General features: G+C 41.1%; 3 protein-coding genes, 4 long non-coding RNA genes and 1 other non-coding gene across 42 annotated transcripts; 5 read left to right on the forward strand and 3 right to left on the reverse strand.

The window, feature by feature from the left end:
- Positions 1 to 18,774: 18,774 nt before the first annotated feature.
- On the forward strand, positions 18,775 to 150,523 carry GFOD1 (Gfo/Idh/MocA-like oxidoreductase domain containing 1). Its single transcript, XM_005554013.4, has 2 exons — positions 18,775 to 19,755; positions 142,703 to 150,523. The coding sequence occupies exons 1-2, from the start codon at positions 19,503 to 19,505 to the stop codon at positions 143,620 to 143,622; spliced, it is 1,173 nt and encodes a 390-aa protein (XP_005554070.1). The 5' UTR covers positions 18,775 to 19,502; the 3' UTR covers positions 143,623 to 150,523.
- A 32,398-nt stretch (positions 150,524 to 182,921) lies between these two features.
- Positions 182,922 to 230,117, forward strand: TBC1D7 (TBC1 domain family member 7). 11 transcript variants are annotated; one of them, XM_015449891.4, is made up of 8 exons: positions 182,922 to 183,881; positions 184,536 to 184,655; positions 186,256 to 186,336; positions 189,777 to 189,964; positions 193,893 to 194,030; positions 203,348 to 203,493; positions 204,570 to 204,699; positions 205,909 to 206,148. In XM_015449891.4, exons 2-8 carry the CDS (start codon positions 184,544 to 184,546, stop codon positions 205,993 to 205,995), a joined length of 882 nt encoding a protein of 293 aa, XP_015305377.2. In that variant the 5' UTR covers positions 182,922 to 183,881; positions 184,536 to 184,543; the 3' UTR covers positions 205,996 to 206,148. The 11 variants fall into 11 exon arrangements, 6 of the variants coding, with proteins under 6 accessions (XP_015305377.2, XP_005554080.2, XP_073894965.1 ...); XM_005554023.4 differs by having other exon boundaries at positions 182,922 to 183,155; XR_012434238.1 differs by lacking the exons at positions 203,348 to 203,493; positions 204,570 to 204,699; positions 205,909 to 206,148 and adding exons at positions 216,825 to 217,105; positions 227,474 to 230,117 and having other exon boundaries at positions 182,922 to 183,155.
- PHACTR1 (phosphatase and actin regulator 1) lies at positions 221,708 to 802,211 on the reverse strand. Of its 25 annotated transcripts, none has more exons than XM_005554018.5 (16): positions 802,082 to 802,211; positions 801,435 to 801,479; positions 800,142 to 800,294; positions 765,134 to 765,280; positions 456,759 to 456,923; positions 350,700 to 350,780; positions 328,178 to 328,345; positions 325,834 to 326,040; positions 304,650 to 304,971; positions 282,617 to 282,864; positions 280,515 to 280,671; positions 238,133 to 238,188; positions 233,073 to 233,134; positions 227,823 to 227,963; positions 225,132 to 225,208; positions 221,708 to 224,295 (listed from the first exon to the last, which is right to left on the reverse strand). In XM_005554018.5, exons 3-16 carry the CDS (start codon positions 800,242 to 800,244, stop codon positions 224,280 to 224,282), a joined length of 1,950 nt encoding a protein of 649 aa, XP_005554075.1. In that variant the 5' UTR covers positions 800,245 to 800,294; positions 801,435 to 801,479; positions 802,082 to 802,211; the 3' UTR covers positions 221,708 to 224,279. The 25 variants fall into 25 exon arrangements, with proteins under 25 accessions (XP_005554075.1, XP_005554072.1, XP_005554074.1 ...); XM_005554015.5 differs by having other exon boundaries at positions 801,244 to 801,479; XM_005554017.5 differs by lacking the exon at positions 801,435 to 801,479.
- On the forward strand, positions 236,995 to 237,731 carry LOC107129626 (uncharacterized). Its single transcript, XR_001490434.4, has 2 exons — positions 236,995 to 237,074; positions 237,560 to 237,731. It is a non-coding gene; the product is annotated as an uncharacterized lncRNA (long non-coding RNA).
- Positions 296,279 to 296,439, reverse strand: LOC123573279 (U1 spliceosomal RNA). The gene has a single exon (XR_006697995.1). It is a non-coding gene; the product is annotated as a U1 spliceosomal RNA (small nuclear RNA).
- On the reverse strand, positions 446,800 to 452,679 carry LOC135970703 (uncharacterized). Its single transcript, XR_010586543.2, has 2 exons — positions 452,011 to 452,679; positions 446,800 to 451,692 (listed from the first exon to the last, which is right to left on the reverse strand). It is a non-coding gene; the product is annotated as an uncharacterized lncRNA (long non-coding RNA).
- Positions 802,212 to 923,442: 121,231 nt separating the features above from the next.
- LOC141410169 (uncharacterized) lies at positions 923,443 to 973,226 on the forward strand. The gene is made up of 2 exons (XR_012434243.1): positions 923,443 to 923,555; positions 966,196 to 973,226. It is a non-coding gene; the product is annotated as an uncharacterized lncRNA (long non-coding RNA).
- On the forward strand, positions 923,647 to 928,350 carry LOC107129627 (uncharacterized). Its single transcript, XR_001490435.4, has 2 exons — positions 923,647 to 925,740; positions 927,631 to 928,350. It is a non-coding gene; the product is annotated as an uncharacterized lncRNA (long non-coding RNA).
- Positions 973,227 to 1,138,345: the final 165,119 nt, after the last annotated feature.

The following is a 1,138,345-nucleotide window of genomic DNA, read 5'->3' on the forward strand; positions in this document are numbered from 1 at the left end:
TCATTTAGCTCCCACTTATACATGAGAACATGCAGTATTCAGTTTTCTGTTCCTGCACTAGTTTGCTAAGGATAATGGTCTCCAGCTCCATCCATGTCCCGGCAGAGGACACCATCTCGTTCTTTTTTATAAGAAGCCTGTCTCTGTGGTCTCACACTTCCATCCCAGGGCTCTAGTCTGTGCGTCTATTTCCAAAGCTTGGCTTTCAAGTCACTGTCTCAGATGTTGCCAGTAAAAGTCCTACACCCTTATCTCTACTGAGCATTCTAAATAGATGCTGTGATTGCCATTAGACTTTGTACCCAGCTTCATTCTAGTGAGTGTTTTTTCCCTGCTACTCTTAACTATTCTACTGACTCTTATACAATAAAACCGTGACCTCGTTGTGTTTCTGCAACCTGGGCAAGAAGAGATAGGTCACCTGCTTGACACTCAGTCTGAACAGAATCCTTCACAAGTTGAAAATTGAAAACAAAACTTATCCAGAGAAGGAAGAGATTCTGAGCAGTTGAAGGGCCAACTAATTACAAATAAAACTGGTGCTTCTAATTCTGGAGTCCCTTGAATAAATAGCATGGAACGCCACTGCTGGAGCAAGCTCCAGCCTTTAGTCTGGGGGCTCAGTGGTCACTGGTGCATAGCCCTGGCAGGAGCCAGGCCAGGTAACTTACACAGAGGCCGATGTGAACACCTGTATGTCCCGTGACCTCCACAAATGCAGGCCTCATTTCAAAAGGAGCCAGAATTTGGTTAGCAATTCTGGGTGCCTTCCAAGAGTGATGGAAATGAAAATATGTGGCTCCTAAACAAGAGGAAATTCCATTAGGCTAAGGAGAAATGGGACCTTAGGACCATTGAGAACACATATAATTAACTCAATACACATTTACTCAATACACATCCATCCATTCTTGAAACATATGTATGTTATAAATATAAATTAGTATTTTAAAGATTTTTCAGGTTGGTGTTGGTACAAACAAAAACTATGTTATTGATTAAAGATTTGAGATTTTATTAAGAATTCCAGGAAGTTAGATGTTTCCTGGAGGTAATACAAAAGCCGCAGAGATGTCTGTCCAGATAGTGTTGAAAGGTCTAGTTTTTGGTGTTGGCGAGGGTGTGGGAAAGTGTAAACTGGGACAACCTTTCTGGAAGGGAGGGTAACTTGCCAGTGTGTTTCAAAAGTGATTAAAATACAGCTATTCTTTGATGAAGCAATTTCACTTTAGGAATCTATACTTAAGGAAATAAAAAGATAAAAACGTGTCTATTTGAGGATTTTCATTACAATAATATTTGTTAAAGAAAAACCCAAAAAACAAATCTGGAAACAACTAAAATAGCTATAAATAAGAGAACGGTTAAATAAATTAGACTTCAACTATTCTCTGAAAGACATTATTCAGTGTTTCAAAATATTGATGTGGAAAGATGTCTGTTAAGACTGTTTAAAAATTATTTTAAAATTATTATTATTTTTTAGAGACAGGGTTTCTCCACGTTGTCCAGGCTGGTCTTGAACTCCTGGGCTCAAGCAATCCTCCTGTCTTGGCCTCCCAAAGCGTTGGGATTGCAGGCATGAGCCACCGTGCCTGGCCTTGCTAAGACTCTTGATTGCTAAAAGCAGGCTATAAAACAGCTATTTTTATAAGGTGGAGGGAGTATATATATATATGCAGGTGTGCCCTATGTATATGTAAAGAAAAGGTCTAGAAATATATACGCCAAAATGTCAATAATTTTGGAATCATGAGTAATTTTTACTTTCTGCATTATACTTTACTTTCTGAATTTTGTATAGAGAGCAGTTTATTTCTTTTTGGAGAAATTTCAAAAATAGAGAAAAGTATGAGGAATGATATAACAACAGCTGTCAATCCACAACCCAGAAATGATTATCATTAGCACTTTGTTACATTTGTTTCAGTCTTTTTAAATTATAGAAATGAAATATTGAAGTTTTAGTAGCCGTTCCCATTCCCCTTTCCTTATCTGAAGAACCAATTGCTACTGGCTATTTAGTGTATGTACAGAGGACATACACTGAGATTGGTCAGGGTTTCACAGAGGGGAAAAAGAACTAGAACTAATGTAACATATATACATTATATATACTAATGTATATTGTACATATAATTGTCTATACTAATGTGCAACGTATATACATTATATATACTAATGTATACTGCATATATACTATATATACTATGTATATAACACATATAATACTCCTAATATATACTACATATATGCTACTAACATATACATCTATAACTGTAGTATATTATTTTACTCTGGTATTATATATACTAATGTACTAATATACTCTGGTATAGCATATGCTTTTACTCTGGTATTATATATACTAATGTATATATGTTGCACATTAGTATATATAATGTACATATACATTTTACATTTGTTAATTTTTGTCAGTCTGGTGGATAGGAAATAGAATGTCACCCTGGTTTAATTGGCATTGCTCTTGTTACTAAAGATGGCTTAATGGTCATTTAGGTTTCCTCTTCCATGGATTATCTATTTATTTATTTTACTTGTTTTTCTATTGGGATGCTTATCTTTTACTTAATAATGGATTCTTTTTATGTTCTGGATATTGTATGATGCAAAAATACAATATACTAATGTATATATAGTGTATGTATGTTGCATTATAATGAATATACATATATTATATATACAAATTTACTAATGTTATATGTATATTTTATAGGTAATATCACATGATTATGCAGGTGAGAAAGTCCTAGGACCTGCAGGGTGAGCTGGCAAGCTGGAGGCCCAGGAGAGCTGATGGTATAGTTCCAATCTGAAGGTGGCAGGTTCTGCACCCAGAAAGTGGTGATGTTTCAGTTTGAGTCCACAGGCAGGAAAAAAGCCAATGTCCCAGTTTGAAGGCAGTCAGGCAGGAGAAATTCTCTTTTACACAGGGGAGAGCTGGCCTTTTTGTTCTAATCAGGCCTTCAAGAGATTGGATGAGACCAAGCTCCACCTCTACCAGAGTGAAGGCAATCTGCTAAATTCAGTCTATGGATTCAAATGTTCATCTCATTAAATGGTATTCTATTATTCAAACATCTACAATAATGTTTGACCAAATATCTGGACACTTTCTGGCCCAGTCATTTTTACATTTGACATATAAAATTAACCACTGCTGTCTTCCCAGTCTATTTTTTAAGCCGTGTATTGAAGTTTAATTTACATACAGCTTTAGCACACAGTCCTATGAGTTCTTCCAATTTATTTTAAACAGACAGACACACACACACATGCACACACACATATACATTCATTAAAATGTAGAATTGTTTGCATGTGGTTTTAACATCAATATAAAAGTAATCACATTTTTATTTTAATCAATGTTATGTTTCTGAGACCAATGCATATTGAAATCTATATTCTTTTAGTCTGGTATAGTATTGCTTTAAATATACTATCTTTTTTTTTCTTTTTAAGTTGTTCTTTTTTTGAGACAGAGTCTTGCTCTGTCACCCAGGCTGGAGAGCAGTGGTGCAGTCTCAGCTCACTGCAACCTCTGCCTCCTGGGTTCAAGTGATTATCCTGCCTCAGCCTCCCAAGTAGCTGGGATTACAGGAATGTGCCACCATACCCAGATATTTTTTTGTATTTTTAGTAGAGACAGGGTTTCATCATGTTGGCCAGACTGGTCTTGAACTCCAGGTCATCTGCCTGTCTCAGCCTCCCAAAGTGCTGGGATGACAGGCGTGAGCCACCGTGCTTGGCCTTAAATATACTGTATTTTATTTATTCATTTTATAAATGGACATTTAGGTTGTTTCCAATATTTCTCTACTGCAATCAATTCAGCAATAACTACCTTGTATGGGCCTTCTTGTGCTATTGTGCCAGAAATGCTCGATGGAATCTCTGGAACTGCTAAAAGTGGACTTGTCAGCTCACAGAGTATGTACATATTCGGTTTAACTACATACTGCCAAATTGCTTCCATAATGGCTGTAACAATATGTATTCTCACCAGCAATGTCTGAGAATTCCCATTTTCCACATCCTGATCAACCCTTGATATTTTTATATTTGTTAACTTTTGTCATTCTGATGCATGGAAAAGAGAATCTCACTCTGGTTTAATTGGCATTGCTCTTGTTACTAAAGATGGCTTAATGGTCATTTAGATTTCCTCTTCTGTGGATTATCTGTTTATTTATTTTACTTGTTTTTCTATTGGGCTGCTTGTCTTTTACTTAATAATTGATTCTTCTTATATTCTGGATACTGTAGGATGCAAATATCTTTGCCTTGTTTGTCATTAATCTTTTAACCTTGGTCATCGTGTCTTTTTCTTTATTGCATGTGTCTATTGTATGTGGATATGTGTCTGGTTTAAGAAATATTTTCTACAACCACAGATATTCTCACTGCAAGCTCTGCCTCCTGGGTTCATGCCATTCTCCTGCCTCAGCCTCCCAAGTAGCTGGGACTACAGGCACTCACCACCACACCCGGCTAATGTCTTGTATTTTTAGTAGAGACGGGATTGGGATTGCAGGCATGAGCCACCGCGCCCATCCTCTTATTTTATTTTCTAAAAAGTTTTAAAGTTTTTTGTGTAAGGTGTGATCCAATTTTACTTCGTTTTAGGGATAAGGCATTATATTAGTTATCTACTGCTGCATAACAAACAATCCCCAACCTAGCAGCATAAACATTTATTATCTCACTCATAGTGTCTGAGTGTCAGGAACCTGGGAACAACTCAGTGGGTAGCTCTGACTCAGCAGTTAAGCTGTGGGACAGAGCTGCAGTCATCTTGCTGTGGACTAAATGTTTGTGTCCCCCCAAGTTCATGTGTTGAAGCCTTAATCCCCAGTGTGATGGTGTTTGGAGGTGGTGTCTTTGGGCAGTGATTAGGTTTAGATGAGGTCATGAGAATGGAGCTCTCATGATGAGATTAGTGCACTCATGAAAAGAGATCTGCTGGCATCTTGATCTTGGACTTCCCAGTCTCCAGAACTGTGAGAAACAAACGTCTATTGCTTAAGGCATCCAGCTTGTGGTTGTTGTTGCTGGTTTTTTTGTTTGTTTGTTTGTTTGAGAAAGAGTTTCACTCTTGTTGCCCAGGCTGGAGTGCAATGATATGATCTTGGCTCACTGCAACCTCTGCCTCCCAGGTTCAAGCGATTCTCCTGCCTCAGCCTCCTGAGTAGCTGGGATTACAGGTGCCCGCCACCACACTCAGCTAATTTTTTGTATTTTTAGTAGAGATGGGATTTCACCATGTTGGCCAGGCTGGTCTTGAACTCCTGACCTCAGGTGATCCCCCCGCCTTGGCCTCACAAAGTGCTGGGATTACAGGCGTGAGCCACTGCGCCCGGCCTGTGTGTGTGTGTATATATATATATATATATATTTTTTTTTAATAACAACCTGAGCAGACTAAGACACATCTGAAGGCCATGCTGGAAGATCTGCTTCCAAGATCTTCAAAGCTGCTGGCTTCCCCCAGAGTGAGTGAGGCAAGACAGAGGGAAAGTGTGAGTAAGTAGGAAGCTGCAGTGCCTTTTATGACAGTTTCTAGAGTCACTCACTGTCCCTTCCACTTTATCCTGTTCATTAGAAGTGAGTCACCAAGTCTAGCCCACACTCCATGGGAGGGGAATTACACTCCATATCTTAGAGGGAGGAGTATCAAAGAATTATAGCAGTTGAAATTCATCATGGGTACAAAGTATCATTTGTCCCACCCCTACTTTTAAAAGTCTACCCTTTTCTTGCTGATGTATAATGACACTTCTTTCATCAAGTTTCCACATATGCAGACATGTTTTGGGGTTCTCTGTGCTGATCCATTGACTGATTTATCTAGTCTTGCACCAACACTACAATGTAACTTTACAAACACTACACTATACTGTAACTTTACAAATCTTGATGGGTGATAGGCCCCTGGTGGCAGATTCAATGATGAGCACACCTCCTGTATACAAACCCTTGGTAGTCCCCTCCCCTCAAATCTAGGTTGGCCTTGTGACTTGTTTTAATCTTAGGATGAACTAGAAGTAATACTGTGTCAGTTCCTGATCTAAACCTTAGGCAAGGGGCCGGGCCTGGTGGCTCATGCCTGTAAACCCAGCACTTTGGGAGTCCGAGGAGGGTAGATCACCTGAAGTCAGGAGTTCGAGACCAGCCTGGCCAACATGGCAAAACTCCGTCTCTACTGAAAAAACAAACAAACAAAAAAATTAGGCGGGCATGCTGGCAGGCACCTGTAATCCCAACTACTAGGGAGGCTGAGGCCTGAGAATCGCTTGAACCCGGGAGGCAGAGGTTGCAGTGAGCCAAGATCGTGCCACTATACTCTAGGCTGGGGGAGAGAGCGAGACTCTGTCTCCAAAAAAAAAAAAAAATTAATAAAAATAAATAAATAAAAATGAAAAATAAACCTTAGGCAGGCCTTGCACTCTGGGAGTCCTGAGCCACCATGTGAGTAGTCTGGCTACCCTGCGGGAGAGACCCGCAGGACGAGACCACAGGCCCTGAGACTTGCTAGGCAAAGAGAGGAGCCCAGCCATCCTAGCAACCCAGACGAGTGGTCCCCAGCTAACTGTGGCCACCTGAGTGACTGCCTGCAAGCACACTAGCACTGCACAGCCGAGCCCATTCCAGACTGCAGAATCACAATGGTTGCTTCAAGCCATTACATTGTAGGAGGTTTGTTATACACCAATAGATAATTGAAACAACTCTTTTCCCATCCTTGTACTTCTTTTTCCAAATTACCTTTATTGAGCTATTGACTCATCTGGGGAAAGAGTATTAAGCCTTTCTTTTTATTCATGTATTCAGCTTTTCTTTTTCCTTTTTCAGCAACTTTTGATATTTTCCCTATAAAGCCCTGAACGTAATTTGCTTAACTTATTCTCAGGATCAATATCTTTTCTGTTGCTATTGTGAATGATAATATTTTCTTCACTGTGTTTTCTAATTGGTATCAAAGAATGCTGTTGATTTATATATGTTGATCTTGTATCCAGAAACTTTGCTGAATCCTCTAACAGTTTGCCTGAAGATTCTCTTGGGTTTCAAGTAGACAATCTGAAAATAATAGCCATATCAGTCAGCGCGGTGGCTCACACCTGTAATCCCAGCACTTTGGGAGGCCAAGGCGGGTGGACCACCTGAGGTCAGGAGTTGAGACCAGCCTGGCAAACATGGAGAAACCCCATGTCTACTTAAAATACAAGATTAGCCGGATGTGGTGGCACATGCCTGTAATCCCAGCTACTCGGGAGGCGGAGGTTGCGGTGAGCCGAGATCAGATCATTGCACTCCAGCCTAGATCAGGTCATTGCACTTCAGCCTGGGCAACAGGAGTGAAACTCTGTCTCAAAAAAAAATGGCCATAGTATCTTTTCCTCCAAGATTCTTCTGCCTTTTCTTTTCTTGTCCCTTTTCATTGGGAAGAACCTCCAGTGTGATACCAGGTAGTAGGAATGATAATGAATACACTGGCTTAAGTAGAAATGTGTTTGAAGTTTCATCAGTTATTGTAACATTATTACAGTTTCAAAAAAAATCTTGATCAAGTTAAAATCTCCACGTATTCCAAGTTTGCTAAAAGTTTTACTACTTTTTTAAATAAATGGGTGTTGAATTTTATTGCCAACAATTTATGGCTCTCCTCCCTTTAATATCTTCATATTTTAAAGTAACTTAATATAGTCTTCTAATGTTGAGTCATGGATATTTTTATAGGATAAACCCCACTGTTATGATTACTTTTATATACTGCTAAATTAGATTTGTAAGGTTTTTATTCAGAATTCTTTATATTCATATATGATATTGGCTTATAATTTTCTGTTGTTTTTATTTAAAAATACATACTTTTATGTCTATAGTAACCTCAAAAAATGAGTTAAATAGCTTTTCCTTTTTGTTCTATTATCTGGAACTGCTTGCCTAAAATATAATTGTCTGTTCTTTGAAAGTTTGGTTAAACCTGCCTGTAAAGTTGTCAGAACATACTGCCTTGCTTGAGGAGAGGTATTTGACTAGCCATTCAATTATTTTAATAGTTACTAGCATATTAAGGTTTTCTATTTCCTTTTGTGTCCATTTTATAATTTCTGTGAAGTTGACCATATCAGGAAAGTTTTCACAATTATAGGCAAAGATTTGTTTATAGTGTTTTTATCCCAAATATTGTTTTTAGCCTTTTCTCTTTTTTCTAATTGGTTTTCCCAGAAATTTGTCTATTTTATTAGTCTTTTTTATTAACAACCTTTTGGTTTATAAATAATATTTATATTCTTGGTTTTAGATTCTTTTTATGGTTTTACATTTATTTCTCTTTTCTTCTAGTTTTTTCTTTCTAGATTCTTTATTATTATTTCTTTCTAGATCATTAAGTTGAATGCTTAATTCCTTAAATTTCAAACCTCTTTTGTTATCTAAAAAAATGAATTTAAGCTCCAAGTTTCCACTCAGGTACAGTTTTAGCTGTACCTAATATGTTTTTATGTGGGTGCTTTTATTGTGTTTCATTTCTAAATATTTTCTATTTTCATCACGGTTTATTTTCTAATCCAGAACTTACTTAGAATAATATTTTTAATTGTCAAATTTATGGGGTGAGGGGATACGTTCCTACTGTTGGTTTCTATTTTCAGTGCCCTGTGGTGAAAGAACATGACCTAATTACCTCATTCCTTTGGAATTTTTTGTGATTTCCTTTGTGGCCCAATAAATTGTGTGTAAATGTTCTGGTTAAGTTTATAAAAAATGTGTATTCTTTGTTGGGTAAAGATTGTTTTTTTCTAAATATCGATTATTGTTTCTAAATATAATGTAAATTTATTGTTTGGAAAAGAGGAAGAGAAAGAGCCTACATCTCAGGAATCTAGTCTTATCAGAAAGGGAAGAAGGATTGCAGAAGCAGAGCTTGAATAATATCCTGGGAAACCAAGGGAGCTAATGGTTTGCAGTGTGTGTGTGTGCACGCGCATGTGTGGAAGAGAAACAGAGAGGAGGCTCCCATAGAACTGTAGCTTACCTCTGTGATTGCACTTCTCACACACTATATTGCAGTTATCTGTTTAATTGTTTGATGCACAAAGCCATGAGCTCCTTAAGGGACAGCTTAAGGATGGAGCTTTTAGCTCTGTATTCTCAATGAGTATCTCCAGGACTCAAACACAGCAGGCAGTAAATGAACAGAAGTGGAAAGAAGGTAAGGCTGCTGGTCAGCTGGTATACGCATATCAGATATGATCGTGCTGCTTGGTGCAATATTCAGCTGCTGCCCTGAGCTTTGAGTACCGCTTTGCCACCCACTGCCTTGACCTCTTCCCAAGATTCCCCCAAGCCTTACTGTGATCTAGTGAACGAAAGTGTTGAGGCTTGGTCTAGCAAGGAACCTCCAGGACTCTGCTCCAGAAATATAGATATTTGTTCTGATGGTTCGGTACCCATGGCATATCAGTTGTTAAATATTTTTCTATAAGCTGTGGTTGAAGAAATGAATAGTCTTGGTTTCCTTCTACTCCTTTCTTGCTGAGTTGTGTGATGTGTTCTCTCTGCCATCCGTCTCCCAGGCTGCACTTTGGCCCTGGTTACTTCTATACAAAAACAGACCCAGTGTCTTTCAGCCTTTTGAGTGGCTTTCCTTTGGACTTCATAATTACAAGGCCACAGCCTATGTAGGGTGTTACTGCCTAGATACTTCTAGGTCAAGTGATCTATCTTGGATTCTGCATGTTGCATCTATTAATAAACAGGTGAGATGAGGCTGGGCGCGGTGGCTCACGCCTGTAATCCCAGCACTTTGGGAGGCCGAGGTAGGCAGATCACGAGGTCAGGAGATCGAGACCATCCTGGCTAACACGCTGAAACCCCGTCTCTACTACAAAATACAAAAAATTAGCCAGGCGTGGTGGCGGGCGCCTATAGTCCCAGCCACTCGGGAGGCTGAGGCAGAGAATTGCTTGAACCAGGGAGGTGGAGGTTGCAGTGCGCTGAGATGGCACCACAGCACTCCAGTCTGGACGACAGTGTGAGACTCCGTCTTAAATAAATAAATAAATAAGTGAGATGTTTGAAATGGAGCATGTATTGTTGTATGTATCTACTCTTTAAACCAGAAACTAAGGGCATAAAATAGTGCTCTTAATTTGAATTGCAGATGTTATGTCATTCTCCTCTCTCAATTGGAAATTAAAAATTTGAATAGTATTTACTTTCTTTTTTTTTTTTTTTTTTTTGAGACGGAGTCTTGCTTTGTCACCCAACCTGGAGTGCAGTGACCGCCCAACCTGGAGTGCAGTGGCCGGATCTCAGCTCACTGCAAGCTCCGCCTCCCGGGTTTACGCCATTCTCCTGCCTCAGCCTCCCGAGTAGCTGGGACTACAGGCGCCCACCACCTCGCCCGGCTAGTTTTTTGTACTTTTTAGTAGAGAGGGGATTTAACCATGTTAGTCAGGATGGTCTCGATCTCCTGACCTCGTGATCCGCCCGTCTCGGCCTCCCAAAGTGCTGGGATTACAGGCTTGAGCCACCGCGCCCGGCCAATATTTACTTTCTGCCAGACTGTTACAAAGGTTATTTTTCTGGTGTGCTAAATCTGTGTGTATAAGCAGCGTGTTAATGACTTGGGATGCTAAATAGTTTTCCTGTGTGCTTATTGATCTGCCTGGAAAGGGCACCATCCTTACTGTCTGCTTATTTATAGCGCAATTATATCATCTGCCCTACACACCTTAATAGGCTGACGGAGGCAGCAGAAACATCCGCTGAACAGCATTACCCCAGAGAAGTTGTGTGCATGAAGAGGCCAAGCACCTGAGAGCTTCACACACCAAAAAGAAAAGTTCTGTATTTTGCACAGAAGCTTCTGGAATGCCTAAACTCCTATGCATTGACGTAAGCGCATTCCCACTCTCCAAGAGCCATGGATTGGCTGGTGGTAAGTCAAAGAGTGTCTAGGCTTCTCTTGGCCTGGTGGGTGACACAGATAAGGAACGTGTTGCAGTACAACCTAGTTGAGTCAACTATTATTTTTGGCATTTCAGAGGACTAGTGACTAGCTAGACTCTTTTAGGTCTTGACAAGTTCATGTACTCAGAATGGGAGAGGAAAGAGATACTTCAGCATCTGACCAGAACTGTTAGTTCACTTGCACATTTAAATGATTTCTTTTCCTTATTGTGACTGTAAGAAAAAAAAGGAAAAACCAGAAATGTAGATAAAGGTGTATTACTTTTCATTTTATAGGCTATTTATTCTTAAAAATTTATAGTTGTATGCACAAGAATGTGAATTACTTAATGTCACTGTACAGTTAAAATAATTAAGATGGTAGCTTTTGTCTTATATATATGTTATCATAACACAAAGACAAAAATATGTGGTCGTGATCATATTATATATACAATACTGACTGGCCTTGTAACCCCAACATCATGCTATGAGCATTTTGTCATGCTATTACATGACATTAGAAAATGTTCTCATGGCCGGGTGCAGTGGCTCACACCTGTAATCCCAGCACTGTGGGAGGCCGAGGCGGGCAAGACCACTTGAAGGTCAGGAGTTCGAGACCAGCCTGGCCAACATGGTGAAACCTTGTCTCTACTAAAAATACAAAAATTAGTAATCCCAGCTTCTTGGGAGGCTGAGGCAGGAGAATTGCTTGAGCCTGGGAGGCAGAGGTTGCAGTGAGCCAAGATTGCACCACTCACTGCACTCCAGCCTGGCCAACAGAGCCAGACTCTGTCTCAAAAAAAAATTTTTTTTTCATGCCTGTGTGGCTAATTTGTTCATCTAACAAGTATATATTATTAGTGAGGTACCGAGTACTGTTTTAGGCCCTGGGATATAGCAATAAATAAACCAATTGATCCCTTGCCCCAATAGGCTTACATTCCAGCCAGGGGCCAAGGAAGTGAACTCAAAGCAGACTGTGGTAAGTGCTGTGAATGGAATTAAATGGGGGTGGTGTTGGAGAGCAACATCAGGGGTTTGGGAAGAATGACTACCTCAATAGGCTGGGAAGGATGCAACATGTGAATTGAGCCCAAATGGCCTCTCCTTCCAGGAGAATGAAGGGCTGAGGGAAGAGCACTTCCCAGAAGAGAAAACAGAAAGTCTAAGTGTCCTGAGACAGGAAAGATCCAGGCAAGACCGGGGAACCAAGGGGAGGGGAGTGTGACCGAGGCAGAAGGGGCATCAGGCCAAGAGTGGGTGGCACTAGAAGTGCAGACGACAGAGCCACCTGGGATATGCTGAGGGGTTTAGATGGCATTGTCAGTGCAGCGCAGCGAGCAGGGGAGGGCTGTAAACAAGTCAGTGTCATGAGTGATGCTTTTGAAAGCTCTCTGATTACCTATGAATTGCAGAAGGCAAGAGAGTGACAGTGAGTCCTGATAGAAGGCTACTGTGGTAGTCCAAGGCAGAGATGATGGTGGCCGATATTGTCCCATGCCTCTGTCCCCGAGGAGCAGCACCACAAGCACAGTGTTGCTTTTCCTGACCTGGACGGCAGCTCTAGTAACCCCCTGCTTAGGGAGCCTGTTGACCTGTGTTAGAAGGGGAATTAAGTGTGCTTCCCTTCCCTACAGGGACCAAGTGCTTGCAGGGGAAAATAGGGGCTGTGGTACCCTATTGTACCACAATGTAAGTTCAAGGGCAACATGCTCAGTGGTCACATACTCTGATTTTGAAGTCAGGTGATTTAGTCCAAATGCTTGCCTTTATGATCGCAGGAAAATTACTGAACTTAAAAAAAAAAATCTATCAGTTTCTTTTGTAATAATGGGGATAATTGTATTTTCCTGAAAGAGCTAAATGTAAATATATGCAAAGTGCTTAGCTTAAATACAAATTGGGCCTGGTGTGTTGGCTCACACTTGTAATCCCAGCACTTTGTGAGGCTGCAGCGGGAGGATCACTTGAGCCCAGGAGTTCAAGACCAGCCTGGGCAACATAGTGAGATCCCATCTCTCAGAAAAAAGAAAAGTGCTTAGCTTAGCACCTCATGTATAATGAACACTTAGTAAGTGGCACCTATTATTAACAACAAAAAGAACAAAGAGTTGAATGTATAATGATGAATGGGTGCTTTTAAAACTCTCCTAATGAAAACTAGTTCTGGAACATATCTCAGTGCTATGAATATTAGACCTGTTTATAGACCTGCTTAAAGATCTTCAGCAGTCATAACTATTCAAGTTTCTCAACCTGGCAAAGCTATAATTCCACAAAGAGCAAAAGTATTTCACTCCACAGATATTAAGATTTATAAGAACACTGGGCATTTACGGACAGTCAACTAAAAAGAAAGCCTCTTTCTACTTTGTGTCATAAAGAACAATAAACAAATCTAACTAAAGAGCAAAACCTTTCTATTTCATTGAAATAGTAACATATTTCCAATACTGTGGAAACAAGTAAACCAAACTATTTACAGTGGCTATGTAAGGATAGAATGATTAAGGCTGACTTCATCTTATTTTCTAAAATGTCTGTAATATGTACAAATGACTCTTACAGTGAAAAATACTATAAATTGTTATTAAACTAAATTAGTATGAGAAGAAATTCCATTTTATCATCATCTTAGAGATAGGAATAAAATTATTTCATTTATTTTATTTCATTTTATTATTATTATTATTATTATTAAGATTTGAGACAGGATCTTGCTCTGTCTCCCAAGCTGGAGTGCAGTCAATCATAGCTCCTGCAACTTTCAACCCCTGGGATTATGCAATCCTCCTCCCTCAGGCTCTCAAGTCAGTGTCATGAGTGAAACTCTCAAGTAGCTGGGACTACCAGCACACACACCATTCCTAGCTAATTTCAAAAAAGTTTTTGTAAAGACAGGATGTTTTTAAGTTGTCCAGGCTGGACATTTATTTTTCATGACATTCAAGTGGGCCTAAAATCTTCACATAAATGCAAATAGTAGAGGCTGGGCAGCTAAATCATGGATGGAGGGGAAAGACAATTTTAGGCTTATTTTCAGAACTGTTTTAAAATGTCAAAACCTCAGGTTGTGTTACAGGTTGGGATTCAGGATCCACGGTTTAAGAGGGTTTCACATGAAGAACTTGAAGAACAAGACTGTCTGTGGGGACCATGTGCACAGGCCCTGTATGTGCAAAGGTCTGTGTCCTCAGAACCTTAGAATAGATGCATGCTCAGAGTAATCCTCCCGTGCCCAGGACGGATGAAGCAAGACCTGTCTAACTAGTGAGGACACAAGTGCACACCCAGCTTCTCCACTAGCCTCAAGCTGAGAAGTCACGCCAACGTTGTTTTACTCTCCTCCCATGTCCAATTAGCTGCCAGGCCCAGGAGACTTCATCTCCTTGTTATCTCGATATTTCTGTGCAGGTATCTTCATTCCCATAGCTGCCACCTTTCTTAGTCCTCTTTCCCTCACTTTGGGGTCACTGTAGTGGGCTCCCTGCAGGGCTGGGTCTAGTGACCCCTCCCAAGACACCCTCCATACTGGAGGTTGAATAATGGCTCTAAAACACCAATCTAATTATTCATTCTCCCCACCATGTTCTGGCCTCCACATACACCTTTCCACCTTGAGTTAGTCTGTCCATAGCTTTCCTCTGTCTAGACTATTATTCTCTCTTTCTTCTGGCTAACTCCAGCAAATCTTTCAAAATCTGGGCCCAACCCACTTCTCTCAGTGCATGTCTTCACAATCTTCCCATTCAGATTTCAGAACCCTCCTCTGTTCTCAAATCAACCCATGCAGACCAGTCTTCCGGGTGTGTTATGCTGTGTTGCCAGGGCCAATTCATGTCATCAACCAACGGGCTACCAGGCATAAGCAACGTGGGTGCAGGGACTCTGTCCTTCTCCACTGTGCATCTCCATTGCATGCGCCATTCTTGCACATGGCACTTGGCATGGTTCTGATGACTGACTTTATAAATATCAACTCATAACAGCACACGTTTGTTAGAAGAATGTGCAAACATTTATTCAACAAATGGGTACTGAATATCTAGCAGGTGCCAGGCACAATTTTAGGTGTTTGGGACTCAGAAGCGAATGAGACACCCAAACTTCTTATCTCAGTGAGTTTGGAACCTGTCAAGGCAAATGAATGATAAACAGATAGGCAGGCATATAATATAATGTGAGGCAGTGACAGGAGGTATAAAGAAAAATAAAGCTGGACAAAGGGATGAAATATGACAGAGGTGTCATTTTAGAGGAGATGGTCAGGCCAGGCAGTCTGAGCAGAGGCTTGAGCAATGTGAGCAGAGAGCCCCATGGATTTGTGTGTGTGTGTGTGTGTGTGTGTGTGTGTGTGTGTGTGTGTGTTGGGGGGGAATGAGGTGTCAGGCAGATGAAACAGCAAGTGCAAAGGCCCTGGGGCAAGAACAAACTCAGCCTGTAAACGGCATAGCAAAGAGGCCAGGGTGCTGGAATGCAGGGTATGGGGCGCTATGCAATAGGCTATGAGATGCAAGGCGCTGTGGGTTAGGCCAGATAGAGTCTTTCAGGCATGCTGAGGCCTTTGGAGTTGATTCAAAGTGAGATGGGAATTCACTGGCAGGTGCCAAGCATGATGGGAGATGATTCAACTTATCTTTTATGGGATCTATGGACTATGAGGGGCATCACTGGAAGCAGGGAGACCAGTAAGGACAGTGGTCCTGATAGTGATGATGGTGACTTGGACTCCCCAACCATGGTAGGGAGAGGTGGGCAGACTCTGCATGCATTCTGCAAGTGGAGCAGACAGGATTTGCTGATGGTTGACTATAAAGGATATGAAGACCAGATGATTCCAAGGCTTTTGACCAACTGGTAAACTGATGATTTTATTTGTTGAGGGAGGAATGGCTTGAGAGTAAGGTTGGAAATGAAATGTTCTGTTTTAAACCTTTAAGTTGGACTTGCTAGCAGGACGTAGTTTTGCCTTCTATGAAATGGAGATAATAATGTTTATTTACAAATTTTAATGAGAATAAAATGTGATCACTTTCTTTGATGTTATATAGATGGAAGTTCTCTTTTATTTTCTTTCTTTTTTAGAGACAAGGTCTCTCTCTGTCGCTGAGGCTGGAGTGCAGTGGCATGATCAAGGCTAGGCCCACTGCAGCCTTAAACTCCTGGGCTCAACCCCACCTCAGTCTCCCGAGTAGCTGGGACTATGGACACATAACACACCACCATGCCCAATGAATGTTTTAATTTTTAGGAAATGGGGTCTTGTTATGTTGCCCAAGCTGGTCTAGAACTTCTGGCTTAAGCGATACCCCTGGTTAGGCTTCCCCAGTCAGTGGGATTATAGGTGTGAGCCACGACTGCAGGCTTAGAAGGTCCATTTTATTCACATTCAAGCTAGGGGTAGAGTTCCCTTTAAAAGAACACAAACAAAACTCCATCTTATTAGCTAGATATTGCTGCACTGTACAAGGTTCTCTCTCATCAAGAAATGACATCGGTAGCAGACCCATTTTCTATATTTATTTATTTAACATTTATATAGAACTTACTATGTACCATGCCTTATTCTCAGGACTTTGTAAATGTTAATGAATCCAATCCTCTAAAACCCCTTGTGGTATGTACCATTATTACCCACCCATTTTACAGATGAAACTATGCCGCAGAGAAGTGATTTGCTCAAGGTCCTACAGCTAATAAATGGCAGAGCCAGAAGTCAACGCCAGTGGCTCTGGCTGTGCTCTGACCGCTACTGCACATCCTCGGCTCCCTGAGAGCCTGGCCTTCTCTGACATGTGACAAGTCTGTGATGTATCCAGTCCCTTGGGTCCGACACCACTGCCTGCTCCTGTGCCCAGATAGGCGTTCCTGCCTTGGTTCTTACAAAACCCCTGCTCAAAAGAAGCCTGTTAGTGTTGAGGTCAACACCCCCTTTGTCTCTCAGTCCTCCCCAGGCTGCTGCCAGCCACCCAGCACCGTGTCCTTTGTGCGTTTCTTCTTTTTTTTTTTTTTTTTTTTTTTTTTTTTTTTTGAGACGGAGTCTTGCTCTGTCACCCAGGCTGGAGTGCATTGGCCGGATCTCAGCTCACTGCAAGCTCCGCCTCCCGGGTTCACGCCATTCTCCTGCCTCAGCCTCCCGAGTAGCTGGGACTACAGGCGCCGCCACCTCGCCCGGCTAATTTTTTTTTTTTGTATTTTTAGTAGAGACGGGGTTTCATTGTGTTAGCCAGGATGGTCTTGATCTCCTGACCTCGTGATCCGCCCGTCTCGGCCTCCCAAAGTGCTGGGATTACAGGCTTGAGCCACCGCGCCCGGCCTGTGCGTTTCTTCTAATGCCCTAGGTCAGCCTCCACTCCGCATTGCCACACACAGCTTTTTTGATATCCTGCTCTCTCCACGCGCGCCCCGCCTCACTGCCAGTTGTTACAAGTTGTTTTAAACGCTTGCAAGTATCACGTTTTCCACTCGTGTTGCGGCAGACATTGAGCCCAGTGCTGAAGACAGGAGATGAACATGACCTGACCCATGACCTCTCCAAAGACCTTCAGCTAGAAGACGTGCCTTTCAATTTTTAGTCCCCGCTCCCGGCATCAAATGGGTGCGAAGCGGGCATTCGATGAATATGCATTCATTTATTTAGCAAATGTTTATTGAGGGCCTACTACATACAGGCAGGCAGTGTGCCAGGTGCCAAGGATATGGTGGAAAACCAGACAGACGCAGAGTCCCCACGGCTCCAGAGGTGCGGGGCCAGCCTTGGCCAGTTCCCCTCAGTCCCCCCTCGAGGGCCTGACAAGGGTGCAGGGGGGTCGAGGTGGGGGCAAGCTGGGAGAAGTAAAGGCTGCTGGAAGTGGCGATGGCAACAGGAGCCGAAGCAAGAAGCGGGCGTGGCATCTGGCCAGGGCGACATATCCGTCTCGAAACCTAGACACGAGACGCACGCGCCGCAGCGGCCTCGGAGACCCCTGCGCCGCTGCGGCAGTCCAGACCACAGCCTCTACGCGGCGGCGGGCACGGGCCTAGGGGCAGGGGAGGTGGGAGGCAGATGGGAGCCCGCCAAGACTGGACTGTCTGGGAAGAAGGCGGCTGAACCTTGCGTGCGCGGCCGGAGCGGGGGCGCGCGATTGGAGCAGGCTAGCTTGGAAGGGGACCGGAGAAGTCTGCGGTTCCATGCCCAGACTCTGGGGCCTGGATTCCAATCGCAGGCCTGTTGCTTACATATGTCACCTTGCGCAAGTCCCTTAGCCTTCACTGGGACTCATTTACATCACTGGTAAAATGGGTTTCCAATAACCTTAGGTTGCTGCGAGGACTAAAAGGGACAATGCCTGGAAAGGCTTCAGTATGATGCTCAGCACGCAGGTAACGCTCCGGGGACCGAGGTTGTTAATACCGGCTGTTCGCACCTCGCCGGGTCCCCTCACTGCCCCCAGGCCAAGGCGCCCACTGCTCTCTTCCAAGGGACAGGCGACTAACCTATTGGGGCGCGCCCTGCCTAGATAGATTTATTTGCTTGCTTGGGGCGGGGTTTGGAGTGAAGCAGGGAGGAGAAGAAGATGGTGAGGGCAAAGAAAGGGAAGAAGCGGAGGGGCAGGAGGCGAGCGAGGCGGGGCCGGGGAGGAGCCGGGCTGGGCTCCCAGGGCCCCGGCGCAGCGCGCACCCGGAGCTGGCGGCGGCGGGGGCGGGGGCGGCGCGCGGCGGCCAATGGCGCGCGGCGCTGCGGTGAGGGCGGTGCAGGAACACCGGCCGCTGACAGCCAAACTCGCCAACTCCGCCCTCGTCCCCGCGGGATCCCGGAGCCTGAGCCGGCCTGGGGCCGAGGCCGCCCGAGCCGCGAGGCGAGCGAACATGGCAGCAAAATGAGGAGGCTGGCGCCGGGTCGTGGCAGCCGCTGCAGCGCTGCAGCTTGAGATCCCCGTCCGGCGCGCTCCGGGCCGCATCCTTAGCCGGCCTCCTGGCGGTCGCGGGATTATTTCATTCCGAGCGGAGGGCGAGGGATAAAGGAGACTCCCCAGCGGAGCGGGTCCGTGCCCAGACTCTGGGGCAGGGTGTAGACGTTTGTGTGTGCGATTCGCCGGCTGCGCAAACGACGCGGGAGAGAGACGGTCCCGGGCTGCGGCGGCGCGGCCGCGGGGATGAGCCGGCCATGGAGCGGCCTTGGCTGGGCGCACGCAGCGGACTGGCGCTGCCGCCCGAACGCCGCCTGAGCCGGGGCTCCAGGGGGCTTCGAAGCCTCCGGCGCCCTGGGGGGGTCCCTGTCGCCGACTCCGGGAAGGACGCAAGCCCCGCGTGGCGGACACTGCCGCAGTCACCGTACTGAGGCGCCCCGAGCTTGCTCCGCCTGCAGCTCGGTGCGCGCTGGGCACCCGGGCGCCTTGCCCGGTGCACGGCGGCTGGCGCACAGCGGCTAGATTGGCTGCAGGAGCCGGGTGCAGGACTAGCTGGAGGTGGGTGTGTGCGCGTGTTGGACTGGAGATCCGAGTAGAAGCAGAACCAGGCGGCTCTGAGCAGCCATGCTTCCCGGGGTGGGCGTGTTCGGCACCAGCCTCACGGCCCGTGTCATCATCCCGCTGCTAAAAGACGAGGGCTTCGCGGTGAAGGCGCTGTGGGGCCGCACGCAGGAAGAAGCGGAGGAGCTGGCCAAGGAGATGAGTGTCCCCTTCTACACTAGCCGCATTGATGAGGTGCTGCTACATCAGGACGTGGACTTGGTGTGCATTAACCTGCCGCCGCCTCTCACCAGACAGATCGCTGTCAAAACCCTAGGTGAGCGACCCCTACCCTGAATCCTCCGTCCCACACCCGCCCTTTAACCTTCCCTGGGTTCCTTCCCCGCTGCCTTTCCCTTTCCGTGTCCCAGAAGCTTACCCTGCATCTACGCTGCCCCATGGATCTGAGATCCCAGATCCGACTCAGAGCTCCCTCCTTCCTTGTCCCGGGCCTTCCCCACCTTTGCACTTCCCTCCTGCCTCCTGGCACCACTTGGACGCGCTTCCCCACGTGTGTGGCTGGCAGGCTGGAGGAGGAGTGTGTTCCGGGGATCCGAACTAGGAAGATCAGATGCCGATATCAGGGGATGGGGTGCTCCGCAAGAAGAGGAAAGTTAGTCCTCAGCTGTGTGTGTCGTGTACGTGTGTGTGTGAGTGTGTGTGTGTGTGCGCGCGCGCGCCTGGGAGACGCGAGTGCGCGCCCAGAAACGCCTGAATAAAGGGCCGCACACGTGTCTCGGGGTTCTTGGGTTCGACAGAGGACCTGCCCTTCAGCAACTGTGGCGCCCTGTTGGGGTCGTTTGTTTCTTTCTGCTGTGAGTTAGTTTAGCGTGACATTGGAGGTGTGACCATCGGCTGGAATTATTTCGTCTGCGCTGGAGGCAAGGATGATGGGAGCGGTTGGATGGGGGTGATGATTTAGAATGTTTTCAGAAGCGTCATAGGTTAGTAAAGACTGATTTGATAAAACCAGGGGTTTTAACTTTTGAATGCAGCCTTCCGGGAAATGTCTTCTGCCACAGTTTGGAGTAATCGATTTTAAATTTTTACGGGGATGGGCGCAGTAGCTCCAGAGTCATGGACGCTTTGCATCAGAAAAGGCCCTCGCTAATCGCCTTCAGGAATAGTTTCTGAAGGCATAGTGTTGACCCGCGGGGGCCGGAGATGAGTTCAGGGTGCCTCACCATCTGGTCCCTGCTCCCCTCAACTCCCAGGCAGTCTGAACAATCTCTGAGCACAGAGTAGCAACCTCTTAGCCCATGCTCAGGGGAAAGAGAAGGGCATGTTTTGTTCATCATCAGTTCTTACATATAACCTAAAACAATCCCAGGAAGCTTGCTTGATCTTACAATTCCAAGAAAATTAGCAGCTCACCTTTGAAAGCTGAAGTTTCTATTGGTGAGGAAAACACAAAGCTTATAACAAGAACAAAGCTTATAACCAGATGAAGCGAATAGTAGAACAGATTAGAAGGGAGGAACTGCCAAGGAACAGAGACCATCCAGAAACCAACCGGAAGTTATGTAGTCTTGGAAAGACTGTTTTATTTTTTAAAAATAGGTGTGGATTCAGGGTGGGTGAAATATATATATGTGTTTTAATTCTGCCTTCGAAGAGCTCTGAACAGAATGTAGAAACTCTCCATAGAAAGGCATTTTTATCAGGCCATTTGGCTGTTGACTCAGATGCGACATCTGATGGAATTCCTAAGGAGGCTGCTCACATTGTCAGTTTTAATTGTCAGTTAATTTTATTAAGTGTCTGCCCTTTGTGGCCTGTTTCTTTGGCCTTGAACTGAATGCCATTGAGTCTGGCCAATATTTATTTTCTGTTTGATGGAACATGTGTATTGGGTGGATAACTCCCTTGTTTACATTGGCTCTTTGCATATTAAATATTTTATAACCATCTTGTGGTATAATTCTATTAGTGCAGTTTGTACAAAACTGGTCCCTCATGAGCCCTGGGTATACTGGAGAGCTTAGGACTGGTCATATCTGAAAGACCATGTTGTAACTTCGTTTCTCCACCATAGAGATGGTGGTTCCTGTCCTGGGTACAGACCCACAGAGCAAACCTAGAGCAGGAGGGTGGCGATTTGGGGAACAAGGATGACCTTGTTTTCTGGCTGTCTCTGGGAAGTTGGCCATGAAAGTATCTGGGGGCTCTGGTTTCAAGAGATGTGACACAAATTAGACATTTCTGGATACTTCTTCTGTTCTTATTTTTCAAATATCCCTGTGACTTTTCTTTAATTAACAAGACATGTCTGTTATCTCTTCAAAGCCAATGATAAGAGGCATAATAGACCTAGTTTAATAATGGTGATGACAGAATAGGGTTTTGTTCATGTTTTTAGGGTAGGTGTTGAGCTTCTTTCTTCTTTCTTTTTTTAACTCCTTCTTTTGCAGGCTGCCCCTGCGAGTGCACAGTGGGGTGGTCGTCTTCGTTTGCTTTACAGTCACTATTGAAGGTTCAACACATACAACACAGGAAGTGAAAAACCCCAAACAGTTACCAGGCTGGTCTGGCTGTTGGGAGTGTATAGATACGAGTGTTTGCCTGGACTCTGACTTGTCCGAGTAAATTGTCCTTTTAGCAAAGTCCTGGACTTTGGCTTGCTTGCCCAGTAATGGTGACAGGTCTGTGGCTCTTGATCCACACTGATAACTGGTCACAGGCCTGTCAAAGTAAGGGGCTGCTCTAGGGACCACAGTGAATAGAAACTTAAGATCAATTGAATCACACACGTCCTCCTTTAATTTATTATTATTATTATTATTATTATACTTTAAGTTCTAGGGTACATGTGCACAACGTGCAGGTTTATAACGTATGTATACTTGTGCCATGTTGGTGTGCTGCACCCATCAACTCGTCAGCACCCCTGTCATTTACATCAGGTATAACTCCCAATGCCATCCCTCTCCCCTCCCCCCTCCCCATAATAGGCACTGGTGTGTGATGTTCCCCTTCCCGAGTCCAAGTGATTTCATTGTTCAGTTCCCACCTATGAGTGAGAACATGTGGTGTTTGGTTTTCTGTTCTTGTGATAGTTTGCTGAGAATGATGGTTTCCACCTGCATCCATGTCCCTACAAAGGACACAAACTCATCCTTTTTTATGGCTGCATAGTATTCCATGGTGTATGTGTGCCACATTTTCTTAATGCAGTCTGTCACTGATGGACATTTGGGTTGATTCCAAGTCTTTGCTATTGTGAATAGTGCTGCAATAAACATACGTATGCATGTGTCTTTATAGCAGCATGATTTATAATCCTTTGGGTATATACCCAGTAATGGGATGGCTGGGTCATATGGTATTTCTAGTTCTAGGTCCTTGAGGAATGGCCATACTGTGTTCCACAATGGTTGAACTATTTTACAATCCCACCAACAGTGTAAAAGTGTTCCTATTTCTCCACATCCTCTCCAGCACCTGTTGTTTCCTGACTTTTTAATGATTGCCATTCTAACTGGTGTGAGATGGTATCTCATTGTTGTTTTGATTTGCATTTCTCTGATGGCCAGTGATGATGAGCATTTTTTCATGTGTCTGTTGGCTGTATGAATGTCTTCTTTTGAGAAATGTCTGTTCATATCCTTTGCCCACTTTTTGATGGGGTTGTTTGTTTTTTTCTTGTAAATTTGTTTGAGTTCTTTGTAGGTTCTGGATATTAGCCCTTTGTCAGATGAGTAGATTGCAAAAATTTTCTCCCATTCTGTAGGTTGCCTGTTCACTCTGATGGTAGTTTCTTTTGCTGTGCAAGAAGCTCTTTAGTTTAATTAGATCCCATTTGTCAATTTTGGCTTTTCTTGCCATTGCTTTTGGTGTTTTAGACATGAAGTCCTTGCCCATGCCTATGTCCTGAATGGTATTACCTAGGTTTTCTTCTAGAGTTTTTGTGGTATTAGGTCTAACATTTAAGTCTCTAATCCATCTTGAATTAATTTTCATATAAGGAGTAGGGAAAGGATCCAGTTTCAGCTTTCTACTTATGGCTAGCCAATTTTCCCAGCACCATTTATTAAACAGGGAATCCTTTCCCCATTTCTTGTTTTTCTCAGGTTTGTCAAAGATCAGATGGCTGTAGATGTGTGGTGTTATTTCTGAGGGCTCTGTTCTGTTCCATTGGTCTATATCTCTGTTTTGGTACCAGTACCATGCTGTTTTGGTTACTGTAGCCTTGCAGTGTAGTTTGAAGTCAGGTAGCGTGATGCCTCCAGCTTTGTTCTTTTGACTTAGGATTGTCTTGGCAATGCGGGCTCTTTTTTGGTTCCATATGAACTTTAAAGCAGTTTTTTCCAATTCTGTGAAGAAAGTCATTGGTAGCTTGATGGGGATGGCATTGAATCTATAAATTACCTTGGGCAGTATGGCCATTTTCACAATTTTGATTCTTCCTATCCATGAGCATGGTATGTTCTTCCATTTGTTTGTGTCCTCTTTTATTTCACCGAGCAGTGGTTTGTAGTTCTCCTTGAAGAGGTCCTTTACATCCCTTGTAAGTTGGATTCCTAAGTATTTTATTCTCTTTGAAGCAATTGTGAATGGAAGTTTATTCATGATTTCGCTCTCTGTTTGTCTGTTACCGCTGTATAAGAATTTTTGCATGTTAATTTTATATCCTGAGACTTTGCTGAAGTTGCTTATCACCTTAAGGAGATTTTGGGCTGAGACGATGGGGTTTTCTAAATATACAATCATGTCATCTGCAAAGAGGGACAATTTGACTTCTTTTCCTAACTGAATACCCTTAATTTCTTTCTCTTGCCTGATTGCCCTAGCCAGAACTTCCAACACTATGTTGAATAGGAGTGGTGAGAGAGGGCATCCCTGTCTTGTGCCACTTTTCAAAGGGAATGCTTCCAGTTTTTGCCCTTTCAGTATGATATTGGCTGTGGGTTTGTCATAAATAGCTCTTATTGTTTGGAGATACGTTCCACCAATACCGAATTTATTGAGAGTTTTTAGCATGAAGGGCTGTTGAATTTCGTCAAAGGCTTTTTCTGCATCTATTGAGATAATCATGTGGTTTTTGTCTTTGGTTCTCTTTATATGCTGGATTACGTTTATTGATTTGCGTATGTTGAACCAGCCTTTGCATCCCCTGGATGAAGCCCACTTGATCATCCTCCTTTAATTTTTAAAAATTTCCTCGAAATTCCTACCTTAGTGAATGAGGCATTCCTCTGTTATAGAGGCATTTCTACCAAGTGTCTACACTGTCCAAGGCTGCCTCTTATTAAGTACATACTGTGTGCCAGGCAGCATGATAAGTGCTGTGTATAAAGCATTTCATTTCATGACTAAAATAATCCTCTAAGATAGATATTAACTCCATTTCACAAATGAAGCAACTGAGATTCAGAGACCTGAGTCACATTGCTCCTGGCTAGAGATTTGAACCCAGCACTCTACCTCCCCCTGAGTCATTTCTTCCTCTTCCATCAGCTGTACCTGTTCCTCTGCCATAGATCATGGCAGCCTAGGTGAGACTGTTGGAGTTGTCCTTTGTTCCTTTTTCATCCCAGTCCTGGAATCGGTTCCCAAACCTGGTTGATGCCATCTGAAACTCTCTGTGTCTGTTCCCCATAGAAGTCAGGTCCTTACGTAGTTTCTGAATTAGGTTCCAGTCCACCCCACCCAACCCTGCCTCTAGCCACTATCCACACTGCTGCCAGGTATGCTGGAGTGCTAGAGACCTGGTCGTATCATTGTTTCCTGTTTCAGGAAAAGCCCCAGCTGATTGGCATGACATGCCCAGCCTCACGTCCTGGTGGCCATTCCCGAACCCAGGGGCTTCAGCGAGCCCCCACACTGCTGGGGTTTCCTTGAAGGGGCCCTGTTAGAGCAGATATCCGGGTCTCTGTCAGGAACGCCCCTGTCCCTTGAGGTCTTCTTCCATGTTTGGCCTTCAATACTCAGCCCAAGTGTTACCGCTTCCTCTCCCTGAAACCCGTCACCCTACATACCCTTCTGTCGTCTCTACACTGTGTGCCGCCATCTTGCCCAGCACCTATTTTAAGGCATTCATTTAATATTTAAATTTTATTTAGTTATTTTGAATTGCCTATATATTCATGCGGTACAAATTTCAAATGCTATAAAAGTACACATGGAAGACCTTATGTCCCCCAGTCCCTGTCTTCGGACAGGAGGCAATCGTTATTACCAGTTGTTTATGTCTCCCATTCAAGGCCATATATATATGTCTATATAATGTATAATATATACATATATTTTACATATACACAAATACATGAAACTCTGAATGTGAAAGTATTATTGTTCCTATTTTTGGCTACCTAGTGTTTCATTGTATGGATACATCAAAGTTTATTTAAGCAGTTCCCTGTTACTCAACATTCAGGTTGTTTCCAATTTTTGCTTATACAACCATGTAATGAATAATCTTGAGCATATGTCATTTTGCACACATGCCAGCCTGTTTGTGGGATAGATGTGTAAACTGCTGGTCAGAGAATACATGCTGATTACATTTAACAAAGATATTGCCTCATTAACTGGCACCTAAAATGACACTGTATTTTTTGTCAATTTCCTTGTTGCCTCTCCCAGCAAGCGTCCTGATGGTCAGGATACAGCCAAGGCAAAGGAACCTCACTCACCTTTGTGTCCCCAGCAGCGCGGGGCTCCAGGCCAGCACAGGCCCAAGCCAACCTGCCTGGGTCCAGTCTTGTTTCTTATGCAGTCTACTCTGTACAATGGGGAAAGTGAGCACATGTACACACGTGTGTGTGTGTGTGTGTGTGTAAGGTGTCACTCTCCACTTTCAGTGGCTCCCGTAGCACCTGAAATAACATCCAAGCTCCTTGCCATGACTTTCTTGGCCTGAAATGGCCCTGCCTTGTCCATCTCTTCCACTTCTTGGATGGCTTCACACATTCCTGGACTCTCTCTATTCCGGCCACTTGGCCTCTTTTCTGTTCCTCAGATGCCAATCTCTTTCCTGACTCTTGGCCTTTGCACCAGCTCATCCCTTTGCCCAGAAGGTTCTTGCCTCACTTTTTGGAATGGCTAGCTCATTTTACTTTCAGGTCTCAGCTTACATGTTACTTTGGGCAAGAGGCCTTTCTGGATCCTCCCCTCCCAATTAAAAGGTTCTCCCCCAACCTCAGTCCTGCCTCTGTCATCCTCTTTCTCTTCCTGGTAACACTCTTCACGGTGTGTGATGATCTCTTTCATTTGCTTGGTTGTTTTCTTGCTTGCTATTTGTTTCCCCAGCTAGAATGTGCATTATTGGAAGGTAGGACCCTTGTCTGCTTGGTTCATCAGGGTACCCTTATCTCCTTTAGACAGTGCCAGACACTTAGTCACGTAGAAGACACACTATAAATATTTATTGAATGACAAATGAATGCATTTTCATTGAATACATGTATGCCTGGGGGAAGGCAAAAGGTTCTAAACAGAATATGTGAATTAACACATAATATTCTTATCCTCCTGTATGCAGTAGCTGAATGCCTCTCAAACTTTCAGATGTGGTTGCATCACCTGGGGATCTTATCAAAAACCAGATTCCAGGTCAGGCACAGTGGCTTACGCCTATAATCCCAGCACTTTGGGAGACCAAGGCAGGAGGATTGCTTGAGCTCTCGAGATCAGCCTGGGCAACATAGTGAGATCCTGTCTCTAGCCAGGCATGATGGTGCATGCCCGTAGTCCCAGCTACTTGGGAGACTGAGGTGGGAGGATCACCTGAGGCCTGGAGGTCAAGGCTGCAGTGAGCCAAGATCATACCACTACACTCCAGTCTGGGTGACAGAGTAAGACCCTGTCTCAAAATAAAATAAAAAACAGATTCCTGGGTGGGACCTGAGATTCAGAATTTCTATCCAGCCCTCAGGCAGTGTGGATGCTGGAAGAGTCAGACACTAGAGATGAGATAGCTCTCTGCCTTTGGGAACAGAAGACATCCCCTGCTGTGAGTAATTAACCTGTCAGGGGAACTGTGCTGAAATGCCTGTTGCCTTGTGTGGAATGTGATGACATCTGTTTTCACGATCCCTGTATTTGGAGACAGCAGTGCAGACTCTCTTGGTGAAACTTCTCCATGGGAGTGCAAGGCTCCTTTCGGATGGTGAGTAAGGCCATAGGTTTTCCTTGAGCTTTGATCTTGCTGCACACTGATCTTGTCACAACTTGTTTGGCATCATCAGCTGAGGACCTGGAGCAACTGGCCCTTTTCTGTCCTTCTTCATGGTGTCAGCAGTTGCTTCATGTTGAGGAGGGCTGCTAGGAACATGGGTGAGGGAGTGAAGAGGAAATGGGGTTGAGAGAGGTCTTTGCAAGCCAGCATTGCCACACCAGTAGAAATAAGGCTGCAGATAATGCTCACAATGTACTTGACAGCAGCCATTCTGACATCCTAGCAAACCCTGCATTTCCAGTTCTTGCTTGAGATCTCTTCTGGATCTATTCCTGTCTCCACACTGTGTGAAAAAGGTGATTGCCTCTTTCTCTTTGGGTTCCTGCCCCTGAGCACTGAGTGAAATGATTTTTGGTCTATCAATTTGTTGTAGAGCCGAGGAAGCCCTTGGGCATTACGTAAATGAAAGAAATTACTCTATTTATCGTTGGGAGAAGTCAAGCCTCACCAATCTCATTTCATCTAACTGAAATTAGGTGCAGTTGAACGATTATTTTGTTGATGATATCTGGCTTTGATAATGTGCAATTCTGCAGAAGTTTCCATTGGAGTGAGAAGAAGCTAAATGAAGAAGCCATTTTGATATCTTCATTTTGATATCTTCATTTTGATACCTTAAACTGGGGAAGAAGAACAACAAAAAGTGGAAGTCAATAGCATGTTTTAAGAGTTTCACCAAGAATGAAATATACAGGCACTTAATTATATATTTGATTCAGGGCAATCATAGCCCAGTAAAGAGCATCATTATATAAGATGTTGTGCTTCATAACACTCATCAATGAAAGGAAAGGTTGACAGGTTACTACTGTGTGACTTTGGGAGTCATACCCATCCTTCCTGAGCCTCAGTCTTCTTACCAATAACACACAGCTAATACTATCATATAGGGTTGGTGTGACAACTAAAATGAGAGGGAAAATATAAGGACCTACCCTGTGGCTGCCCTCAGCTATCTGCATCAAGCTCAATAAACAGTAGTTTTTACTTTGCCCTGATGCAATGAGTTCTTTTTTTAAAAAAATTAAATTTTTAAGTGAGTAGTTCTTTAGCCTCTTCCAAATGGTGCTTTTGAAGATTTTTTAAAAATATTTTTTGAAGAGATGATTCCTTCCTGCAAGACTCAGAGAATGTATTTAATTTTTTTGTAAAGGGACGGTACCTAAGCCAAGCTTCAGGTGTCATATTTGCTGTGATTCCAATACTTGCTTCACAGCTACGTGATCACTCAAAGGTACTGATGGGGTTACCAAGAGCTCACCATGCTGCTGTGAAGATTTACTATCCCTTGCAGTGTGGGTGCTTAGGGGGGGTCCCACATGACGCAGGCACAAGGCTGCAGCAGGGGCTTTAGTAGACACCTGGAAAACAGAAATCCTCTGAATTTTATTCTGCTTCTCTCCGTGTGTCTGCTTCCTCATCCACCCCTCTCTACACCAGCCTGCTCTGCTTCACAGGCTCATGTGGTGGGTGAAAAATTGTCCACACGCACTCCCAAATATGAACATGACAGGTTCAACCACCTGAAAGGTGCAGCCCTGCCCCCGCACCCAGCTCTCCCTGCTTGTACCAGATGCTTTCTCCCGGCTCAGTCTTTCCTGTGGTTACCCACAGTGTGGGGGATACATCACCAAATGCTGCTGAGACCACTCTGCTGGAGGGGTGGAGGGATTGTTAAGAGCAGTCATTCTGATCTGGGCTGCACTCTCCAAAAAAAAGTGCTGATTCTAAGAATATAGACAGTGGAAGTTGTTACAAATGTAGACTTTGGCCGGGCGCGGTGGCTCACGCCTGTAATCCCAGCACTTTGGGAGGCCGAGGCGGGCGGATCACAAGGTCAGGAGATCGAGACCATCCTGGCTAACACGGTGAAACCCCGTCTCTACTAAAAATACAAAAAATTAGCCGGGCGCGGTGGCGGGCGCCTGTAGTCCCAGCTACTCAGGAGGCTGAGGCAGGAGAATGGCGTGAACCTGGGAGGCGGAGCTTTCAGTGAGCCGAAATTGCGCCACTGCACTCCAGCCTGGGGCACAGAGCGAGACTCCGTCTCAAAAAAAAAAAACAAAAAAAAAACAAAAAAAACAAATGTAGACTTTTCGGCCGGGCCTGGTGGCTCACACCTGTAATCCCAGCACTTTGGGAGGCTGAGGTGAGTGGATCATCTGAGGTCAGGAGTTCGAGACCAGCCTGGCCAACATGGTGAAACCCCATCTCTACTAAAAATACAAAAATTAGCAGGGGGTGGTGGCGTGCACCTGTAATCCTAGCTACTCGGGGGGCTGAGACAGGAGAATCACTTGAACCCGGAGGTGGAGGCTGCAGTGAGCTGAGATTGCACCATTGCACTCTAGCCTGGGCAACAAGAATGAAAAAAACTCCTTCTCAAAAACAAAACAACAAACAAAAAACCAAATATAGACATTTCTTGATTGTGTAGGTAGGGGTTTTTTTTTTGATTTTTTTGTTTTTGTTTTTGTTTTTCTGTTTGTTTTTTAGATAGATTCTCACTCTGTTGCCCAGGCTGGAGTGCAGTGGCTCCATCTCAGCTCCCTACAACCTCCACCTCCCAGGTTCAAGTGATTCCTGTGCCTCAGTCTCCCAAGTAGCTGGGACTACAGGCATGTGCCACCACGCCTGGCTAATTTTTGTATTTTTGATAGAGATGGGGTCACCATATTGGCCAGGCTGGTCTCGAACTCCTGGCCTCAAGTAATCCACCCACCTCGGCCTCCCAAAGTGTTGGGATTATAGGAGTGAGCCACCACACCTGGCCTGATCGTGTAGGTTTTTTATCTGCTTTGTGAATTACACACTTGGAATTTCACTGCTTTGATAATAACCATAGCAAAAAAGAAATAATAGATGTGATGATCTATTAATACCAACATTGTTATTATTATTATTAAATTATTAAATTTAAGACATGTATATTTTGAAGAGTGTGATGGAGAGTAGATAAACATGACCAACTGCATGGAGTTCTATGGTCTTGATAGGTTTGCAGACCTTTACCAAGAGCCTCTTGGATAGCACGTGCAGCAGGTCGCAAGAGTGCCATGAGACATAGTCGCTTTCTGCTCAAGTACTGTCTTAAGGGCTTGAAGGAGCCAGGAGTCAGGAAAAGATTGAGGGAGATGGATTTCTGCCTTCAGACTGCCTTTTTACTGGAAACTGCAACATCAACTCTTCCCTGGGTCTCCAGCCTGCCTGTCTGCCTGCCTGTCCTGCACCTTTTAGACTTGCCAGCCCCACAATTATGTGAGCCAATTCCTTAAAACAAATCTCTCTATCTATATATGCACACACACACACACACACACACACACACACACACACACACACACACACACACCCTATTGGTTCTATTTCTCTGGAGAACCCCCGACTAATACAGATTTTGCCTGGATCAAGGCCATCTGGCTAGACAAGCTCAGAGAGGAGACACCTGGAAGACGCTCCAGTGGAGAAACTGCTCTGGTTAGTTCAGCTGGTGGGTGTGGGGCCCTAGGAGAGCAGCAGGCCTCTGAGCACTTGTCCTCAAAGCAGGAGACCTGGAAAGCCAGCGTTTGTTCTTTTGGGTTCACACTTGAGCTAGGTAGAATGTTGGGAAAGAGGCTGTCACACCGCTGAGAGCCACAGTGACACTTCACCCTGAGCAATTCTATACCCACCTACAGTTCTTTGATTCTAGGGTTTGGGCGAGTCTGGGATGCCTTGGGGTTTAGACCTTCCTTGAGAATTGTTAATATCCTACAGTGGACAATTAAAAAGTGCAGGAAAATAACTTTACATTAAAATGTTATGATTTAAAGAAATTTTCCAGTCTCTAATTTTAATAGCCCTCAGAGTATTAAGATGCTTCTTTGATTAATGTCCTTAAACTGAAACTATAAATTTCTCCAAAATTTTTAAAGCTCCAATTAAGTTGGTTTGTAGTTTTAACACTACTTTTTTAAAAATAGCTTTATTGAACTATATATACCATACAATTCTCCATTCTTTTTATTTCGCAAGATTCACCCATTGTAAGTGATTCCATTACTTTTAGTACATTTATATATTTAGAACATTTTCAACACACTAAAACGTTTCCTCATGCCAATTTGTAATCAATCCTCACTCCCACTTCTGTCTGGCTCCAGGTAACTACTAATCTACTTTTTGTCTCTGTAGCTTCCCTTTCCTAGAACTTTCAATTAAATGGAATCATGAAGTATGGAGTCATTTGTGCTTGAGTTCCTTCACTTAGCATAATGTTTTTGATGTTCAGCCATGTTGTTGCACGGATAAGAAGTTCATTTATCTTTATTGCTGGGTAATATTCCATTGTGTGGACATACCACATTTTGTTTATCCATTCACCATCTGATGGATGTTTGTATTGTTTCTGGTATTTAGTGATTGCTAATAATGCTGCTGTGACCATTTGCATATAAGTCTTGTGGAGCCATGTTTTCATTTCTCTTGGTTAAATACCTGGGATTGAAATTGCTCAGTTGTATGGTGTGTATATATTTAACTTTTTAAGAAACTACCAAACTGTTTTTCAGAGCAGTGGCACCGTATTACATTCCCACCAGCAACGTAGGAGAGTTCTAATTTTCTGATATCATCAGCAACACTTGGTATGGTCAGTCTTTTTTTGAGACAGTTTCACTCCATTGTCCAGGTTGGAGTACAGGGGCATGATCTTGGCTCCCTGCAACCTCTGTCTCCTGGGTTCAAGTGATTCTCCTGCCTCAGCCTCCCAAGTAGCTGGGATGACAGGTGTGTGCCACCATGCCCAGCTAATTTTTGTATTATTATCATTATTATTATTATTTTTGAGACAGAGTCTTCCACCGTCACCCAGGCTGGAGTGCAATCGTGTGATCTTGGCTCACTGCAGCTTTCACCTCCAGGGTTCAAGCAATTCTCCTGCCTCAGCCTCCTGAGTAGCTGAGATTACAGGCACCTGCCACCAAACTCGGCTGAATTTTTTTTTTTTTTTTTGTATTTTTAGTAGAGATGGGGTTTCACCATGTTGGTCAGGCTGGTCTCAAACTCCTGACCTCGTGATCTGCCCGCCTTGGCCTACCAAAGTGCTGGGATTACAGGCATGAGCCACTGCACCCGGCCTAATTTTTGTATTTTTAGTAGAGATGGGGTTTTGCCATGTCAGCCAGGCTGGTCTCGAACTCCTGACCTCAAGTGATCTACCCACCTCGGCCTCCCAAACTGCTGGGATTACAAGTGTGAGCCACCATGCCCAGCCTTGTCAGTCTTTTTTATCATAGCCATTATAGTTGGTGTGTAGAAGTATCTTGTTAGGACTTTGATTTGCATTTTGTTAATAACAATTAATGATGTTGAACAGCTTTTCATGTGTTTATTAGACAGTCACATTTTTCTTTGATAAAATGACTGTTCAAATCTAATACCCATTTTTAAATAGGGTTGTTTGTCATTTATTGATTTGTAAGCATTGGTTTTGTGATTTTCTGATTTTGTTGAGGTAGCAGACTTCACTTGGGGAAGGGGTAGAGTTTTTTGTTGTTGTTGTTTTCATATACTTCCTCTTATTTTTGATTTTGGAACTAGTACAGCAGAACTACTTCTCCAACCCAAGTAAAATTCGTTTTGCCAAGTATTCATTGAAATGGTTCATGGAGTAGAAGAGCAAGACTACCAGGTGAGGGGGTGCTCATGCCTGGGACTCTGGCATTGCCCTGGGCTGTGAGAATGCACTGAACCCTCTGCCAGGGGCGTTTCCAACTTGAAGATTGTCTTCCAGTAGGGTTTTCTAACCACCTGTTCTGCCCAGTGTCTGGAGAGTGGTTTTTTGTTTTTGTTTTTTTTCATTTATTTTTAGTTAGTAAATGCCTTTTGAATCCCTGTAGCAGTATGTTAGCTGTGGTGAGAAATGCCCTATCAAGTAAGACATAGTCTTTGTCCTTGAAAGAAGAGTGCACAGGCAAACACAGAGCAATGCAATGAGATACATGACTTAGTGCAGAGTGAATGGTTATACTGCAATGCCAGGAAGAGTTTGCTGGAGGCAGCTGAGTAATCCCTCAAAAACCATTATTGGATTAAGGGTCAGTCACCTGGGTAGGCTTCCCGTGCCAGTCTACAAAAGGCACTAAGGCAAAGGGAAAAAAATGGCATTTAAATTTAAATTTTATTTTATTTTATTATTTTTTCCCAAGATGGAGTTTTGCTCTTGTCACCCAGGCCGGAGTGCAGTGGTGCGATCTTGGCTCACTGCAACCTCTGCCTCCCAGGTTCAAGCGATTCTCCTGCCTCAGCCTCCCGAGTAGCTGGAATTACAGGCATATACCACCACACCTAGCTAATTTTGTATTTTTAGTAGAGACGGGATTTTTCTATGTTGGTCAGGCTGGTCTTGAACTCCCGACCTCAGTGATTCACCCACCTCGGCCTCCCAGAGTGCTGGGATTACAGGTGTGAGCCACCGCGCCTGCCTGCAGAAAATGTTTTAACAGGATCCCCCTCATAAAAAGTGTTGTGTGTTTGAATGAGACACTTGCAGCACAACGGCCTGGAAGGGGCTTCCTCTAAGAGCTGGTGAATTATTGCTTCCAGTTTACTGCTGCATATTTGTTTTGTTGAGTGGGGAACATGAACTTGACGTCAGAGATAAAATGAGTGGGGCCAGTGAGAGGGGCCCCACTCGTCCCAGACGCCCTTCCCCTCTTTGGTGGGTTACTGAGAAGGTGGCACTACAGAGAGTGGATGCTGCCTGAAAGCTGAGGAAAGGGGCGCTCTGAGAGCTGGAAGGGTCCCGGAAGACCTCTTGGAAAAAGTGAGTTGGTCTTCAACTGGGCCCAGAAGAGGGGGTAGGATTTAAATAATTGAAAAGGAAGACGTGGGAGGCTCTGTGATGTAAAGTCCTCCTCAAGGAACCACTGGTTCTGCGAGATAAACTGTGTGGCTTGAGTTGACCTCCTAGAGCAAAGTTAGAATGGTTTAAGAATGTCTGAAATTCTACAAATACTTTTCTTCATCAGCAGTAAGTGTCAGTTGCATCTTTCCCTTCATATCTCAAGTGGTGACAGCCACAAATGACAGAGCTCTGGGGTCAGTTAAGGCAAACAGCTTGCTGGAGTGTTGGAAAGGACCCTGTTGAGAGGAGCCCAAATGGCCGCCTTAGAGGGCATGGGAAGAACTGCAAAAGTTGATTCAGCCAGTAATGCTGTCAAGACAGCTCTGTGTGTGATGGAGTCAGGGGCATGCTATGGTAAACAGAGTCAGCTGAGGAGAGGATGCCTTGAAGGGTGCCCAGCCCCTGGTTTGGTGCTTACATCTGATGGTGGTGGGAGCACATGTTCTCTTGTTATATAACTGAGCCCTGATGGTGCAAGGGTCAGGGCTGGCTGCAGCTATAATTTACTAGATGAGCAAGGATGCAATAATCTCCTTGGAGAAGGACATTTGCGTATGACATGTGGACATGCCTCTCCCATCTTTCATGGTGGGAGGGGCTGCAAACTCTGGATTTGGGTCACTGGTGTTTCAAATCCCTTTCTCACCTCCCTTTCTCCTCCCTTTCTCACCTCTCTGCATTCAGAGGTGAGAGCTCGTGGACATGATGATTGTGAGGCTCTCTCAGAGTAGTCTGCCATCTTGGGAGATGGTTTGAGGGGGAGGCCACAGTGGTGGAATGAATAGTTAACTCTTGACTTGGGACCCAGAAGTCAGACAACAGAGCCTTGCGAAGTTACTGCTCTGGCTAGACTTTTAAAAGATCCCTAGATGTGACAACAATTGTCTATCTTCATTTTTTTCTATTTCAAAAGGAAAAGTTCCTTGACTAATTTGATGTCATTGTGGTGAAAGTAAAGTGATGCTCCTTAAGGATTTTTTTGGTCAATGGAAAAGGTAGTTTGAAGAGGCTGTCCCATCAGACTACAGAAAGCTGGAGGCATGCAGAAATGGGTGTATGGGCACAATCCTTGGATGGCCGTGTGCTATGTGGCTGTGGGCTCCTTACTTAACTCTTTGAAGCCCCAGTTTCTTTATCTGTATAATTGGGATAACAGAAGTACCCATCTCAGAAGGTTGTTGACCTAAACAGGGCTTTGTTTAAAATGAGGACTCAATAAATATGAGAATCCTATTTGATCAGAACTTATTATGGTGAACAACTGTCCATTTATGTTTTTCCTTGAACAAAGATTTATTGAGTGTGAGCTACATACCAGAGATGCTCTCTGGGTCTGTGCTATGCAGTACGGTAGCCATTAGCCACATGTGGCTGCTTAAATTTACATAAAACTAAATAAAATGAAAAATGCAGTTTTGATGTGGTTTGGCTGTGTCCCCGCTAAAATCTCAACTTGAATTTATCTCCCAGAATTCCCATGTGTTGTGGAAGGGACCTGGGGGGGGGTACTTGAATCATGGGGGCTGGTCTTTCCTGTACTATTCTGTTGATGGTGAATAAGTCTCATAAGATCTGATGGGTTTATCAGGGGTTTCCACTTTTGTGTCTTCATCATTTTCTCTTGCCGCCACCACGTAAGAAGTGCTTTTCACCTCCCGCCATGATTCTGAGGCCTCCCCAGCCATGTGGAACTGTAAGTCCAATTAAACCTCTTTTTCTTCCCAGTCTTGGGTATGTCTTTATCAGCAGCTTGAAAACAGACTAATACAGTTTCCTCAGTTGTCCTAGCCACATTTCAAGCACTCAAAGGCCACGTGTGGCTGACTGGTAGCTACCATATTGGACCGTGCAACATAGAACATTTCCATCATTGCAGACAGTTCTACTGGACAGCATTAATGGATATAGCAATGGGCAAATCAGTCACTTATGTGAGATCCAAACATGGATTCTTGAGCAACCCCAACTTGTGGGTGTGTTTCATTTTCTCCTGGGAATGTGTTGATAGCCTCCACATTGGGCTATGGACGTTTCAAAACTAATTAGTAGAGGTTTAACAAGGTCTGGGTGCTGCTTTCTGGATTTATTAGTAAGGACTCTATTATTAATGGGAAGAAGATGTGCTGTGGGAAGTTTCCTAAATTCTTTATTAGACACAGGGACTGAGCAACGAGATAAATGACAGTGCCCCTCCCTGCTCCACCCGCCTTCCCTCAGGTTTATTACAGGACTTTAGGTAGCAGATGGCACGGACCTGGGGTCCGTGGGGTGATTCCAGGGCAGGAATTCTGCCTTTGCTCACAGGTAGCGTCTTCCTTAACCCTCTCAGCCATCCTCTGGGGGAGGTAAGAAAGACATTTTCCCTCCTCAAAGCACCAAGAAGCAAAGGGTCTTAGTAGATGGCCCAGGAAGGTGGTGAGGGGAAGGAAATAGATGCCAGGCCTCTTTGTCCTGCAGGAACCTTCGAGAACACCTGGCAGCTAGCTCCTGAGGACCTGGGCCAGGGCAAGGAATTTTGACTTCAGAGTAAGGTACTTTCTGCCCTACTGCCAACATGCTGTGCACTTCCATGGGCAATGGGCTTTCCAACTTTCTTCCTCCTCTCTCCACTCCCTTGTCCTTTCCTTCAGCCGAGGGGAGAGGCTACATAAATACGAAAGCATGAAACCTCAACTGATACATACTTACTGTTTTGCTAATTATTATTGCTTTTTTTTTTTTTTCCTTCTAGTCCCATTAATGTTGTGAAAGCCACATCCATCTGTGTGAGCAATCTTTAGGGAACTGGGACTGCTAAGTTCCAGCTTGTGGGGCTTGGAGGGAGAGGTGAGTGTGCATTTGTGAGGGTGTGAGTGCACACACACTACAGTGTGCTGCCCACAGAATGTCTCTTGACTGTAGTCAAGGGCAAAGTGATGATTTTAGAGTACTTGTTATTTAAATGTGTCCCTGGCAGACTCTTCTCATCTCCCACATGAATATGAATAATCAAAAGTGGGTGGTGGAAAATGAGATGTGTTCCTCTTCTCTGTCTCTTCTCCCTTTCCAACAGAACCGGGACATCAGAGGAAGAAAATCAGCAGGCAGAACAATATTGGGGGAAAAACAATGCCACGTGGTTCTGTTCAGCTGAGCTTCTGCTCCCTCCAGCACCCCCACATGGGACGTTTGTTTACCCCCATGATGCTGCTCTTGGAGAGTCCCAGGGGACAGGTTTAAGCCCTTGGGGATGCAGCCTGTCTAACTTAATATGCACAGCCGTTCACATCCAGGGCACAGAGGCAGCCTGGCTTTCCCCGAAGGCCCACGGGGACCACAATGCTGCATTTGTCTGTGGAACTGAGATTTAGCCGCAGGTTCTTGCCTGAATGCAGCGGGCCTCCAGCCACAGCCTGCCGGCATGGGGGATTCCAGGAGGGATGTGCTTCATGACCCGGCATTTGCTCTTCTTTCCAGTCCCCAGACCCAGCCAAGATTATAGATAGATGTGCTCATTACATGCAGGTGCTGGGGAAGCCAGTGGGACATCACTGGCTACATCCACCAATGGGATTTTCCAACTTCAGTGTTTATCGGTTTTTCAAACAAATTCATCATCTGTATTCCTCACCCATTTACTGAATGGCTACAATATGTAAGGCAATATTCTCGATCATGGGGAGTTAGAAAAGGTCAAATGCATATAAGATATGGCATGTACTCTGAGATAACTCATAATCTATCCAGAACCTACTCATCACATTTGGAAAGGGAAGAGAAACTAGCATTCTGTGGAGTACTTACTATGTGCCAGATCTGGAGTGAGGCATAGTACAAGTGTTACTCATTTACATCTCATGGCCAACCTCCAATGTGGACATTTAGCATCTCCATCTTACAAGTGAGAAATTTCACTGTAGAGAGATTAGATATCACATGTCATTGATTCTGTGACATGTATTATTTTCACATTTGAACACCTGAAATATAGATATGTCTAAAAGGGCTTTTCTTTCTTGGTAGTAAGATAGCTGTAGGTCTTTGCAGTGGTGTCTTAGATTCTGTGAAATATGATATTTTGGCAAGTGTACACAGCTAAGAGCAAGTGGAATCAGAATTCAACTTAAGTTTGCCTGACTCCAAAGCTTGTGTGTTTTCCAGTATAATGTGGTGCAGTATCAATGGTCTGTATGAACAAAGGCCATATCATTTTTATTGACAAAGTATAAAAAGGGGGAAATGGTGACTGAACTGGAACTTGCATCATCTAATTCCATAACTGAGGAGACAATAGCCTGGGGACTGCATGTATCCCACAGGATATTAAAAAATTGAGAAAATGTTATTTCATAATCTTTACTTCTCTGTTGATTATAACTTATTTTTGGGAAACAGGATAGTCACAACAAGGCATTAGAGTGGCATCCAACAGCTTTTTTTTTTTTTTTTTTTGAAATGGAGTTTCACTCTTGTTGCCCATGCAATGCAAATGGCACAATCTCAGCTCACTGCAACCGCCACCTCCTGGGTTCAAGCGATTCTCCTGCCTCAGCCTCCTGAGTAGCTGGGATTACAGGTGTGTGCCACCATGCCCAGCTAATTTTTGTATTTTTAGTAGAGATGAGGTTTCACCATGTTGGCCAGGCTAGTCTTGAACTGCTGACATCAGGTAATCCACCTGCCTCAGCCTCCCAGACTGCTGGGATTACAGGCGTGAGCCACTGCACTTGGCCTATAACTTATTTTTGAAGAGGCCAAAATAAATGGCAAACTGTCAAATGGATAAGATATGAAAGGCGAGTGTGATGTATTCCTCCATCTGTTCTGCTGTGCTCCAGGCTAAGTGTGGTGCTGTTACCAACAGGGATTATTTAGGGGATGTGACCAGTGGCCTCTTTACTGTCCTGGAGGGGCTTGATAGGAGACACAGGCCGACTCCCTCTCCTACATAACTGAGTTCTGGGAGAAGTCGCCAAGAGCAGGCGCATGTGTGTTTATTATTGTCACAGTGCCCTGTGGCCAGCACTTGCAGAGAAGAAGCAAGGTCTGTTGAATTCCATGGATGACCTGGATTCAGAAAACAGTGGCAAGGGCTCCATAGAGGGGTAAATAGGCAATCCTGCTGCTGGCTTTCGCACACCACAGGCTTGATCTGCTTGGCTCCCACATGCTTAAACACATTTGGTTCCATAATGGGCTTTGACTAAGTCATTTTCCTGAGCAGCTGATGTGAAAAGCAGAGAAGTGGAAGGGAGATTGGTTAGGGGCCTTGGTATCTCAGATGGGCGGCTGTGGGGAACAGTGGAAAGAGAACACCACTGGTAATCAGAACACCCAGGACAGGCCTGGAGCTCCCCTCTCCTAACACCCAGGGGAAACCGGGTCTCAGAGGAAGTGAGTGGCTTATCCGGGTTGTCACAGATGATCACTGACAGCTAAGTCAGGACCAATCCCAGGTCTCTGGAGAGTGTGCCTATTACCTTATCAGGTTGTTTAATCACTGGGGAACTGTGTTTTTCCAGCAATGAAGAAAACGAGGCGGTTGACTTCTTAGAAGTCTCTGAAGGAAATGACCTAAAATAACAACAATGAAAACACCTACATGCACAATAGTGTTCAGTGAAGCCTTATTTATGATTACTGAAACACTAGAAACAACCAGAAATGTTCCACAGTAGGAGAACAGTTAGGTAAATATGATAAATATAATTGATAAAATGCTAAATAGCTGTTAGAATTATGTGTAGGAAGACTGTACCAATATAGGAAATTTTCTTATGATATAGGTAAAGAAAAAGGACACAGAAGCATTTGCATATTATGATGATAGCCTTGTTTAAAATACACACACACACGTACACACACACACACACACACGCCTAGAAAATTAAAGTCTGGTAAGAAGCCCAAATCCTAATGATGTTTGTTATCAAATAATGGGATTATGAATTTTTTTCTTCGCTATATTTCTTGTTTTAAAAAATATCATAATGAAAAAATGTATTTTTCAAAAGAAAGAGACAATAAGATGGGAAAAAATGGTTTGGTTGGGGTGACTCTCCAGTTCTTATATTCTGTGATCCTTTGGCTCTGGACTGGCTGTTCCCAGCTGGAGGTACATGTTTTTCATGGGGCAAAAATGAGTTTAGCCTTGGCCAAAGGAAAAAGGCAGTCTTCTAGGAAGTGGAAGTGATTGAATAAAGGTCTAGAGACTCTCCTGTTATTTAGGAGAATAATTGGACATGACTCTGAATTGGGGGAGAAACCATAGACTCTTGGCTGCAGGGCAATTTATTTGTATTTCTAACCTTGTGTGCCCAAAACCCAAACATGGCAGAAATAGCTGGAACGCTCCTATCATTTTTCTCTGCCTCCTGAATTTGCCCCAGGGTGGGAAGTGAAGCTCTTGTTGGCTTCATTCAGCCTTCCAAAGAAAATGTACAATTGCAACGTTTCCATTTATTATTTCCCCTTTTCTTTGCAGGCAGGTTTCTTTTCGGTCAGACCTGCGTTGGTTTAAATGGTTAGCAGTTTTAGAACCCTGGGCCTGAGAAAATTCATCACCATCTGCTTGAATCTCTTTATGGGCGGCGTGTGTGGTGGTGTGCAGCCAAAAGGGTGTTGGCCAGAGAGCCTGGACAGGCGGTTCTTGTCCTGACACCATACTAATTAGCTGTGTGACCTTGGGCAAGTGACTTCACCCTGCTAGACTTTCATTTCCTTACCTATATAACGCAGGCACCAGAGTCCATTTTTGAGAGTTCCTTTTAGCTCCTGCCTTTTATGTTTATTCTAATAACTCACTTTAAAAGCTTGGTATTGACTTAGCCAAATTATTTAATTTGGTAAATGTTTTTATGTGCTGTTTTATTACAACTGCTGTCATATGGTTGGTTCACTTGGCTTCTGCTATTGCTTCTTCTTTTTTTAAAATCAGTTACACAAATATACATAGCTCTCCTTTATACCAGGAGGCATTCTTCCTTTTATCTGCAAAGGAGATGTATTCCAGGGCAAACTAGCATGGCTCATTGTGGGTTAGTGGGACGGCTGCTTGCCAGTAGTGTGTGTGTATGTGTACGTGTGTGTATGTGTGCATGTGTGTATGTGTGTGCCCATGGGTGTGTGTGCACACCTGCCCAGTGTGTCGTGCCTTGTTTTTTTACCCCTCTTTAATGGCACTGCTGAGAACACATCTGCATGAATAACTGCTAATACCAACTGTCAAGCTTGCAATTGCGTGGGGTTGGGTATAATTTTCTAGCACAAATTTATCAGCACAGTGGGCGTTTGGGGTTAGCTTCTCCTGCAGATGCCTCATGAAGCAGGTTGTGGTCCACTGCACCAATGAAAGATGTAGTTTTGCCAGAGAAGAAGTACTGCATCGTCAATAGCAGATCAAGGGGATATCCGTCCCAAGCAACTGCAGGTCAGAAATTGTATCGTGGACAGTTCACAGGAGGCCACAGGGAGGGAGGTGATTGAGAATGTCACCCTGTCACACTTGAGTCATTGGCAGGTACAACCACTTTTTATGTGGGTGCCTGCCACTGACAGGCTCCCTCAGCATGTAGTCACCCTTCTTCAAAGGTAGAGGATGTGACATTAATAATCTCTCTGTGGGTGGAAAGCCTGTTGTTACTGGTTATAACCCTGATGGAAGAATTAGTGGACCTCACCAGGCCAGTATAAATGTAAAACCCAGAGAGGGTCTTGAAAGGAAAAGAAATCTGTTTACTTTACTTCTTTCATCTTTTCTCTCTATTATCTTCTAACTCAGATCAAAACTCCATGCCATATGGCAATAAAAAGAAGCCACTATATCATCATCTTGTACCTTCCAAAGAAGTTACATAACCAAAGCATCCCAGGCTCAGCAGAGAATGAAGGAGCCAGTGGAGACTTGCCTGTATCCACATGGGACATTTTTGGGTCACGCTAGATCAGGGGTGGCACCCATCTGCCCTAGCAGTAACTTTACCCTTGGTGTAAATTTGTCAAATTTGGTCTTTGACAGTCATTTTAAATGAGAAGTGTTCCTAAGATCTAACCTAGGCTGAGTCATTTCTTTTCTTTCTAGAGAATCCTGCTGGTTCCTCCCTACAGAGGAGATATTTGGTATGATGACAGTTTCCTGTGTCAGCTGGGTGTTGGATGACCCAGGTTTCATTATAAATTTGCTGATAGTGCACATGGATCTTTGTCCTCTTTCCTTAAAACATTTTTAGGGAGACAGAAAACCTTAGTAGGATTCTCATTCCTGATACTAACTCACTTTATGACCTTACAGGGGTCCCTCAGCTTCACTGGGCTCAATTCTCCTTCTAAGACAAGGGGTTTGTGACAGTGGTTCTCAAGCTTGGCTGTGAGTTAGGAATACCTGGGAAAGTGGCGAACATCCTGAAGCCCAGGCCGCACCCCAGACCAGTTACATCAGAGTCTCTGAGGGTAGGAACTAGGCATATGTATTTTTTAAAGCCACTCAGTGTTAAGAAGCACTTGTTTACAGCAGTGCTGCTTACGTTTTAATGTGCATGCGAATCACCTAGGCATCTGTTAAAATGCAGATTCTGATTCTGTAGGTCTAGGGTGGAGCCCGAGATTCTACATGTCTAGCAAGCTTCCAGGGCATACTGATGCTGCTGGTTCACGGACCAAGATTTGAGCCACAAGATTTAGAATCCAAGCTTCAGATCAAGCTTGTCCAACCCCTGCCCGTGGGATGCATGTGGCCTGGGACAGCTTTGAATGCAGCCCAACACGCAATAAACTTTCTTAAAACATTATGAACATTTTTTGCATTTTTTTTTCAGCTCATCAGCTATCGTTAATGTTAGTGTATTTTATGAGTGGCCCAAGACAATTCTTCTTCCAATATGGCCCAGGGAAGCCGAAAGATTGGACACCCCTGCTTTAGATGATCAATTAAGGATAGTACAAAGCATAGTAATTGTTTGCAAAAATGTGGCACAAGAAATGTACTATAAGAATGAGCACAGAAGAAGGAGCAATTATATCTGGCAGAAGAAATCAGGTGTGGCTGCACAGAGGAGGTAGCATTTGAGAGAGTCTTGAATGACGAGGAAGGTAGTAGTCAAGGAAGCTTCTGTTTCTTCAGAGAAACAGAACCAAAAGGATACACACACACATACATACACATACACACACACACACACACGCACACACAGAGCAAGAGGAAGAGAGGGTACAGGGAAGCCCTGCAGGGTAGACCTGGCCAGTGGGCTAGAGACCTAGAGAAGAGTTAATGTTGCAGTTCAAGTCCAAAGCAATCTGCTGATGGAATTCCTCCTCTTCGGAAGAAATTTGTCTGTTTCTCATAAAGCCTTCAACTGATTGGATGAGGCCCAGCACATTATACAGGGTGTCTGCTTTGCTTAGCATCTACTGCTATAAATGTTAATCTCATCTAAAAAATACTTTCACAGAAGCATCTGGAAAAGTGTGTGACCCAATATCTGGCTATTGTGGCATAGCCAAGTTGACATATTGAAATTATCCATCACAGTGAAGGAAAGAGTATTCCAGTTTCTTCTGACCTCTGAGAACTGTAGAACTATAGCTGGACAGGGAGGAGCTTGTGGTCCCAGGGAGCAAGAATGATTTCTGGACACTGTTGACATTCCAACAAGTCTTTGTTCTCTGGTAAGGATAGAAGAGCAGGACTTCACAAGCCCTAGCATGGATGCCAGCTCAGCTGTGGTCTCCCTGCCCACTGCCTTGTGCCCTTACTCGTGCTGGGGGCACTGGAACCTAGATGAGCGTCTGCAGCCTTCCAGTTGCCTGGCTGTGTGCCCAGAGGAAATGGATTTACAGGGAAGAGTGCATGGAAAAGCAGGTCTGCAGGAAAAGCCATGTGTGGCACTGTGGAGCAGGCACTTTGCCTCCCTCTCTCGTGATCTGAGTCATTTGGGAAAGGGGAGAATGACTGGGGGTGAAATCACCCAAACATCTGCAGGCCAGCAGAGTAACTTTTTCTGACCCTGACTTACAGGGAGAACAAATTTTCTACTAAGATCCAGTATATATGTATAGATGGTTTGTTTTTTGTTGTATGTTGTTCGTAAAGCCAGTGATTAAGTTTGAGGTTTGGCAGATAGGATTTGTTTAAATTCCAGCAGATGGAACTAGAAAAGACCCACGATTTCACTGACCTCAGGACCCTACTGGAAAGATATATATTTATCTTTGTATTTATATACTGAATCATAATTAATATTATATATAGTATACATATGTAGCATATATATACTGTATCAGTGTTAAAAATATTTACAGATAACCTACATATGTATGTATGAATATAAATAAAAATGAACATAAGGTTTATGACCTGATACTTACCCTTGTTTCATTGGCTTGTGAAATGCTATCGTATTTTCTTTCTTTCATTTCATTAACAAGAGAAGGAAAAGCTGGCTGTGACCCACTGAAATGATTTCACGATGCTTAATGGATGGATAACTGTGGGTAAAGAAAAGACCCACACCCTGGTGACGTGGAAAGAGCTCGTGATCTGGAGCAGTCCTGTCCATAGAAGTTTCCAAGACAATGAAAATATTCTGTTTTGCGCTGTCCAACACGGTAGCCACTGGCCCCGTATGGCTACTGAGCATGTGAACTGAGGTCAGTGTGAATGAGGAGCTGGATTTTAAATTGTCTCTCATTTTAATTAATTTGTGGCTCCTGTGTTGGACAGCACAGATCTGGGATGCTGCCCCTGCGCCTGCCCCTAACTCGCTAATTGGCAGTGAGACCCTTTTTTCCAAGGGCAGCATCTGTAAACTGGGAGGCCAGACTCAGTCACCTCCCCAGGGGCTGACAGCCCCACTCTTCTGCATTCTGGTGGTCTGGAAGGCCAGGCTTTGGGCTTACACTGGGCATGGAGTTAATTAAGTACCCTGGGCGGTGTCACAGATAATGTGCTTTGCATTTTTAAATGCTCTTTAAGAAGCCGTGTCCTTCTTCCCTTTCAGTTGCTTAATTGCTCACCTGTACGCCTTGACAGTTTGAAAAGAGAGCCGCTCTCTGCCTAGTGAAATCTTAGCAGCCCGTCTTCGCTGACTTGCTGAGCTCTGAGATGGCATTTGCAACCTGAACAGGAGATGCTTCACTTTTCTCTCTCTGTTGCTTTCTTCTCAAGGATAAGAAAGCTCTCAGCAGAGAGGCGGAATGTTCCGAACGAAGATGACAGTGGGAGTTTGGTGCATAGGTTAACCATCGGGTTGAGTTTGGTTTGTTTTTGTTGTTTGTTGTTTTTAAAGTCAGTAATTCTGTTGGAGGTTTGGTGGATAGGATTTGTTTAAATTCCAGCAGCTGGAACTAGAACGGACCTATGATTTCACTGACCTCAGGACCCTGCTGGGAAAATTAAGGAGCCCAGGAAAGGATGGGGGAGGGGTGATTTCTTCCTCACTGTCAGCAAGAAGAAGAGTAATGATAGTCAACCTTGACGGAGGAGGTGGGTTTGGCAGAGTGTATCACTTGGCTTATTTGACTTCTCAGAAAGCGGTCCCTTCTCCCAGGTGCTCACAGTTGACCCGACTGAAGATGAATTGGGTGTGAGGCTCACAGCCCACTAATTCGTGCTGAGCCCAGAAGTGGTCTGAGACGTTCTGACAATTCCTTGTGGCTCTGATGGGTGGGGTGCAAATAGGGGCAGAAATCCTAGGAAGAACCCTAATTTATGACACTCACAGATTTGGAACAAAAGTATCCATCCCCTGATTAGAATGAAGCGGTCCAAGGTTGCAAGGACCTTGTTTGCTGCTTATTATCTCTGTATAGAGATAATGAGGGACATTTTAAAAAACAGTGCAATAGCATTGAAGACACGCTATATCAGATCCTTCCGCACCCCCGACATAAATGCAATCCCATGGTATTTGCCATGTGCCAAGCATCTCACTTAATTCTTACCACTGCAGTCTGAGGGAGTGACTCTTCACTTGCAGATGGAGAAACCGAGAGGTTAAGGACCTTGCCCAGCGTTACACAGCGAGGAGCTGGTGGTGTCAGAGCTTGACTCCCAGCATTTGTGCTGTTGCGCTGCTGTGCTGCCTCTCCAATTGAGGCCTGACCAGCTGGAGGTGGCCTACTGTGTCCCAGGGTATTGGTGACTCATTGCACCATGCTTGGTACACATGGTGTGTACCAAGAAAGAGCTGAGCCTGGGCTGAGGTGGGATGATGGAGAAGGAGCCTCCTTTCTCTCTGAAGTCAGAGGAAAGGAGATCATGTGAAGGAGAGTGAACCCTGGTACACACCAGCTTAAGGGAAAAATACCAGCACACCACTTCCAGATGCAGTTGGCAGCAGACAGCCACGGAGGCAACCGGGCAATGTGGGGGCAGAGTGGTGCTGCCCTGCTGCGGAGGGTGGAAGGTATGAGCTGACAGTGGATGTAAAAACAAGTGGGGGCTGGCGGCTTGGGCTCAGCTGACTGAGGCCACGGTGATGGTGACAAGGCTGCACTGGAGGAATTCCAGCTGTGGTAGCTGACTTGGAAGCCTCAGCACATTTCAGATGGCATTGGAGCTAGGCCAGTGTGTGGGGCTGGGCCTGTAAAGGCTGGATGCCTCCCTTCTCCTTCGAAGCCAGCGTCCCCCCTTCTCCCTAGCAGCCCTGGCTCAATGATACTACAAAGAGGGCCGAGGGCTGCTCCTGATCAAGACAGCAGCGCACTTACTGAGGGCCCACCATGTACGAGATACCCCACCAAGGGCTGTGAGGGAGACTGCAAACACGGTGAGGTGGACTCTGGGGTTCTAGGGAGTCAGTGTGGAAGGTTAAAAGTAGACAGTACACACTCTCATAACCCATGCCAATGGACAAAGATACATCTTAGACAGTCTTGTGCTACTGTAACAGAATAGCACAGGCCAGATAATTGATAACAAACAGAAATGTATTTTTCACGGTTCTGGAGGACTGGAGTCCAGGACCAAGTGCCTGCATCTAGTGTATGCTGAGGGCCTTCTTGAGGTGTCCTCACATGGCAGAACAGGGCAAAAATTGGCAAACTGTGTTCTCACACAGTAGAAGGGCAGAAGAGGGTGGACCCACTCCTGCAAACCCTTTTAAAAAGATGTTATTTTAAGTTCTGGAATACGTGTGCAGGACGTGCAGATTTGTTACACAGGTAAATGTGTGCCACAGTGGTTTGCTGCACCTATCAACCCATCACCTAGCTATTAATATGCATTAGATATTTATCCTGCATGCATTAGATGTTTATTCTGATGCTCCCCCTTCCCTGGCACCCCCGACAGGCCCCAGTATGTGTTGTTGCCCTCCCTGTGTCCATGTGTTCTCCTTATTCAGCTCCCACTTACAACTGAGAACATGCGGTGTTTGGTTTTCTGTTCACAGGGATAGAAGTTTGCTGAGGATGATGGCTTCCAGCTCCCTCCATGTTTCTGCAAAGGACATGATCTTGATCCTTTTTATGGCTGCATAATATTCCATGGTGTATATGTACCACATTTTCTTTATCCAGTCTATCATTGATGGACATTTGGGTTGATTCCATGTCTTTGCTACTGTGAATAGTGTGGCAGTAAACATATGCATGCGTGTGTCTTTATAACAGTGATTTATATTCCTTTGGGTATATACCTAGTAATGGGATTGCTGGGCCAAATGGTATTTGTGGCTCTAGATTCTTGAGGAATCGCCACAGTGTCTTCCACAATGGTTGAACTAATTCACATTCCCATCAACAGTGTAAAAGTGTTCCTATGTCTCCACAGCCTTGCCAGCATCTGTTGTTTCTTGACTTTCTATTTTTATTTTTATTTTTTGAGATGAAGTCTCACATTGTCTCCCAAGCTGGAGTGCAGTGGTGCAATCTCGGCTCACTGTAACCTCTGTCTCCTGAGTTCAAGTGATTCTCCTGCCTCAGCCTCCCGAGTAGCTGGGATTACAGGCACACACCACCATGCCCAGTTAATTTTTATATTTTTGGTAGAGATGGGGTTTTACCATGTTGGCCAGGCTGATCTTGAACTCCTGACTTCAGGTGGTCTGCCCACCTCAGCCTCCCAAAGTGCTGGGATTACAGGCGTGAGCCACCGTGCCTGTAATGAGCCTCTTGACTTTTTAATAATCACCATTCTGACTGGCTGGAGATGGTATCTCATTGTGGTTTCAATTTGCATTTCTCTAATGGTCAGTGGTACTGAGCTTTTTTTCATGTTTGTTGGCTGCATAAATGTCCTCTTTTGAGAAGTGTCTGTTTATGTCCTTTGCCTACTTTTTGATGGGGTTGTTTTTTTCTTGTAAATTTAAGTTCCTTATAGGTTCTGGATATTAAACCTTTTGTCAGATGGGCAGATTGCAAAAATTTTTTCCCATTCTGTAGGTTGTCTGTTTGCTCCGATGATAGTTTCTTTTGCTGTGTAGAAGCTCGTTAGTTTAATTAGATCCCATTGGTCAATTTTTGCTTTCGTTGCAATTGCTTTTGTCAGTTTCATCATCAAATCTTTGCCCATGCCTATGTCCTGAATGGTATTGCTTAGATTTTCTTCTAGGGTTTTTATGGTTTTGGGTTTTATATTTGTCTTTAATCCATCTTGAGTTAATTTTTTGTAAGGTGTAAGGAAGGGTGCAGTTTCAGTTTTCTGCATATGGCTAGCTGGTTTCCCCAGCACCTTTTATAAAATAGGGAATCTTTCCCTATTGCTTTTTTTGAACAGGTTTGTTGAAGGTTAGATGGTTGGAAATGTGTGGTCTTATTTCCGAGATCTCTATTCTGTTCCATTGGTCTATGTGTCTATTTTGGTACCAGTACCACTGCAAGCCCTTTTGATAGCAGCATTAATCCATTCATCAGAGCAGAGCCCTTGTGGCCCTGGCACCTGCCATTAGACCTCACCTCCCAACACTGTTGCGTTGTGGATTAAATTCCCGAAATGTGTATTTTGGAGGGGACACAAACATTCAAACCACAGCAAGACAGGACAAAATCTCTGGATCCTTTCTGCATGTGCCTTTCTTCTTGCTGTCCACCTGCCTTTGATGAACAAACACAGGCATTATCTATCAGTTACCATCCTGGCTGTTCTTCAGGCTTCTCTTCTCACTATTCCATCATCACTTCTTACAAGAAATCATGCCCCAAATTCTCTTCATCCCCCTCTCACTTATTATTTTTTTGCTCAAGGGGAAATGGAATATTTTGCTGGCTGCCTTAGTGACAATACCACCTGCACAAAGCCCTTTCATATCATCTTATTTTTGTCCCAACAACCCTATAATGCAGGTATTAGTACCATTTTGTAGAAGAGGAAAATGGGGCTTAGAGAGTTTAGGTCACATGTTGAAGGTCACACAGATAGTACAGGAAGGGCTCTGGGACTGAAGTCAAGGTCAGTGTGACTCCTCCACCATGCGAGATCACCTGATGAGTTCAGCAGACAGCATTATTGATTACCTCTTCATTTCAAAGGGGTTTGGAAATAGTTTGTAAAACATTGTATAATACAGGCCGGGTGTGGGGGCTCATGCTTGTAATCTCAGCACTTTGGGAGGCCAAGATGGGTGGATCACGAGGTCAGGGGTTCAAGACAAGCCTGGCCAACATGGTGAAACCCTGTCTCTACTAAAAATACAAAAATTAGCTGGGCATGGTGGCAGGCGCCTGTGATCCCAGCTACTTGGGAGGCTGAGGCAGGAGAATCACTTGAACCCGGGAGGCAGAGGTTACAGTAAGCTGAGATCGCACCACTGCACTCCAGCCTGGACAACAGAGCAAGACTCCGTCTCAAATAACAAGAACAAGAACAACAACAACAACAACAACAACATATCACTGTATAATACAAAGAGGGTTTAAAATTATAGATGAGGAAAACAGGGCTAAGGGACTAGGAAAAAATACTTTTGCATTTTAATTGTCATTAGTTCAAATATGAGTTTTTGGATGAGGTGAGACTTCTGGGTTGATGAGAAGGAATGAAATAATCCTTTTGAGCCACTGACTCCAGTCAGAACCCCAGGCATCACACTGGGACCTGTGCCGTTGGCTGGATAGAAAATGCTTCTTGATTTCAGCTGCAGGATCCTGCTGGAACTGGCCAAGTGAATGATGAAGAGCACTCTGAGCCAAGCCAGCGGAAGCCCCCAAGTTCATTTTTCTTGCAAGAACAGGCCGACAGCCACTTTCAAAGAACATTTGTCATAGAGTCCAGTTTAGAACTGCGTTAAGGATGACTTGCTTACTCTGAATCACATCCAACTGCAGAACTTTGTTACAGATGGTTGTTAGCACTGAGAGAGAAATACCTGGTGTCTGTCAATAATGAGTCGTGCTTTGGCACAGGAGAAGCAGCATTGAGTGGGGCATTATCCGACCATGTTCTAGTCCCAACTCCATCATCCCTGGGTGTGTGACATCACAGGATGAGTGTCTCTCAAAGCGTATCTGAGGACCACTTCAGGAGGACCCTGGGTTGGGGGTAGCAGGGAGACTCTAGGTCCTGCCCCAGAATATTGGGTGCTCCTGGTGCTGTGGATCCAAGTTTCTTGGTTGGCTCTCTGCTTGTGGCAGGCTGATTTCTTATCATCCCCAAATGTGTATTGAGTGCCTGTTATCTATAGGGCACAGTTTGGGATATTGTGGAACTTTCTAGACACCTTTCCTCCATTTTAGACTCTGGAAAATTTCGGAAAGTCCAGGTCACCTCTCAGATCCCTGGCAGGTGCCCATTTGCTTCTGGCAAGGTCTGACTCAGGATCCGCAGGAAGGATTGTGTCTGGGAAGGTTAAGTTCCCTTTGCAGTTTGTTTTCACTTTCCATGTTGGGCAGATATGGAGCTGCTCTGCTAGCTGTGGGCTGTGGGCAGCATTGCCCATTTGCTTCCTGTTTGTGAGAGAAAAGCCCCATCTTTGATTTTCCCAGGTGGGCCACTGAAATCACCTGAATGCTCTGAAACTGTCCCTGACTTCTTTGCTCAGGTGCCCCCGAGTTGGGGAGTGGCTTAGCTCAAAGCCTCCCGCAAGGCACCACAGTCTCTATGAGGTCTCTTGTTCTTATTTGAAAAGTTCATGTGAACTTTCTGTTCTACTCAATAATGTCCCTGTGATTATCTGAATAGGAAGGTTTTCATTCCCAGGAGACTTAGACCTCCTGACTCCCAAGACAGATCTGTGCAGGGCCAAGACGAGCAACATGCAGGCCGCCCACTCTATACGGTGCAGCGCTAGGAGACTGTGTGTCATGACCTGTCATCTGTTCAGGCTTAACCACCTGCAGTAAGAGAGCAGCCCAATCTGTCTATATATTTATTTAGATTCTTGCTTTGGTCTAGAAAGGATTAGAGGTGACCATGATGGGTAGTTCAAAATTTAACCTGTATTTAATGAGGAAAAGAAAGTGGAATAAGTCTGCATCTGTAGTCGTGACAATATTCATGAGAAAGTTTAAAAAGCTAAAGGAAGCCGAGCGTGGTGGCTTACACCTGTAATCCCAGCACTTTGGGAGGTCAAGGCGGGTGGATCACTTGAGCTCAGGAGTGTGAGACCAGCCTGGGCAACATGGCAAAAAATACAAAAATTAGCCAGGTGTGGTAGTGGATGCCTGTCGTCCCAGCTACTCGGGAGACTGAGGTGGGAAGATCGCTTGAGCCCAGGAGGTGGACACTGCAGTGAGCCAAGATCATGCCACTGCACTCCAACCTGGCATGAGAGAGGGTGACAGAGCCAGACCCTGTCTCAAAAAATAAGGAAAATAATAATAACAATTTAAAAACATTAAAAAGAAGGAGTCTCTTAAAAGCCTCATTTCCTTTCAAGCCTCTGAGATCTTGCTTCGAGATAGGGCTATTCCACTTTAAAACCGACCTCTGAGACCCACGTCCTTCTTCGAATGATGGAGCTTAGCCAGATGAGGAGACAGCCCCCAGCCTGTCGGGCCTGCTATGGCAAAATCATGCCCCGCAATCTTGTCTGAATAAGCAGCAGTCAAGACCGAGGTATGCATCTAGTAAACTCCCATCCTTTCTATTGGACAATGCAGTCCCAAGAGGGTTGACGAGGCCAGTGATAAACTGTGACCGGCCGGGAGTTGAAGATGCTTCGGGTAATGAGTCCCCCTCCCTGTTAGCAGAGTTCCAGTAGGTGGGTGTTCCAGCACCTAAGTGCAGGCAGGTCATGGGGCAAGTTGACCTTCTGTGCCTGTCATGATCTAATAGAGCTCTTTGTGTGGGTGTCTGTGCTTAATTTGGCTGAAACGTTTATTTCTCTTCTGAATGGGCTTCCTTGTTTCACACAGAAAGTTGGCCCATGTGGGGTGCTGCTGACAGGCAGTAGCAGGGCGTCTGGCGGGTTACCGTTTTGGCTTAATGTGACTCCTTTGCCTGCAGTTTTAGGCGTCCCTCTGTCAAACTGTCAGCTCTTGGTGAATATCTTAGGATTTTCTCTTTAGAATAACCTGTGTTCATGTCCCAGGTGTTTCTGTAACTCAGTTCAAACCAATGACAAGGTGACTTTCCCATTCATGGTAGCCATCCTGCCGGGGACCATTCCCCACGGTTTCTGTGAGTCCAGGGTTGGCTTCACTGTCAGGAAACAAAATCCCTGATGGGCATCTGGAATTACCAAGGTGATTTAGTGATAGGGACTTCTGAAAGAACTAACCCCTAGCGTAAAACTCAGTTGGGGTTGGGTCAGAAACCTGACCCACCCTGCACCTCTCTGGGTGTATCGCTCACTGCCAGTTCTTTGGGGATCTTTCAGGAGGTTATGTTCTTGCAGGGACGGGAGCCAGTGTGTGTGTGTGTGTTTGTGTGTAGAGCCCTGGTGTGTCAGGCACACGTGCAGAGAGATTTCGATCAGGAGACCTCAGATGCCGAAACCCTAAACTCTAGTGGAAGCAACTGCATCAGATGGTGGAAAATCTCATCCAAATGCCTGTACAGTCTATTTGAGGTTTTTGATATCAAGGCAACCAGAGATTTGCTGTGAGTGACAGCCAGAGGGTGACGCTAATATCCTGGGGTCTGAACATTCCTCCCCTCCCTCTACAAAACTCTTGCTCTGGTGTCCATTTGTGGGGCCACCTCCCTCTCCCTCTTGCAGCCCACAAGAGGACTGGGAAGCATTGACAGCGGTCCCCAGCTGCCACCTGCCGTCTCTGACTCACGCGCTGTCTGTGGGAGGGTGGAGAATATCGTCAGTGGGTTGCAGGGCAGAGAGTGGGAAGTGCCTGCTTTCTGGCTGATGTGTGAGTGTGGGAACGTGTGTGCTCCTGGACGGGATTGGTGGCGTTGCTCATTCTGAGGCGCTGGTGGGTAGCATGGAAATGTGTCTTCACTTGGTTTTTTGGGTTTCTGGTTTCCTTTTTTCTTTTTTCTAAGACATAGCTACTGAAAGGCCAGGAAGTAGGACTTGGGGGCATGCCAGTGAGTTAGAAGCCCCATTAATGTCCTGTATCTTTGCTCTTCAGTCCAGCAAGGGTACGATTATTATGTTATGCACGTGCCTTCTGCAGGATTATGTATTGGCATTGCTGATTCTAGCTAATTTCTTTTAGCAGTTTGATGGGCTCATATTAGTTTCTAGGAGTTGCTGTAACAAAGTATCATCAGCTGGGTGGCTTAAACAACAGAAATTAATTTTTTTTCAGTTCTGGAGGCTGGAAGCTGGAGGTATCAAGGTGTGGGCAGGGCTGGTTCCTTCTGAGGGCTGTGAGGGAGTCTGTACCAGCCCTGTCCTGGCTTCTGCTGGCCTGCGGGCAGTCTTTGATGCTCCTTGGCCTGAGGATGCATCACCTCATCTCTGCTTTCATGTTCAGTGGGGTTCTGCCTGTGTGCGTGCCTGTGTCTGAATTTTTCCTTTATATAGGTAGGAACACCAGTCATATTGGATTAGGGCCAACCCTCATGACTTCATCCTGACTAATTACATCTGCAACAACTCTGTTTCCAAATAAGGTCACATTCACAGGTACTGGACGTGAGGACTGTGACATCTTTTGGGGAAACACAAACCCATAATGAAGGCAAAAGGAGGCTTTGTGTTCCTTTTATGTGAGAGGCCATGTGATCATAGGTTATGGAGGCTGATGGCCTGGGATTGACAGCTGCCATCTACTAGCTGTGTGTCTTTAGGCAACTTGCCTGTCTTGTTTCCATATCAGTAAAATGAACAAATTTTAAAATATGGTTGACAGGTTATAATTTAATACACATAAAGTTCTTTAAAGAATACTTGGCATATTGTAGTTTTCACTAAATCTAAGTTGCTTCTGTCACTTTTGCTGCTACCTCTGTTTCACTTGCTTGTTTAAAATTATGGGAATGTAGTTTTATTGGGGATAATTTAAAAAGGGTGAATTGAAAGGAATAAGGACATTGCCACCTGAATTTTTAGATTTATATATCTTCAAATGACTCACTCTAGGAAATCTGCAACTGTTCATTGTGTTTTGAATACTGAAAAGAAATTATCTTTGAAACCACATTTATTCATTTGATAAACATTTATTCAAGCCTTGCAATACATGAAGCACTTTGCTAGGTAGTGAGGTGCATACAAAAATGACTGTGATGATATCTCTGGGTTTTAAAGAGCTTGTAGCCCAGTGAGAACCAGAGACATAGAGCGATGCAATAATGGAAGGTAACAGGCATTCTTCAAAATGCTGCCCCTGGATCGACCTGGAAGCAGGATGGGATTTTCAAAAGAACCCAATGAGATAAACACAGTTCCTTATCTTCAGTTCCGAATTTAAAAAACAAAACAAAATGAACCTTTGAAAATTGAATTCTTTCTTTGTTAGGTTTGGTGCAAACTCAATTGCTTACAAAACCTGAGCTGAACTGATGCGAGGCAATAGTTTTATCTTCTTTCCTAGCATGTGAATGTTTACCAAGTTTGCTGAAAAACACCAGGGATGATACGTAACATCCAGTAAATGCATCACCAGATTCCCTTTCACATCTGGCCCAGAATCCTGGAAAAGGGATGGCGGGCCTGTCTAACTAAATATTTTACAGCCAAAGAATACTGAGCTTCAGAAGAGTTGGACGGTGTGCTCCAGTCCCAAAGCTTGGGAGCAGTGCGATCGTCTCTTTAGTCTCCTTTTATCTGGAACACTTCCACAAGCTTTATTTGTCATAAAGAGTGACGAAGCTAAGTCTGCCTGCCTGGCTCAGGCGATCCTAATGGTAAATGTTAGGCCTGCTTTGCTTTCAAGTAACAGAAGCCTGCTTGAGGAGTAGACAGAAAGGGGGCAGGGTGGGTAAGGTATGATTAGGATATGGGGTGCTCTGGTTGGAAAGTTTGTTTCTTCACAAAATTTATATGTTGCTGTGAGGACGCAGTGAGAAGCCACCCCCTGTAAACAGGAAGAGAGCGAGCCCTCACCAGACACTGAATCTGCGGGCGCCTTGATCTCAGACTTCCCAACTCCAGAACTGTGAGCTACAACTGCCTGTTGTTCATAAACCACCCAGTTTATGGCATTTTGTTATAACAGCCAGGATGGATGTCATTAGTCCGTCCGTTTAGTCTGAAATACTTCAGGTGTGTGGTTCCTCAAGAACTGGGATGTTTTCTTCCATAACCACAGGAGAATGATCAACTTTAGTGATTTTTAATATCGATGCAATGCTTTTATCCAATTCAACATCCATATGCCAGTGCCTCCAGTTGACCCACTACAGCCCCCTTCCCCCCTCAATAGGATCCAGTCTCGAGTCAGGTATTGCATTTGGTTGGATCTCGTGGAGCCCCAGACAGAGCCATGGCTTAGCCTCAGGAAGGATCAGAATCAGGGACACAGGGAACCTGGGAGTTTTCTTCCTTTGCTTCCCACCTGAGCATCTCTCTTTGACCATTCATTTTTTCTGCTTCCCAGTGCACGTGATAGAAAACAGCTGCTACCCGCCAAACCTGAGTTTTTATCTCTCAAGTTAAGACCGTGCTGAGCTGAACTGGAGTCTTTTAAATCCAACCCAAATCCCCATGTGTCTGCTTCCCTTTTGCATGAGGATGGAAATTGTGGTGGTGAGTGGGGCCCTAGTCAAAGAAAACAGGACACGGACCACACACATGAATGCAGCGGAAACCCTCACTCCCGTGGTGCATTCGACCCAGGATCATTCATTTGCCGACCTTAACCTGGTGTCCAGCGTGTCTTTGGGGTGAGCATTCCCAACTCTGGTTCTTACCACTCAGGCTGCCACCTTCTGCAATTGCTGACTTGCCCGCCTGCTCCCCTGGTGCATCCTGTTTGCCTGAGGCCTTTGGCCTCCCCTCTCCCCCAAGCTACTGGTTTCAAATTGATGGACCCCTAGAGCACCCACGCCACCACCTGCTTGACAGCTGCTTGGAGGGCTTTGCTGATGAAGTGTCAAGATAGCTCAAGGTGACCGTGTGTTGATCAGAGTGGACTGACCCTGAGCCTGTGTTCTCTGTGAGCTCTCATGCATCATGACTGAACTGCTGGCGAGGTCTCCTTGACCTCACCAGGCCTGGTTGCACAGCCAGACCACTCCCTAGGCTTGGGCCTCTGTGTTGCTGGTCTGTTTCCCTCCTCTCAGGCCTGTGTGTCATGGATGAGGGCTGTGGATGAAGACCTCATCAATATCAAAGCCCTTGCCATATTTGGGGCCAGGAGAGTCTGGTGAAAGAGGAAGGTTTTCAAAGCCAGATTTAGTCTGGGCAGGTCACTAAACCTCGCCACATCCGTATCCCGAGGGGAATGAACCAAATGTTCTTTCATGGCCTTGTGGCTCCAAGAAATTCTGTGATGTCACTAAAAACTCCAGCAGGAGTTGCCCAGAGTGTGCAAAGAATGAGCAGCATTGCATCACATGGGCCAGCCCAGAGGTGAGGGCTACTCTTAAGGCGTGGTAGGAAACCTTAACAAGGACAACCAATCACAAAGCAGCTGAGGCCTGGGATTTACATACCTCACCGGAGTCTTGGTTTGTTCATTGTGCAGGCCCTAGACTGCTGTCCTTATAAGGGCCTGCCTGCAAAGTTGACCCTTGGCTGGTGTCTGGCAACTTAACTAATAAACAGTTTCCTTCACCAATATACAATTGTCCTTAAATCATAAGATGGGCTTGCTGTGCCGAAGCAGTTTTTGCAGACGGTATGATTTATACTGAACACTTGCTTTCCATCTGGGAGTCTGGAATTTTGGGACATGGTAGGCAGAGGCTGCCTCCGTCAGTAGCCCCACAATAAGGTCCCTGGGTGATGAGTTTCTACCAAGCTTCCCTGGTTGACAACGCTTCACATCTGTAGCCACCGCTATTTGCTGGAGGAGTTAAGCACATCCAGTGTGATCCACTGGAAGAGGACTCTTAGGAGCTTGTGCCTGGTGTGCTCCAGTCTTCATCCCATGCACCTTTTCTTTGCTGGTTGTGCTTCATCCTCTTTCACTGTCATAAATCTTAGCCATAGGCACAGCTGTATGCTGAGTCCTGCTACCAATTTGCCTCTTACCCAACCTGGGGGTGATCTTGGAGACCGCAAACACACTCATAGATTTTCAAAGTGACTAAGAGCAAGTGACGATAAGCCTGGTGCAGTTGGTACTAATTCATGCTGCAGAGGATCCGGCCCCTCTGCCTGTGCTAAGAGGAGCTTTAGCTTAGTTGAAATCTGCAACTGTGGCGTCATGATTACTTATGTCCCCCTCAGCCCCACCTAGAATCCAAATGTTGTGCTGTCCATTGAGAGGCCAGATCGTTCATGGTCCAGGAGTAAAAAACTCACAGAAACCTTGGCCTGGTTTGACATTCTGGAATATGGAGGAAATTCTCAGGAACAGAACTTGGCTGGTGTGCCTCTCACCTGGGCAGCTCTGGCAGCGTGCTTCAGGAAGAGCAGCAGCATCATTCCTTAATTGAACAGTGGTGACAGTTCTCCAGAACTAAGTCAGGAAAGCTAGTTAGTCTTATAGAAGTTGGGAAAAATTACTGCTGGGGGAAATATTATTTGAAAGGAAGTACAAGGTCTTAACCTTAGTGTATTAGTGTGTTTTCATGTTGTTGATAAAGACATATCTGAGACTGGGTAATTTATAAAGAAAAAGAGGTTTAACGGACTCACAGTTCCATGTGGCCGGGGAGGCCTCACAATCATGGTGGAAGGCAAAAGGCACATCTTACATGGTAGCAGGCAAAAGAGAATGACAGCCAAGCAAAAGGAGAAACCTGTTATAAAACTATCAGATCTCATGAGACTTATTCACGACCAGGAGAACAATATGAGGGAAACCGCCCCCATGATTCAATTATCTCCCACCGGGTCCCTCCCACAACACATGGGAATTATGGGAGCTACAATTCAAGATGAGATTTGGATGGGGACACAGCCAAACCATATCGCTTAGCATATTTAGACTGTTTCTATAGAAATAGAAATAGAAAACACATAACTTTTTCTGAATGTTTTAGGTACCCATAGAGTTCTGTTCTGTGGAGGTAGAGTTTTTGCACCCTTCCTAGCAAGAACTGTGGGTCTGTAACTAAGGAGAGGAGAGTATGCACTGTCATGCTTGGCTGTCACATTGTTTATGGACCATGAGAATGCAACAAAAGCTGTTGTTTGGTTTTCTTTGAGATAGGGTCTCCCTCTGTCACCCAGGCTAGAGTACACTGGCACAGTCATAGCTCACTGTAGCCCCAACCTCCTGGGCTCAAACAATCCTCCTACCTCAGCCTCCCAAGTAGCTGGGACTGTGGGCATGTGCCACCATGCCTGGCTCATTAAAAAACTTTTTTTTGTAGAGACGGTGTCTCACTACGTTGCCCAGGCTGGTGTCAAACTCCTGGTTTCAAGCGATCCTCCTGCCTCAGCCTCCCAAAGTGCTGGGATTACAGGCACCAAATCAGTTTTTGTTTTTTTGAGTAGCCCTTTCTTATTCTTGCAGTTGCCCTGGGTTGCCCAGGTGGCTCTCCAAGGGCAGAGGGAGTCACTCCACCTCTCTGTATTCCAGCATTAAAATTAGCCGCTGCTTTAGAGAGACTTTGGCTCTGTCTCCAGAGCTAGGGCTAGAAGTCAGCAGCTTTAAGAACAGAGCATCTCAGGAAGTACAGCCAGATCTCTGTCCACCAGGTTACCAGAAGCATGACTCTCAGAGGCTGTTTTGGAAATGTCTGTAAGTTCTTTGGTAGTTTAATGGTGCGAGACACTGACTTTAGTTGTATGCCCAGGAGCTGCTGCAAACAACATGCAGGGAGTAGGCAGATATTGTGCCTCTGTTGACACTTATGAGGAAGACTGAGTGTTGCAATGGCATTTGGAAACTTGCATTATCTTTTCAAAATTGTTCACCAGATCCTTATCAGGTGGAAGACTAATAAAAGCACAAACAGCAAAGGGGACCTGAGACTTACCCTTTCCTTGAGGCTGAAACAAGAAAAGGAAACCATTAGCCAGCCACTTTTGTCAAGCACTTCCTTTGTGCAGAGGACGCACTGTGCTCTGTGCCTTATGGGGGTGGAGGATAAACAATTGGGAGGAGGGGCTCCCTTCCAGAGCATCCCATGGGCTGCGTGAGAGGGCGACACTGAAGCCCTCACCATCATTTGCAAGAAATGACTGATGGGCACTTACAAAACAACAGGTAAATGAACGCATACATTAGCATTCCACGTATACGATGATGGTCCCCAGAGTCAGTTGTGGCCAATTAGAGAAGTTGCTAAGAATGAGGTTTTTGAAGGAACTGCCGAAGCCAGACCTTTATAACAAGCATCATCTTGTTCCCTGCTGCGTCAGCTTGCTCCGCTCCTTTCTTCCCTGCCTCTGTTCAAGGCACCACGAGTGCCCCCTCCATCCCTCCACCCAGGCACACACCAGATACTTGGAAGCCATGCTAGATGTCCACCTCCCTCCTCCCTCCAAATCCACCCCAAATTCTACCCCCTCCATTCTCTCCATTGTGGCCAGTAATGCCCAATGCTTCCGGTGGCTCCATTTCACCCTTAGAATACAGTTCCAGCTCTCCTCAGCCCTCTGTGCCTCTTTCATCCTCACCTCCTACCCTCAAATGTTTGAGGCTTTATACCTCTGTTCTCTTTACTTTCTTGATTGGAGTACCTTTTCCCTAATGACTTTGACTGGAAAACTCCCTTCCTTCCTTCCTTCCTTCTTTCCTTCCTTCCTTCCTTCCTTCCTTCCTTCCTTCCTTCCTTCCTTCCTTCCTTCCTTCCTTCCTCCCTCCCTCCCTCCTTCCCTCCCTCCCTCCCTTCCTTGCTTCCCTCCCTCCCTCCCTCCCTCCTTCCTTCTTTCTTTCTTCCTTTCTTTCAGACAGAGTCTCACTCATTGTTGCCCATGCTGGAGTGCCGTGGCACTATGTCAGCTCACTACAACTTCTGCCTCCCAGGTTCAAGTGGTTCTCCTGCCTCAGCCTCCCAAGTAGCTGGGATTACAGGTGCCCACCACCATGCCTGGCTCGTTTTTCTTGTTGTTTTTAGTAGAGACGGAGTTTCACCATGTTGGCCAGGCTGGTCTCAAACTCCCTAACCTCAAGTGATCTGCCTGCCTCGGCCTCCCAAAGTGCTGGGATTACAGGCATGAGCCACTGCACCCGGCCTCAGAATATCTTAAGTTAATATTTTAATATCTTAAAGGTAAAATGAATTCACTAGGGCCCTGATCCACCACATTGCTGTTCTTATAAAAAGGGGGAAGTTTGGACACAGACACACAGAGAGAGCACCGGCACCTGGCTTGTAGGCTGAGGCATCTACCAGCCAAGGATTGCCAATGATTGCCAGCAAACTACCAGGAGATAGGAGAGAGGCCTGGAGCAGATTTTCCTTTCCAACCTTAAGAAGCATCCAGCCCTGCTTCTTTGAGCTCAGATTTCAGCCTCTAGAGCTAAGACAATACCTCTGTTTTTTGAGCCACTTGCTTTGTGGTCCTTTGTTATAGCAGTCCTAGGATGCTAATAAACCTTGCAACACCAGTCTTCTCTGATCTTTTGGGATGGTGGTGAAATCAGTGGATTGTTTATTTTAACATCTAGGAGATCAGACAGGTTCCAAAAGCATCCCTTACAGATAAGCCCATTTTTGCCAATACTCTTTGTTACTTAGAGCTGGATGGACTCAGAGTTGGGGAAGCCATCTCTGTTCTGGACACCTAGAAGATGGGCAGAGAAATGTCTGGTGGGGATGAAGGATGTGTTGCTGCCAGTTGGTAAAAGGAGAAAAGGCTCAAATATGTGCTTCTGATGTCTAAAATCCCTTTCCACCATCAGCAGGACAGATGAGTGGGATCACATTGGCCCTTACCCTTTTTCTTGGGACCCCTGTTTCCGTGCAAGGCTCACCTTACTGTAGCTGGCGGCCACGTGCATACATGTGCTTGGGGCAGTGGATGTGGCCTACGCATGTGATTCGGCCAGTGTCAGGGGTGTGTTTGCTGGCACTGCTTGATAAGCCACTTTAGGATTAGCAGGTGGCCAGAGTGGGCCTGGTGTAACCCTTGGCCGTTGCTCAGACTCTCCCGGCTTCACCATGTCCTGTGTCTGAATCTCAGGCTCTTTCCAGGCTTTTCAGGATGTGGATCCTCCCCACGCTGTGGCAACCTCCAACTTAGAGATCACAGCCACCAGTCAATATAATTAATGACCCCAGTGGTCCCCAGGGCTCTAACACGTGCAGTTCTCTGTCTTGTTGCTTTCCCCCTCATTCTCCTGGGGCGGCCTGGGCATGCTGGTTCTTAGGATTCAGTTCTGGGAGTTGCAAGCGAACAGGCCTGTGTTTGGAGGTTTTAAAGGTGATTTGAAACAAATTCCATTTCATGATGTGGCTGTTTCAAAAGCCTGTCCCTGTCCTGTTAGAATCCCCAGAGCTGCAGCTTTGTTAACTTTCAGTTTGTTATTGGGCTAGGAATGAGCTGTGATTATTAGCAAAGTGGACAGAACGATTGGTCCAGACTCCAGCATGGTGGTTTTGAGATCCCTTCTCCCTCTGCTAGTCTATTTTTGACCCTGTCAGCATCACTTTTTTCCTTTTGAGGTTGAACAGACAGACATTCTCTAACCTTCCTCCTGCCACCCAGCGCACCCCTTCTAATCCAGGTTGATGCACTTAGGCCACTCTGGGGTGTGATGCTCTCTGAAAAGATCAGACCTACATTGTGGCATCCACCCGAGAGGCATAGGACAGCCGAGGTTGGACGTCTGGACTGTGCAACCCAGCAGAACAAGCCTGTGCCACACATGGCTGGAAGCTATTGGTCTCTTAAAGATTAGTCCTGAGTTTTACTTGGTTTGTGTGTCTTCTAAGTGGGCGGCAGTATTAAGCTTTCTTGTTTTAGAGCAAACCTCTTGATTCTGCAGAAATGAGGGGAAAATGTTGCCTTTCTTTTGAAAGCAAGCCTGTTAGGAAGAACAGAGATGCCAGACCCAGCTGTCGTTTCCTCCTGGTTCTTTGGCTGTAAGAATCTTCTTCCCACTTCAGAACCATACTCGGAGGGGAAAGGAGCCAGGCATTGCCAAATGACGAGATCTGTTTGTCCTTGGCTCTGGAAAATGTGAAACAAGAGCTTGTTTCCCTGAATAGTTTTAATTCTATGGCTATTCTGATAGGGACACGGTGGGATTGGATCTTGGTCTCTTCAGACTGAGGGCCCAGTACAAGTACAGAACATTGTTACTGTGATCAGTAGGAGATTATAGCCATGGGCAGTCTCTGGAACTCATTTAGATGCATATTATTTCCTTCGTATTCAGATATGAATATGAGAAGTGGTGCTCAACAAGCACCAGGAAATCTGGCTTCTGATGAAGACAGGAGTTGGTGAACATCCGCAAGCTTGGAAGGCTGCCGGCCGACACCTTCACCGGAGTGCTAACTCCTCCCTCCTCCCTGTTCAGCCTCGGCGCCTGTGGCTGGCTCCTGAGCCCTCTTCCTTTGCCGTGTTTAGTCCCCGCCAGTGTATGCAGAAGTTGGTGTGTGACTGATCATTAATGTGATGTTATTGCCAGACTGGTATTTGTATTCTCAATCAATTTCCTTTAGAAGGGGATTCATTTACTACTTAGAGGGGGTTGACTTTTATGGTGGAGCTTGGGAGGTGAAAAGATACATATTTAATTTTTATGTTTTTAATTAACAAATAAAAATTGTATATATCGATCATGTACAATGTGTTGTTTTGCAATATGTATAGGCTTACTCTGGAGAATTGTGGGTGCGGTTCCAGGCCACTGCAATAAAGCAAATATCACAATAAAGCAAGTCAGACACATTTTTATATTTCCCAGTGCATATAAAAGTTATGTTTACACTACACGTAAGTGTGCAGTAGTATGATGTCTAAAAAACAATGTACATACTTTCATTAAATTTTTTTTATTTTTAAGTTTCCAGTTACTTAGACATCAAATGTTCTATGTTAAATAATTGAAATTCAATTCCAATAAAAATATCAAACGTAAGTATAAAGCACTATCTTAGATGTGAACATATATTTTCATTAGGGTAAAGAATTTTTCAGATTTTGTTTAAACTCTAGGGAAATGTTCTTTTTTTTTTTAACGGGAGCATATGTAGATTTGTTAGATAGGTAAACTCATGTCACAAGGGTTTGTCATACAGATTATTTTGTCACCCAGATACTAAACTTAGTACCCAATAGTTACTTTTTTTTTTGCTTCTCTCCCTCCTCCCACCCTCCACCCTCAAGGAGGCCCAGGTATCTGTTGTTACCTTCTTTGTGTCCATGAATTCTCATCATTTAGCTTTCACTTGTAAGTAAGAACATGTGGTATTTGGTTTTCTGTTCCTGTGTTAGTTTACTAAGGATAATAGCCTCCAGCTCCATCCATGTTCCCGCAAAATACATGATCTCTTCCTTTTTTTATGGCTGCATAGCATTCCATGGTGTTTATGTACCACATTTTCTTTACCCATTGTACCACATTTTCTTTACCCATGTCATCGATGGGCATTTAGATTGATTCCATGTCGTTGCTGTTGTGAATAGTGCTGCAGTGAACATTTGTGTGCACGTATCTTTATGGTGGAATGATTTATATTCCTCTGGGTATACCCAGTAATGGGATTGCTGGGTCCCAAATATTTTAATTTGCTACAAAATGCTAACGATCATCTGAGCCTTGAGCAAGTTGTAATCCTTTTGCTGGTAGAGGGTCTTACCTTGTTGTTGATGGCTGCTGACTGGTTAGGGTACTAGTTGCTGAAGGTTGGGGTAACTGTGACAAATTTTTTTTTTTTTTTTTTTTTTAAGACAGAGTCTTGCTCTTGTTGCCCAGGCGGGAGTACAATGGCGCAATCTCAGCTCACTGGAACCTCCACCTCCTGGGTCCAAGTGATTCTCTTGCCTCAGCCTCCCGAGTAGCTGGAATTACAGATGCCTGCCACCACGCCCAGCTAATTTTTGTATTTCTAGTCGAGACAGGGTTTCACCATGTTGGCCAGGCTGGTCTTAAACTCCTGACATCAGATGATCCACCTACCCCGGCCTCCCAAAGTGCTGTGATTATAGGCATGAGCCACCACTCCTGGCCGGAAATTTCTCAAAATAAGACAGCAATGAAGTTTGCCGCATTGATTTCCTTTCAAGAAAGATTTCTCAATATCATGTGATACTGTTTGATAGTTCTACCCACGGTAGAACTTCTTTCAAAATTGGAGTCACTCCTTTCAAACCCTGCTGCAGCTTTATCGACTAAGTTTATGTAATATTCTAAACCTTTTCTTGTCATTGCAACAATGTTCAGAGCATCTTCAACAGGAGTAGGTTCTATCTCAAGAAACCACTTTCTTTGCTCATCCATAAGAAGCAACTTCTCATCCATTCAAGCTTTATCATGAGATTGCAGCAATTCAGTCACATCTTGAGGCTCCACTTCTAATTCTAGTTCTCTTGCTATTTCCATCACATCTGCAGTGATTTTCCCCACCAAAGTCTTGGATCCCTCAAAGTCATTCATGGGGATTTGAATCACTTTCTTCTGAACTCCTGTCAGTGTTGAGATTTTGACCTCCTCCCTTGAATCACTAATGTTCTTAATGGCATCTAGAATAGGGAATTCTTTCCAGAAGGTTTTCAGTGTACTTTGCACAGATCCTTCAGAGGAATCACTATCTGTGGCAGGTATCATTTTACAAAGTACATTTCTTAAATAGTAAGATTTGAAAGTCAAAATTGCTCTTTGATCCATGAGCTACAGGCATGAAAACAACATTCATTTCCTTGGATATCTCCATGAAAGCTCTTGGGTGACCAGGTGGATTGTCAATAAGCAGTAATAGTTTGAGAGGAATCGTTTTTTCTGAGTAGTAGCTCTCAACAGTTGGCTTAAAATATTGTACTGTCATCCAAGCTTGGTCGTTCCACGTATAGAGCACAGGCAGAGTAGATTTAGCATAATTATTAAGGATTCTAAGACTTTTGGAATGGTAAATAAATTTTGGCTTCAACTTAAAGTCACCAGCTGCATTGGCCCCTAACAAGAAAATCAGCCTGTCCTTTGAAGCTTTGAAGCCAGGCATTGACTTCTCTCTAGCTATGAAAATCCTAGATGACATCTTTTTCCAAGAGAAGGCTGTTTCATCTACATTGAAAATCTGTTGCTTAGATCACTATAACACCAGTAATGAAAAAGTCTGAAATATTGTGAGAATTACCAAAATGTGATAGAGAGACATAAAGGGATCACATGCTATTGGAAAAATGGTGCTGATAGACTTGTTTGATGCAGGGTTGCATAAACCTTCAATTTATATATAAAAAAAATGCAATAGCTGAAAAGTACAATAAAGCAAAGCACAGTAAAGTGAGGTGTGCCTGTATATACTGTGGAATGGCTAAGTCAAGCTAATTTACATAAGCAGTACTTCACATACAATGTTCAGCATACTTTCATTATAACGATTAGAAAAAACATTGATTCCCGGCCATGGCCACTGTCTGTGTGGAGTTTGCATGCTCTCCCCGTGTTTGCTTGGGTTTTCCCCAGGTGCTGTAGTTGCTTCCTACATCCCAAAGCTGTGCCTATTAGGAGAATTCGCGTGTCTACACGGTCCCCATCTGAGTGAGTGTGGGGTGTGTGTGTGTGGGTGTGTCTGGCCATGGGATGATATCCTGTCCAGGACTGGTTCTCTCCTTGTGTCCTGAGCAGCCAGAACAGGCTGCAGCCACACTTGCCCCTAAACTGGAATAATTGGGTAAATAACTGTCTGACTTGTTTTTATTAATCTTTCTTAAATATGTATCTATCTATGACATTTACTTCAATATTTAACATTATAAGTGTTTTGGGTGTTTATTTAGAAGTTTGGTGATATTTTTGTGACCAGAAATATGCTGTAGGAACATAACTCTTGTTTATATCAATTAGTCTATGTCGAATTGGTTTCGCGTTGGTATATTGTTATACCAATACAATATACTCAATATACTTCAAGTGCAAAGTTGCAGTTGCCAAGAACGTATTGATGAAGGGAGAACTTACTATATGTAGCATTTATTTTTGCAGTGAGAACAGTTAAAAATCTACTATCTTACCAATTTTCAAGAAAAGATACATTTTTTTAACACAAAGTATGAGATCAGTGAGAACTCTAGATTCAGTTATTTTCTCCTTTGTGTTGGGTAAGTGTTTATGTGATGTGTAAGCTACGTGTGCCACATTTCATTTGAAAGAAATATATCACTTGCAGTGATCTCAGATTTGTCATTTTACAGGGAGCTTTTCACCCCAAATCCCACTCATTTAGAAAGAAGAATAGTCAGAACCCATAGGTGTGTGGTGGCAGCGTGGATGTGGGAGGATGAAGAAGGGCAGACATCCGTGGTGGACCTTATGCATCTTCAGAGCTGGAGGGAGGTCTCAGATTCCAGAAATAAACTTGGGCCCAGTGTGGGCACAGCACTACCCTAGCTTTTGTGGGAAGGGCTGGGGAAGGAGATCTTACCATTAAATGCTTATTGTACCAAATTCTATCAACCTTAGTGGATGTGGACTGTGTGATGACTTCTTCACGATGATCTGATGGACTTTTAGGTTAGCAGATGAAGTAATCAGTGTAACAGGCCAAACCCTATTCTTTTTATTCCCATCCGTCTGAATACGCAGCAAATTGCAGCAGTTCCTTCTGTCTGTGGGGAGGAACAGTAGGAGAAGAGCAGTGGAGAATGTATCCAGAGCAGGACAGACACACACCAGGGAAATTCTGGCAAAGCTGAGGCTTTAAAAATAACAAAATAAGCACTATTTTAAAGTATTTAAAGAGCTCTGCATTTCTTGAAGTGAACTAGGCATGTTAGGGTAATTACCCAAGTACTGTTTACATTGAAAGCTGTTCTCTGATTTAATAGGAAACATATCTGGTTTTGATTTCTGAAAACATTTGTTAGCAAGATTGCTGCCAGGAGACCCAGCCAGTCCTGAAATGGGAGGAAGTCTGAACTCTTGGTTTTCTAGAGATGAGGAGTGCTGCCCAAGAATAGGGCTCTGAGAGCAGTCATTGTAGATGGACTGATTACAGTCCAGGAGGTGTACATGGTTCACAAATAAAGAATTCATGTTGGTCATACTCGGTGGCTCATGCCTGTAATCCCAGCACTTTGGAAGGCCAAGGCCGGCGGATCTCCTGAGGTCGGGAGTTCGAGACCAGCCTGGCCAACATGGTGAAACCCTGTCTCTACTAAAAATATACAAAATTTAGCTGAGTGTGGTGGCGGGTGCCTATAATCCCAGCTACTTGGGAGGCTGAGGCAGAAGAATTGCTTGAACCCAGGTGGCGGAGGTTGCAACCAACTGAGATTGTGTCATTGTACTCCAGCCTGGGTAACAAAAGCGAAACTCTATCTCAAAAAAAAAAAAAAAAAAAAAGAACTAATGTTAACCCTTAAATGGAAAGACCTGGCACTCGATGGAAGAACTGGGCAGCCTGGAATGCTAGGATTAGTCAAGCTTAGATTTCCTATAACAATTATCATTGATTGCCAACATCCAGTGTTCTCAATTTCAGCTTTAGGGCAGTATAGGGCAAGCAGTCAAGGTCTCAGGTTCTGGGATTAGAGAGGTCTGGATTCAAATCCTGTCTCCTCTACTGACTTGCTTTTGTGCCATGGTTCTTAGTCTTTGCTGCACATTAGAATCGCCCGTGAAATTCTTAAAACTCTGGATGCCCAGGCTGTATCCTAGAGCAAGGGTGTAACAATCTCTAGGGGTGAATCATAGACATTGGTATCTTTGAAAGTATTCTCCCTTCTTCTCACCCTGGGAAAACATGTTGAGAGCTACTATTTAGTAAGACTTGAAAAGTTTCATAGCTCTATAGTGGGGTTTCATTGTCTAGAAACTGGGCATAGTATTATCTAACATACATGTTTCCCATGAAGATTAAAAGAGATAATACATGCATGGTGATTAGTCCACTGCCAGGACATAGTAAATGCTCAATAAATGACAACCAACATCCCTAGCTCAGCTTCTTGAACTCCTGGCCTCAAGCAGTCCTCCTGCCTAAGTCTTCTGAGTAGCTGGGTTACAAGATGAGCTACTGTGTCCAGCGAGCTCAGTTTCTCTACCTGTAAAGAAAACTTCTGAAATGCCAATGTGGTGGTTCCCACATATGCTAGAAGGGAGGCACAGGAGTGCAATTCTTTCATTTATTTGACAGAGACAGTCAGATACTCTAAGCCTATGGTGTTGTTGCAGAGAAGCATTGAGGGAAATGGCTGAGCCTCAGAGCCTCTTCTGACAACTGTGCCACTTTCTTAGACCTGCAGGTGCACCCAAATCCACTTGAAATTACAGAAACATGTGATCTTCTTTCAATTTTCAATTGTTTGTTCCCAGATTCTCCTTCTTATTATTTTGATACGTTTTTAAAATGTGACTTTATTGTAGTGTTAGACAAGGGGCAGTCTTGAGAAAATTAAATGTGAGGAAGGTTTGGGGAATATATCTCTAATCTTCTATCTAGCACATCTAGACCAGTTAATTCCTGAGTACCCTGATTGCAGAAATGAATGTTTCTAGAAGTCAATAATGCAAATTGGCTTTCATTTCTATGATTCTGTTCTCATTCGCTGGTATAAAATCATGTCTACTTGTAGGATATCAATTTCTGTCAATGTTTCATAAGCATTAATTATAAAATCCATTGTGTCTGGATTAACAATTCTGCTCTCAGAACATTACCAGCTAACACCTTCACCTTAGTACCAGCTCCAATACACATTCACGTATTCAGGGGTTTTCACTGGCATTTATTAGTGTTAGGATGTTCACCATGGGCTGGGGTATGGACTTCAGACCTCAGAAGGTCTGGGTTGAGTCGTAGATCAGTACTTGGTCACCGAACCTTGGTTTCTTTATCTATAAAATGTTAACAGTGGGTGCTCATTTTACAGGGTGATGGGTGATGAAGATTAGAGATGTTATAAATAATACATATGTCAGGTCCATTATAAGCACTCAGCAGTGTAGATTAATATATATTACTATGTTACTAATTGAGAGACTAGTCATTCATGTTTTCAAATTTAATTTTTTTTCATTCATTTTTGAGAAGGTATAATTTTACATTCCGAGATGGTACTGAATTTTCTGTGAGGCTTGGGAACTACTCTTGAATGGTTACAGGCTATAGTAAAACTTTGTGTGTGATTACAATCGGCTTTCTTTGTAAAGAGGGTAATTGCATCCTCAGTTCCTCAACATTTTTGTTGCCTTCTTGCCTTCCATGTTGAAATAAACTTCCCTTTTTGTTCATTCTTATGTAAACACAATGCACACAGCTTTTGTATTCTAAGTTTTAACAGAATGATCACAACTGTGCACTGGAGTTATTCAGGGCTGGGCTCATCAATACTAAATCTTCAAAATCTCACTTTGGAATGGAAGAGGAGGCTCAAATCAGTGTATGCTCTTAGACGCTCCCAGAGTTCTTTGTGGATAGCCTAGTAAACCCTTAATCACATAACATGGCCATTTGGCATTTATATGTCTCATCCACTAAATTAAATAAATGAAATAACATGTTAAAAAGTGCGCACTGAATGCTAACCACATAGTTGTATTTTTCTCTCTTTCTCTCTCTGTCCATATTTTATTTTATTTTTCTTCCTTCCTCCTTTACCCATTTTCTCCCTCAGCATTTTATTTCTCTGTAACCCCAGGGCCCAGCACAGCATAGCTGAAATAGATGTTTGCTGAGCAAAGAATGAGTAAAGTATCTTTACTCTTGCAAACTCAAGTACACCAGTAATGATTTCTGTCTGGTATACAGCAGTGTGCTGACCAGACATAGCAGTGACTGCCAAAGGTCATGATCAGTATTTTGGCCCATTGTGTATGCATTGCTGTATATCTATACACATCCATCTGTTACATGATTGCTAGAGGGTTGGTTTGTCTTTTTGAATGGGCTGATTGTAAGAGGTTTGAACTAAGAAGGCACCTATACTTTAAAAACAATGATAGCTGCTCTGCCTAACACAGTAGCCACTAGTCACAAGCAATTATTTACATTTAAATTAATTAAAAGAAAATGAGATGAAAAATTCAGTCCCTCAGTTGCATTAACCACATTTCAAGTGCTCAGTGGTCATGTGTGGAGTGACTTCTATATTGAACAGCACAGATAAAGAGCAATTCTAGCCTTGCAGAAAGTTCTATTGGCTGCATGTGAGGGACTGTGAAGGGATTTCAGAGTGACTTTTAGAGTTGAGAGGGTCCTACTCAAGCCTGTCTCCTGAATTTACTGTGGTTAGAGAAAGGATGATTTCAAAGATAAAATCTTCAGAGAGGCTTGGTATGTCATCAAGGGAACTCGATGATGGAGCAGGGAGAGGCAGAAACCCAATACCAGTTTGGAGCTTTGAAGGTGGAGCTTCCTGGCTTTTCATCATTGCCTTCACCAAGACCCACCTCATTTGGGTCAGCCTTTCCCTTTTTCTCATACCTTACTCACACTTTCCCTCTGAAAGTGATTTTAGGAGGTAAACACAACTTGGCCATGGGATGTCCAGGCCCTGCTTTTCGAGGGCCTCTGAGGCTGATGCTGTTGGACAAGCAGCTTGGCCTGGAGCTGTCCATATGAGCTGGCTCTGCACAAAGCTCTGAATTGGAGTTCTGAATGAACACAATGCCTTTGACCGAATGTCACATAAAATGATCTCGCTTCATATTTCTCAGGCTAGCCAAGCCTTTTGTAGGAGTAATCCGATAGCTCGTCAATACTTTTCTGATATACGAAATGGAAAAAATAAAGCCACAGAATGATTGTGTGCCCAGCAATTCAGCAATAGCGGTCAAGGTGAAAATCATCACCCTTCACCTTTGCAAATCTACTTGTGGGAATTCATTTAGCTATATTAGCAGAACTATTTATTGCAGCATTGGTTATAATATTGAATAACTGGAAACACTGTATGTGTCTATGTTAATGGAGGAATGGGTTAAGTGAATTGTGTCATATTAATACAACACACTGTTATGCAGCCTATAAAACCATAATTTAGATTTGCATGTGCTGATATGGAAAGATCTCTAAGATACAGTAAGTGAAAAATTAATATATGAAATTGAATGCAGAGCATAACCCATTTGTGTTAATTATATTTAAAAGATAGATATCCAGGAGAATATACAAAAAACTTTTACAACCATTTTATTTGGGGAATGAACAGAAGTTGGCAAGGGAAACACTTAATTTCATTTTATTTCCTACTGTAGTGTTAGACCTTTTTTTTTTTTTTTTTTTACAAAGAACATATTCTTGTTTTACCTTCATTTTAAAATTAAATTTTATTTACGTACTTTCAAAGTTTAATTTTTAAAAACATGTTTGTATACTTTTAGCCCAGGTAATACACATATGCATTCAAAATTCAAAAGTACAAAAGAGTAAAGAATGAAATGTTAATCTTCCTGTTTCTCCATCCTCTGGTCACCCAACTCCCCTTCTTGGAGAAAACACTGTTACTCCCTGAATTCAGAGATTAAAGTTTCTAGAAGTCAAGAATGCAAACTGGCTTTCATTTCTATGATTCTGGTATCTTGTAAATCCTTCCAGACATTCTACTAATGTAAGATAAAATTCCTTTTAGTTTCTAATTATATGTGTAAACATGAATGTGTGCTAAAATCTCCTTTGACCGTCACTCCTAACCCCTCTCCTCCATTCCTATATTTAAAATATTAGAGTTTTAAAAACATAGCTAGCTGGAGAAGAAACCCAACTTTTCCAAGTTTATTAGTCAAGAACAGCAGGCAAAAGTTCAGAGTTCCCGGCTAGCCTGTTACTTACAGCCAACACTTTGTGCACAGGAAATGCTATGAAACCATATTATAAAGAGTCATCACATGGTTTGGATCGAGTCTAGCTTCTGGGGAAGGCATGCAGTAGGCTTGGAGCAGTAGCTGTTTACCAACCAGCACAGAAGTTTCTCAACAATGCAACAAGCTGCTTGGATGTACTGGGGGTCTTACTGGAGCAAACCCACCTGGAGGGATGGTGCCCATGACTGGTGCAGCCTTGTTTCTTTGGAGCTAACAGTCTAGTACAGGAAAACACACCATTGATTATTTAATTACAATTAAGAGAGATGAAGGAGAATCAAGAGCATATGCCAGGGATCTGAAGTAGTTCATGAGTAAAGGAAGTCTTATTTGAGAGGAGAGTATGAGTAGGAAATTAACTCAGAGAGGGAAGAAAAGTGTATTCCAGGCAGAGGGAACAGCATGTACAAAGCTAACTTGTTCATGATGCAAGTAGGGAATTAGCACCTCTACCACAACCAGCATTTCACAAGTCAAAGACACATTCTTCAAGCGTTCTCTGCTGCTCTGTGTTTGAGTTCCATTGCTTGTCGTTTCTCTATTAGCACTCTATTCCCAGGTAGGTATATAGAGACGGCAGTTGTAGCTCAAGGCTGCAGTTCCCAAAACCCCTTCTGTAAGGACACGAAGGCTGGGATGTTCGAGAGTATAGCACAGCATGTGCTTGGAGGTGCTCAGAAAGAGAAAGCTCTAGAAAGAGGCAGGTCTACGGTTGCCCTGGAGGTGTTTGGTTTGAGACATGTGCCCTTCAAGATGTACGAGTTTGTGCGGTGACCTTGCTGCTGCAGGTGGCCTCTTGAAGCGAGTCAGATGCTGGTTGAACATGTAGCAAATTCTCTAGGCCTCTTATTTTCCAGCCACATTTTGCCTTGCTGTTTTTGGTTCTTCTGCTGTGTTCTGGCCTGTAGCCTGCTGTTCTGAAAACCTACTATGCTTCTATTTACTCTGTCTTCAAGGAGTACCTTCCCTGTTTCATGTCGGGCTGATTTTTACTGGTCTTTTATGTTTTGCTTTTCTGGATGTCTAATTCTCCTTCCAGTTCAAGAGTTAGGTGCTTGACTTCTGTGCTCCCATGTACCCTGTACTTAACTTTTGTGTTGCCATAATGCCCCACACTTGACTTCTGTGTTCCCATAAAGCCCTGCACTTGACTTCTGTGTTCCCATAATGCTCTGCACTTGACTTCTGTGTTCCTGTAATGCCCTGCAGTTGACTTCTGTGTTCCCATAATGCCCTGCACTTGACTTCTGTGTTCCCATAATGCCCTGCACTTGACTTCTGTGTTCCCATAATGCCCTGCACTTGATTTGTGTTCCCATAATGCCCTGCACTTGATTCCTGTGTTTCCATAATGCCCTGCACTTGACCTCTATATTCCCCTAATGCCTTGCACCTGACTTCTGTGTTCCCATAATGCCCTGTACTTGACTTCCCTGTTCCCATTGTGCCCTCCACTTGCCCCACACAGGCTGTAACACTGGCTGTGACTCTGATGCTCTCATAGATCATGGTGCTCCTCAGGACTGTGCTTACTTCCTCTTAGTATTCAGGGGCCTGGTGCAGGCCTTACAAGAAGACTCTGAAAATGTTTGTTGAGACAGTAGTCTGCAGATAAGTGCCTTTGGGAACTGGAGCAGGTGATCTGTGCGGGCTGAGGGAGCCTTGATGGAAGAGTCGGCTCTCTGGCTGACTCTCATGGTTTGGGCAGAGGAGAGAAGTTGTAGGCATTCTGGGTGAAGGTGTTGGGAGTGCACTGAAGAGAGAGGGAATGCAATGTGGTGTGGTGGAGGACAAAGAAAACTCCCCACCCCCCAACACCACATGAAAACTCCCCTCAAGGCTTTCTTCCATGGAAGTTCTCCTTTAGCTTAACCCAGTGATGTTCAACTGGGGAATATTTTGCCCTCCAGGGAATATTTGGCAATGTCTGGAGACATTTTTGGTTGTCCCAATTGAAGAGCTATCAGCATCTAGGAGTAGAGGCCAGGGATGCTGCTAAATATCCTGTGATGCACAGGACAGTCAGCTCCCTACAACAAAAAGTGACCCAAAGGCCAGGCATGGTGGCTCACACCTGTAATCTCAGCACTTTGGGAGGCTGAGGCGGGCAGATCACCTGAGGTCAGGAGTTTGAGACCAGCCTGACCAACATGGTGAAACCCCATCTCTACTAAATAGAAACAATTAGCCAGGCATGGTGGTGGGTGCCATGCCTGTAATCCCAGCTACTTGAGAGGTTGAGGCAGGAGAATTGCTTGAACCCTGGAGGCGGAGGTTGCAGTGAGCTGAGATTGCGCCATTGCACTCCAGCCTGGGCGACAAGAGTGAAACTCCATCTCAAAGAAAAAAAAATAAACAGTGACCTAGCACAAAATGTCAGTCATGCTGCCGTTGAAAAACCCTAAATTAGGCAGACTGCGGCTTAGCCGAATGTTGATCATAGACTAGGGCTGCATGAGTAAATGTTGGATGTTTCTAATTAACTTGTACATGTGACCAGCGATGTTCTATGGGCAGTGTTACATGACCAGAGATATAGGAGAGGAAGTTGGTTTGGGGCAAGTTGCTGCTTTGTTTATTGACACTCTGTCTTCTCTCACTGCGTGGATGAAGGTTTGGTGGGATATGCAGTCGGGGTGTAGGAAGGGGAGACAGATGCACAGGAGACAGAGCAACATGTGAGGAGAGGCTACAATAGCCTCTGTGCTGCCCGCTCAGGGAACAACCATAGTGATATGGCAGGATGTGCACAGGCCACAGGCTGGAACCTCAAGGGAAACCAGGTAGCTGGGTGTTGTGATAAGAGGAAAGTAAGGGACTGGATGGGATTACTTTCTTTTTTGATGTGCTTTCCTGCAGTTTTCTTCTAGCAGAAGTGCCACCTTTGGCTGACATGGAAATAGGAATTTTACCCTGCCTTTCTCTTCTGTATTCTTCCTAAGGTTCTTGTCTGTTTAGAATATCATGAAGCTGGGCATGGTAGCTCACACCATAATCCTAGCGCTTTGGGAGGCCAAGGTGGGAAGATTGCGTGAGCCGAGGAGTTTGAGACCAGCCTGGGCAACCTAGTGAGGTGCCATCTCTACAAATAATAACAATAATAAAAACTAGCCAGGCATGGTGGTACACGCCTGTGGTCCCAGCTTCTGGGGAGGTTAAGGTGGGAGGATCACTTGAGCCCAGGAGGTTGAGGCTGCAGTGAGTCATAACTGCATGACTGCATGCCAGCCTGAGTCCCCATCTCAAAAAAAAAAAAAAAAAAGAGAAAAAAAAAAAAGAAAAGAATATTACTTAACCAGGAAGAAATCTGGTGATTAGTTGTGTGGAAAATGGCTGTCTTCTGTTTCTGAATGAACCTGTGCCGTTACACCTGTTGGTTTGTTGTTTTGATGTTTGCCTGCTCAGAGTGGGTTCAGAAGCTATGTGGTGTGTGACTTGGGCCATGCTTGGGCTGAGTCACTGGGTAATGAGAACCCTCTCCTCCCTGAGCTGTGTTAACAGAGTAGAGGCAGAATGCTGCTGAGGAAATGGCCCCTTAGTGATTTTCAATACCCAGGGTGGAGAGAATTGCTTTTTTCATGAAATCTGCCATTAGAGGCACAGGCTCTGAACAATCAACTGTTTCTGCCAAGCTTTGGATTTTGAAGGCAGGCAAAAGGAAGGAGGGACTTTGGGAAAATGAGTTTAATTACAGATTTTTAGCTGGTGACATTTCACACTTGGTGGCAACCTGGGAACTAAATGTAAGCGGTCATTTAAGTTTGTATTGAGGTGCTGGGTCCTTTATTGCTTTGGGTTCTTTCTCATCACAGATGAAAAGCTTCATTCTTAAAATAAAATTTGCATAATGCTAATTAGAGTAGGGCGGTTCAGAGAAGAGAGTGGGTGCAGTTTTTTAGTTAGAAAAGTGCCACCAAGCTCTGTAGCTAAAAGGGCATTTGGCCCTATTGGTGAGTGTGGAATTATCTGGAGGGAAGGCTCTTTCAGCATATGACTTTAAAGAAAGATCACAGAGAAAATGAAAGTCCAAAAGAACCTGTGTGAAAGTGTGGCTAGTCAAGACAAGGTGGGACCATCATGTTCCTTTTGGACGAGGAGAGAATATGAGTGGTAGTGTAGAAAGAATGGGAGGTCTAGGATGGAATCTTGACTCTGACTAAATGACCTTGGAACAATTGCTTAACATATCCGAGCCTCAGTTTCTTCATCTGCAAAATGGGCAATAATAATAATCTTACTTGCCTAGAGTGGTGAAGACTGGACACCATGACTGTGTGGTACACAGTACAGACTGTGGCAGAGCAGGTGCTACCATCATAGTCCCCACCACCACTACCTTCAGGCCCACAGATTTCAGTTTCCCTTCTCCAGCTCATTCTTCTTTGCAGAATATAGCATAGTGATTCAAAATAAGCAATGCAAAATTAAATGGCCCTCATTCAGTCCCAAACCCAAACTTATTAGCTGTTTGACCTGAGATGAATGCCTTCACTGCTTTCTTCATGCCTCGGTTTCCCAATGTATAAATATGGCTGTGAATATCAAAAGAGATGAAGCACACGTAAGGCATTCATATGATGGCTGGACTGTAGAGAGGGCAGGGGAAGGTTACTTGAAAAGTTGGAGATGGAGAGTCCTCAGGTAGGTATCCTGACGAGAGGGAGTCCTGGAGACAGAGGATGTGAGGAGTAGAGTCTGGTAGCGAGCCTGACAGTAGGAGGAGGGAGTGGGGCAGGCCACCCAAGACCCACAGATAGCCCTGGTTTCCACTGTCTGGAGGCTGTGCTGGAGGCCACAAGGATACTCTTCCCCACCTGCTGTCCCAGTACTCCTGCCGTAGGTGGACTCCAAGAGCTTCTTTTGTTTCCTTTCATTGAGTCTTCCCCATTGTACACAAGTTGCCTGTCTCTATGGGAACCCCATAATAGGAGTGTTGGGAATATGGATAACACCGTGGCCAATCCCTTCCGTCTGTTTATACTTGATGGACAGCATCCCATACCATATGTGACTTGGGTTTCTTCGCAGCACAATGGCTGGATTTTATTTTTTAATTTTTATTTATTTATTTTTTTGAGATGGAGTCTCATTCTGTCACCCAGGCTGGAGTGCAGAGGCATGATCTCGGATCACTGCAACCTCTGCCTCCCAGGTTCAAGCGATTCTCCTGCCTTAGCTTCCTGAGTAACTGAGATTATAGATGTGTGCTACCACACCCGGCTAATTTTTGTATATTTAGTAGAGAGGGGGTTTCGCCACATTGGCCAGGCTGGTCTTGACCTCCTGACCTCAAGTCCTCCACCTGCCTCTGCTTCCTGAAGTGCTGGGGTTAGTTACAGGCATGAGCCACCGTGCCAGGCCTGGCTGGATTTTAAAAGCAAGCATTCCTACAGAGTGCAGCTACACAGAAGCTGTGATCAGCTTTTACAGTTGACCCTTGGAAGTCACATGGTGCCATTTCCACTGCATATTTTTTCATTAAGCTGGTGCCAAAGACCCATCCAAATTCGAGGGGAAGGACATATATTTCACCTCTTCGTCAGGAAGTGGCAAGGTTCTGGAAGAAGATGTGAGATGAGAAGTAGTGTGATCACTTTTGAAAAATACAACCTGCCATACCACTCTATACATGCATGTGTGTGTATATATATTTATGGTCGTATATTTGTATAATAATGTATATATTACATACATCTATCTGTATATAATATTCATACATAAGAATATATAAAACTTAAATGTTTTACAAAATAATGGAATATATAAAACTTAAATGTTTTACAAAATAATACTTCCCTTATTACATAGGGTACACTCTGTGTCCTCTTCTATTCTTTTAAGAAAGATGCTCTTTGCCAACCCACTCAGTTGATTTTCCACCACACTATTGTGTTGCGCCCTGTTCTGTTTCTTCCAGATAGCCTTGGGCAAAGGGCTGTTTCTTAGAGCGCCAGTGTCTGGGCTGTGCTCAGGGCACTACCTGACTACGTTTCTGGCCAAGCTTTATGACGTCAGCAGTTCCTGTCGCACTCCTAGTTTTTGGCTAGCAGTAAACCCAAACTTTTCTGTCTGAGAGGACCATGGAACTCACCCTCTCCCTGTCTCTGAAATCCTCTGAGGTCTTTGCATTCAAGTGCATTCAACAGTTGGTCATTAAAGCAGCAAGCTGACAGAACATCCTGGTTGATGGTATGTAAACAAACCGATTCATAAGTACAGCCATCATTTCATGTTGGGGCCACACAACCCTTTGACAGCCAGTGTCTGCTGCATAGGGGACCAGCTCCTCCAGGCAGCCTGTGGGGCTGTTTCCCTCTACAGGCAGCTGTGCTGTGGCCAGCCAGGGCTTCTCAGCCCGCAATGAGATAGTCCAGTGTTTTCACTCTCATGAAAAGAACAGATCCCCACCCCTCTTGATTTCTGCTGGGGTCTTTCCTCTTTGTGCCATGTGGGAGCCACCTGGGAGCACATCTTTGTAAATATATGACCTGGGCTCATGTTTGTAGAGTCCTTTCTGAGCATCCAGCAAGCTGGCTCACGTGCTTAGGGACTTGGTACCAATTAAGGTATTTATTCCCACTTTTCATGTGATGGAGAAGATGTATGTCCAACACAGTGCTTTTAACTAGGTCAGAGAAAAAGCAGGCGGGAAGCTATACATTTTACAATACTTCGTGGACCTTACTGGAATTACTGAATGATCAGAAAGTCTGCTTCTGATGGAGGGCCAAAGGGAGCTCTTTCAGCTCACAGCCGGGCTGTGGTGTTTGGGGAGGGAAGTGGGAAAGTGGCCGTAGAAGTACAGATGATCAAAAGCAGTACTCTTGCCCCCTGCCCTGGGAGGGGGCCTGGACTCCCTCAGGGAAGGCTTTTTTGGTGCTTTGGGTAGAGAAGCTGGAGACAGCAACTGTTGAATTTCCCCAGGCTTCATGATTTAAAGCCCATAGCCTTTTTCCACTGTTGGTCTTGCAGAGGCCTTTAATGTGCTGGGTGTGAAAGGGAGTGGAAATGAAAAGCCAGCGCATCGCACTGGGGGCCTGAGATCAGAAGGCGATGGAAAATGGAAATGTCAAGTTTGTGTTTCCACTGCTGGCCGCAAGGGCCTCAGGCAGCACCCCTCCTCCCACCTCGGCTTTCGCATCCTTCTCACTTCCTCCCCAGCCCCCCAGTTTTCACACGGCCCAGGCCTAGTGACGAGTGTCACTCTGGGCTGAGTGAGGCTCACGGCTTGTCAAAAGAGGTGCTAGGACGAGAACAGAGAAGTTCAGCATGGGCTTGAGAGGCACAGAAAGGAACTGGCCTTTTTTTTTTTTTTTTTTTTTTTTTTTTTGAGACTGAGTCTGGCTCTGTCGCCCAGGCTGGAGTGCAGTGGCCGGATCTCAGCTCACTGCAAGCTCCGCCTCCCGGGTTTACGCCATTCTCCTGCCTCAGCCTCCGGAGTAGCTGGGACCACAGGCGCCCGCCACCTCGCCCGGCTAGTTTTTTGTATTTTTTAGTAGAGACGGGGTTTCACCGTGTTAGCCAGGATGGTCTTGATCTCCTGACCTTGTGATCCGCCCGTCTCAGCCTCCCAAAGTGCTGGGATTACAGGCTTGAGCCACCATGCCCGGCTAGGAACTGGCCTTCTAAAGACACCGCAGAGAAACTGCAAAGTGGGTTGGTTTTCCTTTTCTAACACTGAGAAGAAAAGGAGTTCAGAATTCACACGTGGTTCATGGAAAAGGCAATCTGTTTCCATGTGGACCCTCCTATCTCTGTGGTGCCCAGGATGCTTAGACCTGTGCGTCTTTGAACCCAGCTTGTGTTGATGTAGCTTGGGACACTGTCAGGCCTTTGTGCCCAGCCAGGCTTGGAGGTGTTTGAAAAGAGAGCCATCAACACCTTTCCATCGGGGACTTGCCGTTTTTCTCTTTTGGTTGAGTCGGCTTTGAAGTTTAGTAATTCCTTCCCACACTTGGTGGCCACAATGTCACGAGGCTCAGCCTGGTGTCGTGGGTCTGCTAAAGATTCCGTAGAGGCTGGAAAGGTGCCTGTCAGGGGCACCAGGAATTATGTACAAGTCTAAGGAAGCTCCAGGCATAGGAAATAGTGGGATAAACCTTCCTTTATTATCGCATGCGATAATCACATTTGTCAAATGTAGATGTCTCAAATTTATACAAATTGAATTCTGAAAAGCATCAGAAAAGTTTATTACGAAGCCTTTTTTTTTTTTTTTTTTTTTTTGAGACAGGCTTTTACTCTGTCTCCCAGGCTGGAGTGCAGTGGTACAATCACAGCTCACTGTAGCGTTGAACTCCTGGGCTCACGCGATCCTCCTGCCTCAGTCTGCTGAGTAGCTGGGACTAGAGGTGCACACCACCATGCCGGGCTAATTTTTTTGTAGCGATGAGGTTTCACCATATTGCCCAGGGTGTTTTCAAACTCCTAGGCTCAAAGGATTCGCCTGCCTTAGCTTCTCAAAGTGCTGGGATTACAGGCATGAGCCACTGTGCCTGGCCGGCAAAGTCCTTTTTTATCATCATGTTTTTAATTCTTCACAGTTTTCTATGTCTGTTATTTCACTTGAGCCCACTTGGATTTTTGTCCATTTGGATCACAGTTACTGGATTTTTCTGGAAGTCTCTACATGCATGTTCTGTGTTCAACGGCTTGAGGTGGACAAATTATGAATGACCTTCAGTTTTGGGAAGACTCTGTATGATCCTGATAAATGTAATTTCAAGATGATTATATCAAACTGAAAAAAGTGCATTGTGATCCTCTGTTACCTTAGTTTTGTCCTGTGAGGTCCAATCACATAAAACATTGGAGCCACTGCCAGCTTCCTTGTAGTTTACAAAAAATGCTTTGCCATGCTCATCACAATAACTGTGAGATATGATTCTATTTCTGCTGTACAGAGGAGAAAACTGAGGCCCAGAGAAGTTAAGTAACCTCCCCCAGGACACAGATATGAGAAAGAGATGAGACTCAAACCCCAGCCTTCTAGCACCGGGGGCGTGCCCTTCCACCAGTAGACACTGACAGCCGCGGCCAGAACAAGAGAAAGCTGGGCAGAAGTTGAAACCTTTGGCAAAGGGCTCCCCGTCCTCTGGCCTTGCTGGTTCTTAGCCCCTCTTCCGCTCATAAGGTCCTGCACTATCCCTTGCTCAGGACTGCCTTGCGGTGGGCCTGGTCACTCTGCTTCCACATCCTCAGGGGGATTGTTCCTTCTGCTTGTCCCAGGCGCTCCTGGGTGCCTTCAGAACACCAGCAGGGGATTCACTCATCTTCTCCAGGGGCAGAGGCCATTTCCCAGGGTTTTAAGGGACAGGCAATGGAAGTGAGATCCTTGAGAGACCTAAGGACAGTGAAGGAGAGGTCATAGTTACTTTCCTGGGAACAGGGTAGGTTTGTGTCTGGTTCCTGGTCCATCTCCACTTCACTGCTCCCATTTCCCTTGTGACCCAGATGACACAGTAAGAGCTGGAGTCTGATGAATCTGGGGTTGTGTGTGGGACACCAAGCCCCATTGATGGCTGTTTCTATGGCTTCCTGGCCTCATGTCTTCTGTATTATAGGACTAGGCAGTCTGGGCCTGTGGCCTGCCTAGGGGCGTGTGTGGCCTTCTTGGCCCAGAACTCCCCCTTAGGAGGCACAGCCAAGCCAGGGGAGAAGGGAGGGAACTGGAGACTGAACCGTAGCCTGACTAACCTGCTTCCCATGTCTGCTGGCTGCCTAGAAAGCTCTTGTGATGTCTGCATCTCGCATCGTGTGCCCTGGAGACTTAGAGGTAGAGCTACTTCACAGCGGGCAGAAAGCTAACTGGCACTCCCTGGCCTGAGCCTGCTTCTGTGTGAGCAGCATGGCAGACCAAACTCGTGCCATCTGCAGCCCCGCACGGCTTTCAATATGGCCCAACACAAACTCATAAACTTTCTTAAAACATGAAGTATTTTCTTTTTGCGAGTTCTTTCTCTCTCTCTTTCTTTCTCTCCTTCCTTCCTTCCTTCCTTCCTTCCTTCCTTCCTTCCTTCCTTCCTTCCTTTCTTTTCTTTCCTTCTTTTTTCCTAGCTCATCAGCTATTATCAGTATATTTTATGTGTGGCCCAGACACTTTTTTCTTCTTCCAATGTGGCCCAGGGAAGCCAAAAGAGTGGACACCCTGGCCTAGACCCTTTTCCTGAACCTCACTGTCATCATAATTTCTGTCAGTGCTGCGTGGAGACTATTTTTAGTTGGCTTTCTGGGTGAGATTTGACAGAGGCCAGGGTGGGAGATGTCAGACTGTGTACACTGGTGAGGAAGCTGCATGGGATGAAGATCTTGAAGCTTTCAGATGTGAATGAGGACTGCCAATTCTGGTTTATCTCTCTGAGCAACCCCATGAAGGACTTTAACAAGCTCACAATTTTCAGATAGGTTTTTGAGCCATTTCCCAATCTTCTAATCCCGTCTATTTTAGCTCTGGCCTGGGGAACATCAGCCCCAGGGTAGTGGCCAAGAACACAGGACACCTGGGGCCAGACTGCCTGGATTTAAGCCTGGGCTCTTCCTCTTACTAGTTCTGGGACCTGGAACAAGTGACTTAATCTTTCCGATCTCAGTGTTCTCATCTTTAAAATGGTGGCAACAATGGTAACTGACTCAACAGGTTGTGGTAAGAATTAAATGTGTTAGGCCAGGCTCAGGGGCTCATACTTGTAATCCTAGCACTTTGGAAAGCTGAGGTGGGAGAATTGCTTGAGCTCAGGAGTTTGAGACCAGCCTGGGCAACAGAGTGAGACCCCCATCTCGACAAAAAATAAACAAAAAATTAGCCCAGTATTGTGGCATGTGCCTGTCGTCTCAACTGCTTGGGAAGCTGAGGTGGGAGAATAGCTTGAGCCCAGGAGGTCAAGGCTGCAATGAGCCTAGATTGTACCACTGCACTCCAGCCGGGACTACAGAATGAGACCCTATCTCAAAAAAAAAAAAAAAAAAAAAAAAAGAATTAAATGTGTTAATATATACAAAGCCCTCAGAATACTGCTTGGCATATGCTAGGTGCAATATACATTTTGGAGCTGCTACAGTTATTGTTATTACTATTATAATGTTTATATGATTTGTACTCTCATGACACGTTCTCTAGATTGAATGGATAATTCCAAATTTGTTTTTAAAACCTTTGCAAAATTTCAAAATGATACAAAAATATAAAAGGAAGACTTTTTAAAAGAAAAAAAGCCCTTGTATCAATGAAGAATAACCACTATTAATATTTTTGCATTTCTTTCTATATTCTATATATTTTTATATGCACATAGTTCTTAAAACAAAATAATTATCATACTGTTTTTCCAATTTTCTCCTTAAGAGCATGTGGGTATCTTCACATGGTATAGAGTCTTCTTTGAAACCTGATTTTAATAGTTTTATGATGTTCCATTGTTTAGGGTAAGTCTTAAAGTATTCTCTTTTGTTCACCTCCACATGTCCAATATGTACTCGATGGGGTGTTAAGTTTGAGAGGGAACCCCTTGACATATGGCTTCTCTGTTTAAAGAGGATTTAAGATAAGCATTGATGTCATCACCATGGTCACCACCATCGTCATCATCATCGTCTTCTAACGTTTGGCAAATCTGTTAAAGAAATGAGCACACCCAGAACCAATGCATCAGGGTTATGTGAGGGCAGCCTCCAACCCACTGTAGAAGCAAAATTTTTGGCCACTAGACCTCAGCTCAGTGATGGAGTAGTGACTCTCTGAGCCCATTGTAATTATTTAAAGAAAGGGTGAATGACCTGGCCAGGCACAGTGGCTCACGCCTGTAATCCCAGCACTTTGGGAGGCCGAGGTAGGCAGATCTCCTGAGGTCCGGAGTTCGAGACCAGCCTGACTAACATGGAGAAATCCCGTCTCTGCTAAAAATACAAAATTAGCTGGGTGTTTTGGTACATGCCTGTAATCCCAGCTACTCGGGAGGCTGAGGCAAGAGAATCACTGGAACCCAGGAGGCAGAGGTTGTGGTAAGCCAAGATCACACCGTTGCACGCTAGCCTGGGCAAGAAGAGCGAAGCTCTGTCTCAAAAAAAAAAGAGAAAGGAAGGGTGAATAACGATCTGCTGAGGATGCTCCTGCTTTGGGTGGGAGGTGGATCAAAGAGGATCTCTAAGGAAGGACTCATCTCTGAAATACTTCAAGTGAAGGAACTTCATGTAGGGTCATGTAGTGGGAAGAGGATGCCTCCCATATCAAAGTGAGCCCAGCCCCCATTCTGCTGCTGACTCACTGAATGCGCTTGGCTCAGTAACCTGCATCCTAAGCACCCTCCTCCTCTGTATGGTAAAGTGGACCTGACCACATTCTCAAGGCGACCTGTGACAATCATGGAGAGCGGCTTGCCTCGAGCTTTGCACATGGCAGGTGCTCAATGAACAGAACTATCATATATTTCGGAGTGTCTGTGTGAGTGTCATTGTGCATGAGTTTCATCTGTCATTGGAAATCTGGCCTCAATGCTCGAGTGAGGAGTTTGGGTATTTATACGTTGCTTTCTGTGTGCCAGGTGCTGTGTCAGGCGCATTATACAGATAAATGCTCCTTGACCTAAGATGGGGTCAACATGCTAATGAACTCATTGTCAGTTAAAATATTTTTAAGTTGAAAATACATTTAATATCCCCAATAAACCCATCTTAACGTCAAAACATTGTAAATCAAACTGTTCTTAAGTAGGGGACTGTCTATGTTTATCTTGAAATCTAACGCTGTCTGGGGTTTCATTCCCTTATTGTCTTTTGGAAATGAGACAGACTTTCAAAGGCATTCACTTGGCTGGTGTTCAAGAATGTGTTCAGTAACCCAGCTGCAAGGGGGTGTCTCTGCCACCCTTGGACATGCAGCACTTTGTAAGTGCCCTGTTCATTCCTCGGCTTGCTCTTCTACCTGGAGGATGTGTGTGTAAAATGAGGTAGATGTAGGAGAAATAGCCAATTAAAGCAAGCTGGGTTTAAAATAGCTCCTTGGGTGAACCTGCTAGTCACACACATTCACACAAAGCCTACCTCGCCACACTGAATTTCCAGAATTGTCAAACCAGGCCAAGACATTCCCACCAGGGCACTTCCTGTTTCACTAAGAAAAAATTCCTGCTAAGAATTCCTGCCTTCTGGTTCCCTGGAGCTTTCAGGAAAGCTTTTGTTTAAACAAAAGAACCAGCCTACTGGTATCTGGGTGAACACAGGCTTCCTACTTAGAGGGAAATGATCTGAATGGAGGGGGACATGGGTTTCTTTTTCCTTTCCTTTTTTACCTCTCATCCACTGAAAGCTAGTGACTTAAAGGATTGGAGTAGAGACACGTAAAAGACACCTTGACTTTTGGGGAAGTGACTTTCTGCTTCTGTCTGACATCATTTTAAATAAATTGAGTAAGCAGGAAAGTGGAGGGTGAAGGATTTGTTGAATGACATTGAAGCTGGGGAGAAAATAGACACTCTCTGTGTAGCATCTTGGGGATGCTAAGTGTCACTTGGTGGACCCCAGTTTCCTCCATAGGGTGGATGGGGTCTCAAGCCCTCTCCGGCTATGCCATTTTCTGCATTTGCAGAGTCAGATTTTCTCTCCTGAGAATCCGTTTGGGCAGCACGTGTTTTAGGGTTCTTCGACTCCACTTGGGGTTTTTGCAACACAACAAAACCTACAAATGAGCTTCTTGTTCATTTTGTTGTCACCAGAACCTAAGGATTGAATGTCAGCCTTAATTGGAAAAGGGCATGATTAGAAGAAAGGGAGAGTGTGTGTGTGTGTGAGCATGTGTTCTTGTCCTGTGTGTGCGTGTGTGTTTGTGAGTGTGTGTGTGAATGAGGGTGAAAAAGGGGAGGGGACCCAACCAATCCCTAGTTTTCTGAAAGCCTGTTGATGTATTTTCCTCCTTCCCTGTGGATATATTTCTCCCCCAAAGGAATTATATAGCTCGTGATTTCAGATTTTAGCTCACTGGTGCTTTCCAGATAAAAAATCCAGCCGTTGCTTTATTCATCACAGATTGTTGTGCCTGTTTGATTTATAGCCCCCGGGAAAGGCCTTGCATGCCTGGCAAATCCTCTGCTCCCTCACTAGAGATCCTCCGTGGGTGGGATGAGCTTCCGGCCTGATCTTCTCAACAGTCCCTCCTGTGATGTTCATCCTAGTCAGGCCTTAAAACATAATAGATCCTAAACATGCTGATTGAATTACAGAAGATTTTTTTTTCACTTGCTTCTGGGAGGGAAGGCTAATAAAGATTGCAGTGGTAGAGTGGAGAGAGTATCTGGTGGGTGGCATATGCCTTTTGTGCAGTTGTCAAATATAGAGGTTGGGATAGCATAGAAATACTGATGGTTTTTTGTTAAATATGGATGGATATCCTGCAGAACGTGTAATTTTTTAAGCTTTTCTTTTCTTTTTTTTCTTTCTTTTTTTTTTTTTTGGAGACAGGGTCTCACTTTGTCACCCAGGCTGGAGTGCAGTGGTGTGATCATGGCTCACTGCAACTTCCATCTCCTGGGCTCAAGTGGTCTTCCAACCTCAGCCTCCCGAGTGCCTGGGACTACCAGGAGCATGCTACCATGCCTGGCTAATATTTGTTTTTAACTTTTTATAGGGACAGGGTCTTGCTGTGTTGCCCAGGCTGGTCTCAAACTCGTGGGCTCAAGCGGTCATGCTGCCTCCACCTCCCAGAGTGCTGGGATTATAAGCATGAGCCAACATGCCTGGGCAGTTTATGTTTTACTCACATTTTTATATGCATGTGATAACACCAACAGAAAAGCAAAAGCTTCAAAAATATCCATCATAGAAATGTACCATACTCTCTTTAATTATTCAAAATAACAATGTTATATCTACCCCTTATTGAATACTCACTGTGTGCCGGGCACTGGCTAATAATTTTACATGCATTATTATTTTTAGACATTTAGGTGGTTTGTGGCTCTCCCTCGCCACTATAAATAGTGCTTAGATGAATGTCTTTGCAGATAACATTTTGTCTGATATATGACATCCTATTTAGAGTGAATTCATCTATGTACAACTACTGGGCATGGAATTTTTAAAAATATACTTGAAACACAGCACAACCTGCTTTAGTGCCATGTTATCCTCCCACACAAAGGAAGAATGTGCCCAGGCCTATGTCCTCTCAAAGACCCGAAAAAAAATCAGTCCTTTGTTGAAGTAGAGCCATTGGCCTGCTGGATAACTAGAAGTCTCGTGAATTTAAGATAAATACCTGGCAGTTTATTCTAGAGACTTAGGAAAAAAGACGGTGGCTCTTGACTAGGTTTTCACTGGGTGCATTTCGAGGTACTGCACAGGAAAGAGAAAACGCGTACCTTTTGTCTCAGGGAGGTCAGGAGTTTTCAGGAGGGCTCTGGGATCCATCTCGGTTGGTGACAGTTTTTCTCTTTCCCCTGCTTTTCTATTCCATTCCTAATTCCCTTAGTGTTCCACTCTCAAGCTGTCTGTATCTAGGAAGTGGGTGGGATGAGCTCTTCCTTGGAAAGATGCCCAAGAATTGGACTACGCTTGGGATCTGAGAGTAGGATGCCCTCTTCCTGCTGGAAGCCGACGGCTCTTCCCTCGCCCCTGGACCCCCGCCAGGCCTCCATGTGATGTGTCCTGAGGCTTGGTTGTCACTCTTTAAAACAGGGCTGCATGGATAGATGGGAGGATATCTATTTGGAAATGAACCTGTGTATACAAAGAAACTAGAGGGCCCACTGGCCTTGGATTTTCCACTACAAACTGTGTTTTCTCCATCCAGACCTCATTCAAAGGCACGGATCCCATGTGAGCCAGAAGGTATGGACCGAGCCCCTTCTCTGTGCTGGCCATTGTCCCAGACACCGGAGGGAGACAGGGCAGTGAACAGGCAGACCACAGCCTGCCTGCATGGAGCTCATACACCTTCTCGGAGGGGAGAGAGATGACTGCATCCCCTCAGCAGGTGACAAGCACACTGCCCCAGAGCTCAGCCGGCGGGCACAGGGGTGATAGGGGTGAGGGGTGAGCAAAGTGCCAACCTCCATGGGGTGGACAGAGAAGGGCTGTCTGAAGAGGGGACGTTTAAGTAGAGATTTGAAGGAAGCAAGGGAGGGAGACATGAACATTTATGGACAGCAGGTTTCAGGTGGAAGCAACAGTGAGTGCAAAAGGGGTGGGAATGGGTTTGTGTGTCCCGCAACGGTGAGGAGGCGGTGAGCTGGAAAGAAACCAGCAAGGGGGAGAAGTCAGAGGAGCGGCGGCATGGGCGCTGTGGAGGAGGAAGCAGATTGTGGAGGGCCCTGCAAGCCACAGGGGTGACTCGGGGTTCTAGATCAGATGTGTTCAAAGCCATCGGAAGGCAGGTAGCAGGGCAGTCACAGGATCCAATGCCCTGTTTTGAGGTTGGCTCTGGCTCTGGTTTAGCCATCAGCAGGGATAGAAGCAAGGAGACCAGCAGCCACAGTCCAGGAGAGAGAGGATGGTGGTCTCTGTGGGGAGTGGAAGTGGCCCATTTAAGAGCACATATTGTAGGATGATCAATGTCATTTGCTTTCACTCATCCCTTGGGAGGAAATCTGTGCCCTTTAGAGGCCTCTGGCATCCTTCCTTCCCCCAGGGAAGAGTAGAAACTTTAAAAATAGTCTGTTCCCTCTTTGGAATCTTGATCTCCAGATCTCAGTCATAGTTTTTAATAATCCTTGCCTCCATCTCCTTTTGGAAAGACGCTCACCTCTCAAATGGGCATGAATCTTCCACGTTCTTTTATCAACAGGAAATGCAGTGGAAGTCCAATATGGCAACCTGGACTTCAGCAAGAACCATCTGCTGCTTCTCCTCATGCCAAGCCTTCTGCTTAATGGGAACTTGAGAAAAACACAAAGCCAGGAACCACCTGGTGGGGCTCCCAAACTCCATGGTCTGACCAGGAAACGCCGACCGGACAATTGGCAGGATACATTTGAAATCTGTTAGCTCCAGCACCTGTTTGACTTCCTTCTAGGGCTTTGCATTATTGATTATATTAATGAAAAGGACTGACAAACATTTCCCAGTGTGGCAGGAAAGCTCTCGCTGGACCAGTGCTCGAGGGACCTTTTTTTTTTAATTCAAATTCTGTCGTTGGCCAGGTGGGTGGCGACAGGCACCCATCCTTGCTGGGACTGCTTCTTTATCTTCAACATGAGTCCCAGACAGCTTGATTTCTAAGATGTGTGTCAGCTTTAACATCTCACAGTTCTAAGCTAAGAGTATGAATAAGAAATGAGGAGCAGAGGTGACAGATGACACCAATACTCTGGGCTTCTGGTGATTCCTTAAAGTGGTGTCTCAGGTTCAAGTTCAGAGCAGACTCCCATGTGTCACCTTTTAGGCCTCTGCATTCATGATTTTCACAGGCTGCATAACTTAATTCATTCCATTAAAGGAGACATGAGCAAACAGAAGGCTGAGATAAGAAAATAAGGCTTCTTCATGCAAGGAGAATCATCCCTGATGGCTGCATATTCTGCAAATGGACCTAGTTTGATCAGTCATGTGTCAATCAGACCGTGTGCCCAGATTGGATTTTTGCAGCTCCAGTGGGTAATTAATGAGAATGGGACAATTCCCCATCCAAGAGGTGGCTGTTTCCTCCAGTTCCAGCCTTCAGTTTTCTTTTGTCCCTTCTCCATCTTGTTATGATTTATAATCCTGCCTGTCCCCTGCAGTGGCTCCGGTGTAAGATTTTTACTAAGTAGGTGAATGGCTAGCTTCCAAAAATGACAACCTTTGTCCAGGTCTGGGACTGAGACCAGGTCAGATAAGCGTGATACCTGTCTCTCTTCTTACCTGCAAGTTAACACATTCTTTCCAGGTACAGGAGGATGACAGACCCAAGGCATTCAGCTTTAGAAAGTGCTTTTCTCCTCTCACTTTGTTTTTGTTTTCTCACTTGGACTGCTGCATATTGTTGTGAAATTCACCCATGCATGGATGACAATGGCCAAGGTTTTCCAGAATGCCTGCCGGAGTATACGTGTTCTCCATGGTGAGGGGTGGGTTAGACCCTTTCAGCTTAATCTTTTCCCAGCAGGTTCTGAACCCAGACATGCATTATTGTTTCCACCAAAATGTGGCAACTGATATTGTTATTCATGCTATGGTTAAAAGAATCCATGTTTCGGGAATTATTTTCCTGCTCTACTTATGAGAAGCCATTCCTGGGCTCAAGGCTCTGTGACTGTTTTGAGCCTGATGTTGTTCTGCGTCTCTGCCTGACAGGCTGTGTGACGTCGTAAGAAGCCCTTTGTGCTTGGTTACACTGACTATACTAGCAACACTGTTGTAGTTGGTAAATAGCACTAGGACTTTGGTTCTCTAGTTTAATTCTCTGATTTTGTCCTTGGAGCTGATTTCAGTCCATTGGCTCATTGAGCAATTGTCAGGCTCTTTTGGAAAATATTTCTAGACTCAGCCATTGGAAATAGGTTAATAAAAAGTCCCCAAGCATGGAGTACTAGAGTTCTCTAGAGTACAGAATAACTTCGCGTGTGCTTCTTACTGAGCACATTGTGCAGTGTTTATAGTGGTTTTAAAGAAGTTGGCTAATTGATTTAATCTTGTCTTGTTCTTTGGTTAAATGATAGTTCTGATAGGGAGATGATAAGAATGATGATGATGGGATAGCTTGAGAAGCCAGTGGCAGTGTCTGAGCCGGGCTCTACCCTGGGTCCTCTTCACTCTGCCAGCAAAGCCTGACCACTTTCTTTTCCTTTATTCACTTCTCAAATCTCTGCACTTTTCTCCATCCCCATCTCCATCACTCTAGTCCCCATTGCTACCATGCCCTGCCTGAATAATGCATGCACAATTTTTAGCCTAGAACCTAGCACACAGTAAGTGCTCAGTAGGAGTCAACAGGAATTTTTATTGTGAATAATTAAAGAAAGTCTGGTACATCTATATGAGATACCCTCTCCTGTTTAAAACCTTTCAGAGACTTCCTGTTACCCTTAGGATAAAATTTAAGCTTCTTACCAAGGCCTACAGACCTACCCCTGCTCAGCTCTTTCCCTCACCAAATGACACTATCCCTTTTGTGACAGCACAGCAGCCATATTGACTTTTTCATTTCTTGAACCCATCAAGCCACTCCTCTCCACATGGCTAGCTTCTTCTCGTGGTTAAATGTCACCTCAGAGAGGCCTTCCCTGACTGCCCTATCTAAAATAAGTTCCTTCTTGTTATCCTCTGTCACAAACTACATTGGTTTCTTTCATAGCATTTTCACAACCTGAAATGATATTTCTTTCTTTCTTTAATTGTTTTCTGGCTGTCTCCCTGTATTAGTCCATTTTCATACTGCTATAAAGAACTACTTCGGACTGGGCAATTTATAAGGGAAAGAATCCGTTTATAATTGACTCACAGTTCTGCATGGCCAAGGAGTCCTCAGGAAACTTACAATCATGGTGGAAGGCAAAGAGGAAGCAAGGACCTTCTTCACAAGGCAGGAGGAGAGAGACAGCATGAAGGGGGGACAGCCAAACACTTTTAAACCATCAGATCTCATGAGAATTCACTCACTATCATGAGAGTGGCATGGGGGAAACCACCTCGTTTATCCAGTCACTTCCCATCAGGTCCTTTCCTTGACATATGGAGATTACAGTTTGAGATGAGATTTGGGTGGGGACACAGAGCCAAACCATATCACTCCCCAACTAGACCCTAAATTCCTTGAGGGATGGGACCACGTTTGTCTGTTACCACTGTGTGCCAGAAACATGGTTGATGCTAGAAAAAATATGTCAATATTCGTTGAATGAATGAATAGAAAACTAGACGACAATCTCCATAGCCATATAGATAATAACGGTGGTCAGTTAGGTGGATGGCCATCATGGCTCAAACTCTATGTGCTTTGCATTCATGATCACGTTTAACCATTTCCACATACCCATCTGATGAGTAAGTGGACCATCGAAGAGGTCAGCTTGCCCAGCTAGTGAATCCGGACACACAGAAGGTCTGCTGTCACTGGATGCTCTGTAGAACTTAACCCAAACATCCCCCTGACCCAGGACATGGGCAGATGCCTCCCCTTAAGGAAAAATGAGGGGTAGGAAGGCTTCTGAAATCTGCAGCCACCCCCAGGACTGGACTGTGCCCAGTAGCATCCACTTTTTGAGAGCCGTGTTGTATTCTGATCTGGAGTGGCCAAGGCAAGGTGGTTAGAGGAGGTGGGGATGACTCAACGACCCCTCCGTCACTCCCATAACGACAATGCCCTCCCTCAGTGGGGACATTGATGTTGAAAGGAAGGGGGCAGAAGGGCAGGCCAACTGGAAGGCAAAGAAAGACTGTGCTTTCCACAGTCAAGCATGTTCTAGAACTGTCCCATGAGGAGCCCTGTGTGGTCAAGTTCTGGAAAGAGTGGAAGAGGGGAGGGGATTGGCTTTAGGAGGACCTGAGAAAAGTTGGGTGTTGGTGCCTAGTCTGTGAGGAATATTTTAAGTGTCCTCACCACACAGGGCATGAGGGCTGGGGAGGAACCTGGATATAGCAGTGAAGGATGAAGAGGGGGTCCTGCCAGCAGGTAGCTGGGCTTGTGCCCTGTTGCTAGCTGTTCTGGGATATTATGGCTGATGTGCTTTCTCACTGGTGCCTAATTCCCTTCCCTGCTTGGATACTACAGCTGCTGTTCCCTGGCAGGAAAAGCAGGCCTCATTCTGTTTCTAGCCCTTGCATTTGTTGGGATTACAATGGCCTTTACCTTGAGTCACAGTGTCTTTTGACTTATGCCATGTTCATAGGATTCTAAGGCCTCCTCCACTACCACCCAAGAAAATCTAATTTAACATGAAAATTACTTTGAGCTACATAATCTGTCTTTTGACTCAGAGTGGATATTCTGATTCCTGCCATAAACAAAAGGGAACCCCTTTAGAAGTTCAGGCCCAGGATAATAGCCAACATTTATTAAGCATTTCCGACATGCCAGGCACCGTGCTGACATTTTTCCCAACAAGCCCATGATACACATGCTGTTTATTGGTCTCCATTTTACAGATGGGCCTATGGAGGCACAGAGAGATCACATGAGGGACCTAGGTGGCCATGCCAGGAATTGAACCCAAGCAGAGTAGCTCTTGGACTTGATCTCATCAACTCTGTGCTGTGCTACGTGCCTGGCCAGAGATAGCTGTATTCACCCTGGGCTACCAAATGCATCACACTCCCCACCTAAGACAAACAGCTCAGCTTCTCGGCCTCTTAAGCCTCTGCTGGCTACTTTTGTTCTGTTGGTTGGATTTGCAGGGGTCTGGCTGACTCTGCCCAGTGCTTCCAGCACTCACAGACCTGCATCACAAGCCTGGCACTCCAGCCAGTGTGACTGCACTGCCATCTCAAGTCATCTCCAAATATGCACATCTTTTCTCACCACCCGCATTGCAAGATGCTAAGGAACAGGGCCCATGCTTTGTTTGTGTCCAGCTTCCCCGGGCTACCTAGCTTGTTAGTGGGTACTTAGAAGTGGTTTAATGCCAGTTAGCCTGTCTGGGGAACACAATAGACTCTGCTGAAGAGGCAGTCTACTAATAGTAGATAAAAACCTGCCTTTGACTGGTATGAGCAAGCCCTTATCTGTTTTTAGAATAAACGTGGTTTGCTTTGGCAGTTGTAAAGCAGATGGAAAGCATCATCTGTAGAATCTAGAAACTGATTTCTGGGAGAGCCTTAGGGGCTTGGCCCTGTTACGCATTCTATATTGGCCTCTAGAATCAGGCATCTCTGTGCCGCATAATTCCTAAGGTGACTGTTGCTCCCATTAACCTGTGCAAGGGACAGAAGCAAACTAAGCTTTGAGATTGAACCTGGTTTGCTTGCTAGAGCCTTGGGGTCTTATGTGCCAAGTTGTTTGTTTGGCTTTGCTGTGGGTTGCTTTGCACACATGCTTGTTTGGACAAGGCAGCACAGGCTGTCCCATGGTCCAGGGGATGGTAGCTGGTGCAGCCTTGGAGGACAGAGTGAATGCTTGCTTCAGAGTGGTGCTTTTTTTCCCATCTGGCCAGGGAACGCTCATACATTCTTTTCAGGCTGCCTCACCCTTGGCTTACCTTAGGTAAGGAGAGTACAGAGCCAAACCACAGCCAGCTGGGAGTTCCCTGCCCTTCTAGAGCTGAATGCCACTGTGGGGACCATTCATTAGAGAGGATCATGTTGGTTTTTCTTGGATCGGACCTCTTCTTTTGATTATCCTTTGGACGAGGCATGTGTGCTCATTACTTGTCATTGTGCATGCTGACTCCGGCTATGCTGACATGCCTTGGTGGCAGGAGAGAAAACTGGAGGCCAATGACAGGCTGAACAACCCCTCACAAATGGGTGGCCTACTCCCCATAGTGCCAGTCCCCAGGTAGATTTTTAAGACTGGCAGGTCATCTCCGTTCTTTCTTCCTGCTACCCAGGAGAGTGTGGAAGGGTCAAGGCCCTGTGGGCAGATTCAGTGACAAATTGTGTGGCTGGTAACTGAAGAAAGAGGGCAAAACATCAGGTACAAGTGGCCCCTAAGTCTAGGGTGCAGGCACTCCAGGGGAACATGTAGGCAAAGGCTGACTCAATGGCAGAGCCAAGAGAGTGGGCCATCTGTCTGGGCAAAACTTCATTCCCAGTTCAGATTTCCCTGGGCCTCTCATGTATACAGTACCTGCCGCTGAGACCACTTGAAAGACTGAATGATGCTGGGCAAACAGGATCATGCTTATCGTCATAGCAACACACATACTCTGAGGCAGACAGGATCCCCAAGGCCTTCTCAGATGAGCATTTGATAATAGCTTTGCTCAGAGGAGCCCCCTCCACCCCATCACTACACTTGGTCATTACAACCTTTGTGCTTCAAAGTAGGGTGGGGAAAGCACTCAGAGCACAGGACATGCTGCGTTGTGTTAGCCCAAAAGGGAAGGCAAGAGGAGGGAGCAGAAGGCAGGCCTGTTGCCGCTGATTTCTGCAGCTCATGCTGGTTCTCCCATCCCAGGGTTGACACCCCTGGAGTAACACTAACGACTGGGGGAAGGGAGTGGACGTTAAAGGTATTTGAAATATTTCATAACTGATACCGCCAACTAGAAGTGACATTGGCTCTGCTTCCACACTGGTTGAATATCAGTTCTGCTAAAAATACCAGTCAGCCTTTGTATTCGTTTGCTAAGGCTGTTTACGCTGGGTGGACTAAACAACAGAAATTTATCTTCTCATAGTTTTGGAGGCTGGAAGTTCAAGATCAAGGTGTCAGCAGGGTTGATTTCTCCTGAGGCCTCCCTCATTGCCTTGTAGGTGGTGTCTTCTCTGTGTCCTCATAGGGTCTTCCTTCTGTTGTGTCTGCATGCACCTGTCATCCCAGCTACTTGGGAGGCTGAGACAGGAGAATCACTTGAACCCAGGAGGCAGAGGTTGCTGTGAGCTAGTATCACACCACTGCACTCCAGCCTGGGCGACAGAGTGAGACTCTAAAGAAAAGAAAAGAAAATGGACAACTGATGTCTTTGTGGATCTTACTTGGTAATGAAGGAGGCAGGCCCTGGAGCCAGAGGTTGGAGTCTACACAGCTGGCTTCTCTGTTCTCCTCTGTGTTTCAAGGTGTCCCTTTGCCTGGAGCCTTCCTTCTGTTTTTTACCCTTCTTTCTGACAGTCTCATTTGTCCTATAACGCAATGACAGCATACTCAAAGGTCTGCATACGTGCTGGCTGTTTTCAGGAACTGGGCTCTTCCTGGTGAAAGCTCAAGTTTACCATACAATTATGTGAGGCTTCCTTGTTACTTTGAAAGCTTTCCCCCTGCCTCCAAGAAATTAAACTCTATTTTGCTGTGTGAGTAATTATGTGGCCCTTTCTTGCTGAGGCAGAGGGTGAAGGGTGAGGTGTAGGGGCAGGTAAGGTGTTGATTCTCAGCATTAGTGTAGGGAGTCAGGTCTCTCTCCTCTACCCTCCTTCCTTTTTCTCCTCACTTTTTCTCCTTCCATCCAAATTGGTCAGACCTATATTGGTCTGTCCTGGGATCCCATGACACTGATTCTGAGCTTACAAATTGTTCTCTACTTCTTTTCTGCCAGCATATTGGGTAATTAATGCTCTTCTTTCCAACTAATTTTCTTTCTCTCCCTCTCTCTCTTTTCTTTCTTTTCTTTTCTTTTTTTTTCTTTCAGACGGAGTTTTGCTCTTCTTGCCCAGGTTGGAGTGCAATGACACTATCTAAGCTCACTGCAACCTCTACCTCCTGGGTTCAGGTGATTCTCCTGCCTCAACCTCCCGAGTAGCTGGGATTATAGACATGTACCATCACCCCCGGCTAATTTTGTATTTTTAGTAGAGATTGGGTTTCGTTATGTTGGTTAGGCTAGTCTCGAACACCTGACCTCAGGTGATCCACTCACCTTGGCCTCCTAAACCTTCTTTCCAACTTTCATTGTTTCATTGTTCCAACTTTCATTTCATTGTTACAAAGCATTAGGTAGAGTCTCCTTCCTATAAAGATGAGATAACCCATCCAAACACAGGAGCAAGCTAGCTGCGTTGCCAGAGCCAGGGCTCCCAGAACACAGATTCCAGAGTAGCTCGCTATATTTATCTGAAGTTAAGGAATCTTCCCAGAGTGCCAAAGAAAACATTTTTTCATCATCTGGGGCCTTACTTCCTTCTGGTACCTGCTTTTCTGATGTCGTTTACCTCAGTTGGCCTTAGAGGGTTACCCTGCCAATCTTAAAAAAAAAAAAAAAAAAAAAACTAAAACTCTGTATCGTTTTAGAAATTCAATAGCAGATCCTATTTCAATTCACCTTCCTCCCTCCCTACCTCCTTTCTTTTCCTTTCCTTCCTTCCTTCCTTCCTCCCTCCCTCCCTCCCTCCCTCTCTCTCTCTCTCTCTCTCTCTCTCTCTCTCTCTTTCTTTCTTTCTTTCTTTCTTTCTTTCTTTCTTTCTCTCTCTCTCTCTCTCTCCCTCTCTCTCTCTCTCTCTCTCCCTCTCTCCTCTCTCTCTCTCTCCCCCTTCCTTTCTTTCTTTCTTTTTTGAGACGGAGTCTCGCTCTGTCACCCAGGCTGGAGTGCAGTGGCGTGATCTCGGCTCACTGCAACCTCTGCCTCTCGGGTTCACGCCATTCTCCTGCCTCATCCTCCCAAGTAGCTGGGACCACAGGTGCCCGCCACTATGCCTGGCTAATTTTTTGTATTTTTACTAGAGACAGGGTTTCACCGTGTTAACCAGGATGGTCTCGATCTCCTGACCTTGTGATCTGCCCACCTCAGCCTCCCAGAGTGCTGGGATTACAGGCGTGAGCCACCACGCTGGCCTGTGTTAATTTTTAAAAAATGAATTGTCATTTTTCTAAAAACAATGCAGTCATTCAAGATAAGTGACTATAGAAGTGAACAAATCTATCAGCCCGACTCTTCCCTTAACAAAGCTGTGTTACCCGGGTGAGCATAGAGTGCCTTCGGACATGAAATTGCTGAAGGTAGAGGGCCCCAGGCAGCAGGTGATCTCCTGTTCATTAACTCTTTTGTTTGCTCGTGGCTGGATTTTATTTCGACCCACTAGCCTACTTTCCTCAGGTGCTGAGTTGTTCACCTGAGCTCCTCATTATCTTTTCTCCCTGCCAGGTCACATGGGGAGGTCCTTGCAGGCAGACATTTTTACTAGAATAGCAGCCATCAGTAGAAAAGCTATTCTCACTTCACAATTAATGTTTTTTTTAAGCAAAATGTGCCCCTCCTCAAAGTTCCACTGGGAACCACAAGGAGGAACAAGGGGAAGCTTTTCCCTCGATGCCCAAGATAAGGAGCTTGCTATATTGTGCGGAAAATTGAGTTAGGCAAAGCGAGACAATTGGAACTAGGTCCTGCCCTAAGAAGGAAAGGAAATTAACCTTTGCCTGTCATAGCCTGGCCCAAGGTCACATTCAGTTGTGTTCTGATCAGGCAGCGGCTATTGCCTGAGCCGGAGAGATAAGATGTCAGTTCATAAAGACTGTCTTTGTGGAGGACAGATGCTACCGTGGCCAAGCTCTCCGCCACGTTCTTCTGCAGTGTGTAGTAGGGAAGGGCACATTTCTCACATACCTTCACAAGAGTATAATTTTCTGGGAGCAAAGCCAAGTGCTCCCACCTTTGGGTGCTGACCCAAGAAGAGATATTCTATGAACTTCTGCTCTTTGGTTGGGCAATCACCGAGAGTCCGTTGGGTGAGTACCAGGAGGAGGGTGGTTGAGATGGAGTCACCCTATTTATTTCATCACCGTCTACATTAAACAAAGGGTTTGTGTTTGCAGTTCTCTTCTGATGAAATCCAGTGGCTCAAGAAAAGCCATCTGACTGAGGCCTGTTGTAACAGTTGATCCTCTGAGCCCCATTTGATCTTAATTTTACTCCAAGTTTGCTACATAGAACCTCAAAACTGGGCAGATGATGATGTTTGAACAAAACCCCATTCCTGCTTTTGATTCAAAGATAAGCCCTTTGAACTTGGCCATCTCAGGCAATTTTCTCGGCCATTGTAACAGGGTGTTTTGAAGACACTCCCTAGAGACATAACAAAGGGCTCTATTTTAATGTCATCCTTTATTCCAACTGTCTGGGCCATTCCGGTCAAGGAGTGCTGCTCTGTGCCAGCCTGGGAGTAGGCAGCATACAGAAGGAAGTGGGGGCAAAGAAAGGCGAGGAGGAAGATGTAGTCTCCAAGGTCCGGGAGCTGGTAGGGATGTAAGATTCTTCATCAATAAGAAAGGTAGGAAGAGCTGAGGCTGGCTTTTCAATGTGAAAGCCAAATGGTGGGGTCATCTATTTTAAGGGTATCCTCCTTTCTTCTCTTCAGCAGATAGATCCCAAGCATGCAATTTCAGCTGCAGTAACCCAGATCCAAAATAAAAACTTCTACCTCCCATAGCAGTCCCTCTGTAAGCAGTCTGGCAGCTCTACAGCGTCTGGGATCCAGGATTCTCTGTCTTGTGCCACCATCCCTAGAGTATTGTTTTTGCCTACATGGCCCAATATGGCCTCATGCTTGTCACACAGGAAAAGGGAAATGGAGGGTGCACCATGGGAAGTTTACACAGCTCTTCCATTCACATCCCATTGGGCAGAACTTAGTCACATGACCACACTTAATGGCAAGGGAAACTGGGAAATGGAGTTTTTTATTCTTGGCAACCATGGGTCTAGCTGAAATGAGTGGTTCTGCTGCTGGAGAAGAAGGAGAGAACTGACAAGGGGAGAGGAAGGACAGCCAGAGGTCTTTATACTTGCTCTCACACTGTGTACAAAATGCCAACATGGGGATAAACACAGGCAGCCAACCAGAACAGGACTGTCAAAGAAGGCTTCCCAATCACCTACTGTCAGACATTTTAAAGGCCCAGTGGATGAGAGTCCACTTTCTTAAACCCCAGTTTCAGCTGGACCTGTATTTCCCCTTCTTTGTCAGGGTAACTGAATTTGGAGGTTGAGGTTTGATGAGCTACTCTAGATCTTTGCACTTAGCATCAAGTAAGGATATGGAAAATATTCCTGGAAGCATGAATTTAAAGCAAATAGAATTCTTCTCTTCTCACTCTCGATTGTGCTCTTGCTCTCTTCTTTCTGCCTTCCCCTCCTGTCTGTTTAGGATTAAGGAGTTGTACGGTCCTAACATGTATACAGGTGCCCTTTCTGAAGCCGTGTTACCTTGTACTTGTAGAGCGCTTGCAGGCTTTGCACAAGCTGTCCTTCAGAGGGTTTCAGGGCAGGGGTCAGGGGAGGAGGGATGGTACAGAGAGCTCTTATGTAATGTGGTAAACAAACAGCAAACGGTCGTTTCATTTTCCATTAGCCAGAGAGGCATTTTATTTCCACTAGAAATGGGAGCAGACGTGAAAGCAATTAGTGTTAGTGGGTTTACAGTGACGTCCCTGGAGCCAGCAAAATCCTGGGGCCAGATGTCTGTACTTTACTGGTTCCTTGTTCCGAGAACATTCGTGGGTTCTTTCCACCCCTGCCCATCTCCACCTCCTGCCAAAAGGACCCAAAATATCACAGTTTGGAGAACATAATATTCCCTGAATAGAAGAGGCAGGAGGCCTGTTCTTTAGAGATAGAGGATGCTGCCTCAGAAGTTGAGGTGGGGAGGCCAAGAATGGAAGGAGAATCCTTGCCAGTGTCCCCAGATTCCTTCTGGCCCTGGAACCCTTCAAGCCACTGGTGAGTTGAGGCCGGGGCTTGAAAGTGTCTCTCAGGAGTGGCAGTCTCTCAATCCCGTCATTTATGCTGCTTTGTTCACTTTGTCTTCAACTCTGGCCCCATCCCACCCACGATACACATAGAGTGGGAAAGACGAAGGAGAAACAGCAGCAAAAATAGAAGCCGTGAATGTCCTCCCCTCCTCCTCTATGCTGGACTAATATGATCTAAATTTCATTCTATCTCAAGCTTTACCATAGCCATGGTCACCAGCATGACCACCAAATCCCTGGAATCTGCCACTTACGTGTTTTCTAATGTAGAGGTTCTCTTCCTGTGTAACCTCACATCTTCTTTCAAGGCCTCATATTGGATGATTTATCACTGGTCATCTCAATCTGTGCTGTCCCATTCAGAGCCACTAGCCACTTGTTGGCTATCAGCACTTGAGCCAGTCCAAATTAAGATGTGCTGTAAATATAAAACATACACTGGATTTCAAATACTTCATTTGAAAGAGAAACGTTTATACTGATTACATGTTAATACAATTTTGGATATATTGGGTTAAGGAAAATATATTATTAAAATTAATTCCACCTGTTTTTTCCCCCTTAATTAACATAGCTCTTAGAAAATTTAGAACTATGCAGGTGGCTTGTATTTGCAGCTTGTATTTTTCTCCTATTGGGAAAATACTGGTCTATGTTATCTTTTAAAATATTTTAGTGCTTTTTTAAGTTATGGAAAATATTTAAATGACCTTTTAAAAACTTTCTAAAGCTTGAAAGGACTTCGAAAGAAAAGAAGATGCTCTGCAAACCTTTATAAGAGGAAAGTTGGATAGCCAACAAAGAGATTTCCTAGCATTTGAGATAGAGTCTAGAAACTTAATCACCTTCAGGGACCAGGTAATGATGTAAGGTGAGATGGGGTTGAGGATAGACAACAGAGAATGGTGGGGCTTGTGGTGTACTGGGTAGAGAGGTACCCTATATAGAGACATTTAAATTCAAAAATTTTTAAACACTGGATGCCCCATAAAGCAATGGTGGAATTTGACCCAAAGGTGGAATTTGGCACAGAGGACTCTAGCATGTTATTCTTGGAACCTTTAAAAGCAAACTATTTTACATGGCAGATCCCATGAAAATTACTCATGCAGACAACTCAAACCAGGTTTTGTAAATGAGAATTTCCTCTTTACATCTTGAAATGACATTACCTTAAATTTTGCACCCAAGTCTGCATGCAGACTCCACTGTGTAGTTCACATGTTCTTTTGCTAAGAGTGCAGCTAACCTTTAATCCACACCGAGTTTCTGTTCTGGGAGATGCTGGGATAGTGTTGCCTCATTTAGTTCTTGTAACACCCTTTTGAGGCTGGTGGTATCTCATTTTTATTGAGGCTCAAGGAAATGAAGCCACACACTTGGCCGTAGCAAGAAAGTGGCAGAACTGAGGTCCAAGCTCACATATTCCACATACTACAGTTGTAATCCAAAGCATTTACAAAACTTCATCATATACATTGTCTCACTTGATCCTTAGAAGAATTTTATGAAAGGCAGGAACCTTAGGCAAATTCCTCAGTCTTCCTGGCTGGCTGCAGTTTCCCTCAATTCTAAGAAGGGGCTGGACTAGATGACTGCTTGATGAGTCCACCGCTTTGTGACTTCCTAGTGCAAGAAAAGGCCAATCCTGGGTCAGACTTGGACCCTTGGGACCCCTTAAATTGTTCCCCATCTCAGAATATTTTGCAAACTCTTTTCCGGTAATTTTCTATGTGCATTAAAATGATAGTCAATATTTTAGACATCACAGAAATATATTACAAGTTTCATTTAAAATTAGGCTGATTTCAAACTATTGTTGTTTACTTTTTAACTTTTAAAAATATATAAACATTCAAACATTTTGATATTAATATTTCATCTGTAACTTCCCACTTTTTTCCTGCCAAAAATGCCATGTATTCACAGAGTTGTACAACCATCTCCATAATCAATTTTAGAACATTTCATCACCCTAGAAATAAACCATATATCTGTTAGTAATCACTACTCCAACATCCTTCCACTGCAACCTTAGGCAACCACTAATTTTTCTGTTTGGATACATTTGCCTGTTCTAGAGATTTTATATAAATGAAACCATAAAATAAGTGGTCTTTTGTGAGACTTCTTTCACATGTCATAATATTTTCAAGGTTCATCCATGTTGCAGCATGTATCAGTACTTCATTCCTTTTATGACTGAATATATTTCATCCTATGGCTATACAGTCCTGTAACAAATAACAATGTTTCAGTTAATGATGGACCATATATATAATGGTGGTCTCATAGTATTATAATATAATTTTTAGTATACATTTTTACAGATACACAAGTACTTACCCCTGTGTTATAATTGCCTACAGTATTTAGTACAATAATGTGCTATACAGCTTTGTAGCCTAGGAGCGATAGGCTGTACCATATAGCCTAGGTATATGGTAAGCACATAAAAACCTACCATCAGGCTGGGCACAGTGGCTCATGCCTGTAATCCTGGCACTTTGGGAGGCCGAGGCAGGCATATCACCTAAGGTCAGGAGTTTGAGACCAGCCTGGCCAACATGGCGAAACCCCGTCTCTACTAAAAATACAAAATTAGCCGGGTGTGGTGGTGCTTGCCTGTAATCCCAGCTACTCAGGAGGCTGAGGCGGGAGAATCGTTTGAACCCAGGAGGTAGAGGTTGCAGTGAGTTGAGATTGCACCACTGCACTCCAACCTGGGCGACAGAGCGAGACTCCATCTCAAAAAACAAAAACATACACACGCAAAAAAAGTACAAAAAAACAAAACAAAGCAAAAAAACCCTACCATTTAGGTTTGCGTAAGTACACTCTATAATGTTTGCACAGCAAAATCGCCTAATGATGCATATCGCAGAACATATTCCCATGAGAAAATGATGCATGACTGTACCACCTTTTGTTTATTTGTTCATCAGTTGATGGACGTTTCGGTGGTTTCCACCTTTTGGCTATAGTGAACAGTGCTACTATGAATATTTATGTACAAGTATTTGTTTGAGTACCTTTCTTCATTTCTTTTGGCTGTATACCTAGGATTAGCATTGCTGGGTCATATGGTCACTCTATGATTAACTTTTTGAGGAGCTGCCAGGATGTTTTTCAAAGTGGCTACACCATTGTACATTCTTATGAGCAGTGTTTGAGGGTTCCAATTACTCTACAACCATGCCAACACTTGTTATTTTCTGTCTTTTTTATTATAGTGATCCTAATGGGTATAAAGTAGCATCTTATTGTGGTTTAGATTTGCATTTCCCTAAAGACTAATGACGTTGAGCATCTTTTTATATGCTTATTGGCCATTTATATGCCCTCTTTGGAGAAATGTCCATTCAGATCCTGTCTCATTTTTTATTTGAGTTGTCTTCTTATTGAATTGTTAAGTTATTTACATGTTATAGATACTGTTTTTCTTCTCACACCTGTGATTTGCAAATATATTTTACCATTCAGTCGGTGGTTTTATATCTTCATGATGTCCTCTAAAGTACAGTGTTTTGTTTTGTTGAAGTTCAAGTTATGTATATTATATATAGTCACTTGTCTTTTGGTATTATATCTAGAGAAGGCTTTGCCTAAACCCGAGATGTCAAAGTTTTACTCCTGTGTTTCCTTTGAAGAGTTTTATAGTTTTAGCGTTTACATTTAGGCTTTGATCCCTATTGAGTTAATTTTTGCCTATGATATGAGGTAGGCCTCCAACTTCATTTTTTTGCATGTGGATAGCCAGTTATTCTAGCACCGCTTGTTAAAAAGACTATTCTTTTCCCATTGAATTTTTTTGGCACTTTTGTTGAAAATCTGTTGATCATAAGATGAAATTTATTTCTAAACTCTTAATTCTTCTCATTGATCTATTTGTTCATCCTTATGCCAGTAGTACACCATTGTGATTACTGTAGCTTTGAGGTAAGTTTTGAAATCATGAAGTGTAAAAGTAGTTTTCCTGCTACTTTTAAAGAGGATACTCTTTCAAGATGATGTTTGCTATTCTGCCATCCTAGCATTTTCATGTGAATTGTAGGACCAGCTTGTGAATTTCTACATAAAAAGCAGCTGGAATTTTGGTAGCAGTTGTTTTGACTCTGTAGGTCAATTTGGATAATATTACTGTCTTGTCAATATTGGGTTTTCTGATCCATGGACACAGGATGTCATTCCAGTTATTAAGATCTTCTTTAATTTTTTTCAAATATATATTTTAATTTTCATAGTACATATTTTACACCTCTTAAATGTATTTCTAAGTATTCTGTTTGATACTGTTGTAAATGGACTTGTTTTCTGAATTCATATTCAGATTGTTCATTTTTCTGCAAAATCTTAAAGTAAATAGTGCCCCATTATCCATAAATACTTATATGACATTCCATCTGTAAATACCATAGCTAGAATCTCTAATTGATAAGGACTGGTTCCTTCCCTTTTTCCCTTTTTCTCTTCCCTTCCCTTCCCTTTCCGCTACTGGACCCATGACAATTAACAAGAATTCCCTGCTCTCATCTACTATGCGGCTCAGATTCAGATATCCTGGATTATCTATAAAATGTCTTCTCGTGGTTGGTCTTCTGGAATAGGGATCCAAACAGGCCCACACCTTATACCTGGCAATCAGACCTTTCAAGTCTCCTCCATTTTCTAAGAGCCGCTCTTTTTTCCTTTTTGTGCTTTAAAGGTTTAAATTCATATTATTCAAGTACAATGAGTCTGTCACCTCACATAGGCTAACATCTGTAGTCAGACATCCTCCTTAAATGGATCTCAGCTCTCTCGCACCTCACTTCATAGAAAGGAATTTGAAACATAGACTTATGGTCTTCATAAGGGTGTGATGCTGTTGTTGGCTCTCCAGGCACCTGTTGAGGGGAAGTAATCCTTGCTGAGGATACTGACAGAACATCGTTGTTTCCTGTCCCCACCCCCTATGCTTGAGAGTCAGTGACTAATAGTTATAAAGAATGGTGGAGAGGACTCTTGTGCCCCTTTCTTTAATAGGGTGGAAAACCAGTCTCTCCTGCCCCACAGAACAGTTTGTCATTCAGAGCCTCCCGTGTTCCCTCACCATCTTTACTCTCAGTTACCTGATATGGTGTTCTCTCTGGTCTCCCAAGACTCTTCCCTTTTGCTTTAAAATGTTCATCTGCATGTGAGACATAAGTCTGTGACTAGGGTCAAAGCAGAGCTTAAAAGTGGAAAGATTCTCCCACTTTTATGTATTTTTTCTATTGGCAGCACTTCATTCTGATGAAATGTGTGCTCTTTTGATCACTATCTGCTTTCGAATTACTCCTAAATTAAATTGTTCTCAGGAGGAGTGCGACATCCGAAATATCTTTTTATTGAGTATGACCAGTCACCAACCTATCAACACAGAGGTGCCTTGGAGCTGGAGTGGGATCTTGTTGGCTCCCGCTGTGGTAGCCACCAACTCTTCAAGTTGCTGGACTTTGGAGAGATAGGAAGGGTTCCTGGATAATGGAGACATATTCAGGCATCTCAGGGCAGTGGCTACTTACCAACTGATAAATAGATATCTTAACATTTATCCCACTTCCAATGTGACTGCCATTGTGCTGGCTGAATCCCTGCCCAGTTCTGCATGTCTTAATGTGTTGGCCTGCACTATGTCTATTTTAGAGCTTTTGCCATCCAGGAAGTCTTTACTTTCTCTTCAATGTATCAGGAAGCCAGAGATCTCTTTAAAAATAAAATAAAATCAGTATCCCCACAGTTTTATAGATTAAAACAGCTTCTCAGTGACTGTGTGACCACGTGGAGGATCTTAGGAGAAAGAAATGATGTATCGGCCTCCCAAAAAGGGAGCACCCCTCAGAGACATCAGGTCACCCTTCTCTTTCTCCTTGCTACTTTTGTTGAGGTAATTTACATGCAATAAAATGTACCTATTTTAAATGTTGTATAGCTTTGTGAGTTTTGGTAAATGTATATACCTGTGCAATGCCACTGCAATTTCAAGATACGGAAGTTTTCATCATTCCAGATAGTTGCCTGAGTTGACTTTTTGGTGCATTCTCTACCCTCCCAGGCTCAGCCTCTGTCCCAGCCCTGGTAACCACTGCTGTGCTTTCTGCCATGATAGCTCGCTTTGCCTATTTCACAATTGCAGATAAATGGAGTGCCTGCATCCTTTTGCCTCTGGCTTCTTTTCACTCCGCATACCATTTCTGAGATTTCTCCATATTGTTTGCAGGTCTCAGTAGTTTATCTTTACTGCTAAGTAGTATTATATTTTATGAAGGTATCACGATTTATTTATCTATTCAGCTGCTGTTGGATGTTGAGTCGTTGCCAGTTTCTGGCAATTGTAAATACAACTGCAAGGAACATTCACATTTGGTTCTTTTGTGTAGATATATGTTTTCATTTCTGTCTGGTAAATTTCTAGGAGTGGAATTGCTGAGCTTTAGAGTAAGCCTTTGTTTTGCTTTATTAAGAGTCTGTCTTGCTGGGCGCCATGGCTTGCACCTATAATCCCAGCACTTTGGGAGGCCAATCACTTGAGTCCAGGAGTTCGAGACCAGCCTGGGGAACATGGAAAAACTCTGTCTCTACGCACCCCCCCCCCGACCCCCACCATCCCCACATTAATCCAGGCATGGTGGTATGCTTCTGGAAGCTGAGGTGAGAGAATCACCTGAGTCCAGGAGGTCAAGGCTGAAGTGAGCTTTGATCACACCACTGCACTCCAGCCTGGGTGACATAGTGAGACCCTGTCTCAGGACAAAACAAAAAAACCTGTTTTCCAAAGTGGTAAAGTGCTTGTCTAGCACCTGCCTTTTAAATGCCCAGTGTTACTGTAACTGGCTTATGATTTGTGCTAGAAGAAATAACAATAATGAGTCAAATCAACTGGTATCTGTGGCACCCTTGTCAATAGAGAGCTTTCAAAAGCAGCTGAGTCCCTGGATGTCCCTCCCTACCTCCTCCTCTGGGATGCTGCCTCATGGTGGCCACTGGCTGGCCTGAGCCCTGACCTGCAGGAAAGTGGAGTCGCCATTTATTGAGAAGACCAGGAGGCTGAGCAGGCGGCAGTGAGGTGCTGATGGCTCAACAGAGCCCCTCTCTGCCTGCGGGCAGCTGGGATCCTAAATTACCTCCTTTCTGAGTCCAGGAAAGCCCATTAATCAAAACTAAACACCCCAGGTGAGCTCCTTGGATGCTGCATTTGAGCACTGGGCTGCATATTCTGGGTTAAATATACAAAATAGGTGTTTAAGGACAGAGGAGCAATTTTTTTTTAGAAACAATGTTTTATTCAGGTAAATTTACATACTGTGAAATAAGCAGATAGTAAGTGTATACTTTAATGAGCTTTGCTAAATACATACACTCAAATCACCACCAATCAAGATTTGGAACATTTCAAAAGGATAAACTTGAAATGGAGGTCCTACTTGGTCTTGTATAAGCATTTTCCTGATCCCTGCTAAGGAAGTGAGCCTCGTAACAGAACCAAGTTAGGTGTCTGTGAATGCTGTTAACAGTAACAACTGACTAATATGTGCAAGGCATGTACATACCTGATCTCATTTTATCCTGAGAACAGCCCTAGGAGGTAATAGTTCTCATTGCCATTTTGAAGATGAGGAAGCCGAGGCCCAGAGCAGTCACTGACGTAGTACATAACATAATCTGTGGCATAGTGCAGTAACTGACATGAAACAGCTCGTGCTGGCAGCCCCCGGAGTCAAACCCAGCAGCAGAGGCTCCAGGCTTGCCCTTTCCCCTCTATGCAGCTTCCCAGACTTCCTTCTGCAATAGCAGTTAAGGACAGGGGAAGCAAGACGCATACTTTGGAAGATAGAGGGAGTATCTGGGGATGTGGCCTGTAGTCGGAAATGTCTTCTTTTAAAAATTAATGCAAAATTTGTTTTCAGTTCCAAATGTGCCAGTGTTTATTTTCATATAAAATGTGTTACACTTACAAAGGTTTGCCCCTGCCCCCATTCAAATTGTTAGTAATAGAATGTGCCAGGATAATGCCACGTGGGCTGTGTGTTATTCCTGGTATGCCCACTGCAAGACACTACCATCTTCTGCTCATTCCTAAGACTGACTTGGTATTTGGCCAAATATTTGTCCCGTTCCTCACCCTGCTCTCCTGTTTTGCATCGGCTTCTAATGTGGAAGCAGGTGGAGGCAAATATCTTCCCTCCCAGGTGGTAGCAGGGCCTTCTGTTCTCCCCAGTGGGCCAGCCCCTAGATTTTATGATGCAAGGCTGGGCCTCCACCCTTCCAGGTTATGGCAGAGGCTGCCCCAGAGATGATAGAGGGCCTAGAAGTGAAAGAGGAAGTGAAAAGTGAAGATGCAGATCACTTTCTCCCGGCAGGCCCCAGTCCTCAAATGGAGAGACAAGGGGCCTGAGCTGGACACTGCTTTTCATTTTGAGGGTGGCTTCACATTTGGATCTTTTGTGTAGACATAGGTTTCATTTTTCTTTGGTAAATTTCTAGGAGTGGAATTGCTGGGCTTTAGAGTAAGACTTTGTTTTACTTTATTAAAAATCTGTCTTGCTGGGCGCCATGGCTTGCACCTGTAATCCCAGCACTTTGGGAGGCCAAGGCAGGCCAATCAGTCCAGGAGTTCGAGACCACTGTGGGCACCCACAGTGGGTCTGCTTCTGCTCTGGGTGCTCTTGTGCCTTCTCTGAGCACTGTCTCCAACATCTGGCCTCTCTGTGGCTCTGAAGGTGTCAGTCACTGCACACCTGTGATTGCCACCACTCAGGAAGCCCTACCTTCCTCCTGGGAGGTAAATACCCCTTCCTCTGACTTGAAACATCCCCAGGTATATGAGTTTCCTTTGCTGTTGTAACAAATTGTCACAGATTTCGTGGCTTAAAACAATACAGATTATTCTCTTCACAGTTGTAGAGGTAGAAAGTCTAAACTCAGTGTGCTGGCAGGGCTGTGTTCTTGCTGGAAGCTTCTGGAAAGAATCCATACCCTTGTCTTTTCCAGCTTCTAGAAGCTGCCTTGGCTCATTACCCCTTTCTCAAGTCCCTCCAACCTCTTGCTTCCAGGGCACATCTCCTATGACCCATTCTGATCTCCTGCCTCCTTGTAAGGGTGATATGCTTACATCCCACCCACCTGGCTAATCCAGGATAATCCTCTAGCTCATGATCCTTAACTTCATCCCACCTACAAAGTCTCTTTTGCCATTCTATAAGAAAACATTCGCAGGCTCTGAGGATCAGGATGTTGACATTCAGTCTGCCACACAGGAGTACTCAGAATCCTTGGCACCAGCTCCTAGGAAAAGGCCACCTGCCCTGTAGGTGATGATGTTATGGGCACAGCTCTCTGTGACTCAGTGTGGCACTCACTTCAAGAGGTGCACTGGAAAGCACATGGCCCCTCAGACCCAAGTTCAAATCCTGACCCAATTATTAGCTCTGTTGACGTGGCACAGATTAAATATGCTATCTCAGAGCCTCCATTTTCTGATCCATAAGATGGAGGTAGAGATCTGCAGGGAAGATTGAAGATAAAGCATCTAGTACTGTTGCTGGCAAACAGTAGGTGCTCAGCAAATGATGGCTATAGTTGTTTGGAGGATTTCTAGTGAGCTACATAGAGGCAGAAGTGACACTGTTTCTCGGCTTAGTTTGCATGGGTAATTACATGTTTTCTAAAAACAAACAAATGAAACATGTAAATGCTGTTCCCCAGGCCTCCAAATTCTAAAACCCAGAGCTACAAGTTTGGAAAGGGCAGATGACCGTGACCTGCAAGGATGACATTCCTACATCCCCGTCTGCCTGCCTTCTGCTCGTCCCAGGCTCAGATCCCCCATGGAGTGAACAAAGCACAGCTAGACTAGAATCGTGCCAGTGCCCTGGACCGGGGCTACCATGGCCTGAGTGGGACTCTCAGAGGCAGGTCCTCAGCTTCTGTGCTCATGGCTGGGAACTAACTGGTGCACGGTGGAGTGGCCGTAGCATTGATGCCAAGGAAGTTTCTTCAGTGGGAACAAAGACCAGGGAACTCATAAAGCCTCTGGGTTCTTTATCTCAAGTGGAAAGGGGCTAACATTTCTGACTGAGTACTCGCAGCCAGTTACTTTACATAAGTTATCTTGATTTGATCTATCAGGATATTGCTGTCTACATTTTACTGATGAGGAAGCTGGAGCACCAAGAGCTTAACTCCCTTATCTGAGCTCACACAGCTAGGAAGGGGCTGGCATCTGTCCAACCAGCCTATGACACAGCAGTATCTGAATTTCTGGCTAATTTACAAATCTCTATTGTATTGCAAGAAAGGAAAAACAAGATTCCCTTATCAGAGGCAAGGCAATGATATATGAGTTTTATCGGGTGGTTTATAGGCTCTTTATCATGGATCCAGTGCCTCTTGGGAGACGGCCATGCCAAGGCCATGGCTGTCATGCTGATGGATGTGCCATTCCTTGTTTAATCCAGCCTGCCTTTCTCTCCTGAAACATTAGCCCCCATTTCCGATCTAAGGTACATTGTAAGGGCATATTTTTTCATTTTTAAATACAAATTTTAATTTTATCTATGTATTTTTGAACTGGCAATGTAGTTACCTTGTTCAAAATTAAAATAAGCCTGGGCAACATAGCAAAGCCACAGTCTCTACGAGAAAAAAGAAAGAAACCCAGCCAGGCACAGTGGCTCACACCTGTAATCTCAACACTTTGAGAGGCTAAAGTCGGGGGATTCTTTGAGGCCAAGAGTTCAAGACCAGTCAGGGAAACACAGTGAGACCCTATCTCTACAAAAATTTTAAAAAATTAGCCAGGTATGAAAGTCCAGGCACAGTGGCTCACGCCTGTAATTCCAGCACTTTGGGAGGCCCAGGTGGGTGGATCACTTGAGCCCAGGAGTTCAAGACCAGCCTGGCCAATGTGGTGAAACCCCATCTCTACTAAAAATACAAAAATTAGCCAGGCATGGTGGCATGCACCTATAATCCCAGCTACTCGGGAAGCTGAGGCAGAAGAATCACTTGAACCCAGGAGGTGGAGGTTGCAGTGAGCTGAGATCGCACCACTGCACTCCAGCCTGAGTAACAGAGCGAGACCGTCTCAAAAAAAAAAAAAAAAAAAAAAAAAAAAAAAAAAAAAATTGCCAGGTATGGTAGCATGCACCTGTAGTCCCAGTTACTTGGGAGGCTGAGGCAGAAGGATTGCTTGGACCCAGGAGTTTAAGGCTGCAGTGAGCTATGATCCCCTCACTGCACTCCAGCCTGGGCAAAAGAGCAAGACCCCATCTCACAAAAAAAAAAAATTATAAGAGTACAAAAGCAGATATGCTGAAAAGCTCCTTCCATCCTCCTCCCCAAGACACCCATTCTCCTGCCCAGAGACAACCAAAGTTATCAGTGTTCCTTCCGAGAGATATTTTACATAAATTCAAGCAAATGTATATTTATTCTTTTTTTCTGTACAGATGATAGTATACCCCCAAGACACCCATTCTCCTGCCCAGAGACAACCAAAGTTATCAGTGTTCCTTCCGAGAGATATTTTACATAAATTCAAGCAAATGTATATTTATTCTTTTTTTCTGTACAGATGATAGTATACCATGCACATTCTTCTGCATCTTGCCCGTTTTTGTCTAACTTGTTATATAATACATGAAGAACTTTCTCATTTTTTCATGTGAAGCACAAATTTTATATAAAATTATGAAAAAGATAATGTGTGACTAAGAACAAGGTACATGTTTTTAAATGAGTCTGCTTATCAGTTAGCTAACTAGCACAATAACTATACATTATTTAAGAAATTGGCCAAGGAAAATAATGTACTATTTTGTAGAGTCCATACCAATTGAATAGGCAACAACTTCCTCTCCAAAAAAAAAAAAGTTGTTTGTAATCAGTGATTTTTTTAAAAAAATTAAAAACTCAAGCACTGGTTGGCACTATTGAAAAGAAATGTTTCAGCAAGTTTTGTTATCACCAGACTTGAGAAATGAGAGGAGGAGACTCTGTTTTCAGGAACCCCTGTTATATACCCTGATGGAGAGCTCTGCAGGAGCTGCCCTGTTGCTGTGAGTACAGGGTCTCTCTGGACTGGTCCATGGTCCTTTCTACAAGGATGGCAAGCAGGGGAAGGGGCATGACTACAAAGGCTTTTGTCACATCTTCTCACTTCTTTTCCTTTCCTTTCCTTTCCTTTCCTTTCCTTCTTTCCTTCCTTCCTTCCTTCCTTCCTTCCTTCCTTCCTTCCTTCCTTCCTTCCTTCTTTCTTTCTTTTTTGTTGTTGTTGTTGTTTTTAAGATGGGGTCCCGCTCTGTTACTCAAGCTAGAGTGCAGTGGGCGATGCAACCTCCGTCTCCCACGTTCAAGTGATTCTCCTCCCTCAGCCTCCTGAGTAGCTGGGATTACAGGCATGCACTAGCATGCTCAGCTAATTTTTATATTTTTAGTAGAAACAGAGTTTCACCATGTTGCCCAGGCTGGTCTTGAAATCCTGACCTCAAGTAATGCACCCACCTCGGCCTCCCAGAGTGCTGGGATTACAGGCATGAGTCACCACACCCAGCCCTTTTCCTTTTTTAGATAAGATCTCACTCTGTTGCCCAGGGTGGAATGCAGTGGCACAGTCATAGCTCACTGCAACCTTGAAGTCCTGGGCTTAAGCAATGCTCCTGCCTCGGCCTCCCAAGTGGCTGGGGTTACAGGCACATGCCACAATGCCTGGCTAATTTTTATTTTATTTTATTTTATTTTATTTTTTGTAGGGACAGCATCTTGCTATGTTGCCCAGCCTGGACTCAAACTCCTGGCCTCAAGCGATCCTCTTACCTTGTCCTCTCAAAATGCTGGGATTATAGGTGCGAGCCATTGCACCTAGCCCTTCTTACTTTTCTTCTTCTCTAGAAATCTTCCTGACTTCTTTGTTTCTATCTACCCAGCTCATCTGCTTATCCCCTCTCTCCCAATATGAAATGACAAGAGTCAGTTATCTGAGAGGATCAGCAGCAGCAGCTACAGGCCAGCTCCGGCAGGCTCTCTCTCCATCAGGGTACAGCACCAGGGTCTGCTGAAGACAGTCTCCTCCTCTCTCATTTCTCCCGTGTGGTAATACAAAAACTTGCTGAAGTATTTGAAATACCAAAACTCTTTTCAATACTGCCAACCAGTGCTTGAGTTTTTAAATTAAAAAAAGATAATTAAAAACAGCTTTTTATTTTTTGGTGGGGGAGTTGTTACCTATTCAAAACACACTGACCAGAGGAAACAAGTTTTCTGGTTTTTTTTTTTTTTTTTTTTTTTTTTTTTCTTGAGACAGGGTCTGGCTCTTTCACCCAGGCTGGAGTGCAGTGCAACCTCAGCCTCCTGCATCAAGTGATTCTCCCGTCTCAGCCTCCCAAGTAGCTGGGACCACAGGTGCACACCACCACACCTGGCTAATTTTTGTATTTTTTTAGTAGAGGTGCCATCTTGTTATGTCACCCAGGCTGGTCTTGAACTGCTGGGCCAAGGGATCCATCCACCTCAGCCTCCCGAGCTGGGATTATGGGCATGAGCCAACCGCATCCAGCCTAGGAAGCAGCTCTTAGCGCGGCAAGAGGAGTCGGGCTGTCTCGTCGTGTCCACCAGAGTAGTCCCTGGTCTACAAATTTCAGAACCTTGAGTAGTTCCCTGTTATGCCATGGGCAGGCCTGTTCACCAACTGTCTACTACAAGTACCTGTTTATCAACTGTTTTAAAGAAATAACCCACAACAGCCATTGGTAACAACAACATTATGACCATCGGTAGAATTGATTGAACATGGACTGTGTCCCAGACTCTGTGCTAAGCTCTCAGGATGGTTCTCACCACTCCAGTGAAGTTGGTACCCTTATTATCCCCATTTAACAGATGAGGAAATTGAGGATTAGGGAAATTAAGTTATTTGTCCAAATACGTGGTAGAGCTTTGAGGTCAGACTCAGCCCTTGGTCTGGCTCCCCTGCTGGCATCCTTTCCCAGTATTCTCTACTGAAGCTTTCTTTTTTCTTTTTGAAAAGAAAAAAGGGAGTTATTACCTATTCAATTGATATGGACTCTACAAAACAGTACACTGTTTTCCTTGGCCAATTTCTTTTTTTTTTTTTTTGAGATGGAGTCTCACTCTGTCGCCCAGGCTGAAGTGCAGTGGCACAACCTCGGCTCACTGCAACCTCCACCTCCCGGGTTCAAGCGATTCTCCTGCCTCTGCCTCCCAAGTAACTGGGATTATGGGCGCCCACCACCGCGCCTAGCTAATTTTTGTATTTTTAGTAGAGACGGGGTTTTGCCACGTTGGCCAGGCTAGTTTTGAATGGCCAATTTCTTAAATAATGTATAGTTATTTTGCTAGCTAGCTAGCACCGTCAGATAGTTCGAGCCAGGATTACTGGAATTGAAGTCCATTTCTCACCTTCTGCTTTCACCCAAACAAAAAAATCTAATGTTCACCATCCACTGTGAAATAACCAATCATATCCTTGAAAATAAGTGTCCTATGAGACTTTCCTTCTCTGGGCTTCTTTCTTCCTTTCCCTGTTATGCTAACTTCAAGCAACAAAGGTTTATTGAAGATGGTCATTGTGCTGGGCCAGTGGGGGACACCAAGAAATAGGTATGATTCCTGGTTGTGCTCAAGGGTTTCAGCAGCTGGTTAAAAAGAGCTGAGCTAGTGTTTATTCGGCACTTCCTGTGCCAGTCACTGTGCTAAGTAGCCTGCGTGCATTGCCTCATGTAATCCTCACAACAACCTTTTGAGATCGATACTCTTATTTTTCTTCCTTTCTTCTTTCTTTCCTTCCTTCCTTCCTTCCTTCCTTCCTTCCTTCCTTCCTTCCTTCCTTCCTCCCTCCCTCCCTCCCTCCCTCCCTCCCTCCCTCCTTCCCTTCCTTCCTTTTTTTTTTTGACAGGGTCTCACTGTGTCACCACGCTGGAGTATAGGGGCGCTAGCACGGCTCACTACACACTACAGCCTCAAACTCCTAGGCTGAAGCAATCCTCCTGCCTCAGCCTCCCTAGTCGCTGGACTATAGGCATACACCACCACATCTGGCTAATTTTTAAATTTTTTGGTAGAGATGAGGTTTCGCTGTGTTGCCCAGGTTGGTCTCAAACTCCTGGGCTCAAGGAATCCTCCCACCTCAGCTTCCAGAGCTGCTAGGACTACAAGTGCATGCCACAGCACCTGGCTATCTTTTGTATTTTTGTAGAGACAGCGTCTCACTGTGTTGCCCAGGTGGGTCTCAAACTCCTGGGTTCAAGTGATCTTCCTGCCTCGGCCTCTCAAAGTGCTGGGATTACAGGCCTGAGCCACCATGCCTAGCCCCTATTTTATATAGGCAACAACAACAATAAAATGGAAGCCCAGAAGGTTTAGAGGAACTACCGCACTGTAATAGAGTTCACAAGTGGTTGGGGACCTCAATATTCCACAGGAAAATATGCCTAAGAGTTCCAGATGTCATATGATTAAGGCTCGGAAAGTCATAACTGGCTTAGGCAGCAAGTATTAGAGAAGGAGAGATAACCCAAGGCTTGGGGTCCTCATGGGGGGATCTCCCAGAGGAGGTGGGACTTAAGTTGGACCTTGGAGTGGCACAATGGGGACTGGAGAGGCAGGGAGCAAAGGAGGGAAGGTGGGAATATGCATGGGGGCCTGAACCTGTTTGAACTTGATGACTGAGTAGAGGAAATGCAGGGGGTCCTTTTGGAGAGGTAAACCATGGTTGACACGGGAAAGTAAAAACTGCATATCATGGGCAATGGCAAAGATTAAGTTCTAAACAGGAGGGGTGTGCATGTGTGTGCGTGTGTCAGTATTGGGAAAAGATTAATAATATGGTAGTTTGGAAAGGGGTGTTAGTTTTTTTTATTATTATACTTTAAGTTCTAGGGTACACGTGCAGAATGTGCAGGTTTGTTACATAGGTATACAATGTGCAGGTTTGTTACATAGGTATACATGTGCCATGTTGGTTTGCTGCACCTATCAACCCATCATCTACATTAGGTATTTCTCCTAATGCTATCCCTCCCCCAGTCCCCCACACCCCAACAGGCCGCAGTGTGTAATGTTCCCTGCCCTGTGTCCATGTGTTCTCATTGTTCAGCTCCCACCTATGAGTGAGGTCATGTGGTGTTTGGTTTTCTGTCCTTGTGATAGTTTGCTCAGAATGATGGTTTCCAGCTTCATCCATGTCCCTGCAAAGGACATGAACTCATCCTTCTTTATGGCTGCATAGTATTCCATGGTGTATATGTGTCACATTTTCTTAATCCAGTCTATCATTGATAGACATTTGGGTTGGTTCCAAGACCTTGCTATTGTGAATAGTGCCTCAATAAACATACGTGTGCAAGTGTCTTTATAGTAGCATGATTTATAATCCTTTGGGTATATACCCTGTAATGGGTTCACTGGATCAGATGGTTTTTCTAGTTCTAGATCCTTGAGGAATTGCCACACTGTCTTCCACAATGGTTGAACTAATTTACACCCCCACTAACAGTGTAAAAGCATTCCTATTTCTCCACATCCTCTCCAGCATTTGTTGTTTCCCTACTTTTTAATGATCGCCATTCTAACTGACGTGAGATGGTATCTCATTGTGGTTTTGATTTGCATTTATCTGATGACCAGTGATGATGAGCATTTTTTCATATGTCTGTTGCCTGCATAAATGTCTTCTTTTGAGAAGTGTCTGTTCATGTCTTTTGCTCACTTTTTGATGGGGTAGTTTGTTTTTTTCTTGTAAATTTGTTTGAGTTATTTGTAGATTCTGGCTATTAGCCCTTTGTCAAATGGGTAAATTGCAAAAATTTTCTCCCATTCTGTAGGTTGCCTGTTCACTCTGATGATAGTTTCTTTTGCTGTGCAGAAGCTCTTTATTTAATTGGATCCCATTTGTCTTTTTGGCTTTTGTTGCCATTACTTTTGGTGTTTTAGTCATGAAGTCTTTGCCCATGCCTATGTCCTGAATGGTATTGCGTAGGTTTTCTTCTAGGGTTTTTATGGTTTTAGGTCTTACATTTAAGTCTTTAATCCATCTTGAGTTAATTTTTGCATAAGGTGTAAGGAAGAGATCCAGTTTTAGCTTTCTACATATGACTAGCCAGTTTTCCCAGCACCATTTATTAAATAGGGAATTCTTTCCCCATTGCTTGTTTTTGTCAGATTTGTCAAAGATCAGATGATTGTAGATGTGTGGTGTTATTTCTGAGGCATCTGTTCTGTCCATTGGTCTATATATCTGTTTTGGTACCAGTACCATGCTGTTTTGGTTACTGTAGCCTTGTAGTATATTTGAAGTCAGGTAGTGTGATGCCTCCAGCTTTGTTCTTTTTGCTTAGGATTGTCTTGGCTATGCGGGCTCTTTTATGATTCCATATGAACTTTAAAGTAGTTTTTTCCAATTCTGTGAAGAAAGTCATTGGTAACTTGATGGAGATAGCATTGAATCTATGAATTCCCTTGAGTAGTATGGCCATTTTCACGATATTGATTTTTCCTATCCAAGAGCTTGGAATGGTCTTCCATTTGTTTGTGTCCTCTTTTATTTCGTTGAGCAGTGGTTTGTAGTTCTCCTTGAAGAGGTTCTTCACATCCCTTGTAAGTTGGACTCCTAGATATTTTATTCTCTTTGTAGTAATTATGAATGGGAGTTTACCCATGATTTAGCTCTCTGTCTGTAATTGTTGTATAGGAATGCTTGTGATTTTTGCACATTGATTTTGTATCCTGAGACTTTGCTGAAGTTGCTTATCAGTTTAAGGGGATTTGGGGCTGAGACGATGGGGTTTTCTAAATATACAATCATGTCATCTGCAAACAGAGACAATTTGACTTCCTCTTTTCCTAATTGAATATCCTTTATTTCTTTTTCTTGCCTGATTGCCTTGGCCAGAACTTCCAACACTGTGTTGAATAGGAGTGGTGAGAGAGGACATCCTTGTCTTTTGCCAGTTTTCAAAGGGAATGCTTCCAGTTTCTGCCCATTCAGTATGATATTGGCTGTGGGTTTGTCATAAATAGCTCTTATTATTTTGAGATACATCCCATCAATACCTAGTTTATTGAGAGTTTTTAGCACGAAGGGCTGTTGAATTTTGTCAAAGGCCTTTTCTGCATCTATTGAGATAATTATGTGATTTTTGTTGTTGGTTCTGTTTATGTGATGGATTACATTTGTTGATTTGCATATGTTGAACCAGCCTTGCATCCCAGGGTTGAAACTGACTTGATCATGGTGGATAAGCTTTTTGATGTGCTGCTGGATTTGGTTTGTCAGTATTTTATTGAGGATTTTTGCTTCAATGTTCATCAGGGATATTGGCATAAAAATTCTCTTTTTTGGTTGCATCTCTCCCAGGCTTTGGTATCAGGATGATGCTGGCCTCATAAAATGAGTTAGGGAGGATTCCTTCTTTTTCTATTGATTGGAATAGTTTCAGAAGGAATGGTACCAGCTCCTTTTTGTACCTCTGGTAGAATTCATCTGTGAATCTGTCTGGTCCTGGACTTTTTTTGGTTGGTAGGCTATTAATTATTGCCTCAATTTCAGAACCTATTATTGATCTATTCAGAGATTCCACTTCTTCCTGATTTAGTCTTGGGAGGGTGTATATATCCAAGAATTTATCCATTTCTTCTAGGGTTTTGTTTGTTTGTTTGTTGTTTGTTTGTTTTTTAGAGGACTTTTTGCTCTTGTTGCCCAGACTGGAGTGCAATGGTGCGGTTTCTGCTCACTGCAACCTCCGCCTCCAGGGTTCAAGCAATTCTCTTGTCTCAGCCTCCAGAGTAGCTGGGATTACAGGCATGCACCACCATGGCTGGCTAATTTTGTATTTTTAGTACAGACGGGGTTTCTCCATGTTAGTCAGACTTGTCTCAAACTCCAACCTCAGGTGATCCACCTGCCTTGGCCTCTGTTTGAATTTGGGAATGGGCTATTTGCATGCCTGAGTGTTTAGATTTTTCCTGAGTGGCTTACGGACACATCTCACTTCTACTAATTCAGCTTTAAGGTGTGTGTGCAATGGGGTGTGGGGGTGGGTGGCACCCGCTCCCCAACATGTTCTTAAGGTGCTTTCACATCCCCACCTGCCTTGAACTATAGCTTCTAGAATTGCTATGAGTTCTAGATATAGAGTGCTATTCTCCCTTGAGGTCATGTGCAGGCCCAGCTGGTGGGACCACGGATAGCCCTAACTCAGCACCAAAACCTTGCTGGCCCTCCTGTCCCTTCTCTGCTCTCATGCCCCTGAAACAAATGCAGAGTGTTCATTTAGTTAACAAGGTGGCATTTTATGGAGAACAGATACCATGGGATGTTATACTTGGAAGGACCCTATAGAACATCCAGTCCAATCACTATCTGCCTTTTTCTCACGAGCATTCTCTCCAACATTCCCTTGACTATGAAAAGGAATGGTCAGATCATCTGGGCATTGCTCTATGTTGCTGCTTGGATGCTCATGTAAACATTAATGGCTCTGAGAAGTATTAATACTGTGCTGCATTAGAGAAACCTCTTCCATGTGGGAAAGCGGCTTGCAATTCAGTTTCTTGTGCGCATGCCCATGTAGCTGAGTGTTTAAAATTGCTTCAGAAACTATCAAAACAGAAGCACACGGAAGCACACCTATGAGGCGAGGGTCTTGTTGGTCTAATCATCTGTGCTGGGACTGTGAGACATGAGATGGAGGCTGGTAATGGGATGGAATGCAGAATGGATGCTTTTTAACATTTTTCGCCAGCATTTCCCAAACTTCTCGACCCTAGCTTCTGTTTTTTAATGCATGGCACCATCTTGAATCCCCTTTATGGCCGGTGTTCCTCAGAAACGCTTCGGAACAGCTGTTATAGTCCCGTCCCCTTGCTTTGTCAATGAGAAATGGAGCCCGAGACCACACAGATGGTAGCTGAGTCAGGCCTGGGAAATGGGGCCAGGGGTGCACATGAAGTCTACACCTGCCACATGCCCATATGTGCTGATTATTCAGCCTCTGAAAGTAAAAGTGTGTGTTGAGGTGAGCACCACCCATTGAAAGCCCTCAGGAAGAATGGCAGAGCTTTGTGCCATTCTGTTGGGGAGCAGAGCTTTGTGGGCAGCTGAGCTCTGTGGGCAGCTGGTGCTCACTGGCATGGGAGCCAATGATGGCTGGGAAAAAGAGATTCTGCCGCAAACTCTAGGCCACCTGCCTGCCCAGGCAAGTGGCACTTCTTCTGACTCTGGCTGCTGGCAGGGATAGTTGCTTGTACCCCGAGGTGCGCGAGATTCCTCCGCAGTCAGGCCAGGTGCTACCTGGAGTCAGCTTTAACCCATGCGGCATGTATCCAGTGCACAGGTATATCAGTTTGCTTGCTTATATATGAGAAGGGGAATTTTGACCTGATGGATAGGAGGCTCCTTAGAACACCTCGACATCATGTTCCTTTAGGATCTAGAAATACAAGGAGAACCAAGGATTCTGAACACTGAGGCTGTTGTTTTTAAAAATAAAGTAATTCGGGAAACTGAAGCAGGAGAATCGCTTGAACCTGGGAGGCAGAGGTTGTGGTGAACCTAGATCGTGCCATTGCACTCCAGCCTGGGTGACAAGAGCAAAACTCCGTCTCAAAAAAAAAAAAATGGAATTACCCAAATTCCCTGGCCTGGGGCAACAGATAGGATAAGGGCATGGAGTCTTATAAGCTGGTGATCGAGGGAAAGAGTAAGGGAATCTAAAGGAGAAAAGAATTGCGTAGACCTGAGTACTTTTTCTGTGCTGAGTACTTTTTCTGTGCTGAGTACTTTTTCTGTGCTGAGTACTTTTTCTGTAGAGCAGAGAGGGGACTGGAAGGGAATAATTCAGTGGCTTTATCCTTAGAAGTTGGGATTTAATGTACTCTATAAGTGCTTTGACTTCCACAGAGTACATTCTGTGGACTTTAAGCCCTTGAAGAAGGCAGGTAGCTTTGTTTTAGTCACTGTGTTTTACCTATACCTCACTTATACTCTATTTAAATAAATACTTACATTTCTTTTTATTCTTCAAATAGAAATTAACCTGCATACAAAAATTGCTCGATGAGCTAACAGAATAATTTGGCAAGTTCTACTCATAAAACCCTTGATGATTGGCTCGTCTTGCTGCACTGAGAAAGCAGAAAAATGATTCTGTGGTTTTCTTCCCTTGTCTAGCAAAAATACAGGACGAGAGTTCTCTTTGGACCCACATTCCTATCTTCTGTCCCCAGTACAGCCGCTTGTTGCAGATTGGTTGGTCTTTAAGAGAGGCTCCCACCATAACTATTTGCCAATGCTGAACGACAGTTCCATTAGCTGTGTCACATGGTTCCCAATGGCACTTTTACGTTACGGATGTCATCTTCCAGTTTCGTGGGACCAGAGCTCCATGGGAGCAGGTACCTGGGTGGAATCTCTCCTGCCTGTCCTGTCTTGAGATACCTACACAGAAGGCTGGCGCATGCCCCAGATTAGACTGTCAACTTCACACCGGACACACACCTCCTCTGCTGGCCCCAGTATTGGAGGGCAGTGGTTGCCAAGCAACCGGGTTATCTGCACTCTCCTGGTCAGTGAGCAGATACAGAAGACAGGCCTGCAACTCTCATAGGCAGGGTCCAGCTGTGAGATACCCCAGGGGGCTGGAACTTGAACTCTGCTGCCACCAGCTAATCTTCCCCTGTGACCTAAGGGCCTCTGCCGTCTGGATCTGTAAGTCTGCCTTTTGAGACTGGAAATAACCATCTAAATAGATGAAATGATAATAGATTCAAGCTTCAATAAAACGGAGCTTCAACCTCATGGGCAAGGAAGTCTCCTAAATCCAGAGGAGTTTAAACTGATTTATAAGTAAATTTTCTATCTTCATTTGTATGCAAAAGCCCACTAAGAGGCAATTGATTATTTTACAGTACATCAGAGAGCTCAGAAAAATGGATTTATTCTTGAGGTCAGAAAGGCACTGTGCGCATCTCTGCTTCCCAGCCTGTGGAACCGGTGAGTTAGTGTGTCAGTGGTCTCCCTGTAATCACTCACACCTCACCGTGCTACTGTGGATCACCGAGGGCCTCTCATGGCCACATTCTACTGTAAATCATCAACAAGTACTAAAAAGTCTCTATAGCAAGTGAAGTATGCTGAGGAAAAACCGAAGTATTGACCAGTATGAGAAGGCTCCTGCTTTTCAGGAACTTATAATTATGGTTGGGAGTAGGAGGACGCGGACATTCTGGAATAGACGTGCCCAAACATTCTCCATGCACAGCGCCTTTAACATCTCAGTAATCTTTTTCATGGTGCTCCTAGGCCAAAAGAAAGACTTCACAAGTTCATAGAGTAGGTGACTAAGTCCAAATAATAAGTATTAATCCTAATAACTTAGCAGGTGCTTTAAAAAATAACTCATAAATCGAAAGAGTAAAGATATTTTTAGTTTAGTTTAGTTTAGTTTAGTTTAGTTTTTGAGATGGAGTCTCACTCTGTCGCCCAGGCTGAAGTGAAGTGGCGCAATCTCGGCTCACTGCAACCTCCATCCCCGCGTTCAAATGACTCTCCTGCCTCAGCCTGCTGAGTAGCTGGGATTATAGACGCCTGCCACCACACCTGGCTAATTTTTGTATTTTTAGTAGAGACGGAGTTTCACCATGTTGGCCAGACTGCTTTTGAACTCCTGACCTCAGGTAATCCACCTGCCTTGGCCTCTCAAAGTGTTAGGATTTATAGATGTGAGCCACTGCACCCTACCAATATTTTTATTTTATTCTTAATCACAGTGTTAATGGTGTTAAAAGATAAATATAGGCCCATTAACATTTTAAAGCACTTACTTGAACATTCAGCAATTCGTGAATCCAGCAGTACCAGACCAAAAGTGGTTTAGTGCTCCACCCAGGGGTGTGAAGAAGCAAGTCAAAGAAAACATTTGATTGGTTAAAGTGGAAAGTCCCTATTAGATGTTAGTTGGCATTTCTAATTGGTTAAGCTTAAGTTTCATTTTACTATTTATATAGGGTTGAGTTTTGATTTGCTTACGTAGGAACCCAAGGCATGAGAGCCATCTCAGCCTAATGGCCTTCCCATTAATTATTTTGACAATGAGATATGTATGCCTGTGGGGCACTGCACAACTTCTCAAACTTGGAATCAGATAGAACTCTGCCACCCACAGTTCCATCCCACATCTTGATTTTTTCCTGGTGTGTGTTTGTTCTAATCATAGCAACTGCCAAAAACTCAGCTTCACAGAGATAGGCTGTCACTGAAAGGAATCCTGTGTAACCCAGTGTTGAAACTGTGAACTTTCTCCAGTTAGCAGTTCCTGCAGTATCCAATAGATGTCAAGTAACAGAATGTTTCCCTCTAAATTTTAAAACACACTGCAGTTACCCTGAGTTCACCATGGGACCCCTGGATGCCTTAGGTTGGGAACCATGGTTCTAAAGCACGGAAACTAGTTGTGGAACATACAAGACTTGACGGCAACCTGGGTGACCTCCCATCTCTTCTCCAGTAGGCTCTTAATAAATGTTTATGGGATTACAAAGGAATATAAATCATTCTGTTACAAAGATACGTGCACACATATCTTCATTGCAGCACTGTTCACAATAGCAAAGACATGGAATCAACCCAAATACCCATCAAAGATAAACTAGATGAAGAAAATGTGCTACATGTACACCATGGAATACTCTGCAGCCATAAAAAGGAATGAGATCATGTCCTTTGCAGGGACATGGTTGGAGCTGGAAGCCATTATCCTCAGCAAACTAACACAGGAACAGAAAACCAAACACCACATGTTTTCACTTACAAGTGGGAGCCAAACAATGAGAACACATGGACACAGGAAGGGGAACAACACACACTGGGGCCTGTTGGGGAGTAGGGTTCGGGGAGGGAGAGCATTAGGAAAAATAGCTAATGCATGCTGGGCTTAATACCTAGATGATGGGTTGATAGGTTCAGAAACCACCATGGCACACATTTACCTGTGTAACAAACCTGCACATCCTGCACATGTACCCTGGAACTTAAAATTAAAAATTTTTTTAAAAGTCTGTAGGGTCGAATGGTTACATGAAAATCCACATTTCCAACTTGTATTAGTCTGTTCTCACACTGCTAATAAAGACATACCTGAGACTGGGTAATTTATAAAGGAAAGAGGTTTATTGACTCACAGTATCACATGGCTGGGGAGACCTCACAATCATGGTGGAAGGTGAAGGAGAAGCAAAGTCACATCTTACATGGTGGCAGGCAAGAGAGTGAGTGCAGGGGAACTCCTCTTTATAAAACCATCAGCTCTCATGAGATTTATTCACTATCACGAAAACAGCACAGAAAAGAACCACCTCCATGATTCAATGACCTCTCACCAGGTCCCTTCCATGATACCTGGGAATTATGGGAGCTAGAGTTCAAGATGAGATTTGGGTGGGGACACAGCCAGACCATATCACAACTTGATTTCTTTGCCATCATATTTGACTGGCTGCCAGATTGCATTCAATGTTGTAATATAATCAACATGAGCACAGATACACAGAGCCAGATTGTGGGGGTTTGGATCCTGGCTCAACCACTTACTAGGATGTGAACTTGGGCCTTGACTCTTGAGGGTTTGACTTTGTTTGTGAAATGAGAATGACAATAACCTCTTCAGGTTTTGGGAGGATTCAGTGAGATGATTCCTACAAAGCACTTCGCAGGTACTTGGTGGTAGTAACTGCTTCCATCAGTAAGAGTGTGTGTGTGTGTGTGTGTGTGTGTGTGTGTGTGTTTCTCTTACTCCAGGGGACACTTTTAGACTTCAGTGTGATTGAGCATGGTGACCTGTCTCAGGAGGAGGTGTTCATGAGAGGAGGGTGGTTGAGGGCTGACGGGGAGGAGGAGGGGAGGGGATAAATCACCTGTCCATGCCCCTTCCCACTGGAGCACAAAGCAAGCCACACCTGGACTTCTGTCCTTGTTCTCTGCATCTGACACACCTTTAGGGCATTACTGTGTCTGAGACATCTAGACATCTCCCACGTGCTCCACCCAAGTCCTGTGCAAGTGTGATGAGTGGCTGATTGTCCAGGAGCCCCAGGCCAGACTTGTTCCAGCACTGTCTCCATGCAGAACCCTTTCCTGGGACTCAGTGAGTCCTTTCCATATAGAAGCATCCCCAGGATGTACAAGGGAACCTTTTCAGCTCTGCTGGGACCCTTTTCTCAGGGGCTGGAGCCTTTCTTGCCTGTATCCTGGCCTCTTCTAGGGCCTCACGTTATTATGTGGAAGAGAAAGTATAAAAACTTAACTCCCAGCCCATTTCCTTGTCTGTAAAATGGGGCTTCTGCCACCTGACATCACCAAGCAGGCTGTGGGCTTCCAGATTTTCAGATTTTGAACAAATGTTGCTGGGGCCGACACAGATTCAGGCGCGCCCAGTTTTCTGGGAGTTCTTGCCAACTAGGTTTCTGTCTTCAAAAACAGTCTGCATTATTTTTGCATATTGTTGCAAAAGAAAACAAAGCACCAGGACTCAGCCCAGCCAGCACCCGGGGCAGCATGACTGCTGTCCACCCCCAGGAGTGAGCAGTGTTTCAGCCTTTCAGCCTTGGATGGCTGGGCTTGTTGACACCCCCATGCCATTCAGCTCAGCGGTAGTCATGGGGTCCCTAGGTGAAACATTAAGCACTGTCCCTTGGAGATAAGAGGTTGTAGGAGGGAAGAAATCTGCTGGCTTCTGGGCTGCAGGAGGAAAGCTTGGCTCTCTGGGGTCAGATGCTTTGTAAACATTCCCTTACACTCCCACTTCTGTGTCTCACCTTGCCCATTTCTGAGGTTTCTGAGCTCTGTTGATAAGACTAATTTCTGAGCGATCCTCAGCCTAGTGAGGATGGTAGCATAGACCTATGAAAATATCAGCTTGCAACCAAGAGTGAGGTTTTGTGATTTGGAAAGAGGAGTTTTAATGTGCAGCCTTCCATATAGCTAGCTAAGCCTTCCTTATTTCCTGGGAGCAGTTAATAATGTGTGCAGCTAAGTCCTCACGCAACCTCTACCCTCCATTTTTCCAGCCTTGACTCCCTTTGGCCACCCCAGCCAGCCAGCAATGCCAACCCAGGTCTCCGCCAGGGGTGTGTGTATGGCATAAATTGAACTTGACATTTGCTAAGCTGTTCCCGCTAGCACCCCATCATGATATTCACGTGGGCAGATCTGGGGGCTGCAGTTTTGCATTTTGTTTTCATTCATAAGAGCATCTGCCCAGGGATCCCTGGCAGAGAGCGCTACAGTAAGTGTATTCTTTGGTTTTATTTGTAACTACATCTCAGTAGTAACTTTCTTCTTGTGGTAGGCCTATTCCTTCCAGCAAAGTTTCCCATGCACTATTCATTTCATACTGTCAGCAGTCTTAACAAAGCTGGCAGGACCAGATATCAGCTCTCTTTCACAGACGGTTTTTGCACATGGAATGAGTGGCAAAGCCAGATCTAGAACCCACGTAGCTTTCGAGTCTGTATCTTTCCCACCCCCTGTGCTGCCACGCACTTACCTGCCTGCCACCAACTTGTTTTGAATTCTTGCAGCTCTAAGAGCTGACCTGTGCAGGTTTTATTTGGGTCTGTTATTGACTAGAGCAGACATTTATAAGCACTTTCCATGGGTCAGGACAGTGCCCATCTGTCCTTTCATCCTCAAAGCAGCCTTTTGAAGAAGGCGTTATTATTCCAATTTTATAGGTAAGTGCACTAAGCTTCTTTGGGTCACATGGCTTGCAAATGCCAGGTGAGGATTTCAGTCCATATCCCCTGACCCTCATTTCACCTCCTGTCTGAAAAATCACACTAGATCTTGGGCTGCTTTATTAATAGGCACTCAGAGCTTCCTCCGTGTCCAAATCAATCTTTTCAGAAAGGGGTCCAGAAAGCTTGGAAACCTGTTGTACTCAAGAGGCATTTAAATTGCCAACAACAGAAACTAGCTGGCTGATTTTAGCAGAAGGGAATTATCTGAAAGGACCTTAGTTCCTCACAGAAATGTACGAGAGGCTGGGGAAGTCGGCTTGAAAAACACAAGGAACAAAGAAAGGCTTGGCAGCGGGAACCACTGTCCGGATCACACCAGAGAACCCATCTGGTGTAGACAGACTCGGTTGCTGGCAGTGGTGCTGGCGCTGGGTGATAGAAGCCGTCATTGCATCGTGGGCCTCACAGCCCTAGAAACTAGATGCTACTACCCCTGCTGCCAGCACAGATCTCCACCTTCCTCCATTCTCATGTTCCAGGCCCGGGTGGTGTCCCTGGTTGGCCAAACCCGGGTGGGTGCCCATGGCTTTGCTGCAAAGGCTGCTGGGAAAGCAAACAGCCGGCGTGGCTTCTACGGGGGGAGGCTGTACCCCACCAAGACTCTCAGGTGGGGAATTTCCCAATCACAGCAAGGAGACTCAGGGGCTGGGCAGCTCCCCAGAATCACACATCTCTACTACCTTTCCTCCCACAAACACACACACACACTCAATTATTGCCCTGTAGGTTACTTGTCAGTTGCTACAATTACTATCTTCCCACCACTCCCTGGGCCTTGGCACAGACTGCGTCTACCGTGGGGAGCTGGTGCAGGTGAAAGTGCTCTGGGAAGTAGCATGTTAATCATGTTCACCACCTGCTGGGGGTGGAGCCCTGGAGCTGGTTTGCCTCCTGGCTGCAGGAGGGGTTTATTGCCTCTGTTAGGCCACACCAGCAGCAGATGGGGTTCGCATAAGCTGATTGTTTCCCTCTGCTTCTGGCTGAAGCAGGAGGATCTCTTGTTTCTTGGGGAGGATGCGTGGAGCATTGGGATGCTTTCCTTTCTTGGGCAGGCTTTGGCCACTCTCGGTGTTTTTATCCCTCCAAGGACGTGCGTTACTAGGCTGCAGGAGGCGGGGTTAGCATGGTCCCGCAGTGGCTTTCCTTCTGGCACCTAGGTTCACAGAAGTGGAGTATGTGGCATGCCCGTCACTGCCTGGTTCCTTTGGCTGAGATGAGAGGTGCCCACTTGCAGAAGGCTGGGGCCCTGGGAAGGCTTCCTTTATTCAGCTGTGGGAATCCCATAGGAACCCTAGCACTATAATGGCTGGTTTCCCCAGCCTCTCTCTTTCTCGATAATAATCTTTCAGTTGTCCTGGCAGGTTCACTGCCATGGATGTGGAGAAACCAGCTATTCACCTTCAAAGAGAAGAACCACTGTGTTCTCCCATGTCAAGCCTCCAGCCCTTCTTGCTTTCCAGTTCTTTTGTCTTCAAGCTCTCGACTCTGCCCTCCTTTCATTGCTTTCCCAAATCTTCTCAATACAATGCTGGGACCTGGTGGGGCGGGGCCTGAGGGGCTGGTGCTTCGTTTATTAACCCACCTGGTAGTTCTGAGGCTCAGTCGTTTCATCCTATCCCCCATTCTACTCATGTGAAAAATGGAAAATGCGGGGCTTTGGGACCACAGAACTGAATTTGCACCCTGGATCTGCACATATCTCTGACCTTGGGCAATTATAATCTCTAAGCCTTAGTTCCGCATTTTCTACAAATGACGGTGCTGGAGTGGTGCTTAAGTGAGCCAAAGGGAAGCCCCTGATGCCACGTGGATACATAAAATTTTAGCTCCTCTTCTCTTCCCTGTGCTCTTTTCTGCCCCAAGACTGAGGCTGTGGCTCTGCCCTGCACCTGTTTCTGTTGCTACTGCCTCCAGGGAGCCCAGAGCTGGAGGACACAATCTCATTGATAACAAGGAGACTAAAAAAGATCTTAAAAACCCTAGAGTACCTCACCGAGTCTTTCTTTTTGATGGAGTAAAAACTACTGAAGGAACTTAGAAACAAAGAGAGGTTTGGAAGGAATGTAGACATGTCTGAGAATACTTGAGACTCTTCCTCTGTGGGGGTTTCTAGAGTTTGCAGGCAGGTAACACAATGAGTAGACGGGGCTGGAGGAACTGTGAGAGGTGGAATTCTAAGAGGACCTTTGCCACTTGGTGTTACTTCTGTGATTAGCTCTATGGCAAAAAGGGGATCATCTGGGTGGGCCTAATCTAATCACAGGAGCTCTTGAAAGGCAGCAAATTGTCTCTTGCTGGTGGCAAAAGAGGAAGTCCAAGAGCTTCCAAGTATGAGAAGGATCCAACTTCCACATGCTATTGCTGGTTTGAAGATGGCAGGACACATGGCAGGAAAGTGGGCTCTGTAGAAGCTGACAGCCAGCAAGGAGATGGGGACCTCAGTCCTACAGCCACAAGGAACCAAGTTCAGCCAACAGCCTGAATGAGCTTGAAAGCAGATTCTTATCTAGAACGATTTTGTGAAAACCTAATCAGGGACCCAGCTGAGCCCACCTGAACTTCTGATCTAGAGAACTGAAAAATAGTAAGTGGATGTTATTTTAAGCTGTTCAGTTTGTGCTGGTTTATTATAGCAACAATACAAAACTAATACAGGACAGCAGTGCACCGGGGACTGGTGAGGACTGTGGTATACTGCAGATGTACATGCCATCTAACTGTGGAAGCCACTAGACAGCTACAACTGAGTGTTGTCATGCAGGAGGTTCTGCAGAAGAACCCAGTGTTTCTGAATTTTTGCATTTTTTGAGACCAAAACTTCAGACTGTGTGAAATATCTTGACTTTAAAAAAAAGACAAAAAACATATCTGCTGGGTAAATGCACTTGTGATCTCGTCACTAAAGCACAACCTGCCTTGAATGGAGAATTTCCTACATTTATTTTGAGATGTTGCCTAGTTTAAAGTCTCTTGCCTTCCCACTATACACAGTGAGGATAGTGTTTCTTTTGAAGTATTGACTTGCAATCAACAAGGAGATTCTGAGGTTTGTTGGGGACTGCGTGGGGGTTTTGGGAGATGACAAGAGGTTCCCAGCCTTTTGGATGTGTGATGAGGTTTCACACCATACTTGGGAAGAGAAAGCCTAGATTCCTTTATTTCTCAACAGCTAGGCTGACCACCATTCTAGTCCTCCATCCTGTTAGGTGGGTGGGTAGGAAATAGAATTGTAGTTCAACCCAGCAATCTCACCCAACCCAATCATTTGTGTTTTCTTGTAAATATCTCAGCCTCTTTTACATGACTCTGGTGACCCAGTGTTTGACATTGTGCTTTTTCCTCTTCCACTCCAGAAATTGACTCTTTCTATGGGGACAGTGTGGCTTATGAGACTCTGGCTATGCCCCTTGGATCCGGGGGGTACACCCTGAATCCTGACTTGTCCAAGCATGGAATGGTGGTGTAGGCTCAAGAATGGCTGTTCTAGGCCACTCTCTAGAATAGTGACCACTGAGGTATAGTGGATGTCATTTGGCTATTTTCGACCAATATAGTAGGACTCAACTGCTGGAGTTCACAGTCCTGGCCATTTTCCTCTGTCCCCAAGTCCCTGACCACTGTGCCCACTGTATCAATTCCAAGCCTCTGTTCTCCCATGGGCCCTCTTGCCCTCTTCCCACCTCCCTGCCCCCTCACACTCTGGTCTGTATGTGCCACCGACACGAAGGGGAGGGCTGCCCCAGGCCTCCCTGCATGGGAAGCTGGCCACTAACTTGGAAGGTCTGTTGGTGCTACATACCTACCTGTTGTTTCTAGACCTCTACCCTTGGTCTCCCTTGGGCTGGAAGTAGCAAGCTTTTCTTTTCTCTCCTGGAGAATGGCCCTGCTGGAAGGAGCTGGCTAGTGACTCCCCAGTATCATATCTGCATTCTCAACTGTAGCCTCAAATATAAGCTGTAGAGATGGAGATGTTTGGGATTTACCAATAAGGTAACAGAAATTGGAAAGTGTTTCAGGAGTGAATGCTCATTACACATGTGATAGTTTCCATCATTAGATGACCAAATGCACACAAAGAAATCTGAGAAAATCCCCATGCTGATGGGTGTTCCTGGGCAATAAAAGGGCCCAGGTAACAGGCTAGAGTCATGGGGGAAGGTCCACAAAAGGGTTGGTGGGATAGGAGCTGGGCCTTATGGGTGGGTTGAATGTAGAAAGCACTTGAACAATTAATTCAGTTCAACACCAAGTCCCATCACCATCAGCCATCCTGACTTCCTTTCATTGGCTGTGACCCTCTTTCAGAGCCCACTAATAGCCCCAGGAGCTTCAACACAGGAGCTGAATATGGGTCACTCTGACCCACTTCCGTTTCAAGTGTGAAATTAGGATGGAAACTTAATCAAATTGCCCTGAGACTTCAGATGTCACCCAGCTGAACATCGGGCCTCCCACCCCCACTGCCCTGGTTTCTGAAGCTCACTGCAGTCGGTTGCATGATTGTCTTCAGAGCCCTCCTTTTGTGCTGTGTGCTGCAGACATTGCACATACGTGCACAGGCACGTGTAGCCAGCAAGAATGGGAGCGCGTATCTCTGGGTGACATGGGTGCAAAGAATAACCTCGCCAGCCTTAAGAGAAGGGTGGTCAGAAGGCAGTAAGAGTGCGAAAGTTAAGATCAGACCCAAAGTACAGCTTGATGGGAGGAATAAGTCCTAGCGTTCTATAGCACTGTAGGGTGACTGTAATTAGCAACAATTTATTGTATATTTTCAAATAGCTATAAGGAGGATACTGAATGTTCCCAACACAAAGAAATCATAAAGATTTGATTTCTTTGGCATGGGCGCAGTGGCTCACACCTGTAGTCCTAGCACTTTTGGAGGTTGAGGTGGGCAGATCACCTGAGGTTGGCAGTTCAAGACCAGTCTGACCAACATGGAGAAACCTCATCTCTGCTAAAAAAAAAAAAATACAAAATTAGCCGGGGTTAGTGGCACATGCCTGTAATCCCAGCTACTCGGGAGGCTAAGGCAGAATTGCTTGAGTCCGGGAGGCAGAGGTGGCAGTGAGCCAAGATTGTACTATTGCACTCCAACCTGGGCAACAAGAGACAAGAGTGAAACTCCATCTCAAAAAAAAAAAAAAAAAAAGATTTGAGATGATGAATATGCTAATTACCTTGATCTGATCACTGTACATTATATGTATTGAAATATCACTTATATACCCCAGAAATATGTGTAAATATTATGTGTCAATTAAAAAAACTTATTTTTGGCTGGGCTCACACCTTTAATCTCAGCACTTTGGGAGGCCGAGATGGGCGGATCTCTTGAGGTCAGGAGTTCAAGACCAGCCTGGCTAACATGGTGAAACTCTGTCTCTACTAAAATTACAAAAATTAGCCAGGTACATTACAGGGGCATGCCTGTAATCCCAGCTACTAAGGAGACCGAGGCAGGAGAATGACTTGAACCTGGGAGGCGGAGGTTGCAGTGAGTCAAGATTGCACCACTGCACTCCAGCCTAGGCGATAGAGCAAAACTCCATCTTAAAAAAAAAAACAAAAACAAACAAAAAAAAAAACATATTTTTAAAAAGACTAGGCTGGCTTTGTGGCTAGACAATCTGGGTTCAAATTCCAGATTTGACTCTACTGCTATTGAGTTGTGGAATCAGAAGCAAGTTGCTTACGCCTCAGAGGCTCAGTTTCCACATCTGTAAGATGGGAACAGGACAAGTACCTGGTTGTGTAGACCAAAACATGAAAATGCATGCAAAAAACTCAGCCTCCTCTGGCACAAAGTAAGTACTCAATAAATGACTGTTCTTGCTATTTGAAATTGTGCCATTTGTACTATGAGCAGATCAGACTAGTCTTTTGAGTTGGGAAGTTGTATTTATGTTAAGAACTTTCATGGGGATTGAAAATCGGGGATTTAGTCTCTCCAAATGGCCTCTTTTAATGTATATGGAGGAAAGGACAGAGGGAAGAGTGGGATTTAGACAAGTCAACCCTGATGATACTTCTACTTCTCTTACAGTTTGTAAGTTCAAAAAAAAAAAAAAGTGTAGTGTGTATGTGTGTGTGTGTGTGTGTGTGTGTGTGTGTGTGTGTGTGTTGGGGGAGCAGGAAGGAGATTAGCAGGAAGAAAAATAAAAGAGGAAAAAGAGCTGGGCTAAATGGAGTGTTGCAGTAAGTGAGTGAGAGAGTGAAAGTAACTAAATGTCCCATGTCTCAGGGTGCAGGGATGGAGGGATTATAAATAGCCCTGTCCGTTCATATGCTTAGTTCTGTTGAAACCAGAGATTTGTCTTTGACCTGGCTTTTTTCTTTTTCTTTGGTCTAAATTCCAATTCTGCTTAATCTTTCTTGAATCACAGATTATTTTAAGATTCTAATGAACCTCTCTCAGAAAATTGTGCATCAGCATATACACACAACAGTTTTTTTTTTTTGAGATGGAATCTTGCTCTGTCGCCCAGGCTGGAGGGCAGTGGCACAATCTCGGCTCATGGCAAGCTCCACCTCCCAGGTTCACACCATTCTCCTGCCTCAGCCTCCCGAGTAGCTGGGACTACAGGCCCCCGCCACCACGCCCGGCTCATTTTTTGTATAGTAGAGACGGGGTTTCACTGTGTTAGCCAGGATGGTCTCGATCTCCTGACCTTGTGATCCGCCCACCTTGGCCTCCCAGAGTACTGGGATTACAGGCGTGAGCCACCGCGCCCAGTCATACACACAACAGTTTTTATAAACAGTCCAGTATTAGCAGTTTCCCGATTCCACATTAAACACCATTAATCTTATTTTAGACCATGTTTTATACCTGACCCAAACTTCTAAATGATGAATAGTCAAGCTCCTATGCATGCTTCAGAACCCAGCTCAAATGTTCTCTGTCCAGCAAAACTTTCTTCCATGCCCAAATTGGTTGGGCAGCCCTTCCTTCATGGTTTCATTGTTTATCACTTTCTGAGATCTGCATCCCATAATCGCCCCTTTCCCGATTGGTCTCCTCTACTAGACTGTGAGCTCGTACTCATCTTACTCATTTTTTGGTTCCAGTGCCTAGCACAGAAATGTTGAAGGAACAGAGTATAAATGAAGATAATGAGTTCCCTACTTGAAATGTAAAGCAAGCCGTCTCTACCTTCTGCAAATGCGAGGAAAAAATAGGAAGCCGTATCTGATGGGACTTCTTTCAGGGGCTCTGCCAGTCTGCTGGGACAGCTGCAAGCCAGCCTGCAGAACTAGCATCCGTTTTGGCTTCGAGAAGATAAGGGGCTTTCAACACAAGTGGAATGATGGGGAGGAACCGGTGGGAAAGTAGCATTGCCTCCGAGATTTCCACCATGATTAGATCAGGGAGTGCGTGATTGGAAACGTGCTCATGGGGAGGGATGCTTGAGGTTCCAGGCTGATTATGTTAGGGAACAGCCCTGGTCCCTGGGTGGCCAGGTGTCAGCCATCCTCCAGGTACCCAGGGATAACTTCCCTGATGAAGGGCAGCAACAGGTGCCTGCTCTGTGGGACAACAGAGCTCCGTCTTTCCCTGGAGGTGTGAATGGGAAGCCCCTTGCCCAGACTCGTGGGGGTACCATTTGGATCAAGTGTCAGTCCCACCAGAGCTCTGATCTGTCCTGAGGTAGGAGCAGAGACTCAGCCACAACTTGGAGACCCTGAGCTTGGAGGATGTCAGGGGAGCAGCTGCCTGAAGGGCTTTAGGGTCTCTGGGCTGGAAACTCTTCCCTATAGCACAGATTTCTCAGGAGGGCCGTGAATGTTTTGGCTCAGTTACAGAGAGCACATTCAGCAGGCTTCGGAGGGAGCCGATTTTCCATTTCCCTATGAAGGATCTCAGGAGGGCAGTAAAGCTCCTTCTGAAATTATTTAACTTAAAAGCTTCTGACGAAGAGCAGGCACACTGCCTTGCACATAGCACTCTCACCCGCCAGAAGTTTCCCACGGATCTCATTTTGTTCCGAACTGCAGCACGGCGATAGAGGTCGGAAGGTGCCTCTCAGCTCCACCATTTTAAGGACAGATAGCTTTGCTTTATTTGCTGCTGAGAGGATCTTGTCTTAAAAATTTAAGTTGGTTCAAGCCCCAAAGCCTCCAAAAGACCTAGGTTTAGCTCTTTGTTCTCACACAAAGGGCTGCCTGGGCTTTGTGGGGTGAGTTGTAAAGTCCTCCCCAGAAGACCCAGGCCAGTCCCCGTGTGCTCTCTGCCACTCACCCGTGGCCACGCTGCATCACATTGACAAATGCGGCAACCCTCCAAGACAGTCATTTCTGGATGCAGGGACAGGGCCCTCACTGGAGCTGAGCATGGAGCCATGGCATGATGGCTCACAGTCCTGGATGGACGCAGCAGAGTGACCCTCATCCATCATACCCGCATGTGCGCAGAAAGCCCCTCCCGTTCCTCTACCATCATTGTGAGCACCAGGGGACTTTGCCAGACCTCTCCTACCATTCGGGAAATGTTTGGGGCTTGGCAGAACACAACACATACTTTCTCAGGCACTTCTTGTTTTCATATTTTTCATTTTTCGCTGCCTGTTAATCTGGAGTGAAATAGAGTCCATATGTTCCAAGTCCCTTTGCCTAATTCTCTGCAGCATGATTTTTATCTCTGAAATTGTTTGAAGTCCCAAAGTTTTTGATCTTTTGCCTTAGACACAGGGCACCACATTTTGCCACGAAAGGATGTAAACCTGAGACCTAAAGAACGTGTGTTGGCCTGGTGCCCCCAGAGGCGTGTGGATGCAGCATGGGACAAGTGGCTCCCTCGTCCTTTCAGGGAAGTTGTTCACCCAGGAGTGAGAAAGTGCAGATGGCCTCCTTAGGCTGTGCGGAGTGACCTAGGGCAGTACTCTTTTCTCATGGCAAAAGGAGGAAAGCCTTTGTAGGTTTCCCCATTAGGAAATTAGCCATGGCTGGTAAGGGGCTTATAAAAAAGGGCCTCTGCCTCTGCCTGAACCCCTCATTTTCCAGCTCCCTGGTAGAATCTATTTACCATCAAGTCAAAGAAATGTCATAGCCATGTGCTTAGGGAAGAGTGCAAGACTGCCTCTACTTATTTCCTACATTAAATGGAGAGAGAGTGCTTTTCTCTAAAGAGCCATTTTGGTGCTTTCTCTGGGGTGGAGAGAGAGGCACCATGCTAAGAGAGATGATCGTCATGAGGACATCAAAGACCTGTGGTATTTGCTGGAGGCCGAACCCAAAGCCCAGGCTGACAGACAGGCAGTTTGCAGAACAGGTATCTGTGTGCTTTTTTCAGGAGAAATCCCAGCATACGGTGAATGGCATCTGACACACCCAGGATTGTGGGGTATGTCAACCACACACTCAGATAATGCAAGTTCCCTTTACATTGCAAGTGGTTTCAGGGATGAGAGGAATGCTCTGTGTCACACTAATCCACCTACACACACACGTGCACACACACACACAGACATACAGTGTCTGACTAGAAGTCTATACTTAGAATTATGCTCCTTTAGCAAGAAACTTTTGATAGGGAATATTTGGGTGGGGAAAAGCTGGGAAAAAGAAAGAATCTGAGGATCTTGAGGATCCCAGAGTGGGCTTTTCAGAAGCCCCCTGAGAGAGGTAGGGTAAGGGAAGACTGTCCAGAATGCAGAGAAAACAAACTTCGCTTGGCAATCTGATTAGTAGGAGTGGTTGGATTAGTAGGATTATGATTGATTTTCTTTTCTTCACTATATTTTTCCACATTTTCTAAATTTGTCATTTTATGGTCAGAAAAAAAAATGCTAATTTAAAAAATCCACAAAGAGACAGGAAGATCTTTGAAGGGCAGCGCTCACAATCATGGGAAAAGGGTTCTCCAAAGTCTAGGGGAGCTGGTAGGTTCCAGCTCTCATGGGCCCATCCCAGTCAGTTCCTGAGCCCCGGAGAGCTGGTAGAAGGCTCTGCTGACCCTGAACCTTGAAAGATTCAGAGGCCTGGGCTCTGCATTTTGGGTTCCTTTTGGAACTGGAAGGATTATCTTATTTTTGTGCCACATATCTTAATATGTGCCAAAGGCTTTAAGAAGTTACTGTGCAATGTACGATGATGCCTGGGTCTCAGAACCGGAGGGGATCCGTGCATGGGCTTCAGGTTGTGGCGGAGTTTTGTGCATCTGTCTGAGTTGCATGTTTCAGAGAGAGACTCCACAGCTTTCACTAAGAATCATAAAGAGGTCTTGAGCAAATGGAGCAACAAGACCTGGCAACAGAGCCCAGACCTCTGAAGCTTTCAGGGTCAGCAGAGCCTTCTACCAGCTCTTCGGGGCTCAGGAACTGGGATGGGTCCATGAGAGCTGGGACCTGCCAGCTCCCCTAGACTTTGGAGAACCCTTTTCCCATGATTGTGAGCGCTGTCCTTCAAAGATCTTCCTGTCTCTTTGTGGATTTTTTAAATTAACATTTTTTTCTGACTATAAAATGCCAAATTTAGAAAATATGGAAAATATAGTGAAGAAAATAAAATCAATCATAATCCTACTAATCCAACCACTCCTACTAATCAGTTAACCTCCTAGGGTTTTTCTTTTCCTTTTGTCATTTTAGAGAGAGTTGAGATCATATATGTCTATGAATAGAGCCCTTTTCATTTAACATTACATCATAATCATCTTACTTGCCATTGAAAGGTCTTCATAAGCATCATTTTCTATGTTTGCACAATATTCTATTATATGGCTGCATGACAGTTGACTTACCCCTTTTTCTGTTGTGTATTTGTGTTGTTCACAGTTGTTTTGTTTTTTGTTTTGAGACAAGGTCTCACTGTCACCTAGGCTGGAGTGCAGTGACCCAATCATAGCTCACTGTAGCCTTTAACTCCTGGGCTTAAGTGATCCTCCCACCTCAGCCTCCTGAGTGGCTGGGACTACAGGCATGCATCACCACACTTGGCCTTTTTTAAGAAATGGGATCCTGCTCTGTTGCCCAGACTGGTCTCAAACTCCTGGCCTCAAGTGATCTCCCCAAAACTCTGGAATTATGGACGTGAAGCCACTGCATCCAGCCTCTGTTCCCAGTTTTTTGCTATAATAAATAATGCAGTCAAAACTGTCTTTGGGCAAGATGCCATGCTTGCATATTGGATTATTTCTTTATGATAAATTCCTAGAAGTCTCGTTTGACTTTTGAAGATGCTGTGTGTTAAGGTGTTGCTGAGATTCATCTGTAAAGCGTGAATGTTGCAAAAGACTGTGGGCAAAGAGGTGGGGCAGGCAACAAGGCTTGCTGGGTTCCTGTTGCACATTGGATGCACCACAAGGTGCTGTGGGTATTAATGGAGACTTAAGCATTAAAAGACCCAGCCCTTATCCTCGAGGACCTTACTGTATAATGTGGAGCCATATCATATATATTAGGTTGGTGCAAAAGTAATTGCGGTTTTACTATTAAAAAGAGGGCACCACAATTACTTTTAATGGCAAAACCGCAATTACTTTTGCACCAACCTAATAAATAGCCTAAAGAGACGTCTGTATCTCAGATCCCTGGGGAATCCACACGGGAGTCTAGGGATGGAGTTGCATTTTTGTGTATCATGTCATGTTCATGTTACATTTTCTGAAGCTTTCATCAGAATCTTTTTATCTATGGAGCTGCAAAGAATTCCATGCAATCATTATTTTGGGTGTGTAGGGAAGAGGTGTGGATCATTTATCTCTAATTATTCTTTTCTTCTTTTGTTATTTTATTTTATAGTTTTTATAATATAAAAAAATAAAAAACTTTTCTTAAGTACCATTAATATGACCAATAGCGTATACTGAGGAGATGGCAGTCAGGGTCCTGCTTTTGGGGACCTTGAGGTAGAGTGTAGCAGAGGCCAGAGCCTATACCAATGGCTGTGAGGCAGATTTCGGCAGTATTTGTCACCTGTCCCTGCAGTGACCTACCACTCTATTTACATATAAATCTGTTCCTGGTAGCATGAGCCGGTTTTAGATGAGCTTCATGCCTACAGGATCATGTTGTCAGAACATAGTGTTACACGGGTGTGTGAGACTTTTGGTGATACAAACCAATGTTATCTCATCTCTCTGCCAGAGCCTCAGTCCTCACCGGGTTGCTAAGCATTAAAAGAGCTTCTCACTGCTATTTGATGCCCATCAGGGGGACCAGCCCAGCTCTGCCAACACAGAAGAAAAGGCAAGGAGGTGTGGTCATTCTGTAGGCTCCAGGCTTTTCGCTTAGCGCCAGAACTGGATGTGCACATGGAAACTGACAGCCATCGTTTGTATTTCCTTTCTCCAATCTGCACTGACCATTTCTAGGATGTGGCTAGCTCTTCCAGTGGGAAAATGAGAAAGCCATGCGCCAGGCCGTGGCCCTGGACAGACATCTGCAATCGCACAACTTCTACAAAACCCCATCTTAGCTCAGCATGTTGTAAGGGTTCGTGGATTTTGGCAACTGAGTGGCTGTAGTCAGGACAAGTGGGATAGGGTGGGGTGTGTCTCATTACCCCATTTCTCTTGAAGTCTCTCCCACATCTGTGACTGGAGTGCCCAGGTCTCCTTTAGAGGGTCTATGGGTGAGCGTGCCTAGACCACAGAGACCTGCCCCAGGACAGGTGCTTTGACTCCCAAGTCTTTTTGCCTAGCATCTATTTTATCTGACTTGCTAAGAAATCTGTCTTTTTTTTTTTTTTTTTTTTTTTGCCCTCAAGTTGGCCGTTTCTCCAGGTCTAGCCGAGTTGTTTTTCTTCTTCCTTGACTCTCGGCTTCCATGGAATAAATCTCTTTCTCATTTCCCTGTCACTCTCCTTTCCTTTGATCCTTTGTTTTCCCCAGACCCAGAACCACTTAGTCTCCTAAAGGGTTCAGAGAGGCACTTTGGTCTCCCTGTAATTTATACACACATTACAGTCATCACGTAAGAGTAATTCTTATTTGGCCTGACCTCCACTGGCCAAAAGCAACACACCCCACCCTGAAGCAGATGGGGGTCGGGGAGGAAACAGGCACTGCCAACTCCTCAGATTTAGGTAATATCCGCTCTTTATAGGAAAAGAAAAACTTTAAACAAACACATCTGTGACCACTGCCAGCCCTAATCCGGAATGCAAAATAAACAAGCACGATAATGCTCAAAATACAATCCTGGGGAATCATCGGGGGCAGAGAGGGGAAGACGTCAGCCAAAAGCTTAGACCTTCAAAGGGTATCATTAAGAAATTCTTCACACTTAATTAGACTCACCTTGGCTAGGATTTAAGCTTATGTATTCTGATTCTTCCAAATACAGATACTCTTCTCCTTTCACTATGTGATTTTTAATAATAATATATTTTTACTAAAAATGATATTTTAAATATAAAATACAACATATAAAACATTTTATATATAAGATAACTGTAATGATATATTTTATATGTAAAAAGATTATATCATATACTTTAATAGTACTATCTTATATTTTGTATTTAAATAATATAAAAGCAAAATCTATTTCTGTTTAAAATGTTATAGATTTATATACATAAACTATAAAATGAAGCATTTTATACTACCTTAGCAAATATTATTAAACATTTCTAAAATATAGATTACTTAAATGTCTTAAAATAAATCTTACTATTTAAATCAATACCAGACCTTTAACATTAAAATTAAGTAACTCATTGCCTTTTGGGACCAGGACACCTGTAATCCCAGCACTTTGGGGATTTAGGGGGTAGGGGACCACTTAAGACCAGGAATTTGAGACCAACCTGAGCAATATAAGGAGACCCCTGTCTCTTAAAAAAAAAAAAAAAAATTGGAGACCCCATCTCTTTAAAAAAAAAAAAAATAGCTGAGCATGGTGGCTCACGCCTGTAATCCCAGAACTTTGGGAGGCTGAGTTGGGCGGATCATGAGGTCAGAAGTTTGAGACTAGCCTGGCCAACATGGTGAAACCCGCCTCTACTAAAAATACAAAAATTAACTGGGCATGGTGTCAGGCGCCTGTAATCCCAGCTACTCAGGAGGCTGAGGCAGGAGAATCGTTTGAACCCAGGAGGCAGAGGTTGCAGTGAGCCAAGATGGTGCCATTGCACTCCAGCCTGGGTGATACGGTGACACTCCATCTCAAAAAAAAAGTTTAGCTGGGTATGGTAGCACCTACTGTCTTAGCTACTCAGGAGGCTGAGACAGGAGGATTGCTTGAGCCCAGAGGTTTGAGACTGCAGTTAGCTATGATCGCACTACTGCAATGCAGCCTGGGGAACAGTGAGATTCTGTCTCAAAAACAAACAAAAAACAAATTAAGTAATGCAACATAAATATTTAAAGTAATATTGAAATATATAGACTATCTTCTTTTTATTTTCATTATTTTTTAGTTTTTGAGACAGAGTCTTGCTGTCCCCAGGCTGGAGTGCAGTGGTCAGAACATAGCTCACTGCAGCCTCGACCTCCTGGGCTCTAGTGATCCTCCCATCTTAGCCTCCTGAGTCGCTGGGACCACAGGCATGCACCACCAGCCCGGCTCATTATTATTATTATTATTATCATCATCATCATCATCATCATCATCATCATCATTATTATTATTATTGAGACAGGATCTCTCTGTGTTACCCAAGCTGGCCTCCAACTCCTGGGCTCAAGGCCTCCTCCGGCCTTGGCCTCCCAAAGTGCTGGGACAACAGGCATGAGCCACCACAACTGGCCTTCTTTTTCTATTAATGTGAAATATTTTAAGATCTGACCCAGGGATGCGCGCTCAGACATGGTCCCGCCCCGCTGACCGCTGTCTTCCTCCCACCCGCAGGCATCGGCAAGAACGTCATATGCGACCGCACGGCCACGCCGCTGGACGCCTTCCGCATGACCTCGGCCGCGCACTACTATCCCAAGCTCATGAGCATCATGGGCAACGTGCTGCGCTTCCTGCCGGCTTTCGTGCGCATGAAGCAGCTGATCGAGGAGGGCTACGTGGGCGAGCCGCTGGTGTGCGAGGTGCAGGTGCACGGCGGCAGCCTGCTGGGCAAGAAGTACAACTGGAGCTGCGACGACCTGATGGGCGGCGGTGGCCTGCACTCCGTGGGCACCTACATCATCGACCTGCTCACCTTCCTCACCGGCCAGAAGGCCGTCAAGGTCCACGGGCTGCTCAAGACCTTCGTGAAGCAGACTGACCACATCAAGGGCATCCGCCAGATCACCAGCGACGACTTCTGCACCTTCCAGATGGTGCTGGAGGGCGGGGTGTGCTGCACCGTCACCCTCAACTTCAACGTGCCCGGCGAGTTCAAGCAGGATGTCACTGTGGTGGGCTCCGCCGGGCGCCTGCTGGCCGTGGGCACCGACTTGTACGGGCAGCGCAACAGTGCCCCGGAGCAGGAGCTGCTGGTGCAGGACGCTACGCCGGTGAGCAACTCCCTGCTTCCGGAGAAGGCCTTCAGCGACATCCCCTCGCCCTACCTGCGCGGCACCATCAAGATGATGCAGGCGGTGCGCCAGGCCTTCCAGGACCAGGACGACCGGCGCACGTGGGACGGGCGGCCCCTCACCATGGCCGCCACCTTCGACGACTGCCTGTATGCCTTGTGCGTGGTGGACACCATCAAGAGGTCCAGCCAGACGGGGGAGTGGCAGAACATTGCCATCATGACCGAGGAGCCGGAGCTGAGCCCTGCCTACCTGATCAGCGAGGCCATGCGCCGCAGCAGGATGTCCCTCTACTGTTAGCACAGACTGAGAACCTCGGGGACTTGAGCCTTCTGCAGGGGATATCCACAGAGAGGGAAAGGCCGAGGGGAGAGGGTGGCCATGGGGAACGTGGGGATCAGGGAGGTGAAAGGACACTGTGAATAAATGGCATGTAGGAAGGTAAACTTCAGTCCCGGTGACTGATCCCAAACCAGACTGTTTGTGGGCTGAGCTCCTAGCCTGGAAGCATTCAGGAGAGCCTGCCATTCCTGGGATGATCCTTGCTGGGTATTTGCACGGGAGTGGTTTGGTATAGCTGCCCCTGCTGCCCTTTACTGTGACAAGCAAGGAGGGGTTGCTTCCCTCCCTACCTCATGCACCCGACACACCTTGGCCTTCTGCAAGCCAAATGGTTCTGCAGGGTCAAGACACTAGTACCAGATGGCAAGCTCAGTGCCCGGGACACCCACTGCTGGCAGGAGAAGGCCCATTTTCACAGTCCACATAAGCCTGTTAGGCTGGGGTTGGGGGCGGGATGGGCTGGTGAGAAAGTTCAAATTCCAGGAAGCTACTTTTATTGGATGTAAGGTATCTAAAGGCAAAAGTACTTAGAAGCGAAGTGGCCACCTTTTGACTGATTGGGCTTCCTTATAGGAAGAACTGAGGGTGTGTCTTTGCACTTGGTTCATTGCCCTTCACCTGGTGGAGAAAGAGAGGTCAGAAATAGTAAGCAAAAAGCAGGACTCCCAGAAGCCACAAGGAAGGAGCACAGGCTGCACCAAAGCAGGGGCAGCGGAGAATAAAATATCTCTTTGAACTTGTCAACAATTAAAAAACTGAAAGGAGTCACCTTATAACACTATTTCCAGTAAAGGTGGAATTGAGTGTCTGAGGGATTATTGAGGTGTTCAGGTAGCCTTGCCACATGGCTCTCCAGGCAGGGCCGAGGAGATAGCACAAAGTATGGGTTTGACCATAAGCTCATATGCTGCCCCCAAAGACTGGGAACGGCTGTGTGCCTCAGTGTTACAGTGTGAATTCCTAAACAGGGTAAAGTGAGCCTAGCTAGGGAGTTGTCTGGGGCTCCATCACCCATCTCTCCTACCAAGCTGGGCAAGAGCTTTTAGGAAATCCATCCAGCTTTGTGGATTTAAAAAGGAAGCCTTCAGATCCAATTAGAATCCCCTTTCCTTAAAAATCAATCAATCAATAAATAAGTATTTTCCTTAGCTCCAGCATTTGCTTTCAGGATTCTGACACCTGAGAATTTGGGGGTAGGTATTAAGCAAAACAAAAGGACAACAAGGAACATTATTCCTAGTGTTTCTAAAATAGGGGTTTAGAACCCCCCAAGGGGCCATTCTTAGGCTTGAGAAGGCTAACGTTGGAAAAAACATATTCTTCTCATTGGTCTCCTGTCTTGTCTTTGCACACTCTGCTTACAGAGCTTTTGTTAGAGATGCTGAACTGCAGGCTGGGAGCAGGCAATGCCAAAAGGGAACAGACACACACACATGCATATACACACACACATAGATTTTTGAATGCTTGCTGCCATCAAATGTCGCTTGAAATCATTCTTTAAAAATTCAGATCTGGTCTTGAAAGAAGTATCAAATCAAGTACATTCAGAGAACAGGGAATTATCCTTTGTTATCTTTGCTTAATTCTTCACCCCATGTAATTATCTTTGTTATCTTTGCTTAATTCTTCACCTCATGTAAGATGTTTGTCAAGGGTGGACGTGGAAGCCATTCCTTGTAAGTCTATGTAGCTTTTGTTCACAGGCTCACTGAAGTCCAACAGGTGTCTTTACATGCAACTGAGGTTTAGAGTTCTTTTCAGATAGCTGCCATTAGAACTAGAAGGGAATCTAAGAGGCCTGGAGTCCACCCCCAGCCTGGGTAGGCAAAATCTGAGAGTGAACAGCCCAATCAATTGCATCCTTCATTGTCCTCCCTAGGGTCAATATTCTTTGAAGCCCAGGCTACTCATAGGTGCAAGTGTGGTGGTCCAAATGCTAGGGGAATGCTGGGCGTTTTCTAGAACAGAGAAGTAAGTACTGCCTTGCTGGAAAGAGTCACCCTCCTTCCTGAGGCTTTGCTACAGTACTGCAGGTTGGCTCAGCTGAAACTCCATGCTTGGTTCATTGTGGTCCCTGACCTGTTGCTGACAGACTTCATGGTCAGCATTCCAGCTCTTGGCAACTATCAGTTACAAACCAGAGATTTGCTGGAATGGAAGTCTCCCAATAATAGTTTGAACAGAGGCCCATGTCACGGACTCCTTTGCTTCTCATTCTTTTTTTTTTTTTTTTTTTTTCGAGACAGAGTCTCACTCTGTTGCCCAGGCTGGAGTGCAGTGGTGGCACCATCTTGTCTCACTGCAACCTCCGCCTCCGGGTTCAAGTGATTCTCCTGTCTCTGCCTCCCAGGTAGCTGGGACTGCAGGCGCGCGCCACCACACCCAGCCAATCTTCTGTATTTTTAGTAGAGATGGGGTTTCACCGTATTAGCCAACATGGTCTCAATCTCCTGACCTCGTGATCCACTCGCCTCGGCCTCCCAAAGTGCTGGGATTGCAGGCGTGAGCCACCGCACCCAGCCGGTTCTCGTTCTTCTAAATTGCTCTCTGGGAAAGTAGTTTTTGTGGAAACATTGGAATTATTATTATTATTATTTTGTAGCTAGCCTGAAGGGCTCTGATGAAGGATGAAGGGAAAGCAAACAAAATTACTCTGTGGGTTTCATTTTTCTAAGTCATTCATAACCTAAATAGGGATATTCCTGGGGTTTCAATTGTATGTTTCTGTACTAAACCTTAATACTTGGGAAATCTTTTCCCAATACTTGGGGTTTTGGAGAGAGGTTCCCACAAAGGCCTCTAAGCTCTGTAATAAATATTTAATGTCTAAAACAAAAATTCTCATTTGAAGCTGTGGTATATAGAAAGAACATATACTTTTTAAAAGAGGCATGAAAAAATAGTAAGTGTACTCAAATTTTATCTACTGAAATGCATGTAGTAGGTAGATGAAGGAACAAGAGAAAGAAAAGAGCTAGATAGTTCATTTTCTTTAAATATAAAATATAGCAAATGGGTTTGAAATACTCCTTTAGTGCTGCACTTGCCCCTATCCCACCACATGCATTTGGGGTAGCTATATGAAGCTGAAATCTCTAGCCTTCAACAGCATTCTGCAGAAGGACTTTGTTTCAGCCCAGCACCCTTCATCAGCCCAGCCCTTAGGGGTTTGGGTACCCACAGCTGACTTTGACCTAGGACTAAAACCCAGCAATGGCTCCTTTCTGCTTTGTTTAATGTGTTTCAAGGGCCTTGATGTAAGGAGGCAGTGCTTTAAGAGTCTTCCCGTTTAGTTCCCGCTTGCCTGTTTTGTTCCCATCAATGTGTGAATGGCCTAGATTCCAAGTTCTGAGGGAGGGTGTGGGTTAGGGTTCTTATCTGGTATCTAAAAATGTTTGGGAGTTCCCTGGGCCTATTTGAAAAATTTTAATCTGTGATCGCTCTCAGCTCCTAAAAGACTTCTCTCAACAGACAATTGCATTGGAGGGCACCCCAGACCCACCTTAGCCTACATGGCAGCAAATACCACTGTGCCAGGTATATCTGGACTCTAGGGTAGTCTTGGCCGACTCCAAGACTGGCCAACTCCAAGACTTGTCCACTGTGGGCAGAGTATTTTAAGTATGTTATCTCATGCAATCCATAAAAACAACCCTATAGTGTTGGGTATTGCTATTTCTTGTATACACATGAGAAAATGGAGGCAGTAAGAGGAAGAGGAACTTGTTCAAAGTCACACAACTGTTAGGCAGAAATGAGGTCATTCAAATCCATAATCTTCTCCTCCAGACCACACTGCCTCCCAAGAAGAGATGTGGGCACCTCCTGCTCTTGCCAGGCAGGAGATCGCTCCTTGTCAACGTCTACAGGGGTCTGCTCTCACACCCCGGAAGGACTGTGACAAACATGGACTGGCCTGCAGCTCCACTCAGCCTGCTGTCAGCATCCTCCCGTTCAGCAGGATGCGACATCTGATGTTCTGCCAGGAGGCTATAGAGCTGCACATAGAAGTAGCCAGTGTTGCTTCCTCTTCCAAAATGGAAATATCACTCAGTCTCTTTTCAAATTAACTTCCTAAGTTGATTTTGATTGTAGGTGATGCAGCAAGCCTCAGGACTGGGAATTTTCAAAATCTTGTTGGTCGACTATTATAGATGGCCTTGGAATTTGCTCTTGGGGGTCTGAATATAACATAGGAAAATGTCCTTTCTCAGGGAGTGGGGCTTTAAAGTTCGTTCGTTTGTGACTCAAATTTTAGCTGCGCACTGCACCTTGACACTCTTACTCTCTTTGTCTTGTCTCTTAGCCACAGCTATTGAATTGGACCTGTGATCGTAAGTTGGGTTTCTGATCTGATCTCTTGCATTCTGATGGGTACTGGGGGCAGAATCAGCTTTGTTAATGATTTTCTGGGCAGAAAGTAAATTCAGCTGCATCTGAAGGGGCTTCACAGTCCAATATATGCTGTCCCTTTGTTTTACATAATAGAGTGATGGTCAAGGCCACCCACATCTTTAGTGGTAGAGTCAGGATGAAAAGTCACGTTTTCTGCATCTTAAGTCTCATGCTGCCTCACACAGCACCTCCAGAGCTCTAGAGAAAGGAGGCTCAGAGAGATGAAGTGACTTGTGTGAAGTCCTGTGGCTAGTGGGTAGAGAAGTTGGAATTAGACCTGCATTTGACCTGGATTCCCTGAGCAGTTTCAGGGAAATCTGGAAATCCTTTTTTTTTCTTTTGAGACCAAGTCTCACTCTGTCACCCAGGCTGGAGTGCAGTGGTGTGATCTCAGCTCACTGCAACCTCCGCCTCCCGGGTTCAAGCGATTCTCCTGCCTCAGCCTCCTGAGTAGCTGGGATTACAGACACGCACCACTGCGCCCAGCTAATTTTTGTATTTTTAGTAGAGGCAAGGTTTCACCATATTAGTCAGGCTGGTCTTGAACTCCTGCCATTGTGATCCACCCGCCTCGACCTCCCAAAGTGCTGGGATGACAGGCGTGACCAACCGTACCCAGCCGGGAAATTCATTTTTTAAAATAAACTCAATTATGTCTTGAATGTACTCAGAAAACGAGCTGTTTAAAATGTCCCATTGTGATTGTAATGTGAACAATGATCTCTAACTTGTATTTTATTTGGCAAGGATGGGGGATGTGCATCAAATCTTCACCTCTGGGATTTCCTGAGACTTGCTCTACTTGGATCACCCTCCACCCATATCCCCACCCCACTCCTAGATATTAATACAAATCTAGCCCTGACCATTGCCTACTGCTCCACCACCGCCTACTTTCTTTGGCCATCAGAGCTTTGGAGTTTACAGAGCAGAGGCCATGACATTGGGGAGCTTGTTTAAAAATCAATGATCAGAGCCCCACATTTTAATTTCCTTTTAGGGAGAGAGAGAAGGGCCATGGAAGAACAGGGGTGTGCAGCTGGAGTGTTATATCAGCCTTTCTCAGCGGCAGGCATGCCGGCCCCTCCACCTTCTCCCCGCCAGGCACAGGAGCCAGCAGCTGGACTGTGCTCTGAGTTTCAGGGGACCCCCACCCAGACTGACTGGGGCTTCCGGGACTTCTCATAGGAGGAGTCAAGACCTCCTGCACTTCTTTAAAAGGCAATGGGCTCAGTGTTCCCATTGGCGTCTGGAGGTGAAGCTGGTACTGTCTCAGGAGTGGAAGGCAATGGCCCACTGGCCTTTTTCTCCCCAACGTCACAGTCCCCATTTGCTGGAGCCCTTGAGGGGGCCACCAAAACATGTGGCTCTCATTCAGCCTCCTAAAGTGTTGCACTACTGAATCCTCCTTTCTGTTTACACCAGCAGTGAATAGAGTAATGAAAAGAACATGTTATATGCAATGGCTTGATGCTTAGTGTGGCAATCAAAAGCTTGCCTGGGCAGATGTAGGCAGGGGCTAGAAAGTAGTCATGGAGTCGTCACCAGGTTGCTGTCTCTGTCCTTCCCCTTCCAGGTCTCTACTGTCCCCTGCAGCCACCACAAGGGCTAAGCTGATCAATGAGCCCCTTGGTTTTTCCTTATAAATGCAATGACTTATTTGTGATTCTTAGTCTAATCCCAGGCTAAGAAACAAAACAAAAGCTTGTGACCTGACCTATTCCTTTGCCGCCTTCCTTCTCTTTCAGGCACCTGGACGGTTTACTATTCTGCCCTGTGCCTTGCCCAGGGGAGGGAGAAGTTTCTAGCAATTATGGCTTTCTGTCTGCTGCCTGGTGCTTTTATAGTACTTCATCTGCTTTTTATTGTTGTTGTTGTTGTGTTTTTTAACCAAAACGGCATTTGTTTGGCTGTCATTGTTAAGTATATATTTATTGTGTCTTACAAACATGAGTATATATGTATGCATATGTATATAACCAAACATATATATAAGAAGTCAAGGCATGTATACTAGATATTTTAAAGAGTTATTTATCACGGGAAAAAGATGTGTGTTATAAAGTAAACAGAGTCTATATTTTCTATATAATGTAGATAGTCAAACATAGCTTATAAATTATAGGAGGTTTTGGTTTTCTTTTTTATTATTAAAGGAAAAAAAGAAGAAAAAAAAAAGACAATGAATGCAACTGTTCTTAGTGTTTTTAAGGCCAAACTACTGTGGGAGCTGGGAGGCGCCCTCCCTGCGGGCCTGCAGTGGCCCTGTGTCTATCGCTCCGAGCTCCGGAGCTGATGCCCATTGTGACCTCTGCGATGCTCGATGCTCGGGGCCAGCAGTCAGCATCACTCAGCCAGCTGGCCTGTGCCGCTCTGACGTGGCTTCCAGCTGTTCTCCGCAATTTGCATTGGTGGGATAAAGGAATGAAAAGGATAAATAAAGATTTAAAAGAAAATACAATTCCAGCTCTTTGCCTGTTTTTTTTTTTACACCGTGCCACTCTCAATATAGGCGCCTGATCAGTTTGTGGGATCTGAAGCATGAATAGGTGCATCCAAGGTAGAGGGGTGTGTGTGCCTGTGGTGTTTGTGCGTGTGGTGGGGGAGGCTGTTCGTGAGTCAGCATCCGTGAAGCTGAACAATAGAAATCAACAGACCTACAATTTTGATTGAAAATCAGCGCATGTGAGAACTGGAGGCACTTCAAAGCCATCTGGTTCAAACCCTCATTTTGGAAATGTGAAAATGAAAGGGAAGCAACCTACTGATGGCCTCTTGGTATGTATATATGTGTATGTGTGTCCAAAGCTAGTGTGGACAACAAAAGCTAGTGTAGACAACAAGAGGATGAGAACATAGCTCTTAGATTGGGGGAGCAAATTTTAGAATTCTCTAGTATTTTAACACTGTAACCTAATACTTCACACCAAGCACTGGAAGACACTTTTTTTTTTTTTTTTTTTTTTTGAAACAGGATCTTACTCTGTCACCCAGGCTGGAGTGCAGTGCCACGATCATGGCTCACTGCACCCTCTACCTCCTGTGGCTCAAGCAATCCTACCATTTCAGGCTCTTGGGTTGCTGGGACTGCAGGCACATGCCACCACGCCCCGCTATTTTTTATTTTTTTTTCTGTATTTTGTAGAGATGGGGTTTCATCATGTTGCCCAGGCTGATCTCGAAATCCTGGACTCAGGCGATCTGCCTGCCTCAGCCTCCCAAAGTGCTGGGATTACAGGCGTGAGCCACCATGCCCAACACTGACCGTTTAAAGGAGCATCTTTACTTACTTCCGTCTTAGCAGTGTTAAGGGCAACCATCTAAGATTGAGCTCAGCCTAATTTCAAATTTGCATGACATAGAGTGTTTTATGGAGGGGCTGGCCTTTCCTTTCTATCTTTTGCGGAGTCAGAGAATGCTCATGAATGTTCCTTCTGGTCTATGGTTTCCCCTTCACTTAAAAATAAGATTTAATACTACAAAATCTGAAATCTCATTCACTCCTTCATGAGCAGGTCCTGATATAAATACATCCAGAATTCAGTCCGTCTATTATGATAAAATTGTAGCAACCCCCTGTATCCACATAGATTATTATCTTGAACATATGACATTCTCATACCATATGATTCTGCAGTAAATCTAAGAGCAGTTCTAAATAAGGCCAAAAAGGAGAGTGCTTGGTCAAAACTAAAAGCACCATCTACCCAAATGTCAAGTGTCATCATGATGGGATCCATTCCCCTAAGTTTCTTCCAGCAAAGTGACCTGAGAACCAACCCTCAATGAAAACTCAAATCTCCTAAGCAGTTATATAAATTTTTAATCTAGGAGCTAGTTCTTCCTTCATGGGTTTTGGATTCTCTTTGTGATGTTGTTTGTCTCAATTTAGTCCCATTTCTTGCTTTGTAAACCTGGGATTATATGCCTCCTAGTAAATCATAGGATATGATCAACACCGCTTTCATAGTCTCTGAACTGTTGCTTAAAAAGAACAGATATAATTGCATGGTAAGTCGTTCAGGTTGCTCTTTACTGGCGAAATGAAGAGAAACCTGGGTGTCCTCCAATGTCGGTCTACACACCCCACCTCCCAGATTCACAGAACCATTTTCCGGTTTCACTTCCTGCTTCTTTTATCTTGTGCATTTTTAGCACCTGTTGTGACAAGCCTGGGTGACTCGATCTAAAAAATGAAATGACTGCTACAATTACTGTAAGAATGAGTTACAGATACATGATGTATGCAGAACTCTGTATGGAAATGAAAACAAAAATAACTTCACCTCACTCTAAGTCATAGGCTCCCATGTTATTGACCCTTATTTACCTAACTTTTGCTTAAGCAGGAAAGATCCCTCTACCTAGACATCCCCTAGGCTTGGCGCCCCCCGCCCCCCACCCCAGCCCTTATGCATTTTGCAGTAGCAATGGCCCCTGGAGGAAATGTTGTCCAAGAAGTCTAGATGATAGGGATGAAGAAGGCACATCACTTCACGAGTTTGTGCCAAGTCACTGCCAGAAGCTCAGTGTTACAGTTTACTTGAGCCAAGACTGCTACAAAAAGCTGATGCAAATGGAAACTACTCAAAATCCTTTGCCTTGTGCATTCAAGTTGAGGCTTCCTTTTGAATCCTATCTCTGAGTCTACATCTGCTGGGTAAATTCCTGAACGATGACTTGAGCTGGGACAGCTTTCGTAGCATTGCTGTGGTCCAACCACAACTCTGTCAGATAAACTCCAGCATACCTAAGCTGGTTGTTGGACTTCCTCTAAAATGTCATTCTAATTACAGAAACACCTTTCTCTCCTAATTTTATACAGATTCTAATCACCTTAACTCCTTCTCGTCAGCCATGAATGAAAGTGAAAGATTAAGTAACTTTTAGAAGCCTTCTTGGGCAATTAGATTAATTAATTTCTCACTCATTGAAGGGACTCAATCCTAGAACAGCAGTCTGGAATACATGTGTATGTATGTCCCTTTGTCTCTGACCTACTCATCATTGGCCATCAATGCCCTGGGAAGGAGGGACCCTAGGAAGGCCTGAGGAACTGCAGCTGATGTGCAGACCATGTGCACAGACCCCACAGGTTCAGGCTCAGCATTGAACTTTCCCATGTCACTAACTCCCTTGTAGAAAGAACGAAAGGGTCTGACTCAGGTTTAAGTCAGACATAGGCCGTTTGAGGCTCCCGTGGGAACGGCAAATCACTCCAGACTCCCCAGAAGCAAAGGCCAAGCAGGCCTGAGAGCTAGTGAAACTCCAGGGAAAGGAGCAAGACCTCTTGCGCTTTCTCAGCTTCCCAAACCTGCCTGTCTTGGAGAAAACAGATGAGGCTGACTCTTCAGAGTTCTAGGCCAAGGGATCTGGACTTGACAGTCAAGTTTCCGCCATGAAGCAAAAGACAGAGCTAGCCTCGAAAGAGCAGCTCAGCATCACTCTGGCTAAGTGCTAAAACTCTACATCTCCCTGAGGAAACAGGAGAGAGGAAAGGACGGGGAGAAAAAAAAGAGAGGAAGGAGCTGGCATTAATGGACCAGCAAGGGAAGGAGAGGGGAGCAGGAAAAGTGGTATTTCATGTAGGGTAAATTAGATGAAGGGGAACAAACAGACGAAAGGTCAGAGGGCTCTGCACTTAAAATAAGGAAGGTTGTGAAGATAAGTAAATGTTGCCTGAGATATCTGAAGTATGGTTCCTCTTTGGCTGACAAGCCTTAATCTGCACTCTGGAAACAGCTTGTATGAGGAGGAGGATGGCAGACAAGGAGGCATGAGGGAAGAATTCTTACAGGAACCATCTGGCTGAGTCACTTTTAGGGCTGTTCAAAGCTATCAAACTATTGACATTTCCTGGAAATTCTTTAATGCCAACAACTGTGTTAAATGAGCAACATCCCTAAGACCCCAATTGCACTTTGGATCCCCTCCTCCTTTCTTGTTACTTTTGCGATTTGCAAATCCCCCAAACTTGAAGTCTTCAAGGATTCAGCATCTGCCATTTCCCCATGTGTTAGTCCCCTCCCTTGGCCCCTTCAAACACACTCTCCACTCAGAAATCTACCATTTAGCCTTATTTATTTATTCTTTTTTTTTTTTTTTTTTTGATGCACACACAGGCTTCTCACTCCTCCTCATCTTTCAAAGAATCCACCCACTAGGCTGTCACTTCAATCTGCTGTCTCCTTCTGCAGCACAGAATTTCTGAAGAAAGTCCCCAGGTGAGCCAGCCTGGCCAGCAGAAATGGATGCTCACTCACTCCATCTAGCCCCTGGCCTCTGCTCTCCTGGACTCCCTGGCTCAGTCCTCAGATTAGTTCCAGATCTTCTCTCCTTAGGTTTCCTGTAACATCTGGGTTTCTCCCTTACTTGCTTACAACAACCTCTTGCTTTCATTCATCCATTCATTCACTCTGAGGCCATCTGAAGAAAGCTTCCTTACCTGTTTTCCTGATGACCTAATATATGCTGTACCCGACTACTTCCTCTTCCTTGCATGGGGAAACCAAGTCAGAGGGAAAGATACATCTTTCGCTTCTAAAGCTGAATCTCATTCCTTCCAAGCCCACTCTCATTCTCCACCTCCAATCTCTCTGTGTCTATTCTTCTCTTCCTTTCATCTGTCAGTTATGCCAGTGGCTCCCAGCCTGGAGTATGAATTTGGGGCCATCTAAGTCTCTGAACTTAGATGGGAAAAAAAAAATGCGTCTTGATTTTCACTAACTCTAAGGGAAATTTAGCATTTTCTTTGATTATGACAACAAATCACAATTATGTAAGCAATATCTGTGACTTTATCATCAATAGAAATCACATCTATTTTCATCTTTTTTAAAATTTTTTTTTAGAGGTGAGGGTCTTGCTCTGTAGGAGTGCAGTGGTGTGAACACAGCTCACTGCAGCCTCAAACTCCTGGGCTCAGGCAGTTCTCCTGCTTCTCCTCTTGAGTAGCTGGGACTACTTATGTGGACCCATGCCTAGGTAATGTTTTTAAAAAATGTTTTGTAGAGACGAGGTCTTACCATCTTGCTTAGGCTTCACATCTATTTTCAGATCTCATCACTGGTTTTGTGATATCTTAAAGTGGCATTTACACTCATTACTCCTCTGAGATTATGGAAATCAGTAGACCACAAACAGCTTTTGTTATTTAATACTTCAATGAAGGGCTTATACATCGTTTTATTGATAATTTTTTTTAAAATTTGGAGAACTATACATCAATATAATTTATTATTTTATACTTATATACATATTATTTTGCACACTTAAAAACCTTATTGGAGGCCAAGACAGGAGGATCCCTTGAGGCCAAGAGATTGAGATTAGCCTGGACAACATAACCAGATCCCATCTCTCCAAAAAAAATTTTTTTAATTAGCCAAACATGGTGGTGTGTGCCTATAGTCCCAGCTACTCAGAAGTTGAAGGTGGGAGGATTGCTTGAGTCCAGGAGTTTGAGGTTACTGCAAACTATGATCATGCCACTGCACTCCAGCCTGGGTGAAAGAGCAAGACCCTGTCTCAAAAATAATGGTAATAAAAATCATTTCTTTAAGAAAAAGAACCTTATTGGGCAGGGAGGGGGACCATTATTCCCAAAATTGGTCATTAGCTTCACCAGATTGCCAAAGATACATTTCTTAGTCTGTTTTGTGTTACTGTAACTGAATACCTGAGGCTGGGTAATTTATAAAGAACAGAGATTCATTTCTTACAGTTCTGGAGGCTGGGAAGTCCAACAGCATGGCACTGGCATCTGGTGAGAGTCTTCTTGCTGTGGCATAACCTGGCAAAGGTCATTACACTGTGAGAGGGTGTATTAGTCAGGGTTCTTTAGAGGGACAGAACTAATGGAATATATGTGTGTGTGTGTGTGTGTGTGTATGTATGTGTATATATACACATATATATAAAGGGGAGTTTATTAAGTATTGTTTTTATAAGTGTATATATGTGTATATACATAAACACACACACATGCAGATTTCATTCATTCAGATTTCATTCAGTGAAGTCATTGAAAAAGAATGAGATTGTTCTTCTGTGCTGATGTGGACAGGTGTTAAAAATCCTTATTAGAGATTTAGAGAACAACAGCAAGCCACAGAACTATGTGTGCTTATATATATATAAAGGGGAGTTTATTAAGTATTAACTCACACAATCATAAGGTCCCACAGTAGTCTGTCTGCAGGCTGAGGAGCAAGGAGAGCCAGTCTCAGTTCCAAAACTGAAGAACTTGGAGTGTAATGTTCGAAGGCAGGAAGCATCCAACACAGGAGAAAGATGTAGGCTGGGAGGTTAAGCCAGTTTCTCTTTTCACATTTTTCTGCCTTCTGATTAGATTGTGCCTACCCAGATTAAGGGTGGGTCTGCCTTTCCCAGCCCACTGACTGAAATGTTATCCCTTTTTGGCAACACCCTTACAGACACACCCAGGATCCTTTAATCCAATCAAGTTGACAGAATTCACCATCACAAAGGGCAAGAGGGTTTGTGCCAGCTCAGGGCTCTCCTCTTTGTCTTATAAAGCCACCAGTCCTGACATAAGGAGCCTACCCTGATGAACTTCTCTAATCCCAGTTACTGTCCAAAGACCCCAACTCCAATCAAAATATGAATTTGGGGATTAAGTTTTTAACACATGAAATTTGGAGGACACATTCAAATCATAGCAGTAAACATGGCACACAAAAAGTTAAGAACCCCTGCGTATAGTAGAAGTCACCTTGTCTTGATCCTTACTCCCAACTATAAAATTTTTCCCGTGTTTATTGAATACGATTTGAATAATGACACAATTCATTTAAAATAGATATTCTGACACCAAAGACCCCTCTGGGCATCCAAACCTTTGTCTGGAAGATCTTGTTACAAAGCGATGTTTCTAAACATAGCAGTGTGTCAGAATCAAAAAGGCATCCCAACATGAACAGGTCCTGAGGCACTGCTCCATACTATCTGCATCGATTTCAGGCAGAATAGGTGGCTGGAAAACTTTTAAATGCGAACACCACAGGCATCTATTAAAACGCTTAAACTGTACCAAAAAAAAAAAAAAAAGTATACAATGAAAGTTAAAATTCCTTCCATTCCAGAGCTTCACTCCCATTTCTAGAGGTAATCACCATTAACAATTTGTGTTCTCCTCCTGAAGTCATCTGAGTGCATACACACCCATTACATGTACTATACACACAGTTCTGTGGCTTGCTGTTTTTCTCTAAATCTCTAATAAGGATTTTTAACATCTCTCCACATCAGAACAGAAGAACAATCTCATTCTTTTTCAATGGCTTTACTGAATGAAATCTTCATTAAAAAATTATAATTTAAAATATTTGAAGTACTGGGCAAGGTGTGGTGGCTCGCCCTCGTAATCCCAGCACTTTGGGATGCCAAGGTGTGCAATCACATGAGGCCAGGAGTTCAAGACCAGCCTGGCGGATGTGGTGAAACCCCATCTCTATTAAAATTATAAAAATCAAAAATTAGCTGAGTATGGTGGCACACACCTATAATCCCAGCTATTTGGGTGGTTGAGGCATGATAATCACTTGAACCCAAGAGATAGAGGTTGCAGAGAGCCAAGATCATGCCACTGTACTCCATCCTGGGCAACAGAACAAGACCTATCTCAAAACAAAACAAAACAAAACAAAACTGAGGTTCTAGTGATCGACAGTGGTCATGGTTGCACAATCATGCGAATGTACCAACTACTACTGAAATGTACACTTAAAATGGTTAAAATGGGCTGCCTGCAGTGGCTCACATCTGTAATCCCTGCACTTTGGGAGGCTGAGGTGGGTGGATCACTTGAGCCCAGGAGTTCGAGACCAGTCCAGGAAACATGGTAAAACCCCATCTCTACCAAAAATATGAAAATTAGCCAGGCATGGTGGTGTGCACTTGTAGTCCCAGCTGCTTGGGAGGCTGAGGTGGGAAGATCGCTTGAGCCTGGGAAGCGGAGGTTGATGAGCCGAGATTGCACCCCTGTACTTCAGCCTGGGCAACAGAGAGAGACCCTATCTCCAAAAATATACAAATAAATAAAATGGTTAAATGGTAAATTTTATGTTACATACGTTTTACAACAATTAAAAAAACAAAAACAAAAACAAAAAATCTTTTTGAAGCTCCCCAGGTAATTGAGCTGCATTGCTCCTCTCGCCCCTGGTCCAGTCACCAGCCTGACATTTTGGAGACGCCTACTCTCATTTTGCCTCTTTTGCCACCATTCTGAGTCCGCTTATTCTAGAGAAATTAAAAGCAAAAAGACGAGTTGTATTTCTTCCTGGAAACGATTCCCTCCTCTCCACGGGCGGCTGCTAACATGGAGCTGTAGTGGCACGAAAGGCACCTTCCTAAGCCTGTCAGGAGTCGGCAGACGGCTGCTATGCTGTTGGTGCCACCGACAACCCCAGTACTGCGGGAGGACAGAATCCCTTTCAGCTCCGGAATGCCTTTCATCCTCCGTGTTGAAAAGCTCTGTAGAAATTAGGCCAGAGCTTGTGAAGCGATTCAAGCCCAGGCCCAAACAGCCCAAAGAGTCTGCTGTGGCAGAAGTCTGCATGGAAACCTTACCCTCCCTGTCCCTGCTAAAGCCTCCTTGTACTTTCTTTCCTTGCATTTCCACATCCTTGACTCAGCTACAGGTCTCGGAAAAAGTCTTTTCATACGTGATATGTTCAGATAAGTTAAATCCCCTGAAATTCTGTGTGATGTGGTGTATCTGTGCCGTTTAGTGTCATTCCATTGATCCACAGACTTGGGAGCAGTTCAGATCTGAGGGAACAAAAGCTGGTCCGAGGACATCATTGTCAAATCTTCAATCCACAGGAAGGCTCTCCTAGCACCTCGGGCACTCTGTGTCACGGAAGTCCATGCAAGTACTGCCTTGGCTACAGGCAGACACTTCACAAAGAGGATTTTGTGACCTGGACAGGTTACTGTAGTACACAAAATTCTTGCATCTGCCTGTTAAGGAATCACTTGAATGTCTGGGAGGATCTGTCTTGATATTTTCCACATTCATGCAGTGTGGCTCGAAGGTCTATCCGAGGCTCATCGGTTGGGTCCTGGCAGGGAGATGACTCCATTGGAGACCCCGAATTTTCCTCTCCCTGGCTGTTTACTCCCAGGTCATTGTACATACCAACATTCCATCATTTCATAGAAGTTTTCTTAGGTGTGGTGAAGCGCGGCTCTGACCTCATCTCATAGGTTCATTCGAGATTCCTCTCCATTTTCTCCTTCCTACACAGCAGCCACTATAGTAAGTTACTTCACTGGAGCCTCTCACTATGCACCACTGCCACCCACTGCACTGCCAACACTGTCCACGCACTCAGGAACTGTCCCTTTGGTTGGGTTTTTACCTGCTCAAACATCATTCCTTTCAGCTATGGTGGCCTTGCCTGTCAGGCCTGGTTCATCTTTAAGAAGTGGAACCCAGGGAGTGGTGAGACCTGGCTGTTCTATTTGAAGAACTGGGGGCCACCACTCTCAATGTGTTTTCTTTTTCCTGCTGCCTTCTCTCTGAGATCAGATGTTCTCAGACTCCATCCTACGGTTGAAATCCTGGCAATTGCCCTATGAGGTGTGGGAGTTGGTAACATGCCCTGTGGAGGTCAGAACAGGCCCCCAAGCTCCTGGAAACTGGGTTTCCCAAGATAAAGGTCTTGCTTCTGGTTGCTGGCTTGCCGTGGTGCCAAATAGCCGCTTTACAGCCTTCTTATGGCACGGCTGTTTTCCGAAAATTAACCAGTTCTAGTGAGCATTTCTTTTTTTTTTTTTTTTTTTTTTTGAGACGGAGTCTGGCTCTGTCGCCCAGGCTGGAGTGCAGTGGCCAGATCTCAGCTCACTGCAAGCTCCGCCTCCCGGGCTTAGCCATTCTCCTGCCTCAGCCTCCGGAGTAGCTGGGACTACAGGCGCCCGCCACGTCGCCCGGCTAGTTTTTTGTATTTTTTTTTAGTAGAGACGGGGTTTCAACGTGTTAGCCAGGATGGTCTCGATCTCCTGACCTCGTGATCCGCCCATCTCGGCCTCCCAAAGTGCTGGGATTACAGGCTTGAGCCACCGCGCCCGGCCTAGTGTGCATTTCAAGAAACTCTACTTTCAGCACAGGAAACAAATATCAGCTTCTCATTCTGGTTTTCACGCTCTGGGTTGCTAGCTGGTAACTTTTACCTGCCCTGAGACTCCTGAGAGATGTCACACCCTCCACCACCAGAGTTGTGTGTTCTGTAGTCGGTTTCACTTGGATTCTCAATCAGAGCTACCATCTTCCCCACCTGTGCACCCCAAGTCCACCTGAGTGATACAGCAATCTTTAAGGATGGGAACTGGACAGGTGTGGTGTGGCACGTTACCTCTAGGTCAGCAGTTCTTAAAGTATGGCCCCCACTCAGCAGCATCAGCATCGCATAGAGAACTTGTTGTAAATGCAAATCCTCAGACCCACCCCAGATGTGTCGAATCTGAGGCTGGATCCAGCAAGCCCCCCAGCTGAGCCTAATGCATGCTCACTGGGGCCACATCTCTCGGTGAGGCTTTGTTTGCCCTCCACCTGTCCCTTATCACAGGGGTCTGCAACCTCCAGGCCACGGATGGGTACTGGCATTATACTCTCACAGGAATGCAAACCCTATTGTGAACTGTGCATGTGAAGGATCTAGGGTGCATGCTTTTTATGAGAATCTAATGCCTGATGATCTGTCGCTGTCTCCCATCACCCCCAGATGGGACCATCTAGTTGCAGGAAAACAAGCTCAGGCTCCTACTGATTCCACATTACGGTGAGTTGTATTATTATTTCATTTTATATTACAATGTAATAATAATAGAAATAAAGTGCACAATAAGTGTAATGCACTTGAATCATCCGGAAACCATGCCCCCTGACCCCTGGTGCATGGAAAAATTGTCTTCCACAAAAACCATTCCTGATGCCAAAAACGTTGCAAACTGCTGCCTTATAAGAATCACAGTTTTAGGCTGGGTGAGGTGGTGAAGCCTGTAATCCTGGCGCTTTGGGAGGCTGAGATGGGAGGATCACTTGAGGCCAGGAGTTAGAGACCAGCCTGGTAAACATATCAAGACCCCATCTCTAATTAAAAAAAAAAAAAAAAAAAAGAGTCACAGTTTTAGAACAGAGGCTCTCAGCCCTGGCTGCATCTTAGGATCACCTGGGGAGCTTTTATAAAGTATAGATACCCTGACCTCACACCCAGAGGCTCTGATTGAATTCATCTGCTTGGTCATAGCTCTTCAGGTGATTCTAATGTTCAGATAGGGCTTTAAGAACCACTCACGGTCAGGCGCGGTGGCTCATGTCTATAATCCCAGCACTTTGGGAGGCTGAAGCGGGTGGATCACCTGAGGTCAGGAGTTGGAGACCAGCCGGGCCAACATGGTGAAACCCCGTCTCAACTAAAAATGCAAAAATTAGCTGGGCGTGGTGGTGCATGCCTGTAGTCCAAGCTATTCTGGAGGCTGAGGCAGAGGAATTGCTTGAACCTGGGAGGCAGAGGTTGCAGTGAGCTAAGATCACGCCATTGCACTCCAGACTGGGCTACAAGAGTGAAACTCCATCTCAAAAAAAAAAAAACAAAAACAACAACAACAAAAAAACACCCACAAGATTCTCCATGCAGAGTTTGGCAGCCTTGCAAGTAACCACCCATTTGTTCCTCACCACCTCCTCCCAGCATAGAAGTAATTTATGTTTTGCAATTCATCATGATCACTCGTCAGCCAGAGAGGTAACAAAATGTAGGACAGAGTATTGCCAGGTTCAAGGAGAGACCTGGATTTCTAGCCCAACCCCTCACTGGCTGCAAGCCTTTGGGAAAATTAAATCATCTAATCTGTCTAGGCCTCAGTGGCTTCCTCTATAAAATAGGAATTATATTAACATTTATTGGATAGTCTCTTAAGGTCTTTTCCAGGAAAAAAATAAATCTTTGGTTCTAAGAGCTTCTGAAAGATCTGAACTTGTCTTCAGCATCGAATTGCTAATATTGAGTTTTCATCCTTCAGGATGAGCAGAAAATATTGTGAGCCAGTCCATTTTGTGTTTTTTTTCCCAGTATTTACAAATATGGGCCAAGTCTAAAAGAGACTGGCACTCAGCACCCAGATGCCAAGAAGGAAGCCATGACCGTGGTATGTTTGTACTCCTGCTCCGTGCCCTAGAATGTTCCAGCGGGCGCTCAGCCGCTGAGGAGAGAGACTTCCACGCTTAGTATGCCCCCCACTGCCACCCACCATGTTCACAGACATCCTCATCCTTTCACTGCCGCTTAGCTAACCACCCTTCCTCCTGACTCCTCTTCATTTTCCTTTTTTTTTTTTGAGGCAGAGTCTCACTCTGCTGCCCAGGCAGGAGTGCAGTGGTGCGATCTCGACTCACTGCAACCTCTGCCTCCCAGGTTCAGGTGATTCTCCTGCCTTAGCCTCATGAGTAGCTGGGATTACAGGTGCCCGCCATCATGCCGGGCTAATTTTGTGTTTTTAGTAGAGATGGGGTTTCACCATGTTGGCCAGGCTGGTCTCGAACTCCTGACCTCAAGTGATCTGCCCACCTCAGCCTCCCAAAGTGCTGGGATTACACGCATGAGTCAGTGCGCCCAGTTCCTCTTTGCTTTTCTTTTTGGCCCTGGAAAGACTACAGTAATCAGCCTGTGATTATCTTCACGGAGCTCATCCATCCAACCCTACTAACACAAAGACTCCTAAGAAAAACAAGTCCAGTGTTCCAGGAAGGAGAAGGTGAATAGGTCAATTGTTTCCTGAGTCAGTTGCTTAAATTAAACAACAACAAAAATTTTGCATATTCACTTTCTTCCCTGAAAACAAAATAGTTTGGTATTCCCCTCCCTCCTATACCCCCACATGAGGAAGTAATGGGATTAGAAGGCTGAGAGAAGATGGTAAGTTGTTTCAAATTCATAGAGTGTCCTTAATACTATGTTAAAAGTCAAGTAAAACTGTAATTTTTAGGAATCTCTTCACAGACAGAAAAAAAACTACACAAGGACCCCAGGAATTTGGCTAAAGGACACAGCCAAGCCTTCCCATGGTCCAGGTCACCACGGAGAGGCAGGGATGGTTCCACATGCTGGTGTCCCAACTTCAATTCTTCTGCCCACTCTGGACTCCATTTCTGTAATCAGGGAACACCCATCCCTTCTCTGGAGGACCGGTGCAGGAAACGGCTTCGACAGGCACTGGGCTGTACAAGTTCTAGTCCTTTTCCCAGCCTGAATTTGGGAGACTCAAGTGCAGTTGGCCAAGAATGACAGTTATGCTTTTTATCCACAGGGGATTAGGTGTGTTCTGATCAAGAAGAGAGGCTTTTATTCTCTTTTCCAGATCCTTCCCTTGCTACTGGCAAGATTTATGCATATTCCGGATCCCAGGTCTGTCGTCCCCTCACGCCATGTGGAAGTTTCCCAGGAATATAGAGAAACGTTCAGATGTGCAGATGCCACACACTAATTCTCAGAGTTTCTACAGCCATTATGATTAAAGAGATTTTTGTATAGTGTTTACTTTTTTGGTTGGGTCTTTGTTTCACTTTTTTTTCTAATTGAGGGGGAATTTTCAATTGTAGCCATTGTTACACCCTGAGCAGACACAGTACCTTCAAGACAACTTCTCCATCCTTTTGGTTTTATCATATGTGCATTCTAAGGCACCCTTTTCAAAGTTACTCAGGTGTCAACCTCACTGTACAATTCTACAACGAGTAGAACCTGCATCACAGTGAAATAAACTGGTCCAGCTGGTATGATTCAATGGTTCTGGCATTTCCCAAGCACAATATTCCTCTCTTCCATTCTGTCATTCATACCTGAAACTCCACCCTACTGATTAATGACATAACCAGCCTAAAGTACAAATATCCCAGGAGAAAGCAGCTTATTGATGTTGCGTGAGTGATACTTTATTTATCAGACTCTTCAATGCGGCATCCGCTTGAGAGCCGGTTTACAAAGTGGGGAAAAGTGGGCAAGAGCATGGTTCATGCAGAGACGGCCTGAGATAGGGCCCTATTTGGCCAGGGAAGTGTGACCATGCCCTCATGTAATCCTCACCACCATAGCAGCTATTGTTTAATGCCTCCCCAGCCCCCTCTTTTGTTTTTTTGGGTTTTTTTCAAATTCAAAGCTCAGAAAGGTTAACTAACTTACTAAGAGTAGCAGAGATGGCAAATGATAGAGGAGGTGTCTAAATCCACATCTCAACAGGAAGCCAGATTCCACCATGAAATGCCAGTGAATTCTGACACAATCCTACCTTTTTCTTATAACGTCACTTATCTAATCAATGTCGAGAGTTTCCCACTGTCCTGGTGATGAGGCAAAGGGCCAAGAAACACGAAGCTCCATGCAGGACCTGAGCGACTACAACCAAGGAAAAAGTACTCAGTGATCCAAAGAAAAGAAGCCTCTGTGGGATCTCCAACATGCAAACTGCAGTTTTGTATTGTTTCTTTAAAATAATTAATCAGGTCAGTGTGGCTTCCTATTGAACTTACTTGAGGTCTGTAACGGTGCTAATGAAAGGAAATAAATGAATGTTTGAGGATGAAGAGGACATGCTGGTGCCCTAGCATGTAGACTTCCAGAAATGTTCTAAGTCCTAAATTAGTTTTCTTTGATGGATACCTGCCAACTACCTGTTTGAAATTAGACTTTAATTCTTTATATTGTGTTGAAATTCTGATTCCATCCTATGAAGAAAGAGTTTTTCCCATGATCATTCATGCTTTGCACTTGCAGGGGCGGGTGTCTGTATAGGTTAGAACCTGGTATGATCCCTGGAAGAGAATAAATAAGAGCCTAATCCATGTTTGTGGGGAGAGGAAGACAGGCTGAACATGTATTAGGAAAAAAATGTCTGTTGGTTTCAGAAATAATTTGGGGGCCCTTCTGGGAACTACACACCAGAGGAATCCAATCCAGAATAGTGAGAAGATGCAGAGGAGGAAATGAGTTGAAAGTTTTTCAGGAGACCAGAGCTGAGTTTCTTCTGATTTAAACTCAGGATAATTGAGTAAATTATAAGAACTGAGGAATGGCTGGGCACGGTGGCTCACACCTGTAATCCCAGCACTTTGGGAGGCTGAGGCAGGTGGATCACGAGGTCAAGAGATCGAGACCATCCTGGCCAACATGGTGAAACCCTGTCTCTACTAAAAATACAAAAAATTAGCTGGGTGTCGTGACACATGCTTGTAGTCCCAGCTACCAGGGAGGCTGAGGCAGGAGAATCACTTGAACCTTGGAGGCAGAGGTTGTAGTGAGCCGAGATTGCGCCACTGCACTCCAGTCTGTCAACAGTGTGAGACTCTATCTCAAACAAAGAACCAAGGAATTATATTGTGTTGCAGGCATTTTGAAGGTGAGTTGGCGGCAAGATAGCTTAGGCATGAGAAGAAGAATGAAGAAAGTCTACGTTTCTCAATGAAGAAGGGAGACAAGGATGAGATCAAGAATGAATGTAACAGGACCAGAAGGCCAAAGGTGCCCAGGATTGTGGGAGCAGGGCCTCTCATAAAGTCTGTTTTTCTTAATTGGCGAAGAGCTGGGCTCTCTGCCCTCTGCAGCTGCACTTTCCTACGAATGTAAGATTGGCATCTTTACATCTGCTCACATCTCTGTTCTAGGGGTTTCATGGCATTCAAAGAAGTCCTGCAGGCATATTTTTATGGAAATCGATATTTTTTTTGGATATAAGTTTGGTTGCATAAAACAGAGTCTGAAAGTAATAGAAGCTTAATCAAGATACAGGTCTCCTTCTCCCTCATGCAGCAGGGGAAGCTCAAATGGCGGCTGTTCTGACGAGCTGCCCGGGGCTGGACTTACCTATCTGGTTGTTCCATTTTTCCTATGGAGTTGTCTTTGTCTGGATGGTTCTGAATGGCTCACCCCTGTGATTGTATTCCAGCCGTCAGGAAAAAGGGCAAGGGAGGGTCCCTTCCCTTGAAGAGTATGACCCCAAAGTTTCACATAAAACATTCCTTTCCCATCCTTTGACCAAGACTTAGTCTCATGGTCACAGAAACCTGCACGGGAGGCTGAGAAAAGGGGTTGACTTGGCTCACGGTTCTGCAGGCTGTACAGGAAGCACAGGGGCATCTGTTTCCGGGGAGACCTCAGGAAGCCTTTACCCATAGAGGAAGGCAAAGGGGGAGCAAGCCACTTCACAAGCCCCGGGTAGGAGGAAGAGAGGGAGGGGGGAAGTGCTACACGCTTTTAAACAGCCAGATCTCACGATAACTCACTCACTCACTATCATGAGAACAGCATCGAGGGGATGGTGTAACCCATTTATGAGAAACTGCCCCCATGATCCAGTCACCTCCCACCAGGCCCCACCCCCAACACTGGGGGTTACAATTCGATACGAGATTTGGGTGGGGACACAGATCCAAACCATGTCACCCTATTATACCCACAAGAGGTTTCCCTACTCTAGGCCACTTTGACCTAAACTTCTACGTTCTCAGTTGTTACCATACTTGACTTTCCATTTAGATCGCTCCCTAAAGACCCAACTTCAGCTATCCTAGTATAGAAATGGACATATCCCCCTTAAAATTTTTTTTCTTAATTCATATAAGACATTTTTGAAAAAGGAAACGAGGCCGGGTGCAGTGGCTCATGCCTGTAATCTCAGCACTTTGGGAGGTCGAGGCGGGTGGGTCACTTGAGGTCAGGAGTTCGAGACCAGCCTGGCCAACATGGTGAAACCCCATCTCCACTAAAAATACAAAAATTAACCGGGTATCGTGGTGCACACCTGTAATCCCAGCTACTCAGGAGGCTGAGGCAGGAGAATTGCTTGAACCTGGGAAGCAGAGGTTGCAGTGAGCCAACATTGCGCCACTGCACTCCAGCCTGAGCGATAAGGCAAGACTCCATCTCAAAAACAAAAAACAGAAAACACACAAAAAACAAAGAAAAAGGAAATTAAAACTAAGGGAAAAGCAACATTAAAAATACTAACTGGTATGATCTAGTGCTCATTATTTATATAGTGTCAGCTACTGTTCTACATGTTTTAGATACTTAACTCATTTAATCCTCACAACAGTCTGTGGTGCATATGTAATAATTATCAAGATTGTTCTTTATAAGTGAAATAGAAAGAAATCAAGTTTTTGTTTTGTTTTGTTTTGTTTTTATCCTTTGTCATAGAGCATGTGAAAGCAGAGTTGTCATTCAATCCCAGTGATCTGCTCTGGAGGTTGTACTCATTCTCCAGGTCTCCATTCTCTGGGTCTCATTCTCTCCCCGTTCACCAAAACATGAAGACAGGCACTCACGGGGCATGCTTTCCTTGGCTAAGCTGCCTTGTTAGTAGCTGTAGTTGGCTTGGAGGGCATGGCTTCCTGGCAATTCTGCTCCATTCCCAAGTCACACTTCCCATTGTCTAGGCTGTCTCCACCTTTGGATAAGCCCAACTTTTTCTTCGGTTGTTTCAATCTGGCCCTCGGGCAGACCTCGGAGGCCCTGTGTATTATCCCTTCACTTGCACTCCTGATTCTAGGCCAACCATCCTCTACTCAAAAATGAGGCTCCAGCATTTCTCCCCCTTCTTGCCATATCAGCAATTATTCCTTCGCTACTAGACCGTTTTCATAATCTCAGAAACGTGCAGCTTCTTCCTCTTGGCACCACCTCCTTATGCCCCCACACCCGGCTACCACCATTTATTTGCTTTTCTTTGCAACAAAACTTCTCAAAAGAATTTCTGAAGGTCTCTATCTCAATTCTTCCCCTTCCATTCTCTCTTAAAAACACCTCCATTAGTCTTCTTCCTCACTGACCTTGTCAAGGTCACAATGATGTCCCATGCTCATCTCTCAGAACTTTTACTTGATGTATCAGCAGACTTTGACATGGTGGATCACTCCCTCCCTGATACACTTTTTAAACTTGGTTGCCAGAAAAATCTCTTGATTTGCCTCCTGCCTTACTGTTGCTCCTTCCCTGTCATTTAAACAAATTCCTCTTTTTCTCCCTGATCTTTTAATATTGGGGTCTCTTTTTTTCTCCTCTTTCATCTGTCCACTCCATTAGTGATCTCATGGCTCCATGTGCCTTTATTTTCTGACAATTCCTAAGGATATACATTCTGCCTGAAGCTCTCTGCTGAACCCCAGATATCAGCCAGGGTCCACTCAGGAGGCAAAAGCCACAGAGTAGTTTGCACAGGAACAGTTTAATATAACCAGGGACTGGAGTAATGGATGATGGGCTAGCAATTGGTAAAGAAAATGCCAAAGGATACATAAATAGCAGATAAAGGGAGCTTCTTCCATCCATAAGGCTGAGATAGAGTGTTCAAGAAGAGAACAAATCTGGAAGAGGAGGACCTCCACTCATACTCTAGGGCTGAAATCCAGACCTTATTGGAAGGGGTGCAGCTGTGGCTCATGGGAAGGTGGAAAGGTTTGCTGAGCTGCTACACTGATGGTACGAGAATTGGCCCTCTCTGTTGCTGGGGGAGCTGCCTGCTGGTTGGTGCTACATCTTGGAACTTGCTGTAAAGTCTGCTGACTGGTGCTGTGCTTTGGCACTTGCTGCAAAGGTATGGAGGGAAGCCATCCATAAGAGGTGTCTTATGCTGCCAGCTGCCAGGTACCAGCTGCAGCTCACGGCAGGACTTGGGGGCTGCACAGACTATGCACACTGCAGGGGCCTGCCACGAGGCATTCCCCAGGATTGGGAAGATAATCCTTTCCTCCTGCAGCATCCCTCCAGCGCACTCTGCTGAGAAACTTTCACATCATGCCAGAGGACAAAGTCAAGCTATTACACGGCCCAGCTCCATTTTCGCAGAGCAGATAATGAAAGGTGGATCTGGAGCTGAGAGGTAGTTAATTGATAACTGGTGTACTCCAGAGTTGGACCAGCCATCTACTTGACCCTTCTACTGGATATCGTATAATCTCAGAAGCGCCAAGTCCAAGCCTGTTCTACGTACACCTTTTGCCATTCTTCCGGTTGCTTAGGTTCGATAAAAGAGGTCACAGTTGACTCCCATCTTCTCTCACATCCCACCTGTAACTTGTGGGGAATGCCTATTGGCTCTACCTTAAACATATATCTATAATCCCACAACTTGTCACTCCACCCACTGCTGTCCCCTGGTCCTGGTCATCGTCATCATCCCTTGCTTGAATTGCAGGAATAGCTCTCTGTCTCTGTTTCTTTCCATATGCCCTGGCATCTATTTTCAACATAGCAACAAATGCAGTTCTTTGAAAATATGAGTCATATTATATCAATTCTCTGCTCAAAACTCCACATTTCACTTAAAGAAAAGGCCAAAGTGCTCACAGTGACCAAAGTGATCTAACTTCTATCTCTCACCCTGTCACCTTTCTGCCACTATACATCTACTCTCTCCTTCTGTGGCTCCAGCTCAATACTGGTCCCCTTGTCATTCCTGAAATAAACAGACATGCAACCTTACCCCCAAATACCGAATCAGCATTTCCCTGATCAACTCTTTTCTTTCTGAAAAATAAATGTCCTTATTTATTACATCCATTGTTCGTTGCCTGTTTGCCCCACTAGACTATATATCCCTATCCTCCATAGGGCAGGATGTTTTTTATGTATGCATTTGGGCATACCCAAGCACTGAGAAAAGCCCCTGGAACATAGTGGGAACTCAAGAAACATTAAGTGAATATCGAAGATCTAGCTCTGCGTCCTCAACAGAGGATGGGGTCCCGTGGCCACACCTCCTGCCAGCTTCCTACGTGCCTGAAGAAAGTTACTTTCTCTTCCTATTAAAAGCTTGTGTTTCTACCGAAGCCTCTTCTCAAGTACCTGCTTCTGATCTGGGAGCACCTTTGTTCCATCCCTCTGTCAGTGGCTCCAAGCTCTCTCTGCAGACCCATTCAGGTGTTCACATGCTAGCTACTTCTTCCTTTCAAACTTCTCATCCCAGGCCCTCTTAGGCACAGTGAGAGAAGAGGCCTTCCCACCCGCAACAGCCCCTCAGGTCATCAAACCATCGGGTGTGGATTAGCAATCAAAGTAATCATAGGTGCCTTATGGGTTTATTTATTTTAATCCTCATGATAACCTTGCGAGGCAAATAGTGCCGATATGCCCATTCTACAGAAGAGACAAATGAGGCACTGAGAAGTTGAGTATTTTGCTTAACTAGCACACTGAGGAGCTGGAATGTGTCTGTGCCTTGTTGCCAAAATGCAGTTTTATGTCATGAAAATGACAATGACAAATTTGGAGGGAGCTAAATCTGACTTGAACTTGAATTAAACATTGGTTTTGAGCTGAAATGTGAAGGGATGGAAGTCAAAATGTGATTTTCCAAAGTAAACAGTCCTTAATCAGTCTTAATAGGCTACAATGGGAGCCAAATCAGAACAGCCTGACATCATCCTGGGCTTCGTGTCCATACCCCCAAGACTGGGTGGTGTGCAGGATCTCCGGTTCCTATTTTTATGCCAGTTGTGCCACCTCCTGGCATTATCTGAGCAATTGCTTCCCATTGCTCTGAAATCCTCCACGTATGCATTAGAAGTTAATTCTTTCTCATTTTCTACTACCTCTCACATCTGAATGCATTCTTCTCTAACCCTTAGGTAACCACCTACTGTGTACATTAAAGCGTTGGATCTCTGCATGGTTTTCTGGATTCACTCACGTCTCTTTCAGTAGATTACAAGCTCCTTGAGGGTAGGGGCGTGAGTTCCCAGTGCTTGGCATGTAGGGACTCAAATGTTTGCTGAAGAAGGAACGCCTGGAGCCCCCTCCAGTCCCCTCTATCCCTCTTATCAAATCAAGCTCTCTGGAGAGGATCTGGTAAACTCATACCAAATGATCCATTTGGTTGAATGTATTAATCCTTCCAGGATTCTTTGGCTTTTTAATAGTGAAGAGAGCCTTAAGCCAAGGAAATGGTATTAAATACAGAGGAGGGGCAGGGAAGAAAGATTTGGGGGCAACTGGGGAAGACTGCCTGGCAAATCATATTATATAGTTGGACATCTCCTTTATCTTTGCGCACTGCAAAGCAAGTACTCTTGAGTCTAAACCGAGCCAGTCATTTTTCAGTTTACATCTTCAGAGAAAGAAAGTGCCTGCAAGTGAACAAACAATGCTGCTTCCCCGACTCCTTTACTTTAACAAACTCTCCCTCCCATTTTAAAAGTTTACATTTGCCGTGACAAGTTCCTTTATTGTTTTGATTTTTGTTTTCCCCTAAGACATGCTACTTCTCCTAAAAGAACTTTTTTCTTTCTTATTCCTAAATGGCGATCTTTTTTTTTTTTTTTTTTTTTTTTTTTTTTTTTTTGAGACAGGGTCTCACTCTGTTGCCCAACTTGGAGTGCAGTGGCACAATCATAGTTCATTGCAGCCTTGGCCTCCTGGGCTCAAGCAATCCTCCCATCTCAGCCTCCTGAGTAGCTGGAACCACAGGTGTACGCCACCATGCCCAGCCAATTTTTTTGTATTTTTTGTAGAGACTGGATTTCGCTATGTGCCCAGGCTTGTCTTGAACTCCCGAGCTCAAGTAATCTGCCTCCCTTGGCTTCCCAAAATGCTGGGATTACAGGTGTGAGCTGCCTCATCCCACTCTTAATGGCGACTTCTGACTTGCAGCTTGTTGAAAATCAAGTATTGATTAGTATAAGTGAATGGAATCAATGAATGTGGAAGCCTAGCCTAGTATATGGACTTCAGGATAATTTGCTGTATCAAACGTATATGCAAAAGGTGCAGCAGTCATATCTAAGAGCAGGGTTTTGTTTTGGTTTTCTTTTTAGAAAAAGTATTCCTTATTCCATTTGCTTCTTTTTAATTTTGTGCTTTTCCTATACTCATCGCAGTGACGTGGCCCAAGTCCTCCTGCGAGAGTTGTCAAGACTGTCCCTCGAGTTCCTCTTCTCCCATTCCTCCCTCTCTGCCACTTTCTCCCTCTTTATTGTATTTTAATCTCGACAATCAGTGAAGCTGTTGGAGGATTTAGAGGAGCAACTCCTCCCTGTCTTAATAATTGTGCAAGGCCGGGCGCGGTGGCTTAAGCCTATAATCCCAGCACTTTGGGAGGCCGAGACGGGCGGATCACAAGGTCAGGAGATCGAGACCATCCTGGCTAACACGGTGAAACCCCGTCTCTACTAAAAATACAAAAAACTAGCCGGGCGAGGTGGCGGGCGCCTGTAGTCCCAGCTACTCCGGAGGCTGAGGCAGAAGAATGGCGTGAACCCGGGAGGCGGAGCTTGCAGTGAGCTGAGACCCGGCCACTGTACTCCAGCCTGGGCGACAGAGCGAGACTCCGTCTCAAAAAAAAAAAAAAAAAAAAAAAAAAAAATAATAATAATAATAATTGTGCTGGGTTTCATTTCCCCTGTGAAAGGAACTAGCTAAAATCCTCTAGACTTTTACATGTGTGTTATAAACTAAACTGCAGTGCTTCTCAAGCAATCCTGTGGGCAAGGAACTAGCCTCAAATTACTAGAAAAACCAAATGAAAAAGACATGTAAAATACAAGCCCACAATTTTTATTATGAGATTCAATAGACATAAAATGAATCTGTCAAATTGCTATCAAAGTATCTAAATGCTCTCAATTTCTGTGCTGACCTCACAGGTCCCTGACCAACAGCTCATGGACAGCACCAGAGAGGGGAACACACTTGAAACAGCACTGCTCCAGCAAAGTATGTTGTTAATGCCTTACAGTGTTTTGGTTTAAAAGAAGAGATGAAGACTGGGCACAGAGGCTCATGCCTGTAATCCCAGCACTTTGGGAGGTGAGGTGGGTGGATCACCTGAGGTCAGGAGTTCGAGACCAGCCTGGCCAACATGGTGAAACTCCGTCTCTACTAAAAATACAAAAATTAGCCGGGCATGGTGGCGGGTGCCTGTAATCCCAGCTACTCGGGAGGCTGAGGCAGGAGAATCACTTGAACCCGGGAGGCGGAGGTTGCAGTGAGCCAAGATTATGCCATTGCACTCCAGCCTGGGCGACAGAGCAAGACTCTGTCTCAAAAGAAAAAAAAAAAAAAAAAAGAGATGAAAAGACGCATAAGTTCTTCACCTTTCCGCAAAATCTAAATAAGCTAACAAAAACTCTGTGTGCACCAGAGAGCATGTGTGCACGTACACACACTCGAATAACAACACTTTGTAGACAGGTAATACAGTGGAAGGGTTAATTAAACCAATGGACTCAGGAGCAAGATATCCACCATCTATAAGTTGCTTCTACTTAAACTTATTTACAATAAAATGTGGATAGTAATAATAATGCCAGCTTCTTAGTGTTGTTAAGACAATTAATGGCATAGCATGCATGCAGCTCTTAGAATAGGCACTTAATACCTTGAACTATTCTTTTTTTTTTTTTTTTTTTTTGGAGACAAGTCTCAATCTGTCACCCAGACTGGAGTGCAGTGGCACAGTCTCAGCTCACTGCAACCTTTGCCTCCCGGGTTCAAGCAATTCTCCTGCCTCAGCAGCCCGAGCAGCTGGGATTACAGGCACACCCCTCACACCCGGTTAATTTTTTGCATTTTTAGTAGAGAGGGGGTTTCACCGTGCTGCCCAGGTTGGTCTCGAACTCCTGAGCTCAGGCAATCCGCCCGCCTTGGCCTCCCAAAGCATTAGGATTACAGGCATGAGCCACCGTGCCAAGCCTATTATTATTCTTTTTGCTTGGTGGAATAAAGAGATCCCTGTTGCTGGAATAAAGAGATCTCTGTTGCTTTGCTTAGAGTTTCCATCTGGAAGGTGTAGATGAATCTGCGGTTTACTTGGCAAGCCAGGGCCAGTCATCTCTTCCCCAGCATCTGGAAACATCTACCGTCAGTGGGTGGAGGTAGAATCCCAATTCTCACTGAGGAATGAAGTTTCCCTTAACTTGGTGTGAGGAATATCCCAACCGTCTACTGCTGCTGCCCTCTGCTGCTACCACTAAGAATTACACTAAGCCAAGTTTCTGCCATAAGACCAGCAAAATGTAACCACATATGGAGGGAGTTGGCAATACGGGTTGGGTATCCCGTATCTAAAATGCTCGCGACAAGATGTGTCTTGGATTTTGGATTTTTAAAGATTTTGGAATACTTGCATATACACATTGAGGTATCTTGGGGATGGCACCCAAGTCTAAACATGAAATTAATTTATGTTTCATATATACCTTGTTCACATAGCTTGAAGGTAATTTTATGCAATATTTTAAATAAATTTTTGCATTAAACAAAGTTTTGGCTATGTTTTGACTGCAACCCATTGCATGAGGTCAGGTGTAATATTTTCCACTGGTGACATCATGTCAGTTCTCAAAAAGTTTTGGATTTTCTAGCATTTCAGATTTCCAATTTTCAGATTAGGGGTGCTCAAACTGTATGGACTTTGTTTAGGATTTCATTGAATATCCGCAAATTCATTTTTCACAGTGACTTTAACATAATAGCACTGCATTTTTATAATCTATAACTGTTTCTGGACATTTTCATGGAATATTTTCTATTTTCAATTTTTAAAATATTCTATTATTATTTTAGAGACAGTCTTGCTTTGTCACCCAGGCTGAAGTGTAGTGGCACAATCATAGCTCACTGTAACCTGGAACTCCTTGACTCAAGCAATCCTCCTGCCTTAGCCTCCCAAGTAGCTGAGACTACAGTCATGCAACTACCACACCCAGCTAATTTTTTTATTGTTTGTAGAGACAGAGTCTCACTCTGTTGTTCAGGCTGATCTCAAACTCCTGGCTTCAAGTGATCCTCCTGCCTTGGCCTCCCAAAGCATGCTGGGATGCGCCACTGTGCCCGGACATCAAATGTTGCTCTATGTTACCTCAAACAGGCTTCTGAACATGGCCAATTCTCAAAGCTACTCTTCTCTGACTTTCTCATTTTGGTTTTCTGTACCCCTGTATCCCAGAGACTTACGTCCCCCAGTAGCTGTGACCTCTCTTTTTTTCACGTCCTCTCAGTGGCTCAAACCAATCCCTCCCTCCCTCTGCAAGAGCTTTTAGCACCTCAAGAGAGGCACTCCTGCCTCCAAGCCTCTCCCTTTTACAGGTCATGGAGATCCATCGTTCAAAAGCTCTCTCTGCTCTGAGTCATCTCTCCATAGCCCGTGCTTGGCCCACGCTCCTTGGGCCTCCTGCAACCTACCCTGCCAGCTCCAAGCCTGATCTCTCATGACCCCAACACAGCTGCCAGGCCGGCTCCCATCATCCACATACACACTGTCACTTCCTGCCTCTGTAGTTTAGTGATTGCTCTTTCTTGTGTTGAAAAGGCACACTTTTCTACAAAAATTATTCACTGCTCAGCTCAAATGCTATTTCGTATATAGCGCCTTCTTTAAGCACTCCAGGGAGTACCTTAACTTCTATGACATTTCTTATGTCTTACCTGGGTTGCCCTTATCAAATGCATTGTTACTTGGGCACATTACTTCTTAAAATTTTTTCTATTGTCATATGACCCAGCAATCCACTACTAGGTATCCACAGAATACCATATATATATCCACAGAAATTGAAACCAGCATGCTGAAGAGCTGTTTGCACTCCTATCTCCATTGCAGCATTCATTACAATAGCCAATGTATGAAACAACTTAAGTGTCTAGCAACAGATTAATGGATAAACACCTACTGTCAGTGGGTGGAGGCAGAATCCCAACCACTGTTTAGGAATGAAGTTTTCCTAAGCTCACGGTGTGAGAAATATCCCAATCATGGGTAAAGAAAATGTGGTCCACATATGTACAGCCTTTATAAAGAAGGAAATCCTGCCATTTGCAGTAACATGGATAAACCTGGAGGACTTATTATGCAGAGTGTAATAAGCCAGGCCCAGAAAGAGAAATCCTGCATGATCTCACTTACATGTGGAATCTTAAAACATTGAACTAATGGAGCAGTGAGCAGAATGGAGGGTATCGGGGCTGGGGTGGGCAGGTGTTGGAGAGATGGTGGTCAAAGGGTAAAAAATTTTAGACAGCAGGAATAAATTTAAGAGTTCTATTGTCCATAATGGTGACTAAAGTTAATAACAATGTATTGTGTTCCTGAATTTAATGCAATACATTTAAAAACTTAAGTGAAATAGAAAAATTTCTTCAGAGACCTAAACTACCAAATCTTTTTCTGTTTTCTTTTTGAGACGGAGTTTCACTCTGTTGCCCAGGCTGGAGTGCAGGGGTGCGATCTCGGCTCACTGCAAGCTCCGCATCCTGGGTTCATGCCATTCTCCTGCCTCAGCCTCCTGCGTAGCTGGGACTGCAGGGGCCCGCCACCACACCTGGCTAATTTTTTGTATTTTTGGTAGAGACGGGGTTTCACCATGTTAGCCAGGATGGTCTCGATCTCCTGACCTCGTGATCTGCCCACCTCGGCCTCCCAAAGTGCTGAGATTACAGGTGTGAGCCACCGTGTCTGGCTTTTTTTTTTTTTTTTTTTTTTTTTTTGAGATGGAGTTTTGCTGTTGTCACCCAGGCTGGAGTGCAATGGTGTAATCTCAGCTCACTGCAACCTCCATCTCCCAGGTTCAAGTGATTCTCCCACCTCAGTCTCCTGAGTAGCTGGGATTACAGGCAACTGCCACCGTGCTGACTAATTTTTTTTTTTTTTTGAGACGGAGTCTCACTCTATTGCCCAGGCTGGAGTGCAGTGGCACGATCTTGGCTTACTGCAAGCTCCGCCTCCCGGGTTCACGCCATTCTCCTACCTCAGCCTCCTGAGTAGCTGGGACTACAGGTGCCCACCACCTCGCCCAGCTAGTTTTTTGTATTTTTTAGTAGAGACGGGGTTTCACCATGTTAGCCAGGATGGTCTCGATCTCCTGACCTCGTGATCCACCCACCTTGGCCTCCCAAAGTGCTGGGATTACAGGCATGAGCCACCACGCCCGGCCAATTTTTTTTTTTTTTTTTTTTTTTAATTTTTAGGATAGACGGGGTTTCACCATGTTGGCCAGGCTGGTCTCGAACTCCTGATCTCAAGTGATCCAACCACCTCGGCCTCCCAAAGTGCTGGGATTACAGGCGTAAGCCACCGTGCCCAGCCCTAAACTACCAAATCTTAATAAAGAAGAAACGTATCTCCTGACCTCTATCTATTGAAGAAATTGCATGTGTAGTTTAACACCTTCTCACAAAGAAAACTCTAGACCCAGATAGTTTCATTGGTGTATTCTACCAAACATTCAAGGAAGAGACAATACCAATTCTATACATACTATTCCACAATACAGAAGGGGAGGGAACACTTGGAACCTGTCCACTTTCTACCAGTTCCATCGCCCTCCTTCTTCTCTTGCCTCCAGCTCCATGACTGGGAGTTCCCGTGCATGTGTACAGACATCCCAGACTGCAGGTCCAAGCTTCAGGCACAGGCCCTGCAAACAACCGCCACACCCCCCAAGGCCAAAGGGAGAGCCCTCCAGTGGCTTTGAAAATGGGAAACTTACCTGGTGCTGTTCCATTCTCCCAAAGCTCAACATCCCACAAGAATCCAGCTGCTCTCAGTTACACTAAAACACCTGCAAGTATTTGCTTTTTATATGTCGTCCGGATTTTATCACTGTTATCTTCAGGAGAGTGGCCTGTTTTTTGCATCACAGAATCTAACTTGGTTGTGAGATGCCCTCGTCACCAGCCTGGTTGTTCTATTCCCAAGACTGCACACAAAAGAAATGTATATTGCTTCTCAAGGTAAACCCCTCACCTTTGAGAAGTATGTGTTTTGCTGGCTATTTCTGAGATGTGCAGCTTTGGACCTCTCTCTCTCTCTGCCTTTTCCTACACGTACCCTGCTTGGTTTCCTCTGCTTTTGGAAACTTCTTCACCTACTCGATATATTGTTTTCTAGTTTCGCTGCAAATAGCGTTTGCTTTTATACCCTGCTGACTGTACCTGTTGTTTTGACACTAGAACTATCAAAGATTCATGCAAAGAAGACAGGGCCGAGGTCAGACAATTATCAGTGGTTAATGGAATCATTATTTGTTAAATGACCCCATACGCACTAGGAAACCTATGGCTGTAACCAGAGGTTTCCATATACCAGGACAGTATTGGAAGTCTATAATCACATCTACATAAGACGTATGCCACCCGTTTTGACAGGTGAACCAATGTTTCCTCTCTGTAACAGGACATTTCTGGGGTACAGTTATGCATGCTCAGAAAGGGCCATGAAAACACACCACTGTGTTAAGTGATACAGGTATAAGTTTGGGTTTATTAGAGGAAAAGCATACAAGCAGAAAGTAGTAGAGTGCATGCCATCCCTGGAATCGAATTATCCCTCAGCTGAGGCCAGGCATAGAGGTTTACACGCACTGTGACCAACATTCCAATAAAGACTGATCTCCATGCCCTGAATACTGTAAATATCTATAGCAATGAGGTGGTTCTGCCTATTTGACTAACATGGACCTGCTGAGCCAGTTTTCTGCCAAATTACCAAAATGGAGGAGGAAATGAGTGTCCAGGACCATCCAGATTTGTCTCTCTTCAGCTGTTTTGGAGATGTGGTTTAACCTATGAACTATCTGAATGTTCTTACAGTTCTCATGTTCACCAATTATGCTGTGATGGGATTTTTACTACGTTCACTTTAATGGCTCCTTAACGTGAAGATAGTTGCCCTACAGCCGTAACCTCACTCCATCTCCATTTCCTTATCTCTAGAAAATGAGGCGCAAGGATCGAGGCCAGTGGTATGTGACAATTACTATTCTGCCAAAGTAAATTTAGAAGCTGAAAGATAGGACGCCACTTCTAAAGCTATGTGGCTGTTTTTATGCCCTGAAACTTAGCTCTCTGCGCCACATTTAATGAGACTGGCTGACCTTTAAGTCCCTTCTAACCTTGAGATTTGATTCTGTAACTAACAGTACAGTGTAATTAAAAAATAATAATAATTTAGCAAAAAAGGCTAACCACTAGAGGGCAGAAATATTACAAGTCAGAAAGGAGCGATGGCTGCTACAGTGAAGTACACCTGTGACTTTTACAATTCTTATTTCAATTAAATCCCACAAAAATTTTATTGCCTGCCAACTCTATTCTATAATTTGTGTCATGCTAAGAGTCCAGTGACTAATAATGCTAACAGTTCACAACTCAAATATGCAACTGTAAGAACAAATGGCCACGTGGTAACCCATTTCTTTTGTTTAGAAGTCTATATTAAGCACTTACTGTGTGCCAGGTGCTGTTCCATGGACTCAGGATATATCCACTACCAAAGCAAAGATCCCTAACCTGTGAAACTGACATTCTGGTGGGAGGACAGATCCAATAAAAACTAAAATAAGCCAAGTGCGGTGGCTCACGCCTGTAATCCCAACACTTTGGGAGGCTGAGGCTGGCGGATCACGAGGTCAGGAGATTGAGACCATCCTGGCTAACACGGTGCAACCCCATCTCTACTAAAAATACAAAAAATTATCTGGGCGCGGTGGTGGGCGCCTGTAGTCCCAGCTACTCGGGAGGCTGAGGCAGGAGAATGGCGTGAACCTGGGAGGTGGAGTTTGCATGAGCCGAGATCGTGCCACTGCACTCCAGGCTGGGCGATAGAGCAAGACTCCGTGCAAAAACAAAAAAACAAAAACAACAGAAGAAACCCTAAAATAAATAAGTCAATGATGTAGTGTGTTAAAAAGTGATCAATGCTAGCCGGGCACTGTGGCTCACGCCTGTAATGCCAGCACTTTGGGAGGCTGAGGCGGGTGGATCACCTGAGGTCAGGAGTTTGAGACCAGCCTGGCTAACATGGTGAAACCCCATCTCTACTAAAAATATGAAAAATTAGCTGGGTGTGGTGGTGGGTGCCTGTAATCCCAGCTACTCCAGAGGCTGAGACAGGAGAATCGCTTGAACCCAGGAGGCAAAGGCTGCAGTGAGCTGAGGTCGCAACATTTTGCACTCCAGCTTGGGCAACAAGAGCAAAACTGTCTCAAAAAAAAAAAAAAAAAAAAAAAAAAAAAGGATCAGTGCTGTGGAAAAAGGAAAAGGTAGAACTGCATACAGGGGATTGGGATTCAAGTAAAGTGTTGCAATTTTAGGTGGGGTGGGGAGAGTAGCCTCTGGGAGGGGACATTTGATCACAACTGAGGTAAGCGAGTGGCCCATGCGGCAAGCAGAGGGTAACGTGTTGCAGGCACAGGGAATGTGAGAAGGTCCTAAGGTAAGGCAGTCACTCATAGTAGCTGAGATTGAGGTAAGAGAAGGTAGACCATGAGAAGTGTTGTTAGGCTGTTGTGAGTACTTCAGTTTTTCCTGTGAGAGAAATGGGGAGCCACTGAAGGATTCTGTGCAGAGGAGGGATATTTTTAGATTCATTCTGGCTGCAGAGTTGACCAAAGTCTCAGGGTGTTATCTCTTAGGGAAGCTTCCACATATTCTGTTAGCAGCTCATCAAAAAACAGAATGAAGGGCAATTGAAGGCACCAATATTGCTGTCACCATTCAGTGAATAGCAGCCTTGAAAACTGATTATATGAATTGGAGTTATCTTGTCATACCCAGATAAATTAGAGTCCAGAAATGAGGGAGAAGAGAAAGTATTTGGGGCACAAAGTGCCTGCCCAGGAATTATATTGAAAGCCAGCTGCCAAGGTGACCTGCTATATAACCTGAAGACCAGTTTTACCTAGTAGCTGCTGAAACTCTAAGACTAGTTTTACTTACCACCTTCTCTCACAAATTAGAGCTTGCCTGCTCCTAAAAACTTTGCTTAGGGTCAATGAGCTATCTTTCGAGGCAATACATAACATTTCTCTAGTGAAACCTCCAACCATCTCTTTGTTCTTCTGAAGACCACCCAAGTCTGTGTGTATGCCCTGAACTGCAATTCTGTTTTCCCAAATAAAATGATTTAGAGACTCATCTTTGTATTTTTAATTGATCTTGACACAGCCAATTCACATATATCCCTACTGTGCCACATGCCAGGCATCATGCCAAGTACATTACATACTTTCTCATTTAACCCTTCCCACCTTCTATATAATCACCACTATTGGTGATGATTTTATTCTATTATTATTTTTTGAGACGGAATTTTACTGTTGTTGCCCAGGCTGGAGTGCAGTGGTGCCATCTCGGCTCACTGCAACCTCCGCCTCCTGGGTTCAAGTGATCCTCCTGACTCAGCCTCCGGAGTAGCTGGGATTACAGGTGTGCACCATCACGCCCGGCTAATTTTGTATTTTTAGTAGAGATGGGGTTTCACCATGTTGGCCAGGCTGGTCTCGAGCTCCTGACTTCAGGTGATCCGCCTGCCTCAGCCTCCCAAAGTGCTGGGATTACAGGCGTGAGCCACCGCGCCCAGTCTTGGTGATGATTTTAAAGACAAGAAAATGAAATTGTAAAAGTTAGTGACCGGCCCAAGGTTTAGATCAAGTAAACGGAACCTGTGTAAGGTAACTTGAAGAACTCTGCTTACTCATGTGAACACTACCCAAGTAAGGTTTAGTACCCCAGTACTGAGGAACTAAAGATGGTGGTGGTAAGGGGGTGGGGAGAGGCATCAGTGTTTGAGTTCAACCACCACACGTTTCTTTTTTTAAGTTCTGTCTAGCCATTATACCACACATTTGTCTGCACTATAACTGGACTTCTGCACTGTTGATAGTCCTAAGTTTCCTCTAAAGCTTGGCATCTGTGTGGTTTATTTGGTAGAGATTTGGACTTTCAAAGGGACGATACCCATCACTGGGGATTTCTCTCAAACCCTGGCGGTTTAAAAACCTACTTGGGCGCTGCTGCTCAGCCGGTGGACCAGTGAGGCAAGCACAGAAATAGAAAGCAAGCATTTGTAAGCGTTAGTAGCTACTTTAAAGAGTAACTTTGTTCTGTTAGACCTACTAATAACAAATCGGAGCTTGTATTTAGCACATATATTTTTTTTTAACTTTCATTTTTCTCCCATTTTATAGTATTTTACCTGAGAGGCTGAATATACTAAGACAATGGCCAAACCTAATATAAAAACAGACCTCTAATCCACAACCTGCAGCAACCTGCCCGGAAAACCAGTCCGTTATCTACAATAAGCAACCCAGGGAGCCTGCCTGCTCTAAATCAGACTTGCAGGAAGCCAGATTGCCGTCTCTAGCAACAGTCTAGGAAGCTGAACAATAACTTCTGTAACAACTGGGCTCCAGTGGCCAGGACTTAATAACTGATCGCTTTCTTAATTTTTGTCCTTGCTTCCAAGTTAGGACCGACCAGAGAAAGGCAACTATGCCCCCTAACCAATCCCTGGGATATTTCACTTCTAGGGAGCTGCCTCCAGACTCCGGTCTGCGCACACCTAAAGCCTTCCCTTTTGTCCACCCTAAAGCGTCCCCACTCCTCTGTCTGCCTTTGCGTCCCTCCCCAAAGGCAAGGGACAGTGGCTGACGCCTTTGCTCTTCTCGTTCAGATGGTCTTCCATTTATTCCCACACACCCGGGGCGGGGAGGAAATTAGCAAAAGCAAAACTCGGGTCCTGCACGCAGGCAGCTTAAGTATGGCCCTAGGGCTCGGGTCTCCCCTAGGTAGGAACCTCGAGGGCCGGAGACGGCAGTGCAACCCAGGCACGCGCCTTCGGACGGCCGGAATAAATGGTCGCGAGATTTTGCAGGGTAGCAAGGGCCCGGGTGCCTAGGGTGGGAGAAACTACACAAGCCTGGAGGCGAGTCTAGCCCTTTATCCCGTCGGGTTTCACCAACGAAACCCCGAGCTTCCCGGAGTGAGGGTGGAGCTTCCTGCGCGCGCCCTCTGCGCATGCGCCGGCCCAGTGCCCGCCCCTCGACCTGGAGTTGATGTCACATCCGGCGGCGGCGGCGGCTGCGGCGGCGGTGCTGAGTTTTGTCTCCCGGGCCGTCGGGGCGCGCACGGGTGTCCCAGGTGTCCCGCCATCTCCCTCCTTCCCGCAGGACTCGCCCCTCCTGGCCCTGGGCTCCAACGGTGCCCGCCTGCCCGGCGGTCAGTCAGCGCGCAGGGCACGGCTTCCTCTGCTTCTCCGGACCACTTAGTCTCAACCCGGGCGTGTTTCCACTTCTAGAGGTGAAGCATCCATCAGAGAGAGAATGGGACCTGGGGTCTTGGACCACGGTGTTTTTACTTTTCCCATCAGGTGGACGCGCATGGGCAGGAGATTTTATTTGCAATGTTTCCTCCTAGAGGATGCCTTTGTCATTGTAGTGCAATCTAAGAATGGGTGTCCTTAGACAACAGGGACCGACCGAATCGTCATGCAACTGTTTGGATGCCTTAAAAAAAAATAAATCCCCACACTCATTACGCGTTTTATGCTGCTGACTTTTTTATTTTTAAGGCATCTGCTCCCGAAAGCTCAGAGCCATTTAGCATTTCATTTACTAAACGAATCCTAATCTTTCCTGTGACTGGATCAGTTCAGAGGATATCTTTTCAATAAGGAAGGAAGCCCTCCCCTGCTCACTGGGGACGTCTCAGGATGTTTAAACCTGAAGATTTACTCTTGTGCACAGAGCCTGGAAGCATTTGCGTGAGGCAGTGCCGTGCTTTTTTGGGAAATGCATCACATCTTTTCTGTTCTTGAAACGCCAAATCTAACTTGGTCTTTTTTTGGATGAGTTACCTCCAGTATTATGAAGGTTACTATGAAGGAACCTGAGACCACTGAACTTTTTGAGTTCTTGCGATAGATTTTAAATCGTTTTTCTGGCTTCAACTCTGACTTTAGGATCACTGTCAATCGGCTACATTCTTTACTCTCTTCTCCTTATAATTTAATGCAATTTATCTGTTGTAAGTTTTGAATTTTGATAGTTACACTTAATAGAATTGTGTTTAAAAGAAAAGTGAGGAACTCGTGGCTTTTTACTTTTATATAACTTAATTTTTCATTTTGCAAAATGCCCATTTAAAAAAAACAACTAAGCTAAAGAAAGGAAATTAAAATCATCTGGAATCCTACTACCTAAAGATAACCATTGCTAACATTTTGGAATAGAGTGTTAATTTTTAAAATACATGAAATTTGTAAAAAACAAACAATGAAATCATAGTGTATACTGTTGGAGTATAGTTTTTTTTGACATATCTTGCCTGGCTTCCATTTCACTTATTTTTTTTTCTTTGCACATTTATAATGACTACAGAATGTTCTATTGTGCTAGGCATTCATAGGTATAGTGGGAAACCTAGTGCATAAACCTTGTGCCATCTATTTTAGCAGCTCAGAGAACTTTTAACGTATATCTTGGTTTTTGGCCAAGATGCATAGGTGGATGGTTGTAGAACTGAGTAAAAGGAAATCTTTAATATTGGGTCCTATGCAAGGGTACATCAGATTTATTGAAAAGGTGGAGAACATCATTGAAAATTATTCTAATTCTTGACTCATTGTTTCTACATTCACTTTTCTCCTTCGTCTCTCTCTCTTTCTGTGTCTCCTCCAAGAATGAAATATGACTGACGACTCTCAGAGAAACTTTCGTTCAGTATATTATGAGAAAGTGGGGTTTCGTGGAGTTGAAGAAAAGAAATCATTAGAAATTCTCCTAAAAGATGACCGTCTGGGTGAGTGCTTTTTAAAATTAATCTCATTGGTTCTCAGTCATTCCACATGTTCTGAAGTAAGTATTTTCTTAAAAGACATCCAGAAGCATTGGTTGCTTGTTGTATTTTTTAGTGATGTGTTGAAGCAGAATGGTGTATTTTGAGAAAAGTTATAGATTTTTCAAATTCATATTTCACTGAGGGTCAGAAGTTTTTGAAAGGTTTCTTAAGAAAGTCGTTAATATTTTTTCTTTAATTGAACCTATATGTATTATCTAGGTAAATTTGCAATAACTCTGGTCATGATTTTTTTCTTCTTTTTTTTGAGACCGAGTCTGACTCTGTTGCCCAGGCTGTAGTGCAGTGGTGCGATCTGGGCTCACTGCAACCTACGCTTCCTGGGTTCAAGCGATTCTCCTGCCTCAGCCTCCTAAGTAGCTGGGACTACAGGCATGCGCCACCATTCCTAGCTATTTTTTGTGTTTTTAGTAGAGACAGTCACCATGTTGGCCAGGCTGGTCTCAAACTCCTGACCTCAAGTGATCCACCCACCTCGACCTCCCAAAGTGCTGGGATTACAGGCATTAGTTACCACGCTCAGCCCATGATTTTCTTCTATGGAAATACTAAGAGTGCATTGTATATTGACATTTTAGTTTATTTTAAGCCAATCTGAATAAGGTCTGTTGTTGACTAAAGTAAAATAAACTGAACCATATTTAAAGATAATACTTTATTTGCATAGAGTACTTTTAAAGTTTCTGAAACACTTCTCACCTTATCTTTGATCTTCAACTGTACAGTCTTTGCTTTAGTATGTCTGGTATTCTCCTTTGATAAGTAGAAGAATTGAGGGTCAGGGAACTAACTGTAATTTACTGGAAAATGTAGGGTTTTGAAGGTGGACTGCACCACTTACTAGCTGTGTTAGTTTGATCAAATCATTTAACTGCTTTGAACTTCAGTTTCTGCATTTTTAGAACAAGAACTACCTAACAGGCTTGCAATGTGAATTAAATGAAATAACCCTGTAATTAATAACTACCACTGTTATAGGGAATGTAGTAATATATGCAAAATGCATCTCCAATGCTGTAAAATGCAAATTGTTTTTATTTTTATTATTATTTTTTAAGACAGCGTCTCACTCTGTTGCCCAGGCTGGAGTGCAGTGGCATGATCTTGGCTCACTACAACTTCTGCCTCCTGGGTTCAGGTGATTCTTCTGTCTCAGCCTCCTGACTAGCTGGGACTACAGGTGTGTGCCACCATACCTGGCCGATTTTCGTATTTTTAGTAGAGATGGTGTTTCGCCATGTTGGCCAGGCTGGTCCCAAACTCCTGACCTCTAGTGATTTGCCCGCCTCAGCCTCCCAAAGTGCTGAGATTACAGGTGTGAGCCACTGCGCCTGGCCGCAAATTGTTTTTAAATAACTTAGTTGGCAGAAGTCTTGGGCTAGAAATCAGACTAGTATTACTTCTTCTAAACTTACTGACCATATGGTAGATATCCCCTAAAGAAATGTCTTAACTATTCTTTCAGTTTTAAAAAATGAAATGTGCTTTGACATACTGTGATCAGCATGAAAAGCTTCTAACAATTGTTTTCTTCTTCCTCTAGATACAGAGAAACTTTGTACTTTTAGTCAGAGGTTCCCTCTCCCGTCCCTGTACCGTGCATTGGTATGGAAGGTGCTTCTAGGTATGAGACCCAGGAGTTGGAAGATTTATCTTCAAAAATATTGAATAATGGGATCATTTGCTATCTTATCAGTCAGAAAAAGGAAAATTTGTTTAGGCCTTTTATTGAATGTTGGATCTTCCCCAGGAGGTTCAATTACCGCTCATTATTTTCTGTTCTATTAATGATACTATAGAAGAGAAAATAGTGTATGTTCCTGAGACAAGATCTGGGAAGAGCACTGGACTAGGAGAAATGATAATTGGTTTAGGCTTTGCTATCAGCTGGGTAACCTGGAGGAAGGCGACCCCTCTGGGACTCATTTTTTGCATCTATAAACTGAGGCTTTTGAGCTAAATTACTCCTAGTTTTTAGCTCTAAATTTGTAATGTTTTGTGATTCTCAGCTATAGAGGTATAACTTCCTAATGAGTCAAAGAGGAATTGGAGACTTAATACTCCCTAGAAGTGTGAATGACTAAATTCCGGCCGTGTGAGTGGCTGAATGAGAAGGAAAACTGATCTTACTTAGTTTCTATGGAGGAAAACATGAATTAAGTGCCATGAGTAACTGGCAGCATCCCTTCTGAGCCCAAGATTTTCTTTCCCCTACCATTGCTGAGCTTGCTGGAGCATATAATTCCTATCCATTACCATCCTCCTTTTCTTTCATTAAAAAAAAGTATTTTTGGCTGGGTGCAGTGGCTCACACCTGTAATCCCAGCACTCTGGGAGGCCAAGGAGGGCAGATCACGAGGTCAGGAGATTGAGACCGTCCTGACCAACATGGTGAAATCCCCTTTCTACTAAAAATACAAAAAATGAGCTGGGTGTGGTGGCATGCGCCTGTAGTACCAGCTACTTGGGTGGCTGAGGCAGGAGAATCTCTTGAAGCCAGGAGGTGAAGGTTGCAGTGAGACAAGATGGCACCGCTGCACTCCAGCCTGGGAACAGAGCGAGACTCCGTCTCCAAACAAAACAAAACAAAACAAAAAACAAAAAACAAAACTTACAGTTTGTTAACTGTAACATAGTGGTGAGGACTAAATTCCTTGAAGAATATAAACTATGATTGCTCCTTATTGGGCATCCCTGTGTGCCTATCAGTAGGCTGAGTCATTTACACAGATTGTACAGAGTAATCCTAGAATCCCCTGTGAGGTATTGGTATCCTAATTTTGCAGGTGGGGAAAAAGACTCTCTGAGGCTAAATAACTTGCCTAAGGCATTATAGCCTGTAAATGGCAGAGCTAGGATTTGAGCTTACGTTTTTGAAACTCATTTGAAGGTAAGATAGATTGTGATTCTCCTGCCTCAGTCTCCCAAGTAGCTGGGACTACAGGTGCGCACTACCATGCCCGGCTAATTTTTTGTATTTTGGTAGAGATGGGGTTTCACCACGTTGCCCAGGCTGGTCACGAACTCCTGAGCTCAGGCAGTCCATCCGCCTTGGCCTCCCAAAGTGCTGGGATTACAGGCATGAGCCACCGCACCCAGCCCACCTTCCTTTATCATGTCATAGTTATTTTTTGAGGAAAAGGCACTGGAAGTTTAGAGCCTGCCACGCTGTGTAGGACACAGCCTGACTCTTCCTAGCCCAGAGTTTTGATTATTTAGGGATCTTTACTTCAAATGCCTACTTCCTGATACTATTTTAGTTAAATATCAGAAAGAGGGTTTTTAGGACCAGCTCTTAGAATACAGGTTTAAGGGTTAACGTGCTGCCTCTACAAGTGTGATGAGGGTTTGGTCACAGCTGTTTAATCTGTATTAATCGAGATGTAGGAGACTCTTTAGCATGTTCCCTTGGCTCTTCTGGAAGCCTGGCTCACAGTCTCATAGCAATGATGAGTTACAGATTTATTTCAGGGAAAAGAACATTTAAGCAAGGCTTTTTTCTAACATTAACATGGTATCATATTAGCTACTATTGTTTTTGTTTTCTGGGGTATTCTTTAGAATACTAAACCTGTGGCATTTTGCACCAAAGAGGGATTCATAGTCAAATGTACTAGCTCACACTTACACTAGCTTAGTGTTTGCCGAGTACTCTCCTGAATGCTTTGTGTATATTGATCTGTTTATTCATCTCAACAACTGTATGATATTAGGTATTGTTATTCCCGTTTCTCAGATGGGGAAGCTAAGACATAGGGAGATAAAGCGATTGCTAGAGCTCACCACCCAGCCAGTTAATTGTAGAGCTGGAATTTAAACCCAGCAACTTTGATCCAGAGTCTGTGCTTCTGTGGAGCCTCATTAAGTTTAATGAGGCTCGAGTAAATAAAATGTTTTTTTGTTTTGTTTTGTTTTCTTTGAGACAGGGTCTTACTCTGTTTCCCAGGCTGGAGTGCAGTGGTACGATCACAGCTCACTATGGCCTTGACTTCCCAGGCTCAGGTGGTCCTCCCACGTCAGCCTCCTGACTAGCTGGGACTACAGGCATGTGCCACCGGACCTGGCTAATTTTTCTGTAGAGACAGGGTTTCTCAGATACCTTCACTCAGTTGCCCAGGCTGGTCTCAAACTCCTGGGCTCAAGTGATCTGCCTGCCTTGGCCTCTCAAACTGCTGGGATTATAGGCATGAGCCACCATACCTGGCCTAAAATGTTTTTCTTTATGGCAAAACTTAGAGCCATGAAAATTCATTGTCACCATTTCCCAAATCTGTTTGACGGTGGCGTTTTGTTTTCTCTTGGGGTTAGCATTCTGTGGAGAAGCATTTGGTGAATGCTTATCCCGTTTCCTGCCTCTGACAGATGGGGAAACAAATGCCCAGAAAGACAAACACATTTGAGAGTCCTATTATTATCTATTCTGAGTCTAGAACCCGGATGGCTGGCCTGTCTAGTGGTCTTTCCACTGTGTTTTCTCAGAGCCGTTTGTTTGTAAAAAAGATATGACACCATGTTTAAATGGGTTAATGAGCTTAATGTGTCATAGAAATGTCATGTAAGGTGACCTCACCAATGAAGGTTAAGGTCTTTTGTGACCTGGAGGATAGGATACTTAGTGAGCAAGTTTTAACTGTTGGGGAAGAGAAGAATTCAATGGGCTGTTGGTGGTTCTGAGATGTAGGGGTCAAGTACAAAGACTAGGGTGAGACCCTCTGGGAGCTAAAGGCAGCCTGAGGCTGCCATAAATTAAATTAAACCATTGTTATGATTGATGTGGTTGTTAATCTTGAATGTATGCGGCACACTTATTCAAGGGCTTTGCCAGTGTTCTTATATCAATGATGCCTCAGCATTCAAACATTGATAATATTTCACATTTAAAATTGTTTTATAGTGAGAATTTCTAAAAGAGATTCTATATGGTACTTAAATATCTGTGTGAATTCTAGCCTAACCGTGTTGGGTCGCTTCTCACAGCATCCTCTTTCATAGATGAGGGATTTGGAGCGATGGCTCAGTATTTTGTCCTTTTTTCGTTTTTTTCGTTTTTCCTATTATCTCCAGGAATCCTGCCTCCACACCATGAGTCCCATGCCAAGGTGATGATGTATCGTAAGGAGCAGTACTTGGATGTCCTTCATGCCCTGAAAGTCGTTCGCTTTGTTAGTGATGCCACACCTCAGGCTGAAGTCTGTCTCCGCATGTATCAGCTGGAGTCTGGGAAGTTACCTCGAAGTCCCTCTTTTCCACTGGTTAGTGGTCGCTTTTGTTGGACACTAAACTCAACTCTAGACTGTTCCATCTTGCCAGCCTTTGATTACATCATGCTTTGCCTTAAAACCTTTCGGTGGCTCCCTATTGTTATTAGTATAAAAGTGACACATCTTTACTTGGCATTCATGGCCATGCACATTCTGACCCAACCTTCCTTTTTTTTGTTTTTTTAAAATACGTTTTATTTTGAAGTAATTTCAAACTTCTAGAAAAGTTGCAAGAATACTACCAAGAATTTGCATATACCCTTTACTCAGATTCTCCAGTTGTTAACATTATGTGCATCTGTTTTGCTTTGTCATTTTAAGACGTATTTTTTAAGCACATTTTTTTTTTTTCCTAAATCATTTGAGAATAAGATGCAGACAGGGTTCCCTACTACCTCAAATTCCTTCAGTGTACACTTCCTAAAGACAGGACACCCCTGTAGATAGCCATAGTACAGTCCTCAAAACTAAGACGTTAACATTGATACAATAGTAACATCTCATCTACCAACTCCATTTGAATTTGACCAATAATGCCTTCACAAATAAGCAAACAGTCAAAGTTCTGGGTGAGGATTGGATCCTGGTTTAGGCTTTGCACTGGGTAATCATGTTGCTTTAGTCTTCTTTGACTTGGGACAGTTCTGTCTTGTTTTAATCTTTCATGGCTTGGACATTTTTCAAGGACATAATCAGATGCTTTGAAGAAAGCCCCTCAATTTAGGTTTGTCTGGTGCTCCCTCCTGATTAGATTCAGGCTATTCATTTTTGGTGGGGATACCAGGTGGGTGATGCTATCTCCTTTTCTGTGACTCTTATCAGGAGACACATAGTGTGGATTTGCCCCATAAGAGGTAGTGTTAACTTGGATCACTTGGCGAGGGTGGTGCCTGCTGGAGTTTTCCACTGGAAATTGTTTATTTTTCCCTTTTTAATTACTGTTTCTCTTTGTGGGGAGACACTTGAAAACCGCTATGTAAGTATCCTATTCCTTATTGAACTTTTGCTCATGAGTATTCTCACTTGACTATTTCTAAAAAAGTTTTATTTTTTAACTTTTAAAATAATGTTGGATGTAGAAAAAAGTTGCAAAAATAGTAAAGTGTTCTCAAATACCTTCTCCCAGTGTCCTCAAATGTTACATCTCATACAACCATAATGTAATGATCAAAACCAGAGAGTCACAATACTGGGAGCTACTCTGTAGGCCTCATTGGGATTTTGCTGATGTCCCACTGATGCTCTTCTTCTGATCCAAGATCCAGTTCCAGATCACACATTACATTTAGCTGCCACGTCTTAGTCTTTAATCTGGAAAATTTTTTTTTTTTTTGAGACGGAGTTTTGAACTCCCGACCTCAGGTGAGTCACCCGCCTTGGCCTCCCAAAGTACTGGGATTGCAGGCGTGAGCCACTGTGCCCGGCCTGGAACAGTTCTTCGGTCTTTGTCTTTCATGACCTTGACACTTTTGAAGAGTCCTGGCCAGTAGAGCATTTCTCAGTTTGGGTTTGTCTCATGTTTCTCCATGATTAAACTCTGGTCACGCATTATTGGCAGGAATACTACAGAAGTATGAGACTCATTACTGTTGCTGCTAACTGTGATCACTTGGGTAAGATGGTGTCTGTGGAGTTTCTCCACTATAAGGTTACTATTTTCCTCTTTGTAATTAATAAGTAACTGTGGGGAAGTACTTTGAGACTTGTAAATAGCCATCCACTAATGGTTCTTATTCTTGCCTGAGCCAGTTTTTACCATGCTGGTTGCCAAATGGTGATCTAACTCCCTCATTCTTTTTGCATGTATTAGTTGGCATTCTTCTCTAAGGGAGAGTTTTCCCTTCTCCTTCTTTATTTCTATCAGTATGAAATTGAAGTGTTATTTGTTTGGCTAAAACAGTGAATTGTTCAAATGGATTTGCTGGAACACTCCTATTTTACAAAATTTATTTTTATTGCATAGCTTATATTTTTTGAAGTTAATGATGGGGTATCCATGGACAAACCTTAGAGCTAATAAAGATCATTTGTATTTATTATGTTTATCAAGAGAGAGAAGGTCCCTAAAAAATAATTGGAATAATTTAAGCAATCATCTTTAAATGTCACTTATTGGCAAAGGGAAGTTGATAGTACTACACAAGTTCTTAAATTACATATCAAATTAAATTAGATCATCTGTTAGTTCAAGGAACTGAGATGACAGGGTATAGGTTCCCCCTCACCGCTACTCAGCTTGTCTGTGTTCCAAGCTGAGACACCTTTACTGCAGCCTCAGGCAGGCACGCTTCTGAGTGAGTGTTTTGGACTCTGCCACCCCACGTCTCCCCAGTCATGGTCCTCATTGTGTTAGTCTGTTTTTGGTTGCTTATAACAGAATACCTGAAATTGGATAATTTATTTTAAAAAGAAATTTATTTCTTACAATTCTAGAAGCTGGGAAGTCCAGGATTCAGGGGCTACATCTGGTGAGGGCCTTCTTGCTAATGAGGACTCTCTGCAGGGTCCTGAGGTGGCACAGGTTATCGCATGGTGAGGGGGCTGAACGTGCCAACATGCTCACCCAGGACTCTCTTCTTCTTAGGAAGCCACCAGTCCCATTCCTGTGATAACCCGTTAATCTATGAATTGACCCACTGATGAGGGCGGAGCCCTCATGATCCAGTCACCTCTTAAAGGCCCCACTTCTCAATACTGCCACATTGGGGATTAAATTTCAACGTAAATTTTGGAGCGGACAGATGTTTGAACCATAGCACCTACTTAGCGCCCACTCTGCCTCATTTTTTAATTCATTAATAAGAGGGTGCAGCAGTGCTCGGCACAGGGCCAGGAAGGATGACCTGGGTCCTCTTCTCTTGACCTGTCAATGGTCAGGAGCAGTCAGTGATATGCCACCTTTGTGGGTGCCAAGCACAGTGCACAGAACTGCACGGGAGTCCAAGAAAGGAGATTTTTCCTTTCCCTTTTCTTCCTACTTATTTTCCATTCTCCTCTGACACATTAATAAAATGCTTAGAGAAAATTTATTCCTTATGATTTAAATTCTGTTTTTCTTGACATTTTATAGAATGTTAACAAGTTGAAAGAAGGGCTTAGAATGAAATAATACATTAAAATGACAATTTTGATTTAAGTTGGTACTTTTTAGGGGAAACTGTGATACTTCTTAGTTTCTTTTTAACATTAAAATCCTTCAGCTATTAAATCCTAGATGAAAATGTAAAGCTTTTTGTATACGATATGGTGTTTGAAAACAGAAGAGGTTTTCAAATAAGGTCCCAGTTTTTCTAAGATCTCTCTGTTGAAATTTCCCTGAGAGTTTACTTTCGCATTCTGAGTATTGACACAAGGTTTGAGAAATGCCATTTTTTGATTCCCAAAATTCTGATTCTAGGAACATTTTAACTTTTTTACTGCTTAAGATGGAACAAAATTCTGAAGGTATGCGTGAATGCTTTGAAATAAAGCAAATGCTTTATTAGTCTTTTTTGGAGCTCTTCAGTATTTGCAAATTACTGTGCTGAAAAATGTCTCCAGTTACTGATGGTGCCGTTTGCTACACCCTTTTCAAAGACATTCTCACCTAGTACTGAGGATATTTTTGGGTGGAGAGAGTCAGTGACTTGCTTATCATTTATGTTGACTCTGTGAGGGGCTTAATGTTAGAAGCTGGAGCATCTCTGTACACTCAGCCTGAAACCTGGTCATTCATAAGCAGCACTGACCCTGTAGTTACTCATCCTTTTCTCCCCCTTGCTCCCCTCTTCAGGGATGGACTCTGTGCTTTTTGATCCCGCTTTGATTTATTAATGTAGCCTTTCCAAAATTTAGGGAGCAAGGTTTCATTTTTTATTAAAGAAACATGTATTCCTCTCTTTCACTGCCTTCCTCTTGAGATGTATTATTAATCTTTCAGGAGCCAGAAGATGAAGTATTTCTTGCTATAGCTAAAGCCATGGAGGAAATGGTGGAAGACAGCGTCGACTGTTACTGGATCACCCGACGCTTTGTGAACCAATTAAATACCAAGTACCGGGATTCTTTACCCCAGTTGGTGAGGACTTTTTTTTTTTTAGGCTATTGGAGAGTGAACAATGGTATTGGGGGTCTTCAGGGAGTGCTCTTACCTCCTGAGGCTGCTACAATTATGAATAACCCTTTACAGTAGGACTCAGCAAGTGTTTTCTGTAAAAGGCCATATAATCTAAATATTTCCAGCTTGGTGGGCCAGATGGTCTCTATTGTAACCACTCAACTCTGCTGTTGTTGCACAAAAGCAACCTTAGACAATGCATAAAATAATGTTCCTGGCTGGATTTGCCCTGCTGCAGGCCATAGGTGGCCAGTCCTGCTCTATAGTATTCCTTATTCTGGTCTATTAATCCGCTGGTCTAGAGTAATCCATCTGTATAAGTTAAGGTTTTCATTTGGCTGCATATAATGGGAAGCCCAAATACCAGAAGCTAAGAATCCAGGCAGTGCAGAGCTGGTGCTGCAGAACCACAGTATGGAGAGGGCTGCAGACTCCTGCCATTCTGCCCCAGTATTCGTAGGCATGATCTTTCCCCTCCTGCTCACAAGGTGGCTCTTGGACCAGTGGCCATGACATTTGTGTTCTGGACAGAAGGAAAGGGAAGGCAAAGGTAAACACAAAGGAATAAGAGGGACAGGCCAGCCAAGTCTGTGGCCCATTAGGCTTTCTCTCTGCATGTACAGCTGACCTTTGAGTAGTGGAGGGTTAAGAGAACTGACCCAACCCCAGCGTAGTTGATACTCTGCATATAACTTTTGACTCCCCCAAAACCTAACTACTAATAACTTGCTGTTGACTGGAGCCTTACTGATAACATCGACTGTCATTTAACACATATTTTGTACACATATTTTGTTTCCGTTTGTGTTTTTTTAAGATGGAGTCTCATGCTGTCGCCCAGGCTGGAGTGCAATGGCGTGATCTCGGCTCACTGCAACCTCTGCCTCCTGGGTTCAAATGATTCTCCTGCCTTAGCCTGCCAAGTAACTGGGATTACAGGTGTCTGCCACCATGCCTGGCTAATTTTTGTATCTTTTTTAGTAGAGACAGGATTTCATCATGTTGGTCAGGCTGGTCTCGAACTCCTGACCTCAAGTGATCCGCCCACCTTGGCCTCCCAAAGGGCTGGGATTTACAGGCATGAGCCACCACACCCAGCCACATGTTTTGTTATATGTGTATTCACTATATTCCTGTAATGAAGTAAGCTAGAGAAAAGAAAATGTTAAGAAAATCCTAAGGAAAATGAAATATATTTTCTATTTATGAAGTGGAAGTGGGTCATCACAAAGTCTTCATTCTCTTTGTCTTCACGTAGAGTAGGCTGAGCGGGAGGAGGGAGAGAAAGATGGTCTTGCTGTCTCAGGGGTTGGCAAAAGTGGGAAAAAATCCATGTTTAAGGGGACCTTTGCAATTCAAACCTGTGTTGCTCAAGGGTCAACTATATGTTAGTGACCAGGACTGTGTCACTTGGCTGCCTTGTCTACAGTAGAGGCTGGGAAAGGTGTTCTTTTTTAAAAAAAGCCGTGTGATCTCCTACTAAAACAGGGGCTCTGTGAGTGACATAGAAGGAGCACATGGGAGTGTGGCAGGCACGAGCTGTTTCTGTCATAGCCTTGCTTGGGAAGGCAGAGCACTGAATGGTGCTTGCTGCATCGCACAAGCTAGTCTTCCTTTGCCATTTTCTTTTTTTTTTTCTAGTTTTTTTTCTCTTATTTATCTCATTTATAAAAATAAATCTGTTTATCTTAAATCATTGGGTTATTTCTTTTTAAAATTCTACTGAAAGTGGTAACTGTGGTATAGGGTGAAAGACCAGATGCGGGGCAGTGATGATGGTTGAATGGCCATTGAGGATCACTGCAGTTAATTGTTAATAAGGCAATGTGCAAGACTCTTCAGCTTCTGAGAGCACTTACAAGAGCAGTTTTTATATATTTCAACTAAGCAAAATTTGATTTTTAAGAGTTTGAAATTTGATCCACTTTGTTGATTTCAGTAAAAATAATTTAAGCATGGAAATGGAGCTTATGTAAATATATCAGTTGCCTAATTAAGTGAGGAGGTCTCAGTTTTATCATACCATGATCTAATTAGCTTTTCTTATTTAATATTTGAGTAAGTCAGTAGCATTTTGATAGTTTATGCTACTCTTTAAAAATTCATCCTTTATTTTTCGTAACATAAGCAGTGAATGCATTCTCAAAAGAAATTAAGCAATTCAGATGAATCCATATTTCCCTAGACCTGGACTAACCACCTGATCCCTGCAATTGCCCACTTCCCCTTCTAAGAGGTAAACATTTGTCATTAGCTTTTGTGTATTATTCAAGATTCTCTTATGTGCATGTATATATGATTTTTCTTTTTCTTTTTTTTTTTTTTTGAGTTGGAGTCTAGCTCTGTCACCAAGGCAGGAGTGCAGTGGTGTGATCTCGGCTCACGGGTTCCCGCCATTCTCTTGCCTCAGCCTCCCGAGTAGCTGGGACTACAGGCTCCCGCCACCACGCCTGGCTAATTTTTTTTTTTTTTTTTTTTTTTTTTTTTTTTTCTGAGACGGAGTCTCGCTTTGTCACCCAGGCTGGAGTGCAGTGGTGCGATCTCGGCTCACTGCAAGCTCCGCCTCCCGGGTACCTGCCATTCTCCTGCCTCAGCCTCCCGAGTAGCTGGGACTACAGGCGCCCGCCACCACGCCTGGCTAATTTTTTGTATTTTTAGTAGAGACGGGGTTTCACTGGGTTAGCCAGGATGGTCTTGATCTCCTGACCTCGTGATCCGCCCGCCTTGGCCTCCCAAAGTGCTGGGATTATTCACATTAAGTAGTATACTGTTCATATGGCCCTATGGTTCTATTTTTGTTTTTAACTTACTGCCTTGGAGAACTTTCCAAGGCAGTATAGACAAATCACTAGTTTTCAGTCCTGACTTCCTATTAGTACCACCTGGGAGCTTTTAAAAATTACCATCACTGGCCGGGCGTGGTGGCTCACACCTGTAATCCCAGCACTTTGGGAGGCCAAGGTGGGCGGATCACAAGGTCAGGAGATCGAGACCACGGTGAAACCCCGTCTCTACTAAAAATACAAAAAATTAGCCAGGTGAGGTGGCGGGCGCCTATAGTCCCAGCTACTCGGGAGGCTGAGGCAGGAGAATGGCGTAAACCCGGGAGGCGGAGCTTGCAGTGAGCTGACATCCGGCCACTGCACTCCAGCCTGGGGAACAGAGCGAGACTCCGTCTCAAAAAAAAAAAAAAAAAAAAAAAATTACCATCACCTTTCCTCTACCTAGACAAGTGAAATCTGAATCTCTGAAGGTAGGGCCCTGGAATTCTAAATTCTTAAAAGCTCCAGCCAATTCTGAAGTGTAGTTAAAGATTGGAAGGCATTCGTTAAGAACCACCTATTAAAAAATATTTACTCCTAGCATTTCCTGTTACGAATTTCCCGTATTTAAACATAAGAGATCCATGCTGAGAGTAAGCATGCCCTTGTACAGGCTCCCTGTGTGTACGCGTATCTCTTTAGGCTTGGTACCTATGAGCAGAAGCAGATGCTCAAGCAGAGGGGAGACATATGTAAAATCTATTCATTAATTTTTGTCATATTTAAAATTTAAACTGCCTGACTGCTCATCCAAAGACCATATCAATTTATGCTCCCACCAAACAGATGATGAGATTTCCCATTTTCCACCCCATTGCCAATATGTGATAGTATCAATGTCTTACATTTTTCTCCACCTGATGGTGAAATGGTATCTCATTTTAATTTACCTGTCCTCAGTTTCTAGTGAAGTTGAGTATGTTTGCATATTGCTATTGTTTTGTTGACATTTTTCTTTGTAAGAATTATTGGTATATAGTCACTCTCTGTAGGGGATTAGTTCTAGGACTCCTTGAAATAGTAAAATTCATGGGTGTTCAAGTCCCTTACATAAAATGGCATAGTATTTGCATATAACCTACACATCTCTTCTTGTATACTTTAAATCTAGATTACTTATAATACGTAATGCAATGTAAATGCTATGTAAATTGTTATACTGTATTATTTAGGGAATAATGACAAAAAAATCTTTGTCTGTTTGGTACAGACACAACTATCCATTTTTTATTTCCCAAATATTTTTGGCCCATGGTTGGTTGAGTCCATGGATACGAGGGTCGACTATACCCTGGATATTTATCCTTATCCCTTATGTTTGTTGAAAATACTTTCTGTTTGTTGTACAAAATTTTAGGTTTTGATACAATGAGACTGGTCAGCATTTTTTTTTTTTTTTGCTTTTATGTGTCTTACTGGTTAATTAACCCTTTCCAACCCCAAGATTAAATATATATATATATATATATTTTTTTTTTTCTCTCCCTTTTTTTTTTTTTCTAAGATGGAGTCTTGCTCTGTCACCCAGGCTGGAGTGCAGTGGTATGATCTCGGCTCACTGCATCCTCCGCCTCTTGGGTTCAAGGGATTCTCCTGCCTCAGCCTCCTGAGTAGCTGGGACTATAGGCACGTGTGTGGCACCATGCCTGGCTAATTTTTAAGAGACAGGATTTCCCTGTCTTGGCCAGGCTGGTCTCAAACTCCTGACCTCAGGTGATCCACCCCCTCTTGGCCTCCCAAAGTGCTGAGATTACAGGCGTGAGCCACTGCACCCAGCCTGTTTTTTCCTAACTTTTAAAAATGCTTAAACATTTTAAATTTAGCTCTTTGTCAGGGATTTATCTTTCTGATTGGCATCAGACACATATTGGATTTAACTCTTACACTCACCTGCAACACCACTACTTCTACCAACACGTCACTCCTCCTCCTCTTCTTCTCCCCTCTGGTTTATGTGTTACTGAGAATGTACTTCATATCAGGCAGTGCTGAATTTATATTGTTAGTGAGCTGCTTCATTCAAGCATATTATCTTTGTTTTTACAGATGAGGAAACTGAAGCACAGAGAAGTTAAGTAAGACCAAGGTCTCAGTTAGTAAGCAGTAGAACAGCACTTACACTGTGAATTTGTCAGTTCATCCTTTTTCCACAGATTTGAAATGCCACCTTATCATATACTGGATTTCCATATATATTTCCATATGTGTGTATATATATGTGTGTGTGTGTATATATATGTACATACATATATACATACATATACACACACACACACATATATATATTTATGTCTCTTTCTGGACTCCTTTTTATTCCATTGAGTTATTTGTCTATTCCTGGGCCAATATCACATGATTTATTTAGTACAACTTTCTAGCGTATTTTGATAGCTGATAAGGAAAGTCTGTTATTGTTGCTCTTTTTAAAAAATGTCTTGGCTATTCTTGAACTTGCCTTTTTCTTTTCAGAAATGAATTTTAGAATCAGCAAGATACTTCATGTCCCTTAAACCTTAGTTTCCTCATCTTTAAAAATGGGGCTTCTTTTAGTGTATGCATTACAGTGTCTAGCACGTAGTTTTAAGTAGTTATGAAGTTTTAAAAAAGTCATCCAGAATGTATAAAAAACTTAAATTTCCTTTGTCTCGCTTGCTGTTTGATTTAGGCATTAAGTGATTTGCTTAAACTTTTCTCTCTAGTGAAACCATCTTTAGTCTATCTTATAACACACAGTTTAGGTTGCTGCTTAGTTCTATGGAAATGTGTGTATGGTGGACAATGATAGGCTCAGAAGAAGATAAGGATACCCCTGAGTGATGATGTGTTTATTCTACCATACTATTCTGATTCCGAGGATTGCATCATAGCCTCTCTCTTTACAAACTTTTCATATTGAATTCTGCTTTTTTTGACAAGGTCTCTCTTTGTCAAGGAGAATAGAGGCCAACTTCAATTGTGTGGCATGGAAGGTTCCTATTAAACCATCTCAAACTTAATTGTGTTAATCATTAACGTAAGTGATCTTTGTTTTATTGCTATAGACACAGTTTTTTAAAGCTCTGCTAAAGAGGTTTTTTTTATATTCACTATTAACAACTTCTTCCTAAGTTTGATATAAATTCCTCTCAGAGTGATTAAGTACCTATTTTTGTCACGTTTTTCCTTCTGTTGATGATGTGTATTTATTGTCTTCATAAAGTAAGAATATGGGGGTCATAGAAATACTGAAAATAACCTAAATGTTTAGAAGTAAAACATAATTATGGTTATAATAAATTACATCTATCTATTATAAATCACATCTATGGTATCTATCATTTGCTAAGTATGAAAAAGGTCAGGCAATATAAATATTAGCTCCTTCCATTAAAAAACATATACACGTATGTATTTGAATTCACCTTCTTTCTTAGATGAAGCAGTAGCATACAGTACACATTCTTCCCATCTTGTTCTTTTTACCTGCTATATGCTGGAGATCATGCCATATTAGTAGACAGAGATACTCCTCATTCCTGTCATGATTTCATACTACTGTCCTGTGTACATTCTTACACAATATTCTTTTTTTTTTTTTTTTTTTGAGACGGAGTCTCACTCTGTCACCTAGGCTGAAGTGCAGTGGTGTAATCTCGGCTCACTGCAACCTCTGCCTCCCAGGTTCAAGTGATTCTCCTGCCTCAGCCTCCCAAGTAGCTGGAATCACTGGCACATGCCACCACGGCCAGCTAATTTTTGTATTTTTAGTAGAGACGGGGTTTTACCATGTTGGCCAGGCTGGTCTCGAACTCCTGACCTCAAGTGATCCACCCACCTCAGCCTCCCAAAGTGCTAGGATTACAGGTATGAGCCACCACGCCCAGCCTACACAATATTCTCAGGTTAGTATATTCATACTGTTCTATTGTGAATGTAGTTTATTCAACCCGTCTTTTATTGTTGGCTGTTTGGGATGTTTTCAGTCTTTTGCTGTTATACACAGTGTTACTGGTAAATAGACTTGTGCATGCAGCTTCTCATGTGCTTGCTAGTGTATTGAGTTGGATTCCCTAAAAATAGATCGGCTGGATCAAAGGGTAAATGCATATATTGCTTTGCTAAATATTGCCAAATTCCCCTTCATAGAGCTCATGGTCTTTTGCATCCTCAAAACCAGTAGATTGTTTCCCTACAGCCTTGCCAACATGGTATGTCATTAGTCTTGAATTTTTGCCATTCTGATAGGTAGGAAGTGATACTTCAGTGGAATTTTATATTGCGTTTATTCTGTTGTAAGTAGGTGGAGCATGTTTTTATATGGGTAAGAGGCAGGTGCATTTTTTTTTTTCCTATAGAGTTCTTGACTTTTTTCCTTCTCCACTTTAAAAAGCTCTCTTTTGGTAGGGATATTAACCCTTTAAGATTATTCATTAACCTGGGAAAATGTCCACAATTTGTTGAGTGCAAACAGAAAAATACTAAATCATGTATTCAGTGTGAGTTCAACTAATAAAAGAAAGAGAAGTGTGTCTGTATGTATGCAGGATAGATGCACTATAACCTAAGTATTACCAGTAGTTATCATTGGGAGTGTGATTATACTTGATGTCTATATGCTCTTTATTCTTTCATATAGTTTCAAGATTTCTTATAATAGGCTATAATAAACCAGGAAAAAGTTTAAAAAATTAATTAGATATTGGCAAAAAGATGTACATTGAGCAATTGTTAAGATGTCGATTGATGTATTCACAACTTTATATTAATTCACGGTATTGATTTGCTCACTCAACAGTTATATATTGAGTGCTTACCATGCCAAGTGATGTGCTAGGTACTGAAGAACCAGCAGTGAACAAAACAGATACAGTACCTTCCCCCTGTGAGCTTATTGTCTGATAAAGGAAAAAGGCAATACATAGTTTTAAAATGTTCACACATCTCCATCTTGTCTATTATTTGTACTGACTTTTGGATGAAATTTTCTTTCCTCTGAGACATAATATATAACTCTGTGTGTGTGTTTTCAACCGAGTCACTTTGCAAAACCAACCACAATTCCTTGTTTGGGAAGTTGTCTGCAGTGTTATTGAGAAACTCTAGGAACTGTTGGGTAGTATAGGGAGGTTGGATAAACAGGAAAAAGAGATATCCTGAAAAAGAAAGGGGAAAGCTGGACCAGATATTATGATATGGGCCTCTCTTTGCCTGGCTAACTCCTGTCCATTCTTCAGAGGTCAGCTCAAATGTCAGCTCTCCTGAGAAACTGCTTCTGCTTCCTACAGCCCAGGTTAGGATTTTCTCCTGGATGTACCCAACATCTTGTGCTTGTTCCCATCATAGCATCACAGTATTACAGTGTATTGTAGTTACCTCTTTACTTGTATGTCTCAAGCTGTAAGCTCCTTGAAGGCAGGGATTTTCTCTTACCTTTCACTTTATTCATTGTATGAAATGCAGTCTCTGACTATAGTGGACCTTGTAAAGGTGATGAATTTCCTCTTTGACAGAAGCAGAGAGTTATAGATATTGAGTAAAATAAACGTTTACATTTGCTTAAGTGATGCGGGCTCTGGTTGTACTCCTGCAGATAGTGAGTGTGGACTTTAGGGTTTGACTCTTAAACCCCTTCTCAGCCAGTGGACCCTAAATATAGCAGCCAACCTAAATATAGCAGCCAATGCAAGATGGATTTGGTCAGGTTTGGGGAGCTGGCTTTATTAGCTCTCCAGTCCTCTAGTGTTGGCTGCCACCTGGCCTCATGAGACAGAGGCTACCAAGTGGAATCCAGGTGCTTTGTTCCCTCTGAGTTATCCCTTGAATTCTAAGAAATCTTAGTCACATTTGTGTTGAATACAGAGTTCACCCTCTGGACATCCCTGTTGTGGGAGCCTGCTTGGCACTGGTGCACAGTGGTGCTCAATCCAGGGCAGTGTATGGATGGTTGGTGACTGGTCAGCCCCTTCTCATCAGCATCACTTTTTGTCTTATTCTTCCTAGTGCCCTCTCCCCACTCCAATCCCACTCTATTTCTTTGGTTTCACCTTTCCTCTTTCCCCCTTTTTTCCTTAGTATATAATCTGCTGCTCGTTAGACCAGCCAGTAATATAATGGGCCTTCTTTAGCTCCTCAGAACAATTGGATTTTGCTTTGGACTTTTGCCTTAGGTTGTTGAATCTGGCTAGTGAGGTTAGTATTAGGGTGACCAACCATTCCATTTTGCCTGGGACCGCCCCTGTTTTAGCACTGAAAGAGCCCTGTGTCCTGGGAAACTCCTCAGTCTTGCATGGTTTGTTACTTTAGTTAGGGCTGACCTAGGAAACTGCTGTGTCACAAGTGACTTGGATAATTCTGAAGTTTTGTTTTCTAATACTTCCTTGAATTCAGCATGTAATTTTTTTTTCCATCAGAGACTATAATATCAGATGATGCTATGACACAGGAAATGAATCATCTCTGTTCTTGCTTAATCTTTAGCCAAAAGCGTTTGAACAATACTTGAATCTGGAAGATGGCAGACTGCTGACTCATCTGAAGATGTGTTGCGTGGCGCCCAAACTTCCTTATGATCTCTGGTTCAAGAGGTGCTTTGCGGGATGTTTGCCCGAATCCAGTTTACAGAGGCAAGTATGTCTTTCGAAGACATATTGAAGGCTTGGCATTAGAGCAGAGTTCTGGCCTTTCATGCGGTCATCCCTCAGAGTATAAATTTGCTTTAGAACAATACAGTAATTTGAAGCTCAGTCCTCCAGCAGCTACCATAACAGCACATGATTATGCTTATTCTTGAATATATAGTTAGAAAAATTGAGGGCCCTCAGTGCATTAGATGCCATGAAATAGTCACACCTAAAATGGTCTCCACCAGTTTATATAAGCGTCAGCTCCTCTTTTCCAGAAATGTGACAAATCCTCCTCTAGCAGAAATCCGAGTATTAGTTTCATCATGGTATCTTTAAAGAAGCTGAAGGCAGTCAAAGATTTGAGACTCAAACCAAGTTCTTCCAGTCAGTTTCAGACATGTCTGGGTATTTCGGAGTCCAGGTGCCACCCATTAAGACTTTGTGATGTAGTAGAACAGTAACTCTTAAAATAAGTTATGGCACTGAATAGTGCAGTACACAGAGAACATTATAAGATAATATGTAACTAAGTATATCAAGTAGAATACCAACTTTTAGGAGTTATGGGAATGATCAGAATTATTATTTTAGAGTGGTTATAGATCAGTAACTGGCTCGTTAAGCCCTTAGAGAAGTTTAAGGAGTCTGTCCCCAGAATCACTGGCAATGAAACTGAATTTATCTCATTTCATGTACATCTTTTGTTGTCCCTTAGTAGGCTATAATTATAGCATTACGGAATATTAGCAGAATATATACCATTAGTTTAGGATTTTGTTTTTCTTCCTCAAAAATGTCAGGTTCACAACATGAGGGAGTATGATTTTGGTGGATACCTAGTGGAGCAGTAATTTTTAGTGAACTTCCCTTTTTCCTTCTAGTGCTGATTGTATCTAGAATAGATTTCAGATGGCTTCTGTATTTTGTTCTTGTTTTGATGATTATTTCATAAAAGTTGTTCTTTGAAACTTTTACATAAAATTGGAGCAATTTGATTTTATTTTGTAATTTGAGATGTCTAGGCTAAGCATATTCTCAAACTCATGTAATTTGATTATATCTCCTTATTTTTGTAGGGTTTGGGATAAAGTTGTGAGTGGATCCTGTAAGATCCTAGTTTTTGTAGCTGTCGAAATTTTATTAACCTTTAAAATAAAAGTTATGGCACTGAACAGTGCAGAGAAGATAACAAAGTTTCTGGAAAATGTAAGTGTGCTTTGATTTGATTTTGAATCTGGAAATGAAGTTATCTTAGCAAGTCAGATTTTCCTACTACATTAGATTATTTCAGAGAAATAATAATTAGATTATTTCAGAGAAATAATACCTTAGACTGTTTCAGAGAATAATTATAATAATGATTATTTTAGAGAAATTATTTAAGAGAAATAATATGATTTGATTTTGAATCTAGAAATGAAGTCACCTTAGCAAGTCAGATTTTCCTGTTACATTAGATTATTCCAGAGAAATCATACAGTATATTTTTACATTATAAGAAACATTTTTCCCTGAAAAAGTTTGGCCTAAAGTTGGCCTGAGGATTAGTTTGCATCCTGTCTTTGGGAGATGATGGTCTGAGACCATCTTGTGAATGTGTCCACTTAGAACCAGAGTCTCATCCTCCATGTGACTATCATCAGTCATGTCAGGAAAAGGAAAAGGTGAGATCTGTCATTTTACAATGAGTAATTTTTGTCAGTTCAAAAGGGATTCTGTATGTTGGAGGATTTTGTAAGCCATTTCATTTCTGTTACTGTCTCTGGTGTAATCCCAGTTGGGTTTATTAATATACAGTATTAACCTGGCATATTGCTGAAAAAGGCAATGGTAATGAAATTAACGTTTCCCTCCCTCTGTATCTTGGAATACCCTTTATCAGGCAAGAAATAGGATTAAAGAGACTTGTGCCTGAATGATTTTCACAGAATCACAAATCTATTCATTTTTAAAATAGTATGAACATTTGAATAATGGCCTGGTAAATTATAATAAAGTACTGAGTCAATATGTGTTGAATAAACGAATAATCATCATTATAACCAGAAGTGGCTAACAGTGCCAGGCCTGTGCTAAGTGTTTTCCATGGGTTATCTCATGTCATAGTGTGAACAGCTCTGCGAAGTCGGGCTATCATTTCCCCCATTTTAGAGATGGGGATTTGAAACCCAGGTAGCTTAGGTAACCCGCCTGGGGATGCACAGTTAGTGAGCAGTGCAGGATTTGAACCCAGGCGGGCTGACATTGGAGCCCTTTCGTGTCCTCAGGTAGCATGTGATACAGCCTTTTATGCTGTCACTTTCTGAAAAACAGTGAAAACTCCCATGGTAGTGAATTTTATGCCACAGCGAATGAGGGAAGACACTGAAGTTGTCAACACTACAATTTCACAAAGACTGGTTTGCTTGTCCACAGATTCCCCAGGACAGCTCAGACGCGATCGTGAGCAAGGCCATTGACTTGTGGCACAAACACTGTGGAACCCCGGTCCATTCAAGCTGAACGCACCTGCTGGTTGTGGACCGTCTGCCAGGCCCACCCTGAGCGTTGTGTTCTTGGCATGTGATCTGGGAAACTGATTGAATAATACACTTTTCTTGCTCTGGTGCTCACAGTGGTTTTTTTTTTCCCCCCAATAAAATTATTTAATTGAAATGCCTGGTGTTGCTGTGTTGGGGAGCAGCATCTTGCAGTGACATAGAAATGTAAAGTTCATCTCTGAATAGCATTTCAAAAGGGTTGTTAGAAAATAGCTCCCCGATTTTAAAGTGGTTTAGTCAGGGCGAGTGGGTGTGTTAACCAGCAGTGCGTAAGTAAGCTTGCCCTGCCTCTAATTGGCACCAAGCTAGTTACTTTTAAGGTCTATTTCTAGAATAAGAGTGACTTCCTTTTGTTGACACCTCAGATTTGGCTTTTGTTGATGCAGTACGTGTTTAAATATAAGCCAACTGCCTTCTGAGGCTTCATCTTGCTAAGCAGGCTTTAAAAAATTCCTTACTCTTTTTTCTCTTTGGGCCAGTTGGAATGAAACCATTATTGAACAAAACGTGTTTGAATTGCTCCTAGGAGCAAGTACTTGTTGGATATTTTGCTGCACTCCTGTTTTACTTGATGGGGCGTTAAATGTGGGATGTTAGGGAGCACTGTGCCACACACTAAAGAAGTGAGAGAAATGACCAGTGAAGGTGAACAGCTCATCACCCCAGGCCAGCTTGTGCCGCGTAAATGGCATGGCCGCTCTTCACTGGCTAGTTCCCGGCTTTGGGAGTAGTGAGTGAAAGGGGACCCTGTGTTTCACACGGCTTCAGCCTTCAGACCTGCAAGAGCCTGAGTGGTGAGTTGGATTTTCCACCCACCCCCTGAAAGAGGAGGGCAGCTATGAAGTTATAGAGGTACAATTCTGAGAATTCAGGCCCTCCCTAGTATGTGAAATATCTGTTGAAAAAAAGTTCAGAGAAAGTGTGAGTTGTTGAAATCTGCTGCTTCTGAATACTAACATATCTAAGAGTATTTAATTTTTTAAAATAAAAATGCACTCCAAAGAAAAACCTTTTAAAGCAAAATTGCTGCCTAGAGTGAAAACTTTAATAAAAAATGACTTATCGCCAACCATTTATGCCAGAGCCAGGCAGGAGCGCTGGTACTCTTAGGGAGCAGGAAGGCTTAGGGGCTGAAGTTCCTCTGACTTCGCTGTTTTGGCTGGAGGCCAGCTGATCTGAAATGGAAGACTTACTCTACTGTGAAGGGATCTAAAAATAAATATTCTGCAAGTATATTCTGTCAAACCCAGTTTGGTAAAACCTTTCTGGCTCTAGGGTGTGGGGCGGCGATATTTTCTGGAAGTTAGTCAGTCTGAGAGTTTTTCCTTATTAAAACACTGGTTGGAGGAATGATGTTTTTAAGGCCCACCATGAGAAAGTGGTGGAGAGGATGAGCATCCAGTTTCATTTTCATAGCAGAATTTCACTTCGCTGAGAGCTAAGTGTTTTGAAAATGTTTGTGCCTGCTGTCTTGGGTAAGGAGCGCAGTTCCTGATAAAAATACATTCATATGCCTTTTCTTCAAAACATTTTGTCAGGATACTGCAGAATTTTTCCTTCAACCTACGGTTCCTGTCACAAACTATTGTGGCTAAAATGTGGGATTCTTCCTTGCCCTTGGAAAGCTGGAATTTAACATGATCACATGTAGTTTCTGCTCTTTCCCTTCTAGAGATTTGTCTTAAACACGAATGAGAAAACATCTCAGTCCTTTTGGCCAGGAGAAAGGAAGGCCAAGGAAGGTTGGAGAGTGTGTGTGTGTTGGGGGTGTGGCTTTGGTCTGCTGACAAATCGAATGGATGGATTGCGTAGAGGTACAATTGTGTAGAGGATTGTGTGTACACAGGCTTGTGTGCAAGGCTGTTTCAGGAAATAAGGTCAGGGTTCATGAGAATGAAGCACTTTCTTTGTTAATGGAAAGTTCGCCTCAAAATTATGGGGCAACACTGAAATCATATGATGCGTTGAAGGAGCTCCGAGGACCTTCTTCCACTGTAGCTCTGGGTATGACAGGCACTTGCCCTCTCTTGAATTGCGTAAGTTCCCTGTCATGTGGTCATCACCTCCCCATGGTGACTCAAGGTTATGATGTTTTCCCTCTGAAAATGAAGAACCTGGAGGGAAGCCAGTGGGGATGAGGAGGGTAAGCAAAGAGCTTAGATGTCCGGGACCAGATCCTAAAATGAGTCGCTGGCTCACGTGGCCCAAGTGACAGCACCTGCTCCTTTTCTGTGACATAAGCAGCAGAGTGACATACCAAGTTCTCCAGCCAAGGCAGCCTTTGGGGAGCCTGGTGAGGGGTGTGGGGTGTGGACAGTGAATCTGCCCGGGTCACATAGGGTCAGCAGCTTTTGTCTTTAGCTGGGTGTTTTGGGTCTAGAAGGGCCAGAAGATGCTTTTCTCTGCCCTTGACAGAGAGGGAAAGGAGTGTGGGAATTTGGGGAGCAGGAGTTGATGGCATTCCCTCTGTTGGTGGAAACAAAGAGCCATTGCTCCTTGAGACTGTGTGCCAAATGAAACTGCCTGTGGCTCTTGGCACAAGCTGTGGCTCCTAGATCAGCTGGTGTTCCTCCAGAGCTGGCGCCGGTTTGAGTAGGAGGGAGGGGTGAGGGATGGTGGAAAGGAGAACAGAGGGCAGTAGTGATTTCTGGGGGACCATGGCGGGGGTGCTGACCTTTCACGGCTTTCCTGACCAGTCGCCTTTTCCACTTTGGTCCCTCTGTCAGCCTTGCCTTGGGGACGTTAAAAAGTGAGTAGACAGTTGCTAGATGAGGTGATAACTCCCCATAAGGGGAGCCCCCGCCCAGGGACTGATTTTACTCCGGGACAATGACAAAGGGAGTCAATGTCATCAGAGGACACACGAGAATCCTAGAAGCTCATCCTGACTAAGCACAACTCCAAATTGAATATCGTTGCAAGCGCTTAAGGTTCACACCTCCAACTCACACCTAATACTGACGTTTTCCTTTGCAGTTTACCAGAACTTACACGGCAGGCACTGGGGACTGCCAGAGCTCACGCTAAGCACTGGCTTTATCACAGAGTCACTTCCTGGTCTCTATCACCCTTTCCTAGAGTCTTAATAAGTAGCAACCTGGTACTTGCTGGAAATTTTAGCATCTCTTTTCCCTGCTTCTGCCTGCCCTCTGGACATAATACTAAGAAGATTTGGGAGAGGGGCAGCAAAGAGGAGAAGCTTTGGAAGATTCACTGCTAAACATCAGGTGGCTGCACGCTACACCACAGTGGCCCTGCGATCCCACCTCCCATTTCTCCCTCCTCTGACCAATCTGTTTGGTTCACTTGTCCTTTTATTTGTTTTCATTCAATCACGAAATATATGTGAATACACTCTTAATTCTGGGCCAGATGCTGAGCTTAATTGCGGAACAAGACATGGTATCTGCCCTCTTGGAGTGTACAAGCATGCAGGGAGGACATATTAACAGATACATGGTTTGTTCCAGACGTCTTTAGGAGAAACTCTCAACTCCTGTGCTGCCACACCAGGGAGAAATTAGACTGAGTCTGTCCAAAAGCTCCAGAGGAAGGATAGAACTGCTCTGAGATGTGTGATTCTGTGTCCCCTTCCCTTTATTAATGGAAGAGGTGACAGGAAGAGCCTTGGATCAGGGAGGGGGCATGAGCATCTGCCCCACTCACTAGTTTCGCGAACCAAACCAATCACTTAGTCTGTGTCTTGGTTTCCCCATCATCAAACAGCAATTCTGTTACATCCCTTCCTCCTCAGCATGCTTGTGGGCATCACATGAGTTGGCTGTGAAAGCACTTTTAGAAGCATGGAACTCTGTGGATATTTAATATTTTCAAGAGCATCATTTGCAAGAGTGTGGCTGGGCACTGTCTCTATTTGAACCTACTCTATGCTTGGAGGCCTAACTCAGCTCTACCTGCTCTGAAAATTTGTTAACTGCCAAGCTCAAAGTTCATTTTCCTGACTCTGAGCTTCTGAGACATTTCAGGGACCACTCATTTAGCAATAATTGTTTGGAAGTCTCTTGTTCGGTTGTCTTGAACTTTTATTAAGTGTTCCATGTGGTTTCCCTCTAAGATGCAAGATTCTTGAAGCCAGGGGCTGCCTTTAGCACACCCGAGGCACTGGCAGATTCAGCGTCTGGGGAGGGCCCTCTGTGTGGTTCATAGATGGTGCCTTCCTGCTGTGTCCTGGTGGAAGGAATGAATTCTGGTCTTTCAGCCCCTTCTAAGTGTCCTAATCCCATGCATGAGGAACCACCCCATGACCTCACCCCTTCCAAAGGCCCCACCTCCAAATACCATCACCCTGGGGGCTAGGATTTCAGCATACACATTTTAGGGGAAGACAAACATTGAGACTAATACATTGGTTTAGAATGATCTGTTTACATCCCAGATTTATGAGCCCTCCTTGAGATTAGTAATAATGACGTACTTTTTTTTTTCATTCCCCCAGTGTCAAGCACATCTCCTAACCCATGTGGGCTCTTCATGAATATTTGTTGAATATGGGAAGGCCTGGTTCAGCATTAAGACGCCTCCATTGACAAGTAATAGAGTTATTCTGAAGCAGGCTTGCTTATAGGAGACTTTATTATAGGATGCAGGGGTGAGGCTGAGAACCTAAAGAAGGAGGGCTTGGAATCTGGGATGGGACTAAAGAGACCCTGGACCCTCTCGTCCTCTTATCTATGATCCACATTGTGTGTGGGCTCTGTCTGGAGTCTGTGTCTCTGCAGTCTGGATCGCTCTGGTAGAAGATGTCCCACCCTAAGACACTAAATGTATATGTTACAGGTCCAGCCTCTGGAGACAGAGTCTTGTGGCCCAATTCCTAAATCCATGGGAAAGAGGCTGTGGTCTGGCCTGGGGTTCGGGCTGCCTATGGGCCATTCACGTAGAGCTGAGTGGGTGGAGGCATCCCACAGCAGATGCAGGGCCACCAGTAGCCTCCCTTGTGACACTGCAGTGCAGGGAGTGGTGAGCAAGGGGCTTGGTGGACGGGTCCACTGTGAACTGCGAAGAGACTCTCAAAGACTATCTGCTCCACTTAGATCTGTTGACCAGATAAGTGCCCTCAGAAGTGCCAGGGGGCAACAAGAAGCCGTCTGCCTCCACTAAGTCTCAGTGACTTTTCCTGCACCACTTCTTTCTGGTTTCTGCCAGCCAGTCTGTAGGTGGACAGCCAGCCCTTTCCGATGGGGGCAGGCAGAGGGGTAATATCACACCAGCAGCCTTGGTGAACTCATTCACGTGGCCAGGTGCTTCCTTTGTGAACTTTCATACCAAGTCTAATTCAGTCCGAAAGTCTACAGGAAGTCGACTTTGCCCGGCTCCTTGCCCTCCACCTGGGTCAACTCGGGGGCTTCGCTGGCAGCAGCTGTGTTTGTCTTTGATTGCTCAGGAGGGTGTATAGTTTACTCGCAGGGTGTCCAACATCTGGGTGCCTAGACCAAGTTGGGCTGTGGCCAGACTGGGTGGCAGTTGAGTGAACCTGAATACAGCCAGTTAGGGGAGGCAGCTGCTAAGGCTGACTGATTTTCAGATCATACAGAAGGCATGTCCGGACCCGAGGAATGTCAGAGCTGGAGGGGAGCTTGCATATCACCCCATATACAGATAAGAGAAGTGAGGTTCCAGGTGGTCTAGTGAGTTATTTATACAAGGTCACAGTAGCTGAGCAAGCTCTGGAACCCAGGCATCCCAGCTACCTGTCCAGAGTATATTTCACCAAGCTGCTCCCTCATTCGGAAACAGTGACCCATCTTTCTCTGAACCTTAAAATCTCTCCATCTGGGCAAAACATTCCAGAGAGGCAGAATCTGCTTGGACCCATTGCTGGCTGGCTGGCTGGGTAACTCAGCACCACGTCCTTATCTGCACCCCAGGGGAGGGGATGAGAGTAAGAGCTCCCACTTCACAGAGTGGGTAGAACGATGAGCTACAGAAACAGATATGAAATCCTTAGACCAGTGTCTGGCACAGAAGTTGGTAAATACTAGGTATTATAGTTCTACAAGTGTTTTAATGTATATTCTCCTCAGAGAGTGGCACCGTGATGCAGAGTCTCACCAAAGACTAAGATTCCTAGAGCACACTGCTTCCTGAGAAAAGGTTTTTAGGAGAGCGGAGTCCCGTTGCAGACTCTTTAGGGCATTGCATTGGAACAGGGCTTCTCAGACTTGAATGTGCACTGGGAGCCCCTGGGGTCTTGGTGAACTGCAGATTCTGTCTGTGGGTCAGGGGTGGGCATGACTGTCTGCATTTCTAACAAGGTCCGTGACGATGCTGATGCTGCTGGTCCAGGGGAACCACAGTTTGAGTAGCAAGGGCCCAGGGAATGTAGATTTCACCTAATGATGAAAGGTTTAACGCTGATTGCAAAAGAAAGAAATATGCCACTTGCCTGTGCCTTTTTTTCATTTTTAAACTACTCTGACCTCATTTCTAAGCTATTGCTAAAGTTTATAAAACACTTCATCACACCTGGAATAAAATCTCGGCACTGAAATGTGAATGTTTTCCACAAATTGTTCCCTTTCCATGCTAGGAAGTGGTGTCAAACTTTATTACCAATCAGCTTATTACCAAGGACAGCTCTGTGGCAGCTCACCAACCACCAACTACCTCATAGTTGCCTATGCATTCTTCATCCTCTCCTCTTCCTTACTAATGAGACCCCAATTTTATTTGAGGCAGGAGTGTGTTCACATAACCTTATTCCCCTGGCCCTCTTGCTAAAGGCAGGACCAGTAAGATGGAAGGTTAAAGTATTAGGTAGGACTTGCAGAAAAGGTTTTTAAAGAGAATTTAAAAGCTGGCAGGTAAATTTTCTCTTCCTGGTATTTCCTGTTACTTTCTGCCTGGAACACATACATAATGGTGGGAGCTTCAGCAGCTATCTTGGAATGTGAGGCAACATCAAGAATGGAAGCCACACGATAAGGATGGTGGGGCCAACAAATAGAGCTATACATTGATGGTGTCACTACCACACAAGCTGTTTTCTGCTTAATTCCAGACTGCCTTTACATTTTAAAAAATCCCAATTTGTTTCAGCCACTTGTTTTTGGTTATGTGAAGACTGTTGGATCTAATGCTAACAGACACCATCAAAGCAGATGCAGTTTAGCAAGGCAGATATGGGTTTTAATCTATGTCTAAAACTATCATCTTTCTGACTGCCCTTTCTGGGATTCACTAGTGGTGTAGGGTCAAGGGAACTGGATTGAGAGTTCTTTGCTCAGCTCTGCTATTTCCTAGCTGTGTGATTGTTTTTTCTTGGCCTCAGCCCCTTCATCTGTAAAACGGGGATGAGAGATGAAAGTGACCAGCACAGTGCTGGGGTGCAAAACTCATTCCACTGGTGCTGGGGGCAGGGTATCTCAGGATGATGGTGTGGGGATGTGATGCAGGGGCCAGTGCTAATGCAGCAGGGAGGGGCCTCGTGGGGTGAAGCTTGAGTGCTGGCAGCAATGCAGCTTCTAGTCCTTGCTTAAAAAAAATTTTTTTTGAGATAGGGTCTCACTGTCTCACCCAGGCTGGAGTGCAATGGTGTAATCACAGCTCATTGCAGCCTCAAGATCCTGGGCTCAGGTGATCCTCCCACCTCAACTTCCCCGGTAGCTGGTAGCTGGGACTACAGACACATGGCCAGCTAGTTTTTTGCATTTTTTTTTTGGAAAGATGGGGTTTCGCCATGTTGCCCAGGCTGGTCTCAAACTCCTGGACTCAAGAGGTTCACCCATCTCAGCCTCCCAAAATGCTGAGATTACAGGTGTGAGCCACTGCACCCCACCTTCTAGTGCTTTCTTTAGGGGTGTCCCCCTTGGCGTACTGAGGGCGGCAGAGCACCTTCCTCTGTTGTGGCCAGAAGGGTTGGACCAGGTGACCCTTTTAGCATGAATGGTCTTTGGTTTTGTTGGGAGGGAGCTGGGGGCAGAACAAGCAGCTTTCCACTGGGCTCGAGAAACCTGCCTTGGCGTCTTCCTCCACCAGCTCCTAGGCGTGATAGTGAGGCCTGGGAGGCAGCCCAGGCAACGTCTTGCCTCCCCGCACAGCTTTGCTGCTGAAATCTAAGTGACTCTATCCCAGCTGCTTGCTCTGAGCCGGCCGAATGTCTGGTCAACAAAGAGCGTTTGTGCTGTCCTGTTGACTGTAGCCTATAGTAAGATTGAAACCACAGCAGAACTGTGCACACCTCTGCTGGCCAAATCAGAGATGCTTTTTGCTTCTAATGTGACTCAACTACTCTCCAAACCTGAAGCCATCACTCTTTGTCCTTCCCCTCCTCCCCACTCCAATCAGTTACGTTCGGCACCTGCAGGGTTTCCGCTCACGCATAGCTAGCTGATTCCTGGAGGGCAAAAACCATGTCTTTACAGTGAACTAAAAATATCAAGAGATGCACTTACCTCCCCGCACAGAGGGGGGTCACCAGGGAGACCTGAACTAGGATGGCTCAATTGGAGCCTCTCACTGTTTGGCCCAGGGGGTCTCCGTTTTTCTGCCCAGCTGCTGGACAGCCTGAAACATGCCTGCCTTTCCTTACTGTGGCCGGTTCCTGGATTTTGAAATTGGACATGATTGAAATAAGGTCTGTCTGGGTGCGCATGTTACACACAAGTTGTTTCCCTGTTCATGTTTTGTCCTATAAAAGGCAGCCAACCCTGTGTGTTCTTTCTGGTCTTCTTATTTAAAAAAAAAAATTGTAACTAAATTTTTTGATGGAAAAGGAACATGTGCCAATAGAGGGGAAGGGCAGCCAGGATAAAAGCGTCTGCAGTGACCGGTGGCTGTTCTCCATGTCCCAGCCCCAAGGACCCTTCCTTAGCACCAACTCCTGGGAGTCTAAAAATGAGCGTGTTATTTCAGGTACTTTTCTAGGAAGAAAGAAGGGCTTTGTCCTGCCTGCTTTGGGGCTGTCGTCACCAAGTCAGTGAGATGGAATTGAGGAGAACACAAGGTGGCTCAGCTGCCACAGGGGCTCCTGCCATGATTGCGTGGATGCTGACGAGTGGGCTGGGGGCATGGAGGGCTGGGGTTGGCCCAGGTGGCAGCTCACATTGTTATGGTGGCTTGGAAAATGTCCCCACCACCCCAGCAACAAGGCAGCACACAGTCTGAACAAAGCCAGCCTCTTGCCAGATGGCATTTTTGCTATTTTAACCCCAGGGCCTTGCAGAGCCAGTACGCTGGGGCTTCGGTGAGGTGGCCAAGGCCTTCCAGGAGGCTCAGGTGTTGAGCCATAAAGCCCCAGACGTGCTTCATGCATGACGGCCTCGGTCAGCACAGTGGCAGGCCTGCCGGACTGCAGGGACTGGCCATAGGGTTGCTGCGTGAGACCAAAGCCTTTATTCTGATTCCGTCCCTGTTCGGGACTGAGATAAGAAGTTCAATTCATGTGTGAAGTATTTTTTTTTTTAACCTGTGTAGCTGGAGACTGGCTTGTCCTCTTCTGGGTGGAGGCTTTGAATGGACCCCAGGACCATGGACCCCAGGGACCCCCCGCCCCACCCCCACCACACTGGGACAAGGTGTCAGTGGCCACTCCAGGTTGGTGATTGGTGATTAAGGAACTGACAGCATTTTCCTCCCTCCCTCTACCATTTCTGTCTGTTTTTTTTTTTTATTGTTGGTGTTTTTAAATTTTTTATCAAAGGCAGAACAGCAATGGTATCTCCACACAGGAAACACCACGCCTTTGTGACCACATGAGACACAACGTCTTCATCATGGATGAGGAAGGGAACCAGGTCTGGAATTCTGGCTCAGAGTAGATGCATCTTAATGGAAGAAGAATTAGTCAATTCTGTTTCCGTGGTTTACTCTTCCTGTCTCCTGCAGATGAATTCATTAGTTTAATTAATGAGAGCCTTTTGCCTTCCTCTGCAGTGTTGCCCATGGAAATAGTGGATGATCATGGCTCCCTATTATGAAATGTGGAGAGCATTGTTTGATTAGGACCAGAACCCTTTTAACCCCCAGAAAATAGCTTCTAGGTAAGGGACTGGACACTCACACACGATGAAGACGTGAGTGTCTGGTGTTCTTCCCTCTCATTAGGCAGCATGCCCTTCTCTTCCTGCCTTTGCAACAGCTCTAGGTAGGACCACAGGGTACAAGTGCCTCGTGTGTGACTTCTGCTTCCCTTGCAGGAAGTCATAAATGTTGGCTGACTGTCAAATGCTTGTGGGAGGTCCCCATGGTGTGGGGAAGGGGGAGACTCAGCTTAACCACAGACAAAGGTGTGCATGGGAGGCGAGGAGGAGGAGCTGGGAGCTAGGGCTTGGAGGCAGTCGGTGATCTTTCCCAGTTTGTGATCCTCGGTGTCAGAAGACTATGTAATCGCTCAGGACAGGCAAATGGGATAACTAGATGGATGCTGCGGAAGTGTGAACTCAAGAAGGTAGAGAGAAAGCCACAACGCATCGGCGTAGCAGGGAGGTTAAGGGCATTGCCTTAGAGTCAGGCAGTCCTGGGTGTGGAAGCCCCTCCACCACTTACCATCTGTGTGACTTTGCCCACGTTGTTGTTTGGGGACCTGAGTTTCCTCATTGGTGACCAAGGTGTTGTAAGGGTTAAGGAAAATGGTGCATGACGGTGGCCTAACACAGTGCCTGGGGTATGCTAAGTGTTTACTGTGTGGGAGCTGTTAGTGGTGCTACTGGTAGGAATCAAGTGACCAGCCAGCCAGAGTTAGACCTCAGGGCTGCCACCTGCCAGGAGGCAGAGGAGACAGCTATTTATTCATCCTTTTTTCGTTTTGTATGCTCCTCATTGTGTTCCAAGGTTGCCTACGTGAGACCTCTCTTGGACTCCTTTCAGGGAAGCTTCATTGCTCAGTGCCCGAAGACCCTTGTTAAAAACCCTGGTTGTCCCTGAGGTGGTCACCACAACATGGCCACATCAACAGCATCCCTCACAGGACTCCCAGACCACACACACCAGAAGGGTCTGCCCGGGAAGCCTGAGCAGAGTGATGGAGCAGGGGACGGGAGGTGAGGCTGGCAGAAGTGAGCAAGGACCACAGTGTCACTGCGGATGCCACACTGCAGAGTGGAGCTTGACGGGTAAGATTGTGGGGTCTGCTGCAGGCACCAAGCAGGAGGGTGGGGTGAGCCCATCTGAGTTTGGAGACATGACTCTGGCGGCAGGGACTGGATGCTGGGGCCGCAGGCAGAAAGACCATGGCTGCCGTTATCCAGGGGGGAGACACTTTTTCAAAAATTAGTATATCTGTATTTTATTATTTATTTATGTTTCAATAACTTTTCGGGTGGTACAGGTGGCTTTTTTTTTTTTTTTTTTTGGAGATAAGAGTTTCGCTCTTGTTGCCCAGGCTGGAGTGCAATGATGTGATCTCAGCTCACTGCAACCTCTGCCTCCCGGGTTCAAGTGATTCTCCTGCCTCAGCCTCCCAAGTGGCTAGGATTACAGGCGACCGCCACCACACCTGGCTAATTTTTTGTACTTTTAGTAGAGATGAGGTTTCACCACGTTGGCCAGGCTGGTCTTGAACTCCTGACCTCAGGTGATCCACCTGCCTCGGCCTCCCAAAGTGTTGGGATTACAGGCATGAGCCACTGTGCCCCGCCCTTCAAGTGACTTTTTGTTACATGGATAAATTATATAGTAGTTTATTCTGAGATTTGTGCTCCCATCACCCGAGTAGTGTACATTGTACCTAATGTGTACTTTTTATCCCTACCCCCCTCGCACCCTCCCCCTTCTGAGTCCCCAAAGTCCATTATATCATTTTTAGGCCTTTGTGTCCTTACAGCTTAGCTCCCACTTATAAGTGAGAACATATGATACTTGGTTTTTCACTCCTGTGTTGCTTCACTTAGCGTAATGGCCTCCAGCTCCATCCAAGTTGTGGAACGTTCTATGATACCCTGCTGCTTTTTAGAAAACCCGCGCCAGGGGCTCGGGACAGATCTGAGCTATAGCCATAGACAGGGAGTCATCTGAAGCCACATGTGTGGAGGAGATCACTTAGCACCTGTGGAGAGTGAGCCAGGGAGCGCTTCCCGAGTCAAACTTGTCCTTCAGATTAACAGGTTAAGTAGCCACATCCATGGAGCACCCTGAAACCTGCGATGCGTAGGGGACAACGCACTGTGTTGTAGACATCACCCCCAACATCACCCCAGGGTGTTTTGCGCAAGGGCAGGGGGAGGCAGAGGATGTCAGATAACCTGATTGATGGCGGCTTCGGGATGAGGCCCCACAAAGGCACTTGGGAGGGTAGGTCCCAGGGCCACCCAGCTCTCCAGGAGGGCGGTGCGTGGCAGGGAGGGACCGCAGGGAGAGATGGCAGATTTGTGGTGACCTGAAGGAGAGGAATCTAAACTGTTCGAGAGACAGACCTCAGGAGGACTTGCTTTAAAGCGAACTCTTTCTTAACAGCTAAGTTGAATGTTTTAAAAATTTCGGCCGGACACGGTGGCTCATGCCTGTAATCCCAGCACTTTGGGAGGCCGAGGTGGGCAAATCATGAGGTCAGGAGATCGAGACCATCCTGGCTAACACGGTGAAACCCCATCTCTACTAAAAGATACCAAAAATTAGCCGGGCGTGGTGTCGGGCGCCTGTAGTCTCAGCTACCTGAGAGGCTGAGGCAGGAGAATGGCGTGAACCCGGGAGGCGGAGCTTGCAGTGAGTGGAGATCACGCCACTGCACTCCAGCCTGGGCGACAGAGCGAGACTCCATCTCAAAAAAAAAAAAAAAATTCCGATATTCCCAAATCGTGGGCAAGCTGATGCTCCAAAGAACATTAGGAACATCTATTTCAATGTCTCCGTTTTCCAGATGAGGAAATTGAGGCCCAGATAAGCAGATGCGATGGACACACCAGGCTGCCCCTTCCTGCGGAGAATGTGTAGCCGCAGCCTTTGTTTCCTTAGGAAAGGGCTCCCTCCTCAGCAGGATTATGGCCAGTTTCCTTCCCTCTTGCCAGACAGTCTGTTCAGAGCTTTATCGAAGCTTTTTCTTTCTAGTCCTTTCGCTGCCCTAAAACTTGCAATCAAGTTCTCAGATTAATTTATCACAAGTTAGAGAGCGGCGGGCGAGGTGGCTCAAGCCTGTAATACCAGCACTTTGGGAGGCCGAGGCGGGTGGATCACGAGGTCAGGAGTTCGAGACTGCCCTGACCAATGTGAAACCCTGTCTCTACTAAAATACAAAAACTAGCCAGGCGCGGTGGTGCAGGCCTGTAATCCCAGCTACTCAAGAGGCTGAGGCAGGAGAATCGCTTTAACCCAGGAGGCGGAGGTTGCAGTGAGCTGAGATCGCACCACTGCGCTCCAGCCTGGGTGACAGAGTGAGACTCTGTCTCAAAAAAAAAAAAAAAAAAAAGAGAGAGAGCTCTGGAAGGAAGGGGTTCTTCTCACAGCCTTTGAGACTCAGAAGTGGGATTCCTGGACCAGCAGTATCAGCAGGCCCTGAGAGCTTGTTAGAAATGCAGACTCCCAGGCCCCATCCAGCCCTACTGACTCAGCACCTGCATGTTAACAAGACCCCCAGGTGATTCCTAGGCAAGGTGGTTTGAGCAGCACGGTGCGAGGTTGCCCTTTCCCAAAACAGCCTTTCTACACTGCTGGACCAAGGATATGCTACCCAGCAATGTCACCCACCTAAAATGCAGCCCCTCTGCTTCCCTCAAAAGCCTTCAAAGTGACGAATTAGTAACCAGAAGGTTATGCAATGAAGTTCTTTGCTTTATAGATCAAATACTCAGGCTTTTCAAGAACGGAGATAGAGGCCAGGCACAGTGGCTCACACCTGTAATCTCAGCACTTTGGGAGGCCGAGGAGGGTGGATTGACTGAGGCCAGGAGTTTGAGACCAGCCTGGCCAACATGGTGAAACCTGTTTCTACTAAAAATAAAAATACAACAACAACAACAACAAAATAGCCAGATTTGGTGGTGCACACCTCCAGTCCCAGCTATTCAGGAGGCTGAGGCAGGAGAATCACTTGAACCAGGGAGGCGGAGGTTGCAGTGAGCCAAGATCTCCAGCCTGGGAGACAAAGTGAGATTCTGTCTCAAAAAAACCCAAAAAAACAGAGATAGAGATTAGGACGAGAAGGACTCAAAAAACAAAGTAGTCTGGGGCTTTTGTTTAGGGGCAGTGACAGTCCAAAGGCCCCCAAGGCATTGCTATTCTAAGACTGTCTGATACCTGACACTACAGAGATGACCCTGAGTGATTTCACAAAAAGTTAAATTTATGTTCATTATTCCTGGATCATTACAAGGAGAATTGACATTTTAGATATTCTTATAAAAATGTTGAGGAAGGCTGAATGCAGTGGCTCACGCCTGTAATCCCAGCACTTTGGGAGGCTGAGGCGGGCGGATAACGAGGTCGAGATCGAGAACATCCTGGCAAACATGGTGAAACCCCGTCTCTACTAAAAATACAAAAATTAGCCAGGTATGGTGGCATGTGCCTGTAGTACCAGCTACTTGGGAGGCTGAGGCAGGAGAATGTCTTGAACCCGGGAGGCAGAGGTTGCAGTGAGCTGAGATCGCGCCACTGCACTCTAGCCTGGTGATGGAGCAAGACTCCGTCTCAAAAAAAAAAAAACAACAAAAACAAACAAACAAAAAAAAACAACAGTTGAGGAAAAAACTCCTAGTACACAAAAGTCTTCTAGAAAGTTAATGTATGTGCTACAATACTTCCTTCCCCCAATAATACCAGAGACATGCGGTTGTCCCGTATGTCCACTCACTCTCACTATGTATGTTGCAGATGAGCTGACCTCTCCCATTCCTGAAACCTCCCTTTCCCAGTCAAAGTATTTTGGGTGGTTTCTGCTGCTGGTTGATAAAACACACAAGAGTCAAGAGGTTTTTTTTTTTTTGACTTTTTTTTTTTTTGGTTTGTTTTTAAAGAAACTGCATACATCATCAGAGACAAACAATAATTTAAATGCCATGCAGTTTCTGTATGTACAAAACCTAGGCCACAGAGATCCAGTTTAATTCGTATTCTCTATTTACATCGTTTTCCTCATACAGCCATCATCTGTTAAATTAGAACCCGGGAGATTAGGGGATTGACGGTCACCACACTCACTCCTATACAAAGACAAACTATGTACAGACACCCAGGAAGCAACTGGAAAATGCAACCGGTCTGGGGATTAACAGACAGATAGGGAGAAAAAGTCATTGAAGGTGACCTTTGCCCACCGGCTGTGCACAGGGAGAACCTGAAATTCCATTCATCGAAGCAACACACCACGATTTTCATTCGGCAAATAAAAATACATGTTGATAAGCGGGAGAAAAATAAAATCAGAGCTTTTCATCACATTTACCGTCACGTTGTTTGGTTTCTCTAATCTTACATAAAGGCTAAAGTTTTAAAAGTTTTACAGGGCTTTGAGGGCCTCTGGAGATGAATATATCAGCCATTTAAAAAAAGCTAGTAGGCTGATGGCGATCTCTTCTGTCATTGATTGGGGGCAGGGGGCAGGATCGGGCAATGTCTAATCTTTAGAAGGAAGCATTTGATTTGAGACATTTCACATTTTTCCTCTCACACTAATCCAAATGCAAAAATGCTCAACTGGGAATTTATACACATACAATAAACTTTGACTTGCCAGCTGCAGCTTTTTCAAAAAAGAGATGCATTTTAAGTCATCTAGCTCACCCTTTTATTTTTTCCCTTAATTGATGTCAAATTGTCATCTTGGAAAGTAACACAAATTGCTACAGTCGTCATGATGTTGTAGCCGAAAAAAAAAAAAGAAAATTGAATAGGTCTCTAGAAAGACCTTAAGGTTTTAAGAAAGGAAAGAGACAGCAGAAGGCCCATCCTGCAGGCCACAGAGGTTGCTGAGCCTGTGTAAGAGCCACTTAAAACAGGCTTGAAATAGCCCGTCCTGAAGGCGCAGGACCTGTCAATGGCAGGGGAGGTGCACCCCTCAGTCTGAGCAAGTGACTTCTGGAAAAGAGGACCTGCAGGAAGAGCAGTGGAAATTGTGTTCAATATCTTCCATGCACAAAGTGGACTGCAACACGAGGGCACTTTGGGCGGAAACCCTGGGCTGTTTGCTGGCTGGCTGCAGGGAGATCCACTTGGGCCTTATATCCCCAGGGAATCTGAAGGGCCAAGAACCAAGGCCAGCAGAGAAGCCATGGGCCTATCATGGGAGGGAGTCCGGTCAATGGAATGAATTTCCTTAGGACTCGCTCCTGGCCAGGGAGGACCACCATGCCAGGGCACCGCGTGTGCCAGGAACCCAGCTGCAGTTAGAGGAAGTTCAGACTCAAAGCCTGGCCGGCAGGCACCTCCACCTGGAACACATGCCCGCCCGCCCGCCGTAGAGAAGTTCAACGAAAGAGCCCTACATCTTTCGTCATACCATTTGCACATTCAAACGTCAGTAAGCCTTTCGGGAAGACTGTGTTTACAGCCACACTAAAATCCCGATCACATTTTCCCTGAACAATACCTCTCCCCACGGCAGGAACTATTCAGATTCAAGAGTTAAAAAAAAAAAAAAAAAAAGGATCTAGTGATGGCACCCTCCTTGGGTTGGGCAGAGGCGTGCTGGCTCCAGGTGGCAAGGCAAAGCTGCAGCTGGAGGCACCGCCCAAAGAGCTGCCCTGAACTCTCCCCAGCAGTTGTCCGGCTCCTTGGTTAGTGCCTACATGGGAGCCGTTCATGCCTGCAAAAAAATGCAATGGCCTCGTTGACAGGTGTGTATCCTAAGAGTAACCTGCTCCCACAGGGTTCGTGGTGGGAGACTGGTTAACTTTTTGGAAAGGCCAAGCTGGCATCTTTCTAAATGGCATGTGTGGTGGAGAGTGTGCCACCACCTAGAAAGACTGGGGTAACGATGGAGTCACTCCAGAAAGTGAGAGAACTCTGCGACTGAGGGCCTGCGAGCTCTGTTAGGAAGGAAAACGAAAGCTGCAATGGGCCTCATTAGGATGCTTGTTAGGGTTTAGGAAGGTCCTGGCCTCATTGCACACCGTACCCTGGGTATCCCAGTCAGAGACATACCCACAATCATGCTTCCCGGCATCATGAGGGAGAGGGAAGAGCTCTCTGGATCAACTGGAGCAGGAAGGGGCACTGTGGGCAGGTGTGGCTGGTGTTGGCCTGATTCTGGCACATGCCCAACTCCGGGGCTCCTTCACAGAAACTCTTCAGTGCAAAAACAAAAAAGAGAAGGCCATGGAGTGTTTCTGGAGTACCAGTCCCTCAGTGGCTGGAAAGCCAGTCCTATGGGAAGGTTTCTGGCCTGTATGCACTGGTCCTATACACAGAAGGTAGGAACTCCCAAGCCATGTAATCACCGGCTCCAAGACACACAGAGAAAATAAATGTCAGCCAAGCAATTTCTGACCCCACAGGGTTCAATAGGGTCCTCCCACTCAGACTTATAAACAGCACAGGAGTACCTTAGCAATGGCTATGTGTGTGCGTGGGTCACTCATGACACTGGACTCTCTGAACACAGATGGGTTGATTATTTGAACTGAGCAGATGACAACTTTCCCCTTCTAAACCAGAGCTTCCCAAAAGGCAGCTCAGCTCAGGCAGAGGGGGCAGGATGGGTGCTCAGTGCCAGCCTTCGTAGCCAAGAGGCAGCCAGACTCCCCCAGAAATGGGCCCTTCCCTTTTGTTCACTGTGTGGGTGGTGGCTGAACGGACTGAAAAGCCAGGGACAACTGAGAAGTGCTCCCTCCTTCTTGGCATCAACTTCAAAGGGCCCCCAAACCAGATGTCATGTCTGGAGCCAGCACATTTGGCCAAGTGTAGGAGTCCAACCAGATCATTAGCTTTGCACAGTACCCCCCAAAACAAACCCACCCCTTCAGCTTTCTTTGGACTCAGGTGACAGACACTTGTGAGGAAGAGGTTTGCTGGAGACTTCATGAAGGCAGTGCCTGCTGGGCCTGGCTGGAGAGAACAAGGACCATTCCACCTGCTGGAAAGTCTTCAGTCAGGGCCCTGCCGGTGCCCTTGGCACTGCTGGGGTTTGGGATGCATTTTGGTGTCAGAAGTGGGACCAGCAGCTCGGACCGCCGAGCCATCACTTTTGCGTTTTCACACATAAAATCCTGATTGTGTTTCCTTGATTTTTCTTCTTTTAAAAAAAAAGGCAGTTCAGAAGATTTACATCATAATGGGGAAGTGAATAAATACCAGCACTTATGGTTCTTATAAATTTATGTTTTGAAGACAGCATAGCACTCAAGAGGAATTCGACTGTTAAGGTCGGTGAAACCTAAGGAAACAAATAATTATATCAAGACCAAGGGGCTGCCAAAGGTGCAGGATTCAACAGTCCAATCTCCCATCCTCAGGGAGTTTCTTGACCGTGAGAGGGAGGGGTGAGCTTCCCACCATCATCCCCACAGGAGCGCCACTGAACACACACCTGGTTTTGAAATAGTTTCATCAGGGGCAGCCCTGGTGGCCTCCACCTCCTGCCATCAGCCTGGATCCAGCAGCAAGGTGCAGAACCCAATCTGTGTCTCTGAGTCTCTAGACTAAATACTTGCTATGTCCTATTTCTCTAAATGTTCCCCTCAAAAGAAAGTCAGAATTAAATCAATAGCACTATTGCTAACTAGCAATGCAACCTTATATAAGTCTCTTAATCACTCTGTGCCTCAGTTTCCCCAAATATCATCATCATGCTGGACTGTCAGGGAGAATGTCAGGGAATAACAGAAGTGGTCCACTTTGGAAGTCCCACATGGACTTGGTATTTTGTTCAGGTTTGGCCTCTGCTGACTGGTTGCAAATTGGCAACAATCTTTTCTCCTTGACTTGAGTTTTCACGAAAACTCACCTTGGAGTTGTTGGTAGTCTGGTGCTTATCAGACCTTTAGTTTAAATGAGTGAACCTCAGACTTTGCAGAAAGTTGCTTTTAGCCCGGGCCATCTGTGTTCTGCTTCCTCATTTCAGTAACCTAAAGTGGAACTGCATGCCTACCTTCCTATTATCTTCCCTCCCACGGCACCCACCAACCCATTCGTAACCCACAAGTGGGAGAGTTTCATTTGGAAATAAATATTGCAACTTGAAGGAAAAAAAAAAAAACCCTCAATACTAACCTTGTTAAGTGTCTACTCAATTCATGAACTTCCATCTCAGTGCTTTTGAATTCATTGAGCTCCTTTCGGATGGCAGCCTGGAATCAACAGAAGCCCATCAATGTGCAATGGGAGAGAGTCAGAAAAAAACTCCCCTTTCAGTTCATTCCTAACAACATGTTTTTCTTCTTCAACAAAGACAAACAGGTTTAAGATGAATTCTTTCATTGGGAGGAAGAAAAATCACCTGAGATGTCCTTTAAAACAAAGATTCCCCTCCTTCCCTAAATCTAAGTTGCAAATGATGGCAGGCTATTGCCCAAAGTGTGTTTTTTCTTCTTCTTTTCACAGAGCTGTGGCATTGAGGCATCAGTGGTGGTGTACGCCTACCCCACACTCCTGGGGGCCCAAGAACACATTCAATGTCAACCTCTCATCTTCCGTAAATAAACAGAGCTCAGCACAGGCACACTGATGCCTCGAGGTGGAGACCTCAGAAGGCATGGATCAAATTCTCCAACCAAATTAGGGGGAAAGGTGATGGCCAGCTCCCTACCAACCCTTTGCTTTTGCTCTTTTACAACTTGCCTGACTCTTCAGTGATGTATTTCACCATGTAAGATATGTTTTGAATAACCTCACATGTTCTGAGATGATCCCAAATCACTCCCTCTTTACAATACTGCCACTGAGGAGGCAGGGCCTGGAATCAGACAGCAAAGAGAGGCCATGAGAGAGCAGGGGAGGAGGAGGGGCTGGTAGAGAAGGCAGCTGGGGCCGGAGACAACCTCACTCCTTCCTCAAGGGTGGAAATCGCAAACGCGTGCCTTCTTGCACAGCTCTGTCTATGGCCAATACCTGCTTTGATGGGAATATCAAGGCCCCAGGAGTTTGAGAACAGAAAAGTCTTCATGTAGGATTAGAATGGCCCTCCCCAGGAAAAGAAGGCTGGCTTAGGTTTAAGTGCCTGGGGAGCAGCTGTGGGGCGGGGGCAGGGGTCACCCCGTGCTTCCTGTTTTTTGTCCCCAGCAGCCATTGAGAAACTGGATATGTTTTCGGCCTAAGAGCTACTCAGAACTCTATGAGGGTGCAAGTAGAGACGTCTGTGGTTTCCTTGCACACTTGCGAATATCCTTATCCTTGCACGCATACCACAGTGAGAGTGTGGACAGGAGAGGACAAGAGCGAAAGCTCCTTCCTCTTCGTATTTAGATGACACACTCCTGGGGAGCTGGGTTTGTCTGTCTGGGGCATGGCAGTGCCAGTTCCTGGGTTGCTCTCACAAATTCCCTTGCAGGGAAGATGTGAATGCTGTGTTGACAGAGGAGGGCATAGTCTTCCACACATTGTGTCTGTGGGTTGACCCGCCACAGGCGAGGTCATCTCTGGAAGTCTATCTGCCTCTGGCTGCTTCAGTCCCACCCGAGTGCGGCAATGTGCCTGCATCCATGTTTCCTGCAACTCCTGGATCCAGGGTTGGTGATAATGTAGCCAGCCTGGGCCGTAGATGACTTCCTGCTGAATCATATAAGAAAACCCCAGGTCCCTGAAACGGACAGAGTGAAGGCAGGACTGTTGAGACTGTTGACTTCTATCGTCACCTACACATTAGGCTGAATCATTATTCCAGACTCTCTCTCTATATATATATATTATATATAATAAATATATATATTTATAAATATATTTAACAAATATACATATTTGTTATATATATAATAAATTTATATATATGTTTGTTTGTTTGTTTGTTTTTGAGATGGAGTTTCACTCTTGTCATCCAGGCTGGAGTGCAGTGGTGCGATCTTGGCTCCCTGCAACCTCCGCCTCCTGGGTTCAAGCAATTCTCCTGCCTCAGCCTCCCGAGCAGCTGGGATTACAGGTGCGTGCCATCACGCCCGGCTAATTTTGTATTTTTAACAGAGATGGGGTTTCATCATGTTGGTCAGGCTGGTCTTGAACTCCTGACCTCAAGTGATTTACCCGCCTCGGCCTCCCAAAGTGCTGGGATTACAGGTGTGAGCCACCGCGCCCGGCGCACAGACTACATTTTACAAAAGGCCCTTAACCCTCCAGCTCCTCATGGTGACCAGACTAGAATCAGAGAGGATTACCAAACAGAGGTTCATTCTGATGCCTCGTCTAGTGGACAGAGAAAATGATTTCTCATTGGCATCACTGCTTTTCCTAAAAAACAAACTGAACTTCAGATTATTCTTTTTGTTTTCTGAATCGGCGAGGGTCTAGTGCAGTGAGATATGTTTTGCGACGTCTCTTTGATTTGTGCCTATTTCTCTCCTGAGGTTACGTGTCCACTTTGTCTTTTCTTTTGGTTTGGTGAATCCCCCGTTGGATGCCGGCAGCAGTGTCCCCTACACGGAAGGACTGTGATGAGCCCAGAGCCTCGTGCCTTCACCTGTCTACGCCTATCCAGTGCTATTCTCGTTCTCTGGGCACAGCCTCCTAGGCTGCTGCTCCTCCTCCTGTAAAACGGGCACAGTATTATGTGCCTTGTGTTTTCTTCGATTCAGCAGCCTTTCTGCAGATTATCTGTGGCCCCTGGGGAAAGGTGTTGGGGTCCCAACACTCTATTACGGGAACTGCAGCTGAGGCCTGGATGCGGGTCTCCCTACACACTCCCCAGCGGTGAGCCTGGCGGGACACCCAGCAGATGATCTTGCCTCCCACTCTCCAGCACTCCCCTCTGCTTACTTTGTCTGCAGCAGTGAGGCGGGTCCACGGCTTATCTGCCCTGCGGTCATAGTCCTGAGCGTCAGCCACCTCCACGTAGTCACTGAAGCGGATGAGGATCTTTCTTTCCCGAAGCTCTTCCACGGTGGGCCTTTGACTGAGCTGCAGGGAGGGAGAGAGACAGACCCAGTCAGCCAGACGGGTTGACCATGGCACTCGGTCCTGTCTGTGAACTTGCAGGTGTGGAAAATAAGGTTCAGTGAGGCAATGGATGCGTTGCATAGTGAGTGAGGGGCAGGGGCAGGGGGAGGGCCGGGGTAGGGAGACCCAAGTCTCCTGACTCTTGGGACTGGGCCCTTTCTCAGTCCTAAGAGAGAGCTTTGTTATCCCTTACATACCCTCTAGGCCAACCTCTATCTTTTTTTTTTTTTTCAACTTAAAAAAAAACTTTTATTATGTAAATTTTCAAAAGAAGGAAGGAGACTAATATCATAAATTTGGTGTATTATCACCAACAATGATCGACTCTTGACTACATTCACATGTGGATTTCTTTGAAACAAATTGCAGGCATCATATCATTTTACCTGTGCATATTTCAGTATAGAATATAAAAAGATCAGGACTAAAGCATATTCACAATACTGTGTTTACACCTATACAAATCGATAGTAAACGGTCTCTATCTTCATGACATTGCTGAGTCCCAGTCGTTACTAGAAGCTTGTCTTTCTGTTTGGCTGTGGGCTCCTGTTGTGGATTTCTTCTTATCTGTCCTACTCCCGCCAGGTGACAGGGATATTCTACAATGATTCTGTCTTATTTTGGATTTGCAAGTCCACATCTGTGTGTCACATTGAATGCCTTCTGCAAGATGGGTTTGCAATACATTTTGTGTGTATTTTAGATGCAAAAAAGCGTATGTGAAAATGGTATGCAAACTTGGGGTATGTGGGATGGGAATCTGCTGGCTGAAGAGGTCAGCCCAAACGTTGGTGACAGCCCTCTGCAAGAAGTTCAAGGGGAAGGTCAGTCAACAAATGCGGAGCTGAGTAAGTACAGAAAAAGGCCACATTTATGCCAAAGGCGACTCAGGACCAGCCCTTTGGATGGTCCCTGATGAAGGACTGCAGGAATGAGAGATGAGGCAAGTAAAAGGAAGATTCATATGTATTTTGCCATCTCCCGATATTAGCCATAAGGACCCCTTCCTCTACTTTAGCAACACAAGGCTGACATTTCTATTATCTCTTCCTGTCACTAGGTTTATTTCTCCTGGAGCAACACAATTGCTGTCTTTAAGATGCTGTCAACTGATGTTCAACCAGTGCTACTTAAAAGCAATTTTCCCTCCAAGCCCCAAACTCTGTGTAATTCTATTATTAGAAGACACTGTCTCATAGAATCTTGCAACTCAGGCCCATAAAACAAACACAGTGGAGTCCAAACCACCCTGGCAGTTTCAACTCTGCAACAGGCAGCTTCCAGACACCCTTGGCTGGTGCGAGAATGTTCCAACTTGCTCCCATGCTGGCAGAGCACAATTAGAGGATGGCTGGCAGGTATCAAATAGATGGCTGGCAGGTATCAAATAGAGTGGTGACAGATCCCGGACAGGGCCAAGGCAGGCCTGTAGCTCCCTCTCAGCCAAAGGCAGGAATCTCTGGGGATCAGGGGCTCAGCCGCCTCTGGTGCCGTCCCCCCTGCCTAGACTGCACGTAGCCCTCCCTTGGCTTTCTTGGGCAGGACAACGTTCTGGCACCAGTGTGGGCCTGTCGCGAGAACCCACAGGCTTCCCAGGCTGTTATGGCTATGGTCACCGTAAACAAAAACGGCAGTCATCCTGGCTCCAAAACGTGATCTCCACAATGTGAGTGCAGGGAGATTTTGTGCTATAATTAAAATACATAAAGACATGCAATATTTGTCATATTTCCTCCAGCTAAACAGACTCCTACTCAGAATCCTGTCTGTGTTCCTCAGGACTTGCTGGGTTTACCCCAAGGGGCTGGACAAAGTGTTATTTTCTTTTCTTCATTTTTCTTTTTTTAGATGGAGGCTCACTCTGTTGCCCAGGCTGGAGTTCAGTGGTGCAATGAGCTCGGCTCACTGCAACCTCCACCTCTTGGGTTCAAGTAATTCTGCCTCAGCCTCCGAGCAGCTGGGATTACAGGTATGCACCACATTGCCCAGCTAATTTTTGTATTTTTAATAGAGATAGGGTTCACCATATTGCCCAAGCTGGTCTCGAACTCCTGATCTCAAATGATCTGCCGTTCTCAGCCTCCCAAAGTGCGGGGATTACAGGTGTGAGCCACCGAGCCTGGCCCAAAGTGGTATTTTCTAAGTGTGCCATGATGTGAGAAAAATTGTTAAGCCCTGACTTTCAAATTTCTCTTCCTGGAAATTATGACCTGGATTTTACTAATATGCTATCTATGGCAGGATCTGGAGTGAACTGAAGACTAAGCATAAACGCTGCCGGTCAGGGGCTGTTTCTTGTGCCTGAAAATCATGGGGCCTTGGACACCGCCTTTCCAAATCAAGATGGCACTGCACCCAAGTGCTCAGAGGGAATGAGTGAGGATGCAGCTGGCTGCTGCCTCTGAGAGCCACAGTTGGTGCAAGGACCCCAGCACTAACAAATGGCCACCAGGACACTCCTCCGTGTGCATGGGGTTATGCCCCTGAGCACGAAGGGCTCAGAAGATCCACCTTTGGCCTGGTGCTGGCTGTAGCCCTTGGGGCATCTGGAACCTGAAGTGCTTCCTTGAATGCTGCAAAAATAATCTTTGCAGCCAAAGTCAGGCCCGCCTCGGCCTCCCAAAGTGCTGGGATTACAGGCATGAGCCACTGCGCCTCGCCGCAGGCATGTTTTTTAAAAGGCAAAGCATGTAATTTTTATATTAGTCTCAATTTGGTCAAAGAAAATGACTGATCTGTTGCTATCAGCCTCAGTTACTACATTTTATTTTTTAGTTTTCTTACTAGTGCATTACAATGAAATAGAACTTTATTGAAGAAGTTCTTGGGCTGAGGGCAAGTCACTGTAAAGCAGCCACCATCACTGGCATCTGGTCTTGGTGTGATAAATGCTCAAGAGAAAAACCTACACAGGGCCAGGAAGTGATGATGTAGGTTCCCTACCTGCCGGAAGGCACCACATCTCTGCCCACAAAAGCAGATGTGGAAGTTGCCCCTCTGTTCTTCCAGTCTCTCTCTCTCAGAAGCAGTTATCCCCCTCAAGCTCATTATTTCTAACCCCCCCAGCCAGTCCCAGGGGAGGGTAAATGCTAAAATTCCAAGGCCATTTCCCGGGGAGAAGAAAGGAGAGGTGAGCAGGAACAAAGAGGTAATTATTTGATTGTGGAGACTTGCAAAACCTATGAACTATTTGCGGTCCCCATCCCTAGTGTTACCCACCCTAGGGAGATGGGTGTGGAAAGGAAGACCCTTTACTCACTCATTGCCAAATCATGCCATTAGTCAAGTTCTCCACAAAATCATACCAACTTTGTTAAGAGATAGGAATTAAGTAAATGTCTAAGTATTTCTCTATGACCTTCTTTAACAAGCAACCTTTAAAATTGGGGGAATTTTGGGGATCCAGCAACCAATTCTGAAAAATCTGATGAAAATCTGATTTAAACGGTTTTTTTTTTTCCTAAGTTTCTAGACCTTTCCATATCAGAAATGAAGGTTTATCACAGTGTCTTTTTGCAAGCCCCTGTCATTTCAAGGACACGATGAGAAAAAGCTAATGCATCTCCCCTGCTCTTCTCACTACTCAAGCTCAGGAAAAACTGCACCCTGCATCCAGAGAGTGGGTGGGCGTAAGGATGTAAAGGGTTCAACCTTGACGGGTAGGGCAGCGACTGGCTGGTGAAATCACTTAGCTCTTGCTCTAGTCTCCGCCAGGGTGACGCCAGCCAGTCGTCTGACCATTCAGGCACTTGTTTATCCTGCTCTTGCTAATTGGGTTGGCATTTGGCTTGTCACCAGGTATCTGGGATGCTCGCAGGGAGAGAAAGTGTTGAGAAATACAAACCATCTCCTTAATAATTGGTATGATATTTCAGGATCTCTGAATTTCTTCCTTTGTGTGATATTTCTGGAGAGAAAAATCCAGTAATAAACCTTTTTACAATGAATGTTAATGGACCTCTTAACTGTCGCTAAGATATGAGTATCTTTCTCTCAAGATGGTCACTGTAGGAGGCTGATTAAAAACACTTTGACTTCGTCAGACAGAAGGTAGTATTATATCTTGCATGTCATCAATTAATTAAACTTTTCAGCATCATCCAAGAATAGCCTTAACAATGCGTTTGTTGTTAAAGAGGACACTCGTGTGGAATGAGATGCATGCAAGGCTACAGTGCATTGCCAAACCATCTATTTTTGGGGTTAAGAATATATTAAAATTCCAGTTTTATGACTTTTATCTATGTGCTTCTCAAACATCTGCTTTAAAATTTGTCAGCACTTTCATAATTTAGCCTAATAAAGTTGCATAGTTCTTAATTCCTAGGGAAAGAATAGTGTCAGGGAAGCAAAAAAAAAAAAAAAAAAAAAAAGTCTATACTTTCCCAGGGTCATAGCAAATAATTGTGTAATATTTGAACTAGTAATTTTTCTTTTATTTTGAGACAGTCTTGCTTTGTTGCCCAGGCTGGAGTGCAGCGGTGTGATCTCGGCTAACTGCAACCTCTGCCTTCCTGGGCTCAAGCAATTATCCAATCTCAGACTCCCATGTATCTGGGACTACAGGTGCACATCACCACACCCAACTAGTTTTTGTATATTTACTTTGGCAAAGACAGCATTTTACCATGTTGCCCAGGCTGGTCTCGAACTCCTGGCTTCAAGCTATCCACTCACCTTGGCTACCCAAAGTGCTGGGTTTATAGACATAAACCACTGAACCTGGCCTTTGAACTACTGATTTTGATTATGAATTTCCCATTGCTTAATGGGATTATAGTGAATTTTTAAAAACAAAACATTTAGTGTGATCAAAAATATAACACAATAGCCATCAAGTTATTTGGGAGTAGGTGGGTGTCACAAAATTAAACAACATTGAATGTCACCAGCTCAAAGGACTGAGGGTCATGAAACTGAGTGGAGAGGTCTTATAGAGTAAGAGAGTGGCGCTCTCTGACACGGGAGGAGAGGAATCAGGCAGCGGTGAGGCCACTGAGGCCAGCAGAGGTGTGGCGGGCAGCCCACCCTCGCCTGTCCCAGCTCTTGGCATGGAGAACCACCTACCTTTCGGGTTAGCCTCCTCTTGATCTCTCTCTTCTCCTCCTGTTCCTCTTGTTCATTCCGAGCTGAAAGAAATATTTAAGATGTTTTTTATTTCAGTAAACAGTGTTGTATACAGGTGCATCCTCTGGACCTTGGCAGGCTCTAGGCCAAGCATTGCAGTTTGAAAAAGGGAAGAGAGAGCTCCTGTCCCCTCCCCCAGCTGCCCTTCTCCTTATGGGGATTGCTTTCCAAACTACCTGCGTTGTTTCCAATTGCTACTGAGCAGGTCGACCTTATCATTCTGCCTTCTTTACATCACATGGGGTTTCAGGTCTCCAGGCAGAGATGCTGGGGTTGAGAAACATGGCTACAAGGAGGGTAGGCTTTTTTTTTTTTTTTTTTTTTTTTTTTTTGACAGGGTCTCATTCTGTCTCCCAGGCTAAAGTGCAGTGGCACAATCACAGCTTACTGTAGCCTGGAACTCCTGGGCTCAAGTGATTCTCCTACCTCAGCCTCCTGAGTAGCTAGGACTTCACATGCACGCCACCACACCTGACTAATTTAAAAAATTTTTTATTGAGATGGGGGTCTCATTATGTTGTTCAGGCCGGTCTTGAACTCCTGGCATCAAGCGATCCTCCTGCCTTGGCCTCTCAGAGTGCTAGGATTACAGGTGCAAACCACCGAACAGCGCAAGGAGGTGGGTGGGAATGTTGACGCAGGGACACAGGCATTTGGGGAGATGTGAGGATCCTTTCTTTGGATAAGACTGGGGCTCACTCATTCTCTATGGAGCCTCCCAAACACTGAAGGAGGCTCATTGTGATGTAGTCCTTGTGTCTGGTGCCCTGTGGAGGTAGAGAGAGCAGAAGACCGACCTCAACCTGCTGCAGGAACAAGACAAGGCAGGAGGAATTTCAAAACGCTCACCTTTCACAAGCCCTGATTCCATCGATTCTTTGAATCTTCCAAGAAGTCCACAGAGCATGGGTGAGGCCAGAGTGTGGGATACAACTGCCTGCATGTAGACTTTTTAGGAGTGGCTCAGAAGAGTAGACTGCAGAGCCTAAAAGCTCTTGGCTTAATACATGGGTGATTTACTCAGATTTTTAAAGAGCTGTATATATAAGAGAGTCTGGGGAAGGGGGCAGATATTTGAAGGGCAGAGAATCTGGGCTTATTTCTCCTTTTAAGCTAACTGGATGACCTAGGGTAGAGCATTTCCCTTCTGAACCTTGGAAGAATTCCTTGATATCTGTGGAAGCACAGACATCAGCGTAGCATTGTTGGACTTGAAAAAACTATGGAAGTCAGCTTGTATCAAAGAAGGCCTGTGATTCTCAGCTGTTACATTTCAAATGGTGTTAGTAAAAGGAAACACGTTGATTTCTGGCATAGGGTGCATCATGACTGCCTGGGACACTAGTTGGCTCATTTTGAAAATCACAGTTGTTGAATTATATTTTGGTAACTTCATTAGTTTGTTGTATTGGTGCACACATGCAATTCAGATATGGTTGCTTTTTGTCTTCATATGGGACAAGTCTTTAAAGGAAGGAAACCCCCTGTGCCTAGAAAGGGGTGAGGACCATCTGATAACTGTGTCACCTTTACACTGAAGGTGACTATACCTCCCACTAGCACAAGTGGTGTGAGGTCAGAGCAGAACTCAGGCCCTTGAGGGCCACCCCCACGGGCCTGATTTGGCCCCCCGACTGCCTGTGGGCATAAGGCTTTGTAGAAAGGCAGCACAAGAAACAGCCACATCTTGCTGTGGGCTGAGGTCACCAGAGGTCCCTGCTCCAGCCTACCCTACAGTGCCTGAAACCATCACCATGAGTGTGCTTTCCTTTGGATTAGAGATCTTATCTCCCACCCGGAGTGTGTTTTTTTTTTTTAATGCAAATTTCTCTTGAATAAAAGCCCATTAAACTAGTCAGCCATTAATAGCTCAGTATGAATTAATCTAGCAGAGATAAACTGGGGGGGCAGACAGCAAAACCGGGAAGCAGGGAGCCCCCAGACAGTGACATTTGTACAAATGCAAATTTCAGTGGGATAAAACCTATTAAACCGGTCAGCCATTAATATCTTAGTACGAATTAATCTAGCAGAGACAAATGGGGAGGCAGACAGCAAGAACCAGAAGGAGGGAACTCCCATTTGGAGATGTCTCAGGTGGGAGAACGGATGGAAGGAAAGGTGGTCTGGATGTTGGGTCACTGGGGACAGCTAGAGGGCACACGGTGAAAATTTACAGAGGCACAGAATACCAGGGCCATGAGGGGCCTAGTGACCACCTCATCTACCACCACTGGTTTATAACTGAGGATCTGAAGGCCCAGGGGTGTTAAGTGGCTAGTCACACCCTACCTGGCTCAGTGGTTACACAGAAAGGCTTTTTCCTGTGGTCATGTTTTGCTTGGGGCCGGCTCTACTCCTCATTACTAGCCTCAGACTTCTGATCCTACAGGCCTCTTCGGAGCCGTGAAAGCAGGCATCCTGTGACACAGCTGACAGAGCATGGAGCCTTCATCTCCTATGTGCATTTCTTAGGTCACTCTTGGGGGTGGGGCCACAAGCTACCGCCTACGGAATCGATACCTTTAGTTCAAAGCCATTGACCAACTCAGGTTCATGAATTTTCAGGCAGAAGGTACCAAGACAACCCCATTAGGCAACTGGGAAGACAGGCCAGGAAAGGCCTACGATGTCATCATTACAGCTGCCACCATCAGAGGGTTCATTATGTGCTCAGAGGTGCACAGGGCCTCACTGGCTGCTGGACAGAACAAGGGCTGCTCCCAGGGCCAGGCAGGGTGAGGCTGGAAACCAGTCCAAGGCTCTCAAAGCTCCAGGGCTGAGCCATGGCACCTCTGTGCCCTGTTCCCCACCACCCACCACCGAGCAGTTCCTCAAATGGCTGAAAGCTCAGAAAATCAGTTTTAAAACAAACTCTTGGAGGATGTTTTCTTACATGACTAGACATTTTTGTTTGTTTGTTTGTTTAACAATCACGATAGATTAAATTTAAAAAAATATTTAGGAGAACATAGTTCCAGAATACAGGGAAAAATAAGAACCTATGGGAAAACAGTTGATTTCTGAAAAGTTTCAAAACTATGAAATGATCCATCTGTTTGAATTGGTCAAGTAGTTCTTTAACTTGCAACTGGGTGGCCGGGACAAGTGGGATTAGGGAAGAGAATAAAAGAGAACCATGGGAACAATCTTTCACAACTCCTTTTTGGTTCCCTGAATCTAAGTTCCCTGCTTGATGGCGGTGAAAACCCAAGCTCAAAGGACCTGTGGTCTCCCAGGGATCTGGACAAGCCACAGAGGGGATCTGAGGCCTTTGAGAGAACCCAGAGCTGAGCTAGGGGATTTTAGATCTCTTTGCAGAAACCGTATTCCCGGTGTGATAAGCACTATTTTCTGAAACCTAAATAATCCCCGGAGGCTTTTAGCTTCTTTGAGTTTAGGCCTCAGGTCAGAGGCCACAAGTACAGCAGGGGGCTGTGAGTAAGTTGTACCAGCTCACCTGGCTGTTTATCTTTCTCTCCAACAACGAAGTTTATAATCGCTCAGGTACCAGATTGGGGCAGAAAGGAAGACATCATACAGGCCAAATGCTTCCCTGACCTTGGAAATCCTTTGAAAAAGCTCTAAATTCATTCTATAGAATATTAAGCTTGGAAACTTTGAAGGATACCCCTTGGGCAGAAAAAAAATAAACGCACATTCCTAGAGACCTAGGCAATGCTTAGGGTTTCCCGAGGACCGAGGAAGGCCCAGTCCTGAAAATAACTTCCACTGAGAGTTGAGGAAGTGGTGGCTGGCATGGGGATGGGAGGCAAGATGTTGATAAAGGCCGGGTTGACATAAACGGACATGCGGGGGTGTCGGGTGGGGGTGGGTGCTGTAGGCAACAGGCCTCCCCATCAGAGCGGAACTCAGCACCGACCATCAGCAGACTACGAAATACCGAGCAAGTCACAAGGCCACAGTGAGCACGGTAGAAAGGTAAAGTCAAGAATATTTTAGTGTGGTTACAGTGGAAATTCCCGGCAAACTCACACTGCGGTTGCATATGATTTACTGGGCACGGGGGGCGGGGGAACTGGGGGAGGCGAGGAGTCAGTCTGTATACCATAGCATTTCTAGAAAACTCTGCGTAGTATATATCTTTCTTTTCTGGAGAGAAATTAGAAGTGTGTTGTGGGGTAGGGGGAACAGGGTCATGAATTAAGCCAGAAATATTTGTTCACTATCTTGAGGCAATGTTGGTGAGAATGGTAGCAATGACTGAATGGAATGGTTTGATTTTTAAGTTATTTAATATCCACCACTAAACTGACGCATACTGGTGTCCATCAAATGCTTGATCTGTTTTAGTATTTTGTATCCTTTTTTTTTTTTTAAAGCACCAAGTGGATCCTCTGTACATATTCAAATGTCTCTGTGTCTTAAACCAAACAAGGGGCTCATTTATATTTTTCTGTCTGCAGCAATGGTGAAAGGCAGTTTTCCTCGAATGAGACCATCAGACAGGCATGCCCGGGACCAGCTGTGGGAATCCTGAGAGACAGACATGAAGCACTCCACTTGGAAATGCTTTTTTAGTCTTTAAATTTAACGTTCAAAGGGATGAGGGATTTTTATCAACAGCAGCCAGCTGCAATGCAAAGTCATGCCTTCTAGTCTCAGTTCAAATGGCCATTAGCCGCCCATATCACAGTCTCCATTTTCAAGCCAATTTTGGTTTAAAGTTGACCCTACTCCCAAAAATCATTAAATAATAAGTGGTCTCACTCTAATTTTTCAGCTTCTCTCTGACTTTACAACTCACTAAAAGGAAGGCTCTGCCTGCCGCCTGTGAGCTTCTAAAGTGGAATAAAATTTGCCTTCTCTTTGGGGAGGTCGTCTTTGGTGTTCTAACACACACGGAGGAAGCCTCAACCGTTAGAAAGGTTTTCAGTGCTTTCCGCACAGGCGCAAGGTAGAAACCTCGTGGCCTACCATTAAATAATAACAAAAGCCGCCACAAAACATCAGGGATTGCCATGGGCTTAGTCACTTACGTTTCAAAATGTTCCTCTGTTCCAGTTCTTCCGCAGTTGGCCTCTGGCTCAGCCGCCTACGGAAAAAATCCAGGAAAAGTTTTTGGACCATATCATAGCCTCCTTGGGTCATTAATCTCCTCGGCCCTTGCAGATACATGAGACAGAGTCAGTGGCTGGAGTTCTTGTTCCATCCTGTGCTCTGAAAGACTGACTCTCGCCACCACCGCCTCCTCAGTTCCTCAATTTCAAGCCCAGGAGAGGCACGTGCGTCATGTCACAGCCGCTGACCCCCGCCCTCCTCCCTGCAGCGGCCCCTCCCCAGCCCCGTCTCCTCCAGTGGCCCCAGGCAAGTGGACTGCAACTTAGACGGGACTCTTGTCTTCACAGAAGTCCTTTTCTTTCCTTGTGGACTCCTAACTTGGGGACTGTGGCCTCTTGCCTCTCCCTCCCTTGAGGCTAAAGCCTGTCTTGTGCGTCTTCTTTGCAGACTCAGTTAGAACATAAAGAGGCCTGTGGCCTCGGGGACATGTGAGAGAGTGTGTCTGTCTGCAGAGAACAACGGCTGCTCTTTTTTTGGTCCTGCTCCTCTTATTCCAGAGCCTTAGAGGACATGAGTGGCAAAGGCACAGAAATGACACTCCTGTGGCCAGGCATGAAATTTAGCCACCGTAAGTGAAGCATCATAGCCAGGGCATGAGCCTGCAATGATGCAATGCGTGGAGGCAGGGACAGGCAGTGGATGGCACGTAGTGACAGAAGTAGCCAGGGAACGGGCATGGCATCCGAGGGGGGAATGCCTGCATTAGGTCCCAGGAATGACTGACACGGACTCAGGAGCCCGAGCAGGAACAGAGACGTCTGTACCTTTGAAGTTTTGGTAATTATTTAACAACGCTGCAATTATCCAGCATTCCACTTCACCCACTGGGATGAGGTGTGTGAAAGACTGAATCATTGCAGAGGAAATTTTAGGCTTCTCAGACTCCTCTACTGGGATCTAAGGGATAGAGAGGATGCTCTCCTAGTTACGGAAGTTGCAGTTCCTCCCTGGGTATTAGAAACTGGTGTCCATAGTTGGCAAGATGTTCACATCTTAAAATCTGAAGAGAGATCCTAGAGTGAAAATATAAGTCAGTGAAGTCTCCAAACATAACTACAGTTGGTTCTCTGTATCCATGAATTCCACATTCTTCGGTTCTACCAACTGCAGATGGAAAATATTTTAAAAATACAAACAAAAACAATAGTCTAATAATTACTGATACAGCATTTATCTTGTATTAGATATAAGTAATTTAGAGATGATTTAAAGGATATGGGAGGGTATGCGTAGTTTTTTTGCAAATACTAAGCCATTTCATACAAGGGGCTTGAGCATCCTTGGATTTTGGTATCCAAGGGAGTCCTGGACTCAATCTCCCAGAAAGGACTATATTTTTAATTCAAAGCTTGTTGTCATTTGTGTTTTTCTTTATTGCATTAGGCCAGAATCAATTGCTTCTGTGACATTCCCGTGTCACTACCACATATCCTATATAGGGAATGGGCTTCAATGTCTCATATAGTTTGGATATTTGTCTCATGTTGAATGGTAATCCCCATTGCTTGGGGTGAGGCCTGGCGTAAGGTGCTTGGATGGGGAGCCCTCATGGCTTGGTTCTGTCTTCTTGACAGGGAGTTCTTGCAATATCTGGTCATTTAAAACTTTGTGGCGAAACCCTGTCTCTATTAAAAACACAAAAATTTGCCGGGCATGGTGGCACATGCCTGTAATCCCAGCTACTTGGGAGGCTGAGGCAGGAGAAGTGCTGGAACCTGGGAGGTGGAGGTTGCAGTGAGTCGACATTGTGCCACTGCACTCCAGCCTGGGCAACAAAGTGAGACTCTGTCTCAACAACAACAACAACAACAACAACAACAAAAAGCGTGTGGCAACTCCCTGCCCACTCTCTCTCTTGCTCCTGCTTTTGCCATGTGATGTGCCTTCCTCTCCTTCACCTTCCTCCATGATTGGAAGCTTCCTGAGGCTTCCCTAGAAGTCAAGCAAATGCCAGGGCCATGCTGCCTGGATAGCCTGCAGAACCATGAGCCAATTAAACCTCTTTTCTTTATAAATTACCCAGTCTGAAGTATTCCTTTATAGTAATGCAAGAATGGCCTAATACAATGTCAGGGAAAGGATTTTTTTTTTTTTTTTTTTGAGACGGAGTCTCGCTCTGCCGCCCAGGCTGGAGTACAGTGGCCTGATCTCAGCTCACTGCAAGCTTCCGCCTCCTGGGTTTACGCCATTCTCCTGCCTCAGCCTCCCGAGTAGCTGGGACTACAGGCGCCCGCCACCTCGCCCGGCTAGTTTTTTGTGTTTTTAGTAGAGACGGGGTTTCACCGTGTTAGCCAGGATAGTCTCGATCTCCTGACCTCGTGATCCGCCTGTCTCGGCCTCCCAAAGTGCCGGGATTACAGGCCTGAGCCACCGCGCCCGGCCAGAGAAAGGATTTTTGGTCATATACCTGCCTGTCAAACCTACAGTACCCTGAAACTGTTGGAAATTGCATTCCAAAGTGTTTTTAAGAGTATAAGAACATTTTCATATTTATTATTCCTTTTCAAAATATCCCCATGGCATAATATAAAACATTTGTTTTTGACCCAGTTCCTATCACAGAGCACCTAAAATGCTTGGAATTTCCGGAGTGTCAGGAGTGTATTTTGTTACTTGGAATGAGTCCCTTTGGATCACACCAGAGTTTGTGCCAATTAGGTGACTTAGGATGGGGCTGGCTACTAGAAAGACTACATGGTTAGAGGCGTGGAGCTTTCAGCTGGGAAGCGGGAGGGTAGGGGGCTGGAGGTGAAGTTCTATGGAAATTCTTGAACCACAAGATTAGATGAGCTTCCTGGTGGCTGACCACAGGGCTGGGGGCCACTGCTGGGAGGGTGGCACCTGGACAGTGCACAGAAGCTCTGCCTCTGTCCCCCAATACCTTGCCCCATCCATTTCTTCATCTGGCTGTTCATCTGTAACCTCTGTAAGGAACTGGTAAAGTAAGTGTTTCCCTGAGTTCTGTGTGAGTAGTCTTAGCAAATTATTTAAACACAAAGAGGGAGTTGTGAGAATCCCAATTTACAGCTAGTGGGTCGTAAGTATCGGTGACAACCTGCGACTTGGTATTGGCATCTGAAGTGGGGGGCAGTTCTGTGGGACTGAGTCCTTAACCTGTGTAATCTGACGCTATCCCAGTAGAAAGGGACAGAATCAAATGGAATTACAGGACGCCTAGTTCGTGTCTGCTGGAGAATTGCTTGGCGTATGGGGAACTGTGTCACACAGAAGTGTGTGGGGTCACGCAAGTGTGCTAAGTGTGAGAGTAGAGTGAAAAAAGTTGTTGTTTTTTCCTTTTTTTGAGACGGAGTTTAGCTTTTGTTACCCAGGCTGGAGTGCAGTGGTGTGATCTCAGCTCACTGCAACCTCTGCCTCCCAGGTTCAAGCGATTCTCCTGCCTCAGCCTCCTGAGTAGCTGGGATTACAGGTGCGCGCCACCATGCCCCACGCTAATTTTTTGTATTTTTAGTACAGACAGGGTTTCACCATGTTGGCCAGGCTGGTCTTGAACTCCTGACTTCAGGTGATCCACCTGCTTCAGCCTTCCAAAGTGTTGGGATTACAGGCGTGAGCCGCTGCACCCAAAGTTTGTTTTTTTTCTTTGCAATCCCATTAAGACATTTTTCATCCCCATTGACAAGGGCCAGCTGTGTATTTGGAAATTCACAATATTAGAGGGTCTAAATTTGGACGCAGCATCGTTTGAGTCCTTTCTAAAATAGCATTCTCATGCTGCAGGAGGAAAATGGTGATTATACAACTGAGTGAGCCGGTGTCAGAGGTCTGGAATGCAGCTTACCGACTCCACGTTGAAAGATCTTAACAGCTCTTTCTCACCTGCCAGTTTATTTTCCCTAAAAATACTTGCTGCTTTTATAAGGGATGGGAGCCACTTTTATGGAATGGTTTGGTAATACCCAGGCTTTAAGTCGAGCTAAGTTTTGGGGGCACTATGTTTTGAGAAAGCCTTGTAAATGCGGGTGGCGCCTACATCTTGGAGGTCAGGCCAGTGTTTCAGAGTCTTATGCAAAGTGTCTGCAGACTACACTGTTTCCTCATCAGCTTTGACGGTGCCATCCCATTGATCTCATCACTGAACATGACAACTGGCTCTGTAGTGGCCCCCTTTTTTTTTAAATGGGTGGTCATATTTGGAGGGGGTGAAACTGAGTGACTAGACTCTGATCCGAGAAAATTCTGTTATTAACTAGGCTGCTTTATAGTCAAACACCCATAATTTCAAATGAGGTCCTCTGTTTATGTTTTATTTCTCTGGAAAGCGACTGAGAACATCAAGACTAATCATCGCTATAAAATGCAGCTGAGCGCGCCAGAAGGGCCTGTGCTATAGTTAGTTTGACCTTGAAAATGAGATTTGGGAAGAAAATGATATGGTGGCATTGTAATGACAAAGCACTAAGTAGCTCAGGAGCTAGAAGATTTGGGTTCTAGTCCTGGCTCTGCTCTGAACTTATTTACCTCGGACAAGGTATCGGATCCTGCTAGGCCTGTGTTCTTTTCTCTGCAAATAATAAATACTAATTTAATAAGCTAAGGCTGATTTAATGCCTATAATGTAAGGGTGTGGTTCCAAGCACTGTACATATGTTCATTCATTTAATCTTTATCTCAAGATTTTTAACCGAATTCCAGTTGCAAAGTCTCCTTTGCCCTGGAAGGTTACATATTCATAGATTTGGGGATGAATATGTGGACGTCTTGTGGAAGGGTAGTCAATATTTTGTCTGCCATAACCACGGTACTTTAAGTCAGAGGTTGCAAACTGATGTCTGGTGCACTGGATTTGACTCTATCTCTTTGGCATGCTCAGAGGTTACACTTTTTCTCTCTTTTTTTGAGGCGGAGTCTTGCCCTGTTGCCCACGCTGGAGTGCAGTGCTGCAATCTCAGCTCACTGCAACCTCCACCTCTTGGGTTCAAGCGATTCTCCTGCCTCAGCTTCCCAAGTAGCTGGGATTACAGGTGCGTGCCACCATGCCCAGCTAATTTTTGTATTTTTAGTAGACATGGGGTTTCACCATGTTGGCCAGGCTGGTCTCAAACTCCTGACCTCAAGTGATCACCCACCTTGGCCTCCCAAAGTGCTGGGATTCCAGGCATAAGCCACTGAGCCCAGCTGGTTTCACTTTTTTTGAGCCTGAATGCCTTTAGACAGAGTGTGTGTGATCTAATTAGCCCACTCCCCAGGCCTCACTTAGATAGTACAGGTGAGCATGCTCACATCTGTCCTGCTTTTTTTTTTTTTTTTTTCAGATCATTCCTGGACCCCCGAGGGCCTCTGAGTTTGAGACGCTGGATGAGATCATCAAATGATAAGAATTCCAATTTTTGTTTTCCTAAGTCTTTCATCCGCCAATCTACCCAACAGGAACCAGGGGCCACCTGGAGGCCAGGCACGTTTTTAAGATGATCACAGCCCAGAGGTGCACATCGGTGATTACAATGTACGAGGTAAAACTGGATCAGCAGTTTCCAAGGACTGGCGTGTAATAAAATATCCTCAAAACAACAAGCAAGTTGGGCATGACTTAGACTTTCACTGCCCATGTGGAAGGCACTGTTCATTCTTGCAGCATCTCAGTTGGCCATCAAGAGCTGAGTCAGACAAAAACCATTCAGCAGCCACACGGAAGTGGGGCTGGCTGGGCACAAGGCAAAACTGTGAAGGAGATAAAGTGTCTGTGGTTCTGCCTTGACTCTACTCCCTGGAGTCCTCCCCTCTCGAGTTCCTAGAATTCTGTCATCACTCTTGCTCTATCTCATTCCTGTCAAGACTTGTTTTAGAAATGGGTGCCAGAGACTCAGCTACATTCAAATGTAAACCCATTCATTCATTTAGCAAGTTACTTATTAGTGCCAGTGCTGTGTCAGGTTCTATGTTAGGTACCAGGGTACAGTGATGAGCAAAACCAGTCCCTGCCCTTCTGGAACAGAGAAGATTGGAAGAGGATGGGGGGTAGCCATTAATCAAACAGTCACAGAAATGAGTGTAAAATGTAGCTGGAGTAAGGGCTTCCATGGTGAGGTACTTGGTGCAGGGATCTCTGGATCTGACCAAATCGGAAGGTCAGGAAAGGCTTCCAGGAGGAAGCGACACTGTGCTCAGAGCTCAGGGATGGAAGAAGGACGCTCTCTCTGGGCAGAGAGGAAGGAGAGAAGGTTGGTGGGAAGGAGGGCAGGGGCCAGATGCTGTGGGTGTGATTTGGATCTGTGTCCCCGCCCAAATCACATGTTGAATTGTAATCCCCAGTGTTGGAGGTGGAGCCTAGTGGGAGGTGATTGGATCATGGGGGGTAGTTTTTCATGAACGGTTTAGCACCAACCCCTTGGTGCTGTTCTGGTGAGAGTGAGTGCATTCTCGCGAGATCTGGTTGTTTAAAGGTGTGTAGATCCTTCCCCCTTGCTTCTGCTCCTCCAATGTAAGACACCTTGCTTTCCCTTTGTTTTCCACCATGACTGGAAGCTTCCTGAGGCCTCACCGGAAGCAGATGCCAGCATCATGCTTCCTGTACAGCCTGCAGAACTGTGAGCCAATTAAACCTCTTTTCTTTATAAACTACCCAGTCTCAGGTATTTCTTCATAGCAGTGTGGGAATGGCCTAATACAGCTGCTTCTAGGACTTTGATCTTCTTTTTCTAGGAGCAATGTGAAACCGCTGAAAAGTTTAAGTTTTAGGGTGTGGGAGGGGAGGAGTGAATGAAATGATCAGACTTACAGTGGAAAAAGATCACGCTGGTTGTTATACAGAGAAGGGATTGGAGGAAGCAAGAGGCAACCTGAGGAGAGGCTTCGGGAGGCTTGGCACACCTGGTGAGAGATGGTGGAGGCTTGGGCGAGGCCGTGGCGGTGATGTGCAAGCTCTTAGGAAGTCATGTAGCCACAGCATACATGAATGGACAGGAAGAAGCAGGTGTACAGGATATCTCCTTAGGTTTTCTAACTATTGCGACTAGATGGATGGGAATGCTGTTCACTGAGGCAGGGGCACTGCAAGAGAACCAGGGCATTTGTGAAGGAAGAGTAGAAGAAAATAATGAATTTGAGTTTGGATCTGTTATATCAGAATGCTCCTGAGACATGTGAATGAAGCTGTCATGTAGGCAGCAGGATACGTTTAGCTCAGTGGAGAGGAGAGGACTAGGCCAGTGATAGAAATCTGAGACTAGTCTGCAATATAGACAATATTTGAAGCCATGAGTATGGACAGAGTAGAGAATGGGAAGAGGAGAGGGCTTAGGATGGAACCTTGCAGAATTCCAGTATTTAATGCGTGGACTAAGGAGGATGAACTTGCCGTGGATTCTGGGGAGGGGCAGTTCTTGGAGATAGCATAAGGACTAAAATGTCATATCACGGAAGCAACGTAATGGGAAAGAAAATATAGTTACTAATGCTAAGGCTTTCTGAAGTGGAGTCAAAGAGGATCACACTCACACCTGCTGAAGGTCAAACCAGGGGATGTTCCAGTAGACTCGGTGAAACAACTGAAGTCAGCATCTGCTGGCCTTCAGCACCTCAGCTGAGAGTACCCTCATTAACTAACCAATCACAACGGCTTTGTGATTTAGGATTTCTGCCTGGCCAATGAACTACTTCTGAAGATAACTTTTTGTGACAATCCTCTATTTTAAAAATTCTCTCCTGCAGCCAGCTTTGTGGGGCACTCTTCAGGGCTGCCCTGATCCGGTGGACCCCAACTGCCATTCTTTGTCTCCCAAATAAGTGCTATGTGCTTTGACCTGTGTGTCAATCTTTTCGTTAACAGTAAGACAATAGGTATGGCCCACAAAGAGTGCTGAGAGCTGCTGTAAGGTTAGATGAGGCCTGAAAAAAAATGCCCACTGGGTTTAGCACCATGGAGGCTGTTACTAGAGCCCCTTCAGTGGGGTGGCAGGAAAAGAAACAAGATTGGAGAGGGCTGAGGACAGGGGTGGGAAAATGGATGCACCGAAGGTGAAGGACTCGGCCACGAAGCCTGGCTTTGAAAGGGGTGAGAGAAGTAGAAGTGAAGGAGGCTGTGGTGGAATTTTATTTTATTTATTTTATTTTTATTTTTTTTCAGAGATGGGGCCTCACATGGTCACCCAAGCTGGAGTGCAGTGGCACCACCTTGGTTCACTGCAGCCTCAACCTCCCGGGCTCAAGTGATCCTCTCACCTCAGCCTCCTGAGCAGCTGGGACTATAGGCATGCATCACCATGTCTAGCTAATTTTTAATTTTTGGTAGAGATGGGGTCTTTCTATGCTGCCCAGGCCAGTCTCAAACTCCTGGGTTCAAGCTGTCCTCCTGCCTTGGCTTCCCAAAGTGCTGGGATTACTGCTATAAGCACCACACCTGGCCAAATTGTATTGTATTTTTATCTCAGACGAGGGTTCACTCTGTGTCCCAGGCTGGAGTGCAGTGGCACCATCTCGGCTCACTATAACCTCCACCTCCCAGGTTCAAGTGATTCTCCTGCCTCAGCCTCCCGAGTAGCTGGGATTGCAGGGACGTGCCACCACACCAGCTAATTTTTGTATTTTTAGTAGAGATGGGGGTTTTGCCATGTTGGCCAGGCCGGTCTCGAACTCCTGACCTCAGGTGATCCACCCAACCTCAGCCTCCCAAAGTGCTGGGATTACAGGCATGAGCCACCACACTTGGCCCAAATTTTATTTTTTAATGGAAGAAAATGGGGCATGTTTAATGGAAAGAATCCAGATTAGATGGCGGGGGGTGGAGGGAGAAGCTGAATATATAAAAAGGAAGAGGCCCACTCGGGAGGCTGAGGCAGGAGAATGGCGTGAACCCGGGAGGCGGGGCTTGCAGTGAGCTGAGATCCGGCCACTACACTCCAGCCTGGGCAACAGAGCCAGACTCCACCTCAAAAAAAAAAAAAAAAAAAAAAAGGAAGAGGCCCAATTGATAGTGCATGAGTCCTGAGAAGGTAGGAGGGCTTGGGATCCAAGGGATGGGGTGGCGTTATTTTTGAGTAGAAGAGGAACAGCTCTTTCTACTGGGACAGCGGGGAAACAGGACAGAGTGGGTTGCATGTAGATTTGCAATGTTCAGTATTGGAATTATAGAGGAGTTCCAAATTGATAGCTTTTGCTTATTCACTCAAGTTGAGCTACACTGAAGATGACTTATTTTAGTTTAAAATTTTACCTTTCATTGGGAGATTTGTCTTTGAACAGAGACAAATTTACAAACCCAAGGCATAAAGCTCCAGCTTTGGAATTCTAGTCATCAAAGTTTTCAGGGGACACCCAGGGCATCTTGCCATCTTCACCAAGCAAAGCAGCCATCTGCTTGGCTCATTTGATGATTGATGTACCTGGTGCATCTATTAAGTATTGGTTAACACAGAAAACTGAGCAGCAGAGCACAATGACGTGGTCACCTGTATCAATCATCCCAAGGAGCTGATAACTCCAAGAATCAAAGTCAAGACGCCTTCTGAATTTACTGTATCTCCTTAGTTCCTATCTTGCCAGTAGATTTCACTAGTTGTATCTGATTAAAACTAACATTAAATTAAAAACAATTCCTGACTATATATCTAAACATGATCACTTTGCTAGGTGTCAAAGGCAATGATTTTTGGAGATAAATTTTTTTTTTTTTTTTTTTTTTTGAGACGGAGTCTTGCTCTGTCACCCAGGCTGGAGTGCAGTAGCCGGATCTCAGCTCACTGCAAGCTCCGCCTCCTGGGTTTACGCCATTCTCCTGCCTCAGCCTCCCGAGTAGCTGGGACTACAGGCGCCCGCCACCTCGCCCGGCTATTTTTTTGTATTTTTTAGTAGAGACGGGGTTTCACCGTGTTAGCCGGGATCGTCTCTCGATCTCCTGACCTCGTGATCCGCCCGTCTCGGCCTCCCAAAGTGCTGGGATTACAGGCTTGAGCCACCGCGCCCGGCCGGAGATAAATTTTTATATAAAATGAATCATCCAAAATTAAATGTTTAATGTACTTTCAAGTGATCTTAAGTAGCTTTGCTACTACTATATATGTGACCCTGGTTTATAAAATATGTCTGAGCGGCAAAATGGTTTCCATGCCTCAAATGGTTTTTTCTTTACCATGGACTATGGCTAAATGATTCTCCATTTACAGTGAACTGAAAAATCTCTGGGTTCCTGTTTAAATGCCACGTGCCATCAATTGCCATATGTGAGCCTTCTATTTTCTTTAAAAATTTAAGAATGGATCTTGCCTTTTTTTTCAGTCTGAACACTGCTGTCTCTACTGCTGAGCATAAGAAATAATCAAATAAATTGAAGTTTTCTTTTTTGCATAGAAAGACTGAAAACAAAACAAAACAAAACAATAAAAGCCCAAAATAAAGGACACTTCAGTTTTGACCTTGGAAAAAGAAGACTGGTAGAGAATGTAGTGGCAAAATGCTTTAAATGTATGCAGAGCAGGTAGCATTGTCTTTGCATATTACAGCATCTCCCTAGAGAAGTGACAAAACCCTTGTAGGTTTTGTTGGTCTGGCTTGTTGAGGCCGACAGAGATTAGTTCTGCTGCAGAGAGCTAATGGGCTTTCTGCCAGTTCCAGAACACCAAGGTCACAGCTTTCATTAGCATTTACAACTGCTTATTGTTTTGAGGGCCTTGATTTTAAAGTCTGGATCTCTGAAACTGTATCTGCATTTCAGGACAAAGGAAAAACAGAATTAACTTGGGTTTTCTGCAACTCAGCACCAGAGGAAGGTAACTGCATTTTCAGACAGATGGAAAGAGGAAATGCAAAAGTCCTCATGGAGAATGACAGAAAATAAGGTCCTCTCTCTAAAAGTAGGAGGAGATGGGGTTTTCTAAGAGGTATCCTAGATGGAAGACTGAACAAGCGTAGATGGACTTGGTGGGATCAGGGGAAAGGGAGAAGTGCTGAATTCTATCCCCTCTATATCCTTTGGAAACTTCCTCCTGAGAACCTGTGAGTTCCATGAGGATTGGGGCATTTCTGTCCAGCCTTGGTTATTACTACATCCCCAGTTCCTAAGAGAGCATAGAGAGCATAATAGATGCTCATTTAGTAGCTATTTAACCCAGATCCCACCAGTTCAGATGCCACACATGCTCCTTGGATGATCTCATCAACACTCGTGACTTCCAAAGCACCAATATGCTCATGATTCCAAAATCTAAACCTCCAGTCATGTTTCTGAGTTCCTGGCCACCTTCTAACTGCTGTCTTGTACTCCTATGGGCCATCAGACTTCAAGGGTCCCAAATGAATTAATTCATCTTCTTCCCCCATACGTCTTCCTCTCCAAGTAGTCTTGCATGGAGTCCCAATGAGATGTCCAGGCCACGAAACTGGGAATCATCCTCTCTGAACTTCACTCTTAATGGTCAAGCAACTACCAAGAGTCCTGTATCCACACCATCTCTGATTCCATCCACCACCACCTTGGGAAAGCAGCCCGTCAGCATCTCTCCCAGTTGCTGTCAGCCTATCCCACTCTGGTCCTCCTCCAGCCCATAAAGAATGATCTGTCTAAGGGACTGATCTGATCATACCACTCTGTGCTTGAAAAGTTAAGTATGCCTTTACAGTGCTCACAGGACAGAGTCAAAACACTCAATGTTCTGAAAGATTCTTCATGATCTGGCTACCTGTCAAGAACCTGCCCATCCTGTCCTTCACCCAGAACCATCTCTTCTTGGTTCCTTCCAGATTTGCATGCCCTTCCTCATAGCCTTACCATTCTTTTCCTTCCTCTCTGTCTGGCTAACTGACGATAATCCCGAACGTTACAGCTTAAAGCTTCAGTATCACTTCCTCAGTCTGCTAATCTCTTGGTTTAGGTGTGCTACAGTGTGCAACAATATTCTTGCATGTTCCATACCCCAGTGCTTGTTACACTTCCATTTATTGTCTATCCTGTTCACCAGACAATGAGGCTTATGCTCCGTGAGGCCAGGGCCACCTCTGCCTCACTCAGAACCAGGGATGGCTTCCTGTGCATAGGATCTGAGCAGGTGCACAGAACACCCTCCCACTCCACCCCTGCACAGAAGGGCTTCGTGCTTGGGGTTTAATGCTCCGTTGCCATTTCAAACTTTTCAATATTTTTGATTTTTTGAACAAGGAACCTCTCACTTGTTCACCATGACATCTGCAGAGCCTGGCACAGGGTCTGGTAACTGGAGATGCTTAATGTTTGTGAAATAATTAAATGGATGCTACTCCGTGACTTTCCCTTACCTTTAACCTTTACCTCTTTCTTGCTTCTTTCCTTAGGGCAAACAAATATATTCTCCATTAGAAATAAAACTCATTAAAACAATAGCAAATGAACAAAGCTGTCCTCTTACAACCAGCCTCCTTCTCCAGCTCATGCTTCTCACTTGTCTGCTCTTGGCTGCCAGACCTCTCGAAAGGGTGGTCCAGGTTTGAGGCCTCAGTAACCCTCCAGTCTGGCTTCTGTTCACACAGCTCTACTGTGCTGGTCCTCAGCAGGGGCGGTTTTAGCTCCAAGGATCCATTTGGTAATGTCTGAATTGAGAGGGTGCTATTGGCATCCAGTAGATAGAGGCCAGGGTGCTGCTAAACATCCTCCAATGCATGGGACAGCCCCCACCGCAAAGATCATTCAATCCAAAGCATCCACAGTGCTTAGATTGAGAAGCCCTGCTCTACTGAATCAGTTCTTGATAGGGTCATCAATGATTTAATTGTCTAATCCAGTGGCCTTTTAGAGCCCTTATTTTACTAAACCTTTCTCTATTATATGATACCTTTGACTAATAGTCTCCTATTTTCCTCTTCGTATTTCCCAGTTTCTGCTACTTAGCAGATCTCAGGTGTGATAAAAAGCCCAGGGGTGCCCTATCCTTCAGAGTGGCTTTGGGCAGTATGATGCATGCCCGTCACCAGCTTGGGTCAGCCTGCTGTTTAACAAGTGTGAGATCTTGAATGAGATGGCATTCCTCTCTAAGCCTCAGCTTTTTCATCTTTGTGTGATGGAATAAAGAGAATGCTTTAACTGCCAGTCCTGGTCAAACTTCCTAGTATTTTAGTGCTAAGAAGGGGCAGAGGAGAAGTTGGGAAGCAGGGAGGACATAGCTTGGTTGTTTTATTCCTCTGCTAACAGCCTTCTACCACCTGACATTGCACTAAGAATAATGCTTGAATTCACTCCACACCACACCCTGGCCACAATGCCTCATTTACCTTCACTCCCTTATGCACAGTAGGACAGCCCAGTAGCACATTCACTGTTTAAGGAAGCTGAGATGCCTCCTCTGATTCTATCAGGCAGAGGTAGTAGTTCTGTCTATGGAGTTCCCCATTTTGACGATGGCCTTATCCATTACATTGATGATACCTGTGTACATGAAGATCTGCTCAGTTGGACTATGAATGCTCCAAAACCACAAATTACATCTTATTTATCTCTGTGTTCTTAGTACTTAGTACAGCGGCTGGCACATAATAGGGGCTCATTTGATTTTTTATGTTAAACAAATTAATAATCTCTCACGCCTGGAGTCGTGCCCATGGGATGAATGAGAATGCTGGGCTTATGGGAAGGCATTCCTGCTACAGAAGAGGGGCTGCTGGGAGGGCTGAACAGCAGTTTTGCTTTTATTCCTCAGTACTATGCCCTTTTCTCTCTGCAAACTGAGCAGAACAACTCTTAATACTATTGATCCGCACGCCCAGCTCTTCCCAGGCATTTCCATCAATGATTTTCAAATTTCTCTCTGTCATTGCCCTCAAGCTAGGAACAGTTAGCCTGGCTAAAGGAGAGAGCACAGAGAGAGGAAGATGGACTGGGGCCCTGAGGCCCGCATCCTGGCCTGCCTGCACCACTCAACAGCAGGTCCCTTGAGCGCAAGTCAGTCCCTTACCCCTCCACACCCAATTTCACTAATGACAAATGGTCGTAATGACATCTAACCCGCCTGCTGTGTAGGACAGTCAGGAAGATCAAAGGAGCATTAGATGTGAAAGTCCCTTTTAAAAATAAGCACAAAGCATGAAATACTATTTTTGGTAACTTGAAAAAAATCCCTTACCTGAAATAGGTAAACAGGTTACGCTTGAAAGAATATTTTTGGCTTTATTCTCTGGAGGCTATGGCCCCAGTGCAATGGCCTGTGGCTAAGATATGACACTGTGAGATAATAATCCAAAAAAGCATTCTAACATTGCTGGTCATGTTGAGTGAAAATCACTTTTGGAGTAACGATGGGATTGTGTGTATTGCTAGGCATCAAATCCATTACAAAACAAGACAGTAAGACAGTTGAGAGCCTGCACAGTGAACACTTTCAGTATTATTAGGATTATTGGACATAAACCCCATGTCAGGATGATTCCACTTTGAAAGAGTATCTGAGTTGTTATAACAGAAATTAAGATAGTGAATTATAACAGAATTAAGATAGTCATTTCAACAAGGCTATTTTTACAAGAAGAGTCAATCAAAATGAGTGCCAAAACAATGTGATGCCAGAAAGCTAAGAAATACAGAATAAAAGACAAATGTCCAATGCTCCACCACTTTGAAGTGACTGAGGAGATTTGGTCACCTTTAGCTTAACTCATCCAACCATCCTTGCATGTATTAGATGCCAGAAATTGGGCTAGACCTTCAGTGAGAGCTATATATAAAAACAACATCAGCAAGAATGGCCATGCACGGATGGTTTAAAAAGCTCTGCCATCAAATACATACCATGTTTTATCTTTTGCTGTTAGCTTCTCCTCACACCTTAAAAACTAAAATTTAGCCTTTGCTTTTCCCTGCTCCTTTCCAATAAAGAGCTCTACTAGGTACCTTTGGCAAAAAATTAACCTTTCTAGGAGCACAAAGTATTTTTTAAATAACCTTCTGTCAGAGTCTTCGACAAGCTTAACATGATCTGATCAAGGGAAAAGACTGAGATTGAGGCAAAACTGGTGCAGGGACACCACTGCTAATCATCACATTTCACTAGACTAGTGGGAACAAAAACCACACTGAACTTGTAACTTGGAACCCATCGCTTGTCCTCTTCCTACGGCCTTTTGTCTCTTTTCCTGATCTCTGCTGTTTCCCATGGTCTCTGTGTCAGTGGTTCTCAATCCCATAGCACCTTAGAATAACCTGTGTTACCTTAAACCTGGGCCGCATTCTTAATCAATTAAATCAGAATGTATGAAAGTAGAGCTTAAGCAGTTTTCTCTTTTGACAAATGGTCAAAATGACACTGTTTTCTCTTTTCACTAATGACAAATGGTCATAATGGCATCTAACCCGCCTGCTGTGTAGGACTGTCAGGAAGATCAAAGGAGAATTAGATGTGAAAGTCCCTTTTAAAAATAAGTACAAAGCATGAAATACTATTTTTGGTAACTTGAAAAAAACTTTTTTTTTCTTTGATGGTGTCTCTCTGTCACCCATGCTGGAGTGCAGTGGCACGATCTCGGCTCACTACAACCTCCGCCTCCAGGTTCAAGCAATCCTCCTGCCTCAGCCCCCCTAGAAGCTGGAATTACAGGCATGCACTACCATGCCCAGCTAATTTTTGTATTTTTAGTAGAGACAGGGTTTTACTGTGTTGGCCAGGCTGGTCTCGAACTCCTGACCTCAGGTGATCCATCCGCCTTGGCCTCCCAAAGTGCTAGGATCACAGGCATGAACCACTGTGCCCAGCCTGTTGTATTTCTTTTTTTTTTTTAAGCTTCCCAGGTAATTCAAACCTGCAGTGAGGATTGTGAACAATCCCAAGTCAGTGCTTCTCACAGCGTGGACCCCAGCATCAGCATCGCCTGGGTGCTCTTTAACCTGCAAACCACTGGCTTGAATCAGAAGGTCTGAGAGTGGGGCACAGCCATCTGTGCTGTTTTTACAAGCTCTCTCCAGGAGATGCATGTGCATGCTAAAGTTTGAGAACAACAGCTCTAGATGCTATCATAAAATGTTGAAGGAGGCTGCTTCAATAGGTGGGTGGACATGCAAGCAGGTGTAAGGTTAGAGAGATGTGAAGATTTGGAGACAGCCTGCATATCACTCTACTGAGAAGACGGAGGTCACTGAGCAATAAGGAAAGAAATAGCATGCGCAAAGTATCAGCCTCCATCTACAGGGGAAAAGTGAGATTTGTCTTCTCTCCTGTGGAAATAAGAAGATCCCACAGGAGTCAATAGCTATAATTTAGACCAATGGGTTTAACATTTATTTAGTATTCATTTTATTTCAATTTTACTCAATTCAATATGATTTAAGATATATCTGTTGAATGTTTTCCGGATAAGGTGCTAGATGGGTGGGAATTAGAAAGATGATTATGATGTGTAATAAAGCTCTATGAAGTTAGGGATTGATATGGTTTGGATCTGTGTCCCCACGCAAATCTCATGTTCAGTTGTAATACCCAGTGTTGGAGGTGCAGCCTAGTGGGAGGTGACTGGATCATGGGGGTGGTTTCTTATGAATGGTTTAGGACCATTCCCTTGGTGCTGTTTTCCTGATAGTGAATGGGTTCTCACAAGATCTGGTTGTTGAAAAGTGCGTGGCACCGCCTCCTCTCTCTCTTGCTCCTGCTCTTGCCATGTAAGATGCCTCAGTCCCCCTTTGTTTTCTGCCATGATTGGCAGCTTCCTGAGGACTCCCCAGAAGCAGAAGCTGCTATGCTTCCTGTACAGCCTTCAGAACCAGGAGCCAATTCAATCTCTTTTCTTTAAAAACTACCCAGTCTCAGGTATTTCTCTGTAGCAGTTCAAGAACCGACTAATGCAGAAATTTGAAACTGAGGAGTGGGGTATTGCTACAAAGATACCTGGATATGTGGAAGTGACTCTGGAACTGGGTAATGGACAGAGATTAGAAGAGTGTGTAGGGCTCAGAACAAGAGAGGAAGATGAGGGAATATTTGGAACTTCCTAGAGACTGGTTGCATGGCTGTGACCAAAATGCTCATAGTGATATGGACAGTGAAGGCCAGGATGATGAAATCTCAAATGGAAATGAGGAACTTATTGGGAACTGGGGCAAAGGTCACTTTTGTTATGCTTTAGTAAAAACTTGGCTGCACTGTGCCCCTGCCCCAGGGATCTGTGGAACTTTGAACTTGAGAGTGATGATTTAGAGTATCTGGCAGAAGAAATTTCTAAGCAGCCAAATTCAAAATGTAGCCTGGCTGTTTCTAACAATATATGCTCACCTGCATGAGCAAAAAAAATGACCTAAAACTGGAACTTATATTTAAAGGGGAAACAGGGTAAAAGTGGAAACTTTGCAGCCTGGTCATGTGGTAGAAAAGAAAAGCCCGTTTTCAGGGGAGGAATTCAAGTAGGCTGCAGAAATTTGCATAAGTAAAAAGGAGCCAAGTGCTAATAGCCAAGACAATGGGGAAAAGACCTGGAAAGCATTTCAGAGACCTTCACAGTAGCTCCTCCCATCACAGGCCCAGAGGCCTAGGAAGGAAGAATGGTTTCATGGTCCAGGCCTAGGGCCCCACTGCCCTGTGCAGCCTTGGGACACTGCTCCCCGCATCTCAGTCACTCTAGCTCTAGCTTTGGCTCAAAGGGGCCCAGGTACAGCTCAGGCTGCTGCTTCAGAGGGTGCAAACTGTATGCCTTGGTGGCTTCCATGTGGTGGTAAGTCTGTGGGTGTGCAGAGTACAAGAGTTGAGGCCTATACTTTAGAGGATGTATGGAAAAGCCTAGGTGTCCAGGCAAAAGCCTGCTGCAGGGGCAGAGCCCTCATGGAGAACCTCTACTAGGGAGCACAGAGGGAAAATGTGGGGTTGAGCCCCCACACAGAGTCCCCACTGGGGCACTGCCTAGTGGAGCTGTGAGAAGAGGGTCACTGTCCTCTAGGCCCCAGAAGAGCCATTGGCAGCTTGCACCCTGTGCCTAGAAAAGCCTCAGGCACTCAACATCAGTCCATGAGGGCAGCTGTGGAGGCTAAACCCTGAAAAGCCACAGAGGCAGCATTGGCCAAGGCTTTGGGAGCCCACCATCCACACCAGTATGGTTGGGATGTGGGACATGGAGTCAAAAGAGATTTTGGAGCATTAAGATTTAATGACTGCCCTGCTGGATTTAGGACTTACATGGGGCCTGTAGCCCCTTTCTTTTGGCTGATGTCTCCCTTTTGGAATGGAAGTATTTACCCAATGTCTATACCCCCATTGTATCTAGGAAGTAAATAACTTGTTTTTGATTTTACAGGTTCATAGGCAGAAGGGACCAGCCTTGTCTCAGATGAGACTTTTGAGTTAATGTTGGAATGAGTGAAGACTGGGGATTGGTGGGAACGAATGATTTTATTTTGCAATGTAAGAAGGACATGAGATTTGGGAGATACCAGGGGCAGAATGATATTGTTTGGATCTGTGTCCCTACCCAAGTCTCATGTTCAATTGTAATACCCAGTGTTGGAGGTGGGACCTGGTGGGAGGTGACTGAATGATGGGAGTAGTTTCTTATGAATGGGTTAGCACCATCCCCTTGGTGCTGTTCTCCTGATAGTGAATGAGTTCTCATGAGATCTGGTTGTTTAAAAGTGTGTGGCATCTCCCCCTCACTGCCTCTTGCTCCTGTTCCTGGCATGTATGACACCTTGCACCCACTTTGTTTTCTGCCATGATTGGAAACTTCCTGAGGCCTTCCCAGAAGCAGAAGCTGCTATGCTTCCTGTACAGCCTGCAGAATCAGAAGCCAATTCAACCTCTTTTCTTTATAAATTACCCAGTCTCAGGCATGTCTTTATAGCAGTGCAAGAATGGACTAATACAGAGATGTGTTGGTTTCCTGCCTTGGGCAGCTAAGAAGTGGGTCTTTCTCAGTTCAGAATTTATGTCCTCTCTTAACTTGTTGCATATGAGAATTTCCTGCCTATCTATAATGTCTTTATATAAAAATAGATAAGTAGTCTATTGCTTTCTTGGCTCTTAGGGAAGATGCAACTAACAGTAATCTACGAGTCACACTGAAAAACAGGTACAGTTCATTTGTCAACTCTGGTTGGTTGGTTAAGGCAGCCTGCAGCTCTGTGTTGAGAAGGATTCTGAAGCCTGCCCACACCTTTATAATTAGTTCTGTTGTAAATAAGCCCTCCTCAGGTTATCATAATTAGGAACCATCTGTTTCCTGCTGGAACCTTGACTGATGGGAAGATCATGATAGAGAACGTCTTCCTTTTTGATGAAGGTATTCAGATTTGAGACACAAAGGATATCCAAAGAGGAAGGAGACATTTGCTTTGATAGTCATATAACCACATCAATCCTGGCAATCAACAGTGACAGATAATGGCAATCAGATTAGATGATCTTTGCACCATTTCCCTTTAAGGGTAGAGAGTTACACTAGGCCCAATATTCCAACTAAGAGGACTAAGCCAAAAAATATTCAGATGACTTACAAATAACAATTTTCCATGTCACAAAAATGCATAACCTGTAATGTTTGCAACGTATCTCAATTAATTCTGGGATATCCCAGTTGTTTTTTTAAAAAAATTATTTTATTTTATTTATTTTATTTTTGTAATGGAGTCTTGCTCTATTGCCCAGGCTGGAATGCAGTGTTGCAATCTTAGCTCACTGCAACCTCCACCTCCCAGGTTCAAGTGATTCTCCTGCCTCAGCCTCCCGAGTATCTGGGACTACAGTCATCTGCCACCATGCCTGGCTAATTTTTGTATTTTTACTAGAGACAGGGTTTCACCATGTTAGCCAGGCTGGTCTTGAACTTCTGACCTCAGGCTATCTGCCTGCCTTGGCGTCCCAAAGTGCTGGGATTACAGGCGTGAGCCACTGCACCCAGCCACCCCAGTTGGTTTTTAATGTGTGCCCCAAATCAAGTCCTGCCATTATCAAATGGCATTGGGCATTTTCCTCCTTTACTGTCTTAGCCCTTCAGTGAGGTCTCCTGACAATGCCTAATTACTGCCACTACCCAATGTGGAGGCACAGATGTCCACGTCCATGCAGCTGACCTCCTGCAGGAAAGGAGACTGCTGGTGGACCCAGGATACACCCACCGAACATGCCCACCACTGTGGGCATGTTTAGGCTCTGCTGAGTCTATAGCAGGTCTTTTGCTGAGATTCAGATGGTGGTGGGCATCCAGATTTCCTTTCCTTAACTGAAGGCTTACTCTGGGTATCACTGTACTTACTGTCCTTACTTCTCTAAGCAGTGTGCTTCTGATGATTACAGCACTCTGGGGCAAGGACAAAGAGTGATCAGATAAAGAGAGGAAGTTCTGGCGTTTGCTACTGAGAGGGACTGTCATGGGCAATATTGTGGTTAGGTTGATATGCACAGCCCAGACAACAGGAACATGTCATCATTCATTCATTTATTCACAAAGTACCATGGTTCTAGATTTCTCCAATGCCTGGGCTTAGTTGGGACTCAATAAACAACACGTGCGCCCACCAATCATTGTTCAAAGATAGGCAAGGGATGAAACGTTAAAAATAGGCAACAAGGTGCCTCCTTCCATGTCTTTCTCTGACTGCAACACGTGGATTCCTCCTAGGAGCTACAGAACATGTGCAGCTCATGTTTTTTAAATGTCACCCACAAAGGGCCAATCTCTCATCTTGGGGTTATCACACTTCCCAAGGAGAGGGCTGAGGATAGAGGGTGGGGAAGAAGCCAGGAGACGGGTGGCAGGAATCCCGATCCTTTCCTTCCTCATTCAATGGGGCCACAGCTGTTTTCCTTCCAACTGTTTCCCAAAGTCTCTTCTGAACTTCTATTTCTGGAAACAACCACAACTCAAGTTCAGATGAGATCTCATGCTATTTAGAAACCTGGAAATGAAAACACGAAAATCCCAAGAAGTCTCAGATGCTCAAGTGGAGGGGGGTTTTGGCTGCATTATTCTGCTAAGTTTTCTATAATTCTCCTCTAATAAAAGTCTCATTTTCCCTACTCTTTCCTGACCCACGGTCCATAAATTTAAACATAAAGCTTCATTTTTAAGCCAATAGCCTCGTAGCCCAAAGGAATGGTATGAATATAGATACTCTCATTAATCTCTAAGTGTTTTCCTGCGGCCCAGTCCTCTTTCACAAAATACATTTTTCTGCAGATGTGACGCAACAACAAAGAGACCCCTCTCCTCTCCCTCGAAACTTTTTTTTTTTTTTTTTTTAACAGCAGCATGGCAGATTTTAGGAACGTCTAACCAGTCTAGATTTGTATTTTTCCGTTCTTTGAAAATTGGTTAATTATAATGAGATCAGGACAGATGGAATTTTAATGATGGAAATAATGGAATGAGTTATTTATCCGGGAGAGGATCTGTTTATACAGGAAAGGGAAAGAAGGAAAAGAATGGAAAATGGAGAGTAAAATGGAAGTTTCAAACAGACTTTATCCTTTTCTTTTTCTTTTTTAGACTTTTTCCTTTTTCTTTTACTTTCTTTTCTCTTTTCTTTTCTTCTTCTTCTTCTTTTTTTTTTTTTTTGAGACAGGATCTCGCTCTGTTGCTCAGGCTGGAGTGCAGTGGTGCGATCTTGGTTCACTGCAACCTCTGTCTCCCAGGCGCCTGGCTAATTTTTTTTTCTAGTTTTTGTAAAGGCAGGGTTTTGCTATGTTGCTCAGGCTGGTCTAAAACTCCTGGGCTCAGGTGATCTGTCCACCTCAGCCTCCCAAAGTGCTGGGATTATGGACATAAGTCACCTCACCCGGCCTTTTTTTTTTTTTTTTTTTTTTAAGAGGCAGGGTCTTGCTGTGTTGTTCAGGCTGGAGTACAGTGGTTCAGTCACAGCTCACTGCAGCCTCAAACGGCTGAGCTCAAGTGATCCTCCCATTTCAGCCTCCCCAGTAGCTGGGACTATAGGTGTGTGCCACCCTGCCCAGCTAATGTTTTAATTTTTGTAGAGATGGGGGGGTCTTGCTATGTTGCTCAGGCTGGTCTTGAACTCCTGGCCTCAAGCAATCCTCCTGCTTCAGCCTCCCAATCCCCTTATCATAGATATAAATTTAAATGATGTTCCACTAATTCTTCAGCTAATCTACTCCATGGCTTGAGAGAACCCTTGAGAGTGGAGATAGCTGCTTTCAAATAGGAGACTTAAAGAGAGGCTGAATTTAGAGCTCGTATCTGCCATTAGATCTCAGCCTAGTCCACATTAGCCCATGTTCTTTTCCCTTCCTTATGGTTTTTTGTTTTATTTTCTCACATTCTGGTCACATCAAATACATTCAACACACACATGCACTGTGTATACATCCTCACCCTCCCCTATACAAGGCCAGACAGACATCAGAGGCCCCAGGACCCCCAGCACATGGGCAGGCAGTTTCTTGATGCTGAAATGCCACAGCTGGAGGCCAGGGAAAACCTGGACAGATCCTATTTGCAGCCCTGCACCCGTGATTGTAATGTCCCTCTCAGGGAGCACCAGCTAAACCAACTCCTGCAGTGAAAATAAACACCCACCTCCATCCCGAGGGGATGACCGATTGTGTGACATTCCCCTCGGTCAGAGGAGCCATCGCCTCCTTCCAGGAGAGTGCCCGCCGATGGCCGGCATCCCACCTGATGTGTCTCTAACAAGAGGTCACTGGGAGGCTGGGTGTGCCTGGCAGGCAGAATCCCACACACAGCAGACAGGGACACATGGCCACTCGGGGTCCTGAAAGTCGCCCTTCTCAGGTGGCTGCCACTCATGGGAGAGGCACATGGACCACACACAGGGACCACTGTCAGTAGCTCCTTTCACTGATCAGAAGATCGATTGTGTGTGTGTATGTGTGTGTGTGTGTGTGTGTGTGTAAAATGGATATGTTTTCTTCATGCAATAAGTGTCGTGTAGAGGATTTGTCAGCCTCTCTTCACCACAGTGTTACACACATTCCAAGCATATTCTACAGTTTTGCAATTTGCCAGAGCTCTTGCTGCATCTCTTCCTATCTGTGTGACACTCCATTTGTGTACCACCTGTCTTGAGGCTAGGCCTGTCTTGCGCCCAAGGAGTCATGTTCTAGTATCTGGCTCTTACTCGTTGGCGACCCTCCTTCCGGCCCCCACCTTTTCCTGCAGGACTTGGCATCTAGCTTCAGCTGCCAAAACAGGAACATATTTCTCACACCTGCTGATATTTATTTTCAAGCTAAGCCTGCCTGGCGTGGCTGTGGCCTTCCTTTCTTGAGGACAACACACATTTTCTGCTTACACAGATTCCTTCTCTCAGTCTGTCTGCACAGCCAGCCCCTTCTTAGCTGGCCGACAGCTGAGCTGAGCTGCTTTCAATGATACCTGGTTGTCCTTGAAGTAGCTTTTCTAACTGCTCAGGTAATAAATCAAGTTTGAAAAACTGGACCATATTCCCAGCATAATCTGTATGCTACATACAGGCGGATCTGGACTAAGAAGTAAAGGTAAATGGGATCATTCTGATGATTAGAGAAATGAGCACAAAGAAAATCCTTATGTGTGTGAGGATGAATTCAGTTTCTCTAATGGAGATATTTCAGGCACATGCATTTTCTAAATAGATCTAGGATCAATACTGTGAGAGCAAGGCCACATTCTCTAATGTCCTCACTCTAGGTCCTTAAATGTCTCATTTCTTTCTTCTTCAAAGAGACAGATAGTAAATACTTTGGGCTTTGTGGGCCATACAGTTTCTGTTGCAGCTATTCAACACTGCCATTATAGTGTGTAAGCAGCCACAGAGAGTAGGTAAGTGAATTAGTGTGACTGTGTTCCAATAAAGCTTTACTGACAAAGATAGGCAGTGGAGTGGGTTTAGTCTGTGGGCCACAGCTGGTGGGCTCCTACCATGGAGTGTCACCAATGTCTGAAAACTACTTTCTTGAAGCATCCATGGAGCAGAATCACACAAATGGTCGTAACTTATAAGATGGAAATTATTTTGGTTCCCCAGTGAAAAATGAAATGGGTGATTCTTTACTCACCATACTTTTTTTTTGTTTTCTTTTTGAGATGGAGTTTTGCTCTGTTGCCTAGGCTGGAGTGCAGTGGTGCAATCTTGGCCCACTGCAACCTCCGCCTCCCAGGTTCAAGCGATTCTCCTGCCTCAGCCTCCTGAGTAGCTGGGATTACAGGCACCTGCCAACACACCCGGCTAATTTTTGTAATTTTAGTAGAGACGGGGTTTCACCATGTTAGCCAGGCTGTTCTTGAACTCCTGACCTCAGGTGATCCACCCGCTTTGGCCTCCCAAAGTGCTAGGATTACGGGCGTGAGCCACCGCGCCCGGCCTAGTCACCATACATTTTAGTGTGTAGTTCATAACCCTGACCAGAAAGATGTAATCTGCTGGGGCCTTTAACACACTAGACCAGCTGTCCCCAACCTTTATGGCACCAGGGACTGCTTTCATGGAAGACAGTTTTTCTATGGATGGGGGTGTGGGGGGAAGGTGGTTTCAGGGGTAGGGTGACTCCACCTCAGATCATCAGGCGTTAGTTAGAGTCTCATAAGGAACGTGCAACCTAGATCCCTCGCATGGGCAGCTCACAACAGGGTTTGCGCTCCTATGAGAATCTAATGCCACCACTGATCTGACAGAAGGTGGGGCTCAGGCAGTAACGCTCGCTCCCACCACTCATCTCCTGCTGTGGGGCCTGTTTCCTAACAGGCCACAGACTGATACCAGTCCACCGCCTGGAGGTTGGGGACCCCTGCACGAGCATGGCCAGAAGGCTACAAAGAATAATGCTGATAGGCCACGAACGGTTAATCAAACCTTTAAGAATGGTACAGTTTGGAACTGTGGCTGGCCAGGGAGGACGGAAGGCCTAACTTCTCCTCCTCTTGTTCTTCATCACCCTCATCATCGTGAATAAAATATCTAGAAGACATTATAGCTTATGCATTGGCTTTGCTTAGCTGGCACACGATTTTGATATTTGCAGAGTGCTTTTTATGCCAACTTCCTCTCCACTGTGGCTTCCAGTCTTCTGTCCCTTGCTTGTGCTTTACCCCACACATGCGGATTAGATTTTTGGTAGCTCTGCAGTCTGATCAGAGCTGCTGGGATGTGGCTGCAACTATGAGTTCCTCCATTTATGGCAGCTAAAGGCATGCTTCTCCCAATATGAGTTATTGCCCTGTCTACTAATTGGCCTTACAATGATGATTGATCTCCTCTAACAGGGTCCCTCAGTTTGGGGCTTTGTGATCACCTCAACATGAGGATAACCGTGATCACACACAAGAGACCAGAATTTCCCCCGAAATCAAGTTTATTTGCCAAACAGGCAGTTTGAAAGATTTTATAGAAATGACAAGTTTTCATGTTCAAAACACGTGCCATAGAATTTTACAAATACCTCGATGCTATATTATAAACAAATTAGTGCATAGAGATCACTTAATATGTGATCTACATTTATGATACATTTTAACTAATTTCTTAGGTAGCCTGCAGCTGACATGATACAATGCTTTTCATTGTTTTGTTTTGAATGAATGAGCTCATTTTATTTTTGCCTAGACAAAGCTATATGCATTTACGGTTTCCTACTGGGAGCTGCCTGAGCATATCCCAGTGGCTCTGTTTGCTGACTGTGTGAAGAGAATCAGATTTCACAGGCTGTGGCCGCAGATGGCTCTGTTCATTAAGAACTGTGAAGAGATTGGGAAATTTGACAGGGAACCACCACAGAGCGAGGGCCAAGGCTGCTCTGCAGAAATGCTTCAAGGATGTGCTGGACTGATATGGCAGGCTTTAGGGAGAAGCTGCTCGCTCACAGTTCCATGAATATAAAGGCAGTGCTGAGTAACTGAAGGAGGATGTGCTGGGGGCTTCACCTGAAATGCCACATTAACCAGGCTTCTTTGGGTAGAATGGGCAGGTGGTAGATTCATTGGTTGAACCAAATTTGTAGACGGCAGCTCCTTTATAATGTCATTTAAAAGTTTGGTTATTTTTTTAAAGAGGCAGGGTCTCACTATTTGCCCAGGCTGGAGTGCAGTGGCTATTCACAGGTGTGATCATCACAGACTACAACCTTGAAGTCCTGACCTCAAGTGATTCTCTAGCCTCAGCCTCCTGAGCAGCTGGGGCTATAGGTGCATGCCTAGCTTCCACAATGTCATGTTAATGCACAGGAAGATGCAATTACCTGTCTTGGCATCTTTTAAGAGGGAACTTGGGCTGGGCACGGTGGCTCACACCTATAATCCCAGCACTTTGGGAGGCTAAGGCAGGCAGATCACCTGAGGTCAGGAGTTCCCCCAGCCTGGCCAACGTGGTAAAACCCTGTGTCTATGAAAACTACAAAAATTAGCCAGGCATGGTGGCAGGCACCTGTAATAGCAGCTACTCAGGAGGCTGAGGCAGGAGAATCGTTTTAACCCAGGAGGTGGAGGTTGCAGTCAGCTGAGATGGAGCCATTGCACTCCAGCCTGGGGGACAAAAATGAAACTCCATCACATACACACACACACGCACACACGCGCACACGCACACATGCAAAAGAGGAAACTTAATAAGTTACAATGTGAAGATAAGCAAAACAAGGAAAATCCTAACAGTCAAAAGGAGGGTTGGATTTACAGGAGAGGCGAACCTCTTTTCAATACACCGATGACCTGTCTGCACCCACTGTTTATCTGTCTACCTATTTCTTTTCAGAGGAACTAAAGAGGCTGCCCAGTTTGAATAACTACTGTTTTAATGAGTTGAAGGGCACAGAAGATCAAATTTTCATTATCACACTTCCTAAAATAGAAGTGTATTCACTTATATTTCAAAGGAATTGCTTTTAGAATGAGAGGAAAAGCGATTTTCCAGGGTTGCATCTTTGGATGCTTTTCCGTGTTTACATTCTGCTTCAAAATTACTATTTAGTTAGGCATGTATGCAATTTTTGAGGCCATTATAAAAATCTTGGCATCCCAGGAGGAGTGAAATGAACATAATGAAGATAAATAAAATGAATCACTCCTATTAGCATTTTGCATGAGATTCAAGGTGTTTTGCCAGTAAGCAAAGATACATGGGGACACATGAAGAACAACTGTACTGCAAATTTCTCAGTTGTAATCCCATTCTGCTCTTTCAGTATTCAGGTCCATGTGCAAGCTCTGTATAGGGGCTACAGAAAAATCATATCCCATCAAGCTTGAAGCCACATTTGGTGGGTGAGGGAGAAGGAGCACTGTATGCAATGGAAATTATAGATGGAAATGCCAACTTCACCACTGAAACAAAGAACAGATAATTCTTAATAAGTATAGATGATTAGAGTTTCACTTATCATTTGAAAGACAGAATCACAAGAACAGGCCAACTCTAAATTAAGGTACCGGCCAAAGAATTTTCTAGAGTACCTGCCTAGTTTTCAAAATGATTAACGAGACTTTGCTCGGCTGTAATGAACCATCAGCTATCCATATAGGGAAACATCTTTCATTGACACATTTAATTTCAGTGGTCTTTTGGCTAAGTGGGATCAAGGAAGATAATGCTGGCTGTGAAAGAACGTATCTATGGGAGAATTCAAGGATTCCTTTTACTGATTTTTTTTTTTAAAGATTTCACTCAAAACCTCTACATTATTTATTTATTTTTCTTTTGAGAAAATCAACTAAGGTATATGATTTGTTATGGTTGCTAACAAACAACTGGCCTGTTTCTTCTGGTAAAATGTGATATATTTCTCCCTTTTTTGAGAGATATTAATTTTAAGCACTGGCTGGGTCAGAGGACTTTATTTTAAATCCTAGTTGTCAGAAATTACTATGTGAACTTGACTAGTAGCGTAGCGTCTATCAGCTGTTTACCTGTAAAATTAAGGCTAGACACAGTGATAGTAAATGTCCATTTAAGTTCTAAAATGTTCTATTACACTCTCAGATCCTAATGATACAGTTGTGAAGTGGGTGAAGAAATGCACGAAAGAGCTGGAATAACTGGCTGGCTATATGCAGGAAATTGAAACTAGACCTCCTCCTTATACCATATACAAAAATCAACTTGAGATAGATTAAAAGACTTAAAACCTAAAACTATAGAAACCCTGGAAGATAACCTAGGAAATACCATTCTGAACACAAGACCTGGCAAAGATTTCATAAAGATGCCAAAGGCAATTGCAATGAAAACAAAAATTGACAAATGGCACCTAATTAAACCAAAGAGCTTCTGTACAGCAGAAGAAACTGTCAACAGAGTAAACAGACAACCTACTGAATGGGAGAAAATATTTGCAAACTATATGTCCAACAAAGGTCTAATATCCAGCTCTATAAGAAACTTAAATTTACAAGCAAAAACCAAACAAACCCATTAAAAAGGACATGAACAGACACTTTTCAAAAACAGACATACACGTGGCCAACAAACATGAAAAAATGCTCAACATCGTTAATCATTAGAGAAATGCAAATCAAAACCAAGTATCACCTCACACCAATTGGAATGGCTATTATTAAAAAGTCAAAAAATAATAGATGCTGGCAAGGTTGTGGAGAAGATAGAACATTTATAGGCTGCTGGTGGGACTGTAAACAGCCATGGTGGAGAGCAGTTGCTATTTCTCAAACACCTTAAAACAGAATTACCCGTCGACTTTGCAATCCCGTTACTGGGTATATACCCAAAGGAATAGAAATCAGTCTACCATAAAGACACATGCATATGTGTGTTCATCACAGCACTATTCACTGCCCACAGTGAAGACATGGAATCAACCTAAATACCCATCAATGGCAGACTGGATAAAGAAAATGCAGTACATATACACATATACACCATGGAATACTATGCAGCCATAAAAAAGAATGAGATCGGCCGGGCGCGGTGGCTCAAGCCTGTAATCCCAGCACTTTGGGAGGCCGAGACGGGCGGATCACGAGGTCAGGAGACCGAGACCATCCTGGCTAACACAGTGAAACCCCGTCTCTACTAAAAAGTACAAAAAACTAGCCGGGCGAGGTGGCGGGCGCCTGTAGTCCCAGCTACTCAGGAGGCTGAGGCAGGAGAATGGCGTAAACCCGGGAGGCGGAGCTTGCAGTGAGCTGAGATCCGGCCACTGCACTCCAGCCTGGGCGACAGAGCGAGACTCGGTCTCAAAAAAAAAAAAAAAAAAAAAAAAGAATGAGATCATGTTCTTTGCAGTAACATGGATGGAGCTGGAGGCCATTATCCTAAGCAAACTAACACAGGAACAGAAAACCAAACACCACATGTTCTCACTTATAAGTAGGAGCTAAACACTGAGTACACAGACACAAAAAAGGAAACAACAGGCACTGGGGTCTACTTGAGGGTGGAGGGTAGGAGCAGGTTGAGGATCAAAAAACTACCAAACTACCTATCAGGTACTATGCTTATTACCTGGGTGACAAAATAATCTGCACACCAAACCCCCGCTATATGCAATTTACCTCTCTAATAAACCTGCACATATACCCTTGAACCTAAGTTTTTTTTTTCTTTTAAAAGAAACTCATCAAAGAGTCTCCAACAAGTCATAGGCCCAAAGTCCACACAGTGACAAAAATCTCGGAGCCAGTCTGAAAGGCCTAGAAGAGATATTTGAATATTCCATGCAGTAAAATTGCCTTTTAACCAAGGTTTAGACCATTATTTGAATGCTTCATAAAATGATTTACATCAGAGTTTATTCACTGCCTCCTGGTAAGTTCACAAGTGACTAAGAAATCCTTTCATGGTAAATTTATGAGAGAAATGACACATCTTTGTGGCTGTTATAAGCTTATAAGTGGTTAAAAGGTTGTAGAAAAGACAAGAACATCTTGCAAAAAAAAAAAAGTGGTCTGACAACTCAAGTTGAAGTTGTTCACATTAATGCACAAGTTTAAGAGAAAAGAAACCTCAGAAACAGATGTTTAGATTATTCAGTGTTTACATGATCAGAGCCCTGACTCATTTCCATTCTTTTGGGCACATTTTAAAGGGGAAAAAAATGGCGAGAGAAATAATCTAAAATAAATTTGCACCCATGAAAGAATTTGCTACAGAGAGATCTGCACCTTCTTCATGGAACTTGCTGCATCTTTTCTGGATGAAACCAGAGAACAGTAAGCACACCGTGACTCACTCATCTAAACCTTCTGAGAAGCATAATTATCTAGCTGCCTTTTAAATAACACCCACTACAGAGCTGTGAACACGGTTGGTGCTTAATCAACAGTTTCCAATTGAATCAACTGGCTGAAGCTGAGGTTCCCATGGTCTCCCTTAGTAACTTGTTTCCCTGGAAATTTAACCTTAAACTCATATAAAACAAACTCACTCAGGTTCAAAGTCTACTGTTCCTTTTTGTGATTTCTCAGTTGTAGTTAAGCTAGTTTTTCCTTTAAGCAAAAGCAATGTTGATTTTTTTGAGTCTGTTTTTTCTAATTGAGATAATTTTGATTTCCATAAGTTGCTTTACTAAACTTAACCTCAGGCGCAAATTCATTGATATAGACCATGGGTATTAGTGACCTCCATATTACTGGCCCCAAGACAGACCCCTCTGGCAATCCACGTGATATGCTCCATTCAGATGTACCTGGTGCCCCTGAATTCCAACTGCTAACTGTGAAAAGTCTTAATCAAGTCTCTTATAGCTGTGACAGTCCCTTTTACACAACTGCAAGAACCATGACCTAAAGACCTATGTGGCAACTGTAGGCTCAGTGGAATTGTGGAAAAGGTCCTTTATGCTCTTCCAACACTGCGTGTGCTTCTCTATGTTTTCCACACTCCCTTGAAGTGAGATTGGGTTCTGATGAATGGACTGTGAGCAGAAGTGATGTGTGTGCCTCCTCTACTTGCTCTTCCCTTGAAACTGAGATTGGAGCCATGTGTTCTAGAAGTATGTAATGGCTGCCTGAAGGATCAAGGCTACCAGATCCACATTAGGCTTAACTCCAGTGAGAAATAAACCTTTGCTACTTTAGGTGACTGGGATTTAGGATTTTCCTGTTAGGGTAACTAGCATTCTTTATTCTTTTTTTTTTTTTTTTGGCCCAGACTGGAGGAGTGCAGTGGTGCAAACTCAGCTCACTGCAACCTCCATCTCCTGGGTTCAAGCGATTCTCCTGCCTCAGCCTACCACGTAGCTGGGACTACAGGCCTGTGCCACCACACCTGGCTAGTTTTTGTTGCATTTTTAGTAGAGATGGGGTTTTACCTTGCTCAACAGGCTGGTCTTGAACTCCTGATCTCAAGTGATCGACCTGCCTCGGCCTCCCAAAATGCAGGGATTACAGCTGTGTGTCACCGTGCCTGCCCAGCATTACTTATTCTAATAAGAGTCTAGCATGATACAGTATTCAAACTCACCAGGAGAAGGAAGGAACTAGCATTCATTATCTACTACAATTGAAAGTCTTACTCATTTGGTGCTCTGGATGACCTTGTGTGGGAGGTCCATCTTACAGACGTGGAAACTAAGGCTTGACAGGGGCCCAGTTAGTAAATGGTGAAGAGCTTTCAAGTTCAGGTCCAGCTCCAAAGTCTTTGATTGCTCTTCTTACTAGCCCACTGCTTCTCAAACTTTAGTGTGCATCGGAATTATGCTAGTTAAAATGCAGATTCCTGCACACCACCCCCGTCCCCAGCCCAAGAATTTCTGATTCTGAGTCTGGGGCGGGGCCTGACAATATGCATTTTCAACAAATTCCCAGGGGAAGATGATGCCATTAGCCCATGGGCCACACCAGGAGAACCACTGCATCGAACCTCTGTTCCCCACATTGCAACAGGCACAGGTATTACTGAAATGCAATAAAAAGCCCAGTTAAGCCCGAGATAGAAGAATATCTCCTTTCCTCTTCTTCATTCCATGCCTTATCTCTCCCTTGAGGACATTTGCATGTACAAGCTTGACCCACTGGTCTAGAACTTTACAGTCCACCAGGATACCTACCAAACCACAGGTCCTTGGGAGGGAAGCTCTGTTCAACATGAAAACTAAACCAAACTAAACATTTTTTTCCAGTGGGTTTGCCAGAAATAGGAAAACCCTGGATTTAGAAGATGTGCTTCTCTTTGCCCTTTATCATCTCTAAGATAATTGGTTCTGTTTCCTCATCTACAGAATGGGATTCCCAGTAGCAGCCGCCTTGCAGGGTTGCATGGGGATTATTAGATGAGGTGCTGACGGGGAAACACTTTATCTACAGCAACAGGCTTTAAAGTTATATATAGCATGTGTCAGGGACCTTCGCCCTGAGAGGTCTTTAAATGTAGATGGGTTGATTCTTCTTTCACTTCGCCAAATATCCTGGCTGGTTACAGTGGCTCATGCCTGTAATCCCAGCTCTTTAGGAGGCTGAGGCAGGCGGATCACTTGAGTCTAGGAGTTTGAGAACAGCCCGACCAACAGGTTGAAACCCCATCTCTACTAAAAACACAAAAATTAGCCAGGTGTGGTGGCACATGCCTGTAGTCCCAGCTACTCGGAAGGCTGAGGCAGGAGAATCACTTGAACCCGGGGAGGTGGAGGTTGCAGTGAGCCAAGATTGTGCCACTGCACTCCAGCCTGGGCAACAAAGTGAGACTCCATCTCAAAACAAAACAAACAAAAAAATCAAAAAACGACAACAACAATAACAAACCACAGCGAATATCCTCAGAAACACAGCCTTTCTTTCTGCCATCTGCTTAGATGAACAACAAACAAGAACGATCATTACAGATTAGGGGAAAATCACCTGAGAACAAAAAGGGGCTGTGAGTAACAAACAGCTCAGTCTTTGAAGCTTCCTCTTCATCTACCCTAAGAGGAGCCTCTTAAAATGTGACCATGCAGCCCAGAAGATTCCTCCATTCCCTGCTTAGTCTGCAGTTGAGTATAGCTGTGCTCTCCCCACCCCCTGCACCCAAAATTTGAAATGCTGCTGGAATAATCAGTCGTTTAAAACAGCTCTGAAATATAAAACAAAGTAAGACTCACAACCTCCAAGAATGGCCACTTTTTTTTCTTTTTTTTTTTTTTTTAAAAAGAACCTGTGCAAGTTTAAACACTAAGATCGATTGTGTTCCCACTGGGTAAAAGGCAGCTCTTTGTCCACCACACTTACTATATCACTGAAAAATGTATAGGCTGCCGGGGCAGCCGCAAGTCACAGATGCAGAGAACTAGCGGTGCTCCCCAAGATGTGGCTCTGCTCCTCAACATGCAGACCTGGGCTTGCAGGCTGGGCCTCCTCTCCTCCTGACACACAGGCATGCACATACACACACAGAGTCAAGGCTTAGAAACTTTGTCCTAGCAACAGGATGTCAAGAGTTCAGTCTTTGCTGCAGCTCTTAACAGCTAGAGGCTGGAGGGAGAGAGTAAGAGGCCATGCACGTCCCTGCAAGGGCTCTGAGACATGTTCAATGGCTGCACGGCCCTGTGATGGCTGTGACCCATGGCTCAATGCCAGAACCTCTACATGTGTGGTTTTAAAGTTTTCTTCTACCTCCTTCCAATGCATCTTGCACAAATCTTGTTATCCAGACAGCTTTCTCACCTTCCATTGATTTTTTTTTTCTAAAATAAGCCCCAGTGAACATGTGGTTTCTTTAACTTTCTATCAAACAGGTAGTGCTGTAGCCTAGGTTCATCTGAGCACCTTTCGGAAGATGTCAGTATTCCCGAAGGACTCTCAAAAAGGATTTTCTACTGTGTGCAGTGAGTTCATAAAAGATGTCAAATTATCTGAAAGCAGCTTAGCTCCTCTAAGAGTCCATGCATTTGTGGTACAAATGTTGTAGGACTCAATAAATACATTCAAGTCATGCTCACCCTGACCTGACTTGTTCCCAACACACAGTTTCAGTTTGGTGACTGGCGTCTTCCTTCGGTTTTATGGGAGGTCTCAGAATCCTCCTAGTTTATGGGAGGTCTCCCTGGCCTGAGCCACTCCCACCCAGGCTTTGTGGATCTGAAGATGAGCGAATACCAGGGCCCTGTTTCCATTTCTCTCCTGTGCTCTCTAAGCTCTGCCCCACTCCCTGCTCCTCCACAGCTGAGATGAGGATGATGATGAGGAGGAGGAGGAGGATGATGATGATGGCGATGATAATGGCACACAACTGCAAGGGCTAGGCCTACAAGCATGGCCTCCAAAACTTCACTCCAGTCTATTTTCCTTCCTTTTTTCTTTGCAGTGGTAATTCACAGTGACACGTATCCAGGGACACTGAGTAAGTCCAAGTTGAATTGAATTCATAGAGCCTTTTATTGTTATTCCTATTTTTAGAAAGTGTTTCTGCAGCAGAAGAAATTACCTAGCCTGGGGAGATGCCAGCTCACACTCAGCATTAGTCCTTAGATTCCTGGGGAGACACTATTTGGCACTTTGGAGCTAGGTGTCGGTGTGTCAGACTCACCACACCAATTTTCCCCAACCATAAACACTACTTAAACTACATTTAGAAGTCGAGATTACTGTATTTTATTGGCTGTGCTACAAGCATAAAAAATGGATTTCAATTTTCTCTCTTGAATACTGTATCATGATTTAAAGCAGCGCATAATCCTTGGTACATATTATTTCATATTCTGCTTGTAGCAACAATGGTGTAGACTACTTAGGAGTATAGAATACAGATTTAGGATACTTTTTCTATCTAGCATATTATAAAATTCTAAATAAGGCAGAGTAACATACTAGGTTTCATGGAGATGATCAGACTATTATCTCACTATCTTATTCACTATGCCCCACTTGCCAGCCTTTAAAGTCATGGTAATGATAAAGTAGTGAGGAGGAGAGAAAAGAGGGAGAATTTTGGCCATTTACGAAGGAGAAAACCACATCTGATCTACCACGTGGGGCTTAGTGCCAGTTTCCATGCCTTAAGTGTAGATTCAAGCTATCAGTGTCACTAGGTGCTTTAACCTTAAACCCTTCTGATTCCCAGGCTGTGGGTGTTAAGGAAAAGAAAGCAGGGAAGCTACTTCACCAGCTTCATCCAACTTAATGTGTTCTTTAGGAGTCACTTATAGACATTCTGCAGCAACCTAACTGAATTCCTAAAACAAAGACCTGGAACAAGTGTTCATTTTTAGGAATATGGCATATTGATTAAAGATAAATCCACACAAATGAGCAAAGTCACACACCTCATAACCACCTTTTGGTTAATGGACTGCATATGGGACTGTGGTCCCCAAATAATATAATACTGTACTTTTATTTTACCTTTTCTATGTTTAGATGCACAAATACCATGTGTTATAATTGCTACAGTATTCAGTACTGTAACATAGCATACAGGTTTCTAGTCGAGGAGCAATAGTCTCTACCATCTAGCCTAGGAGTGTAGTACACTCTACCATCTAGGTTTGTGTGAATACACTTCATGATGGCCACACAATGACAAAATTGCCTGACACATTTCTCAGAATGTAATCCCATCATTAAGCAATGTATAGTTACATTCAAACTAATTTGAATTCTACAGATGCTAATTTTAAATTGCTACTGATAGACACATACACGTGTTCACATTTACATTTACAACACACCTACTATTCCTGTCTCATTGTCTCCTCGGCATGTGCAGTGCACGAACAAAGACTTCATGAATATACTATAAACAGAATAAACTACACCATCCAGGTCCAAGATTTAAAATAGGTGGCCCAGGACTGAGATGGAGTCATTGCGCCAAATTCAGTCTACAAATATATATTTTTGCCTATCTCAGTTAAAGAGGGGTCTCATTCTGATGCTCAGGTTAGAGTGCAGTGGCACAATTATAGCTCACTGCAGCCTCGACCTCCTGGGCTCAAGGGATCCTCCTACCTTAGCCTCCCAAGTAGCTGGGACTACAGGTGGATGCCACCATGCCCAGTTAATTTTTAAGAATTTGTTTTGTTATCATGGGGTCTATGCTGGTCTCAGACTCCTGGGCTCAAGTGATCCTTCCACTTTGGCCTCCCAAAGTGCTGGGATTATAGGTGTGAGCCACTGTGCCAGTACTATAAAGTCTAAAACAATTGAAATTGTCATTTTAAAAATCCAGATTCTTTTCTCAGAAGAGCTAACAAACTAGTCCTTCATTTTTGCAAAACAACATGGGGTTGAAGCTGAACAGCGATGGCCTCTTGATGCAAGGGTGGACTTTTCATCTTGCCCCTGTTCCCAACACTCCCTCTTTATCTCCTCACTGTCTGCTTCACTTCTGTGCAATATCTCTCTGTCTCCACATGCAATTGGGGTCATGGTCCCTTCTCTAGGTAAACCCACTTGACACTTCTCCAAGTGTTATGGATTGAATTCTGTCTTCCTAAAACTTCCAGGTTGAAATCCTAATCCCAGCACCTCACAAGGTCTTTACAGGGATAATCATGTTAAAATGAGGTCTTCAGGATGGGGTGGTGGGCCCTAATCCAGCATAACTGGTGTCCTTATAGAAAGGGGAAATCTGAACACCGAGATACACACACAGGGAGAGCATCATGCAGAGACGAAGGCAGAGATTGAGGTGATGCATCTACAAGCCAAGGAAGGCCAAAGATTCCCAGCAAACACAAGAGGCCGGCAGAGACGCCCGGAACAGAGCCTCCCTCACAGCCCTCAGAAGGAACCAACTCTGTTGGCACCTGGATCTCAGACTTCCAGCCTCTAGAACTCTGAGACAATGCATTTCTGTTGTGTGTGCCACTTGATTTGTGGGACTCTGTTATGGCAGCCCCAGCAAATGAATACACCAAGTAGCTTAAATGAAGTCAGTATCTTCCTTTGATCATTGGGAATAATCATAGGTGAGTGGTCTGCATTATTGGCTATGTCTAGCTTAGGAAAAGGACATCACAAGGAGAAATGTTCTTTCCCAAACCAAGTGGCCAGGCTCCCAAGAGCTTCTACATAGAGATGCATCCGACTAGAAGCGGGGGGTCTGCCTGCTCCAGCTCAGTTGATGAAAAAATTCTGGTCAACTCTGACTGCCAAAAAAAAAAAAAAAAAAAAGCCCATAGTTCATTCCTGAGTAGGAGGGTGATATTTTAAGGGTAAAGGGATATTTTAGAGGAAGGAGTATGTCAGGGAGGTAGACGGCCCCAATCCTCATTTATTCCTGTGCTCACTTTAGATGATAAACTCCTGTGTGTATGGTGAGGCACTTTCCATTTTATTTTTCTTTTGCAGGCTTTTTCATCTGGTCCAAACAACCAAGAGGGTATGAGTGGGGACAGAGGACCGCAGTTGGAGAGGACTGGGCCAGTCGATCCTCTGTTGGGTCTGAAGAGCTAGCTGTTCCCTAAGTGAGGTCCCAAGTAGACTGGCTGTTGACTGACCACAAATAGGTCATGTTTTGGAGTCTTAATCTCCTTCCTTTAAACATGAGTAGCCCTATCAACTTACTGAATGACTCACTTTTTATAGGATGTTTCAGAATCAAAAGCACAGCTTGTTAGGCATCAGGTTTCTCTTTAGTTCCAGAACACCCCATAACTAGTGATCCGAAGCTCCAACCTCTGGGGGTTTCACTTCACCAATCAGTCAGTGCCACAGGCTGGAACGTGAGGAAGTGCCAGAGCATGCTGGTTCTGGCTGATCACGAGGTCGCCCTGACAGGGCACCCTAACTATGAACTTTGAGAAGCATGGCTCCATGTCTAATTTTTTTAATACTGATATTTTGGGGTAGTATGTTCAATTATATTTCAAATAAACAAAATAGGGTCATGAGGGAACATTACTCTTGTGGGAATAAAAAGCTTGACAAATGAACAGAACTAGAAGTAGATATGATGGCTAAGATCCCATAGTCAGGGCACCTCCTAGGGTTCAGGATGTGGAATCCCAAGAGGAGATGTAGAGAGAACACAGAATGGTTTCTCATGGGGCAGGGTAGGTGGGGCGAGGGATTGCCCTGAGGTCTCCGTGTGTCCACTGGAGATGAAAAGTGTTACTCACGTAGCACTGAGAAGTGACCCTCAAATCAGGGGACTCTAAGAGAACTTCATCAATACGAATCTAATCACATGTCCTCATATGTACCATTTCTTTTTGTATAAGACACAGGTACTACTGCAATGATACACCATGCACAGTACAATCCGGGCACAAATAACCATGTTAAAAAGGATGACATGAAATGAATGTAAACAGAAGCTCTACTATTTTCACCTGGCACCCCAGTGGATGGCATCATTCACCACTCCTTGGTCCTCTGTGCCATCCCAAAGTTCAAAGTCTGTATACATATGGAGGAGGAGCCACAGGAACCCTTCTGACCAACCTTCATGTCCCTAGGGTAGTCCATACGTTTCCAATGGCAGTTAATTGAAATAGTTATTTCTTTAAAAATCCAGATGACTTGCTGACTGAGACTTAGGAGAGTCTGCCCAATAGCCTCAACAAGTAAACGTTTTTGGAAGCACAGGGATTATTCTTAGAATGCTGCACATTGTGGTCTTTTTTTTTTTCTTATGTTACTGGAACTTTCAGGCTAAAATTATGTTTTCTATCTTGCTGACTCCATGAGGACCACAGACTTGGCCACATGCTTTTCAAAGAGCCTAACATTTCCAGTACATTAATAGCCAGAGAATGCTGCGGCCTTGTAGCTTCAGAAATGTCAACTCTACAGCACACGTCTGCATTCCTTTAGTTGCTTTTTGTGATCATAAAGCACATGTTTTACACACAGTAATCAGATGACCTAGTCTAATGCCCTCAGGGCAAATGACTAGGAAATGAAAGAATCAGAGCTAGAACCCAAACTCCTGACTCCAGAGTAGCTCGCTCTCTACCACAGTCACTTTTTGGTTCTCAGATTTCCCCTTCATTCTTCCCTGGCTTCAGGATGAATGGGTGGCTGGAAGCACAGAGCTGAGCTCTCAATTCTAAAGGGAATAGTCCCTAAAACTCTTTGGGTCTGCATTAATGGCTGTGCTACCTCAAAAATGGCCTTGAGGTATAGATATGACCTATCTGCCATATGGAGACATGTGCTAAGCTCTGTACAACTTTGCCAATTTGCTAGACATTCCTGACAGTCTGTCCTTTAGGCACAGTCCCTGCAATCTGGCTAGAGCTTCCAAGGGTCTTACCACAAAGAAAGAAACTCCCTAGTTGAAAGAGTAAAGGACAAAGTGGGTTCAGAGGAAGGACGCAGGTCATCTCAATCGCTTGAATATGCTGCCTTCTCTACTTTGTCTTTCTGTCCCTAGTTGACGTGTCTTCTTCTGCTGATAAGGTTTGGTTCTGTGTCCCCACCCAAATCTCACCTTGAATTTAATCCCCATAATCCCCACATGTCAAGGGCAGGACCAGGTGGAGGTAACTGAATCTTGGGGGCAGTTTCCCTCATGCTGTTCTTGTGATAATGAGTGGGTCTCATGAGATCTGATGGTTTTATAACTGTCTGGCATTTCCCCTGCTTGCACTCATTCTCTCTCCTGCCGCCCTGTGAAGAGGTGCCTTCTGCCATGATTGTAAGTTTCCTGAGACCTCCCCAGCCATGCAGAACTGTGAGTCAATTAAACCTCTTTTCTTTATAAATTACCCAGTCTCAAGTATTTCTTCATAGCAGTGAACTGAATAACACACCTGCTATCGGCCATAATGAAAGAGGGCTGGGAACGAAGTATACTATGGTAAATGTTCAGTGGATGTCACAAATTCCAAGCAGTATTTAAGCATCCTTATTAGGGGAAGAGTTGGGAAAGGGCTGATTTACCAGAATAGGATTTCAGATACAGAGAACCTCTTTCAGGACATGGATGGTTTATGTCTCTTCCCACCTCTGGGTTTTGCAGCTGCCTTTGCTAGCCAGTCATGGTGGTGGCTTGTGGATATGTATTCAGGCAGGACAGGCAGGGGTTGTCTCTCTTTTTAGGAGTATGCTCTCAGACAACAGTGCCCTTTTTTACTGTGCTAGTCTAAACCAGGTGCAAGGACCCCACAGTGAAAAAGCAGGTGGCCAGACTCACAGGCCGACTTCCTCTGCTTCCCATCTCTCTCTCACACTTGCCAAAGAAGAAGTCACTCAGGCAGCCAGATGCTCTGGCATCTCACTCCCACCTGCAGATAAATTTTCATTTGCCCCTCACATACCTGGGGCTCTGCTTGTACTGTAGCAGAGCTGGAGGAATGGGAAGTGAGGGGAAGGAGCTATGATAAAAGATCTGCTCCTTCTCTTTTTTCTAATCCCCTAGAGGATAATGTGTAAACTTGAACAAGCTGGGTCAGGAGTAGCCCAGAACCCTACCCACCCACCCCAACCAATCTCAGAATTGACATATGGTTCTATGTAATGTGAGAGAGATCAGGGAGGCCAGGATCATTATCTTCAAGTATGCTAAAGCATGCCATGTTACAGGGGATGAAGGTGCAGAAAACACAGAATAAGACCAATGGATGGGAGTGGCATGGACAGATTTCAGTTCAATATTGGAAAAATGCCTAACAATAAGGCTCTCCAACAATGGGACAGGCTCTCTAGAGAGCTGCAACTATCACTGAGGTATTAAAAGAGAAGGCCGTGTTACTCCAATCAATGAGAGAAAGTATGTATGTGTGTGTGGCAGGTGGTTAGATGTTTTCATTCTATGACTCTAAAGACTGCATAATACTCTGTCCAATCATCCATCAGTGTTGACCATTTTACAAAGCCCTGTACCATTACAACATCCTCCAAGAGGAAACCATGTTAATTTTGGAAAAGAAGCTGCCCTTAGGTAACAAAGTAAATCAGGTGGGAGGGAAGAATACTGGCATACAGTTGGATGATGCCTATGTCTACATAATCTCTATGCACCACCTTCCTCACTTGTACATTGCAAAGGTGATGGTAACAACAGGTAACTGATTGCTTGCTATGGGCCAGACACTGTTTTAAATACTTCTATTAACTTGCTTAATTTTCACAACTCACTCTTTTACTTATGCAGCAACACAGAGAAGAAACTAAGTGACTTACTTAAGGCCATACAGCTAGTAAGACGGAGAATCAGAAATTAAGCCCTGGTAGACATCCACACATTATGTCCAGGCACTCACAACAGTGTCTGGTACAAAGTAAGGGCTCAAGAGAGAGAATTCCAGAGCTGTGCTGTGTGACATTATGCAAAGCAACCAAAGTTCTCTATGCCTGGTGTTCTCATCTGTAAAATGGGTGTACGAATGTGTATCTTATAGAGAGGCCCAAAGACAAATGATTTAATACATATAAAATGTTTAGAGAATGGTGGCAAATAATAAGTAATCAACAAAGGTTACCTAATGTCACATAAACATGCCCTTGATTACAAATACATAGATAGGTGGTTAATATCTTAATATAATATAAAGCTATGCCTATGTCTGTAATATCCATACATAAAGGGCAATCACTCAAAAAGAGTCCCAGTGGAGTAATGAGGCATCACTACCAACCACTTAACCGTATAGCAGAAAGTTTGTTTATCTGACTGCTTTGTGCTTAGTCAAACCACACCTTATCTCTCCATAGGTCAATTCTATTACATGATGGAGGCCTTCCTTTCCTTCCTTCCCCTCCCTTTCCCTTCCCCTTCCCCTCCCCTTCTCCTTCTCCCTTCTCTTCTCTCCTCTTCTCTTTTCTCTTTTCTTTTTCTTTTTTCTTTCTCACTCTGTCACCTGGGCTGGGAGTGCAGTGACATAATAATGGCTCACTGCAGCCTTGACCTCCTATGCTCAAGCCATCCTCCTGCCTCAACCTCCTGTGTAGCTGGGACCATAGGCATGTGCCACCACATCTAGCTAATTTTTTATGTAGAGATGGGGTTTTACTTTGTTGCTCAGGCTGGCCTCGAACTCCTGGGCTGAAACAATCTGCCCTCCTTGGCCACCCAATATGTTAGGACTACAGGCATGAGTCACCGTGCCTGGCCAGATGATGGAGGCTTTTCTACAGATGATTATTCTCCCTGGAAAACTGCCTCTCAATTTCTCCCTGAACCTTGAATCAAGTGAATTTTCCAAGATTTGTATAAATGAAAGAGAGAGCACTATCGAAACAACCTTGGAGACAAAATGGGATGTTTTCCATTGCATCTTTTTTTTTTTTTTTTTTTTTTTTTTTTTTTTTTTAGACAGAGTCTTGCTCTGTCACACAGGCGCAATCTCAGCTCCCTGGAACCTATACCTCCCGGATTCAAGTGATCCTCCTGCCTCAGCCTCCTGAGTAGCTGGGATTAGAGGCCACCATGCCTGGCTAATTTTTGCATTTTTAGTAGAGATGGGGTTTCACCACGTTGGTCAGGCTGGTCTTGAACTCCTGACCTCATGTGATCCACCTGCCTTGGCGTCCCAAAGTTCTGGAATTACAGGCATAGGCTACTGCGCCTGGCCGAGAGTGAATTCTTTTGCTAGAATCTGGAAAGCTAAAGGCCCACTGCCAGGGAGGCAGAAGGTGCCGCTGTCCTACCTGGTGAGCTTGGTGCCAATCTGTTGCCTCAGCTCCAGCCGCTCCTCATCCGTCTGCCTGGGAAGGATGTTCTTTTCTTCCAGCTCTCGCTTGGAGGGCCTGTTGCTGAGTTTGATGGCTAAGGAGTCCTTCCTGCAGACCTTCATGGCCAGGGAGCCTATAGGAGAGAGAAATGAGTCAACTAAGGCTGACGTATCTGCCTGGGCTCCCACAGGGCCAACCCTGGGCCATAAGATACAAGGCAGGAAGGAAGTCATCAATGCTTTAACACCTGAAAGTGGTTAAGGCCTCAGTTCCTAGAGTTCCTGCCATTGCCACACACTCTACCCCCCTAGCACTGTGTGGGGCACATGGACAGCACACGGGGAGCCTGTGATTGGGTCTCTGCTCTCCAGGAACACCTAGCATGCAGGCGACATCACAAAGGAGGGCAGGACTGGCTGTGGGATGCAGTGGACTGCAAAGGGGGAGACAGGACAGCAGCCTTTAGCAATTAGGGGAAGTTTCACGAGGAGGAGGGGCTGACACCTGAAGCAGAGATGAGAGTGCAACAGGCAGCAGGTGGGCGGGGATCTGTGTCTGCAAAAGTTCAGGGGTGAAGGCTACACCAGGAAATCTCAAGAGACAGAAAAGATCAACTACACTGGAGCTGGGGGCATGTGAAGGAGAAAAAAGGTAGGTGGACGAAGTGGGGCTGGTTGGGGGTGGGAGTGGAGGTGAGGGCTTTGAAACAGGCAATATCCTGGGGTGGGTTTTTTCTTTTTAACCCCGGGGTTTCTGAGCAGCTGAGGCAGGGCTTCCCTACATCTGGTATAAATCAGTGGTTCTCAACCAGTGGTGATTTTGCTCCCCAGGGGACACCTGGCAATATCTCAAGGCATTTTTGATTGTCAAAACTAAGGTGCCAGGCAGAGGGTGCTACTGGCATCTAGTGGACAGAGGCCAGGGATGCCTGTAAACACCCCACAGTGCACAGTATGGCCCACACCAAAGAGTTATCTGGTCCCACATGCCGGGAGTGCTGAGGTTGAGAAACCCCGTTATAAAACATTCAGTTCTCTGGATACTGAACAGCAAAACAGGGGCTGAGCAGTTGCTCCCTCCATTCATGGATCATTGAGGTCTTTGGCTGCCCTGTGTGGTTCTTTCCTTGACATCATTTGGATCCCTTCATAGCTTGCCAGGTCTCACACGGAGCCAGCTATTTGAAGCCTGGTAAGTAGAGAGCAAGAGAAAATGCCAGCAGGCAACAAGTCTGAGGATGCCTTTGGGCTTTATTGTGTAGTGCTTTTCTTCTTTCTTCCTCCGCTGGTTTTAGAACATGGGCTTTAGAATGTGACAGAGCCTGCATCAAACCCCAGCATTGCCCCTTAGCAGATGTGAGGCCCTGGGCCTGTGCCTTGCTTCTCCATTTTCTGCCCTTATCTGTAAAATGAGGCAATAGCATCCATGCCTCAGGGTTGTGAGATGTAGGTGAGAGATTAAAACCATAGCCCATTGTCAGGCACACAGTACATGTTCAATGCATGGTTGCTATTCTCGTAAGTTCATTTATTAAAAAGTTGGCCAAATATCAGGCTGTACTCACGTAACTAAAATTTATTTACTGTTCATGGCTAGAGTGATAGGTTTTGAACTTTGCTTTCTTCATTTCTTCTCTTGTCTCTTAGCACATTTAAAGGTCATAAATAAGAAATTTAAATTGAGGCCTTCAAAGTTGCTGAGGTATGCTTAAAAACTGAATTTGTTGCATATACAGTGGGTAGTATTTGAGTGTTTGCTAGACAGACAGAGTTTTAAACTTTTTTTTTTTTTTGGGTCGTGGGAGAAGTTGCATCCTAAGGGAAGCAACAAAGAATAAGCCGTTTAAAGAGGTAGGAGGTGGTGGTAATTTTTAGAGCTAGGAGGGCATTTACCCTCTCTTCTTACTGATGTAGGAACTGAGGCCCCAAGAGGTAGAATAAGCTGCCCTACGACCCAGGACCAGTCAACACCAGAGTGGGGATTAGAACCCAGAATGCTGGGCTGCTGGGTCCGCTCTCTGCTCTCTTTCCACAATAGCATGCTTCCCCACCCCTGGTGAAGAGTTAAGATGAACGCACTGGTGTATAATGAGCTGTCATCGTCTTCATCCTCCTCCTCTTCCTCCTCTTCTCTTGTGTACAGGCAAGAAGAGTCTTCGTAGTCTGACTCGTGAGGCACATTTTCTTTATTGTCATCACATTCAATCACAACAGTTGGCACTTGTCTTATTTCTGGAAGGCCCATAGGTCCTGCTTTGGTGACCCCGTCACCCGAGTGCAACCCAGAGCTGTGGTAAGAAGTGGAACAGGGGACCCGCTGCTCAGAGCTGTTTAAAGACAAGGAGGAAAGAGGAAATTCATTTTGGCAAACGTGCTCTATAAATGCATCAAAACTATTTTAAAACTCAGTTGTTTAGTCCTAAGAGACAAAGGGTCTACTGGGCAAGTAAAGTTCCACTGCTCATCTTACAGGGAATCATTTTAAGACGGCACCATTTCCTGATGGGAATAGAAAATAATAAATGCAGCTCCTCGTGAGTGGTGTGATGGTTGCACAATGATGTGAACGTACTTAATGTCATTGAACTGTATGCTTTAGAATGGTTAAGATGGCAAATTTTATGTTTTCTGTATTTGCCATAATTAAAAATATTAAAAGCAAAGGTAAAGCATTAATCTGATAGTGAAGCTTCAGTTTCAGGAGAGAAAGATAATAATTGAGGTTCTAGTTTTCTAAAGCTACACAGGGCGACTGATAGGGACTGAGTGTGTGAAAGACTGAAATGCTGTGGCTGGAGATGCTCAGAAAGGGAAGAGGGGGATGGACAGAAGGCTGGAGACCCATGCATGACATCATCAGCGATGACCTACAGAAAGTTATCTCCCACAGGGAGCCACAGGTAATGCCAGTCTGGATATTTTGCAGGTCAATTTTCTAAGAGGCATCGAGGATGATGTTTTTGGTTCTACTTCTTAAGTTGAACCAACTTGGATCAAATATCTTTATTAACTAAAAAAGCTATACTGCTGGGCGTGGTGGCTCATGCCTGTAATCGCAGCACTTTGGGAGGCCAAGGCAGGCGGATCATGGGGTCAAGAGATCGAGACCATCCTGGCCAACATGGTGAAACCCCGTCTCTACTAAAAATACAAAAATTAGCTGGGCGTGGTGGCACACACCTGTAGTCTCAGCTACTTGGGAGGCTGAGGCAGGAGAATCACTTGAGCCTGGGAGGCAGAGGTTGCAGTGAGCTGATATCATGTCACTGCACTCCAGCCTGGCAACAGAGCGAGACTCCATCTCAAAAAGAAAAAAAAAAATCTATACAAGTTTGTTGTTCGAAAGTTAGTAAATGCATGTCATCAAAAATAAAGAAAATAATTATTTTCTGAATCCTCTAGCTGAGGATTATGTAGTAACTTGGAACCCTTTTTATGACGGGCTTTGCATGAAATCTAGCAAGTATCATAAGAATATGAAGCCAGAAACCACAGTTAAATTTTGTAATTCTTTTTCAGATTAACTGGAAGTGGAATTTATATCTTTCATTTAAGGAATTTCTAAACACAGGAAACTCAATGCATTTTACCATCCAAAAGTGTTTGACATGCATAAGGAAAATGGAGCATGAGGTTATATTATATATCAGTAAGTTCTACATTTGAATATTTTATCCAAAAGAAATCTGACTTAGGACATATGAATACATGCCTCTCCTCTGAAACTTTCAATTATGCTTTAAATTATTGCTATGCCTAATGTAAATTCAATTAACTTCCTTCCTTCCATTGTTTCCAAAGAGCTGTTTTTCTCTTTGTAGTTTTCACATAACTCTTCAGTGACACAAATGGAAAAATCTAGTTAACACATTATGAGCTATGATGTTCAATGCAATGAACTAAATCAACTTAAAAAAAGCCAACTACTGAATAGTATTAAATCATATATTTATAAAAATGCAGCATCTTATTAGTGGTTTACCACATTAGTGGTTTACGTCGGTCCATTTCCCACCTAATTTAATACAAATGACAATGGGAGCAGGAGGGTGAAGTCCCCAGAGTGGCAAAGGGTGATGGGAGTGGGGCTAGGGACTTGGTGCTCACCCTGCAAAAGCAGCCCTTTTATCAGTGACAGCCACTCCATTCCAACTGTGCTTGGATTTCCACATTGGGTATTATAGGAAGTAAGGATGGAAGAGGCAAAAAAATGTAATTCCACGGCTCATATTTTGCCCAAATCCTGTCTTTCCTCTCTCCATTTTCTAATTAGCAATGGTTTAATTAGCAATGGTTCCTATAAAGGCACAGAGCTAGGGATAACAGAAACCGGGAGCTGGGGATGAAAGCAGTCAATAGATATTCTTGTTTGGTGGGAAGAATCTTTTAAGGAAAAAAGTTGGAAACCAGAAAGCATGAGTTTCCTTAAGGTAGAAGGCTCCAAGTTGATTCAAGAAGATAAAGAAGAGAGAAAAACGCAAAGGAAGATAAGAAACTCCACCTCATAGGTAGTGTGTGATCAACAAGAGGCTGTGGTTTCTTCTCTTTCAAAGATACATGGGCAGCGTGAGACCTTCTTCAATAGGATGGGATTAAATGGAGGGCAGCTGGCTACTTTGAAAGGTACCAGGTACCATGCTACTGGGTTTGTCAAATAGGGATTGGTCAAGTGGCCAATGACTGCCTGTTGGGGCACTAGAGAAACAGCTAAAGACCTCTGGGACCAATCAGGTCATCTTCTTGATGTGTGAACCCTAGCATGTTCTTGAATGCCTAATTTTCCTTAAGAATGAAGGAGGTAGTTTTCCAGGAAGCTAGGTGAATCCACCAAAAGAATTGTAAAACATTCTATTAATAAATATCCACTGAATGCCAACTACACATCAGGAAGAGTCCTGAGAAGAAGACAAATGCCCCGATAAACCCACCCCTTTTGTAACTATGGAGAACCACAGGAAAGCAAGAAAAAAAAGGAGAGTACAGGAGTCAGCTGAGAAGGAGGCTGGGAAGGTTAACATGTGGCCTCAGTTTGGGGAGTCAAGACAGATCTGGGTCCATGTTTTGCCACTTACTGTCTTCTTGACACTGGTCACGTTGTTTAACCTCTGAATCTTGGCTTCCTCAACTGCAAAACGGGGTAAATCATGCCTTTTTTGTAGGGCTGGTGCATGTGAAGTCGCCTGTTGACACGGCCTCAAATGAGACCCTCACTGGTTATTGACAGACATGGCCTTTCAAGTGGTTTCACAGCATACTCAGTTTCAGTCCAGTCTCCAGAGCTGTTGGAGCGACTTTCTAAAACTCGGATCTAAGAGCCTCACCCAAGAGAACTTTGAAAGCCTCTCAAGTCTACAAAACTACTGCTCTGGGAGTGATGCAAATGAAAATTCAGTTAACGCATCATGAACTGTACTATTTGAGGCAAAGAACCAAATCAACTCAAATGCAGCATCTTATGACACGTGGCCTCTGTCCCGCTGGTGACGGACACCCAGCAGAACATCAGTCTCTGTAGCACGAGTTTTATATAATATAGTTATCCCCTAGATCTGCTCTAAATACAGGCTCTAATTCCAAAAGGAAGGTGAAAACCATTAGCCTGCAAATAGTAGCTTAAACATAGTGTCATGTGCCTGCCACACCCTACATAATTTGGCCCAAATTATTAACACAAACTCATTCCCACTTCTTTACTTCTGTCTCCAAACAACTAACCCCTTGATCACCTGCAACTATGCATTCAATGCTCTTGCCCTGGAATGTGTTCCCAAACCATCTTCACCTCATTCATTCCTATTTCTCAATACTTGTCTCAGTCAATGCCTTGCCTGTGTTTACAGGAGAGTCCTCAGGTGTGAAAACCATGATCATCTGTTTGCTTACTATCTTCTCTTCACCACCCAAGGCTGTAGGCTCCTTGGGGCAGAAGCCATGTCTTCTGTTTGTATCTGGTACCTATTACCATGCTTAGTGCCTAGTATCGTGCCTGACACAAAATAGATGCTCAGTAATTGTCTATTACTTTAGCCGAAGGAAAGAAATACAGGCTGGAATGACTGATGTTTAGGTACATTTGTAAGCAGTTGGCAAAACATGTTCAAAAGGTATTAACTAAGGGATTGTTTTTTAATTTTCAGAGAGGCATCTAGTGGTGTGCTGCAGGGATGTGGTGCTCTAGACTTGGTCAGCATCTTTATCAATGGCAATGATAAAAAGGGCATCCTCAATGAATAAGTGGAAGAATTGAAGGAGAGAAGGAAAGAAGGGAGAGTGAATAGAGAGAACATTTACTAAATGTGTAATTTTCACCCACAGTGTTGCATTTCACCTTTCCAACAACTGTACAGGACAGGTGCTGTTCTCCCCATTTTACAAAGCAGGAAATTGAAGCTCTGAAAGGGTAATTGAATAGGCCCACAAGGACACAGTTGGTAAAGGAAGGGCTTGAAATTTGAACCCACTCTATTACAAATTCTGCATGCAAAAGTTGAACTGTGATACTTATGAGATGTGTTTTTTGATAAAACACAAACCCCACTAAATGTACCCATGCAAGATGGAGGAAATATCATGCCTTGTCAACGTGTGTGAAAAATGGGCATTATTACTTTATAACTATTTTAAGTCCTACTAACTAGTGTTCTACCCTGCCATGACCAGGCCACTCCTGGGGCACTGAGTTTAATACTCAGGGCATTCAGGAGACCAATCCATTCACCGATCACCTTGGCTGCTTTTGCACCAAAATAGCAGAGTGGAGTAGTTGCAACAGAGCTGAAAATATTTACTATCTATCTGGTTCTTTACAGAAAATGTTTTCTGAGCCCTGATCTGAACCAATGTTTTCTAAACCTTGATTATACTCCTACCTCCTTAATTTTTTGTGTATGGCATCTTTGAAGTCCATTTACACTACTATTTACTTTGTAATTTTTTAAGTCAGTGTGGTACTTTTAAAAAAACTTAAACACTATTGTAACCTCATCCTAAGCAAATGCTATCTTTGTAATAACAGGTTTTATATGTAAATCATATAGGTTTATAACATGTTAAGATATATTTTTATATTTGTAATACATATATTTTCAATATTGATATATGCATAAGTGCATATAATATTCAATAAAATATTAAAACTAATAAAAGGTTGTCCTAAACTCATTTTCTGTACCACCAATGATGCAGGTATCCCATTTTGGTTAAATGTTGGTCTAGCGCAGGCTTTTTCAACACAGGCATGACTGACATTTTGGGCCAGAAAATTCATTGCTTTGAGAGTTGTCCTGTGCATTGTAGTATACTTAGCAGTACCCCTGGCCTCCACCCACCGGATACCAGCAGCACTTCCTCCAACTGTGACAGCCAAAACAATCTTCAGACATTGCCAAATGTCCTCTGGGGGACGAAAATCATCTCAGATTAGGAGGCACTGGCCTAGAGCATCCACAGTGGCTTTGCTGCTTGCTGCATTCTCAGCACTATACCATGTGAGTCTCCTCAAAAGCCACTTAGGTATTATCAGGAATCTGCAGCATTCGCTGAATGATGAAGAACTGTCCAGATCCTGTCACGTGAGTTCCTGACTTGTCAGGTCTGAGGCTGGCACTCTGGGGGCTGTACCAAGACGCTGATGCTCTTGGGGTTCTACTTACTCAGCTACTTGCACGCCTGCTTTCAGTTCCTGAGCTGTTACCTCATGAATGCAAGAGCTCCAAGCTGATGCTTGAGTGAAACAGGTTTTCTCATTCTGTTGCCCAGATCAGTGATTTACTGAATGACACTCAGTGGCCTGAGAGTCACATCTTCCAGAGTACCTATCAACCTCCCTGAGGAATTGCTGACTCGTGTAATAAGATCTATTCTAGACCATTCACATCAAAATTCTTTGGCATTAAGCATTTAGCTGGCTTCAGATTCAAATGGACTTCATTGCATATGGGTTGTTTTCACCCTCCCTCTTCCTAAGGGCTAACTAGCTTCTAAAACCACAGGTAAACGTGAAGAATCTCATCCTAACCTCCGAGATGGAGCCTTTGTTCATTCTTTTTTTTTTTTTTTTTTGAGACAGAGTCTCACTCTCACCCAGGCTGGAGTGCAGTGGCGCGATCTTGGCTCACTGCAACCTCTGCCTCCTGAGTTCAAGCAGTTCTCTGCCTCAGCCTCCCAAGTAGCTGGGATTACAGGTGCCCACCATCAAGCCCAGCTAATTATTGTATTTTTAGTAGAGGCAGGGTTTCACCATCTTGGCCAGGCTGGTCTTGAATTCCCGACCTCGTGATCCACCTGCCTTGGCCTCCCAAAGTGCTGGGATTACAGGCATGAGCCACTGGGCCCGGCCACCTTTGTTCATTCTAACTGGATTATTGCAGATGATACCAGAAGTTAACATTTCTAAATGCTCACACTGTCCCATGTGTTGATTTACTTGAGCTTCACAAGGATCCTAAAAGATAGGTACTATTGTGATTTTCCCATTTTAGACGGGAAAACACAAAGGCACGTGGCCAAGGTCACACCACCAGAGGGATGCAGACATTGAATTCAGGCTGTCAGACTATAGGACCTGATCTACTGATGTCACTATACTACTGCCTATGTAGAGGCAGTGGTCCCCCAGTGGCTCCAAACCTTACTCTCCTTCCAGAACCTCCCCCTCCGCATCCACCCAGTCCACCCTCTATTCTGCTGTCAAACCGGTCTGATCATGTAATTCTCCTAATCAAAAGAGTCAGGAAAGGCCTCACTGTAAACTGGGTCAACGCCACCCTCTATAGCATGGACTAAGAGGTGCTTCACGATCTGACCCCCCACCTCCTTTCAATCTCATTTGTTATAATTCTTTACTGTCTCCCCAGTGTTCCAGCCACATCAGACCACGTGCCACTGCCCAAGTACACTGTGGACTTTCTTGCTTCCTCCCTCTGCTCCTGCAGTTGCTCCACCCCAGAACTCACCCTTCAGGTTTTGGCCTAGAAAGAGTATCCTGTCTATCCTTCAGGGATGGCTCAAATCTCATTTCATTTGAGCATCCTTTTCTGATTTTTAAAAATGGAAATCAGTCCCTTCTCTGCACATCCATAGCCTCTGTTCCCAGCTTTGTTACAGCATCTGCCACATTAGGTTATAATTACAGGCTAAGCATTTACCCCCACCCCCATTAACTGCGAGCCTCTCCAAGACAGAGGCTGATGATCTTCCTGCCTCAACCTCATCATGGCACGTGTGTTTGGAACTGATGGATAAGTTGATCAAATATTTGAATTGAAGTCACACGCAATCAGAGTACATCACATGACATTTCCAATTACTTAATTTGCTAAAATTAGGATCCCTGACCCTTAGATAGAGTCTTGCTGTTGTAGGGAAATTCTCTTTGTGAAAGGAGCATTAGGATTTTGGGAATAGTGCTCTAGAGTTCTTTTGCCTAAGAAGACAACTCGAGGAGCAAAGGCACAGAGATCTATGCAAGCAAGAGCACGTTGGTATGGTGTGGCCTTCATTCCAGGACTGTGTGTCCACAGAAGAGGTAACAGAGAGAGCTTATGGTATTCCAGTTTCCAATTCTATACTCACAGGCCCTCAGCCCACTTCAATTCAGACTGTCCAAAGTTAGGCTGCTTTGTAAGGTGACGTCATTGAGCTTGATATGATCTATATGGTTTCTTCTTATACTAACATCCTATAATGAATTTAAACAAAGACCAAAGGCCTTAAATTATTTTCCAGGGGAAAAACAGATGAATTTCTGCTCCCTGTCATCTAGGTAGCACTCAATAACGTCATTTTCTTGACAAACATAAGAGGGATGAACGTGCAGAAACTAAAGAGCATTCCATGATGTTCACAGGATGTTGGACAGATGCACCATTTCAGAATATTCCCACACAATGTCTTACAGATACCAGCGGGTTCCACAGCTCAGGATGAAGGAGCAGGGGCATCTTTCAAAACAACCGCACGGCAACCACAGATGGTCCTTTAGTGTCCCATGAAAGTGTGTTGTAAATGTTCATCATCTCATTTAATCGCCACAAAAACTTGCAGAGTTAAGAAGGGTATTGTTATTATCTTGATTTGCATGAATGGGCACATGAAGTCTCTGAGAACACAAGTGATCTCTCGGTGGTGATCACAGCAGGATGTGAACTCAGGTCTTCCCACCCAGGCCCTGTGTTCTTTCCATGAACCACGTTGCCTTCTCCTGGAGAATCAGCAAAGCCCATCATTTTTTCCATAGATGTATATGCTGACTATGAAATGCAATTTATACTGCAAATTTTAAAAACCATGGAATATAATATTTTTATAACAAAAAGCAAGGATAACAGATGTTCACACAATCCAGCTACTCTCTCGCTATGAATTTTGCTGTGAAGAGTCCCATGATGAGGGCTATTGTGGAACACGTAGGGAGGGGGTTTGAATTCTAGACTTGGGGATACAAGTTTTGTGTAAGTAGCACACGGCTGAGGGTGAGTAGGTGTGCAGAAAGAATAGGCGACAAGAGGGAGGACAGAATAATTACCAGGCTGGATAATCCAGCCTTGCACAATGGAGCGCTGGTGATGAAAAGGGGCATGCGGTGGGTTTCTTGTCTATTGTGGCCACTTTAATGACACATCTCCTGGAGGATAGAGAGGCATCACCACCACACTCCTCCCAGGACCCTGCATGATGGTTCTTCAGTGCCCTGTCCCCGCCTGACATCATATTACATATTCATAGGCTTATTACCTGTTGCTCCCACTAATGAGTAAGCTCACAAGGATGAGGACGTTGTTTCGTCCTTATTTTCCCCTAGAGGATGGAACAGCTTAAATGAACAGAAAAGAATGAACAGAAGTATCCCTAAAACAGAAGGCTTGCTATTTGCACAACACTGAAAAGAGATGTATTTGGAAAGCTTGAGAGGAAAATGGCAGTCCCGAATCGATAAAAGGCACACATTTAAAACTGCCTTCCTCTCATCACATCTACAGGACACCTTAGGGAGGTGAAAAGCTGTACTCTCTTCACCTGGTCTTGTTCACACCAAGAATGACCTTTACCAAGACTTCTTCTTGGAACACTCAACTCTTCTCTTTGACTCTGTTAAACTAAGTAGGAGATGCACAGGTTGAGAGCCCAGGCAGATAACCATTTCTGTCTTCCTTCCCTTTTTCTACCACTTCTTTTCTTTTCTTTTCTTTTTTAATAGCTCATTGCAGCCTTGGACCTTTGGGCTCAAGCAATCCTCCTGCCTCAGTCTCCTGAGTAGCTGGGACTAACAGGTGCATGTCACCACACCTGGCTAATTTTTTGATTTTTTTTGTAGAGATGGGGTCTCGCTATGTTGCCCAGACTGGTCTCAAACTCCTGGGCTCCCGAAGTTGTTAGGATTACAGGAGTGAGCCACCGTGCCTGGACTTTTCCTACCATTTCAATGGCTGAATGTTTTTAAGGGTTCTCTAGACTTCAAAAATGAAGAGACTGACTTACCTTTCATGTTCATTACTGGATAAGGGTAAAGCACAGACCTTACTTTCAGTCATTCATACAGGAATGAATGCCAAGACATCTACCGTGAGTCCAGGTCATTATAAGAGTCACTCCCTTTTCAAGGGAGCTTTGTAATAATCACTTTATCTCCATTCCATGGTACAGGCTGATGAGTAGGAAATCACTGTGACCCATCCATGGGAGGAGAATTACTGGCTGGCAAACACCTTTGAAACTGTTGTAGGGAATCAAGTGCAGGTCATAAAATTGAAAATCATTGTCTCTTTTAAATCCTTAATCTTTCTCTAAAGTAGGTGGGATCCATTTCACTATCATTTCTAAAGAAAAACATGTAATAAAGGGAATATTGCTTTCTGGTATCTGATTTTAAATGCATCCATTGTTAAAAAAAAAAGACATTAATCTCCTCAAAGGACAGAGAAAATTTATAATCTACAAATATGACACTGAAAACCAAATTAAACTTCAACAGGAACAGCTTTTGTAATTTAGTCTGCATGAGTTAGGAAGTGAGTTTTCAGAGGAGAGAGAGAACAATCAGCCACTTTCCTCCTGGAGACCAAAAATGTGTGAGAAATTATGCTGCAAATTGCAGTGCCTGAGGCTGAAAAATAGCAGAAATAACCACTGTAGCCCAAGAAAATAGTTAATCAGCTTCTTTTTAGGAAAGCAGGCATACATTGTGTGGTTTATCATGGCCTAGGATTGGCCTTCTAAGATAAGACATGTAACATTAAAGCTTTTGTTTTTTGTTGAACTTTAGTCAGCAAGAAACTATGCTGTTCTATATATAGACGAGGGCACTGAGCCTTCCTGAATAGAAAACGTATTTTGAGTTTTTTTTTTCCAACAGTGGTAATGGATTTAAATTAATTTGTTCACAGCCTCTGTCCTTTCAGGGACCAATGAATGACCCACATTTCTGAAATACTGTCTGGGATTGGGATGTGATGAACAAAACCATAAGACACACAGAGTCTGACCAACAGCCCATCCCTCCCAGCATTCTCTATTTCTGATGGAGAAACCGGCGGTGGCTTTTCTATTTGACTTTGTCCCTAGACGCTGGTGGGTGTTCTAGCATGCTTGGTTGAGCATGGGTACTAAAAAGGCAGGACACAGAGTCAGCAGGACTGCGCAAGTCCCAGTTGGACCATTCGCTAACCTAGTCTCTTGGTCTTTGGCTCCTCATCAGTTAAATGGAGAAACCTAGGTGCCCACCTCACAGGCAATTGCGAAATTAGAAGGCAATGCTGGTGCAGTGTGCTTCCTGGACATCAACGCTGAGAGCTGCTGTTTTAACTAGGAGTGCATGTCAACACCAACAATTTATCATAAATTAGTCATTATAGATATTACCCGCTAATTTATTAAAATATTTCCTTTAGTATTTTAATAGTTTTGATTCACAAAACTTTCTGGACAACGGTTTCTAAGATCAAATAATCAATATTTGTGCACTGGAAAAGGGCAGGATTTCTATTGAAGGAAACAAAAAAAAAAAATCAAAAGCAGATTCACTTTCTTTTGAAAACACACTTCCTTTTTTTTTCATCTTCTTAGCCTTAAAAAGGTGTTAATGGTTTGTACGGTCTCATTTTAACTTTCCTTAAACAATTAACTTAGGAAATTGGTTAGACAGTTTCCTTGCCAACCTTATAGGGAAGGACAGGTCTTGCTCATAATGACATTACTTTGCACTAAAACCACATCTGTACCTTGGAATAGCAGTTAAATCTGAAAAACAACATGTACGTGTAGCCAATTAAAGATGATAAATATAGGCTTTAAAAGCAAATAACTGACCTAAAGTAAGAGATTGACAGTGCTGGCTTCCAAGGGGCAAGGACAAATGTCTAACTGGAATTGTGTGAGATGCTGAAGAGATGATCATCACCATAAGAAGAGAATCTTTCCCTGGAAACATATTTCATTTAACAATGTAGGCCATTTGTTATGTCATGAAGAAACACGGAACTTCACAGCAACACCACTTCACAAGCAAATAACACCTAGGTATTCAGAGTTTCATTCTTGCTGAGGCACTGATTCACATCTGTGTATTATCAGGGAACACCCTAATTAGCAGGTGAAACATTACAGACACAAGCCAATACAATAATTATGTTAGACTGTTAAGGCTAAAAGAAACCCTAGGGATCATCTAGTTTAGCAGCCAGAATTATTCTTTAGAATTTCCTGTGACCTTTGAGGCAACATGAAGAAAAGTAATTGTCACCATGAAATGTATTTATCCAAGGATTATAAATTGTATTACACTCTTTGAAAGGCCTAAAAATAATCATGGGATAATAGAATTCTAGAGCTTGGAGGGATTTCGGGGTCTACTGATTTCAATTTCTTCTGTCTAATGTAAAAACTATTCCTTTTTCAATATTCTTGACAATCTCCAGCTAATATGTAAATGCAAAAAGGGGAAATTATAAGAAATAATAAACTATTTGTATGAACTTATCAATGTCATTATGTTAAAGGAAAGATTGCTTTGTCATTCTGTGCCTATTACAATGCTTGGCATGCAGTGATCAATGGGTGTTGCTAAGAGTTCAAGACGATTCTGGAACTTTCCTGCATCTAGTTGACCATCCAGATTGGACTGGCTTATCCATGCTAACACAGATGTACATCAAATATGCCAGCAGAGGTAAAGCCATTCTATTTCTCCAAAATTTCACATGAGAGTTAACCTACTTCAATATATCTAATCTGCAGTTACAGAGTTGAATATGTCCTTAGCAGCTGATCCCACCTGTATGTTTTTTCTCTACATAAATACATGAGTAAACCATTTGGGACTCCTGTTGGCCTGATTTTTCTTAAAAATCTTCAGTGTCCTCTCTGTTGGTTCTTCCTTATATCTGATTACAATGTTATGTCATCAATCTCATTCTCTATGCTATGTCTTCTAAAAACCTGGAGAATAAATGCCAACTTCCTTTTCTTATTAAAAACCTCATTCACTATCTGGAGATAGTATATCACCCCTTCCTCTAATCTGCCTATATGTTCTCTCATTCCCTTTCTCCTCTCCATCTGGTTATTCCTTTCTTTTAGCTTTTAGTTTAAATGCAGTTCTTCAGAGAAGACAACTCCGAATTTCATAGACCAGTTGACATTCCTGTTGTCCATTCTTCTCCTTCCCTGTACTCTCACGGTAACTGATCTGCCCAGTCTATACTCCCAGCAGGTTCTAAGCTGCACTGAGGGTATCTTCTGTATTTTATTCACTGTTACATCCCCAGTGCCAAGCACGGAGCCCGGTCTAGAAAATGCACTGAGCAAAGAATTGGTGGATCTTGTTTGCTAAGCAAACACAGGTACCATCCTTTCTTTTCGCAGGGCCTGTTTTCATTCAAGATTTACAAGTCAGTAATTGCCTGAATTTTTTTCCTAGCAAATATCAGAGCTTTCTTCATCTAGCTGCTCAGGGACTTTGGACAGGAAGAGGTAGATAAAGAATGAATTTATTAGAAACGTATTTACTTTTTCATTTATAAGGCCCATAGGTGGCAATTTCCATCAGAACTAAATGTATGATACTTAAAATTTTCCTAAACTAAAACTCACTGGGTGTAAATAAGGCATCATTAAAAATATCTACTGATATTTTGCATCAGTTGATAGCATGCATGAATGATACTAGTAGCAAAAACTCATTCATATTTTGCCTTTTTAGATCAAACTCAGAGATTTCAATTATTCTTCCCATGTGAACTCACCTGGTCTACCAACACACTCCTTCCTCTAATCCGTCTAGGATGTACCAGCATTGCCTTTCTCCTCCTTACATGATTGCTCCTATTTTTGAGGTCTCAGCATAAAATGCTGGAAGTTAACTTTCAGGTTTAGTTTGAGGACACCGGATAGAGCTGGACTATCAAATACGATTCCCTACACCTTAGCAATCTTAGCATCCCTACCTTAGCTGAGGATGATAACCTCTCTCCCATTTTATCATTCATTAAGGATTTGCTCCAAGAGAATTAATAAGAAGGGAAAATGTACTTCAATGATGACTTAGGTTCATAATCAAAATTATAGTATCTGGAGCTCTAGTTTGATATTACCAGACATGACAAGCAAAGACCTAGGTTTAACTTGAAGGGAGGAACTTTGTATGTTGCTTCTAACATCAAACACAACACAACAGGAATGGCCCAACTGGGGAAGCAGGAGTGGATCCACACAAAAGCCAGTTTCTTTTCTTCCTTTGTTTTTTTTCAGGGGAAAGCACGAACACAGTCCCCCACTACCACAAATTATGCAGTCAAGTTTCCCACATTTGGGAAAGTCACAGGGGTCAGCACATACGGAGTGCAATGAATAAGCCTGCTTGGGAAAACGACCTTTGTGATCATGTATCTCCACTGCCAGATAAGTATGCAAAAGCCTGTTTCTATAATTGAGACAGTTTATAACAAAACATTGATCGTAATAGTAAGATATTTTTCTATTTCAAAGATTAGAGTAACTTTGAATGAAACCCACTCCACAAATAGTTTCACAATACTTCCTACATGAGAGGTACTATGGCAGATTAAGGGTCGAGAGCCATTGTGGCCCATTTGTGCTGCTATAATAAAATACCCGAGACTGGGTAATTTAAAAAGAACAGAAATGTGTTTCCTCACAGTTCTGGGGGCTGGAAAGTCCAAGATCAAGGCGCTGACAGGTTTGGCTGTCTGGTGAGGGTTGCATCCTCCGGCTGGGAGAAATGCAACATCCTCCCATGGTGGAAGGCCAAGAGAGCTTTATGCTGCTGTTTGAAGTCCCTTTCACAAGGGTCTTAATGTCATTCACGAGGGAGGAGCCCTCATGGCCTAATCATCTCTTAAAGGCCCCACTCATTAATACTATCACATTGGCCATTAAGTTTCAACTCCTGAATTTTGGAAGAGAGATACTAAAACCATACCATATGGGCAGACAAGGATGGTTCTTGTCCACATTAAAGAGAGAATATCTAGAGAAACACATAACCTGATGCAAGCATGCAAAAGGGGTGTGTGCAGGAGGGCAAAGCTCTGTATAGGAATCTGAGAAGGGATCACAGAGGACCTGGTATTTTAATAATGTCTTGAAGAACAAGAATTTTTCTTTGTGAAAGAAGCTGCTGTGGGTAGTAGAGGATGGGATGGAAGAGAATGCATTCCAAACAGAGGGAATAGTTCAAATTGTTAGAATAAAGAAAATATAAAAGGTTAAAGACCACTAATACTGCTTAATATTTATATAACATATGCCTTGTGAGAACTCAATCCATCGATAGGAAGCAGATTAATAAGCGAAAGAATATCACTGTAGCTATGAGAGGCTCTCCATTCATTCAGTTATTTTTTCACTCACTCACTCACTCACTCACTCACTCACTCACTCACTCACTCACTCAAACCTATAAGCCAGGCCCTGTTGTAGGCACTCTGGATACGGCCATGAACAAAACAGTTGCTGCCCTTGTGGACTGTATGTTCTATTAGGTGAGAAGAGCAACAAACTGAACGAAAGGCAAATGACACAAAATATTAGATGGTGAAAAATGCTTTGATAAGAATACAAGGAGCTGGGGAACAGGCTGGGTTGCGAGGACGGTTGCCATTTTGAACAGGAAGGGCCTCGTTGAGTACGTGACATTTGAGTAGAGACCCGGGGCAGGTAAGTGTAGGAGCCCTGAGGATATCTGAGGGAAGGGCAATCCATCCAGGGGAACAGACGGTGCCAAGGCCCCATCAGAAGGCATCTAGCATGTCTAAGAATGTGCGAGAATAGCGGGAAGGTTGCTGTGTGAGGGAGGAGGGAGCAACACAGAGGGGAGCCGATGAAGCGAGGGAGACCACAGGGGCAGTCCATTAATACTCAGGTTTCAACCCCTGAATTTTGGAGGAGAGATGCTCAAACCATAGCAGGTGAGGAGACAAGGACGGTTCCTGTCCACATTAAACAGAGAATATAGAGAGAAACACATAACCCAATGCAAGGGTGCAACAGGGGTGTGTGCAGGAGGGCAGAGCTCTGTACCAGAGTCTGAGAAGGGGTCACAGAGGACCTGGAATTTTACTAATGTCTTGAAGAGTAAGTAGATTTTTCTTTGCAAAAGAACTGGGAGTGGGAGTGGGCTTCTGGGTCACGGGGAGGATTTCGCTTTTTACTCTTAGCGAGCTGGATGGTAACAGGAGTATTTTGGGCACAGCCATTGTTAAGAGCTGAGCTGTGTCCCCAGATAAATTCGTACGTTGAAGTCCTAAGTCCCAGTGCCTCAGAATGTGACTGTATTTGGAAGCAGGGTCTTTAAGGAGGTGAGGGAGTTACAATGATGTCACTGGTGTGGGCCCTAATCCACCATCACTGGTGTCCTTATAAGCAGAGACGAGGAACAGCCACACACAGAGGGAAGACCACGTGAGGACACAGAGAGGAGACATCACCTCTACAAGCCAAGGAGAGAGGCCCCAAAGAAAAAAACCCTACTGACACCTTGATCTCAGACTTCGAGCCTCCAGAACTGAAAGACAATAAATTTCTGTCATCTAAGTCACCCATTCTGTGTGTGTGTGTGTGTTTTTTTTTTTTTTTTTTTTTTTTGAGATGGAGTCTTGCTCTGTCACCCAGGCTGGAGTGCAGTGGTGTGGCCTGGGCTCACTGCAAGCTCCGCCTCCCGGGTTCATGCCATTCTCCTGCCTCAGCCTCCCAAGTAGCTGGGACTACAGGTGCCTGCCACTATGCCTGGCTCATTTTTTATATTTTTAGTAGAGACGGAGTTTCACCGTGTTAGCCAGGATGGTCTCGATCTCCTGACGTCATGATCCGCCCGCCTCAGCCTCCCAAAGTGCTGGGATTACAGGGGTGAGCCACCATGCCCGGCCGTGTGTGGTTTTTTTTGTAATGGCAGTCCTAGCTGACAAAGACAGTCACTATCTGACTTTCTCAAACCCTGTCTCCTGGGCTGCTGTGGTGGGGACAGGCTGCAGAGCAGATATGGACACAGAAGAACAGGTGGGGGAAACTGCAGCAAGCCAGGCAAGGCCAACTGAGGTTCAGGCCGGGGAAGCAGGAGCACGTGGAAGTGTTGATCTTATCCCTGTGTGTGTACAGTGTGGACCAGATAGGATTTGCAGATGGTTAGATGTGGGGGACCAGAGAAAGGAAAGGGTCAAGGGTGACTCCAGGTTTTTGGCATGAGCGACTGAGAGTATGAAGTTGCCTCTAATTGAGAAGGGAAAGACTTCTTTAAAGTGCAGTCCATTAAGAATCTTCCTAAAATTCTTTCAGGGTCAACATGGGTCCACATTCCACCTTCATTTTACTAATAGGAGACTAGAACACACAGAACAGAGCAGCCGAATTAAGATCAGAAAGAAAAGGAGTCCTGATTAGGACTTTACATCTGACTTCTAGGATCAATGCCAACTAGATCATGGAGCTTACTGCAGATATTTAAAAATAAAAACACTGCATCATCTTTGAAATGATAACAAAGGCATAAAAATGATACAATGGACGCTGGGGACTCAGGGGGAAGGGTGCGAGGCAGGTGAGGGATAAAAGACTACACATTGGGTACAGTGTACACTTCTCAGATGACGGGTGCACCCAAACCTCAGAAATCACCACTAAAGAACTTATCCATGTAACCAAACACTACCTGTTCCCCAAAAACTATTGAAATAAAAATAAAAATAAACAAATAAAAGGTCTTTCCACAACGGGGTCACTAAATAACCATGAATTCAACTCTTTAATGACTTTAAGAAAAGCTTGTTTCTTAAAAACAAGAGTAAAGGCTAGCAAAGATTTAAGTACAAAAATGGGAAAAAATGCAGTGTTATTTATTAGAATGGAAAGTTGAGGGGAATCTAAACGCCAAAAAAAAAAATTTGAAACGATAAAACATCACCTTCAAAAAGATGTGGCTCACCACAAAAAGTGTGAGGGGAATGAAGATAATCTAATTTGAGGAAACTTACCCAAACAAACAAAAATCTCCAACAAGTTTGGATCAAAACCATTCTAGCGTCACTGAAGACAAATTTTCCATGCCAGCTAATGTTCAACACCATTTGTTAGCTGCTTACTGTGTGACATGCAATAACCTCACTGATTGGATTCGTTAAATAATCTGATCCTCACAAATGACCCTAATGAGGCTGCTGGCATTATGATTATCTTTATTTTACAGACAAGGAATGAAAATCAAAAAGAGGTTGAGCTACACGCTTTGGGTCACACAGCTAATACGTGGTTCTAAGATTCAAACTCTGGCAGTTAATTCTGGAACCCACATACTTGGTCCTGAAGTAGGGGTGGGTGATGTCACCAGCTTGGCCCCCACTGCCTAGGGCAGCCCTGTGATTCTGAATAAATATGACCCTTTAAATTTGCTTCAGGTGAACTCTAGCTCCTTCCCCCAAATTTTGTGAGGCAAAGCTGTAAATAAACACACCATTGTTTAGTGCCATCAAGCAGGCTTAGGCAGGGTAATGTCTAAGAACTTCTCTGCAGGTGTGTGCCATGGCTTACACCTGTAATGCCAGAACTTTGGAAGGCTGAGGCAGGAGGATCACTTTAGACCATGAGTTTGATGCCAGCCTGGGCAACATGACAAAACTCCATCTCTACACAAAATATAATAAAAAATAATTAACTGGGCGTGGTGGCATGCGCCTGTGGTCCCAGTTACTCAGGAGGCTGAGGTGGGAGAATTGCTTGAGCCTGGAAGGTTGAGACTGCAGAGAGCCACGATCATGCCACTGCACTACGGCCTGGGTGCCAGAGTGAGATACTGTCTCAAAAATAAAAAATATAAATGAAACAATATCTTCTCCATATAAATCAGAGCAGATTTGGTATAATCTCAGGGGAACATAAACAAGATGGCATAAGATCTAGAGAAGTCCTTAGATGAAGGGAGTGGTAGCTATCTTCAAAGATTTAAAAATCTTTTACAGGAAAGGAAGATTAGAAGTAAGATCAGGAAGGGGCAGATACAAATTTCAATAAGTAAAACTTTTAATAGAGAGGGGACTTTGTACAGACCTTCTTGACAATGGAGCAGGCTATGTTGGGAGCTGGGGAAGGTCCTGTTGGATAAATGGTCAGGGGATAAATGGTCAGGAACACTGCTGTGGGCAGTGACCTGGATGGTCTTCAAGGCCCCCTTCAGTGATAAGAGGACTTGTGCAAATGTACAGTCCAGTGTCAGGCATTGATGCTGTTTAATTCACCATTCAACTTTTTACATTACCTATAACTTTTTCATCAGGATTGGACTGTCTGTCTGGACCAATGACCTATGGTGACATTCTCTGAGATTTCAGGGGGCAGCAATGGCACAAACGGGGGTCGGTCCAAGGAACTCTGAAGGCAGGATGTCTGAGTGTTTGGTAATGCCTCTCCCTTCTTGCAGAGTTTTTTTTGGGGTCACTGGAAATTGCCAGGAGGATAGAGAAATGATTCTTCCTTTCTGTATAAAACTTGGTTAGAACAAGAATGAAATCATGTTGACAGGCAACAGGGAGAATTTTTAGGTAGTAAAAATCAGGAGGAAATTACCCAGGACAGCTAGTGATTCCCTCCCCACACTGAAAAGTGTGGCCTGTGACCTTGGCCTACTCTCAGACTCTTCCTGGAGATGATTGGGGACACTCAGAAAAATCTCTCCAATCTTTGTTTGGGAGGAGGGCCACTCTTTCTCTGGGGGGGCGATCTTGTCAAACTGATGCATGCATGAATCTCTGCATCCTGGTTGATCTGTTAGGACAACCGTATGCTTTGACCTCTAGTGGGAAGTGAAGGAGATGGAAGGAGGAAATGAATCTGGGTTGGGACAAAGCACAGAGACTGCCTTGGCTCTGCAGCTGAGATCATGCTGCATATCCAGCCCCCCACAAAATTCCCATATCCCACTAGATCTACCCATTGGTCTAAATTAAACTGAAATATCCCACAAATACCCACAGGTATTACAAAACTTGTCAGTTAGCATCTTTAACTAAACCTTTTAATATGGTGTTTGTTTTAAGTGGAAGCATATTTAGCAATATCTTATTAATATACTATCTAAGTATCTTTTCTGATGATTGAAACTCATGAGTGATATGAAAACCTACTGGGTGCATGTAGACATGGGGTTGGGGGCGGCGGCAATGACATTGGCTGCTACTTGTCCTTAGGAAGCAGCTGTGTGTTAATACAAAGAGCTCTGGACTTGGAGAGGCCCAGGCTGGAGGCTTGGCCTCTCAACTTACTACCTAGGGTAGTGTTTTCCAAATGTCTACAGGGAAGAAACAGTTCTTACTGTTTAGTTCTTTCAATTTTCAATCCATCACAAACTGATGCTTTTGTAAAATATAACACAAATATAAATATAATGAAGCCCTTTATAATGACAAGATTCAAAAGACATGAAATTATTCTGTCATATTGCTATAAGAGTATGTAAAAGCTTGTTCTCAATGTCTGCACTTACATGGTTGCAGACATGAGATAAGCTATTTGTGGGCCACCCTTTGAGAAGGTGGCTTTGGGGAACTTAGTGAACCTCCCTTAGTTTCTCCATCTGCTCAGTTTCCGTAGGTGATGTGAGGATTAAATAAGATGACAGTGACAGTGACAATAATGTGTATGTGTAATAGATTAAAAGGTGCCACCCACATTTTAAATTATTATTGTTCTAATTAATAAAACGAATAGTTGCAAATGATAGCAAGGGGCCAAATTAAATTTTGTGTTTTTCCTTTTGCAGCAAGGGCAGGTGTTAACAACAAGTAATCCAGTCAGAATTCCTAGACACGGCAACCTCCAGATGAATTGCTCCTTTCCCAAACGCAGAACACTCAGCTGACAGGCAGGAGTAGAGAAAGCTGCCCAGAGTCAGGAAAACACAACCTGAAGCTCCCGCCTGTGCATCTCACTTTTGGCTCTCTGGTGATTCGCTGGGACCTCCAGACTGCCACTTTCCATCCATAGGACCCAGTGGCCAGCAGCCACCACTCCAGGACAAGCATTCAGCTCCCAGTCAGACACATCCTTTGCACCTCATAGACACACTCTCTTTTTATCACACCAGGGCACTCAGTCAAGCACTGTGCCTCAGAGCCCCAGTGGGAAATCCCAGTCCCTTCTTGGATGAGAGGTAGGTGGCGGTATTTGAACACACACACATGATCATGCGTGCACACACGATCAAGAGTAATTGAGAACCAGTTTGAAAGATCTCCCTAGGTGGTGGTGAGTTAGGGTCGTGGCTGCAGGCCTGCCTGTGGGGTCATCTTTGCAACTCTCCCAGAAGAGCGATTGGAGGCAGATTCTGGTGAAAGAGGGAGCTGCCTTGATAATGGCCAAATATTAGTGGCACATGCGCATATAATCAGAGCCTGGGACTCTGCTTCCTCCATCAGCAAGAACAGGGTGTATCTTCCCACCTTCCCCAGCCCTCCTGTTTCCCTCCAACACCTGCCAACCCTCATCTTTTCTTATTTTACATTTGAATTCTTTTGAGTATCATAAAAGTCATATTCACAGAATTAAAAAGTAGTATAGAAAGATATGAAATATAAAAGTATTTTCTCCCCATTTCTCCACCCCAGGAATAAATGCTATTAACGACTATGTATACATATTTTCACAAAATGTTAATGCTTATAGAGACGTAATTTGTGCGTGCATGTGTGTGTGTACGCATGTGTATATGTGTATACACTCACATGTATGCAAAGATGGATATACAGCAGGTCCTTGAATAAGGTAATTTCGTTCAATGTCATTTTACCATAACATTGATGAGAAAAAAAAAAACAAAAAAAACTGATTCCCAGCTTGGGCCATCGTCTGTGTGGAGTTTGCACGTTCTCCCCACGACTGCATGGGTTTTCTCCATGTACTCAGGTTTCCTCTCACATCCCTAAGATGTACATGTCAGGTGAAACGGTGTGTCTACACTGTCCTACGTCTGAGTGAGTGTGGGTGTGGGTATGGGTGTGAGTGCACCCTGCGAGGGGATGATGTCTGACCAGGGCCAGATCTCGCCTTGTGCCCTGGGCTGCTGGGACACGCTCTGGCTGGCCACCACCCTGAACAGGAATAATTGGGTAATCACCTACCTTGTTTTTATTAATCTTTCTTAAACGTACGTACAGCTCACATTTATTTCAATGTTTAATATTAGAAGTGTTCTGGTCTTTATTAATAAGTTTGGTGATATTTTTGTGACCAGAAATATGCTGTAGGAACTTAAGTCTTGTTTGTATCAATTAGTCTATGGTTAAATTGGTTTTGTGAGATTTTATTTTATTGAAGTTGCAATTTTCATGAACCTACTGATGACACTGAGGACTGTGTGTATATATAAGCATATACGTATATATGAATGTTAGTTTTCTTTCGGATAAATGTGATTATTCTAGAGCTTTACAATTGGCAACATTTTTCTTCTTCCACGCTTTGACTTTCAGTTTTTTGTCTCATTTTACTTTCAAATATTTCCCCCCCAGTGGGGAGGACCCCTTGTTCACATTCCTAAGTCATGGTCCAAATCCCTAAGCCCCCCTCCCCAGCCAATCCCTCTCCTCCCGTCTTCCCTCCTGGTGCCCACTTTTACCTTTCCAGCCTCTGCATGGTCATGGCCAGCGTTTTGTTGAGCTCGTCTATCATCCTGCAGCCCGAGGGGTGCATGGGGAGGGAGCCGGTGGTGGAGGGGAGGTGCTGGCCATGGCTGCCATACTGCAGCTGGTGCTGGATCTGGGAGGGCAGGACAGTGTGGTGATGCTGGGCCACGCCCTGCTGGCCGCTCTTCTGGGCTGTGTAGGACACCAGTGAGAGGTCTGGCCCCCCCACGGGCATACAGATCATGACTTTCTTTGGAGGTAGCGGAGGCGACAGTTTCACTGGCAGACAAGGCAATTTCACAGGGGCGCCAGGATCTACGGCAGAAAGAGGGTGAGAGGGAGACGTGAGTTAGGGGGCATCAGAATAAACCCAGAACACCAGATGCGCTCACCTGGAAACTGTGGCCACTGAGGTGGGCCTCTTAGGTAAAATGTGTCAACTGGAGACACCAGCATGATGAGTGCTATTCAGCAAGCATCCGTTGACTCTTGTTTCCTACTCCAAGTGCACTTGCACTGGCCGTTAGGGCCTTCAGGAACCCAGACATTAGTGGTGTCTAATGCACAGTATGTCAAACAGAGACTTGGGAGCAGCCCAGATAGTGAGGCAGGAGCAAGGAGGCATGTGACGAGCTCTTCTGCTCATGGACACCCATGGACCATCAAGGAAACCTTTGCTAGGATATGCCAAACTATGGTTTGGATGCAGTTTGTCCCTGCAAAAACTCATGGTGAAATTTAATTGTCAATGTAAGGATGTCAGGAGGTAGAACCTTTAACAGGTGGGGCCTAGTGGGAGGTGCCTGGGAAACGGGTGTGGATCCCTCATGAATAGGTTAGTGGTGGGTGTGAATGAGTTCTAGCTCTCCCAGGAACGGATTAGTTCCCAAGGGAGGGTGGGTTGTTAAAAAGAGTCTGGGTTCCTCAGTTTCTCTCCTTTGCTTCCTCTCTTGCCATATGCTCTCTGCACATACCAGCTCCCCTTCCGCTTTCCTCCATAGGTGGAAGCAGCCAGAGGCCCTCACCAGAAGCACAATGTTTCTCATAATTCCCAGTCTGCAGAACTGTGAACTAAAGAAATCTCTTTTCTTCATAAATTACCTAGCCTCAGGTATTGTTACAGCAACACAAAACAGACCGAGACATGCCAGTCTACAAGATATGTCTACAATTTTGCCAGTATGATGTGAACAGATCCTTTCAAAGCTGGAACTTCCCAACAGGGACGGGATTTAAAGCCAGCCCTAGGGTCAAGTCCACCAACACCATGTCACTCTGCAAGTGCCTTTACTGCTGCCAACCTTAATTCCCTCTTCTGTCACCTAGGGACGACCATCCTGCCTTGAGAGGATGCTTTGTGAAGATTAGCTTTTGCAGATCCTGGCTTGGGTGCACGACTGGGGCAGGAGTGAGAGTGACTGCTGGAGAGGTGGGCCCAGGCAAGTGTGGGCTGCTGAAACAGTTAAGGAGGCTCCCGCAGGGGACTCTAGGCTGCTGGACTCTAGGACCAACTGCTGGGTTCCATGACAATGCCATTGAGCTTCCTAGAGATCCTCCACGTTTGAGGGGCTCAGGGTCAGACTAGACCCCAGGGTATTTTTGGGAAGATGTAGTCTGCCGCTGTACCCCACATTTCTGGAAATCATCTAGCACCGGAGGGGAACCTGGTTGAACCCTGTGGATTGCAGGCTTGCCTGGGAGAAGCATGGTCTGGAAAAGCACAGCAGGGAGGAGTGGAGAGTCTCAGTGCTGCACTGGCACTCCCTGCTGGGGAGCACCACACAGTTCTGACTCTCCATCTCAGAGGATGTAATGATCTATCTGCCTTAAACGTGGACTTCCTCCAGTCTAACTCACAGTCCTGCCAAAATGACATTCCTAGAGCACAAATCTGATCACGTTGCTCCTCCGTTTAAAACCAATCCACGGACTAAACCTTCCTGATACATCATTCAAGGCCTTCCATGGGCTGGCTGCTGCTTGGTTCATCTCTTCATGTCCACAGTATACCTCTATGAAGTCTTCTCTGGTTCCCTCAGTTGGAAATAACCTTACCCATGGCACCTGAAAAGCCAGAGCAGAATCTCTCCTATGGCCCAGATCACTCTTCTCCTGTGGATTCTACTTATTTGGTGGCCCATGGATTCAGGGTCTCCACCCTCAACAAAGTTGACCAGGTGGCCTTGGCCATTCTCCCAAGAGCTGCTGCAGTCTTCCCCAGCTTCTCCAGGATCCTCACCTTCCAGAGATGCCTCTCCCTGTCACTAAGGAACTGAAGAGAAGCACTCACGGCTTCCCCACCTCCTTTTTAGTTCCAGCCCACTTTTCTCACCATTACCCATACCATCCACCCTCACTCCTGAACTGCTGAGTTTCCTAAACTGCCTGATATTTCCATAAACCTAGGCCTTTGCATGTCACTTTCCCTCAGTTTGGAATATTCTCCTCTGTTTGTCTTCTTGGTCAATTACTAGTCGCCCTTCAAGATCCAACTCACAAATAATCCCCCCTGAAAAGCCTTCCTTGATCATCTCTCTTCCCCCTCTGTGGAAAGAGAGTGGGAACGTGGATGTACATTATGTCTGTGTTAATTATGTTAATGATGATAGCAGGAATGATGAGTCATGATAATCAAGACTTCTATCATGCTTACTATGTGCCAGATACTGTTCTAAGGGCTCTTTGTATTCCAACCAGTTGAATCCTTACAATGATTCTGAGGTAGATGCCATTATTATCTCATGTTTGCAGATGACGAAACAGGGTCTCTGAAGACACTATGCTGCACTTCCTGTTTACACAACTGTCTCCTTTCCTGGAGAACAGTGACGGTGTGTAATTTATTATTGTATCTCAAACCTCAGCATCTTTTTCAGTGCCCAGCTCACATCACAAGAGACGCAAATCGTGTTTACAGAATGAGCCAAAGTTACGATGCTCTGCTGTGGGATGAATTCACACCTTCCCCAGAAATAGATACTCTAGGAGGGACATATGAGCCTGAAACGGATTACAATTTTAGGATCACGCAGTTGTGGCGTATGGACTGATCCTACAGCTAAGACACAGAAAATTCATGTGAAAAATCATTTCAGGGGGCCTGATAAGATTGCTCCCCAACACCAGAATGCAAACCAGTCATAACCACAAGGCTTCCGCATATTCATTCCCAAGGGCTTATCCTGTTCATTGTGACCCCTCATGCACATGGTGCAAAGTCACCACATTCAGGAACTTAACAGGCAGTGCTAGCTAGTTCCAAAGTGCTGAGACACAGAAAAACTCAACACCATTGTCCAGTTCCTCTTACTGAAGGATCCACTTACACGGCTCTTAGAAGCTTCAGTGCAGGTGGACACAGTGGTCCACGCCTGTAATCCCAGCACTTCGGGAGGCCGGGGCGGGTGGATTACTTGAGGTCAGGAGTTCGAGACCAGCCTGACCAACATGGTGAAACCCCATCTCTACTAAAAATGCAAAATTAGCCAGGCATGGTGGCAGGTGCCTGTAATCCCAGCTACTTGGGAGGCTGAGTCAGGAGAATCACTTAAACCTGAGAGGTGGACTTTGCAGTGAGCCAAGATTGCACCATTGCACTCCAGCATGGGTTAGGGAAACTCTGCCTCAAAAAAAAAAAAAAAAAAAAAAAGAAGCTTCAGTGCAAACCTAGCAAATGCAATATGTCCTGAAGTGTTAAGGATTTTGCTCCAGGACCCTTAACCCATAGTCCTTCATTTGAAAACTCTGGTTCTCTAAGGCGGGTAGGTGCTCATTTGCTTGGTCAGGAGAAAGAACCAGGAGGGCAGAGTGGAATTCTCTGCCTAGGAAGGGGCACTGATTATACTGAGTTCTGCCCATCTTGTTAATCAATAGCTTCTTATAACATTCCACCACTTCTTGTGACTACTTCCATAGCAAAACCTACTTGGTTTAATCACTAGAAAATTGGCCAAGTGAGCCCCAGCAATTCTATGAAAACAGGCAAGAGAAAAAAGGCCAACTGGACCAAGTTAGTGGAGATGGTTATTCTTATAGTTCCAGGAAAGGCATGCTGGGGCCATGGAGAACCCGCCTCCTACTTTCCTGCTACATCTCCTTTCCGGTTGTTTTGATGCACATGGCTATGAATTAAAGAAAGGCAGAGAATAAAAGTGAATCATTTAAAATCATTTTTGGCTTAGTGGATTTCATAAAATTAACGAAAGTGAGGAAAAGGCTAAAATCAGGTGGAATTACCTGCTTTCTGTGAATTAGCCATGCAGTCCCTATCTTTCCCCAACATTGTGGATAACTGAGGAGAGGCTGGGCAGCTCATGTCTTTGTTAGAGCGGCAATGCCTATTTGCATATTTTTACAACATCTTAACACCAAGTCATTCCCCATAACATAACTAGTGGCACGATTTGGAACCAGCTGCATATTATGTCATTCTGAACTTCCATCTAAGCTTTTATCTTCCTTTCCCACTCAAACTTCTGTATTCTCCGGCTTCTTGACCACTACACCAGCCTAGGACACTCATCTTCTCTTATCATGTGGATAATGTGGTCTCTTTATCCCCATTGGGGACAAAACCCTCTGATCTGTCCCCACTCTGTACCAGATATCTATCTCCCTACAGTACCTGCTGGGCATGTGTGAGGTCCATGATGGCTCCACGCTCAGTCCATGTTGCAGATCCAAGTGCGACTCTGTCTGAGCTCTACTAGAAGTCTCCCACTTACATCTCTCTCGTCCACTCTGGCCTCTGGGTTTCCCTACAACCATGCTCCTTCTCTCTTCAGGGCCTTCGCTGTACTCACCTCCTGAAATGCCTTCCTGTTCCTTGATTATAAAAACTGCATTTGCCCTTCAAGCAGCAAACCAAGACTCACTTTCCTCTGGCAGCCTCGCCTCCTTAACTTCTACAACCCAGGTGGTCGGCAACGCCAGGGAATTTGGCTCTATTTTGTGCTAGTTACTGCCGGCTCCATTTGGGTCAGCCTTGTCTTCCCAACTAGCTCCCGGATGGCTCCTTGTACACACGCTGCAGCAGGATTCTGAGACTGGGCAGTGATAGAATGTGCTCACTGCCCTGAGGTCCTCAGGCCCAGGGCTGGGGGCGTGCCTCAGAATCACACGGACGCTCATTTCTCTTCTTATGGATTCTAGATTGGGTCCAGCAGTGAATTTCTTTCTTTCTTTTCTTTTTTTCTTTTGAGACAGAGTTTTGCTCTTGTTGCCCAGGCAAGAGTGCAATGGTGCAAGCTCGGTCCACTGCAACCTCCCCCTCCCGGGCTGTTCAAGTGATTCTCCTGCCTCAGCCTCTGATTAGCTGGGACTTCAGGTGCCCACCACCACGCCTGGTCGATTTTTTATTTTTTTAATTTTGTTTTTATTTTTAGTAGAGATGGGGCTTCACCATGTTGGCCAGGCTGCTCTCAAACTCCTGACCTCAGGTGATCCACCCACCTGATCCCCCCAAAGTGGAAGGCCACCCTGTCCTGGCCATCTGGCCCAGCATTGCATTTCTAAAAAGCCACAGTCAAAAATAACTCTTGGCCTCTTACTTTTGCCCTTTTCTCTGAAGAAAAGGGCGCTATTTCTTAGAGCAGAGTCCTTGGAACACCTGTAATATTTGCCTGATGCAACTTCATGTTCCTGGGCTTTACTTTGGACCTACTGAACCAGAATCTTTGGACCAGACATTTGGATTTAAGATGCTTCCTGACCAGGCACAGTGGCGGCACATGCCTGTAATCCCAGCACTTTGACCCTGTCTCTACTAAAAATACAAAAATTAGCTGGGCGTGGTGCCGCACGACTGTAATCCCAGCTACTCGGGAGGCTGAGGCAGGAGTATCGCTTGAACTTGGGAGGTGGAGGTTGCAGTGAGCCGAGATTGAGCCACTGCACTCCAGCCTGGGCGACAGAGTGAGACTCTGTCTCAAAAAAAAAAAAAAAAAAAAAAAAGAAAAGAAAAGAAAAGAAAAAAAAAAAGAAAGATGCTCCCCAAATGCTCAGCCCATACAAGGAGCTGAGAATCATTGGCTCAGGGTGCTAAACTGCTTGGTGTATGGTGCTGCCTGAGGGAGGGATACTGCAGCACTCGAGGTCAGGATGCATCAGTTCCATCCAGCGTCTGGACCAGTGTCCATCCTGGGGGGGTCACTGGGATAATTTCCAGACTCTATTTCTATGCCCCCAACATGTAAAAAGTAAAAGACCAATTTTTCCTAAACCAATTTACTAAAAGCCAATTTGCCTAAAATCTATTCACCTAATGATTATCTTGTCCACATTTAGAATGTGCAATTAAAGGATACTTCTTAAACCAATTTGTCTAATGGCACTTCCAATCGAGTTTTATAAAAATCAGTTGTCATTGAGCCTTTTGTAAATGATAAGATGTCTAAAACCCTTGTGGGTGAATTTTTCTATTTTATTTCTATCTGTAGAAATAAAATCTTTTATTCTATTTCTATCTATATCTTGTCTAAACTTTAAGGATGTTTTAGACAAGTTTGCAAAAAGAGTCTTTCTTCAAAATTTTGTGTCAAGCAATAAGTACTTCATCAAGTGATTAGCTTTTCCTACATATTGATTCAATGCATTTAGGTTCTTCTGCCTTCTTTCTGATGCTTTATTTACCCTGTGTGTACTCTGTACGTTTACTAAACAAACCAAGAAATATATCCCTAGTACCCATTTCTGTTTAGTGAGGCTATTACATTTTTATAATGAGGATGACAAAGGGAATTGGGTAAATCAGGATTCTACTGCATGACACCCACTTTTCAGGATGTCAATTTTTTTTTTTTTTTTTTTCAGATCGAGTCTCACTTTATCACCTAGGCTGGAGTGCAGTGGTGTGATCTTGGTTCACTGCAACCTCCACCTCCCGGGTTCAAGCAATTCTGCTTCAGCCTCCCGAGTAGCTGGGATTACAGGCACATATCACCATGCCCGGCTAATTTTTTGTATTTTTAGTAGACATGGGGCTTCACCATGTTACCCTGGCTGGTCTTGAACTCTTGACCTCATGATCTACCTGCCTTGGCCTCCCAAAGTGCTGGGATTACAGGCGTGAGCCACTGCTCCCAGCAGCCAATTTCTTAAAGTAGCATTTCATCAGTCTTATTAGGGAAGCCTGGGAGAGGCAGATTCCTGGGCCTCACCTTCAGAGTTCAGATTCAGTAGGTCCACAGTGGTGCCCAGGAATCTGCTTTGTAAACAAACTCCCAGATCACTCTGATCTACCTGGATGGAAATGACACTTGGTGTTGCAAGTTCTTATTGGGCACAGAGGCATAAAATCGTTACCAAAATTTATTGGGCTAAAAAGTATAAGATACACTATAAAATCATGCACCGATTCAGTTCTGTTGGCTTCAGCAAATTGCTTAATCTTTTTGATGTTCAGTTTTCTAATCTGCGAAATAATGTGTTATGGCAAGGTTGTCCAACTGGCAACATGCATGCAACCCAGGACGGCCTTGAATGTGGCCCAACACAAATTCGTAAACTTTCTTAAAACATGATGAGATTTATGCATGAATCTTTTTTCTTTTCTTTCCTTTTTTTCTTTCTTTCTTTTTGCTCATCAGGTATCGTTAATGTTTGAATCTTATGTGTAGCCCAAGACAATTCTTCTTCTTCCAGTGTGGCCCAGGGAAGCCAAAAGGTTGCACACTCCTGTGCTGCAGGACAATTGTAAAATTAAATAAAGTACATAAACTGTGTGGCATAGCGTCTGACACTCCAGACACTCCAGACACTTATTCCACAGAGAGTAACCGTAATTCTTGATGCTATCACCATCCTCATTATTAATTGTCTCCTTCAGGAAGCCCATCCTCCCGAGGCTGGCTGAGGCGCCTGCCCACAGGACCCCCAAGGCCTCATGCTTTCCTGTGTCACAGCATTGCCTCTTGAGTCAATTCATTCCCTTTCATTTTTCTTAACTTGTTGCTGATTTTTCCTTGCAAGGGGTATGTGTGATGTCGTAATTATTAAATTTCACTGAGCGTGGCTATTTCCTCCCATTTTACCTGCTAGAATGAACTGAGTCTAGTGCATAGTAGATGCCCAATAAACACTTCTTTATCTTTTCATCATGTCTTCAGGGCAATGGGAAAAGGTGGAAATTAGTGACGGGTTTCTGCTATATTAAGGGTCTGCTAGTCAAAGTGTGGTCCACGGACTAGCAGGAGCCACATGGCCTGGGACCTTATCAGAAATGCAGATGCTCAGGGCCCAGCCCAGACCCTCTGACAAGATCCCCAGGGGACGCTGATCTATCAAGTCTGAGAAGCACCCCTGAAAGAGGCATTCCTTTCTGAAGAGGCTACTCCCTCCATAGGCAAAATGACAAATGCCTAGAGCCTTCTGGAGGAGGAGATTCATCCCAGCACTGCTCTGGGAGGGCTGGGATGGAGGTGCAGAGGCTTCTGCTGTGGGCCGGGGGCAGAATGTCCTGGTGAAACCACCACTGGCTTAGAACTCAGAAGAGCTGGGGTTTAAGTTCAGCTCCAAGACCAAGAAACTTTGTTACTCTTCCTAACACATTTAGGTTTCCTGAGCCTCAGGTTTTCTCATCTGTAGAAAGGGAGTATTGTCTACAGTATAGATCTGTAAGGAGAAGTAAATAGATTTATAACTACACGCTCCATGTAAGGTGCTGAGGGGAACTTAGGGTTGAAATCTAGCTTGAGGCCTGCCCTGGCACGGGGCTGAGTCACTCTAGAGGAAGGGGCATCTGCTACAGGGCACTTTTTCTAATTTTACAAAGTCTCCATATAGGTTAGCAGAAGGCCTGAGAATAAAATACCCCCAGTACACTCCTTGATGCACCACAGGAGTTCAACAAATGTAGTCTTGATTCTGAGACAAACATCCTAATACATTCCCCACCTCTGCCATAGGTTGTTTGGAGGGTCAGACAGGATCACGTGAATATGCTTTGTAAATTGCAGAGTACCTTATATAGCTGCAGTGTTGCTAATAGGGCTTTCACCACACTTCTGAAAATCCACCTATCCTGATGCTTTCCAGCCTGGGGTGGGAAGGTAGAAGCCAAAAAAACAACAGAGTGTTTAACATGTGGTGGTAGTATCATAAGTAGGCAGTGGAAAAAAGCAGAGGTGATTGGAAAGTGAATCGATAGTAGAGCAGAGAGGCTTGCAAAGGACTACCACAGCGGTTCTCCAGGCTTCCAACAAAACACCACCACGAAACGCTCCAGCAGAGGTTTCTAGATTTCAGTGCATTGTTCTGATGCACACTGCACTACATCAGTATTGAAAACTAGTGAATGGGGCCGGGTGCAGTGGGTCAAGCCTGTAATCCCAGTACTTTGGGAGGCCGAGGCAGGCAGATCACGAGGTCAGGAGTTCGAGACCAGCCTGACCAACATGGTGAAACCCTGTCTCTAAAAAAAGTACAAAAATTAGCTGGGCGCAGTGGCGCATGCCTGTAGTTCCAGCTACTTGGGAGGCTGAGGCAGGAGAATTGCTTGAACCCGGGAAGCGGAGGTTGCAGTGAGCCGAGATTGTACCACCGCACTTCACCCTGGGCACAGAGTGAGACTCTGTCTCCAAAAAAAAAAGAAATAAAAACTAGTGGGTGACCTAGAAGTCTGAAAACCTGCATGCTTTGCTTTTAACTACCTGAGGAAGACATCTAACCTTCCTGGGATTTAGTCTCTTTACCGCTAAATATCCTGGGATAAAAATACCTCTTTTCCCTTGATAGCACCTCCCTGAATAAATGGTTTTGCATCTATCAGATGCATGATATTTATTAATTGTTGGAGTACACGCGCTACCTCTTGCCTTTCTAATGATGATGGTGGCTGCTCCTGCCAGGACACACGCAGAGCTCTCTGCTTGCTGACTTGTTTCGGCAGCCAGACTGATTGAGATGCAGTGTATTCATAAAACTGTCTCTGTTGATGGAGTAGAAGAAGCAAAAACGACCAGTTGCAGAGAACAAGGAAAATAAACCCAAACCGTGAATGTCACAGAACCATAAATCCCAAGAGGGCTGTATTTCCAAACGTGACACAGCCCTGGCTTATGACTTCAGACAAGGAAAGAAAAAGCAAAGATGACTTCTAAAGTCGGTCCTCGTGCCGTATGGCTGTAGCCTACACATGGAATAAGTGTGGGCTAAATAAATACACCTCTAGCCTCTCTTCTCACCACCGCAAATGAACTTTTTTTTTTTTTAAATTGAGACGGTGTCTCTCTCTGTTGTCCAGGCTGGAGTGCAGTAGTGCGATCTCGGCTCACTGCAACCTCCGCCTTCCGGGTTCAAGCAATTTTCATGCTTCAGCCTCCTGAGTAGCTGGGATTACAGGTGCTTGCCGCCATGCCCAGCAAATTTTTGTATTTTAGTAGAGATGGGGTTTCACTATGGTGACAGGGCTGGTCGCCAACTCCTGACCTGAGGTGATCCACTCATTTCAGCCTCCCGAAGTGCTGGGATTGCAGGCGTGAGCCACCACGCCCAGCCACAAATGAACTTTTTAATCAGCACCTGCTGTAGAGGCCCATTTGTAACTGCTGCTGTATCGACGGTTACTTGTCAATGAGCACAGCACTTAGTAACTAATGAATAAACGTGATGCAAGATTGTCTCAGTCATTTGCCAACTGATTGCAGTGAGTGGGAATTACTTATCTCCTTTAATTACTTAACCTTAGATATAGGTACTGCACCTGAAGATATAAAGGGCCTATTGGCAGTATATTTGGAACAGAAATGAGAGTCCAGCATCACTAATCTACTAAATCAGATTCCCCTTGGTTGCAAAAAAGAGCTCAACAGGGGATCCATCAGTTCCTTCAGAACACCAGAACTGCCTAGGGATGATCACGTTGCCTGGCGTTTTACCTTGGTCGAAGGCAAAATGTGCTGACTGACCCCTTGTGGTGAGAGGGATGATGTCGAGGGAAACAAGAGTAATGAAAAAATGTTATTTTTGTGAAATGTCCCAAACCTGGCTTTCCCTTCCAAGCCAGGTCAGCATGTGAAAACCACAGCAGACACCTGGTCTTTGTGAGGACCGTCCTCAGATCTGGAATCATAACCTCAAGGGCCATGAGAACATACACAACCCTGGCACCCTCAGCTGACTTAGTTTCAGAGCCACTTTCCACAAAGAAACATTAATTTTTTAAAAAACATTTTTACTAGACAAATAATAATTGTAGCTATTCATGGGATGACATTTTGATACATATTTGTAATGTGGGACGATTAAATCAGGCTAATTAACAAATCCATCACCTTACATACTTACCACGTTTTGGCAGTGAAAACATTTAAAATCTTCTGTCTTAGCAATTTTGAAATATACAATGCATTATTAAATGTACCCTGGGAAGATGGCCATGAGTAGGGAAGGACTATAGATGACACTCTCCAGCTAACAGTCATTTAGGCACGTCACCCTTGCAGGGCATGTAATTCAGTTAGTTTTTTTTTTTTTTTTCCAATAAAATTACACATCATTAATTGCCAGGGAATTGCTCTCTTTGCTTTTTTCTTCTTTTTTTTTTTTTTTTTTTTTTTTGAGACGGAGTCTCGCTCTGTCACCAGGTTGGAGTGCAGTGGTGTGATCTTGGCTCACTGCAACCTACACCTCCTGGGTTCAAGCATTTCTCCTGCCTCAGCCTCCTGAGTAGCTGGGACTGCAGGCATGCGCCACCATGCCCAGCTAATTTTTGTATTTTTAGTAGAGACGGGGTTTCACTACGCTGGCCAGGAAGGTCTCCATCTCTGGACCTCGTGATCCGCCCACCTCGGCCTTCCAAAGTGCTGGATTACAGGTGTGAGCCACTGCGCCCAGCCCAGGGAACTGCTCTCAAAGAGTCAAAATGGTAGATGTCCTTCTAATCATGGAACAAACACCTATTGAGAGGATCCGTAAGTATTTTGTAAGAAATAATAAATCACCTATATAAAAGCACATCATACTGTTTATGTCTGCAGCCATGAACTGGTGCTGCTGCTCCTAGGGAGACCGGAAGAGAAGAGTGCCCTTCAATTGATCACTGTGCTGTTGAACCTGGGCCTTCTGCAGGACAGGTATAAAGGAGGGTGAGACGTGCAGAGATGGGGAGATGAAAGGAGCATTCATTCATCCAAGAGGACAGGGAATCGAATCAAAGTCACCACGTCCTCAGGGTGAGCATCGACACATTCATCTGCTCTCAAAACAGGCAAAACAGGAGATACATATATGAAGTTTGAAAGTAAAATGAGATCATATAAAAGAAAATACTGAGCTGGGTGTGGCAGATCTCACCTGTAGTCCCAGTTACTTGGGAGGCTGAGGCAGGAAGATTGCTTGGGCCCAGGAGTTGGAGATCAGCCTGGGCAACATGGCGAGACCTTGTCTCTAAAAAATTTTTTAAAACTTAGCCGGGAGTAGTGGTGCATGCCTATAGTCCCAGCTACTTGGGAGGCTGAGGTGTGGTGGTCACTTGAGCCAGGAATTTGAGGATGCAGTGAGCTATGATTGTGCCACTGCACTCCAAGCTGGACAACACAGTGAGACTGCATTTCAACATACACTCCCCCAAACCATATATATATATACAGAGCTATTAAGAGGTAGAATATTCATGGTGACGGTGTAAGTTCAAGCTAGATCCACAAATACTTTAAAGGAAAAACAAGGATGGCTGCAGCTCATCTCTTACATTGCATCTCTTGGATGCAGGATGATATTTATTCACTGTTGGAGGTCACACTCGTATGTTTTGCATTTACAATAATGTTAATGGCTGGTCTGTCTTTAGTTGGTGTGTGTAAGAGCATGCCTGTTTCCTTTCAAAATTCTTAGTGCACAGCCTGAGACCTAGGGCTGGACCACAAGTTTGACCAATATGGGTGACTGTCATGTTCTAACTGCTACTCTTAGAAGGGGTTGCTTTTACATCTAGGTTATCACTCTTCCTTCAAACACTACAGAACACAGGGGAATAGGTTTCATTTACGGCAGAACTTAGAACGGAGAACATTTTGCTAACTCCCCTAAAATGCAAGTATTCTGCTATGAAGATACAGGCAAAAGACCATCAAACTCCTCCTTCGGCAGCAAGGCTTCTCTCCCTGCATTAGCTAAGGACTCAGCAGGGAACACATCAGATTAAATCCCTGCCCTCATGAAACTGACCCCTGGGATGTTTAGAAAAAATCCAAGAGGAAGGAAGCTTGGTGCCCTTTGCAATTTCATGTTGATGTTGGATATGCCCCAGTTAATTTATACATCCAGTTATAAATCTATCCAACAGCATTACTGTCCATCTTATTCACAGGAACATTGAGGAGACATGCTTGGCTGAAATCAAGCAATTGCTGCTAAAAAGTGCACAAAAGATGCTCACTTCCTCCTACAAAGTTATATGGTTATATCCTTCCTCGTGGCATGCACGGCTCTCCACAGTTTCACCACTATCCACTTTTCAGGCCTAATTTTCCTTACTACACCACAAGAATCCTACATCCCTGCTGACTGGACTATTTGCTATTTTTTGAACATAATGAGCCTTGTACCCATGTCCCTGTGTGTCCTTTGTGTCTTGTTTAAAAACAACCTCCTCCTCCAATCCTACCTGTCAAAATCCTACTCATCTTTAAGGCTTGTCTTAAATAAATCCTCCTCAGTAATGCTTTCTCTTGATTCCTCCCAAAGGATTTGACCTCTTATACTTGAATTTCTTTAGAGCCATGTTTACATCTCCTCCTATTAAACACTTTCTGTAGCTTATCACAGCCTGCAGCTCCTCCCGCTGATGGCCTTAACCATTTTTGTTCATTGTATGAGGGCTGGCAGAGCACCTTGCACATAGCAGGCACTAAAAACACAAGTGCCGAGTGAATTAAATCTCCAACCTAACAGTGCTAAAAAAAAAAAGACAGGTATTTTGCTACGATCTTTGCCCAGGTTATAGAAATCAGAGCAGAAAGCATCCTTTAAAAAGTGTTTTAATCAACAGATAGTCCTTGTATGCACTACAGAAAAAAAATCTGCATTTTGAGAATAGAAACAAGACTGGAAAAACAAGGAGAAATGGGTAGAAAAGTGAGTATAAAAAGTAAACGCAGCTAACTCCCCCATTCTTTCTGTGTTGTTTCCATTTTTTATTTTTCGTATGAGTTTTGACATCTTAAAAACCTTTCTGGCTGGGGAGACTGTCCCTCCCGGGGCTGGCCAATTCTCAGAGTTAGCAAGGGCCAAGCCAGGAGCAGCCCTCTGATATGCAAATGAACCAGTCCAGAGCCAGACTTCCTCTATCAGGCCTGTCCACCCCAGGATACATTATTCCTCTGCCTTAATCATCCCATGGCCAGGTACCTGGCAACTAGTATAGCTTAGAGCCTGCTGACACTATGCAAACTAGCCATTCCTAAAGTGTTCAGTCTGCCCTGCTTTGCCTTTCTGCAGAAACCCCAACAATGGCTCTGGCCTCAGCTTTCCCCTCTCCTTGCTTTCTGCCTCCTGACCACCCTGAGGCTCCCCACGCACCCTGTGTGGTGAGCTGTTTCTCCCGTCTCTAGGGCCTGTGATTATAATAAACCTTATGGCCGCACTTGACTCACCATCTCATAAAGAACACAGAACACCTTCAACGTATCAGTTACCAAGAGAGTGTAAACTTTAAACCTCTGAGACTTCTATGCAAACTTCATTTTTTTCCATTTAAAGGCATAAAGTCCAAATTCACAGTGGTCTAATCTTTGGTTTTACTGCGCTGGGATTACTGGGAAGGAAGGCAGGGGCAGAGGCAGAAGTAGCCAGGTGATTCCGGAGGGTTGGAGAGGAGGACGTGGAGGGTGGGGAATGTGGGGATCAATGGGGGTGAGAGAGCATCAGAGAAAAACAGAGACACATAGTGAAATTACACAGCAGCATGTGACTGTAGAACAGTGAAAATGCCCACAAAACTAAAGAGATGGCTATAACCAGGAATATTGGTCAAGCATGGAGACAGGATCCTCACGACACAGGTACACATGCTGGAGCTGAAAATAACACAGGGCACGGACACCATTTGTCAGGCAAAGTTGTGGTAGCAAATACTTTGGTAATACTGAAATGAGCAGACAACTAAGCTCTGAGAATATATTAAGTTTCCTTGTGTTTTGAATTCTAACCATTGTGCAAATAAGTCCTGGGTAGGTGTGTATTATCACTTGTTTTTGAGGATAAGCCGCAGTTTCCTTTCTTTGCTGAAGTGTCAGTCATCTCTAATGTGGTCAGATGCTTCCCACGTGGTTTGCCCCGCCTCCTGACTCTTACACAAACTGTCTCCTTTGGGTCTGTTCTTTGAAACCCGACCCAACTGAACTCAGATCCTCCTCTTTATAACCAAGTGCCTTGAGTATATGACTAATTTTTGAAGAACTAGATAATTTTCGTCCTTGAGTCACGCTGTTGTGTCCCCCCACCCCCTAAATTCATCTGTTGAAACCCTCACCCTCAATGTGACTGTATTTGGAGTAAGGAAGTAATCAAGGTCAAATGAGGTCATGAAGATGGAACCCTAATATGATAAGATTAATGTCCTTATAAGAAGAGACATCAGGCCGGGCTCGGTGGCTCAAGCCTGTAATCCCAGCATTTTGGGAGGCTGAGGCGGGCAGAACACTTCAGGCCAGGAGTTCAAGACCAGCCTGGCCAACATGGTGAAATCCCACCTCTATTAAAAAAAGATACGAAAATTAGCTGAGCGTGGTGGCACAAGCCTGCAATCCCAGCTACTCGGGAGGCTGAGGCAGGAGAATCGCTTGAACCCAGGAGGCAGAGGTTGCAGTCAGCCGAGATCATGCCACTGCACTCCAGCCTGGGCGAGCAGAAACTGTTAAAAAAAAAAAAAAAAAGAGATATCAGAGATCTCTTTCTCTCTCCCTGTTATGTGAGAACATAGCGAGAAGGCAGCTGTCTACAGACAGCAAAAGAGATGTCACTAGGAACCGAACCCTACGGACCTTGATCTTGGACTTTCCAGCCTCCAGAACTAAGAAAAATACATTTCTGCTGTGTAAACTACCCAATCTACATTCTTTTGTTGTGGCAGCCCAAGCAGAATAATACAACTTATAAAAACAAAGGAGCAGATTTTCTAACTTCTTAAGCAGATTAAAACATACAAAGCTAAAACACAAAGAAAGCTGATGGTTTTTTAAGATTTGGGAATAGGCTGGGTAAAGTGGCTCATTCCTGTAATCCCAGCACTTTGGGAGACAGAGGTGGGCAGATCACTTGAACCCAGGAGTTCCAGACCAGCCTGGGCAACTTGGTGAAATTCCTTCTCTACAAAAAATACAAAAATTAGCCAGGCGTGGTGGCATGTGCCTGTAGTTCTAGCTACTCAGGAGGCTGGGGTGGGAGGATCGCTTGTGCCTGGGAGGTGGAGGCTGCAGTGAGCTGTGATTGTGCTACTGCACTCCAGACTGGAAGACACAGTGAGACCCTGTCTCAAAAACAGAAAAGAAAAAAAAAAGGGGGGGGGGTGGGGGAGGGAATCTTGGTGGAGACAGTATAAACAAATGGTTATAAATGAGGATTCTGGAGTCAAACAAAATAGGTTCATGCTTATCTGTCACTTACTAGCTAAGTAACTATGATCAAGTCCTTTAATTTCTCCAAATTTCACGTTCATCTGTGAAAAGAGGTAATAATGATAACAGTATCAAAGAGTATGTGGTAAAGTTCTCAAAAAAGGCTAACTGCCATTATTATTACCCAAATGTGAACATCTGACTGTGAAGTCCAACTAAATTGATTTATCCTTCACTCAACTGTCATGCCAGGGCACCTGCCACAGGTACCTTATGCAGAAGGCATAGGTTATTCATGCGGCATTGAACATCTGACTTCCAAAGCCAGGATGCCATGGATAAGTGATCGATGATGACTTAGAGAGGTAGGAGACAGTGGCTTTTGCCTTCATCACCCTTTTGGGGTCATCCATCACTGCAAGGATTCCAAGAAGGATGCATTTCACTTCAGATCACATTCATTACATGACAAGCTCTGTCGGACACTGTACTTCTAGAAACAAAGGAAATGGATGCCCAACAACTCCTGGCCCCGTATCACATGCTGTTGCATAGCTGATGTTGGAGGAGGTGAGATGGAAGGAGATGTTAACAAGAAACGAAGCAAGACAGACAGGGAGAGTGAGAGAACTTCTCTCCGCGTGGCTGATGAACAGAACAAATTTGTAAGACAAATACTCTCCAAATTAATTACGTTTTCCTGATAAAGTGGAAGCAAATGCCACAGTAGAGGTATTTCTGCATGACTTTCCCTGGCTGTGAACTTGGAAGTAGTTCCAGTTCAGGCTCGCATTTCCTCCAGCATTCTACCAGACCATTAGCCACTGTCACTCCCCATTAGTCACGCCTGGTGTCTTTCAATTGTCCTGTGTTTCCTTTCAAACATGTCAACAGCAGCAGACACTGAGAACAGACTAAAACTCATGAGTCTCAATTTACAGTTCTAGAATTCTTAGTTTATTAATTCCCTCTGACATGGCCCAGATGTCTTCAGAGCAATCAGTAAAGGAACAGGGTTAATGTAGCTACCTCATGGTGCTGCAGATTCATTATGACTGATTGCTCACTTATAAAAATTAAGCAAGTCTAATTGAGTTTAAGCCCAAAAGGATAGCACTAGATTTGCAGTCCACGAATTTCTCTACCTGTCTTGCTTTATCATGTTTAAGAGGTTACCAGGTACTACAGAGTAAGGATATTAGCTTTTTGTGTATTTTTATTCATTTGATCCAAGCTGTATAGAGGTGAAGTATACAGATAATAGAGTCTACTCTCTCAGGAAAGGACCAGGGAAGCCAGAGAGATGGGGCCAATTGAGATATCTTCGGTCTCTCACATGTAAAGAACCCTGTAGATACCAGGCTACCTGAGCTCCTGGGCTCATAGATGAAACTCAAGTTTGCCTCCATTAATGAGATAACTAGATAAGTGAGAGGTGTTGTTAGTTAAGAAATTCTGCTGACTCTTCTTTTTGCAATGTCATATCTACTGGTCTGCTCTCTCTCTTCTCACTGATAATCAGTCAGATGCTTGTTAGCTCATGTTTCAATGATTGGAGAAGCCACTACAATATTCTCCCTGGCTCAGATCAGTCCATTTAACTGATCTGACTTTGGAGTATGTGGCCCAGAGCTGGCCTCGGTGGTGGCTTCTCTGATAGGCCTTCAACCTTTCTGCTCATTCTACATGGTGATCCAAGAAGATCTCTGAAAGGTTAGTTTTTGTCATATCACTCCTCTGCTCAAAAACCTCCAAAGTCTTTTCACTGCGTAGGGATTAAAATCTAAATCTTTTTATGCCTTTTTCTAGTGGGTCCCGTCTCTCAGTATACCTCAGAATGAAGCTTCCACCCCTGTTCAGCCAACTCTTCAACGACCCAAAATATTGCCACCTCTGAGGCTTTGTCTGGGGTCTTCTTTCCTGGAATACTCTTCCCTCACTTTCTATAAATGCCATTCATGCTTGAAAAGTCAGTTCAAGCTTCAGACTTCTCTTTATCAGACTGCATTGAACTGCAAGTGTTACTGCTAACAGTAGTTATGTTAGTACTCTCTATGTATATATATGCATTCATTAAACCAGGGGTCCCCAACCACCCGGGCCACGAACCTGTACTGGTCTGTGGCCTATTAGGAACCGGGCCGCACAGCAGGAGGTAAGGGGCAGGTGAGTGAGCGAAGCTTCATTTGTATTTACAGCCACTCCCCATTGCTTACCATTACCTCCTGAGCTCCGCCCCCTGTCAAATCAGCAGCAGCATTAGATGAGCGCGAACCCTATTGTGAACTGCACATTCGAGGAATCCAGGTTGCCTGTTCCTTATGAAAATCTACAGGCCGGGCGCGGTGGCTCAAGCCTGTAATCCCAGCGCTTTGGGAGGCCGAGGCGGGCGGATCACGAGGTCAGGAGATGGAGACCATCCTGGCTAACACGGTGAAACCCCGTCTCTACTAAGAAATACAAAAAACTAGCCGGGCGAGGTGGCTGGTGCCTGTAGTCCCAGCTACTTGGGAGGCTGAGGCCAGAGAATGGCGTGAACCCGGGAGGCGGAGCTTGCAGTGAGCTGAGATCTGGCCACTGCACTCCAGCCTGGGCGACAGAGCGAGACTCCGTCTCAAAAAAAAAAAAAAAAAAAAAAAAAAAAAGAAAATCTACTGCCTGACGATCTGTCACTGTCTCCCACCACCTTTACATGGGACTGTCTAGTTGCAGGAAAACAAGCTCAGGGCTCCCACAGATTCTATATTATGGTGAACTGTATAATGATTTAATTATATATTACAACGTAATAATAATAGAAATAAAGTGCAGAATAAATGTAATGCACTTGAATCATCCCGAACTAATCTCTCCACTCCACCTCTGGTCGGTAGAAAAATGGTCTTCCACAAAACTGGTCCTTGGTGCCAAAAAGGTTGGGGACAGCTGCATTAAACTGTTATATATTCCTATCTACTTTGATACTTATTACAGCATTCCGCCTATTGTAGATATGCTGAATAAATATGTATTAATGTAGGGGCTTATTTTGTACAATGTTTAATCTTTCTTAAGGGGAATTTGACATCAAAGCCTTAAAGGGTGCATAATCTTTGACTCAACAGTTCTTATTTTAGAAACAAATTAAAGAAAACTCAGAACAGCTTATGAAGATATATGCAGGCTGTTGCAGTTGTTTGCTGTTGTGGTTTAACGATAAGGAAGATGGAAAAGCCTTAAGGGGTCAGTCAAGTAAACCCTGATCCATCCAAGCAGCTAATAAAATCATGTCGTGGAATACTTACTAACATGAAAATCACTTTACAACATATCATCAAGTGCAAAAAGCAGGTGACAAAACAATACATACAGCAACATTCAATTTTTATTCAATAGACAGACAGATGGACAGTGGATATTCCCTAGAAGCAGACCTATGGGACCTTTTCTCCTTTGTAGTTTTCTGTGAATTTCAATTTTTGGACACCGGACTAAAGTGTTATTGATGTGTTAGACGGTTCCGTTAGATGGAAATTTGCTCTTTCAAGCCATACACATCTGACATGGATGGACATATACATTAATAGATTAGTTTGACATGAGCTTATGTCTAAGATGGACTCTTATAGAACTCAGTATCACGTGAAAGACAGCCTGCTATGGAAACAACATTAGCCAAACTCGGAGTTGAGAAACATAGCATCGATTGTGCCTCTATTACAGAATTCCTGTCAGCCTTGGAAGTCACTTATTTTTCTTGAACCTCAGTGTTTTTCCTATAAGATAGGTGAATATTTTTCCCTAATTCCACCCCCATTACATGTTACCAAATGGTATAGTGATGACCTAGGTATTATTTGTCAAAATACCGAACACTTTTTAAAAAGGCAGTCAGTCAGCATCAGGTGAAACTACTATCAAAGTTAGAGAAATGACCCTCTGAAATCTTTTAATCTCTGATTATACCACAGCCTTAAATCGCAAAGTGGTATCTAATTCATGTGCCAAAGTGCAGTGAAGTACAGTTTCACTGAGTGCTCAATTTAATACCTGCGGATACATTCATTAAGTAACACTTCAAAAACACTGCAAAGTATGCGTGCAATCATTTTAGGACAACATTGCTAGGCTTACTCTTCTTTTAAAAGTATTTACCACATAATTTGCAGATTGTCTTTTTTTTTTTTTCCCCTAAGAGAACAGAACTGACATGAATTTTAATAGGAGAAATACACTAGGCTTCAGGTCAATAACTTAAAGACAAAAAATTTAAAACCTTGACAAACTCATATGAAGAAGGCACTATTCTTCATCTTTGCAAAAATGTTGACATTGAATCGACTTCACCTGGATGAGCAAACAATCTTGAATCAGTCACTTAAATACAATGTACACATTTACAGATACACATGACTGAAAGCTCTTGGCATAGGCCTGGTAGGTGGATATCAAATGCTGCTTGACACAAAAACACAAACCCTGGTCATGACTGCAGATATCAAGACACACACAGAAACACCCAAACATCCCACAGGGCAACCTCCCCAGAGAGCTGCCTTCAGGCCTCAGTTAAAAGAACAAGAGAAAAAGAAAATCCCTTGAAGGGAAGGAGGGACTGCTTGCCCCAGAAGACGTGTGCACTCACCTGTTAAGTGGTTGGCAATCCTGGTAGTGGGTTTGGGAGGCAGGGCCGGGGGCTGCTTGAGAAGGGGCAGCTGCTTCACTGGGGTCTCTTCATGGTCTCCAGGGAAAGCAGCAGGTTTTTTGGGGGGCAGTAGCAGGACTGGTTTGGCTGAAGGATCTTGGGACAGAAGGACTCCAGATTCACTGGCAGAGGGACTCTCTTCAGACACTGAGGGGACAACCACATGATACACAGGAGACATTACACAAACGCAGTGCAGGTGGGGCCAGCGGAGAACACAGGACAGGGACTCGGGTTGGCAACACAGCAGAGCACTGATGCTTCAGGCCGCCGCGCATGTGTAGAGAGCTACAGCAAGGACACCAGAAATCCAGTGAAGCAGGAGGGACAGATAGAGGAGGCAGAGGAAAAGAGAGAGAGGAGGCAGAGGAAAAGAGAGGGTGGAGGCAGGAAGAGCAACAGGGAGAAAGAGGAGGATGTTTTCTCAAACCATCAAACACTTCACCATTTCAAACTCAGCATTGGTCATACAAATCCTACGCATGCTCTAAGATGTGACTCATGGAGCATAGTAGGAATCACCAGGGTGGCCAGTGCAGAAGGCCCAGGGTGCAGAGCCCCTCTAAACCAAACCAGAACTGAATGCCAGCACCCTCGCTGGGGCCTGCTTGCCCTTGGCTGAGGGGCAAGAGGGAGTGGGTTCAAACAAGTGGAGGGGCTCAGTTTTGTCCACTGGGTCCGCTCTGTCTCTGCTCTCAGATCTGCAACACTGGGTACAGATGACAGCCTGGAATGCTGACATCACACAGGCTGCACCCCCAGGCGCTGGACGGCTGCTCCTCCAGGTTCTGGAGTGTCCGGCGCTGAGCAGCAGCCTCTTAGCCCAAATTCTGTAGTTTTAGCAACAGCATCCTGCCCCTGCCAGCTCCTGTAAACTTTGACGAGGCAGAACATGCTTTAAGTCAACCTTTTAATCTTCCACTTTCCTCTCTCTTCTTGCTCACCACAACGTTAGTTTTCTTTTGTCAATTCCTCCATTTCTCTTTGCACTGCATTGGACCTGCCTCTTCCTTTCCTTCATGGGGGAACCCCTGACTGGCTTTCATGAAGAGCTGTCATTGGGTGGTGGCACACACCTTCCTACCATGCAGGTAGCTTGGCTGATGACAGAGTGAAGCTCTGTGATTTTGCTGGAATGACAGATGTTTACTATAACAATCAAATCCACCTGACTTCAATGTCACAAGGACGCCTGGATTATTTTTTTAAATGCACAGCTTTCACTGGGAAACCCTCCCTGGGGTAGGAGGGTGTAACTCCGCTGCATCTCCTCTCACCTCCCGCCACAGCCTCAGTGAGAAAGCCTGTAAGGGACTCCTCCCCTCCCCAACCTCCTTCCTCCTCCCTGATCAGGTGTTCTGTGCGGCACCAAAGCCCTGCACAAATTCCTCATGAGCACTATATTCTCCTGTCTCAGGGAAACTATTATTATCAATGCGGCACACAGTGATGGAGCAGTGACTCGCCAGGTCCCACGGCGAAGCATGGGAATTAACCCTGTGAAACCCCATCCCTCCCACCGTCCCACGTGACTGCCTGTGGATGTGGATTTTGCACATGATGAGGAGAAATGCCTTCTACCTATACGCTGGATATTGCAAGAGGTTCCTCCTCCCAGACTCATCTCCTGACAACAAGTACCACTGCTCCCTAGCTGTCAGGAGGGACCTATTTTGGGGCAAATTAGGACCACTCTGCAAACCTTCTGAGAAAATGAGTATTGGCCACTTAGCCACCTTTGGACCAAAGAAGGAGATGACAGTCAGATGGCGTCAAAAATCAGCTATCGGCAGGATACAATTCAATCAGTAAATTATATACAATTTAATTGACAATTAAATTAATTGACTATATCCAGTAAATTGATACAAGTATTATCTGGCATACTGGGACGAAGACTAAAGGACCTTTCAAACAGAAGAATTAGATATGTATCATATAGAAATGTAGGATTCCTCAGCTTTATCTTAACAGAGATGAGTGTTAAAAAACAAAATAATAATATTTTAAATCATTAATGTTACAAAAATAAGCCATATCTTCTTTAAAGAGATGAAGGTAATAAAGAGTTTTTTTAAACACTGTAGAATAATAAGTGTAAATATATTCCATTTTTAAAAATACTCAGTATGTACTAAAAGCTAATCTGTTTTACTAAATTTCCAGATCCTTATGCTCAGGATAGTCCAAAATAAAATTCCAAGTCCAGCCAGGCCAAAGATCCCTGGTGTGTGGCTGGACTCGGTGTCCGGGACCTGCTCTACAATCCTGCCAGGGGCATTACCTGGCCCATCCATGATGTCTGACGGTTGGAGCACCTCATATGAGCAGGGATCCCGGGGCATTGGGACTGGCTCCATTTCGGACAGCGCAGGCAGAGACAGCTGGCTGGAGCTCAGGGACTGCCCATTTTCTAGGGAGTCCTCTTCATTGGATATGGAAAGTTCCCCATCTGTCAGAGAGAAAAGGAGATTGCAGAGTTAGACTAGGTCTGCCTTTCAAGAAGGAGTGACACTGCCTGCTGAGTCTAGATGCTGCTGAACAATCTCTATCAAGGTCAGCCTCTAAAACCAACATCTGTTCTTTTGCTTTTAAGACATTTAGTTGATCGTTAGAGATATGTTGTCTAATCATCAGGGCAACAATTTCCAATAGTCTTCAGCATTTTGCCTATTTTCTCTCTTTCTAACCTGAATCCATCACATTTTCTATGTTTTTGTTTGTTTGTTTGTTTGTTTTTGGTTTTTGTTTTTTTTGAGACAGAGTTTCACTCTTATTGCCCAAGCTGGAGTGCAATGGCATGATCTTGGCTCACTGCAACCTTTGCCTTCCAGGTTCAAGCAATTCTCCTGCCTCAGCCTCCTGAGTAGCTGAGATTACAGGCATGCACCACCACACCCGGCTAATTTTGTATCTTTAGTAGAGACGGGGTTTCTCCATGTTGGTCAGGCTGATCTCAAACTCCCCACCTCAGGTGATTCGCCCCCCTGGGCCTCCCAAAGTGCTGGGATTACAGGCGTGAGCCACCGTGCCTGGCCATTTTCTATGTATTTTTAAAAATAAAAAGTAAATTAACAAATTTTTTTTTCTCATAATTTCTAAAAACTTGGGAAAAAACTCAGCAGGCCTCAGGGATTAGAAGACCAGGATTGGGAATTCTTACTTGAGGGAGCAAAGGGCTTCACGTCACTCAACAGGCACCAAGGTCCTAGGAAAAACTCATCCCCTCTTCTGTTTGCCTCCACCCTCGTCCAATTTCTCTACTTGGGTAAAGGATTAGGACAGCTCTCATCTGCACCTAACAGGCTGCGGCCCCCCAGGGATGCTGGGAAGTGCCAGAATTCTCCCGGCATCGACCACCAATCATGCCGCGTAGCGTAAACTTTGATGTTGCTTAAAGCTCAGCAAAACAAGGACCACGGTGCAGGATCAAAGGCTCCCACACAATGGCCATTTGTCAAATCAAAATTCCCCCCGTGTGATTTCATCCTAGCCCAGGGGAGTCTTAGATAACTAGACATTAAAGTCAAATTAATTTTTAAAGAGGACTGAAAGCTGTTCCATCGAGATGAATAAACACCAGATGAAAGACTAAGTTCTGCCGAGTCAGAAACACAGAAAGCAGCAGAGCAATTACCTGACTTAAAACCAGAAGCAAGATGACGACTCGTAGAAAAGAAACAGTGAAGTGACTCCAAGGTGATTCTTGGGTAAATAATCCTTTCCTTTTGCTATGTTCCACCTCTAGTTTAATTTTATATATCAGTGATCTACAGTGGCACCGAATCCCTCCATGGTCCACCCCCCATTAGAGTCGGTCCAGTGAATATCTGTTTAACAGAGTAATCAACAAATCAAAAGGCCGGAAATAGCATATGATTCAAGGGCATATGGTGTTTGACCTGAATCTTCTATAAGCATAGAAAAAATATAATGAATGCCAAAAAAAAAAAAAAAAAAACCATCTGAAGCTGACAGTGTAAAAGCACTAGCATTTGAAGAGTGTGTGTGTTTTTTTTTCTTTTTTAAATTCAGCTTTTTTCTATGCCCAAAATGGTAGTAAAAGTTATTATAATTGGGATCAATAATATGATGATTACTCATTAATAAGAAAGCAAAAGCAGTGCAGACTGTAAGCCCATGCAATGGAAACCACACAGATGAACTGGAAGTCTCTGGGATGGGAAGGGCTAAGCGTCAGTATGTTGCTATCCCACCATGGATGCTCCCCAGTCTTCTTAACGTGCCTTTATGTAGCATGTTCAAACAGATGCCGTGGGAAGTAGCTCTGTTTCAATTTCCCAGTTGGTGGAATAATGATGCAGCTGCCATTCAGCCTAACACATCTCTAGGAAACCACTTTGATTCTTGATGTTCCGAGTATAATAAAAGTCCTGGATGAGACAACCAGAGGGGACAGAGGTCTCAGGGCTCTTGCCAAGTTCTGCTTCTTTGGGAGAAGGATGCAATCGAATGACTGCCATACATTTTAATAGTTAAAAGTACCAGAGAAGCAACATTAGAAAAAAGAGATGCAACTGCAGTCGGATGACTGTAGACTCTCTCCATGAATCCTGGGCTTTGCCGGTAACAGAGAAGCAATATTGCTCGCTCCTCTTGGGACATATTAACTCTTGAAAAATTGGGCTCTCTATAGATTAAAAATAATGTTGTCAAATCACAAAGGCCCAAACCACTTTGGAGAGGAAATAATCTTGGGAATTCCATTGTTATAATTGCTAAATATACATTTCCTTTGAAAAAGTAAAAACAGGAGAAGAAGGTGTAAGATGCTGATCATATCACCACCCTACCTAACAGAAACAGTTTCCTCTTTTTGCACATATTTTTCAAGATTGTAATCCTACTGTGAGCCAAATTTTGTGTCCTTCTTCCCCCATACTATTATAAACAGAACGATCATCTTAATGATTCTACTGGATGATTATGTATCGATATTTACTTGGCTAGCTCCCATTTGGTTGGTCACAAAGGGATAGATTTATGCTATTATGAAAAAAATGCAATGAGGACCATCATCCTACATGCAATTTTTCTGCAATTAGAATTCTCCCCCATTAGGATAAATTCCAGTAAATGAAATTTTCATGTATTACTATTCCAATGTCGAGTGACACATACATGGATCTTGTGAAATTGTTTTATTAAAGGATTTTCCAATTTACACAATTAGAAGAAATGTACAGACCATACACATTGTTTAGCTTTTGGCAATTTCTTCAACATTAATATTGACAACCATGTTCTGTCTGTCTCTATCTATCTATCTATCTATCTATCTATCTATCTATCTATCTATACCTATCTACCTACCTATCTATCAACCACCCATCCATCCATATATGTATATATGTAGCTAGTAGAAATAAATGAAAATCATTCAATAAGTACAAATTCATTATTAATATCATTTATGACCAAGGTGGGTAGCAACAAAAGTAAAAACTATTTGACTTGGATTTATTTAAGGATGGAATAATACTGCCACTTTTAAGTAATATTTTAAATTTTTTATTATGACATTTTCAAACACACACACACACACGAAACATTAATGTAATGGACCGTATATACCCATCATTAAGCTAAGGAATGATCTGGGAATTCCTAATGCTTGGTAATTCCAAGTGTTATGAATTTGAAGACTAGTCTCTCCATGTCCTGCTAGTATTTATCAGTACTGGGTTTTTTGTTGTTGTTATTGTTGTTGCTGTTTGTTTGATACAGGGTCTCACTCTGTTGCCCAGGCTGGAGTGCAGTGGCATGAACATGGCTCACTGCAGCTTCCATCTCCCAGGCTCCAGTGATACTCTCACCTCAGCCCCAAGAATAGCTGGGACCACAGGCCCACACCACCGTGCCCCACTAATTTTTATATTTTTTGTAGAGACAGGGTTTCGCCATGTTGCCCAGCCTGGTCTGGAACTCCTGGACTCAAGCGATCCACCCACCTCGGCCTCCCAAAGTGCTGGGATTACAGGTGTGAGCCACTGCGTCCAGCCTACCGATAATGTTTATTAGCATCTTTACCAGCATTTAAAAATTCATATTATTAAAAAAAACCTCCCCAGGAAGAATGCAACTTGCCCGACTAAGGTGAGGCTTAGGCATTTTTTGTATCCCCATCTAGCTAGGTCATCACCATCTTGTTAGTGTGGATGAGACAGTGTTCACTGAGTGTTGGAAATTATGCTGATGTTTTACATAACCTTCTAAAGTTATCTGTGATAATGGCTTTGAAAAATGGTACGCAATAACCTCCAATCATGAACTGCTTCCTACTAGAATTAGTAAAATGCACACGGCAGGAAGAAAGAAGGCAGGACAAGACATGGGTTAAGGCAGTGGTTCTCAAACTGTAGCTGGCATAGCAACCCGCTGGAAGCCATTAAAACACAGATTGCTGGGCTCCACCCCCAGAGTTTCTGACCTAGTAGTTTCTGGGTGAGACTCAAGAATGTGCACATCTAACAAGTCCTTGGGTGATGTTAGTGCTCCTTTTGTTGGTCAGGGTTCCACACTTTGAGAAAACACTGAATTAAGGATAAAGAGTCAAGGAGCCAAGAGAAACTGCAATGTAATTGTGCCTCATCCTGATGAGGTTTAGGGCAGGAAATGCTGGCTGTGTGGCTAACATGGGACAGAGAGTATGAGGAAGCAGGAGGTTGCATTGTCTAACCGTGGATCATGAATATGAATTTGGCACAAAGGACAATGGGGCTGGAGAGAGCAGAAGTGGAAAAGAAAAATGTGTTTCAGAGGCAGACATGTCTAACAAGGTAGAAGCAGGTTACAGAAGCAGCAGAGAATAGTATGCAGACGTCAGTGTAGGTCAATGTCATAAATTTTAAATCATGAGACATAGAAAGCAATGGATCTAAGATACAGAACTGGCCACCAAGATTGTGCCAGCCTTACTCTCCTTTTCTGGTGAAGCATAAGAAACAAAGATGTTAGGAGAGTCAAAGTTAACGCCAAATGAGAGAGAGTGAACAAAATATTTCAATAGACAAACATCTGTTGATGACAACGTGCATCATGTATCAGAAACCTCCAACCCCCCACAACGACCTCACGGAGAAGCCAGAGGTTTGCTGTTAGCTCATTATGATACTCATAGAAACAACTGCCCAGTAGGCTGCTGCCAGGGCCCTGGAGCTTACCCACACCCCAGCCTGCCTCTCCTCCCATAAGTGAGGCGTGAGTCAAACACCTCAAATGGATCTTGTCCAAATGGCTTAAAAGAATGGTTTGTTGCTACGTTATTGTTCTTTGTTTTGCTTTAGGGACACTCCCTGGTTTTGGGGTGATCAATATCAACTTCTGCTCAATTACATTTTCTCAAAGCTCATGGTTAACTGAAGTTGTTTTTTATAGATGACTGTCACTATGGAGAATGGGTGACAGGAATTCTTTCAGGCTGTCATGTAACAAAAGTTTCTATTTAAAAATAGATATAAAAATCTGATACGTGTATATATATACACACACACACACATATACACATACATACATATATGTGTGTGCATGTCTGTGTGTGTGTGTATATATACATATATATATATAGAGAGAGAGAGAGAGAGAGAGAGAACGAGAGAGAAACAGACAGATAGACAAACAGACAGTGTCTTGCACTCAGGGTCTTGCTCCATCACCCAGGCTGGAGTGCAGACTCTACCTCCTAGGTTCAAGTGATCCTCCCACTTCAGCCTCCCAAGTAGCTGGGACTACAGGTGCACACTACCATGCCTGGCTAATTTTTCTTTTTTTTTTTTAGAGATGGGTTCTTGCTATGTTGCCAAGGCTGGTCTTGAACTCCTGGGCTCAAGTGATCCTCCTGCCTCGGTCTCCCAAAGTGCTGAAATTACAGGCATGAGCCACCGTATCTGGTAAAATATTGTATGAAGGAAGGACATTTTGTTCTGAAAAGGCTCAGGGTTGAGGACCCTCTGGAGTTTAGGATTTTTAGAAGTGTCAACTCTAATTCTGAAAAACAAAAGTACATTAATGAATGTAAGCTCACCACTAAATCTGATTTTCTATGATATGAATTATGGTTTATATTTTTGAAAACCCATGTTTAAAATGTATCTCTAGTGAGCTAAGACATCCTTATTTAATAAATAACCATTGACTATGACTATGAAGAATTGCTTTATATCTATATATTGAACCAATATGGCAATACATTTCATACAGATCCAAAAACTGAAAATAAAATTTTAAAACCAGAATAAAAAAGCAGGAAAAATAGAATAGTAGAAACAAATATATATATATATATTTATTTATTTATTTATTTATTTGGGTTGTTCAAGAGGGAAGCCAGATGGATAGTTCTGACTTCCTCATAAAACTTTTTGATTTTTAATTTGCAAAAGGAAATGCTGTACACCAGATAGAAGAACAAAAGCAGCACAATGGAAACATATGTGCTACACAGAACTAATAAAAGAACAAACTCTTCCAAGTAGGAACAGTATTTGTTCTGGTAAATAAAAAATCAAGTCCCAGGTGCTACTTGTAAAGTGCAAAACCTTGCTAGGAATTAGAGAAATGCAAATGAAATGACCATGTGAGTCATGTGGATGCATGAAATTGTGTTTGAAATAATGTCAACTACAAAAGCAGGAATGGAGGACAGTATGCACATGTGGATTACAATGACATGAAAATGAAATATGTGTGCAGGTTGGCAAAGCTCTGAAGTGAATCTGGCATGATGTAGAACTTAATGATCATTCACTTTTTTTCCCCTGCAAGATGCTTACACTTATTTTTAAAAATACAAAAACAATTGCATGCTGCCGTGTTGCATTCAAACAATAATAGTTTGGTTAGAGGGGAAACCCATTCCTCATTCCTCTGGTTTCTACTCGGAGACATTTTCCCCACGGCTCCTGATGCTTGCTTACCCTCTTGCCCCTCTCCACTGCTGCCTCTTGCTGGGTATAAGCACTGGCCCCTGTGTCTCCACTGTGGGAGCCAATCCATCCTTTCCCTCCTGCCCTGGACCCGTGTTGATTCCAGATTCAGACTTTCCCAGTTGGGGGGTTGATTCCAGGTCAAGGCTAGGGGAGGAGCATGATCAGACCCATCAATGACTTCCTCCAGCCCAGCTTTTGCCAGTGATAAAGGAGATCCCCTACTTTGATCTCCCATTTGTCTTATTTCTCACATGGTTCAGAAACTCAGAGACAGAAGAAGAGTGCTAATAGAGGGCCCCTCAAATCCTTAACAGTCTGGAGACTCAAGGGAAGAGAATGCTTTTTCCACCTCAGGTAAAAAGAAATTGAAGGAGGCATTGACAGGTGATAGAAAGGATGGTGTTAGAAACCATGCTCTCCTGGGGGGCCTGCTAACCTCAGTTAACAGAGGTGTGCTGATGAGCGGCTCTAATTTATTCTCAGGAGAGACAGGTGGGGTGAAGTGCAGTTGCAGTGGAAAGGAGCCCTTTTATCAGAGCACAGGGAGAGCCCTGTTATCATCCTGGCCATCACTAGGTTGCAACAAGCCACTTAACTTCTGGGAACCTTAGTGTCTGCTCCTTGAAAAGAAAAGGACTGTGTTGGATGATGCCTGACTTCCTTGCAGATCAAAGTATTCTCTAGGGCTGGAAGAGACAAGAAAAAGCGCCCCCACCCAAACTTGCAAATCATCCTGAAATATCAGATGAGCTAACACAGCACAACATTTTATATTCAGGTTTTCTTTTTCTTGTCTGACATACTGTTTAGACCTATTACAGCAAGAACTAGAAAGTAAATGAATGAATTTCTGCTTTATTGTTGGCTAAATAAAATTTTATATTTTTACTTTTTTTTTTTTTTTTTTTTTGAGACGGAGTCTCGCTCTGTCGCCCAGGCTGGAGTGCAGTGGCGCGATCTCAGCTCACTGCAAGCTCCGCCTCCCGGGTTCCCGCCATTCTCCTGCCTCAGCCTCCCGAGTAGCTGGGACCACAGGCGCCGCCACCTCGCCCGGCTAATTTTTTGTGTTTTTAGTAGAGACGGGGTTTCGCCGTGTTAGCCAGGATGGTCTCGATCTCCTGACCTTGTGATCCGCCCGTCTCGCCCTCCCAAAGTGCTGGGATTACAGGCGTGAGCCACCGCGCCCGGCCATATTTTTACTTTTTAAAAACTTGTAAGTAAAGTTTTCACATAGATCTAGAAATCTGTGCTCTGCATAAAAAGCCTCTGTACACAGTAGAGAGGGAGGAAGAAATGAAAGGAGAAAGAAACATTGCTGGAGCATATTCGGTGTCCAGCATTATGTTGGACTTTTTATATATGATAGTAATAATAACAACCTCTGAAACAATATTTCAGAGAACTTACTATGTGCCAGGCTGTGTTTACTTTTTCCTTCCTTCCTTCCTTCCTTCCTTCCTTCCTTCCTTCCTTCCTTCCTTCCTTCCTTCCTTCCTTCCTTCCTTCCTTCTTTCCACTCATCCATCCTATGAAGTTAGTACCAAAATCACTCTTATTGTTTAGAGAAAAGTGAACATTAGAAAGTTAAATAACTTGTGTGAAGTCCCTAGCTCAGTAGATGCTGAACTAGTACTATATGGTGAGAGAGAGAGAGAGAAAGAAAGAGAGAGAGAGAGAGAGAGAGAGAATGTGATTTAACTTAAAATGACTTATTTGGAAATTCTAATTCCTTAAGGATGGCAAGAACAATATAGAATCCTTTATAAATAAGACATGTACTTGTCATTAACAAAACTCAAACTCTCTTAACTGTTAGTCCTTGTAGCAGAGGATAATGAACATCATGAAACCATGACGACATTTATGCTTCCATTGTAAAGAAACATTATGTAAGTGAAGTGCCATGTGACAATTTTAGACTAAAAATGATAAGAAGAATTAGCTACACTGCATCTTTTTTGGTAATGCAAATGTGTTGAATTTACACATGCATGCTTGCAAAAATTCAAACACATTTTAATTTACTGATGATCACCTATGGCTATAGTTAGCAAAATAAAAAAGTCAAGCCACCTTATGTTAAAGCAAATAATTATCCTTGTGAAGACACAGAAGAGGAGCCTAACGCAAGCATTTGCTAATTGCCTTTTCTCTCTGAGACAAGAGCTGCTGTTCAGCAAATTCTGTGTTCCCATTTTAGCTTCCCAGACATGCCCTCTGTGCATCTCAAATGGAAAGTCTAAGGTGCTTCCCACACAAGTGTCATTCTGGTGTTAGTGGTCCTAACATTAGTGAGGCTGAAATAGAGACTTCGTCTTATGTACTTTTTTGACATTGATATATGTTTTCTATGTGACTAGAAAAAAAATCCACTCATTAAGGGGCATAGCCATTGTTTTGTATCTCAGAGAGGTGTCGTTTTAGCAACAAGATGCAGAGCTTTGAAAAAGCTTCCGTTAATCCCAATGACCTTTTAGATCACTGTAATCGAAGCTACCAATTGCCCTGATAGTCAGTAAAATACTGTAAAATGACGTGTTGAATAACAGTTAATTAAGTAATAATTTATTTAAGGATTAAGGATTTCCTCGATGGATTAAAAGCTCTAAGCCTAAGAAACTGGAAATGTTTCTGTGGCATTTGTCGATCTCTGTTGGAGATATTTTCTCCAGTTTGCCTGAGTTTAGGGAGTTGGTGTGATTACATGGTGCCATAGTTGTCATTTTAAAGAATTTTAAATGTAGAGCATAGAAAGCAATATATTCTTATTAAATGTTGCCTATTTACTAATGAGTGTTACTATAATTTGATGCTTGGGTGGTTAAAAAGACTTGAGAGTCTTACCTGGAAAAAAACCAAAAAACAAAAAACGAAGTCAGTGCAAAAGTAATTGCAATTTTTGCCATGACCTTTAATTAAAGCTGCAATTATATTTGTACCAACCGAATACATTAGCTATTTGGCATTTCTGGAGTTTTCCAAGTGAGGAAAAGTCATTTTGTGTGTGTGTGTACGTGTTTAAAAGTCTCTGTGCACTGTCAGGATTTGAGGCAGACGCTGTAGGGTTCTGTAGGACCAGGGAACCTGTATTTTCAGAATCCACAAGTCAGAGAATCTTTCAGTTTCTTACCCCTACCTGCAGCCAAGTCTTTGGATTATTCTGACGAGTATATATGCAAGAACAATCTTGCAAGAGCCATGATGTTCTTTTCTGTCTCATGCAGGCATCTCACGAAATCCTTCTGAATCCAACTACCTTGAAAAGCTGTGCAAAATTTATTTTCATTCTCAGAATTTAATTGATTCTCTGTTACTTGGAGTGGATATTTTCACACATGGAATGAAATGGTACCTGTTTTTGTACTCAAAGGATCTTCTTGCTTTTTGTTATTGTGGTTATTGTTCTGAGTTTAATATCCTATTTTGATTTTAATAGGCTTTTCCTCTTGCTGAGACGCCTTTGCCTAAAACATTAAATAGGTGAGATGCAATGACTTTCCATCACAAGAGTGGCAAAGACATTGACCCCGGGTAGCTTGTTTCAGCTGCACTTCCCTGGAGCTGTGTCCTGCTGAATTTATTAGTATCTGCTGCCACTGACTGCATCTCATGGTCAATAAACCATGGCTCATGTGGAGTCTGGGCTGCTTCCCCTGCCTTCAGCCTCCTGGTAACCTGAGCGCCTCATTACATGGAATTGTGTGGTGCTTGTCTCCCAGGTATGGTTATGCCTCCTCAGCAGTCTGCACGCCAAGTGCATTGGTTCTCAGATGATGTATCCTCATGAACTATCAGGGCTCTGACCACTATTTCCAAATAATGACTCTGACTCCAAGGTTTGTAGCTGAAAGAGGAGTTACCATCTTGCTATTTCTGGGCATTTTGATATAAAAAATGCAACTGGGGCACAGATTGAATAGAAAATGAACACAATGTCACAGTTTCTCTCTTATGGAATATGATAGTCTGAATCTCACAGAATCAATCATTGTGCAAGGGGCCTCTTTCATCATTAATAGGGTAGCCCAACTGAGCCTAGCATTCAAGATTTTAGAAAAGGCTAGAGTTGGCTGGGCGCGGTGGCTCACACCTGTAATCCTAGCACTTTCGGAGGCCGAGGTGAGCGGATCATCTGAGGTCAGGAGTTCAAGACCAGCCTTGCCAACATGATGAAACCCCATCTCTACTAAAAATACAAAAATTAGCTGGGTGTGTTGGCACATGCCCGTAATCCCAGATACTTGGGAAGCTGAGGCAGGAGAATTGATTGAACCACAGAGGTAGTGGTTGCAGTGAGCCCAGATTGTGCTATTGCACTCCAGCCTGGGCTACAAGAATGAAACTCCATCTAAAAAAACAAAAAAAAAGTGGCTAGAGTTGGGGGAGGGAAATTATAGGGGATGGCCATTTCAAAATTTGCACAGCTCTGTTTCTGTAAGCTGGGCTTTCAAATAGGACATTCACTAGACACATGTAGTGGTATTCAACTTCATTAAAATTGAATAAAATTCACAAAGCAGTTCCTCAATCAGAGTAACCACGTTTTAAGTGCTCCACCACCACACATAGCTAGAGGCGACTGCATTGGTCGACGCAGATGACAGAACATTTCTGTTCCAGTTGAAAGTTCTACGGGACAGCATCGCTCAAGGTAGACTTGAAAATCACAACCATGGGACTTACGTGTATGCAAAAGTCAATCCATTTCTGGAACACAGAGGTTAAAATGATGCTGCTACACTGATCTCCACCATAACGAGTGTCTGGCTCAGTGTACTGTAGTCCTATTAGAGAAATGGCAGTTGTGGGAAACCTGGAGTGCTGGGATGGGGGATGAGCTCCAGGGCACACATGGACAGTGGGAGTCCTGAGAGCAGTGAGACAGAACTACAGAGGCAGACGTGGCCCTTGGAGGAGTCCTGAGCCTTCAGTGGATCTCGGTTCTACCTGAGCAGAAGTGAGGTGGGGTGGGGATTGTGAAGAGGGCTTGAGAAAAGTATCAAAGGAAAGCAGAAGAGCAGGGAGAGCAGGTGGCTGGTGGAGACCAGAGCTAACCTTGATGGAGCACCTGCTTTAAGCAGGTGGTGACCTCACTTCCCACATTGGATGATGTCCTTTAAGCCCAAATGCGATTATGTCTTTTATGAGATGACAGGCAAGGGCCAGAATGGAGCTGAAGAGTTCATCATTCCATGGGAGGATGGAATGATTCCCAGAGACTCTAGGAGGATCACCCGGTTGGTAACAGACTGCCTTCAATCAAGCCAGGCTTGGGCCTGGGAATAGCGAGAGGGGATCAAAGGAAAGCATGGCCTTGCTGGGGTCCTGGGGTTATATTCAATCAGAAAGCAGAGTCTAGAGAGATGAAAAGATGCCCTGTATTTTCCATAGACAGAACACGAGGGAGCCAGAACCGGAATCCCTGGCTCAGGACTCCTATAAGAGTACTGTCCATTTGGACATTATTAATGGGGTGGCGTGCCCCATTGACTTGTCTAACTTTACACAAGTCTGGGGCAAAAGCATGAAATCTGGAACCTTTTTCTAAGCTATTTCCAGCTTTTCCTTCATCAGCTACTAGATTCCCAAAGTTTGGCTGCTTTCTAGTTATAAAGGTCAATGCATGTCAGTGACTGGGGAGTAATAAAGCATTGGAAGGCAGGGGACACGTGGATGAGGCAGTGATGCCCACCATGCCCCATGTACCCTGCCCTGCCGTGAGTTCACAGGAGGGGTCCAGGTAAGCAGTTAGAAAGGGGGGTTTCATGGTGGATATTCCAATATGAATTTACATTATGCAGCAGCACTCAGGGAGTTGACTGTACTTGTAATACTTTAAGTTTATGGAAACATTTGTCAAAATTAGGGGAAAAATATCTGGTGGTTATCTGCCCAAATTTTCATCTATGAGACATGAGGGCAATCCTGAAAAACCTTTGGTGCAAAATTTTCATGCTATCGTCAAGATGCCAAGAAGATATAGCCTTCGTTTGTTCCCTGTACACTGTGGTATACACATGTGATGCAGGAATTACTGCAGCCATCTTGTCACCATGAGGAGTTACAGCCAGAGGATGGCATCCATTAGCCATGGTATACAGCTGATGAATGAACCAGCCCGGGAGCTGCCCTACCATTGGACTTTATTATGTGAGTTTCATTCTTTCATGCAATAAATATGAAATGAGCACCAACAAACTCTAAGATTGTTGAAGGCATTTGGAATACCTCAGAGGACAAACATACAAAAATGATTAGCCTGCGGACTTTCTGAATTTGCTTATTGTTTTAGTCTCTTTAACCTTTTTATTACCTGCATCCAGAGCATCTTAACTTACACCCTGCTGACTGCATATTGGCTTCACAGGTAACTGAAGAATCTACATAATAGCATAAACGTAATCAAAAGGGCACTTCTTATTCCTGATCGTTTTCTCATTCCTTGTCTTGTTTGATGTGTCTGCATTTGACCATGCGAGCAATTTTGCCTCCAGCTGAGCAACAGTCTCTTGCCTTGGCTTCCATAATGCTACACATTTCTGGTTGACCTCTTATTTTTTGAGCACTTCTTAGTTTTTGAGGGTCCTTCTTACTCCTAGATCATTTTTTTACTCCCCAAACATTAAATGTTGGGGTTCCATGGAGATTTCTATCAGGGCCACCTTATTTTCCTACTCTACATTCTCTCTGAGAAATACCATCAATTTACATGACTTTACAGGATGTATACACTGACCAGTCCAAACCATCTCCAGCCCAGCCCAGCCCAGATCTCCCTTGAGTTTCATGTCTGTATATTTAATGGTCTACTTAGCTATTTGGATATCTGAGACTCAATGGAGACAAATCATCACAATGTTTTGTGTCCTAAACTCACTTCTCTTGGGATCCCAGCTCAGGGAATGGTCTACCCAGTCGTCCAAGGCCAAATCCTAAGTCGCAGCCCTGCCTACTCCCTTTCCTCACTTCCCCAAATCTAAGTGGTCACAGGGCCCTTTTGACCTCACCTCCTAGAACTCTCCAGTCCTCTCTTTTTCCCCACGCTTACTACTCTTTTCCCACTACCCACCATCACATCATCTGAATCCCAGCAACAGTCAGCTAGCTGGTATCCCTGATTCATGTCTTGCTCTCCTTGCAAGTCAGTCTCCCTGCAGGCAGTGTGATGAGGCTGCAAATCTGATTATGTGGAAAACCCTCCCAAAGCACCTCACCATTCTCAAGATGAAGAATAAACAATGAACATAACTTTCCAGCCTGCATGATCTGTCCTGACTCTCCCTTTCCTTACAGACATGCTGGGCACTCTTACCCCTTCCCTTCATTTATTCCTGACTCTGTGTCTCCAACTGTACTGGCCCTTCGGCTTGTAACATTCCCTTACCCCTCCGATCTTCTCCAGCATAATTCTTACTCACCCCGCAGGGTTCCTCTAAGATACTGCTCCTTCCAAGATGCCTTCCCTAAGTCCCCAGACCTGGATGAGTGATGCTTCCACATGCACCTGAAAATCCTATCCTTTCTCCATTGTAACTGCCAAGCAGCCTAAACCCATCACCAGCACTGTAAGTTCTATTAGCCAGAGATGCCTGGCTTGGCCTTCCTAGTATTCCTGGTGCCCAGAATGGTGCCTGAAACACAACAGGTACTCACAAATATATAATGAATGAGTACATTTAAGGGGAATGCTTACTCATTACAATAATAATGATTATTACTTCATTCATTCTTTAGGCTTGGGATAGTGGTTTTCTGAGAGAACAGTGTTGCTTAAGAGAATTTTTTATCACAATTGCTCTTTATTCTTATTGTTTAAGCCACTTTCCATCTGTCTTAATGTAACACCTTTACATTTTTAAAGGTGGATTTTGTTTAAAAAGCAAGTCCAAGTAAACCTATTGTATTAAGTGCTTAGGTGCTACACAAATGATTATAGGTTGTTGATGCTGAAAGTAAACACTCTTTTCATTTTCACATGGTTACTCCAAATCACAGCTTTCAGAAAATGCCATTTCTAGGTGAGACATCAGAAACAGCTAAAAATGTGACAAACAACAGTGCCTGGGAAAGGTTGTGAAAAGCATTTCCTATAAACGTCAAGATTTAAGTCTATGCACCTGGAATACCAGATAAACTATGGGATTTAAGAAGGCTCGAGTCTACATTTGTCTCCTCTAATACAGAGGAGAAGTTTTATTTTTATTTTTAAAATATGATGACCTTTTAATTTAAATATCGGGCTTTTTCATCTTGAATGTCAGAAGAGGAAAACTGCGATCCCCCGTGTAAAAGAGTTGTCCATCTCAGGAAGCTTCTGTTTGTGTTTATAATTAAACATAACACCTTCCAAAATGTTGCTCCAACCTGATTAGGGAAAACAACATACCTCAATGCACTTTATTACTTGCTGTGGCATGTTATCTCTAATTCCCAGCACACAGTGGAAAGCAAAGTTGCTCGCTGGCATGCCGTCAGTTTTATTCTTTCCTTGCAGGATACATGCCCTCCTGATCTCTTTTCCCCTCCCTGTGGGATTACCTCTTCCCCCAGGTCTAGGTAGGACTGCAGTGGAAACTACTAGGTGAGCTGTGGCAGCCTCAATGATCTCACTGCAGGCTGCCACATTTAGGGTGTGGAATTGTCCAACATGCAGGGACAATGCCATTTCATCGGATGGTAGAGAACTGGTCTTCTTTTCTCTCCCCATCCTCCCAACAAAAGATACATCCATGTGAATTAAACATACCCATACTACACAAAGCGAGTGACATTGTGATAGAATTGAGGCTTCACAGAGAAATTCAGTGATGGAAATAGCACAACTACCAACATTTTACAAATATAGCATCATGTTTATTTGTAGAGATTACTTGCAACAGCCACTAATAGCAATATTTATTAAGATTCTCTGACAACCAATGGGCATACCTTTCCTGTGTCCCTATAAATCCCAAATGAAGAACATATGATCTCAGCAGGGGTTTTAAGAGTTCACACGCACTGGCTGTGACTTAGGTTGCATCAGTAACCTTTCTTGGCTTCAGCTGCTTCCTGTCTACATTGGAATAATCAGTAGCTAGCCAGGTGACTTCTTGAGATTCTTGTTAAGTCTGAGAAATATTATCACTATTTTACTAACAGCCAAACAATATACAGTTGATCCTTGAATGACACGGGTTTGAGCTGCATAGGTCCATTCGTATGTGAATTTTTTTCAACCACAGATTGAAAGACCTGTGTTTGGGGGGCTGATGTTCTGCATACATGGGTTTCACAGGGCTGACTATGGGCCTGGAGTATGTGCAAAATTTGGTATGGGAGGTGGTTCTGGAACCAATCCCTTGCGTACACCTTGGGATGACTATACTATTGACTGACATTGCTATATTTTTCCCATAACACTTAAAGACACTATCTGAAAGTAGGGCATTTGGCATCCATGTATACAAATATATGCATAATATAATATCACCTATTTAAATAACTGGTAGTAAAGTTTTATGGACCATAAAACTGAATAAACAAGGGGGATCGGTGTCGTTAGTATTCTGGATTTCACCAGTGCAGTGAATAAACCAGGTCACGTGAACATGCAGAAATTACCTCATGCCTGCATTCACTGCTTTCTATTAGCATTTGCTGAACATCGATTTTGTCCCAGGCACTGCTATAGACACTTGGGCTACAACAGGGAACAAATTAGATGAAGACCCCTGCCCTGCTTGGTGGAGATTATGAAGTGAGGAGAGAGAGACAAGAAAAAATTAACATAATAAACAGATAATTTAGAGGCGTTTGAAGGTGGAAGGCGATAGGAGATAGAAGAAAAAAAGGAAGAAGGAGGGTAAGGGGTCCAAGAACTTAGAGAAGGTGGCAGCAATTTTAAACTTGGTGGTCACAGAGTAAGCTTCACTGAGAAGGTGACACTGAGAAGGTGACACCTCCGCCTGGAATGAGGAACAGCCATCTGGATATCTGGGGGAAGAGGCTTCTGGAAGACGGTGCAGCCAACACAAACCTCAAGGGCCAGGAAGCAGGGCTGAAGTGGCACTAGGGAAAGGGAATTTGTAGAGGGATGAAGAGAGTGAAAATAAAAGTTAGGGGTTGCGGGGCAGATCATGCAGGGCTTTAGGCTGTTGTAGAGACCTGGAATTTCTGAGTGAAATGTGGAGCCACTGCAGGCTTTGAGCAGGCAGTGACATGCTCTGATTTACCTGGTAATGAGAGAGAAGCAAATGCCACAGAGAGGCCTTCATTGAAAAGAAACATCCCGGGGCAATCTGAAGAACTTAAGGGCTCATGAATGAAGTTACAAGTTGCCTTAAAGTCGTAGTAGGATCAGGTTTCAGAATCTGGGTGCCCATGCCCCTGTTTGAGTCACTCGGTCACTTCATTTAGATCTCTGTGAAAATATCACCTCCTGCAAGAGGTTCTCCATGATTGCATTGACCTAAAATCACAACCCCCTTCTCTTGACTTTATTTCCTTACCCTGCTGTTTCGTTCTTCTTCAGAGTGCTCATCACTCCTTGGCAATAAATACTATATGTATTATTTCCTATTTCTGAGTAGAAGGTAAACTCTGAAATGGTAAGATTTTGCAATTTTGGTTATCACTGTAGCTCCATACTGAGACAACTCCTTGGCATGGAGGGAGCACCTGGTGCCAATTTGTTGAATGAATAAATACATGCAGTAGTCCAGGAGCCAAGGACAACTTTGTTTAATTAAACTTTGTTTAGTTTGTTTAAATTAAGTTCAAATTTAAGCAAATAGGTCATAAGATTGAGGAATAAATAAAAATGAACTGTCGAACTACAGATTATTTTACACCATTAATTGGTTTAACATTTTTACTATTTAGAGTGTTGGCGGTTCATCTTAATGTTTAAGTTGTGTTCTTTATAAGACAATCATATTGTAGAAAATCGGGAAAATGGGAAAAAAAGAACCTATAATTTTACGTCTGTGTTACCATCACAACTAACATAATTTAAAATTTCCTTTTATGTGGTTTTGAAAGTGCGTTGCATTCCTACCTGGCCTACTATGTCTAGAGATCAAACTATTTCCTCTGATTCTAAAACTTTTGTCTAAATCTCTGGACTGTAAAATTATGTGATTCAATATGGAAGCCAGTAATAATAATAATAAAAGAAAACTGTCGAATAACTACGCTCTGCTTGTCTAACACACTCTGTTAAATGAGGAATCTCTGCGCTAGTTCAGTCGACATTTGAGATTATTTTTCTTAGACCCAAGCTCTCATTTTGCCTGAATTAAATTCATTGACCAGTTTGGGATTTTAACCCACCAAGAAAAATGGAAAGAATTTTGAGAACTGTCAGAGTAATAAAACCTCATTAATTCTGTGTGTGCTCCGTCCAAATAATTATGATTCTCAAATCACTACAGTTTATTTTCATGGTTTCTATGAACAAGTGGGGCATTATCAAGCAAAATCAATAATGTAAAAAGCACTGGAAGGGAAAATCCTACCCACTAAAGACAAATTATTTTCCACCACGTTAGCAGTATCGTGCACACAAACAGGATAACTGCAGCACAAACAGAGGCGGGGCCTGGAGGCTGCATGCAGGTGGATGGGCTGACATGGTCATTACGAATCAATGCGGCAGCTGTCAGGGTCCATGCATCTCTGGTGGAAACGATTTTGCTGCTGGTAACTAGTTAGAGTCATGTGTGCTAACACAAGGAGGTGGTGCAAAATGAGGAATTACCAGCCAGGCAACATGGAACGGTTGTTCCAAAGCTATGAGATTTATTCTTGAAACGAACAACTTAAGAAAACAATTACAGTCTCTGCCATTTGCTGTTCATCATGCTGTGGCAATAAAATGTTATTTGCTTTACCCCCCAGAATCTCAGATACAGGAAAAAGAATGACATTATAGAAAGGGAAGAACAAATGACAGGAAAATGACTTGCTTAGAGGCTAAGAGGAAAGCCAGGTGGAACCGAATTCAGCTACAGAAGACTGGGTTCTCGGTGGACACTGACACGAAGGCCATTCTGAGGAGGTCATAGATCTTTGTACTTTTTTAATCCTCAGACAAAAGGGGACAGTGATGTCTACCCTTCTGACTTCTTGGACCTGTTGACAGGGTCACCTAGGATGAGGCACATAAAGGGTTTGAAGGAAATATAAAGGACGATGATGACGATGATGAGACTAATAATCACAGCATGTTAACCCTTATGGAGAATTTATAGATTGCTATAAAGTCACTGTTATAAAAAAAGTCACTGTTCTATTTCATATGCGCGATCTCCTGTAATCCTCATCACACCATCACCCATACTTTCAGATAAAGAAAGAGAAGCACAGAGAAGTTAAGCAACTTGATTGAAGTCGCACAGCTAGTCAAGAGTAGAACTAGAATTGAATCTGATTCTAGGGCTCATGCTCCTAACTGTCGATATACTATAATATAAGGCAATGAGATTAATATCCATGGTGATAAAAAATGAATGCTTTTATCAGAAAATCCCACAGAAAACACAAAACTATACACTACTATGTGCAATGAAGTTTTCATTTTAGCCCGTCTCTTCTTCTCCTCTTCCAATCATCCAAACAGTAAACATTTTTGAGCATCTAAACTATATCAGACATGATTCGGGGCTTGGGGAATCGCAGCCTCTGAGGCCCCTGCTCTCCTACAGTTTATGTGCTAGTGAGGAAAGTCAGTCAACAAACAACAGAAAGAGCAAACAGTGATAAGTGCAAGGATCAAAGTAAAACAGGAAGTTGTGGTGGCAAGTGACAGGTGGGGACTATACTGGTCCTTCCCTCTGCAATCACTTATCTATCTATCTATCTATCTATCTATCTATCTATCTATCTATCTTTCTATCTATCTATTTATTTATTTCCTTTATTGAGGCAGAGTCTTGCTCTGTTGCCCAGGCCAGAGTACAGTGCACAATCTTGACTCACTGCAACCTCCACCTCCTGGGTTCAAGTGATTCTCCTGCCACAGCCTCCCAAGTATCTGGGGCTACAGGTGCATGCCACCACACCTGACAAATTTTTGTATTTTTAGTAGAGACAAGGTTTCACCATGTTGGCCAGGCTGGTCTCAAACTCCTGTCCTCACGTAATCCACCACCTTGGCCTCCTAAAGTGCTGGGATTACAGGCGTGACTCACCGCACCCGGCCTGCAGCCACTAACGGAGTGCAGGTCCTGTGTCAGCTCCCTGTGTGCTGATGGAGAAAGAAGCAAGTGTGACAGAGGCACATTGCCTGCTCTTGGGGAACTGTTGGTGAGGTCTTGGGGCACCAACAGTCAGGAGTTCCTTAAGAGCAGCCTCAGGGACCCTCCAGTCTCAGGGACCTTCTCTTTCTTTCCCTATCAAATGAGGCTTTTGCTCCAACAGTTTGTGACTTCTTTTTATAAGTCAGGAAGCCACTTAGGCAATTCTTACCTTATCCCAGTTATTAGATGTAATGGAAATAATAAATGCTACAGTAGATGTATTCTCTACTTCAGAATATTCCTGAGGGAGAAGAGGAATTGTTTAACTGGATCTGAACAAGTTTTGGCTGTAACAATAATATTTATTTGAGCACTTGGGTGCTTATTATATAATATTATACCTTTAGTTAAGTTTATTTTCCATCTCTCCTGGGGGGTGAATATGGGGAAAGGAGCTTATGATGAAGCATGGAGATTTAAAGTCAGAACAAGGGTTGGGCTGGGTACGGTGGCTCATGCCTGTAATCCCAGCACTTTGGGAGGCCAAGGTGGGTGGATCACCTGAGGTCAAGAGTTTGAGACCAGCCTGGCCAACATGGTGAAACCCCATGTCTACAAAAAAAAAAAAAAAAAAAAAAGAAAAAAAAAGAAAGTAGCCAGGCATGATGGTATACACCTGTGGTCCCAGCTACTCAGGAGACTGACGCAGGAGAATCACTGGAACCCAAGAGGTGGAGGTTTCAGTGAGCTGAGATCGCGCCATTGCACTCCAGCCTGGGAGATAGAGGGAGGCTCTGTCTCAAAACAACAACAACAACAACAACAACAAACACAAGGGAGGTTTGGGGGATCATACACGCAGCAAGACATTGAAGAAATGCAACAAAAGTATGGATTCTTTTCCCCTGGAGAGCTTAATCCATCAAAAAAGTGGTATTCTGGTATGGCCGTACACAGAAGTTGATGGATAAAGCTGGCTTACCATAGGGCTTGCTTGACCCCGGGAGGCTCTGATAATGACAGAACGTAGTTTGGAATCATGCATCTTCACATCTTGCCTCCATTATGCCTTGCCACCAGGGCAGGGCAAGAGCTAGGCCACTTTTTGCTTGCATTTCAGGCTACTAATTTGTGCTAAGAGAAAATACTTCAAAAGTACCACGGGGAAGGCCCATGACAGGAATGATGGAGGTCAGATGCACCAGAGGAATAAGAACCAACCCACAAAACAGTAGAGTCTGAAACATGTGCCAGAACCCAGAAATACAACCTGCCTTGCTGTAGTAGAACACACGAGGCATGTAGAAGACCTACAAAAACACAGTAAACGGACTGTGTCGGCAGATTCCAGGAGCACTTTGACTATCAGGATGGATCGTTAAAGTAGAATATTATGTGATTTAATAATCTGGCCCACAAGATAACACCTGCCTGAAACAATCAGGAGACCTGACATAGACACTGTTGATGATTGTAACAAGATTGGAAGTGACAGTCTGTTATTTCACTTAAAGCGCTAACAGAGGGAGTACGGGCCTCAGAATGAGAGAGAGAGAGAAGAAGGAGACAAGGGAGGAGGAAGAAGAGGAGGGAGGAGGACGAAGAGAAGGTGCACTCATGCAAATTCAATTGAAAATTGCAAAGGCCGGGCGCGGTGGCTCATGCCTGTAATCCCAGCACTTTGGGAGGCTGAGGTGGGAAGACTGCTTGAGCCCAGGAGTTTGAGATCAGCCTGGGCAACATAGTGGGATCCTGTCTGCACAAAAATACAAAAATTGACCAGGTGAGGTGATGCACACCTGTGGTCTCAGCTACTCAGGAGGCTGAGGTGAGAGGATTCCTTGAACCTGGGAGGTCAAGGCTGCAGTGAGCGTGATCGCACCACTGCACTCCAGCCTGGGCAATAGAGCAAGACCCTGTCTCAAAAAAAAAAAAAAAATATATATATATATGTAAAATAAAATATCACAAAGCTCTTAGAAAAGAGGAGTGAAGGATACTTGATATGCCATATAGATTACTGCATACGTTCATATTTAAAGGCAATAATTCGATAAGCAAAGGACACGTGGTATTCACCAGCAAATATCTGTGGACATATTTACAGAGCATTTGAAGCCTGTAATATTATCATTTACAATATCTTAAATGCATAGTTACACATCACAAATTTATCTCCTTTAATTTATTCTGTTGTGGGATATGGACCACCAAAAAAAAAAAAAAAAGACACATGTTAAGGAAATCCTAGATGAGTATGGATTTTTCACATTTGTCTTGGGAATCCCTAGTGCCTGAAAGGGCCTAAACAGCTGACTGCACCCCAGTCGTGTGTGTTTGCACACGACAGACTCACGACCAGTGCCTGCATCATTCCTGGGGCCACATCATTTTGCTTAGCCTCCTATGGCTTGATTCCAACGCTCAGAAAAGGGAGTTTTGTTTCCCTCGTCTCATATAATGCTGACAGCTTCAGCACTGTCTGTTACGTTCTCTTTTCTCTGCAGAACTGTCTGGAGTTTTAATGGTTCAAATCCTGATATATGGTGATGTAGGAAACGAAATGGAACCAAGAAATATGCAGGCAGATTCTACGCATGACTCTTTGGCCTGTGGACGGCAGACCAAACCTCCTTACCTTTATCATAGATTTCCTTCAGGACTCCTCGCTTTATCAGCTCTTCTCTGCTTTGCCTCATAGATATTTTCCTTTCCAGGGCTACAAATAAAAGACAAACGGGGAAGCAGATGTGAGTAGGAAACCAAGCTGACTTCTAAAGAATCCTATGTTAACACATATGGCAATGTAATGTACGAGAAAGCTTCTGTAAATTGTGCTTTGCTAATGTGAGCTAATGAGACATACCGATTAATATGTTTTGATACTATCATAATAAGCCTTTTAATCAGATTATGTCATTTAAGTTAACAAATAATCTTCAAATTATCACGAATGAGAGGGTAGGTATTCTTTTTTTTTTTTTTTTTTTTGAGACAGAGTCTCACTCTTGCCCAGGCTGGAGTACAGTGGCGTGATCTCAGCTCACTGCCACTCCTGCCTCCCAGGTTCAAGTGATTCCCCTGCCTTAGCCTTCTGAGTAGCTGGGACTACAGGCACAGGTCACCGTGCCCAGCTAATTTTTGTATTTTTAGTAGAGAGGGGGTTTCATGGTTTTAGCCAGGATGGTCTCGATTTCCTGACCTCATAATCCACTGGTCTTGGCCTCCCAAAGTGCTGGGATTACAGGCGTAAGCCATCGTGCCCAGCCAAGGTAGGCATTCTTATTTAATTGAACCCCAGTTTATGGTTGAACCTGTAGCACAGAAAAGCTCAACGACTTGTCAGAGTCACATTGCTACTGAGTAAAGGAACTAGGATTCAATGCCAGAAACACCACCTTGGATGTCAGCCGAACCTCACGTCTTACTGAACTTTCCTGAACATGGCACTTCCTCCCAGGAGGGACTGCTGTTTCAATGATCCAGTTCATAGAGATCAGGCCTCACTGAGGATTCCGTTGTTTTCCAACTATTTTAAAAAATGGTGTGAAAATACCTTCTGAGAAGCTCTCTGGTGTGGCCTCCCATGCTCCGGAGGCGATACTGTCTAAAGGTAGGGGTGGCTTCCATGGCACGGCCCCTCCACTGCCTTTTTCTCTTAGGCTCCAATCTGGAGCAGCCAAGTAGAGAAGGAACTATTCAGTTACCCAATGCACCTCCGCCATGGCCCCGCCATGCACCTAGGTCGAGAGCTTGGGAAGGTGGCAGCGGGGCTGGAGGAGGGAAGAGGGAACAGTGGGTGCGCTGGGGGGCACATCAAGTAGAAACAGCCCAGGAGTGGGAAAGTGAGGGGCTACCCAAGAGGCAGGCCTGTGCCTCGAAGGAGGGACACCGGCAAACATGGGGAGGAAAGAAGGCTATTCTAGCAGATGGTGGAGTCTCTGGTACACACTGACTCAACCTCCACAGCCTTCGAAAACATATTCAGGGGAAAATCACCAGCTATAAAATAAGGAAACTACTTTATGCAGACAAATTCAGACACAGATATTAAACACACACTGCCCTCAACGGAATTTAGTCCAAAGAATATGAAGAAGAATTAGGAAGAAAGCAAGCAAATGAGGATTGTGGTTCTAACTCTGTCACCCTCTAAGCTATGGGACATGAGTCAAGTGACCTTAGTCAAGTCACTTTGCCACACTGGGAAAACACTGATGCCTCAGCCCAACCATTCCAATTTCATAGGCCCAGGGTAGGACCAGGACATCTCCATTGTGATAAAAAAGCTCTCTGGGTTATTTTCAGGCATGACTCGGCTGAGAATCACTAATTATATATTTTGGAACTTACTATTTTAAAAATGTTACATTCTAGTTCCCTCTCTTAAATTATAATGAATTAACTGGTATGAGGGAGAAAAATAAATGTTAGGTTAGGATGCACTCACATAGAGCTGACGGAGAACATATTAATCCTAAAATAGAGACACAAATCTGCACCTACGGAAGTGGTGGCAGGAAGGCTGTATGGGAGGACAAGGGGGAAAGCTGGGTGCAGGAAACATGGAAACAGTGTTTGGGGGTTGAAGAGTTTTATTTGTCAAACCAGATGACATGAGATGGTGGCAGGAAGGCAGAAAGATGTTCTCTTCGCAGAAGAGAGCTTGGGGAAGGGCTGGAGAAGGGATACGGAATTGCATGCAGTTAGGTTAGAAAGTTCTGCCTGATGTGAAAAGATCTGCTAAGCAGAGTCAGGCATGGTGGTTCACACCTGTAATCTCAGCACTTTGGGAGGCTGAGGTGGGTGGATCATTTGAGGTCAGGAGTTTTAGAGCAGCCTGGTCAACATGGTGAAACCTTGTCTCTACTAAAAATACAAAAATTAGTCAGCAGTGGTGGCGCATGCCTGTAGTCCCAGCTACTTGGGAGGCTGAAACAGGAGAATTGCTTGAATCCATGAGGCAGAGGTTGCGGTGAGCGAGATTGCACCACTGCACTCCAGCCTGGGCAGCACAGGGAGACTCTATCTCAAAACAACAACAACAACAACAACAACAACAAACAAAAAAAAAAAAAAAAAAGGGAAAAAGAAAAGATCTGCTAAGCAGCACAGTAGGAAAAGACCAGACAGGTAAGGTAAAGCAGGGGGGCTTTAAGTATGGGGTTTGTTACAGATATTTGGGTGACATAAAGCCATCCGAATGTAAAGAGATGCTTTCCCCTTCTGTACTTAACCACATAAATAAAACAGATTTCTCTCAGACAAAATGAGGTTTCCCAGGTGTTCTAAACCACAGACTAAAGCAGAGAGACCTGGTCTACAGCATTAAAGGAAGATCTGCGATGAAGTGAGCAGAACCCTGGAGTTGGAGGTCCAAGATCCTGAGCTATTAGGAGAAATGTGGATGTTCTCAGGCTAAGCACTCAGCCATCTGGACATCAGCTGTCACTGACAACTGTGGATCCGCTGTCCACAGTCAAAGGCACTGGTTGGGGCTGGAGATAACGGTAACCAAAGAGCCAGCCGTTGCTGTGATAGAGTTTACAGACTCGTGTGACATTCAGACCATTGTCAAATGATGATATTACTTAATGTGTGATCACAAGTTGAGATAAGTCCTCCTGAAGAAAAGGGACAAGTTCCTATCAGAGCATATGCTAAATATTGTCCCTGATTGGGGTGTTGGAAAAGGCTTTTCTGAAGAAGAGATCTTTGAGCTGAGGGGGGCTGGGTAGGGGCCAAGGGAAATGCTCCAGATAGAGCAGCCTGCTCTAGATGGAGAAATCATGGTGCCAGGAAGGAACAGAAAGAAAGCTGGTGTGGCTGCAGCTGCCAGCATCAGATGAGGAATGTTTGAGATGGGGTAGGAGGCTGGGCCATGAAAGGCCTCATGGACCATGTTATTCTAAGAGCAATGGGAAGAAGTGATCGGCTTTGAGGAAATGAAAGATGAACATTCACTTTAGTATAGAGAATGGATTGGAAAGAGGCCAATGACTAGGTGATTATAGGCATCTAGGCAGGGGATGATGGTAGCTGAGACGAAGATGCTGTTGACAGTGACAAAAGATGCACCCAAGACATGTGAAGGTGGCAATGTAGACACGATTAGATGTGAACGCTTGGACACGGATATGCAGGAAAGAGAAAGGCCAAGGAGGATGCCTTGGTTCCTGATCTGCATAACTCAATGGATGGTGCTGTCCATGACTAAGGCAAGGAGTACAGGGTGAGAATCGGGGTTGGAGGATGCATGACAAGTTCAGTGCTAGCCACATCCAAGAGACGTGATCAAGCATGTCCCAGGGAAATGCAGTTGGATACTTTATAAAACAGACATGGGAGGTTAAATAAGAATGTGCTACATGGCACAGACTATGCCAGATGCTTTCATGCACCAGTGCTTCTCAGTCTCTTCCATGGAAACATTCCTTACATTCCTTATGACAAAGGGAGAATACTAGGGGCTCCAAGGGTATGACTCAAAGTTGCCCAGGCCAAGCATTAAAGAAAGTATGTTTCTTTAATGTACTAAGTTTCCTTTGAAAGTAAATGTAGAAATCACATAATATATCTGTTTTAATTTAAATAAGAAAATACTCCCCCTCCATCACCACCAATTTCCAAGTTAAAGTGACATACTGGAGATGGCTTTTTTCTTCTATGGCTTTGTCCATTCCTGGTAAAGAATCCTAAGCCCACAGTGAATGCACAGATCATCTTGAGAAGCGTGAAAAATTATGTTACTTAATCTTCACCACAATCCTGTAAAGCATAATCATTCTCATTTTACAATGAGGTACCTAAGGCCCAGCAAAATGAACTTGCTCAGAGTCCCACAGCAGTAAGTGGAAGGGCAGAAAGAGATTTTAATGCTCTTCCCTTTTTCTCCATGATGCAACGTTGTTGTGAGAATGATCATAATGTATAGGAAAACTGCAAGGATCTAAAAACAGAACGCAATCTGATTGTTAGTTTACTTGGGGTTGAAAGTCACGGTAAAGTGACATAATTCCACTTTACTCTCAGGAGCTTCTTCCTTGTAAGGAACTCTTCAGTTTTTTTGTTTGTTTTTGTTTTCGTTTTTTGAGAAGGAGTCCTGCTCTGTTGCCCAGGCTAGAGTGCAATGGCGTGGTCTCGGCTCACTCCAACCTCTGCCTCCTGGGTTCAAGCGATTCTCCTGCCTCAGCCTCTTCAGTAGCTGGGATTACAGGTGCCCGCCGCCACACCTGGCTAATTTTTGTATTTTTAGTAGAGACGGGGTTTCACCATGTTGGCCAGGCTGGTCTTGAACTCCTGACCTCGTGATCCGCTCGCCGTGGCCTCCCAAAGTGCTGGGATTACAGGTGTGAACCACTGCGCCCAGCCAGGAACTCTTTTCTTCTTACCATCTCTCTTAACAAGGTATGCATGATGCCTCTCTTCTGATCTCACTTTCAGCAGCTCTTCCAAAGTCAGAGCTAAGTTTAAGTGAGTTCAAAGTGTTCTGCAGCAGGCAGGTGTATGCACATCTACCCCCCACGTCTGAGGAAGCCGAGAGGACAAAGAAAGGCTAACAAATTCATCTTCTGAATTTGTAGTAGGGACTCATAAACAGAAGCCATGGCTGGGTCTTGGGCAGCAGTGAGATGAGATAGTGGACCCCCTAGCCATTATTCTCCCAGACCCAGGGTTTCTATACCAAATGGAAAGGGTCTGCATGATTGAAAATAAAGTGTAGGACAACCGAAGCATGGTAACATCAAGGTTGTTTTGACCTAAGGGCACCACTCATGGTAAGTACGTGCTCTTGCACAGAGAACAGTAGATAAAGTGGAAGTCTCAGAGGCCTTCTAAGACCTGGGGTTAATCAGAGGCCAACATGGTGGATTAGCATCCAAGATGAAGTTGCTTTAATTTTTACACTAGGACAAGCTCACTACTGCTCCAGGAAGTAAAATACTGTGGGCTGTCTGGTACAAAGGGACAACCATTGGACCTGGTTTATGACTGACCCGTAAAACACAGGGGAAAATGGGGTTAATATGGGGGAAAAAAGAAAATACAGTGGTTTCCCTTTTCACAAACCAGGTATGGTCTGACCCTCCTTCCTCGATAATTTTGGCTTTGGGTAGAACAAATATGAACAAGGAAGAAAAAAGAAGGAATTATGAAAAGTTAAAGAGTTTAGAAGAAGAGGAGTGAGGCGTTGGGAAAGAGAGAAGGTGTGATGTGTAGTGCGCCAGCCTGACGGATGGCAGGGATAAGATAAATCAGGTAAATGAGAACCGAGGTGTGAGGGTGAGCTGACTGCCTGGGAGTGTTTGGCCTTTGGGAGGTAGAAAATGAAAGTGAACAGAACAAAGCAATCCATTCCTTTAAGCAAAAATCTGTATTGCTAGAGGTGCTGGAAAAGCATGAGAGCAGATATTATTTTTACATAAAGAAATAAAGTCACAAGGATTTATTTTAAAACAAGAAAATCTATTCTCAAATCCAAAAATCACTCTGATATTATACAGTTATTAAAATACAGGGCAGGCCAGGCATGATGGCTAATGCTTGTAATCTCAGCACTTTGGGAGGTTGAGGTGGGCCTCATTTGAGGTCAGGAGTTCAAGACCAACCTGGCCAACATGGTGAAACCTCATTTCTACTAAAAATACAAAAATTAGCCAGGCATGGTGGCCTGCTTACTCAAGAGGGTGAGGCAGGAAAATTGCTTGAACCCAGGAGGTGGAGGTTGCCGTGAGCTGAGATTGCACCACTACACTCCAGCCTGGGCAACAGAGTGAGACTCCATCTCAACAAACAAAATAAAATAAAATAAAAAATAAAATAAAATGCAGGGCAGTATAAAATTCAAGTGTCCACACAAGGGGGTGTTTTGGTGTAAACCATTTGGTTTAAAACTGGATTGCGGTGATGGTTGCACAACCCTTTAAATTTACTGAAATCATTGAGTTGTTTACTTACAATGGGTTCATTTTATGGTATGTATATTATACCTCAATAAAGTTGTTAAAGAAAAATGCCTGTAATAGCAAAAGCATTAGTTAAAAAAATGAAAATAGTAAATCTAAGCAGACAATTAAGAAATTAATAAACTTTAGACCACAGAAAGCTAGGAGGCCAACATTAAAATTTAAAAATTAGAAATACAGCATATAAAGGTAAATTTCTTTTCAGCAGTGTTTTAAACCTCTAACACCTAATTAGTCAGTAGAACCAAAATCGAAAAATCAGGAATCTGGTTCTCTCTAAGATGAATATGCAGCTTAGAAGGTGGCCAATGTAACTCCCTGATCTTTAGAAAATAACCAAATTTCCAGCCTGCAGTCAATGCAGAAAACCATCAGAGGCTTTACAATGTGATGCTGGCAACTGAAACACCAAAACAAAACTACATAAACCAGCAAAGGTGCAAAGACTCCTTCTAGAAACATCTAGTCTGTAATTCAAAGCCAACATATGAGATAGCCTGAAGAGAGAAAGGAAAAAAGCAAATTGTGCTTTGCTTTTACAGACCAACAAAGTTAGCTGAGAAGACCCAGACATGTAAAAAAAGAGGTTTCACATATCTCTCTTGCCTAAAATATGACTGGGAGAATGATTTCTCAATTATGGTGCCAAACATAGCCAAAAATAGCCCCAAGAAACTGTATTGAAAGGTTGGCATGTCCAAGGAAGGCTCTCTAAATTTGCCTTCAAACTCTGCCTTAATATAAAAACTAGTCGTGAAACCTCAAAAGGCATGGCTATTCTTGCATCCTTACCACTGTGTATTCACCATGGACTTTTATTCTGTATTACTGATGCTCTGACATCTCGGAGCCTTGCTGACCCTGGATGGACTACCTTTCCTATGGCTGGCTGATTCCCAGAGAGAGTGAATAGAATTCTTTGAATGTGCCTTTCACATCCAAATGAATCAATTCAGAGCCCACAGTCCTGACCACCTCCTTTAATGAGCTAGTACATTCCCAGCCACTGTGCACCTGTCCTCAGCACCCCAGGGCCAGGTACTAGATGACTAGAGACCGCTCCTATGTGACAGAGCCCACTGAAAGTATTCCTGCTGGCCAATCCTAACCCTGCTTATTCTGTCTTGCCTGTTCCTTCCCATGGAAACCACAAAAAAGGCTCATGCCCACATTTTCCTCCCATACCTCCCCCTGTGTGGCCCTGCTTGGGTGGCATGCCCCTTGCTCTTGGGATTTGGGAGGAAAACAGTCTTTTCAATGGCAGGTGTCTTCTTATCTGTTGGCCTCACTATACCTGAAAAATAATCAAATCTCCAGTTTAAAACACACCAATCTTTGCACCGGTTTGTAAAAGAAGGAAAAAACAGGAGAACTAGGGAAATTCTCACAGCTTTCTGTTGCACTTTGTTGTTCTGAAATCTGTCTGCATGTGAGCCAGTAGTTTAGAAATGAGGAGTCTGGAGATAAAAGACCAAAGACCACCTCTACTAATAGTGACAGTAGTTCTAGTTTAGTAATTTTTTAAACTCCTCTTCTGAGCCACCATGTCAGTCTATGCTGTATTTACTGAAAGCCAGTTCCCCATGATACCTCCTTAATGTATTTTCCCAGTCTCCTCCTTTTCCACATGAATTTGTGATGAACCAGGGAATCCTATGCCTTTGACATTGATGAAATTTTTGTTGTTGTTGTTGTTTTTTTTTTTTTTCCTCTGTCGCCCAGGCTGGAGTGCAATGGCTCAATCTTGACACACTGCTACCTCTGCCTCCCGGGCTTAAGGGTTTAAGCGTTTCTCCTGCCTCAGCCTCCCAAGTAGCTGGAACTACAGGAGCCCACCACCACGCCTGGTTAATTTTTTGTAGCTTTAGTAGAGCTATAGTTTCACCATGTTGGCCAGGCTGATCTCGAACTCCTGACTTCAGGTGATCTGCCCACCTCCACCTCCCAGAGTGCTGGGATTACAGGTGTGCACCACTGTGCCCAGTTTGACACTGATGAATTTAAAATAAGCATCTTAGATGGGCTCATTCTCCTTGGTGGAATACCTAGGTTAGATGAATTTGTTAAAAATAGGGTATTTTAAAAAATCTCTTGCACATACACACACATGCACATACTTATTTATAAAAATAATACATGAAAATATTTTACTGTAAAAAACTTCAAGAAATAAAGAGAAAACAGTCTTTTTCACTATCTCTCCCTCCATAGCCTAACTCATCAAACCCACTACTGCCTCCATCTTTTTCCCTGCCTCTCCCCTGCAACAGTCATACCTTCCCACACCATATACAAATACCATTTAAAAAGCATAAATGAAATCATTCTATGCATGTTGTTCTACAAGTCTTTTTCTTCCTCTAACTTATCAAATGGTTCCATAGCTCTTCCCAACTCATTCTTTTTAAGTACTGCATGCCATTTCATGGGATATATGTACTGTGATTTATTTAACCAGCCTGCAGCTGAAGGCAAGTTAAGTTGTTCCCACATTGTGGCATACAAACATCGCTACTGTGTTCATATTTGTTCAGGTACTCATGTAAACATGTATAAGGATTTTTCTAGAATATATAGCTAGATGTACAATTTCTGGACTGCATATTTTCTATGTGCTCCCAGTACTGATGGAAGAAAGCAACTCTTAAGTTCCATAACTTTTAAGTATTGCTTGCTTTATTTAAAAAAAAAAAAGATGAAGAAGTTGGAGAAAAAGCAATATTGATGTTGGAACAAGTCGTTTGGTCCTGCTCAGATTACCAGAGCAGAAACTTATTTAGATTTCTCTCCAGGATAATCTATCTCTGTTGAATTCTCTGCTCAATTGCCTTTAAATTACATTCTGAAGGGAATAGAAAGTTGAAGGGGGAAAAGCAATTGAGAAATGATGAAATTTGTGGTAGCTTACTGCTGAGTAGTTTACTTGCAAGTAAAATCTATAGCTTTTATCCTTTGTAAATCTTACAACTCCAGTGAAAGGAACTTTTTAGGCTGGAAATCTACAAGCGACAAATGCAATGAGCCTCAAGAACCTAGAACATGCCTCCACTTCCCATCTGGCTTCATGAGTAATGAGAATTATTCCCATGATGCAATAATTGCAGCCTAGAAAGACTCAAAACAAAATAACCAACCCACGTATTAGTATGATGCAACAACTATAGCCTAGAAGGATTCCAAATGAAACAATCAGTCCACATTTATGCTATCTCTAGAGAAAAATGCTTTCTTAAGATAAACAGATGTTTCAAAATTAAGTTTATATAAACAATATATAAAAGAGGATAAAGGGGAGCAATGAGAAAAATGTAGTGGTCTTCCATTGTAAAAGACCAGGTGGCAAACGTCTGTTGATCTTTTATTTCATAAGGAAGTTAATGAGAAAATAAACAAGGTTGTCAATCTAATGATATGTTGAAAAGGGAAAGGAATGTAAAAAAGAAAAAAGAATGCAACTCTGAATGTCCAATTTTAGACAACATGATATGATAAACATATCATGTTCAAGAAAAACATATCACTTTCAAGAAAAACACATCATGTTCAAGGAAAAGTCACATTAATCTAGAGGCAATTTGTATGAGTACCACATACTGGGTCTTTCACTACCTCAGGTACCATGAATATCTAAACATTTTGCCAGTAACCCAGTTATTACTAGGTAAGAAGGTTTTCAATTACTTGATAATCCAAGGAAAGCTTATCAAATCACTAATTCAAAATGAAAGAAAATTTATTATTATTATTATTATTATTATTATTATTATTATTATTATTATTTTCTGAAGCAGAGTCTCACTCTGTTGCCAAGGCTGGAATGCAGTGGTGCAATCTTGGCTCACTGGAAACTCCACCTGCCAGGCTTAAGTGATCCTCTCACCTCAGCCTCCCAAGTTGTTGGGACAGGTGTGCGGTACCACACCCTGCTAACTTTTTTATTTTCTGTAGAGGTGGGGTTTCGCCATGTTGCCCAGTCTGGTCTCGAACTCCTGGGCTCAAACGATCTGCCTGCCTCGGCCTTCCAAACTGTTGGGATTACAGGTGTGAGCCACTGTGCCCAGGCAGAAAATTCTTTTTATATTTGGCAACTAAAGCCAAGTGATTCTCAAAAGCAGAGAGAGGCAGGTCAGTTTAGAACTTTTTTCCCCTCGAAAAATCCAAACCACATGGAACTTCTATCTAAATCAGGGATGTCCATACTTTTGGTTTCCCTGGGCCACATTATAAGAATTGTCTTGAGCCACATACAAAATTGAGCTAAAAAAAATCAAAAATTGCAAAAAAAAAAAAAAAATCTCATAACGTTTTAAGAAAGTTCACAAATTTGTGTTGGGCTGCATTCAAAGCTGTCCTGGGCTGCATGTGGCCCAGGGGCTGCAGGTTGGACAAGCTTGAAATCTGAGGGCTCACTGTCCTTGTTGAAAGACAACAAGCACAGGTCCTGATCTCTGCTCTATGTTAACCCCTCCCCCATGATCACAGTAGGAACTTTAGCGGAGTCTATATGAACAAAATTCCTCATTTTCAACACAGACACCCAACCACTCTACTTGTGCAAAGCTATATAGTGAGCTTGGATAAATTCTTCATGGCCCCTGAGGTAGGAGATGAGACTTTATTTACTATGGTTTGCAATTATATACAAGTCATCTACATCAGCACTTTCTAAAGTCTGTTTTTGCAGAATAGTGACCCATAGAGATGCTCTGAGAAAAGGGTTCTGTGCACAAATAATTTTGGGAAATGCCATGTACTGCTGGAGAATCACCGTGTTCATTAGCACACTGAAGGCCCCGAGAAGACTTGGAATAAAGAAAGCAGTGTATCTCAGTTTCACCATTTCTCCCCAGTTCGTTGGACAATATGACCCTTTTACGGAGTACCATGGGGCTAGTACTCTGAGAAAAAGAGTACTTTTCTGGGAGTACTTTTCTGGGAGTAACATCTGGGAGATGCTGATCTAAATACCAGATTATAGAAAGCAAATGAGGTGTTATAGAAAGCAAAAAGGCACCAGGGAGGTCAGCTTGCTCAGCAGGGGCTATGCTCTTCCATCAAGAGCTTTCTGGTAAACATTTGAAACAAACACAACTGAAAACCCTAAGTCCAGCAATATCAAGTTAGGAAGACATGACTGACCCGGATCTGAACGACCAACCATCTATCTACCTGCACTCCTGTGGTCTTGGTAGAGACTTCAGTCAGCAGAGACCTGCATTCCAATGAGCTCCCTAGGCTGGGCCGGCCTTCATGTGCATTCCCCTAATAAAGAAAGCTATAGACTTGCTGAAGACCCTCAAGCAGCTCAGTACTACAGAGTATCTCCTCAAGATAACAACTTTGGTTTTGATCTCATCTCTGTTAGGCTTGTCTTCCGACAGTAATTCAGATAGCATACTTTCCTCTGGAGTGATAGAGTATGAGGTAGACCATGTCATTAACATAGAGGAGGCTACTTATTTTCCTCTTGACTATGGGAGAAGTACCTGAAGCCAGGTCCCATGGGAGCTCTGTTAACTGAGTAGGTATATGTGAGAAAAAAAGGAAGGGAAACAACCTCATTTTCAGCATGCTGTCAAAAATGCATTCTTCATGAATTTTGATTGGATCTTAGTTTGAACAAACCAGCTGTTGAAGCATTTTGGGGTCACCTGGGTAAATATGAATATGAACTGGGTATTAGATCATATTAGGGAATTAGTTTTGCTACATATGATAATGGTCTTGGAATATACAGAACACTTCCCTTATTTTTTTGGGAGACGTATGATTACAGATGTCTGTAATTTACATTAAAACACTTCAGAAGGAAAAAGCAATAGATATAGGCAAATTTTAGTTATGTGATGGCAATGCAATTATAGAATATATAGTTATATCATTATACAATTCTCTCAACTTCTCTTACATTTGCAAATTTTCAAAAGAAACCAGTAAACACACAAATGAATCTTACAAGCCATGTTGAGTGAAAAAAAAAAAAAAAAAAAAAAAAGCAAGGGAAAAGAACACATATACTATGGTTCCATTTATATAAAGTTCAAAAACCAGAAAAACTCAATATATGGTTTAGAGAAATTTATCTCTAAGCTTTAGAACTACAAAGAAAAGGAAGGCTATGATTACAATAAAATATCAGGACAGTGGCTACCTCTGGTGGGGAGGGGAATTACAATTAGAAAGGTACATTAAGGGGCTTCCAGGTGCTGGCAGTATTTAAGTTTTTTGACTGGGGCAGTGCTTACACGGTATTCACTTTATGACCAATTGTTAAACTGTATATTGATGCTTAACCCCTTTTTCTCAATTTGTATTTTATTTCCCAAATAAAAAAATTTAAATGACATTCTTACTAACTCTGCTTCTTTGTACTATTGCAATAGTTTCTGAGGGGGAATAAAACACTCAGCCATCATATCATAAAATCATGCAGCTGGCCAGTAAACTAACTCCTGTTAATGAAATAAAGGATGGTTATAAGGCAATAAATGCCATAATAAGTCTTTTCCTGGTCATTTCTTCAAATACGTCAGATAAGAGTGTAGAAGGGTTGCTCTTAACAAACATTTGCTTAGTCTCTTTCCAAGTCTCCTGAGAGCAAGATGGAAACTTGAAGTATTAGGGGAAGAAAGCCAGCAGGAAGTTTTAGAGGTGAGTAATTTTACAGAAGTAAGGATTCTGAATTTGGAAAAAAGAATTGACTATCCTTGAAGACCATCCTTAACGTGACAAGTCAGAAGCAACTAAGAGAAGATAGCTTTGCAAGGACCAAGCTGCACATTCTTGGGAGTGCACCGAGGAAAATTTATGTTACAACTTACAGATTCCATTTTCTATCTCTCTGCACCAACCTGCACAGGGAACTTCAAAAATCAAATTGGAACAGAGTAAATAACAGTTGTCTTTTCTGAGAACGATGAGACACAAGAGAGATAATTCCTTCTCCATTTATTGGTCCCCTATTACGGGAACGTGATAAAACATGACTTGATAAAACTAAAATCTAAAAAATAAACTATGTTAAGCCCCACATACAACCTTCACTTTGTTCTTTCACCTATATATCACCTATTAGGATAGACTTTTTCATTAAATGTGAAACAGGTGACCCTGCAGTAAAAGAGAATGTCATGTGATGAAGTGTTGATGTTAGACACAAACGCTCGATGCTCTGGGGCTTGCTTCTATTACTTGTATGCGGGTGTATCATAACATCTGATTTTTTTTGTGATTGTGCTCAGATCCACAATTCACGTTTCCACCCTGTTCTCTGCTGCCTTTAACACTACCCCCAGGAATAAAAAGAAAATTCATTGATTCAGAGCTAGTTAAGTGGGTTTCTCCTTCCAGATGTAGGAAGTATAATGGTGTACTGTATTTCATTCCAGACACCTAATTATTATTGATCGCCTTATGATAGAAGTGTATTGCCCAAAGCACTGAAGAATGAAAATCTGAAATCATGCCCAGAACAGCTTAGTACCCCAGCTACCACCTGTTACCTAAAAGATAATAGCACCCTTGTTCAAAGTGTTTTGTGGTGCCAAGTTAATGGAAATAAGCTTGCCTGCTTGGTGGCTTGCTTTTCTACTCATGGTTGGATCAACCCTGCTGCAATGAAGTCTTCAGGAGACAGTGTTAAGATAGTCAGGTTTTACATTCTTACTGCTCTGACTTCTTATCAGACAAAGACAGCAGTGTTAGACTGAGGGTTTTTGGTTGTTCTTATTATCTATGGTTAGAACCAAGGTTAGCTAATACTTTTGAACCAAAATTTAAAAAATCGTAACTATGCATAGCTATGTCAGATGTCTATCCAGACAAATATTTTGCCTGAAGGGGACGTTTTGTGTGAAGACTTGATTTCTCCCCATCATCACCATGGTAACACTTATTAAGTATTAGGAACCATGCACTCTGTGCCTTCCACATAGTACTTTATGTAAGGCTTACAACAACTCTGAGAGGTTGGCACTATTATCTACACATGACAGATAAAGAAGATGTTACATGACCTGCCCAAGGTGCAGAGTTGCACTTGAACCCAAGCCATGGGATTCCAGTGTGAGAACACTTAGGGATGACATTATCACTGCCTTTTTAAGCCTTACAAGCTAGGGATATGGCCCACCGTTTGTCAAGCTGATCCGCAAATGAACAAATTTGTACAGATAGGCTTTCATGTATATACAGAAGAACTAAAGATACAATATTTTGCTCTCTCCTAGGCAGAATTTTGGCTTGATATATTAGTCTGCTAGGGCTGCCACGACAAAATAGACAGGCTTAAACAAGAGAAATTTATTTCCTCACAGTTTTAAAGACCAGAGGTCCAAGATAAAGATCTTGACCCTTTTGACTTCTGATGAGGGCTCACTTCCTGGCTTGCAGATGGCTGCCTTCTTGCTGTGTGCTCATGAGGCCTTTCCTTGGTTCGTGTGCTCTTTGGTATCTCTTCTTGCAAAGACATTAATTCTATCAGATCAGGGATCCACATTTATAACCTCATTTAACTTCAGTTACTTCCTTACACCAAATACAGCTACGTGTGAGTTAGGGCTCCAACACATGAATTTGGTGGTGGGGCGGGCACAAACACTCAGTCTATAACATTTATAAACTGTGATTACTTCTTAAATCATTTTTATTAAATTTAGCAGTTAATTGTCATTGAATGAGATTTCACATATCAAGACCAAGCACATTGCCTTAAATATAAAACTCAATCAGCTGTGACTGTTATCATTAGCACTCTCCTACTTTAGGAAAAAATTAAACTATTCAGAGGAAATAAGTCACAAATGTATAATTTAACTTTCTTCTTGTATATGTATATGATAAGGTAATATCCATATTTAGGAAGGCAAATATTTGCTCAGCTACTTCTCAAGAGTCATTTCAGGTGGCGAGAACTACACAGGGAACAAATATGCAGATTTTCTGTTGATTCTGATGCCTATCCTTGAAATACTGAGCTATAACAAGACTTTTATACCAAAGCAGAGTAGACATGCTCAGGGAGGATATGCATAATAACTGCTTTTTAAAAATAGATAACCAATTGATTAAGCATCATTTATTTTACAGAGCCTATTTCATTGCAACAGTATTTTTCCCTTGAATTAGATGGTTATATATGTTTGAATTGAAATCTAGGCACTTTCTTATTTTCTACTGGTAGCTTTGCCTATCCTGCACCTGTACTACATTGTTCTAATCACTGTAGCCTGAATATCTAGTAGTATACATCCTTTAACCTGGTTCTTCAATTACTCTTACTATTCTTGGTCCTTTGAATTTCCATACATACTTTTTTTTTTTTTTTTTTTGGAGACAGGGTCTCACTCTGTTGCCCAGGCTGGAGTATAGTGGCATGATCATGGCTCACTGCAGCCTGTACTTCCCAGGCTCAGGCAATCTTCCCACCTCAGCCTCCCAGGCAGCTGGGACTATAGGCATGTGCCACCACATTTGGCTAATTCACACATATTTTAGAATCAGTTTGTCAATTTCCATAAAAAAACCTATTGGGGTTTTTATTTGAATTGCACTGAATCTTGAGATCAATTTAGGGAGCACTCGTATCTTTACAATATTGAGTCTTCTAGTCCATGAATATGCCCCATCTCTTCATTTCATTTTTATGTGGCTAAAAATAGGATTTAAATGTTATTTTCAATACGTGTTGCTGGTATATAGTAATACAATTTATTTTTATATATTGACCTTGTATCCAGAGATCTTGCTAAATTCATTTAGTTGTAATAGTTTCTGAGTAGATTTGATTGTATCTTGTAGGTACATAATTATGTCATTCACAAATAATGGTTTTATTTATTGATTTTCAATCTTTTAACCTTTATTACCCTCTTGTCCTTTATTGCTCTGACTGGGTCCTCTAGTGTCATACTGAGCAGAAGAGGTGAAAACAGTCCATCTTTTCTTATTCTAACTTCAGGAGAATATCCTTCACTATTTCACAATTAAGTTTGTTATCTACTGTGAGTCTTCTCTTTAGTTTTTGTAAGTAGCATATCAGAGTTTAGAAGTTCCCTTCTATTTCTACCTTGCTTAAAGTTTTAATGATGAATGTAAAATTTTATTAAATTGTATCTGCACCTACGAATGGATCATAAGATACTCCCCTTTATTCTGCTAATAGTATAAATAATATTGGTTGAGTTTGAACATTAAACAAGCTATGCATTCACAGGACCAATCCAACTTTAACTGTGACATGTTATTCTTTTAAATATATCATCAGATTCAATTTCCTAATATTTTATATAAATTTTTTAGGTTTATATAATGAGAGACATTGGCATATAATTTTTCTGTCTTATGGTATCATTACCATGTTATGAAATCCAATTTATGCTGGTCTTTTAAAACAAGTTGAGAAGTCTTTTGTCATTTTATTTTTTAATTTATATTTATTTTTATCACTCAAGCGTTTGAGCACCAGTGGTATCAATATCACTTGATGGTTTATTTTGAAATGCAAATTTCTACAATTGAAAATGTAAGAACAGTTTTTTTAATGTGGAATCTCAGGCCCCAGCCCAGAACTACTGAATCAATATCTGTGTTTCAACGAGATCCCCAGGACATATCTGCACACATAGTTTGAGAAGAAAAGGATTTATACATCTTTTTAAATTTTAAATTTTTGTGGCTATATAGTAGGTGTATATATTTATGGGGTATTTGGGATGTTTTCATATAGGCATGCAATGTGTAATGATCACATCAGAGTAAATGGGTATCTATCACCTCAAGCATTTATCCTTTGAGTTACAAACCATCCAATTATACTTTTAGTTATTTTAAAATGTACTATTAAATTATTATCGACTATAGTCACTCTGTTGTGCTAGCAAATGCTAGTTCTTATTCATTTTCAGCTATTTTTTTGGACCCATTAACCATCTCCACTTCCCTTCCTTTCCACCCCCAAATACCCTTCCCAGCCTCTGGTAACCATCATTCTATTATCTATCTCTATGAGTTCAATTGTGGAAATTTTGAGCTCTCCAAAATAAGTGAGAACATGTGAAGTGTGTCTTTCTGTGCCTGACACTTTCCTCTTTTTATATTATCTAGAGTCAGTTTGTGTAAAACTAGTATTATTATTTCTTTATTAAACATCTGGGAGACTTCATCAGTGAATCAAGCTGGGCCTAAAGTTTTCTTTTGGCAAGGTTTTTAATTACCAATACAATTTGTTCAATAGGTATAGTAGTTGTGTTTTCTATTTCTTCTTTTTTTCTTCTTAAATTTCTTTAAACTGCTTTTATTTTAATTGAATAATGAAACCTTCAACCTTAATGTCCAAGTAATTTAGAAATGTGCTTTCCCATTCTGCACACTAAGCATATTATGTTTTGTTCAGCCTCAGCCCTCTCCCCTTGTATGGCAAGAGGTTTCAACCAGAAGCAGGGTTTGGGTTTAGCTGGATTGCACCCAAGCATTTGTCACTTAATGATAAAAATAGTATGGAAGATATCCATTGTCTTCAAATAGGGGCAATGAATTATTCTTCTGTATTCGGGAAAAATCAACCTTTAGTAACTGCATACTATAACAACCCCAGAATATTTAAGTGGCAGGTTTGAGAATCAAATGTTTACCCTAACTGCAATTGAAAAAAAACTGAAAAAAAAAAAAAAAAGCACAACAACAAAAAGAAAGAAGAAATCTAAAAATGTATGGAATACAGAAAATAGAGAAGAAAGGTCTAAAAGCACAGGGATACTCAAAGCTCTCGTTGAGGCGTTCTTGATCTTACAGAATGCCATCATCCTCACGGTAATGACAAGGCAGCGAGACAGGGCAGGAAGCACACTGATCCCTTACCTGAGCACCCAGACTTCTCTGCTCATTTTTTTGTGACTGCAACTTCTGAGTTTTGTTGTTGATGAGCATTTTTACACTTATTTTGAAATAAATGTCACACGCATAGTGGAAGCTGAAGAACAGGCAATCCTTAATGCACAAACAAAAATAGCAGACATCATATTCTTTCATTGGCTTGAGTCAGGTTCTTTATGACACCATGAATGGAGCTTTGTTCCATAATATTGTCCAGCAGTTTCTTAGTTCTAGAGACTGACCCCCAGTTGATTTGAGTCAGGTTGATCTGAGTAAAGGTCTGAGCCAAGGCAGCAATTTAGAATTCAAATTCTGCTTCTTAGTACAATCTTGGCTGGAGTTAGGGAGGGGATAAAGGATTTGGCCATGGGGCTGATGGGAACCCAGCTGATCTCAATGGTGTTCAAAGGCAAATGCAAACCATCAAACCCATTTTTTTTTTTTTTTTCTTTTTGGCATACTCATAGAAAGGACTCTGCTGGTCCTCGTCATTGGGTTAATAGAAACTCTTGCCCAAGGTTATAGTCTACACAATACTACAGGAACAAGTGATGAAAACAGATCAATCAACTTGATTTGATTTCTCCCCTCATTAAAACATCCTGTCACCTGACAGAGCCAAATAGATTAATTTCTGTGAAACCATGAAGATAGAGGCTAAATAGAAAGTTTGTCTGGACTCTGTCATGCATTATATCAAAGCTATTGGTTCCGTGGTACTGACAGCTTCATTTTTTACAAACATTTTGGTAGACTATAAATAACAAAATTTATCATCTTAACCATTTATAAATGCACAGTTCAGTAGTGTTAAATATATTCACATCATTGTGCAACCATCTCCAGAACTTTTTCAACTTGTAAAACGAAAACTTTTATTCACCAAACAGTAACTCCTCATTCCCCTACAACCCAGTCCCTGGCAACAACCATTTTACTTCCTGTCTCCATGAGCTTGGCTATGCTAGGTATCTCATTAAGTGGAATCATATAGTATTTGTCTTCTTTGTGACTGGCTTATTTCATTTAAAATAATGTCCTCAGGGTTCATCCATGCTATACAATGTGTCAGAATTTCCTTTCTTTTTTAATGATGAGTAATACTCCATTGTATGTATAGACCACTTTTTAAAATCCATTCATCTGTCAATAGACACTTGGGTTGCTTCCAGCTCTTGGCTTCTGTGAACAGTGCTGCTATGTACATGGATATGCAACTCTCTCTCCAAGATCCTGTTTTCAATTGTTTTGGATATATACTTAGAAGTGGAATTGCTGGGTTATATGGTAATTCCATTTTAAATTTTTTGAGGAAATGCCACACACACCGCTTTCCATAGCAGCTGCCACATTGTATTTTGATTAGCAACAGTGTACAAGGGTTCAAATTTCTCCACATCCTCATCAATACTTGTTATTATCTGTGTTTTTAACAATCCTAGGGATATGAAGTGATCACTTAGTTTTAATATGTCAAAATTCAGAGAGAGGAAGATCATAAGAATCTAGTATTACATATATTTGGCTGTGAGCTTAAATACTTTTACAAGTTGCCCTTTGTTCACCTCAGAGCACAGAAACAACAATATTAAAACTAAAGGCCTCCTTTGACCCTTTTGGAGTATAATACTTTTGAATTCTCTGCACAGGGAAAGTGGGGATGAATTTTGTCAAAAGCATGAGTAAAGTAGGAGGAAGGGTTACATTTTTTATTTTCCAGAAAAGGAAATGAAAGTTTTTATTTTTGTGGTTTTATTTTTTTCAAAATAGAGACTTAGCCACAAAGTTCCTTATAATTAATGAAGAACAGTAGCTTTGCTGAAATTATTTATATCTTCCTCTGTTGTGTGTGATGAAAGACTTTAATTATGTGAGCCAATCAGTGTTTCTAGTTTATGAGGAAACCTGCTTAGCTTAGCTTGGTATGTACTTGATCTCTGTCTTTGAAGCTTCACTGGGGCTTGAAACAATGCTGTTCTTCCAAGTTCAGTTCCTCAAATGAAAGTTTTTTGGGAACACAAAGGTAGCAATATGGGTTCTGTAAGTCTTCTAGTTCAAGTAGATTCAAATAGATAGAAAATATAAATATAATGGAAAAAACAATTTGTCTGTGAATAAATAGAGCAGGTGTTGGTAAACTTTTTGTGAAAGGACCAAATAGCTGATACTTAAGGTTTTGCAGGTCACACTGTCTCTGTGGAAATGACTCAATTCATCTGCAGTAGCTGCAGACAGTATGCAAATGGATGTATGTGGCTGTGTTCCAATAAAACTTTATTTACAAAAACAGGTGGTGGGATGGATTTGGCCCATGGGTTATAGTTTGTTAACCCCTGTTGTGGAAGACCCAAAGGAAAGAACTTTGAAAACCGGAGTCTTTTCAAAAGTAGAAGAAGTAGAAGAATAAGCTTTCAAACTCCGTGGCAAAAAAAAAAAAAAAAAAAAAAAAAAAAAAAAAAAGGCAAATGGCAAAATTAACCCTCTTGATATGATTTCTCTAAGAACTAAGTATAAAACTGTGGCTTTCATGTAAAAAAGTTATTTCATGGCTCCATGTCATGTTCAAGCTTCTGATCCTTGATCTAAAGAAGCTCAAGATGGATGAAAATCAACATAAGCTTGTATGTGAAACCCTAAATCCTAACTCTTCCTCACAAGATCATATTTAACTTGACAAAGAAGAAAATGTCAGGGGACAGCCAGGAGGTGCATCCTTAAACAGAAGTCACTCAACGAATGCTTTTTGGTATATAAGGAAACAACATTTTCCTCATCAACATATGATCAAAGGCTCCAAGGTCACCACTGGAAGGAAATGCACCTAGTTAGTGGGTGGCTGGGCCAAGGTGCCTCTGACAACCATCTCATTTTCCCCTTTGAGTTTATCCCAAGGTGGTGACAAAGACTTTCTCCTTGACCAAACTTGAGTCAGTTCCTCTGAGGTCTCTTTCTAACTAGGCTTCAACCTTGGCCTGTAAGAACTACAACTTTCAGTACAAATGAGTTCATCCACTTTTCAACATTTGAACAAATACTACTACCATGGTTTCTAGCAGCTCAAAGCCATGTCCCTAGGAAGATAATCCCAGTAACCTTAAAATGCCTGCCTGAGAAGGTTCAACACCACCAAAAATATTTGCTGTTTGTTCTAATCAGTACTTGAATATAGACCCCTAAATTCCTGTTTCTTGGAGCATTTACTTTAGAAAGCTGACAATTGTAAATCCTTTCTCTGTCCCTTTGAGATGTACGTGTATCTTCTACAACCCAGGAACATCTTTCTCGGAGACCTGGGAACCATCTCTTTGACATGTAATCATCGAGAAGTATAAAGCCCCCATCTTCCAGTCTCTGGGGGAGGGTAGGACCCTAATTTCAATAAGCACCAGTTAGCACACACAGATGGCCTCATCACATCCCTTAAGGCCCTTCCGTTCATTTCCTTTAGTAGCTCCCAGTGCTTATGAGGACTCCTACATTTTAGTTTCCATAGAGTTGAGCTCAGTATACACTGGGGTCTCTCTCCTATTGCAGTAGTACTGGAGAAAATCCCTCTCATTGTCTTTAATTAGTGTCTGGCTTTCTTTCTCTTTGACAATGGTTGCTGCTCCATGCTGCCTTCAGAGGAAACTGCTCTGTCTTTAATGCTCAGGACACAAGAGAGTGAGAATTCCCTCCCCTTATTTTCCTTAGCATGTCTTGAGATATAGTACCATTCGTATTCCAGGAGGCCCAAGCAGACTTTCTGAATGAGGTTTTACAGGTGAGCCCAACCGACATATTTTTCTCTTCTACCAAGAGTTTGTCCTCTCAGTTTTGTATTTCTGGAGAAACAAGACTCTCTCCCTAGTGAATGATGCCGGCAATGGCCTCAATCATTTCCATTCCCAGCACACAAATGCATGGGTCACCTGTGTAGCATAAACACATCTTAGCATGAAAACAGTTACATGGGATTCAAACGACAGGAACTGCTAAACATAGAAACTTGAATGTTATTTAATCTTTATTTTAGATAACAGAGGGTAGAAAATGGTACATAGATGAATTAATCCAAATAGTTTACCTTTGAAAAATTCCATTCTGAATGTAGAATTTCTTAATTAAGTTGACATTTCCAAAACCAGTTCAGTTATTCATTTATTCCATCAGCACATACCAAGTTTCTTCATAGTTAAGACATTGGAATAGCTTTAGGTAACAGGCACACTCCATTAACTCAATGCCTAGGTACATCTTGAAAAATTACTTTTTATGTTCTATAAAAAGAAAAACAGAGCAGAAACAACCAAACCAAAATGGAAGGCCTCCTGTTTCTAGGCTTTGAAAAGATTCTTGCATATTCTGAGAAGAAAAGATTGTCCATTGATTAACTCGGCTGCCTTAGTGACTAATGTGCCCCTAATGCTCTCCAAACACAGCTTTCCCCCATAACAAAATACAAGCATACCTTGTCTTAGTGCTTAGAAGACATAGAATTTTATACAAATTGAAAGCTGGTGACAACTCTGGATTGAGCAAGTCTATCGGCACTATTTGTTCAACAGCATGTTGAAATTGGGCCAATTAACAACCCTACAATGATCTCTAAATGTTCAAGTGAAAGGAGGAGTCGCATACTTTTCACATTAAATCAAAAGCTAGAAATGATTAAGCTTAGTGAGGAAGGCATGTTGAAAGCTGAGATAGGCCAAAAGCCAGGGCTTCTTGTGCCAATTGGCTAACTGGCCAAAGTGCTACTTCAGTGAATATGTGAATGATAAAAAAGTGAGACAGCCTTATTGCTGATATGGAGAAAGTCTAAATAGTTTGGATAGAAGATCAAACCCAGTCAGAATATTCCCTTAAGCCAAAGACTAATCCAGAGCAAAGCCTAACTCTCTTCAATTCTATGAAGGTTGAGGGAGGTGAGGAAGCTGCAGAAGAAAAGTCTAAAACCAGTAGAGTTTTGTTCATGAAGTTTAAGGAAAGAAGCTGTCTCCGTAACATAAAAGTGCAAGGTGAAGCAGCAAGTGCTGATGGAGAAGCTGCAGCAAGTTATTCAGAAAACCTAGCTAAGAGCATTGAGGTGGCTACACCAAATAGACTTTCAATGAAGACGAAATAATCTTCTACTGGAAGATGCCATCTAGGATTTCCTACGGGGGAGCAAAGAAAGCAGTTTCTGGAAATGGGAGTCTACTTCTGATAAAGATGCTGGGAACATTCTTAAAATTACAAAAAAGGATTGAGAATATTAAATTAACTTAGTTGAGAAAACAGCAGCAGGGTTTGAGAGGATTGACTCCAATTTTGAAAGAAGTTCTACTGTGGGTAAAATGCTATCAAACAGCGTCACATAGTGCCAAAAAATCTTTCATGAAAGGAAGCGTCAATCAATGCTACCAGCTCCATTGTTGTCTTATTTCAAAAAATTGCCATAGCCACCCCAACCGTTAGCAACCATGATCAGTCAGTAGCCATCAACATAGAAGCAAGACCGTCCATTAGCAAGATTATGACTTGCTGAAGGCTCAGATGATCATTAGCATTTTTTTTCAACATGGTATTTTAAAATTAAGGTATGTACATTTTTTTAGACATAATGCTTAATAGCTACAGTATAGTGTAAACATAACTGTTATATGCACTGGGAAACACCAAAATTCGTGTGACTTGCTTTACTGAAATATTCACTTTATTTCAGTGGTCTGGAACCAAGCCTGCAATGTCTCAGTGGTCTCTCTAAAAATAGTAATCACCATCACTATGTCACAAACCATGACATCGTGAATAGACACTTGCTAAGCATCTGCTATGGGCAAGACATGGAGGACAGTGGGAGAGCATGGGTGTCTGCAGAACATACAGTCTAACTAGGGCACAGGTCTCTAGAGATAGCTGATAAACTGAGGGCCATGTGATGAGGAGAGAGACTAGGGGCTGCTATGGGCTTAGAGGAGGGAGCAGTCACCACATGGAGGTGCCAGCAGGTGAGACTTGAGCTGGAACTGGAAGGGAAAGAGTTTAGCTCCATGACGACCTGAGCCAGGAAGTTCCACTAGTTGATGAGAACTAGAACAAAGACCTCAACCAGTTCTCTCAGCGAGTTATTGTAACTCCTCTGAGTTACTAAATCTGAAAGATTCTTTTGAGTGGGTTAGTACTTAAACCTCTATTGTAATAGATGAATCTGATGTCTGAGATGAGAGTCAATTTTTTACAGTCATGGAGTGGGTGACTCTTTGAATTTCTTCAAATTTAAAGGGGTCTAGTGCACTGTTTTACTTACAGTGGTTCTTGGAAAGCATGCTGGAAAAAAGGAGATTAGGAAATATGAAGGTCAGACTTTGAATGACAGCTGAGTTCAGCTTCTTTTTCTAAACTTCCAGTTTTGTGAATTCCCTTTCTACATTAATAAAATAACAGGAAAGGATTAAGGGAGGTTATGTTTGTGTTTGAGGTACAGTCAAATGATTGAAATGCATCCTCTAAAATATTTAACAGGTCTACCCAACCATTCTGAGCAAGCTTTAAAAATATTTTAACCATTTTCAAATCAGAATGTCACATGTTACCAAATTAAAGGAAGATAAAATCTCTCAAAAATTTGAACAGGATTTTGAACTGAAGGAATTTAAAAATAAATATTGCTCTTAACTTATTGAGAGTTACAGAAATTTTTTTATTTCAATTGTTTTTGGGGAACAGGTAGCTTTTGGTTACATGGATAAGTTCTTCAGTGATAATTATTGAGATTTTGGTGCACCCATTCACCCAAGCAGTGTATGCTGTACTCAATGTGTAGTTTTTCACCCGTCATCCCCCTCCAACCCTTCCCCGCAAGTACCCAAAGCCCATTATATCATTCTTATGCCTTTGCATCCTCATAGCTTAGCTCCCACTTATAAATAAGAACATACTATACACACACACACATATATATATATTTACACACAACTATATATATATACACAACACACATATATATATGTGTGTGTATGTGTGTGTGTGTATATATATATATATATATATATCGTGGTTTTAATCATAAAGGGATGCTGGATTTTGTCAAATGCTTTTTCTGAATCTATTGAGATGATCATATGATTTTTGTTTTTAATTCTGTTGATGTGCTATATCACATTTATTGACTTGTTAAACCAACCCCACATCCCCGGTATGAAACCCACTTGATCATGGTGTATTATCTTTTTGATATGCAACTGGATTCAGTTAGCTAGGATTTTCTTAAGGATTTTTGCATCTATATTCATCAGGGATATTGGTCTATAGTTTTCTTTTTTTGTTATTTCCTTTTCTGGTTTTGGAATTAGAGTGATACTGGCTTCACAGAATGATTTAGGGAGGAGTCCCTCTTTCTCTATCTTTTGGAATATTTTCAGTAAGATTGGTACCAATTCTCCTTTGAATATCTGATAGAATTCAGCTGTGAATCCATCTGGTCCTGGACCTTTTTTTTTTTAATTGGAAATTTTAAAATTACTTTTTCAATCTCACTGCTTGTTATTGGTCTGTTCAGAGTTTCTATTTCTTTCTGATTTAATCTGGGAGGGTTGTATATTTCCAGGAATTTACCCATCTCCTCTAAATTTTCTAGTTTGTGTGTGTAAAGGTGTTCATAGTAGCCTTGAATAATCTTTTGTATTTCTGTGGTATTGGTTGTAATATCTTCTGTTTCCTTTCTAATTGAGCTTATTTGGATCTTGGATCTTTTCTTTTCTTGGTTAATCTCACTAGAGGTCTATCAACTGTGTTTATCTTTTCAAAGAACCAGTTTTTTCTTTTATTTATCCTTTGCAATTTTTTTTTGTTTCGATTTCATTTAGTTCTGCTCTGACCTTTATTTACTTATTTATTTTTTTCTGCTGGGTTTGGGTTTGGTTTGTTCTTGTTTTTCTAGTTCCTTGTGGTGTGACATTAGATTGTCTATTTGCACTCTTTCAGACTTTTTGATGTAGGCTATGAACTTTCCTCTTTGCACCACTTTTGCTGAAGCCTAGAAGTTTTGGTAAATTGTGTCACTATTATCGTTCAGCTCAAAGAATTTTTAAATTTCCATCTTGATTTCATTGTTGACCCAAAGAGCATTTAAGAGCAGATTATTTAATTTCCATGTATTCGTATAGTTTGAGGGGTTCCATTTGGAGTTAATTTCCAGCTTTATTCCATTGTGGTTTGAAAGGATACCTGATGTACTATCAATTTTCTTAAATTTACTGAGACTTGTGTTGTGACCCATCATATGGCCTATCTTGGAGAATGCTCCATGTGTTAAAAAAATGTATATTCTACAGTTGTTGGGTAGAATGTTCTGTAAATATCTGTTAAGTCCACTTGTTTTAGTGTATATAATTTAAGTCCATTGTGTCTTTGTTGACTTTCTATTGCGATAACCCGTCTAGTGTTGTCAGTGGAGTATTGAAGCCCCCCCACTATTAGTGTGTTGCTGTCAATTCTTAGGTCTCAATTCTTAGGTCTAGTAGTAATTGTTTTATAAATTTGGGAGCTCCAGTGTTAGTTGTGTACATATTTAGGATTGTGATATTTTCCTGCTGGACTATTCCTTTTATCATTATGTAAGTCCCTATTTTTTTTTTAACTGTTGTTGCTTTAAAGTCTGTTTTGTCTGATACAAGAATAGCTACTCCTGATCACTTTTGATGTCCATTTGCATGGAATATCTTTTTCCACTCCTTTATCTTAAGTTTACATAAGTTCTTACGTGTTAGATAGGTCTCTTGAGGACAGCAGATATTTGGTTGGTGGATTTTTATTCATTCTGCCATTATATTTTAAGTGGAGCATTTAGGCCACTTACATTCAATGTTAGTATTAAGATGTGAGGTACTGTTCTATTCATCATGTATGTTGGTGCCTTAATACTTTGTGTTTTTTTTTTCCATTGTGTCATTGTTTTATAGGCCCTATGAGATTTGTGCTTTAAGGAGGTTCTATTTTGCTGTATTTTGAGGTTTCGTTTCAAGATTTGGAACTCTTTTTAGTATTTCTTGTAGTAATGGCTTAGTAGTGGCAAATTCTCTCAGCATTTGTTTGTCTGAAAAAAGGCTTTATCTCTCCTTCATTTATGAAGCTTAGTTTCACTGAATGTAAAATCCTTGGCTGACAATTATTTTGTTTCAGGAGGGTGAAGATGGGGCCCCGATCCCTTCTGACTTGTAAGGTTTCTGCTGAGAAATCTGCTGTTAATCTGATGGGTTTACTTTATAGGCTACCTGATACTTTTGTCTCACAGCTCTTAAGATTCTTCCCTTCATCTTGACTTTAGATAACTCGATGAATGTGTGCCTAGGTGATAATCTTTATGCAATGAATTTTCCAGGTGTTCTTTGAGCTTTTTGTATTTGGATGTCTAGATCTCTAGCAAGGGCAGGGAATTTTTCCAGACTTTTAGATTTCTCTTCTTCCTCAGGTATGCCAATTATTATTAGGTTTGGTGATTTAACATAATCCCAATTTTCTTGGAGGCTTTGTTCACTTAAAATGTTTTTTTCATTGTCTTTGATTGGGTTAATTCAAAAGCCTTGTCTTCAAGCTCTGAAGTTCTTTCTTCTACTTCTTCTAGACTATTGAAACTTTTAACTGCATTTTGTATTTATCTAAGTGTATCTTTCACTTCCAGAAGTTGTGATTGTTTTTTCTTTATGATATCTGTTTCTCTAGGGCATTTTTAATCCATATCCTACACTTAAAAAATTTTCTTTAAGTTGGTTTTCACCTTTCTCTGGTATCTCCTTGAGTAGCTTAATATTAATAATTAAACTTCTAAATTCTTTACCTGACAGTTCAGCTTTTTTATTTTGGTTTGGATCTGTTGCTGGGAAGCTGGTGTGATCAGGGGGTATTATAGAACCCTGTTTTATTTTACTACCAGAACTAGTTTTCTGGCTTCTTCTCATTTGGGTAGACTAATTCCATGGAAAGGTCTGAAACTCAAGGGCTGCTATTCAGATTTTCTTGTCCCAAGGGGTGATCCTTTGATGTTGTGCTCTCTCCCTTCCCCTAGGGATGGGGCTTCCTGAGACCTGGATGGCAGTAACTGTTATTGTTCTTCTGGGTCAAGCCACTCAGTAGGGCAACAGGCTCTGTCTGAGCTGGTGCTGGGGGATGTCTGCAAAGAGTCCTGTGATGTGATTTGTCTTCAGGTCTCCCAGCACCTGCTCTTGTAGAGGTGGCAGGGAAGTAAAGTAGACTCTATGAGAATCTTTGGTTATAAATATGTCTGGTGTGCTGGCTTTCTTGAATGTTGGTTATGCTAGTGCTGAAGTTGTCAAGTGGATACCCGCAGGACCTCTAGTTAGCCAGGATATTGCAGGCCGTGGAATTAGATGTTGTCTTCTCCTTCCTGGAATCAGGGTAATTTTGTTCTGAGTTGCTGTAATGGCCTAAGTTGGTTGGCCTCTAGCCAGGAGGTGGAACTTTCCAAAGACTACCAACTGCAGTAGTAGTAGGGGGCTCTAAGCTTGCCCTAAGATGGCCAGGGTAAGTATTTTGGTTTCTTAGGTGATGGGTCGGGCCATAAAGCTCCCAAGAGTTTCTTTGCTTTGTGTTCAGCTACCAGGGCAAGTAGGGAAATACCATCAGGTGGGGGCAGGGTTAGGCGAGTCTGGGCTCAAACTCTTCTTGGGTGGGGCTTGCCAAGACCACTGTGGGGGATAGCGGAGCGGTTCTCAGGCCAATGGGGTTACGTTCCAGAGGGGATCTTGGCCACCTCTGCTGTGTCATATAGTTGAGCCTCACTCAGCTCCCATGCAGTTGATGAGGCCGATCTTGATCCTACAGTGTCCCCCTGGCACTGCGCCGTGCCATTTCTTTCAAAGGATCTGTGAGTTATTTTGGTTTTCCTGGTACATTCCTGCAATGGTTCTTGAGCAAAAGATAATGTGTGAGTCTCCACATGCTGTTTTGTCTATTCATGTCGGAGCTACACGTTAGCCCTGTTTCCTATCTGCCATCTTCCCCCTCCTGAGAGTCACAGAAATTAAATGCAGTACCCATGTCTCTTCTCTTGTGACTTAAGTTAATTTTACAGGAATATCAGGGGCTGGTCTCACTAGTTGTGCTTTACTTCCATAAGATTCAGCCCAAACAGGAGGCTGATCCTGCCCTGGTTCCAGGACTTCACGTCACCCAGGAAGGGCAACCAGACCTCAACTCTCCGTTCTGCTTGAAGTCAGTGAGCACATTTTGAATGAGTTGCCTTTGAATTTCATTCATTCTTTTGACAATTTTTATCTTGGTTTCAGCACATCCCATGTCCTAACACAGACCTAGTTCTGGAAATATAGTGGTGAATAAGACACCTATTCTGGTATTTAAAATGCAGAGCAAACCAGGGCTAATACTGCTCTGTTCAACTATTCTGATTCTAGTACCTCAGTTTCAGTAACTCAGTGTTTTTCTTAGTTTCATTCTTGAACTCCTATTCTTACGGACTAAGAGCCTCCTATTTCTTCTATGTTTGCCATGGATTTTTTTTCCTAAGGATTTTGCTTGAGAATGCAATCATGTACTTGAAGCTAAAGGCCTGTGGCTGAGTCTCGACTGGGTATCTCCCCAACCCTGATTACCCACCCACCTATATTATACTCTAATTGTTTGCATTCAGGCAACTGTCTATAATTTTTCCATTCCCCTAATCATGTAAGCACATAATTTTCTATATTTCAATCCCATACTGCACTGACATTGAGTGATATACCTCAACCATGATGGGGAGGTTGAAAAGAGGTCTGCTTTGGGCTGGAGGTGGGATGAAAGAGGTCATATTATCTTTTGTATGAATTGGGATTTTCAAATGAAAATTTTTTATGGTCAACTGAATATATTTAGAGAAATGGCAAGAAATCAGAAGAAAAGAGACAATCAAACAGAGCTCAGTATAAAATCAGGGGAAGGAAATTAGAGAAATAAATTAGATGAGAAACCACCAATGGGCAATGACTGGGTCTTAGAGGCAACCACAGTGATGAGGCTTGTCGAAAAACATTCGGGAGAAGGTACAGGGGGAGAAAGCTGTTGCTTTAATATATTTTAGGTTAGAATGTTATATGTAAGGCATACTACTAACAAGGGTTGTGTAACTATTTTGAACACCTTTAGTGGGATTTACCATATCACCAGTAAAAGTATAATTTTTAGATTTTTAAACGTTCATTTTAAAGTTACTGTTATTTCCTAATTTGTGTAGTTAAGAAAAGGCATTTTAATTTTCCAAATAAGGAATTTTCACATTCAAAAACATGTATGGAGACTCCATTTACGAAAACTGCCTGCAATGAACTTATTCCGATATAAGGAAAACACAATTTTCTTCTACTACCAAGACTCCAAAGACAAGAAACAGATTTGTAGAAGAAAAAGGGGTTAAAAAACTTTAAGTCTCAGGTTATAAACTTGAGGTGGGGATTTGACAGAACTGGCTTTATTTTAAGGCATATCAGTCTTTGTTAATTTAGAAGGTACCTAAAAAGTTATTTTAAAATGCACCTGTGCAAAACTACAGGTTTGATGAGTTTTTAAATGAGGTCATTAAACTATTTTCAAGCCTCATATTGTTAGTTTATGAGAAAGTTCAGTTAAAATTTTAATTTGCCTCAATAGAGTTACAAAATGTATACTGAGCTCGTAATTGCTTAACAAAAATATGCAAGAAAAAAAAGTCCTCCAGAATGTGAGCTGAAGCGAATGAAAGAAAAAGTCTTCCCTACTGAGTTCATTTTTTCCCAATTCAAAGAAACCACTGGAATAGGTGATCCAATTAATTTTGAGAATGATTTTGAAACTCAGTTAATATTTTTTCTTTTTTATTGTTGTATTTTAAATTAGAGGAATTTCACTGTTATTATTCATTTGAAATGGATTTAACACATTTTCTTCCTCTATGTGAACCCAGGAATTACTTGAAAATGCTTTCAGGAGTTTTGAGTCACCGTAGCATTCACTTGTCTAACCACATGGTCAAGTTTCTAGCTAGCAGGAAGCCAAGAAGCAAAGGAGCTAGCAGCACAAATCATGCATTAAAACTCACCCAGTTAAAGCATTTTGAGCATTCCCCTAGCTCCTACTCTTAGCTAGTTTACTTTAATTTTAGTTGCAATTTAAATAGGCTTTTGTAGTCTGGTTTCCCAGCCCATATCCACTTAGAAACATAAATTAGAAAGCAAGAGGCTGGCTGAAAGGAGAAGCAGCAGCTTGCAGATACGAAGATGAATGAGGGGCTTTTAAAGCAAAAAAGACAAAATCCTCCTACACCATTTATTAGCCCCTCTGAGCATCATTATTCTGGGCATGGCATGGTAAGAAACACTTTAATAAGGACCCTGAAGCATTAGGAAAATGTAAAACTAGGTTTACTTTACACTAAGGAGAAACGGGAAAGTCCATATTTTAGAGACGTCTATTGAAGATTGGAAATTTAAAAATTCTTTAATGCATTTAAAAGAGATAGGCCTTTGGTAAAAACGGAACATCTAATTTCCTAATGCTTAATGAAGCATTATATTTCCATAATGATGTAAACTGACATAAATCATTTGGAGACATGATTATCCACAAAGCTATAAAACTGTGTGCTTGATTAAGACATCAAAGAAATTAACAATTTAATAAAGGCAGATTTATGCTACTATTTTCAAAGCACTTCAACAATTTTAACACATATTCTCTGAAATTCAGAATAATCAATTTTTGAAAGTGATGAGGCCAGAACACAGTTCTCTTAATTTTATAACATTATGTCCTTCAAACCTACTTCATTTAAATCTAGATTCCTAAAGGCCAGTGGCTAAAATTTCTGGCTGCTGTCATTAGAGCAATCTACTATTTAGAGAAGAAGAGGATACTCTGGCGGGTCCCATGTGGTCTCTTAATTCTTAGTCATATCTTCTTCGGTCAAACATGAGAGAATGTAAATATGGCTCCAATTAAGCCAAGATTTGTATAAACCACCCAACCCAAAGACAGGGCAAAATCTAGTACAGAAAAAAGTGTCATGGCTTTCAAGCATAATATATCATCTACCCACAACACCGCATTAGAGATACATATGTTTATATTCTTGTATAAAAAAGTCACTTTAAATTCTTTCTGTACATTATATAGAGCACATCTTCATACTATATGAATATATGGTAAATATCCAAGAGATATGAAATCAAATGTTTTTCAAATAAGTGAGAAGTCAATGATTTTCTATTCCAACCTTCTGAGCCACAGAGGCTGCTAGAGGTTTCAATAAAGCACATGCAACAGGTGCTGGAGAGGATGTGGAGAAATAGGAACACTTTTACACTGTTGGTGGGATTGTAAACTAGTTCAACCATTATGGAAAACAGTATGGCGATTCCTCAAGGATCTAGAACTAGAAGTACCATATGACCCAGCCATCCCATTACTGGGTATATACCCAAAGGATGATAAATCATGCTGCTATAAAGACACATGCACACGTATGTTTATTGCGGCACTATTCACAATAGCAAAGACTTGGAATCAACCCAAATATCCATCAGTGACAGACTGGATTAAGAAAATGTGGCACATATACACCATGGAATACTATGCAGCCATAAAAAAGGAGGAGTTTGTGTCCTTTGTAGGGACATGGATGCAGCTGGAAACCATCATTCTCAGCAAACTATCGCAAGCACAGAAAACCAAACACTGCATGTTCTCACTCATAGGTGGGAACTGAACAATGAGATCACTTGGACTCGGGAAGGGGAACATCACACACCAGGGCCTATCACGCGGAGGGGGGAGGGGGGAGGGGGGAGGGATTGCATTGGGAGTTATACCTGATGTAAATGAGGAGTTGATGGGTGCTGACGAGTTGATGGGTGCAGCACGCCAACATGGCACAGGTATACATATGTAACAAACCTGCACGTTATCCACATGTACCCTAGAACTTAACGTATAATAAATAAATAAATAAATAATAAATAAAGCACATGCTTAAGGTTAACACTTAGCAAAGTGTGCAACTAAGACAAAAAGCTAAACTCCAGCAACCACACCGTGAATCAATCCTATCAATGTCAGATGCACATTAACATGTTGGACACAAAATTCTCTCACTTTGCATTTTTATTCTTTGAATCTTATTCCCTCAAAATAACCCGATAGACATTTCATATGGACCTTACATCATGGAGTCAGGTGGGAGAAATGGAAACGGGAAAAGGAACTTTCCCATAATCAATGGTTAAAAATTTCTCCAGGTAGGGCCGGGCGCCGTGGCTCACGCCTGTAATCCCAGCACTTTGGGAGGCCGAGGCAGGCAGATAACGAGGTCAGGAGATCCAGAACATCCTGGCTAACACGGTGAAACCCCGTCTCTACTAAAAATACAAAAAAATTAGCCAGGCACTGTGGCGGGTGCCTGTAGTCCCAGCTACTCGGGAGGCTGAGGCAGGAGAATGGCGTGAACCCGGGAGGCAGAGCTTGCAGTGAGCTGAGATCGCACCACTGCGCTCCAGCCTGGGTGACAGAGCGAGACTCCGTCTCAAAAAATAAAATAAAATAAAAATAAATAAATAAATTCTCCAGGTAGTCAGTATTGCCAAAACCTAAAAAAATCTCTAGTCAGGTGCTTTACTTCTACAGCCAACTTCCACACGATTCATTAGAAATAGTGTCAGTTGTGCCGGGCGCGGTGGCTCAAGCCTGTAATCCCAGCACTTTGGGAGGCCGAGACGGGCGGATCACAAGGTCAGGAGATCGAGACCATCCTGGCTAACAAGGTGAAACCCCGTCTCTACTAAAAAATACAAAAACCTAGCCGGGCGAGGTGGCGGGCGTCTGTAGTCCCAGCTACTCGGGAGGCTGAGGCAGGAGAATGGCGTGAACCCGGGAGGCGGAGCTTGCAGTGAGCTGAGATCCGGCCACTGCACTCAAGTCTGGGCGACAAAGCGAGACTCTGTCTCAACAAAAAAAAAAAAAAAAAAAAAAAAAAAAAAAAAAAAAAGAAATAGTGTCAGTTGTTTTCATTATATGGTTTGGCTGTGTCCCCACCCAAATCTCATCTTGAATTGTAATTCCCATAATCCCCACCTGTTGTGGGAGGGACCCCATGGGAGGTATTTGAATCATGGGGATGTTTACCCCCATGCTGCTGTTCTCATGATAGTGAGTGACTTTTCACAAGATCTGATGGTTTTATATGGGTTTTTTCCTCCTTTTGCTTATACTTCTCCTTCCGGCGGCCATGTGAAGAAGGATGTGTTTGCTTCCCCTTCCGCCATAATTGTAAGTTTGCTGAGGCCTCCCTAGCCATGCGGAACTGAGTCAATTAAACTTCTTTCCTTTATAAATTACCCAGTCTCGGGCAGTCCTTTATAGCTGCGTGAGGACGGACTAATACAATGCATATGTATGAAACACTGAAAAAATATATTATCCTATGCTGCCAACTACAGCTTCTACTACAGATAGAAAGGACAAACAAGAGTACTGAAGCACTGTGAATCAAATGGGCATCCAGAAAAATGTGTGGGTGCTGAAGGGGTTAAGAACATACCACCCCCAAAATAGCACTCTGACATTTTGAGTTAAAGGGACTTAAAAACCAGCAGGTACACAAATACCATTGGTGATCTTCCTTCTATTTTCCTGTCTTTCTTTTTTACAGGGTCTCTCTCTGTCACACAGCCCAGAGTGCAGTGGCATGACCACAGCTCACTGCAATCTCAACCTCCTGGGCTCAAGTAATCCTCCTGCCTCAGCCTCCTGAGTAGCTGAGACTACAGGCATGTGCCACCACACCCAGCTAATTTTTTTTTTTTGGTAGAGATGGGGTCTCACTGTGTTGCCCAGGCTGGTCTCAAGCCCCTGGCCTCAAGCAGTTCTCCCACCTCTGCCTCCCAAAGTGTTGGGATTACAGGCATGAGCTACCACTCCCGGCTTCTTCCTTCTGTTTCTTAAAAGCAGGTGATAATTTCCATGCAAAAGATGCCCTTCTTACACCAGAAGGAAATTATTCTTATCATCAAGCACAGGAGATTGAGGCCCACAGAAATCTATTTAAACCAACTTTGTTAAACGAACCCTTATCTTCCTAGCCACTTCTCCACCCAATTAACTACCCTAGCCCAAACCGCTTTACCTTGTCATATTTTCATAATTTACTGCTCTGTCCAATTCAGCATATAAACATTCATTTCTGTGTCTTAATTTTCATTTCTTCACGAAGGCTCCCATTGTAGACTTGCATTAAATAAATTTGTATGCTTTTCTCCTGTTGATTCTGTCTTATATCAATGTAACTCTCAGGCCCAGCCAAAAAAGTTGAAAAGAATAGAGGTAAAAATTTGCCTCTCCTACGATGTATATGCTAAAGTTTTGACAACTAGTTAGAAGTACAGATTTCTGTAGTCCAATAGACCTGAGCACAAATTCCATATATACTATTTACTAATTGTGTGATCCTGGGCAAGTTACTGAACCTCTTTGCATTTTAGTTTCCTTGTTTGTAGAGTAGAAAAATATTTATCACACAAGGTGGTTGTGATGTTTAAATGAGCCCAGATATGCACTTAACACATGGTGGATATTTAGCTTGGATACCATGGTGGGTGACCTTTTTAAATGAGCCAAGAAATGCACTCAATATGTGATAGATATTTAGCTTGGATACCATTGTGGGCCACCTTTTTGGTTCTAGGGCTAAGAGGCTTGTTCAGGGCCATTCTTTAGTGGGAAGAGTTTGGTCTCTTGATGCAAACCAGCTCTCCATTCTGCTAACTTACAGAGATTTAGCTAGGATTTAGTACACTTTCAATAGCAAGTAATATTTTATAGGCATCTGGGTTTGTCTTTCTTGCACATTTTAAGAAGTAAATAGTGAAATTCTTTCTTCCTTCCTTTCCTCCCCTTCTCTTCCTCCTGGCCTGTCCAGACATTTATTTGGCACTTACTAGGTTCCAGATACACTGATGTTTATTGTTACTTAAATGTAAATGCAGTACTTTTGCCAATTAGTGAACTGACTAACATAAATTCTAATTTACACACACTCACACACAGCCAATTCAGTTGTATGATTTGAACCATTTTTCTTTCTTCTTGCATCATTATTTGGTCTGAGTCCCAAGAAGGAAATCTTACTTGAATAACATAAACGTTTTTAAATATTATTAAATTCTTAATATCAAATATTAACCAAGCACAGATGCACAATCTGGACATCTTCCATGTGGAAATATCTTCATACAAAAGGCATTTATTTAATTTGGACTATGTTTAACCTATTTGTTTTTGAGACAGGGTCTCACTCCTGCTGCCCAGGATGGAGCACAGTGGCGCGATCACGGCTCACTGCAGCCTCAACTTCCCAGGCTCAGGCAATCCTCCCACCTCAGCCTCCCAAGTAGCTGGGACTATAAGTGTGCACCACCAAGACTGGCTAATTTTTTGTATTTTTAGTAAAGATGGGGTCTTGCCATGTTGCCCAGGCTGGTCTCAAACTCCTGGGCTCAAGTGATTTGCATGCATTGGCCTCCCAAAGTGCTAGGATTACAAGCATGAGCTGCCATGCCCAGGAACATAATATTTTTTAAATCACAAGAAATATACCACGAGATATTGGGGATTTTTAATTTAAATTCTTTAAATTTTTATGAATTTTTAAGAGTGACATATTTCTTCCTTTGCCGGAGGGAGATAGAAGATAAAGTCATAGGAGTAGAAATTATAAGTTACTTTTCAGTAGGTTTCTTCCATTGAAGCTAGCATTAAAAAATGACTAAAAGGTAAATGAGAACAACTTCAAAAAGCTGCTGGTCTTAAAAACAGATAAAATCAAGCTACACACCCCAAAAAATAAATCCAGGGCAACAGGAAGACTACCATAGTGTTTACAAATCAGAATACAAATACAAATTAGAAGCAGGGCAGATATTTGAGAATTTTCAGGAAAAATCCCTTCTAAAACCATCCAAGACTGCCACTATAGCAGGAAATTATTACAATTGATTCTCGTTACTCTTGATCTGTCCCTGGCTTCTCCACTCCTCAGCAGTTGGTTTTCAACTTTCTCTGGTTTACTCAGTTAATTCACCTGCTTCCCAGCCGTGAAAGTTTGTAGACTTTTCTCTTTCCTTTTGCCTCTTCCACTGTTTTCATTGTCCTGTGGATTCATGCCTCTATGCCCCTTTATCATTTTACTGGTGCTTCAGGAGTAGATGGAGACAGAGTTCCATGTTCAGCACCCTACCTAGACATCTTTAGCTTGAATCTCTAGATTTGTGTCATGCTAAGGACTGGCCATTTGTGTCCTCTCAAATTCCTATGCTTAAGATCTAACCTCCAGTGGCAGATGGGATTATGAGAAAAGACACCATAAGAGACATAGAGATACTTATAAGAAGAGACATCAGAGAGCTTGCTGGCTTTCTCTACCACGTGAGCACACAGTGAGAAGGCGTCCGTTTGCAAGCCAAAGAGAGAGCCCTCACCTGAACCCCACCATGTGGGCACCCTTATCTCAGACTTCCAGTCTCTAAAACTGTGAGAAATAAATTTCTGTTGTTTAAGCCACCTAGACTGTGGTATTTTGTTATGGCAGACCAAGCTAACCAATATGGGTTTGTGTCTGTAATCTAAAGGCCTTTAGAGATATGAAGGAAACAACGTTTGACTAAGGATAAAGGCAATTTTGAACTGTCTTAGTGGCCAAAATGTCCACAGGTGAGGCAGGTACCAATGAACAATAAAATGACCAAATGACTGAGTCATGTGAGCCTGTTCATTGGACGCCAACTACTGCATGTGCACACCTAAATGCTCTCAGATGGTTTTGTGTTATAGGGAACATACATATTTTATTGACTCATTTCAGAAAATAAATGGAAACAGATGTTATTATAGCCTTCAGTGACATGAGCCCCAGGAGCACAATTTATTGGGACCTCCATGGTATGGGAAGCTGTGCTCTGTGGCTCCTCCAAGTTGGGTGGGATGCATCCCTCTCCCAGCATCAACAAGAGGTCCCAATAGTAGCTTCTGGTTAAAATGCTGTGGGGAGGGAGACCTGCTTAGATTTTAGAGCAGTGCTCATAACCCAGCTCTCTGCAGTTCAATACTCCCACGTCCCTTGGATTCTTTTGATGAGGATCTTAGCTCAGCCTTTTGGATAGTGGGGGCATTCTATCTCCTTGGATCATCTGCACATGGGAGGACCTGCATCCCCCACCCAGCTAAGATGGCAAGTTCCCTGACTCCTTTGAGACTTGGGCTGTCTGACTTCGGATGCAGGGTTCTTCATCTTCAAACCTGCCATTTGAAACACTGCCCCTCAGGACTGCCTGTGTCCCCAGCCTCTGCCTCAGACAACACACCACTGTGAAGCCTGAAAGCATGCAAATCCTACCTGGCCAGGGGCACAGGTAACACAAGGGATGTGATGGAAGCCTTTAGTGTGTGTGAGTGGCAACATATACAAACACAATTCATCATGGTTTTGATTTCAACCTGCTGTTCTTTTTTCTGTTTCAGAGGAATGGTTATGCACATTGGCGCTCTTGTCAAAATTTCAGTGATTCACAACTACAACACAACACCCCAACTATACCCCTCCACCCTCAAATTGGCAAGAATGAAAGATAGCTGCTAATTTCATGGAGGATATTAATGACTTTCATTTTCCCTCATTCAAAGCTGGCTGTAGGATCTAAATTTAGGTGACCTTCCTGTTCCCCATTTTAAGATACACACCCATTATAAGCCTTTAAATGTTTAATGCTTTGCACCTGGGTGAGAGAAAGGGCCAAACCGTTAAGCTTCTTGCTCTCCTTCTTGTCCTTCATTTATATTTCTATGACAGCCCCATTCAATGCTAACTCTGCTCCTCACTGTAAGAATATACAGATTTGGAGATTCCCTCAAAACCTTTAAAATGTTCCCACTACTAAATCTGATCCCTGGGGAGCTCAGCTGGGATCTCCCCACGCAGAGGAGAAAGGCAATGGGATCCTCTCCTAAGTCACTACCTACACCCAGGAGCTGGATACAGGCTGAGCTGGCTTTAGGTGAACTTAAATAAGAAATGTTTTTCTTCCTATCCAAGTTACTTATTCTTTCACTTTTTTTCGGGGGGCCCTTTTCTCCTCCCGGGTTCTGAGAGCCACACTCTGTGAAGTTTGCTACATTCTTGATTTTTTTGTGTGTTACTTCCAAATTCATCCTGTGAGCATTTCCTGAGACACTTCCTCCCTGGTTTCCGAGAAGCCAGGTAATTAACAAAATGAAAGAAACAAAAAACACAGAATACGTGCTGCCTCGAATGAATATTTGTATGGCACTGTGCGAGCTCATAGGTGGCAACCCTTGTTTGTTTTTAAAAGAACTAAAAACAGTGACTTTAACTAATGGACTTGATCCCATGCTGAGAGCATCAGGCTAGACTGGATAAGTGGTCCTTCCGATGGCTCTAAAATCATGCCATGTACTCTCTAAGGGAATGGTTCCTAACAGTATCTTCCAATTTCCAAAAGTTGAATTCTCCTTAAAAATAAAAAGTACACATACAAAGGATTTTAGGTATTTAAAAGTAGAGAGATCAGTACAATGAACCCCCATCTACTCATTCCCCATTTCAACAACTGTCACTAAAATTCTTACAAGTTTGACAAACAAATTGCCCTCATTCTAGCGGAAAGTCCTGTATTGGGTAAGACAATATATCAATAGCTTCATATTGTCAGGACACGTTAACCTACAAGCACCGTGCTGATGTGCACACATATTTTTAAAGCTTTACTTCTTCTGGCAATTACGAAGCTCTTCTGAGATCAGGTGTGGAGGAAGCTCACCAGCTCTCTTCCTTTGGGAGGGTTCCACTTCACCTAATTACAGACATAAGCTGAATCTGAATTTAGGGAATTAATCAGTAGCAGGTTATGCAATACCAATTAAAAATAACCTTTGAAAATACAAGATACCTAGATGTAAAACACAGAGTCCTTACATGCTGAAACTCTTAAAAATGTTTTTTTTTAAAAACACTTGTTTCAATCCTCGTTGGATTGCCTACCATTTGGAAAGTACGGGCAAGTATTCTATCACGGAGGATGGGTCTTTACTGAAGAGTGGCAGCTGTCGGGCTCAGGAACGGACTGCCTCAGTATCACACAGAAGCAAAGGCAGTCACACCATAAATGTGTGGCATGTCGTAATACTGCCTATAATATTTCTTACGAGACTTTATGTATATATTTACACATGCATACTTACATATGCATATACACATGTATGTATTTAAAACTCAGGCAGTCCTGAACTTCACATTGCATGACTCACTTTCTGAACTCAGTAAGTCCCTCTTTCCAAGATTCCCACGCTGATTCACTGTGAAGCCTTGCTCATATGATCACCATCATTTCATGCACAGCCTGCTTTCCATGAAGATTGCTGCAGCCCTGGGAGAGGCCCTGTCTAGATTGAGAGAGAACATCTGACATGTCTTCCTGCAGCCAGTCTTACCCGTTCCCACCTAGCCTTCACACAGTACTATATTACCATTTCCAGCCAGATCTATTTGCTGGAAATCATGTCAGATCATATAAAATGGACCTTGAGTCCCTTTCATGTCTCTCTGCTGCTTATAGAATAAGTACACGTTCATCAAATTGGCACGTGAGACCCCATGCAAACAATGTCTCAAATAATAATAGCTACGATAATATCCTACATAGTAGAGTATAATATTTAACTCGTGTTTAATAGTTAAATAATTATAACTTATATGTTATAATTATGTAATTAGTATATATGGTCAATAATATGAGAAGACACGACCTATCTGAAGGAAGTACTATATTACCATTTTACAGAGGGGAAAACTGAGGCCGAAAGTGATTAGGTAGCTTTCCCAAGGTCACCTAGCTATTAAGTGACAGGATTGGGAGTTGGATCCAGGCAGCCTGGCTCTGGAGTCTGTGCCTCTCACTATTCTGTCCCCTGCCAGATCTCCCTTCTAAGTGCCTCCATCCCCAACCCATCCATATTCTAATGATTCCCTCCAGGCACACTGTACTTCTTTGCTGGCATCACTTCCCCTACCTGGAAAACGCATCCATCTTGAGCTAGTGAAAGTTCTTTCTGCAGACCACCCAAGACCTAAGTTAACATCACTCCCTCCGCATGGTGGGTGCCCACGCTTCCTTTACAGTCTTATCTTGTTCTGTCTTGTGTAGCTGGCTGTCAGCTGCACCTGTCTGAATGCCCTGCAGACCTCATGTTCTTTAGACTAGGGTGCCAGGCTTGTTCTTTATCATCTTGGGGTTGGCACAGAGCTCCCAACCACCCTGTCACTGAGTTTAATGATACAAATGTAAGGAAATACAGAGGCATCACACACTGCAATGCTGGGTAAAAGTTTTCTCTACAAGAGGCAAACATATGCTTTAAAATGACAACAATAGTGAAGACTGCATGGAGTCCTTGCAGATGATGTCTGGCCTTTCCCCATGCCCCCTGTTTTTCCTACAAGCGGGGGCAGGGAAGAGAAGAGAGGAAGGGCAGCATGCCCTCTGCAGCCACAGCCATCCTGGCTTGCAGGATTACATAAAAGAGATGAGCCCAGCACTCTTGTCAAGGAAGCAAGGAGGTCTCACACTCGATGGCTAGCGAGAAGAAAAGAGAAAACCAGCCATCCCCACCTTCGGCCTCCTCTAAATTGCCACCATCCCAAACCACTCCCACACTTTCTCCTCCCCACCCTGTGAAGACAGAAGCGGCCAGCAGCGTGCTTCAACAGTCAGCCTTCCTGGACTCTGTCTTTAACTCATTTAAGATCATCATTTTCCTATTAACTCTCCGTGCCAAGAAGTCCTATCTCAGCAGTGTGGGTTTAGGATGTCACAGTGGGGCCCCTTGTTATTCAATTTCACTGGGTCTTCTGTTTTCCTACTTTGTTTAAATGGAATGCTTTTCTCCAGGAAAAAAAAAAGGAGGGGAGGAAGAGAAGGAGAGAGGGAGGAGCAGGGAGGGAGAAGAAATGAAGAAGGAGGAAAGGAAGTTAGTTTGCAAAGCTAGATTGTAGACCAGGAGGGAAGTCCTTCATATGTGGCAAGAATGAATAAAATATTTGTAAACTCTTGAGAGACTGGCAAGGGAAAGTGTTTTCTCCACAGAGAAGAGGAGGCACCAGGAGAAGCATTTCCAGAACTAACGGACCATGTGTCCACGGGTCCCCTTCACTACGTATTTCATCCAGCAGGTCGATCTGATGCGACAGGCAGGGTGCATCTCCAGGAAGCAACTCCCTAATAAATAAAGGTGGCTTTGAGTTGGATGTTTCCATACAAGGAAAAAACTGTGGCACACGCTCTTACCACTCAGACTTTGTCTCTGCAAGTTTAGATTGCTGGGAAATGACACAGGGAAGGGTGAGTGGGAAAAAGAACACCCGTCGGCTTCTCATGGAAACATCTGTTCTGCTGGAAGTGTTCCCGGAGCTGAAGGTGAGCTGTTGAGACTCCAGGCACTAAAGCATTTATCCGCTCAGCCTCTCCCAGGCCCTGCCCTTCAGGGATGACCTGCTGGAGCGCAGGCAGAGATCTGAACCTCCTCCTCAGTAGGAAGCAGACATGCAAAAGCAACAAACCTGGGATGTGAGTTGTAGCTGCAGGGGCTGGGAGCTCGGGGGGGCCTCTTCCCCAGAGTCTGTTCTGGGCTAGTGGGTCCCTGAGAGGCCTTCTTAGGGGACACCCTCAGCACTCCCCATATATTACAGAACCTCACCTTCCTCTAATGTGGAGAAAATTCATTTTCCCACTAATGAGGTCAGTATGTGTAGGACTATATGGTAGCTTTCTGATGTTATGAGAAAAGTGATCAAATTATCATGAAATTGGTAAACTTTATACATGAAAAATCTCAAGTCAATTCTGAAGCCAAATGCTGTTTTCCAACTACTGTTAGATAAGTTTAAATTAATCCCAACGGGTTTTCCAAAGTGTATTACATGATGCTAGTCTGTTTGGGTATTGCTCTGGAAGAGAAGCTTTTCTTACCATGCACTAGGCCTAATTTGCTATCTTCCACCACGTGAGAAATATGCTTGGGAAGAAACAGAAATGAAGTTTAAAAAAACTCGCTCTTTTTTTAATGAGGTAGAAAAAGAGAGAGGCTCAAAAGAGAAGACAAAGAGAGGAGGTTTTTCGTAAACCCTCTAATAAGGCGGGATGAAACCTTTTTCAGGGTCTATTATGTGCTAGGTGCTTTTTGACTCATAGGAACTCTCAACAGTACCTAGCATTAGAAGTAGTATCATTCCCATTTTACAGATGAGGCAACTGAGGCTCAGAGCACTGCAAGAATCATCCAAAAGCAAGTCTAGTATGTGGCTCAGTAGAGTTGCAAACCCAGGTACTTCTAGCTGCAGTGCCTGAGCTCTTTCCACTGTGCCATACTGCCCTTCTTAGAAAGGGCCCTGGGCCAGGCACAGTGGCTCACACCTGTAATCCCAGCACTTTGGGAGGCTGAGGTGGGCGGATCACGAGATCAGGAGTTTGAGACCAGCTTGGCAAACATGGTGAAACCCCGTGTCTAATAAAAATACAAAAAGTAGCCGGGTGTAGTGGTGCACATCTGTAGTCTCAGCTACTTGGGAAGCTGAGGCAGGAGAATTGCTTGAACCCGGGAGGTGGAGGTTGCAGTGAGCAGAGATCGTGCCACTACACTCCAGCCTGGGTGACAGAGCAAGACTCCGTCTCAAAAAAAACAAAAAAAAAACAAAAAAAAAACAAAGAAACAAAGAAAAAAGAAAGGGCCCTGGTTGGGCAAGCTTCAGAGCAATGAAATCACAGAGGAGCTTCACAAGGATGTTACCTGATAAGCCAGCGGGACTTGGGTAGAACTCCCAGGCAAGCAGCTTCTTGATTCCTTGCTTCCCTGAGGCCAGTACAGTTCTGACCTTTCTGAGGATGTGAAGGGAGCCCAAGCATAACTGGGGAACAGGTGCCACCTTCACATACATCCATGAAGCCTAGGTCCATGAAGCCTAGGTCCATGAAGCCTAGGTGCTTCTGGATGTATGTGAAGAATGGTGCACGTTCAAGCTAGGTGCTTCTGGCTGTATGTGAAGAATGGTGCACGTTCAAGCTAGGTGCTTCTGGATGTATGTGAAGAATGGTGCACGTTCAAGCTAGGTGCTTCTGGCAGGAACGATGGAGGAAGCAGAAGACCCGTCCACACATTCAGCTTACATTCCATTTCCATTTTAGAAAGGTTTAAAATATTTCTAGGAAGCTTTAATTCATCAGTAGAAACAGACCAAATATTGAATTTCTTATTTGATTCCATCTAGCTTCTAGGACCAGCATTGAGCACTAAATATTGGTTTAAGGAGGAGAGTAATATGAGGTTCTGTGTGCAACATAAATATTTAAAATTATCCTCCGGCTTGTAAAAATCAAGAGTTGAGTGGTGAGGGTATGGTTGCATTAATTTATTTGAGACATCTGTTGCATGCTTAGCACATGCAGAGCTCTGTGTTAGGTGGGATATAAGTGTAGGAAAGGAGATAGCTAAGGAAGGAGATTACAGTTGCTGGGGGATGATGGATGGATACGGTGCTACCATCACTGATGAACATAATGGAGAGAGAAAGTGATGTGATCTGTGTGGGCTAAAATTATAAGGTGAATTACTGCAAATTATGTTACATGCCATTTTAAAAGCCTGTCTCAGTGGGATTTAAAATATACACACATTCACATATATCCCAGCTCCTTGACCAGAGACTACATTTTTTGTGAAACTTACAGTGTGTACTAACTGGTTACACAACAGGTACAAAATAAAAACTTGTTTGATTGAATTAAGCAGGACAGGTGGTGACGAGAATTCAAATTTTTGCCCTTTACAAGCCAAGGATGTATTTTAATTTGACATTTCCTGCCCTTTATTAATAGTCCTCTGAGATTATTCACAGATATCCATTTCCCAAACAAATCCACATGACATCAATACTGAAAAAGAGCCCAAGTTTCAAAAAATGACCAGATATGACATACAACGAAAAGGATATCAACTGAAACCAAACCCTAAACTCACTAAACATGGCATCTTGCCTAGGTCAAGTCTGCAGAAAGTAAAGCAAGTGGTCTCTTGTCTTTATTGCTACAAATAACCAGTGACCTTTAATTTAAAGGGGAATCCAAGAGACTGGGGAAAAGAGGCAAGTTTCCAAAGAAAAGTGTCAGCGGTTCTGAAACAACATGGTGGCTGACTTCTTCCCATGGGACATCTTGTCCTTGGCATTTCTGGGCTTCAGCGTTCTGCAGATCTAAGGCTCGGTCTGAGTGACTAAGCCAGCTCAACCTCACTCAGGTTTTGAAGAAACCAAGAAGCTATTGAGCACCTCACTTCAATAGGCAAGCTCTGACACTTTAAAAAGTGAAAATAACATGTCTACATATCAAGCCTTACCACCTACTAGCAGTGTCACCTGGGACAAGTAATTTAATCTATATGCCTCATTTCCTCATCTGACGATGAGGATAATAATACTGTCATGTACTTCACAGGGTATTGTGAAGATGAAATGAGATCACTCATATAGAAGGCTCAAAAATTTCTCACCATTATTATTCTCTCTCCAGCAGTTATTTTTCCATTTAGTCATTAAACTTAATAATTGAACATTCTTTAAATTGCAAAATATTACACACTTACAAAAAAGTATACAGCAAGTGGATGTATGTTTATTTAAAAGGGCATACCTCTGTATCTATCACCTGGAGATAAGAAATAGAACCCTGCCAGTTCCCCAGAAGAGTCTCACACAGCCCCTCCCCACCAATTTCCTCCATGCTCCCTAAAAGTAAACACTGCTATGCTTTCTAAAATACTTTAATATTTTTTCAAGGCAGCCTTAAATGATTTAATGCATGGGCATGGTAAGTGCTCAACAAATGTTGGCTACTTTTTAAAAAAGATAATACAAGGTACACTCAAGAAGTTTACCACCTCCACATTTGACATTGCTCTCACTTCATAATTGCACTTACATGCAATGCTTCTCACTTTCAGCTACAAAATAAATATGTCTCAGGGTATAAGCAGTTTGCATTTATCACTCTGCATATGGCTGTGGGACTTCACACCATGCTGGATTTGTAATGCTGGCTTTTGTTAATTGAATGCATGTTCCTCCGATTTCAGTTCAGTTAACTGCCTATTGTTAGCCTCCTCAATAGTGTCCATGAGGACTGGAGCCATAATGATTGCATCTTGTTGACTGAATTCATCTAGAACTTTTACAGAAAAACCAGATAGTTCTAGTACAATTGTGGAAGAAAAAAGTGGAGAACTAGTGTGTCAAGAGTCAATCTGCAGCACACTAAGCATCCCAGGGCCACTCGGTCACATACCATGGCAGATCCTTGTCACACCAGCACATCTTTGTCTAGTCATCTGAAGCAGAAAATTGACAGCTTAGTTGAGAAATCCCCTATGCACCTGCTGTTCTGTCACTGGGCTTGGTGAACCTTTTTAGAAGAAATGGGTTCTCATCTCTTAGGCTTAACTCTGAATTCATCTGGAGCTGCGGTGGACAGTTCTGCGTCAGCGCAGACACAACCTCACTGAACGCACCCCTTCTCAAGCATGCAGTGCTCACATGCATTTTTCCATTATCTGCCCCAAGCCCTTTACACAGCCTAAGTGGAGCCTGGACACCCATGGGTTTAAAGCCAGGAGCTCCAACCGTGGCAACCTTAGTAACTAAACACATTTTGATGGTGGCTTTTCTTCCTCCCTGACTTTGCCTCACTCCTGTTTCCTGAGACCACCCCCCAAATAAACTACCTGCATACAAACCTTCATCTCAGGCTCTGTTTTCAGGCCAATGCTAAGTAAGACAAGGGTAGAAGGGAGAAGAAGGTGTAGTTTCAAAAGGAACCTCTTTGGGAGGCAGAATCAAGTGCAATGAAGACTGATAACCTGCTAGAGAGAGAGAGAGAGAGAGAGAGAGAAAGGGAGAGAGAGAGTGTGTGTGTGTTGAAGGTTTGAGAGAGGGGGTTTTTCTCAGTTCTTCCTGAACATACTGTGTAGCCGTAGGTTGGTCATTTTATGTTGAGTCAGATTGCAGTAAAAGAAGAGATGCACAAGTCTTCAACCAAACAGTTCTCTGGCAGCGTAAAAATAATTCTGGGCTGAGCCTGTCCCAAGTCATTATAGCATTTAACTTTAAGGACAGAAAGAGAAACAAACCTATGTTAAGATCTCACACAGTTCTCTTATCTATAAAATGAGGGCATTGGTCCCAACTTGGGAAGCAGTTTAGCCTAGTTAAATTTTCTGGCCCTGAAGTCAGACCAGTCTGAATTCCAGTTTTATGCATCAGTCACTAAGTGACCTTACATAATTTTTGTAACCTCCCTAAGGCTGGTTTCTTATATGTAAAATAAGTATAAGACTAGCTCTGTGAGAATATGTATGCAGTTTACTTAGAACCATGCCTGGGATATAGTAAGTGCTCAACAAATGTGCATTTTTATTATTGTGATGATGGTTTAGATTTCTAACTTTTAATCCAGGGCTTTCCGTCTCAGAACTATTGACATTTTGGGCCAGATATTTCTTTGTTGTTGGGAGGCAGGTCTCTCCCATGTAGTGTAGGCTGTTGAGCCATATCCCTGGCTTCTATCTACTATTTGACAGTAGCACATCCCCTACAAGCAGTGAAAACAAGTGGCACCTCCAGATATTGGCAAATGTCTGCTGGGGCGGAGGAGTAGGTGGCAAAAATGCCCTGGATTGAGAACTGCTGAGCTAGAGAAAGTATATTTTGACTCTAAATCTGTTGATTACTGATTGTTTTGAAATTTAACTTATCACATAGTATATGTGTATATTTGCTACTTTACGTTTATGCTATGTTGAAGCTCTCATCCTCTAATAGAAGAATATTTCCCTGGGGGAAAGGAGCTTTGACTCAATGCTGCAGGTCAAGTCAGACAGGATCACCTGAGCCTGGAGAGACTATCCGTTATTCCGGAGAATGTACCAAGAATATGAGCTCTAGGGATGAACTCAGACCGGATGACTTCTCTCTCCACTCCAGAGACTTAAACTCAGAGGTCTCCAGGAAACATGGAGTTTTTAGAAAGGAAAAAAAAAAAAAAAACCTGCATTCTTTTCTGATCTTGCGCCAACTAGTGAGAGCAGCTGGAGCAGGTCTTGGCAGAGGAGAGGGAGGGAAAGTAAAGCCATCAGAGCCAGTCTGCTTCTGGGAGGCTGGGAACTACAGGGCAGGGAAGCCGTGGATGAAGCAGCACCAGCAACCTGTGTGCATTCAGCTACTTTTAGGACCAGAAATCTGCCCTGTGCATGGCTGTTAGTGAAATAGTTTTGCAGACCTTTATATTTTCTTTTTGGATTTTCTTAGCATTTTATGTTTCTAAAATTAATATAGTTTTATTGCTTTTTCTCCAGTTGGAACCTGGTTTTTGATACTTGCAGGTTACTTTGCTCAATACTTTCAATATTTCTAACAACGAGCCTTACAACTTTAGTCTTAGAACTATCATAGAGTCTGCAAATAATAGTAGTTGGTTCCTTCCTTTCCAGTCCTCATAACTGTAAAGTAGTTTCCTTGACTTACTACACCGGCCAGGGCCATAGGTACGTCGGTGAGACAGAAGCCCGATTAGTTGACAGCCTTGTCTTGTAAATGCTGAAAAGCATTAAAATGATGCTTGCTCCCATTTTGTGTGGTATCTGGTTTTGTTTTTATTGTTATCAGGACCCTTTGTGAAGATAAGGAATCTCCCTTTCTACTTCTGTCATGTTGGCTGTTAATCATGAGCAAGTGCTAAATTCTGTAATATAATTTTTTCTGTGTCTACTGAAATGATCATATCTATGTTCTCTTTTGTTGATGTGAATTATTAATCGAGTCTAATGGAATGAGGTAGGGTGCGTCCCTTGCTTTTCCTTTCTTTGGAAGAGATTGGTTGAAATTTTAACGATCTGTTTCTTGGAAGTCTGGTAAAACTTGTTTTAAAATCTTTGATGTATTCTCCCTTGAAAGAATTCTGTCTAATGATTCAATTTATTTAATGGTTACAGATTACTCGGATTCCTATTTCTTCTTGGATCAGTTTTGATCAGTTATCTTTTACTAGAAATTTATTTCATCCAAGTTTTTTTTGTTTTGTTTTGAGACAGGATCTTGCTCTGCCACTCAGGCTGGAGTGCAGTGGCACGATCATAGCTCGCTGCACCCTGCAACTCTTGGACTCAAGTGATCCTCACACTTCAGGGCACCTCATATGCAGATGATTGAAACTGGACCCCTTCCTTAAACCATATACAAAAGTTAAATCAAGATGGATTAAAGACTTAAATGTAAAATCCAAGACCATAAAAACCCAGGAAGGCAACCTAGGTAATACCATTCTCGATACAGGAATGGGCAAAGATTTCATGAGGAAGATGTCAAAAACAATTGCAACACATGTAAAAACTGACAAATGGGATCTAATTATACTTAAGAGCTTCTGCACAGCAAAAGAAACTAACAACAGAGTGAACAGACAACCTACAGAATGGGAGAAAATTTTTGCAACTATGCATCTGACAAAGGTCTAATATATAGCATCTATAAGAAACTTCAATTTACAAGATTAAAAAACCCCATTAAAAAGTGGACAAAGGACATGAAAAGACACTTCAAAAAATGACAAGTGGCCAACTATTTTTTATATGAAAAAAGTTCAACATCACTGATCACTAGAGAAATGCAAATCACAACCACAATGAGATACCATCTTACACCAGTCAGACTGACTATCATTACAAAGTCAAAAAATACCAGATGTTGGTGCGGTTGCGGAGAAAATGAAACACTTATACACTGCTGGTGGGAATGTAAATTATTTAATAGTTCAACCATTGCGGGAGACAGTGTGGCAATTCCTCAAAGACGTAAAAGCAGAACTACCATTTGACTCAATCCTATTAGTGGGTGTATACCCAAAGGAATTTAAATCATTTTATTATAAAGACATATGTACACGTATGTTCACTGCAGCACTATTCACAATAGCAAAGACATGGAATCAACCTAAAAGCTCATCAATGATAGACCAGATAAAAAACATGTGGTACATATATACCATGGAATACTATGCAGCCACAAAAAAGAAAGAATCATGTCTTTTGCAGGAACATGGATGGAAGTGGAGGCCGTTATCCTTAGCAAACTAATGCAGGAACTGAAAACCAAATACTGCATGTTTTCACTTATAAGTGGGAGCTAAATGATAAGAATACATGGACACATAGAGGGGAGCAGCACACACTAGGGCCTATTGGAGAGTGAAGGATGGGAACGGGGAGAGGATCAGGAAAAGTAATAGGTACTAGGCTTAATACCTGGGTGATGAAATAATCTGTACAAAGAACCCCCATGACACAAGTTTACCTATATAACAAATCTGTACATATATTTGTTGAACTTAACAGTTAAAAAAAAATGAAGACACTTTGTAAATATCCCAGAGCTAAAAAAGAAAATCATAGGGAAATATTGCAGGAAGAAAAGAAAAACTATTAAATACTTCTGGAAGGAAAAAACCATGCAAGAATAGAACTGAAATGAGACAATTATTAGCTCTGTAGAGAATATCATTACACAGGCACAGTGATGTGAACACTCATTATTGATTTAACTATATACCTATATTGAGAGGATGGGGGAAGGAACACAGAGAGTTGGAGTAAGAGTCTAACCTAAGAGTAGGAAGTAAACATCTCAAATTAATAACTGAGGTTGTAACATTATAAGATCTAATTTAGAAACCTAAAAAGAGTTAAAATTGGTTTCCTTTGAGCAATAGGACTAAAATAATGAGGTGTGCAATAGGGAATGGCTGTTTTCATTGTAAGATTTTCTCTACTATTTGATATTATAAAACATATACATATTTTAACTTGACAGAATTTAAAATAACAGATGCAAATAACCAGAAGACACTATGCAAATTCAAGCATAGCAATAATAAAATAAATGGAGTTCCAAATAAAGTTCCAACAATAAGATACAAATTTTTACTTAAATTGGAAATTTAAAAAAATTTGAATATCCACTACTAAAGAGATCATTGTAGTAAGCACACTTTGAGTTTAAATAATCTATCTATATGGCAATATGGTAATTTGTACAAAGAGATAGTCAAATACCTACTTCCTTTGACACAGTAATTTCATTTTATCCTATGGATATGACAAAAATGTGCATTAATACTAATGCAGTGTAACTGAAGGTCTATGTTCTTATCTGAATTGTGGGGATTCTTATGTAAATTGTGGTATATCCATTCAAAGGACTATTCTCCAGTCATTAAAATAAAAATTCCTGAATATTATAGAAAAGACTTAAAATATAAAGAAAGAGAGAGAAAAGGGGGGAAAAAAAAACCAAAAAAAAACAAAAAACAAAACCCAGGACACAAACTCTGCAGGAAAAACAGAATTTCAGTTTCCAGCCATGATATAGTAGCCAGATCCGACCTTCAACTGTAAAAAAGTAGGAATCTGGACAAAACTTAAAAACCAACTATTTTTAGATAGTTCAGACATGCAGAGCAGTTCTGTCAGACATAAGAAAAGAAAACAAATGAAGTGAGCCCTATGATCTCCCCAGTTTTCTGTCTGGAGACACTTTGCAGTCTGTGGTACAGGAACGGGAATACCAAAGAGCTTAGCAGTCCTACTGAGTTGAAGAGATGGAGGTTGTAGTTCACAAGGAGACCAAGGTAACTGGAATATGAGAACCAGAGTACTCAGAGTACTAGAGAGGAGAGAGCTGCACAGAGCAGAACTACAGAAATCCTCCTGAGTTTTTAGCTGCAATTCAAAACTGTTGAGCACATCACAAACTTTGGGGAAAGAAAAACTACCAGAAAGCTGAAGTCATTCAAATTCTGACCCTTAAAAGTGAAGAAAACTCAGTGAATACCTGCAGCATTCTGCACAGACCCCAGAATGCCTTAATAGAAGGGTTAAACTACGCATAGAGGAAAAACTACCTTATGTCCATCCCAAACAAACTTAAAAGCAAGCTTTGGAGGGATCATGCAAATTACTGCTAGCCAGAACAAAACTTAATACTCTGTACAGAACTAAAATAAATGCTTGGTACTTAATAAAAAACTACAAGATACACAGAAAAACAAGAAAACATGAACCATAATCAGGGAAAAAAATCAGTCCATAGAAACAGATGCAGAAATAACAGGGATAATGAAATCTGCAAATGAGGACTTAAAAACAGCTGTTTTATTTATGTTCAAGGATTTAAAATAGGAACATAAAAGAAACTGAGAGAAGCTTAAGATATTAAAAAACCAACAAAGATATATAGAACTGAAAAATACTATATCTAAATTAAAAGTTTCCCTGGATGAGATTAACAGATTAGATAACATGAGAGAAAAGATCAGTGAACTTGAAGACACAGGAATAGAAACTTTCCAAACTGAAAAACACACACACACACACACATGCACACACACTGAAAAAATTGAACAGAGGTTAAATGATCTCTGAAACAATATGAGTGGTCATAACATACATACAATTTTTGTTCCAAAAGAAAAGGAGACACAGGGAGGAGCAGAAAACTTTTGTAAAAATAATAGTTAAAATTTATAAAATTTGATAAAAATGATTAAGTATAAATCTACAAATTCAAAAAGCATAACAAACCTAAAGCAGGATAAATATAAAAAAAGACACCAATGCATACCTTAATCAAACTATTCCAGATTAGTGATAAGAAGAAAATTTTAAGAGTAGTCAGAGAGAAACAATATTAGATACAGGTGAAAAAAGATAAGAATCATCTTTGACTTCTTATTAGAAATAATGTAATCCAGAAGGCAATGAATGAGTAAGTTTATATTATAGAAAAAAACACATCACATATAATTCTATACTCAGAGAAAATTCCCACAAAATTAAGGTAAAATCAAGAACTTTTCAGATAAACAGAAGTTATAACAATTTATCATTAGTAGGTCTGCACTATAAGACATATTAGAGGAAGTTTTTTAGGGCTGAAGAAAATAATATGAGATGAAACTCAGATTTACATAAAAATAAAAAGTAGGATGTAAAAAATACCTTTTACTCAGTTTTAAATTTATTTAGAAGATAATTAGCTGTTTAAAAAGTAATAATGCATTGTGAGGTTTACATGTTGAAATAAAGTGTATTTCCACAATAGCACAAGGAGTGAGGAGGAAAATGGAGGTTTACCGTTTTAAGGCACTGATATTACACATATAGTAGTATAATATTATCTGAAGGTAGACTACGAAAAAATTAAGACGAATATAGTAAATCCCAGAGTACTCAATAAAATAACAAAAGAATAGAACTACTAAGCAAATAGAGCACATAAAATGTCTTTTAAAAACTAAAAATAAAACTAAATTCAAAAGATGGCAAAACAGAGGAAAGGAACAAAGAACAGATGAGACAAATAGAAAATAAGTAGCAAGAATGGTAGATTAAATCCAACCATATTGATAAATGCACAAAAATAAAATCCTGATCACTATATGCCATCTACTGGAAACCAAACATAATTTAAATGTAAAGACATAGATTTGTTAAAAGTGAAAGATTAGAATAAAGATATACTATTTAGACACTAACAGGAGACACCTGGAATGCTATATTAATGTCAGATAAAATAACCTGCATGACAAGAAATAATTCCAGATATAAAGAATATCATTACATAACAATATAAGTCAATTTTTAAAGACAACATATATAATAATGGTAAACAACAGAATTTGAAAATGCATTAATCAAAAATTAACAGTATGAAAGGAGGAAAAAACAAAGTCCATAATTATACTGAGAAATTTTCAGTATTTTCTAGAAAGGTAGACAAAAACACAGTAATGACATGGACAACTTGAAGAACACTTTAAACCAGCTTGATCTAATTGTCATTTATCAGATACTTTACGCCAAACTGCAACATACACATTCTTTTTAAGGACACATAAAATATTCACCAAGTTATTCTATACATTGGGTCATAAAAAAGTCTCATTAAATTTAAAATGGCTCCAATCTATGGAATATGTTCTATGGCTACAATGAAATTAAATTAGAAATCAAAACCAAAAATATTTGAAAAATAGCTATATATTACAAAATTAAACACTAGCATTACATAATCAATGAGTCCAAGAAGAAGCCATAAAAGAAACTAGAAAATATTCAGAAGTGGATGATAATGAAAATGTAAACTACCAAATTTATGAGATGCAGCTGAAGCAGTGCTTTATGTGAAAATCTGAAAACCTTAAATCCTTTTGTAATATAAGAAAATCAATGATATCAACATCCCATTTTAAAGAAATGGAAGCGGCAAAATCAAATTGAATGGCAATAGAGGAAAATGATATAATAAAGACTGGAAATCAATGAGAAAGGAAATGAACAAACACTAGAAAGAAAAATGAATGAAACTAAAGACTGTGTATTTGAAAAGATGAGAAAAAGTGATAACCTCTAGGAAACTGATCATGAATAAAAGATAATTTTAAAAATTATGAATATCAGGAATGGAAGAAGACCTAAGGGACATCACTACAGATACTATAGACAGTAAAAGGATAATAATGGAATATTGTGAACAACTTTTGGTTAATAAACTCAACAGCTAACATGAGATGACGAAATGGTTTGAAAGACATAAATTATCAAAAGTAACACAAGAAGAAAGAAAGCAAATAGTTCTATATCTATTAAAGATAGTGACTTTGAAATTGAATCCCTTCCCACAAAGAATACTCCAGGTCCAGATGCCTTCTTTGCTGAATTCTGCATTAAAGAATAAATAATAACAAATTTACACAAACTTATTTAGATAAAAAGAGAAAGAGACCAAGCATGGTGGCTCACACCTATAATCCCAGCACTTTGGGAGACCAAGGTGGGAGGATCCCTTCAGCCCAAGAGCTCAAGCCCAGCCCTAGCAACATAACGACCCTATCTCTACCAGAAACTTAAAAAATTAGCCAGGCATGGTTGCACGTGCCTATAATCCCAGCTACTCAGGAGTCTGAGGCAGGAGGATTGCTCGAGCCTCGGAGGTCAAGGCTGCAGTGAGCTGTGAATGTACCACTGCACTCCAGCCTGGGCAACAGAGCAACAGTCTGTCTGGAAAGTGTGAGAGAGAGAAAAAGAGAGAAAGAGAGAAAAAGAGAGAGAGAGAGAGATAAAGAGAGAAGGAAACATCTCCTAACACATTTTATAATGTCAACTTTCCTCTGATAACAAAACCTAACAAAACATTACAAGAAAACTACAGGCCATTATCTCTCATGAACATAAACATGAAAATCTTTAACAAAATATTCTCAAATTTAATCCAGTAACATATAAAGCAAGTATAATACAGTATAACCCAAAATATTTAAACCAACTGATGTTTATCTCAGTCATGCAAGGTTGGTGAAACATTCAAAAGGCATTGAATTGCAATTCATCTTTTTGATAGATAAAAAGAGAAAAATCATCTGATCATCCCAAAAGATGAAAAAAAATTGGACAATATTCAATATCCATTCATGATTTTTAAAGAAAACTAGAGATGAAAAAAATTCCTTAACTTAATAAAGGCAGTCTGGGCAACAAAGTGAGACCCCATCTCTACAAAAAATAAAATAATTAGCCAGGCATGGTGGCACATGCCTGTAGTCCCAGCTACTCAGGAGGCTGAGGTGGGAGGATTGCTTGAGCCTGGAGGTCAAGGCTGCCGTGAGCTATGATTGCACCATTGCACTCCAGCCCAGGTGACAGAGCAATACCTCGTTTTTTAAGAAATAAAAGAACACAAAATAAACAAAGGGCACCTGCAAATAACCTGTAGCTAACATCATACTTAATGATGAAAGACTGAACAACTCTCCGCTAAGAACAGCAACAGGGCAAGGATGTCCTCACTCACTACTTCTATTTAACACTGTGCTGTATCATAAAATGCTCTTAAAACTATCCTAGTTAGCCAGCACAATCAAGCAAGATAAAAATAAATAAATCAAAGGAATCCAGATTTAAAGGAAGAAATAAATATTTATTTGCAGGCAATATGATTGTTTATATAGAATATCCTAAAAGCAACATCAATGAGAAAGGAAAATAACTTTTATCTGAGGAATGTGAGACCTTTTAAATTATCAGACCCATAGAAACATTAAAATGAGACAGCAATCATATCCTACTTCCTCCTTTAACTATATACTCATCCTTAAAACTGTTTGTATTGCCACAAGTAGTTATAAATTAACTTACTAATGCTGCACCAGACACTATAACTCACACCCTGTAGCTTAACAATAGATAGCCAATCACTGATCAATGTTATTTCTGTAAACCAATGAGAATTACTGATAAACAACTTTATATTAGCCCACTCCCCATTCCCCCTTGTATTCTTTAAAAATCCACTTGTAACTGCTGCTAATGGAGTCTATATTCAGAGCAACTTGAATCTATGCTCCTGGTTGCAATCCTCAAGCTTGGTCCAAATAAACTTTCTACTTATATTAATTTTGTCTCAGCTTTTTCCTTTAATTGGGTATAAGTGCTTCCCTGAGTTCTGTGAGTCCTTCTGGAGAATTACTGAGCCAAAGGTAGAAACATTAGATTTGCAGGCAGTCAGTCAGAAGCATGGGTGGTCGGGGTACTACTTGTGGCCAGCATGTTTAGTAAGGGCAGTCGTGTTAGGGACCACAACCATGCCCTACAACTTGTGGGGTTTGCGCTAACTGGATGGTTAGTGTCAGAATTGAACTGCTGTATACTCAATGCCAGAAGTGTTGAAACAGAATTAAAGGGGGAAAAAAACTTTTTGGAACTGCGGCGTGTGTATCTCCATTTAATAGTATACTTCCCCCCACCCCCACCCCCGCCCCACACACACCAGAGACAGTGTCTCACTCTGTCACCCAGGGTGGAACGCAGTGGCATAATCATGGCTCACTGTAGCCTCAACCCTCTGGGCACAAGTGATCCCCCCATCTGAGCCACCAGAGTAGCTGGGACTGCAGGTGTGCACCACCACGCTCAGCTAATTTTTAAAATTTTTTTGTAGAGACAAGGTCTCCCTATGTTGTCCAAGGCTAGTCTCAAACTCCTGGGCTCAAGCAATCTTCCCTCCTTGGCCTCTCAAAGTGGTTGAATTACAGGTGTGAGCAGCATGCTGGCCCAACAGTCATTCTCAAGGAGAGGTGAAGTGTTGAGAATTACTGCCAAATTTACCTACCAGACCATGCACATGATCCTCTTGCATACATATGACTGTGGTGATGGAAAAAGGACAGAGGATAATATACTAAGAGTAGATTAGTTTATAAATAGTTCAAATGTTCTCCAAAATCATATTCCAGCACAAAACTTTAAGATTCTCAGACAATAAAAACCTGTTAATTTGAATGATATTAATTTGAAATTTATAGAATATAGGTAAGATTCAGGCTTTGGTTTATCTTTGCATAACCAATACCTTTTTATAGTGGAATAAAAATGGTAAGCTCCTTCTTAGGGAGAATATTTAAGGAACAAAATTACTTTCTGAAATGGACATAATCTACCACATACAACTAATACTTATGCTAATTCTAAATTGGCCTTATATATTCAATGGGATCTCCTAGACAACAATGAGAATGAAAGGCTATATCAATTAAGAGTTTTATAAGTTAATGGAATAAAACTTGATCTATTTGCAAAATATAATTTAAAGTAAAATTCAGACTCTTTTAAAAAAACTAAATTTAGTAGCTTTTTTCAAGTAATCTGAATTAGTAAAGTTTGATGAATTAGGCTAAGTTGTCACATATCATTAACATATTGGCAAGGTCCCTGTCATATTTCTCGCAAACAAGGAGTTCAAATGTCTCCTGTTCAGTCACCATGTGTACCCCTCAACACACACACAGGTATGATCTTGCATATATATTTCACCAGATTACATAAAACATTTGCCTTAAGAAATTTTTTTTTCTTTTTTATGTTTCCTATGGTGCTGAAGGAAATATTTTTTATGAAAGAGAAAGACTGGTAAGTTGTTACAGACTACAGGAGACTAAAGAGAAAGAGAAATATTAACTAAATTCAATTTGAAGTCCTGGATAGGATCCAGGAAAGAAAATAAACTTTAATGGAAAAAATAGGTGAAATACTTTTCCAAAAAAATTTCTTCATTTTTTATTTTTTTGAGACGGAGTCTCACTCTGTCGCCCAGGCTGGAATGCAGTAGTGCGATCTCAGCCCACTGTAACTTTCATCTCCTGGGGTCAAGCGATCTTCCTGCCTCAACCTCCCGAGCAGCTGAGACTACAGGTGTGTGCCACCATGCCCAGCTAACTTTTGTATTTTTAGCAGAGATGTGGTTTCGCCATGTTGGCCAGGCTGGTTTCGACCTCCTGACCTCAAGTGATCTGCCCACCTTGGCCTCCCAAAGTGCTGGGATTACAAGCATGAGCCACACTGCACCCTGCCAAAACAGGTGACATTTTAATGAATGCTGTAGTTGATAATATGGCACCAATGTTAAGATCCTGCTCTTGATCACTTTACTATGGTTTTGTCAAATGCTAACAATGGCTATCACAAGGTATGGGGTATAAGGATCCTATAGGCTATCTTCACAACTTTTCTGTAAGTTTAAAATCAGTTCAAAATTAAAAGTTCAGAACAAAGAAGCACTTTTACCCCATATTAACAATTATATATACTTTTGGTTTTGGAAAAAGAAAAGCTCATCTCAAGAAACTACTACAGGTACTGGGAAATAAATGAAATTATAGTAGTCCTAAAGATTTTAACACCTGTTATTTCAAGAATAATTTCTTCTTATAAAAGTAACATAATCACCTTTCAAACACTACAGAAAGTATTTGCAAATTCTCACAACAATAACAAACCACAGTCAGCATTTTTTAGCAACTTTCCTGTTTTTCCTTGGAAAAGAATTCAGATACTCTATATCCTATATCCAAAGCTAGTAAAGATCTCATGCTTAGGAGTGGCCATCCCATCTCTAATTTATAATGTGCCTCCAATTATATCTTCTGCTGAACACTAATATGCTTGCTGGAAAAGCAATACAATTAACAGCATGGCATTTTTTTCCAACAGGATGAAGTAATTTATTTTGCATGTTTCCAAGCCACATTTGCGACAAACATTAATAGGTGGAAATAAGTAGAAAAATTTCTCTCTTTTGTTTTGATGGTATCATAAAATGAATTCCAATCAATTCAAGCTGAGGAAAACTGAGCCTCTTAAGTTCCAGAAAGAAAGAAAATAGCGTGGGTTGGACTGCCTCACACTACAAAGAACGAAGCAAAGGTTGTGAGCTCCTTTTACAAGCTGGTTTCTTGGACCAAGGTTGGCTGGCCATAAAGGAAGCAATGGGGGTCTGTCTGTCACATTAGAGATTATTTTTCAAGGTGTGATTTGCATATGAATAACGTAAAGCAACATCAACTACATTTTCAAAATAGTATACACTGCTATCACACCAGGATGTTTTGTGAGCTTTTCAAAATAAGAACAGTTTTCACTACCAATGTAGACATTTAGAAACTGGAAACAATGGCACCACTTTTTTTTCTCCCAAGGTGATTTTGTACATTCTTGAGGTCCCACACAGTCTACCTAGGTACCTAAAACAGATGTGGCAATAGCATTGGTTGCTCTGTAATGTTACCAAGCCAAAAGAAACGACACCAAAATTGACACAAAAATATGCATAATTCATAGTGGAATTGCTGTGAATGGATGGGCTATGATGTTAAATGCTAAAATTCTCCCTGCCTTTCACTTATAATTACAAAACCTACTGTGGGGATTTACAATTTTTAATTCATTGTGTTTTCGGTTCCTTGAGAGTAAGAAAATATTCCAAATTTCAGAATCATGGTTTTTCATAAGGCCAATAACCTTCTCCAAAAACCCAGAAACTCCTTTACTCAGAGCCAAAGAGAGGGGTTTTAATGAGTCTCCAGGACAACTTGGTCAATGTTGAATTCTGATGATTAGTCTGAAACTTGATTGTACTTGTTTTTCCTCCAGCCCAATCAATAGTTCCTTCCATGGGGCTTGTTAGATGCTGGTTGCTAAATACTTGGCAACTCCTTTGCCCTCTGGGAAAACAAAGAAAAGTGCTATTCTAATTACAGAGGTGAAACTCTGGGTCAGTAAGCAATGCAAGTGTTTTTTAAGTTAGCCGAATTTTGACGAGCATCCTCTGGCTAGTGAGAAAAGCCTTTTCAGATAATTTTTGGGGTATTTAGAGAATGGATGTTCAGCAAGACCTCTTTGAAACCTAGTGATATTAACCCTTCAGCAGCAAGCATGCTGTAGGGAAACCCAGTATTCTATGCATCTGGCTTTACCCAAGGAGGCTCCCTCCATGAATAGGCGGGTCTTCCCTGAGTTAACAGCTGATTATGAGCAGCATCACTGAGACGTACCACTGAGTTTGTGACTGGCATTCTTATTGCAAGAGTTAAGCTCCTTTTTATCTTTTCAGAAATGTCTTGTCCTTTTCTACTTATTCAGATTCTGGCAACATACTTTTTGCATCTGGTCAGCCCACGTGCTGCTTGTGCCAATGGTGAAATACTGCCCACTACTCAATATACTGTTTTGAGTACGATATCCACCACGTTCTGACCACATCATTCTGTGAGTTACAAAACTAGAGGTTCTTCTACATTTTTTTCAGCTATTCTTTCAATTCTTACAACACAGGTTTATTGCAAAAGTGGTAGAGGGAAATCATGTGACTCAGCTGCTCCTGCTGTTGGCTAGACTAAATCAGGTCTACTCTGGGTGTGGTCAGACCAGCAACATCCATATCTCCTGGAAGCAAACTTCTATGGTCTAAATGTGTGCCCCAAAGTTCATGTGTTGGAAACTTAATCCCTAGTGAAATGGTCTTGCGAAGTGGGGTTAATAAAAAGTGATCGGGTCATGAGGACTCTGCTCTCATGAATGGACTGATGTGGTTAATGTGAGAGTGGACTGTTACAGAAGTGAGTTCTGCCCTCTCTTGCTCTTGCCCTTACTTGCCCTTTGGCCTTTCATCATGAGCTGATACAGCATGAAGGCCCTCAAAAGATGCCAGCACCATGCTCTTGAAATTCTCAGCCTTCAGAACCATAAGTCAAATACATTTTCGTTCATTATAAATTACTTGTGGTCTGTGGTATTCTGTTATTCTGTTATAACAACATAAAATGGACTAAGACACTTATAAAAATGAAAGTTTATGAGACTATTCAAGATTTACTAAATCAGGATTTCTGGAGGGTTGGGGGAGTTGAGCCCAGGAACATCAGCTTTAACAAAATCTTTAAGAAATTGTAATGTACTGTATACTACTATCTGAGAACTAGCTTAAACAAGCTAGTCATTGAAATTGCAATCTGGAACACCTGGTCACCTCTTCTTTTTACCCTTTCCTTATTATCAGCATTATCTTAACCTCCTTAAGTAACTGAGGAGGTATAAACAGGGCACAAGCATCAATCATCTTACATTCTGCAGAATCCTTCCTCTAATTCATAGTTAAAGAAATGCTTGTTGATTGATTAACTCAATTCCACAGAGGATTTCCTAAAGTTAATAATCACACAGTTTGGTGAGGTTAATCAAACTAAAACACAACCATCCAGCCAGCTCACAATTTGGGAATTTAAGAAGCCAAGAGATGGAAATACAAAGACTTCCATTGCAAGGTAAGAGAGGAATAACTGAATAAATATAATGTGCAACAGTGTGGTACTCAGGTATGGAGACAGAGAATTTTAGAGGTAAGCGAGTGGAGAGCTGAAAAAAGAATTTTTTTCCTCCAGTCCTTTACTGAATGGTGTGTCTTTGTAGTTTTGTGACATACCTACTACAGGCAGACAATTTACCAAGCGTAAGGGTTGGGGTTTATAAACATGTATAAATAGTTCTTTTTTGCAAATACTAGAAAAAAACCACTACAGACCCTTTTGCCTCCAATCATATTTCCCTATGACTATCCACTTCTTCATCAAACCTAAGCACAAAAATATACAAGTTTACCTGTTTCTCAAGGTCTTTATCCCCCAAAGCTTATAGTAAACTTAACATTAAATAAATTTATATATTCTTTTGCTTGCGAATCTATCTTTTGATTGATATAGGGGCGTCAGCCAGAAACCTAGTGATGGTTGAGGACTAGATATTTTCCTCTCCTACAGTATTTGGCTTTCTCTTCTAGTTTTATTGTTATTCTTTCCCCCACCACCAGGGTTTCATAACACACTCAATATTTGCTTGTTTGAATATTGTTGATTATTATGCAGTCAAGCAGACTAAAACTAGCCCTTGCTGTGACATTAAATTAACAACCCTTCCTGATTTATATCATCCATAAGGCTTACAAATTACAGAAGACTTTGACTGAGGCAGGTGCTAATTTTTAAATGTGTGTCTTGTTTGTTTCTCAATTTAAAAAACAAGCAAACAAACTATAAACAATCTTGGTAAAGAGAAAGCTGAAAAGTGTGTTTATGCATTAATATCTCTTGTTGAAACATTCCAAGTTAATGTCATTTTATTGGGTCAATGTCATTATGTTTGGATTTTACCTAAGTTATCTTTCAAGTTCATTTAGAATTCTTCAAGATTAAACACTCTTTAGAGGTAAAAGGGTATACACCCACATCCACACCCACAACCACAGAGTATCTCCACTAGGAGTGATTTTTGATGGAAAACAGGAACACTCTACCTCACAAGCAAGCTGCACCCCATGGGAATGGGATGCATTCCCATGCATCCCAGGGGAATAATGAGAATGGGAGCCTATCCCATCACCAGTGGCTCTAAAACATCCAGTCTTAGTGACCAGAGAATTCAGTCCATTCCAGAAGATGTTCCTATTCAACACTTACTCACTGATTCACTTGACTACCATCAGTGGGCATCCACCATGTGCCAGGAATATCTAAGACTGAATAGACAGACAGTCTACCACTTGCAGTCTATTGGAGGTGACAAATGTTAGATCATCAGAAGAGGTGACATATGATAGCGAATGGAGAAAAGTTCGAGGGAAACTAAAAGGCATGATGAACAACTGTGATAATGGTGCCTGATTTAATTCAGAGGATGTCTGAGCAAGTTACATTTAGACAGAGATGGAAGGGATAACTAAGACTTTATCCAGGTGAAGACTGGGAGGTCATGTGCAGAGGCCACAGAGCTGGAAACATAGAGCATTGAGGTGGCTGTGTGGCTGGAGTGACCAAGCCAGAGAAGCAGGCAGGGCCTCATAGGCCACATCAAGGACTCTGGACTTCGTGTGTTATAAGTTACTGAAGTGTATTAAACAGGAAATGACATGACTATGTTTTTGCTTTCATACCATTACCATGGCTACAGGGCAGAGACTTGATTGCAGGTTGCCCACATGGATGTAAGAAGATGATAGGAGGCTGTTGTGATGGCCCAGGCAAGAGACCTTAGTGGATAGCCTAGGAAGGAGTCACTGGAATTAGAAAAAAGTGAACACATCCCAGAAATAATGCAGAGCTATGATCAGCAGGATTTAGAGACTGACTGGATGTGAGAGGTGCCAGACAGGGAGGTGTTCAGAATTACTGTTTTCATCCTGAGTGAAAGAGTGGACATCAGGCCATTTATGGAGGAAGGAGACACAGAAAGTGGATCAGGTCTGAGAAGTGAGTGATGAGTTTAGTTTTGGTCATCTTGAATCCGAGGTCCTCACAACAGACTGGGGATATCAAGCAGGGGTTTGGTGCTTAGAAGGAAATCCAGTTGGAAATATAAACTTGGGTTGTATCAGCGGGTAGATAACACTCGAAGCCAAGTGTGTGATGAAAATCCTCAAAAGAGGGAGTCCCAAAGAGAAGGCCTACAAAGAAATCAACAGGGATATAACAGGTAGAGGTTGGGGAGAGGTGGAGGAGTAGCTAGGGAGAGGGAAAAACAGGAAGGCACAGTGAAACGGAAGCCAAGAGAAGAGGGCCTTGAATAGGAAGGACTGTTCAACTGGGTAAACATCTCTGGGATGCTAAGTAAGAGGAAATCTTTCAAGTAGCAACATGGAGGGTGTGGACCTTACAAGGGCAGTTTCAGTAAAGCAGTGAGCAACTTGAGAAGTTCCATAATGAGAGGTGAAACTACTAGTAGCCAGAGGAAAATATAAAGTCAAAGGAGTATTTTCTAACATGGGAGGTGCTTCGGTATGTTTTGACTGAGTAGAGGAAGGATCCAGTAATAAATGAAAACTGAGATCCACAAGACAGACGAGAGGACGTGGGATTCTGAGTAGGTGGGAGAACAGGACACACGCTGATCTTTAAAAAGTAGAGGGACATTTCTTCTATTGCAACGGGAAGAGCAACCCAGAGAAAAGGTAGATTGGACGGTGGGAAGTTGGGGCATTCCTGTCTGAGGGCTGCTGTTTTCTACATTAGGCTCCTAGGGCAAAAATCACATAGTGGGGATGGGAGTAGGAAACTGAAAATGGAAAGGGAGGAGATCTGGGGATACTAGAGGAGGAATAAGTCTCTGGGGACAAAGGGAAAGTGAATGTTCTAGAGAAACACAGTAGGATGGCTAAAGTGGTATGGAGGCCTCACTGAGGCTGCCAAGTTTGCAGTAGGGCAATGTGCCATGGTTGAATGGGAATCTGGTTATTAACTACTCAGTGCCAGGCTAGATGGTTAGCCAGGGCAAGAGGGGCATTCTTCAGCTTTAAATTAGTTTCCTTGCATGAAGTTAAATGGCTTTGTAAGGCTCAAAAATAAAATAACTTTTCCTCTGCTCTTACAATTAAAATGTCAGAATACTACTACAAATAACTCACAATCAGTGCAACAACAACAATAATTACCACAATGAATTATTTTAGAATACAAGCATTCCTTTATACTATTTCCGGTGGAACCAGGGGCAGGAGGTGAAGAGGGGTGGGGGCAGGAGGCCAACACATGGATTGATTTGCATCAACAAGAATAACATTTTTTAAGAAATGTATCTGCCTTAAATAAGCACAATGCTTTCCATTTTCCATACAAAACATAAAACCCGTAGACCATCTGAAGATCCAGAAATAGTATTCCTTAGCTAGAATGCCAGCGCCTCAAGGGAATTCAAACTGACCCTGTCTGTAACTGTGTGGGTTACAAGGAGTTAACTTTGTTCTGGAACAAGACTGTAAACCTGACTTGTCAACATTTGCATTTATGTTTCCAATTATTTATCCTCTACCTTATTAATGTTTATAGTAACAGAGAGCTTAAGTCCTCTTCTTTTTAAATATCAGATTAATTATTCACGATACATTAAAAAACTTATATTATGCTGCCTTTCTATGTCACCTTTGTTTTTTCTTATTGCACACAGATACAATTAAAAGCTCTTTCTGTATTCCAGAAGTCACACATGATAGGAGGGAGAAGCTACATGCCTCTTGAAACTATTCATAGAATAGTTCCAATCTCTCCTTGTTATTTTTCCTGGCATCTCTAGACACACAGACTTTCCTTAAAAATAACACTTGCAAAAGCTATGCTTAATAAATAAATTTGTCACTATGCTGACATATCCAAATCAGAATGCTTTAAAGACAAACAGAAAACTAAGACCATTGGAGTTTCTTCACGAGTTTCAATTCCCTGAGTCTCATCACATCCTCAGTCTTTGCACTTGTTCTTTTCCCTAGAGGACAAAATGACATCTTTCTCAAGTGTCCACAGCCTCCCAAGTGTAATTACTAATATTATATTAATCTGCACTCACAGTGTCACCAACACTTGATTTGCTTTCCTGAGAAGATTCCCTAGTATGATTTCCCCAAGTTTAAAGAATAGAAAAGAAGACACAAGAAGAAGTTTTGCCCGCTATGGCTGCCCAACGGTTTCTAATTAGCATATGTATTTGAAAGATCTGAAGCATTGGTTTAATCTCTAATCAGAGAAGGAATTTCTCTTGTACCTTTAGAGAGGCTTGTGAATGAGCCAGTCGCTTGTTTGGCTCCTAGGATACCAAGAACTAACACCAGGGGCTGGAAAAGAAACGATCAAATTTATTTCTTTTAGTTATCAATTTGATTTCTATCCAGCAAAGTCTGTTGTTTAAAAAAGGAGGGGTGAGGGAAACTGTGGTTTGGAAATATTCTCATTTCAACCTCTGTAGGCTGTCTATGTAGAATGACATAAAACTCAAAAGTTAACAACATTGGTGGGGATGTGGTTAAAAAAAATAGGGAGCTCAAAGGAGAAGAAGGTCATTCCCAGTTGTGATTATTTCAGACTCTAACTACTGGAAAGCACACAGTTAAAAGAAACGGCACACAGATCAAAAGGGACCACCCTGCTACCTTTTGGGTTTCAAAACCTGCAATTGTTCCTATCCACTTGTTTTCTTGTACTTGCATGACTTAACACATAAAACGTGAAATGTGATAAGCCAATGGGTCAAAACCCAGTTCTTCCTCTTGATGGGTTACCCAGTAAGCTTTACAAGCCTGGTCTAATTAAAAAAAAAAAAAAAAAAAACCCTTCAAAATAATTCACTTTAGAGTTTAGTATCAATTTACATTTCTAAAGTTCAAGGTCACGTCCCTTCCTCCACCCTTTGCCTTCATCCTCCATTCACTTCAATCTTTGTATGACCTTCCAGCTGTGGGCAGATTTATGTTTTAAGACTGCCTATTCCGATTTAGGATTGCCAGAGTAAAGTTAGGATAGTAGGAGGATTCCACAATACACATTTTTTTTTTTTCTGGTTAAAACAGAAATTATCAAACCTAGAATGAATCAACAGAATACTCTGCAAGGCAGAGACCACGTCTATTTTACTTGCATCCTGCAGACCTAGCAGAACATCACCCAAAAGTGAACAAAAGTGAGTGCTGAGGATGGTGATGCAGGCTGCCATTGATTCAAAATTTAAATCACTCACCCTGAAAAGTAATATGCTCTGTTCTCTATTTGCTTATTTTATAAATTAATAGGCCATTAACAGTGCACCATCTTCTACAGGGCTTCCTCTCTTAGGAGTGACACTGGAAATAGAGAGTGTATCAGTCTGCTCAAGCTGCTGTAACAAAACACCACAGATTAGGCAGCTTAAACAACAGAAACTTATTTCTCATGGTTCTGGAGACTGGGAATTCCAAGATCAAGTTGCTGGCAAGGTAAGTTTCATTCTGAAGCCTCTTCTCTTGGCTTGCAGGTGGCAGCCACAGTGCTGTGTGTTCACATGACCTCTTTTTTAAGAGAGAGAGACACTAGGCTAGCAAGCTCTCTGGTGTCTCTTCTTATCTAATCCTTCCACATCAGGGCCCTGCTTTGACCTCATTTAGCCTTAATAACTTCTTTAGAGGTACCATGTTCAAATACAGCCACACTGGTGGTAAGGACTTCCATGTATGAATTTGTGGGAAGACACAAACATTCAGTCCATAAAAGGGAGAAAGAAGGGGTGAGTGATGAAATAATGCTGGATATTTTTTTCTCCGAACTTTGTATTATATTAGTGTAATATATGTAGGTAATAATAAAATGTACTTAATCTAATGCTCTCTTTTGCATCAAAAGATTGTAGTATAATTGTGCTGTCAAACACAGCTATCAACTTTATGCTCCCATCTCTGTCGCCTTCAGCCTCATTCCTGGGCTCCTTAGCTGTCTCCTGCTTCCTTCTCTAAACTAGAAAGATAATTTATCACTGGGTACAGTGGCTCACGCCTGTAATCTCAGCACTTTGGGAGGCCGAGGCGGGTGGACCGCCTGAGGTCAGGAGTTCGAGACCTGCCTGGCTAACATGGTGAAACCCTGTCTCTATTAAAAATACAAAAATTAGCCAGGCATGGTGGCAGGCAGCTATAATCCCAGCTACTTGGGAGGCTAAGGCAGGAGAATCGCTTGAACCCGGGAGGGGGAGGTTGCAGTGAGCCGAGATCATGCCACTGCACTCCAGCCTGGACGACAGAGTAAGTCTCCATCTCAAAAAAAAAGATAATTTATCTTTTTTTTAAAATAATAGAACCATGGAAAAAGTATAATAAAGGTAATACGTTTTGATTTTAAAATAGAAAATCTATTTAGCTAATTTTAACCTAAAATAGAAAAATAGCTGGCCATGTGTGGTGGCTCACATTTGTAATCCCAGCACTTTGGGAGGCTGAGGCGAGAGGACTGCTTGAGCCCTTGAGCCCAGGAGTTTGAGATCAGCCTGGGCAACATAGTGAGACCCTGTCTCTATAAAAACAAAAATAAATTAGTCAGGTATGGTGGCACGCATCTGAGGCCCCAGCTATTCGGGAGGCTGAGGAGGGAGAATTGCTTGAACCTGGGAGTTTAAGTTGTGATTGCACCACTGCACCCCAGCCTGGGTGACAGAGCAAAACCCTGTCTCAAAATAGAAAGAAAATCGTAATATCTGACCCTGGTGAAAGAATGGCTCTTCAGAATCAGATTCTGTCCAGCATTCAAGGCTATCTACTTACCAGACTACTTTAGCTTTCACTCCTAGTGTTTAGTCCATTCTTGATACTTTTTGTCTTTGCTGAACAGAAGTGAATAAATGTAATATTAACAAAGAACTGGACTAAAACCCAGTATAGAGGATAAGGACTGGAACACATTTGATTCAAAACCTACCAGGAATTCACTTGAGGCAAGGAGGCCCAGTTACCAGTCTCCTGAATGCCTTATTTGTACTAAGTTGTCTATGTTAGTGTGGAGGGTATAACCACTAACTAAATTGGCCTGAAATGTGTAATACAACTGCGATTTTGCTGACACAGTGTTAGAGTGGCATGCTGGATGGAACAGTATTAACCGTGATAAGGAGAATGATGATGGCGGTGGGAGGCTGATCATTTCTAATAATCAAAATGGTCTTTCTTACAGAACATTTGGCTCAACTCTCAATTTATGGACTTGGATACATTTGGTTCTTCTGGCTAAATACAGCTGAATGCTAACATATTTTTAAGTTGTTGCAATAAATAAAACTATATGGCTGGCTCAGAAGATGCCTCTTTTTAATTCATATTAATGCATTAAAAACTCAATTCAAGAAAATTTGACTTACTTGTTGTATCTTGCCTATAGTTCATAAAACCTAATATCAGTTTCAAATATTGTAATGCCTGTTTCTAAATCACAAAGTAGATACATATTGCCCAAGATCGCTAAGAATTCTGTCAACCATATGAACGCAAATCACGCTTGGACTGATCCTGAAGAGTTCCCCAGTTTGTCACTCACAGACACAAACAAGATCATGGCTAGACCACCCTAGGCCTGTGGGTCTACTGTAAAGATCATCAGACAATATTCCATAATCTCCTCTAGATGCTTATTTTCTATTATAAAAACTTTCAGACATATGGAAATGCTGCTTTCCTGCCGGAATCCCTCAGGCTGGAGTTTACTTTGTTCTCAGTGAAGGCAAAAAGCATCAGTCTTCATCCACGTTCTATAGCAAAGCACGTATTCTGGCATCTCGGCCACAGTGTGCTAATGGGTAGAGTTCCCTTCTGCTTTTTGGCTCCATCAGGAGCTTCCTGCATTCTTGGTTTAGCTCTTTTCCACGTTCCCATTCCTTCACTGTCTCCCATCACCACCAGATGGGACTGACTGGTTGCAGAAAAATAAGCTCAGGACTCCCACTGATTCCATATTATGATGAGTTGTATAATTATGTCATTATATATTGCAATGTAATAATAATAGCAATAAAGTGTACAACAAATGTAATGTGCTTAAATCATCCAAAAGCCATCTGCTGTCCCCAGTCCACAGAAAAATTGTCTGGCTTCTGACATTGAGATCTTGACGATCTCAAATGATTCTTTACCATTAGACTGGAAGCTACTTAACAGCAGGAATGACATCTGCCTGATTCACTTCTATATTCTTAGGACCCAGCACAGGAGTTAATAAATGGCAACTGTTCAATAAATATTTGTTAAAAGAACAAATCATATGCAAAAGAATGAACATTGGGAGGCCCTAAGCCAGGAGTCCCCAACCCCCAGGCCTCAGGACTGGTCCGTGGCCTGTTAGGAACTGGGTGCCGCATCGCGGGAGATGAGCGGCAGCTGAGCGCAGCTTCATCTGTATTTACAGCCACTGCCCATCACTTGCATTACCGCCTGAGCTCCGCCTCCTGTCAGATCAGCGGTATTAGATTCTCAAAGAAGTGCGGGGCACGGTGGCTCACGCCTGCAATCCCAACACTTTGGGAGGCTGAGGCGGGCGGATCATGAGGTCAGGAAATTGAGACTATCCTGCGTAACACAGTGAAACCCCGTATCTACTAAAGATACAAAAAAATTAGCCAGCCGTGGTCGTTCGCGCCTGTAGTCCCAGGTACTCGGGAGGCTGAGGCAGGAGAACCGCTTGAACCCAGGAGGCGGAGGTTGCAGTGAACCGAGATAGAGCCATTGCACTCCAGCCTGGGCCACAGAGCGAGACTCCGTCTCAAAAAGAAAAGAAGGGCGACCCCTATTGTGAGCTGCGCATGCAAGGGGTCTAGGTTGCCTGCTTCTTACGAGAATCTAATTCCTGATGATCTGTCACTGTCTCCGATTGCCGCCAGATGGAACTGACTAGTTGTAGAAAAACAAGCTCAGGGCTTCCACTGATTCTACATTATGGTGAGTTGTATAATTATTTCATTATATATTACAATGTAATAATAATAGAAATAAAATGTACAACAGATGTAATGTGCTTAAATCATCCTAAAACCATCTGCTACCCTCAGTCGGCAGAAAAACTGTCTTCCACACAACTGGTCCCTGGTGCCAAAAAAGCTGGGGACCGCTGCCCTAAGCTATGTTCTCATTCTTGTCTCAGGTCACTAAAGAACAAACGCAGTGAATTACAGCTGAAGTATTCAAGGCCAAATGCTGGCTGACCTAAGAGGCCAAGTTTGGTCCAATATAGTCATCTTGGGGACATTACTCTGAAGGGAACCTTGCAGGGATAAAAATGAACAATTTTAGTAGAAGTCAACAATGCAGTGCTGGCCAGGTGTGGTGGCTCATGCCTGTAATCCCAACACTTTGGGAGGCTGAGGTGGGCAGATCGCCCGAGGTCAGGAGTTCAAGACCAGCCTGGGCAACATGGTGAAACCCTGTCTCTACTAAAAATACAAAAAAATTAGCCGGGCATGGTGACATGCACCTGTAATCCCAGTTACTCAGGAGGTTGAGGCAGGAGAATTGCTTGAACACAGGAGGCGGAGGTTGCAGTGAGCCAAGATCGCGTCATTGCACTCCAGCCTGGGCAACAAGAGTGAAACTCCATCTCAAAAAAACATAACCAATGGAGTGCTGTTGTTCCTTTCTATTATATTACTTAGCTTCTGGCATTTCAGCTTACCTGATACCCCACCGTTGTCCACTTCTGATTCTAAATGACATTTCCTATGCATTTCAGGAAAATTATTATGTCACAAGGAGGACAAATCCAAGTGATGCAGATGCTGCGGGTCATGTGGCTGCATTTTCCTTTGGCCTCATCTCACCAGTTTGTTCCACTGTGGTTACCGTTTGTCAGTTTTATTCACTAGCAACAAAATTGGCACATAAATTTGTCGACCCATTTAGGAAATCCCGCGATAGGTGTTATGAATATATAGCTAGGACACGAACCAGAAGCATCATCCGGACTCCAGAAATCTGGTTTTCTATCAATTGTCTAATGCGACCCTGTCACATGACCATCAGTAAATGAATTCATTATTTTTTTGCCTTGGTTTCCCCACTTAATGAACACTTTGGATGAGGCAATTTCTAAGGTCTCTTCAAGTTCTCAAATGCTACAATTCTACGTAAAAAATGATGATAGCATATTGAGTCAGAATTCTTCAGGAAACAAGTTGACGTGCTCCTGGCTGCACACTGACACCCAAAAAAGCCTGCCCCGAGCCAGGCACCTAAGTAGACCTCTCCCCAGATCTGCCCTTCTGTACAAAGTGAGATGTCTGGGCCAATAGAGTGCAACCCCCTGGAGCCTGCGTCCTCTCAGATATCCCACTCCGTGTACTCGGGACCCCTGGGTTCTCTGCCCAGATAGCCAAGAGCTTCCAGGGGATGAAGCTTGAGCAGATGTACTGGTAAGTGTCCCCACCTGTGCCCCAGGGGTTTCTTGTCGTAGAGGGATGGGTCCAGGGCAGGAAGAGAAGGGGGCAAACCAAGAGCTAAGGGGGAGGGGACTGTGTTTGTAATCTTGTCCAGTCTGTCCTCTTGTTAGTGGAGGACCTGTAGGACGTCCCTGTATGATTGCACAGTGACAGAGAAGGTAAAGGAGACAGAGGAGACGAAGCAGTCCCTTCCTATCACCTCTTGGCAAATCTAAAATAAATTGCCTGTTTTCTGGATGTTTGAAGTTTTGTATAATCCATTTCTAAATATAACTGGCACCCTCTTTTTGCAAGACTGTCTGTTAGGCTCAGAGGATACAAAGCTGAACAGCAGAATGTCCGTACTCTTGAGAGCCCAGGAGGAAATATTTCCATGTGCATTGCATTGTATCCCTGTTTTCCTGCAGACAAGGGTCATTTAAATGTTGAAGCTGACCTTAGAAGGGCTCTTCAAGGTGACTATGGGGACAGCTTTGTGATATCCAAAAGGCTGAGAATCAATGGTGAGCAAAAATAAGGAGAAAGGAACATCTTATACAGAAACTAGGGTCAAAACAAAGCCTATCTGAGCCATGTTTAGGGGGCTCTGGCGAGCAGCTGCTGGGAGCAAATTTTCCAGATCTGAAAAAGAAAACCTGCTAAATAGATGCTGGTCAAAAAATAAAAAAATGCCTGAAATATAGTCATTACTCAAAAAAAGTTTGGGAATATAATTAAATGGATCCATAAACACTCGGAGTACAGAATCACCTAGGTAGATCTTTGAAGTTAGAAGGTATAGGGAGAATCAAATTTCTCCCAGGTGGCAAGATAAAGAACCACGTCCAGGGTGAAATGGAGAATCAGCTACAGAAGCCAGAAGCACAGCTCTTGAGTACTGAGGGTTTTTTTGGAGGGGTGGGGGTGGGGGTGGGGAAATAGAATTGTAAAGAATAGAATCTTTTAAAAAATATTATGTTTTATTATTACTTGTAGCTGTTATATATGAATTCAACTGTTTCTAAAATCTATTATATTTTATTTACAGCAAACTTGCCAAGCCCTGCATATTAGTTCTAAGTTTGTTTGGATTATCTTGCACTCTCTGTGCAGGAATTGTGTCTCATTTTTCTGGGTAGGAGCTCAAGAGCTATGTTAAATAGAGGTGGTAAGGATGAACACTCTTCTCTTTTACCTGTCATCAAAGAGAAGGTTTCTAGTGTTTCACCCTTCAATATGGTGCTTTTTGTAGGGATACATTACCAGGTGAAAGATGTCTGCTTTTGGCTGGGTGCAGTGGCTCATGCTTGTAATCCTAGCACCTTGGGAGGCCAAGGTGGGAGGATTGCTTGAGCCCAGGACTTCCAGATTAGCCTGGGCAGCATGGTGAAACCCCATCTCTACAAAAAATACAAAATATTAGCCAAGCGTGACGGTGTGCACCTGTAGTTCCAGCTACTAGGGAGGCTCAGGTGGGAGGATCACCTGAGCCCAGGAGGCAAAAGCTGCAGTGAGCTGCCATCACACCAGCCTGTGCAACAGGGTGAAACCCTGTTTCAAAAAAAAAAAAATCTGCTTTTATTTATAATTTGCTAATATTGTTTCTTTCTTTAAATCATGAATATTAGATATCCTCAGTGCTTTTTCTTCTTTTGAGATAATTATATGATCTTCTTCTTAACATAGTCAAGCAGTAAGTTATGTTAATAAACTGTCTAATGTTAACCCATCATTGGATGCAAAAAACTCACTTGAACATAAATTTAGTTTGATAGTATTTCATCTATGTTGCAAGTAAAATTGCTCTACAAATTTTCCTTTCTCATACTATGTGCTTCAGTATCATAGTTATACAATAAAATGATTGAGGACTTTTATTTCATTTTCCAGAATAATTTGTAGTTTTTCCTCGATGGTTTGGTAGAATGGTTAAATCACCACCACCTAAGGCTTCACTTTTTTAAAAGAAGGATGATTTTAAGCTACTGTATGTAATTTTTACCCAGAATATATATATATATATTAGATATCTAAATATATTCATATATTTTATATATATATAACAATCTGAAAACTCAGTAAGAAAATGAACAACCCAGTTTTAAAAATGGTCAAAATATTTGAACAAAGATATAAAAATGGCAAATAAGAACATGAAAAGATGCTCATTAGTCATTATGAAAATGCAAATTTGAATTACAGTGAGATTCATACCTATTAGAATGGATAAAATAAATGAATGGATAATACCAAGTGTTGACAAGAATACAGAGCCACTGGAACTCTATCACCTTGTTGATGGGAATGCAAAGTGGTACAAACACAGTGTGACAATTTCTTATAAAGTTAAACATACCCCATATAACCCAGAAATCTTACTCCTAGTTATTTACCTAGGTGAAATAAAAACATGTATGTACATAATAATAGCCTAAACCTAGAAACAACCCAAAAGTCTTTCAACTGGTCAAATGGGTAAACTATGGGATATCCATGTAAGGAAATACTACTTAGCATGAAAAAGGAATAAACGACAGATACACACCATAACACAGATGAATCTGAAATGCATTCTCAAAATGCTGCCTACTATATAATTCCATTCTTATCACACTCTGGAAAGCACAAAATCATAGTGGCAGAAAAAAGAGCACTGTTTACTGGGGCCTAGGGGTGAACAAAAGTTTTCTACAGAGGGGAATGAGGAAATTTTTAGGACAATAAAACTGTTCTGTATCTTGATTATGGAGGTGGTTACATGTCTGTATATATCTGCCAAACTCCTGAAACTGTACATGAAAATGGGTTAATTTTGCTGAGTGTAAATTACATCTCAATAAAAAATGTTTTAAAAGAAAATAAAGATTTTTAAACTATTAATGTAATTGCACACTGGCTGGAGTTTAGTTGCCTTTTCTATTTTTACTAGTATGCATTTAGGCAATTTATATTATGTTATAGAAAGTCTTATTAACCTAGGTTTTCAAATTTTGGCATAAAGTTGTTCTGTTTTTCCTTTTGATTAAAAACTCTGAGTTCTATCTGTAGTTATGTTGTTTTCCTTCTAGTTTTTTTTTTTTTAGAAATTTGTATCTCCTTTATTTTTAGGCAATTACTTTGCCTAGATTTTTTTTTTTTTTTTGAGACGGAGTCTCGCTCTGTCGCCCAGGCTGGAGTGCAGTGGCCGGATCTCAGCTCACTGCAAGCTCCGCCTCCTGGGTTCACGCCATTCTCCTGCCTCAGCCTCCCGAGTAGCTGGGACTACAGGCGCCCGCCACCTCGCCCGGCTAGTTTTTCGTATTTTTTTTTAGTAGAGACGGGGTTTCACCGTGTTAGCCAGGATGGTCTCGATCTCCTGACCTCGTGATCCGCCCGTCTCGGCCTCCCAAAGTGCTGGGATTACAAGCTTGAGCCACCGCGCCCGGCCACTTTGCCTAGATTTTTATCCAATTTGGAAGTGTTTTCAAACAACTATTTTTAGGCTTTATGGATCTTATTTTTTTAATTGTTTTTGATTCATTAATTTTAGCTCTTGCAATCTTTCTTCTTTTCTAAGGTATACATTTAAGGTTATAAATTTACTTCTACCTACTGTTTTATGCTATATCTCACATGTGTTTGACACATAATATATTTATTTTCAGTCAGTTCTAAATATTTTTTTAATGCTGAGTATATAATTTATTCTTTAATCCATAAAACATTTTAATGTTCATTTTTAAATTTCCAAACCTATGATAGATTTTGGCTGTCTTACAGCTTGTTAATCATGCATTTTAGCTTTCTATATCCTCACTTCTTTTTGTCTGTCTCATCTGCCAGTTCTTGAGAGGTTTAAGTTAATAGATTTGTTCATTTATCCTCGTATTCTGCCAATTTATGCTGTATATATTTTAAGACTATAAAGTTAGATACATACATATTTTGAATTGTTGCATCTTCCTAATAAACTGTTCCTTTTATCAACTTTATAGCTGCTTTTTGCCTGAAAGTATATTTGATTAATATTTATGTAGATAAATCTTCTAAAAAATATTAGAATAGCATTCTTCTAAAAAAGTTTAGTTAGCATATCCTTTTATGACCTTCTAAACTTTTCCATGTCCTTATGTTTAAAGTATGTTTTATAAACAGGATATATTTGAATTTTGTTATATACTTTTTAACATCCATCTTTTAATTGGTATATATTGAATACTTACATATATTTTAATTGCTGATATATTTGGATTTATTAATATCTCTACCCTTTTATTCTATGCTAATTGCCATAATTTTCTTAGAGTTTTCATTACTTTCTATTAGAATGAAAAAGTTTTCTTTATCCTGTTCTCTCTTCACTGGTTTAAGTTACATGTTCTACTTCTATTCTTTTAGTATTTGGCCTTAAATGTTTAATATGCTTACTTGACTCAGAAAGTTCAAAATGAATCCCTATCACCACCTTCCTTCAGAATAACACAGTGAACTTAGAATGTCATTATTCACGCCACTACCTCTTCTTATACGTTGTTATGTAGGATACTGGTTCTTCCTTTTAAAATTGCTCATAATAATTATTTTTACTATTTTTAAACAGGGAGCACTTATTTACATTGATAAAAGAATGCTGCCAATTTATTTGCTCGCTATTGCTTCCTCCATTCAAGTCCTTTATTATGGGTTCATTTTTCTTCTTCCTGAACTGTTTCTTTCACATTCCTTTTGGGAACTATCTCTTCACGGTCAACTCTTTCAGATTCCTATGGCTAACACATCTTTATTTTACCTGAATGCTGGTTTACCTAGGCATAAAACTGTTGACTAATGGCATTTTCCCTCAGCACACTGAAGATATAATAATATTCATGGCCAGCCATCTCCAGTGTGTTGACTTTGAGCAAAGTGATACCCATTGGAGCCACTGGTGACTCAGTGGAGGAGAAGGAAACATACAGAGACCAGCATACACTCCAAGGGTGGAAGAAAGAAGGACGAAGGCATCGCGATGAGTAGAAGTAGGAGGCAGAATAACATGGAGTGAATGGGGTGGGGGGGCATCAGTGAAATTCCCAAAGTCTGCACCTAGCCCTAATGATCTCACGTAGGCCCCTAATTGTTCTTTCCTTTAAGTATTAATATCTATTCTTGCTCAAAAGAAAGTATGGCAAGATTGATCTTACCCGCAATTCTTTGTGAATTGTTAAACTAGGAAAGAAACAGCAATGATGAAAGAGGCATCACTCGTTCTAGTATTCCTAAATTCCGGTAAATGAAGTATATTGCTGTAGCATTTAAAGAGGGCAAACCACGCTTCCCTTTGACTTCTTATTCTTATTGTTTTAGAGACAGGGTCTTACTCCATCACCTAGGCTAAAGTGCAGTGGTACAATCATAGCCTACTGCAGTCTCAATCTCCTGGGCTGAAGTGGTCCTCCTGCTTCAGCTTCCCAAGTGGCTGGGATTACATGTGCACATCTGCACACCTGGCTAATTAATTAATTTTTTTTTTTCTAGAGATGGGGTCTCACTATGTTGTCCAGGCTAGTCTCGAACTTCTGGCCTAAAGTGATCCTCCTGCTTTGGCCTCCCAAAGATCTGGGATTACAGGCATAAGCCCGGCCTGGCTTCTTCTTTAAGTAAGCTTTTAGATAACATCGTTCAGTACTTTCAAATAGCTGTAACCAAGAACAGTGATTGGGAAGGGCATTGAGCAAAGAGATATTTTGCTAACAGAACAGATACATGTTGTGTCTATCATTTCTGCTGCTACTATATTTTAATGCAACTGAAAACATAAAATTCAATGCATTTTTCTTAAATTTGTTGTTTTAAAATCCAAGAATATTAGGGTTGTCAGGAGCCTCAGAGACCATCTATTCTAAACCCATCACTTCATGCATGAGGAAACAGCTCTAGGGGAGTTCATCTTCTAGTAGAACCCAGTTCAGAAAGTACAATGGAGTTATGCCAAGAACTTCAAATACTGGCAGAGCTCTGCTCAAAGTAATTACTACTATAACCCACTGTTTTATTTTTCAACCTTTGGGGTACATGAAAAGACTGACACTTTTAGGGTTTTCATGCTCGGTGTTTTAAATACTGCGCTCTGGACTACTCTCTATTCTTATGAAGAAAATAATCCATTGGTTATTCAACATGTTCTGATTTAATGTTGATGTAACAAATTGTCTGTACTCCAAGTGCTTGCTGTATTTTTCCAAAAATATTCTCCTTTTTAGCTTAGCCTGAAAATTTCTCTGGTTTTCTATTAGTCATGGAAGCAAGCCATTAAAAACTTTTTTTTCTTTTACAAAAAGTTCTTTCCTAGGATGACATAAATTTAGGTGGAGAAGGCTCTATCATTACTGTAGTACTTAATTCCTAACACATATTTATTGTCTTTTCTGCCAGGTTTTCTTTTTGTATTTTCCTTCTTGTGACATCATTTATTATTATCCTCAAGGACAATGTAAGGGAATTTATTTGTCACAGACAGCATTCCTGGCTGCTGATCAAATGAGTTCATTCCCAAGATAATTACCTCTGGACAGCAAATACAGGCCACAGAAGGTGACAAAACCCGGCTCTTGTCCTATTTTGTTCACTGGTTATTTGAATTATTAGTTCTTGGAAGACCATCTATACATTCAGAAGGTTATCTCATTTTAGAAGACTTTGCAGAAGCAAATCACATGCACCATTGGTTTAGTTGGTTAATGAACTAATCAATGAAAAGTCTTATCCATTTTGACCCTTACACACCCCAGTTCCAATTAAACCAGCTGGGTAAAAACTTCAATAGGGTTATTTTGCCAGCTGAATAAGTTCATGCTCACCAAGACTCTAGGCTTATTACAGAGCTCTCTAGATGCACTCGTCCTACAGAATTCTAAACTCCAGAGCTTGAAATGACTTTTTTTTTTTTTTTGAGACAGAATCTTGCTCTGTCCCCCAGGCTGGAGTGCAGTGGCGCGATCTCGGCTCACTGCAAGCTCCGCCTCCCGGGTTCACGCCATTCTCCTGCCTCAGCCTCCTGAGTAGCTGGGACTACAGGCGCCCGCCACCACGCCCGGCTAATTTTTTGTATTTTTTTTAGTAGAGACGGGGTTCCACCGTGGTCTCGATCTCCTGACCTTGTGATCCGCCCGCCTCGGCCTCCCAAAGTGCTGGGATTACAGGCGTGAGCCACTGCGCCCGGCCGAAATGACTTTTTTAAAGGCCTCTTAAAAAATGCATTCAAATCTTCTAAATCAGGATAGTTGTGTTGGGTGGGGGTGGGGGGCCAGGTGGAAAGGAGGGGGAGTGAAGTTCAGAGACAGCATCCGATGTCACGACATTGGATGACAGAGTTGCCCTAAGTGGAAAACGCATGTCCTGTGTGGCATGTTTCTTACACAAAACTGGGTGTGGGTGAATTTTTGAGCCTTCCAACACACAAATCCTGTTCATGGCTAGAGAAACAGACACGAAGGGAGACTGCTTACATGCCGTTTCTCTGTATTTGTAGAAAAGAATGCTCGGTGGCTGTCAAAATGAGAGGAAGGTTAGATGTGATAAAATCTTGGAGGTGGTCTAGCCTAGGATACATATTTTGAAGATGAAGTGAGACGGTTTGAAGAGGTGAACTCATTTGTTCAAGGTCATATGGCTAGTTATAGCCAGAGTGGTGATCCTGCTAGTATATCACACTGCTACTTTTAATTTAACATCCAATTAAAAAAGAATGAGCAAATCACTGCACACCCTGAGATTGGTACATAATGCAACCTTCTCAGGGTCTCATGGGAACCCCATAATTAGAATGCAAGCAGGTACTGGGCATTTTACTCATCAAAATCCCCTGAGGTATGTTTCTGAAACTTATTGCTGGATGCAGTAGTGGCTTGCCAAGCATTCCTTGGCCGGCAATCCCAGTGCCGTCTATCTGTGAGTCTCCTGCAGGGAGAGGAGTGAAAAATTAATGAGAAGTTCAGAAAAGCTTATTTTCAAGGCTATAGAGATTGGGAGGGCAATGAAAACTGGAAGGGAAGGGAAAGGTTTTAAGCTATCAGCCTCAAGCTCTGACAAATCACATAAATGGAGTGTAAATGTAAATATGCCCGCATGGAAACGGAATATCACCTAAGAGCTATTCAGGGAAGGGCTGGATCTGAATTATCAACACCCAGGGCAGAGGTCCTTGTGGTTCACTCATGGGTATCTGTCCATCTCTGCGATGCCCAAACCTCCAGTCATCGCCTGGAAGCAGTAAGGCCTGTATCTCCATGAGTTGGCATTGCCTCTTCATGAGGAAGGACCATGATCATGAGTCAAATGTGTTTTTCTCTGATCCTGCTTGGGCACAACAGCCTATATGCCTTGTAAGGATGAAGGTGAATCTGGAAAAATCAAATATCTTTTAAAAATTTGCTCTTGGAAAACTTTTTTTTCTTTTCAACATGGCGATAAAATTCATTTTCCAAGAAGAAAAAAATTGAGTTTGGGTTAAAGACTGTAAACTATTTTATTGACAAAGCTAGACCCCCACAAACAGCAAAATGGGCACAGATCTATTCCTAATAGGAACTGAATGTGGTGGGACTTTATTTGCACCTGAATGCCCCGGTTACCCACAGCTCAGGTTTTCGCCTTTACTTGTTTTTTGTCTTAAGCAGCTTCTCTCCCAAAGAAGAGTTCTCTAGCCACTGGGCATGTGCTGCTGGCTATATAGCTATTCTGCAATATGATCTCTGGGGGAAGGAATACTATTACTCAGAAGAACTCTTGAGCTGGGAAACCAAGAGGATGCTAATCATAGGAACAATTCTTTTGCTGATTAAATGTATCTGTCAGTCTGGTAATGAGTTGCTAATAGACCAGAGCTCTTGAAAATATTTTTAAGATAATAATGAATTGCTCGCAAACTTCCAGAAAATGCCTACAGAAAATAGAAACCTGGCTATCTTTTGAGAGCAATAGTTCTTCATCTCACTCACTGCTGTTATGGTTAGAATTATATTCCTCCAAAATTCACGTTGATGTCTTAATCCCTAGTGTTTAGAATGCGACTTTATTTGGAATAGGGTTGTTGAAGATGTCACCAGTTGGATTAGGATAAGGTCATGTTGGAATAGTATAAGTCCCTAATCCAATATGACTGGTGTCTTTACAAAAAAGGGAAATTTGGAGACAGACAGGCACATAGGGAGAACGCCATGTGAGGCCAAAGGCAGAGGTCAGGGTGATGCTTCTACAAGCCAAGGAATGACCAAGATGGTCAGCAAACCACCAGAAGCTAGGGGAGATGCATGGAACAGATTCTTCCTCACGGCCCTTAATAAATAAATAAATAAATAAATAAATAAATAAATAAATAAATAAATAAATAAAATAAAAACAGCTCTAGGAAACTGATACAGCTGCCCCACAGGGTTAAGAGTGTTCCCGTCCTTTCTGAGACATGGTGAAATCCAGCCTTGGCGTCCTGCACTCCCAGTAGATGACCTCTCCTTCATTGTGTGATGGGGGGCCCCTGGATCCTCTTTGGCCCTGAGGGTTCCTTGTCATAAGCAGATTCCCCTTCTCTTCTCATCTTAATTCAACTCTTATGCATGGCTGTTAAAAAAGCACCACCAATCATCAGTCACCCAGGGTCAGAACCTCTGGGCTACCTTTGATTTCTCTTTCTCCCTCACCCCAACATTTTGTCTCATGAGTCTTGTCATTTCTTCCTCCTCTGTGCCTCTATTTCTTGGCTTCCATTCATTCCGGCTGCCACCACCTCATGCTAGCTCCATTGTCTCTTGCCTAGACTGTTACCATAGTCCCCTAACTAGCCTCCCTGGCCAGGCTCCCACTTTCCTGTTGGTTGTATCTCTAACTGCTAGTGAGTCACCCAAAGGCCAGCTGTGATCATGTCACCTCCTTGCTCAAAAGCTTCCAGTGGAATGAAAGCCCAATTCTGTAGCTGTTACTGCTTTCCATAATCTAAACCCAACTTATATCTCCCAGCAGTTGCCTGTTATAACCCCTGATCCAACTGAGTCAAACTTCTAAAACACGCTTCTGATCTGTGCCTTTGTTTATCCTACTGGCTGTATCTGAACATCCTCTCCCCTAATTCTGCTGTTCAAAATCCTGGCCATTCTGCAAGGACTGTAGCTGTGGTGGTGCCATGGTTAGGTGTGCAGGCCCTGGAGTGCAATGAACCAGATCAACTCACTGAGATACAAGCTTGGCAAGTTATCAAACTTCCCTGTGTTTCAGTTTCCACTAATGCAAGATGGGAGTACATAATACTTCATCGGGCTACAGTGAGAATTAAACAAGTGAATGCATAAACCACACTTAGACAGCTAAGCATGCAATCACTTTCAACTATTATTATTGAAAGCAATAACCCTCTGCCCTGACCTCTCGGAGCATTCCAACTAATCTGCTCTTATGGCCCTTAAGTTCCTTCTATCATTCCTTTTGGACATGCTTCTCCTTAACTCTATGACTTTGCAGCACTTCTTCCTGCATCTGGAATGTCCCTTCTCTCTTTCCAACCTCGAACACCAGCTTCAAAGGCCTCAGGGAACCTCACTCCATCTTCTTTGCCTCTCAGTGCTCTGTTGCCATCTCCACTCCAGCTCCAACTGGGTCACACTCAAGTCTCTCAGAGGAAGGAATTGCATTTTTTCATCTTTGTAACCAAGGGCCTAATTCAGGGTTTAGCACTTAGTATGTACAAAATGAATGCTTGCAAAACATGCAGAAGACCAAATGTTGGTGTGAATTCCCCAATGAACGTAACTCTATCACATTTTTCTCTATGCAGCCACCAGGGCCAGTGTTGCCAGGTGTTCCGTGTTTGTTGCATGCATGCATGAACAGGTGAAAGGCTGAAATAACCCAAGGCATTCATATTCCCAAAGGAGACGGAGGCCATTTCCCTGGCAAATACTTATCAATTGGGACTAAATTAAGACAATTAAAGCATTACTTACTTCGTGGTTCCAGAGTACTTTGTATATGCTTCATAATCACTTATCTTGCAGCCTTGTAATTATTGGCTGCCAGTTCTATTTCTTTCATTAGTGTGTGCTCAGTGTGGGCGACTGTGTCTTATTTAGCTCTCTATTTTTTGTACCTGGCATTAAGGAGATCTTAGGTAAGTGTTTGTTGAACAAAGGAATTTGCTCAGAAACTGAGCCAAATAATGGGGCACTATGAGCCATTAAGTAACATCAACCAATTGGGGGGGGGGGGAAAGATGCTCCCTTGCATTTTTTTTTTTTCAAATAATTCATTGCTAGGAAGGTATTTCTGATCAAATCCTATTGTCATTTCCATGACATAACTCTGAAAAGAGAAAAATTCTTAGCTGTATTAATCTAGTTATCCTGGCCTTGAATCTAGCTTGACTTACAGTATTCTGTTTTCCAAGCTTGCTGCAGGGAGTCGGAGGGCAGAAAGATCCCTTGGCATATGACCTTGAGCTATAAAGCATTCTGCTAAGGGGTATTCAGGGAGCCCAGGATGGGAGTCTAGAAGACTCAAACATAGCCTGGCCAACTGCTGGGCTCTCAGCATGCCTGGAAGGGATAAATCCTCTGTGTATTTCCCTTTCAGAAAGCACAACTAGGATTGAGAAAGCGGGAGGGTGGCAAGGGGCACCTGTGGCCTTTATGTATTGGACTCGTTGTCTTCAGATGAAAGCTGAGCAAATTCTGCATGGAGAAAAGAGGCACTTGTTGGAGCAGGTGCCAGAACCAACTTTAACCCCTTACTAAATACAACTACTCACTGACTGAACTAAAAGAACCTCAAATCAGTAACAAGTAACAGTACAAGGGTCATTACGAAGACCTTACTCAAGGGATCAGCTTCCTGTTTCGATGGTGGCAAGTCAAAATCATTGAGGGAAGCTGTAGTGGGCTGGGGTGCCAGGCTACTAGAGTTCAAATCCTGGATTTGTTCCTTAAGAGCCACGTGATCTTGGGGCAAGTTGCCTAACCTCTCTGTGTCTCAGTTCCTTCTTCCACAAAATGAGACTCTATGAAATAGTTCTTATCTCATATGGGTTTGTGATAATAGGAGTTAATATATGTGACGAACTTGGAAGAGTGAATGACACATAAGTAATATATATGTTGAAAAACCAACATTAAATTAGGCAAAGGTGATGTGTGGCTAATAGTCAATGAAAATGTCTTTTGTAATTACTTTTTATAGAAGCAACGCATACATATGACAATAATTGAAATAATTCTAATCTCAATACCCAATTATATTTCCCAATGACCACCACACTCTTAAATGTTTCTTTCATGTTTTTACAGAAAAAAATTATTCAGAAATCAATATGTGGATATATACAGTCTATCCCTTCAAATGAATAGGATCACAATATTCATACTGTTCTCCACCTCATCTTGCTTTTTTCCATTAACTGTGCATCTTAAAGTCCTCTCCGTATCTGAAGATATACATCTTCTTCATACTTCTGCATACTATGACTCATTGGTACTCCACTGTGTAGAAAGATCATGATTTGTATAACCAGCCCCCATTGATGGCATTTACCTTGTTTCCAGTTTTTTTGTGTGTAATTATAAACATTCTGTAACAAACAACCTTGTACATCCTTCTTCTTATATTTCTGCAAGTATATATATGTAGGTTAAATTCCTGGCAATTTACCATTTCTTCTGGGCATGGCCTTCCTCAAATCTGAAACTTTGCAGCATCTCTTTTTCCTGCGTGTGGGATGTTCTTCCTGTCTTACTATCCTTTGGCGGGTTGATGAATTACAAGGTCAAGGGTAAGTGTATCTAAAATTTTGATTATTTTTGCCACATTGTATTACAAAAATCTTGCACTGACTCCTCTTTCCACCAATGCTGTATGAGTAGCTGTTTCCTAGTCTACCTTAACACTAGCTGAAAATTACACTCTGTAGTTTATCGATTTTCTTATCTTTGGCAAAGTCATAAGTGACAAATTGTATCTCAGTGGTTTCAATTTGTATCTCCTTAGTTATACTATGAGTGAGGATAAGATCTTTTTTTATGTTTTTGGGGCATTTGCATTTTTATTTGATTTGCTGGTTCATATCCTTTGCCCAGACAATTTATCTTGAATTGAAAATATGGGCCAGGTGCGGTAGCTCATGCCTGTAATCCCAGCACTTTGGGAGGCCAAGGTGGGTGGATCATGACATCAGGAGTTCGAGACCAGCCTGACCAACATGGTGAAACCCCGTCTCTACTAAAAATACAAAAATTAGCTGGGCATGGTGGCGTGTGCCTGTAATCCCAGCTACTCGGGAGGCTGAGGCAGGAGAATCGCTTGAACCCAGGAGGTGGAGGTTGCAGTGAGCCGAGATCGCGCTGCTCTACAGCCTGGGTGACAGAGCAAGACTCCGTCTCAGAAAAAAAAAAAAAAAAAAGAAAGAAAAAAGAAAACATGAACTCTACTACTTCCCTGCTTAAAGCCTTTCACAGTGACCTACTGCCTATGGGATAGTCTGGAATCCCTAATATGAAAAAAAAAAGGGGGGCTTGTGTGTGATCTGGTCCCATCTATGCCACTTCTCTCAATGGTTGATTCCTCTTGTCTCAAGCTTGATGGCACAGAAACACCTGGCCACTTGTGGTCCCAGATCTCTTGTCAATAAAAATTCATAGAATGGGCCAGGCGTGGTGGCTCACGCCAGTAATCCCAGCACTTTGGGAGGCTGAGGCGGGCAGATCACAAGGTCAGGAGTTCGAGACCAGCCCGGATAACATGGTGAAATGGCTTCTCTACTAAAAATACAAAAATTAGCCAGGCGTCGTGACATGCACCTGTAGTCCCAGCCACTCAGGAGGTTGAGGCAGAAGAATCACTTGGACCCAAGAGGCGGAGGTTGCAGTGAGCCAAGATTGTACCACTGCACTCCAGCCTGGGCAACAGAGTGAGACTATGTCTCAAAAAAAAAAAAAAAAAAAAAAAAATCATGGAATGACTGGTTGAAGGAATTCCAATTTTCACATAATTCATCTTAAGGAACTACCTAAGAAACATTAAACTATTTTCCTCAAGTATTTTCTTTCTTTCTTTCTTTCTTTTTTTTTTTGTTAATCCTGTTATCAGAGACCATTTGTAAATATTATATCTTTTCTGGTTTCCGCTTGTTTATGATCCAGAGATTTTCCAGCTGGCTCTTACTAACGTTCGCACATACCAAACTTCAGTTACTCTGATAGGGAAAATGTGAGACTACGGTGGATTGGTCCTTTGCAACATTCACAGCAGGAGTATAATAAACTACAAAAGAAGAAATCAGTCCAAATAAAGGCCAATGATCACGGCTTCCCTGAGACCACTCCGGACATACTGTCTAATGCTGGAACATCCTACTTCCCTACTTGATTTCTCACTAACCACCTTAACTTCACACCATTATACATCTCTGTCTTCCAGCCCTGCTGAGTGTGAAGTCATTACTCTCCATATCACAGGAGGTGTAAATTGTTACAACCTTTTTGGAAAGCAAGGGCCCATAAAACCATAAAACTATTCACACTCAATGCACCCCAGAAGCAGATCTCTATCCCAAGGAAAAAAAAGTACAAATAAAGGAGAAATGCATAAAGAACAAATAAAGAAAAGAAACACATACATGTTTGTGGCAAGGTTATTTATAATGGCACACAATCAAGGGACTGTTTTAGAATTAGGAAGGTGACTACTCAGCAATGAGCTAGAGTTTCTGCTATGACATAAGGTCGACTTTAAAAAACAAAAAAGAGAGAGGTAAAATTGATCTATATTTTGATTTCAACTATGTGGAATTATGAAAAAAGGAAAGCAAGTATGTATAAACGATCATAATATATAAGACTGTCAGAATTAAGGGTGCATTTTTGTCTCTGCTTTCAAACTCTAATATCTATTATTTATATATTTTTAAAAATCTCAAGTTTTCTTCTAGTCAGAATCTACATACCAAATTATGACAATAAAGACCTTCCATAGGCATGCTATTGGTGACAAACAAGTTAAATGATTGATTTAAAGGCATTTAATTAATGTATCCACGATTAGGATTCAACATGACAAGAGCTCACCAGTCTTTCCAGAACTACCGGAAGCAGATGTGATAATGGGCACTGGGGAAAGGCACATGGTTGTTGGGTATCCCTGTAAATATCTGACCTACTTCTATCAAGTGACGTTTCAGCCATTCACTAGAAAAACAAAGATCATCCTTGTTGTTGTAACAATAGACTTTCTAGTGAATCTTTTCAGTTGTCCATGGATGAAATAGAGTTTTGTGCTACAACAGATAAACTGCATAACCTTTTTTTCATATAAACATTATTATAAAATGATGCTGCTGAATTACAGTTCGTAGTTGCTTCATATAATCTTCATAGAAACATCTGGAAATATAATTAACATGATGCTCAAACTACAGCATTAAACAACCCCGTTGTGTATGCTGGGAAGCATTTAGTAGCCCTTTCTAACCACAACAACATGCAGTGGTAGCAGGCAGCTCCTACATGTTAACAGAGGTTTTCATGTCCCTCAGGACGCTGGAGAAGGTAAACCCCATCAATATGGAACAAAACCACCATTTAGAGGACCTAAAAATGCTGCTATGCCATAGAAGAGATTTTTTATTTTAGAAACTCCCATTTGGTTAATTTGAGGACCAAAATAGACTGAACATTACAATAGTCTTCTACAGCCAAATTACATCTGCATCTGAACATCATTAGCACTCTGACTTCTACTCCACACAGACCTCTCCCAGCTTTGTGCTAATTTGATTCAACAGGAAAAGTCCTCAGAGGCATTTGAGGTTATCACCCCATCCTCCTAACTCAGGTCAGAATACCATGCAATGTGGGTTCTTGGTATACAACTTTCTTTCTTTCTTTTTTTTTTTTTTTTTGAAATGGAGTCTCACTCTGTCGCCCAAGCTGGAGTGCAGTAGCATCGTGATCTCAGCTCACTGCAACCTCCACCTCCCAGGTTCAAGCAATTCTCTTGCCTCAGCCTCCCATGTAGCTGGGATTACAGGTGCACACTGCCACGCCTGGCTAATTTCTTGCATTTTTAGTAGAGACAGGGTTTTACCATATGGGTCAGGCTGGTCTCGAACTCCTGATCTCAGGTGATCTGCCTGCCTTGGCCTCCCAAAGTGCGGGGATTACAGGCACGAGCCACTGCGCCCGGCATAACTTTTTCATTCATGTGATGTCATTAATATTCTACACGTTTTATATTCACAAATTGCCCCCACTCAACTCTCCTTCAGGGTAACAAAAAGAAGAAAGACCTTTAAACCTGACCTTCCAGAACTATTTGATTCAGTCTTTTTTTTTTTTTTTTTTAATTATTAAGGTTACTTTATATTTGTTTTAGTCAAACAAGTTCCAAATCCTCATTAATTCATTGCCTAATGTTATTTCTCTATCTCCTTCAACTTAAGGAAACCACCACTAACAAAACCAACCAAGCAACAAAAACCTTGTTTTAGTTTTGCTTTGTTTTTTTTTAAGCAGGCAAGTTCACACACATCATGTAGGTATCTTTCTCTGCCTTGGGAATCCAGAATTAGTCACCCAAATCGCCAAGTCCTATTTCCAATAGTTTCTGTTTTCTCAATGAGATTAGATTTCTGAATTCCAGTATGTTTAAAACTTACCTACCCAGATATGCATACATCTTAACCTTTTCACTCTGTATGTTTTCAAGTCATGGTTAACTGTGATATTTCCAAGTAAAGCCCAGAAGACTTTGGGGTGAGACACCCTTGCAATTCTAATCCTCTGGGGCTATATCATTAACCAGTCCTGTGACCCTGGGCAAGTTACTGGCCCCTCCTAAGCCTCATTACCCTCACCTATCAAACAGGTATTAGGAATAACTAAGTAACCGCCTCAGAGGACTGCTGGGACGCTGAGAGCCAGACTGCAGCTAGTTCACACTTGTCAGGTGGGCACTCAAGCACTAGCTATTACCATTGTTACTAGTAGCGCTAATGTATATTAATAACATAATTATTAAGTTTTTAGTGAATAAAAGTCAAAGGGAAAAGGTAAAAGAATTCTGGGGAAACCCACAGGACCCCAATGAATATCTAGATTAAAGTGAAGAAATGAAAGGGCACATCTGTAATTCGACTAGATAGGGAAATGAAACTGAGGCTTAATTCAGAAGTGTCCTCAAAGGCAATGATAATCATTTCATAGAGTCAGGGTGCTATCGGAGGGGAAGCCTGCTAGGGTGAAAATGAGGCATTTGGTGTACACATACGTATTTGAGGTTCTGCAGAGGGCTGGTCTCGGGCAGAAGTTGGACCTGCCAACAGAGATCTGAGTCCAGTGCGGCCATGTAGTTGGAAACCAGCACTGTAGCCTTAGACTACAGGCTAAGTTCAAATTCCAGCTTGGTCATTTCTAACTGGCAATTATCTAGTTTCCCTAAGCTTCAGTTTTCTCACTTGTCAAATGAAGTTAATAAAACTATATAGGCCCGTTGCAAGATTCAAGTCCATAAGGCACGGAAAGGGTCACGTGTATTTCATATTATTAATACATAGTAATAGGAGCAGAGTACAACAGAAGATTGCTCCTGCTCCAGTCAATCGATATGACATTGTTGAAGCACATTCTCCCTGGGAAGAAGGAAACCAAAAGAACTTAGGAGACATCTAAGCTTTAGGTGGAATAAATGAGTGTTCCAAGAAAAAAAGGAGAGGGAAAGAATGGAAAGAAAACTAGAGCAGAGGAAGAGGAATAAAGAAAGAACAACGTGTTGAACATGAAGAGAAGTACTCAAGGAGAGTCAGGCATGACTCCCAGGTTGGTCCAAGGAGAGGCAGTGGTAAGATATGCGTGTCATGCATGTCTAGGGGCCTGGAAGTGGGGCAGAGGCACTAGACCTAGTGGCATGGGAGCTGATGACAGGAGCCATCAGAACTTTGGAGAGAAAAAGAAGTGTTAAAGGAATAGAGAATAAATTATTAGTGAAAGAAACTGCACTGGGACAGAATTTCCAGACAAGACATTCAGCAGAAGAGGTACAAGAGAGGTGGCAGAAACAGTGTGAGGACTGGGAACAAAGAAATTCAATTCTGTACAGAAGCAAAGATACTCAACTCCATTAATTAATTTAACTGAGATGGTAGACAGTGGAGGGCCATCTTAATGTTCTGCTGTGTCTGGGATCCAGTGATGCCTTCTGTTTTCTTTTGAAAGTTAACTGGCACTTCTTTTCTCTTTGTAAAACAGCACTGGCCTCAGGGCCTGCACTTCTGTCTCTGTGGTTTTGTATAGGGTGACCATATTCTCCCTGCTTTCCTTAGCATAGGCCTCATTCAGATTATTGTTCAGCCTAAGGAGTTATAGCACCCCATTTCACTCTCGGAAATGCCCAGGTTTGGAACGTAAAGTACAAGGTCGCTCCACTTAAATATCTTCTGTTTTCGAGCCTTCTGACTTGCCACCAATTTCTGCGTTTTGAAAGGATACAGTGTTCACCTTCCCTCCCAAGAATATCTCTTCCTCTATTGTGCATATTTCTGCCCGTGACATAGCAAAGGAGAAACAGGATAAGGCACTTCCTCAGTGGCCATTGTGTTTGTTCACTTAATTGTAAATTCACAGAGAAAAGGAAATACTTTAGTGAAGAAACTTGCTTGTACCCAGGAAAATAAGGAACAAAACTCCAGCTTTGTGGAATTGTACAATGTGTCTAAAGGCAGGCTCCTAAACTCAGCACTGAAGTGAACACTGCCTAGATCTAAGAGAAGCTTATCAGAATCATGAAGTTATCCATACACCATCCACAGACTGAAAATAGGAAATAAACCTTTCCTTACTCTAAGATGTCTGTTGTGTTTTTCAAATGCATGTATAGAAGAAAAAATAATGGTAGATAAAACTTACGTGCAAGGTACTATTCTAAGAGATTTCCATCAATTAACTTCTTTTTGAATCCTTAAAACAAATTTATAGGATGCCAGTTTTTGTTGTTGTTGTTGTTGTTTGTTTGTTTGTTTTTGAGGCAGAGTCTCACTCTGTCACCCAGGCTGGAGTGCAGTGGTGCCATCTTGGCTCACTGCAACCTCCATCCCCCAGGTTTAAGCAATTCTCATGCTTCAGCCTCCAGAGTAGGTGGGGCTATAGGCACACGCCACTATGCTCAGCTAATTTTTGTAGTTTTAGTAGAGGTGGGGTTTCACCGTGTTGGCCAGGCTGGTCTCAAATTCCAGACCTCAGGAGATCCACCTGCCTTGGCCTCCCAAAGGTGCTGGGGCACCGTGCCTGGCCTAAGGTGCCAGTTTTATCCCTATGTTAAAGTTGAAGGAACTAAGGCAGAGAGAATACAAAAAACTTGGCCAAGGTAACTCAGCAGTCAGGCTCCAGAATTTGACCCCTAACCACTAGTCTATATCACCTCTCCCATAAAACTCCTTATCTTAGAAGTAGCCACACATACATCATACAATAAAAAGTTTGTATCTTTTTATAGAAATATTTCTGTGCCTAGCCCCAAATCTAGCAACCACTGAGGCCTCTGTAATTACTGTCTGATTACCTAATCTATGCATATTTTGTTCCTATATATCATACAGCAGAAAGAGATAGTTATATTGAAAACATAAATGGAATGATTTTGAATGTTTGTTTCATGCCAGTATCAATTTACTCTTTCTTAGCCATTCAACAAATAGAGTGCATCCTCCAAGTACATGGCATTGAACTAGATGCTGTGGGGTTCCTACAAAGATGAGTATGCTACACCTTGACTTTCCCCTTTAAAGGTTTTCCATAAAGACTCGTATCATGGCTTCCAGTGTCAGTTTTTTGATTTTCTCTTCCTTCACATTTCTTTATAGACATATGTTTAAAAAGGAAAGTATCTTGTAATATCATTGTTATGTGCAGAAGAATTACGTTTTAAAACATCTGAATTATTGATTTCCACCCTCATGGATCTGAAATGTGATACAGTTGAGAAGACTATGGGCTAAGTTCAAATTCTAGCTCTGTTATTTCTAACTGGCAATTATTTAATCTCCCTAAGCTTCAGTTTCCTCGTCTGTCAAGTGAAGTTAATAATACTATATAGGTCTGGTACAAGATTCAAGTCCATAAGTCATGGAAAAGGTCAAGTATACTTCGTATTACACAGTAACATGAGCAGAGCACAACGGAAGATTGCTCCTGCTGTTGTCATCAATATAACATTGTTGAAGCACATCCTACCTGGGAAGAAGGAAACAAGGAGCAGCTGTTGTCTTGCCACACCTTGAACAATGGTAGTAGCTGGCTTCCAAAGACGGGCCCCACTGAACCTTGTTCTGGCATCCGCACCCTTGTTTACTCCACCCAACAACGAATCTGGGCTGGCCCCATGGCTTGCTTTAACCATTAGAATAATGTGACTATAATACTAAGCCAATGTTGTACCTAAGCCTTTAAAAGGCATGGAAGCATCTTATTTTGTGCTTTTAGGGGCCCTCAACTCCCTGCTGGAGAGACCATAGGAAGAAACCACATGGAAAAGCCCTGAGACTACATAAACAGGGAAAGCGGCCCAGCTTTCCTCGCACCTTAGTGAGCCTCCAGATAACTCCAATGCAATCTACCTGAAAATGCATGAGAGACCCCAAGAGAGACCAGCAGAAGAACAATCTCACTGAGCCCAGTCAATCCCCAAGCCATAAGCGATAATACAGAGGTTGCTGTTTTCAAGCCATTATGTTTTAGGGGGTTTTGTAACACAGCAATAGATAACCCAAATTGTCCAAATTGGACAATAATTCTGTGCAAACAACCTGAGCTTTTAACACACGCTGTCATTTAGCCTAACCTGTGCACGACTATGAAAAACTGAAAAACAATCATGAATGATGACAAATTCTTCAAAGATTGGGACCTTCCATCGTATGCATCCATAAGTACCCTAAGTATCCTACCTCCTCTCCTCTTTCAGATCTTAGTAAACAGAGAAACTTAAAAATATATTAATATCTGGCTGGCTTATTGACTTTCAGTTCAATATGTACTTATCTGGTACCTATTCTGTACCAGGTGCTCCGCTCAACACTAGAAGACAAAAGGATATCAGCAGAGTCAATGCGATTAAGGATTTCATAGCCTGGACTTACAAGCAGAAAGTGCTGGATAAAGTTCGCTTTGAGAAGAAATAATTACATCTTTTACAATCCACCCCTAGAAGGTAACGGATTGCCATAGTCTTTTAGCCTGTACCTGTTAGAGATGTTTTTAAAAACATAAAACAGGACCATTAAGTCTACTTTGCTTTCTAACCACTAGATGTTCCCTTTCTGAGTCATGATGAATATGCAGCTAAGAATATTCCTTGCTTATCTATGCTGGATCTTTTTTTTTTTTTTTTTTTTTTTTTTAAGAAGAAATGAAATGCTCCCTCCAATGAAATGCTCCAATCACTCACCCAAAGGGAATATGTGATCTGGCCAGATGCTGAAGGCTATTCAACTTGGTTTGATAGTTTCTTATTAAAATCAGATGCTAACTAGTGCTGATTATTTGCATGTTTGTTTTTCCTAGTCACGAGAATTGTCATTGCTGAAAAATGTGTGCAAATATATTTATTTGGCTTAACAGTCACTTTGCTGATGTTTCAATTTCCCTGGGAATGCCACAGCCATGTTAAGGCAAATTTTGCAGCTTGACACAATCTAACCAATCTTAAAATCTCCCTCAAGCTCATATCCTCTTTTGATGTTTACTATCTAACCAATCTTAAAAAACATCTCCCTCAAGCTCACATCCTCTTTTGATGTTTACTATATATTTCTCATTTCCCCTCTCAACCCAACATCTTAAAAGAAGATGACTACTTCCTCTCCTCTCAATTACTCCTCAACCATATGCTATCTAAATCCCAGCCACGTGGCTTCCCTAAAGTCATAATCCCAAAGGACAGCAATGATGAGCTGTCTATGCCCACCAGACACGTCTCAGTCCTTACCATCTTGTCAAGATCTGCCAGAGTAGACTCTTCTTTCTGGAGCCCTCTCCTCCTCTGGTTCACCGAGACCACCAGTCCCTCCTAGTTTTCCTCCAAACTCTAGTGGGCCATCTGCCTTCTCTGATAAATTCATCTTTTTCCCTCACAAATCTGCTCCTCTTCAGTGTCCCTGACTTAGTCAATGGTACAATGTGGAGGGAAAGTTAAATATTAAACTCGAACTCAATTGTACATGGACACAAACAATGGTCACCAAGTCCCGGAACAGGTGAGTTAAGGCATTCATCCAGCGCTGTTTTGGAGAAATCTCTATTTCAATCTATTCCTATACATTAGTTATTGAAAAACAACAGACAATCGCGAAAATCAAGTTGACTTTTGTGTTCCTTGAGCCCAGTCGCGAAGGGCCTTCTTGACTGGGCTTCATGCCAAACAACTCGTTACAAAAAGACCTAGGGTCCCAGATCGCGCTGAAGCTTCATGAGACCTCTCCTCATCTGTGCACGCACGAGTGGCTGACTCTGGAGCCCAGGCTGTTCCTTCCCGGTCTGGTGGTGAATCCTCCATAGTCTGGCGAGTGTGTATATATACATACATATATATATATATGTATATTCCCTTCTCCCCTTCCTGTTGCAATTTATTATATTCATTTGCATATTATACAATTTGCTTATTATAGCTGCATTGCCATTTACGTGGGATAAAACTTGTTTACCCTTAAAGGTATCGTGGGTGTGTCTTTTCTTCTCCCCTCGCGCAACTCCCGCACAGAACATACCTCCATCCATTTAATTGCTCAGTGAGAAACGAAAGAGTGGTTTTTTTTGTTCTTCTCCCCACTTCCACATCCAATCTGTAATCAAGTCTTGCTCATTCTGTCTCCTAAATATCTCTTGGATCTGTTCACAGTCTTCAGTTCCTAATGTCACTATTTTAGTCTAGGCTATCTCCCTCTCTCCCCAACATTATAATCAACCACCTGCTAACCAGTTTCCTTGTTATCAGAATCAATAAGGACGCGATATTCCATTTGATGTGACAGGAATGAGGTATCATCTTAATTCTATCACAAGTAAATTTTCTCTCATTACCAACACAACATCAACATTTATAGAAGTTGTTATGTTATAAACTTGTAAACACCACTTGGTGCCACGCCAAGCTTTTCCCATAATATAGAGAATAATTGTTCTAAAATGCAAGTCCTCTCATAATTTCCTATTGCATTAGGATAACACCCAGACTCCTTAACATACCTCATAAGACCCTTTACGAGCAGATTCTTGTCCATCTCTTCAGCCTCATCTCTCACTACTCTCTGTCCTTCCCCCAACAATCCTTGTCAAGTCATAATTTATTTTATTTTTTTGAGACAGGGTCTTGCTCCATTGCCCAGGCTGGAGTGTGGTAGTGCAAACATGACTCACTGCAGCCTTGATCTCCTGGACTGATGTGATCCTCCCACCTTAGCCTCTCCAGTAGCTGGGACTTCAGGCATACGCCATCACACTCAGCTAATTTTTATTTTTTCATTTCATTTCATTTCATTTCATTTCATTTCATTTCATTTCATTTCATTTTGCAGTGATGATGGGGTCTTGCTGTGTTGTCAAGGTTAGTCTCAAACTCGTGGGCTCAAGTAATTCTCCCGCTTTGGCCTCCCAAAGTGCTGGGATTACAGGCATAAGTCAAGGTGCCCGGCCATAATTTCTTTTTAAGCTGTAGACTGTTAACGTCTCCTCTCTTCCCTGGTTCTCCTACATTCCGTTCTGCCTACCAGGAGAGATTTCTTCACATGCATTGCTAACCCCTTGGTGAAACATCCCTTTGTCTAGCAAACCTTTCCCGGTAACTTGCCACTCAATTGGGTATGTCTCCTTCAAGCTCTCAAAGCCCCTGTACATCTCTTATCACTTCACTTCTACTTTATTGTAATTGCTGGCTTTATTATCTGTTTTCCCTTTAAGACCATAACCTTTGGGAGGTAGGGGCCATGTCCGTCCTCACTATTGCAATGGTATGGGTTTCGTATGAACAATGGCAGCATCTGGCACATAAATAAATTCAATACAGTAAGCTAGTATCGTGTATGAACTTCCTATAGTTTACAGAAGTCCAACAGCCTAGGCTCTGAACAAGTAGACTATGTTATTCTGTTAGACTGAGAAACAGGAACACCAAGGGAGCACTTAAGTTAGAGTGCAAGGCCTGTAATCCTTCATCTTTCAAGCACATCAGAACCTATTCATAATCATTCATTTTTTTCAACCTATCAATTTTGTCTCTTTGCTTTAAGCTTCCAGCTCAAGAGTTATGCCAGTGACGGGGCATGGAGTCTTCATGGTGGACGTAGCTAGTCTTATGCTGGATAAGAGGCCATGTTTCCCTTTACTAACAATGATCTTCCATCCCACACTACAAAGATGTCAAGGCAAGACATTATGTAACTATGGGTTTATTTTTCTACTCCAAGAATTGCAGATGTACTCTGTCAATGAGATGGAATGCTAGGGTTTCCTGACAGAAGAATGAGAAATCTGGGGTTAGCATGGAGGGCAACCATCCTGGACACGAGGAACAGACTCTTCCAGAACAGCCCAGAAGCCTATCACCATCAGGTCCAAAGGCAGAATCCAATGTAGACTGCCTTGGCTATCCAAGAATTTTTATTTAAAGAAGAATAATCCTAGATATGTGGGCTTCCATGGAAGTGATTCCTGGGACATAGTGGTTGTTAAAGTCATAAGCAACTCTGGGTGAACTGATGGAAGAAATAAGGGAAGCAGAGTCTAGCCCTGTGGGAAAGGGGAAGCTAGGAAACTAGGCGAAGTGTTTGGCTAACAGGCCAGGGTTAAGGGCTGGTTCTTGTTTGATTGGGGGATTTCAGGATAAACAGAACCTACGGCAAAATGACAATTAGGCAGAGGGGGCTTAGGGAGAGGGCTGGAGCTCTATGCTCACCTGAGTGCCTAAAGACTTTCCTGTGCATACATACTGTTACATCAGTCTTGTGTTGCAAATAAAATACTGGGCAAAAGCAAGGAGACTGTTTCTGGACACTGTCGTGAGTATCAGGAAAGTTTCCAACGTATTTCCGGCCCAGCCCTTCATTATTGCCATCATTTAGGTGAGGCTGACACAGGCAGACTAAGGCTACGTTTCACAGGTTCCCAATTGCATGGAAGATGAACAAGCAATCAATTATTTGTATCTGAAGCTGCTGCCTAATTATCGTACTACCTTACCTATATCAGGTGGCTATGCTAATAGCTGGAGTGAAACATTCAAAAGCAAATTATGGTTTTGATTTTCTATGAATCAATTGAACTGCAGTACTTTATTGCTTAAAAATATGATGGACCAAAACATCTTAATTTGGAAAAAGAAAAACAGAAAATTTTTCCGAGAAAATATCAATTCAAAATTAGTTGAATGCAAAAACCAAAGAGGAAATTTCCTTTTTTTCCTCGATTGAAAATGGCAAATTAAGTCAGCACAAAACTCAGCAAATAAGATATATAGTTGTTAGTCTACTAGTAAGTAGGATCATTTACCATGTTTTCAATAAGGCAATTTCCAGTTTCCTAACTTTTTCCTCTACCTCAACTGTCCACTCCCATGGTCTGAGTTTTTATCTTGTCTCTATAACTGTACCACCTTAAAAACCACTAATTCAAGAATGCAGCTGTTTACCTATCAGCTCGTGATCTGTATTGCTTCTGCAATTGTCCCCACTGACCAATTTAAACTTCTTTGACCTCTTCGGAAATTAATGTTTATTGATTTTTTTCTAATTCCTCTGAACTCCCCTGGACCTTTCCTGTGCTATCTAAAATTCAGTACTGCAGTGGGTCCCCTGCCAAACTGTGTCCCCCAAAAGATACATCCAAGTCCCAACCCTTGGTGCCCATGAATGTGATCTTATTTGGAAATAAGGTCTTTGCAGATGTAACAAATTCAAGGATATCTGAATGAGAATATCCTGGATATACAGGTGGTCCCTAAATCCAATTTCTGGTATCCTTATAAGAGAAAAGGAGAAAGAGAGAGACTTGAGACACAGAGAGATGCCATGTGAAGGTGGTGGCAGAGATTCAAATTATGCAGCTGCCAGCTAAGGAACACCAAGGATTACCAGTGGCCACTGGCAGGGAGGAGAGAGGCATGAACAGATTCTCCCTTAGAGTTTCCAGAATGAACCCACCCTGCCAACACTTTGACTTTAGATTTCTGGAACTGCAGGAGAAGCTCTGTTGTTTTAAGCCACCAAGTTTATAGTAATTTGTTATAGCAGCTTAGGAAACTAACTCAATCTCCCTTGCCCTCCTTTTCTTTCTACTTATCTGGCAAAGCTCCAGTTCTGGATGGACCCAACTATTAGCTGTACCAGGACAGCCAAAAGCCAGTGAAAAAAAGTCATCAGTATCATGCAGAGTCATAATCATCAATCTGGAATGGACTTCACCCTGTACGGTCTTCTCCTCCTCTCCCTGTTAGGAGATAACCTCGCTTATTACCTAGACAAACTCAGTCACCACTGGATGAGCTCACCAAATGTATCATTCCATCTACTGCTGCAGCTTCCCTCTGATTGCAGTGGAGTTCATTCCTTTTCTGATACCGGCCCTTCTTTCTGTGTCTTGTAACCCATCTACTCCTCACTTCTCAGCACCCTTACCCTATCTCTTCTGTCTGATATATTCTAACTCCTTCTACTGCCTCTTTCACATTTGCTTTTCCTCTTGATTTCTCTTGCATGATGACAAACAATGGTGACAAATCAGAAGGCACACATACAACCCCCTACAGACACAAATAGATTTCCTCCATCATCCATCTTGTCCTATTTCTTACCCACTTAACTGCTGAACTTCTCAAAAATTTAATCCCATTTTCACCCAGTTCCCACTAACTTCTCACTCTACACTAATCTGACATCTGCCCCAAACAATCCACCCAGGCAGCACTTGCTAAGTCACCAATAATCTCTAGTTGAGTGGAACCACTAGTGTCAATGGACATTCTTCTGTACTTCTTCCACTTGACTTCATCGTTTTAAACACAGTTAACTGTAGCCTCCTGGATGCCTTCTGTTCTTGGTGTCCACCTCATCTTAGGCTTATGGTTTTCCTCCTACCTCTCTGGCCACTGCCTCTCTATCTCCTTTACAGGCTACTCCTCCTCTATCTAGTCTTAGGGACAATAATCTTCCCTTGTCTATAAGACTGTCCTTGGCCCTCTTTTCTTTCCATTCTGTTCTTGTTTCCTAGCCAATCTTATATGTAATCATCATCTAATTATTATACATATGCAAATGACCTGAAATTTACATAACCGGCCCAGACCTCTCTTTTGCATTCCATATATTCAACTGCCAACTCTGGATATCACAAAGTTGACTCAAGCACATACCTACACATCTAAAATTGGAATCATACCCCCAAACCTGTCACTCTTCTAAAGTACTCATCTCACGTAAAGTCACCACCATAAACCAACATTAGGGTGTCAAACTTTACACTTTAAAACAATTTTTTTATTTTTAAAATTGTCAACTTTATTGAGGTATAATTGTATACAAACTGCATGTTTACATATACAAGTAGATGAGTTTGGACGTATGCATCCAACCAAGATATCACCACAATCAAGGTAATAAACACATCCATCACCTTCAAAAGTTTCCTTGTGTCCCTCTGTGGGCTTTTTGCGTGTGTATGTGTGTGTGTGTGTGTGTGGTAAGAACATTTAACATAAAATCTACCACCTTAAATTTTTAAGTGCATAATACTGGATTGTTAATTAGAGACACCGTATTATACAGTAGACCTCTAGAACTAATTCATCTTGCATAACTGAGCTTTTATGGCCACTGAGAAACAACTCCCCACTTCCCCGTCCCCTGGCAACCACCTTTCTACTTGACTCTTTCAGATACCTCATGGAAGTGGGCTCATGCCACATTTGTCCATCTGTACCCAGTATATTTCACTTGGCCTGGTGCCCTCCAGGTTTACCCATTTTGTCACAAATGGTAGGATTTCCTTCTCTTTTAAGACTAAATAATATTGCCCCCAAATGTCAAAATGGAACATTCCTTTCCAAAGGTGACACTGCTTCTATCTCTCCTTTCCATGTTTGCCCCATTACTAAGTCTTTTGTTCCTTATAAAATCTCTCAAATCCATCCCTTTCTACTACCACACATTAGTTCAGGCTACTATCATCTGCAAAATGCCTCGCACTGGTTGTCTGCAGCCACTCACACGCCTGCATCTGCTCTAAACAAGGCAGAATCAGTGGGGAGCTGGTGTTTGGTTACCTCTCCAGCCTCAGCCCGCACCACACTCAGCTCTCCATTCTCTAGCCACTGGTCTTTCTCGCTCTCCTAGACTGCTCACCTCTCCTTCTTCTACTACAGGGCCTTTGCACAAGCTCTTTCTGCTGCTCATTTTCTACATTTCTATACTTTCCTCAGACTCTAGCCCAAACCTCTCTTCCTTAGGAAAGTTTCCCTGACCCCTCAAGACTAAGTGAAGTCCCCCCTCTCATTCTCCCAAGTACCTTTCCTTCATTGCCCTTATCACAGGTGTGACTTTACCTTTACTTTTGTTTTTTTTTTTTTGTTTTTTTTTGAGACGGAGTCTCGCTCTGTCGCCCAGGCTGGAGTGCAGTGGCGCGATCTCGGCTCACTGCAAGCTCCGCCTCCCGGGTTCCCGCCATTCTCCTGCCTCAGCCTCCCGAGTAGCTGGGACTACAGGCGCCGCCACCACGCCCGGCTAATTTGTTTGTATTTTTAGTGGAGACGGGGTTTCATTGTGTTAGCCAGGATGGTTTCGATCTCCTGACCTCGTGATCCGCCCGTCTCGGCCTCCCAAAGTGCTGGGATTACAGGCTTGAGCCACCGCGCCCGGCCTACCTTTACTTTTGTAATTTCAACATTTGACCAGCTGTCTCTCCACTATATCGTGCATGCCAGGAGGTCACCGACTAGGTCTGGTTTAGCTCACAGCTATATACCCGGAGCCAGGTGACATTCCGGCATGTGGTAGACACTTAGTAAAAGTTTTTCATGTTTTTCTCTCCCCACCAAAACCCAAGACCCTAGGTGTGCAGAAAAATCTTAGAAGCACAAAGGGAATTCTGACATATTGTAGATTTCCAGGGCCAACCCCTGCAGCTTATGATTTTCTGTCAAGAGGAAATAAAAGCATAACTCAGTGGTGTCTTCACAGTTTCTGCCTGCCAGTTCTACTTTTCTATAAATACAGTCCTCATTTTCAAGGATTTTGGATAAGATCGCTGCAGTTGACTATTTTGGGGAGGCACTGCCTGTTCTATTTCAGAGGGGATGTTATCATCTGTCTTCATTCCTGGGGCAGGTGTGGAGACGCATTGTGGACAACACTGCAGATTCACATAAGAAGCTGAATGTATCAGGCTCACAGGTTCACAAGCCCTGGGCAGGGCCTCAGAGGGCAGACTGAAAGGCATGTGGGGATCGTCTCCCTGAAGACCCATTACTTTATGTTTCACCCATTCCTGTTTTCCTCCTGCCATCCTGTGATGCAGGACTGCTGCTGAGAGCTACTCCTTGTCTTAATAGTGCTTTCACCACCACCTGGAGCTCAGCCTCTGGGTCTTAACGCTCAGGACCTTTTAAGGATGGCAGCCTTCAGCTTAGAATAGGAAAGATGTAAGAGTAGCATTCGAAGTGGAGGTCTAAGTTCAAAACATTCATGTAAACGTTGATGTCAAAATTGAGGGAAACGTTGAAATCATAATTTTCCAATGTAGTTTTCTTATCGCTATACAAGAGCAAACAAGATTTCTGAGTGTCCCCTTGTATAAGGTACACTATTTACTATCAAATATTGCAATTTATTCCTTGTATAAAGGTATACCCAGAAATTTAATTACAAAGAGACACATAAGCCCCTGTAACAAGTTACAGTTAAACCACAGTATACCTAATCATGGCAAATTATAAATGTAACCCAGTCTGTAAACAATAACAAGCCAAGTAAACACTGTATTGATGCCTTTTTGTGTGTTCAAAGAAGGATATACTTTTAAATACAAATAAATAATACAATTATATGGACTTATCCTTTGTATTTAAAAAGGTGGATAATATTGTATATATGAAAGGATATGACATAGACTAAGATTTTCTCATTAACCAAAGTCTACTCAGGCTCCCCTGAACTCCTTTTTCCTTTTTTCTAAATTAATACACAATAGTTGTATATATTTTGGGGGTACATTTTGATATATATTTGTATATAAATACATACATTTTGTATATATTTAGGGGTGATATTTGGATGCATGTATACAATGTATAGTGATCAAATCAGGATAATTGGGAATATCCATCATCTCAAACAGTTATCTTTTCTTTGTTAGAACATAAAATTAGCATGGGGACACATGTCTGTAGTCCCAGGTACTCAGGAGGCTGAGGTGAGAGGATTGCTTGAACCCAGGAGTTCAAGGCTGCAGTGAGCTGTGCTCGTGCCGCTATACTCTAGCTTGGGTGACCAGCGGAGACACTATCTCACACATACAAAAAGCAAACTTTTCCATGTGTGTATAAGAGTCATATCTAAATAAATATACATGAGAATTGGTTGATTGAGGGAATGTTCGTTGGTTAGCCAATTTTAGCTGGTATACATATCTTTGTCTTGTATGTATGTGTTGTTAAAGGAAAAGTTATTCATTGATGCTTGTTGAAGATAAGGCAGTCTTTATTCAAGACCACTGAGAGAAGTATAGGGACCACTGCAATCAGGTCTTGCAGTGGGAGAAATGGTCAGTACTCAACTCTGATACAGCATGGGCAAGTGGGAATTTACAACCAAGGAGCAGAGTGAGGGTCCCTGGGTGGAAAATTACAATTCTTCTCTTCCAGCTAGTTGAAATTTATAAAAAATTCTTAATTATAGTCTTCTGGGCTCAAGGGATCCTCTTACCTGGGCTGCCCAAAATGTTGAGATTGCAAGAGAGAGCTACTGTGTCTGGCCAACTTTTTTAAAACTAGCATATCTTTAGTTACGTCATGTGCTCATCCATCTATCATGATATAAAGGTATTCTCCAGTGTATTCTCTACTTTCTCTAATTCAGGAGCAGAATGTCTCTAAGAAAACAAAACAAAACTGCATACAAATATCGCATTCACCTGCCACGTTCATCAGTCTGGCCATAGAGATCACAAGAACTTGCTATGATCGTTAATGATAAGAATGATTTAAGGTTAGCAACTCTGTTTGTCGCATGTTTTTATTCTTTCTCCCAAATGAGCTTAAAACAAAATTTTTGAAGATGTTTAATAATTCCTGAGTAATCTGATGCCATTGTATTTGCACCTATCAGGTGATAAGTTTTCCAATGTCTTGAAGAAGTTGGCATAACGGGTCATGTGAGAAGCCTCAGGGCTTTGCCTTGTGGCCTTGTCAAATGTACTAAACAAAGCCCTTGACTTGCCAGGAGGAAATGCATCCACCACTCCATCATTCAGGGATTCATGCTGACAAATGACAATTACCGAAATGTATATACAAACCATTTCGCTTAGCAAAGTCAGGAAGAGACCTTATGGCATCTTTGTTTTATATATATATATATATATATATATTTCAATGCTTATAAAACACTCCCATTTTCTTTCTTGTTTCAGTGTCTTACATCTTACTTTGCCTAAAGAATGTATTTCATTTAGAGTTCTTCTCTCTGAGACAATGACCTAAGTGCCCTCTCCTGTCTCACTCAGCAGAGGATACGCATTTGGAGTTTTGTTCACTTGTAAATCACTCAGTTGTTTTTAGGGATGCACAAATGACCTACAGGTTTTGCGACACCTTAAGGAACCAGTACAACGACTGAGAGAGTAGAGAATGCAGAGCCAGAGTGGTGGGACTTATATGAGAAATGATTTAGAAATTTATGAAATTCAGAGATTCATTCTTATCTCAGGAATTAACAAATATAACATCAGCATGGTGGGGCTTCCATCTAAGAAACAGAGTCAGAACACATGAGCTAGTCAGAAAACATGGCTACCATGAGAATTAAGATTTCAAGACTCTGCCGCTTCTCTATGTTATTCTCTTTATTTTCCAAAAGTGATTAGCATTAAAATTCTCAGATCTGTGGACTGATATTCAGGTACAAGAAGCACATCTCCTATTTCAAGGTTAGTTTGGGGGTGAGGCAAAGCAGGAGGAAACCCAAGAAATGGAAGAGGTGATGATTCTGAGCAGGCGAGAAGGCAGGTTGAGTTTTTGAGGATGTAGAGGGAAGAAGGAAATGAAAGCCTTCAAGCCAGGGTAGCCTTGGCAATGACTGGGCACGTGATTAGAAAAATCAAAATGAAGTTCCATGGACTTAGTTGTGACCCTCCCACATTCATATGTTGAAACCCTCACTCCCCATGTGTTGGTATTTGGAGAAAGGGGACTTTGGGAGGTGATTAGGATTAGATGAGGTCATGTAGGTAGGGCACTCATGATGGATTTAGTGTCTTTATAAGGAGAGACTCTCGCCAGCCTGCTCACACTCACTTACGCACATGCTCTCTCTGTGCACACAAAAATGAAGAGGTGATGTGAGTGTACAGCAAGATGGCTGCCGCCCACAAGACAAGAAAAGAGGCCTCAGAAGGAAACCTATCTTGCAGCAACTTGATCTTGGTCTTCCAGCCTCCAGAACTGTGAGAAACACATTTCTGTTGTTTAAGCCACCCAGTCTATGGTGTTTTGTTATGGCAGCCCAAACCGACCAAAACCAAAGAGAATCTATATAGCTCTTCCACTATCTGACTGCAGACCCAATGGGGCGAAGTCAAAACTCTGTGTCTTTCCCTGTAGCACATTTCCCTCTGCACACCCTTACTTATTGAAAAAATATCCACCTAAGATGCCACACGAACTCTCCACAAACATTAACTCATGTAAAGTATTTTTCTTACTTCTATTTTTATAGACGAGGAAGCTAAAGTACAGCATTAATAAACTGAGCAAGATCATATAACCAGCAAGTATCAGATTTGGGATTCCACCCCAGGAAGTCTGGCTCCAGGATCTGTGCTCTTAACCCCTCAGCTGTGCTGACTTTCCCCACATTTCTTTGGTGTTCATTGAGCCACAAACTGTACAGTTATCTTTGCCACTACAATGATTCATTTGTATTCTTTGTTTTCCTGCTATGCCCAAGAATCACTTATTCAAGATTTTTCCTCCATGAAATAACCTATTCTTATCTGCCAGTAACCATATAACTTGTTTTCTGCTATGTGTTCACTTTTACTGGAATAGTGAAAATAACATTGAATATAATAAATGGATCATCAATGCCAGAATAAAAGCATTCAATTATAGAAAAGGTGGAGTTCTAAATTCAGATTATTCATAGATCATATAAAAAGGGTGGTTCTTTAATTTAAAAACAAACAAAAAAACATGAGAAATGAGAAAACACATATAGAATATAAAAGTCATTCTTGGTCATATTGAAGAATTTTTAAAGACAAGGGCAAGTCCAAGGCTTGATATTTTTTTCCCTTTGGTTCAAAAAGTCTATTGCAATTAAATTCTATTAATTAAGATAATAGAGTTGAAGGCAACAAACACCCAATGAGAAATGAAAAAACAAATCATCCTACCTGCTGACGTGTGTTTGAACTTTTCGCTTTTCTTCTTCCTCCATTTCCAAGGCTTGAAAATCCTTCCCAGGTTGGCAAACTTACTTCTCCTGCGGATGGGTGGGGTGTGGGTGCCTGGGACGAGGGAGTCAGAACGCATCGCCGCCAGCCTCTCCACTTCCTCAGCTTGTTATTTCCAAGAAAGAGATGAAAATAAAGAGAGAAAAAGAGTGTTAAAATGAGAGCCTCACAGATGGCCAACATTTTCCATGGTTACAGATAACAGAAACCACGTGACCAGAGTTTCTTTTTGCCTTTTGGAATGGAAGTCATACCAGTGTGTTCTGAAGGCTGAGGACAGTTGGCCAAACCCTAGAGATTCAGAACACCCCAGCCAAATTTGCTCAACTACTACCTAGGCTGGAGGAGGAAGAGAAAGAGGAGGAGAGCTCTCTGGACAAGTCAAGGACTCCCGCCCAAAACAGGGAGAGGCCACCAGAAGATTCAAATGAGAGTCAGTGTAACTACTGGTCCAGCAATTTCTCAAATGAGACTTGGCAAATGCAATCATTACAGCACTGTCTGCTGAGAAAAAAGAAGACAGAAAACATTTATCAACTGTCTATTCCAAAGCCAATGTCTCCAACACCCACTGCTCTCTACTTCCTACTACCTGGCTTTACCTAGACCTTCAGCAGCACTGAAATCTGTTAAGCAAGTGACTGTACTTTAGGATTACTGATTTATTTTAGAATCACTCACACTTCCATTCGATTTTACAATTGTCTTAATTCCACTAGTTTTTCTTTCCCTAGAGTCTTGCTCAAAAAAAAATTCTTAGAAATTGAGAGCTGGGGGTATCTTTAGAGAAAATCTACGCTAATCCCAATAACGGAACACTTGAGCATATTCAGACTTTTAATCTCATAATGCCTAGTGGACCCTTCTTTAAAGGTCACAATCATCCCAACCTCTTTTTACCACATGAAATAAAACTAACTCTTTTCCATATTTACAGAGTCCAATACTCCAACTTGAATTTTTAAGAAAGGAATAATCGGAGAAAACAAGCTCTTTGGCAAAATTGAGGGCATGGATTCAACTTCCCAGAAAGCAAAACGGTATCTGAAGCCATGGCAAATTCCAAACCACTTTGTTTGGCCTTGACCATAGTCTCTCAAAAAAAAAATCATCCAGACTTCTGCAACCTATGCATTCCTTGCAAGTTCAACCTGTCAATGACCACATAAAAATGATAGTCTGCTTGTTGTGGTCTGAACATAGTTTTAACTCAGGAGATCCATTCATTCAATACATATGGAATTTTGAGTGTGTGCTGTGGCAGTTTTATTGGTGACAGATGTGATAAGCTAGTAAGAGCTCCCCACAGCAGGACTGAAAGAAAGCAGATGGAATTGAGAGACACGTCGGAAGCAAAGTCAAAAGAACTTAGTGACTGATTGAGTGACCTGAAGGACTGGAGGCAGATCATTGGCAATTCCCAGATTTAGGTCAGCAGAGTAGTACCCTTCATTCATAGAGATAAGGGAGACAGGGGAGGGCACAGGTTTAGGGGTGAGGACAGCCATGATTTGGACATATTGCAATGAAGAAGGCACTTAAACCTTTTACTACCTGGTTCAACGCACTGGGAGGTCCTTTTTTCAATCATTTAATTAAGTGGCCACTTAAATCTCTGCCAGACACTATGACCATTTCTGGGGAAGACACATAGGAAAACCAGTCTTGAGCACAGAGTTCCAAGGAGGAGATAGAGGGATCAGTGTATAAGAACATACCACAACAGAGCTACGACGTAAAACTCAATGGAGGTGAAGAGGAGAGAGCAACTAATTCTGCTTCACAGCATTGGAGAAGACCTTGAGGGAGGTCACTTTGGGCTTAAGTTTTGAAAGACGAGGGACTGTTCTCCCTGCAAAGGGAAGAGGGAGAAGTGGATCCCTGGGAGGAGAAACAGACCCAACAGGAACAGAGAGGGCTGAAAGTACAGAACGTCTGGGGACTTGAAGGAACTCAGTCAACTGTGAGCCTCAGTGACGTTAGGTGAGATGAAGCACTAATGGAGAGAGAGTGGGGTTGGAGGGTCTGTAACCAGATCATGCAAGCTCTTGAAATGAATTGGCATTTGGGGTTCACCCTCTGAGCAGAGGGACAAGGAGAATTTGAAAATGGGAAACTGGTATTATTACATTCAACCAAAATGTATTGCATGCTCACTCTGTACCAGATGCTTAGGCTATGAGGTAAACAAAACAGATAAAAATACCAATTCATAGAGTTCACATGCGGAGGTAGGGTGAAGGGCAGACAGCAAACACTGAAACCAAATAAATTATAGAGTGTGCCAGAAGATACTTGCTTTGGGGAAAAAAATAATGAGTGGAACCCGGTAAAGTAGATCAAGAGTACCTGGCATGGAATGGGGTGGTCAGCCTGATCGAGAAGGGCCAACCCCCACATTCCATGCCAGGTACTCGAGAATGGGGGAGTCGGCCTGATCAGGATGCAACTAGATTTGTTTCTTAGGAATATCATTGCAGCAGCAAAGGTAACCTGACTCGGAATATGGAGAAATCCTTGACAGCGAGAACCATCAGGAGGACACTGCAATCACAGTGACTAGGATTCAAGCAGGAGCCTGATAGAAGGATAGGAAGAAAAGATGAGATTCAGCCAGGTGGGAGAATCAGCAGGTTTGGTAACTCTCTGGATAAACATGAGCAAGTGCCAGGAAGTGAGAATGGCTACCATTTTTAGTTTTCATGACTAGGTCAATGTGATGATTTTACATGTTTTAAAGAATTTGATGATAAAGGAAGAAGCAGAATAGGATGGCAGCTCAATGGGGACAAGAACTTTGCAGCCAGATAATTCAGTATTTTTGCAAAGGCTCTTTAGGGGTTAGAACTTTATTTCCTGAGGTAATGAAGAACTATTGAGAGGAAATTGGCCAAGGTAGGAAGGAGAGACTTGATTTGGGGGTCAGTAGGCTGAGCTGCCAGAGCCAGGGGAAAGTGAGAGACCGAAGATGTAGAATAAAGGCTGAGACATGTATGAAACATGGTTCTTAGGAAGGAGGAGAAGTGGGATCAAAAGTGCACAAAAGTATAAGTGATCAGAAGATTTTATGCTGAGTGATTGAAAGTCTGAACTGAAGTGTCTGATCACAAATGGCATAGATCAGATGTGGGCCTCAGGGAGAATAATCTAGCAGCAGTGGTAAAATAACGGATTATTGGAGGCTAAAGGAGGAAGATAAAAGATTCAGAAGGTTTTAAGTACGGCTGTGGAATGGCTGAGGAGAGTGGTAACAATATCAACAACACAGCTACGACAAGGAATAAAAAAGAAATCAAATCAGGCAAGTAAATGGCCTCAGAAGTAACACTGAATTTGAGCATCCTGCTTTTTAAATGGCATCAGCTGCTCGAGTTGGTGCTTCTTCAACAATGTCAGCAGAGCCACATAAGTAGTGATAATTGCGGGAAACCAAAGCAAAGAGGTATTGAGTCGAGGAGGGAAGCAAAGTCACCACAGTCCAGAGGTCTGATTCTCCCAAGGTCACCTCTTCCATACTCATCACTTTCCCCCGCATTTCTTACCTTGGTGAATAGTCTTTTTGTTGCTTTTGTCCAGATTTTACAAGTCTCCAAACCTACATTGCCAGACTTACTCTCCTGCCTTCAAACCTGTATTGGATACTTTCACTAGAAGTCTGTTCCTTGTAGGAACTACAAGTGGCTTCCCACAGCATACGGTAGGAAGTTCTAATGTCCTATATTAGCCTTCAGACAAGGCCAATAACCACTTATTCAAGCTTTTTTCCTCCATGAAATAACCTATTTTTTGTATTAAAACAGCCTGACTTATTACTCTCAACCTGAGTAAGCTGCTCAGAATGATCTTCTAGCACTTCTCTAAACACGGGTTGTAGTCAAAATGAAATGCTCCCTGTAGAAGCAGCTCATCCCGGGATCTCTGGATGCCAGCGGTCTTCAAGGGGATGGGTATCTGCATTTGGTTGGAAGATTTCCTATCATTCTTTGATTCTCAAGAGAGCCTAAGACACAAAAGGTGAAGTTGTAAAAATATTCAGTTTGAGAATTCTCTGAGTTCAGCCAACATAAAACATCTGCTAAAGGTTAAAGAGAGATTATACACAGAATCCTTTAAAAAAATCAAGAGAGGAATTATTCAGGGTTGATACTGAGTTTGCTTCTCACGGTTGGCACTCAATAATGACTTATTAAATAGATAACTGGATAACTGCATTTGATTCAATTCATTCCCTCACATCTTCAGAGGTAAGAAAATAAGTATCGTTATTTGTCTTTTAAAAAAAGTGCCATGAGAACCAAAAGGCTGTTCCACAATCACATCTTTAAGAAATGGATACAAATTATTCTGAAATTGCCCCATTAAAATAATGATATGAAATTAGAAGTGTCTTTGAAAAACCAAGAGTGGCAAGGAACAGAGGGTATTATAAAGGTATAATTATAACTCAGTAGTTAAATGAATCCTTAATAAGTATTATTATGAAATTCATGATGTTTAGCTCTTAAATTCAGTAGATTATTGAGCAGACTGGATCACATTAGGTTTAGTTGATTTATATTTTAATCACCCCATTACATTTTTCTTCAATTCATTTGATGATGGGGGCTAGCTTTGCCATGAGATAATGATATTGGAAGGCTTAAGTGTGAGGATGGCTCAAGAATGAGCCAATTTGTGAATACAGTTTGAAAAGGAAGGGAAGGCTTGGTGCAGTGGCTCACGCCTATAATTACAGCACTTTGGGAGGTCGAGGCAGGTGGATCACCTGAGATCAGGAGTTCAAGACCAGCCTGGCCGACATGGTGAAACCCTGTCTCTACTAAAAATACAAAAAATAAGCTGGGTGTGGTGGCAGGTGCCTGTAATCCCAGCTACTTAGGCTAAGGCAGGAGAATCGCTTGAATCCAAGAGGTGGAGATTGCAGTGAGCGGAGATTGCACCATTGCACTCCAGCCTGGGTGACAAAAGTGAAACTCCATCACACACACACACACAAATAAAAATAAAAAAATAAAAAAAGAGAAAGAGAGAGAAAAGAAAAGGAAGGGTTAAAAAAACAAAACAAACAAACAAAAAAAACAAGGGTTCAGAATAAAGTGTTCTCCCACTGCAGGAACCAGAGAAAGAAAGGGATGAAGGCAAGTGGGAGAGCAAGGTGCAGCCTGCCATGTTTTGGAATCACAAACAGCCTTCCTTGGAAATGGAGCATGTAAAGACAGCTTCGCTTCGGCCTGCTCAAAGGTGGCTACCTTATGCTGTCTGGAGAAAATGCTGAGCCACACATGAATCAGCTTGAATGTCAACTGCCAGGACTGAGCATGTTGAATCAAAACGTTGGAAGCTGGGCAGCTGAGCTCCTTCAGAAGGGTGAAGTAAGGAGCGAGCCATGGGCAAGCAAACTCCTGGGGTCTTTCCTGCTCTACCACCCAAGAGAATGCTCTTTAAAGGACCACACAGTTTGGGCTCCCATTTATGACAAAACTGGATTTTGTTTTATCCATAGGGTGGAAATGATTAGGAGATTATTTTTCTTCCTCCTTAGAAAGGCTAGAAAGAAAATATTTGATGTGTGCATGATTTTAATGAACAAGAACCAAAGCACCTAGGCCTGATGGTGTTCTGAACCCCAGCCCTTGTGGCAGCTTGGGATGACTCTTGGTGGGCTCCTAGGGCCAAATAGTAAGTACTTTAGGCTTTATGGACCATATGGTCTCTGTTGAAGTGGGAGGAGCTGGGCCAGGGGCACTCCTCAGGTACACCATATTTCTCATGGTGGTTTGGCTTTCAAAAGGCATGTGCAAGGATGGCACCACCTTGGCTTCCTGCTGGCCTAGAAAGTGCTAGTCATACAGTGTCCCAGAGAGCAACCTGGAATGAAGGAAGCACGGTGTCTGTGCCATCTCATGTCTAGTCAGAGTCAGCACCAGAGGCAGGAGCGCAGCCCATTTGGGACCCCAGTGGAGAGCTCTCCATGTGCTAAGTGCTCCTAGGGTTTTTGGAGGACCTAAGATTCTCATAGATTGGATTCTTGTTTCTTAATCCTAAGTGAACTCAATAACAGAACGTTTCTGTTGCAGGATCTGATAACCTTCACTTTTGCTTGTAATTAGAAGGGGTTATATATCCCCCTTATTTCACCACCCTAGGAATGGGAACCAAAGATCAGAGTGGAGGTAAGCTAGGCTGTCAGCTCACTATGCTGAAGCAGCACTGCCTTTTTTTTTTTTTTTTTTTGGAGACAGGGTTTTGCTCTGTCACCCAGGCTGGAGGCTGGAGTGCAGTGACACGATCTCAGTTCACTGCAACCTCCACCTCCCAGGTTCAAGCCATTCTCATGCCTCAGCCTCCCGAGTAGCCAGGACTACAGGAATGCACCACCACGCTCGGCTAATTTTTGTATTTTTAGCAGAGACAAGGTTTCACCATGTTGTCCAGGCTGGTCTTGAACTCCTAGCCTCATGTGATCCGCCTGCCTTGGCCTCCCAAAGTGCTGGGACTATAGGTGTGAGCCACCACGGCTGGCGTGCACTGCCTTTTCCTGTCCTGCAAAATGATGCCGCACAGGTGCCCAGACATTCAGAAAGGTCCCTTTTATAAATGTACTGTCACTTTCAGAGCTACCTTATCATAAACAAATGAAGGGTTAATATGAATTATCATATGAGGACACTATTTTTCCTTTTTCACTCTAGAATAAGTCATACCATACTCTTATAGAGGCTGGATCTCTTGGAAGAGTTTCTGACAAGCTAGAATTGATTAACCAGAAGATTTTTTTGTTTTTTGATTTTTATTTAAAAAAGAGTAAAACATGTTTATTCTAAAACTCCAGAGTGCCTATCTGGTTTCATTAGGAATGGGATGGGGACTTAAAGTGGGGAGTGGGTGGGACAATGATTGGGTATTAAAGAGGGAAAACAATGGGGACAACAGAGACTCTTTTAGCACAGAGAGGCTGCCTGGTTAAAGGAAAAATATACGCCACGAAGGAGCTAGGAGATAAATCAACAAGGCTGTGTTGTCCAAGAGCTATTAAACACAGAAACGATGCCTGAGTGCTCATGTTAACATTGGTGAGTACGAGGATCACTGACCTTCACTGCCCTCACCTCCTCCTTTGAGGCTCTTTTGCACCTCTGTGCACCACCCTCCTCCTCCCCATCCCTTAGCGTCCAGTCAAAGAGGGATCCAATTTATGTATTAGCACCAAGCTGTGGACACTGATACTGGCTAAGCATGTGGTAATGAGACAGCAACATTTAACTAAGGGGTTATCTGTCTGAATCCAAAGACTGGATGACTTGAGTAATGCAAGTCCTGGTGGGGATGGAGAGGAGGAGGGAGCTCTGGTGCTCCTCAGCTGCTTGGACACACAGGTGGCTATGTTTTCTACCTGGGAACCATCAGAGGAAATTCCATTTACATTCCACACAAAACACCACCCACACCCCAGACGCAACCATTACGCCACATCATGACATTTGGCAGTCTTCCCCACTATGTCTCTGGAGGGGGAGGTCAGCGTTTACATTGAGAGAGTTCAATCTTATTGCTTACAAGAATGGTAGTCCTCATGCGGGATGAAGCAATAATGTGTGCATGCCTATACGATAGAGTCCTGTGGGCTGGGAGGTGGTGGGAGAAGGGAGGGAAGCTGCATATACCTGGACCCAAACTTCTCAACAGATTTGCTCAGGTGATTGGCCAACCTCCTCCTTTGTCTCTGGCTTCTACAGAGTTCTGCCTGGTAAAGGCAGCTCTAGTCACTGCCAGGGGCAAGTCCCTAGGGATGCTTTCATCATAGGTGTGCTGCCGCCTCCTGCACTGTGAACAGGCAGAGCTGCCCTTTAGTGGTCGCCTGGGAAAGCACTGTGCTGACATACAATGCGGGGAGATGGGAAGGAAGGGAAACTCAGGGGTCCATGGGTCCAAAGATGGCCCAAGTCATGTTTCTGTTAATTTGCTCCTGAAGCATGAATTGACAGCTAAGAAGAATACAAGAACATCCATAAATCCTGGTGCCCTAAGATGTATCAATTTTAAAGAAAGCAAGAAGGTAGCTCTACTGGTTTTGGAATCATAGGCCACTGTATCAGAAAGAGGCCACATGACCAATGTGGTTTATGGCACTCTGCATTTCCTCCTAACAGGAGGGGGGATTCTAAATGGCATAGTGCTTCCTTAGGTATCGGTGCTGATGACTACTACGATGGTAAAGATCAAAATTGATGATGATGATGAGGAGGAGGAGAACAGCATTCATAACAGCTAACATTTTTCAGTCGCTAAGTCTATTCCACTGATCTAAGCACTTAAAATGTGTTACCTTATATAATCCTCAAATTAAACTTGTGAGCTAGGGCTATATATTATCCCCATTTTAGAGCTGAAGAAATTGAGAAGGGACTAATGAAGAGGAAAAAGTGATTCTCGAAAGAAGAGAAACACATGCTTTTAATTAAGACATGCCTATTTGCAAGAATATCTCCTCAATGTGTGCGAGTCTGGCTTTTTGAATCTTTGTATTACTCACTAAAGTAGTAAGAGGGCTTCAGGGATGAGGGAGGAAATGAGCTGCTTTTTCAAAAAGGCTGCAAAACAGATGTCAATTATAAATTGATCCTACTGTAGCAAGAGAAAAGAGGTGCTGTCTTACCCTAAAATGTCATAATATAGATGTACACCTGTCTGTAGGTGCCCTGGAGAATACCCGCCCTAGATCACTAGGACAAAAGAACCGGTAGGACATTATCTACTAAGGACCTGTGCCACAAGCTACAATCATGAACTCAGCAGGTGCCAGTCAGGCCTGGAACAGGCTCAGATCTGCTTCACTTAGAAAATGCTAACCATCGTGTATAGGGGAAAAATATTATGAAACCAGGAGGATGAGGGTCCAGATCCGGAATCTACCACCTAATAGCTCCTGGTGGAGATGAGTTCTTTCTGGCCCCCACCAGGTTGCAAGGGCTTCCTAATTCTCCTCTGGAGAGTCACTCCTCCTCTCCTTGCACTCTGGGTGGTTCAGGAAGTTCATTTCCATCCTGACGCCAAAAGCAGGCATGTGACCCAGTGCTGGCCAATCAGAGCATTGCATCTCCAAACTCCACCCACAGTAATTCATTCAGGGATGAGCCATGGAGCTTGGCTAGACAATGAGACTCAATGCTGGATTTTGCTGGAACCACTGATAAACACGCTCTTTCAACTGGGATTGCAGATTACATAGGCTCTAAGCCTAATCAATGTAGGGGTCACAAACTAAAACACCTTCATTTAGCCTTAGTTAATGTTAAAAGAATCTCCAGGTCACAATGATGATTCATAAGCTTTGAGAAGAAACAGCCCTATTATGTCAAATACTTCATATTTCCTAAGAGCTGTGTTGGAAGGATGAAGATATTTCCATTCCATGAACACAGGGCAATGAAGAGAGAATATTGTGAATGGACCAGCCAGGTAGGCAGGAAAGTTTCTATTCACATTTAAAATTATAAAATGTAAAATATTTAAATTTAAAATTATAAAATGTAAAATATTTAAATTTAAAATTATAAAATGTAAAATATTTAAATTTAAAATTATACAAGTTCTATATTGTTAGACTTATTGAGCTAATAGATATTATTATCAAAATTCTTCCTTAGATATTCAGTACAAAATTCTTGTTTTATCTCCCAGGAATGTATCTTTCAACCACTAACACATATAATGACTACAAAAACTTATAAAACATTCTGTTGTTCATTTAATCTATAGAATACATTTGTGTTGGGAACAGAACTTATTTAAAATGTAGATAAACTCCCAAGTCTTGTGTTAAACCAAAGCAACAATCTTTAAATAACGTAGACCCTTTTTTCATCTTAAATTCATAGACCCTAGGGTCTGATATTCTCTTTGCAGTTAAATAAATAGTGTCTTTCACAGACTCAAATCCCACCTCAACAAAGCCTGGTTTCCCCTGCAGGGGTGAGCAAACTCTTTCTGTTAAGCCAAACAGTAAGTACTTTAGGCTTTATGGACCATATAATCTCTGTTGCAGTACTCTACTCTGCTGATGCACTGTAAAAGCAGCGGTAGACTAATATGCCCAAATGGGCATGTCTGTGTTCCAATAAAACTTTATTTATAAAAACAAGCATCTGGCCTGCATGGCCATAGCTTGTCAACCCTTGTCCTATAGAGCTACGGGTAATCTTTCAGACCCCACAACCCTTTTCTTTTTCTTTCTTTTTTTTTGAGACATAATCTCACTTTGTCACCCAGGCTGAAGTGCAGTGGCTCAATCTCAGCTCACTGCAGCCTCCACTTCCCGGGTTCAAGCAGTTCTTGTGTCTCCACCTCCCAAGTAGCTTGGATTACAGGTGCACACCACCACACCCAGCTAATTTTTGTATTTTTAGTAGAGACAGGGTTTTGCCATATTGGCCAGGCTGGTCTCGAACCCCTGACCTCAAGTGATCCTCCCACCTCGGCCTCTCAAAGTGCTGGGATTACAGGCGCAAGCCACCATGCCCAGCCCTTTCAGTCACTTTAATGGCAGAGGCTGCCTAAGAATGGAGCCACAACAGAGACAAAGAGAACAGAGATGACTCAATGAAACTGAAACCTCATTACATCACTTGGTCTTCTGGATCCAGCCCTACCTGAAACCATTATAACCCTGAATATTTACCTTATACAAAGCAATAAATTCTCTTTTTCACTTACACTAGGTTGAGTGGGGTTCTCTTTTACTTGCAACTAAAAAGCTTCTAACAAATTTACTGTGTGACCTTAGGAAAGTCCCATCAGCTTCCTCTCTGTAAAATGGGGATAATACAGACTTATAAAGATTAATAGGCATGTACTACAATCACTCTTTTGGGGCACAGAACATGGGCTCCACTAAAGTTAACTGAAAGTGAAAAGTCTCCTCTGGTATCAGTCAGACCACCTGGCTAATAAGGGTTCCACTAGGGGTGAAGTTCATTACCACTTCACCACTAGAATATCCCTTACGGACTTACATGAATTTAAAAAGTTTTGGAGGCTCTCAACTGTGCTGTCTCTTCAGACTAGTGGATCTCAAAATTTAGTGCATATAAGAATCAACTGAAGTACCTGTTAAAAATTTTAATCCCATTTCACACCTACAGAACCAGGAATATGAATGCATAAATAGGCAGCCCAGGTAAGTTTGACGGCAGTGTTCTGAGAATCACTCTTTGAGACGTGCAGCACTCCTACTGAACCCTAGGATCCTACTCCCTTCTTACCAACTATATCCATTGCCTTCAGGTGGCTGGCTAAGAAGAAAGATCCTTAGTATAGAAAATTCAGTCATACTTCAGTGGTGTCTGCCAGTCCCTAAAACCTGAAATCACTGGGAATTATTTTAAAATGCCTAATGTTCATGTAGTGCTTTATTCTAAGTGCTTTCAGATCTATTATCTCATTAGATCTTCACAACACCCCCATTATGTAGGTAGGGCATAACATTTCATTTGTTTCTCTATATATGACTATGGTACTATTTTCTCCAAGAATTGAATTACAATTTAGCCTTTTAATGGCTCTCAGAAGGTCTGCAGTAAACCTTTTAAACTCTGTTAAACCCTTTATTTTCCAAACTTAACTTAATCACAAATACGGTTGGCTGGTGGTTTTTTTGTGGGACACCATTAAGATCTCACAGACTTGTGTTCCATGAAACACAATTTATCAAATGTTGAGTATCTTTTTGTACCATTCTATAGTTAAAGGAACCGAGATACAGAGGAGTCAAGGGATTTGCCTAGAATGTGTCAACTCACACAAAGTTACCATGGTCCAGGACTGAGTCTAGAGACTTGTCATTCACATGTCTTTTCCTGTGGATGGTTTGAGGATGCTCAAGACCAGGCGGTGCAGGCTTTTTGATTACACCTTTGCAAAATCTTTCCCTCCATTAATACTGTCAAGGTTAACACACTCCTGGACATTTTTTTCTCTCTTGAACTCATTCCAAAATCTCATGATAACAGCCACTCTGTTACCTATTAAGTGTAGGATGATAGAGAACCTGATGAAACTTTACATTCCATTTGAGAATCATTTCTTGAGTCTACTTCCTTTTAAGCTCAGATTTCTCATTTTCTCTCGCTGATGACATTACCCTGTTTCCTTATGTAGCTCCCATTACCTCCCAGATGAGTTTTTCAGTGCCATTTGTCATTTGTGTAGTGATGAGGTGAAATCCAAATAGTACTTCTGAAGTGAATATTTTTGCAAGGGTGTTGATCCTTGCTATAATATTCTTTTCTTCTTCTCTTCTCTCTCTCTCTCTCTCTCTCTCTCTCTCTCTCTCTCTCTGTGTGTGTGTGTGTGTGTATTTTAATTACCACCAGTGGCTCTAACTTGGACCTGTTTTGATTATTACTCAGAAAATAAGGAACCGTGCTCATATCTTTGTCAAGACTTTCACAAGGAATTCTTAATTGTCCTTGTCTCAGAACACAGAAATTGACTTCCATTAGTCTTTTTTTCAGAGGTAAATGTCATATTCTTTTTGTCCTGTTGATTCCTTTGGGGACTTTTTATTATTCTTCTGCATGAAAGATGTTAAATTTTTAAAGAGGTCTCAACAGAGAAAGTCACCTGTTAATTTTGCCCCAAAGGAAGTTCTGAATTCACATTTGATTTAGTGTTTATTTTTAAATTATTACTTTCCTTATTTTTGATTTCTTTTCCCCAAATATCTGGATGTATTGACCTCAGAGCCTAGAATTGGGACTTTGAACATCAGGTTTATAAGTGCACTTAATCATCACTTGCTCTGTAACCACAGGCAAGTTAATCAGCCTCTCAAAACTACGTTTCCTTAACTATAAAAATGGAAATAGCAATATCTACCTCTCTGATTGCATATATAACCATTATACTAATACATGGAAGCTCTGGTATAATAAGTGGCATTTTGTGGGTGCTCATTAAATATTTCCTGACTCCAAATTTAGAGTGTTGATTGCTTATAACCATTTCAGTCTGTATACACTCTTGATTTTACTTGAATCTCACAGGAAGGTGGTGGCTGGTGGGCAGGGTCCTGTGTCTCCGCTGGAGGGTATGAGAAAGAGCAGCTAATGACTATCCAGTAAGACTCATCGATGAAACTAACTAAGCCACACCAGATCTAAGTGGGAATTTTCCCCAAGTTGAATTGTTGGCTACAATTTGGGCTTATCATCTGTCAAACATGTTTTCCTGCATTACTTGCAATATGGTTTTTTAATGTATATAGCATCTTTTCCGTTTTCCTTTAGGCCACATAATGAAACTCATCTTAACTAAATCAGCTCTATTTGTGCTTGTTCCTTTTTCCCTTTCCAAAATTTAAGCATTAAATTATAAGGCAACAGGTCAAGGAAAGAAAAAAGGACAGTCACAAGAAATAGAGAAACAGGCTGATGTCGAGGGTCCTGCTCTCAGACCTGTCCCTTCAGGAACTTTTGGGGAGTACTTTTGGGAACTTTTGGGAAGCATGAGTACAGGAGGTTATGATGCATTGATGTGGCAAAAATTTGTTAAGCATTTATTGTACAATTCAAATTATGAGGGTAGGGATTTTGAAGAAAGAGGAAATTGCTACTCTTTAAAATCCTAAAATGCAAAGTACCGTACAAGAGCAAACATTATTTTATTTTTAGAGGAATTAACATATAAAGCATGTATATAATGAAAGATAATAGAAACTGCCCTGTGTGGTGGAATAATCTTAAAGGTCTCATTATTTGATGCAAAAGCATCATCTGTTTCTGGGGCCAAGCTCAAAAGTTAAAAAGATTATCAGTATTCACAGATAATTCCTGACTACCCCAGATTTATTTTAATAGGAAAAGAAACTTCATTTACTTTTATCCATGCCTGGGAATCTCTAAGCACAATAAGTAGCTACAGTTTCCAGAGTGCCCTGCTATCTTTGCACTCTATTTCCTAATGATCATTTCAACTGGTTTCTGAATTAAAGAGCCATTCCCTTAAAAACAGTCACCACAAGGGACCTTGGTCTGGAATCCTTGTTATGTTTGCCAGGAAGTCAGACTTGTGAGGACCGGGTGGGTTAATGACATGAGCTGCAATCCCCACAAATAATTCTTCTACTTTATCTACCAGAAAAACTCAGGAGAGTGCCTGAGTTCATCAGAGAGTAGGCAATATTGATGGGAACTTTACGGCAGAGCTAATCAAATATCAATCTTGGCTATCCTGAAATGGATTCCGAAGGCAAAGAAAGGCTTTGCCACTGAAATGCAAGATTTGTCGGAAAAAAACCAAATCTCTGTTATCAGTCCACATTTCCTGCTTTAGACCCTACAAATAGAAAATATTTTTTAAGGTTTTCTCATTGAAAACATATTTAAGTGCTTACTGTGTGCAAGAGGAGTAAATGGCCATCCTCACAGCAACTATTTGAATAGTGTTTTATCATTTATCAAGGACTTGCCCAGTTATTTTATCATTTGATCCCTACAACAAACCAATAAGAAAGGTGAAGTGAATATTTTAAATCCTATTTTACACAAGAGCAAATTGACAATGGCCACCTGCCAAATCCATTCTTCTATTTAGTGAATACATTTTGATTTTTTGCCCCACTAAAAGAATGTTTCCCAGCCTCCTGTGAGGGTAGGTGGGGCCTATTATAAAGCTTTTACCAATGAGATATGAACCAAAGGGTTCCAAGTGACTTCTGGGAAATCTGCTTAAAGATAAGAGATGTGCCATTTCTTTGGTTTGCTTTTCCCTTCATCCAGTTTTCTAGATCAGAGAAGTGATGGCTGGAACATGGAAGGCACTGTGAGGACAAGGGCCACTTCATAGTAATAACGTAGTTGTAAGCTAGGAGGCATCTTGGTCTTTAAGAACTTTGTGGAGCCATCATGCATAGCAGCCTTAAACTGACCACCTCTGTGCTTCTTTTATATGAGAGAAAAATTCATCCCTATCTTGTGTTAGTTATTACTATTTTGAGTTGGTTTTATGCAGCTGAACCTAATCCTAATGCAAAGAAGTAACTTGCCTGAGTTTATACAAACTCTATAGTTTCTAAGTGGCAGAACATCAAGTGCTGACATACATGTCCATATTTCACACACTCTCTCTCTCTCTGGCAGAATTTCAGAACCTTTTATAAACTGCTTTTTAGTTTGTAAAGGAGCCAAGTCCTTCCTTTTTTTTTTTTTATTTTAACACTTGAACACTCATGCAAAAGAAGCTGATCCCCAGGAAGGCTTCCTCCCTTTCCCTTTCCTCTGTCTCTAGAGTATTTTGTACCTCTCAGGCCTTGAGTTAAATTATGGAATTTCCCATGGTTCAGTTCTCCCTAGACCATTTCATTTGTACCTATGGCTCTAATTACCATTGATAATCTTAATATTTTTAAATTTCTATTTCCAGCCCAGAAAGCTCTTCTCATTGACACAGTTCTTACTAGCTGTGTAACACCAGCCAAGTTTTTAACTTCTCTAGGTCTCAGTTACCACATCTGGAATATGGGGATAATAACAGCCTCTGCTTCATGGGTTATTGTGAGAATTATATTATTTCATACAAAATAATATTTGGAAAAATATCTGAATTAATACTAGCCTCATCATGACTCTGCATCTCCAAATAACATTTCATAGGCACCTCATCTTCACTTTATCTAAAGTGAATTATTCTTACCCTTAACTGGATCATTCTTCAGTAATGGCAATGACAGTGATCTAATTGCTCAGAGAGAAACCCACAAGTTGTCCTTGATACCACCTTTTTCCTTATGGCCACCAGCTCTAACTCATCACCAAAACTGGTCAAAGGTAACTCTTAACTATTTGCCAACTGTCCCCACTTCTCTCCTCATGTAGATCAGTTATCCATATCATCAGTTTCTGTGTTCTGACTTTCGTTACTTGCCCTCAAGTCTTCCACACGGCAGCCAGGAACGTAGCTTCTAAAGATGAATCAAAGCATGCCATGGCTCCTCTATGAATCCCCCAGTGGGTCCTCCTTGCTCTTAAGGCCCTGGAGGCTTCACATCAGCGCAGAAGGACATGGTTTCTCCCATCTCCAATCACTCACTGGCTCCAGTTCTGCTCCTCATTCTAGCCTTCAAATACAAGAAACCCATCATTTCTGCCTCAAGGCCATTCGGTCTGCCTGGCTAATTAATTTTTACCAGTCACTGCTGCATGCTAGTTTCCTCTGTAAAAAAAAATGCTGCACCCTTATCTGTCCATCTTCCTTTTTAATATAACCCAGACTGTGCTCCAACATTTAGCTTCTTCACCAGACCATGAACTTCCTAGAAGTTGATCCCACCCAAGCTCTAGTGCGTGATCTCTGGTTAGGAATTGGTTAATGGGTGGGTTAATGGGGGGTGGTGGGGGTACCTGTAGGTAGTGAGGCTTCTAAGAATGGCTTCCTCACACTTAGAGAGAGACACCTATTCTGTATCTCTAAGTCCTACTTCTGCCTCTGATCACTATGGTGTCAGGATGTGAGGCCCGAACTATTGTAGCCACCTTGCAACGGGCCTGAGGATAGAGTCCTGAAGCAAAGGTGAGCAGAGCAGAGAATCATGGGGTAATCAGGCCTAGAACCTGCCTCACTGACACATTTGCTATATAAGATAATAAGTGACCTTACTTTTTGGGCCAAGATGCAGGAGAACTTCTGTGACTGCAGCCAAAAGCATCCTAATTGACATGACCCTATGCTTGCTGTGGGGGACAAGGATCATTTATGCCACATAGGAAGTAATCAATGATTATTTTTTGAATGGATACATGAAAGAATGTTTCCCAGAGAAAGGATAGGCTCTGGTTTCAGTATGTACAATATTTCCCATCTCCTGGAATATTCATGGTTAGGACAAACCACTGTAGTTAAGATTTATCCTTTATTTACCTCCAAGCAGAGCCATGGCTGGAGATGGGGCTATGGAATAAGAGACAGCATCCACCTCCAAATCACAGGTAAGAAATGACATGTGGAGAATTTTCTCACATGACAGGATAAGATTAGAGGCTACCATGAGTCCTCAGAAATTTCTCTTGGTTGTAAGTTTATCTCGAGTTTGAACTGAGGCTGTTGTTTCAAGGTGACCATTGGCTTTTCACATGAGTTTGTCCCATATACCACAAGAGGATTTGCTAATTTTGGTCAGGTTTGACATATTATTGAAGAGTGACATCACAAATTAAGCTCTATTTGTATTTAATACTGTAAAAAGATAATGACCCCAATGTTCAACCATGACAGATTGATTAAATTAAGAAACAACTATTTAATGCGTGTCTACGCGGCCATTAAAAATTATAAACAGCTCTCATTATTGACATGAAAAATTGCCATAGTTTGTTGCTTAGTTTTGCCAAATATTATGTATAATTCTATTTTTCTACAAGAATGGCTTACTTGCCTATCTTCATATCCATTTATGCATAGGGATAGGATTTGGAAGAAGAAACTCAGCTGATAGTGGTTCTATTTGGGTGATAAAGTTATAGACAATTTTAAGCTTCTCTATAATTTTCTTTTCTTCAGTCTTCTTTTTTATTTTTTGGAATGAGGGAGTGGATTTAATCCCATCACTGTCAGCTACTAGCCATATGCTAAGCCTCAGTAACCACCTTTGTATAATAGAGAAAATAAGAGAACCTATCTCTTAAATTGCTATGAGGAATGAATATATGTAAACATTTAGTAATGGATTTAGCATGTGGTAAGTACTAATAAATATTAGCTATATGAACATTATATATCATCACTGTAATATAAATATTACATTTGTATTTAAGCCTAACAAATTTACAGATGGTACTTAGTGGAAGTTGTGGTTGAATGTGCAGGGCATAAAGGAATGACCGATGACCTTGAATGTGACCTTTCCTCCCCGAGGCTATCACTGAACTATGTGCAATGCAGCATGTAAAAGCATGGCTTCAGCATGGAGAGTCATGAGTCCCATGACCTAAGGCAAATTTCATCACTTTACAATGAGAATAATAATAGTTTCTTCATAGGGCTCTTGTATTCCAAAAGATTATGTACTTAAATACTGAACACAGTTCCTGGCCATAGTTAAGTGCCCAGCAAATATTAGTATTATAATTCATCATAAAATTATATTTTAAATATAATAAATTCTGCCTTGATATTCCACTAGTTATATTTTTACCTGGAGAATTGCTTACATTTTAAAATAAGGTTGTAGAATTATTTAAACAGAAACTAGAACAATGCAGTAAAATGGGTTGTTAGGTTTAAAAAAAAAAAACACATAGAACTTTTCTGGAATGTTTATATTTTGAAAAGATAAACTGCTACCTAAAAATGGGAGGGGGGAATAAGGAGATTCTGAGAGGAGGGTATATAATAAAATAAGTTCAGGCTTAATTGGATGCCAAATTCATTTTTATCTGTTAGGATTTAATTTATGTGAAAATTGTACTCTAATGAAAAATGGAAGTATTTATAGATTAATAACAACAACAGAGCGCATTTGCTGGTGTAATAAGACATATCTATGATTAATTTTTGTCTTGGGAATACAAAATAATTTGGGTTTTAATCCTATAGCTAAATTGACTAACAAAGCCAAGAGTAACTCAAATACATTCACAATGTTATCATGCAAGGCACAAAGCAAACACCCCATGAATACTTTGAAGGCTTTAGGGCATTTATTTAAATAGAAATTGCCTGAGATCTGGTGTAGAGCCACTAAGCAGAAAGAAATTAGACAACATGAAGTCAATATTTTCATAGGTCTTCTAACAGCATTTGATATTTGTTGAACTATCCTTCAAGAAACATTGAAAGTAATTTATCTATTTCCTGGCTTTTCACTACCAGAAAAGGACTTTTTCTGTGTGCCATTTATACTGCCTCAAATGCAAATACAATTGTTCCCTTTGATACTTATAAAAATTAGTTGCTGGTTCCAGATTGAGCTGGTTCAAGAAAGATTCAATTCAGGAGGACGAGCCAGGCTAAGGAAATCTTTATTTGCAAATACAGAAGTCATAGTCAGAAAATTTAAGTCTGACAAACAAGTCCTCTCTATAACACTCAGATAATAACCCAGCCCCAACCCCAATACCAATAACAGGAATTTTTCTTTTCATTATCTGCAGAACTCAGCCACACGTCCACTGGGGGAGAAACAGTAGCTTTTCATCTTGAGCTCTTTCTCAGCTCACACCAAGAGAGTAATTACTGAACCTCCAAGATAAAATATGAGAGGAAGTGGTTTGGAGGGGAAAAATCTATATTAAGTACTTTAACAAAAGTTGGTTTCTCCAACAAACTGCCTTTTATGAATTTAATTCCACAACCATTTATTGAGCATCTGCTCTGTGTGTGGCTTTGTGGATTAGACAAAGAAAAGTCCTGTCCTTCAGAAGTACTCACAACACTGTGGGACACACACTCATGTATTGGTTTAGACAAGACAACAATTTCAGATTTTCTTGAAGATAAGTTTGTAGGGAGGTTTTAAAAGAATTATTTCTTTGGACCATTTTGCTTTATTATAATTGGTGTAAAGTATGAACAATTTTATTAAAAGTCGTAAACTAGCTCTTTGTTTAGGGCACTCTATGGGACAGGAAGAAAGTAAGTCAGTTCTATCTTTATAACACTGAGAAAGTTCTTTTCTAGAATAGTTCATATGAAAAAAGTTGAAACAATTTTTATGCCAGTAGCCATGTTTGCATTAATTAAGTTTCAAAATTCTGACAGATTGAATCAATCCTGTATATAGCATTTTCCTTTCTGGTTCTCAGGCTGACCACCTAGGATAAATGGCTAGAAATAAACAGCATTTTACAGTTGCCTTAAATTCTTTTTTCTTTATCTCATGGCCAATAACTGCTAAGTATGGCTGTTCATCGAAGGAATCAATGATATAATGGTGTATTTTAACAGAGCATGGCCATATAAGACAACTTGTTCCTAAAACAGGCAGTAATACTCTCATGTATAATAGTATGATGATAACCTGCTAGCTAGAATATGTCAAGTGTATACAGTCATTGCACAGTGAAAATGAAAAGTCACTTCAAACAGTTGCATGTCTACGGTTTGGTTAGGGCTGGAAACAAGTACAGAGGGGAAAAGAGTCTTATTTCATTCTTCCAAATCATGGCCCTGCCAAAAAGCAATGAGGAGAATTTTGTTGACATTAAACATCTAAAGTTTAAGTAAGAGAGTTTAAAGGCAATTTTGTGTAATTCCTAATTTCGCGGGTCTGGATGGGGTATTCTTCACATATATGTAGTTGCAAGTTAGGATGAATGCCTTAGCACTCTGGAAAAACAATGAAACCATAAGAATGGGAAAAGAGAAGTCAGGTTCATTTTTACGACTTTCGGAAATAGAGGCAGTACTTTTTTTTTTTTTAATTTCACAAAATTGAGACTTCCTCTAATGGGAAATTTTGACCAAAACTAAAAATAACAACATAAAAGAATAACAAAATGTCTCTAATATCACTGGGCACAGTAGCTCATATCTGTAATCCCAGCACTTTGGGAGGCCATGGAGAGTGGATTGCGTGAGCCCAAGAGTTCAAGATCAACCTGGGTAACATGGAGAGACTCTGTCTCTACAAAAAAATAAAAATTAGGCAGGGCATGGTGGTGCATGCCTATAGTCCTCATGAGGCTGAGGCAAGAGGATCACCTAAGCCCAGAGTTCAAGGCTGCAGTGAGTCATGCTCGTGCCACTGCATTCCCGTCTGGGCAACAGAGCTAGACCCCATGTCAAAAAAAAAAAATCTTTCATATCATCTTCCATATTCTCAAACAATAAAAATTTTATGACAAAGTAAACATCACATACATATATAAGGCACAGGGATATCCTATATGCACAAATAAAAAGAATCTATAAAACACTGCTGTAAACACAGCAACAATAGGATTTATTCTACTGCATAATCATGACCTCACAAGGACTAAGGGCTCAAAGCTAACAGAGATGCTTTGTCATTTGTTTATATAGGTCCTCTGTTACAGTAAAATGCTATAAAATAAAATGGAGAGGAGAATGAAAGCAAATTATTACATATAAACAGATTCTGAATAAATAAGCTGAACTTAAAATAATGTTTTAGGATAGCCAACATTTAAAATACTATGGGCCACAATTATTTTTCAAGGTACTGATGTTCAGTATATAATGTGTCTCTTTAATAAATGGTAAATATAGAACAGACTAAGGAACGAGTTGGCAAAGTTAGTCACAGGCTATATAATATCTGAAATATATCTTCATGGGTAATTATTCTACCCATGAAGGTAAATATTATACCTAGGTAAATATTATATTCTAGAATTGCTTTTCCTGATGCTGAAATTTGGGTGTTTCATTACACTAGTAAATTCCATAAGGGTCAGAATAGTAATACAGAAAACTACATATGTTCTTATTGTAAATATTTTCAAGATAATTTAAATACTGACATCTTTCTCCATATCCTCTATAAGTGACTATCTTATTACAAGTTAAGCAGACATTTCCATTTAGCACTTGGTGTCAATCTAGTAAGAAATGCAAACTTTGATTTCATTTTTCTTACTATCATTGTATTCCTCGGGCAAAGGTGAGTCAAAAAGAAAAGTGGCAATTTTTAATACTTGTTTTAAAGACATGAGTAATGTCAACTTTATTTTACAAAAGAAATGCATCCTAAAAATAAATGAACTTGTTTCAGGGACTATAGCCCATGTGCCAGAATTTACCTGAAAAGGTGTCCTGGTAGACAGGTAGAACAATACCTTCCTCATGCACCTAGAAAGTCATCCCTTCCCAGCTACATGTAATGTGGCATATTACCACAAATAGTCAATGACTATGCTTTAATATGAGAAGAATCAGACCAAAAAATTGTATCACTCTGCATATTAAAGTTTTAATAGAATTCGTTTCAATTAAACTAGTGGTAGACTTATATCACTCTTGGGATATAACCACATTCAATGTTGCTAACCAGTATGAAGTACATCAACTATTTGTCTCAGCAAAATTCACAAAGTCTAAAAGTGAATGGTGGCACAATAAACATATTCCAACTAAGTATTCCAACTAAGTCCTAAAATAGACAAACACTGCATAGGGATGGTCACTCTATTTTCAAATTGAAAAAAATATCAGAATACATGGGGTTTCAATTACATTAGATCAGTGGGGCAGAATACCTGAAATGAAGACTATCCTGAGAAATCAGGCATATATTCCAATATGAATAAGTTATTATTGCTTGGATATGTTGGGACATAATGTCTCCAGGCACTGTTAAACAGCAATCTACATCAGTGGTTCTGGACCAGGGGTAGTCTTGTCTCCCATGAGACATTTTGCCAAATATCTGGAAATTTTTTTTGATTATCGCCACTGGGGTGGGGTGGGGGACATCTGCTACTGGTATCTAGTAGGTGGAGGCCAGGATGCTGCTGAACATCCTGCAATGCACCAGACAGTCTTCCATAACAAAGAATGATCTGGCCCAAAATGTCAATAGTGCTCAGGCGAATAAATCCTGTTTTCTGTATCCTCTGAACACATGATCCCAAAGAAACTAGACCTAGTTGAGTGAGTTCTCCTTTCACCTCTTCTATACATTACTGAACGATCATTGTCTCAGCACATGAATGAGTGTTTGTAATGAGTATTCTCAAGGTGTAGAACAGAAACTATTCTTCAACCAACAGACAGCTGTTTCTCTTGTGTGATTTATCTTGTTTCAGCTACAATACAAACAGATCATTTTGAAAAGCAAATGCCTTGACTGGCTTTAACATTCCTAGTTTATGAGCAATGGATTCTACTTCAGGGAATCCCTAATTAACAAAGCCAAGCAATTAATTGATTCCAAACGTGAAAAACTAAGCTGTTTATGTACACTGAATGCTAAAATCTCCCCCATCAGATTTATTTAATTGAAATTCCACAAGATTTCTAAGTAATTAATTTTTTTATGTTCTGCATTTTAATACTTTATTTTTCAACATATTCTCTTCTCCCCATTAGCTGTAATATATTGTGTGCGAAGTGACAGGAAACTGTGTAAGTTTCTTCACATGAATTTTATACTTACAACAATCCTCACTGGTAGGAACTACAGATATTTTCCTTATTATTCTTTAAACTCAAGAAATCTAGAGATAACAAGTGCAAATAAAACGTCAGTTGCACTCACAAGCATGAATTCAGTGTGAATTCATTTAATACAATGAAAAACAAGAAGGAAAAAGTCAGGAGTATAAAAATAATACTTGTAACCACAATAAAAGCCACCATTTATTCAGCACTTACTATATGCTAGGGTCAGTGCCAAGCACCTCACATTATCTCACTTAATCCTACCATCAACTCTAAATGTGGATGCTATCAGATTCACCATTTTACAGATGCAGAAACTGAGGCTTAGTCTGAGAAGGTCACACAACTAGCAAGTGGCACATCTGGGGTCTGTGCCTTGTTCTGTCTGTCATACTTGAGAGTCCACCAGGGGTGCACAAATCTGACCTTCAGTTCAAATCTGGCCTGTTGCCTCTCCTTATAAATAAAGTTTTATTGGAACACAGCCATTCTTATTTACATATGCACTGCTTCTCACTGCATTTGCACTAGAATAGCCGAGTAGAGTTGTTCCAACAGAGACCATACGGTGAAAGCCTAAAATATTTACTATCTGGCCCTTTACGGAAAAAGTTTGCCAACACCTGTTGAAACTCTTCAATAATACGTAATGTCAACTCAACACTGTACTCCTAGCTACGTAGCTTCATTTCATCTCAGTATGCTCCTCCATCTATTTTTGTAGTCATCTTGAGAGCTAGTAATTACCTTTTCTTTGTATTTTGCCTGCTGAATGATGGTGATACTATATGAGTGAAGCCCATTAAATTCTGCCGTCACTAGTCATGGCCGAGCCCCACTCCTCCACACTGTACTGCAGCTTGCTCAGCTCCACATCATCTCAGCCCACTTCCAATCATTCCCCCATCCTTTCTGCACGGCTGATGCGGCGAGATGAATCCAACATGCCCTTTTCACCAAACCATTCCTCTGCTGATGACTCTGCCATTACTCTAGGCGGCGCATCCCCTGAAGTCCAGACACTTCTCTCTATAATTTAACATTCTTTAATCTTACCTGATGTTCTTTCAAATTCATATCATTTTAATACAATCTTGTAACTAAAAGAAACCTGGTTTCAAACTCTAACGCCAACACTTACTACCAGTGAGACTCAGGCGTACTGTCTAGTTCCACTGAGCCTCATTTTCCTTTTCCACTAAATTGAGATAAATAGTATCTATCTTGGGAAGATTAGATTAATTCTCATAATTGGCACATAATAAGTGAATAAGCAATGTTATTACTGCTAATATCCAAAAAGCCACTACAGTAACTCTTCCTTCCTTCCCTCTGCCGGTGTTCATGTTATTCTCCCCACTTAGCATTTCTCCCTTCCTCACTCTACTAATCCAAACCAGCCTCTTCACACAAAGCCTCCTCCTAGACACTAGTCCACACTGATCTCTTGCTTTGGGGAACTCACTCGTGGTCAGCAGTACCCACCTTGCCCCTTAATCAGTGGCTCTCAACTCAGGAGCAATCTTGTCTCCAAGGTGACATTTGGCAATGTCTAGAGATACTTAATGGTTGCCACAAATGGGAGGTGGGTGCTACCAGCCTCTAGTGGATACAGTCCAGGGATGCTGCTAAACATCCTACAATGTATAGGATGCACCTGACACTCCCCAATAGTAAAGAATTATCCAGCATAAAATGTCAACAGTCCTCGGCCTGAAAAACCCTGATCCAAAATATTCCACGCGTTGCAATCACAAGGTCTCTGGAAGCACCAACCCTGTCCTATCATTCTGTCATACTGCCTGCTATGGAAAAGACGAAGCTCCTGATTCCTGGATTGACTGAAGCAAAAGTATGATTGATACAATATTTTAATTTGCATTTATATCTCTGTTACCTAAAAATCACTGAATACATACGTTCAGTCACAGTGGAAACATTTCTTCTCAATTACTAGGCTATAGTTTCAAGCTAATAGCTTCTGGTAGAAAAGAACAAATCACAAAGGAATCTCAGTGTTGTGTGTGTTTCTTTATCTCTCACAAATGGGAACATAGTCAATCAATACAGTACTTTCTACTGGAAGATTCTAATGCAGCACATTAATTTTCCTCTAGGACATTAGTCACCTGAGCCACTCCGCAAACAAACAAACAAACAAACAAAACATATGTGTGACAAAATACATTTGGGTAAAGAAGCATCTATACCCTGTTCTTAGAGATTTACAATACACATTTTCACACCAGGGGCTCTGAGATAAAAACATTTGTTTAACTTTGTTCCGCTCAGTTTTCCACCCTAGTGTGATCTTGAAATTTTCCATATATCAGGCTGGGCGCACTGGCTCACACCTGTAATCCCAGCACTTTGGGAGGCCAAGATGGGTGGATCACCTTAAGTCAGGAGTTCAAGACCAGCCTGGCCAACATGGTGAAACCCCGTCTCTACTAAAAATACAAAAAATTAGCTGGGCGTGGTAGCAGGCGCCTGTATTCCCAGCTGCTTGGGAGACTGAGGAAGGAGAATCGTTTGAACCCAGGAGGCGGAGGTTGCAGTCAGCCTAGATTGTGCCACTGCACTCCAGCCTGGGTGACAGAGTGAGACTCTGTCTCAAAAAAAAAAAAAAAAATTCCACATATTATTGTTACCATCCTGGGCAGCAAGTATTCGGTGGAACACATTTTGGAAAACATCTCACTGAAGTTGACAAAAACCTCAACATTGAACCATAGAACTTGAATTACAGTTTCTCACAGTGTAATCAGAGCTGCTCTGAGACACTAAATAGCAAAGAAGGACAACATAACTTCAGAAGTGTTAGTAGGAAGAGCACTACTTCTGCTGGTTTCTGTTGCAATAACATGGACCTGAGGACCAGCCAGACCACACTTCCCGTCGGCATAAAAGACAAATGAAGGAACTTGTCTTTTCTGCCTTCTCACCTTGGACTGGATACAACAGTACTGACCTCAATATATTTAAACACTAGGCAGAAAATTATTATTTTCTCACAAGCAATAAGGCTAATTCAGACTTTTGCAGGACAAAGAAAGAAAAAGCCCCGACAAATAGTGACTCTGAATATCTGTAAGCAAGCAAAGTAAGAGAGCATTTGCAAGAGACCAAAGGAGCAGGTACTCGGTACCCTGTTTCTCCCCATCCACTTCCCAACCAGTCCCTAATCCTCTCTAATCCCTTATATCCCGAAGTCACAGACGCAGTTGTTCATTTTTTAAATTCTGTGATATCTATGGATTTAGCTGTATTGCAGAGGACTGAATTCTGAAGAGGATCTGCACTTTCTAGAAGACCTCAGCCCAACCACCCTTGCTTCAGACTGTGCAGACTTTTTTTTTTTTTTTTGGCAGGGGACTGGCCATCAGCAAGGTACTCTGGTGTCTAGAGCAGCCTTCAGGACATTGATCTTTAGAGGTGGCCATTACTCTGTGACCTGCACAGTCTGAAGAGGCTTGGCTGGGCACGGGATGAGGACATGCACAGCCAGAAGCAATGTAGCAGCAACAACGCTGCCATCTGTTCCTCTAGCTCTGGGGCTCCCTCTGCGCTTTCACCTTGAGATGAAAGGGCTATCATCCTCCCGCCCTGTGAATCACACATACGTGCCTGTTTGGCCCTCCATTCTCCTCCCCACCACCACCATGAACTGAGAGGAGAAGAAAAGAGAAATCCATCTCCTTCCTCCCTCTGTACAAGCCAGCACCATGGATATAAAAGCACCAGACCCCCTGCGTTTTTTGTTTTTGAAAAGTCTCCAGATACCTCCTACGTATCTTCGAGACCCTCTGGAAAAAAAAGCTTGACCCTCCTATACCTGGGCCCCGTTTGCAAGAAGGAAAACAGAGAATTTTTAAATATCACAGAATTTTAAAATTCAAGGAGACTGAATGACCCGAGCCCAGTTGGTTCGGAGGCTACTGGAACTGAAACTTAAGAGCCTGATTCCCAGGGGTGCTCTGTTTTCCTAACCCTCCCTGGAGGCTGCTAATTCCTTCTCTCTGGTAAACATTGCCAGGAATTGCACTCTTAGGTTTCTGCAATAAAAACAAGCCATACTTGCTTTCTAAAATCATGGTGGAAATTCTCCCAGTTAAATCTGACTGTGATTTAGGCTATGATATTTTCAAAGTAAATTTGTACCATTTTATTATGGCTAATTATGTATTTGGAGTTAGCAATGTACACTGACCCATCTGTCATAATTGTGGCTTAAAAGCTAAATGTCATTCCTGTCTGGTCCTCAACTCTTGTTTATGAAACCAGTGGTGCATTTTGGAACCATCAACAATGTTAAGAGGAGAGCACAGGGACTATACAACTGCTCCAACTTCATTCCGAGCAGTTGCTTTTTTTAAAGAGGTGATTATTCATGTTGGCATGAGATTAAACATTCCTCTGGAAATAATTTGAACCTAAAAATGTCACATTCCTACCGATTTCTATATGATGTAATTAATCCTTTAGCCAATACATACATGTTTCCAAAACTAACTCTGCCCTAGGACATACCATACATACCACACACACCCATACACAAACAGACACACACACATACCTGTGACTTACATCACAGGTTATTCTATTAGATGTCATCTTCCTAGAATTAAATTTTGGATATAATGTCCACTGTTATGAGGTGATGCTTATATTCTAGAGATACAAGTGTTACCCTACAATACAGTATATCTCATCTAAATGGAGGACAGCATAGAACAATTTTTAAACTATAGTTCTGAAAAATTCCAGGACTCTATGGCACCATGTGAGGGCAGGCCCGCCAATCTGGCCTAAACCAGAGCAATCTCCCTTTTATCTGGTTTATATATGGGGGTCTTTCAAGATGCTTGTTAAGTTTTCTCTTTCCTAAGAACAACTCTCCTATTATATGTTTCTTTACTTTTTATTTTTCTGTAGATACTCTTTTTTGCTTTTTGTTTTGTTTTTGAGATGGAGTGTTGCTCTGTCACCCAGGCTAGAATGTAGTGGCACAATCTTGGCTCACTACAGCCTCAACCTCCCCAGCTCAAGCAATCCTCCTACCTCAGCCTCCCAAGTAGCTGGGACTGTAGGCACGTAGCACCATGCCCGGCTAAATTTTGTATTTTTGTAGCAATGGGGTTTCACTATGTTGCCCAGGCTGGTCTTGAACTCCTGGGCTCAAGCGATTTACCAGCTTGGGCCTGGCCTGATGCCCCTTTTTGTATAGGTTCTCCTTCTTTTGCCTTCTAGAAAAACGAAAAAAATTAATCTAGATATGCAGCCCAACGACTACTACACTTTTCAGGTATTCCAAGCCATTTCCAGTGTCTTACCACAGGAATCTGCATCGATATTCACAGATTCAACCTCAAAGACCTGGCACAAGGATGGGAGGGGTCCAGTAGCCCATCGTTTCTACTCTCATGGCAAAGGGCATTTTCAGCTGCAGATATTAAAGCCTCTTCTTTTGTATTCAGTTTTACTTTGGGTAGTGGTGTTCTGACCACAGGCTGCTTAATAGTGCATGAATAATTCATATCATGACTAGTAGAAAACAGCCACATACTATTTGTTCTGGATATGAGCACATTAAGGCTTTGGGCAGGCAAAAAAAGTTCACAGTATGTTCATTTTGAGAATGATGAGCTCCTGTCTGGTGGCCTGTTTGACTTTTCAGGGGGATGGTAAAGGGATGCATAAATCAGTGAGTCACTGAAATTTGCAGAGGTGATTCTTGAAAATGTAGTAGATCAGCAATGTTCCTGTGGCCAAGATCTGCTTCTCTACACATCCTCTCATCATGTGGATTAGGTCAGTCCATCAGACCGGTGACAATTTCCAAACACATAAATAAACACAATCTATAGTTTCCACTGGCTATGTCAGACAAACACTTGCCCATAAACAGACTTCAAGTCTTTCAAGAAAGAACCTAATTCTGGTAGATGCCCAGCCTGTCAGAGAGGGATGGTCCCTAACTGTGCAGCAGATTTCAGCCTTCAAGTTGTGCCAGGACATACTGGTGCCAACTCTTACTGAGAACACCTTCAGAATCAGCAACATCTCCCTATAATGCATCTCTCAATAATTCAAAGTAATATGCAATCGAGTCTGGTAGGCTGTTATTCCCATTTTTTACTTTGAGACAGAGTCTCGCTCTGTCACCCAGGCTGGAGTGCAGTGGCTCGATCTCAGCTCACTCCAAACTCTGCCTCCGGGGTTCAAGCAATTCTTCAGCTGCTGCCTCCCAAGTAGCTGGAATTACAGGCAAGTGCCACCATGCCCAGCTAACTTTTGTATTTTTAGTAGAGACAGGGTTTTGCTAACTTGGCGAGGCTGGTCTTGAACTCCTGGTCTCAAGTAATCTGCCCGCCTTGGCCTCCCAAAGTGCTGGGATTACAGGCATGAGCCACCGTGCCTGACCCCATTTTTTTCTTTTACTTCCCATTGCCAGAAGAATTTCATTCACTTTTGTTTTCCTCTTCTGTAACTTGTTCCTCACTCTTTCCACTCATAGACATGGAGCAGTGCTACTGTATCAAGGAGATTGCATCAAAAGAAGAATGTTCTTCACTACAGATTGCCACTGTACTTGAAATAACCTCAGAACTGAGGTAAGGGGACAAGGGAAGCAGAATGTTACAGCCCAAAAAATGAGAATGAAAGAATGGGAACTTTCCCCCCCAAGAGCCTCTGCTGAGGTTACAGCTTGTTTAGAAGATAATTATTTGATTTTATAATTACTTTTGTGGGTTGCAAAATAATTACTGTGGAGGCAAATCTCCAGTGCCAAAATAGCAGAGGCAATTGTTCTAAAGTTCACATCGAAACAACAACAGAGTCAAGATGGTTAACTCTTAGGTGGGGATTAGAAAAGCCATTCCTCTTTGTAACATGTGCCAGCCTGAAGCCCACATAAAGGTCAGGGTGGGAGTGGGAACACTAAAGATATTCCGCAAACTGAATTCAGATCAGTTATTTCTTTGTAGGCTGATTTTCATTTTAAACCTGTCCCTTTGAGTACACCACAACATTAAATAACTTTTGAAAAGACCAAAGCTGCAATTCAGGTGAACGACACAGATATGTAATTGGACACTGGATAATCTACAGGATCCTTTTCAATTCTAAAATCAGACTATGATGCTAAAATGGTCAGGAGTGGTACTTTATTTTTTATTATTATTATTATTATTATTATTATTATTATTATTTTGAGACAGGATCTCCCTCTATGGTCCAGCCTGGAGTGCAGTGGTGTGATCTCAGCTCACTGCAACTTTTGCCTCTTGGGCTCAGGTGATCTTCCCACCTCAGTCACCCAGGTAGCTGGGATTACAAGAATGCATCACCATGCCTGGCTAATTTTAGAATTTTTTGTAGAGACGGGGTTTCGCTGTGTTGCCCAGGCTGGTCTCAAACTCCTGGGCTCAGCCTCCCAAGGTGCTGGATTACAGGTGTGAGCCACCGGTGGCACCCAGTCAGGAGAGATACTTTCTATTACAGCAACTTTGATGTCACCAGGGGTTGGCAAAGTTTGTTTATTTTTTTAAGGCCAGAGAATAAATATCTTAAGCTTTGCGAGTCTCTGTGGCAACAACTTAAGTCCAGTTGTAACTTGAAAGGTGCCATAGACAGTGTGCAAACAATTGTGCATGGTTGTTTCCCAATAAGACTGTATTTACAGACACTAAAATCTGAATTTCCTATAAGTATCTTGTGTCATGAATTATTTTTCTTCTTTTAATTTTTCTCCAGCCATTTAAAATCGCAAACAACATTCTCAACCTACAAACACAGGCAGAGGGCCCATGGGCCATAGTTTACTAACTCCTGATCCAGGTAGGTTTTAGGCACCTCCTGTGGAATGGAAGTAAATTCATGTTACAGGTGGAAGAAACTCAAAGGCAGGTAGAGGCATTGGAGGTCCCCTCGGCCTCCTAATTCTAACCAAACACTCTCTTCATCAGATAATTTCCACTTCAACTTTTCAATGAATTGACGGTTTGCTTTGGGTGTTCATCTTTGCCCAAATTTCTCTGAATGATCACAATCACATTTAATTAATTGCCTTAAGAAGTTAAACTTCATGGGCCAAAATAAACAGTCCCTCCTTAGAGGTTCAGTAAAGTGTGAGTCTCCAGGCAGCTGAAAGTGGCTTGATGACCCGAAGGTGGGAGCCAGAGCTGGAGAGACAGCTCAGCTGCAACAGCATGGGCAGGTGACATTAGGAAGCCAAGAGCTACTCTGAGTCTCTGACCCTCTTCTCTTCAATGGTCACAAGAATAATTCTAACTGTAAAAGGTTGTTCTGATGACCGCAAGGAAGTAAGACACAAGCTATAAAGTGTAATGTAAATACATTTATGTAAGGTGTCTAAAATCACTAGTTTTCTTAAATGGACTGAATTAACTCTTTTTCTTGACCCCCAACTCAGTTAGAACCTTCTAACTTGCTTTCTTAAAAGTCCTGCAGGGTGACTATCACCCATAACAGATAATAACAAGTGTCAGGAAAATTGTAGAGAAACTGAACTTTTATATACTATTCATTGCTGGGGGGGATGTAAAATGGTGCAGCCAGTTTGGAAAGGGTCTGGCAGACCCTCAAATGGTTAAACATGGAGTTACAATGTGATCTAGCAATTCTACTCCTAGGTACATACATAAGAGAGATGAAAACCTGTGTCCGTGCTAAAGCTTGCACATGAATGTTTATAGTGGCATATTCAGCAGAGCCAAAGAGTGGAAACAACCCAAATGTCTATCAGCAGATGAATGGGTGAATAGATATTCACACAATGAAATACTATTCAGCCATAAAAAGCAATGAAATTCTGATACATACTACAGCATGAATACATTTTGAAAACACTGTGCTAAGTGAAAGAAGCCATATATTGCATGGCTACCAAATATAAGGTACCATATATTGCATGGTTCCATTTATGTGAAATGTCCAGAATAGGGAAACCTATAGATGAGTGGCTGCCTGGGATTTGGGAACAGGGTGTAGGAAATGGAATGATGAATGGATATGTTAAGGGGAACAGAGTTGCTTTTTAGGTGTAATGAAAACGTTCGAAAATTGATTGTGGTGATGGATGACAATTCTATGACTTAAATGCTATTAAATTACATACCTTAAATTAGTGAACTCTCTGGTGTGTGAATTATATCTCAATAAAAATGCTTTTTAAAGAATCCTCCAGGGAATACTACAACTCGTCATGGAGCAAGTCCCAGCTCCTTAGCGTGGTATCCCAGGCCCTTGGTATGTGGTTTCTGTCCATCTCCCCAGGCGCCCTTGTCACCATCCCCCAGCCACATCACACCACTGTCCTTACAGCCACTGTAATAAAGGGACACATATTCATTGACTAGATCCATAATAAAAGAACATGTACATTCATGTATTGAACATATCTTAAGTGGATAATACCTGTGCACTGTTCTCAGCACTAGAAACATAGCAGTCATGAGAAGACAGGACAGACCCTTGCTGGAAGAGCAGCATTCAATGCCCTCCCCTGGCCTTTGACCTTTCCTACCCTTGCTCTTTGTCCCGCTTCCAGTGATTCTTTCCTTCAGGTATCTGCCAGCCCAACCCTATTCATCCCACTCAATTCAGCCCAAGTACCATCTCCTCCTACATGACCTGCTGGCCTTCTCCCCCAGGAAGGAGATGGGTTCCCCACCTGTGTGTCCATGACATCCTGAGTCTACCTGTCACAGCAACGTCCCTCAATGGACTGTTTCTCTCAGGGCAGGAACTCATCTTCTACCTCTCTGCTCACACGTAACTTCACCGTAGGCATCAATGCTTGATACACGAATAAACAAATGACCATGTTCTATCCTTCCTCTGGCCTTGGGTATAAAAACAATACAACACTAAAAACAATCATCATATGATTTCTCTTGAATGGTCTACTGCTAACCTTCTGGCTGATTTTTTTTTCCCTGGGCTGAAAATCTCTATAATTCATTTCTTCTTTTCCAAACCAACAACTAGATTCTTGTTTAGTTCCTGGTTCTATTCCAACTTTTGCCTCTTTGGACTTACCTTTTCTCCCTTGCAACCTGTGGGGTGAAGTAAGGTCACCTCTGCCCCTCTCTCTGGCTACTTGGCCTTCAACAAACTCACCTTTATCTCTTGGCTTTTAGCTCAGCTGTCCCCCTGGCACAGGTAGCCTGTGCACCAGCAGTACCTCATTGAACATCATCAATGGTGGCTCCTAACTGGCTCAATGGACCACCACCCTTCAGGCTTTTAGACACTTCTAGCAGGCCCCAAAGCCTAGTCAAGTCCAAAAAGTTCTCACCATTCATATGTAAGTTAGTGAACCAAAGAAATAGAAGTTTAGGGCTAGGAAACAAGTAATGATCCTTTCCACCTACCCCCATTAAAGTTTTATGGATATATTTTATCTATTACCCTTTTCAATGTGATTGTTTTTATCTCCTTTAGACAAATAAGGATATTTTAAGCTATAGATTTCACAAATTGTTTAAATATGTCCTCTCCTAAACTAAGTGACTATTTACAGATGTCTGTAAAGTGTCAGAGCAATATTAGAACAGAAGGGGAAATTATTAGTAAAATTATATACGAGCTCAAAGTTATGCTAAAAATAAGACAAGCTGATTTTGAATTGCTGGTAATTGAAAGTGTATTATTGGACACATTCTGAGCCTGAAACAGATATTGCAGAATCTTGGTCTTTTGGCTGCTCAAGGTCTTGAAACATCTTTTGTTGAGCTATAAGCAGCATGGAGCTGGGTCCTTGTCTTGTCTAGTCCTTGCCTAGGCACTAACAGCAACACCATTGTAAAAACTCACTTATATTTGCTTTAATGTAATACAAGAGTGGGGGAATCTGAGTGATATGCCTATGGGGATTAATTATCCTATTGCGCCTACTTTCACATATGTGTACAATTTTTCATAATAAACTTTTTTTAAAAGGGCATTTAAAAGGGCCTTTTGTTAAAAGGCCACAGGCACTGTGGCTCATGCTTGTAATCCCAGCACTTTGGGAGGCTGAGGCTGGTGGACTGCTTGAGCCTAGGAGTTCAAGATCAGTCTGGGCAACGTGGGGGAAATCCTGTCTCTATAAAAAGAAAATGTATATATATATATATACACACATACACACAAAAATTAGTCAATGTGGTAGTGCATGCCTGTAGTCCCAGCTACCAGGTGGAAGGATAGCCTGAACCATGACTTTGCCTCCGCACTCTAGCCTGGACAACAGAGTGAGACCCTATCTCAAATAAATAAATATACAAACAAACAAACAGATGAGTTGATCACATCGTCTCTGCTTAAAAACCCTGTGCCATCTTTGGTACTTGCAATCTGAATTCCTTTGGAAGTGGATGCAATCTGAACTGCTTCTGAAACTGTGAGAGGTTTTTTCTGACCTTCCTTCTCCTGCCCAGGGTGGAACCTACCACTGTGTCCTCAATCTGACCCTTACCTTATTTGTCTTGTTAGAAAAATATGTTTAAATATAGAGAAGAATTGGGTGCTCTCATCTTGGACTCAATCCAAGGAAGTTTAATTACAGAAGAGGCAAAGCAGCACAGTATAGCAGGGGGAAATGCCCAAGGCAAAACTGGACTTGGGGGGTAACAGTACAAACGCTAGCAATTGCAGCTAATGTTTCTCAAGCACTTTCTCTTGCAAGGCACCATGCTAAATGCTTTGTACCAAATATCTCATTTAATCCTCACAACTAAAATAGTAATATCCCCAAACCACCCAACCAGCAAGCAGAGGAGACACTGAAAACAGGCAGGACGTTTCCAGGATCCAGCTGTGAACCCCAGTTGAAAACTGCTTCCCTCTTCAAGGACAGGTTCTGTTAGCAGCCCTGATACAGAATGGTGGTTTGACCCTGGTAGACTGCTCACTTAATCTTTATGCATCTTCATTTTCTCACCTGCAAAATGAGGCAGGTGATCCACAGAAACTCCCAGGGCATTCTCTCCTAAAAGGCTGTCTTGATGGATGAACTCTACAGTCAGTACAGCAGAAAAATAGTATGACAAATTGTTATTCCTAAAGTTCACATTGGAATCCATTAGAAAATACGCTAAATATTTCTAATCCCTAAAACAAAACTTGGGAAAACATCTAGCATGTCCACGGATTAGTAAATTTCTATATAAATGTTTAAAAAATAGGAACCATATATAGTAAAATGAAGACAACTGTGATCTACTGATTAATTACATGTAAAAGGCACTGAGTAGCAGTTGCAATCAATATGTCTTGTTTCTAAATCCATCATTTTATTAAGTGTCGTTATAAAATAAGACTGAGAGGCTTCAAGATATTTTTAAAAACTGTTAAAATATTTTATTTCTATTGAAATTACATCTTAATACATAATTATTACATATATTATAATTCCTAAACTTATTCCTCACTATTAATGGACTCAAAACGAATTCAAATGAAAATAGAAATGCGTTTGAAATTAAATACATAAATACTTCACTTTCTAGAATCGATTTTCTCTAAATTTCATTTTTAACTATTTGTAAATTAAATCATATTCTCCTATTAACTTCTAATATAAGTTCAGTGATGACTTAGCTATGTTTCTTATGGCTTTACGATGTCCATAACTTCTAATCTACCTGGTTGTAAATTCCTCTCTATTCCCACTAAAGTCAGCCTCTCTATCAAGTAGGTAAGGTGGGGGAAAAAAAATGCATCCGAAAATTCTGCAATTCCTTCTAATTCTTTACTATAATAAACCTAGCTTGTTGAGACTGCACATGTATATATCACACACGCATACAGATATAAACAGACACCACAATACCTAATGTTCCACATTCAGTGTAGGTGGCAGAGATAAATGGCCATTAAAAAACAATCAACTTGATGGTACAGTGGAAAGCGTCTTGGTTATTGTGGCTTTTTTTGAGATAAGAGTCTCGCTTCTTATGGTGCGATCTTGGCTCACTGCAACCTCTGCCTCCTGCATTCAAGCAATTCTCCTGCCTCAGTCTCCCTAGTAGCTGGGATTACAGGCATGTGCTACCATGCCTGGCTAATTTTTGTATTTTTAGTAGAGACAGGGTTTCACCCTGTTGGCCATGCTGGTCTCAAACTACTGACCTCAAGTGATCCACAGGCCTCAGTCTCCCGAAGTGCTGGGATTACAGGAATGAGCCACTGCACCCGGCCGCGTCTTGGTTTTAAAGTGAAACAGATGAGAGTGTGAGTCTTTGTTTTCCCCTGTATTTACTGTGTGGCTTTCCTATGTAAGCTTGTTTCCTCACCTGAAAATGGCTTTAGTATTGAACCAAAACAGCAAAGATGGAAGGAAACACAGTCTTTGGCCATTAATGGTGAATTGTGTTCTATGGTTTCTTAACAATAGAGAATTACTTAAAATAAGCTTAGCAAAACATCTTTAATACTAGTTAGTAGATATCAGGAAAAAAAAAAAAAAAACTCGAGTAAAAAGATAATTGCTGAAATGTAATTTCACCTTTTATATACCTCTCAAGAGCCAGAAATATTTTATCCTTTAAAGTTTATTCTTTAATTATAGATTGTCTTTAAACTGCAAGTTATTAAAATATGCTTTAAATAATGATTTCACATGCAAAGAAATTAAGTGTGAAAGAAACTCAGTGAACGGTACCTTTGTAAAATTTCATCTGTGTAAAATTTCTAGAAGGGCTTTCAAGCTGTACCAGCATTTTCTGTGGGTGCCACCAAGTGGCCTACTCAGTGCTGAATGAAGAACCTGGCACACTTACGGTACTGGACATAATACAGGTGTGCCTCTCCTTGAGAAGCACCTTCCTCTATAGAGCCTGAGCAAACAGGATGTTGGGGAAATCTGTTTGCCTCACTATGATCTTGAGCATACAAATGTTTTAAAATAGCTGGTGCTCCTGGCATGTAGAAAATATGACTCAAATTGCAAATCGCTTCTAGAGAATTTATCCAAAAGAACATCCACTCCCTGCAGACTATCATGGGAGGGCAGTCCTTGCCCAAAGTGAAATTTATTGGAACTTCCACAGTGGGCAGTGCTGCTTTGGTTTCTGGCAGTAAAAGAAGAAGGGTTAAGCTCCTGACCTCATTCCATTTTGGTGATTAAATGAGTGCACCACACAATAGATTGGCAGGATTAGCAGTGTGAAATTAGGTAAAAATGAGGCACTATAACATAATTCCCCACTTAAGAATCCTTTGAGGGTAAATAATCCTATCAGGTAATATGTGAGCATCCATACATAGCTCCTTGGGACATTCTGAAATGTGTGAGGTTGTGGAGATGACGCACGTTTCAAGAAGAACTATGTGCTGTAGGTTAAAATACGTACGTGTATCCATTGACAGGGTATACCTCATTTACCAGTGACAGCACTCATAATGACATTTGTAAGCACACATCCTTGAGTATGGACATATACCTTTCCTTACCGGAGCAGCATTTACAGACGCTAATTTAAGTAAACTCCCAGGGTTGTGGAAGCAGTCCATTTGGGCAGCAATTCAGTCAAGACAGCAACTGACATTGAATAACCATTTTAGCCTGGATATCAAGCTTTGTGGCGTTACATGGGAAAGGTCTGGCTTTGGGTCATCTGATTAATCCATTTGTATTCCATAGGTCTCGATGTTATCAGCTGATATAGTAACCAACACATGTCAGTCAGTGTGTGCCTCTCAGAAACATATATCCCCCCTACACCTAACAGCAGGGGCGTTCATGTGTTTTGTGGGTGCGCCTTCCTCCACTGCCGTCCCAGTTTTCCTCTTGGATGCCTGATGGTGTCCTGCACAGCCTCTCTTGCAGTTTAATCAAAGAAAACGATAATGACACTAGCAGGACTCTAATTTTGAAAAGACATTAGCCAAGCCAGAGTCATTTCATTACTCTGCACTTCAGAGGCTGACTAAGAACGGGAGGGATCCTAAGTAATGTTTCTTCTTCCAAAAGGAACAGCAAAACCTGCCTAGGTGATAGGAAAATCTGCCTGCCCAAGCAGGTGTGCGTGTCAGGCATGGAGATGAGCTTCAGGCCGGCCAGTAGCTAAGGCTTTCAATGTAAAATCTGCTGCCTAAAACTTTTCCATGACCTCCAGCGGCCCTGCAGAGCCTGTTCGGTGAGCTGCTCAGGAACCGCCTGGAGGCTCGCGCGAATGCACAGCCACACAGGGGCGTCCACAGCTGCAGAGGCTTCTGCCTCGTCCGCGCCAGCTGTCCCTCGCTCTGGGCTCCTCCTGCCCAGAGTCGCTAGCAGCCCGGCACCCCTTCACTGCCCTGTTTCAGATTAGACTGCGGGAGCTCTGGCTCGCACACGCCCAGGCTCACCTGGAAGATGCCGCTGCGCGCCCCCTCCCCCACCTCTCCACATGTTGGCCTTCGGGCATCATTCCAGCAGGGACCAGCAGCGGCACTCCAAAAATCACAGCCATGTTTTACTCTAAACAGGCATCATTCAACAACTCCACAAGTCTCTAGGGCTCTGGGCGCCGCCGCCAAACCGCCTCTCCAAACTGATGCCACCAGAAGAAAGCCCATGTCCGTAACGCAGCCCAGCAAACCCCGTATCCCATCATAATACGAGGACGGGGCAACAGTTCAGAAGCCCATGGAAGGAAAAAGCAGGAGTCAGCTCTTTTACCACCGACAAATCGCCTAAGCCTCGGCTTCCAAATGAAAATCCCAGACTTGCTCTTTTAACTGTTTCAAAACCCTCATTTTGGGGACCATATACATCAATGGGATGTACAGGGTTGCGAGCCCGGGTTGGGCTGTGGGTGTCACTCTGCAAAGTGCTCGGCGGGCGGGTGTCATGTCTGGGTGGAGTGCGGATGTCCCCGCAGTTCTCCAGGCGACAGACGCCGACGGTGCCCCCAAACTGAGACAGCCCGAACCACCTCCCCGCCTCCCGCGCTCGCCGCTGCCGCCCCGACGGGCCCCGGCACTCACCGTCCCGGGCGTCCTCCCCCCGACTGCAGTTGCTGCAAATGTGTTTGATCTCCTTGCCTAGTTGACAGTGGATCACAAAGGACACGTTGTTGTTGTTGGTGGGGGCGGGCTCCTTCAGGGGCTTCATCCTCAGCAAATAAAAAGCTTTCTTTTTTGGTTTCTCGGCGCTCGCGCCTGGCACCGCACCCTCCCTGCAGCGCGGCGAGCGGAGCGCAAACCTCCCCGGCTTCGCTGCGCGCGTGGGCTCCGCCATCCGGTCCCCGGGCGCCCGGGGCCGGGCGCTGCTCCGGCCCCCGCGCGCTGCCACTCGCGCCCCTCGGCCTCGCCAGCATGCCCCCGCCCCGCCCGCGCCGGTCGCTCTACATAAGCACCGCCGCGGCGGGGCGGGTCGGGGAGGGCGCCGAAAGGGTCTTGACCTCGCCGACCTCGCTGCCCGAGCCAATCCGGATCCCGAGGCCGGAGGCGGTGGCACGCAGGGCGCTCCTCGATTCTACCTGAGACGCTCCACTCCCACCTCTCTTGGGGTCTCACGTGCACATCCTCCTCTGGAGGCCCCACCCCTCTGGAAATCTCAGCACCAGCTACTGAGAGCCTGCCGGGTTTGCAGCTACCTTCACTCTCAAGAGCTCCAGGGCGGAACGCCAACCCCCTCCCCCTTTTCTTCACGCCTAAAGCTGCCGAATGAAAGCAAAATGTTTCACACGGAAAGCGCTGCGCTGGGAGCCCTCGGGTGCAAGCGCCCCTCCAGGGCCACAGCAAATTACCCTCTCCAGCGGATCCAACCCATAGCCCTTGACTTTCACTGGAGCAGACAACCTGTTACAACATAATTGATGTTTTCACCTCCCATAGAAATTCTCCGACCCGAAGGAGATTGTTTAACGCCAGGGTCATTAAAAAGGAAAATAAAATGCTGATTTTATCAAGACTCAGAAACAACAATTTGCGACTTTGGGACTGTCAGCTAATTTGGTCAAATCACTCTCCAGCTGTTTTAGCACAGTAACTAAGGCTTAGCAAAGCAAGGGACATCTACCAGGCTTTCCAAAGGGAGAACAGGGTCTTTTCTTTAAAAAACAAACAAACAAAAAATTGTTTTTAGAGATCGGCTGTCACTCTGTCGCCTAGGCTAGAGTGCTGTGGCACAATGACAATTCGCTGCAGCCTCGAACTCCCGGGCTCAAGCGATCCTCCTGCCTCAGTTTCCTGAGTAGCTGGCATTGCAGGGAGAACAGTGCCTTTAACGAACCATGCAGAACAAATCAAAGCTCAATAACTTGTAAATATTATTCTTCAGCCACGGATGTGCCTTATTAAAATCATGCTATTTCTAAAAACCACCAATTCACACAACAATCCCGACTCAGATATCGCCAATCCTATATCACCTTTTAGAGAACTAAGGCTTAGAGAAGGCCTAGATCACAATCACCTTGTGTGCTTATTTTAAAAATAGAGATTACAGAGCCCTAAATCCTGATATTCTGATTTAGTAGGTCAGTGCAGGGTCCAGGAATCTGTACCTTTAACGAGCTCCCCAGGTGACTTTGATGCAAAGCATAAATGGAGAAACAGGTGTTTACAGCCAGGTGTGTCTGCCCCCAAGCCTGTGTTCTTTCTACCCTACTGCATTCACTCTGAGTCACACCCTTGTCCTCTTTTCCAACCTACCAGAATAATGTCAGTTAAAGAATGCACTGTCACTACCAGTTGTTTCTAGGAACTTCCTCAAAGCTAATTTCACAATTCCCTGTCACTGCCTCTTCCACAAAAGGCAGGTCTTTGCTAGTCTCTCCTCCAACCGGGCAAATTCTACACATACAGTTGCCTCACAGGTAACAGGGTCAACGATCTACTGAGGATATTAAATTACTGTATTACAATAAGCTTCTGATCACTCCAATGCTACCACTCTATCATTTCTACTACTTCTCATCTGCAAAATAGTGTGCACAAATCAGCACGATAAGAGCTTCATTTTCATTCTGGAGTTCGGAAAGTCAGTGTCCAGCTGCCATCGCCTCCTCCAGAGGGGGATGGACGTAGAATGCAGGTTTCTGTAATTAGATCTCGATCCCTCTTGGTGCCCATTGAGGGCTTCAGCAACCACCCCCTTTTACTGGATTCCCAGCCAGGCCGATCACAGGTGAATCCACTACGCCTGCTCATGTCAGATTCATGTCACTTGGTCCCTGGCTAATTATAAGCCTCATCTTAGAGGTTACAAAGGACCTGTTTGTAATACTGGTTGAGTGCACCAGGGAATTTACTGCATTGTGTTCTGAGCAAACATTTGTTATTCTCTTGTGTAATTCCTTGGGCCCCTCTCCCAAACTATCATCCCTTAACTCCCTTCTGAAAAGAGGAGGTTGTGTATTTACCAGCAAAGAACATGTTTCCTTAAATGTGTATTTTAAATTGCATACCTTTTCCAACTTACTCTCTGCCCCACAGGTTAGAACAGTGGACCTGCAGAAACCCCATCTGACCTTATTAAAGCAACTGAGAGTGAAGCAATCTTTTATTCCCTTGCAGAATACTAAGGGGCTCTGTATGTTTCTATCTTAATTGGCCATCAGGCATTGTGATTGTGTCATACAAAAAAACTGACAGAGCCACCAGCTAAGCCTCAAATATTAAGGGATGTGCCCTGGGCTGTAGGGGCCCTTTGTTCAAGTTAAGTGTATAAAAGCCACAAAGTTTACCTGGGAGAGCCATTTCTCTTGTTTGAGGATCCATCTTTCTAAACTGTCCTCCCTGAGTTTGCAGCCTCTGATAGTGCTGTCCAATATAGTATCCACTAGCAACATGTGACTGTTTACATTCAAATGAATTAAAATTCAATAAAATTCAAATTCAGTTCCTCAGCTGCACTAACCACAATCCACATGCTCAATGGCCACACATGGCTAGTGGCTACTGCATTGGGTAGGGCAGATTGTAGAACACTTCCATCACCATTGAAAGTTGTATGAGACCATGCTGTTCTTAGCAGATGTGTGCCTTTTAGTGTCTCAGATTGAATTCGAGAATGATTAGCTTAAGTTTCAGAAGCTAAGAAGTGCCATTTCTTATTGTTACAACAGAAGGTGTGTGAAGAAGGGCCCAGGATGGAATATAGCTTAGTGTGGGCAGCAGTTTGGAAGGTGGCTGAATCTGACCGCTTCCAGCACCACCTCCTTGCCTCAGCAGGCAGCAGGGCTGATGTGCACACTGTCCCGCATTTCCTCTTGACTCTGCTCTGTACCCTGAATGCCACCTCAGTGAAGAATCACTACTGGTGTCCATTATTATTATTTCCTTGTAGCATTTATTTATTTATTTACTTTTTTTTTTTTTTTACCAAGATGATCTAAATGAGGATGAGCTCCTGTGATCGCGCTCAGCGTCACTTAGCTGTATGACAGTCTCCTTCCCATCCCTGATTTAGGATACACTTAACTTGCAGATCCCCTTGTGAGACTTGTTTAGTGCTCTAAGACCCCACTACCCAAAATATGACCCCCAGGACCAGCAGATTCCAGGTACCTGCGAGCCTGTTAGAAATGCAGCACTTCAAGCTCTAGCCCAGAATCTGCATTTAAACCATACCTCCGGGTGATTTGGATGCATATTGAGGTTTCAGATGCACCCTCTAGAAATCAGCCTACCAGAGCAACGCATATTTTCATTCCAAAATCAGTCGTGGATAGGATTCTTGATCTCATGGAACTTGAAACTTAATGGGAAGGGCTGGGTGGGTGGCTCACCTCTGTAATCCCAGCACTTCGGGACACTGTGGCGGGTGGACCACCTGAGGTCAGGAGTTTGAGACCAGCCTGGCCAACATGGTGAAACCCTGTCTGTACTAAAAATACAAAAAATTAGTGTGGGGCATGGTGACCCACACCTGTAATCCCAGCTACTCAGGAGGCTGAGGCAGGAGAATCGCTTGAACACAGGAGGCAGAGGTTGCAGTGAGCCAAAATCGTGCCACTGCACTCCAGCCTGGGCAACAAGAGCAAAACTCCGTCTCAAAAAAAAAAAAAAAAAAAAAAAAAGAAATTAATGGGAAAGAGGGTGCACTCAATACGAGGACATATAAGAATAACAGGAGACACCGAGCTGAAAACATGTGCAAATTTGTAACCAGGAGTAGCCACGGAGATCTATGAATTTAACATCGGCGGTGTGGGGTGGGCCATATGTAAAGGGATTTCTGCAGTGATTATTGTGGAAGAGATGGCGTATATGCAGGAGGAGTCCCCTGGGAAAGTTGATCTGAAGCAGTAGGGGGCAGAGGGTGGTAGTGGCGGTGGTGGTAGTGTAGGGAGACTGCAAGCTCGCAAACTAGGAGTTCATGGGGTGGGGAGGTCAAGGATGGGCAGCCATTGGTCTGGCAGGACCTGTTACAGCCAGCAAATTGACTTTTCCAGAAGATCCCACCATTAGGCTGATGTGAGGGCAACTGCAGACCTTGAAATCCCCCAAGTCTGAATGTGAGAAGCAGTGTGTGATCTCCTGTGAACTGAGGCTTTGTTCTGCTTTCTACCTGCCTATGCTCCTCCCCATTTTTAATGCCCAGCTATTAGGAGACTTTAAAGAAACCTACAATCAAAATTAAGGATAGAAAATTTAAAATGCTCACAAAAATGCTTTCACTCTTATGGGAAAAGACACAGCAGAAATACAAAATATTAAGGTCAACACAGGGCAAAGCAATGGAAGTGTACTCAAATAGAAATTACTACACATATTTAATGTAAGAAAAGATTTTTATAAAAATCTTCTTTTCCTCTCTCAGTATTTTTTCTTTGATTTGAACTCAAGCTATTCATTCAACGTCTGCCCTGCTTCTGTGTCTCCTTTCTTGTTCCTCTCCGCCCTGCAGTGGGTTGAATGGTGTCCGCCTCTCTCAGAGATATGTCCCTGTCAAATCCCTGGAATATATGGGTGTGACCTTATTTGGGAAAAGTGTCTTTGCAGGTTTAATTAAGTTAAGGATCTTGAGATGAGGAGATCATCCTAGATTCTCTGCATGGGTCCTAAATCCAGTGATAAGTGCTTTTTATAAAAGGCACACAAGGGAGAGACACACAGACAGAGGAGGAGAACACAATGTGAAGATGGACTTGGAGACGGGAAATGACACCGCTGCCACAGGAATGCCAACAGTCACCAGAAGCTGGAGGAAGGGGAGGAACAGGCTCTCCCCAAGAGCCTCTGGAGGGATCTTGGTCCACCTTGAACTTGAACTTCTGGTCTCCAGAACTGAGTGAGAGAATAAATATCTGTTGTTTTAAGCCACTAACTTTGGGATAATTTGTTACATCATCCCTAGGAAAAACACGCTCCCTAAACATTAACAATATGTGATATTCTTATTACAAGAATAGCATCTATATTTTTCCAGGTTTTCTCTAAATGTGCAGTATGTTAAAACCAGAACTGCAAGCTCATCTACAAAGTGTAGGTTAAGAACAAGGTTAAAAAGTACTTCCAAATGGTTCATGGACACAGAATGGTGCAGCACTGCTGCTGTGTGTGTGTGTGTTGTTGTTGTTGTTGTTGTTTTGGGGGTATTTTTTGGTTTGAGTTTTTTGTTAGTTTTTTGCAGATGCTAGACTGGAAGTATGGAAAGGAATGGAAGAGAAGACTATGATTAAGAGGAGATATAGCTTCCAGGCTGTCTCATATTTGGTGTAATACATTTATATTTTGAGCAAGGAGATGTGATCAGAGCTTGCTGTGAATGGCTAGTGAAAATTCTTTAGGAAATTTAGGGGTATGTAAGTGGAGGTCATATTCAGGGCCTGAGCACTGGTCCACTGTATGAATGGTTTATGGCTGGCATCTGTTCTAATAGACTGAATATTCTTTCTGACTCTTATATGTCTAGTTATTAAACATTTTGAATGTCACTCCTGCATATGATTGACAAGCTTTGATTGCCCCACAAGTAAGGCTTTTCCACCACAGTGTTTTTCTGCCAACTGTGATTTGAAGCCTCAAGCGAAAGATCCTTTGGCTTTAGCTTTTCCCTTATTATCTCTTGATCAAATCTGGCAGACTTTTGGTATAAGCCCCAGGGAGAGGTTAGTGGACAAGGGGTTTACAGAAACAATTCTGTAAAACAATCTAGTTGAAATATCTAAATGTGTGAGCAGTTTTTTTGTGTTAAGTGGGGTTTTGTTTTTTATTTTTTATTTGTTTATTTTAGATGAGGGTTGTTTCCCTAAAACTTTGAATGGAAAGTAGTTTTACTTCTAGGTTTATGATAATTATGCTTACTAAGGGGATTGCTCTGTGAAAATTATCCTGTGAACACTTAGCAGATAGCAACATGATGAGAAGGAAGATTGGAATCGCTTTAGATAAAACAGGTGGAGAAAGAGGTAATTGAGGGAGAACTATCTAGAATATGATTCCTGTAGTTCTTTGATTGAAACATTACTTTGGAAGACTCCTTTCTCTTTCTGCATTACCACTGAAGAGAAGAGGGCTGGGGTAGACTAGCTCTTAAGTTCAAAAAAAAAAAAAAAAAAAAAAAAGGATCTTCTCCAAAATAGGCCATGTTCTCAGAGTGAATACCATTGTTGTGGCCATGACAGAAAGAAGATCAGGTATGGTGGAAATTTTTCTGCAAAGTCTTGTAACATCAAGCATCTTTAAAGCCTATATTACTAATATCCAAGGAAGACTCTTATTCTAAGTTAATAAATTTAGGATCAGGTATTGCTGCTCATGTCTGGGGATAAATAGGAGAGAGATTAGGTAGAGGCTGAAAATTATCAGAGATTAGTGAGACTTCTAGTTGTTCCAAAGTATTCAGTTTCTTTACATTTTGCTCCCAACTATAAATCCCATTCTAAATGAGATTTATAGACATATAAACACAGCCTTATGTTTTCTTCTTGAAATCGTTCTTCTTTTTGGCAGATTTAGACACTTCTAGATATTTGTCTTATAGTCATAAAAGTACCAGAATATAAAGGTGGTATTAAGTGTGTTTATATTACAATAAAATAAAATAAAGCAGCTGGGAAGTCCAGCAATAACGGAATGACTTCATAAATTGTGGTATATTTATAGCATGATGCCACTAAAAAGAATGAGTTAGACCTAAATAAGTGGACCTGGAAGAATTTCCACAATATGTTGTTAAATGAGAAAATTAAAGTTCACAAAACTGACTATAATATGATCTCATTTTTGTGAAACAGATATTGTAGACATTACTAGTGCCCTCCAAATATTTCTGACTTGCTGTCTTCAGGCACATGGTAGGATTGCAGTTGGCACAGCCAGAACCCTTTGTGAGTGGGGCCATTCCAACCTTTAAATGATAGCTGAAGTTCAAGATAGCAGCTACTGCTTCCCTTTGGGTTCTGAAGTGAGGCAGTGATGAGCTCAGACTACCTAACGACCCACAACAGTCCTGTAGTATGAGACACAAACTTGTGTTGTGTCACGCTGCTGAAATTTAGGAGTTGTTTTCACTGCAGTACAATCTAGCCTATCAAGACTAATAAAACAATGAGAAGTGTGTGTGTGTGTATCATATATCACCTTCTTTAATATAAGTTGTGTATATATCACCTTATTTAATATAAGGTGTGTATGTATCACCTTATTTAAACATTATACCAATATCACAAGATGGAAGTAGTATTTCCACTTTTTTACACTTCACAAAACAGAAGTTCAGTGAGATTAAATGAATTTCCCAGGTCACACAATTAGCATTTGGCCAAGTAGAACTCTGAGTCAAAATGAGTTTACAGCAAAGCTCACCTTTCTGTCTCTAAACATTCCTCTGACATTGAGAAAGCGGCTAGGTAGTTTTTCTTCAGAGGACCCTCAGCACTATTTTAGGAGAGAGCATATGGCATCATAAAACACAACCAAGAAAGGTTATCAGACTACAGGCACAGGACATAGAAACCTTGGCTGCCATGCCGAGCATCGCTGCTGGTGGTAAATAGAACAGGGATAAAAATAGGATGCATAGGTTCTTATCTATCATCTGTATTGGCAGATCCCTGCTCTTTTAATCTTTAAAACAGACTGCAGTTGTGTACTGGCTGATGTGATCCTTTTAGGGCTGGGATTGTATCTACATTGTAGTGAATCCCTCAGGGCTGTTTAACAAAAGCTCACCATCAGCTAATGATAATTGGCCTTTAGGACAGAATCCCGATTGTTTATACTGAGCAGGTGCTGGAACAAGGTAATAGGATAATGTAACATTGGCGAGAAATGGAGGGTGGAGTGGCCCTTTTTCCAAGTGTGAGAACTTTAGTTACACATGCAACATAATGGTGGGGGGTGGGGTGGGGCAGGGAGTTGTAGGTAGCCAGCTCTGGGAAGATTTAAAGTGGATGTCACTGGTGTATTCAAGTGGGATGTGCAATTTATTTCTTCCATGGAACATATGATGTCTAATTCACCGAGGAAAACAATGGAATATGCTCTAAGACTTGTGAAGTGAATGATCAAAGGAACATCTCTACTTCTAACAAGGCAGTTTGTATCTTGATTCCACACTCCAGGGTCCTGTGATCCCTGAGCTTCCAAAACAATTTTTTTACAGTACAGAAGCCATGCTGAAGAGAAAAGATATTTATATTTATACATTATATGTCAATAGAGCTTTTCCTCCATGATACATATTATATCCACACAAATTAATATAACAGTTTGTAGCCATTTTACATGTAAGAGCAATATTGCCTGCAAGAATCAAGGGTAAGTCAAAAGCTAAGAGGAGTCTAAAGAGAGCTCATATAAAGGGAGCTTAAGGGTAGGAGAGCAATACATGCATGTTGTATGTATGTTGTAGAGATGCACGTGGATATATATGGAGAGATATATACTCTTACGTATAGAGACATTATATGTATATACTCTATATACTCCATACTCCATAGAGATATAGTCTAAGTTCAAGATCAGCCTAGGCAACAGTGAGACCCGGTCTAAAAAAAATAAAAATAAAAAGAGACACACAAAGAGAGATTTTAAAAACCCATTCGGGTTCACAACAATGAGTTTGCAGGGAAAGAAAGACCACCAGCGGGAAGAAGGGGAAGGATGTAAACGATGTATCATTTAGTGAGCTTCTGGTGTATCTGAGAAACTACTGGGCTTTTTATTAATAAAAAATTTAAAGATATTCATTTGTAAAATATATTTAAAGAATAAGAAATATACTAAATATATATTACAAACAAATGGTATGTAGTATTTTATATTTTACATAGATTTTATATTTTTAACTGCAAATTTTATCACCTAATGTTCACAATGGTTACAAGGTTTGAGGTATTTCCCTTATAAGGAAAAAGCTGGTGAGAGGAAGTTGTGCAAAGCTATATTGCACAGATGTGCAAAGTCCAAATCTGAAGTGAATGCAGACCAGACATATCCACTCTCCACCATATCATGCTGCTGTCCAGAACTTTGCACATAAGAAAGAGGTAAGGGGAGGGAGAGTATTAGTACAAATACCTAATGCATATGGGGCTTAAAACCTAGATGAGAGGTTGATAGGTGCAGCAAACCGCCATTGCACATGTATACCTATGTAACAAACCTTCACATAAAATAAAATAAAAAAAGAGGCTATATTGACAAAGGACTAATATTCAGAATCTACAAGGAACTCAAATAACTCAACAATAACAACAACAAAAAGCAAATAAACCCATTAAAAATTGGGCAAATGACACAAACAGACATTTTGCAAAAGAAAACATACAAAGGGACAACAAACATATGAAAAATGTTCAACATCACTAATCAGAGAAATGCTTACTAAAATCACAATGAGATACCATCTCACACCTGTCAGAATGGCTATTATTAATACTAAAAAATGAAAAAAAATTAACAGATGTTGGTGAGGATGTAGAGAAAAGGGAGTACTTATACACTGTTGATGGGAATGTCAATTAATACAACCTCTGTGGAAAACAGATGGAGATGTCATAAAGAACTAAAAATAGATCTACCATTCAATCCAGCAATCCTACTACTGGGTATATACACAAAGGAAAATAAATCATTATATTAAACAGATACCTGCACCCATATGTTTATCACAGCACTATTCACAATAGCAAAGATATGGAATCAACCTAAATGTTCATCAACAGATGATGGATAAAGAAAATGTGACAATGTGACATATATATATATATATATATACACACACACACACACACACACAAAGGAATACTACTGAGCCATAACAAAAGAATAAAATTATGTCTTTTGCAGCAACCTGGATGGAACTGCAGGCCATTATCTTAAGTCAAATAACTCAGAGACAGAAAGTCAAATACCACATGTTCTCACTTATAAGTTGGAGCTCAACAGTGGTTACCAATGGACATGGACATAGAGAGTGGAATAATAGACACTGAAGACTCAGAAGGGTGGGAGGATGTGGGAGTGAGAAATGAGAAGTTATTTGGTGGGTACAATGTGCTTTTAGGGTGATGGCTACACTCAAAGTCCAGGCTTCACTTCTCCATAATATATCCATGTAATAAAAAATGACACTTGCACTTCCTAAATCTATTAAAAAATTTTTAAAAGAAGCAATAATGAATGAAAAATATCTTTCCAAGGCACCCTAGAAAAAAAATTCCTGGAAGGCTTCCTAAAGATGAAGGGTCCATCTATCCATCTACTTATTTATACTGGGAGTAAATCTATCTTGTCAGTTTATAGATTATTTTTAAAGTACTGAAACAAATACTCTTTCTATCTCAAATCTTGTAATTTATTTTTAAAAGCATTTTTTTTTTTTTTTTTTTTTTTGAGACGGAGTCTCGCTCTGTCGCCCGGGCTGGAGTGCAGTGGCCGGATCTCAGCTCACTGCAAGCTCCGCCTCCCGGGTTCCCGCCATTCTCCTGCCTCAGCCTCCCGAATAGCTGGGACTACAGGCGCCCGCCACCTCGCCCGGCTAGTTTTTTGTATTTTTTTTAGTAGAGACGGGGTTTCACCGTGTTAGCCAGGATGGTCTCGATCTCCTGAACTCGTGATCCGCCCGCCTCGGCCTCCCAGAGTGCTGGGATTACAGGCTTGAGCCACCGCGCCCGGCCTTAAAAGCATTTTAAAACATGCTATTTTTCTTGGCAGTCAGCAGGTTGAAAAACAGAATTATTAAATTTTGACAAAAGAATCAATCCTTAGAGAAAGTCTGAGTTATGATAAAAAATAGATAATAAATCAACATATATTTATATTTTACCAAATCTAATGCATAGAAACAGTTTAAAGGAATCTTGCAAAAATTTTAACTATGTGAAGTCCTTCTTTCAGTTTCTCTTTTTTTAGTTCCCTTTCTCTTTCTTTTCCCAAATTGGCAATACGTCAGGGATACCTGAGGTCTCAGGTTAAAATCCTCTGATCTCATGAGATAAACCTTCAAATCTGTCCATTTCTTAGAGGCAAAGAAGCCCTATCATTTCCACTTAACTAAATCCTAATCTAAAATTTACCTTAAAAATGAAACACACTTGTTTTGCATGCAAGGTAAATGTATAGGCACTGCTCCATTACCTAAACCTGATGCTCAAAAGTTTAAATTCTCAGACATACTTCAGGGCATTAATGCATATGACTTACCAGCATAACTCCTCAAGCTTTTCTGTTAATACATTCATGAGCCCACAGAGGGCATATTATCATGTTTGCATATTCAGATCAGCTAATTTTTCTTAAATGGTGCAAATTAAGACAACTGGGAACTGTTTAGAACATTTTATACACAGTTTGGGAACTATTACTCATCATTATATGCATTTAGAGTTGACTCTCCAGGCAGGCATTGGTACAGACAAGTTTGGTTTTTGACAGGTGCACATGATCAACCAATAGGTCACACTGCTTCGATCTTATCTATATTTTCCAACAGAGAAAGAGTTTAGCCTTTTCCTTATGCTGCTTTTAAGCCTGACGGTAATACAGAAGACACATGATAATCACAGGAAATGCTTTCTCCTAAAATTTTTCCTAGGTTTTGTTAACAAATAAACAATAAGAGAGATAGGTATTTCCACGTAGAGTACTGAAATGAAAAAAGAGAGCTGAGATATTTTCCTGTGAATACATATTTGTAACTGCTAACCCCCCCCAAAAAAAAGTAGACATGTATATAATGCTTTATAGTATATGTTGACATTTTATCAGGCCGTGAAAGAAATAGGATAGCCGAGCTAATAGAGCAGGCATTTTTCCCTTTACCTGAGACACAATGTTGCTTGCTGAAAGAAATGAACAATGTGCCACTGTGCTCTCCAAAATGATCTTAGCTCAAACTGTATAAAAGAGGGAAAAGCGAGGTGACTCAGGAAGGAAAGTGCTCGTTCCCTGGAAATGCATAGTTCAGTGTTCATTGTAAATACCAGCATATGCTTGGTAACATAAAGAGACTGCTGAGAACTGTTTAGACCACTAAGTATTGGGTGGAGGAATGAACGAGTCAATAAAATCTTCACAGTTCAAATCCAAATCAGTCTGAATCCAGGTTGATACTATTCTCCACGTTGCTACCCGCATTAATTACCTGTCAGTTACCCAGACTGAAACTTCCAGTGATGACAGTCTTAGAAATTAGGGAAATTCCTCATGGATATTCTATTAAAATCTACCTATCGCTCAAGCATGATCAGGAGGATTAGGAATCACAAAGGTTTCACACCAAAGTGAGAAGGAGGAGAGAAGACCAGAAACAAGACAGTACTTCCCCAAAGTGGGGGACACACTATTTATTGGATGTCACTTTCTAGGCTGCCAGGTTTCTGTTGACAGGTGGCACTGAATCAAGAAAAGAGACTGACCTTTTCTGGGAGAAACTGAATTTCAGAATACTACAGAGAAGCCTTGAGAAAGACTTCTGGGCTATTGCAGGTCATGGTGGGGAGAGGGCAATGAATAAACTGGAGTTGGAATCTGTAGTCATATGCTGAATTTCAAGTCCAGCTCCAAACCATTCTCATTGTCCTCTTGTGCAAACCACCCTCCTTTCAAGGTCACCCTTTCTTCTCTGCACTTGAACCTTCTGCACTATTCTTCTTCTGAATACAGTGCCAAACCTTGTTAATTTTTCTTCCCAATTTTTATCTCATTTATGATGAAAAAATGCCCCAAAGCTGAGAGTGGGATGAGATGGCATCCTCATTTCATTCTTTAGAAAATGAATTAAAGTAACAACCTCTTTAATTATTGATTTTCACAACTAAAAATCCATCAACATCATTTGTAATTTATTAAACACCTGTCTTTATTTATCACAATATTACTTGCATGAAATTTTCTATCAGTGGAACCACTTCTGACACAGTCTATCCCCTGATTCCATCATAAACTTTTCCTAGGAATCAATTATTCCAGAAAGTCAACTAAGTTAGATTTGATTACAAAGACCAAACCTTTCAGAGGGGTTAATCCTCAAAGTGATCAATACATTCTTTGGTTGGTAAAATGAGGGCACTGGACTAGGAGAAGATTGCTAAGGCCTTTCCAAAAACGTAATTCTTTGACTCTAACAGACGCTAAATTGCAACTGGAAGATTGTCTTGGGGAAGAAAGAAACATAAATAACCTTGTTGGAAGAGGAAGAATGACACTCTAGATTGAAGTGAGAGCTTGCAGTGAGCATTTACCTTTCTAAGACATCAAATCGTGACCTACAGCCAAGGCAGGCTTAATCTTCCTCTATAGCTGCACCTTCTACCACCTTTGTTTTTCTCTCTTCCTTCCATCCTTCCTTCCTTCCATCCATCCTTCCTTCCTTCCTTCCTTCCTTCCTTCCTTCCTTCCTTCCTTCCTTCCTTCCTTCCTTCCTTCCTTCCTCCCTCCCTCCCCTCCCTCCCTTCCTTCCCTCCCACCCTCTTCCCTCCCACCCTCTTCCCTCCCTCCCTCCCTCCCTCCCTTCCTTCCTCCCTCCCTCCCTCCCTCCCTTCCTTCCTCCCTCCCTCCCTCCCTCCCTTCCTCCCCTTCCTCCTTTCCTTCCTTCCTTCCTTCCTTCACTCCCTCCCTTCCTGCCTCCCTCCCTGCCTCCCTGCCTCCCTTCCTTCCTTCCTTCCTTCTTTCACTCTTTCCTTCCTTCCTTCCTTCCTTCCTTCCCTCTCTTCTCTTTCTCCCCCTCCCCGTCTCTCTTTGTCTTTCCCTCCCCCATGTTTTTTTTTGGAGACTCTGTCACTGAGGCTGGAGTGCAGTGGTGCAATCATGGCTCACTGCAGCCTGAACCTCCTGAGCTCGAGAGGTCCTCTCACCTCAGCCTCCTGTGTAGCTGGGACCACAGATGTGCACCATCACACCTAGATAAGTTCTACATTTTTTATAGAGATGGGGTCTCACAATGTTGCCCAGGCTAGTCTTGAACTCCTGGGCTCAAGGGATCCTCCTCTGGCCTCAGCCTCCCAAAGTGCTGGGATTCCAGGTGTGAGCCACAGCACAGGGCCATCCAGCACCTTTGCTATATGCCACCGTTTCAAGCTTAGCTGCTCCAGATAACTTACAGTTCCCCAAAACACCATGCCTTGTCATGGCTTCCCACATGCCCTTTCCTAGTCTTTCTTGTTTTTCTGATCGTAGCAGTGAGAGTGCCATTTTGGAAGACATCTGCAGCACACCCTGACCAGCAGAGTTCCCTGCCCAGTCCTTTGTGCCACCTTAGAACTTACTGCTAACTGAACATTTATTGTAACATTCTGTAAGTATTTAAGTTTTTCTTTATGAAATATTTCAAATACAAGACAAAAAATGATGAATATAATACTCTCCACCTGGGCATTATTTAGGTTTAGAAATGTTAACATTGTGTCCTACCTGCTTTAGTGTTTCAAAAATAATGTAAAGGAATACAAATTACAGATATAGCCGGACATCACGGACGCTCCCTTTTCCCACACCTTTTCCCGGAGGCAAGTACTACCCTGAAGTTAATGTTTGTGTATCCTGTTGTACTTTTACCATATAGGTATGCATTTGCAAGCATTAATGTAAAATATTTTTTCATAGGCTTCCAACGTCCATACATGGTATCACACTTTAAGAATCATTTGTAACATTCTACATTTAATTCAACATTATGTTTGCTTTTTTGTTTTTTTGAGCAGAGTCTCGCTCTATCACCCAGGCTGGAGTGCAGTGGTGTGATCTCAGCTCTCTGCAACCTCTGCCTCCAGGGTTCAAGCAATTCTCTGCCTCAGCCTCCCGAGTAGCTGGGATTACAGGCACCTGACACCATGCCCGGCTAATTTTTGTATTTTGTTAGTAGAGACAGGGTTTCACCATCTTGGTCAGGTTGGTCTTGAACTCCTAATCTCGTGATCCACCCACCTTGGCCTCCCAAAAGTGCCGGGATTACAGGCGTGAGCCACCACGCCCAGTCTCAACATGTTTTAAGATTATTGCATGTTGGTTCATGTAAATCTAGTTCATTCATATTTCCTGCTGCATTAGTGTTCCAATAGATGATTATATCACAAGATGCTTCAACTCTTACAGAGGGTTTTTTAGTTGGTATGTAAATTTTTTTGCAATGACAATCCTCCAGTGAGCATCCTGATCAATTCTCTTTTGTACCCATGTGCAAAGGTTTCTCTAAAGAATATAAGTAGAACTGAAATAGCTGTGTCACGGGGTATGCACAACTTTAGCTTAACTAGATATTGACAGACAGCTCTTAAAGTGATCGTAACAATTACCATCTCATCAACAGTGTATGAAAGTTTCTCTTTCCACTTCATCATTACTTGGTATTACCATTATTTCATTTGGGTTTTCAGAATGCTGGGTGATTTAATTCCTGTATCTTGATTATCTGCAGAGTATTCAGGTTTCTCTGTCTACAGATTACTTGCTCATATTTTGTCCACTTGTATATTGAGGTTTTTTTCCTCATTGATTTATACAAACTCTTTTCTTCTGGTATAACCATTGTTGTTGGCTTTATGTGTAGTACCAGTCTTTCAGTCATAATTTTGTTTGTGATTCCTTTGTCATATAAAGGTTTTTTTTAAAGTTAAACTTACCAGTTGTTGATTTGATGTTTTGGTGCTGTCTTGGGACTTTTTCTTTTCCTTTTCTTTTTTGTTTGAACAGGTCTTGCTCTGTCGCCCAGGCCAGAGTGCAGTGGCAATATCATAGCTCATGGCAGCCCTGAACTCCAGGGTTCAGACAATCCTCTTGCCTCAGTCTCTCGAGTAAGTTGGGACCAGAGGTGTGCACCAGCACACCTGGCCAATTTTTCTTTAAGTAGAGATGAGATCTCGCTATGTTGTCCAGGCAGGTTTCTAACTCCTGAGCTCAAGCAATTCCTCTGCCTCAGCCTCCCTAAGTGCTGGGATTACAGGCATGAGCCACTGTGCCTTGCCTATTTTTGGACTTTTAAATACATTCTTTTCTATGACGAGGTTATGCAATCTTCACCTATATTCTCCTTTTAAAGTTTCAATGCTTTGCTTTACATATTTAGGTTGTTAATCCATCTGGAATTTGTTTTTATATAAGACGTGAGCCAGAAAGCCAATTTATTTTTTACAATATGGAAAAAAATTTTTTTCCTGAGTACTGCTTATTGCATAGTTTATTTTTTCTATACTGATTTATAAAGCTACTTTTGTGATATACCAATGAGCCGAGTTATACTGAATATTTTAAATATATTTTTATGTATAAGTCCTGGCATTCTTTGCACACTAGGGTAACTATAGTTAATAATAATGTGTTGCATATTTCAAAATAGCTAGAAGAGAGGATTTTGGATATGCTAGCCACAAAAAATGATACATGTTTGAGGTGATGGATATGCTAATTATCCTGATTTAGTCATCACACAATGTATAAGTGTATTGAAGCATCTCATTTGTACCCCATAAATACGTGGAACTATTATGTGTCAATTAAAAATAGAATAAAACTTGAAAAAATGGCAGGCAGAAGAATAAAAACTCTCTTTTTCCCATCCCCCATATATTTATTTATATATAAATATATACAATATTTACTTTAAATATATATTATATATAATATAGATTTACTTATATATAAAATATAGATTTACTTATATACAAATATATAATATAGATTTACTTATATATAGATTTACTTATATACTAACATATACTATATATTTACTTATATGTAAATGTATAATATGTAATATATATTTATTATATAATAAATCATATATAAATGTATTAGAAACTTATAATGTATTATAAATTTATAATATATATAAAAATATAATATATATAAATCATATATAAATGTATTATAAGTTTATAATACATTTATTATTATGGTATTTTTTGAGACAGCGTTTCGCTCTTGTTGCCCGGGCTGGAGTGCAATGGCGGGTGATCTCAGCTCACTGCAACCTCCACCTCCCAGGTTCAGGCAATTCTCTTGCCTCAGCCTCCCGAGTAGCTGGGATTACAGGCATGTACCACCATGCCTGGCTAATTTTGTGCTTTTAGTAGAGACGGGGTTTCACCATGTTGGTCAGGCTGGTCTCAAACTCCTGACCTCAGGTGATCCACCTGCCTTGGCCTTCCAAAGTGCTGGGATCACAGGAGTGAGCCATCGCAACTGGCGATACATTTATAAATTTTAGAAATTTACCAAATAGTTTGATGACTTGGGTTAAAATATTATATTTAGAATTTCTGAATTTAATTTATGTTCATAAATTAGATTGATCTGTACGTTTTCTCTCTTACATGGTCCTTCTCCAGTTTTTAGATCAAGGGTTGTATTACTCTAATAAAAAGATTTGTTAAACATTCCTTCTCTTTCTATTGTCTTGAAAAGTTTATGTAAAATAGAGGTCACCTATTTAGTCTCTGGAATAGCTTATATAAGTTAAGGGTAACCCTTCTTAAATGTTTATTAAAACTCATCAGCCTAATTGATTTTTACTGTAGATCTGATTTCTTCAGTGATTGTTGTGATTTATTTTCTATTGCTTCTTCAGTCAATATTAGTAGTTTATAGTTCATCTAGAAAATTTTCCATTTTATTTAAGTTTTCCAATTTACTTGCAAGAAGTTGATCATAATATTTCCTTCAGATATTTTAAAATTATCTGTTAACTGTGCCCCTCCAATACTCTGTGTTTGTGCCTTCTTTTGTTTTGTTTTTGATGGCTCTTGCCAGAGATCTGCCTGTTTTATTAACATTTTCAAAACAAGAAACTTTTTGTTTTCTTTGATCTTTGAGTGTTGATTGTATCTTGGATTTTCTTTCCATTAATTTCATCTCTTATTTCTATAATTTCTTTCTTCAGTCTTTGGGATAGTGCTGCTGTATCTTCTCTTATTTACTGAGTTGACTGTGTGGCTAATTCACTTTAAATATTACCTATTTCCTAACATATGCATGCAAGGCTACAGATTTCTCTCAAAGTACTACTTGCAAATCTCATGTATTTTGTAAGTAGTTTTAAGTTATCATTCAGTTCTAAATATTTCATATTTAGAAATGATTTACTTTTGATGTATTAATTTCTTAGGTAGTTATTTAATTCCAAACATATGTTTTAAGCAATATCTTTGACATATATATCACTTTATTGCTATTTTTTAGAGAAAATACTTTGCATATTAATAGTTTGGAATTTACTAACTTTTTTATGATCTAGCTTGTAACTAGTTTTCTTACGGGTCCATACATTATTTCAAAAAATATGTAGGCTTCAATTGTTAATGTGTACATTAAAGAAAACATGTTACTTGAGTTGTTTAAATCTCCACTAAAATTACTAAGCTAACTAATGTATAAGTTACTGTGAAAAGTGTTTTAAAAAATATTCATTTATAATTTTGGATTAGTTTTCCCTTGTAATTTTAATCATTTATGCATTTTATATTTGGAGGCTATTTTGTTAAATTTTTATATCTTCTTATGAAATATTCCTTTTGTCATTATTAATGAAATTATTAAGTATTAATAATTTATCATTAATTATTAATACATAATTATTTATCTATAATCATTTACCATTAAGTACTGATACATAATTAAGTATTAACAAGTATCATTAAGTAACAATTTTCCTTATTTTTAATATTGTTGTTAGCTTTAAAATCTATTTTATTTAATAGTAATATTGGTATGCTAGTTTGATTTACTTTTGGTTAATATTTGCCTATTGTATCATTGGTGCATCATGGTTTTTTTCTACTTTTAGCATAGAAGTTTAATCTATTTATAGTTGTTGTGACTCATTTGTTTCATATTATTTTGGTTTTCCATTTGTCTTTTCACCTCTTGATCTCTGACTGATGGAGTTTTCTTTATTCTTTCTTTTCCTTTCCTCTAATTTGGAAGTTACATATTTTGTTTCTTTTTTTTTTAATAGTTGTCATTACAACTTTAACATATTCTTATGCTTCTGGCCAGTATATCCAGAACAAGCCCAGAATGCTGAAATCTGATCACCCCTCTCTGTTACTTAGGTTTGCTTTTAGTTCTACCTTGTCTGTAATCCCATCCCTTTAGAAAAAAATTCCATCATTGTTTTATGTTGTTTTACTTTTACAAACATATTTATCAACTTCACATCTGCTTCTTCAATCTCACTCCTTCCTTCTTGGTTCAATTTTCTCCTTTCTGAATGACAGGCGATTCCTTCGTTTAGTGAGGGTCTATGATTAATGAACTCAGACCCTGAGTTTACTAGCATGAATCTTTATATATTTTAATTATTATTAGCTAATAAATGTATGTAAGTAGTTAAAAATTTAAATAGTGCTAAAAGTAGTAGTCTCCTGTTCCTCACTTCCCCAGACATAACAATTTCCACTGTTTTTTCTTTCTGATCTATTCTGTAAAGTATTTAGCTCTAAGTTTCTAAATAGTATAATAGTCTCTTAATTCATTAATTTATAATTCTATTTACTAACTGTATACTATAGTAGCAGACTGAGCTCTCTTAAGCCATTCCATTCCCCTTTTCCTCCTCCATTTTTATATCATATTTTGTTAAATATTCAATTTTCACATATTTTAATTTTGTTAAAATTCGTTCTTTGGAATTCTACGATTACACTTCCATTGTAAACAAATTTTCATTTTTCCTGGAGTTAATAATCTCTTAATTTTTTTCCTGAGTCTTCTTTGAACTGATCTCTAATTTCTTCCACACCCTTCAACAGCTTCTCAGTATAATACCCCAATCAGCCAAATATTTCAGACAGGGTGCCTCATTTTGGAGCTATGATTATGTGCCTAAATCCAGATGCTTTTGGATTTAACTTCTCCAAGGGGGGGGGGAAATCCCACCTCTTGAGGGAGTGATAGTGAAGTTGCTTTACACCACCCCCTTTTACTATCCTTTGTGTCACCTAATATATCGTATTCTTCATCTCATTTCTCAGGGCTTCGTTCTGATTTTCTTTGATCTTCCAGTTTATTAATTCTTTCTTTGGCTGTGTCCACTGTGCTATTTAATCAGTGTTTAATTTCAAAGACTATATTTTTCATTTCTAGATATTATATTTATTTCTTTTCTAGTCTGTCTTTTTTTGCTGTTGTTTTTCATAGTGGTTTCTTTTTCACTATGGCTCCTATTTATTCTCTATTTCTTTTCTTATTGTAAGCATATGTATTTGATAGAAACCTTTATATCTTATTTCTAGTTCTTCATTTGTTGAATCTGCTGACTTTATTCTAGTCTATTTCTTCATGTGATTTGGAGTTTTTTCATTGTGAGTTTATACTTAACAGGATTCTTTTCCATTCCTTAAAGAGTAATTTTTTATTTGCTTCTATCAATATCCCAATGACCCTAATGGCCTGGAGGGTGGGAAATATGTTCACTTTTAGCTCCAGGATTCCCAAATATTCTGGGTACTAAAAATTTGGATCACATAGGCTTTCAGTTTCAATTTCTCATAGGGACTTTCCTGCCTCTACAGAGATCCCCTGGGCTTACAGCTCCTTGCTATTTTCCTTACAGTCAAAGTTATTGTTTTGTCTTTTTTTTCCAATATCCAGTTTTATCTATGGGTAGGACTTCGAGGAGTCTTCCCTTAATCAGAGTCTTAGCTCTGTCCTTAAATGAGAATTGAAACTCTAGCCCTCAGTGTCTCAGGCATGTATCCAGGTCAGACACCCCAGAGTAAAGTCAGTTCAGTCTATTATGCTGCTGAAAGTTCTTCTGATTATTTCTTTACGTGTTTGTTTCTCTCAACTAGTGAATGAGCATTTCAAAGGCAAGAATCAACTTACTAACCATTTTTTCTCTCTGCTCTACTATCCCAGCTCCTAGCAAAAAACTTGGCAGAGAGTAAACAAAAGCATGGTTCATACTGATAGAAGAGCTAGAAAGAAATTATTTAGGCAGATAGCGAGGATGAGAGTCCTCAGTAAGATTTCCTTTTAATAAAAAGCAGTCCTGAAATCATTTCTTTTCTAACAAAAAACAGCCTGAAAAATCAAGCTGCAAGCATAGATAAGTAAGCTAGAAGCTTACACAGGTGAATGCTGGCAGCTGTGCCAATAAGAAGAGGCCACCTGGGGGTTAGGCATGTTCAACATGGAGGCTCTATCTTCCTTTTTCTTTGTCGACCATATGTGCAGTATAGAAGCAGGCAACATGGCATCGGCCAGGTAGAGAATCCATTTGCATAATAAAAGATTAAGGTGAGGAGGCCAGCTTCTTCACGCACTATGTAAATGGCATACCTGGTCTGACCAATCTTTTGTGCCCTATGTAAATCAGACGCTGCCTTCTATGTAAATCAGACGCTGCCTTCTGCCTTCTCAAGCTTGTCTATAGACCTCCCCACCCCCCAACCCCGTGCATTTCACCACAGAACCGGAAGACCCACAGGGGAGCCCCCCTCTCGCTGTAGGAGAAAGAGCTTTTCTCTTTCTTTCGCCTATTAAACCTTTGCTCTTAAACTCATTCTTTGTGTGCATCTGCATCCTCAGTTTCCTTGGTGTAAGGCAATGAAAAACAGCACCGCTTCAATATTTGGTAAATGAACGGGTTTAATTTAGATGAGTTTGACATCTACTAAGAAGTTCTGTACAACTTGTCACTTGCAATATGGTGTCCAAGACACAGATGAGAGATACGTCAGAGAATAAAGAGAACTGGAGAGCAATAATTGGGAGATGTCTGTGGAACCTGATTGCTCTGACCTCTTCTTCAACTGGTTTTCTTCCTCATTATTTGAAATATTGTTTAAATTAAATAATTAACACTATATTAAGACCCAAGACTAGTACTCAGAGGCTATATTTAGCTTCTGGCTACCTGGTTATGCCATGCAGTGAAATGAGGCAAGAAGCTTTTTGACAATTTAATTAACATCTTTCTAGATTTTCAATTTTTAAAATATGAAGCCCTATGAAGGGGCTTCATTTTCAATGTATTTACAGTGCAAGAGGAGGAAACTCTGATTTCTCCTTCAACATTTATCACTGGGGATTTGGGTAGGGGATTGGAGGAGGGAGAAAGAAGGAAGAAAGGCTTTGTCTTCTATTAACCTAGAGTTCATCCTTCTTTGCAGCTTCCTTTAAGTCAGTGGTTTAACTTTGGGACATGGTAAAATAACAATGTGTGTGTTGTCAGTGGATTTAGGGTGTGAGAAAATAGCAGATACTAATTAGGATTTTGAAAGACCTTTCATACTGGTGAAAAAAAAAAAAAAGACACAGAAACATACTATGTCATTGCCATAATTGGGTAAGCCTGTGTATTCTGTTTGGAAATTTGCAAGGCTTATCACGTTGAATACTTGACGTTTTCATTATTTGAGGTCTTGAGCAAGCTTTAAATGAAGTGTGCTTAGAAAGTACTGTGCACGTGATCTCCCCCTCCACAAACACAAAACCATTATAGTTTTATCTAATTAAACTACTTCCATTTCTTCTTCAGTGCCTACCATAAGAGTGCTGGCCTGTCTCAATAGTGGTCCTCATCATCCAGCTTATTTCTCCATATGGCGACAAAATGCTGATGAGGAGGTTTCAGTTCAGTTACAGTTATTTTTTTCTTAAGAAGAAAATGATGTAGGACAGGACTTTGTAAAAGAAGAATAAACTAAAAAGTAGAAGGGAATATTTTTAATGACATCAGAGAAACTGCATAAGACCATTTTCTGTATTGCTGGCCTCTTTAGAAAGTATTTAGTTGGCAGGTATTTGTGGTGTAATGGAATGAGCTGTTGTAATCACTGAGCACTGACATAGTCGTTGGCTCTGTAAGGGGAAAATTTTCCAGCATGGGGCAGTCCTGTGGAGATACAAGCTAAACATGCCCATCTACTGCCCTGCAAACCAGGGCCACCCCTTGGGTGCTAGGGTCCTCATCTATAGCAGCAATTTGTGTCACCCTGGGTCAGTGTGTTAGCACTGATCTCACTTGATTTATAGAAGGAATGGCATCCTGGTCAGCAGGGGTAAACAAGGGACAGGTAATAGTGATATGGACAGGAGGCAGGGAAATACTGTGTAGAAGAGGGTGGTTCCCTGGCAAAAGCCCTATCCTCAAGCCTGGAAACTACGGCCCTAAATGAGGAACGTTATCCCTGCTTTCCTGCCCAAATGTTGCCTTTTTGGCCTACCTCACCCCCCTATCCTGTGCCCATATAAACCTCAGACCCCAGCTGGCAAAGAGACAAGTGGCTGAACATCCAGAGAAGAAGCAACTGAGCATGAAGACTATAGAGAGATGTGGCTTAACTTCAGATGGCACGACTTCAGAGAGGAGCCTGGTCATCTCTGGAAAAGATCACCTTCATCCTACACCATCCCCTTTCCAGCTCCTGATTCTCTGAGAGCCACTTCCACTGCTTAATAAAATCCTCTACATTCATCGCCTTTCAAACAGTTCATGTGATCTGATTCTTCTGGATGCCAAACAAGAACTTGGGTATCAAAGGGGCAGGTGCAGAAGGCTGTCACCCTGACCTACCACTGAGCTGTCAACACTTAGCCATCCATAGACAGCAAAGCTAAAATTGTAGCTAAAATTGTAATACACCCATAGAATGCTGCCATGGGGCTGGAACCCAAAAGCACTCAGCCCGGCCCTGGCACCCACACTCCTGTGTGCTCTCTCCTGTGAATGTCTCAACCTAACAAGTTCAAGTGAGTGAAATTCATTTCTGCTGGTGCTGAAGTGGTCAGCTTGTCCAAGAGCTGGTGCACTCCAGTTCCTGCCCACAACGAGGTCAAGTCAAGGGTACTCTTCAGTCTCAACAGGGCCCAAAGTCAACCACAGGTGGGAGTGCTGAGCTCCTTGGGACATCTGATCAACTCCCAAGGCTGGGGGTAGATACAATGGAGTTGGAAGGTTGAAGTGTATCCCAAAAAGCAGAAAGAGAGGTCTAAGGGTGGCACAGGTCTGGTCTGGGCCCAGGGCTCCTAGCTAAGACAACTACTGCTTTGCCATCCAAGCATCTCATAAAGCCTTAGAAAACTGGTGGTAAAAGGACTTGCGGGGTGCCTGTATAAACTGGCCATAAAAATATGGGATAAGAAGTTGTGGAAAGCCACAAGAGGCCTCTGAGGAGGAAAGCCTCCTAACTGCCATCATGTTCCCATGCTCAGAGCGAGACCCGCTCTTTTACCTGTAAACACTGTGTTCAAGGAGAAAGACACTCCTTTAAAACACTGAAATGTGGACAGATGTACAGGCTCCTAATTAAGCCCACTCCCACCAGCTACTCCCCGAGAAGTTAAAGAGATGCTGTTTGAGCACAAAGGAGATTCATTTAAACCACTGTTGCTATAGATTACGCCTATGACACATTGCCCCCCTTTCACTGTTTCATCCTGAACATCTGCTTCTTAGATCTAAGTGATTGTACTCAATAAATAGTGTGGAGACCAGAACTCTGGTCCCTTTACAGCCTCCATTTTGCAACTGGCCCCCTGGCTCCCACCTTTATAAACTCTTAACTTGTCTCTTCTCAATCCTTTGTCGCCACCGGACTTCGGATCCCCTATGGGTGGTGTTGAGACTGGTCTCCAACAGAAAACATCAGAAGAAACTCTCCAAAGTGGGAGTTGCAGGGGTGAGGTGCTTCTGGCCTGGGTCAGAAACTCTGAAGTTGCATTGGAATGAGCAACAAACCCAACAAACCCAACATCTATCTTGCTGGCCTCCCAGACTATATGTTGGTATAAACTGCAACTCAGACAGCACTTCCTGGATGAAACTTTCTTGACTACCCAAAGTTATTCATTCTACCCTCCGTGACCCGGAAGCATTTTCTTCATGCCTCACCTCTCACTTGGCTTTGTGAATATGTGTTTATATCTCTATCTCCCCCTGTAGACTTTGAGTCTCTGTGGAAAGCACTTATATCTTCTTTATATTTGTGCCTTTAGTTCCTGGACACATGAATAGCAGTGATGTTTGGAAAATTAATGAATAGATGGCTTGTGCGCCTGGAAGTCACCTTTTTGTATTAGTATTTCATAGCAGATTACTAATTACCACGCTAATGCAATTAGATTACTAATTAGCATGCAAAGTTATAAGATAGGCATTATGATGCCAGGGTAAATATTCATCTTGAGTGGTTAAATACAGTAATTTCCTTCTTGAATCTTTGTTGCAGCAACAGGTGGAGTGAGACACACATTGTTCTAGGAGATCTGTATTCCTTGGAGGACTCTGTCAAGTTCAAAAATGTATAGGAGCTTTACCTTCTAGTCACACTGATGGTACCTTACACCTAAATCCTGCTTTCACATATGTTATCTCTTTGATCCTCTCAAAAGCCCTGTGAGATGAGTAGGCTCTTACTGTGATTATCATTTTATGGCAGGAGACAGCAAGGCGGACTGGTTAAGTGATGTATCTCTGGTTCCACATATGAGAGCGGTGTTGAAATTCGAACATGACTGTCTTGGCCAACCAGTGCTTTTCCCACTATCTATTCACCACCATGATGCTGGCCAAATTGCTTAACCTCTCAGCTTCAGGTTTCTTATCTGAAAAGAGGAATAATATGCTCTACACACTGGGGAGGTAAGGTCAGGGAATTTAAAGGATGCTTAGGTACTTTGCAAACATTATACTTTTGTGTCTTGGTGGTTTTCCATGATTGCCTGATGGACATATCTTCATTCATAATGCATCACCTCTATTAGCATCGCTGATAACTTTGTAGCCAAGGATCAAAGGGGAGCCTCTGCTTCAATACTTCATTATGAATATTTAGCATGGCATCCAGACAGTTTTCATACCCTTCTGCTACCTACCCATGGTAATTGGTGATCAGTGTGATGTGGCTTCATGCCACATAATCCTTTGAGATGATTTCCAGGTCAGCTCCAGCAATCAGTCTGGATGAAGACTATTTAATTTGTAATTGCTTATGACAATTCTTCCGTCTTTTAAGAAGCTCTGAAGGAAACGGTACTCTTATTCCTCTACGTCTTTTGCCTGCCAACAAGTACTGCAAATGGACCCTAAAGCATTCAATTTCCAATATTAATTCACATTGATGACCTTAGTTGGCTGCCACTTGATATACTTAAGATTAGAGTTGGAGGCCCACCCCCGTGATCAGCTAAGTTGACTTGTTCCCATGGCCACAGGTTAGCCAACCCTCTTAGAAATGTGCACCAGTGGCTGCCAAGGGGCCCCAGCAGGAGAGTGTAAGTGGCTAGTCCCATCTAGCAAAAGTGCTGGAAAATTCACAACATCCATGCAGTCATAGTGGGAACTGGTGTTGCCACTTTCATGTGAGTGAGATTCTCTGGCAATTTATAATTATCATCAGGACTTTAGAATTCTGCTCTACAGTAGAAACACCATTAACCCTTCCCTCTTATTCTAGCACATCTTCACCCTTCTATTGATTTTCAAATTTTAAAATGGGTTAATGCTGCTGTTCTATTCCTACTGCTTCCACTGCCAGCACCCCACATACAGACTAGTGCTTCTCCTGCTGGATCTCCCTAAACACTGCTGCTGAATGAGCTTTATTTGCTCAAGAACTATCTTTATCCCATCATTCTGCTTGAAGATCTCCACTGGCTTACACAATCAAGTCCAAAGCCATCCTTTTGGAACTAGAAGCTGCCTTAAGCTCCCATGGTTCCACCTGTGCATCCCCAGGTCTCATTATTTCCAAACAGAAACATTTGTCTTCAGCACTTTGCTTTTGCTCATGCTTTGCTTCAGCTAAAATGCCTTCTCCCTCTACCTAACTATTACAAATTGTTCCAAGTTGAGCTCTGATCTCATGTCTTTCTACAAAGCCTTTCATTAACGTTCTGGTCCGCAAAGCTATTTTCTTTTCTGACTTGCTGCATATGTTGATATTACATATTTTGGAGCTGAATCAAATACTCTTTTGAGCTGTTCTCTAAATGTTTTTCAATGAGTAATGTCATTCTGCTGTAAAAAGGCCTTTCTTATCTCCTACTCACCTGCAGAATAAAATAAAAATCCTTAATATTCTGGATCTTTCTAAACCTAATCATAATATTGACTATAATCATAATATTCATATATTTCTTTTAAAATCATATACACTTACATGTGTGTATATATATGTGTGTGTGTATATGTGTGTGTGTATATATATATTACAGTTGTGAATACAGTACATTCCTATTGTAAAAAAACACATAAATGACAGTCTTACATAAAGTAGGAAAAATCATGTACAAATCAACCACTCTGAGGCAGCCCCTATTAGCATCTTGATAGGTGTCTTTCAGATGAGTTCCTTAGCAAACTATGGGCTTTCACTTCTCTAAACCTTTGCTTACCTTGTTCTCTCTGAACTATATTGCCCTTCTGAGTCCTCTCTGATAAGCATACTGGTGGATCAAGGACTGCTCAAATACTGCCTCCCCTTCGAAGCTCTCCATACACCCGTCCTCACAAGTAAGATGGATCCCCCTCCTCACCAATCTTCCATAGGTGTCTTCTCTGCTGGCATGGTGAGGTCTGGCATGCATGTGCACATCTATCTGGCATGCACACATATCTGTCCCCCAGTCGAGACTAAAAGCTCTCTGATGGCAAAATGTGTTTTATCCATCCCTTTCTTTAGCATCTGCCTAGCGTAGAGCTGGCATCAAACAAACACTGGGGGAATAATGAACGCAAGAGCAGAAAGTATGGCTTCTCATCTAGTGAGCTGAAGACTGAAACCACACGGTAGTAGGCCCCTTGCGCTCCATGAATACTTGTCTGCTGTGTTTCTAGCACATCAGATCTTTTATGTTAGAACTATTGTCTATTTAGGAATGAAAGGTCTGAAAAGACTCTAGGCAATACTCTTTTAGCCCCATAATACACAAATATGTGCGTCACCAGTGCAAGGTCCTGGGATGCCCATGCGGACATCACCCAGATCAAGAAAACAAACTTTGCCAGTGTCTCTGAAGCCCCCACTGATGCCTCATCATAATCTCTACCCACCGCTGCTCCTGAAAGCTCAGGGCAAGTTGTTTCTAACATTATAGTTTAATTTAGCATGTTTTTAGGCCGGGCATGGTGGCTCACGCCTCTAATCCCAGCACTTTGGGAGGCCGAGGCAGGTGGATCACCTGAGATCAGGAGTTTGAGACCAGCCTGACTAACATGGTGAAATCCCCTTTCTACCAGAAATACAAAAATTAGCCAGCATGGTGGCAGGTGCCTGTAATCCCAGCTACTCGGGAGGCTGAGACAGGAGGCAGAGGTTGCAGTGAGTTGAGATGGTGCCTTTGCACTCCAGCCTAGGCGACAAGAGTGAAACTGTCTCAAAAAAAAAAAAAAAAAAGAAAAAAATTAGCATGTTTTTGAACTTAACATAAATTGAATTATACAATATGTGTTCTAGCTTCTTTCCCTTAATATTGTGTTTATAAGATTCATCTATATAATTGTGATTTTATTACTTCTATTTCTGTGAACTGTACCTTTGCATGATTATACCATAATTAATTTATCCATTCTACTCTTAATGGACATTGAGTTGTTTCCAGGTTTTAGCCTTTATAAAAAATACTACTAACTTTCATATTTGTGTTTGTGTGTGTATGCATCTCTCTCTCTCTCCCCCCACCTCTCTCTCTCTCTCTCTCTCTCTCTATATATATATATATAAAAAACTTAATTTGTAATACTTTACAAACTTCTGATGATGTAGTATGGTCAACGTAAACAGTAGCCACACTCAAATGCACTGAAGTACAAAAGAACTTGGTTTTTTATTGGGAAGAAAATTACAGGAGGCACTTACTGGAACACAGGGCATCCCACTGCATCTACCTTCAATCAATTATAAACCTATGCCTGCTATTTGAGCCCATGCAAAATCTAGTCTCTACAGTTAATTTCTCAATTGGAGTAAGACCTTAGGCTTATATTTTTCCTATGGTTCAAGAAAATTGAACCATAGAAAATTTGGATTATTGAGCTAATTTATGGAGATGAGGTGTGAAATAGAGAAATTATAAACAGTACTTTTCAAAGTGCTTCTTAAAGTATCAACTTAGAATGATGATGATGCCTATGAACCTCATATCCTATTAATAAAAAATAAATTTTAGTTGGTTTCAGTTCGGTGAAATTGTAACTATATATAATAGTGGAAGATTGTGGTTTAGATGATTTTAACTTAAGGGACAACCCGGCTTTTGCCAAGTATAGAAGCAGTTCCAAAACTTGTAAGTGAGAAGTCTCAAACTCAAAATAACTATTTTAGTCATTTGGTCTTGCTCAAAATTTGTTCTTACATTTCCATGAATGTATAAAAATCTCATGGGCTTCCTGTTTATTAAGAGCATGTTCTGAAACTGTGATTGATGAATACTCCAGTATTATAGATTCACCATTAGAAGGTTTGCTTTTTCCTTATGAAACAAACTGCTCAGCTGGGGCAGGTGCAGACAACATGACCCATCCTCTCCCCACTAATGATCCCAAAATTATTTGGAAACTAGTTGTAGCTAATATCCTATAAATGAAAGGTGTAACTAGGTTAGTACCCATGGAATGACAAAATCAAAAGTGGTGACCATATTGAAAGAGATTCTTTCTTGGAACACCAGAGGGGATAACTTAGAAATGAACAATGATATAAGTTCCTAAGGTTAGAATTGTTGATTTAAATCTAGCCCTGACATGGCACGTTTCCAGAACTAGCCCTTCTTTCTGTTCCCCCTGTCTATGCTCTCTGACTCTTCAATCTATCCAAACATCAGTTCTAGAAGGAGCTACTTTATTGAAAGATTAAATAATCTCATATCGCCTGCCTCCTTAAATACCTCCAATGGTTATCAATTTGGAAAAAAAAAAAAAAAAGCCACATTCTTGACTTTGTGGCCCCAGACTAGTTATATTTTAATCTAAATTCTAAATACATCTCCTTAGAATTCCTACCCTCTACTTAACATTAGCCCCTTCTGTATTCCAGGTCCCCACTATGTACCTTCAAGACTCTTTGGTTTTACTTTTGTAATTATTTTTGTCTGGAGTGCTCTTTCAGCCCTCTACTTCTCCATGTATTCAAATCTTTCATAACTGTCAAGGTCCAGGTTAAATGTCACCTCCTCTTTTGAATTAGATAAATTACAACCAGATTTTGCTTTATTTAGCATTTACTTCACTCTTCCCTGTATTAATTAGTTAATGACCTATTTTTATCCTCTACTTGTTCATAATCTTTTTGCAAATAGAAACTAGGCTTCTTTTTGTATTTTCAGTGCTATCCACAGTTCCTTGCAGCAAGCACTAAATTAATTTGTATTTACTTGAGTTTGCAAATTCAACATGTTATACAGGAAAAACAAATCAAGGGACTGGAAATCTGAAGCATGGGTTTTGTTCTCAGCTTTTCTGCTAACTAAATGATGGGGGTATGGTGGAGCACTTTCTTCATATGTAAAATCAAGAAATTGGTCTTCATATCTTTAGGGGTCTTAGCCTTAATGATCAAAGAAGAAATTCAAAAATTCTCTCATTTACACCAGATGTAACATCTCTAATTGCACAGTTATTGTGAATATACATCTCATTAATTATAGCTAGAAAAGAAGAGCATTTTTTGAGAATCAGGAACTGATCCACTGGATGGATGAGAAAGCAGAGTTTCTAAAAGTGATAGAAGCAGGAAGGAGTTTGGACCCCAGTTGTTCAATTTCAAGTCCAGTGATTCTTAGGAAAGTAAACTGAGTCTTGAGAGCAAGCCTGGAAAGGAAACTTTAGACAGGTTTGTTTGTTTATGTATTTATTTATTTTGACACGGAGTCTTGCTCTGTCACCCAGGCTGGAATGCAGTGGCACAATCTAGGCTCACTGCAACCTCCACCTCCCGGGTTCAAGCAGTTCTCTGCCTCAGCCTCCCGAGTAGCTGGGATTACAGGGGCCCACCACCATGCCTGGCTAATTTTTGTATTTTTAATAGAGATAGGGTTTCACCATGTTGGCCAGGCTGGTCTTGAACTCCTGAGCTCATGATCCACCCACCTCGGCCTCCCAAAGTGTTGGGATTACAGGTGTGAGCCACTGTGCCCGGCTGATAGGTTAATTTTAACAACGAGTAAACAACTGCCAAGCAGTAGAAAAGTCATTCATGTCTCAGAGGAAAGGACTAAACAGAGTTTTAAGCAGTAGCCAGAAAAAGTTGCTTTAGGGACTAGAACCTGGGCACTTCTAGCTAAAGGACTATTAGGGGTTGTCAGGAGCTGCAGAGAGCTGCCAGGAGGGGCTGGCTAACTTGGGGGAAGTCACATGAGGAAAGCCTAAGAACGAGGATATTAAGACCTGTTGATTAGGTGAAAAGCAACTTTACAATTTACCTGTTTCAGTTCTGGAATTTCAAGTCAATATGCAAACATGTAATCTCCTCTTAAAGATCATTAGCAAAAGAGGCTCACGGGATTTGGGAAGGGAGAGAGTAAGCAAAAAAGATGTAGAAAAGTCTAGCAAGAAATCAAACTGGTGGCAGAGAGGGGCTTAGAGAAAGAAAGCAAGCGCAGGTGGATTCAGGAGATACAAATAATTTGATGGGGTTCAAGTAACCGCCAACTCATTTGGACCTGATCTAGGCCCTGGGAACAAAGCAGAAAATATTGAAAATACATATAAAAATACATATGCCAAGATGCACTGAGGCATACATTTAAGCTACCTACTACAAACTGCCCACTTATACATGGTTCGTACCCAGAAGCTTTCTTCCCTTGTAGTTCAGAGTCTTCCTGGTTCAACCAGTTTGCTGGTCATGTGATGCCCAATTGAGGGTGGGAAATGAATATGGGTCAAGACAGTGATCCCATGGTAAAATTCTGAATGGGAAAACTCGTAACCTCTTAACCTGGAAAAAAGATTTAGCAATTCAAATAATAGGTAAAGAAAAGTGCCTGCATTTGGGGATGCTTTGTGGAATTTTTCCTACGTAAGCATGATAAACATCTTTCCAGTGTGAGATTTTCTCAGATTGTTCACATTCTAATAGGAGAAAGAAGGGAAATAACGTCTATTTCATTTAATTTAAAGGTTTTCTTTCTATTCATGGTAGTAATCAGAAAACGCCAAGACACACAATCATATCAACAATAAGACATTTGGCTGGACAGTTCCGATTAGCTTGCTTTGCAAGGGAGGCAGGGATGGGGAAAAGTTTTTATGCTATTGTTTTTAGCATCCTTTTTTGGATTACTTTTTCACTAGTATTTTATACTATTATATTTATGAAATCAGCTCTAAAAAAAATTATGACGTTCTTGGCGATTCTAGTCACATTCACTTATTGAAAAGGCCAGTTTCCTAAATGCAACACTCATGCAAGAAGGTAGATTAAATGCAATGTTGCTGGAATAAGCCGACTGTTGCAGGCTGCATAGCCTGCAGAGACTGTTGCAGAGCATTCCCACGGTTATCCTGAGGGAAGCTGAGCAGGTTTATGTCAAGGAGAATGGAAGCGTATCCCCAGGCATCCGTATAGTCTGCACACACCTCAAAAATGGGAGGAAGAGTAGGCGGAGCTATGAATACTGATGCGCAAGTTTAATTTTAAAGAAATCGTGTAGGCAGATTCAGTCCTACTTGGGGATTTCTGAAAAATAAAAATATGACTAAGGAGAGACTTCATAAAAATATATAAATAACAGCAAGGATATCTCTCTTCCGGGCTGTCTTTGTCTTTGGTCTGCACCGGTGTCTCCAGAATGGAGTAAAAAGAATGTATCTAAGACTTAGGACATGGGAGTCTCAAATAGTTTTCACAGATGTTTTAATAAAACTGCCCATTTCATCCTATCCTCCTTGCCACAATCACACATAGAAGTCATTCTGTTTGTGACTCAAAAATAGTGAATCTAAAACCACACTTTTAAGCACTAACTCTCCTATGGATTCATTCCAATGTCTATTGGGCACTATTGGGTAAGTGCAAGTCACCGTACTATTTGACAAAACACACTTGGCTCTCTGGGAGCATATAATCTCACTTGTACGGGACATGCTTGACACTCCAGATCCTGGTGCCCTGAGTCTAGGTCTGGAAGGGTGATGAGGGGAGATAATGAATCCTTTTCTCCTCCTGGTCACTTTAAGGCCAGTGGGAAGCTGGATTTGCAAGAGCAAATAGAAATGAACAGACTAAATAATAAACCTTTTAGCATCTGTCATTTGTCACAGACGTGCACACGTGCATGTGCACACACACACATACACACACACACATACACTCCATGCTTTTTCTGTATGCACTTAGAATAATGAGTTTCCACTATTAGATAAAAACTGTTATCTTGAGGACTTATGCCACCCTCCTTTTGCTATGACACAAAACAAAATAATTTGACCAGGATCTCATAATTACGTCATTGGCTTTTCCATCAGTAGATTGAACATTTCTATATACCATAAAGAGAACTATCTCCACTTGTGGCTAACAAAGCATGCTAATTGTGAAAGTGATTTCATCCTTATGCAAACAAAAAAGAACATTTTGGAGAGCCATTTTCTGGAGGAAAAGCAGGTCTTCTTAAATCAGTCATTCCAAATAAACTGTGTTATTTACCAGGTATTCAACAACGAAAGGATGAGACAACCTTTTAGCATTTGATTTCGTTCTAGAAAGAATCACAGTGGCTTACAGAATTCTCTAAATACACTGTAACACTTGTTGTGTGGGTTTTTTTTTTTTTGGAGGGGGAGTCATTTTCTTTAAAGGAAAACTCACTGCATTGGAGCTCCTCCGCATACAAACATGGAAAGGGGATGTTTCTCTAAACAACAATGCCTGTATGTGAGGCTCACAATGCTACAAAAGTTACACCAGAAGAACACAACACAAGCAATGAAAACCTGCAGGTGCATTCTAATTGGGTATGCTACCATTCTGTGGATGACAGTAGGGTCTCTTCAGAATGTCAGATCACCAGAGACCCACTGCAACTGCAAAACAGAGCTCAGGAGGGGTCTCTGGACCTCGCCAGCTCTTCTCTCATAGCCACATGTGCACTGTGAACTGCTGAAGGTAGGATCTGCTGGCTGACTTGCATCCTTTGGTCAATGCTTGGTGCAGCACTGCCATGTTTAGAGATGCACCTAATGGATTCAGAGACATGCTTAATGATTATGATAACCATTAGAGGGAATCTGCCCAACGTGAAGAATAAGGGGCCAGGTGAACTTTTCAAGCAGCAAAAAGAAAGCAGAATTCACTCTTCCGCCTCCTCCACCTGAAGAAAAGTGAAATATGACAGTCTCTGGCCAACACAGACCGTGGTCCACCAGGGACAATGTACTCAGTGGCTGGGTTGGAGGTGGGAGGGGAGTGGTCTCCTGGTCACTCTCTTCTTCAGCTTCTTCTAAAGAAAGGGCCTTAAAATCAACAATCATTTTCAGTATATTAAGGACAAAACAGCACTAGGAGCCTCTCCCTCCTCTTTTCACCAGATGCCCTTTATTATTCCTGCTGCAAAGGTCTGCAAAAGCAGAAGACCAAGCCCAGTGATCACTGGGAATATTCCAGTTAAAATCTATAATGATCCTGGTGGTCAAACAACTCAGACGGAGGCATTTTGAGTTTCATAACTTGTTAGTACTTAATTTCACCCTGAAAAGCTGGAAAACACTTCTTTCCCTTGAGACTTGATACTGCTGTGGTAAGTAAGGAGTTAAATCTGAAGTCGACCCCATGCCACAAACACGTGTCATCAACTACGAGCCAGCACCATTCCAGCAGGCACTGCAAATACAAAGAAGACATATGTGACTATTGTCAAGCTTTGTAGGCGGGAGAAGCTCATCAGAGCAACGATGTATCCCAGATGTCAAGACACAGGGTGCAGGGAGGGAAAGAATACTTATTTTTATGGGGGAGCCCAGAGAGACATCACTATTGGGTGTCTTGGGAGCAAAGCCTTCAAAGAGAGATATGGCAGTCAAGAGTGCTGAGGAGGCAGAGCAGGCCAGCAGGCATGGAGGCAGGAGAGCCCTGACTCCATGGAACAACATGAGTGACTGGGGTGTGGACATGGTCCTGAGAGCCTGGCAAGAGCAAGTATTGGAAGGGTAAGGACTGGACCCTCCTAGAAGGCCTTGGATGCCTTTCTAAGGAATTAGTGATTATTCTTGAGATGATGGAAAATCAGGGAAAGAGGATTTTCACAAGGTGGGTGGGGGGGGGTGACATAATGAGATTCAGATTTTGAACACTGACTCTGGAGGCCAGTGGGAGATGGAGCAGTGGAGTGGATGGGACTCAGGGGCCTAGCCAAGGGCGCTGCTGCAAACCAGGCCAGGCAGGGTGTGGTCGGATTTCTAGAGATGGAAGGAAATATCATGCCGGATGCTGAAACATACAGACAGATTGGCCTTGAAGATACAGGAGCTGAAATTAGGCCTGGGCCCCTTTCCAAAGGCCTTGGGAGAGGACCTAGCCACGTGTTCACATGCACATATGGTTTTCCTAATTTTCAAAATCAGATATTTCTATATTTTTCCTTAGGAAGACCTCCTCCAAAACAAGATCTACCCCAGCCAAGAAATGTTATTTCAACAGAGGGAGGCTGAGGTTCAGAGATGTTAAATGACAAAGACATGGAACAGATCAGGCGAAGAGAAGCTGAGAGAAACAGGACAGAGCCACACTTTTAAAAGCTAAATAACCCACTATGTTTCTCAAGATGGAGATCTAGAAAAAGGTCTAGAGAAAGACTTTGCATGAAAACATCACCTTTTCCCATTAGCAGCATGCTCATTTAACTTCGATCCTTACATTACACTAATTACTGGGCTCTCAATGTTAAACAAATGATTCACACAAATCCTTGCAGACTTTGTTTGACTGGAGGATTCCAGTGTTTTACTTCCATCCTTGTAAAGCCAAGGATAACTTTACAACTTTTAGAGGGAGAGAGTGTGTGAAGCTATTACATATAGGGATAAACTAAAAGAAATGGGTCCTAGATAGTTGTCCTTTCAAGTCGAATGTCTTGTTTAAATGAGTTTGTGTGTGTGTGTGTGTGTGTGTGTGTCTGTGAAAGAGAGAGAGAGAGGAGGAGAGAGAGCGAGAGAGAGAGAGACAGAAGTAGAAGGAAGAGGAGGAAGAGGAACAGCAGCAATATATAGCAGTACCCCCTTACCTGCAGGGAGGTACATTCCAAGACCCTCAATGGATGTCCTAAAACTATAGATCATTTTTGGCCGGGCACAGCAGCTCACGCCTATAATCCTAGCACTTTGGAAGGCCAAGGTGGGTGGATCACCTGAGGTCAAGACCATCCTGGCCAACTTGGTGAAACCCCATCTCTACTAAAATACAAAATTAGGTGAGCACCTCTAATCCCAGCTACTCAGGAGGCTGAGGCAGGAGAATAGCTTGAACCCAGGAGGCAGAGATTGCAGTGAGCCAAGATTGCACCATTGCACTCCAGACTGGGCAACAGAGCGAGACTCCTTCTCAAAACAAACGAACAAACAAACAAATCAACAAACACTGTAGATCATAGCGAACCCTATACATACTATGTTTTTTCCTATACATACATAGCTATAATAAAATTTAACTTATAAATTATACTCAGTAAGAGATTAGCAATAATTACTTATAATAAAACAGAGCAATTAAGTAAAATCAGTTATGTGAACACAAGCACTGTGACACTAGGACAGTTGATCTGATGACTGAGATGGCTACTAAGTGGCTTACAGGTGGGAAGCATTTTCAGGGAGAGACACCGGATAAAGGAATGATCCATGACCCAGGCAGGACAGAGTGGACAGAGCAAGATTTCATCACAATATTCAGAATGGTGTGAAATTTAAAACTTATGAATTGTTAATTTCTGGAATTTGCCATTTAATATTTTCAGATTGCGGTTGACCATGAGTAACTAAAACTACAGAAAGTAAAATTGCTGATAAGCAGGAAAGACTGTAGCAATGGGGTGGGGCAGAAGGAGCACTGAACAAGTATGAGAACACTTTAGTCCACAAGTTCTGGAGTCCTGTTGACCAAATCTCTGAAACTTTCAAGGTCCTGGTTTCTTCTTGAGTCAAATGAAAGGGTTGAATCAGATGCTTTACAAGGTTCCTTTTTATTCTAAGATCCCAGGTTACACATAAGTCAAATCTTACTTAAAATTCACCCAAGGACTTTCACATTTTACCTGTTTGATTGTTTCCTAAAGGAGTTAAACCTATACCTGACTTTTATTAGAATATTCCACATGCCATTCACGCATCACCTCTCAAAGGAAATCTAAAAGTCAGCAATCCTGCTCTCTTGTTCTGAACTACAAAATGATTGAAGCCTAGAATTCCTTGGCCAGCTGTCTCCTTCCCCTTCCATCAACCCCTCCCCCAGTGATTGATTGCTAAGCCTCTTCTATTTTTCATAGATGTTGGCAAGTTGAGTTCTCAGAAATAAAGTTCAGAAGAGGGAAAAGGAATTGAATTATCCCATTCCTCCCACCCCATATATTTCTAAAAGCACATCTAAATGCCAGATCTTTTCAATGGATGATCATAAGACCAATCGGCCCATTTTACCTATAGCACTGGCTGTGCATTTAAAGAAAGATTCGACCTGCCAAGGTAGCTCATGCCTGTAATCCCAGCACTTTGGAAGGCTGAGGCAGGAGGATTACTTGAGCCCAGAAATTAGACCAACCTGGGCAACAGTGTTTAGTGAGATTCCATCTCTACAAAAAGATTTACAAATAGCCAGGCATTTTGGTGTGTTTCTCTAGTCCCAGCTACTTAGGAGGCTGGGGTGGGAGGGTTGCTTGAGCCTGGCAGGTCAAGGTTGCAGTGAGCAGTTGATCACACCACTGCACTCCAGCCTGGGTGACAGAGTGAGACCCTGTCTCAAAAAAGAAAAGAAAGGCCCAAAATACATAAAGAAAGGCTTTTGGCCAAACTGAACCTTCTATACCAAGCAATAGAAAATGAGCTCCTTAATAGTTAAAATATCTTAGCGCTATAACATTTTAATGTCATTTCTGAAGAATGGATATAGAGAAAAAATTCATTGCAGATTTTTGCAGAGTGAAGTTTTAAGAGTATTTTCATATAAATAATACACAGCACCCATAATTTATTAACATACCACCCTTTTCACTCTGGTCAGGATCTTTTTGAGCTCTTCTTTAACATGTAGCTGCAAATTAATTTTCTGGTCCATGTCCGTCGTGGAGGTAGCAAGTTTATGCTGCTAAACACAGCAGAACAATGCCTTGTAATCTCTAGAAATGTCATAGCAAGTTTAAAAGCATGCAAAACACAGGTCATGGGCTTTCCTATTTTCTAATGTATTATTCATTTCCCATACTTCCCCCACACCTCTCACACTCATTGTAACAGATAGAGTCAGCACTCCCTCGGTCCATAACCCAGTAGCACTTACTTCTCTAATTAGAAGCTTACTGGGAACATCTACAACTGTACAGAGGGCTTTCTTCCCTGGCCGTAGGAGTATGGGAGACAATGCTCAATGAAGCAGTGATCATCCAATGATGGAGAGACAGTAAGTAAATATATACCCCAATTTCTACACACTTAAATTGGAATAACTTGGAGGTATGTTTCACACAGTGGTCAGTGGCATGAAAATAACACTTTTTACTGACTTTCTTCTCTTTTCTGTCGTACTTTCCCAAATCTCTGCTGGTATTTTCTGTGTGAACCTCCCAAAATCTCGCTTGCACTCAAAATCTTATCTCTGGGTCAGCCTTTTTGAAACCCCAAACCCCGAGACCCAGCACATACTTCCTGTATCCACCAAATGTTCTGAGTTTATGAGATTGGAATTGAAAGGCACCGCAATCAAGTTGTCACCCAATTGAGTTTTCACCCAATTAGACATTGTTGGTGAATTTTGATTTTTATCTGTAAAAAGTGAGATCTTAACAAACAAGGTCACATGAGTAGTTAATGTCAGAGAGCAGATATCCTGAGTCCCCCAGGATTTTACTCTGTGAGTGAGACAAATCTGGTTAACAGGCCGGGACATTTGTGAGCTAAAATACTACTTCTAGCAGAAGCCTGTCATGAGATTTGAATCTAAGGATAGAAAAAGTCCATGGTGATATGCTCAGTGTAAGAAGAGAATGAGAGATTAAGAGGATGAAATAGTATGTGAAGGTGACAGAGTTACAGAGAATGGCATTGCTTGCATTGGTCAAGGAGAAATGAGAATATATAGGGAAACTCTGAAAAGGAGCTTAAAAAATCCCACACCTGTGGCCGGGTGTGGTGGCTCACACCTGTAATCCCAGCACTTTGGGAGACCGAGGAGGACAGATCACGAGGTCAGGAGTTTGAGACCAGCCTGGCCAATATGGTGAAACCCCGTCTCTACTAAAAATACAAAAATTAGCTGGGCGTGGTGGCACATGCCTGTAGTCCCTGCTACTTGGGAGGCTGAGGCAGGAGAATCTCTTGAACCCAGGAGGTGGAGGTTGCAGTGAGTCGAGATCGCACCATTGTACTCTAGCCTGGGCGAGACAGTAAGACTCCGCCTCAAAAAAAATCCCAGCCTCTTCAACCCCCAATATATTTGTTTGTTTGTTTAAAGATGGTTAGTTCTCCCACCTTTGAACAAACAACCCCTTAGAACCCAGGACCCTTGAATAACAATCAATAAGCTCCTCTCTTTGCAGTGTGCCTTTGGTCAGAACAGTCAAGGCTGTCTCATGGCCTCTGGTTTTGTTCCTCTTCTGATGGTGCCTTGACATTGACAATTTACAGCTCTGGCAGTAAATGAGCAACCTTAGAGCAAAATAGATAACACAGATCCTTTAAAAAAACAACACACTGACCTGTTGAAAAAGAGCTTTACGAAGCTTATATTTGTCTCGAATGAAGTGGTAGAAGAGAAAGCATGCCTCAAAACAGTTTATGATGCAATGTAAACATTATTCTCCGTGCCTGTTTGTTCTCATTTGTCCACATTTCCACATTCCTTTGGCATGAGACCTCTCTGAGGGCTGAACATATGAAAGTTATTCTGTAATTTATTAAATAATAATAATACTTTCCAAGGAAAATGATATTCTTAATGGCACATGATCAAGTCTTTATTTCATTCCTCTAAAATTTCGAGTGGAGGAGATTTAAAATTGGAGACAAATAAATAATGGTATTATTTAATCTAGTCTTGCTTGTGTTGTTATAAATAAAGAAAAAGTTTTGAGCTTATGTTCAAGGTCAAGATGTGGAAGACTACATTTATTTTCAGACTCCTTTTAAACAAAGGGTTTCTAGAGCAGGGTGGTGGCCTAGTCCTGACCCTGTGAACATGGTACCTTCCATGGCAGAGGGACCTTGCGGCTATAATTAAATTAAAGGTCCTGAGAAAAGGTTATCCTGGATCATCCAAATGGGCCCAATGTAATCACAAGGGTGTCTATAAGAGGAAGGCAAGAGGCCCAAAGTCAGAGAAGAAGGAGTTGTGATGGTGGAAGCAGAAGTTAGAGTGATATAGGCTGGGTGTGGTGAAACCGCACCTGTAATCCCAACACTTTGGGTGGCCGAGGCGGGTGGGTCACTTGAGGTCAGGAATTTGAGACCAGCCTGATCAATATGGTGAAACCCCATCTCTAGTGAAAATACAAAAATTAGCTGGGTGTGGTGGCAGGCGTCTGTAGTCTCAGCCACTTGGGAGGCTGAGACAGGAGAATCGCTTGAACCCGGGAGGTGGAGGTTGCAGTGAGCCGAGATCGTGCCACTGCACTCCAGCCTAGGTAACAGAGCGAGACTCTGTCTCAAAAAATAAATAAATAAATAAATAAATAAATAAATAAATAAATAAATAAATTAGAGTGATACAGTGCAAGGAAAAGGCCATGAGTCACGGAACGCAGGCAGGCCAGAGAAGCTGAAAAAGACACGGAAATGGATTGTCTTCTAGAGCCTCCAGGATGATCCAGCTATGCCTATACCTTGACTTAATTCCAGTGAGATTGATTTTGGTCTTCTGACCTCCAGAACTGTGAATAAATCTAGTGTTGCTTTAGGCCACTAAGTCTGTGGTAATTTATTATAACAGCAACAGAAAACTAAAAGAAGGGGTATGTGTAAGAGTTAATGCTGGGAAATCTACCAAACTGTTCAACCTCATGCTGCGCACGTGAATTCACCCAATGTCAAGGCAGCAGAGTGGAGTAGAAAGAGCAAAGCTTTAGATGAGACATCCCCTGAGTTCCAGTTCTGGTTCTGTCACTTCCGGTCTGGTCTGCGTGCCTCTGGGCTATTTACCTCTCTGAGTCCTAATTACCTCACAGGTAAAGCAGTAGTTGTTTATACTATATCACATCCAATAGAATCACACCCCTACTGCAACGGCAACAAACCATCCAAATATAGTAAAAGGTATCAGTAGGTTGTTGTGAAGTTTAAATGAGATAATTTGAGTATGGAGTCTTTACACAGTGTTTCTTATACAGCAGGTGCTCAACGGAAGTCAGTTCTCTTCCTCTCACCTCAACCTTACATAGCAGGGGCTGTGTATAATACCCCAGGGAGCTTTCTAAAATGTAAAGGCTTGTATCTGCATCATTAATACCTTCCTGCTTCAACTAGGATAACAACAAAACTCCTTAGCAGGGTGTGTGAAATGCTTTTTATATTTTAACAGTTTATTAAGACATAATTTACCTATCATGAAATTCACCTGTATGTGATTCACAATAATTTCATGGGGTTTTTTTAGCATATTTGCAAAAATTGTATTATGTATAGTGCAGAATTGCCACCACTACAGTCTAATTTTAGAACAGTTCCATCATCCTAAAAAGGAATCGGGTGGTGATTTACCACCATTCTTTATTTCCACCCTACCCCTCAGTAACTACTCATTCATGTTCTGTCCCTATGGATTTGTCTTTTGGGACATTTCATATACATGGAATCATGCAATATGCGGACTTTTGTCCTGGGTCATATTTACCTTTCCAGGCTTACCTTACCAATTTCCCATCCCTTAGTGATAGGACAGCAAAACTGTAATTACTTTTAGTTGTTTGAGTTTCCACAGTTCCCGCCCTTCTGCCTTCAGCCCTATGTACGTGCATGTGCTTTGCCTGGAACAACCTCTGCATCTCTCAGGTATCAAACAAGACTCATTTTCCCCAGGAAGTCTTCACTGACTGCCTTTGAGACACAATTCCTTAGCTCTTTATACTATGTCATGATGCTACACTGTAATTGCCTGTTTGTGTTCCCTGTAAGCTCTGAGAAAGTAGGACCTGTGTCCATCTTATTCATTGTTGCCTCCTTAGCACCTTGCATAGTATTTGTACCACAGATATTTGTTAATGGAAAGCATGAGGAATGTCTCCAATTTGAAAAAGTTCCAGGTTTCAAATGCAGAATTCAAAGAAGCTAAACTTAGGCTGAAACTTCATAGGTTTCCCTGCTTCCATTTGTCATCCACACATACTAATGGATATTTGACTGGGGTATGTGTGTCTGTGTGTGCTCCAGAAAATAGATTAACTATTAAGGAATATATAGCATTATACAGCATTTCATTTTCCTTGTCTAATTTCTGGACAAATCATGACTAAATGATTCACACAGCAGTATTCTACTTAATTCAGGAAATATTTCCGGGTGGGGCAGGTTAGGGAGAATCTTTCATTTCTAAATCTCTGTTGACTAACGTTTCAACCTTTGTGCAGAAAGTTATCTACTGAAGGATAGGGAAATGCAAGATTTGGGGCTTAAATAAATTAAATTTAAACAATATGTTTGGATTCATTTGTTGTTTTTTTGGGACGGAGTCTTGCTCTGTCACCCAGGCTGGAGTGTAGTGGCACGATCTCGGCTCACTGTGATGTCCACCTCCTGGGTTCAAGAGATTCTCCTGCCTCAGCCTCCCGAATAGCTGGGATTGCAGGTGCTCACTAACACGCCTGGCTAATTTTTGTATTTTTAGTAGAGATGGGGTTTCACCATGTTGGCCAGACTGGTTTTGAACTCCTCAACTCAGGTAATCTGCCTGCCTCAGCCTACCAAAGTGCAAGGATTACAGGTGCCGCCATCACACCTGGCTAATTTTTGTATTTTTAGTAGACGGAATTTCTCCATGGTGGCCAGGCTGATGTCAAACTCCTGACTTCAGGTGATCTGCCCTCCTCGACCTTCCAAAGTGCTGAGATTACAGGTGTGAGCCACCATGCCTGGCCTTAAATAATATCTTTGAATACAAAAACTAAACAATAAATCCATACCAAAAAATTTTCCTGTGTTCTCCTCTTGCTCTGTGGTCTTACCTGTGGGCTCTGGGACAGCACAGTCCTACAGAAATATAGTGTGAGTTACATAGGTAATTTAAACTATTCTAGTAGCCACATTAAAAAAGTTAAAAAAAAAGGTGAAATTAATTTTTGAAGTATATTTTATTTAACCCAGTATACCCAAAATACTATTTTGACATATAGCCAATATAAAATTTATTGAGATGTTTTATACTTTTTTTTTCTCATACTATATCTTGAAGATCCAGTGTGTATTTAACACAGCATACGGCCATTTGACAAGGCACATTTCAAGTGCTCTTTGGCCACATGTGGCCAGTGGGTGGCAGCTGGACAGTGAAGCAAGCTATAGAATGTCCATCTTCCAGAACTATTATCCTAACAGAGACTACAACACAGGCTTCCTGGTTAGGCTAGTCCTGGATTCCCAGCTCTTGATGTGCATTTGATTTTCCTGAGGGACATTTAAACAAAGTTCCGATCCGATCCTCGTGTTTGATATCTAGAAATTTTGATTCAGTTGGCCTGGGATGAAGCCCGTAATTAGTGTTTTGAAAGTGCTCCCAGGCTATTCAAATGAGAATGACTGAAGAACTGGCCTCAGTTCCTTTGTTTTGTCTTATTGCTGGTTTTCTTAATCAATTTTGGCTTGTTTCTGTCTATCGCAGGTAATTTGTTAAGCTTTTGGAATACCCATCTCCTTGAGTTTCTTTTTGGGTTCCTGACCTCCTCAGTGGACCCAGTCTTTAGGCTCTGGAGATGACCTTCCGCTTCTTATTTTCTTGCCTTAATTCTTGGTATTATTGCTGCCTGGCTGTGAACCAGCCTATCCTTTGTTATTACAATATTTGTTTTTATTGTTTATAGCAGTTTTCTACTCCCTTATTTAGCCTACCCCCTTAGTGAAAATGCATCCACTTTAAAAATCCGATCAGTCATCAAAAACTGAACACAATCTCTGGCTCTGAGAATTAGGAGGTCTATCTCAGCAACTGCCGTGGATGCGATCTTAGGCATTGTTTTTTTAGATGGGATCCAAATGTGGTTCATGCTTGCTTCAAGAAGAAAATTGCACTATCTAAGCAAACTGATGAGTTTATTGGCCATCACCTCAAAATTTCACATCACCTTTTTTCCCTTCAAAAGTAAAAACTGGGTCCGCCTGAAAGTAACCTTCAGGGGAACTGGATTATATTCATCAGAGATTCTAGTATTACAGGGAACTTAAATTTAAAGGTTACATTTTCCAATCATGATTTTAACAGAATACACAAATTTAAAGGTCTCCCTCCTCATGCTGCCTTCCCAAACCTCAACTTCAAAACTCTAGTCCCAGTAATGAGAAGTGGCCAGGTGTTCTAGAGGAGGGTATACATGGACCCAAATTCAAGGGGGTCCATCGGCTCCCTCAGGCATGCGAGGGCACCTCTATCCCACTGGCCTCTCTTCTTTCCCATCCTTTTGCCCACACATAGGTGTCTTCAGTAACCTGGAGGCCAGATTCATTTAGTTTCATTTACCCCAGGTTTGTTGATAGTTTATTGTAATTGCTGCTGTACTGGTCTCGCTACTGTTGTTATACTGGGAATGGGTTTCTTGGGGCTGAGGTGGGGGTGGGAATTCTTAGCTGAGGGGGCAGTAGGGGATATTTTAAGCCCCTTTTAAGGGTGGCAAAGCCTAAGTCTATGAGAAAATCTGAATTCTAAGTACTAAAAAGAACACAGCTAAGTATGATATGCAAAGAGGCCAAGAAAGATGGTCTGGGCCCTAGGGCTAGTGTTGGGTGAAGATGGAATTGGAGAAGAAACAAGCAAGAGGGACCCTGATTTGTTTCTTCCAGCCCTAGCTGGTTTGTGCTGCTCAGCCCTGGGACATGAGTGGGTTACATTAACTCAAAGGGCCAGGTCAGAGCACACAGGTCTCAAAACGGCGTATTGCAATGAATAACAGGAAACACTTCTTCATGACTATTCTGGCCATGTCTATTCTATTAATGATCATTCTACTACTTATCACTACTACACAGTTCCAGTTTCTGGAGAAAATGGTTGAGAAGACGTTGGCAATGATGATTGTTTTTGGTCAGTCTTTGGTTCATGCACATGAGCTACCCACGGCATAAAATGGGAAATGTTTATATGGCATCAACATCTTTCATTCTAATTTTTAATTAATTGTAATGTTTGATTAAAGTCTGCCATCATAATACTACTGGCAAAAAAATGGTGGTAAATAAGAATGACTTTTTGTTTGTTCGTTTGTTTGAGACAGAATCTTGCTCTGTCACCCAGGCTGGAGTGCAGTGGCGAGATCTGTGCTCACTGCAACCTCCACCCCACCCCGGGTTCAAACGATTCTCGTGCCTCAGCCTCCCAAGTAGCTGGGACTATAGGTGCCCACCACCATGCCCAACTAAGTTTTGTACTTTTAGTAGAGATGGGATTTCACCATGTTGGCCAGGATAGTTTCGATCTCCTGACCTTGTGATCCTTCCACCTCGGCCTCACAAAGTACTCGGATTACAGGTGTGAGTCACCACGCCCGGCCAAGAATGGCTTTTTGGTGGATTAAATTTAAATTCTAAAATACTGCCGTGCACTGAATTCTTCTCCTTTTGGGTTCAATATTTAAATAAGTTGATGTGCTTATTAGCTACATTGGGTCTGCATTCATCTGCCAGAATAAACAGGAGTATGTTCTTTTCTACGTTGCCATAGTTTTACTATCAGAAATTAGGAATGGCCTTAAAAATAACTGCTCCTGTTGGCTAATTATTGTGAGGAAGAGTTTAGTCTCAATTAAGCTAAACTGAAATAATTGTCTTTGGCAGGCATTCTCTAATGTTTAAGTCCACAGTATTTAATTACCCCAACCACAGACAGCACATTCAGCTTCTTAGAGGTGCACTTTGCAGGTGACTCATCCAAGAAGATCCATCAGGATGCAGATAAAAGTAGAATCAGATGTTCCACAGAAGTAATATTATATTTATTTTATGCTAGAGACAAGTGGATTGTAACATTTGTTTTTCGTTTTATTTTTTGTTGGTTTTGTTTTGTTTTTGAGATGGAGTCTTACTCTATCGCCCAGGCTGGAGTGCAGTGGCATGATCTCGGCTCACTGCAACCTCCACCTCCTGGGTTCAAGCAATTCTCCTGCCTCAGCCTCCTGAGTAGCTGGGAATACAGGTGCATGCCACCATGCCCAGCTAATTTTTTGTATTTTTAGTAGAGACAGTTTTTCACCATGTTGGCCAGGCTGGTCCCTGATTCCTGACCTCAAGTGAACCCCCTGCCTTGGCCTCCCCAAGTGCTGGGATTACAGGCATGAGCCACTACACCTGTCCTGTTCTTAACATTTTTAAGATAACATTTTCTCTTGATTTTTTTTTTTTTTTGGTACAAGATTCTGAGTTCTCAATTATGTGTCTAAGTATTTGAGCATGTATTTTTGGTAGCGATGGGGTTTCACCACATTGCCTGGGCTGGTCTCAAACTCCTGGGCTCAAGTGATCCTCCCACCTCAGCCTCCCAAAGTGCTGGGATTACAAGCATGAGTCACCGTATCCGGCCTAGGAATACCCTCTGCAGTGGTGAAAATACAAGACAGGTTGCTAGATTTTCATAGCTGAATGTCAACTCCGTAGTTAGTGTGCTTGGAATCTAAAGCATTTAGCTCTTTCTTTTATCAGGAACACAGAAATAGCCACTTAAGGCTCTTACTAGAGAAGTCGAGTATGAATTCCCTGCAATCTAATACTCAACGACTCAGATGAGATATCTGATTTTAAGAGAGGCAGACAAAAAAATTAACTCAATTTCTCAGGTCAGAGGTTCTCAATGCTAGCTATACATTAGGATTGCCTGAGGTACTTTAAAAATACCTATGCCCAAGTCCCACCCAGAATATTTGAGTTAGAATTTTAAAAAGGCTGTCAAGGGTCATGAACCACTCTTCTAGAACCTTGTTTCTCCAAGTGTGGTGCATGGATTAGCAGCATTACCATCACCTGGGAGGTTGTTAGAAATGTAACATCTTGAGCCCCACTTCAGACCTGCTGAATCAGAATCTGTGGATTAACAAGATTCCCAGGAGATTCTAATGCATTTGAAAGTTTGACGACCACCTTTTTTTTTTTTTTTTTTTTTTTTTAAAAAAAAAGAAGATTCTATACATTTTTACTATCAGATCATCAAAAAGCAGCACAGCGGCAGAACTCCCTGGTGAAATGCCTTCACTGAACTCTAGTTTCATGATTTGCCTGGGGATCAGTGGAGTCTATTCGTGTCAATTATACAATTCTTATCAAAGACATTTTCCTACTATATATCCAAAATCCCTTGTACAAGAATCCACACAACAAAAGTCCTTTCACATTTTAGTGACAAAAAAAGCTCATGTCACCAGATGAATTTAGTTACTCCTTAGTTCAGACAGAAAGTTGAACGATGTTTGCAAGGGGCTGCGGGGAAGGGGAATGAAAAGTTATTGTTTAACGGGCACAGTGTTTCACTCTTGCAAATGAAGAGTTCTGGAGAGGGATGGATGGTGATGATGGTTGCACAATACTGCGAATGTACTTTATGCCACAAGCCTGAAGACTTCAATATAGTCACGATGCTAAATTTCATGTTATGTGTATTTTGCCATGAAAAAAAAAAATTAAAGGAACTCAGGAAGAAAGAGAATTTTTCTTTTCCTTTTCCTGGAGTCAATGGCTCCTTTGAAGCTGCTGTTTTCCAAGCTCCTTTGTGAAATTTTACCTTAGGCTTTTAAGGGCTACAATGCTAACATGATTTCAGTAGAGAAGTTATCTCTGAACCATCATTTAGCAAATGGAATGTGGGGAAGGGGGCATGAGATTCCACGAAGGGCGATGAGTTTGGGTGGAAATCATGGAAGCCCGTGATCACCCTTCCCTTGGGTTATTTTCCCTGGAAGAGTTCTATAATTCTGGTGAGTGGAGAGAGCACACAACACAGACTCCCTGAAGGAATTCTAAAGCCAGCTCGGTCATGTTGGAAACCTCGGTATCCAGGGCTTCTGCCCCCACAACCAAATCCAGAACCACTGCTCAGGCCTCTGTTAGCTCTTGGCAAAATGGAACTTCCTGTTTTCAAGATAGTGTTTTAAAATGGCTCATAAAAGCTTTCTTGGACAAAACTAGTCCTTGCAAAACAATATTTTGATGATAAAACTATAAATGAATCAGAAACATATGGAGCGAATTTCCCTTGGGTTTGGCAAAGTACACTTTGGACTTGATTCCGTCCAGGATACTTGAAAGATGGTTTCAAGTGTTTGTGGAATCAAATGCGGCTTAGCTTTTCCCAGTTCCATTTCTAGGGAATGGAAGTTTAAGAAGAGGACGAAGATTTCTTGGGTTTCTTTGTCATAGCCTTTGTTTCTACACTACCAGGTCTCTACACAGATGCAGAATTTACTCACCTAAGAGTTACAGTTGAATGAGTATATAGCACAGTTGCCAGCAGCATTGCTTTTCTCTCTCTCCCTGGTTTCAGTATAGTTCAGCAGGTTTCTTCTTTAATTTATAAATGAAGGGTTTCAGACTTGCTTATTTCAAAGAATAGAGACTCCCTTGTAGGAGAATTCTTTCCCACTTAGCTACAAAGATTCAAGCTTACTTTTCTTCTTGCAACCCTCAGCATTTGAACTCTGTGGGCAGACGTGTTTTAATGGAGTGCCACAGCTTCGGAGAGAGCACTTTCCATGTGGTCAGAAAGAATGCTCACCTCCTTGGACATCTTGGAGGGCCATTTGAGAAACAAGGAAGGGGCCCAATATTCTGATAAGAGTTTTTCCCTATTCTGTATTGTCCACATTTTTTAATATATGAAGATGAAACACTTGCTGTATTTGGAATCACTTTTATCCATAAGAACAGTACTAAGAGGGCTGTGGCAATAGCCCTTAATACCTAAGTATTGAGGATTATTTAATTTTGTCATATCTCAGGAACATGGGCAAGTAATTCTCAGCAATACAAATTTGGGAAACTTAAAGAGAGACTTCAGGTCTTTAAAAAGGTTCAGAGATAATTCACATCAGAGACGAAATGTAAAGCGAGGACCATATCATTTTATTCCAGATTCTCCAAATCTAGTAGAAAAATAGCATAACCATGCTTCTCCTCTGTTAATGAGCACATCTGTAAGTCACATGTAGCTCCATTAATGTGAAATGCCAAGAGTGACTTCTTAGTAATACATATTATATTCTAGGAAACACTGAAATGTTCACATATTTTTACTAAATAGCACAATATAACATAACACAAATAAAATGTCCAAATTTTTCAGCAATATCAACAAAACAAAACAAGAAAACCTAAAGGCTAGGAGAGAAGAACAACCTTCCCGTGGAAGAAAAGAATTTGAACAAAAACATGAAGGTAGAAAAACATGTGGTGTAGGCAGAATGTTGGAAAAAGTAAAAATAAAAACAAGAAACTAGAGAACGAGGTCAGGTATCATTAACATTAGTGCATCTCTTCCTCCAAGATCTGAAACTCCAAAACGTCTCACTGTGATCACAACCAGCCAGGGTCCCCTTGCCTGGCTTTGCGTTCCCTGTTCTGTGCTTTATCAGCAGGATGTCCAGGGACAAGTTACTTTACTTCTTTGAGCCTCACTATCCTCATCTGTAACATGGGTATAACAGTCCCTCTTTCTCTCCCATAGGGTCGTGAGGATTCAATGAGATCATTTAGCAAGATTCTCTCAGCGGCATCTGAACATAGTGAGTGCTCAGGAAGTAATAGCTGGCCCGTCTGCCCCCTGCCTGAGTCCTTACTTGCTGCTGGAGCTGCTTCTTACCCTCCCTGCAACTTTGACTCTCAGGCCCTCCAGACTCGACCTTTCATCACCTCCACCTGACTTCAGGGTTCTCCTGCACCCCTTCCTCCTCGTAGCCTTCCCCATGTGCAGTCACTGGCCAAAGCCTATTGATTCTACTCCCTCAGTCGTTTACACTTTGCCTCTTCTCTTCCATTCCTTGCCATCACCATGTCCAGGCCCTTTATTGTCTTTAGAAATGTGTGCCATTTATGACATTCCATTCTGAGTTCATGCTAACTGTGCAGCTTCTGACAAATTTCTTATTTCTGCAACCTTCAGTTTATTCCTCTGTGGGAAGGAAATAACTAATGGATTCTCACTGTTTATGGCAGTTTTGTCTCATAAAGTCACTGTGAACACTGAATTGGTGAATACTGAACCATTGCTACTGGAGGAAATGCAAGGCGAAGTCTCTGTGAGCATGTTTTCTTCAGCCCACCTGTACATACCTTAGGTTTACTGTTTGTTTCTGTTGAACCACACCAGATTTAACACATACTGTTGATTCATCAACATTGAAGCCACACGGCCAACAGCACTATCACTCAAGCCTGAGCCACGCTCATTGCATGTTCTCTCTCCACAAAGCTCGTCACAGCTTCCCTGAAGTTTAGAAGCACTGCATGGCACTTCAGCATGACGCTTGGGGCCATTCTAAACAGCAAAACCACCAACAAAAAGCACCAAAATGCAAAAAAAAAAAAAAAAAAATATGGCACAAAATAGACTGTAAAAAGGACACATCAACAGGATGAAATCTCAAACAAGGAGGCAGAGCCTCGCTTTGTTCCATCTCAGCTCAAATTTTTGCTGCTCTGCACGTGTCTGTAAATGGCTGTGAAAACGCCACAAGGACTGATTTTTGGGGTTACAAATACATTCTAGTGAGTAGGCAAATTTTTCAAAAGCAGAATCCAAGAAAAATGAGGATTGACTGTACAGTCAGCCCTCTCTGTTCAATCCATGGGGGGATTAAAAATGTGAGGAAAAAATAAAAAATAACAATACAGCAATAAAAATAACACAAATTTAATAAACGATACAGTATAACAACTATTTACATAGCATTTCCATTCTGTTAGGTATTATACATAAGCTAGAGATGATTTAAACTATGTGTGAGGACGTGCATAGATTATATGCAAATACTATGCTATTTTATATCAGGAACTTGAGCATGGCGGGGGTAAGGGGGCTGCGGGAGAGAGTGGAGGTGTCCAGGAACCTGCACTGTGGTTCCCTGTGGATATCGAGGGAAGACTGTGTTCATACCTAAACAGACCTTGGAAAAATGAGGACTGGCTGTATGTGTCATGCAGGCTTGCTGTGCAGATTAAAGGACATAATCTAAGAAGCAACTACTAGGCAATTAACAAGTGAGAGCTGTTACTATTATTTATTGTCATTATTATTTATTACCATTATGTTCCTCACTGCTACAGTTGCATTTGTAACTGATGGTGCCTCCATCTCCTTCCATTCAGTCCACCTGACACATAGATTTAAACTCTGACCATGTCACTTCTGGACTTGGTAGTCAAATTCTTTTCAATGCATCTACTATCGATCCCTTTCTCTCTACCTTCTCGTTTAACAAAACTGGCCTGGCCACCATGCCTCATGTACACTCCAGGCATGCCTTCCCCTCTGAATTGGCATTCCACTTACTCTCCTTCCTTTGTTGAAAATGTCTCCTGCTCCCTCCTTCCCTCCCCCATTCCCCTATATTAAAATATACCTATTCAGCTCTCAAGACTCTTAGGTTAAAAACATCTCTAAAACCATTTCTAGCCAGAATTAATATCTCCCTTTTATCATCCTCAATAATCTTTTTTTTTTCTGTTCTCATGGAAGCTGTCATTTTCCACATTTTGTTAAAACTTTTATGTACATGTTTTATTTCCCTGAATAGGTATGAGTAGATCTGATTCCTTTTCTCATATACTGTGGAACTCTTTGCACAATACCATGTCTTTAGTACAGTAGATAATAAATGCTTACTGATTAAATACAATAACAAAAATACTCACAAGGTAGTTGGTTTTGCTTTACTGAAAAAGACATGATATTTATAAAAACACTTCTTTTTTTACTTGAGAAATTCTACATATGAACAAACCAACTTTAAATTAAAAAGAGAGTTCCTAATTTATATGAAAGCCAAAGGGAGCCAATACTAACTAGTTTTCTTAAAGTCTGGTGACTCATTCCTGAACGTTTGTCCTAAACATTTTCAGCCTCCAGGCCCTTTTTCGGGCAAGTCATGAACCTTGAAATCAGAGCTAAATAATACAGGTGCCAACATACTCCGAATTACATCACAGGGTCTTTCAACAGCCTCATTCTAATAACAACAAGAGCACTTCACACTTGGTGAGATCACTGCATCTAAATAGCTTGAAGCTTGGGCAAACTAATTTTGTACACTAACCTGTTGCTTCTCTGCCTCTGAACTGAGCCTGGTATAGGGTAAGTCTGTCTACTCACGACTGAGTGTGTTCCTGTTTGTGAGAATCGGGAGGTGGGATCATAACGCCCAGGGAACGAATACTTCCTTCTTGGGCACTGGAAGCAGACTGTATTTTTAATGAAGAAAGACATAGCAGGGTGTTTTACAAGTTACTAAATGTGTGCTCCTTTGTTCCTCCTGATATAGTTTTTCACCATCATCAGTTTTTTTTTTTTTTTTTTTTTTAAAGAAAATCAAAGTAATGTCTTGCCTGGATGATTTCCTCCTTTATGTTGCATTTTCCTGTTTGAATGGAGGATCCAGGCTGCTACCAGGGAACTGGTCTATGCCTTACCAAAGTGTGCAAATGATCTCGGTAACGGTGCAGCTGTGGAGGGGAAGAGGAAGCAGTGAGCAGGCTCACCCTCATCTGTGGGTGCCTGCAAATCACCTGCTCCACTCTTGTTATTACTTTCTCGTCGATGCCTTTTCATGTCTGTTAATTTGGAAGAGGCGTCAGTTCCCCTGCACTTCCCATATTTGTGAGAATACTTCAGCTATGAGCTGCACTTCCTGTCTCTTTCTCTGAATTCTGAGATCCAACACTTAGAAAGGAAGTGACTTGTAAATATCACTTGCAAATCATCTTCCTTTGTACTGACCAATTCTGTTTCAAAAATATATAAATCAATGTGTGTGTGTGTGTGCGCGCGCGCACGCATGTGCTGAGGTGTGTGTATTTCAAGTAACCATGTCCTTGAATATCACTGTTCATGCTGAATGGAGACAGGGAGAGCTGCGGACTGACCAGAAACGCAGAAGGCCATGAATGATTCTGCAGAACATGGCAAGAACCTGGATGATAGGATCAATCTTTTTTTAAGTGATGAAACAGTGAAAGGAAGTGGGAAATTATCCAGAGACATGCCATAATCCTTTTGACCCCAAAGGAACATCTAATTCAAAACTATGTTAAATCCATTCTCCAAGAACAGCTGTCACCAAAGAGCTGCAAAACTTGTTAGGTACAATCTACCAGTGCTTTGACAGAATGCCCAGGTGGAAGTCAATAAAACAAGGTCCTCCCTTTCCCTTGTGATTAATATACTCTAGGGAGTGAAGCTCCTCTGGAAGCTTGGCCCAGTTCTACCAGGCTGCCTTTCCCGGAGTCTCCTCATAGCAGTTTGGCAATACCATTTTCTTCTAAGGTGGTACCATGTTCCCTAATGGATCTGATCAATTCCTAAAACAAGAAGAATGCATCTTTTAATGAGTTTTCTTAATTAACTTGATAGCTGTTTGGAGTCAAATTGTGCTCCCTCCCAAATTCATATGTTGAGGCTCTGACCCCTAGTATGTGACCTGAGAATGTGACTATATTTGGAGAAAGGGCCTTGAAAGAGATGATTAATGTTAAATGGGGTCATAAGGGTGGGGGCAAATCCAAGACGACTGGTGTCTTTATAGAAGAGATTAGGGCCAGGCACGGTGGCTTATCCCAGCATTTTGGGAGGCCAAGGAGGGAGATCTCTTGAGCCCAGGAGTTCGAGACCAGCCTGGACAACATAGCAAGGCTCTGTCCCTACAAAACATTAAAAAATAAAGAAATTAGCTTGGGTGGTGTCACACCCCTGTAGTCCCAGCTACACAGAAGGCTTAGGCGGGAGGTTCACTTGAGCCCAGGAGATCAAGGCTGCAGAGAGCTGAGATCACACCTCTGCACCCAAGCCCGGGTGACAGAGACAGATCCTGACTCAAAACCAAAAACAAAAACAACAAAAAAAGAGAAGAAGATTAGGGCACAGACAGCCACAGACCAAGGGGCAACTGTGTGGGAGGACAAGGTGAGAATGAGGCCATCTACAAGCCAAGGAGCAAGACCTCAGGAAAAATCAACCTTACCAGTACCTCAGTCTTGGACCTCCCAGTCTCCAAAACTGTGAGAAAACAAATTACTATTGTTTCAGCGACCCAGTAGTATTTTGTTATGGCAGCCTTAGCCAATGAATACATTAAGTATGGACTATCCAAGGTGATTTTCTTCATTACTATCTATAAGAAAATCCTGGTTTTCAGTAACATACATATTCCTTTTTTGGGAGGTCAGTTTCTTTAATCCCAAATAGTTATTAACACAAGTCTGTACTTTAGGTTCTTGTCTTCATTTCAGTTTGGGCACAGGATATCATTTGTTCCTCTTCAATACCCTGACAGTAGGGTAGGAATTATTTTTACTATTTTATAAGTGAAGAAACTGACTCTGGCATGATTTACCCAGGGCGTATGAATTTATACCAAGTCTTTCAATACCACTTTCTCTGCTGCTTCTCCAACATTCCACTCCTTCTTCTTTCCCCTAACATTAGAATACACCCAAGTTTGGGTGTTTTTCCATCCCAATTGTTTCTGAAACTTGTGTCTCATCTTTCTGTATTCCGTTGGATTATTTTTTTCTATTTCTCTTAATTTTAGACGTTTGTGTTATCGTTGTGATGGATTTCTTAGAAGAAGACACCCTACACTGTTTTTCACTCTTCCTTGTTTAGGACAAGTTCCAGGAGAGGTTTTTTTATCCAGTTAGTTTCCTAGAGAAGCTCAAGCTACACCTAGAGAACCTTTTATGAAACCTTTTCCCAGCAACTGTGGATCCTGAACTTTGTAGGAAGCTGAAATACTCATGGAATGCCAAAAACTTAAGGGCCTTTGGCATCTTTACCCTTTAGAGTAATTAGGCTACTGTCTTTGGACTTTACAGTATGTGATCAGGAGCTTGCTTTATGGGAGGCATTAAATCCCCATGTTAGGAGACTGCAAAAAGAAAATAAAAACACAGTCATTGAGGGGCCATTTAAGGGTAGTAGATTCTGTGTTGTCCCTAGTGGAGGCTTGGAAGTGTAGAGTCATGGATCACTATAGCCCATCTGCAGTAATTTTCCAAGTGGGGTAAAAGCCTACAGGAGGCCGGGCGCGGTGGCTCATGCCTGTAATCCCAGCACTTTGGGAGGCTGAGGCAGGTGGATCACGAGGTCAGGAGATCGAGACCATCCTGGCTAACATGGTGAAACCCCATCTCTACTAAAAATACAAAAAATTAGCTGGGCGTGGTGGCAAGCTCCTGTAGTCCCAGCTACTTGGGAGGCTGAGTTAGGAAAATGGTGTGAACCCGGGAGGCGGAGCTTGCAATGAGCCGAGATTGCGCCACTGCTCTCCAGCCTGGGCAACAAAGGGAGACTCCGTCTCAAAAAACAATAACAACAACAACAACAACAACAACAACAAGCCTACATGAGCCCTGAGTCCATCAGATTCAGGATGAGAAAAGGGCAGAATCACAACTTATAGCATGGGTGAAGCAGGAAAAATCAAACCTACTACATCCATTAGAAGGTGTTTGGGGCTGTCCAGAGACAAGGGCTACTTTGTCCTTGTTGGACCCTCCCTGGTGTGGCGTCACTGTGACCCAGTGGTAGAGTGCAGGGAGTCTGGCGACAAATGTTGTTTATCTGGTGCTGCCACTGATGCCCTCCTCTGTGGCTTAAACCAGTTCAATTGCCCTTTCTGTCCAAAACACGCAGACAATCATGCCTTCTCATATGGAGAAATACAAGTGTTATTGAATTAATTCCAAAATATTTGTAGGAGCCCAAATGTGAGCTAAAGTTTCACACATATTCTTTACTCACTGGCACATTCAAGGGAAAAAGTGATCTGGTTTTTCAAGTACTTTGTGGTCACTAGATACCATAAATGATAACAAAAATAGTAGCAGGTACTTTTTCAGGCACTAAGTGTGCCAGGCACAGCACTATGGGATGTTCTATATAATTTACTTCCCATACAGCCTATGAGGTAAAGCACTGTTACTCTCCAATTTTATGGATGAGGAAACTGAGCCTTAGAAAGGTCAACAAACTTGCTCAATGTCACTCACTGAAAAGGTAGCATAATTGGAATGGAAACCTCAGTCAACCTAACTAAAAACATTAAGCTTTTAAGCAAAGCACCTTGATTTCCATAAAGACTGAATTTTCAAAATCTGTCCTATTTCACCAGTTGTCCCATAACATGTTGGACTATCCCAGAAATGAAAAAAACCTGGCATCCAAACTGCATTTCTCAGACCATCTCTTATGCTGAAAGTAACATAAAAGTCCTCTGTAAGGTCACAAGTCCTGGTCCTTGACATAGAAAATGTGGGCACCACGATCTATGCAGATGAGCAAATTTTAGAGAATTAGAGTGGAAGGCAATGCACTCAAAACCAAGACTCTTTTGAGCATCATGTTATCTTCTGTGATTTGGGAGGCACCAATGAGCTTTGTAGTACCTGGAGGTCATCCTCGTGAATCTCAGTCCTCATAATATTATTGAAGTGTAGAAAGGTAGGTTTCCAGCAAGTTTCAACAGATGGAAATCCAGATAAAACTCACTCTGCTGATATTAATTATTTAAGCAATGTTTTCTCGAGAGACTGCCATGGCCTTAAAAAGGGGCTCTATGAGCTGTTCTTTTACATTACGAATATTTATAATATTACAGCATCTCCATTTCAAGTATGTGCTTTAGTGAAAAACTTTGTTATGCTTTTTTAGCTTTGTTGTTTAGTTTTGTTTGTTGAGCATCAGAAGAGGTGGGAGTGATAGGGCCACAGTAGAGAAAAGACTAGAAATTCATGATCCACAGTCTTTTTGCTTCCCAAATGTGGTCCATGGTTTTGAAGATTTAAGAACCACAGATTTAAGATCATTTTTAAATTCCAATATTCAAATATCCTCTTAAAAGATAAATTATACCACTTTAAAGAGTTGTTTCCATTTTCTTTTCTTTTTTCTTTTTTCTTTTTTTGAGATATAGTCTCACTCCATCACCTAGATAAGGTGAAGTGGTGAAATCTGGGCTCACTGCAACCTCTACCTCCTGGGTTCAAGCTGTTCTCGTGCCACAGCCTCCCCAGTAGCTGGGACTACAGGGGTGCACCACCACGCCCAGCTAAGTTTTGTATTTTTAGTAGATACAGGGTTTCACCATGTTGGCTAGGCTGGTCTCGAACTCCTGACCTCAAGTAATCCATCCGCCTCGGCCTGCCACAGTGCTGGGATTACAGGCGTAAGCCACCGTGCCCGGCTCCTCTTTAAAGAGTTGTTTCTATTGGATACATTCAAATCATCTAATTTGCCCAAACTGAGAGAAAGGCAGAAAAAGAAGGAGAAAGGCAGTGAAAACTTGAATACCTCCTCTTTATAGATACTATTCTAAGGACACTTTCCTTTTGGTTCTAACATCACCATATTTTGCTTAGAGCAGCTCATGGGGGCAAACAATAAAAAATAAATAACAATTAGAAATAAACTCTTCCAAACTAACACCTTGCCTATTTCTCAGGCTCTTTAGAAGTCAGTGTTGAAAGAATCCATGTAGCATTTCTTATTCATGCTGAGTGAGCTGTTATCGGTTCCCATATTGATTTTTATCTCCATGCAGCAAGCCTCAAAATGCCACTGCCCCGAGCTGGAATCCCACCAAGCCGATCCCTTACGTTTCCGTTTGTTTTCCAAGTCCTCTTTCCTTTTTCTTCAGCCACAAATTCTCCCAGAACCCACTTTCCCCAAAATAACAGCTGCGGATTGGATTTTTTCCTTTCGTGTCTCTTTAAGTCAGAAACTTCCTGAGGTTCCTAAGAGCTGCCTGCCTCAGCAGGCACCAGGACTCCCAGCAAGGCTCCATTGCAGTGGGATTTGCAAGTGAATCTCCTTTAAAAACCATCACCAGTTTTGTATCCATCTCCTCTAACTTTGAGGCGTCTACACTAACACCGTGGGCTCCAGGATATCCTATGAACCCGGTCTGAGGATTTCAAAACCAAATCTATTCATATTGGCAGCTCCATCAAAGGAAAATTCTCTAAACCGAACAAAGCATAAAACCAATACAAAATCCACCTAACAAATAAACAAAAGGCAATAACATGATTTCCGATGCCAATGCCTACCTTAAAGGCTGCCCAAAGCTCTTTGCTCCCACATGCATCTGCCTCTCTGGGTCTGTTTCCTGGCTTTCCAATAGCTATGCTTTCTTAAATTGAGCAACAGTCTCCTCAAGTGTCGGGCTCTGAAAATACACATGCTACACACGCCCATGCAGCCTCTCGGTGCCAGGCAGCCCCTTCGCCTTCCTTCCCGGCTGTGCCAGTTCCCTGGCCGCTGACCAGCTCCCACGTGGGATGGAATGGAGAAGGGGAGGGTGTCAACCAAAGTCGGGGGATGGATTCAACTCACCGTGGACTAGGTGGCCACCCATCTGGCAGGAAGGGTCCATTTTATCCCTTTTCTAACCTGAAACCGCCTCCACGATGGTCTCTCCAACCTCATTCAGAGCCCAGAACAGTTGGCAGGCACACCAACCCCTCCTGGGTGTGACCTGCGGGTACTCAGACCTCTCTAAAGTGGCAGCCTCCAGCCGGTGGGGCACAGACTGCCTCTTACCTTCACAGAGCCCCAGTCCTTAAAAGCCCAGCTGGCGTCTCCAAGGAGTCCTGTGTTTTACTTGACATCGGAGGCAACCGGTTTCAGAAACAGGGAACATTTCCAAATGAAACAGAAAGTAACCCGGGGATCCACACCAGACCCCGGACCTGCCTCGGCCATCCCCAATCTCTGGGAGTCTTCTGACTCAGCAAGCCTGTACAGCTGTTTCAGCCTGGAGAGGATTCAGAGGAAACTGCAGCTTGGAAGTCTGGAACTCACGGCCTGGGCTTTTTTTTTTTTTTTAAAGAGTATTTGTTGAGCTTTTTAACATGCAGTTTGTCTCCTTCTGCAGGGAATTACTCAGTGATCCCGTCACCTGACTCAGGGCAGTTCCATTATATAATTCTAACTGCTATTTGATCTCTGATCGGAAAACCACACTTGCCTCCCCTTTCCCCCACCCCCTGGCATCATCCACCCCACCCCATCCCCTAGGAAGGGAAGAGGGAGGGAGACCTCAAAACGTGAACCAATGACAATTAACTTTCCTTGAACCTTCCCTGGAAGGACTGCATTTTTGCAATGCACTTTATTTGCCTTCAGTTCAATTCTTGAGTAGAGGACCTCCCAAATGCCCATGAGGAGTGAGTGGGAATTTCTCAAGATGGGACGGTAGCATCTTTCTTGATTTAATTTTAGGATGGTTCTCGGTAGATGGGATAAATTGCTGAATGGATTTTCAAACGATCAAACGCATCGTCAGTTGAACAGCTTCAGGTAAATTTATAAAACATGTGCAAATAAAACCTAAAACCGAGAATCTCTTATTACTTTTGCCACATTTCCATGAAATGCCAAAGGGGTGGCTTGGATTGAGGGGTCTTGAGCCAAAATCCCTGCCCTGACCTTGATCTTCATAAACCCACTCCAGCCACCACAAATAAGCATAATGCCCAAGGGACAACATCTTGCTTTGCTAGGCAAACACCTCTGAAAGGGCAAGCCCCCAGCCTCCACTTTCAACCATATTGTAACCCCTAAGGCCACTCTATATAGACATTTTGAAGCCACGCCTGTCCTAGGTGAAGGTAGTAGTAATAATTCCTCAATGTCCCCCCAGTCCCTGTCTTAGCATCTGTTATCTCCGTCCAGATGTTACCCACTAAGGAGCAAGCATGTTCAAACATAATCGTCCCATGAATGGAACTTAAATGGCAATCAATGAGGGTAACACCTAAAGTATCATACAGTATGATGTAAAAAACACTCCAACCCGTTTGCTTTTTCCATGTCAAAGCCAAGATGAACTATCTGCGTAGCTCTGGACTCCCAATCTTCTCCCAGCCAGTGGAGCCTTGTTGCTGAATACAGGAAAAGAACTATTTATGTTGATGAGAACAAATGCTAATGTTGGTCAGCCTTCTATGGGTTTTTCTAGTCTCACTGCTTTTCTCTCCCCTGGATCTTCCCAACCCATAATCACTGGAGGAAACTACTTTCTCCCTCCTGCCTTCCTCCATTATTGTAAGTAATGTCAGATACTATTTTCATGTTAAAATATGTGACATTAGATACTGTACCCTAAGAATCACATTCAAAATTCTTTGTAACTATTGTATCTATCCACATAGCCCCCTGAGGTCAGCATGGGGTAATGACTGTTCTTTTTATTTATTTATTTTTATTATTATACTTTAAGTTCTAGGGTAAATGTGCACTACGTGCAGGTTTGTTACATATGTATACTTGTGCCATGTTGGTGTGCTGCACCCATCAACTCGTCAGCACCCATCAACTCGTCATTTACATCAGGTATAACTCCCAGTGCAATCCCTCCCCGCTCCCCCTTCCCCATAATAGGCCCTGGTGTGTGATGTTCCCCTTCCCGAGTCCAAGTGATCTCATTGTTCAGTTCCCACCTATGAGTGAGAACATGCGGTGTTTGGTTTTCTGTTCTTGTGATAGTTTGCTGAGAATGATGGTTTCCAGCTGCATCCATGTCCCTACAAAGGACACAGACTCATCCTTTTTTATGGCTGCATAGTATTCCATGGTGTATATGTGCCACATTTTCTTAATCCAGTCTGTCACTGATGGACATTTGGATTGATCCCAAGTCTTTGCTATTGTGAATAGTACCGCAATGAACATACGTGTGCATGTGTCTTTATAGCAGCATGATTTATAATCCTCTGGGTATATACCCAGTAATGGGATGGCTGGGTCATATGGTGCATCTAGTTCTAGATCCTTATGGAGACCCAGAGACGCCAGTGTCATAGATGGGAGTTAGAAGACGGGTCTTCTGCTCTTGGTGTTCCGCTTTGCAGAGGAAAACCCAGATAAACATGAGAAAAATATAAATATGTAAACCTGAAAACCTGAATGACAGATTGATGTCTGTTTATGTCTCTCCCTCCAGGTGTAGTAAATACAAGGTATTGTGGCAGTTGCTATGGTAACTACTTTCTTAATAAGAATAAAGACACATAGGAAGGTGTTAGAAAACATCAGGCAGTGAGACATTCCTCAGTAACAGGAAGAGGAGGCAGTAATAAAAAACATACCCTTGGCCTGTACATGATCATTAAATACTGGCACTGCAAAACTCAAATTTCTTAGACCAGCACGTTCAATAGAAATATAATGTGGGGCCGGGCACGGTGGCTCAATCCTGTAATCCCAGCGCTTTGGGAGGCCAGGTGAGAATAGGAGTTTGAGACCAGTCTGGGCAACATAGCAAGGCCCCATTGCTACAAAAAAATTTTTTTTAATTAAGAAATTAGCTGGTTGGGTGCACGTGTAATTCCAGCTACTGGGGAGGTTGAGATGGGAGGATCCCTTGAGCCCAGGAGGAAAAAGCTACAGTGAACCACGACTGTACTACTGCACTCCAGCCTGGGCAACAGAGCAAGACACCATCTCTCTCTCTCTCAAAAAAAAAAAAAAAAAGGGAAATATAATGTGAGCCATAGCTGTGATTTTAAATTTTCTAGTAGTCACATTAAAATTTTTTAAGGGAAGTTGTTTTTGTAATATAGCTTATTTAATCCCATATACCCAAAACATTATTTCAACATGTAATCAATATAAAAATTAATGAAATATTATGTATTATTTTCATACTGAATATCTGAATATTGGTAAGTGTTTTATACCCTCATCACATCTCAAATAAGTCTAGCCACATTTCAAATACCCAGTAGCCACATGTGGTTAGTGGTTATCACATTAGATGGCCAAGCCCTGGATTATATTTGGCCATTTTGAGGTTAGAATTTATTTTGGGGGAGCAAATTTGTCTATCCCTACTTGCATATTTTAGAAAAATAAACTGCATTAATTTGATTCTAGCCCTATGGCATAATTCAAGTGGTAATCTCTTGAGTGGAACAAGAAAACATCAAATAAGCCTGGAATTGAAATAGTATTAAAGATTCAACTTCTTTCTTGCCGCTAGAGGATCATGAAGATTAAAACATCAATCTTGGGTTTGTAAAAAGTTCTTTCCTTGTGTTGCCCCAGTTGCCCAAGCTCAGGCCCCCAAAGTCTTATCTTGACTTGACTCTACTTTCTACACATCCTCTCTCTCTCCCCATTTCCCCTAGCCCTCCTAATAGACCTCTCAATCTTTTTCTTTTTTTTTTTTTTGAGACAGAGTCTCACTCTGTCGCCCAGGCTGGAGTGCAGTGGCATGATCTTGGCTCACTGCAAGCTCCACCTCCCAGGTTCACGCCATTCTCCTGCCTCAGCCTCCTGAGTAGCTGGGACTGCAGGCGCCTGCCACCACGCCCGGCTAATTTTTTGTATTTTTAGTAGAGACGGAGTTTCGCTGTGTGAGCCGGGATTACAGGCATGAGCCACTGCGCCCAGCCAGACCCCTCAATCTTATCAAGTCTACCTGTCACCTTTTCTCAAGTGGCAGGGCCTCAGCCAGTACCCAAACTATCACGAGCACCCCTGCCTGGCCCTCCTGACTTCACTTTCTGACCACTTGAGTTCATTTTCTACCCTGCCTTCAGCGTGAGCATGTGTCCAAGCAGACATTTAATCCTATAGCTACTCAGCTTAAAACTTTTAATGGCAACCTACCGCCTTTCAAATGAAATCCACACTCCTTGCAGTGATATGCTAGGCAATCATAAACCGGCCCTGGGAGCATTTCCAGCTCATCTCTTTGCTGCACATTCTTTGAATTTACCCTAGTCTGCATGCTTAACTGTGGCATGACTTCTCAATCTCCCTGCCTTTGTTGAAAGTCTGTTTCATTTGCCCGGAATGTTCTTCCTTGAAATGCCTACCCCTTACCAAATAGCAAAATCTTTCAAGCCTAGCTCAGCTATCTCCTGTAGTTTTTCCTAATCTTGTGGTCAAAATTAACAGCTTCTTCACCTATGCCATCACGCCACTTTTATAAGTCATTGTGTTATAACATTTATCACATTCAACTATAATCATATAATATGCTATACAAGGACCTTTCCAAGAAGACGAATTGTGTGTCATTTACCTGTGAACTCACCTTGGGACATAAGACTATTTCAATGAATGTCTGAGGAATTCCAATTCTCTCCTACTCTTCCTTCTGATTCTCTAATCCCTTGGTGTATCATGGTTATCACCATCATCATTCTCGTCATTACACAGCAGCCAATATTATCAGCACTTACTAGGTATCAAACATTGTGCTAAGCATTTTACACAGATTTCATTTAATTCTAACAAAAAATCTATAAGGCAGGGACTTATAATATCCCCAATTTCTAATAGCTGTGGCATCTCAAATATAGTTTCATTCTTTCAGCCAGTGTTTTGAGGTTATTGTTATCAACACCAGTTTAGACAAGTTGATGTGTAGTTATGTCTCCAAAGTGCACAGGGTTACATATTTGTTAACTTATTTGTAAACAGGCTAAGGCATGTGTTTTTGTTTTATATTTTTAGTGTCTCTGACTCTTTAAAGCCTCCAAATTTTAGTGGGATGGGAAAATAGAAAACTAGCTTACTAGCATTTTGTGTAGAATGAGAATATTGTACTTTATTTATTTATTTATTTATTTATTTATTTGTTTTTGAGATGGAATCTTGCTCTGTTGCCCAGGCTGGAGTGCAATGCCACGATCTCGGCTCACTGCAACCTTCACCTCCTGGGTTCAAGAGATTCTCCTGCCTCAGCCTCTCAAGTAGCTGGGATTACAGGTGCCAGCCACCACACCCCGCTAATTTTTATGTTTTTAGTAGAGACGAGGTTTCACCACATTGGCCAGGGTAATCTCGGACTCCTGACCTCAGGTGATCCACGTGCCTCAGCCTCCCAAAGTGCTGGGATTACAGGCATGAGCCACCCCACCTGGCAAGAATATTGTAGCTTTGAGTAAGGGCACAAGGGGCGCTGCTCTGTGGATGTCACAGGACTTGACATTCAGCCTTTTTCTCAGAGTCATTTTTGGCACTATTTTTGGCTCTCTAGTAGTTTCTACCATAATTCGGTTTATTGGTGCTTTAAAAAACGAACAGACCAACCATCCAATGCTGGCAAGGATAGGAAGGAACTCTCATTTATTGCTGGTGGGGACTCAAAATGGTACAGACACTTTGGAAGACAATTTGGAAATTTCTTACAAAACTAAACATGTTCTTATCATATGATCCAGACATCCTGTTTCTTGGTATCTACACAAAGGAGTTGAAAACTTCATATCCACACAAAAGTCTGCATATGGATAGCAGCTTTATGCATAATTGCCAAAAGTTGGAAGCAATCAAGATGTCCTTCAGAAGGCGTATGGATAAATAAACTGGTTCATCCGGACAATAGAGTATTATTTAGCATTAAAAGCAAATGAGCTCTCAAGCCATGAAAAGACATGGAGGAAATCTAAATGCCTCCATGGAAAAAAGCCAGTCTGGAAAGGCCACACACTGTTTGAGTCTGACTACATCATATTCTGGAAAAGGTAAACACTACGGAGACAATGAAAAGATCAGGGTTGGGGGAGGGAGTGATGAATGAGTGGAGCACAGAGGATTTTTTGGGCAGGGAAATTACTTTGCTCAGATGATACTATAGTGGTTAGAACATGTCATTAAACATCTATCCAAACCCACAGAATGTTCAGCACCAAGAGCACCAAGAGTGAACCCTAATGCAGGCTGTGGACTCAGAGATGATGACGTAGGTTCATCAAGTGTCACAAAGGAACCACTCTGCTGGGGACTATCGATAGGGAGGCTGTGCACTTGTAGGGTAGGAGGTACATGAGAAATCTCTGTTCCTTCCTCTCAACTTTGCTGTGAACCTAAAACTGCTCTAAAGCCTGTTTTTTAAAACACGAAGGGACCAGAGAACGTCTTGCTCACGGGTGCCCAGGGCTGCGCTCACTGGCTCGAGTGCAATGCACCAGTTGTTTTTTACTGGGTTGTCAGTTACTCAAGAGTATTCATTGCTTTCTGCACTTTGTTTCCGCAATGCCACTACATAAACAGCAGTGCAGGTACTAAAGGTTTAACAAACTCTTGTTGAAATAAAATGAAGATAAAATACACTTGATGCTTCTCATAATAAATACGTATTTTCACCTACTTAAACAGTATCATAGCCTTGATGTCAACAGAAAACTATTACCAATGGGGTTTCTGGAGGCTCTGGAGCCTGGGATAGCCTCAGACTTGCACAGGGCATGGTGCTAGGAGGCCAGGCTCAGGGCTAGAAGAGAAGCTGAGTTCTGTAAAAGCCTAATTCCCTCAGGAACTTGATCCAGGAAGAGGCTTTTTGCTCTGTGTGCTCTAAGGGTCAGCCTTTGGCCACCACTGCCTGGCTTTACAACACAGTGCACAGAGCAGAGCTGTCTCTGCTGGGCAAAGTCCTTTACCCTCTGAGAGCCTCAGTTTCCTCATCTATAAAAAGGGGATGAGGATATTGCAGATTACTCTGGGCACTGCACGAGATCATTCTATAAATAAAGGGCTTGGCAGAGTGAGTGGCTAATATGAGTGTCAATGAATGGAAATTGTTTATTCTCAACATCAAATATTAGGAGATATTTCATGATCATAATAAAGTGTTGGAGATGGAATTAGGGTGTGAACTCCTCCTATCTCACCCCACCTTCTCTCTATCCCACTTGCTGTTGGCACATATTAAGATGGCGAATTTATTGACTTTCACAACCTGTCTTCCTTCTTTCCCTCTTTCTTCATTCTACCTCTTTCTCCCCCTTCTTTATTTTCCTTTACCTCTCTCTCTTTTTCTTTAACTGCCTCCTTTTCTTTTATTATCTTAAAAATGAGTTTATTTTGTCTCCTTGCTATTTCTGGCCAACTAACTAAGGGTCTTGTATGGAGATCTTTTTGCCAAGGCCATATTAAGCTCACCAGGTTGCTAAACTTAGACTAGCCTGTTTCTGCTCTCCCTTGGAAGGTCTGCAATACCATAAACAAGAAAGGTATGAGGTCAAAGGATTCTTGTTCTGAGCAAAGGGGACAGTTTCACACAGAGCTTCCCAGAATGAAGGCAGGGCCTGACAGGAACGAGATGGGAGGCCTCCGGCATAATCTAAACAGAGCAGTTATTACCTTCCTCCCTGCCAAGTCAATGCCACTGCCCATCTCGGAAGCCATTTTTCAAATTGCTTTTTGGCCAGCTCAGCACAAAACCTACGTGACAGCTTTACTTTGGGAGAGCAACAGAAAAAGGCAGTCTCCTGCAGGATCAGGCCCTTTTGTTGGTCCCTCTAATTCTCTCCAAAGCACCATGTGGAATTTTTGTCATGACTTGTGCCCAAATAGGACGAAGACCCAGGGAAGATACAAGCACTCAGTGGCCCATGTAATGGTGCAAATGAATGAGGTGTTATAAGGTAGAAACTGCAGTAGGAAGAGGCCCGGGATGGAATTCTAGTTCTGCCACTTGCTCACGGGGGGCAGGTGAGTTAGCCTCTGTTTCGTAAACTGGGGGGAAGTTCTAAGGTGATGTTTGTAAAGCACCTGTCAGGTACCTAGGGCAGAGCAGGTGCTGAATGATCCTAGCCAGGCTGGTTTCTTAGTCTCCTTTTTCTCATGTATAAAAGGGAGAAAGACAACAATGCCCCTTTTGTAGAGTTCTTTGGGAAATTAAATGAGCTCTCTCGCAAATAGTGAGTACCACATGTGTGTGCCTCTCCTCCTCCCTTCTCCTGGAAAACCTCCAAGTTGCAGACTGTATTTTCCAAAGATGAACACAATCATGTCTCCTATCCCACCTTCTCTTCTAGAATCCTACCACTCCCCCATCAAATGGTGGAATCTAATTCCTCTCTCTGAATCTGAGTAGGCTTGGAACTTGCTTACACACCGTATGGTAGAAGTAATTCTGTGGGACTGCAGAGATGCCATCATAAAAGGCAATGTAGCTTCTCTCAAATTAGTTGGGATCCTTGCTATTGAAGCCTTCAGATGACACGTAAGCAGTTAACTGCTTTGAGGCCGCCATGCTATAAGGAAGCCCAACTTAGCCTGCGTGGAGAGACCAGAGAGTTCCCAGATGCTCCAGCCCCACCCTTCAACAGTTGCTGCCTGAACTGCAACCTCATGAGAGACTGAAACAAAAACTATTCAGGTGAGTCCTCCCAAATCCTGGTTCACAGAAACATGAGAGATTATCAAAATGATTATTGTTTTAAACAGCTAAGTGTTGGGGTGATTTGTTATGCAGTGAAAGAGACTTGGGACACTCCAGTAGCTATTTAATAAAAATCATAAGCAGCCCAGGATTGGAGCATTAGGTGCGAGACAGCAGGGGTGTATATAAGGCTTGGCCTCTTAGACATTCTATCAGCCGTGGGGATGGGCAACTCCATTTTCAAGTAGTAATCTAATCCTTCTCTTCCTCAGAGCACTGTGTACTTGTGTGTGTAGTGGTATGAGAAAATCCCACCATTGATCCAGATTGATTCGTGATTTTTTTTTTTCAAACCACAGAAGCTGTTTACGTTTATACTAAATCTTAAAGTTACCAAACCATTTTTGGTTTAAAAGGACATTAATACTAAACACTTTTTCAAAGTGTTTTATATCAGAGTTTATATATTCTTTAAATTTATTTTAAATAAAACCACCATAGCACTATATTCAGACCCCCTTCCTTGTTAGAATATCCTCTCCGACTCCCATGCCTTTTTGGCCAAAGCATGTCTATACCACATTTGCCTCCACAGACTCACCTCTTCCAGGAAGCTCCCAAACAACCACAATGGACTTGGATCATTTACTTATTCTTCCTTCCCAATGAGCACTTACGCTAAGAGAGTGGTGTCTGTGCTGGAAGATGTTGTCCTTGAGTTACTGTTTACTGGACTTTCCTAGGTGTTTCATTGACATAGGTTGTATGTCCACTGTGGTGAAAATTCCTGGAGAATGTGGACCATTTTTCTTTTCTTTCTTTCTTTCTTTCTTTTTTTTTTTTTTTTTGATGAAGTTTCGCTTTTGTTGCCCAGGTTGGAGTGCAATAGCATGATCCAGGTCACTGCAATCTCCACCTCCTGGGTTCAAGTGATTCTCCTGCCTCAGTCTCCCAAGTAGCTAGGATTACAGGTAGGCGCCACCATGCCGGGCTAATTTTGTATTTTTAGTAGCTATGGGGTTTCTCCATGTTGGTCAGACTGGCCTGGCACTCCGGACCTCAGGTGATCTGCCTGCCTCAGCCTCCCAAAGTGCTGGGATTACAGGCGTGAGCCACCATGCCCAGCCCCATTTTTCTATTTCTTTGTACCCCACTGTCACAAGGATTCCTTGCATCTGACCTTCAAGCATGTCTGTTATAAAAATTTATTTTGAAATGCTTTTATGACTTTCCACGCAAACAAAGAAAAACAGCTATAAATTGCCTGGAAGTAAAATTTAATATATTACTAAATTGTCAAATATTCAAATATTTCAGAATGTGAGAGCAGCTTTGAGTAAGGGCATGTGGATGAAAAATAGATGTTGAACACATTTTTAAAAAAACCTAATTGAAAGATAAATATGGCCTCAATTACCTCTTCCTAGAGGAAAATAACATGGGGTTCAAAGCTTAGGCACTGGAATCGGGCAAGGTCAGAATTTAAATCTTGACCATTATTACTTTAACTGTGTGACCTTTGATGAATTCACAAGTCTTGAAGGGGGATAAAAATAAAGCCTAGATCATAGGATTATTGTTAAGATAAATGCGGTGGTTTGTGTTAAATACTTAGCATCATAACTGGCACAGAGAAGGCATACATCTTACAGTTTATTATCATCATCAGCATCACCACCATGACCACCACCAACAACCCTATCCTAGTCACCATGATGGGTTTTGCTCTTAAGGCCTTAGAGCTGGCTGGGATATACCCCTTTCTTTAATCACCTTTCCTTCCACTGAGACATTTTCCCTTCAACCCAACTATATTTCTCAGCTTTTATGTTAATGTGATGATCATAATTGTTTCAAACAATCCAAATAATCTCAGCTGCTCTGTACAGCTTACCAACACCCAGCCATGACTTGACACTAGGTGTTTTCAACTGTCTCAGTCAGCATCACCTACTGACCAGATTAACCTAGAACAGGAAGTCTGTTTTGACTAATGATGCAGAACCATCCAGCTCCTAAGTCTGTTGCCAATCAGCTCGGCCTTTCCTTTAGGGATATGGAAAGGTTCATGGTGCACCTACAATGAGCCAACAGAGGAGAACATTGGGGTTGAAAAAGATAAAGTCTATTGGAAATAACATTACAGATTAGTTGTTCATTCACTTAATCATTTATATATTAATTCATCCATTCAACAAATAGTTATTAACAGCCTGCTATGGATCTGTAGGATATACAAACATGAAGAAAACAGAAGTGATTTCTGCCTCACAGTTTTCAGACTGGTGGAAAATAACTGCTTTGTCATCAAATGACCCTGAGTTTGAATCTGACTCTGTCACTTACTACATATTTAAATTGCTTAGACCTTTCTGAGCCTCACTTTTCCTTAGGGTGATTGTGAGGATTAAATGAATTCACAGAAGTTTACTGCTTACCACAGCCCCTGGCAAGATCTACCATTTCTTTCCCCAAAGGTCATATAATTTATAGCCACTAGAGTCAGGATACAAACCCAGGAGCATCTGGCTCCCACATTTCTGCTTTCAAAGAAATGTTCTAAATATTTCTTTTAAGTTTCACTACTTTTGATTTAGTTTTTTCCTCCCAAGTCATTAATTCATCATCCATTCAAAATAAGAGCATTGTTTTTCATATTTTTCCCATGTCTTCTTCATTTCTCTTTGAACCCTCTGCAGTAAACCACTTCCCTCTATATTAACTGATGTGAAAATCACGAGGCAACTGGTGTCATCACAGAAAAAAAAAAGCAGAATAGTTATGTTTCTTCAGGTTATACTTGGGAAGCCAGATAAAGTGCTGGGGTATGCAGACCATCGTATCTCAACAGTGCAGTAGAAAGAAGCATAGTAAGCATCTAGCAGAAAGAACTTAGCTTGCCAAGCAGTAATTTATGGGTATTTCTTTTTTTTCTTTTTGAGACAGAGTCTTGCTCTGTCGCCCAGGCTGGAGTGTAGTGGCCGGATCTCAGCTCACTGCAAGCTCCGCCTCCCAGGTTTATGCCATTGTCCTGCCTCAGCCTCCCGAGTAGCTGGAACTACAGGTGCCCGCCACCTCGCCCGGCTAGTTTTTTTTTTTTTTTTTTTTTTTTGTATTTTTTTAGTAGAGACGGGGTTTCACCGTGTTAGCCAGGATGGTCTCGATCTCCTGACCTCGTGATCCGCCCGTCTCGGCCTCCCAAAGTGCTGGGATTACAGGCTTGAGCCACCGCGCCCGGCCAGTATTCCTTTTTTAAGTCTAGAAGTTGGACTGTTACAAAATTATATTAGCGATCTAGGGGAGCTCCACTAAAAATCCAGCACCGTCGGCCGAGCGTGGTACCTCACACCTGTAATCCCAGCACTTTCGGAGGCTGAGGTGGGCGGATCATGACATCAGGAGTTTGAGACCAGCCTGACCAACATGGTGAAACACCATCTCTACTAGAAACACAAAAATTAGCCAGGCATGGTGGTAGGTGCCTTTAATCCCAGCTACTCAGGAGGCTGAGGCAGGAGAATTGCTTGAACCAGGGAGGTGGAGGGTTCCAGTGAGCCGAGATCTTGCCACTGCACTCCAGCCTGAACAACAGAGCAAGACTCCGTCTCAAAAAAAAAAAAAAAAAAAAAAAAAATTCCAGCACCATCATTGCATTGTATGTGCAATGATTTTTTAGACTCTGAGCCCTCTACCATATTGGATACCACGCTGCAGTTCTGTTCTTGCTTTCTGCAATACCACTTACTATCTAAGCTACTTTTTCATTTGTTTGCTTGAACTGTACTTCTTATTTCTTTGTTTTTTTCTCCATTTATCTACTTCTTAAATGCTGGGTTCTCTCTCAAGCCATTTTTTGGTCTTACCCCTCCCTGGATGGTCTCACTTCTGATCTTTTAATCTATTTTTCTAGAGCCTTCTCTTTTATACCACTTGCAATTTTCCTAATTCGCATCCTTACCCTCTCTTACCAGGTCTACTGCAATAATCTAACTGGTTTCCCATTTGCAAATTGCTCATATCTGGGAGCTTTGTTTTTCACACTGCCACCAGAATTGGCTTCCTAAAACCAGGTTAGTACATGACACCCTTTCTCAAAGGTTAACATCACTCCCTTACAGGGTAGTGTTCAAGTTGTTTAGCATGGCACCCAACGTCCTTCACTACGTTCCTGTTCATTTTTCATTGCATCCTTCCCTGATGCCACATTTTCTGCTATTATAGTCTACTTAGTGTTCTACACACGTTTCATCTTTCTCTACCCACCTTCTCACTGGATGATGCATTTCTTTATTCTTTATCTTTGTGGCATTTCCCAATATATGCTCCTCAGAATACTGGTCTTGCGAGATGTCTACTAAAGAAAAGGAATCTGGTAATCTGGTGTAATACAGTATACTAGATCTACTTCCACCCCTGCCTTGGAGGTTTCATGAACTTTAGCATTTATTTATTTATGTATTTATTTATTTGTGAGACAGTGTCTTGCTCTGTTACCCAGGCTGGAGCGCGGTGTTACGATCTTGGCCACTGCAACCTCCACCTCCTGAGTTCAAGCAATTCTTCTGCCTCAGTCTCCTGAGTAGCTGGGACTCCAGGCACCTACCACCACACCCGGCTAATTTTTGTATTTTTGGTAGAATCGGGGTTTTGCCATATTGGCCTGGCTGGTCTCAAACTCGTGACCTCAGGTGATCTGCCTACCTCGGCCTCCCAAAATGCTGGGATTACAGTCATGAGCCACTGCACCCGACTAAACTTTAGCATTTAAAATGCTCTGAGAAGTCCTGCAGCAAGTAAATCAGGTTAGCTTTGCTACTCAGTGTTTCCCAAACACCAGATTCCTCTTTTTCTAGAAACCCGTAAGAATTAGCATTTAATGACCGTACTTTGGGAATCCCTGATCTATTCAAATCTTCTTCATTCATTCACATTTCATTTCATCTGTCCTTATTCATTGACTTGGAAAATATGTATTTAGCACCATGCCAGGCACTGGTGAATATACTGAGAAAATATTCTCTTGACAGCAAGATGAACATAATTCCTGCTTTGATGAAACTTACAGTTTTGACTGAACAGTGGATAAGTAAACATGCAATGACCACAAAATGTGGTAAGAGCTATCATAGGGGAAACAGAGACAATGTGGCAGTGCATAGCAGAAAGACAATGAATCTTGGGGAGTGATTAGGGAGAGCTTCCTGGAGGAAGTGGTTTTATACAGGGACCTAAAAGAGAAGTAGAAGTTAGTCAGATGGGAATAAGGGGGGCAAAAGGGGAAGAGTGTATTCAGGGGCAACTACTTGTATGAAGCTGCTAAAACCAGAGACAGCATGGCATGTCTGAGGGACTAAAGAAATCTCAACTCTCACGCCTGTAAACCCAGCACTTTGGGAGGCCGAGGCGGGCAGATCATGAGGTCAGGAGATCAAGATCATTTTGGCTAACACGGTGAAACCCCGTCTCTACTGAAAATACAAAAAATTAGCCGGGCGTGGTGGCGGGCCCCTGTAGTCCCAGCTACTTGGGAGGCTGAGGCAGGAGAATGGCATGAACCTGGGAGGCGGAGCTTGCAGTGAGCCGAGATCCCACCACTGCACTCTAGCCTGGGCAACCCAGCAAGACTCTGTCTCAAAAAAAAAAAAAAAGAAAGAAAATCTTATTTCAAAGGTGAAGACATCTTCACCGCTCCTTTCATCCCCATTCACGGGAACTTCCTCCGTCTTCTCTACGTTATCTAGCTTGCAAAGTGGATGTTCAGAACATGCTTAGGCATTACAGTAATCTGATCAAACAATTGTTTTAGGGGGACAGATATGATCTTTTGCAACACAGAGCTACACACATACCCACTTCCAAACTCTTCAATAAAGTCAGAATAAGGAAGTTTATTTTTTTAAAGGGTTTACTATTAAAGGGCACTTATAGATGTATTAATTTTGTTTCTAATTTATTTTTTAAATGAAAGGATTAACATAGGTATGTAATTGTGGATGGCGAGGGATTTTCTTAATCAACCCCATTGTTATTTTATTCTCCTTAGTAAGTTTTGCATTTTTAGGCAGCTTGCTTTTGTCAACTAGCAAACAGGCAGGCCAAATTGTAATTGGGCAGATTGAACTAGAAGCTTAGAATTAAGCATACTTAAGAGCCCAGGATTTGGACTCAGCGTCTCTCTCGGTAGCCACCATACCGAGATGCATGCCCTCGATCATTGCCTTAATTCTCAGACACACTGTGCTTCCTGCCTTCCCTTCCATGGCTGCTGTCTGGCAATAAAAGAGTCATCCTTTTTGTTATCAGTAGAACAGAGGGTAATGTCTCTTAATTAACAAAAGGAAGTGGTGCAATGTAGTAAGAACATTGCAATTGTTTCCAATTAATCCCACATGCAGTTTGGCAAAGTTAATAATCCATAAAATGACCTGAGACCTAAATATGCAGAAGAGTCATCTTTTGTCTGTCATTTTTTCTATTGATCCAGCAAAAGCAAGAAAATTCCAAGACTACATGCAAGGCCTACAGATTTAGAATATCATAAATTCTTAAGTATTATCTCAAATATAAAATAAATTTACCTGTGCCATTCAGATCATATGAATTTCTAAATGTTTTACAACCTTTATAAATCATAACATGTTGACAGGTGTCAATTCAACCGCAGTGAAGCAATTATTTACTTGGATATACCATTTGTCACCAAAGCAACAGCACCTTCCCATTCATATAAAAGCAAGAAGGACATTTGCATTTTAATTTCATCATCAGTGTATTTCTAAATTATTTGAGGATAGAGAATGTGTCTTACACATCTATGAACCCCTAAAAATGCCACATGGAACCTACTATCCCAGGTCCAATAACTTTTTCTTTCCATTGTGGCAGAATACACATATGTAAAATTCATTATTGTAACCATTTTAAGGTGTATAATTCAGTGCCATTTAGTACATTCACAGTGTTGTGCAGCCATCAACACTACGTAGTGCTATAATATTTTCATCAACCCAAAAGGAAACCCTGTAGCCAAGAAACAATCATACCTAATTCTCCAATTTTCCTTAGCCCCTGGTAGAACCAACCTACCTTCAGGTCTCTGTGAATTTGTCTATTCTGGACATTTCATATAAATGGAATCCAACATATGTGGCTTCTTTCTGTTGGCATAGTATTTTCAAGGTTCATCCATAAAGTACATATGTCAGTACTTTCTTTCTTTCTATGGCTGAATAATATTTCATTATATGGATATGCCACATATTTTTTGTCCACACTTTGTTTATTGATGAACATTTGTGGGTTTTCTACCTTTTGGCTACTGTGAGTAACGCTGCTATGAACATTCCTGTACAAGTTTTTGTTTGAGCATCTGTTTCTAATTCTTTAGGATATCTGTCTAGGAGCGGAATTACTGGTAATTCTATGTTTAACCTATAGAGGAATGAATAATACTTTTTTATTGAATATTACCAGGATTCTGCAAAGATTGAATGTGGTTGGTAGGGCAGATCTATACCTGCTGAAATGCCTGGATGAAAGAGCTATGGAGCTTTGGGATATGTGTGCTTGTATCAGCCTGGGTCAGGAAGATTGACTTGGATGATTCATTTCTCCACTAGCTTGTAAGCTACTTTCTTCAGTGGAACTGTGTTGCCAAACACTCGGGCATTGGAGTTGGACTGTATGAATTCCAGTCCCAGGCTTGTCATGTATCAGTGTGACCTTATTTACATTTGTTTATTTATTTATTTATTTATTTGAGACAGAGTCTCGTTCTGTCGCCCAGGCTGAAGTGCAGTGGTATGATCTCGGCTCCCTGCATCCGCCGCCTCCTGAGTTCAAGCGATTCTCCTGCCTCAGCCTCCCGAGTGACTAGGATTACAGGTGTGAGCCACCGCACCTGGCCACTGTGTGACCTTAAACTAGTTGTTTGACCTTTAAGACTTAGTTTCATCACTTGTAAATGAAAGAACTAGCTCTAACTACAACATGAAGTTGTGGTTACTTTAAACAGGGCAGGGTATTTCAAAAGTGTAGTATATCACTTAGCAATAAATACTCAAAAAGTATTAGCTTGAATTGTGTTTCTACTACTTGATATCCCTGTGGTGTTTAAGTAGCACAGTGCTAGGCACACTAAAAGGCACTTAATCGTATGGAAATAATGACATATTTAATGGGAAATGACAGATCATTTTGAGGATTATCAGTTTTTTCTCTTTTTTTCTTCCTTTTCTGTTGTTGCATGTTTGTTGGAATATTCTGTTTCCTGAAGGGTGAGCAAAAGATGGGATGTGGCATTGGAAAGTCAATGTCAATGAATGTAGGCAGAGATTTTCTTATGGGTACATTTCCTGTAATCCCACACTGGATGAGGTTAGTTGCTGGCAGAATGGGGGGAATTGATGAGCCATTTATTTCCTGCTCAAAGTTTTTCATACCTTGGGGAGGAGCTTCTCCAAAAGGAAACATCAAAGAACTCTCTGTCTGTGTTAGAAAATGCGTTTTCCTTAATTCAGGTCCACTCATGATGTTTTGATTGCAAGCCCCATATACTGACCTTTGAGTTCACTTTACGTATTTTTCTATGCCAGTGCAAGCCTTCAGCATTACAAACATCAGATTGCATAGACCTTTGCTTGTATGCTTGCTTCTGGCTGCGAATCTGCCCTGGGCTCTGACTATGCTGTATTCCTGACTCATGCTGCTTCGAGGCTCGCCTGTCCTGACGTACACCCATAATTCACAACTCTGCAGCTTCCCAGAACCCCAATGCTACACTTCAAGGACATTTGGCTCCTACTTACTGAAGGTAGGAGCAGATTCAAGAGGAGAGGCAGGAAGTGGCAAGTGAGAGGTAGTGACATCCGGTCACGAACTCTCCCTGCTGAAAAAAGGTCTCAGAGCAATGTGCTGTGTGATGAGACCCCTCCACCTCTTCTTTCTTACAATCAGCCTGACACTACTATGGTTTTCTGCTTGCTTCTCTTCACAGCTGTGACTTGTAAGAAAGACCCTTCATCATTTTACAGAGGTGATTTGTGCCATAACAAACGGCTATAAAGAGCGCCACAACTGCAGTGGGCCAAGCACCAGATGTGACACAGAATATGTGATGTAGGTTAAATATCAAGTACCTGTCAGTAACTTGCTACTACTCTGAGGATACTTTTTAAAGAGGACTTTACTGTTGGTCTGGTTTAGCCTTTCACCAGCTGAAGAAAGTTTACCCAAACGTATTGGGACCCAAGGGTTTTCTGTAGGTGAAATACAAGGGTGAGTGCCCTTGACCCTGAGCCTCACTGGTAGGTAGAAAAGGATTGCTTATATGAGATTGGTGCCATAAAGAGCCCAGAAAACATAACATCCAAGTGAAAATCATATGCTTACTATGCAATCACCTCTTTAAGGCCAAGCCCCCAGGCTCTCCTTCCAAGAATATTGTAATTACTAAGGACAATCTATACAGACACCTTGAAACCATTGCTACATGGGGTGACAATAGTAAGAATCATTTCTGTCTATCCCAATTTCTCTGTCTTAGCATCTGTCCTGAGCAGATAGTAAGCGTCTGTGTCCAAATGATACATATTAAGGGACAAGTGTGTTCAAACGTTAGAATAGTCCCACTAATGGGAGGCTGAGAACCATTGATGGCACAGATGAGCAGCACACCACTCAGAGAGTCATTAAAAGTGAAGATCAACATAAAAATCTCCAACCTGCTTGCTTTACCCATGTCAAAGCCAGGATGAGACGTATTTAGGACATGACACACAGAGGCGAGAATGTGTATTTCCATCACTTCTGAGCAACTTCCTAGCAAAAATCTCCGTGAGGACTTCCACCTCCTTATAGTCAAGGCTTTTCATCTATTATGAATTCTCAACTGACTTCTGGGGCAAACATCATAAAGCAATTTTATCTCCACTGAATATTTCACCATTCTAAATAGAAAGTCTTCCAGCCTCTTACCTTGTTGCTGAAGTTGCCCTAAAGAAAAGTAACTCTAAACCAACATATGCAGGCTCCCATGAGTTAAAACACAAACCCCTTACAACCATGTTATATATAAAAAAATTCATCTTTTAACACCAAAAGCTGAAAAGCAGTTTTAAGAAGCCATCACAATGCCATCCCACACTGTGAGTTATTTAATTGCAATAGGAATACATGTACCAAAAATCATTCCCTAATTAGCTTGAACCTAAAACAGCAGTTGTTAAATGTGTGATTGGTGCTGATGCAAGAGGATATGCTTTTGCCATTGTGCGGCAGGGGCTGTGATGGTGTTCAGGTTTTATTTTTAAAGTTTGGGTAATTATAACTTAAACTAACAGCAGGGGGGAAATGAATCATTTATTTGTCTCTCTTATTACAGCTTCTCTCCCCAAAAGTGTTTCCTTTCTTGCTGCATTTACCTACCTAGCAAGGTGTTACTCTGGGTCCTGAGGATGGAAGCATCTGGGATTTGATCACAAATTGTATAGTAAACATTCTGAGACAGGTGACTGCCACCCAAATTCATTATAAAGTGGAAAAAATGCACTCAATTAATTCAGCACGTTTGCCGGATATAAAACTTGAACAATCAACAAGAAACAGTTTGGCATTGGAGGTAAAGTTCTGGACTGGATGTCAGAAAACCTGGATTTGAGTCCATCTCTGCCAGTGACTAGCGGGGCACCTCTGGCGCCCCCTAGCTCCCTGGATTCTCGGTTCTCTTTTATGCGCTCTCAGGTTGCTTGCAGCTCTGAGATGTAGAATTCCACATCAATAAAGAAGAGTGGAATGGTGTGAATGTCATGAATATACAGCTACTTGTATAATCTACTGCTTTTCTCCAATTACTACGAGCCATGCGTCAGCCTTAGACTTGGCTGGGATTTTGACTGATGAGGAAAGAGTTCTAGAAAGGAGAAGTGACTGGTTAATAGTTACACTGTTGGTAAATGTGGGAGAGAGAGTACAAACCAGGGATTTCTATGTTAGGTGGGCTCAAATCCAGGTTTTCTGACATCCAGTCCAGAACTTTTCTTCCTATGCCAAACTGCTTCTTGTTGATTGTTCAACTTTTATATCAAGCAAATGTACTGAATTAATTGATGCTAGATTACCTAAGGCAATCTCTCCTTAGATTATGGAGACACCAGGTGACATTGAATTAAAGGCTTTACCGATGTATTTTCCAATGGCTACTCATTATTCTTAGACTAGGGGACAGTATCTGGAATCCAGCAGTCTTAGTTCCGGTTCAGCATGATTTTGCCACACAATGAAGCACCTATATGTCCTAGGTTTATCTTTGTTCAGAAAAGCTGGATTATGTAATAATTAAGAGTATGGGCTTGATACCAAGATTTGTATATGACTGTTCATAGCAGCTTAATTTGTAATAGTCAAAAACTGGAAACTTCCCCACTATTCATTAACAGGTAAATGGACAAACTGTGGTATATCCATACAATGAAACACTACTCAGTGATTAAAAATGCATGAACTGTTGAGGTCTGCAACAACATGAATAAATCAGAAAATAATTATACCAAGTGAAAGAAGCCAAGCAAAAATAAAAAGTTCATCCTTTAGCATTCCATTTACATAAAATTATAGAAAATGTAGGCTAATCTATAGCAACAGAATGCAGATCCTTGTTGCTTGGAGATGGGAGTCTGGGGAGGGATGAAAAAGAAGCAGGAGGAAGCTTTTGGGAGTGAGGGATATGTTCATTATCTTGACTGTGACGGTTTCATGGGTGTATATACATGTTAAAAGCTTTCAAATTATATACCTGAAATATGTGCAGTTTATTATATACCAATTATACCTTATTTTAGCTGTTCCAAAAAATAAACACCAGACAGGGCTTGGAGTTGAAAAACCAGATGGGGCCATGTCGTGTTATTGTCGTTGTTATTATTGTCATCAGGTGGTGCTGCTGCTGACGGTGTGCACGGGTCTATGCTCCCTTATGATTCCATGCAGCTAGCCTGACATAGAGAGGTGGCTGGGCAGAAAAAAGACCTGGAATCAGTTAGATCAGGGAAGGCTAATCTCATTTTATTCCTGGCTCTGTGGGTTACACTATCTGTGTAACCTTTGGTGAGTTATAAACATCATCTGAAAAAGAGTAGGGCGGGAAATAACAATTCCTACATCATCAAGTTGCCTTGAGGATGAAATAAGTTAATGTTTGTTAGGTGCTTAATAAAAATTAACTTGTATTATTATTTTCCCAGAACACTGAGAAAGGATTCTGTTTTTTTGTTTTGTTTTGTTTTTATTTATTTATTTATTTTTTTGACTGAGTCTCACTCTGTTGCCCAGGCTGGAATGCAGTGGTGTGACCTCGCCCCACTGCAACCTCCACCTCCTAGGTTCAAGCAATTCTCATGCCTCAGCCTCCCGAGTAGCTGGCATTACAGGCATGCACTACCACGCCTGACTACTTTTTGTATTTTTAGTAGTGATGGGATTTCACCGTGTTGGCTATGCTGGTCTTGAACTCCTGACCTCAAGTGATCCGCATACCTCGGCCACCCAAAGTGCTGGGATAATAGGCATGAGCCACGGAGCCCAGCCAGGATTCTCTTTTACCTTTTGCATTGCATTTTGTTTTCATAAAATTTAAGCTCATCAGTCTATTTAAAGAATACTAATGTGAAGCAATTCATACAGGTTTCCAGATTGCTACTCAGCACCCTGTCTGGGAGCTTTTGTTCTGCCCACACTCTAAAATAGTAGGCCTTTCCCAGTCACTCTTTAGACCTTGCCCTGTTTTATCTTTCTTCATAACACTTACCACCACCTGAAATATTATATATATGCTTGTTTATTTGTTTACTCTCTGTATCCCTCCACTGGAACATAAGCTCGCTGAGGCTAGGGACTTCGTCTGTTTGGCTCACTGAAATATAAAATTCACTCAGTTGGAGACAGAAGAATAGCTTGAACCTAGCAGGTGGAGGTTGCAGTGAGCTGAGATTGTACCATTGCACTCCAGCCTGGGCAACAAGAGTGAAACTCCGTCAAAAGAAAAAAAAAATCCACTCAATTAGTATGTGTTGGGTGTTGAATAAATGAATGACTGCATTATCTTCAAGGGCCTTCCTTTGAGATGGTGACAGTGTGGTGGTAGCCATTTTTATTATTGTCTTTGTGTGGTACTGTTGCTGATGGTGTCCACATGTTTATGCACCCCTATGATTCCATGCAGCTAGCCTAACACAGAAAGCTGGCTAGGCAGAAAAAAGACCTGAAATCAGTTATATCAGTGAAGTCCTAATCTCATTTTATTCCTGGCTCTGTGGGAGTAAGAGACTGCATAGGCTGAATAAGATATTTGAGAAAATAAGATCAGGGCCTGAGACTGTTCCTTAAATGATAAACAAAGAACAGAAATCTTAAGTCTTGGATACTTGGAAACACGATGGCTCTGATGTAACTCATCCTCAGACCCTTTAAAAAAATAGTCAGTAAGAAAAAAGACTGAAAGGAAGTTAAGTCCAGGGCAAAAAGTCATCCCAGGCCTCCAGTGGGCCTCTAAACTGCAGCCAATTTGTTCTGTTTTGGGTTACTCAAGACTTACCACAATTGTCGTTTTCCTTCTTTTTAATTTTGTGAATGCAAATTACATGACTAAATCTCAAAGGAGCTAATTCTTGACCTGCTTCCAGTCACCTGCCTTGCCCTCCTGCTGCCACGTTTCCTATAGATGCTATTTCTTCAAGTTTGTTGCTTTAGAAAAAATGTGAAAAGTGCAATAATGCATCAAAACAATATTCTCTGGAACTTGTGCTTGGACCTAAAATTGTACTGCCATCAATCCTCATGTGAGTGTAATACACTCAGATATAAACAGTCACTTAACTTATTCTACCTTGAATCTTCTCCTTAGCAATCTGCAAACAACGCTGTATAAATGAGTGGCAAATGCTTCAGTGCATACAAAAGACTTCGTGAGTTAGCATTTGTCATCTTTTATGTTTTAATTATCTCATTTGATTTCTTTATTGTTGCAATTACATTCTAATTTTGTGTGCAGACACTTCAGTGCCTCAGGCTAGATTAATCAATTAATACTAAAATTATTATTATACCAGTATAGATACAAGTGGATAGGTGGCTAGCACAACTCCAGATCCACGTTGGATTCTGAATAAAGAAATTCTAGCTGTGGAAAATTACTTTAGACTACTTTGAAGTGAAAAATGAGACTCTTCCTAAAATCCTAAAGTAACAAAAGGGATTTGGATGGATTGTTTGTTTTGGTGCTATATCAACATTCATTGTTTGTTGCAAATATGTACATATCTTCAAGAGGGCAACAAGATTATCTATTTTTTTTTTTTTTAATGACACTCAAGCTGAAATCATTAGGCAGTAGCCTTGATCAAAGGCTCTAGGTGAGCAGGGAGTTTTAGTAGGTTGTGAGAACATTAGGTTTCAGACAAAATGAGAAAACATACCTCCCAGTCATGAGATGACTTCCCGGTTCAATGCACAGGACTAACAGATTTTTCAGGAGTCTGTGCATGCAATGCACACAGGCTCACAGCTCCCATGAGTGAAGGGCCAAACACAGAACGGAGCTAGTCCTTGGGGCTTTGCAAAAACCATGTGGTTAGATGGAAATAAAACAAGAAAGAAAGGGCCCTAGGTTCTTCATCAGTCTCAGGAAAGAATCCCTTCCTCCAGGTTACTGCTCCCCTACCACACTACCCCGAAACCCCAAAACGTACATTTACACACACACGTACACACACACACATGCATACCATAAATAACATAGTATGTCATTGTCTGATATGCTATTTTCTTTATCTGAACTTCTCTGTTATAACATCAGTGTAGGCCAGGCACAGTAGCTCATGCCTGTAATCCCAGCACTTTGGGAGGCTGAGGCAGGCAGATCACTTGAAGTCAAAAGTTTGAGACCAGCCTGGTCAACATGGTGAAAGCCCGTTTCTACTAAAAATACAGAAATTGGCTGGATGTGGTGGCAGGCACCTGTAATCCCAGCTGCTTGGGAGGTAGAAGCAGGAAAATCGCTTGAACCCAGCAGGGAGAGGTTGCAGTGAGCCGAGATTGTACCACTGCACTACAGCCTGGGCGACAGAGTGAGACTCAGTCTTAAACAAATAAAAATAAGTAACATCAGTGGGTAAGTTAAATCATACTTTTGGCCCTTGTTTGTTCTTCAAACCATGGAGGTGTTTGGTTCACACATTAAATTATAGGCTCTTAGAATATAGTAATAGCAATTGGTAATATTTATTGAGCTTTGCTATGGCCCCCCACAGTGTCTATTATCTCATTTAATCCTCACAGCAACCATATGAGGAAAGTGCCATAGCTATCCCCATTTTAAAGATAGAGAAAGTGAGGCACAGAGAGTTGATGGTACATGACCTGGTGAGGGATAGAGCTGGGATTGAAAGTAGAGACAGGGTCTCATTCTGTTGCCCAGACTGGAGTGAAGTAGCATGATCTTGGCTCACCGCAACCTCTGCCTCCCAGGCTCAGGCGATTCTCCTGCCTCAGTCTCCTGAATAGCTGGGATTACAGGCACGTGCTACCATACCAGACTAATTTTTGTATTTTTAGTAGAGATGGGGTTTCACCATGTTGGCCAGGCTAGTCTCAAACTCCTGACCTCAAATGATATGCCCACTTTGGCCTCCCAAAGTGCTGGGAATACCGGCGTGAGCCACCACACCCAGCCCTACTAATTGGAGTTTTAACACATCTGGTGAGTAAATGCATGCTCTGTTACGGTCCTGGAAGAGTTGACGCAGATCTGATAGCTCCTCAAAGCCATCACTCCAGAGCCATGGAGTAAGTCTTACACCCTGACATGGGTTGAATTTGTTCTCCTAAAAGATATGTTGACATTCTAACACCCGGTACTTGTGAATGTGACCTTATTTGGAAATAGCGTCTTTACAGATATAGTCAATTTAAAACAAGTCATTAGGTTAGGTCCTAATCTAATTTAACTGGTGACTTTATAAGAAGAGAAGAGCCCCAGAGACTGACCTGGACAAAAGAAAGACAATGTGAACACAGAGAGAGAGACAGCCATAGGATGACAGGGTCAGAGATTGGGGTGATGCATTTTTGAGCCCAGTTAACACCAAGGATTGCCAACTGCTGCCGGAAGCTGGGAGACAGAAGGAAGGTTCTTCCCTAGAGCCTGTCAAAGGAGCATGGCACCACCAACACTTTGATTTGGGACTTCGAGACTCCAGAACTATCAGAGAACAAATTGATGTTGTTTTATGTCATGTAGTTTGTGGTACTTTGTTACAGCAACTCTAGGAAATGAATACACACAACAACCTTCATTTTCCCTTCCCATATGGACCAAAGAGTAAACGTCCTCTCAGCCAAACTCTTCCCCATCTAAAGGCAGGCAAACCACCCTCCTTCTCTTAGCTCCTTGAACAGGGCTCATACCCTGAGTAGAGAATTTTCCACCTGTACAGGGGCCTGAGCAGATGTGGGCTGATGTAGTGTATGTAGGGGCTGTCTTCAGGAGGCTGTGGTTTTCTAGGGAACACAGCTCGAGTCCAATAGGACACCCAAGAGTTGACACTGCTGGTCCCATTCTTGCTTCATCCATATCCCCAAAGAGGGAAACGCCTGGACATTGTGGGAACATGAAGACATTAAGGTGTGAGCCCAGGTCAGATAACAAAGAGATAACAAGAAGAATCACCCTGGTGAGATCCATTATATTAAATAGTCATCAGTTCTATCTGATCTGTTTGCTGCCTTTGTGTCTGTCTTCTAGTTTCTCCTCGTTTTGGTGTCATTTGGATCCTCGTGTTATGATTATATGGAGATTGTTTTTTAAATTATCCCTTTAAACATCTAGTTTATTAAATATGTCATTTTCCATGAACATTTTAATTTATATAATCATTATTCTGTATGCAGTTATTTGTAGGATATTTAAAGCATAAAACTTACAATTGAATTTCCAACACTAAGAAAAATGTGAAACCATTACTTCACCAAGATTTGGAATAAGTCCAGGTGCAGTGGCTCATGCCTGTAACCCCAGCACTTTGGGAGGGTGAGGCAGAGGGATAACCTGAGGTCGGGGGTTCAAGACCAGCCTGGCCAACACGGCTAAACCCCATCTCTACTAAAATTACAAACATTAGTCGGGCTTGGTTGTCTGTAATCCAGCTACTTGGGAGGCTGAGGCAGTAGAATCACTTGACCTCAGGAGGCAGCCATCGCAGTAAGCCAAGATGGTGCCACTGCACTCCAGCTTACATGACAGAGTTGGACTCAATCTCAAAAAAAAAAAGAAAGAAAGATTTGGAATAAATTAAATGCTGGTGATATAGTTAGATACATAATAGCAAAGGTAGAGACTCTCTGCTTGTGAATTTTGGCCCAGTCATTTCTAAGCTCCATAACCAAGGTCAATTGTTTAACTTACTGAACCTCAGTTTCTTCATATATAAAATAGGGTAAAGCAGCAGCTTCTACTTCTTAGGATTACTCTATGGATCATTGAGATAATGCAGACAAAAGCTTAGGAAACCACTGAGATCATTCGGAATTAAAAGAAAGATATTGTTTAAGGGGTTAGAATTGTTTAGCTTAAGAGAGAAGAATAAACAATGATTTAATGTGTCTTTGTGTATACAAACAATAACTAGAATGATCTAAGATTGAAGATTTCTTGACAAGATTATTCAAGAATAAGCAGACTTATAAGTAGAAGGAGTTTGGTTATTTTTTTAAAAAGCCTATATATTAAGTAAATGTTGGAAGTAGATAACAAGGAGCACTTAATGATTTTTTTTTTTTTTTTTGAGACGGAGTCTCGCTCTTTCACCCAGGCTGGAGTGCAGTGGTGCAATCTCAGCTCACTGCAAGCTCCGCCTCCCGGGTTTACACCATTCTCCTGACTCAGCCTCCGGAGTAGCTGAATGATTTTTATCCTTGGAGATATTTGGGAATAGCATTGGCCATACTTGCTATCTTGGAGGGCTTACATATTTACTAGCACAGAGACAGGCTGACGAATGAGGGATTTTTTCCAAATTCCTTCCTAGACTAGGATTCTAGGACCGGATCTGTCAGTCTCTTCTTGTGAGATCCAGGTGAAACCAAGCTACATTCATGGGCTTCACTGTTTCTCTCCAAAGATATAAAGTGGTAATGGCCTCAGTAGCAGGCAGGAGAAACAGGTTATTGAAGCAAAGTCGTTGTCTAGAGTTGTGGTCCTCAGAACTGAATGTGCATCAGAATAATTTGGAAGACTTATTTAACACAGATTTCGGGTCCTACCTCCAGAGTTTCTGATTCAGTAGGTTTTGGGTGGGCCTGAGAATCTGCTTTTCTAATATATTACTAGATGATGCTGATACAGCTGGCCTGAGATCATACTCTTGGAACCACCAGTCTATGGAGGAAGAGATGCTGAGAGTGGAAGACTCTTATTACCTGAGTGAAATCTGAATGCCAAGGTTTTGGCCTGGGTCTCAGCTGGCTGAACCTCCCAGCTGTGAGATGTTGCGACCACAATTGAAACGCATGTTAAGCCCTTTCCTCAGCACACATTTGCCATCCTCTGCTTGCCTGCACTAACAGAAAGAATACGAGGACAATTCAGGGCGTACACTCCCCTCCTTTTTTACTTATGTGAATGTTTGTGTGATTCTGCTTTGTGACTATCACTGCTGTTTAATTAAAGGCCCCGGATGCTGACGTGAGCAGTCCTCCCATTTATCATCTACTCATTCACCCATCAATCCAGACTTAAAAAATGTATTTGATATTTACATGTGCAATGCCCCATGGTATGAGCTTACTTCGACTGCACCTCCAGTTTTCTCCTGGATTTATTTTGGGTCTCTGGACATTTATATTAACTTGCCACGATAGTGACTGCTGACCTCTTTCTTTGTGTAACAGAGCCCCCTGAATTTAGCTGGACACATAGCTATTGTGCTTATAACTAGAGTTGCCAACTTTCCCTGCAGGTAGGTATGACCATGAGACTAAACTTAGGCTAAAAGGAGATGAACCAAGATAATGTATGTAACTTTTGGGTTATCTTCTTGAAGGAGAAAGATACTTCCCTAAACTTCCTTTACCTCCTTCTCACTCTCTGAAAAGTGACAATAGCTGGAGAAATACCAGAAGCCACTTGTTAAGGATGGCACTGGACCACTCTCTTCCAGGTTATTATGTGACAGAAAAGCAAATTTCTATCTTAAGCTACTATATTTAAGGCCTGTTTGTTATAGAAACTTAGCCTTTACCTTGACCACTAAAATTGCCTACATGGCTGTCCTGTGCATTTGTCACCTTCTTCTTCTTTTGTCACCTCCTTCTCCTTCTCCTTCTTCTTCTTCTTCCAGAGTTGTGCTCTTGTTGCCCCAGGTTCAACAGGTTCAAGTGATTCTCCTGCCTCAGCTTCCCTGAGTAGCTGGGACTACAGGCATGGGCCACCATGTCCAACTACTTTTTGTATTTTTAGTAGAGATAGGGTTTTACCATGTTGATCAGGCCAGTCTTGAACTCCTGACCTCAGGTGATCTGCCCTCCTTGGCCTCCCAAAATGTTGGGATTACAGCCATGAGCCACTGTGCCCAGCCCATTTGTCACCTTTCTGGACTCAAGATTCGGCTGAAACTTCTAGATTCATGGTACTCATACATTTTAGATTCATGGTAACCATATACCCTTTCTCCTACTGAATTACTTGCCAACTAGCCTTGAATTGATGTTTATTTCCACCCCTTCCAACCAGTTAAGAGTCTTAGCTCCTGTGCTTTCCTCTGCAGTGATTCACCACCTAGGATAAGATGGGATAACTTTCTGGGGACCAAGTTGACGCTGTGGGGCAGGTGTGGCTGGCAGTGCTGTACGCAATTCTGTTATAACAGCACAAAGACAATGATTATCCACGTACTGGTGTAATTGTTTGAAGACCTAGCCTCAGCTCTCTTGAACTTCTCTTTCTTTCCATATATTCCCAAAGAGGTTCTCCACATACCCAAAAAAATTCTCTTGGCCGGTGCAGTGGCTCATGTCTCTAATCTCAGCATTTCGGGAGGCCAAGGTGGGAGAACTGCTTGAGCCCAGGAGTTCGAGACCAGCCTGGGTAATAGAGCAAGACCCTGTCTCCATAATAATCTCCCCAAATTAGCCAGGTGTCGGGGCACACAACTGTAGTCCTAGTTACTCAGAAGGCCTGGGTGGGAGGATCGCTTGAGCCAAGGAAGTCAAGGCTGCAGTGTGCCATGATTGCACCAGGTTCACTCCAGCCTGGGTGACAGAGCAAGATACCCGTCTCAAAAAACAAAACAAAAAAACGTTCTTTCTGTTCACAGGCAGTGTTTGGAGATTAACTAAGATATTGCAGTATTTGGGGGATAAGATATTTTATTTTTTAAAAAAGTGGTGCAAAAAAATTGTGTAGACAATAGCCATGCTGTTGTCTCAAAAGACTGTCATTTGCAATAACATCTTAAAACAATGGTTATGCAAGCAGGAAGTGCCATGAAGGCATTCACAGAAAATTAAAATGATTATTTCTGACAAACTTGAATGAAGGAGCAATCTCAGTAGAGGCTGATCAGTTAGAAACTATTCCAGAATATTATCTGGGGGTGCTGAGTGTATTTTTCTAAACTAAGATAACACAGTGAAGAAGTTCCAGGCTTTGGCTGTGAATAAATAGTACTCAAAAGAGGTGAGATTGGCAGCTATTGAAGTGATGTGACTGAGGAACAATGAGTCATTTGTTCTTCGCATTTGTCTGTTTCAACCCTGAGAGTCACCTTGTTGTTGCGTCTTCCTTGGATTAAACCATGGTCCTTCAAGCTCTTCCAATAAAGGGCCAATGCATCATCTGAGGATAACATTTGAGAGCTTATAGTTCCTCTCCCTGGGAAATTTAATCACCATCACTGCCAATAAATCCACATTAAATTTCTGTAATGAATAGTTTGAAGGACTGGGGTGTCTGGAGTCAGGTGCTCCAAAGCAGAGGACAGACAGAGACTTGAGTGCATGTGACTTACTAGATAAATGCTCTCAAAGCAAGGGAGTAGGTAGGAGGACTAGGTTAGGGCAGGAGAAGGGGCTACACCAAGGATGAGATCTTAGTTGGATTCTAGCTTCAGCCTAACCACGTGGGGAAGCTCTGAAGCATCAGTTGCTTCTCAGAGTTGTTCCCAGCTTTAGGCAAGGGGTCCCTCCTTTTGTTCCTGTGTGCCAGTTGGTCATGCGTTGGCTGTGAGCCATCTTGGGTGAGGGGGATGGGAGGTAAAGGGTGGAACATGAAGTCCCAAATGGAGCTGATCCTGCTTTGCTTAGCATAGTTCTCTAAAGTAGTGCTTCTCAAACTTTGCTGCACATTGGAATTGCCTGGAGATCTTTGAAAAAACACCAATGCCTTGCTCCTACACTCAGACATTCTGATTTAAGGAGCTTTTGCCTGAACCACCTCACTTTCCTCTCTTCTCCTTCAAGACTCATGTGTCCTTCCTCAGTGTAACCTTTCTTTAGTCCTGCCTTGGCGCCTTTGCCTGTCTCTGTTATAGAATCGAACACCCTCTATTGAATTTCCCTGTCCATGCATCTGCCTTGCTCAGGGGGCTGGGTTCTCCCTTTGAGAATATGAGTAGAGCTTTAATTTTCTCTCTGTCCTGCCCCCTACCATGGTGCCTGCCACGTAGGACAACTTCAGGGCTCATCACATGAATGGATGGATGGATGGATGGATGGATGGATGGATGGGTGGGTGGGTGGATGGATGGATGGATGGATGGATGGAACGAATTGCAATTTTCAAGTAAGTTGCACAGATGCAAATACTCTGTGAACTCGGAAGAGGAAGCAATCCTTCAGGGCTGGAACGGGCTTTGAGGAAAAGATAGAAATCAAACCAGGATTCTGAAGATAAAAGAAAGACAAATCCCTGTCATGCCCTAGTTTCTAGGACTACCTAGAACCCTAGAGGTTAATTTCAAGCCAGTCCTGTTCGTAGGTAGTGGGATGAATGTTGAACGCACCGGGCATTTTGAGGGGTTTCGTTCAGCAGCCTGCCATAAGGATCAACTATAGTTTCTAACACATGCAGCGAAAACAGCTTTGGAAACAGATCTTGCCCTTCTCCCATGGTTGTTTGAAGATGATTGCTCATCCTTCAGCAGGTCTTTCTCTCACGAGGTGTCTGCCGCATCTCTTGTTCTATGTGTTAATGAGCCCTGGGTGAAATTGGGGGGCATGCAGCGACTGGCATGATCAAACTGGGATGATGGATAGCTGTGCTGCCCCTCCTATTCTGAGTCTGACAGAGGGGCTCCATGGCTTATTCAGAGTGGCTATGCCAGAAATTGAATGTGAGCCGACAACCTGGCTGCCGTTCAAAACAGGTGAGAGAGAAACGATGCTGGTGGCAGAGCAAGAGACACCCACGGTCAGCAGTCGGAGGTGCAGCCCTGTTAACGCTGTGCGGTGCTAACCTACCGGGAGGATAATTCCTCTTAGACTCTCATGAAACAGCAGGGGCTGAGCTCGTCCTGTTCCTGTGCAGAAAGGTTATGTCTATCTTTTTATAGGTGGACATCAGGATGCCTCTGGGTTTGTTCTTCAGCAGACTGCATTCTATAAAAACACTTCAGATTCTCAAATGGTCCTGAGCCCCAGGCATTGTCATCATGGGCATGTGAATTCTTTTTTGGTGTATGCATGCATGGTACCTACGCTGTTTAAAGTTGCTATAGTGTTTAAAGGCCCAGATTCTGGAATTAGACAGGCTTGGATTCCAATCTTGGTTGTGTGACTTTAAGCAAATAACTGAGTTTCCTCGAGCTCCAGTTTTATAATCCACAAAATGGGAATACTAATAGTACCTTCTTGATAGGCTTAATGTGGCAACTCAGATGATCCATGCAAAGCACTTAAGAGTTGTTCCTACAATACAAGAGATTTTTTAACGCTTATACAGTATTATTGTTGTTGTTGTTAATCTTCCAAAATTGATCATCTTTGCAAGCCTATGCAAGAAAGTGCGCTAGACATTGAAGATACAAAGACAAAGAAAACCTAGCCCCAAAGTCTAGACAGGCAGATGTCCTCATGAAGCACTAAACTGAAGTCCCTTTTGGCACTGGATCACCATACTCTATATTGCACCTTTATGTGAATTAGAAAAATAGATGCTCCCTTCTGCCACTGGCCTGGATTTTAGACCCTTGCCCTCTAGGCTAGGTGTCCTTGTTCAGCAAACAATCTGAATAACTGTGCATAATGACCCAATGTGATATGTGCTACACCAGCAGCATTAGCAAAGTTGTGATTACTGTATTGCTTGTGGAAAAGTGAAATAAATCTTCACAGAGAAGGTGACATCTGAGCTGGATCTTAAGCAATTGACTAGATTTAACAAGGCTTGCAGGAGCCGGCCAAAATGAGAGCTAAACAAAGGCACAGAGGCATGAAAAGAGTTGGTAACTTCAAAGACGAGAAGGCCAGGCAGGATCAGCGCAAGCAGGGACTTCAATGCTGCACAAAAGAGATTGGTCTTTTGTCTATAAGTACTGTGAGCTCGTGATTAGCTCTGCTTGAGCACAGCATCTGCTAGATATTTGTAAGACGGTTTGTAAACAGATAATCAGAAGAGAAAGTCACTCTACAAATCCCGATGGGAGGAATGAGGGTCCATACCAGATTGTGATGGAGAAGCTGCCAAAGCCAGAAATGCTACAAAGGCAGAATCTGCAGGACTTGATGGCCAGCGTTCTATGGGGACAAGGATATGAGTCAGGAGGCTTAGTGAATGTTGATGTTGTGAGACAGTGTGGAGCAGGTGGAGCCTGGACTGTGGACAATAACACAAGTTGGGAGCATAAGGAATTCGAAGTACCTGTAGGGTATCCAAACATAGATATGGATCTAGAATTCATGTGAGGAATCAAGTTATAGATTTGGAAGTCACTGGCTAACAAGGTAGAACTGAAGCCATGGGAATTGACAAGATTCCCCAGAGAGGGTATATAACCAGAAGAGAAGAGGATCTAAGACAAAATCTTAGGAAATGTAAACAAAGGGCTGAGAGAAAAGACAAGAGTCAAAGGGAAAAAAAATGTGAAACCCAAAAGATGGAGAAGATCCAAGAGAGAGACTGGAAAGAATGAAAGCATCAATGGTAGCTATAATTCTAGAAGAGGAAGAAGTCAGGGCATTGGGCCATTAGCTGCACAGAGTTCCATCTAGTAGTAAGAGGTCTGAGAGGCAGCATTTAGGAGTTCAGAGGGGACACAACCAAAGAAGCTTCAGTAGCAAGGTTAAGGCAAAAGCCACACTGCAGAGGGGATTGCATGTGAATTTAAAGGAAGAATGCGGAAGAAGGATTATAGACTATTTTCAAAGGTATTAGTGAAGAAAGGAAAAGAGATAGGTGATAATGGCTTGAGGGCCAGGCAGGGTTCACGTTAGGATGGACAGTGGAGTGACGGAGTTTGAAGATACATGAGAGACAGCATGAGAGAGAGGCCCCTGAAAATGCTTTTTTTTTTTTTCCTCTTTCTGCTTTGGGTTGCAGGGAACTGGGAGACCCTTTTTTGGGGAGCAGAGAAATGGGAGCTCCCAGGCCATTTTGTTCTCTGGGATACTTCATGTTATTCACCTTTGGAGTTGAATTCTGGGCTTTCTGTAATATCAATGTAAACTGCAAGAAGGGAAACTATTTTTCAGTTTTACTAGTGGAATTGCATTTAGTCACCAGCCAAATCCAGGACCTTTGAAATAAAATATGAATTCCGCATAACAAGAGGAGTGGAGAAAATGTACCAATATTTACTGCAAATCTGCTAAAGCCCACGCCATGGCTTAGAAGTTTTATGTACATGATCTAATATAATCTTCACAATTGCTATATGATATAGAAAGTATTCTCTTAGAACAGTTTCTTACCTTAGAAAGACATTAAGTTATTAAAATTTTATCCAACTTTTTGTGTGTATGTCATATGAAAGAGTGTTCATAGGTTTAATGAAATGATGAACAGGGTCCAAAATATTAAGACTTGTTGACCTAGATGACCAATATATTTATAACCTAGAGGAAAATGATGGCAGAAAAAAATTTACTTTGAACCTATAGCTAATATCACAACATAACCATGTTGAATCAACAAGTCAGTTGAGCCCTCAACCGAAAGGTGATAAAGTTGTTGGGACACATTTTTCTTGAAGTTTGCATTGCACATTTCCTATGAGACATTTGATTGTACATAAAATACAAATGACATCTGCTGTGTGTGCATTTTAGCAGCTACTGCCAGAGAAGCATATGCCAGGATAAATAAGAAACTTAGGTGATGGATCTGAATGTGAATCAAAACCAGAAAAACATTCCATGCTGGGATAATGAGCTTCTCACAGATGATTTCTGTCATAAATGGTATGTACTGAGGGGTAATGCTAATGAAATGACTTGAAAATATGTCTATTTTCATTATGATCATCAATTTGCAATACAAATACGTAAGAAAAACCACTTCTTCATTTTAAAGATGGGTCCAAATGAGTGTAAGCAACTGCCAAAAATGATTACTTACTATAGTTTAAAATTTTAAATCTCATTGTATATCTCATTAAGAGTTCATGGAAATTAGTGCATTGCCAAAAGATTGGCAAATCAGTGTCAATAGAAAATTTAACAAGTTTGGGATGGTTGCTTGTAGAAACACATAAAAACCAATAATAAAACTTGAATTGTTGTTTGCATATACTTTAAGTAACCTAAATATAATTACAAATTAACACATGTTGGCACATGTGTGGACACACACGTTTTTCTGTACCTATATGTAAATATATTTATGTATACATGTATTTACATACATACACATGTATTATCTAGAAACACATAGTTTCAGCAGTTTATAAAGTAGGTCAATTTAGCCTTAAAGGCAAATATTTTGTATAATCTAAACTACTGCCTCCAAAACTTACCCCAATACAACAGCAACAAAAAGCACAGTTTGTATTTGGAGATCATGTCTTTCAAGACTGAATTAGTAAATTAAAGTGTTTGATGTTCAGTTTACTTTGGAATATTACCTTATTACCATGAACAGAAGCTCTTCATTATCCAAACCTCCACCATTATGGTGGTGTTTAGAGAGGCAAACAACCATTGTAACATCAACATGTGACACATGAACCTACTGCTTATACAATTAGTCATCATCTCTCTCACTTCCTTACACTACTGCCTCTTCAGGCCTATCCTGTCTTTGAAGATCAGTTCCTCATTCATGTCTAACGTTACCTGACAACACAATGAAAATCAATTGCAAACAGAAAGAGCAAATCTGGTGAAGAATGCACGGTTTCTTGAAGTTAGTGAAAATGATGGGGAGAACAGCAAAACTAGAGAATCATGAGCTTCTGAGAGAGATTCATTTGTAACTGAAAAGGAAAAAAAAGAATTGGCAAGGATAATGATAAGATAGAGGCTTCCATGGGAATAATTTTAATATCAAAGTATTGGTATTAAGAAAATGGAGGGGGTTCTCATAAAATCTTGCAAATGCGATTCTCTTTTGGATCATGCTGCAGAAATCATACATGATGTCAAGGATGTTGCACTGTGCTATCATAATATTTGTTGCAAAATTGTTTTTAGTGAATATTATTTTGTGTTCTATGAATTGTAGCATAGTAATATTTTATCCTAAATTTCATTCAATAGAGGATGAGAGAAACTTACATAGATTCATTGTCCAAAGCAAATTCTCAATCATACATTTTTTTTACTATTTATTATTAAAGCATAGGTCCTTCGGAGTAGATTCATTTCCATGACCTTTGATAAGGACTTGTCTATCATATCTAGACCCCTGTCTCCTCTCATCTCTTCTAGTTTGGGCACATCCTTAGTCTCCTTTGCATTAACTTTTGAGTTACTGGAAGTCTCTGTAACTATTCCTAGCTGCAGAGGCAATAGATTTATGGGGGAAGGCTCCGTTTCTATTTTTGTAATCAAAATTGCATGGGGGATTTTTGCAATCAGAATTAAGGCAGATTACATATCTCCTGACATAGTGTCTTGTAGAAAACATTCAGTAAGTATTTACTAAAGGAATATAGTTCTTTCAATTTACTCCAGGGTCTGATGCAGAGTTCTAGGAATAGGGTGGGTTGTGGGAGGAGGTGCTATTCCTTTTAATTCCTGTACCCTGACTCCAAAGGCAATGCCAATCTTAATAGACAATGGTCTCAGTGGATAATGTATACTTCATCAGAACTGCAGATAATTTATTCATAGAATTAGTGAATTAGTAAGCAACTAGTAAGTCTATCAGGTCTACTTAGAAGGTATTTACTTCCATACTCCTTTTTGCCACCCACTGACTAGGAGTGCACATTATTGAAAATGAACAGGTAAAGGATAGTAGGAGGAGTGAAAAATGGAAAGTTGAAGTCAATGCATGGAGAATCAGCTAGGAGATATATGTTCTTGTTTCCATCTCCATGTTTATGGATGTGACTTCTAAACACCATCTAGCTGTTCCATGTATATTCAAATTCTCATTTTAGGTTAGGATGAGAACTTTGCTTTATTCCTTTATGGATGCTGATGGCTCTGCATAAGCTAATTCACATGCCCTCGCTTTATTTTCCCTGGGCTCCAGCACCATACACTGCATGCAGTTCTCTAAAGCCAATATTATTAATGTGTACTGATCTATGTAAAATAAGACAGAGCTATGAATAATTTTATATGCTTTTACTAAACATTACCCTCAATACTTCAGTCACAATTATGAAGTCTTAGAGTCATTTTTTATTTCAATTTTCCCATTTAATGAATGAGGAAGCAAGATCTTGCAAGGAGAAGAGTCCTTTGTGAGGTCATACTGCCAATAAAAGTCAACCCAGAAATTAGAACCCAGGGATCCCAACTCCCTATTCAATGTTCTGCAAATGACATGAGGTATTTCTTATCAAAGTAGCTCACAGAAGTTCTCTGCTTTATAGTGCCACAAAGCAAAGTGTATCATCTCCTTTTGATACTTGTTTATACTGTGACTTTGTGATTTGGATAGTGCAGGTGCCATCATTCTTATTTGCAGATGTGGAGAATGAATCTCAGAGAGAGTAAGGGCCCTTTTCACAAGGTTTGCTGGCACTAGAGCCAGACAACACTGAGATGCAATACACAGCAATGCATGGACCAGCCTGCTTGCCTGCCTACTTCCCTCCCTCCCTGTCTTCCTTTCCTTCCTTCCTTCCTTCCTTCCTTCCTTTCTTCCTTCCTTCCTTCCTTCCCCCTTCTTCCTTCCTTCTTCCCTTTTTTCCTTCCTTCTTCCTCCTTTCCCTCCTCCCTCCCTTCCTTCCTCCCTCTTCCTTCCTTCCTTCCCTTCCCCCTTCTTCCTTCCTCCTTTCCCTCCCCCCTCTCTCCTTCCTTCCTTCCTTTCTTCCTCCCTTCCTTCTCCCTCCTTCCCTCCCTCCCTCTCTTCTTCCCTTCTTCCTTCCTTCTTTCCTTTCTTCTCTTCCATTCCTTCTTCCTCCCTCCCTTCCTCCTTTCTCCCTCCCTTCCTCCTTCCTCCCTCCCTTCTTTCTTCCTTCCTTCCTTCCTTCCTTCCTTCCTTCCTTCCCTCCCGCATGGGTAGGATGTCAGTCTTTTTCATTTCTGTGTGCCCTGCACACCCAGCCCCGTGCCCAGCATTGGCAGACACTCATTAGGTATCAAATTTATTCTCCAGAAAGCTGAGTGTGAATGCCTGTGCCGGTTCCTAACAAAGTAGTCAAGAACATGAACTTTGGACCTGATCTAAAAAATAACTTGGCCATTTTCTTTCTAGTTGTGTGATCATGGCAGGGCAGGGATAGAGTGAAGCAAGTGACAAGCTTAGGGTGCTTGGTTTAAGGAGGTGCCCATTCCCAGGTGCACTGCACCAACCTCAGAATGGGCACATCCTGAAAGTCTGCACCCTACGTGCCTCATTTGTCTCACCCTAGTCCTGGGTCTGAACTGGGGATAAGTGCCTTCATTCTCTAAACTTCATGTATCAAGCAAGGGTAGCAGGACCAAACTCAAATGCCAAACTCATTCTGGCATATAAGTCAAAAGGCTGACTTATAGCTAAATGAGATGTTTGCTGACTTGCAGCTAAATGAGATGTTTTGTACGGTGTTTGAAACAGGATTAATCACTCAAAAGTGGTAGCAGTTATTATTAGGGGTTCTATTTTCCAGCCCCTTAAATTTTACAGCATAATCCCCACCCATCCCCAAAAGCTGCTTGACATAATAATGCACACCTTCTTACAGCTACTTTCTTTCTTTTGTTTATTTTGCTCCTACTTTACCTTGGCCTGACCTTGGCCTTGTTCAAAGGGGCACTTTGATAATGACAGTACTTTTACATTCACTATAATTCCACAATTATGAATTCCACATTCTGCCTCACTCCTTATAGTGCCTGGCAGGGAAAATAGGAACAGGAAAAGAAGCAAAAACGTGATAATGAATGGATTACCATTAATGAAGAGATAATGAAAAACATTCATTAACATCACTGCAAAGTCAGACTCCTTGACAGTTTATTTCAGATGACAGATTTTTAAAAGTTCTTAATCTGCTCTGTTAAACTGATGAGTGATTCACACTGGGGAAGAAAGAAGCAACTGAAGTTTCACAATGCTAACGGTACGAAATGTTCCCTCCATGTGGATTTTGAGTCTTCTACAATTTATTGGAAATTTTCACAGGTTTATGAGTATAAAACACTTTATGCTTCACTGTACTCATTGTCAGGTAAATTGGAGGCAGGACAAAAACAAATTTAGTTATTTTCTTGATCTCTCCTCTTTTGTTCACCATCCATTAAGCTTATTTGGAAACTTTCAGAAAATTTGAGCAGATATTTATCTGTTAACAATAACAACAGCAATAATAATAACGCCAATGTTTCTTGAGCAAATAGTGTTTCAGGCTAAATATTTACATGTTAGTTTCTCTCTTTTTGATAATTATCCTTAAGGTAGATATTACTTATTACAATGTTTTGAAGATGGAAAAACTAATGTAGACTGAGGTCAAAAAGTGATTTTGTCAATGTTACACAGGCAGTGATGTGTGTGAATTGAATTTATGCCCTTATGACACTAAAACCATTGCTCTTTCCATTGTACTCCAGGGCTCCTAGAGTCCCAGGCACAGTGCTGGACTCCAGGAATTAAAACAAAAGATGCAAAAGATGTAGGGCTCTCTCCTTAAGATCAGGGTCCAGCAGGGATACCAACACTGACTACAGGCATAATACATATTTAACTCTCTACACATAAAACGATGACTTAACTTGACTTTGGAATTAGATTGCAGTGAGGAATGCCAAGTGCACCAGAGCCCAAAGTCGTGGGCTCATGGGAAGCATCACAGTGGAAAAACTCTCCAGAACCTTTTGCATGAGGAAGTTAATTCTTAGTTTTGGAAGGCACTTGGGTAAAATATTGATCATATTTCCTTGATTCTGAAACACGACGTCTAGATTGTAGGGATCCTGCAGGATCTTAGTACCAGTGTGCATATCCGATGTGATTGTGTTTCTTTTTTTCCGTGAAGTCTTTACAGGTCAGGCACGGTGGCTCATGCCTGTAATCCCAGCACTTTGGGAGGCTGAGGCAGGCAGATCACGAGATCAGGAGTTTGAGACTAGCCTGGCCAACATGATGAAACTCCATCTCTACTAAAACTACAAAAATTAGCCAGACATGGTGGTGCGTGCCTGTAGTCCCAGCTACTCGGGAGGCTGAAGCAGGAGAATCACTTGAACCTGGGAGGCGGAGGTTGCAGTGAGCCAAGATTGCACCATTGCACTCCAGCCTGGGCAACAGAGTAAGACTCAATCTCAAAAAAAAAAAAAAAAAAAAAAAACCAAAAAAACAGTCTTTACAGGCTGGGTGTGTGCAGTGGCTCACACCTGTAATCCCAGCACTTTAGGAGGCTGAGGCAAGTGGATCACTTGAGCTCAGGAGTTCTAGACCAGCTTGGGCAAAATGGCGAAATCCCATCTCTGTCTCTATTTCAAAAAAATTAAAAATAAAAAGTCTTTACAAAGCCAGCGGTGAGCCCTATAAAACAACGGCATTTTAAAAATCAAAGAAATTTCACAACTTTTTCTTGTTCCTGGACTACCACTAAAAGGTCAAAGTTAAAGCTCAGGTGATCTGAACGAATGGTTGCTTCCATCCTGAGTGCAAATTACATTCAAATGGTTTCTTTCACCAAAACACACCTGGTCCACTTCTAGGGGTCTGGCTGGGATTGTGCTTTTTGCTTCTATCTTTAGATTTATAATGTCTCGCAATGGTTTTAGGCATTGGCTGGTGATTTTATATGATGGGGCACGATTTAGGAAGCTTAATCACCTATGACATGTGACGCATTGTTTTACGCTCAGAAGACATCACATCAAATTAATGAATGTCTAAAACTACAACCAGACAACCTCTGTATGCTAATGAAACAATGATAATGATGGCATCTCTCATAACACATGGGTAATTTTATGTACCACAACAGAAGTAATGTCAACAAACATGATTATAAATGCACTGTCAAAATTTGTGCTCAAATCCTTTCACTAGGTAGAGATGCAATTACATGTAAAACAAAATTGTGTTTGCAATGTGAAGTACGGATATGTGTGCGTGATTACAATGGCTACAGCATAAAAATTAACTCTAGGCTGTTCAAAAAGAGTAATAGAAATTTTAAAATGTCAGCCTAGTGTTTCCCCAGAACTCTCTGATAATTCCTAGATGAGGAGGAAATGGGAGATTTGAAAATGGGCCAAATAGGCAGCCCTCAACCTAAGGCAAGTCCTGTCTGGTGGGAATATACTTGGGGCTCTTTATAGGGATGGTTACCTGGAATGACTTATAAAGGTGATCCATGGTGCAATGCTTTTGTTTGCCTGGGAATAACACAGCATGGGAGAGCACAGGATGAAAGCTAAGAGTGACATGCTGTTCCTGTTGTCATTGTATCCGTTTCATGTCACTATGAATGGTGCCAAAGCTCCACACCATAGAAGGCAGGATAGCGTTTTTTTGGTTCTTTTTAGTGACCATTGAACACGAATTGCATTCTTTGTTTGGCGCACCATCAGAATAGTGATGCCTGAATTGCCAGTCACCCTAAATTTCTGAGTTCTGAGTTCCTGAGTACAACTCAGTGAGACTCAGTATTGACATGAGGGGTGATATCCACCTCTCGGTTTGTGCTGCTTTTCCTTTGTTTGTTCATTCATTCATTTTTATTTAGTTTATGGACGGGGTCTTGCTGTTGCCCAGACTGGAGTGCAGTGGCACAATTGCAATTCACTGTAATCTCAAACTCCTGGGCTCAAGCGAACCTCCCACCTCTGTCTCCTGAATAGCTGGGACTGTAGGCTCATGATGCCACCTGGCTAATTTTTACTTTTAATTTGTTTACATACAGGGCCTCACTTTGTTGCCCAGGCTTATCTCAAACTCCTGGCTTCAAGTGATCCTCCCACCTCAGACTCCCAAAGCACTGGGATTATAGGTGTGAGCCGGTGCGCCTGGTCTGCCTGTCATTTATGACTCTCCTTGAGGTTGACCAAAGGGAGCAAGCACAACATGAACATGAATGCTGTTGGGAAGGCATGATCCCTCCTGAGGGTCAACCTAAACTGAAGGTCTGGAGCTAGGCTCCAACTCATCCCAAGCAAGGCCATCCTGAGGTGCTGACTGGCTGGAGAAAAATCCAGGCTATGCTACAAGTCTTATGACTACTTCACTCAACAACGCTTATTAGCACCTTCACTAACAGAGAGGCTGATCTGAAAAACATAAACTGGTGTACAACTTGAAAAACTGTCCCCAGCCATGGAAAACATAATTGATTAAGCCTATATGAAGATTAAGTGAAGAATGCAAGTGCAGCATTGAACTTGGAGCCTGGCACACTTGCTTTGGAAGCCACAATTATAACCACCGATCACCTCTGCTACAACCAACCTTAGAAAGGTAATAGTATCCTTCAACTAGAAGTCGTTTGGATTTCTGGGTGAGCATGAGTGGAGCACTACAGTACCCTTGAATGCTGATAAGTTGAAAGTAAAAAACATTAGTCATTCATCACTTTGACAATTTATTCTACTCAAGAACCCAGGCCCAGGAATATCCAATTCTGCTGAGATTTATTAGTTATTAATCATTTTGAGTTAGCAAATGAAAATTTACTGAGTGTCAACATTATGCTTTATATCAAGGGTGCATATATTGGAAGATCTAGCATTTTAATTTTGATCTATTTTTGTCTCCTACAAGATAGGTATCCTGACCATCTAAATGATATCGCTCTCCCAACTGCAGAGATATGGCAATAAATTTGTCATATGGGCTGCTGGTGCTCGTTTCATCATTCGTCCATTCATCATTCAACAGACATATACAGAGTGCCTACTCTGTACCAGGTGCTGGGCATAAATTGTCAAAAAATAAACAGTCTGTGCCCTCTAGTATATAAACACATGACAAAGCCTGACACGTAAACAAGTCATTTAAAATATTGCATGTTGGGAAATAAAATGAGAGCAGGGAGAGAAAAATGACTAGCTGGCTGGGAAGATTTTAATAAGAATTGACATCTGAGCTGGAACTTGAAGGATGAATAGAAGTTTTCCACTGGAGAAAAGCAAGGTGGGTGACTTGGTTTGAAGTAGAGCTGTGGAAATTCAGGGTTTTGTAGGAGAAATTCAGTCTGATGGGAACTGAAAGATGAGGCCGTACAGACATGAAGATTGTGAGTAACCTCCTGCCAAGATGAGGAGTTTGGAAAAGGGAAGTCATAGAGGGAGGGTGGTTTGGTTTTGTTTTAAGTTAATGAAGTAGTTTTTGGAGCAGTTTTAGGCTTACAGAAAACTGAGCAGGCAGAGATGCTGATACGTTACCCTTTTCCCCACGCATTACAGAGACACCCATGTATCGCCCTTTTCTCCATGCACAGGATTTCCTGGTATTAACATCTCACGCTAGCCAATCAGGCACCAGAGGTTTTCAATCAAGGGCGTAATACAGATAATTTTGTTATTTTGGGAAGCTACCTGGTAGTCATGCAGGTATGGGGCTGGAGTGAGAATGTACTGGTGGCAGGACGACCAGTCATGAGGCTGTGACCAAAGTCCGTGTGACAGCAAAGAAGAGGATGAACTAACTCAGAGGCAGTAGGGGTGACGAAGAAGACGGGTTCAATTCTAGAGACATTTATCTGCTAAGTTGTTAGTAAGATTTGGCAACCAACTGTGAGGAGTGAGTAGGAAGGAGTTTAGTTTGGGCAACTGTGCCGGTCAGGTTTATTATAGCTCAGCTCCAAATTCACCTTTCAGTACCTGCTCTGTGATAATAAACTGGACTCTAAGCATTTCTCTTCTACTGTGTCCATGGAGGGTACTGGAGGGACATTGCAGGAAGAAGGGCACTTCTCCTCCTGTGTTTTTCTGTTTGTTTGTTTGTTTGTTTTTGAGAGAGAGTTTCACTCTATCGCCCAGGCTGGAGTGCAGTGGCGTGATCTCGGCTCACTGCAACCTCCACCTCCTGGGTTCAAGCGATTCTCTTGCCTTAGCCTCCCAAGTATAAGAGATGACAGGTGTGTATCACCTCACCCTACTAATTTTTGTATTTTTAGTAGAGACAGGGTTTTGCCATGTTGCCCAGGCTGATCTCGAATTCTAGAGCTCAAAGTGATCCACCTGCCTCGGCCTCCCAAAGTGTTGGGATTATAGGCGTAAGCCACTGCCCCTGGCTCCTTCTGGTTTTGATGCTAAGTTTTGCATTTTCTTGCTCTTGCTCTGGTGGTGCAGATGTGTGCGTGTGGACATCCAAAGGTTCCCTGCCCCAGCTGCACACCCAGAATATGCAGTCCCTGGGTCACCTCGCTGCCCTGGCCTGGCCTGGCCTGGCATCACATTGCTGAGGCCGTCTTTATGCAGACAAGACATACTCCGGGACTTGAGCTCCAACTCCCTTGTGAACTGCCCATCAACCCGGGCTCACCTGCATCACAGAGGGTCGCTTCCTGCTGCTGAGTGACTGCTGATCAGCTCTGGTGTGGACAACCCAGCCAAATTCTCCATCATCCAGTGGACTGTAAGAACACTTCCTCCAGTGGACCTGAACCTCGGTCCTTACGAGGGAACCCAGTTCCAAATTTGTCCTTACTTGCGGACTTTTCCTTAGCTCTAGACTGCCCTTGAGAGTCCTCTTTATAGTTACTCCACTGTCATAGTTTAATGATTTTTTAAATATTGTTCATTTTTTTAATTGGCCATGTGATTTCTGTCTCCTAATTGCTCCCCCTGAGAGAGGAACTGAGTGGATGGTGGTCCTTACTGAGACAGAGAAGGAGGAAAACCTTTTGGTGGTAAAGATAATGAATTCATATTTGCAATTGCTACGTTTAAGGTTTGTGTGGGACCTCCAGGCGGAGAAATCAAATAAGTGATTAGGGCAAGAATGTAGAACTCAGGTTAGTGATACAGATGTCTTGAGCACATCTGTAGTAGTTGAAGTGAATTGCCCCGGAGAGGACATATAGAGTTTCAGAGCTAAGCAAGGTCAAGAACAGAATCCTTAGGATTTCCCAAGTTTAAGGACTAGGCAGAGTGAAGGAGTGAGCAAAAGAGGTGAGAAGGAGCAGTCTCAGAGGTAGGAGGAGACCTAGCAGAGCTGGAAGAATAAGTTATCTCAGTCAGGCGCAGTGGCTCACACCTGTAATCCCAGCACTTTGGGAGGCCGAGGCAGGCAAATCATGAGGTCAAGAGATTGAGACCATCCTGGCCAACATGGTGAAACCCCATCTCCACTACAAATACAAAAATTAGCTGGGCGTGGTGGTGTGTGCCTGTAATCCCAGCTACCTGGGAGGCTGAGGCAGGAGAATTGCTTGAATCCAGGAGGCAGAGGTTGCAGTAAGCTGAAATGGCACCACTGCACTCCAGCCTGGCGACACAGCAAGACCCCTTATCAAAAAAAAAAAAAAAAAAAAAAAAAAGGAAAAGAAAAAAGAAAGAAAGAAAAAGAAAAGAAGTTGTCTCAGACCACTCAGTACAATTGAGTGTCTTCAGAGTCTGCTTCAGGATGTTCCCAGAAACAACATCTTCAAAAGTATCAAAAATGAGTAGGGTGTAAACAGGTCACCTCTGTGACCACTTCCTGTTTGTGAGCAGTGATGTGTTATTCAGGAATACCCGGGATATCACTTCCTCTTCATCACGAAACATGCGCAAAGGTTTGCAGCTCAGCTGCTGATGATTCTGGGCCACAAAGATCATCAGACCCCCCAGGATTTGAGGCCCTAAGATCCTCTCTGATTTTGAGAGGGGCTGAGATAAATGTGCGATGCATGATGTTACTCCAGAGCTGGAGTTTGATAAGGATACCAGAAAAATCATCCCACCTCTAAGGAGTTCTCTCGTACTTGAGGGCACGCAGGGTGGGCCTCTGGAGACAGCTGGGAGCCCCTGAAATGATTGGAGAACAGTTTTATCCATTCAGACATTTCCTGGGGAGACATGGTCTCAGATGGAAGCTGTTAGTGTTTAATCAGTCCTACCAAGTTCAAGGTTGCCCAGTGCCTAACCGCCACATGGCTCTTTGGATTTGCAGCAAGGGGGTCGTGGGACTTTGTGTGCTAAAATCCGAGTGAAGGTTTTGACATTTTAAGTGCTCTTGGGACACAGTGAGAGCTCACAGCCAATTTGCCTGACAGCCTAGCCTCACAGGCTAGTCACCTGATGACCTCTGGAGCCAGCGCTGTTCCATATTCTGCATGATCTTTCCAAGGAGACATCATCCTTTGTGCTTTTATCAGATGGGAACAATTTAAAATGTTTTCGTCGTATGTCCACCTAGGGTTTTTCTGTAGGAAACTTGGTTTTTAATCTGATATTGCTAAAGTATGCATGCTGGGAGATAGGGGAACAGGTATGAAGCTTTTTCAGGCATGACAAATCCCTCCTACAAAACATACTTATGATGGCTTTAAAAGCCAGGTTTTTGTTTGTTGTTTTTTGTTTGTTTTGAGATAGGGTCTCATTCCAGTTGCCCAGGCTGTAGTGCAGTGGCATAATCTCAGCTCACTGCAGCCTTGACCTCCTGGGCTCAGGTGATCCTCCCACCTCAGCCTCCTGAGTAGCTGGGGCTACAGGCATGCACCACCATGCCTGGCTAATTTTTTGTATTTTTAGTAGAGATGGGGTTTTGCCATGTTGTCCGGGCTAGTTTCGAACTCCTAGGCTCAAGCAATCTGCCCATTTCAGCCTCCCAAAGTGATGGGATTACAGGCGTGAGCCATTGCGCCCTGCCTAAAAGCCAAAGTTTTAGAACCTTCATTTCTTAGATAAATGAGGATGAAACAAATCTATTCCTTAGCGAAGGTATGCTATCAGGGTGGGGGAGTGGAAGGCGTGGGGGAGACAGGCCCAACGTGAGTAACATCTACATCCCTTGCATGTTCACTTTTACACCAGGCATAGCCTCACTTTAGAGATAGGCCCAAAATTACCAGCCAGAAAAACCTTTTCAAAACTGCACAACAGAGTCTCTCTTTGCATAATATGATGTATGCACCACAGATAATGGAAAAAAATCACCAACATAGGCCCTCTGATTAGTGTTACAAATGGGGTACCCTGGGAGCCTATCCTTGTCTGCTCTTGAGATTAAATGCTGTTTTGGGTCAAGCATGGTGGCTCACGCCTATAATCCCAGCACTTTGGGAGGTCAAGGTGGGTGGATCACCTGAGGTCAGGAGTTCAAGACCAGCCTGACCAACATGGCGAAATCCCGTCTCTATTAAAAATACAAAAAAAAAAAAAAAAAAAATAGCCAAGCGTGGTGGTGCATACCTGTAATTCCAACTACTGAAGAGGCTGAGGCTGGAGAATCGCTTGAACCCAGGAGGCGGAGGTTGCAGTGAGCCAAGATCTTGCCACTGCACTCCAGCCTGGGTGACAGAGCGAGATTCCATCTTAAATAAATAAATAAATAAATAAAATGCTGTTTTGAAGTACAACACTCATCACATGTCTCTCTGTCCTCGACGATGTATTTTCCTTTCACCTCCCTCTTTGATCAGTTTGTTTTCAGGTACTAAAGTTAATAGAGCTTTCTGGAGAGGATTTCACAGTTGGTGGTGGAGAAGGCTTAGCTACTTTAAATAACAACAAGATTATTTTGTAAAGCTGTTTGGAAAGGGTACAAAGGCACTTATTAAGGTGTTCATTATAAACCCCTTGAAAAGTAGCAAAACTGCAAGGGCTGTTGGTTTTCAGTTGAGATGCCAGTGGTCACCCTGGATTTTGTTTAAACAAAAAATCATTTGAGTATCGTAGGCTCTGGACTTTGCTTTTGAACTAGATAAACTTTGTGCCATCCTGCAGAAAAACAGCCACATTATTATTTAACATATGTTGCCCTCTAGCAGACACCTCAGTATTGCAAGCATTTTATTCAGAAATTGTTTCTACTTACCAGCTCTCCGGCAAGTTCACGGAAAGGCTAGATTTTCTCAGCAACTAAGAGTAAGGATATGCAATATTTCAAAAAGTATATTTTCCTCTGGGGAGTCTTTTTCCAAAGTAAGATACGGTGTGATATATATTCTAATTCTTTTTCTTTCTTTCTTTTCTTTTTTTTTTTGAAGACATAAAGCCCCAATGTTGATTTCTGAGACACAAAGCCCCCAGTGTTGATTTCCGCAGGGACTAGAAGAAACATAGAAAATTGAAACGAACCTACAAAGAATTTGGAAATCACTTATGGCCGTAAGATCTATGCCCAGGCAGAATCCACAACACGCGAAGTTAGGAAATGAAAGGTAGTGAGGTTTCTAAGTCAATAGGGATTTCCTGAGCACCAGTTTTGCACAGCTTTGTTAAGTTTTGTGGGGGATTGGCTTGCAAACTGTTTGTGAGGTTGTGATTAGACACCTTGGAGACTGTTCCTCACCATCTCCATGCAGCCCCTTTGCCAGCCAAACTGAGCTTTCATGCCAGTCAGAAATGGTGTTTCCCTCTGAGCTCCTGTGCCACTTTGCCACCCTTGGGATGCCTGCCACATGACACCATGCACCACAGTTCTACGTGTACATGTCCCATCTTCCCATCTCTAAGGTTCCCAGAGACTTACTTGCTGAACTGCCATAGTGCAGCCAGATCTGATTCAGATCCAGGCTTCGCCACTTAACCTGTCTTTGCACCTTAGTTTTCTCGTTTGCAAAATGGGAAAATGCCCATCTTCATGACTATGTGGAAGATTAGAGAAGGGCCCACTCATATTGGGCATCCAGTAGACGGCGGATATTACTGACAAAAGGGGAATTCTGTCAATACTAACACGTACATGTCCATGGTGCTGATGAACAAAGCTGAAACTGGATCCTTGTTACTGCTTCCTAATTTACTTAAAGAGGAACAAGTTGCAGGTATTTATTTTCACGTGGTAAAGCCTGTTTGTTTTGCTTAGCAATACATTTTCCTAGAGAAAAAAAGAATTTGATCAAGCAGATTTTCTTTTCCTATTTTTCAAAACAAGTACTATATTTTGTTAGTGCCTGAGTCTGCCAATTCTCATTGGCCTGGTATCCTCCTATGATTATGCTTAGGCACCTATCACTGGACACCTAAGGGTTTATAAGACATGAACTGGTAAGTAGGAGACAAATGCATCCTGGGGGGCCGTTATTAGAGTTTCAGTGGTTATGAGACGTTGCTGCTGATGGATATACTAAAGGGCCTGATGTAATCCTTGGTCTATCAGCTTATACAGTAGAGCTCATCTAGGAAGATGTGCAGCGGAAAACCTGCCTACTCCTCCCTCTTGGCTGGTCTGGGGCCCCAAGTGTTTTATACAAAGGCTGGACTTGGCTGTGATCTACACAGAATTGAAGAGCAGATGGGCTCATATAAAGGAGCTGAGCCAAGGGAGATTAAGCAGCTCTGTTCTCTAGAACTCACTGCCACCACCAGGAGAAGGCTGCGGGGTTTGCCAGGGCAGGGCTGGACAGATACTGCAGACAATTGGGATCTTAGGATGTGGGGCTTGGAGAGATCACCAATGGATGTTTGCTAGAAGTTGAAGAATAGTGGGAATCATAGGCCCTGGGTATGCAAGAGTGGTGAGATTAGACCCTACTGGGCATGTCTTCTAGGGAAATTTCAAATATTCATGGGGGAGGTCCAAGGGAATGCTGCAGGTCTTAAGTCGCAGCAGCAGCCAGGATGCTCTCCCCTTGATTTGGGCACTGGCCCAGTTTCAAATGAGCTCTCATGAAGACTCCACATGGCAACCGTACTATGCTGGCATTCAACCGGGAGGGGATACATGGGTCATTGTATTTACACTGCACTTTTACAAATGAGCAAGATTTGTTTTCACCTACTCATAACAATCATTTCTTTCATCTACTTCTTATGAAGACATTGCATCAGGCTCGATGCCATGCCCTTCATACTTTTAAATTCATATCCATGTTCAATTAGTGTAATTACAAAAATAAATTTAAAACTAATTACTGTCGCATATAATTATATATCTCACAACTCAGCATTTGCAGATAAAGGAAGCCATAGCTGTTATGACAATAGTTCCTAATAGCCTGGAACTGTGAATTAATTGCAGTTTAAGATGGCACCACAATGTAAATAGTGACATCGTTATTATTGCAAGATCACTGCACCATGAGGAAGAATAGGTTGCAGTGAAATTGTGGGAGAAGGCTCACTAGTTTCCATCAATATGTAACCAAATGGTGAGGAGATGGGCAAGAGTATGACATGAGATGACTGAAAAAGTTGGAGTCTTTAAGGATACTTATTTTTAAATCTTTCTGACCATTTGTTTCACTCACATCCATTCAAGTACTGAATGTACTCTACCTGTGTGACAATGTGGGTCTACACCTTGCCTCTCCACCTCCATTGCCTAAGTACTGCTATGCCCTGATCATTTCTGTTTTGCCCCTTGTCCCCTCATGCCATCATCTTCTCTCTATGCAGCCACCTGATGCATTTTACTAAATTGAAATTTGACAGTGTCATTTCCAGGCTTAAAATCATCCAGTGGGTCTTTATGGCTAGCAGATAGCTGTTTTCATGTTGTCAAGCAAACCTGCCATGACCTACAAGGAGATGTGCGGCTTCCTGCCTGCCATGGGTCATCTCCTTTCTCCTGTTCCTCCTACCACTTGTGCATCCAGCACCTGGCTGACCTGCACTTAACCTTAATCCGTGAGCACACTGTTCTTAACCTTTGCATGTGCCTGTGCTCCCTCTTTGTGGAGGACCACACAGAGGCTCCCCCACTTCCCTGCCCAGCTCCATGCCATAGTCACCTGCCCCATTCTTATCTGCCTTTCAAGATTCAGCTCACATTTCACCTCCTTTGCCAGACATTCCTTGACTGCTGCAGGCAGAATTGTCTCCTCCATCATATTTGCACAGCATCCTTTTTCTTTTAATCTCTGCAACTGCACTTAGCACATTTTATTATTCTTTCCACTTATGCATTGGCTTCTTCACTAGACTGTGAATGTGTTAAAGACAGCCACTAAGCTTTCCATCCTATTTATCCCTGGAACTGAGCTCACTGCTTCATCTGTAACAGGCAGCCTCCATATTATTGTCCAATTCTATTTCTAATTTCAGTTTATTTTCTTTACATAAACTCATAAAGTAAAACAGGAAAAGTTTGGTCTGGAGAAGCAAAGATGAAGGGGAACTTGATAACCATCTTGAAGAATTTGAAGGGTTGTCCTATGAAAAAGGATTTGGGCTTGTTCTACCAGGCCCAGATGCGATTCTTGGTCGATGGATGGAAGGCATAGTGCAATAGATATTAGATCAATATAAAGAAGAACATCCTGAATGTCAACTATTCAAAAAAAGAATCAGCTGTCTCTTGAGTTAGTTGGTGAATGTCTCATAGCTACGTAGGCTAAGCTGGAGATTTTGTGGGAATTATTCAAGTATCACATAGATGGACACACAGGTCAGGTTGTCTTTTTATATTGTGAAATAATAATTAAAACACGACATTGATGTTCCATTATACTACCTCTCTGCATCGTAAGAAAAGGCCTCAAGGAGCCTCTAACAAGGCAGAACCAAACTGATAGAAGGAACCTGGACATCTTTCTTGAAAGCTCCCTCTCATAAACTTTAATAGTGACCAAGCCCTCCCAATTCTATCTTCTTACCACTTTCCATTCTCATTCTCCCTTATTTAACCCCTTTACCTCTGGTGTGTAGAGGCCCTCGCAATCTCCAACCTAGACTATTGTTCTACTCTTCTAATATCCTGAATGAGTAGCCACTCCTTCGTCTTCAAGAAAGATGTTCAGGTTCCTTCTGTGAGTTTGGTACCAGGCTGATCTGGAGATAGTGATCATGTTTGAATGTACTGGGGAAAAATTAATCAAATTTCTAGATCTTCAAAACGGAGTACCAACCTTAGATCAAAATGACCTCCACAAGTAGTTCTACCTTGTTGGAGGCTCCTTGAGTGGAAATGAATGCTTTCAAATTGCAATAACTACACAGAGCAATTAGTGGAGAGCACAAAAGTGAAATTGCTCATAATTTCCAAACTTCTCTCCTTCTTCCCCTATCTGGCTCTCTGGAGAAACAAAAAATTCAAGCTGATTAGGTTTGGTTAACTTATTTCTACTTTAAACTATAATTATTTTTCTGATGCACTAGTAATATGAGCTTCTAACAGTTGCCTCAGACAGTTGACTAACCAAAGAGAATTTTGTAATGTAATAGAAAAAGCCAATTGCTCATTGAAGGGAAATATGTCAGTAGCTGAAAGGACTTTAAAAAGAGGAAATGCCAACTATAGAATCCCGTTAATATTTCAAATTAAATCTTCATTTTTATCTAGTGGAAATATTCAAATTTTGAAGGAGGAAATAGAGAAACCTTATAATAACATGATTACCAGTATTGGCCAACTCTTAGTCTATCTGCCTCAATTCTTTTCTCAGGGAACTTTTCTGTGCCTCTTCATGTGATTCTGATGGGTACATCCTTCAAGTGTGCTGTCCAACCACGGTGGTCGAGCCAAGTGTCAATCAGAAAGCCTCATTTCTCTAAACGTAATGATTGGTCCAGAGTGGGCATGTGACCCAACCAGAACCAATTGGAATTCTTTTGGGGGACTGGAAAGCTTCACTGAGAGTGGGTTTCCCATTAAAAGGTCATGAAATATATTCAGTTTCCTCTGTGTAGAAGGATCCTGCTAGAAAACAAAGACAAGAGAACCAAGAGATAGAGGCACACAGAAAGGGTCATGAAGACATTTGAGGGTCTGTGTTCATCCTTGCCTAAGCTAGTACTATCCCTAGAGCCAAAAAATTCTCCTTTTATGTGTTTGTTTATTTTTAGTTAATTTTGGATTTTAAAGGAGAGAATACTGACTGATTTCATACCCTGCATTGAATAGTGCTTTTTAGTTTTCAAAGCTAAAAACATACAGATGATCTGAGAGAAGGAAATATTTTAGTTTATTATCAAGAGTGCTTTTTATTGAAAGCTCTGAAAGCATCTTTAAGCATGAGGTTTTTGGAGGGGGAAAAGGCTGACCCCTTGAGCACTCTAGCGCTATGATCATAGGAAATGAGAAAATAGAAACACATAATTTATGTGTATTGTAAGCCAAGTATCAATTCTGAAATGTTTTGATATCCCTCCCAAATCTCTAGATTGCAGTAATTCTATAGTCGAATGCCACTGAGCATAAGAAGTAATATATTTTTAAGTCATTCTGTCTAACTGGTTAAAACCAGAGCTGTCAATAGGCCAACTACCACAGATTTAATTTTACACTCAGACCGCAAGTGACATTTCCATGAATCTGACTATCTCATATATAGACAATGACAGACACACAAAATGTGCCTTAATTAGTCTGTTATATAAATAGAAAAGCAGAAATAAAGTGAGAGAAAGGCAACTTGCAAAACCATTCTACTTCTGTTCTAGAACTTTAAAGTAGTTAGAAGCAATACTAAAAGTTATTCACTCAACCCCTTTAATATGCTATGTTGGGACATTGTCACACACGCATCCCAGGAAATTCAATTAATGAGATGTTGCCATGTAGGAATATTCTAAGCCCCTATTATCCTAATTTTCATCTTAAATGTACAAAAGGTGCTCACTCACTTAAACTGGTAAGTTAAATATAAAGCAATATTAATTTATGGTTGTTTTATGAAACTGGCAAACACTCCTCCTCACTCGAGCCACCAAAATCCTGTCTTTGGATTTCTCTTCTCTGCCTGGTTAATTCCTTGTCATCACCTTCTCTGGATGTCCTGTCAGGCCCTCTCCCTCCTGAGCCTGTTTTAGTGATCCGTCTCCTACTGTCTGTCACACAGAACTGTCAGTCTCCTCTATCTCCTTCACTAGACCAGAAATGACGGCAAAGACCATGTTACCCGCAGTTCCGGACCCCAGAAGAATAGCACAATTCCTGGCATATAGGAGGGGTTCGATAAATTTTGTGCTTAAATGAATATATGGCTGCTAATTAGACACATAGTATGAGAACAGGCGGCTCTAGAACCCGTGCTGAAGGTCTTATTAAAAGATACCCATCATTTTACACTAGATTGAGTTTAAGGACAGGAATATACATTCCAATGGATCTCACCTTGAAAATGTGCTTCAGTGGTCGTTTACCACCAAACCTTTGACTTCCTATGAGGACACTGGTCCTGCACCCCCGTTAGCTCCATGCTTTTCCACCCTGGGTGGTCATTAGAATCCCCTGGAGAAACTTGAAAAATCCATAGCTATCTTGTCCCCATTTAAACCAGGCTCCATGGGGTTGGGACCAGGCATCATAATTTTTCAAAAGTTCCCCAGGTGATTTTAACATTCAGTGCAGGGTTGAGAAACATGGAATTAGCTGGTGGGTAGAAGCCTCCCCTACCATCAAGTCGGCTTTCCATTTGACTTTCCTGCTATTTTTATGAAAGTAGTTGGAATCTTGGCCCAATAAATAACACTTATTGCTTAGTGCTCACTGCATGCCAGGGACTTCGCATACCTCATCTCGACAAAATCACTATTGTTCCCCTTTGATACAAAAAGAAATTGAGGCTTAAAGGGGTTAAGAAGCAGCAGCGATGAGATTGAGATCCATCTCTCTCAGAAGCCAGACTGTGCCCTTTACACAACATATTAGGTTGGTTGGATGGGGTTCTGATTATGCTAGACTGAGTCCTGGTCAGTGCTTCGGGGAATGTAACTAGTTCACCCTGCAGATAAAGAGTCATTTGTCCTTCCCCAAGTCAAAGAGATGTTATGAAAATGAAGATGGAAAGGTTTAATGTTCAATGTGATTCTTACAGCAAGTAAACTATTGTCATGAGTAGTTTCTTTTCTTTCTTTCCTTTTTTTTTTTTTTTTTTGAGACAGAATTTCAGTCTTGTTGCCCAGGCTGGAGTGCAGTGGCACAATCTCGGCTCACCTCAACCTCCGCCTCCCGGGTTCGAGCGATTTTCCTGCCTCAGGCTCCGGAGTAGCTGGGATTACAGGCACCTGCCACCACGCCTGGCTAATTTTTTTGTATTTTTAGTAGAAACGAGGTTTCACTATGTTGGGCAGGCTGGTCTCGAACTCTTGACCTCAGGTGAGCCGCTCGCCTGGGCCTCCCAGATTGCTGGGATTACAGATGTGAGCCACTGTGCCCAGCCATAATGAGTAGTTTCTATAAAAGGAACTAGTTTAAAGACAAAAGGAAATGCTAAAAGAAGCCCTAACTATTGCCTTTATATATAGTTTATTTGCTAATTCATATGTATGTTTTGGTTATTTAATAAACATAAATGAAAATGTCTTCTCTGTTCCAGATGCTGCTTGATATGCTGGAGATATGAAAAAGAGTAGTTCAATAATCCCCTAAATCTTAAAATGAATGTAGGCATTCTGTCAAAATAATAATAAGCAAATTCTCCACTAAAAATAATTTGTATAGTTAAAAACAAGAATTGACTTTAAAAGTTTTAAGGCTCTTACCTCCTTAATAAGATGCTAAATTATAAAACATATGGCATTATCAGGAAATAAGAAGAAACAAAAAAACCCATACATATTCCAGTTGAATTCCTGACCCATTTAGAACGGTTTAGGAATGTTAGTGGGCTGAAATCTCTCTTAATTTACCACAGACTTTATACTATTTTAAAACTCAGCTCGTGGAAAAATATAACTATGGCCAATGATTTTTAAACTATTTTGTTTTATATGACCTTAAGGGCATAGACATATTTATTACCTTTAATGAAGTCATTAAAATCCCATTTTACTCGTGCTTCTTAATGATTATGTACTGAGTTATTAGGGAGAAGGCTATAAACCTCTCTAAGGGCAAAGGCCAGGAGGGAAGAATAAACCAGTGGGGAGCCTTGGAGAATTGCACCCAATGTGCTCATTCTTAAACAGGAAAGAGGAAACAATCCACGTCAAGAAGGATGGAGTCCAGTCCTGTTGCCCTTGTAAGGAAGTGAAATTAGTTTAGCTTCTTCTTTAACCTTGCAGTGAGGCAACCTTTGGCTATGCTGACCACGTGCATGATACATTTGGACTAATGCTATTTTAGGTTGGTATTAGGGATGGGAACATTCATTTCTTGGCTCCTACTTGAAGATCTGTCTCCCTTTAATAATGTCCACCCTTTACCACACAGGTGCTTTGTGCCTTATACTGTTCTAAGTGCTTTCCTTATCCTTATTCATTTGATCCTCTAGGGAACCTTGACGGTATTCCCACCTTATAAATAAGGAAACTGAGGCACATAGTGGTTAAAGAAGGTGGCCAAGTCTCCCAGGCAATGCATGGCAGAGCTGGGAGCCGAATGCAGGCATCTGGCTGCAGGACCCTCGCTCTTCACCGCCACACTTTGTCCCCTCCCATGAAGACATTTGTTTCTCTTCTTCTTTCACCTCAAATTCGTAAGTTGAAAGAGCCACCAGGGACGTTTGGAACTCATGGAGGAAGGCAGTCACAAGGGGCCTGCTGGGTCTGGACAAATGGTGTCATTGCCCTAAGGAAGCTGAGTGTCTTCTGGGGACCGGGCTGCTGGGGGCTTAAGTGGCCTGTTGAGATGGACAGTGTGGGTTTGTTCAGCTTTATCAAAACATGGATAGTTCATCCTGCTTTGAGAGAGTAGTGAGCGAATCTGCACATTCTGCAGGCCTGTTATACATTTTTCATGACATTTGATTGATTGAGTAATCGAACATTCAAGAGGAAGAAAATGAATGCTGGGAAAAGAAAATCCAGGTCTATCCCCCTCAGCCTAGGAAAGATGTGGAGAAAAGTGATACCACAGAGATGACTGGGATACTGGAACTGACACTGTGTTTACCCAAGGAGATGTTGTATGATCATCCAGTGGAAGAGCCTAGAAGTATTGGAAGGTAAGGGGAAGATTGTCAGGAAAACTCATTGTAGTAGGTTCTTTATTTTTGGAGACAGGATCTTGCTCTGTCGCCCAGGCTGGAGTGCAGTGGTGCACTCTCAGATCACTGCAACTTCTGCCTCCTGAGTTCAAATGATTCTCCTGTCTCAGCCTCCTGAGTAGTTGGGATTACAGGCACGTGCCACAGTACCCAGCTAATTTTTGTATTTTTAATAGAGACGGGGTTTCGCCATTTTGGCCAGGCTGGTCTCGAACTCCTGATCTCAGGTGATCCGCCCCCTTCCGTCCTCCAAAGTGCTGGGATTATAAGCATGAGCCCACCACGCCTGGCCTATAGCAGGTTCTTAACCTCCCCTCTACTGACCTTGAGGGCTAGATCATTTGCATTGTCTGCAAGGGGCGGTCCTGTGCATGTAGGGGGCTTAGCAACTCCCTAGCTTCACCATTAGATGGCAGTAGCATTCTCCAGTCTCTCCCAAGTTATGGCAACCAAAAATGTCCCAGACATTGCCAAATGTCCCTTGGAGAGCAAAATTCCCCCCACTTCCCTTGTTGAGAAGCCACTGTTAAGCATAGACACTGGAGTTTATTTTTCAGGGATTCCAGGCTAAGGTGGTTGATTCTTTTTTCTGTCTTAGTCTGTACAATAAGAAAGCTGATATAAAAACACTTGGGTCGGGTGCGATGGCTCACGCCTGTAATCTCAGCACTTTGAGAGGCTGAGGCAGGTGGATCACCTGAGGTCAAGAGTTCAAGACCAACCTGACCAACATGATGAAACCCTGTTTCTACTAAAAAATACAAAAATTAGCCAGGCATGGTGGTGGGCGCCAGTAATCCCAGCTACTCAGGAGGCTGAGGCAGGAGAATCACTTGAACCCAGGAGGTGGAGGTTGCAGTGAGCCGAGATCGTGCCATTGCACTTCAGCCTGGGCGACAGAGCAGGACTCTGTCTCAAAACAAACAAACAAAAAATTGCATGAAATCCATTTTATTTTCTCTGCCTTCTCTCCCTCCCTCTTTCCTCCTTTCCTCCAACCTTACCTTCCTTCCTTCCTTTCTCTTTGCTTTCTTCCTTTGCATTCGCTTTTTGGATCACATTACCATCTTTGGGGAGGATTACAAGAGGAGCCTCTTGTTCTTAGGTCTCCTCTACTTTCTTCACTTACAATGAAAGCCAAGAAGCAGCTGTCTATGCAGAAATAGGCTGTAGTAATGGTTTTGGTACTGGTATGTAGATACTTTTGCAAAAATCACTGTTATAAGCAGAAAATAGAATCTTCATTCTCCAGTAGCCCAACAGGGCTTCCATCAGCCCATGGTTTGCCTCACTTCCTGACTCAGTGCTCCTTATTTCTTTACTTACAAAGAAACAAAGTGAAGGAACGTGCCTAGAATGGGCTCTGGCTCCCCTTACCCTCTCCCCTAGGAAGTACCCTCGGCAAGAGAAAACACATCCTCCCAAGAGCAGGACTGCCTTCAGATGGTCCCTTTATCAGCATGCCTCCTCAACCGCCCTTCGTAAAACAAGAAAAAGATCACATTTAAACGTAAAAGTGGAAGGTAACACTTACCTGAGCAATGAAAGAAAAAACAAGCAAAAGAGGTTTAAACCTCAAGCGAAACGTCGGGTTAAAATGACAACACACACACAAGAGTTAGGAACGATTAGTGAAACAGTAGATAAAGTAAAAATGAGGCAAAGAGTAATTCATATACAAGTCAGAAACTGAACATGGACTTTAATATAAAAATTGATGTGTATATATATATTTTGAGACAGAGTCTCACTGTGTTGCCCAGGCTGGAGTACAATGGCACAAACTCTACTCACTGCAACCTCTACCTCCTGTCAGGTAATCCTCCCTCCTCAGCCTCCCAAGTAGCTGGGACTATAGGCATGCGTCACTATGCCTGGCTAATTTTTGTATTTTTTGTAGAGACGGGGTTTCACCATGTTGCCCAGGCTGATTTCAAACTCCTGGACTTAAGCAATCCACCCACCTCAGCCTCCCATGATAAAATATTAAAATAAGCCAAGACAATGCAAAAGAACAAACAGTTTTAGAGATCAGAAAATGTAAAGCTTGAAAGCCTCTCAGCACAAGATGAGTGGGAGTTAAAGTAAGACGAAAGTAACAATAAATCATAAGATAAAGGTATCCACTTAGAAAAAAAAATGATGAGGTAAATGGAAGTCGTTTAAAAACAACAGAAAGTAAAACAAAGAATGAGGGGGAGGGAGGGATTCAGACAAGTTGAAAATAATAAAGAAAAAAATCTTAAGTTCAAGCAATTTAAGAGGCTAATCTTTAAGAGGAAGAACAAGTGGCTTGAAGAAGTGAAGCAAGGAGACCAGAAGGTGACACAGTGGGGTTAGGTATGTCAGAGATAGGGTTGCCAGATAAAATATTTGTTGAATGTTTGCTGAATCTGGCCAATGTGCTTCAGGGAGGGTCCACTAGACAGAGGAGGTCCCCTGGCTTGGTTTTCTGGCTGCTAGGGCAGGGGCCACTGGTGGTGTAAGGGGACAAGCTGTGTCCCTAGTGATGACGGCCCCCGGGTGACCACCATGGAGCCCATCCCTCTCAGTGGGATGGACACAGGAGGCACCAGACAGCACAGACCCGGGCGTGCAGTCTCCTGTGCAGTGAGCTCATGTCATGCTGGAAAAAAGCAGTTTCCTGATCAAGCATAATGTCATACACTTTCTTTCCCAGATTTTCAACTACTCATTCTCATTTAGAAAGACAGAGTTGATCTGAATCTGGAACCACACTGCTGGGTTTATCCTAAGCATAAAGACCTCCTTCGGGAGTCTTTTCAACACTTAAGCTATTCTCAGTCAACCCAGAAGAGGGCGCAGGCAAACACACAGTGACCCCAGTACCTGGAAATAGCAGCTTGCCTCTCTTGTTGCTGGCTGCTTTATTCCTTTAGTGTCTGATTTTTATGAATACTTGCAAGTAACTACAAGGCACATCCTTTTAATTATAGTTTTCTTCTTTCCCTCAGACAAATTAAAGGAACCATATTAAATGCTGGGCTATTTGAACTGTTTATGGCATATAGACATGTCTAAAAATTATATTAACGGGTAAAAGGTTGATCTATCATCTTTCTCTGGGGGTGCTTTTATTACTTTAATGCCTTTACAATGATTATTCCCATCACTATTCCCCATAACAACCCTGCATTAGGAAAGTAAAACCTTGCTGCAATGAATATTTCTTGATCCCTTACTGTATGTCAGGCATGTGATAGGTGTGGGCAAATCATGAATAAGATTTGGCCCCTACTGTAAGGAAGGTACAGCCCTTTTAAAGTGGGGAAACCACAGACAAGCAGCAATTTCAGTCCAAGGTAAGAAGTGATGTGAGGGGAGCACGCACAGGTGCTCTGGGAGAATGCAGGGAGGCCACTGTCACAGATACTGGGGACCCAAGGAGGCTTTACCAGGGAGGCTGCATATGAGGAGGTGTTAGCCAGAAGTGGAGTGGGGGAGCTTTGCTGGTGGAAGCACATTTCAGGCAGGCCCAGGGGAACAGCATGTACAAAGGGCATGGGGTGAGATACAGGGAGGCAACTTGAAGGAACTGCAAGTACTGGGAACAGGGTTGCAGTGCGGTGCAGGGGAGCTGATCGACATATAGTAGGCTGGAAGGCAAGCAGATAGATTACAGAGAACCTCACAAAGCATAAGCTAAGGAATTTGCATTCTGACATCGATGGGGAAGTCCTGACAACAAGGACATATAGTGGCCCAGGGAGAGAGAGTGTGTGTTCTGGCTGTAGCGCGAGACTGGATCCGAAAGAATGGAAGCAATGAGTCCTGCCGGGAGCTGGCCAAGGTGGTCCCAGTGCGAGTCAGTAGCCTGGATTAAACGTAGCAGTGGCCAAGACAAAAGGAGGCAGATATGTCTGAGGCATTTAGGAAGCCGACTTGACAGGAGTTGGCCTTTTGGTCACGAAGGAGGATTGCCAGGTTTCTGGTTTGGCAAATAGGCCCTTGGCGTTGCTGCTGCTGGAGACAGGAATGATAGAAGTGGGCTGAGGGCGAGTGGAGGCTGAGTCGGGGACAAGTTGGGGTTGTGGGGTCTGTTGAACATAAGGTTTTAGGACTCAGGAGGGCAATCTCAAATAAAGTGGAGCTTTTAGTCATCAGCTCCCAGTTGGTATTTGGAGATGAAGGAGTGGATGGATCCCTCGGGCAGGGAAACTTTCCAGAGAAGAGAAAATGGTAGAGGGCAGGACAGTGTGTAAACATAAGGTTTAGGAGAACAAAAGGAAGGAGAAGTGGCAAAAATGGACAGAGAGGTAGGAAAAAGAGAAACTAAGAGAATGTGGCGGACTGAGGTCAAATAAAAGGAGTGATTCAAGGGAGAGAGTGGTCCACAGTGATAAATGCTGCCCCAAAAGTTCAGTAGAATAAAGATTTCAGTTCAAGTCCTTTGCAGGGACGTGGATGAAGCTGGAAACCATTATTCTCAGCAAACTAACATAAGAACAGAAAACCAAACACTGCATATTCTCACTTATAAGTGGGAGTTGAACAATGAGAACACATGGACACAAGGAGAGGAACATCACACACCAGGGCCTGTTGGAGGGTGGGGGTTAGGGGAGGGAGCACATTAGGAAAAATACCTAATGTAGGTGATGGGTTGATGAGTGCAGCAAACCACCATGGCACGTGTATACCTATGTAATAAAACTACACGTTCTGCACATGTACCCTAGAACTTAAAGTATAATAATAATAAAGATTGCAAAGTGTCTGTTGCATGTTAGAACAAAGACACAATAAGTCATTCTGGCTGGAGAGGGCTTAGTGGAATGGGAGAGGTTACAGCCAAATTGAGGATATAAATAAAAGAGAGGATGTGGACGCTATAAATTAGGCGAAGTCGGTGTGTGCCAGAGTAGGGGGAGTTAGGACGATAGCCTATGGCAATAATGAGAGGAGGCAGGATTGGTGGAGGCTTTTTGTAGCATGGGAGAGACTGGGCATGTTTAATGTCAATGGAAAACACTATTAAAAGCAGAGGAATGATAGAGAAGGTCCCCAAAAGAAGCAGGATGGGTGGAGTCTGTGGCCAGAGGGGTGGGATTGGCTTAAAGCGGGAGGATGAACCCGTTGCGCTGCAAGAATGGGTATTTTCTATGGGATCATTTGACTTAAGGACATATATACCACTAAATCTCCTCCTCACATGGAGAGGAAGTGAAAGTAAGAGACAAGGTTATGACATATTTTCCACGTCCACTATGCAACAGAGGGACACAGAAGCCAAGGGTGGCGAGGATTCTCATTATTATTCAGTTGAATTATGTGTTGTTTTCAGAAATGGCCCCTTTAAAAAGGATGTGTGTGATCATCCTTACTAGGGAACTTTTATTTTGGTCCAACATTTCCACGTCTGCCATTGATCCAAGTGATGGATGTAGGTGGAACTCTTTGTGACAGTGAACTACTCAAGATGGCATCCTGGGTGCTTAAACTTCACTATCAGGAAGAGATCAATAGAATTTCCAGCTATACTACTTTGAATTCTACCCTTAGCACATTGGAGATAACTGACCTTTCCAGTTCTCTAGAGAGACCCACCAAGCCTCCAAAAAAAATACAAGAAGGACACTTAAAGGCAAGAAAGAACCACACGGATCAAAACCAATTGTGTGGGAAGAAAAACATAACGAACCGTCAGTTCACTGTAGTTTTCTAAAGGAGACACTTTATTGCCTAAAGAAATATGTTTAGAACTGCTTTCAGCACTGGAGAATGCTTCTCTGCTGTTTACTTTTATTATTAACTAGAATCTCCCAGGGAACAGGGATCCCATCCAATGCCCTATGGTGTTTTCTGTCCCATGGGACTGTCTGGCAATTCAGTCCCCTGTGAAGCACTTAATTGTACCTTAGTGTTGGGTTGGGGCTTCGTGATCCGGGCATGCTCAGTTCAGAGGGGCTAGCTCAGAAGTCTGATAAACATAAAATGAGAGCTGAGAGTAAGCAGGCGAAGGGAATTGTCAAGGGAATATGTGGTCTATGTTTCTGAAGAGTCTGTGAGAAGAAACACCGTAACAAATCTGTCAAATGGTGCTAAATCAATTACAGCACGTGTATGCAGTTCCCAAGTTAATTTCTCCTACCCTACCATTGAAGCCTATTCTGATACTTATGTTGAGTTACAAGGGTAATGCCTGCTAAAGGGTTTACTGTATTACAATAGCAATGTGTAGTTTATGTCTTTATGTACACAAGGGCCTAAAGTCATTGTGGTATTGACATGTTATCTACTAGGCGTTTGCTCCATTTGCATTAATTCTGTTAATTCCCTAAAGTAGGTTTGAAGGGTTCCAGTCAGCATTAGCATGCAGAACTCGAAGCACTGGATCTGAGAAGCTACAATACACATGGCATTGTGTGTTTATTTTGAGCTGCACGCACTCAGAGAGCTTTTTCACCAGGAAACAAGTACTTTAATGAGGTCTCCCTGACATGCTCCCCGTGGGTCACTCTATTTAAAGCAGAGTTTCTCAGTCCCAGTTGCCCATCAGAGTTACCCAGGAGTTCTGGAAAATCCTTGTGGGTGAGACCCACCCAGACCAATTAAGTCAGAATCTCTGGGGCCTGGGACCCAGGCATCCCTAGTTCTGAAATTCCCGTAGGCGATGCTAATTTGCAGCTAGGCTCGAGAATCCATATTCTGACGAAGAGTTCTGACGAAGAGGATGTCACTTTGGTTTCATTTTGATGGATAAAAGGTACAGAGTATGCAATCCGCCATAGCAGAGCTTGCGTTTTCTTTAGAAAGCAGTTACCACCGTTGCTGCACCTGGTCTCATAATCACAAGGTTGACTGAGGGACCCCTTTACCATGCTACTATCTAGTAAAACTCACAAACTCCACTACCTTTGCTTATTATAGTTTTGTTAACAATAAAAATAGAAAGAATCGGCCAGGCACGGTGGTTCATGCCTGTAATCCCAGCACTTTGGGAGGCCGAGACAGGTGGATCACCTTAGGTCAGGAGTATGAGACTAGCCTGGCCAACATGGCAAAACCCCATCTCTCCTAAAAATACAAAAAAAATTAGCCAGATGTGGTGGCAGGCACCTGTAATCCCAGCTACTCGGGAGGCTGAGGCAGGAGAATCGCTTGAACCCGAGAGGCAGAGGTTGCAGTAAGCCAAGCTTGTGCCATTGCACTCCAGCGTGGGCAACAACAGGGAAACTTTGTCTCAAAAGAAAAAAAAAAAAAGAGTCATAATATCAGACAAGAGTAGATTAGTTAAATATATATAGAATATCCTAAGAGTAGAATATTACACAGATATTAAAAGCAATTCTGCAGATTGGTTTATTTACATTCATTCATTCATTTAATGAGTATTTATAGAGAAACCCTGGTGTGCCAAACAGTGTTCTAGGCTCTAGGGATATAGTAATGAACAAAAAAGAGACACTCACATTTTTTAAAGAGAAGGTTTAAAAACAGCATGCATAGTATTTTATAACATATAAGCATAAAAATATGGAAGGAACTACATTAAAATATTAATCAAGATCTCTGCATGATGAAATTAAAATGATTTTAATTTTTTTCCTTTTTGGATATTTTTTCTATGCTGGGCATTTATTCCTCATGTAATTCTAGGTATATAAAATAGACATTCGATTCCATTTCTCAGATGTCTTATAGCTCTAATGGAAACATGTTAAGTGACTTATCATGTAGCAGGACCCGTCTAACTCTAGTATGTGGTTGGGGGTGACAGCACGGCTGGGCAGAAAAGTCAATGAAAAGTTTTTTTGTTTCTTTTTTCAGAAGGAGTCTCACTCTGTCGCCCAGGCTGAAGTGCAGTGGTGTGACCTCGGCTCACTGCAACATCCGCCTCACGAGTTCAAAAGATTCTCATGCCTCAGCCTCCCAAGTAGGTGGGATTATAGGCGTGTGCCACCACACCCGGCTAATTTTTGTGTTTTTTAGTACAGATGGGGTACCACCATGTTGGCCAGGCTGGTCTCGAACTCCTGACCTCAAGTGATCTGCCTGCCTTGGCCTCCCAAAGTGCTGGGATTATAGGCATGAGCCACTGTGTCCCACCCAAATGAAAAGTTTTGATGGCCTTTGGAAACCTGGCAGCGACAAGCCTGGCTCCTGAGATTTAAAGTGTAGTGAAAAATAATTGCATTAATTATCCTAGGCTTTTCTTATTATTTGCTTTTATCCGCTTGCTTTTCTGTGTAAGTACTTGAGATATTAGAGTCTCAAAAAGTACTTGAATAGATGAGTTAATGATTTCCAAGGTGGTTGAACCTGTGCCCACTCATTCACATGCAATATTGAAAGTAGCCACGAGATGGCGAGAATGCTTAAAAAGTAAAGAGACCAATAAAAATCCCACAGTCAGCCAGTGGGTGACGTGTTCCCTTGCAAATTGCCATTAATGTGAGCTCACTGACAGACATGTAATCGTCAGCCTGAGGTGTCTTGTCTCCTTTGCCCCCGCTCAGCAGAGAGTGGAGCTGATGTCAGTTAAACAGAGGGGTTCCAGAATCTTCTCTCCCTGAAACAACAAGGCTGCTTTGCTAAATATGGAAGCCCATGTGACACTTGACTTAGCAAAAGGCTTTAGCCTTGAGTGAACTGCCTGCATGGAGAGCTGCTTGTCCCTGAGGGAGAAGTAACATCTGCAGTCATGGTGGAAGAAGAGAAAAGGAAACCAAACTGTATATATATATATTTTTTCTTGCCTTTGGTCAATCTGAGGGCTGGAAAAGAGGGGCTGACAGACTGGTTGAAAGATAATAATAGTGTGATCAGCCTGCAGGCTTCAGAGGCTGGGTGTACAGCAGGTCACAAGGGAGGAGGAAAAAGGGGCCCCCCAAAATACTAGTTGTAAAAGAATCATATAGTATGTAATAATGAAGGAATCACAGGATCATCTTGCATATATCTAGAACCTCTCCAGGGATTCGCTTTCCAGTTTAAGAATGAAAGCAAGTGAACCTTAAAGCAGCATTTAAAAAAATTGTTGATGGATTAAGGTTTATTAGAAGATATCAATATAATAATCTTGCTCTTGTTAACTTTCTTTTTTTGATTTCTGTGCCCCAGCCTGCCTAGCATTTGTGTGCCTAATGTGAAGGGCATAGGCTCTGGAGCCACACAGCTGTGTTTGGCTTCAGCTTTGCACACGTCTGTCTATGTGACCCTTTTGACCTCTCAGAGCCCTGTTTTTCATGCCTGTAAGATATGGTTTACAGAAAGAATCAGAGAATCATGTTTGTAAAGTGCCTGACATGGCCCAGCATATAGTAGGGGTTCAAATAAAATGATTTTTCTTTCTTTGCAATCTCACCTTCAACCACTTTACTTTCAAGTGTTGCCTGGACACTCTATATTGTCAAGGCTGTGTGCCTTCTCTCTCTCTCTTCCTTCTCTGGAGATCTCTATCTTCCTTTGTCCTGGAAATCCCACCATTACTTCAAGGTCTGGTTCAAGTAAGGGTGTTCCTCATAGTCCCACTGCCCCAATGCCAAAGAGTATTCTGATGAAGTCTATTCTCCTTATCAATCATGATATCTCTTGTGGAACTTATGCTGCTTAATCAGAGATGATAGTTTCCATGTCTGCCATCTTCCTTTACTCCACATTGTGTGTTCCTGCAGCATGAGTTACGACAAGGTCTTACATGTCTTCATATCTCTGAATAAATGGAAGAATGAACTTCAGTTTCTCACACTGTCCTGTTCCTTTTTTTCCATGGGGGAAAAAAAAGATGTCTACAAATGTGTCTGAAATAGTAACTGCCATTGTTTTTCCTCTGCTTGACTCAAGTGATAGTCAAAGAAAACAAAATATTTAGATAAGACCATATTATTATGTCAACAACCAAACTCGGTCCTTCACTTGAAGATTTTGCAATTGAGTCTGCAAAAGCTCTAACTAGCTATAAATCCATATGGGAGCGTATGTTTCATCACTTCCCTCTGACAGACCCAGATGCAGCTCTGTATTAATTAAATCCAGGTCTGAAGAGCCACTATCCAAGCAAAAGAAGTTATGCATGTGTAGCTTATTACTTACATAAAGTGAAACCCTTCCTCACTAAATGCATTGTATGATAAATGAGCTGGACACTGTCCCAGGCCTTGCAGTTTTTACAAAGAGGATAATTTTCTTTAATGTCCTCCTTTGGCAAGGACTACTAAGTTCGACAAGAAAATTCAAACTGAGTGAAACTGCTTGCTGTCTCATATCACTGGGTTTCTCAAGGCAAGAGGAGCTCAAAGTTGTTAGTAACATATTTGGGAAGGTTGAGGGTTCATGAGAAGCACAATATCACTAATGTATTAAATATGGATTTTTAGCATAAGCTAATAGCTTCCCAGGGAAAGCATGTCTCTTTACTGTAGAACCTTTACATTCTACTAGGGAATGATGGATGGAATTGCTAATAGCAGCCTTATAAGTATTATCTCATTCAATCATCCTGAGCACCTTCTATAGTGGCCCTAATATTATCCCCGTTTCACAGATAAGGAGACTAAAGCTTAGGAGTTTAAATGACTTGCTGAGAGTTACACAGCATGTAGGTGAATTGAATTCAAAGCTGGTTTTATCTCAGAGTAAACTGTTATTACTATGTACAAAACCTTGCAAGGCTGTTAGTGAAACTGAGTTCCTCTGGTTTGCTGTTCATAGCGTAAACAAGGATAGGTCACGTGTTCATAAAACGCAGACTCTGAAAAATGCTGCCACAGGGCACAAATGCTCTCTAATGGAAAGCACCAAGCATTGTGGAACTTGGTCAGAAGAGGAGGGGGATCATAAAGTGTTTTTGACAGGAGCATAAGTGAGGTCATGAAAACCAGGAGTAATCTGGAGTAGCCATTGGTAAGGTTTATCCATCTTGAGGCTTTGATTCACGTAGCATCTTCAAACTTCATTTCTTTGTTTCCTCATGATAAAAATGCAAACATGTCTCAATCTAAGTAATGACAGCACCATATTTATAAGAAAGTCAGAGCATTTAGGGAGGTCTCCTTTGTATGTTTGACTTTCAACTCACATTTGAATAACTCACTGGAAAGGGGGCAGTCAGGGACAAGATATGGATTAAACTACAACATCATGTTACCCCCTTAGCATGTTAACTTAATTTGTAAAAAAAAAAATGGTAGGAGTACTGACTAGCTTTTCACACTAATCACCCAAATGTTACATGATCATATATTATCATATTAAAAATGGTGATATTTTTCCCCCAAGAAAAATTGATACTACTTTGTAAATTACTACCTCCTCAAACATGAATGAGCAAAAAAAAAAAGAACTTTCATTTGAAATGCAAGTAAAATGATAAAGGAAGTAGCCTAGTGATCTACAAATTTTTTTTTACAAGTTTGTATTTCAAGGAATGACAATCAGGGCTCAAGTGGTCATTTAAGGAATGATTATTGAGCATTACTTTGTCCCAAGCATTATTGTCAGCAACTGGGATACATCAGTGAACAAAATAGACAAAGATATCTGGTCTCATCAAACCTACATCAGTGAGGGGAAAATAGATATTACACAGTACATATAATAGGCAAATTATTAGGAAGGTTAAAAGGTAATATAGAGCTACTGAAAAAAGAATAAGTAAAACAGAGTTGGAAGGACCAGAAGTGTGGTGGGGCTGTGTTCATTTTCAAAAATGGTGATCCACATGTATATCCCTGAGAAGGGGAGATCTGAGTAAACACTTAAATGAAGTGAGGGATTTAACCAAGCGGGTATCTGCAGGAAGATCACTCCAGGCAAAGGGAAACGGAACGCCTAGAGCAAAGGCCCTAAGAAGGGAATGTGTTTGATATGTTTGTGTTCAGGAATAAGGTGGCCCATGAGGTTGGGTCAAGCGAGTCAGGGGTGGATGAAGAACAGAAACATGGGGAATCAGGGCCCAGAACGGGTATGACCCGGACACGATGGGGGCGGCTTGGCTTTTCTCTGAGTGAAATGGAAGCCATTTCAGGGTTTTGAAGAGAGGAGGCTCATACTCTGCCTTGCAACTGAAAAGGCTCCCTCTGGCTGCAGTACTGGGGACTGCAGGGAGTGAAAGCATAGCAGGAGGCCTGTTAGCACAGCCGGTCCCAACCTTTTTGGCAACAGGGACACAATTTTTCCATGGACTTGGGGGCGGGGATGTTTTCGGTATGAAACCGCTCCACCTCAAGTCATCAGGCATTAGTCAAATTCTCATAAGGGGCATGCAACCTAGATCCCTCACATGCACAGTTCACAATATAGGGTTCGTGCTCCTATGAGAATCTAATGCTGCTGCTGATGTGACAGGAGGCCCTCGCTCACCTCCTGCTGTGCCACCCACTTCCTAACAGGCCACGGCCCAGTACTGGCCCACGGCCTGGGGGTTGGGGACCCCTGTGTTAGGGGACAATGGCAGAACACAGGTGATTTGAGGGTGCCCTGGACTAGGTAGTAGCAGTGAAGGTAAACTGGCAGGATGTGGTTTCCCAGGTGGGACTACATGTTTGCAAGCCCCCAAATAGCTTGACTCCAATCTATCTCTGCCAGTTTCAGAGTAGTTAAAAAAAAAAAAGGAAGAAGAAGGAGAAGAAGGAGAAGCAGAAGGAGAAGGACAAGGAGAAGGAGAAGGAGAAGAAGAGGAAGAGGAAAGAGGAGGAGGATTCGGAGAATTTGGAGGAGGAGGAGGATTTGGAGGAGGATGAGGAGAAGAAGAAGAAGGAGGAGGAGGAGGAGAAGGAGGAGGAGGAGGAGGAGGAAGAGGAAGAAGAAGAAGATTGAACCTTGGAAGATTTTTGCTCTAATCAAATTTCAAGTCCATCTTTCAGTTACATCATTTGTTAAATGAGTGAATCTATGAACATAAAAACTTGAAATGCATCAAAATGGCAACAAAACAAAACAAAACACTGAAACACTAGCTAAAGAAAGATTGGTTAGCTCATTGGTAGATCTTTCTTGCTGCCAAACTACTCCCATATGTCACTGAAATTTGAGAGAAGGCTGACAAAATCATTTTAATTCCTTTCCAAGCCTCCAAAGTGCAAGATGGAAGAGTGTTAGAATCCTGGTGTCAAATGAGTGTGCATTCCCAAGTATCATGTTTTCTTTATATTTGTAATTCTCCCAGCATGCATTGATTAGTACATGTTGAGTCATTCTATGTCTTTGAGACAGGCAGAGATAGAGGCTCATTCATCTTACTGAAGTAAACATTTGCTTTCCTCTCTCACCCCTTGTCTGTGGGAAGAGTGTACTCCGCCCCACTGATTTTGTTTGTTTTTGAGATTGGGTTTCACTCTGTAGCTCCGGCTGGAGTGCAGTGGCATAAACACAGCTAATAGAGGCTTTGATCTCTTGGCTGAAACCATCCTCCAGCCTCAGCCTCCCAACTCAGCCTCCCAAGGCTCAAGACACCATGCCTGGCTAATTATTTTGATTTTTTGTAGGGACAGGGTCTCATTATGTTGCCCAGACATCTTGAACTCCTGAGTTCAAGTTATCCTTCCACCTTGGCCTCCCAAAGTGCTGGGATTACAGGTGTGAGCCACCATGCCTGGCCTTACCCCATTGACTTTGACCTTGATCTTGTAACCTGCTTTGGGCAATGAAACATAATTGGGTATGACATACATCTCATCAAAGAAGAAACTTCAAGAAGCATTGTACATTTCCGTCAGTTTTCTTATTCTTTCCCTCTCAGATACCTTTGGCAGCCGTTCTGAAATCAGAAGACCTGTGGGACTGAGCCACAGGTGACCACCAAACCCACATATAACATGAGAGAGAAATACATATTGCAAGTTACTGAGATTTTGGAGTTGTTTGTACTGCAGCAAAACTGACTAATATGAAGTCATTTTGGATGGATGCATTCTCTAGATAGCTGAATGGCTTCTTTCTTAGAGTGCAAAACACTTAAAAAACACACATTTTATTTAGAAAATTCAAAAGTTGTTCCATTAATGGGCACTTAAAAGTGTTAAATAAAGCTAATTTTCATGACTTGAGGTTTTAAAAAATTATGATTAATTATAAATGCTAACATAGGCATAGTTTATTAAAATTTGGATTTCCATTCAAAACTTTTCTGTTAAATGATACATATCTTTGTCTATTTGTGCTGCTGTAACAAAATACTTGACACTGGGTAATTTATAAAGAATATAAATATATTTCTCAGTGTTCTGGAGGCTGGGAAGTCCAAGATCAAGGCACCCACAGGTTTGGTGTCTGGTGAGGGGCCATTCCTAATAGATGGCACCAGCTAGGCATGATCACGTCATAGAAGGAACAAAAGGGCAAAAGGAGATGAATGAATGCTGTATCCCCATATGGCAGAAGAGCAAAAATGGCCTCAGCTGGTTCCCTCCAGCCCTGTACTAAGGCACTAATCCATTTATGGAAGCAGAGCCTTCATGACTTAATCACTTCCCCAAAGACCCCATCCACCTCTTTTGTTTTGTTTTGTTTTGGTTTGGTTTTGGTTTTTTGAGATGGAGTCTCACTCTTTCACCCAGGCTGGAGTGCAGTGGCTCAATCTTGGCTCACTGCAACTTCTGCCTCCTGGGTTCAAACAATTCTCCTGCTTTAGACTCATGAATAGCTGGGACTACAGGCGCCCACTACCATGCCTGGCTAATTTTTTTTTGTATTTTAGTAGAGACGGGGTTGCCCAGGCTGGTCTCGAATTCCTGAGCTCAGGTAATCCAGCTGCCTTTGTCTCCCAAAGTGCTGGGATTACAGGTGTAAGCCACGGCGCCTGGCCAACATCCCACCTCTTAATACTACCATGATAAAGATTAAGTTTCAACCCATAACTTTTGGGGACATTCAGACCATAGCAATATGCTTCTTGAGATTAGAGATAGTGTTGTACCCATCTGTGTATCCTGAGCACCTAGAGTAATGCCTGGCACATAGTGGACTCTATAAATGTTTGTTGAAAGCATTTGGCAAATGAGGGCATGAGTAAAAAAACAACAAAGAACGAATATCATGCTCTGTGTTGGGGGTTTCCAACTTTTCTGACTGAGAAGGTGATGTTCCATGGATAGACGCTGCTAGATGACAAGGGTCAGTGATAGGATGGAGGAAGGAGGTTATGAATGCTTAGCTTAGCCGGCAGATTTTCAGTTCACCGGGAAGTTTGGGGAAAATGAAGAACAGGGGCATGTGAGCTACATTCCAAGCCTATAAGGACTCAGCAGAAAGCTGCAACTTATTAAACCTGTTATAAGGTTAAACCTCCCTTTACTGTCTTCGGGCGCCTGGCATTTTAGCATGAAAGTCCCTCCATTCTTCCTTTTGGTGCATGTTCAAAGGAGCAGAGGATTCCAAAAGGAGAAGAAGAGTTGGAGTGGAACCTGAGGAGCACAGGAAGGGGTCTTGATTCTCCTAAACTTGGGAGGGACTGACTGAAGTAAAGTAAAAGGAGGCCCCTTGGTGCTGGCCAACTGAGTGGAACAGCACATGGCTGGCTGGGAAAGTCTCCAGCTCATTAAAAAGAAAAGGAGGAGGAGGGGGCGGAGGACAAGGGGAAGAGGAGGAAGAGGGGGAGAAGGAGCCATTTTATCACATTGGAGCTGCACGCTGCTGCTCTGAAACCGACCACCACCTTCTGTTGGGATCCCATGCTTGGAATCAAACTTTTTTGCTTCATGATTCACACCTCCCATCCCTCCTGCTACTGTTTTTTGAAGTGACAGCTAAGGCATTTTTTCTTTTTTTTTTCTTGGATCTGCATTCCCTAAGATTCCACCTGCCTCCTAATCATGAGAGTCCCTGCAGAAAGGAAGTGCCAGACACAAAAAATGAAAGAGCGCTTCTCCCCAGTCTTCTCTCCTTTCAGCATCAGGTGTCTCCATGAGCTGTGAATGGGTTTCCTCTGGAGTGTTCTCTGTTGGGTCCTGTGTTGTTGGGTTGTGGTGTTTCCTTTTCTTCCCCAACCATGCACCGATGTGGGAATAGCAGATGTGACATTTGAGAGTTCAAGTTCAGCTGATCCTTTGGGTGCATGTCTTTGGGGAACATATCTAATCTCTCTACGTGTCTCAAGTAACTCTTCTGTAAAATGGGGATAAAATATGACTCCAAAGAGTTGTTTTGAACATTTAATATGAAAAAATATTAAAAGTGGTTAGTAGAAACAAGTAAGAATGTGTCTAATAGTAACAAGTATGATTGAAATGCTTTTCTCTGATATGGGAATTGCTCTCATTGAGACTGACCTTTTAACTTTCAAAAGTTGTCCTTCATTTTCAGGAAAGTGTAAGACTGTGACCTTTGAATATTTTTTCTTAAGTTGCTTTTTTTTAACAATCAGACAAAAATTTCAACATGAGGATTACATGCACTTGTGGTTTGCTTCATAACAAGGCAACAATGAGCCAATATATTGCGGTAAAGGTAGAATCAGTTATGAAATTTCCTTGGAGAGGGTTTTTTAATTTTGTTTAGTTTTTTTGTTTGTTTGTTTTGTTGAGATGGAGTCTCACCCTGTCACCCATGCTGGAGTGCAATGGTGTGATCTCAGCTCACTGCAACCTCCGCCTCCCAAGTTCAAGCCATTCTCCTGCCTCAGCCTCCCGAGTAGCTGGGATTACAGGTGCCAGCCACCAGGTCTGGCTAATTTTTGTATTTGTAGTAGAGACAGGGTTTCCCCATGTTGGCCAGGCTGGTCTTGAACTCCTGACCTGAGGTGCTATGCCCGCCTTGGCCTCCCAAAGTGCCAGGATTACAGGCGTGGGCCACTGTCCCCGGTCTCTTGGACAGGGTTTTAAATGGCCAATTGTGTTTCCAGATCTTATTCCCTGTGCCTGCCATCGCTAGCATCGAGTGAGAACTGCCCCCTTGATTTCCACGTTTGTAAGGGTGTAAATAAAGAACAGTATTTTTTTCTAGGAATAAAGCTACATGCAAGTGGCGCGTCATTGCGAGGGAAACTTTCAAACTGGAATCCTTCTGGTGAAATGGTTCATTAAACAAACCCTGCAAGGGGAGGGCCAGAGAAACAGAAAGGAAATGCATCTTTGCTATTTCTAAAGCCAGGCTGCAATTTCCAACTTCAAAGGGGGAAAAAATAGCCAAAGCCTCACACATCCTCTATCCCAGCTTACTAGAAAACCAATTTTCCAGATAATAGGAATTCTTTGATCAAAGGCATGCAGGCATTTCCCTTTAAATGGGTCAAATGATAATTGCCTACAGGAACACCCACGTTAATAAATTCATCAGTATTCTGACAGCCTGCAAGGGATTTGGACAGATGCTTGAGGGCAGCCTTCCCCCAGAAGTTTTCTCAGACAGTACCAGATGCACATGGAAAGGCCACTCCGGAGCTGGATGAAAGCATTTCTTTACCATGGGGCTGTCTGGGTCTGACGCAAGGCGGTTCCACGGGGCTTTTCCTGCATTCCCCAGGGATGTGTGGCAACCTCACTCTAGGCTGTAGGCAGAAGCAAGCATCAGTGGTGCCCTCAGCTCTCCACTGTCTCTGAGTGGGTTGAAGAGGGATGGTGTTAGCATTACTAGGCACAAAGAAGGCTTTCCACAAGGTAGACGGTCCTGTTCATCCTCTAGGACTCGACTCCAATCATTTAGCAGATTGTTAAATTATCAGGACAACCCCAGTGGTTCTTTTATCCAGCTCTTCTATTAAAGTAAGCCATCTTATAATTATTTATTTATTTATGATTAGTATTTTTCAAAATTGAGTTACTAGAGAGCAAGGATTTGTGTGTGTATGTGTTTGTGTTTGTGAGTGTGTGTGTAGAGTGTACACAGTACCAGGTATTCAGTGGTGTTTAATGAGTGAATGAATAAATGAATGAATGAATGAATGATGCATTGATGCCTGTGATGATTTTGACATATACAAAATTCCAAAGGCCAGGCGCAGTGGCTCACACCTGTAATCCCAGCACTTTGGGAGGCTGAGGTGGGCAGATCAGGAGGTCAGGAGATGGAGACACGGTGAAACCCTGTCTCTATTAAAAATACAAAAAAATTAGCTGGGCATGGTGGTGGGCACCTGTATTCCCAGCTACTTGGGAGGCTGAGGCAAGAGAATGGTGTGAACCCAGGAGGCGGAGTTTGCAGTGAGCCGAGATTGCGCCACTGCACTCCAGCCTCCAGCCTGGGTGACAGAGCAAGACTCCATCCAAAAAAAAAAAAATTCCAAAAATTCAGTAAACCAATTCTATACTTGTCTGGACTGAACCACAATGCCCATCGCTGCATGTATGTGTCCCTTTAACCAAAGTTTGTGCTAAGTTACCAATGTACAGAGAGACATGAAAAATGAAATAAAAACCATAAATATTGACTGAGCATAGCAGTGGGACAGATACTGGCAAATAAAAATGTATGGGTCAGGTCCCTGCCCTTAAGTGCTTATGATATGCTGGAGAAAATGTATGTATGTATATGTGTTTGCATAGGTATATGTATGCATGTGTGTATGTGGGTACACGTGTGTGGTTATGTGTGTATATTTGTGTATGTGTGTGTATGTGGGTATGTGTGTGACTGTGTGTATATGTATGTATGTGCATGTGCATGCACGTGTGTGTGCATGTGAGTGGGCAGATGAAGAAATACATGTGCTGGAATCTTATAAGACAATACCTAATTAGGCCAAAGGACTGGTACCAGTGAAAAGAGAATTATGATATGTATGCAGGAGGAAAAGAAATAGAGTAGGAGAAGGTACAGAATGGGATGTGAGCACTATCAAGATGCCAGTATCCTTCAGTCCCAGAGTCGGACGTTATCAACTTGTTCCAGTTCTCAGACCCGCAGGGAGAAGGAGAAAACAGGACCCTAGCCATTCCCAGACAGCACAGGACTCAGGACTCAGGACTCAGGACTCAGGTCTCCTGGGGCCTAGAGTTGGGACATTTCTTTTTCTCTTCTGTGTGGTTTTAGTTTTTCAGACTTTCTACCTTACAAAAAAAAAAAAAAAAAAAAAAAAGCTTAGCTGGGCGCGGTGGCTCACACCTGTAATCCTAGCACTTTGGGAGGCCGAGGCAGACAGATCACCTGAGGTCAGGAGTTTGAGACCTGCCTGGCATATATGGCAAAACCCTGTCTCTGCTACAAATACAAAAATTAGCTGGGCGCAGTGGCGGGTGCCTGTAATCCCAGGTACTTGGGAGGCTGAGGCAGGGAGAATTGCTTGAATTCAGGAGGTGGAGGTTGCAGTGAACAAAGATCGCACCACTGCACTCCAGCCTGGGTGATAGAACGAGACTCTGTCTCAAAACAAAAAAAAAAAAAAAAGAAAGAAAAGAAAAGAAAAGAAAAAAAAAGCCTGACATTCTTGTTTTGATATACCTGAGAATGTTGCAATCCAGCTGGCTCTCCCTCAGGCAGGGGATGGAGTGGGGTGGGGGGTCCTCTTGTCGAGCTCCCAACTCCTTAACTCTGACTTATCTCAGCCTACCTGTGGGGACTGTGCTGCTGGCAGCGTCTGATTACTTCCCCCAGGGCAGCAGCATCACTAGAATCATTAAACTTCCTGCTGGCCTAATACCTCCTCCAAACAGGTGCTTTTAAAGACCTTTGCAGGAGGGTGCTGGGGCTCCATTAATCACTTCTCCATGGGTGCACATAAAGCTGTCGTGTTATATCTGGGATAATAAAATCACTTTCAAGCATTACTACACCAGCTCACACTCATTTATAACATACTTCTAAGTGCTTTACAAAGCATTATTTTTTTCTGTTGAACCCACACAAAAACCTCACAAGGAGGGTAAGAGGCCAGGAAACCATCCAATTTTCCAGAGTAGACAGCCGCCTTTCCAGAAGGGCGATGGGGTTTGCTCCAATCTGGGGGCTAGTCTCTATGGTGATGACAGTCCTCATACATTGCTTTCCTTTTTTTGTTTTTATTTTACTTTTTAAAATTTTAACCACTTTCATCTCTCTGATTATTTTCACATTCTGCCTCAGATGCTCTTACTTTGCCCTTAAATTGATTTTAAACAGATGAAAACAGTTCTTTCCACACGGCCAAGGCATCGGTTAGCATTCTTTTTTTTTGTATTTTTATATTTCTTTTCATAGGTTTGTGGTTGTGACTGTATGGTAATGAGATAAATTGCCACAAGTCATAAAAAGTCACTGTGGATCTAGGAGTCAATTTCATGGATCTGCTCAATCTGTCTTCCCTCTTCTTGGGGGCAAAGTCCTCTTCTTATTATCATCGTCCCTATTTCTTAATCATCTCCAACCTCTCCCTTCTCAGGCCAAGTTCTCTCCAGTCGAGGAGCCACTTTCACCTTCATTCTTCCTTCCATAAGCTACTATCCTATTTTTCACCCTGTTTCCCACTTGAAGACTCCTAACTATGGGCAATAGGTGGGTAGCAGCACTTGCTCTCTCCATCCTCCTGTCCCTCTCAGCCTCAGGTGCGTCCTCACAGTCAACGAAGCCCCAGTCCCCAGTCAAATGCCCTATTCTTATGTTTCATTCTCTTTAATTATCCTGCAGCATTTGACCATATTGAATTTGTCTTTAACACACCTTATGCCCTTGGTCTTCAGGACACTTCTGTACCCTGGTTCATTTCCCACCTCTCTGACTTCATTTTTACTCTTCCTTTATCCCATTCCTGCCTCCTGCATCATGGAGGTTTCCAAGGGGTTGGATCCTGACCTTTTGCCCTTCTTTCTCACTCTCTGCCTACATGGGACATCATAGCTTTATTTATTCACGTATTCAAGTGTATGTCTATTTACTGAGTTTAATAGTGTTTAGTACCATTTACTTAGGACATCGTGGGTCCTACTGTGTCCCAGACACTTTTCTGGGCCCTAGAGATTCAGTGGGGAACAGGACCAAGCTCCTGCCTGCTTGCGGCTCCCACTCTCCTGGGGGAAGAAGAGTGATGACGTTATGAAGTAAACAAATTGGGGTGATGAAATGGAGGGGGAAGAGGGTCGTTCCCTCTTAAGAGATGACATTAGAGCTAAGCCCTGAATGATAGGAAGAGCCAGTCATGGGTGTGTCTGGGGGAAGCGTATTCCAGGGAGTGGAGCAAGGAGGTACATGGCATCTATACAGACAACTCCAAACTCAGGACCACACATCGTGACATTTTAAAGAGCTCTTCTTATCTCCATTCGCCTCCTAGCTATCACCATTGTCCCTGCAGGTTCAGTGCCAAATGCAACCCTTCCACAAAAATGGGCTCACTCCATCTTAAATTCTCCACTTCTTCCATGAGTGCCAGTTAGGCTGGAAACTTAAGAGTCACTCAGCATATAGCATCGCCCTCTTCCTTAACATTCACCATGGCAACAAGAGCCTCCACTGTCCTTCCTTTTTCACATCTGCCGCCTTTCACGCAGCTCCCTGTTGTCAAGTTATTCCCTACACAATTCACCTCTTAGTCCACAGTCAGATAACTACCATTTATTGCAGACTTACACTATTCCTGGCACTGTGCTTGGCACTTGACACACCTTGGCCCAGACTACCTGTCAGGTACTCTTAATAGCTCCATTTTACAGATGAAGAAACTGAGGCTCAATATCCCCCTTAGATAATGACCTTCACTACACCATTTCATTTCTTTTTTAAAAATCTACAGGAAAAAAGATCACATTTCGTAGCATGATCATCAAAAGCTCCAAATTTCCTTTTGAGCCACAGCTTGCCTGTTCCACCAACATGAATCCTCTGACCCTGCCAATCAATAAATTTGCTTTTACCCATTGTCTTTTCTCATGCTGACCTCCATACCTGGAGTGTTTTTCTTTTTTTTCCTTTTCCTTTGTTCAAATCTTTCCTAATCTTTGCACTTCAATTCCACATTTGCTTAGTTCATAAAAACCCATATTACATATTTTGGGATCCATTTTTGGACTCATGTTTATGTATAAATTTCCTTTATACAACTATGAACTCTTGGTGGGCACAACTGTATTAAAGCAGAGAATGGTGGTTAAAAGTATGAATTCTAGGCCAGGTGTGGTGGCTCACACCTGTAATCCTAGCACTTTGGGATGCCAATGTGGACAGATCACGTGAGCTGAAAAGTTCCAGATGAGCCTGGATAGCATGGTGAAACCCCTTCTCTAGAAAAAATACAAGAATTAGTCAAGTAGTGTGTGCCTGTATCAAGTCTCTGACAGGGACACAAAGGTCCTGTAGTTCTAGCTACTCAGGAGGCTGAAGTGGGAGGATCATTTGAGCCAGGCAGGTCAAGGCTGCAGTAAGCTGAGATCACATCTCTGCACTCTAGCCTAAGTGACAGAGTGAGATCCTGTCAAAAAAAAAAAAAAAAAAAGTATGAATTCTAGAGACAGTCTGAGAGTATGAATCTCCAAATCTATCCCTGAATTGGCATGTGATCTCTGGAGTTCCATTTCCTCATCTATGAAATACAGTTGGTGATCATAGTACCTACCTCAAAGGGTTGCTGTGAGGTTTCGGTGAATGCATGCACATAAGGATGTGGCGATCTTGGTGCATAATAAACACTCAATAGATGTTAGCTCTTCGCACCTCACATTCTGGGAATAACGTGGCCTTAATGAGTATCCTTTCACTAGTGATCTATTCAGATTATTAGATATGTGTACAACAGTGTCCTAGCTACTACAAGGATAGAGGAAAGTGCCCATATGAGAGTAGAAGAATGGCCACTGTGGATCTGATTCATCCCCTGTTGTTTGTGGGAGAGGTGAGGTATAGAAGTAAAGGTTAGGAAGTCAAACTGCCTGGGTTCAAATCTTGACCCTTCATTTCTGTGTTGCTGGTTTTACCATCTGAAAAAAATGGGAATAATATTATTTTCTGTTTCAGAGAGTTCTTGTAAGGACCAAATAATAGGAAAATAATTGGAAAATGCTTAATACTCAGTATTGGCTATTGATATTATCACGAGTTAGTGTTGACCTAGCTCTGTATCAAGTCTCTGACAGGGACAAAAAAGCTTCCAAGAAAAAGGTCAGAAATCAGGTCTAAGAAAGCCAGAGAAAAAAAGAATAAGAAGACAAGACTTGCTACTTCTGGTGACTTCTAGAAAATACTGGGTACCTGGGGAAGGTGAGTGCAGATGCAGAAAAAAACCCCAGGGATCTCCGAGGGTCCCCCAGTTGCCTGTCCCACAAGGCTTCCCTACTTAGGGTGACATTTAAATGCATTGAGTGGTCTTGAGCAATGGCATTATTTTTTATTCCACCCTCGTTCTCAATTTCCACATTCAACTGGGCAAGACAGACCCATGTTCTTTCTTCAGAGAGCTCAATCTTCTCTCAGGTCTATCCTTTCACCGTCTGTGCCATTGTCTCTCCCTTGGTTCACACTCAAGGTTCAAATTTCTTCCTCAGATGATTGTCATAGCCTCCTAAACTTTTCATCGCCTCCAGCAATAGCCTCTGTAATACACCCCACACAAACAAAACCAACCTGCTTGAGAAACATGACTGTAAGCAAGAACTGTATTAAAATATTGAAACTGTGAGCCACCACACTACATCTCCAGACTATTAACAACCCCCTGCGGATCCACGTGCCATTTCAATGCTGTTGATAAAAGCAGAGGCAGAGGTGAAATTTTAAATGAGTGAAAGATTGATTGCATGGAGCCATAAATTCCAAATGAGTCCACTGAAAACAGTGCCTCTAAATCTGTCTCACGCCTCTTTATCTACCTCCTCCCGTTTTAGACAACAGTTTCAAAGTAGAATATAAAACACTTTCAGGACCCAAGGAAGTTTAAAGGGAGACGAGGCAACTTAGTGACACTGAGCAGCTCACTGGCGTTGTAAATATTTCCAAAGTGAAATATTCACTTTTCGATATTTGTCAGAAGCCCACTAAAAAATCCCCAGAGCAACCACTGTATCACCAGCCTGAGCTCCAACTTCATTTGTCGATTTTTGACTCACCGCTCAGCTCCTGGTAATACAGAGCTTTATGTTTCTTCCGAAGTATCTGATACGTGAGCTAGCTGGGGTTTCCCTGTAAGACGATAATCTCCCTGAGAGGAAGGGCGAGGGCTTCAAGAGACTTACTTTCTTATTCCGACTCTACCGTCACTTGGTTCTATGACCTAAGAAAAGCCATCAATGTTGATGTCTTTCTGTCTTTAAAGTACAGGAGTTGAATTAGATGTGTGGCCCCAAGCTGGGGATTGTAAGCCCATGGTGGGTAGCAGAGATTTTTTTTCAAAAGTTCATCAAATCCATAGCAGCTTATTCTATTCTCAACCTGCAGATATTAAAAATAACTATGATTTTGTGGAGACCATCAAATTAGATTTTTGAAATGCGTCCTTGTACTCACGGCAAAACATCAGCTAAGAGCCCCTGTAAGGTCCTTGGCTGCTCTAACGCTTATTCATTCCTTTGTTTAATGTGTATTCACTGAAGGCTTCTCCTCACCAGGTACTTGGCTAAGTGCACTGGAATCTGAGGTGGACAGCGTATAATTTTGGCCTCAAAGAGCAAAGAACATTTAGCTGACAACTGCAACCCAGCATGATATGAGTGGGAAGCACATATTGGAGCTTTTCTGAGCTTTTAAGTGAGTATATCACTTGATCTTTCCCCACTGTGAGAGGGGGGCTCTGATCATCTTCATCTAAGGAAGAGTCAGCTGATGCCAGAGAGTCAAGGAGCCCAGGAGGGAGAAAATTCCATTAAACTCCAAAGCCTGAATTGTGGACACTGAGTCTAAATTGCTGTGATGAAGGTAAGCATGCAGTGCAGTTGAGAACTTACGTTGGAAGGAAGATCTTGGGGGAATTAGAGAAAGCATCACAGGGTGGGGACATGAGTCCTCTGATAAAGGAGGAGTAGTTTGCCAGACGGACAATCAAGAAGATCATTCCAAAAAGAGGTGGGAGCAGACGCAAAGCCACACAAATGGGGAACCCCAGGGCACATCTAGGGACCCTCTAGAGTTCTGTAGGCAAGGGCAGGATGATGGGGGTGGACCAGGCTCAGGAGTAAACAGACAACTGTGATTGGGCACATTGCAGTTCTGTATGCTGGATGCTCTGGTATATAGTGGGCGGTCTCTATCCTCAGTTGATTAGGGTTGGATGGTGTGCATCCAGTTCAGTGACACAGTGTTTACCAGTATTTTATTCCAGGAGATACATTATCTCAAAAACTACTCTACCATCACCCTAGATGGCCATCAAAGCCTTTGTTGATCATATACTGACCTTCAGAAGGCAATGGCTTCATATACCCTGAAGCATCCACATTACAGGTGTGACAATCACACAAAAAGCATACATACAAGTCATTCTACTGCAGTCCTTTCAGTGGTCACCCCGAAGCCTTTGCTTTGTTGTGAACCTTATCATGATGGTTAATTCTATGTGTCAACTTGACTGGGCCACAGAGCGCCCAGGTTAAACACTGTTTCTACATGTGTCTGTGAGGGTGCATTGGGATGAGATTAGCATTTGAGTAGATTCTGTAAAGCAGATTTCTCTCCTCAATGTGGAAGAGCACCATCCAATCTGTTTGGGGTCTGAGAAGAACAAAAGGTGAAGGAAGGAGAAATTTGCACCCCCTCTTTATTCCCTGCTAGAAACAGCTCATCTTATCTTCTCTTGACTTTGTACTGGGATTTATACAATCAGCACCCCTGGTTCTCAGGCCTTTGGACTCAGACTGAATTACACCACCAGCTTTCCTGTGTCTCCAGCTTATAGATGGCAGATTATAGGACTTCTCAGCCTCTATATCCTATGGGCCAATTCTTCATAATAAACCTAACTATAGCTAATCTATACCTATATCTAGCCTATTGGTTCTGTTTCTCTGGAGAACCTTGACTAATATACTTACCTAAGGATGATGCAAGTTTAGGAATTTTTTGTTGTTGTTGATGTGAATTTTGGAATCAATGCTTCTTAGTCTGTGTATAGTCTTCTAAGTCAGACAATACAGATTAAATATCTGCATGCTTGGCCTTGCAGGAGAAGTCCTCCCTGAGAAGACATTGGTGTGTTTTTAATGCTCCTGAGAAGATAGTGATGTGTTTTTAATGCTCCAAAGGCAGGAGTAAGCTGAAATTTAGAAGATCATTTTCTCTTTAGAGCAGATTCCTGACTGCAGTTTCCTAGCTGTGCGAACTTGGATAAGTCTCTTAACTGCTTCTTGTCTCAGCTTCTTTATCTGTAAACTGGGAATGATAATGATATTAACCTGAGTATTGTTACTATTGTACATAATAATCAGGTGGTTGGATCATTATGAAGATTACATAATTAATATATATGCTTATATTTAGAATAGTCTCAGGCATATCGTAAGCAGGGTATAAATATTTGTTCTTTGTATCAGGAGGTTCTGCAGAAGGTGTGACTGAAATCCAGACTATGCTTTCTTCACTAAGCCCTGTGTCCTGCAGACAGGCACCTTTTCCTAAGTGGCACAAAGGTGCTCAATGGGCTAAGTAGCCCTTCTTCTAGAGGAGATGGATCTGCCCTTACCTGCTCACACACTTTTGTTCTCTTTATTTTGAGTTAATTGAGAAACAATTTGTAAAAGCTTCAATAGATTGATTATCGTGTCCGCATCTTCTCGTTCTTGTTCCTAACCTCCTAGCTTTATTGTAACATCGGGCCCAGAACGCTGGAGCAGACCTTCTTGGTTTTTCCACGCAGCGCCCCTGGTCCTCCTCTTTACACACTTGTAAACAGCATGGTGGAGATTCATAAGCAACAGAGAAGGCATGTGTTGTCACACGGTCATATTTAGTTTCTGCAGTCCCTCTCAGAAAAGCTCGAGAAATATTGACAACACAAGCCAGGTTTATCTAACAAATTCTCCATTAATTCGAAGGAACTACAAATCTTCAGCGCTGCCTGGGAGCTCACAGAAATCTCCACAACAGTGATTTCCAAATGTTACGGCAGAAAACAGCATAGCAACTCAACAATGTTTGGGGTTATAGGTTTAGGTCAAATTGGACTGGGTAGTTTTTTTACTGGTCTTTCAAGAACAAGATAATAAAGACATGGTTTTTACTTACAGGGCAGCTCAAAACATTGCAAAAAGCTTTTCACTTGGGATCAAAAGACCAAGGCGTCATGACTCTTGGTTCTGCTTGGCTCTAGGTGATCTTGGGGACAAATCTACCTGATTCTGCTTTTTCAGAGCTAGCATGGGCCTTAGGGGGCACAACGCAAATACTGAGGTGATGAGTTTAAGTGACTTGAGAAATGTTGCTGAGTTAGCAGAGCAGGGACCTTCAATCTTGACTCCTGGCCCAGGGCTCATGGAGAACTAAGAACTCTGTGGAGTCACGATGAGTAATCAATGATTTTTCCAGATAAATTGTAACATGTACGCCATTGAATACATTAACTACAATGTCCATATGTAAAGTTTCTGTGAGAATTCAATCCTTATGTTTCTGAGTCATTTCGCATTAATTCATGTAAATGTTACTCTTTTGAGAGCTATTTGATGTCCCATGTGCCCTGTAAGCTTGGTTCTTTTTACATAAACCTAATTTATTTATTCGTTCATTTATTTATTTGGTGCAAAATCAGGAAATTCTTCTTTGCCAAGGATAAACACATTTGAATACCAGATGATTCAAAATTCTCTCAAACTCAAGGTCTGCCAGATGAATTAGTTCTAATCCTCTAAATAATAAATAAAAGGAGGGGTGGGGGCATTCTCAACTCCAACCTTCAAAATGACAAGCTGACATAAGAAAGCACACCTTAAGTCATTCAAGTGAGTTTTCTTATCTTCCTGCAATGTTACAAGGATTTGGGAAGGGGGAGGTGGAAATTGGCATCATTATAATTGTTGGCTCAAGGCAGAGACCCACTGAATTTGCTCTTTTTGTGTTTTGCAAGCAGTTCTTTCAGTTTGATACCACATTTGGAAATGTATTTGATCACATTTAATTGCAGATAGGAGGAGGATGTAGATGGTGGTGGCTCGATGGGGATTAGGAACTTGTGGGAGCCTTATGTAGCCTACCAATTATATCTTTAGCTAAAAGGAATAGAAATGGAGACACAAAGAATAGATATAAGTCCTAGGGTGTCTACGCTATAACCCTTGTTTTGAGGAAGAAGAAAGATATGATGAATACACAGGCATTTATACAGCTGTTCTAAAAAAGTAAACTGCAATTACTGAAATGAGGCTTTTCATCTCTAAACTTTAGTAAGCCAAGTTGTGTCTAGCCATGAGTTCAGCTCTCCCCTTATTCTCAACTCTCAGATGCCCCTTACTGGATTGCTATTCTGGAGGAACAAGCCCTGAGGATCCAGAGTTTCTCTAGATCCTTGGTACTAAAAGTGTGTCAAGCCATCTATCAACACTAACATTACCTGGATCATCACAAAAGATGAAGGAAGGAGAAATCTTAGAATTTCAGAACTCTTAGAACTTCAGATCTTTAGGCTCACCCAGTCCTACTGAATCACAATCTGCATTTAAATAAGATTCCTAAGTGATTTATATGCACATTAAAGTTTGAGAACTATTGCTTTAGAGGCAGAGAGTTGGCAAACATTTTCTGTAAAGTGCTAGATAGTACATATATCAGCCTTGTGAGACCAAAAGGTCTCTGTTGCAACTACTCAACTCTGCCTTGTAGTGCAAAAGCAGCCATGGACAATCTGCACACCCACAGGCATGGCAGTGTTCCAGTAAGTGTTATTTACAAAAACCAAGTAGAGGCTGCATTTAGACTGCAGGGCCCAGTTACAGGCTTCTGTTGTGACTGTACCAAACAGGAAACCAAGTCCTCTCCCTTACATCCTTCTCCACCCATTCACACTCTTTGGCCTTTGTACATCTACTTTTTCCTGTCCCTAATATCTCCTCCCTCTTCCCTTGACTCCAAGCCCTTTCATTGTCTGGGGAATTCACATGCTACCTCTTCTCTCTAGGCTTCCTCGTCTGGGTTTCCCTAGAATTAACTGATCCTTTTTTTTGTGGCTTGAAATCCCTGTACATGAACATCTGATGTAAAACTTGTACTTACCTGTACTGAAACTTTTTTTCTCTTCCACTAACTTCTTAAAGGCTTAAGGCTTAAGACTTAAAGGCTCGGTAATGCACTTATGTGTTTATATCCTTCTCTCTCACTAAAACATAATGTCTTTGAGAACTGGCATTGAGTTTTATTTATGTTTGCATATCTAGTGGCCAGCACAGTGACACAGCATATATTGAATAAATGTTTATTGCTTTTTTCATCTCTGATCCAGACTGGTCTTATCTTAAGAAATATATTAGGCCAGGCAAGTTGGCTTATGCCTGTAATCCCAGCACTTTGGGAGACTAATGTGGGAAGATCACTTCAGCCCACGAGTTTGAGACCAGCCTGGGCAATGTGGCAAGATCCTGTCTCTACAAAAGAATTTTTAAAAAGTTAGCTGGGTGTGGTGGTGTACACCTATAGTCCCAGCTACTCAGGAGGCTGAGGTGAGAGGATCACTTGAGGCCAGCAGTTGAGGCTGCATGAGACATAACCGTGCCGCACTGCACTCTAGTCTGGGTGACAGAATAAGATCCTGTTGAAAATTAAAAAAAGAAAGAAAACAGAAGGAGGGAGGAAGGGAAGGAAGGAAGGAAGGAAGAAAAGAAGGAAGGAAGGAAGGAAGGAAGGAAGGAAGGAAGGAAAGAAAGAAAGAAGGGGAAAGAGAAAGAAAGAAAGAAAAGAAAGAAAGAAGGAAGGAAAGAAAGAATTGATGTAAGGAAAGAACAAGAAATATATTTAGAATTAAAGAGAAAAATGGACCTGGAAGAGCTGTACAACCACAGGAGTGCCAGGGGTCGATGGCACAAAGATTTGGGCCCTGCCCCCTTGAGGAGGACGTACCTGGATGCAGCGTGTCTAAAGGACTGTGGTGATGAACACGAATGATGAGGAACTTCGGGGGCATTTGATGTCATGAGGGAAAGAAGTTGAACTACAAACTACAGGACTGAAAGGAACCAGGCTCACAATTGATTAACGTATAATAGGAATTTCTCCTTTTTGAAATTTAAATAGTTACATCCTATATCCTCTATATTCTTTCCTGTATCAACATACATGGAGAGTTGAGTAACTAAGTGGTTATGCACATATGTACATAAAATCAAAGAGCAGAGAAGTGAAAAGGCAGGTGTATATTTGCATGTGTGTGTGTGTGTCTGTGTGTTTGTGAGATATTATCCCTTTCTTAAGCTTTTTATCACAGAGAATTTCAAACATTCAGTAAGAGTAAATAGTATAATAAACTTCCATGCATCCATCATCCATCTTTAACATTTTCCGAGTTTATTATTTTTCATTCTTCTACTTCTAGTTTTTAGTTAGGGTAGTTAAAAACAAATCCAAGCTCTTGTTCTGTATATCACTAATAGTTATTGCAGTGTGTACCACTAACAGATTAAAAACAAGTCTTCTTTTAATGTAGCCATAATACACTTATGTATTCCTAGCTTGGACCTAGCTGATAAAGCTTAGAGGCAATGGAAATCCAGTAGCAATTAGAAATCTTAGCATCTAGATTATGGGCAGCCGAGTGAGATTCTGTCTCAAAATAAATAACTAAACAAATAAATAAAACTCATGTCCGTAATGGTAAAAAACTCATTGGTCACTAACTCATTCTGAAAATTGGTAGATAAAAGGAAAAAAAAATCAATCACATGTCCTCTCTTTCACATACAAACTATTTCAGGGTAACCAAATGTTTGATGAGGGAATGTTTTCCTTTGTAGAACAATACCAGCTATTCAATGCAGGGGAAATGGGAGAATTAGAAAATAACCATTAGTAACTACTAATAAAATAGTGAATCTAGGTGACAGTCATCCACAGTTGTGAAAATGTTTAGGTGAAAGATTGGCGAGGAACTTCAGAACGGATGGATCAGGCTGACACTACCTAACTAAGCCCATGAATCAACCTTCACATCACCAAATAGGGGACAATCAGACCTTAGATGACTACCCATGAAGTATTCTTGGCAAAGAACTGAACCTGAATCTTATCAGGCCAGTTTTCAGGAAATATCGGGTATAGAGAAACATGGTAAATGACACTATGGGGATGAAACAAGCTAAATCTAGAATGCAGGAAATGCTACAGATTAAAGGATCCAATTATTTCCACAAGAGACCACATAATCAAAGGGGGAACGCTTACACATTGAGACTTAAAAGGCTTATAAGTCAAACGCAATGTGAGCATCTCTTTTAGGATCATGATTATGAGAAACCAACTGTAAAAAACCATTTGTAAGACTATTAGAGCATTTGGACACAGGGAAGGCTTTTGAGGCATTTTATCTTTTTTTTTTTTGAGATGGAGTCTCGCTCTGTTGCCCAGGCTGGAGTGCAGTGGTAGTTTTGAGGCATTTTTAGGGTGGGGCTGGGACATGTAAATGTCTAGTGAATCAGGTGTGTGATCCATACTTATGTCCCAAAGTCCAATGGCACATAGTGGTGAGCAAATACCAACATATTCTTTTCATCTGGCCCCCTTTCCTTGGATCTATGAAGTCCATTTTCTGTTAGGAAATCTTTCTTCTTCATCAGTTTTCAACGTTCTTAGTTGCTATCATATACTTTTCATCCCTTCCTTGATAGATGAGATTTGGGTCTTTCCATGAAGTTGCAGCCACACATTTGCTAAGAGTCTCTTAAATTACTTCTACACAAGCCTAAATTCATTGATTACAGATGAGTACTCGAGTCTTAGTCCCAAGACAGTCATTTTATTTTCTGAGAATGAGGATTAACTACTTTCCCCACGTACTGATATTAGCTCTTGTTTTTGTAGAGTTAGTTTATAAAAAACAAAAACAATTTAGAAGCTGATAAAAGTCAGCCTCCCAACTCACCAGTCCAAGGCAATCCTGTCACTGAGTGTATGTGGCTGCTGACTCCCAGCTGGAAATGGAAGTATGAGGATGGGCTTAGGAGGTTTTGATGTACCCAGAAGGAGAGGCTTCATGTACTTCAGCATGCAGAGGTGGAGAAAGAGAAAAATGCACGTGGTTGTCTGGACCTGTGTATCTGTATATGTACAATTACAGATGTGCAATTCTATGTATATGTGCAATTATAGATGTGCCTGATGTAGAGACACAGACCCTTCAAATAAAATTCCCAAGGAATCAGGCTCCAGCGTGTTTTCTAGATGATTGTAATTTTAAATGTTTCACAGGCTGACATTTTCTAATAAAAATCATTCTACCAAATCCCTCTCCAAATGGGGAGTTGACAAAATCTCCTTGATGAAACATGTAATCATACATTAATGAATCTTCCATTTAAAAGAATTGGATTAGATTACATAGCAATAGTCTAAAAAAGAGAAGAAAGAAAAGGGGAAGCATTCTAAGCAAGATACACATTTCTTTGCCTGAAATGAGAGTGTCAAAGAATGTCTTTGAATGACAGAGCACTGTGTTATTACACCTACATGTACTGCTGCATTCTCCGACATCTTATTGAAGAAAATGTGCATGTTTGCCTTGAGCCAATTAGAGATGTTGTTGATACAGGGAAAGCATTGGAGTTTTTTTTCCATGCCCTTATTCAGCCACAGTGATCATTGAGCCAGCTAATTTGCTTCTCCTCTTTCATTCGATCCAATAAAATGTGTGAGGGCTTGTTACAGGCACTTAGCCGGGTGCTGCAGGGGAATATAAATAATCAGACTATCACATACGGTCATCTAAGGTCACAGTTTAGTCACCGTATAACCCTAGCACCAGGGACAATGCCTGACACAGAGGAAGAGCTCAGGAACTGTTGCTAAAAAGATCTGTGGCACTGTACTCAAGTTCATTGACTTTACACTCTCGTATGTGTGAAAGATACACTCAAATGTATAGAACTACAAAATAGAATGTGCTAAGTACTCAAAGCGAGGTGGCTAAAAAGAGCCACAGACAGAGAAGATAGAGAAATTCTGATCCAAAAGAATTTCACGTAGGTGGGGAGATTTCAAGAATAGAGACTGTGAAGGACATTCAGGCAGAGTGAACGTGATTAACAAAAGCACTATGGTCAGCAGGAAGGAGGAGGATGGGTTTGCAATGCAGTAAAGAGCCCAGTTTAGTTGGAGTGTCAAGCATAGGGCTGGATGATCAGAGGAAAGTGCAGGGGGTGGTAGATAGGGCTGGTTCATCAGGGAAAGCTGCAGGAGGACCAGTATTTTGGTACAAAGTGGGGGCTAGGGCTAGACAGGAAGGTGGAGGTGCAGAAGAGGGACTATTAGGAAGAGGCACAGGTGGTTGAGGCTAGGACTGGATCATCAGGAGGAGGTGCAAGGGATTGGGATAGGGCTGGACTCTTAGGTAGAGGTGTATGGAATGTGAGACAGGACTGGATTTGTAGGCAGGTGGTGCTAGCGGTGGGAAATAGGATGGGGCTATGAGGCGGAGGTGGGTGATAGGGGAATCTACATGTTCTACTAAATTTGTCCCTCATTCTGTATGCCTTGGGGAACTGCTGTCGGTCACAGGCTGGGAATATATCAATGCCCTGTGAGTCTCTCATGGCCTAGGGTTGTTCTACCTGAAGCACAGTAAGCTCTGAGGGGGCTGCAGATTAGGAGGAGGATGTGGGTGGCAGTAGAAAGGGCCTTGGATGAAGGGAAGAGTATGTTGAACTTTGCTATTGATTGTAAAGCAGAATTCACAAGGATCTGCTATCCAAGACCTGGAACTGACTAATGGGCAAGTTTTAGGATATTCTCATCTAAAAGGGGTTCTCCAAAGTGGAGACTCCAAGCAGAACTGAGTTTCCTATATTTTCCCGGCTTTTGGTGAAAAGACAACTAGAAGATATTAATTTATTTTTGTTCTAAATGAATAGAATGCCTGCCTGGGGTCTAGGTCCTGGCCATCTTTTAAACTGTCCTTAAGTTTTCATAAGCTGTTGCTACACTTTCTCTGTGATCCTCTGGGAAAAGGCCAGGACATATGTCTTTTGCTATTTTCAGAGCAGTAAGAAAGAATTAGACAACTTTCTTCTCTTTCCCCTCCCCTCACCCTTTCCCACTGCTCCTTTCTTTCTGTCTGCCATTATGTGTTTCTCTGCAGTATCTCCATCTTCTTCCCCAAGTGCTATTTTGGGGAAATCAATGAAAGGGTCTTGATTCGCTCATCTTGATAAACTGTGGACTGTCTCCCACCCATTCCTGGCTTCACGTGTCCTCTCCCCTTTCTCTACTGGGGTTGACATCTCCAGAATATATCTTTTCATACCACATACATCTTTAGAAATGCATACACTGTCATCATGAACAACAAGAAAAAAAGACGGTTATCCTTCCTTAAGGAACTTCAGAAATATGGAAGAGTAAGAAGGGTTGACATGTGCACTGGTCAGCACTCGAACTTTTTTTTTTTCTTTTGGAGACGGAGTCTTGCTCTGTCACCAGGCTGGAGTGCAATGGCATGATCTTGGTTCACTGCAACCTCCGACTCCCTGGTTCAAGCGATTCTTCTGCTTCAGCCTCCCGAGTAGCTGGGATTACAGGCACATGGCACCACGCCCAATTAACTTTTGTATTTTTAGTAGAGACGGGGTTTCACCATGTTGGCCAGGATGGTCTCCACCTCCTGACCTCGTGATCCTCCCGCCTTGGCCTCCCAAAGTGCTGGGATTACAGGCATGAGCCACCGCGCCCAGCCTTAGCACCCGAACTTCTTATTCCCAGCAAATATATCTATAGAACTGTGGCAATGTTAGTCTAAAATAGAGGGGTCTAGGCATACAGACTGTCTTATATGTCTACCCACACACAGACAATAGGCTAGTTCCTCCCTTCCCTTGCTTCATTCCTCTGGTAATCTAGTTAAATCATGCAAGAAACAAAAGGAGGAAAAATACCCAACAGATACCTCTTGATATTTTACCATCTTGCAGTGTAGTCACCATGACTTGAAAATTCTTACAACTGATAATGACAGCGAATTTGTATTTTGTGAAGTGCTGCTATGTATTAGGCATTGAGAGAGGGCTGGGATAATGAACTGGGTTTCTCCAGCAAGAGGGCTAGTGTTAAAACTATAATTCCTCCATTCATTAGTGCCTTGTCAAACATCAAATTAATTAACCTCTGGGACAAGTCAATTGCTGTCTCTGTACCTCATTCTCCCTTTCAATGAAGTGGGGTAATAACTGAGCTGGAATTCATTATAGTTACTAATAAATGAATTGGTGCATGTTAAGAATTTAGAAAAGAGCATAACAAATAGGAGTAACTTGTACATTACGTAATTCAATTGTTGGAAGAACCTGATCATTTAGGTATTGTTATTTCTGGTTTGCAAAGAGCCTAGTGAGGTTCAACTCTCCTTTGCCTTCTAGAAGCAGCCAGCATAGAAGATGCAGAAGATAGACAAGTGTCTACTGTGAAGGCTAGAGGGCTAGGATGGGGATCAAGTGACCTGGGTTTTGATCTTGACCTCTGAACTGAAGAGACCAGTACAAATACCCAGGCTGGAGGTCCAAAACTGAGCCTTTGCCTAAGTATGTTGAAAACCCCCCTTTGCTGGAGGCCTGAATTTTTTTCCTTTTACCAGTGCCTGATGCAGCTTGTAGCCTGGTGAACTCCTCTCTCAATCAGCTGTGTGACCCCAGACAAACCATGAAATCTCTCCAAGATCTCTTTTCATTTCAGCTTCAAAAGTCGGTGTTAAACTGGATTCCTGACCTTTAAATTCTGTTGTTGTTTTTTTTTTTTTTTGAGATGGAGTCTCACTCTGTTGCCCAGGCTGGAGCGCAGTGGCACGATCTTGGCTTATTGCAACCTCCACCTCCTGGGTTCAAGCAATTCTCCTCCCTCAGCCTCCCAAGTAGCTGCGACTACAGCTGTGTGCCACCACGCCCGGCTAATTTTTTGTATTTTTAGTAGAGACGGGGTTTTACCATGGTAGCCAGGATGGTCTCAATCTCCTGACCTCGTGATCCACCCGCCTTGGCCTCCCAAAGTGCTGGGATTACAGGTATGAGCCACCGCGCCCAGCCAATTCTGTGGTTCTTTAGTCTAGTATTTACATAAGTCAGGTTCAGTGCTTCCTGGTTGACTTCCTGCCTACTCTCCCTAGAGGACTGTTCCCATAGAGGTCAGCCTTCATCCCCAGGACAGAAGAAACTTGTGTCCAGTTCTCCCCCACCTCCCTATCTCCATCTCTACCTCTGCCTCTATGTCTCTATCTCTCTATCTTATCTCTCTCTCTCTCATCTCTACTTCTATCTTTCTATATCTTTATCTCCTGTCTCTCTCACTTTCCCTCTGTCTATTCTTTCTGTTTCCCTAGTTCTCTTTCTCTCTTCTCTCTCCCTGTATCTCTATGTCTCCCTCCCTTCTTTATATCTATATCTCTGTCTATCTCTCCACAACTCTCTCTGTGTCTCTATTTCTTCTCTCTCTCTCTCTCTCTCTCTTCACTACAGCTCCCAAACTATTAGCTAAGCTTAAAACTTAGCAAACACAAGAGGCAATTGGGGGGAGGGAGAGAGGAGGATAAAAAAGCATTTTGCAAAATGGCATTCTAGCCCTGTAATCCATAAGGTACCACGTATTTCCTTTGAAAGCTTTGTTTCAGTTCAACAGCAGTGAGAAACAGAAAGCTAGTTTAGCACCTACGGGCCACTTGGTTTCCCAGCATACAATCCCACTGAAAACACCTCCCATCTATTGTTGGTATTTCTTTTCTGTCACCAAAGCACAGAGTCTCTTCTCAGCAAGGCAACTTGCATAACATTTTATTTGCAGAGGGAAGTTGGGCATCCTGCAGAGCCTCCTTAACCATTGTGAACATAAATGGTACCTTGTGAATATGACTTCTCAATTACCCCCAAATCAGCCTACAAAGACATGGCATGTGCGTGGGAGGAAAGAAGATTGAGTGGGCGGAGCCTTGTAGGTACCAATTCTTTCTGACATGAAAAAAAAATAGCAGTCCTGGGGTGCAGGGGGAAAATTCTTGAAGCTTTCCCATTCTTTTTCGGGGAGAGAGAAATGGATGAGGGAATTTCAGAGTTGCATGGAACCAGTCCTCTACCAGGGATGCGGGTGGAAGGGTGGGGAGAGAGGAAGAGGTTAAAATAGCCCACAGGTTAAGTTTAAAATGCAACCCAAATATTTTTCTCTCTTTTTCTTTACCAGGAAAACCTCGGGGCCTATAATATATGCAATCTGCTTGCTTGATATACCATTTGTTCTGGATGAGAGGAAGTGAAAAGCTCTCAGTCTGTTACCATAAACACCACCATCAGGTCGAATTACTTAGGCACAGGGAAAGAATAAATTCTGGCATTATTATCATTATGGTTCTTCCCCAAAACTGTTGCTTGGGCTGAAATTTGCTGAGTACCATGACTATCCACAGACGATATAAAATCTAATTAAACGAGTTGTAAATCTTCCGGAATCACTCTCTCAGGCAGAAAGGGGGTGACTCTGAGACTCCCTCAGCTGTTCCTGTTGGAAGTGGTGCCTTTCTTAGGGTGGGGAGGGAGGAGGGAAAAGACAAAAAGCGAAGGATGGAACCTAGGGCCAAAGCATTGCTCTCCTACTGAACTTCATCACTGAGCCATCTGCATTCCCTAGGGGAAGAGAATCATTAGGTTTATAGCTGGAAGAAAACATACCAAACTCCTCATGCAAGAAATGAAACCCCCAAATCCAACAAGATCAAGGACATTTGTGGGAACAACATAGCAGGCTGTCTAGAAGCGGGACTGTCCTGGAACATCAAGAAGTTCAAACCTGCCATTTTACAGCTTTGCAAACTGTTCTATTTGAACAGTTCTAATAAGCAGAGGATGACAGCGCTTTCACAATGGTGAAGCTTTGTTACAGCTTCAGACTACTGAGCACGCCACTGCCTATAGGAATAGTGTACAAAGATGCCCATTAAAGAGAGTGAAAAGACCAGAGAATCTAAGATTAAAAGAGCCTGGGGATGAAGGATTGTCTACACACACACACACACACACACACACACACACCCATTAAACAATTACGTGGTATCTCAGCAATAGCCTCATACTGGAATCCAGACAGAAGACAGCAGATATGATCTTGCTGGTATTTGTTAAATTAGTGCATCAGTATTGAAGGATATTTTTCTGTTCCCATGATACCGTCATTGTCAAGATATTTCACTTGTCTGAAGCGGTGATATCAGGATGTCAGTATAAATAACATTATCAGTGGACTCTATCCTTCCTCCCTCTGCCTAGTCCTCCCAGTGCCCACAGGTCACTGGCAAGCTGTGCCTCTGCTACGGTGGCTCTTCATCATATTTGCTGGGGACTGGGGGTTTTCCTGGGATGAGGAACTTCCCATTTTTAAAGCTGGGATAGTCCCAGGAAAACTGGGAAGGGTTGGTCACCCTGTCTCTTGCCTTTTCTTTCCTACCCTCCACTTCTTGCCCTTGGCTAGCAGTAACCAGCATTAACACAGTGGCACTAACACACCACACTTAGTTGTGTATCTAGAGATGAAGAACAGTCTATAAGGGCCACAAACAAGAAAATCAAGAAGAGAATGAAGTGGATTATAAATGCTGGGCTGTATAAGTCAACCATGAAATCCTCTCAGCTACCGAAGAAATCCACACTGGAAGCTAAGTCCTATGCTCCAGTCCATGGAGGTCTCCATGTTTATCTCATGAATTTTCATCGAATCTGTTCAAAAGGACAAATTAACTGAAGGAACTATTTCTTAGAATGTAAGACAGTGTAGGGTGTGATTTCCTTCTTTTTTTTTTTTTGACAGAGTCCCGCTTTGTGGCCCAGGCTGGAGTGCAGTGGTGGCTCACTGCAAGCTCCTCCTCCCGGGTTCACGCCATTCTCCTGCCTCAGCCTCCCGAGTAGCTGGGACTATAGGTGCCCGCCACCACGCCCGGCTAATTTTTTTGGATTTTTAATAGAGACAGGGTTTCACCGTGTTACCCAGGATGGTCTCGATCTCCTGACCTCGTGATCTGCCTGCCTCGGCCTCCCGAAGTGCTGGGATTACAGGCGTGAGCCACTGCACCTGGCCTGATTTCCCTCTTAATTACATGGAGTTCGCAAACAGCAACACCCTTTTGAATCAGCAGCATCAATATCACCTGTGAGCATGTTAAAAATGGAAATTCAGTTGATCCCCACATCAATCAACTGAATCTGACACTGTGGGGATGGGGCCCAGAAATCTGTTTGGACAGGTCCTTCAGGCAATTCACACACATGCAGTAAAAGTTTGAGAACCACTGAATTTGTGTGCCCACATCCTCGCTTCCTTATTTTGAGTGACACTCAGTGGATTAGTAAGACAGTCCAATAAATTGGGTGTTGAGTCTAGCTTTCCTATTACCACTCCATGTCAGATCAGGAAATTAAAGGTATTGAATACCACCAGCAATGGGAACTATTTCACATGGTACCAGATTCACAACACCTTAGTATTAGTGCATGAAACTCGAACAACAGTATTCTCTCTGCTACCCATTTACCTTTCCTACGTCTACCTATAAGTTAATCTCATGAATCATGAATTGACACAGAATTTACCTTCACTGAACTGACCCTCAGCAATTATTGCTACTGTGGCTCTACAAAAAAAAAAAAAAAAAAAAAAAATCACCTGGGCCTTTTTATTTTATTTTCAAAGATGTTTTATTACTTGAAAAGCTGGGCAAACGTAACAAATACATTTTATGAAGAAGGTAAGCATCAAATCAATTATCATCGTATATTGTAGCATGAAATTGTGATTACCCAAACCTGATTTTCTTAACCTTTAAAAAACATATTTATTTCCTAAGAATGTCCTCCCAGGACTGCACTTCCGTGATCAGCTCCTGTGTGAGGCTCTTGGCCTTTGAATGGGAAAAGCTCATTCAGGGCATTTCATAATCTCACCTCCTTATCTGTTTTCTGCTGGCTTAATAAAAACAATGGTCATCTCGATAGTACAGTATTATGGACTAAATGTTTATGTCTCCCTCAAAAGTCCTAACCCGAATATGACAGTATTTAGAGGTGGGGCCTTTGGGAAGTAATCAGGTTTATAGGAGGTCATGATAGTGGAATCCCCGTGATGGGATTGGTGCCTTATAGAAAAAGAAAGAGAGAACAGAGCTTACTCAGTGTCCATTACATGAAGACACAATGAGAAGGCAGCTGTCTGTAAGCCAGGAAGAGGGCCCTCAAGGGAACTGGCACCTTGATCTTAGACATCCAGCTGTCAGAACTGTGAGAAATAAATATCTGTTCTTTGAATCACCCAGTCTGTGATACTTCATTACAGCAGCCTGAGCCAACTAATCCACACAGTAAAGACTTCAACTTCATAACTTCTCTACATACTGTATATGTTAGCAAATGCTGCTGACAATCATACAGCTGTAGAGTTCATAAAGCCCTTTAATGGATTATTGTGATGTATTTGTCAGAATCCCCATTTAAAGGTGAAAAGCTATGGTTCTGAAAGTTTCAATGACCTCCTCAAGGACACAGGTGGTAAGGGGTAGGTAGCTCTGCGGTGGAACCCATGTCTTCCAAGGCAGAGGTCACTGTTCTGTCCATGCAACACAGTTGCTTCAATTGCACAGGGGTCTTCCTGGCCACTTCTAGACTCTTACATATAGAATCTGGTACAAGGTTATTTATATATTGTAGGTTGCTCTAATTAATTAGTAGTAGGAGGTGCATGGAGATATATTTTTGGTCCCAAAAGTCTCTCAGTTGTGCACACACATAAGAAAAGATGTGATTTTTTTCAGTTTCCTTTCTTCCTTGTCCTAGACCCTGCTGACCATGAAAAGCATGTTGCATCATGATCCCTGTGGTGTGTGAAAAAGCAGAAGTGTTCACTGAAACTCTGTTGGACTTTTTAATGGCTGCATCAGTAATAACTTACCACTGATCATTCTCCTCTTGTCTCGGACTTGTAAGGGAGAGGGACGTGGCCCTAAACAGTAAGCATCTCTGTGATAAGAGCAATCCCTCAGTGTATGCTGGTGACCCTGAGATGGACAGTAGAGATGTGTTTCTTCCTTCCTCATTGTCTTCCAGATCTAGCGCTTTCCAGTTGACCTAGACTGTGACTCCAGGGGCATTATTTCTTCCTGATGTCTCACTAGGATCCCCTGTGCTCAAGGTCAGGCCATTCTGGCTCCAAATCTCCACAGGACTCTCCAACATTGGCCAACCATGTAACTTGTGCTGAATTTACAAGTGCTCTCGCTGCCTATACCCCAATGCTGGTGTTTTCATATGGAATACTGAAGTTGGCTGCTTTATAGTCAGTCCACACACAAGTCTTTCTCCTTCCACCTGCTCTCTACTTTCACACTTCCATATTATATTAGAATTCATGTTTGGTCTCTCTTCCTAGAATATAAGCTTCTTTAAAAGCACAGACAATATTTATCTACAGATCCCTCACCTTTACTTTCACTAACATATAAATTATTGGCATAGTATCTTACACATAGTAATCATAGTTTTATGATATACATACACACATACACACACACACACATACACACACACATTTTGTAATACATACATGGTACTTTACATATACTGATACATATGTCCACATCCATCCACATATATTTACATATATGTGTGTTTTTGTGTACATGTATGTATTTATTCCCAATGTTAATTTTTTAAAAAAATCACACTGATTGAAATGAGCTATTCTGTTATAGAGCCAAGTTTTTGGCTCTGGTCAGAATGTGTATCTCTTGCCAGAAATGATACTGTTAGATGTCCTACATATTATTTATATACTGGAGACTATGGTTAATTGCAGTCTAAAGAGAAGAAATGAAAAGACAAACTTTTGTAAATTACATGTTCATAACTGACATACTTAAAACAAAGAAAACCACTGCTCCTCCTTTACTTACAGCACAGAGCCCCTGTCCTGTTTCAAGGAGCTATTATTCTTCTAACAGCAGCAGAGCAATACAGTGATGGGAAGTCATTGGTAAAGGAGTTTAGCTTCTCTGTTTCTTCTTTTCAATTCAGTATATATTTCATTACAACACATGGCTAACATGCCTGTTTCAACTTGAGATTTATGCATGGGATGTCCTAGTCTAAGGAAGACTATAGGGTTAGCATTATTATTGTTTTTGTCATTTGGTTAACAGGACCTATGTACAGTCTAAAGAATATCCAGATTGGCAAACCACAGTGCAAAGTCCATTTTTGTCTTCTGAACAGTCTTCTGTTGGGTGACTTGCTAAGCCTTTTTATGGAACCTTCTTTTTTAAGAAATTAGAATCACAATTGCCTAACAGGCAAGTCCCTGCAGCTCAAGAGAAAGTCCCTGAACAGACAAAGTGTGTTCTCTATTAAATGTCAACACAACCAAAAATGTTTACATTTTGGTAGTTCATTACTAATTTATTTAGGAAATACTGATTAGTCAATAATACATCAAAAGATGTGTGTTGAGTGTTTTGGGAAGAAAGGCGTGGCCACTATGATGGCACTATCTGTGGACCACATGTCCAGGGCAATGACATTTTGAGGATGGTCTGAAATTATAAAACCAATTTATAGTGTTGCCTTACTTGCCCATAAAAATTAGTAGAGCTTGTATAATACATCAGCAATGAATTTTGTAATTGTCAAGCAATCCTTATATCATAACCTTGGAAGAACAGTACACTTAAGATATCCTTCTTATATGAACAGGCACTTTTCAAAAGAAGACATTTATGTGGCCAATGAACATATGAAAAAAAGCTCATCATCACTGGTCATTAGAGAAATGCAAATCAAAACCATAATGAGATACCATCTCACACCAGTTAGAATGGCGATCATTAAAAAGTCAGGAAGCAACAGATCCTGGAAAGGATGTGGAGAAACAGGAATGCTTTTACACTGCTGGTGGGAGTGTAAATTAGTTCAACCATTGTGGAAGACAGTGTGGCAATTCCTCAAGGATCTAGCACCAGAAATACCATTTGACCCAGCAATTCCATTACTGGGTATATACCCAAAGGATTATAAATCATTCTATTATAAAGACACATGCACACGTATGTTTACTGCAGCACTATTCACAATAGCAAAGACTTGTAACCGACCCAAATGTTCATCAATGATAGAATGGATAAAGAAAATGTGGCACATACACTGTGGAATCCTATGCAGCCACAAACAAGAATGAGTTTGCAGGGACATGGATGAAGCTGGAAACCATCACTCTCAGCAAACTAACATAGGAACAGAAAACCAAACACCACATGTTCTCACTCATAAGTGGGAGTTGAACAGTGGGAACATATGGGCACAGAGAGGGGAACATCACACACCCGGGCCTGTCAGGGAGTTGGGGCATAAGGGGAGGGATAGCAATAGGAGAAATACCTAATGTAGATGATGGGTTGATGGGTGTGGCAAACCACCATGGCACATGTACACCTATGTACCAAACCTACACTTTCTGCACATGTATCCCAGAACTTAATAATAATAATAATAATATAATAAAAATATATCCTTCTTAAGCCATTAGTTAAGAATTTTTATAGGAAGCGCAATGGTACCTTAGCGGGATTGGTGCTGCCTAGCTCTAAAAACTTTCTGCAGAATATCAGCAACATTTTACAGGTTTTCTCCGGAGAATTTCTTGTGTATTTGGAATTAACATCTGTTGTCCTCATGTATTAGAGCCCATGTTAGTTAATAACGTTAAACACACTGGTTTTGGGCAAGGGTACAAAGATGAGGTATCATCCCTAACTAAGAAGAGAGCTCAGTGAGCATTTGAGGGACAGGCAGGCTACTTGGTGATGGCCTAGTTCAGAGCCCTGCTCTCAAAGACTCAACATTGCACACATGGTTCTTGAGATGTGTTTGCTGCTGCTACTTAAAAAACCCTTCAAATCCTCGACTGCTATCATTTCTCATTGCCTCTGGACTTTTACCTGCATAAAACCCATCATAAGTGTCAAATTTAGGTATCACTTAGCATGGCATCACTGGTACAATATTCAGTTCATGAAATATATTTGAAACATTCAAGTCATGGTGAACACTACCAATATGTATAAGAAGGAAAAACTATAAATTGCTACATATACATAGTGTCCATATACTATATTTATAATACACACATTAGCTGTAAGTATCATTTGCTGATGTGGATCATGTTGGCCAGCTCTTTTATGGTTATATCCCAAGTGCTGTACATTTCATTAGGCAAAAAAGTATGTGTAGGGTATTAAAAAAGAACGGCCAGCAACTTGTGATAGTAGTGTTTAAAACCAGCCATTATTTTCATTAGCTTACCCTTGTTTCTTGCCACATCCTATTAAGTCATGTTTGTAAAGGCCTTTGTAGCTCCTAAAGTTCTTTCAGATTTATTTTTATCATTTCATGAGAAATTGTATATTCAGGGTCCAACAGCACACAAAGGCAGCCAGGTTCAAATCTTAGATGTGAATCATAATTGTGTGGTCTTGATTAAGCTATTTAAATTCTCCAAGCTTTAGTTTTCTTGCTTATGAAACTGACATCATAATATCTACATCTTAACATTGAAGAACACTGAACATCTCAACAATAGACAAAATGCAAATGAAACACTCAATGAATAGTTGATGTTTTGATAGCTGCACTTTGTGTGTGTGTGTGTGTGTGTGTATGTATGTATGTGTTGGCTCTTTTCTTAAAGAAAAATAAAAGCAGTCGAATGCAGTGGCATGATCATAACTCACTGCATACTGAAACTCTTGGGCAAAAGGGATCCTCCCACCTCAGCCTACCAAGTAGCTGGGACTATAGGCACACACCACCATGTCCTGCAAGTTTTAATTTTTTTGTGAAGATGGGGGTCTCACTATGTTACCCAGGCTGGTCTTGAACTCCTGGCCTCAAGCAATCCTTCCACCTAGGCCTTCCAAAGCACTGGGATTACAGGTGTGAGCCTCTGCACCCCAGCCTATAGATAGACTTTATCTCCACACTTAGCCACATTCTTATGAAGTATATAGCAAATGTGCCATTATTATCATTATTGCTATGTTGACAGATGAGAATTTAAAGCTGGAATTGTAAATAACTAGGGCACTGGACAGTTATATATTTACCTCTAAATTAACAAATTGGTTTTATGATTTGTATATTACAGCCTTCTGAGAGTATAATCAGCAAGCGTCAGCCTCCGCAAGCCTGATGTGCACTGGGACCCTGACCAGAAAGAATTTCTGTGCCTCTAACAATAAGGGTCAGATGCAGACTGCTGGAAACTTTGTCAATATAAATGTCACCTCGTGAGGTCCCTTTTAAAGGCCTTCCCAGCCTTCTGCTAAACTCATTGTGTGCCTTGCACTCCAACTTCTGCAATTTACATTATTTTAACTTTCATATGGCAGGGAGATTGCATATCTGTTTCTCCGCTCTACTGTAAACTTATTGAGAACAGGTTGTATCTGTTTATCTTTACCTCCCAAATGCCTGGAACAGTATGGCATGGGTGAAGCATTCAATACATGTCTGCTGAATGACTGAAATGACCTCACTAAGATGACTATCAATAAGTGGTAAATTCCCAACTTTAAACCTAGATCTTGTGACTACAAATCCCTTGTTTCGCTTCTGTAGACTTTGGTTGAAGCAAGGCAATTGAGTCTCATTTCTTTACCTAAGGGTAGAAGAATCATTACTAATCCTGAGAGACATTAATCCCGATCAAGTGCTGAAAAGTACAGTCCAAGGCTTTGGTGACAGAAAACAACAATGGCAGCAGCAACAACAAAAGAACCCAAATTCATATTGTTAGTTCATTCAGCGAGATCATCTTCATCACCAATGACTGCTATTTCTGCCTGGGAGAATGCTTTTTTTTTTTTTTTTTTTTTGAGACGGAGTCTCACTCTGTCCCTAGGCTGTAGTGCAGGGGCGTGATCTCAGCTCATTGCAACCTCTGCCTCTGGGGTTCAAGCAATTGTCTTGCTTCAGCCTCCTGAGTAGCTGGGACTACAGGCACGCACCACCACATACAGTTAATTTTTGTATTTTTAGCAGAGGGGGCCATGTTGGCCGGGATGGTCTCCATCTCTTAACCTCGTGATCTCCATCTCTTGACCTTGTGATCTGCCGGCCTCGGCCTCCCAAAGTGCTGGGATTACAGGCGTGAGCCACCGCACCTGGCAGGAATGTTGATTTTTTTCTAATGAGCATGCAAGTATATTAATCTCACTTTAAGTGTAAATTTTAGATCCTTTTTGTAGAATAACATTTGACCTAATTTTTATCTAAGGAATGAATTCCCATCGCACTGTGGCCCACAGGCAGAAAATAGCTCATAGGAAAAATAAAGACAAACAACCCTGTGAAGAAAATTAGTATTTGATCTACTACATACACAGAAGTCCTTATTAAGAAAAGGAAATTGTTTTTTCCAGGTTCTGCATTCAGGAGTCACACTTTTTTTAGTTGGTTGTTTGAATCTATCTGAAACACAGTATTCCTCAAACAGAATAACCCTCCGTTTCAAAAGAGAATGGAAATAACCGAGGTCTCCATTTTCATAGGTTGAGAAGGATTCTGAGATTTCGTTGCTGCTGCAGAGTCCTTTACTACAGGCACATTGTTCGGGAAAACAAGGTCTCTATCTCTGATCATTAGCGAAGACGACAATCCTGTGGGTACTTCTGGCTTATTTCTCAAATAAGTACCGGCATTTTGTTTACATTGGCCAAGGACATACCACTGTTCTTTCACCACAGCTTCTGAGAGCTGGTTGAAGTGAACAGCCAATTGGGGACATAGGATCTTGAAAGCCTTAGTGCTGGTGATGGTTATAACAAAAACCCAGCAGGAAGTGGGATTCGCTGTAATCACAGGACTCCCGTATATTTGGCTGATCATAGATTTGCATTTGGTCCTGCAATTATTTTTCAGATAATTTAAGAACAGGTGAATTTGGGCCAGGTGCAGTGGCTCACGCCTGTAATCCCAGCACTTTGGGAGGCTGAGGCGGGCGGATCACAAGGTCAGGAGATCGAGACCATCCTGGCTAACGATGAAACACCGCCTCTACTAAAAAATACAAAAAAATTAGCCAGGCGTGGTGGTGGGCGCCTGTAGTCTCAGCTCCTTGGGAGGCTGAGGCAGGAGAATGGTGTGAACCCGGGAGGCGGTGCTTGCAAGTGAGCCGAGATCGCACCACTGCACTCCAGCCTGGGCAACAACGAGAAGGGGGAGGGGGAGGGGGAGGGGGAGGGGGAGGAGGAGGAGGAGGAGGAGGAGAAGAAGAAGAAGAAGAAGAAGAAGAAGAAGAAGAAGAAGAAGAAGAAGAAGAAGAAGAAGAAGAAGAAGAAGAAGAAAAAAAAAAGGTGAATTTTAGATTTAAGCTTAAGTATACAGTGACTTAATGAGTTGAATGGACCAAACAATTCTATTCCCCTAGGGTCCCAAGAAGACAGGGTTGTAGTTGAATTTAGATTCACTGAGTTTTTCCATTGCTTGCCTCTCTTAAAACCAGCATTATTAAGGATATATGTTAACTTTAGTCACAATCTTCTTCCAGTTTAGCAGCTTTTGTTTGTGACTGTTAATTTTAAAGTTTACATGCCCTGGGCTGTAAGGCTCTGGAATTAAAAGAACCAGGATTCACTCTAAGCCATTTTGCCAGGAAGTAACCAAAGTAAGAAATCTTTAATTAATGTTTTTATTCTCATGTAATACTGTTCTTATCACATTTTCAGATTCTGAGCCAATTTTTAAATTTTAATTGTTTTTTAAATTTCCATTTTATTTTAGATTCAGGGGGTACCTGTCCAGGCTTGTTACAAGGGTACATTGTATTGTGCCGAGGTTTGGGCTTCTATTAATCCTATCACCCAGATAGTGAACCTAGTACCCAATAGGAATCTTTTCAGCCGCTACCTCCCTTCCTCCCTCCCTCCTTCTAGAGTTCCCAGTGTCTGTTGTTCCCATCTTTATGACCCTGTGAACCCAAAATTTAGCTCCCACTTATAAATGGGAACATGCCATATTTTATTTTCTGTTTCTGTGTTAATTCGCTTAGGATAATGGCCTGCAGCTGCATCAATATTGCTGCAAAAGACATAATTTTAGGGTTTGTTTTTTGTTTTATAGAGACAGGGTCTTGTCCTGTCTCCCAGGCTAGGGTGCATTGGTATAATCATAACTAACTGCAGCCTCAAACTTCTGGACTGAAGAGATCCTCTGGCCTCAGCCTACTGAAAAGCTGGAACTACAGACATGCACCACCACACCCAGCTAGTCTCAAACTCCTGGAGTCAAGTCATCCTCCTGCCTAGGCCTCCCAGCATGCTGGGATTACAGGCGTGGGCCATGGCACCCGGCCAATTTTGTTTTTTATGGCTGTGCAGTATTCCACGGTGTATATATACCACATTTTCTTTATTCAGTCCACCATTGATGGGCACCTAGGTTGATTACATGTCTTTACTATTGTGAATAATGTTGTGATAAACTTGAGTACATGTGTCCTTTTGGTAGAATGATTAATTTCCTTTGAATGTATAACCAGTAATGGGTTGCTGGGTCGAATGGTAGTTCTATGTATTTTTAGTTCTTTGAGAAATCTGCAAACTGCTTTCCACAGAGGCTGAACTAATTTGCATTCCCACCAACAATATATATTCCCTTTTCTCTACAACCTTGCCAACAGCTGATATTCTTTGACTTTTTAATAATAGCCATTCTGACTGGCGTGAGATACTATCCCATTGTAGTTTTGGCTTGTGTCTCTCTGAAGCAAGTCAAAATGTTGAGCATTTTTTCAGATGTTTCTTGGCCTCTTGTATGTCTTTTGAGAAGTGTTTGTTCCCATCCTTTGCCCACTTTTTAATGGGCTTGTTTTCTTCTCGTTGATTAGTTTCATTTCTTTATAGATTCTGGATATTAGACCCTTGTTGGATGCATAGTTTGCAAATATTTTCTCCCATTCTGTAGGTTGTCTGTTTACTCTTGAGTTTCTTTTACTGTGTAGAAACTGAGCAAAATTTTTAAAAAGTAGGTATTCAGGAAGTCCCTGGACAAAAATTCATCCATCTCACAGTGGTATTTCCTTAGGTACACAACAAAGCATTCTATCCTGATTTGATAGAAATGAGGAAAATGCTAACAAGGTACAAACATCCTCTGAGACAAGTTGTTCAACCAAAAGTACATCCTATTAGCCTGGCCTAGTACCCTCCATCTGAGGGAATGACATAAAAAAGAAACATACATATTTCCATGACAGAGCTTTAAGCAGATTTTGGAGAAATTGTGCTTTGCAGCTCTTTGGAGAAATGGGTACTTTGGGCATTTATTGTTCAATTTTAAATGAACTGATCAAAGTAGTACATTGCTACTTTCCCTCAAAAGGATTTCCATCATCTCAGAATTAGAAGTTAAATTTCCTAAGACATTGAAGGTTTTTCACGGCATAACTCTAGGTTACGTTTTGCTTCCCACTATAGCCTTATATACATCCATAACCCGGTCACCTGGGGTTGTCAATACATGTAGTTCCACCTATACGTATTGACAACTCCTATATGTCTTTGTTCCTGCTGTTGTGCCAGTCAGGAATATTCACGCCCTAAACATCTACCTATTGACATCATATTAATTTTGTAAAGTCTCTTGTAAGTACCTTCTCATCCATGAAGCCCTCTGATATGGTTTGGCTGTGTCCCCACCCACATCTCATCTTGAATCGTATACAGCTCCCATGATCCTCACATGTCATGGGAGGGACCAGGTGGAGATAACTGAATCACGGGGACAGTTTCCCCCATCCTGTTCTCATGCGAGTGGGTTAGTTCTCACAACAGCTGATGGTTTTTTTTTTTTTTTTTTTTTTTTTTTTGAGACGGAGTCTCGCTGTGTCGCCCAGGCTGGAGTGCAGTGGCGCGATCTCGGCTCACTGCAAGCTCCGCCTCCCGGGTTCACACCATTCTCCCGCCTCAGCCTCCGAGTAGCTGGGACTACAGGCGCCCGCCACCACGCCTGGCTAGTTTTTTTTTTTTTTGTATTTTTAGTAGAGACGGGGTTTCACCATGTTAGCCAGGATGGTCTCGATCTCCTGACCTCGTGATCCACCCGCCTCGGCCTCCCAAAGTGCTGGGATTACAGGCTTGAGCCACCGCGCCCGGCATGCTGATGGTTTTATAAGTGGCTTCCCCCTTCACTGGGCACTCATTCTCCCTCCTGCCAGCCTGTGAAGAGGTGCCTTCCGCCATGATTGTAAGTTTCCTGAGGCTTCCCCAGCAATGAGAAACCATGAGTCACTCAAACCTCTTTCCTTTATAAATTACCCAGTCTCGGGTATGTCTTTATTAGCAGTGTGAGAATGGACTAATACACCCTCGCTGCTCCTTTCATTCAGAATAAATTGTCCTTCATTTTCACTCTCTCAGCACATTATTTGAATTCCTACTGAGCATTTAAAAAAATTGTCTTGACTCATGACATGACATGCCAACCAGAGTTAACAAATAGATCTTATCTCCTGTGCCAAATCTGATCAGCTTCTTTTGCCTGTCTAGGTGTTTTGTTGGAGATTCTGAAGCTGCGTCCATCAATAGGAAAGAAAAAAAAAGTCTGTAAGGGACACTGGAGGAGGGCGGTGGCAGCACACGTAACGTAGGTTTACCATTTCTGCAAGAGACTACACTTTTTGAGCCCAGGATGGTTTTTTACTCAATTTTATACATTTTACAATGTTTGCTTCTTGACAGTAGGTACTTAACATGTGCCTTTTGAATAAACTGAATTGAAATAGGCAGTGCTGGAGACTTAGGTTAGAAGTAAGCCTGGATTATTGATGTTTCAGGTTGCAGTAAGATAGCGAAGGTTCTCATAGGTGTGAAGGCACCTAGAGATTTTAGGACCTAGGTTACAATTTCTTCACGTAGGATGCATTATGCCCAGTGCTGACAAAGAAAGGTGATGAATTTGGGTACTCACCAGATCCAAGAGTCAATGATTTCCAGAGATTGCCATGATTTCAGCATGTTTGGATGAGGAGTTTGTATCCTAAAAGCAAGTTCTATAAGCTTTGCTGTCATAAACTATCAGAGTGAGGAATGATTTTTTTTGTAACATCAGTGCCCTCTTTGAATACTTTCTGAGCAACGTTTAGTTTTTTCATTTCCTACCGCAATGATTGTATGCTTTTGTGATCCACTGAGAAGCATATATCACATAAAGCTTTCCAGGATATTGGAAGGCTTTAGGCCACAGACCGAGGAGGCTTTTCAGGGTTTTTGTATGCTGCCTAGAAATATATCAGTAAATATAAAAATAACGGGACTTCATAAATGGTCTGGTCTGACTCTGTTGTTTGACAGGTGAAAGAAACGGAGTCTCAGGGAACAAGCTGTCTTGCTCAATTCTGCCACTTTGGGAATCTGGTTCCCGACTTCTGTACCATCCCATTCTGCCTTCCTCCATATTTCTATGTCTGGTATTATTATTTCTTAAGTTAGATTCTTCTGATTGAGATTATGACTTTCTTTGGTAAGATTTTTATTGCTTTCTGCTGTTAGATGTGTTTGTTTTTATAGGATAGGGAGGAAGAAAAGGAGAAAGGCATAGGTCACCCCAGCTCTGGGCCATTGCTTGGCCCTTGTCAATTTACTTTAAATTGGCTTCACAATTATTTCTCTTAGGGCCTCAATACCTCTTACCACATATTACAACATAATAAAAATGATTTTTGGCCTGGCATGGTGGCTCATGCCTGTAATCCCAGCACTCTGGGAGGCTGAGGTGGGCGAATCACCTGAGGTCAGGAGTTTGAGACCAGCCTGGCCAACATGGCAAAACCCTGTCTCTACTAAAAATACAAAAGTTAGCTGGGCGTATTGGCGCACACCAGTAATCTCAGCTACTCGGGAGGCTGAGGTGGGAGAATCGCTTGAACCCAGGAGGCAGAGATTGCAGTGAGCCAAAATCGCACCACTGCACTCCAGTCTGGGTAACAGAGTGAGACTCTGTATCAAATAATAATAATAAATAAAATAAAATAATAAAATAAAATAATTAAAATGTTGTTTTTCAGTGGTAGTACCAAAGATCATGGAATACGTGACAAAAGAAAACATTCGGCAAAGCAATGCTTGATTGTTTCAGATTTTTATTTTTTAAAGGAAAATTCAGAGTTTAAACTTCCAACTGCTTTAGAATATGTAGAAGAATCTAATAGATTATTAAGGATTTGGGAAATCAAAGTAGAGGCATGTGAAGTGTGTTAATGACATATATGCCAGACTCTGTATTCCAACCCAGCTTTCCTATTGCTATGCATGATGAGTTACTGGGTGCTTGTGTAATTAAAGATAAAAGGGGACCTTTTATTGCATTAGACTGTTCTTACTCATGTCTGTTTCTCTCAGGAAATTTGTAGGCTGTTGGCTGATTGAAAGGCAAAATCTGAGTATTGTTGGATTCCCTTGAGGCAACATCTTCTAATGCCATCAAAACCCACTGCTATTCTCAACAGCACTGCATTTCCTTGCATCCCCTTATTAATGTCGTAGATTGTTATTTAAATGTTCACCCATGTATTGTTTCCCAAGCCTCCCTTGAACTAGGCTATTTAAAGTTCAAAGCCTCACTTTATACTTGTTGCATCCCTTGCTCAGCACCCACTTCCCTGGTATAATTCTTGTTAATCAGTCTGACCAAGGATATGTCTGATTTACTAAATCTATTGCCTTTGTATGAATTTGCAATAACTATGTCCAGTTTGTGGAATCAGGGTGAGGCAGAATTTTTCAGATGTGTGAACACATGAACTCTCTTAAAATTGGGAAGATTAAGATATACTACATAGATGTATGAAAACATTGGAATATAGTTATGGGTTTAATTGCGTTCCCCCCCACCCTCCACCAAGAAGACATATTGAAGTCCTAAATTCCAGTACCTTGGAATGTGATCTTATTTGGAAACAGGGTCTTGGCAGAGTGAAGGGAGTTAAGCTGAGGTCATGAAGTGGGACCTAATCCAATACAATTGGTGTTCTTATAAGGAGAGAAGAAGAGACACAGAGGCACATGCAGGAAGAGGGTGTGAAGACACATAGGGAGAAGGCAGCCACATAACTGGGATGATGCATTTACAAGCCAAGAAATGCCAAGGACTGCCAAACATCAGGAGCTGGAAGAGGCAAGGGAGGTTCCTCCCCCACAGCCATTAGATAGAGCATGGCCCTGCCGACACCTTGGTTTCAGACTGAGACAATACATTTCTATGATTTTAAGCCAATCAGATTTTGGTACTTTGTTACAGCAGTCCTGGGAAACAAATACCAAGACTGAATGAAGCCAAAGGCTACTGGAGACCCAATTGGGAAAGAGTGATCTTCTGCTAAAGTGAGAACAAATGATGAATAAGTAAAGTTTCCCTTCCCCAGGCAATGCCATACAGAAGGGATGGCAAAAAATTTCACCTTGTGTGCAAAGTTGATTAACTAGCAGTGGCTCCCTGGAGCAAGAGTGAAGGAGGACTTTGCATCTGCACGCGGGCCTGGTGGGCAAGAGTGCAGGCATCAATCAGCAGTATCTGCGGTGAATGTAGATGAGGGAGGAGTTAGAGTGTAGGCTAGGGCAGCAGTAACCATTGTTATTCTGGTGGCTTCTTGGAAGTTGTGAAGGACGAAGGAGATCCAATATCTGGCATAGGCTTGGGGATAAGAATAGGGAGTGGAGATGAAGAGGGACCATTTGACTGGGACAAGGGGGAAAAAAGAACTCATGACTATACCAAGTTTCAGCCCATGCAGTCAAATGCCATGACATGACAGGACAAAGGACATAGAAGACAAGGCATCCCATAAGATCTCAAAGCCAGAGCAGGAAAAAGAAGCAGGCATTAATTTTTGTAGCATGAAGTCACCCGGGAAATCTCAGTGACCCAGCCATGTATGACTCACCCAGTTTTGAATAAATATGGGTTTATTTATTTTCTGGAAATTAAAACCTCCTACTGTAAGGCTTAATTAATAATTAATTAATAGTTTCATTAACACAATTCTTGGGAGTATGAATTGTGTATTTTTGTTTTATATTTCAAATATTCCTAGGAATTCCGGGGGAAAAAGAAGAAAGACATTTCCCTGATTATTATTTCATTATCTGGGGGATGGGAAAACTACTAAATGCTGCACAGATGATGGTTTATGACATCATAGTTCGTGGGACCTGAACTATGCCAGGCCTCATCGGTTCTGCAAAGCAATGAAATCATAACATCAGCAAAATCTCAAAATTCCCTAGCTCTTGCACTTCCTGCCCATATGGACTCTGTGCCAGCCCCAGGCTGTCTGACCTACATGCTCACAGTCTGTCCACTACCATTACTGTGTGCTATCTAGACTATTTTTTCTCTTCCAGTCAGACCCATCATCCATGTCTCCAAAGAGTTCTGCCTGAAGCTCCTTTCCACAGGCGGTTGCAGACCACTCAGCATCCTCTCATTCCCTGACACAGGATACCTTCTCTTCCTAGCAAGTATATGTGTTCACACAAGGAAATGAAGGTCTGGCTGACCGAATCACTGACGTGGGACCTCACCACACTGAAGCCCAGGTGCTTTATTGTTAATTGTGAGGGCTCTGTTGTTAAGTCTTCCAGAACTACTAGCGATGTGGCAAGGCCTTCCTAATTGGCTCATTCTTTCACACGCTCCTAGGGAGCTTCTGTCATTACTCTTGTGTTGGGAAAACTGCAGCGTCTAACTCAGAGCAGTCTCCTCATGCCACACTGGAGACTTTCTGCTGGGGAGAGAGGGCATCAGTGTCACCTTTAGAGAACTTTCACTGTGAGATGAATCAGGCGCCATCTGCAAAGTCATTTGACTTCTGTTTAAGAAGAATAGTGCCTGTCTTTGAAATTCTAGAAAGAACAATCATTGATACTGAGAGGCAATAAGATTAAATGTGCTTTGAGAAATGAAAAAAAAAAAAGTCTCATTTTCTTGGCATTTTAGTGGTTCTAATGAATGTCCTTTGATTGTGAGCCATTAATCCAAGAATTTACAACGCTTTCTTAAAAAAAGAAAAGAAAAAGATTTGCTTCCTTTAAATTGAGGTAGACTTCTTTCTCAGGGGAGTTCATTTAGTGTTCTCTGACAGCAGAAAGCCATTTGAAAAAACAGTCAGAACCAGAAACCTAGCTATTTTCCTCATTTTTGCTCAAGTTCCCAAGTCTTATTTTCAAAGTGATCAGTAACACCGAAATGTTTATCAGGATGTGGAAGAAAAACCTATTAAATGTCATTTAAAGTAAGATAATCTTCAGGCATGTTGCAAACCAATTGTCTTGAGAAACCTTTTATCAAATGCCCCTCCCCCGCTTTCTAAATGAAATGCTATTAAATTTCCAGATAAAAGTCTCTACGAGTTACATTAGATTTTTAATAGAAATGAGTTTGGTGCCTTGATTCAGTCTAATGGATCCTAAAGAAGCTTGGGAAAAAAATGATAGTAGGAGAAAAGAAAAATGAGCAAGTACCCTTATGCATATTTGTGTTTATAGAAAATCTTGTATTTTAACACACGTATATGCACATATATGTATATTGGTAAGAGTATGTCAGAGAAAACGGACAAATCTTGATCTTCCATTAGCAAGTGTTCATTTCTGACGGTTAAGATAAAAATGTTAGCACACAGGTCTGATTTCCTGTGTGGGTTGGTTAGTTACTCTGTTTATAACCAATATGTGCTATTGATCTAGCCTAGTTATGGATGGATTAATGAAAATCTTGGTGCATTGCACTGACGATAATATTTAATTATCATGGATCATTTATTATCCTTTTCTTCTTTATGGTGTTCAATTCTAGCACTGCCCAATGATCAGCTGTTGTCTCAGGAAAGGCTGTTCTTTTAACCACATCGAGATGGTGAGATGTATCAAAGTTCAAATAAAGGATAATATACAGGAAATAGTGAATATTTTTAAAACCTCAGTTAATTGGTATCAGTGAGATAGAAATTGTTTCAAAGGGGCAAATTTTGAGGAGTTTTGTTCCTTTAAGACTTAGCTTTAATTTTTAAAAATTAATTTTGGATGGAAACATCTCAAGATATAGTAGCTGTTTTCCTGCCTTTGGAAACACAGCATCTTGAATATAAAGTAGCACCTTTTTAAATAGTTTATTACCATGAATCTTAATTAGGATACTGTGCCACTGAAACACCTCGAGATGTATTCAGTAATTTTTCTCTTATACTAGATGGCTGCAAGCTGCTGTTCTCACTGAGGTAGTCTGATTGTTTTCATAGTTTTTCTGTTTTCTTTGGGCTCATAGTTTCTAGCCACTGCAAATATTAATACTAACGCTAAAATCAAGACTAATAACCAAATGTGTTGGATTTACACGTAAATTAACACTCACAGATTATCAGTAAGTATTGAGAAGTACTGTGTTTAAGATTTATGAGCTCTGTGTCATATAATTTGACTACTCAAAGACCTTTGGGGTTTGTTTCCTGGTTTTTGACTCATCTCTTTTGTCATAGATGAGATTGCTGAATCTAGTTTACAAATAGTGAGTGGCTATTATTTATCCATATCTTCTACCTACCTACCTATCTATATCTGTATATTTATACACACGTATATAATGCTGATGTTAAAAATTACTTCTATGAATGTGATTATACCAGGTGCGGTGGAATTCCTACAACTATGAAGACCATGCAGCAACATAAAATGCTGATAAGAGAACATTATCTTTAACAAAAGAAAAAAAAAAAAGCAAGTTGCTGCTGGGCACGGTGGGTGGCTCACGCCTATAATCCCAGCACTTTAGGAGGCCAACACGGGCAGATCCCTTGAGCTCAGGAGTTTGAGACCAGCTTGGGCTACATGGTGAAACCCCATCTCTACCAAAAAAAAAAAAAAAAAAAAACACAAAGAAAAAAATTTAGCAGGGTGTGGTGGCATGTGTCCTAGCTGTGGTCCTAGCTACTCAGGAGGCTGAGGTGGGAAGACTGCTTGAGCTTGGGAGGCGGAAGCTGCAGTGAGCTGAGAGTGGGCCACTGCACTCCAACCTGGGTGGCAGAGTGAGACCCTGTCTCAAAAAAATAAAAATAAAAAATAAAAAGCAAGTTGCTAAGTGGCATATAAACTGTAGTGGCAATTATCACAAATTTCCTAAGGCTACAAAAAAATAAAAATGAAAAGGATGAAAAAAGCATTAATTATTAAGGTGATGATGTTATACATTCCTATATTTCCAAAATTCTTGTAAGATTAATATGACTTCAAAAGTTAACAAGCAAATCTATGACTAAAAAGCTCAATAAAGAGCCAAATGTTCCTGCCACACCTTACACGTAAGGAATCTGATTTGGTTTGTAAGTAACATCAGCGCATGCCTTGCAGCTCTGAATCTTAGACTCAAGGTCTACCCAGTTTTGTTAGGAAACATCTGCCCATACAGTTTATTACCTAACAGTAAGGATCCTTAAGATGCTGAATGGAAATTGGGTTTAATAGAACACAGAGACCTTAAAACTGTCACTATTTGGAAGGAAATTTGCAGTATTATCTCAAGAAAAATATCTGACACGTGTTGGTACCAACTTAAAATTTTCCATTTACAGAGTAGTTAAGATGATATTCTCTGTATCAGCCATCAACATTTATCGACCCATTCATTGATAAGTATTGATAAATGCACATGTTTACTAAGCTCTCATTATGTGCCAAGCAGTCCACTGGGCACAGTGACCAACAATTAAATATCAACATGTGGCTAAAGTCATCCTTCCAAGTGGAGAGTGGAAGTTTTCATGTTATGTGTTTGGAACTCAATGTTTGTTTGTTCGTTTGTTTTTAAAGAAATGGCTTCAGTATCATTATTAGCTCCCTCCTCTCCACAGTTTTGCTAACTGCAAACAAATTACATTTAAACTGTTCACGTTGCTGGCTTGGTTTAGGAATTGGCAGGGAAGAGATGCATAGTTTCAGCAGGTGCATGAAATCTGCACCCAATTAAATTGCATACTTTGACAGATGAAATGTTAAGGACAATAAGGGAGCTATTTTAAACAAAGAAGTCAAAGTTACTCTTGCAGAACCTAAGAGAATGCTGCCTTCTGGTGAGACAAATCACCTTTTAAAAGGAATAAGATAACGTACATTTCAGGGATGCATGTGCACAATTCCGTAGCAGAGCCCACAAAAGGAACTTTAATAAACACAGAATTCTGGTACTCAGATGTGCAGGGAGCACACTAAAGAGATGCATTAACCTCAGTCTATCTTCCTTTCGGAGGTTTTTTTTTTTTTTTTGGTAAATAGTACACGAAAGTCTTATATATGATAATAATTTCAGCACATTAGACTGTGTCGGTGCTGAACAGAAATAGTAATCCCTGAGGGGAAATACCTGCCATGCTATGGATGATAATGCTGCCATCTGAAGCTGCAAAGCAGCAGAAACACTGCCCAGCACGGCGGGGCGGGGAAGCGGGGGGGTTCCCAATGACATCTTGGCACTCTTCTCCTTTCTCTCCGCAAAAGAATGCGCAAGCCCCTGGCAGTGGAGACTGCAATGCAAAGGGGAGAGTGGGGAAGGATTTACAAAAGATCTGGTGGCCTATGTGATGGGTAACACTTATGCATCAAGAGATCTGGTGAAGAAGAAAAGAGACCGAAGTAACTGAGGGCACTTCTCCACCTTCCCTCTTATAAATCATGCATTGATGTATAAGCAGCCCAAACACATAATCACGCTGTACATTTTTTAAAAACTCATAATTTTGAAAAATGTCGATCCAACACTCAGATGCGGATATGCATAAATATACACGCAAACACACACATGCTACATGTATACCACTATGGTTTTATTTATTTATTTTTTCTTTAAAATCTTATACCAGGGGAGAATGGAAACATAATAGGTGGCTTTTCTCTAACCAGTTAATTTGTGGTTGCCTGTGCTGCTCAAATATTGATGTTGTTATTCCTTCCCACCACTAGAGGGCTAAGCAGAGGGGACTGGCTTTTCTTACAGGCCCACGGATTGCTTTAACAGTAGCCCAATTTCCTCCCCAAGCCACTTTCCCATCGTTTCTTTAGTGATACCTTCTGCTGCTGATTTGCTTGCTTTTCTTTTTTTCTTTCACCTTTAATTCTTTCCTTCTTACCTCAAATGCTTCTTGAAACACTGCAGGCTCCAGAAGGCGGATGTTCCATCTAGTATTTCTCCGTGCTTTATAGTGCAGTGTTTGCAAATAGTAATAAACTCTAACAGGCATCAGGACCTGGGTGCCTTACCTACATTTTCTCTGAGCCTCACAGTGGGATAGTTGCTTCTTGTTATTTATTTTTTAGTTTTTATTTTCTTTAGGGATAGGGTCTTGCTCTGTCACTTAGGCTGGAGTGCAGTGGTATGATCACAGTTCATTGCAACCTCAACCTCCTGGGCTCAGGGGGTTCTCCTGCTTCAGCCTCCCAAGTAGCTGGGACGACAGGTGTGTGCTACTACACCTGGCTAACGTTTTAAAATTTTTTGTAGGATGGAATCTTACTATGTTGCCCAGGCTGATCTCAAACTCCTGGCCTCAAGTGATTATCCTGCCCCAGCTTCTCAATGTGCTGGGATTACAGGTGTGAGCCACTGTGCTTGGCCTGATTCTTGTTAAATTTTAAATCTCATTTCACATAAGAGGAACCTGGGGTTCAGAGATATCAACTAAGAAATAACTTTTATTTTCATGTCTTCAAAGATGGACACAAAGTGATTATTGCTCAAGGTCACATAGCAAGTGAGGATAGAGCTGAAATTCATACCTACATCTGTTTGACTTTAAAACTTATTTTGTTTCTGCTGCACTCCATCAATACAAAGAAACCAACGACTTTTGTGACCAGCTAAAACATTTTATACAAATATTAATACAGACTTGACCTGTTTTCAGTGAAGAGCAAAGGGAACTTTATTGATTGATAGTCTACCACATGTCATACCTACTATGAAGTCTGTTACTCATACCATCTCCTTCATTTAATGTCAGTTTACCATCTTTGAATATTCAGAGTTAACCATCTTTGAATACCTGCAAAGCTAAGTTGCCCATGCGGGTCTGAAATCCTTCATCTTATTCTTACTGGCGCTGAGAAGTTGTCAATTTCTGATGCATGGTTTAACACATTATTTTTGAGGAATCAATGGTTTCCAAGCAACTGGTTTGCTCACCAGCTTCAAAAGAAATACGTATTTCTAGGTAAATCAGTCTTTCTATCTGTTTATCTATTTCTCTGTCTATATACACACACATGTGCATAACTGCTCTTTTCCACTCTCTGGACTCTGCTCTCCCCACCTGCCATCCCCAACCTTCAAGCTTCTACACCGGATTCTAGGCCTCCTCATTTGTGTCTCCTTTTTTCCTTCTAGGCTGTCATAAAATTGTCACTGAAATGGGAAGCAATGAAAAGAAAGTGAACCAAAAGACTAGACGGTTCAGGCACCTGCTGTCCAAACCCCTGGAGCTAAAGTCCTTATTGGAGCTACAGAAATAACTTTTATTTTCATGTCTTCAAAGATCAACTCAAAGTGATTATTGCTCTTAAGTAATAATAGAAAAGTTTTGAATATTCTCCTTGCTATAGGGAATTTTAACAAGAGAAAAGTGTCCTAGTTCCCACATTAAGATACTTGGACCATCAAAACATCAACTCAAAGTCTTCCTACATTTCAATGACAAAAAGAAACTGTTAAGAAAATGTTTAATTTAGATAGCATATCAAGGGGAGATAAGTCAAATTGTGACCTCTAAAACAATTATAATTATGTGCTAGATGTCCACGTAATGGTTACATTGACATTCTTTAAATAATCAATAGGGACATTACATTAATGTTGATTTTGCAAGATTTAGAAAAAAAACACCTTTAGGCTAGGTGTGGTAGCTCACACCTGTAATCCCAGCACTTTGAAAGGCCAAGGCGTGGGGATTGTTTCAGGCCAGGAGTTTGAGACCAGCCTTGGCAACAGAGTGAGACCCTGTCTCTAACAACGGCAACAAAAAAAAATCAGCTGGGCATGATGGTATTCGCCTACAGTCCCAGCTACTCAGGAGGCTGAGCTGGGAGGATCACCTAGGCCCAGAAGGTGGAGGCTGCAGTGAGCCTTGATCACACCACTGCACTCCAGCCTAGGTGAGAGTGAGACTTTATCTCAAAATAAAAAAAAAAACAAAAACCTTTACTCTTTAAACGCATTTATTAAAATGTATTTTACTCTTTGAAATAATCTCAAAATTATACATTACATCCTTTCAACAGTTCACCAGTAATTTATGACATTGACCCTTTGGGCAAAATTACACAGCCTCCTACTTACAACACTGTCCTTACAGGAAAATATGACACCTTTACTATCATATGTTTCCCCAGTAACATTGGCAAAGTTGAAGACTGTCTATGTAGTGTGTCACACTGAGAGAAGTAATACTCATAAGTCATGAAATTATGCTTTAAATAATCAAGTCAACTATATTTGAATAAAGTAAATTACTCATTGGGATGTTTTCAGAAATTTTTCAATAGAATTTTTAAGGGTAGAACATAAAACAGGCATCGTTTGTTCTCATTAAATATAGATTTTTTCCAATGTTATTTTACAGATTTATTTTTATTTTATTTATTTTATTCATATACGCCTTATATTAAAAGGTAGAAAAACAGTTGTCTTAGAATAAATCTCCTTATTACTAGTGGCATAAAAATAACATGATTGTTTTGAGTGATGCCAGAAACTTGTATAGATTCAAGATGAGATCAAAAGATTCTAAAGGGCATTCTTTAATTTTTTTAAAAAATAAAGGTGTAAGAAGCCCTTGGGCAACTGAAATAAGCTGCTTAATTAAATGATAATATTATAGGAAAGAACATTGTCAGGGGTTAAGATTCCCACAACAGATATGCCGGATAAAGCAGGATAATTATCAGAATGATTTTTGGCATAAACTTGAAATGTTGACTGCACTCATTCTTGGCCACCTCTTTTAATTCTTTAAATAGAACACTGATTTTTAAAACTCTCTAGTCTCCCTTTTTGATAGCTAGATAGCTACAGTAAACATTGAAAAGCTGAATTACTCTGTTTGACTAATACTTCTTCCTGAGCATGCTGGAAATTTGATTTTGCATTTAGTCATTAGCATTTAAAAAATAATTCTTATCTTCCTAGTGATGTAACAAAAAAGAAGATCTTGATATCTGATGCTCAATTCATTTGTATAATGCTCTTGTCCCCTCCATTAGAAATACATGGAGCTGAGATATTGTGAAGCCCCACTCATTTTAATGAGAGTTTCCTAGAATTTAACAGGTTCAAGCTGGTGGCCTCTCAAATCATCCTGGTGCAACTATGGTAGGGGCACACTCTTTAGGTAGAACGATGTGATTCTGCACAGCAAACAACAAAAAGGAGGAAGCAACACATTGGTCCAATGGAAAGAACAAGGTCTTAGGGTCAGGGCTCCATCTGACAACTTACTAAATGTGGGACGTTGGATGTGTCATTTAACTCCTCCAAATCTCAGTTTTCTTATCTCGTACCATAAGGAATTGCTGTGGGGATTAAGTAAAGTAACTCTATCCAAAGAGCTTAATGCAGCGCCTACTATGCAACAGACAGTAAAAAAACGAAGTTAATTCTTATATGTCTCACCACTTTAATGCAGCAAGGAGACCCTGTCCTGCGAAGTGCCACTTTTGTGAGTTCCATGTTCCCACTTAGACTCCTATTTAAGGCTGTGTCTCAGCATGACTGAAAGAGTGACCATGCCATCCACAAAATCAGCTCAACCAAAGTCTGCAGCAGTATGTCCTTATCAGCTCAATGCAACAAGCATTGATTAAATGCTTCCTTCATGCACAGTACTTTCCTTTAAAGCAGTGATAACATCCCTGGAAATCTGAAGAAAAAGAGCAAGAGAAAATGGTCACTATCTTCGAATAGACATAAATTTGGGGGTGGAGGTATAGACCTATGCACTTTCCTTTTGATAGAGATAGTGAGAATTGTGTTGATGTGTGGGTATAGGAAACCTATGTCTAAATTACCCATTTCTATCTAGGATTTTACTGAGAGCTGCATCATAAAGTTCCAGAAAGTTCCACTGCTGTGATACATTGCTGCTGCTCTTCCTGGATGAGAGAGTGGGTCCAGGCAGCAATACAGAAAAGAGCTTCTGGCAGGCTCTTTCTCCTGTCTGGAGTCTTCTTCTACAAGTTAATCCCTGGACACAGACTCCACTAGCCCCTTTCTCATGGACACAAGCTTCTTTTCTGTTATGTTTAGGTTTTGAGCATGATGGAACAAGTTAAAGGAACAAATGGGCAGTATTTAAAGATAACAAGCTAGATATGCCTAGATCATGGCTGACTAAAGCCAGTTGTTTTTGCATTTTTAGATAAACGTCTATGAAGATCCATACCATGCATTTTTGAATGAATTAGCATCAAAAAAGTATAAAATACAAATGGTTTATATTTTTAAAATAATTTTTAAAGTCAGTGATCTGTAATCAGATCCCCTTGAAGTCTCCTACATGACAACTACATAAAAACTCTGCTTGTGATTTCTCATCAGTATCTAATTCTCCTACACTGGTGCTGGGAGTACTCTCTGAATACATAAAAAAATTGTAAGTCAACGATCCTCTGTTCTTGCTTTATGGCTGTGTTCCCTCCACATTCTCGTCTTCTAGTCACAGCACTGTTTTCTCCTTCTGCACAGCCTATCTTCACCACATCTGATCAAGGTGTTAAATGTTACTCAGCATCAGCATGCCACAGACAGTTGATCTTACTTCATTCATTATAATTTAATGAATCGTGTGTTATGCGTAAGGGTGAACTCACTGTCTCGTGTGTACATCTTGATCTATTGGTGACCAGTATTCTGTTTCTGTTAACTTCATCAGACTTTGGAATCAAGTTGGGAGGCTGAGGCTTGAGGAGACCAAGATAATCCTGGTACCCCTAATGAGGGGTCAATGGGACCAGGCAGAAGGAACCCAGCCCACAGGGCCCATGACATATTGAGAAGGGCCAGCCTACCTCAGAAGTAGCCTGGCTACTCTGCTTTATGGCATGGTATAACCTGACTTTACTGAACCCCACAAAGGACTCGCTGTGGGGTTGGGTAGGGGGGATGAAAAATATCCTAATTACTCCCTGCTGATTGACTTGAAGGGAAGGAATGATAGCTTGCTTGATGCCTGGGCAGCAGCAAGGATGGGGCAAGTACAGAAGCAAGGGCTGATGCCATTCCTTGGTCACAGATACAATGTATGCATCTTCAACATGTAGTCCTGTGACATTTTGAAGAGAGTATTTAGACCCACTGTTAGCCGTCTTATTTGCATCTTCAAGTTCCTTGTTCCTCAAAGCAAATTCTGAGGTTCTGAGGTTGAACTTCTCTATGATTAGAATCCAGGCCCTGCTACTCGCTAGCCATGTGACCTAATTCTCTCTAAGGCTGTTTCTACATTTGTGAAATAGAAATAAAAACAGTTCCTTTTTGTATTAAATTGCATAAATGAACCATTTAGAGTAAATGACATGCAGTAAGTACACAGTAAATATTAGCTAGTACCATCATCTTTGGCAGCAGCAGCATCAGCAGCAGCAGCCTTATAATTTAAAGACCCCAATATTTTCTGAAGACCCCAGACACCAGAGACCTGAGATGCAGATAAGGCTTATCAAACATGGCCAAACCGCCCAGGATGATTCACACCAGCATTAATGCCATTCTGCTTCATGTGGGGGTTGTGGTTATTTTTAATCACCCTTAGGGGAACACAAATTCACAACCATTTTGAGGCTATTGAATGAAATTATTTTGTAGTGCTCATATTTCATGAGTGCTTTTGTACTCATTGATTTAGAGTCGCAATCATTTTCCAAACATATCCAACAAAATGGCATCAAAAGCACAAACAAGAGAACACGACAGCCTCCCATTTTATGAAATTTTACTTGTTTATTTTACCAAAGACGGCTTAACTTGTTATAAACTACCACTTTTAATATTTTCCAGCATGAATTGTCTTCTCCTATTTTATTTCTACGAAATTCTAAAGTACTGCCTTTAACTGAATAGACAAGATTTTGCTGGACAGCAGGGGTTATGCATGACTTTTCAATCTAGGAATCAAAACAAGGAATGGTGGTGAGCTAGGAAAGGAGGAAAGAGGCATTGGATACGGTGGCATTAAACACAGACACAGTGCCTGGAGGAACCAGGCATCAGACACAACCAGGCTCCGGGGTAGCTGCTGTGATCCCTGCCTTCAGATTTTCACACCCTCGTGTGACCCTTTTCTCTTGTGTGTGAGCAGGAACTGTTTTTACTCAGTACAATATAACCAAGGGGATGGGCTGTCACTTCTGTAATTACACAATATAGGAAGACACTTTCACTTGCTGGTTAATGCAGCTAGTAGTCATGTTGGGGTGGCCTACTTGGTGAAGAATTGAGGGTGGCCTCTTGCAACTGAGGATCCTCCAGTTGAGAGCAGGTGAGAAACCAAGTCCCTCAGTCCTGCAACTGCAAGGAACTGAATTCTGCTGACAATGACATGTGCTTGGAAATGGCTCCTTCCCCAGCTGAGTCTTCAGATGAGAATGTAGCCCTGGCTAACATCTTTGCAGCTTTGTGAGACACTGAAGCAGAGGATCCAGCTAAGCCTGTGAGGTGATAAATATGTGTTGTTTTAAGCCACTAAGTTTGAGGCCACATTGCCGTGCAGCACTGGAAAACTAACACACACACTTATTACTGTTAGTTACTGGCTTGTTACTTTAACATGTATATCTCTGCAGTACTCCCAATAATTTTGTGAAGGTTTTATCCACATTTTATAGAGAATGTTGCTGCTTAGGTTGTTAAGACTTGCCCAGGGCCACATAGCTACTTTGGGGTAGGGCTGTGATTCATAGAGAAAACGAGATTTTTGTGGTTTGTTTGTCTCATTTAGGTAAACTGCGTTAAGTTGGACAAATGATGTCTCTTCCTTATCTTTATATTTCAGAAGTAGAATGGAAAAGATGCTAAATATCTGCTTCATTTTTTCATTACACTGGACCTAATAGGACTGATGAGACAATGCCTTTAAGAAACTCCTGGCTCCCTGGAGAAAGGTTTGTTAATGCAGTTACTATTTGAAATAATTTTGAAGAGTTAAATTATAAAGTGAATTACTGAGGAGGTGCTTGCTTTCTTAGAACAATTCTTTCCTCTTTGTAACTAAAAGACTGCAATTTTAAAAGTATATAATGTATATCTCTAGCAATATTACACAGATAGTATTTCAATGATCATTTCTAGAAATGGACCTTTAAGCTAAACGAGTCACACTCTGGTATTTGTAATTTTTTTTAATTATCATTATTTACTGCATTGGTTCTGGAAAACCTGCAAAGACCCTATTATAGGACCAACAGGTTTGTGTGCCTGCTGTACTGTAACAGACCAATTACACTGAGACAGCAGGGTTTGTAGCAGAAAAAGACTTTAATGATTGCAGGACACTGAGCAAAGAGATGGGAGGAGGATCTCAAATCCGTCTCCTCAAGGAGTTCTGGGCTGGTGTTTTAAGGAGGAACATAGTGGAGGAGGGGCTGGAAAATGGAGGTCGTTGATTGGTTGGGGTAAGAGGGATGCAATTATCAGAACGTGGAAACTGCATTTCTTGATGAGCTAGCTTCTGGTGGGGTCCTTTACACCAGCTGATGTCAGTAGTTTTACCAGCATATAGGACCTGAAAGAACATCTCAAAGGGAAAACTTAACATTTCGTGATGTTCAGGTTGTTATCTATGGAGCAGTTAAAGGAAACTATAATTTTGTACTAGGCCTACATGATTCTAGGACAACGGGCACCAAACAACTGTGAGGAAGCAGGTCAGAGAACAGCTGACCTAGCGATTAATGCTGAATGTGCTGCAGGCTTGGATTATTTTTATTTTTTCTTTCTCTCTTCTTCCCTGATTAATTTAATAAAGTTTACAGGAGTAGTTTCAATGATAGCCTGATTAGTACCTGAAGATGCCTCTTCACTTTCCAGCTCCCTAAATATTGCTGGAGATGTTCCATTCTTCTATTCAGCCTAGTATCCTTTGTGCTATTGACATCAATAAAAGGATACAAGGGAATAATCCTGATAACGAATACTCTAAAGAATCCAAGTTTTTGACTTTGATTTCTTTAGGTTTACCAAACTGTGCCACCAAAAGAATTCAGGTAAATTGCTTGTCCAAAGGAAAAAAATCTTGTTCCATCATTTGTCCTGAAATTGAAACTGAAAAAAGAAACAGAGTTGGCAGGAGAGAGAAGAGGGAGACAGCAGCTGAAACTCAGAACCAGGCTGATACTTCATATTTTAAGGCTCTGTGGGTGCACTTTCTGATGCCTTTAGAAGTCAGGTGAGGCTGATGGCTTCCTTACAGGTTTCAGAAAGTAATTCAAGCTGAAACAAAGGCCTCGGTACTTAATTCAAAAGCATTGCAACTATTAATATTGTTGCTTTTGTGGTTTTAAATAAAAGGCCATTATGTTTTACAGGATTTTATAAGGAAACAATGTGGGCACACTGAGGATTTAATTTTTTAAAATTTATGTTTCAAAAAGAATTTAAAACTTTGTGCTTTGTAGCTATTCAAAAACTGAGGATGAAATTAGTATATGTGAAATTTCATTTGCAGTTATCTTTAAGTATTTTCTTTTGTGTGTGTCCCAAAAACCTGAATCTTAATTTAGGTATTTCCAGTAAAAAATTACTAACTTTTTATGTTACTTAACTTTTCTGATCCTCTTTCCTTGTCAGCAAAATGGAAATAAAACATCCATCCTATCTACCTTAAAGGGTGTTGGTAACATAAAACTATGGTGAAGAATAAACTATTGTATAAAACATAGCAAATTATTAATATTTAGTCTGTCCCTATTTATACTTTCTTCTCTAAAATATGTCTTAAAATGGGTATCAAAAAAATGTATGACATTAGTTGGTGGGAAGGAGATTCATTTTTTCCTGAATACCCTTTTAAAACTCTTGAATTTTGAATGATAATGTATAGTCTATTAAAAATAAGTAAAGAAAATTAAAGCCAATAAATAAGTGTTTAGAAGTATTTCCTCAACTGGCCTTTCTTCTCAAGGTCAAATCCTTCAGGCCTGTCACACTGCAACAGTCGTCGCCTTGATTAAGGGTTAGGCCAGGGAGCAGTGCAGCCTCCCTCTATCCTATCCACACCTGCTCCCCAAGCCTCACACTCTGACATAGGTGTCCCCAGAAATATCTCATTTTCCTCTGCCCACATTTTTCTGACTGCTGGAAAGGAAGAAATGTCTTTGTAATGTGACTACACCCAAGGTTCTCCACCTGACTTCTCACCTCTTACTCCAGGCTTATCCACACTCAATTCTACGTTCCACAAGAGGTCTGCACTCTCCTCAGGTTCTCTCCATTTGGGGTGCCTGCCTTTGTCCTGCCAGCTCTTCGCATCCCACCCAGGTCAACTCTCACCTCTTCTCTAGCTTTTCATCCTAAGCTCCTTGCTCGCTTTTTCTGAATTCTCTTCATTGCTAATTGGTCGTGAGGCACAAATAAATCATTTTGCCTTTCAAGCATACATTTTTACCAAGAGGGTATTTGAAGAGGTACAGATGTTTCCACCACTGATAATAATCATTCTGTTCTAGGAGGTTCTAGAATGTTCTAAGTTGTTCTAGCAACCTACCAAAAACAAGTCACTTGAATCAATCCATACGCCTATTTAAGCAGAATATATTGTATGGTGTTCTGAAGACCATATTGAGAGAAATATTTATTTGGATGTACACACTCTGAGTTTTGTTTTTATCTCTTTACCTTATGACTCTGACTACTACATCTCTAAAATAGGGTAAACTATTTTTGGTGTTAGGTTTTGCTTGTAATACTCAAGTTTTTGTTTCCACCCACTGCTATAGTTATCTGGACTTGTGTGTGCACCTGGCCATAGCTACATCGATATAAATTTTATTCATGGGTGCACATTTTGCATATACCTTTGTGTAATTTAAAAATGTAAGTTATGTGCTTATACCCTGCATTCTCTATTTTAACTTCTTGGATAACACTGCCATTTTACTTTATCAATTTAAACCTACTTAACTCTACCCAATCTGCAGAAATGTCAACCTAGAGAGTCAGACTTCACAAGCTCAAACTCCCCAGGGAAGAAGGTTGAGACATTTCTACTAATATCTATAGATGTATTATGCCAATCAGGCCCCAGGGTTGACAAAATCCAATTACTTCAGCCAAAGAGAATATATTTTTATTATCTTCCAGAATCTTTTGAAAAATTGTTATTGAGTACCCACGTGCTAGACATTGTTCTAGTGACACCCATCAATGGAAAGAATAAGCAAAGTCTTGTCAAATATTTTAGGGGAATGGGTGGGAATAAAAGCAGTGGACAAGTATAAAATTATGATTTTGGAGAACAGTAACTGCTATTGCAGAACTGTAGCTGGTTGATCAGAGCCAAGAGTGACCATAGCCTCCTGTCAGGATGGGGTTCAGGAAGGTCTCTCTAAGGGGGGCAGCCCCAAACTGAGACCTTGAGTGACAAAAACAACCCAGCTACAGGATAATCAAGGAAGACCATTCCAGCTGGAGGGAGTTACTGGTGCAAACATCAGAGTGCCCAAGCATGGTAAGTATGGGCAGGAGTAGAAGGAGAGGGAGTCTGGGCCAGCCCAGGCACTGTCAACGGCAGGCTAGGGGATGGGATTTTATTCCAATGTAGTAAGAGGCCATTAGAGGATTTATACTTAAAAGTGTGCACCCTAGCTGCCCTATGAAGAATAAACTGTGTCCGCATGTGTGTGCATGTGTGTATATGCAAGAGTGGAAGCAGGAGACCAGTAAATAACTGGGATGAGAAAGGTGATGTTTTCAAATACAATGAACATGGTGATGAACATGGACAGAAGCAGATATTCAGATGTCATTCAAGAACTGGAGATTTGGCCCGGCACGGTGGCTCACACCTGTAATCCCAGCACTTTGGAAGGCTGAGGCAGGCAGATCAACTGAAGTCAGGAGTTCAAGACCAGCCTGGCCAACATGGCAAAACCCCGTCTCAACTAAAAATACAAAAATTAGCCAGGTGTGGTGGTGGACACCTGTAATCCCAGCTACTCAGGAGGATGAGGCAGGAGAATCACTTGTACCCAGGACGCCGAGGTTGCAGTAAGCTGAGATCACGCCACTGTACTCCAGCCTGGGTGACAGAGCGGAACTCCATCTCAAAAAAAAAAAAAAAAAAAAAAAAAAAAAAGAAGAAGGACTGCAGGTATGCAGGTTTGTGTAGCAGAGATTATCTAGTATATCAAAGATTCCTTAGATGTGCCCAGCTTTAACACAAAAAGGAAGCCAAAACCCAAGTAGCACATGGATAGTTCCTTTACATCATAGCATTCCAGAGGTAGGAGGCACCTCAGAGTGGGAAGACAGTGAACCTAATAGGTGAAGTGACTTCCTCATGGACACGCAATCAATTGGCTCCACAATTGAGACTGTCTCCTCATATTCTGTCTACCTCACCATATTTGGCACCATTGCTAATATGGAAGTTGCTCTTTTGATCACATTGCAGTTGATCATCTAAAGCTGCAGGTTGCTTACCTCACGTGTCCTAAGACTTTGCGATGGAAAAGAAGTCAAATGTCTTGGCTCAGAGAAGGCATTTTAGCATTTAGCATATTACTCCACACCCCTGTGTCTATTACTGATATATCTACGTGCCTGACAACATAAGAGGAACAAAAGATGGGGGGTGGGGGCTGTTCGCTTCCAAATAACAGCTTAAAGGTCTGAAACTAAATTATTTATTGAGGCAGAGGGCTTTGAAACAAGCAATGGGGTAAGCGAAATCTTGAGTATTACACTCCATTTAATAAAAGCATTCCAATTTTGCTTGCTTTGAGAGTTCATTGGCTTTCATATGAGGAGTTCTTGACTCCCTAAAGAGCTTAGTATTTGCATCCCAGTTACCAAGGCCAGGTTGAAAAAAAACCCCAAAGTGCTTCCTGTTGACAAGAGATGAACTGGCTGATTATTTGAGACATGTTAAGCCATAAATTATTTTTAGTGCTTATAGTTCTAGAGTGGCTTATTTTTTTCTTTTTATTTTCATGCTACAGTGTGACAAATATGCTGGCCTAGCAAGGAGAGCAGCATTCTAAAGCAAAATGTATCAGAACGTTCAGCTCAGTTTTAGGGTATATGAAATGAATTCCATTTCAGACTCTTAGATAACATAAGATGTTCTTTCCAAGTGTTTTCCTTTTAATAAGTGCTGTACCCTGGAATTTCAGACTGCTATCTTGAGAATGTGGGAGAGAATCCCTAGATTTCACCATCATTCTGATAGAAATGAGCATCACCTTAGTTGGCACACTCATTAAACCTTTTCAGTGCCTACTTTTCATAATTTTTATGAGCCCGGGTCTTGCTCTGTCACCCAGGCTGGAGTGTATTGGCACAATCATGGCTCCCTGCAGCCTTAAACTCTTGGGCTCAAGTGATCCTTCCACCTCGGCCTCTTGAATCGCTGTGACTACGGATGGATGTGCCGTCAAGTCTGGCTAAAATGTTGTGTTTTTGTTTCCTCCTCCATAAAATAAGGAGGGTGCTCAGATCACACAGTCTAAGATCCCTTTCTTCCTTCTCCCAAGTAAAAATATATACTAACTATTTTAAGAACTCATTAAACATTGTGTGTGTGTCTGAAAAGAACAAGACCATATTAATGAGAAGTGTATTTTCCAACTCTTAGATTTAATCTTCTCTTCCCTTATATCTCCAAATAGCCGAGAGGAAGAAAAGTCATGACTGTATGAGCATTAACATAGGTGGTTCCAAATCACATCACAGCTGTCATTCTTGTGTCTGTCAAGGAATCCGATGAAACATGGAACAATTTCAGACTGGTTGAGGCCTCCTCTGAGGTAAGAAACACTTTGAGGGAAGTCACACTTGGAGTGTGCAATAGTGCAATGTGAATTTAAACAAGGGAGCAGACTTCTCACCTAGGCTGTAGGTCTTTCTATCCAAGTAGGCCTATATTTCAGCTACTGAGTTATGAAATAATAGATGACATTTTCTTCTATTTTTAAGCCCATTCCTTGCTCTTAGGTCACTGAAGTGCAAACTGTAACCAATATATACCTGAGGTCCTGAGTGACGGTTTCTTGTCTGGATGATTTTTCTCATTTGGGTACCATGATCCTTTCTATTTTCTGACAAGCCTAATGTCTATAAAGTGCAAAGACTATAGACCCCAGTGTTCACATAGATTATAAAAATGCATTGTAATTTCAATGTTCATTCATTTATTTGTTCATGTAGCCAGTTAATCAATGGGTATTTCTTGAGCAACTACTATGCACAGAGCAATGATTTTTAATAAGAAAACATAGAGAAATGTTTCATCTTTATTTTCTTTTTCTAGAAGAAGCTCAAATACAATAGTTCTTTGATAATTTTGTATGTTTTAGGTTTGTGGAATTCAACTTTTTAAAATGTTATTCACACCGTTCAGTTGATAGTTACACTAAAACCCGAGACTTCACCACTATGCAATATATCCGTGTAACAAAAGTACACTTGTACCCCCTAAATCCATAGACTTTTTTTTCAAAATAAAATTTTTTTTGAGGCCAGGTGCGATGGCTCACGCCTATAATCCCAGCACTTCGGGAGGCCAAGGTGGGCGGATCCCCTGAGGTTGGGAGTTCGAGACCAGCCCAGCCAACATGATGAAATCCCATTTCTACTAAAAAAAAAAAAAAATACAAAAAATGAGCTGGGTGTGGTGGCAGGTCCTGTAATCCCAGCTACTCGGGAGGCTGAGGAAGTAGAATCACTTGAACCCGGGAGGTGGAGTTTGCAGTGAGCCGAGATCGCACCACTGCACTCCAGCCTGGGCAACAAGAGTGAAACTCTGTCTCAAAAAAAATTTTTTTTGAAAATTAAAAATATGTATTACTCAGAATAAACGAGTCTTCAGTTAGCATATTCTGCCCCTATGTGAAAATAGACTGGTAGGTAGGCTCTTCGGTTTCCCTCCCCCTCTCTCCCTCTAGTCATCATTTCTATTAACAAGTTCAACATAGAATTCATCAAGGTGAGCTTAAATATGTGGATTCCATAAAGCAAAAATTGAAAGAAATAAGTACCTTGCCATCAACACCTTTTTCACAGATTTTTTTTTTTTTTTCCTAGAGCCCTTGAATCTCATCTTAAGGGCAATCCACTAAGGGAGTAGAGTAAGAGTCTGGGAACTCAGGTCCACTGCGTATGAAATTTGACTGGAGTTTTTAGTTCATTTTCAATTTTCAGCCTTCAGTTAGTTGTGAATTAAATAATTAAATACATGGAGTGTCTTAAGTAAAGTGAAGATGCCTTTCTCTTTTCTTTTCTTTTTTAAGATGGAGACTTGCTCTGTTGCCCAGGCTGGAGTGCAGTGGTGCGATCTTGGCTCACTGCAACCTCCGCCTCCAGAGTTCAAGCCATTCTCCTGTCTCTGCCTCCCCAGTAGCTGGGATTACAGGTGCCTGTCACCACACCTGGCTAATTTTTTTTTTTTTTAATTTTTAGTAGAGATGGGGTTTCACCAGGTTGGCCAGCTTGATCTTGAACTCCAGGCCTCAGGTGATCCTCCCATCTCGGCCTAACAAGGTGCTGAGATTACAGGCATGAGCCACCACGCCTGGCCTCATTTTCTTTTAATATCTTTTTCTCATCTTACCCATTCCACTCATAAAATTGAAGCCTAAGTTAAGATCTCATCTGGACTATTTTAAAGAGTTTCAATTACTAAACTCTTTCTACTGTTATTCCGTACTCCAAGCTGCTAATCCAGGTTGCCAGTCAATGTTTCTAAAGCTTAGTAGTAATCTGATCACTCACCTACTCAAATACTTTCAAATGAGTTTTCATCACCTCCTAAGTCAAGCAAAAAACTCCTTCGTCTTGTACTTGAGGCAATAATTTGGTCCTAAACTGCTCCTCTATGAAACCTAAGAGTTCCTCAAGGCTGCGCTAGGCTGAGATACAACTTCATGTAAAAAGTTGTTTCTGCTGCTGGAAAGAGCTTTTTCCCTAGCCTCTATGCTGTTGCTTTTCTCTCTTTTTCCTTTTGAGAGATCACACTCATGTGCACTGTGATCAGGCATTGCCTTGCTATGATAATAACTCCCCTGGGCCAAGAGCTACAATGTATGTCTTGCTTCTATTCCAAATTGCTTTTTTTGTTGTTGTTTTGGTTTAGTTTGGTTCGGTTTCATTATTTTCCTTTTATTTTTAGTTGACCCATAATAATGGTACACATTTACGGGGTACAGAGTGATATTTCAATACGTGTATAATGTGTAATGAACAAATCAGGGCGATTAGGATATCCATCACCTCAGACATTCATGATTCCTTTCAAAATCCTCTGTTCTAGATTTTTGAACATATACAATAAATTATTGTTTGCTATATTCACTCTACAGTGCTATACAACCCCAGAACTTATTCCTCCTATCCAGCTATAATTTTGTATTCATTAACCAGTCTCTCCATATCCACCCCACCCCCACTTCCTAGCCTCTAAAAACCATACAAATTGCTTTCTAAAAGAGCTTGTGTGTTTGTTTTTCTTTTTTTTACACGAAGCATTGTTTTTCCCCAAAAACAATTTTTTGGTCGATTTTTGTTTATTGCAAAAGCAATCCATTTTCATTCCAGAAAAAGAAAACAAAGATAAAGAAACAGAGGGAAACAGAAATCATCCATAATCCTACTCCTTCAAAGACAGCTACAGTCAAATTCTCATGTAACTCCGTCTCTTTTTGCAAGAATATTATACCCTACAAAGGTCTCTAATGTGGTTTTAAAATACTACTAAATCACCCAATATTACAAATTAAAAAAACAAAAAGAATAGAAATTCCGCCAAAGAGTATACTTGATATCTACTTTTGATGATTATTTTCTTATAAAAAGAACATAGCCACATAATTTTACATCCTTCTATACCATCAAAGTTTACTTTAATCTTTGCGTTTTCGTGCGTAGTTTTTATATTGAATACATATAAACATGCTATAGGAAATGTACTGTATAAGAATCAATGCTATTTAAGTAGGTAACTGCAAAAGTCAGTGACAATTCCTAATTAGTGGGAAGAGTAGAGAAGCAAAATGTCCCACTTTAAGCTGAGAATTTTATGATCTTCTATAAATAAATCCTTTTGACGCATCGGCATCATACGCAGCAAAATCACAGAATGACAACTCTAATGCCTACCCACTCAGCCAACTGGGATTGGTTAAGGTTAGGTAGGTAATCAAAGCCCACAGCTATTTCTTTGTATAGATAATTCTAGCTCTGATTAACCTGACAATCACATTCCAAAATTAAGTTTTTTACTGCAAAAGAAGGATGTTAAACAATTGCTGAAAACCAAAATGACTAATGAGTATCAAAAAAGCCCAACTAACAAACCATAATTTCTCCAAATATTCTTTGTATTGCAAGCCTCCCTCACCCTCACATAAGAGAGAAAAGAAAGCTCTTCTTGTCATTTTCATATTATCATGTAATGTGGTTGAAGGAAATTACATTAAAATTCACTTCCGCTTTCTTTATATCATCAGTATGCTTGCCAAGGGCCAGTCTTTTCAGGAAAAATGGACAATTTGAAGCTGGTATGTGCTTCCACAAAAATACTAGATTTTGTCAGCTCCAAGAATATCTGTCATAAACATCAGGTTCTGCCAATCCCAGTAAATCGGATTTGCATCTGTGTGAGGATTTATGTTGCCTTTTTCATGAATAAAATACCTCTCTTGACTCTGTCTATTGACACTGATGTAGTGGTCATTTCAAATTATCTTCCAGAGGTAGATTCTCCATACACAGGCTTTCATTTACATGGATATATCTTAAAATAAGCAGAGCTGTATTACTTAAGTTAAAATGAGTGGCATCTTTGGGTTAGAAGGCCTTTGTGTAAGCTCTAAGAGGTCTATAAAATCCTTGAAATGGTACATAAAATGTAATGTTATGAATCAGTGCATTTTTCTGGGGATGGAGTCTATAGATTTCAACATTTTCTCAATGGATTTGTGACCCCAAAATGTCTAAGAATACTTGCCCTACATTAAATACAACTGAGCGAATTTGCTTTCTTATCTATGTGGTGAAGTTATAGCAGCTATTTGGGAAGTCCTTACCTCTAAAGTAATGAAGTAAAAGACAGAAAAAGTCCTTTCAAGAAAACTCCAGGAATGTTAGCCAATAACATTATTTCAAGATGGGTCGTTTTCTTAACTAATCAATAGCATAATGACTATCAGCCTTACGCACAGAAACAATCAGGAAGGATGACAAGTGAGGGATAGTGGGTATCCCACAGAATTGCCTTTATTTAGGTGGTTATTAGGATGTTCTTAGCATTCAGTTCTTAAGACTGTTAAGAATTAGTCCAATGGAACTCGTTGGTCCTTCTACAGTCAGTCAGGGTGTCGTGGAGAAAGTGATTCATTGAACAAAGTGTGTCCATAATGAGTCCCAGGTGAAATCCCTGCTTGATCTTCATTTCAAGATTAATCGTCCTTAACCTGAGTTATTATTTCCTTTATGTTGATTTATGGACAATGTGAATTGTGCAAACCTAGGAGTTCTTTAGTACGGTATATTTAAGATGCACTGCAAGGGATTTTTATTATTATGATTAAAGTAATGAAGTTTGTAAATTACATACACAAGATATAAATTAGAAAAGATTCAAGGACACCCTATAACAATGTCACAGTAACTTGAATTCCTGTGTGCTTTCTTCCTGAAAGGCAGAAAAGTAGAATAGCAAGAGGCAAACTGGCTACAGCTATTTCCCCATGGAGACGATAATTTCGCAGGTAAAAGTCATCTGTTCTATAAGTTGAAGTAGGGAAAACATTGGGAATTGTTGCTAAATTTGATCAAGTTTTTAATTTTCCTAGCCAATTATGTAACCACATCTAAAAAAGACATGTGGGTCATCATGATATAAATGTTTAGTCTCCCTGGCTCTACTTTGCCCAATACTTTATTTTTACTTTTTTGTGTGGGGGGAGACACACTTTAAATTCACATTATCTTATTGGGGAGTATATATCTTTGTAAGCTCTTAATTCCTTTCCAGAAAAAAAGTGGTAAGTACATGAATGGAAATACTGCGTTAAATATACCCTCTATTGGCTTCCTTGGTTCTAAGTCACTCAGCAAAATGTCTGCATTTTTGGAGTTAGCCATGGGGAAAAATTACTTTCAGTCTCTACATTGCAAAATCTTGTAATCTATGTGCACGCACAGAATCATACTGAGAATCACCCAATCTATTAAAATGATTACTTTGTTTTTTTTTTTTTTTTTTTTTTTTTTGAGACGGAGTCTCGCTCTGTCACCCAGGCTGGAGTGCAGTGGCCGGATCTCAGCTCACTGCAAGCTCCGCCTCCCGGGTTTATGCCATTCTCCTGCCTTAGCCTCCCGAGTAGCTGGGACTACAGGCACCCACCACCTTAAAATGATTACTTTAAATACAAACAAAATCGTAATCTAGGAAAAACACATGGAGTTGTGAAAAGTCTCCTTCTAAATGTTTCTTTTCTTTTCTTTCCATGTGCTATTTGTAATGCTTATCTCCTTGTGAGTGGAGAGTTTACCAAGAGTAAAGGTGAGTTTGGGAAACCTGAATTTCATGAGATGTAGATAGGAAAGGCAGTACCCTAGCAGATGAGAATGAGACACGCAGAGGAACTGATGGTGAAGGAAAGAGCAAAAATGGAGACAGGAGAACACTCTAGAAAGAAATTGAAAGGAAGAGTCTGGTAGAGGGAAATGACTGGGACAGGAAAAAGGCAGGAAACAGGCCTTTGAGATTCACTGCTTCTTTGGGTACAACTTCCACAATCCAAACACAAAAACAAGAACAATGAGATTGATCATCACAACCAGCACCTGACCTTCAAAATACAAATTGGCTGTATTAACACAAACTTAGGTTTTTAAATTAACTTACTCTATTCATTTGTAATATGCTGGTCTGTCTCCAAATAACATGGAGAAACAACACTAAACAAGAAGCCATCCTTTCATTCAGAAATGAGCAGAAAAATAAAAGAAATAATAAGAACTAAGATTTATTAAGTGCCACCATGTGCCCCTTACTCTTCTAAACATTTTTTTTTTTTTTTTTTTGAGACAGGGTTTTGTTCTGTTGCCCAGGCTGGAGTGCAGAGGCACACTCATAGCTCTCTGCAGCCTCAAACTCTGGGGCTCAAGCAATCCTCCTGATTCAGCCTCTTGAGTAGCTTGGACTACAGGTGTGCACCCCCACACTCAACTAATTTTCAAATTAAATTAAATGTGTGTGTGTGTGCATGTATGCACACGTGTGTGGAGATTGGGGTCTTGCTATGTTGCCCAGGCTGGTCTCGAACTTCTGACCTCAAGTTATTATCCTGCCTTGGCCCCTCAAATTGCTGGGATTACAGGTGTGAGCTACTGCTCCTGGCCCTTTTCTCAGCACTTTAAATATAAGAACTTAATACCTTTTCCATTGATTTTACAGATGTGGAAACCCCAGCACAGACAGCACAAGTCACCTGCCCAAGGTTACTGCAGTAGTGAGCCAGGATAGACCCCTTTCAGACCCAAGTACTTTGGTTGCAGAATCCTTGCTCTTCACCACTACCCTCTGTGTTAGACTGAAACACACATGGACAAACTACAGATTAAAGTTAATTTCCTGAAATATCAGGACCTAAGTATTAATATATCAGTAGATCCCATTATGACATGGTTGAGAAGAAATGAAGTGTGCTGTGAAAATAGAGCTAGGAAAAGAACAACATTATCTACTTTCTTTCTAGCCTCCATGCCTTTCTTCATTACTCGCTCTAAACTTTCTGAATTTCATTCTTAAGTCATCTCCTTTCAGAAAGGTAAACTAAAAGGTCTTTATATGGCTTTTCTTTCGTTAACAGTATGCAGATTTATAATGTCATTAGGGACATTAGGTAGGCCAGCAGTCCCTAACCTTTTTGGCACCAGGGACCAGTTTCATGGAAGACAATTTTTCCAGGGACCAGGGTGGGGGGATGGTTTTGGGATGATTCAAGTGCATTACATTTATTGTGCATTTTATTTCTATTATTAGTATGTTGTAATATATAATTAAATACAGCTCATCATTATGCAGAATCAGTGAGGGTGCTGAGCTTGCTTTCTTGCAACGAGACGGTCCCATCTGGGGGTGATGGGAGACAGTGATAGCTCATCACGCATTAGATTCTCATTAGGAGCACGCAACCTAGATCCCTTGCACGTGCCATTCATGATAGGATTCTCGCTTCTGTGAAAATCTAATGCTGCCACTGATCTGACAGGAGGCGGAACTCAGGCAGTAATGTAAGTGATGGGGAGCGGCTGTGAACACAGATGAAGTTCTGCCTGCTTGCCCATCGCTCACCTCCTGCTGTGCAGCTCACTTCCTAACACATCACAGCCCAGTACCAGTCCCTGGCCCGGGGGTTGGGGATCTCTGAGGTAGGCAATAGAATTTTCCTCCCAAAGGAAGGAAAAATGTAATGCAGGAATGTATGAAATCAGTATGTGGTCACATCCCAACGAAGCAGTGAACGATCCCAGTAGCTAATGAACTTGAGTTTATATTTGTTTGCAGAATAGAGGAAATGAATATGATGAATTAACACTAAGTAGAAGCTTCTAAATTGGCAGCAAATGACTTCTGCCCCATTATAAAAACAGACCAACTGACAGAATCAAAATGTAGAGTGAACCTGAAGCTCCAACTGATAAAGGGATTTTATAAAAATCAGTTAGCATAATTCAATACAAAACTGTGTTCTGAAACTGTAAGAGGGTCATTTGGTTCCAGGATATTCACCGGAACTCCAATTGCTATGAAAATCTACAAGACAGATCTGTCCAAGTCCAGAGATGGGCTTGCTATGTTTGTAATAACCAAGAAAATACAGTTAACCTTTAATTTTTTTCACTTCACTCAAAAATTCCACGAGTCTTATTTGTTTTTGAACTATTGGAACATTTCTTATATTTTATTGTTTTAAAACTCACTGTTCACTTAATGAATGGGTGCTTTCAAATTAACTGCTTGAATTCACTGTGTGTTGATTTTAATAAAGCTCATTTAAAATATCAAATTAAGCACTCACCATGTGTTATTTCTTATTCTAAACACTTTAAATATATTGACTTATTTACTTCCTTCCCAAAATCTTATGACTAAGTGACTTAATCCTCCATTTTGCAAATGTAGAAATCTAAGCACGTAGAATGTAAGTAACTTGCCCCTGGTTACGTGGGTGGTAGGTGACAGAGGCCCCATAATTAGGTGATGTCTGCAGATAAGTAGGTTTTGCAATTTTGCCTCGATATATAATTCTTTTCTAATCGAAGCCAAGGTGCCCATTACCACAATATTGTTCAGTAAATCTATGAAGGAGGCACCATGGGGTTTATTTGTTGTTACTGCTAAGCCCACTCATATCCCTGACCCAGATGTTACTGTTAAAGGACTTAAAGAGTAAAATCAAAAGGCATTGTCTGCTGCCCTAACCTCTCTTGCAAACTTTCTCCGTGGCCTTATGGCTCATCTACCTTCTCAGAGGTAACAAAACAAAACGAAAATCCTCTCACTTTTGACCTCAGTCTCCATGCATGTTAAATGATGTTAAAGCTGTGGTTTGGGGCTGCTGTTGGCTAGAAGCCTATTCTGGAAAAGAAAGCAGGTCTGGTTCTGTTTTTTCCTGATGGACTTCTGTCCCTCCATCCTGCCCTTGCCCTCAACCTCCAGCCATACCCTTGCTAGATGCCCCAACTCCTCTAACACTTGGAAGAGCAGGGAAGGGAGAGAAGGCCTGGGACGAGGAACGTATTCGTTGCTTAGAACTCTTAGGAGCTGGCTGTGGTTTCTCCTGACCGTAGCAGACACTTATAGTCAGCTCTGACTCATGGAGGGCATGGTGGATTGTCAGGCATCTCCTAGCATCTGGCTGGGACCCAGCCCTCATTCTTGTGGTATCGGTCCCTTGTGCCTCCCTGACTAGAATGTCTGGCTGGCTCCTTGTGGCCTTCCCTTAGGTCTCTGGTTCTTAGAAGTCCATCATCACACAGGTTCTCTCTGCTGGGGACTCTGTCCTTCCAGGTGGCTCTCTCTAGCAAAGATCATGTGGAACAGCTCCAGGCCAGTTTCTATTTCTGCCAATGTCTCCTCCTCTCAAAACATACACCTTTGACCTTTAGTCAACAGGAGTCCAGTGACTCCAAAACCTCTGTTGTGCTGCCACAGCCAGGTTCTTGTCCCTTGTATTTCCAGACCTGTGTCCTCCAGCAGCCCAGAGTGTTCTACCAACACCACAGGCCACATGATAAACTCCCCTGGGGGTTTCTTAAAGCTCCTCTTACTTGGCCCCAGGCTGAAGGGATGTGTTTGAACTATGGTCTCCTCATGGGGCTTACAATTAAAATGATTTTCCCCAAAGTTTCCTTTCAAGGAGTTTTCAGAATACTGAACAATATTTACAAAGACGCAGTCAAGCCTGCGACCCAAAGTCATTTGCTCACGGATCTGGGCTGGAATTTGGAACAGTTCATGTGACCTTTGACAACTTATTTAGCCTCCCTTCTTACTTCTAAATCCAACGTGCTAAAAATATCTAGAGATGTTTTAGAAGTTGACAAAAACATTTCTAAAACCCTTAACCCAATGTCCTGGCCCAGAGTAGAAAGTCAACAGATAACATATATTATCATTTTTAAAAACCTTAATTTTTTCCCCACAGAATATCCTGTGAGTCCCTTCCATTCATACAGAGACACTGAAAGACTAAATGACTGACTACATATTGGAGCGTAGGATGATAGAGGCATGGAGCTTCCTGGGGTTTCAACCTGCGGTTTAGGAGCTGAGCCACATTCATTGATGCTTAACTTCTCTCTCTCTCTCTTTTTTTTTTTTTTTGATATGGAGTCTCGGTCTGTCACCCAGCCTGGAGTGCAGTGGCACGATCTCAGCTCACTGCAACCTCCACCTCCCGGGTTCAAGTAATTCTCCTGCCTCAGCCTCCTGAATAGCTAGAATTACAGACGTGTGCTACTATGCCAGGCTAATTTTTGTATTTTTTAGTAGAGACGGGGTTTCACCATGTTGGCCAGGATGCTCTCAAATTCCTGACCTCAGGTGATCCAACTGCCTCGGCCTCACAAAGTGCTAGGATTACAGGCATGAGCCACCGCGCCTGGCCCATGGTCAACTTCTCATGCACTTCTCCTTTATATGTGAGTATGGAAGACACAAATACATTGAATAACCACATTGGTAGACCTCAGAAAGATTTTGTGTCTATCCTACACAAAAACAAGTAAACTAAAGGTCCTTCCTGAAAATCTTAGATCTCCATACCAGGTTTTTCAGTGAGAAAATATTTGGAAGTGGTTTGAAAAGGTGAAAGTGATAAACAAAAGTAAAGGCATTATTCTCATTTCTCAACAGCACCTAGGGCAGGTTTCTTTTTGTCTATTTTTTCCTTTCTTGGGGAGCTCGGTTTTGGTGATGGTAATGATGATTTTTTAAAAATAAAGAGTTTATATAAACATTCTCATATCTTAGCATCTCAGCTTCTTTTCTCAATCAGAAGAGGTACACTTGAATACGTTAAGTTTGAAACAATAACAAATTCAAGTTTTAAATTAAATGTCTCGTGCTTTGATTTCTAATTAATTTCTGTTTTCCCTTCCCAAAGTAGAACCTGTGCATTTGTAAATCTCCTGGTTGAGTAACGCTTAGGTAAAGACACTCAAAGTATACAAGGCACTCCAAGATAAGAGAGGATGAGAAGAGAAAGCAGAGAAGGGAATGGAGAAGAGGGATGTTATATAAAGCATCTCTGCTCTGAAACAAGTTTTCATTGTACTTAGACCATTAGAAATACTAGTTGGCTGGGCGCGGTGGCTCACACCTGTAATCCCAGCACTTTGGGAGGCTGAGGCGGGCAGATCACGAGGTCATGGAGATTGAGACCATCCTGGCTAACGCAGTGAAACCCCATCTCTACTAAAAATACAAAAAATTAGTCAGAATTGGTGGCACACACCTGTAGTTCTATCTCCTCAGGAGGCTGAGGCAGGAGACTTGCTTGACCTGGAAGGCGGAGGTTGCAGTGAACCGAGATCCCACCACTGCACTCCAGCCTGGGTGACAGAGCGAGACTCCATCTCAAAAAAAAAAAAACAAAAAAAACAAAAAAAAAACAAGCAAACAAACACAAAACTTGTTTACCGATGAGTGAATACTCAGTATTTACGCCAAAGAGGTTAGGGAGGTAATACATGATTTACACTTGTATGCAATAATCACCCCCATCCCATTCCTCCATATAGTTAAGTTCTGAGTTTTTACTTTCTCTCCCATGTTTCAATCAAGTGCTGCTAGGGTGTGGAGTTGTTTCCTAGGAAATCAGTTGCTACATATTAGGCAGCAGCAGAAAGGAAGTAATCCATGCTTGGGGTGATTAGTCTCTAAATAACTGTAAATTCTGGTATCTTGATAATCCCAAGAATAAGCTAGAATGAGGATGGTTACTGAACTGGAATCGAGGATACCTGACCCGTAGAAGTGGCTTTCCTGCTCCCATCTGATGTTAATTACTCATCCTAAACTCAAATCAGTGAAACAGACCTGCATCTCTCACTCCTTTGAATGATTATGGACATGACCTTTTTAAAGCTAAAAATAATAATATCATCTCTATACAGATTTTTAAAATTACAAATCACTTTCCCAAACGTGATTTCATTTGATCATTAGAACAACACTTCTTTGGATAGACAATAATTCATATTTCCATTTTATGGAAGAAAAAATCGAGACACAGTGAAGTTGTCTTTATTGTCCAAATTCACAAGTAATAAAGGGCGCATTAGGAGGAGGAAGCAACAGCTTTTCCTAACTCCTACATTACTGCATTAAGTGTGATGTTACCACCTGTATCAAATAAACATCCTGTCTGGTTGAAATATATGAGAGACTCAGACCAGCCGATTGAGCTGCTCTAGTGTTCACCACAAGAGCTACTGTAGAACAAAAGAGCAAACTGAATAACTCCATGAAATATTTTGTTTGCAGAAAATAAAGCAATACGTTGTAATTGCAGAGAATTTTCCTTTCACAATTACATAATGCCCATTCTCTGACTGTCACTCTAGGATATTAAATCAGGAGCCCCAGAAGACCTATAAAAATCCCTAAAATTCAACAAAAGAAAAGCACTATGGTATGGAAATAGAGTGGGAGATGAGACACACTGATCAGTTGGAAGATGCCGAGGTTTTGGCAGTGGAATGCCCAGTGTTCATGGTCTTCAAGTCACCATGAGTCAATGCTTTGACTGAGAAGTTGCAAAAGGTGCAGTTGTAGTGTTGTTTTGTTTGCTTCAAATGTTTTCCAAACTCTGTGCTTTATTTCCAGCTCATATCTCCTGCAAAGACACTTCTGGCATTTCCTATGCCTGCATTTTCTTGAATAAACATGGAAATACAGAACTGCTGTACTTTCCAACAGTTCCAAATAGTAAAAAGGCAGCTGACTTGTGTGGAGAATTCTGGACCAATCTGTTTTGGCTACAATCACCTGGGAAATTTTATACCTATGTTGGTATGGGTGAGAGGCCAAGAATCAGATGCAGATAATGACTCTGCATTTTAAGAAGTGATGTCCTTTTTCCTAAAGGTTTTGTTTTTTTTATTGGAGCAAAGCTGTCAACTCATTAGAGAAAATCCTAAAGAATTTTTTTCATAGCTGTGTATGAACATGGGAAGGACTGGCCAATGTCAATTCCTCATATCGTAGAATCCGAGTGGCCACAAATTCTTTGCAGCAACTCCCATCACGTGGAATCTACTTCCCACTCCTTGTGTCTGGGTTGCTCACATGACTGACTTTGGCTGATTAGCAAACCGAGGCTTGAAATGTACTTACCTGCTGGAGTTTGCCCTCTGTAGCTGCTAGAACTCTTTGGCCATTGGATGAACAAGCCTGGGCTGGCCTCCTGGAAGACGAAATACTACCTGGATACAGGCCCAAGCTAGCCCAGACATCTCAGCTGACCCAGCAGAGTCCCCAGACATGTGAGTGAGGCCACCCTTGACCATCAAGCCCCAAAAGGACTGTCCTAGACTGGAAGAACCACCCAGCCAGGTCACAGATTGCTGAGAAATAATAAACATCGTTTTACGCTAACTTCTGGGTAGGTTTGTGACATAGCAAACACTAACTGATACACACCTGACTCCCCTAAAAAAATACAATTTTAGGCCGGGTGCGGTGGCTCACGCCTGTAATCCCAGCACTTTGGGAGGCGGAGACAGGAGGATCACAAGGCCAGGAGATCGAGACCATCCTGACTAACACGGTGAAACCCCGTCTCTACTAAAAATACAAAAACAATTAGCCAGGCATGGTGGCGGGCACCTGTAATCCTAGCTACTCAGGAGACTGAGGCAGGAGAATGGCGTGAACCCAGGAGGTGGAGCTTGCAGTGAGCTGAGATCACACCACTGCACTCCAGCCTGGGCGACAGAGCGACAGTCCATCTCAAAAATATATATATATTTAAAAGCAAACATTTCCTCATCTTTAATTGGTGGTGATCTTCCACAATATATAGTTTACCTTACTAATAGATGGTAGAATGATTTCAGTACTCATCCTTCCTGAAAAATGTAACCCACAGCTTCCACCTTACTGTTAGAAAAAGTACAAAGGTTTGAGCTCTTTTCTCTCATTTCAGGAAGATATATCAGTAATAAACACTATCATCTATATAAACAGTTACTCCATCCCAGCTACTGTGCTCAGTGTTTTAGATGCATTAACTCACTCAACTGTAGCAAGAGCACTAAGATGATTTCATTATTCCCATTTTCCAGGTTAAAAAACTGAGGATCAGAAAGATAAACTTGTCCAAGGTCCCACAGTGTATGGCAGAGCCCGGTTTCAATCTCAGATCTTTCTGAATCTCAACCACTTTAACTTGTGGTTTCCCAAGCCATTTATTATTGCTATGAATATGTTTATAACTTTCCTTGGTTTTGGTGGGTAGAAAGGTCTGGAAAAGGTACAGAGAGGAGTAAAAGTTACCAGAAAAGGGATACATAGGATGTGATGATAAATTTCACCTGCTTCGTAATTTTACCTTCTATCACTCTCCTTGGTTAAAGTCCCCTTTGGAAAAAAGCCCACTCTCTCAAAATTCACTAAAAATGAGAAAAGGCAGTCAAGGTTTACAAATGATCATCATCTTTAGGCAACTTCACAAGTATGATCCTAATCCTATCTTCCTGACAATCAAAGAAGCCATATTACCACCATAAAAATCCTGTCGTTACATGCATGCACATATATTTAATAGATTCACACACAGGCAGGCACACACATGTACCCACATACACAGAACCCTGTGTATTCTTCCTCTCCCTTCTGCAATAAAAATTATGAGTGTCCTTCTGAGTTGGCAAAGTTTTTTTTTTCTCCTTTCTTTGTGGCTAGACCCAGTGTGGATGCTCACAGCAAAGACAAGCCATAATTCTACTGCACATCCTTCTGTAATCTAAATATTGTTCTGATAATTTGGTCATCTTCCTCAAAATGGGACTCTTAAATTCTTTTGACACTGGTCAACACATCTTTCTGACCCCCTCTAGCTTGTTACTGGGATAGGGAAGATTTTTAAAACAAAGGAAACAAAAGTCAAAGCCTGTCTTCTAGGTTGTGTCTATTGCTATTTTTATAGGCAAAAACAAGTTTTCATTGCTTCTGAAAAATTATATGGTACCCTAAAGTTTTGAGAATAGAAGAAAGGTATAAGCTGTGATTTCACCGGACAATGACACACTGACAAATGTCTCCGAACCATGATGCAGTGTAATGCACGGCCCTCAAGAACAAAGAGTAACATGTCTCAGAGTAATGATTCTTCCCCCTGGGGAGCAAACGTAATCAGGCTTTATCTCTCCCTGACATGAAACCCTGGATACACACCCACAGAGTTTAATTACATAAGACTAATAGACTAAGGGGAATAGCTGAATTTACCTTAGAGAGATCTTCAGATTAAGAAAGGGATAAAATGTTCAAGAGATGACATCGTTCTTTGAAAGTCAAAAAGCATGGGGCTTCCCATAAGAGGGTAAGTGGTTCACATCTCTTTTGCATATATCAGGTATCATCAAGTACATTAAGGACATACGTTAACAGCTTCTTTACATTAATGCCAATGTTCATGAATCTCTAAATTAAGAGCCTTTTATGCAGTTCCAATTCAGAGTTAGACATTTAAGGTAGCATTGGTGGAAAGTTCCAGAATCTGGTAATATTGTATAACTGTTGTTTACTTCCCTAATATGATCCACCTGCATGGGTGAAGAGGTGTGCTGAGTTAACATTCTCTTGCCTTACCCATATTGGAGGGATCCTTCTCTTTGGAAGCTGAGCTAGGCCCAGGAAATATTGATTCTTTCACTTGGAAATGGAGCATAAGCCCATGGTAACCTGCCTTGCTCCCCTAGAAGATGGATATACACCAGGAGAAGAAAAAGGACTTTTTTCATGAAAACCTTTAGTTTCCTGTGGAAAGGCACTACCTAATATTTGGTGTTCAGTTAAGTAATACAAGTAGGCTAGACTGGGGAAAGGGACAAACGGTTTACATAGAGAGAAGAAGAAAATAACAGAAGACAAGGAAACAGATCCACCCTTTACCGCTTTTTCCAGAGAACTGTATTTTCCCCGTTTTGGATGTGAGCTGTAGTTTCACAAACGTGACTTAATTTGGGAGAAGGTGAAGGAGTTAAGTAGCATCACGGCCTGCCAACCCACACTCAGTAAAAAGGGGAGGGTGATTATTTTCTTCCTTTCCCATTTCTAAAGGACAAAGTAAGAACAAGCTTCATTAGCAACCACTGAGTACATGGGAACAGATTAATTTGTCACCTTTGCTGTTTAGTAGCAGCGATCTGGTTTCAGAGGGAATGATCAAAACAGGTAAGTTTGGTGTAGGGAGATGCAAGTAGAGAAAATTCCAGAGTATGAGGTTCTCAACAGAGATAGGAATCTTGGGAAGCAAATTTGGTGCTGGGGAGGGGCAGTTCCAGGGTCTAGAAACAGAGGGAAAAGAAATACAGGCACTATCAAAACAAAACAATCATTTGCATTGCTTCAGTTTTAAGAGGCCTCTTGAGATGTTTTAGAGTGAAAAAGCAGTATCTACAGGTTGTTAAAATTTTCCCAAAACTGCAAAGAGTGTGGTGGCCCTCCTTATGGCATGGGGGATGTTTCTACATTGAACTGAAACTCAAAGCAAAGCAATTTGAACAGATTATTTGAGCATGATTTTTAATTGTCTGCATGGGAGACTGTATCATTACCGTGACAGTTGGCACCATGATGGATAAACACAAAGTACTGAAGCTCAAAATTAATCTTCATTTTGTCACAGAGGAATTTGGAACTGTGCTCAATTCACTTGAAGCATGTTGTGTTTTGAGACAGACTTAATGGAGGATCTCTCACAAAGGACCAAGGATTTGGGCTCTTGGTTGCATAAAGCAGCCTCAGCAACTCAGAATCACTAAGGGCGGGGGATTAATGTCCATGGAAGTGGAACAATTAAAACATATTGTCTCAAGGGATACCCTTCAAGTGTGAGACTAAGTGTATCGAGTATAGATTTTTTTTTTTACCATTTGCAGAACATCTGGTGGGTGATGGCTTTCTCTAGGAGGCAATATATAATATGGCAGAGGTATAATACAGAATCTTAGCAAGTCCTGTGTGGTCAAAGCCTTATTTTACAGGTTGGGAAACTGAGGGGCAAGGAACTTACTCAAGTTCACACGGAACTAGGCAAAGCCTGATCAGGTACAAGAAGAGCAGACTGGCTAACTCCCAATTCAGTGCCCTTTCCAGAGAGTATCTGTGGCCTTTGCCAAATGACTCAAACAGCAAAGAGACATTTTTGGAGCCTCTGTACTGTGCCAGGCACACAGCACTTTTCATAAATATCTTTGTTTAATTCTTGCCACAAGCTAATGAAGATCGGGAGGTTGAGGCACAGGAGGCGGTAACTTGCTCATGACTCTGCGGCTCGTGAGGAAGGTGACTGGAGAACCCTGATCTTTGGATTCCTTCCTCTTTCATCACAACACCATCAACATAGTGCAGCAAGAGGAGTTCGTGCTCCAGAAATGGGCTGGAGTTTAGACCATGGGGCCGCAACAGGAAACATGTACTAGAAATTGCTGCTTCCTAAGGGGACACGAGAGAACAGAAATTCCACCTGACACTGAGGAGCTAAAATCAGGGTAAAGTTAAACGAGGGATGTGTCTTCACAGGGGAGATGGAACAGAAGGAGCTGGACTGAGAATGAATAGCAGTGCTCAGAACTGGGCATCCACTGAACCGATGCTTCTTAAACTAAGGTGTTTACGAATCCCCTGGGCAGCTTGTCAAAATGCAGATTCTGATTCAGTAGGTCTGGGGTGAGGACCTGAGATCCTGTGTTCCTAGCAAGCTCCCCAAAGATGCTGATGCTGCTGGCCTGTGGGCCACACTTGGAGTGGCAAGGTTCTGGCTCTGATAATTTTCTTCTGAACCTCTAGAGCACTAGTTCCAGTGGTGACTTGCGCCTAGTGTTGGCCTTCGTCTAGCTGCTCTTAGTTTTTGCTGCAGTCTCTGGCCTGATTGTACAGCTTAGTTTACTAGTAAGAGAGGGATAGGCAGAAACTACAGAGTGACTTTTCCAAGGCTATTATCACAGGCAGGGCTCTGAGCCTCTGCTAAGGGGCTGGTTGGTCATTAGCAGTTTGGGATGGCAGGAGCATACTCACACACTCTGGATGCAGCCTTCTCTAATTGCAGAGGGACTTGGTGTCTCTAAACTGTTAGGCTGTCGTCTGCTGACTACTCAGATAACTGGAAAGATTGCAGTAGAGTAGTGGTTCCTAAACCATGAGAATCTGGCAAAATCTCTGCCCGCTCAGCCTAGAAAACTGCACACATATGTAACCTTTTCCAGATAATTTCAAGGTGTTCATAGACCCCCTGAAGCTGGTTCATGAAGCTAAGGTTAAGTATAAGGCCCTTCAACTCTAAAAGGACTCTCAGAACTTGGGTGTGAAATCAATATCCTCGCACACATTTAGACAACACACATTTATAAAAATAAAAATGAGTTTCAGTGAAGTGCAATTTGTAAATATTTAAACACTTATTGAAGAGATGATTGGGGCTTCCTGTCTGTTTTTTCTCTCTCTGTGCATCCTTAATACCTAAGCTCCACCAAGTTGTAAAAAAATAATTTGAATTTTTAATTGTTTTTACTATCTCCTAGTTGACAAAGCTTCACAACCAATTAGAGAAATAAATTGGCTTAATGAATTAATTATTAAAATTCACCTCTGCTGCTACTGCCTCGGTCATGCTCATGCATATTCAAGGTACTCCCTCTCCTCAATGGTTTAAACACAGCTGAAGAGGCCTTCTTCTCTGAGGATTGCCAGGCCATGAAAGAAAATTGCTTATGGGCTTCAATTTGATGAAAGTCCAATTACACACCGCTGAAATGCAATGGGAATTTCTGTAACAAGTCTCTCTTTTGAGTCCTAACAAACGTGCGATTTCAAACACAGGAAACCACGAGCAAGGGTCTGTTTGGCCTACTTGGAAATGTTGTGCTGAAATCACTAACATATCAGCAGAGAAAGGAGAAAGGCATGAGGATGGGAAGTAAGGAGCCTACAGACAGCAGGGCTGAATAAGCGAGGGGCATTCACCAGAGTTCCGAGAGACGACTCAGTGGAGTGCAGGAACACTGGGCGTGGGCTCAGGAATTTGGATCCTAGACCTTGCTGGGTGGTTTATTTGCTTTATAAACTTGCGCTAGACACTTCGCTTCTTTTAACCTTAGTTTTCAGATCAGTGACACAGGGTGAATAATTCCTTTATCTTAGCGCTCTTACAAGGACTCCATGTGATTACACACTTAAAATATCAAACCTGGTGTTTTGTTTGTGATTCAAAAATGTTAGCACTTTAGCCACAAAAAGAAATGAAGCACTGAGAACATGCTACAGTGTGGACGAACCTAGGAAACACTATGCTAAGTAAGAGAAGTCCGACACAAAAGTCACATACTGTAGGATTCCATTTATATAAAATATCCGGAATAGGTAATCTGCAGAGACAGAAAGAGGAGTGAGTGATCGTTGCTAGAACTGGGGTGAGGGACAACAGGCAGTGACTGCTAAGTGGATACATGGTTTTCTTTTGGGGTAATGAAAACATTTGGGACTAGATAGAGATGGTGTCTGCACAACATTGTGAATGGACAAAATGCTATTGAATTGCACAGTTTAAAATAGTTAATTTTATGTTATGTGCATTTGCCTCATTTAAAAAAAAAAAAAAGTAACTCTTGCTTGTCTCTTCCCCAGGCACCCTGTAGATCAACTTCCTCTTTCCGAAAAAACAAAGGACCATGAATCTCTTTGACATCCTTAATGAAATCTTACCATGAACCAAGTCCTGTGTCGGCTGCCACAGAGACATAAGGGAAACTGAGTATGGACGATGCCTTCAGAAAGTCTACTCCTAAGTAGCCAATCAGAGGCAGAACACTGAGTTATTTAAACAACAGTACCCGGTGAAGACAGGCCCAGACCACAGCTGCTTTAGAAAGGGTGATCTGTGTGGGGTAGAATAAAAAGACAAAAAACAATGCAGCATGGGATATATTTGGGCTAACAGCCTCAAACTGGAGATGTGGTCAAGATAAGAATAGAAAGTGGCCGGGCGCGGTGGCTCACGCCTGTAACCCCAGCACTTTGGGAGGCCAAGACGGGCGGATCACGAGGTCAGGAGATCGAGACCATCCTGGCTAACACGGTGAAACCCCGTCTCTACTAAAAAATACAAAAAGCTAGCCGGGCGAGGTGGCGGGCGCCTATAGTCCCAGCTACTCGGGAGGCTGAGGCCGGAGAATGGCGTGAACCCGGGAGGCGGAGCTTGTAGTGAGCTGAGATCCGGCCACCGCACTCCAGCCTGGGTGACAGAGCGAGACTCCGTCTCAAAAAAAAAAAAAAAAAAAAAAAAAAGAATAGAAAATAAGAAAGAAATCAAGCCATATCTTTCTAAATTGAAAGATAGCAAACATAAAATAAAATACATCAAGTACACTCATCTTAAGTGCACAATTCAATGTTTTTACATTTTTATATACCCTACTAACCACCACCATGTCAAGATATATAGCATTTCCAGGAGATCGAGACCATCCTGGTGAACACGGTGAAACCCAGTCTCTACTGAAAATAAAAAAAATTAGCCGGGCGTGGTGGTGGGCACCTGTAGTCCCAGCTTCTAGGGAGGCTGAGGCAGGAGAATGGCGTTAACCCGGGAGGTGGTGGAGCTTGCAGTGAGCGGAAATCGTGCCACTGCACTCCAGCCCGGGAGACAGAGCGAGACTCTATCTCAAAAAAAAAAGAAAACATGTATACTTTCAAAAAGTCAAATTACTAAAACCCACAAGTCATTTTCAGCAATGAAACTATATTCTCCAGTGTAGCCTTATATAATCAAGGATTCATTTTATGTAATGGTTTTAAATAAACCCAGTGCTACATCTTGCCCAATCTCAATTGCATTTATTTAGGAGGTTTATGTGACCAGGAAAATTGTAATCTACTACATTTTTCAATGTTGTCTTCAAATTATCACACTTCCTTCCTTCTATGATTTGTGAAACTCCCTTATGTAATCTATGACTGACAATAAAACAAGCTAACAGAGCATCTTACTCTATCATGCTAAATCTCATGTCACTTTAAAGCCCATGAAATAACCCAAGAAATCAATCTCACATTGGATAGGCTATGGAAGAAGTCCTCAGAGCACCTGCTGAATCTACACATGAGGCAAAGAAACATCTAAGAGGAGTGAGGACAGGCAACTGACACAAAGCCCGCCAATGAAGAAACGGACTGTTCCCCAAGTGTGCCCTGCCTGATACTCACGGTGACTGGGTGACCAAGCAGGCTCTTTCTTGAGGAGCTAGAATGTGAGAGGCATAGGAAGAAGACATACAATAGCGTAGTGCAGGGACAAAGAAGCACAGAGAGAAAAGGAAGTGAGCAGAAAGGAGCCGAAGGAGAAAGGAGATAGATACACGGAGGTAGTTGGTGGGAGGGGAGGAAGAAGATGCATGAGTGGTGAGAAAAGCAGAGTCAACCACCCCAGTTATGAGCAGGGTACACCGCGGCAGTCACTACCTGGACACTATGGGGAGGATGCTGGAACAAAAGCCTTTGATGACACTTCCTGGTAGATGGAGCAGCCTCCCTGTCCTGCAGCTGCTGAGACCTCCCAGGTATGGAGTCTCAGGATGGGGTCTCATGTTGGCATCCCAGGATGGGGTGCCAAAAACCCCATCCACTGAGAGAACACAGTGCATCTCTGCATCTGGAAACCTGAAGAGCTTCACACAAATTCTGCCTTATATACGATTCAAAGACAGCGTTTTTCTAGATGCCAGGGGATGTGGAGGGATGGAAGAGCAGTATAAATTATCTTATGCAAAAACAAACAAACAAACAACAAACAAACCCACCACAATGCAGGAACAAGAATACTTTGGCATGAAGCCGGGAGCAATTTTGGCCCCTTTGTATCTTATTATCAGTGAGAAAAAAATGGGTTTAAGAATACCTAACTTTGAAATGTGTATATTTTATGAAGAGAAAAATAGTATGAAGGTGACATTTCATTTTAAACCTACATAGATTTCATTTGATTAATTTCATTCTGTAACCACCAAAACAGAACGTGAATAATAACTAAAAGACTTGTTGGGAAGCAAATGTAACTATCCAGGCAATGGATCTGTCTACACACAGATTTTAAGAAAATTTGGTTCATTTATTCCACAGTTTCATCTCCTAGTATTAGAGTCCTGGACGCCTTCCTTTTGAGTATGAGGCCTTAGACTGTAATATCAAGTCTATAAGAATTATTTTAAAATGTATTTATTGTTTTAGCCATTAGTTAGAAGAATAACAGAATCATACATTTTGCTGTCCAAAAGGGACAATTTTTGATACAACTTATTTTTTATTATTTTGGATGGAGGGCAAGTTCCAATCCATAGGCCTTCCATATGTATCTGATCTTGTAAAGATGATTGTGAACTATAAAGCTTACTTAAAGCATCATTTTTTTTTTCTCTAAGAAAGACACCTGCACTCACATCTACCATTTTATTAGTGGGCATAATATTCCCTAGAAGTAAATAGAAGTTTTTATAAATGGAGAAACTGAAATGCTTGTTAGAGGAAAAGCCGAATGAAAGAAAATCCTTAAATGTAAATTCCTGGGAACAGAGTTTTGTTTTGTTTTGTTTTATCTGATAGAGCAGGGTTGATAAATAGGTTTCATCTCTCATGCCAGTTTGGATAAATGGATAGTGGCTGCCAAGAATAACTGAGGTTTCACTGGGGCCTCTCAGGGCAGAATTCTAGGATTGATGAGTGATACCTGTTGTGGGCACAGGAGTGGGGCTGGGTGTGGAATATCTGTATTCCTGCATTAGGGTGATTGATTTTTTTCAATGTCATAATAAAAGCACGTATGTAATATCAACAGTAGCTTTTATTTTCCATATTACCGAAGCAATAACTTCCACTGTAGAAAGTTAGAAAACACAGATAGCTTAAAAATAAGACAGTAGATGACTGGGCATGGTGGCTCACTCCTGTAACATCACTTTGGGATGCTGAGGCAGGAGGATTGCTTCACCCCAGGAGTTTGAGACCAGCCTGGGCAACACAGTGTAATTCCATCTCTACAAAAAAATATACACAAAACAAACCTTAGCTGGGAGTGGTGGCACATGCCTATAGTTCCAGCTACTCAGGAGGCTGAAGTGGGAGGATCACTTGAGCCCGAGAAGTGAAGGTTGCAGTGAGCCAAGATTGTACCACTGTTGCCTGGGCAACAGAATGAGAGAGAAACCCTATCGCCCCCCACCAAGGAAAGAAGAAAAGAAGATGAAGAAGAAGAAAAAGGAGAAGAGGAAGAAGAAGGAGGAGGAGGAGGAGGAGGGGGAGGAGGAAGAGGAGGGGAAGGAGAAGGAAGGAGGAGGAGGAGGAGGAGGAGGAGGAGACGACGAAACAAAAAATCACTACTATTTTATCACCTAGAGATGTGGCAACAACAGTGATAGGTATTCTCTTTTCTCACTGAATTACTATTTTCTAAAAGTGGGATACTCATGTAGTTTTGTAACCTGATTTTTAAAAATCTTCATCTTATCTCATGAAAACCTTTCTGTCACTTACAGTATCTTCCTTGTATTCCTTCGTACAAGTTCTATGTAGTTTTACCACTATTCTCATACATTATGACGGGTTCTAATTTTTACTCTTTTAATTACCCCAATTCCATAAAACATCTGTAGCCAAATCTTTTGGAAACATTATTAAATTGGGATAAATTTTTATGGGTGGATTTGTTGGAACAAAGTGAATGCAAATTACTTTCCATATGTACTGATGAATAGCCCTCCTGAAATGTTTCAAAAATGTATTCTCCACTAATTTTTTTAAAGTTAAAGTATATACTTTTAAATCTATCCAAGACTGAAAAATAGTGCCCAAAGACTGAATAAGATTTAGGAGACTGATAAAGCATCCTGTTGTATAGATCAGCAATCAGTGCTCCAAAAACTGGTTTCTGTTCGTGTGCTTACAATGAATCATATTAATGTCATATTGAGAACTATATAGGTGACAAAATAGTTTTTTAAACATGAAGATAAAAATGGAAAAGTTACCTGCTTGTCTTGAGTATCTTGACTCATTAGGTGGACTCATTAGGTCCAGTAGACTAAGTGGAAAATTCAGTCTCTAGATTACACTTGTTGACTGTAAATCTGCCTAAAGTAACCAAAGCTGAGGTGTGAGTATCTAAATCTTTACTCTCCTCAAAGCAAATTCAACACACTTTGTTGGGCAACGACATCATATGAGACACAGTGATGCAAAGAATACTGAAACGTGATCTCAGTTTTTAAAGCTATCACAACGCTATTGGGTGTTCAGCGTAACCAATACTAGAATAGATGTAAGGAAGCTCAAGATCTAGGGAGAAGAGGAAGCAACAAGCTATGCCTGTGATGCTCAGCGAAGGTTTATAAAGGAAGGACAATTTAAGATGGGTTCATTGGGAAGACTGGGTGATACGAGAGTTTCGATCAGAGTTCTTGTCTGCTCTTTGTAAGAATTTCACATGCTTCTGTTCTAAACAAAACAGTCTGCTGACAAACTAAAATACCTGAAATAAGCACCGATGAACAGGATCCTTCTATCTACTCTCTGTCCTGTCTTTCTCAGGTCCTTATATTTCCTGGGGTTGGCACAATAATTAACATGGAGAATCAACTCCTCAGTGTACACTAGCATCCCTCTTGGTGTAAAATTTTCCAAAGTAGCACTATCTACCTCTTCAATGCCATCAGCCTATTGAGGAATAAAAGAAAATGGAGTAAATAAATACTTCATTTTGTCTCTTCTAGTTACTATCAACATACACAAAAAATCCATTTTAGAAAGATATGATTAAATAATCCAAATAATATTCATTCCCACATCCATTTATGAACTACTCATTGGGTACCCACTCTGTACTAAGTACTGTGTGAGATTTTTTTTTAAAAAGCCCATCTCTATGAGATAATTAAGCACTGAAAAATCTATGAAAGCACACATGTGTTACAACATCATCTTTCAGAATCAGGCTCTTTATGTTTTGGGAAACAGAGATTTGTTTGCCAAAATACTGTAGCATGGAAGGAAAAAATAAGAATCTTTGTGTTTTTAACCACAACAGCTGCTTTGAAAAAAATGTCATCATAAAAATAGTTATGCATGAAATGGTAATTGCTCAACTTGTCATCTGATTGCTAGATTAAAAACTCCAGATTTGTAATTGCAGCTATCATGCAAACAAATTCACAATTCTGAAAATATATGTCCTGCTGGCTATGTTTTTTAAGGACAGCCATTTTGCCCAGGGATTTTGATGTAAAGTATTTTAATCATCCTAAAGATTGAAATTTATAGCTGTTACTGGTGAAAATGTATAACGCAGATCTGTTTTATAAAAAAATTATTGCTTCACTAAATAATAGTGTATAAAAGATAATTTTCTAGTATTAAAACATGCTAGGAATGGCAGAAGTTATACTCTCTAAAAAAGGCTTTAAGACATTTGATTATAGCTGGGCGAGGTTGATGAGCCTGTAATCCCAGCTAGGAGGGAGACTGAGGCAGGAGGTCACTTGATCCCAGGATTTTGAGGTCAGCCTGGGCAACATAACAAGACCCCCTTCTCTAACAGATTATAAAAGAGAAAATTAGGGAGGTTCTTAGTCCATAAGTGAGGGAACAAGGGCCTGAATTAGGATTATGTGACTGAAAAGGAAGGGAAGTGAAATTAGTCTTTACAAAAGTGCCTCATACATGATTGGCAATGGATACAATGTACAGTAGGAGAGAAAAAGAGAAATGAACGTTTTCTTCCAGACTGAAAGTCTGTGTGATGACAAAGATGGTGCTGATGTCATGGGACCAGAATAGAGGGAAAATAAATATATTTAAGTGAGAGGATGGTAGACTGGCAGACATTGTGGTTGAAAATGGAGTCCCATCTAGGTTATGAAATGCAGATGAGGATCGCAGAAGGTGTGGATTTTGGAGGCAGGTATTAAAGCCTTGAGACTGGAGAGGATTTCTACAAAGACAGTGTAGAGAGAGAACTGAATCAAATACAGAATACTGAGCTATATTTGGGAAGAAAGGGTAGGAGAGTGTAAAATTGGGATTTGGGAAGTGGGAGAATAACAAGAAGGCAGCATTATGACACCAAGGAATGAAAGCTTCATGATAGAAGTTGTAGTCAACATTGGCAAATGCTGCTAGAAATTTGAGGATAAGAAAATAGGCCGGGCATGCTGGCTCACGCCTGTAGTCCCAGCACTTTGGGAACCTGCAGCAAGCAGATCACCTGAGGTCAGGAGATTGAGACCATCTTGGCCAACATGGTGAAACCTCATCCCTGCCAAAAATTCAAAAATTAGCTAGGAGTAGTAGTGGGTGCCTATAATTCCAGCTACTCAGGAAACTGAGGCAGGAGAATTGCTTGAGCCCAGGAGCTGGTGGTTGCAGTTAGCCGAGATCCTGCCATTGCACTCCAGCCTGGGCAAGAGAGCAAGACCCCATCTCCAAAAAAACAAAAAAAAAAAAAAAAAAAAAAAAAAAGGAAGGAAAGAAGGAAGGAAGGAAGGAGTGATTCAAGTTGACAATCAGTAGGTCATTGGTATCTTTCAGAGAATAGCCATTCCAGGAGTATTGTGGGGCAGACATCAGAGATGGAAGTAGAACGAAAAGGAGGTGACTAAGTGGAGGCTGCTGAGTGGTGATGAGGATTGTTCGAGACTGGGAGAAGTGAGACAGAATTTAAAGCTACACAAATGTGTCGCACTTCTAGAAAAGTGAGATAGGGGACTGACAATTATTTGAAGAATTATGACCTCAAGTAAACCAGATTATTTTAGAAGACATTTATTTTAAGGAGAAGTTAAAGAGTTTGGCACCTAAAAATGTATTGTTAAATAAATTCCATACAATGTGTTAATTGATGAATTTCAAGTGTGATATTTTTGAAGCACAGACGAGTCATTTCCTTTGTGATAAGAATTTCTAACTCAACTAACAAGATAACTTGATAGGTTTTAGCCCCAAACTTCACCAAAAAATGTTAAGAAGCCAAATCCCAGCAACCCACGTATAACCCAAAAGGCAAATTCTTTTTTTTGCCTTTTGCATATATTGAGGATAAAAGAGGGGTAAAATTCTGAATAGCATGTGAAGCAATGATTGCTGTTTTGTACAATTTTGTAGTGGTAATCATTAAGATACAATTTTTTGAATGTATGTCTATAGATTAATTGTCATCCATTTTTGGAGTATTTATTTTCACATATGTAAGTTACTACTATGTTCAATTGAGGCCTATTCAAAGTTGGACAGAATGATTTAATAAAATATTGATTTATTTATTTTGAAACAGGGTGCCACTCTGTCACCCAGGCTGGATTGCAGTGGCACAATTTCAGCTCAGTGCAACCTTAACATCCCACACTCAGCAATCTTTCCACCTCAGCCTCCCGAGTAGCTGGGACTACAGGCACACACCACCACATCAGGCTAATTTTTGTACTTTTTGTAGAAATGGGGTTTCACCATGTTGCCCAGGCTCATCTCGAACTCCTGGGCTGAAGGGATCCACCCGCCTCCCAAAGTGCTGGGATTATAGGCGTGAGCCACTGGGCCCAACCCGATAAAATAATATTTAATAAAATTCCTACAAGAAAATATTTTATATCTCAAATAATCATTCTGTAATGGGACCAGCCATCTTCTTTCAGTGAATTGTTCCCTTTCAGGTCGTTAAGCCCAAACACTGTTTCATCACGTGTCTTAGGTTATCACCCGCTGGGCCATTCCAAGTAAGAAAGAACGTGAGAAGAAATCAGAAAATTTTATGAGACAAAAGCCATCTGACATAAGTCAAAAATGAAAAGAGCCTCCCACAATTCACTGAATAAGAGGCAGAGTTGTCTTCAATTCAAATATAGGATGATTAGATGATTCAAGGAGCAGATAATTCCATGGGCATTTGGTTTTAAACTAAAAAGGCAGAAGAAATCTAATAGCCACAAGATGGTACCAGATAATGTTTTATAGGTGGTGTTCATATTCTTTGAAATAGAGTGAATTTAGTCATGCTAAGGTCGGATGAATGGTATAAAACACCTCTAAGCCGAATTTTTCTCTCTATGCATGGCCTTGGAGAATTCCAGAAAATGAATCCTATTTAGCCCTTTCCGAGGACCAACTGATAATTTGTTACTATTTGGAATTTTGCTATTTTCCCTGGAGATTTTCTTTCTGAAGAGATTAGAGCACAAGTTCTCAAATGGGGTGGGGTTGAGGGGCAATTTCGTCTCCCAGGGACACTTGTCAATGTCTGAAGAAACTTTTTGTTTGTCACAACTGGGAAAGCCCTGCTACTGGCATCTGATGTGTAGAGGCCGGAGATGCTGCTAAATAACCTGCAAGGCGCGAGGCAGCTCCACTCCTTCACCAAATAATTATCCTGCCCAAAATGTCAATAGTGCCAGAGTTGAGAAACTCTAGATCACAGCACAGTTCAGAGGAATTTAGAAAAAAGAAATAGTTGCATTCCTGATGTGTGTGGCTTTGTTTGGTACGAATAAACAGGAATATTTCTTTGTTCTATTTATTCAAACACATTTTACACTCTAAGAGTGCAAGAAGTATAGTGTAAGGTGAGGCTGCTTGAGAGTACCATGGTTTTGGCACATTTTTGCGACCCTTAATTTCCTCTTCTTCCTTTCGGGAGGCTTGACCTGCTGTAGAGTGTTCTTTAGTCTTCCTCACCTTCCCTAATGTGTCTCCTCCTCCTTCTCTATGAGGGGCTATGAACCCAGCCAGAGGAATGGTGCAGGTGCAAGGATGAGAGGGGAAGAAGTGAAAAAGAGAGACCACCAATCTCAGTCCTGCCACAGCCTCATCTCAGCTTATGGCTCAAGGGTGCCAGAGATCTGTAAATTATTGAATGCAGCAGGGTTGATACATAGAACTTTCAAACAAGAGAACCTGTAGAGAAGTGACACAATAATAGGACCAAGTAGAAGCGGGCTTATGCAGTGCACAGATAAGACAGTGTGGCTTGTCAGCAGATCACAGTTTAACACACAATCTTTGAAAGGGGAAAAGTTATGGCAGCCTGGAATTTTAACACACGTGTTCACCTTCATCATATCATGGAAGGTGGCTCCTCTGCAAAGTCACATACATTAGCTATCTTCACATAGGGTTTTTCTCTTGCCACTTTTGTCATTCAAGAGTAAGGAATACATTGAATTGATTGTCTTTTAAAATAGGAAACCAAACCCAAGACTTGTGGTCACTTTTAAAACGCCTTCTCTCGGAATAAAATGATAGAGATGAGAATCTTGGGTGCCAAGGGGCTTTCCATCAAGATTGTAAACACTGAGCTTAGAGAGGTAATCCATTCTTATGGAGTTAAGCTTAAAATTTTATATTTTATAGATTCCAAATTCACAGTTGTAAAAGCATTTTAGCATTTAAGAAATCAGAATGTATCTTGTACCTGATGGGATAAAAAAGCATTGCGTCATAGTTTAATTGGTTTTCTCTTTTTTGGTGGCAGAGAAAATAATGGTACATCCTCCAGTTGATGGCATTTTAGATTCAGTGCAATAAAGAAAATGCATTCCACATTTCTTAGAATCACTCTGATCTGGCAGGTCATCTCTAATTGCTCCGCTTCTGATACTTGTATATACATCATTTTTCTTGTTTTAATTTGTTCCTGTTCTGCTTTTATTTTAGCCTAATTATATATCCCATTTGCCCACACACAAAAATGACTAATTTTGTGTGCAGCTTTTTGCTCGTAAGACTGTTCCTTTTTCTTTTACATTATGGTAAATTGCTAATGAGGAGTATGAACTTATAAGAACTAAGAAATAATTGTTTTATTCAATAAGTTATTGTGTTGGAAAAAGAAAAGCATAGGTGAAAGTCAGATCTACTCATCACCTTTGGCATTAACCAGCTATTAATGCCAGTTATATTTATATGCCCTTTAAGTCATAGGAAAATTGAGCTACATATTATTTTGTATAATAAAATACATTTATAATATAAAACAAAATTATTTTATATAAAATAATACGTAGCTCAATTTTCCTACGACTTAAAGGGAATATAAATTCAAAGGTTCTGTAAGGTTTAATTATCACACCAAGCCTATGCAATTTCCTAAATTTGAATCAGATGAGGCTACCAGTATAAGTAATGGTAAACAAAGTCATCAGAAGACAGTGTCTGACAGTTTATTTAGTCACTCCTCAGAAATCTAATTCCTGATTCCTATAAGTAAAGGCATTAGCTGAAATGTTACAAGAGGACATCAAATTCTAGGAATCTAATATATTGGTAAAGAACTGAGGCAGAGTTTCTTCTTTGCTCAGTAAAGCTATATTAAACAATTCTCATTTGCAGACAGTTTTTCTTGCTTTTTATGTCAAGCTTTCTTAGCTTAATTTAGCCTCATTAATTCCAACCAAATCTCCAGATGATCTCTAAGATGCCTTACAGCTTTAAAATCCCAAGATTCTACTAAATGCTTCCTTCCTAAACTTCTACAGACTTCTTAGCTCCTTCTCTGCAATTAATTCCTCCTCCTTCTGCCATCCATACCCCGTCATAGTCTATCAGCCAAGCAGTGAGAATATTCTGTTCCTTTTTATTTTCATTCTTATGCGTGAACCCTTATGATCACTTTCATGGCCCCTTCTGAACTTGCTCTAGTTTGCCTACATTCTTTTGATAATCAGATAGCCAAGCCGTACATAGTTGGGTAGTGAAGTACCGACAACATTTTTCTCAAGAGAGTATGTGGCAACAATGCTGCTGGGCAGACTAGGAGGCATGTGGCCACTGCTGACCATCTCACTAACTTCACATGCACAATGAGGCTTTATCAGCCAGTTAGATTGTGTTCTTCTATGACTCATCTGTACCGACCTTTTGAGTCTTTTGTATAATACATTGCCCCTTCTACATTATTATCAAAATATATCAACCTGCTCTAAATCTTTGACTAAGTTACTTCACCAATACAAATGATTAATTTAAGGCACATCATTACATCTATTTTCAGCATTAGTATCTTGAGAACAAAAATCAAAGGCCCTAAAGAATCCCACTAAATAATTACCATATACTGTACTGTTTTCCCAATAACTTCATGTTATTTAAAACATTATTAAACTCAAGAATGTATTGGCATAATTCACCATTTAGAAAATGAACTAATCAAATTGGCTTTTAACCTTCTTTTTTTTTTTTTTTTTTTTTTTTGAGATGGGTTCTCATTCTGACACCCAGGCTGGAGTACAGTGGCATAATCAGGGATCACTGTAGCCTTGGACCTCTAGGTCTCAGGTGATCCTCCAACCTCAGCCTCCCAAAGAGCTGGGACTACAGGCATATGCTACCAGGCTGTGCTAAATTTTATTTTACTTTTGTAGAGCTGGGGTTTCACTATGTTGCCCAGGCTGGTCTTGAACTCCTGGCCTTAAGGAATCTGTCCTCCTTGGCCTCCCAAAGTACTGGGATTCCAGGTATGAGGCACGGCACCTGGCTTTGACTTCCAACCTTTCTTAACTCAATATTTTCTAGATCGAACAACTCATGCTCTTCATTATGACTTCCCTAATGAACTCTATACATATTAAAATTAGGAGTCACTCTGCTAACTTTAAGAGAAAAAACAATGGCATACAATGAGACATAAAATCAATTCGTTTAACTGGAGTCTAGGAAAAAGTTTGTAATAGGGAGAAAATACCAAAAAAATAAAGTTAGTCTCCCTGCATGTGTTGCCCACTCACTTTTCATCTTCTTGGGTTGTAGCCTTTTGGTGAAGTGCCCAGACTTTGAGATTTTCCTCTTGCACATATGGAATGATGATCTTTATATTTTAAAAATGAACTCCAGGGATTTACATCCTTTGAAACTCATTCTAACCAAAGACTAAACATCTAGCCTAGAAAATGGTTGGATTTGAGATTTTTCTTTGCCATTGCTTCTTGCTTATATGACTGTTCTATTTCATTTCTCCATAGGGTAATGAAATACATATGGAGTTTGAGATAAGAAGACCTGGGTTTGCTGTGCCTGTCATTTATTTATTTGGGTTTCAATGTCTTTAGCAATATAATGGAAATAATAAGAATAATGAAAAGCTATCACACAGTGTTGATGGAAAAATTAAAGTAAATAATGCCTGTCAAATTTTTTTGTAATTGCAAAAGAGTGTAACTATAGCATTAGTGCAAAACTAGTTCTGAGTTCTGAGTTGTACCAGCGTCATTTTTCACCACCTTTTTTCTATGTCTATTCATCGTTGTGAATGTATCTGTAAGTTTGCCTAGCAAAAATTCTATAAGAATCCACCTTTACTTCATTATATTCAAGGTCATACTAAATTTGGGTTAAAACATCATGGACACTAGATTATAAGAAAGTCTAACCACATGGCTGTACAGCTTGGCCAGACTACCAAGGTTATTGACACATCAGAAATGTGTAATATGTCAGTGCCTAGCAATGGTGTTTGGGTTAGAGGAGGCAGGTGCCTTTCTCACTGGTCTCTTGTCCAACCCAAAACAAATGTAATTAGTTTTTTTTCATTTCCTGTGAAATTACTTTGAATGTTGGTAAGTATCAGAGCAACTGGTATTGCGAATGCCTTTTTTTTTTTCATGTTAGCAGGAAGACAATATAGTTACTTTTCATGAAGAAAAGTAATTTGAAAAAATCTAGTATTTTGAAAACCTAGCAACTGGCTCTAGCTTTGAATGCTAACAATGTCTCATTGACATATTCATCTTGATTCTGGTGGCATTACACACCAGAGCCCAGCTGGTTCCCAACCACCTATTGTGACCCAGCTTGATATATGACCTCACCTTGCATCCATCCTATCTGTAGATCATGATGACTATTAGACGGGTAAAGATCTTTTTATAAATCTTATGACTTGAGCAAAATTGATTTGAATCACATGTACCAAACACGCTCCACAGAAAGGTCAAATTAAAAAATAGATATTCCTTTTCCCAAAAGTGACTAAGGTAGAATATGACATTTAGAAGTTGTCACTTAGCCTTTTCACTATTTGACATAGTCTTAAGTCAGTGAAATGCTTTCATTTGCTACCTAGAGATCTTCACAAAGGAAAGAAAAGAGAACAACTTCAGAGAAGAAAGAATCTGAATACACTTTTGGGTGCAACTGGTGGAATTTGGTTCTTGGAGAAAAACAATCAACTATAATAAAATAACAGAGAAAATGTTCCCTTCCACTATATAGATTCAGGCAAGGGCCATGCTGTTTGCATTTTGAAACCATATGAATTTATTCTAAACACTGTGCCATGGTATGCATCCTGATTATGCATCAAAAAAAGCCAGTTGAAATCTATGCTCTGAAAGAAAACCCAGCATGAAAAACAGCTCCCTTTGTGATACTCTGACCTCTTCAGTGACTATCCAAAGCATACAGGACAAGTCACCACACCCCCACTTAGAAAGCAGGGTGTGCACTCTTTATGACAAACCTTCAGAAGTAAGCAGCTGGTGGCATCACCTAAGCACTGACTTTAAATTGCTCATTCATTACTCAGTCTGTTGTTCCATCATGCTTTATTTACTTAAGACTTAAGTAGTGCTATCTAGGCTGTTCCTTGAGTCTGGAATGCCTTTCCAATATTCACCACCTTTTTGAATCATTAATCCCTTGAAATCTTAAGTCACTTCCTACCTTTTCCCTAGGTTTCTCCTACCATCTCAAGCAGTTGTAATCTCCACCCCTCAAGTTCAATTTTACCTGCATTATTCTATCACTGCCATCCATTATATTGGACAGCTCTCCCCCTCTACTCATGTAATTAAACAAATACCCACTCAAACCTCCAGGTTTCTGGAACGAAACCTTCCTTTCTTTTTCTTTCTTCCTTCCCTCCCTTTCTTTCTCCTTTCCTTTCTCCTTCCCTCATTCATTTAGTGAATGTTTATTGATGGGTGATTCTGTGCTAACCACAGTGTGGTAAAAGACACTGAAGATACAGTAATCAACCAAAGTCCCTCTCTTTATAGAGCTTATGTAGGGAGGGGTGTGTGTGTGTGTGTGTGTGTCTGTGTGTGTGTCTAGGAAATGGTGAGGGATTGACAGTCCAAGAAAACAACCATGGAAATATAAAGAAACAATATTACGTTAAATAGTGGCAGGTGTCACAAATATGTAACGCAAACTGAGAAGAGAGGGAGGCTACTTGTAATACGGTGGTTTGAAATGGCCTCTTTGATGAAGTGACATTTGAGATGTGACCTAAATCACAGAAAGAAAAGCAACTCCAACTCCTGTGACCATCAAAGGAAGAAGTGTTCTATGTAGAGGGAACAGGTGGCACAAAACCACTAAGGAAGAATAAGCTTGATGCGTTGACAGACAAAAAGGACAGTGTGGCTGGAGTGTGACGAGTGAGGAAGAGGGGGTCCAGGAATAGGTTGGTGTGGCAGGTGGGTGAGGCGGCCCAGAGTCTCCGCAGGCCATGGGAGGGTATGACTTACACGTGCTTTCCCCTATGCTCCCACTGTACTGGCTACCTCCTCCATCAAAGCAGCTATCCTCCTGCATTATTGTTTATTTCCTTTTCCTCCTAATCTGTAGGCTCCAAAATACTATGGAGAAGGTGCACAGGAATGACTGCTGGAAAGAAGTACTGGATGAGTTACCTTCCACTTGGATGTCCCATAGGCAAAGCCACTGCAGTTATCAAACTCTGCAGGGCCAGTCAGTGACAAATGTACTGATCACCAGATTGAAAACTCAGTGGAAGTACTTGCCTTTGAATCACTGCACAATATGCAGCTCATGAATGTATGTCTTTTGGTTGTTGAACTTTGTTACAGAATCTTTTCCCTGGAGCCACTGGAAGCGCTTGGTTGCCCTTTAGCTGCTTGCAAGTGGACTGCTACAGAATTTGCAGTGGGTTTTTCCATGTTATCAATATGTCCTGCTTCATCCATTGTGCACACCTAGACTAGGCATCTCCATTACTCCTGGAAGGCCTCAGGATTTGCAGGATCAGTTCTCTTCTCCAACTGGAGTCCTACATTATTCACACCTCTCTCTCTCTCTTGCTCTCTCTCTCTCTCTCTCTCGCTCTCTCTCTCTCTCTTGCTCTCTCTCTCTCTCTCACACACACACACACACACACACACACACTCCTAGGCTTTAGAGTTGGACACCCTGCGCCTAATGTCTGGCTCTTCCACTGACAAACTTTGTGTCCTTGAGCACGTTTGTTAGCACATTTCTGAGTCTCAACTTTCTCTTCTGTAAAATGGAGGCAATAATAACGGCTCTTCACTGTCAGCACACAGAGTATGTGAGAATTTTACAAAAGTGTCCAGCACAGCCTCTGGAAATTAATGGGAAAACATAGATGTTAGTTGCCACTTTGTGTATCTGCTTATCCGTTGCTATGGATTCTGCTTTGGGGTTCTCCATTGTTCATCGGCCGTGTGGTCCAATAAAAGTTCTTTTCTGTGTGATGCTACCTTCGTTTACTGCAAACCACATCTCCCACCTTACTTCTCTCCTTAAGTGTCTGCAGAGACTCTGCACACCAATGCCTAGCAGGTATGTGGGGAATCTGATCTTAAAATCTAAGATTAGAAATCAAATTGGTTGTCAATTAAAGACTGCATGTCAAAAAATCAAGACATCCAAACTCAAGCGTTCATTTTGCAGAGACATCTTAAAGATCCATCTTGCTGTGCATAGCATTACTACTAGTAAAATGTAGTCAGTTAACAGTCAGGATAAATACTGCTGCTGGTTCAGAGTCTGTGCTGGGAATAAGGTCTCATGAAATACATAGCAACAGAGCAGACAGTCTGAGGCATCAAGCAGTCTTCCAAGTAGCATGCCCTGGGAAAAATATTATGTTTTATTTCTCAAATTGTTTTGATTCAAATTGGGCATATATATAATTGCTACAAAACAAACAGCATGCCCATGCTTACGTAAGTCAAAGGGCACCCAACTATTGTAAAGGCAAATGCATATTTAGAAATGACAGCAATTAAATCTCCCTACCCTATATGCCCCCAAATGTTATTCTTTTTCCTTCTTTCCCAAGTCTTTTCAACTTAATCTAGAAAAAAATAAGTCAACTTCGTTGGTTTTGGCAAAGTTTCAGTATGCTACAGAGTTAAAATCTTTGGGTTCTAAAGGAACACAGATGTATATGTTGAAAATTTTCTAACTTAGAATATTAATTCTTTATTTACCTAAAGTTACTGAATGGCCAAAAATATCATTTGGCAGTCTTTAATAAAATTTTAAGAAAAGGAATTGATTCTTTTTTAAAAATGTAAGGTCTGGCTAAGAGGAGACAGTATTCAATAAGAATTCCCCTGAAGAAAATTTTCACTCTGTTCCAAAAAAAGGTTAATACATTTGGCTAAGTTACCTAAGTATTTAAAAGGCAGAAGAATTAAAAATAAAAAACCCTCAAAAACCATGATGTTGTTCCTTATATAGATCAACTGACCTCTCTCAAATTGTTTAATATGTATGGGCACAATGAAAAATTCACTGATTCTATTTCCATACCCTTCTCGCCCTCCCCTCTTCCCACATTGCTTGGTTGAATGTTACCTGACTCAAACAGTAGCACCTATTAATCATACATCCAACCTTCAGATGGCCAATTTTGTTACAGTCCTGTGGTTCCCAACTCATTTGTGAATCAAAATGTTCTTCCCCAGGAGCATTAAATCACAGGCACTTTGTGCTCAAAATGTCTTTATCCTTTTAACACAAATTAATGAGTTTCCTGGAAAGGTTAAAAAAATTAAAATGCAAGCTAATGGTTGTCATTCACATCCTTAATTGGCACAGCTAGTTACCCGAGAAGGGCAACTTCAATGCGGGGCTCAGTGCCAAGAGTAGTTTACCTCTAGACTGCAAAGTACCCATGTCATTTGTTTTCAGTGGGATTATTAACTAGAATTTCTCTTCTCTCTGTAGGAAATACCATCTTGTAAATGATTTCTTAGTTTTTATTCTAGATCCTTGCTACTGTAAGTGTGATCCATGGATCAGTGGCATGAGCATCACCCAGGAGCTTGTTAGAAATACAGAACCTCTGGCTCCACCCCAGGCCTAGAAAACCAGAATCTGCATTTTAACAAGATCCTCAGATGAGTCATGTGCACAGTAGAGTTTAGGAAGAAGCAAGAGTCTGTCTAGGTCATTTGTGACAACCTCCTGAGTGATGGCCCCCTTCCCTCTTCACAGCCCCCTAGAGTGATCTCTGTCAAAAACAGATCTGGTCATATAATTTCCCTACTTAAAAGTCATTTCCATAACTCTTCCTGCAATGCCCTCTGTCATCTGGTCCCTGCCTCTCCTCTACATTCCCCACTCTCTGTAATCCCTATGCTGCTAACACTCACACCGCTTACTCTACCTGTGCTGAGCAATATGGCAGTCACCAGACAAACAGTAGACACCACATGTGTCTGCTGAGCACTTGAAATGGGGCTAGCATGAATTCAGACATGCAGATCTAGGCCCAGCATATTCAGGCTTGTGATCTGCTTGGGCAGTTGCCTTGGTTTGGAATTATCCTCCTTACCCTGTCTGCCTGGCAAATTTCTTCCCCATCCAAGTACTTCCTCTGCTTTCCCTGGCACCATCTTCCAGGAGAAAGCAAAGATACTCTTAACACTTCAGCAGTAACTCCACTGTATTTTTATAAAATGGTATCATAGTCACCTGTTCATAGTCTGGTTTCCCTTACTAGATTAATTAATCTATGACTTAAAGGAAGAAGAAGGGGTCTCATATTTGAGGGTCTACTGCATGTGCAAAGTGCTAAGAATTTTACGATGGATTATGTTCCATTTTGTTCTCATAAGTAGGCCAAGTGGGTTGAGGCTCAGAAAGATTAATTTATTTTTCTAAGTTCACACAGCTGCTAAGTGACTGAACCAGGATTTCAACTGAAAGCTCTCTGACTTTAAACTCTGCACCCATTACATTTTATTTCTCTTTATAGCTCCAGGACTTAGCAGAGTGCCTGGCATTTTGTTGGTGCATAATAAAGGCTTTTTGGATTAAATTTCTTTCTGGTTCACATGAATTCACACTATACTCTCACTCAGATTACTAGCTACCATTGGGTAGTTTGAGAGGATGCTTTGGGAAAGTGATATTGATTACACTGGAAATGTGATGACTCATTAAAGAAAACAGAAACATGAGTCTGTTTCAAAAGGCTGATTCAGACCGTATATTTATCTACAGCCTTTGGAAAACAGAGTGTTATGGTTGAAACACCACTCATTTGAGAATCATAAATCCTGGATTCTGATGTGCATCCCACCACTGAATTCTACCACCAACTTTCAAAAGTCATTCTTCTTTTCTGAGTTTGGTTTCTTACTCAATACAATCAGAGCTTACAGCACTAGGTATCTTCCAGTTCAGAGTTTCACAAAAATTTTATTTTCCCTGTGATTTTGAATTTCCTTTCAAATCTTGAAGCATAAAGAACAACATCATTTATTAAATTTTGCTTTTGTTCACTTGATATACAAAAAGATGGAGAAAAACCCACTAGGACAGAAATCTTGCACTATCCCATTCAGTTAAGACTTGTTCCTTGCCAAATAGCATTCTTCAAAAAATGCCAATTGGGAAGAAAATAACAAATCTGAATTAAAAAAAATATGCAAAGCTTTGCAGTTACAAGATTTTATAACCCAATAAAACTCAAGAATCGCTACTAGCGGAAGTGGTTGCCAACTTTCACATAAGGGAAACACTCGACATTTGTTCAGCTTTAATTCTGAAACACTCATAAAATACTGACTTAATAACTTCCCATTCAGAGCACTTGAGAAATACTGCAGCAAAGAATAAAAACATTAATGTGAATGCTACTAATAATTGTCCCTTTATTTAATTCTAACAGGGAGTGAGGGTTGATCATGTCTTTGGGGGGAAAATACAACTTTGAAGATAAAATTAAAATGGCTAATCTCATGAACTTGACTGGGAGCAAGCAAAATGTAAAATCTAAGCAATGTCTCTGACTAGGAGGGAGCTTGCTGAAAATAGCAACCCTGTAGGTGTAGTCAAGATAGAAATGCTTCAGAATTCCTTTGATGATTATTCCAAAAAAAAAAAAAAAAAAAGCTTCTCCTTAAAGCACAAACATAGTGGGAAACATCAAGCTTGAATAATCTACAGCTCTATTTAATATTACTTAATCTTGAATTCCATTTTAATGAAATCTAAAAAGCCCCAGAGTCCAAAAGACATACTAGGCCAAGTTAAATTTTCAGGATTTTGAGCAAAAATTGGAAGATCATGATCACAATGGAGTAGTTTCTAAGACACAAATAGCACTGAAATTTTCACAACCCTGGACAGCTTGAAATGCATGGGCATGACTGTGAGGTCTATAGCATTGCATTTGAGTTTTCTTAGTAATAAAACCACTCTCTATATTTTTATTTTTTCAGGATGATGCCAGAAATCTTCAGTTTTTTTGTGTTTTGTTTTGTTTTGTTTTTTTGAGATGGAGTTTTGCTCTTGTTGCCCAGGCTAGAGTGCAATGGCACAATCTCTGCTCACTGCAACCTCCACCTCCTGGGTTCAAGTGATTCTCCTGTCTCAGCCTCCCAGATAGCTGGGATTACAGGCATGCACCACCACGTCCGGCTAATTTTGTATTTTTAGTAGAGACAGGGTTTGTTCGTGTTGGTCAGGCTGGTCTCAAACTCCCGACCTCAGGTGATCTGCCCACCTCGGCTTCCCAAAGTGCTGGGATTACAGGCGTGAGCTACAGCACCTGGCCCATTTTCTTATTTCTAACCACAAACTATGGTGCAATTGCATTGATATATAATGATATACATATGAAACACACACACATATGCCTATGTCTACTTTCATATCCATACATATACACATGCATGTATATTAACACTTTCTTGGGACCCTGTTCAAATGTCACATTATCGGGGCTGCCTTCCTTGACACCCTTTATTAGATATCACCCATTACTTTATATCCCTCTTGCTTTGCTTTATTTTCCTCCATGACTCTTAACACAACCTGCATATTATGAAACACATTATGTATTTACTGTCTGCTTTCCCCACTACGGTGCAACCCCCAAGCAAGGAGGGATTTTTTTTCTGTCTTATTCATTGCTACACCTAGAACAGAATGTGTACACAGAGGTGGTTAGCAAGCATTCACTGAAAGAACAAACACTTAACAGCTGTTTATTTTGTGGTGGAACTGTGCTATTCATTCTACACACAGTCATTCGTGGTCTCATGTAATCTTCTGAATAAAAGTTGATGCATTACTATATCCTTTTTAGAGGTGAGTCGTAGAGCAGTGAAGAAACTCTCTCAAGCATGAGGCTTCAAAGAGAGCCTGCCAGTGCATTTCACCACACATCATTTCTGCCTCATTTCTCTGTCCTTTGCTAAGGTTACTGAGTGTACATCTCCTTTTGGTGAAGGACTGGCTTCTTCGCTCTAAGGACACCATGCTCATACTTCACTGTAAGGCTTTGCTCCGGTTGCTTCATTGTGGAGTGGGATCAGTGACAAGTTCCTGGGATATTATTCATCTCTGAACAACTGGGCTGATCTAGTTCCTCCAGTATATTCCTCCATCCCAGGGCAGGAAATAGGAGCAAGGACCTTAGATGGGCTCCTTAGCAACTATAGATGAGAAGGCTGAAGGTTAATATTGCTAAGATCCTCATTCAAAAAACATCTCCATGTCCTCTGAAAACTTCTACCTGCTTCCTTCTCCGTCTGCAGATGGAAGCAGTCACTCGCTTTTCTGTGTTCCCATAGCACTTTGTATAAATCTGTGGGACATTTGTCTTTTCTATTATACAAAATTGCTTACATGACTGTCCTTACCCTGTCACCTCCTCTGTGTTTCCCAATGTATGATATATAATTAGTGCTCAATGAATGTGGATTGCATAATGGCTGAATAGGATGTCTATTGTGTTTGCCTTCCAATTATTCATTCTGCCTTCTTTTAATAACAGCACACTGATTTCAAAGGGGGAAATTAGTCTTTCCCCATTTGAACCAATCTTGACAGAACTGTCAATCAAGCTGCCCCACCCACCCACGGCCAAGGATCAGGCAGGTGACCAAGCTAGACCAGCAAGGCTCTCTTCCTGGAATTTCAACACTGAGCTGGATGAACCTCCTGATCCAGCCTGATGGCAGGGACCTACAGAGATGGATTCTAATCCTTTCCCAAACCTAGTTCTTCACTTTCCTTAAGATTCTCTGATCCATCCTATGTACTTCCAATAATATCCTCTTTTCCATAAATTGGCCATGATCAGTCTGTCTCCATTCACCAGCAAATATTTACTGAGCACACACTATGTCTTCTTGGTTACTGAACAAAACAGACAAGGATCGCTGGTCTAAAGGAGCCTACATTTTATTAGGGAGACAGACAATGAACAACGCAAAAGCAAGAGGGCTGGGAATGAGTCAGTTTGCAATTTTAAATAGGGTGGTCAGAGGAGGCCTTACTTCAGCAAGAACTTGAGGGAGGAGAAGGAGTGTGCTACATGATACCTGGAAAAGGGCATTCCAGGCAGAGGGAACAAAAGTGAAAAGCATCTAAAGCACCAGTATCCCTGATGTGCTGGAGAAAAGGAAACAGGTGATTGTGGCCCATCAGGGTGAGTGAGCAGGGCAATTCTAGGGAATGCCATCAGAGAGGTTAATAGGCTTCTAGATTATGAAGGGCCTTGAGGTCATGTCAGGATTTTGGCTTTTACTCTAAGTGAAAGTAGGAATTGACTAAGGGGTTTTGCACAGAGGAGTGATATGACCTGCCTTTCATTTAAAAAGGATAGCGCTGGTTTCTGTTTTGAGAATAGATGTTGAGAAAAAAAAAATGGAATGGAAGAAAGTAGAAATGGCGACTTATTCAGAGGTTATCAGAGTAAACCAGGTTAATGGCAATGGAGGTGGTAAGATGTGGTCAGATACTGGAAATATTCTTAAGAAATAGCCAACAGAATTTCCAGATGTAGGCAGTGAAAGAAAAAGAATACTAGGGAAAGATTCCAAGTTTGTAGTCCAAGTACCCAGAAAGATGGAGTAGCCATCGACTGGGATGGGAAACCTGAGGGTGGGGCAAATTTTGGTGGGAATGAAGAGTCCAGGTTAGGATGAATGTTGGTCACTTGAGTGAGGATGTCAAAAAGGAGTCAGATGTGTGAGTATAGAGTCTGGAAGAGTGTTCCGGGCTCAGAATATAAATTTTGGAGTCATCTCTTCATATATAGTATTTAAAAATCATAATAGCAATTGAGATCATCACGGGAGTTGGTGTGGATGGAGGAGAGGAGAGAACCACAGACCTGGCCTTGAGATACTCCAATATTTAAAAAAATCAGGGATAGGATGAGGACTGTGAGAGGGGACTTGGAATAAGTAATCAATGACTTGAGAGAATCTAACAGAGGGGGCTGTCCTGGAAGCCAGGCACATGAGGAAGGTTTACCAATGGGGTAGAGGGAGGGTCTGAAGTACCAAATGTTGCTGATCAGTCAAGTAAGATGAGGTGTGAAAATTTCACTTTAGATTTAATAGCATGGAAGTAAGTTATTAGTGATCTTGGCAAAATCAGTGTCAGGGAAGTGGGAAGACAAAAACCTAAACCTGGGTGATTCAAGAGGAAATGGGAGCAGAGGCATTATGCGCGAAACTGACACACAAAAGAAGAACAAAGAAATGGTGGTTGTATTATCCAAATGACCTCAGCTGATGCAAATGACATACATTCATTTCTCCTTGAATGATTTCTTCCTTTCTTCTCCAAATACTCTCTCTACTTCAGCTCCTACCTTCCTTTCAAAGTCTAACTCACATTATTTCTTTCATCTTGCAATGTTTGCACTGGCATTTTTTCCTATGCCTTCAAGTCTTCAATGCAGAATTTAATCAAGTCTGCCTCTTCTTGTTACTCTACTGTTCTCTTATGTGTCTTATCTCCCTCCAGAATTATTAGCTCCTAGAAGGCAGAGTCAATGATTTAGATTTCTTTTGTGTTCTTAGAAATGATCACTAGAATATTATGGGCACAACAGGCAACCAAACAAGGCCTTGGCCACTTTTCTCTGTCAGATATATTGATATCCTTAAATAAATTAACTAATTTCTCACTTTATTAGTATTTTGATAGGTAAGGATAATAACAACTATTGCAAAATTAATGTTGGAATCTTTTTTCCATCTAAAAATCAGAACAGTCCATCTAGGTGAAATAAAATTTTACAGCCCAATATATTCTCAGTGTCCTGATGAATTTATTCTCATTTATTATATTTCCTTCCTCTCCATCACTTATGAGGTCCTCATTAAAAATAGGTGATTTTGTATATCATCACTAAGTCAATCAAAATCCTCAGAAATAACTCTGACAAGATAATATTTCTCTCCTGACCATGCCTCTAGATTTTCATTTCTGCAAAGCAAAGCCCTCATCTCGCTAAGTGGTACAAATTGGAAATATCACCACTAGTTACATCAGCTGATAAGGTAGGGAACTTGGGGAGGGGAGCGTGGATCTGTGGTGCTCAGTTTCCTTTGTTGAGGTGTTTTTTTGTTTTTTTGTTTTTTTTTAATTTGAGATGGAGTCTCATTTTGTCATCCAGGCTGGAGTGCAGTGGGGTGATCTTGGCTCACTGCAACCTCCACTGCCCAGGCTCACGCTATCCTCCGCCTCAGCCTACCGAGTAGCTGGGACTATAGGTGAGTGCTCCAACGCCTGGCTGATTTTTCTGTTTTTCACTAGAGACAGGGTTTCACCATGTTGGCCAGGCTGGAGTTGGCCAGGAGTTCGAGACTCCTGACCTCAGATGATCCGCCCACCTCATCCTCCCAAAGTGCTGGGATTATAGGCGTGAGCCACCGTGCCTGGCCTCCTTTGTTGAGTTTGCCTAAGGCTGTTGGACATGGCCCCAAGTGCCCTCTTGAATACCAGAGCTTGGGTTGGGGCAGAAGTTGCTGTCATGGTCTCTACAATTTGCCACCGTACTGATCCTGAGAAGCTGGTTCAGAGTCCAGGAGGGTCACTCTGGACAGGTAGCACAATTAAGAAAGGTCCAGGGAACCCATCAGCACACCAGCTTTGGCCTTCCAGAATCCCTCCAAGAGCAGGAGCTGAGCTGCAAATTAGAGCCACGCTGAGCTTTCCCCCATAGTCTCCCTAACTTTTGTCAAAAGGCAAGTTGGAATAAACTCCCAGAATCTATCTCTGACTGTTCTTCTGATCAGCATCCTGGGAAACCACTTGCCCAGGACACATCAGAACTTTTCCAATCTTGGCCTCGGAGATACAGGATTTGCCACACAAAAGAGCCTTCTGCCTTTCACACTCAAGTCATGGGAAGATATTGTTGTCTTTTTCTAAGGAAGTATTTCTCTATGGATAAAGTTTAACTGCGTAGCACTGAAATAAATATTCAAAATGCCTATGCTTTACACTTGCTTTTAATTTCATACCTACTTGGCTCTAACCTGAAATAACAGTAATAAGTTCTAACTTTAAAACGGCAACCTTATTAGTAGAAAGAAACTGGCATCAAAGGTTAGCAGCAAACCCTGATTCAGCCTCACACATTGCCCTAATTTCACCAGCTGTTTAAGGATGGGGTGCGCTCTAAGCTCCCTTCGATTCTAATATTTTATAAGAACTTTCCATTCCAATCATCTCTTTTTCAGTCAGTTGAAAAATGGTTCCTAACTTTCCATTGCTTCAATGATTGAAATATTTTCCTTGGCAGTATTTTGCTCCTGCTTTAACAGTGTATTTCCTAGCCTCTCTGAATTTATACAAAACTTATCATTTTCCCTCAGTAATAGAAGGTAGGGCATAGTGTCCTTGCTGCTCTCTGTTTCCCAAAATTCACTACTATCAGTGATTTAACCAGGAGTTATGAAATATGTAATTTTATAGATGGAATATTTTTATACATGACTATGGTTTCAAGCATGCCTTGTTCTGCCACAAGGGTTCAGTTAAGTGGTTTTAAAGTAGAAGAAATAAACAAAATGACTGCTTTTATCAAGGCTGATGATGATGGACCTTGAAGAGCTTTGCTCTTGTACGCCTGAACCAGCTGTCATTTTGAACTCAACTTCAGAACAACAATTTCCAGGTCTCTAGCTTCTGTGATACTTAAATTCTTCAAAGAGTGTGGGAAGAACCTGTCAGTTAATTCTGATTACAAGCCAACCTTAAGCACATACGCACAACCATTAACAATTTGCACTTTCCAGAAACTCAGAGAGTTCAATTTTTCCCCTTTTGCTGCCTCTTATTTGAGTACTGATTTCTGAATCTCAGGCAGACATTGCACTCTGGACTGTATTCATCTGCATATTTGGTGCTTTGAAATCGATTGTTAACAAAAGATCAGAATTTGTATTAAGAATTATTTTCCTATTCAAGAGTCATCTTAGCTATGAATTTTTAATGCTGGATGTATACACGCACATGCATGGATGTGCAAGAAACATGAGATAAAAGAGAAGCTCCTGGTGTGGGATTGCCATCAGTTCATGAGTAGCACGAGAAACCCAATTACATTCCTATATAATTGAACATTGTATTATGTTTAAAGACACAAAAAGCTATCTAGCCAGGCCACTACTACAAAGGTCCCATTCACTGGGGAAGAATATGCAGTCTTTCTAATCACTATGTTGATATTTTTGAGTACCAAGGGCGGAGGGAGAAAATGCACTGGGAAGAAGTTTTTATTTTCCCTTTGACTAATGGCTTTAACATTTCAAAATGACCATGACGTTATTAGCACAATACAATCCTTGACATTTGACAGGTCAGCTTTTCAAGAAAGAATTCCCTTCAGGAATGTCAGAATAAATCTCAGCAATAGGGTGAGTACATTCAGTGGACACACCCCACTAAATAAATAAATAAATAAAGCTATGACGAGTGAATATAATGATAAGGAATATAATGTGGGTAATGTAATACATATTATATATAATATAAACAAATGAATAAGCCATATTAGCAAGGCAAAAACAGTTTATTCTAACAAAACGTGTTAAAGGGCACCTTGTACCTGGGAGATCAGGCCTGCTTTAAGGATCTGTTTTCTACGATGTCCGGTTTCTAAGAAACCTCTAACTAGTTTTGGAATGCCAGAGAGCCTTGACCCAACACATTGCAAAACTACTTTTGCTTCAACACAAGAGAATAAATCTGAATTTTCCTTCTGGTTTTCTGCTCCCTTCAGCAACTGGCCTGGCAGGTTTGTGATGATTAGTCAACCATTGTACCACTTCTGTATGTTGCTTCGAGACATCCAGGCATAAGACATTAACTGTGTCTAAGGTTTCCTTCCTGAGCAAAACAGGGAAAAGCTCTGCCTACCCATATGTGTCAACCTAATACAGGTACCTCCATTTATTGTCTTCCATTACAGCTCTGCCATGGAGTGGAAATCGGACTGGTGGTGGATACAGCCACCTTTTCTGTATTTGTATGACAATACAAAATAAAAACTATAATGACAGTTATTGTTGGTGAGGTTCAGTATTTGTCTATATGGCAGCTCTGATGAATTGCATTTTTTGCATGGGTATGTTCTACATATCTTCTTAGACTATACACTCCTGTGGGGAGTTCAATCTTCCTTTTCTCTTTCTTTTGCTGTAATACATGTGTGTATGTATGTGTATAAATATGTAAGCATAATATATGTATATGTGTGTATGTGTATAGATATATATGTATAAATATATATGTATAATATAAAATATGGCCCAGTGCAGTGGCTCACGCCTGTAATCCCAGCACTTTGGGAGACTGAGGTGGGTGGATCACCTGAGGTTGGGAGTTCAAGACCAGCCTGACCAACATGGAGAAACCCCGTCTCTGCTAAAAAAATTAGCCAGGCGTGGTGGCGCATACCTGTAATCCCAGCTACTCAGGAGGCTGAGGCAGGAGAATCACTTGAATCTGGGAGGCGGAGGGTGCAGTGAGCCAAGATCGTGCCATTGCACTCCCATTTGGGCAACAAGAGCAAAACTCCTTCTCAAAAAATAAAATAAAAATAAAACATGAGTAAATACATATATATACATCGGTGTGGATGTGTATGTATATATCCTTACATGTATGTATATATCATTATGTATATATGCATGTTTATCATATGTGTATAGAGATACATGTACCTCTATACACATATGTGTGTATATATATATCATCACATATATGTGTAGATATATGTGTATGTGTATATATCATATATATGTGTATCTAGATACATATGTATATATGTGTGTATATGTATATGTGTATGCATTTAGATATGTGTGTATATGTATATATCATGTATCTGTATGTATTGATATATATGTGTATATGTATATATCATCATGTATATGTGTGTATAGCTATATATGTATATCTGTGTGTGCATATATATATCATGTATCTGTAAGTGTGTAAAGATAGATATGTATGTGTATATATAATCATGTATATGTGTGTATAGATATATATACTCTGTATATATGTATATTCATCAAGTATATGTGTATAGATACATATGTATATGTGTATATGTATATATCATCATGTATGTATGTGTATAGATATATGTGTATGTGTATGCATATATCATGTGCATGTGTGTATAGATATATGCATGTGCATATGTACATATCGCCATGCATATGTGTGTATGTGTATAGACATATGTGTGTGTATATGTACATATCATCATGTATACATGTAAGTGTGTATGTCTACCAAGCAAGCATAAAACTAAGTGGTCTCTTGTGTTGATCTTCCCTTTATCTGAATTTCTACAGCAATTACCTGCAGTGCTGATATTTATTATTTCACTATTTTATTTATTTAACATGATATAGTAGAAAAATGTGGATTTGAAGTCAGTTACCTAAATCTAAGTGCTATGTCTAGTTACTTGCACTTAAGCCTGCTAACCTTCAATTTCTTCCTTTATGAAAAGGAGGTAATAATTTCCAAGACTTTTGTGTAATGCTTAGAAATATACGTGAAATATCTACCATGCAATAAATGTTAACTGTTACAGAAGCTGCTGTGGTTTTATTATCGTCTTTCTTCACAATTTGATCAAAAGCTCTCTGAGGCTGAAAAGTGCTAATTTGGAGTACACCATGAATTTGCTCATCAGAGCAGCAAGCACCTGACGGCACTCTAGAAATACGTGTTTACTTGCCTTGAAAAATCCATAGTGTTTGGACTGGAACTAAGTACGTTTAAAGTTGAGGTAAAAAGTTACCTCATAAGGACATAGGTGAAGCCCATTCGTGTTCCTTGTGTCCTTGTCACCTAAATATTGCACCTCAGTTGTCATTGAGCCCCATGTATTGCTATGCACAAAATAGCAAACAAATGTGTATTTATTTATTTATTTATTTTTTTTTTAATTTTTTGAGACAGAGTCTTGCCGTCGCCTGGGCTGGAGTGCAGGGGCGAGATCTCTGCTCACTGCAAGCTCCACCTCCCGGGTTCACGCCATTCTCCTGCTTCAGCCTCCAGAGTAGCAAGGACTACAAGTCGCCCGCCACCACGCCCGGCTAATTTTTTATATTTTCAGTAGAGACGGGGTTTCACCGTGTTAGCCAGGATGGTCTCCATGTCCTGACCTCGTGATCTGCCCGTCTCGGCCTCCCAAATTGCTGGGATTACAGGCGTGAGCCACCACACCCAGCCAGAAATGTGTCTTTGAAAAAGCAAATTAATAAATGAGTGTTATTAAATGTTGTTCTTATACTTTGAACCAACGCTAATCCAATTTTTTTAATGAAAGGCATCTGACCCTCATACAGATTCTGGTCAGTGTATTCCTATATATCTGTTAGGATGAACAGCAAAAATAGTATGTGCCTTTGCACAACAAAAAGAGTATGTGCCTTTCGTGCAACCTACTTGGGCAATGGATGCAGGGAGATGGCAATATAACATGATGACTTGTGACTTGAAAACAGGGTTCTGACATTAAACAAGTCATACACAAGCAAAGCAACAGGTTGTCGACAGCCTTTCATTTTCTGTCAACAGCTCAGATGTTCTCCTAACTCATATAAACCGAAAGTGTTTCATTTGTCATGCTTAAATTATGATTAAACTAAACATACGGGGCCATAGTTCACAAGGAATATTCATAACTGAACATGGTAAATGTTTGAGTCCAGGAATGATCTAGGTTGAACACAAATATTTATCTTTTTTCACCCCTCTAAATTTCCCAACTGAGTTTCCAGCGGCTATATATTTCATAACAGAATAGGCAATAAGGTAATTACTGTGTCTACTTGAATAATTCTTTTTGATAGCTACATGGCCCCTCATTTCCCATAATCAGGGTGCCATCCAGAACCTATATTTTCTGTTTCTCTGTTACTTTGCCTGTCTAATTAATAGTAATCCTCTTTTTTAATTCTATGGCTGGCCGTTATCCAGCTTTATCTAACATTCCCTAAAGCCTAAACACATCTCATTTTATTTCTTGTAAGTTGTTATTAGTTCTTTTCCTATAATTATCCCATGTGCCACCACAATCCAAGCTCATAAAATATAAAATAATAGATTTAAAGGCCTAGGTGGGAAAATTTACATTTTCCAGTCAATATTTCTATGGAAAACATTAATCATGTCCCCAATATTGCAGATCTATATGCAAACATGAGAAACGCAAGCTGATTACAGCTTGTCCCTGTGAATACAGCCTCCTTATGGCCCCACATTATAACGGAAGGGTCAGTTAAGGTAACTGACACATCGCATGTGTCCTCTCTAGACACTGGCCCAACTTGCTTGCCCTGCCGAAGACAGTAGCCAGAGCTAGTATGCTACGTAAGGGGTCATGTTCTGTGTCATGTTTTAAACCCCCCAGATCTAATGAATTTGATCCAGAAGCGGCACCTGACTGTCAACCCTTGGGTTGACCAGAAGCCTATGAGATGCCGTGATACAAAAGCTCAGCCTCAATTTTTTTTTAAGTTTATCCCTAATGGACTGGGAAATGTTCTTTGTTGAAAACACTGAGCCAGACCAAGAAGTATCTAGGTCCCTCAGAAACATGGCAGACAGAACAAGAGGGAGGACAGAGCAGAGGCCAGAGCCCAGGCAGGAGACAGCACAATTCCACTGCCATGGGCATTAGGGAATGAGTGGCAAATGGGTGACTTGGCCAGAGAGGCCATCGTTTGAGTGACAGAGACCCTTGACACATCAGGTTCCCAGCTTCTTCTCCATCACTGTGTCATAGTGTGGGTAAATGCATTCTTCTTTTTTTTTTTTTTTTTTTTTTTGAGATGGAGTCTCGCTCTGTCACCCAGGCTGGAGTGCAGTGGCCGGATCTCAGCTCACTGCAAGCTCCGCCTCCCGGGTTCCCGCCATTCTCCTGCCTCAGCCTCCCGAGTAGCTGGGACTACAGGCGCCCGCCACCTCGCCCAGCTAGTTTTTTTTTTTTTGTATTTTTTAGTAGAGACGGGGTTTCACCGTGTTAGCCAGGATGGTCTCGATCTCCTGACCTCGTGATCCGCCCGTATGCATTCTTTTACTTGGGATTTTGAAAAGAAAATTTTTAAATACGCAGTTGGTTGGTAGTGAGAGAACAGCACAAATTTACCACCCTCCCTCCCTCCAAGAAGAGGTCAAGACAGTCAGAAGCAGAACACCAAAGAAAAGATTCGGGAACACTCTTGCCGCTAACATGGTGATGTGATGGGTCCTGGAGCCCCTTGAAGGTGTGTAGACAGTGGCTGATCTCTGCCATGTGACATCTCCCTCCCTGTGACTAGGCTTTTCATTAAGCCCCTGTGGATTAGGATGACAACATTAAGCCTCTGTTCCTTCCCAGTGGAAAGTCTATCTAACAGTGGATAGACTTTCTTTAATGAAATATTAAAGAAATATTAATGAAAATAAAAACATGCTTATTTTCTTTGCTCAATGAAAATATTCTTTCGAAGTGCAAAACCCTAGAGCCCATGTAGGCCCATTTGGAAAATAGTTTGCTAAGCATTTGCGGGCAGCAAACACCTTCTTATGACCGTAGGCATTGATTTGAAAACGGCTCCAGTGCTAGAGATTCACGTCCTGGGTGGAACGAGTATTTAGTAATGAAGGAGCAATCACAGACCTTATCACTGACAGCAGGTGGACAAGTGGTCTGGATTCTGTACTGTAAAGTGATCACAGACCAGGGGACTCACAGTGAAGCCAGAATCATCCCAGATCCAGCATGTGGGCGAAAGGAGACGCTCAGCAGGGGATGCCTCTAGGTCTGTGCACAGAACACAGTAAGGACTCAAAACCACTCGAAGAATTTTTTGATTTTTCATTATTCAAGCTCCACAGGACAGAGTGGAGAGTGACAAGGAAGGGGCAGGCTCTGCATCCTGAGTTGAGAAGAAGAATTTCAGTTTTTCAAAAATGAGTACTAGTAATTTGCCTGAGAATAGTATGACTGCCAAACTGTGCAAAAGGTCCTTCAGCGGCCTCTTCTGATAGCTGAAGGGGAAACAGAGAGGAAAGGAGAGCTGAGGGGGAAGCACTAATATGTCTCTCCCCATTCCTTCCCCCACTTCATCTGTCCTCCAAAGCCATCTAGCACAGAGGGGCTGACGGAGGTGAAGGGTGAATGAGGTCAGTTTGCACTCTAGTATTTCAGAAATTGTCCATTTAAGCTTTGTGTATGTTTTTAGAGTTTTGGGATCACATTCCGAAACAGTACCTGGATGCCTTTTTCAGCTGACCATCGGGCAGCTTGAATGCGTGCCCTCAAATACAGGGCAGGCAGCTTACAAAAGCACCCGCTTTGAGCGTGTCGCTGTTCAGGCTCAGAGGAGGTCATTATGCATGCAAATTGAGAGAGGTACTAGGGATGCGCACTAGGCTTTGATTCTTTAGGTAAACGGCAGCTCCTAGTGCTCTATTCCTTTCACAAGGATCTGGCAAAGATTTACTCTGTGATAAATGGCTTTAATCCACTAAGTAAAATTGCCTCTGTGTAATTTTGCTGGGTATGAAGTTTAGAGGAGAGTGGATTTACAATTTAAGCTCATAATTGCATAACAGCAATTACCTGTTTCTGTATGTCAGGCCCTGATTCTTACATATGAAGCTGCATCTGCAGAATACTTAGGTATGTATATGCACACGCACACACAATGGAATGGCCTCTCTCTCTGTGTGTGTCACATACACACACACACACACACACACACACACACAGAGACAGAGAGAGAGAGAAAGAGAAACAGAGAGAGAGAGAGAGAGAGAGAGAGAGAGAGAGAGAAAATGTTTCCACCACTCTATCTTCTAGATATTGGGCTTTTATTAAGCACATACTTGCCAAAGATTTTTAATTTTAAGCGACAAACAATAATACTAAAATACAGTCAGGTTCTTGAGACCCTACATTATTCTAAACTTCCTGGCTTCTACTTCCAGCATCATCCAGTTTCCTGCCACGGGTTCTTAATGCATTTCTCTCCTCTCCTTTTCTCTGGGCTAGAGCAGGGTGGGCACACACATGGACCTCAAGTACTTGCATATTTAGAAATAACCTCTAAACAGCATTTAAAGCGCAGTGAGTAATATTCATGAAAACAGCGTTACATAATTCACCATCATGTATTCCTACTTGAGATGCTCTATCTATATGGAAAGGGCTTTGCTTAAATTAAGCTACATATAATATATATATAGTAAGCAAATGAGAATGTGAGTATATATAGCTGCATTGCTGCTGGGCAACCCTGCCATAGAGGACACTAAAAATATTTCTTTCTAGACCCTATGGCATACCAACAAAATAGACTTTTTGATAAACAGAAACTGATCAAGAAGGGGTCAGGAAACTTGAAATTAGGGTTTGACTACTTGGTCAATTACACCAAATGGGTTAAAATGGGAAGACTGCCGTGAAATTAGGGAAATAAGTGGAAAATTGAACTAATGAGTTAGAAGGTTTTGTTTTGTTTTGTTGTTATTTTATTTAAGAAGAGGTCACCAGGAATATTTTCCCAAGGGAAGTATCTCCCAAAGCTTTTGCCTTAATTAACAGAAGTAAATATGACATTACAAAGAAGTTTGACTTAGCTAATGAGTCAATTTGAGAGTCTGGATTTCTTTTTTTGAAAAATTAAATGAAAAAACAGGAAACTTGCTTCTCCAACTTTTTTATTTTTGAGAAGCAGTTTTGCTCTTGTTGCCCAGGCTGGAGTGCAGTGGCGCGATCTAGGCTCACTGCAACCTCTGCCTCCCAGATTCAAGCGATTCTCCTGCCTCAGCCTCCCGAGTAGCTGGGATTACAGGCATACGCTACCACACCCAGCTAATTTAGTATTTTAAGTAGAGACGGGGCTTCTCCATGTTGGTCAGGCTGGTCTCGAACTCCCGACCTCAGGTGACCCGTGTGCCTCGGCCTCTCACAGTGCTGGAATTACAGGCATGAGCCACCGTGCAGGGCCGCTTCTCTGACTTTTAATATAAAGGGTCTGCCATGTACAGTTATGCAGGATGTCATACCATGAGGGCACTGAGCCAAGGGCAAGTAGGGCTGAAATCCTGCCTGGTCCCTGTGGCTTAAGCCATGAGCCCTGGCTTGGGGCTGCGTCTGCAGGGAGGGGGACCCTTTTCTAATTTGCACAGAGGCATAACGTAGGTTAGTCGTGACCCTCTAATGTACTATATAGAAAAATCAAACTGTGCATTTAAGTGTTTTATGGCATTGAATTTTAAAAGTTTGTGCTATTGGCCAGGCGCGGTGGCTCAAGCCTGTAATCCCAGCACTTTGGGAGGCCGAGGCGGGTGGATCACGAGGTCAGGAGATGGAGACCACCCTGGCTAACACGGTGAAACCCCGTCTCTACTAAAAATACAAAAAACTAACCGGGTGAGATGGCGGGCGCCTGTGGTCCCAGCTACGTGAGGCTGAGGCAGGAGAATGGCGTAAACCCAGGAGGCGGAGCTTGCAGTGAGCCGTTCGCGCCACTGCACTCCAGGCTGGGCAACAGAGCGAGACTCCGTCTCAAAAAAAAAAAAAAAAAAAGTTTGTGCTATTATGTAGAGACTACGCTTTCATATAGTACAGTTTCATAATGAGTTTTACTATCTTCCAAGGTACTCTTTTCAAACTGGTATCCATGGTCATCAGAAATGAGAGAGAGGAAGTGCTTGGCCATGTTTTTAAGTTCCTGCACATTTTCTAAGGGATTCGATTTATAATTCCTTTATGCTTTGATTTTGATGATAAAAAATTAAACAATCCTTTTGTGTGTAATAGCAACAAGTAGTACAGGCAAGAATTAAAAAGTGGACTTAATAAATAAATGATTTATTTGCACCAAGTAAATCTAAAGAATAAATGAAGACTTTACTGTGTTCTTCCAGAAAACTATCACACCAAACTTGAAATATATAGGCACGCTGAGCTCAAAAGCACTTTTGCCACAGCAGTCAGTACCATATTCACATTTTAAGCAGTAATTTAATTTCAGCCAAACAACATCTTCTGCCACATTAAATTAGTTTTGTTAACTTGGTTTTAAGTGATTTTGTAGCCTGTATTTGATTTTAATTTGTTTGGATTTTATGGTTTCACAAGGGCTCTCAGAATCAGTTTATAACCAGGTTTGTATAGGTACATGTTTAACATGTTTGTTATGCCACATATGTGTGTAACAAAAATAATTAAGTCAATGCCAGAGATACAATAATTTGTTTCTTTTTCTTTTAAAAGGATCCACACCTGACTCAACCTGGAGAATTCCCCTTGTACCTCCCGCACCACACCTACAGCTTGTGAGCTGCTGTGGGGCCAACAGAGTCACTGAGAGAAGTCATCCCATTCATATGCCCATACCAGTTAATAACTGTAGTCTAGATAAAGAAAAGGTGGGGCCGAGTGTGGTGGCTCATGCCTGTGATCCCAGCACTTTGGGAGGCCAAGGCGAATAGATCACCTGATGTCAGGAGTTTGAGACCAGCCTGACCAACATGGCGAAACCCCGTCTCTACCAAAAATAGAAAAATTAGCCAGCCATGGTGGCAGGCACCTGTGCTTGAGAGGCTGAGGCAGGAGAATCGCTTGAACCTGGGAGGCAGAGTTTGCAGTGAGCTGAGATCACACCACTGTACTCCGGCCTGGGCAACAGAGCAAGACTCTGTCAAAAAAAAAAAAAAAGAAGTAAAGAAAAGGTGGTATGTATACACCACGGAACACTATGCAGCCATAAAAAAGAATGAGGTCATGTCCTCTGAAGCAACATGGATAAAGGTGAAGGCCATCATCCTCAGCAAACTAACTCCAGAACAGAAAACCAAATATCATATGTTCTCACTCATAAGTAAGAGCTAAACACTGACCACACATGGACACAAAGAAGGACACCTGGGCCTACTTAAGAGTGGAGGTTGAGAGGAGGCTGAGGATTGTAAAACTACCCATTGGGTAGTTTTTTATACTTTTTATTATATTATACTATATATTGTATATATAATATATACCATATATAATATGATAATTATTATTATAGTATACTATACTTATTACTTGGGTGATGAAATAATCTGTACACCAAACCCCTGTGACACACAATGTACCTATATAACAAACCTGCACATGTACCCCTGAACATAAAATAAAAATTTAAAAATATATATTATATATATGTGTGTGTATATATATATAACTGTAGCCTGAATAAACCTCAGATGTGTCTACACTATCATTCTTCGGAAGTATGCAAGTGCTGATGTATTGAATAAAGAACAAAATGTTGGCATATTACCCAATTCTTCATCATTTCCAGCAATCAATGGATATTAAACATAGATGCTATGAGCACACCACACACATTTTTGTGGGACAATTAAAATTTTCTAATCTTGAACACGAGTGTATTTTAAAATGAATGAAAATTACTGCTGTTAGAGCCTTCTATACACCACTATTATTTTGACTTAACGGAAAAAGGATTGTATTAAAGGTGATATTTTGTAACGGGCTATATCTTGTAAAGAGTCCTAACTAGTTTTATACATTTGCTAAAGAATTTAAGACTCTTGCATGTTATTCTATCATTGAACGTCTTATTTCCTCAATCTGTAAGCGAGCAGTAAGAAGAACGTAAGGATCCATTTGCTTACATAACTAGTACTTGAGGTTTCTTATATTCTTAAGTTAGGGAAGATAAGTATATACGGTTAGTGAAGATAAAAACAAACTTTAAAATAATACATCCATTCTGCTTAATCGTTAAGTGGGATTTTACTTAGGATATGTGAAATTCCAAATATTAAAATGGAGTACTATAACTGCTTCTAAACAACACAAGGCATTTCTCAGTTCCCCTTAGAAGCTGAGCTCACAGATGCCCAGGGACAATGGCTGTGGAATGCTCTGCAAAGCCAAGTGCAAGTCTTTGCAGGATGATGGCATTCAGATCACCAGGGACAGGAGTGTCAGCTGCTGTGAGTGATTAAGTTTCTGGTTTACCAGAGGCTGCTGAAAGTACTGATTCCGACTCCCAAGTAAGCTTTTTCGGGGGAAGTAGAAAGATTATTTTCTTATTTTGGACCAAATTAAATTTGTAAGTGGTAACGAGGAGTGTGTTAAGACAACAGAAAAAAATTCTCACGTTTTTCTTCTATCAACAAGGACAAGGAAAATAAAGACAGTGTTGGCTACATAATCAGCACTTTCTAGGCTGATGTGGATTTGTATATTTTTAAAAAATATCCCATTTAAAGCCAAAAGATATAAAAATAAACTCATGTTTGCTTAAATATCATATGCATTTTAAAGAGAAAACATCTTTAGACAGTAGTTTGTTTATTTCTTTAAATTTTCAAGAGTCACTTAAGCGTTTAGACTCGGGGGACTCTTAAGACTGGAAGATCTCTTAGAACAAAGAGCGTGACTACATAGTTCACCATTATCTTTACATTTCCTGGCAGAATGCCTGGTATAAAGTAAGCATTTAATAAATCATTATTTTAAAAAGTAATTATTTTTATTAATTTATGTATATAATTAATGAATGGTTTCTCATCCATAGAATCAATGAAAGTGGTTGATAATTCGTCTTCTGTCTGGAGGTAGGTGAGCTTGGTTGTACACTATGTTCCAGGCAAAACTATTGGCAGAAGAGAATCTTGGAATGTGAGATCCTCAAATACCAAGCCTCTAAAAAATAGACTAGAGTTAGAGCAAAAGAAGACCACCTGCTCCAAGATTCCCATATGTACCAATTGCATTTCATCCCATTTTGTATCTCATATAAATCTGCATATTTTCTCCACCACAATGGGTTTTTTAATAAAGCACAATATAAAATTTTATTTTAATTTGTTGCTTGGCAATCAAAAATAAATGAAATATCCCAAGATTAGCCTTTGCCACCATGGTACAAATTTAAAATGTGAGAGGCACTGTGCAGTCATATTAGGCCAATGATTAATGAGTTCAGTGAGTGGAAACAGATGTATGTTCTCATACTGTATTTACTACATTACTAGTTAACTACGTGGCAACAGATGGCCAGATTCAACTTTGCCTAAATAAATGTTTTTTAAAAACAATTAAGATATTTATTTTAACTTTTAAAAATAAGAAGTGTTATTTCATTAGGGGTATTTTTTGAGAGTAGAACATTGATTTATCATAGGGTTACAAGTATTAAATACCTCTTTACTTGAAAAAGTGAATAAAATGTGGTACAGTGTGTGTGTCCCTGAGTGATAAATTAATGTGTCAAAAAGATGAAGGAAGACTAGGTTCATCCTGGAAAGATGACACAGCGAGGGCACTGAAAACTTTCCCTGCTCACCCTCTTCACAGGCCACTCCAGCTAGTGAGGCCCTGAGAGGCTCCTGCCCGACACTCTCATCGCCTGGACACTTCACAAGTGGGACATCTCCTTGGAAAGACAATAGAAAGTTTCGCGACCCTCACTTCTAGCCATGTTCTAGAATTGACTCGGGAACTTCATAGGAACATCTTACTTCACTTTATTTGGAAATGGCTTTGCCTTTTAAAAACTTAACTGGATCTGACACCAAGGCCTGCACCTCCCGCTTCTATACCCTTTCCTGCAAACTATCAGAAGTAATGTGTCTGTGTCTGTGGATGTGATACTGCATTTAAACATTCTACAGATACTTAAAGCCTTGATGAAGTATTGCTTTGAATATATTCGAATATGTTGAATATATTCAAGTATTGGTCAGGCATGGCGGCTCACACCTGTAATCCCAGCACTTTGGGTGGACGAGACAGGTGGATCAGGAGGTCAGGAGGTCAGGAGTTCGAGACCAGCCTGGTCAACATGGTGAAGCCCTGTCTCTACTAAAAATACAAAAGAATTAGCCAGGTGTGGTGGTGGGCGCCTGTAATCCCAGCTACTTGGGAGGCTGAAGCAGAAGAATTGCTTGAACCCTGGAGGCAGTGGGTACAGTGAGCCAAGATTGCGGCATTACACTCCAGCCTGGGCAACAAGGGCGAAATGCCATCCAAAAAAAACGAACAACGAAAAAACCAAATATGTTCAAATTATTGGTTTGAACATATTTCCTTTTAAGTATCGGCGAAATGAAATACACGCCTCCAGGTTTCAAGGAGTTTACTCTGCTGTTGAGAAGACAAGATCTGAGAGCATTTTACAAACTGTAGAGTGTTAAGCAAACATTAATCATGAACATTATATACAAAGATAGCTAATAATACCAAAAATATATGAAAGGCTAAAATAAAGAATATTTCCAATACAAACTATGTATCTGTCTCATCTGGACAAAACACTACTACCAATATTTTACATTTTATTAACTCTTCGGCCTTCCAGTTGAACACCTTTATTTTTACCCATCTTACTCTCTCTTGTTCTTTTTCCTTCCAGATGTACTCTTTAGATTCCCAGAGTGAAAGCCTTAAGCACAAATCCTAAGAGGAAACTGTTGTTGGAGTTTAGAATATACTTTCTGGGCAGTAATTTTAATTACCAAATCATTAACCAATTAATCCAAAGTGAGTGACAAGTGTGTTCTAGCCTAGAAATGAAAAAAGAAGATGAGCCCACCAAACAGGAAGTGATTTCTGACTTGCAGAATGGGAAAAAAATTAGGTATTTTTGTCAAAGTTTGGTATTTTTTAAGCATAATATGAGAAGTAGATATTCTGGCAAAGTGAAACGTCCATGTGGTTTTAAATATATTTTTTTAATGCCAAGTTGATGCCTGAAGCAAATATTCATGGCTCAGATATTATGAGATCTTTGAAATCTTAAGTTTTATACTAGAATTGGGCCATGAGAGTAACTAACAGCCTTCTGGTTCCATTACACATGATTATTGGGGATAGTTCAAAGTGTGTGTTTTTCAAGTATCTGACTTAAAACTAAGTAACGGAATAAGTAAAATTGCATTTCTTATACTTTCAGGAAAGTGATAAATTGTTTAAACTCTGACAAATACACTAGTGAATCAGGTGAGGCTACATGGTATAAGTTATAGTAACTGGAAGTTAATTGGGGAAAATATACCATTTGTCACGTTACTGTTAAAATATTGAGTTGATGCAGGGTGTGAACATCGCTTGGTTCACACAAGGGGCAACTCCCAAATGTGAAACTTCAATTGTTGCATGTCCATTGAGAAATCCTGGCATCAAATAAAATGGAGCTGAAATTACCAGTCTTTTTATCTGGAGATATAAACTTTTTTTTTTTTTTTAAAAAAAGCTCTGCAAAATTTTATTTCGGAAAAATGCACACAGAAATCACTGAACACCAATGACTGGACACCAATGACCGGACACCAATGACCGGACACCAATGACTGGACACCAATGACCGGACACCAATGACCGGACACCAATGACTGGCTGCCACTTCTACAAAAGAGAGACTTCTGCTGTGTGCTCAATCAATTCACCAGAATTTTTCTATTCCTTTCATTATTTTAAAGGGCATATTTTCTTATTCAAAGGTCTCATTATTATCACATCCGTATTGTATCTTCATGTAAATGTCTGGAAATCCTTCTGGATTTGCTAGAAGTTTAAATTAAAAATGGGAGTTGAAAATAGAGTCCATTTGTTATGATCTGTAATCACTTCTAACGCTTTTCTGCGATTCAATGACACATCCTAGTGCAAACAGAAACTTTAAACACGGACTATCGTGTTTTGTTTGGCATGCTTTATGCAGTATAAATTAACATAGACCTTTCCATTTAAGTGCAATGGTAAGGGTGGTATTTTTGATCAATAAGTTGTCGGAAGAGCTGATCTTACACTTAAGCTCAATTAGTATATTTGCTCAGTATTTGAGAATGATGAGACCCATCCTCAAGTACCATTTATCTCACAAAAAAGTCAAAAACACTGCAGAAGGGGACCATATGGTCTGAGTACTATGGGAGAGAAAATGTTATTTAACAGATGAATGCAGGAGAAAGGCCATTGTGGAGAGTAAAGTAGGCACAAAATATCTTTAAAATAAATCTAGGCGAAAGAAAATCTCCACAGAAAGAGGATAATTGTCCATTGAATCCCAATATTTTTAATAGATTCCTTATTGCTACCTAAAATCATCAAATCTGTTCTCTCCCCTTATGAAATGTGTATATGTAACATATGTATAAACCTATCAAGAAATTACATTTGGAATTGGTGCACACATAATTAATGCTGTTTGAATAATTCTGTGACAAAAATCAATATGTGAACCTACACGTCCTGAATTAGCATCTGAATATGCCCAGAACCTTAGAAAACAGGATTTCATCTTTGGAGAGCATGTAACCTAACTGGGGAAATCAGATTAGCCACACCTCTGTGCATAACTGAAAAACAAAATCAAACCTCTCTTGACATCTGTCTCCCTCTAACTGGGGCAGTTGTTCTCACCTTTCACTCATAGCCAGTGTCCTGGAATGAATGGGAAATCAACTTTCAGTGCCTCTACTTTCTCTCCTCTCTCGACTCTTCTGCCCACTGAAACTGGGCGTCTATGGCTTGCCTGAAAGAACATTTGATGGAGTCACTAGCCATTTTCTCTCTTCCAAGGGACAGGAACATGGTCTCCCTGGGCTCTCTGCTGCATTTGAACCTGCTGTTTCTTCCATTTCCCCAGAACACCCCTTCCCCGAGTCTTACCCTTGTCCACCTTCTGTCCCTTCCCAGCAGTTGTGCTGGCTCCTATTTTTCTGCAGTGCTTTAAAATTGATGTTCTGCGGGAATCTAATCCCAATTCCCTTCCATCTCTTCCCATGGTTTCCCTAGCATAGAGCTTCCTTAATATTTTGCCATGTCATGGCAAATATAGGAAAGGGTGGTATTTTTAAGGTACAGTAGGGTAAAGCGATAGCCTGATTGTATATGGCGGACCCTGGTGTGGGAACTTGAGCTGGTCCGACTGGAGCATCCCGGATCCATACTTTGAAGGGATGCACACTTTGGCACAATTCAATCCAATGAGCAAGAATCTTTGACCCAGATCTTACCTGTTTCTGATTTTAGTGAGGATGACTATTTCTCCTGAGTTCCCAATCCATGTATTCACTGCCTGCTTGAATCCTTCACAACAATGTTGCCCCAAAACTCCCCTGTATAAGTGTGAGCTCATTAACCAGTCCTGTGAGCATCTGCCCCTTTCTCTGATTTCTGAACAGGTAAGTAGAACCACTAGTCTACCTAAGGTGGAAACTCATCTGCCCCTCTCCCTAACCCTTCATGGTCATTGTTTACTAGGTCCTGGGTATCTCACCTCTTAAAAATGTCTTAATCCTACTGCTCTAACTCAAGCCTTTATCATGTCTTGCCAAATGTTTAAGATCAACCCAGCACCTCCCTGCCTCTAGTTTCAGGCTGCTCTGATCCATCTTCCTCATGTTGCTATCACGAGCTTTTTAGAGCAAAAACCTCTGGGGCCCTGCCTTGTCCAGCTCCCTCTCCAGTCTCATCCTTTGCATGTCTTTGCTCCCATGACAGGTTCGAGTCCTACCAGCTTTCTTGTTCTTTGCAATGTGTGCATGCAATTTGTACTCATGCCTTTACAGACACTCTCTCCTCTGCCTTTCTGGGGGAAACTGCTCTTTCCTGAAGCCTTGCTCAAGCACAGCCTTCACCAAGAAGCCACACTGAGTCCCCAGGCTCTGCTGGACAGGCTCCCCATTTTCTGTCGCTCCCTCTAACCCCCCAGCACAGAGGATGCTCAAGCTCTTATGCTACGTCGCATTCACCTTCCACACCTGTCTTTCCTGTCACGTGTGCTCCTCAACAGCAGAGAGGTCTTTGTCTTGCCATGGCCAGTTCAGTGCATTGTAGATATCTATGAACTTTTTTGAAGGAATACATATGCAATCTTGTGAGCCAGGGGGACTTAAATGCCAAATGAATTTTGTGCAGAGTGTCTTCTCTGATTAGAATGCCCCTCAACTCTTGAAGCTCTTCCTCCATGTCCCTCCACACATTCCCAGGCTTCATCCCTGGGAAATATCCTACTCATCCTTTGAGGACCAACCTCAGTGCCTTCCTCTCTAAAAATCCCTCACTTTCCCAGACAGGGACAGCCTCTTCATTTCCTGTATCCAGTGATGCTTTGTCTGTATCTCAATTATGTCACCATCCAAAAACGAGGAGCATGTTTACCTATCTTTGTGCCCATAGTGTCCACACAGGGTCTGGGCATAGAAGATGCTAAATAGATGACTGTTGTAAAAACAAATGTATTAATACCTGGAGTGCTAGTCCTGCTATCCCCACTCTGGAATAATTGTAAAATCAGTTTAAGAGTCCCCATAATGGGAGGGCACAGCAAGGAGGCTTTCCAAAGGAAAGGGCAAGAGGACCCGAAGTCTTCACTGACTCATACCCTGCTTCCCACATCCTGTGACATTTCAAATCACATCAGCATCCCAAACAGTTAGAATTGTAAGTGACTAAACACTGGTATATCACATCTTTTATCTGCCTCCTGAGTTAAATGATTTACCCCCTAAGTTGAGTTACCTAAAAGAGATTCGAGTCTTCCCAGTCGCAGCCTGAACTATAGTGTGGGACAGGTTGCTTCAGCCAAGGCTCGACTTGGGGGGTTAAAGAGATTTTCCTCTGAGCCTCTACACAGATCTGTACAGAAGGAGAAGCAATGCGAAAACATCGCCTCACAGAGGGATCTCACAGCTGAGCCAGCTGGCTCTGCTCAGCCCGAGTCTGTCTGTGGCTCTTCTCCCAGCAGGTGCTGAGTCTCTAAAGCTTATTAGCATCCTGGGCTGACTGGGCCAATGAACATTTCCTCAGTGCTCACTATGTACCCACGACCGTTCTAAGACCTTTATTCATATTGCCTTATCATAATCCTCACAACTGTGAAATAGATGTTATTATAATATTATCCCCAGTTTATCCCAGAAGAAGTAAGACACAGAGCATTCATCAATTAACTCAAGGTCCCATACATAGTGAGGCTATAGGTGGCATTCAAACCCAGTAGGCTAGACTCTGTAAAACCCACAGACCCCAACTCAAATCAAGACTGGAATTCATTCCTTTCTCAAAGAGAGAAAGAAGGTGCAAATGTTTTAATTTAACTTTTAAATTTATACTTGACACATAATAATTGTGCATATTTATGAGATGTGTTGTTTCAATGCATGCATACGTAGCATAAATGATCAAATCAGGGCACACATATCCACCACTTTAAACACTTAATTTTTTGTGGTGACAACATTCAAAATCTTCTCTTTTATGTCTTAAAATACACAATACATTGTTATTTGCTATAGTCACCCTACTGTGTATATCCTCCTGTTTAACTGTAACTGTACCGACTGACCAACCTCTCCCAGTCCTCTCCAATGACAATCCTTATCTCCTCTATGCTCCTCAGCCTCTGGTAATCACCATCCCACTCTCTGCTAATATGAAATCAACTTTTTAAGACTCTACATAGGAGTAAGATCATGTTGATATTTGTCTTTCTGTGCCTGGTTTATTTCACTTAATATAATGTCCTCCAAGTTTGCCCATCTTGCTGCAAATGGCAGGATTTCATTCTGTTTTATGGCTCAATAGTATTCCATTGTGTGTGGGTGTGGGTGTGTGTGCGTGTGTCTGTGTAGACAGACAGCACATTTTCTTTATCCATTCATCTGTAGATGGGTCATTAAGGAAAACAGTATGGATGTTCCTTTAAAAATTAAAAATATAACTACTATATGATCCACCATTTTCCTTCTGGGTATATACCAAAGAAATGAAATCAATATGTGAAAAAATATCTGTACCCCCATGTTTACTGCAGTGGTAGCCACAATAGCTGAGATATGGAGTCAACCTAAATGCCCAGCTACAGATGAAAAAAAAATGTTGACCCTTCATACTAATTCACCCAACCAAACCCCTAAATAAAGTAAAATCCAATCTGCATTCTAAAGGTCTCTCTTCCCAGGATCTGTTGCACCACTGGGGTTTGATGGTGATAACTGTTTCTTCCAGTATGTGTTTCTTAAAAAGGGTTTGATAGTGTTCTAAGAGATTGTCCCCATAGAGAGAGATGCTATTGTACCTAGGCATATCAAACTTGTCAAAATCAGGTAATTCTAGTTCCCAGCTGACAAACCTAATTGTCCTAATGCGCCAGGTCTCACTTTCTATATCAAAGAAAAATGCCAAGCCCATTATGCAGTAATATTTAAGCCAAGTACCACTAAAAATTTCTGCTTGATTCACTTGTTCGGGTAGAATATGCTACAGTAATTTAAACAAGATTTATCAATGTCTTTTAAGTTTGACTTGCCATTTTTCCTGGAATTCTCTACCCTTTGGCTATTTTCTTCATCATGATCTTCCACTCTGAATCATTTTCCTCTGCATATCAGAATGCTCGAAAATGCCCTGGAGAACTTTAAAACACACCAAGAGGACAAATGGTCTCACGTATTACCCTACACCATCTTTGTGCATAAATGTAAAATTCTAATCTGGTTTCTTGGTGTATGCACAGGTCATCATCGAGTCACATTTTCTAAAAAACAAAGTGCAAAGGAGATTTCTCATGTCTCCTTGCAGCAAGTCAGGTGCTCACCCGGAACCCCCATTTCATCTGCAGCTGCGTTTACTCTAAGTTAGCAACTATTTGGAAAGCAAATGAACAAAGGAAACCCTTCTCTCCATTGCTTAACAAACACATGTGTCTTGCAGAAACTGAAATATGATTTCTAGAGGCTTCCTTTGGAAGGCCTACATATAATGACTTTCATAAAGTTCTGATCTAGTCAAGTAATGGTGCTGAGGAGAGCAAGGCTGGGGGAATTCTGAACAGTTGTTGACTTATTGCTTCCAGATGCACCTTGCCAGCTGGCAAGTCTTGTGTGGGGGCGCTGCAAATGACTCACCATTTATTTGATTGAAACTGGATTGCAAACAGAGTTAATGTGTAACAGTGGCATTAGCTGGCAAATGTGGAAATGCTGTATAATATGTTGAGACGCTGACCCACCTGAGTTATCGAACGGACTGCAAAAGGCAATCCATTTTCATCTTCATACATGACCAAAATACAATGTGAGGGGATCAAATATCTTCTATGAAAAATTGTTTGAATATGCCTATATCATGTAGATTTATATGTATTCTAAAGATGGAAGCCTATTTTCAATAGACACACTTATAGTCTTTCACTTTAGTCATACTGGTTTCTCCATATTAAAATAGCAGTAAAGCAATAATAAAGTTATCTATCAACATGCTTCTAGATCCTTTGAAATAAATATTTGAACATTAAGTTGCCACATTAAGTTGGTTGAGCAAAACCATTCTGATACTTTTCTTTTCAATATTTTTAGCAGCAAAAAAAACATGCCTAAACTATTCGTGTGTGTACTTAGCTAGTGCAGACAATATTTCTATTAAATATCATACTCAACTCTGTGAACTGAGCACTGGTGTGCTGGTAAATGTTTAACAACCAACTCTCCAATTTATAGTTGTTTTTGCTGACTTCCATGGTGTACATGTTGCCCTCCATGACCAATTTCAAGCTACCAATATGATGTCACTAATCTTGAAATTAGGAAGAGATGTGCACAGTCAGCTCTCATGAACTTAGAGAGTCAGCCCAACATACCCCTGGAACTAAGTTACTATGAAATTCCTAGATTCTGGGGTTTTTTCCTTTTCACTTTCTTTGTCTCTTCTTATGGACCTCAGAGTTCTGTAGGACACCATTTCCTCACCTGCAAGATATGTTCACTGGAATAGGTAATATCTCAGCTTTCTTTCTGCTCAATTCTTTAAATATTTTAATAATTTTCCTTCTACGAATTGTAAGGCAACCTGAGCATGACAACAGAATGAAAGAAAAATTCCGTTTCATCCAAGTTTATATTCTCAGGACATGGAGATGAAGGACAGCCTCTGAGGTGGAGCACATCATTTCCATTTCAGTAAGGTTTATTTTTAAAAGTTCAGGTATCATTTTCAGAAATATATCAAATGGGAGGCACCCATGATTTTTGTGACAGTGATGATAGTTCTAGGGTCCAGGTCAAAAAGAAAAAAGTTTCTGAGTCAATGAGGAGAAACACAGTATGGTCAGGCTGTACCTGCCTCATTTCCACTTCTTCATTTTCAAAATTGGCAAAATCAAAGGCATTCCTGTTTTTGAAGTATAGGGGAAGTAACATCTAGTGTTCTTTGCAAGAATTGCATGTTAAATCGTCCTTCATGTCTAGGAAGTCACTGGGAGGAGGCCATGAGCTGAATATTGATGAGGAAAAGCTAATGGTATGTATCATTGCAAGTGATATTGCAACCATAATATAACATGAGTAAAAATCAAAATAACCCTTTCTTTCCATATGACCTAAATACAAACTCGTTAGAGAAGATCAGGTCTCTAGATTATTCCGGGGGCTGAAGAAGCGGAAACGAAAATGCTAAAAGGCCTGACGGGCTTGTAGGCCCCTCTGAGGGGACAGGTTTGTCTCCTTGCTCTAGAGCTTCTGCATATAGAAATTGCCATAATAAATCAAGGACCAGATATATGAAGATGTTTGTAGATATTACCAGATAATAAAGAAGAAATCCAATAAGTCTGGTCTAAAGATGGACGTATGGGGAAGTGGTCATTACCCTCATGCATTCCTTCATTCAATGAATACTCTTTGAGCATCTATTACAGGCCAAGACCTCTGCTAGTTACTGAGGATTTACAGGTGAATTAGGCAGATGTTGTCTCTTGCTTTGGAAAGGAAATCTCTCTCATGGATGTTGATATTTCTACTGATAGATTTAGTAGTTGACGAAACTGTTAACTTGTATTGCATACATAGCAAGCTTCTGATGAATGTTTGTTAGATTAATATTTCATGCAATAAGCCAAAATAAAAGATAGCAAGTCATCTTTCCTTATCACGGTGATACAACATCAAGGTTTTATGTTGATAAACAAAACTGAGCCTCCTTCTTGCTTGAGTTGTTTGAAAGGTGCTTATAAAGCACTGACTATGCCAGGTACTTCATTTCCTATCCCCTTTTAACTCAATCCTCATAACTCTGAGTTATGAGAATTTCCATTGTATAAGTAAGCAAGCTAACATTCAGAAAGGTAAAAAACTTGCTCTATAATTGCACAATAGTGTCAGAATTCAAACCCACTTCTATGCCTCAAATCCACACTTATCTCCTGATACTGCAATGCTTCCCAGCACCATCAAGAGAACTCAGACCATCATTTCACCTTCACCTGACCAGAGCACCTCCCATATGTATCCATGAACTCTAGACATTTTCTCCTTCTATGCATAATGATAGATTGCAAATCGGTGGGAGCCCCACTTCCCAAGGAAGGCTAGAACTCTACCTTTTACTTTCAACACCACTGTTTTCATCTGCTCCTGATTGTACAGCCTCTAAACCTTCACTACCATAAGGAATTTTATCCATATCCTAAGCAGGGCCATGAAAGTAATGAAAGAAGTTATGAGAACCCAAGCCTTGAAACCATGTTCTCCCACTCAGGGGAGAAAAATAATTGAACCTCAGCAAGAGGTTTACAGAAACGAAGGACTTCAGGGAAAAAATAATAATGTTTTTATGAACCCACATAAATAACACCATTATTTTTTCTTAAGTCACCAAGAAAAACCACAAGAGAAATGAAACTAGTTCTAATATAGAAAAGATACGAGACTGTGCCCAAGATTCATTATGACTATTAGGTTCTATGTGAGCTTTTCAGAGATTGACAGAGAATAAAGACCTGCAGCAATCAGCAACTGGAAAGAAAATTGCACTAGGCTTAATATACAGTAATATTAGTTTTAATGCACATTTGCTCCACAATACTTTGTGTGCAGCAAATGCAGTAAAAACTTGAATCAATGCACTAGTATTCATAGCAAGATTCTCATTTCCCTCTACTTTTGAATGATAAGTCTTGGCAGCAGAAAAGTTTTCATTTGTGTGTTAACATCTACTTCTCTTCTTGGACCCCTTCTGTGCCTTTTTATTATAACATGTTATTTCTTTTCCAAATTAGTGTTCCCATTTCAACTTTGTGTGGAACAACAAATTTGGTATGAATACCTTCTGCTTTGAGCTTTAGTATAAGGTTAAAAGAAATCATATATTTCTCAGTTGGGCTTTTTCTTTCCAAACAATATATTTTTATTAATTATTAATTAATAATATGTTTTATTAATCACTATTCTTATTTTCCTTCTGCCCCTTGCCACCAAAGATCTTAGTTAACAAAGTACTGTGATGATTAAATTTAAACTGTGATGATGATTAAATAGCCAGTTGATTTTTTAATGAATCATGCACAATTTTGTCCAAATAAATTGGTGAGATACTGACATGACATTCATATTTGTATATAAAAGGGCTGCTTATAGCTTTTACTTAGGATGAAACATCTATAATAAATGAATCTGGAAACACAGCAATAGAGGAGAGAACTAAAGTTATGCCTGGTTGAGTAATTATGCCAGTCTTTTCTGTGTTGGCTAAATTCAGTCATTGTTTCTTTCTCACCTCAATATTTTCACTTCACTGTCTTTAATAAGCAGAACCATGAAGGAGGTAGAACCCAGATCCCAGTAGCTATAACTCTGCTGAATTGTTCCTATAATTGGGTTTATGAAAGGACTCCATAGGTGATATATTTCTTTATGAGGTAGCTTTACAACAGAAATTGTTCATACAGATCATGTTATATGAGCCATAACCCAGAGGCCAATGAAGTGAGTTTAAGGTTGATTTGACCTTACTTTGTGTTGACCTGGTATTTTTTTGTGGATGGTTTCAGTTGGTCTTAGACTTAACATATGTTGCCATTTATTTGGCTGCTGTTCTTTTTTTTCCATTTTGATTTGATTTTATTTTTTTGAGATGGAGTTTCCTCTTGTTGCCCAGGCTGGAGTGCAATGGCACAAACTCAGCTCACCGCAACCTCCACCTCCCAGGCTCAAGCGATTCTCCTGCCTCAGCCTCCCAAGTGGCTGGGATTACAGGCACATACCACAACGTCCAGCTAATTTTGTATTTTTAGTAGAGGCGGGGCTTCTCCATGTTGGTCAGGCTGGTCTCAAACTCCTGACCTCAGGTGATCCACCCACCTCAGCCTCTCAAAGTGCTGGGATTACAAGCATTAGCCATCACGCCTGGCCTGGCTGCTGTTCTATGAATCAAGTGGTGACATGGTTTGACTCAGATTTAGGCTGTCAAGACAAACAACGGCAAATCTTTTATTTCTAGAAATTTAAATGTTCTTAAGATACCTGAAAGGACTTGACCTATAGATGCAAACATGTATATCAACTTTGAAAAACAAAGAAGAATTTTCTAATCCACTAGACAGCAAACCAAGTGTCATTTACAGTGATTGCTGGCAAGGCTGTCTGGTTGTTTCATGGCACAGGGAGGAGTTCTGAGGTGAGGAAAGAGTGGTATCTGGAGTGTAAGGACCATCTCTGGCTAAGATTTCAGAAACCACACTAATGATTTATTCCTGCATATTTAAAATGAACTCCTTACTTGAGAGGTTAAAAGACAACTACCTCAGGCATTTTATAGCTTGAAAAACTATTTAGTCATTGTGAAATTTTCCCCAGTTGTAACGATGTATCAAGCATCTAGTTTGCTCAAAGCCTATTAACCAAGTGTTATTTATGTCAAATGCAATAAAATACACCCATGAAAATCATGTGGAATCACAAATCATGGATAACAGAGAAGCAGTGACTAACCAAAATTTGGTGTGGTCTGCTTTATCTGTCACAGCTTCAGCCCCAGACAATTGGCTGAAATAGTTTGCCTTTTTAAATGAATAAAATTCATAGTTTAGGAGGGTCTTCTAAACTGTCAAATTCAAAGACCAAATAAATAAACAAATAAATAAGTAAAAACCCAGTCAGTCATAAATTTGCTTCTGCCTGTTCTATTCCAATTGAATAATTTTAACCTGCAGAAACTGTTTCTAGAACCAACTCTCCTTACACATGGAAGGCATTTAGAGGTCCCGCGCCAAAACTGTGGGGAGAAATCATTTTTGTTATTGAAAAAGTTGTTTCTTCGCTGATTACAGCCAGGGTCATGAGCAGCTAGAGCAAGGATATTGCTGGAAGGCAGCGTGGCGTGAGGTCTGGAAGAAATGCAGGGCAGCTGGCTTCACAGCTGTGCAAACTGTGTCATTCTATGGTTTGAGTGGTAGGTAGTGAACAGCCCTACACTTCTGCAGATCCACAGGGGATCTTTAAGTCTCCCCACCTCAGAAAGGAAGGGTTTGCCTTGAACCTTGGGTTGTGATTTTGTAATGTCAAACCAAATAATTAGGGCATTCAGTTGGGCAAAGAGGGAGAGGATGAAGAAAAGGGGAGAGGTGATTGTAAAAGAAGGATGCTCCCTGGCTACTTGGCTGAGTGTCTGCCTTGGGCTAAGTTGGACTAGCAGCCTACATGGCAAATCACATGGTTCTAGAAGGAAATACAGTTGCTTCTACAGTTGCTTCATGCCAATTGCCTTTTTGATGACTGTTATCAAGTGAAAAGATGAAGCGAGGTCAGGACCACACTAAGAAGTTAAAAGTGTCTGTGACTCAAAAAACGCTTGTAAAATTCAAGCACTGTGTCTCTTACTAATGGAACATAATATCCTGAGACCATATTTCATATAATGATGAGAGTTGACAGTGGAAGCATGGAAATGGCTTAAATGTACAAATTGTTAAATGCTGGAGTCAGTGTTTCTGGTCTATTAGGCTGTATTGTTTTTGGCCATGGCAAAGGCAACACTTTAAGGTAAATCAGTCTGTTTCACATTTTTATTTTAGTGTCTTAGTTTTGCCAGAGCTAGGCATCTAAAGCTGTCCCATTCACCCAGACCACATCTGTTTCTTGCCTTTGTAAGGCACTTGGCTGTTGGCAAAGCATTTTTACATTTGGTTTTCAAAGTAGCAATGAAAATTAGGCAGAAAGTGTTATCCACACGTTACAAGTTTCAGAGGTTCAGAGAAATGATTCAATTCACAAGTAGCAGACTTGGGTTTTGGAACTAGCAGGTCTCCAAACCCATCACAGAACGCTTGTGTCCATTATCCAGACAAGAGAAGAGGCTCCACTGGACTTTAGAAAGCTAAGATTCTGTTTTTTGTTTGTTTGTTTTTTTGTTTGTTTGTTTTGAGATGGAGTTTCACTCTTGTTGCCCAGGCTGGAGTGCAATGGCACAATCTCAGCTCACTGCAACTTCTGCCTCCTGGATTCAAGCGATTCTCCTGCCTCAGCCTCTTGAGTAGCTGGGATTACAGATGTGCACCATCACGCCCAGCTAATTTTTGTACTTTTAGTAAAGACGGGGTTTCACCATGTTGGCCAGGCTGGTCTCTAACTGCTGACCTCAGGTGATCCACCCACCTCGACTTCCCACAGTGCTGGGATTATAGGCATGAGTCACCAGGCCTGGCCTCTGTTGTTTTTGATGTGATCTTCTGATCAATATGTATGGCCTCCCAAACTGAAAGGCTGTGTTCTATTTCTCCTTCCCTTTCTCTTTGCCTCCCTCTTTTCTTCTCCCTGTATCTCTTTCTCTAGACTTCTTTTATTTCCCTTTCCACACCACACTTATAAGTTCAAAGGATTATTGGAATTTCCAGTAGGTGTTTCTCATTTCCACGTGGCCATCTGCAAGAGATATTTCAAGGTTGATTCATTCAACTTTACTCAGAGGATGACCTATTCTTAATGTAAATTTTCGTAACTTTTAGAGTCTGGGGGTGACTGCCTTTCTCATTTGGGGCTACTCATATTCATTCTGTTGCCTAAGTAAGAAGGATTGAATAGGGGTAGCAGGAAAATTTTCTCCTTCTGTGAGTGTTTCTGAATTTGTAACTCATTTGGTCTGCCCTGAAGAGTAAGATGTGGTCATCAGAAAAGAATCATTTTTTAAATTTTTGGTAGAATCCTGGAGGAAGAGAACAAGCATGAAGCAGAAAGTGAAACAGAGGACCTCATTGTCCACTTTGTGCTAACAAACACTCACTATGTGTCAGGCGTTATTCTAAGTGCTTTACACCTATTTAATTATTTGCTCTTTAGAACAACTCTCTAAGATGATTACTATCATTAGTCCTATTTTACAAGTGAGAGAACTGAGGCAGGGAGAGGTTAAACGTGTTGCTCAAGGTCATACAGCCAGTAAGTGGCAGACTGAGGATCAGAACCCAGGAAGTCTGGCTCTATCCTCATAACCACTGTGCTACCTCAGAAAAGAGTGGTCATTGTCACTGCTCCTCTTTCGCTCTTTGCAGGGCCCGTGATGACTTCCATGGCCCTAGGTCCTTTTGCCTTTGTGGGCCCCTTTCACTACATGAAGTATCAAAAACTCTATGTGGACTGTGTGGGTAACAAGACAAATATAATCCATGGGTTAGATTATATTCATTTTTTTTCCTTCTGACTGTAAAAGAAATTAAAACTTCTTTCTTGGCCCCTAAAAGTATCATCAGTGTGACCCCATGCCCACTGTGCCCAAGGGCTAGGTCGGTACTTACTCTTTGGGATTTTCCTTTTTCACCTTGACTCATGTCCAGGTAAGAGAATAAATTTACCACACTCTCAGCCATTCAGTACCAAAGTAGGATTTTTTTTTTTTTTTGCAAATGCTTTTTCTGAGTTTAGAAGTAGCCCCAAGAAATCCACCAATTAAGTAAATGTTTTTCAAATTGTAGGTTGTAAAGTCGTTTATGTAGGTCATAATTAGCATTTTTATAATAAAAATATATTAGAGTGGAGTGGAGTGGAGTGGCAAGGGATGGGATAGGATAACATAGAAACATCAGAGTAATCTGCACCTTAAGGGTATTTTGGAGAATATTTTATTTCAATTATAATAAATATGTATGTGTGTTATGTGGGGCACCATAAAGTGCATTTCTCACAGTGAGTCCCAGCCATTTTTTCTTTCTTTTTTTTTTTTTGAGATGGAGTCTTACTTCTTCACCCAGGCTGGAGTGCAATGGCACGATCTTGGCTCACTGCAACCTCTGCCTCCCAGGTTCAAGCGATTATCCTGCCTCAGCCTCCAGAGGAGCTGGGACTACAGGTACACGTCACCACATCTGAATGATTTTTTGTATTTTAGTAGAGATGGGGTTTCACCATGTTGGCCAGGCTGGTCTCAAACTCCTGACCTCAGGTGATTCGCTTGCCTAGGCCTTCCAAAGTGCTAGAATTAGAGGTGTGAGTCACCGCACCTGGCCATAACTGCTTTTTAAATGTAGCCACTTGGGTGTCTGATAGAGGTCTTACACTTGACACGTCTGTCTCTGAGCTCCTGACCAATCCTCCACTCCCTCAAATGATCCTTCTATCCTTCCTATTGCTCAGGTGAAAACTGTGAATTACTGCTTGCTCTTCTTCTCTCACAACCTACATTCAATCCATCATGAATGCGTACTGGCTATATCTTCAAATACACAAGGACTCTTACCACTTTTCACTGCTTCTGCTGTACCACGCTGATGAGCCACCACCGTTTCTCTGGCTTTCCATTGTAGCCTCCAAACTGGCTTCTCTGCTTCTTTGGTGCCCCTCTCTAGTCTGTTCTGAACTCAACAGCCCCAGTGATCCTTTAAAAAACCTATCAGACGGTGTTACTCCTATGCGCAAATCCCTGCAGTGCTCTACACTTCACTGATAGTAAAGTCAAAGTCTTTACAAGGTAGACCAAATTTTGTCTGGTCTCCATTCCTTCTTAATCCCCCTCTTCATCTCTCTTCCTTACTCCTCTCCAGCCACACTGGTCTCCTTGCCATGCCAGGAACACTCTGGTTTAGGTCCTTTCCACTTGCTTGTCCTCAGCTCTCTCCTCACTCTGCTCCCCACACCATATTGATATTGTTCATTCTTTTACCTGCACTGAAGAACTGTGTTCAAATCCCTTCTGCTCATGTGGCCTGTCTCGAAATCCTCTCCTCTTCCTGCTCCCATATGCTGTACCCTCTTAGCCTGCCTTATTCATTTTTGTCTTAACACATTGACTTATAACATACAATACAATTTACTGATATATTCTAATGTTTCTTGCTTATAATCCACTTTTGGTAGTAAAAATTCATGAAAATAAGATGCTATTTGTTTTGATCACTGATGTATCCCAAGTGTCTAAAAAATGGTCTAAAAAAGGGCCCAGGTGGAATAAGAGAGAAATTCATGAATAATACAGGTTTTTCTGTACCTTTGATTAAATCATGATTTAATATTCGACCACCTAGTGGTTTGGTTGATAGAGATCTGGCAATAGTGGCCTTTCCATGTCTATAAATGGCAAATGAACATATTGATAAAGTTCAGAATTATCTCAAAACAAGATGGATATTAAAGTCTCATCTACAGCTATAGCCCAGGTATTTGCTATCAAAGATTCTGCTGCTGAATTGCTAGTTTAATGTATACAAAGGTGGCAAAAAGGATCAATAGAAAGCCTACAGGCTTTTACACCACACTTACATTCACAAATGTTAAACAACTACTAGTGTGATATTATTCCTGTTGTCCTTCAGTAACTGTGTAGAAAGTCATGCTAATCTGTCATCATTCAACAAGGCCATAAAATTGATTTTGTCTTTTATTTTAACTACCCTTCATTATATAGGAGACTTGTAAATTAAAGCAATTAAAATGTCAACATTGCCCACTCCCCCACCCTGAAATCACATCCACTTTAGCACCTACCAAAGTGGGTAAGGAAAGTGAGGAACAAAACATGAAATACTAGAGTGTCTCTTGTACCATACAATGAAGAAAATGTTACCTCAACTGTTCTTTCAGGCCCTTTTGTTTACATAACACAAGACATTGGCTGTAATGTTCTCCCATTTTTCACCCCATGAACTCAAGGAGAAAAAAAGCTCTACAAATTGTCTTCTGTTACCACCTGAATTTTAATTCTTGTACTCTAAATAACGATCATGAATTCAAGTTGCATACATCAAAAAGTGACTCCATAAATAACTTGCCATTTCTTTTTTGCTTTAGTGTTAGAATCTATGTATGAAAATGTTAATGTGCCTCTGCTGCATTTATTATGACCGGTAGGTGATGAACCTGTCAGTTATATGCCCGTGAAGAAAAAGGGAAATAAGTTTCTTTGTAGTTCATGGCTAGGTCGGTGCTTAAAGGTTAGGATCCTTCTTTCTGTGAATTCCAGAGATACTTTGCTGCTTTGCAGGATTCTGCCATTTAGCTGGTCTGCCTATATGTTTACCTTCCCTGGTAATCTAAAAGGGTAAAGGAGAAGTATAGATCTTACACACCTGTTTAATTTTAGTTATAAAGGAGAACAGGTTAAAAGACTTGAAATGCCAATTAGGAGCTGAATTAGTATTTAGTTTCCTCACTCTCCATTTATTGCTAAAATTTCTTTAATACCTTATTCTATTACACAACAAATATCTAGAGGTCATCAACTGTATTAAGGCTCTAATCCCTGAATACTCAAATTAAAAATATTTAAACTAATATTTTGTATATAAATGTGCCTATATAATATTCATTCTTCTTTTAACTCAAAAATTTCCATAACTTTGCTGTGATCAAATATTTTCATTCTTATGGTAATGAGGCTATTTTATATGTTTTATACAACAAATAAGACTATTTATAAAATCAGGTATAGTATGTATCCAGTAATACAGCTAGAGTTAGAAGTATCATTTATTTTTAGATTGAATGGGACTTCAGAGACTTTATATCTAAAACCCTTATCTTAGAGCTGAGTGAATCAAACCCCAAAAGGTTAAATGGCTTGCCCATGGTCTTAGGAGAGTGATGCATTAGAATCAAATTCTTCTGACTCTTGCCTCACATATTGCCTATAAAACACGCCTCTGTGGGATTTTATAGAATTAAATTATACAGGCATATATAGACAAACCAAAAAAGTAATTTACCATGTAGCCATAAGATAATTGTAAATACCATACTTACGTGTTTAAAAACAACAATAATACTCTGACCAAAGATTCTAAGAAAATGTAATTGCCCAACATAGATTCTGTGTTCGATTTGTTTCATAAATTAAATATTTATGGGAAAGGGCCTCCCATTTATTCATAGTGTTAATTACTGCCATCCCTTGGTATCCATGAGATTGGTTCCAAGATCCCCTGCGAATAACAAAATCCATAGATACTCAAATCCCTTACATAAAATGGTGTAGTATTTGCATATAACCTATGCACATCCTCCTGTATACTTTAAATTATCTCTAGATTACTTACAATACCTAATACAGTGTAAATGTTATATAAATAGCTGTTACACTGTATCATTTAGGAAATAATGAAATAACTGTTTACATGCTCAGTACAGATGCAGCTATTCATTTTTAAAAAATATATCCCATCCCTGGTTGGTTGAATCCACAGATGTGGAACCCATGAATGCCGAAGGCCAACTGTACTTACTTTCTTGTACCTTTTAAATATTCATTACACTATCTGGGGTGATCTTCACTGGTACCATCTTAATGCATGACATAATGAGATTGTCAGGTTAGCTAGCTTTAACTATATATAGCACAGAAGGAGGGAAGACTTCCACACTAGAGGCTCCTGGTGAGCTGTGAGATCCATCATTTGAATTCTGCCTACCAAATACAGGAAGCAATAATTAAAAGAAGCGTTTGGGCCACCAAATAAAAGCCAGACCCACATGGTCCACCTTCAATTTACAATCAGTAACAAAAAATATAGTGAGGAACACATTGGCATTCTTCAGTAAAAGAGTGAGTGAAGGAGGATGCCTATCAAAACCTTTAGGTTGGTGAAGCAATCTCAGATCAGCATGGCAATAATACTTACAATTTGCCTAGAAGCAGTTCTCATTGCTAAGTGATGATGGCACGTTCTGAGCTGTCACTTCTCAATATCATAGATCTCCATTATTTAGCTAAGCGATAAGGCTGGAAGAGAGGTAGCCTGGGACCTAGTTTATAACTTCTTTTGATAGACCCATTCATCCTTACAGGAAACCAGAGCAAGCCAGTTCTGACTGCCATTATCCTCTGGGCCTGAAAGGGTAAAAGAGACCAGCGAAGGCCAGAAACAGCTATCCTTCGTGGACATCCAGAACCAAAACAGATCTCAGTTTTCCAAAGAGAATAATTATGCTGGTGTTGACCATACTGTTAATTTAAAATCTCCCCCATACAAAGCAATTCTGATATATCAACAGAAGTTAAACCTCCTTATGATTAGAAAAGGACACATTTTTCTCAATAGTGTCTAATACTGGTTTTGTGTTTTAAACTATTCTAAATCATCAGGATGACTTGCTTTCCTTCTGTTGACATCCATTTAAGAAATATAAGAAGTGCTTAATTTTTCTGCTTACTATAACACTTTCATTCACTTTAGCGTGTAATTATAGAGTGTTTCAGTTTCAGCAACTTCTATGTATCAGTTAAACCTCCATATACTGTCAATATAAAGATAAATAGAATACACTACCCTCATGGGAAAGTACTTGCCAGATGAGCTGCAACTCTTCATTGCACTGACTGCAATGCAGTGAATGAATGACTTCATAAGGCAGGCTACACTCTTACAAGATAAATGTCAGTGTTGTTCATTCTAAGTGAGAATACAATTAGAAACACTTGCTACTAATAGTGCGAACAGACTCTTCTGTTCCAGGATGTCCTTTTAACACATTTGAATTCCTTAGGGGAAAAAATCCCTTTTTGAATGTTTTAATCTTTGATGTGTCTGGGTAACCTTCAACAGATATATTGACTTAATTTCTTTTGCATTCATACCATCTTCAAACAATCATCTATCCATGTCTGTGTCTACTAAATGCTGAACAGAAGCTAAAAACCTAGAAAAGGGACTCTTAGAAAAATAAGTCATGGTTCAGAAAGTTTCTGTTCTCTATGCTCTCAATTTTAGCTGAAACTTGAAATTAACATCTTCATACATTGATGAAAGACCCACATTTTGGTGCTATTCTTTGACTGACTTGCCACTGTAGGTGAAGAAGTATATCCTTCACTCAAGCTGTGGTATTATTTCTGAAATGATATTATTAAGTACTGTTGGAGATAGGGTGTAGCTGAAAAATGCTTAAGTGCTTAATTAGTATTCAAAATACCCAGTCCACTTTATTTGGCAACTGGACAGATTAGTTTAATGATTTCATGATAGCCAAGTAAAATGAATGTATGTATATGTATTTCCTTGAAGCATTGCTAAACATCTAAAATATCAAACATGGGTTTATGTATAATTAGTGGCGTGGGAAAGCAAATATTAAACATAAATAGTTTAAGCCAATAAAACATTAATCTGGAAAGAATAAACAATAAGTAACTGGTTGGGGGCAGGAGAGGAGTGGAAAGAAAGGGCACAGGACTGCTTCCTTGCTTAAGTGTTCATAAATTGTGGTTAAGACATAAACAAAATTATCTCTATGCCCAGATTATGTAATTTACTGGGAGTGTGCATGCTTCTCTGTTCAGCAATGCTGATAACAACGCTAATAGTTTAATTACAACTTGCTGCTTAAGGAGATAAACAAGGCTGTTTGCTTTTAAAACCAGGGGTTACAATTACTCTTAAATGCAGGGGAAAGGCACTTCTGCGAGTGGATCTTACTTTGTTAGGGAAGCAACCAAAAACCAGCTGGAAAATAAACAAAGCCCCAAGAGTGAGCAGTTTGTGCAAAATTAGAGCATAAACGCCCGATTTGAGCAGCGGAGCAGTAGGCGTGATGCATAGCAAATAGGCAGCAAATGTAGGTAGAGAGGGATGAGAAAGTTTTTGGTAGCCAGATCTTATGCATTTTCTTTGGAATTCCATCACAGCAGGGAAAGAGTACCCATCCCTCCACTGTCCACCTTACAGTCACTGCTCTGTCTCGCTTCAGCACCACCAAGGGAGGACAGCTCCCCTGACGGCAGTACAGAGCAGGCTGCTAACGCCCTTCCTCCTTTAACAATATCATCTCTGCATTTCTCTTACTGGTGTCTTTCTTGCCACTTTAGGAGTATTTTAAGGGACATATAGAAGGGACTGAGTGCTTGTCTCGCTTATTTATTTCCAGATGAAATAGAGATAAGTCCTGTCTGAGCCAATCTTTAAACTGGACTCCAGGGCAATTTAACCAGAATAAAAGATTGCAAGTCACTAGGTTTAACCTGGTGACAAAGTGGCTCAATGTAATTGAGTAGTAGCTGAAACTTGAAACTCTTGTTTAGCGCTTTATTTTATTGTTTTGTTAGAAAAGTACTAGTAGAAGGTAAATAACCTTTACTAAATGCTGCTTTGGCTCTATTCCTCCTGGGCTAAGCAAAGGGATTAATAGACTAATTTCCAATATCACTGGGTTGGGAAAACAATCTTGCTCCTAAAAGAAACTTGTATCGGTCCTTTGTAAGACCCCTCACAACCATATGCTGAATCTGGAACACAGAAGTAGGGGATTAACTGTTCCAAAGTGGGAACCATGGAGTAATACAGCATGCCATAGAAAATGCCAAAGCTTCCTAAGTAAACTTGTCTTGTCTTCAGCTCCAAAGCCAGAGGCAAACATTTGAGAAGTGACAAGATATACATGATTAAAACAACAAATCATCAAGACAGGAAAATTATATTCCAAGGCAGTTGGTCACTTTGGTACATTCAGTTACCATTCTTCCAGCCATAGGGTATGGTTGCTTAGTCAGTGCATCTTGTTTTTCTCTGCAGTTTTCTCTTTTGTTGAAACTTCTCAACAGGGCATAAAATACCCATCATCTGAAGGTTCTCTTTGCTCCAACACATGCACCATGCACACACACACACACATTTTGTTCGATTTAGTCCCATTTCCAAGAGTTCAGTTTCCTAAAGCAAAAAGTATCATCTGCTTTTTAAACTTATTGTGAAAAGTAGTCTTCAGGAAAATGCCCTCACTTTTATCGTAGTTGCTAGAATAATAAGGGACCTTGGAGAGGAAGAGAAAACAAACTAGGACGGAAGCTTAGGATTCATTCAGAAAAGGCAGAGCTCTGAAGTTAGTGGTGAGCAACTTCTTCCCAGTGATAGTGACCACACAGGAGTAAGGCACTCTAGAGGCGAGTTGGGAGCAGCAGCAGCAGCAGAGGGAACAGTAGATTCTGGGCTTTTCTCATTGAGTAACCTTCAGTGGACTCAACTGAGGCATTTTTTGACTCTGAATCCCTCAGTCCTCCTTTTGTTGCTTTCCTTCCCTCCTTCCCTCCTTCCTTCCTTGTTTCCTTCCTTGTTTCCTTCCTTCCTTCCTTCCTTCCTTCCTTCCTTCCTTCTTTTCTTCCCTGGCACCCCACTACCTTTCCTCCGTGTTTCCTTCCTTTCCTCCCTATCTTCCTTTCTCATTTCGTCTCTCCTTCATGTACCTCAGTTACCCTTTTCACTTAATTCGATCTGGGCCACTTTGGGCACCAGTTCCAGGGACAGCATCAAGTCACCTAACGTGCATTCTCCAGACCATGCTATTGTGACCAGCACGGTAGCTTCCCAGCTGCCCGGTGCAAGGAAAAGGTTCCGTTCCTGGCGGCCAGCCCCGCCCCCTCTCCCCACTCCAACACCGCAACGGCGGCGTCAACCCGTCAAAGCCAACAGAGTCTGAATGTCACCAACAAGTTCCACCCCGTAGTAGCCGCGCCAGCCAACCTCGCCCGGCGAGCCTCGCCAGACCCCGCGCCCACAGCCTGCGCTCGGGCGCGCGGCCCGGGCTCCGGGTTATTCCCGGGATCACTGTGGTCACTGACAGCACTTCCTCCTCCCAGTGCCGGGGAAGCCCGCGTGGGACTCGGGCGGATGCGGGGCTGCACGCGCCGCCCTCCCCCACCTCGCAGCTCACACACACGCCCTCCGCGCACCGGAGACACAAAGAGCGCGAGTGCTGAGCGCCCGACTGCGGGGGGCGGCGGGGAGGGCGCCCGGGAGGGGCGGGGGCGCAGCAGCCGGGGAGGGAGGGAGCAGGGCGGGGGCGGGGGCGCGGCGCCAGGGGCTTCCTTACCTGCCCCCAGGTTAAAGGAGATCCTGGCCTCCGCGAGGTACGGCGTGTCGCTCTTGGAGCGCACTCTCCGGATGGGCCGCCGGTCTATATCATCCTCCGAGGATGCCGCCATTAATGTGGGAGGCAGGAGCAGGGTCGCCCGGCGAGCTGAGAGGGAGAAGGAGACGGAGGGAGAGGGAGAGAGGCGGAAGGGGGAGGAGGGGAGAGGAAGAGGCTCGCACACGGGGGAGGGGGAGGGGAAGGGGGAGGGGAGAGGAAGGGAAGGAGTGGGGAGGGAGTGGGAAAGAGAGGGAAAAAGGGGGAAAAAAGAGGGAGAGAGAAAGAAAGAGAGCAAAGGAGAGAAAGGGGTGAAGGGAGAGAAAGAAAATCCGTTAAGGATCTGTGGACTGGAGCAGAGATCAGGCTGTCCCTGGCTGGCGCCCGGGGCTCCCCCAGACTCCTCTCCCAGCCACAGGGCCAAGGGGCCAGTGCTCTAGGCTGACACCCCGCCTCCCGCCTGCAGCCCCAGTTTCCAGCCCTTGGCACAGATAAGCTCATGCGAAAGGGACGACTCCAACGCAGAGATGCCCAGTCAGCACTGTGCCCTCTCCCGCCAAACGCGCTTACTCTGTCCAAGTGCACACTACAGTCTCCTTCGCCCAGAGGCTGCTCTATGTGAGCGGGCCGCGCCAGCAGTCCCAGCTTCCTGCGTGGAGTTACCACTCCTGGGGTGCAAACCCTGGTCCCGCTGGTCATGGAGGAGGGCATTGTGCCCAGCCCAGCCCTCTCTACTCCCTTACTCCCAGCCAGGAGCTCAAATAAAGATAGAACTACTTCTGAAATCCTCAGAAGTTTTCTTATCTGCCCCCTTACAACTTAGAGGTGGGGAATGGAGGAAAATTGTCTACAAGTTTGGGAGCAGTTTGGCAGTAATGTTTCTAGAGTTGGTATTTTGAATGTAGAGTAGGCATATGTATGCAGAATTGAGTGGCCTTTTCTAACCACTAACACTGGGATGTGTTTATCTCTACATGAGTACCCATTCATTTTAACCGCATTCCTCTTTATTTGGTCACTTAGAGCACAAATAATAGTGTTTGGGTTGGACTTGTAACCTCTACAACCTGGCACCATTGTTTCTGCAGGAGAGGTGATCAAGGGGACTTTACATTTCTTTGAATGCCTGCACTACCACCTGCAACCCTCCCTGTAACACAGCAGAAGAACCTAGAAAGGTTTCTAGGGTGTGAATAAGAATGGTTTGATGCTCCTGCTGAACCTATTGATGGGCTAAACCTTTCATGTTTGTCTTTCTGCAGCTGTTAAGTACTTAGTCTTTTTGTGGCCGGAGTTTGCCACTCTTCTATCTAGTAAGTGCCCACCTGGAGTACACAGATAAATCTTACCTTGGTTCCCTCCCTGCTACAAAGGGCATCTCAGTGTGGACTCGGCGGAAGTGCTGATCTGAGTGTGCAAGCCCTCCCTCTCTACTTCAGCGGTCAGTTCTAATTCTCCACTTGCCTTTTCTCATTCTAGAATCTTCTTCTCTCTTCATTGATCTTTTACCTTCACACATACACAGTAACTACTCATTTTAGGAAAAATATACCTGCCTTTGGCCTTGCTGCTTCCTCTGTCTGTACCATACTGTTTCCTTCCCGTTCTGTTTAACCTTCCCATGGAACTCTTGGCCATCAGTCTCTGTGTTTACACTCCAATCTCGTCCTTTCATCCCCATCATTGGTTTCTTTCCTCACCACGCAACCAAAGTTATTTTAAAAGCCTTCCATCAATGTCCTAATAGTCAAAACTAATTATTTCTTGGCTTCTCTGAAATACTTAGTAATCCATCATTCTTGAAATAATCCCATCCTTTGCTAGGCTATCTCCCTAATCTGATTTCTAATTGTTGGCCAGTTCTCTGTGTTAATCTGAAACTGCTTATTCTGGCATTCAGGGCCCTCTACAACCTTTCTTTCCCATCCTTATCTCCCATTATTTACCTCCACTCTGCTTGGAGCCACCCCAACAAAGCTGGCTCATTTTTGCATCTGCACCTTAGCTTAAGTGACACACCACAAATTTCTTACCTATAATCATTTCCTGTTCTCTCTCAGAAATGTGAAGTGACTAGCTCATTAGTTTATGGCATGAACCCACCATATAGTAATGAAATGTGCAGCAGTTTTGTTTGTTTGTTTGTTTTGAGACAAGGTCTCTCTCTGTCTCCCAAGCTGGAGTGCAGTGGCATGACCTTAACTGACTACAGCCGTGACCTCCTTGGGCTCAAGCAGTCCTCCCACCCAAGCCTCCTGAGTAGCTAGGATTATAGGCGTGCACCACCATGCGCAACTAATATATATATATATTTTTTTGTAAAGATGCGGTCTCAATATGTTGTCCAGGTTGATCTCACATCCTTGGCCTCAAAGTCTCCTCCTGCCTGGGTCTCTCGAAGTGGTGGGAATACAAGCATGAACCACCACAGCTGGCCAACAGCTATTTTTGAATAAAGTAAAGGAAGAGAGGGAGGGAGAGAAGAAGGAGAAGAAAAAGAAGCGAAGGCGGGTTGTGAGTACTCATAACTAATGAGTGGCTGAACTGGGGGCCAAATCCATGTATGCCTGATTTCAAATCCTGTGCCCTTAACTAGTATTTGGGTTTGCTAAGTATATATATTTGACTGATTAGCCACCTTTCAGATTCACTTTTTTATGACATATACCTCATTATTATGTCCCATTTATCACTGTTAAACATAGTTTTTAAGTGAAGCCCTCCTCTTCCAAGAGGTGCAACAGAGTCCCATGGCTCATCAAATGAATTATGAACATTAATACTGTTAAAGGACTAACAGGCTGTAAACCAATCTATTGGTTACAATCAGGTTCAGGTTCTTAAGGAAGTATAAAATGTAAGGAAATAATTCTAAATCCTGTATAAATGGTGCCTCCTGTGAATTAATGCAATCTATTTGATTGTTCAGAATTTGGAATTCCCCATTCTTTTGTACTCTCATTCATCAGCCTTGTCTCTGGAAAAATGATAAAGTCATCTGGAGAAATATCTACACTTAGCTCTACCATTTCAGAGAAGTACATCTTTGAATTTCTGTTTCTTATTCATTTAACATTTTAGAGGATTAGCAACTTAATATTGCTACCACTTTAGGTTTATCCTTCTTCAAAGGAGTTTAAATGCACCTTTGTATTATTTCATTATAGGCTATTTTATATTGAAATAATTCCAGATAGCTAAACTTTTGACAAAAATGGGCATAGAAATACTACATTTATCTCCGTGTTCTTTTTGAGACAGGCCCTCGCTCTGTCACCCAAGTTGGAGTGCAGTAATGCAATCTCAACTCACTGCAGCCTCCACCTCCCCAGGCTCAAGCAATCCTTCCACCTCAACCTCCTAAGTAGCTGGGACCACAGCTACATGCCACCATCTAGCCTGGCTAATTTTTGTAATTTCTGTAGAGACAGAGTTTCGCCATGTTGACCTAGCTGGTCTCAAACTCCTGGTTTCCAGCAATCCACCCAACTCAGCCTCCCAAAGTGTTGGCATCACAGGCCTGAACCATTGTGTCCAGTCTTGAAATTTTTTTATCACATTTTTATTTCTAATTGTTATCTTCCATTTCTTGACTTGTGTGATTTACTTTCTTTTTCTTTGTCTTTCATCTAATTTTTTCTATTCTCTTTTTACTTTGCCTTTCTCTTCTCATACCCTTCCTTAGTCTTCATAACAGTTCCACACAGAGTCAGTCAGTCCCTTTTTATGCATCCCCTGCTAGCCTATACAAAGGACTCACTTTTAAGGGGTTGTCCCAATATTTCCACATTCTTTAATCTCTGGCACTCCTTTCATATTCATGACCTCTTATCATAAAACATCTGGCTGCATGACATCAGTGGAAGAGCCCTAGGGGCAGGCATCAAGATGGTAGGTGCCACTGCCAGTAGTACTACTACCCCACCCAAGTGACACTGGGCAAGTCACTCTACCAGCATGGGTCCCATTCACCTCCACTATAAAAATGCAAGAGTCAGATATCATGATCTTAAAGGCACTGCCTAACTCCAATACTCTAGTATTATTTGTAGCTATTCTTGTATCTTTGCTTTCCATAAATATCTGTGGTGTATTTTGTCTCTTAATCTAAGAAAATACATCAGTCCTTTGTAATGAATTATATTTAGAAAACCACATGGCATCCATACTTCTACCCAGGTGATTTCCTATTTTTTAAGTCTATTTTATGTAACTCTGCATCCTTTAGAATCTATTTTTCCCCCTCATGCTGTTTCCATCATGTGGCAACACCCACATGATTGTTTATATGTGTGCCTATGTGGATCTAGGTGTCTGTACAGAAGCATTGAATTCAACTGTAACCTCAATGACTTCCAAATGTAGTTTTTATGCCCCCCCCCAACCCTGCACCACCACCCATGATTGCTTCTTTCTAAATATGACTCCTGACTTGGGAAGAAGGCATTTTCTCTTTTTGTTTTCCTAAAACCAGTCAACATTTTAACACTGTAGACTCTTAAATGTATGTTAAATCCAGAACTACAGCCAAAGAAAAAGCAGCAGCCCAAAAGAGTGCTCAGGAAAATTACACTTCATACACATCTGCTGTGGAAGAGGATGGAGGTGAGAAGGGGAGGGAGAAAGAAGGATGTGATATTCCATCCCCATTAAGAAAAATTTTCAAGTGAGTAAAGCTTACCCTTTAAAAATATTACTCAAAGTGTGTTTCTAGGACACACCTACATCAGAATCACTTGAATACTTGTTAAAATGTCCATTTTGCAGGCCCCCAATCTGAACCTACTGTATCAGAATTTGAGGAGATGGGACCTGTGTACCTAGATTTTCAAAAGACTCTCAACTCTATCCACTCTCACCACTTCTATTTAACATTATACTGGAGGTCCTCGCCAGAGAAGTAAGGCAAGTAAAAAAAAATTAGAGATATAATGATTGGAAGGCAAGAATAAAATTGTTATTAGTCATTTATGTTATGATTTTATACCTATAGAATTCATAAGAATCCACAGACTGTTAGAAATAAGCAATTTTCACAATGTCATTGATATAATATCAGCTTACAACATCATATTTTTGCTGCTCTGCCTACAGAGTAGCCATTCTTTTATTCCTTTGGATTCTTAATAAACTTGTTTTTACTTTATGGATTTGCCTCAAATTCTTTCTTGGGTGAAATCCAAGAACCCTCTCTTGGGGTCTGGATCGGGACCCCTTTCTGGTAACATCTTCCTTATGAACCATGAAGGGATGATATTGAGAAGACTCCAGACCCGAAGGAAATAGATTGCAGCACTGATTGGCTGATTTTGGAATCAAGGAAACTTTTCTTTTATTGACAGCTTTTAACAATTGAGTAAAGTATATTCCTGTGAATGAAATTTGGAGTACATTTCTTTCTCTCTTCCTGATTTCTCCAAAATTTAGAAACTATTTGTGAATATTCTTAACTTACGGCAATATAGTTGTTTGCATAAGTGCAATAAAAATCTGCTTTCTTTTGCAACAGGACACAATTGGAGAAACTGGTTATTTTACCAAGGCTTTGATGGGAATGGCGTGGTTCCCTTTAAGGAAGCAAATTCGACTTATAGAGCCAATAAAAGCCCCTTGGGAAAACTGGCCTCATACCTTGTCTACATAGTACCTGTACAGGGCTCCTGACTTGTGGTAAGTAAAGAATAACACTTTCTGACAGGCCTAGCAGCCCCAGGTTTTCTAGGGACCTCAAGAAGAGAGGAATCATATAGATATTTAATGGTACAAAGCCATGGCTGGACTCGACTTTAGAAAACTCTTATCTGAGTTTCTTTATGGAATAAAGTTCCATCAAAGTCAATTTAAAAGCCTTTGTGAAAAGTAATTATTCTTGCTGCACTTCATACAAATAATCAGGGCAAGTATAAGACTAAGATTTACTTTGGCAAACAAATTGGTTCTATCATGATTTGTCTTTAGCAAAAGTGGGAGACTGGAGAGAGAAAAATTATGTTTCAAGAACTATGGTTCACCTGTTATTAGATTCTAGTCTCATCAGTTGTTTTTACATTTTTTTCCCCCTGCAATTTAGACTAACCCTGCTTATTCTTGTGAACTAACCAGTGATCTCTGGGTGCTGCTCAGAAGAAACAAAAGGGATGGGTAATGTAACAATCTGGATCAATACTCTAATTCTGGGCACATATTGGAATCAGCTAGTGACTCCATATCAGGTTGGTTCCAACAATTGCCCAGTTCATGGAAAGCCTTCTTATTTAGTTTATTTGGAATAATTTTCCTTTACTGTTGTGGAATATATTTGCTGTTGTACTCTTTGTGTAGGAATGCAGGATAAGCTTACTGAATATTGTATTAAACTGAACACTTATTCTTCTTCCAAATATCATCTTTTGTCAGATCTGAGAGTTATGAATGGCCCTTGCCATGTGTATGCTTTCTAACTGTGCTCCTCTCTACCCTGAGTACTAGAGACCCTAATAATTAAGAATATCACCACCCCAATTCAACCTGAAGAAGTTATGGAAGCTGGATCTTTGTCCTTCTGCAACCCTTAGGATTAAGGGTTCCCTTGTAAAAAGGGAGGGGGGAATGTCAGAGGCATTTGAACCAGAGCGAATCCTTCTTGAATAAGGGCTGGGTAAAATAAGGCTGAGACCTACCACGCTGCATTCCCAGAAAGTTAGGCATTCTAAGTCACAGGAAGAGATATGAAGCTGGTACAAGATACAGGTCACAAAGACCTTGCTGATAAAACAGGTTGTGGTAAAGACGTCAGCCAGAACCCACCGAAACCAGGGTGGCAACCAGATTGACCTCTGGTCGTCCTCACTGCTCATTATACACTAATTATAATGAATTAGCATGCTAAAAGACACTCCCATCAGAGCCATGACAGTTTACACATGCCATACCAACATCCAGAAGTCACCCTATATGGTCTAAAAAGGAGAAGAGGAGCCCTAAGCTCTGGGAACCTCCCTCCCCCTTTCTCCAAAAACACGTGAATAATCCACCCATTGTTTAGCATGTAATCAGGAAGTAACAGTAAGTATAAGCAACTGAGTGGCTCATGCCTCTGCCGATAGAGTAGCCATTCCTTTATTCCTTTGCTTTCTTAACAAACTTGCTTTCGCTTTATAAAAACAGACAAAAAATCTACCCCAAAATCATTTTTTTCTATATATTAACAAAATTAGAAAATGAAAAAATTAAAGTACCATTTACAATAGCATCAAAACCATCAAATATCTATCAATAAATTTTTAAAAAGATGAGCAAGTCCTCTGCATGAAAAACTATAAAACATTACTGAAAAAATTAAGAAGACCTGAGTAAGTGAAAAGTGAGATAATATGCAATAATCGTGCTCATGGATTGAAAGACACAATATGATCAAGGCATCAATCTTGTCAAATTGACCCATGGGTTCAGTGTAATTCCAATCGAAATCTCAATGGGGTTTCTTTTTTTTTTTTCTTTTGGAATTTAACAAGCGGATTCTAACATGTATATGAAAATGCAGAGGGAGAAGACCAGCAGAATCTTGACAAATAAGAATAAAGTTGGAGGATTACAGTAGGAGATATCAAGACTTATTATAAAGACATAGAACACAAAAAGAAAGTAAGATAAATAGATCAACAGAAGAGCATACAGAATCTACAAACAGACCTAGATATGAACAGTCGCTTGACTATGACGAGGGTTCCACTACAAGATCATGGGGAAAGGATGGACTTTTCAAGAAGTAGTTTGTGGTTACACAAGTATATATATGATGGAAGAAAATAAACCTTGATCCCTGCCTCACACAAAACTAAATTCCACATGGATCATGGACTTAAATATGAAAGGTTAATAATAACATTTCTAAAAGAAAAATTTTTCATAAAAGAATATTTTCATGACCTTCAAAAAATTTTTAAGCAGGGCATAAAAATCACTAATCACAAAAGACTAGATAGACATGCCAATGCCATTAAAATTAAGAACTTCTGGGAGGGGCGGAGCAAGATGGCCGAATAGGAGGAGGGGCGGAGCAAGATGGCCGAATAGGAACAGCTCCAGTCTCCAACTCCCAGCGCGAGCGACACAGAAGACTGGTGATTTCTGCATTTTCAACTGAGGTACTGGGTTCATCTCACTGGGGAGTGCCGGACGATCGGTGCTGGTCACCTGCTGCAGCCCGACCAGCGAGAGCTGAAGCAGGGCGAGGCATCGCCTCACCTGGGAAGCGCAAGGGGGAAGGGAATCCCTTTTCCTAGCCAGGGGAACTGAGACACACAACACCTGGAAAATCGGGTAACTCCCACCCCAATACTGCGCTTGAAGCAAACAGGCACACCTGTGTCTCAGGCACACCTGAGATCATATCCCACACCTGGCCGGGAGGGTCCCACGCCCACGGAGCCTCCCTCATTGCTAGCACAGCAGTCTGTGATCTACCGGCAAGGCAGCAGCGAGGCTGGGGGAGGGGCGCCCGCCATTGCTGAGGCTTAAGTAGGTAAACAAAGCTGCTGGGAAGCTCGAACTGGGTGGAGCTCACAGCAGCTCAAGGAAACCTGCCTGTCTCTGTAGACTCCACCTCTGGGGACAGGGCACAGTAAACAATAACAAACACAGCAGAAACCTCTGCAGATGCAAACGACTCTGTCTGACAGCTTTGAAGAGAGCAGTGGATCTCCCAACACGGAGGTTGAGATCTGAGAAGGGACAGACTCCCTGCTCAAGTGGGTCCCTGACCCCTGAGTAGCCTAACTGGGAGACATCCCCCACTAGGGGCAGTCTGACACCCCACACCTCACAGGGTGGAGTACACCCCTGAGAGGAAGCTTCCAAAGCAAGAATCAGACAGGTACACTCGCTGTTCAGAAATATTCTATCTTCTGCAGCCTCTGCTGCTGATACCCAGGCAAACAGGGTCTGGAGTGGACCTCAAGCAATCTCCAACAGACCTACAGCTGAGGGTCCTGACTGTTAGAAGGAAAACTATCAAACAGGAAGGACACCTACACCAAAACCCCATCAGTACATCACCATCATCAAAGACCAGAGGCAGATAAAACCACAAAGATGGGGAAAAGGCAGGGCAGAAAAGCTGGAAATTCAAAAAATAAGAGTGCATCTCCCCCGGCAAAGGAGCGCAGCTCATCGCCAGCAACGGATCAAAGCTGGACGGAGAATGACTTTGATGAGATGAGAGAAGAAGGCTTCAGTCCATCAAATTTCTCAGAGCTAAAGGAGGAATTACGTACCCAGCGTAAAGAAACTAAAAATCTTGAAAAAAAAGTGGAAGAATTGATGGCTAAAGTAATTAATGCAGAGAAGGTCATAAACGAAATGAAAGAGATGAAAACCATGATACGAGAAATACGTGACAAATGCACAAGTTTCAGTAACCGACTCGATCAACTGGAAGAAAGAGCATCAGCGATTGAGGATCAAATGAATGAAATGAAGCGAGAAGAGAAACCAAAAGAAAAAAGAAGAAAAAGAAATGAACAAAGCCTGCAAGAAGTATGGGATTATGTAAAAAGACCAAATCTACGTCTGATTGGGGTGCCTGAAAGTGAGGGGGAAAATGGAACCAAGTTGGAAAACACTCTTCAGGATATCATCCAGGAGAACTTCCCCAACCTAGTAGGGCAGGCCAACATTCAAATCCAGGAAATACAGAGAACGCCACAAAGATACTCCTCGAGAAGAGCAACTCCAAGACACATAATTGCCAGATTCACCAAAGTTGAAATGAAGGAAAAAATCTTAAGGGCAGCCAGAGAGAAAGGTCAGGTTACCCACAAAGGGAAGCCCATCAGACTAACAGCAGATCTCTCGGCAGAAACTCTACAAGCCAGAAGAGAGTGGGGGCCAATATTCAACATTCTTAAAGAAAAGAATTTTCAACCCAGAATTTCATATCCAGCCAAACTAAGTTTCATAAGTGAAGGAGAAATAAAATCCTTTACAGATAAGCAAATGCTTAGAGATTTTGTCACCACTAGGCCTGCCTTACAAGAGACCCTGAAGGAAGCACTAAACATGGAAAGGAACAACCGGTACCAGCCATTGCAAAAACATGCCAAAATGTAAAGATCATCGAGGCTAGGAAGAAACTGCATCAACTAACGAGCAAAATAACCAGTTAATATCATAATGGCAGGATCAAGTTCACACATAACAATATTAACCTTAAATGTAAATGGACTAAATGCTCCAATTAAAAGACACAGACTGGCAAACTGGATAAAGAGTCAAGACCCATCAGTCTGCTGTATTCAGGAGACCCATCTCACATGCAGAGACATACATAGGCTCAAAATAAAGGGATGGAGGAAGATTTACCAAGCAAATGGAGAACAAAAAAAAGCGGGGGTTGCAATACTAGTCTCTGATAAAACAGACTTTAAACCATCAAAGATCAAAAGAGACAAAGAAGACCATTACATAATGGTAAAGGAATCAATTCAACAGGAAGAGCTAACTATCCTAAATATATATGCACCCAATGCAGGAGCACCCAGATTCATAAAGCAAGTCCTTAGAGACTTACAAAGAGACTTAGACTCCCATACAATAATAATGGGAGACTTCAACACTCCACTGTCAACATTAGACAGATCAACGAGACAGAAAGTTAACAAGGATATCCAGGAATTGAACTCATCTCTGCAGCAAGCAGACCTAATAGACATCTATAGAACTCTCCATCCCAAATCAACAGAATATACATTCTTCTCAGCACCACATCGTACTTACTCCAAAATTGACCACGTAATTGGAAGTAAATCACTCCTCAGCAAATGTACAAGAACAGAAATTATAACAAACTGTCTCTCAGACCACAGTGCAATCAAACTAGAACTCAGGACTAAGAAACTCAATCAAAACCGCTCAACTACATGGAAACTGAACAACCTGCTCCTGAATGACTACTGGGTACATAACGAAATGAAGGCAGAAATAAAGATGTTCTTTGAAACCAATGAGAACAAAGATACAACATACCAGAATCTCTGGGACACATTTAAAGCAGTGTGTAGAGGGAAATTTATAGCACTAAATGCCCACAAGAGAAAGCAGGAAAGATCTAAAATTGACACTCTAACATCGCAATTAAAAGAACTAGAGAAGCAAGAGCAAACACATTCGAAAGCTAGCAGAAGGCAAGAAATACCTAAGATCAGAGCAGAACTGAAGGAGATAGAGACACAAAAAACCCTCCAAAAAATCAATGAATCCAGGAGTTGGTTTTTTGAAAAGATCAACAAAATTGACAGACAGCTAGCAAGACTAATAAAGAAGAAAAGAGAGAAGAATCAAATCGATGCAATTAAAAATGATAAAGGGGATATCACCACCGACCCCACAGAAATACAAACTACCATCAGAGAATACTATAAACACCTCTACGCAAATAAACTGGAAAATCTAGAAGAAATGGATAATTTCCTGGACACTTACACTCTTCCAAGACTAAACCAGGAAGAAGTTGAATCCCTGAATAGACCAATAGCAGGCTCTGAAATTGAGGCAATAATTAATAGCCTACCAACCAAAAAAAGTCCAGGACCAGATGGATTCACAGCTGAATTCTACCAGAGGTACAAGGAGGAGTTGGTACCATTCCTTCTGAAACGATTCCAATCAATAGAAAAAGAGGGAATCCTCCCTAACTCATTTTATGAGGCCAACATCATCCTGATACCAAAGCCTGGCAGAGACACAACTAAAAAAGAGAATTTTAGGCCAATATCCCTGATGAACATCGATGCAAAAATCCTCAATAAAATACTGGCAAACCGGATTCAGCAACACATCAAAAAGCTTATCCACCATGATCAAGTGGGCTTCATCCCTGGGATGCAAGGCTGGTTCAACATTCGCAAATCAATAAACATAATCCAGCATATAAACAGAACCAAAGACAAGAACCACATGATTATCTCAATAGATGCAGAAAAGGCTTTTGACAAAATTCAACAGCCCTTCATGCTAAAAACGCTCAATAAATTCGGTATTGATGGAACGTACCTCAAAATAATAAGAGCTATTTATGACAAACCCACAGCCAATATCATACTGAATGGGCAAAAACTGGAAAAATTCCCTTTGAAAACTGGCACAAGGCAGGGATGCCCTCTCTCACCACTCCTGTTCAACATAGTGTTGGAAGTTCTGGCTAGGGCAATTAGGCAAGAGAAAGAAATCAAGGGTATTCAGTTAGGAAAAGAAGAAGTCAAATTGTCCCTGTTTGCAGATGACATGATTGTATATTTAGAAAACCCCATTGTCTCAGCCCAAAATCTCCTTAAGCTGATAAGCAACTTCAGCAAAGTCTCAGGATACAAAATTAATGTGCAAAAATCACAAGCATTCATATACACCAGTAACAGACAAACAGAGAGCCAAATCAGGAATGAACTTCCATTCAGAATTGCTTCAAAGAGAATAAAATACCTAGGAATCCAACTTACAAGGGATGTAAAGGACCTCTTCAAGGAGAACTACAAACCACTGCTCAGTGAAATAAAAGAGGACACAAACAAATGGAAGAACATACCATGCTCATGGATAGGAAGAATCAATATCGTGAAAATGGCCATACTGCCCAAGGTAATTTATAGATTCAATGCCATCCCCATCAAGCTACCAATGAATTTCTTCACAGAATTGGAAAAAACTGCTTTAAAGTTCATATGGAACCAAAAAAGAGCCCGCATCTCCAAGACAATCCTAAGTCAAAAGAACAAAGCTGGAGGCATCACGCTACCTGACTTCAAACTATACTACAAGGCTACAGTAACCAAAACAGCATGGTACTGGTACCAAAACAGAGATATAGACCAATGGAACAGAACAGAGTCCTCAGAAATAATACCACACATCTACAGCCATCTGATCTTTGACAAACCTGACAAAAACAAGAAATGGGGAAAGGATTCCCTATTTAATAAATGGTGCTGGGAAAATTGGCTAGCCATAAGTAGAAAGCTGAAACTGGATCCTTTCCTTACTCCTTATACGAAAATTAATTCAAGATGGATTAGAGACTTAAATGTTAGACCTAATACCATAAAAATCCTAGAGGAAAACCTAGGTAGTACCATTCAGGACATAGGCATGGGCAAAGACTTCATGTCTAAAACACCAAAAGCAACAGCAGCAAAAGCCAAAATTGACAAATGGGATCTAATAAAACTAAAGAGCTTCTGCACAGCAAAAGAAACTACCATCAGAGTGAACAGGCAACCTACAGAATGGGAGAAAATTTTTGCAATCTACTCATCTGACAAAGGGCTAATATCCAGAACCTACAAAGAACTCAAGCAAATTTACAAGAAAAAAACAAACAAGCCCATCAAAAAGTGGGCAAAGGATATGAACAGACATTTCTCAAAAGAAGACATTCATACAGCCAACAGACACATGAAAAAATGCTCATCATCACTGGCCATCAGAGAAATGCAAATCAAAACCACAATGAGATACCATCTCACACCAGTTAGAATGGCGATCATTAAAAAGTCAGGAAACAACAGGTGCTGGAGAGGATGTGGAGAAATAGGAACACTTTTACACTGTTGGTGGGATTGTAAACTAGTTCAACCATTATGGAAAACAGTATGGCAATTCCTCAAGGATCTACAACTAGATGTACCATATGACCCAGCCATCCCATTACTGGGTATATACCCAAAGGATTATAAATTATGCTGCTATAAAGACACATGCACACGTATGTTTATTGCAGCACTATTCACAATAGCAAAGACTTGGAATCAACCCAAATGTCCATCAGTGACAGATTGGATTAAGAAAATGTGGCACATATACACCATGGAATACTATGCAGCCATCAAAAAGGATGAGTTTGTGTCCTTTGTAGGGACATGGATGCAGCTGGAAACCATCATTCTTAGCAAACTATCACAAGAACAGAAAACCAAACACCGCATGTTCTCACTCATAGGTGGGAACTGAACAATGAGATCACTTGGACTCAGGAAGGGGAACATCACACACCGGGGCCTATCATGGGGAGGGGGGAAGGGGGAGGGATTGCATTGGGAGCTATACCTGATGTAAATGACGAGTTGATGGGTGCAGCACGCCAACATGGCACAAGTATACATATGTAACAAACCTGCACGTTATGCACATGTACCCTACAACTTAAAGTATAATAATAATAAATAAATTTAAAAAAAAAAGAACTTCTGTTCGTCATAAGACACTATTAAAAATGTAACATATTAAAGTATGTGAGATAAACAGTGCTGGTTTGGGCATTATTGCACTAAATGTTTATTTAGATAAGAGAAAATATTTCAAATCAATAAGGTAAGTTTCTATCTTAGAAACTTAAAAGAAGAAGGAAAAATAAATCTAACGCAAACAGGAGGAAGGAGTTAATAAAGATAAAAGCAGGTCAAGGAAATTAAAAATTTTAGGAGTTGAAAAATAAATGACACAAAAATATCATTTTTCCAAAAAAACAATGATTATTTAAGCCCTAGCAAGACTTGTAAAGATAAAAGGAAGATATGAATCATCAATATCAGGAATTAAATAGGAGTTATCACTATGGATTCTGAAACTATTAAAAGGATATAAGAAAATATTACAAGCATCTTTCTGTTTATATATTCAACAACTTGGTAAAAATAAACTACATGCCCACTTAGAAAAAAGGAAACAAAAATGAGAAAGACACCATTAGGAGATTGGAAAAGCAAGCCACAGACTGGGAGAAGATATTTTCAATACATATGTAACAAAGGAATTATAACCAGAATATGTAAAAGATCTCCTTAAACAGCAACAAAAAGATAGCTCAATCCAATTTTTTTTAAATGGACCAAAAACTTGAACAGACAGTTCATACAAAAAATGATTTTCAAATGTTCAAATAAGCATATGAGAAGATACTCCGCAACATTACTTAAAGCTAGATTCAAATTATAGCCTCAATGAAGCTATAATCTGGCTAAAATTTTAAAATCGCTTAATGCCATTATTGGTGAGAATAAGGGGGAAATGGAGCATCCATGCAATGCTGATGGGAACATAACTTGTAAAGGTCACCTTGGAAGACTTTGTTTACATAAACATGGGTAAACATACTAGACCCAGGACATGAACCAGCAAGTCCACAGCAGATTTATTCATAATGACCCCAACCTGGGAACAATCCATCAACAAGAAAATGTGTAAACATAATTGTAATGTCTTCATACAGTGTCAGACATAAAAAACAAAAACAAAAAAAAACCACTACTGCTACAGGCAGCAACATGGACGAATCTCTTAGATATGATGTCAAACAAAAGATGCCAGACCCAAAAGACTACATATCACATGATTCCATTTACATGAAGTTCAAGAATAAGCAAATCTCAAATATCATAATAAAAGGTTGATGAGAGACATGTCTTGGAAGGGGCACAAAGAAATCTTTTGAAATGTAAGAAATTGTATGTGGATTTGGGTCATGGTTGTAATTTTTAGAAAAGGTGATAACTTTTGTAAAAGTTCAAATCACACATTTTATATTTGTGCATGTTGCTCTACACATGTTATATATCATTGAAAAATAAGGCCCGGTGAAGTGACCCATGCCTGTAATCCCTTTGGATTTACTTTGGAAGGCTATGGCAGGATGATTGCTTGAGCCCAGGAGTTTGAGACCAGCTTGGGCAACATTGCAACACTCCATCTCTACAAAATTTAAACATTAGCTGGGCATGGTGGTACGTGCCTGTCGTCAAGTTACTGGTGAGGCTGAGACAGGAGGATCACTTGTGCCAAGAGGTTAAGTATGCAGTGAACCATTTTTGTGCCACTGCACTCTAGTGTGGACAACAGAGTGAGACCCTGTCTCAAAAATAAATAAATAAATAAATAAATAAATAAATAATTTATTTATTTATTTATAAAAATCTTCCAACTTATAAAGATGCAGAAATCAGTTTGAGAATTACTGGTAAGAATTAAGGTAAGTACCAATACTTAGAAAAACACACTATTAATAAATATGAAATTTAATTAATCAATTATATAATGTAATGATGACTTGGGCTATCTTTATACATATCAGTATTTCACTATTTCAAAATTCTGTCTTTTTTTAAGGTGTGTCTCACCCTTATTTTTAGGCTATCATTATATCTATTTGTGATAACGATGATCTTTTAAAGATTCAGCTCCCAGCATTTTGCGCTGCATTAAAAATAACAGAACAGCAGATAACTGAATTGGAAGTATATGTAAGGCATAAGAAAAGAATGTTGACAGTGGGCTTCTTGCTGTGGACAGTTAAGCTTTGCTATGTCTTGTTAAAACAGCATTCCCCAAAATGCAGAGGACGTGTCACAAGAATGCAGCAGTCAACTTGAAGGGGCTTATATGGGTCCAATCTGGAACAATTTGAACACAAAAATAATGACGTCCACTAGTGAATAATAAACCATTAGGTATGGGTACTCATTGGTTTTTATAATAAATGGATAGATTAAAACTGGTTTCAAAAATCATAAATAATATAATAAGTTGAGGATGGGGAAGGCTCTTGGTTTTGTTTGTTTGTTTTTGTGTTTGTTTTTGAGACAGAGTTTCACTCTTGTTGCCCAGGCTGGAGTGCATTGGCGTGATCTCGACTCACTGCAACTTCCGCTTCCCAGGTTCAAGGGGATTCTCCTGCCTCAGCCCACTTGAGTAGCTGGTACTACAAGCGCACACCATGACATCTGGCTAATCTTTGTATTTTTGGTAGAGACGGGGTTTCACCATGTTGGCCAGGCTGGTCTCCAACTCCTGACCTCAAGTGACCAGCCTGCCTCGGCCTCCCAAAGTGCCGGCATTACAGGAGTAAGCCACCACGCCTAGCCTGGCTCTTGCTTATACTAGAATACATACAGATGTATATATACATATATACACACACAGTGTATAAACGTGTGTGTATGTGTGTATATATTATATGTGTGTGTATGTACACACACATACACGCACACACATGCTTTTACACTCCTCTCTAGACAAATAGATCAATAGAGAAAAGCGAGAGCAAATGGAGTAAGACTTTATTAATAGGTGAATCTACACTTGATCTTAGCCAAAAGACCAAGAAGCAATTTGTAATAGGTGAACCTGAGAAAAGAGTACATATCTATTCTTTGTACTATATCATTTTTGCAAATTTCTGATTTTTAAATTTTTTTAAGTTAAAAAGTGATTGTAAAAAAACATATGTTTATTCTTTTCTATTTAGGAGAGTTTCCAAAGGTTAGAGATGATGCCCCATCCTTACTTTGAAGTTTCTCTGAAATATTATCATTGTCAGATAGTCCCACAGGCTGTGGACAAATACAGTATTGATATTAAGGGTAGTATATCTTAGACTTACTGGCAGTCTTTGAATTTTTGTATTGATTCTAGTATATTCTAGTCAGGCAGATTTAGAATCTGGGCTGTATAGATGAAGTATATTTCACCGTTTTGCACATCTGAGTTAGAAATATAAGAACTTTTACACCTCACAATTAAACCCAGTACAATATCACTAATTATAGTGGCAATATTGAAAATCATTCATGAAAAGCTACAAAATGTAAATGATGGGGATGAATATCATTAACTATAATAACCCAACTTTCAGTAATAACTTGCTAATCTTAAATAGGTTTCACAAAAATACACCAAAAAGTTTTTTGTACTTTTTATTACAACTAAATTTAGTACATAGATCCTGGAACATTTTTCTTTTCTATGCATATGCATACTTTGCTAGAAAACAAAACATCTGAGGAAATGTTTTTGGTACATCTCAGTTCTCTCTGCTTAAACTTGTCATTAAAGGAGCTGTCCACCACACAAAGTTCTGATATTTGTTCCCTTTTATATGTGGCTGATTCTGTGGGCTACACGGGGAGAGGAAGTGGCTGCCTTGTTTCTACTATTGCAGCTCAGGATTCCAGCTCTACTGTGTTCCCCTGGGCCCCAACTTAGGTCTTTAATGTTGCACAGCTTCAGGGATACATCATTCACTTTATAGAAAGAGTCAAGTCCACAACTTGTGCAGCCATACCTTGAAGGACGTAGCTCCCAAAGAGATGGAAGCCAGCCCTGTTTCCTATAACAATATGGGTCTAATATTGACTTTGCTCTAACTCTTCTCTAAAGTGTGAATACCTAGCTTTTCTTGTTGCCTGTATATAGATGAATGCAAGACAATTCAATAGCTACCCTAACACTGGTATGGTGACTTCTTTCCCAGAGAGCCTACATAATTGTGCAATATTGTGCCTAATTTGAAACCACTTGATGATGTGAGACATATTAACAAAAACTGTTTACATGCATGAGCTATGTTCCCTCTTTTGAAATTGTCCTGCCCCTGTAAAAACATGTGTATTGCGGTAGCCAACTTCCAAAATGGCCCTTGATGAACCCCTACTCTTGGCACTCATGCCCTTGTGTAGTCTCTTCCTACACTGAATTAGGCTTGGTCTCTGTGACCACAAGAATATACTGTAATTGATGGTATATCACTTCTGAGGTTAGGTCATAAACATAAAATGTCTTGTGGCTTCTGCCTTGCTTCCTCTTTGGGATCTTGCTTTGGGGAAGGTCAGTGGCAACATGATGAGATACACCAGCAGCCTATGGAGAGGCTCGTGTAACAAGGCATCAAACCCTCCTGCTAGATGTCATGGGCATAAGCCACATGACTTATTTAACTTGAAAGCCTCAGTTAAATTTTTCAGCTAACTACAGCCCCAGCCAGCCACCTGACTGTCACCTCAGACCCTAAACCCAAACAGCCCAGCTAAGACTCTCCTTCATTCTTGACCCACAGAAACTGTCAGATAGTGTGTTTGTTGTTTTAAGTCACTAAGTTTTGGGGTAATTTGATACGCAGCAATAGAAAAGTAATAACTGTGGGTTCACAATGGACTCAGAGCATCAATTGTTAATGCCAAATACTAGCTATGTCTATCAGAAAACTGAAATCTTAACCAGTTTGATTGAACTATTAGCAAATTTTAAGAGAGAAAACAAAAATTAAATGACAGTACAAATCTTTCCAGTGGAAAACCTTTGTTTTCCTTCTCCCCATCTTAACATAGCTAAACTCCGCCCATCCTCTATGGCTGGAATGTTTTTATTACCGTCTCCAGTACCACCATGAGAGTGTAGTACCTCTCTTCCTTTGTCTCTGCTCACCTTGTGGCAGATTATAATTTTCACTTTGTATGAATATATTAACAAAATAATATGGATATTATTTTTCTTCCAGACAATAGGAAGTAATGGCTAACAGCACAATCTTTGAGGTTAGCCCTCCTGAGTTTGTATCCAAATGTCATACTTAATAGTTGCATGATTTCATGCAGGTCGCTTACCTCTATACATCTATAAGATGGGACTAACATAGTACCTACAACTTGGGGCCATTACAAGGATTCAGACATATAATTTACATAATCTTTGGCAAAGGAAATTCCTGATAAACATTTATTGTGTTAAGACTATTATTACTAGCCAGCTCCAAGCAAGGCTGTGGCTGAGAAATTAAACCTTGGCATAATTCCCAAGCTTATTAGACCTTGTAAAAAAGTTAGTGAGCTCTCCAAGCTTTGGTTTCCTTATATGTAAACTCAAAATAAAATAAACTCTCTCACTGGGCCTTGGGAGGATAAAACATTATATAATAAATGCAAAACACCTAACATAGAGCCTGACAAATGGTAGGCGGGAAACAAATGTTCGTTGCTTCCTTTCCTCCCAGTTTCTTAAAGTAGACACTGTGCAGAGGGGCTGGGGGCTGGCTGCTAAATCATGCTAGATGCAGAAAAAGAAAATGTGCTTCAGGCTTTGTATGTTGAACTGAGTTGGGCAGAGACTCAAGCAGATTTCTATTATTTAAATGTTGAGCATTCCTTCTTTAGATATATAAGTCACTCTTCCAATCTTGTTTGATAGTACAAGTAACATTAAGACTCATATATTTTGATTTTATATCTTCCATGTGACTGATTTTCAATATAGTTGCTGTAATTAATGACGTCATTTGAAATCTAAAGGTTCTAGTATTTCTAATTCATATTCAGTGTACACACCAGTGATATATAATAGGATATATCTTTGCGTGGCAAACTTCTGGGCTTGGTTACTTGCAAAATAACTTCAGAGGGAAAGGCTGCAGGGGCTTTAATCCCATTTGAGCCCCATATACAAGAAGACAACAGGATGCAGAGATATGGGCACGGATGAGACATTGAGAAACTGGGTTCTGGCTCCTGCTCTGCTACCATCTACCTCCATCTGGTTTAGCTAAGCTATTTCTCTCCAGAAAGGCAGGATGTTGTAGGGGAAAGCTGTGAAGCCAGAAAGACTCATGTTTGAATCCTGGCTTGACCTCTTCATAGTTGTGTGGTATTCGGTCAGTTTTTGATCATTCCGAGGTTTAATTTCTTATAAATTGGGGGCAATAATATCTAACTCATAGGTTTATAGTTTCAAATGAAACAAATATGCATAGATTCTGTTATATGTTAGGTATTTAATGAACAGTGTTTGCTTTTCCTGTCTTCCCTAAGCCTCAGTTTTACCACCTGTAAAATGAGCTAATTAAATTAAGTCCCTTCCAGCTCTGATGTTCTACTACTGTAGTAATTATACCACTAAATGAAACATTACAAATATTTGGCATTTTCTCATGATGCATAATAAAATGCATCTATCTATGATGAGGAGAAGACATATTGTGCTTGTGGAGGGGAAAAAACATAAACATTTCTAAATGTATGAGTCTAAGAGGGAAGAACAACCCAATATAGGTTACACAGATATTTTATTTGCATTCTGTTGTGTCTACAGATGGGCTGATGACAGTGATTAGATCACAGGGTATTAGTCAGAGCCTCTGTCTAGTAAATAATGGCAGAACAGATCCAGGGACATCAACCCAGCTGGCAAAGTCACCCTTTGGGGAAAAACAAAGCATGGTTGCCCTTTCCATCATAGCCCAAACTATGTCTGATTATTTCATAATTCAGTTAGAATGAACTACTTCAAGGTAAAAGGAATTATTTTATTGTTTAAATTAAGACACAGAAAAATTAAAAGCAATAAATCTGAGGAGCTTAACTTAGGTTAAAAAAAATCTGTGTGTGCCATGGAATACTATGCAACCATAAAAAAGAATGAGATCATGTCCTTTGTCGGGACATGGATGAAGCTGGAAGCCATCATCCTCAGCAAACTGACACAGGAACAGAAACCCAAACACCACATGTTCTCACTCACAAGTGGGAGTTGAACAATGAGAACACATGGACACAGGGAGGGGAACATCACATACCAGGGCCTATTTTGGGGTGAGGGGTGAGGGGAGGGAACTTAGAGAATGGGTCAATAGGTGCAGCAAACCACCATGACACACATTTACCTATGTAACAAACCTGCACGTTCTACACATGTATCCCATTTTTCAGAAGAAATAAAAATAGATAATAATAATAATAAATAAATAATAAAAATAACACCAAAAAAAATCTGTGTGCTTCCATGTGTATAAAAAGAATATAAGAATATTCACCAGGTTGTAAAGAATACCTGTTTTTAGATGATGGGGCTAGTTGAGTTTTGTTTTGTTGTTTGCCTATTTTTTTTTAAATTTTCTATAATAACTATATGTCGCTTTGGTAGTGAAAGGGAAAAACAAGTTACGTGTATCATAAGAAACTCCCATGGAGACTTGGGCCGGTTGCCCTCCTCCCCCACCTCCCGGGAGCTGCAAGAAAATCACATATTCTGCAACTCAGTTTAAGGGCCAGAGGCCCCACCATTCCATTTTGATAGTTTCCCCCCACTCCAAAAAAAAAAAGGTAAAACTTTCCTTTAAGAAGTTGAACCTGAGTATAATGACATAAAATGGCTCCATTGCCACATTTGTATCGCACAACATTGAGACATTCTACTTTTGAGTGTGTGGTGACACATGAACATCTGTCCATCCCCACCTGCCCGTACATGGATGTCTTTGCTAGTATTTCCATGGTCTCCACTATAACATAGGACCACCAGTTGCAGTGGGAAGAATCCAAAAGCTGAAGATTATAATTCTGGCTCCATTACTAACAGCTGTGACCTTGGGAAGTCACCTGATTATTAGAAACATAGATTACTTCATCTGTAAAATGGGGTCAACATCATGTGCCCAATAATTTTCCTTTTTATAGATAAAATGAGATAATAAATACAAAGCCCTTGGCACATAGTCTGAGTCTGCTTACTCTCCTTTCCTTTTGCAATTTCAGTGTACATATCCAGACTATTAAGCTAGCATCAGATATGAGGCTAATGTAAAAATAGCTCTTGCAGTATGATGTTTGGAATGTGGTCTTGCTTTTCAGAGACAAGAAATCAATTGGGCTAAGCCAAGTAGTTTCTTCTCTGCCGTTCACCTATCAAATTTAGTCAAACAGTGCATAATCAACTAAATGAAACAATATATGCCTGCGTGGGTTTTAAAAAGGTAATATGGCCGGGCATGGTGGCTCACACCTGTAATCCCAGCACTTTGGCAGACCAAGGAGGGTGGATCACGAGGTCAGGAGTTCAAGACCAGCCTGGCCAACATGGTGAAACTCCATCTCTACTAAAAATACAAAAATTAGCCAGGCATGGTGGTTGGCACCTGTAATCCCAGCTACTTGGGAGGCTGAGGCAGGAGAATTGCTTGAACCCGGGAGGCAGAGGTTGCAGTGAGCCAATATCATGCCACTGCACTCCAGCCTGGGCAACACAGCAAAACTCCATCTCAAAAATAAATAAATAAAAAGGTAATATTCTGCATAGTATTCCATGGTGTATATGTACCACAGCCATAAGAAAGAACAAGATCATGTCCCTTGCAGGGACATAGACAGAGCTAGAGGCCATTATCCTTACCAAACTAATGCAGTGACAAATACCACATGTTCTCACTTATAAATGGGAGCTAAATGATGAGAACGCATGGACACATAAAGGGGAACAACACTCACTGGGGCCTATTGGAGGCTGGAGGGTGGGAGGAGGGAGAGGGTCAGAAAAAATAACAAGTGAGTAGTAAGCTTAATACCTTGGTAATGAAATAATCTGTACAACAAACCCTCATGACACAAGTTTACCTATGTAACAGACCTGCACATGTATCCCTGAACTTCAAATAAATGTTTTTAAAAAGGAAGGTCTATTTTTAACCAACTCCAGCTAAATCCCCTTTTTCCTCTTCCTTTGCAGCATTTTGGAACAAGCTATAGTTCTATACAGTGATCGAGCTGCATTGAATTTTTTCTTAAAAAACACGTTTTTTTTTTAAAATGACCTTATAAGTGTTAACTGAGAATTTTGCTTATTATAAAAATACAAACCAGAATTTGCAATAATCTTAGTGACTTCAAACATTTGACTCATGTCAATATTTCAAATAGAGTATTAATTGTAAGTACTGGTGCTAGAAAGAAAATTTTGTATTTATAGAAAAAACTTTTCATTTAGAAAATATGTTGTTTAAACAATCTCCCAATCTTCTAAATAATGTGAAAGGAAAATTAAAGGCCCAGTAGAACCACATATTCAGAGGCCAATGTAAAACATATTAGAGAAATTATTTTAGGCATTACCGAGGAATATAGAATATTTTGGATGGTTTTCCAAGGTCTCCATACCAAGCTTTAGATCCGTGGAACTTATTCCATACTGGTAATCAAGGATTGGCTATTCCATAGGATCTCCAAACTCAATATGCTTTAAATAGAATTTCTTTTTCCTGCCTTCATCTTGGTCATCTTCCTGTACTGTCCCATCAGGGAAGGGCTGTCTCATTCACCGAGCAGGTCCAAAGATAACATGTGGGAGCATTCAAAGAACCTCTCTTTCACTTTCTGTCTGCCTACCTTGTCACCATATAATCAGGAAAAGAATCTTCTTAATATTTCTAGAATCCTCTCCCCTTTTGAATTCTCCCAGTCAGTTCCCTCTTTAGGCTTTCTTCTTGTTTGAATCACTGCAATAGCCTCCTGATGCCTCTCCTTGCCTCTGGTCTTCCTCCCCAGTCTGTCCTCTATATTAATGATCTCTATAAAAGCAGACCTGATAACATCTCCTCTGTATTCGCTGCTTTAATGGATTCAGTATCAGCTTTGGGATTCCTTGGTCTGGCATGGTACAGCCTCACGTGCCATGACCCCGGCCTGCTGTTCTAGTCTTCTCTTTTGCCATTCTCCATCTCTACAATATAACCTGTCAGCCTAGGCAGAGTCTAACATGTGCAGTTCTCCTGATGGATCACCATCACCCTCTTCCCAACACCTGTTCATGCCTTATCACAGGCCACTTCACACCGCCCAGAGCGTTCTTTTTTATCCTCCCTCAAATGCAAGTGAATTGTCATCTCACCTTGAAGCCAACTTAGAAACAAAGCTGCATCTGTGATAAACTATAGAGTTTGCTCTGATGTCAGAGGAAATCAATACAGTTTAGCTAATGTTACCCGGAGGCAGAACGATACAGAGAATACTTTTGGAATTTGTTAGTAATTTTATTTTAAAATCAAAGTTGTGCTGCTTGTTCTTGTTCTTGAGTTTTAAGGCTGTTTCATGTCTCCAAAGGGCTTAGAAATTTGAATCGGAAATAAACGGCATCAGAGAAAAGAAGTGATGGGCTGGGTGGGGGTCTTTCTTGGGAAGCAGAAGTCCTGCCTGTTTCCTCTGGGGCTTGACAACATTGAAGCATAATTAACATAAGGGCTGACATGTATTAAACATGTATCAGGTGCTTGACGTCTTGCTTGGTGCTTTACATTTGTCTGTTTCTAAATTTCAGTCATTCCTATATGACGTTTTGTGTATTTTGCCGTAGCTAAGTGCCATCTAGCCTATTATTTACTTAATATTATTCCTTAAATGGACTTAATCAGCCTACTTTTTCTTTTTCTTGTACTGCTTACTCTAAGCAGTGGTCTGTAAGTGTGCAGTGCTGGCTATATATTCTTATATTTTAATTAGTTTTTCTATTTATGGTTTTCTAAAACCCCATAAAATAAATACATTATTATTATGAAAGAGTTTCCGTATTATCTGAAAATTATATATCGTACCATAGTTTGTGAAACTGTGGTTCATTTAATCCTCAAAATAACCTGTTGGGTTAAGAATTCTTATTACTGCCATTTGCATTCAAGAGGGAAAGGTGAGGCAGAGAGAGATTAAATAACTTGCCTAAAGTCACAAGCTAGGAAGTGAAAATCATCCTTTGAACTCAGAGCTGTGCAATTCTAAAATTTAAGTCCTAAACACTATGATATTCTTAAGCAGATATGGGAAACTATTTTATTCGTACCCCCAGTTTTGTATGTGCCATAAATATAACTTTGTAAAATTCCAAAGGTACGTAAAAGGAATTAAAAGTAAATACAAAAAATTTAAATAGTTGTGTAGGGTTGATTTTATTCTTCCTCGTGTTTTTAAAGACAGAATCTCGCTCCATTGCCCAGGCTGATGCAGTGGCGTGATCACAGCTCGCTACGACCTGGAAGTCCAGGGTTCAAGCGATCCACCTGCCTCAGCCTCCTGAGTAGCTGGGACTACAGGTGTGCACTACTATGCCTGGCTAAATTTTAAAATATAAATGTATTTAAAAAATCAATGTATTTTGTAGAGATGGCATCTTGTTATTTTGCCCAGGGTAATAATCTCTAGCTCTTGGCCTCAAGCCATCCACCAGCCTCGGCCTCCTAAAGTGCTGGAATTACAGGTGTGAGCCACTGTACCTGGCCCTCTCCTTTCTTTTCCCTTTTGGTCAAAGGCATTAACACTCCCCTTGCTTTGCTTTTATGATTGAACAAGGATATATAGATCTTGAAGATAATTCTGTTCAGTCCTAGTATTTCAGAAGTCCAATTTAACACAAATATTCATTCCATGGTTTTGCATAAGTGTGTGTGTCTAACTGCTTACTGAGAAATTCTTAAAAATATTAAAAATGATGTTGGCATGGGCTGATTTTGAAGTGGTAGGCTCCCTATCCTTGCTGCCACAGGCACAAAGGGTGGTACCAACATTTTTGAAAAAAACAGATTTGTTTGGGCAAATGAGGAGTGAGAATAATTTCCCCAGCACCTGGTGAATTGTTTATGCTAATTGGGTCATGGCTGGCACTGGGTGAGTGTGGGCTGCCTGTCATGTGTGGTATGAGAGAGCAGGAATGATTAATTGATTGAAATTAGTTCATTGTATTTTCACATCATTTTCTTCCTTTCTGGCTCTCATTCTCTCATTTTCTCTCCCTCTTCCTCTCATCCCCATGCCCTACTTTATGTATGAGTCCTGAATCACAATACGTGGCAAAGCAGATCCTTGCTGGGGGCAAAGGCACTAAGAGCATCGAAAGGCTGTGTGCAGTTACATTGTGGGCACCAAGAATAGGACTTTGTGTGCAGAGAATCATCCTGTTCCCAGGACACACTCCAGAACAGGAGGGTTGGATTCAATGGTCATCTATGTATCTATAGAGTTGGCAGGCTGCCTAGCTCCACGATGTTTTTTCTCTTGATCTTCCTTCACTGTCTTTTTCACACATTATGTTCCCTGTATCAAACATAGGTTTGGAAAGCCTGGGTGTCAGCAATTAGAGGTCTGAAATGGAATGAGTGGGCAGTTAGGACGGTAGGCTTGGTAGGTAGTTTGTCAGCTGTGAGTGAAGTGTCATATACTGCTTCCTGACTAGAGCGATGGAGAAACAACAACAACAACAATAAAATAAAAAAATAAAATAAAACAACAAGTATTTGTTGAGGGTGATGGCTCAAGCACCACGACTGGAAACAATAAAAAATAAGTTCTCATCTGAAGCACTTCTCAGAGACAAGGGTCTGGAAAACAGTATGATTATATATCAACTATTTGGATAGCAAACCAACAAAAATATAGGATATTGCCTAGCAGGACTCTGAGGGGCAGGTGGGAGGACATTAGAAGGGAGAATGGAAGAAGTTATAACCTAGTTGACTAATCATATCCAGATGGGGATTGGGCTGGCTCACAAGCACTGATCCTGCCTCTGCCCTTCTGAAGCGAATCAGACCTGTAGGTTCAGATATGAGCCATACATAAGGTCATGACGTGAAGGGCTCAGGAGACAGGCATGGAGGAAGAAGACAACCCGACTTCCACTATGCAAGGCTCCTAAAACACCATGGCCAGGCTTCCAGTGAGTGGTTCTCAAGGTGTGTGTTTCCAGTGTGTGGTTTAGATGGGTGTCTACACCCGCCTTCCTTCGAGTCTGGTTAGAAGCTGAGTGGGATGGTAACTAGTTTGAGGATTAATCAGCCAAAAAGTATAAAAACTAGACTAAGCAGTAAACATCTAAGAAGGAAGGGAAAAGGGGATCTCAAGGTGCAGCTCAGAGCTGGTTTTCTGGACATGTTCAGAGCAGCTTTTGAACTGAACTCAATTAAGCTCACCGCAGTAAAAGTTGGGCGTTTGCCTATTCCATAACTCTGCTTTTAGGCAAAATGAAAACTCTATCATCCAAGACTATTCTACATCAAAAAGCCCTTTTCAGAAGAATACTACTCAGGGATCCCTGGAAATCTGTTTTAAAGGATTGATTTTTTCAAAAAGAGACCTAAATTCCCCTGCTGTATATTCTTTTTTGTTCTGTCTTATATGAGTTGCAGCAGAGTTGATGACTTGCTTCCATTACCTATATCTCGATGTATTTGAATACTATTTTTGCATGTCCTTCCCTTCAGTCTTATGCAGGCTCCATTTTCAACTAAAGATTTTAATTCTTTAAAAGTCTTAGGAGATTCTATTTTCTCAAACTTGAATCATCACACCCTTTCCTGCAGTCCAAAATGTATCTTTATACTATGTACCCATAAAAATGTTAAAAACATAATAATTTTTTAAAAAATTATTTTTATAGTGCAGATTTAAGTGTTCTCACCCCATCAGTTCAATAGAGACATTTAATAATTGTTAATGCCTCTACTGTATAAGAAGGATGATACTAAGCACCGAGAAGATGCTATTTAAGGAGATCACTGTGATTGAGGTAAGTCACAGATGCTTAAGTTATCATAAAACAAGAGTATCAATAACTAATCAATAACAATAGACAAGGCACTAAACACTTTATAGGCATACTTCACTTAATTCCCAAAGTCTCCTATGGATTCGGAGCTAGCATTATATCTATTTTGATGAGGAATCTGAGGTTTAAAGAAGTAAAGCCATTTATATGAGCTCATGCATCTAGCAGGTGGTGGAGGCAGAATCATAGATGATGACAGTGGCTGTAGTGTAGGTGTGAACAGCTGTAGTATAGACAATGGAAGGAAGGCCTGGGCAAGTCAAGCAAAGCTTTACAGGGGAGGTGACAATGGGCCTGGGTCTCCCTGTAAGCACAGCAAAGGAAATAGTAAGAGCGCATTCTGTGTTTGTTACTACTGTTCCTGATTTTGACCTAATGGAGTGCTACCAAATGTCTTTGTCTCTTGGGGCCATGTTTAGAAGTCCCAGAGGTTTAGAGTCAGGTTTAGAGTATATTTAACTCAAAACTAAAGGTTCAAAAGTCAGCTGTTCTGACCGATTTCACAGAGTGGGCAAAGAGTGGAGGTGGGTGGAGGTGTGAGGGGAGAGAGGGGATTTGGATGAATTCCTCTTTATTTTTAAAAACAACTTAAAGAGACTCTTAGCTGCTCACTGTGGCATTCATCAGTTGTCAAAACTGGCATTTCCCTTTGTTGAACAAGACAATGTAGATGACAGAAAAGGTGCATTATGACAAGTAACAGTGACGACTGCGCCTGGTTCTAATGCCAAGTGTTATTTTAAATGATAAAAGAGGAGGAATCATTAGCAGGAGTCACTAGGATTGCCTAGTGACTTTTGTCACTTGGCTACCTTTTAACGTATTTTTCCTTTAGAAGGTAATTTAAATGTCCAAGGATATTGATGGTTTTTGAGAAAAGAAACCTCACGCAGTGGACAGGGCATGGATGTGGTAAAATGAGATCTGGTTCTCTCTCTGGTGTCTTGTTTTAAGCTGTGTGATTTGAGGTCCCGACGGAATGACTCTGAACTACAGGTCGACCATCCCTGGAAGTGTGGTTTGGTCAGGGAAGTTACCTTCACTGATCTGCTAACTAGATGAGAGGCTGCCTCTGCCTGGCAAGCAGCATGAGATAACTTAAAATAGCGTGGGCTTTGGAGTCGGATATGTTTAAATGAAAATCCTGACTCTGCTGCTGTCTAAATGTACAGCCCTTTCAAGATACTTCACCTGATCAGTCTTCAGTTTTCTAGTCTGCAACATGAGCATAGGATTCCTGCTTCCCCAAGTTCCTTTGAGGATTAACAGATACAATGAATATACAAGGGGCGGCCCTTGATACATAGTCCTTTTTATTTTTATATTTATTTTTATATTTATTTATTTATTTGTTGAGATGGAATCTCACTCTGTCACTCAGGCTGAAGTGCAGTAGCGCCATCTCGGTTCACTGCAACCTCTGCCTCCTGGGTTCAAGTGATTCTCCTGCCTCAGTCTCCCGAGTAGCTGGGATTACAGGTGCCCACTAGCACGCCCAGCTAACTTTTGTATTTTTAGTAGGGTTGGGTTTCACCATGTTGGCCAGACTGGTCTCGAACTCCTGACCTCAGGTGATCTGCCCGCCTCGGCCTCCCAAAGTGCTGAGATTACAGGCATGAGCCACCGCGCCAGCCCATAGTCCTTTTTAAAAGTCCATTTGCATCTTCCCCGTGGTTGGAATTCATTTAAAAGGGAAGACCTAGATAGAAAAAGTTATTCAGGTAAGAATAGCTGCATGATGCTAAAACCTTTTACTATGAAACAAAGGTCAGTAGCTCTCAGCCCTGGCTCCACATTTGAATCTCGTGGGGGCAATTTAAAAGATTCCCATGTGTGGGGCTTATCCCCGGAGATTCAGATTTAATTGGTCCATAGTAGACTCTAGCATTTAGGTTGTGAAAGCTCCCACATGTGGCCTATAATCCCAGCACTTTGGGAGGCTGAGGTAAGAGGACTGCTTGAGGCCAGGAGTTTAAGACCAGCCTGGGAAGCATTGCAAGATTCTGTCTGTACAAAAACTTAAGAAATTAGCCAGGCATGGTGGTATGTGCCTAAACGTACTTGGGAGAACGAGGCTGGAGGATTGCTTGAGCCCAGGAGTTTGAGGCTGCAGTGAGCTATGATCCTGCCACTGTACTTTAGCCTGAGATGACAGAGCCAGACCCCTCTCTCAAACAAAACAAAAAAAGAAAAAAGACCAAAACAAGGATTCCAGGTGGTGTTTGTAATGTGCCCTGAGTTCAATTGCTGCTTCTCAAACTTTAACATAAATTACCTGGAGATTTTGTTAAAACACAGATTCTGATTCTCTAGGTCTGGGGTGGGGCCTGAGATTCTACAGGCCTAACAAGCCCCAGATGAATGAAGCTGGTGCTGTCAGTCTGGGACCACACTCTGGGTAGCAAGTGACTGATGATCCGTAACGGTGGTTCTCAAGCTCCAGTATTCATCATAAAAACCCATGGGCTAGTTGAAAATATAGCACTGGAGCCTGGGGCTGGCCTTCCCAGGGTCTTTTTCTCTTGGTTTAGGAAGAGAGCTAAGAGAGTTCCTAGCCTATAATGTCCATTTTAACCTAAAAATCTCATGATGTTAATTTTGTGATTTTATAATATGTCTTCTCTTCCAGTTCAATTGTTCACTACAAAATTACAGAGTCTGAAGTTGAGTGTGTGGAGTAGCATTGTCAGAAACGCGAAACACGGATGAGCTCAAATTATGTGATGCCAAGACATGTTGATATTTGAAGCCATGTGTATCTCTAACCTCTGGAGTTCTCCTTTACAGTTAAAGGGGACTTCCGCAGAACTCCCTTCGTGTTAGGATTTACCATTGGCAAACGACTCATTGGTTAGTCAAGAGAGCCTCCTTCACTGACAGGAGGCAAACAGGATGACCCTGTACATTTTCTGCTCTCTGCAACACAGCATACTTTCTAAAGCAGAATCATGAAAGAGGCAGCAGATCTCCCCCATCTTGAGGTCAAACCAAGGGAAAATGGAGGTGGGAGAAGATAACAGGTTCTTTATTCAGAAGAATAGACCAGGCACCTTTGAAAACCTCGGGGACTTCCAAAAGAACTTGTCTCATGATAAATTGCCTTTTTCCTTCTTTTTCTTCTCACCCTCCTGGATTCCTCTTGCTTTAACTAGCTAAAACATCCTCTATTCAAGGAAAGGCTATTGTCACTTTCCAAGAAAAATCTGAAAAACCAACCCTGTGGGGATTAAAAGCAAAATTCTGGCATTGTTGCTTTGGATAAATATTTTGCACATGACAAATATGGAAGGTGTTATCTTCCTGGAACTTTATGAATTTCTAAATAAATTGATATGAGGCTGTCATGTGGGAAATGAGAGAGAGGAACTCAGATTTTCTTGCTTTCCCCTTTAAAAACATTTACATCCGTAAAAACGCTTGATCAGTCAACAGAAATATTTGCATGACAGTGAGAATGGACCACTCAAAAACGCAATAATCACACAACAGTTTAGCCAACCAAGCCTTAGGTCACCCAAGTTTTAGATACTTAATCCCATACTGTACTTTCAACTGGGCCTTCTTTTTAGAACAAGTTATCAAAATGGGGCTACTTGGCCTTACTAATATCCTCTGCACTGGCTGGATTGGCTGAATAGAGAACTGCCATGTGGAGTGATTCAGCAACAGCATGAGACCCTAATTGTCTCAAATGTGTTTCTCAAGAGCTGGCCACCAACTTGCCCTCCTTTACTGGTCCTCGGGGCCTTGCCATTGGTTAGATACAAGCTCGAGTCAGGCCAATGTATGCCTCTGGTTTGGATGGGAAGGGTGCAGGCCATGGTACTCAGGCCTTCACCCATCCACTGTTCCTTTATTAGGTCTAAGGTCTAAGGGGTGCTGGTTGTCCAGGACAGACTGTGGAGTCTGTGCAAAGGGGAGGGAAGCTACAGTGGAGGAACCCATGCAAGGCAGTGACAAGCCCCAAGGAATGGTAAAAGCAGAACTTGAGAAAGGAGCCTCCCAAGGTAGTAGGTCCTGTGTGCTGGGGATCTAGGGAAGGTGTTGGAGGGAGAGGGGCTCTCATTTTAAAATGAAATGAAGGACAAGACAGATGGGAAGCAGCAGGATGAGCTATTTTTCAGTTTTGCCCTGAGTTGGGTTTTGACAAGACAAGAAATGAATCACTGCATTTTTAAATGTATTTAAAATTTCTATTTTTTTATTGCTAGAAATAGGTTTAACTTTTATCAGACCACATTTCTTGTTTGCAAGGCAGTGGCTTCATTGTGAAGTGTTCTGTTTGTTGTTTGTTTTGTTGACAGAGTCTTACTCTGTCTCCCAGCTGGAGTGCAGTAGTGTAACCCCCACTCACCGCAACCTCTGCCTCCTGGGTTCAAGCGATTCTCCTACCTCAGCCTCCCGAGTAGCTGGGATTACAGGCGTGCCACTGCGCCTGGCTAATTTTTGTATTTTTAGTAGAGATGGAGGTTTCACCATGTTGGTTAGGCTGGTCTTGAACTCCTGACCTCCGGTGATCCACCCACCTCGGCCTCCCAAAGTGCTGGGATTATAGGTGTGAGCCACTGTGCCCGGCCCATTATGAAGTTTTAAATAGCAGAGGATGGCCTTTTGCCCGGGATTTTTACTTTATTGATTTGCTCGTGTGTAGCATTTCTTATGTGGCAGACACTGTTTTAAGCACTTTAAAATCTTACCTCATTAATTCTCTTAACAACCTATGAATTAGGAACTATTACTGTTTCCATTTTACAGAGGAGACTGCAACCACTATATCATCCTGCCTCTAATGTTGAGGACAATGTTCCTGTTCTGAGGTGGAAGAAGAGAAAATGGGATTAGGTGTGCTGGTTCGTAAATGCTGTCACCAGACTGATGAACTGGCTAGGTAGTCATCCCTGGGGCTCTTGCTTAAAATGCAAATTTACAGGCCTTACACCGGGATGTCCGATTCAGGAAGACTGGGAGTTTTGAAACACTGACCTAGACAATGTGTGGGGGAACCCTTGCCCTTCCTGCAAATCCAGGAATCCTTGATTGAAACATCATCTGATTACTCTAATATGAACGTGACTCCAGGGAGCAACAGTAGCTTATGCTGCCACCTCCCATGCATTTTCTAGTCCTTCCAGCTCCGGTGTCTAAACCACAGTCACTGATGGTGACAATTCTGACCACTCCACCCCCAGCTCCATCTGCTGACAACCAGAAGGCTGCCTTGAGTCCTCCGAGCCTCCCACATCCTGCCTGCTTTCCTTCCGTAAGAGCTTGGAGCCCACGGTCTTCTTAAAGTCTTAAACCATCCCCACAGCAAGACAAAGTGTGCATCTTTATTCTCTATAATTAACCGCTGCCCCCCTTTCTGTTTTGCCAACAGCTATGCGGTTCAGCGGGACGACCCTGCCACAGAGCATTATTGTCTCATTCCAGTCGAATGGACCAATGATGTAGCAATGTGTGACCTTGAGACTGGAGAAGGGATTGAGCCTAACCTCATCTCTCACCCTCTTCCAGCCTCCATTCTACATCTACTTCCAGCATCTTCTTACTTGCAGAAACAGAAGAGGTTGGAGATCCTGGCCAGTCTCTCACTCCTTTCCTTCTTCACTCACATTTTTATGTCTCTTTAAGTGGCTGAGAACAGCCATGTTGACTTCGTACACCCAGAAGGTTGAGGAGAGTTTGTTATTATATCACTTTTGCTAATTTCAGGTCTGCTGATGATGACCTCAGCAAATCAACCAGATCATTTCTAACTCATCTTGACTTTAAGAAGACTGGGTCATGCTCTGGGAAATGGAAACAGAGAAGGAGATGGCTTGCAAGACCCCTGAGGTTATCACGATAAATTGGCTTAAAAGGGAGGTAAAAGCAATTCAGAGGACCACTTGGGAAAGCCCAGACAGGATATTATCGGTGGCCTGTGTGAAGTTCCCATCACCATCTAAAGTGAAAGATGCCAGAATTATAAAAACTGACTGCATTTTTTTTCTCAGCTCTGCTTTGTGACTTCTAAGAATTCAACTGCTTTTCTATTTTAAAATAGGGACATTGTCCTCCTTCTCAATGCATCACCTGCATCATTTGGGACATGCCCATCATCAGGTTGCTTTGACTGAACACCTTAAACATTTCATGGAAAACAGAAAATATGTGTAAAAAAAAATCTCCTTGTCACGAGATCCCATATAACACTCCAGCTTCTTTCTTTAATATGGTGGAAAAACATTCTAAATTCCCCAACAGAAGGGCAAGAAAACTGGAACCTAATTGACCATCTTGAAACATGTAATAAAAACAGACACATTAGCCACAATTCACAACAGGCTTGCTCCCTGAATATACACTAGTAATTATCTGAAGCAGTAACTGAATTCAGCTAAAATAGAGAAGGCAGCTATAGAGAAGCTCAGCACTTCTCTCAGAAGCCCTAATCCTGCTGGATTCCAGTCCACTAGGTCATGATGCCCTAAGATTTCAGGTGCAGTGGCTGCAAACTGGAAAATCTCCAAGGGGAAGAGCATTCCTGATTCTTTTTGGACATAAGTGTTGGACACAAGGCGGTAGGAAATCATTTCTAACATAGCTTTCTGAGTGGCACTTGCACCAAAAGTTGGGTATTTTTTTAACCACATCCAAGAAGTGTGGATTTATTTATTCTATTATATGCCTGCCTCAATTCCAGCAGCAGTTTGGTAGAGGTTATCAATTTAGAAATACCGGTTATTAAACTTTCAGAGCAAAGCTTTAACAGCTACAGCCTACACGGCTGTTCATATAAAACCGACGTGCAGATAAGAGGAGTTTCTTTTTCTTGTTTTATTACCTTGAGCTCCTTGACTGTAGAAGAATCTTTGAGCTGACTCAACATCCAAGAGTCTATGAGCAGACTCTACATCCAGAAAATAATCCATTTTGGGATAATCCATCCTTGAGGTTCCAAACACAGAGTTTTGAGAGAAAATGTTTACTGGAACACCTATACAGAGGATAAAAATCCGCAACGTTTTAGATGTCAAGTATAAAGTGTATATATAGATGTACTTTAAAATGATTGAAGAAGAATATCCCATTATAATATTCTACTACTTGATTGACATTTCCAATTCTAAAGCCACCCCTCAGCATCGCTTTCCTACCATATGAGAAAATGCAGCATTTAGCCAACATTCATTAAAAGTAATATATGCTACCCTGGAAAAACAGATGATCTGATCTAAAGAGAGATAACATACCAGCCTTTCCTTGCTTTATATTCGCTGGAACATGTATTGTTAAATTCACATGCTATCCGTTTTATAAAGGTCTATTTGATAAATAGCATGATTAAGTGTCCGCCGTTGTGAGTGCTGATCCTCAGCTGATCCTGCGACTTTCGGATTCCCCTGGAGCAGGGAAAATCGCCTGGGAATCTGAGCCTCCACTCATAGATGCCTTGCGTTTATGACACTCGCTGACATATTTGCTGTACAAATGCTTTGAATTCCTTCCTTTCCAGCGATTCCCTTCAGCACATTTTATAGAGTGCTAGAGGATCGTCACCTGCCTGGCAGGGGCTGGTTTTGAGAAATAATTGTGGTTGGTAGAGCAGCAACAATGATTGCAACATTACAATGATCCCTATGATATTATCATACACTAGCCTGTCACAAAGCTAATATACTTCCCCAGAAAACATTCAGCTTGTTGGGTTCTTTTTTCAAGCCTATGTAACCTTTCCCTGATACTTGCACAAATGAATTATTTCTATTTCTGCAGAATATTTTTTTGGAAAGAATTAACAAGACAAATTCATTAAAACCAAGTTTAGAAGGCTAATCCAATTGGTTTCTCTTTCTAACAGTATGTATTTTAATTTAAGAAACCAAGTCCGGTAAGACAAAACTTTTAAAAATACTCAAAGGTACCCCAATAGCAAATATACTTACTGCAAAAAATAAAAATCAAGGGCTATCTGTCAGCGGTAAAACAAGAGTCGTTCCAGCCAGTAGTGTCTTTGATCTTGCTAAATATTCCCGGTGAAAGTAAACGATTTTGATTGTTTGATTAGAACAGTGATGAATAATGCATACAGTCCACTGGACTTCCTTTATCAGATAAAATGGCCAGAGCACGTTACCTTAGCAACGGAAGGTGACGCCAGCCTCAGCCTCTGCACCCTCCCCTGCGAAGGAAGAAAATTACCAGTTTCCCGTGTAAAACTTTGGCAGAAAATCATCAAATCCACATGTATACATCATGCAGGGCTATTCCCCAGCCCCCTATCTCTTATGCAGAGAAGTGTCATAGTCATTAAAAAAAAAAAAAAAGATTTATGTCTTCATAGTTTATTTTTATAATCCCAAATCTTAGTTTGATTTGTAGCTACAAAAGAATAGAATATGAAATGATTAAAAATTTAACATATAGAAAAGTTGTCTAGAAATTTTTGTGGGGGCACCAGTTCTCACCCTAATGCTGGCCTAAGAGTGGCAGGGAATGGGGGAGTTTAGGGAAAGGCCATTTTAGCTTAGCATATGTTAGACATTCTCCTGTTATAATTAATACACAGAACAGCCACCGGCATCTAGGCTGAAAATAACTCTTCCCTTCTGCGAATCAGTCACTGGAAGAAGCTTAAAAAGCTGTCTGAAATTTCCCAGATTCTGAAAGATGCATTATAGCATAGATCTTGTGGGAGATACTCCCCAACTCCCATCCCCGGCAAAGGAAAATTAGCCAAAAAGGTATTTGAAAGGAAGAATCTAGAAGTTAGCGGATACTCACCGGCACTTGTTGACCCCTTTCAACAGGACACGGTAGAGTACAAAACAAAGCAGTGCGACGCTTCTGAGCCCGCAAGCCCAAATGAACAGCTTCTAATTTTCCCTTCAATCTCGCTTTAAGAGCACTGAGCAGAGGGAAGTGATGGATTTGCCCATTTATACTGTGATGAAATGCAACCCTTAAGAAGCGATCTGAGTGGAGCTGCTCTTTAGAACACATTAGACTGCTAATTTAAGAAAATTGAAAGGTTTTGTTTTACTGTCTTTTATGTGTTCTTCTCTGCTACCCCCTCAATTTAATTTGCATTTAAAATTATTCTCATGTCTCCTCGGCTCTCCAATGTGTGGAGTACTTTCTAATCACGAAGGCTGCTCCAGTAGGGTTTGGTGCAACACCACTTTTATTCTGAGCTGCAAAACAAGGCAGGTAGTCATAATTGTGAGCTGTTTTCTGTAACGAAATACAGAAGGCACGTTTGATGTCACCCCTTCCCCCTTGCCTGGCTTTCTTCCTTTCCTTGCTTCTGATTGCCTGGTCAAATATCCAGCGCAAATCATGCCAGCCTGCCTAAATGCATTTCTCTCTGTCCGAATGTAGCAAAATAATCCCAACCACAAAAATAAACTTTGGCTAGTATCTCAAGTTATTCTGGTTTAATATCCTTCCTACCAAACCTCAGTAAGGACTTTTAGGCACAATGCTTTGAGATCTACATGCAGGGCATAGTGATAGCCAAATGTAAGCCCTACTGTGGGTTTTCCACAACCTCTTGCACCCTTTGTTGACCAAGCAGAATTGCTCATTAGTATGGCATGGTGTGCAGTGGGTCAGCTTGTTAAGAAAAGAGCATTTACATTTGAGAAGCCTCGGAAGGAAGACCATCAACACCACCCCTGTCCTCCCACTCCCTATACACAGCCCAGTTGGCTGCCCTTGAAACCAACCTGAAAATCCTCTGCTGTTTGTCTTGTGGGCTCTCCCTCTCCCACCCGATCAGAACAAATCAGACACCAAACTGGTGCTGCAGATAGTTAAGCCTCATGAAAAAGGAAGCTGAAACTACCAATCATATGCCCTTGTAGGAAAGTCAACTATGGACTCTAATTCTCAAAGCTTTGCTCCAACCCAAGGACTGACTTCTTTCAGGTTACTTTTCTATTCAGCACCCACTGGAGACATGCTGAACACTTGACATTTATAAGAGGAGAAAGCTGTCTTCTGGTTCCTTTTACTTACTGTGAGGTGTGGGCGACAGGTTCTGAACTCGTTATTGTAATGCTACTGAAATTGTAATGACTCATAGGTGAGAGAAAGAGAGAGAGAGAGAGAGAGTGTGAGAGTATAAGTCTATGCTGCTGACCAAACCTTTAGGTGAGTGCAAATGAATGTGTGATTGAAGAAAGAGAAGCTAAACTGGAAATGTGAAAAATAGAGTTGATTCCCAGGGGGTAGGTGGTGGATTTGGAAGTCAGTCATTTCTGGAGAGTTGACCAAGAAAGGGAAATTTAAAATACTTTACAAAGTGAACAAATAATTTGAAGGGGTCATGATTTAAGAAAACTCAGGAGGGAAAATTTCGACTTAAAGAAATATATTTGGGGCCGGGCACAGAGGTTCATGTCTGTAATCCCAGCACTATGGGAGGTCAGTGCAGGTGGATCACCTGAGGTCAGGAGTTCAAGACTAGCCTGGCCAACATGGTGAAACCCCCATCTCTACTAAAAATGCAAAAAGTTAGCTAGGCGTGGTGATGGGCACCTGTAATCCCAGCTACTCAGGAGGCTGAGCAGGAGAATCGCTTGAACCTGGGAGGTGGAGGTTGTGGTGAGCTAAGATCATGCCATTGCACTCTAGCCTGGGTGACAGAGTCTATCTTTAAAAAAAAAAAAAAGACTCAAAAGAAAGAAAGAAAGAAAGAAAGAAAGAAAGAAAGAAAGAGAGAGAGAGAGAGAAAGAAAGAAAGAAAGAGAAAGAAAGAAAGAAAGAAAGAGAAAAGGAAGGAAGGAAGGAAGGAAGGAAGGAAGGAAGGAAGGAAGGAAGAAAGATGTATTTGGGAAGGGGATGATTATTCATTGGCAAACAGGGACTTACTTTTATGAAATAATCACTGTGTTCTGTAGCATATGACCAACTTCTGAAATAGGTTTTCAAAATTGATCTCACTCTCTGGGGAATATAGCTATAGATTTCATATAGGGGTGTGTGTGTGTGTGTGTGTGTGTGTGTGTGTGTGTGTGTGTTCGAAAATTATTTTTAAAGATGGTGAAGCATAGTAATGTTCAAAAGCCAATGTCAAAATCTGATTAGCTCAATTCTGTTTTGTAACTTTAAACTCCTCCAAAACAACACTTATAATGGTCTATTGTTCTGAAAAACAGTAAAATCATAGAGGAAGGCAAGGTTACATCAAGTATTCAAACTAACACGTATTCAGCACTGAACAATTCAACCCAAAACATCCTCAAGATTTCAGCTCCGCAAAACTTAACTCAGTGTTAACATATCTCTATGACCTAGAAATAAAAGATTATTTTGAAAAATTCCAAAATAGATTCATATCTTTTACATTGATGGCATTAAAATATGAAAGTGTAGAACTGTAAGGTTGAAACATATAATCTAGAATTATTAAAAATATGTGAGATGGCAGAGAGATACATACTTTTCTCTTTTCAGTTTGATTGGAAGAGGATACGTATGTGAGTATTCTATACACAAGCAGATGTATTCAATTAATTCAAAATAGAGGTGTATTTCATGATGGAATCTAGAGGCAAGTAAAGATATTGGCTTGTATTTGTTTTGGGGTGTGCTTATTTATTGTGTTGGATAGCAAAAGACCCAAACATTCTGGGAGAGATCACATAATTTGTAAGTAGATAACTTGCTCTTTTTATATTATCCTGTTGACTTCCATTGGAACCAGCCTGGGTTTATCCTCTTTGCTAAGAGATAAAGGAGTTCTTCTTATTTATAATTTTACAATCAATTTTCCTTGTTTAATTGCTTTATATTCCTGAGCTCTCTAGAAGACCACGTTTTATATTTGTGTTGGACTATTGAGGTTTGGCCTTCTACCTAAATGACATCCTGGAGAAGATTCTTTTTTCTGCTAATAAACCCAACTAGCTTTAACTTTAAAATATTAGAGGCTTTCTTAAAGTGTGATGATATTTTGGATCTGTTGGTTTGGTATCTAGATTAATAATCTTTGGTGAAGTGCTAGCTTGCTAGACAACCACAGAAAACAATATTCATTCATTTTTGCAAAGACCTGACCCCAGAATGTTTCAATAGCAGTGGTTCCCTCTGCTTGATAAGTCACTTTATCTCTCAACCCCTCCCTCGAAAGAAATTTCTTTCCTCTTTCTTTCATTAAAAAAATTAACAGTGATGGAGTCTTGCTATATTGCCCAGGCTGGTCTAGAACCCCTGACCTCAATTGATTCTCCTATCTCAGCCTTTCAAAGTGCTAGGATTACAGGTGTGGCCTCCTTTCCTTTCTTTGTAAAGCTTATCATTAATTGATAGGGTACTGCAAATATTTTATCTAAGGCTTTATTTGTATTGAAATCTTGCTGGCAGAGAAAACATGTTAAGCCATCATCAGTTCTTTTTGCTTTAGAGTAATGGAACTTCCAGTTGTTTCTTGTGAATAAGTTTTGATGATACTTAGAAAGCTAAAGAAGGCTGGGAAGATTGGAAAAGTGTGTGGAGAACGAAGTCTCAGGGAAGAGGACCTTAAGTCTATTCCGTACAAGCCTATGGCCATGTTTTGAGGGCTTTCTTAAGTTTAAGATACCTGGTGTTCTGCTGGCAGAAAAGGGTATTAAATTTGTTAGCATCTCCGTTTGAACCACGGCCTGAAGCTGCCTTATAGATTCAGAGGTGGATTCATTAATTCGATTCAACAACGTTATGCCAAAGGAGTTTCCCCTTGGGCCAACCTCAGTTAGCAGGAAAAGTCTTCACACCAAAACCACAAAGCCCTCTGCTCTTGAAACTGCACTAGAGAGAGCCATACTGGACAAGGCGCATGCTGGACAAGGTGCACACTGGACAATATGGTGGGGCCAGGGCCAGGCAGAGGACATCCTTTGGCTCCACTCGCTGCCCACTTCTGAAAATATCTTTTCCCCTCTGTTAATACTTTTTAGAAAAGTCAGTTGAGAGAGGAAAGAACAAGAGTTCACATGTCATCTTACCCTTCTGCCAACTGGATTCTAGTAAGTTGATCTTACTTATGAAAACCTTTTTGTTTCAAAGAAAAAATAGTCAGATTCAGTCCCCATCTCAGTGCACAGGTCATTCATCTGGAAATAGGGGAAGGGGGAAATGTTGAGTAAGGAAACAAGAAGTTCTCTAGCAACTCTTTACTTACTATAACTCAAATATCTAAATACGAAAACATTAAAATGACCACCCAATGATGGAGAAGTACATTGACAATAGTAATTTTTTACATGAATTTCAGGATATATAATAATGATACTTGACTTATTCCCTCTGGCAAGAAAATCACATTGCCCTCAATTCTTTCATTCTCTCTCTCTCTCTCTCTCTCTCTTTCTGTTTCTCTCTCTCTCTCCCCCTCTCTGTGTGTGTGTGATTTATTTTCAACTCTCCTGGAGAAGGCTGACAAATTAGTCACAAGTTCCCTAGTGGGAGGACTAGCCCTTTCCTAGTCCCCCTAAAAATTCAAATAGTAACCTGAAAACATCCAAACACATATTCAAGAAAGAAAGAACAATAATCTCTAAGAGCCACAAGTCTAATAGACCCTACGTTGATGATATGGCCCTTGAGCCTCCAAAGCATATTGAGCAAATAGGACTGAACATAGCAGTGAGAGCCCGCGGGGAGGGAGGGAGGGAGTGTGGGTCGTATCTAAATAATAAAGGACATAGATGACTCATTCCTTTTAGGTTTAAAATACACGGACACATTCTACAGCAAAGTCTGTATGCTTAAATATCAACACTTAATGGTTTTCTTATGTATATGTGCAAGAACATTCAATGCGTATCTTTGTATAGCAAACAATTATTATTATTCATGACATAGTCCCCAGTTTAATTTGTTGTTCAAAGGTAAATGCTTTTAGGATCTGTCACCTGAAGGCATTGAAGAGTATCATATCACAGGGATTCAGTTTCCAAGTAATAATTCTCTGCTCCTTGTGGATTAAAGATAACAGAAGACTGAACTCCTCCCTCATAAGAGGAATGGCTTTATTTGTCTTTTCTGAAACAAAGAGAACCTTGTTGGTATTTATTGCATTTTAATATATCATAAATATTATCAGTAAATGAAAGAAAAATAATCTGTCATATTTAGCCTCAAAACACTCATTGCTGTATAATGAGCACCAAAGAAATGTTAGCTAATCATTTAGGAGATAATGCAGTGAAGTAGTTTAAAATATCATCTAGGGGATCCTAGTTCTGCAGCAGAACCGTGCACACTAATCTCCTTGGGTCTCAGTTTCCATCTCTAGCAGAGGAATAAAAATCAGGGCCAAATGAGACAACACAGAGCCTAAACACAGGAAATATATAGGTTAGGTAGTATTTAACAATATTTCTTGAACAGCCTACATGTATGCAAGGAGTTGAGGGAATAGAGCACCCCTTCCCATCCACCCTAACTATATCCATCTAATATGTTGAAACATTGCCTCCATCACTCCAATTGCAAATAAACTCTTAGTCCTCTGAAATTCAGTAGTATTTTGTCTATATCTCTAACGTATGTTGTAGTTAACTATGTATGTATACATGAAGATTAAATGAGTTAATATGTGTGAAGCAGCTGGAGTAGTGCCTGGCTCATCGTACACACCCAAGGAGTGTTAGATATTATCATTATTTTTCTTCACAGACAGTGCTTCAAGGCACATTTTTTTTTCCTGGTGGGCCATATAAAGTAGGAAAGCATTGAGGACGCATGCCAAGACATCTTCACCAAAAGGACATCTGTTATTCTTTTTACTATCCTGCTTTCCTGAGAGAAGTTTGCAACAGTGAATGACAAACGAGAGCAGAATTTTCATGAATTCATCTTCTCTTTCCTCAGCCAAATTAAATGACTCGATATATGTAGATGCTTGGCACAGAGTGGGCACTTTATACACTGGGTAATTGCTCAACAACTGACGTTCCGGCAGGGTGCAGTGGCTCATGTCTGTAATCCCAGCACTTTGGGAGACTGAGGTGACAGGAGAGAGGACTGATTGAGCCCAGGAGGTTGGGGCTACAGTGAGCTGTGATTGCGCCACTGCACTCTAGCCTGGGCGACAGAGCAAGACCGTATCTCAAAACGAACAAACAAAACAACTGAAGTTTCTATTTTTCCAGGGATTGGTCCACAGATCTTGCCCACTATAAATGTTCAGGTATTATTCATTTCTTCATCATTGTTTCATTAGCAGATGATAGTTTATCACTCAATATGTGCCAGACACTGTAAATAGTTGCTGGGAATACAACAATAAGCTAGTTTGATTCCTTCCTCAGGAGATTACAGTTTAGCCTGATCTTTGATTCTCTTAACATTTTTTCATGTGAAGGCATACACTGAGAACAAATCCTATCTGTAAATGAGCAGAGATGTGTAGAAGCAGTCAGGTCCAGGGTCTCAGCCACCAACGACCGAGAGAGAGGTATTTTGGTATGCTGGTTGGGAACCTTTGTGTGGTGTTCAACGTTTAATGTTTTTAATTTCTCCTTAGCTTTTCAAATTAGATGGGAATACGGTACTTAGTTGGTGGTAGGGGAGGAAGGAGTAGACACTCAAACTTGGTACTGTGTTTAAGGCTGAAATTGTAGGGTGGCACTCTCATGTCTGAACTTTGAATAGCAACACAAAGGATTACCGGGCTGGCTGATGAAAAACAACACGCACACAAAAACCAAACCAACAAAACAAAAACATGTACCACCATGTTTTAAACGAATAATCTTTAAAAATGGTTTCAAGAGCTGTTGGTTTTAAACCAATTGATTTTTAAATGTGCTTTCACAGTACTAGGATGATAATTACCTTGAGTGAGTTACCATCCATCACAGGCTCTTTTGTGTATTTCACAGATCTCTCTTGGGAGGAAAAATAACAGAACTGCATTGCATTTCACTAGCCTGGGAATTGTGGGACCCAAGGTACTTGGGAGAAGTTCATGTTCTTTAGCCCTTAGAGCCTTGGGAGTAACATTTTTCAGGTTAGTATAACCTCCTCTAGCAGGGTAAACATTTGGGCTGCATTTTTTTTAAAGAGCCCTTGATTTAAAAAGCTGGTAGCGGCAAATAGCAAGAATCTACCATCACATTTTTAACATAGCTCTGGAGGAGCTATGATTTAAAATCAAAAGTCTTCTCATTCCTATGGCAACCAACGAAGTATTCAACCAATGTTACATGCTGTGTCCATTAAGCGCTGTGTTCCTCCCCCACCTTCTGCTGCCTCCCTCCCTCTGGATCAACCTGAACCTCACTAAACTGTATACCTGGAAAAAGGCTCTTTTCCGGATGCAGAATTGGTTTGCAACATGCAAGCCATCAAACCCATGAATGTAAAAGGGAAGAGTCCTCCCAGAGGAAACCTTTACAAACCCAAAGGGAAAAAGCACCCCAAAATAGAGACACCGTCTGCTTCCTTGATTTGACATGTTTGAGAGCTCCTTGTTTTAAAGCCAGACACAAATCTGTGAAGAGATTCCCTTGAGTTACAACCCTTTTTGGGAGCAGCTACCATGAAGATAACATATGTGGTGAGACAGAGCCAACAGCACCCACTGTGCTGCAGCACAGCCATGGGAACATTTATCACACATTCCCAGGAAGCTGGAGTGGTTACTCATGCTTATAGAGAAATACCCTCCCTGAAGCCACTGTCTCATGGGTGGTGGGGGTTGGCTGCCACCACTACTGCCTACACTTCGAGGACGACTCCAGTGGCTTTATGCTCTCCTAGAGGGCTCCATTTTTCAGTTCAAAGCTGAAGACTGAGATTCAAAGGCCCCAAAATCAAGGAAAAGCAGAGTCTGAATTCTGGCTGTTTCTTTGAAATTTCCAAGAAAGAAAATAATTTTCAGGGTGGAGATGGCCAGGGATGCTTTACATAAAGTCTTGCATAGATTCCAATGTGGATGGACTAGTCATTTGCTTCTGGTTCTTTGGAGAGGTTCAGAGGAACATTCTGAATTACAAAGAAGCATCATACCGCCATTGGCTTCTCTTTGGACTCCAATCCCTGTCCTTGCGTTCCTGGGCTTCCTCAGTGAGGGTGTGTGTTTAAGAGGAAATTGGGTGAAGACTGTCCTCAATCATTGCATTTGTGTAAGTGTAAGGACTGAGAGGTCTGTTGCTCTGTGACTTTAGGCACAGTGCTTCCCAGCTCTGGGCTTTCCCCCCGTCATTTGTACGACAGTGATGTTAAACTTTTTAAGTTTAAAGTAATCCAAGTCTAAGGTATCTATTGCTCAAAAAGTTTAGAACTTTTAGAACTGAAGTTAATAGAATTGAGGCCTGATTAAAACTTCCTATTTCTTTCTTTTTATAAAACGGGACTAGGTTATGTACAAGCAGACTCTACTGTGAGACCCACGGTGCGGGGTCTTGATGCTCAAAATGTGTCCCTACATGGGCAGCATCACTGGGACCTGGGAGCTTGGGAACGGCAGAAGCTTGAGCCCTAGTCCAGACCTCCTGTTTCAGAATCTGCATTTTAATAAGATCTTCAGGAAATTCGTGGGCACATTAAAATGTGAAAACCACTAACAGAGTTCTTACAGAGGCTGTGTTTCTCTAAATTTGTTGGCAGCAGGATCAACTGTTTTAAGCACCTTGACTTACTTTCCCCCTATCCCTGGTGATGTTATTAATGATTATTTTTTCCCATCTAACAGGTGAGAAAACTTAAACTCATAGAGATTAGGTAACTTGCCTATAGTCACACAATAGATTATTAGATGTTGGGGCCGAGATGGATTTAAGATAGACTTCCTTGTATGGCCAATTAGCTAAGAGGGAGAAGAAACCAGGTCTTCTTCAGAATGTCCACCATAAACCTCCCTTGTTTATTAACAATAGCATCCCCTGGTATAAAACCCTTTATCTAGCCTTACCCATCTCCCTGCCAACTTGACATTGTACTTTTCATTTTAAAGATGATCATTGGATTCTCAAGACAGCCACATGAAAATCAACGGAGGGATTCTCCATTTTACTCAATTCTGCAGAAGAGGACAGAAAGTCTAGAGAACCTAATGGACTAGTTGGAGCTATGAAGTGCCAGAGCAAAAGCTAAAGCCCAGATGTTTTGGAGTCAAGCCCATTGTGACAGCACCATCTCCACATTGTGTCTGATTCAGAGTGTTTATCCTGCTGGCTGCTCTGTGCCCATGCTTACCTTAAAGACCGGGACAACTGGTGATGCCTTCTTGGTGATTCTTCTTGGTGATTCTTCTTTTTTTTTTTTTTTAATTACAAAAATTTTATTGTGGTAAAACACACATAATACAAAACTTACCATCTTAACCATTTTTTACTGTATGGATCAATGGTATTAAGTACTATACATGAGTGTACAAATATCTCTTTGAGACTCTGCTTTCCATTGTTTTGAGTAGTCCAGAAGTGGAATTGCTGAACCATATGATAATTGTGCTTTTAATTTTTTGAAAAACTGTCATACTGTTTTCCACAGAGGCTGCACCATTTTACATTTCCACCAAGAGTGCAGAAGTGTTCCAGATTTTCTACATCTTTGCCAACACTTGTTATTTTCTCTTTTTTTAAAAAAAAAAAATCCAAATGAGTATGAAGTTCTTTGTGATTTTTGAAGGAGCATTGCTCTTTGAATGGCCCCACTTGCACACTGGCCAATGGGTGTCTGACACAAAGGCCAAAGCACTTTGATTTGAGCTGGTTATAGAGTCAAGATCACAAGCATACTGTTAAGATAGAGCAAAGACAAGCCACACACTAGGAGAAAATATGTGCAAATCATATATTTGAGAAAGGGATTGTATCTGGTAAGATAAACTCTCAAACCTTAAAAATAAGAATACAAAAATGCAATAAGAATATGGGCAAGACATTTGAATAGACACATTGCCAAAAGAGACACGTGATGACAAATAAGCGCATAAAAAGATGTCCAACATCATCACTCAATAGAGAAGTGGAAATTAAAATGTATTAGAATGTCTAAGGCAAAAAAGGATGACCATACCGGTGCTGGCAAGGATGTAGAGCAACTGGAATTCTTACATTGTTTGTGGCAAGGTAAAATTATTACAATTATGTTGGAAGCATTTTGACAGCTTATTGAGTAAATGCTCACCTACCATATCATCCAGTAACTCAACTCCTAGAGGGTACCCAAGAAAAATGAAGGCATATGTCTGTTAAAAGATTGTTCATAGCAGCTTTATTTTTAACAAAGTGGAAATAAGCCAAATGTTCCTCAACAGATGAATGGATAAAATAATTGTGGTATATACATACAATGAGATACTACTTAGAAATAATAGGGAATGGACCACTGATACCTGCAACTACACGGATGAATCTCAGAAGCATTTTGCTGATTGAAAGAAGCCGGACAAAAAAAAAAAAAAAAAGGAGTACATGCTGTATGATTCAATTTATATAAAATCGTAGAAAATGCAAACTAATACATACTGACAGGAGATTAGTGGCTGCCTGAGAATGAAGTTGGGTAAAACAGGGGAGATGAGATTACAAAGGGCATAAGGAAATTTTGGGGGATAATGGTTGTGTTCATGATCTTGATAGTGGTGATAGTCTCAACAGTGTATGTAATTCAAGAGTGAATTAACCATATTACACACTTTAAATATACAGCATTTGTTGTATGTTAGTTATTTTTCCAGAAAAGCTATTTTTAAGAATTGAAGGAAACTTCATACCATAATGGATGTTTTCTCTTTTGTTATTTCAACTTTTATTTTAGATTGAGGAGGTACATGTGCAGGTTTGTTACAAGGATGTACTGCATGATTTTAAGGTTTGGGGTATGATTGACCCTGTCACTACTGAGCATAGTACCCAATAGTTAGTTTTTCAGCCTCCTCCACCCATTTGTCCCCAGTGTCTATTGTTGCCATCTTTTTGTCTATGTATTCTCAATGTTTAGCTCTCACTCATAAGTAAGAACATGTCATATTTGGTTTTGTTCCTGTGTTAATTGGCTTAGGATAATGGTCTCCAACAGCATCCATGTTTGATGCAGCCACAGTTTATGACTGTGTAGTATTCCATGGTGTACATATACCATATTTTTTCTTTATCCAGTCCACCATTGATGGTCACCTATGTTGATTCCATGTCTTTGCTATTGTGAATAGTGCTGCAATGAATATACGAGTGAAAGGATCTTACTGGTGGAACATTTCTTTTGGATAAATACTCAGTAATGGGAGTGCTGGATCAAATAATAATTCTAAGTTCTTTGAGAAATCTCCAAACTGCATTCCACAGTGGCCAAACTAATTTACATTCCCACCAATAGTGTATAAGCGCTCCCTATCCTTTGCAGCCTTAATAGTATCTGTTGCTTTTTGACTTTTGATAGTAGCTATTCTGACTGGTGTGAGATGGTATCTCACTGTGATTTTGATTTGCAGTTCTCTGATGATTAGTGATGCTGAACATTTTTTTCATGTTTGTCGACTGCTTGTATGTCTTCGTTTGAGAAGTGTCTATTCATGTCTTTTGCCCATTTTTTAATGGGGTTATTTGTTTTTTGTTTGTTCAATTATTTAAGTTTCTTATAGATTCTGGATATTACACCTTGGTTGGATGCATAGTTTTCAAATATTTTCTTTCATTCTATAGGTTGTCTGTTTATTCTGTTTTTCTGTTGAGTATTTACTCCTTCCTTTCTCTCTCCCTCCCTCCCTCCTTCCCTCCTTCCTTCCTTCTTCTTCCCTTCCTCCCTCCCTACCTTTTCTCCTTCTTTCCTTCCTTCCTCCCTCCCTCCCTTCCTTCCTTCCTCCCTCCCTCCCTTCCTTCCTTTTCTGCCTTCCTTCCTTCCTCCCTTCCTTCCTCCCTCCCTCCCTTCTTCCTTCCTTCCTTCTTTCCTTCCTTCCTTTCTCTCTTTCTTTCTTTTTCCTTCTTTCTTTCAACAGGGTCTCACTCTGTGTCACCCAGGCTGGAATGCAGTGGTGCAAACATGGCTTACTGCAGCCTGGACCCTCCTGGGATCAAGCAATCCTCCTGCCTCAGCTTCCCGAGTAGCTGTTAGTACAGACGCACCACCATACCCGGCTAATTTTTTTTTTTAAATCTTTTGTAGAGATGGGGGATAGTTTCTTTTGCTGTGCGGAAGCTCTTTAGTTTAATTAGTTCCAATCTGTCAATTTTTGTTTTTGTTGCAATTGCTTTTGAGGACTTAGTCATAAATTATTTCCCAAGGCTGATATTCACAATGGTGTTTCCTAGGTTTTCCCCAAATATTCATATAGTTTGAAGTCTTACATTTAAATCTTTAACCCATCTTGAGTTAATTTTTGTATACGGTGAAAGGTGGGGGTCCAGTATCATTCTTTTGCATATGACTAGCCATCTATTCCAGCACCATTTATTGAATATGGAGTACTTTCCCCATTGCTTATTTTTGTCAACTTTGTCTAAGATAAGATGGCTGTAGATGTGTGGGTTTATTTCTGGGTTCTCTATTCTGTTTCATTGGTCTATGTGTCTTTGCACTGGTACCATGCTCTTTTGGTTATTACAGCCTTTTAGAATAGTTTTAAGTCTGGTAATGTGATGTCTCCAGCTTTGTGCTTTTTGCTTATGATTGCTTTGGCTATTTGGGCTCCTGTGTGATTCCTTATGAATTTTAGATTAGCTTTTTCTAGTTCTGTGAAAAATGACATTGGTAGTTTGACAGGAGTAGTATTAAAACTGTAAATTACTTTGGGCAGTATGGCCGTTTTAATGATATTGATTCTTTTAATATATGTACAGGAAATATTTTTCCATTTGTTTGTGTCATCTATGATTTCTTTCAGCAGTGTTTTGTTGTTCTCCTTATAGAGAACTTTTACTGCCTTGGTTAAATGTATTCCCAAGTATTTATTTTATTTTATTTTTTTGCAGTTATTGTAAATGAGATTGCATTATTGATTTGACTCTAAGCTTGAGTATTATTAGTATATAGAAATAGATCCTTTGATACTGTATCCTGAAACTTCACTGAAGTCATTTATCAATTCCAGGAGCCTTTTGGCAGAATCTTTAGAGTTCTCTACATATAAAATAATATTGTCTAAAAAGAAAAATAGACTTTTTCTTTTCCTGTTTGGATGCCTTTGATTTCTTTCTTTTGCCTGATTGCTTGACTGGGACTGACCCATAATTGATCTTAATGTCCATTTTTCTATTTTATTTCTTTTAGTTAATGTTATGAGAAATTGGAAAGGTGATTTCTGAAGATTTAATTCAGCCTACAAGCATTTTCTCCATTCCGAAAGTAGTTATACCATGTATTTCTTACTTTTAAACATGCACAAATGATTGTGAAGCTTCTGCATTAGACATGAAACAATTCTTGCTGTGATTATTATTTTTCATAGCATCAAGCCATCTTGACCACTGATGCTAGAAGTAAACTGGCCTTAGTGTAGTAGTGGAAGTCAAATAGTACATCCACGAGTGGCTTAGCACTAAGCAAACCCAAATGAGGTATTTCTCAGAGAGAGGAAATATAAAAAGGAAAGTACATTTTTGAGATTTTAGATTAAAATGTAGTGGTTTCAAGGCCAAATTTTATTGAAATGAGATAGAAGCATACATCAAAAAGGGAAAATGGGTCTTTGGAATGGTTATAGGGTTATTTTGTGTCACTGAATGAGCTATTGTTGAAACAAGTTGTTGAATGGTAATAAGAATTTCTCATATGATCACTTGAGCAACACAATTAAAAAATATATCTCTATCCAATTTGATTTTGACTCCAGTATCCTTTAGCTTACTGGTCGGTCTGAACTTCTCTGAAGTTGTCTTCAGAAGGAGGCACCTTCCCCAAAGCTCGCTTAAACATAGGAGAAAATCTTACGTCTTTTAGAGGTCAATAGAATGACGTGTTTTTCCATTTTAGTTTCTTGTTTATCTTTAAGAAATATTGAGAAAAGCCAAAAGCTATGTATATATATCTAACATACAAACATGAACACACAATGAAAAACTGTTCTTAGAACAAACATTTTCATATTCAAAAGAGATATAAAAATTTAACTTATTTATCAGAAAAAATGAAGCACAGAGTTCTTATTTGATATCTATGAGAACAGAGTTGTTTATGCCATAAAAACTGGGCCAATCGCTATAGTATCAAGCTGACTTTATCTGATTAATCGGCTAATTGACATTTGTTATTGATTTATAAACATCATAAAACACGAAAGTCATGGAATAAATGATCACTTTTTCTTGAACAGTTCAATTCTGATAAATGGAATGAAGTAATTGATCGAGCATTGTTTATTAAATATTGAACAGTTATTAAACAATATGACATCACTGGTATTAAACCACTTTTGGCCTACAAAAGCATCAGGCACTGGTGAGGTGCTAAACGTTAAAATACGATTAAAAATAAAATTCCTGCATTCAAAGAACTCAGTCTACTGAAGCAAACACACTCAAAATCTAATAAGCGTGAGTGTTCTATAAGACAGGTGTGTGCATAGAAGTAGGGAAAGTGGAAAAACTAACTTTGCTTCAGCAGAAACTAACTGCTATTCACCAGTAGTGGTAAAGTATTTTAATAGAATAATCTACATGTTCTTTTCTGGACTCACAAATTCATTCTGAAGGTAATAACATCAATAACTATATACAGAATGATAGAGGATAATTGCCTGGGAATGTTTTCAGCTTTTGTGCTCAAAAATTTTAGATCGATCTGTTCTTCCATCTTCTTAACAAATCCATTTGGAAATTTTTTGGATATCAGCAAAGAGGCTGTCATCAAAGGATTTATGCAGAACCAAGCAGTGGTGTAGTTCCTTGGCAGTTCGTTTTGTTGATAGTCATGAATAGATCAACACTCCAGGGGCCTCTTCTGTATACTTGGGATTATTATCATAATCCCCAAATCATAAGAGCTTTTGGGAGATAGCTACCATCTTTCTTGATATCCCTGTTTTTAGCCATAAACACATTTTAAATTCATTGGCACTCCCATGGCTTATAATCCTTATAGAGAACTTCTTCCATGTTAAAAACATTATATTAAAAAAAAAAAAAACCAAGCTGAGCCACTTTCTAAACATTTAAAAGTTTTAAAACACCCACTCACCTAAAAAAAAAAAAAAAAGTAATAGCACACCAAAACTTCTGATGTCACTTTCCATGGATGTTGACGCATTTAGGTTGTCAGTTCTATTTCTGTTCACTTAACTGTAGCCTCCAATTTCCACTTATAGCATTTAGCTTGGAAATTTGGCATTGTTCAAACTTCAATGGCTGCAAAGCCATGTAAAACACGATACAATAAAAATACGCCTGAAACTGCCTCACCTTTTTTGGACAAGTTTTGAGTTGGTTTTATAATGGTGAACGTGATGCTTTATTATTTTTTTTCGTAAGGCTAAACTGTGGAATGAAGGATACAGAAACAGCTACCACATTGCCTAATAAAAACTATCATTTATACATTTGAATTCATCCTAATACATGACTCTTTGTTTTTTCTATTTGCTAAATCGACATCTCTTAATTCTGTTGCTCTCTAGGGCAGCTAAGCAATCAATTTGAGCTTAAACAAATAAATGTTTATTGAGCAAGCTGAATTCTTATAGAGAGTCAGAGGTGGCAACATGAAGAATCATTTAGTGCAAGCCATTCATTCTGCAATTCCTTTAGTGAAGCTAACAATCAAAACAAAAAAGAAATAATAGAGTTCCTCTTCTGGGGAGAGGGAGAGGGGGGTTTCAATTTTGTGGAAGGAGAGACTTGTAAGACAAATAATTGCAATTCAGTTTAAAGTGCTATTTTTTAACAGAGGCGTGGAGGAGGGAATTTAACCCACTCATCTTGGGCTTTAGAGAGTATTTGACTTAAACTTTGAGGAACTGAGTTTAACAGGAAGATAAAGTGGAGAAGAGAACCTTTGACAGATGGGGCATCCTGAGTAAAGTTGTGGAAGCTAGGGAGAGTCCAGCTTATCTCAGGAAGCATAAGAAGTTGGACAGATTATTGTAAGGAGAGGTTCAGATATTGGCAGAAGAGGATGAAAAGGTAAGCAGGAACCATGCTGTGAAGGATATAGTTTGGCTTCCTTCTCTAGAGTCAAGATCGAGGCAGGTAATCTTGTTAAGAGGCAACTGACAGAGTCCAGGCGTAATATGAGGAGGATTTGACTTAAGACGGTGAAATCCTATTTGAACCACTTTTAATTTCAAGTCCCTCAGAAACATTCTAGGGTAGATGTTTTAAAGACAGTAGGAAATTTGGGTGTAAAGGGAGAGGTCACACCTAAAGATATGGATTCTCAATCAGCATATTTGGAAGTTGAAGCACTGAGAATGAATGTCATCTCTTCTGTAATCGTTTACAGATGAACCCTTGAAGGAAGCAAACACTAAAGGAGGAAAGAGGAGGCTTTGACATAAATTGAGAGGAACAAGGAGAAAGAGGTTGGTTGCTCCGGAAACCAAGGAAGAATTAAAGAGGAGAATGGAAGATGTCACAGATCTACTAAGAATTCTTTATTGGATTGGGCAATTAAGGGTTCACAGATAATCAGAGGAGCCAGAGACAAATCAACTTGGTCAGTCTCTGCCTACCAAATTCAGAATCTCTTGACAGGGTTCTGGTTTGGGTATGACTACATTAGTAGCTAGGGTTATGCTGCCCCGTCTCTACTAAAAATACAAAAAATTAGCCAGGTATGGTGGTGCGCGCCTGTAGTCCCAGCTACTCGGGAGGCTGAGGCAGGAGAATGGCATGATCCCAGGAGGCGGAGCTTACAGTGAACCGAGATCACGCCACTGCACTCCAGCCTGGGCGACAGTGTGAGACTCTGTCTAAAAAAAAAAAAAAAAAAAAAATACTTTGATGAGATTATTTTTTTAATGCCAGTAGTCAGTGAAGCATTCTTCAATGTCTTCTTCCTGAATTTCTCCCACCTTTTGATGTGAAATGAAACGTTAGGGGAACTCACCCAATTAGCCTCAATGCCATAGTCTAAACCTCCAAATTCTAGCAACTGAGTATTTTGTAGTAGCAAATGCAATTCGTTTCCCCAAGATAGGTTACATAAGGTAGGCTAGAACATTCTGGTTTCAGTCACTTATTGTCCTTTGGACTCAGCTGAGGAGCTTCTTGAGCCTATGTCCTGCCCCAGAGATTCTGATTCAGACTAATCAGTCCAGTTAAATTTGCACAAGGGTTAGGCCCAGTCATCATTATTTTTTAGGATCTCAGAATACAGAAGGAGTTAAGAACCACAAAGTGGAACATTCAAATGCATTATATCCTTGATAGTCAAAGTGATCCCCACAGCATAATTTGTATCATTCACCTGCAGCTTATTAGACATGCAGACTCCCAGGCACCACCCAGACCTACTGAATCCAAATCTGCATTTTAATGAAATTAAAAAAAAATTGTAATTATTTTCTATTAAAAAATTTTTTTAGGGAGAGGGTCTCGCTCTGTTGCCCAGGCTAGAGTACAGTGGTGCAATCATGGCTCACTGGAGCCTCAAACTCATGGGCTCAAGCGGCCCTCCTGCCTCACCATCCTGAGTAGCTGGGACTACAGTCCCATACTACTATTCTCAACTAATTTTTTAGAAACCATTTTTGTAAAGATGAGATCTGGCTATGTTGCCTGGCTGGTCTGAGATTTAAACAAAGTTTAAAATCCTGCATTATATGTTATACTTGACCAAAGTCTTTCTTTTGTACTGCCCTGAAGATAATTGGGCAGACCGGGCTAGACCCAACTTAAGCACCCTCTAAATTGCTAAAACACTAGTTTAAACCCTGGCTGCACCTTCCAAGCACCTTCAGACCTTTAACAATATACTGAAGCTCAGACTTTACCCATAGAGATTCTGATTTATTTGTTCAGGGGTGAGGAACAGGCATCAGTATTTTAAAAGCTCCCCTAGATGGATTCTATTGTATAGCTAGGGAAATCAATTCATTGCACTAAGAAGTCCTAAAGGGAAGCAGAAATCTAAATTCAATTTAAATTTAACAGAATTTTTTAAACATAATGAGAGCATAATGCTAGGAGTGTATTCATAATTGGAGCCTCAGTTGCTGTGCAGCAGGATGGTGTGAAGGCAATTTCTGAAGGTCCTACTGATGACATGAATGATGGCATGTTCTTTAAGAAACATGCGAGGCTGGGTGCAGAGGCTCACTCCTGTAATCCCACCACTTTGGGAGGCCGAGGCATGCAGATTACGAAGTCAGGAGATCGAGACCTTCCTGGCTAACACAGTGAAACCTTGTCTCTACTAAAAATACAAAAAATTAGCCAGGCGTAGTGGCACACACCTGTAATCCCAGCTACTCAGGAAGCTGAGGCAGGAGAATCGCTTGAACCTGGGAGGTGGAGGTTTCAGTGAGCCGAGATGGTGCCACTGCACTCCAGCCTGGGCGACAGAGCAAGACTCCGTCTCAAAAAAACAAAAACAAAAAACAAAAAACAAAAAAGAACCATTCAAGTTTTTAGTAAGCTCTTGTGAGAGTTTCAATTAACTTAAAACACTTATAACAACAATTTTTAAAAGTTGGTAGAGACAGCACTAGCATAAAAACTTGTCTTATGTTGAAGTAGTTTGAGGGAGCAGGAGGGAGCAAGAAGTTGGGAGAGGGAGAGGTACTTTTCTCCTAGTGAGAAAGATCTGTAGGCCTACATTTGCTAAACCCTGAAACAGTGGCATTTTGCAAGACTGAAAGACTTTGTGTAGGTGTACGTAGAATGTCAAGGATGAGTCAAAGATTAATACCTAAATTATAGAGTATGAAATGGGAATTTTATGCCTCTGACTTGGAAAGTTGGAAAGAAGGAAATATGGACAGATTCTAAAGTACAGTTGACCATTGAGCAACATGGGGGTTAGGGGCGCCACCCCCCTGCGAAGTTGAAAATCTGTGTATGACTTTTGAATCCCCCAAAACGTAATTACTAATAGCCTACTGTTGACTGGAAGCCTTACCAATAACATAAACAGTCAGTACATATTTCCTATGTTATATGTATTATGTACTCTATTCTTACAATAAAGTAAGCTAGAGAAAGAAAATGTTATTTTAAAAATCTTAAGGGAGAGAAAATCTATTTACTATTCATTAAGTAGAAATAGATTATCATGAAGGTCTTCATCCTCATCATCCTCACATTGAGTGGCTGAGGAGGAGGAGAAAAAGGAGGGATTGGTCTTGCTGTCTCAAGGGTGACAGAGGCAGAGGAAACTCCATACATAAAGTGACCCTGGCAGTTTAAACTGTTGTTCAAGAATCAACATACTACTTATTATAGTTTAATCAAGTGGATTATAACCAATTTCACTAATGAGAAAGATTGAAGCTATACATTTAAAAATAGTTTAAAAATTTAAACTATTTAAAAATAGTTCTGCCAAATTTCTCAAAGCTTATTCACTGGCAAGTTTTCCCAAATGCCCAAATCATGCTACAATTTAAGTACAGCAGTGATCCCAAAAGTGACCTTCTAGCAGGATGATTCTTTATGAAATGTGTGTAGCATGTATTTTTGTATTCAATAACCACTTGTCAAGCTTTCCAAACGGTCCTGGGTACCTAAGGATGGTATTAAATAATTGCAAGACATTCTCTCTGTACTTGAGACACTTAAACCTTTGTTCGATAAAAACAATTAAAGAGTTGTGTATTTAGGGAAAATCTTCTGTTTTCAAGATACAATAAAACTGCACTTAAATTGAGAAAAACTGTGAAGTCATAATGCTCAAGGTTTTAAAAATTAAATGACAGCAATAATACTCGACGATATGAGAATGCAAAATAGCTGCAGATGTTTTAATATACAACATCTTAATGAAATTACACTTAGCTCTCCATATCCAGAGGTTCTGAATCAGTAGATTCAACCCACTGCAGATCAAAAATATTTTAAAAGAAAACCAAAAAGTAATAATACAACCATAAAAAGATACAAATAAAATATCAACACAGCATAACAGCTACTTCTACAGCATTTATATTGCATTAGGTATTATAGATAATCTAAAGATGATTCAAAATACAAGGGAGGATGTATGTAGGTTATATACAAATACTATACCATTCTATATTAAGGGCTTGAGCATCCTGGATTTTGGTACCTGAAGGGGTCCTGGAATCAATCCTGGTGGATACTGAGGAATGACTATATTATGTAGCTATAGTATGCAGAGTCAGTACTGGCCTGAGAAGTTGTAACACTTCATAATTCTCCTTTCTCTAAGACAGAGACATAATCACCTATTCACTCCAATTCTTGAAATAGGGTGGATAAAAATATTCTTGCTTTACTTTCTTACCTGAATGTGTTAATTTTGAAAAAAAAAAAAAAGACATAAAAGGAGAGCAGTTTGCAATCCCATCTTTCCCCCACTGTTCTCTGTATTTTGTGATGGTGGTTACTTTCAGAAGTGAATAGGCTATTGGAGACTTAGGAGAGTTGAATTTATGATCGACTTTTAGGGAGTGCTCACTATGTGCTGCACTTTCAAATAAATTCATTTTATTTCATTCTTGAAAAGTTCTTTGGGTATATTATGCAACTTTGACAAATGAAGGAGAAAAATGGAAGCTCACAAAGATAAATTTACTTGTCTAAAATCATACAAAGGAAAATTTCAAACCCAGTTTTTAAAACTAAATTCCCTACAGGACATGGCATTTGCTGCCTGGGTTGTAGAATATCAGTACACAAATGAAAATGCCATAGAGTGAATCTGCTGTTAGAGCCCCGGTGTGGTCCAGGGTTCTTACTTTGGCTACTTTCTTTGAGTCTTCAACTTTAAGGTTGAGGAATTAAGAATATGATCTCTGATTCAGATTCTGGCTCAGCTGTATACTAGCTCTGTGACCTTGGCAAGGCAGCTAGCATTCAATATTGAACCTCTTTTTCCTATTTCATGAAAAAAAAAATTCATGATTCATAATGAATTCATTCCTACCTCCTATGGGTGTTGTGAGAATTAAACGGGTAAATTACATAAGTGCTTAGAACAGTGCCAGGCATGTGGTAAGCATTCAATACATGTTAGCTATTCTTATCATCAGGACTCCAAAAGTTTGATTCCAAACCAACCAGCTCTTCTAAGCTGCAGGCTCATATGTCCTAGGTGCGGATGGTGAGGATGTTGACCTGGATAGTTGTGGACCTCCCAAACTCATCATGCTCCAAATCGAAATCGATTTGGACATAAGATAATACAAAGTGTTTAACACAGTGAATGATCAAGAAGCGCGCAATAAATTGTAGCTGTTATCACTATAGATTTCAAAACTGTTCTTTCCCCTGTTTTTTTTTTTTTTTTTTGTTTTGTTTTGTTTTGTTTTTTTTGTAGAAGCTGCTTTCTTACTCAGAGGATACAATGAAGGAAGCTTGGGGTCATCTTAAATTCCTGAATTTTCTCCGTTCTGCAAGGTCCAGCCAATAATTAAGTCTAGTCACTGTTTCCTCCTCATAAGTATCTTTTTTTTTTTTTTTTTTTTTGAGACGGAGTCTCGCTCTGTCGCCCAGGCTGGAGTGCAGTGGCCGAATCTCAGCTCACTGCAAGCTCCGCCTCCCGCGTTCACGCCATTCTCCTGCCTCAGCCTCCCGAGTAGCTGGGACTACAGGTGCCCACCACCTCGCCCGGCTAATTTTTTGTATTTTTAATAGAGATGGAGTTTCACCATGTTAGCCAGGATGGTCTCCATCTCCTGACCTCGTGATCTGCCCACCTCGGCCTCCCAAAGTGCTGGGATTACAGGCGTGAGCCACCGCTCTCAGCCCTCATAGGTATCTTCTATACCTTCAATTCCCACTGCCTCATCATTTTTTGTTCTGGGTATTTGAATAGGTTTCTCGTGGTCTCCAGAATCCAAGGCATGCTCTCTTCAATCCGTTCTCTTCAATAATACAGGAATGAATCCTCAAAATTCAAATTGAGCACGTCATTGACTTACCCTGAAGTCCTTCATTCACACTCATCCGCCTCCAGGAAGCGCCCCTCACTCCCATCTTTCTGTGGTGTAGGAGACCACCTCCTGCTGGAGGCTTACCTCTCAGATGTACCAGTCGTTGTGGCCACGGTGGGGGAATTTTCTGTACACTCTCATTCCTGAGAGTCATTGCTTACGCTCTTTTTCAGACATAGAATGGTTTTCCCATCTCTGTAAAGAAACATTTTCATCCGAAAAACAGGGAAACACAATGATTATTTGACACATTTAAAAAATGTCAAGTATATGAAATTAAATTGGATAGAATGATTCTTGGGGGGAGCTAAAGAATTGCCAATTAGTGAATACACAGAATTCCCAGAAGAGAAGCTTTGCAAAAATTGTTAGGGTGGAAACTGTTATTACTGACAGTTTTCTGTGTAGAAATTAGTATAATCTTTTGGATGCTAAGGAAGCTGTAATCTGGAGTTACAAACCGAAGACAAAACCAAACTTCAGACATTGCTGGTGCTACCACCATGGAGAAGGAGAGAAATTCATATGTAATTGAAATGGATTGGTCTTTTTCTATGCCTTAGGTGTCTTACCGGGTGAGGTGTCAGTTTTTACACTGCTTTTTGGCATTGTTTCAAACTACAAGGGCCTCTGTGCGCCACCTAACATGGAAACTTACCCCTGGTACCCGGAGAGGGACGGATGACTTGGATTTGATCCTAAATGGGACTATTAGAGAAAAATGGCAGTTAATACATCAACAGAAAAAAAGATTAATTGTCTAGTAATCTGGAAAGGGATAAGTATGCCAACAATTTCAAGGAAGAGAAGAAGTTTTTCAGTAAGTGGTTGAGATAAATATTTTGCAGACTAAAATTCTGCAAGTCATTTTCCTTGGGTCAAGCTGACTGTCTTTTACACACAGCTTGTCAATGTAAAAACTTAGGTCATTTAAAATGTATTTCCTTTTAGAATCTTCTATCTCAAACAATCCTAAATTTAAAAGTCATCCTAAAACATTCAAAACAAGCAGATGTTTGCTTTGCCTAGCAACAGTGGTCTTTGGTGATTTCTTATTTCTCTGTGATGCAGTTCAGATTCCCTAGCATGACATTCAGGTGCCCCAGATTTTTCCCATTCAGCAATTGCCCTCCATCATCCCATTTCCACAAGCATCACCCCTTCTAGTCAGACCACACTTGCTGGCCTCTAATGACATTTTGCTTTCTGTCACCTCCTCATCCTTGTGCATGCTCTTCTTTCTGCCTAGTATGTTCTTCTTTCCATATATAAGTCTCTTTTATCCTTCAATATTCTCACACCAGCTCCTAAAGACTGAGTTCATAGCCTTGTTATGTTTCTTTCCCTGACACTTGCATAATGCCAGGTCCGTGCTTCCACTGTCTGTATCCACTGTATTGTAATCATGATGATGAGAAAAAGTATTTCCTTCTAGGCTATGACCTTCTTTTCCTTATCCCCAGTTTCTAACACAGGGCCTTGAACATAATACTGTCTATAAATAGAATGAATAAAACGTCATAGTATTTGCTGGTTGACTTTTAGGCAGTTCATAGTAAGTGCTATCTATAGAATGAATGAGTAAAGCATCACAGTACTTGCTAGGTATTTGACATTTAGTTGGATGGCTCCTACTAAGAACTGTCTAAATGTATGGCTGGCTTTTAAGATGGTCCAGTTATAATTGTCATAAATCTACAACACATGTCTGACACATTATTTGTATCTGTCGTTTGCAATTTGTGCTCGATTTCGGGATTTGAGCAAACCTCCTCTCCTCCACCTTTCATCGAGTCCATGCCCTGTGGATAGAATGAACTGTATGTGAACTCCAAATGTCACTTTTGCTTTGACATCTGAATTGGTATAATATCCATTTATACCATCATCCATGATTCACTCATACATATTTATTGGGCACTTTCTTTTAGAATTGGGCACCAATTCTAAAATCAATTGTGTTCTGATTTACATGTTACATTACATCTTCTTATGTGATATTATATAATAGTTATTTGTGAATGCTTTTCATTTTGCCCCCGGTACAGTTCCTGATATACAGGCATTCAATAAATGTTAGGTGAATAATTAAATTGAACAATTCATAATCCAATGGCTAAATTTGGTTATCTATTCACTAGTTTAAATTCCAGATTTAATTATCAAACTCAATAGGTAGCTTAGATTTATTTTCCAATTCAAATGCTCTCTGTTCACACATTATCTGAGATGATAAGGTGCCATATAATTAGGTTGGTGGCTTTCAAATATGTTTTTAAAGCATCAGAACTTTATTTTAGGATATAGTTAAAATACAGAAGACTGTATCGAAAAAGTTAAAAAAAAGAAGACACAGTTCTGTCATCCAAAAGCAATGTTTTGAATTTCAGTGATGTGTATATTACCTGCAGATCTACAGTTTTGTAAAACACCAGGATGCACCGTTTACATAGAATTCAGCGTGAATTCACCATTTACATAGAATTCAACATCTACGGTTGTCCAACCTGGTATCCCTCATTGCCTTACTACCTTTTATATATGTATATCTATGTATATAGTTCAGTGAACATAGCATTCTGCTTTTCTAGTTTTTATTAGTATTTCCATATTATTAAATTTATTATACTAGTTAACCTTGTATTTAATTTACCATCCTTCTGATAAAAAAATTTAGACATGTAACATTTGTAGAGCTCCCAGAGAGCTGAGCTCATGCTTTCTGTTAGTTTTGGGTGGCTCCCATTAGGAACCTGGCATATAGAAGTATTTCATATGACCTCATGACCCTATCAAAACAGTCTTGGTTCTCATGAATAAAATCATTTCCATCTCTCATAGCACTTCTCAGAATAGGGAGTGAAAAGGTATACAAAACAAAGCCTTATAGAACTACTTGCCAACAACATGCATTACTAGTTACATTTCAGTTAATATAATTATTCTGGAAAATATGGTTAAGAGCCAAAGATACCTTTGACTAGTGATACTAAGAATTTATCAGAAGGAACGTTTCAGCAGTGGCAAAAATATGCTAATGGTTTTTATTGCTTTATTATGTATAATAAGAGACTGATGCACCCTGTCTCTACATCTTTATATATATATACACACACACACATATACATATATACATATAATACATTGCAGCAGGGTTGTTTTCCTTTATGTATATATTCTTCTTCAATCAAATATATTTTTCATATAGTTATAATAACATCACATGCATCATATTTTTAAATTTTTAATTACAATTTTCATATAATTTGATTATAAAGTTCATATAATTTGAATATAATTATAATATTCTCTCTGTATTATATATATATACACACATATACATAACAAAAAACTCTGCATGGACTTAACAACCTTGCACATTCTGCACATGTATGCCAGAACTTAAAGTATAATAAAAAAATAAAATTAAAAATTAAAAAAAAATGTGTGTGAATAATGAAGCCACCAAAAACAACAGAAAGTTTTACAATACCATTTAATAAATCTGTAGGTGTGGAAAACTTATGATACGTCAAAACAACAGAAATAATAACTAATGACAATGCTAGAATATTTGGGGCTATATAAAAACCAAAAACTTCTATAAACAGGAAACATCTTAGAGTGGGACAATAAAGATTAACATCCCTTCTGTATAAGAACAGTTGTAACTCAATAGAAGAATTGGCAAAGGGCATGAAACAAGCAGAAGTACAAATGACTAGTAGCCAATTAGTAAGTGGCTACTAAGTGACTAACAGAAGTGTGACTCAAGGACTGCCACCCAAGCCAGGATTCCTAGATTCCTCTGTCCTAATATGACTTATATAAGCAGAAAAAAAATTGAATATTTTTTCATCAGTGCATATAATGTTATTATAACTATATGAAGTTATAATACATGAAGTTTTTTGTATCAGTGCATATGTTATTATAACTGTATGAAAAATGTAAGTGGCTAATAGAAGTGACTTTAACAAATGGAAATCTCTACTCTATGCCTCTTTTTCTCTTTTTCCAGTGTCTTAACAGTTTTGACAGTCATGCATAAACCCATTTGCCTTTAGCCCTATATCAGCTATAAATTCGTTTGTCCCAGATCTTGATGCAGATTTTCCTGTGCTTTGTGATTCCTTCCCCATCTCTCCACCAGCATTGTATATAACAATGCATACATAACTTTCCCTCCTCAGCCTGGTGCCTGCGCTGTCTTTGGGGAGCCCAAGGTCCAGTACTTGGGGCCAGCGCTCCTTCTAGCAGTCAATGTCACTTGTCCAACTTTTTGAGTAATCTCATCAGAGGACTGAAAGTAAGAGGGACTCATGGACTGCCTCCCAAGCCAGGATTCCCAGATTCCTCTGTCCTAATATGACTTATACAAGCAGAAAAAAATATTGAAAAATATGATGCATGTGATGTTATTATAACTATATGAAAAATATATTTTCATGAAGAAGAATATATACATAAAGGAAAACAGCCATGCTGCAATGACAGAGTTATAAGTTATTTATATATAGTTTACTGTAAAGCAATATTTTTTAAGCCGGTTGTTTTTAACTTTTAATAGAAAGTTAAGAAAAGCATTCACAGGTGTGGCATCACGTAATGAACTTGAACTTCCGAGGGGTGGATGTAGCTGCCCCTTTCTGGGGTTCACTAAGCCCCCTCTCCTGTTCATCTCTTCATCCTGAGCTTAAAACAGCTCTCCTTGAAGGGCAAGGTAATGAGAGAGTTAGCCATTCTGGTCCAGTACATCTTAGTCTATTTTAAGCCATAAAATCAAGTTATTAAAAATCTTTACAGAGCACTAAGAGACATCAGGAGGAAACCAATGAACTATTGGTGAGAGAGTTTATTTTATTCTGTATTTTACTTTAGATGTCAAGTAAACAGTAAAAAAAGTATTTTGGATAACTTGTGAATAAACGTTTTTTTTTTTGTTGTTGTTGTTAGAAAAATTAACATAAGCTGCTGTGAGGTTTTTACTTGGTAATTCCATGAGTAACCTTCCAAAACTGTGCTTCACAAGCTGATGGCTTCTCTATATTTTCTGATTGTTCAGTTCATGGCTGAGAGAGGACACATATGCAATTCTTCTCCACACATTTATTTCTCCCAAAAGGGTTATTTCATTTTATTTTATTTTTATTTTTATTTTTTAAGGGTTATTTTAAAGACACATGTCATAGTAATTCTTTGAACAATAGGGTGATTATTTTGTTTCCCCTCACAAAAACCCACCAAATATGCGATTTTGAAAATGTTAGTCTAGACCCGAGCCTGGGAAGAACTTGTACAAACCTCTTTCTCTTATAGAATCCAGGGTGAATCTACCCATCTGTTTCAGTAAAATTTTTTGAGAGGAACAGGATCTAGAAATATCCAGTTAATAAATTTTCAAGCTTCTAACATTAAAGGAATAGGTTTTTACTTCATTTAAATGGGTAGACACTCTCAGTTATTTAAAAAAAAAAAAAACAATGGCATTATCTTTTCTCATGTGTAGAGAACAACATATTTAAACTTTGTATTTGAACGGTCTTACCATTATAAGGATAAAGATGTCTCTGGTGGTCAGACTTTTATTTATTTGAAAGTCTTTATAGTGCATCTTGCAATTGATCGAATCACTGCTATAACAAGCTGTAAAGAGGTAATGGTGAAAATGTTGAGCGATCAGAAGGAAGAAAAGCCAACTTTTCAATGAAAGAGCATTGCATCTGTCTTGGTTATTGGTCTCTTTGGGGCATTGTGATAGAAAACCATGAAAGTAATGCCATTCTGTACTTACAGAGACCAGGTTTATAACCTGAATATTTCACCATTTGTTGTAAGATTTCATCTTTCCACAAACAGTTTTTAAATTTGAGCAATGACTAAGTTTTACAAACAATTTACAGGTAAAACACATTTTATGCCTTAGTTTCAAAAGAGTCCAAAAGCTCCTTCTATGCAAACTGACAAGGGAAACTCAGAAGCAGTGCCAAAACCGGGCATGCTCACTTGGGCATTAATGGACGCTAAATGCCTTACTATGTTCTGAAACACTGTCTCCCCAACAACAGTGAGTCGGGGGACCCTCCTGCATGATCGATGCTCTCCTTCTCCTCCCAGTCTCTCTCCCCACATACTAAGGAGGAGGCTTATGGGCTCACACAGTCCACTTAAACCTTTCCTTTGCATATCCTAAGACTCAGTGTTCCCTCTGCTCCAAGCTCATGCTTACTTCTTTTTTCATCGATTTTCAGAAGTGGAAATGACCAATATGGAGACTAATTTCCTTGCTGATAAAATGATAAAACCAACTCTTTCCTCCCCCAACTCAACCAATACAGAAAATGGACATCAGAACCCGTCTATCCCCCTTTCCTCCTTTTACAATGGTCAAAGAAATGCTCCTCCAATCTCAGGTTTTTCCTTCTGCATGAACTTTAAATCCCATTATCTTTCATCTCCTCAGTGACCTCAGTCCATCAGTCATCCCTCTTCTCTCCCTTAACTTTCTATTTTGATGTTATTTCAAACTTACAAAACTGGTGCAGCCATAGTACAAGAAAATCCCATTTATCCAAATCACCAAGTATTTTCATTTGCCTCACCTACTTTAGAACTCCCTGTCTCTCCATGAGGAATTATTTCAGATCCATTGGAGAGAGATGGCTTACCTCTTAACTCCTAAATACTTCAGGTTTCTTTCCTAAGAACAATGATATTCTCTCTATAATCATAGCGCAATGATCAAAATCACAAAGTTAAACATTGACATAATACTATTATTTAATCCAGGGTTCAAATTCAAATTCCATCAGTTTTCCTCTTAATGTCCTTTGTAGTTATTTTCTTTATTAAAGAAAACATTTATTTTAGGTTTAGGGATACATATGAAAGTTTGTTATACAGGTAAAGTCATGTCACGGGGGTTTATTATACAGATTATTCTATCACTCAGGCACTAAGTTGAAAACCTAATAGTTATTTTTTCTGCTCCTCTCTCTCCTCCTACCCTCCGCCCTCAAGTAGGTTAGAGTGCCTGTTGTTCCTCACTTTGAGTCCATGAGTTGTCATCATTTAGTTCACATTTATAAGTGAGAACATTAGGTATTTGTTTTTCTCTTTCTATGTTAGTTTGCTAAGGATGATGGCCTCCAGCTCCATTCATGTCCCTGCAAAGGACATAATCTCATTCTTTTTTATGGCTGCATAGTATTCCATGGTGTATATGTACCACATTTTCTTTATCAAATCTGACATTTATGAGCATTTAAGTTGATTCCATGTCTTTGCTATTGTGAATAGTACTGTAATACATATACATATGCATGTGTCTTTATGATAAAATGATTTATATTCCTTTGGGTACATACCCAGTAATGGAATTGCTGGGTTGAATGGTAGTTCTGCTTTTAGCTCTTTGAGGAATTACCACACCTTTATCATTATTTCCTTTTCTTGCTGTAGGATCCAGTCTGGGAGGACTCTTGCATTTAATTGTCATATAGCTTTAGTTTCCTTAATCTGAACTAGTTCCTCAATAGTTCTTCACCCTTTCTTTTGTCTTTCTTGACTTTAACAATTTTATAAAGTAAATACCAATTAATTTTTAGAATGTCCTTTAATTTGGGTTTGTCTGTGGCTTCTTCATGATCTGAATTTAAGTTTTTCATTTTTGGAAGGGATATCACAGGTATGATTTTGTGTCTCTTTCAGTATATTTTACAGAAGGTACTTGATACTGGTTTGCTCCAGTCCAATATTGGTAATATTCACTTGGTTAAAGTGATGTCTGCCATATAATTACTATACTGTGAAGTTATTATTCTTCCCATTGTAATGAATAAGGTATTGGTTGGGGGATAATTTGAGACTATATTAATATTCTGTTCTTCATTAATCTTTCACTCACTACCTTCCAACGCTACCATTCCTTCCGCATTTATTAGTTGATATTTTACTGGAAGCAAGAGCTTTCCCTTCTTCTTCTCTGCTGAGTGAATGAATGAATAACATTACTATGGACTCACAGGTTTTACTTTTTAAAAAAATGGATTATCTAGTTCTATGATAATTAATTTCAGTTGTCACATTTCTTAAGTTTTGGCCATTGAGTCCCTCCCCTATATCCTTTTACCTCTCTCTGCTGACTGCTTCCCACGGCATTTAAACACTTCTCTCTCTTTTCTAGACGTAACTCTCTATGCATTGCCATATCTCTCAGTTTCCTTCACAGCTCTATTTCTTGAAAGAGTTATCTATACTGGTGCTTTCCACTTCCTCCTTTCCCATTCACACTTCACCCTACTTATGTCTATTTTATAGCTATATTTCTCCACCAAAACTGACCAAAATTACCAAAACCAAAACTGATAAAACCATGAAAAAAAAAGGACCACTCTGTCACTAATTGAGTAGATTTAGAAATATTCTTTTTGATAACAACTTCTCCCACCTCTCTCTGTTTTAATCTTTACATTATCAAATAAAAACAGGCTGGGCATAGTGACACAAACCTTAGTCCCAGCTACTGGGGAGGCTGAGCCTGGAGGATCCCTTGAGCCCAGAAGTTAAGAGGCTGCAGTGAGCTATCATCATGCCACTGTATTCTGGTCTGAGTGACAGAGCAAGACCCTGTTTCTACAAAAATAAAATAAAATAAAAACAGATACAGAAAATCACAGAGAATAAGTGCATAACAGTGATTATTACAAATTAGACATCCTGGTAAACATCACTCAGGCCAAGAAATAGAACTATGCCTGCCACCCCGGAAGACTTTTCTTCCACAAGTAGCCACTAACCTGACATTTCTTTGTTTTTGTCCCACATATTTCTAAGCATCCATCCTGACGTTTCTGTAAGTTTTTGTCACACATGTGTGTATCCCTAGATACTATAGCTTAGTCTTGCCCACTAAAGAAAAATCAATATATCATTTAGGTCTCTTTTCATCTTCAGATTATTCATCTCTTTCATCTCTTCCACACCTTTCTGTCCTTAACAATTTTACTGTGGAAGAACTGGGGCCCCTTGTTGTAGAATTTTCTAACAATCTGAATTTTGCTAACTGCATATTCCTGGTGCAGTTTAGCATGTTACTCTGTCCTCCTTATTTCCTGCAAATTGACAGCTGGGCCTAAAACACTTGGTCAGATTTGGATGTGATTTCTTTGGCAAGACCGTAGGTGGTGGTGTGTTCTTTTATCAAGAGGCATAGTATGTCTGGTTATTTATCTTTTTGCACTATTAACAGGCATTGATTCTCAACATCTAGATCCATTAGATCACTGGGGTCTGCAAAATGGTTATATTCTAATCTGTCATTTCTTTTTTATTTATTAGTTTGAAAGGTTTTTAAAAGAGACACTTTCACCCATCTACTATTTGGTTAGTAGAGGAAAAGCTGGATAAATTCTTGATTCATTTCTTTATAAGTTTTCAAGATAATGACTTGGTTCCCTATTGCCTTCTGAAGATAATCAACTGTTTTAAAAAATATTATTATGAACTCATGAATTTAAACATATTTAAATAGTTTCATTATATTGTAAGTGTTATATTTATTGAATATCAAGTTACTACACCTCTGACTAGTTTGAGCCTTCTCAGGTTAGATCCTGAGTCTTTTTAACATGGCTAGTGGGCTTTAATTTCTTTCTTTTTTTTTTTTTTTTGAGACGGAGTCTTGCTCTGTCGCCCAGGCTGGGGTGCAGTGGCCGGATCTCAGCTCACTGCAAGCTCCACCTCCCGGGTTTACGCCATTCTCCTGCCTCAGCCTCCCGAGTAGCTGGGACTACAGGCGCCCGCCACCTCGCCCGGCTAGTTTTTTGTATTTTTTAGTAGAGATGGGGTTTCACCGTGTTAGCCAGGATGGTCTCGATCTCCTGACCTCGTGATCCACCCGTCTCGGCCTCCCAAAGTGCTGGGATTACAGGCTTGAGCCACCGCGCCCGGCCTAATTTCTTTCTTGCTATCTGGTAGACCAAGATATTCCAGGAACATCTTGTACAGTTCCTGCTCCATACCTGAAGCCCAGCATGTTCCCTACAATGTCTGGATTTTTATTTCTTACTTTTTTTAGAGAAAAGGTCTCCTTCTGTTGCCCAGGCTGGAATGCAATTTTGTGAGCACAGCTCACTGCAGCTTCAACTTCTTGGGTCCAATTAATCCTCCCACCTCAGCCTCCCAAGTAACTGGTACTACAAGTGTGTGCCAACATGACTGGCTAATTTTTAAAAAAATTTTTAGTAGATATAGGGGTCTTGTTATGCTGCCCAAAATGGTCTTGAACTCCTGAGCTCAAGTCATTTTCCCATCTCAGCCTTCCAACGTGCTGGGATTACAAGCAAGAGCCACCATGCCTGGGCTGGTTTCTTTCTTTCTTTTCCTTCTTTCTTTCTTTCCTTCTTTCCCTCTTTCCCTCTTTCCCTCCTTCCCTCTTTCCCTCTTTCCTTCCTTCCTTCCTTCCTTCCTTCCTTCCTTCCTTCCTTCCTTCCTCCCTCCCTCCCTCCCTCCCTCCCTCCCTCTCTCCCTCCCTTCCTCCCTTCTCCCTCCTCCTTCCTCCCTCCTCCCTCCTCCTTCCTCCTTCTTCTTTCCTTCCTTCCTTCTTTCCTTCCCTCCTCCTTCCTTCCTTCCTTCTTTCCTTCCTTCCTTCCCTCCTTCCTTCCCTCCGTCCTTTCTTTCCTTTTCTTTTCTGAGACAGGTGTCCCACCTGCCTCAGCCTCCCAAAGTGCTGGGATTACAGGCATCAGGCCTATATTGATGAAGGGAATTATATCTATATATCTATATCTATATCTATATATAATATTATTAAGTATATACATAGATATGTGTATATAGGTGAGTGTAAATATGTATATATATGGTGGTGTGTGTGTATATATATGAGTATATATAGGCGTGTGTGTGTGTGTATATATATATATACTCTCTCATAGTATACACATATGATAGTCTCAGAGTAATAATATTGATGCTACAACCATTAGTTAGTGATGTTTACCAGGATGTCTAATTTATAATTATAATTACCAGGATGTCTAATTTAGAATTATCACCAAAGCAGTTTAAGATGTGTTTTCATAAGCCAATCTGCCCATCCCCACCCCATGACTGTATCATGTCTACATTGTCAAATTATACTGCTAATTACATACTATACAGCCTCTCTCTTTTAACTCCATTTTGGTTCTACAAGTTGCTGTATATTTCATGCCCATCACTTGTCCTTATGTCAATGTCTCTGTAGTCATCTTTGTTGTTCAAAGCTTGTTTTCTATTCTTCTGGAAGAAATCATAAGAGCACTATTTCCTTAGTCCTTTGCTAGCGATCATAGTTTTTCTGTGCCGTTTGCCCTTGATGGTCTGTTTTGCTAGATATAAAATCTCTCGTTCACAATCATTTTATCTGAAAATCTAAACTATTTTATTCCTTATTTATCTGCTAAAATGCACTGCTCCCAACAAATGTTATGATAACCTAATTTCATTTCTTTTATAAATTCCTTTAAAGTTCAACAATTTTACTAGATTGCATCTTAACATCGGTTGCTTTGGGTTAATATCCTCAGGTGGATTTGTGCTCTTTTAATATGTAACTTCAAATCTTTCTAAAAAACTTTTAGTACCAACCTCTGAAATTGTAGTTTTGAGTATTTCTTTGGCTTTTTTGCTTTTGGTTTTATTTCTCTTCTTCGGAACTGTCTGCTTGTTGGATCATCTTTGCATATCTCCAATATTTGTCACTTTCTCCTGAGTCCCTTTCAAATGTCTTTGTTTCCTTTTGAATTTAAAAAAATATTTTAATTTTTTACTTCTCTTAAGACATTATTTGGTGTGTTATTCCTCTTGTGTTCCTTCTAGTTTGGTCCTCGTTTCTATATTGACTTTTTTCTTTTGTTTCTAACTCTTCTTTTCCTTTTTTTTTTTTTTTTTTTTTTGAGACGGAGTCTTGCTCTGTCGCCCAGGCTGGAGTGCAGTGGCGTGATCTCGGCTCACTACAAGCTCTGCATCCCGGGTTCACACCATTCTCCTGCCTCAGCCTCCTGAGTAGCTGGGACTACAGGCGCCCACCACCACACCCGGCTAATTTTTTCTATTTTTTAGTAGAGACAGGGTTTCACCGTGTTAGCCAGGATGGTCTCGATCTCCTGACCTCGTGATCTGCCCGCCTCGGCCTCCCAAAGTGCTGGGATTACAGGGGTGAGCCACCGTGCCCAGCCTCTAACTCTTCTTGAGTTCTATCATCCTATGTAAGTTTTTCTAATTCTGATATATGTTGATCTTTTATGTCTTGTGTCATTTTCTTAATGTCTTTTAGCTCATTGCACATATGTAACTGTTTTCATTTATTTATTTTTTAATCATTTTATGATGAAGGCTCACTTTGTCACCCAGGCTAGAGTGCAGTGGCATGATCTTGTCTCACTGTAGACTCTGCCTCCCAGGTTCAAGTGATCCTCCCACCTCAGCCTCCTAAGTAGTTGGGATTACAAGCGTGTGTCACCATGCCCGGCTAATTTTTGTATTTTCAGTAGAGATAGAGTTTCACCATGTTGGCCAGGCTGGTCTTGAACTCCTGACCTCAAGTGATCCACCCACTTTGGCTCCCACAGTGGTGGGATTGCAGGCGTGAGCCACCGCGCCTGGCTCCATTTTGATTTATTTTTGAAACATGTCTTTTGGCATGTTTTACTCTCTACAGCATACTATTCTGCTTATTATTCTCTTTTGTCTTATAGAAACATTGTAAGAAATTTGAACTTGATAATTCTCTGTTGCTCGTTTTGGTGAAAAATTTACTTTTTCTGAACTTTTAGAAAGAGGCATGGTTCTGGTAACTTTTCTAATGTTATAAAGCACCTTCGGTTAGTCTCATACAAGGTTAAACATTTTGGGGGGCATGATTTAAAATATTTCTTGTCCCTAATTTGAGCTAGACCTTTCTTTCCTATGCTCAATTTTGATTTCACTTGTCTAGTGTGGAGGCCTTTCCTGTGAGGAGCTCTGAAGCTTCAGCTTCAGGAGTTAAGATGGGTTAAGCCACTCCAGCCTCTTGAGACCTTCCTACTGTGGGTTTCTGTCTTTTAGAAATGAAGAGCATCAGAGTGAGGAAACCCCTGTCAGTTTCAGCCGCTGTTCTCCAACTGCCTCACAGTAACTTCCGGTGAATTCCTTGGGCTAAATTGCGGTTCTGTCCTCAGATGTGTCAGGGACCTTGTTGCTCCCACCTGCCTTCGCCCACACAGAAGCTGAAACCATGTGGTGTCTGTGACTGTTGACGGCTTGTTGTCACCCGCCTTGTGTTATGGGGGTCTTCAGGGTATCTCATGATTGATTCTCATTCTCCATATGTTTTGTTTTGCGATTTCATTTCTCTCTCTCCCTTTATGTGGGAAATTTGAGAAGATCCAAATACTATTCCACTGTGTGCCCTGCCACCATCTGCTAGGCATTCTTAAAACATTCTATTACCTTAATTTTCATTCCAGCAATTTCTTCTAGTCTTTCTTCTTCCTTCTCTTACCACCCTTTTTCAGTTTTCTTTCCAGGCTCTTCCTTCTACCAGTCCCCTAAATGTTGGGGTTCCCTGTAGCCCTTTTGTTTTTCTAACTCTGTATTTTCTGTGTGGTCTCTCTGGGAGTTTGGATATAATCCCACAGATTTCATTGCCACCTAAATTCTGATAACTCCCAAAAACCCGTGTTTACACGGATAACCTGTAAATACAGATCATTCTGCCTTCTGAGCCTCAGACATATATATACACATACACATATATATACACATATACACACAGATGTATACACAGATATATATATATATATCTGTGTGTGTATATATATTTAGTCACAATTGCCTATGGAATTGTCTTATTTGTACCTCTTTTAGGCCCCTCAAACGCGATGTATTCAGAACTGAATTAATCATCTCACACCAAAATCTCCTTCTCTTTTTTCCCCTATGTCAGTAACAAGCACTATATGCATTCATTTACTCAAGCCATGCATCGCTTGCTTTTTCTTTCTCATCCTAACCCAATTAATTCTTATCGTTACCTTCTAAGTAGTTTCCAAGTTTGTTTCTTTGTCTCTGTTCCATCCTGGAATACCACAATATTTTCCCAGGTGATATCCTGAGTTCCGAAACTGCCTCTAGCAACATGCATTGGAGTTGTGATGGGTAATATGGAAGCATTTCCTCCTGTTTCCCCACTTTCTCCCTCTTACTCTTGCCCTCTGGAACCCAGGACAAGACAGGGTTGAAAGAAGCACAATAAGCAGGTAGAGCTGGGGTCCTGTGGGATGATGTCACCGGTACGCCACATCTAGGCTGAATTAGGCAAATCAGCCTAATGCAAAAAATCTCAGTCCGGATGCGGTGCCTCATGCCTGTCATCCCAGCATTTTGGGAGGCTGAGGTGGAAGGATCACTTGAAGCCAGAAGTTGAGACCAGCCTGGGCAACAGAGCACGACACCATCTCTACCAAAATAAATAAATATATATATATATGAATGAATAAATAAATAAATTAGCTGGACATGATGCTGTGCACCTGTAGTCCTAGCAACTTGGGAGGCTGAAGCAGGAAGATTGCCAGAGCCCAGGGAGTTGAGGCTGCAGTGAGCTGTGATGTGGCACTGCACCCTAGCTCGGGTAACAGAGGAGACCCTCTCTCAAAAAAAAAAAAAATGAAAGAAAAGAAAAAAAGAAAACATTCTGTGCTCAGAAGCTGTGGAGGAGAAAAAAATATAAATCGGCTCTGTTATATAATGGCTTAGTTGCTTCTTATGACATAGAATTAAATCTGTTCAAGTCTTAAACTGATGACTAATAGAAATAGAGCAATGGCAGTTTACTTGAGGAGCTGGTTGACATTTGGGGAACAAGAGCTTGGAGCAAGATAAGATAGTAGCATATTTACCATTACTAACTTTTATCTGATCACTTTCAGTGATTGGAATTTACATTGTTTTCTGTCAGTAATCTCTGCCTTTAAATTTTTTTTTAAAAGATAGTATTACAATGAGTTAACTATTATCCATCACTAACTTATGAACAAGGTTTATGTGATTTGACTATCATGTGTCTCATGTGTTTCCTTCCAACTCCTTTTTATGGAGACTGGGTCTCACAATGTTGCCCAGGCTATTCTTAAACTCCTGGGCTCAAGTGATCTGATCCCCTGCCTCAGCCTCCCAAATAGCTGGGATTACAGGTAAGCAGAACCAAAACTGACTATTGCCTTCCAACTCTTGCACTTTCTCCATGCCTGCCCTTCCACGCACAACTTTCTTGTCTTTTGCTCCCTCTTCCTGTTCTTGTTTTCATCCCACCTGGCTGTCCCTTTCTTCTTGTCATCTCCAATCCCTTCCCAATCCCAGTTTTCATTCTCTCCTTCCCTGGTATTCCATTAAAGTCATCCTGATTGGCTTTTCCGTGGAAGTTGTATTTGTCACTTGACCACTGTCTGGTCAGTTTTCACTCTCATGTTTCCACTCCATTTCTGGGTGCATTTTCTTTCTTTTCTATTTATTTATTTATTTATTTATTTATTTATTTATTTATTTATTTTTGAGACAGAGTCTTGCTCTGTCGCCCAGGTTGGAGTGCAGTGGCCCGATCTTGGCTCACTGCAACCTCCGCCTCCCGGGTTCAAGCAATTCTCCTGCCTCAGCTTCCTGATTATCTGGGATTACAAGCACACACCACCAGGCCCAGCTAATTTTTGCATTTTTGGTAACGACAGGGTCTCACCATGTTGATCAGACTGTCTCAAACTCCTGGCCTCAGGTGATCTGCCCACCTTGGCCTCCCAAAATGCTGGGATTACAGGCGTGAGCTACGGCGCCCGTTCTCTGGGTGCATTTTCTATGGTGGCTGCATTGCTTCCTCAATGGATACTCATATGAAGGCCTCGTTATGCCAGACTCTCACTCTTTTGCATATTCCTTCTGCCTTCTCATGTTTGTGTGTCAGGTAAGGAAAATGGCCTTCAAAGTAGGACTGCATTTCCAATTTTGCAAAGGAAGAAAAAATTATATTAATCCTCTTAGATGTGTGTAGAATTATATTCCATTAGACTTTCCTTATTGGATTTTCTTCTCAACAGTGCGTTTCTAGCCTTTCTTAAGTCAGTTCTGGTCCCTTGGAGCTATATCAGAATTCGCTGTTGAGCAGGAGACCTGTCCCCCTTTTGTAAACTGGACTCTGGGGGCCAGGAATCTGTTACTGCTGGTATCGTGGGTTGAAACTAACTCTGTACACATAGCAATCCAACCTGGGCTGCTGGTTATTGGAAGACAGCTGGGGTTTGGGGTGTTATGGGTGTTTGTGTGTTGGGGGAGAACAATCACAATTTAGTCTCTGCCTTGAACACATCTGTTGGTGGCAGGATTGGCTGTGTTGATTGCCTGGTGAGGAGTCTCTGCACAGCATGAGCTTGTTATGCCAGGAACTCCTGCTGGGCACCTTGCTGCTCTTTGCTGTTCCAGCAAAGAAAACCAGAGGGATTGACATTTCTTCTTAAACACGCAAGGACCTGAGCCAAGTGAAGGAAAAAAGATGTCAACAAATTTCATAGAGTCTTTTCTTGGTGCACAAGGTCTGTTAGTTTTATAGGCAACATTTTCAGTATTTCTTAATCAGGTAACACATCATGGCCATCCACAGTTACCACTTGCCCAGTCTGAGATCTCTGCAATGATGGGATATAGGCTACTGAGAAGTCAATGAATCCCCGCCAATTCCTGACAGGTGAGAAGGTGAACCTACAAACCAAATGGAGGTGTGGAGACTGCATTCCTGAAATAGGAGGGTGTGCTGAGCATGGAGAAGGTAACTTTAGAGATGTAAGTAAAGGACTCTGAGAAACTGTACAGGCTTCCGGTAGAGAACAGCCTTCCCCCTCCCATTGTGCCTCATATTGGGTCATTTCCAGCCTCCAGGGAGCAAACAAGCAGGGTCTATGCTAGACAGTACAATGGAGTCCCCAGAATTCACGTCCAGGCGGCCCAGCATTCAGAGTAGTGAAAGAGAAGAAACTGTTCTTGCTTAAGTCAGAGTGGATTTTTAATCCCACCTAGATCCTCATGTAGGCTCTCAACCTAGGTTGAGTACAGAGGCTGATGCCTGTAATCCCAGCAGGAGTGAGATCGAGGAAGGAGGATCACTTGAGGCTAGGAGTTCAAGACCAGGACCGCCCTGGGCAACATAGTGAGGCCTTATCTCTACAAAAAATAAAAAATAAAATATAGCCATGGGTTGTGGTACACACCTATAGTCCTAGCTACTCAGGAGGTTGAGGAGGGAGGATCACTTGGGTCCAGGAGGTTAAGGCTACAGTGAGCCATGATTACGCCACTGCACTCCAGCCTGGGTGACAGAGTGAGACCCTGTATCAAGGAAGGAAGGAAGGAAGGAAGGAAGGAAGGAAGGAAGGAAGGAAGGAAGGAAGGAAAGAAAAAGGAGGAAAGAAGAAAAGAATCTCAGCCTTCTTCTCAGGGCTTTAAAGTCCTGCATTTCAAAGTGTATTAGTCTGTTTTCATGCTGCTAATGAAGACATACCTGAGACTGGGCAATTTACAAAAGAAAGAGGTTTAATTACTTCCACATGGCTGGGGAAGCCTCACAATCATAGCGAAAGGTGAGGAGGAGCAAGTCACATCTTATGCGGATGGCAGCAGGCAAAAAAAGAGAACTTGTTCATTGAAACTCCCATTTTTAAAACCATCGGATCTCGTGAGACTTATTCACTATCATGAGAACAGCACGGGAAAGACCCGCCCCCATGATTCAATCAACTCCCACCAGGTTTCGCCCATGGCACATGGGAATTGTGGGAGTTAAAATTCAAGGTGAGATTTGTGTGGGGACACAGCCAAACCATATCACAAGGTCGATGAAATGCAGTCCTACTGACCCAAAAGTGTTTCAGATTTGGCAATGAAAAACAAAAAAGTATCAGTCCCCTAGGACTGGTTTCTTCAGGCTAGCACTTAAAATTTAGATCTGTCTTTTTCAATATTGAAAGAGATCCCAATGCTCATTATAAATACTTATCAGAAAAAGCTGGAAGAAAACAGAGAAAATGACTTTTACTATTGGACATCATTTGGTGTGACAGCACCCGTAAATATGTCTCAAAATAGGACCCTGGAGACAATGACAGCAATGTGAGGCCAGGACGGGGCGAAGTTAGTCTGAGGACATGAGAAGGCAGCAAAAATAGCACAGGCTAGGATACGAATCAAAAAGCCTTTTTATATGGCTGGTCTTCTCTTTAATTACCTATTTGCCTGGTTTTCATGGCAAAGTGTGTCTGTGGGAAATGCCTGAGCAGAGAACCATGGCCTAATGATTCAGCTTGACAGCAATGCTGACTGGAGAAAACTGCAAATGCACACATGGTTTGTCTGTCTATTTTAATCATCTTTGCTAGACAGTTGCCTAACCATCCACATCTATTCACCAGTCTGATCCATCTTAAGAGCACCTGCTATGGGCTGTGTCCAATTATCTGAGTGATGGCCGGAGTTCCAGGGTTAATGGATGGCTCGAACATTGTGGTCAGGTGCTCCTACGGGTGATTTGCACACATGGCAGTTTAAACTTTGCAGAGCTGATTCGTACGAACTCCCGATCATCTTTCACCATCCATTTGCCCTCCATTCCTCACCAGCTAAGCTTCTTGAAAGAATTGACTTCACATGGCTTCTCACTTCCTCACCTCACATGGACTACTCAGCACCCTAGAGTTTGGCTTTAGCCACCACCTCATGGACATGTTGCCATATTTAGCAGAATCTCCTCAGTTCTTATCGGATCTGACATGACAGTTCACTTCCTCACTTGACATCTCAGCTTTTTTGGTTTCTTTATACATCACTGAACATTTTAGCTCCATGTCCTGTGTGGCCCCTTTGTTTGCCCCACTGCCACTGGTATCCGCATGTTAGCTTCAGCCCAGTGGTTTTCTCTCATCAGATATCTCTGTACCCATATGCCCATTCTCATGTGCTCAACCACGTCCTAGATACTGATGAGCCCCACATCTGCCCAGCACAGAATTCTCCCCTGAAATTTAGATTGTTTACCTAATTCCTGATAAACCTAATGACTCAATCTCCATCTAGGCACTAGCTCCGCTTCAGCTAAACTCAACTGATCCATGCTGATGGCATCATCTTTGGCTCTGTATTTATTCTAAGTTGATTCTATATCCCAGTCAACAAACCGTGAAAGCATCTGCGAATGTTTACTGCCATCCTTCTAACTCTCTCACAAAAATATATCCCCCAAAGCAATCAATTTTTACTTTATAATTATCTCTATAATTATTTCTTCAAGCCGTCACTGCCTGTTTCACCTTATGCTATCCTAGAACAGAAACTCTCTGGTGGGGAATATTGTATCAGCCCCTGATTATGTTACCATCATTTGATCTTTTTCCTATCACATTCATTTTTCACAAAGCAAATTGTGAAAAATGCCTTAAAATCTTTCATTGGCTTTCCAGGACCAGCAGAATAAACCCCAAGCTCTTTGACATGGTGTACATATATCTGACTCTGACCTGGCCTCTGCCTTCCCTCAAATTTCATCTTTTGTATTTTATACTCTAGCAACACTAAACACTGAACATAGACCATTGTTTACTTCCCTGCCTTTGCTCATGCCATTCCTCTACTGGGAAGGTCTCTTCCACCATCTATACATTTTGATTTTTTTTCTATGCATCTTTTTTTTTTTTTTTTTTGAGATGAAGTCTTGCTCTGCCACCCAGGCTGGAGTACAGTGACACGATCTCAGCTCAGTGCAACTTCCATCTCCCCAGTGCAAGCAATTCTTCTGCCTCAGCCTCCCAAATAGCTGGAACTACAGGGGCATGCCACCACACCAGGCTAGTTTTTGTATTTTTAGTAGCAATGGGGCACCATATTGGCCAGGCTGGTCTTTAACTCCTGACCTCATGATCCACTCCCCTTGGCCTCTCAAAGTGCTGGGATTACAGGCTTGAGCCACCATGCCCAGCCTTTTCTATGCATCTTTTAAAAAGGACTACAAGTTATACCTCCTTAGGAAGTCTTTGCAGCTCCGTCCTCCCCACTCCCCAAACCCACTCTGGTGGATTATGGGATCTTCTGTAATCCCATAACTTGCACATTTCTCCTTGCTAGAACTTACAATAACGTGTTGCAATGTTAATGCCTCTCTCTCCCACTAGGCTTTGAATTCCTTGAAGTCGAAGTCTGATCCCTTCATCACTGTATGTTCAAATCCAAGCACAATTCTTGACCAAGTGAGCACTCAACTAGTGATTGTTGAATGACTAACTTAGTCTGTAAACAGGTCTGGTTCTTAGTTTCCTTTGGTAAATTAAAGTATAGGAAGGGGTAAAGAATGGGATCACTATAAAAGGAGTACACATCATTTGTAATTGTTACAGTTATTTTAAATGCAATTACTTTAAGAGAAACACTAATGGATGTGGAATTAAAAAAAAAGAGGAGATTGCATGCAGTAGGGGATGAGAAATGAGCAGGAGAGGGGTCAGAAAATACACTGAGGAGGGTCTATCATTTAAATGGGAGGTTGAGGAGTACAGCAAGAGGTCTGGCTAGTAAAATGGCCTCTGGGGCACCATCTAATTAGGGCCCTTTTTTATGTGTAACGAAAGAAACAGCAGTAACAAATATACTGGGGGAAAAAAGCTAACTCCTTTTTCCATTCCAGCAGGGGGCGGGTGCATCAGCCGATGAAGTACAAGGTTCTTGTTTAGGGTGGCACTTGGGAGAGAGAATCTCCATGAGGAGAAGGAGAGAAGTGGTAGGGAAGTACCTAGGAGGAGATTCACACTCTTGGATGGCAAGATGACCTTTCCCTTTGATTGCTAGGAATGGAGGAAGTTTACTCAGTTTAAGCCATGAGCCAGTCTGCCTTGCTCTCTGGGGAGATGGTCAATGCTCTGCTACCTAGGAATCAGGAGGAAGCTGTCACTCATCAAAAACACAAATTAGTTTCTCTCCCGACCCACCTGTACAGTCATTTTAGGGTCCAAGGACTCATGCAACCAGCGCCTTTGGCTTATTTGTCAAAGGAGGGTAAGTTTTCGACAAGCGGAAGTCACTGGAGAGAAGAGGAGATCTTATCCCAGGTAAGAGGAGCAGGAATATCAGGAACCTGAAAGTGGAAAAGTGTAGGGTACAAGTTATCTAACCTGTAGAGTGTAGTAAAATTGGAAGCTACAACTGAAAAGCTATATTAAGTGAAACGGTATATTTGAGTTCCAGAATTTTCCTTTTGTGCTATGCGAATACATATATATATGCATACATTCTGCAGACTTGTCTGTGAATTTCCAGAGACCACAGTGGTAGATAAATGGGTGGCTGGGCAGGGAGCCAGCATGAAAATCACTGCTACAATCACACTGCAATTGTCAGGAGAAGACACTGCAAATGTCACCACGAAACAATTGATGCCACGAGTTGGGCCACCACTGCCCAGCACTGGCTGTGGGGTCTCCTCTGTACTTTAGCCACTGTGGTCCCTGGAAACTCAAAGCAACTGCTACTATTGAGGTTGCCCACAACCACCAAAGCTTCCCTGTAGCTTTCCTCTTTTCATCGTGAACTCCTAAGTCATTCTTGACTTGGTACAATTGATGGGCCAAACCTGTTAGGTGCCCAAGCTGTCTTTAAGGGAGCCTGGCAAACAGGCATTTGGGAAATGACTGTCTCTCAGCAAAACTCATCAGGTGGAGATTTTTCCAAACATATAAGGCACAAGACAGTGAAACTAAAAATAAAATAAAAAATTTTTAAAGCGGCAAATTCCTACATGTGGTCATTTAAGTCAGGCTGTTAAAGTTGTAATCAATCATTCCTTCACTAAGGGTAATGTTAGAAATTGAAGTAATACACTGTATCAATCACATGATAACTCAGTAATATGACAAGCTCTTTTTGTTTTTTACAGTAAAGGTAGTTTTCAACCTTTGAATACATTTGTTTCACAAATTCTACTTAAACATTGGTTTGAAACTAGTTTTGTTGTCCAAAGGAATGAAATATTTCACATGTAGTTTGTTTTCTTGGCCATGACACTTCCATTTAACTCCAAATGTTATCTGAAGTATAAGAGAAAAAGGAAGGGATATTTACGTATGTGTTAATTGCTTTTCAAACACGGTTTCTCTCTCCCCTGTTTTGCAATTGCTTAATTCTTTTTTATGCAGTATAACTGGGGCTATAGTCACGGGGTCTTTTGCATCTTCCAAAACATTTGTCTCTGTCATTATACATGACGGACAACTTGAATGGATGGGTCGTTTGTAGGTCCTGCTGTCTTTCTTGAGGACTTTGGGACAGAACTCCAACTGGTTCTAACATTACGCAGAGAATGAGACCAGTCTGGATCTTTTTCCCTTGATATTTTTACTTGCAGGTTCAATGATTCTTTATCTTTGTAGTCCAGTTATATTTACTGATACATTATCTAATGTCTGCTGCTTTCAACTTTACTTCTCCATCCTCGATTAATTCCCTGTTTTCTTCTCCTCTCCAAGAAGAAGAGTGAAGCCCAGCCTGGGACTGGTGCTCCCACCCCATTACATGTGCCTGCTATTGGGCTGCTCTTTTCCATCCTCCTCTCTCTCACCTGACTTGTCTTGCCTTCTTGTGGGCACCTTTTCTCTGAATAATCATGCCTGCATCCTCTCCCTCATTAAAAACAATCAATTTTTGTCTGCCCCTGCTAAACCTGAAAGCTACTACCTTTCCCCACTTGGCATCACCACCTTTGCACACCTCCAATCCAGCTTTTACCCTTTCTCCCCTATAGAATTGAAAGTTTATTCATTAAAATGGAGGATCCTTCAAGCTCAGGTTCCCCATGTATCTCAGCTTCTAACACAACGCCTGGAATACGTGTGTGTGTGTGTGTGTGTGTGTGTGTGTGTGTGTGTGTGTGTATCTTTAAAAGATTTATTCAAATTCAGACCTACCCCAGAATTCTCTGTGGCCATCCACTTCAATGAGTTTGAAATGAGCTAAACTAATAGTCAAAGAATAAAAAATAAGTATATGGGGAGGGAGAGGAAGGGCCTGTTTTGCTACAAAAGCATTCTTCAGAGATTAAATTTATGAAGTCTGTTGGAGGGTATGGAAGAGAGCTCAAAGAGGAACTAGTTATTAATAAATGAAGACTCCCAGCACCATCCCATCTCATCGTTGTTTTCTTTCCTTTTCTTCCGTAAAGGCAAATAAATCCCCAGAGCTTCCATTGTCACCTCTGTCTGGCTCCATGACTCCTGATCCTGGAGTCACAGCTGCACTACACACCTTCTCCTCTACTTGTCTGACATCCTCACCTGGTGTTCTTAAATCTCAGTATGTTGAAATCCCAACCTCAAACTCCCACCAAAACAGTTCCTATTTTCCTCTTGAGGACTCTATTTTCCTGGCTGATTTCATTGGCCTCTTGATTGCCCAAGCTCAAGACCTAACTGCCCTCTGACTTCTTCCAACTTGTCCCTCCATGCAGTCTCGTGCCAGGTTATTTTATTCTACTTTTGTAATATCCATGGATTCCTCCTTTCTATTCCCACACACATTGTGTTGCTTTTGCTCCTTTTTATTCCTTGGCTCACATATTAAAACTGGCTTCTACTGCACCTCTTGTCTATTCATCTTCCTAGCCATTGTATGCACACTGCTGCCAGAATAATATTCTGCTGAAACCCATTCGGTCCTGTCAATTGCCACCAAGTGCAGAAGAGGGAAAAAAACAAAAACATCAACAAAACAAACACTTCCTTCTGTGTCCAAAGTGACAAAGCAATATGATCTCATCTTACATTTCTGTCCACTACTCTACTAAAGCAAACTGTATTCAGTGTTCCTGCCCTTCCCCTGGGCACAGTGTCTGTGCTGGGAATGCACTTTATAGAACATTCATTTCTGATATAACATAACTCAGTGCTCAATACAGACTTCACCCCCTTAGCAAAACCTTTCATGCTCCCCACACCTGGTTATGACACCTTTTGCTATAAGCTGCTTTAGACCATTGTCAGAATTCTTCTTGGGACATTTTTCTTCAGAGTATATTGTGGTAACTAATGAACGTGTGATATCTCCCATGGACTGCTAGCATGTTAACACCACATCTGATGTACACCTGTGTCTGCCATGGTACTAATCCTAGAGATTCACCCTGGGGGTCTACGGTTTTTTAGATTGTATACTTCCATTATATTTTTTAAAAACTTTTAGCATATATTCACTGTCTTGGGTTGAATATGGTGAAGTCCTGAACCCCATTATTGTTACTGTGACCTTTGTTGGAAATGGGGGTTTTGCAAATACATTCAAGTTAAGAAGTCATGCTGGATTAGGGCGGGTTATAAATCCAATGACTATTATCCTTATCATGAGGAGGAGATTTGGAGGCCCAGAGACACGCAGGGGAAGAGGCCTTGTGACGATGGAGGCAGGGATTGGAGTGATGCAGCTGCAATGCAAGCCAAGGACCGCCATGAGTTGCTGGTAAACACTAGAAGCTAGGAAGAGGAGAGCAAGTGCTCTTTCCTAGGGCCTTCTGAGGTTGTGTAGCCCAGCTGACACCTTTGGGTTTGAACTTGTAGCCCCTTGAATTGTGAGAATAAATGTCTGCTGTTTTAAGCCATCCAGTTTATGGTAATTTGTTATGGCAGCCCTAGGAAACTAATATAACTACTTCTATGGTAATTAATATAACCACACATATAGGTGGTTATATTAATCATATATATGTGTGTATGTGTATAATTTTATGTATACATTATATACTTGAAATACTATACTAATATATACATTACAAAGCACATAAAAGCACAGAAGTTTTTAAAGTACAGGAGAAAAATAAATAAATTATATTTTTTGTGTTCTAATGGGCATCACTGAAACTCTGAGGGTATTCAAGGACAGCAGCTTAGTTAGATGCCTAATAAATGTCTGTTGCATTTAATGAGCCTGTGGAAACTAGATATAACCATTTTGACCTTTCAGATTAGACCTCCTTTAGATTTTGCTTTCTAATTATATGGCATTATAATCAGAAAATATAATCTGTATGATACTGATTTTGAGGAATTTTTAAAACTTTCTTTTTTGCCTAACTCATGTCAATTACTATGACTATTGACATGTGTTTGAAGGAGCGTGTATTTTCTGATATGTAAGTACCTGTCTATATCTACATCTATATCTATACCTCTATCTGTCCATCTATATTTATAAGTTGTGTTGTTAAGTCTTTCTTGTGTGTGTGCATCATCTATCTAATCTATTTTGGAGGAGGGGCCATTAAAATCTTCAACTCCAAGCAGATGAATCTCTATTGGTTTTCCTTTACGTATTTAAGGCTATATTGTTGGATGCAATTACATTCCAGATAAGTTTGGAGCCTCACTGAGTTATCCTTCTTTTGTTTGAGATGGAGTCTCACTCTGTCACCCAGGCTGGAGTGCAGTTGCTTGATCTCAGCTCACTGCAACCTCCGCCTCCCGGGTTCAAGCGATATTCCTGCCTCAGCCTCCTGAGTAGCTGGGATTACAGGCACCCTCTACGCTCGGCTAATTTTTGTATTTTTAGTAGAGACGGGGTTTCACCATGTTGGTCAGGCTGGCCTTGAACTCCTGACCTCGTGATTCTCCTGGCTTGGCCTCCCAAAGTGCTGGGATTACAGGCATGAGCCACCACGCCTGGCCAAATTCTTTTTCTTATAGTAAATGATGCATCTCTTTGATCCTTATTTGTTTGTCTTAAATTTTATTTTGACTAATGATAAAATACAGTACGTTATTTTAACTTGTATTTATTTGATATTCCCATGTTTTTAATCTTAGATATCCTTTTATTGTAAATACATCTCATAGACTATATTGTTGGCTTATATTGTTTTGTTTGTGTTGTTTTTAATCCAGTCTGAGATGCTTTATTCTTTGATCTGCATTTACACCACTTACTCTTATTGTGAATACTTCTTTCTGTCATTTTTTTAATTTACTGTATTTTGTTTTTAAAAGTATTCTCCATTTCTACTTTCTCTCCATTAAATTATATACATTTTTTCTTCTCCTTCTGGGACTTCTGTATTATACAAATGTTTACATTTTTCTACTTCTTCTTGCATACATTAAATTTTTCCTCCCTCTCTAGGACTCGTATTAAATAAGCTTTTTTCACTTTGTCCTTTTCTCTGTATCTCTTAACTTTTCTACTTTTTATCTCTTATTAATGTCTTCTTGGAGAGTTTCTATACCTAATATTACAATTTAGTAATTGTTTTCCACTCTACCTGTTCCGCAAATTCACCACCTTTTAAAGACTTTACGTAGCTATAAAGTTTTTCTTGTCTGTTTTCACCAAATGCTGCTCAATTATAATTGCTGACCTCAGCTCTATGTTTGCGATATTCTCCCTTATGGAAAATACAATGGAAAACTGTCATTATGCTTATTTTAAATTCTTGTTCTCTGTGCTTGTTAATTCTGCTGACTTTAGCATAGTTTTTCCGTATATGAACTAAATTCTGTGCCGCTTGTGCTTGCCAGATACCTCCTTATTTTCTCTGGGAGCTCATATCTTTTTGGATCTATTAACTCATATTGGTTGGTGATGTGTACACAGTGGGAGGGATAAATGCCTCAGCCCTAGCTTCTACCCCCTGGTTGGTTAGGAAAAGGAGCATATGCTCAGATTGGAGAGCCTCTGATGGCACAATCCGAGTTACTCCACGCCCATCCCCTACCACGAAGCGACTTTGCCTCTTAAGAATTCCCCTCCCTGAGCACCTCTGTTCCATAAACCACTTATTTTGAAAAGCCTTCAAATTCTCAGTTAGTTATAATTATCTAGCCAAGGGCAGAAATGGGGTGAGGGGGGGCAGAGGGAATGTATAGAGGGCTGGCCAGTTTATCGCACCTGTTTTCATACTCTTTCCTCCCAAAGCCTGTTTCAGAGATTCTCTGATGTTACCATTCCTCTCCCTGACAATGGGCCGGAACTGTAGTTTTTCCACTCCATAGTGACAGCAGATAAAATAATGGAAGAGAGGCCGGGCGCGGTGGCTCAAGCCTGTACTCCCAACACTTTCGGAGGCCAAGGCAGGTGGATCACCTAAGGCCGGGAGTTCAAGACCAGCCTGGCCAACATGGTGAAACCCTGTCTCCACTGAAAATACAAGAAGTAGCCAGGCTGGTGGCGGGCGCCTGTAATCCCAGCTACTCGGCAGGCTGAGGTAGGAGAATTGCTTGAACCCGGGAGGCAGAGTTTGCAGTGAGCCAGATCGCGGCACTGCACTCCAGCCTGGGCGACAGAGCGAGACCCCACCTGAAAAAAAAAAAGAAAAAATAGGAGGAGAGAAAAGTCCACCGCTAACACATGCTCCCCACCTGGCTCCCTTTCTTCCTCCTGTCCTGACTCCTCACTGCCACTTCTGCCACATGCACCGCAATACTCAGCAACTTCTCTCTCCGCGGGGATTTCCTCTGGTTCTTTGTTAGGTTCTAGTATCTATCAGCCTCCCCTCTCCTGTGGCATCTACCTCTTTGGGCACGTGGGAAGGAGCCAGCAGCCTTTATTAGCTCTTGCCTTTAATATTTGTATGATTTAAAGATGCCAGTATCCTGGACATCCCCCCAGGAAAAATCAACTCTGTCACAATACATGCATCTTCCACAGTTGCTATTCAATAGTTGAGGATCTCACAAATAAGCTTGGGTTGCTTAAAGCTTCAATAAAACCATCCGAAGAGAATCGCTATATAAAGGGATCATTAAAACAGGGGTTAGATCCCACCACTAAGTGACGTTAAGGCAGATAGCCTGGTGAAGCATTTGAAAAATCAGAAAAATTCTCAAGTGGAAACTAAACATTAGCCAAGTATTGCTAGTGAGCTTTAATATCTCCAACAAACAGGCAAGCCTGCCTCACATCATCTGTAGAAGGAAAAACACAGCAAAGGCGAATGTTCTGTCAGCCCAGAGTTTCAAGGACGAATGAAGTACAGTGACTGACATGCCTTAATGAAGCTTGTGTATGTGTGTGCGTGCCAGAGCCAAAGAGAGAAAACATATATCTTTCCTCAATTCCCTTTTAGAAAAATGAAACTGCTGCATTAGCAGGGTCACTTGAAAAAGATTATTACCTATTCTTTTTTTTTTTTTTCTTTATTTTTGAGACCAAATCTCACTGTTGCCCAGGCTGGAGTGCAGTGACGTGGTCTCAGTTCACTGCAACCTCCAAGCGATTCTCCTGCCTCAGCCTCCAAAGTAGTTGGGATTGCAGGAGCGCGCCACCACGCCTGGCTAATTTTTGTATTTTTAGTAGAGACAGGATTTCACTGTGTTGGCCATGCTGGTCTCAAACTCCTGACCTCAAGTGATCTGCCCTTCTTGGCCTCCCAAAGTGCAGGCATTACCATGCCCGGCCTGTTACCTATTCTTTTAAGAAGGTTGTCCCAAATAGTTTTCTTTGAGAGTTACTCTTTGCTTATTTAAGGCTGGTTTGTTTGTTTTTACCTTCTTCTCCTTGAGCTGTGAAATCAAAAGACAAGTGGAATGGAGAAAACCAACGCAAGGTAACTCAGCCAACACTGACAGCTGTCAGTCACTGGAGTTCTTGAAAGAGGAAGCACTTGTGTTCCATTGCACTGGAAAAAAAAGTTATATAAGCAAGCTTGATGGCAAGGTTCTGCTATGTTACTAAAAAAGGAAATATTGCCTGGGCATGGTGGCTCAGGCCTGTAATCCCAGCACTTTGGGAGGCCAAGTTGGGCAGATTGCCTGAGGTCAGGAGTTCCAGACCAGCCTGGGCAACATGACGAAACTCTGTCTCTACTAAAAATACAAAAAATTACCCTGGCATGATGGTGGGTGCCTGTAATCGCAGCTACTCGGGAGGCTGAGGCAAGAGAATCGCTTGAGCCCCGGAGGCAGAGGTTGCAGTGAGCCGAGATCCGCCACTGCAGTCCAGCCTGGGTGACAGAATAAGACTCTGTCTCAAAAAAAAAAAAAAAAAAAAAAAAAAAAGGGAAATGCTTTATTTCTTTTCTTTGCTTTATTTCAAGATTGTCTTAAGAATAGTGAGATCATTTGAAAAGAAAATGAACAAAAAAGGTCTATAATTGTTTGAAAATAAAATAATTTAGAAGTGTTTATTTAGTTACTGATATTAAGGATAATAATGGAATTCATTAGCAATCAGTTGCCCTGAAAATAAACATGATTCTAAAATAGCCAGAAAAGAACAAATACTCTCAGTTTTCATTTTAGTAAAATTAGAGTACCATTTGGATAAATAAAAAATTTTTCTATGAAAAATACAGTGAGGTTCTAAGTGCTTCTGAGTGTAATTTTTATGCACATTAATTCACATCATGTTTATCAAACAGACACACATGACTTATGTGCGTACTTAGGGGTTTTGTAATATATAGGGTAAAAACTCCATTTAAAAGAATGTATCTTTTTTGCAATATTTTATTGTTTAGTATAGTATAGTTGATATTATAACATACAGAAAATTTTACACATACAGAAAAACTGAAAGAATTTTAGAGCAGACACTGAATACACACCAAGATTCTACCATTAACCTTTTGCTATACTCACTTTATCACATAGGTATCCACCCCACTAACCATGTAGAAATGACCATACTCGCAGAAGCCCCCTCATGCCTTTCTCCGCCAGTCTCCACCCCTTCCTCCCACAGGCAAAGACTCTAGATTGTCATCCACCTCACATTTAAAACTCAAATTTAAACACCACTAATGGCTTCCTGGATGCTTATATCATTTTGATATAGTTGGAAATTTACATAATCCTTTCAATTTTTAAAGTCATCTATCTAATGGGTATTGTCCTTTCTGGTCAAACAAATCGGAACCCACTGTTCAGGAAGAATCATCAGTCCTCAAATACAGCATCACTTTGGGTGACAGTTGATCTGTGGGACTCAGTTCTTCATTTGTAAAATGAGGATATCTATACTAGCCTCAGACTCACCTCCGGGATGTGGTAGGTAAGAAAAAGAAGAAGGAGTTAAAGCTTCTACCAAAATGTAAAATATTTTCCTTAGATGTAGTGGTTAGGCAAATCGAATTATTAATGGCACATTGCAGGTGCAGCCTTGGCAATCACATGTTTTTCTAAATAAACATTATGAGCTTTATTTCCTGGAAGATTTGGTAGAATTATGTAACTGGCTGAGTGTGCTATAGTTCCACTTTTCTCATTAAGGACTTTTAAATTCTTGCTCTAACAAAGCATGTAGAAACACCCTTTATGATAGTGGTATTTAATAATAATACACTTATTTTCTGTCCACCCTAATAATTCAAATACATTTTATTTATTTCGTCTTTGTTATTTATGAAATAAGCATTTAAGAATAAAATAAAAGAACGTTGAGGTTTTTTCTCTACATACAAATGGTAGATCATTTTTAAATTCTTGCCTAAACCACCACAAAAAATAAATAAATAAATAAATAAAAGTTGACAGCTGATCATTGTGAACCAAAGAAATTTCTGGCTAAATTACTCTAGGTCTCAAGCACATGAAATATTTCAGATATAAGTCAATTTGAAAATAAGGTTGGAAATCAGTACCCTGAAGGGGCAACGCAGAACATTTAAATCACATGGTCTTTGGTTTCCAAATTTGGTGTGTAAATGATACTGCCTTTAGATGTGACTTTAGAGAAGTCAGTTTCCATCTCTGAATTGTGGCTTTGTAGGTTCCAAAGCATTTATTTGTCCAGGGTATGGTTTGTGGTGAGGAGTGTGGGTGAGTTCTTCCTGTGAGTCTATTCACTTCTCGGCCCGGGGCACTCCTTTGTGGCATGTGGGGTCTCTTCCATTGAAGGTTCATGATTCTCTAACCTTGATGCAGTTCCCATTTAACTAACCCCAGCAGAGCACAGAGAAACAGGATCATGATGCTCTCAAGTCAGTGATTCTCACGCTTTAATGCACCGAAGGAACCCCTAGGATGTTGATAAAAGCAAGGCTGATGTGGGATTCAAGCTTCTGCATTTCTAATAAGCTTCCTGGTGAGACCTATGCTGCTGTTCCCCAAACCCACTTTAAGTAGCAAGGTCTTTAGAGAAGGATCAAGAATGACGTGTTCCCTAAGCAGACTAGCCCATGAGGACAATCTTGCCACAGCTGGTCAAATTCATCTAATTGAGCAGCAACAGGTCAAAATATAATCAATTCCTTTCTTGTCGTTCAACTTGCCCCAGAGCATTATTTTTCCCTCTCAGGCAAAATGACTCAATGCTGAAAGGCTTCTGCTGTCTTAAATCTCAAAGTAAGTAATCAAAGCCAGGTTTTAGGCAATCATCAGCAAAGAAAAAAATATAGTGGAAAAAAATCCAAACACTCACACATCTGCCTAACACCACGAGTGGAGTAATCAAGGTGCCTCTCTGAGGGACAAGCAAAAATGCATATTTTACCTTTACTATTCCCCAACTGAATATACAAATTCTAATTAAGTTAATAAAGTGCTTATGGTTCATAATTGAATCATCACTAAAAGCAATAAAGAATAGAGTAAAAATTATCTAAAGTCCCAGCATTCAGATATAACCACTGCCAATAGTTATAGAAAGCATGCTTCTATGTCTGTCTCTAAATATATACACGCATAAAACATATTTAATTTTACGTAATTAAAATGCACTTTTTATATTGTATCACAAAGTGGCTGTTTTTACAAAAATAAGGTTACCCATCAGTAAGTGTTACCAGCAATGTTACTTTAAAAAGCTGCTTAAAATTTCATGGTGTAGGTGCAAAATCATAACTTTTTTTCCTAAAAATTTGAAGACATGCATTTAATATTTTATTAATTTTATATATTACACAATTATAAAAGTTAGAACAGCATAGATAATTACAGAGCAGAGAGCAAAACGTCACCCCCAATTTTAACTCCAGAAGTACATTGTAATGTTAGTTGAGCCGCATTCCTGACATTTTCCTATGCATATGTATAGTTGGAAAAATAGCTATATAAAAGAAATCATTTTTATAAAAATGAATTTTTGCCATACACATTATTTTAAGTAAAATATTTCCAACTTAATTATAATTGAACATAATAGGGAGGGAAATAAAGTCAAATTTTGTAGAATTGTTTCTGTACATGAAAAAGTACTACCTCCAGGATCCATCACTTAAACTTTCGGTGGGAACTTGAGCAAATTACTTAACATTTCTGTGCTTTGGAATTCTGACCTGCAAAATGGGATTTAAAGTATCGAAATCATAGGATGTTGTGAGGAGTAAAAAGATATAAGGTAGAACATTGAGAATAGCCCCTGGAATATAATGATTCATGAATGCTATTTATTTTTATATTAGCTCAATTATATAGATTCATTTTTTAAAATATGAATTATGAAAAACAACAGAGGTGGGAATCATATTTCTGGGTTGAGTCCATTTTTGAAAAAATTTTAGACAGTTTTATTTGGTTTTCTGCTCTGAAGAGTGGAGAAATTTATCATGCTTTCTTTCCCTCCCTCCTACTTCCTTCCCAACCACATCCTGACTTCTATTTTACTATTTTTATTTAACTAAGAATATTAACATCTGCATTCTGCTCTCTATCTATAATTCTGATAGTTGTTTCATCATGATTTCACATTGAAATGAATGCAATACTCAATACTCATTGTTTGAGTTCAGTGTCCACCTGTCTGAGACCTTTATTTTGATTCATCTTTTGATTTATTTCACTTTGGAGCCACTGCTTTCATCAAAGCCTCGTGGGTATGTTCTCCTCTGATTATTGCCTGACCAAGAATATCTGTTAGTTTAGTACCTGAGCAATCATTTTAACTGAATATTATATTCTTCAGTAATATTTTTCTGCAGATTTTATGTATGTTTTTGTATTACTTCCTGGAATTTAATGGCAGTTACTTTTCCTTTTTGTAAGTGAATTGCATTTCCCTTGGATAAGTAAAGCTTTCTTTTCTCTCATTACACTTAATGTTCAGTAACCTCTTTATGACATATCTTCATGCAGATCTTCTATTAATAGAAATCTTCCACAGAACACAAAATGTCCTTGTGTTCTGTAGATTTAGTGCTATCTATATTTAGATAAATTTTCTTCTGTTAGATCTTTTCAAAAATTAATTGTGAAAGACACATACAGCTGCAGTTTGGGGGTCTCTAAGGCCACCCTGAGGTTCAGTGATTCACTGGAAGGACTCACAGAACTCAACAAAGCTGTTATACTCACAATTACAGTTTATTATGGCAAAAGGATACAGACTAAATTCAGCAAAGGGAAGGGGCATGTGAGGCAGCATTCCAGACACCAGAGGTGGGCTTCCAGTTGTCTTCCTCTATGGGAGCTGTGCAGACAGGGCTCACCTGTCCCAACAATGACATGTGTCAACATGCATGGGTACTGCTAAACAGGCAGTTCAACCAGGCTCAGGATTTATGCGCTTGTGTCCAGACACATACACAGGCGTGGTCGACCACCCACATGGCTGACCTTCAGCTCCAGCTCCTCCAGAGGTCAAGCTGCTATCTCCAGCCCTGGGCTACCACCATAAATCACATTGTTAGCATGGACTGTCTGGTCTGGACCCAGGCCTGGGTAAAGAAACATACTCTTACCACGCAGGACATTTTAAGGGATTAGAGGTTACCTACTTCTCAGGAGCTGCCCAAGGGCCAGGCCTTTTTAGGGGCAAGGTTAGTAAGGCACAACAGGAAACTGCATAAAAAACACATGTAGATTAGATAGATCAGTAGATAGGTAGATAGATAGATAGATAATAGGTAGATAGGTAGATAGATAGATAATAGGTAGGTAGATAGATGATAGTTAAGTAGGTAGATAGATAAATAGATCATAGGTAGATAGATGATAGGTATGCAGGTAGATAGGTAGGTAGATAGATAAACGATTGAGAGATATGTAGATAGATGATAGGCGAGTGGATAGATAGGTAGGTAGGTACATAGATAGGTACGTAGATAGGTAGGTAGATGACAGATAGATAGATTTCAGAACATTAGTAGAACAAATACACCTCCATTCATTCCCTACTACCCAGGTTAGGAAATAGACTATAATACCAGAACTTCTCCCAGTTGTATCACTTCCCCTCTCCACCAGAGGCAACCACTGCTTTGACTTTTGTGTTAGCCTTTCTTTGCTTTTATTTATTTATTTATTTATTTATTTTGAGACAGAGTCTCGCTCTGTCACCCAGGCTGGAGTGCAGTGGCCAGATCTCAGCTCACTGCAAGCTCCTCTTCCCGGGTTCACGCCATTCTCCTGCCTCAGCCTCCCGAGTAGCTGGGACTACAGGAGCCTGCCACCTCTCCTGGCTAGTTTTTTGTATTTTTTAGTAGAGATGGGGTTTCACCGTGTTAGCCAGGATGGTCTTGATCTCCTGACCTTGTGATCTGCCCATCTCGGCCTCCCAAAGTGCTGGGATTACAGGCTTGAGCCACCGCGCCCGGCCTCTTTGCTTTTAAAAGCAGTTTTTTAAATCCATGTTTGAATCTCCAGTCCCTCTCTCTCCCTTTTTCTTCTCTGTCTCCTATCTATCTGCCCTTAGTTTAAAAAATCTCAGTAGCAAGTACAAGCCTATTTATGTTAGGAAAGGCCCACACTGCGTGAAGGAACCATAGCTGAACATTCTCTGGGTCATATTCTGGCTTCAGCTTCCCTTGGAATTAACAGCAGCCTCCTCTGAGGAAGTAAGTGGGCGAGATCATGACTGAGTCCTGGGAAACTCAGGGCTTGCCAAGGTAGGGCGTCTGGCGGAGATGAACTGCGGGCCACATTCTAGGTATCTGACAAAAATACCTAGGATTGGGCTGCTCGGTATTTTCTGCTTCTCAGCTTGTGCAGCAGAGATATAGATTGCTCACCATCTGTTCATGTGGTCTGCCACATTTCCTAGAGCCCTTGCAGTTAGTTGGGGCCATGTTTCTGGTTCTTGCTGATGTACTGGGAGTGCAGGAGATGTATTGTCATTTCTGAGTAAAAGATCACAAGCTGGTGCTAGGCTAACTCTTTCTCCTTCTGTCTTTTTTTTGTTGTTGTTGGGGAAAAAGACCTCGCTCTGTCTCCCAGGTTGGAGTGCAGTGGTGTGATCATGGCTCACTGCAGCCTCAACCTCCTGCGCTCAAGCATTCCTCCCACCTCAACCCCCCAAGTAGCTGGGACTACAGGTACACCATCACGCCCAGCTATTTTTTGTGTGTATATATATATATATATATATATATATATATATATTTTTTTTTTTTTTTTTTTAATAGAGATGGTGTTTCACCTTGTTGCTTTGCCATGTTGCCCAGGCTGGTCTCGAACTCCTGAGCTCAAGTGATCCACCTACCTCAGCTTCCCAAAGTGCTGGGATTACAGGCCTGAGCCACCGTGCCCAGTCCACTGGCTAACTCTCTTTAAAACTGCCGCAGCAACTGTGGAAACAGCACATTAAGAATAAGCTTGGCCTGGTGCGGTGGCTCACTCCTGTATTCCCAGCTCTTCGAGAGGCTGAGACTGGTAGATCACTTGAACTCAGGTATTTGAGACCAGCCTGGGCAACATGGTGAGACCCCGTCTCTACAAAAAGATACAAAAAATTAGCCAGATATGCACCCCAGTCTGGGCGACAGAGCAAGAACCTGTTTCAAAAAAACAAAAAAGAAGAAGAAGAATTAGCATGCTTATCAGCCTAGGTGCCTCAGAGACTTTGGATGTGCAGCGTGAGAGTGAAAGTTCACTGAGGTTTGGAGTTAATTTGTTATACAGCATAACCACGGATACTTTGACGAAAGCATCTCATCATGGCATACTTTTAGCTCCCAGGTAAAGGTGAATTAAGCTCCCTTTTGTGTTTTGAAATGAGAGTCTTTAGATGTGTCAAAACATGAACCAGCATTGAGCATGGAGGAGAGAGCAGGAATTTTATGCAACATGTGGGGAAACAACCCAAGGCATGGAATCTGGAGTGGGCTTACCCAGACGTTCTGGGTTGAAGGCCGTAGGGATCTTGGTGGAGAAAGATTTCTGTGTATTTGTTGTTTGGGACATACTACTGCAGACTGGACCGTTGCTTTCTAATCTAGAGCATAACTACCATTCTGAGATTTTCCCTCTTCCTTGGAATTCCCTGGGAATTCTCTTTGTCTCTCTCCTGCATTGGATGATCTATTTTCCATGTCCCTATGTCTTCCTGTTTCTTGGTATATGCACTCATTTCAAGGAGCGTATCCTCCTGCAGCTTCTTGTCAAAGCGTGCACAAAGTTAATTTTTTAAGACTTTACGGCTGGACGTGGTGGCTCAAGCCTGTAATCCCAGCACTTTGGGAGGCCGAGACGGGCGGATCACGAGGTCAGGAGATCGAGACCATCCTGGCTAACACGGTGAAACCCCGTCTCTACTAAAAAATACAAAAAAACTAGCCGGGCGAGGTGGTGGGCGCCTGTAGTCCCAGCTACTCAGGAGGCTGAGGCAGGAGAATGGCGTAAACCTGGGAGGCGGAGCTTGCAGTGAGCTGAAATCCGGCCACTGCACTCCAGCCTGGGCGACAGAGCCAGACTCCGTCTCAAAAAAAAAAAAAAAAAAAAAAGACTTTACATGCCTGAAATGTTTTCGTCTTACTCTCTCATACTGGATTTATAGTTTGGCTAATAATTGAATTCTAGCTTAGGGATATTTTTATTCAGGTTATTGATGGAATTGCTGTATTTTCTTCATGCTTATGGTTGCTGTTGGAAAAACTCATGCCATTCAGATTTCTGATTCAAAAGAGGTTGAACCTGTTTTTCTCCCTTTGGAAGTCTACAAAATCTTGTCTTTGTCTTTGGTATTTTGAAAAGGGGACAACAATGAAGGTTGGTTGCATCTGTTTTCATCCATTATTCTGGAAAATCAACAAATCGTTTTTTTTCTTCTAATAGTTTAAAAAAATTTTCTTTTTTATTACACTTTAAGTTCTGGGATACATGTGCAGAACCTACAGGTTTGTTACATGGGAATACACGTGCCATGGTGGTTTGCTGCACCTATCAAACAAATCATTTTTTAAAAGAGAACAACTTAAATGAAATGTAATTCACATGCTATACAATTCACTTAAAGTACAATGAAATGATTTTAATACATTCAAACGGTTGTGAAACTGTCACCACTATTAAATTTGGAATTTTTTCATGACCACAAAAAGAAAACCCATATCTATTAGCACTAAGTTCTTATTTTCCCAACCCCCACTCCCACCCCCACCTCCAACCCTAAAAAGCCCACTAATCTACCTTCTGTTTCTATGGATTTGTTTCTTCTGGCCATTTTATATAGATGGGATGATACAATATGTAACCTTTTGTGACTGGCTTCTTTTACAAGCATGATACTTTCTAGATTTATCCATGTTGTAGCATGTACCAGTACTTTATTCCTTTTTATTGTCATTACCACATTTTGCTTATCCATTCATCAGTTGACGGACGTTGAGTTTCCAAATTTTGAGTATTGTGAATTATGTATCATTTGTGTACAAGTTTTGTGTGGACATATACTTTCAATTTCCTTGGGTATATACCTAGGAGTAGAATTGCTGGGTCATAAAATAACTATGTTTAACTTTTGATGAACTGCCAGACTGTTTTCCAAAGCAGCTGTACTATTTTACATTCCCATCAACAATGTATAAGGGTTCCAATTTCTTCATATCCTCTTGGACGTCTGGTATTGTCTGTCTTTTTGACTATATACATCTAAGTGGTGTGAAGTGGTGTCTAATTGTGGTTTTGATTTGCATTTCCCTGACGGCTGCTAATGTTGAGTCTCTTTTCTTGTGATTGTTGACCATTTGTATATCTTCTTTGCAAACAACTCTGTCAGTCATCCTCTTCATTTTGGCATCTCTTCCATTTTGTCTCCAGTTCTAAAGGGATGTGAGGCTGCCGCTTCATGCACCTTGTCGGAATTCTGTGAAGTAAACTGTGTTGAACCTCAACTTTCCCAGCTGCAGCCTTGAGGTCTGTATTTCTGGTACTTGCCAAATTAGTTATCATTGATCCATTTGCTTTTCAGCTACTGAATTTTTTTTCAGTTTTCTCATCTTTGTTCTGTCTGGCATAGCATTATTATTACTGAATAGTAATAATAGTAGTTGTTATTATTCTGTGATTATAGTGGGGCATTAGGATGAAAAAAATTATTTGCATGTATTCAGAGCACTATTCGGACCTATAATACCTTTAAACATATTTTTGTTGTATTTTGTTTGTTGTTTTCTACCTAGGGGTAGGAACTATCTTGATGATGGATTGTGTTTGTCTCTCTTTTATATATCTTATCATTTTTCTAATTGCCTTATCTGTTTGCCTGTTTCCTTAGCATTCATTACGTTCAAAGGCTTTCCCCTTCGTCAGTAATTTAATTTGCAGTCATACTTAATCTATTCCTTAACATTTTTAATTAATTTATTTATTTGCTAGGTAAGGGTGGATTTTTGGCTCTCAATTTGTTTTATTGGCTGGAAAGAGCACTCACATTTCCTCTTCCTCTATGGTGTTATTATTTTAACTCTGAGTACTTAACATATTAAATTCGTATTCTTCTAAAACTTTTCCATGACATGAGGCACCCACTAGGAATTTTTGTCTGTTCTTGGTTTGTGCTTTCTTTTATTGTTGTATCTTTTCTTTTGTTCTTGTTAAGGTGGGCCACTCTGTCTAGGCTTGAATTTTTCTAATACAGTATGAATTAACACTCACTAATGATACTTCTAATTCATCTGATAGCAATGTAAGAATGTGTCTTTCCCTTGACTCACACTTTGAAGCAGGGGGATTTTTGTTTGATTTGCTTTTCTAAGTTTGTGGACACTAGATGGGGGACAAACATTGGAAGTGATAGAGAGACTTCTACTGCAGACTTTGTTAAATGGCAAAGACTGTCTTCTCATTTCTAAGGTTGTCTCAAGTGTCCTGTTCCAGAGTTTACTCCTTCTATGTGGGGGATGTACCCAGTTATCTTCATAGGTTCTCCGGGATACTTCATTAAGCATGTAGTGCCAACAAATAAGTGATGATGATTTTTCTTGTCTTTGTAGAGATCCTGTTATCTTAGATTGTTTCATTTATGATTGTTTTTCCTTGAATTTTTTTGAGTTGTCTACTTACTGCCAGTCTGGACTTACCTAAATTGGGAAGTGAGTATTAGTGAGAATTTTCAGGATTTGGTAACATTTTATTCACTAGTATGTGAGGTCAGGAGATGTGAAGTCACAAACAAATTTTGAGATTCTTGATTGCCAGTTTTCTGAAAAATTTATTTGCCTTTTCTTTGCTTGGTTTCTGTTGATAATTGTTTTGCCTTAAGTTTTAGGGTAACTTATATTTGTGAAAATTGATAGATATTTTGTTAAGATATATTGCTAAGAAAAAATAATGCAATTTATTCAACAGCATGTATTAACAGTATTAACGAAAAGAGATTGTGATCTGGTTTTGTGTTGACATTTCAACCTAGAAATTTCATTTTTCCTACTACTTGGTCATTTTGATACTTTTTTATAGATCTCAGTCTCCAGTGGATTAATCCTAAAACAAAAACTAGCCTGATGACAACCAGATTCCTAATTTTATCATCTTATGCACTTCACAGTTCCCCTCACATCTTCTGGAGTTGCCAATCCCTTGAATACAATCTCTAAATCTAGAATTCCCATAAAAATTCTCTTCTCTTTCTCATTTTGGTGTAAGTAAATGGCAGATATTAATTCAATATGTGACTGACTCTAATAAAATTTTATATTTTCTTTTTTAAATTAAAAAACCTATTACTTATTATTTATACTTGGTTGATGGCATATTAGCTTGTTTTTCATGAATCCTTGACCTGAAAACAGTAGAAAAGCTGAAGAGTAAGGATTTATATACCTAAGACAAGAAAAACAAGGCAACCCCAGAAAGCTGATTCTTCAAAGCATTTGCAAATTTCCAAAGCAATGTTGAAAGGCTGAGAAGCTAAGTAAGGCTCTCAACAGACTCACATGGCTGTCATGGGTGTGAAGGTGAACAATTGGCATTCAGGGTCCACCAATGTGGAGAGGCCCTCACAAACATCCCAGATACTTGCTTGGAACCCTCAAAGGTAAAAGAAAAAGGGACTGGGAATAGAAAATTCCTTATAGAGAATCAAGCCCAGTTTCAGATCATCTTAATTCCTGATTGGAAAAGTGAATTGAGAAACAAAATTAAATCTTCTCTGGAGAAAGATAATATTATACAGAATCTCAAAATATCTCTGCAGGTCTTTGTGTAGAATGTATAACTCTCAATGAAAAATAATCAGACATGTAAAAAATAAGAGAAAAGCCAAAAAATCATTATTCAGATACAGATAAAAGAGTTATCAGGGATTTCAAAATATGTAATATATATTCAAGGCATTAAAATTAATAAATGAGAATCCTGAAAGGAAACTGTAAAAAAAAGAATCAAATGGAGATGCTAGGACTGAAAATACAACATCTGAAACTACAAACTCAATGGACAGTTTAAAGATTAGAAATAGCTAAAGATAGAATTAGTAAACTTGAGGATTAGTAAGAAGAAAATATCCAGACCAAAGCACAAAAAACTAAAAGGATAGAAAACACAGAAAAGAGTAAGACAAATGGAATATGGTGAAAAAGTCTAAAACATGCATAATCACTGTGACAGAGGAGAAAGAAAGGGACAGAGGAGAAAGAAAGGGACAGGGATGATAGTTCAAGAGGTAATGGTTGAGAATTTTCCAAAATTGATGAAAGACATCAAGCTACAGATTCAAGAAGTGCTCGGATCTCTAAGCAGATGAAATACAAAACACATTATACCTAGGCCTATCATACTAAAGCTGTGGAAAACAAAGAGGAAATGTAAAATCAGGCCAGAAAAACAAAAAAGTAATTCTTGCTTGTTTAAAAAAGATGACAATATTGAAATGCAAAATCTCTTTACCAAGTATGTTCCTCAGCTTTATTTTTCCTTCATGTTTAAAAGAAAAATAAGATGATACTACATACACCATTAAAAAACTTGCGTTTTCTTTTTGGAACAATATATTTTTCAATGTCAGCAAATGTAAACCTAGATTGTTCTTTTTGTTTGCTGCAGGGTGTTCTGATATATCAATGTCCACAATTAATTGAACAAATCTTCTATTGAGGGAGATAAAAAAAAAAAGAACAAAATAAATTGCACCAATAACAAAACAACACTACATATTAATTTAACATTTACTATAGTTGGCACTGTTCAGTTCAGCAGGTATCAATTGTTATTTAAGTTAAAAATTATTTCTAAGTTTTTAAAAATAATGCTGGTATGAATATATGTATTTCCAGAGAAGTGTGCAAAGATACACAAATGCACATACATATGCACACATAGAAATACTTCCATAAGTACTTACACAGACAGGAATATCTTTGCATAGTATTTCTAGAAGTATTCTATGGCCTAAATTCCTAGAGGAAATATTACACTGTGTTAGACTTTTGCATTTAAGTTTTGGCAGATACTCATCATCACTGGTGAGGTTGATTTGCTTCTCATATACTTATGCTAATTTTGTTTGTGATTTAATGATTGATATCTGTTATTTATTTTCTACCTGCTTGCCTTTAGGGTCTAGCAAACATTTGAGTTTTCAGGAATACCCAATCTCTGTTTCTTTTCTCTTTATGTATTTCTGAACTGCACTAAGCATATGGTCATTTCACTGTTCATTAACACCTCTACCAGACAGTAGGTTGAAGAAGGAAGAGAAGATGAACTCCTAGCCATCCATCTGTGGTTTTGACGCACGAATCTTACCTCCCTCGCATGTATTGCTAGAACATTGTTGAATTCATGGTGTAAAGTAGAATTGCTTTTCACTGAGAAATCATTCTTACGCAACTCAAGAATAAAACTCATGGGAAGAGAATAGAGACCAGAAGTAGAATAACGTTCTTCTGCAAAGTAAACAAAAAGAGTGTGCACAAGTGTGTTTGTCATAGGTACAGGCATGTTTAAAACCAATTCAGTGTTTTATTGTGGTGTTTTCTAGTATCAGTAACTATTTGAAATAATTATATAAGATTTGTACAATCACAGAGACAAATTACTGTGCAATAGGTATAAATTGTAATGTTGATAACTCTTACATATTTACAGCTCTTTTTGTTTTCTATCAATTAGTTGATGATATGCATGATATGTTATGCATAGTACTAAGTTGCAATTTAAAACCCAAGTTTTTTACTTGGTAGTGCTTGTTCTGTGCCCTGCCTAAATTCTACTAGTCTTCTTAGCACTAACCAACGATAAGACCAGCCCTCGGGCTGGGCACAGTGGCTCATGTGTATAATCCCAGCATTTTGGGAGGTTAAAGCAGGGCGATTGCTTGAGCTCAGTAATTTGAGACCAGCCTTGGAAACAGTGAGATATTATCTCTATTGAAAAAAACAAAACAAAACAAAACAAAAACTAGCCGGGTGTGGTGGTGTGTGCCTGTAGTCGCAGCTACTTGGGAGGCTAAGGTGGGAGGATCACTTGAGCCTGGGAGGTTGAGACTGCAGTGAGCTGTGATAGCACCACTGCACTCCAGCATGGGAGACAGAGTGAGATCCTGTCTAAAATAAATAAAAATACAAATAAAAAAACTAGCCTTCAAGCAAGTCTTAATTTATTCCAAGGTTTTCTCCACACCTATTTTCAACATTCTCTCAACAGCATTTCCTTATTATAAAAATTAATTCTAGTTGTTAAAAAAGTCTATATTCACATCTATATTCATCTATCTGTCCATCTGACAGTCATTTATTATTTGTTCTGATAAACAGACTATTTTTCCTATTACATGTATAAGAATATGGTTGTTTGAAGTTGTATAAATATCTATAAGCTGGTATTTGTAAATATATAAAATAAATATGTTTTTATTATATGTATTATATATAATTTTATATATAATATATATGTCCAAATATTAAATAGCAATTCTCCCAAATTATCACCCAATAAAAAGGGCATTGCCTTATATTCAAGTCCTTACAAATTTATCTACTAAATATCGTTTCTTCGTATTTTGAATACCAAAGTGTTGGTTGGGAAAAGGTGTATTTTTTCCAGATGATTTCAATCAATTCTTAATTACATATATTGAAATGTTGTGCTGGATGTCTGATGTCAACTGATTTACATCTGTGCTTCAATCAGCTACCTTATATAACTTTTTAAAACTTTGAATAATTTTATTGATATTCTTGAATATGTTACATTGAAAATTGTATTACTTTCAAATAGTGATAAATGTATTTTTTCTGATGTCTTTCTTCTTTTATCATATGATTTCTCACTTCTAGACTATTGATAAATAATGGTGCTATCATTATACATTTTGCTTTTCTATTTCTGATCTAAGTGTGACAGAACAAGTATTTCCTCATTAAGTATGATGTGGCTTCTAGTTTCAAACTAAAAGCTCTTCATGTATGAAATATACTGTTAGGCCTAGTTCTCTAAGAGTTTTTGAGAATTATTTTCTGTTTGACATAAAAAGATTTTAAAATGGAGTTTTAAAGTAATTTGATGCTTTTGGTTTAATATTTTTATACATTTCTGGTGTTAATGTATCAGATAGGAGAAAACAGCTAGTATAATTTGATTTCTTAAAATTTATTGATTCATTTTCTTTGCAGACTAGTGTATTATTCTTCTAAAAATATTTCAAGGGCATATACACACACATATATACATATACCTACACACATATTAATGAATCCAGGTTTATTGGATGAATGGATTTCACTTAGAAATTGATTTTGGAGACTCTAAAAATAAGCCTGACAGCATTTGAATGCAGCCATGTCTGCTTGTGTTTTATAGACCCACACCTGACAGATCGTGCAGTCTATTTGTGACAATGATTGTGATCACACTTACAGAAGAAATCTGTTTGCAAGCTAGTGTGCCCAAGGTTCTAATGATATGCAGGGAAACAAAAGCAGTTCAGGGAGTATTTTCAATGTGTTTAAAAGTGTGATGGGTATATTATATCACCTGCAGGAAAGTTCACAAGAAAATTGTACCAGTTACTTGTTGTCAAACAGCCACATCACAACAAACAACCATCTAGCTCTGTTATTTCATAGAGATGTGTTTACCCTATGGAGTCAGCCTTAGGTTAACCAGGAGTCTTGCTCATCTTGTCTGAGCTCACTCATGCATTGGGAGTTGGGTGGTCTAGGCTTGCTGTGACTGAGATAATGGGCAACTCAGGTGTGGTGGACAGGTCTCTTATCTTCCAGAGGACTAGCATGGGTGTATTAGTCCATTACTGTATTGCTATAAAGAACTGCCTGAGGCTGGGTAATTTATAAAGACAATAGGTTTAATTGACTGGCAGTTCCATACGCTGCATTGGTACCATGGCTGGGGAGGCCTCTTTAAACTTACAATCATGGTGGAAGGCAAAAGGGAAACAAGGACATCTGACATGGCAGGAGCTGGAGAAAGAGAGAAAGCTAAGGGAGAGGTGCTACACACTTTCAAAAAACCAGATCTCCTGAGAACTCTATTAGAAGACATCACTGGGGGATGCTGCTAAACCATCAGAAACTATCCCCATGATCCGATCACCTCCCACCAGGCCCCACCTCCAACACTAGGGATCACAATTCAACATGAAATTTGAGTGTGGACAGAGAGCCAAACCATATCCGTGGTCATGTTCTTTTGTTGATGGCAGGGACACAAGAGACAGCAAGCAAACACTTGCAAAGCTCCTGCAGTACCAGGCGTAGAACCCACTGCCATGTCCACTTATTCCAGAGGTAAAAGCAAGGCACATGGAATGGAGAAATACTCCATCTTTACAGGATGAGCTCCAAAGTCACTTGACAAAGTGTGTGGGTTCAAGGAGAGGTAAAGAATTGGAGTCATAGTGCAATTAATTGCATTGTTCTTAGTTATGAACTAAGATATGAGCTAGGAGGAATTCTATCAATTTAACCTCTTAAGCCAATCAGAAGCTCTGACTATTACTTATAAAGGTCCTTGATGCATACAACATGGTATAATAAATTATTTAATATTTTGTGTTGTATTGATACATTGTTTCAAAATACGGTGAGAAGACATGATAAAAGAGGAGCTTCACTGTGAAGAGCTTGTGTGCAGTGGATGCATTTGATGCTCATTAATATGCATCAGGCTACAAAGTAATAAATACAATGATGCTATAGTTGTTCTGTATTTTAAAGTTTCTATTTGTAGTCTGATTCCCTATATCATGGCCTAATTTCCCTCCAGCCTTGGACCTGTGGGACCTAGTTAATTCCGTTTGCAGGGGAAAAAAATGTACCTCTTTTCTTCAAGCTATTTTATCTTTTTATTTGTATTATTCTGGAGCAAGGCACTTAGTGCCTTTGGAGTTGGAAGATTGTTTTTTTCACTTACAGAGATGACAAAGAAAAGTAAACTTTGATTCTCCTTTTATTTCAGTATTTAAATTCGTGATCTATTCATAGGCTATTTTGGCTTGAGAAGCTGTGAATTTTTTTGTGATGTAAGTTTTCAAGTGTTCTACTGAGTTCTTGCAAGCTTTCCACAGAATCACGAACTTGCAGAGCTAGAAGGGATTTTGCATCCCCTCTAAACAAATTACCCATTGCAGGAATCTTTTATTATTATTATTATTATTATTACACTTTAAGTTCTGGGATACATGTGCAGAACATGCAGGTTTGTTACATAGATATGCATGTGCCATGGTGGTTTGCTGTGCCCATCAACTTGTCATCTACATTAGATGTTTCTCCTAATGCTATCCCTCCCTTAGCCCCCTGCTCCCCGACAGGCCCCAGTGTGTGATGTTTCCCTCCATGTGTCCATGTGTTCTCTCTGTTCAACTCCCACTTATGAGTAAGAATAAGCAGTGTTTGGTTTTCTGTTCCTGTGCTAGTTTGCTGAGAATGATGGTTTCCAGCTTCATTCATGTCCCTGCAAAGGTCATGGACTCATCCTTTTTTATGGCTGCATAGTATTCCATGGTGCTTATGTGCCACATTTTCTTTATCCAGTCTATCACTGATGGACATTTGGGTTGCTTCCAAGTCTTTGCTATTGTGAACAGTGCTGCAGTAAACATACCCATGCATGTGTCTTTATAGTAGCATGATTTATAATCCTTTGGGTATATACCCAGTAATGGGATTGCTGGGTCAAATGGTATTTCTGGTGCTAGATCCTTGAGGAATCACCCCACTGTCTTCCACAATTGTTGAATTTACACTCCCACCAACAGTGTAAAAGCATTCCTATTTCTCTACACCCTCTCCAGCATGTGTTGTTTCCTGACTTTTTAATGATAACCATTCTAACTGGCATGAGATGGTATCTCATTGTGGCTTTGATTTGCATTTTTCTAACAACCAGTAATGAAGAGCATGTTTTCATATATTTGTTGGCCACATAAATGTCTTCTTTTGAGAAGTGTCTGTTCATATCCATTGCCCACTTTTTGATGGGGTTGTTTTTTACTTGTTGATTTGTTTAAGTTCCTTATAGATTTTGGATATTAGCCCTTTGTCAGATGGATAGATTGCAAAAATTTCCTCCCATTCTGTAGGTTGCCTGTTCACTTTGGTGATAGTTTCTTTCACTGTGCAGAAGCTCTTTAGTTTAATTAGATCCCATTTGTCAATTTTGGCTTTTGATGCCATTGTTTTTGGTGTTTTAGTCATGAAGTCTTTGACGATGGCTATGTCCTGAATGGTATTGCCTAGGTTTTCTTCATGGATTTTTATGGTTTGGGGTTTGACATTTAAGTATTTAATCCATCTCGAGTTAATTTTTGTATAAGGTATAAGGAAGGGGTCCAGTTTCAGTTTTCTGCATATGGCTAGCCAGTTTTCCCAACGCAATTTATTAAATAGGGAATCCTTTCCCCATTGCTTGTTTTTGTCAGGTTTCTCGAAGATCAGACGGTTGTAGATGCATGGCATTATTTCTGAGGCCTCTGTTCTGTTCTATTGGTCTATATATCTGTTTTGATACCAGTATCATGCTGCTTTGGTTACTGTAGGCTTGTAGTATAGTTTGAAGTCAGGTAGTGTGATGCCTCCAGCTTTGTTCTTTTTGCTTAGGATTGTCTTGGCTATACAGCCTCTTTTTTGGTTCTATATGAAATTTAAAGAATTTTTTTTTGTAATTCTGTGAAGAGAGTCAATAGTAGCTTGATGGGGATAGCATTGAATCTATAAATTACTTTGGGCAGTGTGGTCATTTTCACGATATTGATTCTTCCTATCCATGAGCATGGAATGTTCTTCCATTTGTTTGTGTCCTCTTTTATTCATTGAGCAGTGGTTTGTAGTTCTCCTTGAAAAGGTCCTTCACATCCCTTGTAAGTTGTATTCCAAAGTTTATTTTATTCTCTCTGTAGCAATTGTGAATGGGAGTTCACTCATGATTTGACTCTCTGTTTGTCTATTATTGGTCTATTATTATAGGAAGGCTTGTGATTTTTGCCCACTGATTTTGTATCCTGAGACTTTGCTGAAGTTGTTTGTCAGCTTAAGGAGATTTGGAGCTGAGATGATGGGGTTTTCTAAATATGCAATTATGTCATCTGCAAACAGAGACATGTCATCTGCAAACAGAGACAAGGACTCTTTTACAGAACATTATTGCTAAATGATGATCTGACATTGGCTTGAACACTTCCAGTGGTGGGAGCTTACTGTTGTAAAGAGAGGACTATTCCATAAATACAGTCAACAGATGAATGTGCATTATAATAATCTGTCTCTTTCCCCAATAATATTCTCTGCTTGATTCTAGTAGTATCATCTGGAGCAAGTAATCTGTTCACTTTTCCAATGTGACAGAGATCCAAAAGTTGAAGCTCATTAGAGTTGATGATTCCTGCTGTAAGGATAGATATATAGGTCAATGCAACAAAATAGCCAATCGAGAAGTGGACTGTTCAGGAAACAACAGATGCTGGAGAGTATGTGGAGAAATAGGAATGCTTTTACACTGTTGGTGGGAGTGTAAATTAGTTCATTTGTGGAAGATAGTGTGGCAATTCCTCAAGACAGTGTGGCAATTCCCATTCCTCACCACCAGGATAGCTAAAATTAAAAAGACTGACAATATTCAAGGATCTAAAACTAGAAATACCGTTTCACCCAGCAATCCCATTACTGGGTATATACCCAAAGGATTATAAATCATTCTACTATAAAGACACAGGCATATGTATGTTTATTGCAGCACTGTTCACAACAGCAAAGACTTGGAAGCAACCCAAATGCCCATCAATGATAGACTGGATAAAGAAAATGTGGCACATAAACACCATGGAAAACCATGCAGCCATAAAAAGGTTGAGTCCATGTCCTTTGAAGGGACATGGGTGAAGGTGGAAACCATCATTCACAGTAAACTAACACAAGAACAGAAAACCAAAAACGGCATGTTCTCACTCATAAGTGGGAGTTGAACAATGAGAACACATGGACACAGGGAGGGGAACATCACACACCAGGGCTTGTCAGGGGATGGGGGGTTGGGGGTGGGGGAAGGGATAGCAATAGGAGAAATATCTAATGTAAATGATAGGTTGATGGGTGCAGCAAGCCACTATGGCATATGTATACCTATGTAACAAACTGGCACGTTCTGCACATGTGCCCCAGAACTTAAATTATAATTAAAAAAAAAAAAGAAAAACTCTTTTTCAATAAAATGTAAAAATACAACAACAAAAAAAAGTGAACTGTTACATTTACAGGTGGTTTTTTGTTTTTGTTTTTTTTTTAATGGATTCTCTCTGTGTTGCCAGGCTGGAGTGCAGTGGTACGGTCTCGGTTCACTGCAACCTCTGACTCCCGAGTTCATGCCATTCTCCTGCCTCAGCCTCCCAAGTAGGTGGGATTACAGGCATGCACCACCACACCTAGCTAAGTTTTGTATTTTTTTTTTTTTTTAGTAGAGACGGAGTTTCACCTTATTGGCCAGAATGGTCTTGATCTCCTGACCTCATGATCTACCCACCTTGGCCTCCCATAATGCTGGGATTACAGGCGTGAGCCACTGTGCCCAGCCAGGTGGTTGACTTTTAACAAACATTTCAGGATAATTAACTGGTGAAAAACTCATCTTTTCAACAAATGGTGCCAGAATAGTTAGATATCCACATAAAAAAAATGAATCTTCAAATCACCTCACAACATATATAAAAATGAACAGAAATAGACATTCACATAAACATAAAAGCTGAAAGTATGATACTTTAAAATGAAAGCATAGAAGCATATTTTCTTCCCTTGTAGGAGGAAGATATTTCTTAAATATGATACCAAAAACAAACTATAAAAGAAAAAATTGATGAATTACATGACATTAAAATTCAAAAATGTTCTTCGAAAGATACTGTTAAGAAAATGAGAAATCAAGTCATATACTAGGAAAAAATTCACAATACATATATCTGACAAAGGACTTTAGAACTTAACAGTGTACTCCTACAACTCAATAATAAGTTTTTGAACATACCAGGTACAAATAGGGAAAAGATTTGAGCAGACTCTTGACCAAAAAAAGTGTATACAGATGGTCAATAAGCACATGAAAAGATGCTCAACATCATTAGTCACCAGGGAAATAAAAATTAAGAGATCCCATTCCTCAGCACCAGGATAACTAAAATTAAAAAGACTGACAATACCAAGTGTTGGTGAGAATGTGGAACAGCTGAAACTCTCATGCATTACTGTTGCAAAGGTAAATTGTTATAATTACATTGAAACACAATTTGATGCTTCGTTATAAATTTAAATATTGTCTTACAGTGCTAGCCAGAAATTTTACTCCACTGTATGTACCTAAGACAAAATAAAGCATAAGTTCACAGGAAGAATTTTACATAAATGTAATTGGAAGCTTTATTTATAATTACTCCAGATAGGAAACAACCCAAATGTCCATCATTAGTTGATTAGATAAACAAATTGTTACTTATGTTAAAATCAACACTTCTCAACAATAAAAAGGAACAAACTATTAACCTGTGCATCATCCTGTTTAAATCTCAAAAACATTATGCTGAGAGAAAGAAGACAAGCAAAAAGATTATATATTGTATAATTTCATTTACATTAAATTTTAGTAAAATCTAAACTGGTCTATAGTGACAGAATATTGCCCATGTGTTGATGGGGTTTGAAGTGGTGAAATTTGACTGCAAATATTCTGTATCTCTATTGTGGTGGGTGTTACATGATTGTTACATTAGGATATCGTTTGTCAAAAGTCACTAAATTCTACACTTAAGATTGTTTTGTTGTAAGGTAATTGTGACTCAAGTTGATTTTTGAAATTGTTTTTTTCTGATCGTAAAAGTAATACAATCTTTTTTACAAAGTGTGAGAAATAAAATGTAAAACTAAAAACAAAAACTGTGACCCAATACCCAGAGAAAACAAATACAGAAGATATGATATATTTTCATTTCCTTTTCCTTCTGATATATATGTACATTAAAGATTATGTGGCATTATTGGATATTTGGTGGTATATAATTTATTGTTAGAATAAAGAATGCCAGAATAAACTTTTCACATATATTCTTTGACTAAGATTCCAATAATTTCCAGAGATATATTACCAGTCAAAGGGTATTACATTTTTTTTAAATTATACTTTAAGTTCTGGGGTACATGTGCAGTATGTGCAGGTTTGTTACATAGGTATACACGTGCCATGGTGGTTTGCTGCACCTATCAAGCCGTCATCTACATTAGGCATTTCTCTAATGCTATCCCTCTCCTTGTCCCCCACCCCCGACAGGCCCTGGTGTGTGATGTTCCCCTCCCTGTCTCCTTGCTATGCTTTGTAAAATTTTTCCTAGAATGATGATCTATTTCTACTAACTATATGTAAAGCATGACTTTGATCTTTGCCAGATCCTAAGTATAATTACTAATTACTGAATTAGTCTTTGCCAATTTGAACAAAGGTCATTTTAATTTGCATTTTTTCTATAAGTAATTAGATCACATTTTTTCTTAAAATGTGCTTACAGTTACTTATGTTTCTGTAAATTCTGTTCAGGCACCATGCCCATTTTTTCTGTTATAATTTTATTTTATTTATTTTGAGACCGAGTCTGGGTCTGTCACCCAAGGTGGAGTGCAGTGGCACAATCACCGTTCACTGTAGCCTTGACCTTCCAGGTTCATGAGATCCTCCCATTTGTGCCTCCCAAAGTGCTGGGATTACAGGCATCAGCCACCATGCCTGACCCAGTATTTTATTTTGAATAGATCTATGCACTCCCTTATCTCTTAAGGACATCACATTTTGTGGGTCGTATTGGTTTTAAATATTTTTCTCAGATTTTTTCCCTGGTATTTTGGTTGTTCAGACCAAATTTAACAATTAAAATACCAAAAATTTCTATTTTTGTGCAGTCAATTTTTAATTTGAACTCTGCTTTTCAAGATGTTAGCAACCAAACTATACAGGAATTTAAAATTTTTCTGTGTTAAGCACAAGGCAGTATGATTATTCCATATATAAAACCATAAAAGAAAAATAGACTGGACTCTACTAGAAAGGAAAATATGGAGAAACTTTTACCTGCCTCAGCCTTGCAACAAATCACATAAGTTATCTACTTTTCAAGTAAGAAATATGTAATTGTTGAAGGAAAGTAAAATACAGAAAAGAGAGAGCATGAGGTGGTTTTTGGCATATGCCACTTGTTACAGGCAAGGAGTATAGATACGGAGTTGGTGGTTAAGGTTGTGATATATGTTTAAGATTGGATACTTAAAAACTTACCTGCCTGGGTCCTAGGGAGCTATTGGTAGTATGCATACATGGATCTCACTCATAGTCAAGAATATTTGGACATTGCTCACATGACTCTTCCTAAGATATTGGTATAAGAATAAGAACCTGAATTTCAGAGAGTATTGAATAAACCATACTATAAGGTTCGAGCAATCAGGTGTTTTTCACAGGCCGCGTAGTGTTATCCAAGGGTTTGAGGTGATGTGAACGAAGCCTTTTGCCTTAGAGAATCAAAGTGACCACATAGATCTTTCTAATTTGTGTGTGAGCACCGCCTGCTGGCCACCATAGGGAAAATTGATCTTGGGAAGCTGGTCTACAGAGAAGCATTGGTGCCTAGACAGGGTATCACAGTCTTTAAAGAAGTTTGGCTATATGGAAATTACAGTGATGACTCACTATGGAAAGAGATTTTTTGCTTTCAAAGTGTCTTGGAATGTGAGACTTTAAGAATTATCTTTCTGAAGGGAGCGAGTGTGGAAAAGTTATTCTAATGTACTGTTTGTAGGAGAGTAGGTTGGCTTAATCTTCAGGAAGTGCATTTTGGCAATGTGTGCTGAAAAATTAAATTGAACTCCCAAATCCTACTTTTAGGAATTTATACTAAACAAGCAGTAAAAAAATTAGCAAAGATAATTGCAAGGGTTCTTTTTGTTTTCAAGATAATATTATAGTGGTGAAAAAATGTATTCCATTATGAATAGACTGTTTATGTAAACTATGGTACGACCACCTAATGGAATACTATGTTGTCATAAAAAGGATGTATGTATTTTGATATGTGTCAATATGGCAAGGTATCTATGGTATGTCGTTAGGTGATAAAATGCATGTCCATTAAACCGCGTGTAGTGTATCATGAGCTCTGGAGTCAAATGGCCTTGTTTCAAATTCTGGCTTCTCCACTTGCTATCACATGACTTTGGCCAATCTGACCTTTTCTGTCCTCAATTTTTTAATCTCTAAATAGGAAATGATGATAGTACATACTTTATAAGGTGGCTTTAAATATGAAAAAGGAATTCAAATAAAGGGCTAAAGCTCACTACACCTAAAAAAAAAGTCAATTCTTTTAATGGTATTTTTGTGCTCATATATTCCCACTTGTGTTTCTATCCAGGAAGCGAAGTAAAGAATATATCAACATAATGGGGCTATTTATCTCATAGTGTTGTAATTAAAGGTAATTTTTAAATATTTTCTTTATACCATTTTATATATTTTAGTTTATACTTTAAATATGTATCACACATAAAACTTAAAATAATCAAAGCTATTGTCTATACAAAAAAAGAAAAGCAGCCTTCTTACTGCAGGAACAGGAGGGCATCATTAACAACATACGTTTTGAACTGAAATTGAATTGAATTTGAAATTTCAGACCAGATTTAGAGCTTCATAATCAGTTTGGCCGGGTGGTGTTAGCAGTCACTGAAATTTACAGATGAAAGTATGAATCCTGAGTACCCAGATAGAGTTCTAATTTTTCTTTAATGAAATATCTATGAAAGCTGGTAAACAAACTAAATTCTCCAAAGGAATGTTTTTCTCATAATCTCCATGATTTAAGCAAAAGTAGAGCATGTACTGTTGATGTGCATATAATCATAATAATGAGTATGAAATCTGATTTAATGCTACAGAATGTTCCTCTTTTGTCATATATCATCCATGGAGAGGAAAAGATAAAGGAAGAGAAGGAAAGAGGCCATGTATGATCGTTTCCAAAGTGCTACCTAAATTATCTGACTTTTATTCTTAATGGATTCTCATTTGAAGTTTGATGTCACTGTATGTTGAAATAAGAAATTATCTTCATGTGACATTTCTAAATTTCCATTTGTGTTTCTCTACAGGGTTCTACTTCATGATACTTGTTTGCAAATCTTAGTGTCTGCACATTGCCTCATACTCAAAATAGATAGCAGGGGGCAATTTCTTTCATGATTGCCTTTGCTAAAATCTTTGTGTTGTTAAAACCAGAAGAACAATCCAGCCATAAAAGTATTGACCAACCTATGTATAAGTTTCACAGTTGGGCTTATATGAGTATTAAAGTTCATAGTGGAACATGGACATTTAACCATGTGCAAGGATTTGTTTTGTTTCAGATCAAGAAAATTATCTTGACTTTTCATATTAGATGACAAGATGACTACAACACAGTCATCTAATACTCTTTTTCCCCAAATTCCTTCAAAATAAGCAACAGAAAACCCACATGGCCATTGGAAAGTAGGAAGGGCACTACCGAATTTGCACTACCTTTGGAGAATTTATGGGAGAGGTGGTGAGATGAACCCAGATTGATGAAAGTTCTAGAGTGACTCACACCACTCCTCCTGTACAAAAGCCATGCTCCTGGAGAAGAGGGGAGGAGATTCTGCCAGACCCAGGCTAACATCCAAAACTAATCAAGCAAGAACTGGAGATAAGCAAGGCCTGTTTTGTAAGATTTGGACCCCACCAGCTAAGTTCCATTGTGGAATGTGAAATGTCAAATAGACATCAACTCACATGTCAACAGCAGTTGATTTATACTGAGTGCATGCTTGTGTTGAGAAGAATTTAATGCTGTGACTGGGCTGAGCAGTAGGGTTGCCAGATAAAATACAAAATGCCCAGACAAATTTGAATTTCAAATAAACAACGCATACTTGTTTAAGTATATGTTATGTCCCAAGTATTACACAGGACATGCTAAAATTAAAAACCTGTTTGTTGTTTCTTCAAATTTGACTAAGTACCTTGTATTTTTATTTATCAACTTTGGCAATCACGTGTAACAGTGAAGAACATGCTGACTATTGGTTTTGTCTGCCATGATTACTGAAAAAAGAAATGGCTCCACAGTCCCAAGGAGACATGGAGTCAATTCTACTGTCCAGCATCCACAATTGCATGTGAAAATGACAGGTGCAATATTCAATGCAGAGAATATTTATAGCTCCGCCTTCTTCCCCACTGCCCAGTATTCAGATGTGCTCAAATAACAATGTAAATTTATCACAAGAAAAACACTCTCTCACCCCTCCCTAATTCATTTTATGAAACCAGAATCATCCTGATGCCAAAACTGGGAAGAGACACAACAAAAGAAGAAACCTTCAGGCCAATATCCCTGATGAATACCGATGCAAAAATCCTCAATAAAATACTAGCAAACCGAATCTAGCAGCATGCCAATAAACACACCACGATCAAGTTGGCTTTATCCCTGGGATGCAAAGCTTGTTCAGCATACACAGATCAATAAATGTAATCCATCACATAAACAGAACCAAAGACAAAAACCACATGATTATCTCAATACATAAAAAGCCTTTAATAAAATTCAACATCTCTTCATGTTAAAAACTCTCAATTAACTAGGTATTGATGGATCATATCACAAAATAATAAGAACTATTTATGGCAAACCAACAGCCAATATCATATTGAGTGGGCAAAAGCTGGAAGCGTTTCTTTTGAAAACTCATGCAAGACAAAGGTGCCCTCTCTCACCACTCCTATTCAACATAGTATTGGCAGTTCTGCCCAGGGCAATCAGAGAAAGAAACAAAGGGTATTCAAACAGGAATAGAGGAAGTCAAGTTGTCTGCAGATGACAGGACTTTATATTTAGAAAACCCCATCATCTTAGCCCCAAAACTCCATAAGCTGATAAGCAACTTCAGCAAAGTCTCAGGATACAAAATCATGTGCAAAAATCACAAGCATTCCTTTATACCAATAGAAAAGCAGAGAGCCATATCATGAATGAACTCCCATTCACAATTGTTACAAAGAGAATAAAATACCTAGGGATGCAGCTAACAAGGAATGTAAAGGACCTTATCAAGGAGAACTACAAACCACTACTGGAGGAAATAAGAGAGGATGCAAACAAATGGAAAAACATTCCATGCTCAAGGATAGGAAGAATCGATATTGTGAAAATGGCCATACTGCGCAAAGCAATTTATAGATTCAATGCTATTCCCATCAAAGTACCATTGACATTCTTCACAGAATTAGAAAAATCTATTTTAAACTTCACAGGGAATCAAAGAAGACCCCGTATAGCCAAGACAATCCTAAGCAAAAAGATCAAAGTCAGAGGCATCATGTTACTTGACTTCAAACTATACTATAAGGCTACAGTAACCAAAACAGCATGGCACTGGTACCAAAACAGATATACACACCAATGGAGCAGAACAGAGACCTCAGAAATAACACCACACGTCTACAACCATCTGATCTTCAACAAACCTGACAAAAACAAGCAATGGGGAAAGGATCTCCTATTCAGTAAATGGTGCTGGGAAAACTGGCTAGCCATATGTAGAAAACTAAAACTGGACCCCTTCCTTACACAGTATACAAAAATTAACTCAAAATGGATTAAAGACTTAGATGTCAAGCCCAAAATAAAAACGCTAGACGAAAACCTAGGCAATACAATTCAGGATATAAGCATGGGCAAAGAGTTAATGACAAAAGCGCCAAAAGGAATTGCAACAAAAGCCAAAATTGACAAGTGGGATCTAATTATACTAAAGAGCTTCTGCACAGCAAAAAGAAACTATCATCAGAGTGAACAGGCAACCTACAGAACGGGAGAAAAATTTTGCAATCTACCCATTTGACAAAGGTGTAATATCCAGAATTTACAAGGAACTCAAATAAATTTACAAGAAAAAACAACCCCATTAAAAAGTGGGCAAAGCATATGAACAGACACTTCTCAAAAGAAGACACGTATATGGCCAACAAACATATGCAAAAAAGCTCATCATCCCTGGTCATTAGAGAAATGCAAATCAAAATCACAATGAGATACCATCTCATGCCAGTCAGAATGGCAATTATTAAAAAGTAGGGAAACAATAGATGCTGGCAAGGCTGTGGAGAAATAGGAATGCTTTTACACTGTTGGTGGGAATGTAAATTCGTTCAACCACTGTGGAAGACAGTATGGTGATTCCTCAAGAATCTAGAACCAGAAATACCATTTAACCCAGCAATCCCATTATTTGGGTATATACCTAAAGCAATATAAATCATTCTACTATAAAGACACATGCACATGTATGTTGATTGCAGCACTATTAACAATAGCAAAGACTTGGAACCTACACAAATTACCATCAATGGTAGACAGGATAAACAAAAGGTGGTACATATACAATGTGGAATACTATGCAGCCATAAAAAGTAATGAGATTATGTCCTTTGCAGAGACATGGATGAAGCTGGAAGTAATCATCCTTAGCAAACTAACACAGGAACAGAAAACCAAATACTGTATGTTCTCACTCACAAATAGGAGTTGAACAATGAGAACACATGGACGCAGAGAGGGGAAAATCATACACTAGGGCCTCTTGGGGGGTGGTGGGTGAGGGGAGGGAACTTAGAGGATGGGTCAATAGGTGCAGCAAACCACCATGGCACACATATACCTATGTAACAAACCTACACATTCTGCACATGGATCCTGTTTTTTGTTTTGTTATTTTTTTTTTGAAGGAATTAAAACAAAAAGAAAGAAAAAGGAAAACACTCCTCTCCCTATGCACCTGGACTTGAAGAATTAGCAACAAAACCATAAACAAATCCCATAAACTCATCTTAACTTCAACTTGCCTATAAGCCAATCTGGGCAGCAGAGACTTGCTTCTAAAAAGATGAATAAGTCACACATCTTAGAAAAGATGAAGCATTTATTTTAGATTAAATCTTGTAAAATTGCCACGTTCGTAAGTAAAAACTTGTTGAAATACTGGCAACTTTGTATGCTTCAACCTAATGTAAGAACTGCTCTGAAGAATGAAAGCAAGAGCTTCCCCCGAAACAGATTTACCTCAAGGAGCAGTCGGGAAAAAGTGTAATGGCTTTGACTATGTTATCAATATGCCTTAAAAGAATTTGCATACATGAATCCAAAATAAGGAGCCATGAAGTTCTAAAATCAGAGTTGTATATAAAGAGATTAAAGATACAAGTATTCAAATAAAAAACCATGATGTATGCAATGCATAGTAGATTTGATACTGAAAATATGAAATTTTTGAAGTAGAAAAAAAAAACCCTCAAAACTGTTCCTGAAATTAAGACAGAAAATACAGAGATAAAAATGAAAGAAGGAAGAAAAGAAATGCTGAGCCACACAGAACATAGTGAGGAGCTCACGTTTATTCCTTCCAGAAGAAGAGTGTCACTGATGGACCCAAGGCAATGATGAAAGGAAGAAGAAAGTTTCCCGAAACACCAGATTCTAGATGAAAAGGGCTCACCAGGTGCTGAGGAAAAGAGAGCGATGCCACATACCCGTATGCCGTGCACAGGGTGATGGGACATAAACTTGGATCTCCACCAGGTGGCCCATGTAACTGAACAAGAAATCAAAATAGACAACTGGACAATGTGTGGGTTATGGCAACAAAAGAAATAGTAATGAGCAGGAGCATTGAAACTAATTTAATATGAGACAGACACCCAATTTACAGAAATGTGCAGCTACAACACGATAAAAATATCAGCAGACCTTGACAGAGAAGTTTTCTATAATATTAAAACACAAATAATTAGTTAATTAAATATTAATGACATAATGATAACTGAGATCTAAAATTTCAGGTTAGATCAAGCTGAGGAAAGGACAGGAGGTAATGCTATATTTTTTCATCTTACACAAGAGGAATTGAAAGATAATTCTTTTCAGTTTTGACATTAAAAAGCAGAGAAAAAAGATTAAGTATTAAGGAAAATGTGGGCCAGGTGTGGTGGCTCATGCCTGTAATCCCAACACTTTGAGAGGCCAAGGCAGGAGGACTGCTTGAGTCCAGGAGTTTGAGACCAGTCTGAGCAACATAGTGAGATCTGTGTCTCTACAAAAAATAAAAATAGAAAATTAGCCAGGTATAGTGGCACAGGCTTGTAATCCCAGCTACTTGGGAGGCTGAGGTGGGAGGATGGCTTGAGTCTAAGAGGTTGAGGCTGCAGTGACCTGTGATTGTACTGCCACACTCCAGCTTGGGAGACAGAATGAGATTTTGTCAAAAAAAAGAAAAAGAAAAAAAAAGAAAAAGAGAAAGAAAGAAAAAAGAAAGGAAGAGACAAGGAAAAAAAGAAAAGAGAGAAGAAAATGTGATTAATAATAAAACAAAAAAGGCTGTATGTCGAAATAAAATACAGAGAAAGAGAGGGAAAGATGAGTGGGAGAAACAAACAGTCTTTTTGGAAAACGACTGAAACACAGAAATAGAAAGGGGGAAAACCTGTTAGAAGGGTACATGGATTTAACTGTCTGTCAAGTCTCTCAAATAGGAGAAAAAAAAAGCAAAAAACACAGAATTGAATTATGTGGAGATTGTAATTCACAGACCTGAAGTAAAAGGGCATAGCTAAGTGCAAAATAAAAAAGAGTGAGCAACGATCCTCAGGTAAGGATAGTCAAGGGAAATATGTGCACATGTAGGTGAAAGCATCAGGAAAGATGTATTTTCTAATTCCTAGTTGCTAGGTATTAGTAGTGGTCATCTCTAGGTGTAGGTTAATGTGGACTTTTCTTTTTCAGCAAGCTCTGTTTGCTTACTGATATTTGCTATTTCTTTTTTGCAGTGATACTTTTTGCTTATGCCATTCAAAAAAATTATAGTTACTTTTACTTTTAAAAAACCTAATAAATTAAAAGACCAAGAACACACCAGTCACAAAGTCACTATATCTATGATAAGATGTTACTATCCTTAATAGATGATTAGGGTTTGCAATTCAATCAGAAAAAGATGAATTCCTGCTTTAAAATTTGGGCAAAGGATTGTTGCTAACATAAAATCTAAATAAGTAAATAACGAAGCACCAATCCATTTGATATTCATGTGGACATCCAGCAATTGGATTTAGGTTATTAACCTATTTACTTATTCACATAGATTCCAGTTGTGAATGTGACTGACTTTCTCTCAGATTATATTTTCAAAGTAAAGATTGTTTTAAAAGTTAATGTGTCTAAATAACAATCAAAAACTTTTCTAACAGTTCAGAAAACTAGAATATCTATAAATCTTTTTCGAATACTTGGTTGTAAGACATGATTTCTTTTTGTTTGTTTGTTTTGTTTTGTTTTGAGATGGAGTCTTGCTCTGTCTCCCAGGCTAGAGTGCAGTGGTGCAATCTCGGCTCACTGCAACCGTCGCCTCCTGGTTTCAAGCGATTCTTTTGTCTCAGCCTTCCGAGAAGCTGGGACTACAGGAGCGTGCCACCACACTCGGTTAATTTTTGTATTTTTAGTAGAGACAGGGTTTCACCATATTGGCCAGGCTGGTCTCGAACTCCTGACCTCATGATCTGCCTGCTTCAGCCTCAAAATGCTAGAATTACAGGCATAAGACCACCAAGTCTGGCCTTTTTGGTGTTTTAATTAGTACAATTTAGGGGCACAGAATTTGTCGGTACTTTTGTCAAACCTTGCTAGAAGCAGAACATTGCCATCAATATATTTGTCAAAATAGGAAATTAGAATAGTTTGTATAGGTTATTTTTAAGATAAAAAATAATGGATATAGAAAATCAAGTCCAGTTTAAAAGGTTTTTAAAATGATTTTGAAGTACTAATAAGTCTTCTCTTGGCTTTTCCTTAAGTTATCTCCAGGCTCTCCTTTGGCTTTCCTGAAACATATTGATATATGTCCATCCACCACAGGCTATAGCAGACATTCTTACAATATCAACCTAAAATTAGAAGACTCCAGAAAATGTACTCGTGCTGAATTTATCATCAGTAAGTGTTATATCTCTATTGGTTTACAACTGATACATAAAATTTGCATTGCAAGTTCTTTTGAATCAATTAGAACATATTTAGCCAATAGTTTTTAAAATCAAGTACATTATGCTGTCACTATAAGTAAATCATTCAATAATTGCTTCATCAGAAAGAAGAATTAAGTTTTGCGGTTAGGGTAAAGGTTTCTGACAAGAAGGATGTCTTGTCTCTGTAATTAGAAGCATGGTAATTTATGAATTCTGCAAAATTGGAAGTTATTAATCAGTATTTTGTATATCCTTTTAATAAAGATTTAAAATGTTCCCCCTGTCAAAAAATAAAATTGGTCAAAGGACATGAACAGTTTAGACAAGACATGCCAATGTCCAATGACTCTGTGTTAGGATTTTGATTTTGATTTTTAAATTTTATATTTATTTATTTATTTTGAGATGGAATCTTGCTGTGTCACCCAGGCTGGAGTACAAGTGGCATGATCTCAGCTCACTGCAACCTCCGCCTCCCAGGTTCAAGTGATTCTCCTGCCTCAACCTTCCGAGGAGCTAGGATTACAGGTGCCTGCCACCACGCTCAGCTAATTTTTGTATTTTTAGTAGAGATGGGGTTTCACCATGTTGGCCAGGCTGGTTTCAAACTCCTGGCCTTAGGTGATCTACCCACCTCTGTCTCCCGAAGTGCTGGGATTACAGGCGTGAGCCACCATGACCTACTAGAATTCTGATTTGTAAATACACAAATATGCATAGCTAAAAGTCATGAAAGGTGACTTTTAAAATGTTCACAAAGGTTATTTTTATTATCCTCTTTGTATCTACCTTTGTTCTCTGGAAATGAGCATGTATTACTGTGTAATTGTGAGATAATATGAAAATAATCATCTCTCTTAACAGAAAAGAAGTGACGTGTCATGGCACCCACCTGTAGTCTCTGCCACTTGGAGGCTAAGGCAGGAGGATCTCTTGCAACCAGCGTGTGCTATGATCATGCCCATGAATAGCCACTGCACTCCAGCCTGGCCAACATAGTGAGATCCCATGGAAGGAAGGGTGGAAGGAAGGAAGGAAGGAAGGAAAACAAGAAAAGGAATGTGCCCTAAAATTTGCAAGTGAGTTTGTGAGAGTGAACAAACTCTCTCAAAGCTAAAGGAAAGATTGGAGCTGAGGTTGTTCTCATCTCCTTAGAATATTTATCCATCTTTTCCATCTCTACCTAAGTTTCCTTGAATACCAGCAAGGCAAGATGTTGGTCTACCAGCTGTACAGTCGGTGGTAGGCCTGGAATCAGAGGCCACATGTGTGAACTCTCAAACTTGGGCAGAATATATTAGAACACATTATCTAGAATAATCTCTAGGAAAACACACTTTTAATGCCTGTTTGCCAACATACCCTTTCCTGAGAGGTACTATTCTTGGAGCCTTAAAGTGGTAATGCATTCTGTGTCTCCAACTTGACAATTCCTGTGCCCCAAGGTTGACTCAAGCTCCCCACTTGTCCACACGACAAGGAGAATGCAGTAGCAATTTAAAGGAAAATTGTCTGTATCGAGCAGTTGCAAGAAAAAAAAAAAACTAAAAAAGACAACTTCGGGTACTTTTTAGGGGTAAAAGTCTGCATGATTTATCCATATGCAGTGCATGGCTTACATTCTACAATGGAAGTGGCATTTCTATATCCAAACCTACTACAAGAGTTTCAAGTCCAGATGAAGGCATTATTTTCTATTTTTATAAATAGCCCATTAAGGATCTAAAATCTAGACCTGTATATTTGTCTCTCCCCAAATGGTTTACCGGCACAGATGGCAAATAAACCAAAGATAGAGGTAATCTTGGTCCCAAATGAAAGGAATGTAATTACTTGAGTTACTTCCAGCTCTCAAGTAGTCATCACTAGAGTTAATCCTGCATTTCTTGAAAGCTCCTGCAGATTCTCCAAGTGGAAGAGGAAAGTGAACCAGAACCGAGCACACAGATCCTCTAAGATGTACACGTTTTTGTATTCTGTGTAAGATCTTACTATGCAAAATGGATAATTATTTATGATGAAATTTTGACACTCCTCCATAGGCAATTTGCAACTTGAGCTCAAAAGTCCAGAAGTACGCCCATAAGAAAATAGGAGACCAGCAGTCAAGTCAGTAGTCAGGATGGGGCTCCACTGTACTGTGAGATTCCAGGGTTCAGAGAAGGCCTTCAGACATTTCCACAAAACTAGTGATTGAGCAACAACAGAAACAAACCAGAGTATGTTACTTTCGTATAGAATTTTATAGTGTATAAAGTGTATTCACAATTGTTTTCCTTCAGCCTCAACAGTGTTTGTGAAGCCTTCATTCCCAACTCACAGATTTGCAAATTTACTCAGAGAGGTTACCTGATTTGCCCAAGATCACACAGCCAGTCAGTATTGGAACTTCAACTTCTTTTTGCTATATAAAAGTCATCATCCTCTTGCCAATTTCTGGTACCTTAACAGCTGGATGATACAGCAATTACATATTAGGACTTCATCCCTTTAACTGAGATAGTGCTCCTAAAATGTTTCTGCAGATGCCTGTCTCGTAGCAAAGGGTCATGACATCAATGGTAGAGGAATGGGTGACTTTGAGGGCTTTGGCTCAAATACCCTATCACAAATATAAGCTTTCTTTTTACAGTTTTGTGTTTTATCTTTAAAATTGTGGGGTACTTTGCCATCCCCACTTATAATGTAGCTATGCTTATTTTAGCATACAAATATTTAAAATGAGGTACAGTTAATCTTTACATTCAAGAAGATGTATCATGTTTATCCTGTGACTTTGCATACTCTGGCAGCCAAATGTACCATAGGATTAAAGATACCCTGATATGATAAGCTCAAGCATTGCTTCTTATTAAAATTCAGTGTGGGGAAAATCATCAAACTAAAAAGACATGATGGAACGTTAATTTCAGTTACTTCCTCTAAGAAGTTTTGATGGGTTAAATCAGGTGGGTGGTGTAGACACAGTTTGCTTTGGGGGACAGGGAAGAAAGTGGAAGGTGGGAGTTGAGGAAGGCTAAGAAAACAGATTGGGTAAACTGGTGGAATCAAACCAAATGCTGTCTTTTTACAATTTTATCTAAAGCCAACCCTGAGTCTGTGTCCTTGGTAAACATGACTCAAGAAAAATGTACTTAAACACCTTGATTAAGGTAAAAATAGTTAGATGAATAAGTTTTTAGAAATGAAAAATTAAAATCATATCCTCAAGCATTAAAAAAATTCTAATTCAAGATATATAGAAACAATGTGCTGCAGTAACAAATAAGAGAGGCAAGACTTGTAAGGATTTCATTATTTATACTGTAAATATTCCCCTGACTTGAACTGGTTATTGGCTACCTGTTTGAAATAGTCATCATAGCAAAAACAAACAAATAAAAGATCGGGCTATTTATAATTCTGCCATATAAAGACTACTTTATTTTTTATTGTTGAAATTTCAACTTTTAGATTCAGGGGATACTTGTGCAGGTTGGTTACATAATGTGATGCCGAGGTTTGGGGCATGCATGATCCCGTCACCCAAGTAAAACGCAGAATACCCAACCTGAAGTTTTTCAACCCTGTCCCCCTCTCTACCTCTCTCTCTCTTCCAGTGATCCGCAGCATCTGTTATCCCCATCTTTATGTCCATGGGTACTCAATGTTTAGCTCATACTTATAAGTGAGAACACGTGGTATTTGGTTTTCTGTTCTTGAATTAGTTTGCTTAGACTAATGGTCTCCAGCTGCATCCATGTCACTGCAAAGAACATGATTTCATTCTTTTTAATGGCTGTGTATATGGTTTCCATAGTGTATATGTACCACATTTTCTTTATTCCATCCACTGTTGACGGGCATCTAAGTTGATTCCATGTCTTTTCTATTGTGAATATAGCTGCAAGGAACATAAGAGTACACATGTCTTTTTGGTAGAACAATTTATTTTCCCTTGGGTATACCCAGTAATGAGATGGCTGGGTTGAATGGTGGTTAAGTTCTTTGAGAACTCTCTGGATTGCTTGCCACAGTAGCTGGACTAATTTACATTCCCACCAACAACGTATAAGTGTCCCCTTTTCTCCACACCCTCCAAGCATCTCTTATTTTTGACTTTTGAATAACAGTAAAGCTGTTTTAAAAATTACAATCTCAGTATCACTTAGAAGCCTACAGAAAACTTTGTTACAACGAATTTGGGGGTTTTATTTCACTTGTTGGTACTCCAGGATTAGAATAACACAACATTATTTTTTCTTCTTTTTTAAGCTTTATTGAGGTGTAATTGACAAGTGAGAATGGTATATATGGCTGGGCACAGTGGCTCACACCTGTAATCCCAGTATTTTGGGAGGCTGAGGCGGGTGGATCATGAGGTCAGGAGATCAAGACCATCCTGGCCAACATGGTGAAACCCCATCTCTACTAAAAATATGAAAATGAGCTGGGTATGGTGGCGCACACCTGTTATCCCAGCTACTCGGGAGGCTGAGGCAGGAGAATCACTTGAAACCGGGAGGTGGAAGTTGCAGTGAGCTGAGGTCGCACCACTGCACTCCAGCCTGGTGACAGAGTGAGATTTCGTCTCAAACAAACAAACAAACAAAAAAGAATTGTATATATTCAAGGTGTACAATATGATTTTTAACTGACATATTATAATTGAACATATTTATGGGGTGTGGTTTGATGTTTTTATACATATCTATATTGTATAATGATAAAATCAGGATAGTGTATGTATCACTTTATCCATTTATCATTTATTTGTGGTGAGAATATTCAAAAGTCTCTCTTTTAGCTATTTTGTAATATACAATACTTTACCATTAACTGTAGTCAACCTACTGTGCATTAGAACACCAGAACTTACTCCTCTGGGCTAATTCTAATTTTGTATCCTTTGCCCAAACCGTGTCTTCTCTTCCTGCCCCCACACACCCTAGCCTTTGGTAACCACTGTTCTACTCTCTGCTTCTATGTAGCATGATGTTTTGATACACATATTCATTGTAAAATGATTTCCATATGTTAATCAGTCAAGCTAATTAACATATCCATCACCTCACATTGTTACTGTTTTTGTGTAGGAACATATAAAATCTACTCTCTTAGCAAATTTCAAGTATGCAATACATTATTATTACTATAGTCACCATGCTGTACAGTAAGTCTCCACAACTTACTCATCTTATAGCTAAAAGCTTGTGCCTTTGACCAACATCTCCCCTTTTCCCCCAACCCCCAGTCCCTGGTCATCACTTTTCTACTCTCTGATTTTGTGAGTTCAATCTTTTTCAGTTTCACATATAAGTGAGATCATGCAGTATTTTCTTTCTGTGTCTGGCTTATTTCACGTAGCATAATGTCCTCCAGGTTCATCCAATTTGTCACAAATGACAGGCTTTCCTTCTTTTTTAAAGGTTGAATAATATCCCATTGTGTGTGTGTGTGTGTGTGTGTGTGTGTGTGATATATACACACACCACATTTTCATTTCCATTCCTCTGAGGATGAACACCTAGCAACAACCACAACAACAATAACAGACATAACCAGCATATAAAGCACATGCTATACTGGGCACTGGAATATGTGCTTTTCATTGTTAACTCATTTAATTCTTATATAACCCAATGAGGTAAATGCTATTGTTAACCTCATTTTGCAGATGAGGAAACTGAGGCATAGGGAGAGTCAATAACTTGGCCAAGTTCACACAGTTAGAGGATGGGTTTACTAATTTTTTCCCATTCCAATGAATAACTTAGTAAAAATGTTCAGTTACAGAGATCAGTTGATAAAGAATTGTTTTAATTCAAACTCTAACAGGTTGTTTGTACTTTTCATTCATTATATATATTTATTTCAGCATATATACACATACACTATGTATATAAGTGCTAGTTCACACACACATGTGCACACACATGCACACATGTGTATGTTAAAATACATATATAGATGTCTATAACAGCTGTACATACATACCTCTCAAGTCCTGCTATGGGAGGATGCAATCTAAATTCATAGCAAGTGACTTCATGATGTCTACATCTCCTTATTAAGGTCACAGTGGCAATTATTGTAGACACTGTCTTATGTATCTTCTTCCTTATAGCAGTTATTCATAGCAGTTATTCTATTTTTATGCCAAGAATCACTATCACATTTTCCAAAATCAATTTAACACTCATTTATCAAGAGCCCACTAGGTTTAAGGCACTGTCAGGCAATTTCCTTTGAGCAAAGGGCTATTTGCAATGCCTGAATCTGGGTGGATTGGATCGCTACCATTTGAGCAAAATACAACCAAGCACTGTGGGCTGTGTTAGCCACTGTCCATATGTAGGAGGCAAATTCATCCTCAAATTATTTCTTAGACAGTTTGCCTCTAGTCATTAAGAGGTTAAAATTTTCTCACATCTCTGTTGGAAAGTTTCTTTTTATTTGATTCTCCCAGGTGTGAAATAATTTAATACTAGTCTCTATCTCCAAGCCTCTCTGCTGGGGTTCTGAGCTCACTCAGATAATATTTGGAAAGCACTTTGTTCTCAGAAGAAAGGTCACACTTAGAAGGGTTAGTATCATCCACCTGCCTGCACCAGGGGCAAATGTTGTCCCTACCTAAGCTTCTGCCTTCAGATGCTATATACCAAAAGCATACGTAATAAAGAGAAACTCACTTTTCAAGCTTGAGTACAAAAGAATAAAGCAACTCCTGTGCCTGAGGGAGTCTTGGAAGCCATGTGAAATAAAGCAGAAAGCAGTGGTTAGTATTGCAAATCAGTGGAAAAATCATCAGACCACAATATCCATGATAGCCCAGAACCTTGCATTGGCCTTACTCAGGCTTACAAACAACGCTCAGTACTCTCTATATGCTGCCTTTGCGAATTGTTTTCTTTTTCTGCTTTCTTGAGCTGGAGATTAAAAGAGTCAATAAGACAACTATTTGGTGGCACTTTGGATTTTAACGAACTACACAGTCACAAGGCAATCATACTGCTAAATCATCAATTGCCTTTGAGAGTTCAACATATGTTTATCATGTCTAGTATATTTTGATCATTGTTAGTGGAGGAGCTTCTTGAATTATAGTAATGAAAAAGAAGTGAATGAGTTTTTACATATGAAATGCATGAAAGTTAACTGAACCATTTAATGATTTCAATTTTCTTGTAGCCAACTAATATTAACTGCAGTGTGATAAAAAGTTTTTCAATTGACTATTGTTACAACTTAAAACCTATTCTCAATACCTGGCACAGTGTCTGGGACATAGAATGTGTTCAACAAGTGTTATCACCTTCATTTTTGATATTGTTTGGCTCAGCATCCACAGCCAAATCTCATCTCTTATAATCCCCATGTGCCAAGGCAGGGACCTGCAATCCCTATATGTCAAGGGAGGGAGGTGATTGGGTCACAGGGGGGTTTTCCCCCAGGCTTTTCTCGTGATAGTGAGTGAGTTCTCACGAGATCTGATGGTTTTATAAGTGTTTGGAAGTTCCTCCTTTTCTCTTCTCTCTCCTGCCACCTTGTGAATTTTAACTGTGTATGTTAGGCAGCTTCTAAGATGGCCCCCAATTATGTTCACCTCCTGGTATTCATGGCCTTGTGTAATCTCATCTCTTGGAGTAACTGGCTTCTAATCAATAAAAGAGGGCAACATTTGAAAGAATGCCGCATCTGTGATTATATTACATAAGATTGTACCTTCTGGCTTTCTAGTAGACTCCCTATGTTGCTTTCTTGGCTTTGGTGAATCACACCGCCATATTGGAGAGGCCCACACGGCTAGGATTTGAAGGTGGCCTCTGGCCAACATCCAGTGAGGGACTGGAGCTCTTTCTAACAGCCTGTGAGAAACCAAATGCTGCCAACAACTATTGAGTGACTGCGAAAGCGCTTCCTCCCCCACTCAATTCTTTAGCTTACACTATAGTGTTTGAGTTGACACCTTGACTACAGCCTGTGAGAAACAACGAAGCTTAAGATCCAGTTAAATCATGCTCCAATTCCATTAGGAACCAAATTAGGATAACTAAAAGTCTATGTAAATATTGTTTACTCTATCTTATTGTATACTGTGATTATGTTTCTTCTTGTATAACTTTTCTTTCTGTAATTAATAATTTCATCTTTTCATTTGCTTAGTTTTCTTTTTTAATTTCAATAATTTTTGGAGAACAGGTGCTTTTTAGTTATGTGGATGAGTTCTTTAGTAGAGAATTCTGAGATTTTAGTTCATCCATCACCTGAGCAGTGTACTCTTTACCCAGTATGTAGTCTTTTATTTATTTATTTATTTACTTATTTATTTTTGAGATAGAGTCTCACTCTGTTGCCCAGGCTGGAGTGCCGTGGTGTGATCTCGGCTCACTGCAAGCTCTGCCTCCTGGGTTCGCACCATTCTCCTGCCACGGCCTCCCGAGTAGCTGGCACAGGCACGTGCCACCACACCCGGCTAATTTTTGTAATTTCAGTAGAGATGGGGTTTCACTGTCTTAGCTAGTCTCAAACTCCTGACCTTGTGATCCACCTGCCTCGGCCTCCCAAAATGCTGGGATTACAGCGCAATATGTAGTCTTTTATCTTTCACCTCTCTGCTTAGTTTTCTCTGACCTTGTAGTTTTGCCATATTACCCACTAGTTACGTTAAACACTTCTCAATAAAAGTTTTTCATATGGTAAAGTCTGTTTTGATAATCAGCTCCACTTTCCTTTTTTTTCTCAAGACAACCCCTCCTGCTGACTTCTGTTCCATTTCTCAATATGTCCTTGTTTGTCTGTGGGCCTGCTACATAACTCTTACACTGAGACATCTCTTTGCCATCCTTCTAAGACTTTTCTGCACCTCTTTCTTCCTGTTTTGGGTGCCCTATTTCTTGAATCCTGTGTTTACCTCCTTCTTTTCTTGTTTTGCTTGTTTTTGTTTCTTCTCTTTGTTAGTGGCTTTCTAAGTAAGGACTGATGGAAGATCAATGTTTTGAAGCTTTGCATGTCTGACATTTCTTAATTTTGTCCTCACATTTAGTTAATCATTTGGCTGGGAGGATACTTTACTCAAAGTTTTGAGGATATTGATCTCTTGCTTCTAACTTGCAGTGCTGATGTTAAAATGGTCTTTACATCTCTTCATATAAATTTTTTCTTTCCTTTCTTTTTATTCTTCTCATCTCTGTTTATTCCCACTTCTGTGAGATTTCTTTAGTTTTATTTTTCAACATTTTAATTGAATGTTTTATTTTGGCTTTAATACTTTTAATTTCCAAAAATCCTTTCTAGTTATTCTATTTGTATTGTGCCCTACTCTTGTTTCATGGATGCTTGTTTATATTTGACCAGGCCTGTGCACTAAAAGCCTCTCTGCAGAGACAGGGCTTACTGAGTGGAGGGCTGTGTCAAGTCATTAGTCACGGAACCAGCTATTTGGTTGAGTGTGGCAAAAACGTCCAGCTGCTCACCAAAATCCATTCCTAGCCTCCTTGTAGTTAAGAATACCTTTATGGGCCTGGCACGGTGGCTCACACCTGTAATCCCAGCACTTTGGGAGGACGAGGCGGGTGGATCACCTGAGGTCAGGAGTTCAAGACCAGCCTGGCCAGCATGGTGAAACCCAGTCTCTACTAAAAATACAAAAAAATTAGCTGAGCCTGACACATGCCTGTAATTCCAGCTACTCAGGAGGCTGAGGCAGGAGAATCACTTGAACCCAGGAGGCAGAGGTTGCAGTGAGCCGAGATCATGCCACTGCACTCCAGCCTGGGTGACAGAGTGAGATCTTGTCTCAAAAAAAAAAAAAAAAAATGCCTTCATGACTGAGTTCTGTACAATGGAATATTAGCAGAAGTGATTTTTGCCACTTCCAGACCTGGCCTATTAAAATACCCTAATCTACTGCTTTATGGCTGGAATAAAAAAGAGCTTCAGAAAATGACCTTAGAAATCATATGTTGAAAATGGTAGAGATTCTATCAGCTCAGGTGCCTGCATGATGGCATGGCTCTTACACAGCAAGAATTAAACATAAATGTGTTTGCACCATCAAGCTTTTTTTTTTAGTCTATTTGCTATGGCAGCTAACTATCTCTGAGGCCCCAAAATGTCAGTGTCTGGGTTTCTTTTCTGGCTTGATTCACTTTCTCCAGAGATGGATCCTCTCATCTCTCATCTGGAAGGATGTATAAGCCTGACTGCTGGCGTTCTGTCAGTTGGGAATTGACAGAGGTAGGTATGTAGGATACAGACTTTTCTTCTGATTGCAGTGTAGTGATTTATTACCACCTTCCTCTGTGCTTGGTGTTTCTGAATATCGAGCCTCTTTAATTTTCTTTCCCTAAACAAATTACCTCTTATATTCAGTAGCAGAAGTGGAAGAAAAGTGGCCTGCTTGTCTGGAAAAGATGAAACACTGGTATCTAATTGCTTTTGAAACAGATTTCCAGTAAAACTGCTGTATTTAGCAGCTCCCCCGACCTTCACTTTTCAAAGTATCCAGTGCCTCCAATTCCTAAGCCTTTCCTTGGGTCTGTAAAGCAAATTGGCTTGTTGCTTGCTGGCATCACCTTCTGCAAAATTTAGCTTTGACCGTTCACTCTCCTGTTAAGTTATACTATCCCAGCAACTGTTTTCTCTCTTCCTACTTTGTGGATGGGGATTGAACATTTCATCAAAACAGGAGTTTGTGTTTCTTTTTCTGGTTAATATGAAGTGGTTGTCAAGAGGAAAGACATAAAGAAATGTCTCTACTTGACCATCCTAAAGCCAGAAGTCTCTTATAATTTCAATGAATCTAAATTAACTACCCAAAGAATTATTTTAAAAAGACAACGAGATCCAAGGTGAGTTATTTCCAAATAAATTAACAGAATACTTTAAGTTCTTTTTTATTTTATTTAATTAATTTATTTATTTGAGACAGGGTCTTGCTCTGTTGCCCAGGCTAGAGAATGACGTGATCTCAGCTCACTGCAGCCTCCATCTCCTGGGTTCAAGTGATTCTCCTGCCTCAGTCTCCCAAGTAGCTGGGATTACAGGTGCCCGCCACCATGCCAGGCTAATTTTTGTATTTTTAGTAGAGATGGGGTTTCACCATGTTGGCCAGGCTAGTCTTGAACTCCTGAACTCAAGTGATCCATCTGCCTCGGCCTCCCAAAGTGCTGGAATTACAGGCGTGAGCCACCATGCCTAGCCTTTAAGGTTTTTTTGCTCATTTAACTGCTTAGTAGAACAATAAGTCAGATGTCACAGAAAAGGAATGGAAACAGTGCATTCCATCACAAACTCAGAGGTCTCACAATCTAACATGGACATTTTGCAGTCTTGAGACTTGCTGTCTTGCAGTCTTGTGGTCTCAACGTCTCATCATCGCCTTGTCCCACTTTGTCATGGTCTTCAGTCTCACAGGCTCATGGTCTGTGGATGTGCCTAGTACTGTAGTCTCACGGTCTCACAGTGCTGTGGTCTTGCAGAGTTGAGGGCTTACTGTTTAAACAAATTTTGATTATGTTTTAAATTTACTCTGGAAATAATTTTCTGAATATAAAGCACCCTCCATTAATGGATGAGCTTTTGGAGTTCCTTGTGTGTTTTGATTTGCAATTGAACATGTATCTCTTTTTATCAGTAGTTAGGTCTCTGTTTTTATTTTTTCCAATATTGCCTGACATAATCTATCTCTTTGCCTTCAAAAAGACATAGTCAAAGATTAGTGTAATATTTCTAATATTTCTAGTAATAATACTTGTAATAGTTCTGTATTTAGGATTAATAGAAAGCAGCCCTCTTCTGAGCACATTGACAACAGTAATAATATGAAATGCCCAAGAAAGAAATTACCAAACCCAATTTAATTGCCTCTAATACCACAGCTGAATTTGGGTGCCAGTAGTCTCTTTTGGAACTGTAGCTCTTTTTATAATAAAAAAGTACTTTAGCAATAACAAGTTTCAACAGAAGCAGTAGATACGTGGGAGGACGTTGAAAACAGGGACAGGCATAACATTTTATTGTAGGTGGTTTTTTTTCCTTTCCCCCTACATGATGTCAGTTCTGTAGGAACTGAATCCTAGCACATGACTTTTTCTTTGGGGATTTTTGTGTCTTTTAAAACCCACTTGATTGTTAATGTCAATTCCCTTTTTTGAAGAAAGAAGAATTGTTAATAGTTTTGGGATGATTATCTGAAAATGTTCGAATCTGCTGGGTTCAAGTGGGGTCAACTGAAACTGTATTCTTGACTTTGGCCAGAGATTGTCTCGAGGTAACTTGGTTCACCCTGCATCACAGATGATTTCCCAGAATTGCAGAATTATTATTATCCTTTTCTGAAGAGCCCAGTGATGACCACAAATATTAGACATGAAAGGGGCTTAAGGGAGCAATTCTTTTTTTTTTTGCCTTATGTATTGTAGGGAAAAAATGGGGCTTCCAGTCAATCTAGGAGTTTATTTATAGTCATGTAAGTAGTTAATGACAAAGGTAGGGCACTAACCTTCTGCACTATATTCTTTGTCATCATATGCCTACATACATTCTTTCCTTGCCTTTATGTGTTGTAGAGAAGAAATGGGGTTCCCAGTCAATCTGGGAGTTTATTTACAGTCACATTAGTTAATGACAAAGGTAGGGCACTAACCTTCTGAACTGTATTCTTTGTCATCATATGCCTACATACAGGGTTGAAAGGGTGAGCTTTCCGATTGATTGTTTTTATGCATGCACAGGCCACCAACAGCCCAGTGGGAGGAAGCTGTGCATGGCATTGTGTTGCCACTCATCTTGCTTTCCTTGGTCTTTCAAAACCTCTTGGTTAGATGTGTATATTTATCCATGAGACAAATTTAACAGCTTTTACTGAATGACATGAGAATTGATGAGTGAGCAGAGGATTTGGGAGCAAATGCATCTCAGACAATGCCAATCACCCACCCCTTCTTCCATGGGCTACAATTTACCTACGTTAAGCAGGAATCAAAAAGGTGAGAAATATTGTACCTTCCAGTTAATGCCTGAAGCTTGAATATCCACCAAATACATTTTATAATTAGATTAGTTACTTAAAGAAATTGAGATATAATTAACATACAAAAATATGCACATCTTAGGTGTTTGTTTTGATGAGTTTTTATATTATTTGTAAACATTTTTATTATGAAAAATTTTAAACAAAGAAAAATGGAAAGATTTGTATGGCGAATATTCATATCCGATCGCCTAGATTTAGGGTTGGCTGAGATTCTTGCGTCTAAAAATTTTGTGTTTCGTCAAATATGGAAACATTTCAGCCATTATTTCTTCAAATATTTTTCTGGTTGTGGGATGCTCATTTTCTCTTTCCTCTCTTTCTTGAACTCTAAAGATCCTGTGTCTGTTACATCTTTTAATATTGCCCTGCAGGTCTCTGAGATTTTATTCATTATTTGCAAAATTTTTTCCACTGTTTTTTGTTCAGATTAAATCATTAGTGTTTTTCTGTTTTAAAAGTCAGCAACTCTTTTCTTTTAAAATTTCCAATCAGCTATTAAGCCCATCCATTGAATTTGTATTTCAGGTATTTGATTTTTCAGATACAGAATTTCCACTTCGTTCTTTTTATCTAGTGTTGATTTATTGGCTGCATTTATTGTATTTTTCTTCATTCTGACCACTGTCCTTTACATCCTATAGCATAGTTGTAATAGGTGCTTGAAATTCCTTACCTGCTAATTCCAATATTTGGAACACCTCAGCATCAGTCTCCGTTGATTGCCTTTTCTCTTGAGTGTGGGTAATGCTTTCCTCTTTCTTTATTGAGTAATTTTGGATTATATTCTGGGCAAATGATATGTTGTAGAGACATGCTAGCAGGCAGATGTCTAGACTTAAACTGCAAACTGTGTGCCCCACAGTTGGAGGCAGTTAAAATTTCAGCTGTTTCTTTGGCCTCAGCTAGATGGCTGGAGTCTGCAGGTGTAGTCTGGGGGCTAAGAGATGGTTTGAGCGGAGTGTATATACAGTATTTGAGGCTCCCTGTCTCTGTCTGTCTTTTTCGGGGGATGATTTCCACATTTCTAGCTGTAGAAGTCAACCCAACTTCTGATATTGTGTTCTCCAAGCTAGTAAGGCAGCACATGCCCAAGCTTTAGCTGCTCTGCATGGTATAGACTGTGGTACACCCTCAGGGTAAAGCCATACGAATACCAAATTCTCTCACTTGTATTCTGTCTATCCAAACAATACTCGCCTTCCAGTATATGTCTGATTTCCTCACTCTCTAGGAGTTTCGGATAGTTTTTTGTTGTTGTTGTTGACATTTTCCCCAGAGTTTATAGTTATTATTAGAGGGTAGAATAACCTGGTAGGAGCTAGTTGGCTATTAGCAGAAGTGGAGCCCTTTCAGTCATTGAGACTTAACATTTGTATACACCCTTGTAACCTCCATCCAAAGCAAGATGAGAACATCTCCATCCCCACTAAAAATGTCTCTGTGCTTCTTTCCAGCCACATTCTCCTCTCACCACTAGCCGATTTTTAGAACCATACGTTCATTTTGTCTGAATTTGGATTTCACAGAAGTGGAGTCATACCCTCTGTAGCCTTTTGTACCCATCTTCTCGCATTCAACATGATGCTTTTGAGATGCATCCAGGTGGTAGTGTACGTCAGCAGTGCTTTTCTTTTTATTACTGAAGAGTGCTCCATTATGGGAAAATACCACAATGTGTGTACTATTTTCCTGTTAAGGGACACTGGAGCTATTTTTAGTTTGGGGCTATTATAAATAAAACTGCTATGAATATGCTTGTACAAGTCAATTTTTTTTTGTGTGTGTGTGGGCATGGATTATCACTCTTCTTTTGTAAATAGGTAGGAGAGGAATTGCTGGAAGTCAAATAGTTCTCCAAAGTGGTTTACTGTACGCCATCACCACCAGCAAGGTCCGAGAGCTCCAAATTCCAAATGCTGCATGTCCTTGCTGACACTTGGTGTTGTCATTGCTTTCAATATTTGCCTTTCTAGTGAGTATAAATGGTATTTTATTTATTTTAAATTGCATTTTACTGGCCAGGCACGCTGGCTCACTCGTGTAATCCCAGCACTTTGGAAGGCTGAGGTGGGTGGATTGCTTGAGCCCAGGAGTTTGAGACCAGCTTGGGTAACATGGCAAAATCCAGTCTCTGCAAAAAATACAAAAATTAGCTGGGCATGGTGGTGTGCACCTGCAGTTCCAGCTACTCGGGAGACTGAGGTAGGAGGATTGCTTGAACCAGAGAGGTCAAGGCTTCGGTGAGTTGAGATTGTACTACTGTACTCCAGCCTAAGAGACAGAGCAAGGCCCTGTCTCACTAAATAAATAAATTGCATTTTGTGGATGACTAATGATGTTGAAAACTCTTTCATGTGTTTATTGGCTACTTGTATATCTTCTTATGGAACGTGTCTATTCAAAACTTTTGCTAATATTTATTACACTTTTAAAATTGGTGACTTGTAGCAATTTTGAAATATGTTCTGAATATATGTTCATCTTCACATATGTATTATGAACATTTTCTCTGATTCTGTGGTATGTCTATTTACTTTCTGAATGGAGTCTCTTGATAATCAGACATTTTTAGTTTTTATAAAGTCTAATTTATCAAAACTTTTTTCTTTTTGGGAGTGCTTTTACTGTGCAGTTGAAGAAATCCTTGCCTGTCTAAGATTTACTTCTAATAAAACCATAGTAAATATTGGTAGGTTTCTGAAATATTTCTTCTTTCTTTGAAGCTTTGAAACTTTGTATGTGTTCTCTTTATCTGGCATAAAATGCTTTTTGAGGTAAAATTAAATATTTTCTGCAGCTTTTTTGGGCTCTGGGCAAGATAGCTGAAAAGTTAAATAATATTTATACAGTGACTTACATGAAAAGATGCTTAATAGATGTTTGCAAAAGTAAATCAACTTACAGATCCAGTAGCAAACTTTGTTCAGTAGATTTGAAATTTCTGATTTATTGTTGCAAATCTATGTGGTGACGTGCTTGGAATACGCCCCAGAGCACTGATCTGTGCAGCTGCTATGCCAAGCCATGGAGGGCTTTGCGCTGAATCTTACAGATGCACCAATTCTGCCAAAACATATGGGAGGAACTCACTTCAGCTCTTGCTTAAAAGATAACAACACTTTCGGATCAATGGCAATAATGCCAAATTAACACAAAAGTCCTTAATCGTATATTTCTGATGAATGATTAGTCTCCTCATTCAAAAAGGTAGTGAAACAACCTCCAATTAAAAGTAATGTACGTTACTTAGATTGAGTAATAGACAGCATTCTCAATATTCCAATCTGGCATGTAGCAAAGAGGTGATGGAAATTCATATTTGCCAAGACTGCGTGGCAGTTCAGAAAGTTGATTTTAAGAAGGATGATTTCAGAATAACACTTTCCCCGTGAGCACTACTTTTTACAGAACCTCTTATGAAAGGGCCTTTCAAATACATATCTGAGATGAAACAGACTATGGTAGAGTGACTTCAATTAAGGACAGCTCTGCCTTCACAAAGCTCAACTCCCATAATGCCCTTTATAACGTTTATAGATGTGCTCTAGGTACTTTTTTGCATATTATCTCTAGTTCCTCACACAATACAATTAGGTATAGATTTTATACTCATTTTACAATGAAGAAGTTCAGATTCATTAAAAAATTGTAGAAACCATTCACCTGGTAAGTAGACTTTGGAGGATTCAAACCGAGATTTGTTTATCAGCAAATCCCGTGTTCCCCCCCGCACAGCACACTGCTTCCTTGGTTCAAGGGCATCATAAAACTTACTACAGTGGAAGGAACCTCCAGAGTTTAAGTTATTGTCAAGGTAAGTCATATATGTGGTCTTCCATTGGTCATCTTGACAAGCTGTGTACAGCTTCATAGATATTTCCTGTTGTTTCTCTATAGTAAACCTTGACTGGCAGGTTTATCATTAGTCTTTCTGGCCAACCCCATTTCTCTTCTCCAGTGAAAGGTTTAGCTGTGACACTAAGTCCCTTTTCATTGAAACAAGGAATAAGGTCATTTCTAGTTTGATTTATGCAGGTCGATCGGAAAGATTGGGCAAACAGCTGGCTTTCTTTGTTTAGGCTATCTTTGGTTGAGAGTGTGGAAGGAAAGGTTCAAAGTTCCAGAAATGGTAAGAAGAAACAAGAAAGCCATCAAGTTTGGTTTATTTTCTCAAGTTGATTATTTATGGCTAGTAGTCCACAGATGAAGAATTTTAATGATCAAAACCTAGAAATATGTGTTGTGCTATTTTGAGCCTGTTTCATTAAAATGTAAGACTGCTAGATGTATGAAGAGAAACTTTGGTTGTTTAAAAATAGCATTTGATATTGACAATCTTTTCAAAGTTGCTCATAATCACCATTTAACTGAGTGGATTTTATTTCTGGATACCAAAAGATATGATGATGCTTTTGTTTCTTTTTTTGCTTCTCTTTTTACAGATAACGCACACCCTGTCCACATGCACTTTCATTATGCTCTGTTGCAGGAAATTAGCTAGCATTTGTCGAATGTGTCATCTTTTACTGCTCAAGGGTTTTGTTCTTCATCTTTTTACAGAAAGGATTGTTCTTAGCACCTTACCAAGAGCACAACAGTATAGTCACTGCCACAATTGATGGGTATTGTCTGTTATATTCATAAAACAGTGTGCAAAAGGATTCTCGGCCTTCTTTACATAATACAGGAAGTGTCAATAAACAGAGGGTTTTTTTTCCAACAAGCGTAGACGTTTTATTGGCCAGGTGTGGTAATTCAGGCCTGTAATCCAAGTGTTTTGGCAGGAGGATGGTTTGAGGCCAGGAGTTCGAGACCAGCCTGGGCAACATAATGAGACTCATCTCTATGAGAAAAAAAAAAAAAGTAAAAAGTAAAAACTTAGCTGGGTGTGTCTCACATGCCTGTGATCCGAGCTACTCGGGAGGCTGAAGCAGAAGGCTTGAGCCCAGGAGTCTGAGGTTACAGTGAGCTATGATTGTGCCACTGTACTCCAGCCTGGGTGACAGAGTGAGATCCTGTCTCTAAAAAACAAAAAATGGACATTTTATTATCATCAGGCTTACTATGAACACTATCCATTGGTAACTCAAGTTCTGCACTGAAAATTTGTATTTTAAGGTGGTTTTTTTTCACAAAAGGAGCTTTTCTTTGTCTAATATTTAAGTTAAGATTCTTGTTCCTGGCTTCAGTATCTCTGTAGTATGTTCATATATTTTTTCCTCTGTGTGTGTGTGTGTGTGTCTATACATATGCATATACACATATATACTCATACCTGCATGCGGGTTGCCTTGCTGTTTATCATCTAGGAATTTTTTCTCATGAGTGACATAGGTTTAGTGACCCATCTTCATTAACTATATCATTGAACATTCAGGGATACAACAAAGCTAACACGATCACAATAAATTCTTCATCTAAAATCCAGTTTTCCTTCTGGTAACCAAGTACTTAATGATCAGAACAGAGAAAGAGTCTTGCCTTTGCTAGAGGTTAAACTTAATAAATGAGATTGTTTAAATGAAAATATTCAGGACTGTAGAAGAAAAGATAAATATTATGTTTGCTCTGTTTACAGATCCTGTGTATGATGCTGTAGCATTTAAAGCCCATATCCATGTAGGAAATGATGAGGAAGATTGGCAATCAATTGGGAAATTGAATGGGGATGGGTAAATGTTATAGCTGTGGGTTTTAACTGAACTCAATGGTTGTTTCACTACCAGAAGAGTGATTCTGTGGCATATATTTCTTGCAGAAAAGAAAGAGGAGGGATAAATATGTGAGTGCATGTGTCTGTGTATGACAGGGACAAAGAATAGGGAAGTATAAGAATGTTGAGATAATCAGTAGGGAGGGGAAGGGAGAGATGAGCAGGGAGGGAGATGTTAGATTGGCTGTCACGGTGAGGCTGGTATTTTTAATTTCTCTTTTTTATTCCCTGTGCTCATTTTGGCTCCAAGTTGCTGAGGCCATTTCTTCATGAGTTCTAGTATTCTAGTCTAGTGAGACACACAGTGAGATGAGCAAACAAGCCTTCATTGTGAGCCCATCGACTGCTGAAGGGAACCTCGTCTGGCAACATCATTCCTGCATTCTGAGGTCAGCAGTTTTCAGGAAGCCAGGCTGGCTCAGTGCTTGGGATCCATAGTGGAGGCTGATGCTCCCCACCAATCATCCAGCTAGCACAGGCAATTCTATCTTCCCACTGCTCTAATGATAATGCATTCTTTCCTCTTGAAGCACTTGATTTTCAGATTTCGATAACTTCTGCCCACCTTAACTTCTATCAATCAGACTTTATGTAACAGCACTGTGTTTGGTTCCCGAAGTGAAATATATTCTTCAGAACAGCTATAAGTGGAACAGGCTCAGGAAGAAGAGTGGATGTCAAATACTGGTTGTCATATCCTAGTAACAAGTAGACTTTCATACGTAACACATGATCCCACTGTAGCTTGATATAAATGGAAGATTTAAGTGAAAGAGGCCTATAATTTTGTTGGCAAGATAAAGAGAAATTTCCCTTATGCTAAGACCGAGTAGCCAAAAGTATCTCTGAAAATGGAAGACCTAATTCAATGTAAATCCCTCAGAAATTCTACAAGAGCTTTTGTGATCGTGTTAGTGAAACTCATCAGGTAAGGCTGGAGTCATGAGGATTCTCATCACTAACTTAATGGGGCTTGAGACTCAGATGCTTGAAAATGTGTAAGGTGGTTTGCTGATTTAATGTGAAACTGGAACTGTTGCCACCAGACCCTCCTATCCACCCCACGTCCTGCCATTCTCATTGTAAGACATGTGTTGATGAGAACTGAATATCATGTGATGGCATCATTAGATCAGTTTGGGAGCCATTATCATAGCACCCATGTGTGCTTGCTTTTGTAGTATGTACTTTCTGGTGAGCAGTTGGAGTTCTTCCTTCAGTCACCAAGTGTGAGTTAATAGACAACACTCTATCCTAGACACTAGGTGGCAGCAGACTGCTGAGCTAAACCATTAGCCAAGGGACCAAGAGGCTCTAACCTGTTCCCCAATACTCGAAAGGGAGGTTAAAATGGCAGGTGTATAAAACTGAATGGTATGAAACAACACACACAATTGCAAAAATTTCAAAGGCATGAATCACTATTGCCTCTCTGAAAATCGTGTGAAGCTGCTTAAAGCTAACTTTACTTTCTTTAAAACGTCCTGGAGCAGTTATCACCCAATGACCCTAACACCGTATTCAGTTTTGTTACTTCTCTGGAGTCAAAGTTAGACACCCAAATATCATAGCTTCTCTCATTTATCATGAAGGGTTAATTCTAAATCTGTATTGTCAACCAGTCTCTTTTTTGTTTTAAACATGTTTATAGTTGTTTTAAGTGGTAATATTTAAGTTCGAATAATTAATAGCAGTATTTGTTAATACTATCAGCCCAATGCTTGAGTAAAAATGCTGAAAAAAGTGTAAGATGTTCAACTGTGTACAAAGCACCACTCAATCAATGTTTGCTAAGAATATTAATTTCTTATGAAAGGCTAATAGATTGTCAATATAGTTTTAAATACTAAATATAGAACCAAATAAGATTTGACAATGAGAATTCAAAGATCATCATATTGTATTGATGTAGATGACATTCCAATTTTCATTTTTTTACTATAAATGTTTCCTGTAATATGTCTTTGTGAATTGTTTTTTTCCACTCAGTTTTAACTCCTAATCAGGCCCAGCCCCACCTTGGAGAGGTCAACATCTTTAAGATGTAAAACATTTTAAGGTTTATTTAAACTGATGACCAGCTAAAGATAAATAAGATAAATCATAAATGTAATAAAAATAAAGAAGAATAAGAAAACAAAGAAATAAATAATTTTAAAAGAATAAAAACAAATTTAAAAATAAGTTTTAAAAACAGAACATTTTATATACTCTCAACTGGCTATTTCTGTACTCCCAGGGCATAAGCTGAACATAAACGACATTAAATAGAAACCCTAAAAAGAAATGGAACAGAATGCCCAATGATGAAACCCAGTGCTTCAGGAAAATTCCAGCGTTAGAAGACATTGTGTTTGCAATGAATCCCCCTACACACTATTACCAAATAAAGTTGTGCCACGGCAGAATTTGAAGTTTTGTGAATTTGTTTTGAGGTTTTTAGATTGATTTAGGCTTCAGGAATTTCTAAATTTCTGCCAAGTCTAAATAGCTCTTTGTGGTAAGGCTATTAGCCTGTCAACTAGACATCACCAAAGGTCTTCATGAAGTACAAGTGGAAAAATAAGAGACAATTGCACTTTGCATGGATAGCTAAAAATATTTTTCAGTTTCAAATACCCATCAAGTAAAAAAAAAAATCAGAGTATGGGCCTTATATCAGGACACTAGTATTTTCTTTGAGACTCTTACTTTTTATACATTGGCCATATGTACATTGCTAACATTCTACAGTGTATAACAGAATTTGGCAATATAAATAACTTATGGACTTATTTAAATAAAAATCATATAAATGTATAAAAAGTTTTCATTTTCACTTGCATATTTAAGGCAATGCTGTTGTAAAAAGGAGTACATTTATTTGAAGATAGAATTACCTAGAACATAAATGATGTATGGTTGCGGAATAAACACATTTAAAATGACTTCTTTAATTAATTTTTAAATTTTGAATTTTGCTTTATTTAATGTTTTTTTTTTTTTTAAACCATAGCAGGATACATTTTTCCTTTGCTACCTGGCTCTGCTCTTGGCCAAACCTCCCAGCCCATGGGTGAGAATTCTCTTGTGTATCAATGGATATGCATGCTTTATTTTGCTTTATTCTGAGGGGATCTGTTTCTTCCCATAGCAGAAAAAGCAAAGTTGCCCACAAGGCCATAAGGCATAAGATGGTGGTAATTCTTTGTATCGACATCTATTTTAGCACGTTTTAAAAGTAGGTACTTTTTTAGTATTTTCAAAGGGATCTGTCCATATTTCATCTTGATATGTTCTTTTCTGCCTAGCACAGTGTCTTGCCCATGGGAAGCATCCTATACATTTTAAATACATCTATAAATTTTAATTGAATGCTAATAAATTACTCCCCCAACTCAGTAATAATGGACAGAAGGCCAAATGGAAGTGAGGGTGTGGTCATACTGGGAAGAGATTCTTGAAACTATCTGGTAGAAATAAGGCTTCTATTAATAAATCAGTCAATTCAATTAAACACTAGACTAATTTCCATTTAATCAGCTTCTGAATTTTGAGTGCAAGCAAAATAGTGTACAGTTTGGGTGAGTCTGGTTTGTTTTGTGTTTTCCACTATGAAAAAAATCAGAACCACTAGAGGTCACTCCAGTTATTAGCAAGAGACTGGTTAGGCTAGTCTTTTGTCTTATAGGACAAGGCAGCTCTTGCAAGCCTGCCTAAATTTTGCCATCAGCAGAAGCAGAAGAAAAGTTAACTTAAATGCTCATAAATGGTCAGTACAAGTCTATGGTTTGCTCTGTCCCATTACGCCATCCTGATTGACCTTCCTCCGTACCATTTCTTTCCGCTGTACCACTTCAATAATAACCTCAGCAGCTGTGTCTACTGTGTGTTTATTATGCATCAGGCAACATTCCAAGGATTTTACATCATTATCATCTTTGTACAGCAACCCTATGAGAGCTGTACCATTACTGCTACCATTTTACAGAAGATAAAATCAAGGCTCAGAGAATTCACAGAGCTGAGTGACAAGGCTGAGATTCAAACCCAGAGCCCACACTGGTAAACACAAATCGGATCCCATGAGCAACAACGGGATATGTTTGACTCTTATTTTCTATTTAAACAACAGGTTTAAATGTTGTAACAGGAGAAATATTTAGGAATGCATATATGTGGCAACAGGAAGCACTTTGGCATCCCTCAGATCATACTCTACAGGTCAGGCAAATGCAGAGATGTGTGTGTGTGGTGTGTGTGTGTGTGTGTGTGTGTGTGTATTTGGGAGGTGAGAGAGAATAGAGGGGAGTATAGAAAATGAATCTAACAAGTTAAAGGTGGGATTGCTGTTCGACATAGTCAAATGGCCAGGTCAGCAGGCCCATAAGTCCATCACTTCCAAGTGACTTATCCAAAAGAAAAATGAAACACACCTTCCTAACCCTGCCATTAAAGAGATACTACTCAATCTGAGCAGCTGTTGTGTACTGTTTCTAAAGCCATGAAAGCATCTTTTCTACAGCACCTCAGAACATCTTTAACAATTTGGTGAAAGACCCAGGAGCTCTTATTCACACCCTGCTTCAAGCAGTAGAGAGCGCTGCTAGCTCAACAAAGCATTTTTTTTCCCCCAAGGAATGATAGTATCCATGTATTTACACAATACCTGTGCCTGTGGCAAGCCTGACTTAGATGAAGAAGTGGAGGCTGAAGGAATTTAGAGACACTTGCCTCAGGTTACAAAGCAAATCAACACAGATGGAGTTTAGCATCCCCAGCCCTGGAGTTTCCACTCAGTTCTTGGACTGCTACGACCCTGCATTGTGCTTGTTGGTATTAAACCTGAAGATCTCCCTTGTAGAAGGTTCTCACAGGATCCCTCTCACCAAAAGGTGACGGAGGATTACAGTTTACCCTAACAAGGCCAACATCTTAATCTCATAATGAAACCTTCTGAGAATCCCCTCTGCTTTCACTCTGAGCCCCCATAAAAACCTATCACCATGTATGCCCCTCCACCAAATGGTCGCTGCGATTGGCACCTGTCCTGGCCTTTGCCTTTGGAATGGAAAGTCAGGATAGTTTCAAAGTTTCGTATACAATAACAGGAAAAAAAAATGAAACAAAGGAACATTTTAAGCAGCAGTCCCCACCTCTGAGCTGTTTCTTTCCAATCTCAGCCAAAGTTTTGCATACCTCAAATCCCTTGAGAGCAGAGAAGACTATAAAACCAACAGTTAAGATTTTTTGGAGGGGGGGGGGACCAGTGGGGAGGTCACAACAGAGGAAATAAAAATTGTTATAAGTTTTATCTTCTAGCATAGCTTGCTGCCTTTCACAGTGTTCTAAAATGGCAAACAGAGAGAATTGAGAAGGAGGAAAAATTGAACTCCAATTTATTTATCTCACACTCTCTAGCATTAGTACAAGAAGTAGTATTTGCTGGAAAGATGTTAAAGTAGCATTTGCATTTCAAGTCAATCTTCACATTTTAGTTTATATATAAGGAACAATAAAAGTCATAGATTAAAGACTCTTTTCAACTTGAAAGGTGGGAAAACAGGATTTAAAGGAAAAGAAAGAGGAAACCTGGTAATAGATTGTGTCCTATATAACAATCAATATTCTCTAGATGACGGGTTCATTAGCTATTAAAACCAAGAGCCTTTCTGGAGAAAAATCATTATAAAAAGTACCATGGATGGGGCTTACTGTTGTCAGAGAGGTAATGGTTATGCTAGAAAGTTCTCTGAAGAAGAAATCTGAAGAACTGCATCTTAGTGCATGTCAGTTTCTCAGGACCTCAGTTTCTTCACTTATAAAACCTGAGTAATAATATTCTATCATTTCTTTCTTGTTAACCTTTCTTGTAGACATGTTTTATATCATAAATATTTTATTAGAATCAAACAAGCCTTTTAATGTAATAGACGCAAGAAAAAATTTTATTAGCTAGCTTCTTTCAATTAAGGTCTTAAAAAAATTCTCAGTTGATTACTCCCATTTTGTGATTTAGAAAGATACATAACAAAGGCAGATAAAGAGATCATGTTAAATAATTTGCTTTAAGTTTTCCCCAAATTGATCTAGTGTCACCAGTAGAGTTGTAATGGTCAGTACATTCTTTCATTTGCTAGAACAACCACCTTGCTGCCAATCGTGACTTCTTTCTTTCTCTAATGCTCCCAATTCATTCCAATAGGAAGTCCTGTGTGGTCTCTATTTATGACATATATCCAGAGTCTGACTACTTCGCATTGCTTCCATTGCCACCTCCCTGGTCCGAGGCACTAACTGCACTACTGCCACTGCCTCCTAACCGCTTCCACCTGGGCATCTCCCCACAAATCTATTCTCAAAACAGTAACTAGAGGGATACTTCAAGATGCAAGTTAGACCATGTTCCTCCTCTGCATCAAATGCTCCAATGGCTCTCATCTCCCTCAGAGAAGCGAATCCCTTCAATAGGCTCCAAGGCTGTATACGTCTCGCCCCCTGCTAACTCACTCTTTTCCACCATGCAGCCGTGCCGGCCTTTGCACTATTCCCTGAAAACACAGTTACATTTGCATCTCAAATCTCCCATGCCTTTTATTCTCTCTGCCTGGGTTGCTCTTTCTCCAGATATCCTCATGTTCTCACCTTATCTCACTCACCTCCTCATGTGCTTCTGAAAAGTCACTCTCTTTGTGAGGTCCTTTCTCAGCTTTATATTGAAAATCGAAATCCACCACAACCTGCAGGATTGCCTGGCCCCCTTCCCCGTTTTATTGTTCTCCACACTATCTCCCATCTCCCCATCTTCTAATACCTACTTTACTTAGTTTTTTGTTTGTTGCTTGCTTTTCTCCTCCCCCATTAAGTAACTTTTTAAAATTATAATTGCCACTTTTATTTTAGATTCAGGGGTTACATGTGCAGGTTTGTTACATGGGTACATTGCATGATGCTGAGGTTTGAGGTATGAATGATCTTGTCACCCAGGTAGTGAGTATAGCACCCAGTAGGTAGTTTCTCAGCCTTTGCCTTCCTCCACTTCTCCTCCCTCTAGGAGTCCCCAGAAATTTTGTCTCTTTAGTTGTCTGTTCATCCCCAGGGCTTAGACTAGTGCTTGACATATAACATGTGCTCAATGAGTCAATGATACAATAGAGACCCAGACACCTCAGCCTTAGAATGTTTGACTTCTCCTAAGAACCCAGGAAACTTCTATTTCACTTATCATACCTAATTCATAGTCTCTTTGAAAGGTAGGTGTTTTTAACCCATATTTCACTAGAAGAAAATGACATAGCAGGTGGTTGTCTTCCTTTAGGTCATAGAAGCAGTTAAAGAGGAACTTCATGAGAGGCCTAGGCTTTTGGACCCAAAATTTTCACATGCTTCATTCCCCCAGATCCCCCAAAGAGCACGGTACATTTTCAGAGCTGAAGTGCTAACATGTTTTGTGGATCATATCTTTTGCACATGACACCCAGAATTCCATTCCATATGATAAAACTATTGCTTAAAATAATTATTTATCCGAGGAACTTAAATTATTTACAAACAGTTCTATTTGCACAGGTAAGTGTGTCTTTTTATAGTTTACTTACAATTGGGTTTTCTAGTATCTGCAATTAGATTAAAATATGTAAGTTCACTAGATTTGTAACCACATCTCCATCCCAATTCCCATTTTAGAAAAGAAAAAGTTCTTTAGACTTTAGAAGGACTTTGATATTGGATTGATCTTCAGAAAGATCTTTGAACTAATAGCTAAATTAAGCACAATTAATTCATTCAACTACCCCATAAGCCACAGTAAATCAACACTCAGAAAACCCAACCACTTGGGTCACTGGGGCACTTTTCAAAATGATTCAGTTTATGGGGAAGCCCTAAAAATGTCATTCTGTTTATCCAGGCATCTAGGAATGATGGCAAGTCTGAACACTACCAAGATATCACCTTCATTAATGATGCCTATGATGTGGTGAGAGAGATGCTGTTTTTCCTGCTGCTGTTCCCAGGGTAGCCTTTAGAAAACAAAGGCATCAGCTATGTAGATTCTGTGGTGAAGCAACGTTTAAAGAGGTTGTTCATAGAGTCATGGCGGTAGCAGACGGAGACTTACAGAGGTTATCAGCTCTGTGTCTTTCCCTTCCGGCAGGATGATATCAACCACACAGCATGGCCTAAGAGACGGTTAACTGGCTTACGCACTCTAGATCATTGTTGTTCTGGTTGTGACATTAACTGTCCATGTCATGCTGGATTAAGTCTTTAATTTCCCAGGAGGAACACAGCGATCATAGAGCCATAAAACAATCTGGTATGAGTGATAAGTAGTGGAAGGAAATAAATATGATAGGGGTATAGAGGAAATAATAACTAACTTTGGTTGGGATATGTGTATTTGCACAGTGGAACGAGTAAGGAGGAATATCAAGAAATGGTTCAGAGAGAAAGTATTTTATTTGTATTTTGAAGAATAAATGCAGTTTTTTTTCAAGTAAGTCAATTTAAGGTATTCCAGGCTCAACTTTAAGCAGAAGCAAAAGCATAAGGTTTGAAAATCATGGCATGATTGAAAAATCATGATGGAAAATCTTCCCAAGTATATGCTTGGTGGGTAAGGAAGGGGAGGAGACATCAGAAAAGTATATTGTCAAGTCTTAAATACTTTGCTGCATCACAATGAGAATTTTGATAAGGATATGGACTTTCTTCTGAAAGCAATGAGGAACTGCTCAAGTGTTTTAAGGATAGCAGAGAGATAAGATTTATCACTTAGAAACATCACTCTTGCACAGCGTTAAAGAATTGGAGCGTAGCCAGAAGAGGCAGAGAGATGCATTAGGAGGCTTTTATTCTAAACCAGGTGGGAGATAAGGATGGCCAAAGCTGAGTAATGACAGTAGATGGGATATAGAGAGGGGGTTAGAATTGACGTATGTTAGGAAGGAAGATCTAACATAAATTGCTGTTGGTTAAGTGTGAGAAGTCAGAGAGAGTAAGCCCTACAAGAATAAAATTGCTTGGGAAAGGTAATGGAGTGAGAATTGGGTCAAGGTCTGAACCCTGGAGACTATGAACATTTAAGGGATAAGGAACAATAAGTTAGGAGGAGATAGCCGAAAGGAAGGGAACTGGTAAGGAGTCAATATTTCAGAAAGGAGAGTATTCCATGAGTGTCTTACTTAGAAAGGAGAGCATTCTGGCTGGGTGCGGTGGCTCACGCCTGTAATCCCAGCACTTTGGGAGGCTGAGGCGGGCAGATCACGAGGTCAGAAGATCAAGACCATCCTGGCTAATATGGTGAAACCCTGTCTCTACTAAAAATGCAAAAAAAAAAAAATATATAATAGCCGGGCGTGGTGGCGGGTGCCTGTAGTCCCAGCTACTCAGGAGGCTGAGGCAGGAGAATGGCATGAACCTGGGAGGCAGAGCTTGCAGAGAGCCGATATCACATCCATGCATTCCGGCCTGGGTGACAGAGCAAGACTCCGTCTCAAATAAAAAAAGAAAGAAAGGAGAGCATTCTAAGAAGGAAGAAAAGATCAGCAATATCCAATGGTGCAGAAAGGTCAATTAGAATGAGAATTAAGATGAGTTCATTGATTTTTCAATGAGGAGATTAATAAAACAATCTAAGTACTGGTAGGGGAAAAACAGTTTGGGATTATTTTAATAAGAGTTTCTGTGTGTGTGTGTGTGCATGTGTGTACATGCATGTTTGCTTTTTGAAATGGAGAGGATCTGAGCTTTTGTTCATACTGAACCTAAGGAAGAGGATAAAGATGCAAAGATAATGGAGACAATGATTTCATAGCTTTCAAGTGAGATATGAAAGGTCCGGGTCTCAGTGACTTGAAGAAAGCCTTGGTTTTTTTCAAGGAGGAAGAAGGAATACATTTTCCTATGAGACCAGGTGATGGGGTGGAGGGAGATATGGATGGATAGGTGATGGCAAAAAGAAATGGAAGATTTTCATGAACGGTGGTCCCTCTTTTTTTGAGAAACAGAAAATTAGTTTATATCCTGACAGTAAATAGATATAGGGCAGTGTTGAAGGCTCAACACTACAAAGTATAGAGTTAGTGACTCTGAGGAAGAGTTGAAAAACTACAAGCTATGTTTGAGTGTTCGTTTGAGTTGGGAATCACAAATGGCCCCATCCTGCTCCATGCTACTGCCTCCTTTGTGAATGCTTATTCACTCTTCAAAGCTCATGTTAGATGCCATTTCCTCTAGCATGTTATCTGTGATAGAAGCCATCCCTATAACTTACTCACTTTTGAATCACTAGGTTTGAATTAAGTGCCTGGAACATTGCAGGTGGTCAATAAATGTCTGCCCCGGAACCACACATTGCATGGAAGAGCATGAGCAAATTCCCAGAATGGCCAGAATTAATTTAGACAAAATTTTTAAATCAGTGAAATTAATCTTCATCTTCTTCCCACTTCTCTTCTCTTCCATCGTTTTCTGTCTCCTGATGTCTCTGCCATCTGTCTTCAGCTCCACTTCCCATACCCATCAGTAGCCTTCCCCTTCTGAAAAAGTCATCTTTGCGCTCAGCTGACTGTATTCTAATTTGTCGCAAACACCACCTTAACAGTTAATCCAAAAGTCAACAACACTTAAAATAGGACTCCTCCCGAGTGTATTTGTTTTAAAAAGGAGAGAGACTACTCTTTGTCTAGAGAAGCAAATGAGCTCAAATATTAAAGAGAAAGAATCCGTCCTGACACATGGAACCCTTCCTTCTGAGTGGCTTCCCTGCTAATAGGCTCAGCTGGTTTCTCAAGGAGGAAGCCACCATCACCACCTTTTCCACTCTTGGAAAGAGATGACCTTGCTCATTATCTGGAGCAGTGGGAAAAACATAAACACTTGGTACACTGCCCTAATAAAAATTGAACAAGCATGTATATGAGGGACAGCCATACTCTAAAACACAAATTGTATGTCTCTCTTCCCTGCTCCATGCTAATCTCTGTCAATACCTTTCACCTCTCTGTAAATGTTCCACTCTACTATGACCTTTGCTGGAGTCTGTGTTGATAGGGAGAGATTTTTGTAGGTTTTCCTGCCATTCTCCTTTATATGTATTATTAATGTCAATACTGGGTCGATATTCCTTTTGCCATGAAATGTCCAGTGAAAGTCTAACATATGAATTGATTACTCTTATAGGAAGCAACTAAAAGAGAAAATTGAAGTGCTTGTATAGAAGAAAGACATCCTTAAAACCAAGAAAAATTAAGGCATCACTAATAATATTTACTGAGCCATCAGAGTGGGCATTCATCAGTTTAAACCTGTTGTGTGAGTCTTTTTGCTGACAAATATCTCTTGGATATGATGCAACTTTTTACAATAATTCTAGGTGATCCTCCTGCATCCAGGAAATTGGTATTCAGAGCTTAGCATGCCTGGGACCAGTAAATAAAATTTTCCTCCGTGTAACTAAACCATTTGATTGCTGTTATTTATCTTAACCACCATGAATAAATTTACAAATAGCAGGGTTTTTTTTTCCCTAGTGTGTCTGATTTTCTACCTACTCTTTTGAGTCAAATTACATTGTTTATCTCCTAGTGACTCCATCATTTATGATTTTCTGGGATTTCTGAAGGCTGAGAGATACTCAAGGCTGGGTTTGCCTGAAGAATACTGAAATCTGCTCATTTGAATCTCCTTCCTGCACGAGTTTCTTATCTGATCCCATCCACAAATTCACAAAGATGTTGCATCTGGGGGGGGGAATCCCAATTAGATCTTACCCATCCCAATTTAGCCCCTATTTCAAAAGAACAGAGGCAGGAAGAAAACGGAAGCACCACCATTATAATTTGTAGTTTCCTGGTTCCGGTGTGACTTGTTACTTTTTCTGTTTACTACTTCCTCCGTGTAGCTCTCCATCCCTTCCCCTTTTTCCTATAGGCTGTTATTTACCATATGGTTATATGCAAATTGATATTTCAAAAGAAAGGAAAAGAGACACAAAAGTTCTGCACCTTGTTCCTCCTTAAAGGACAACGTTTGCAAAAACAGTAACTTCTGAGCTGAGACCACGTGTGGGAGCAACTACCTCACGGGACCACTTTTTAGAACCGCAACATGTGCTTGGGATGGTCTGGGTTCCTAAAAATAGTTTCTTTTCTTTTGTTAATAAAATTAGAGAATGCTGATAAAGTTCTCTTAAAGGGTCAAAAGAGGAAAGCTCATAAATTACAGCATGCCATTAATGAACAAAGCCACAAGAATGCAGATTGAGAAACAGCAAAAATTACAGGTCACAAGCTCTGCGATGTGAAGGAGTAGGAAGCTTCCAGCCTTTCCTCCAAAGGCAAGATGAAGAGCTGGAAATGAACTCACCCTAATCTCTAAATCAACTTAGATAATACCAGTTCCCATATATCTTTTACTTATCTCAGATGAAAACAAAATTGAGGTGAAAGAAAGCCCAGGCATGCTCTTCAGAAGCTCAACGCAGAAGACAAGTTGGTCAAAAAAATAATAACTACTTCCATTGTGTTTTTCTTTTTTTTTTTCTATAGATCTAAATAAACACAAAAATAATTATCCTTCTCCTTCTTCTCTCCTTCTTCGTTTCCTCTCTCTAATTTTTTTTAGAGTTTTACCAGACTTCTTTGCCAATTAGAGCCACCACAACTAAGCCCTAGATAGTCCCTTTTTAAGACGTCTTCCTGGATGAGCCCTTCTCCTCCCACAGCACATTACATTTCTTCCTGTATGTACAGGTTGACCACATTATTTATGGTCAAATTTGGACACTTTTGAAAGTGAAAGAAGTGTTACGGTAGGTAGTCAGGCAGAGATGACCAGGGCAAGAGAGGCTTCCCCACTCCCCCGTTTGGGACAGTCAGACGACCATCAGGTGATAGGTAGTTGTTAATTGTCTCTCCAAAACAATAACTGGCTGCAACCCAGGCAGGGAAAGGCAGTCTCTCAATAGAAACACCTGAAACTGGTGATCAGCAGCTTCCCAGTAAGATCTCAGGAGCTGGGCGAGTAGGGTCACACCTGCAAACTAAGAGGCAAAATGGCAGAGTTTAACTGGATATGACCTTATGGGAACACTCGACCGGTAAGGAAAGAATGCTTCAAGTGAGCATGCGCACAACTCCATTAAACACACCGCGCATGTGGCTCCTCCCAAGAGCTGGAGGTCCCTGCTCATGCAGACAGCCTGCCCTAAGTAAAGGATCAGGGGAGAAGAGGCACAATGCCTCAGAAACGTGCCAACATATAAAACCCCAAGTCAAAAAAGTCAAACAGCGCACTAGATCTCTCACGTTACCCACTTGTCCCTCTTGTTGTGCTTTATTTCCTTTTGTTCCTGTTCCGAAGCTGTTTAACAAACCTTCACTCCGGCTCTCAAACTTACCTCGGTCCCTCACTCTGCTATAGGCCCCTCAGTCGAATGCGTTCTTCTGAGGAGGCAAGAGCTGAGGTTGCTGCAGACCCGTACGAATTTGCTGCCACTAACAGGAGTGCTGTTAATAATTACTCTGGGACAGGAATACATGGCGGGGGGGATTGCAGGCAAACTGGCACTTACATTCACTCCACTTCCAGGTACCCATTCAGCTGATTCAATGCTGGTTTCCCCTTGACCTGCTGCTTTTGGAGTCCTTCTCAAGTTGCTTCTTGTGCGTCAACTGGGTGGTAAACTCAGTGGCCTCTCCTCTAGGATTCCCCTCCCTTTCACTCAATAGGCAACATCTCAGCAAATGCTTTTCTTTCTCAAGGTCAAGGGAAAACATTCAAAACATCTCTTGTGAAAGTTATGTATTGAAAAGGCTGAAACCTGAAGAGTACAGGTGTACATGAAAAATCTCTCTCCGGATAAATGCTTGAGGAGACCCCATTCTCTGTGATGTGCTTAGGTCACATTGCATGCCTGTATCAAAACGTCTCTTGAAACCTAGAAATATATACAGCCACTATCTACCCACAAAAATTAGAAATTAAAAATTAAAAAAAAGACAGACCTCTTCCCGCTGGTCTACTTCATTCTGATCCTGGTTCTTTGGAAACCCTTTTTCTACTTCTGCTTTTTTTTTTTTTTTTTGGCAACTAGATAGAACTTCAGGTAAAATAAATAAAAATGTATTGTGATATATACAATACATACAAAGAAGACTATGAAACGTTTATGTGCCATTTAAAGAATAACACTTAAGAATAGAATATTGCCAGTATTTCAGAACCACCTTCCTCACCTGGTAAATCTCCATGATCATGTCCTCCTCCCTCCCCTTGCCAGAGGTGACAGCTCTCTTTAATTTTCTGTCCATTATTACCGGCTCTGCTTTTCAGTTTTTCACACTTGTGTGTATCCCTACAAAAGATCTCTGATTTTTAGGGGGTCAGAGGGTGCTTTCACGTAATAAGGGAAGAAAACTGTCATTCTTCTAAGAGCAAATTGTTCTTTTTGGAGAAAAGAATAATTCCTAAAACCTGCTGTGCTTTCCAAATACTTAACCAACACATCACACATCAACACATGTGGAAGGGAAGAGGCTTTAGGGAAAATCCTCAGCACTCACACTCCACTTCTAGGGCTCTGTCTTTGTGTTCCATTTCCGTATGGATTAAAAGCCAACTTCCATTGTTCGGAATTTTACATGAACAACTAATGTCCCCAAGGAAGTGGTGACTGATGTGGGATTTCCAACTTGTGGCAATTCTGCAGGCAGAGACCATGTTAGGCAAAACTGCCAACTATGTGAAGTATGTTGACAGTGGCACTCACTAAATTCCTATCCTCTGAGCCTCTGTGCTCACCTGGACAGTCAGTACATTCTCTCGTGTTCTATCATTTTGTCCATTCAAACCTTAAAACTAATCCTTCACATCGATGAAGGAAGGAGGGAGGGAGGAGGACATGATCATGGAGATTTACCAGGTGAGGAAGGTGGTTCTGAAATGCTGGCAATATTCTAGTTCTTAAGTGTTATTCCTTAAATGTCACATAAACGTTTTGTAGTCGCCTTTGTATGTATTGTTTATACTGAAGATATAAACATTTCCCACCCAAATGGTCCAGTGGTAAAGGATAAGGGTATTTTGAGGGGTTTCTGTACATGACAAGGCCATGAAAAGTATAGATTTACTTTTATTGTGGACTATATCACATATACACAGAAGAATCTAAAATACAACTGTACTCTAAGGAATAGTGATGGGCCGGGCACGGTGACTCACTCCTGTAATACCAGCACTTTGGGAGGCCAAGGCAGGCGGATCACGAGATCAGGAAATCGAGACCATCCTGGCTAATACGGTGAAACCCCGTCTCTACTAAAAATACAAAAAATTAGCCAGGCGAGGTGGTGGGCGCCTATAGTCCCAGCTACTTGGGAGGCTGAGGCAGGAGAATGGTGTGAACCCGGGAGGCGGAGCTTTCAGTGACCCGAGATCACACCACTGCACTCCAGCCTGGACGACAGAGCGAGACTCTGTCTCAAAAAAAAAGAATAGTGACAGAATGAACACCCACATACCCACCACTGAGCTTTAGAAATGGAATATATGCCACACCTTAAATCTTCCTGGGTAAACCTCAAAGGCTGCTTCTCCCGCCCCTCATCAGAGGTAACCACTGTCCCTAATTTTGTGTTCATCACTCCAAGCTTTTCTTTATGGTTTTAACACACGTGTATATAACCCAAAACAAAATACAGTTTAGTTTTTTCTTTGGTGGGAATTTATATGAATTGAAATTTTTATTTATATTTTCCTGGGACTTGCTCGTCTTGCTCAAAATTATGTCTTGGGAAGTCGTCCTGTTGATGCCTGTGCCTGTAGCTCACTAAATTTTCACTGTTGCACAATAATCCTTCCTATGAATGTATTCACTCTCCTTTTTTGTCTCTGAGGCAGGGTCTCACTTGTCACTGGGCTGGAGTGCTGTGGTGCTGCTATCACGGTGCACTGTAGCCTTGACTTCCTGGGCTCAAGCCATCCTCCCACCTCAGCCTCCCCAGTAGCTGGGATTACAGGTGTATGTTATCACACCTGGCTACTTTTTGTATTTTTTGTAGATATGGGTTTTTTGCCTTGTTGACCAGGCTGATCTGGAACTCTTGGCCTCAAATGAGCTGCAGGCCTCGGCTTCCCAAAGTGCTAGGATTACAGGCATGAACCACTGCCCCCGGCCGGTTGTAGTACATAATATTTAAATTCCCACCAGATGTAGATGAGAAATCTCATTGCTCAACATCCTCTTAACATGTGCTACTGTCTGGTTTTACTCCCAATCTGGTGAATGTGAATTGCAATATCATAAAACTTCACTGTGATTTGTATTTGTGCTTCTCTGATTAATGATGAAGCTGAGTTTCTTTCCGTGTGTTTATGGGCCATATATGTTTCCTTTTCTTTGGAATTCCTTTTTTGGGTCTTTTGTCCATTTTTCTATTGGGTCATTTCTCTTTTTCTTAATAATTGCTTGGAGTTCTTTAAATAATCAAATTAGGAATAGTGATAGATTAAAATATTAACTAAATTTTATTTGCTTTTATATATGTGATTTGTTTATATTTGCTGTTCCATAGTTAATCATTTCACCCATTTGACAAAGAAGAGTTTTTAGTTTTAAAGTCATTGAATTCTTCAATTTTCTTCTACAGAGTTGTGCATTTTAAATTTTGTTTATAGATATATCCTACATTCTTTTTGGGGGATTATATGGTTTTGACTTTTACATTTACGCCTTAATCCTCTTTGAATTTGGTGTTTGTGTATGGTGCATTTGTTGAATAGTGTATCTTTTTCTCATTGATCTCAAATACTACCCCCTCCATAAATCAAATTTTCATATATCTGTGAATTTGTCTCTAAATGTCCCATTCTGTTCCTTTGGCCTATTTCTTTATTAATGTGCAATATCACATTGTTAATAAGTTAACAACTATAGTTTTACAATGTTTCAATATGTAATGGGACAAATTCCTTGTTTTTCTTCCTTAGGAGCATGTTGGCCATCCATTACCCTTTATCCTTTACAGAAATTTCAAAATCAACTTGCCATGTTCCATGAAAAAACCTGTTGGAGTTGTTATCATAATTACACTTGCATTTATGTCCGTTAGAAAAGAATGGACAACTTTATGATATGAATCGTTTTATCCAAGAACATGGTATATTTTTCCATAATTGAGTAATTTACTGAACTTCAAAAAGCTCTCTCCTTCTCTATAGGTGTCTTACATGCCTTTTCTTAGATTTATTCCTATGTGTTTATGTATTTTATATAATTTATTACTTTTGTAAAAGATATTTTAAATTGCATTTTCTATCTGATTTTTTGATATATATAAAATTGCTTTTGTTTATTCATTAATTTGTCAATTTTCTTAATTTAAATAATTTATTTGCTGATATTTATCTATTTAAATAATGTCACCTGTTAATAATGAGAGGTTGAGCTGGATGTGATGGCTCATGCTTGTAATCCCAGCACTCTGGGAGGCTGAGGTGGAAGGATTGCTTGAGTCCAGGAGTTCGAGACCATCCTGGGTAATATATGGAGATCCCCGTCCTTACAAAAATAAAGAAACAGTAGCCAGGCGTGGTGGCATATGCCTGTGGTCCCAGCTACTTGGGCGGCTGAGGTGGGAGAATCACTTGAACTCAGGAGCAAGGCTGCAGTAAGCTACGATGGCACCACTCCACTCCAGCCTGGGCCGCAAAGTGAGATCTTGTCTCAAATAATAATAATAATAATAATAAGAAGAAGAAGAAGAAGAAGAAGAAGAAGAAGAAAAAGTTGATTTCTTTCCTTGTAATTCTTAGAACTTCTCTTTTTCTTGTTTTGTCTTGATAGTTGAGACTTCAACTGTAGTGTGAAAAACAAGTTGTAAGACTGGTCATCCTTGTCCTGTTCATGATCTTAAAAAGAATACTTGAAACTTTTACTATTATATATCATATTTGCCCTAGAGTTTTGTAGGTCTTCTTTATGAAGTTAAAGACATTTCCTTCCTAAGTCTTTTTACTCATTCTCTTTCTACTTTCGTGAAAGTACTATCATTAATGTTTATTGATTTTACTGAACATCTTTTTTGCAACTATGGATGTAATTATATGGTTTAATCTCTTTTAACTTGTTAAAGTAGTGAATTACAATAATCTTGATCTGTAGTTTTCCTATTTTGTTCTGTCCTTGGCTAGCATTTATATCAAGGTTATGCAACTCTCATAAAATATGCTGGGAAGTGTTCCTTTTTTTCTGTTTTAGAATTTATGTAAGAAATGTTTGGTAGCATGAGTAAACTCTTCTGGCATGGTATTTCCTGTGTGACAAGATTTTAAACTACAGATTGAATTAGATTTTACTATACAAGGGATTTCTAGTTCCTCTTAAGTTATTTTTATGTAATATTTTCTACAAATACATATATTTCATCTGTTCACAACTTGTTGGCCTGAGGTTGTTCATAATATTCTTTTTTATTCCTTTTTAATGCCTATGGAAAGAATAAGAATCTTCTCTTTTATGCCTAATGCTATTATTTTTTCATATTCTTTCCTTTTTTGGGGGTAAATATCACCAAACATTTATCTTTTTAAGGAACAACTTTTAGCTTTTTGAAATTTTACTTTCTGTTTCATTTGTTTTTGTACTTATTTCTATTATCTTTTTTTGTTCCTTTCTTTGGGTTTATTGTGCTCTTCTTTGTCAAATTTTTTTAGGTTGGGTATTTGGTTCACTCAATTTTAAGACTTTCCTCTTTTCTAATGTAAGAATTATAAACAATATTTTTTTCTCTGATAACTGTCTTAGTTGCTTCCTATAATTTTTAAATACAGCTTTTTTTTTTTTTTTTTTTTTTTTTTTTTTTTTAAGTGAGAGAGATGGGGTCTTGCTGTGTTGCTCAAGCTAGACATGAACCTCTGGGCTCAAGCGATCCTCCTGTCATAGCCACCTGAGTAGCTGGGACTACAGGCATGCATCACCATGCCAAGACTAAATGTAGCATTTTTCTTAACTCTAGGTGCATAAACATTGAATAAATAAAGCAATTTGTCCAGGTATTTATTTACATAATCTGATAATGTGTTGAGAGCATTAGGGCATAGAATACAGTTTTCATAATTTCTAACGTACTTAAAAAAAAATCTTAGATATACCTCAAATAAATAACTCCATAATTTCCTTTCCCTCTCAAGTATACATGCCTTAACAGGGTAAAAAAATAAAATTAGCACGTTTAAAATCAGAAAACATTCTTACGCAGGGCCCATGACCTTTTGTATTTATGCTACCTAAAACATAGAGAAGACTGAACATTATATGTATAGCTAGAAAAACCAAGACTGAATGTGCTTTTAGTTGATCCTCTTTCCAATTAGACACTTCCTCCCTCGCAGGTGGATCCTTTTAGGGGCCCTAGTTTTGGAGCCCAAGAGCTTGGTTTGTTGTAGACTCAACCTCTTAATCAAATGTATCTTTCGCAAGTCATTTAAGGACTTTACAAACTTCAGTTTCCTTATTTTGTTCATTAAAAATCATAATATCAAATTCCTAGAATTTTTCTAAGGATTTAATAAATGTGAAAAAATTATTAAAAATAATACTTCATATTTACAAAGTAAATAATTATTAATTATTGTTCTCCCTATGGTGGTATTTCTCCTCAAATTTTCATACCTTTTTTTTTTCTCATTTGTTTTTCTACTTTCCTACTTCCCCTAGGAAGCTTTCACTTTCCCTCTCTAAATACTGGAAAGGGGTCCTGATCCAGACCACAAGAGAAGGTTCTCGGATCTTGCACAAGAAAGCATTTGAGGTGAGTCCATAGAGCAAAGTGAAGCAAGTTTATTAAAAAAGTAAAGGAATAAAAGAATGGCGTACATAAGCAGAGCAGCTCTGAGAGCTACTGGTTGTCCATTTTTATAATTATATCTTGATGATATGCTAAGCAAGGGGTGGATTAATCATGCCTTCTCTTTTTAGACCATACAGGGTAACTTCCTGACATTGCCATGGCATTTGCAAACTATCATGGTGCTGGTGGGAGTGTAGCAGTGAGGACAACCAGAAGTCACTCTTGTCTTGATTGTGTGGGTTTTGGCAGGCTTTTTTTACTGCAACCTGTTTTATCAGCAGTGTCTTTATGACCTGTATTTTGTGTAAGCTCCTATCTCATCCTATGACTTAGAATGCCTAACTCACTGAGAATGTAGCCCAGCAAGTCTCAGCCGCATTTTACCCAGCTGCTATTCAAGATGGAGTTGCTCTGGTCCAAACACCCCTGAGTCTTCTGGTTTAGAGGCCAAGTGTTAGAGATTCAATCTTCATAGATGGGAAATCCCCTATAGATCAATTATACATTTAAAGCACCTCTTTTTGCCAAGGAAAAACAAAGGTGCAGGGAATGATTATCCCAATATCTGTAATTGGGGGTGGTAAAATTTCCTAGGAGTTAATGGTAGAGTCAAGACCAAAACAGAGGTTTCAGGACTCTTCTTACCTGATGAGTGGCACTTTAAATTTTTATTTACTTAAGTGTTCTGGCCAGTAATTTGCAACCTTTTTTGAGGTAGTTATGCCCATAAGACATCCAACAATGGTCGTCTATGAGTCTACTGGAAAAAAATAACACTTTCATTAAAAGGCTTGATGATAGCTATGTGATGTTAGTCCACAGAGTATCTATTAAGTGATGAACCTCAAGATGCCTAAGAATTTAGAAATAAAATAAAAGTCAGTCAGTAAAATACAACCCTACATTGCAAAACCAGACATTCAAAAGCCACTATGGGACACAGAATGTGGCAACTGGATAAAAAGTATTTCATTGTTGTCATTTATTTTGTCTCCCTTGAAGAAACAGTCTCTAATGGCAAGTCACTTGACTTATAAACTAACAGACTTCATTAAATAGATATTGATTGATTGGACATCAGCAGTCATTCACTGAGTTTCATTCAGTCCATCCAACTGAAAACACGGGATATCATGCTTGCCCCTAAGGTGCCATGACTTTGGTACACAACACCTAAATGTCTCCAGAAAGTTCACAGATGCCTGGCTAGCAGCCATCACTCCTAGTGGAAAGGATGCCCAGTACCCAGCTGATTCCATCACGACAGCGTCCTTAACAATAGCTATAGACTATTGCTTGTTTAACCTAGCTTCAGGGACCAACATCATTCACAGAGAGGGAGCAAGCAGGGGTCTGGTCAGTCACGTCCAGCCTCGCGCCTACAAAGAGATTAGGCAAGGCTGTGGAGTAACGTGAGCAGTTTGGGCGTCCACTGTCCGGCTCCAGTATCCCCGAGTCCAGAGGCAACAGGAGTCTCTAGACATTATGCACTGTAGAGAAATCAAAGAATTCGAGAGCAAGGCCCTGGAATGCCTGGCTGCCTCCCAATTCTCTTACGAAGAAATAAATTCCATTGTTGTCTCACTCTCCTTTCCGTACTCTCGGAATCAGCAGTTACTGTACTGCAGCACCTTTCCCTCTCCAAGGAGACTCTCAGCCACAGCAGGAAGCACAGGGATCTTAAAATACAAACTCACAGTGCTCCCCACATTGATCTCCCACATGAACCCATCTCTCTTGTCACGGACTGTGGGCTTCGTGACTTTCTCCATGTGCTGGACTGTTGCGTGGTCACTGTTGCCAGGGACTCTTTGAACTAATCCCAAGCCTATGTCAGAAAAGCCTGTGATCGATTCCCAGTGCCATCCTGAACCACGAGATTGGAATATCGCACCTTTCAACTGCCTGGGCTGATAAACAATACAGCATGTACTCAGCTTCATAAACACTCTGCCTTGTTACAAAGGGCATTGCAAACTCGCCGTGATAGGACTTGACCTTAAAAGCTATAGACAATCTAGCGGAGCACAGACGGTTTCATAAAGTACAATCACTTCCTGGAATTCTTGGGCCAGTGCAGTCGGAGCCGTGCAAATCCTGTTTTCCTTGCATTGTTTCCTGCATGTGAATATCATCAGTCTAGCAGGTCTGTAACCATGGCACTTGTAAATAGCCGAGGGGCGACTTCTGATAAAGGCATACAGTTTTAAGAAGCTTTTTTTTTTTTTTTTTTTTTTTTTGTTGAGACAGAGTCTCGCTTTGTCGCCCAGACTGGAGTGCAGTGGCCGGATCTCAGCTCACTGCAAGCTCCGCCTCCCGGGTTCACGCCATTCTCCTGCCTCAGCCTCCCAAGTAGCTGGGACTACAGACGCCCGCCACCTCGCCCGGCTAGGTTTTTGTATTTTTTAGTAGAGACGGGGTTTCACCGTGTTAGCCAGGATGGTCTCGATCTCCTGACCTTGTGATCCGCCCGTCTCGGCCTCCCAAAGTGCTGGGATTACAGGCTTGAGCCACCGCGCCCGGCCCTTTTTTTTTTTTTTTTAAAGACAAGCCCAAGTCAAGCTCTACAAACACCATATAGCAACAACCAAGTTGACAAATGGCAGTTTCTAAAGCACATATATCCAGATCCAGATCCAGATTTGTTTTTAAATCACCAAAGGAAGCAGAATAATTGACGCCCATTGTATTGAGGGTACCGTCAGTTGTTTTTCACTTGTTGTAATGTAAATTTCCACACCAAATCCATAGAGATGGACACTGACTACAATTGCTAGCAATTCTTTCCACAGTATGTTTCCTTTTCCACTGAATGGGGCTGGGAAATTTTAAGTGCTCCGTCCTTCAGTTTCTCCAGCCGGCAAGAGGAAGAGGAAACACCAGTTATTTCTTGGAATGCTCGGTTTAAAACTTACTCTTCAAAAGTTTGACACCACTCTTCCTACTCCAACTTCATCCTGGGGCTCCACAGGCTCTTATTTAAGCTTTGAGATGATACAGTGAATGAAACATGTAGTCCCAGCTACTCAGGAGGCTGAGGTGAGAGGATCACCTGAGCCTGGGAGGCAGAGGCTGCTGTGAGCTCTGATTGCGCCACTGCCCTCCAGCCTGGGCAACAGAGTGAGACCCCACCTAAAAACCAACAACGAAACAAACAAACAAACAAACAAAACGGGGAGACACACACAAATAGACTGCTTTAAGTTTCTGGAAAATCCAAAGATTTTTACTAGATTTACTGCAAATGCCTCAGTATACAAAGTTTCAATTGGCTGAATCAATCCTGATTCTTCTGCCTTGTATATTATTGAAATGTTGGTTGAACTGAAAATGTAAGTTAATATTCTTAGCAGATGTAAAATGTGGTGGATATTGGGCTAACTGTCAACAAAAGTGTTTTAGGCTGAGAAGGATATCATTGGGAGAGAAAGAAAAGAAGAGACTACTCATACAATAGTATGAGGCTATTGCTTATGTTTTCATAGAGACTTATGTTTAATTTTTTAAGATTCAGAAGTCTTTCTGAAACTTTAAATTATTTCTTTTTCTCTCTCTCTCTCTTTTTAGAGATGGGGTCTCTTTCTAGCTTTGGCTGGAGTGTAGTGGTGCAATCATGGCTCACTTCAGCCTCAATCTTCCAGGTCAAGTGATCTTCTCGCCTTGACTCCTAAAGTGCTGAGATTGTAGGCGTTAGCCACAGTGCCTCGCATATTTCTATTTCTGAATTTAAAATAAAAATCTGTAACATCTGACCAGTATCTTCACTTGAGCATCAAGGACAAGTTTGATGCCTTTGGGAAAAATTATGTCTCCTATTATGCCAACACATGGTAAACACTAAAAGTTTTAGGATAGTAATTAACAAAATATACCCCGGTTCAATCCTTTCTCTTAAAATAATTAGCAAAAGTATGTTTGATGAGTTGTTTTCTCATGACATATCTTAGAATGATGATCTGCTTTCAAATCTTCACTTTCCATGAAACTACTCTGTGTTTCAGGTGTCATCTAACTTTTTTTTTTTTTTTTGACAGAGTCTCGCTCTGTCGCCAGGCTGGAGTGCAGTGGGGCAATCTCGGCTTACTGCAACCTCTGCCTCCCGCGTTCAAGCGATTCTCCTGCCTCAGCGTCCCGAGTAGCTGGGACTACAGGTGCCCACCACCATGCGCTGTTCATTTTTGTCTTTTTAGTAGAGACGAGGTTTCACCATGTTGGCCAGACTGGTCTCAATCTCTTGACCTCATGATCTGCTGGCCTTGGCCTCCCAAAGTGCTGGGATTATAGGCGTGAGCCACCGTGCCTGGCCCATCGAACTTTTTAATATAGATTGTATGATGTTTTCATTAAAAAAGCTGGGCTCAGAAAGGCTGTATAAAGCCACACAGCCAGCAAGCAGCAGAGTCTGCATTTTAATCCAGACATTCATGGCTTCAAAGCAATGTTATTTAACTCTAACAATGCAATTGAACTAACTGACATCAGACACAAATATTCTGAAGGACCTGGAGAAATAGAAAAGAATTGGATAGAACTGATGGCTCACGGGCAGAAATATAAATGGCATTGTTCAGCCATGAAGCCATATAATTTCAACGTGACTTTCCTTCTCTATTGTCCTATCTCATTGTCTAGCTTGTAATGTGGTCACAATCATGTCACATGGCTGACTTCCTGCATATTTGGTTTCCTCATGGGAGTTTAGTAATTCCTGATTGATTTAGAGCAATAAAATAAACTAAAATAAATTCTAGTTTTTTCAACTTCCATGCCATAGAAGTGAAAATGTATTCTCACATTGATGTATTTAACCACTTCCCCTGCACGAACTAGTGATATGATGCCAATTCTCGAAGGATCTGACTTCTCTTTACATTTATGTAAGTTCTCTGAGCTCAAGGGTAAGGTAATATACACTTTCCTTGGCAGCCAGCTGGCTCAGAGACATTCTCTGTTGGTTAAAACCACTTCTCTGGGTCCCATTACCATATTGCCTGCAACCTAATAATGCCACACCAAATTCGGCCTTCTGATAAGCATGAGTAACTTCCTCTATAGCCAGAGGGAGGCACATAGCATGACTTTGGAACCAGACTTGGCTTTATATATTATATTTACTTTAGGGGGCAATTCGTTTACGGGCACAGGCAGGGACATAAATACTTCCTTTTCATGACGGTCCCAGAGGGACAGCAGGCATACAATGTGGCTTCATACCACACAAACAATTCAACATAGAAGACTCCTCCTAGCATAATAAACAACCCACAGTCACCGTGTTCTTGACATTGACAATGCTTTTTAAAGTTAGATCAAAAAGGTGCTTGGGCTTTTTAAAAATGTTTTTAAACTTGGTGTCTGTCTGGACAGGGCAAAAAGTCCTGTCCATCTGTTGGACGCAGTAGACCTGGAAGTCGGATGATTTAAATAAATTGTGCTTGCAGCATTTTGAAGGCATTTTTCCATAGGAGCTACATGGTAAAAAGAAATTATTTTGGGTTTTCGTTCTGTCCATAATGTTTAACCAGTTATAGTTTATATTACTTTTCTTTTGATAATTAGACTAAGCCGGGTAGAATAGAGAGAAATCCAATAAAGAAGTGAAATTCAAGCCTACATTTCTCAGACGATCACTGAATACATCTAAGATTTATAATTTTAACTATAATTAACTATTAACTTGTAATTAATTATATAAAGTATTTTGATATTTTGATAGATTTCTTAGGAGTTTTATTTTTCTTTTTTAAGAGAGGCAGTAACTAACTTCTCTTTTAAAAGAAAACTAGCTTAAACATCAATTGGAAGTTAAGGCCAATATTAGAGAAACATCAAACTACTTCCAAAAATCAACCAGTCTGTCTCACTCTTTGTGTCTGTCCTGCATTTTGAAAGTTTGGAAAACCAATAATAGAAATTTTTCTCCAAAATAAATTAAATATCATTTACCCAGGAAAAGGAACAAAAAGTTTATCAGTCCTAAGAATGTAGTCATCAACATATGTCTCTCCGTATAAATGTATGCCTTTCTGTTTAGAAGAGACTAAACATTCTTCAGACAGTATCTACTTATACTCATTAACAATTTATTTACCAAGAGTATGCACTGTTGCTTACTAGAGTAATACTGAGTAAGGAAAAGGAATTCAGACCTGTATCCAGCCAACATGGGTATTAATGTCTCTAACCAGTCATATCCATGTTAGAGATTGTCTGGTTAGAGTTAGAGCAGGGACCCATATGTGACTGGGACATAAACTGAGATAGATAAATCCCCAAAGACAGACATGGATAAATTGCTAAGGGAAACCCCATTTGAATTTCAGTAGACTCGAATGTTAACTCCTGCCATCACAAGCAGAACAAAATATTGTATGCTCAGGTACCAGAGTGTTCATCAGCGGTTCTATTGATCCACGTGTTGTATGGGATCTCCAAGATGCTCACTTTAGTGACCTACCTGCTCATGGAAACAACCAAACTTCAGTTTGATATGGCTTATCTCTTTATTCGTGATTGGCATGTGGAGGTTTTTTTTTTTTGAGACGGAGTCTTGCTCTGTCGCTCAAGCTGAAGTGCAGTGGCGTGATCTCTGCTCACTGCAACCTCCACCTTCCTGGTTCAGGCGATTCTCCTGCCTCAGCCTCCCGAGTAGCTGGGATTACAGGCGTGCACCAGCATGCCCAGCTAATTTTTGTACTTTTAGTAGGGATGGGGGTTTCACTGTGTTGGCCAGGCTGGTCTCCAACTCCTGACCTCAACTGATCCACCCGCCTCGGCCCCGCAAAGTGCTGGCATTGCAGGTGTGAGCCACTGTGCCTGGCCTCATTTGGAGCTTCTTATAGACTTCTGAGAAATGATTTATCTCAGTTGAAGGAAGATGGATTGCATGTCACAGGCAACGTGTGTTTGGACAAGCTGTGTGAGAGTTTTCATGGCTAGCAAATACATTGTCCCACAAAAGGTCATAGTAAAAAATATCTCACTCTAACACTCAGAAATACATTGATGTCATAGTTTTTAAATAACAATTTATGTAGCTGTGGTCTTGACCCACAACAGTCAGTTCTATCCAAAACTTGCGAGACTTGTTTCTAACTGTCTCTATAAACAGTGAGAGCATCATCCAGTGTCCTGAGGTAGTTGATTTAAGCTCAGAGGCAGGCCTTGCCCTCTTGAAAGAAGCTAAGGTATATTTCTCCTAATACAGGCTGGGAAGAAGAATTATCAAGTTACTCCACAACATTGACCAGCTCAAATCACACAAAAACAGAAACTTTCCACTATTTCCAAGCTGTGGTGCTTTCTAACAGACTTTTCTGCCTAATATTAATTATTTCCAAGAAGTTGGAAAGATTCTTTTCAAATTTATCTTTAAAGCAAAGGTGGAGCACCCTTTGAAAATTGTACGTTGTTTATGATGTCCTTGTTGTACTGTGAAATAGTCAGAGGTAGTAAGAGTTTCGGTTATGGTTGGGGAAGAGTCTGTCTCCTCACCATCCCCCATCCCCCACACCCATCTGCCCTTCTTAGGGATTTTACTCCATCAGTGGTGGGAAGGATCATCTTCAAAGTCAATGAGAAAAATGACATTCACTAGAGATGTTAGAATTTGGAAAGAGTAGCCAGGCCCTGTGGCTCATACCTATAATCCAAGCACTTTGGGAGGCCGAGGTGAGTGGATCGCTTGAGGCCAGGAGTTTAAGACTAGCCTGGGCAACATAAAGAGACCCCCACATTAACAAAAAATTTTAAAAAGTTAGCCGAGTATGGTGGCGCCTGTGATCCCAGCTACTCAGGAGGCTAAGGTGGGAAGATCGCTTGAGCCTGAGAGGTTGAGACTGCAGTGAGCAGTGATTGCACAACTGCACTCCAGCCTGGGTGACACAGCAAGACCCTGTCTCAAAAAGAAAAAAAAGATTGAAAAGAGTTATTGGTGGGACCCCAAAACCCAATCTGTCAATGGGACCACTTTCAGAGTTTCAGGATTTACTGCTCCCAGAATAGGGTTGCAGTTGAATGATATGATATGTGGTAATTTATCAATAATATGATTAGTGCCTTTTCAACCAAGGTCCAAAAAATTCCATGGAAATTTATATGAAACAGATGTTCCCTGAGATAATTCCTGCCAATAAACACAAATGGGGCTCCAAAAAGCACCCATAAACAGAATAGGAGTTAAATAACTAAAACTGGGGACAGTGGAAGGATTATGAATATTCCGATGTACCATCTTTTTCTTCTGAAAGGCTTTGTATATTATTCATTTTTTTCTTTAAGAACAATAAATAATATTGATGACTTGTCTCTGACTCTTTTGGTCATTTCAAGTAAAAGCAGTCAAAAGAATTCTAGTAATGGCAGGGTGACCAACCAAGTCTATTCTATATAGTGTCATTGAAATAATTGCTATTTGCAAGCTGACAAATTGTACCCAGATTCCCTGGGTTTTGTTTTTCTTTGAATCACATTTGGAACAAGAATAAACAAATCTCATTGCAAAGTGATGAGTTGGATTTAGTCCTGGCTGATTCAGGCCTGGGCGATGGCTCTGAAATTCTGGTCTATGAGTCTGAACCTGTTGAGTCATTGAAAATCAGCAGTGCTAGGGTGCGCTATGCTGGTGTAGTGTAAACCCAAAGCCATTAAAGGACCTAACACAATACAATATTATGCTCTAGGTTGCCCAGGGGATGAGCAAACCTCAAAATGCCTAGACATGCACCTAAAAATAGGAGGGGTCTTGACATTCTTTAACAATGCCAATTCTCCTATTGTTGAGAAATGCAAGTTGGTGAATATTTCTGGGTGGGTTTTCTCAAGCTGACAAGTGATTTTCTGGCTCTTTGTTAGAGAGAGAGAAAAAGGAGAGAGAGAGAGAGAGAGAGAGAGAGAATTGCCCTAAGGATAAAGTATGGGGCTCAAGATCCAAAGTATAGTTAAGATAATTAATGTAAATTTTCTCGACTTCATTTATTTATTTGTAATAATGTTGTCATCTTTGTTCAACGGAATTCTTAGAAGTTTGTGGTATATGGCTTAAGTTACACTTGAATGACCTGACCTATACCTTCAAAATCTTGCATATGCACATTTTGGAAATTTTAATGAGTCAAATATCAATGATTTTTTTTTTAGCAGCCAGTCCTTAACACGAAACACATAAAACACAAAATTTACTTCCAAAAAGTCAATTTCATACTCTTCCGCAACTTAAGATTAAATCACTCATAGGAAGCAAGTAAACTCAGAGAACGATTCACTTTACAAGGGTTCTGCAGGAGGAAGCCTAAGAGATGTTTGCCTTGAAAAAATAATACATCTCAGTTGTTTATCAACCTAAAATTCTGGGCACATTTTACGCTGAAATAGAGAGGAGTAGGATTTCATTTTTTCTGTAATCAATTTCCTTCACAGAAGCAATAAAAATCAGCCCCGATTATGCAAGAAGCCTCAACAGTCGATGTCATTCAGTGCCTCTTTTCACTATAAAATAGATAATATTTTGTTACCTTAAGGAGATTACAGTGCTATCTGTTTCTTCTCCTGTTCCTCTTTCTCCTCCTCTTTCCTTTTTCTGGGGATGGGGTGTGAGACTTGGGAGAAGGTTAACTGAATGGCATATGATGAGGGACAATTTTAAGACACTTCAAGCCCTTGTGTCTCAGGCAAATAAACAGCCCTATTTTTGTCTAAAGATTGTGGGTTAGGGTCTGCAACCTGCCCTTGGGCAAGGAGTGAAGGGAAAGGAGAATGACAGTTTCAGAGAACTCAACTCACCTAGGAGGGGCAAAATGTTCTTTGAATTCCTTCAAATCACTGAAGCTGCCTGTCAGATGGCATCTGAGTGTTCTAGCGTATCCCTGAGAGCCGCAGGCCATCCTTCGATGCGAGGGTCCTGCGTCATTCTGAGCAGCGGTGCCTGGAATGCAGGCCTGCTGACTTTGAGGAGTGTCAGTAGGCTTCTTTCCCCAGAAGCCACACATGCCCTGGGGCAGACAGCCTCTGAAACCTAAGACTGGGAGCTGCTGGGCATGGAGGAAGAATAAGATAGAAAGGAAGGAGGGAGGGAAAAGAGAAAGGAGGAACATAGGGTAATAAGCAGAAGGAGATTAAGGAATAACAGAACATTTTGTTGTCAGGAATGAAACCTATTTCCATGCCAGCCTTCTAAGATTTGTTTACCCAGGTATTACTGCATACCTGTAGCTATACACATACACAGACACATAGCCATACCTGTACATATACACATAACTACAGCTATACACATACACACAGACACACACACCTCCATACCCAGACATATACATATACCTGTAACCATGCACATACACAGACATATAGCGTAAACATGCCAATAAACATGCACACAGCCATACACATACATACATGCATGTCCATACCCATACATATACACAGATACCATCCATGTACACATACACAGATGCATAGCCATAGACGTACACACATACACACTCATACCCATACATATACACATACAAATACACATCCCCATACCTGTACACATGCATAGCTCTGTACATATATGCAATATTAACCAGAATCATGATATTGTTCTTCTTATCAAAATAGATGAATATCACTACTTTCAGATAATTATACATATATCATTACTTTCAGATCCTCATGCATCATAACTGGAAACTAATAACTCTGTAAACTATAAACTGTGTAACACGTTTTTCTGAGCACACATGCCTTCCATTCCCATTTAGTAGTAAAAGCAGATCAGGGCTAAGTCCTTGTTAGCAAATCATGATTTCTTTTTATTTATGTGTTGCACGTACTGATTGGAAAGGTATTAAGCCTGTGGGACATTTAGTAGAATATTCTTCAAAATTCTTGAAATTGCTAATTCAGTTAGAGAATTCCACAGGCATGAGTTCTTACATGAACACTGCAGTACAAAGATTAATGACCTAAGAATTTCAGTTTTAGCTTCAAGTCTAAATGTGGAAAGGGGCTCACTTATAATTAATAAAGTGATGTTGACTTATATAGGCTGGTAGGCTTTTTGCCATAAAGAGAATAACCACATCAGCTTTGAAAACAAAATTTCGGCCTTGTCTGTTCCAGTTAACTTGGTATACATGAGTTCCATCAATCTCTATTTCCTGTGTTAGATATTACAACTGAGGCATTTAAAAATATTTATTTACTCATTCATTTTAAAATAACAATAAGCAATTCTATTATATGTTAACCTAAGTGCACATTTTTATAAAAAGCTATATTTTCCAAAACAAGAAACAAATTTAGTGAGAAGGGTGGCATCACTTTATATTTTTGCAAGTCTCTTTAATGTCTGGCTTAACAGAAGACAGCTGGGTTCTCAAATCTGTTTCTGCATTCAATCTGCTGTGTTATGTTGATTTTGTTGAAATGTCTGAAAAAATCCAGTCTCACAGAGATAAGTAGTTGAAAAAGTGAAGAATTTGTAGCCTACCTGAAAGAGTACTGCTGCTGTAGACAGTAGCCTACCAGAATCTCACACCAGTTTCTAGCAAGATTTACATTTTCAGTAGATTATTCTAACAGGTCAATGAATTAGAATGAGTGAGACCACTGTTCAGAGGCTATTCTGTATAGTGAGGTGATAGAACTGAAAGGGTTAAGTGATCCATTCATGTTGAAGGTGACAGAAAGAAAAGAGAATAAGCTGACAGAGTGGAAGTTGAACATAGGTTTCTGTAGGGAATGACAAAGACTATGATGTTGCCATCAACCGTGGGAAGGATTACCCTTTGGAAGAGTCAATCTTTGTGAGATAGGAGGAAGGAATAAAGAATTCTATTTTGAATATGTTGAGTGTGAGTTCCTGTGATGTATCCAGATAAAGGTGTTGGGGAGACATTTGATTCCATGAGTCTGAGATACAGGGGAGATGTCCCTGCTAAAGACTGGCAATTGCCAGTCATTAGGAAACAAAAGGAGGCTAAATATTTGAGAATGGAATAAGTACTCCAGAAAGAACAAGTAGAGTGAGGAGTGTGAACAAGAACAGACACCAGGAAACACCAAAGTTAGGGTTGGATGGACAGAGAGAATCTCATGAAGTGACTGAGAATGAGAATAACCAAGAAACTGTGGTATAACTAAAACCATGAGAGTATATAATTCATGAAGACTCTGGCTAATGGATCTAGAGCAGCAGGAAAATCAAGCAGGATGATGACAGAGATATGGCTATTGGTGTTCGTAGAACAATACCAGTAGAGTGGGTTGGAGAAGCACGTGGTATAAACTAGATTGTAGGGGACTGAAGCATGAATTGGAGGTATAAGTAGAAATAGTAAAAATAAACTTTGCCTAGAAATTTGGCCAAAAATAGAATGAGAAGAACAATACTATAACCAAGCAGAGTCAAGAGAGTTTGATTTAGCACAAAGGAGACTTGTACATGTTTATGGGGTAAGGCAATGAAGGTAGTTGAGGGAAGAAATTGAAGACATGAGTTATTAATCATCACAAAATATTCTAGGGGATAAAGGGAGAAAAACTGTCAAGAGAGCAGGTATTATGTCTCTTTCATTCTCTCTCAAATATCACAGAATATTGATCTTGCAGAGAGAAAACAGACAAGTTGAAAAGATTAACAGATTCAGCAATAAGCAACAAGTCATTCCTGTGGTTATTAAAGGACATATTAATAATTTTTTGACATTTAGTAATACGGGATGAGAATCTGGAAATGAGTACTCCACTACAAGAAAGGACAGGCAAGACTGGTAAGCCGGGGGAGAAGGGGAAAAGATAAAAATTAGACAGCCTAGAAACTACTCCCTTACCCTGCTGGTTACAGGTTGGTGTCTGCTTCTCAGGAAGGAGAGACAGTGTACCAATGACACAGGCAGAGTAAACTGCATGTAGCTCTCATTACAGAGAGCAGCTGTGGTTTTCCTCAACAAGTCCCTTTGTTGTCATCAAAACAAACTGATTTAAATAATAAACTCTTAGGGAACCTTTTCCAAATTGTGCTCCTTGGAACACGAGTGCCCTTTGAAAAATTCATAAGCCATTAAAAATTAAAGGGGGGTAGTCTGCAAGAATACACGAAGTTAAACAAAGTTAAGCAAATTTCTTAACAGAAGGACTTGATAGAATCATTACTATAATTATACACATTGAGAATTTTTCATATGAGTGATATAATAGGCACCATTTCCCAAACTCAGTCATTTAAACATTGTGTGCATAGAACATTTACTGATTTACTGATTTATGCTGTAACTGTGATACCAAAGAGGGCAGTTTGGGAAACACTGCTCTAAGGTATTGTTAAACTCAATAATACCTCCCTGATTATTACTGTCACGATTCTTGTGTCTTGTGAATAGTTAAATTAGTAGGTACCCCACTTAAATAACTTGATCTTAAGGCTTATTTCCAAATAAGTATACTACAAACCGTATTCACAAGACACAGTGATACCCAGTTTTGGTGTTATGTTATGACAGTCTGTTTTTTATTTTATAACAACTATAAGTTCTGATAAAATGGTCCATGGACATTAGAGACTCTTAATAACAATGTTTTGGTTGAAAAGATGATAATAAGATGCTGTGGGGGATCACAAAAGAGTAAAAAGCACGATCCCTGCTCTTAATGAGCTTAACAGTTGGCTTAGGTAGATAAGAGAATTACATGAAAAATTAAATGATATAAAATCTACATTGTATTATAAAGTAAATAAGAATCATCATAATTAATTGTGATGCATGATTAACTGAGATTAAAAGGTAATAGACAAGGTGGTACTTGTCACACCTAAGTGCATATATTTGTATGAATTGAATCGCTACCCACACTCCAAAAATATGAAATTCCAAAAATGTGCTGCATCGACTTGGAGCCCCACCAAGACACTAGGCAGGGCTGATTCTATTGTTTCAGGTTACAGACAAGAGTGTTGAGGCAAATCTGCTCCTTCCAAATTTACCCAACAGCTGAGAGCACAGCACCTTCCAACTCCCCTTGGAAGACCACAGTCTTCATCCCCAGATTGGATTGGATCTCTGCAAGCTTACACCAAGGTCTGGTCTGAAGGAAAGACACTAACCCTCAACCTGGATCCCCAGAAGCTGGTCTAACACCTCAACCAGCCATCTGCTAACAGCCATGCATTCCTGACATGATTGCTTGATGAGTCATTTTCAGAACTCTCAAATTTGTGAAGTGCATTGCTTTATTTCCATCCTCATTTTTTCTCCCAGCTAGAAAAGCTTCCTGGTGTCATTCTTCCTGTAAAAACATGATTAATTTTTAGCCTTTGATTAGATTCAAATTTCTGTAGAGGGCAATGAACAGGTTGCTTTGTTCTGTCTCCAGCTAAGAACACAAGGAAAGAAAGCCATTTAATGTGTTTTCTACCTTAGGGAGAATTCTGTGGACTTTATCCACTGTGCCATAGCATTGTAGTCACAGGGATGTGCCCTAGGCTTTCAACACAAACTTGCAACCCTTTGGAAATGGGCCAGTAAGAATATGTACTAAAGAGTTGGGCTACGGAGCATTGAAAGACTATAGACTTTGACTAGCAACTCCATTTTGATAGCTCTTTATCCACATTTTTAACATTTATAAAAATGTACAAAAATATAAAATGGCATTGTTTCTCATTGGGCTAGAAATTATAGATATCCTAGAACTACCATGGCATCAACACATATTTAAGACATGATTGGTCTAGACAAAAGTGATTAAACTAAAAGCCATTTGACGTATGTAAGCATATGGTTCACTGATCATAATCCAAGCATCTAATTTTAATAAAATATTATCAATTGTGGTTTCAGTTGTCTGTATCATCTCTTGAACACAGTAAAGCCTCCAAACTATATGCCGTAAATGTATTTTCTACACTGTTTTTTGATTCATATTTTATTTATTAGATTTATTTGTACCTCATTCTTTTCGAAACTTATTTGTAGTTAACACTACAAATGACACTGTAGGTAGTACAATAAGGAAGTGATAAGCAAATCAGTAAACGCATGCAATTATCAGCAAACAGCAGTCATGGAAAGCTCAAATGAAATGGACAGCTATGGGAAAATAGAGTGACATAAATCAATAATATTTTATATTTTTATAATTGGATAAAAATAGATAATGATAATATACAGTGGTTGAAATATATATGTCTACGTAGATGTGTGGACATAGATTTTACAGTCTATTGTAAATATGTTTATTAATACACAAAATAAACACACATTTGTGGGGAAAGAAGGATATAAAAATTATTAGAACTATAGGAAAATAGGAACTAATTGTTTAGCTTTAGTTCATGTTGAACACAGTAACACAGAAAGCCAATAAGAATTTTGAGGGCATTTTATTTCCCTAATTAGCTTTTCCTGAACATAGAAAACAAAGTGCTCTAATTTTAAAGAACAAGAAGTAAAGCAAAGAGTTAGCAATAACCCGTGTAAATGTATATAACAAAACCACGCTCTTCCATTCTTCTCAGATTTCAATAATTATTATTATTTTGAAATTGGAAGACATTTCAGAAGATACTGACAGGGCTAGGTCCTGAGTGAACAGGAGACAAAAATATGTGGGTTGCTATTATTGCTATTATGTTTCATGTATATGTCAGGTTATTGAGTTTTGAAAGGGAATCCATTATCAGGAATGGCAGATGATAGTTTAGCACTAAGCATATCCTCTGGAACATGGTACTGCTCATGGGGAGACATTTGGAGCATCTAGATATCATAATACTAAGAGAGTAATAGCATTTACATAAAGCTGAAAATGCATGTATCCAATAATGTAAATTGGTTTTATACATCATGGGCAGAAAATTAATAATAGATCTTTGAGAGTCCCAGAATTAATTATTGCCTCCTTGAAAAACCAGATTCTTTTTGCCATTATTAAGAGGCAGATGATATGGGACTGGAAGGTAGGAACTTTCAATCAGAACATTGGCTATCTTCCGACATTTAGTACTATGTTTTAAATAATTATGTGCTTATATGACAATTTCTTGAATTTTATTTATTTTAAATTTATTTTTACTTTATTTTTTATATTTTGTTTTATTATAAGGATCTCCCTCCTTTGCCCAGACTGGAGTGCAGTGGTATAATCTCAGCTCACTGCAATCTTGATCTCCTGGGCTCAAGTGATCCTCCCACCTCAGCCACTCGAGTAGCTGGGATTACAGGCACATGCCACCACCCTAGGCTAATTTTGTTTATTTTTTTGTAGAGATAGGTCTCACTATGTTACCCAGCCTAGTCTCTAACTCCTGGTCTTAAATGATTCTACCACCTTGGCCTCCGAAAGTGCTGGAATTACAGGCATAAGCCTCCACACCCAGCATTTCTCGATTTTAAAGTTGTTAATTATTTATTGACATTTTGCTCAGAAAATGAGTGTTTAACATTTTTACATGCTTCTTCGTTCCCACCCTAATTATTAATAATTGAATCATGAAGGATACTATGATTTTGTTTCCCTTTTTGTATAGCTGATCATTTTTCCTGGAGTCAATTATTGCTCTACTTTTGAGTTCGCTTGGTTTTCTATGCAGCTAACACAAATTCATCCTCAAACTCACCAATAATCAGTAAAACTCCCTTTCATGTAGTTAAATATGTCAGTTAAACCTATCAGTTTCATCTTTTTCCTGAAGTCAATTATTCCAGAACGTTTCCCTCCTGCTCTCACATGAGTTGATTGCCCTTCAGGCCTGCTACATGATATCCTCTTGGAGCAAGCATTTCTTCCTTTCCATTAGGGAATTTCTTTCATTTCTCTCATGTGTTAGATTGCTTGTTACCTGGATCCCATATCTTCCTATTTCCTGATGCACTTACTCCTTTGAAAGTTCCTTTAATTAATTTCTGGGAATCCTTCCAGAATGTTCAGCCTAGAGCAGGACTTGGCAAACTGTAGCTTGCAGCACTGATTCATGGCATGTTTTTACATAACCCTTGAGTTAAAAATGGTTTTTATATTTTTAAGGGGTTGTTAAAAATCAAAAACAAAAGTAAAAACAAACAGAAGAATAATATGTGACAGAGATTGTATAGGACCCATAAAGCCTGAAACATTTACGATTTTTTCCTTTATAGAAAATGTTTGCCAACTCCTAGCCTTGAGTCTGCTCTTCAATCCTAGCAGAGATTTTAAAAAGATGAATACCCTACACCAAATCCTTTTCTGTGTAAATTAGGCTGATTTACATTAGCTACACTGATGTGCCTAGTGTTTTTTCTTTCTTTTTATAATTTTAAATTAATGATTTACTGTCATAAAAGGCTAGTTTTCTATTAAAAGTTTTCTGGAGTCAATTTTGATAACATAGTTTTTTTAAAAAAAATGTGTCTTTTTGTCTTGATCAGTTCTGCCATGATGCTGTCAATTTTATTAGCATTTATACCGAGTAATAATGGTTCTGATAATTTCTCTAATTCATTTTTGCCTTCTATTTTAGTAATTTCAAATTCAGCTTTATCATTTCATTCTTCTCCTTTTTTCTTTGCTGTTCTTTTTTAACTTCCTAACTTGGTCGCTATTTACATTTTAGCTTTAAAAATTTTCTGATGTAAAGATTTCGGCTTTATCTCCTCAGCATTGATTTGTTTCAGTGTCTCATGTAATGATATGTTTTTGATGTTGAATCATTCTTTTGAGTACTCACATTCTATTTTTTTTGTAGCCATTACCATTTTCTTAAATGCTATTATTAATCTTTTTATTTGTTTAGTTTATGTCTTTCCCCATTAAAATGTAAGCTTCTTGAGGGCAATTTTCTCAACTGCCTTGCTCACTGATACATGCATAGGCCGCAGAACCCAGTAGACCCTCTAAGGTATACAGGAATTATGAACAATTGCTCTCTTTTCCTTCAAGAGCCAGTCACAATTACTTTCAGATGCTTTTTTTTTTTTTTTTTTTTTTTTCAGACGGAGTTTGGCTTTTGTCACCCATGCTGGAGTGCAATGGCTCAATCTTGGCTCACTGCAACCTCCATCTCCTGAGTTCAAGTGATTCTTCTGCCTCAGCCTCCTGAGTAGCTGGGATTACAGGCACACCACACCCAGCTAATTTCTGTAGTTTTAGTAGAGACAGGGTTTCACCATGTTGGCCAGGCTGGTCTCAAATTCCTGACCTCAGGTGATCTGCCTGCCTCGACCTTCCAAAGTACTGGGATTACAGGCATACGCCACCGCGCCTGGCCTCTTTCAGATGCTTTAGTCACACTGAGACATTAATCTATAAATGAGGATAAATTATTACATTAAACTTCCTTTTACTGGGGCAGAGATTAAATACGGTAAAATGCAGTTACTACAATATGTATTATAATATATAATAGAGGACGTATTATTAACTATAGGGCAGCAAACAAGTTCTGATTTTTAAATTCTGCCATAATAATTGAATGTGTAGAAATGAGCTTAGTGAGGTAATGTATATAGTATACTAGAAACGTAGTTTGGCTTTACTTATTCTGACTTTAAGTGAGTTACTTTTACTTCATTACTATGCTTCAGTTGGCAATGGTAATAATAATGCTAACATGCACATTAGGAATTTTATTAAATTAAATAAGAAATCATTTTAATAGACACTTGATTCAAAATGTCAGTTCCAATTACCTTCCATTCCTTAACATGGTTCAGTCTTTGGGAATTGATAAATTCTGAGACTCAGAAGAATTCATTGCTTTAGCTATATTAACAGTTATAGATGGAGTCACAGTAGACACCGGCCTAATAATATCTTCATGTATTACTGATTTCCAGAGGTATTTACAATCTATAAGAAAGTGCAATGTTAAGATGAATAATTAGATAATTTATTATAAACTTTAGGTTTTGATCATTGAAGAGAAGAAGGACTTAGAGGGGTCAAGACTTATTTCCCAAGGCCTTGGATTGAATTCAGTTTTCTTCGTACCAAAGTGGAAGTGCAAAATTAGGTACCAAACCCACATACGTGATGGAATGCAATTATAAATTCTTCAGGGAGATGTTTTCTCCGTTTTATCCAATGCCAAATTCAAGACAGGCAAATTTCCTCAATGTCTTCTTCTGTAGGCGAGTGTAATTCTAGTTCATCTTGATATGTCAGTTTCCAGTACTTTCTAGCAGATTATTAGCTATTTCATTCATGTTTAAAAAGCATCCTTTGTTTAAATGTTGATATGTGCACACCAGTGTCAGAGATCATTATTTTATATTTAACAGCAAGCCCCTTGACAATTTAGAGCACAAAAACCTTAGAAAGCTGATCTGAGCCACGTGTAGATGAGGAAAGTATTAGGTCTGCAGGACAACATTCAGTCACATCCTTCCCCATGGCATTGACCTTCCTTTTCTTCATCGACTGCCTGACCAAGGAGATATAAAATAACAGGATTGCACGGACGGTTTTTGAGAGCATTGTTAACAAGTTTGACTATCATTATTGAAACAGCTTCCAACTACTAACATCTTTGAGGTGAGACGTGTGAGGGAGAGCGGGTCAGGCTTTCCTTTTTTCCTGCTGGTATTTGTTTTTTGCCTCAGATGGTATTCCCTGCTTGGTAATATATGCCTTGACTTTGTGACCTGTCTTCCTGCAATAATTCTTTGGTGGAAAAATCCAGCAATACAGCCAAGAGTTAGTTCTCCCTCTGGCTTCATGTGCCTGGCCCAGAGATAACAGCTTGTAGGGTTAGCAAACACATGTAGCCCAGGTTACGGTGTTAGCCACTCAGGACTCCTTCTCCAGCACTAGGCCAATGGGGCATCATTCTGTTTCCAAGTTCAAGACTTCAGCTAATTTATGAATAGTGGAGAGGGACTGTAACTTGGCATGGATAACAATCAATGAGCTGGTGTACCTATCTTCTACGTTTTTGGAATGTAAGACAGGCTGGTGGTGCTGGAAGTGAACAGTAGCAGAATTGAGAAAGAAGGGGAAGGATTTAAACTCTCAAAATGTAGACAAATCCATTCACTGGAATTTTCACAGAGACTCTGACAGAGATAATCACACTTAGTCATGACAGAAAATAACATTTGTATCATTTACACCACTGAACATTTTGCTGCAGTAAATAGAATAATTCAAGGCACTAAATTGTGTTAAGACCTGGGGCATGTTTCAATTCCACCCTGTATTATCTGTAAGGCTGCAGCATATGTCTTGGTTTCTGCACATATAATATTGTGGTATTTAAGAATCAAGTTTGACCCTTTGTGCAATGTGGATACAAAGGTAAAATGGTGCAACCGCTATGGAAAATAGTATGGCAGGTCCTCAAAAAATTAAAGATAGAATTACTGTATGATCCAGCAATTCCACTTCTGAGTGAACTGTAACCAAAATAATTGAAAGCAGAGCAACAAAGACACATTTACACATCTATGTTCATAGCAGCATTATTAACAATAGCCAGGAAGAGGCAGAAGCAAGCCAAGTGTTCGTGGACAAATGAATGAATAAACAAAATATGGTACATATGTAGAGTGGAATACTATGCAGCCTTAAAAAGAAGAAAATCCTGTCATATGCTAAAACATAGATGAATCTTGAGGGCATAATGCTAGGTGAAATAAGTCAGACACAAAAAGACAATTACACTATGATCCTTCTTACAAGAGGTAAAGTAGTGAAATTCATAGAAATAGAAAATAGAAAGGTGGTTTCCAGAGGTTGCTAAAAGGAGAAAGGGGAATTTGCTGTTTAACTGGTGTAAAATTGCAGTTCTGCAAGAGGAAAAAGTTCCAAAAATCTGTTTCACAATGATGGAAATATACTTTTTAAATAATTTCAGTAGTTTTGGTGGAACAGGCGGTGTTTGTTTACATTGATAAGTTCCTGAGAATTTGGTTCACCCATCACCCAAGCAGTGTATGCTGTACCCAATGTGTAGTCTTTTATCTCTCACTACCATCCCATTCTTCCCTCTGAGTCCCCAAAGTCCGTTGTATCATTCTTACGCCTTTGCATCTTCACAGTTTAGCTCCTACTTATAAGTGAGAACATACAATGTTTGCTTTTCCATTTCTGAGTTACTTCACTCAGAATAATGGTCTCCAACTCCATCCAGGTTGCTGCAAATGCCATTATTTTATTTTTCATGGCTGAGTAGTATTTCATGGTGTGTGTGTGGCTGTGTGTGTGTGTGTGTGTGTGTATCTCACATTTTTAAAATCCACTTGTTGATTAATGGGCATTTGGGCTGGTTCCATATTTTTTCAATTGCAAATTGTGCTGCTATAAACATTCATGTGCAAGTGTCTTTTTTCATATAATGACTTCCTCTGGGAAGACACTCAGTATTGGTATTGCTGGATCAAATGGTAGATGTGTTTTTAGTTCTTTAAGGAATCTCTGTACTGTTTTTCATTCCTACTAACAGTGTAAAAGTGTTCCCTTTTCACTACATCCATGCCAACATCTATAATTTTTTGATTTTTAAATTATGGCCATTCTTGCAGAAGTAAGGTGGTATTGCATTGTGGTTTTGATTTGCATTTCCCTGATAGTTAGTGATGTTGAGTATTTTTTTATATGTTTGTTGGCCATTTGTATATCTTCTTTTGATAATTTTCTATTTATGTCTTCAGCCCATGTTTTGATGGGATTATTCTTTTTTTTTTTCTTGCTGATTTGAGTTCCTTGTAGATTCTGGATATTAGTCCTTTGTCAGTTGAATAATTTGTGAAAATTTTCTTCCTCTTTCTGTGTTGTCTGTTTACTCTGCTGATCATTTCTTCTGCTGTGCAGAAACTTTTTAGTTTAATTAAGTCCCATCTATTTATCTTTTTTTCTGTTGCATTTGCTTTTGGGTTCTTGGTCATGAACTCTTTGCCTAAGTCAACATCTAGAAGAGTTTTTCTAGTGTCATCTTCTAGAATGTTTATGGTTTCAGGTCTTGGATTTAAGTCTTTGATCCATCTTGACTTAATTTTGTGTAAGATGAGAGATGAGAATCCAGTTTCATTCTTCTATATGTGGCTTGCCAATTATTTCAGCACCATTTGTTGAAAAGGGTGTCCTATCCCCCGCTTTATGTTTTTGTTTGCTTTGTCAAAGATCAGTTGGCTTTAAGTATTTGGCTTTATTTCTGGGTTCTCTATTCTGTTCCATTGGTCTATGTGCCTATTTTTACACCAGTCCCATGCTGTTTTGGTGACTATAGCCTTGTAGTATAATTTGAAGTCAGGTAATGTAATGCCTTCAGATTTGTCCTTTTTGCTTAGTCTTGCTTTGGCTATGCAGGCTCTTTTTTGGTTCCATATGAGTTTTAGGATGTTTTTTCCAGTTCTGTGAAGAATGATGATGGTATTTTGATGAAAATTGCATTGAATTTGTAGATTACTTTTGGCAGTATGGTCATTTTTATCATATTGATTCTACCCATCCATGAGCATGGGGTGTGTTTCCATTTGTTTGTATCATCTATGATTTCTTTCAGCAGTGTTTTGTAGTTTTCATTGTGGAGGTCTTTCACCTCCTTGGTTAGGTATATTCCTAAGTTTTTTTGTTTTGTTTTGTTTTTTTGTAGCTATTGTAAAAGGAATTGAGTTTTTTATTTGATTCCTAGTTTGGTCACTGTTGGTGTATAGCAGTGCTACTGATTTGTGTACATTGATTTTGTATCCTGAAACTTTGCTGAATTCATTGATCAGATCTAGAAGCTTTTCAGATGAGTCTTGAAGGTTTTCTAGATATAAGATTGTATCATTGGCCAAAAAAGACGGTTGACTTCCTCTTTGCTGATTTGGATGCCCTTTATTTCTTTCTCTAACCTGACTGCTCTGTCTAGGACTTTCAATACCATGTTGAATAGAATTGGTTAAAGTGCGCATCCTCGTCTTGTTCCAGTTCTCAGCGGGAATGCTTTCAAATTTTCCCCATTTAGTATAGTGTTGTCTGTGGATTTGTCACAGATGGCTTTTATTACCTTAAGCTATGACCCTTCTATGCCAATTTTGCTGAGGATTTTATTCATAAAAGGATGCTGGATTTTGTCAAATGCTTTTTCAGCATCTATTGTGATGATCATATGATTTTTGTTTTTAATTCTGCTTATGTGGTGTATCACATTTATTGACTTGTGTATGTTAAACCATCTCTGCATCCCTCGTATGAAACCCTCTTAATCATGGCAGATTATCTTTTTGATATGCTACTGGACTCAGCTAGTATTTTGTTGAGGAATTTTGCATATGTGTTCATCAGGGATATTGATCTGTAGTTTTCTTTTTCTGTTATGTTCTTTCCTGGTTTTGGTATTAGGGTGATACTGGTTTCATAGAATGATTTGGGGAGGATTCCCTCTTTTTCTATCTTTTGGAATAGTTTCAGTAGGATTAATATCAATACTTCTTTGAGTGTCTGATAGAATTCTGCTGTGAGTTCATCTGGTCCTGGACTTTTTTGTTGTTGGTAATTTGTTTATCACCATTTCAATCTTGCTGTTTGTTATCGGTCTGTTCAGAGTTTCTATTTCTTCCTGGTTTAATCTAGAAGGGTTGTATATTTCTGGAAATTTATTCATTTTCTATATGTTTTCTATTTTGTGGGCATAAAGGTATTCATAGTAGGCTTGAATAGTTTTTAGTGTGTCTGTTGTATTGGTTGTAATATCTCCCATTTCATTTCTAATTGAGCTTATTTGGCTCTTCTCTTTTCCTGGTTAATCTCATTAATGATCTATCAATTTTGTTTTTCTTTTCCAAAAACCAAGCTTTTCGTTTCATTTATCTTTTTTATTTTTTTCTTTCAATTTTGTTTAGTTCTGCTCTGATCTTTGTTATTTCCTTTCTTCTGGTAGAGTTGGGTTTGTTTTTTTTCTTGTTTCTTTAGTTCCTTGAGGTGTGACCTTATATTATCGATGTGCACTTTTTCAGACTTTCTGATGTAGGCATTTAATGCTATGAACTTTTCTCTTAGCACCACTTTTGCTATCTCAGAAGTTTTGATAGGTTGTGTTACTACTAGAGTTCAGTTCAAAGAATTTTTAAATTTCAATCTTGATTTCATTGTTGGCATAATGACCAGTCAAAAGTACATTGTTTAATTTCCATGTATTTGCATGGTTTTGCACATTCCTTTTGAAATTGAGCTCCAATTTTATTCCTTTGTGGTCTGAGAGAGTACTTGACATAATTTCAGTTTTCTTAAGTTTATTGAGACTTGTTTTGTGGCCTACAATATGGTCTGTCTTGAAGAATGTTTCAGGTACTAATGAATAGAATGTATATTCTGCACTTATTGGGTAGAATATTCTGTTGGGTAGATATTTATCTGTTAAGTCCATTTTTTCTAGGATATCTAGTTTAAGTCTATTGTTTCTAGTTTAAGTCTATTGTTTCTTTGTTGACTTTCTGTCTTGATGACCTGTCTTATGCTGTCAGTGGACTAATGAAGTTTGCCACTATTATTGTGTTCTGTCTGTCTAATTTCTTAAGTCTAGTAGTAATTGTTTTACAAACTTGAGAGCTCCAGTGTTAGGTGCATATATATTTAGGACTGTGATATTTTCCAGTTGGACTAGTCCTTTCATCATTATATAATGTCCCCCTTTGACTTTTTTTACTGTTGTTGCTTTAAAATCTGTTTTGTCTGATATAAGAATAGCTATTTCTGCTTGCTTTTGTCAGCCATTTGCATGGAATATTTTTTCCATCCCTTTATATTAAATTTATGTGAGTCCTTGTATGAGTTTGTTGAAGATAGCAGATACTTGGTTGGTGTATTCTTATCCATTCTGCCATTCTGTATCTTTTAAGTGAAGAATTTAGGTCATTTATATTCAATGTTAGTATTGAGATGTTAGGTACTATTCTATTCATCATGCTAGTTGTTGCCTGAATAATATCTTGCTTTTTTTCCCACTGTGGGTTTCTTTTTTTTTTTTTTTTTTTTTCATGGAGTCTCACTCTGTTGCCCAGGCTGGAGTACAGTGGTGTGGTCTTGGCTCACTGCAACCTCCATCTCCCAGGTTCAAGTGATTCTCCTGCCTCAGCCTTCTGAGTAGCTGGGATTACAGGCATACACCACCACGCGTGGCTAATTTTTTGTATTTTTAGTAGAAGTGGGGTTTCACCATGTTTGTCAGGCTGGTCTCAAACTCCTGACCTTGTAATCCACTCATCTCAGCCTCCCAAAGTGTTGGGGTTACAGGCGTGAGCCACCATGCCCAGCCTTTGAGTTATTGTTTTATAAGATTTATACTTTAAGGAGATTCTATTTTGAGGTTTTATTTCAAGATTTATAACTCCATTTAGCAGTTTTTGTAGTGCTGGGTTGGTAGTGGCGAATACTCTCAGCATTTGTTTGTCTGAAAAACACTTTATCTTTCCTTCATTTATGAAGTTTAGTTTTGCTGGATTCAAAATTCTTGGCTGATAATTATTTTGTTTGAGGAGGCTAAGGATAGGACCCCATTCCCTTCTAGCTTGAAAGGTTTCTGCTGCAAAATCTGCTGTTAATCTGATAGGTTGCCCTTTATAGGTTATCTGATGCTTTTACCTCACAGCTCTTAAGATTCTTTCCTTCGTCTTGACTTTAGATAACCTGATAACTATGTGCTTAGGTGATGATCTTTTTGTGACACATTTCTTGGGTGTTATTTGAGCTTCTTATATAAGATGTCTAGATCTCTAGCAAGGCCAGGGAAGTTTTCCTCAATTATTCCAAACTTTTAGATTTCTCTTCTTTCTCAGAAACACCAGTTATTCTTAGGTTTGGTCATGTAACATACTCCCAAACTTCTTAAAGTCTTCAATCATTTATTTAAATTCTTTTTTCTTTGTCTTTGTCAGATTGGGTTAATTCAAAAGCCTTGTGTTTGAGCTCGGAAGTTTTTTTTCAACTTGTTCAATTCTATTGTTGTAACTTTCCAATGTATTTCGCATTTCACTAAATAAGTCTTTCATTTCCAGAAGTTGTGATTGTTTTTTACTTATGCTACCTGTTTTTCTGAGGTTTTTTGGTCTATATCCTGTGTTATTTTATTAATTTCTTTAAGTTGGTTTTCATCTTTCTCAGGATCCTCCTTGAGTAGCTTAATAAAAGACCTTCTGAATTCTTTTTCTAGCAGTTCAGAGATTTCTTCTTGGTTTGCATCCATTGCTGGTGAGCCAGTGTGATCTTTTGAGGTGTTATAGAACCTTATTTTGTCATATTACCAGAATTGTTTCTTTGGTTCCTTCTCATTTGGGTAGATTATGTCCTAGGGAAGATCTGAGGCTCAAGAGCTGTTGTTCAGATTCTTTTGTCCCATCGGGTGATTCCCTGATGTGATACTCTTTCACTTACCCTAGGGATGGGGCTTCCTGAGAGCTGGACTGCAGAGACTGTTATTGCTCTTCTGGGTCTAGCTACCCAGTGGAGCTACTGGGCTTTGGGCTGGTACTGGGTAGTGTCTGCAAAGAGTCTTGTGATATGATTCATCTTCAGGTCTTCCAGTTCTGGATACCAGCACCTGCTCTGGTAGAGGTAGCAGGAGAATGAAATGGACTCTGTGAGAGTCCTTGGTTGTAGTCTTGTTTAGTGTGCTGGTTTTCTTGAATGGTAGTTATGCTAGCAGTGAAGTTGTCATGTGGACTGGTTCAGGACTTCTGGTTAGCTAGGATGTTACAGGTGATGGAATTAGCTATTGTCTTCTTCCTCGTTGGAGCAGGGTTGTTCTGTTATGAGTTGCTCTAATGATTTGAGTTGGTTACCCTCCAGTCAGGAGGTGGTGCTTTCAAGAGAGCATCAGCTGCAGTAGTATAGGGGGGATACAAGCTTGCCCTAACGTCACTTGGAAAAGTATTCAGGTTTCTCAGGTGATGGGTGGGGCCATAGAGTTCCCATGAGTTTATCTCTTTTGTTTTTGGCTACCACAACAGGTAGAGAAAGACCATCAGATAGGGACAGGTTTGGGCATGTCTGAGCTGAGATTTACCTTGGGCAGGGCTTGCTGCAGTTAATATGGGGAATGGTTTTCAGACCAATGGAGTTATGTTCCTAGGGGGATTATGGCTGCCTCTGCTGCTTTGTACAGGTCACCATGGACATAGGGGAAAGCTGAGAGTGACAGGCCTCATCCAGTTTCCACGCAGCCAGTAAGGCCAGTCTCACTTCCACCATGCTTCCCCAACAGCTGACAGAGCCGAACTTATATCCAGGTCTCCAGTGGGCAAGGCTGAGATCTTGCCTCAGGCTACAAGCCTCCCTGCTGAGAAAGTAAGCAGGGCTTTCAGGCTTCACTCCTCTTTGCCTGCCATGGTTTCTGGGCTTGTATCTGCACTTCCCATTTGCCACTCCAGGATTCCAGGAAAGTCACACTCAATCAAAATTATTACAAAGTTTAGCTGGAAATCTCCTTCTCCCTGTGGCTCTTCCACAATTCCACTGGCTGGTCTCTCCAAGGACTCCTGTGAGATACAGTCAGAAATGTCTTCCCTGGGCTTACTTGGGGACTGGGAGTGCCTACAGGGCTCTTTCCACCGCTTCTTCTACTTTTACAGTTTGCTCGACTTTCTAAATTCATTTCAACACTAGGTAAGTTTAAATCCTTCTCCCACGATGTGGGTTTTCAGGTTCCCCAGTGAGGATGTGTGTTCAGAGGTGAATTTTCCCCCCTCACACTTTGGGCACTTGCAATTTTTTGGCTGTCTCAAGAGTTTGCAGCAGCAAGCTGCTTCTTTCAAAGGGTCTGTTAATTCTTTTGGTTTCCCTGGTATGTTCCTGCAGTACTTCTTGGAGCAAAAGTTCACCCACACACTGTTCTGCCCATCTGAGAGAGAGAGATGCAAGTTAGTGCTGCCTCCTATCTGCCATTTTCCCTGATAGCACTCCAATGAAAGTATACTTAACACTACTGAACTGTACATGTAAAAATGATTAATATGGTATATTTTGTAGGTGTCTTTTTTTGACACACACAAATAAAATAATTACATTTGTAAAGGCAGGAATGATCCTTTTTCCTGCTTATCTAATAGGATTGATGTGATGTGAGGATTAGATAAAGACAGTGAGGCTGGGGATGGTGGCACATGCCAGTAATCTCAGTTATTCATGAGGCTAAGGGAAGAGGATCCTTTGAGCCCAGGAATTTGAGGCTGCAGCAGTGAACCGTGATCCTGCTACTGTGAGCCATGACTGTGCTACTGCACTCCACCATGGGTGACACAGTGCGACTCTGTTTCTAAAAATAAACAAATAAGTAAATAAATAAATAAATAGGTAGATAGGCAGTGATTACACATTTGACATGACACATGGCTAATGCTAATTACTGCAGCCTTGCCTGCAGTAGTAAATTACTGGAAACAATACAAGGATAACATAATACCTTTTGTGTAAGAAATAGGAAAACATGAATGTGTATTTGTATATTCTTATATTTTCATAAAGAAATTCTGAAAGGATGCTGAAGAAACTAAAATATTTATCTGCAATGGGGAGGGGAAGGTTGTAGCAAGGCTGGGAATAAGACTGTTCACTATTTCCCTTTTGGGATTGTTTTGATTTTTGAAATATGGGAATATATTGCCAATTTTTTAAAAGGCCACTATGTGAAAAGCATTTTAAGAGTTACAAAACATGATATATGTATAAAGGATATTACTATTTTATAATTATTAATAACATGTCAAAGTAACTATGTGCTTTACAGATGATTAGTCAATCAATAAATAAGGAATCAAGTCCCTTTTTGCTGTATGATATACCTAAAGTAAAAAGATTTAATTGGACCACTCTTCCTCAAGTTTGTGTACAATTGGGTAGTTTTCATTTGAAATACTCTACTTCACCTCCACTCCCCCTCCCAAACCTTTCCTGTGTCCAGATAGTTTGATTCCTAAATTTCAGTTGGATGTGATGGTCACCTATCCATGACGCATGTCACTTCATTGAGAGCCTGACCTAGTATAGCAGATAAGAGTGGCTGGGCAGTTGTCATCTTGATTCTTCAGTGCCATGTCACTCTTCCTTTAGCTGCATGGAGTGAGGGAGGGACTGTCTTTCTAGAGAGAGTTGAGCTATTCTTTGATCACACAACAGAACCACCGCTGACACCAGTCTACACCAGTCTAAGGTGTAATATCTCCTAGGAAAATGGTTATCAGTGGGGGGCAATTTTACCTCCCAGAGGACATTTGAAAATGTCTGGAGACATTTTTAGTTGTTGTGACTTAGGGGCAGGCTGCTACTGGCATATAGTGGATAGAGGCTAGGAATGCTGCTAAATCCTGTAACATATGAAAGAAGTCCCACGACAAAAAGTTATCCAACCCAAAATGTCAGTCATGCCACCAAGGTTAAGAGACTCTGTTTTGGGAGAAATGGCATTTTACTTGAGGTCCTTCGAATACCAGAGAGTCTTTAAGATATCTAGGAATGACTTATTAATGGTGAAATGTCAGGGACCGTGGCAATTGGTGGTGGGATCTTCAGCCAGAAATCCTTTCTGGTTCTTTTCAAAACATATCACCGTGTGTGTCAGCTAGTCCTCTGATTCTTCATGCTTCTCTTGCTCACAGTAGACTGAGGATTAATGGATTAGTTTGCTTGTTGTTACCTGTTACAGTACAAGACATACCAATTCCTAACAGTACCTGTTTTTCAAACAATGCCACCCCCAATATGTGTTGTGCCACCTTGAATAGATAAGCTTCTAAGTCCCTCTCCTGCCATCTCTAACCTGACTACTCTTTTCTGGTTTCCCAGCATGGCTTACACGAATTTTTAGTCTTGCATGGGTTGCATTTATGGGTTTATGTGTCTGTCCTCTCTGTTGTGGTGTGAACTCCTTAAGGATGTACTCTTTGCTTTCCAATTACTTTACATATAGCAAATTCTCGGTAAACATTCATTGAATCAGGGAATGCATTCAGCTTTAAAATATGGGAAAAAGTTGAATTCAAAGACAATAACTGTATCATACATTTGGTTAGATAGCTAGTAAAACCATATTTTTTTGTATACACCTTTTTTCTCAATAACACGTAGTTAACCTAAAACAGCCCAGCTTTATGGCAAAGCAGTTATTTTAAAACAGCCCATCTTTATGGGAAAGCAGATATTTTATGATGGTGATAAGGTAATCTCTTTTGTTGGTATGAGTTGCCATTTCACTTATTTTTTACAGCTTTTTTCTTAAGTGTTTGTTTAGCTCTCGAATAATTCAGTGTTCATTTTATTCAAAGCACTATATTGTGTGCTTTAGAGATATGGGGATATATTATACATAGCTCATAGAGTTTGAACCGTGGTTGGAAATACAAGATATCCTACTTTTAAAGAGATAAATAATAGGTGAATAATAAAAGAAGATCATTTAAGTAACAAGTAATATAGGTGCAGAACTCTGTTGGCATTTAAAAAGCAGTCACCAATAAGAAAAGGTGGTTTTTGTGATTGCTGATGAGGGATGGCTGGGTTTTAATAGGTAGAGTTCCTTCTGGACTGGGCTGCAGAGGAATTTGATGCATGAGGAAGCAATCTGTAAGTGTGTTGGGAAACACAATGAATAAGCCAATGGGGATGGATTGCATTTAGGAACGATATAGTGAATATACTGAATGAGAAATGGTGGGGCCATTCCCTCTCCACATGAGTACCCCCTACTGTGGGCTGGACCTAATTCCATGGAACTGCTTGGTTGTAATTACTACATTGTCATCAGTCAATATGAAAGGATGCTTTGAGAAGAGGACCTGAGAAAGTGGGCCTTGCGTCTACAGCTATGGTTGTTGAAGTGTGGTCCCTGGAGTGAAGCAGCAGCAACAGCATTTGCCTGGGAGTATGTTAAAAATACAAATGCAAGGGTCCCACCCCAGACTTACTGCACCAGAAGCTTTGGGGGTGGCATTGACAATCTGTGCTTTAGTAAGACTCCAGTTGATTCCAACGCTTGCTAAAGTTTGAGAAACACTGGTTGTATTAGGCCATTCTTGCATGGCTGTAAAGAAAAACTTGAGACTGGGTAATTTATTAAAAAAAAAACAGATTTAATTGGCTCACAGTTCTGCAGGCTTTACAGGAATCATGATGCAGGTATATGTTCAGCTTCTAGGGAGTCCTCAGGAAGCTTACAATCACGGTGAAAGGTGAAGAGGGAGAAAGCACGTCACATGGTGAATGGAGGAGCAAGAGAGAAGAATGCGGGGAGGTGCTACACACTTTTAAGCAACTAGATCTCATGAAAACTCACTAACAATCACAAAGACAGCACCAAGGGGATGGTGTTATACCATTCTTGAGAAATTGGCTCCCATGATCCAATCACCTCCTACCAGGACCCCACCTCCAACACTGGGTGTTATAATTCAACATGAGATTTGGCAGGGACATATACTCAAACTAAATCACTGGTCTATAGTAAGGATGTCCTTAGGGTTGTTACTTATTACTTACCCAGTACCCTCTTTATGAGGACTTACAAGACACATTTCTTTCTGGTACACTTTCTTGAGCATTAAAAAAATAAACAAATAAAAAGCCTGAGGAAGACAGTGAATTGCGTAATGGGTCAGTTTTTCCTTTTTCTCTTTGACTGCCAGAAAGCTAGGGGTCACCTCAATGTCTCCCATAACAACATATATTATGGTGTACATTGTTCTATTAGCTTCTCTCTTTGGTTTTATATCCCTATATGTTTTCTCATATACTTTTAATGTATCAATCTTATTTTTTATGTGTATCCTTATGTTATTCAATTAGAAATATAATGAATGTGAATATCTTAGTATCGAAATGTTACTGTTTTGTTATGTGTCTGTCAAGTCTATCTAGGATGAGGGCATTTGACATTCCAGTATAAAATAAAATGGTTTTTTTTTCCCCCCATTCTTCCTTCATGAATCCCCAATCCATCCCCATCTCTGGATTTAACTGACTGTGGAACATGAAGTAAATAAATTGTAAGCAGGAGTAATTTTAGGCTTTTCCTGGCCTGCAGGGCTTGAAAGAGTCTACATGCTTGAGAAGGCTTTGGAAATCAGACTCCGGACCCCTGAGTCACTCCTAAAACATGCCTTACCAGTTGGATTTTTGCTTACTTCATGGTTGTCTCAGAAGTGTTACCCCAATTGCACAATAGTTATATTTCTAAGAAGATGTAAACTGAACCACATGTATATCCAAAACCAACACTTAAAGAAATCTTATGATGAATCCTTCAGTGCTGCAAGGAATTGACCTCACTTGCAATTTATGATTTGAAATCATATTCCCTTGTATGAGAATTTATACACAGTGAGATTTACCTACATATGGCCCACAGTATTCTCAGCCTACTTTTACTACCAACCAAGGTAAAAGAGTTCCCTTACTGTGATGGAGGAAATTTTTAAGAAAGATTAGAGGGAAAGCCCGGGAATAAAAATGCTCAAAATTAGAAATACAAGATGATGCTTCTTCATTGGCAAAAGTTGAGTCACAGGATCACAATAGGGCTTTTGTGAAGGACTCATGCAGCCAAGCTCATTTTGTGAAAACAGAATTAAGTCAAACCACACCACTGCATACTAGGAATTTTTGGAAACACAGTGGAACATTCCAAGATAAAATATTAGGTCATTTCAGGGCTTGAGGTTGGGTGAAATGAGCTAAATTGGTCCTCCGATTATTGTTGTTGTTGTTTCTGGAGAGTTAAAACATGTACTGGAGCAGCAAGAGCAGTGGAAGGGATGTTAGAAATCATGGATTATTTGTTCATTCAACAGATATTTACTGAGTGCCTACTATGTGCCTGGCATCGTGCTAAATCCTGAAGAAGCAGCAGGAAAAAAAAAGGGGAAATGTCTTGCCCACCTGGAGTCAGTATTCTTGATGGTAAACCTAGCTCTGTTGCACTGGGGCAGAGGAATTTTGGTCTAGTCATTGATCTGCTCTGGGCCTCAGTTGCCCTTTTTTTTGAGATGGAGTGTCACTTTGTCACCCAGACTGGAGTGCAGTGGCGCAATCTTGGCTCACTGTAACCTCTGTCTCCTGGGTTCAAGCGATTCTCCTGCCTCAGCCTCCTGAGGAGCTGGGACTACAGGTGCACACCATCATGATTGGCTCATTTCTGTATTTTTAGTAGAGATGGAGTTTCGCCACGTTGACTGTGCTCACCTCAGCCTACCAAAGTGCTGGGATTATAGGTGTGAGCCACTGTGCCTGGCCTCAGTTGCCCATTTGTAAAATGAAGTTGTTAGACTGAATGTGCTAACTCTAAGCTCTCTTCCAGCTCAGGGTGCCTTTGATTCTGTAAACAAGGAATGAATACTTTTTTGATGATGTGAAAGAACTGACAGGTCCAGAGTTTCCAGAGTTTTAGGGTAGCAAATCGAAATGGGTTTGTGGTCTGGGGAATCTGTCTTAAAGCTACATTTCCACAGCCCAGATAGTACTTAGTTGAGTTTGAGGACCACTTAAGAAGATGTGGCAGTGGAGATGAAAACGAGGCTCAAGTCCCCAGCCACCTCCTTGGCACTGCCTGTACTTTTGCTTCTATCTTTCCCCTTTTCTTTCTGTCTTCCTCTCAGTCTGCTAAATCAGAATTAGTTCAGAGAAGGAGAAAAATAAACTCATTCAGTTCCATTTTGGGGGATAGAAAAGGAAGAAACAGTGGTCTGCCCCAACTTCAGAGTCAGTTACCATAGAGAGGTGAAAAGCCAGCACAACCTGAACCTGTGTCATCCTGATTGCCGTCTGTGTCCAGGAGGAGAGAAGAGGGCCCCAGGAGCTTTCAAACAGGGCATGGAGTCTCCTCTCCCAGAGCCCACAGAAACGTTAAGCTACATGTGTCCTTAAGAATCATCTAAATCTTGGAAATGGCATCCAAGCTAATCTACCAAGACAAAACATTTTGCATTTTCAAAGAATTTCAGGAATGATCATTACATTCCTAACCATACATTTTTGATGTTCAATAATTCTTACTATCATCAATCTCATCCTCTTGATTGACTCTAGTCTCTAGTTCTGTAATTCCCTTCTATCTTCTTCTTCCATTTGTTTTACCGATAAAGTAAAGGGAGCCCACCATATGCTTCCTCTCCAGTTAAACATTGTACATCACACATGTACGATCTTTGGAAACAGTACCATAGCTGAGCATCAGTGACCTAGGGGAGCGTGAAGTTTGCTGTAAATCCCAAAGGATTTTCTCCAGCCATGTTATTTTCTGTATGTGTTGCCTGGAACATGTCCTTAAAATCTTCACTAAGTTTCTCCCCACATTGAATAAAATCATTCTGAATTTTAATTTTCTCTGGGTCAACCTGGGGTCATCCATTAACATAATGAACTCATATTTGTTCTTGGTGCCATTACTGACTTGTTACTGAAAAAATGAAACCCCTACAGACCTAGGACCTACCCAGCAGATATCATTTCCCAATGTTATCACATTTCTTTCCTGGACTCCTTTGCACATAGCTTTCTTACTCAGGAATTGCACTGCTAGTCCCTTTGGCTATGGACATCTGTTTTCTCAACGTTAATTTCATGTTCCTTTTCGTATTCCCCAGCTCCCTCTTGCAAAGAACGCTCCTTGACACCAGAGAGCATGCCTGAATGTGCTTATTTTTAATTCTTTCAAAGATTTCTGAAACCTCTTCAAGTCTATACAAATATCACTGATTTGCTGAGATTCACTGGGGACTTCTTACATAGAATGCAAACAGCTTCTGCATAGGAGAAGCACACTGTGTTATGTTTGTGTCTCTTAAATCCAAGAGGATGAATCAACTCCACAAAATATTTAATAAAAACAGTAACTCATTCAAGAGCCGGTTACTTCTAGGCAAGTGTCTAGGAGACATTTTGCCAGCTGAAACAGAATGCTTTGTTTTAGATGGTAGGTCCACTCTGCCGCTTTTGTCAGCATTTAGCAAGTTGACAAGCATGAGACAGAGTCAAAAAGTGACAGCAGCTTATCAAACAGTTCCCAGTTAGGCAGATGGTGCTCTTGACTATTTTAATGGGTTCCCTAACCTGTGAATGACTGCTGCCATTTTGACAGCAACTAAAAGATTTCTGAAATGTTCCTCTCATTTTCACACCAGATTTAGAACTCAAATAGAAGTCCTGTATTTACCTCAACTCATGTTATATTGGGGGCTGGTCAAAACCAGTTAACAGGCAGGTTGTCTGCAAACTGGAAGATATGACAACAAAGGCACGAAGGAATCTAAACACTGGTCTAATGCCACACAATGAGTCATCAGACAACCGAGGAAATGAATTAAGCTTCTTGCTTCATGATCCATGACTTGCCATCTCACTTACATAGCGTGTACTAGAAAGAGACACAGCTGGGGTTAAATTGCAGCTGTCACCTGCAGGCAATTGGACCTTAGATAAGCCACTTCTCTGAGTTTCTGTTTTCTTATCAATAAAACTGTAATAAAAAAACCTATCGCAGAGAGTTGTTGTGAACACCAATAAAGAAATAATATGTGGACAATGAGAGGCGCATAGCTGAATGCTCAATAAATGGTAGCTATTACATCAACGCATTTCCTCCTACTACTTATTTTTTCTTAATGCTTTCCACTTTTAAATAAATACATAAAAACGAAACCCCAAGCACTGCTAATTAACTTCTAGAGATCTAATACTACGTACATAAAAGAGACAGGGCCGTCGAGCAGGGCACTGTAATGAGAATGAGAGACCTTGATTTTGGGCATAAGCCCAAAACACATTCAAAGCAGATACAAGAATGGAAGCAAATGTTTCTGGCTCTCTCCTCTCTATCTCTCTTCACGTATGTTAAGTTTCCAGTCACCACATTGCTGACATTATATTGTCATACTTAACTGTCTTATCTTTTCTTCTACAACATATTATTCTTCATAGGTGCTTTTAACATCTTAGCTTTTCTCTAGTTTTGCTTGTTCATTTCCTGTAAATACATTAAGCCATAAAACTGGTATGTCTTCAGTTGATGAGGTCATGATTTTAGAGTTCTGTATCCCAGAGAAGTATTTCACACTGTTTCCTGATATGATCATTTTATTAATAATCCATATTTCTGGGTTCCAACTTGTATCTAATGAGTCAATCTCATTGGTGAGGGTAGGTGGGTGAGAATGCTAGGAAGTTGTTTTTCACCGATGCCCACAGTAATCCTTCTGATCTGACAGATTTAAGAGGAAACATTTCCTCCCATGGCCAGGCAGCTTGGATTCCTGGCATGAGGCAGCCATACTGAGATCTTAAATCTCAGAGAACTAGGTGAGAGAATGTGAATGAATCCATACCAGTTCACACCTTTCCCAGAAAGTACGTTCTTTAATGCATATCCTACAGTTTTGGGGTTGGAGGAATCACTCTTTTTATTTATTGGACATTATGTTCTGAAAGCTTTAAAATTTATACATGCTAATCTTACAAAGAATTTTATTTTTTTACATTCCATATGCATATAAATCATTCTTAAAGAAGATAAGTATGTAATCCCAGCTACTCAGGAGGCTGAGACAGAAGAATTGCTTGAACCAGGGAGACGGAGGTTGCAGTGAGCCAAGACTGCAACACTGTACTCCAGCCTGGGTGACAGAGTGAGACTCCATCAAAAAAAAAAAAAAAGAAAAGCAAATTAAAACAATAAAAATCAATAAGGTGTTCTCCTTAAAATTCATATTGGTCCTTTCGTTGTTGCTGTCGTCCAACTTTTGATGTTTTACCTTGTCCTTTCCAATTGCTGACCTTTATGCTGGACACTATCTCTCAGGAAAGAAACTAATCAAAACGTGTTGGAGACAAGAAGAATTTAATACCTCCATATTTTTCAGGTTTGGGAGCCTAAGAATCCACCTGGCTAGTGGTGCCAATCCACACACAATACCATGTACGATAATATTTCCTTAGAGGTGGAGTCAAAGATCTCTTTCAAAGGAGTTCATCACAAATTTTTCAGGTCCATAGAAAATTGTGAATATTCCATAAAGTTAGCTTTGATTAGTGTCTAATCTAAACAGAACACCCAAGTTGGAGGGAAATGAATGTGTAACTACTGCCTAACTAGGTCAAAGTATACTTTGAGAAATGTCCTATTTCATGTGAAATCATGCTCTCACTCTAAATAAGTTTACCTCTAGAGTTCACCAAAGCCCATTTTACCAATGAGTGACATTGGATCTCAAATGGTAAGTCCATTACCCAACTGCCTTTGACGATGGATAATTAAGAAGGGGTTTGTTAAAAGTCACTTTTGATAAATTGGTAAGAGTCAACACCAAGCAGCAGCAGCACATGAAATCAAGCCAGTCTGGTTAGCCAACACCAGCTATGCCAACCAAATCATTGTGTTCTGCTAGAAGGGTCAGAACAATAGTGGAACTCACCCTGCGGAGCAGACCACACACACCTCTTCTGCTGTGTGTGCCACTAAAGCTTTCCATTCACGTGTCACCAAAAGGCGAGCTTTTATTTTCAAGCATTTCTAGAAATCAGCTTATGCCATTTACTCCAGCAGGAATGGCAGTCAGCCATACTGGAAAATATTAACAGTTCTATCCAGTCTCAACAGAGACTCATTGTCTCAGGATAAAAACATTTGTTTAAATATTAAACAGTGAAATCTCGCTGGGTCATTAAAGCCTATAAAGAAAGAACAGGACGGAAATTCATTAATAATCTTAGACTTGAGCCAAGTGAGTGGCTCAGATGCCATTTGTCTTGATGGCATGTCATGCACCCAGAGGAAGCGCTGCACATCACACTCCCAGCTTCGTTCTCACACAATGTTTACAGGCCTCTCGTGGTACGTGCCTTTCTTCTCATAAAACGTGCAGATGCTGAGTAAGATCAATCACTTTCAGTTTTCTCCAGGATTGTCCTGAATAACCTTGTGAGTCTAGATTCTTAATTTCTCCTTGCTATAGATAGTGTTTTGATTTGGGAAAGCTATACCAAGTAAAATTACTTCTTAAATCAAACGCAACTCAGTTGAAATGTACCAGGTCTTTTGTTTCTTTGGTGGTTTTCAATTCAACTCAATTAAATACAATTCCAAAGTATTATTGGGTACCAGCAATGAGTATATTCTCTGTTTAATGGAGTGGGAAGTGGTTCAGAAGGATTATCTGACAAAGATGCCACATCTTATTTGGCCAAAAGGAATTCCACTCTAGTTAACATGTCATTCTAATCCTTGACTCTCTTCTTAGAGGGCTTTACTAATAGAGCTGTATTTATCAGCAACTCCATCACTGATATATTCTCCAGGTCTTCTTACAACTTCTATCCAATGTTAAGTAAAGAAGAAAAATGTCAGGCCATGATTTCAAATCAGTGACCTCCCCAAATCTGTAACTTTCTCAAACATGGATGGATGGCATTTTCAGTAGAATACTGAGTCATATGCAGAAAACTGAAACTGGACCCCTTCCTTACGCCTTATACAAAAGTTAATTCAGGATGGATTAAAGACTTAAGTCTTTAATCCAAACCATAAAAACTCTAGAAGAAAACAGAGGCGATACCATTCAGGACAAAGGCATGGGCAAAGACTTCATGAGAAAAATGCCAAAAGCAATTGCAACAAAAGCCAAAATTGACAAATGGGATCCAATTAAACTAAAAAGCTTCTGCCAGGAAAAACAAAACAACAACAACAAAACTATCGTCAGAGTAAACAGGCAACCTACAGAATGGGAGAAAATTTTTGCAATCTATCCATCTCACAAAGGGCTAATATCCAGAATTTATAAGGAACTTAAACATATTTACAAGAAAAAGACAAACCACCCCATCAAAAAGTGGGCAAAGGATGTGAACAGACACTTCTCAAAAGAAGACATTGATGCAACCAACAAACATGAAAAAAAAGTCAACATCGCTGATCATCAGAGAAATGCAAATAAAAACCACAATGAGATACCATCTCACACCAGTCAGATTGGCAATTATTAAAAAGTCAGGAAACAATAGATGCTAGTGAGGCTGTAGAGATATAGGAATGCTTTTACACTGTTGGTGGGAATATAAATTAGTTCAACTATTGTGGAAGACAGCATGGCGATTCCTCAAGGATCTAGAACCAGAAACACCATTTGGCCCAGCAATCCCATTACTGGGTATATACCCAAATCAATATAAATCATTGTACTATAAAGACACATGCACATGTATGTTGATTGCAGCTCTATTTACAATAGCAAAGACTTGGAACCAACCCAAATGCCCATCAATGATAGACTGAATAAAGAAAATGTGGTGCATATATGCCATGGAATACTATGCAGCCATAAAAAGGAAGGATATCATGTCCTTTGCAGAGACATGGATGAAGCTGGATGCCATCATCCTCAGCAAACTAACACAGAAACAGAAAACCAAACACTGCATGTTCTCACCCATAAGTGGGAGTTGAACACTGAGAACACACGGAGACAGAGAGGGGAATGACACAGAGCAGGGCCTGTTGTGGGATGGGAGGTGAGGGGAAGGAACTTAGAGGATGGGTCAATAGCTGCAGCAAACCACCATGGCACACGTATACCTACGTAACAAACCTGCACATTCAGCCCTGGTATCCCATTTTTTTTTAAGAAGAAATAAAGATTAAAAGAAAAAGAAAAGAATACTGGGATAAAGACTATGGCTTCCAAAGTCTCTTAAGTGAAGATACTATATATATACTATACTATATATATATAAAGTATCTTAAGTGAAGATAACATATATATATATGTTTTATATATATAACATATTGATAAAAGATGGCTATTGTGCTAAAAGTACTTAGTATTTTTGTATTGAAATGTGATCATCTGGCTGTAACATAAGCATATTTTGCTAACAAGCTTTCAAACAACTTCTAATAGTATCTTGATAGCAGTGGTGTGAATTTATTTTGCAATGCAACAGAAGTCTCAAGTTTCTTAAACAGTTATTTACTGAGCACCTACCATGTGCCAGGCACAGTTCTAAATGTGAACCCTGACAAAACAGAGATCACATCAGTGTGTGGTATAGAGTGGTATCTTGGAAGCCCAAGGAAGAAAGCGCATGAGGAAGAATACAGCAAACAAGTACCTCAGATGCTGCTGGTGGCAAGTCAGGTGGTATGAGGATTGAGAGTCGAATATGAATTTTGCAACAAGGTCGCTGGTATCCTTCTTGAGAACAGTTTTAGTACAATGGTTGGAGTGCGGGTGAGGAGTGGAGGCCAGATTGGAAGAGTTTGAAAGGGTATGAGAGAAGAGAAATTGAAGAAATTGCTGAAGAAGTTTTGCTTCATGGAGATCCTATGAAATGGGACAATAGAAAGCAAATTTGGTTAAGAGAAAATTTTGTTTCTAGATGAGAGAAATAATATTGGTAAGCTAATATAAATGAATCGTAGGAAAAGAAAAATAGATGGTATTGGAAAGAGAAAGAATAAGTGCGTTTTACTAATGGTTGACATTTCAGATACAGGAGAACGCAAGGGCTATCTATCTTTGAAGCTAAGAAGGAGAAATACAATACTTACTGTAGAGCCATAGCAAGCAACAGAAATCAAATTGTATAGGTGGCAGATTGGAAAACAAAAGAAAACATAAACCATGTTTAAATATGAATAAATGTGTTAACTTCATGACTAGTATGTAACTTTTAACTGTAGCAATTTGAGTTAAAGACTAGAGATTGTAGAGTACCATCACCTTAAGATTTTTACTATCCAGGATGCTTGGAGAATACAATGTTTTAGCTAAGAGAATTGTACTAAGTTCACCTAAAGTAGATATGAATGAGATAAAATATACTTACGCCTAAAACTGCAAGAAGTAGACTTGAGTCTTTCATTATTTGGAAGATACATTTGGAAGTTGCAAGTAGCTTCAGGGTTAGTATTTGAAGTATTGTAAAGTATTGAGTGAGTATAATATATAGACAGATAAACTCATTTTATAGTAACACTTTTAAACTATTCCGTACAGGGTCAGGTAGTGGATAATTTCAGCTTTGCAAGACCTATGGTTTCTGTTGCATCAATTTATTCTTGCCATTGTGGCTTGAAAGTAACCACAGATAATACACAAATGAATGAGCATATTCAATGACATTTCATTTGAAAACACAGGCAGAGGACAGGATTTGGACTGTGAGCAGTAGTTTGCCAACCCCTTCCATAGAGGATAATTTATTTCAAGAAATCCCTTAATTTTATATAATACTACATTATAGTTAAGGCTTCAGAGCCTCGGATAGTCTTAGGTGTCATTCCATTTTGGAAGCTGTGTGTCTGACGTAAATAAACTCCGGACATGAGACAGTATTGTTGTGTCTGTTGTCAGGCTTTGAAACCAGTTGAAAGGTGACTTGGGATGATCTTGTTCAAGTAGCTTTATCTCTTTAAACCTTAATTTCCTCATCTGTAAAATGAGATAACACCTATCCATAAAGTGGTTGTAAAGGGCTATGAGCTATTGTTTATTGAGAGCTGATTTTACTTAGAACAGCTGGTTTCCCTGGATTTGGGGCTCTTCACTGTCAATGTGAAATATTCTCCTGAGAGTCTTTCTAGCTTTTGTCATTTGGATGCCACATATGTGGTGATTGTTGTAAATCACTAGGATGAGAGACATTACTACTGGCTTCCAACTCCCCAGATCTCTTCCTTCTACCTTGATCTTCCAGGTATAATAAAAAAGTTCAGGTTTCCTGTGGAAGTTTCTTATAGCAAGTGATTATTTCTTAAGAAGAGTTTAATCAGCTTCAGTTATTTGGTTCATTAGGATGGTAAACAACTACAGTTGAAGTCCTCATGTGGTAGTCTTTCTTCATGTGACCCATTGTGTTGAGGCATGGAAACCATGGGAATAGGGTCTTGTTTGTAAAGCAATGCTACCTTTTGCCCTCTTTACCCTTGGGTTTGTCTAGACATAAAACACTTAAAAGTGACTTATGCAGTCACTTTTAGCCAGGAGGCAATTCATGAAATGCCTGGATAGAAAATATTAGAGAGAGATGAAGGATTGTACCAGGTTAAGGATCCTTCCAGGTTACGTGGTGCTCAAGATCATCCCTTCCAGGCCATCACACTGGGCTGTCCCTCAGATTGGGTCACTTTACTTCCTCTTGACCTCCGTAGCACTTACACATTGTAGTGTAATTGCCTGTTTTCTAGTCTCAGGGCTTAGCACAGTGCCTTGTGCTTAGTAGGGGTTCCATCAACTTTTGATGAATGCCCATGAGAATAAGTGTCATCAATGATATTAACTAAAAGGACTTGTGCAAGAAAGAACTGGCTGAGACAATATTTAAAATAAAGAGGAGTCATTGTTGTGAGGAGAGTCATTGCTAAACCCTGCATTTATTTTAGTATCAGCAGACCCGGACCCCTCCTGTAGCATAATTCTGTTTCAAAAAGTAAACTAGAATCAGCAACTTCACAAAGAAATGATAAGAATAGGGGCCAATAGGGACAGGGGGAAGACACTGCCCTAAACCCTTTTGTATTTTTCATTCCTTCTTAATTCATTCCATTTCTCAAGTCACTTCCCTTCTAAGGAATGGAGCAGAGATGCTCGGCATCTTCCTTTGGTTGCTACTTATCTAGATGGGTGGTAAGTCCATTGGGCAAAGGTCATGTCTACTCTCCACAAACCTTTCAAAAATATTTACTTTCTAGGTGGGAGCCAATCCTTGCTCACAAATCCGACCCACCAGAGAAAAGAATGCAGAGTCTGCAGAAACCAACCAGCTTCCCCTTGTGCTCAGGTTAAACTTTCCAACCTGATGCCAGACCACAAAGAACAGCCGCTTCCTGGAAATTAGGCAGCACTGAAATGACCTTCAGCCAGTGTTGCCTTGGACACCGTTGCGGTGTGTTGGAACCAGCCACGGGGCTGCGTGTCTCTGTGCTGACCTCACTGAAGGGAAGGGCAAGGTCAGGAGGCCACGGAAGAGCAAATTCTATGTGGTATGTTGATTTGGGCAAATATGTTTATACATCAAAACTGTGTTTTTGGTGCTTCCATTTTCTAACTAAATGTTCTCCTCTTCCAAATTGTAGCACAGTCACTTCTGTTCTCAGAAGGTTTCTCCCACACCAAATGGGAGAGGTCCATGTGATTGAGAGTTTGGGAGACCAAACTCTCCATAGCAGTGATTTGGGCATTTGAGGGGTAGTCAGAAGCTAACAGTGGAACCTGGCTTGCCTTTCTTTCATGCCACGTCAAGACTCTTGTCCTCAACCCTTTGCCCTCTATACCCTTAAAAGAAGACTGGGAATGGGGGCAGTGGCTCACACCTGTAATCCCAGTGATTTGTGAGGCCAAAGTAGGAAAGTCACTTGATGCCAGGAGTTTGAGACCAGCCTGGGCAAGAGTGAGACCCTGCCTCTGCAGAAAAAAAAAAAAAAAAAAAAAAAAAAGCAGGGTGCGATGGCTCATGCCTGCAATCCCAGCACTTCAGGGGGCCGAGGCGGGGGGACACCTGAGGTCAAGAGTTGCAGACCAGCCTGGACAACCTGGTGAAACTCCATCTCAATTAAAAATACAAAAATAAGCCGGGTGTGGTGGCCCATGCCCGTAATCCCAGCTACTCGGGAGACTGAAGCAGGAGAATTGCTTGAACCCGGGAGACGGTGGTTGCAGTGAGCCGAGATCGTACCATTGCACTCCAGCTTAGGTGACAAAGCAGGACTCCTTCTCAAAAACAAAACGAAACAAAACAAAACAAAACAAAAGTATCCAGGTCTTTTGGCATGTGCCTATAATCCCAGCTACTCAGGAGGCTGAGGTGGGAGGATCAATTGAGGCCAGGAGTTCAAGGTTAGAGTGAGCTATGATCTCACCACTGTACTCCACCCTGGGCAACAGAGTGAGACCCCATCTCAAAATAAATGCATACATACATTCATAAAATAAAAAATAAAATTTCACTTCTACTGCCCTTGCCTGAAATAAGAACTTGGAAGCTCAGCCTAGTTGACTGTAATATGGGCTTTTAGGTGTTTAGGATTTGTACTTAATGAACAAAGAACTTGCTATTTACCAGGTAGTAAAAAACACTTCAAGTCCTTAAACATTATTTTTACTGTAAGGGAAGCACTTGTCAGCCCCCAGTCATTTCAGATATGATTTCCGAAAGGGACATTCTTTCATTCTTCTCTCCTTACAGGCATAAACATTCTGCATTTTAAACTGGAAACATACAATGTTATCTACTTCTGGTGTCTTATGTAACTTTCCAGGAATGTTGAAAGACTTTCCGGCCTCCCTGAGGTTGGGAATGGGGGAAAGGCAGAGGGGGCTGAAGGTGGGGGTAGGGGCAGACTCGAGGGACGAGGAAAAAATCCACTTTTTCCATACATCACTACATTGGCTGTTTGTGACAAGAAGTTATTGCAATTAAGATACAAGCCGGATGTGTGGGCTAAAAACCTCAGCTGATATCACAAGCATTTATTGATAATGAAAACTTAGAGGAAGAGATCTGGAACATTGTTGTCTTTAGTGGTTTCCTATGCAAGAGAACAAACCATATGGATTAATAAAAAAGTGCTCTACCTTATCTAGGAGAAGAAAAAACTGTTTATTTTGCTGCAAAAGGAATGTTTCTGTCAAGTCTTAAGTGTCAGTCTTCTAGGTTAGGGCTTTACATTGCATACACCACCACATAAGCACATTGTCTTGCTTTAAACAATCATTTTGGTGTTGCTAAATGACCCGGCCAAACAGCCTCAGCTATAAGAATAAGGGATAAACATTCAGAGTAAATCAGTATCTATAAATCCTTGATCACCTGAGCCACTTCAACACAACCAAACCTGAATTAGCCTATCAGAGTAGGTAAATGAGCCCTCTACACTTCATGAAGGAAAACAGGTTTCATTTGAGAATACGCTATTTTCAAGCAATACATTAGCAAGGAAATGCCTAATGTGTGTCCTGGAATATCTTTTGCAAATGCAATGAAAAGGTCATGGCAATAATGAGTGAAAAGAAGAACCCTCCAGGGACTAGTTTACCAGTACTATATAAGACAGAAAATATACCTTAGATAAATGCTAAGCAGAGAGTTAAATATCTGGAAATAATAATATCATGCAGACTAGAGATACAATAACAGAGTAGAGAAAGGCATGAAGCTTTCTGGAGAGTTAAGCTTTAAGATCTTTACTCAAAAACTAAATACTGCATACAATGAGCCTTCATAAATATACACTGACCACATTCTCTCTGTCTTCCTAAAGAGAGCACTTTGGAAATTACCATGTTTCTGGTTTTTCTTGGGTGACCACATCAGCATATTTTCTGCATCATCCTGTATGTTGTGACTAAAAATGTCAGGTAGACTTACCACCAATAAAACAAAAATTGGATACAGATGGCTCCTTGAAAGGCACTGATCTACACACAAATATTGGTCTACCAGGTTAGTGATACCGATGAACTCAGGATTATACAAATGGGGTGTTTATCTCACTAGGACTTCGATGGAACTTAACAGCTCAAATCTAGTCTGCATCAGCTCACATACTCTCTAGAAATCACTCAGGTAACTTGTTTGAGTTGGAACAAACCTGAAATTACATTAAGAATTTAGGTTATTTCTAGGTGACCTTCCAATAAAAGCTGAGAGCCAGAGAATTCAGATGAGTGGCCACAGCCTGTGTCAATTCTAGTTGCAAAGTGGCCCAGGTTGAATTTACCTGAGTCATAGGAAAGAGTGATGCCCTCTTGGAAGATGAAATGCATACCTATGAGGAACAATAGTAAAGCTCCTTGGTCTCTGGAGAACTCCTTATCAGAAGGCACTCAGTGGAAAGAGCCAGTTCACACCATCTGCTCTTGGCGAATGGTGGTATGGTCTACTCTCTTTGTTTTCTCTCCTGTCACCCACAGTCCTAATCGGGTAACCAGGTACAGTCTTCTGTCTGGACCTTGCTGACAAAGCTGTGTGTGCAATGGATGCATATGAAGAAAATAACTTTCTTAGACATAAAGAGATTCATGTATGTTGTAGGCAAATGAAAAGACCCAGTAACTGGCACACTGGGACTTAATTCAGTTGCATTCTGACAAGGACCCCTGTTTCCCTGGCAACAGCAGCTCTGCAGACATAAAACTGAATTCCCTCCAATGTTATAGAGAAGTGCACATAAGTGACTGTAGAGGGGCTTTTATCCGGGTATGCTTGCAAATCTTCCTGCAGCTTCCCTCTAACAGGGGGAGAAAGAGATTTATAGTATTTTCTAGACATGGAACAAATAATTACACAGTTTAAAGGCCTTTATCCCAAGTGTTGTTGTTCCACTATTTCTAGAGTGTCTTTTAGATGATTCTTACGGAAGTTTCCAAAAACAAATTAACCATTAAATGGGCCAACCCATTAGTGCGACTCCTGCCATTAGTCACTTTCTATGTATGTATGCACACAGGCATTCACATGTGGGTCATACTCTATGGAAAGCTGATGGGAGAGAAGATTCTGCAGCCATTCAATTTCTTACTTACTTTCACCTACGTAATACAATTTATAGAGAAGGAATAAATGTCAATAAAACACCACTCTTTAATCCTTCCTACTCAATCCATTCCTCATTGGGTAAGGACCACTACTTAAAATCACACTTGTTCAATATGTTCTGCTTGCCTTCTCTAACCCCTAGTCTCGGGGTTAGAGAGGAATTTATTACCTTGCTTTTAATTTATTCTATTTAGTCTACATTATCCCTGTGGTTACTTTTCTATTGCATCACAGGATACCAAAATTGGAAGCAACTTTAGATACTGTCTACTCCAATATTCTTACCTAACTAAAGTACGCATGTCCTCTACCATCCATCATTCTGGATACACATGTAATTTGCAGCATGATGCCCCCAGTGGTAGGGAATCTCCTCCCACTTTTAGCAGCTTTAATTTTTAGAGGGGTTTCCTTGCATTGAAGTTCGGCTGTCTGGAGAGTTGCACAGAATAAGTGCTCTCTCTTTTAGTGAAGATTTTTAATTTAAAGACCAGAAATTGTGAATCCTACTCTCTCTCTACCATTTATATCATAATTTTTTATAGCAGTTTCTAATAAAGACTAGACAGGGCTAATTCCAGAAGATGTTGGCATAAATATATACTTGCCTCAATTTTTAGAAATGACAGCTAGTGTTATTGGAGCCAATTCTGTCCCTCAGATTAGGACAATGGGGACAGGCTAAATTACTGTTTGTTTTATAATAATGTAAAGAGACAAACACCACCCCATCTCCCAAAGGTCTACGTGCTGCTTCTTGCAGTTTGGGAGGAATCACCCTGGCATGAGACCTACTCAGTCCTTTCAGAAATTGCGCTGAACAACCTCAAAGAGTGGTAGACTCCTAAACTGCAATTCAACACCAAGGTGATGCAAGAGAATAATCAGTAATGGTATCAGTTAGGACTAAATGTAACAGCAACAGCAGTAGCAAGAATTTATACTTTTGATTTCCCATAGTGGCAACTCAATCCTGGGTAAGGCCTGTGAGAAGGATACAGGGAGAGCTGTCAGAAGGGTCTCTAGAAATTCCCAGGCTCCAGACAGAGGCTCCCCATGGCACCAAGACACAGATGCAAGGCTTCCATCACCTTCAGGAAGTCTTCGAGAAAGAAGAGTTTTCCAGTCGATGTCAATGCTGCTGCAGAAATAATCAAACAAGGGATGATTGCAATCTATAAAACCATGTGGCATGAGATTTTCTTTCTTTATGTTGTAGAGTGTTTTTTTCCTTGTCGAAGAAAAGATTTCTCAGTATTAGTTATTAGGGAATTATAAGTGGAGATATATGTTCTTGCTTCCTTCTGACCACAGAAATTTATATCTAGCATCAATCCCACCTGCCAAGAAGGGAAGATGCAAATTTTGCAAGACAAAAATGTTACCTCCACTCCATCCCACCTGGGTTGAAAATAATCATCTCCTCTTCTGTGTATGTTGACATCATTTTTGGTAGAAGTGGTGATTCCCGTCTTGTATTGGAGTTAGTGGGGAGTGCATGTTTCTCCTCCACTGGCCTGTCAGTATCTTTAGAGTGAAACTCTGTTGACTGCTTGGTTGTATCCCCCAGCAATTTCCCAACCTCCCTCACATGCAGGCTCAGTAGCTAACTTAGAAGAGTTTTCTTTCAAAGACCAACAGCTTTCTCTAGGAGAAGTGGTGGTGGATTCCAGGAACCTCCAGGGTAATGAGAGAATGTACTCACCCAGCCCTGTAGGCCCAGAATGGCCCTGACAGACTCCAGCCTTTCTGGAAGGGAGGAGGGACAGAACATCCTCGAGGGTTTAAAGAGATGCTTATTGAAGTAATAGGCAACTGATCAGGGTAACACCAAGTATTTTCATGATTTTAGTACACCACAGATAATTTTGCTTTATTATCAAAAAAATTAAGCTGTCATGGGCTAGTGGTATTTTAATATTTTTACTCATGAATGATTATATGGAATGTGACATGCCTAGAAAGAGGTAGGAATGAGTCAACATTTTGTTTTCCCTCCATATGAAATAAGTCAGGGGAAAAAAAGAAGTAAAATTGATATTTATATAACATGACATCCTTAATTGCAGATATTTTTGTTTTAAAAAATATGAGGACTTCTAATGCGTATGTACAACTATGTAGAAACTATAAGAACAAGCACCCTCCCTAACACAGAGCGGAAAGAGAGGAAGCTCAGACAGATCTGCAAGATTGACATCGGAGTGATTCTACTCCATTTCTGGGTAGTCTAAGGCCTAAGCCCAAACACAAACAATTGTAATCTCAGAAAGTTACACACTGAAAGACTAAAGCACACTGGTCTGAGAACTGCAGGTTGAACTTCGCGCCCTGGAGAATGACCAAATTGGAAAGGATGAGAGGATTTGCCGTCACTCTAAAAATGAATCTCATTGGTTTGGCCTCCCCGCCTCTAAAAGGCATCAATTGTGTCCATAGAATTTGATGGTAACTCCATGTCACAGCCAGTACAGAAAATATATTGTCTAATAAAGCTTCCAGAAATGAGCTCATTGTACCGGCTCTTCAACATCCTATCAGTCTGATCAATGTTGCATTTGGATCTTTTCCTGAGCCACTGATTCAAGGAGAGACATGCCTAAAGTGGAGAACAGATGCACACATGGCAACACACAGGAGGACACACATTTATATTCACTTTCCAAACATAAAACAGCACAATGGGAGAAACAATGTCTGACAAAAGAGTTTACGCTTTGTTTTGAGAGATGCATGTTTCTGATTATTTTTACTTTCATTAAACATTATGTTCATCTCTGGTTATGATCTATGAGAAACAAGGTTTTTTCTTTTTTTATTTAAGCATTTGATATGCAGATTTGATTTTTGCCAAAGACAGAAAATAAGGAAAAAAATAGGATGTATTTATTGTAAGAAATCTTCAGGATGATCTTGGACTGAGAGTTATCAGAGGGTTCACTTTTAGTGGCTTTAGGAAAAGGCATGACCATCTACCTCAGTTTGGTTTTGGAGGACAGCAGATCCATCTACCAAAATCACGATTATGAGAAAGAAGTTAGAAGACTCTGGGTGCAGGGCCACACACTTGTTATCTCAATGCTTTGGGAGGCTGAGGTGGGAGGATCCCTGAGGTCAGGAGTTTGAGTCCAGCTTGCCCAACACAGGGAGACCCCGTCTCTACAAAAACATTAAAAAAAAAATAAACCGGGCGTTGTGGTGCACACCTGTGGCCCTGGCTACTCAGGAGGCTGAGGTGGGAGGATCACGTCAGCCTGGGCATCAGAGCAAGTCCCTGACTCAAAAAAAAAAAAAAAAGAAAAATCTTGGCCAGATATGGTGGTTTATGCCTGTAATCCCACCACTCTGGGAGGCCAAGGTGGATGGATCACTTGAGGCTAGTAGTTCGAGACCAGTCTGGGTAACATCTCTACTAAAAATCCAAAAAATTAGCCTGGTTTGGTGGTGCATGCCTGTAATCCCAGCCACTCAGGAGGCTGAGGTGGGAGGATCACTTGAACCTGGGAAGCGGCAGTTACAGTGAGCTGAGATAATGCCACTGGGCTCTGGTCTGGGCGATCCAGCAAGACTCTGTCTCAAAAAATAAAAAATTGAAAAATTGACAATTTTCCTGAGATGATTGTGAATATAAAATTAGATTATATGTGAAAAGCACCTTTGCAAGTTAAAAGTGCTATAAAGATGGACTATACTGTTATAAATAGAAGCTTCCTTGTAACTGATTGTCAATTTGACATTTTGTAAAACTTAAGCTTACTATAAAACAAACAGCTAAGTAGCAGTCTTAAAAGTATATTTCCACAATTATCTTGAAACCAGACTTTCTAAACCCTTTTACATGAACATTTGTTAAAGAAAAATTCATTATATTATGTTTTTCTTCCATCTTTATCCCACCAAAGAAGTTACAACATTTCTCGCGATATGCTATTTCAAAAGCCCCTAATGGCTACCAGTCAAGACTGAATTTATATGGACCAAATTCTCTAAGAATGGCATTATGTACGTGTTAATTTCCAACCCATTCTCCTCTCAGTCTGTAATAAATTCATTAGAAGGAGTTTTATTTCATAGAACTGACCTCTTTATAGGTCTTCATGGAAGCAGCATTAAATATTATCTCCTTTCGCTTGGGGGAAGGAAATGAAATATATTCTGCCAATACAGAGTTACACAATAAAAAGGCAGTTTTGAAAAAAAAAGCAAGGCATTGGTAACTGGAAAAAAATATGGATCTCTAGATGTTTTGACAATGTAATGGCACAAAATGACGAATTTTTTTTTGTCTTGTTACATATTTTGTATCTTATTTTTTAGAGCAGTTTTAGTTTTAAAGAAAAATTGAACACAAAGTACAGAAAGTTCCTATACACCTCCTCTATTATTAACATTTGCATTATTATGGTATGTTTGTTACAGTTAACGAGTCAATATTGATACACTATTATTAACTAAAGTCTGCAATTTACATTAGGGTTCACTCTTTGTGTTTACATTCCATGGGGTTTGACAATTGCATAATGGCAGGTGTCCACTATTACGTTATCATACAGAATAGTTCCACTTCTCTAAAAATCTTCTATACCACACCTATTCATTCCTCTCTCCCCCAGTACCCCTGGCAACCACTGATCTTTTTACTGTCTCAATAGTTCTGACTCTTCCAGTATGTCACATAATTAGAATCATTACAGTACACAGTCTTTTCAAGCTGGCTTCTTTCACTTACCAATATTCATTTAATATTCGTCCATGTCTTTTTGTGGATTGATAGCTCATTTTTTAGAAGTACTGAATAACATTCCATTGTATGGATGTCCCACAGTTTGTTCATTTACCAATTTAGCAAATGTTAATAAAACTTATATGAACATTTGTGTGCAGGTTTTTATGTGGACACATATTTTCAACTCATTTTGGTAAACACTTAGGAGTATGATTGTTGGGTTGTATGGAAAGACTATGTTTAGCTTTAGAATAACTGCCAAACTGTCTTCAAAGTAGTTGTTTGAGAAAAATATTTTAAAATATTTTTGGAAGCAGTAAAAAACATATATTGCATTTTTTGAATTCAGCATTTATGTATTGCGTGCTATTAAAGATAAATTAGATAAAAATCTATAATTTTTGTGCTTATATCGAGGAAAAGCCTAATAGTATTCAAACATGAAGAAGAGATAAATACATATTATTTTATTATATAACCCTCAATTTAACTAACCAACACCATTGCATGCCTCGCTCCTGGAACAGTCCTTGGCAGAGCATGAGCCAATGATGAATGACTCTCTATTTGCCACTATTATTCCTGTCTTGGTTTTTATCTTATCCCATGTCCTTCCTAAGTCTCAAAGTCCTTCAACTTCCAATAAAAGCCCCCCAAAGAGTCACTTGCCACTGTCATGGCTTAACATCTGTGCCAGAGAGCCCTAAGGAGCACAAGGACACCTCTGCCTTCTTACCCTATTAATCTTCCTCTCTGGTTGGGCTGGATCCATGTCCTTGATCTAAGGCAACATTGCTCCCAGGGCTGCATTGCTGTTGCTGTGAGGGTCAACCTTTTAGTTTGTCACAGTACTCAGCAGCCCCCACACCACCTTCCCCAATCACCCAGCGACCATATTATCCCCCTCCTCATAGAATGTATAGCATTTTCTGAAAGCAGAACTTTCTTTCCTCTTTCTCCTCCTTTCTGTCTTGCCCTTTCTCCTTAATTAATTGACAGTATCCTCCCGGAGTGATAGACATAAATAGGGCACTGGTCTGTTTAGAAGAGCCCTGAATTTTAAAGAGATGAACCTTTAACCAGAGAAGTATAGGACAATGTGCTAAGTGAGATACATCATCAGAATGTGCTCAGACCATAGAGAACCGCTGAAAGTTCTAGGGTGTAAGTGGGAAGAGAGGGCAAGATTTAAGCTGAGTCTTGTGGTGTGGGTAAATCTTGAGGTCTGTTTAACAGGTGGGGCTGTGAGTGAGTGAGCTACAGTGAGGGTGAACTAGAGTGAGAAGTCAGTCCCCCTGATTAACATATACGTGCAGAGGAAGTTACAAAAGTAGCTGGCTAAGAATATGTGGTGATGTGGAGGAAGAAAAGAACAAATGAGAATGTTCTCCTGAGGCCTCCCTAAAAGAGCAGAGGCCCAGCACTACTGGGAGCCACTGAGATTGAGCAGGCTGCCTGCTGGGCCCCCTGCTGCCTCTAGGTGTGTCTTTGTCCATGTGTGAGGGTTACTTATTCTCCAATTTTGCCTGAGGCAAACTCTGCATTCCATGAAGACAAAACCTCAAGATTCTGCAAAGCTCAGCATTCAGGAATAAGGTGATCACTTGCTGAAATACAAACTAAAAAGAAATATCCTTGGTTTCTTCAAAGGGAAGAACCAAACCAATGCTTTAGGTTCCTGGACCAAGCAACGTCAACATCCCAGGGATGTTGATAGAAATGCAAATTTCCAGCTCCACGACAGACTTCGGAAATCAGCAACTGTGGAGGTGGGGCTCCGTCATCTTTGTTTAACAAATTCTCCAGGAAATTCCGAGACCTGCTAAAAGTTTTGGAACTACCGCCTTAGACAAGTATAGTTGGCAATGAGAGCAAGACTGAAATTTTAATCAAGACTTTGTTTCTGTCAGTAATAAACCAGATTCTAATTAAAGAGAAAACACATCTAACTATAGGAATGGGGCAATTTCAGGACGTTAGTGCAACTGGGACTAAGTAACACGTGTAAAGTAATCTAATCTATTGCTTCAGTTTCTGGAGATAAAGCAAATCTTCTGGATCCATGCAAGAGCATAAAAGCATAATAAAGGGCACTGAACTGTAAAAATTTACAGTTCTTTATTTATACATGTTGACAGTTCAGTTGTAAATGTTTATAGCACCTCATAGAGCAGAGGAGAAAACACACGTGAAAGACATAACAGTCACAAAGGTTTGAGAAATGTTGGCGGTGTTGGGGGCTCACCACAATAAAGCCAGAGAAAGGGGGCGAAGGGCCAAGCCGTATTGATAAATATTTACAAGCAAATCATTGAAGAATGAGAGAGGTTCTATTATAGTCAAAAGGCAACAGGTCGTTTTTGAATAGTGGCATCTGAAACTGGAAACAAATTTGTTGCTGAAATACAAATTGGAGGAAATTGCTTTTGTGGGAAAACATTTCCTCTCCTCAGTGGGTTTCTCTTTTGTGTTCTGCCTGTTCTGATCGTGGAATTTCAGAGGCAACTGGGATCTCCTGATAGGGGACTGGCATCTGTTCCAAGCTCTCCTCAGTGGCCTTAGGCAAGGTGCCTTAGTCCTGTGTCTGCTTTTTCTCATGGAAGATAATGGCCTTACTCCCTCTCTGACAAAATGTTGTAAGATCTGTAGGTGACTGTTTCTAAATGCATACCATTGGGGTAAAAGAGGGAGAGAAAATCTGAGGAGTTCGCTAGGATTATCCCAATCTTTCCCTTCCCACTTCACAGGAATTTCATAATTATGAAGACATTAAATCATGGCCTTGAGCTCGACACTGTTGGGAATTTTTTTAAGGTAGCAAGAAGTGTGTGACTCTGAAGAATATGAACAACAGGAAACAAAGACAGCCTGTGCTGTTCTCTAAACACGATAATTACCAAACGCTGGCATAGTGCACAAGGGACTTTTTAATTTCAAAGTGCCTATTGAGTTCACTTTTTTGGAAGTTATCTTTCAGAGACTTGGAGAAAAATGATGTCACAGAATGAGGAGGAAAGGAAATGAGAGAGGTTTGCTGATTCACAGTATGGTTCAGCTAGGAACTTCAAGAAGAAGAGAGAATATAGAGCAACATCCTCAAAAATTAGTGTGAGAGCGTTAATCATACATGAAGAAAGTGCTAAATTGAACTGAATCAAAATTTTTAGTCTGCTCTTCAAAAGACACTATTAAGAAAGGAAGAGCTGGTCGGTCATGGTGGTTCATGCCTGTAATCCCAGCACTTTGGGAGACCAAGGCGGAAGGATCACTTGAGGTCAGGAGTTCGAGACCAGCCTGACCAACATGGTGAAACCCTGTTGCTACTAAAAGTGGAAAACTTAACTGGGTGTGGTGGCACTGGCCTGTAATCCCAGCTACTTCTGAGGCTGAGGCAGGAGAATTGCTTGAACCCGGGTGGCAGAGGTTTCAGTGAGCGGAGATAACGACACTGCACTTCAGCCTGGGTGACAGAGAGAGACTCTGTCTCAAAACAAAAATAAATAAATAAATAAAAAAGAAAAGCTTAGATTGAGCAAAACTGTTTGCAAAATATATCTGGTGAAGGATATCTAGAGTCCTGAATATATTTAAAAAAAACTCTTATAACTTAAAAATAAAAAGACAACTCAATTAAAAATGGCTCAAGATTTAAATGGACACCTTACAGAAAAGAGAGTTGAATGTCCAATGGACATGCAAAAAGTGTTCAAAAGCAATAGTCTTCAGAGATATTCAAGTTAAAACCACAAAGAGTTATCACTGAATATCTACCTGAATGATTAAAATCAAATTTAAAAGACTCACTAAATGATGAGGATGAGGAGCAACCATCAGGATGGTTAGTGAGAGTATTAACTAATACAACCACGTTGGAAAAATAGCTTCTATTTTACAAAAGTAAATATACACTTGCTCTATGATCCCTCAATTCCATTTGTAAGTGTTTACACCGGAGAGATGAAAACCTAAATCTATAAAGGCTTGTACAAAAGTGTTCATAGCTTTATGTACAATAGCCTTCAATTAGAAACATCACAGATGTCTATCAGTAGGACAATGTATAAACAAATGGTAGTATATTGATATGGAGAGATACTGTTCGGAGATAAGACGGGACAAATTGCTGATACATGCAGCAACATGGATGGATCTCAAAAATCCTGAGGAATGAAAGGAACCTTGCAAGAAAGTGTACACACTTCATGATTCCTTTACATGAAGTTCTAAAACAGGCAAACAAATCTATGTTGGAAAAGATCTGAATGGTGGCTTTGTCTGAGAGACTGGACCTATCTATGTACCGGCAACGAGCATCAGGGTCAGAAAACTTTCTGGGGCTGATGATAATATTTTGGATCTTGACAGAGGTTCAGATGGCACAGATGTATGCATCTGTCGAGCTCAGTAAACGTGCACATAAAATCTGTCCATTTCATTGCATGTAATTTTACCTCAGGAAAAAAAAAAACCCTATAAACAAATGATAAACTCTTATTTTTTTTTTTTCAAGATGGAGTTTCCCTCTTGTTGCCCAGGTTAGAGTGCAATGGCACAATCTCAGCTCACCACAACCTCTGCCTCCCGGGTTCAAGTGATTCTCCTGCCTCAGCCTCCTGAGTAGCTGGGGTTATAGGCATGTGCCACCATGCCTGACTAATTTTGTATTTTTAATAGAGATGGAGTTTCTTCATGTTGGTCAGTGTGGGCTTGAACTCCCAACCTCGGGTGATCTGCCCACCTTGGCCTCTCAAAGTGCTGGGATTACAAGTGTGAGCCACCTTCCCCGGCTCAAATGCTAAACTCTTATAATATACAACCTAGAGTATTTAGGGATGAAGTACATGGATGTCTGCAATTCATTTTAAGATGAATTAGAAAAAAAGTCGATCGATTGACATACAGACTGAGGTTTGGATGGACGGATATGTGATAAAGCAAGTACCATTTGCCCCTTGTTATCCACAGGGAATTGGTATCATGACCCCCAGGATATCAAAATCCAGGGATGTTCAAGCCCTTTAAATACAAAGTATTTGCAAATAACCTATGCACATGCTGCCCTATACTTTAAATCATCTCTAGATTACTTATAATACCTAATACAATGTAATGCTATGTAAATAGTTCTTACACTGTTTTATAATTTGTATTATTTTTATTGATGTATTTTTTTCCCCAAATGTTCTTGATCCTCCATTTGTTGAATCTATGATGCAGAACCTGCAGATACGGAAGGCAAACTGTGCAGCAAAATGGGAAAAGCAGAATCTAGGAGGAGAGCGTAAGAAGTGTTGAGAGAAAAATTTGTGTATGTGAATCAACTGAGAGATTTACAAAAAACATGAATTCCTGCATCTTATCTCCAGATACTCTGAGGGTGAAGTGCAGGATGTGGTGTCATCTAAGCCCTTCAGGCCCATCATGAACAGTGACTGAGAACTACTTTCCATGCGGTGTGGTTCAGGTGTAGGCTAAAAATCTAAAATTATCCCATGGCCATTTTTTCCACTTTACAACCCAACACAAAGCATATTATAATAAGGCTTAGGGTTAAATTATCGAGTAAACTTTGAAAACATTTTTAAGCATTACCAAAATGTCCACTGAAATGTTGTATTGGGTCTTTTCTTTTAAGCAGTAGATATTTAACTTCTTGTAAAACAACAGAGTGCTTTGCTCTGAGATTTGGGTACATTACTTCTTAAGGTTCACTATAGCTTGACATGGTAGGTTTCATCATGCCCATTTTACAGGTGAAGACATTGAGGCTCAGATAAGTCAGGGGAACTTTTCTTAGGTCACAGAGTCAGGGCCAGCTTTGTGGGCTAGTGGCAAGGGCAGCCGCACTGGGCTCAAGACTCAGAAGAACCTTGTCCTTAGAATCAAAGCTCTGTGGTGTCTTCTTAAAATTCTTAATTATTTTATCATTGAATTTGTGTATTGTAAGAGAAGTCTGAAGGTACGATGACTGAACCAGGGACTTTTAGTCTCAGCTCAGAAGTGGTCCTGCTCCCATCATCTACTTGGATGCCACTGGATTTCCCTACGTTCCCATTCCTGCAATGGCTATGACTTTACAACCAGAGAGGACCCAAATAAACACAATCAGAAATGACAAAGGAGACATTACTACCAACCTCACAGAAATACAAAAAACCCTTCAGAGACTATTACGAACACCTTTAGGAACACAAACTAAAAAACCCACAAGAAATGGATAAAGAAATGGATAAATTCCTGGAGACATACAACCTCCCAAGATGGAACCAGGAAGAAATTAAAACCTTGAACAGACCAATAATGAGTTCTAAAATTGAATCAGTAATAAAAAACCTACCAACTAGAAAAAGCTCTGGACCACTTGGGTTCATAGCCAAATTCTACCAGGCATAAAAAGAAGAGCTGGTACCATTCCTACAGAAACTATTCCCAAAAAGTGAGGTAAAGGGACTCCTCCTTAACTCATTCTATGAGGCCAGCATCATCCTGATATCAAAATCTGGCCGAAACAATGAAAACAGAAAACTTCAGGCCAATACCCTTGACATAGATACTAAAATTCTCAACAAAATACTAGTACACCAAATCCAGCAGCACATCAAAAAGTGAATCCACCACAATTAAGTAGGCTTTATTCCTGGGATGCAAGGTTGGTTCAACATATGCTAATCGGTATATGTGATTCATCACATAAACATAACTAAAAACAACAATAACAACAACAACAACAACAACACATTATCACCTCAATAGATGCAGAAAAGGCTTTTGGTAAAATTCAAAATACACTCATGTTAAAACTCTCACAAACTAGGCATTTAAGGAACATAGCTCAAAATAATAAGAGCCATCTGTGACAAACCCGCAGCCAATGTTATACTGAACAGGCAAATTTGGAAGCTTTCCCCTTGAAAACTGGCACAAAACAAGCATGCCCTCTCTCATCACTCTTATTCAACATAGTACTGAAAGTTCTAACGAGAGCAATCAGGCAAGAAAAAGAAATAAAAGGCATCCAAATAGGAAGAGAGAAGTCAGACTATCTCTGTTTGCAGATGGTATAATTCTGTACCTAGAAAACCCCACAGTCTCTGCCCAAAAGCTCCTTAAGCTGATAAACAACTTCAGCAAAGTTTCGGGATACAAAATCAACGTACAAAAATCAGTGGCATTTCTACATACCAACAACTTCTGAGCCGAGATCCAAATCAAGAACACAATCGCATTTACAACAGCCACTAAAAAGAATAAAATGAAATACCAAGGCATACAGCTAACCAAGGAAGTGAAAGAGCTCTACAACAAGGATTACAAAACACAGCTGAAAGAAATCAGAGAAAACACAATCAAATGGAAAAACATTCCATGCTCATGGACAGAAAGAAACAATGTTGCTAAAATGACCACACTGCCAAAAGAAATTTACAGATTCCATGTTATTCCTATCAAACTACCAATAACATTTTTTACAGAATTGGAAAAAACTATTCTAAAATTCATATGGAACCAAAAAAAGAATTCGAATAGCCAAAGCAATCCTAAGCAAAAAGAATAAAGCTGGCGGCACTGCGTTACCCAACTTTAAACTATACTACAAGGTCACAGCAACCAAAATAGCATGATACTGGTATAAAAACAGACATATAGACCAATGGAATAGAATAGTGAGCCCAGAAGTAAAGCCACACACCTACAACCATGTGATCTTTGGCAAAGCTGACAAAAATAAGCAATGAGAAAAGGACTCCCTATTCAATAAATGGTGCTGGGATAACTAGCAAGCCATGTACAGAAGATTGAAACTGGACGCCTTTGACTATATACAAAAATCAACTCAAGATAAAGACTTCAACATGAAACCTAAAGCTATAAAAACCCTAGCAGAAGACCTAGGAAATACCACTTAGGACATAGGTCCTGGCAAAAGTTTCATGAAGATGTCAGAAGCAATAGCAACAGAAAGAAAAATTGACAAATTGGACCTAATTAAACTAAAAAGCCTCTGCATAGCAAAAGACACTATCAACAGAGTAAGCAGGCAACCTACAGAATGGGAGAAAACATTAACAGACTATGTATTTGACAAAGAGCTAATAGCCAGAACCTATAAGAAACTTAAGGCCGGGCGCCGTGGCTCAAGCCTGTAATCCCAGCACTTTGGGAGGCCGAGACGGGCGGATCACGAGGTCAGGAGATCGAGACCATCCTGGCTAACACGGTGAAACCCCGTCTCTACTAAAATATACAAAAAACTAGCCGGGCGAGATGGCGGGCGCCTGTAGTCCCAGCTACTCGGGAGGCTGAGGCAGGAGAATGGCATGAACCCGGGAGGCGGAGCTTGCAGTGAGCTGAGATCTGGCCACTGCACTCCAGCCTGGGCGGCAGAGCAAGACTCCGTCTCAAAAAAAAAAAAAAAAAAAAAAAAAAGAAACTTAAAAAAGCTAACAAGCAAAAAACAAGCAACCTATTAAAAAAGGAGCAAAGGACATGCACAGATACTTTTCAAAAAAAGACATATGCATGGCCAACAAGCATATGAAAAAGTACTAAACATCACTAATCATTAGAGAAATGCAAATCAAAACCACAATGAGACAACCTCTCACACCAGTCAGAATGACTATTACCAAAAAGTAAAAAATAACATGCTGATGAGGCTGCAGAGAAAAGAGAATGACTATACACCGCTGATGGAAATGTAAACTAGTTCAGCCACTATGGGAAGTACTTTGGAGATTTTTCAAAAACTTAAAACAGAGCTACCATTTGACCCAGCAATCCAATTACTAGCTGTATACCCAAAGGAATATAAATCGTACTACTGTAAACACATACGCATGGAATTAGCTTAGATGCTTAACTTAGATGCCCATCAACAGAAGACTGGATAAAGAAAATGTGCTATATACTGTGGAATACTGTGCAGTCATAAAAAAAAGAACAAGATTATGTCCTTTACAGCAACATGGATGGAGCTGGAGGCCGCTATCCTGAATGAATTAATGCAGTAACAGAAAACTAAATACTGCATCTTCTTATTTATAAGTGGGAGCTAAACATTGAGTGCACATGGACACAAAAAAGAGAGCAATAGATACTGGGGCCTACTTGAAAGTGGAGGGTGAGAGGAGGGTGAGGATTGAAAAACTACCCATTGGGTACTATGTTTACTAGCCGGGTGACAAAATAATCTGTATACAGCAAACCCTGGCAACATGAAATTTATCCATGTAATAAACTCATACGTATACCTCTGGAATCTAAGATAAAAGTTGGAAGAAAAAAGGAATATCCCTCACAAAATAAAGTAAAATAAAATAAATAAAAAGTAGGTACATATAAGATTAAAATGTAAATTTAAAAATTTCCTGTCTGGGTGCGGTGGCTCACACCGGTAATCCCAGCACTTTGGGAGGCCAAGGCAGGTGGATCATGAGGTCAGGAGATCGAGACCATCCTGGCTAACACAGTGAAACCCTGACTCTACTAAAAATACAAAAAATTAGCTGGGTGTGGTGGTGGGTGCCTGTAGTCCCAGCTACTTGGGAGGCTGAGGCAGGAGAATGGGGTGAACCCAGCAGGTGGAGCTTGCAGTAAGCCGAGATCACTCCAGCCTGGGCAACAGAGTGAGACTCTGTCTCAAAAAAAAAAAAAAAAAAAAAAAATTCCCTCATAGCAGAAATAACTAATTATAACATATTTTGAATAAAAATGTTCTATTTTCCATAGTAGAAATAAAAATAGAAGTCCTATTAATAAACCCTAGAAATATATACAAAACCAATAAAATAAAACCATAAAAATGTAGTGGCAGATATTTAAAAAGACTTAAGTAATTACCCATGTCTTGGATGAGAAGATTCATTTTTGTAAAATAATTGTTCTTCTCCAAATTATTCCATGCAATCAATATATCCCTAATTGAAATCTCAATGGCATTTATGGTAGTACTTGACAAGCTGATTCACAATTTCATGAAAGTTTATAAAAGTAACCAAGTGAATTATTTAAAAGAAGAGTGAACTTGCATGACTAGATATAAGAACATGTCATTAAGCTGTAGAAATTAAAACACTGTGGTAATGACACAAAATATAAGAATATATTAGGGCAAAAGGCTGGCAGACCAGTAGCAGATTATGTGTACATGAGGTTGTAGTTTATTATTCAGCAGCACTTCACATAATTGGGGAAATGAAAACTATGCAATGTAAGAGCTTTGACCATTGCCAATGAATGATAAAAAAGATAGGACCCTCTTACTTTACATCATAAACAACATGCACTCCCAATGGATTATGGAGAGACAATATAGAAAAGTTTTTAAATCTATGGCCGGGACAGTCTACAGCATAAGAAAAAATAAAAAACTTTGTATGTCAGACAAAAGATTGATGGACAGACAGAATTCATACAGCTCAATTAATAAATCTATGAAAATAGACAAAAAGGCAGGTATTTGTCAAAACAAAGGAATAGACATATCAGTCAAAAACACAAAAGATGGTTGGTATCTCTAGAATTAATAATCAATATCTCTGGAATTAATAATTAAAGCAAAATTAAATATCATATTTTACCACTAGAATTGAAAACATTTAAAAGATAAAATCAATTGTGTATGAGTATATGTAAAAACAGACACTTTTGTTGAAAGTGCTAATAAGTAAAGAAATTTTAGAATGTAATTCTGTGCAGTGTCTATCAAAAATGAAAGAATGCATACTCCTTCTTCCAGCATCCTACTTTTAGGAAGCGTATTCTACAAAAAATGAGTTTGCCACACAAATGCGGTATTTTAAATTCATTAATTATCTAATTTTAAAAGATGTTGCCCTGGCTGGTCTTGAATTGCGGGACTCAAGTGATCCTCCAGCCTCGGCCTCCCAAAGTGCTGGGATTACTGGTGTGAGCCACCACACCCAGCTTTAATTTATTATTTAATAGCAATGAATTAGAATCAGCCTGAATAGCTATCAATAAGTAAATTACAATATATTTATTCATGAAATAGTTTGCAGGAATTAAACAGATTAAGGCAGACCTTACATGAAAACTTCTATTAGTCAGATTAGTAAAGAGAAAATCAAGCTGCAGAATAATACATACAGTATAGTCGTATCATACATGGGGTATAACTTATTAATTTTTTTTCGAAAACTGACACTCAGTTGTGAGTATGTTAAGAAGCACAGGAAAGAGATGAGAGACGCATAATAAAACACTTACAGGGCTCCTGGGGAGAGGAATGGAATTTAGGATGGAGAATGTGTGGCGACGTGACATGGGAGGTCCATAAAGGAAATGGTTGAATAATTCAGTATCTTCTGAATATTCTACACTGAAAATCAGGTTATGCATAATATATAATTGTATAATACATAATTGTAGAATTTAAAAATTAAAAAAGAATTATGGCTCAGGCATTAGCATGGATTTGGGGCTGCACTGAGATGGTGCAGGTGAACAAAAGTAGAAGCAGTGAGACCACTTAGAAGAGTACCTCAAAGCTGAAGTCAAAGATGTGTATGTTGTTTATGGTGTAAAGTAGGAGGTTTCTATCTTTTTTAATCAAATCCACAGGTCAACACTCATTTATTGCATAGTTTGTCATTTCCCCAATTATGTGAAGTGCTGCCACATAACCTTCCCTTGCCCAGACTAGGGAAGGTTCTGTGAGGATGACCGCTTCTCAAAATAGACAAATTCAAAAGTTATGAAGAAGACAATATGGAAAGGACTTGGTAATTGATTTAGATCTGGGTGGACAGGGAGTCAAAAATGATTCCAGCCTTCTGGCACTTCCTGTCTGTGCTCCTTCGTCGCCTGATTTCATACACTCTCCATCCCAAATTCGCCTCCCAGGAGCATTGCTCTTAAATATTTATTATGCATCCTTGTAATCTTTCACTCTACTTTTGATGCATTTTAACACATGGGATTATACCCTATGAATTATTTTTGCAAACTGACTTTTCATTTAATAAGATGCCTTGGAGAAATCTTTGTTTGTTTCTTTTTTCTTCTATCTATCTGTCTTTCTACCTATCCGTCTATCTATTTATGCTTCTCCTTCTCTCCCTGTCTGTCTCTCTCTCTTTTAGAGACAGGTCTTGCTTTGTTACCCAGGCTGGAGTGCAGTGACGTGATCATAGTTCACTGCAGCCTTGAACTCCTGGGCTCAAGGAATCCTCCTGCCTCAAACTCCTGAACGGCTGGGACTACAGGCTCAATTCACCACACCTGACTAATTTTTAAATTTTTTATAGAGACGGAGGTCTTGCCATCTTGCCCAGGCTGGTCTTGAACTCCTGGGTTCAAGCGATTCCCCTGCCTCCGATTCCCAAAGTGCTTGGATTACATGTGTGAGCCACCGTGCCTGGCCTATGCTTCCCTTTGAATTCAGAGAATAGGGCATAAAACAAGAACAACCTATTCAATAATTGATGTTATGGATTCATGCAAGGGCTGTGTTCTCGGGCCCTGCCTTAAAGCCAGGAAAGGCGGGGTGGTTAAACCTCACAAATTTGATTTAGTAACAATGTTGAGTAGCCTATGTGAAACAGTGGTGGGAACATTTTAATGTGGCTTATAATTTCTTGTCACATGACCAAAAAAGAAGTACACTCAACAAATATGTGCCTATGCCACACAGTCTTCTAAGCTAACTCCAAGAACATTTTCGTTATTCCCTATTTACTCAATTAGGGAATTATTGCTCAAGGTTTTTTAGTGTTAGTCCAACTTCTCTTGATGAATTACACATGGTGGGAGAATACACGTTTGATTCTATCTGAAAGTGTTCATTTGTTTAATTTTTAATTTTTTAAAATTTTTGTTTTTTGTGGGTGCATAGTAGGTGTATGTATTTATGGGGTACATGAGATGTATTGATACAGGCATGCAATGTAAAATAAGCACATCATGGAGAATGGGGTATCTATTCCCTCAAGCATTTATTCTTTGAGTTATAAACAATCCAATTACACTCTTTATTTTAAAATGTACAATTAAGTTAGTATTGACTACAGTCACCCTGTTGTGCTATCAAATAAATCTTATTCATTTCTTCTAACTATGTTTTGTACCCATTAACCATTCCCACCTCCCCCACACCCCAGCCCCTCACTACCCCTCCCAGCCTCTGGTAACGATCTTTCCACTCTCTATGTCCATTAGCTCAATTGTTTTGGTTTTTAGATCCCACAAATAGGTGAGCACATGTGATGTTTGTCTTTCTGTAGCTGGCTTATTTCACTTAATATAATGATCTCCAGTTCTATCCATGTTGTTGCAAATGACTAGATCTCATTCATATTTATGGCTGAATAGTACTCCATTGTATATATGTACCACATATTTTTTTTATCCATTCATCTGTTGAGGGACACAGGTTGCTTCCAAATCTTAGCTACTGTGAACGATGCTGCAACAAACATAGAAGTGCAGGTATCTCTGTGATATACTGTCTTCCTTTATTTTGGGTGTATACCCCGTAGTAGGAATGCTGGATCATACGGTAGCTCAATTTTTAGCTTTTTGAGGAACCTCCAAACTGCTCTCCACAGTAGTTGTACTCATTTACATTCCCACCAACAGTGTGTGAGGGTTCCCCTTTCTCCACATTCTTGCTAGCATTTGTTATTTACCTGGCTTTTGGCCATAAGCCATTTTAACTGGGGTGAGATAGTATCTCATTGTAGTTTTGACTGTCATTTCTCTGACAATCAATGATGTTGGCCACCTCTTCATATGCCTGTTTGCTGTTTGTATGTCTTCTTTTGAGAAATGTCTATAAATCTTTTGCCCATTTTTTGATTGAATTATTAGATTTTTTTTCTATAGATTTGTTTGTGTTTCTTATATGTTTCCTTTACCTATTTTGAGGAAATTACTACACTTCATTTATCTGACATTATTTGTGGAATAAGGTGTTTTCATCCATTACATTGTAAGCCTTTGAACTCCAAAATAATATCAATATTTATATTTTGTGTTTGTGTGTAATCGATTTCTGTGTCTGTATTATTTTTAGATTATACTTAATAATTGCATACGTCTAGTTTCTGATCAATATAATAAGAAAATATTAAACTAAATTTGCTCAAATTTAATATTAACCAGCAGTCAGTGATACCCTGAGTGTTCACCAGATGAAGACCTATGAGCATTATCAGGTGCTTGGTTCAAAAGTTTTGCTTTTTCTTAATTCCATATTAAGAGCTATAGCCAGGAAAGTTGATGGTAAACAGAGCTTGACCTTTGAGTAGTGGAGTTGAGTGTATTTGCCAATACTGATGTATCATGTGTAATCTGCATGCCTACTGTACACTGATAATCACAAGGTAAAGTTTTATTTCATAAGGTAGTTACTGCCCAGGTTTTTTTTCCCCCATGGCTCCTTTAGGGCCACTAAGTAACAATGGCATGTACCAATCAGGTGTAAGTAAGGGATAACAGAAGCAGTAAGAGATTCAAAACAGAGAATGAGATCCTAGAGAAGCAAGCCCGATCTCTATCACAATCAAAAGGCATGGGAATCAGGAAGTCATTGTCCTAAACTTTCCTATAGTCCAGGGCTCAGATTGTCACTGCTATGTTTGCCTCTAGGATCACATGGCCTGAGCTGCGATTTGGGAATGAGGGAGACACCATTAGACTGACTGGCTCCAGAGCCAGATATTCCCTATGATATTTTCATCCGAAAAATGCATGTATGACCTGCCTTTCCATGGCTTTCCACTTGGTTGGTTCTAAATTCACGTCTTTTAGGAGTGATGCTGATCAATAGAACCTAGACTACGTCTATAAACCCCAGCTGCAAGGGAGTTTGGGAAATGTAGTTTCATTTTCTAACTTTGCAGTACAAGAGGAATGTTGTGGATTCCTGGGCAGGCTCCAGTTTTCATTTTCTGTGGCTGCCTCTGCCTCTGATATTTCCCTTTCTGCTGCACTGGGGCTACTGTCCACCTCTTCCACTTTAGAAAATCATTTCTTCCATTCCTTTCTTTTCTTCTTCTTCACCTGTTCCACCTTGTCCCTTTCTCTTCTACACTGACTCATACACTCTTCTAACTATAGTTTGGCAAACTGTCGAAAGATTCATGACAACAGACATGTACCTTTTCAAGAGAATTCAGGTAGCCTTATAGAATGGCTGGTTTATTACAGAATCATCTAAAGCTTCTAGCATCTAGACACATGTATTCATATAAATTTAAAACCTTAAGTGTTTAGATCTCCACTTATTACTACCACAATGCAGGAATTTTTCTAAGTTGTTTGCAATGTATCTTGAAGGCCAATGGAAAAAAAGGTTGTTGGCTTTAGGGAAAAAGTGATTTCAAAGCAGAAGCCCATAGCCTTGTCTTAGTCTACATAGTTATTTAGTTACGTGAATTTTATTTTATTTTACTTTTTGAGACAGTGTCTTAGTCTCACGGCTCACTGTAGCCTTGACCACCCAGGCTCAAGTGATCCTCATACCTCAGCATACCAAGGTGCTGGGACCACAGACATACACCACCATGCCCAGCTAATTTTTGTGTTTTGTAGAGACAGGGTTTTGCCATATTATGCAGGCTGATCTCAAACTCCTGGGCTCAAGTGATCCACCTGCTTTGGCCTCCCAAAGTGCTAGGATTACAGGTGTGAGCCACTGTGACCAGACTCGTGAATTTTAAAATCAAGAATGGTACACCTTACAGGGAGTTTTCCCTTACTTTAACCTCCCGCTTATCCACAAAATTCCATTATACCTTAACAGCATGTATTTTTTTATACACCTGTAATACAGTCTTTTCTCAATTAAGATGATGTATTCAGCAAATGCCAATTTGTGCTTGCAGATAAGAAGTCTGCTTAAAAAGTCAGCTTTGCAAGTTAGAAAATGGATACCTTTGAATGCAAATTCTCTGTTTGATTATGTTCCAAAAATACTCCCTTGGAAAAAATGGAAGGTAACGTATTCAGGGCAAAAGTCATCTCACAAACTTAGTGAAGTTGGAGTATTAGTTGATAGTGGCCAGGCATTTTTATATGCAAACGTTCAAATTAATTTAGGTTATGTAGAATAAATAGCCAAAGGATTAAAAAATCACAACGCAGACACATTCCAACTCTCTAGTGTGTTTCTTTAGCCTTCAAATATCTTTTAAGAGCTTATATGTGTATGTGACATTCACTGCTGCTGACCTCACTCATACTGCTGTGTACTACTAATCCCTCTTGAGGAATCTGTCAATTAAAAGCATTTTCTGCCCATCTTCTTTATTTGTATCTTTTTCCTAGGAAATGTGTGTGTGTGTGAGTGTATGTGTATGAGGCTGTTGCAGAAGGTCAGCAGAGGAGGTACCAAAAAACATTGTAAGGTGTGTCAGGGCAGGAATACTTTTCAGTATAGTTGTAGAGAGGAAAATCTGATGAATGTAATAACAATAGAACACCTAAGTGGAAAAATAAAGTTCTGACTATCAGCACAATGGAACTTTCAAGTAGAAAATGTGAGCTATGTTCTACCCCAAGAGCTGATACAATCTTCAACCTGTACTTTGCCTCCAACCTCACCTTCCTCTATCCTCTATGCTTCTTCCAAAGATTTTTCTAAAACATACATCTTCTCATTTGCCCTCCTTGTTTAAAAACCTTCAGGGGCTCCCTAGTTTCTTGAGGACAATGCCTAACTTCTGTTGAATAAACAGAAAATTATCAGGATTTAGCATCTCTTACCTTTCCCTAAATTATCTCTTGTCTCACCCCTCTGTGTCTATCTCATGAAACTTTTTGCAGGTCCAAACGAGACAGGATGCTTCAAGCTCTTGTGTTTGCACACGTGGCATCCCTCTTTGAGGAATATCCCTCTCCACTATTGTTTATATCCATTCTACTTGATGGACATCTGCTTGAGTGTAAGGGATACTTGTGTACACAGAGTCAGATTCGTGACCCCATATCCATGAAGTGTTTTCTGCACCATATCACCTTGACAAAGCTGAATTAACCATTTGGTCCAGTCTATGGTTTCCTAATCCCTTTAGTCTAGATTCTGTGATATTTGGCTACATCTACGTTTTTGTATTCCCGGCTCTTGAATTTAGACCTGTGGAAGGATTCACATGTTGTCTTCTTTGTCTCCATAGCGTGGTGCCCTGCATCTAGTGGTCCCTTTATTTGCTAAATAAGACAACAGTGGACGAACAGTCAGAGGAAATAGTACTTGATCTGAGTCTTGAGCCATTGGTAGGATTTGGGCAAGATTCTGGGGAAGAGAAAGCATATAAGCAAGAGTAAAGAGGTGTGTGGGGGGGAATTTATGTGCCTGTGTGTGAGAGAGAGGAAGAAAGAAATAGATAAACAGCTAGAATAGTGGAACTTAAGTTTGAATAAGGGGAATCATGCCAAATTCTCAAACTCCAAGAAGTTACAACCTGATGCCACCACCATGAAACAGGTAAGTTGAGAAAAAGTGCCTGTGTCTCATGTAAAGTGTGAAAAATAAAATCACACTGATTGAGAGGTAAAGAAGCCCTATGAGCTATGGCTATGATATATTATTCTCCTGACATGTCATGTCCTGTTATAAAATCTTCCTGCCAGTGGAATTAATGTGCATATTAGAATTTTTTATGTCACTGTAAATTAGCAAACTAGAATTGTATATATTTATGGGATACCAAGTGATGTTAGGATTTATAAACACATGTGGAGCCATTAAATCAAGCTACTTACTGTATCCGTCACCTCAAATACTTGCCTATTTGTGGTGAGAGCATTTGAACTTTATTCTCTTAGATGTGTGTGTGTGTGTGTATATATATATACATTCTTTTAGAGATACATATCTCTAAGATATCTATATATCTTTATTCTCTTAGATGTGTGTATACATATATTCTCTTAGAGATGTATTTTATATATCTCTCTAAGAATACATATATATAAATACATATATATAAGTACATACATATATATATATATATTTTTTTTTTGAGACAGAGTCTTGCTCTGTCACCAGGCTGGAGTGCACTGGCGCAATCTTGGCTCACTGCAACCTCCGACTCCCTGGTTCAAGCCATTCTCCTGTCTCAGCCTCCCGAGTAGCTGGGATTATAGGCATGCACCACCATGCCCAGCTAATTTTTGCATTTTTAGTAGAGACGGGGTTTCACCATGTTGGCCAGGATGGTCACCAACTCCTGACCTCGTGATCCGCCTGCCTCGGCCTCCCAGAATGCTGGAATTACAGGCGTGAGCCACTGCACCTGGCCTCCCCTAGATATTTTGAAATGTACGATATGCCATTTTCAACTATATTGACCATGCTGTGCAATAAATCGAAACAAACAGGTATTCCCCTGTCTAACTGAGACTTCGTACCCACTGACCATCATCTTCGGATTCCCTTCACCTCCAGCCTCTGTAACCACCATTCTACTCTCTGCTTCTATGAATGATTGTTTCAGATTCCACATGTAAGTGAGAACAAGAGGCATTTGTCTTTCTGTGCCTGGTTTATTTCACTTAGCACAATGTTGTCCAATTTCATCTGTGTTGTCACAAATGACAGAATTTTCTTCTTTTTAAAGGCTGAATAATGTTCCAGTGTGTATGCGTACCACGTTTTCTCTATCCATTTATCTGTTGAACCCTTAGGTTAATTCCATTACATGGCTATTGTGAATAATGTTGCAATGAACTTGGGAGTGTAGGTACCTCTTCCACAAACTGATTTCAAGTCTTTCAGGTAAATACCCAGAAGTGAAATTGCCGTATTACGTGGTAATTCTATTTTTAGTTTTTTGAGGAACTTCCATATAATTTTTTGTAATGGCTATACTAATTGACATTTCCATCAGCAGGGTCCAGAAGTTCCCTTTTCTCTACATCTTGCCAATATTTGCTATCTTTAGTTTTTTGTTTTGAAAATAGCCATTTTGTCTATTGTGAATTGATGTCTCATTGTGGTTTTAATTTGCATTTCTCTAAGTGACTAGTGATGTTGAGTGTTTTTCCACAAATCTGTTAGCCATTTATATGTCTTCTTTTCTGATGTCTCTATTTAGGTACCTTGCCCCATTTTAAATTAACTTATTTTGTTTTTGGTTTCTTGCTATTGAATTCTTGAGTTCCTTTTATATTTTGGATATTAGTCCCTAATTGAATATATTGCTTATAAATATTTATTCCTTAATCTGTAGGTTGTCTTTTTGTTCTGTTATTTGTTCCTTTTGCTGTGCAGCTTTTTAGTTTGGTGTAATCCTATTTATCTATTTTTGCTTTTGTTGCATGTGGTTTTGTGGTCAAATTAAAAAAAATTATTGTACAGAGAAATACTGGGTAGTCTTTGCCCTATGTTTTCTTCCAGCAGTTTTACAGTTTCAAGTTTTACATTTAAATTTTTTATTCCATTTTGGGTTGATTTTTGCGTATGCTGTGAGATGTGGCCAATTGTATTCTTCTGCATGTGGATATCCAGGTTTACCAACACCATTTATTGAAGAGACTGCTTTTTTCCATTGTGTATTCTTGGCATCTTTGTCAACAATCAGTTGGCCATACTGTGTGGGTTCATTTATGAGCTCTCTACTCTATTCCACTGGTTGATGTTTTTATTTTTATACCAGTGCCATGCTGTTTTATGCATATTAGGATTTGATGAAGGGTTAATTAAGTACTCTCTGGCTGGAAAAATAATATTAAAGTATATTTCACCTACTTCCTTTGATAATGGTTATAACACTATCATAGACAATTTGCATACCATCCTTTGTTGATTAAATCCACTAATAATGAGTAAATGTTGTTGACACAGTAGCAAGGAAGACTGATACATAGTTGAGGTTGAATGGATTTTAGGGAAAACTAATATTGAGCACCTATTATAATCCAGGCACCAAAGAATTTGTATAGTTTATCCAATTAAATCCTCATGACAACCCTGGATGTTAGGAATCAACCTCATATGTATACATGAAGAAACTAAAATTCAGAGAATGGAAATAATATCTTCAAGGTAACCTAGCTATGAGTAGAAGAGCTTTTATTCAGTCTCAGGTCTGTAGAACTTAAAAATGAGAACAATGGTTCCACTAATTTATACTCCCTTGATTCTTCAAAGAGCAAAAAGCAGACTACCATTCAACCCCGCAATCCCATCACTGGGTATGAACCCAAAGGAATATAAATCTTTCTATCATAAAGATACATACACATATATGTTCATTGCAGCACTATTCACAGTAACAAAGACATGGAATCAACCTAAATGCCTATCAATGGTAGACTAGAGAATGAAAATGTGGTAAATATACATCATGGAATACTATGCAGCCATAAAAAAGAACAAGATCATGTCCTTTACAGCAACAAGGATGGAATCAGAGGCCATTCCTCTTAGCAGACTAACACAGGAACAGAACCACGTTCTCACTTATAAGTAGGAGCTAAATGATGAGAACACATGGACACAAAGAGGGGAACAACACACTCTGGGGCCTACTGTGAGGATGGAGGGTGAGAGGAGGAAGAGGATGAGGAAAAATAACTTTTGTGTACTAGGCTTAATACCCGGGCAATTAAATAATCTGTACAACAAACCTCCATGACATGAGTTTACCTATATTACAAACATATACATGTACCTCTGAACCTCAAATAAAAGCTTTAAAAAAAGAAAATGAGACACAAAAGTTATCTTTTTTAGCATCCTAGCAAAATTGTTAGCAATATGTCTTATACCAAAGAATATTTTAGCATCTTAGTTATCAGGAGAATGTTTCTTAAGGAAACTTCTAATTCTGATCAAGTCGATTTTAATACACACACACACACACACACACACACACCCACACACACCCATGTACTTTTTGTGAAAACTCTAGAAATGAAGGCTTGGGGTGAGGAGGAGGAAGGAAGAAGATCTGTCCAGAAACATTGATTAAATCACTATTTGTAGCTCCTAAAAAATTTGTAAGATTTGGCTACCTCCATTAATTTAGTTACTTTATATCACACATCCCCTCTGGAAAGTCTTAGCATATTTACAAAACTAAATCTGCAAGTCACATAGTGATGATTTAAAAGGTAGAATTCTTCTATAGGCTTTAAAGGAAGACTGTGTGTGTTGTTCTTTATCGAGATGTCTTCTTGCCTAATCCTTCCACCGCACCCCTACAGTTAAAATGGAAAATGACTAAAACTGTCTAGGCTCTCAATGCCATAAATCTTAATGTAAATAGTACAGAGCTTAGCAAAGAAAAGTATCAGGATTCTTGGATATTCCTTTAACTAATGCTGCTACTATTTGTAAGCCATTTGACTTTCACTCCTTATATCACTCTGTTTTCACATTATGAAGAACTGCCCAAGACTGGATAATTTATAAAGGAAGGAGGTTTAATTGACTCACAGTTCAGCATGGCTGAGGAGGCCTCAGGAAACTAACAATCGTGGTGGAAGACTAAGGGGAAGCAAACACGTCTTTCTTGGCATGGTAGCAGGAAGGAGAAGTGTTGAGCAAAGTGAGAAGAGACCCTTATAAAACCATCAGATCTTGTGAGAATTCACTCAGTATCACGAGAACAGCATGGAGGAAACTGCCCCCATGGTTCAATGACTTCCACCTAATCTCTCCCTTGACATGTGGGTATTATGGGGATTACAACTGAAGGTAAGATTTGGGTGGGGACATAAAGTCTAACCATATCACCTCTCTTACTCAAAATATAATTTAATTAAAATACAGTGTAGTCCAGTGAACTAAGTGGATGACCCTTAACTGGAATAATTAGTTCTATAACCAGTTTTCTGGATTTCACAGTCTTTTATAACTCAGTTACAGCGTTCTTGACATGGCCTTATTCCTTGGCTACAGCACTCAAGTGTTCATAGGCAACAATCATTTGCTATTTAAATAACATAATAAAATGACTTTGTGCATCTGTATGACTATATGTGACTGTTTTCCTTAGACTACAAGCCATTTAGGCAGCTTTTCCCCCAAGGAAGCAGCTTTTCATGATATTTCCAATTTATCATTTATGAATTTTCATGCTACTCTTTCTTAAAAAGAGACATCCCTGCATAATCACAACCTGTATTTTGAAAACTGTGTTGTGAACTACTGGAGTCTAAAATATAACCAAGCTCTGTTGATGTTTATTACTGTGTGTAATTTGTGTCCATTTAAGTCTTCTGTGCTAGAAGTTCAGGGCAGAATGGAAGGAAGAAATTGGATTTGAGAAGCTTTCTCTTTTTCCCTTTTAAATCTGTGTGAATATTTTCTAATGTTGTATTATTCTGGTGGGGCAGAAATTTTGATGTGTGTGACATCCCTGAGTGGACTCATTTAACACAGATAAATTCCATGAGTAGCTAGGAAGTGTCAGCCTCCTTGATAAGCTTCCCTAGTTCACAGAAATTGAGCCATAACATTCCCATTAACTCTGTTTGGAGCAGTGATTAATGATACCACATAGAGACAAATTCAAGTTAATATAGATAGGGAACTGTTATTTTCCTCATCCTCCAAAATTTGGCTATCATTGGATAAACATTCCCTTCTGTAGAAGCCTTCCTTCTCTCACACTGGTATGCCAGCAATGTTGTAGACTCTGTACAGAGGGACGCAGCCCCTCTCCTTGCCTGACTTAGTGCTCCCACACTTCAAAGCCAGTGTTCTCCCTACACCATTATCCCCTCAATTTCCCCAACATCCACCTCCAATTTCACAATTCTTTTGCTCACACAGCTTCTAAACTTCCTTACAACAAAAATACAAATAACATTGTAGGAATTTAGAATAGTCTCCAAATGATGATGCCTGAGAATTTCCCCTGGGGAGAAGACCGGTGGTCTGGCCACCCACAAAGGCCATGGAGAAATTACCTACCATGGAACAGAGTCAGGCTTTCAACTTTGTGGACTCTGAAACCAGATCTTGTTAATGCAAAGAGATCACCAGGCAGACTGACACTAACAAATGTAGCACATCATTCATATGTATCCAAAGTACTATGCTGCAATGAGAAACAGAACTGTCATAAAATCAGAATACTCATGCTGGCATCATTAGTGAATTTCTTCCCTGTAGTCAGACCTACTTGAGGAGACAAATGACAATCAGAATCTGTTTAGACTCAGAATACAAGGAGTTAGAGGAACAGAGGGTTAAAATACATCAAGCTCTCAATAGGGAGTGTCTGAATTTGCAAGGATTTCAGCATTTAATGATATACTGTATTTATTTATAAGGCTCCCGAGAAGACTTACTGAGGGTAAAACTTGAATTATAGATAACTAAGCAATTGTCTTCTGGTTAGTATAACACATAGAATGTTGCCAACACATGAATCCAACTTAAAGATGATTCCTGTGCAAATAAAAGTTTTCAAAATGTTCATGATCAGATAGGGGAAAACATTCTAATATAACCAATTCTACGAGGTACTGACAAACCAGAAGTTAACCCCAAAAGGTAGGTCCTGCCAGTTGACGGGAGGTCGCCTTAACAACCAACATTGGAGTATCAAGTTTCATGACTCCCGTAGTGGAGAAACAATATTGTCCAACTCATTTTTTCTGTCAGCCAGATAGGCAAGCTCTAGAAATGCCACCTGCAAGTACCAGGTAAATATACTAATAAATAATAATCGTTGATTTCATGCCCTCTTTCCCCACCTATCCCTAGGATGATGGAATTTGATAGATAATCTCAAATAGGCATTTTCATTTGTTTAAAGAATTTAGAGAAAGAGCAGAAAATGTTTAGCCTACAGGGCACTTTCCCCAGAAGGTTAATTGCTTGACAAAAATGAATATAGAAATATACCTCCTTGAGATAAACTGCAGCATTGGTTTTGCAGTTTATATAATGTGTAATCACTTCACATGTCAAAAAAGAAAAAAAATAGTTGGCTCTCTTAATGTCTGCAACAAGCCTTTGCATGCAGCTTAATCTCTGTTATTTCTTTCTAAGGTAAGATCGGGTCCAAGAAGTGGCAGAAGTTGAAATGGGTTTTTATGCCCATTGTTGCTATGCATATTCACACATATGGAAAATTCTTATTAGCTGTTGCCAAAAGGCTTTTCTAAAATATTTCATAGTGCATCGTTGCTTGGAAACATTGAGATCTCAAAATAAATAGTTCTGCCTTGTCCAAAATGTGTACAAATTGCACTAAACATAGATACTGAGACTCCTCCAAACTTCTAAGATTGATATCGTAAGGCCTGCCTCAAATGCATTTCTGGCAAAATCAAAGTCTTTAATTATCTTAAAAAGAGAAACATGTTAAAAATGCACATATGATTATCTCTTAAAAATACCATAAGAATATAAAGAAGGCCTTTCTCCTGACAGTACTCCAGGGCTACTCATCTGAGTGTTGGGAAATCTAGGAGAATTTGCTGTTATTGACAGTTACAAATCACTCTGCAAGCACTTGTGTCCCGTTCCCTCCATCCCTGGATTTGACCCAATAGTACAGAGCAAAATGTTATGTTCTTTCTAGTAATCAGTGTTCGTGTTGCCACTGATAATCACCTGAATAGTAATTTTGCCATTGTACCACTGCACAAAGGCATGCCCAGCAAGTCTTGCTTAGATCTGACATGTCTGCTGTCTTAAGCAGAACAAATAATCAAGTAAACATGGAAGGTCTTGAGAGAAGTGCATGTGGATCAGTCTGGGGCTGAGGTAAGAACCTGGGTATGCTTCTGATAGTTCAGACAAAAGACAATGATAGTTTGAGTATTTCTACCAATCCTTCTTTTGGTAGTTATTAAGGGACACTGACTTAGTATTGCAAAACAAACTGAGCTACATCGATACATGGTCCAATTTTTAAGACACCCTTTCTAGGCCTATTTATCTCCTATAGTATGCTAGATAAAAGGCAGATAAACTGCTTCCCACTTATCTAAATTGAGATGATTTGTTCTGGCACCAAATACAATTTGCGATGGGGATGTCGCTGTGGCATCTCGTCTCATCAGGGTTGTCTCATCACTCTTGTCCACCCCTACTTGGAAATACTTGGAAATTCTATTGGAAGTTGAGAATAAAGGGCTCTTCATCTTCAAACAGATTTCCCTATTTATTATGCACTTTTTCTTTCCTTTGCTTCCAATCAAAATTCTGAGTTTCTTTCTGTTTATCTGTGAATCCCATGGCCTCAGACTTTAAAAATGGACTAAATAGTTATAAAATTTGAATTTAGGGCTGATTCGATTCAGAAACCAAGTAAGCACGGTCTCCAAACATGAAGCCATGTTTCTTTGTAACCAAGGCTGCCTGTTTAGCTGGAATTTCTGTCTAAGAAGAGCACCCCTGGGTAACTAACAATTGAGACGTATAACATTTTTGAAGATCAACTTTCCTCACTCAGTGTATTAAATTTTCAAATGTTCTCTTTGACAAGAGGAAAATAGCTTCAGATTTCATATTTGTACTAATGTGTTTCTAATTCATTGATTTTAATTTGATTCTCTCTGTTTTCATCTTTGTAAGTTAATTCTGCTGTTTTCATACGTTTTAGGTAATGACCTTATTTTGTTTGCCTGCCTACAACATAAATATGAGAAAGAAGAAAATCATCATTAACTTTAAATCATGGCCAACCCAGAGAGTTCATGTAATATGGGGGTTTTATGGTTCACTGAAAACAATCTCATCTTAAATTCATTTTCCAGCTGATCTTGAATTTTCCAAAAGTCTAGAAGCGCAGCGGCGTTGTAGGTCATCATTCTATGCAATAGTCATAACCAAGCTAGACACTAGGGGGCTGTGTGGAGTGAGGTGGTGATAAGCTTAGTCTTCTAAATCAGATTGACCAGGGTTAGCTTATCGGCGCTTAAACTGTTGTCTCTGTGAACTTCTCTGAGCCTCAGCATTCTCCTCTGTTAAATGGAAACAAAAATATGTATTCTGTCTCTGTTGAGGGACATTTACTGAAATCACCGTCTTCACATAATGATAACAAGTGCTATGTAAAAAGAGAAAAGCATCTTGTGGGTAATACTTGATTAAGTCCAATTAAAGTTAAATGGGGTTTTTCATTGCAGACGTTCCTGATACATTACTGCATAAGATAAACCTCCAATGGAGGTATGAATTACATAGCATTGTCCAGACTTATTGGGAGACTCGCAGAATACATGTTGGGAAGAGCTTATGGGCTTCCTAACATTGTTGTGATAATTAAGCATAATTATATACATTAAATGCTTATCTCAATATCTGCTGCGTAATAATGCAGGCCAACATTTATTGAGCATTTCCTGTGTGCCACATGTCATCTTATTGCATAATCATGGCAATCTCGTGAGGCAGGTACCCTCATTCTTATCTTACAGGTAAGAAAACTGAGCCTTAGAGATGTTGACTAACTGCCCAGGGTCATACAGCAAGACAGTGTCAAACTTGGAACTTTTGACTCCCCAGAGTCTGTCTGATACACTTTAATAAATGCTGTTCCCAGGCGGATGCATGGTTCACCCCCATAATCCCAGCACTTTGGAAGGCCGAGGCGGGTGGATCACCTGAGGTGAGGAGTTGGAGACCAGCCTGTTCAATGTGGTGTTACCCCAACCCTACTAAGAATACAAAAATTAGCCAGGCATGGTGGTGTGTGCCTGTAATCCCAGCTACTTGTGAGGCTGAGGCAGGAGAATTGCTCTAACCTGAGAGGCGGAGGCTGCAGTGATTCGAGATCGCGCCAGTGTACCCCAGCCTGGGTGACAGAGCGAGACTCCATCTCAAAAATAAACGAATATATAAATAAATAAATAAAAATAAAGGCTGTTCTCAGTCTCTTCTCTTCCTTAGCTATCACTGGGACACCTGTTACATTCTAATGTAAGCTATTAGCAGGATGGGCATCAAAGACAAAGGTTCCCCTTAAGAATACTATCTTGCTTTATAGCTTATCCAGATATATTGCTAGACAATTCCAGGCCCCACATTCATTTAGGCTTTCTTCTCTTTAACAAAGACATAGTAAGTAAGACCTTACTGTGTACCGGTCACTATTCTAGGTAACTGAAATACAACAGTGAATAAAACAGACAAAAACCCTTGCTCTCATGGGGTGCGTATTCTCCTGTGAGAAAACAGATGAAAACAAGTCACTAAGTAAAACAAACAAGCAAACAGAAGTCATGGTGGCGGGGAGAGGGGGGTGGCTACACTTCTAAGTAGGGTTATGCCGGAAGGCCTGGCTGAGATGGTGCCCTCTGAGCAAAGACTTGAAGGAAGAGAGCAAGGGATGGATCCAAGATGGCATTTGGGTAGAATGTTCCAGGCTAAGAAACAGCAAGTGGAAAAATCCCAAGGTAGGGATATGCCTGGTGTCTTCAGGGACCTGCAACATGCTCTCTTTTTTCCTACTTTTTTTTTCTTTTAAAATTCAACTTTTAGTTTACATGCAGTAAGTACATGTGCAGATTTGTTACATGGATATATTGCACCCAGGTAGTGACCATAGTACCCAATAGGTAGTTTTTCAACCCATGCCCTCCTCTCTCGCTCCCCATCTATTCATCCCTAGTATTTATTATTCCCGTCTTTACATCCCTTAGTACCCAATGTTAAGCTCCCACTTATAAGTGAGAACACATGATATATTTGGTTTTCTGTTCCTATGTTAATTTGCTTAGTATTCTGGCCTCCAGCTTCATCCATGTTTCTGCAAAGGACACGATCTTATTCTCTTTTATGGCCGCATAGGTTTCCATGGTGTATATGTACCACATTTTCTTTATCCAATCCACCTTTAATGGGCACCTAGATCAATTCCATGTCTTTGATATTGTGAATAATATGGCAATGAGCATACATGTGCATCTGTCTTTTTCATATAATAATCTATTTTCCTTTGAGTATATACCCAATCATGGGATTTCTAGGTCGAATGGTAAATCAGTTTTAAGTTCCTTGTGAAATATCCAAACCACTTTCCACTGTGGCTGAATTAATTTACATTCCCACAGCAGTGTATAAACATTCTCTTTTCTCCAAAGCCTTACCAGCATCTGTTGTTTTGGGGCTTTTTAATAACAGGTATTCTGACTGGTGTGAGATGGTATGTCATCATAGTTTTAATTTGCATTTCTCTGATGATTAATGATACTGAGTATTTATTCCTATGCTTCTTGGCTGCTTGTATGTTCTTTTAAGAAGTGTTTGTTCACGATCTTTGCCCACTTTTTAATGGGATTGTTTTTCACTTGTTCCATTGTCGAAGTTCCTCATAGATTCTGGTTATTAGACTTTTGTCAATGCATAGCTTGTGACACTTTTCTCTGATTCTGTAGGTTGTCTGTTTACTCTGTTGATAGTTTCTTTTGCTGTGCAGAAGCTCTTTATTTTAATTAGGTTCTACATGTCAATTTTTGTTTTTGTTGCAATTGCTTGTGGGGAATTGTTCAAAATTCTTTGCCAAGATCAACATTGAAAAGGGTATTTTCTAAGTTTTCTTCTAGGATTTCTATAGTTTAAAGTCTTGCATTTAAATCTTTAATCCATGTTGAGTAAAGTTTTGCATATGGTGAAAAGTACAGGTCTAGTTTTATTCTTCTGCATATGGCTAGCCAGCTATCCTAGCACCATTTATTGAATAGGGAGTCCTTTGCCCATTGTTTGTTTTTGTCCGTCTTGTGGAGGATGGTTGTAGGCATGTGGCTTTACTTCTGAGATGTTTTTTTGTTTGTTTGTTTTTTGTTTTTTCTGTTCCATTGGTCTATGTGTCTGTTTTTGTTCCAGAACCATGCTGTTTTGGTTACTGTAGACTTATAGTGTAGTTTAAAGTTGAGTAGTGTGATACTTCTGGCCTTGTTCTTTTTGCTTAAGATTGCTTTGGCTAATTTAGGGTCATTTTTGGTTCCATGTGAATTTTAGGAGAGTTTTTTTTTTCTAATTCCATGAAGAAAGATGTTGGTAGTTTGATAGGAATAGCATTGAATCTGTAAATTGCTTTGGGAAGTATAACCATTTTAATGATATTGATTCTTTCAATCCATGAATATTTGTCCTACTTTTGATATCAAGAAGATGCAAAGACAGATGGGAACAAACACACTATTCAGCCCATCCCCAAGGCCTACTTTCCCATGCTGCTTGAAAGAGAAAGAATCTTACCATAGAGTTTATCCTTTACCCAGAGGAGAGATCTTTCATGGGAATTTTTTTTTTTTTTGAGACAGAGTCTCTCACTCTGTGGCCCAGGCTGGAATGCAGCCGCGTGATCTCAGCTCACTGCAAGCTCCGCCTCGCGGGTTCACGCCATTCTCCTCCCTCAGCCTCTTGAGTAGCTAGGACTACAGGCTCCCGCCACCGTGCCTAGCTAAGTTTTTGTATTTTTAGTAGAGACGGGGTTTCACCGTGGCCTCCATCTCCTGACCTTGTGATCCGTCTGCCTCGGCCTCCCAAAGTGCTGGGATTACAGACGTGAGCCACCGCACCCCGCCTGGGGAATATAAATTTTAAAACTCATGAAGAAAACAAATGTACAACACAAGACAATTTTGTAATATATTTTTGAAAATGATTTTGCATTTGAAGGTTTCTGGTAGGTCCTGAGTTATTTCAAGAAAATTTGCTAAAGTTCATGGTAATTAATAAAAGATAATTTATAATAGTATTTGGAAAACTCTTAAGCAGGCTGCAAATATAAGGGATTATTTTCATTATTAAAGAAATGAACTTTTAAAAATTGCTTGCAAAGTTTCCCCAGCTACAAATTATGTATATATATATTTGTGTGTGTGTTACCATATATTTTTTATTTTTATTTTTATTTATTTTTAACTTTTAGGTTCAGGAGTACATATGCAGGTTTGTTATACAGGTAAGTTTGTGTCATGGGGGTTTGTTGTACAGATTATTTCATCACTCAGGCATTACGCTTAGTACCCAATAGTTATCTTTCTGATCCTCTCCCTCCTCCCCACCTCTACACTGGTAGTGGACCTCAGTGTTTCTTGTTTCCCTCTTTGTGTTCATGTGTTCTCATCATTTAGCTCCCATTTATAAGTGAAAACATGCAATATTTTGTTTTCTATTCCTGCGTTAGTTTACTAAGGATAATGGCCTTTAGCTCCATCCATGTTTCTGCAAAGGACAATGATCTTGTTCTTTTTTATGGCTGCATAGTATTCCAAGATGTATATGCAGCACATTTTCTTTATCCAGTCTACCACTGATAGGCATTTAGGGTGATTCCGTGTGTTTGCTATTGTGAATAGTGCTGCAATGAACACAGGTGTACATGTGTTTCTATGACAGAATGATGTGTATTCCTTTGGGTATATACCCAGTAATGAGATAACTGGGTCGAATGGTAGCTCTGTTTTTAGCTCTTTGAGGAATCACCACACTACTTTTCACAATGTTTGAACTGATTTACACTCCTGCCAACAATGTATTAGCATTCCCTTTTCTCTGCAACCTTGCCAGCATCTGTTATTTTTGACTTGTTAATAATAGCCGTTCTGACTCGTGTGAGATGGTATCCCATTGTGGTTTTGATTTGCATTTCTCTAATGATTAGTGATATTGAGCTTTTCTTTATATGCTTGTTGGCCACAGGTATGTCCTTTTTTGAAAATGTCTGTTCATGTTCTTTGCCCACTTTTTAATGGGGTTGTTTATTTTTTTGTAAATTTAAGTTCCTCAGAGATGCTTGATATTAGACCTTAGTCAGATGAATAGTTTGCAAATATTTTCACCCATTCTGTAGGTTGTCTGTTTACTCTGTTGATAGTTTCTCTTGCTCTGCCAAAGCTGTTTAGTTTAATTTGATCCCACTTGTCAATTTTTGCTTTTGTTGCAATTGCTTTTGGTGTCTTCTTCATGAAATCTTTGCCAGTTCCTATGTCCAAAATTGTATTGCCTAAGTTGTCTTCCAGGGTTTTTAATAGTTTGGGGTTTTACATTTAAGTCTTTAATCCATCTTGAGTTGATTTTTCTATATGGTGTAGGGAAGGGGTTCAGTTTCAATCTTCTGCATATGGCTAGACAGTTATCCCCACACCATTTATTGAACAGAGTCCTTTCCCCATTTCTTTTTTATCAATGGACTTATTTCTGGGAAATTCTGTTCCACTGATCTATGTTTCTCTTTTTGTATCAGTACCATGCTGTTTTGGTTACTATAGCCTTGTAGTATTGTTTGAAGTCAAGTGATGCCTCCTGCTTTGTTGTTTTTGCTTAGAATTCCTTTGACTATTTAGGCTCTTTTTTGGTTCCATATGAATTTTAGAATAGTTTTTTCTAATTCTGTGAGGAACGTCATTGGTAGTTTGATAGTAATAGCACTGAATCTATAAATTGCTCTGAGCAGTACAGCTATTTCAATAATATTGATTCTTCCCATTCATGAGCACAGAATGTTTTTCAATTTGTTTGTGTCATATCTGATTTTTTTGAGCAGTGACTTATAATTCTCATTGTAGAGATCTTTCACCTCCCTGGTTAGCTGTATTCCTAAGTATTTTATACTTTTTGTGGCTATTGTGAATGGGATTGCCTTCCTGATTTAGCTCTCAGCTTGGCTGTTGTTGATGTATAGAAATGCTAGTAACTTTTATACATGAATTTTGTATCCTGAAACTTTGTTGAAGTTATTAGATGTAGGATCTTTTGAGCAGAGATGATAGGATTTTCTCGATATAGAACCATGTCATCTGCAAACAGGAATAGTTTGACTTCCTTTCATCCTACTTGGATGCCCTTTATTTTTTCTCTTGTCTGATTGCTCTGGTCAGGACTTCCAATACTATGTTGAGTAAGAGTGGTGAGAGAGGGCAACCTCATCTTGTGCCAGTTTTCAAGGGGAATTCTTCCAGCTTTTGCCATTCAATATGATGTTGGCTGTGGGTTTGCCATAGACGTCTCTTACTATTTTGTGCCACGTTCCTTCAATGCCTAGTTTGTTGATGGTTTTTAACATGAAAGGATGTTAAGTTTTACCAAAAGCCTATTTTGCATCTAGTGAGGTGATCATGTGGCTTTTGTCCTTAATTTGGTATATGTGAGGAATCACATTTATTGATTTGCATTTGTTGAACCAACCTTGCGTCCCAGGGATAAGGTCTACTTGATTGTGGTGGATTAGCTTTTTAATGTGCTGCTGCATTCAGTTTGCTAGTATTTTTTTTTTTTTGAGGATTTTTGCATCTATATTCATCAAGGATATTGGCCTGAAGTTTTCTTTGTTGTTATGCCCCTGCCGGGTTTTGATATCAGAATGATGCTGGCCTGACAGAATGAGTTGGGGAAGAGTCCCTCCTCCTTATTATTATTATTATTATTATTATTATTGGAAGAGTTTCAGTAGGAATGGTGACAGCTCTTCTTTGTTCATCTAGGCTATTTATTATGAATGTAATTTCAGAGCTCATTACTGTTCTGTTCAGGCATTCGACTTCTTATTTGTTCAGTCTTGGGACGGGGTGTATGTGTCCAGGAATTTATCCATTTCTTCAAGATTTTGTAGTTTGTGTGCATATAGGTGTTCATAATAGTCTCTGTTGGTTATTTGTATTTCTGTGAGGTCAGTGGTAATTCTAATTTTTTTTAATCTCTCTTTTCTTCTATGTTAGTCTAGGTAGCAGCCTATTTTTTGAATTATTTTTTTTCAAAAACCCAGCTCCTGGCTTCATTGATCTTTTGAGTGTTTTTTTATGTCTCAGTCTCCTTCAGTTCAGCTCTTATTTTGGTCATTTCTTGTATTCATCTACCTTCGGGGTTGGTTTGCTCTTGTTTCTCTAGTTTTTAGTTGTGATGTTTGATTATTAATTTGATACCTTCTAACTTTTTAATATGGGCATTTAGTGCCATAAATTTTCCTCCTAACGGTGCCTAAACTGTGTTCCGGAGATTCTGGTATGTTCTTTACCCAAAAGTCATCCAGGAGCAGAATATTTAATTTCCATGTAAATTGTTTTTAACAATTTTCTTCATATTGAGTTCTATTTTTACTGTGCTGTGGTCCAAGAGTGTGGTCGATATAATGTATATTCTGTTGTTTCGGGGTGGAGAGTTCTATAGATCTCTCCAGATATCAGATCCATTTGGTCCAGTGTTGAGTTCAGGTTTTGAATATCTTTGTTAATTTTCTGCCTCAGTAATCTATCTAATACGGTCAGTGGAGTGTTGAAGGTTCACACTGTTATTGTGTGGGAGTCTAAGTCTCTTTGAAAGTCTCAAAGAACTTGCTTTATAAAGCCGGGTGCTCCTGTGTTGGGTGCATATATATTTAGGATAATTAGGTTTTCTTGTTGAAATGAACTATTTACCATTATGTAACGCCCTTCTTTGTCTTTCTTGTTCTTTGTTGGTTTAACTCTGTTTTGTCTGACATTAGGATTGCAACCCCTGCTTTTTTCAGTTTTCCACTTGCTTGGTAGATTTTTCTCCACACCTTTATTTTGAGCCTATAGGCCTCATTGCATGTGAGATGGGTCTCTTGAAGACAGTATATCATTCGGTTTTTATTTTTTATACAGCTTGCTACACTGTGTCTTTTAATTGGGGCATTTAGCCTATTTGCATTCAAGGTTAGTATTGATCTGTGTGGATTTGATCCTGTCATTGTGATTTTAGCTGTTTATTATGCTGGGTTGTTTGTGTGGTTGCTTTATGGTGTCACTGGTCTGTGTACTTAAGTGTGTTTTTGCAGTGGCTAGTAATAATCTTTCCTTTCCATATTTTGTGCTTCTTTCAAGAGCTCTTTTCAGGCAAGTCTGGTGGTAAAAAAACTCCCTCAGCATTTGCTAGTCTGAAAAGGATCTTATTTCTTTTTTGCTTATAAGCTTAGTTTGGCTGGATATAAAATTCTTGGTTGGAGTTTCTGTTTTTAAAGAATGTTGGATATAGGCCCCTAATCCCTTTTGGCCTGCAGGGTTTCTTTTGAGAGGTCTGCTGTTAGTCTAATGAGCTTCCCTTTGTAGGTGACCTGTCTTTTCTATCTAACTGCTTTTAACATTTTTTCCTTTCATTTAGACCTTGGAGAATCTTATAATTATGTGTCTTGGGGGTAATCTTCTTGTGAAGCATTTTGCTTGGGTTGTCTGCATTTCCTGAATTTGAATGTTGGCCTCTGTAGCTAAGTTGGGGAAGTTCTCATGGATGACATCCTAAAATATGTTTTCAAGTTGCTTCCATTCTCCCCATCTCTTTCAGGGACATCAGTAGGTATAGATTCAGTCTCTTTACATAATTCCATAATTCTTGAGATTCTCTAAGGTTTTGTTCATTCCTTTTTATTCTTTTCTTGAAAATCCTTGTCTGACTGTCTTATTCCAGAAAGCCAGTCTTCAGGCTCTGAGATTCTTTCCTCAGCTTGGTCTATTCTTCTATTAATATTTGCAATTGCATTATGAAATTCTTGTAGAGTGTTTTTCAGCTCTTTAAGGTCAGTTACATATCTTTCCATACTGGTCATTTTGTCTGTTAGCTTCTGTATGGTTTTATTGTAATTCTTTTTTTTTTTTTTTTTGAGGTAGAGTTTTGCTCCCATCATGCAGGCTAGAGCGCAGTGGTGTGATCTTGGCTCACTGCAACTTCCACCTCCTAGGTTCAAGTGATTCTCCTTCCTCAATCTCCCGAGTAGCTGGGATTACAGGCGTGCACCACCAAGCCCAACTAATTTTTGTATTTTTAGTAGAGATGGGGTTTCGCCACATTGGCCAGGCTGGCCCGAATTCCTGACCTCAGGTGATCCACCCGCCTCAGCCTCCCAAAGTGCTGGGATTATAGATGTGAGCCACCACGCCCAACCCTTACTGTGACTTTTAACTTCCTTGGATTGAATTTCAACATTCTCCTGAATCTCAGTGATCTTCATTTCTGTCCATAATCTGAGTTCTGTTTCTGATGGCTGAAATGACAGAAACAGAACTCAGATTATGGACAGGAATGAAGTTAAGAACACTTGCTGAAGAACTAGTGCAGTTGTTTGGAGGAAAGAAGATATGGTGACTTTTTAAGTTGTCAGAGTTCTAGCACTGGTTCTTTCTCATCTTTCTGGGCTGATATTTCTTCAGTCTTTGAAGTTGCTGAACTTTGGATGAGTTTTCTGTGTTTTTTTACAATCTTATTTGATGACCTTGGAGTTTAACTATGGTGTAAGGTGGATTCAGTTGACTGGCTTCCTTACTGGAAGATATTAGGGGACCAAGGCTCAGCTCAGGACTCCCATACTGCATACTATAACTCTGGGAGCCTGGTATTAGGCCCTGGATTTGATCTCTGCCTCCTCGAGGCTAGGAACTTCTTGTGCTGGAGGGGCTAAGGTGCTCTAGGACTGCTGGCGACAACATTCTGATGGGTGGTGCCAGCTAAAGCACTTTGTAAGGTAATGGCATCAGGATCCATTCTTGTTCACATGTGCCAGCAGCAGCGGCAGTGGCAGTGTCACAGGGTGCATGCTTGTTGGCTGCAGCAGGGGGCTACCCAGTGCCAGGGTGCTGGCCTCCGTGTGGGCCTTCCCAACAGTAGTGGTGGCAGTAGGGCTCAGGGGGAGTGGGGACCCCACCAGCAACTGTGCACACATTCACATCAGTGCAGTGGTGGTGTTAGCACAGGGACAGGGTGCTGGTGGGTGTAGGACTGTGTGCATCCTTTGTACTTATGCACATGGATGGTAGTGGCCATTCTGGGCTGGGGGCAGGTCCACTGTTCTCCACGCCTGATTTCCCACTAGCAGCTCCAGTGCAGAGTGAAGTGTTGGCAGGGGTGGGGCTGGAGGGCTACATGCCTGCCAATGCCCCCATGACAATGGTGGTATGGTGGGAGGAAGGAGAGGAGGGTGCATTCACACTCGCAGTAGTGGCTTGGCAGGGTGCACATGCACCCACAGGCTGGCAGGGAAGGGAAAGCTAGGCCCACCCACACACATGTGCTGGCAAAGCAATGTAGGGGGTGAGCTTGGGCGAGTGTCTGTAGGCAAGGTGGCAAGGAGGAGGCTGCAGGGGGGCAGGGCGCAGGTGGGCTGGTGCCTGTCCACAGGGGCCACTCTACTGGAGCACTCTGCTGGTCAGGGACTCAGTCCACCAGTGCAGGAACTATGATGTGCGACCCCAGGAGGTATCTGGGGGCTGCATTGCAAGCAGGCATGGCCAGGCTGGGGCTCCAGGAGACACCAGCAGACTGAGGGGTGCTCAGATCAGACTGACTCCTTCTCATGGGCAAGATCGCCCTGCAACACACAGACCAGACAGTTTTCTTAGGGCTAAAGTCTCCTACGGGAGCAAGTCAAGCCTAGTGGGGTGGGCACCTCTGGACGTCCTCCACTACCAAATACTGTGGGCTCCACCCTGGCTGGAGTTCTGCCCCTATGACTTCTCTAAGCACCAACTCAAGAGTCTGTGGTGGTTGAGGGGTCTCCTCCAGTAGGGATTCAAGAGGCCCGTGTTGAAAGCAGGTTGCACCTTACCAGTTAACTCACCCCCTCCGCAGGAATTGTTGGAGACTAGGAACAGTCCCAGGGCAGTGCAGCTCTGTGCAGGGTTCTCAGCTTCCTCCCTCTCCAGCCCAGCTTCTGCGTCTTCCCTCCACCTGTTCTCAATGCCTTCCCTCTGAAGATCTGCTAGGAGTGTGCCAGTCTTCCCGATGTCTAGTCTCTTGGAGAGAGATGTTCCTCCCAGTTGCATCTATGCAGGAGGAACACCCCCCACTGAGGGACACAGACATCGGGAAGACTGGCACACTCCTAGCAGACCTTTTTCAATTCTCAGCATTTCTTCGCATTTTAAGGATATCTTCTGCCTTCATTTTATCTTAAACACAAATATTTCGGTTGTTTATCTTTATCCAATGCTCTGTTTACCATAAGCATAAATTCTCACAGGACTATGACTAAATTAATGAAACCTAAGGATATTCTCTTTTTGTACCTTCATCAACTTCTGTTGGGACATAAACTGGTACAACCTTTCTATTTAGCAATTTGGCAATAAGTATGAATAGCTCCAAAAAGTTACACCTTTGACCTAATGATTTCACTCCTAAGGATCTCAATGAAATTATAAGTAACAAGGAAAGAGGTTTGTTTGCAAAGACATTTCACACAAAATTATTTATAATAAGAAACACTGGGGAGGCCGAGGCGGGTGGATCATCTGAGGTCAGGAGTTCAAGACCAGCCTAACCAACATGGTGAAACCCTGTCTCTACTAAAAATACAAAAATTAGCTGGGTTTGGTGGCAGGCACCTGTAATGTCAGCTACTCTGGAGGCTGAGGCAGGAGAATCGCTTGAACCCGGGAGGCGGAGGTTGCAGTGAGCCGAGATCGTGCCATTACACTCCAGCCTAGGCAACAAGAGCAAAACTCTGTCTCAAACAAAACAAAACAAAACAAAACAAAACAAAAACTGCCAACGACCTATATGTGTCAATTATATAAAGATCACTCTTTATGAAAGTGATCTTTACATATGATTTTAATAACCTGGTAACCTGCTGATGGTATTAAAGTTAAGTGTAATAAAAGCAAGATGCAAAATTGTGGATAAATGTGGTCTAGAACAAGCAAAAATAAAATACATAACAAAATATAGCAAAGTGTTAGCAGTGACTGAATCTGGGTGTGGAGATATGTTATTCTTGCATCTTTACAGTTATTTACTGGTTGTAGCAATAAGACATTCAACAAAGGTACTCATCTCACCCTCTTCTACTTGGATGCTCTCAGTAATGTTTCACAATTGTTGACATAATCAAATATTAAAAATTCTTTTCTCTGAGTCATGTCAACGGGAATGACATCAATAATCTCTTAGCAAACAAGGAAGCCAATAATCCATTGTTATGATTAAAAAGCTGAAAACCTTGACCATAAAAGAACCTTTGCATTGGCCGGGTGCGGTGGCTCATGCCTGTAATCCCAGCACTTTGGGAGTTCGAGGCGGGTGAATCACAAGGTCAGGAGATTGAGACCATCCTAGCTAACACAGTGAAACCCCGTCTCTACTGAAAAAAACAAAAAAAATAGTGAGTGTGGTGGCATGCGCCTGTGGTCACAGCTACTTGGGAGGCTGAGGCAGGAGAATCACTTGAACCGGGAGGCGGAAGTTGCAGTGAGCTGAGATCGTGCCACTGCACTCCAGCCTAGGGGACAGAGTAAGACTCCATCTCAAAAAAAAAAAAAAAAAAAAAAAAAAAGAGACTTTGCATTATAACCTAAAGAATCTCTCAATGTCCATATTTCCATATCACCATGTGCTCAGACAGTGTGTTTTGAGAGATTTATGTCTTAAATGGCCTGCTGGCTTTCTGACCTGACTTTCCTGTCCTTTTCTGAGCTGTTGAAGAGGATAAACTTTAAAATGAAACACACGTATCTCCCTAATTATGTTTGCTATTACAACACGACTTGTGAAAACTTTGGGGAAGTATATTGTAATAGACCAGCTAGCTATTGTACTTGAAGTATATAATTTGTAATTAGCAAATATGTTCTGAACTAACTGAGTAAAACACTTCTTTGCATATTCAAAGAAATAATCCCTTTTAAGGCAACTGAGTGCTAGCTTCCATGGAAGATCTGGTTGAGGGGAGCCTGGAGGTCTCAGGATCTCTCATGAGGTCTCATGCTGGAGGCATGAAGGTCTCAAGACTGTAAACAGTCACTGGCAACTCTTCAACTGATTTTCCTTCAACCTCCAAGCATCTGACCTTTATTATGAACATTCATTCATAGCATTGTCTCAATATTGGAATGCCCCATCATTCTTCACCAATATCTCTGCTTACGTCTTGTGCTTCCAGTGAACAGAAAGCATGCACAAGAAAATGCACACAGGGCCAGGCGCGGTGGCTCACGCCTGTAATCCCAGCACTTTGGGAGGCCGAGGCGGGTGGATCACCTGAGGTCAGGAGTTCGATACCAGCGTGACCAACACGGAGAAACCCCGTCTCTACTAAAAATACAAAAAAATTAGCCAGGCATGGTGGCTCATGCCTGTAATCTCAGCTACTTGGGAGGCTGAGGCAGAAGAATCACTTGAACCTGGGCGACAGAGGTTGCGGTGAGCCAAGATTTTGCCATTGCACTCCAGCTTGGGCAACAAGAGCGAAACTCAGTCTGAAAAAAAAAAAAAAAGAAAAGAAAAGAAAATTCACACGGGGCAATGTTTCCTCATTCCTTGCACTGCACACTCTGGCACATCTTTCCATTGTTTCATCTACTCTTGGAGAGCATCTGAACTGCAGTAGTCTTAGGAGGCCACTAGAAATTGGCTCCAACTGCTTAGTAACTAGTTAGGCTTTGCTATGCCTCACATTCAGTCTAGAATGTTCTTGGGGCAGAGAGGTCCCATTGAATGAGCAAGCCTGAAATGGCCACATTGTTAGCAACAAATTCTCTGCCAATTTGTCATTTTTTACCATTTACTGGAGTCATGACAAATGTATCTGAGTCTCCCCCACCAGAAATAGAAGCTGCAATGTGAGTCACCCAGTCAAGCCTGTGCAATAGACATTAATTTATATGTCTTAAACAGTATTTGCCACATGCCTTCAAAAAAAATCCACTATTCAGTTCTTATCTGGAAAACTACAGAAATAGAAGTTTTGTTTCCTGTTATTGCAGGGCTTGTGGAGTTAGAGAAATGCTCTTGATTTCCTTTCATAAAGTTTTCTTTCTGAAACAATCAGGACTGTAGTAAACACTGACCCAAAAAAGAGGGTTCATTTCATGAATTTCCAGTAATGCCCGTGCTCAGAGTATTGTTTTTGTCATAAGAGATATGAAAGTTTAATGATTAATGTCACAGAGAAATTTCATTTGTTTCGATTGCTGATACATTCACCAAAGATTTCCCATATCCAGGGGGCTATGTTACAAGGGAAGTAACTGGGCAGAGTCACAGGTTCTGATCCCACTCACTCCAAGCTGAAATTAATCAGTTTAGAAATGACATAACTAAATTTTATTGCAATGGGAGGTTAATCCTCAGGTACAAACTTCTGACAATCTTAAACACTGAGGAATTGCAGTCTTTCCCTGCTATTTTTCATCTTGGTAGGGATTATGACCTCTGTGTCATTCTATGATTTCCTCAGAACTCAGTCTGAGCTTTCTCTTTTGGTCTCTTGAGTCTCTAAAAAAGTCCTATTAATCCTAATCCAAGGCTCAGGCCTCGGGTTATATTTTAGGCCTAATTTGCTCTCTTAGTTGACTTGGCAGGGTTTCATGGTTCTACTAGATTTCAAATCTGTTGAGTAGCTGCAAAGGTTAAACCTCTATCTTGACTGACACCGTCTGGATTTCAAGCTTCCTCAGTTCCAATTACTCTTCTTCTTCTGCCCAGGCTTAATGCTGAGATTTTTTATGAGTGCTTCAACAAAGCCCTGCCCCTCTGCATTCAGCTAGTTTCCGGTTCTCCTGAGAGCCAGTCTATGTCTTTCTCCATGGTTTCACCAAAATCTCTTCAAATCTGTTGAGTAGCTGCAAAGGTTAAACCTCTATCTTGACTGACACCGTCTGGATTTCAAGCTTCCTCAGTTCCAATTATTCTTCTTCTTCTGCCCAGGCTTAATGCTGAGATTTTTTATGAGTGCTTCAACAAAGCCCTGCCCCTCTGCATTCAGCTAGTTTCCAGTTCTCCTGAGAGCCAGTCTATGTCTTTCTCCATGGTTTCACCAAAATTTCTTCTTTTACTTTTAACGTTGCTTCCATGGTCATATTTGCATCCAAATGTGACTTTCTTACACTGTGGTTAATATGTGCCAGCAATGCAGCTCAAAGGATGAGAAAACATTAAAGACAACAGCCATTTTACTGGGGAAAAAAATCCTGTAAATTTCTTCCCTTCAGTTTTCATGTTTACAGTGTGGAACACTCCTTCCACTGCTAACATTCTAATTTTCATATTACAATTAGCTTGTCCTGTCCAGAGCTGCTGATATTCTGAAGCCAATAAAGTCCCTCCCTCTTACTCTTGCTCATCTTACACCTCATTTCTAGAATCTTGGGCCCTGACCTTTCTTCCAGGGAGCCCCTGTCTTGATAACCGACTCAGTAATACAGTGTTTCTGGGAGTAGGGTCTTCCCTTGACCTCATGAAAACTGCCTGAACACTGCCAAGCCCACAATATGGGTCTGGGTCCTTTTCACGGTCGCACATCCCAGGCACAACAGCCTGATGGCCAGGCTGGAACTCTCTCCCCTAACATCGTTCCCTCTTGCAGAAGTGCACCGCCAGCCGGCTGGGACTCCTTCCCATCACCTATGGCCGTCTCCGCCACTTGGGCTTACCCAGGGGCATGTTCAGTCTTCAGAGGCGGACTCTCCGCCTTCAGTCTGAGTGTCAACTGAGTCCTGATTTGTAAAAGTTCTTTCTTGGCTATGCTATTTACGTACAGAATGTGACATTAGCCAAATTCCTTTACCTCCTGCATCTTGGTTTTCCCTTCTGTATAAAACGCAGGCTGTGCCGAGTGCTGAAAGGTCTCTGTTAGGGATGATGATTCAGATGTGCGTAAGTTCTACCAGAATCTGTGGCCTGGAACCAAGGTCATGCCTTTATAGAGAGAGGAATTTATATCTCCAAGTACAAAGGCACAGTGGCATAAAATTCTCCCACTGATGAGCCATGGCCCCACAGCTTCCATCATTAAACTCTCTGGAGTGAGGCTATGGTACCCAAAAACTCATCTTCAGCAAAGGCTGCTTTGGATAAAACATTAAATGATCTCTGGCTAATTTAGGACATTTCAGTGAGTTTTAAAAACACAGTGTAATTTTTTTAATTTAAGAGAGTTTCTTGTAATATGAAACTAAACTCTTTTCAAATATTTTGGTATTAAAATATCTTCTCTTTTATAACATGTTCATGGTATTAAATAGTAGTTTTGTTGTGGCTTTTTAAGGACCTTAACTTGGCAAAATAAAATGGTTAAAAACCCTACATTTTTTTCCTTAATATTTCCTCTTTTTTCTTCCTCTCTCCCCTTTACTTCCTCAACATCTCTGAAGCCAGCACAAGTACCCTGATCCCCTCCTCCTCCTTTCTCTTGTTGTTGTTGTTCTTCTTCTTCTTCTTTCTTCTCCTTCTTCCCCTCCTCCTCCTCCTCTTCCTCCTCCTCCTCCTCCTTCTTCTTCTTCTTCTTCTTCTTCTTCTTCTTCTTCTTCTTCTTCTTCTTCTTCTTCTTCTTCTTCTTCTTCTTTTCTCTCTCTCTCTCTCTCTCTCTCTCCCCCCCCACCCCCTGCCCTTTCTTTCTGTCTCCTGTACAAATTGCAAAGTTTGGAAACCATAAGATTCTTCTTAAAATGTCAACAGTATCCTACCTTGTTACAAATAATGCTCATTTTCGTTGATATTAGTCATCAATTTCCCTGAAGGTCTTTATGGTTTAAAGCATAGGGTAGGTCATTTTGGGAGGGAACGAAGGGTAGAATGTTCATGCCATTGCTTAGCTGTGGGACATCAGGGTCAAATGGCTTGGGAATTGTAAGTGCTCTCATGAACAGTGTTAGAAAGGGAAAGAAAACAGGACCACAGAAACAAGAGATAAAAACCCCAAACCCAAATATAACTGAGTCCACAGACTCACTCTGGACCAGATCACCCAGTAAAAGTGCAGTGAAATTGCTTGAAATGGAGTGTGTTTAAAATCCAATCCACAGCTCCACTTTCCAATTGACATTAAGATTTATGCAAGCTTCCTGTGGGATGCTCTACTTCTTAGAGCACCAAGACACCCTGGGTCTCTTTCAATTAATGCCTCATCAAAGTGTTTCCACATATGCAGAGGACATACGTTTTCTTGTGTGTCTGATAGATATTGCCTTAGAAAACAAACTCTTCCTGAATCTTCAATGATACGTTTCAGTCCAAGTAATCCGAAAGTCCCCATCTTTGTCCAACACCCCACTAGCCTGAGGAATGGACACTTGATTCAATTCTGACCATCCAGCTTGCTGGCCACTAAGATTGATTTAGGTATGGGCATATGGTTCAGGCCAACCTAATCAGAGCCCTTTCTTGGCCCTCGCCAGAGCTATTGGAAGAGATGGTCCTTTCTTTGAGATCATTCACATTCTTTTTCTGTTTGCTCTTGTTATTTTGGCTTAATCTGGGTTGATTTAGGGTGTCTGTCATTTGCAACCAAAAGTCTCCAGGAATGTACAGTATTTAGTATGACAGCCTTTCCTGTGAGGGCCCTCTTGCCTTAGGACAGTCGATCTGAGGTCCCTGGGATCTCCTGGAGCATTCTTGACCAGGTTGCTTCTGTCTGCATCTTCAGCATACTAACCTTCTTGAAACCCCATCAGTAAAGAGACTGGGGAATGAAGTGGAAAGAAAGAAACAGCTCTCTTTCCAGGGACCCTTTCCATCTCTGTTGGCATCTGGTTTAACTTGGAAGGAGGGCCTTGCTAGGCCAGTATCTCAGAGGACATGTTAAAAAATCGGCCCTATGGAACCCTCATGACAAAGACTCAGAATGGACTGTTAAGTTTTTCTTCTGCTTCTCTCTGGAATTATTTCTATTTCACTAAGAACTGACAGCTGAGCTATTTTCTTCTCCCTAAGTGCCAAATCCTCTACTGAAATGTGCCAAGCCAGCTCACTGGACATTTCTCTCAGAAGACCAAGAAGTCATCATGGGAGAAAAGACCCTGTTCTAACAGAATTGAAAGCTGGAGCAGGGCTTTTCCCACTGACTGTTTTCTTTCAGTAAACAGAGAGGAGGGCTGTAGACCACAGATGATTTCCCTGCTCGGGAGCTGGAAGACATTGCCGCTGCCTGCCTGAAAGCATTTTGGTGGATCTTTATTGGCTGTTTCATCCTTGGAAAAAGTAAGTTTTAACCACAATAAAATTTATTCCCACATCAAGGATTTCTTGAAAGCTTTTTCCAAGGAAAAAAAAAAGACAACAAGCAGAGAAAGGAACAAACGAAAAACACCCTGTAGGAAAAGGTGAACCATAGGACCTAACAGCTTGAATATTTTGTCTTGATGTCAACCCCCAACATATGGTAATTTTCAATGACTGCCAGATGAAATGATGAACTTGGAGGTAGAAGGAAAGTTGTTTATTCATGTTAGCAATGGGTAGAAATCTGTTTAATGAAAATTTTTAAAGAAGGGCATTGGTTGTTTCAGCAATGGAAAAAACTTCACTTGGGTAGGAAAGCTACCATAATCCTGAAATCTAAAGCACAAACACTAAAGCACAATCAAAATTAAACTTTACAATAAAATGTATAGATATATTTCTGAAGAGACTTAGTATTCTATTCACTCATACAAAGAAACTTTTGCTTGTATCTAAAATTATTTAGGATCTGGCCAACAACGTCATGATAAGGAGAAGTTAGGAAGATAAAAATGAAAAAAAAAAAGTAGAATTCTTAACAGTATGGCAAAGAGAGTGTTTTAAAATTAATATTAGGAAATGTATTATCTAAAATTTAAAAGCATAAAAGCATAATCCTTAAAATATCATACTGATTCACTCTGCTGCTAATAATTCCTAACATATATATATTCATCATAGTAATGAATTTAAAGTAATAGTTGTAGATCTGGATTAATTTGGACTCAGGTATATTTTTCATTGGATCTCCCAGGGCCAACTTTAACCTTCTGAATTGCATCCTAAGTAAATAGGACCAAGACTGAAATATCACACCTGAGCCTTGACAATCCAAACCTTCCTAGTAAAAGTCTGGCTTTAGTATGTACATAGCTTTGTTTCCCAGGGTTCAGTTTCAACAGTATAGCCAATATCTTGCCAATCTTCTTCCTTCCAGACAAATTTTCATGAAGCTTGCTTACAGTGAGAAGATTGCTTTCTGCTGCAACTCCTAAAAAAGAGAGTGATGATGACAGGGTTGTATCTTCTCATCATCAAGCCACCATCCGGAGAGGAGAAAATAGTGAATCCAGACATCATGCTTCCCTCCGCAGAATTCTCCCTGCATTGCGTTTTTTAAAAATCTGGGAATCAGTAACCATTCCTCTCCCCAACATCCGTCCTCTTTAAACAACAACTACGATTCAAGCTAACAATCTGTAAAGATGAAAATAGGAGGTTATTGAGGATTGATACCAAAAAATATTTTTTTCTTTCAGCTCTCAGAGGAGAGATGTATGTGGTCTCCCTGCTTGTTTAACTACTTTCTCCCTTTTGCCATGGAATTTGCAATGTCTTTATGAAATCTAGACTTTTTTTTCAATTATAAATATTGTTATGCATCTGGATCTTCATATGTTGCTGCCCTTGACTGACCCACACACACCAGTGTTCTGCCTCTGGCTATGAAAGCTCTTCTACTTATGCCAAAGCCAAGAATGCAAGTAGAGAAATAGGAAAGAAGAATCCGAAAGCCTCGTGTTTCCCCCAAGATTGCTGACAGATTTTTTGTTTGTTCATTTGGTACGTATATGCAGATGTAGTTGTCTTTAACTTTATCATGCATTTCCATCGTTATTACAGTGTTGGGTGAGAGAACCTGTTTATGTTACCTGCGACATTATGAGAAATGCAGATGTAGGAAAATAAACGTATTTGGTTTAGTTTCACAAAGCAAATTTACTATGGCACATCCCTCAGCTAAACCTGTTTTCAGACTCCTCAAGTTCTTTTTTTCTGTTTTCTTTTTTTCTGTCCGTTCATCAAGAACAGACTCATGTGCCTCTTTAGGCTTGGGATTTGTAGTGGAATTCGATGAGGAAAGAAAGTTGATATAATTATGCATGGTTATCAAAATTACATTCAATGAAATCTTTCAAGTAAGTGGGTAGTTAATTGAGATCTAAAAGGGATTTGGGCTTTCTGGCTTCACTGGCCAGTTTGCAGTCACCTGAGTGAACAGAAAACTGCTTGTTTTCTGGAATATCTTCATGGTTGTGAAAACTGATAATGTATCACTGTCAGGTATGATTTTGTTTCCTGTCCAAAGAGGAAAGGTCATCCTCCTCCTTCTTATTAAATTTTAAAAAATAAATAACCACAGCAGTATCTCAACAGACTCAATGTGTTTATTTTACACTACAAGAATGTGAAATAATTGGACAGTATGTCACAGGGGAAAAAACTAGGAGAGCAGCTTGCTGGGTTTAATAAATTAACTTTGGCTCTATTTGCTGAAAAGATGATTATTGACAGTTGCATATCTTGTTTACGAGCACACACCTTAAGCTTGATCAGGAAAAATGGGAAAATACTCAAAATTCTCGCTGATGAAAGAGCTTTTCCCGGCTTAGGGCAATTGCTTCAAAGAAAAAGTACAAAGGTTTGAACTTCCCACCCATGTGTTATTGGACAGGGAAAAAGGAAACATTTCATAGAGATAAGCTACCGTTTTGAATATTGAAGGAATTTAAAAGCAAAAATATCAGTATTGACACAATTACAGATACCGGTCTACTTTAGAAAACATGTACCACTTTTTTTCTTTGTGGCTTAAAGAAAAAATTAACTTCGTGAATACCAACCACCTACATGCATTAAATATAAGACAGGAAAACTTCTCTCTGCTCTTATCAAAAGTTAAGAATATTTTCTTTTAAATGCAACTTACCTTTTAAGATGAGTGAGTCTGAGTAAGTCAGGAAATGTTAAGAGGTAACTTTAAAAGAAACTTAACCATGGAATCTCTTATAGGTGACTCACCTGTGATGGAAGTTAATTACCATTATTAATTATAATTATTATTTTAAGTCTATGTTTTGAGGAGCTTCCAGAACTTTCTAACTCTGACAGCACCTGTCAGTAGGGAGGTAATGGGAAGGAGCATGTACCCACGGTACAAAATGCTTCTGCTGCTTAAGTCACAAAGTCACAGAGGAAACCGGAAGTAGACCCACAACTTCTCCTCAAGAAGCATGCACTTCAGCGGTGAATATAGAGTTAGTCACCGAAGAGAGGTGAGGTCAGCAAACGACAGCAGATACAAGAATCCTCCAGATACCAGACCTATTACCCAGAAGGTGGTTTTCTGCCAAAAATATCAGCTTGTAGATTGCTTATCTGAAATGAGAGCTGCTGCCCGTAGGTGACATATGGCTTGAGGACCAAACTGGAAAGTGAAACCACTGTTTTAAGACAGAGAGCCCAAGAACCCACATGAGACGCTCTCCTCAGAGGAAGAAGTTTCTTGATTTCAGTCTAAATCCATAAAACACATGAGAATCTTTAATATGTTCTTATCCAAGTCAGTCATTATTGATCATCACCTGTAGTTCTAACTGCTGTACAATACCATCTATTGCTTTTATATCTGAAGTTCTGCACATCTAACAAATTTTTTCCATTAAAAGACGGCTGTCATTGGAAGCATTTTATAATTTGTGAAGCACTTTCACCAAAATAAACCTCTTTCTTTCTCAACAGTCCATAAAAATCAATTGACACGAAGTTAGAGTAGGGAATAGGTCTAGACCTAAGACCTGAAACTTTGGCCCCTTCCAAAAAAATGTCACATAGCCCAATGACACAATAAGAAGAACAACAAAAACTGTAACAGTAATAAAAGCTGCCACCTGGTACTTAGACCAGAGAAAGAAATTTCCTACAAACCTTACAAGCAAAATCTCATTTTACAGAGGTGGAAAGTGTTGTTCACATACTTGTGTAGCTCTCCTAAGGTCTTGAATCCTAAAAAATAGCAAAGCTCAGAGAGTAAACCAAGTCATCTGTATCTAATTTGTTCCTCTTTTCACTGCATAGACTGTCAGCTAGTGGAACTTGACATTTTCAGAGAAGAGGAATTTTCATAATTCTTGTCTGGCTATAAAAGGTTGAGAGAACATACTACCAAGTTAGTATATTCCTCTTGGAGCATGTATTGATATTTCGTTATTACTATTACTTTTAAAAATAGCTCTTCATTTGGTTCTATACTCTGGTGCAATTAAGGTAAACAATACACTATGAGTAGTGTGAACTCTCATGAATACAAAGGAAGTGCACAATTTTACGCACTTTAAGATGAGATGTGGTAAAGAGATCTAGATTTTAAAGACCATGAAAGCTAAAGCTATAACTATGCAAAATGGTATTTCATTAGCAAATTAAAAGTTCTGCAGCTCATTAACATCTTTGTTGATAGGTAGGCACGAAATCAGGAACTTAGGGTGCTGATTAATTTACACACTTGTCATAAGAGCATGTAACCTTCTCCCACCATTGTAAGACAGGCAAGAATAAACTATAAGACAGTGGCTGATACTGTGTCGCATCCCTCTTCTTAGGAACTATCCTAAGTAACCTTTGAAACAGCTTGTCCTGTGGGGGCCCCTCTGTGCCTGGGCATTCAGAATCACCTTTGTCTCTTCACTTCACTTTCCTTCATGTTTTGTTGTTCTGTTCAGTCTTCATGTCAATGTCTTCAGGATTCTTACTTTTTCCCCCATCACCCCTGTTGTTACAAACAATAGTATATAATCAGCTCTCACTCAGATGATCAAAATCTCACCTAGCCTGACTTTCTTCATCCCTCTTTGAAATACATTCTGAAGATAACTGCTAAAATAATTTTAATCAAATATAATTCACATCTTATTAGAAGCCAGCTCCAAGGATCCCAATAACTCCCCATCACATGTAAGATGAAAACTAAGTTCTAGATTGTAAGCTGGTCACTTCCTGACATCTTCTCAGTATTTGCTTCCCTTGCTGTCCTTGTGCTTTTTTCCAATAAAGCTTCCTTCAACAGCCTCACTCATGAAGCTCCAGTCCAAGTTTCTAATAAGGAATAAAAGGTCACCAATTCGAGCTTTGTATGCCTCACTCTCTCTCCCCACCCCTCACTGGGGAAGATGCAGCTATCAGTTTTCTGCATGTCACACCATTCTCAACAAATCTATGACTTATTCTCTTTCACCGTCTTCAGAATCCCACCCTGTTCACCCTTTCTTACAATTTGAGTTACTGTTTTTTTTTTTCCAGCTGCCAGGGTTTTGAAGCCTCCATGGCTTTAATAGAACATATGTTCATCATCATCAATTATTTCATGGTTATTTCTTCCCCAAAACGAATTCTATGCATGGTAGAAACTCAATAACTATCTTTTGATATAATTCATAGAAAATGGAAAGCACAGTAAAATCTCATCATTTGGATAACTAGGGTAAAGGCCAATCTGAATTAAAAGCTTAAATTGTAAAATACAGCCATTGCTTTTAAGGACTTCCAGAATGGATTAAATAGGCCTATGGGACAATGTCAAATGGCAATCCCTAGGATTTCTATTTTGGTGTAAAGGTTAAAAGGTACTTGGGAGGCTGAGGTAGAAAGACCACCTGAGCCCAGGAGTTCAAGGCTGTGTTGAGCCATGATCATGCTATTGCGCTTCAGCCTGGGTGACAAAGTGAGACTCTGTGATAAATAAATAAATAAATAAAGTAAAGGGATTCACAATTGGAATGTTAGTTGGAATTAACTCTGGCATTTTAAAGCCCTGGAAGTATTTATTATGATATCTTGTTTATTCTGTTTACTTCTTTGGTAAATTTTTTCTTCCTAGATGGAGCAAAGTTAATTGCAAGCAATCTCTTTCTAAATAATCACAAGTGTCAGTGGGGTGGAATAGAATCATGAGGTTTCATTATCCAGGTCAGAAAGAGTACAAAGAAATGTCTTCTACTGGACAAAACATCCACTTGCCATAATAGAATTCATAATAGCCCTGATTGATTTTAATGGCTGGACAAGTTTCTTCTGCCTCCGACAACTAGTGAAATTACTTCATTAATTTTTATGGCCTATAAATAATTAATCTACAGACCTGACACCCAAAGGTGTTTGCTGCTGTATGCAAAGGGATCCACATTTATAAGCTGCTTCTCCGATTGTCCTTAAAACACATACTGCATTGTCTACCTCTTTACTTTTGCTTTAATCTGGAACACATCTGCTGCCATCTTGTTTTCATATACAGTGTCTCTATGCAACTCTCAAAAAATAAATCAATTTTACTTTTTCCTTGAAACCTTCTATGATCTTCCCAGTCTCAAGTTCCAGCTCTCCTTCTGGAAGGTTTACAGTCCTAACCCTTGAGTTATCAGCATTTACCTGCCTCCTGGTTATATTTTCTTGCACACACAAATAAACGCTTTCCAAATGATTGTTAGGTCCTTCCTGAGGAAGGAGAACTGCTTTGCTTTCTTTTTCTAGAATCACTGATTCATTCAACAGAAAACTTTTTTCCATGGCCTAGATTCATATAGTAAAAGAAGATGAAATATCTCTGTGGTTGCCTCAAGGACTTCACGGCCCATTTTAGAGACGAGTAAATCGAGGTTCAGAAAGATTAAGTTGACTGTGATTGTGCAAATCTAAATGGGAGACACCTGAGTGTGAAAATGCGGCACTACTTGTTTTTATCAAAACTTTCTGTCTTCCTTATCACCTTTACAACAGTTTTAACCTTATAGCTCTGAGTCACTGCTTTTCCACCTCTGAATATCTTTATTCTTCTGTCTCTGTATTAGTTATTACAGCTGCTATAACAAAGCACCTCAGACTGGGTGGTTTAAGCAACAAAAATTCATTTCTTCACATTTCTGGCTGGAAGTTCGAGAGCCAGGTATCAGTGGGACTCTTTTCTTCTGAGATGTCTCTGGTCTCTGGGGTCTCTTGTGGATGCCATCTTCTCCCTGTGTCCTCACATGGTCTTTTCTGTGTGTCTCTGTGTCCTAATCTCCTCTTCTTATAAGGACAACATTCATATTGGATTAGGGCCCACCCTCATGACCTCATTTTAACTTAATTACTTCCATAAAGATCCTGTCACCAAATATGGTCACATTAGAGCCTCGACATATGAGTTTGGTGGGGGGTGGGGGAGTGGAAATTCCACCCAGAACAGTCTCCTTTAAATTTATTTTTCTTCCCTTTACTCTGTGGTGGAGGCTTTCCAGAACTACCCTTTACTCTGTGGTGGAGGCTTTCCAGAACTACCCTTTACTCTGTGGTGGAGGCTTTCCAGAACTACCCTTTACTCTGTGGTGGAGGCTTTCTGGAACTACTAAAATAAATGTACTAAAATAAATGTAAACTACACATACTGTGCCCCAAGTCAATTCAATATCTGATGCCAACTTTCCCCAATAGGTTAATTTTTCTGAAGACAAAAACAGATTCTTCAGATCCTAATAGAAATAGCAGTACTGTTATAGCTTTGAAATGTTCTCTGACATTTTAATGTCTACTGAGGTTCCACCCACTCTCTTTTTATATAATCTTTGATCCCTAGGAGCTGTGCCGCTACAATTTTTAGCACAGAGTGGACCCCAAAATGGAACCAAGTCACATGGGGTTTTGTTCAGAGCTAAGCCTTTGCTGGGATGTCTGGCAGTTGCAAAGACATGTCAGAAAATGTCTGTTGGGTTACCTCAGTCTCCACTCAATCAGGCAGGGAAACAGAACATCTGGAGCAATTACATGGAAGCACACTCCACCCCAGAGACTGTCTTTTCTACGCAAGAGCTTTCCAACCAAATTGCATTACAAACAGGCTTCACCACAGGTGATAGGGGGCGAGTTTTGTGCACCAACACCTAGATGCAACGCCATGGCTCTCTGAGTTTGAATAACAGACCGTAGCGCAGTTGGACTGTGCATACTTTTATTTTTCACCCCATATAATCTCAAATCTCAAAAGACATGTGTGACTGATACACTTTCCTTTCACCTTAATTATCCATTATAACTTAGAGCACAGGTCTGTCTTGTTCTATCCAGTTGGCCTGTGTGACAGCTAAATATCATAAGATTAAAAAAGAGGGAGACACATTGATCCAAACCACATTAGGTTGTCTGAAAGAGGAAGGAAATCGGGGCTGACTAAAATGTACATCACAGGGGCTCGACAGAATCCCACGGGCACTGGCTCAGCCTCGGGATTACTCTCCAAGTCCTTTCACTTAATTTTCAATCAGATTATTGAATTTCTGGTAAAGTGATAATAAAAAGATGAAAGTATGGGTATCATCCATCTATATATTCATTTAATCTAGCTATTCATTCAACAAATAACTACTGAGTGTTTGCCATGTGCCTGACACTGTGCTCACAGAGTTTCTGTTGATGTAAATATTTTTATTTTTTATTTTTGAGACGGAGTCTTGCTCTGTCACCCAGGCTGGAGTGCAGTGGCGTGGACTCTGCTCACTGCAACCTCTGCCTCCTGGGTTCAAGCGATTCTCCTGCCTCAGCTTCTCTCAGCTGCACAGGTGTGCACCACCACGCCTAGCTAATTCTTGTATTTTTAGTAGAGACGGGGTTTCACCATGTTGGCCAGACTGATTTTGAATTCCTGACCTCAAATGATCCACCCACCTTGGCCTTCCAAAGTCTGGGATTACAGGCGTGAGCCACTGCGCCTGGCTGTGATGTAAATATTTTTAAATTTGCCAAGGCCTAGGCTTTACTCTGATCTGAAACAATAAAGTAAAAAAATGCCATTTTTGAGATAGTAATAACAAACACTTGCAGAGTGCTTCCTATGTTCCAAACGTGCTACACGTATGAACTCATGTAGTAAACATAACCGCCCTCTAGGGTAAAAATTACTATTAACTCCACTTATGGTTGGGGAAACTGAGGCATAGGCAAGTGAAGTAAGCTGCCCATGGTCACACTGCTGATCAGTTAAAGGGATGATTTGGACCTAAACAGTTTGGCTCCGGGATCAATGCTTTTATTCTTTGTCAGGGAAAAACATCCTATTTACAAACCTTCAGGCACTTCGATGCCAAAATGTAATTTTATTGATTTGTTTATTCATTTATTTATACGTGGTCACTAGGTTGGGAGAAAAGTATAAGGGATAGCTTTCTAGCACATTCAAGTTATAGTATATAAGAATACACAGGTCAATATTAACAACAGCATGGATTACCAAAAGATATTGTCTAAGCATCTAAAAATGCCAAAATCCAAAGAGATACATATTTATCTCAATAAATAAATAGAACAGAATATACTCAGTTTACTTTCAACAGGCTAGGTTTTAAAGTTCTATCAAATACTGTAGGTTGGAAGCACAACCCACTGAAGCTTTTGCTATCTGAATAAATTTTGTGTATCTAAGATTTATCGGGTTATTATCTTTCCTGGCTTGGGATTTGGATATCATGAGTAAGAAAAATGAAAAAGATAAGAACATGCATTTTAGTAAGCAAGTATTTCTAGCTGTAAAAAGACAAAAACAACAACGACAAAACACTAGTCAATTGGTATTTATCTATCATTGAAAAAACCTTCATTGAACCAATTCCTTTTCTTTCCATCCCACATTTCTGGGGTACCCTTTAACATCAGTGAACTTTAGAGACAACCTCCTACCAACCAGCTGTGTCTCACAAGCGGCCAATGCTCAGCTCAAGAGCTTCTTTCTCGACAAAGGAGAACAAACAACCTTCCTTCTGAGTATTCGCTTATTTTGGTATCTCTCTGTTTAAATCAACACTTTAAAACGAGAAATTTTATCTATTTTTCTTCTAAATCTTGTAATTGAATGTATTTTGCAAAGGCCTCCAACTGGTTTTCTACTTGATTTCCAACTTAATAACCTCAATTCAAATATTAATTTGTCACTTTAGAAAAAACGGGCATTTCTTTAAATTATTTATATAATAACATTTTATTTATATTATTATTATCATTGCATGATTATATTTATGAAAGTATTAACTGGGAAGGGAATCCATCATGTGAATTACGACTACATATTTGAAAGACAAATTCATACTCCAATGTTACTTTGGGGGGACCTATTTTATTTAATTTATATTATTTGACATGACGTGGACATTTCCCTAACAAAAATATGGGTGAATGAGAACAACTCATAATGCAGATCTCATGTTCTGCACATTTTGTGAACAGAGGTATTGGCTGCCTTTGGGACAATTGTTTCAACAACGTTTTATAGCAAATGGTCTTTTAAGACAGAGATGGTGCCTCCTTCTGGAGCACAGAGCAAACATGTTTACTGCTCATTCTAGAAGATTCTGGTTACCTATCCTGGCTTACTTTCTTGTAATGCAACCCTCTGTGTATACAGATGTCACTTAGCTCTCTTTGCACCGCACTGTGGCAATTAGGACTTTTGGATCTGGTATGGGAGAATTCTGATACTCTGCCTACTGTTTTTGCTGTGAGTCAGAAAGTTCTTTGTCTCTGAGCCAAGAGTCTTGTGTCTTCTGCCAATCTATGATTTGGGTGCTTGTCCCTTCCAAACCTCAGGTTGAAATTTAATCCCCAACATTGAAGGTGGGACCTAATGGGAGGTATTTCAGTTTTGGTGGTGGGCGCTAGATGAATGGGTGAATAAACAGGAAGGGCCCTGGGGAGACAGAGGGTGAACGAATTCTCACTCTTTTTGTTCCCTTGACAGCTGGTTGTTAAAAAGAACCTGGTACCTCCCCACCCCTTTCTTCCTCTTTCACCAAGTGATTTCTGCACATACTGGCCCTGCCTCATCTTCCACTATGAGTGGAAGCAGCCTGAGCTCTCACCAGATGCAGTTGCCCAATCTTGAACTTTCCAGTCCTCAGAATCGTGAGCCAAATAAAGCTTTTCTCTTTGTAAATTACCCAGCCTCAGGTATTTATAGCAACACAAAATGGAGTAACACAGCCAGCATCCATGAAACTGTGGCAGGCTCAATTGTTAGCTTGCAAGGTGAAATCTCATACTCTTCTTCACAGTTTTCAACACACGGAAGACATAAAATCATATCATTTTGAAGAAGTGCTCTTAATAATGAACCAAGCATAAACATTTCCTCTGAGATCTTATTTATAGATGCAATCCATTATTTGATCTGAAATCATATATCAGAGAAGAATGAATATGTCAATTTAGCAACTGACTTTTCATCCCCAAAGCAGTACTGAAATATCCCTGAAAACACAGTTATTTCTGGAGGTAACAGAGGGAAGCAGAGGATGACATAACTTATAAAAGTTCTTTCTTGCATATTGGCTTTAATATTCTTATGATAAATTTTCCAAAAGCAAGTGACATATCAGCCACAATTCCAGACATCTTCAAGCTTGTGGAAGTTGTAAGCAACAGGCGAAGCCTACCTGCCCATCTTTTTCCAGGTTTCTGATCTTTGTATTAACATAAGTATGATTTGGACCAAATGTCAAAAGATAAAAAAGAAAAACAAAGGTGGAGTTTGAAGGACTTATTTAAACAGGTGAAATCATTTCTTCATCTGGTGATTTTTTTTTTTGAGATGGAGTTTCACTCTTGTTGCCCAGGCTGGAGTGCAATGGTGTGATCTCAGCTCACTGCAACTCTGCCTCCTGGGTTCAAGCAATTCTCCTGCCTCAGCCTCCTGAGTAGCTGGAACTACAGTACTCACCACCATGCCTGGATAATTGTTTGTATTTTTAGTAGAGACAAGGTTTCACCATGTTGGCCAGGTTGGTCTCAAACTCCTGACCTCAGGCTGGCCTTGGCCTCCCAAAGTGCTAGTATTACAGGCGTGAGCCATCTGATCTCTTGATTAAATGCATACTGTTATGTGCAACTGTTAATGATTAAGAGTGGCATGTATTAACTAAATCTCTGCTTTATAACCTCCCTTGCTCACACTGCAATCAACCTGTTAACCTTTGTCTTACTTGGCCAGCAAGAGAGGGTGGCCATAGTCAGCACAGTGTCTGAGGTCACTTGGAAAGTTCCACTTTATTTTTTATTTTGTTTTACACACAGGTCTCACCCAGGCTGGAATGCAATGGTGTGATCCTAGCTCACTGTAACCTTGAACTTCTGGGTTCAAGTCAGCCTCCTGCCTCAGCTTCTCAAGCAGCTGGGACTACAGGCATATGTCATCATGTCTGACTAATTTTTAAAATTATTTTGTAGAGATGGGGTCTTGCTCTATTGCTCAGGTTGGTCTTGAACTCCCGGACTCAAGCAATCACCTGCCTTAGCCTCCCAAAGCACTGGGATGACAGGTGTGAGCCACCATATCTAGCCAAGTTCCCCTTTAAGTAAATATAGTACTTTATGTGAGAGCAATAGTCCACTTCACCAATGTTACCAAACCTCCATCAGAATGTTTCCTTCTGTTCTTATTCTCTTTCAGTCTGGGAATTTATAACCATCCTGTCATTTCAGTAACCACAATCTTCCAAGGAGGGCAAAGAACATAGAAATGAAAAATGATATTCACATTATTCACTTAACTTGTTCAGGACTGACGCAGACTCCAAGCCTCTCCTCTCTCTCCACCCAGCATGCCCCTTGTCTGACAAGCTGTGTCCTGGAAAGAACTGCCTCACCAATGTTTTCTTCATACATGTTGGAGAAACTCCAAAAATCAGGTCAGACAAATCAGCCTCAACGTGTTGGAGCAAATAAGGTAACACTGAGTAATACGGTGAAATTTACTGGCTCACTGCACCTACTTGGACAACGAGGACCTTGCCTGCCACCCCAGATCTCTCCCAGTTATTTGTGGGATTCCCTCGATGGTTCTCCCATGTGCTCACCAGCAGCCCTCCCTGCTCTTCCACACTGGTGCATGTGATGCCCACTGTTGCCTGCCTGTGCCTGTCAGCACCTGGATCCACTGCCAGAGTTTTGATCCTATGTGCTTCCCCAGCTGCAGACTAGTGGGCACCCAAGCTGTGCTATTTGTGCCCCAAGTGTACATGATGGGAATGTCCCTTTCCTCATTCCCTCCCTGTCCCTACTATGTCCTGTTCTTTGTCACTGAGGCCTCAAAGCAGCGCTGCAGTAGCCTTTGTATGTCTTAAAGTTTCCTCTTCATATTTTTGTTCAGGTTCTTTTGAGAACGCTCTCACCTAGTCCATGGGCCAGGTTGGGGGACAAGCATAGCTTCTCCAAGTCTAGCTTTTCCCCACTTCTAACTTAAGCCTTTTTGGGCAAACCTCTTCCTCAAAGGCCCTTCTCTGCCATGCAGAATGACATGCAAATAAGCCTTGGGGCCGTTTCTCCACCACCTGTTCATCATTCTGATGTTAATTTGAGTTCAGCCTCCCTAAAACCTGAGACTGTGTTTTATAATTCTTTTGTGTTTTTCACAGTAATCACAGAACTGAGACTAGAAGTCAAACAACATGAGACCTAGTAAATAAATGCCTGTTGTCTGGTCAGCTATACTAACCAATGCCTCTCCTGCTGTGAACAATCAGGAATTGAACGTCAAGGCAAGACCTAACTTCTAAAAACTTATGGCTGCGCACGGTGTCTCACGCCTGTAATCCCAGCACTTTGGGAGGCCAGGGCGGGTGGATCACTTGAGGTCAGGAGTTCGAGACCAGCCTGGCCAACATGGTGAAACCGTCTCCACTAAAAATACAAATATTAGCCAGGCATGGTGCCACATGCCTGTAGTCCCACCTATTCGGGAGGCTGAGGCAGGAGAATCACTTGAACTCGGGAGGCGGAAGTTGCAGTGAGCCAAGATCACGCCACTGCACTCCAGCCTGGGTGACAGAGTGAGACTCCATCTAAAAAACAGCAACAGCAACAACAACAACAGCAACAACAACAACTTATGTGCCCATGCACTGAGCAAACAAGAACTTCTGTGGATTGTTTTACCATTTCTAGAGAATACAACGAAACTGCATTAATCAGTATGACACAGAGAACCCCTTAGTCAGTGACACAGGGACTGCGCTGCCAACTGGCTTGTATGATCTCAACAAGTTTTTGTCCCCAAAGCCAACTCGTGTGACTCATCTGTGCTTATATCAGGCAAAGCATCCTGGATTTGAAATACCTGCCTCTTCATGTATGGGCAGGCAATCACTGGTTGTCCCTCATTCCTTAAAACCACCTGTTCACTGGGTGCTCAACAGTAAACATGGGCCAAAGAGGGCATTCCAATGGAGGTTACATGGTTTCAGCTCCTCCGGGGCTTCTGGGCAGGGCGAGTAGCCAGTGAGTCAGGAAGTTGCTAAGGCAACAGCCAATGCTCTCTGGCCAGTCTGCTCTGCCTCAAGTCCAAGAGGACTTACGAAAGACTTGCAGCTTAGAGAGTGAAGTCAATCCCCTCCCTCTTTTTTTTAAAAAATTTTTACTTTTTTGACTGTTAAAATTTCTCTAGTCGTCCAAGAAGATAGAAATCTGAGGAAAATGTTTTGGAGTTCTGCTCTGAATCGTCTGGAAATGGGAGAAGTGAAAACAAGACATACTAAACAAGGTTACATAGGTTTGGAAAGAGATAGGACAAAGACATAGAGAAAAACTCACCAGCTCTGCGTCTTTGGGAACCCACGTCCATGAGTTCATGGGAGTGATAAGAATTCCTTTGAAAGGTTTTTGGTAGTATAGTTCCTGCAGGAGAGCACTTCAGTTTTGTTAAGTAAAGACAGTAAAATAAAGAGAACATTAGAATAAAGCATGAAGACATCTCTTGAGCCCCCAGGTGACTGTGTAAACAGGAAACTAAGAGCAAATCTAACTTTCCCATTAGTCATGTAAAGAATGTCACAAAACGAAGATGATACCAAAAGACTTAGTGCAACTTGCAGTTTTCAAACACTTCGATGTTTCAGAGTGTGCAGAAAAATAGGTAATATCTAAAAATCAGGTTTGTTTATAGAAATTGTTAAGAATCGTGCTACATAGGATTGCTAGGTTTTAAGTTACAGTGTCTTCTGTCTAATGGCATTTAACAAACTAGGATGAATATTTTATCACTAAAGTCCTTAACTTAGCATGCATGTTATTTAACGGCTCTAATAGGCAAAACCCCCCACTCAGAGACAATGCCCACTCACTGAAGGGCCATTGCTTCTCCTTTCCTGCTTCTCTTTCATCAAACCAAGGTTGGCCATTTAGTTCTCATCAGCCCCCTTCCCCAGAGGGCAGGCACATAAGCAAGTCTGCACAGACACTTTCCATAGCTGGGGCTTCCAGAAGGGTGGGGTGCTTCCAATGAAGCCTTCCCCTTAAGAAGGTGCTCGCTGCCCTCCCTTCTGTCACATCTCTTGCCTCAATCCCTCTACTCTCTGGCTTGATAATACCCCCACCTCCACAGATTGTTAGGTTACAACAATATAATGTAAAACGTTCAATAATTCATTCATTCAACAGTAATGTGTGGAGCACGTGGTGCGTTTCAGGCTCTATTGCAGGCCCTGGGAATAGAGTAATGAACAACACAGATAAAAGCCCTGACACTGGGGAGATTTCTATTGTGAGGGAAGACAGATAATAAGCAAAGAAGCAAACTATATGGAGGTGGGAACTGCTGTAGAGGAAAATAAACAAAGAAGGATGAGAGAGGGCACTGAGGAGATCCAAACTTAAGTTGGGGGGCTTAGGGAAGGCCCCAGTCAGAAGGTTTCAGCTGGGCAGAGGCTCTCTGAAGGTGAGGGAGCAAGCCAGGTATGAACTGGGGAAACATCCGGGGACTTGGAAGAGAAGAGTGAAGCCTGTGGCAGGAGGAGCCTGGCTGGTGCAGAGAAAGCCTGGAAACTGGAGAGGAGGGAATGGGGTAGGCTGGCAGCAGGGGATGAGGTCAGAGATGGAATGGGCTGGGAAGAAACAAGGGAGAGAAGGTGAGGGCCAGGACCTGCAGACCAGTGTCAGAGCTTCCATTACTAGCTCTTACAGTGAGGGAGACCGATTACTATTACTGATAACACCGCCAAATGCGCTAATGACCTACCAGGAACATTGCTCTGCCTGCATTTTCTCACTTCATCCTCACAGTGACCATAGCAGTTAGCTATCATTACGTCTACTTCACGAAAAGGAAAACTGAGAGCCTTCAGGTTAAAGAGATTTGCTCAGGATCACTCGGTTCATAAGGAGGTGACAGCAGGACATAGGCCTGTGTAGCTCTCAGGCATGCTCTGTGTCTTATGAAATTCATCTTGTTACGATCATAAATCAAGTAGGAAAAAAGGCATATTTGGTAAATACTGGGACAATTAATTAATTTGATGTCTTAAAAATTCAATTTATCTTAAAATTTCAATCTTATCTTAAAAGTTATCTTAAAAGTTGATATCTTAAAAGTTCATTTTGTGTGAACTCACACAAGGGACTAGAATAAATTCCAGATGTATTAAGAAATTAAATATAAGCTAAAGCTTTCAAAAACTAGGAGAAAATAGGAGTGTATGTTTAGCAGATTGCAAGGCAGAAAATGCACTAAGAATAGATGTGATGGAAAATAATTAGAAAGAAACAGTGTGATCAACCTAAGTACAGTTTGCTGTCTGGACCCATGGGTTTGCATTCGTGACTTCAACCAACCACCGATTGAAAATATTTAAAAAATTAAAAATAAAAACAGTAAAAATAAAAATAATATAAATAAGAAATATACCATATAACTACTTACATAACATTTACATTGTATTAGGTATTATAAATAAGCTAGAGATTATTGAAAGCATATGAGAGGATAGGCACAGATTGTGTGTAAATACTACTTCATTTTACATAAGGGATTTCAGCACCTTTGAATTTTGGTATCCAGGGGATCCTAGAACCAATCCCCTTTGGAAACCAAGGGATGGCTATTTGCTAAAATCTTAAATTTCTGTTTGTACAAATTCAGATATCTATCAGAGGATCAGTTTATTATTTTATGTATTTATTATTATCATTATTTTTGAGACCAAGTTTCGCTCTACCACCTAGGCTTGAGTACAGTGGCGTGATCTCGGCTCACTGCAACCTCCGCCTCCTGGGTTCAAGTGATTCTCATGCCTCAGCCTCCCGAGCAGCTGGGATTACAGGTGCCCATCACAACATCCAGATTTTTTTTTGTATTTTTACTAGAGACTGGGTTTCACCATGTTGGCTAGGCTGGTCTCAAATTCCTGATCCCAGGTGATCCACCCACCTTGGCCTCTCAAAGTGCTGGGATTACAGGTGTGAGCCACCACACCTGGCCCAGTTTATTTTATAAGAAATATGCACACATTTATGAGGAATATACGTAAAAAGGGAAAAAATGGTCTACATCGCTAATCATCAGGGAAATGCAAATTAAAACCACAATGAGACATCACTTCACATCTGTCAGAATAACTGTTACCAAAAAGACCAAAGATACCAATGTGGTTGAGGATGTGGAGAAAAGGGAGAAATGTACACTGTTGGTGGGCATTTGGATTAATACAGAAATTATGAAAAACAGTGTGGAAGTTCCTCAAATAATTAAAAATACAACTATTATATGATCCAGCAATCCCACAAGTAGACATTTCTCCAAAGGAAAGAAAATTAGTGTATCAAAGAGACATCTGTACTTTGATGTTTTTTGCAGCACTATTTACAATAGCCAAGATATGGAATCAATCTAAGTATCAATCAATAGATAAATGGATAAAGAAAATGTGGTATATATATACAATGGTATAACATTTAGTCATGAAAATAAGGAAACATGGTCATTAGTGACAACATGGATGACCCAGGAGGACATTAAGTGAAATAAGCCAGACACATAAATACAAATACTGCATGATCTCACTTATATGTGGAGCCTAAAAAAGTCAAAGTCATAAAAACAGAGAGTGAAATGGTGGTCACTAGAGGTTGGAGAACAGGGCTATGGGGAGATACTGGTCAAAGAACCCAAAATTTCGGTTACGAGGAGTAACATCAAGAGATTACAGTATGTCAATGGTAACTATAGTTAGTAAGAGTATCTTGTATGGTTGAAAATTGCTAAGAGTAGATTTTAAGTGTTCACAGCGCAAAAACATGATAAGTATGTGAGGTAATGCATATGATTTAGCCATTCCACAATGTGTACAAAGATCAAAACATCATGTTGTGTACCATAAATATATGCAATATATACTTGTCAATTTTAAAATATAAAAAATAAATATTTGTATATTGAACAAATGTGCAAAGGAAATATAAATGAAAATTCAATTAAAAATGTACAAAGGGTATTAACAAAATTTTAAAGGGAATGGGGCAGGCATTTGGTATGTGACATATAACTAGGTCACTAACATAATGAGTAGGTTACAAACATAGAAAACCATTCAGTCTTACACACAACCAAAGAAGGAATTAAAATATATTTCTTTCCTATAAAATTAGGAGTTTTTAAATGGTAATATTTAACAAATACTAGCAAGGATGCCTAGGAGAAAGAACAGTTTAACTTCTATTGTTGTTGCTAGTTATGTACCTTATTAATGTCTGTGTTCCAGCCATAATCTCTCCCTGGCAGAGGTTTTGGCTTTTAGATTAAATGGAATTTGAAGTGACTGTTTTAGTCCATAAGAATGTTGGCTGTTGCAAAATCAGCACAAAGTAATAAAGTACACCTGGAGCTCTAGAAGGCCTTTTGCTGATGACTCCTCATGTCTGTGCTTATTTCTTCTTTCCTGGCGATAACAGGAAAGAAAAATCTTTGCAACCCACAAAATGGCTAGAGCTGACCACTTTACGTTTCCAAAGATGATTATTTCCTGTTTCAATCAGGGAGACCAAACAAGGAAGTTCCTTTAGATTGTTGTGGATGGTTAGGACTTTCTACACATCTGTATCCCAATCTCATGTAAAGGCTCTGTGAATAGCACCAAGAGTTTTTTCCACCTGTAGTCAAATATATGACTTCCCTGCTCACTTAGCCTCCCCTGAGTCTGGAGAGTGATGCTGATAGAAAAATCACATGGTATGTCCCAAATGAGGCCCTCCTGACCAAGAGTCCCACAGGAAATACCATTTCAGAAAAAAAAAAATACCTCTCCTTGCATAAACTGCTGCGCCTCCAATTTACACATGCAAGGGATTTTTTTACAGTGGTTTTTGAAACATCACTTGGAATATCTTTATTATTCTGATGAAAGATGTTTTGATCAATCCTACTTCCCACCAGCCAAGTTGACTTTGGCAAAAAACAGCTTCTTGAGTTAGGATTGGGGATGTTTGGGAAGTGTTTCCTAGAAACTTCTACATTTGACCATTTGGTTTCCATAATAAGTAAGAGTGACAAACCTATTTTACCTAGTAAGATTTTACAGTTCCTTATGAAATACACGCTCAGTACATGGAGAACAGTTAGTTTACTAGGAAAAGATACCTACCAGACTTAAAGATAATTCACACATAACAGGAGCTTTTTGGATCCAAAGCCCTAATTTACAATTTGGATAAACTAGAGTGTTTCGAGGAAATAGAATTCAAAGATGTTTCCATGCTTGGGTATAAGAAAACTCATCAGGAAAAAAATTGACACTAGAGAATATGCCAAACAAAACAAAACAAAACGAAGTCTGAAATACCATAGCTTGATTTATTTTTTAAAATTTTATTATTCAAACTATTTTATGATAAATCAAAATGTAAATCTAAGCTTAGAATAAGTATCTTTTAAGGTGTTAAGACAAATAAAATATTGGTCCAAAAATTTCTTATTCTTGATCATGTATTTGTATATCAGATTATGTGATGAGAAATAAGATTTCAAATGACAGTTCCCACTCTGGCAATCGGAATGTCTCCGATTCATTTTATATTTTCCAAAAGCTAGGCTGGGGGAGAAAAGAATAGGGAAGAGAAAGATGGACATTTATTAAGTGCCTAATCTGTGTCAGGAACTATCACATACTTTGTTTCATTTTAAGCCTCTCAAAAATTTTGCAAGGTATTTTTCTCATTTCACATGAAAGAATATTTTTCCTAAGATTACATACTTGATAGCCTAGGATTTTTAGACTCAAAGGTTTCACGCAATTTCCACTATCATAGCATTTTATAAAGTAGTATATTCTATTAGGCCATTAACATGTGTTTCACTGTATACTTTAAAAAAAAAAGATTCCATAGTTACACACACTTAGTAAAGACAAAGTGAAATGGATATCTGCCACCCGCCATCTTTAAGATTTCAATATACACATGCAGCTTCTGTGTGCTAATGAATGTTAAGCAACTGACTGTCTTATTTAAATCTTATTTGAATATATCCAAAATAACATTCCCTGACTCATAGCATTTGCTGATTGCCACATGCCTATTTCCATGGTGTAAATACTCATAACACAGCAGATTTCCAGAAATGTGGAGTTGGAAATAGATGTGCACATTTTGTTCTGGTGAACCAGTAGGAACCAATGCTAGCAGCCCACAGAGTCATTTTAGTATTTTATTTTACCTAAGAACACTTATCTCACTAGGCTTGGAATTCTACAGAACATATTTTGGGGAACAAGGAATTTTTAACAGGATCCTGACCCTCAGTTTACAACTTTTTTATAAACAAGATTTGAATTCAAATGTTGATTCATTTTCCATGTAAATATTATGCATACACAGTTGTTCAACTTTTTTTAAAAAGTCCATTTCTAGGGATAATGCTTCTTTTGATTTCTAGTATACATTTTCCATTATAATTGGTAAGTCGAACTTTGGAAAACTCACACTTCTCCCTTGGACTAGAGTGAGGGATTGGTGGGTGATAGATTCTCAGTTTAACATCTGTAATTTCTTCACAGAAGAGATGACTCTAACCTGTTTTTGAATCAGATTCAGTTAATTTCCAGTTCATTCATTCATTCATGTATTCAGAAAAGAGCTGTTAAGTGCCTACTATGTGTACATACTGTTCCACGCATTTGCAGTAATCACTGAGCAACACAGACAACATTCCTGCCCTCAAGAAGCCTATATTCTAATGGATGGAGGCAAACGATGTACGATAAGCATAATTAATAAGTAAATTATATTGAAAGTTTAAAAGGTTCAATGGGGAAAGAAAGAAGTAGATCACTTTAGGGAGGAATGGGAGTGCCGAACATGTGCTGGGAAGCATGTGAGGTGTTAAACAGAATGGTCTATTAAAATGTCACTGAGAGATGACATTTGTATGAAGACTCGAAGGAGGTAAGGGAGTTAACCAAATGGATATTGGAGGTAGAATGTTCCAGGCAAAGGAATAGCTAGAGAAAAGTCCCTGAGGGAAAGAGTGAGTGGCCTCTAAAAATAGAAAGGAGGCTAGTGTGGCTAGAATGCATGGATAGAATACAAGAACGTGGAGACAGAGAAGAAACCCGGGCTATATGACATTGGACCTAGTAGGCCATTTTAAGGACTTTGGCTTTTATTCTTTGTATAATGAAGATATACCATAAGTGACTGAGGAAAAGAGTGATGTGACCATCTCACACTTTAAAACGTCACTCTGGATTCAATTTAGGGATTAAGGGCAGAATTTGGGACGCTCTGGTGATAATCTGGGTGAGTGAACGGAGCCCAAACCAGTGGCCGCAGTAGAGGTGGTGAGAAGTAGTCAGATCCCAGTATATTTTAAAGATACGATTTCCTAAGTGATTGCTGTGAGAGAATAAAAAGTAAAGACGACTCCAAGGTTTTGGCTTTGAGCAACTGGAAGAACAAATTGCCATGGGAAAGGCTACAGGAAAAGCAGATCTCTGGGGACAGGGATAAGAGGCATTGGAATTTTAGTTTCAGACATGTTGAATTTGAGATCCTAATTTGATGTCCAAGTGGAGATGCCCATTAGGCAGTTTGCTCCTCCTGGGGGATTTGTATTCTAAACAGTGTCTCCCAGAAAGGTAAGAGAAAGTTGTTCCCAGAGATCTGGGTTCGAGTGCCAGGCGCACCTTTCCTAGCTGTGGGACCTCAGAAGTCATTTCATGGCTCTGAACCATATGTTTTTAACTGTAGACTGGAAAGAAGAATCTCTACGTTGCAGAGTTTTTGTAAAGGTTAGAGATCGCAAATAAAAAAGTACCATTTTGGGCATTCCATAAATTATTGATGTCTCCCATATCATTAAAAGTGATCGAACCAAAAGAATCTCTCTTCTGGTAGAATGACGCAATGTCAAGACATGTACCTTAGGGGTATTCTTCACAGAGAGAAAGATTCCATCTCCTTCAAAGTCTGCCACACAACAAGGTGTTTAAAAAATTAATCTCAGGTCTAGAGTCCAATTCCTTCACGTTTTGAGGGTAGTCACATACCCTCTTTGAATCTCAGTTTCCTCATCTACAATTTTGAAAACCAATGTTTTCTAATTGCTTAGTAAAACGAAATGGAATGAAGACCATGAGCAGAAGAAGTTCTGGCAGGCTTATTCAGAACTGGCGTCTGGCTTTAGGGATCACCTCTATCCTTCTAGGTTCTGAAAGAACCTGGAAATTGCCTTTGTGCGAAGTGGCTTTTGTGGATAGGCAGTGAAATTAGCTCTGAAGATGTTTTCTGAATGATTCCACCTGGTCACTTAGGGAAGGTTCTAAGTATCAAAGAAAGCTGCTGATATCCAGATCCCTGGATATTATCAATATCAATCAGCCAGTTGTTCCTTTCTGAAGAGAATCCTTTCTTTTATTCTTTTTGCTGACAGTGTATAACTTTGTTAGATAAAGAGAATAGTATACATATTTCTGATTCAGATACTTTCACTGTTGTAGCTGTATGGCCTCAGGCTAATAGTCTGCAGGATTTATTATGGTATGTAAGAAACTTGCATTTATTTTATCTTTTGAGCTTCTATGACAAACACTACGTATGAGGTAAAATTTTACATTTCTTCATCAAAACTTTTACTGCCAAATACCAGGCTATTTCAGTTATTAGAAGTTTCTGTATCTGTAGAGCTCAAAGCTAATTCAGCTGGCACAGACAATATAAAAGCAAATACCATGCATCTTCCACTTAGTTAAGTTTTGTATTTCTAATCATCATTATTTCAGTATAACCTGAAATTGGTGGCCTGTTTTAGGTTGAATTGCCAACAGAAAATACTTATTTAAAAAGTTCTGGTTTCTTAGCACACCTTACGCATAGTTGAGGCCTATGGCACTCATGGAGAAGAAGTGGGAAGTGAGGTAAAGTGGAAAAAAGAATTTATACACAGAAAAGATAACCTGGCTGAGAAAGTGTCATGAAGCGCTTGGCATATCTTGTTGAGTAAAACAAATATAAGAAATTTTTGAAGGTTGCTTACTTTCTAGTGAGAAATATCCAAGCTTTTTCACTCCCTTTCCTTATTAACATGAATTTCTAAGCAACTCTAATGTGATTGCTTCCTGCTTTTCTCCAGTTATGTATTCGTAGACCTCTGACCCTCATTTAGGAGAACAAAGCTACCACTTTCTAAAAATTACCCAGGACTACTGCAACTTTGACATTGTTACTTATAAGGCCATGCATTACAGTGAAAATGGTCTAATAGAAAATGAATCAATACATGGTGGTATTTTGGTAAGATAGAATGGTGCCTAAAATTAAGTTTTCAAAGAACCAATGATTACAGCAGATGATGCCTAAAACAGATGAAATGAAAGTTGATATAAAATAATTAATATAAAATAATTTGGGCCAGGCTCAGTGGCTCACGCCTGTAATCCCAGCCTTTGGGAGGCCGAGGAGGGCAGATCTACTGAGGTAAAGAGTTCGAGACCAGCCTGGCCAACATGGTGAAACCCCTTCTGTACTAAAAATACAAAATTAGCTGGGCATGGTGGCACATGCCTGTAATCCCAGCTACTCAGGAGGCTGAGGCAGAAGAATTACTTGAACCTGGGAGGCGGAGGTTGCAGTGAGCCGAGATTGTGCCATTGCACTCCAGCCTGGGCAAAAAAGAGTGAAACTCCGTCACAAAAAAAAAATAAAATAAAATAAAATGGAATTTTGGATATATAATTATGGCTCTATACATATGTATGCATCGTAAACACATGTGTATAGATGTGTACATATAATAGGAAAACATATGTACAAAAAAGTTTAGAAGCAAACTGACATGAATAACTTTTTGCTGGGTTGTGGTATGAGAGGGACCTGCCACCACGCCCGGCTACTTTTTTTGTATTTTTAGTAGAGATGGGGTTTCACCACATTAGCCAGGATGGTCTTGATCTCTTGACCTCATTATCTGCCTGCCTCGGCCTCCCAAAGTGCTGGAATTACAGGCGTGAGCCATGGCTCCCGGCCTAAATTGGCTAGTTTTAGGTCATTAAAATGATCTAAATTGAGCATCAAGAAAGACTACAGTGTTTCAAAAACTAAAAAAAATAAATGTTTTCAAGACTTTCAATGGCCACCGTCTAAATCCTTCACACAAACACACTCACACATGCTCACAATATACATCACCCCATGGCATTCACAAGGAAACAGCAATCCTTTATGCCAGGGGTTCTCAAGCTCCTGTCTGAAGGCCAAATCCAGCCTAGCTCCTGTTGTTGTGTGGTCTTATGAGATAAAAATGGATTTTACATTTTCAAGGGGTTGTCACAGCAGGGGCCAGGGTTGGGGGGTGTGGCAAAGAAGAGTATGTGACAGAGACTGTATATGGTCCTAATATTCACTCCATGGCCTTTTGCAGGAAAAGTTTGCCAGTCCTTTCCCTATTTCCAAGTACACTTCTGGAACTTCTGTAGATCTTAGAGAAACCAGAAATACCCTTTGTCCTGGGCTTCATTAAAAGGAAAGAAAGTCATTGATATGTTGGGAGTTTATAGTATAATGTGAAGACAGTTCTCCACATATTCCTATATCCTGACCTTTCAATTCTGAGAACTGTAGGGGGCCTTACTTAGATTAATAGAAAAAGAAAAAGCAATAAAATGATCTGAATAGACATTGCTCAAAAAGAAGACAAACACATGGCTAACAAATATATGAAAAAAATGTTCAACATTACTAATCATCAGGGGAATGCAAATCAAAACCACAATGAAATATCAGCTCACCCCAATTAGAATGGCTATTATCAAAATACAAAAGATAGCAAATGCTGGTGAGGATGCAGAGAAAAGGTCACTCATACGCTGTTGGTGGGACCATAAACTAGTAAAGCCACCATGAAAAACAGTGTGGAGTTTCCTCAAAAAATTACAAATAGACCTACCATATGATCCAGAAATCCCACTACTGGGCACTTATTTGAAGGAAAGAAAATCGGTGTATCAAAGAGACATCTGCACCCCCACGTTTATTGCAGCACTGTTTACAATAGTCAAGATATGGAATCAACCTAGGTGTCCAATAACTGATGACTGTAGTTATTCCAATAGATACATAATGGAATACTATTCAACCATAAAAAGAATGAAATCCTGTCATTTGTGGTAACATGAATGGAACTGGAGGACCTTATGTTAAGTGAAATAAGCCAGGAACAGAAAGTTAAACACCATGTGTTCTTACTCATATGTGGAAGCTAAAAAATGTTGATCTCATAGAAGTAAAAAGTAGAACAGAAGATACAAGAGACCGGGAAGGGCAGGGGGTAGGGGGATAGAGAGAGATTTGTTAAAATATACAGAATTACAGACAGATGAGAGGAATAAGTTCTAGTCTTCTACCATACTGCAGAAGACTATAGCTAACAATAATATGTAGTTTCAGAAGGCTAGAAGGAAACTATTGAATGTTCTCAATAGTTTGAACCAAAAAACGATAAATGTTTGAGGTGATGGATATGCTAATTACCCTGATCTGATCATCATATTTTATATGTATGGCAATATCACTATGATCCTAGGGAAATGAACAATTACTGTCGATTTTTAAAAATTTAGAAGTATTTAAGTTAAAATATAAGTTATTGACATATTTTAAGAAGCATTTTTTGTTATTTTAACATTTTTAAGATAATGGGGGCAATTTTTGTAGGATGTTTCCAGATGGAGGTTTTGTTCATAACCAGAGAAAACTATACCTGATTAGCAGAATTCATTTGTTTTCAAAAATCATTCCTTCTTTAAAAGTTTTTCCTTTAAGGAGATTCACGATGATTTCAAACTATGCTGCTCTTCAAGTTTATTTAGGAAACTTCATATGAATAGAGAGTGCAAGGTTAAACTGCAGCCAAACTGGAATTTCCATAATTGTCCAAGAAATGGAGTTCAATGCAGAGGCCCACACAGAACATATCACACAAAGAACAGACAAGATAATTGCAGCAATGACTGGGAAGAAAGAATATGCACATGTGGTACAAAGTGCAGGGGTGACAATCTGAATTACAAAATCGTGCTATAGATCAAAATAGACTTAATATCCAAACAAACAGACAGACATTATTCTTTTCAGTGTGAGCAACATTTGGCTCCAAGCTAGAAGCAGAAAGCATGCACTCAGAGACAGATTATCTGTAACTTATTAAGAAGACTAAGATGTCTTCATTGACTCCTACCCTGACAGGAGAGAACATAGTTTAGGTGCCGATGACTAAATATTCTTAATCCTTGTCTCACAAAACAGTCACATCACCAGAACTGCCACACTGACAGGCAAGGCATTAGATTTCCCTATGCAAAGAAAAATTCCCCAGCCAACTGCTGAAGGAAAGAAAAATAGGTAGTAGCCCACTGAGTACACTCACATACAACTTTATGGGAAACTGAAGAGAACAGAGACTAATCAATCAATCAAATCTAAAGGCATTCCAGAATACATCAGCATGATCAAGCAGCAGTGTTGGGAAGAGCACAATTACACATTGGGAAGGGCAACCGTTCCTCCTGCTGGGATTTTACCAAGGAAATCCTTAGGCTGGGTTTGTATTACGCGACTGTGGATAACTCCGGGTTTTGATCCACACAGTTTAACATATGAATGCATGACTGAAGTGACAAATCAATTGGCAATCCAATCACTCATCCAGTAGTAATTCAGTAGAAATGGATTAAGGGAGGGTCTACCACATTCCAGGCACTACACTACAGTGTTAGGATTACAGAGATGGGTGAGAAGAGTCCCTTCTCTTAAGAAGTTCTCAGAATAGGCCGGGCGCGTTGGCTCAAGCCTGTAATCCCAGCACTTTGGGAGGCCGAGACGGGCGGATCACGAGGTCAGGAGATGGAGACCATCCTGGCTAACACGGTGAAACCCCATCTCTACTAAAAAATACAAAAAAACTGGCCGGGCATGGTGGCGGGCCCCTGTAGTCCCAGCTACTTGGGAGGCTGAGGCAGGAGAAAGGCGTGAACCCGGGAGGCGCAGCTTGCAGTGCGCCGAGATCCAGCCACTGCACTACAGCCTGGGCGACAGAGTGAGACTCTGTCTTAAAAAAGAAAAAAAAAAGTTCACAGAATAACAAAAAGATGGTTGTGGACACAAATAGCCACCATCCTATACCACAGTACCACATAAGAGAATGCACAAAGTGCTGCATGATTATGGAACGAGAGGAACAGAACCACAAGTTTTGGATGGGAACCTATAGGAAATTGAGTGGCTCAGTGGGTCTGAAGTTGTAATTGAGGTTTCTCTGGTGAACAAGTGTGGGCTAAAATTGCATGGCAAGAGAAAGGGCTTAGTGTATTCCTACAGTAAATCACTGAGAATCAGCTATACCTTAGAAACACTCAAGACAAATCGGTCTGGGCAGGGGTTTGGAGAAAGCATGACTGAGCACTATTTACAACTTAATGCTCAGTTTTTGATAAAGAAACTTGGTTGATTTCAAAAAGGCTATTTTTTGAATAATCCTAATATTTCATGCTGTAGTCACATTGGTATAGATGTTGATGCGTGTTGTGAAGTGTGTGGTTGATCTATACAGCGGTACATACTCTGCACTTGTGCTGTGTTACTGTATATGTTCATAAGAATATTTATGTACCTAAAAGTTAAGATCCTATTTGCTTGCTCTGGGATCTGGGGCAGTGTTTTACCCTGTGAGAAGATGTTGTTTGTTCCCATTATAATGGCCTTCCAAGTTAGACTGAATTAAAACTCATCAAAATTAGAATCAATGTGTGAGTGCTGCCCACGTGGCAGGTGAGACACAGCTAACGTTTTCTGCTCCAGTTCCAGCTAGCAGACTGGGTTCCATAGTGGATACTGCATGTCCGTCATTGAAAGAGCATTTGAAATTAGGAGCAGGAAAAGTCTACAAAATGAGAAACTACGCTATACTGGAGAACTAGTCTCCATGCTGCCTGATTAACATGAAACGATTTCTTCCTGCTCAACACCACAGGACAAGAGAAACAGTCCTCCCAGCCTGCTGAGAGGAGTCAGTGGCACTGCACAAAAACCACAGAGATCTGAGAGTTGTGTGGCTGCCACGGTCCTGACGCCATGCTGCTCTGTATGGACTCTGGCCACATGGACTCCAGAGCCAGGGCCTGTTCCATGGGGCCAGGAGTCAGAAAAAAACTAAAAACAATCAGGATGGCCCCGGAGAGAATTAGGAATGTGATGAGTAGAGTGTTTGGCACCGTAGCTCAGGGCTGAATCCCTCAGAGGCCGTAAGTAGCAAAGCGAAGGAGCAGTCTTCCATTCGAGAGGAGGGCTGTGCAAGGTGGACTCAGGACCGGCACAGAGCAACATGGGGCCTGAAAAAGGCACCACTCAATGCAGGCCTTAGCCCAGCACTTTTAATCATGGGAAGCATACAATTATATTGAAAATATCAGATTGTGAGCACTTTCAAAAGGCACAGAGAGCTCAACATCAACGTAATAAGAACTAGAGAAGTACCTGAGAAGGTGGCAAGGCACAATCAAGGTAATGTCATCAAAGAAGCAGGTCAGGAACTTAATATCTTGGTGCCATGCAAGAATGATGCCATTCCTTGGTGAGGAGAAATGAGCAGGGAAGGAGGAAGCAAATGGAGGGGAAATAGAGGAGTAACAGGGGAAAACACACGGGTGTATGTCACAAGTCATTAGCTGGCATTATCTATATCAATAAATGGATATAAATCCTGCATCATAAGGACCAAAAATACTTGAATCAAGGACCTCATTGACAATTGGGCAGACAAGGCATGATGCACACTGAGAGACTGCCATAGCAATGCTACCCGGCTACGAAGCTAATGGCATCAGAGTCTGAGCAGGTGCTACCTTTGTGCGGGAATTTTCAGTTCTACAGATGAGAAGCTCTCAAATCAAAGTCCAGATCTTGCTTTAGCATAAAACCATGCTAAATGCTTACCTTCACAAGGATCTCAATTTCTCCTTTAAGGAAATGAGCAATTGGAAGGATGATCCAAGGAAATAACGAGGTTCACACGGCAATGGGATTTAATTGAGGGAAAAATCAAAATGAACAACCTCTATAAGTAGGATTGTACTTAGATGGAGTCACTTAAAATGGATCACATATACACTGATCAATTATGATTCAAGGAGTCCAAAGTCATTTCATTCCCTGGAACTCTGACTTCTTCCAATGTTTCATGTGGAGAGATCCTGAAGTAAGCATGACCTTACTTTTCAACAAATTTACTCTGAAGATAGGGCACAATTTTTTCAGCCCCAATCTGTAATTCACTTAGGCTCCTCATTACTTCATGCAACTAAATTAAGTAGGGAAAAGAGTCTCCAAGCACGGAGAGCAGTTGATGGAGAAATAATAGAATAGGGACCAGAAAGACAGCTTTGGTTAGGGTAGGAGTTGCAGTATTTTCCAAATCTGTCAGCCTCACAATGTGATGTTTCAGTAGGGGTTGAGTCATGACTCCATTTCAATTATTCCACAAAAGAAAGAAAATTGTACGTGACAGTACACCATGAACCTCTACAGAAGTTAAATCTGTGAATAGAGAGGACTGGAGTTGTGTACTTTACAGGTAATGTGGGAAAGGACACTCCACGGTTTGGAATTCAGGGGTGCTGCGTGTTGCTCTGTGTGTGTGTGTGTGTGAGAGAGAGAGAGAGACACACACAGAGAGAGGGAGAAGAAGGAGGAGGAGGAGGGAGAAGAGGAACAAGAGGAAGAAGAGGAGGGAGAACAAAGACAGAAGAGGGACAGGAACCGAGAGAGGAGAGTGGAGAGATGGCGGAGAGAGAGAAGATAGAGCAAAGACACAGACCCAGAAGTACAAACAATTCTGGTGACATTGCAGATGGTGTATTGTCACTAATGATCTCTATGTCATCGAGCTAACTCAGGAATAAATTATACTACTAATAATAACATCATCATCATAATTATTAATATCTGAACAGAGACTAATGGCTGGACGTTAAAGAAATATAATTGTGAGACAGTAAGTATCATTATATCTGATGAGGTAAGTGAAATGCTGAAGGAATTAGGGTATCCTCAGTCTGCATACTACAGAGCAGTTCCTCTGAAAGCAGTTCCTTTTGAAAGGAAAGCAGTTCCTTTTGAAAGGAATGTCTAATTCAGGCAAACTCAATATATGAGTAAGATTTCCCATTTCTGAAACAATGCCTGGTAAGGAGTAGGTGCTCAATAAATATTTGTTATTTCATGATTCCTGCACTGGAGGGAGGCGTCAGCCTGAGTCTCCATGACTGGATAGAAATGCGCATGCTCAGGCCACATGCTTCCTGCTTAATCGCTTGCACACTCTTTCTTTAGAAGCAAACTTGAACTCAGCCCAAGGGCGGACTTGCTCTTCTCAAGTAAGAGTGACAGAGCTCGCAGGGCGCGGTGCCTCACGCCTGTAATCCCAGCACTTTGGGAGGCCACAGCGGGCGAATCACGAGGCTAGGAGTTTGTGACCAGCCTGACCAACATGGTGAAACTGCGTCTGTACTAAAAATACAAAAGTTAGCCGGGCGTGGGGGCACATGCCTGTAATCCCAGCTACTCAGGAGGCTGAGGCAGGAGAATCACTTGAACCCGGGAGGCGGAGGTTGCAGTCGGCTGAAATCGCGCCACTGCACTCCAGCCTGAGTGACAGTGCAAGACTCAGTCTCAAAAAAAAAAAAAAAAAAAAAAAAAGTGACAGAGCTCGTGTTAGATGAAGTGAAACGTGACAAAGGAGACTTCAGACCCTTAGTCAAGTCCCAGAAAAGTCCCTGAAAGACAGCGCTTCAAACCTTCAGAGCAAAATACCCTTCCCAGCCCTGGTTTGTCCATTGACACCACGAGGCAGAGTTTTTCTCTTGACCTCTAAGCTTCTCCAAGGGCTTTTCTCTCTGTGCTCCAGGCATCTGACTGTCAGCTCCCATGGCGAAAACAGACGAAGCTCTACTTGTTCACCAGGTGTTCCTTCTTTTCACTGAACTGTTTTACTTTTTTTTTTTCCCCCAACTCCTGACTTTAAGCTGAAAAATTGAGTGATCCATGTGAGAAAACTGAATATTCAGTTATAGGAAAATTAAAAGTATGAAATAACTTGGCTATTAATTTGGATCTGGCAGTGGGTCTTTTCCATACTCTTCAAGTGCAGAAGCCAGTGCTCTGCAAGCATCATCTGCTCCACACCCAGATGCAGATGGGGACAAGTGTTGGGTCTTTGAGGAACATAACCATAGGTGAGAGGATCATAAACCAGGAGTCCTAGAAATGGTGGCAGGTGAATTGGAAAAGAAAACTGTAATGTTCTTCTAAAGGAAGAATTTTCTATGCATAAAACTACTGACAAAACTCACAAGGAAGTATGAGATTTGACTACATGAAAAAACCCAGAAAATATCATAACAAAATTAATAACAAAGAGTAGACTTTAAAAAGTGTAACAACATGAAAATTAGCCAATAGCAATACCCCTGACACATTAAGGACACTTAGAAATCAGTTTTTAATAAGTAACTGTGAAAGTACACAGGTAGATGGATGAAGAGGGAGAGACAGATGAATCTTCTATCATCTATCTATCTATCTATCTATCTATCTATCTATCTATCTATCTATCTACGTATCTTCTATGTATCTATCTATGTATGTATCTATCTGTGTATCTATCTGTCTGTCTATCTATCATGTAAGAACGTATTATTGGCTGGAATCATGGAATCCAAACTGGAAGCAATCTCAGAGATCAATCCTAATATATATTCTTGGTATTTTTTCTTTCCCAGTCTTCCAAAATACCTCACACCTTCACCTTGTTGCGGGAAGTCAGGGACCCTGAACAGCGGGACTGGCTGGAGCCATGGCAGAGGAACATAAATTGTGAAGATTTCATGGACATTTATCAGTTCCCAAATAATACTTTTATAATTTCTTTTGCCTGTCTTTACTTTAATCTCTTAATCCTGTTATCTTTGTAAGCTGAGGATGTACATCACCTCAGGACCACTGTGATAATTGTGTTAACTGTACAAATTGATTGTAAAACATGTGTGCTTGAACAATATGAAATCAGTGCACCTTGAAAAAGAACAGAATAACAGCGATTTTTAGGGAACAAGGGAAGACAACCATAAGGTCTTACTGCCTGTGGGGTCGGGCAAAAAGAGCCACATTATTCTTCTTGCAGAGAGCCTATAAATGGACGTGCAAGTAGGAGAGATATTGCTAAATTCTTTTCCTAGAAAGGAATATTAATATTAATACCCTGGGAAAGGAATGGATTCCTGGGGGGAAGTCTATAATGGCCACTCTGGGAGTGCCTGTCTTATGCGTTTGAGATAAGGACTGAGATATACTCTGGTCTCCTGTAGTACCCTCAGGCTTACTAGGGTGGGGAAAAAACTCTGCCCTGGTAAATTTGTGGTCAGACTGATTTTCTGCTCTTGAACCCTGTTTTCTGTTAAGATGTTTTTCAAGACAATATGTGCACCACTGAACATAGACACTTATCAGTAGCTCTGCTTTTGCCCTTTGTCCTATTCCCTCAGAAGCATGTGATCTTTGTTCTGCTTTTTGCCCTTTGCAGCATATGATCTTTGTGCCTACTCTCTGTTATTACACCCCCTCCCCTTTTGAAACCCTTAATAAAAAACTTGCTAGTTTGAGGCTTGGGTGGGCATCACGGTCCTACCAATATGTAATGGCACCCTCAGCCACCCAGCTGTAGAATTCCTCTCTGTATACTGTCTGTCTTTATTTCTCAGCTGGCCACACTTATGAAAATAGAAAGAACCTACTTTGAAATATTGGGGGTGGGATCCCCTGATATCACCTCTGTCTTCATACCACCCACATTCTTTCTTCCTGCCTCACACTCTATGAACAACTTTGCCTCACACATTACAGAGGACACTGAAGGACTCAGAAGAGAGCTGTCACTCCTTTTCATCATTGCATCTCAAACTCTCTGCCTGTGCTTCTGGCAAGTCTGCCTTCGCCCCTGATCCAAGAGCAGAGATGTGTGAAAGGATGTGCTGCAGAGGATGCAGGCTCCTGCTCCAGTCAAGGGGCAGCTCCTCTAGAGCCCGGCCCTTCCTGCCTTCTCCAGGGAATGGCTTGAAACTTCTCTGCTGTAAAATCAACTTCTCCCGACAAAGAAACCCATGAGCTAGCGTTTTATTAATTTTTAAAAATATGCTTTAACCACTATCTCATCAAAACACTCATCTCTTATCTTTTAGGAGACCAGACTTTTCTGGTTTTCCCTCTAGCTCCTTTTCAGGCTCCCTCTTGTTCAGCCTCTAAAGGCAGGAGCACCCCAGGGCCAGGTCTTGAAACTTTTCTTTTCCTAACCTTCTCCTAGGGGACCATATCCGGTGTCATGGCTTTAAATACCATCCGTTATGGGTTAAATTGTGTTCCTTAAAGGATGTTGAAGTTGTAAACCTTAATACTTGTGAATGTGACCTTATTTGGAAATAGGGTATTTGTTGATGTAATTGAGTTAAGATAAGGTCATAAGAGTGAACCCTTATTCAAAAACTGGTCTCCTTTCAAGAAGAGGGAAATTTAAACACAGAAATGGGAAGAGAGAAAATGGAGGTGGAAATTGGTCAAAAATGCCAATTGGAAGCTGGAGGTGAAAATTGGTCAAAAAATGCCAAGGAAGCTAAGAGAAGAGCATGGAACAGATTCCCGTTTAGTGCCTTGAGAGAGCATTGTCCTGCCAATACCTTGATTTTAGACTTCCAGCCTCCAGAATGGTGAGATAACAAATTTCTGTTGTTTGGGGTACTTCATTATTGTAGCCCTAAAAACCAATACACAATCTATATACTATTAATTCTCAGATGTTATATCCAGCCCAGACTAACTCTAACTCTTTTTTTTCTTTTTTTTTTTTTCTTTTTTTCTTTTTTTCTTTTTTTGATATGGAGTCTCGCTTTGTCATCCGGGCTGGAGTGCAGTGGTGTGATCTTGGTTCACTGCAACCCCCGCCTCCTGGGTTCAAGTAATTCTCCTGTCTCTGACTCCTGAGTAGCTGGAATTACAGGCACGTACCACCATGCCCAGATAATTTTTGTATTTTTAGTAGAGACGGGGTTTCATCATGTTGGCCAGGCTGGTCTCAAACTCCTAACCTCAGGTGATCCATCTGCCTCAGCCTCCCAAAGTGCTAGGATTACAGGCATGAGCCACCGCACCTGGCCCTGACTAACTCTTAACTCCCCATTGCATATCTGATTGTCCGCTTGGTTTATCTTTAAATTTCTAATTGGAATCTCAAAGCAGAAATCATGATTTCCATTCTGCAATGTGATTTCTTTCCAATTTTCCCTTATTAGTAAATACCCCATGATTCACCCACTTACTGATGATAACAACTTAGGAGTCATTTTTTATTCTCTCTTTCTTTTATTCTACGTCCAATATACACATAAGCAAGTCTTGTCAACTTTACTTTCCAAAGCGATTCTAGATATGTCCACCTTCTTCCATCCTGACTGCTTCCACCCTATGAGAAACCATCAGCATCATCTCCTATCTGGACTCCTGCCACTGTGAACTAACTGGTGTTTCTGCTTTCACTGCAGTCTGCCCTTACAAAAGGTGATTTTGAAAAATAAATAGTCCAAGTGTAGTCCTTTCCCTGGTGAAAGCCTCCAGTCCAACCTCTCTGCACTGGTTTTGTTTTGTTTGTTTTTTGTTTTTTTTGAGATGGAGTTTCGCTCTTGTTGCCCAGGTTGGAGTGCAATGGTGCAATCTTGGCTCACTGCGACCTCTGCCTCCCAAGTTTAAGCAATTCTCCTGCCTCAGCCACCCAAGTAGCTGGGATTACAGGCATGCACCACCACTATTGGCTAATTTTGTATTTCTTTCTTTTTTTTTTTTTTTTTTAGTAGAGATGGGGTTTCACCATGTTGGTCAGGCTGGTCTTGAACTCCTGACCTCAAGTGATCCACCCCCCTCAGCCTCCCAAAGTGCTGGGATTACAGGTGTGAGCCACTGCGCCTGGCCAACCTCTCTACACTGTTCTTTAAGACTCTTCACAGCTCCTCCAAAACTCTCTGTTGTCATCTTGCGCTATGCTCTTCTCTGCCCTGTCCTCTCCAGCCACACTTGCCCTATTTCTATTCAGCAAAACTCAAAGCTTTTCCTATTGTAAGGCCTGTGCACTGACTTCTCCCTTTACCCAGCATGATTTCCCCTAGATTATTCCATGGCTGTCTCCTTATTATTCAGATTTTAATTAACAGTCTCTCGATTGTGTCATCCTGCTTTAATCGTTGTCAAATCACTAGAACCAGTTAATAAGTTCTTATTTATCTCCTGCCTTTTTAAAATCTATTTTGAATTGCATGAGATAAAATCTTATGTTGTCTTGTTCCTTGCTATATTCCTAGATTCTAAAATAGTGCGTGACCAAGAGTACTCGGTAAGTAGCTTTTGTATGAATAAATTAACCCACTGCAGTCCCACTTCATTTTTTTAATCCACTTCAGCCCCACTTCATTTTTTTTTTTTAATTTTACTTTAAGTTCTAGGGTACATGTGCATAATGTGGAGGTTTGTTACATATGTATGCATATGTCATGTTGGTGTGCTGCACACGTTAACTCGTCATTTACATTAGGTATATCTCCTAATGCTATCCTTTTCCGCTCCCCCTAGCCCCTGGCAGGGCCCAGTGTGTGATATTCCTGACCCTGTGTCCAAGTGTTCTCATTGTTCAATTCCCACCTATGAGTGAGAACATGCAGTGTTTGGTTTTCTGTCCTTGCGATAGTTTGCTGAGAATGATGGTTTCCAGCTGCATCCATGTCCCTATAAAGGACATGAACTCATCCTTTTTATGGCTGCATAGTATTCCATGGTGTATATGTGCCACATTTTCTTAATCCAGTCTATAATTGATGGACATTTGGGTTGGTTCCAAGTCTTTGTTATTGTGAATAGTGCCGCAATAAACATACATGTGCATGTGTCTTTATAGCAGCATGATTTATAATCCTTTGGGTAAATGCCTAGTAATGGGATGGCTGGGCCAATGGTATTTCTAGTTCTAGATCCTTGAGGAATCACCACACTGTCTTCCACAATGGTTGAACTAGTTTACAGTCCCACCAACAGTGTAAAAGCGTTCCTGTTTCTCCACATCCTCTCCAGCACCTGTTTTTTCTTGACTTTTTAATGATCGCCATTGTAACAGGTGTGAGATGGTATCTCACTGTGGTTTTGATTTGCATTTCTCTGATGCCCATTGGTGATGAGCATTTTTTCATGTCTGTTAGCTGCATAAATGTCTTCTTTTGAGAAGTGTCTGTTCATATCCTTCGCCCACTTTTTGATGAGGTTGCTTGATTTTTTCTTGTAAATTTGTTTAAGTTCTTTGTAGATTCTGGATATTAGCCCTTTGTCAGATGGGTAGATTGTAAAAATTTTCTCCCATTCTGTAGGTTGGCTGTTCACTTTGATGGTAGTTTCTTTTGCTGTGCAGAAACTCTTTAGTTTAATTAGATCCCAGTTGTCAATTCTGGCTTTTGTTGCCATTGCTTTTGGTGTTTTAATCATGAAGTCCTTGCCCATGCCTATGGCCTGAATGATATTGCCTGGGTTTTCTTCTAGGGTTTTTAGGGTTTTAGGTCTGACATTTACGTCTTTAATCCATCTTGAATTGACTTTTGTGTAAGGAAGGGATCCAGTTTCAGCATTCTACATATGGCTAGCCAGTTTTCCCAGCACCATTCATTAAATAGGGAATCCTTTCCCCATTTCTTGTTTTTGTCAGGTTTGTCGAAGATTAGATGGTTGTAGATGTGTGGTATTATTTCTGAGGGCCCTGTTCTGTTCCATTGGTCTGTATCTCTGTTTTGGTACCAGTACCATGCTGTTTTGGTTACTGTAGACTTGCAGTATAGTTTGAAGTCAAGTATTGTGATGCCTCTAGCTTTGTTCTTTTGGCTTAGGATTGTCTTGGAAATGCGGACTCTTTTTTGGTTCCATATGAACTTTAAAGTGGTTTTTTTCCAGTTCTGTGAAGAAAGTCATTGGTAGCTTGATGGGGATGGCACTGAATCTATAAATTACCTTGGGCAGTATGGCCATTTTCATGATGTTGACTTTTCCTATCCATGAGCTTGGAATGTTCTTCCATTTGTTTGTGTCTTGTTTTATTTTGTTGAGCAGTGGTTTGTAGTTCTCCTTGAAGAGGTCCTTCACATCCCTTGTAAGTTGGATTCCCAGGTATTTTATTCTCTTTGAAGCAATTGTGAATATGTGTTCACTCATGATTTGGCTCTCTGTCTGTTATTGGTGTATAGGAATGCTTGTGATTTTTGCACATTGATTTTGTATCCTGAGGCTTTGCTGAAGTTGCTTATCAGTTTAAGGAGATTTTGAGCTGAGACGATGAGGTTTCCTAAATATACAATCATGTCATCTGCAAACAGGACAATTTGGCTTCTTCTTTTCCTAATTGAATACCCTTTATTTCTTTCTCTTGCCTGACTGCCCTGGCCAGAACTTCCAACACTATATTGAATAGGAGTGGTGAGAGAGGGCATCCCTGTCTTGTGCCAGTTTTCTAATGGGATGCTTCCAGTTTTTGCCTATTCAGTATGATATTGGCTGTGGGTGTGTCATAAATAGCTCTTATTAGTTTGAGATATGTCCCCTCAATACCTAGTTTATTGAGAGCTTTTAGCATGAAGGGCTGTTGAATTTTGTCAAAGGCCTTTTCTGCATCTATTGAGAAAATCATGTGGTTTTTGACTTTGGTTCTGTTTATATAATGGATTACATTTATTGATTTGTGTATGTTGAACCAGCCTTGCATCCCAGGGATGAAGCCAACTTGATCGTGGTGGATAAGTTTTTGATGTGCTGCTGAATTTGGTTTGCCAGTATTTTATTGAGGATTTTTGCATCGATGTTCATCAGGGATATTGGTCTAAATTTCTTTTTTTGTTGTGTCTCTGCCAGGCTTTGGTATCAGAATGATGTTGGCCTCATAAAATGAATTAGGCAGGATTCCCTCTTTTTCTATTGATTGGAATAGTTTCAGAAGGAATGGAACCAGCTCCTCTTTGTACCTCTGGTAGAATCCAGCTGTGAATCCATCTGGTCCTGTACTTTTTTTGGTTGGTGGGCTATTAATTATTGCCTCAATTTCAGAACCTGTTATTGGTCTATTCAGGGATTCAACTTCTTCCTAGTTTAGTCTTGGAAGGGTGTATGTGTCCAGGAATTTATCCATTTCTTCTAGATTTTCTAGTTTATTTGTGTAGAGGTATTTATAGTATTCTCTGATGGCAGTTTGTATTTCTGTGGGATTGGTGGTGATATCCCCTTTACCATTTTTTATTGCGTCTATTTGATTCTTCTCTCTTTTCTTCTTTATTAGTCTTGCTAGTTGGTCTATCAATTTTGTTGATCTTTTCAAAAAACCAGCTCCTGGATTCATTGATTTTTTTGAGGTTTTTTTGTGTCTCTATCTCCTTCAGTTCTGCTCTGATCTTAGTTGTTTCTTGCCTTCTGCTAGCTTTTGAATGTGTTTGCTCTTCCTTCTCTAGTTCTTTTAATTGCGATGTTAGGGTGTCAATTTTAGATCTCTCCTGCTTTCTCTTGTGGGCATTTAGTGCTGTAAATTTCCCTCTACACATTGCTTTAAATGTGTCCCAGAGATTCTGGTATGTTGTGTCTTTGTTCTCATTGGTTTCAAAGAACATCTTTATTTCTGCTTTCATTTTGTTATGTATCCAGTAGTCATTCAGGAGCAAGTTGTTCAGTTGCCATGTATTTGAGCAGTTTTGAGTGAGTTTCTTAATCCTGAGTTCTAGTTTGATTGCCCTGTGGTCTGAGAGACAGTTTGTTATGATTTCTATTCTTTTGCATTTGCTGAGGCGTGCTTTACTTCCAACTATGTGGTCAGTTTTGGAATAAGTATGATGTGGTGCTGAGAAGAATGTATATTCTGTTGATTTGGGATGGAGAGTTCTGTAGATGTCTATTAGGTCCACTTGTTGCAGAGCTGAGTTCAATTCCTGGATATCCTTGTTAACTTTCTGTCTTGTGGATCTGTCTAACATTGACAGTGGGTTGTTAAAGTCTCCCATTATTATTGTGTGTGAGTGTAAGTCTCTTTTTAGGTCTCTCAGGACGTGCTTTATGAATCTGGGTGCTCCTGTATTGGGTGCATATATATTCAGGAAAGTTAGCTCTTCTTGTTGAATTGATACCTTTACCATTATGTAATGGCCTTCTTTGTCTCTTTTGATCTTTGTTGGTTTAAAGTCTATTTTATCAGAGACTAGGATTGCAACCCCTGCTTTTTTTTTTTTTTTTTTTTGCTTTCCATTTGCTTGGTAGATCTTCCTCCATCCCTTTATTTTGAGCCTATGTCTGTCTCTGCATGTGAGATGGGTCTCCTGAATACAGCACACTGATGGGTCTTGACTCTTTATCCAATTTGCTTGTCTGTGTCTTTTAATTGAGGCATATAGCCCATTTACATTTAAAGTTAATATTGTTATGTGTGAATTTGATCCTGTCATTATGATGTTAGCTGGTTATTTTGCTCATTAGTTGATGCAGTTTCTTCCTAGTGTTGATGGTCTTTACAATTTGGCATGTTTTTGCAGTGGCTGGTACTGGTTTTTCCTTTCCATGTTTAGTGCTTCCTTCAGGAGCTCTTGTAAGGCAGGCGTGATGGTGACAAAAATCTCTCAGCATTTGTTTGTCTGTAAAGTATTTTATTTCTCCATTACTTATGAAGCTTAGTTTGGCTGGATATGAAATTCTGGGTTGAAAATTCTTTTCTTCAAGAATGTTGACTGTTGGCCCCCACTCTCTTCTGGCTTGCAGAGTTTCTGCTGAGAGATCCACTGTTAGTTTTATGGGCTTCCCTTTATGGGTAACCCCACCTTTCTCTCTGGCTGCCCTTAACATTTTTTCCTTCATTTCAACTTTGGTGAATCTGACAATTATGTGTCTTGGAGTTGCTCTTCTCAAGGAGTATCTTTGTGGCATTCTCTGTATTTCCTGAATTTGAATGTTGGCCTGCCTCGCTAGGTTGGGGAAGTTCTCCTGGATGATATCCTGAAGAGTGTTTTCCAACTTGATTCCATTCTCCCCGTCACTTTCAGGTACACCAATCAACTGTAGATTTGGTCTTTTCACACAGTCCCATATTTCTTGGAGGCTTTGTTCATTTCTTTTTACTTTTTTCTTTAAACTTCTTTTCTTGCTTCATTTCATTCATTTGATCTTCAATCACTGATACCCTTTCTTCCATTTGATCAAATAGGCTACTGAAGCTTGTGCATGCATCACATAGTTCTCATGCCATGGTTTTCAGCTCCATCAGGTCATTTAAGGACTTCTCTACACTGTTTATTCTAGTTAGCCATTTGTCTACTCTTTTTTCAAGGTTTTTAGCTTCTTTGTGATGGGTTCAAACATCCTCCTTTAGCTCAGAGAAGTTTGTTATTACCGTTCATCTGAAGCCTTCTTCTCTCAACTTGTCGAAGTCATTCTCCGTCCAGCTTTGTTCCGTTGCTGGCAAGGAGCTGCGTTCCTTTGGAGAAGAAGAGGCACACTGATTTTTATAATTTTCAGCTTTTCTGCTCTGGTTTCTCTGCATCTTTGTGGTTTTATCTACCTTTGGTCTTTGATGATGGTGACATACAGATGGGGTTTTGGTGTGGATGTCCTTTCTGTTTGTTAGTTTTCCTTCTAACAGTCAGGACCCTCAGCTACAGGTCTGTTGGAGTTTGCTGGAGGTCCACTCCAGACCCTGTTTGCCTGGGTATCACCAGGGGAAGCTGCAGAACAGCAAATATTGCTGCCTAATCCTTCCTCTGGAAGCTTTGTCTCAGAGGGGCACCCAATCTTATGAGGTGTCAGTTGTCCCCCTACTGGGAGGTGTCTCCCAGTTAGGCTACTCGGGAGGTCAGGGACCCACTTGAAGAGGCAGTCTGTCCTTTCTCAGATCTCAAACTCCATGCTGGGAGAGCCACTACTCTCTTCAAAGCTGTCAGACACGGACATTTAAGTCTGCAGAAGTTTCTGCTGGCTTTTGTTCAGCTATGCCCTGACCCAGAGGTGGAGTGTACAGAGGCAGGCAGGCCTCCTTGAGCTATGGTGGGCTCCACCCAATTCCAGCTTCCTGGCCGCTTTGTTTACCTACTCAAGCCTCAGCAATGGCTGGTACCCCTCCCCCAACCTTGCTGCTGCCTTGCAGACTGCTGTGCTAGCAGTGAGTGAGGCTCCCTGGGCATGGGACCCTCTGAGCTAGGTGTGGGATATAATCTCCTGGTGTGCCATTTGCTAAGGCCGTTGGAAAAGTGCAGTATTAGCATGGAAGTGTCCCAATTTTCCAGATGCCATCCGTCACGGCTTCCCTTTGCTAGGAAAGGGAATTCCCTGACCCTTTGCTCTTCCCAGGTGAGGCGATGCCCCGCCCTGCTCCGTGGGTTGCACCCACTTGTCTGGCAAGCCCCAGTGAGATGAACCCAGTACCTCAGTTGGAAATGCAGAAATCACTTGTCTTCTGTGTCGTTCACGCTGGGAGCTGCAGACTGCAGCTGTTCCTATTTGGCCATCTTGGCGCCACCCCCCACTTTTTTTAACAGATGAGAATATAGGAATAGTGACTTCAATACCTTTTCCAGGCTGTGCAGTAATGTTGCAGCCCTTCCCTTGGCAATTCGGTGCTCCCTCCAAAGACACACTTGTTATATATGTCTGGAACTGGACAGTCTGAATCTGTCCATTCAGTTAGTTCATCAGTTAATCATTTACAGTGCAGTGCCTCCTATGCACCAGACACCCTGCCCTATGCTGAGAATATAAAGCTAAATCACTGAAGACTCCCACCCTTAAGAGTTCAGACAGGTAAACTTCAACAACTATCAATATAAAATAAGTGATGCAGCGAAGGCTACAGTTAAAGGCTGCAAGAGCAAAAACGATGCAATAAGAGAATATTTCCTCCATGTGAGGATGATTAACTAAACCTATCCATAACATTTTGCACACAAAAATTTCTAAATGACTGTTATGACTAGTAAGTAGAAGAGTTTGTCACTCTCCTTCTTTTCATCTGAAGTAACTTTTCTGTCTATGGAGATAATTATCGGTAGGTAGACTCCCACTAATTTGGATGGTTCAGATAGAAATGGCAACAAATAAAAATTGAGTACTTTCTGTATCCTCGGACCTGTGCCTCTTCTTGGCATGCCGATATTTAATTCTCAAACGTCATAACTTTTCCTTTAAGAGAAAATGCCCACAAATTTCCTCCTGCCTTATACTGAACACAAACATTGTCAGGTAATAATGCAGGGTAGTACTCAACCACGTAATGATAAGAGGTACACTTAATGAGAACTCTGTTAGAGATACTGTTGCCTACAACACATCTATGAAAACCTGTTTTTCACTTCGTGATTCTTGTCAATTCCCAGGGCTGCAAGAGGATGTCTGGAGACCTTGATACAAATCCATGTTAAGTCTCAACTTTCATTCTCACCTGGAGACTGTGTGAGTTTCCTAGGGCTGCTGTAACAGATGATCACAAACTTGGTGCTTTAAACAACAGAGACTCACGATCTCATAGTTCTGGAGGGTAGGAGGACAGCACCCATTTTACTAGGCTAAAATTGAGAGTCTGCAGAGGTTCTGAGGGAGAATCCATTCTTTGCCTCCTCCAGTATCTGGTGGCTCCATCATTCCTTGACTGTGACCCCATCACTCCAGTCTCTGCCTCTATTATTACATTGCCTCCTCCTCTTCTGCCTGTCATCTTCTGCCTCTGTCTGATAAGAATACTTGTGATTACATTTGGGCCCATCTGAAGACATTTAACTCAGTCATGTCTTCAAAGTCTTTGCCATATAAAATAACACTCCCTGGTCCCAACGATGAGGGCATAGACACCTTTTGTAGGGGGTGGGGAAGGGGTCATTATTGAGCCTAGCAGAGATACTACTGATTGTATCAGGTCAACCCTAGTAACAGGTGCTTAATTTAGCCCGTTCTGTTCTGTTCGTTTATAGTTCTAACCACAAATGTGCTACATAATTTCTTGGTTATTTGTTTAATATCTCCCATCACTAAACTAAGTTTCTAAAAACAGAAAACACATTTGTCTTCCTGTCCATTGTGTTTAGCACCATACCTCCATCACCACCCTCACTCCAGTCCACCACAGTTTCTGGCACATAATAGAAACTGAATGGAATTGTTGAATGACAAAAAATATTCATTTAAAAGATGAGGTTCAAGTGATTTGCTCAAGTGCATACAACTAGTAAGTGGCAAAGTGTGACCTTGAGTTCCAAACCTATGAGCTCTATTTGCGTTCCTTGGTCTGGTTCCAGCATTTTGATTCTCAAATATCATAACTTTTCCTTAGGAAAAAAAAAAACAAAACAAATTTCCTCCTGCCTTGTATTGAACACAAACATTGCCATGTAATAATGCAGGACAATATTTAACTAGATAATGAGAGGTAGGCTTAATGAGAACTCTGTTAGATATACTGTTTCATATAAAACATATACAAAAACCCATTTTTCACTTTGTAATTCCTGTCACTTCCCAGGACTGCAAGAGGATGCCTGAAGACCTTGATATAAATCCATGTTAAGCCTCAACTTTCATTCTCAGAAGCTGATCCTTTGATATTAATTAATTAATTAATTATTTATTTTGAGACAGAGTCATGCTGTGTCACCAGGCTGGAGTGCAATGGTGTGATCTCGGCTCACTGTAACCTCTGCCTCCCAGGTTCAAGCGATTCTCCTGCTTCAGTCTCCCAGGTAGCTGGTACTACAGGCATGCACCACCACACCCAGCTAATTTTTGTATTCTTAGTAGAGACAGGTTTCACCATGTTGGCCAGGATGGTCTCGATCTTCTGGCCTCAAAATCTGCCCGCCTCAGCCTCCCAAAGTGCTGTGATTACAGGCATGAGACACTGTGCCTAGCCTGATATTTATTTTTTGAAGCTATAAAACCACACCATCCTTAAAATAAGGTTGTAATAATTTTAAAAAATCTTTTCCTAAAGTGTCACAGAGTTCATTACCGGTGGTTCACACCGGTAATCCCAGCACTTTGAGAAGCAGAGGTGGGCAGATCACCTGAGGTCAGGAGTTCGAGACCAGCCTGGATAACATGGCAAAACCATGTCTCTACTAAAAGTACAAAAAATTTAGCCTGGCGTGGTGGCAGGTGCCTGTAATCCCAGCTACTTGGGAGGCTAAGGCAGGAGAATTGCTTGAACCTGGGAGGCAGAGGCTACAGTGAGCCAAGATCACGTCACTGCACTCCAGCCTGGGCCACAGAGCGAAACTCCATCTCAAAAATAAATAAATTAATTAATTAAATTAAATTAATAAAGTGTCACAGGTATTGGAAGACTGCTCATGAAATCACCCCAGCTAAAGCAGAATGAAAACTGGTGTTTGATGAAAACAAAAAGCACTAGCTCTTTCTGTCAAGGTTCAGATCAGCATCTAGATCAACATCTATTCTGGTTCTCCTCTCTGCAGGCCGTGCCTTTCAGAGACAAAACCTGGCTACTATCAGGAGTGTGTAATATTCTTTTCCCATATGTACTGCTGTCTCCAAGCATGAAAGGCCAGCTGCAGGGGTGGATGTCACTGGGGAATAGAGAGAGTTTGTCTGATATTTTCAAAACTTGATTATAATGTTTTTCTCCTGAGGCAAAACCTTGAGACTTAAAGATGCTAATATAGCTTTTTTTTGCCCACTCCTTTCCCTAGTGGAAGAATACCACTTCATGATATTTTTAAAATAAAGCTTTCAAATAAAATGTTTTCACATGCTGGGTTATATAAAATATGTTCACATCTAAACAACAATAATTTCAAAATGAAGTCCCCAGGAACCTGAATTTGAGAACTGCCTAGACAAAGAGAAGCCCTTGAGAAAAAAAAGGCCCCAGAAAGAATTTAAAAGGGCTTCTAGAAAGCACAGAAAATCCTGCGGAGGGAAAGGAATAGGAGGCATTAGGAGGAAGAAAAAAGTCTTAAATCATTATTTCCTTCATAAAATTGAAGACAGTTCTAAATTTTTCAGAGCAGGGAAGGCAAGTTCTTGACGGAAATGAGCAAATGCATGATGATGGATTCCCAGAGGATGGGAAGTAGAACCCATTACATCTCTTTCATGATGAGATGATTCTCCTCAGCTGTTCTGATCCAGCAGCTGCTTTTCTGGTGCTCATCATTAGGAGATGGAGAGAAGTGGATGAACTCAAGGGATTATTTAGGAAATATTTCAACAAAACATAGTGGTGGGTTGAATGTGGTAACACAGACAAATCAGCAGTAGCTTCTTGGCTTACATCATGAGCATTATGTGGGTAGCAGCACCGTGTATTGAGTTGGGAAAAATTGGAGATGGTGGATTTTGGTTTGTGGAGAAGTTAAACTTAGAAAATTTTAAGTATGAGGTGACTAGAAGACATTTGAATGTGTAAGTTTATAACTCAAAAGAGATGTGTGAAGGAGAGATGAAAATTGGGAACCGTCAACATTCAGGTGGTATTTACGCATGCGGGAACAGCTGAGGTTGCCCAGGTAAGGAGCATACCCAGAGAAGAAGGTCCAGTCCACAGGTCCAAGAAACCCGATATTTAGCAGTGAAACAGAGGAAATGCAGTCAGAAAACGGCTGGAAATGTTTCCAGAGGAGAGAGTATGCTTTCCTGAGAAAAACAGAGTATGTCCACGTGATCTCACTTGGGTTTGAGCTCTAGCTCTACCACCCAGCACCTTTGTTGTATGCTTGGGAAAATTATTTAACTTCTCTAAACTCAAAATCACTTTTCAATTTGGAGAAGTATTATACACATATTCACAACCCTCAAAATGAGCCACTCATAGCTCCCTGAAGCATCTTTGAAAGAGAGAGCAAATTTCTCTTTTGTTTTGATTAAAATAACATTTCTTAATGTGTGAGGAAACTGATGAGACATCTATCTATCTGTCTATCTATCTACCTACCAACCTACTTACCTATCTCCATAGATGTTATGTAATGCTCACAAGAATTTTATTCCTGTTTTCAAATGTTTGCTTTCCAAGGGAATGATTGACACATTTGCACAATAGGCAGAACAGGATAATGCAGAGATTGATTTATCTGTTCATACCGAAGAATGATTCTCCTTACCAGAGGCACTTGAGAAACAGGGCTCACCTAATCTCGAAGAATTTCAAAAATGTCTTTGGGAAGACCAACTTGTCGGCCAAGGGGATGTCTTGAATAATTTTTCAGTCAATTCCTGTTTGAGGGGAGAATATACGATGACTTTCCCTGTTACGGGGGAAATTCGTCTAATTCGTTTCATCTTACATTATTTAGAGGAAAACGCAAGATGAAATTGTTTTGATTTCTGGGTATGTTTCCCAAAGCTTTTAAAATACATATTATTTGGGGAGAATAAATTCACTGTCAAGAAAGAAATTTTAAATGTCCAATCCTTTAGGGTTGGATGATTTCTAACCTTGACCATGTTTTAGAATCACCCTTTGTATTGCATTTAACAAAATCCTTAGAGTCTTTTAAAAAACCCACTATGTTGCCTCTCTACAGTGTATTAGTTATATACATACTGCTTTAATTTATCAATATGTGTTGGCTTGAACAATAATATGAGCAGCCAACAGTGGGTGATTATACACATTAATTTGTGTACATAGAATCTCGATTCTCTCAATAGTTTTCACTATGCACCCAGGATGGTTTATAAAAGTCACTAAAGAGGCCGGGCGCCGTGGCTCACGCCTGTAATCCCAGCACTTTGGGAGGCTGAGGCGGGCGGATCACAAGGTCAGGAGATGGAGACCACGGTGAAACCCTGTCTCTACTAAAAATACAAAAAATTAGCCGGGCGCAGTGGTGGGTGCCTGTAGTCCCAGCTACTCAGGAGGCTGAGGCGGGAGAATGGCGTGAACCCGGGAGACGGAGCTTGCAGTGAGCCGAGATCACACCACTACACTCCAGCCTGGGAGACAGAGCGAGACTCCGTCTCAAAAAAAAAAAAAAAAAAAAAAGTCACTAAAGAAAAATAGTTTATCTTCACAGAGTTAACAACAATTTACTTTCTAATATTAATAAAATTCATGTAAGTATCCTTAGTGGCACATAAATTACACTTGCATGTCTTGATGGTGCTATAACTTAGATTCAATGTTCTGTTGGGACTGTGTACTTCAGAGATAATCATTTATACATTTCCTTTAAGGTACTATAAAGTTGAGTTTTCATTTTGTTTCTGAAAATAAAAAATGATGTATTGCCGCATTCAGTTTTACTTTCTTAAGAGGCAATAATTCCCCATGGAGAAAACAGTGTACATTTGGTTTGGAGCAATTAAACTGATTTCTGAATTCTAAGTTTAGGAGAAATGAACACTCTTCTTAGCCTATAGTCATTTGATTGGGTGAGAGTAACTGATCTTGTATGAAAAGAGATACATTTGCAGGCATAATTGGCTAAAATAAACTGACAAATCCAAATTATGGATAAATGAAAAAGTTCTTTCGACAAGGTTGAAATAGCAACCAGTGAAATAGATCAGAATTAGGGATGTGTTTCTTTAAATTAAATGCTACTCTCTCACTTGTACCTTGATTCTCTAGGAGACAGTAAAGGTGGATACAATACGGGAAGATGGGCAGAAAAATTACACAGAGCAGCCAAGTTACACACCAGACTCTGAACACTCCAGCAAGGAGGAATTCACTCCCACTCTATTGTTGGAATGTCTTGAAAACAGGAAAATTCTTTTTTTTTATTTGAGATGGAGTCTTGCCCTGTCGCCCAGGCTGGAGTGCAGTGGCGCAATCTCGGCTCATTGCAACCTCCGCCTCCCGGGTTCAAGCGATTCTCCTGCCTCAGCCTTCCAAGTAGCTGTATTACCGGCAAGTGCCACTATGCCCGGCTAATATTTTAAATTTTCAGTAGAGACGATATTTCACTGTGTTAGCCAGGATGATCTCGATCTCCTGACCTCATGATCTGCCCGCCTCGGCCTCCCAAAGTGCTGGGATTACAGGCGTGAGCCACCACGCCCAGCCGAAAGCTCTTCTTTGTAGTGGAGCAAAATTACTTCCCAGGACCTTCTAGATATTAGTTCTAATTCTTTGAAATAATAGTATCTGATACACGTTTTAATACCTGTTTTTTAATCTTCTCAAGGTAGACACAATTACCCTCCCTTTATAGATCATGAAATTAAAATTCAGACAGTTTAAACAATTTGTTCAGCCCACATGGCTAGAAAGTGGTATGACAACAAACCCAGTTCTTTTTTATTTTTTATTTGTTTATTTGTATTATACTTTAAGTTCTAGGGTACATGTGCATAACGTGCAGGTTTGTTACAGATGTATACTTGTGCCATGTTGCTGTGCTGCACCCATCAACTCGTCAGCACCCATCAACTCATCATTTACATCAGGTATAACTCCCAATGCAATCCCTCCCCCCTCCCCCCTCCCCGTGATAGGCCCTGGTGTGTGATGTTCCCCTTCCCGAGTCCAAGTGATCTCATTGTTCAGTTCCCACCTATGAGTGAGAACATGCGGTGTTTGGTTTTCTGTTCTTGCGATAGTTTGCTGAGAATGATGGCTTCCAGCTGCATCCATGTCCCTACAAAGGACACAAACTCATCCTTTTTATGGCTGCATAGTATTCCATGGTGTATATGTGCCACATTTTCTTAATCCGGTCTGTCACTGATGGACGTTTAGACAAACCCAGTTTTGACTTCTAGGCTCTTACTTTTTCCTTCTGTCCCCTGATGCCTTTTTAAATCAAAAAAAGCCACATAGACTCTTAACCCTTCTTCAGTATATTGACCCAGCATACTGTTCAGCATTTTACCTTCTTTCCATGTCTGCTCTCATCCACAAAAAATATTCTGAATTTACTCGGCCTTCCTTTCAATGACTCAAGTTTGAATCTTCTCATCATTGTAGTTTCTGTTTTCTGAACACATTCCAAGTACTCTATTTCTTTATAAAGCATGGCACCACCACAACCCCAAGACTGATCTGATGAAGGCAAATCTGGGAGGAACAAATATGTACCTTGTTATGAGTATTATACTTCCTTTAATACAGCCTACATGTAAATCAGGATGTATGATAGTCACTCAATCTTGTCTACAAGCATATTATACAAGTTTGTCAATATGCCTTGCTGAAACTCAATCAATGGTCAAATTGTTTTACAATCTCTGGGGTATCCACCCCACACTAAGCCTATGAGCTCTATCATTATTAAACAACATGTAAGTGGTTTTCAAGGTACCCCTTCCTGGAAATCAGGTAAGACTTATATTCTTACTTGTCTTATCCCAGAGCATGTGCTGTGTCATTACACACAAATCATTTTCCCCTTGGGGAGAGTCACTTTCTAATGTAAGGGATAGTATATATTGTGCTGCTGATTATATAGATGGGAAAGATCAAACGAAGGGAGATGGGAAGTGGCAAAGCATTTCAGTAGCCAAGTCAACAATTCAAAGGCTTTTGAACAAAAGAGTATTATGGTGAGTTCTTTAATTCAGAAAAATGACTGATAGAAACAGAATTTACTGCTCTTAAGACATGATTTTTTGGCTTGATCTAAAAGCCACAGTCCTACAAACATCTAAAGAATCCTCCATACTCAAACAAGAGACACAGAAATAATTCTATTAAACAAGTCATTTGTTCACCCAGCAAACATTTTTGGCAAGAAAATAATAATTATTTTACTTATCCATAGAGGCTTAAGGAAGAGAGCAAGATTCTAAAGTGACATCTCATAAGTCAAAGCCAATTATTTTCAAACACTACCTATTCCAATGAGCTACAGTGAAAATAATCTTGAATAAAGTTCATGATTTCACTGTGTATGTTTGCAAATGATAGACATGACATACATAAGTCTTTTGGGAGTTCAAATTCTAATACGGTAGCACCCCAACCTGACAGCAACTCCTCTGAAGTCAATCCATCTACATAATGAACTTAGATGCCAGTTCCAAAATTCACATAGAAAATTCATCTCAGGAAGCTGTTCCCTGGAGACATCTTCTGTATTTACACTGGGTAAGACAATGTGTTCTAAAATCCATAGGAAAATTACAAGGGGAACAAAGGCCACTCCCTTAAAAAAATAATAAGAAGTAAAAACAATCTAAGAATTAGATACCCTGTGGTCAATAACGCAAATGACTCCTTCTGAGTTAACGTGCCGCCTGTCAGCATCACCTCTCCCAAGTACATTGTCTAAAAACTCAATCTGGCTGTTCTGTTCTAAATGAACAGGAAACTCTTCAACAGTATCCTCTATAGGATGTCTTGATAACATCAGTAAGCAGAGCTTTGGGCACACGCCTCTTGGTCACATACACACCCTAGATGAGAAGAGTGAAGTTCTTCTAGGTTCTCATAAGTAACAAAATGATAGCCTTCTTAGCCTCCAAATGTATGCTTGAGGGGGAGAAACTGGCCTGTTATCACTGCACTCAGAAGGAACCAAGTCATGAGAGACCTTAACAATTTGCAAAGTAGGATGTGTCCACCATCCCATCCTTTCTCCCTGGCAACTGTTTCACCAGTCTCTCCCCTAGTGCCAGGGGGACCTGAAAGGTACTTGAGAGATAATTCTTATTTATTTACCTAACAAAGTCACAAAATAGTAAGTAGACATATTAACCATTAACCACTGCTAATTGTTACAGAAATGATTAAGCATTGAGGATTCCAGAAAGAAAAACAGAAAAGCAAAATCCTGTAAGTTACCCACAAAACACCACTAATTTTGAATAATACAGGGCTGCCTATTTTATTCCTTTAAAGATGTAACCAGGCACGGTGGCTCACCCCTGTAATCCCAGCACTTTGGGAGGCCGAGGAGGGCGGATCACCTGAAGTCAGGAGTTTGAGACCAGCTTGGCCAACATGACGAAACTCCATCTCTACTAAATGTACAAAAAAAAATTAGCCAGGCATGGTGATGGGCACCTGTAATCCCAGCTACTCGGGAGACTGAGGCAGGAGAATCGCTTGAGCCTGGGAGGCGGAGGTTGCAGTGAGCCGAGATCACGCCACTGCACTCCAGCCTGGGTGACAGAGCAAGACTCCATCTAAATAATAAAATAAAATAAAATAAAATAAATAAAAAGAAAGAAAGAAAATTAAGATAATTAAAGCTGTATGTGTTCTTATACCTAAACTGAAGTATATATAGAGAAGTATCATGGAAGTCAAACCTAAAGCCTGGCAGGTCCTTCACTGGTAGGCATGTTTATATTTCAGTTCTGAGCAGTATTGTCATTTATACATAATAATAAATACACTAAAACATAAATTTTGATGAAAGATAATTAGATCACATTTAGGGCTATAAAATATCACCAAAATAAAAAATTCAAAGGGGTATTTATAGTGTCCTTCTGTTAGTTTCTTACGGCTGCCCTAATAAACTACCACAAGCTGGGTGGCTTAGAACACCAGAAGTCTAGTTTCTCATAGTTCTGGAGGATAAAAGGCTGAAATCAAGGTGTTGGCAAAGACATCTTTTCTCTGGCAGCTCTAGGTAAGGAATCCTTCCTTTTCTTCTCTAGTTTCTGCTGCTGCCCACAATCCTTGGTGCTCCTTGGCTTGTAGATGCATCGCTCCGATCTCTTCTTCTACTTCTCATAGCCTTCCCTGTATGTCTGTGTCCAAATTCTCCTCCTCCTATAACAATGCCAGTCATTGAATCAGAGCTGACATAATCCAAGGTGATCTCAGTGTATTTCTGATTACATCTGCAAAGACTATTTCCGTAGAAGGTCATATTTACAGGTTCTAGAGTTTAGGACTTCACAGTATCTTTTTGGGAGTCACGATTCAATCCATAACAGAACTCACTTAAGCCACTGACTCACTTAACAAACTACAACTAGCCATACTGATATAACTCTTGGGTGCCGAAGGATGATAGAAACAGCGAAGGAGGCACATGGCTCACAGAGAACAGCTATGTCATAGTGGGTATTTTTGTATCAGGACCATGGACAGTAGCTCATGTTCCTTCCACCGCCTCCCCCATTTCACCCCAATATTGGTGATGCTTATGCCTATGGGGAGAAATGCTCTACACTAAACTAGGCTTATTAAAGACTATAACATTGTTGATCTACTTTTTCTAAACATGTACTCTATAAATCAATTTATCTTACTGTCACTTTGCCTGATATGGTGAAAAAAGATTATGGTAGTAGAAAACAGTTTACTGGCTTATAAAGGTTGCTGTTACTTTCCTTTAATCTAGGGTTCTGTCTTCATTGTAAAGTCCTAAAACCTAAATACTCAGCTTAATACATAATGATCATGTGAAGGAAATGGCTTTTACCATTTAAACTCATCCAGAATGTATTTGTTCCTGAAAATAAATATAATTACTATAAGATACTTAAGCTATAAAAGTTATGTTGCATTTCTAAGATGAAGCATGTTAAAGCAATGTGTAAAGAAACACTAATGGGCTGGTATCAATATGTCATAAAGCCAGAATGGGAGGTTGGAAATGGAAAATGGGAAGGAAATGGGTGGAGTGGCCATATCTAAGGGCTCAGGTAATGGACAGCTTTCTATGTCCTTCTGTGGGGCTTGAGCTTTTATTGCAGAAAATGGGGAGCTATTGAGGAGTTTTAGGCATAGGAGTGATATGGTTAAATTTGTATTATATTTAGATGCTCTGTTGATTGTGTAAAGGATAATTTAGAGGTTGGTAAGACTAGAGGCAAACCGAAGCTGTTAACTAGGGCGATGATAATGAAAACAGGAGAATGGAATGGAATGGACTTCAGAAATACCTAGGAGATGGAATCAGTAGGTCCATCCTAGTTATTGATTGCATAGAAGAGGTTTACATTTTGCCTTGGGTGATTAAGAAGAGAAATCTTTCTCAGGAGGTTGTGAATAATGAGTTTGTTTGCTGATATGTTAAATTTGAATTGCCTTTGGGAGTTCAAAATCTGTACTCTTAAAGTTACAATTATCTCAGAGGAATAAACTCTGGTGTTCTATTACATAGCAGGGCGACTATGGTTAACAGTCAGATATTGTGTTTTACAAAATAGTTAGAAGAGAGGCATTTGGATGTTCTCACCACATAGAAATAATAAATACATGAGGTGATGAATATGCTACCCTGAGTTGATTATTTTACAACCTATATATGTATCAAAACATCACATTGTACCCCCGCCAGTATATACAATTAGAATGCGCCAATTAAAAAATTAAAAATCTGTACTACAGGTTCTGCTAGAAAAGCACTGGCCCTGTTTCCTAAATCCCCAGTATCAGCTTAAATCAATTCAAGCTATTCTTTCACCCTTAGGTTGTAACCTCTGTGAAAGTTGAGATCTCATATCCCTTAGAGCTTGAGAAAATACTTGTTAACCATTTCTGTTGTCACCCTCAAATTCTTAGGTACCTTCGGCGGAGGGATGGAACAACTTATTTTCTAACACCTGGTAGCTTCTTATCGTCTTCAAGCCAAGAGGAACTTGTAGGTGTGCCTCCATCTAGGACAAGGACTTTCTTCTCAGGACTTTAGACAAAGAGAATGACTGGGGATGCTGGGCTTCTGTAGTTACTAAATTGCTGACAGCTTTAAAGGCACGTTTTTCTTGACACAATCTATATGCATGCAATGACTTGTCAGATCATCTGGTTGTTTCTAAATATCAGAGATTAGCACACCTCTGACAGAGGGCAGGGTCTGGTGCCTTGCTGAGGAGGACTTAACAGCTTAAGATGGCAACCTACCCATTATCGGATTTAGATATGACAATCATGTGTTTTCCTGAAAGTCCCTACCCAAGGACCAGATACCTAAGACACAATCAGACAGTCAAGGTTGCCATGACAAGACAGGTGGCTGTGTAGGTGGCGACCAGGCTTCCTGGTATTCCACATTCTCCACAAACTGGTGAAGGGTAATTGAAAGTGATAAATGAACAGAGGTGATGTCTTTTTAGATCTTCTGTAATTCTATAAAGTGAGAACAAAGGAACTAGAAATGACTTCTCATAAAATTTTACTATTAGAAGACACCATGGAAACAATCTAGTTTTATAGCTTTATTTTAAAGGCATGGAAATGAACCCAGAAAAAACAAAATTAACAGTAGTTGCAATGTTCCAGTGAGAATCCAGTTCCTTTAATTTATAGAGCAGAACTCTTTCAGCTCTGTATTACTCCCTACATCTTCTATTTCTTGGATTTGGATATAGGATGATATAGCCGGAAGTACCTCATTTGATTATTTTAACAAGTAATTATGCTCCGCCTTAAAAAATTTATTTGCAATAAGTCCTTAGTTTAGGGAAATCTTAGATATTAACTCAGCTTATTTTTAAAATCAGTTTTCCAGATAATTGAAGATATAACTCAATAAAAATTAAAATTTTTTTCTCTTTGATAATTTGATATGCAAATCTAACTTTTATTTAATTGTAATACATATTTTCATGCCTTCTTGTATCTAATAGTTTATTCTCTTAGAATGCTTATGTTTATGAAGTACCCATTTATCTCTGGTATTTGCACAGGTATTTTTATTCTCAAGATATGAATGAGAAAACAAACAGAGAGTTTAAGTGACATCCAAGTGACAGTGCTGGGGCTTAAGCTCCCATCCGTCACTCCATGAGAACTTGCTACTTGTATGTGACGAACAGTTTACTTTACTTGATGTCTTAGTTTTAATTGTGCAGTTATACCAACATGACCTTAGGACCTGCTGAGAGATGCAAAGATATTTAACAACAGTTTTTGTGCTTTTCAATATACTCATATAAGCTTTTAAAATAAATTTGCTATCTCTCTTTTTTCTTTGGACAATTGCTTGTTGCTGTTACTAGCATACTTGACTAATGCTCTATCTTTCTTCAGTCACTGTTTTTGTTTTCTTCTTCAAAGCTGCTATATTAGCATCTGAACTGTATCCTTCCTCCTAAACTTATATGTGGAAGTTCTACCCCCAGTTCCTTAGCATATGGCCATATTTGGAAATAAGGACGTTATAGGGGTAATTAAATTAAAATGAGATCTTTAGAGTGGGTCCTAATCCAACATGACTAGTGTCCTTAATAAGAAGAGGAAATTTAGACACATTCACGCAAACGCATAGAATAAATACCACGTGAATACACAGGAAGAAGGCTGTCAAGGAAAATGGCTTCAGAGTGAAACCAACCCTGCAGACACCCTGATCTTGGGCCTCTAGCCTCCACAACTGGGAAGTAATTAATTTATATTGTTTAATTCACCCAGTCTATAGTATTTGTTAGAACATCCTGGAGAAAACTAATACAAATAACAGATGAAGATAGCTAGCTTTCGGAAATGTCTGTGAATTACTAATGAACAGATCTTGAAATGGGCTGGCCTCGAAGTCAAGTTCCTGGGTTTTAGTGCACAAACACTGTGATATTGCTTTTAGCCTGCAGCAATACCTTTTGCTTATTTTGTGTCTCTGGGTTATGTTCTGAATAAGAGGAGTCACAGAATAGGTGAGTTTCAGGTAGCTAAGGTTATAGTTCTAAAAACAATGAATTGCAAAATATAAACCAAGTGGTCCTTTAAATAAAGAAGAAGTTTTTTTGACTTCCTAAGGGTGTTTTTCTGACATGCTTTCTGGTTGCATTTAAAATGTAATTTAATTTCCTAAACCTTAATCTATCTATACTCTTTCAAGAACTTAACAGATGTAAATATCATAGCATACGCATCTATTTCATCTTTTATTTTCATCTCCTAGGCTATATAGGTAGTTGCAAGTGTCTTACTCCTATTATTCACAATGGCTGAGCTTCCAAACAAATGTTGAAATGGAATCTGTGGAAGTTCAGAATTGTCAACTAAAGTTCACCTGCAAATGAGTTAGCTCTCCCTTTCCTCTTTGGGGCTGCTTCAGTGTTTTGGGTGGAAATTACAGACCTCTAAGCAGCAAGGGAAGAACAAATGCAGTAAGTGTATTTCTGTGGTAGTAACACAGACCATTCAATAGACCCTAGCAAGCAGGAAAGACTATGGATTTCAAAAACAGCACCCATCTCTCTGACAGCTGCTAAAAAAAGAGTTTTCACCCTTGGAACCAAACAAGACTTAGGTTCTGGAAAAGCCATAGAGGAGCTCCTCAGAGAATTACAAAAACATGTACCTTTTTGCATTCCAAGAATAATAACCAGGCACAGGAGGACACACAGTGCCGAGTTTCAAATTTAAATCAAGCAGCACATATAAGAGTTGAAAGCTGAACTTTGGCCCTTGCCCAGCTGAATGCTGGCAAAACATAATACCTGGGTTCAAAGGTCAGCGCTTACAAAGGCATCTTGGCAAGACACCTTGGGCACCTTCGAATGCAACATAGAAACATCTATTCAAGGCATATATAACTTAGGGATAAATGAATAAAGAGTATAGTTTATATATATTGTGTGTATGAATACATATACATAAAGATACGTTCATGGAATTTAAAATCAAGGGGCAAACTTTAAGAAAACATTGGCTGGGTTTAACTAAGTCAAAGGCATTATTTTGCAGCAGGGAAGGGAATAGGTAACCCTGGGATGTTTTGTCAGAAATGAAATGCCATCATATTCCTATTTCTGGCAATTAAAAAAAGGAAAATATCACATTTTTACGTCTGTTTTGAAAAGAACATGTGGTGAAATAGTATTCAGGATATGGTCGTGGTTCCAAGTCATTTGCAAATCCAAACTTCCTTCAGTTTTGTTATCTCTCACCTTCATTTACAGAAATAGGAAGCACCATATCTATTTTATGAAGTGTTAAATTCACTGGTGATAAAATATCAGAATTTGCATGTTATGCCTAATGATTCAGTTTTTTGATGTGACAAACATCCAGATAAAAATTATCAGGTCATTTCATCATGCTATGGAAAAGCAGAATGAACTGTCATTTTCTAATGAAATAACATGTGGGCACCCTAGCGGACACCCTTAAAGGCAAACACACATACACACAAATTCTTATGTCACCTACATAGTAATAACCCATATAAGAAGTTATAGCAAAGCGCCAGGGAAACAAAACATAATTAAATGCAGTTCTTGCATTTAAAAACATCGGAGTCAACTATTAACATTCCTACAGAGACATTCATAATAGAGAAAGGATTATAATAAGGCAAGTGGTGGAAGTGTAAACAGCATTCATGCACTACGGGCTGAATAGCTAAACTCTCCCATCACTGGAAGTTTAGTTCATTGAGACTTTCCATGGCTTGGTAAAACCCTGAAAATCTCCACTGATCTTATTTATCAGTGGAGTGAAATAGAGACTGTATCTGTTTTGTTCACTGTAATATCTCCAGTATCTGGCACATCTGCTGGTACATAAGAGATCCACAATAAGCATCACTGAATAAATGGAAATGTACGTTGGGACACAAAACACAGAGTTCAGTTATGAATACAGAGAAACCCAAATGTGATGTAAAATGGAACGGCCCATGAGGTCCTGTCTCCATTGGGAGGCAGTTCTTTATTATCTCTCATATTTTGTTTGTCCTGGGAGCAGAGGCAGTGACTGCCTTGGTTCTGGACTACCTATCACTAAACACACTATCAAGGGTGTTTGTACAACAATCATTATTAGAAGAGAGCAAAGCATCTCCCGTCACAGCAAAGGGAAGACATATTTACAGCCCATGGTGAAATATTTGGTTTCCCTAAACACAGAGCTCCCCTATAACATAATCCACTCTATTTGCAGGTGTTATTTGGTCCTTTCCTTGTTGCCCTTTGGAAAATGGTGCTTAGCAAAAGAACAACAAAATGAGGCTACTCTGGACACTCCTATTGCTATGAGTAACAAACTAAACCTTGTCTGATCCCAGAGTGTCCTTTGACCAGCATCCTTGAAACAGTAGCAAGCTAGCTACCTTGTTAACCTGCAAGTAGAGTAAAATCTGCAACTCTTCACAGTTGCTACAATTTCATACACCAGATACTGACTGGAAGTTTCTGATTTAGATAGTAATGAGAATCTTTCTTCTTTCTGAAAAAAAAGTGTTGCTGCTCCCATACTAACAACAAGAAAAATTTAGGTAAACTATACAGTCGTAATTTCTCTTGAGGCAATCAATTGGTTCAAAATCTTAAAACAAAGAAAAAACTGCAGCAACAAAACTCAAGCTCATCCAAAGAGATAGAATGTGGGCATGTGCTGAGATTATAATAACTGAAAAAAAAAAAAAAAAAAAACGTGAACCACAAATTTGAGAATCTCAGAGAACTACAAAAAGAATAAATACAAAGCATCACACACACATATACATATATCTAAGCATACTATATTCAAACTTCTGAAAACCAAAATTAAAAAACAAATCTGAAGGCAGTCAGAGAAAACGGACACACTATAAACAAAGAAACAAAGGTCAAAATCACCAGAGACTTCTTGTCAGAAAATATGTAAACCATGAAACAGTGGAATGATATCATTAAAGGGTTAATAGGCTTTGAAAAAGACCTTCAATCTAGATTTCTTTAATCTGTAAAAATATATTTAAAGCATGAATGTAAAATAAATATTTGTGAGTAAGCAAAACTAAGAGAATTTATTTCCAGGAAACCTTGACTGTAAGAAATGTGAAAGGTAGTTATTGTGGCAGAATGAATATGATAGCAGACAGAAATTTAGATCTAAAACAATAAAAATTTCTAGGAATGATTAAACAGAGATTTCACACCTTCTGTGAAGCTGAACAACCTTGACGGCAAGCTTTAATTGATTACATATGTATATTGTAAACCCTCAGGCAACTATTACTTACAATTTTTAAAAGATGTATAAATTATATACCAATAGTGAAGATTAAAGTAAATTATACAAATACATTATCTAAAAGCAGGCTGTAAAAACAGGAGAGAGGGTAAAAAGAACAGATGAGATCACTGGAAAACAAGTATCAAAGTAGGTGATTTAAACCCAATTATATCAGTAATTACATTAAATATAAATGGTTCAAACATAGCAATTAAAAGATGCACATTGCCAGATTAGGTTAAATAAGTGAAACCTGATGATATGCTGATAAGAAACTCTCTTTAAATATAAAGACAAATAGGTTAACAGCAAAAGATGGGAAAATATATACCATAATAATTCTAATCAAAAGAAATCTGGAGTGGCTATACTAATACCAGACAAAGTAGATTTCTGAGTAAAGAATATTACAAGTAATATAGAAAGTCATTTCTTAATGATAAAAGGGTCAATTAATAACAAAGACTTAACACTCCTATGAGCAGAGCTTTAAAATATATGAAGAAGACCTGATAGAACTACACGGAGAAAAAGCCAAATACACAATTATAGTTGAAGACTCAATAGTTTACTCTGAATAACTGATAAAACAAGTAGGAAGATAATATTCAATTAGAATATAAAAGCCCTAAACAGCACTGTCAACCAAATTGGCCTGCTTGATATCTGTATAACAGTTCACTCAATAGCAGCAGAGTACACATTCCTTTCAAGTCATAAAATATAGACCACAGATCATATTTTGGGCCATTTAAGGAATGACCAAGACATATTCAAAGAAATTGAAAGCATAAAATATATGTTTTCTGATCACAATGGAATTAAACTAGAAATTAATAATAGAAAAATATCTGGAAAATCTCCAATTATTCAGAAGTTAAACAGCACTAAGTAGTTCATGGGTTAATGTAGAATTCACAGGGGAAATGGAAAATATTTCAAATGAAATGAGAATGATAACACAAGCTATCAAATTGTGGAAAATGCAGGTAAAGCAATGCTTCAGGGAAATTTGTAGCATACGTACATAAATGTTAGAAAAGAAGAAACATCTTTTCTTTCTTTTTTTCTCTTTTTTAACCTTTATCTTAAGCTCAGGGGTTCATGTGCAGGTTTGCTACAAAGGTTAGCTTGTATCATGGGGGTTTATTGTACGGATTATCACCCAAGTAATTAAGCTTAGTACCCATTAGTTATTTTTCCTGATCCTCCTCCTCCCAATGTCTGCTCTCCAATAGGTTCCTTTGTGTGTTGTTCCCCTCTATGTGTTCATATGTTCCCATCATTTAGCCCCCACTTATAAGTGAGAATATGTGGTATTTGGTTTTCTGTTTCTGCATTAGTTTGCTAAGGATAATGGCTTCCTGCTCCATCCATATCCCTGCAAGGGACATCCTCTTACTCTTTTTAATGGCTGCATAGTATTCCATGGCATATATGTACCACATCCTCTTTATCCAGTCTATCACTAATAGGCATTTAGATTGGTTCCATGTCTTTTCTATTGTGAATAGTGCTGCAATGAACATACATATGCATGTGTCTTTATAATATAATAATTTATATTCCTTTGGGTATATACCCAGTAATGGGATTGCTGGGTTGAATGGTTTTTCTGTCTTTAGGTCTCTGAGGAATCACCACACTGTAAACATCTTGAATCAGGGATCTAAGCTTCCACCAAAGAGGCTAAAATCAAGAGATTAAACATTTCTGCTCCCTGTACTTCTGTCTAGCCAATACCCCTTTGCCCCTCCCAACTCCACATAAAAGGAATTAATACAAAGCCAGGGCATTTTAAAATCAGTTTCCAAAAATTTATACACTCATTCCACCATAAGGCTAAGTTCTCCATTGTTACTAGGTTTTACTAAAATACTTTCCTCAAAGTAAACAAAGTAAAAAAAAAAAAATGCTTGAAATCATATAGATTCATTTGTCCTCAATGAGTCAAAGACTCAGCCACCAAAACATTTCTCATTTCAAGAAACATTCTCATTAGGCAGTTATCATATTTGGCCTAAGAATCTCATGCAACTGAATCTAAGGCAATATAATATGGAGCCTAAGAATTGTGTTTGGTAGAGTGTTCTATAAATGTAGCTGTTACTAGTATTCATATGAGCACCATTTTTTTTTCTTTTTTTAGCTTTAAGGTCTTTTTAAAACTTGTATTTTAGGTTCGGGAGTATGTGTGAAGGTTTGTTATAAAGGTAGACTCATGTCATGGGGGTTTGTTGTACAGATTATTTCATCACCCAGGAATTAAGCCCAGTACCCAATAGTTATCTTTTCTGTTCTTCTCCCTCCACTGACAGTAGTGGAAGAGAAAGGTGAATAAGAATGCAAGAAACATTACAAAAGAAGAAGCACCACCCTCAAGTAGACCTTAGTATCTTTTGTTTCCTTGCATTCATAAGTTCTTACCAGTTAGCTCCCACTTATAAGTGAGGACATTTGGCATTTGTTTTTCTGTTCCTGCCTTAGATTGCTGATGATAATAGCCTCCAGCTCCATCCATGTTCCCACAAAAGACATAATCTCATTCTTTTTTACGGCTGTATAGTATTCCATGCTGTATATGTATCGCATTTTCTTTATCCAATCTGTCACTGATGGGCATTTAGGTTGATTCCATGTCTTTGCTATAGTGAATAGTGCTGCAACAAACATTTATGTGCATGTGTCTTTATGGTAGAATAACTTATAGTCCTCTGGGTATATACTCAGTAATGGGATTGCTGAGTTGAATGGTAGTTCTGTTTTTATGATCACCATTTTTATGGAGTTATTGACCCACCGGTGTAGTTTTATCACATCCTCAACTAGGTCAAGAGCTAAGTCATCAACTTAATGATCAGTGTGTGAGGCCATTGAAAAGTCAGGGCATCAGTACCATGGATCTAGTGCTGAATCAGGCTAAATATTAAGCTCCAAGATGCAGGGTTGGATCCTTTTGCTCAAGTTCCTTAGTCTGTGATTCAAAATTCCCTCACTCGGCTCTGGGCTTTTTGAAATAACTATTAATCTTGTTATAAAATAATTTCCAAGGCATGTCAAGAATAGCTTCTTTTATTCCCCAAAGGGCTGGGCAAAGAGTGTAGCCCCAGGCATCACTGTCAGCATTTAAACATTTGTTGAGGAAGGGATTGTTTCTGTAATGTGTTTGGACAGAAAGCCCAAGTTAGCTCAGGCCACCTAAACATTATAATAGGATTACTTATAATACATCAAAACCTATGTGGTCTGCACTTGAAATAAATAACAAGGCAAGTTAGGGCTCTATGTACGCATCTCATTTTAAACTAATAAAATCCATATAAACCCAAATCAAAGTTGCCAGATGAGGAGAGGGCAGGCAGTTTCTGGGGATTATTGAAAAAATGTTTTATATATTATTCATAGAGAGACTTACTCTTGCTAGATCTTATTTTTCTTGTGAGCCCACTCTAAATTCTCCCACTGAAGAGGAAGCAGTTGTGATTTGTGCCTAGAACAATCCGGCTTCACATACTCCACATTGCACACCAGACTTACTCAAAGGAGCACAGGGCTGGGAATGGCTTAGGTGGTGAACTTGAAATATGGCTTCAAGAGGCCCAGCAGTCCCATCCAGAGTTGCATGACACTTCTTATACAGAGGAGCAGAGATGCCCAAGAGTTCATGTCATTCACTCAACCTAACAAGTCAGCATGGTAAAGGTTCTTTTTTTCCACAGCACATTAAATTAAAATCATAAACCTGGGGGTTGCTGTTTGCAAAGTTCTGGTCTACATGCTCAGGGAATGTAAAGGCATGATTTCTGTGCTCACAGAGCACAATAGTTTAGTTAAATAAACTAAACATGCAAACATAAAAAATTTAACTGACAATGCAGGGCAGTTCATAATAAATCCGAAACTAACAGTCTAGACAATATGTGTTGTAGATATTACAAGAAAAAAAAAGAGAGAGAGAGAACTCTGAGTTGAAAAAGGCATCCCTCAAATGTCAAAATCAGAGTTGGACTTTTAAGATGGGAAGGCAGGGTTGAGAGGAATGTCCTGAAGCAAGGAGCATTTTCTCTAAGGCAAAGCGATAGGAATGATCTAACCTAATTTATGTCAACTCTTCACATACATTTCATAAACTAGCATGCCTTTCAGGTGCTTTGCATACACCTCAGGTGTTTGCATACATTCCGGGTACCTTTGCATACATTCCATTTGTTTGCACACGTGTCAAACCATTTTTTACATTCCATTCATAATATTTTACCTAATTAATGTATTTTATTTATATTCAGACTCATTGCAAAAAGGATGAGAAGCAGCTAACATATATCATTTTATTTCATACTCATCACAACACTGTATAGTACTATTATTTTCAAGTTTTTGCAGATGAAGAAATTGAGGCTTGAAGAGATTTTCAAGTCATTTGCTCCGGGTCCCACAGAGCTGGAATTGGAATCCAGATCTACCTGAAGCTAAACTGGATCTGTGACAGTTAAGATATGCTTCCTTTTTTCTTTGTTTCTTTTTATTTTTACAGTTCTTTCCATCATGCTGTGCTTGGAATAGAAACTAAAGCATAGATGACATTTGGGAGTGGTGAGAAATGAGTGACCACCCAGAATGGAACCAAGTTACAGATGGCCCTAAAGCCAGGTAGAGCAGTTTTCTCGTAAACGAAAGGAAATGGCACCCATTAGTGACCGTCAGCAAGAAGGTAATGTGATGCAAGTATTTGTAGGAAGATCGTGGAGATGTAGTTGGAGGCGGTAAAGAACAGTTGGATGGCAGACAGAACCAAGCTATGCAAAGACTAATAATAACAATATCCAGTGCTGAAAACATTGCTTACAATGTGGCAGGGCTATTCCAAGTGTTTTATGTATATTAGTTCATTTAATCCTCCAGCAACTCCATGAGATAGATATCATTATTATATCCATTTGACAGATGAGAAAACTGAGACTCTGAGAGATTATATAGCACATTCACTATCGCATAGTAAATAGGAGAGTTTGGATTCAATGTTGTAGGTGGTCCAGCTTCAGAACCTGAGTTCTCAACTTCAATGCCATACTAACCAGGCATGGGGTATTAAAGGCCTTGGTCACAGTAACAGCAGTGGACAGAGAAAGGTGAATGTGGATGCAAGAAGCATTACAAAAGAAGAAGCTATGGAGTTGAGTGGCCTATTGGATAAGCAATTGAGGGAAAGGAAAAATCAAAGGTAAGGCTTTGTTTTACACAATGATTTCTCCTAGATGAAAACAGGCAAGGAATTTGAATTTTATTCTAAGCATAAAAGGAAGCCACTGGAATATACTGAGTAGATGAATTACATGATTAAATTTAGATTTTAAAGGGCCACTCTGGGGTCTGAGTATAAAATAGACTAAAGGAAGGCAAGGGCAGAGCAGAATAGTTGAGAGGTTGTTCTGATAGTGTCAAGGCAACAACAGACAGCTGTTGACAGTGGTGGGAGTTTAGGCTGTGAGAGGTGGTCGGGTCTGGACACACACTGAAGGTGAGACTGGCAGGACCTGTGGATGGATGGGATGGGGAGTGTGAGAGAAAGAGCAGCGAGAATAAATCCTAGGTTAGCAGTCTGAGCAAGTGAGCGAAGCAGCTGCAATTTCCTGAGATGGGAATTCAGTGGGTGAATACGTGAAGACTAAGTATCAGCCATCAGGTGTGACAATGACAAAGACAATGGGGACTTGGCAAGTATAATTACACTGGGACATGAGGAGGAACATCTGATTGGAGCAGAATAAAAAGAGTTCAGGCATCACTACTTCCAGAAACTTTGCCTGTAGCCAAAGCTCCTATTTCTCTCTCCAACACGCACACATGCACACACACACAAGGGCGTGCACACGTTTCACATATTCAGACACATATATTTATCATACCATAGCCACACACTTTATGCACACACACACACAGAAGGGTGTGCATACACTTCGTAGATTCAGGCACACATGTATGCCATACCACATTCACACACTTTATGCACACAACACACACACATATACACACAAAAGAATGTGCACATACTCCACAGATCCACACATATATTATATACCATATCATACTCACCCTCTTCATGCACACACACACAACCCCAAAGGGTGTGTACATGCCTCACATATCATACACGCATATATCCCATTCCATATCCACATGCTTCATGCACACATGCACAAACACACATTATACACACACACACTCACACTTCACTCAGTACACGTTAGGTGTCCCTCCACTGTGCTACCAGAGCTCCTAGTACATTTCTGCCCTTATTCACTATTGACTGTGGGTTGCCCATCTCCAGGAAGACTTCAGCTCCGGAAAGCACCACTCGAATAAACTGGAGTGTGACTGGTGTCATTAGAGTCAAGCTGCACACAACTGTTACCACACGACTATCTGTAGCTTCAGGACAGAGACTCTCTCCTTATGTGCTCCTTCTATGGCCAGTGTGGGAACCTAGTAGATAACCTGTACATAGCTGTTAAAAGAAGAAATTATGGCCTAGTGTGGTGGCTCATGCTGTAATCCCAGCACTTTGGGAGGCCAAGGCGGGAGGATCACTTGAGATCAGGAGGTCAGGACCAGTCTGGCCAACATGGTGAAACTCCATCTCTACCAAAAATACAAAAAAAAAAAATTAGCCAGGCATGGTGGCAGGCACCTGTAATCCCAGCTACTTGGGAGGCTGAGGCAGAAGAATCGCTTCAACCCGGGAGGCAGAGATTTCAGTGAGCCGAGATAGAGACACTGCACTCCATCCTGGGTGACGGAGCAAGATTCTTGTCTCAAAATAATAATAATAAATAAATTAATTAATTAATTTAATAAGAAATTATTAGGCAAGTTTGCCATAGTCCATCTTTCTCCCTCCACCCCCCACCATTCCTTAAATGTAGATTCAAGAGTACAAACAATAACATAATAAAATGTGACCAAAAAAATACTTCCAATGCCATTTTTCCGCATAATGCTATGTTATAGGCACCATACTGCACGTTTTCACATAATGCTCTAAATTGACTACGATTTGGAGTGGTGCTTGAGGATCAGTAATCTCAGAAATTCTGTTATGAATTTAAATCCACATCTAACCAGGGAAGACAAATAATACAGTGAAACATCCACCAGAGTTCTAAGTGGATACATTCAAACTTATTCACTGTAAAGCAAGTAATAGTACACCAATTAACACTTTTGAATAATAAAAATGTAGGGTGAAGGGAGTGCATTTTTGTTACAGGAATTCCTCAGATGCCACAGATGAGGTACAGAAAAGATAAGGATGCACTCTCTACAAAGACTGGGTTGTGTGCACTCACAACAAACGCAATTATGTGATATGCAGCTCTTCTCAAACTTCTACATGCACACACATCCCCAGGGCTCTTGTTGAAATTCACATTTTACTTCTGTAGGTCTTGAATGTGGCCTGAGATTCTTCATTTCTAACAGACTCCAAGATAATATTGATGCTGCTGGTCCAGAGACCACAGTTGCAGTAGCCAGAGTTCATAGGATAGATTATAAGTAAAGTTACTTCTCTGCTCTATATGTAAATTGAATTGACAAGTTTCATTATATGTAGAATCTATTTCTAACTAACCAATGCTGTTTTTATACATGTGGAATTACTTTATAGTCATCAACTTGGGTGAATGTGTGTTTTTGTGTGCAAGTGGAAGATTTAATTGAGTTAGCTCAAATGAGGCAAAGAGGTTTACTCTAAGTAAGCATGTTTGATAGAAAAAAAAAAAAAAAAAAACGAGCTACAGTTCTTCCAGAATCTGTGGCACTGCCTTTGTAAAAGTTGTTTCTGGCCAGGACCACTCTACTCACATTTCATGCCTAATACTATAAGCATTTTTTCTTTTCTTAAGTTTATTTGGCAATGTAGACAGCCTCTCTAGTGAGATTTCCAGAGCTCCTTGGCTTCAGCCAGCCAAAATCTGCTCTGATGTTGTGGTTATGTACCCAACCGAATTAAAACAGAATTTTATAAGGGATGAGTAGAGACAGACTAAAGCAGAAACATGAAGCAAAGAAAGAGCTTGGGCTCATCAAAAGAATAGTAAGTGGGAACTGATCATTTGTCACGGCGGGATTGCTACACCCAGTGGCTGCAGTGGCTGAGAAAGAAGTGAAAGGAAATGATCGTATGCAACGGTGATATTAATAATATCTACCTCACTGGGTTGCTCTGAGAATCAAACTTGATGACATTTTTGAAAATGTATTGAACACTTTAAAGGACTAGACAGATGTTTAGAGTTATTTCTAAGAGCTTTGACATACTCTGGATGCTTCAAAGGGGAGCAAGTCATAAAGCATGATCGTAAGACATATCTCAGTTTGGAAGACCTGGGATAGTGCTACTTTGTCACTTAACCCTTCTTGAGCCCAAGGTTTTTCATATGTAACATGAGAATATCAAATCAATAATGTGAAATATACACTTGATGTCATTTTGTGCACAGTCCTTAAAACAAACTCAAGAAGAGTCACCCCATAACAGTCTGTTTGGCTGCAAGAAAGAGAGACCCAGACTAATAGGCACCTAAATAAATAGAAAGTGGGTGGTGTTTTTCTCACATACCAGGAAATTGGGAGGGGAGGGTCAGTCATTGCTGGGTCAACTCAGTTGCTCAGTAGTATCTTCACAGATGCATTTGGCTGTCTTTAGCACATGGATTTTGTCTCTGCTTGTCATCTCATGGTCACAACATGGTTGTCATGTTTTGGATATCACAGTTGCATTCAAGGAAGAGAGAAGGAAAAAATGGTTAAAACGCGTGTCCCCTTTTATCAGGAAAGTAAATATTTTCCGGAATTCTCCACCCCCTCATAGGATATAAGCAGACACCTACTTATATCCTATATTTCACTGGGTACCTATATCGCTATTTACATCTATTTGCTACATGACATGGTCACCTCTAGCTGCAAGCCTGGCCTGTCTCTATTATAGAGTCTTTCAAAGCTAACTATGCATTTCCCAGCCAGGCTTGGCACTAACTATGAGAAAAAAAGAGTGACAGCATGCGATAAATCAACACTGTCTGCTGCTGATGGGCAGCAATTATTCGCATTTTACTTTGAATGAAGGCTCCATGACGTCGAGTGACTCACCTAAATTCACTGAATACAGCTAGAAATAGAAGCTGGGTTTTTGGTCCACAATAAGTTGGTACTGCATGGCCTCATTCAAAATACGGCTTTAATTTTAACTTGTAATTTATGAGAGTGCTTTGCAACACATGTCTTTATTATATGATGATTTTATGTTTAATTTCTACAAAGAATAGAGCAATAGAAATATACTGGGCTTAGCTGCAGTTATTTTTAGGACTTTGGCGTGGTTCAACATGCCTCCAACACATATTTCATTAAAGAAACCCTAAGTAAATCATTTCATTTTATATGGTCTGAAACTTTGCCCTCCAATGTACCCGCTCCACCTAGGATGGTACTTGGCATCTGATGATTGCTGAACAAGAATTTGTTAATCACTTGAATGGATGCAAACTAAAACCCAAATTTGGCGTGTTAGCTTTCTTTTCTTGCTTAATTTTTTTTTCTTCTGGAAGACGTGCATTCGTGTTGGAATCCCTCTGTATCTAAGGTGGTGGGGGTAAGAACACAGTGCCCCATCTCAACAGACAGACCCTGGTCATGTTATAATTACACAGTGGATCTCGTTTAAGATGTGGCTGGTGCCATAAGGGACTGTGGTAGACAACATGCGCAATGGCCTAGGGAAGCTATATACATCTCCTATGATGTTGGTTACCACTCATTGTGTTAAGCCAGATGCATCTGCTTCCCTGGTCTTGCCAGGCAAAGCAGAATTCGAATGACAACCAATTTCCTAGCAATAATGATTCTGATGACTCTGGTGTTCAAATTTCTTTTTCAAGCATTCATCCTTCCCACACATCTTTTCTGGTAAGGGACAGCCCTGGTTTGTAGCAAAGGAAACTGAAAGGCAAACTGAATTAAGATTAGCCACTCGAGAAAAATACTCAGAGTCTTCCCTTAAAAATATTTGATTTCCTTCCTCATTAATAAAGTGGCTGCATATTCTTTAAGAGGTAATTGCAGTTTGTATTAATCATTGACATTTTAAGGACCCAGCCATGAGATAAATCGTCTGTTCAAATAAAACAGAATAAAATAAAATAAGGAAATGTACTTACACATTGTATCAAATAAAAGACCTTTCTAATAAATGGTCTACATAACATTCACTTAAAAATTGATCAGTATAATACAAATGTTTTGGTCCCATTTAAGTAGATATAGTTGATGTTGAATCTTATTATAGAAAATAAACTCAAGCTACCAATAGTAATTTTTATACTGTCTTTCTCCACTGCAATGTTCAAATTGTTTTTTTTTTTCTTTAAATGTCAAACGTGAGACTATTTGTATAAAATTAAAGGATTTAGATTCTATCTTGCTTTTCTAAAAGTGAATCTTCATTGTGTGGAAAATCATACCTACTGTTTACCAGGGTGTCCTGGTTCTCAATTTATCTGCTGATATTCTTCCTCCTTAACCCCACAAATACTGAGTTGCTTGAACATCTGTCATTTTTATGGATGAATATCTTGTTCCTGTATTTTATATTTGGTAGTGAAACTTTACAAACTCACCTAATTGTAAATTCTTCAAGGGCAAGAACGATGACTTTAATTCCTGTATAAATGCCCCCACATCATCAAATAACAATCAACAACCGAAGATGCTGTTGACCAAATTACCCATCCAGGGGTCAAATTTTATATCTGTTTTCAGCATCCATGAAAATAATATTTATTTCAACTTACTGAAGATGATTGATGAAAACTTCTTGAGTTTAAGGTTCTCCCCTGTCTGATTATCGGAATGGGGCATCTAGAATTAAAAAACTTAATGAAGATAACGAAAGGTATTCCAAATAGCAGATAACATGGCATTATGCAGACAGACATGTATGACTAATATTTCTTTAGTTTTTTTTAGGTGGTTTTGCATTACTTCCATACAACTTTAACTCAGCCCATTAACAAATCCAGTTCTCTTTTCCCCTTGTTCAAAGATACAGAGGAAACAGAGACGTCTAATTAGTTTTCTTAAGCAACTTATGAGAAAACAGTTATTGGGGTCCTAAAGACCCATTCGGCCTGCTTTCAGACATTCTCCTTTTACATTCTTACTTCTCATTTTCTTGTTCCTCCAAATTAAGTTCTGCACTCATCATGGGGCATCTAAGACTCATGTTGTCATGGCTCTCTGCTCAAGTTTGGAAACCAACTTCTAGATCCTTGATAAAAGGTGCTATCACATGCTCAAAATATTTTTCTTTTGTTCCTAAGCAACACAAACAGAAATTGTTCCAAAGAGCTAGAAAGACTATAATGTAAATGCATTGACAAACTCCATAGTAGAGGGAAAAAAAGCCTAAGGACGGGCAGATATGCTGCATTCAGGGTTCATTGAGAGTTCCAAATTCAATTTTAAAAAGGATTTAGGTATTAAAAAAACAAACAGGAAGTCACATTTTTGGCAAGTGTGAAGAAATTTAAATCCTGAGCAGTGGTCAAAAATCTGCACTCACAACAACTGAATGGGCTCTAAACTTAGCAAACGTGCTATTTGAGCCCCTTTTCAAACAGGGGAAAATGCTTTAAAAGGCTAAAAACAAAGGCATCTTAGACGTTAAATTGATTTTTTTTTTTTCCAAAATAAAGACTTTGATGAGTTATGCTTACAGGAATCAGAAACACATGGATTAAGCTTTACTTAAAACAAACATAGGTTTAAAATTGTGGAGAGAAAGCTATGGGCAAAGTCTGTTAAGAGCTTCCCTCAATCCCAAATATTTGCAAAAAGGATTGAGATTTTTCCCAACACACCACAAGTTTTCTAAGTCTAATTTGATGGTATAATTCACTAGAAATTGTCATCCATCCACTATTTTTCTGGTTTAAATATAGCTGCCATTTTTGCTTGTTTTTCCCAGATTGTAACCAATTGTTCTCTGCAGCAAGCTAATGCTCCTTTACAAAAGCAGACTCAGAACTGCAGACAGACAGCTCCATGTTCTTAAAATTGAGGCAGGTTCTGTGCCTGCACAGCACCTGGGGGCATTACCAGGTGCACCCTTCAGACATTGCTTCCAGAACGGCCATCTTGTGATGCTTCTGATGCCTCTCCAACGACGCTGGCTAAATTGGTTTCATGTGCCATTCACTCTAGTTGCGTGGAAAGCTGGTTTTTCTCTGGCAATGTGTGACATTTTCCTGGCCCAGCGATCACATGCCTAGGAGGTTTCTACTCTTGCACGAAGGCACATTCTGGCCAAAGGAGCCTGGCTGACAGGCTGGAGGCTTGAATCCTCCAGACACACAGCACAGACAGAGAACAACTGGCGCCATGCTGTACATTCCTACCCATCTTCAGCCTTCCCTGCGTATTAAGACGAGTCAAAGGTCTTCCTTTTGTTTTCAACAAGTGACGTTAAGTCCCTAGAATCTAAATGCTGAGTAGAGCTCAACTCACTGAGGAAATGAGGGGACTGTAATACAGTCATCTATGTTAAATAACTAGAGTACTGGGTCTCAAACTTGACTGCAGTGGGATTGCCTAAGAAGCTTAAAAACAATACTAATGGCCTGTGCCCTTATGCCCCAGAGATTCTGATAGAGTTGGTCTGGGTTGTAGCCTGAACGGCTGGATTTTTAAAAGCTATCCAGATGACTCTACTATGCAACTAAGGCTGAAAACCTCTTGACTAGGGTTCCAGGGCTTATGATCACCATGAAACTAAGTATTGGGGTAGAAATATGATATTCAAAACTGGCTGCATATTAATCACATGCAGTGATTTTTAAAATACTAATACTAATGCTCAGACCCCACTCCCAGAATTTTTGATTTAGTTACATCATTATTAATCATAGTGTAAGCTCTGTTGTAGTATTCTGTGTGAGATGTATGTATATATAGCTTTATAGGTATTCACATACAGAGAGATATGTATTAATGCAGTCATCCCTTGGTATATGCAGAAGACTGGTTCCAGGACCCCTGCATATACCAAAATCCATCATGTATGCTGAGGTTCCCCGCATCAGCCCTGAGGAATCCTAGTATATAAAAATTCTGCCCTCTGTATACAAGAACTTTGCATCCCTCCAATATTGTATTTTCAATCCACACTTGGCTGAAAAAAATCTGCATAAAAGTGGACCCAAGCAGTTCAAGCCTGTGTTGTTTAAGGGTCAACTGTATGTATCTTTGAAACAAGCCAGTGAACTAGGTACTGGTGATAGCCATGTCCAAAATGGCTCCCAGTGATCCTTGCTTTCTGGTGCAAGAGTGTATTCGGCTCCCACACTGAATCAGAGTTGATCTGTGGGGCCAATGAAATACTGCAGAAGTGATAATATGTGACCTCAAAGCTAAGCCACAAAATGCATTGCAATTGCCACCTTGGTCTCTTGGGTCACTTACTCTGGGGGAAGCCAGATGGCATGCAATGTGGACTCTCAAGCAGTCCTATCTGTATAGGCCTTTGTGGGGAGAAAGTTAAGCTTCCTGCCAACAATAAGCAACATTTTGTCATTTATATGAGTGAACCTTAGAAGTGGATCCTCCAGCCCTAGGTAAGCCATCAGATGACAGTAGCCCCAGCTCAGAGAAACTCCGAGCTGAAACTGCCTAACAGATGTTCCTGAATTCCTACCCAGAGAAACCAGGAGACATCTTAAGCCACTATGGTTTCAGGTGATTTGTTACATAGCATTAATACAATACTATTATTATTCCCATTTTACAGTTGAGAAAACGGAGCCATGGAGAATTGAAGTAAATTAAGGCTACTCAGCTATAAAGAATACATTTGGGAATCAAAATTAGGTGGTTTGTCTCCAAAATCTGGGTTCCTAAAAACTATGCAGTAAAGTAACTCGTCTATATTGTTATGTCCCAATTGGTAAAGAAGAAGTTATAATGGTGATAATAAGCCTAAGAAATTAGATTCATGCAAACACCTTTCAAGTTGTGTAAGCATCGCCAATTGTTTCAAAACTATTAGACCATCAAATTGCTCTCCTTCTATTCCAGCCCTGTGGCTGTTTTCACTGATATTCCAGAAACACAGACTATGGAGTCTGCTATAGGTAGTTCTACAAATAGACTCTCATATCTCACAACACTTCCGCTCTAAGTTAAGCCTACGTTCAGGTTTTTACCACCTTTGAAAACTAAGTGCCTGTTTATATCTTCAAGAAAATTTCCACATGACATAGGAAAAGTCCAGGTGTTGAGGACACAGAAAAGCCTCCGTCTCTTCAGTTACCAGCTGTGTGCCTTTGGACAAAGCATTTTATGCCCAGGTGCCATTCCTTGCAAATCTGATCAAACAGCTCCGGGATGAGGCCTAGGCACGGGCCTTTGTAAAGCTCTCTGCATGATTCAGTGTGCAGCCAGCATTGCAAATTACTGATGTAATCTCTCACAGCCTCGGTTTTCTCATTTGTTAAGTGGAGGCGGTATGACTGAGCCTGTGGTGGGTTTTTTGTGTGTGAGGATTAAGGGTAAGCAATAGAGGCAAAGCTCCAAGTGTGGTGTTTGGCACATAGTTGGTATACAATGAATGCCATCCATCAGTATTTGTGGTTTGTTTTAAATGTTTAATGTATTATACAAAAGTATAATACTTACTCAGATGCAGCGATTGATTTGTTTTCCCTAGAGAATCCTTCTTTTATATTTAGAAATTCCTTCCTACCCAGAGAGCAAGTAAGTACACATCTAATTGTCTTCAAGTTTCTTATGATTTTATTTTTACACCCATCACATTTATCTGGAGTTTATCTTACTAAGTAATGTAAGATAGGGCTCGAGATGGATTTCTTTCCCCAAAGAGCCCAATTTTCCCCCAACAAGCATTGAATCCATTCCTTCCCTCGTTGATTAGTGAGGACTTCTTAGTTATATATTAGATTTGTAGGCATATACTGTCATTTATTTCTGGTGTAACTACTCTCATAAATGGATTGCTTCTTTATCTTTCTCTTAGTTTTTTTCAATGCTTAATTATGAGGGTTTTGCAATGCCTTTTATATCTATTGGGTAAATTCAAATATTTATCATTCTTCTTTTTCCAGAAATGTTTTCAATATTCTTGATGGAGATACCCTTTAAAAATATCAGATTCTTAACCTCCCTTAAATCCTTCAATATCTCCTCATCAACTAACTGAGTCACTTAACTTCTCCACTAAGGTACCCCAGATGGAAAGAAAAGTTAATTATTTACCCAGGATCAGGAGATACCGTCCAAAGCAGGCCACCAGAAGATCAAGATAATGCCTGATGTTTCCACGTTAAAATACAAGCAACTTTACAATCTATTTTTTAATACATCTACTTCTTTTTTTTTTTTTTTTCAAATAAAGTTTTTCAAATCAAATAGCACTTTACTAGAGATGATGTGTGTTTATTCTGTTGCTGTAAGCAGCACTTGTTCCCTGTGCCTATGTGCCTTGGGAGTAACCCAGTTTGAAAAGGAAGGACTTACTGAAAAAAAATGCAAGCATTGTGTCATGACATGCTGGGCCCTTTTTTATTTAGCTCCTGTTTATCTTAAAGATCCTTTTTCTATCATACTTCAGATGTATCCAAAGCCACCACTACAGCACAACTTGCAGTGCCTTAATAATAGTGCTATCGATAATGATAGTGCTATGAAGTATGATAACACCATAGATAGCATCTTTTGACTTTTTCCTAAAAGCTATCTCACATACAAGGAATTTTTTTAAATGGCATGCCCTTTGAACCAGTAACTCCATTTCTATATATTTATTCTAAAATACTAGTCAAAAAAAGTAGACAAGTGTGCAATATGCATTAGGTCATGTGGTTGTTTGAAAATTAGTCCACAAATTCCTTGACACTCCTCTGTCAAAAGGTGGGGCCTAATTCTCTTTCCCTTGAGTGTAGGTCACAATAGCAACTTGCTTCTAATGATTACAAAGTGGCAGAAGTGATAGTATTAGACTTTTGAAATTTCAAAAAGGCACTTCAACTTTCTCCTTGCTTTCTTTCTTAGATCATGCTGAGACCAGCTGCCATGTTGGTAGGATGCTCAAGTAGCTCTAGAAAGAGATTCACATGGCAAAGAACTTAAACCTCCTGCCAGGAGCTAGTGCTGACTTGCCAGTCACGTGAGCCATCATGTTGGAAGTGGATCTTTCTATCTCAGTCAAACCTTACATGACTGTAGCCCCAGATGACTACTTGACCATAACCTCCTGAAACCTCAAACTAGAACCACCTAGCTAAACCTCTCCAGAATCCTTTACCCACAGACACTATGTGAGATAATAAATGATTCTTATTATTTTAAGCAGCTGGCAAATTTTAGATACTGTGGTGTGCAGCAATAGATCATGAATAGCATTTATTTCATTCTTCACAACAACCTAAGAGATAGTTAATATTATTAATTTCCCATTTTACTAAAGAGGAAACTGAGGCATAAAAAGATGAGTTGACTTGTCAAAGACACCCACTTACCAGCACATGGAGTTAATATTTGAACCTTTACCCCAAAATACACTTGCTTCTATGCCTCTGCGCATTTTTACACGCTGAGTCTCCAGCCTAGCTAACTCCTCCATCGTGGTTCAACCTAAACAAAGTATACAGAAAATGCAAAAGAAAAAGGCTAAGATGGCTGCACAAATGAGAATGAGATTTATTTGAAAAGTCAAAGCAGTTGCGCTACCAAACCTGAAAGCAGACAAGTGAGAGTATATATATGCAGGCCCCATATGAAATTATAATGAATTGTTCCCACTATTAAGAACCTAAGAGGTGCCTGGTACATGGTATATTCAGCACATGTAGTTCTTACTGCAATCCCAGAGGATGCTTATTCTAACTACCTTCATATTACAAATGAGGACACTAAAAAATGTTAATATACTCCATATGCAAAGAACAAATAGATTTCATGCAAATACTCTATTTAGGAAACAATAACGCAGAACAGTAGCAGAAGTATCATAGAATACGTACTAAGCATTAATAAACATTTTAGGGCAAAACAGTTTCACGTTAGTATTCAAGGTAACGAAAATTAAAGCAATAAATCCCATGCTAGTCACATTAGCAGAGAATACTTCCTCCTTCCCAGCTTTACTGAAGCATAATTAGCAAATAAAAATTGTGTATACTGAAGGTGTAAGATGTGATGTTTTTATATACATATACATTGCGAGGTGACTACCACCACCATTAAGCAAATTAATGTATTTTTCAGCTCAGTCACCATTTGTGTGTGTGGTGTGAGAATACTTAAGATCTACCCTCTTGCTAGGATGCAGTCCTGGAAAAGACTCTTTTTAATATGTCAGTTCAAGTAACAAATTGCTACAACATTCATGGGGAGCAATTTGATAACATACTAGGAATATTTTTAAATGTCAAGTCCTTTGAGCCAGTAACCCCATTTCTATTTACTTATTCTAAAATACTAGTCAAGGAAGTGGACAAATATTAACATATCAAGATATTCAGTGTAATTGTATTTAGAATACAAGAACAGAAAAGAAAAAAGAATGAAATATAAGCAAGTTAAATATTGAACACAGAAATTCTAAAATAAATTACTGTGTCCATAAAGTAAGAGTTATGTAACCCTTAAGTACAACATCTGCAAAAAAAACTATTGATAAAAATATTGAAAATATTGAGAATTATTTTCATATATAATGACATTGCTGAATTTAACCAAATGGTTAATTCTCTATTCCCGTTTATCTATATTTAGGGATCCAGAAAGGTGTATTCATTTCCTAGGGCTGTTGTAACAAAGTACCACAAACTGGGTGGTTTAAAACCACAGAAATCTGTTCTCCCACAGTTCTGGAGGCTAGAAGTCTGAAATCAAGATGTCTGCTCAGATATCCTCTCTCTGAAGCCTCTAGGGGAAGATCCTTCTTTGCCTCTTCCAGCTCCTGTTAGCTTCCAGCATTCCTTGGCTTATGACAGCATCATCCAGTCTCTGCCTCCATCTTCGCTTGGGCTTCTCCCCATGTTTCTCTGTCTTCACAAGGCTGTCTTAGAAAAACACCAGTCATATTGAATCAAGAACCCAACCTATTCCAGTATGACTTCATTTTAACGAATTACATCAGCAATGACCCTATTTCCATAGAAGGTCACATTTTGAGGTGCTAGGGCTTACGACTTCAACATATCTTTTTTTTTTTTTTTTTCTTGTGGAGGTGGGGAAGGCATATAATTCAACCCCTAAGGAAAGAAAAGATATATGATACAAGATATGCTTGTGGATCTTGGGTCATTGAAGAGGTGTGATAATAGATGTCTGTCCAGAGATGTCCTCAGTTGCTTCTTGTTCTGTGTGAATCTGGATGGCTAGCCGAGCTATCAAAACACATCTAGTTCCCTTGGTAAGAGTGGGGTATCAGTAGTTGTAGTGTAACTGGACCAGCATTTTGCCTTACTTGGAATACTTGGCATCTCTGCTTATTGGCCTTTGACCCTTCAGTTATTTAGATAAGAAAGTAGGACCATGAAACTAATTACAAATCAAGAAAAGGATCCATATTGCTACCATATTTCTGCCTCTTATCCTTTTAAAACATGAAAAATCAGCACACATTGCTAGTACCGTTTTACATTGTGAACTTTCCTTCCGCACTGCAGAACTCAGCAAACCTAGAACCTTTCACCCAAAGGAAGCCATTCTGTAAACTCATATCCTACTTAAAGGTGATGGGGTGGTTAAATACACAAGCCCACTCCTTGTTCCCCTTCCAGAGAAGATAGAAGATCTAAAGTTGTTAGTAGTCTGAAGGGCCCAACAACTGGTGCAGAATTTACAAGGATCAAAATGGGTATTATTTTTGGCAGCTGTGATGTGAATGTTTATCCATCACATACAAGGTTAAAATGACCTGTACATATTTTTAAGAATGCCAAGAATGATGGTGCGGGCTGAATAAGAATGAAGGCAATGTTTTACAAAACACACTGAGACCTGAAATTTGTAAAAGCTCTTTTCTTTAGAAGGCATTGTACAAGTGGAGGTTTTCAGATAAATCATCTTACTGAATCTTTTCAAGGTACTAGTGTGCCAAAGTAATCGGCAAATATTTACTGAGTTCCTCTACCAAGTGTAGTAGTCATATATATCAGTATGCTGCATACTGTAGAAGTCAGGGGACTTCTTCATGCACTTTACAGACTCTTCTTGCAAAATACTTGAAGAATTACTTTTTCGCTGTGTCCTCTTGAGATTACTTTGCCTCCAGTATCCCCTGTTTCGGGTAATACAGACCCATCTCCCAGGCTCTCAAATGAAAAACTTTGTACAAAAACTTCAGAGCTTTCAAGACCCTTTATGCTCAGGCCCCCACTTCACTCAGATGTCTCATTTCCTTCCTACCCCTTCTCCCCTCATGTGGCTGCTACAATCTACAGAATGCTTTGCCATTTCTAAAACAGGCCGTGCCCCATGCCCATGCCTCTTCCCAATCCCTCTGCTTAGAATAACTACCCTTTTTTATGCCCAAGGGGGAAAAAGCCTAACTATCCATTAAAATGCAACTTAAGTATTACATCTCTGTAAAACTTTTCTCCAGAATTAGTCATCACTTTTTAAATGTCAAGCATTTTAGAATATATCTAAGTACAAAGGAAGTCTCCCATCAGTTTCTCTGATCTCCAGTCCCATTCCCAGGAGACAACTATTTTTGACCTTTTTGTGTTTAGATCTGTTGTTTACTGCCACATTTCTAAGTAAAGTTGATTTGTCAGCATTCAGCTTTTCTTTTTCATTTATCCAACTCAGTATTTACTCTGAAGACTTTGATAATATTACTTCTACTTCTTAGATTATTTCTTCTCCTCATTGTCTCTCTTCTCACTTTTGAAATGTTTACTCAACAGATGTTGGATTTACCGAATTCATCTTTCAATTCTCATCTTTTTTTAAATTTTGCATGTCTCTATCTTCCTATTTTTTCTAGTCCTTCTCTTACTTTTAAAAAAAGTAATCATCATATTTTATTTTTCAAGAACACTTTTGTTTTCTGAGTGCGCCTTTTGGTCGCAGCACTATGTTCATATTTTAAGGATGTAGTATTATCTCCCTTCACTCTTAAAGTAAAATGCAAAAAGCAAAACCCTGTTCTATTTTCTCTTTTTTCTAGTATTTGTACTGTATATCACTTGTACCATTTGTTTTTAGAAATATTTATTTTCTTGGTGTTGGTTTTCATTAAGGTCCGGTGATGCTTGCTTATCTGATTATATTTTTTAAGAAAGATTATTTATTGTCTAACATTAGAAACCGTGAATTTTCTTTGCCATTGTTTAAATATCTGTTTGAACCCATTATGAAATTTGTCAGTACTTTCTATCAACTGACTACCATAATAAATTGAGTATATATTTTTTGTATGATTGTGTGTTTTTGTTTGTTTGATTTTGAGATGGAGTTTTGCTCTTGTTGCCTAGGCTAGTGTGAAATGGCATGATCTCGGCTCATCACAACCTCCGCCTCCTGGGTTCAAGTGATTCTTCTGCCTCAGCCTCCCAAGTAGCTGCGACTACAGGCATGCACCACCAAGCCCAGCTAATTTTGTATTTTTAGTAGAGACAGGTTTTCTCCATGTTGGTCAGGCTGGTCTTGAACCCCCGACCTCAGGAGATCCTCCTGCCTTGGCCTCCCAAAGTGCTCAGATTACAGGTGTGAGCCATCATGCCTGGCCTTATTGTGTGTGTGTGTGTGTGGTGTTTTTTTTTTTGTTTTTTTTGTTTTTTTTTTGTTTTTTGTTTTTTTTGTGTGTGATATAAGGTCTTGCTCTGTTGCCCAGGCTGGAATGCAGTGGTGCAATCATGGCTCACTGCAGCCTTGACCTCATGGGCCCAAGTGATCTTCTGGCCTCAGCCTCCCAAGTGGCTGGGACTACAGACACATTCCAGCTAATTTTTTTATTTTTTATAGAGATGCAGACTCACTATGTTGCTCAGGCTGGTCTTGAACTCCTGGGCTCGAGCAATCCCCTCTCCTTGGCCTCTCAAAGTGCTGGGATTATAGATATGAGTCACTGTGCCTGGCCCAAGTATACTCTTACACAACATTTTTTATGTTGTACTTGTTTTATACTCTTATTTTTCCTCTGGATGATGAGTTCCTTGGAAGCAGAAACAATGTCTTGTTTATCTTCTATTGATATGTTTTACATAACACACTGAGACCTGGAAGTACATGGGCCATAGTTAAGACTTAATAAGTTAAAAACTTCTAAATAATGAAGGAGAGATGAAATGAAATAACTGGATTTAATTTTCCCACAAGCTTCCTATATGCACTAGGAAAAATACGTTTGGAAAATGAATTATACTAAATTCCAGATTGACTTGAAACTTACCTTTGATTATTCCTCTTTTCTCTGAATATTAGAAGACAAATGTAATTTAACTTAAACTACAATGATCCATATTCCATATTGCCTTTCTGGAAGATATTTCTGGTGCTCTAATTAAAGTCTATATTAAAAAAAATAGGTTTTTAAGTTCTTATATTTCTGTTGCAAAGAGAAAACCATTTGGCCAATGGCTTGCTTAGATTGGCTTCTAACAGGATCAATAGTCAGAAAACAGGACTTTAGAATGTCTGCTATTTTTTTATGTTAGAAATATAAAAAATAAAAATATTTTTAAAGCCTAATTTCACCTTACAATCTAATTCTTACATTGATTTTAATGTATAACTCTTTCCAGATACATTCAGATATATTTGGAGAAATTCCAGAGATACAGTTTTCTCAATTATATAAACAATCTTCCCACCTGCCCCACCCAGCCTATTTTTAAAGGTTGAAGGTCATTTTTAATAGACACAAAGTCTCATGATTCAGAAAATCTACACGAGTTACTTCTACTTTGGTAAATGAGCCACCTCTCTCAACCTTTCAAAAGAATGTATGATAATGTATAGTTAGAATGTTTTAAAATTTTGCTAAAAATATTGAAGCTCATTTAGAATACATAAAAAGAGGAAGTTAATATTAAATAGCAGTTCAATTGAAAGAAAAGAACTTCGAACAGTCTTGCTTTAGCCATAAAACACCCCACTGTCCTGCCCCAGGTGAGGCCTTCATCTGTACTGTTTCATTAGTCCCCAGGTAGGTATCGCTGATACTAGTCCTGTCCCTTCCCACTCATGATCCTCTTAGTCCACGAGACCAATCTTTTTCTACTTGAAAAACTGAACTCTTTATGTGAAGAGCAAAGAAGTCACAAAATAGACCCAGAACAAAAAGCTAAATCTGGCCAGGCGCAAGGGCTCACGCCTGTAATCCCAACACTTTGGGAGGCCGAGACGGACGAATTATCTGAGGCCAGGAATTCGAGACCAGCTTGGCAAACACGGCGAAACCCTGTCTCTACTAAAAATACAAAAAATTTAGCCAGGAGTGGTGGGCGGGTGCCTATAGTCCCAGTTACTCGGGAGGCTGAGGCAGGAGAATTGCTTGAACCCGGGAGGCGGAGGCTGCAGTGACCTGAGATTGTGCCATTACACTCCAGCCTGGGCAACAAGACAGAAACTCTTGTCTCAAAAAACAAACAAACAAACAAAAACTAAGTCTTAGTTCTAGACCGGTAGTTCTGAAACTCTAGCATGCATCAGAATCACCTGCAGGGCTTTTTAAAACACAGATTGTTGCCCCTCTTTTGCCCTGAGTTTCTGATTCAGCAGGTCTGTGGTGGAGTCCAAGGATTTGCATTTCTAATACACTGCCAGTGGATGCTGGTGTTGCTGGTAGAAATCACATTCTGAAAACCAGTACATCAGAATTTTCAATGTGACAGATTTGGACAAGAGCTGAGTTTGATTGAAACATTGCATCTGAGCTCTTTAAAAAAGTAATCAATTTCTGTTAGGCCATTGAATACGCAAGTTAAGAGCTAGGGAAAAGTGTCAGGTTTGGAGGCAAGAAATTTGCATACCAGCATATAAGAAATACTATAAATGAAGCCATGGAGATGGATAAGATTGTTTAGGAAAAATGTATACGCCAAGAAGGCATGAAAGAGACGAAAGCAAACTAATCTCCTGAAAAATCATTTTCATCATGTCACTTTTTGAACAAAAACTATAATTGCTTCCCATTTTTGGCTTGGTGGTTCTCAAACCTTTTCATCTAATTCCTAGAATTTGTAGCGTTCTCTGTAGATATAATAAAATGTTAAATACTTAATTATGGTACAATATTAAAGACATTTGTGACTATAAAGTAATCATAGTTAATACCTAATTGATTGCTTCTTCTGCACCAAGCGTTGTTCTAATAAATATATAAAAACATAAATATAAGTATAATAAATATACACATGTAGTCTTATGAGGTAGGTATTATTATTATTTTATCATTTTTGTACTCGTTTCATATATGAGGAAACTGGGACTCAGGTAAATAAAATAACTTCCTCAAGGTGATATACCTTTGAGAAGTAGACGTGGGATTCAGTCCCAATTGGCCTCTGACTCTAGGGTCTTTGTTCTTAGTCATTGCTATGAAGAGCTACCATATCTGACTGTAATAAATATGTGATAGATGTAATAAAATACTGGAGCCTGAAGCTCCAGTCTTCCATAAAAACAAAGCAAAAAACAAGATTTCAAGTTCCAAATGATTGTCTCTTTCACTCCTAATGTCTTTTAGAATTAAGCTGGAAGCTGATCAGCAACAGTTATCGAAAGTTCAAGAAAAATTATGGGTTAAAAACAAAACTCCCAACACCACTTAGAATGAGATGACTTATTCCTAACTTACCTCCTAACTACTTCTATGATGAATTGAGACACCAAACAGATTATCTGATACTCCAGTGTGATACCTTGTCCAGCCTATTGTTCTCCAGGTTTCCTCAGAAGAACTTACAAGAGTTCAGAGGCCACCATATTGTGTCACTGTTCTGCTTAAATTTCAGAGCCCACCATCACCTGATCACCCCTTGGCTACTGACTCACCTATGTCCTCTATTCCCCAAAGACACCCCTGCTCCCGTCAGGAAGGATCCTTTTGTTTGTTTGTTTTTATTGTTGTTTCTGTTTGTTTAAGTGATTGTTTTTCACTGGCCTATGAACATAGTGGCCTCTGTCCAGTGTTTGTTGATTTCATGGCTGTCCAGAATGAGATATATCTCAAAGATCGGTTCAGGTCCTGCTTTCTCCTGGGCATTTCACTGATGGCTCTGATTCCCAATTGTGTATCTCTTACTCCTAATATTGTTAGTCTGACTCACTCAAGTTCGCTCTTACTGGTTAATTAGGTCACTTGCAGGGAGCTCTGTTTTCCTAGTAAGAAGGGAAGCTCTTTGAGGGTCTGCACCAAAGCTCACTTCTTTATATACAAAGGAGTCATTAGCATCAGGCTGAGTACATGTCCTACAAATACTTGTAAAAGGTTTCATTTTCCCCAGGTGGATGAAGTTGGGTGCTTCCTGTACATTGACTTTGCTTCCTTCCGGCTCACCAAAAAAAATCAAGACCAAAAAAGTAACTGAAACTCAATTACTCGGGGGACAGATGAAGTAAGTGGGAAGCACGTCTTATGAATTCTATTTAAAAGTTTAAAATAATTAATAGGTCAAGTGAAACTATCATTCTATCGTGAAGCCAGTTCATAACAAACACTTGATTTCTAAACAATATTTTATATTATTAAAAATATTTGCAAGAAAGAGAAATCTCCATATACGAGTGGCCCAGAGAAGCTGTTTTACTTTCGAAGTAAAAAGACTAGAATTTTGTTCATCTATTTAACTTTAACAGAATCTTAATTATGTTATGTCACTGAATCTGAATTATTTAAGGGTCACAGGAATTTTATGCTAATAGAAAATATGGCACATATGGTGAACAGAAAATGGAAGAACTTTATGTTTACCAAATGTTGCAAAATGCAGAAATTCAGTCTAATCCCTGAAATTCCTCCTCATTATTCACATTGTGTGAAGGAACCACACTAGCTATTTTCAACAATTTTAAAATGTTGCAATCATTGTCCCTTTGATGATTCTGACCTAGGGTTTCTAAGGCATTAATTTGCCTCCTGCTGTTTCTTCTTATTTTGGCCATGATTATGCTGAAAACAAGTGTAAACTGAAGGAATGAAATCAAAATGCTAAATAATTATGAAGACTCTTAAAACTGTGGGTTGTCAATAAATAACAACCTTTCCCCATTATGTTTACTGTTTGGAATTCTAACTGTCCTGTTACTTTTTGGATTTTCTGAGAGACATAGAAAGCGATAAAAGAAATTATTATTCTAGGTTAATTTCTGATTAACCAGGGATATAGATTATATGATTAAAAAGAAGCAGTAGAAACACATAGGTAAAAGAATTCTTCCAAGAGGACAGTTTAAATTCCACTTTTTTAATGACAGCTTTTAATATTGTAGTCTGGAATGTTCTCACCTTAATCAGAACTCACAAATCACCCGCAGAGAGTTTTAAGCAACCATTTGGTTTTTAAAAAGTAATTATCTATCAAGCTATGATTTGTCTCCTCAATAACTATTTCAGATTGAAGTGAGGTGCCTTTACCTTCTTGATATCCAAAATATTTGCATCATGCCTTACACATTGCACACACCTAATAAACAGAGTTGGTCAAAGAGTCATAAACAGCAGTTTTGTTTCAGCCAACAGGCATTCCTACAGAGTCGCATGTATGTTGAAATTTCTTTAATTTAATTATATTTTAAATATGTAGGGATGCTTTTATTTAAAGGAGTTGGAGAAAAATTAGATCTTAGAACAAGCATTAAAAAAAAAAAATCTAGTGTAGTTTCCAACATCCTTCTAGAATGTTCTTGAAAATGGGAGTTGAGCCTCTGCTGAAAACCTCCAGCAGAGTAAACATAGCGATTACATCAGAGTCTGAAACATTTCTGTCCTCTTTTTGTGACTCTTCTATAGAGCAAGGCATCATTTTCAATCTACCTTTTAAGAAAGAACCTGGATTTTCTACACTTTTACTTAAATATATGTTATATTTAAATATAAATACATATTTGAAAACACAGACTACATTGTACCTGCTCATGTACTTCTCAGAGAGGTTTTCCTGAAACACTGAGACACTGCAAAAGTCTTCTGAGCAGCCAGAGATTCATAGTTACCAGTTAGTAGTGTGAGAATGAGCCAGCTCTAAGACAATATCAATAACAATCCGGTAAGTGCCTGCAGCCTCTAGAAATGAAGGAACAATGTCCTCCCTTGGCAAGGAGTCTAGGTTAGCTCCTTGGAGCCACAGGTAGGATGCAAATTTGGAAAATTATGCCGCCAATATGCTTCAGCTGTAGAAAAAATCTGTGGTAAGATGCTTATCAGACATCCTTTTATTGTCTCCCTAACAATGGAGAGCAGCTCCACAAGCAGTCGTTTCGCATGCTATTCTGAGCAGAACAGAGAATGCCAAATACTCATAAGAAGAATACAGGCATGCACAATGGGACGGTACCCAGGAGGAAGGTGATGCAGAGGTATGGGCATCAGGATGAAACGCAGAGACCGTGATAAAGATGTTATGCAGCTTGTGCCCATCTCATTTCCTCTATTCATTTCAAACCATTTCAAATAAGATCTACTTTAGATATGTAGTGCTAATGACAAGGACCCACCCTGAGAGTTTCTATTGTTGCCGTTAATGTGATGGCCAACAATTAGCTTCCAGGAACACTTGTAACAACCATAACTGATCTGTGACAACTTGTAGAAAAATACAAAAGGGTGGCCGGGTGAGATGGCTCATGGCTGTAATCCCAGCACTTTGGGAGGTCAAGGTGGGTGGATTGCCTGAGCTCAGGAGTTGGAGAACAGCCCGGGCAATATGGTGAAACCCCGTCTCTACTAAAATACAAAATATTAGCCAGGCACGGTGGCACGCGCGTGTAATCCCAGCTACTCGGGAGACTGAAGCAGAAGAATCTCTTGAACCTGAGAGGCAGAGGTTGCAGTAAGTCAAGATCATACCACTGCGCTCCCAGAAAGAATAAAGAACTCTCAAATCAGGATGAATTTTGGTTTTGATATCAAAGGACCCATCTTCCCCTTTTGTTCTGATGCTGAAGGACTAGGTCCCTAGCGGTTCATTTAAAACAAGAAGCTCTTAATGCTGGGCTTAGCTTTGCTGGGGGTTTTCAGGTAGTATTGACCTGTCAGTCAATGCCAAACTTCATCCTAGCAAGAGAGAAACATGCTAAGCCACAATAATAACGCACTTAGGTGTTGTACCTTATTGCTACTATAGGTACTGGCATGAACTTTAACCTTTCTTGCTATATCTGTATTAAGAACTGTCACTCTCAGCGGTTACATGATTAAGAAGAAAGGAAGTTTATTTTTAGTAGAGACGGGGTTTCACCGTGTTTGCCAGGAAAAAAATACAAAAAACTAGCCGGGCGAGGTGGCTGGCGCCTGTAGTCCCAGCTACACAGGAGGCTGAGGCAGGAGAATGGCGTAAACCCGGGAGGCGGAGCTTGCAGTGAGCTGAGATCCGGCCACTGCGCTCCAGCCCCGGCGACAGAGCGAGACTCCGTCTCAAAAAAAAAAAAAAAAAAAGAAGAAGAAAGGAAGTTATACATGGCTTCCAATTTAAAATTTTTAAGCAATTGGGCAAATGGAAAATATCTTTTTACTGTGTTTTATGGAGGAAAATTTACAGCTCTTTTCAAACAACATTTCTTCAACAAGGGACTGGGCTCTGAAGGTATAAAGATGAATAAGTTGGTCCTGTGCTTGAGAGGACTGATGTGTTTCCATGAGAAAGAGCCAGCTTCAATGTAGTGTGGCAAGTACTGTGATAACAGATTTCCACTGGGAGCTGAGGGCGAAGGAATGGCCAGGCTCAGGGAGGGAGAGCTGCACTGACGGGTGACTTCCTGTGCTGATGGCGCCTCCCTTTCTCCATCCCTAAGAGGCAGGGTTAAGGGCAAGGAGGACAGAGATTCTAATAGGATATGTGGCAAATGTATTACTTATTAAAACAGCATTTTTGCTCTTGGTCTTCACCATCCTTAGAATCAGTCACTCACTGTCCTTTGCTCACAACTTCTCTCCTTCCTTTTAGATCTCCCTTCTTGTGGATTTCTTGTTGCTTTCTTGTCTCCCCATCTTGAGATAACCCTGAATTTAAAAGGTTAAGAAAAAATAAAACCACAAAAATACAGTGCCGTATCCAGGTGACTCAAACCAGCTCTGGTTAGTGCCTTAAAGATATCCTTTCTCTTAGGGTGTACATTTCTGTCCTTTTCTCACTAGTAATAGTGTGTGGTTGCTTGGAGATTTATTAGGGATAAGAGAGATGATTATGGTTGTAGATGGAGTGGGACAGGCCCTTAGAATTTGAAATATTGGCTGACTCCTTTGAGATGTGACTTTCCATGTCCCAGGCAGTTTCCAGGCATTGTTATATCTGTTGAAAGTTTGTCACTGGAATGAACATAAAAACAACCTTGTCTCAAATTCTGACTCTGATGATGTTTAATCCCATGGCATAGGCAATTAGAAAAAAAGGTCCCATTGGGACCCCATCCACTTCAGGCACCAGATGAACAGCAGAAAAAATGCTGGGCCGCTGATCCTGGGTGGAGCAGACACACAGGTCCTGTGTGTCCACATCGCAGCCCAGAAGCAGTCCATTCACATCCTGCTTTGTCAGAGGAAGCAGAGGTAGAGGGTGCAGAAATATGTTGGCAGCATTCAAAGTTGACGTTTCATAAAGAGATGGAGGATGTGAGGGTGATCTGGCTGTGACATTTGTCACCACATTGATCCCCAGGGTTGATTTGACTGATCTGGCTGGCTAGGTGGGTGGCCCTTTCCTTCTACACAGCTCCATGTGCATTCCTCCTGAAGCTGTGTGCTTGGTCGAAGAAGACGATCTTCCCCAGTAGAGGAGGACCTTTCCTTGTTCACAGGTGTACAAGTAGCTCCTGCTAGAACTTCCAAACAAGGTTCATTTGTAGGAGAATACAGAGCAGTCAAGCCTCCTGGACTCCACATCCAAAATGAGGTGTTGCATTTGGCAGTCTTTGCTTTGAGAGAGAGAGAGACAAGAGAGAGAGAGACGAGAGAGAGAGAGAGAGATTAGAGAAATGAGCTACCTCAAGGACAAATCAGAGTGGAGATCCATGCAATCTGGTGTCAACACCCTCCTGGTCTCCAGAAAGCACCGACATACCTGGCCTCTCTTCTTGAATACCACGTGATCCTCTCTTCTATTAGAATGTATATCCCTAGAATAAACTCTCACTTCAGCCCTTCCAACTACGCTCAGTAACTGAAGGTTAAGCCAATAACTAGGTAAAATGTTCGCACATATCTGTTATACCTTCTGTGCTGGCTTTAAGGGATACAAAGAGGATACAGGAGACTTCAGAAAGCTAAATCTAGCAGGCTAGGCAGGCATATAAACATGTAATCACAATACTGAAGTGTTATCTGCACTAGGACACTGTTATGGTTTGGATGTTTGTCCCCTCTAAACCTCATAATGAAATTTAATCTTCTAATGGGAGATGTTTAGGTCATGGGGGGAGATCCCTTACAGGTAGATTAAGGCCCTCCTTTGATGTTGAGTGAGTACTCATGCTATTAGTTACCAAGAGAGCTGGTTGTTTAAAAGAGCCTGACATCTCCCCACTACCTCTTGCTTCCTCTGTCACCATGTGATCTCCACACATGCAGGCTCCCCTTCACCTTTTACCATGAGTGGAAGCAGCCTGATCCCTCACCAGATGCAGATGCCCAATCCTGAACTTCCCAGTCATCAGAATCATGAGCCAAATAAACCTTTTTAAAAGATTAAGTATCCAGCCGGTAGAATTCATTTATAGCAACACTCAATTAACAAAGACAGATATCCTTTAGCAGAAGCAGCAGTGGCTAAAACATGTGTTGGTTCATTAGGATTTTGTGGATTAACATAATAATAGCATATTTATGTGTCCTCAAAATTTATTCTTTCTTTCTCTTTCTTTCTTTCCTTTCTTTCTCTCTTTCTTCCTTTTCCTTTTTATCTTTCTTCTTTTTTCTTTGTAAGTATAGTATGCTGAGAGAAAATTTAGTTCTTGTTTTAGAACAGTGGTTGAAATGATACAAACAAAAATTAATATATAAATGTTCATAGCAAATCAAGCCAGTAAATTAAATGCGACTGTGTCCACATGTGCTCTACTAGAGTAAGAGAACCTCTTTGAGGCCAAAGGGGTTCCTAGAGATAGGTTTCTATCATGTGGGCCCCAAAATGCCCAAAGTGAGAAAAGAGGGCCTGCTGCTTAGTTTTTATCTTTTAGATTTTAAAACAATAGAAAACAAAAAGCCTCATCCTGTAGCACTATTCCAAAGTTAGGTCCCAATTCTTTACTCCTCAAGCCTCAGAAGTAAGCCGTAACTAGGCCCAAGAGTAATTTCTGTGTGTCAAGCCCTCTTCAAAGATTTTATACCTATACTATTACATTTAACTCTCCTATAAGATGGTGCCATTATTATTATTATACCCATTTTATGAATGAGGAAAACTGAGGCCCAGTGAGTTTAGGTAACTTGCCTAAGTACTTCCCTAGGAGAGTGTAGATAAAGGCATGATAGAAGCACTTCTGGATTGGCCCAGCTTCTTCTCTGGGAAAAAAAAAAAATCAGAGTTCTTTGTAGAAAGCCCTTCTACAGATGGCTGGAGGTAGCTGGTGATGGTTTACGGTTTGAATTCACACCTTGCAAAAATTCCCCCTGGAGTCAATAATATTTAAGGAAGTAGCAATCCTGCAATTTTGGGGAATCCAAGAAATCTTTCTAACTCCCAAAGTATTAACTCCAGCCTTTGTAGGGGACATGATCATCTCTGCATCAGTTGAGGAAAACATGAGAATGATCCTTCCATTTCGAAAGATAGTGGTCAACCTAAGTTTTTCCTCAAATCTCAGGTGAAGATCTGTACCTTTACTGAGAGCAAGTTCAGATGGGAGGAGCATCAAAAAATCTGCAGAAGACTGAAAAGGCTGCACAGAACAGACAAGACAGAAGGAGAGAGAGGGCCAGAAGACAAAACTCACAAATGTCCAAGGGTGCCAAGGCCTGACTCACTCTGACCAGGCCGTTTCAGCAGCCGTGGGGCCCCTGCAGAGGGCAGGAGCAACAGGGGCACCCTCAAGTCTGGTAGCCCTAATTAGCCTCAGATCCTGGTCCTGCCACCACACAGCTGGCACCTCAGCCCATTGGCCCATTGTCCTCTCAGTGTCCATAAGACCACGAGGCCCCCAGACTACTGCTACTATTGTCATTATCCTCTGCCTCTGGAGGGAGACTTGTAAATTGTCAGGGCCAGATGACATCTGACGTGCCAAACCGTTTTTAAAGGGAGGAGGTTATACAAAGTCCTTCTTTCAGATGCTGGAATTCATATCGTCTGCCTCATTACATAAATCCCAGCTAATTCTTTTTTTTTTTTTTTTTTTTGAGACGGAGTCTCGCTCTGTCGCCCAGGCTGGAGTGCAGTGGCCAGATCTCCGCTCACTGCAAGCTCCGCCTCCCGGGTTCCCGCCATTCTCCTGCCTCAGCCTCCCGAGTAGCTGGGACCACAGGCGCCGCCACCTCGCCCGGCTAATTTTTTGTGTTTTTAGTAGAGACGGGGTTTCACCGTGTTAGCCAGGATGGTCTCGATCTCCTGACCTTGTGATCCGCCCGTCTCGGCCTCCCAAAGTGCTGGGATTACAGGCGTGAGCCACCGCGCCCGGCCTTTTCCCAGCTAATTCTTAAAGACTCCAAAGACTTGGGCATCACGGTGTCTGTCTAGTGGTTAGAATTCCTAGGTTTTCTCCTTGGGCCTAGTTAGGAATTTTCTCACAATCACGAATCCCCTGAAGATGGAGGCTATTAAAGAGGTTCCAACATCATCTCTTTGTTGACAAAATCCTAAAGCTTCCCTTTCATTTCTGTGAAATACAGATGTGTAGGGAGCTGAAAAGGAAAGTTACTCCTCAGAGACGAGAGATGGCTTGTTAAAGAACCAAGAAAATGAAAAAGCAGCAGCAAAAAAAGAAAAGACTGGACTGGGATGTCCTCCACCACCAACCTTCCGTTTCTGTCATGACTTAGACTGAGCAGAGAGGGACAGATGGAAAAGGACGAAAGAGCAAAAGGCAAATAGGGGAAAATGTCCTGGAGTTTTGCATATTTCTTCCGAAGCAGCCTTCTTAGCCTGCCCTCTGGCCCTGCAGCCAGAGTTCAGAAGCTCTGGATGAGTCAACGAATTAGGCTCTTGCTCATGTCCTGGCTTCACATTGACCAAGAATCCCCTGAACTCACAGTGATTTAAAGTATGAACCTGGGACATTGGTGGCCTTCAGAGGGCACTGATGCTAAAACGAGAGTCCTTTCCTAAATTCTTACAGGTAGGTGATGGTGCAAAGTTATCGATTTTACACAGGGCCATTTAGTACTGACCTGCTTAGTGAAGTATTACAAGTTACGCAGACTTCCTATTCATGAGCCAAGAAAAGTCGTATGTTGGATTTTACTGAGGATTCTAATCCCATGCTCAACAAAAACTTGAGCTTCTTGGTGGCACTGCCCAGCTCCTGTGAAACAGGCATAGGCATCAAGATTTGGAATTCTGCAATTTTTGAGAAGGTGACTTTCAGATTAGTGCTTCAGCACTTTTGTCTTGATTGGGCAGTTTTTGATGGCTGTAATTCTTGCATTTTAATGACAAATTATTCTAGCTTCATTTATTAGTCTAGCTTCATTTATTAGCAATTTAGTTGGCCCCATAGTGTGCAGTGATGCATTTTTTCCATGACGTTTACTTTTGGCCTATAATTTCCCAATCACTAAACTAAGATATGTGTGTGTTATGGTTCAAATATGAAACACTCTTGCACTAACGCAAGTATAAGCTCCCAACGTGTGCCTATAGCACTTTCAGGTGACATCTGCCATCTATATATGTGTTCCATTTAAGTAATTTTCAGCAAACTAACAAGATAAATATAAAAATACTACTGGGTTAGTTTCAGGTTTACATGACACAGCATCATAACCTGAAATCATGTGTACAAGCTCAGATGCTTTTCACATAAATTAATTACTGATTCTTATGTCTTGCCAGTAAGTTTACTGTAATGTGTTTGATCTTGTTTCTTTCCAATTTTATAAGACCAAAGTGTTCATTTTCCTAGTGGAAAGAGTGAATAGACAGACTGAGTAGGCCATGGACTTTTTTTCCCGCTTATCTTGGCCTTTGTCTAAAAAACGTCTGAGACTTATAAAGTACTATAGAAGGTATCATTAAGAAAAAATTTTCGTGCTTGATGATACAATATCCCAAGGGATTGAAAGTATTACATGTGATAAATCCTCAGACTATGTCCCTATCTCTGTTCCCTTCTCTGTCACCACCACTAAAGGCCTGAAGTGCTATCCTACCTCCTCAGTTTATTGGACTACCCCAGAGGCATATTGAGGGAAGAAATAAGACTTTAGCTTTAAATAATATTTTTAGTCTCATTATAAAAATAATGCATGTTCATATTCAAAATGTTGGAAAATACAACAAAACTCTAAAGGCAAAAATATTAATGACCAATCATTCTATTGCTGACTCTTGATACATTGGGATATTTTATCTGAGTCCTTCTTTTAAACAAATATAGGTATAAATATAGATTTTTGTCACAAAATTAGAATCATTTTGCACATGCTGTTTTATAAGATACTTTCTTGAGCAACATATCAAGAACATTTCCCCGGGTTATTAGATATTATTTTCTTGCAATATCATTTTTGTGGCTGTAAAATAAAATAAACTATGATATAAATATATCAGAGCTTATTTAAACAATTCTCTTGGGTACAGGATCTTGTCATTATAAAAACAACTTTATGCCATTCTTGAAGCTAAATCCTTCCTGCCATCCAGGTTCTTTTTTTTTTTAATGATTAATTTCTAGGAGTGGAATCATCGGGTTGAAGGTCAAAAATATTTACTGGGCTTTTGAATCGTATAATAAAGTGCCCTTCAGAAATGAAATCAGTCTCTTTATGCATTTTCAAGAGAAAAATGGGATGTTGGGTGGCAGAAAGCCCAGTTTCCTGCCTCTCTTGGAAAGTCTGTCCTATGTCCAGGCTGAGTGAGAATTGGCTGGCTTGCTTTGTGAAGGCAACTCCAAATAGTCCTGCCATGACCTTGAACTATATGAACTGCCTTTACTTCATACCCATTGTTGAGAATCTAGAATACAGGGGAAGAGTACTGGGCTTGGAGACAGAATGTCTGAGTTCAAGTCCTGAGCCACATACTATCCATGTGACAAAACTGGGCACCCTAATACCTCTGGATTTATTTCTTTATCTGTAAAATGAAGGATTTGTTCTGAATGATCCTTATAACATCTTACAACTAACAAAATTATGTGATCTATTTTGTGTTTTAGACAAGCCATTGATCTATTCATCTGCACATGTAAATTTGTAGATTGGATGCTTAATCTCTGCAAAGTTTCTTTTTTTACTTTTATTTATTTTTTTTTTTTTATTATCCTTTAAGTTCTAGGGTACACGTGCACAACGTGCAGGTTTGTTACATATGTATACATATGCCATGTTGGTGTGCTGCACCCATTAACTCGTCATCTACATTAGGTATATCTCCTAATGCTGTCCGTCCCCTCTCCCCACACCCCACAATGGGCCCCGGTGTGTCATGTTCCCCTTCCTGTGTCCAAGTGTTCTCATTGTTCAATTCCTACCCATGAGTGAGAACATGTGGTGTTTGGTCTTCTGTCCTTGAGATAGTTTGATCTCTGCAAAATTTCAAATCTAGATCCTCTGAGGTTTGTTGACCATAAGAAAAGGCTCAAAATGAACTTCCAGTAAAGAGGTGTTCTATATTTCACGAATGTCACATGAGTTTAGTCACTTCCAGCTGGCAATATTCACAAATAATAAAAGACTTTTAGATGCCATTTTATTTTATTTTTATTTATTTATTTTTGTTTCCGTAAGTTATTGGGGAACAGATGACATTTGGTTACATGAGTAAGTTCTTCAGTGGTGATTTGTGAGATTTTGGTGCACCCATCACCTGAGCAGTATGAACTGCACACAATTTGTAGTATTTTATCCCTCACCCTCTTCCCACCCTTCCTCACCCTTTTCCCACCACAAAGCCCATTGTGTCATTCTTATGCCATTGCATCCTCATAGTTTAGCTCCCACTTATGAATGAGAACATACAATGTTTGGTTTTCCATTCCTGAGTCACTTCACTTAGAATAATAGTTTCCAATCTCATCCAGGTTGCTGTGAATGCCATTAATCCATTCCTTTTTATGGGTGAGTAGTATTCCATCATACATATACCAGTTTCTTTATCCACTCATTGATTGATGGGCATTTGGGTTGATTCCAGATTTTTGCAATTGTGAATTGTGCTGTTAAAAAAATGCGTGTGCATGTATCTTTTTCATATAATGACTTATTTTCCTCTGGGTAGATAACCAGTAGTGGGATTATTGGAATAAATGGTAGTTCTACTTTTAGTTCTTTAAGGAATCTCCATACTGTTTTCCACAGTGGTTGTACTAGTTTACATTCCCACCAGCAGTGTAGAAGTGTTCCCTGATCACCACATCCATGCCAACATCTATTATTTTTTTTTGATTTTCTGATTATGGCCATTCTTGCAGGAGTAAGGAGGTATCACATTGTGGTTTTGATGTGCATTTCCCTGATCATTAGTGATGTTGAGCATTTTTTCATATGTTTGTTGGACATTCGTATATCTTCTTTTGAGAACTGTCTATTCATATTTGTTAGATTCTGGATGTTAGTCCTTTGTCAGATGTATAGATTGTGAGGATTTTCCCCCACTCTGTGGGTTGTCTGTTTACTCTGCTGACTGTTCCTTTTGTCAGGCAAAAGCTCTTTAGTTTAGTTTATCTTTGTTTTTATTGCATTTGCTTTTGGGGTTCTTGGTCATGAAATCCTTGCCTAAGCCAATGACTAGAAAGTTTTCCAATGTTATCTTCTAGAATTTTTAGAGTTTCCAGACTTTAGATTTAAGTCGTTGGTCCATCTTGAGTTGATTTTTGTATAAGGTGAGAGATGAGGATTCAGTTTCATTCTCCTACATGTGACTTGCCAATTATCCCAGTACCATTTATTGAATAGGGTGTCCTTTCCCCACTTTATGTTTTTGTTTGCTTTGTTGAAGACCAGTGGGCTGTAAGCATTTGGATTTATTTCTGGGTTCTCTACTCTGTTCCATTGGTCTGTGTGCCTATTTTTATACCAGTCCTATGCTGTTTTGGTGATTATGGCCTTATAGTATAATTTGAAATCAAGTAATGTAATGCCTCCAGATTTTGTTTTATTTTATTTTATTTTATTTATTTATTTTTTGCTTAGTCTTGCTTTGGCTGTGCCGGCTCTTTTTTGGTTTCATGTGAATTTTAGGATTGTTTTTTCTAGTTCTGTGAAGAATGATGGTGGTATTTTGATAGGGGTTGTGTTGAATTTGTAGATTGCTTTCGGCAGTCTAGTCATTTTCTCAGTATTGATTATACCCATCCATGAGCATGGGATGTGTTTCCATTTGTTTGTGTCATCTATGATTTCTTTCAGCAATGTTTTGTGGTTTTGCTTATAGAGGTCTTTCACCTCTTTGGTTAGGTAGTCCTAAGTTTTTGTTTGTTTGTTTGTTTGTTGCAGCTATTGTAAAAGGGGTTGAGTTCTTGATTTGATTCTGAGCTTGGTAGCTGTTGGACACTCATTTTAAAAACAACTATGTAACCTATGTGCTGCTCCTCTGTCATGGGACACTCTAAAAGCTACTGCATGTAAACATGATGTTTTACGCTAGTCCTCAGGATCATGCCAGAAACAGAGGTGAGAAGCAGGATCCCATTCAGGGCAGTAAATTGTCCTGAGTCAGCAGTTCGCTTACTCACCCTGAATAGAGAGAGCCTTTCTTTGTTTCTTCAACTGCAAAATAGCCCATAAATGATATAGTCTCTTAACCAGATTGAAGAGGCAGTTTGGAGGAATGCATATGAGCTGAGATCAACTTTTATTGTTTGCTATCCATGCTAATTTATTATTCTCACCTGATTCATCATCATTTCTCAGGGGCAAGTGAGCACAGAGATGCAGCCTGCTCAGAGGTGAGCTCTGCATCATTTTGTCAGCTGTCACACGGCTTGTCCTGCACTTGGGCTTCCTAATTAGCAGAGAAAAACCTGTTTAATTTTCTTTCAACCATGAAAACTGTCATTAATTGAGAGCTTACTATGTGCTGGAGACTGGGCTAAACACTTTACGTACATTGGCTGATTTAGTTGTTAAATCAACTTTGTGTTTGTACAAGTATCAGCTGTCAATTATAAATAAAATGTGTAAAATTGTGTTTTTAATTGTACATATTTATGGGGTACAGTGTGATGTTTTGGTACACGTATGCCTTATGTGATAATCAAATTGGAGTAATTAGTATATCCATCACCTCAAAATACTTGCCACGTCTTTGTGGTAAGAACATTCAAAATATTCTCCTCTAGCTATTTTGAAATATACAATACATTATTGTTAACTACAATGACTCTCCTGTGATATACAACACCAGAATTTATTCCTCCTTTCTAACTGTAACTTTGGACCCATTGACCAACCTCTTTTCATTTCCTCCTCTTTCTTCCCCCTCCCCAGCCTCTAGTAACCAGTGTTCTACTCTCCAATTTTTTGAGATCAGCTTTTTTAGATACTTGTCCTTCTGTGCTTGGCTTATTTCACTTAACAAAACGTCCCTCTAGGTTCATCCATGTCGTTGTAAATGACAGGATTTCATTGTTCTTTATGGTGAATAGTATTCCACTGTGTGTATGTACTACATTTTTAAATTCATTCATCTGTGGATGGACACTTGGGTTGATTCCATATCTTGGCTATTGTGTATATAGCTGCAATAAACATGGGAATGCAGATGTATCTTCAACACACTGATTTTATTTCCTTTGGCTATAAACTCAATAGTGTGATTGTTGGCTCACATGCTAATTCTATGTTTAATTTTTTGAGGAACCTCCTTACTGTTGTCCATACGTTCTGTACTAATTTACATTCTTACAACAGTGTTTAAGAATTCCCTTTTCTCTGCATCTTCACCAGGATATGTTATTTTTTGTCTTTTTGATGACAACCATTCTAATTGGGGTAAAGTAATATCTCACTGAGGTTTTGATTTACATTTCCCTGATATTAGAGGTGTTGAAGATTTTTTTCATACATACCTGTAGGTAATTTGTATGTCTCCTTTTGAGAAATGTCTATTCAGATCTTTTGCCAATTTTTAAACCGAATATTTTTTCTATTGAGTTGAAGTCCTTATATATACTGGATGTTAACCTTTTGTCAGATGCATAATCTGCAAATATTTTCTCCCATTCTATAGGTTGTCTCTTCACTCTGTGGATTATTTTCTTTGTTGTGTAGCTTTTTAGTTTGACATAAACCCATTTGTCTATTTTTGCTTTCTTGCCTGAGCTTTTCATCTCTTATCCAAAAAATCTTTGCTCAGACCAATTTCATGAAGCAGTTCCCCTTAAAAAACAAAAACAAAAACAAAAAGCTCTGTGTGCCAAGTGTGATTACCATAAAGTTTTTGTTGTTGTTGTTGTTTGTTTGTTTGTTTTTTGAGACGGAGTCTCACTCTATTTTCCAGGCTGGAGTGCAATGGCACGATATTGGCTCACTGCAACCTTCACCTCCCAGGTTCAAGTGACTCTCCTGCCTCAATCTCTCGAGTAGCTGGGATTACAGGTGTGCACCACCACGCCTGTATTTTTAGTAGAGATGGGGTTTTACCTTGTAGGCCAGGCTGGTCTCGAACTCCTGACCTCGTGATCCGCCCACCTCAGTCTCCCAAAGTGCTGAGATTACAGGTGTGAGCCACCGTGTCCAGTCCGATTACCATAGTTTTAAAGATAAATCAACTGATAGGCGTAGAAGGAGGTGAAGTAATTTTCCCCGAAGTCAAACCTCTAGGGAATGGTGAAATTGGGCTCTAAATGCAGGCTTGTCTGTCTTCAAAGCCAATATTCAGTTTAATGAGATTCATTTTTTAAAAAAAGGACTTTTAAGGAAACATGCTAGGAGTTCGCCGGTAGATGTTGGTGTCTCCAATGACACAGAATGTATTTTATTCACTCAAGATTACTAGGTTTTCAATACTTATTACTCTGGTTTATCTATGCATTCTTGCTTTGCTTCAAGAAGATAAAAAGCTCCCATTTCCATATTAATGTGTAAATATTTTGAACATTTAACCTAAAAGTAACATTTAATCCCTTAGCTCAATATTTTTAAAGTGTGTTACCTCTACATACATTTAAAAACAAATTTTATAGTGTGATTTAGTAAACACACCCCCACACATATAGTGGATAAGAAAAATAATTTCACGAAACAGTATCTCTTCTTCTGATGTAAAATGTAGCCTATTTTCTATTCTGTGTAATTTGTTTCATTTTTTAATGCTGATTTCATGACCTTCCAATGGGACTTGTAGCTCAACACACTATACTATAAGAATTTGATTAGTAGAGGACATTTGCTCTAGGGTTAGTGGGTAATTGCTTCATCATCTTCATTCGCTCCTCTATTCCTCCCCTCTCTGGTGCTCTCCCTTCAAAAGAGGAATCCAATGCTTCATATCAAATATTTTAATTTCTCAAAACTCTCCTTCATTTCCTACTCCAAGGGAAGTCTGCCCTCTAATGATGCAAAAGCACCACTGATTTCAGAGACTCATCTTTTAATAAACGAATGAAAGGGAAAATTTTGAATGTAAAAGGATTGAAAGGGACCTTAGAGTTCCTTTAATCTGAACTTCTTATTTAAAATTAAGGGAAACTGAGGCACAGAGAAGCTTCTGACGCCTCAGTTCTATGTGGGTTGGCAGCAGGTGAGAGAGGGATGACATCCACATCCCAACACAAATCAACAGGATTCTACATGGGGCTCTGAAAACTGTCACTAACCCACAGCCCAGAGCAATGAGAATCGAGCAGGGCCTATGCCAGGGCCTTGATTCAGTGGAAGAAACAAAATCGAATTCATATTTTAAGAAAGATCCATTAATTTCGACTCACGGGAACAAAACAGATGGATTAATATACCCTTGATTCTGAATATTTTTGGCCAAAATCATATCAGATACTCTCCTAAGGGACTCCAAGGAATAAGTTCATATGTGGCTATGAAAACAATGACAAGAGAACATTCCTCTGTGTTTTAGAGAGGAAGGACTGGAAAGAGAGCAGGGTGGAAACAGACCTACCTTTCTTTATCCTTCTACTCTCTGTTACTGAAGGATCTGCCCCTTTTCCTTGTCCTCTATAGTATTGATCGCTGTATTATAATTGTCTACTTCTCTGTAGCCCTCAAGTGACTACGTCATCTTGTGTGACGAAAAATTCTGCCTAAGAATTTTATCTTCAGTGTGTATTAAGCTTTTCCGCTGAATGAATGAATGAGTGACTGAATAAATGCATGACTAAATAATTGAGCATGCCAGACTGTACTAGGTGTATTTGGAAAAGTACCTCCACTTGCCTATTTCCTATCCACTTTTTAAGACCCAGCTTAAACATCATCTTTTATAGAACCTAATTTTCAAATTACCCAGAGAGAAGAAAAAGTTATTCTACTGGGCTCTCTTCCTGCTTCGTATGTCCTGCTTACAGCCAGTAGATTATTCTGGAATTTTTGACTTGTGTTCTACCTTTTAACAAATGCAGCAAAGTACTGATGGGTGTAAGGTGGTACTAAGTCTAGATGCAGATTTCGGAAGAAGTTGTTCTAGAACCTAGAGAGCTACCATTCAGAATGCAGCCCCAGGCTAATTTATTTACTCTGTTTTTTGTTTGTTTGTTTAATTTGTTTTGTTTTTTGAGAGGGGGTCACTGGTTGCTAGGTGTCTGAGGATGGTGACATGGAGAATAAGTTTTATGTACATGTGTATACAGTAGAAAATACCATCTGGAGGAACAGCACATGGTCTACCCCCTCAAAAACATAAACATTTATCAGAACTCTCCTGGGATCAACCAAGCTGCTCTTACTCGTGGTAGGAACAATGAACACTTTTAAAACAGATTTTATCAACTGTCATTCTAATAGTCTTACGGGACATGAAGGTATTTCTTCATAAGGGACATTTAACAGTACAATCCCTGCAAAACTGATTAAACCAGAAAATATTTCATTGTGTAACATCTACAGTAAATCTCACCACCCTCTGCCCCTGCACAGCAAAAACTAATCTATCCCTCCCCCCTGACAGAGCCTTAGAAAGGCAAAAGGAATTCGGTATTATCAATGTGCTGGTTTATCAGATATGAATTCATTTGTTTTTCTCAAAAAACGACTTATCAGCATGAACAGAGCTGGCTGGCCCAAGTGTGAATTGTGCTCCAAATCCCCTTTCTGAGCTCCCCAGGGCTCAAGAATTTTTATCACCCAGTTTGTTTCCCCTATTTGTGCTTTTTTAACCTCTTACCTATTGAGGTGACTTTCTGGGTCAGGATTCCTGTAAAGACACTAGGAATGAGCACTGCTGAAGGAAATGTCCAGGTCCAGCTGTCTGGTGGCCAGTCTGCCGGGTAGGATTTCAGCTCTGATGGGAGAACCCCGGACAGCTGGAAGTGAGATGAATTACCTGGAGATGGCCCCTCTTCATGCCGCCATTGTTTGTTTTCTCTATCTGGACACAATGGAAAACGTCCAACATGAAAGGCAGGGCTTGCGCCCAGCAGCCCTGTGCACTAAGTCAGCATACTGGGAGACAGAGAAAGGCTTCCTTCAGCCAAATCCCACTACCTGCCTCTCCTCACCTGGGAGGGCTTCTGTACATCCCACCATGGGGTGCCTTGGGGCTCATGAGCAAGGGCCTCCTGGTCTCTCATGTCTGATATTGACTCATCTTGTCTGTGTTTTCAAGACACTCCCCTCTTGAAGCTTTTTGGCCACAGAATCACCTATGGGAGGTTTGATAACTGTCTCCCTCACACAGATGTATGTGGGAAGGCTTACTTCAGAATGCCCCCCCCCCCCATTTTTAATCCCTTAAATAAAAAGCAAGCCAAAATAATTTAAATAAAAGTGACTGGAAGTACTCAGAAATATCTCCAAAGGTAAAATGAATGATAAGGGTTGTCAATTGGGATTTCTAATAGAAATATTGACAGAGAAGAATACAAGTCTTCCATTTTTTGTGTGTCTTTTGCTTTGACTTCTATATATTATCCCAAATCGACATTTCTTTTTGTGTTTGTGAGACCTGTATCCACACATACATGACACATCTCATGTGAGGGAGACCTGGAATTGAACCAGAGATAAGGTTGTCAGAAATGTTTGCAACTCACAGAAATCGTTTGTAGAATGGCATGGTATGGTTTGTAGCCTGAGCGTTGGTAATTATCATAAAATTATAAGGCTGCTGTTGTGTCTAAGGCTAGACTCATACTATCTAAGCAAGTTTGTTCAGCCTTTCTTATGAAAACTTCCCAAGGAAGTGACTCCATAACCTTCTGAATAAGGTCTTACAGCTGTATGGTGTCTGTGGAGAGCAGCTCAGCAAGGAAATCAAAGTCTAGGTCCTGGCTAGCAAATCTGACAACTGTATGAGACTGTACTGCTGGCTGAGGCAAGCATGAACTAGCCGACAGGAGCCCAGTGGTCAAGGTAAAAGATCCGCAGCATATGGATTTAGTAGAGGTAAGAGCAAGGGAGAAACCAGGGATCCAAGGAGGCCAGTCATAGGTTATTGGGAAGATAAGTGTCTGAGGCCCAGGAAGGGGAAATGCTGGAAAGCTAAGAAGAAAGTCAGGTAAAACTGCCTGCAAGTAGAAAATGATGCTTGAAACCTGATCCTTAGACAAGGGTCCATCATAAACAGAGGTTGCTTCTGTGGTCCTGGTTGTGGGCCTTTGATTAGGACAGGAAGGGAGGCATTTCAGAATTGTCAGCCTGAACCAGTTGGAGCAGGGCCAGGAATCTAACTTTGAGCACACTTACAAAGAGTAAACCTTATTGCAAAGAGGAAAACCACCTCGCCCCCGGAGGCCTCGCATGAGGACCTGTTCCTCGGTTTTTATTTCTCTAAGCTACCAAAGTCATTAACACCAAGTTATGCCTGCTTAGATTTTTCCAAGGTGGCTGCTGTCCAAGTGCATGACATCCTGCAGCTCCATGGAGCCTGGGAGACTGAGGAGCTCAACAGGGAAAGATTATCAAGCTCTCTTACAAAAGCAAAGCACCCCCCCACCCACCCAAATTAAAATTCTGAATAGATTCATTTGCTTGAAGTTCGTGTTTAAAGCAAGTTAAATTTCTAGTGAGGGCCAAGGTACCTCCTCTGCAAACATGGTAGAATTTAGTCTCCTGTTACTTGAAAGTTAAAAGACTGTGGTCATACACTTATGAAGAAGCGTGTGTCTTTATGTGTATTTAAAATACCATGATGGTACTCACCTCCACAGCACATATACTAAAATACCATGATAATTCTCTACATTGCCAAAAATTAAATTGGTTACTTTTTGGCTCTTGCCATGCCATACATGGGGTAAAAATGATGAAATTTCTGTATATGTTTTCATTTTAACATTTAAACTTTCATTTTCATTTTAAGTCACTAAAATGTAAAGAAACCTTAATTATTTTCTATCATAGGTTCTGATTGAAGGAGAAATAATATTCATGTTCTATATGTCAAGTATTAAGGAGTATATGGTAATTTTTCCCTGTGATTTTTGAGGAACTTGAAAATTATTAAGAAATTTCCTACTTGTCTTATGATAGATTTAGAAGCCTTCGTAAACAGTAATAATTGGCATTGCTAAGGTTTTCTGGTAGAAGTTCAGCTCCGATGGGGAAAAGGTGGGTAGTTAAAATGAGATAATTGCCTGGAGGTGGCCCCTGGAGCTGAGCGCTTGAGGCTCTTCTACATGCTGCCATCATTTTCTTTATCTGGGCACAGTGGAAAATGTCCAAAGCAAAAGGCAGGGCTTGGTCCCAGCAGCCCTGTGTGCTAAGTCAGCATAGATAGATTCAACTACCACACTCTCATCACACATTCATTGGACCTATCACTTCCATGTCATGCACTGTGTCTATGTATGTCCTTAACTTGTGTCTCTAGCATCTTGCCTGGAATTCGTAAGTATCTGTTGATGATGGAATGAATTCTTTAATTGTACACAGTTCAACCTTGACTGTAGGATAAAGTCCAGACTCCTTTGGCATTGCAGACTTCCCAGTCTGACTCCAGTCTATTCTTCCATTCTTATTTCTCATCCATGTCCTTTATTTTTTTTCCTCTGCTAAACCGATCTCTTCGCAATCCCAGGAACACATCTAATGTTCCTTCTTCTCTAGGTTTTTTCTTCTATCACTAGGAGTACCTGTGAGTAATATCCTAGCATCTTTTCCAGTTACTGAATTCCTACTAATTTGTTAATGTATAGTTCAAGTTCAGCTTTTACCCTGAGGTCTTTCCTTGGCTGGACTTCATTAAAAGTTATCATCTGTACCACTTGCTTAACACTTACTATTCCGTGTTTACGTCTTTATTAAACTATGCCTTGTCTCCCCATTTACATTCTAAAGTTCTTAGAGAGAGTCTATGTCTTTAATACTCATCTCTAATTCAATCTTTCATTTATTGATTGAGTCTATCATTTAACTAAGAGACATTTATTGAGTATCTATCATGTACAAACACAAAGTTGTAAGGGAGGAAAGAGAAATTAAACATAGCTCTTACTTTCAAGGATCTTAAAATTAGCAAGAAAGCTCTTTCCACATAACAAATTTCAATATGTAATAACTGAATAACTGATTATTGATGGGTTACCATAGAAGGCAGTCATACTTCTCCATTAGCACAGAATTTAAAGGACTCTTGCATCAGAATTATGAAAGTATCATTACATTTAAGAATTTTCTTAATGGAAAAAATTTAAATACATGCATGATATCATACCAAGTTGAATTTCTGTCAGTCCAACAATGCTATCCAAATAAAGATTGTATATGCTATAACTAGTGTCTTTACCTGAGAAAAATCAGAAACAATAAAAAGTGATATCAATTATTTAGTAGCTCATTGATAACTTGATTCTCTATAGGAGCTGCTGAAGAGTAAGATGCAAGCGAGGGGTCTTCTTATGGCAGAGGGAAAGTAACTGGTTTGTTTTTTGCAGTATCTCAGTTGTGTCCTGGAAATGTGGAACGTCAGGAATGTCCTGCAAGTTGTGTGTGCAACAGATGATAATTGGTGCACGACCCCTTTTCTGAAGGCCCGCCCTGCTGATAAGAGTGTTACTAATGGAATGGATAAAATAACGTAGAGGCACCATGAGTTTTTATTTCCCCCATGACCCTTGGGCCAGAATTACTTAGATTCATAAGAAAGAAAATGACCTGTGCTATCAATTCCCTTCAGTGTGAGAAATTTCTGTGATGTTTGGTAATTACTCTGATTACAATTCTGTAAAAGTTATATCTTCTACCAATTAAACCCTGCTCTTCAGTCATTCTCTCAGTTTGTTTTTGCTCCCCTTCCAAAAGATGGACAGACTGTTTTGTAAGAAGGAAATTATTCCCAATGCTCACTGCTTTCTGAAGTGGATGTTATTCTGATGCTGTTTCTCCTCTCCACTCTTACCCGTAAAATCGTCTTCTTTCCTCTATGAACTCTCCCAGTCATGTTGCTCCCTGGATTATTCCATGGACTCTTAATTTTTCCAAAGATCTGTAGCCTTGAGGATCCCATGGGTAAATTTCCTTTTAGTGAGTTTTCCAAGATCAGACAAGATTGGGCACATTCAGGGTAGTATGGCCATAGACCCTTTTAGTGACTTTTCTATGCAGTAGAGTCAATGAAATCACTTCCTTCAATATGCTATTTTTAATTCCACATCCTTGAACTTACCATTTCTATGCATTTTCTATATAGAGTTATTTTAATAATCTAAGAAAGAAATTTATCAAAAGAGAATTCCTCTAAATACATTTCCTAGGAATTTAAAGATGCATAGATCTTCAAAATGAAATACTTTACATGTTGAAAGCCCAAAATATTTCTCCTGAAGTCTTTTGCCCTCTTCTTTTCTGCTGAAGTCTTTTGCCCTTGATGTAGGTGCATCAAGATGATGATATTGAACACTTCCAAAAAGTCCCAGTCTTTGGGTAAACCAAACCTCCCTTTTCATATGTTATAAAACTGTAATAGTTAAATTGTATAACGGTATAATATCGGACCCTTCATTTGTTCATTTATTTAACAACTATTTATTAAGCCTGAGTAACGTACCAGACAGTGTTTAGGCACTAGAAATGAAAATAAACAAAATTGCCTGCCCTCATAGAACTCATGTTCTACTGAAAGGTGACAGACATAAACCAGACAAGAAATAGAGAGCGTATTAGATGGGGATGAGTGCCTATAAGATAAATAAAGCAAGGGAAAAGGATAGACATGGTTTTGGTGGCCAATGAAGCCCTCACCAAGAATGTAATAGTTGTTAAGAAAAGGTTTTAGTAGGTCAGAGCTTCAACCCTGTGGAAATCCAGGAACCTGAGAGAGGAGGGGCCTGACATATTGGAAAAGCAAAGGGCACAGGCAGAGGAAGTAGAGTCCATGAAGCAGGAGGAGGCTGGGAAGAGGAGGCCAGAGGAGGAGGAGGAGGAGAGGAGGTTGGCAGGGGGTGGAAGAGGAAGAGCCTGCAGGGGTCTGAAGGCCGTGGCAAGGATGTTGAGATGGTAAGAAAGCACAAGGTGAGACAGGGAGGTGTGATATGGTTGGACTTCACAGAATTACAATGTTAGGATGAAGTTGGCTTGGTTTATATATTTTTTTTCTTAATTTTTTTAGATCATGGCTCACTATAGCCTAAACCTCAAGTGATCCTCCCACCTCAGCCTCCTGAGTAGCTGGAATCACAGCTAATTTGTGTTTGTTTGTTCAGAGATAGAGTCTCGCTATGTTGCCCTGGCTGGTCTTGAACTCCTGGGTTCAAGTGATCCTCCTGCCGTGGCCTCCCAAAGTGCTGGGATTACAGGCATGAGCTACCATGCCCAGCTTGGCATTTCAATTTTAAAGGAGAACATCAGAATACAGATATTGAAATTAGAAAAGAATGAGAGGAAATACAAAGAAAATCAATTCTTTCTTATTCACGTGTAATGATTTAAAAATATTCTAAGTACACATTTATCTAAGAATGTGTTGCCTTTCTTTTTCCTTTCAAAGACACTAACTCCAGTTTCTTTTTTGGTCATGTGTTCAAAAATATTCAAGAAATATATATAAAAACAGTTCATTATTTATAAATAATACATTTACACTTATATCATATATATAAGATATCCACAGAAAAGATTGAAGTGTAAAAGGATGAGAAAAGTAAAAAATATTTTTAAAGTTAATTTTTATTTATTGATACCATTTTGTTAATGGTTTTATTTTCTATTTATTACTAGTAGCAAAATAGTTTTTAGAACCCACTTAAATATTATTAATGTTTTGGATTCTTAATTTTTAAATGTCTTGCTAATTGTGTGATAGCTGCTATCTGAAAGTACAGATATGTATATATCTTTAAATGAAATTCATTCTCAACCATAATGACTTTAAATCCATATGTTAAATAGTTTTGTTTGATTATCTGGACTTCTTGTCTCATATGGGATTAAATATCCATTGTTTTTAGCTCCCAACTTGGTTGATGAGAGTTTCTACAGGGCACAGGAGAGCCATTGTTTCCCTTTTCCTTTGTCATCATTATTAGCGTCACCTTAGTGATCTCTTTGCAACCATTTTTATATGCCACTTAAACATTTTATGAGATTTAACTTAGTAATGCCAGATAGTATAATCTGTAATCCACGTAACCAGGCAAACACACATGACAATATGTGCTACTCTGCTAACCAGCGGCCAAGTGATTGCCAAGCCCCCAGCACACCTTTTCCTCAGAATCCCTCAAGGACCATCTGTGATGCAGCACCTTTTGTCATTCAGACCCAGAGCAATGGTGTTAAGACACAGAGGAAAGACCTATCCAGTGCACTCTTTACCACCGTTCACTGAAAAATCAATATAAACAGAAGCTCAACAGTTTCTTCCTCTACCACCAAAAGACTGCCCCGCTTATCCACGAGGGTATGAATAGCCCAATTTAGAACCCTTTGGATAAGAGCAAAAGAGCTTCCAGAGGCAGAAGGCTGGCTTGACTTCGTTTCAGGAATGTAGACGACTTTATTGGACATCATGATATGGGACTGTGACTGAGGAAAGGATAGTAGTGTAGAAACACTAGTCATAAGAGAGAAAAAAATAAGGGTACCATATTGGCTGGGAGTTGGGTGAGTGAAGGGAAGGGCTTTCAGAGTGTGAAAAAGATCTAACAGATGATTGTTGAAGGGAAAACACAGCAGGAAAAGTCATGAAAAGTAGGAGGCAAAGTTCCCAGGGCCTAAATCATGTGAGCATCAAGAATTCAGGCATGTCTGTGCATGTCTGAAGGACCAAGTGGTCTCAGGAAAGACGCAGTGGCTAGAAACATGAAGGCCGAGGGCTGCAGCCCAGAAACAGAACACAGCAATGGTACAGAGGACACTCCTTGACATGCCAGGCCTGGCTCCTAATGGCAAGAGAAAGGCAAGGATGAGTGAGCTTCCTTGGAGCTCTACATTCAGTGTGAGTCAGGGCATGGTGTTATCTTTAAGAATGTCCTTAGCAGAATGAGCCTAGTGAATGGGAACTAGGGGATCATGAAGAAATGGGAAATAAAATGCAGAGAAACCAATGACCTAGTAACAAAAGTATGAGGGTATTATCCATCCCCTTCAGAGAGCAGAACGGAAAGGCAGCTAGGACTACAATGATGTCATCACCAGTGTGGAAAGTGCATGGAAATGCCAACTAAGGGGGTGGAAGTTGGCATGGAGTGCTGGGGAAAGCAGAAAAGCCAGACCCTTCCCGGAAATGGAAGAAGAAGAGTGCCATCTTGAGAGGTAGAGGGAAAGCGCCATCTTGAGAGGTGGGAAGACACAGAAGTGTCCCCTCACCTGCCCCCTTGCCTGACACACACACAAGGAAGGTTCACTAAGAAGCTTGGGATTCCAGGGGTTCTTCTGCTGTGTGCCAAACCATGGATGCATGTTTTATTACTGTTATTTATCATGATCCCATTGCACCTCAGGCTGTTGTGATTCAGGAAACTTCTAGAGTAAAAGTATTCTGTTGGGGAGGTTGCTGTGGTTACTCTGGAAGATAGGCTTGTGGACAAACTTAATAAATAGGTAAGTGGCTCTCCTTTCCTTTATTAATTTAAATTTTATGAGAACAGATAGCACCTGCAGTCCACACTCAGTTTCAAAACCTTGATTAATGGTTAGAAGAATGTACCTTAGGTCCAACAGATATAAGATCAAACCTATTCACTAACCCTAAGACTGTGGCCAAGGTAACCTCTCTAATCCTTAATTTCTTCAACAGTAGAAAGGAAATCATAACATTATATACCTCTTAGAATAATTGGGAGTAATGAAAGATAATATGCCTCCAGAATACCTACTATATCAGCCCTGTGAAGCACACAGAGAGCTGGTAATTTAAAAAGAGCAGCCCAGGCCTGGGGCTGCAGCTCGCACCTATAATTTCAGCACTTTGGGAGGCAAAAGTGGGTGAATCACTTGAGCTAAGAGTTCGAGACCAGCTTGGACAACATGGCAAAAGCCCTTCTGTTCAAATAATACAAAAGTTAGCCAGGCTTGGTGGCATGCACCTGTGGTCCAGCTACTTGGGAGGCTGAGGTGGGAGGATTGCTTGAACCCAGGAGGTGGAGGCTGCGGTGAGCCGGGAGCATGCCACTGCACTCCAACCTGGGTAACAGAGAGAGACCTTATCTCAAAAAACAAATCAAACTTTAAAAAATAAGAGGGAGCAGCCCAAATAAGGAGCAAATTTCCAAATATTGACAATCAGAATCTATTCAGAGTTAATAAGGGCAACCCCAGAGAGTGAATGAAGCAGACAGAATGAGTTAGGAACTTTGGAAGTCTAAGATTGCGTATCTGCTGAACACAACACAAGATCTTCTACTGTGCCTACTAAGCAGTCTATCCTAATCATCTTCAAGGGAAACCTCTAAAATACCTCTCCTCTTTTCAACCTCTGTAACTGAAACATTCACAGATGGCTCTTTTACAAGGACCAGCAGTGCAAAAGTGTTCCCTTTTCACCACATCCACGCCAACATCTATTGTTTTTTGACTTTTTAATTACAGCCACTCTTGCAGGAGTAAGGACCCTTGTGATTACACTGAGCACAGTGGGGTAATCCAGGATTATCTTCCCATCAAGATACTTTGCTTAGTCACATATGCAGAGCTCTTTTCGCCATATAAAATAACATACTTACAAGTTTCAGGGATTAGGATGTGGACATCTTTTGGGAAACGATTATTCTACCTACCACAATGCTATATAAGTATTAGCTATTATATCACAGGTTATGATATAATATACAACTTGTCCAAATACTATTCTACACAGAAATCCAAGATAAATGTCTTAATAATTAGAAGAAAGTATTTTAAGGAATAGGAAATTGCATAATTTTGCCTTTGTGGCTGCTATACTAACTATTAAAGTTACCATATCAGAGAAGAAAGAGAAGAACAACCAAATAAATCAATATGTGTCATCATTTTGGACAACTGAATTCTGCCCATGAAAAACAACTATATCCAAGAGGAAAATGGACATCTAGAAAGTAGAAAACTTTTTGTTAAATAGAAAATTAACTCACCAGAGAAAACTTCAAGAAGAAATAGTCATTGTATATTTCTAACCCAACTCTTCTTATCTTGTTTTTCTGATATTCAGTAAAATAATATACCATGGTACTTTCACGCAGGTCTTTCTTTCTAAATGATTCTTAATTAATATTCATATTAAAAATGTAAAACCAATGAAAAATATTTCAGAAGTCTTAAGATCAACAATTAATTCTTATTAGTAAATCATATCAGCTCTGTTTATAATGGTATTGATTTGCCACTCTTACCAATGGTAGCTACTGATGTTTTGGCAGAAAAAAGAAATGGTTCAGAGTTTTTGAAGTAAAAGGTAAGTATGGACTAGGAAAACAAATCCCGCAGTTGTCAGAGATGAAAACTCCAGTCAAAGAAAAAAAAAAGTGGGCTGGAATGTTCACTTAATATAGATGCTGATGTAATCTCTTGATCGGAAAAAAAAACACACAAGAGAAGACTGGCAGATATTTTCTTAAGAAATTGTAACATTTAAAAAACATACTGATAAGGTTTTTAGCTGGAATTAAGTTGTAGCATAAACCTGACTTGTTTTTGTTAAACTTGAGTTTTGCTAAGAATAGAGAGACATCCATAATGCTAAAACACTTTATGCTGGAGTAGAGGGGTGATTAGTGCTCAAGATTCCAGATACAGGCCATTCCCTAAAAGCAATGCTCTTACATCCAGTGATTATACAAATCTCCACCAAGACCAAGTGCTTACTTGTGAACACAGAGACTACTTAATTACAAAAGCCCAAATAAGCTGCAGGTGTTGGTGTAATGACCAAACAATTCTGTGGGAATTGGAGACAACAAGCTTCCATGGGGTTGACTCTTTTTGTTTTTGTTTTTGTTTTTTTTTTTTTGAGGTTGCCATTAATCCTATGAGAATAACAAATGCATAAGGTGATCATACAGATAAGGAAAATAAAAAACAGTCAACCCATCCTCAACCTTCGGGGAATTTGAACGCACTGCAACAATGGAAACGGCCACACCATGCTTCATGCTATCTGGTTTAAGTGAAGAGTGGTTTGTAGAGGTACAGATCATATCTGATAATGTCCACAGGAGAAATAGCCTAGGCCATCCCAACCAAAACTGCTTGTGTATCTACTGAAGATACCTTATAATGAACACCATTACAAGTCTGACCCCAGCCACCACTCTTCTTCAAGAGAAGGTATAATTGATTGAAGGCCTTTTGTGAAAGTGCAGAGATTTCCTAATTAGGCTGCTCATTTTAGCTCAACACCTGAGAAATGACTCTGATCTGAATAAACTGGTAAAAGGAGCCTGCAAGGGAACTGTCAGACAGGACGGTGACACTGATGACCAGGAAGATGACATAATTCAGACTTGCAGTTCAGCTGCCAAATTTGGACATGGAAACTGGAGACAGAAAGGAAACTGGAAGCTGGGTGGATAGCCACTGGTCTAATTACAGCCCTAACTCCCAGGACGACCCAGCTGCCACCTGCCCAGTTCACAGCCTGGTTAGCAGCCTGAGGAGAAGGATGCTTCAGTCCCATACAAATCTCCATCAGCTGAATAGATAGAAGCTGCAGCCACAGGCATGGGTAGCTCAGCACTTCTCCTGGGGAAGTTCCTGTGAAGTGCCGCGTTGGGGTAGTGCAGAGCCAAGGTACATCAGATCTCCTCCAGCTGCCTGTGCAAACAGATTGTGGAAGCAGTCCAGATGCGTGGAAGGCTGGGTACACTTCACACATAGACCTCTTTGTGTCTTCTCACGGGAAGGAGTAAAAACACTCAAGAAGATCCCTCAGAGAGAGAGAGGAAGACTTGGACATTTTAACACTTAATTCTTCATGTCCTATGCAGACACTATGTTGTGGCTCTTCAGCTTGTAAATGATCCAAACAGCTCCTTTAAAGTCTGTTTTTAGGCACTATAGCAAATTTAAGAGAAACTGAAAATACTCTGTATGTTAGTTCCAGAGAAGGTAAGTGTCCGAGAGAAGAACGGAGGCCATGGTTCCAACACCAACCTCTTTTACAGGGTTCCATGCTAAAAACAGAGGGAAAATGCTGATGAAAGACATGCCAAGTTGCTTTGGGTTGGGCAGGAGAGAAGAACAGCGAGACCAGCTGGTATCTCTAGAGTAAAAGTATCCTCTAGCTGTACTCAAGAGGAGAACAATGACATCAGCTTCACATTTTGGAAGTGTAACTCAGCAAGTAGTTAATGGGTCCTATTCAAGACCCTGCCCCAGAAATGGCAACTGAAAATGTGAGGACAGAAATCACCAATCATGGCCCTACAATGTCATCTCATTCATTTGGTGATCAGGGTGCCCACGCCACTGTGCTGAATGCTAGCAACCTGCTTTGCAAAGTAGTGACTTCTCCAGCATTTTAGCAGCAGAGTTGAGTCTTACGTTATCTTTTCTGGACAATGATCCCCTCCAATTATTTTATTGTGTTAAGAACCCTTGATTTGAGACCTATCTCTCACTTGAGCACCCGAATGAGTAATTAAGGGGGATTTAGTGGACAGACTAATTACAAAGGTGGTGCAGAGTTTAGGGAAACCAGCAAGGGGTAGTGCATTACCCCAGGGAAACAGCACAGGGCCATTACCATTCCTGGGCCTGAAGGAGATAGAGAGAGGGTCCTCACTGGAAGCCAGAGGGTCTCCTAATAGGACCTTATCTAAGAACACCACCACCAACCTCTTGGGGGGTGTCTATGGGCATAAATACCCTGATATCACTCTCTCTTCATGCCTTCCTGACTCCCACCTTGGCCTCCTCTTAGTCAAACCCAAGGAGAAGGCAGAAGGAGATTAACACATTAATAGAGTCCATAAAAATAGGCCACTTTAGGTACAGAATGAGACGGGAAAATGTAGAGAGTTGATTCAATGAACAATATAAAAGATTCAGTCCTCCTCTTTTGCCCCTCAGCATCTACACTTGTTGTTTTGATGAAAATATTGTGATTTCCACACAGGGGACACACAAAACTCTTTCAGTGGTATCCACTCAGGATGTATTCAGTCATATTCCCATTGAAAACTTAAAACATTATTGTCAGTGTTCTTGCTGTAAGGTATAATGTAGCAGGGGGAAAAGAAATAATATAAAACATGGCTCTACCTTCATAGTTGGTCATGAGACCAAGTTGATCATCATACCTGCCTTCTTTTACCCATCTCATGTTCCCTGACATTCATCTTGGCCTGTGTTCTCTATAAGGGTGTAACTAAACCTTCATTTTTGTGGGATCTGAGTGCTTAGTCATCCTGTGATTATTGGATTGCTACAGTTATTTTACCATAATTGTTGGGCAAAAGAGACGTACTTAGAGATATTCCAGGGAATCTGCTAAGTCCTAAGCATGGTCCTTCATGCCCCGTTGTGTAGTAACACAGGGTGGGTGAAAGAAGGAGACTGACTAAGATCCAGGATAAGGGTGACTTATCCTGATGACTGGATTATTAAGCAGATTCTCTGACATCAATACTGTCTGGGCATTTATGGGGGATACAAATATCTATATACTCTTTGCCCATTCCAAGAGTTGCCCATCTACTATTTCCCCCAGAACTTTTTGCAACTTTCCAAGTCTTTATTCAGCAGGTCAACTCATCAGCTACCTCCAATGATATTAATATAGATCCATAATTGTAATCATCACTCTTTCCACATGATGTGGACAACTATATATAGTGCATGAAGTTAGACCCTCTGGGAGCTTTTCCATTCGTTATTATCATTCAGGGATCACCCCACATGGGACTATAAGGCAAATTCTATGCAGATAACAGGCAGCTTCATCTATAAACCTAGCCTGCATGGTTTCCTCATCCATTGGCTGGTTTTAAGGAATTCCCATGGGTCATGGGTATGGGTTCCTACATAGCAGTAGGAACAGGTATCCTAGGAGTCTGAGATGCCAGCTTATAAGTATACTTGTGCCTCCTTATCTGCTCAGGTCCAACTTTTTGTGTTCATTTTTATTTTACAATGAAATGCTACGATTCAGGGATCAGGTAATACCCAGTTCAAGAGAAGTTGGGGTTGCACAGTCATTTAGTATCCCACAATCAGGCATAATCTGGAGCTGCTTTTCAAAGAAAGAATGGTTGGCTGAAGAGGACATGCCCTTACTCTAAAATCTAGAACTTGTCTGTGAATATCCTCATGGGGTTTTCCAGAAACTTCTTAGAACCACAGCTATTCCCAATACTATTGGATCTGGTGGGACATACGACTCAAGTGTCAGGACAGTTTGCAATACATGGCATGAACCTGCTTCATAATAACCTTGCTCTTGCTGCTTTCTGACAAAGAGGCCTAATTAGCATAAAGGCACCAAAGGTATTAAGAAAGAAGTGTTAGTGTCTTTATTATGATTTTGGATTTGTCTGTTTTACCATTTACTTTTTTCTTTATGTATTTTAAATTGCATTTTTGGTACACATAAATATTCACAGTTACAATTTCTTCTTGCTAGACTTACCATTTTATCATGGAAAAATGTTTTTAAATTATTTTTCTGATAATAGTATAGACTCCTCAGCTTCCATTTTTTGTTTGTTTATTTTTACGAAATGGAGTCTTGCTCTATTGCCCAGGCTGGAGTGCAGTGGGGTGATCTCAGCTCACTACAGCCTCCACCTCCTGGGTTCAAGTAATTCTACTACCTCAGCCTCCCTAGTAGTTGGGATTACAGGCACGTGTCACCACACCTGGTTAATTTTTTTTGTATTTTTAGTAGAGATGGAGTTTCACCACGCTGTCCAGGCTGGTCTTGAGCTCCTGACCTCAAGTGGTCCACCTGCCTGGGCCTCCCAAAGTGCTGGAATTATAGATGTGAGCCATTGCACCTGGCCCCCAGCTTCCTTTTGATTGATGTTTGCACAGTATATTTTTTCCTATCCTTTTATGTTGAAATTTTATGCTCTTGTAAGTATTATATACTTTATTTCGATTTTCTTATGGAGTCTGACAATAGTATTATTTTATTGAGAGTATGGTATGGTTTGAATGCTCCCACAGAAACTGATGTTGAAATTTAACTACCAATGTAATGGTAATGGGAGCTGGATCTTTAAGAGATGATTAGGTCATGAGAACTCTGTATTCATGAGTGGATTAATGTCATTATCATGGGAGTGGGTTTCTGATTACACAAACAAAATAAGAGTTTGGCCTGATTTCCTCTCTCTATCTGGCATGTGCTGGCTTGCCCTCCTGCCATTTCATGATGGAGCCTGAAAGCCCCTGCCAGGTGCCAGAGCTATGCTCTTGGACTTCCCAGACTCTAGAACTGTGAGAAGTAATTTTTTTTTCTTCATGAATTACCCAATTGGTGGTATTCTTTCATAGAAGCAGAAAACAAACTAAGACAGAGTATTTAGTTCATTTATATTTTATATAATTATGGATAAGTTTGAATTAATTTTGACTCCCTTTTTGTTTGTTTTCTATTTGACCTACTGCGGTTCTCCTTTTTTCTTATCATTTTTGGTAGTAATCAATGTTTTATTTAATTTTTTCTTCTATGGTTAGTTTTAAATTATTTTATTGTTCCCTTAGTGATTATAATAGGCATTCTTGACTTCTTATAGTACTAATATAAACGATTGCTTTTACCAGTTTACTTACATTGCCAGAAATCTTTACATTCCATTTACTCACAGTCACTGCTGCATTATTATTGTCATACATTTTCAGTTCTGCATATAATTTAAACTCCACCAGACATTAAAATTATTGTTTTGTGCAGTTGGCATTTGTTGAAATTTCCATATATTTTCTTATTATACTATTCATTATTTCCTCCAACATTTCCATGTTTCCATCTGGAATCATTTTCCTTAGGTCTGAAGGGTTGGACTCAATGTTATTTAGCTTTTTATTTAGTGTAGTTTGCTTTTAATTAATTCTTTCACTCTGCCTTTGTTTGAAAACATGCGTGTTTCTCCATTTTTGAAGGATATATTTATTGGATATAGAATTGTAGATTGGCAGTTGTTTTCTTTCAACCATTGAAAAATATTCAGTTGCCTTTAGCTTTTGTCACTTCAGATGAGATATACCTCTCAGTTTTACTTACCATTGTTTCTTTATAAGTAATAGATGCCCCTCCCCCCACCACTAGCTGCTTTAAAGAATTTAAGTTTTGATTTTAAGCAATTTGACAATTCGCCTCTTTGTGTTTATCCAGTTTGGGATTTGCTACGTTTTTCCATTTCAAAATATCCACCTAATTTCTCTTTATGGATTTGAATTACCTATTAAAATTATCCATGCTTTCATCTACTTTGTTCTTCTTGTTCTATTTACTTGAGCAGTATAATCATAGTTTTACTAAAGCCCTGGTTTGGTAACCCCAAACTGTTGATAATCTGTTGGTCTGCCTCTATTTTATGATTTTTCTGTTGCTTATTAGTTGTATTGCTTCCTTACATGACCAATAATTTAAAAAATGTTTTCCAGATAGTGTGTACTAAAAAACTGTAGTCACTCTAAAATATGTTGCCTTCCAACAGAAAGTATTCCTCCTGTCCTGTTAAGAAGACAAACCAAGGTTTTGATCAATTCAATTTAGTCAGAAGTTGAGCTGGATTGCTACTGAGTCGCAGTGTAGTGAGAACCAGTTCCTCTCTGGTTTGCCTGTTCCCCTAGAGCATTGACCTCTGGCTTTTTGACTGAAAGCCTGAAGAGTCTCTATGTCCTTGGTACCAAAAGATTTGAGACCTATCTCTGCCCCATACTGGTTCCATCCTAGATCTCTAGCTTTCCTTCCTATGTGTCTTCAAAATCTGATAGAGATCTTGAGAAGAGTGGTTTTGCAGTGAGATCAGTTGCTCGCTTTGTTTCCTAAGCACAGGCCTGTGAGAAATTTTACTCTGCCTTTTAGAATCTTTCATCTTAGTTCATCAGTCTTCTACATAGCATCAGAACCCAACAAAAGCCCATGGGGGACATCCAGTGGTGTATTTATGTCCCTCTGACTTCCCACCCTGTCACACCAGCTCAGCATGGTTGCTACAGTTTTGCTGGTTTTCTTTCTCTCAGTAGAGTCTCTCTGCCTATCTAAGCCCAATCTTTAACCTATGCCCAGAATTAACAAAATGTCCCTAGAGTAAAACAGAAAAATGGCTGGACATCATAAGTGGTCCTCAGAAATATTTCCCCTCCCCTCACTGGAAAGTAGTATTTTCAATTATCCTTATTTACACAATCCCTGGCATTTTTAAAAACGTGGTTTTTATAATTTATTCAGGTTTTAATTTTTGGTGAAAGTATTAGCCTGTAACCACCTACCATAGGCAGCCTGGAAGCAGCAATCTTACTTAATTTTATAGATGTCTTCATGGTTTAGTTTGGAGTCACTAATATGAAACTTTGTTACTGCTATTATTTCTATTTATCATTTGTCATCTATTTTCAATAGGCATTAAACCAGAACATCTGAACACTGCAATCAAAATTCATCATTATAAGCATTAAATCATTAAGGAACTGCTGCATCAAGGAGCAGATCAGTGGAACATAGCAGAATTCCAGAAATAAACCCAAAGAGATATCCACACTTAGTACATAATAAAATTAGCATTTTTAATTTGTAGAAAAAATATGCATATAAGTAAATAGTACCAGGGAAACTGAGGATCTCTTTAGGGAAACAAAAAAGTATCATCTGGTCAAGTATGGTGGCTAATGCCTGTAATCCCAGCACTTTGGGCAGCTGAGGCAGGCGGATCACCTGAGGTCAGGAGTTCGAGACCAGCCTGAACAACATGGCAAAACCTCATCTCTACTAAAAAACACAAAAATTCGCTGGGCATAGCGGTGGACGCCTGTAATCCTAGCTGCTTGGCAACCTGAGGCAGGACAGTCTCTTGAACCCAGGCAGCACAGGTTGCAGTGAGCTAAGATTGCGCCGTTGCACTCCAGCCTGGGTGACAAGAGCGAAACTCTATCTCAAAAAAAAAGAAAAGTATCATCCATGTCTTTTTCTTTGTTATCAAAATACATTGTTGACTGACACAGATCTAAACACAAAAAAAGAAAATTATAAAATACTCAAAAGAAAGCAGGAGATTTTTTATATATACGATCACTAGAGTGAGAAATGCCTAAGAATAAATCAAAGCCCATATTGAATTAGAAATCATAAAAGAAAATATTGACAAATCTGAAAAATTTTGCCTGGTAAAGCATGATAATCTAAGTCTCAAATGAACAACAAATTAAGAAAAAGTATTTGTAACTCACACCCGGCAAAGAGTTAATTTTCTTGATATACAACAAGTTCCTATAAATTGGTATGACCAAGATCAACAACCAAATGGAAAAAATGGACAAATTATATAATTAGTCACTGCAGATTCTTAAACATATGAAAAGACACTTATCCTCACTCACAATAAGAGGAATGCAAATAAAAATTTCCCTGAGATACCAATTGCAACTATCAGATTCACAAGAATTAGGCAGTTTACTCAAAAACAATGGTGAAGATGTTGAGAAATAAGCACTTCTCTCACTTCAGCAAGTGTAAAGTGATACACTTTCTATAAGGGACAGTTACCAAGGTCAGTTCCCCATTCAACAAATATTTATTGTCATGTCACTATGTGATAGAGGCCACGATGTTCTGCGGAACCTTACTGGTGAGCTGAAAACACAACAATTCAATGAGCATCTGTGACAAAAGGTGATAAATTTAAAGTGAGGGCTGTTACTGGATACTATGGCAACATCAGGAAAAGCTTTCCAGAAGTATCATTTAAGCTGAATACTGAAAAGAGGGAATTAGTTGGTTATGCAGCTCACTTACCTAACTTGCTCTGCCCTACCTTGCTCAGAGGGGACTGCATTTCATGGGCCCCTTATCCTCCAGTTTCAATGCAATTCAGCCAAAGGAAAGCACGGTGGGAGAATGGTTGGTAAGGGAAGGAGAAAAGCTGGATATTTCACTCCCTCATTCCTTTTTGTTTCAAGAGGATCCCAAGCAATGTTTGAATCTCCTCCATGGTTCCAGAACTCACAGGATAGCCCCTTTCTCATTGGTCCATGGCTCCTGCTCTGATTTTAATATCTATCTGGTTCCTGGGATCAAATAACATCATCTCTTCCCTACCTCCCTCCAGGACTAAGGGTAGCAATGATTTATTGTTCTTGGCAGTCTCTGAGTTACATCAGTTCCCTTGCTTGCCTTCTCAGCTTTTCTATTATCTATGTGACCAGTTCCCTGTATTAAATTTCTTCCTGTCTGAAACTACAGTTGTTTCAATTTTTTGGAGTAAACTTGAGCAGACTAATATACCAGATAAAAAAGATTAGTGCTCCAAGAAGGGAAAACAGAACGTCCTAAAAGTAAGTCTACCTAGAGGAAATATAGTGGAAGGAGGTGACAGAAAGGGGAAACAAAATGATTCAAAATCAAGTGTTTTCAGGTGAGTACATCCATTGATGAGCATTTTTTCAGAAGGATGACCCTAGTAGCAGTGTGTTGAATGGAATAGAAAGGGAAAGACTGGAGGAAGAGGGTCCAGGTGGGAGGCTGCAGTAGCAACGTAGACAAATGATAATGATGCCTGAATGGAGGCAATGCAGTGGAGATGAAAAGTGAATGGATTGTAGGGACATGTAGGAATAAGGATGAGTAGAGTTTAGTCATTATTCAGATGGATGGGTGGATGGATGGAGAAAGAGAGAGATGAAGCAACATCTTTTCCTCCATTGTTTCCTCATCTGGTTGCACAGAGGGTGTTACACG

Source organism: Macaca fascicularis, chromosome 4, assembly GCF_037993035.2.
Source record: "Macaca fascicularis isolate 582-1 chromosome 4, T2T-MFA8v1.1".
Classification (NCBI taxonomy): Eukaryota; Metazoa; Chordata; class Mammalia; order Primates; family Cercopithecidae; genus Macaca; species Macaca fascicularis.

Coding starts and splice junctions, on each gene's coding strand:
- GFOD1 (XM_005554013.4), top strand. CDS start 19,503: ATGCTTCCCGGGGTGGGCGTGTTCGGCACCAGCCTCACGGCCCGTGTC. Junction 19,756..142,702: donor GATCGCTGTCAAAACCCTAG/GTGAGCGACCCC, acceptor TCCCACCCGCAG/GCATCGGCAAGAACGTCATA.
- TBC1D7 (XM_015449891.4), top strand. CDS start 184,544: ATGACTGACGACTCTCAGAGAAACTTTCGTTCAGTATATTATGAGAAA. Junction 186,337..189,776: donor GGTATGGAAGGTGCTTCTAG/GTATGAGACCCA, acceptor TATTATCTCCAG/GAATCCTGCCTCCACACCAT. Junction 203,494..204,569: donor CCCGAATCCAGTTTACAGAG/GCAAGTATGTCT, acceptor TTATTTTTGTAG/GGTTTGGGATAAAGTTGTGA.
- PHACTR1 (XM_015449892.4), bottom strand. CDS start 496,164: ATGGCGGAGCCCACGCGCGCAGCGAAGCCGGGGAGGTTTGCGCTCCGC. Junction 326,041..328,177: donor AGACATCATGGATGGGCCAG/GTAATGCCCCTG, acceptor TTGTCCCCTCAG/TGTCTGAAGAGAGTCCCTCT. Junction 233,135..238,132: donor ACAGAGGAACATTTTGAAAC/GTAAGTGACTAA, acceptor TATTTCTTTCAG/CTCGGAATGAACAAGAGGAA.